Raw genomic sequence first — 1,153,433 nt, 5'->3', positions numbered from 1 at the left:
TTCCTAGCTCAGAATGATGACACACAGGCACAAGGGGTATTGGCTGACCCTCTGTTCATCGCTGATGAGCCTGCCTTCAGCTGCAAAAGAGGAAGGGACATCCAGAAGCAGAGAGGAGGATGTGCCTGTATTTTTAAATAAACTGCCTTGTGATGCAGACGGTCTATGAAACATTTCAGATATTGAACCCTAGATACATGGAAAATTACTCACATGGTTTTATATTTTTTCCCCTAATGACTCTAGTAATCCAAAGGGAAATTATTCCAGTTAAATGACTCACCTAAAATACATTTTTCAACTGTGTCTTGGGCAAGGAAGAATCTATTCAGAGATAATAATTTATTATTTAACATTTCGACAGGTCCACAGAAGTACAAGTCAATTGAGTCCAAATAAAGAAATGTGCTATTTTTAACAATTTCTAGATGTTCTTGGCAGAACCTAGGCTAGACTTTGTTAGAGGAAAGAACAGGTTTATGATCTTTTTCCTTCAGGTTTTCAAATAAAATGTGATTTAAAAAAATATTAAAGGAAAAGCCAAGAAATAGCCTTAGAAATGTTTATGAAGAGGGGTGCCTGGGTGGCTCAGTCGGTTAAGCAATCCACTCTTAATCTTGGTAATGATCTCACAGTTCGTGAGTTCGAGCCCCACATCGACCTCTGAGCTGATAGTGTGGAGGCTGCTTGGGATTCTCTCTCTCTTTCTCTCTGCCTCTCTCTCTCTCAAAATAAATAAATAAACTTAAAAACAAAACCATCAAACAAACAGATATTTTTATGAAGATATGATGAAAAGGTTAGCAAGGATAAAAGAAAGAAGAATGCAGAAACAATCTGTGCCCTGGATCTAGAAACAAAAGCTCCCAGGGCGGCAGACTGACTCTGTTGGTAGAGCATATGACCCTTAATCTCAGGGTTGTGAGTTTGAGCCCCACTTTGGGTGTGGAGCCTACTTAAAATAGAAAGGATGAAAGAAAAGAAAGAAAGAAAGAAAGAAAGAAAGAAAGAAAGAAAGAAAGAAAGAAAGGAGAGAGAAAAGAAATAGAAGCTCCTGAAATAGAGAAATGGTAATATTTCTATTATTTCATCCCTATTACTGAATAGATTTTTAGAGGAGATTTCATATATTGTAATACACTTTAATTTCCCTAAAAAATGGTAACTCATCCTTTATAGATGAAACATACCAGCCTATTGGAACTCTGTCATTCAAATATGCAGCAAATCTAATACGGGATTTTTATATTTTCACAATGTTTTCAACTATTTTATATATATTACTTTATTTAAGAAGCATGCATTGTCAGGACACCTGTCTGGCTCAGTCGGAAGAGTGTGTGACTCTTGATCCCTGGGTTGTGAGTTTGAGCCCCATGCTGGGTTGTAGAGATTGCTTAAAAATAAAATCTTAAAAAAAAAAAGCATACATTGCTAGCAGATGTGTAGGGCATGCATTATTATCCCTGTTGTATTGATGAAGCAATGATGACCAGGGTTGTATAGCAAAATAATTATAAAATTGGAACACATTTCTTCAACATGAAATCAGTTAACACCATACTGCCTTCTTAGACCAAAAACTTGCCATTCTTTTGGGCATGACCACCTCCCTTTTCTTTCTTTTTTCTGGGACTGGGTTTGAGCCCATAGAAGTCCTTGAAAAGTTTTGTTTAACGTGTAAAATTTTTATCTTTCTTCTGAGGGAGTGACAAATGAGGGTTTTGTTCCTTTTGTAGTGAAAATGGAAATTATGTTGCACTCTAAGGCCCAAAGGGGCAGAATTGGCTCAATTTTACCTTCTACCACTTTCTAGTACCTTCACTTAGAGTGACTTATGGTGTGCTGAATTGCATAACAGTGGAGAAATTAACATAGTTATGTCATGAAAATTGGATATAGACATTCATAAATTCAAAATAAGAGTTTGAGTAATCATAGCATTATGTAACCATTTGATTCCCATCTCTTACTTTTCTATGCAGGTTAGCTCTTCACTGTCCTGTGTTTAGCATTTAAGTCTGGTTTTACCCTCATGTTAATAACTTGAATGTAGGACTTCTCATTTCTTTTGTAACCCTACAGCTAAAGTCTTTCATCTTTATTTTTATTTATTTATTTATTTATTTTTTTATTTATTTTTGGGACAGAGAGAGACAGAGCATGAACGGGGGAGGGGCAGAGAGAGAGGGAGACTCAGAATCGGAAACAGGCTCCAGGCTCCGAGCCATCAGCCCGGAGCCTGATGCGGGGCTCGAACTCACAGACCGCGAGATCGTGACCTGGCTGAAGTCGGATGCTTAACCGACTGCGCCACCCAGGCGCCCCAAGTCTTTCATCTTTAAAACCCTCTTGAAACCTTTTTCATTTAAAAATATTTCACGCTTCATTTTTGCTAAATACCACATATTTATTTTCTACTTTCCATGCTGAATTTGATATTCTGCAAATAATCATACTGATTCATTCCTTCATTAATTCCTTCATTTACACGTCTACATAGCTAGTACAGCTAGCATTTATTGTTCTGTCATAATGTTTTATCACATAATGTTGTAATTATCTGTTTCTCCTAGATTTGAACTTTCTGAGGGCAAAGACTACTTTTTTCATTTCGGGAGGTACCTGGCACATAGTAGGTATACAATGAAGGTATTCGGATGAATGGCATCCATTAAAACACCACATACTTGGCAGATAATGACTAAGTACTCTCCAGAGGTGAAGACAACACTGAATTCTTTTGCTTTATTTTAATAATTTTTCTTACAAATGAAAGGTTTGAAATATTTGAAAGAATAAGACTGCTTTTTGAGTGGAGTTTAAAATTGCATTACCATGCAAGATCCTGTTTAGATAAAATAAACAACCTATTTGGGGGTGGTTGGATATTGAATGGCCCTGAAGCTATTAAATATTTTATCAATATGCATAATTTTTTTCAGTAGGTTGATATATGCATGTTATAATCGCAAGGAACCTTAGGCGGGGATCAAAATACACTATATTTTAAATCCTGGTAGAATAAACAGGAAATAATGGGGAAAAAAAAGATATTTATTTCTTTGTTCACTTGAAATTCTGCCTCTAGTTAAACCAAGCAGCCTTTTCAACATAACTGGAACTGTAATAGCATGCCACTAAATGCTTTTGCTTGCTCAATTTTTCATTTGCAAAGGTAATCCATGCTTTAAAACCTGGAAACCTTTGAAATATGCATCAGGCAGGAGGCTGGTGAGGAGATTGCCTTGAGGTCAGGGCTTTCAGTTCCTCGGTTGCTGAGCCCGAAGTTTTTGCTGAAGGCCACGAAATATCCCTTCATTAACTGGTTCTTGGCGTCAAATAGAATTAAGAGCGAGCCATAGACCAGAATGTTGTAAAAGGATAGATACCTCCTGTGGTGTGAGAATAGAGCCAAAGACGCTGATCCTATGCGTGTCCTAAGAGTCCCATACAATCACTACCCTGTAGTTGGTGGGGATTTGATTTAACAAAACGGTTTGGGATAAAGCAGCTCTGTACCACTGGTGGTTTCTGACAGGTCGTGCAATCTTTTGTGGCGCTGGCATGCGCGGAGCACGGAGGCTTGACTCCACATGTTGGCAATTCCTCTGGTTTCCCAAAGCCTTTCCCCGAGGACTCTCATGTCAGGCTAGTTAGGTGCGTGTTTGTACAGGTGGTGGAGCAGCTGTTTTCCCTGGAAGTCATCCCCTTCTCTTTCCTTTTCCCGTCGAGGGTCATTCAGGGGTGACAAGAGGTTTAGTGCTCCTTAAAGGCTAAGCCTGCTGTTGCTGTGGCTGCCAAAACACAGCCTCTGAGAGACGATGATTTGAACCTGGCTTGCTGACGGCTGTCTCTAGACTCCCTGGCACCACTCAGTTTGGGAAAGAAAAAAATATACCTGGTAACATCCAAGTTTAGAATCGTAATGAAGTTAGGGTGTCCAGATGTATCCTTTCAAAGGGATTAACCCAGTGTTCCAGGAAGCCTTTTGAGGATAATAAATTATTTACTTTGTCCAAAGGAGATAGGAATAGGAAATCTTCAATTGTGCTCGAGATTAGAATTTTCGTCAGACATTTTTCCAGCAGGGAGGGGGCAAGTAGCCCTTTGTGTTACACCGAAGGCAGCCACAGTCGATCTTTGTTTTCACCTGGGTCATAGTGCATGGGGCTGATCGTGTATGCCAAGGTCTCCTGAGCACACCAATTATACTTTGCTGAAGTCAGCTACGAGAAAGTTGGATGATGTGGTTAAAGAAAAATCCAAAACTATCTTGGGCTGGGGAGAAGGGATTTTGAAAGGCTAATATTTGCCTTTGCAAGATTATAGGCTGTTGATAACCGCTTTCATCATGCAATTCTCTCCTCCTTTGCTTCGCTAAACAGACTCGAGCCATTTGCCAAAACCTCTCTTCACACCTTTGACACCGGTCAAACCAGACACTTTGCAATTTTCTGAACACAATATTAAATATTTATCAAGTCCATGCTGTGTGCCAGGTACTGTGCTATGCCTTCTACATACACAGGAGCTCTTCAAGGTGATTGGTAATTGTCCATTCTTTTATTCAGTCAAAAATACCAACTCTCCTGTATGTCAGGCATATGCTAAGCATTAAAAATAAGGCTGTGAACAAAGCAGACATATTCCCTGTCCTCCTAGAGCTAACAGTCTAACAAAGGAGAAAGATGTTAAATATTAATAGAAAGGCGACAAACGCATGAGGACATAGAGCGGGGAGGTCTGATGCTGAGGAAGGGCTGCTTACCCTAAGACATGAAGGTGTTACAGGAATCAGCCAAATTAAGAGGGAGAGGATGAATGCTGGAGCTCAGGAAAGAGTCTGAAGGACAAGGTCAGAGAGAATGGCAAATGGCACGGTGATGTGGACTGTGCAGCCGATATTTCTGGTTCAAATCCCAGCTTCCCACTTACTTTCCCTGTGACCTTGGGCAAGTCATTTAACCTCTGTACCTCTATTTGCTCATCTTTAAACGGGGATAGTAACAATGCTAAGTTGGTGGGCGTGTTGTCCTGACAAATGAGTTACTGTGTGCTGAGAACATAGTAAGCATTACAAAAGTGTTATTTTAATCAGGAAGTAAAGGTATTTTGAGTTTCTTTCTAGCCTAGAGCATAGCATGTAAGAAGTACAGAGAGAGAAAAGAGGTGAGGTTAGAAAAACTGATGGAGCTTGGATTAAGAGTGGCTGGGGCAGGGGTAGGCCCTGTGAGCTTGGGAAGGACTTTCTCGATCTGTAGAACAGTAGAAAGTCATTCAAGCAATTTAAGCAGGACAGTGAGTCAATCAGCTTGTCTGAACCAAGCCGGCAGCCATGGAGATAAACCAAAGTGAGTGGATTGGCATGATATCTAGGAGGTTGAATTAATAACACTTGGTTATGAATCGAAAGTGTGAATCAGAAAGAGGGAAGAATGAAGAATGACTACTTGGACTAGAGAGAAGCCAGGTTACAGGCAGAAGCCCGGGGAAACTGTGGATACTCATGGGCTGATGGGTTTGATGAAGAGAGTTGGGAAATGGAAGGTGATGGAGGTTTGAGGAAACATGATTTGAAATACAGGTTGTAGAGAATGGGAGAGAGCATTCACTAGGGAAACCAAGGCAGGGTAGGGGACTCTGGTGAGTCTGGTGATGTTTGATTTTTCGAGACACCTGACTGCCTTGGGGTGAGGTTTCCTCAGCAGCTCTGGGATGCGGAGGAGATGGGAGCAGCTGAGAGCTCTGGGATCAGGATAGTCAGACAACTGTAATAATGATCCTATCCAATATTTATGAAGGTTTACTGGGTGCCAGGTGCTGTTGTAAGAGCTTTTCATACATTATCTCATTTCATTTGATGCAGGCGAGTCTTAAAGTTGTATGAAATATACCAGATAGCAGCACATTAACTGACTAAATACAAGCCAGCAAATAAAAGCTTAGCCATTGCCATGTTATTTATGTGATTGTTCTATAGAAATTGTGTTTCTCCGGCCTCACAAATTTATGGGAAAAATTAGAGTCAAACAACAGCAATGAAACAATATCTGTTTGGCTGTGTCCTGTTTACTGTGAAAAACTCCTTTCCTTGAATTTCTATTTAGTTTCCTAGGGCTGCTGTAACAAAGTACCGCAAACCGAGATGCCTCAAACAACAGAAATTTATTGTCTCGCACTCCTAGAGGCTAGAAGTCCAAAACCAAGGTATTGGCAGGGCGCTGGTGCTCCAAAACCTGTAGAAGAGAATCTTTCCTCGTCTCTTCCTGGTTCCTGGCAGTGGTGGCCGCCAGTCCTTGGCATTCTCTGCTCTTGAATCAGTTCAGTCTCCGCTTCTGTCATCACTTGGCGTTCTCCAGGTGTGTCTCTATCTTCATATGGCATTTTCCCTTTCTTATGAGGACACCAGAAATTGGATTTGAGCCCCCCCTAAGGACCATATCTTAATTTGATTGCATCTGCAATGGTGTGTTTCCTATATGGTCATATTCTGAGGTGTTGGGGTTAGTGATCCAACATAATTTTCTGGGGGACACATTTCAACCCACAACAAATTCCTTCCGAGAGTAGTTCCGAAGGGTTTACGAGCGCCCCTAGGTGGACATGAGCTAGTACTCTTTTGTTTCCATACCCTTCTTCTCTCCTTTGTTACAGTGGTGCTTCTCACTGCCACCAAGGTCAATATCCTGCTGCAAATGCTTCTGAACCTTCAAAGAAGCCCCAGAGGGACAATGCTCACTGAAGGTGCCAGCGTCTCCTTGATGCCATTGCAGCTTGGCGTCCCCTTCTGTGCCTTCTCTGATCCAGCTGTTGGTCTGCTGTGTCCATTGAGTCCTCCCATGGCCCACACTGTGATCTGACCCCGTGTCTGTACGCCCCCACACACATAGTTTACAGAGCACTCCACCTTATGCTTTGTTTCTGTCCTCTCTTCTCCAGGTCCTGCCCCCTGAGCTCAGCTGGACTGAGATAATCAGTAACAGATGCTGTTTCAGACTTATCCCTCCCTGTCACTGAAACCGACCTTGAACCAGAGTCCTTGAACCAAACTTGTGAGCCTGGTCTCTCTTTTCCCCTGGTCTGATGGCTGTTATGGTGCTCCTTGGTATAAATAAAGCCACTGCTATACCCAGACATGCTGAGAAATATCAACAGAAATCCTAGGGTGAATGCAGCTTAGCTCTCAAGCTTGCAGCTTCCTATGATGTATATTTAAATTAATTTTATACAGAACTGTATCTGCAGTATATTTATCATCAATAACTGTTAGGTTGGGCTTTTTACTGGAGTGGCTGCTCGTGATTAAAAATATCATCTTTTGCCATATTAGAAAGGGCTTTCTCCATCCACTTCACATTTGGTTTCTATTCCCCTCCTCTTTCTGAGCCTACTGAGTTCAGTGAGATGTTTAAGTCCACAGCCCTACCAATCATAGCCTCTTACTGCAGATAACACACAGTAACATTCAGCTGTAGTATACCTTGATTTCTTTTTCTTGTGAGAGGCTCTATCATTAAAATAATTATAAATGTTTGTACCTAATCCTCACTATGGTAGTTTTCACCTTCACCATGGTAAGAAAAGGGTTGACCGTAATCACAGCTGGGTGTCTTTGATGTGTCTGCCTCTAGGTGTGATACCTTTCTTCCAATCAAAATATCAATCTAAAGTTAGTTAATCAATAAATCAATCGACAAATATTTGTTGAGTGTTTAGATGCCCTGCATTAGAGGAAAACAGACGCAAGGAAATTACCTTTTAGGTAATTATTATTTTAAACTCTATAAATCATCTGTTCAAAAAGTAGTACTGAGCACCTATTATGGGTCAAGTACTATGCCAGGCACTAAGGGATAGGGCAGAAGCAAAGCAGAAAACATAATCTCTGTCTTCTTAAATATACCATCTGTTGGGGAACCTAGACCTTAATCATCTCACAAACAAATATGTAGTTAAAAATTTTAAGATCTGTAAGGGGCACCTGGGTGGCTCAGTGGATTAAGTGTCCGACGTCAGCTCAGGTCATGATCTTGCAGTTTGTGAGTTTAAGCCCCACGTCAGGCTCTGTGCTGACAGCTCAGAGCTTGGAGCCTGCTTCAGAGTCTGTATCTCCCTCTCTCTCTGTCCCTCCCCTGCTTGCATTTTCTCTCTCTCTCTTTCTCTTAAAAAAAAAAAATAATAAGATCTGTAAAAGAAATGTACAGGGTGCCATGTAGAAGAGGGAGAGCCTAAGTTAGACTGGGCATGGATGGTCAATGATATTTAAGCTGAAGTTCAAAGGATGAGTGAGAAGGGAGAAGTAGAATATTTCATGCAGAAGAATAGCACATGGAAAGGCTCTGAGGTAGAGCCATGATGCCTCAAAGAAACTGAAAAAAGAGTAGTGAAGCTGGAGCATGGGGAATAAGGAGGAAGGTGAGACCAGAGGAAGGCAAGGAAGGACAGGGACAGATTGTGTGTGGCCTTGGTAAAGATTCTGTCATATCATATGTGCTATGGGAAGCATTAAATGATGTGAAGCAAGAGAAAGGTGTGATGGGATTTGTCTTTTAAATTTTTTTTCAACATTTATTTATTTTTGAGAGAGAGAGACAGAGCATGAGCAGGGGAGGGGCAGAGAGAGAGGGAGACACAGAATCCAAAGAAGGCTCCAAGCTGTAGCACAGAGCCTGATGCGGGGCTCGAACTCACAAACTGCAAGTTCATGACCTGAGCCCATGTCAGATGCTTAACTGACTGGGCCACCCACGCACCCCGGGTTTTATGTTTTAAAAGATTGCTCTGACTGGAATGCTAAAATTAACAACTCAGGAAACACCAGATGTTGGCAAGGATGTGGAAAAAGGTGAACACTTTTGCCCTGTTGGTGGGAATACAAATTGGTGCAGCCTCTCTGGAAAACAGTATGGAGGTTCCTCAAAAAATTAAAAATAGAACTGCCCTATGACCCAGCAATTGCACTACTAGGTATCTATACAAAGGATTAAAAAAATGCTGGTTCGAAGGGGCACATGAATCTCAATGTTTTTAACAGTACTATCAACAATAGCTAAATTATGGAAAGACCCTAAATGTCTATTGACTGATGAATGGATAAAGAAGATGTGGTGTATATATATGTAATGGAATATTACTCGGTGGTGGAAAAGAACGAAATCCTGTCATTTGCAACGTGGATGGAACTAGAGGGCGTGATGCTAAGTGAAGTAAGTCAGAGAAAGACAAATATATGATTTCACTCACATGTGAAATTTAAGAAACACAACAGGTGAATGTAGGGGAAGGGAAGGAAAAATAAGATAAAAACAGAGAGGGAGATACACTGTATAAGATTCTTAAATACAGAGAACAAACTGAGGGTGGCTGGAGGGGAGGTGGGTGGGGGGATGGGCTAAATGGGTGATGGGCATTAAGGGGGGTGCTTATTGGGATGAGCACTGGGAGTTATATGTAAGTGATGAATCACTAGATTCTGATCCTGAAGCCAATACTATGCTGTATGTTAGCTAACTTGAATTTAAATAAATAATTAAAAAAAAAAAAAAAAGATTGCTCTGATTGCTGTGTGGACAGTGGAATAGGGCCAGAAGGGAGAAACCTGCTGGGAAGATATTATTATAGTTACGATGTGACAATATGGTGACTGGTGCTATGGAGACAGGAAGAAGTGAACAGATTCAAGAGACACTTTGGAGATAGAGTCAACAAGTTGTTTTTTAGGGGTGTATGGAAAAAAGTATCAACCGATATCGATCACTGAATTATTTAGGTTCTAATCCAAACAATCTGGAAGTTAATCAACTGCTTAGCACTGGAGTCACCACTGAGAATCTGTCCCATGCACTTCCGGGGAGATTCCACTGAGCAAGACCTAAACCACCAATTCAAGTGCAGAGAGAAAAATTGACTTGCATTTTAGAGCATGCTTTGCCTGGGGCTCTGTGGTCCATCTCAGGATTTCAGGAAGTGAACAAATGAACTTTTTTTTTTTTTCTTGTAAGGCTGTCATCAGAAACCAGCTTTAAGAGATACACAGAGAGCAGGAGCAGGAAATGATGAATGTTTTTCTTAATTAAGTAGGCAGTCTCCTGCCTACCAAGTCTCCTCCCCCATTCTTTGCTTTTTCTGTGACATTCACCAGCAAGAGCCCGTAGGAATTATCTTTGAAATACACCTGCTCAATATACCCAAACTGCATTCCTCACACCCTTCTAGTTACACGGACACACTCCACTTTCTACAGTCACACCCTTCTTCCTATCTCCCCAGATCTAATTGGTTCCTCTCATAGCCCTCTTTCCCCCTCCTTCTACCCAGATCTTGGCTCTCAGAAGACAGCTGGAAAGACATGACATGGAATGCACTGTATACTGGTGGGAAGGACATGCTGGGCTCCCCTAACTGGTTTTTTCTTAATATCAATCTGTCACGCAAAGAAGAGGAACTGCTTCTTTGAGTCAAGACAAAACATCTCTTTGTTCCAATGGCCAAGTCAGAGGTTTCTGGGAGCTTGTGGAGGGGTCTTAATGAAGAGGGAGAATCTTGCCTCAGAGACCGGTACCCTGATGTCAGGAACACTTAAAGAGGTATAAGAGAGGGATACATTTCTGCTCCAACCTCTCACTTTCTCTACCCTCTCAAGTGTTAACTTAAAAAGGTGAAAGTAATATGCCCAAATGTTGATAGTGGTTTCCCCTGGGCGATGAGATGGGAGTGGGTGTCTATTTTTTCTGCTTCTTTGCACTTTCCTGTGCTTTCTAAATTCTCTGTGATCAATGTGTATCAAAGTGATTAAGGAAAAAACCTAAAATTAAAATCATACTTCCTTAAGATTGGGAATTTTTTGATTGGAGGTACTTGCAGCTGAACAGAATATCAAAAGTCTCTTACATACCCAAGTAGGGCTTTCATCACATTTGATAACAAGACCCCCATTCCCTGCATGCCTCAGGCTTCTCAATTTTCTGGATAGTCTACATCCAGGAGTAGATTACAAATCTCTCACTGCGGCTTAAGTTTCCAGCCATCCCAAGTGTCGGGGAAAGAGCCTAGATTCTAACATGTTTTAATAACAAGAATGGATCTGCATGAATCCAAAAATTGTCATGCTTATTACTCCCGGGGGAGAAAAAAGCATATATTAAGGAATCTGTTTATATTACTATGTGGAATCTACTCTGTTAAGTGCTGTTAAGAGTGAATAGGATAGGGATGGTTCCTGTCCCCAAGGAGCTAGCTGCAATTTGGGAAAGGTTAGCTCTCTGACTTTAAAGATGTGAGTGTTGGCAGAAAACAGCGATTCTCCTTCTTTGATCAAGACATCTGTGAGACTTATAAAAGACAAAGCCATGTTAGAGTGAGCTGCATAATGGCCTTCAGCAATTTTTATAGCCTGAATAACAAGCAAAAACTTTTAAGTAATGAAAACAAATAATCTAAACCACTCTTCCGTAACCGTTTTGTTTCAACAACAAAATAAACATATTTATTCTTTTTCATTCTTTGCAGTGTTGTCTTTGTTTTGCCTTTTTGGTCAGGGCTTAAGTACAGATAACAGAAAACCACTATAGCAATTTTAAGCAGGAAGGCCTGAATACAGGGGACTAAATGCTTCCAAAACATTGGAAGGGCTGGAGGAGCGGGCTGTTGTCTCAGACAGCAGAAGAAACTCCCGGATCCATGAGGATGTTCATTCCTCCTCTGGTTTGGTTTCTCTCTCTCTCTCTCTCTCTCTTTAAGTTTATTTATTTATTTTGAGAGAGAGAAACAGAAAAACAGTGGGAAAGAGGCAGAGAGAGAGGGGGGCAGAGGATCTGAAGCGGGCTCTGTGCTGATAGCAGAAAGCCTGATGTGGGGCTCGAACCAACGAACCATGAGATCATGACCTGAGCCGAAGTCAGAAGGCTAACCGACTGAACCCTCAGATGCCCCTCTGGTTTGGTCTCAATACCACCTTCATGTCCTGCAATCTAAGGTCTAACTTATAAAGTGTACCACCCCCAATTCAATAAAATGAAACATTACACCAAAAGGAAAGGGTAAGCAAAGGAACTTTGTTTCTGTTTGCATAACAAAACAAGGAAGAAATCTGGGTAGCTAGTACAGACCTTATTTCTGCATCTGATCCCAAAGCCCGTAGTTGCTATTTATAACTTTCTTCCACTCTCATCTCCTGTTTTGTTTTTTTGTTTTTGTTTTTACCATCAGCCAGCATGTCAGCTAGTTATGCTACTTTATCTGATGGGGTAACTTGAATTTTTATTTGTAGGGGTCTGAACCTTTGGTGATCCTGCTTGATTTGCACTGAGGCATCTTCAATAATGAGAGGTGATACTACCATTCTTTCCACTCTTTGGTTTTTAGACTCAGGTCAGCTGACTGGGAGAAGCAGCCCCATGTATTGGCTACTGGATAGAGCATTGTCTCCTTCTATCGCACAGCTCTCTACTCAGAGTGGTGTCTCTTAGCTGATACCATAATCGAGTCTTCAGTAGGTTGTAATACCATTGGAAGGGCTTGTGCTTATAGGTGATGGGATACAAGGCGAGACAAATGAAATCCATAGACAACTTCTCTTTCTGTGGTAGGAACAATATTAAATGGGGCACTGATGGTAAATAAATACGTTCACAGATGGGAATGCTGGGAAAAAAGACAAATCCATGGTCTTATTCTGCTCCCGTTTTCCCGAGCAAATGGATGAACTTATCACCTTCAGAGAAGAGGGATTCCTCAAATTCTCTCCATCTACAAATGTGTGTATGCCTACCCCAATCATTACTACCACCCTCACCCTCAAGTCTCAAATGGTATCAAGCCTCTCCTCCTTTTAAGGATTAATTTTCTGTCTGCATTCTTCTTCCTTCTTTGGGCCCTTGCTTGAACTTCTGTCCCCTGGATTTTCTGTACCACCTCGTCCACCGGTTTCTTCCCTAATGTTTGCAGTATCAATTGCTGGGGAGACACTTTTTCACACTCATTCGACATTACTGATTCTGGGGTTATCTAAATAGAACACTTATTGTTTTTATAGATTTGATAAATGCACTTTGTAAAAATTGAAAGCCATACAGAATAATACAAGGAGTAAACATCCCTTGAAATCTCTAACCCAGAGGTAACCACTCTGAACATCATTCTTGATCCTGTCTCACTATTCAAACACATGTGTATTTTATGTCAAGTTTTACATAGAGGAAATTTACATCCCCTTTCTTTCCTGTATAGTCAGTTTTCCTTTCTACACTGAATCATTTCCATCAGAATATATACCTACTGTATTTCTCTGATCTTTAAAAAAAAAACCCTCCATTATCCCATCCCAATTTACCTATCATCTTATTACTCCATTCCTATTTACAGAAATATTTCCTGAAACAATGACCATTTCTCACTGTATTGGCTTCCTTTCATCATAAACTCTTCTTCGTCTTTGTGGATTCTTCCCCACCTTCTGAAACTTTAAGTACTGGAATACCCCAGGGATCTGTCTTCAAACCTCTTCTCTTTTCTATCTACACTCACTTCCTGGGCAATCCCATGGAATCTCATGGCTTTAAACATCATCTTTATTTTGTTGACTCACAAATTTGTATCTCCATCCAGTGCCTCTCTGATGATCTCCAAATTCTAAGTTGCCTATTGGACATCTGACAGGCATCTTCAACATTTTACACTCAAACTCAACTCTTGAGTTTCACCCTGCACCTCAAACTTGCTCCTTCTGTAACATTCCCCAATCCTGTTCTTGTAATTGCTCAGGGAAAAGACCTTGGAGTCATCCTTGATACCTCTCTTTTCCTCGCATCTCACATCTAATCCACTAGTAGATCCTGTTGATTCTATTTTCAAAATATAGCCAATTTCCAGATTTCCTGCTCCAAACTACCATCATTTCTCTCTTGGATTATTCCAATATTGTCTTTCCAGTGTTCCCATGTTGTGGGTTAGCTTGTGTCTCCCCATCTAATAATATCCCGCCAAAAGGCATGTTTAAATTCTAGCCCCCAGTACATATGAATGTGATCTTATTTGGAAGTTGGGTCTTTGCAGATGTGATCAAGTTATGATGAGGTCATACTCAATTAGGGTGGGCCCTAATCCAGTAAGACTGTTGTTCTTATAAGAAAACAGACACAAGGGAGGGAGAACAGCCCTGCGAAGATTCAGACACACAGGAAGAACATCATTTGATGATGGAGGCACAGATTGGAGTCAAGCAGCTGCAAGCCAAGAAGTGAAAAGGATTGCCAGCCACAATAGAAGCCAATAGAAAGGCATGGAACAGATCATCTGCTGGAGACTTTGAGAGAACATAAACCTGCTGAAACCTTGACTTTGGACTTCAAGTCTCCCAAGCTGTGAGAGAATAAATTTCTGTTGCTTTAAGCCACGTAGTTTGTGGTACTTCCTTACGAAAGGGTAAACAAAATGTAGTATATTTTGTTGGCCACTAATGAATGGCATAAATGATTATTGTTTACCACTAACAAATGGTGTATTTATGTCTAGCAAATGGTAGCAATGGAATATTACTCAGAATTAAAAGGAAATGCTGACATATACTACAACAGGGATAAAGTTGAAAACATTTTGCTAAGTGAAATAAACTGAACACAAAAGGACAACTATTTTATGGTTCCACATATATGAGTTACCTAGAATAAACAAATTCATAAAGACAGAATGTAAAGTAGAGGTTATCAAGGACTGTCGGGGAGGGAGGACTTTAGGGGAGGGAGGAATGGGTATAGAATTTCTAGCTGGGATGATGATAAAGCTCTGGAAATACATGGTGATGATGGTTGTACAACACTGTGAATGTACTTAATGCCACTGAATTGTATCCTTAAAATATGGTTAAAATAAAAATTTTTATATTCTGTATATTTTACTATAGTTGTTAGAAATGCATAGAAAAAAAAGGTGGTTATTCCCACATGTGAAGGGAAAAGGAAATACCAAAACCCAACACAAACCAAACCAAACAAAAACCAAAAACAAAACCCAAAAAACATAAAATCTCCAAAGCTTCAATTCACTCAGAGCCCAAGTCTTTACCGTAGCCTACAAGACCCTAAGGGATTTGGCTCCCAACTATCTGTTTGACCTGATGCTCCTCCCTGAAACATTCCTTCATCACACTGGCATCCTTCTATTTCTCCAACACACAGAACATTCTAGTCTCAGGGCCTTTGCACTTGCTGATCCCTCTCCTTTGAATCTTACTCCCCCACCCGACTTCCATCTTCAACCCCTATCTACGTAGTTCTCTCTTTCCCTTCCTTCAGATCTCTGATTAAAAATTACCTTATCAGTAAGGCCCTTCCTGACTACTCTATATAAAATCATACAACAGTCTTTCTATACTTTACTCTGTTTTATTTTTCTCCCTAAATCTATCCTCATCTAACCTACTGCACACTGGTTAATTTGTTTATTGTCTATATCCTCCCATATGACAGCACATTCCATTAGGTGAAGGACTTTGTTTTATTCACTGCTCTATTTAGAACAGTGTCTAGAACAATGCCCAGTAACTAGTAGCTGTTCAATAAATATTTTGCTGAATGAATGAATATTTTATTTTTTATTTTTTATTTAAATTTTTTTTTAATTATTTATTTTTGAGAGAGAGAGAGAGAGAGAGAGAGAGAGAGAGAATATGTGAGCAGGGGAGGGGCAGAGAGAGAGGGAGACACAGAATCTGAATCAGGTTCCAGGCTCTGAGCTGTCAGCAGAGAGCCCAACGTGGGGCTCAAACCCCTCACAGAAACTGTGAGATCATGACCTGAGCTGAAGTTGGATGCTTAACTGACTGAGCCACCCAGGTGTCCCTATTTATTTTTTAAGTTTACTTATTTATTTATTTTGAGACAGAGAGAGAGAATGAATGGGGAAGGGGCAGAGAGAGAGGGAGAGAGAGGATCCCAAACAGTCTCTGCACTGTCAGTGCAGTGCCTGATGTGGGGCCCGAACTTACAAACCATGAGATCATGACCTGAGCTGAAACCAAGAGTCAAATGCTTAACTGACTGAGCCACCCAGGCACCCCATGAATGAAAGAATATTTTAAATGCTCTTTTGTAACTTGTAAAATACCCTCCTTGCTCCTTAAAAAAATATTCATGGTGTATTTAACCAAAATTGTGTTAAAATAAAGTATTTCTAGAAATTACTGAATTGAGTCATTTGAAACTTCATTTGTAAATTCTTTATGTTAGTTTTTTGTTTGTTTGTTTGTTTGTTTTGGCTTTTGTTTTTGGTTTCTTGAGAGGGGTGTTTAGTGCTTTGGCACTCATGTTCTAAATAAATATTTTTGAGGTGTAGAAACTTTTGGGAAATGATGTGGACCCGTTCTTCAGAAAAATATTCAAAAAACACGCCAGGTTTTACTTGTGATTTTATGGGGGTCATGAACCATCTGAAGTCCATCTACTGAACCCACAGTAGGTCTATAAGTCTATCACTTTTTTTTTTTTTCAACGTTTATTTATTTTTGGGACAGAGAGAGACAGAGCACGAACGGGGGAGGGGCAGAGAGAGAGGGAGACACAGAATCGGAAACAGGCTCCAGGCTCTGAGCCATCAGCCCAGAGCCCGACGCGGGGCTCGAACTCCCGGACCGCGAGATCGTGACCTGGCTGAAGTCGGACGCTTAACCGACTGCGCCACCCAGGCGCCCCCAAGTCTATCACATTTTAAAAGTGCAATGGGTCACATATAATTTAGGGTCTGGGTTGTACTAAGAACATGGCCTTTATTCCTGTGACGCCTTTGTTCATTCAGCTTCAATGGGAGGTGTACCTCAAGATTTGATCCCTCTTCAGGTCGGATCCTTACCTTTCAGCATGATCACCAGTCTCCTTTGCTCAAGCAACAGTTTGACTTTATATTTATCACACATAATTCTAAGTTTTAGAACAGTTACTTTGTGGTAAGTATAACTGTTCCCAAACTTAGAATTAGATGTGATAAATATAAAGTGTTCAGACTCAGCACTTATGAATTTCTAGATAAATTGCTGAGTGTACTACTAAGTTCTCACTCCAGGTTTTTCTATAACATGTACACAGAATAAATGCAACTTAAGATATATGAAAACAAAATGCTGTTCGCTGCTCAGACTTCTGCAGCCCTTCATGTCATCAAAGTCACTTTTTCTGAGGTTACCAGTGACTCTTTAATTGCTAAACCCAATTGGCCTAGAAGTCATTCTACTCAACTTCTCTGTAACATTGGACATTGTTGATCACTGCTGCCCTTATGAGACTTTCATCTTCTTTATGGCTTCTTTGATTATGGTGCTGCCCACTCTGGCCACACCCCAGTCTCCTGCTTTGTTTCATCTTCTTTATCAGGCTAACATCAGGATGCTCCCTTGGACCCCTTTCCATTTCAGCATATGCTCCCTCCATAGGCAGATTTATCAGGACTTACTTTTCACTTAAATATGAATGGCTCCCCCTAGTCTTCAGCTCTTCTGTTTCTTTTCAGATCATATTGCCAATTGGAGTACTGCATGTCTCATAGACTCCTAACTATTTAACACAACCAGGAATCCCCCAAACGCGCCCACCACTTCCATTCCTTATCTCAGTTCATGGCAACATCATCCATTTACTCATTAGAGTTAGAATCCCATGTTATACCTCCTTCTGTCCATTACTATGATGGGCAACAATAGCATAATGTAGTGGTCAAGAACAAGGACTCTGGAGCTGGATTGCCAGGGTTCAAATCCAACTCTACCATTTACTAGCTAGGTGATTTTGAGCAAGATTCTTTTTTTTTTTTTTTTAATGCTTATTTATTTATTTTGAAAGAGAGAGAGAGAATCTCAAGCAAGCCCCAACGTGGGGCTCGAACTCACGAACCATTGAGATCAAAACCTGAACCAAAGTCGAGAATTGGAGCCCAACTGACTGAACTACCTCGACGCCCCTGAGCAAGATTCTTAAGTATTCTGTCTCAGTTTACTCATCTGTAAAATGAGTATAATGACAGTGGTTACCTCCTGGGGTCCTTGTGAGGACTAAATAACTTTGTATTTGTAAAGTATTTAAAATAGCATCTGGCACAGAGAAAGTGCTACATAGGTCCTTGTTAGTATATTGGTCTCTGATTTGTCCTCATTCTAGTCCACCCTTCATACTGCTGACAGAGGCTTTTTAGGGGCTGCTGATTATCGAATGGTCAACCAGTCATTGTGCTAAGCCCTTTATATGCAGATCTCATTTAATCCCCATAACCTGAGGTGTTATTATCCCCATTTGAGAGATGAAGAAACTGAGGCATTAGGAGCTAGTGTACTTTGCCTAAGGTCACGCCTATTAAAAATGCAAGAGTTGGGGTGCCTGGGTGTCTCAGTTAAGTGTCTGACTCTTGGTTTCAGCTCAGGTCATGATCTCATGGTTAGTGAGGGCTCTGCGCAGACAGCACGGGGCCTGCTTGGGATTCTCTCTCAAAATAAATAAATAAACATCAAAAAAATACCAGAGTTGGTATTTTGATTTAGGTCTATTTCCTGATCTAGTGTTCTAAACTAGGAATCTACTACTGCTTTCCTAAGCCACAGCTAGTCACTTAACTGCTTCAGTATCTTCAAAGACCCACATCATGCCTCTGTGGTCATCATGTATTCCTTCACAGTCTTGTTCCAACTTAATTTTATTTCCTGCACCTTCCTTCCATGAAAATTGCCCTTTCATTCCTCTTCTGCCTCTCTCTTCCTTGTTACCTCCCTTCTTTCTTTTCTTTGTTCCTCTAACATTTATGGAATACTTAAATGCCAGGTGCCGTGCTAAACTGGAGAAAACAAGAGAAATGAACAATTTGTCTTCAAGGAGCTCATAGTCTGGTACAAATTACCATTGACTACACAGTGAGGGGATTGCTCCAGGGCGATGTGGGAGCCAGACTGTGGAAAGAAGGGAAGGGACCAGGGAGAGTTTCTCTGAAGAGTGGACATTTAGCTGCCTTAAAGGATATTCCAGTCAGACAACTTTTTGACCTTTTTTAACAATCTTGACTTCTCTTTGCTTTCTGCCTTTGAGATCTTTGGAGTGTCTTTCTCTCTGTCATAGTTGTTTGAATATATTTCAAAGGCACCTTCTCTGGAATGTCATCCTTTCCTTCCCAGTCAGTTGCATGTTTGTTTCCTTGTACATACCTCAAATTCAGCATGTATCACACTAGAGTCTAGCTCTTGGTCTGTTTGCTTCTCTCTCTGACCAGACTGTGATGTCCTTGAAAAAAAAAAAAAAGACACTAAATTTTTTTTGTTGTTGTTTTTCAGTGGGCTCCATTCCCATTGTAAGACTTGAATTCATGACCCCAAGATCAAGAGTTGCATGCTCTATCAACTGCCAGCCAGGCACCCCTATTTTTGAACTATCCTTCATTCCCAAAGTGGCATGACCAGCATATCATAGTACTCAGTATAGTTTTGTTAAATGAAGACTTATTTGCCTATTTACAAAAGAAAGTGTAAGCGAGGGGCCCTTCTGATTCAGAATAAAGTTACTCAGGCTATTATTTATAGAATCTAGCACAGAGCTCTGCTAGATACCTGTTCAATAAATATTAGGAATTTGATGTTTCTGGCGGTGAAACACCTGAAGTAATGTAGAATAAGGAAACATTAAATCTACTTCTGTAATAAATGAAGATTTTCATATCTAACTGAGTGCCGGAGCTCTGGATCAGGCATGAGAAATACTAACAATTGTTGGTTATAGAGCTAGTATTGAGGATTTCCATTCTTTCCTGGGTCAGGCCCTGGATCCAGAATCTTATGCACAGTGAAGACAGCAAAGTATGGCGCTGTTGAGAGCAGGATGCATGGTCAATGGGAGTTGCTGCCAAGAATGTAGCATTCTAGTTCATACCTGGCTAAGGGCCCAGCATTCTATTTTGTACTTGCTCCTGGTTCCATCTTGCTAGGTGCATCATGCAGCCATTTTCTCTCTGTGGTTCTGTCTCTTTACTGGGGTCATAGTCTTCTCTTTACCTATCTGTTTCTCCTAGGAATGTTAACCTCCAGTAGAGGGGGATTGTTATGGTGGGGAGAGGAGTATGATGTTGAGGTGGGAGGAGTCCTCACTCCTTTTTTTTTTTTTCCTTGTTAGCATGACTACCCTTTTATCAGTGGTTGAAACTTTTGTACCAGAGTTAGAAAGACTCATAGCCTATGCCTATTTTCCATCATGTCTAATCTCTCTCCAGAGGAAATGATTGCAGAACGCCTACTGGCATGAGTCAAGAGGAAGGGAAAGGGGAAAGGAGAGAGAAACAAACAAACAAACAAACAACCCAACAGCAAAGATTGATATCTTGGAATACTGTCCTGGTCACAGTAGTCCCTGGTCTCTTTGGGTCTCAGCAAAATCGTGGGAATTAAAGGACAGCAGAGTACATGTAAGGGGTTTAGAACAGTGTTTGGAATGCACACAGTGAGTGCTTCATTAATGCTAGCTGTTATTATCCAAGGCTTCTTCACTCAGGGAAGAACTTTGGTTTCTGTCCCAAATCAGATCCTCTAGGACAAGCACTCCCACACTCAAAAGGAGCTCCAAACTCTGTGAGCGTTATATTCTCTATGCTTCCTTAGGACAGTTCAGGCTCCATGCTGATTCATTTGTGGTCTTCCTGGGGGTGGGGTTGCCACGGTACCCCTAGGGGATTCTCTTTCCTCCCAATATTGGTTTTCCTCTCAACCTCACTCGGAATCCCCAGGAAGTCACAGGTCCAGGTAGTACTCTTCTCTGGCTACATCCCTCCCCAGTACTGGTTTGGGTTCAGGTGTTGTTATTGACCTTTCTGGTAGCCCTGGGACTAGATAATTGCATTGCAATTCATAAGCAGCGTGCAATTTTTGGCACTGACGTCTGTAATTAAATTCAACAAGCATTTATTGAGCACCTAGAGCATGTAAAATACAGTTCTTTTAAATACATTTTGTCCTTAACTATTTAGCCTATTTTACTCACTCAATTTGGATTAATGTTGATCCATCCTTAAGAGTTTTATGAAGAACAAATATTAAAATGAAAAACTGCACAATTCTTTGCAAATACAAACGTCTTGTGTGAATTATTTTTTCTACGTGTTAATATTAATTGCAATAACAAAACTACCGCTTTCCAGGCAGGCGGTAGAGAGCAGCTGTAAGGCCAACGGGAGTCAGACGGAAGAGGTCAGGGGAGGTGCCTCCAGCACGTCCGGCCCAGAAGGGGAGGAGCCTCGAGGAATGTTCCCCCCCAAACCCCGCCCCCCATCCCTCCCTCTTCGTTGGTGCGGCGTAGGCGGTTACCATGGCGATGACGTCTAGAGGGCGGGACGGGGCGGGGCTATGGAGAGGAGGAGGAAGATGGCGGGAGGGCGGCTCTGAGGAGACCTCGGCGGCGGCGGAGGAGGAGAGAAGCGCAGCGCCGTGCCGCGCCGGGGCCCATGTGGGGAGGAGTCGGAGTCGCTGTTGCCGCCGCCGCCGCCGCCAGTAACTGCTGGACCGGAGTGGGAGTGAGGGGGAAACGGCAGGATGAAGTTCGCCGAGCACCTCTCCGCGCACATCACTCCCGAGTGGAGGAAGCAGTACATCCAGTATGAGGTACCGGCAGCAGCTGGGGTGTGGGAGGACTCGGAGGGGCCACCATCTCGCCAGTGCAGACCTCCGCTGCCGCCTTCCGCTCCTGCTGCCTCCCCGCGCCTGGGCGGACTTTGACCTGGTGCCGCGGGGAGCCACTGCGGCATCCCCGCCGCGGCTGCCCCGCTCTGGGCCCCGCTGACCTTCCCCTCCCCCGCAGCCCCGCTGCCGCCGGGGTAACGGATATGCAGGCGGCGGGCCGGGAGGGAGGGCACAGCTCCGCCGGGGCTGGGGAATAGTGGTGGGAGGGCGAGCCGCAGGTGGGGGAGTAGTGGTGGGAGGGCAGCCCGGGGTCGCGGCGGTTCCGCGCTAATCCCCTCCTCCCCACTCACTCTGACCTCTCGTCCCCACCCTGGGCGAGCGCCCCCTCGCCAAGGTTAGGTTTTGTTTCTCTCTGCTCACCTCTCACCAAGGAATCCTCTTCCGAGATAAGCCCCGTTAGCGATTTTCTTCATTCCACAGAGCCCTTCCGCTTTTCCGCACTTGCCCACTGTTGACAAAGGCTTTGTAACAGGGTTGAAATTTGATTTAAATGTATATCACATATGCAGTGGTTACTGTATGCAAACGTATTGTAATCATCTATTCTGTTTTGATAATAAGACGGTGACGGTCTTTTTACTGATTGCATGAAGTATACAAAGTAATCACATCTCTGGTTTTGACTGTCCTGTTGTTTTGGAATGGAGTGAAGGAGGAAGAGGAAGGAGGGAAGAGAAGAGAATAATTTAATTTTTCAGGTTTTCTTTTCTAAAATTTTGGTAGCCAGGGAGAAAAGTACTGTATTGTAAACAATGTACTTTTAAAACATACCTGTGTATTGTAGATATCATGGCCCCCTTCCCCCCTAATTGCTGTGATAACAGCTTGGAGGGTATTCAGTAGGTACTGATGAGGAACCTTACATTAATATAGGAACGAGTAAGGATAATGAACCCGTGTATATTTTCAGAAGGCAAGATACCTAAAGAGCTTTTCAGCACTGCAATAGGTTATTCTCAGTAACTGGCAATTCAGCTCCTGGATAGAGAAAGAAAGACTTATCTGTAACCTCCAGGAATTCACATCTATGTATGTGCAGGAACAAAGAGTATAAAATCAATACGAACTCAAATATGTTAGCTACATTTTATGAATTAAAATGTTTTAGTTGTCTATGTCTGTTTAAGTTCAGTGATAGGATGTTTAGGCAATAGCACAAGTTTGTTTTTCATAAAGCAGTTGTAATAATTGGGGAAGACAGGGAAAGAGGTGTAAGTAAACAGAACCTTGAAGATTGTAAAATAAATTCACCTTGTAACATACAGTATTTGATTATTGCCAGAAATGAAACACCCAGAATTATTAATGCTTTCTTTCACTTAATTTTCTTTAGTGTTTTGTGGCTACATTTTGTAAGAATAAAATAAGGGACTAGCTTTTCAGCCTGTGGAGTTTTTGATTTATTGTTTCCAATAACACTCGGTCAGTTTTAAAACCTTGGCTAGAGTCCAGATGATGGTTTTTATTGAAAGGAGGGCATTGGTCTTTCATCTTGTAGTAGTAATTTTCAGCACCACTGCCAGTTCTTCACAGAGGCATAGGAAAAGCATGCTGAAGCAACATCTTATACTTGTTATATAGTATGTATGGAATGCTCGATTTGGGCAAAAGTAATAGTGGCTAGTTGTATGCTGTGATTAATTTTAAGTATTACAGCACTTTCATAGAATTGTATTAATTTGGAGTAGCTGAGGCTGGAAGGGGAAACATAAGATTTAGTTTGAAAATGCAATTACCTCTTGATTTGTAATGTCAGCTTTGTGGCTGGAGTGACCACAGTAATTCTGGGACTCCTCATTCATATACTCCCTTTGGACACTAGCCCCAATTGGGTTACTCTAGGTTGGTTACAGAGGGTCAGAATTCCTGAGCACATGCGTGACTGCATTATCTTTCCTGGGGCAATTATAAGGTGTTAAAAAATTTTTCATTTATTGTGGCTAATTGAAATTTTATTCTGCAGAGTCCCTACTACCTAACTCCTGTCCCAGATGAACTCATTGTTTGGTAGGCACAATTAAATAAGGGGCACTTTTCTTTGTGAATTGGAGCCATTAAAAAGATTTCTTTATAGGGTTGGGATTTGTGTTACTATATTGTTTCTCAAGAGCTGGTGCTGTTCCTTTGAAAATATTTAAAGAGGCATAAATAAGAGTTTTCAGAGTCTGGGCATTTTGGCAACTTAAAAACTTTGGGGAAAAACGACATCCTAAAAGATGTTAGCTGTTGCTGGAGAAAAAAATCTTCTTATGATGCAGTAACACGTAGTTTCTGATATATGAAGATTATGCTCATGAAACACTGTTCATGCAATAGACACTTGAATTTGTTTTTCAAGCACTAGTGGTGAAATTCTAGGGTATTACCCCTGATGTCTAGACTAGGGTGCTTTCTAGTGCTGTGGACCATGATGAACTGTTGAGCTTCTTTGGTTTTTATGTCATTTCACTACATTAAATTTTATTTGAGATAAGCACAGCATTAGATAGAAACTGAAAATTTTGTTTTACATCTATAATTATGTGTATTATTGTGTATACATGGCCACACAATAAATGCTAGTTATTGTATATGTTAGCCATGAGACTCTGGGGACAATCTTTTTATCTTTCCAGGGCTCTTTCCTTTTCCATAAGATAAGAATATATAGGGCCAGAGAGCTTTTCAAGGTCCATTGTGATTCATAGGTTTTTGTTTGTTTAAGAGAGACAGTGTGCCAGTGGGGAGGGGGGCAGAGGAAGAGGGACAGGGAGAGAGAGAGAAAATCTTAAGCTTAGAAAATCTCCATTCTTAGCACGGAGCCTGATGCTGGATCATGACCTGAGCCAAAATCAAGAATGGGACCCTCAACTGACTGAGCCACTCAGGCACCCTGTTCATAGGTTTTTTTTTTTTTTTTTTTTTAAGTTTATTTATTTTGAGAGAGAGAGGGTACATTTGCATGAGAGAGAGAGAGAGGATCGCAGGCAGGCTCTCTGCTGCCAGCGCAGAGCCTAGTGTCGGGCTTGAACTCACAACCGTGAGATCATGACCTGAGTCAAGATCAAGAGTCAGACGCTTAATCAACTGAGCCACTCAGGCGCCCCCATAGTTTTTGATTTAACTTTTAATGGTTTTTGCTTTTTGGAATGTTAAAATTGTTATTAGTGTTATTACTCATAAATAACCTAAAAATTATTAGAATTTCTAATTCAGAAATAAATTGTGGAGTTCATAAACTCAATCTTCGTAGGCAGAATAATAAAGCATAAAAGAGAGCAATAAGAAGAAACCATATAAAGAAAATCTGTTTGATCCACTTGTGAATAGCTTTTACAGAGAATAAACACAAATGAGCAGAGACCATCCCTGTTTCCAGTAATCTATTTGAGTGTAAATCTTGGCATAGAAAATAGAACATCAATAAATCTTTATAAGAGCACTTTAAAAAAAATTTAGAATCAGTGATTGCAATTTTAGAGCTCTGTGATTGATTAATCAAAATTAACAGACCAGTTTCAACCACATAGACTAGTATGACCATGTTAATATTTTACAGAATATTAGCAAAAGAAGCAAATATATTTGGTGCCTTCGGCTGCTGACTTGTGTTTTCATCCCTAGGGTCCTGTGCTGCTTTGGTTTCTCAGGAATGGTTTTTTCAGTGTATACTGGAGTTGAATAGGTTCCTAAAATAATGAGGTATCTAAATTTCAGGATTTTAGAGTTTCAGGGGAATTTGAACACTATCTACTTCCTCTTTTTTTCAGACAAAGAAACAAAGGTCCAGAGAGGTTAAGTCATCTGTCTAGGATCACATATAGATAGCTAGCCTCTTGAGCATAGATGTGTAAGCATTGGGAGTCAGGTCACCCTAGATGTGTGACCCTGATGAAATTACTTCCTCTTTCTGGGTTTTAGGTTCTTTGTAAGGTGAGAGAACTGGTCTTAATGGTTTCTAAACTCGCAGGGCTATATTTTCTGAGGACCTATCTAGCTTTAAATTTCTATTTTTTTTAATGGCTTAATTATATTTGATATATGAAGAAGATAGAACTTAAATTTAGGACTATTATTAAATTAAAGTTCTTTCAGAAAATTTTGATGAGATTTTAATTTGGGAGTGGAAAACTGACCCACTGAAACTTTTATTTAACTTAAATAAATAAAAGGGATAGTCCTTGATTAATTTTTTTGCAGGATTTGGAAAAGGAAAGATTCTGCATAAACTGTACATCCCTATCTTCAGTTGTAAGAAAACATTGCCCTGACATTATTGTGATTTTCATTTATAGAACTATCCCATGAGAACACTTGTGTTGCAGGCTTCAATTTCCCAAAGGTATTATGTTGATTAGTTAGGGTTAACTTGTCTTGCTAGAACTTGTTTGAAATTTCCAGTTTGGCCACCCGATGGGGCACAAGCCACTTTTTCTTTCAGGCACTTCTGCAAATGAAAGTATGGTATAGCGTATTTAAGATAACACTTGTAAATGATTGTGTCCATAAGATGCCTGGCATTTACCAATGTTTCTTAAATGAGTGAATGAATGTTGTATAAGAGAGGAACCTATTACTATTCTTTATTATATTTGTATAATAAAGTGTGTTAGGATGAGTATCCTGGAAAGATTATACTTGTCCATCCATCCCTCAAGGTTGGTTTTGGATCAGCTTTTGGATGAAGGCCCAGATCATAAGAACCTAAGAATCTTATTTGACCTGGGGTGACCATGGAAAGTTAGTCCTGGCTTCAAATCCAGTCCTAATCTGGAAAGCATTTGAGAGACTGATTGAGTTGTGCTGGCTATGGGTTTTAAGTATATTCGTGCCATGGCCCCCAAAGGAGAGTACCCAAAACTCCCATTGAGTAAGAGAAGATAATATTAGAACTGTTAGTTATATTCATTTTTACGGATAAGACAAAATTTTACTAATATTTAATAAATGGGTGAGTTTGATGGCCTTGTTAGGAGGTGTTCTGAGAAAAAGAGAAGGATTGCTAATAGGTTTCTTACTTGTGTGTTCACTTTAAGCAAATAGCAATTATTCCAGTTTATGGTTATGTAGAATTTACAGATGTTACCTAGTTTCGACTAAACTAACTCTTATAAAATGGATAGGACTTAAAAAGACTCCTGTAGGGGTGCCTGGGTAGCTCAGTTGGTTAAGCCTCTGACTCTTGATTTTGGCTCAGATCGTGATCTCATGGTTCATGAGTTTAAGCTCCGCATCTGGCTCTGTGCTGAGAGCCTGGAGCCTGCTTGGGATCCTCTTTCTTCCTCTTCTTTCTGCCCCTACCTTATTTGCTCTCTGTCTCTCTCTCTCTCTCTCTCAAAGTTAATAAATAAACTTGAAAAAAAAAAAAAAAGACTTCCATAAAGAACCTCAACAGTAATACCACTAAAGCAAGCACATGTGAACAAAAAAGTGGCAGAGCTGACAATTCTACTTCTAGTACTAGCTTTTGGTAAGCCAAATTACAGACAAAAACAATCATACTTCTAATAGATCTGACAAGAAATTTGCCCCCCCCAATTCAAAATAATTAGGATAATTCTTTGAAATAAGATTTTTTTTCAAAACTTTATTTAGAGAGAGAGAGCGCAGGAAGGACAGAGAGAGAGGGAGAGAAAGAGAATCCCAAGCAGGCTCCACACTATCAGTCCAGGGCCTGACTCAGGGCTCAGTCTCACAAACTCTGAGATCATGACCTGAGCTGAAACCAGGAGTCCAACACTTGATCGGCTGAGCCACACAGGCACACCTGAAGTAAGTTCACTGTCGTCCATAGTGAACTTCACCATAAACATATATTATGTGTTAAGAATATTGAGCCTTTGTGGTTTGTTTTTCAATTTATAACCATTATAATTAAGTTTCATAATCAACTAATTCTTGAAGTTTAAGCTAGACCTTTGAAATACTATATCACAAAATGTTAAGCTTAGATTTTTAAAAATAATGAAGCTTTTCAGGTATGTTGTTTTCTAAAAGTATTGCTATTGATAATCTCTTAGGTTGAAAATATTTTTGTACTATTTATGAATGAAAGATAAAAATTGTTTATCATTGTCTCATCTTTTAGAAACTATTTAGGGGCACCTGGGTGGCTCGGTGGATTGAGTGTCTGCCTTCGGCTCAGGTCATGATCTTGCCATTCCCGAGATTGAGCCCTGTGTCAGACTCTTTGCTAACAGCTCAGAGCCTGGAGCCTGTTTCAGATTCTGTGTCTCCCTCTCTCTCTGCCCCTCCCTTGCTCACACTCTGTCTCTCTTTCTCTCAAAAATAAATGAATATTAAAAAAAAAATTTTTTTTAAAGAAACTTTAAAAAATTCTGTTTTATTATGTACACAGTTGTAGAAGGATATAATTTATCAATAAATGTACATATACTGGAGGAGGTACATAGTAAGCTATTGTTTTTGTTTTTGATAGTGATATGATATTTAAAAAAGGTTTGGAAGACTTTGTTCAAGTTGTTCAGCTTAACCAAAGCTGGTTTGCGGATTGCCTGGTATTGAACTAGTCTTTGCAATTGAGAGCAGTGTCAAAATTCACTAGGGTTCTTACCCAGTTGTATTTGCCTTTTCACGTATTCCTTTTACCTAGTAAATGCTGAAAGAAGCCAAGTAGACAAAGCTCATGAACCATTGCCTTAAATTATCCATTCATTCCAACAGCTGTTTATAGGGGTTCTACTATTTGCTGTAGGCTGATAGATTTGTCCTGAAACTCAAGCTCTTTCATTATCTTAAAAATAGAAAAGATGGGGTGCCTGTGTGGCTCTGTTGTTAAACATCTCCCTCTTGATTTTGGCTTAGGTCACAATCTGACAGTTCATGAGATCGAGCTCCAAGTTAGGCTCTGTGCTGGCAGTGTGGAGCCTGCTTGGGTTTCTCTTTCTGCCTCTCTCTCTGCACCTCCCCCCTCCCCCAGTAGATAAATATTTAAAAAAAAAAATAGAAAAAACAATAGTATTTTTTGTTTTTGTTTCATTTTTAAATGTTTTTTTTTTTTTGAGAGAGGGCACGTGCGCATGTGAGCAAGTGGGGGGGTGGGTACAGAGAGAGAGGGAGACACAGACTCTGAAGTAGGCTCCAGTCTCTGTGCTGTCATGACAGCACAGAGCCTGATGTGGGGCTTGAACTCAGGGACCATGTGATTATGACCTAGATAAAGTCAGATGCTTAACTGAACCACCCAGGCACCTCTGGTTTTGGCTTTGTATTTCAGTCAGCGCAGTGTTTCAGAATTAAAAATGGTATAGAAAGGAAAGATTGCAGATTGAGGACTTGGAACATTGTTATAAATTTGGGTCACTTGTAAATGACTAAGAGACTTTCTCCTTAGCTTTTTGAACTTTTGAACTTTTTTTGTTCAAATACCTTTCCATCTAATTTGTTAATAGAAACAGATTTAGTTACCCATTCCCATCATCATGCAGGTATGGTGTCTATAGGGGCTGATCAGAAAATTCTTAAAAAGTTGTTCATTTATTAGAGGTCAGGGGAAAGTATAATTAACCTGCTGTAAGCATAACTTACAACTTCATAGTCTGTAACAAGAGGACAATATGTTAATTAAGCAAATATAGTCTCTTATTCATTGAGGGTGACCTGCAGTATTTACAAAGACTGAGGACTAGGAATGTGGAGATATAAGTCCTTAGACATAGTTCTGTCTGTTCATAAATGATGAGAGAACCAGAGATTGTTTTGAAAATTGAAGGGCTGTAATGTAATCATTCAGTAAAGTGGGACGTTTTTAGATTATTATGTGACTTACTTAGGCTAAATTGGTCAAGTTGTAATTCACAGAGTAATGCATGTGCTTTGTAGGCTTTTTCTGTACCTTAGAGCAGTGGTTCTTAAACTTTTTGGTCTTGGAACCATTTGAAACTCCTAAAAATTATTGAGGATTCTAGTGTCTACTGATACATGTTGTATTACAAATTAAAACTGAGACATGCTTAAAACACAGGAGTGTAACAAGCACACCTTCTACTAGAGACATGTTATCACACTTCATGCAGCCTCTGGAAAACTCCACTGTTTACTTGTGAAAGAATGAGAATGAAAAAAACAAGTGAAGTTTTGTAGTGTTATTAAAAAAAGAATTTGGATCTTTTGAGCTCCCTGAAAGGGTTCCTTCCTTCCTTCCTTCCTTCCTTCCTTCCTTCCTTCCTTCCTTTCTCTCTCTCTCTCTCTCTCTCTTTCTTCCTCATTTTCTTTCTCTTTGCTTTTTTTTTTCTTTTCTTTTTTTCTTTTTAGAGAGAGAGAATGCATGTGTGCAAGCATACGAGCAGGGGAAGGGCGTGGGAGAGGGAGAGAGAGAATCTGAAGCAGGCTCCACGCCCAGTGTGGAGCTGATCTTACCAGTGTGAGATCATGACCTGAGCTGAAATCAAAAGTTGGACGCTTAACTGATGGAGCCACCCAGGCACCCCCCCCTTTTTTTTTTTAATTTTTTCTGAGTTTATTTACTTAAGCAATCTCTACACCTAATAATGGGGCTCAAACTCATGACCCCAAGGCAAGAGTTGCATGGTCTTCTGAATGAGCCAGCCAGGCACCCCTCCCTGAAAGGGTTTCTGAGAGTTACTGCCTTAGAACACAGGACTCCTTTCAGAAGGTTCAAAGATGGCCTGAGAAAAAGTTCTCCAGTTTTAGGAAGCGCGTAGGGGAATAGGGAATGTCTTGGATGAGAATTCTCAGGTATTTCCCCCACTGCAAAGGATGTAAGGGGGGAAAAAGTTGGCTTCTTGGGGATTCCCAATTCCGTTCTCTTTTCTTTGAATTGAATTAGTTGATATGTGGTCTGCTTGTCATTAAGGAGAATGGAATTGACATTTATCGAGCAGTTAGGAACCCAGTGTCAGCTGCTTTACATAGAATAATCTCATTTAATCTTCACAATTTTGCAAGGTAGATGATTTATTATTTTTATTTTAGATTAATCATTTGTTCATGGCTACATACCTAGCAAGTAGCAGACCAAGTAGGATTTGAAATTGAATCTGTCATACATTAGAACCCTTGCTTTTTAAAAAAATTTTATTTGAGAGAGAGAGAGAAAGAGAGAGGGAGAGGGGCTAAGGGAGAGAGAGAGAGAAAATTTTAAGCGTGGTGGAGCCTGACACAGGGCCTGATCCCATGACCCTTGGATCACGTCCTGAGCCGAAATCAAGAGTGGGACACTCAACTGACTGAGCCACTCAGGCCCTCCTAGAGCTCTTGCTTTTATACAGGAATTGTAAGTAACAACAGATGTTATTTTTTGAGTGCTTACTGTATTAGGCACTATGTTAAGTACTTTAAAAACATTTTCTCTTTATTAGCAAGCCGTTAAGGTAGGTTGTCAGCTCTGTTTATAGATTGGGGAAATTGAGTCTTAGAGCCATTGAGTAATTGATTATGTTGATACTGCTAATTGTGGATAACCTTCTTTTAATTCATATTACTACCTTTGGAAAAATATATAAGTTCCTTAATTTATACATATATAGAGTTTGATGTGGTCTGACCTATTCTTGAGCATCTGCTAAAGTAATGGCTGGTCTATTTTCAGTCCTAGGTCTCAGTCTGCACGTTTTGGAGGTAGTAGAGTGTGGTCTGGAGACCAGAGTTAATTTATATTTTCCTCAAGATTATCAGGGTAACTATTATTAGATAGGCAGCTGGTAAATAGAGGACCTTATGAAGATGAGGCCATAAGAAAAAGATAAGATATTAGTAATAAGAGTAAAAAGAGGAAGATAAAGTGGGCATAGCTGTTGTATGCTGCAGTTGTGGCATTTGGCTTCTAGATGATAGATCATGGAATGTTAATTATTTCTGAGATTATTTAGCCCAATTCCCTTTTTTACTTAATGGGAAATGAGGTTTAGAGAGGTTGAGTGATTCAGGGTTACATGACTTGGTTAGTGGCTGAGTTAACACAATTACCCTGATTCACTTTATTGCTTATTATTTTGCCTTGTATGCTAGTATGTTCAAAATGCGTAGAGAACAAACTCTAAACCATACTGCCTAGCTCATATTCCAGCTCCACAGTTTACTAGATGAGAGACCTCAGGCAAGTCACTTAACCACTTTGTGCTTCAGTTTCCTCATCTGTAAAATAGGGATAATAATAGTAGTTCTAGGTCTTTGGGAGGATTAAAGGAGTTAAAATATAGAAAGTGCTTAGAACAATGCCTGGCACATAGTAAGAGCTATATATTTGTTATAAAAATTATTTCTCCTGTAGAGAGCTCAATGGTATTAATGTTGTATAAACTGAGCCTTAAAATTTGTCACTCTGGGCTTGCCCAATTCAAGTTTTCTTGGAAAATGGCTTTGTTGATTTTAGCCATTACTCCTGTTATCTGTGATATTTATATTAATAATTAATGAATGAATTAATGTTAAATATTAATATTTATATTAAAAATGGTCCTTAACCTTTTTATATATAGTAATAAAACCACCTAAGAACAATTATGTGGTTTTGAAATAAATTCCCTGTTCACTTGTAAATTAGACATTATTTAAGTTATAGACTGTATTTTTTTTTTTTTTTTTTTTTAGTTGAGGTGAAATTCACATGTGTATTCTTAAGTATAACCAAATAGCTTGAGTGAATTGTTGGGAGTTTTTAGTGGGTATCTACTTTTAGTTCTTTTCAGTTTTTTAATGAAAATTTAATTTCTAATACTAGAATTCGTTTTAGAGTTGAGAAAGACCCTCTCAACCTCTCTGTTTTATAGATGAATAAATTGAAGTAGAGAGGCCAAGATTATGTGGTCAGAGTCTTGAAACTAGCTGATAGGAGAGCCTGGGATAAGAATATTAGCTTCCTGCTCACCAATGTACATTGCTGAGGCGCTATCACTGCTGTATAAACATTTAATTTTTTTTTTTAATTTTTGAGAGCGAGCATGAGCAGGGGAGGGGCAGAGGGAAAGGGAGAGAGAATCTCAAGCAGGCTCCACATGGGGGGTAATCTAGGCAGACAGAATAATACTAGGCAAAGGCATAAATAGGTGGAAGTATCTAAGCATATTAATGAAATCTGGTTTAGTGGATATGTTGGAGAACTAATGGAGTGAGGTTGGAAGGGCGGACTGGGAGGGATCAAGGGGTGAAGGGATGAGTACCTTGCTGAGTTTAAACACTTCCTGGGTGTGAAACATCAAGGATTTTAAAGAAGAGGTTAGTGGAGAGGGATCAGTGCAAAGTGAAATGTATAATTTAGATGTTGGAAGATGTATTGGAGAGAATAAGGCCAAAGACAGGAAAACCAAACAGTATAGCTGAAAATATTGAGGGCTTGAATAGTAGCTTAATTAATCAATTTTAGTGTGTATTTTTCCCATATTTTAATACCAAAATCAGGATATGTCTTATAATTAATGTTGTGTTATAGGTTAATTTGCAGATACATTTTTCATTTTTAGAAGCACATAAAATAATGGTGTATATTACTATTAGTTACTATTAATTACTACTAATGGTGTATATTACATCTTAGATTTGATAAAATTTGATAGTAATGATATATAATTTTACTTAATGCTTACTGTGTGTATGTCAGGCAGAGTAATAGATACCTGTCAACATCAAGCATCTGGCAGTGTCTACCATGTTTAGCAACTTTTTAATTTTTTTAATTTTTGTTTTTAAGGGAGAGAGTAAGCGAGCATGGGAGGGGCAGAGAGAGGGAGAGAGAGAATTCTAAGTGGGCTCTGTGCATGAAGCTTGATCTCATGACCCTAAGATCATGACCTGAGCTGAAATCAAGAGTCAGATGCCTAACTGAATGAGCCATCCAGGTGCCCCTAGCAACTTCTTTTTTAAATAACTGAAAGTGACCAAAAGGCCATGGGATCTACCTGGGATGTCATTAAAGGTTGAGAAAGAAATTTATAAGAGCATGGTTGAAGAATGAATGCAGAAAATAAGAAAAGTTCATGTTTGTCCCCACAGAATGTGGCTAGAGCTCTAGAAATAAATTACTTTGATATCAATTTAGTGTTTTCTTATTCTTTTGTTTAGTCAGTGAATGCAGATTTAGTTCTTTTTTTAGTTTTAGGTAATAAACTCAAATGTGATCAGTGAGATATATTGAGATATATTGAGATGTATCTTTCTATTGTTTTTCAAATGTTTTTATAATAGTAGATAACAAAAGTGTTGATAAGCAGGTTAGTTACCACTTCTAATCACAGATTTCATATATCTTTTATAAACCTTTCTTTTTTGAGTTGAATATATTTGTTTGAAATAGGAGTTTTGAAATATAAGTACTTCAAATTATACTGCCATTAGATATTTGCTAGAGAGGGATGCAAAATGTTTTCTCTAGAATTTGTTTGGTCAGTATCATGGACTTTGAACAGTTCTGTTCTTGATAGATGGAGAAATTAGAAAGTACATTGCTTTAGAGACCACTGAAATTGAAGTTATTATAATAACCCTGTGAGCTTGGGCAAGTCATTTAGCCTTTCCATGTTACAGTATTCTCATCCTTAAATTGGACATGATAATAGTGCCTACTTTAGAGGATCATATGAAATTAACTGAATTAATAATTGGAAAGCACTTAGTACATATGTGTAAGTAATAATACTACGTATAGTAAGTGTTGTATGTATATTAGCCATTTTTACATATCTATCTCTAGTGGTTTGAAACTAACAGTTGAGCAGGTTCCTAGTTGATTTTATTCTTTTAGTTTTTATTTATTTATGTATTTATGTATTTATTTATGTATTTATTTGTGGGGGGGGGGGCAGAGGGAGAGGGAGAGAAAGAATCTTAAGCAGGCTCCATGTCCAGTGTAGAGTCCCACCTGGGGTTCAATCTCACAACGATGAGATCATGACCTGAGCCGAAATCAAGAGCGGGTCACTCAACTGACTGGGCCATCCAAGTGCCCTCTAATTTATTTATTCTTGAGACAACTTGGGGAAGGGAATCAGTGAAACTCTAACTGGGAAAAAACAACTTAGATATTGCTCATTCATTTATTGGATAAATGGAAGATGAAAGAAGTTTACCTTTTTAAAAAAGCCTGATATTTCACAGAACACAAAGTTTTTGTTGTTACTTGTTGATGGTTATTGCTGAGATAAAAAGATTAATTTAAACATTTTTGACAGTTTCTTTAGTTTTTGGGATAGAAGGAAAACTGGGAAGAAAGCTGGTAACTTTTTTTTCTTTCACTCTTTTGTTATGAAGCCTTAGTAGAATTGATTTATAAACATAGAGTATTAGGGGCGCCTGGGTGGCGCAGTCGGTTGGGCGTCCGACTTCAGCCAGGTCACGATCTCGCGGTCCGTGAGTTCGAGCCCCGCAACAGGCTCTGGGCTGATGGCTCGGAGCCTGGAGCCTGCTTCCGATTCTGTGTCTCCCTCTCTCTCTGCCCCTCCCCCGTTCATGCTCTGTCTCTCTCTGTCCCAAAAATAAATAAAAACGTTGGAAAAAAAAATAAAAATAAACATACAGTATTAGAGAAAAAAAATATTTTAGGGAAAGAAATGATCAAATGCAGTATTTTGAAATTCTCCTTTAACCTTTGTTTCATTTTAGAGACTATTATTTAACATGGTGGGTTTTATGTAAGGAACACTTATTAATAAACCATTATTTAACCAGCTTTAATTACAATGATTTAAAATTTTTAATGATATCAGTGATTATTAATAATAATTTAATGCATATTTTGTGAATCTGCCATGCTAAACACAGAATATCCCATTAAAGTAACAACCTCCTTCCAAATGGTGAAATTTGCAAACATACACAATATTTTAGTAGTTGGATCATTTTATTATCATTAATATTTGAAATTAAATAAAAATATCATTGGTAGGCATAAAGTAATACTATTAAACATTTTTTAATGCATCACTTTCTAGTGCTTAGCACAGTGATTTATTGTGTAGGTGCCTCAATATTAATTTTATAAGGAGTGAAGGAGGGAAGAATTCAATATAAAGTTTTAAACCTAGGGAAACTGGTAGAGGATAGCTACCTTTGGGAATGGTAAACTCATGAAATTAGATCTTAAATATGCTGATTTCATGTGTGAGATGTCTGTGTGTAGAGAAGGAGCTAGGATTTGAAAAATGGTATTAAGAGATAAGATTATTATAATTGAGATAGCAATTAAAGAATTCACTAAGGGAAAGTATGTAAGGCAAAAAGTAAAGATGCAAACGGAGGAAGTCTTGGAAAATACGTGTTACAAGACTGGAGATATAGAGATAAATGGGTTATTAGCAGTGATATGCTCTGTGGACAGGTCAGTAAGAATGAGAATTAAGAATAGGCCTTGGAGGGGCGCCTGGGTGGCTGAGTCACTTAAAGTGCCCGACTTCTGCTCAGGTGAGGATCTTGTAGTTCAAGAGTTTGAGCCCTGCGTCAGGCTCTGTGCTGACAGCTCAGAGCCTGGAGCCTGCTTCAGATTCTGTCTCCCTCTCTATCTGCCCCTCCCCTGCTCTCTTCCTCTCTCAAAAATAAATAAACATTAAAAAAGAAAAAGAATAGGCTTTGGATGTGACAAAGGGAGCTTATTGGTGGATTCTGAACATAAATTGTGTTTTGCAAACTATCTTCCAGGTTTTAAGAGGTTAAAGTCATTGAGACAACATGTATGTACTTACCATTTGAGAAATTTGGCTACTAAATTATGGAAAGAGCCTAAATGTCCATCAGCTGACAAATAGGTAAAGAAGATGTGGTTTATATATACAATAGAATACTACTTGGCAATGAGAAAGAATGAAATTTGGCCATTTGTAGCAATGTAGACAGAACTGGAGGGTATTATGCTAAGTGAAGTAAGTCAGTCAGAGAAAGACATACCATATGTTTTCACTCGTATGTGGATCCTGAGAAACTTAACAGAAGACCGTGGGGGAGAGGAAGGGGGAAAAAGTTACAGAGAGGGAGGGAGGAAAACCATAAGAGACTCTTAAATACTGAGAACAAACTGAGGATTGATGCGGGGGTGGGGAAGAGGGGAAAGTAGGTGATGGGCATTGAGGAGGGCACCTGTTGTGATGAGCACTGGGTGTTGTATGGAAACCAATTTGACAATAGATTGTAATTAATATTAAAAAAAAAAAAGAAATTTGGCTACTAACAGAACGAGGAAGATAACTTTGAGGACCAAGTAGGATAAAGCAAAATGTTCTTTGAGGATTTATGAGATCTGTTCATATATGAAGACTGTAGAGAAAGTAGCTTTAATTTTATCTAAATTTTTGGCTTAATTGCATTTCCCTCATTTATTGTCTGTGAGGCCTTTACAAAGTTTTTTCTCTGAACCTCAGTTTTCTTGTGTGTGATATGAGGATAGTACCTACCTTTCAAGGTTATTGTGAGAATTATATGTAATAATATATGAAAGTACCAGCAAGAGCCTGATCTATAGAAGATACTCTTCAGTAAAGTATAGCTGTTAATTTCTATCATTATTAAAATAAGCCACTGAAGTAACTTTTACTCATTTATTCAATGGACATTTTAGGGTGTTAGTACTTAATTTAAGAAGACTCTCTGTAAGTGTCATGAAATTTCTTTTTTTTTTTTTTTTAGATTTTTTTTTTTAAACGTTTATTTTTGGGACAGAGAGAGACAGAGCATGAACGGGGGAGGGGCAGAGAGAGAGGGAGACACAGAATCGGAAACAGGCTCCAGGCTCTGAGCCATCAGCCCAGAGCCTGACGCGGGGCTCGAACTCACGGACCGCGAGATCGTGACCTGGCTGAAGTCGGACGCTCAACCGACTGCGCCACCCAGGCGCCCCAAAATTTCTTGGAAACCAAATGATGGTAGCTGGACTTGTAGAATCCATTGCTTGATGGGGTGCCTGGGTGGCTCACTTGGTTAGGTGTCTGGCTCTTGTCAGTCAGGTCATGATCTCAGGGTTTGTGAGATTGAACCCTGCATGGGGCTCTGCGCTGACAGCATGGAGCCAGCTTGGGATTCTCTCTCTCTCTTTTTTTGCCCTGCCCCCCTTGCCCTCTCTCTCCTTCTCTCTCAAAATAAATAAACCTGAAAATAAAAAAGAATTCATTGCTTGAGAAACTACCTTTTGACAAAATGAATTACTGTGTTTCATAGATTCTAGGATGCACACTCCCATGTTCCAGTATCCAACACCTTTGAAATTGGGATTCATCTTACAGATGTCATAGTTTAATTGGCAATGCTTTTCTTTCTTAATGATTCATAAAATAATGGTGTGTTTTAACAATTGATGATGTCTTAGACTCAATGAAATATGGTAGTATTTTATTAAGTACAAATGTATTTTGATTAGTAGTATTTTTTTTGTGGGAAATGTTATTCAGCCTCCAGAGAATACCCAATTTATTAAGTTTTTGTGGTACTGAAATTGAAGCTGTGAAGTGGTCTGAGACCCATAGATTAGAAACCATTTTGGGGGCACCTAGCTGGCTCACTTAGAAGAACATGCTACCCTTGATCTTGGGGTTTTGAGTTCAAGCCCCATATTGGGTGTAGAGATTACTTAAAAAAAAAAAAAAAAGAAAGAAACCATGTTTATAATTTTTATAGACATTGGAAACAGTATTGCAATATTGCAGAGCTTTTGGATTCCTTTTTGTTTTTGTTCAGTTAAACTGGCAAACTGTTACTAAGAGCAAACGTGAGAATTTTATGTTGTGATAACTATTATTTTTGGGCAGAAATCTAACATGTTTTACCAACCTGTATAAAACTTACATGTTAAAGAGAGCTGGAAGCCAAAAGCATTAAGAACTTTTCTTGTGTCTAGTAAATAAAAATGGTTTGAATTTTGTGTAGAGATAAAAGATAATGAAAATTGAGAAAACTAAGGAAGGACTTTGCATTTTGATAGTTCATGAAACTAGAACTGCTATAAAAGCTCAATAAAAATAGTAGCTAACACTTAAAAAAATTAACTGATGTGCTGATTCGGACATTTATGTTTTGTGTTCAAAGTCTGTGAAGTTTACCAGTATATTTTAAATTTGTACTGTGCTAGATGCCGTGGCCTATAAAAATTGAGGTGAGGTTGCTCTCTGCCCTCAGAATTTACAGCTGTTACCACAATAAATGTAAGAACGAGACATATAGATTTAATTAGTTAGAAGAGAGCATTTGTTATCAGCTTTATTTTATCGTCAGAATAGCATCCTTAGACAAGGAAGATGCTGATTTATTCTGTCAGACCTGCTTCAGGTTAAAAGTGTGGCTGTATGCCTTCTCAAGGGCATTCAGTGTGAGTTAAATTACAGTGTTGGTGGCTTTGATATATGGGAATGCAATTTTGCTTATTATTGCTAAATAAATCACTTCCTTAAAATTGTCATAAGTTTTCTTTCCATTATTTGGTATATGTATAGGGATAAGCATCTTAGCTACTTTGATCAAGATGAGCAGAAGATAGATGTTGGTTATAATCTAATAACATGTACATTCTGTGATATAAAAATGTTTTTCGAATCTACCTCATGTATTAATTATCTATATAGCCCAAAACTTAGTAGCTTAAAACAATAATAAACATTTATCTCATGTTGTTTATCTCATGTGTGTCAGGAGTTTGGAAGCAGCTTAACTGGGTTGTTCTAGCTCAGGGTATTGTGTGAAGTTGCAGTCAAGATGTCAGCTGGGGTTGCAGTTATCTCAAGGCTGGATTGGGGCTGGGGGATCCAATTCTAGGATAGCTCACTCTGGTGATTTGCAAATTTGGGCTTTTTTTCAGAAGGCCTCAGTTCTTTACCATTCAGAACTCACCATAGGGCTGCCTTTTTTTTCTTTTTTTTTTCTTTTTTTAAAGTCTGGCTTCCCTCAGAGTAGATAATCCAAGAGAGAGTAAAATGAAAACCACAGAGTCTTTTATGACTTAGCCCTGGAAACAGTATTCTGTCATTTATGCAATATTCTATTGTTTATATAGGTCAGCTGTATTCTGTATGGGAGGGGTTGCACAAGAACATTACTACTGGGAGGAAAGAATCCTTTGGAAGATTCATCTTTGGAAGAATCATCTCAGAGGCTAGGTCCCTCACTTGATATAAAAATCTAATGGTAGTAAAGTTTTAGAAATAAAAGAATATCAGAAAACTGAGTTGCCAAAATTGGAAGTAAATCTTAGAAAATAAGGTTTCATTTGAAATAGCGGGCTGTGTGTCTTTTTCTCAAGCATGGATTATAGAATGTACAAAACTTGGGTGGGATACTTTAGTAACCTGAGTTTCAGATCTCAATGGTAAAATGAGAATCACGTTTACATTAAGGAGTTAAAGCTCTGTGTTTCATATTAAAGTAGTGTGTTTAAAATATTCAAAATGATATGTGATAGTAGGCATTCAAATGTAACTATGATTGCTTTTATTATTGATCGATATTTGTGGCCATCATTTCCTCAGCTCTCATGTGTACTCAACCCAATCTAATCTAGCTTCTGCCTGATCACTCTTCTGAAACCATTGATTGATGGTCACAGGTGAGCTCCTGATCCTCAGATCTAATAACCTCCTCTTAGTGTTCTCTTTCTTTTTGATCTCTAAGCAGCTTTTTATTTTTCTTTCCTTTAACTTAAGGTTATATTTTTTTTAAATCTTACATATGGATAGTTTCAGATATAGGCTCTGAAGTAGAAAGAGTGTAGGCATTCCAGCGTTAGCTATTTTTCTTTATAATTCAGTTGCAGCATTCCAATTAGATAGGTAGATGGATAGATAACATTCCAATTAGACAGAATAGACATCTATATTCACCATCCTGCTCAAGATACAGAAAAATTATGAGTATTATGCACCCTTCCTTGATTGTTGTTTTGCTTAGCTCAGATGTTTGTTTTCTTTTTAAGTTATTTTTCAGCTTTATTGAGACATAATCGACATAACACTGTGTAAGTTTAAGGTGTACAACATAATGATTTAATACATTGATATATTGTAAAATGATTACTTCCATAGCATTAACTAACACCTCTATCCCATCACATAATTACCATTTCTTTTTTGTGGTGAGAACATTTAAGGTCTACTCTCTTCACAACTTTCAAGTATCCAATAAAATACTATTACCTATAATCACCATGCTATACATTAGATCCTCAGAATTTATTAACCTTATAACTGGTAGTTTGTACCTTTAACTGATATCCTCTCACCCCCCCCCCCCCCCCCCGTCATAACCACTACTCTATTTGCTGTTTTTCTTTTTTTTTTTTATCCATCCATCTGTTAACCCTTAGGTTGTTTCCATGCCTTATATTGTGAATAAATGCTGCACTGAACATGGGGGTGCAGATATCTCTTCTCTAAGCAACTTTTGATAATTTTTAATACCTCTTCTTTCTTTTTTCATTGTTACATTAGTTTCAGGTATACAATATAGTGACTTGACAACTCTACACATTAGGCTATGCTCACCACAAGTGTATCTACAATCTGTCACCATACAGCACTATTACAATACCATTGACTAATATCTCTTCCTTCCTGAAATGCTCCTTTAATTTTTGTGGCACTGTGTGTGTGTGTATATATATATATATATATATATATATATATATATATATGTCTGATTTTTTTCTCATTGTCTTGTCTGCTGCTTTGTATTCCAAAAGATTATGTCCTTGGCCCACTTCTCACTTTCTGAGAAATTATATTTACCTACAGTTTAGGCAGTTTCTTTTTTATTTTAAGTAGGTTCCATGCCCAGCGTGGGGCTCAGACTCATGACCAAGAGTAGCACACTCTACCTCTACCGACTGAGCCAGCCAGGCACCCCAAGCTTAGGCAGTTTCCTGTCACCTTTATGTAGGTGATTCCCAGTTCTTAACCACTAGCTCTGACCTGTCTTTGAAATTGTATATCTCTGAAGTGCCTGGGTGGCTCAGTCAGTTAAGTGTCTGGCTCTTGATTTTGGCTCAGGTCATGATGTCAGGGTTTGTGGGATTGAGTCCTATGTCGGGCTCTGTGCTGACAGTGTGGAGCCTATTTGGGATTCTCTGTCTCCTCTTTCTCTACCCTTTCCCCCACTTGCACTCTCTCTCTCTCTCTCTCTCTCTCTCTCTCAAAACAAATGAATAAGCATTAAAAAAATAAACTGTAGATCTCTATTTTAATCTGTCTGCTATCTCAGTTTTTCTGTAGATACCAAAGTGGTTTGTCATCCAGTCTCTTTTATCTTTTTTTGCTCATGGTTTTTTCTTTGGTGTTTTTCCAGGTCAGTTAATAGTGTCACTAATCATCCTTCTTTTTACCTGGGCTCAAAATCTTGAAGATCTTTAATTCCCTTAGTTCATGTTTAATTGTTTCTTTTTTGCTTCTTGATTTTTGCTTCTTGGTGTCCTCCTCTTTCCCATATTTCACCTATTTTTTCTGCCCCCCATTGCGACTGCCTTAGACTTTCAATATGCTTTGCTCATTTTTTAAAACGTATTTAATATATTGTGTTATAATTTATTTATGTGACTTCTTGTTTGAGTCATCATTATTTTCTTTAGAGCCTGGCATAATGTACAGAGTAGACATCCAATAATCATTGAATGAATAAAGCATGGTAACTTCCTTAATGATGATATTAATAATCTATAAATATGGTGCACCTCTCTTATACAAGTACAAGCACGGTGGCTAATTCCCATACTTTATAGTCATATGGGGACCAAGTGACACAGATAAATAATTAAAATATAAGGTGGAAATATTAAGTGCTATAAATGGTTTCAAATAGAGTACTACAGGATTTCAGAGGAGAGAGTGATGATTTCCAGCTGGAAAAATCAGGACAATGAATAAAAGAGGTTAAATTTGATCTAGACCTTGAAAAATGGTTAAGATTTGGAAGTTAGGTTTAGAAGATGTGGGTAGGGTGGGGGATTGTAGTAGAGAGAGTAGTTGTAAACAAAGGCAAAGATGGAAGAAATATTGAAGTTCCTAAAATGAGTAATAAGTAATTCATTTTGGCTTTAGGGTTAGATTGTGAAAGTGAAAGTGATTTTCTTCAGTTTGGAATATAAGCCTAGAAAGATAGTTTGAACCATCCTGGGTGCCTTAGAGGCCAGCAGAGGATTATGGGCTTTATTTTATAACCATTGGGAAATCCTTGTAAGTTTTTAAGCAGGAGAATCAGACTGGTGCTTTGGGAATATTGATGAAGAAGCAGGAGTTGTAAGATGTTTTAGAGAGATGGAAATCTATAGGTTGGTAAACCAGGTCAGAGTTCACAGTAATAGTGTAGGTAAAAAGGATACGGGAGATATGTAAATGAGGTTGTGGTAGTGGCATTGAATGAACCGGATCATTAAACTCATGGGTGAAAAGGAGAATATTAGGAATGTTAACTCCACTAGGACAGGGATTTTTATTTTCCTCATGATGTATTCTAAGTGTTTAGAGCAGTGCCTGGCACATAGCAAGTACTCAATAAGTATTTGTTGAATGACTAAGATTGTGAATCTCTGTGTTATGGATACTGGCAATGACATTAAAAGAAATGCAGAACATGAGAAGAGCATGTTTTGGGAAGAAATGAATTGAACTTTGGACATTCTGAGTTTGTGTTAGCAGACATGTGGCTGAGGATACAGATTTGGGAGATATCTACATAGAATAGTAAAAGCCATGTCAGTGAATATCAGAATATATTAGTGCAGTAACTTATAAATGTGAATATTCCAAATTAGTTCTTCCTGTTTTATAATATATATTTTATACATTTAATAATTGAAATTATAATTTAATGTAACAACTTTTGCATAGTGAACTGCCTTTTGCTGATGGGGTGCTTTAAATTCCATGAAAATTATGAGTCGTGCATAATCCTAATATACTGTAGATTTTGGATTAAGTATGTACAAAAGTACATTAATTTTAAACTTTAATATATTAGATTATAAGAATTTGTGTAAGTTTTTATTGACTTTACAAATTATTTTTATCATCAAAAACAGAGTTAGGTTAGTTTATTTCTATTTGAGGATAGAAATGAAGATTCATTAGATGGTGATTCTTTGTATAGGACATATGAGAATGTTGGATGCCCTCTTGAGGTATATAACATGATTTACAGAACTGTCCTTAACACTTTAATATCATGAAAACATGACTGATTTCTAGATGATGAGACAAAGAAACCATGTCATATGTACCTGACTTGCACATTACTCACAGACTACCCAGTATTTCTGGTGAAAAAAACTAAAAAGGGAATGCAAAAAGAGGAAGCAGAAACTGAAAAAGAAGTCATTGGAGAATATTTATGGGGTGCTATAAATCAGCTCATGATGTCTGTGTTTGTTTGTTTTTAAAGTAGGCTTCATGCCCAGCACAGAGTCCAACGTGGGGCTTGAACTCACCACTGGGATCAAGACCTGAGTTGAGATCAAGATTCCGATGCTTAACTGACTGGGCCAATTGGGCGCCCCTCATGATGTACATATTTTGAAGAATATATCAAAATTTTGTTATTCAGGAGTTCCATTTAGAAAAATTTTTGGATTAAAAAAGTCTGATGTAAATTTTATCTAATTATTAAACACTGTTAACAGGGAATATGACTGTTTTAAAGGTTTATAACAAATAATCCCTTTCCCTTCCTCTTTAAATGCCTGTGTTTATTTTATTGCTTATTAATCAATAATTAAATTCCAGTGTGCTTTGAGTGAATATTGAAGCCAATGAGAACAACATAGGTTATTTAATTGATGGAGTTGATAATATTTGTAGTATATATTTGAGGCTAATGGTGAGTTGATAGGAAGTAGAAATTTTTCTAGTTTCTGATCTGAGTTTGTGGAAAGGCCTGTGAGATTGCCTGTGCTTTGGAAAGGAGATTAATGATGATCTACTATGGGTTATTAAAAATTAACAACATAAGAAATTTGTATTGGCAGTATTATTGAACACACATGTTAGGTTTGAACTATACCCTATTTTGTGCAATAGATACATATCTTACAGAAAGTTTAAGTAATATAATTAGGAGACCTTGTTTAAAGCTATGCAAACTGGGATTTGCATGTATTTTCTTAGGAGTCTGTAGGTTATGAGAATTAAAAATATAGTATGTTTATGACAGTGATTTTCTAAAAATATAATAGCATAGTCTAGATCATCTAGATGACCATCTTATAAACTGGTAAATGCCGGGAGTTGCAGTGCCTGTGTTTATGCTTGTTTGGTCATGTTGGCTCCAGGTAGAATACTGTACTACTACTACAAGACTGAGGCATATCTAATACATAAATGATGTATTCATGTCCAAATAGTAGATGGCCAAATGATGCTACAGCCCACTGTATGATGTAAGTTTTGCGGTAGTTTGCAAAGGATTAGCTAACATTGTTTGAGTATCTTTTATGTTCTAAGTGTTCTTCATTTATAATCATGAATTATAATTAATATAAGGATTTGTGTTTTAAGAGTTTTTAATTCTCATAATAGACCTGTGAGGTATGTGAGATTACTCTGTTTTACAGATGAAGACACTGATATACAGAGAGGTTAATTTTCCCAAGGTTACACAGCTCTTAAGTGGTAGAGTTGGTTTTCATATGCATCGTCTGACTCCATTGCTCCTAGTCACTGTATTATGCTCCCTCATAGTAGAGAGAGGAACTAGGAGCATTATATCACATCTAATAGTCATATGGGTATTCCAAATTCAGAAGAACAGATATAATGACAGCATTGTACTCATGTTGCCAGTTGAGATTTTGTTTTAGCAAACATATTTTTTTCCTGTCACATTAATGTTGTTGGTTGAATAGTATTGGTTTTGTTGTTGTGTTTGGATTTAATTTGTAAGATTTTACTGTTATATGAGTTCTTACAAGCACTAACAGAGTTTCGTTTTAATATATTTTATAACCTAACAAAAATAATTTAACAGATTACCTTAGAGATGCTGATATAAAAGATTGTTTTGAATCCTTTGGAAATCAAAGAAATCTCTTGTAATGCACATGAATGTATATTGATTTTAGTATACAAATTCGGAGTTTTATATAAAGTACTGGATTTCTTTAAAGTAAAACAGCATAAATCGAGGAAACTCTTTGAATATGTTGTTTTGTGTATTTGGATTCTGCTCCTAGGCAAATGCTCTCATATCGTAGATAACAATCTATAGTTATAATTAATATAGACATTACTTTGTAGGCTCTTCCCCTCGTAGTTCCTAATTGGGGCTATTCTCCTGTCACAGGAATAGAAAGGTATCCTGTTTATGGAGTTCTCTAGAGACTTATTACAGTAAAAAACTTAGAAGGCCTCTTATTCAAGGGAAAACTGAAGTAGTAAGAAGCAAAAATAATTGTCTCTGATTTTACCCAGAATTGTTTTGATTGCAATGAAATTGTGACTCAGATTTACAATCAAAATGAAGGCTATCATCATTTTTCTTTTTATAAAATTTTAATTGTCTTTTAAAAACTTAATTTGGTAAGCTTTCCTTTTGCAAATTTAATTCATTTTCATCACTAAGGTACTACTTGGTATGCATTTTCAGTGTGCTTTGTTCATGTTTAAAGTAATTTTCTCCAAAGAAGAAATACTTTTGAGTTCAAGAACTATTTATTGAGCTTCTATTGTGTAGAAGCCACTATGCTAGTCGTTAATGGTTTATTTGCTTCCTGATAGCATCATTTAATTTTGGTATACATGCCTGTTATACTCCAGAAGTAGAAACACTTCATTCAGATATTTGAGTCTCTAGTATTACCTGCTGTTACGATAGATTTAATTCCGTAAGTATTCTCTGGCTGGGTGTGTGTTCCTTACATTTTTCTAGAGAGAGTTACTTTGCTCTAAGCAATCTATTAATTTACTCTCTTAAAATATCTGATGGAAGACTGTAACATAACCACCACTCTACACTTGTGTAAGACTTTAATATAAAATTCTAATCCAAACTGGGGCACTTGGGTGGCTCAGTCGGTTAAGCGACTGACTTCAGCTCAGGTCATGATCTCATAGTTTGTGAGTTCGAGCCCCGCATCAGGCTCTGTGCTGACAGCTCAGAGCCTAGAGCCTGCTTCAGATTCTGTGTCTCCATCTCTGTCTATCCCTCCCCCACTCACACTCTGTCTCTCCTTCAAAAATAAATAAGCATTAAAAAAAAATTAAAAAATCCTAATCCACACTGACATAAAGTCTTTCTGAGGTTGGATAAAATCTTCTGGACTAACTTCTTTTTTTTAGGTTAGAAGTTAGTGGTTCCTGAGACATCTGAAATTGTAAAGAATATAATGAATTGATATAAATTTTTCTTAAAAGAAATTCCATACCTTTATCATACTCAGGGCTTTTGTACACAAATAAGTTTAAGAATCAGTGGTCAGTAAAGATGAGGCTGAGCTTCAAATGCAATTTTAGAAAAGTTGTGGCCCAGTAATGAAGATTTTGTAAAAAAGGTTTTTGTTTACATGTTTTCTGTCACTACTTCTGACCAGTTCTTTTTTCTGACACCAACTGGGTATCTAGTAACTTAGTTCAATTCTACACTAAATATCCAGACCCCATGGGCAAAGGCATAGTCCCACAAAACTACTCTCGCTTGAGATACCAGCTATAAGTGGGGTACCCAGGATACCCACACTTCTGTCTGGCTGACTACAAATCTTTGGCCATTGGTGATTGAACTCAATCCCCAGCCATTCTCTCTTCTTCAGAGATTTGGGGGTGCTGCTGAAAGTTTTAGCCCTCTAATCACATTAATCAGGCTGTTGGCTTTTCTGGGGACCAGCCCCCATCCTGAAGCTATATCAGAGCCATTCCCCATTCCTCCCCCACCCCCCATGAGCTATCTCATTAGTACACAAAAGAATAGATTCCAAAGGTTTTCAGAGCTTTATGCCAGGAACCTGAAACAAACAGCAAATATTTTTATTATACCACAATTACATTACTGTTGTAACTCAAATTTTATATAGTAAATCTTACTGAATATTACAGATTTAAACATGTATGATGTTAAAATTTTTAAGTATAGGGGTGCCTGGGTGGCTCAATCAGTTAAGTGTTCCAGTTTGGTTCAGGTCATAATCTCATAAGCCCTGCGTCGGGCTCTGTGCTGACAGCTCAGAGCCTGGAGCCTGTTTCAGATTTTGTCTCCCTCCCTCTCTGCCTCTCCCCTGCTCATGCTTTGTCTCTCTGTCTCTTCCAAAAATAAACATTAAAAAATTAAAAATTTGTAAGTATAATTTCCCTACAAAAATTTTTATAAAACATAGGTTAAAATTAACAAAAATGAATTAAAGTTGTTAATTTTCCTTGCTTCACTGGAAATCTTTTTTACTGTATCTTGTCAGGCTTGGTTAGTAATAGAACTAACAGGTTGGTGACTGGTATAAAGCATATGGTAAATTCACCTGGGAAGAATACAATTTACTAGACTTGAATACAGAATGGGTCACCCTCAAGGTTTATTTCTTTTGGGGGGTTTTATATGCTTTAGTGACTCTAGGGCAGTGGTTCTGGGCAGGGGGTCAAGGCATGTTGATTTTGTGTCCCACGGGACATTTGGCAGTGTCTGGAGACATTTTTGGTTGTCACAAAGCTTTGATGGAGACATTGCTATTGGTATCTAGATGAGTCTAATGGGTCTCTAGATGGCAGGGATAGTACTAAAAATCTTGTGCACAGAACTGTCTCCCTGCCCCCAACAAATTGTCTGACTCCAAATGTCAATTGTTGAGGAATGCTGGAGGCCACTTTGGGTGACCACCAAAGGTTAGATTGCATTTAAAGCTTTGAAGCTGTGGAACTGGATAAAGCCACCTGTTTATGAATGGCTCGTCAGCACTGGAGCTTTACCCACTTGATTGATTCTACTATTTTGATAGGTATAGTGAAGTACTTTTCAGTCCTGGCCCAGACCACTGATTGGGAGACCAAACTGCAATGATCCAAATTACCTAAATATGGTTGGTAGCTAATTCACTGGTTTGGGAAAAAAAAATAAACCTGTAACTCATATGGAGGACTTTCCAAACCTCCATTGAAGAATATTTGTATCTAAGATAAAAAGAATTCTGGAGATTGTCTGCATAGCAGTATGAATGTACTTGACACTAGTGAATTGTTCACTTGAAAATGATGCTGAATTTTATGTTACATTTATGTTACTATAATTTAAAAAATTTGTATCTAGTGTTTTATATTTTCTTAAGCAGTGTTCCATGTATTTCTCAAGGACCATTGTTCTGTCACCATTTTCTTTTAGTCAAGAGAGTTTATGATCTCTCAGGAGATTTTTCATTCTTTTCCTTTAATTTTTAAAATGTATATATTAGCCATTTTCTTAAAGATTGGACAATACTGGATTGATATGAAAGTATAATATTTGGGTTTTAACTTTATTAAAGTTAATTGAAGTATTTTATTAAATTTTCAATTTAGGGAATCATGTAGTCACTATCTGGATATTGAAAAAGAGGTAATTGTTTAGCTTCAAATGCTTTTAGTGTAAAGATTACTTGTGATTTCATGAACTTTTCTTTTTTCTAATAGGCTTTCAAGGATATGCTGTATTCAGCTCAGGATCAGGCACCTTCTGTGGAGGGTAAGATGCATTAATCCCTATTATAGTCACATAAAACCCCTTTTAAAGGGAAGATATTTTAAACTGAATAGTATAAAACTAATATATCCAGCCCTATTATATAGATCTTTTATGCTTTTTAAAAATGTATTTTATGATTACTTTATATTTCAATCAAACTTTTTTGTTTGTTTAGCTTACATTTATCCTATGATGGATCTCTTAGTATCTTCTTAAATCACCTCAGCATTGTGAATCACAGATACACAATCTGTTTGGTTTAAAGTCAAAGTTTTTATTTGTGTCATTCCTGCTCCCTCCAATGTATTTTATAGCAGCCTTTATGAGTCCTTAATCCGTAATTAGTCTGAGCAACATAGTTTTTACTTTCTATTTATGCCATGTCTTTAGATGTGGATTAGTAGGAAAAAACTACATATATGTGTGTGTAAGTGATATAAGAATGTATATGTATGCATGTGTGCAGCTCGGCTGCCATAAAATCACTGACCTAAGGACAATAGTTATCTCTCTCCAATTATCTTTATTGATCTTTTCTGTTACTTCAGCTTCTGCTCACCAGCTCATTCTTTATGGGTTTAACCTTTGATAGGTTTGGAGAGTTGTAATTTAAAGTTATAAGAGTTCTTGTGTCATTAAATAACTGAACTAATTCAACAGTTTCTTGAGGGAGTGTTCCCTCTGAGGCTGAGTAATCTTTTAAGATTTTATACCACATTTTTCAGAAGAGATGTATGTAAAAAAGTATATGCCAAGCAATGAGAAAGAATGAGATCTGTCCATTTGTAGCAGCATGGATGGAACTGGAGAGTGTTATGCTAAGTGAAATAAGTCAGTCAGAGAAAGACAGATACCATATGTTTTCACTCATACGTGGATCCTCAGAAACTTAACAGAAGACCATGGGGAGGGGAAGGGGGAAAAAGTTACAGAAGGGAAGGAGGCAAACCATAAGAGACTCTTAAATACTGAGAACAAACTGAGGGTTGATGGGAGGGTGGGGGAGAGGGGAAAGTGGGTGATGGGCATTGAGGAGGGCACCTGTTGGAGGAGCACTTGGTGTTGTATGGAAACCAATTTGACAATAAATTATATATATAAAAACATAAGTAAATAAATATTTGAAAAAAAAGTATATGCCAAGAATAATCTAGAGTGTGTACAGATTAATATGTTTTATGAGATACCAAACTGAAATTCTATGAAGTCATTCTAGTGACAAGCTTTTGGAGGCTTATTTTTACAACATGTGACAGATGCTGAAGTTATTTAATAAAACTATAGATCTATAATTAAAAATCTCGTTTCTTTAATGACATAGAAATTTACATCTTTCATCTCCAGCCATTCTGAATTCAAAATGTGCTTCCTTTAACATCTTGAAATCTTTACCAGGGTATTGGCACTTAGGTATTATTAGTTTTATAATATGTCACTGAATTTTGGATTATAATATATTTAATGTATTTAATTTTCTAATGTTTAATGGAAAACACTGAAGATTTATCACAATGTTTAGTTCTCTATTGGGTTATTATTTCCTATTTTATGTGTCTTAAAGAGTACATCTCATGGGGCGCCTGGGTGGCGCAGTCGGTTAAGCGTCCGACTTCAGCCAGGTCACGATCTCGCGGTCTGTGAGTTCGAGCCCCGCGTCAGGCTCTGGGCTGACGGCTCGGAGCCTGGAGCCTGTTTCCGATTCTGTGTCTCCCTCTCTCTCTGCCCCTCCCCCGTTCATGCTCTGTCTCTCTCTATCCCAAAAATAAATAAACGTTGAAAAAAAAAATTAAAAAAAAAAAAAGAGTACATCTCAAAGTATTTTAAGAATGTAATAAAAATGAAATTACATGGAAGTTTAACTGATTTCTTCATTCTGTTTAATTTGCTTTACTATTGGTTCTTTTAATTTTATTCTCAAGGTCATGGTACTTATCTTTAGTTCGCCTTTTCTTTTCTTCTCTTTTCCTTTTCTTTCTAAGTTTTACCATCCATTTTGTAACAAACATATTTTGACAGGTATTGGAAGTTCTGGTGATCTTTATTTATCCCTTCATGGTGGCTCATGTTGCTCGTAATTTTCATACACTTTTAGCTGTTATTAGAGAAAAACTGAATTCTATGAAAGTATGCTAAAATGACAAATACTTACAGTGAAAAGAACTTTTTTTAATATCATCATCCAGAGGCATTAACTTCTTTGGATCCTGTTTTAAAGGGAGTATTGTAGGCTGATCATGCAGATGTCTGTGCTACTTTCATAAGGGAAATATTCCATACTGGTTTATTCTTTCTACTCACATTGAAACCATGTAATTTTTATTTTCTTAAAATGAATTTTTCTGTTTTGAGATACTTGAGAATTGAAGATATTGAAAAGTGGTTTAAAGAAAGGCTGTTCTGTGTGGTATTGAGGTTAGAAAATGTTATTAAAGTGACTATCATTTTGTCTAATTTGATTCCGGTACTATATTAATTTACTGTATTTATATGGTATTAAATTTGAATGTTTGTTTTGTTGTTTGTTTATTTATTTATTTAGAGAGAGAGCACATGCATGGCAGAGAGAGAATCCCAAGCTGTCAGTATGGAGCCCCATGTGAGGCTCAAATCTCACCAACCGTGAGATTATGACCTGAGCCAAAATCAAGGGTCAGACAAACCACCCAGGCACCTTCTTTGCTTTTTTTTTCCTTTCCTTTTCCTTTTCCTTTTCCTTTTCCTTTTCCTTTTCCTTTTCCTTTTCCTTTTCCTTTTCTTTTCCTTTTCCTTTCTCTTTCTTTCTCTTTCTTTTTCTTTTTCTTTTTCTTTTTCTTTTTCTTTTTCTTTTTCTTTTGAGAGAGAGAGAGAGAGAGAGAGAGAGAGAGAGAGAGAATGCAAGCAGGGGAGAGGGGCAGAGGGAGAGAGAGAGAATCTTAAGCAGGCTTCATGCTCAGTTTAGAGCCTGATGTGGAGCTCTATCCCACAACTCTGGGATCATGACCTGAGCTGAAATCTAGAGTTGGATGCTCAACTGACTGAGCCAACCAGGTGCCCCCCAAATTTTAACATTTTTAAAGGCAAAAATGTTTGCTAGGACTTGATTATCTTTTTGAATATTGTCTTTTTCTTTTCATTCTCTTTGTTTCCTATACCTTAAGTTTTTAGTAGGCTTAAAACTTTTGGTACCAGTGAGCAAGTTTTTTTTGTTTTTTTTTTATCTTAAAACTGAAGAATATCATAGCATACCATGAGTTGGTACTTCTCAAATCTGCTATATGCTTAATTCAGTTTACCACTGTTTGTTTGTCTTGTTTTATGAGTACTGATACTTGGTTCCCATCTCAGACCAATTAAAATAGGATCTGGGAGTGAAGCCCAGGCATTGGTGGTTTTACACTCTCCCAAGTGATTCTAATAATAACCAAAGTTGAGAACCCCTGCCATAAATCTTAAATAATTTTTGATCAATACTGTGAATGCTAATTTCTTTTAAATAGTAATTAGGTTTATAGACTTCTTAAGTTCATTAATATTTTGATTATTCTATGAGGATATGGGAGTATTTTTTTGTTTAAAGCATCCATAGGGCATTGATATTTTTAAAAATGTTTATTGAATTGAATCTAAGTAATAGCTGTACTGATTACATATGTTAAGTGGTAAAACGTAACATCATTATTAAAATCAAACATTTTTGTTGACTTGTTATATTAGATGAGGTATAGTAAAATAAGTAGCTTCCTCACATTTCATGTTACTTTTGTTTAAGGTAGAATGGATTTATAATTATAGTCAAAAGAACAGTGACTTGAAATGGATTTTGTAAGAGTGAAGTGGTTTATTTGATGAAATGCTTAGAATATGAAAGTGTTAATAAGAAGTTGACCACAGACGCAGTTTTTTGTACTAGTGAATTATTTTCTTCCAACTTTGTAAGACATTTCAAGATAGTGCCTTTACTTTTCATTAATAAAGTGGGCTTTTTCCTCATTTAAAAATAAACCAACCAAACAAAATAATTTCTTTTTTTTTTTTGTATTTTTATTTAAGTAATTTTTTAAAAATTTACATCCAAGTTAGTTAGTGTATAGTACAACAGTGATTTCAGGAGTAGATTCCTTAATGCCCCTTACCTATTTAGCCCATCCCCCCTCCCACAACCCCTCCAGTAACCCTCTGTTTATTCTACACATTTAAGAGTCTCTTATGTTTTGTCCCCTTCCCTGTTTTTATATTATTTTTGCTTCCCTTCCCTTCCCTTATGTTCATCTGTTTGTATCTTAATGTCCCCATATGGTGAAGTCATATGATTTTTGTCTTTCTCTGACTAATTTTGCTTAGCATAATACCCTCTAGCTCCATCCACATAGTTGCAAATGGCAAGATTTCATTCTTTTTGATTGCCAAGTAATACTCCATTGTGTGTGTGTGTGTGTCTGTGTGTGTGTGTGTGTGTGTGTGTGTGTGCGCGCGCGCTACATCTTCTTTATCCATTCATCATTTATTGATGGACACTTGGGCTCTTTCCATACTTTGGCTGTTGTTGATAGTGCTACTATAAACATTGGGGTGCACGTGCCCCTTCAAAATAGCATACCTGTATCCCTTGGATAAATACCCAGCAGTGCAATTGCTGGGTCATAGGGTAGTTCTATTTTTAATTTTTTGAGGAACCTCCATACTGTTTTCCAGAGTGGCTGCAACAGTTTGCATTCCCACCAGCAGTGCAAAAGAGATCCTCTTTCTCCGCATCCTTGCCAATATCTGTTGTTGCCTGAGTTGTTAATGTTAGCCATTCTGACAGGTGTGAGGTGGTATCTCATTGTGGTTTTGATTTGTATTTCCCTGATGATGAGTGATGTGGAGCATTTTTTCATGTGTCGGTTGGCCATCTGGATATCTTCTTTGGAGAAGTGTCTATTCATGTCTTTTGCTCATGTCTTCACTGGATTATTTGTTTTTTGGGTGTTGAGTTTGATAAGTTCTTTATAGACTTTCGATACTAACCCTTTAACTGATATTTTATTTGAAAATATCTTCTCCCTTTCTGTCCATTGTCATTTAGTTTTGCTGATTGTTTCCTTCGCTGTGCAGAAGCTTTTTATTTTGATGAGGTCCCAATGTTCATTTTTGCTTTTGTTTCCCTTGCTGCGGCCAAGGTCAGAGAGGTTTTTGCGTGCTTTCTCCTCGAGGATTTTGATGGCTTCCTGTCTTACATTTAGGTCTTTTATCCATTTTCAGTTTATTTTTCTGTATGGTGTAAGAAAGTGGTCCAGGTTCATTCTTCTGCATGTTGCTGTCCAGTTTTCCCAGCACCACTTGCTGAAGAGACTGTTTGTTCCATTGGATATTGTTTCCGGCTTTGTCAAAGATTAGTTGGCCATATATTTGTGGATCCATTTCTGGGTTCTCTATTCTGTTCCACTGATTTGAGTGTCTGTTTATTTTTGTGCCAGTACCATACTGTCTTGATGATTACAGCTTTGTAATACAGCTTGAAGTCCGGGATTGTGATGCCTCCTGCTTTGGTTTTCTTTTTCAAGATTGCTTTGGCTATTCAGGGTCTTTCCTGGTTCCATACAAATTTTAAGATTGTTTGTTCTAGCTCTGTTAAGAATGCTGGTGTAATTTTGATACCGATTGCATTGAATATGTAGATTGCTTTGGGTAGTATTGACATTTTCATAAAATATTCTTCCTGTGCAAGAACATGGAATATTTTCCCATTTTTTTGTGTTTTCTTCAATTTCTTTCATAAGCTTTCTATAGTTTTCAGTTTATAGATTTTTCACCTCTTTGGTTAGATTTATTCCTAGGTATTTTACGGCTTTTGATGCAATTGTAAATGGGATTGATTCCTTGATTTCTCTTTCTGTTGCTTCATTATTGGTATATAGGAATGCAACTGATTTCTGTGTGTTGATTTTATATCCTGCAACTTTGCTGAATTCATGGATCAGTCCTAGCAGTTTTTTGGTGGAATCTTTTGAGTTTTCCATGTAGAGTATCATGTCATCTGCGAAGAATGAAAGTTTGACCTCCTCATGGCTGATTTGGATGCCTTTTATTTCTTTGTGTTGTCTGATTGCTGAGGCTAAGACTTCTAACACTATGTTGAATAATAGTGGTGAGAGTGGACATCCCTGCCTTCTTCCTGACCTTAGGGAAAAAGATCTCAGTTTGCCCCCCAAAATAATTTCAATGCATTAAGAAATCAAGACATGTTCACTTAAAGTTATTTTTTTTTTACTCAAATAAGTAGATATGCAGATTTATGGTATTTTGCTTCATTCATCCTTTGAGAGTGAATTTCATGGATGATATATACATTGATTTTTGGAAAATAAAGGGTCTGTTTTTATTTAAAATAGATTTCTTATTGGGGTACCTGGGTGGCTCATTTGGTTAAGCATCTGACTCTTGGTTTCAGTTCAGGTCATGATCTAGCAGTTCATGAATTTGAGCCCCCCATTGAGCTCTGTGCTGACTGTGGAGCCTGCTTGAGATTCTCTCTCTCCCTCCCTCTCTGCCCCTCCCCTGCTCTCTCTCTCTCTCTCTCTCTCTCTCTCTCTCTCTCAAAATAAATAAATAAACTTCAAACAAGTTTTATTTATTTATTTATTTATTAAAAAAAAATTTTTTTTTTCAACATTTATTTATTTTTGGGACAGAGAGAGACAGAGCATGAACGGGGGAGGGGCAGAGAGAGAGGGAGACACAGAATCGGAAACAGGCTCCCAGCTCTGAGCCATCAGCCCAGAGCCTGACGCGGGGCTAGAACTCGCAGACTGCGAGATCGTGACCTGGCTGAAGTCGGACGCTTAACCGACTGCGCCACCCAGGCACCCCTCAAACAAGTTTTAAAATAGATGTCATGTAATTAGGAAATGCTCATATTCTGAAGTAATATACATTAAGAAAGCTTAAGGACTTATTTTCAAGCATTCCTTATCAACTTGTATTTAATCTCTTTTGATATGTATTATTATCTACTCTTCTGTGTAATCTCTATTATTTTGATAAATATTTACATTTGGAAATATTATATGACTGAAAAAGTGACAAAATTCTATGTTAAAGTTTATACATTTTATTGGTTTTTATTTATTTATTTTTTTAATGTTTATTTTTGAGAGAGAAAGAGAGCATGAGCAGGGAAGGGGCAGAGAGAGAGGGAACAGAGGATCCAAAGTGGGCCCTTCACTGACAGCAGAGAGCCTAATGTGGGGCTCAAAGTCACAAACCATTGAGATCATGACCTGAGCTGAAGTCAGACGCTCAATCGACTGAGCCATCTAGGCACCCCTTATTGGTTTTTAAATAATGGCATAAATAATTAAAGCATTTTACTATTTAAATATTTTTTTTCTGCAGAAAGACTTGTAGAGCAGCATAGCATGACAGTAGAATGAGAATATTAAAGTTATAGAATTGTGGATTTTTTTTAGTGTAGAGAACAGATACTCAGAATCCTTGGTATTAATCTTTAATGGAGTAGTATTTTAGGAATGTTTGGAAAGTGATGATAAAAACCTTTAAACTGTATTGTATTTTTACAGTTCCTGCTGCCAGTGAGGTTTTGGGTATTTGGGACAGATTAAATGAAACTGCCAACTCATGGTTCCCCAACAGTGAATTAGTGACACCTTCATAATCGGGATTGTTTTGAGACAAAATAATTTAGTATACATGTGAAAATAGACCTCTTAATTGCAATACCCATCTGACATGGTCAAATTTTCAATGATAGAGAACAAGTAGTAAATGTAAATTGATACATTTTTTACCTTTTCTCTCATGCTTCCCCCCCCCCCCAATTTGGTATCTCAGTGACTTTATGGAATTAATCTACTTGGGTAAATATTTATACCTTTTTTGGGGGAAACTTCCCTCTTCTCCAGGGCACATTAAAAATCCTTCCTTCCTTCCTTCCTTCCTTCCTTCCTTCCTTCCTTCCTTCCTTTCTTAAGTTTATTTATTTATTTTGAGAGAGAGCACGCCAGCAGTGGAGGGGCAGAGAGAGAGAGGAAGAGAGAAAGAATCCTGAGCAGGCTCCGCACTGTCAGTGCAGAGCCCAGTGCGGGACTCAAACTCAGAAACTGTAAGATCATGACCTGAGCTGAAGTCAAGAGTCAAACACTTAATCAATTGAGCCACCTAGGCATCCCCAGGGTACTTTTGATTTATATAATTTATATACGTACAAATTTATATACTGTTCATATAACTTATATGCCATATTAATCTGTTTTTACTCTGAATTAATTTCAAGTACAGTTTCAGACTTTGACATTCTCTTTTTAAAATTACTGTCTTTCCTTTAGAAGCATTAATGTTTTCTACTTTTTAATTGTGATGGCAAAATATGAGAACCTGATGGTAAACCTAGGTCACAGAAATAACAGATCATTGACATTTCTAACTGAAAGGGACTTTAAAATATCATTTTAGGGGCGCCTGGGTGGCGCAGTCGGTTGGGCGTCCGACTTCAGCCAGGTCACGATCTCGCAGTCCGTGAGTTCGAGCCCCGCGTCGGGCTCTGGGCGGATGGCTCAGAGCCTGGAGCCTGTTTCTGATTCTGTGTCTCCCTCTCTCTCTGCCCCTCCCCCGTTCATGCTCTGTCTCTCTCTGTCCCAAAAATAAATAAACACTGAAAAAAAAATTTTTTTTAAATATCATTTTGCCTCACCCCCATTTTAGGTTTGTGTGATCTGAGACCATGCTAATGTTGCATGGCTCAATAAGGACAATCAGGATTACAGATGCTGTATGTGCCGACAAAGGGAGAATTCCAGAGATTAAACTAATATTGAATATAAAAATGATTTTTTATATTCTTTTCATTTTTATTTAAAAGATGTCTTTGAATAAAATTTTTAATTGGATATTATTTTGACCCTCTGTATTTTAAAAGGTGTATGAAGTGTTGCCTTGAATAATACTGAACTGTTTGACTTGTTGGGAAAAAGCTATTTGTATCTTTCAAGAAATGTCTCTTTACTCATTTTTATTGTTGTTGTTACTCCACATGGTTCCCAGAAGTACTGGGGAAAATTTATAGAATTAGATAAAATATATTAGATAACAGTAGTTATAGAGGTTAGAATAAGGGGAGAATTAAGATAGAATAGTGAGGAGCACCTAGGTGGATCAGTTGGTTAAGCATCCAACTCTTGATTTTGGTCATGATTTCACATTTTGTGAATTCAGGCCCCATGTCGGGCTTGGGGCAGCGTGGAGCCTGCTTGGGATATTCTCTCTCTCTCTCTCTCTCTCTCTCTCTCTCTCTCTCTCTCTCGCCCTCTGTCTCCCTCCCTCTCCCCCTCTCCCTCTCCCTCTCTCCCTCTCCCCCTCTCCCTCTCCCTTTCTCCCTCCCTCCCTCCCTCCCTCCCTCCCTCCCTCCTCTCTCCCTTGCTCATGCTCTCTGTCTCAAAATAAATAAACATTAAGAAAAAAAAGAATAGTGAGATAAAGCTCTAGTAAATTTAGTGTATAAACTAGATATTGTAAAGATCCTGGGATAGGAAAAGAACATCAGGTAAAAACTAAGGAAATCTGTGTACATTATAGATCTTAGTTTGTAATAATGTATCAGTAGCAGTTTATTAATTGTAACAAATGTACCATAGGCATGTAAGATATTAATGATGAAACTTGTGGGGTATATATGAGAACTTTCTGGACTATCTTTGTAACTTTTTTGTAAATCTGAAACTATTCTAAAAGCAAACATTATTATTTTTTAAAAAAAAAATTTTTTTTTTCAACGTTTATTTATTTTTGGGACAGAGAGAGACAGAGCATGAACGGGGGAGGGGCAGAGAGAGAGGGAGACACAGAATCGGAAACAGGCTCCAGGCTCTGAGCCATCAACCCAGAGCCCGACGCGGGGCTCGAACTCACGGACCGCGAGATCGTGACCTGGCTGAAGTCGGACGCCCAACCGACTGCGCCACCCAGGCGCCCCAAAGCAAACATTATTTTAAAAAATAGATGCCATTAAGGTTTTATACAATTGCTAGAAGCTAATTCTTATCAGGGAATAGATGAGAGCATGATTAACTTCAGAATTCACATAAGTTAAATTTATATCAGTTTCTTAGAAAAAGTTCAGCTGTTACTGAACATGAGATTTGAGAGAAATTCTTCCTTTGGACCTTCATGAAGAGCATTTGGTGTATGTGATGAATAGTATCCCCAACAATAATTTTATAAAAAGTATGACAGTGGAGTTTCATAAGGCTCCTTCATACAGTGTGACAGTATAATGGAAACATTTATTACTTTAACCTACAAGGCCCTAAATAATCTGGTTCTGTGTTCATGACCTCACATTCTACCATTTTCCCCCTTGTTCACTAGGCTCTAGTCACATTGCCTTTCTTTCTGTACCTGAATCAGGCCAAGCTTTCTCTTTGAGTAAGGCTTTATTAGCTCTTGCCATGATGAGAATCATTTGATCATTCTGTAGCTGTGTTCTTTGAAGGACCTTCTGAATATTCAATCTTATGTATCCACTCAGTCACTTAAATTATGTCAACCATTTTATTTATTTCTTTGCATAGTGTTTGTCACTGGTTTTTTTCTTTTTAATTTTTTAACGTTTATTTTTGAGAGACGGAGAGAGAGGGAGACATAGAATCTGAAGCAGGCTCCAGGCTCTAAGCTGTCAGCACACAGCCTGATGTGGGGCTTGAATTCACAAGCCATGAAATCATGACCTGAGCCTAAGTCTGATACTTAACTGGCTGAGCCACCCAGGTGCCCCTCAGTTTCTGGTATCTTATGGCTCCCCGCCCCCCCCCCGCCCCCACAATGATTTATTAGCTTTCTTGAGACCAATATAAGTCCCTTGACATCAGAGATTTTTTTCTTTTTTTCCTGTTTTATACCTAGTATCTTAAATACCTTACATATTTATTGAGCACATTAATGAGTAGGAATAAAAATGAATCCTTTTGCTCAATCTTCCTTGAAGCCAGAGTACTCTTTGTGGGGAAAAAAGGAGCAAAATAACGTAGCTTGCTTCTTGTTCTTATTTTTGTTTTTTAATTTTAATTTTTTTTTTTAATTTAAAAAAAAATTTTTTTTTCAACGTTTATTTATTTTTGGGACAGAGAGAGACAGAGCATGAGCAGGGGAGGGGCAGAGAGAGAGGGAGACACAGAATCGGAAACAGGCTCCAGGCTCTGAGCCATCCGCCCAGAGCCCGACGCGGGGCTCGAACTCACGGACCGCGAGATCGTGACCTGGCTGAAGTCGGACGCTTAACCGACTGCGCCACCCAGGCGCCCCTTGTTTTTTAATTTTTAAACTTGATCTTTAGATGCAGAATTTTACCTCCTGGTTAGATGGCTAAGCATATTATTTATTGTTATTGTTTTATAATGCTAACACTGTAATTTCATAAGGTATAGTCTCAGGTGACAATGTAGCATTTCTTTAGAACTGGTAGAGAAGCAGATGATACAATATCTTAGTTTAAACATTTTGTGTTTTTGTGGCATCTTGTTGTCTTGATGCCAAATGTAGAGTTTCATTTGATTGCTGAAAAATCATATTTTATAAGCTGTTGAATGACTGTGTATTTTTTTAAGACATTAAATTACTTTTTATGTTTTTACATGTTTGATATGCTTCCTTTGAAAAATACATGAAGTAGGCATAAATCTGAAAAATCATATATAAATTGTTGGAGATTTTTTTTCATATATGTTTACTAGGTAGAATATATTATTTATTTATTTATTAAATATAATTTGTTGTCAAGTTAGCTAATATATATTGTATATAGTGTGCTCTTGGCTTTGGGAGTAGATTCCCATGATTCATCGCTTACATACAATATCCAATGCTCATCCCAACAAGTGCCCTCCTCAGTGCTTATCACCCATTTTCCCCTCTCCCCTGCCCCCCCCCCCCCATCAACCCTCAGTTTGTTCTCCGTGGAATATACTTTTTAGACTATTTGAATTAAAATGGAAAGACCTACTGAAAAAAATCTTGGTAAACAAAGGTTTCCCTTTTACATTTTTCCTGTTATATTCTTTTTGATGGGGAGAAGATATAGCTAATGTTAGCCTAATACAGCTCTCTCATTCAGTTGGCTTAATACAGCTATTGGATTTTCTGAGGTGGAATGAATAGATATAGTTAAGGACACAGGTCCCTGACCATTATTACACTAGTCTCTGCTATTCTGCCATTTCTTTAGTCTCCCCACTGCCTCCCCAATCTTGTAAACAGGTTTTGTTGGATCATTTTTGCTTAGGTTCCTTCTGCTTATTGAACTTGGTTAGCAGATGTGTTACAGTCTCCCTAAGCTCCTTAGAATTCAGCTCTTAGTGGCATTGAAGATGAAAGTATGCTTGTAAATTATTCATTCTGATTATATGCTTGAATGGACAGAGTCCACTTAGGCATCTTCTTCTACCTCACCTCTGTCCCAGGTCTTTGTTGTTTTAACAGATGTGAGCTTGCTTTTTAGTCCTAGAGGATGGAAGATTGAATTGCATTTCTAAAATTCATGAAGTAGTTTTTGCATGTATATAATTACTGTCAAATGTATGCATTCATAATATATTACTTTTCTCATGATATTTATAATCTTTTATCTCCCCTCCCCCCAGTTTTCATTTTGTTATCCTGTATCATTATCTTCTTAAAAATTATTTACATGACTCTTCTGAACTAGAAATAAAATGATTTGATATTCATAATAGGGAGAGCTATATCTAATTTGCTACACTTTCAGGTGAGCAATGGCAGGAGAGTGTCCTTTCTAAGTTCCACTTGTCTATTAGTGTCGTTTAATCATTTATTATCAATTTTCAAAAATCTTTCTGCTTTTAGTGGGTTAATATTGCATGAGAGGACAGTATACCAGGGACTAGTAGAGAGTTTAACCCTAAAAATGAGACACTAGATTCATTTGTAGTCACTGCAACCTTGTTTTGAGAGCCATTGAGAAATACAGATGGCTAAGAGTGAAAGTTGAGACAAGAGTTAAGCCAACAAGATAATTGTCATCTCTTTAAGAGTAATGTATGTTGGGGGGTACCTGGTGGCTCAGTCAATTAAGCGTCCAACTTTGGCTCAGGTTATGATTTTGCAGTTTTTGAGTTTGAGGCCTGTGTTGGGCTCCGTGCTGACAGCTCAAAGCTTGGAGCCTACTGCAGATTCTCTGTCTCCCTCTCTGTCTCTGCCACACACACCCCCCCCCCCCCAACCCCCTGGGCCCTCTTGCACTCTGTCTCTCTCTCTCTCAAGAATAAACATTAAGAAAAAAGATAACAATTTTAATTCTCCATTAGCTTCTTTAAGAAAGGATGAAAAGATCTGATTGATATTCAAGCCATGTGTTGAAGTTTGTTTGTTTGTTTGTTTGTTTCTTATTTAAAAAATTGATGTATAGTTGACATACACTACATTAGTTTCAGGTGTATAATGAAGTTATTTCTGAAGGGTGTTATTTCATGTTTGCAGTGGAAAATAATTTCATATTCATTTATATTGTGGAAATAGTAGCTTCTAGATAGTAAGTATTATTACCTTTAGAAATAATATTGTGTGTTCTTTAAAGGTGCCACTAACCTTAAACCAGTTCACTGATTGGAAAGATATGCTTCTGAGTAGTAAACAGCATTATTCTTCAAGTTGATGAAATTCCTTCTTTTCTTTCACAGAAGGAGAATTAAATGTAGTTGGATGCTCATTGCTAGAAGATAAGATAATGATATAAGTAGGTGGTAAAATTACATGGCAAAAATGAGTATCAGCTTTGAGTAGCATACAGGTAGGAAGCTAGAAGAAATGAAGAAATGCTTGGGATGTAGGTTTATTATCCTTTCTTTCCACACCACAGAATAGAGTATTTTCAGTGTTTCAATTTTTCCTTCCCTTATAAAAATCAGTAACTTATAAAGATACTGTGTCATTTACCACACAGTGCTGTTTCTTTTTTTTTTTATGATAAGTTTGAGGGAGGGTCATGAAGTAGAGAGGGGATAATTACAAAACATGAAACAAAAAAGCTCTGGGACTTCTTGGTATATACTCTCCATTAGAGAGGAGAAGGTAACACACCAGATGCATGAAACTGGTGATTTCTGATAGAGTTTCCACACTAGCTATTAGACATCTGGAACATTGTTAAAGCTTTCAGATGGCAGAGTTTGAAGTAAGATAAATTCTTCTTTATGCCTTTTTTTTCCTTTGGGCAGAGCCACTTTAACTGTTAAATGAAAGAATGCTACTGAGAAAGGTAGAAAGAAACATAAAGTTATGATCAGTGAGCAGTTTCCAGCAGTAGGTATACATCATTGAATAAAAGAAACAAAAATTCCTGCCTTCAAAATGGAAAAGATGCTCAAACGTTATTTAGGTTCACAGTAACTTCCAATTATTGAGTCAGTATGAGGAAGGACTAGGTAGTCAATATTTGAAAGAGTAGATAATTCCTTGTATTAGTTTTCGGTGGTTGTTTTAACCACCACAAACTTATTGTGGCTTAAAATAAGAGAAATTTATTCTCTCACGGTTCTGGAGGCCAGAGTCTGAAATCAGGGTGTTGACAGAGCTACACTCCTAGAACTTTGGTGGGGAGAGTCTGCCTCTTCTAGCCTCTACCGGTTGCCGGTTTCCTTGGCTGTGGCCACTTCACTCCAATCTCTGACTCTTCATTTTGCCTTCAACGTTGTCTCTTTATTCTCCTGGTATCTAAGGATATTTGTCATTGGATTTAAGGCTGCCTGGATAATTCAGGATGGTTTCATCTCAGGATTATTAATTATATCTTAACCTTTTCCCAAATAAGATAACATCCCAGGTTCCAGGGATTTGACATGGATATCTTTTGGCTGGGGTTGGTGATGGTGGTATGTCTTTGTCCTACTATACATATCCCCAAGTCTAAAATGAAAAAATACATTGTAATGTCCTTACTTCAAATCGTGAACCATATCTGTAGGTCCAGATGAGGCATTTGCTTTTACATTCTGCTCTAACCACTTTGAAAGGAACTGTCGAATGATGTCAAAGAAAAATTCAGGTATGACATCCAGAAAGTGAAAAACTGGGCAATAGATAGTTTAGGCTTGAGTGTATAAAATAAAGAGTTTATCTGCCTGTAACCAGAGTTACCTGCAAAGTATTCCAAACCATCCCTCCTAGGGATTTCTTTTATATTTCTAGTATCTGTCTTGGGGAAAACAAACAAGAAAAAAAACAAACGTCTTCCTGGCATACTAGTTAACAGTCCTCTTTTCCCTCCAAAATTTCTATTACAACAATTTTACAAGACATACAGATGTAGGAATGTATACAGAATCCCATTTACCCATCACCCAGCTTTAGCCATTATCGATACAATGTCTAATCTTCTTTCATTCCCTTCTAATTAGTTCGAAGCAAATTTCAGAAATTATATCATTTTATCTGTAAATATTTTTAAAGGATAATCTCTGCCCCATTACCAAAATACAATTACCACATAAAAATAGTAATAGTCATTTCTTAACATTATTAAATATCTGACAGGATTTACATTTCCCTCATTATTTTATACCTTTTTTTTTTCTTTTAAAGACTCATTTGTGGAATGTCTGGGTGGCTCAGTTGGTTAAGCATCAGATTCTTGATTTCAGCTTGGTCATGATCTCATGGTTCATGGAATTGGGCCCGCCTGGGCCTCACGCTGACAGCATGGAGCCTGTTTGGGATTCTTTCTCTCCTTTTCCACCTCCCCTTCCCCCACCCCTCCTGCCCCTGTGTGCACACATGCTCTCTCTCAAAATAAGTAAACATTTAAAAAAAGATTCACTTGTTTGAATAGTGACTCACATAAGATCCATCATATGATGCACTGCAGATTGATTAATAAGTCCCTTAATTCTTCATTGTCTATGGCAGCACCATCTGATATGGTAGACACATGTGGCTATTTAAATTTAAATTAAATTGGGAATGCAGACTGGTGTGGCCACCTTAGAAAACAATATGGAGGTACCTAAAAAAGTTAAACATAGCACTACCTTATGACCCAGCAATTGCACTACTAGGTATTTATCCAAAGGATACAAAAATGCTGATTCAAAGGGATATATGAATCCTAATGTTTGTAGAAGCACTGTCAACAATAGCCAAGTTACGGAAAGAGCCAAAATGTCCATCAGCTGATGAATGGATAAAGAAGATGTGGTGTATACACACACACACACACACACACACACACACACATACATGCAATGTATACAATACTATATACATATAACACACTAATATATACTATATATTATATATACAGTATATATACTATATACTAATATACAATATACATACTATATATATATAATATACTAACATACAATATACATACTATATACCATAATGCAATGTATATGAATACGGGCACTTGTTGGGATGAGCACTGGGTGTCATATGGAAACTGATTTGACAATAAGTTATATTTAAATAAATAAATAATTAATTTAAATTAAAATTTAAATGGAATATTCTGATCCTTAATCACACTACCACCATATCAAGTACTCAGTAGCCCCATGAAGTTAGGGGCAACCTTACAGGACAGAATATTTGTCTCATTGAAGAAAGTTTTTTGGTCAGAGTTGATCTATAGGTTTCCTCTCCAACTCTTTTATTTATCTTATATTTTCTGTTCTTCTTTAAAAATTTTTATTATTATTGTTATTGGCAGGACAAACTGGCTAGTTTGGTTTTCTTTGTCTCCCAGGGTCTGGATTTTACGGATTACATTCCTGTAGTGTACTTTAACATAGTTTCTATTCTTGTATCTCCTGTAAATTCATAGTTAAATCTAGAAGCTTGATCTAATTCAGATTAAAGGTTATGCATATATATTTTTTCCCAAGAACACTTTATAGGTGCTGGTGTGTACTTCTATTAGGGGGCACATATAATATCAGATTGTTTCTGTCTTTGTAATGTTACAAGCTATTGATGGTCAACGCCTAGTCCTAGATTCATGAGTTCATTAAGGTTCATAAAATGGTGATATTCCAGCTTTCCTGTGTTTATTAGCCAGAATTCTGTAAAGGGAAACTTTCCTTTGTAAACTGGTTATCTTTAGCTATAGATACAGGAAAGGTAGGTCAATTGCCTAATTCTCAGCCTTTATTTTCTAGTTTTGAAAATAATACTGGCTTTCTAACATTTTCCAAAGATGACCAGTGAAAAATTTTTAAGTGTGTTAATGAATTATTTTATTTAAACATACTTGGTGTGTTTTTGTCCAGTATAGTTTTTATCCTTATTATTGATTTTCAACTTTGGCCCAGTGGGAGCCTCTTTAGGTGGTTTCCTCATTTATTTTGATATGACTGTCACAATCTTTGATAGCTTCTTTTCTATCTGATATAACAGAATTTTTCCACACTCATGATTTTCCAGCTTGGGACCTGGGAGTATCTATTTTACAAAACCCTCTTATTAGTTCTTTTAGTGATAACCAAGGAGTCTTAATTTCTTTAGAAGCCACATACTGGGCACTTCTTTCAAAGTGTCAATGCCATTGAGTTATTCATTGTTTTTAGGCTTTGTTTTTTAGCAGAAAGAAATACATGTAATGTCGCACATATATGTATATGCACATGTTTAAAATATATATATATGTGTATATATATACATATATATATACACACACACACATATGTATGTATATAAGATAAAATACCTATTCTTTAAAGCTTAGATTCTTAGTATACTAAGAAAGTATCTACTCTAGCTGAAAAGGTGAAATGTGATGATTTTTTTAGGAGTGAATAATACTGTTAGGTATAGTAACCACATGTACAGCTCTTTGGGATTAGAGTGGAGTAGGGAATCTACCTATACTGATTAAATTTTCATTTTCTTCATTGAAGGTTAAGAGGTGAAACATAGTTTATCACCTATAAGGCAGAGTGCCAATTTGTGGTTCTTGATGAGAAATTGATCAGTTGTGATTGTTACAAGAGGTGTAATCAGTGAGATTAGAAAGGGAAATTGAATTTATATTGGTGTGTTATCAAAATGCAATTAATTTTGCATGTACATATCTGAGGCACATAAATCTTGTTTTGAGTTTGAAATGTCTACACTTTGAATCAGGCATTGCAAATGTAGTGTGATTAAATATATTTAAGAGTTTCTCTTGGGGCGCCTGGGTGGCTCAGTCGGTTGAGCGGCCGACTTCAGCTCAGGTCATGATCTCGCGGCCCGTGAGTTCGAGCCCCGCATCAGGCTCTGTGCTGACAGCTCAGAGCCTGGAGCCTGTTTCCGATTCTGTGTCTCCCTCTCTCTGACCCTCCCCCCTTCATGCTCTGTCTTTCTCTGTCTCAAAAATAAATAAACGTTAAAAAAAAAAATTAAAAAAAAAAAAAGAGTTTCTCTTGTTCCACAATTGCTGTGCAGTATGAAATATGTTCTTATTAGGCTGTTCACAAAGGAATCTTTTGGTTGCTATAATAAGAAGATGAAATAGCTAAATTTGTGCATTCCTTTTAGAAAGGATGGAACAGGGGCGCCTGGGTGGCTCAGTCAGTTAAATGTCCGACTTCAGCTCAGGTCATGATCTCGCGGTCCGTGAGTTCGAGCCCCGCGTCGGGCTCTGTGCTGACAGCTCAGAGCCAGGAGCCTGTTTCAGATTCTGTGTCTCCCTCTCTCTGACCCTCTCCCGTTCATGCTCTGTCTTTCTCTGTCTCAAAAATAAAACGTTAAAAAAAAAATTATAGAAAGGATGGAACAGAATAAGAGGATTTATATTGTAAGATTTATTATTGTTATACTCTTATTTCTTCTGTATGGGATGTCTGTCATCTTGGTAGGAGGGTGGATTGTTATCTTTTTAAAAGACTACAACTAGTTTTTCTTCTTAAGGAAAAACATGATACAGTTCACTAACGACACAGTAACTAAATTAGGGTATTTACAGCAGAGAGGAATTTTTAACAGTATAAGAATAACACAGTATATTGGGTAGATATTCTCAGTAGCAGTTTATCCACAATGACCATAGCAGAATGTTCATAAATAATGTAGTAAAAGAATGAGTAATGGAAGAGGTGAGATTTGAATTGGGTCTTGAAGCATAGTTACAGCTGCAGGAGAGGGCTGTTTAGGCACAGAGAAGCAACAGGACAAAACCAGAGGTGCAAGTACATAGGACATTCAGCGGAGATTCAGTAGAGCACTTTAAATGAAGCAAAGGGTTATTAGAGGAGAATAGTGAGCTGTAAGGATGACACCAAATTTCTAAGGGGCTTAAATTTTTTTTAAAGTTGGACTCTAATTGGACCCAACATTGGGGCTATTAGTCTAATGCAGGTTAGAATTCAGAGGTCATTATGAGTTCTTTGTTCCACATGATCCACATTCAAAAACAGAGTCTTGGTGCTGTTCTGAATGGATTGCACAATTGGAAATACAGAGGAATGTTGGCTTTAAGTGGTACCATCCAATCTCCAGTTCTGCAAGTTTTATGTTTTTGTAGTTGTGTCTTTCTTCATGTTGGGGTCCTCCAGCTGTCTGCCATTAACACTTAAGGCCACATGCTTGCTTCTTTAAGAGTATTCGGAAAAGCAGGTTCATGATTTTTAGTTAGGTACATGACTCAGAATATGCACAGAAGCATTTTTTTTTTTTTGGTGAAATTAACATAACATAAAATTAATGATTTTATTTTGTATTTTTTAATTTTTTTTTTTAGTTTATTTTTTGAGAAAGAGAGCAAGGGGGAGGGGCAGAGAGAAAGGGAGAGAGAATCCCAAGCAGGCTCTGCACCGTCAGCACAGAGTCCAAGGTGGGGATTTTAAAGTATACTGAGATTAGTGGCATTTTGGTATATTCAGTTTTGTGCAACCATCACTTTTATCAAGACACACCATTCTGTCTTTCTTTTTTTTTAAGTTTATTTATTGTGAGAAAGAGTGAGCAGGGGAGGGGCAGACAGGAAGAGAAAATCCCAAGCAGGCTCTCACTGTAAGCACAGAACCAATATGGGGCTCGAACTTTTGAACTGTGAGATCATTACCTGAGCTGAAATCAAGAGTCAGAGGCTTAACCAACTGAGGCACCCAGGAGTCCCCATTTTTTTTTAAGTTTATTTCTTTTTTTTTTAGTAATCTCTGAACCCAGCATGGGTTTTGAACTCATGTCCTGACAACAAGAGTTGTGTGCTCTTCGGACTGACCTAACCAGGCACCCCAAGACACAGAGAATTCTTAAGTGGAATTTACTTAAATGGAAAACCAGGTTTACAATAAAGTAATTTTTGGCATTATTTTGCTTGCTAATTTCTCAGTCTATGTCACTTGTAGAATTTTTTTTTTGAAACTTCCTTGCATTCATATTTAAGTTTCTAATTTGGGGGAATCTAAACAATTGCTAGAATGGTATTTTTCTTGTTTTGATAATAGTCAAAAAAAGAAGCAACAAGGTAAACACTTGAATAGATTTTTTTTGTTCACTTTTGACTAGAATGGAGTAGTAATTTAATTTATTTAATTGTGGAATTCTTTTTCAGTTTAGAGCTGTCCATGGTGGTGTTTGGATTTGGGAGATTCAAACTTTTTAATGTGCCTACAGAACACTATCTGAATAAGGCTGTGGGATACAGGAGGACCTCGTTCTCTTCTCTTTAGGTTGTGTGTTACGACCCTAGAAGAGTGAGAGTTATGCTTCCTGATTTTAGTTATCTTTTTCTTCTTTTTACCTTAACTCTCCCAAAAATCTGCACAATGTTTATTTGTAATATCCCAGTAGAAGAAAAAGTTGTTTGTTGTAAACATAAATTCTAGACATTTGTAAAAAATATTTTAGAAGGATTTGAGCTTTTATTTCTTAGTAAGAAGAGATCTTTTGGGGTTCTGCTTTTGCTTGTGGATATCTTCAATCTATATACCAATTTTTTCTCATAATCTCTTGTTCTCCATGGAGGTGTTGGTGTTGGTGCTAAAGTAGTAACACAAAGAGGATGACAGTGGTATCTCCAATTAGCATTTCTTATTTAGGTCCCTTAAGAACCCCTAGTGAGAAATTAGAATAAAACAATTATGTCAAATTAATTAGAAAAGCTAAGTAGACTGAGGTCACTATATTCAGTCAGTATTACACTGTTTTTAGATTAAGTAGACATGCAGCATAATTGAACACATATTACAAATATAAATTTTCTGAATTATCAGATGGATTTAATCACTAGCCAGTAATTTTTGTCTTCTGTTCTTGTGGACTTTCACATCATCTGTGATTTACAAGACTGGTTCTAAAGTATCTTCAATTTCCTGCTATTGTTTCATTTAATAAACACTTGGTGATTACTGTAGTATATGCATTTAAGGTAATGAAGAAGTTTGGAAATAGTGGTGGTGGTTGTACAACATTGTAAGTGTACTTAATACTGCTAAATTGTACATGTAAAAATGGTTAAAATGGGAGATTTTGTGTTATATAATTTTACTACCATAAAAATATAAGAAAAATCTTATCAGTAAATATACATGTCTGAATGATTCTTTGTAGTTACGAATTTTTTTAGTTGAGATTTTATTACAGGGTAATTTTTCCTAGGATAATTGGCTACTTTAAGCCCAAGGTATTCAGAAGAACAGGAGAATGGAATCTGGTTATGAATTTTTTTTTTTTTTTTAATTTTTTTTTTTTCAACGTTTATTTATTTTTGGGACAGAGAGAGACAGAGCATGAACGGGGGAGGGGCAGAGAGAGAGGGAGACACAGAATCGGAAACAGGCTCCAGGCTCTGAGCCATCAGCCCAGAGCCTGACACGGGGCTCGAACCCACGGACCGCGAGATCGTGACCTGGCTGAAGTCGGCCGCTTAACCGACTGCGCCACCCAGGCGCCCCATGAATTTTTTTTTTTAAGTTTATTTTTATTTTGAGAGAGAGAAAGTGCATGCATGGAGACACACACACACACACACACACACACACACACACACACACATTTGAGTGGGGGAGGGGCAGAGAGAGGGGGAAATTGAATTCTAAGCAGGCTTCACACTAAGCACAGAGTCCGACATGGGACTAAGCCAACCAAGCATGGTTATGAATTTTCTTAAATGTTTTTATGGATGTATTATCATGCAATTAAAAATTATAAACAGTTTCATAAAGACAACATTTAATTTTCTGTGTTATAAAATTAAGCATTTTGTTGGTTTTTTTTTAAAGATTATTAGTTACTTTGAAAGAGTGAGAACGAGTGGGGGAGGGGGAGAGAGAGAGAGAGAGAGAGAGAGAGAGAGAATGAGAATGAATCCCAAACAGGCTCTGCACTGTCAGCATGGAGCCTAATTTGGGGCTTGATTTCACAAACCATGGGATCATGACCTGAGCCAAAATCAAGAAGTTGGACGCTCAACCAACAAAACCACCCATGCCACCCAAATATTTTGTTTTTATAAAAAAATTTTCTCCTAAATGAAATGAAGTCTACTCTGCATTTTTAAAAAGATAATCCTTGAATACCTATAGTCTTATAAGCATGTAAAATGATAACAAAAGCACTTTTTCTTTCTTATTCCTGATTAATATATATTTTTAACAGCTTTATTGAGGTATGACTGATACTTAAGAAACTGTATATATTTAAAATATACAGTCTGATGTTATGGCATTTGTATACACTGATGAAATAATCACTATAATCAAGATAGTGAACATATCCATTACTCCCAAAAGTTTCCTCACACTTTTTCATAATCCCTCTTTCCCACCCCATCTAATTTTACCCTTCCTCCGTTAACTGGATCTTTTTTCCACCATTGATCAGTTTGCATTTCCTAACATTTTATGTAAATATGTTTATTTATACAATGTCAACTTTCATTTATTAGGCTTTTTTCATTCCAAATTATTTTCAGATCCAAAGTGATTGTTCCATTTTACATTCCCACTTACAATGTATGAGCATTCCATTTTTCCCATGTCCTAACCAGTACTTGGTACTGTCAGTTTATTTAATGTTAGCCATTTTAGTAGGAATATAGTGATATCGCATTGTGGTTTTAATTTGCATTTCTCCAGTGACTGATGATAATTGAGTATTTTCCTTGTGTTTGTTTGCCATTTGTATAGCTTCTTTGGTGAAATGTCTGTTCAAATTTTTCACTCATTTAAAAAATTAGATTCCTTGTTTTCTTATTCCTGAGTTTTGAGAGTTCTTTTTATAGTCTGGATACCAGACCTTTATCAGAGGTAGACTTTGCAAAGATTTTCTCCCAGTCTGTAGCTTGTCTTTTCATGCCCTTAAACTTGTCTTCTCAAGAGTGGAAGTTTTAAAATTTCAATATAGTTTCATTTATAAATTTGTTTTTTATGATCATGCTTTTGGTCAGATCTAAGAATTCTTTGTGTGATTCATGGTGCTATGATATGAATGTTTGTATTCCCCCTAAAGTCATATGTTGAAACCTAATCTTCAATGTGATGGCTTTCGGAAGTGAGGCCTTTGAGAGGTATTAGTTTCTGAGAGTAGAGCCCTCATTAATGGAGTTACTGCCCTTATAAGAAAAGACTTAAGAGCGCTTGCTTCCTTTCTCTGTACTCTGCTGTGTGAAGATACATAAGAGGGCAGCTGACTGCTAGCCAGAAAGAATGTCTCCCCGGAACCTGAACACACTGGTACACTGATCTCAGATTTCCCAGCCTCCAGAACTATGAGAAATAAATTTTTGTTGTTTAAGCCACCTGGTCTGTGGTGATTTGTTATAGCATTCTGAACTAAGACACAGGGGCACAAAGGTTTTCTTCTATGTTTTCATCTAAAGCATTGTTAGATTTTGCATTTAGGTCTACAGTACATTTTGCATTAATTTTTTGTGTGTGATGTGATGTATGGAACAAAATTCACTTTTTGAGTACAGGTATCAGTTGTTTCAAAACCATCCTTTCTTTCTTTTTGTTTTTAATGTTTTTTCAGTTTTGAGAGCAGAGCATGAGTGGGAGAGGGGCACAGGAAGGGAGACACAGAATCCTAAGCAGGCTCCAGGCTCTGAGCTGTCAGCACAGAGCCTGATGCCAGACTCAAACTTCCAAATCGTGAGACCATGACTTTAGCTGAAGTTGGCCGCTTAACCGCTTAACCGACTGAGCCACCCAGGCGCCCCAACACCATCCTTTTCTTCACTGCATTGTTTTTGCATATTTAAAAAAAGTCAGTTGTCTGTGTATGTGTGGGTCTATTTTTTGATTACTGTAGGTTTTAATAAATTTGAAATCGGGTAGTGTTCTCTAATTTTGTTCTTTTGCTTGTTTTGGCTATTGTAAGTCTTTTGCATTTCCATGTGAATTTTAGAATAAGGTATCCATTTCTACAAAAAGCCTACTGAGATTTTGATTGGGATTGTGTTGAGTCTCTATACTGGGGACAATTGACATCTTAACTATAATCTTTAATCTTTAATCTTTAATTCTATAAATCTATAAAATTTAATCTTTAATTTTCAAGCCTGTAGATAAGATATATCTTTTTATTTAGGTATTCTTTAGTTTCTTTCAACATGTTTTGTAGTTTTTAGTGTACAATTTTTAACATCTTTAGTCAGATTTATTCTTAAGCATTTAACATTTTTTGACGCTGTTGTAATGGTATTTGCCTTTCCATTTCAATTTCCAGTTATTCACCGTTAGTAAATAGAAGTACAGTTGATTTTTGTATTTTGATCTTGTATTCTGCAACTTCGCTAAACTCACTTGTTCTGGGAACTTTTTTTGTAGATTCTGTCAGATTTTCTACACATACCGTCATGTCATCTTCTAATAAATACAGTTTTACTTTTGCCTTTCCAATCTCGATATCTTTTATTTCTTTTTCTTGTCTGATTACACTGGACAGACTCTCTAACAGAATGTTGGATATAGAAGTGGTGAGAATGGACATCCTTTCTATCCTAATTTCCTAAGAGTTTTTATCAGGAGTAAGTAGTGTTGGATTTTTTGAGTGCTCTTTCCACATCTATTGATATGATCATATAGTTTTTCTGTTTTTAGTTTGTTAATATCATGAATTACATTGATTTTTAAATGTAAAATCAACTCTGTATTTTTGGGATAAATACTATTTCTAAGTTTGGGCTACTCTACCAACATATTATAAACTGAGTGGTTTATAAGGAATAGATACTTATTTCTCGCAGTTCTGGAGACTGGGAAGTCTAAGATCAATGAGCTGGCAGATTTGGTATCTGTTGAGGGTTCATTCCTTCACTAATACCCACCCTCTCACTGTAACTTTACATGGTAGGAGGTATGAGGGAATCTCTGTAGGGTCTCTTTTGTAAAGAGCACTATTCTCATTAATGAGGGCTCAACTCTCAGGACCTAAGCAACCTTCCAAAAGCCCCATCTTGTAATAAAACCACGTTGAACATTAGGATTCATATGAATTTTGGCAGGATACATATACTCCATATATAGCACTCTACTTTGTCATTGCATACTTTTTAAATATATTGCTGAATTAGATTTGCTAGAATTTTATTAAAATTTTTACATCTGTAATTGTTTATAGATGTCTTTTCTGGTAATATCTTTGCCTTGTTCTGGCATTACTGTAGTGTTGGCCTCATAGGATGAATTGGGAAAAATTCTTTCCTCTTCAGTTTTCTGGAAGAGTTTGTATTAAATTGGTATTATTCTTCCTTAAATGTTTGATAGAATTCAGCAATGAAGGCATCTAGGCCTAAAATTTTCTCTCTGGGAAGGTTTAAGTAGGGGTAATTAGATTATTCATTTCTTATTGAGTAAACTTTGGTAGCTGATGTCTTTCAAATAATTTGTACATTTAATCTAAATTGTTGATTTACATAGTTGCCCATAATATTCTGTATTATTCTTTTGCTAGCTGTAGCTATATTACTTCATTCATTACTGATATTTGCAATTGTGTCTTCCTTTTGTTACCTGATCAGTCTTGCCTAGAGGTTTATTAATTTTATTGTTCTCAAAGAACCAGCTTTTATTTCAGTGATTTTTCTCTTCTCTGACCTTTATTTCCTTTTTGTATGCTTACTTTGAGTTTAATTTGCTCTTCTTTTTCTAGAATTTTGGGGTATAAGCTTTACTATTTTCTGTTGATCATCCATTTTAATTAGCATTTTAATCAGTGTTTTTGTTAAGAACTACTGATAGTAGCATTCTATTGAAATCAACCACTTCATAAATTGGCAAGAATAGCTAGTATTCTGGAGTATCAATTGAAATCCAAAAGGCTGAGATGGTGACCTAAACATATCAAGATGGCTAATTAAGAAAAATCTCAAATCTTATACTCAGTACCAAAAAATCAGTTTGGAAAGTATGGGATAAGGGAGAGCAACTTTAGTGCGGTATTGGTTAAGAGTTGTTAGGATCCACAGTGCCTGGATACAAGGTATGGTTATTTGAATGTAATTTGGCTTCAGAAAATCTAATTTGATAAAAGTTTTTATTAATGTAAATTTAGTATTAAGAAAAAGGAAGATAATAATTGCACTCTTCTTTACTGAATAGACCATTTGTATTTAATTCTGAGCACCACACTGAAGGGTTTAGACACACTAGAACCCTTAGCCAGGGTAAACAGATTTATAATGGATGAACCATGCCATAATGAATCTTGGAATTGTAGGATGTTAGAGTGTTTATGGATCTTAGAAATTGCCTTATTTTTCAATTTAGAAAACCAAAGCCAGGGGCTATTGGTTTACTCAGTGTTACCCAGATAATCAGTGACAAGTGTTGAAGATTGGATTTTCAGTTTCTGGAGATCATTTCAACATTGTTTCCACTGAACCATCTTGTCATCAAACTATAGTTCAGAAAGAAGAGGTCTTTGAAAGGTCTTGAAATCATCTATATGAGAAAAAAAAATCAGTGATCAACAAGAAAATGTTAGTGAGATTATTTTCATCTTAAAAGATTGAGCTATCCCTGTGATTCCTAGTTCCTGGAGGTAGTCAGTGAAAGACTGGACTGGACGATCCTTCATGTGGAATGTTGTCGATGGATTCATGTATCAGATAAACTGGGCTGTATCAGCTCTAGAATTCTTTCTGTCTGAGTGTGTTTCTTCTTTTGGTGGTTGTCACAATTTCCATTATGAGCATTCATGCTACTCAAATTCCCCTAATACTAAGTATTACTGCCATCAGCTTGGAATTCCCAAGAGTGACTTGTAAAAGGCACTCTTTTCAGTTCTATGGCAGAAATACCTATTCCTGTCCACATTAGGGTCATTTTCTTCTTCTTTTTTTTTTCCTGGATGTCAGGAAGGATCTTTGGCTGGTTTCCCTACTTACAGATTTATAAGAAGAAACAGGTTTTCTCTGTTTAGAAGATGACTTCTTCAGAGTATTTCTTCTGCCCCCAGCCCTGTTTCCCAAGTTGGAGCCTGAATTTCATTGTGCCGTATATGTATTTGTGTGCTAAAATGAGTACTCTCTAATGGTAATATGTCTAGTGGCATATATGAGAAATATAAACTTAGACTCATAGATGTAAGTAATAAGAGATTTCAGAGATTATTTGGTTCATGTTTCATAAAGACTATTCTGTGGTATGTTGAATGATTTATGAGCAAGTGTTCTGTGACCAAATAAGTTTGGGAAACAGTTTGTAAAACAAAAATAGGATTTTATACTATGGTTTATTAATATTATTATTACTGTTTTTAACTCTAGGGAATTCCCTACTTATTATTTATTATACATTGTGAATCTCAGAGCAAGGGGGATACAGTAATTAATGTTTTACAAATTTATTTAAGTGGAACCATTTTTTCTTTTTAAGGACTAAAGTTCTGTGAAGCACTTTGGGAAAAGCTGACTTTGTCCATTCCCCTTAATTTAGAAGATGAGGCAACAGAAACCTAGAGAGACGAACCAAATTCCCCAGGGTCACTAGTTAGTGATTGAGTAAGAAATTACAGTTCTTCTGATCAGTTTTGGACCTCTTACAAGTAAAAAGATAACATACCTTCTTTTTATATTTGACATGTTTCTCATTCAATTACTCTTTTTCCTTAACTCTTACCCACTCTTTTTCTCTCTCCTCAACTTTTTTGTTCTTTTATTTGCCCTCTTTTATTCTTTTACATGGTTAAGACATTTGACATTGTGGTTTTATGTGGCTTCTCAAATTATTTTTTTCCTCTTGGAATTAAGCTTTCATTTCTGTTGGCTGGAACCTAAATATATTATTTTTCAAAAGCAGATTCCATTGTGCAATTTTTATAAAACATCCTGAGAATTGTAGAAATCTTCAAATGGGTAAGAACAATTATTATTTTCTTTCTTCTAACTGTACAGAATGATATGATTCTAAGGTTGCTTTCATTCTGACATCTAATGTAGGCTTACTGTGGAAGTTTTGGTTGATTACTAAGGTAAGTAGGAATATGAAGAATTTGGGAGCATGGATTGTTTTGAGGAGTTAAGGTTGGACTGGAGGGTTCACTTTATTGATGTGAAGGTAGCCCTGTTTAAAGTTAGTTACCTTGGGGTGCCTAAGAGGTGCAGTCAGTTCAGTGTCCCCTGTTGATTTCGGCTCAGGTCATGATCTCACTGTTAGTGAGTTTAAGCTTCTTGTTGGGCTCTGCGCTGGCAGTGCGGAGCCTGCTTGCAATTCTCTCTCTCTCCCTCTCTCTTTGCCCTTCCCTCACTTGCTCACTCTCTCTCTCTCTCTGTCTGTTTCAAAAATAAGTAAGTAAACTTAAAAAAAAAGTTGGTGACCTTGGAGGCTGTTTTTTCTCCTGGCCATTTGCAATGAGAAGGATGAAATAAAATGTACTTTGTTTTGCTAAGATATTATCACTGATGTATGTAGAAATATTTTTGGTATGAATTATTGAAACAATTTTTATTTATGGGTATTCTAAATTTCACTTGTTTAGTTTTAACTTTGTGGTGAAATACAAGTACCTGTACCCATAAGAGTTCCAACTTTGTAGGTGTGGGACACTGGATAGGTTCAAATGCCTTTTGTAGTTACTTTTTAATGTAGTTAAGTCTTTGACAAGTAATTAAAGTTTGGGGTGTATTTCATAATGCTCTATAGTAGTTTCTCAGTATCTTTAGCCTGCAGGCACTGTATGACTTGGTTTGTGTGAGAATTTTCCTAACAGTATTCGGTGAATGGTGTCAAATTCATAGGATATTGTTGAATAGCGAGCCAGTGTTTGGAAGAAAACGAGTTAAAATTAGTTTGAATTGTGAGGCAGTACTGTTAGTGCTATTAATGGATTAACAACTATTAAAGAGTAAAACACTTTGTTCCATAGGTCTGAGTAAAAACTCTCTATTGATAAAATTAAGTCAATTTGCAACTTTTTGCAGAACTTATTTTACCTTACAAATGAAGTTGCCAGTTATGATTTTATACCTCGTTTTTTTCTTTTTAAACAAGTTTTTATTTATTATTTATTATTTTTGTTTTAAAATTGTTATTTAAATTCTAGTCAGTGTAATATTAGTTTCAGGTGTACAGTATAGTGATTCTTATGCCTTGTTAACACATGTTTCTGTTTATATAAAAGTAATTGTACTGTACTTTAGTTACCTCAACCCTTGCTTCTCTTCTGTCATTTAAACTGAATGTAGTTAATATCTCAGGGATTATAGAATAGGAATTCAGATTATTTGTTTACTTGCATAAATGTTTCATAGTGGTTGTAAGATTTGGGTAAATATTCTGTGTAGCACAAATTTTCTGTAACAAATGATTTCTTTTTTGTTTTTAAGTTTATTTATTTTGAGAGAGAGAGAGAGAGAGAGAGAGAGACAAAGAGAGAGGGAGGAGGGGCAAAGAAAGAGGGAAAGAAAATCCCAAACAGGCTGCTTGCTGTCATAGCAAAGCCTGACACAGGGCACAATCCTAGGAACTGTGAGATCATGACCCGAGCCAAAATCAAGAGTCGGATGCTTAACCTAGTGAGCCACCCAGGCGCTCCTGTTACAAGTGATTTCTTAATAGTTTTTTCAAATTAAACCTCATTTTGTTTTAGAGCATTGATTTTATGACAGTTTTTTAGTTTCTAAGACTTTTAAACCCTCCCTTCTCAATCACCTTTACTAGCTGCTGTTGGTTGCTATAGCTTGTTTTTTAAATAGTCTTTCTCTTTCTTCTACTTTTCTTCACTTGCTAATTGAATTCTAGTTTTTTTCAGGTTTTGAGTTGCTTTGTTCCAGGGAAATTGAACCCTTCCCAGCCTCAGGGGATGAATTGCATTTGGTTTAAGCCAGAGGTTCTTAAAATGTGGACCCTAGTGGGTCTTTGAGATCTTTTCTGGGAGTATGTGATGTATAAACTCTTTTCATCATTATTTGCTAAGATGTTACTAATTAAAAAGAAAATCTTATTCTATCATGAGTGCATAGTGGAATTTTTCCAGAGACTATATGATGTGAGATACTCAACGGACAAGAAAGAGAAGACTGGTATTAGAGAGATTTACAAAATTATAATAAAACACTGCCATTTTTTTCATTAAGTTTTTTACCTTTTGGAAAAGTTATCTTTAGTTAATGTTATTTTCATTTTAAGAAAATTGATAAATACATATTGTAAGCATTTCTCAAACTTCTTTCTATTATGGTAAATTGTGATACATTTTATTCCTATAAACTAAGCTTTTTGGGGGTCTTTAATAATTTTTAAGAGTGTACAAGAGGTCATGAGATAAAAAGTTTTAAAATGACTGGTTTAGGACACTGTTTAGCAGTGAGCATGTGACTGCTTTGCCAAATAAAACCTGAGGTGAGGATTTCTGGAGTATGGATGTCTATGTAGATTTCCTTGCTTTTATAAGAAGAGACCCAAGAGAAGAAATAAATCCTTTCCTGCATAGACATTTGTTGTGTTGATATTGTTCCTGAAACTGATGCAGCCATCTTCTACAAGGGGAACAGCTGGCATGCTGAGGGTGGCTGAGCAAAAAGGTGGAAAGTCTGAATCTTTGATGTTGATCCAAAATTAATGAACCCTGGAATTGCCCTATTTCCAGACTTCCTGTTATGTGAGATAATAAATTTCTTTCTTGTTTAAACCATTTTTATTTAGGTCTTATGTTATTTGCAGCTAAAAAAAAAAACATTTTAACTGAAACACCTTCATTTTGACCTCACAAATTCATGAATATTTTTATTTATAGTGATTGTTTTTACCTGAGACCTATTTATTTGTCTTCAAAGATAGGAATAGGGATGCTGATGTCTGGATAACAATTACTTTTGTCTTTTTGATTTTGTGCATCTTAGTTCTGTGGTTTTAGAATGCCCTTTGTCTTGAAATGTAACTAGCAAACTCATGCTCCCAGCTAAATGTCATGTCCTTTTCTAATCTTTGTCTTCTCATGAAACTTTTATGTATGGTTTTCTTACAGTACTGATCTTATCATCATCATCATCATCATAATTGTTATTTTTAAAGATTTTTAAAACTTGTCATTTGCACATATTTTTCCCATTCAGTAGATTGCCTATTCATTTTGTTTATGGTTTTCTTTGCTGTGCAGAAGTTTTTTTTTTGATTTTAGTATAGTCCCAGTGGTTTATTTTTGCGTTTGTTTCCTTTGCCTGAGAAGACCTATCCATAAATTTGTTGTTAAGGTTCATGTCTAAGAGATTACTTCCTGTTTTCTGCTCGTTTTATGGTTTCTGGTTTGTATTTAGGTCTTTAATCCATTTTAGGTTTATTTTTGTGTATGGAGACAGAAAGTGGTCCAGTTTTATTCTTTTGCATGTAGCCCAGCACCATTTATTAAAGAGACTGTCTTTGCCCTATTCTGTATTCTTGCCCCCTTTGTCTTAGATTGATTGATCATATAAGTGTGGGTTTAATTCTAGGCTATCTTGTTCTGTTGATCTATGTGTCTTTTTATGTACCAATACTATACTATTTTAATTACTGTACCTTTGTAGTGTATCTTGTAATCTGGGATTGTGATACCTCTAGCTTTGTTCTTCTTTCTCAAGATTAATTTGGCTATTTGGGACCTTTTTTGATTCCATACAAATTTTTAGGATTATACTGTTTCTGTGAAAAATGCTGCTGGTATTTTGATAGGGATTTCATTGAATCTGTAGATTGCTTTGGGTAGTACGGACATTTTAACAATATTGATACTTCCAGTCCACGATCATGGAATATCTATTTGTGCTGTCTTCAGTTTCATTCATCAGTGTTTATGGTTTTCAGAATACAGATCTTTCACCTCTTTGGTTAAGTTTATTCCTAAGAATTTTTGTGTCTATGTGTAATTATAAATGAGATTGTTTTCTTAATTTCTGGTTCTGCTGCTTTGTTGTTAGTGTATAGAAACACAACAGATTTCTGTGTATTCATTTTGTATCTTGCAACTTGGCTGAATTCATTTATTAGTTCTAGTAGTTTTTTGGTGGAGTCTTTAGGGCTTTCTATATACAATATCACATCATCTGCAAATAGTGACAGTTTTACTTCTTCCTTACCTATTTGGGTGTCTTTTATTTCTTTTTATTGTCTTACTGCTTTGGCTAGGACTTCCAATAAAAGTGGTGGGAATGGATATCCTTGTCTTGTTCCTGACCTTAAAGAAAAAGCTGCCCATTGAGTATGTTGTTAGCTGTAGGTTTTTCACATAAGACCTTTATTGTGTTGAGGTATGTTCCTTTTAAATGCACTTTATTGAGAGTTTTTATCGTGAATTGATGTTGAATTTTGTTAAATGCTTTTTTGCATCTGTTGCGAAGATCACGTTTTTTATCCTTCATTTTGTTAATGTGATGTATCATGCTGATTGATTTACAGAGATGGAATCACCTTTGCATCCCTGGAATAAATCCCACTTGACTCTGGTGAATGATTCTTTTACTATATTACTGAATTTGGTTTATTAATATTTTGTTGAGGGTTTTAACATTTGTGTTCATTAGGGATATTGACCTGGAGTTTTCTTTTTTTGTAGTGTCTTCATCTAATTTTGGTATCAGGGTAAGGCTGGCCTTGTATAATGAATTTGGGGCTTTTCTTCCTCTTCTCTTTCTTGAAATAGTTTGAGGAGAATCAGTATTAACTCTTCTTTAAATGTTTGGTAAATTCATCTGTGAAGCCATCTGGTCCTGGACTTCTGTTTGTTTAAAGTTTTGTGATTACTGATTGAATTTCATTGTCTAGTAATTAGTTTATATAGATTTTCTATTTCTTCCTGATTCAGTTTTGGAAGATTGTATATTTCTGGGAATTTATCCATTTTTGCTAGGTTGTCTAATATAATTAATTTTTTTACTTGAAATTTTTTATTAATCATCTATGAATTTAAAGTTAGGGCTTTATTTTATTCAACTTTATATTGCTTCATTATGTGGCTTCCAATGCACAGTAGATATAGATCATTATAGAAAATATTTGAGGCAGAGATCCACTCATCTTGTGGCTACCCAAGAAAAGCCTGGTAAACCACAGCTTGATCTGCCTCAGAAGCCCATCAGGGTGCCCTACACCAGCTTCCTGGCTGGAAGGACTGTGGCTCAAAGGGAACCAGAGGCCTGGCCTTGCAGGTGTGAGAGCTTGATGGGGGAATTCTTAATATCAAACTTCAAAACAATTTCATCAAAACAGGTTATTCAAAACAAGTTCAAATCACAATTTGGTGCAAAACCACTTTCAAAACACTAGTTTGCAATAACAAGTTAGTACACAAGTGGAAACCAAATTAAATGGGTGGATTAAAAATGCATTTTGGAAGTAAACAAGACTGACTGTTGGACCAGAAATCAAGCATCATACACATCAAGTGAATGCTCCAGGTAGCTACCAGAGGGTTTTGATATCAAAATTGCAAGATTGCAAAGATCAAGATTGCAAAGATCACATACATGTTGAGTTTTACTACAAATGGATTTTAAAGATGAAAATTCATTTCCGTTTTGGATTTTGGATGGCCCTCAAGTATGTGAAGGGAAGCTCAATACCACAGAGGTCTATGGAGCTGCTCCCTCATAGAAATGAAGCTAATCTCTGCCTGCCTGCCTGCCTGCCTGCCTGCCTTCCTTCCTTCCTTCCTTCCTTCCTTCCTTCCTTCCTTCCTCTCCTTTCCTCTCTCTGTTTTTCTTCCTTTTCCTTTCTTTTCTTTCTTTCTTTCTTTCCTTCCTTCCTTCCTTCCTTCCTTCCTTCCTTCCTTCCTTCCTTCCTTCCCTTTCAAGTTGGTTTACTTATTTTGAGAGAGAGAGATAGAGTACACGTGGACAGAGAGAAAGAGGAAGAGAGAATCCCAAGCAGGCTCTGCACCATCAGTGCAGAGCCCGACATGGGACTCGAACCCACAAACTGAGATCATGACCTGAGCCAAAATCAAGAGTCAGGTGCTTAACTGACTGAGACACCCCGGCACCCCTCTGACTTTATCCACTCTTGTTTGTATACCCTTTTCCCTGTTTTCACAAAGCTTTGTACTCTGTGTTATATTCTGTCTTGTAAATGAACCTGAAGCTTCTTCACACTGAGTTGCAAATGACCTGAATGTAATTTAGATTTTAACACAAAACTCAGAGTTTAAAAAAAAGTCATGGAATTGTAACAGTGACATTTCAGATTTTATCTAAGAGTTAATTATCTTCTCCAGATCATACATCAATTTGCATATATAAAGTACAGTTTGATCATCTATAAGGCCAAGGTCAGAATTTGGTCTTCTGTTCCTCTATACCCTTTTCTCTATTACATACTTTGATTTGCTTGCTAATTAGGGAGGCCTTTATGACCAGTTACTATGGGCATTTCCCATATTGCTCCCAGACTGTAGAATCAGGAAAGATAATTAACCATGCAGCTCTGGAGCCAGGCTTCATACAGTCTTCTAGTCAGTGAGTTCAGCAGGTGGCCAGTCAACAGTTAGTTATTAAACACCTTTTAATGAGCTAGGTGCTGAACTGGTGCATTCCTGCTTCTGATAATAGTTATGAAGCAGGAGAGGACTGAAAAGGAAAGAAGGAATTTTGGTTTTTGCTGAACATGTCTTGCCATAATCCATAAAGTGGCCATTTTGTTTTGTTTTGTTTTGTTTTAGCTGAGTTGACACTATGGACAACTCTAGACAGGGCTAACCTTGCTGAAATTAATAGATCTATTTCCAGCCTCTAATAGTGACTAGTTAGTATATGCAGTTGTCTAACACCTGAATATTTGAAATCATCACATGAGACTGGAAAATCTTTTCTTTGTTTCAGCAACTAGAAAGATCTGTGTAAATGTGCATAGCTGTACGATAGTGATAACTCAGAATTCTATCAGAGAACTCAGAAGCTTGTCTAATTACCATGCTATAGCTCATCAAAAGATGCTTTAAGATTAATGCAAGAGACAGTAATACATAATGCATCTTACAGAGCTGAGGGCTAGAATGAATATGGGGATAGTGACCCTTTAAAGACTTTTAAAAAAATTTTAGAGAGTGAGCACGTGATTGGGGATGAAGGGCAGAGGGGGAGAGAGAGAATCTTAAGCAAGCTCCACACTCAATGCAGAGCCCAATGCAGGGCCTGATCTATGGCCCTGGGATGGAGCCTGATGCAGGGCTCGATCCCATGACCCTAGGTCATGACCTGAACCAAAATCAAGACTCAGATGCTCAACCGACTGAGCCATCAAGGTGCCCCAACCTTTTAAAGACTTTGAATGTCTAAAATATCTTTAGTTCACCACTCTCAAGTTTGAGTGGTTTGATTAAGCATTAAATTCTTTTTTGGAAATTATTTACACGTTAGAATTCTGCTGCTAGAAGTCAGATGTTTTCTTTCCTATTCCAGTGAATATGAATTTTCTCTTAGTTTGTCAGTCTCACTCTGCCCCTCTCTCATCGTCATCAGTCTTCTAGCTCTGGTGTTATGAAAATTGATAATGTATCTCAATGTATTTTCCCCCATTTTTAAATTGAGGTATAGTTGGCACACTATGTTGTATTAGTTTCAGGTGTACTAAGTAGTGATTCAGAAACTCTGTACATTATGCTATGTACACTCCAAGTATAGCTACCATGTGTCACCATACAATGCTGTTGCAGTACCAAAAAAAAAAAAGGACATGTTTGAATAAAATTGTAGGGTACTGTTGGGCAGCTGACTTGGTTACGTCTCACTGAACCAATTAGGTTAATCCTTAAAAACGGAGAGGGAGATGTGAGTGGTTAGCCAGTGGTAGACCAACATTATAGAGGAAGATGTAGGGAGATCTGGGCAGATGTGAGCACACATAATTTTATAAACATAATCAAAATTATGAAAGAGGATAAAATGGCATGGAGAAAATTTGTGGACTGGTAGATGAGAGAATAGTAGGAGGGAGGCACTAAGTGAAATGAGCAGTATTAACAGTTTTGTTTAAGCAATAGGAATAAAGAGAATGAGTCAGTTTTGGGAAAAGTCAAATGAATTTGGCTTTGTTTATCATGTATATAACTGATAGTTCTTTATTTGTTAAATTTTAAAATAGTTTAGGGATCTTGGGTGGCTTAGTTGGTGGAACATGCGACTCTTGATCTCCAAGTTGTGAGTTCAAGCCCCACATTGGGTATAGAGCTTACCTGAAAAAAAAAATAGTTGAAAGTTAAACAATCTCATTTTTAAAATGTTTATTTTTCTCCTCTGATAGATTGGGTCTGGCAGCAGTGGAACTTAAACTTCATTATGTCTCCTTTGCTTTGAGGATTTAATAAATTTATCAATTGGTTAATTTCGTTGATCAGCAAAGCCCCTGATGGATGTAGAAGGCCTTTCATTCAGAGGCTAGTATTACACTTGACCTCCCAAAGTTTTTGTTAAGAGTAGAATCAGATTCTGTTTAGCCTCAGAAGCTCGGAATGTCTTTAAAAAGAGATGTGAGGGGTCACCAGGGTAGCTCAGTCAGGTAAGCGTCCGACTTCGTCTCAGGTCATGATCTCATGGTTCATGAGTTCGAGCCCTGCATCGACAGCCCAGAGCCTGGAGCCTGCTTCGGATTCTGTGTCTCCCTCTCTCTGCCCCTCCCGAGCTCACACTCTGTCTGTCTCTCTCACAAAGATAAATAAATATTTAAAAAAAAAATAAATAAAAAGATGTGAGACAATAAGATGCAAAAGACGAAATTTATAAGGAGACTTACCTGTTATTAGGTAATGAGGTTGCTCCACAAATAAGGTAAGGATGCAAAGGAGAACACTACAGTTCTAATTTATTGTTAGAGTTACTTCTATGGTCATTAATCCTATTTTTAGATCTGTTATATACCTCCTGAATATCACACTGAAGAAGTAATTCTTTTCTCTTTTTTTAATGTTTATTTTTGAGAGAGAGTGTGTGATTGGGGGAGATGCAGAGAGAAGGGGGACAGAGGCTCCAAAGCGGCCTCTGTACTGACAGTAGCAAGCCCAATGTAGGGCTTGACTTCACAAACCCTGAGAGCATGACCTGAGCTGAAGTCTGATACTCAACTGACTGAGCTACCCAGGCGCTTCAAGAAGTAATTCTTTTCAATAAAGTCTCAGAAATAAGTATGGAGACACTGGTGGAATCAGTAGCTGTAGGTGTTTGTTGATCCTCTATCATATTGAGAAAGTTACCTTTTCTGTTCCTATTTTACTGAGAGATTTTATGAACAATGGATGTTGGTGTTTGTCAAATGCTTTTTCTGCCTCTATTGAGATAACTGTATATTTTTTCTTCTTTATTTTGTTAATATGGTAAATTACATTGACTCATTTTTGAATGTCAAACCTAACCTCGTATTCCTGGGATAAATCCCACTTGGTCATGACACTATTATTATTATTATTATTATTATTATTAATTATTTTATATATTCCTGATTAGAGTTGCTAAAATTTAGTGAAGGATTTTTGTGTCTTTGTTCATGAGGTATATTGGTCAGCAGTTTTCCTTTTTTGGAATGTAATGATGGTCTCATAGAATGAGTTGAGACTTATGTTCCTCTATTTGATAAAAAGCGCTACAGTTTTATGAGAAGGTTTTTCTTTTTTTTTCTTTTTTCTTTTTTTTTTTTTTTTACTAGAAGTTTAATATACTTCATGAGTAAGGTTTGGTAATTTTTGTCTTTCAAGGAATTTGAACATTACCTCTAAAATTATCAGGTTTATTTGCAAAAGGCATTTGTGATACTCCCTTCTTATTTTTTGATGATTCCAAGATCTGTAACATAGGTTGTCTTTCATTTCAGTTTTGGAAAATTGTATATTATCTTTTTTTCTGATCAGTATGAATGAAAGTCAATTTTATTGATCTCTTCAAAGCACTGTTTTGGTTTCCTTTCTTTATTGTTTGCCTTGATTTGTATTTTATTGATTTCTGCTTTTTAAAATTATTATTTTTTATTTCCTTTTCCCTCTTTGGGTTAACTTACTATTTTTTTCATTTTTTTAATTTTTCATTTTTAATGTTTATTTATTTATGAGAGAGATAGAGTGTAAGCCGGGGAGGGGCAGAGAGAGAGGGAGACACAGAATCCAAAGCAGGCTCCAGGCTCTGAGCTGTCAGCACAGAACCTGACATGGGGCTTGAACTCACAAACTGAGAGATCATGACCTGAGCCGAAGTCAGATGCTTAACCCACTGAGCCACCCAGGTGCCCCCGCCTTTTATTTTTTTATTTTTTTGTTTGTTTCTTTTCTTCATTTCTTAAAGTGCAAGCATTTGTCACTGTTAAAAACCTTATTGCTTTATTTGGCTCCCAGCTGCAGTTCTTTGCACAGGCAAAGTCCAGAGTCTTGGCTTCATGCCACAGCATCAAATAAGCCAGTGTGCAAGGCTCAGCAGCTACAGAAGGTCAATTCACCTCTCTAAGGTTCTTCTCTCTCTGGAATTGGGTCTTTTACCTCTAGTGTATGTTCTTTCAGCAGCTACTTGCTACTTTAAAACAGATCACTTAGGTATTTTATTCAGTATTCTAGTTGTTGAATGTGTGTGCTATTTGGCTTCTAGTTACTCCCTCTTTCCTGGAACTGGACCTTATTTAAATGTATTATTTTTGAGTGTTCAGTAATTTGCTCATCTTCTAGGAGTGCATATTGGTTCACAAAAGCAAGTCATGCTAAACTCACCTAATTTTCTTTTAAAGTTGGTTTTCCTAATTGATTAGGAGAATGACATAGGCAGAAAATTTCAGGAAGACAGTTTTTTAACTTGTCATGCCACGTGAGCGGACAGGAGGAAAAATGTGAGATGGATGGTAACAGGGGGATTTGTGGCTGATTAAACTACTTCTAACAGAGTATTGACAGATTTGTGCCAGCTGAAAGGGAAAGTTTTAGTTTATTATTTTTAGTAATTATTTTAATGAAGACAAGGCACGGTTTAAATTTTTTTTCATGAAGCAATTAAAAAATTTGTCTCTTTTGACAGAAGACACGTTAAAAAAAAAGATCTTGATGAGTTAAAAAAAATTTTTTTATGGGGGTGTGTCATTCAGAACCACCTGGAGATTGTTAAAAATATACAAATGCTTAGATTCCAGTCTGTACACTCTGCATCAGAATCTTTGGGGTAGGAAGGGCTGAAAAATATATTTTCAAAACAGGATTCTAAAGATTGTGATGGAAACTTCCAGTTAAGAGTGATGAGTTGTAATTAGTGGTGTGCTGGAGCTGCCTCATGTGGCCTTATGATAAATGTCTGCATCTTTTCCCAGTCCCTTGTTTGGTGTTAGTTAGTAGCTTGAAATTGACCGTGATGGGTGTATTTATATTATAGATATTGGTAAAAGCTACAAAATCAGCCTGCCACATTAGAGAACATTTATCAGCACACCACTGTTAGATATATTAGGATGGGATAAATGATAACTTTAAAAAACCTGTAGAATGGGAGAATGATAACATGATTATAGTTAATATAAAAAATATCTAGGGATTTACCTGTTTCTTTGGTCTGAGCCAGTAGTAAGATACAGCTTTCAAAAAAGGTTAATGCTCTGTATGAAGTTGTATAGAACAAGAAAGGTGATAATACTGTGTGAAGCACTAATCAGATCATCTTTTTCTGGAGTAATGTGAATGGTAATAGGTACCATGTTCTTAAAAGGATACTGAATTTTTCTTCATAGCTCTGATAATGAAGAAGAATAAGAATTTTATATGACTACATAAGGTAAAAATTTGGTAGGTAGGTATGGAGCAGCAAATTTTGCTTGTTAGAACTTTCAAATAATCAAAATTGCCCTAAAATCTGTTTCACAAATTTAAACAAATAAATTTGAGATCTAATTGGCTTCATTAAATGATTTATGAATTGGGCGGTACTCCATCTACTCCATATAGCAAGTAGAGAGTCATTCTAAGGAGTTGTATAAAATGGAAGATTTTTAAAGATGGAGGGTGGGGGGGGTGAAGAAAGTGATTAGCAAAAGAAAATAATTGTTTCAGGGGAGACTAGGGTAAAAGCAGTATCTTATTCAGATTACCTCATTTTTCTTTGGGGGACAGAGAGTATCCAGGTAACATTGATGAGGATCCATTGGCACTGATGGAAAGAATAATTTCCTGACTGACCTTTTAAGTCCTCTTATCTAGGGAGGTTGAAACTGCAATTAGATGGAGTATTAAGCCCTGGTTTGGGAACTTCTAAGTGACAACACCTTGGGCTTGTGGTTTTCCCCTCCGTCCCTCCCTCCCTTCCTTCCTTCCTTCCTTCTTTCTCTCCTTCCTTCCTTCCTTCCTTCCTTCCTTCCTTCCTTCCTTCCTTCCATCCTTCCTTTGAGAGAGAGAGTGAGTGTGTGCATGCACAAGTGGGAGAAGCGGAGAGAGAAAGGGAGAGAGAATCCCAAGCAGACTTTGCACTGTCATTGGGGAGCCAGATGCAGGGCTCAATCCCAGGAACCCTGAGATCATGACCCGAGCCAAAATCAAGAGTTGGATGCTTAACCAACTGAGCCACCCAGGGCCCCCCTGGTTTTCTTTGTTTAACAAGGTAAATTGATTGAGATATAGTAAATACTGGAATTGGTTGTCAGATGGTTACTACACAGGGATATTGGAGGGAAATTTTGTATTTGATAGGAAGCTGGACTAGATCAGTGATTCCTAACCCTGGTTGTACATTAGAATCATCTGGGGGAACATTCAAAACAAAAACAAAAGCATTTCAATGTACAGGATGAATCCTAAACTGACTAAATCAGAATCTTGGAACTTGGGCATCTGTATATTTTAAAGCCCTTTGGCTTACTATACTGTACAGCTAAGTGTGAGAATCACTGGATTATATAAACTATAATATATTTTCCAAATTAATTTTATAAACATAATCCTGATCATTGGATGGTAACACTTTGTTTTCCTGGAACAGATTTTGAATAATCTGCATTTGTAAAATACTTAGAAAACCTGGCATATATAGCTACCAAGGAAATGCATAGACATTGCTTTATTGAATCTAAGAACAGAGGTTCTAATTCTGGAAAACCAAATTAAACATTTGTATGATAATTTCATAATAATTAGCAGTATAGTAATTGATTTAAAGTCCCAATATGTTTAAATCAAAATGCATTTAAAAATTTTTAAACAATAAAAAAATTACAAATATATTTATAGTTTTATTTTTTGTGGTTAGAATGTGATGATGATATTGGCAAAGTGTTAATAATTGTTGAAGCTGAACATTGGACATATTGGGGCTTATTCTTCTGTCTACTTTCTGTTTCATTAATTTTGAAATTTCAATAAATTGTTTAAAAAAAAAACCAGCTTATGTTAGTCTTTTAACACATTGAAAAGCAATGTGTTGCTGGTGTGTCCTGAAAACATAATGAATTAGAATGTAATATTTTCCTCTTTTGAAATTGGTTCTTTATTTTAGTGGCTTTAGTCTTTTTAGGAAAAAAGAAATTATTGGTAAATTATATTGGATGCTTGGAGCAGAGACCCTTGGAAGCTCACGAAACTCTACAAAATTCTGTCAATGAGGATATTAGTATCTGAAGTAAGAGTGTAGATCATATTTTCTAATACTGTGCAGAGTGAGACATTTTCCCCTATGGCCAGAAAGACCCCTGGTGTTCAGAGCTGTGCCATTAATACTAATATATCATTAATAATCATTGTGCTGGGGCGCCTGAGTGGCTCAGTCGGTTGAGCGACCGACTTCGGCTCAGGTCATGATCTCACGGTTTGTGAGTTCGAGCCCCCACCCCCCACTCCCTGTCAGGCTCTGTGCTGACAGCTCCGAGTCTGGAGCCTGCTTCAGATTCTGTGTCTCCCTCTCTCTCTGCCTCTGCCCCACTCATGCTCTCTCTCTGTCTCAGAAATAAATAAACATTTAAAAAAAGTGTTTTTTTTTTTTTTAAATCATTGTGCTAATTCCTGGTTCTTTTTCATGTATTATTCAACTGTAGGGATCATGCCTTTAAGTAATGAGTTGATGATACAATCTTTGTTCCCCTGGGTAGAGGCGGTGTGAGGGGAAGCTTCCTTCCCTTCTGTCTTCCCTGAGTTCCTTTCTTCCTTCCTGCTCTCCTTTCTCCTTTTCTCTTGTGTGCCCACTGCCTGTCTGTCTCTCTTAGTCTTTTCTCCTTTCACTTGTGCCTTCCTGGTCCTGATAGCCATGTCCTTCTTGCCTTTTTCTCACCAACAGTTTCTCCTTGTGTCTCTGATTCACTCTTTCCCCTTTTATCTCTCCCTGCCTTTCTTCTTCTTCTTATTTTAGGGAGAGAGCATATGTGTGTGTATGCATGAGTCGAGTGGGGAGGGGCAGAGAGAGAGAATCTTAAGCAGGCTTCATGCTTAGTGCAGAGCCCTACATGGGGCTTGATCCCATGACCCTGGAATCATGATCTGAGCTGAAATCAAGAGTTGGCCATTCAACCGACTGAGCCACCCAGGCGCTCTCCCTGTCTTTCTAATGGTGTCTTACCCTTGTCTGACCCTCTCTCCTTGTATTTGTTCATCTGTTTCTGTGTGTCTCTCTCTCCCTACTTCGCTGTGTCTCTGTTCCTGACCACCAGTCAACCTGTTTCTCCCCCTTTGCCTTTTGTTTTTTTTTTCTCTCTCCCTGTCTGTCCATTTGTCTCCTTCATTTTGTCTCTCCTTCTTTGTCTTTCTGTCTCTCCTTGACCATCTGTCTCTGTTTCTTCCTGTCTTTGTCTTTTTCTTGTTCTCTAGTTAATATTCTGTTAAAAACTCTCTTTGCCACTCACTCTTCCTCTCTCATACCTTCTGTCTGTACCCTACTCCCTTTTCTCTCCCTTACTAATTGTCTGTTATGTGTTCAGTCTCTGTTAATAACCTTTTACTCATTCTTTCACAGACTTATTGCTGATATCTACTGTACTTGAGATGTCCAAACTGTGCACAAGAGATGTTCGGGAGTGCCATAGGAAACTAACAGGATTTACATTACATTTTTGAGGGAAATGTATCTGTTAGAAAGTGCTTAAACCACCAGTTATAGTTACTTCACAATTTTACTACATTCCTTTTGATGTTATATATTTGTGAAGGTGGATTTTCAGTGGTTTTGAGGTAACATACAAGTACTGTATGAGAATCACTGAAATCAGGAATTGCCCATGGTGGTGTCCAGTGTGATTTCAGTGATTTTAGAATTTACATGGTGCTCAAGAGGACTTAAATACTTAAGTTATTTGGATCTAACTATTTAATAAATGGAAGTATTAGGTATTTCTTCTGGCCTGGAGTCACCATGAAAAAACTACTGGGACAAATTGTGGTGTGATTCAGGTAGATTCTGAAACTGTGTCCCCAAGTGGATACAAACTGAGGCATATTATGTGACCCATGGTAATGTTAGGGGTGAGATGGAGTCTGTATTGTGTGAATGAAGGTCTTGGTCTTTGGATTCTCCACCACAACATTTTTGTGGGGATCTGTGCTCAAATAAAGATAAACCAGAAGGAAAGTAGCAAGCACAAAGCAGTTTATTACAGCCAAAGTACACTCTTAAGGTGGTAGAGCAGGCAGGTTTCTCAAGGTCAAAGTGGCCCCTATGTTGTTTTCTAATTGGATGTTATTGGGTCTCTCTGGTCTAGGAGGAGCTGTGGAGTACAGTAGGGTGCTCTCTAATGGAGGCTGCTTCCAATCGTTTGGGCAGCTTCTCCCACAGGTTGGGAGGGGGAAATTTTGAGTACAAAGTTTGTACTGGAACTATCATGGCAGCCTTTCTCAATGTGGGAGTCTGGGGGTGTGGGGTGGGCTGTATCCCATAAAGCAAATGCACTGTAATGACTCTAGTGGTTACCCTGTGGCAAAGGTAGGAGAGGAGAGTGTATGTTCTATACCTGTGTCTCTTGATCTGTCAGACCCAAAGTCTTAGAAGCCATAAGGTCAGGATGTTGAGCTCCTGGGCTTATATCATGTAGCTTTTTATATCATAGTCCTTGCCTGTAGCTCATGTCTCTATCATTCCCCTTCAAGGACTTGGGACTCTGCCTCGGGGCATTCCTTCCACTGCTCTTGTCTAGCTTCTACCTAACAGTTATAATGGGAACTTGGTAAAAGCATAAATTCCTTGTGTGAGGAACACTTCAAGTTAGAGGTGAGTATAATTTCTTTTTTTTTTTTTAAATTTTTTTTTTTTAATTTTTTTTCAACGTTTATTTATTTTTGGGACAGAGAGAGACAGAGCATGAACGGGGGAGGGGCAGAGAGAGAGGGAGACACAGAATCGGAAACAGGCTCCAGGCTCCGAGCCATCAGCCCAGAGCCTGACGCGGGGCTTGAACTCCCGGACCGCGAGATCGTGACCTGGCTGAAGTCGGACGCTTAACCGACTGCGCCACCCAGGCGCCCCTATAATTTCTGAATATAGTTCCTGAGTAGGAAAATTCATTTCTTCTGTATGTCTTTCCTTTACTACTCACTTAGAACACTTCATTTCTTTTTTTTTTTTTTTTTAATGTTTATTATTTGAGAGAGAGAGACAGAGAGCAAGCAGGGGAGGGGCAGAGAGAGAGGGAGACACAGAATCAGAAGCAGGCTCCAGGCTCTGAGCTGTCAGCACAGAGCCTCATGTGGGGCTTGAACCCACAGACTGCGAGATCATGACCTGAGCTGAAGTCGGCCGCCCAACTGACTAAGCCACCAAGGCGCCCCAGAACGCTTCATTTCTGACTCTTCTTCTGGTTACCAAATGTGTAAGTTTTCTTCCTCCACCAAGCAATTCTCTGTGACATCATCTGGGTGTCCCATAATTTCATTCAATTTTGACACTACTATCTGGAGTTAGTGTTAGATCCCACAAGTTAAGCGCTTAGGCCCCACTTCAGATGCCAGTCACAAGTCCCAGGTTGTCACCTGCACTTCTGACTGACTGGCTATAAATCAAGTTTCCCATGACCTGTTTCTTGAGTTCAGTAATTTGCTAGAATGGCTTACAGAACTGAAGGAAATGCTCACTTAATGTTTATTGGTTTATTATAAAACAATATGATAAAGGATATAGATCACCATCCAGATGAAAGATACACACAGGACAAAGTATGTGGGAAGGGCTATAGAGCTTCCATGCCCTCTCCAGGCACATTACTCTCCCAGCAACCTGGAAGCTCCCTGAACCTTGTACCTTGGGATTTTTATGGAAGCCTCATTACATAGGTGTGATCAGTCATTAACTCAATTTCTGACCCCTCTCTTCTTCCTGGAGGATCGGGGATACAGCCGAAAATTCCAAGCTTCTAGTCATGGCTTGGTCTTTCTGGTGACCAGCCCCCTTCTAGGAGCCCACTAAACATTTTCTCACTAGAACAAAAGATGCTCCTATCGCCCAGGAGACTCCATGGGATTTAGGAGCTCTGTATCAGGAACCAGGGTCAAAGACCAAACAATTGAACAAAAGATCTTCCTAGCGTTTTTATTACTCAGGAGATTACAAGGGTTTTAGGAACTCAGAATTTTGTGCTAGGAATTGGGGACAGGGACTGAAATATGTATTTTTTCTATTATTTCACAGTTCCCTAAATGTATCCTTTAAAATTTTTTCTATTGACTTAGAACTTTATTATTTTACTTTTATTTATTTTATTTTATTTTATTTTATTTTATTTTATTTGTATTTTAGAGAGAGAGAGGGAGAGAGAGTGTGACAAGGGAGAGGGGCAGAGGGAGAGAGAAAATCTCAGGCAGGCTCTACACTCAGCACAGAGCCTGATCCCACAACCCCAAGACCATGAGCCTAAATCAAGAGTTGGATGTTCAACCAACTGAGCCAGCCAGATGCCCCTTAGAGTAGAACTTTAATAATTCTATGACCTTAAACACTCTTGGTTCTTACAGTATATCTTTTTTGGGTTGTATATGTGATTTATTATATTCTATGTCCACAGATTTACAGCCACTTTTCCCCGGTAAATGTCCTGGTATATAAACCATCAGGTGTAGGTCTCCTTGGATTAGCTCTAATCAGACCCAAATTTAGGGATGCTGAGTGCCTGGGTAAATATGGAATACGTATGTTGTAATACCTTCTATCTTCTTGATTATATTGTTAGACTCATTCTTCAGGTGACTCTACCAACTTACATAATTTCCTTTTTATGGCTGTCAGCCTGAGCATATCTGTATTGTATTTATAACAGATTTTTTAGTTTTATACCTGAAATATTTGTATAAGGATAAAAGGTTTCTAGTGGAAATCTACTCTGTCAAGTTTTGTTTAGTTTTTGTAAATTCACATCAATAATCATTTGTTTGGCTTTGCAATGGCTTTATGTGTCTAATTAACTATATAATTTTTATATAATTTGTGCTTTTATAATGGCAGATATTTAATATTTGCATTTTTCTAGAGACTGATAAATATTACACTTTTTAACACTGAAGATTATAAAATGCATTCTTGAATTATTAACTCAAATGCAAATTATTGCTTTTTATCACATCCTCAGCAGAACTTTAGAGCCTTTAACTTCATCTTTTGCCCTCCACTTTTTATATATTGTTGCACATTTTAGTACTACATATATTACATGTATTTTAAATTCTGCAAATAATTACAAATATTTTTACAGTTAATAGTCATTAACCCCACATTTATTTACTCCATATTTGCCCTTTCTGGTATTCTTCATCCTTATCTGCATTTCTGTTTTTTCCATTTGAGATCATTTTCCTTTCCCTTTTTTTAAATGTTTTTTTTTTATTTTGAGAGAGAGAGAATGTGTGAGTATGAACAGGGAAGGGGCAGAGAGAGGGAGAGAGAGTCTGAGTCAGGCTCTGCACTGTCAGCACAGAGCCTTACGTGGGGGTTTGTCCCACTATACTGTGAGATCATGACCTGTGCCAAAATCAAGAGTCGATGCTTAACTGAGTGAGTCACTGGCACCCCTGATTTTCTTTTTTGTAAAAGACTGCCTTTAGTATTTCTTTTACTGCAGATCTATCTGCTGGCAGAGAATTCTGCCACAGTTTGTTTGTCAAAAAACTTCATTTCACCATTCTTTTTCAAGGATTTTTTTCCCTGGGAATATACTGCCAAGTTGACAGTTTTTCTTTCAGCACTTAAAAGATTCCATTCCATTGCTTTCTGGCTTCAGTATTTTCTAATGGAAAGGCAGCTGCCTGTCTTACTGTTGCTTTTTGAAGTAATATATTTTGAAGGTAATATTAGCCTCTTTTCCTATGGATGCTTTTAAGTTTTTCCCCCCTCTGTTGTTGATTTCCAGCAGTTTTACTGGAATGAGCTTAGGTGTGGTTTTCTTTGTGTTTATTCAGGTTGAAGTTTGCCGAACTTATTGAATCTGTGGATTTTTTTGTTGTTGGTTTGTGAAGTGTCCTCAGCCACTATCTGTTCAAATATTGTTTCTCCCCATTCTCTCCATCTCCAGTCTCTGAAGCAGAGACTCTAACTACATGTGTACATGTATACTAGCCCTTCTGCATCCCTCACACATCTCTAGCACTTTTTTCTGTATTTCCATTTTCTCTTAACATGTTTTGATGCTTTCTATTGAACTATCTTCCAGTATACTTATCTTAGCTTCTGCCTTATCTAATCTGCTATTAAATCCACCTTCTGAATTCTTAATTTCATTTTCATTATTGTATTTTTCAGTTGTGTAATATCTATTTCATTTGTTTCTATATTTTTTCTCATGATTTTTTTATCTTTTCATCTATTATATCCATTTCTTCCAATATTTTCTTAAAATATTAGTCATAGATATTTTTCAAGTCCTTTTTTTTTTTTTTTTAAATCCACTAATCTGAATGATCTGTGAGTCTCCTCTATTGCCTGGCTTTTTTCCTCTTGGTTACCATGTTTTCTTGCCTATTTTCATTGTATGTAGAACACTATATTAAAAAAGCTCAGAGACTTCAGATGATGTCTTCCTTGACTAGAGATGATTTCCTCTTTTCTCTCTTAGGCTGATAGGTCAGTGGGTGAATATTTCAATCCAGTCAGAGATTGAGCTTGGTTGGGGCTTCAATACAGTTTTAGTAGTTACATTAAAACTCTTGTTGTCCTTGCTCCTAAATCCTGGCTTTTAGGTGGTTTGATTGAGAGCCTGGCAGATCTCTGTCACTTCAGTGCTGAAATGCTACAGGAAATCAGTTCTGTTTTTCAGTGGTTCTCAGCCCATTTTCCAGCCTCTTGCCCTATGTACCTTCAAAACCTGGCAAATGTCTTGAGAAGGAAGCATACTGATCAGTTGTGTACTTGAGGCAGGGCCCCTTTCTGCCAGGTTTTTGTGTATGCTCAAGTTTGTGAGCCCATACAACCGCTAAAAGCTAGTGGGTTCTGTTCCCCACCCCACCTTCAGAGATTCTCTATCTAGGCCAAGCCCAGTCCATAGCCCATGCCCTGAATCAGAAATTGACTAGGTCTGGAAACAAAAAAGCAACTGGTGATGGATGATTAACTCTACTCTGAATAGTTCTCCTCTGTCTCGAAGTCTTTGTGGCTTCCATAGTGCTCTGATACTTCTATAAATAAGATTTTAAAATTTATCCAGCCTTTTTTAGTTGTTGCAGTATGTTTGCATTGACTGGCTTCATTCTTCTCAAAAGTAGAAGTCTGTAAGCATTTTTTTTAAATTAAAAGGATGCTGTAATAACCATTAAAAAATAAGCTTCTTTCCTGTATATAATTTAGATGAACCATTTCTTCTCACAAGGAATACTTTTTGACCTTCCTCTGACAATATCAGTCACTTTTATTCCTCCAGCTATAGAATACATTTTGAAGGAAATTTCCTTTGTTTACTGATAGCAGAGGTAACGTAGGCAGAAAAAGCAACAGAAGCAACATAAGACATTTTACAAAAGAGCTGTTGGACAGATCTGATGAGAGAAGACAAGTAAGAGGGAGTTGAAGATTGTGGTCACTATAAAGTAAATATTTTTGAAGTCAAAATACTCTACAGGATCAAAAGTTCCTAGTAAGGCACATAGTATCTATCCTTTAGATGTTTATATTTTAATTGGGAGATATAAGATTAGGACCGTGTACATTTTAAGTGCCATTTAAGAAAAGGATATGCAACAAGGAAGTTTATTGTTAGAGAAGGTGATAGGGAGAAACAATAAACTCGTCTGACTGAAAGGTTAGAAAATTGTATTTTTTTAATACTAGTACTTTCTTAGTAGTTAGACCATTTTATTAATCTTTCATTTTTTCAGCAATATTGATTGAGTACCTGTACTGTGCAAGAGGGTAAAGTTGTAAACAAGATAGATACAGACCCAGTGATTGTAGAGTTTATAGTCTAATAATATAGAGAAGCATCATGCAAGTTCTCAACCTTGTTTTTAACAAGTAATCTGAAGAAGTGCAGGGTTCTTTGTGAGTTTATAGTAGGAGATTTGATGAGCTGGGGGTGGATAATTTGAGAGGGTTTCCTTGAGGAAGTGATCTTTGAATTGAGGTATGTAGAGGAATTAACTGGGCAAGGGGTATAATTGAGGAACTTTTTTTTTATACATTGTAGGACTGGGTTCAGAGATATATCCCAGTTGTGAGTATACCTGAGAATGCAGTCTAGCTTCCTCCCACAAAAGTCTCTGCTATGAAATATAATAAAAGAATCAATTTACATTATTCTTACACACTACAAAAATGTGTACATTTCTTATGTAGAGTATATTACATTATCTATCAGTGTAGTAGGCAGTCTTGTGAGACATAGAAATTATGACTTTTTTAAGGTGTTCAGGAAATTCCTTAATAGCTGGAAAAACGATGTGAAAATTTGACTTTAGCAATTTATTCATTTATCGGATACATAATGTATATCACAAATTTGATACAATCTATTACAAAAATTAAAATTTATTGCGATCTACACAAAATGACTTTAATATATACAGCTATCAGTTGATTAGCCATCAAAATAAGCATAGATTTCACTGGAGTTTTAAAAATTTATTTTGGTTTTAGCTCTACCTTGTAGAAACTTTCCTTAATATGTTTAGATAATTAAATTTACTTACATTTTTTGTTTTCTTTGGAATAGCAAGTAAAGCAGTTATGAACTTTTCCCATGATTTTCTACAGAAATTGTAAAGTAAATATTTAGAAATCAAGATTAACCTGTTCAGTCAGCATTCTAGTGTAAATTCTGTTTACTTTTTTTTTTTTTTTTTTTTTTTTTGGTGCAAAAAGGTGATTTTATTAAAGCATGGGGATAGGACCCACGGGCAAGAAGAGCTGCACTGGGGTCCTGACGGGTAACTCATTATATACCCTCAGGTTGGGAGGGGATCAGGGATAGAGTAAGTCTCTAAGGAATTTTGGAGGCAAAGTTTCCAGGACCTTGAGGGGCTAGCTGTTTAATAAAACCTCGGTCATGAGACCCTTCAGATGCAAAGGGGGTGGGGAGCATAAGCTTGGAGCATGATTGCCAGCATATATCCTGGGACAGTTGGGATAAAGGAAGTAGATTTATAGGATCCTCAAGGGTGGGACAAGGTTAAGCCAGGGTTCTCTTTTGCCTCTAGCAAAGTGTCATTCTTGAGGCAGCTGAGCTCCTAGAGGGAGGTCACTCTGCTGGTCCATCGGTCACAAGGCCTTGTCAATGGGCTATAGGCAGTAAGGGAATTTAATTTTTCATTTGCCTTAGTTTCCCATATTACCATGGCAAGCACCTAAACCCCTTTCCTTTGTTCTTGGGTAGCCAGGAGTGTCCAGGGAATATCACACAGATCCCACCTTGGGGCAGGGGGGGAGTGCTAGCTTGTGCTTTTGCCCCTCAGCCTGCCTCAAGCTTCCTCATCATATCCCCTCTGAACAATTTTGACCCTTAAATCTTTAAGGTTGTTGAAGGTGGAAAGTGTCATCTTTTGTAGCTTCTTCCTGCTGAGTAGGGGCGTAGAGCTGTCTCTACCTATATGGGTCAATATTCGTCAGTCAGGGAAGGTATGGAGGAGTTACGACAAGTAGAGGCAGCTGAATCCGACAGTGGACAGTAAGGTGGTATCTCTGTGGGTTAAGGATTTTGTGTCGTCAAGAAGTCACTGTAGTGATGGAATCTCAGCACCAAGCAAAAAGACATGGGAGAAAACAGCAAAACCTATTGATTAATAACCAATCACTAAGGGAAAGAGAGCAATTGTTTAAAGCGCTAATTTGAGTATTCATGTCAGTTAGAAATCCAGAAATATTTTTGTGGTGATCTGGATACACAGCATTTGTATACACAGCTTTTTGCTAGAGCACATTACAAACCCAGTGTCCACCAGTGCTGCCAGTGAGATTTTTAGATGTCAGGCTTGAAGCATCCTCAGATGGGACTGGGAACGGGCAGCAGGAATCAGATTGGTCTTTTTGGTTTGTAACTCAAATATCTGTGATGATCCTTTTGAATGGCTCATTGTGAGAAGGAATTGTTAGTAGAAATTGGGAAAGGAGAATGAAAAAGAAAGTTTGCAGCCATCATAAGAGAAGTTTGAGGTCTTCCACAGATTCACAGGAATAAGAAGGCACATTAGTTTGCTCGCTGATTTCCTGTAAAGGGGGTACGGGTTTTATTTAGATACAGGAGTGCATGAAGAGTGCCTCTCTAACTTTATTGCAGTGGGAGTAATATGACCCAGTAGGGGCCTTTTCATTTTGGAGTTAGTCCCCTGCTGTAAAGTACTTTTAATCCTTTAAATAAACCAGGTCTTTTGGGTTTATATAGGGTGTGTTTCTAGTAAGTGTCAGATCAGATTTAGGAAGGATATGATGTACATATTTAGAGATTTATGAATTAACCCGACCTCAAGTGAATAATAAAGTACTATAGTCTTTATCTATTGAAAGGTCTACAGTGAAAAAGTCTTTGCATATAATTGTTGGAGAAATCTATCCCATTTTCCAGTTGTTTAAATAATATACCCATGGGGTCCTGTTACTATCCCCATAAAATGACAAGCAAGAAGATTGTCCATACCTATGCTATTGTGACAGTTTTTCTGAGGTTTACCTCAAGTTGTCTAATTTAGGCAAACATTTAAAGACAACTAGAATTTAACATCCATAAACGTGCATTACTGCAACATAGTTTTTCTCTCTAAAGACCCTCATTTCCAGAGATAGCCAAATCAAGATTAATTTGCATGTAAAACAAATCTAGTTTTAACAAACTTGGCCTTATTCTTTATGTAAGTTCAGCAAGAATAGTGATTGATCATATAGATCTTTTTAAAAATTTGCTTTGCTGGAACTTTTTGTAAGAAATTAGGTTGAACTTTTAGTAGCCTCTCCAGGCCAGAAGCCAAGCCAAGTACTTCCGTCACACATGCTGGAATTGGGCAAATTCCTCTTCCCAAGATCCTCCAAGTAGTACATTTAATAAATATTTTCTCTTTTAATACTTCTGTTAATGTGCAGCAGAAAAAAAAATAATACAAGCACATCATGATTTCACCAAGAGTTGTGTATTTTTTTTTCTTTACAGATATGTTCCAGACATTATTAATAGGTTTAATCTGGCTTATCCTCTTTTGACATAATAAAGCTAAAATTATGACACAGAAATAAGAATTTTATGATTATTGTATTTCCTTAGCTAAGCATATGAGACACTTTAAAAGACTTAATATATTGATAGGAAATAACACAAACAAGAAAAATATTACCCTTTGTTTTCAAATGCTTGTTTATAATTATTATCCCTTTTGAAACAGGAGGGATATTATATGTAAGAAGGAAAAAAATGGTGTAATTCTGTAATTCTTACAGAGTTTTAACTCTTTTTCATATTAAGTATTTTGCTAAGACACATTGCAATTTTACTAAGAATTGGACAGACTTTTTTATTCCCCTAGCTCAGTGACTGCAACACTTTCCTCATGGTGCGGCGTATATCAGTGACATACCAGAAATTGTTTCTTAGATTTCTTTAATTCTTTACTAATGTGACTTAGTTATCATTTTTTCCTCTTTGAGTTACACACAGTGTTCATATATGGACTACAGAGAACAGCTTAACGCTGTATCAGAAATGAATGTATCAACATAAGAAAGCTGCTTCTTACGTTGTAGTTAGCCAAAGGGATGGTAGGACTTAAAAAGTTTCCTAAGTACATTCTGGATTTCTTCACCAACACTAATGTCATGATTTTCATTAAAATCTTTAACTGTACTAAGTCTAACAACTAGTATGTGATAGATTAGGGAGGGAAAAGTTTTTGGGGGATGAGGCCTATTTTGAGACATGGTCTACATATTTCACAGAGGTTTACAGTTTCCTCTAGCAGTGGGGGATCATCTGTTCTTGATTTCTTTACCTTTAGAAAGGCACATTTTTGTTAGCAACATTTTATCTTGGCGATAGAAGTTATAACGCCAGGAAGCCAATAAAATGAGGGCTGTCAGAAGACTAGGGGAAACATTTTTTTTTTTCTTTTAAATTAAAGACTTGGTACACTGAATAGAAAGTAACACTGGTCAAAATAATTTGGTCTTTACGTGAGATCCTCTGTTAGGAAATCTTAACTGGTGTCCTTGCTGATACTTAAAATCTTAAATTGTATTTTAACTTTTTAACTCCATGTGCTTTGTACACCTAAAATTATTTTCTCTTTGAGGGAAGATTTTTTTTTTAAACCAAGAAATCAAATGATTTTGATTATTTGAATAAGGATACACAGTTTAAATTGTTCCTGCTTCATTTTTTCTGTTGTCTATAGCAAATGGTTTGTGTGTATGTATGTGTGCACAATGTACTTTTCAAAACAGTGGTTCTCAGGTGACTATTAAAAAAGTTTTGACTCTTGCTTTATTTTGGATCAGGGTAGTATGATGGGATATGATGACACAGGTATTGTGGCTTAAAAATTAACACTTGTTCCATACTAAATGGAAGAAACCTATTCTGGCCACAATATTAGTTGTTTTTCTCCCTTTTTATTTGAAAAACTTACTTTTCATAGATATTAGAAATAAAGAGCCCTTGTGAAGAGTTCAGGTGTAGTGTAATTCTATTTCCAAATGAATAAAATAATGTAAGTGTTCTAATACTATGTAAGAAATCATTTTCAAATACATTTTAGGTGTCAGACTGTATCATCTACTTCATTATACTGTATAGTCTATTGTAATAGTTTAATATAGTATAGGAATGTTGATTGATGAATGAAAAAGTCTATTAATACTCTAAGACTGTACTTAGAACAATGTACAATTAAATCTCTGGGAAATTGCAAAAAACCCAATGTCTTTAATTTTCTGAACATTGTTGGCTATATTAGTATTAGTAGTGCCAGTTTTGTAACAGATCAATGCAAGTTTCTGTGGCTTAACTTAATGAAGGTTTAATTCTCATTCACACAAAATCCAATGTGGATATGCCTGATCAGGCTATTCTCCCAGATAAGTTTCTTCTAAAAAGGGATTTAAGGATTCAGGCTTCTTCTATCATGTATTTCTGTCATGTTCAACCTGTGACCTCTAAGGTCACCACAGAAACGGAAGGAGTGTAGGATATTGTGTGGGAGATTTTAATTGCCCAGACCTAGAAGTGGAATATTATCACTCCCATCTGCATTCTGTTGGCCACAACTCTGTTATGTGGCCCCACCTAATTGCACAGGAACTGGAAAGTATTGTTTATTTGTGTGCCAAGCAGAAGAGGAGTTACAATTATATTGGTAAGCACTAACATTCTTTTCCACACTGATATTTACTGAACTTGTTTATTTGTCAGAGTTGTGGTATTCAGTAAGCATTTATTGCATGCTGTCTTATATGGAATATAGCTTTCTTTAAATGGAGATATGAAAAAAATTAAAGAACCTCACATTTTTTTGAATATTAAAATATACAGTGAATGAAAAACGCAGTTTTGAAAGGTACAAAATAATACAGTTCAGATGTAATATATGTTAGCAGATTAAAAATTGTTATAATGAATTGAATGCAGTCAGGGAAAAGTGTGTTAATACCTGTTTTAAACTGATTTTAAGGGTGATATTAATTGAAAGAGGAGAGCATAGAATTTTTCATTGAAGAAGGATGAAATCTAATGGGAAGTTAGCAGATAGACTTGCAAGAACAGGGATTATGTAAGAGAATCTGAAAGATAAGATTGGAAGGTAGGTTAGGGTTCTGTCTAGTGGATCAAATGTTTGAATTTGATATTTAACAAATATTGATTTGTTTATTTCTTGGAGATTAGAGCCAAAATGTGATTTATGAAAAATAAGTGGTTCTGACAGAAGAAAAGAGAACAGAGAATGCTAGGAGATAGGAGAAGAGCTGCTTTTTTAAATATGATAATAATGTTTATTAGATTATCTTTCAAGAAATATTAAGAGGAAAACAAACTTAGTTATCTAAACCAAACCAAAGCATAGTGTCTTAGAGAATAAATTTCATTGATGAGGAATGACAAATATAATCACATAATGATATAGGATAGAACTGCTGAAGACTTTCAACTTGCATTGTGGAAACTTTTATTTTCTTTTTTATTTGAGAGAGAGTGAGAAAGAGAGAGAGTGAGTGTGTGTGTGAGCAGGGGAAAGGAGCAGAGGGAGAGAGAGAATTTCAAGCAGGCTCCATGCTCTACATTCACCCCGGCATGGAGCTCGGTCCCATAACCCTGGGATCATGACCCAAGCCAAAAATCAAGCATTGGACACTCAACTGATTGAGTCACTTAGGTGCCCTAAAACTTTTTTTTTTTTTTTTTTTTGGTAGAGGTATAACATAAAAGACTGGAGGAAATAAGTTATAGTAATTATCTATCATCCAATAAGAGAAATTTGAAAACTGTTAGCATAAAGTAACATTTATAAATTGAGAGAGCAATTTGAGGTACAATTTTGTGTGTAGGACATGAAAATGAATATTATAATTTAACATTATTAGACCAGTGATTTTCAGAGTGAACTCCCTTGAACCAATAGCATCAGTATCACCTAGGCTTGGACCTTGCCTCACACCTACTGAATTCAAGGGATGGATCTGGACATCTATGTTCTTAACAAACTCTTCAAGGGATTCTGATACATGCTAAAGTTTGAAAAAACACAGACTTAGAATGTTATAGTCTTTTTTTGTACCAGCCAGTAAATAAAATTCTATATGTGTTCTTCTATTCAGGAGTTATGCCCTTAGAATGTCTTAATCAGTTACACTATCCATATCAGAATGTTTAAAAGGTAGAATTGATCAGAGAGTAAAATCAGAGCATGTGGTTGTTAGATGTCATTAGAATTTACAGGGTGATTTCTGTATTTTGTACTGACACTGGAGGAAATCCAGGTTATAAGATTTCAGCATTTAAATAAATTTATCTTCCTATTTTTTCTTTTTGATACCATTTGTTGACATTTAGCCAGAGTGTTGAATTTGACAGACTGAGGGTAGACTTAGTTAGTTGTTAGTAATTGGTTTGGAATACCACTTGACATAGTATCAAAGTAGGTCTTTGAGAGAGGGGAGGAAAGAAATTCTGCCTGGCTTGGGTTTCAGCAGGGACTGAAAGTATCATTTTGCCACTGGTTATGTGGGTCGTAGTTTGAAAGTCATTGTCCCAATATAGGTAAAATATGTCCTAAGACACAGTAGTGGGTTTAGATTTTTTTTATATACAATGAGCATTTAAACAAATGTTTGAAGGAGAGAGTTAGACTTAAATTGTTACTTTATTTTATATATTCAGTTATACATTTTAACTTTATTTAGAACTCTCATTTTTAGAATGGATTAAATGAAACTAGAAATTAGTTGACGGGCGCCTGGGTGGCTCAGTCGGTTAAGTGTCTGACTTTGGCTCAGGTCATGATCTTGCAATTCGTGGGTTCAAACCCCGTATTGGGCTCTGTACTGGCAGCTCAGAGCCTGGAGCCTGCTTTGGATTCTGTGTCTCCCTCTCTCTCTGCCCTTCCCCCACTCATGCTCTCCCTCTCTCTAAAAAATAAATAAAACATTAAAAAAAATCTTTAAAAAGAAATTACTTGACAAATTGGCCTATGGAATAAAATGATCTGATGTGTAATGTAACTTAGTTGAACAAAAGTGTAATTTTATTTTGTTTTTAACTGATAAGTTAATTTGTGAATATTAACCTGTGATTTGACTGTTCTTTTGAAAAATACTACCTAAGAAAATAAAATGTTTGACCATCAGAACAGTGGTCCCAAAATAGAGTTCAGACTGTTTTTCAACCTGACACAGTTGTTTCTCTTGCTTTGCTCTCCTCCTGAAACGATGTTTCCATTTTGGGGATGCTAAGAGCTATGATTATTTATAGACTAGTGTGTTTTGGACAGGTGGTGTGTTTACACAGGTCAGTGGAATTATCAAATATCCCCCAAGACCTCTACATTTCGATTTATCATCACTCTTTGTATTTAAAATTACAAAATACTTGTGTTGGGTAGATGGAGAACATTCTCTTTAATTTTATATTTTAATGCAGCAGATGTCCTCTATTTTTTAGGGTTTTTCCCACAGTTTTGGAATGATAGAGTTACTGGTAAGCTCTATAGCTTTGTCACTGAAAAATTTTAGAGTTTTTTGTATCTTCTTAAAGACCATGCAATTTATACGTATCTCCCCCTTTTTTAGTTTCTGCTTTATATTTGACAGGAGATTTTAGGGAGTCAGATTCTGTAAGAGCCTAAAGCATTCATAAGTTATTGAAGCTATTTATATTATATAATTCCAAAATTATAGTAAAGTCATAGAGTAACTGTTGGCAATACTACATAACAAAAACTTCGCAAGTTAAAACAACTGAAGTTTAGCATGTGCACATATTTTTAGCTCTAAAACCATTGCTTTATTAATTCTGTAAGTAACCAGAGAGTAAATACTCTAACTATTGTACTAGGGCCAATTTGCCACAAAAGGCACCAAATTCTTTCAGTCAACCTATATGTGATAGTTGTCTTCTCTAGTATGAGTTCACAAAAGGAACTGCTTTTACTTCCTTGTAGTAGGCTGGAACTGCTTTCATTTTATTCCTTTTTAAGAGCCCCTGCCTCTTAAGAACCTACTCCTCCCATCTGCTTAGAGATTAAAGGATATAATATAGTCCTTTTCAGAAAGATGTTAAGTGAAATGATCTCCTTTTTTCCTCTTGCCTGTCTTCAATTCCTCTGGAATCTCCTCTTTGTTCTATATTCATTAAACCTTGGCCGTCTAATGTCATCTTCAGTTTTCTATATTACACTGAATTAACAACTTCTCATAAGATCATCCTGATACTTTATCAACTAGGAGTAGTAGTTAGCTTGCCTTGAAACATTTGGCTATTTCATGATCTTATATCACGTGGTTAAAAACCTCTTTCTATCTGGATATTGTGTGTGACAGTTTGTATTCATCAGTCTTTTCTGTTCTAACAGTTCTGATTTTACTCTTCCTTCTACAAAGATGGAAAGAAGAAAAGTGGGTTCTCTCCTGAATACATTAACACATAGTTTAATAAAAAAACCAGGATCATGTGCCAAATCCTGGAGGTGAGAGGTGGTCAAAAAAATAAGCCATGATCCATAGGAGGAGGAAGAAGATTCTTAACTAATTCAGTGAGATAAATGTTACAAGGAAAAAGAGAACCAAGTGCTGTGAGAGTAAGGTGGCATTTGGCCTTGAGGAAGTTTGGGAAGAGATGAGTGAATATCTAGGAGAGTGGGCATTTTAGCAGGATCTTGAAGCAGGGCTAATTTATCCTCTAGGCACTGTGAGCACAGTACCTAGGGCCCACAGTTCTCTTAGGAGCCTGCAGAAAAGTTTCAATTTTAATTTATTTTAAAATCAAAAGAAGAATGAATATAGGAATAATGAATATGTAATAATGAACCCAACCCGGATTATATTCATCTTTATACTAATGCAGATATAAAATGTAACTTTCAATATTTTTAAAAATAGAGGTAGTGGCTTACCAAGGTGAAAGTACCTGGGATTTGCAAAAACCATAATGCAGCATACTTTGAAGGGGAAAGTAAGCGTTTGTGGGTGCTAGGGACTGGGATTGGCAAAATTTTGCGTAAGAAGCTTGTGATTAAATCACAGATTCACTTTAAAGAGCTTAAATAAATGTGGTTTCTTTTACACATGCTGCTGCTGCTAGTTGATTATGATAACGAGACAAATAAACAGTACTTATCTAAACTAAGTACCACTTGATTTGCTAAAGCCCAAATAAAGACTAAATAGTGAATGAAATAATCATTATGTTGAGAGGCAGTATCTACTTTAATATTCCTTAGTTATTATCAATTTAATATCAACTTTTCAAAAAATGATAAGATGTATACTTCACTGATAACAGAATTCACTGGTAACAGAAATGTCGCTAAAATGTGGTGGTGTGAAAATTACATCTTTGATTCTTAGAAGTGCTGTAATTTTTTGGTTTTGCAAATCCATTGCCATACAGGTCATATTTCAACATAAAATAAATCTCCACGGTGAGATAAGGATTGGCCATTTCAGACCTTGATTTTATTCACCATTATAAAATGTAACCTATAGGTGTAGGTTAGTTATAATTACTCCTATTTTATAGATGAGAGAAACAGTCAAAGAAAGATTTGGAGTATTTTTTCCATGGTCAGACATTTAATAAGAAAGTGGTAGGGCCAGGATTTCAAGTTGGGTAATCTTGATTCCAGTACACTTCCAAGTTGCCAAATTCAGTTTCGGGTAAATTAAATCCAAGGTCTTTGGGGACAGGTAATGGGCAGATGTTCAGCATGGTGTATAAGTCTAGATCTCAATATAGGCCAGAGATAAAGATTTTGATGTTTTCCTCATATAGGTGGTAGATTTTAGTAGGAAGAACCAACCCTGAAGATCAGTATTTTGGAAACCAAGATGAGAGATATGGTGCCAAGAAATATGAATGGTCAGAATTGTGAAATGCAGCAGAGGATTCTTAGAAGATATGGACTGAAAAGGGTCTGTCTTAGCAACAATAAGGATGTCATTGGTGAATTGCAAAAAGAAGTATTTAATCAGGGGTGCCTGAGTGGCTCAATGGGTTAAGCATCAACTCTTAATGTCAGTTCAGGTCATAATCTTATGGTTCAAGATTTTGACTCCTGCTTTGGGCTCTGTACTAACAGTGCAGAGCCTGCTTGGGATTCTCTCTCCCTCTCCTTCTCCACCCTCCCCTGTTCTTGCTCTCTCAAAATAAATAAATAAATAAACAAAAAATTATTTAATCAGCAGTGCCCCTCTCTGTTAGAAGGGAAGTTGAAGCACAAAGAAGGTAGATCTTAGAATGTGACCTTTACTGGAAACTTGTAACTTTTATTTATTTGGTTTTTGTAGATGTTACTAGTTAAGGATCTTGAGATCCTTGTTGGTAATGAGCCAGTGAGGAATGACAGAGATGCAGTTTAGGTCCCTTGATTACTCATAAGGGAGATTTGATCTCAATATGTTTTTAGTGTGACTTTATTGAATAATGTCTGTTGAATTGCAAAAACCCACTTGAATTCAGAAATACATATTGTCAGACAGAATGTATCTGTTCTGTATTTAATAGTCCAAGTCTATTTGAAAAGTGATCAAATAGTGTCTTTTTAAATAATTTGAAACAGATTTGGGTATTACATTGTGGCTCTCTAGACATTTAACTTGTTTAAACTTAAGAAAAATTGATTTCCAATTAACACCAGATTTCATAAGAAAGAAAATATTAGCTAAATAATTAATTTTTTTGAAATGGTATGTATTGCAAACAAAAACAGGCAGCATCTGTTAATTCAGTTGGGTAGACAAAATTGAGCTTGGGCCTTTAAATTTTTAAATATTGTTCAGAATTTTTATTTCAAACATCTTTTAGGTATATTTAGTGCTAATACTATGTCTAACCAAAGCTTGAAGTCTTTGATTTATCTATAGTTATTAAATATTTTATTGACTGATCAAGTGGTGAGAGCTGGTCAGCTGACATTCTCTTCACTTGAACTCCCTCTTAATGATTACCTTCATCTACAATATAATGATATTAATTACATTAATTTATATTAGTTATCTTAACTGTTAATAACTCTGAGGCATTGCAGTTTTAAAAATAGATTTATAAATAAGGTAGTAAAGAATAAATCATGGTCAGAATAGTTTAATTTTAATTTTAATATATATATTTTTTAATTTTAGGGAGAGAGAGGCCAAGTTAGGGAGAGGGGCAGGAGAGAAAGAATCCTAAGTAGGCTCAGCATAGAGCCTAATGCGAGGCTTGATCCCACGACCCTGGGATCATGATTTGAACCAAAATCAAGAACTGGATGCTCAACTGACTGAGCCACCCAGGCGCCCCTGGGGTTCAGAATAGTTTTAGTGTATGTTCCATTGTATTCTTATTAGGTGAAATTTTGTAATTCACACTATTGTAGGATGTTTCAGAGGATTTTGAAGGTCTTCTAGTTTCACCTCCCATCCCTTGCATGAATCCCTTTTGCATTATGACTGAGATGGTCATGCAGTCTTCACACTTCCAGGGATAGATCATTACCTCTCAAGATATACAGGAACCAGTCAGTCATGTGTGCCTACCATATACTAGACATAGCAATGAACAAAATAGATACTTGCCCTATCCTCATAGAGTCTATAACTCAACAGTGAGTTTGAATAAGTAATTAAAAGTATGTAAGCATTGTGAAGAAGAAATACAGAGTGCTATAGACTAATATCACAAGGGAATTTAACAAAATCTGAGAGGATCAGAGAATGTTGTCTAAGGTATTAAAGTTTTAACGCTAACATTTGGAGGATAAATTAGCTAGGATAAAGGTGGGGAAGTTTTTCAAGTCGAGGGAAGAACCTTTATCAGGATCTAGAGTTGAGAGCATGGCACATTCAAGGAACCTGAAGTAACTATAGTGACAGGGCATTCTCCTCACCTCTGCAAGAACCTAGCATGTCTCTTATGTATTGAGGACTAAAGAAACATATTTTTATTTTAAGGATTTTCAGATTTGGAAAGTCAGCATTAGCAATAGTGAAGTACTTCCCTTAAGTGACTATAAGAATCAGACATTAATGAAATAAGAACAGGATGTTAAGAAAACCTTTCACAAATAACTGGGGTCCAGGGGGAGTGGAGACTGAAAGGAGATATGAGATATTATACAAGTAAGGGCAACCGGTTGTAAACATGGGTGTTATCACTAATACACTTACAGGCTGGTAAGACTGGAGGAAATTCAGCTTATAACCTAAAATGGCATTTTATAAAACAAATGATTTGTTAAAAATTATATTCTTCCTTTTTGTTTCATGTCTCTCCTTGCTGGGAAATGGCCTCTTGCAATCATGATAATATAAATTGATACTGTTATTTGATTGTTGACATTTAAAATTTTATTTTTTAAGTTAACATACAGTAAGGATGGGGCACCTGGGTGGCTCAGTCAGTTAAGCATCCGACTTCGGCTCAGGTCATGATCTCCTAGTTCGTGGGTTCAAGCCCTACCTCAGGCTCTGTGATGACAGCTGGGAGCCTGGAGCCTGCTTGGGATTCTGTGTCTCCCTCTCTCTCTGTCCCTTCCCCTCCCTGTTTGTGCTCTCCTTCCCTCTTTCAAAAATAAGTAAACATTAAAACATACAGTAAGGTTTACTTTTTGGGGGTGTATGGTTCTATGAATTTTAACATATGTATCAATCTGTGTAGTCACCACCACAATCAGGGTACAGTGTAGTTCTGTCACCCCAGAATCCTTGAGCTGTCTCTTTGCAGTCCCACTCTCTTCCTACACATAACCCCTGTTTCCCATCTCTATAGTTTTGTTTTTTTGTCTTTTTCCCATCTATATAGTTTATTCTACATAAATAGAATAATATGTATGTAACTTTTTGATACTGGCTTCTTTCATACAGTGTAAGTCCTGTGAGATTCATGCAAGTTGTTACTTTAACAATAACTCATTCCTTTTATTATAGGTTTTTGAGTGAATATAAGTTTTTTATTTCTCTAGATACTCAGGAGTGGGATTGCTGGGTCATTTGTTAAGTCTGGTTTAGCTTTGTAAGAAACTGCCCAACTGTTTTCCAGAGCGGCTCTTTTGTATTTCCATTGGCAACATAGGAGTTCCGTTTGTTCTGCATCCTCACCAACACTTGATATGGTATTTTTTTTTTATTTTAGCCATTCTAATATGTGTATAAATAAATGGTATCTCGTTGTAGTTCTTTTTTAGAGTCTTCATTATAATTTACAGAACACAAAATTACGCAAAGTGAACAATTTTGATGTTTTTAGGTATTCAGAGTTGTGCAAGCATCACCACAATCTTAAGTTCAGAACGTTTTCATCACTGTGGTTTTTATTTTGCATTTCTCTCGTGGCTAATGGTATTGAGCATCTTTTCATTTGCCATCTCTGTTTCCTAGTCTTCTGTCCATTTTTTATTTGTGCTGTCTGTATCCTTCCTGTTGAGTGCTGAAAGTTCCTTATGTATTCTGAATATAAGTCCTTTGTTGATTATGTGCACTGCAGATACTTCTCTCAGTCTGTAGCTTGTCTTGTCATTCTTTTAACAGTGTTCTTTTGCATAGCAAAAGTTTTTAATTTTGGTGAAGTCCAATTTTTCAGATTTTTCACTTTGGTGTCATCTCTAGGAACTCTGTGCCTAACTTCTGGTCACAAAGATTTTCTCCTTTATTTTCTTCTAAAAGTTTTGCAGTTTTACATTTAGTTCTGTCATCTCATTTGAGTTAATTTTTATAGAAGGTGTGAGCTTTAGACCAGTTCATTTTCTTACATATGGATGTCCACTTGTTCTAATATAATTTTCTGGAAGACTCTACTTTCTCTTTTGAATTGTCTTTGCACCTTTGTCAAGAATCAATGGGCCATATTTTTGAGGGTCTACTTCTGGACTCTGTCCTGTTTTATTGCGTTATGTTGCTGTTTGTCCTTTTACCAATACCGTATTATGGACAGTGTCTTACAATCAGATGCTGTGCTTTCTCTGACTTTATTGTTCTTCTTCAGAAATTTAATGGTTTTTCTAGTTCTTTTGCTTTTCCATATAAAGTTTAGACTCAGTTTATCTGTATGTACAAAAAAATCCCCCTGGCATATTGATTTGGAAGTATGTTAAATCTATGGATCAATTTAGGGAAAGTTGACCCCTTTACTGTTTATATATAATATTATATATTATATATATATATAATGGTTTATAGTTTTAAAGCTACAGATCTATGTATATTTTGTTATATTTATACTTGATTGTTTCCTTTTGGGTTTTGTTGTTGTTTATTTATTTATTTTGGGAGAGTGAGAGAATGAGCTCGAGTGGGGGGAGGGACAGAGAGAGAATCCCAAGAAGGCTCTGTGCTGTCAGCATGGAGCTTGATCTCATGAACTGTGAGATCATGACCTGAGCTGAAATCCTTCCCTACCTTAGTGTTTTAGCCTCTGCAAGTCCCTGTTCTTACCATTGTCATTGCCACCACTACCACAGAATTTCTTAGGGTCTAGGGTGTAAGAAAATGGATGAAAGAAAAAAAAGAGAGATTCTCTCCACTGAGTGTTAAGAGATCCCTTTTCTTTTCCTCAAATCGGATTTACAGGCTGTTTGGAGCTCAGTCTGTCTGCGCTGATGGCCACTTTTGGGTTTGGGGGTGTCATTGAGTCTAGGCCAATGGTTATCAATAAGGAAAAAATTGCCAAACTGATGGCTGCTTTGCTGCCACTTCAAATTCTGTTTTTTTCCGGCAAACTGTCTGATCCTATTTACTTTTCAGAGCCTTCAAATAACTGCTGCATGCGTTTTACAGATGAATTCAGTGGGAGAGACAGATGGCATATGCTTACATCTTACTCAAAACCAAAACCTTGATTGCTTGTTTTTTTTAATAGGACACTTAAAAAACTGTTTTCTTCCCCTCTAAACAAACAAAAACTAGATCTTGCTAGAACCGAGCTATTCTTTAATACATTTCTTTGGGTAAGCTTCATTAACCCCTGAAAGGGGAATTTTTTTGGGAGGGGTGGTGAGGGACATGAGTACAGGAATTACTTAAAAATTTGTTGCCTTATGGGGAGCCTGGGTGGCTTAGTTGGTTGAGTGTCCGACTTCGACTCAGGTCATGATCTCATGGTTTGTGAGTTCGAGTGCCACATCAGGCTCTGTGCTGACAGCTCAGAGCCTGCAGCCTGCTTCAGATTCTGTGTCACCCTCTCTCTCTACCCCTCCCCTGCTCACACTCTGTGTTTCTCTCTCAAAAATAAATAAACATTAAAAAAAATTTTTTTTAATTTAAAAATTTAAAAAAGTTTGTCTTCATTGTTAGAATTTTAGGGTTTTTAAGTATAGGGATTATTTATTGTTTCTTTAGCACTTACTGTCATTCAGTAGATAATGAATAAGTTATCTTAAATTTGGATAGTGAAGTTTTTTTAATAAGTTAATAAGGAAGGCTTTATTGCTAATTAAATATGAGACATTACAGAAATATTATTCTGACTTTGAAATCTGCAGGGCAGAAACAGTGAGATAATGTGTGTATGGAGTAAACACACGTACACGGAAAAATAGAGATTTTATAGCCATTAAGAGATAAGACTGGCCAATCCCACGGTTGCTGTGGCTTTCTACTTCCCAAGGAGTACATCTCTGTTAAGATTTCTGTGGGTGGGTCCCTGGCTTTTTGACCAAAACCCTGTGTCCATGCAGCAAACTCTCCCTTATGTAAAGTGATTAGAGTGTCTGTTCTTTGAAATCAAAAGCACAACAGAAACAGGTTTCCGCTTAAACATTTGCAAAGAAAAACATCCTTTAATGAATTTTAATGAGGTTTGGTATAAATTATATCTTTGATAACCTATATGATACAGCACAAATTTAGAGTCAGTCATATATCACCTTGAATCAGAGAGTTACTGTTTACCTACTATGTGATCCTAAACAAATCAATGCTAAGTTTTAGTTCCCTTGTTTGTGAAGCATTTACATGAGATCCAGCCAGTAGTGTACTGGAACTGGCTTGCACCCCTTCATAAGAGCCAGTTGTTAAAACTTTAGAGATCTTATGAGCTGATTGTTAAACACAGCCGTCATTAAAATTAAATGATACAAACTTTAAATTATGTTAAAAGCAAAAATAATGCTGAACCGGTCACGTCCTAATTATTTGGCTACATCGTACAATATGTCTATTTTGTCTGTATGGTGAAATACCATATAATGATGTGCTGTTGCATACCTCTTCCCAACTCTGTGTTCAGTGCATTTACATTGGTACTTTGAAATCTGCATGATAGTATTTATACCACAGAAATTGGTATTATTTTATTTTTTTGATTTATTTATGAAAAATACTGATTTATTGTTTTGATGGTTGTCTAGATGTAACAGAGTGATAGAAAAATACCAATAAAGCAGATTAAACTTAAAAGTTTGTTGGGTCTGTTGCTTGTTATTGTTAGTAACTCAGAAGTTGATGAAATATTGTAAACTACAGGCATACCTCGTTTTATTGCACTTCATTTTATTGAGCTTCACAGATACTGTGTTTTTTACAAATTGAAGCTTTGTGGTGACCCTGAATCCAGTAATTTTATTGGCACTATTTTTTTCCAGTAACATTTGCTCACTTCATGTCTCTGTGTCACATCTTGATAATTTTTGTGATATTTTGAACTTTTTCATTATTATGTTTGAATTACTGCAATTTCATGATAAAACTTTAATGGATGAAGAGTTACTTCTCATGGATGAGCAAAGACAGTGGTTTCTTGAGATGGAATCTACTCCCGGTGAAGATGCTATGAATTTTGTTGAAATGACAGAAAAAAAGGGGGGGAGGTTTAGAATATTACATAAACATAGTTGATAAAAAACAGTGGCAAGGTTTGGGAAGATTGACTCCAATTTTGAAAGTCCTCCTGTGGGTAAAATGCATCATATGCTACAGAAGAATCATTTGTTAAAGGAAGGGTCAATTAATGCAGCAAACTTCATTGTTGTCTTCTTATTTTAAGGATTGTCTGAGCCTGGGTGGCTCAGTCGGTTAAGCATTGGACTTTGCCTCAGGTCATGATCTCAGGGTTGGTGGGTTTGAGCCCTGTGTCAGGTTCTGTGCTGACAACTCAGAACCTGGAGCCTGCTTCTGATTCTGTGTCTCCCTCTCTCTCTCTGTCCCTCCCCCACTCACGCTCTGTCTCTCAAAAATAAACAAACATTAAAAAAAAAAGAATTGTCTAAGCTGGCTGGGAGGTGGTGGTTGGGCAGCCAGCAGGGTGTGGTGGAAGCCACTGCTTCCTGGCTGCATTCCTGGCCAATGATACCCCCAGAGAGGGCAACCTCTTGGCACTCATTGGGCACACCAACAGCCTCACCAAGCCTGCATTCCTCGCCATGGCCATCACTTCCAACCTAGGGGTGGTGGCCCCTCCAAGAAGCTAGTGATCAAAAATTTCTGAGACAGACCTAAATTGCCTGATAGCTGCGCTCAGAATACCTGGCAGAAGCATCATGAGGTAGTGAAAGCCATACAGCGTGATACCTCCATCAGATGCAACCTGGAAGAGCTCTACCAGGATGTTGAAAATACCTGTTCTCAGAAAGTTTCTTCAACACTCTACAAACAGCTGCTCCAGGTCTGTGAAGATCATGTCCAAGCACAGATCCTTCAGTTTAGAGAAGCCAAGATGGTGTTTTATTTTTAAAGAAGATTAACGTGTGCTGGCAAGATCATTGCAGACAAATGATCATTATCAGAAGTATTTTTCTGTTTTTGGATTGCATTTTTGTATTTCTGAGTTCCCCACTTCCTTCTGTCTGGAATATGGGGTTGGAACTTTTTAGAAAGCAGATCATTAGTGATAAAAATGCATCTGAGTAAAAGTATTGATGGAAATTTGCTATTAATTTAATGAGAAAGGAACATTGAAGCAGTGGATTGAAATTTACTGAGAACTCAGCTGAGTATGCTCTCTGACCTTCAGGTATATTAAGATCCATTTGAAAGTTTTGGCTTGGCAGAAACTAACTGTTTATATGATGCAGAAAGCCACAGATTAATGCAAGAAAGAGAGGTTCCAGAATATCTTAACCATGTCAGTAAGTGTTTAGAGGAAGATGGAGACCAAGTAATCCTGTATTTAGACCACAGCACACAGAAACCACTGATTGCTTATGTGGAGAAACAGCTATTAGGAGTACATTTAACAGCAATTCTGCAGAAAGGGCTTGACCACCTGCTTGATGAGAACAGAGTGCCTGACCTCATTCAGATGTACCAGCTGTTCAGCCACATGAAGGGCGGGCAGCAAATCCTGCTGCCGCACTGGAGCAAGTACATTCAGACTTTTGGGACAACAGTTGTCATCAGTCCCGAAAAAGACATAGACCTAGACATAGACAGGAACTGATGGATTTTACGGATCTGATGGGCAATGTGATAGAAGTGTGTTTTCAGAGAAATGAGAAGTTCTTCAACTTGATGAAGGACTCCTTTGAAACATTTATCAATAAGAGGCCAAATAAGCCTGCAGAATTGATAGCAAAGCTTGTTGGTTCAAAATTAAGAGTGAGTGTTAAAGAAGCAGTAGATGAAGAGCTGGAGAGGATTCTTAACAAGGTCATGATAATATTCAGGTTCATTCAAATGCGTTGAAGCATTTTATGAAAAAGATTCAGCAAAAAAGACTCCTTGTGGGGAAGAGTGCCTCAGTAGATGCTGAAAAATCTATGTTGTCAAAACTAAAGCATGAGCGTGATGCTGCTTTCACCAGCAAGCTAGAAGGCATATTCAAGGACATGGAGGTCTCCAAGGACCTCATGGTTCATTTCAAGCAGTATGTGCACAATAAAAATGACCCATGCTCTATAGGTCTAACAGTGAATGTACTTGTGGTAGGATCCTGGGAAATACGCTCATCTATGGAAGTGCATTTAACTCCAGAAATGGTTAAACTTCAGGAAATATTTAAGACATTTTATCTCGGAAAACACAATGGTTGAAAACTTCAGTGACAAACTAAATTGGGGCACTTTTCTTTAAAGTTTATTTATTTATTTTGAGAGAGAAAACATGAGTGGAGGAGGAGCAGAAAGAGAATCCCGAGCAGGCTCCCTATTGTCAGCACAGAACCCAACGTGGGGCTTGATCTCACAACCTGAGTCAAAACCAAGAGTCGGACGCATAACCAGCTGAGCCACCTAGACACCCCAGGTCATGCTGTTTTAAAAGCAGAGTTTAAGGAAGAAAAGGAGTTCCGTGTGTCCCTCTTCCACATGCTGGTGGTCCTCATGTTCCATGAAGGGGATCCATTCACCCTTGAAGAAATAAAAAAAATGTCCACAGGGTTAGAAGACAGTGAACTGAGAAGAGCTTTAGAGTCCTTGGCCTGTGGCAAAGCACAGGTTCTGGTTAAAAGTCCCAAAAGGAAGGAGGTGAAAGATGGGGACGCATTCATGTTCACTGGGGAGTTCAGGGTTTTTCTAATAAAGATCAACCAGATCCAGATGAAGGAGACCATTGAAGGACAAGTCAGCACCACTTGAGAGAGTGTTTCAGGACAGACAGTATCAGGGTGATGCTGCTATTGTCAGAATAATGAAGATAAGAAAGACTTTTTTAAAACATTTTTTTAATGTTTATTTATATTTGAGAGACAGAAAGACAGAGCACAAGTGCGGGGGGGGGGGGGGGGGGCAGAGAGAGAAGGAGACACAGAATCCAAAGCAGGCTCCAGGCTCTGAGCTGTCCACACAGAGCCTGACACGGAGCTTGAACCCGCAAACTGCAAGATCATGACTTGAGCTGAAGTCAGATGCTCAACTGACTGAGCCAACCAGGCACCTCAAGAAAGACTCTTAGTCATAATCTTCTGGGTTCTGAATTGTATAATCAGCTGAAATTTCCAGTAAAGCCTGGAGATAGGAAAAAGAATTGAATCTCTTACAGAGGCTGTATGGAGAGAGACAAAGACAATTCTAATCAGGACCACTGCATGGCCTGATGTGTTGGCCAGCTGTTTTCTCTCAGTGAGACACTAGAATATAACTTCAGAGCAGTGAAGCACTTTTGTGCTTTTTCCAGGACTTCTGATATTGAACGTGCATGGAGACTTTTGGATTAGAAAGAAGAGATGATTCTTGGATCACTCTTCACAAAGCTTAAGGGTTTGCAAATGGCACATGTGCCTTTCCCTCCAGTTCTTCCTCTTACTCTTTTTGGCGTTTAAATAGTTTCTGTTGCTCTGTGCAGAATGAATTTGAGATTGGACAAGAAAATATTGGTTAAAAGAGGTTCCTTTGTAAGGTGTCGCTCTTGTGGCAGAACACTGAAGGTTTGGTTTGGCATGTGTGTGTGATTATGAATGTATAGTTAAAAGACCCTCCATGGGCTGCAGAGATGACTGGATAATTAAAGTCTTGATATTGTGAAGCAGAGGTTATTTTGTCAAAAGATGAAGAGAATTTTGTTGGCATCTGATTTCACATTGTGTGTGTATGGGTGAGGTTGAACACAGGATAATGATGATGTCTTGATTTCAGCTCAGGTCATGATCTCGTGGTTTATGGTATTGAGCCCCATGGTGGGCTCTGCACGGACAGCAGGGAGCCTGCTTGGGATTCTCTCTCTCCCTCTCTGCCCCTGCCCCTCCCCCCGATCATGTGTGCGTGCTCTCTCTTTCTCTCTCTCTCTCTCTCTCTCTCTCTCTCAAAATAAATAAGCATTTAAAAAAAAACTTTAAATCTCCTATAAAACTTTTTACAATGGTTATAAAACAGTTAACAATAGCCATCCCTGTTCATGGCTGTTAAAACAAACTAAACTTTATTAGAGCAACAGTACAAATGCTGCAGTTAAAAAATTCAAATAGCAGTTACCACAGTGCAAAAAACAGGGGCTGCTAGATGCAATCTTAGAAGACTGAACACAGACACACTCTTCACAAACCCCTTAACAGAAAATTCGCAAACAGCTCGGAGAAAGTCAGAGATGCTCATGGGTTCACCGCAGCAAGTACAACACAACCCAGGGCTCTCTCAGTAGACATGAGAAATCTCACCATGAAACCTCACTCGAAACAGTCAGTCATAAGAGTTTAAAGCATATGGAAGATAAAGGAAATAAAGGGATGTCAGTATTTAGTTTTCATAAGTGATTAGCCAGGTTTTGACACTATTTCTTCTTAATGCTTGCCAACGAAGGGCTCTTGTTTCCAACCTAAGTGTCCATCAACTAAGAGAACCTGCCTTCAGGATTTTGTTGGCACCTGATTTCATGTTGTGTGTGTATAGGTGAGGCTGAGCACAGATGATGAAGTTAGTACTTTAACTGTAACAAAGAGACTTTTCTAGAAACATTTAAAAGTACTTTATATTTTACATAAAAGCATGTTTCATTTTTGATTAAAAGCTACCAAACGAATTTTGATCCAGGTATCCATGTTTAAAGTAGTGTTTTCTGGGATGTACCACCTATGTAATTTGATTTTGTGCTAAATTATTAAAAGTTTTCTCCCTTTTTTGATTTTACCTTCCCCAGCTCCCAAATTTATTACCAGCCTCTGCCTATGGGTCCTGTCCCCATGCTTTAATAAAATCACCTTTTTTGCACCAGAAAAAAAAAAAGTTTCTCCCTTTTTGAAACATGTGTGTTTAAAATATGACATCTTACGGGTTTCAGTATGGAAATCCTCACCCTTTAAGTATTGTCATCATTTCTATATGTGTAAATTTTCATTTGCAAGTTCTGTAATATGTGGTCTATAAAAGACTAAATAGATTTCTACCTCTTAAATTTTACATTTATTGTCTCTAGAAAATCTCTCTAGAGAGTGTTAATATTGTAATTGAATATATAAACTTACTCTGAATAAAATTAGTTTAATTGGCCTAAAAAAAAATTTGCCTGAGCATCCCAACCTTCAGCAACTACCATCCTGATCAGTCAGCAACCGTCAACACTGAGGCAAGATCCTGTATCGGCAAAAGATACCATTTGCTGAAAGCTCAACTTATGTTTAACATTTTTTAGCATATATTTTTAAATTAATTTATTTATCTTAGAGAGAGAGCGCACAAGTGGGGGAAGGGCAGAGAGAGAGAGAGAGAGAGAGAGAGTCACAGAATCCGAAGCAGGATCCAGGCTCTAGGCTCTGAGCTGAGCCAAAGTTGGACGCTTAACTGACTAAGCCACCCAGGTTCCCCAGCATATAAAGTACTTTAAAAATGTTTATTTATTTTAAGAGAGACAGAAGGAGCGTGAGCAGGGGCGGGGTGGGGAGAGAGAGAAGGAGAATGAAAATCTCAAGCAGGCTCCATGCTCAGCTCAGAGCCCAATGCATGGCTCGATCTCAACATCCATGAGATCATGACCTGAGCCAAAATCGAGTCAGACGCTTAACTAATTGAGCCACCTAGGTGCCCCATAAAGTATTTTTTAATTAAGATGTATGTATATTGGGTTTTTTAAAGACATTATGCTATTGCACATTTAGTGGACTACAGTGTAGTGTAAACATAACTTTTTAAATTTTTTAATGTTTATTCTAGAGAAAGCGCACTTGCGAGAGTGGGGGAGGGGCAGAGAGGGAGACAGAATCCAAAGCAGGCTCTAGGCTCTGTGCAGACATCTGAACTTGAACTCATGAGCAGAAAGATCATGACCTGAGCCGAAGTCAGACACTTATTTGACTGAGCCTCCCAGGTACCCCTAAACATAACTTTTGTATACACTGGGAAAGCAAAACATTCATTTGACTCACTTTTTTGCAGTATTTGTTTTATTGCAGTGGTCTGGATCCAAACCATCAATATCTCCAAGGTATGCATGTATTATCTAATTCAGCAAAGAAGTTGCTGATATCATTGATGAACGAATGAGGTTATGACATACATCATTGTTGTTTCACTTTCCTTTTATTCTTTAAATGAAAATGTCAAATAACATTTAGATTGGAATTACACTTCATCAGTTGCAACCCTCGGTTGGCTTCTCATGAGTTTGGCGAAATCAGAAGAGCATTCTGTGAGAGTAAGCTGGCTTTATGAAATTTACAATAAAGACTATTGTATATTTTATTATAATTTTTAAATTATTTCCTATAGCCTTCAGTATTTATAACAAACACACATTTCATGCACACACACACACACACACACACACCCAAGGGCTGATTGTTAAACATTCAGCAGAACACCTCTGTGTTGCACAGAACGGCATTCATTAAATACTCCTTTCTCCTCTCCTTTTCTCCCCTTTGGCCTTTTTAAAGAAAATAAAAATATCTACCCTACTTAATGTAATCAGGGTTGGTGAAAGAAAAAACTCTTAACACTGGCTTCAACTTCAAGGCTGTTATATTCTTTAGTATTGTCACTTTCATCCTTATATTAAAAACAGATCTTAGTTAAAAAGGACAAATGAAGATTTGAGGGAATAGTGTATTCTTTTGAATTCCATTGCTGGGAGCTCTCATGTCTAAAAATACCAATACTCAATTCTGTTTCAAAGAGGGACATTATAGGCATAACAAATATAATGTTTATTAAATATTGGAAAGCTCCTTGTCAAATTTTTCTGGAAAATGTTTTTCCAAGAAATAGGAGTAATTTAAATTTTTCCTTTTATTTTGAAACTTTTTGTTCTTTTTTCCCCTTTGTCCCCAATCCAGTTTAATAAGGAAATGATCTTATTTTTAAAAAACAACAACACATTTTGACACTGGTTACAGTCACAAGCTGATTTTCTTTCATTCCAAAGATATATTATGGATTCTTTAACAGCATTATATTTTCTGTCATTTTGATTTTTCTTCTCATTTTTAATCTAGAATAAAACATTTTTTAAAGCTCCTGTTTGACAGGGTTTTTTTTTCTTACGCATTCAGAGTATACTCACTTCCCCTACCTTCATCTATATTAAATAAAAGAAAAGCCAGCTGTATTTCTGTGGTGCATAGCTGATTGCTTTCCAGCTCCCAAAGGAGAGGAACTAATTGCGAAACATAGAGAAAATGAAACAGTGAGATACCTTTCTATGTGGATTTAATAGTTACTAATCAGGGAAAAGTAAGCCTTTACACGTTCTAATCCTATTACTTCCAGAAGAATAACATAGAGTAATAGTGTTTCCTTCTCACGTATGTTTGCAAATATATACAGGAAGGATTGAATTATGTTGGCATCTTTATAGAAAACCAAGTGACCATACATATGCCGACCTCTTTCTGTGCTCTGTGTTATACTCCACAGGGTTTATCCTTATGCCCATGTAACGCTTGTTTTCATTACTATTGCTTCATAGTAAGTCTTGAAATTGGACAGTGTAAATCTTCAGTTTTTTTCTTCATTTTCAAAATTGTTTGGCTATTCTAGGTTTATTGCATTTCCAAATAAATTTTAAAATCCTGTCAAATTTTGTAAAAACAAACAAAACCCCAAAGAGACCCTGCTGGGATTTTGATTGGGACTGCATTAAACCCACAGATCATTTTGGTGAGAATTGACACATTAACAATGTTGAACATTGTAGTTCATGAACATGTAGTATTTCTCCACTTATTTAAGTCTTGTTTACTTTGTCTTTTTTAACGTTTTTAGTTTTCCAAATAGTTTCTGTTTTCCACACTTTTATGTACAGATCTTGCACATATTTTGCTCAGTCTGTCCCTAAGCATTTCATACTTTCGATGCTATCATAGATGATACTGTTCTAGAATAATTATTGCTAGAATGTTGAAATACAATTAAATTTTGTATATTGTCCTTATAATCCAAAACCTCGTTAACTTATTAGTAATAGCACTGCTTTTGTAGATTTCTCAGGATATAGTACATACACATTATGTTGTCTGTGATTAAAAACTATTATTTTTTTATTTCTGATCCGTATGCCTATATTTTTTATAATTGTTAACCTACAAGTTACAGGCATACCTTATTCATTTATGTATTTTTTGTCTGATATTAGTAACTTCCTTAATTTGAGATCATTATGACCAAATTTTCATGCTGTTAGTAAATAGAGGAACTCTTTGATATAGCTTTTCTAATAAGCCCTGTCATTCAAAAGATGTCTTTCATATCAGTACCTAATAAATAATACTTGGAATGGAATGTATTAGAAAATGTAAGTTTCTAATTTTTACAGAAAACTGAAGCTATTTCTTTGAAGCTTCTTTTAATCCATATCTTTTATCTGCCACTGTTTAAAAATTTAAGACATATTTTATATTAGTAGATTTACTTTGTAAGGAAAGCAAGATTTACTTATAAAACAGCCAAACCTGCTGATAGCATTTTGAAATTTTGTGTATTCTTCCATAATATTATAGTTATTGTATTGATGTACAATAACATTGTACAACAATGTATTGATGTTTTATACATTTCCTAGAAAATTAAATATAGGTTACTTTCAGAGGTAGAATAATTTAAATGAACCAATAGTTCAATTTGCAGTGGCAGACCCTCTTTCCTGTAAAATAGAAAAAGCAGATGGCAGTAATCACTGAAATAAATTTCATCAGCATGTCTATAATTTTAAATGTATAAGGGTTGTTGAGCTCATCTTTCATATAGACTGTTGAAATTTGTTTCCATCATGGAGGAAGGAGAAAGGAAGAGTTAATGTCTAAGGGGAATAAATGTGTCGCCCATAAGTCTGGGGATATGAGCTGGGATCCTTATAAATATAGAAACCAATGTAATGATAGTATCGTCTGTGACACTTAGTAATGGAAAAAGAGGAAGGAGATAGCATGAGTATGAGAGAAAATAAGATTGAACCTTCAAGTGAAAGTTGAATGTTTATTGTATTAATTAATACTTACTTACAGACTTGAATGCTAACCTTGGCTGGCGGAAGATGCAGTGGATGGAAAAGGAACTTTGGTTATAAATAAGATCAGAAGAAACGTGACAAAATAAAGGATAGTAGTTAGGTTAGATGACTGAATTTTTTAAAGGATTATTTAGTCTCACTCTGTCATGTAAATTATATGGCTAAATTTGGTGGTTCATTTGGCATGGTTTCATTGTAGATGTTAAAATTATTTGGATAGGAAGTTTGCCATAAAGCATTAGATAATATTGGTATCTCCCTATTCTTACCTTTATCTTTTCTGAGAGCTTACCCTTGAACACACATGTGCTCGCGCTCTCTCTCAAAATAAATAAATAAACATTAAAAAAATAGGAAAGAAAAAAAGCCCAGGATAATTATGTAGAAAGGACACTGTGTTAGTAGTGGAATCTGAATTTGAATCGTAACTCAGCCACTTGGTTGACTTTCGGCAAATCACTTTGAGCCTAGCTTTGCTCTGTACAAAATGGTAATGGCATTCTGGAAATTCAGGACTCTAGCATAATGTAGATACTCAACAAATCATAGTTACAACTCTTTTGGAAAAAAGAAAAAAAGAATAATTAGAAAGTACTTGTTAAGGTAATCATCTTTATAAAGTCAGTGCTGAAAATACTAGAATTGTCACTTCAGTGGCATTGCTAATGAATAATCCAAGAGGAACTAATTTTCCTCTTTTTTGGTAGTAATGTAATATTTTATCACTTAATTATATATCATCTTGTACTGTTATCAGTGTGATGTAGGTCTATAAAATCAACATACTGTATTTTGGCTGAGAGTAGGAAATGTCTTCCACTTTTAGTGTAGTCTTAGCACAGTGCTAAATGTACATTCCTATAAATGTTTGACACATGGGTGAATATGTATTTTAAGTTGCACTTTATTTCTTCAGCTTTCACAACTATTGTTCTTATAGTTCTCTTACAGTACTGTTTCCCACCACTGAAACCTGTATGTCCTCAAACATGTCTAACTTTCGTTAGAGCCTTTGCATTTTCTATTACACTTGTCCTCACGTTTTTGCCAGGCTAGCTCCTCCTTGGCATTCAGATTTCAACTCAAATGCCACCTCTTCACAGACATGTTCTCAAACCACTCATTCTAATGTCACCTTCCCTGCACTTGTTTCAGTGTCGTATTACCTGGTTTCATTTTCTTCATAGCCATTAAAACAATCTGAAAGTACCTTAGTTTATTTAATGTCTTGTTTATCCTTCCTATAGAATATGAGTTCCATAAGGAGAGTAGAGCCCTGGGTCCTACTGTGTCTTATACTGTATAAATGACCCCTTGTGGAAAAGTTAGCATCATTTACTTTGATTAATAGTTTCTTTGCCTGTGTCCAATATGTTTGTTTTATTTCTGCTAATTGACATGTCTATGAGAGCTCATTTCTATTCTCTCTAGTTTTGTGTATGTTTGAAATTTTCCACAGTATCATGTTTTATAAAGGATGAGACTGCTTTATATTGCAGAAAAGTACTTACTGATGTGGAACCAAAGTCTGCCTGTATTCTTCTCTTTTCTTATATTTTAAAATAACTTTGTAACAGTGGGTTCTTCTCCTTCAAAATTTTTCATGTCTCCTTTTTTAAAAAACAAGCAAACATTTTTTGTTTTCTCTTCCTCTCTCTTCCCCTTCTCTCTCCCCATTACTCTCCTGCACCTAGTAATTTACTCCAAAAGCCCAGTGTACAGTATTGGAACCTGAATGGGATGAGGAAGGCACCTGCATGGGTGGGAGTGGGTCACTGCAGTCATGTTGGTTACACACAGAGGCTTGATGAAATAACTAAATATGTTGAAGGTAATAAGAGCCAGTCTTCTTTTAGGGGAGGAAATTACAGATATGGAGAAGGATGAAGCTAGAATGAACTGTATGGTGTTGGGCTGGCATTGGAGATATTACGATGAGCTCATAGTTTTCAACATACATAGGCTGATGTCGTACATGGGTATGTATGCATACATGCATTAGTTTTGTGTACTAAGAGGGAATGGGAATCAAAACTCCAATAACAATGAGCACACTGAGTATCCAGATGTTAGTTTCTAAATATAATTAGTTCACATGATTTGAAACATGTAACACATGATTTGAAAACATGAGTTTGTTCCAATACAATTACTGTATTAGGGAACAGATAGACCCCAACATGAATTTTGTGTTTATTTATGTGTAGTTTCACCCTTAAGAAACAGTAGGTAAACTCAGAATATTATACCCAACTAAACCAAGCTCTGTGGAAAGACACAAAAAACACACATGTGCACACCTCAAACATTTACCATTTACCTTATTTTACCACTTGTGTTATGTGCCATACCCATTCACATCTGGTATAAACTTTCCCTGATTTTATATGGCTAGCCCTCTTCACAATAATTCATAAACGCCTTTCAGACAACCATTTCTACAAGCAAACTTAAGATCTTTTTAAGGTACAGTGCCATGTTTACTGTGGTATATGTGTATTTCTTAGTTAACATATGTAAAACTATGTTACTGTTTTTATTAGGTTTTTTTTCAAAAATGTTTATTTATTTCCTTAGCATGAGAGGGACAGAGAGAGAGGAAAGAGAGAATCCCAAGCAGGCTTCACGCGGTCAGTGCAGAGCCAGACTGGGGCTCAGTCTCACGAACTGTGAGATCATGACCTGAGCCAAAATCAAGAGTTGGACGCTCAACTGACTGAGCCACCTAGCGCCCCTAAAAAGTATTTTTTTAAATAAAAGTATTCTGTATCCCAGAATTTAAGAATGAAATCAACAAATTCTAGGCAAAAGAGGGAATTCCAAAATTCTTATTCCAAATGAGCTTACTCTTAGGATTGGAAATTAAGATGTAAACATCTGGATACTTAAATAACTACATCAGTTTAAATAAAGGGTTTGAATAACATGATACACAAAATCAAAAGAGTTGTGCTAAGGTAGTAAACGAACAACTGCTGAAATATTATTTATATTTATATTATATTTAATTATATTATCTGTATTGCTAAGCTTTTTATTTATTTACTTAGAGAGCAAGTGGGGGAAGGGCAGAGAGAGAGAGGGAGAGAGAGAGAATCCCAAGCAGGCTCTGCGCTGCTAGCGTGGAGCCTGACACAGGCCTGGATTTCATGAACCGTGAGATCATGACCTGAACTGAAATCCAGAGTCAAGACGATTAACCACCTGAGCCACCCAGGTGCCCCTATTTTGCTGAATTTTAATAGCCAGTTCTGAACTTACTAAATTATATGTTTCATTTTAATGTTTTAAAACTAATGCACTAACCAAAAATATTGCATCAGGGCATGATTTAATAGTTGCCTAAATTATACCTTTTGCAGAATCTTAATAAAGAAATACTATGTTTGGGGCGCCTGGGTGGCACAGTCGGTTAAGCGTCCGACTTCAGCCGGGTCACGATCTCGCGGTCCGTGAGTTCGAGCCCCGCGTCAGGCTCTGGGCTGATGGCTCAGAGCCTGGAGCCTGTTTCCGATTCTGTGTCTCCCTCTCTCTCTGCCCCTCCCCCGTTCATGCTCTGTCTCTGTCCCCCAAAAAATAAATAAACGTTGAAAAAAAAAATTAAAAAAAAAAAAAGAAATATTGTGTTTATAGAAACTTAAAGAATGTATCTTCTCCAGTACATGTTTTTAGTGTATCACCAAAAATTGTTCTTGTATTTCCCCATTAAAATAAAATATGGCAATTTCATAAGCTGAGACATATTAGAAAATCTGTTTTTTATTCAAGCAAATAGCCAACATTGTATAATTTCTTCTTTTTATTTCTTCAAGCCATCAGCAATGTTTTTTACGTGTTTTCCAGTAGTATATGATGAAAAATAATTGTGTTTTTGTTTCCATATATTTTCTGTGCATCATTCTAGCATTTTTCTTTCCATGGCAGAAGGAATCCATTTCCTCAGTGGTATGTGGCTCTTTGTAGCTATGAAGAAGTTACAAAAGCAGTTTCTAAACATTTTTCATTATGCTTTCTAAAATTTTATCAAATACTTGGAATATCTTTGGACTTTAAGTCATTGCTGACAAATTCATAAAGGTTTATCTCCATGTTTTAGATACTTAGTTGTTAAATGCCCTGTTAATCTTGATAGCTTCATACTGTCATTAGCTAGAAAGTACGCATCACAATAAATACGTAAGGCAGATTTTGTTGTTGATGATAATGGATGTATTTCAGATAGCCTTATTACTATTTTTTGAATTTCATTAGTCAAATTTGTCAGATCTGGATTAGATCATTTCTAATTTTGCTTCAAAGTGTGACTGATTGTGACCTTATATTAGGAATGTAAGTGCTTGCTCCACTTTTTTCATGTTGTTTGCTTATGATTATGTTGTTAAGATATTCTGTTGATGGCTTTGCTTTTTTTTTTTTTTGCAGTGCTGTTTTTTGATATATCAATTAGGTTTTTCAGTAGAAAATATATATAGATTGTGTAAAAATGCAAAATATACAAAAGTGTATAGTGAAAGTCTTCCTTCCATCTGTTTTCCCTCGCTATGTGGCTGGGTGTCCCTAAGGCATTACTGCACAAGTTTCTTAGAATTTTTTTCATTTGTTTTACACAATATTTTGCAACTTATTTTCTTTTTTTATTAAAAAAATTTTTTTACATTTATTTTTGAGAGAAAGAATGTGAGCAGGGGAGGGACAGAGAGATTGGGGGACACAGAATCTGAAGCAGGCTCCAGGGTCTGAGCTGCAGCACAGAGCCAACGTGGGGCTCAAACTCACAGACTGTGAGATCATGGCCTGAACTATGAGATCATGACCTGAGCTGAAGTCGGACACTTATCCGACTGAGCTACCCAGGGGCCCATATTTTGGAGATTATTCTGTAAGTATTCCAACCGCTCCTTTGTTTAAAAAAATGCTTCGTGGTATTACATTATACAAGTTTCCTGTTATTTATTTAGTCTTACTATAATGGGCAGTTAGGCTCTTTTCAGTCTTTTGATATTACAAACAATGCTATAATGACTATTTTACATATGTTGTTTTATACTTGTGTAGGTATCTCTAGGATAATTTGCTAGAAATGAAAATTGCTAAATTGCCATCCATAGAGTTGTTTTTTAATGCTCTTAACAGGAATGTATGGGTGCTTCTTTCCTTCACTCCTTCATTAACACATACTGGCAGAGTTTGTCTTTGCTCACTAGGTATATAAAGAATGGGTTAATTATCAGAGGGACACCTGGATGGCTCTGTTGGTTAAGCATTCAACTCTTGATTTTGGCTCAGGTCACGATCTCATGTCATGGGTTTGAGCCCTGCATTGGGCTCTACGCTGACAGCCTGGGGTCTACTTGGGCTTCTCACTCCCTCTCTCTGCCCCTCTTCAGCTCTTCTGTCTCTCTTCCTCTCTCTCTCTCTCTCTCTCTCTCAAATAAATAAGCTTAAAAAAATTATTAGAGAAGCTCTTCATATGTTAAGGGAATTAGGTCTTTGTTATATGAGTTATGTATACTTTTGTCCAATTTGTGGTTTAGGTTTTGACTTGTGATGATGTTTGTATCATTTAGAAAATGATTCTGTTTTTATGTAGTTGCATTTATAGAACTTTTATGATTTGAGACACTTAAAACTTCTGTATTTTCTTCTAGCATTTCTGTAGTTTCACTTTTTATGGTTACTCTTTGATCTATTTAGAATTTATTTTGGTATAAGGTGTGAAGGAGAGATCCAACTTCTTTCTTTCTTTCCCAGTTGGTAATTCACTTTATTTGATTGAATGCTAGCAGGAATATTTTCAGTCTGCTTATGCATTTTGTGAGGGTAATTTGACATTTTATAACATAGTCCACAAACTTTTTTACTAAGGTACTTACTAAACCTCAGCATGGACTTGAATGAATGAACCAGGATTTTTTTGTTTGTTTGTTTTTGTTTTTATTTTTGTTGTTGTTGTTGAATTCTCTGTGTTGTAGAATTCCCACTTTTCTCTTAGAATACCTCACATACTGAAAGTAAACATGACTGTCAGACAGACTATGGACCAAGTAAGGGTACTAACTATTTATTTGCAGTTTACATATTAGTAAAGCTTAATTTTTGTTTGAAAAAAATGTACAAATAGATAATCTAATATTTTCTTGCCCACCCCATGTGATTACTTTGCACAATTTCAGTCATCCCACTTTAGAGACCAGTGATCTAAGCTATGATTATTGTAAGTTCTAAAAAGGGGTATTTAGCATAAATGTGCTTTTAAAAAAAATACATTTTTGTGAGTGACTATTTTTTTCTGTTAAATGTTGTAATGGGAATCTGTGTCATTAACATGACATTGGTCATGCTTCTATTCTAGGTTTTTAACATAGGCATCTCTAAGATGAGCTTTATACCTGGGAATATCGTAGGTATTTTGAACTCTAAAATTATTTCAGTGATAACAGAATGCATTGTAGAGAAACAGCTTTCAGGGAGATTTTTAACTAGCCAAAGAATGTGCAGTCTATGGAAAGATAGGCAAACAACTGGACACCACAGTATACTCAAGATAATAGATAAATAGATCACTGCATTGGTATAGTCCTTTCTCTTTCCATTGCTTTATTGCTTCTGTCTAGGAATAGTGGAAAGAATTAGACCTTGTACAAGCACTCAGCTGGTAAGTAGCAGAGCTAGGATTTGAACCTAGGCAGTCTGGCCTCAAAACCATTTTTTTTGCAGCCACAATGTATATAATCCATCAAATTCTAAATGATCTTTACATTTGCATCAGCTCCAGCTAGTCTAATCTCCTAACATATACTGTGCTGATTTCATTATTCAGTTCCAGGTCCTTTTGCAAAGTGTGTCTCTTATTTTTTAATCTCTCTCTCTCTCTCTCTTTTTAGTGTTTATTCATCTATTTTGAGAGAGAGAGAGTGCACAAGAGCGAGAGGGGAAGGGGCAGAGAGAGAGAGAATCCTGAGCAGGCCCGCTGTCAGCGCAGAGCCCAGTGTGGGGCTCGAACTCACAAAAACCGTGAGATAGTGACCTGAGCCGAAATCCAGAGCTGGATTAGCCTAACCAACTGAGCCACCCAGGCATCCCTATATCTCTTCTATTCTCTGTAACTTCTAGATTTTTCCTCAACTTCAAAAATTCGGATCAAGTGCCACCTGATACTGCTTTCAAATGTATGCCCCCTTTTCCGAACTTTTAATGTAAAATAGTACTGCGGGTTTTACCATTTCATCATTTTTTTAATGGCGTTATCATATAATCTTCAAGGAGATAATAAACCCTTGAAATCTAAAAGAAAATAGAAAAAAATGAGAAAACAAAATATCCCTGAGGTACAGAGAGTTTAACTCACTGTGGTTGTATAGCTTTACCATTGATGGAAGTGAGAGAACTTAAATTTTCTGTCTCCACGTTCACAGTCCTTGTCATCATGCCCTTCTGCCTGTATTTAGTAGGTTGCAATTTAATATTTTTATCTTAATATCTGGGAAGATTGCATTTGTTGGTACTGTAGACATATCCTAATGCTATGAGATCAATAAGGCAAAAATTTGAATTTCGAGAAAACGTTATATAGGTATATAACAGATGTTTTCTGTACAACTTGGTGCTAATGGAAAGGAATGAAATTAAAATTTGGAGGAATGAGGATAGTTTCGGTAAATTGTATTACTTTTCTGATGTCATTAAGGAAAGGAACACTGGCATGTGTTGGGTATGTTTTAATTGTCAAATATAATTCTAAGTAAGAGGTAAACTTTTACGTTTGTGGCTCAGGCTTGAGATGTAAACTTAAAGGAATGGGATATAATTTCAAAAAAATTTTAAAGAAGTTGTCATTGTAGTTATAAGTGAATTACGTTAAATATTTCTAGCAGTTTTTTAAAACCTTTCAGTGAAATTGTAATTCGAAAGTAAATTGTGGTAAATAAGGCTTACATGGGTTAAAACTACAAAAACATTTGTTCCAGAGGGAGGAAGTGCTTTCAGGGGGAAAAAAATCATCAATAAGTAAGGTTTTATTTTGTGTTCTTACATTACATGTTTATATTCTTTTGCCCTTTATTTCTTATTTTGGAGTGAAAAAAAATTGAAACAGTGAGCAGTGAACTACAAATTTATTATTTCATAATTCCCTTTAACAGAAGTTTTATTCATAACCCTGTTTAATACAGGTTTTATTTGTTATCAAATAAATTTGCCTCCAAAAATGGTGACCAAAGAGTCATAGTTTTTGAGGCTGAAGCTACAATTGCTCAACTCAAAAGGGAAAAAAAGCAAATTTTATTTTTTTATTTTTTGGTATTTATTTATCTATTTATCTATGTATCTTTCTATCTGTTTATTTTGAGAGAGAGAAAGCACCAGCAGGGGCAGAGAGAGAGGAGAGAGCAAGAATTCTAAGCAGTCTCCTTCCTTACTGTCAGTGCAGAGCCCGATGTGGGGCTCGAACTCACCAATTGTGAGATCATGACCTGAGCCAAAGTCGGACACTTAACTGACAGAGCCACCCAGGCACCCCAAAAAAGCAAATTTTAAGGAATTTCTCTTGTTCCTTCTCTTGGTCCTTCCATTCCTCATTTAACCAAATTCTTGTTAGAAACTACAAATCAGGAGCGCCTGGGTGGCCCAGTGGGTTGGGCAAGCAACTTCAGCTCAGGTCATGATCTCACAGCTTAGGTTCCAGCCCCACCTTGGGCTCTGTGCTGACAGCTCGGAGCCTGGAGCCTGCTTCGGATTCTGTCTCCCTCTCTCTGCCCCTCCCCTGCTCACATACTGTCTCTCTCTGTCTCTATCAAAAATAAATATTTTTTTAAAAATTAAAAAAAAAGAAACTACGAATCAGTTTTTGGGTTTAAGAGAAAGAAGGGAATCTTACTAATTGAGTTCCAAACAGATAATTTCTCTGTTATTTTTCAAAAAAGAAAGAAATTTTTGTATCTTTGTATTAAACTTTGAAATACAGCATTAAAAAAATTGAATTGCTGACAGTTTTAAAGCAGTATAAGTAGAAGAGCTTTAATAATTAGAAAAGGCTCCCACCCACTCACTTCACTCATTCAAATTCAATAGGAGATTGAATTTAGATATCATAGGGATGACTGGTTAGAAAATAATTGAAATTTTGTTCATTAAATGGTAATGGGAATTAATTGTAGTTTTCAAGAGAAAATGGACTGTTCAAAGATGGATCTAAGGGTGCATGGATGACTCGGTTGGTTGAGCATCCAACCATAGCTCAGGTCACGATCTCACAGTTCGTGGATTTGAGCCCCGCGTCAGGCTGTGTGCTGACAGCTTAGAGCCTGGAGACTGCTTTGGATTCTGTGTCTCCCTCTCTCTCTCCCCCTCCCCCTCTCATGCTCTGTCTCTCTCTGCCTCTCAAAAATAAATAAAAAACATTAAAAAAATTTTTTTAAAGATTTAGTCATTTTCATAGTGTAAGAGTTGTAAAAATATGTAAAATGGTAATTCTTGTAGTGCATTTGTTTGTTGCAGATTTCTATAGAATATTACCTAGGTATAAGTTGCCTGTAGGCTTCTCATTGTATATAGTATTTGGTGATCTTTTAATATAATAATTTCCAAATAGTCATAGGAGATAGTGAACTAGAAAAATTGGTATGTGTCTGGCATTGTTATGGTTCTCCCCTTCTTTTCAGGAAATATAGGCATTTGGGTTATGATAAAATTTGATTTGGGTTAATTCCTTACTTGTGATTAGTACTTTTATATTCACCAACTCATTGAGAACATTAAGACAGGTTATTGTAACAGTTAAAAGTTTAGGCCTGAGACCTGGGCTCTAATCCTAGCTCTGCCACTAACTTCCTTTGTGTCCATGGACAGTTTCCTTCTTTAGCCTTATTTCTCCATTTTAAAACTGAGAATAAAAATGTTACCTGCCCTGTGGTTGTAAATGTTAAGAGAGATAATCCACACAGCTTATTATAGAACATAGTAAGTATTCAGTAATTGCTAGCTATAATTTGGTTCTCTTTTAAATGTTTTTCAAAGTTCCCTTTCAAAACTGTAAATATTCCATAATCTTTGACTTTTTCTTAAGAGTCAGATTTATGAATAAAAAATGCAAAGGTAAAATTGTTCTAGCATGGCTTAAAGTAGCAAAAGTTTGAAAAAATAATGTAAATTCCAAGTAATATGAAAACAAAATAAATTCCAGAACATTCACATGAGAGAACACTATCAAGCCCTTAAAATCATGATATTAAGAGGATATATAGTAATGTTATGTACTCTTAACAGAATGTTACATAAAAATATAAACTTTGCACACATAGATAATGATCCCAATTCTGTACAGCACATGCACATACATATCTGTTCATGGAGAAGATATTTCAAAATAGTGGCTGGGATAGTGATGAATGGTAAGAGTACTGATGATCTTTCGTAACAAAGACTAAGTAATTACTCTTACCACAAGAAACTTTTATTTTTTTAATTTTTATTTAAACTTAATGAGTGGGGGGGCGCCTGGGTGGCGCAGTCGGTTAAGCGTCCGACTTCAGCCAGGTCACGATCTCGCGGTCCGTGAGTTCGAGCCCCGCGTCAGGCTCTGGGCTGATGGCTCGGAGCCTGGAGCCTGCTTCCGATTCTGTGTCTCCCTCTCTCTCTGCCCCTCCCCTGTTCATGCTCTGTCTCTCTCTGTCCCAAAAATAAATAAACGTTGAAAAAAAAAATTTAAACTTAATGAGTGGAGGTATGGCCTAAAATTCAGTTTTGCTGTGGAGTTTAGTTTGAATGCTTTGTAAACACTGGAGACGTACATTATGTCCTGTTCATAGCTTTCTAGGAGGATCTGCTTCATCCGTAGAAGATTTATAGGGCTGCTTCTGGACTTTATGTGCCAGAAATAAATGGTCAGAATTGATGCTTCTGTGTGAAACCCTCAAGCCCCATAAGTCTGTTAAACCTTTTTGGGGAATGCACCTGAATTAAGATCCAGGACGTGATTAAGATTACATTTATGCAGTTCTTCAGGACTTCGAGAAGGCAGAACATGTAGAGGGTTTTGTGTAACAAAATCATCAGGTATTTTAGTCTGCAGGACTTATGTATGCTACCCTTTAACAAAGTTAAATAGAAACTATTAAATGTGAGTCTGAGGAGCACATAAACTTTGGTATAAGAATTAAAGGCTTCTTATTCTACTAAATCTATTCCAGCTTTTTTTTTTTTAATTTTTTTTTCAACGTTTATTTATTTTTGGGACAGAGAGAGACAGAGCATGAACGGGGGAGGGGCAGAGAGAGAGGGAGACACAGAATCGGAAGCAGGCTCCAGGCTCTGAGCCATCAGCCCAGAGCTTGACGCGGGGCTCGAACTCACGGACCGTGAGATCGTGACCTGGCTGAAGTCGGACGCTTAACCGACTGCGCCACCCAGGCGCCCCCATTCCAGCTTACTTAGATACTTCAGATTCCTTCCTTTAGTAACTAGAGCCATTTCTCAGTGTTCTTTAGGCTCTAAGCTGTTGTTGGTAATGTTTCTCAGGATCTTTCCCAAATAAAAGGACTTTACTTCTCTTTATGTGAATAAAAATTCTACCACTAAAGATTTCAATAAGTTCAGAAAAAAAGCAATGCTTTTCACTGGCTAACATTCAATAAGTTCAGTCAGTTGCAGTCCGCTTGCACTAATTTGTTCCAGGCATCCTGGAACAGGAAAGACTTGCTCTTGTATGCCCTTCTCTTCAGAAATTTTAGCATTCTGGAAGTAGTGAGTCTTAATTTTCTTTAAGGGAAATAAATCAATTTAAGTATTTTTTTAAAAAATGCAGATGTGTCCTAGGATTTTATGTCTAGTTTCAGGAGGAATTCCTTATAGTTGATCTGTGAACTTATGGTTAAGAATGCCAGTTTTTAGGGTGTCTTTGATTTTCTTTTGTGTCTATTTTTATGTCTTGGGAACTCTTTGAATAGTGTTTTTCCTTTTATAAAGGAGAATTCCCACCCTGTTCCTTCTTAGAAATATTGTATTATTTATATTTGAATACTTATTTTCCTTAATTTGATGCTTTTTAAATGTTAAACCTAAGGTCTGATTTCTTTGTGAAAGAGTCAGTGAGGTGCTAATGCATATTCAGAGTTAAACACTGAGGATGTGGAGTTGTAACCCTGTAACAAAAAGCATATCCTTCTGTCTCTCAAAGGAGCATATCATTACTTTGACAATTGACAAAGCAAAGGTAGGATTAAACACCTCTTACTCTCAAATTAAGTGAAATATTTATTGAAATAATTATGATCTCTCCTAGTATTTATTGAATAACAAGTATTTTGCCTACACCAGGCCGCTTGGAGAAATATAGGAGCCAAGGCGTGTACCAAGTTTAGCGACCTTGGCATAAGACACAGAAGAGAGCTGAAAGATGTTTAGATGAATTGAGTTTAAATAAGTCACCTGAAGAGAACTGCATTTATGCTAAGGAGTATGCATTTGTTTTAAGATCTAAATTGTATGATAAAGTTGCCTAAACATAGAATTTAAGCTTATACTGTCTTGTCTTCCCTAAACATGTGCTATGTTTCACCTGGTGACAGATATCCTAAATGTGGGTAGAACTTTTTCACCCCCTGAATTTATGATGTGTCCTATTTTAAGTGTACAAGTGCATCAGGCCATATTATTTCCCTCCTTACTCTTTTGCAAATCTCACAGTAAGCCCCTTCATGTGCCTCCTGTCTCTATCTTTAGCTTTATTTTAGATTACTTTCACTTGGTATGGTTCAGCAGTACTGGATATTTTTCTCAAGTCAGCCATGCTCTCAACACTCACATACTTCCTCCTGCCCCATAACCCTCAGTTCTTTCTTTATATCTCAGTTGAAGTGTCTTTTGTCAGGAAGACTTGCTTGACCACTATACACAGGCTTAGTTCCTGTTATGCCCCCTTAGCATCCTGTGCTTTCTTTTTTATTATATGCATTGCTCTTATAATTACTTGCTTAGTTATCTGTTTTCTCTCAAAGGGATTGTGTTAGCATTCTTGATCAGTGCATGCCTGGTCAATAGCACAGTGCCTGGCACATAACAGGTATTTTAGAAAATATTTGCTGTTGAATATATAATATTGATATTTAAGATTTGTTATTAGACTCATACATTAAGTAGCTTGAGAAATGGTATCACAATTAAATCATTCTTTTGTCTAGGTTTAAATTGTTTTTAATTTTTAAATTTGTTTGCCTTCAAACCTTAGACAATTTAATCTTTTTTTATGTTGAAATAATTTTAACCTTAAAAGTTGCAAGAATAGTACTTTATCTATGCTCTTTAGCCAGTTTTCTTCAGTGTTGACATCTCACTTAACCATAGCAGTTAGTAAAACCAGGAACTTAACATGTTGGTACAATATTATTTACTAAACTATAGACCTTATTAGAATTTTACCAGATTTTCTCTTTGTGTCTTTTTCTGTACAAGGATCCAAGATGAAATCCCACATCGCATTGAGTTACTTATCTGTTTATTCTCCTTCAATCTGTGACAATTCCTTAGTCATGACTTTGACACTTTGATGAATACCGGACTTTGATGAGTTTTTTGTACAATATCTTTTCATTTTTTTTTTGGTCTGATGTTTTTCCATTCGTAGATTCAGGTTATGCCTTTTTGTCAAGAATACCATAGAAACGATGTGCCCTTCACAATGCATTATTTCAGGTGGTACATGATGTTGATATGTCTTATTGGTAATGTTTACCTTGATTACTTGCTTAAAGGGTGTCTGCCTAGATTCTGCACTGTGAAGTTACTATTTTTCCCTTTGTATGGGCAAATATCTTCTTGCTCCTCAAATTTTTGTGTACTGATTAAGCATCCATAGGTTTATCTTAATCTGCATCAGTTAAATACTGTGGTGGTTTGCCTAATGGTGATTTTACATTGCTCTCATTCCTTCTTTTTTTTTTTTTTAATGATTGTTTATTTTTGAGAGACAGAAACAGAGCACAAGCATGGGAGGGGCAAAGAGAGAGGGAGACACAGAATCCAAAGCAGGCTCCAGGCTCTGAGCTGTCAGCACAGAGCCTGACGTGGGGCTCGAACTCACAAACTGCGAGATCATGACCTAAGCTAAAGTCGGACGCTTAACTGAGTGAACCACTCAGGCGCCCTTTTTAAGTCTTCTTTTAAAAAGTTTTATTTATTTATTTTGAGAGAGAAAGCATGTGTGTGCATGCACATATATGGGGATGGGCAAAGGGGGGGGGGAGAGAGAGAGAAAGAGAGAGAGAGAGAGAGAGAGAAAGAGAGAATTCCAAGCAGGCTCCATGCCATCAGTGCAGAGCCTGACACAGGGCTTGATCCCACAACCATAGGATCATGACCTGAGCTGAAATCAAGAGTCGAATGCTTAACCAACTGAGCCACCCGGGAGTCCCTCATTCCTTCTACTTTTACTAATTAGATTTCTTCTGTAAGGGAGAGCTGTCTTTTCCCCCACATTTATTTACTTATTCAGTTAATTATTTGTATCAATATGGACCTGTGGACAGTTGTTTTATTCTATGGATTATAATAACAATATTATCCTTTATTTTATTCCTTTGGACTTTGGAAGCTTCTTCAGGCTGGGGCTGGCTCTTATGTCATTTTGACATACCCCCATCCTTTTGTGAGAATTTATTTTCAGGTATTAAAGATATTCGAGGTTCATCTCATATTTTCCCTGCCCCAGCCCTGGAATCAATCTCTTTTCCTAAGAGCCCTGACTCCTTTTATTGGAGATGATATTTAAAAATCAAGGTCTGAGATCTAGGTGTGCTCATTGTTAGAGTAACGTTTTTCCTACATTCTGATAGTGGATAGAGCCAGGGTGTGTGTGTGTTAACCCTTGCATAAACACGCTATCTATTTCTGTGTTTCTTTATCTACATATATTTAACAACCATTAATTCAAACAGATATCTCTGATTCCACTCCAACACATAAAGTTCATTGTAGCTTTTCTTCTTTTTTAGCTCCCAAGGCACAATTCTCTAGTACTCCTTCTCTTCTTGTGCCTGAAATTTACCTGACACTCCTTGTCCCAGGAGATGTAGACTGTTTATAGTCAATATTCTCGGGGTTGTTATGGTTAGTAATGTTTCTGAGAAGAGTTATTTAAGAGGCTAAGTGTAAGGGAAACAAGGGAGATAATGTGAATATAAATGTTGGGGGTAAAGGAAGAGGTGGTTTTGGAGTACTTAGAAAATGTTCAGGCAGAAGAACAGCTTGTGTTAAGATCCAAAGGTAAGAAAAGTATGGCTGATCCAGGAAAGTGAATATAGTTCAGGATAGCTATATTGGTTGAGACATAGAGCTTGTAGTTTTCATGTCATTGTGGTTACAAAAGATGCTTGATATGGTTTCACCCTTCTTAAATTTATTCAGACTTGTTTGGTGACCTAACATATGATGTATCCTGGAGAATGTTTCGTGTGTACTTAAGAAGAGTGTGTATTTTGCTATTGTTAGATAGAATGTTCTGTAAATGTCTGTTAGGCTCATCTGGTTAAACTTGTAGTTTAAGTCCAGTGTTTGCTTATTGATATTCTGTCTGGATTATCTGCATTGCTGAAACTGGGTTATTGAACCCATTGAACCATTGAACCATTATTGTGTTTCTGTGTCTTCCTTAGATGTGGGGAATCAACCCCTTCTCTCCTCTGGGAGAAGCTGGGAGTTGGGAGTTCCCTCCCAATTGTCTGGCACTTTGCTAGGGGAGTGGGGTTTATGGTGAGAGTGTGTCTCAGTCTTTCCTGATCATTTCACTAAGGGTGATGTGGGCATTTTCTCTTTCGTCTGATATGTAAGAGTCCTCAGTTAGTTTCTGGACTTTTTTTTTCCAGAAAGGAATTGCTCTGTAAGTAGTTGTACAGGTGAATTCAGGAGCCTCCTATGTCACCATCTCAATCCATGTATTGTTTTAAGAGGGATGCAGCTACAGAGTATGCTTTAGTTGCTTAGGTGGTAAATTTGTCTATATGTAATTAGGAGCCAAAACTGTTATTTTTGGGATCAGAAATTGGTTTTTTTTTTTTACTTGAATTGAAAGTGTTCTTGTTTTCCTTGAGAAAATAGGAACTTTGCCACCTGTCCAAATCTCCTATTTAAAATATGCAAAATCACTGAACATTTTTAAAAATTTCATTTTAGTAGTCACTTGTTCATTTCCTAAATTTCAGTACTTTATATACTTTTCCTTTGGTCTCATATTTCTCAGTATGATTCTGGGATGCATTTTGTTAATTATCTATTAATGATTGGAAGAGTCTCTTTATTGGTTGTTGCTTTCTGGCCTAATTTGAAGAATACTGAATAGTCCCAAAATACAGAGGAGGTAAACATATGAAACCCTGACTTTTAGGGATTTTGAGCTAAGAACTTATATGTATATATTTTAGTTGTTATGTTGCTTTGATATCAGAATAAAATTTGGGAATATAGAGGAAATTTTTCAATAATTTATGGAGCTTAAGGAATTAACAAAGAATAAAACATACCTTAATTTTTCGGTACTTTTTTTGTTAGAAACCTGTTTCCTCACTTTTTATATCTGATTGGAATATTGATGTTACATTCATCATAAATGCATTCTATCTTTAGCTGCGTGCCTGGCACTTTAGAGAGAAATGAGATAGTTACATAATTATAGTTCTTTGAAAGCTTTATGCCTGGAATAAGTAACCAGAGTGGTTTTACTTCTTATGGTTCATTCTTGTACTCATCTTTGCCAGAAGAAAAAAAAAGAAAAAACTGAAAATTCAGTTAAACTAATACTATTCATCTTGGGTAATCAGATATTTTATATTTCTTTGTTTATAGTAACTCCATTCTTAATAATATTTATGACCTGTTGCTTTGCAGAAGTGAAAAAGAACTGTGATTAGTAATAATTCAGCTGAAGGTGGATTTAACTAGATAAATTTAATTAGTAAGTGGATTTAAATAATGTCAGTCACTTTCAATTATATGAAGTAAATAATTAGGTTATCAGAATTAACAAGTGGAAACCATTCAGTAAAGAATAAGTAATTCTCTCAGAAATATCATCTGTATACAAATTAGTATTTTGTCATGATGATTCGATGAAGAACAGTGCTGGAAGAAAGTCCTTTATTTATTGTCTTTCGAGGGAATTCATTTCCAAATCTCCCATCCATACTAAATCCTGAAATTGATTTGCCTTAGTAGTTGCCAGCAGCCAAGCAGTTCCTTTTCAAATGGTCTTGCCCTGATTTTTTAAAAGAAAGCTTTGTCTTTTGCTAAATCTGAATTTTGTTACAATGCTTTACCTGTGTAGCCCCCAAAGGAATAGTCTGAGATACTCAAATTCTTGGTGTAGATGCTAAGAATGTGAGTAACAGGGTAATAAATCCTGGGATGCCTGGGTGGCTCAGTCAGTTAAGTGTCTGACTCTTGATATCGGCTCAGGTCATGATCTCAAGGTTCATGAATTAAAGCCCTGCCTCAGGCTCTGAGCTGACAGTGTGGAACCTGCTTGGGATTCTCTCTTTCTCCTTTTCTCACTGCCCCTCTCCCACTCTCTCTCTCTCTCTCTCTCTCTCTCTCTCTCAAAATAAATAAACTTTTTTTAAAAAACAAGGTAACAAATCCTTTTGTTTTACAGGGTAACAAATCCTTTTGAAGTAAAATTGTTTTCATTGTTTGTTGTCAATGAATTGGAAAGAAGACTTAATTGTCCGCTTGTGTATTATTAAAATTAATTTTTAACAAAAAAATCCCTATGCAGTTATTGGAAGACACTTGTAAGTAGTTCAGAAAATTCACATTGCTACAATAAACTTTCAGTCTGAGCTTATTTATGTGAAAAGTATTTCTCAGCAGTTATATCTATAAAATGAAAAATAGTGATATCAGTGTTTCTTAATTGTCTCATTCTACAATATTCTTAAATTCTACCAATGTGATACTCATCATGCTAGCAATAATGTAACATTTATCAGTGGGTATATGAGCTAATTGGGAGGAAAGCTCTATCTATTTAAATTTAAAAATTAAGTTTATTTTCCAATTCCCAGTAACATTTTACTTGTGTTTAATACTTGTCAAAATTTATTACATATTTATATTGTGTTTATGTAGTATGTTCTAATAATTCTAATGGTAACCCAATCCAGAAGAAATTTTAATATTTAGAGCTTTATGGTTAGGAAAGTTTTTGTATTTAAATTGTAATTTATATATACTTAATGGCTAGGAAGTATGATAGGATGATCAATAAATAACTTTCCAACCTAAAAATATATTAGAATAAATTCTGTAATATGAGTAGAGTAGAAATGCAAATTCAAGAAAACAAAATGGAAAAAAAACCCCAAAGTGATATAAAATTTCCAACTGTTAAAGAAGAGCTTATGTGTATATTTAATAATGAATGATAGTAGTTACCATATTGTGATGGCATTTAAATTCCATTAGCCACATTAGAAACAGTGTCATTTTGTTTTAAACTGTAAATAATTACAGTGCACCAAAAATTACATTTAAACTATTTAAATGTGTACAGAATCTTTTGTCATAACTTAAATATATGTAAGAAAGTTTTCCAAAATTCTTTTAGAGGTTACAGGGACAAAACACATTTGAAAACACTAGCATATAATACCTGCTTTACTATTGAGTTGCGCTCATGTTAGAATTACCACTATTTCATTTATTATTTTTTTATTTTTTTGCCTAGCAGACATTAGGTAAATATTCATTGAGGTGATAAATACTTTTGATTGTATCAGAGTTAGTGCCAATAATTTCATCTCAATTACATGTCACTGTCTGAATTAAAAGAATGTTTTGTTGTTCTACCATGACTATTTTAAAAGCACTTTTAATTAACCTCATCTGATGGAACCTCAAAATAGATCATAAAGTTTTGCTTAGGACCCTTCAGTGTAGTTGGGTTTTACAGAAAATAGCAGCTTTAATTATGGAATAGGAAATTTGGAACTGCAGGGGGGACCTAGAGATTGCCTAATGAAATGCTTTCATTTGTCAAAGAGAAAACAAGAGCCAGAGATTCACTTACTCAAGGTAATACAGGTAATTGACAATAGAACCATATCCAATATGTCACTAAAACCATATTGATTTCAATATTGTGTCTTGAATTTCTCCACTTCTTATCTCCAGTGACTTCACCCTAGTTAAGGCTATCATGGTAACTATTGTGCTACATCTGAGTGGTCTCCCATATCCCTTTATTTACAAAGCATATCTGATCACAATTATTCCTCTGCTTAAAATTCTTCAAAGATGTCTCATTGGTCATAGGAAAAAGGCTAGCCCTTTATTTTTCAAGATCCTAACCAATCAGATCCCTGCTTGCCTGTTTGGTCTTAACTGCCACCATTGTTGTCCTTGCCCCCTGGATTCCATCCAGTGACATAGTCTTTAGTTTCTCAGATGTACTATGCCTCCTTCCACAGCATCTATATGCTGTTGTGGCATATATGCTTAGAGCACTTAAGCTCTATCTAAATGCCTACTTATCCTTCAGATTTTATCTGAGGTGACACTTCTTCAGAAACTCCCACACCTCCCTTCCCTCAACTCCTTGCAGACTAGATAGATCCCACTGCTATTTTTTCTCATGTTTACATTTTCTTCAAAACCCATATTACATTTTGTGTATTTGTGTGATTATTTGATTAAAATCTGTTTCCTCAGGTAGAGCGTAATCTCTGAGGGTGGAGTCTACATGCATTTTGCTTATTATTGTATCCCTGGTGCCTGCCTGGTACATACAGGGGACTTAATACTTGTTGAATGAATGACTCCCAGTTCTATTTCTACTACACCAGTGATTTTAGAGTAACATTTTTATTTTTGAAATCTTCTTAGCCATATGCTTTATATAATTCACCCATCTGTTGATGAAGTAGCATTTGAGAAAAAATAGAATTTCAAGTTATTTATTCCTAATTTGTAAATCACACTTAAAAAAAAACACCTTTTCTCCTTAAAAACGTGAAATCAGTAGTGCTAAATATTCTTCCTATATGTGATGGAACACAGTCACATGTTAATTTTTATTCATCAGCTCTTTCATTTATGAGTAGTTTTTGAGAGGCTACGAAGTCATAGCAACTATTGGATATGGAATATAATAAAAATATAAAGAGGTGATATTAAAGTTAGTGCCTCTTCAACTAGTGTTCCACAGAGCAATGTTCTTGGAAGTTTTGCTAGATACTCTACACCCCCTTTCCCATCTTTCCCCTGCCGTTCCCCCTCCTCCCCAAAGAAAGATTATATTCTTATAAATAACTTTGAGAAACACAATATACTATATCTCCTTCTCATAGAATAATAACAATGCATATTAGCATAGTAATGCTTCTTTACCCTTAAAGCAGAGTTTTCCAGCTGTGGCACTGTTGACACTTTGGACTGGATAATTCTTTGTTGAGAAGGAGGGGAGAGAGAGGATGAAGTCCTGGCCCTTGTAGGATGTTTAGCAGCATCCCTGTCCTCTATCCATTATATTCTAGCAATACCCTTCCTGTTGTGACAACCCAAAATGTCTCCAGACGTTGCCAAATAACTCCTGGGAGGCAAAACCATCCCCAGTTGAGAACTATTACCTTAAAGAGATCAGTTGACTTCTGTTTGCACTCATACTTCCCAAACTTACTTGAATTCCTTGGAATTCTTCTCCCTTCATCTCATACCTGATGTCCTGGGAAATGCTATTTTAAATAATCATTTAGTGAAAGTAAACTAATTCTACTTTTTAGATTCCTGCTTAAAACCCTTCAATATTTTCCATTGCACTTAGGATAAAATTCAAACTCTATGACATGGCCTTCCCACGTGTAAAGGCCTTTGCCTACCGCCCTAATCTTAACCTCCTATCACTACCTGCTGTTCAGTTCCATAGTAACCTGCCTTTCAGGTTCTCAAGCACCCCAGCTCCTTTCCTAATCTGTTATTGCCACTCTTGGGAACTATTTTGCTCTTGCTCTTGTTCTTTCTCGTCCTTTAGGTTCAGGTTTCAGATTAAATGTCATCTCCTAAGATGAGATCTTTGCTGACCATCTCTTACCCTGCCTGAAGGATAGCTAAACATCCCAGTACCTACCTCCCTTCTTATACCCTGTTGCCTTCACAGCACTTTTCAGTTTGTAATTCTTTTTTTTATTTGTGTGAGTTTCTTTCTGCCTCAGTCACTTGAATGCACAGTCTTTAAGGGACAGGAGTCACATCCACCTTGTTCATCATTACTTACATATCCCCATCATTTAGCACAGAGCCTAGCATCTAATAGGCACAATCATTATTTGTTGAATAAGTAAATGAATGTTTTAATTTATCAGTGCATTTGGAGCTAAAATGTATTTTATTGAGATATAATTCAGATACTACAAAATTTACCCTTTAAAAGTATATAATTTAGTAATTTCTAATACATTCACAAATTTCTACAACTGTCCCTACTGTCTAATTCCAGAACATTTCATCACTCCTCATCCCCTCCTCCTCCCTCCCACAGCCCATGCCAACCACTAATCTACTTTCTGCTTCTGTGAATTTGTCTGCTCTGGACATTTCATATAAATGGAATGTGTGGTTTTTAGTGCGTGGCTTCTTCCCTTTGCATAACGTTTTCAAGATTTATCCATGCTGTAGCATGTAATAGTACTTCATTCATTCTTATGGCTGAATAGTATTCCATTATATGGGTAGGCCATATTTTGTTTATACATTAATCAGTTGATATATTGACACTTGGATTGTTTTCACTTTTTGGCTATTACAAATAATGCTGCTATAGACATTTGTGTATAAGTTTTTGTGTAAACATGTTTTCGCTTCCCTTGGGTATGTATCTAGAAGTGGAATTGCTAGATCATATGGTAATTGTATATTTAGTTTTTTGAGGAACTGCCAAACTGTTTTCCAAAGTGCTTGCACCATTTTGACATTCCCACCAGCAATGTATGAGGGTGCTAATGTCTCTTCATTTGTGTCAGTTTTCGTTATTGTCTGTTTGTCTGTCTCTCTCTTTTTTAATCATAGCCATCCTAGTGGATATGAAGTGGCATTGTGGTTTTGATTTGCATTTCCCTAATGATTGTTGATGTTGAAATGTTTTCATATGCCATTGGCCATTTGTATATTTTTCTGGAGAAATGTTTATTCAGATCCTTTGCCCATTTTTTAATTGGGCTATCTGTCTTTATTGTTGAATCCTAAGAGTTCTTTATATATTCTGGATACTAGACCTTATCTGATATATGGTTTATAGATATTTTCTCCCATTCTGTGGGGGTTCTTTTACTTTCTTCATAGTGTTCTTTCAAACACATAAGTTTTTAATTTTGATGAAGTCCTATTTATCAACTTTTTCTTTCATCCCTACTGCTTTTTGTGTCATATCTAAGAAACCATTGTGTCATCTAAGGTCATGAAGATTTATGCCTGTTTTCTTTTGAAAGTTTTATAGTTTTAGCTTTTACATTTAGGTCTTTGATTCATTTAGCTGTTTCATATATGGCATGAGGTTGGGATGCAACTTAATTCTTTTGTGCATGAATATCCAATTATTGGAGTTTCATCTTTTTTAGTGTTTTTTTTTTTTGAGAGAGAAAGAAAGAGAGGGAGTATGTGACTGGGGGAGAGGCAGAGAGAGAGAGGGAGAGAGAATCCCAAGCAGGCTCCACCCTGTTAGGGCAGAGCCTGATGCAGGGCTCGATCTCATAAACCATGAGATCATGACATGAGCCAAATTCAAGAGTCAGACGCTTAATCAACTGAGCCACCCATGTGCCCCTGGAGTTTCATTTTTTAAAACTTAATAAATACATCATAATTTTTTGCAAACATTATTAACATCATTTCAACATTAGCAGTTTCAAAAAATAATGTATGAAGCACATACTGTCTACCAGACATTATGTTGGACATAAGATCTAAAAAGATTAAAAAAAAAAAAATCCCTCCCCTCAGTATCATAGAGCTGGAAATTAAGAACATGGAAAGTTGTAATAAAAAGTTGAATGGGGGCCGCCTGGGTGGCTCAGTCGGTTAAGCAGCCGACTTCGGCTCAGGTCACGATCTCACGGTCCGTGAGTTCAAGCCCCGCGTTGGGCTCTGTGCTGACAGCTCAGAGCCTGGAGCCTGTTTCAGATTCTGTGTCTCCCTCTCTCTGACCCTCCCCCGTTCATGCTCTGTCTCTCCCTGTCTCAAAAATAAATAAAACGTTAAAAAAAATTTTAAAAAAAGGTGAATGGAACATATAAGATATTTGAAGAAATTAATAATGGTTTTAAGAAGTAGATTTTTGAGAGACTGCATGTGAAAGTAGAATGGCAAGTCTTATATAAAAAGAAAAATATTCCTGACAGTTGCAGCAAAAAGCACTTGATGGTGGTTGCTATGCAGTGGGGATGTTTTACCTTGATTAGTACTCTTAGAGTCATTTGCTATTAATTTCCTAATTTGGGGGTGGATGAGAAAAAAATTCTCTGTCATCTCCAAATTTGAGGTAAAATTTTGACCATAATAGAAATGACAAAGAAATCTTGTCCCTTATTTTCTCTCCCTGTCTCTTTAGTATAGCTGACTTAATATTTATTTAATTCAGAGCAAAGGGTTCTCTACAGCAGTGTTCTCTGAATCATTCTTGACCAATTCTGGATTTTTTTCACCCCTTTGTCTTCCAGGGATTTTTCCTGTTGATGCTAATCTTAGAATTGTTGATATGTGTTGTTAAGATTTGTAGTTATTTATGCTACCTTTTTTAAAAGTAGGCTTAATCTTTTGAGATTAATTACTGAATTAAGGACATGTTAAATTCATTGTATTAGTGTGCTTGGGCTGTCATAACAGAATACCATAGACTGTGTGGCTTAATCAGTAGAACTTTATGATCTCACAGTTTTGGAGGATTAAAATGCAAGATCAGGTGCAAGCTCTTCTAGTATGGCTCGCAGAGGGCCTTTTCTGGCTACTTTTCACCTGCCTTTCCTCGGTGTCCACATACAGGGGTATTTCTGATGTCTCTTTCTCTTCTAATAAGGACACCAGCCCTTTTAGAATAAGGCCATCCTTATGACGTCATTTCATCTTAATTAACTTCTTCAGAGGCCCTGCCTCTGAATACAGTCACATCGAGGAGGTACCTGGGTGGCTCAGTTGGTTAAGTGTCTGACTCTTGATTTTGACTCGGACCAGGATCTCACAGTTTGTGAGTTCGAGCCCTACGTTGGGCTCTGTGCTGACAGTGTGGAGCCTGCTTGGGATTCTTTCGTTTTCTGCCCTTCCCCTGCTTGTGCGCTCTCTCTCAAAATAAATAAACTTTAAATACAGTCACATTGGGGATTAGGGATTCAACATTTAAATTTTGGGAGAGGGTGGCTGCACAGTTCAGTGTATAACATTTCAGTAACAAATAGATGTCACTTTTATATTCTTTATTTTATAATAAGAAAATATAGTGAGTTTCTGTAAAATTTACATTGTTACTGGAGGGGGAAAAATCCTCGTGTTATCTAGGTTCTCTACACCTGTATTTTCTCAACTCTAAAACGGGAAACTGGCTAGTTGATTTCTGAACACTAAAATTCTGTTTCTTCAGTTTAGGATTATTGATTTCTAACATTATTCAGCAGATAGGCTATAGGAAGCATAATAGAAATGGATATTCTAGAAGTCAGCATTCCACCAACTTCTCATAACTGAGGTGAAGGGCTTAATCATCCTGTTTTCATCTAAATTCTGATACAGTTAACTTTTTTCCAACTAGCTGTGCTGGTTAGATTTTACTATGTGTAATTTAAAGATTTGTATGCCGCATGTTACTTTTTTTCCTTCCAGTTAATAATACTCTTTATACAATGTAATTTATCATACGTGGCTACATCTCATTGTAATGAATTCAAGCAATACAATGAATATAGATAGCGAAATGTGAGATTCCCTTTCATACCTTCTCCTCTTTCAAATGAAATAACCACAATTAACAGTTTGTTATGCATTCTTCCAGTCTTCTTTCTATGAATGTACATATGAATATTGATTTATGCACATATTTTTTCATAAATGAGATCATGCTGTATATATTCTCTTATTTAAATTTTTCATCAGCAGTGTCTTACAATTTTCATACATAAGCAGGATGTATGTCTATCTTTTTTAAATGGCTGCATAGTGTTATATGATATTATAATTTATCTGTTCCCCTTTTGTTGGGTGTTACTTTGTTTTATTACTATTAAAAACAGTGTTGCACGAACATCCCTGTGCACACATCCTTTTGTGCAGAGATTCCTTTAGAATATATTTCTTACATATGGGATTGAACACACTGAAAATTTTGATGGCCTTCCTAAATGGATTTGCAAATTTACATTCTCACCAACAGGGAGCAAGAGTTCATTTACCTTTACCATTGCTGAAAAAATACTTTAAAATTTATTCCATTATGATGGTTTAAAAATTATATTTCATTATTTTGAAGTAACATCTGATATCTGGGCTGTTAAGCATCCTTTCTTTTGTTCATTGGCCATTTGTATTTTTCTATGGATTCCTTTAATGTACCCATTCTTCTTATGGAATATCTTGTAATACTGATTTGTAAGAAATTTTTAAAGTCTATTTTGCATGTGAATCCTTTATTTTAAATGTTGCGGATACATTTTCCCTGTCTTTTAACTTTGCTTCTGGTATCTTGTAGAATGGAGATTTTTCATTATGTGAGAATGTCAATCATTCTCTTTATGGCCTGTTTTGTGTAGTGTGTAGGGTAACTTTCCCCATGTAGGGTTATTTAATTTTTTTCTGCTGTTTTCTAATATTGTTTCTTTAACTCCATTTGGAGTTTATTTAAATGGATGGCTCAACCCTGTTTTTATATAGTCCATTCTTTCCACTGATTTGACGCTCCCTTTATCTTAATCTTAAATCTCTGTGTACAAGTTTCCCCCAAAATAGACTGTTCCTATGAAACCTTTCATAAGCCAAAATGATGTATAGTGAAGATACTGTTACCATTAATTTATATAGAAACAATTTTTAGTGTTCCCAGGCCCCCAAAATATCTTCTCTTATGCTTTTCTGATACCTTAGGATATACTTTGGTCACAGATGCACAAAATAAATCAAGATAAGGCACAGATGCTCACTGACATGGTTCAAAGCTATGGTGGCTTGATGCTGAGATACTGAGTGCAGTTCTCGGGGAAGGTGCTTTGTGGGGTCACTCTCACTGCCCAGGGTGCTGGCTGCCTTTGTAATGGCCTGCTGCAAAACAAATGCTGAAAACTTTAAAAAACATTTTTTTTTTGTAAAAGCAGAAATCCTCTTCAGGTTTCTTTTCAGTTAGCAAAAACAGGTACTGATGTTATGTCTTTTTATGTAAAAGTAAAGTGGTGTAACTTGAACTTTCAAAAATGGAAAGTATCTGTATATGCAAATCTATTTTTATGTATAATGCTTCCCTCTTTTTGCTATTACTTTTCTCTCTTTTTTGCTATTACTTTTTAGTGCTGTAAGCTTGTCTTACCCTCTTGTAATTTGTGGGCATTAAGTTATATGGGAACCAGAAATCTACATAAGAGACTGCTGGTATTTTATTTTATTTATTTATTTATTTATTTAATTTTTTTTTTCCCAACGTTTATTTATCTTTGGGACAGAGAGAAACAGAGCATGAACGGGGGAGGGGCAGAGAGAGAGGGAGACACAGAATCGGAAACAGGCTCCAGGCTCCGAGCCATCAGCCCAGAGCCTGACGCGGGGCTCGAACTCACGGACCGCGAGATCGTGACCTGGCTGAAGTCGGACGCTTAACCGACTGCGCCACCCAGGCGCCCCAGAGACTGCTGGTATTTTAGATAAAACAGTCCCTAGTTGAGGAAATGAAGAATTCATATGAGATTGATTCATGAGTAGAATGTTACGTACTTTAATACATAAAATTTATTATGTTTTAGTTTCTCAGAGGCTTATTTAGGTTTTTTGGTTTCTTTGTTCTTGGTAATATTTTAAATAGTTGATGTTGCTGAATATGCAACCTCTATATAAATATTAGTATGTTAAAATTATTATTTTTTTCAACGTTTTATTTATTTTTGGGACAGAGAGAGACAGAGCATGAACGGGGGAGGGGCAGAGAGAGAGGGAGACACAGAATCAGAAACAGGCTCCAGGCTCTGAGCCATCAAGCCCAGAGCCCGACGCGGGGCTCGAACTCACGGACCACGAGATCATGACCTGGCTGAAGTCAGACGCTTAACGGACTGTGCCACCCAGGCGCCCCTAAAATTATTTTTAAAACAAGCTATATTTAAATCGCTTTGGTGAACAACTTTATTTCCATCATCTCATGTTAATGTGTGTTAATGAAAGCTCTCTGTTAATAGGGAAACAAAGTAAGTATGACCAAGCCCATATTTTGGTTTTAGGTTTTCTTTCCTAACAATACAATGAAGAATAAAATAAAAATGAAAAGAAAATAGGTAATTAACTCTTATTTTAAATCAGCTACAGCTAGATGTTATTATAAGAGTAGCATCTGTTACCATGGATCATCTCTAACTCAAGGTCACCTTAAAAGAAAGCTTTGACCTGCTTTATACTTTGAAAAAATAATTCTCAGTGGCCTTGGGCAGCTATAGCCTTTAGTGTACCTAAATTACTGAGCTTACATGAGGAAGTTAAGAGTGGCCATCCTTTCTTCTCTGCAAAATCGGTAGAATCCTGCATTATCTATTAAGTTCTAAAGCATAAGAAATAAAGAAGTAGATATACAAATAAAACTCAAGGTTTTGTGTAGTGGTATTTTTTTTCACATTTGCATTACTCAAATTAAATGAATAGATTTGACATGCTTATTAGAACTTCATTTTTTTTTTAATTAAAAAAATTTTTTAATATTTATTTTTGAGAGAGACAGCGTGCGAGAGGGGCAGGGAAAGAGGGAGACACAGAATCTGAAGCAGTCTCCAGGCTCTGAGCTGTCAGCACAGAGCCTGATGCAGAGTTTGAACTCAAGAACTGCGAGACCATGACTTGAGTTGAAGTCGGATGCTTAACTGACTGAACCACTCTGGCACCTCTACAACTTCACTTTAAACTTTTGTTTTTGTTTAAAGTATCTCTGATACAAAGAAATAGTATATATGTAGGTGTTGCATATTACTCAAGGAAATACCATTTTCTCTTATTCCTGGATAGTTGAATTGTTTAAGGGTTTTGGGGATTGCACTAAGATTTGAAACATCTGAGGGACATAAAAGAATCTATACTTTTTCCTAGACATTTTAAGCTTAGGATGCCCGAGAGATCCAGAAATAGGATAGTTCTGTATTATAATTAGCATCTGGAGTCTAGTCAAATCTCACTTGGGCAAGAAACATACCCATTTAGGCTTGGGGAGGTGGGTTTCCTGAAGCTACATATGTCTGTACTTACGATGTTCAGTAAATTAATAGCTATATGATAGAACTCACAAAGTGGATCCAGCCTGCAGAGACATATATTGATTGGCCTATACTGTGTTTTTAAAATATCTAGATTTATGACTTCTGAAAATTGGAAGATCTGACAACCTTAACCACCTATTGCCACAGGGCAGCAACTAGCTAGATGGACATATGCTCTCACTTGCCAGAATGCATACCACTCCTTATCCTGAAGATGTCTGTTGCCATTTATCACTATACTTGCACAGTCACCCATTTGCTCAACCCACTTATGTTCATACCCAGCATCTGTAGCCTTAAAATATCTAATTTATAACCATCAGTCTACATTTTTCTATGCTGGTGCAGCTAAGTGAAAATGAGTTGATAGCAATTTAATATAGTAGGAACAATTGATTCATTTTTTTTTTCCAGGAACATATTACATATTCATGTCTTCATTTTTGTTCCTTTTTTTATTCCCTGAAATATTTACTTTTGCTGAATCCTATTCATTTTCAACTCCCAACACCTTGACTCTTCCTTGATCACCTTTGTCTCCAGTAGTGTCTTCCTGTCCCCAAGTCTTAGAACACTTATTTTCTCCACCACTGTAAATTTATCATAGTGGAGATTGAGAGTCTCATCCAGTTAAAAAATGGCTGCATTCCTATAAAGAGGCCTTTTAGTAGTCTTTTCTTAATATGGTTCACAATTCATTGTTGTCATTTTGAATACTAAGAAAGTAGTAAGTTTAAATTTTATTTCCCTAATGTATTTTTTTAAGTTTATTTATGTGTTAAAGTTTATTTATTTATTTTGAGAGAGACGGAGACAGCGCAAGTGGGGAAGGAGCAGAGAGTGAGGGAGAGAGAAAGAATCCCAAGCAGGCTCCATAGTGCCAGCGTGGAGCCTGATGCAGGGTTCAAACTCATGAAACTGTGAGACCATGACCTGAGCCAAAACCAAGAGAGACAGAGCTTATACAAGTGGGGGAGGGGCAGAGAGAGAGAGGGAGAGAGAATCCCAAGCAGACTCTGTTCCCTGCTAGGGCAGAGCCCAACTCGGGGCTCAATCCCAGGGACCTTGGGATCATAACCTGTGCTGAAATCAAGAGTCAGACGCTTAACCGACTGAGTCACCCAGGTGCCTGGTTTTTGTTTTGGTTTTTGTGTTTGTGTTTTCCCAATAGGCTTCACGCCCAACATGGAGTCCAGTGAGGGGCTTAAACTCATGACCCTGAGATCAAGATATGAGCTGAAATCAAGAGTCAGATGCTTAGCCAGCTGAGCTACCCAGGCACCCTTTCCCTAGCTTTCTTAATTGACCTTTGGTCATTAAATTTAAATGTTTTCCTTGCTTTCAGTTACAGATGAGGACACAGTAAAGAGGTATTTTGCCAAGTTTGAAGAAAAATTTTTCCAAACCTGTGAAAAGGAACTTGCCAAAATCAACACATTTTATTCAGGTGAGTAGTTTTTTGGTACAACATACAATAGAATTTCTGCTGTTACAGAAAGAGAAACTCTGCATGTCATTGTTTATTTAACCTTCTGATCATTATTTTAAAATGGTGGCTTGTTTTCCTTCCTATACTGCATTTAGGGATGTTTTCTATAGCTAAGGTAGGAATGCATCTGGTGCTTCAGTATTTAAGCCTAATATGGTCATTGCCTAGATTCTTTTGCAGTTGCAAGGATTTGGGAACCTCCTTGTGAACCAGTACTTTGTAGAGCTTCGCTCAAGTCCAGGCTAAAGCTTTAAAGACTCAGAAATTTGATTTTATCATCTCAAAGCTAAATTACAGCTAAATAAGCCAAATAAGCAGTTCCTGCTTATTAATTACATTCCTTTTGTCTTTCCATTGTATGGAATACTCATTTCTATCTCTCTAGAGCATTGTCTCCAGAGTGGCATCTACAAGATGCTATTGGAGTTGAGGAGGAAATACTAGAACTTCTATTTATTTATATCTGACCCTTTAAAATTCTGTTTTTTATATATGTTTACTCCCCTAGTCCTTTAACTTCTGTTTTTCTGTCTCACAGAGCTCAAGTTTCTTGACTCCTTCATCTATTCCAGTTGACAAGACCCCTCCCAGAATTACTTCCCTCTGTTAGTCATCTTAACCGTTTTGTCCCTTGCGCTTTTTAAATCCTTTTACCCTCATTGCTTTGTACTGCTTCTGCCTAGCAAAATTCCAACTGTGAGCCAATCCAGCCTTTCCTTCTCCATGCCTATTCCCTGGGTGCTTAGGATAGCTGGGGGAAAGAAATCACATACCAGAACAAGTTTTAACCAGTGTAAATTCACTGTTACATTCTTAACTGTGTCCTCAAAGCTACCCACAGGTCCTAATCAGTGCCCTTTTCCATGCTCCAAAATGTTTTTCTGGACCCAACTCCATTGTCTTAAATTCTTCTAAGAATTAGTAAATAAATTCTATGATTTTCCTTTTAACTGGTTTAATCTCCTTAGCAAGTCACTGCCTTTTAGCAAAAAAGAAACAAAAAAGGAAGCAAATGCCTTAGTTCTCCTCACCTCTCCCTTACGGCTAGACTTCCTAGGCAAAGAGAGCAGTTTATGCAGAGACACAGAGCCATTAAAGGGCATAGCATGTCCTTTGCACTACACTGTAAGTACCTAGAATGCAGAGACAAAATAGCAATATTATTTGAAACTGTGCAGTGGATAGATTTTCAACAAGGGGAAAATGTACAGAACAATTGCAATGTGCAAGAACAGAGATAATTTCCATAATTAGGAGTAGGAGTGAAAGAGGAACTAGCAGTGTAGACAGAGAAGGAGAGGGCAGCCATGTAATGAAGAATGAGGAAGAGGAAGCTAAGAGGAAGGCATTTGCAGGGAAAGAGTGTTTAGACTGAGAAAAGGCTATAGGATATAACCTATGCCTGTAAATTAAAAATATAAAGGTCAAGTTGATTAGCTTTTTTTTTTTCTGTGATTTTTTTTGGAAAGATCTCTGAGCCCAGTTCTATGTGGATTATTGAGATCACAAAGAGTAGATAATGCTTATTGGTATACAAGAAAAAAAAATATCTACTGTTAATAAGAGATACATACTATATGTTAAGTTGTAGTAAAAACTGTATACACATGTGACCCATCACACCTAGTCAGATATGTGTATTTTATGTATGTTTGTATGCATCTATATATGTGTGTATATGCAGTATATTTAAATAATTAATATTTTTTCATGGAATAATATCCTTACTATGTGTAGTATATATTGTTTTCTATAATTATTTCTCTTTGACTTATAATATGCCAATTTATGATCCACACAATTGCTTTTATGACCCCATATTGAGTTACAACCCTAGTTTGAAAAATGGTATCTTAAATTTCATTATTTTTCAAAAATAATTTTAGGCTTTCTGCTATTGAAAGTTTGGAGGCTATGATTAAATGACTTCCTTTTTCCTAGTGTGTTGGCAGGACCAGTAGGGCATGTCTCTTGATGTCACCACAGAGGAGGTACAAATTGATAGTCTTCAGACTGACTTTTTGCCAGGTCAGGAAGTGATGGGTAATATGAAGACATGATTGACAGAAATAGAATTTGGCACTTGTTCTAGACAGTATCATTTTCCTCCCTATTTAGCCACCTGCTCTGTGGCAGATTATCTTATAGACAGCAATCCTCAGAGACTAGGACACAGAAAAACTATAAATAACTAAAATAACAGGGATGAGTTTAGCGTATAAACCTGCCTCCACCACTTATATCTCACAGATTATTTAATAGTCAGCTAATAATGGTCACTTTCAAGTGAGATATAGTCTTGACTGAAGCTTTTAAGTACCCCCCAAAAAATGCTATAAAAGCCAAACAAAACATAGAATGAATACTACTAAAATGTACATATTTATTTTCATACCAGTTCTGTTACCTACCAGTTTATGTTTTGGATTTCTAAACCTTACTATTTTTTTAGAAGAAGTTTACCATTTAACCTTCTCAGGCCTCTATGTACCTTGTTGTAAGATGAGCAAATTCATTCCCAGTCCTCTAGGGTTCCACATGTAATGAGTTAGAAACAATTGACAATAGTTTGATGTCAGTCATGTAAGTCATTGTATTGCTCTTTATTTTATTTATATTAATATATAAAATCTTTTAGACCGTGGGAGGAGAGGGAAGTTTTTTTAAAGGAAGGCTCCTTTTTGGTGATAACATTACTAATTACTGAATCTCCAAGTCTCTTTTAGTACTAAAAATGGCATCAATTCTAGAGGCGATAGTGTCAGAGATCTTTTTTTGTGGTGATCAGTAATATCCTTTTCCATTGGTAATATTAATGACTTCATGTTACAATACCTTTCTCTTTGAACCAGTTTGCTTTCTCTCTCCATTCAAAGTACTTACCTTCCAAGCCATGTTTTTATGTGCCTACATAAAAACAAAATGTTAGAATGTGTCTGTTGCTTTTAATATTCCATTATTAAAACAGGCAAGCCTTTTTAAAAAATATTTATTTTGAGAGAGAGTGCTATAAGACCCAGGGGGGTGGAGGGGGTGAGGGGGAGGAGAGAGAGAGAGCATCCCAAGCAGGCTCCACCTGTCGGCTCAGAGCTCAACACAGGGCTTGAACTCACGAAACCATGAAATCATGACCTGAGCCGAAATCAAGAGTCAGACACTTAACCTATTGAGCTACCCAGGCGCCCCAGTTGGAATCTTTTAAATAGCTAAGGGCTTCTTCCTTTGTTTCTAAACAGTCTGTTTTTTCTGACCTGTCCTAAATTTTTGGCTTCAATTATTCTGAATTCACAGCAATTTTGTGAGCTTTTCTGTTCTTTACCAAAAAAGAGGGAGGGAAGTGGGAAAGGTAGGAGGGAAGGAATGAAATTACAGTAGTGTTATTCAGAAGTATGAAAATTATGGCATTAGAAACAGATTTATTTCTTGGCTATAGAATATTTTCAGGCTTCATATATATGCAAGACCAATTGGATAATAGTTACTCAGAACTATTCCTATTACAGTTATTCCTGTAATCCTATTATGTCTATTTTTCTTTATTCTTACTGAATTTGAAGCATTGTATATTATTATGCCACTGAATGTGTGTAATAAAACATAAGTATCTCTTTCACTGAAATAGTAAATATTCATTTTACAAGTGATCATATGTATCTAGTACCCACATAGCTAAATTATGGCTTAATGACTGATATGTGTGTATGTGTTTGCTTGCACATGTATAAAGACATGGATTAAGTATATATTAATTAGCGTGATCATGGGTCTGTGATATTGTTTAAAATTCCCATTGTCCTATTATTTTTTCCTACATCATGATTCTCTTGAGTTCATTTCAACAGAATCATTTACTTCAGAGTTATTAAAGAATGGGGAGGTGGGGAGAAGTTGGAAATTATTTATGTACTATCCACATATCCACTGTCCTTCTCTTCTGTCATATCATTTCTTTCTTTCTAAGACTGAGAAGATGGGCAATGTCCATGGTCATGGAGTAACACAGTTGCCAGATGGCATCTTAATAAAAAAGCCGACTGTCATCAAAAGTAATGTTTTTTTTAAACTGTGGGTTGCAACTCTACACATGGGTCAGGGAATTAAAATACGAGGGGTCATCTCGGGTATTTAAAAAATATATATGGGCACCTGGGTAGCTCAGTCCGTTAAGCATCTGACTCTTGATTTCACCTCAGGTCATGATCTCATGGTTTCGTGAGTTCAAGCCCTGCATCGGACTCAGCGCTGGCAGCGTGGAACCTGCTTGGGATTCTTGCTCTCCCTCTCTCTCTGCCCCTCCACCACTCATGCTGTCTCTGTCTCTCTGAAAATAAATAAACTTTAAAATAAAAATTAAAAAATACATGAAAAGAAATAGTTGAATGGAATGGTAGAATAGCTATTGTGTGTATTGGTCAACTGTACTATTTATTTTATGTACAATATGATACTTGGTATTTTCAAATTTTGCAAAGTACTGTGGAAAGTGACATGAAGAACCATTGACTTTGCTTAGAGGAAAAGAGAGGGATTGAGGAAAAGCCTACACAAGAAGTAAAATTTAAATTGCATCCTTGAAAATGCGTAGGCATCTCCACATGCTCTTGGAGTAGCATATTGAGGATAACAGTCAGAGAGGAGTTGGAGTGCAGTGTTCCAGGGAAACATCTATCCAGATGCATTGTGAAATCAAAGTACATGACATATTTGGGATTGAGGAGTATAACAGATAGTCTGCTGAGGCTGGAGTTGTTTTACCCACACATGGAAATTTTAGACTTCAGTATTTGAGGTGTAACAATCTCAGGTAATAAGAATTCCAGATAAAAGCACAAAAATGTCACGTAATATAACAATTAACTACCCTGAATCATCTAGGATGGGTCAGCTGTCTTACAAATTTTGTATTTCAAATAATACTGACATCCATAAATTGAATTAGCAAGATTATAACATTGCAAGATAAGTATACAAAAAAATCAAAGTATTCTAAAACACTAACGTTGTTTTATCAACAATTATTCTTGAGTTGCATAACTATAATAGCTTTGTTATTCTTAAGATAGTTTATAGTTCTGAAATAACTTTTCTCTAAAAGTAAAATATATATAAATCTGGTGAAAACTAAAAAAAATACCTTGTTGGGGTCCCTGGGTAGCTCAGTCCGTTGAGCGTCCAACTCTTGATTTCACCTCAAGTCATGATCTCATGGTTCGTGAAATCAAGCCCACATTGGACTCTGCTCTGACAGCTCAGATGTACTCTGTACTCTGTATCTTTCAAAATAAATAAACAAATAAATAAATAAATAAAAATAAGATCTCGTTAACCCTGATGTCCCTAATGTATTTAAGGGACATATAGGTGCTTTGAAAGTTTTGAATGGTTATTGGAAATTTTTATGAAATATTTTATTATCTGAGAGCTTATGGCATTCAGCATGTATTCTTAAAATAATCTGTTCTCATTCAGTCACTGGATTTACTGGAATGTGTAGAGATTGGAATTTATTGCCAAGATAGGCTATTTTTATCAGTATTTATGAAATTACTTAGAAATATTCATTTTTATTTTTTAAGTATATTTGTAGAGTTTAATTCATAGGCCAAAGTACATTTTTGTGTACATATATACCTTTTCCCAAATTCTGTGCTGTCCCATATATTTGAACTTTTTGGAGCTCTGACTCTAGAAAACTGTGGTGTCATTGAAAAATAGATTTGGACACTTGTCAAAAGCAGCGTTTCTCATCCTTTTTAAACCTATTGATAAGTATTAAACCCTTTTTCTAAGTATAACACTGTAACTATGGCAATACTGAATTCTTTTTTGAAATATGCTTTATACTCCCCTACTTCCAAACAAGGATTTTCCTTTATGTGCTCTTCCAGATAGCTTTCCCCTTAAGGAAGAGAATCACTGTTCAAAAACTAGCAAAATACCCCTGGCATTTATTATTCCTCTATTTCTCTATAGGCACTTGGATTACTAGAGAGTTTTTCCTACATATTCATTCATTCACTCAGTCAACAAACATTGATTGAGCCTACTGTCTGCAAGCTCTTATAATATAAAGATGATGATGATAGTCCACACAAAAATTTATATGTGAATATTAATAGCATAATTTATATAGTAAAAAAATAGAAACAATTGTCCATCAACATGCATATTTAAACAAAATGTGGTATATCCACCCAACAAAGTATAATTCAGCAATAAAAAGAACAAACTGCTGTGGATGAACATCAAAGTCATTATGTTAAGAATCCAGACAGATGCAAAAGACAACACATCGTTATGATTCCTTTATAAAAGTGTCCAGAAAAGGCAAGTTTATAGAAACAGAAAGCAGATCAGTGGTTACTTGGGGCTAGGGGTGGGAATGAGGAATGACAGCCAGTGGCCATGACAGAAGTGTATGGGATGTTGGAAATGTTCTAAAATTGAATGGTGTTGATGATTGCACAACTCCACAGATTTACTAAAAATCACCAAACTATGCTTACCATCGGTGAATTCTATGCTGTGTAAAGTATATCTGAAAAAGGTATTAGAAAATTGCTCACCATTAAAACATGAAGATTTTTTTTGCTCTCAAGAGAGAAGCATTGGCCTTAGAGAGCTCACGGTTAATGAAACAAACATATGAACAAAGAATTATATGTTCAGTGTGCTTTGTATGCATGTTTGTGGTCTAATGAGAGCCCTGTAGAGGGAGTTTCAAGTTGTAGCTGAGAGTTGTTAGGCAAGAAAGACTTTACGTAGAAAATAATATTTGAGGTTAGCCTTATAAAATGAGTGAGGAGTTTGCCAGATGGGGAGGCATTTGTTTCATGACATTGCTGGCATGCAGGAAGTAATAGTTCTTCTTTCTTTCCACTTTTTGGACTACTTTCATTTTTAATATCCATATGATGAAAGATGTAAATAATTACAAAAATTTATGTATTGACATTTGTGGCTAAGGATGGTAAACAGATAGCAAATTCATATATCAGTCTTTTAACAGTAAAAGTTGATCATTCATATACTTACGATTTTCTGGCTTTTGGGTCTTACAAGTTACCTAAGCTTTTTAATCAACAAAGTAATTTATAGTTGACCTTGTCTCACATTCTTTCATTATATATTGTGTATGTGTTTGTGTATACTGTTTTTTTGTATGGCTTTTAACTGGTTAGGGCATAAATATTTAAGTTGTTAATAAAACAGAAGTGTTATATGTATCTTTTGATCCAGAAGCATCACGAAAAAATTACTGAATCATTAAGTGCACAGTGAACCAAGAAAGAACCAAAAAGTTCTATATTGTTTTTGATCAGAAGGATAATAAGATAAACAACTTTGCAGTGGAAATGCTTGGCTTTAATAAGAAATTTGAGATTCATTTTGCCTTTTCAGTTGGAGATTTGAAAATAGGTAAATAGTTCTTTTTCTTACAATATGGATGATTAGGAAGAAATCCTGAAAACCTCTGAACTACAAAACAGTAAGATGCTGCATAAAATATGCAAAATTAATTAGATACAAAGTAAAACAATATGCTTAGTATGGCTAAAGACATAGAAGAATATCAAAACCATGAACAAAGAAGAAACGATCAAAATTGACTTTTTAAAATAACCAATTAGAACTTTTAATAATTAAAATATAATCACTGAACTTAATATCTTAACCAGTTAAACCTGTAAATTAGGTAGAGATTAAGAGAGAATTTATAGGAGCGCCTGGATGGCTCAGTCGGTTAAGCGTCCGACTTCAGCTCAGGTCATGATCTCACTGCTTATGAGTTCGAGCCCCGTGTCAGGTTGTGTGCTGACAGCTCAGAGCTTGAAGCCTGCTTCAGATTCTGTGACTCCCTCTCTCTCTGCCCTTCCCCTGGTCATGCTCTCTCTCTGCCTCTTAAAAAAAAAAAAATGTTAAAAAAAAAATTTTTTAAAAGAGAATTTATACACTTGAACATAGAGCTGAAGCTCTATGAAGTTAACCAGATTGCAACAAAAAGAGGAAAATACAAACTATGTAAAAGAGCGTGAAGTCAAGAGGCCATAGTTTGTATCTATGATTTTGCCTTTTCCGCTACCCTTTGCCCTCAGCCAGAAGCCCAACTGACTAGGGTTCTTTAGTGGATAGAATGACCCAGACTTCAATTCCTAATGGGTCTGAATCGTCAATAATTCTTTTCTTTGATGTCTGCGGCTTCCCATTAATTTTTATTACTTGTCATGGAAATACTAGGATATATTCCAAAGAGTCTCCTGGGTTATGGACACAGTCCTCCCTGCTCCTATTGTATATCAACAATTCACTTTCCCCTTGGTCATTGGGATCAATCACTAATCAGTAAACAACTTCTTTGCCTACTGGTTCAGTAGTATGATGAGCCCCAAATGGCCAGGTGTTTCTCATCTTCCAATTCAGTGTAATTGTTGTTGTATTCCTCTGAAAGAAGCATTTCTTCTTGAGAACTAACCAATAGGCAGAGCTCAAGTTGCAGATTGGGAAGCAAAAATTGGGTGAGTGAATTTTTAGTACAGTAGTGAAAGGAGCCACTCCACTTCCATTCCTTGATTCGTAGACTCTGTATTTTGACTGTGTTTGCGAAAACACCAATATAATGCTATAAGGCAGAACCCTATTCTTCAAGAGTTTTGTCTCTCATTTTAAGTCTTTCTTTGAGCTAGCAATTTCTGGGTATGTGGTAGGACCATTATATTCCATGGATATGCTTATTGTTTTACTACCTTTGCTGTGAAATGAGTTTTTTGATCAGAAACAAAGCTGTGTAGTATACCATGAAAATGGATAAGACATTCCAGGTAATAGTGGTGCTAGCCAGAAATGTTATGAGCAGGGAAGGCACAACCATATCAAGAATACATTTATTCCAGAGAGGACAGATCTGCCCCCTGCATCCAGTTGCATTCAACCTGCCACTAGGTGGCTGACCAGTACTTATGGGGAATGATGCCATTTCTGGGGCTCAGACAATGCTGGCATCTGCTGCCAGATAAGAAGCTGCATTATTAGGTGCATAGCTGCATACCAGGTGCTAGAGGCTGTGTTGATTTGCTCCAGTGATGATACCACATCTAGAATGGCAGCTGACATCACAATGAGCACTTGATTACATTTGCTGTGATCCACATTCTTCAAGATCCATACAACTTCTGCACAGACTAAATAGATGAATTAAATGGGGAACGATAGATATCAACATCCCTGTATCTTTCAAGTCTCTGGTTGTGGCACTAAGCTCTGGAGTTCTCCTAGGGATGTGTTTTTGCTTCTTGATTATTATCTTGATAGGGAGAAGTTCTTGGAACTTCCACTAGTCCTTCCGACAATAATGGCCCTTATCCCTGGGTCAGAGTCAATGTGAGATTTGTACAAGTGGCCTGATGTTTCTATTTCAGTTATACATTCTAGAACTGAGAAAGTAATCATAGTGTGAGTTCATGGACCAACTGGGTCCACTGTGAGTTAAACCTGAACACTATAAATCTCCATTTGACTGCTGGGCCAAGTGGCATTTGGAGTCTCTAGAAATTTGCATCAGTCCAGAGATAGCATAATTCTAAGGAGGCCTCTGAGATTCCATCCTCCTCATGTATTCTCTATCTTTCCCCAGTTATTCAGTCAAACATCTATCTAGGTGTTGCTCTGAAGGGATTTTGCAGCTGTATTCAAGGTCCCAAATCAGTTGACTAAGAACGGGAGATTATCGGGGCACCTGGGTGGTTCAGTTGGAACCACTGGATCTTGTGGTTCGTGAGTTTGAGCCCCATGTCGGGCTCTGTGCTGACAGCTTGAAGTCTGGAGCCTGCTTCAGATTCTATGTCTCCCTCCCTCTCTGCCCCTCCTCTGTTTACACATATGTGCATGTACTATCTCAAAATAAATCAACATTAAAAAAAAAAAAAAAGAATGGGAGATTATCCCAAGGAAGCCTGACTACTCACATAAGCTATTAAAAGAGACTGAGCTATTCCCGAGGAGAGAGATTCAAATCATGAATATTCACGAGGTTGTACAACCATCACCATTATATAATTCCAGAACATGTTCATCATCCCCAAAAGACCCCATGCCCATTAGCAGTCATTCCCCATTCTTCCAACCCCCTAGACCCTAGCAATCACTAATCTGTATCTAGGTTTGCCTGTTCTGGACATTTCATATAAATGGAATAAGATAACATGTAGCATTTTGTGTCTGGTTTCTTTAACTTACCATGGTTTCTTCAAGTTTCATTCGTGTTGTAGCATCTATCAGTACTTCATTCTTTTTTATGACTGAATAATATTTCCTGTGTGTGTGTGTGTGTGTGTGTGTGTGTGTTTCACTTATCCTTTCATTGGTTAATGGACATTTAGGGTGTTTTTTTTTTTACTATTTTTCTAGGTTTTTTTGACTATTGTGAATACATATTCATGTATATGTACAAGTTTTTGTGTGAACGTATGTTTTCAGTTCTCTTGGGTATATACCTAGGAGTGAAATTGCTGCATCTTAAGGTAACTAACTCTATGTTTAACTTTTCGAGACTGGATAAACTCTTTTCCAGATTATAATGTGGCTGTACCATTTTGCATTCTCACTTTTCATGGCTTTTTAAATTCTGTATCTTCATCTGTAAAAACAAAGGGTACACTTGAGGTTTTACAGGGAGGGAAACGTGGGATAGAATGATAGGATGAAATGTTACACCAAAACATTTTTTTCCTATCCAGTTCTAAATATTACATGTAACATTTTTTTTCCTAGAAATTTTAGGGAAACAAACTGGCATAAATACTAAAAATTCAGAAGTCAGTGAGAACTTTACCAGCTTTTTTATCTTGATGTTTTGAAATTCTTTTTTCTTTCTTTCTTTTTTTTAACAGAGAAGCTTGCGGAGGCTCAGCGCAGGTTTGCTACACTTCAGAATGAGCTTCAGTCATCACTGGATGCACAGAAAGAGAGCACTGGCGTTACTACACTGCGACAACGCAGAAAGCCAGTCTTCCACTTGTCCCACGAGGAACGTGTCCAACATAGGAATATTAAAGACCTTAAACTGGCCTTCAGCGAGTTCTACCTCAGTCTTATCCTGCTGCAGAACTATCAGGTACTTCAGTTTTTACCCTGGAGAATGGAATCTTCAAATAATTGAGAAATTTGGAATTAACCTTGAACTATACTAATGGGCCAATCCAAAAAGGGAAATCTTTAGCATGTCATTATTTTTTAGGTTCTTAATGTGATTTCAGTTGTTCTAATTGGCTAAAAACCACATATCAAAGGTAGCAAAATAGTGTAACAAGGTTTCTATTTTGGGGGCGCCTGGGTGGCTTAGTTAACTGTCTGACTTCCGCTCAGGTCATGATCTCATGATTCATGCTTTCGAGCCTCACATCATGCTCTGTGCTGACAGCTCGGAGCCTGGAACCTGCTTCAGATTCTGTCTCCCTCTCTCTCTGCCCTCCCCCGCTCCCACTCTGCTCTGCTCTCTCTCTCTCTCTTTCTCAAAAATAAACATCAAAAAAATTTGTGAAAAGTTTCTGTTTTTGAAGATCAGTTTTTGAAAACTTTTTGTACAACATTCACTATATTCACTCACGGTTTGCTTCCTGTTTTTAGAGGCATCTGTGGTAGTGGTGAATAGAAATAAGAAATTGTATATGTTTACCTAACCACCGCTGGCTATGTAAGAGCTTTATATTCCTCCAAACCTATAGCAAAATTTCCACAAAGGCAATTAGACAGTTAACTTTCCTGAAACTAACACTAATAATATTATAAAAGATACTGACTTTTCAATTTACAACTAACAATCCTTCCAATTTTATTATCCGCAGACTGCAATATGACTCTGTGATAAAAAAATCTTTATGGAATTACTGAATCCCTATATTGTACACCTGAGACTAATGTAACACTGTATATTAACTACATTAGAATTAAAATAAAGGTTTTTTTTAAGTAGAAAAGAATTCTTGTGAGAGAAAAGAAATTAGGTCATAGCAAATATATATAGAGACTGAATATCTATGCAATTAGGATATATGACTATTTTTAAAATCCAATCTGTAAAGCCTTACTACCATGTACATTAAATTATGGAAATTGAAGGCATTTATTAATTTCTAATTCTTTACAGATTTGTTTACATAGTTGACTCTATAACAGATTTATAGAAGAACAGATGATTTGTTCAATAATAAACATTTCAGTAGGCAAAAGCTTCTCTAATCTCTAAATTTAGTGACTTTGCGTACTATTCTTTTTCCATTTTATTGTGATTAGTACTGATAATCTGTGGTTACAGTCATCACAGGATGAAAACTCAAGATTATACAACAAAAGTATTCTAGGGGTAAATTGGGAGTTTTAAAATAAGAAGACATTATAGTCTCATATCTGCAGTATTCTAAGCTGTTAATGCATGTACTTATTTCCATCTCTTTCATAATTCTGTGTTCTTCTTTGATAATTTAATATTTTATCATTCAAAGAAGAATAGTAAAGCATATCATGAGAAATTATTTTCCTTTGAAATTTATCTATAGCATTATAATTTATATTTAAAAAGAAACAAAAATGTATTCTTTCTTATAATGCTGTAAAACATTAACGTTTCATATTTCATTGATTATGCTTCTGTGTTACAGGGAAATACCCCTCTTAAATTTTGTTTTATTAACTTTCCCAGCAGCTTTTGTGTGGGGTCATTATAAAAAGCTCCTTGGGGGGCCTGGATGGCTCAGCTGGTTAAGCTCAGGTCATAAACTCATGGTTTGTGAGTTTGAGCCCCACATTGGGCTCTGTGCAGACAGCCCAGAGTCTGGAGCCTACTTTGGATTCTGTGTCTCCCTATCTCTCTGTGCCCTCCCCCACTCATGCTCCCTCATTCTCTCTCTCCCCCCCCCCCATCAAAAACAAATAAACATTAAAAAAAAAAGTTTGGGAAAACAAAAATAATCATTAATTATAAAAGTTCTGATCCATTCTCTGTTCTTTGAGGCTGGCTATTCTGTAAGAATATATTTATATTGAGAGTGAGGAGAAAGGAAAATTGAAAGCAGTCTTTAATTCATGGTGTAGGCACCCCAAGGAAAGTTTAAGATGATTTATTAAAGTATGAGAAAAAAAATTATATACAAACTAGGAAGCATGCAAAGTCTAATTTGGAGTCAGTATTCAATTTTTTTACTGATAGGACTATGTGATCAACAAATTTGGAAGCCTCTGGTTTAAAGAACTGTGAAAAGCCGGTTTCTTGCTTTTTCTTGCATGTTGATCAAAAAAACAACAATTTGAGAATGTAGAAAAGTATACTATTTTGATATTGTGGAAATGGAGAAAGAGTGCAAGCTCTCACCCACCATCAGTGAAACCCTATGTATGTGATCACTTCTACTGACTCTCTTCACACTCCCATCCCCAAACTGAGAGTGGATAGAAGTAAAATGAAAGTTAAAAGAAATAGATGATTTTCCATTTTTCCATGCTGGTTCGTAAATGGTTGCACATTAGAGGTAAAATACATAGCTATGCCAGTCCTTCGGAAAACAAAACTAAGAAATGTAGTCAGTGTATGATAAATCCAAACATTTTTCTGACAGTCTTCTTTTGATCATGAAGCAAAATAATACGAACTAGCCTTTTTGAGAATATTGTACATAAGAAAATGGAAATAAAGATGTTTTGAGTTTAAGACTTTTATTAATTTACTTGAAATAGAAATACTAGGATTCATAGTTCAGGGTTTCTTTTATTACTGATGGTATACTACCTTGAAATAAACAGATGGAATAAGAAAGAAGAGTCTTATCTTTTTAGTAGTAAATGCTTGTATGAAAGCATTGCCATTTCTCTTAGTCCTCAGTCCTCAGTCAGCTCATCAATGCATAGTGCTTATTGTTTTCCTTCTTTTATGGTGGTGGAAATTACAGTAGTTTTTCTCATTTCTTTCTGTAGAATCTGAATTTTACAGGGTTTCGAAAAATCCTCAAAAAGCATGACAAGATCCTGGAAACGTCTCGTGGAGCAGATTGGCGAGTGGCTCATGTAGAAGTGGCGCCTTTTTATACGTGCAAGAAAATCAACCAGCTCATCTCTGAAACTGAGGTATAGTAATTTCATTTGTGTGCCACACATTTTCAATAAAATTAATGTCTTATTTTTAATGAAATAATTCCTCATCTCTGTTCCCTTTTTGTAATTACTTGCTGGCTTTGAATATAATAATCTTATTCATGATTTTTTTGTTGTGCTTTTTATTCAGTATATAGTCACCAAGAGGTTATCAGAATACCATATGTATAAATGGTTCAGAATTATTTATGTATTACTCAAGGTTAGTATAACCTGTGTCAAAATTTAATGTGTCTTTCTAGGCTGTAGTGACTAATGAACTTGAAGATGGTGACAGACAAAAAGCTATGAAGCGTTTACGTGTTCCCCCTTTGGGAGCTGCTCAGGTTCGTATTTTTTCCAGTTGTCTGGTCAGTTGGTTTTGTCTGTTTAGTAATCAACATAATCTGTTTAGCTGGTAACATTCTAGTTTCATTACTTAAAAAAATAGATGTCAGCCAAAGTTTAAAAGTAGTTATTACTGTTGTTATTTCATTTTTAAAATATTAAATGCCACATCTCACTTCATGATGAATTATAATGTCTTCTCACCTTTCTCTTCTTATTCTGTACTCCTTCTCTTGTTTATTTTTATTGACATCCTAATTTCTGGGTCTCCTTAAATGATTAAGATGAGGTTTTTATTTCGTGATATGTGGTGGAGGATTCAGGTATGCTCGGGTATTGCATATCTTCATCCAAAATGCCAAGATTCTAAAAAAATTTCTAAAAAATTATTAAATGATGTCTACACAGTAGTTATACCAAAACATTTAAATGATGTATTCTGTGTCATAAAACCAGTTTCAATAAACTTAAAAGGATTTAAGTCATAGAGCATATGTTCTCTGACCACAGGGGAATGGAAATCCATAACAAAAAAAGCTTCCTTATCCTAATAAAAGGCAAAATCCTACAACTAATATTATAGTTAATGATGAAACACTGTATGCCTTCTCCCTAACTAGGGACAAAAAAGGAGATTCAATCTAACCACTTTTATTCAAAATTGTACTAGAGATTCTAGCCAGTGCAGGAGGGTAGGAAAAAGAAATAAAAGGCATTCAGATTTAAACAAAGAACTAAAACTGGTGGGGTTTTTGCTGATGACATGATAACCTGTGTAGAAAAATGCAGTGAATTATTAGAATAGCTACTAGAACTAATAAGTGAGTTTAGCATGGTTGCAGAATATTAGATGAACATATAAAATAAATTGCATATATTTGTGTATATATATATATATATATAAAATCAAGAATAATTAGAAATCAAATTTTTAAATGCTGTTTATAATTAAAATAGAAATATATAGGGATAAATCTGACACAAGATGTACAGCATCTTTACATTGAAAACTAAAACATTGCTAAGAGAAATAAAGAAGACAAATGCATGAGAGATATGCCATTTTCATGGGTTAGAAAACCCAATATTTCTAAGGTATCATTGCTTCCTAAATAGATCCATAGATAAAACACAATCCAGCTCAAAATCTCAATAGGTCTTTATATTTATTATGTATGTATAACTGGTTAGCAAATGTAAAAATTTATATGGAAATACAAAGGACCAAGAATAACCATAAAAACTTTAGAACAACTAAGTTGAAAGATTGAGACTAGTTCATATCAAACTTATTAAAACTACTGTCATCAGAACAGTGTGGTATTAGTGTCAAGATAGGCAAGTAGATGAATGAAACTGAATAAAATGTCCAAAAATAGACCAATGAATACATGGACAAATGATTTTCTTTTTTTTTTTAATTAAATAAATTTTTTTTCTTTATTTTTTAGGGAGGGAGAGTGTGTGAGTAGGGGAGAGGGGCAGAGGGGGAGAGAGAGAGAGAATGAGAATCTTTTTTTTTTTTTTTTTTAATTTTTGTTTTCAACGTTTATTTATTTTTGGGACAGAGAGAGACAGAGCATGAACGGGGGAGGGGCAGAGAGAGAGGGAGACACAGAATCGGAAACAGGCTCCAGGCTCTGAGCCATCAGCCCAGAGCCTGACGCGGGGCTCGAACTCAAGGACCGCGAGATCGTGACCTGGCTGAAGTCGGACGCTTAACCGACTGCGCCACCCAGGTGCCCCAGAGAATCTTAAGTAGGTACCATGCTCAGTGTGGAGCCCGACACGGAGCTCAATCCCATGACCCTGGGATCATGACCTAAGCTGAAATCGATGCTCAACCCACTGAGCCACCCAGGCGCCCCTGGGCACTAATTTTCAATAAAGATGTAAAGACAGATGTAAAGATTTAAGTACAACTAATTTTAATAAAGATGTAAGGACAGTTCAGCTTAGAAAGGATAGTTTTTTCAATAAATGGCACTGGAGCAATTGGCTTCCAACTGCAAAAGAAAAATATTAGAACTCCACATCATATACAAAAATTAATTTTAAGTATACCTAAATGAAACAGAAAACTACACATTTTTGAAGAGGATACAGGAAAACATCCTGAAGGCTGGTTTATGCAGAGATCTAACAAATAAAACCAAAAGCACTTCATCAAAATTTAAGACTTCTCTTCAGAAGACAATATTAAGAGAATGAAAAGCAACAGACCAAGAGAAAATATTTACAAAATATATCTGACAGAGGATTTGTATTCAAAACATATAAAGAACTCCAGTACTCAAATATAAGAAAACAAACGACGTAAACTAAAAGTGGGCAAGAAATCTGACCAAACACACAATCAAAGATGGATAAGTAGCAAGTAAACATAAATGGATGTTCAATATCATCAGTCATAGGGAAATACAAATTAAAACCATAATGAGATAATATATACCTATTAGAATGATGACACACTAAATGTTGGAGGAACAAAAGCTCTGACATCTCATATGCTGCTATTGGAATATCAAATAATACAACCATATTGGAAAACAATTTGGCAGTTTCTTAAAAATTAAACCTTCATCTACCATATAATCTAGCCATTACACTCATAGGTATTTACCCAAGGCAGATTGCAAGCATATTTTCATATAAAGATGTGTATACCAGGGGCTCCTGCTTGCCTCAGTTGGTAGAGCATTCAGCTCTTGATCTTGGAGTCATGAGTTTGGGTGTTGAGCTTACTTTTAAATACATACACACATACATACATACATAAAATCCTTTTTTTAAAAAAAAAGATGTTTCCCAAATGTTTTGTAGCAGCTTTATTCATAATAGCCTAAAACTGGAAACAACTCATATCTATCAGTTAGGTGAATGGATAAACAATTATGGTATATCCATACAATGGCATACTACTCAGCAATAAAAAGGAATAAACATTGATATATGGAACAGTATGGATGCATCTCAAAATAATTACACTGAGTGAAAGAAGCCAGACCAAAAGAGAGTACAAACTCTATATGGTTTTGTTTACCTGAAACTCTGGAAAATGCAAACTACTATATAATGACAGAAAGGTCCATGATTGTCTAGTGGTAGGATGCGTGTGGTGATTGGAAAAATGTTACAGAAGGTCATGAGGAATCTCTTGGCGGGGGGGTGGGGTGGGGGGGGGGGGGCGGGTGATACATATGTTCATTGTCTTGATTATGGTGATAGTTTCATAAGTGTTTACTTATATCAGAACATCAAGTTAGATACTTTAAATGTGTATGCTTTAATATATATTAGTTATATTTCAGTAAAACTATTAATAATAAAATTAATCTCAAAAAATTAAGGTGTTTCTGAATGCATGAAGAGTTGGTAAAGCTAAAAAAAAAAAAACACGTAAATGGTTATCTTTGGCGAGGGGGGAAGGTTTATGGATATGGAAGGGTTAGAGATGTCAAAGTTAATAGAAATGTTCTGTTTCTAAAGATGAGTGATAGGTATAGGCACACTTTATTATTCAGTTCCTTAACAGTTCAAATACATTTTATGTGTTCTTTCCTATATGATAAATTACACAATTTTTTAAACTAAAGAAAAAAATTTAAATACAAATGACTGTCTTCCCTCTGGATGCTTTCAGTCTTAAACTAACAATTGCAGATACCTGTACTGATTAATAATATGTAAGTCAGAGGGAGTCTCAATTTTTTTTTCATTTAAAGGTTTTTAGAAAACATTTAAACCATCTTAAATATAATATCACCTTAAAAACCAGCAGAATCTCTTTATAACACTCATTGCAAATATTTAAATCCACAATATTTTCTCTTTCCTGTGTTTCTCATCCCTTTACTTTAAAAATATCAGGTACTTTATTTTATATTAGAAAGCAGTTGATATAAATCTGCATTAAAATGGAGAAAAATATTCTTTAACCTTTATACTCTGGAGATTCAGATATACCAGTCTCTTGAGAATCTCTAGCATGTCTTTATTATTTTTTTTTTTAAAAAACACAGAACTAAATTTTTTTGTTAATGTTTATTTATTTTTGAGAGAGACAGAGACAGAATGTGAGTGAGTTAGGGGCAGAAAGAGAGGGAGACACAGAAGCAGAAGCAGGCTCCAGACTCTGAGCTGTCAGCACAGAGCCCAGCACGGGGCTCGAACTCACGAGCTGTGAGATCATGACCTGAGCTGAAGTCAGACGCTTAACCGACTGAGCCACCCAAGCGCCCCTCTAGCATGTCTTTAAAAATTCACTTTAGGGGCACCTGGGTAGCTCATTGGCTTAAGCATCTGACTTCGGCTCAGGTCACGATCTTGCAGTTCATGAGTTTGAGCCCCACATCAGGCTCACTGCTGTCAGCGTGGAGCCTGCTTCAGATCCTGTCTCTCTTCCTCTGTCTCTGTCTCTGTCTCTGTCTCTTGTTGCCTGCCCCTCCCCCACTCACGCTCTCCCTCTGTCTCTCAAAAATAAACATTAAAATAAATAAATAAAAATTCACTTTAAATTATCCCAGTATTAATAGTGTAAGTAGTATAGAAAACAGTTGTTGTTAATCTTGTCACTGTCTCCATGGTTCCTTCTACCGATTACGTGAACTCTGAGTAAAGAGTGACTTATGAAATTTAAAGATGTATACATTGTAAAAATGAAATTGCACTCAGGTTTCTCCTATAAGGAAAACTCAGTGTATGTATACTTTGACGTCTACGATTATAATCTTGTTTATTTAGTAATTCAGATTTCTGTAAAAGAATTTGAATAACTGGCTACTCTGTTTTCATATTCTAGGAGGATGAAGGATGTTTCTCTGGTTCTGATTTATAAAAATTCAGTTCATAAAATATCTTTGTTTTCATGGTAGAGCTTTGGGATTCATAGTACTAATTTATTAGATCATATGCTAAATGTATGCAGTATTTTGCCCTATACCTGGCATGCTGTTTTTCTATCTACAGCCTGCACCAGCATGGACTACTTTTAGAGTTGGCCTGTTTTGTGGAATATTCATTGTACTGAATATTACCCTTGTGCTTGCCGGTAAGTCATTTAAAATTTTAAGCTAAATTATTCTTACTAATATGCCCATGTTATATTCTGTCCTTCTGTCAAAGCTGGTATCAAACTAACAAAGCTGCTTCTGAAAGAGAAATCTGTCAGGGTTGTTTTTTGTTCTTATAAATGACTGGGGGAGATGGGGCAGTGTTTGGTCATTTGTTTAGTTTGCTTTTCCTTTCGGACATATTTCTTTTTACAACATTACTAGTTTATGACTTTTGTTCTCCATGTTTTCTAGTTTTTATGTACAATTTCTTTATACATTTTCAGAGTTCAGTTATCAAGAACCTCAACTCCCTTGTTCATAGATGAGAGTAAATAAGATTACAAAATTTGTGCACTAAAGTTTATTTACTTTGCTTCTTGGAGTCTTTCTCACATCCTTTCCAGAACATATTTACAATTACTCCATATAATTTTAAGAAACTGGGTTGTATAATTTCCTACCCTCTAAGTTACGAATTAGAAAGAGGTAGAAGGGATTGTTGGAAGCAAGTGCACTCCCAACATCTAGAAATGATATAACAGCAAGGGAGGCATTATCTTACTAAACCTCCCAACAGAAGTTGACATAGCCCTCAGCTGCATTTGACATTGTGAATCATCCCTTCTTGAAACTCTTCACTTGGTTTTGCTGGGAAACCACCTTCTGCAGCTTTTCTTGTTAAACTTTGCTGGAAGTTCTTTCCAGTCTCCTTTGCTAACTATTCTTTTCTTTGTGACATCTAAATGTTGGGCAGTACTGCTGGACTAAATCCTCAAATTCTCTCTCTGTTGACATTCATTTCCTACCCAGGCAATTTATTCAGGCTTATGGCCATAAATATTACCTGTATGGCAGTGACTCTCAAGTACGTCTACTCTCTCCTCTGATATCTTATTGACTATTTGGATAGTAATAGGCATTTCAAACTTACATGGACAAAAATATTTTTTACCCCCAAATACACTTTCTTTTCTATATATCATCATTTTTTTTTTCATCAGATTCTCAGGCCAAAAACCTTTAGCCTCTCTTTTCTCTCATACCTTATCTCCAATCCACCAGCAAAGCCTGTTGCTCTGTCTTTAACAGTGTGTGTGTAAAGTACAGTTGACACAGAGTGTCAGATGTTTCAAATGTACAACATAGTGATTCAACCAGTTTCCATTATGCTGTGCTTGCCACAGTGTAGCTATTATCTGTCACCATACAACACTTTTATAATACCTTTCATCCCTGTGACTTGTTCATTCTGTAACTAGAAGCCTGTACTTTCCACCCCCTTCACCCATTTTGAATCTGACCACTTCCACCAATGCCATCCTTGTATAAGCAGCCGTGTCCTGTTAGTGCACCGCACCAACCTTCTGAACTGGCCTCACTGCGCTCACTGCAGCCACTCTTGCCTCCTCATAGCCACCAATATCTTTTCTTTTCTTTTCTTTTTTTTTAATGTAAGTTAGATCATATTGCTGTCCTCCTCAGCATCTCTCTATGGCTTCTCTTACAATAAAGTTGAACCTTCTTTCTATAGACTAAAAGACCCTGTAGGGTCTTGCCCCTATGGGCTTTCTGACTATACCCTGTCATCCTCCCCACACTTGGTCTCACTGTGTTTCCGAGTACATTTATGGTGTTCCTTGAATATCATCCCATCTATGAACCCTTGCAATTGCCTAAGAGGCTTTTTCCCTAAGATGTCTGTGTGGCTTACTTCTTCACTTCATTCATACAGTCTCTGTTCAAATGCCACTTCTTCACTGAGTCCTTCCTTAATCACCCTACCCTAAAATAGCCTGTTCTGTCTCCTCAGCCCACATTAGTTTTTTTCAGAGCACTTTTAAGTACATGACATAATATTACATATTTATGTTTCTTTTATCTGTTTTCCCACTGGAATGTAAGTTCCTTGATACCTGGACTTTTGTCTCCTGTTCACCATTGTATCTTTAGCACCTAGAATACTGCCTGGGTCATAGAAGAAGCTCAGAAAATACTGGTGGAAGAGGCGACTGGATGGCTCAGTTGGTTAAGCATCCAGTTTGAGCTCAGGTCATGATCTCGCAGTTCGTGGGTTCCAGCCCCGCGTTGGGCTCTGTGCTGACAGCTCAGAGCCTGGAGTCTGCTTCAAATTCTGTGTCTCCCTCTCTCTGCCCCTCCCCTACTTGTCCTCTGTGTGTCTCTCTCTCTGTCTCAAAAATGAATAAACATTAAAAAAATAAACAAAATATTGGTGGAAATTGGAATGGATGAAAGAGGACAGAGATGGAATTAAATGATAAACCAAAAACACACAAACAGCAAAAAAGACACAAATCTCAAAGGTTCTTGCATTTAAGAACTTTTACTTTAAGGGCAGATAGTCATGGTATACCTCAAGAGTCTGTGTACTTACGCTTATAATGATAACTTGAATCATGAATAAAGGATTAAATTTTGCTCAGGAAAGTCTACAAAGAAACTTAGAAATAGATGGTATTGTGGAGTGCCTGGGTGGCTCAGTCAGTTAAGCATCCAACTCTTGATTTCAGCTTAGGTCTTAGTCTCGTGGTTCAGTTCGTGAGATCGAGCCCCGTGTCAGGCTCTGCACTGACAGCACAGAGCCTGCTGGCCATTCTCTCTCTCTCTCTCTCTCTCTCTCTCTCTCTCTTTTCTCTCTCTCTCTCTCTCCCTCTTTCTCTATACCCCTCCTCCGCACACCGCACATGCTCTCTCTCTCAAAATAAATAAACGTAAAAAATACGATGGTTTTGTATAAATATCCATTATATTCTGTTTTCAATGTTTAGTAATCATAATAGTGCCTGAACATGAAAGTTTCTATCACTGTCACAGTTACTATTCTCAATTGCAGGGACTGTGTATTTTCATTTTTTGTATTTTAGGTTCCTAACACAGTACAACACATATAGCAGATGTTTAAGAAAAAATTTACCAAAGTTGTTTCTCCTCATTAACATTCTTAATTAAGATTGTCAATTACATATTATGAAATTATAACCCAAGCTGTAATGACTCTTAGAGAGCATATGAACTTGACCTATTGACAGTGTGTTTTCATTTGTGTTTTTAGAATTCTCCTTCCTACCAACTACTGAAAATTACATCTAATAATTATGGCCCACTGTAAGCTCATGATTTAATATTGGTATAATTTATTATCATTTTAATCTAGTTCTGTTTCTTTAGGTGAGTGCAGTCTTCTTATATAGACTGCATGGGAGTATTGTAATAAAAAACCTAACCCTAGATTATCAAGCCAGTTGTTAAGGAAGGAACACTGACTTGTCTTCAAAAGGCCTAGCCTGTATCTCAGTCTCAACACTACTATTTGTTAATTGTTTTGGTTTAAGGATATCATTTAACTTCTTTTCATTTTTTTAAATGTTTATTCATTTTTTGAAAGAAAGAGAGACAGAGAGAACAGAGCATGAGTGGGAGAGGGGCAGAGAGAGAAGGAGACACAAAGTCTGAAGCAGGCTCGAGGCTCCGAGCTGTCAGCACAGAGCCCAATGAGGGGCTTAAACCCATGAACCATGAGATCATGACCTGAGCCGAAGTCAGAAGCTCAACTGACTGAACCACCCAGGCGCCTCTCATTTAACTTCTTTTAAATAATTTCCTTATTTGTTCAGTGACTGTACTACCTTAAATTCACAGGGTTATTTTAGAATTCATTCATTCAACAGGTAAATTTTATGTACCTCATAATTAAGCTTGATGCAAGCCTTAAGAGATATAAGAAAATCCCTTTCCTTATGAAGTTTTCTATGCCAGGGAGATTAAGACATATATTAAAACAATAATAATATACTACAAGATGGAAAATGTTAAATGTTCTAAGCAGGTCAAAGGAACAAAGTAATTACTTTTAAATGAAAGCATCAGGGAAGACTTTATGAAGGAGATGGCATTTATGCTGGATGTGATGGAATGAAGGGCATTCCAAGAGGAGACAGATGAGTAGAGATTTAGTTGGTGGGGGAAGAGGGTGGGGCATAGGAGGAGGGACTGGGTTATGAAGAAGAGAAATGAGAAAATCACCTAGTGTGAAGGAGATAGCTTGAGACCATTTCATGGACATCAGCTAAGAAGTGTAAGTGACACATGTTTATATAGTTGTGAAGCACTACACCAATATAAATTATATGGAGTATATGATGGGAGTTGTTCTTTCTAAGAAAACCTCAGTCATTTATGTGTGAAATTTTTTCTTTTATTTCCAAGATGAGTGTGGTGATGTTGTCATCATCATCATCATCATAATTAAATAATAAGAAAAAATAACCTTCATTTTTTTCATGTGAGTTGAAAAGAAATTTTTTTTTTAATTCAGGGACAAACTCAGGTTTTGTTTTCTTTTGTAAATATAGACTGTTTTATGAGACAGCCTCATTTGTTTTTTAATGTGTGTGGTTTCTGCATTATGTTCTCTCACCTCACAACTCTTCTTTGTTTGATCTTTGTGTGTGTGGTCGGTGGGGGGAGGCAGGGTAAGTGCACAGCCAGCTGTCTATGCTTATTTATGTCCCAGCGGGTACTTGAAAGATAACACAGAGAGAGAAGCACAGCAGTAGTAATGCATGTACAAGCACGATTCTTTTTTCATTCACATCAAAAAATAATGTGTGTAATTGCTGTAGTTTCTCCAAGGGATTTGATCTGATACTTAATAATTTGTCTGAAATTCACATATTTCAGATAACTTAGTTTTGAGAAGATGAGAAGTTACCTGATTAGATTTTTAAAAAATTGTTCTCTTACAGATTTCTAGTAACTGTTATTTAATTTGATACAATAACAATATATCATATTTCATTTTTTGGTTTGACAGAGATAGGAATTTGACCATTTAAATGTGTTTAAATGTCACGATGTGTTTATAGAAGGGTGTGAAATAGCCACTCATACACTAATAGTAAGAGTATTAATTCAGTGTCTTTGGAGGATAATTTGGCAGTATATGTAAATTTTTAAATACAGTCACTTTGGTTAAGCAATTTTATTTTGAGAAATTTATCTTACAAACATACTTGAACAGGATGCCAAGGACATATATGAAAGGAGGGTATTCCTTGCCATTTTGTTTGTAGTAACAGTGTCCTAGAAACCACTCAAATGTACATCAGTTGGGAATTATTTAATAAGCTAAATGATGTTATTTACCTCTGTGCAATGAAATACTGTGAAGCTATTCAAGTGAATGAGTGAAAATGGGTATAGTATTTTGGAGTGCTAGATGTGTAGTTAATGTGTACTGTACTGCTGAAAACATGCATATACATGGATTTGCTTGGGTACCTGGTTTCATTTCTTTTGGATATATACCTAGGAGTGGAATCACTTAGTTATGTTGTAATTCTATGTTTAATCTTCTGAGGTACCACCAAATTGTTTTGCATAGAAGATGCATAATTTTTCATTTTCACCAGAAATTTATGAGGGTTCCATTTTCTTTTTTTTTTTTTTTTTAATTTTTTTTTTCAACGTTTATTTATTTTTGGGACAGAGAGAGACAGAGCATGAACGGGGGAGGGGCAGAGAGAGAGGGAGACACAAAATTGGAAACAGGCTCCAGGCTCTGAGCCATCAGCCCAGAGCCCAACGCGGGGCTCGAACCCACGGACCGTGAGATCGTGACCTGGCTGAAGTCGGACGCTTAACCGACTGCGCCACCCAGGCGCCCCAGAGGGTTCCATTTTCTTTACGCCCTTATCAGTGTTTATGGTTTTCCTTTTTATTTATTTATTTTTTTAATTATAGCCATCCTAGGGGCGCGTGGGTGGCCCAAGTCAGTTGGGCGTCTGACTTCTGTTCAGGTCATGATCTCACGGTTTGGGAGTTGGAGCCCCGCATCGGGCTCTGTGCTGACAGCTCAGAGTCTGGAGCCCACTTTGGATTCTGTGTCTCCGTCTTTCTCTGCCCCTCCCCTGCTCACGCTCTGTCTCTCTGTCTCTCAAAAATAGATGTTAAAAAAAGTTAAAAAATTATAGCCATCCCAGTGGGTGTGAAGTAGTATCTTGTTAATATTTTGATTTGCATTTCCCTAATGATTTTGAGCATCTTTTCATGTACTGGTTGGATATTTGTATATTTCTTTGGAAAAATGTCTCCCCAAGTCCTTTGCTTATTTTTTGAGTTGTCTTCTTATTTTAAGTTACAAGAGTTCTTTATATATTCTGGGTACTCAATCCTTACCAAGATACATGATTTGCAAATATTATCTCCCATTGTATAGGCTGTCTTTCACCTTCTTCATAATGTCCTTTGATGCAAAAAAGTTTTGATAAAGCCTGATTTTTCAATTTTTTTTCTTTCTTTGAACTAACTTTTGTACATGGTGTGAGATAGGGGTTCAGCTTCATTCTTTTGCATGTGGACATTCAGTCATCCCAGCACCATTTGTTGAAGAAAATATTCTTTTCCATTGAATGATTTTGGCACTCTTGTTGAAAACTAGTTGGCCACACGTATATAGATTTATATCTGAACTCCCAATTCTGTCTGTATGTCTGTTTTTATGCCAGTACCACACTGCTTTTTAGTAAATTTTTAAACCACAAAATGTGAGTCCTCCAACTTTGCTCTTCTTTTTTCAGTGTTGTTATAGCTATCTGGGGCCTGTTGCAATCCCATGTGAATTTGAGGAATGACTTTTCTATTTATATATGCAAAAAAACCAAAAACCAAAAAACTGGAATTTTGATAGGGATTGTATTTAATCTCCAAAACACTTTGGCATTGCCATTTTAACAACATCAAGTCTTGTAAGTCCATGTACATGAGATTCCTTTTAGCAATGTTTGTAGTTTTTATTGTACAAGTCTTTCACCTCTTGAGTAAATTAATTCCTAGGTGTTTTATTCTTTTGGGTGCTATTATAATTGGAATTGTTTTCTTAATTTCATTTCAGGGTGTTCATTGCTGATGTATACAAAGACAACTAAATTTTGTGTGTTGATCTTACAGTGTGCGACTTGGCTGAATTTATTAGCTCTCGTAGTTTTATTGCGCATTCTTTGAGACTTAGGATTATTATTTTTGTTTCCTGGCTGTTGTATCTATGGTTTTTGCTTAAGAACCAGGATCTAAATCCATATAGAGTTTTTTATTTATAATCTGACTAACCTTGCTATCATGCTTGATCCTTTGTAGTCCCTTTATGTAAGAGCTGGAGTAGCCCTTTAATATTATTAATTGGTCTTGTCACTTATGTATAAAACCTTTCATTGGCTTCATATATTAAAGGAAAAGTTTAAGTCTTGACAAGATACTATAAAGGTCCTACCTGATCTTCTCTTGGCTAACTCTTTATGACTTTATCTCTCATTTATTTCAATTATAGTGGCCTTGGCCTTCTTCCTGTTCTTGGAGCACCGGGCTCATACCTATCTTAGGGCCTTTTGTACTTACTATTTGGAGCCTTATTCTTCCATATACTCACATGATTCATTCTCTGTTTCCTTAAGATCTCTGCAAATGTCATCTCCTGAGAGGTCCTCTTCACCACCCTACCTAAAATAGCACCTAATAACATCATTCTTCATCCCCTTACCCTACTTTTTTTTTTCTTCAAAACCTTTATGACAGTATGATATTATACAGAATAGAAGTTTCCTGAAGACATATATTTTGTCTGTTGTTTATCACTGAATCTCCAGTTCTTTGAGTGGTGTTAGGTATAAAAGGCATCTAATAAATTTTTGTGGAACTAATGAACAAAATGAGGTTTCCTCAAGCAAAAGGAAAAAGAAACTGATATATACTGAATACTTGTTATTGTTTTAGGCATGTAATATATGTTGATCACATTTAATCTTATTTACAAACTTATGAGAATAGATATTATCCCCATTTTCCAGCAAGGAAATGCAGACTTGGAAAAATAAAATAATTGCCTTAGAATAGCTAGAATTTTAAGTCTGGTCTTTAGTATTTGACTCCAAAGCAAAGGTTTTCACTACCCTGTTATTTTTAAATTATTAAATGCTATGTACTGTAGGAATACAAAGATAACTAATAAATGGTTATTTAAATTAAGTATAAGCCAGTATCTAACTACATTTCAAGTGAGTCTAATAAATTTTATAGTTATACGGAAAATTGAGAAATCATTAGCCAAACTGAAATGTTTGGCACAGACTAGGCTCAAAATGAAACACTGATTCAATAAATGTATGAATAGATAAGGATTTGGCTCTGAAATATTAAGTAAAATTTGAATTGGTACAAAGAGCAAGACCATTTTAGGTACAGGGGACAATATAAGCAAGTGTGAAAAAGCAAACTTGTGAAAAGACTAATAAAATTTATCAGGAGATAAGAATTAATGTTTAGGAGCCCTGTGAGATAAGTTTGGGAAAGTGAGTTGGAGATCCGACTGATAGAGAACTTGAATTCCAAGACCGTGTTTGAATTTACAGTAACTGGAAGGCTATAGGGTAATAGTGGAACTACACATTTGTATGGGCATATGGACAACAGAATGTAGTGGTTAAGAGTGTGCGCTTTGGAGCAAAACTCTCTGAGTTAAAACTCTGGCTCTGCCCTCTACTAGCTTGGTAATCCTAAGCAAATTACTTAACTTCTCTGTGCTCTAATTTCCTCACCAGTCAAATGGAGATAATAGTTTTTAACTCAGAGAACCATTGTGAGGATTATATGAATTTTTATGTATAAAAATTAAAAATAAATTTAAAAATAAAAAAGGGGGCAGCTGGGTGCCTCAGTCAGTTAAGCATCCAGCTCTTGATTTTGTCTCGGGTCATGATCTTATGGTCTTGCGATCGAGCTCCACATCTGGCTCTGTACTGAGTGTGGAGCCTGCTTAAGATTCTCTCTCTTCTTCTCCCTCTACCCCTCCTTTTTTTGCTCTCTCAAACAAACAAGTAAAATGAATTATTATATGTCAAAATATAATAGAAAACAGTCCTTAGCACATAGTAAGCATTCTGTAAATATTAACTGTTACCATTTATATGACATTTCAGTTTTCACTTGCTTTTATTTTCAATCGCTTTCATGTGTCACATTTCTTTTAATCTTCACGGCAACTCTGCGAGGTAGGTAATACTATAACCAGTTTAATCACTGAACAAAGCCAAGGAAGTTATGTCATCCCATATGTGATTCTCTGTATTTCTGTGATTCTCTGTATTTCTAAGAAACTAATGGAACAATGGACTAACATGCCCAAAGTGAAGTTTTAGGGAAATCATTCTGGTGAAATTTTGCAGAATGAAATGATGAAGGGAAAGAACCTGGAAACAAGTTTATCATGCTCTTGAGATAATCTAAGCTTAGGCTTTATTTATAAAAATTTTTTATGCCAAGGACTGTGTCATCAAGAATTATGAGGAAAGACAATTAAATGAGACATTATGAATTTTCTAACTAACTAATTGATATTTTTTCAGCTGTATTTAAACTTGAAACAGATAGAAATATATGGCCCTTGATAAGAATCTATCGGGGTGGCTTTCTTCTGATTGAATTCCTTTTTCTACTGGGCATCAACACATATGGTTGGAGACAGGCTGGAGTGAATCATGTGCTCATCTTTGAACTTAATCCAAGAAGCAATTTGTCTCATCAACATCTTTTTGAGGTAATCAAAGCAAGACATAAAGTCCCACAAATATAGTTCACGTTAGCTATATCGCTGGTTTAGTGGGTGCTGAAATCCATCTTTTACTTGAGGAAGATTATTGACTTAACATCTAAACATTTATCTTACCTTTGTTTTATTGAAGATACTTCTGAGTAATGGAAAAAATAAAAATAACAATTTTTCTCTTTTCTTTCCCATCCTTTATCAGATTGCTGGATTCCTCGGGATATTGTGGTGCCTAAGCCTTCTGGCATGCTTCTTTGCTCCACTTAGTGTCATCCCCACATATGTGTATCCACTTGTCCTTTATGGATTTATGTTTTTCTTTCTTATCAACCCCACCAAAACTTTCTATTACAAATCCCGGTTTTGGCTGCTTAAACTACTGGTAAGTCCAGAAATTTGTCTCCCATTTTTAGAGTGGTGTATTGGTCATTGGCTTTGTCCAGGAGGAACCAAGGCTGCTGTTGCACAACTCCAGAAGGCATGGTTCACTTTGTAATTAATCTATGTGAGTGGTGCTCTAGCTCCAAGGGTAAAGAATATAGTGTAATTGGTACACCTCATGTTGTATAGTGCAGTGGCCCTGGGAGAAATACTTATTCATGCAGTTTTTTTCCTCCTAAAAGGGAGTATGAAGTGTCCAGATATTGAAATTATTTTACAAATTAATAATAAATAATTCGTGATCTATTTAAGTGCCTTATTATTTAGTACAGATTACTTAGCCAGCTGTGATAACATGTAGAACTCTGTGAATTTCTTTTTTTTCCTTTTTAAAAAGTGGTAAAACTATTATTTTCCTGTCAAATTGATAGAAATAGTCAACCACACATTTTTATTTTTATGAAAGATTCATTCTCTAAAATCAGTAAGCATATTTTACCAGATTACCAGGTTTAATTTGAGAAACTGACTTTGATTCTTGTTTATAATACATTCCATTTCTTCTTCCACTTTACCTATTTTTTAATCTCAAAATCTCTCAATTTAAACATCAGGATATAGAATCTCTTGCAAAAATAGTTGCTGTATTTTTTGTAATGGTGTAAAGATAGCTTGGGGAAGGGACTTCTCTTAACTCCTGAATTAAACCAGCTCTGTTTTGACAATTAATTGGTAATGTTCTCCTGTAATTATTTCTTAGGTTATGAATTACAGCTAACAGTAAAGTGAAGATTAGTGATTCAATTGACCAATCTCTACACATACTTTCAGAATTCCTATAATAATTGCCTTACTCTTTTTCCTACCTTAGAAAAGTATACTACCTTGAAAACTAGAGTATTCTTTTTCCTTTTGTATATCCCTTACGGTTAGCAGAACTTTTTTCTTTGTTGTTGCTGTTCTTAGCAGTACATTCCCTATATATAGCATTATTTAAATTTTTTGAATCTGAAGATATAAAATATGCTCTTCCTATTAAAAAAAACATAGTAAGTACACAACAAGTAAAAAGCCACTTATATTCCAGTACAGGTAAGTATTTATAGCAATCAGGAAAAGAAAATGGCCTAGATCTCCTTCATGTTTTTTCCCCAAAGTTGATTGTTATTTATTTGTATTTCTTATTTATTCTGGTAGGATTTTTACCACAAATTGAGAATATCCCTATTTTCCTCTAATTTCATTAAATACTAATAAGTAAGAGAGCAAATCATTCCTGTTATGTATAGCACCACTAGGCCAAACTGTAGGTCTAAGTGTAGAACTTAGATGTACAAGAGTATTTTGAAAAGTCTTACGTATGTAATCACCTTTAACACATTTTATCATCTAGAACACATGATTTTTAAAGGATTTTTTGTAAGACAGAAGAAATATTTGGACCATTTTTTTCTCTCTTGAAATTCATACTAAAAATAAATCATGGGGCGCCTGGGTGGCGCAGTCGGTTAAGCGTCCGACTTCAGCCAGGTCACGATCTCGCGGTCCGTGAGTTCGAGCCCCGCGTCGGGCTCTGGGCTGATGGCTCAGAGCCTGGAGCCTGTTTCCAATTCTGTGTCTCCCTCTCTCTCTGCCCCTCCCCCATTCATGCTCTGTCTCTCTCTGTCCCAAAAATAAATAAACGTTAAAAAAAAAATTTTTTTAAATAAATCATTTCCCGTTAGTACAACAAAATTAGATTACCTTTTTTATCTTGAGATTGTCATTTTATTGCTAGATTTTGTGGAGTTTTAAAACTTATTTGCACAAAAATGTAGTATTCTTCTGGTTACAAGGAAATAATGTTAAGATTATAAATACCTATTATTTCCTGCCTCAATTATTGTAAAATCTCTATAAAGTTATTTTGAAATGAGGTTTCAAAGACTCAGATGTTAATACGATTGCATCATTGCAATAATGGAATGATATCGTTGTGTGTTAAGTGAACATTTCCCCAGTACATCCTTCTCTGTTTAAATAGTTAGCTATGATTGATGCATGACCAGTTACTCTGATTAGCAAAATGATTCCCCATTGAGTAGACATTTATTAATGCATTTGCTGTATGTTAATAAATGAGGATTTATGGATGGAATAGGTTGGCAATGATGATGTAATAAGGAATAAGAATAATAAGTGTGCTATCAGAATCAGTGAAATGCAGAAAGAAGCATTGTGGTTTGTTATATTTATAATAATAATTGTATACAGGAAAATCTTACACATATAAAGCATTTTAACATTAAGTGACCTGTTGACTTATTTTAATTCAAATCTTACTGAAAAAATTTACCCTGAGACTTATTTCTAGTGTTAAAAATATTTTGTTTCTCTGATACAGCTTTTTTAATAGCCTCATCATTAAGTAAAAGTACATTTCCTTCTTCAATTTTTAAAAAATGGAAAAGAACATGTATCATTTGGCCATAGTGGTACGCACTGGATGTTGTTTATATCCATATTTAAATTTGAATCTATGGAATTTATATGCTATACACCTCCTTCAAAAAAGCTAAAAAAATTTTTATTAGAAATTTATTTAGGGGTGCCTGGATGGCTCAGTCAGTTAAGTGTCTGACTCTTGATTTCACAGTGTGTGGCTTCAACTTTGGGCTCTACACTATCAGAGTGGAACCTGCTTGGGATTCTTTCTCTTCTTTCCCTCCTCACTGTCCCTCTCAAAATAAATAAACTTTAAAAAAATTTTTTAAAGAAATTTATTTATTTTGATACTTAAATGTCAAATTAGGTACAGTTTATTTGTATTATTAGGTCATAAATCTCTGTAGATCTATATTTGCCCTAATTGGAAGTCCATTTTGGAAACATAAGCAATGCCTCAGATTTTCTAAACAAAAATACCAATCAATTCTTCTAGAAGACTACTTAAAGTTTTCAAATTAAAGTCCTTTCCTATATAATTGGGGAATTGATTTTTTCAATATTTTCTTTGGTTTTATAGTAAAATTTTTACATATGTCTCTACTATGATTACAGAGAGATAGTCTCTTTTAATAATGCACTGTTCTGGACATTTTATATGTGTTCATTTATTTCATCCTTTTAATAACCATGAGGTTGGAGCTGCTATTAATCCACATTGTATAAATGAGGAAACCCAAGTTCAGAGGAGTTAAATACACAGCCAGTAAGTAATGGAGATGAAATGTGAGCCCAGGCAGTCTGATTCCATAATCTGTACTCCTGACCACTACCATTTAACAATTAAACCTGGTAGTCACTTTATTTAAGATACTTAACTTTGATCTAGTAGTTCAAACTAATAAATATATTTTGTATAAAAATTGAAAGAGTGTGATTATTCACAAGCCTCTAAAAGCAGAAATTAAACTTCATCTTCTTTAATATTTATCGGCATTAACTTAGAAAATGATTTTAGTTAATATCCTTTCTAATAACTTATTAATGGCTTTTTTGTGTATGTGAGTAAAACATCAGATCTTTTGAATTGTCTGTAGCTTTCTTAATACTGTTACTCAGTGAGTCATTGTCATTTTAAGCAAAATCACAACAATGTAGAAGTTGAAAGACCTTAGCCACAATAAGAAAAGAAAGAATTCTCACTCAAGAAGGGGAATTCAGATAAATTTAAGATGAATTTGACTATGTGTAAACATCAGGGAATTCAGTATGAACTCAGCCCTACCCTGTCTCTGATGCAGCTACTCCCTCTCTCCCTTCTTTGTATTTCTAGGGTATTTTGCATGTTTATCTGTAATAGCACTTACTACACAGTGCTGTCGCTATTTCCTTAGGTATATATTTGCTCAACCAGACTGTGGGTCTTTGACAGAAGAAACTGTTTTATTTATCTCTGTACTTCCACAGTGCCTGACATGTGTTAAATGCTGAATGACTATAATTATATTCCTTCCTTTATTAGTTGTATTATACCAACATTTACTACTCCCTCCTCTTCCTTTTTCCATCTGCTCTCTTCTATAAATTTTCCCTTCCTTCCAGTTTCTATTTTCATGCCACTCCCTTTCGTAGTCCCATTTCCCTCTTTTCTTATTTAGTGCATTCTCTTCCTCCTCTGCTCATATGGAGGTTTACTCTCTTAGCTAGTTTTTGAGGCTGAATTTGGCAGATTATGAGAGTAATGGTAGTCTGTCTCATGTCCATGAGAAATAAGAAAATTGCCCTCGGCTATAATTTTCACAAAAGTCCACGACTAGAGATTGAGTTAGACTTCTTGATCCTTTTGGTGTTATGTTCTGAACTCTTGTTTGTCTCTTTGAATTTTTAAAGTCCACTCTGCACCCCACAGTTTCTTAAAATACTCTATAAACTGGCATCAGAACCTTTTCATGAATAAATGACTAACATCTCAACCACTAAGCCCCCAGTTCTCACTCCGCCCCCACCCCCTACCAAAAAGAGTTTGCTGTATCTAGACCTTATGGTTGCAAACGATATAGGTTGTCTCTCAGGCTTATTGCAAACTTATTGAAAGAGCAAGAGACTGATGACAAAACTGAGCCATGGCCTCAAAATATATCCGCTCTAGAAAATATCACAAAGCCTGTACTAGGTCCTGCAGATACCTGATCTAACGTCCAAAGCCCCAAGGCAATACCTGTCATAGATACTTGATATCTAGGATGGATTCATAATGTAGCCATTTATCTCCCTCAAATAATAAAGAGAAGTGTTTAGAGGTAGAATAGAAAGAACCAGCCAAGTCTGAGGGAAGAGAGCCATTAGTTTTCATGCTGAATATGTCTGCTAAATGAATATAGCTAGATGGCAGGAGAGCTATAGATTTAGACTCATTTTCTCAAAACTGCTGCTTAGTCAAAATTCCTTGTTTTAGGAGTTCATTTTTAGCTTTTAAGATAGAAACGGTCTGACAGGGCGAGGATTAAAGCTGTCTTAATTCCATCTTCAATTTTCTCAGGGCATCTCACGGCATTCTGCACTATTGGAGCCTGTTTCTGATGATTACGTTAGTATCTATCCATCCTCTCTCTGCAATGCCAGGAGATTTCCCTTTGCAGTGGTAAACAGTCTTCCACAGAATAGGTCAGGATGAGTTTGTTGTAGGTCCTCTGTAAAATGGGGATATGAATAGTGCCAAGCTCATAGAATTGTTGTAGTTAGTGGACTATGAAAAAAAGCATTTTGAGAAAAATATGCAGCATGGATTAGTGCTCAGTACATTTAATCTGAATTCATTTAACATTATTTTTATAATAGTGGGGTGTGAGCTTATTTTTGTGGCATCATTTCAAGACAAATACAATTATTACCATGGCATTAGTGAAATTGACTTCAGTGAGAGAACGGGCAGGCATGCTTCAGCTGTTGCACATCCTTCCCTCCCTATCCCTTGTAGGCAAAGAAGAGCTTTCTATTCAGGTAGCAAAGCTCTCATCCCAGTTAAGAAGGAGGATATTCCAGAAATTTTTATAGAGCATGCGTCTCTAGCACAATTTACCCTAGAGCCCTAACACTACACATCCTTTCAGTGCTTCTCCCTTCTGCTACTCTCTGCTTTCAGCTTCAACTCTTTCCACCCTCTCTGCTTTCTGTTTTCTAACTGTAGCTATTCCTGTCTTCACCCCACTTAAATTTCCTTTCTTAGTTATCTATTCAACTCATTCCGTTCACTACTAATTCTCAACCTAGCCACTGTTGCCAGGTCCCTGTGTTTGTGATTGGCTCATTGGTTTCCATTTTATCAGCTAAAGTAACCATGCTGCTTGGTCAGACAAGAATTAGAGAAATTTAACATGAACTTTCTTGTTTCTGTGTTTTTTTTATTTTTTTCTTTCTCCCAGTTTCGAGTATTTACAGCCCCCTTCCATAAAGTAGGCTTTGCTGATTTCTGGCTGGCCGATCAGCTGAACAGCCTGTCAGTGATATTGATGGACCTGGAATATATGATCTGCTTCTACAGTTTTGAGCTCAGATGGGATGAAAGTGGGGGCCTGTTGCCAAATAATTCAGAAGGTAGGGTATGAATGTGCATCCATACCTCTGAACTGCCAGTGTAAACCAAGAAATATTGGGAATGATAACTAAGAAATGTAAGATCACGGTGAAAACTCATCCAATAATACAAACTTAATTAAATGTACTTGGCACTCTTTTAGCAATCTCTTTATCTGATACAATTTGGCTCTTAAATTAAATGTTAGGATTTCAGTCATCCATTTGCCAAGAGATTTGCAACTTACACTTAAGGAATTCTAAAACTTAGAAAAAAAAGAAAAGTAAAAATTTCTAGTATATTGGTAGTTATATCACAGATGCTTTAGTGCCAACAGTTTCCATCACAGTATTGCTTTATAATGATCAAAAATACTTGAGTATTTAGACTTAGATCAAGAGCTTTGAGAAGTCATTGTAGATCGTTTTTAATTCTTACTGAGGATCTTGGGGTGTTTTTTTCTGGTTCTTTTTCCCACTCTTGGTGTATGCCAGGAGTTCGAGTTATTAAGGAATTTTGCCTTAATGACAAAGACCAAATTTAGACAGATTATGTAACATCTGACTAGCAAAAAGCTAATGAAGCCAGTGGCAACACATATTCATTGATTGCTAGCAGACCACAACTTTGTTGTAGGTTGATCCCACTATAATGCATTCCCAGAATTTGAAGAAAAATGTATTTACCAACTTCATTCTTCTCATTTAAAAATATAAACTCTGCTCTTCATTAAAAAGTAGGCTAATGAGGTACATTTTCTACCTATTGTGATATAGCAGTTTGGAGTTCATGAAATTAACTAGAGTCACCAGTGGCATTTGTATGTTTTCCAAGTATTTCAAATTACAGAGTAAGTTTTCTTTCCTTTGATTACTGTACTCATCTTCTAATTTTCTTACAGTTTTACCACATTCCAAAGAAAACGATTCCAGAACAGGTTGTCAGAAATCTGGGAGGGCAGATTTTCCCTCATTGGTCCACCCTATATATTTACCTTCCTTTTTTGGCTTTCATCGCTCATGAAAAGTTTGAGAATATAGTAGTTACAAAGAAGAAAGTGATTCAGAAACCAGGCTTCTTGCTTTTATGGACTTGAGAGTGGTTACAATATATAACAAAATGATGTGAACAAGTTACTTGTCTTTTGTTTTTTTTTTTAATAATAATTCTTCTTCTTTGAAATCTGCACAGAACCAGAAATTTGCCACAAATATTCGTATGGTGTGCGGGCCATCGTTCAGTGCATTCCTGCTTGGCTTCGCTTCATCCAGTGCCTGCGCCGCTACCGAGACACAAAAAGGGCCTTTCCTCATTTAGTTAATGCTGGGAAATACTCAACAACTTTCTTCACGGTGACGTTCGCAGCCCTTTACAGCACTCACAAAGGTATTCTATATTGACTGTGACGAGATTTTTCAAAACCTGGGTTTTTACTACTGACATCTGCTTCTTACTCTGGTTCCTTTTCCATTTATCATGCTCTTTTTTTCCACTGAAGTTCCAGTCCCCTCAGCTATACCATTTTGTTCTTGAACACAATTTAAGTCTCATTCCAGCATTTAATAACAAGTACTGTCAAAAAGTCATCCAGAATAGGAAGGATTTTGTGATATGTGAAACCCTGAATTATGTTCAGTGTGTTCTATCTTAGACACCTTGGGCTTTCCTTTGTTGTTGGTTTTTTGTTTTGTTTTGTTTTGGTTTTGGTTTTTTAGCCTTCTTGTTCATTAATGAGGTTGGAAAATGCTAGGTGAAAAAGATTCCCTCTGGCAATCATGTATATTTTTAATCGCTTTCCTTCACCAAGTAGTAAGGATTGTTTCCAGCCCATTTAACTGCAAATTGAGTTCTCTGATCTCTCTAGTTTCTTATCTCCATAGCAACCAGTTATTACTTGAGACTGCTCTTCTGTTGAGAGGAGAAAAAAGCTTTTAGGTTCTGAGCCACATGCAGTCAGTCCTTTTGAATTTTTAACCTTTTTCCAAGAACTGTCAATCAAAGATCTTGCTTCCTTTTACTAAAATGCATTCCATCTTTGTCTTTTTAAATCAGTATCAGCCCACACCTTAGAGGCTGGGTGGTAAAGAAATGTTACTTATTGAAATTATTGTAATTATTTTTAAATACTTAAGTAAATTTTTTTCAGTGACTTTTTTCTTAATTGAGACACTGTATTTTAGGAGCCTGAGCTAGTACCTCTTAGCTACTTATCTAAAAAGTATGTCTGATGGTCTTGAAAGGTTGGAGCAGTGGTTTTTTTGTGAGGCTTGCAGTTTGGTCCAGTAGAACACTTTATAACATACTTCCACTTTTAGCAGTAGATTCTGCAATTACAGTAATATTGATAATGCAGCCAATAATTTTATCACTACGTAGGCACTCTTGTTAAATGATATAATTTAACTAAGTGCCTCAGTGAAGGAAACACATCCTCAAAGCTCCTGTAATTTTAACTCCTGCTGAGGAATGCTGTTCTTTAGTCTGGGCATGCATCATGATTCACAAGGTTGTGATTAGAGAATTTATAAGTCAGGCAACGGATTTGATACATGGTACCCTATGCCTTAAGAACCCTTTACTTTTCTCCCATCCTGGGTAACAGTGGTTTGGGGTTGAATATTTTAGGACATAACATACCTTTAACTATACTGGTACTCTTCAGTATGAAGCTGAAAATCTGAATTCCTCAAACCTGCACTGGCTTCACATTTAATAACCTAAAGCTAGAAGCAGTGGTTTGGATGGTATTGTGGTTGTCAGACTTTCTCTTTCTTTTTTTTTTTTTTTGTTTCATGTATCCCTTTAAAGAATTTTTAAAACTATATTATTACCATTTTTATTTTATTATTTTAAACTATTATTTAAACTGTATTTTCTGACGTTTTAAAATTTACATCTGAAATTTTTCATCTTAAGGTTAAATAATTTTTAAAAATGTAGTTTACAGTGTATTTATAATTTTTTTTAATGTTTATTTATTTTGAGAGAGAGAGATAGAGCATGAGTGGGGAGGGGCAGAGAGAGAGGGAAACACAAAATATGAAGAAGCCTCCAGCCTCGCCTCTAAGCTGTCAGCACAGAGTCAGGTGCAGGGCTTGAACTCATGAACTGTGAGATCATGACCTGAGCCTAAGGTCATTCAGCCGACTGAGCCACCCAGGTGCCCCCCTTCCCCCCCCCCACTTATTTTTTTTTACAGTGTATTTTAAATATTCACATTTTAAAACAAAACTGCTAAAATGTTTCTACTAAATGTGTCCAAGTAATCTAAATACAAAAGCATGATACTCACCATGATTGGTATTTTTATGTTTTAATGACTTTTGTCTGATACATATATATGTAAATTGAAATTAAGTTATTACCTATTACTAGAAGATGCTAAGAGATTTTTCTGTGTTGTAATTATAACTGGCCAAAGTAATGTTACAGATATGTTATAAATTTTAATAATTATCACATAGACATTTCTTATTGAGATAAATCTATATTACTTATTCTGTTCCATTTTGCAGTTTTTGTATAGGGAAGCTCAGAGAAACCTTGTTAAATAGCTGTATACATGAGGGTAGAAGTTTAATTGTTGGAGCATCGCTAAGTTTTCTAGACAGATCCTCAGTTATATACCAAAAAATATGCACAGTAGTCCATCATCAGTAATTATTTTTGTTAATCTATCAGGTTTTCTTATTGAAAGCAAAAAGTTAAAAATAAACTGAAGGAAGTAAAATATTAAACATAAACTAAATGGAAAAAGGATTTGTTAACCGTTAGAATCATTCTCTTTCTTTGTTTATGGACAGTCAGTATCTTATGACATTGTTTAAATGGTGTTGTTTTTTAATCTTGGTAGTGCAGATTACACTCATACAGTTTATAGAGATTATCTGCCATATCCCCTAATTGGAAAACCAGTCACCCAAATTAGAAAAAGTTTTGACTTAAATTAACATGTTTATAGACACCCCTGTGTAAACATCTCAATTCAAATTCTGAGTTGGGTAGGTAAATGAATGGGTAGCTGGGTGCATAGATAGGCAGATAGAATAAACATGCATTCAGTAAACATTACTGAGAATATTCTATGTATCAGTTGTGCTAGGCACTAAAAATGGAGCAACAAACAAAGTAACATTCTAGCCCTTAAAAATTTATGATCTAGTAGGGGAAGTAGGTAAAAAGGCATTAATTGGTTGCACAACAGTGTGAATATGCTTAAAACTTTTGAACGGTATGCTTAGAAGTGGTTAAGATGGTAAATTTTGTGCTAAGTGTTTTGACCACACTAGGAAAAAAAGACATTAAAATAAGCAGGGGACCATAATAGCCTACAGACAACATAAGTCCCAATCCGGCCCCCAGTAGAGACTTCCCAGAGGTAATAGTTAAGCTATTTTATTATTTATGTGAAGAATTCCAGTTATCCCATTATGTGTTTTGCCCAAGGCTGTGTAACTTGTGAGTGGTGGAAGTGTTGCTGTTTCCCACTTCTGTTCTTCTTTCGCCTAGGGCTTCCTCTTGTTCCCTCAGGCAGAACCACACCTTTTAAGTGGAGATAATAGTATCTATTCTGTTTACTTCACAAATTTGTTGTAATGATTAAATAAGGTGTAGTGTACATGGAATCACCTTATAAACTCTAACGTGCTACACAAATGGAATTTATCATTAAATGAAATACAATTCTCTTTGCTGTCTAGAGCTGCCATATGTGTGTCTTTCTTTATGGAAAATCTAAGAGAAACCCTTGTGATCCCTTCGGTAGGGGCATTATAATGGACAAGTACCAGTTAGGAATGTGTTTGGCTTCTTGTTCATGTAACACAGATGTTCACTCACTGAACTTGATTCAAGTCCCACAGTCAAATTTTTAAAAACCAAGCATTTTTTTTTAGAGAGACCATTGGTTATATATCTTATCATAGCCATAAAATTAAAAAAAAAAAAAAAAACCTTTGTATTGTTGATACATATTAAGTATTTATATCACTAATTTTCTTTTTACCAAAAAGCATAAAACAGGGAAATTTGGCATTTAGTAGAATTTGCTTTCTATTGTTTTGTTGGACAATATTCCAAGAGGAAAAGTATCAGAAAACATACACTTTAAACATAATCATTGAGCCAAAAGGATAGATTTTGTACGGTTAATGAGGTAGATCTTTTTCTATTGAATTTGTAAGTATTACCATAAAGGATAAATTTTATGAGGGGAGGGAGGTGTAGAAGATGGTGAGGTATCCCTGTTCAGACTCAAGGATGTGAGTCTTTTCAGAGAACTAGCCTACAAGAGTTACCATAGTAACTGCATTATTGGGGGTATTTTCAAGATTTTTTCAAAGGTTAGGTCTTATGATGAATGAAGGCACAAGTGTTACTTCTGTACCTAGAGTCATTTTTTTAAAGGTGAGGGAGGGGCTTAGACCCGTTTTAGGGAGACTACTTATTATATTTCAGCTAGCTGTCACGTGGTATAATAAGAAGGAAACACATTTTAAACATTGCAGTGTATTTTATTTTCCATCATTAATTTTAGACACAAAGGAATTTAGCTAGCAGCCAATCTCCATATTTTAAGAAATCACATTTCATTACAAGCCTAAATTTAAAGCCAACTCCTACAAGTTTTTTTGTTGGAATTAGGATTGGAGGAGACAAGAAAGTGTTTTAAATGTTTTTTGTATGTCCTTGAGGTTTCTTGGCTTTGGCAAGAAAAAGCCTGTGGGAGGTACAATAATAGAAAAAGCCATTGTGTTATTTCTGACCCGTTGATGGGGAGAGAGCGCACTTCATTAGACTTTCTGTTTTTCATTTACAGTTTCCAACATTCTAAAATATTCATAAATTCTTAGTGGATTTTGCTCTTTTGCTCTTCTCTGAATATACAGAAGGAAAAAAACCTTACTTTAAAAATACTTAATATTTTACTTTAGACTTTTTATTAGCATTTGCTAACACACATTTGCTATTAGATTTTTAAAAATACTTATGTTTGTTTGCTTGGTTGTTTTGCAGTACCAGTTCCCATCCAGACCCCTTCTTGTTTAACATTCTGTAAGGGGTGCTGTGCCCCCTAATGAGGATTCCTCAGCAGTAGTTCAGTGCCTTCAGAGCAAATAAGCATTTCATTGTTTTGAGTGGGCACACATAGTCCTGAAGTGCTTCCTCTCTGGGGTATGGCCAGTATGTAACTGTTTTTACCCTGAATAATTGGCTGCTTTGCCAGACTTTCCAAATTTTAGTCTTGTTGTAATAGAAACACCAATTTTTTAAAAATTCTCTAGGGAAACTTTTGTTTCATTAACTTAAAAAAAATTTTTTTTTAATTTTTTTTTTTTTGAGAGAGAGAGAAAGACAGAGTGCAAGCTGGGGAGGAGCAAAGAGAAGGGGAGACAGACTCCGAAGCCGACTCTAGGCTCCAAGCTTCAGCACAGAGCCTAATGGGGGCCTCAAACTCACAAACTGGGAGATCATGACCTGAGCTGAAGTTGGACGCTCAGCCAACCAAGCCACTCAGGCACCCCTCATTAACTTTTTTTTTTTTTTTTTTTTTAACGTTTATTTATTTTTGAGACAGAGAGAGACAGAGCATGAACGGGGGAGGGTCAGAGAGAGAGGGAGACACAGAATCCGAAACAGGCTCCAGACTCTGAGCAGTCAGCACAGAGCCCGACGCGGGGCTCGAACTCACATACTGCGAGATAGTGACCTGAGCCTAAGTTGGGTGCTTAACCGACTGAGCCACCCAGGCGCCCCTCATTAACTTTTTTTTTAAACACACACACAAAATTTTTAAAAACAATGCATTTAGGGTACCTGGGTGGCTCAGTCAGTCAAGTGTCCAACTTGGTTTCAGCTCAGGTCATGATCTCGCGGTTTTGTGGATTCAAGCCCCACATCAGGCTCTGCACTAGTAGCACAGAGCCTGCTTGGGATTCTCTCTCTCTCCCTCTCTTTCTGCCCCTCCCCCATTTGCACTGTCTCTCTCTCTCTCAAAAATAAATAAAAACTAAAAAAAAATTAAAAAGAAAACAATGCATTTGAATAAATGCTTTCACTTTTTTTTTTTTTTTTTAATGTTTGTTTATTCTTGAGACAGAGACAGAGAGTGAACAGGGGAGGGGCAGAGAGAGAGGGATACATAGAAACTGAAACAGGCTCCAGGCTCTGAGCTGTCAGCACAGAGCCCGACACGGGGCTTGAACCCACGAATTGTGAGATCATGACCTGAGCCGAAGTCAGATGCTTAACCAACTGAGCCACCCAGGCGCCCCTAAATGCTTTCACTTTTGACTTACTGTTGAAATAGCTCAAATCTTTAACCCTTTTGAAATTTGATATATTTGGCTGTAATTCCTCTAGCCTAACTAATGCAGACAAGAAATAGATTTTTTTTAAGGATTCATTATTTGTCAATATTGGCTTAAATTCTGCCAGTGCTAAAATCAAATGTGATATTGTTTGTTTCTGATTATTAATTTGACTTTAGAAATATTTCTTGAGTAGCTTTTATCTACTTGGCATTGTGCTAATTTTAAATGGTTTTATAAATATTATACCAACAATCCCATTTATATTTCACCTTAAATTGCTTTGCTTTAAAAGTATTAATTACAGCTTTGAATAAATTACATTTCCTTTGTATCTTCTTTGTCATGTTAAAAAAAAAAAAACTTAAAAAAATAATACATATCCTTATACCCTGAGATCATTTTTGTCGTCTTTTCGGTAGTCACCTTACACCTCTGTAGTCTACCATACAACTGGTGGATATAGTTTGTTAGCATTTCTGTATAAATTATGTTGTTTTGAAATACTCAAGCACAAAGTTTAAAGTTTAGAAATAACCTGTGTATTTCTTAGAAACAGGGAGAGAACTCTGTGATGCTTAAATTCAAGAAGTTGAACAGTATGAATTCAACTTATGGAACAATTTTACCTAACGGGAAAGGAATTTAAAGATAATTGCTTGCAAACAGAATTTTAAATTTTCATTTCAATTTATTATATATAATTGTACATGAGAATATTGGTGGAAAGTATACACATCAATGAAAGTTATTGTGTCTAGATATTTTCAGCAGAAAGAAAAGAATAGGAAAAAATGAATAGGCAAATATAGGGGCTTAAGTAGTAGATTATATATGAATGAATCTCTTTGCTTCAGAGATTTATAGTATAATACAGTAAGTATACTAATCAGCTATTGATACATCATAATTCGCCCCAGAACTCAGTAGCTTAAACCAGCAGTAATTTATTCTCATTTATGCATCTGTGGGTCAGCTGGGAATTGGTGGAACTAGGCTGGACGTGGCTGGGTAGCTCTGTTTTAGGCAACTGTTCCTGCTGGGCTTTTGACTTTTCCCTACATGTTTGGTTTTTGTCTGTTATACATGTTTCACCATGGAGCCCCAACTAAAGGGACAGTAGTTACCCCAAGGAAACTCTTCCCATGGTACTAGCAGAAACAGTTTCTACTGCATACACATTTTAAGCATCTGCTTTCTTCATAGCTGCTAACCTCCTACTGGCTTAAGCAAGTCACATGTCTAGGCCCAAAGGAAGTCTGCCCATCCTGAAGCCATTATTAAACCCAACATCTATGGGGCAAGAATCATGAGAGAAGAGTGTTGGGGAGAATGAATACTTTTAAACTGTAACCTAATCTGACACAAAACAAATCAATTTTAACTAATTTTTTAATTGGAAAAGGATATAAACAGATAATTTTGTAGGGTAATTAAGCATGGCTAATAAACATATGAAAAATGTTCTCCTTTACTGATTGCAAAAGAGATGAAAATTGAAATATTTAATCAAAGAAGTGATGATGCTTATTGCTATCAAGGATGTGGAGAGATGAGCACTCATTCTGTTGATAGAGTATAAATTGGTAAGCAATTTGGTAATCCTACCAGGAGTCTTAAAATCATTCATACTTTTTGAACTAGTAAGTCCCTTTCCATAACTTTTTCTAAGGAAATAATTAGAGAAGTGGCTAGAAGTTAATTTATGTTTACAACATTATAAAGTAAAGAACTGAAATAATCTAATAAATGTCCATCAATAGGAATATAATATGGTACGTAGAATATTATATAGTAGCTTGTCAAAAGTAATGCAAAGCACCTACAAACAGTAGATGAAGAATAATGATATTATTAAAAGGTAATATTTATTGAATATTTCTATGGGCCAAACACTCTTTTAAGCATTTAACATGTATTAACTCATTTAATCCTCACAGCAGCCCTGTGAGGTATTAGAATCAAAGCTGGATGTAATTAAAGTGGCAAAAGCACATTTTATTCAGGAAGTTTTGAAGTAGAGGAAAAGAGATCTCAGTAGAGAGGTAGGCTCAATTCTGAATATAGAACAGACAAATGGGGATTTATAGCCAAGAGGAAGGGTCAGTGGTTGGAAAATTACTAAAAGGAAACATCAGGGGTGAGGGACGATTCTGGTTAAGCTGACTTGACAGGAGGATTCTTGCCAAAAGGAAGACCAGAGTGATTAGATGAAGGGTAGAGGATAAAGAATTTTGGTAACTAGAATGATCAGATATTGAGGATAAGGGGTTCTCTCTAAAATGGCTTAGTGAGATTCTTGCTACCACTAGGTGACATAGGCTTGACAAGAACAGACACCAAGTTTGAGGCCTAGAGAGCTTGGAGGAGCCTAACTAGAGTTAGGTTAGGGAGTGCATCTTTGTCAGAGGTAAGCACTTGTCATTTTACAGGTGAAGAAATTGAAAACAGAGAGACTAAGTTACTTGCCAAAGTCCTACATCTGTAAAGTGGAAGAACCCAGGTTATGAATCTTAATAAAACAGTGTAGCCCCCAAAGTCAAGTAGCTGTTCAGTGACAAAGCTAGAATTCATACCCAGTGATTATTTTTAGTCTGTCATACTGCCTTCTAAGTTTATAGAATGCTCTGAGCTCTTCCCAAATGTTAAATTGTGGTAAGCAAAGAAAGATCAGATAGAACGGTGTGGTATTCCTACATGTTTCAAATAAATTTGTTTGAGAAAGCACAAAGCTACATTGGGAGAGAATAATTCAAGCAGTACTTTTAAGAGAATAGGCCCATTTTCTGATCCTTTCATCCTAATGGCCACCACATTCATGGAAAGCCAAAGACGTTGCCAGGAACAGGAGTCAAAGACATTTATTAGTAAGAGCAAAGTGGAGTCAGTCCAAATATGTAAGTAATTTCTCTGCCAGATAATTGAAAGTCATTCTTGAATTGGAAGGAAGCAAATACTAACATACTAGTGTTGTTTCAAGTGATAAGAAAATGTTTTAATATGAATAATTAGAGTTGTATTCTTTGTTAGGGTTTTAAAATTCACTTAAGAAATACCTGAAGGGTGCCTGGGTGGCTCAGTCAGATGAGTGTCTCTTGGTTTTGGCTCAGGTCATGATCCCAGGATCATGGGATCAAGCCCTGTGTTGCTCTCTGCTGAGCATGGAGGCTGCTTAAGATTCTCTCTCCCTCTCTCCCTCCCTGTCTCTGTCTCTCTCCTCTCTCTCTCTCTTTCTCTCTCTCTCCCTTTTTCTCTCCCTCTCTCTCCCTCTTTCTCTCTCTTGCTCTCTCTCCTCCCCTCATCTTCCCTGCCCCTCTCTCTTGCTCATGCTGTGCTCTCTCAAAAAAAAAAAAAAAAAAAAGGCAAAGAAATACCTGTGGTAACAATTAGGTATTTGTTAAAGCTGGCTATTTTCTTTTTTAATTTTTTTGAATGTTTATTTATTTTTGAGAGAGAGACAGAGCACGAGCAGGGGAGGAGCAGAGGGAGAAGGAGACACAGAATCTGAAGCAGGCTCCAGGCTCTGAGCTGTCAGCACACAGCCTGATGCGGGGCTTGAACCCATAAACAGTAAGATCGTGACCTGAGCTGAAGTCGGATGCTCAACCGACTGAGCCACCCAGGCGCCCAAAGCTGGCTATTTTCTTGATATATATTGTTAAATAAAGAATTTTGCCAGCATGCTTCTTAGAATGTTGTGAACAAAATAGGAAAAGAAAGACTACTGGGGCGCCTGGGTGGCTCAGTCGGTTAAGCATCCGACTTCAACTCAGGTCATGATGTCTCAGCTTGTGAGTTGAAGCCCTGCGTTGGGCTCTGTGCTAACATCTCAGAGCCTGGAGCCTGCTTCAGACTCTGTGTCTCCCTCTCTCTCTGCCCCTCCCCTGCTCGCTTTCTGTCTCTCTTTCAAAAATAAATAAACATTAAAAAAAAGGTTTTTTTTTTAAAGAAAAGACTACTGAGCTAATGCTTAGTTTCATTGGTACTTTGAGGTATAAGATACAGTTTTCATGGAAATTTTTAAAGGAATTTTTCTTATATTGAAAGCAGTATTTTCTTCACATATTAAAAAAAAATAGGGCTGCTACTTAATAGGAGGGAAGATGAAGCATCTACCTAGTGTTTAAATATCACATGGATGTGTTTCCTCATGTAGTATTCTCAAGACTGCCTGTAAATACTTTTTAGTTGCTTCTGAATAATAACCGTAGGCCTAATTTCTTTTAAAGCAGAATTGTATTGCTTGAAACTATTTTGTCTCTACTCTCCTTAAAGGAAATGAACATCTACCAAACAAAGTGGAATACTGAAGCCTACTCAGTTTCATAGCTGGTGTAGAAATTACTGAATTACTGAGGAAATATGAACTGAAAGTCTAGGATCTGTTGTATAATCTTCTTTCCTTCTCAGTGATGAATACATAAACAGTCCATGACTTAAGATGGTTCAGTTTAAAGATTTTTCGACTTCCTGATGATGTGAGAATGATATTCCTTCAGTAGAAACCATACTTCATGTTTTGAATTTTAATCTTTTCCCAGGCTAGCAATGTGCAATATGATACTCTTCATGATGCTGGGCTGTGGCAGCGGCCACAGCTCTCAGTCAGCCATGCAGTCACAGGGGTAAACAACCAACACATGGAAATGTTCTGTTTCTCACTTTCAGCAGAGTGTTCAGGCAGTTACATGAGATATCCAACACTGTGTTATAAAATAGGCTTTGTGTTAGATGGTTTTGCCCAACTGTAGGCTAATGCAAGTGTTCTGAACACAGTAGATTAGGTATATTGAACCCATTCTTGACTCGATATTTTCAACTTCTCATGGGTTTATTGGGATGTAACCCCATTGTAAATAGAGGAAGATCTATATGACTAAGTATACTTCCTTCCTCAAGAACTGAAAAAACTTGATATCTGAAATCAGGGTTTTTTAATCTTTCATTAAACCTTCTGTTGCAGAAAGTACAGTGTCTCCACCTCGAGAGCTACATCCATCTCTGCTCAATTTAATCAAGTCTTCTGACAGTAGGAATTTCAAAAGCACCATCTTAGTGAATGGCACTATATTGTGCTGAGGGAGAGAATGTAGGCTTTACAGCTAAGTGGACTAAGACTAGGTTAACTTAGTCACTTGCTAATTATGTCACCCGGAGAAAGTGACTTAACTTCTTAGAGGTTATAAAATTGAGATAGGGGCGCCTGGGTGGCTCAGTCGATTGAGCTTCCAACTTCAGCTCAGGTCGTGATCTCACGGTCTGTGAGATCGAGCCATGTGTGGGGCTCTGTGCTGACAGCTCAGAGCCTGGAGCCTCCTTCAGTTTCTGTGTCTCCCTCTCTCTCTGACCCTCCCCCATTCATGCTCTGTCTCTCTCTGTGTCAAAAATAAATAAACATTAAAAAAAATTTTTTTAATTGAGATAATAATTCCTACCTCAAATTTATTATGAGGATTAAATTGTGTAAATATAGCATAATTGATGGTAGTTGGTTATTAGTATCCTTTCCATGATCTGTGATGAAAGTGTGAAAAAATTCACACGTAAAATATTAGGAAAGGGGTTGCAACTACAGACATGGAGGAATTCAAAATAATTATGAGTAGATATCTGGATAAAATGCACAGTTTATTTTTAGGACATTATAAATTAGCAAAATAAATGCAGGAAAACATAGAAAATAGAAATTATAGATTAAGGACAGCTTTCCTTATTCCTGTGGTTCTTGTTGAAGTGTCAGACCCAAATGTTTTCACAAGTGAAACCTTTCAAAACTTTGAGGAACAGTTTGTGCCATTTAAAGTGTTTCAAAACTTAAAAAAAGAAAGCATCTTTTTTCTTTTAAAAACCTGCATAATTCAGAGAAAGATATTCCTCAGTAAAACTGTATAACCCAGTCTTACTTACCTACAAAGATTCCAAATAAAACATTAGGAGCTAGAACCCACTGGAATATTAAAACAATAATATACCATGACTGAGATACTTTAGGGATAGTTTACCATGTCACCAGACTGGAGGAGAACAGCCATGTGATCATCTCAGCAAATGCCAAGGAGACCCTGACTAATTAAGAAATATATATATATATTTGTAAGGATCCATCTTAAATATAGAAGTACTATATTTTTTATACACAGACACAGCTATCATGACTAAAGGTGAAATATTATAAACATTCTCATGGCACCTGGGTAGCTCAGTCGGTTAAGCATCCAACTCTTGGTTTCTGCCCAGGTCATGATCTCACAGTTTGTGAGTTCGAGCCCTACATTGGGCTCTGCTCACAGCATGGAGCCTGTTTGAGATTCTGTCTCTCCCTCTCTGTGCCTCTCCTGCTTGCTCTCTCTGTCTCTCTCTCTCTCAAAATAAAATAAACTTAAAAAAAATTGTTTTGATAAATAAAATCTGGACTAACAAAGATATCTGTCATCATCACTATTATTTAACATTCTTCTATTATTCTTATGCAAGAAATGAAAGAATATTAAAAATTTCTAAAGCAGGAATAAAAATTAAATGTCAAAATTTATAAATAGTGGTTGTAATGTTATCACTTTATTTTCCTTTTTGTGAAATTTTTATGCTGAATGTATAATCTTTCTATAAACAAGAAAAACAGTTGTTTTCATTTAAAAAAAATTAAAAGGCCTGCTGGAAGCCTAGGCCTCTGGGCCTGAGAGGGGCCCTGCGACTGGGAGCCGGAGGTGGGGGTGGTTGGCATCCAAGGGAGTATAGTGAGTGTCATAGGGCAGGGACGCCCCGAGTCCCCGAGATAGCCCCCAATGAGTTCGTGGTATCTTCCTTATATGATCAGGCCCTATTGCTGGTGTCACCACTAACCCAGAGCCTGAGAAGATTATGAAAATGTGTCTGGCAAAGTGGGGCTGGGGACCGGGACCGGGAGAGATTAGGGGCAGCAGGTAGGCTGGAGATGAGGGAGCTTTAGGGAGGCCTCTGCAGCTGTAACTGTGAGACCTGGTCAATGATGACGTGACCACTGCGCAATCTGAGTTCTAGGAACCTGGTGATGGAATGTGCTCAGAGCGGACTGAGACCGGGCAAAAAGATATTAATAATAATTTAAAAAAATTAAAAGGCCTGAACTATATTTCTGAAGCTCTTTTAGCTCCTTTTTTTTTTTTTTTAAGTTATTTTGAGAGAGAGAGCATGAGCAGGGGAGGGACAGACAGAGCTAGAATCCCAAGCAGGTTCCCTACTGTCAACACAAAGGCTGACCAGAGGCTTGATCTCCTGAACCTTGAGAGATCATGACCTGAGCCGAAATCAAGAGTCGGAGGCTTAACCGCTGAGCCACCAAGGCACCCTGCTTTTAGCCCCTTATATTTTATTATTCTAATAGAGCTATTTGCCAGTACATAGCTTCTTGGCACTCATTATTTCATTTTGTATCTGATATCAACCCTGAAAGGAAGTAAAACAGATACTATTTATTATATTTTTTTAAAGCTAGGAAGCTTAAATTGCCTGACCCAGGTCACATGGCAGAAGTAGCAAAACCAGAATTCTCTGTCCCTGAATATACTCCTTTTTACACACTAAAAAGTTATATTTCCAACAAGGCAGCATGATGTATTGCTGTGATTCTCAAACTTTAGTATGTATATGAATCACCATAGATTGTTACTTAAAAATGCTTTATTCTCAGGCCCAACTTCAGTTATTTTTAGTAGGATTAGGATGATGACTCCAAAATTTGCCTTTTTAACATGTGCCTCATGTTGTTTCTGCTGACCACACTTAAGTAAATACTAGTAGAATTTAAAGAATAGAAATTATAAATGGATATAGTGTTGAGGAAATATGGAAACTACTGAGTTTGGATATTGCTTCCTCCTACTGTACTGTTTAGGAGATCTTGGACAGCCAAGCAATGAATGGTAGGGAAGCAATAGAACATATTAAATGAGAACATGGGCTTTGGATTAGTACCTTGGACATGTTACCTGATAACAGCAGTCCCCGTTTCATAAAAAGGCTCTAAGGAAATAGCTGTAAAGTTCCTTAGGGAGGAATGAGAAAGCAGGGCAGAGACAGACCAAAAGAGTTATTACTCTAATGGAAGTCTCAACAACAACCCAAAAAACTCCAGAAAGTATCAAGGATTCTTTACTGAGAAAAAGATTTTATGTTTTTCCATCAGCTTTTATTCTGCTTAAAGTAATTAGAGACTGTTTAAACTTTTTATTTTTAATTAAATCTCAAAGCGTATTGATGACTACAATTGATTAGATGGTTCCTAGAATAAGTATTTGGATAGATGTTTCAGAAGTACTGGTAAAGTTTGAAATAATACAGGTTTTGCTCCTAACATTTAATTAGACAGAAAAGGTAATTTGAAAGAAAAGGTATTTGAAAGAAAAGAAATGAAGGTTTCTATAAAAAGGCATTACAGTCTTGGACTGTTTCACTCTGAGACTAAGAATTGTTTCAGATGGCATTTTTAGATCTGATATGTTATACTAGTATAGAATGTTGGCAAGTTGTATGGAAAATGGTGGAAAAGATTTTGGCATTCCCTCTCTCTCTAGGCATGCCTCATATTATATATATTCTCACTTCTTTTTAAATTTGTTAATTAGCCATAATGTAGAATATATATTGTTTTTATTTTTTACATTTCTAGATTCCATTTTTGTGATCTATATTCTTTATTCAACTCTAATTACTGTACCCTACTATTATTGCTGCTAAAACCTTATCCAATCTTATTTCCATTTTTAATTGACTATAACTTTAGCTTGTGTTTATGACTTGATTTTTTCCAGTTCAATTAAGAAAAAAGTTCCTAGTCATATGAATGTACTACCTGAAGCTTTCTTACAGCTTCATAAAATAAGCACTTGAGACCTTGTCAAAAGTTTATAGGATCCACGGGGAACCTGGGTGGCTCAGTCGGTTGGGCATCTAACTTCAGCTCAGGTCATGATCTCCTGGTTCGTGAGTTCGAGCCCCACATCGAGCTCACTGCTGTCAGCCTGTCATCACAAAACCTGCTTCCCATCCTCTTTCCTCCTCCCTCTGCCCCTCCCCCACTTGTGCTCACCCTAAAATAAATACTTTTTTAAAAAGTTTATAGGATCCTTATATTGCCTCTTTTTTTTTTTTGAAAGCCAGAGAGAGTAGGGACAGAGAAAGAATCTCAGACAGGCTCCACAGAGCCCAACACAGGGCTTGTCATGACCTGAGCTAAAATCAAGAGTTGTATGCTCAACTGACTGAGGCACCCAGGTGCCCCAGGATCCTTATATTTCTTTGTAAAGTGATTATGGTTGATACTATTCCATTTACTTAATAAATGAAACTGTGTCTCTTCGTAGGAGAAAAGGCAGAAACACATAATTTTATCCACTCCAGAAATATTGTTATTTGGTTGTACTACTAAATGAGTTTGGAAAGGCAGCAATCAATCTTAATCACTGAAGAGATCCTTTTATTATTGACAAGCCAATAAATAAGAATTACAACAAATAGTAAATTGAATATAAATACAACTTAGTAGTTGAATTGCCTTCTTGTTTACCTCTGTCACATCTATTTTATTCAACATTTATAAAACACCTAGAGTGTTTTAGACTGTGTTTGATGCTAGACATGTATAGATGAACACGACATATCTTTTAAGACTCCTTCTGGAGCTCCTAGTTTCATAAGGGAGGACAACAAAATAGAACGCAAATTATCAGTATTATGTAATGTACTGAGGTGGTTCACAAGAGGGAGTGGTTAACTCAGTAAGGGTTTTAGACAAACAGCCAAGTTATATTTTTTAATTAAACTTTTTATTTTGAGATAATTATAGATTCACATGTAGTTGTTAGAAATAATAGAGAGCTCAGGGAGCCTGGTTGGCTCAGTTGGTTAAGCATCTGACTTTAGCTCAGGTCATTATCTCACGGTTTGTGAGTTCAAGCCCCGCGTTGTTGGGCTCTCTTGCTGACAGCTCAGAGCCTGGAGCCTGCTTTGGATTCTCTGTCTCCCTCCCTCTCTCTCTGTCTTCCCAGGGCTCCCCTGCTTGTGCTCTGCCTCTCTCTCAAATATAAATAAACATTTAAAAAATGTTTTTAAAAATAGTAGTCCATGTAACCTTCATACAGGTTCTCCAATGATATTACGAAAGTATGTACAATATCACAATCAGGATATTGACATTGATACAGACTAGTACAGAAAGTTTCTATCACCACAAGGATCCCTCATATTACCTTTTTGTCTTCCCTCCTACCCCCACTTTCTCCCACCCCCCTAGCAATCCATTTAATAATTTTATCATTTCAAGAGTGTTAATATAAATGGGATCATATAGTCCTTTTGAGATCTGCTTTTTTTCACTTAGCATAATTCTCTGGAGATTCATCCAGGCTGTTGCACAAATCAAACTTGTTCCTTTTTATTGCTAAGTAGTGTTTCGTGATGAGAATGTACTATAGTTTAACCATTCACCCACTGAATGACATGTTGTTTCTAAGTTAGTTCAGGCTGTTATGGACATAGCTGCTATAAGCATCCATATACAGGTTTTGATGAACATAAATTGTCATATCTCTGTGATTAATCCCCAAGCGTGTGGTAGCTTCATGTTTAAGAAAAACTACGAAACTGTTTTCAGAATGGTTGTACCATTTTACATTCTCATCAGCAATGTATGAGTGGTCTGGTTTCTCTGCATCCCTGCCAGCCTTTGTTGATGCCACTTTTTAAAATTTTAGCCGTTCTGATAGGTGTGTGATGATATCTTATTGTGGTTTTAATTCTGTTGCACATCTTTTCATAGGCTTATTTGGTATGTATATCCTCTTCTGTAAACTGTCTCTTCATGTCTTTAGCCCATTTTTGAATAGGATTGTTTGGTTCTTTATTGAATTATTAGAGTTCTTTATATTTCAGATACTAGCACTTTGTTAGATAACATTTACAAGGATTTTCTTTCTAGTATTTTTAATGATTAATGGGCCTGAGTTTTTAGTAGAGTTTTAGATTTGCGGAATAATTGAGCAGATAGTACGTAGAGTTCCCTATACCCGCCCCACCCCGTCCCATCTCATTGTCATACAGTTACCTCGGTCATTAACATCGTGTATTACATTAAAATTAACTTTTTATGTTGTAGAGTTTTGCGGGTTTTGAAAAATGCATAATGATACATATCTACTGTAACAGTTTCATATGGAATAGTTTCATTATCCTAAACATCCCCTATGTTTCACCCATTCATCTCTTTCTTTCCTCCTTCTTCCCCCTGAGCAACCACTCATCTTTTTACTATCTCTACAAATGTGCCTTTTCCAAAATGTCCTGTTGTTGGAGCCATACAGTGTGTAGCCTTTTCAGATGATTCCTTTCACTTAGCAGTAGGCATCTAAGGTTCTTCTGATGTCTTTTTGTGTCTTGATAGTTCATTTCTTTTTATCGCTAAATAATGTTCTGTTGTACCACTTTTGTTCATTCATTTGTCTGCTAAAAGGCATCTTAGTTGCTTCCAGTTTTTCATAATTATGAATGAATCTGCTGTAAATGTGTGCTGGTTTTTGTGTGGTCATAATTTTTCAACTTAATCTAGGTGTACAGTTATGATAAGGCTATGTTTAGTTTTTTGTAAGAAACTGCCAAACTGTCTCCCAAACTGGCTGTACCATATTGCTTCCTATCAGCAGTGCGTGAGAGTTCTTGTTGCCTGCACCATGTCAACATTTGGTAGTCAATTTTTGGGGTTTTAGCCAGTCAGTTAGGTGCATAGTGGTATCTCATTGCTGTTCTACTTTGTAATTTCCTTTTTTTTTTTTTTAACTGTTTATTTTTGAGAGAGAGAGAATGTGAGCAGGGGAGGGGAGGGGTGGAGAGAGAGGGAGACACAGATTCCAAAGCAGGCTCTAGGCTCTGAGCTGTCAGCACAGAGTCTGATGTGGGTCTTGAGCTCACACACTGTGAGATCGTGACCTGAGCTGAAGTCGGACGCTCAACCGACTAAGCCACCCAGGTGCCCATCTACTCTGTAATTTCCTAATGACATCTGATGTTGAACATCTTCTCATATACTTATTTGTTATATGTGTATCTTCTTTGGTCAGGTGTTTGTTCAGACCTCTCCGCCATTTTTTAATTGGGTTATTTGTTTCATTATTGTTGAACTTTAAGAATTCTTCGTATATTTTGGATACAAGTCACTGGGTAGTATCTGCAGATATTTTTTCCCAGTCTGCAGCCTGTCTTTTCATCCTCTTAACATGGTCTTACACAAATCAAAAGTTTTTAATTTCTATGAAGTTAAGCTTATCAGTTTTTCCTTTACAGATCATGCCTTCGGTTTCAAGTCCAGAAACTCTTTGCCTAGCCCTAGATCCTGTAGGTTTTCTGTGTTTTTTTTCCTAAGAGTTTTATGTCTTATTTGCAAGTTTGTGATCCATTTTGAGTAAATTTTTACATAAAGTGTATGACAGATTGAGGTTCGTATTTTTGCCTATGGATGTCTAATTGCCCCAGCACCTTTTATTCAAAGGGCTATTTTTCCTACATCAAATTGCTTGTGTGCCTTTGTCAAAAATTAGTTGGGCATATTTGTGTGAGTCTATTTCTGAGCTCTCTATTCTGTTCTATTGATCTATGTATAAGCGTAAGGGGTACAGTGTGTTACTTTGATGCATTTATATATTGTAATATGATTGCTGATACAGCATGATCACATATAATTATAGTACGATATTATTGTCTGTTGTTAGTTCCATGGTTAAATTTATAAGTATTTTATTTTATTGTTTTAATGCCATTATGGGTGGGTTGATTTTCCTTATTTCTTTTTCAGATGTTTCATCATTAGTGTAAAGAAATGCAATTGATTTGTATATGTTGATTTTGTATCCTGCTGATTTATTGGAATCATTGATGAATTCCAACTGTTTTTTGACTGTTGGGAGTTTTCTTTTTCTTTTTTTAAGTTTATTTATTTATTTTTGAGAGAGAGAGAGCACACGAATGGGGAGAAGAGGTAGAGGAAAAGAGAATCCCACGGGGATTCAATCCGGGGCTCAATCCCACGACCCTGAGATCATGACCTGAGCTGATATCAAGAGTTGGATGCTGGGGCACCTGGGTGGCGCAGTTGGTTAAGCGTCCGACTTCAGCCAGGTCACGATCTCGCGGTCCGTGGGTTCGAGCCCCGCGTCAGGCTCTGGGCTGATGGCTCAGAGCCTGGAGCCTGTTTCCGATTCTGTGTCTCCCTCTCTCTCTGCCCCTCCCCCGTTCATGCTCTGTCTCTCTCTGTCCCACAAATAAATAAACGTTGAAAAAAAAAAAAAAAAAAGAGTTGGATGCTTAACTGACTGAGCCACCCGGGCACTTCTCCTGGATTTTCTGTATAGAGGATCATATCATCAGCAAATAATGACAGTTTTACTTTTTCCTTTCTAATTTTGGATGCCTTTTATTTCTTTGTCTTGCCTAATTGCTCTAGCTAAGACTTTGAGTACTGTATTGAATAGGAGTGGTCAGAGTGGACATCCTTGCCTTGTTCCTGATCTTAGGGGAAACACTTTCAATTTTTCTCCATTGAATGCAATGTTAGCTGTGGGTTATGTTGTATATGGCCCTTATTATATTGAAGTCTGTTATCTTCTATACCCAGTCTGTTAAAGAGTTTTTGTCATGAAAGGATGTTATATTTTGCTTTTTCTGCATCTGTTGAGATGATGTGATTTTTATCTTTCATTTATTGATATGTATATTATCTTAATGATTTGTATATGTTGAACCATCCTTACAAGCCAGAAATAAATCTCACTTGGTCATGATATATAATCCTTTTAATGTGTTTGTGAATTCAGTTTGCTAATATTTTGTTGACAATTTTTCATCTATTCATCAAGGATATTGGTCTATAGTTTTCTTGTGGTGTCTTTATCTCATTTTGGTATCAAAATAATGCTGGCTTCTTAGAATGAGTGTGGAAGTGTTTTCTCCTAGATGTTTTGGAAGTTTGAGGAGCATCAGTATTAATTCTTTGAATGTTTGGTAGAATTCTCCAGTGAAGCTCTCTGGTCCTGGAGTTGGCTGTGTTGGGAGTTTTTGATTACTCATTCAGCCTCTTTACCCGTTATTAGTCTGTTCAGATTTTCTATTTCTTCCTGATTCAGTCTTGGCAGGTTGTATGTTTCTAGGCATGTTTCTGCATTATGTAATTTGTTGGCATAAAATTGTTCATAGTAGTCTCTTATGAGTCTGTATTTTTATAGTGTCTGTTGTAAGGTCTCCTCTTTCATTTCTAGTTTATCTGAGTCCTCTTTTTTTCTTAGTATAACTAAAGGTTTGTCAATTTTGTTTATTTTTTGAAAGCCAGCTTTTAGTTTTATTGATCCTTTGTATTGTTTTTCCGGTCTTTATTTCATTCATTTCTGCTCTGATTTCTTATTATTCCCTTCCTTTGAACTAACTTTGGGCATAATTTCCCCTTTTTTTTCCTAGTTCCCTGAGGTATAAATTTAGATGATTTATTTGAGATCTTTCTAATGTTTTAATATATGCATTTGTTACAAATGTTCCTCCCCAAACTGCGTTTTGCTTTAACCCACAATATTTGATATGTTGTATTTTCATTTTCAGTTGAGATAATTTTTTATTTCCCTTTTGATTTCTTTTTTGACCCAGTAGTTGTTTACAAGTGTGTTACTTAGTTCCACATATTTGTAGATATTGTTACTTACCTCTTGTTGATTTCTAGTTTCATACCATTGAGGTCAGAGAAGAAAATTGGCATGATTTTGGTCTTCTTAAATTTGCTATGATTTGGGAGTGCCTGGGTGGCTCAGTTGGTTGATCTTCCCTGTCTGAACACTGTCTTAAAGGAATTCTACCTGTCTGTCCTATTACCATTTTCTTTTTTCTTTATGTCACTTTTCACTGTGTGAAATTACCTTATTGTATATCTGATAGTTGTCTATGCCCATTAAGTAGTAAGCTTCATGGGGGCAGGAAATTTGTTCATTAATGAATAAGATTTACTACCATGTGCATGTAGTAGGTGCTCACTCACTGGATGGATGGGTGGATGGATGGATGGATGGATGGATGGCTGGTTTCTACACTGTTTGACATGGCTCTCTCTCTCTGCCTCATAAACCTATTTAACTCAAGATTGTTAACTTTCAAGACTCCACTCAAGTAGTACCTCCTTCAGGAAGTTTTTCCTGGCTGTTACCCCTCCTGAAAGCCTGGTTTATTGATTGATTTCCTCCACTATGCACAGTTCTACATTTGTACTTACGTGCTGTGTTTTTATTTTATAACTCTTTTCTTTTACACTTAAGCCCTTAATAGTTCGTCACTATATACATCCCCATTCTCTAAAATATACCTGGAACCCAGTAGACATTCACCATATGTTTGTTGAATATAGAAATAAATTTGTCTTTTGAGTTAATCTTATAACTATATAGTAAACAATGCAGCTTATAGTAGACATTAAACATTTGTTGCATGAAAAAATGAATTCCTCTGTACTATTTTTTATTATAAAAACAATGTAGCAGTATTAAAGACTTGTTTAAGTTTTCTCTAAAATGTCACTACCCTAATAGCAACTATTTTCCTTAGCCCACTTTTTTCTTTTTCTTCTTAATTATACAAGTAAAACATGGATGTGTATATATCACTATAAAAATAGAATTCAGAAAATTCAGAAATGCCTGAAAGTGACTCCCCTTAATAATCTTCCTTTATCAGGGATAGACACCTCTGTATTTTTCTACAAACATAATTTTATATACAGAATGAAGTAATATGTGTATAGTATTTAAATTCTGTTTTTCACAGACCATAGAAATGTTTTTAATATTACTTCATGGTTTTATAGAACTGCCTTTTCATTTTAGAATTGAGATGGACATAGAGAAAGCTGACTAGTACAAAAAAGTTCCTGGGATAAAGATTCCTATTTCTAGTTTCCTCATTTATCCGTAGACCTAATGATTTCCTTTTTTTTCTTTAATTTTTTTAACGTTTATTTATTTTTGAGAGACAGAACATGAGCAGGGGAGGGCAGAGAGAGATGAGGACACAGATTCCAAAGCAGGCTCCAGGCTCTGAGCTGTCAGCACAGAGCCCATCGTGGGGCTGTGAGATCATGACCTGAGCCCAAGCCCGATGCTTAACTGACTGAGCTAACCAGGCACCCCTAATGATTTCCATTTTTGTCTCAATCATTTTAAGATTATGGATTCTCTATAATCACAGAGTTGGGAAGAGGCAGAGTCTGGATTCAGACCCAGATTTTCTCACTTCAAATCCAGTTATCTTTCCACTTACTATCTCTCGAAATTTAAGCTTTCTTAACTATAAAACAGGAATAATAATGTCTTCTTGCCTGTTCTGAGGATAAATATGATAATCACCTAAGAAGGTATAATACATGTGACCTCACATTTTAACTAAAACAGGGGAGCCTGGGTGGCTCAGTCAGTTGAGCATCCAACTCTTGATTTTAGATCAGGTTATGATTCCAGGGTTGTGGATTGAGCCCCATGTCGGGCTCTGAGCTGAGCGTGGAACCTGCTTAAGATATTCATTCTCTCTCTCTCTCTCTCTCTCCCTCTCCCTCTCCCTCTCCCTCCCTTTCCCCCCCACCTCTCTCTCTCCCTCTCCCTTTCCCCCCACCTCTCTCTCCCCCCCCCCCCGTTTCCCTCTCCCTTGCTCACACACTCACTGTGTCTCTAAAATTAAAAAGAAACAGGGGCGCCTGGGTGGCGCAGTCGGTTAAGCGTCCGACTTCAGCCAGGTCACGATCTCGCAGTCCGTGAGTTCGAGCCCCGCGTCGGGATCTGGGCTGATGGCTCAGAGCCTGGAGCCTGTTTCTGAATCTGTGTTTCCCTCTCTCTCTGCCCCTCCCCCGTTCATGCTCTGTCTCTCTCTGTCCCAAAAATAAATAAACGTTGAAAAAAAAATTTATAAAAAAAAAAAGAAACATACATACACACTAAAGATCAAGGAAGTATTATATCTATTAATTTTTAGAGAACCATATTAATCTTACAGTTTAGTGTTTTGATGTTTTAGGTTATGGGACTAAAACTGGATTTGCTAGATGCCAAACTCGTTCATAACTCAGCTTGCCTGTGTAGGTTTGGGTTTTGAAAACAGTGTCCAGTCTATTTTGTTTTTTAATTTAATTTCAGATTAAAAACCAGTAAACTGTTATCAGAGTAGAAAGATTTTGGTTGAAAAGAACACCATTCACTTTCTCTTAACACAGTCCCACTTTTTTCATTTTTTAAAATACCTTCCCTGAAAAAAAAAATACAATAAAACCAAATGTCTTTCCTGAAACGTGGTTCAGGATGATTTTCATATGTAATTTTCCTGGTTTCTCTCTCAGCACTTTTCCTAACATGTTATTTTGTTTTATCCCTTTTATGATAATGATGGGTACAAAACCCTAAGAAGCTTGTTTTTATTTGTTTTAGATTCAGTAGATACCATTGCCATAAATATTTCCAGCATGAATTATGCTTCTAACATGGTGGGTGTATAATAGAAGCTCAGGGTAGAATAGCAATGACTTGATTTTCTGTGATTCTGAACATCACTAAAGTGGGCTACCAGAGTTAGCCAAGAGAGAATTAGATGTAATTGCTTGCCTAAAGTGATAATATCTTTCTAGTGCATTCCCTGAATACCAATAAAGGCAGATGATTTCAGGGAAAAGCACTCCTCATTTGGGAGATGGGAAAGATCAAATAAGGGTAATAATTAAAAAGAGACCAAAATGTAACACATGTAGACTAGGTATATGCTAATCATTATTTGAAGAAGTAAAGTAAAACATTTCTTATTCCAAAATAATCTGTTGGAATACCTGCCTTTTAAAAAGTGAGTAAGGCCTTGTATGTGTTTCACAGAAATTTCATGGAAATAATATGAGCTTAGAAAGGAAAGAAACACTTGACCCATTATATCATTTTAAGAATTACACTCTAAGAATAGGACTTGTGTTTAAAAGCTAAGACATCAAAAAAACTAGCACATTGATTTTTGTTTCATTATTAATTCTTTTCTTTTGAACTCCCCCCCCCACATACAATCTCCTTTTATATAATAATTTGAATTTGATGATTTTTTTAGTAATTAGAAAATCAGCTTTCAGTAAAAACTTGATGTTACCTGAACTTACTTGAGAAATACTAATTTTTTATCTCTTGATGAATATCTGTTTATTCTCATTTCATTACTTTTACTAGAAAACAGAAATATAGTTTATTGTGAAAATGAAATGAGATAATATATATAAAGTGCCTGGCACATAGTAAGCATTCACTTTTTAATTTTAATTTATTTTATTTTTTTTTAATGTTTATTCATTTTTGGAGAGAGAGGTGGAGACAAGGCACGAGTGGGGGAGGGACACAGAGAGAGGGAGACACAGGGTAGGAAGCAGGCTTCAGGCTCTGAGCTGTCAGCACAGAGCCTGACGCAGGGCTCAAACCCACGAACCACAAGATCATGACCTGAGCCGAAGTCGGATGCTTAACTGACTGAGCCACCCAGGAGCCCCTTAAATTTCTTTTTTTTTTTTTTTTTTTAATTTTTAATTTAAAAAAAATTGTTTTTGAATTTATTTATTTTTGAGAGACAGAAAGAGACAGAGCATGAGCGGGGGAGGGGCAGAGAGAGAGGGAGACACAGAATCCGAAACAGGCTCCAGGCTCTGAGCCATCAGCATAGAGCCTGACGCAGGGCTCAAACCCACAAACCACGAGATCATGACCTGAGCCGAAGTTGGACGCTTAACCAATTGAGCCACCAGGCGCCCAAGCATTCACTTTTTTTTTTTTTCAACATTTATTTTATTTTTGGGACAGAGAGAGACAGAGCATGAACGGGGGAGGGGCAGAGAGAGAGGGAGACACAGAATCGGAAACAGGCTCCAGGCTCTGAGCCATCAGCCCAGAGCCTGACGCAGGGCTCGAACTCACGGACCGTGAGATAGTGACCTGGCTGAAGTCGGACGCTTAACCGACTGCGCCACCCAGGCGCCCCATTCATTCACTTTTTAAAGAAAGAGTTGCAGATATAATTTACAGTTAAGTTGCTTGTCTTTCTCTCTTTGTGTTGATCTTGTTTTGAAAATATAGAAACAGTGTGAACTTTATTAAAGTGCTGAATTTGCTTTATTCTTTGCAAACCTTAGTAGATAAGTTATAAAAATTTTTAATGCAATCATGATGTTGCTTACTGAATAATACTTAGCTAGACTCTGTCTATAGAGTGAAATAAACATGTCAGAACATATCCAACTAAACTAGAGAAGTAAATATTTTGTTAGGCCTTTTATATTGATAATTTATGTGGCACAATGTTGTAGTATAAATATTCAACACAATTGGTGAAGAAGAGTTTTTGTGGAAATAGTTTAAACCTGGCTCAACTGGGTGTCTCAGTTGTTTAAGTGTCTGACCTCTGCTTAGGTCATGATCTTGTGTTCACGAGTTCGAGCCTCACGTCGGGCTCTGTGCTGACAGCTCAGAGCCTGGAAGCCTGCTTCAAAATCTGTGTCTCCCTCTCTTTCTGCCCCTCCCCTGCTTGCACTCTGTCACTCTCTCTCTCAAGAATAAATAAACATTAAAAAGAAATTAAAAAAAAAGAAATAGTTTAAACCTGAAAATGTGTTTATGTCTAAGCTTGACTGTTCATTAGTATCACTGTGGACCATTTAAAAAGTATTGGTTTCTGGGTCCAGAAGAAGCTAAACAGTGTTGTGCCAGCTCTTAGGTAGGAGTAGGGATAAGAGGTACTGATTTGTAGTGTTTGTTGATTTCCATGGTGTAAATACTTCCACCATAGCCAGGTTAAGCTACTAAGATAACATTGAATGTTGGGAAAAGATGTATATCAGCACAGCATTATATAATATTCCCATTATACAGATAAAATAAACATACCATAATCCAAAAAAAGATAAAAGCAAAATTCAGTAAATTAATTAGGAAGTAATGAATTTTGAGTTATTACCTTTGCTTTTAATAGAACTAATTGTAAGTTTATGTCACTTAATTTTTAATAATAACTTTAACAATCAGCTTAGTTTTGAAAATATAACAGTTCTTATGAGCTGGTATGAACTGATTAACACTAGAACTCTAACATATCTGTATTTTTAATTTTTTTTTTTTCAAGCGTTTATTTATTTTTGGGACAGAGAGAGACAGAGCATGAACGGGGGAGGGGCAGAGAGAGAGGGAGACACAGAATCGGAAACAGGCTCCAGGCTCTGAGCCATCAGCCCAGAGCCTGACACGGGGCTCGAACTCCCAGACCGCGAGATCGTGACCTGGCTGAAGTCGGACGCTTAACCGACTGCTCCACCCAGGCGCCCCATAACATATCTGTATTTTTAAAATCAGCTGTAATTCTGATGCAGGCAACCTGCCAGCTTATTTTTTTTTAAGTACAGATCTGATCTTAAGTGCCAAGAGAGCATTCCATAGTCAGACCCCAAGTGTCTTTTCCTGTCTCATTTTATTTATTTTTTAAGCCTCTTTTTTTTATTATTTACTTATTTTGAAAGAGAGAGAGAGAATCCTAAGCAGGGTCTGTGCTGTCGGCACTGAGCCCAATGTGGGGCTCCTTCTCACAAACGGTGAGATCATGAACTGAGCTGAAATCAAGAGTCAGATGCTTCACCAACTGAGCCACCAAGATGCCCCTCCAGCCTCATTTTAAATCAGACCCCTTATCTTATATCCTCCATATTTCATCCACACTATATTTAGATTACTTGCAGCTCCTCAAACACACCTTGTACTTTCCCACCCTTAGGACTGTTCATTATCTTCCTTCAGCTTTGAATGTCCTTGCCTCATCTGCCTGACTTTTGTAACACTGTTTATTCTTCTACAAATAACTCAAATGCTACTTCCCCTTATTTCCTGCTGTTGGAAACATTCCTGTTCTCCTTGATGTTCCTCTAGTGCTTTGTTTATACTTCATTTTGAGCTCAAGTTTATCAATAACAATGGCTATTTTCACTCACTGTAATATAAATTTCTAAAGGGTGCCTTTGAATCATACTGTACTCAATTAATATTTTAATACCTAAAAATGATTAATAAAAACTTGTTTCAGTAGGAAGAATTTTATTTTTTTAAGTTTATTTATTTTTTTAGTAATCTCTACACCCAGTATGGGGCTTAAATTCACAACCCGGAGATCAGGAGTCACATACTCTTCCAATTCAGCCAGCCAGGCACCCTTTAATTTATTGTAATAGGAAGGATTGTGGTTAGGGCATGATACATCCTTATTTTCTATGCCTTTGGGAAACTAACCAAAATTTTAACTTTTTTGAATTAGATGTTTCATACCTCTTTTTCCTGATAATTGAGGACTGTATTAGTAGTTATATACCTATATCCTGCACCTAGAGAACACAAATAACATCATGATGACTCTCAAAACTTCGCAAAGAATTTCCTTAGAGAATATATGAAGTACTTAAGAGTGAAAAATACTAAATTATATAAGTACATACACAAATTATTTTATTCTGATTTAGTGTACTTTATAGTGTTCCCAGCATTTTGTATCTATAAACAACCTCTAAAGAAGCAAAAATATGCTTTGTGAATGAGAGAAATTTGCTTTTATATATGTCCTTAAGGATAAATTCCTCATCAGTCTGTTGCTTTCTGGCATTTTATCTAGAATTAAAATTATCTAGTTGCCTTCACAGTAAGTATTGACAAGATCTAAGTGTACCAAGGAAATGTTCTAAAATAAAAACAATGTAAGAATTTGTTGAAACACATGTGATACATTTCTTACTAGTGGGGGTTTCATAATTTTTTTTCATCTTTGACCCTAACCTGCCACCTGATGGCAAAAATTAAAATGACATCTTTTGTAATATTCAAAACTTCCATTGCAGTTATTTGGATTTTTATGTATTCAGCATACAGCCTCCAAAAATGCACATCTGTACAAATTATATGTACTTGATAAATGCTTGATGATTCCTTTGTACTTCAGGAGAATCAGATTTACTATTTAACTTCTATTAGTGTCCCTAACCAGGGATATTTATATAAAATCTTACTTCCTTTATGGAGCTGTATAAAGAAAGAATCTGCTTTTTTAAATGAGTTTATTTAATGAAGAATTTTACTTTAGTAATTTTCTCTTTTACTTTTCCATTTTCTTTAGAGCGAGGTCACTCAGACACCATGGTATTCTTTTACCTTTGGATTGTGTTTTGTATCATCAGTTCCTGCTATACCCTCATCTGGGATCTGAAGATGGACTGGGGTCTCTTTGATAAGAATGCTGGAGAAAACACCTTTCTCCGGGAAGAGATTGTATACCCCCAAAAAGTATGTACAAAAGTGTTTGTATTTGTTTTAAAAAAAAAAAAAAACCCAAAAACTCAAGTGTATCACCAGCTAAACCCTATTATGATACATACCTAATCCCAACCTAATATACTTAGAAGAAAAACAACTAATTACCAAAAAATACTAATGCATTCTGTCAACAAAAATGTCAGGTTTTTACCAACTGCTAGGCACTATAGAAAATAAAAACAAAGTAAAGTTCTGGTTCTCAAAGAGGCCATAAACTATGTTAAACAGGTAAGTAGACAAATTGCAAATGTGGTAGAGTCTAGAACAGAAGAATAAATAACTTACAAAATTTGTGACCTAATTTTGACATGTAGTTCCCTCTATCTCAGATACCCTCTTCTCTCCCCTTTGTCTGCCATGCAAACTCTTGCTCCTCCTTTTTCATTTTATTTATTTTTAAGTGAAGTTATCATTGACAGAGTGTTACATTAGTTTCATGTGTACAACACAGTGATTCAACAACTCTGTATGTTCGGCTATGCTCACAAGTGTAGCTACCACCTTTCACCATGTAGCACTGTTATAATACTGTTGACTGTAACCCCTATGCTGTACCTTTCATCCTAGTGACCTATTTACTCCCTATCTGAAGCCTGTATCCTTCCACTCCCCTTCACCCATTTTGTCCATTCCTTTACCTCCCACCGCTCCGGCAACTATAAGTTTGTTCTGTGTATTTATGGGTCTGTTTATGCTTTTTGTTTATTAATTTGTTTTTTAGAGTCCCCATAAGTGAAATCATATGGTATTTGTCTTGCTCTTCTGACTTATTTCACTTAGCATAGTACCTTCAGGTCCATCCATATTGTTGTAAATGACAGTATCTCACCCTTTTTATAGCTGAGGAATAAATTGTCCAGTGTGTGTGTGTGTGTGTGTGTGTGTGTGTGTGTGTGTATGTATACATCTTTATCCATTCATCATCAGTGGATACTTGGGTTGCTTCCATGTCTTGGCTGTTGTAAATAATTCTTCAGTAAAACAAAGGAATACAGGTATCTTTTTGTATTAGTGTTTTTGTTTTCTTTGGGTAAATACCCAGTAATGGAATTACTGAATCTTATGGTATTTCTGTTTCTTTTTCTCCATACTGTTTTCCTCAGTGGTAGCACCAATTGCATTGCCACCAACAGTGCACAAGAGTTTCTTTTTCCCCACATCCTCTCCTGTTCCTCCTTTTAAAAAGTCAGCTTAAGTGTTACGGTCTCTAAAAAGACTATTTTTCCAAGCATATTTAGCCATTTGTCCTAATCCCATTTTACCCTCTACAGACTTCTGTTACAGCAATTATCACATTGTATTATAATTATCTGCTTAGGTATTCATATCCCTCACTGCCCAACATAGTTCCTGGCATATAGTAGACTTAATATTTGTGGAGTCAGTGAATAAATACTTGACTGAATGAGCAAGGCTTTGAAAGCACAAAGGAAAGGAAGTGCCTGACTCCTTCAGTGCATCAAGAAGACTGCTCTTTTCATTTACTTCAGCTGGTTTTTGTTAATGTGGAGTGCCAATGTAGTCTGAAAATACATGGATAGTTCCTTAGGAATTATTTTAGGATTTTATCTGTATTTGGGCAGGAGGACCTGAATTAAAAAGTCAAAAGACCAAGAGTATCTTTACTCAAATACTGAAAGAAATTAAACAGTGAACTAGAAATCCTGGTAAGTGAATTCTGATCCCAGGTCTCTCACTAACTAGCTACGTAACTTTAGGCAACTATACTACAGTGTATTCTCTTCTATTAGATTATCTCTTGATCCTTTCCCAGTTCTAAAATTCTGTGATGGGGGGGGATGTATAGATTGGGTCACTAATACTTCATACTATGTCAAAATGTCATCACTACCTCAAAACCGTACTTTGAAAAGTGTGTAAAAATGTAATATTCAGTTGGTGAGTAGGGAGGGCTGTTTTCACATGTGACGACTGAAGATGGATGGTAGGAGAGTGGGTACAAAGAATGAGTAGGGTAACTTCACATAAGCAAATGAAGACAGAAAAGACTGATCTTTTTTATATAAGCTATAGCAATAATTCCAATGTGCAAATTTGGAGTATATGGCCTAGGTACTAGACATATCTTTGTAAATCTCGTTTGAAGAAAAAATCGGGACACCTGGCTGGCTCAGTCAGTGGGGCATGTGATTCTTGATCTCGATCGAGCCCCATGTTGGGTGTAGAGATTACTTAAAAAAAAAAATCTTCAAAAAAAAAAAAAAAAGGAAGGAAGGAAGAAAAGAAATCAGTAATGTTAATAAGGTCAAGTCAGAGAGCAGACATGAGCTCAGGTTAATGATGGCACTTTTGTGCTCACCAGATGCATATGCCTTATTGCTCCTTGGGTTCTTATCTTACTGAGCCATATAATACATTTACTTCTTATGCTGATTGCTTAGATGAACTGTTTGTATCTTTATATAAATGTTAATCCATGCCTCCTTTTAAATAGTTCTAACTTATTTGTTTCTATGTAATAAAATTAGTGAATACAGTTTTTCAATCAGTTTCCTTACTGCATATTTTCATGACCCTAGAAAATAAAGTATATGCTTTCCTCCATTATAATTTGCAAATTTATAAGAAAAATGTTCTGCTGGATCACCACATTCCTTTCAATTTTAAAAAGACAGATATTGGAATAAGATTCATTCTCCTTGAAAAGGGAAAAGAAACTTTTGGTGGAGTCCAGTGTAGCTTCATTTAAAACTTAAGAACACAGTTATATGAATCTTGAAATCAGTTCCTAGGAATTAACAGTGCATATCAGTGAGCACCACATCCAGGTCCAGAAAGTATCTTTGTTATCTCCATATTAAAACTTTTCTTTGTCTCATGACCTCATGTTAAGTTATTCCTCCCAAAAGACTTCCATGTTTTTGGTAACATGAGCCCCCACATAGTCAACTGTAGATCAGTTTAAGATGGACTCTTAAAGTAACATGAAATTGTAGCTCTTTACTGAAGCCTAATAATGAATTCACTGCATGTGAATTTATCAAAAAACTGCATTATTGCTACATTGGTGGATGGGGAAAGGAACAGAGAAATGTAAATATGTTTAAATCTTCATAAGATTTATGATAATAAGCAGTGGATAACATCTACAATTGATTAACCAGGATATAGCAATATATACACATTATTTAGAAATATGGAGGATAAATCCTCGGACAGATAGCTACAAATTTTGAAATTGTCTGTAGAGACTGAGAGGAGAAGATGGCAAGCGGACTGCTTTTTTTTTTTTTTTTTAAATAGCCTTCTAACATGACTAGTATTCCTGTGTTAATTTTTAAAAAAAAATAAATGCTATGGTGTAATATAGAGCAGTTCTAGTTTCCAGTTTTTAAATGCATATATTTAAAGAGCTGATTATCCAGAGATTAAGAATGAGCAAATCCATGAATTATAGTTCTGGTCTATTGGCAGTTTGTGTACTTAAAACTTTTGTATAGCTAAAATTGGATGCCTAGATACTAGGTACTAGCACTTGAAAAAAATTATTGAATGCTGTCTTTCTCATGTAAAAATAGAACATTCCTTAAATTTAACCATGTGTATGATATCCAAGTTTCATTTTATTTAATGATGTCAAAAAACAAGGCAAAAAACTTCCTTCAAATGCAGAGTGAAGCAATTTGAGAATAAAAGTACAAATGACAGTTAATGAATCTGCTGATCTTTTTGCTATTGAGTCATTATTAGTATATGATGTACACTTTATAATCTCAGTCAGATCAAGGATCTCATCTGGCTTATGTTTCTAGGGTCTAAAAGAGAGCATGGTATACAATATGAGAATAAAATATATTTGTTAAGTGATTAATGAAATGCAGTAAAACTTCATTTTGAATATTGTACTATTTATGAGAAAAATTAAATTGGTGAGATCTTCTAAAACAGTAAAATAAAAATAAAACCATTTTTCCTCTTTAATCTGTGCTTGTTGATGGGACATGTGTGAGTCTTGGTGCTGTGACAGGTATGCTTATTTGTGAGAAACATAATGGTAAGTGTACTCAATTTGCTTATTGTTCCTCAGGCCTATTACTACTGTGCCATCATAGAGGATGTGATTCTGCGCTTTGCTTGGACTATCCAAATCTCAATTACCTCCATGACATTGTTGCCTCATTCTGGGGACATCATTGCTACTGTCTTTGCTCCTCTTGAGGTTTTCCGGTAAGCAAACTACCAAAAAGTCTATCAAAGTTTTTTCCCCTAAAAAAAACCCCCAGTACTTACAAATTAGAATTCATTAAAACATATACTTGAAAGGCTTAAATTTTCTAACTTTTCTCAAACTTCTCATTAGCCTCAGAGTTGGGAAATCCTACTTGAAGATCTAAAAGATTAATTCTTGGAAAGTTAAAATAATTACTAATGATGGCTTTTAAGCTTTTTTAGAATTGGGCTCCATTGGAAGGTTCATGAGTGGAAATTGGGAGGTAAAAAGTCTTAAAACAGGGGTGCCTGCCTGGCTCAGTTGGTTGAGTATCTGACTCTTGATTTTGGCTCAGGTCATGATCCCAGGGTCATGGGACTGAGCGCCATGTCTGGCTCCACACTGAGCATGGAGCTTGTCTAAAATTCCCTCTCTCTAACCTTCTGTCCCTCTCCCCCACTTCCTATCTCTCTCTCTCTCTCTCTTTCTCTCTTAAAAAAAAAAAAAAAGTCTTAGAAATTAAAATAAAAATCTTTTGAGAATCATTATTTGCAATTTGGCATTCTGGGTTATTCAGGAGGCAGCCTTCTCACTGGAAACAATAAAAATTCCAGAGGAATTGTTTTTTAAGCCTTCCTAAAAACATCAGTAATCTAACAAGATAGCCCAAAATCTAAGTAAAAGCAGATACCCTAAAGGTAAGCAAAGCACTAAAGCTAATTTTGCACTAAGTATATTTGCCAAACCTAGCAATTTTGAGATTCAGTTGTGATAACAAGTTCAAATTTGTATGCACCTAATAACATAGCCTAAAAATATGTTTAAAAAAAAAAAAAGCTGACATTGGTAAAAAATAGAAGTAGGTGAATTTACAATTTTAGGGGAAGATTCTAACATACTTTTCTCAGTAATAGTTTAATTAACCAACTTGACCTAATTGACATATATGGAGCACTGCATTCAACTACTAAATACACATTCTTTTATTTGCATGTAGAACATTTACCAAAATTAACCGCATGCTAGGCCGTAAAGTAAGTTTCAACAAATTTCAGAGGACTGAAATCACAAAAAGATAACTGAAAATTTCCAAATGTTTAGAAATCAAGCAATACATGTCTAAATAACCCAGGGGTCAAAGTTGAAATTGTAATGGAAATTTTAAAATATTTTAAACATAATGAAACTGATAATGTGACAGAAGAAAATGCAGCTAAAGCCATGCTTAGAAGGCAATGTATATAGCTTTAAGTGTATACATTGGTTAAATATACAGCTTCAAGAAGATTTTTTTTTTTTTATGAAATTTATTGTCAAATTGGTTTCCATACAACACCCAGTGTTCATCCCGAAAGGTGCCCTCCTCAATACCCATCACCCACCCTCCCCTGCCTCCCACCCCCCATCAACCCTCAGTTTGTTCTCAGTTCTTAAGAGTCTCTTATGCTTTGGCTTCAGAAGATTTTAAAACAGCAAATCAAACCCAAATGAAAGTAGAAGCAAGGAAACATAAAGAACAGAAATTAATGGAATAGAAAACAAAGTCGAGAAAATTAACAAGCCAAAGTTAGTTCTTTAAAAAGACGAATAAAATTGATAAATGTCTAAACATGACTTTTTTATTAATGTTTATTTTTATTTTGAGAGAGAGAGAGAGTGCCAGCAGGGTAGGGGCAGAGAAAGAGGGAGAGATAGAATCCCAAGCAGGGTCCACACTGTCAGCACAGAGCCCAAAGTGGGGCTTGATCCCACAAACTATGAAGTCATGACCTGAGCCAAAACCAAGAGTTGGACACTCAACCGACTGAGCTACCCAGGTACCCCTAAACATGAATGATTAAGCAAAAGAGGAAAGAATGCACAAATTACAAATAGAAAAATCCTCAAGATATATTTTATGCCAGTAAGTTAAAAAATTTACATGGAGGGGTACCTGGGTGGCTCAGTCGGTTAGGCGTCCAACTTTGGCTCAGGTCATGATCTCTCAGTTCGTGAGTTTGAGTCCCATGTCAGGCTCTGTGCCAACAGCTCAGAACGTGGAGCCTGCTTCAGATTCTGTGTCTCCCTCTGTCTCCCTCAAAAATAATAAATAAACCTTGAAAATTGACATGGAATGGACAAATTCCTTGAGAAGCACTGTTTATCAAAACCAATAAAATAGAAAATCTGATAGGCTTATATCTGTTAAAGAAATTATATTCATATTAAACTTCTCATGAGGAAAATGGTAGGCCCAGGGAATTCCTCCAGAAATGTGAGGAAATGTTACCAGTTTTACACAAAACTCTTCCAGAGAAAAGAGGCAATAAAAGGAACACTTCCCAGTTCCATTTTGTCCAACCAGCATGGCTTTGATCTCTAAACCTAGGAGAACATTCCAAGGAAGACCAGTCTGTCTCTTGTAAAGAAATGCAAAACTCCTGAAGAAAATATTAGCTAGTGAATCCAACAGTATATAAAAAGCGTAGTACATCATAGCATAGTACATCGCAAGTTAGTTTCATTCTAGGAATGTGAGATTTAATATTCAAAAATCACTAACATTTAAAAATTAATCTGTGTTAACTCACCACATTAACAGAATAAAGGGAGAAAAATCTTCAGATATGTAGAAAACAATACTGAGAAAAGTCAATACTTGTTCATAAATAATTTAAATATTATCTACAAAAAACATAAATAAGGTCATATTTAATGGGAAAACACTGTAAGCTCTCCCTTGAGATCAGGAATGAGATTATTATGCCTGTTGTGACTTGTTTTTAACATCATACTGAAAACATAGGTAGTGCATTGGGGAGACAGTGTAAGAATTAGAACGGAAAAAATAAAACTAATTACTCACCCATGACATGATTGCATATGCAGAAAATTCAAAAGAATTTACACAAAAGCTTTAAAATAAGCATAGCTATGTCCCTGAATATAAGGTTAATATAAATAAAAATGTAATGTTCTAACAAACAGTCCCAAGCAACTAGAAAATGAAATTTTAGCAAACATACCACTGTGAGTTGCATCAGAATATATCAAATACCTAGGAATAAATTTAATGAATGATTATGTGTATGAAAATTGACAAGCCAATTCTATAATTTACATGGAAACAGTAAGGATCAAGAATAGCCAAGACTGGGGCACTTGGGTGACTCAGTTGGTTGAGCATCCAACCTCAGCTCAGGTCATGATCTCGTGGTTCATGAGTTTGAGCCCCACGTCAGGCTCTCTGCTGACAACTCAGAGCCCGGAGCCTGCTTCAGATTCTGTTTTTCCCTCTCTCTCTGCCCCTCCCCTGCTCATGTTCTGTCTCTCTGTCTCTCAAAAATGAATAAACATTAAAAAAAAAAAAAAGTAGCCAAGACTATGCTGAAAAGAAAAAAGTTATAGGACTTATACTCTCAAATATCAAGACTTCCTATGTAGCCACTGTAATTAAAACAGTGTCTAGTGTTAGTGAAAGAATAGGCAAATGGTCCACTGGAACAGAAAAGGGAGTCCAGAAACAGTTCCACACATACATTGACATTACCTGATTTATGACAAAAGTGACTAAATAATAGTGGAGAAAAAGAGGTTCTTTAGTAAGTGATATTGAATCAACTGAGCTGGCTGTCCATATGGGGGGAAAATGAATCTTGACTCTCACCGCATACTGTATACAAAATCTATTCCGTTGCAGAACTAAATATGAAAGGTATGGGGCACCTGGGTGGCTCAGTCAGATTAAGCATTTGACTTTGACTCAGGTCGTGATCTCACAGTTCAAGCCCTGCCATTGGGCTCTCCCCCTGTCAGCAACAGAGCCCACTTTGGGTTCTCTCTCTCTCTCTCTCTCTCTCTCTCTCTCTCTCTCTGCCTCCTGTCTCTCTCTCAAAAATAAGTAAACATTAGAAATAAATGAATGCCTGAATGAATAAGAAAGATAAATCAATAAGAAAGGTAAATCAGTAAACTCTCTAGAACATAGGACGGCACCTAAAGGCAGCTTTGGGGGTGTGATAATGTTATATATTTTTTTTATTTCTGAGTGGTAATTATAAAGTGTGATCACTTTATAATAACCAGGTTGCACACTTAATAATTTGCACACTTTTGTATATCTATAGTATACTTGAATTAAAATGCTTATTTTTTTAAAAAAGCAGGATTATCGTCAAATCCTTTAAAAAAAAAAGGATTAACGTCAGAGAAGTGGAAGTTTAACAGCTGACTTCTCAAAAGTAACAATGAAAACCAGAAGTCATTAAAATGATATTTTCAGAGGCCCCTGGGTGGCTCAGTTAAGCATCTGACTCTTGAGCTCAGCTCGGGTCTTGATCCCAGGGTCATAAGTAAAAGCCCCACATTGGGCTCCATGCTGGTCATGGAGCCTACTTAAAAAAAGAAAGTATAAAATGATATTTTCAATGTGCTGAAAGAAAACAATTGCCTACCTAGAACTCTTTATCCACTGGAAATACGTTTCACAAGTGAAAATGAAATAAAGATATTTTCAGATGTGTATAGCATTCCTCTGAGTCAGGATGGGCACATCTATCAGGGTGGTCTGATAAAATAAGACAGCGTCTGGAAACTGTGCTTGCTGCTGTCAGTACTTTCTCCAAACCATGTGTCAACCCCTCTTCTTCACTTTCCCAAATCTCTAGGTCTAGGACCTGAAACTCTCCATCACTATAAGACCTACTCCCTTCCCACTTCTTTCTCTTCCACATATGATGCTGCTTTATAAATTGAAAAAAAAAAAAAATGTTTTTTTATAGATAAAAAAAATTCCTTTTTGAGGTTCTTATTTCATTTTTCCTTTAAAATTATCTGCTTAATAATAGACTCAGATGTTCTATCACCCATTTAAAACAAAAGCAAGGAGCTTCCTTTGAATCTACTTTCCTCCTCCAATTCATGCCCATTTCTGTCTCCTTTACAACAAAACTCTTCAAAAGATGTCTGTACTTGCTGTCTCCACTCTCACACTCCTCCCCCATTCTCCCTTTAATTCAACTCGTCTTTTTTCCCAATACTCAAACTAAATTGCTTGTGTTAATAATCTTGTGTTAATAATAACAGTAATAATAACAATAGCAGCAAACATGTATTGCCCACTATGTGCCTGGCACTGTTCTGAGCCCTTTATGTGTATCAGCTTATTGACTCCTCAGAACAATCTTCTGAGGTAGATACTGTTACTGTCCCACGTTCCTCATGACACTGAAGCATAGGTTAAGTAACTTATCCAAGGTCATTACACCTAGGAAATGATGGAGTCATGATTCGAATCTAGACAGTCGTTCAGAATCTATGCTCTTGTATCATACTGCCTCTTTGTTTTGCTAAATCCAGTGTCTGTTCTTGGTACTGACCTTACTTTACTTTTTTCACGTCATTTCTCAGAAGCCAAACTCCTATGTCTCCCTGGCTATTCCTTCTTAACTCCTTTACTGGCTCTTCTTCCTCTTCCCAAGTTATAAATGTTGTGAGTGTTCCAGGGTTGAATCCTCTGCCCTCTTCTTTCCTCCACTTACATTTATCTTAATCCCGTGACTTGAAATAACTGTCTTTATGCAGTCTCCAGCCCTAGACTCTGCCATGAACTGCAGACACATAGCCATCCCGCTGCTGTATTTTCCCCTTGGAATTTTCCTTTTGTCTATGCCATTCTTATTCCCTCCCCTCCCCACCACACCATCTTTTCCTGTTTTAATATTCTAACCTTTAATTCCTTGTTTTTGTTTCTTGAATGGACACTTGATACACTGGGAGGTTTACAGGTTACAACAGTATGTTCAAATTTTATAAGTAATTTACCTACCTACCCTATTTTGCTAAGGCGATTTGTGTGGAACTTCTTCCGCCTGGAGAATGAACATCTGAATAACTGTGGTGAATTCCGTGCCGTGCGGGACATTTCTGTGGCTCCTCTGAATGCAGATGACCAGACACTCCTAGAACAGATGATGGACCAGGATGATGGGGTACGAAACCGCCAGAAAAACCGTCCGTGGAAGTATAGCCAGAGCATATCCCTGCGCCGGCCTCGCCTCGCTTCTCAGTATGTATGGCTTCCGCTTTTCTGAAACGAATTTCCTTCAGGTGTTAGTACTGGTTAACAAGCTAAGATGGTATCAGGTTGAACCACATGAATTTACTGGCATTCAACCATTTTAATTCCTCTACACTATCTTTCATCAAAAAATTGAAGTGAATATGGCCCCTGCTTACAGAGTGGTTATGATGGGATTTAGACCAGTTTCCTCACAAAAAGAGCTCTTATATATGAATAGCTTACATAAATATAAGCCATTGTGTTTTTTTTCTTACTAAATACCCACAGCAGTATTTTTATAAGTCATTAACTTTGTATGATCCTAAAAGGAACAATAATGTAGAATATATTGTGGCTGCATTTGGAATCTAGAGATTTCACAGTGGATGGGAATGACGTTGAGCATGAGCAGTTTTCTAAAGGATAAGAGAGTGCTTGACTAGGCCAGAGGCACAGGATGAAAACATAAGGGTAGAAATGAGGGGCAGAGAGAAAAGCCATGTGACTAGAACTAGAGTAAGAAAATTTAGCCGAATAGATGAAGTATAATTGTAAAAGGCTGGAAAAAACAAGCTTGATCCTGTAGGCAGGAAGGAGTCAGAGAATTTTTTTTCATGAAAGAATGACAGGAAAGTAGTGTTTTCATGACTTTTAATGGCACTGTTCAAAATATGTTGGGAAAGGGGACACTAAAGGCCAGAATACCAACTGGAAGGCCACTGCAGTATTCTTACATTTCAGACATTGAGGACTTGGGTTAGGATGCTTTACAGTAGGACTAAAAATAATAGAAGGAGATGTTTTAGAGGAAGTAAAAAAAAAAAAAAAAAAAAAATAGGAGGTGGTAATAGTAACCCATAGGTAGAAGGGGGCAGAGTACAAATTGCTCAGGCTTCAAATAGAATTTGGAAGTTCTCTGAAGAAGACAAAGTACAGAAAAGAAGGGCAGAAAACAGGAAGCTAAGCCTGAGGAAACATGGGCAAGAGAAAAAAGAAGTAAAGGATTGGGAAAGGAATGGCCAGGGAGGTGAGTGGGAAGAACATCAAAACAAAGCATGATACGATTATGGTGAGGAAGTAGAGTTTGAAGCAGGAGGAGGGGCACTAGGGGTTGGTAGGTGGGGTCAGCAGGGTAAGTGCTGAAAAGAACTGGAGGACTAGGCAGTTGTCTCATTGAGCTACTAAATGTGGATGGCTGATCCTTATTAGTCACCAGCAGAGGGCAGTCTAAACATATGTTATTTCTGCTTCAGAAACCAGGAAGCTTTTTGGCACTAGATTATTACGTTCAGTTTCAGGTGTTAAGTGGAAAAACACTGAGATATTAGATTGCAACCAGAAGAAGACGTTTAAAACAATGGAACAGAGGGGCACTTAGGTGGCACACTCGGTTAAGCATCCACTCTTGTTTTCAGTTCAGGTTATGATCTCATGGTTCATGAGATCAGGTTCCTCACTGACTGTGGAGCTTGCTTAGGATTCTGTCTCCCCCTGTGTCCCTCCTCCCACTTATGCTCTCTCGCTCTCCCTAAAATAAATAAAAACTTAAAAAACAATGGAACAGGTTATGTGCAATGGAGAGAGCAGAGAATCTAAAATAAATTCTGAATTTGAGTACAGACTTTGTGACTCACGCAACCTTTAGCACACTCTTTACCTTTTTGAACATCAGTTTTCCACCTCTGTCAAGTGGGAGTAATAATACCCACTTCACAAAGTACCACTTGTACCTCATAGGACTTAGGAATTTAAAAGTATCTTAACATTATCTTATCCCACTTTTCATCTAGTAGAAGAATCTCTTCTAATGCATCCTGATGAGATGGTCATCATATGCTGATTGACAGTTGTCAATGATAATGAAGTTTATATAGATGGGGCACCTGATTTTATTATTGGATGGTTATTGTGGCTAATAGCTTATGTTGGGCTGAAATATGCTTCACTGTAACTTCAACCAGTTGATGCTAGTTCTAACATAACTTTCTAACATAGCTTCCTCCCTCTGCTACATTATACTTAGTCAACTTTTTGGAGACAAATGTCATGCCTCTCCTTAGGTCTTCTCTTTTGCTGGCTTACTCACCTTGTTTCGTGTGTACCTCAAATGGCAGTATTTCTATCAACCTCATCATAATTTGTTTAATACTTTGCTGATGTTTATTTCATCCATTTTCTCACTTGATATTGACACTATCTCCATGAGGTAAAAGTACTATTATATAAATAGGTATTATTATTCCTGCTTTACAGAGATGAAAATTAACACTCCAAAAGTTACATCATACAGAGTCAATACTCAAACTCAGGTCTTTTCCTTTTATTTTTATTCAAGTATAAACATACAGTGTTATATTAGTTTCAGGTGTACAATATAGTGATTCAGCATTTCCATGCATTACTCAGCACTCATCACAATAAGTGTACTCTTAATCCCCTTTATCTATCTCACCCCTCCTTCCACCCACCTCCTCTCTGGCAATCAGCAGTTCTCTATATGTAAGAGTCTGGTTTTTTTTGTTTGTGTTCTTTTTTTTTTTTTTTTTTACATTGTTCACTTGTTTCTTAAATTCCATATGTGAGTGAAATCATATGGTATTTGTCTTTCTCTGATTTATTTCACTTAGCATCATACCCTCTAGGTCCATCCATGTTGTTGCAAATGGTAAGATTTCATTATTTTTTTATGGCTGATCAACTCAGATCTTCTCATTTTGGATAATTTCTCTCTCTGTTGCACATGACCTGCCATTTTTCTTTTTACCTTCCTCTGGTTGCAGTCTATTTTCTTAATGTTTTTCCAATAATACCTGAAATTGAATATGAAACTGCAAGAATAGTCCATCTGGTGCAGTACATAATGCCCTTTTGCAATGTATTTTTTTTAGTGTTTGTTTATTTTTTGAGAAAGAGCAGAGAGAGAGAGCAGGCAGGGGAGAGAGAGAGAAAGGAGACACAGAATCTGAAGCAGGCTCCAGGCTCGGAGCTGTCAGCATAGAGCCCAATGTGGGGCTCGAACTCATGAACTGTGAGATTGTGACCTGAACTGAAGTCGGACACAACGTAGTGAGCCACCCAGGCGCCCCTACAATGTGTTTTTAATGGTGGTAAGATTGGAAATGTATCCAATACCATGACACGTTTGTATTTTAATAATGGACTATGTGCTTTTTTTCCCCCTAGATCCAAGGCTCGTGACACTAAGGTATTGATAGAAGACACAGATGATGAAGCTAACACTTGAAGCCTCTGGTCTAGTTTAACATCTTTGGTTTTCCTACTCTACAATTCTTTCTTCGACCAACGCAACCTCTAGTACCTTTCCAGCCGAAAACAGGAGAAGACACATAACACATTTTCCGAGCTCTTCCAGATCGGATCCTATGGACTCCAAACAAGCTCACTGTGTTTCTTTTCTTTTCTTCTGGTTTAATTTTCATTTTCTATTTTTAAAACAAATATTTACTTCATTTTGCCAATCAGAGGACATTTTAAGGAACAAAAACATAGTATCTTATGGATTGTTTACAATCACAAGGACACAGATACCTATCAGGATGAAGAACAGGCATTGCAAGGACCCTCTGATGGGACGGTACCGAGATACCTCGGCTTCCGCTTGGCCCGGTTTTGACTGGTTGAAACCGGACATTGGTTTTTAACTTTTTTGTCCGTTTATGTGGAGAATTTTTTCCTTTCCTTCATACCCAGCGCAAAAGCACTGGCTGCACTTGCAGGGAAAGTGCAACTTAGAGCAGTACCTTCATTCACGAAGCTACTTTTTAATTTGATGTAACTTTTCTTATTTTGGGGAGGGTTGCTGGGTGGGTGGGAAATATGATGTATTTGTTGCATATAGTTTTCTCATTATTTATGAAACTTAACCATAAAAGAATGATATAACTCCTGTGCAATGAAGGTGGTAACAGTGAAAGAAGACAGGGGAAACTAATGTTGGACCGCATTTGAGGGTTTAGTCCACAATACCTCTTTCATGAGATAACTTGCACCACTTTGACTTTGATTTTTCTTTCTTTTTTTTTTTTTTAATTTTAAGCCAAAGTTTTATTACTGAGTTTTTAAGTTGCTGCTGCTTTAGAATCCTGAGCATGTCTCTCCTAACAAAGCATCTATATACTTCCACACAACTGGTTGAAATTTTTTAAGAGGTCTGATACTTTTTTGTTTAAGAAACAGATGTGGAATATATTTGCCCATACTCCAACCATAACGACTGAAGTTATGCCTTATTAAGCTTCAGCATTTAGGGTAATTGAAACCTTTCCTAACTCTGAGCTAGAAGATAAAGCTATTTCAGAGACTGCCTACACTTTTGTTGGATATTTTTTCATCTGGACTCACTACTTTAGCCAAAATTTGATCAAATTGAAAGTCTGTCTTGGGGAAACCGTATATTTGAGAGCAAAGAACAAATAATCCTTCCTCTTTCACATTACATTAATAAAACAGACCTTGGCAGCCATTTCTCCCAGCAGTTTTAAAGGATAAATATTGTATTTCATGCCCTCCTGTGAGAGAAAGCCTGCTTTTAAGATTTTGGGGGTCTAAACTTCAGTCATAAACAAAAAATACATTTCTTAGACATTTTGGACTCTCATGGTTTGTGCACAATGCCCATTTTTACTTCCTTGTCTAATTTCTTCCCTGTTTTCCTAAATCATCCAAATAAGCTCCAACCTTAAAGGATTTTACTTTCTTGAATGTGGTTGGCACTAAATTGAGCATTTTGTTATCTATCAAAATTAATATAAATTCCAGGAAAAAGTGAAGTGTGTTTTAATCCTCCCATCCCCCTAGATCCAGTTGAAGATTCCAGCATCAACATCAGTGGATTCGTGAAAGTAAATTACTTCTGTCGTTTAGACGAGAGACAAGCGAGCTGTTATCACTTCCTTAGTCTTAAACACGTGGGTGTTACCCATTAATAAGCCCCTTTTGTCATCTGCCCTTCTGCCATGTATTGTAGGTCTTCACTCATACCTGTCGTGATCCAGTAGGTTATATTCAAGTCAACTGTTACTGCCAGAATTCCATCCACTATTTGTTAACTGACAAATAGTTCGTTTCCAAAGGAGTTTATTCCAGTTTTATTCTGATAAACTTCCAAATTGTTTCCCTTTCCAAATTGAGATTTTTTTCTGAAAAATCATACAAATTTTTGGCTTTTGTTGTTTTTTTTATGTTTTGCCAAGCAATGTTTGTTGGCCCAAAAACTGAAGCGGAATAGTTTAATTACCTCTCTCTCTTTTTTTTTTTTTTTTTTTTTTTTTAGTTTAAATAAATTGAATCATCATAATCAGTGGTAACAATTTAGTGACCCAAAATAGATTAAAGGTTGCATTATTTATACTTGGGATTTTTTTTTTTCTATTTTGTTTTTGTACTTTAAAACTATGGGGGAAATATCACTGGTCTGTCGAGGAATAACAGTAATTATTACTGAGTTAGATAAGTCCAGTGGACCAGTCATTTCTTGTACAAATAAAACTGGTGGTACTAATTAATGTGTATCCAGAGCAATTTGAATTGTCAACTTCATTTTCTATTATTAGTAAAACTATATAATGACACACATGAAGTCTTACAGTTGACTTTTGGTATTTGAACTCCCCAGTGTTTTTATTTCAGTGTATCCTACGGCCAATTTGGTCTTTTTTCAACTGTTACGATCCTAGGCCCTAATCAGTATTATTTTTTCATAGATAATACAATGTTAGAATTCCTTTTCTGATATGTTTGTCCTATAAGCGTAGTCTATTCAAGAATGATAAGATTTCTGTAACTTTCAGCTTACCATGACAGATGCTGAAATAAGTATTGAAACACACAGCTTCGTTTTCCTCCTAAAGCTGTAAAGAGAAAAGAGGGCTATTCCTCATCAAGAGGAAGAGTTTGGGAGACAGAATATACATTTAAATTTTTTTCTTTGAAAAAAAGGCAATGTACATTTTTCTCTTCTAAATTTTTTATGCCCTAGCAGTTGCCAATGCTGTGTCCTACCTAATATTTTATTGGAGGCGTCTGTACACTGAAACTCTTAGAACTCTTAGGAAATTAATATCACAGGGTCATTTTAAAGGAGCAGCAATCTAACCAAAGGTAAAACTTTATCTGATTTTAGGTTTGGAAATTCTAGTTTTATTATATTTGAGAATCAATTTATGTCATCAGTTTAAATACTCCCCAAAGGAATGAAAAGGAAGTATAAATAAAAGAATAAAGTTCGTTGACATGTGTAAAAAATTGGAAGACCCAGAAAAAATGGCTTATTTTCTACTCACAAGTATGCACCTATACTTAAGCCTGCCTATGCCATTAGAATGGAATGAATAGTTGATGGTTTCATGCCATACAGACAGACAATAAAATGATCAAAAATTAAGTCATTGTTAATTGGGTTATAATGGTAATTTTTAAATTTGGAAAGAAGTTGGAAACCCATAAACAACTTACTTTCCTAGTATCTCATTTTTCTTAAGAAAGCTGCTTGACTTCAGATTCAGAAGCAATGATGTGAGAGAATGCCTGACACCTCATCAGTAACCTATATGGACCCTTAAAGAAGGACCTAGTCCCTAGGATCCATAACTCCCCCAAATTTTCAACATGAGAGTTTTAAGATTTTAACAGATTTTACCAGAAGTAAGTTGTGGATATATGGTATCCTTTCACCATGGTTTGGTCAAAGTACATTCATGATAATGAGAAAGCAGTTCATCCTTTCTTAACAAGTGAAGTAAAACAAGTTAAGAATAAAAAAAAAAAATGACATCACTGAGTTGTACAGGCATCAGATTAACAGACATTTAGTTGAAGAAAAATAAAATAATTGTGGAGATAGCAGAGAGGAGCAGGAAGATGTTGGATCCTGGCAGCAAGAAGCAGGACAGTTAGGAAAGTGTGTGAGCTCAGTGGCGTTGGTGATGCCTCGCTGTTTCTCCTCTCAGTGGTTATGTTGCTGGTAGAGACCTGCCTTTATTTTCCCATCATTTTTCATTATTTTGCATTATTCAAGAAATGGTTCTTTATGCCCAAATGCAATTTTCTAAGCAATAACTGAAAACTTATTAGTCTAAGGAAAATAATTGAGAAAATAACCATATCCATGGCATTATTTTATTCAAAAACTTATTATTCTCTGAAGTGATTACACTTTGTTTGATAAACAGATTTCAGATTATGATTCTCCTTAATTTGCATGAAAGTTGCCTGTCTTAGAAAATAAGTACTTCTTGCTATATAGCATATTTAAATTTTTTAAATTAAGATTGCTTCTCAGATTCAAAAAAAAAAAAAAGTTCAATCTATGGCCTTTTCAACTACAAAATCGTCACAGTTTTCTCAAACCTAATAAAAAAGCCAGCATCATTACATATAAGATCTGTAGTCACTAGGTTAAGACAATACAAATTATGGTAGAACTTGAGAAAATGGTGAAGAAGAATCAAATTTACCAGCTTAGTTCATTTTATGATGCATCTAAATTTTATTTCTTGATTATGATGATTAGGAGAGTTAGAGTTAAAATGAGATTTTATAAATTACTTCACACATTTCTGCATTTCAGGTGTCCATCTTGGTAGTAAATCTTAAAAGCTAACTTTCTGCCTTATATTTTCAATCTATATATACAGTGTCAGAGCACAGTGATAATGTGGGATAGAATTGATTATATTAGAGCATAAGACATTTGTAATGGTCAGTGCTACAAACCAATAATTTAACTGGCATTAAACCACATCTACTCAACCAAACATGAACAAGTAAAATAATCTCATTAGATTGGGAAGAGCTTAATTTAAGTGATGAGAGGTTTGCCTGGGATTGGAGATGAGCCTGCTGATTGGTACAGTTCATAATGGCCTTTCTTACATAAGTTGGCAAAACTCTGATAGCTGAGTTGCCCCTTAAGAATCTTCCAGAATATATTTGCATACTTATGGTGGAAGAGGAAGTGAGAGGGACAAGATGAGAGTTTCCCCTGAAGTGAAGAGAAACATTATACTAATTTTCATCTAAAGTATGTTTCCTTGTGGCAGACCTTTGGTTTATTTTATTAGTATATCAGAGCCACCTTCAGTTTTTTATGGTGCCATCAACCTAAGGAGGACAATCAAATAACCAATTGTTTGCCTTGGATTTAGTGTGTCTGCTAATTACAGTCTCATCTTGTATACCTTCAAGCCAGTTACTTGACTAAACTTCCACCATATTACCTTAGTTCTATGCCCTTTCCTCTGTACAACCGCAAATCAGAGGGGAGACTTAGTACCAGAAAGGTGTGGGCTTCTAAGAAAAAGCAAGGATTCCATCTCACTACCGAAACTTCCTGAAGTTCCTACCCAAATGTCCCTGATTGTCCTGTGGCAACACCAGCATGGTGGGAATAGGGAGAAAGATTGTAAGGAATCCTGAAAGAATCCTGTAATTGGTCATGACATTGTTATTCTTTTGAACTGTAAAGTAAAATTGTGAGCCACTCACATTTGCAAAAAAAAGCAGAATTCAAGCTTTATCACATTGTTAAGATTAATTTCTTGCTATATTCTGGATTAGCACAGAAGCTTGTATCAAGACTATTTAGGAGGGGAATAGGGTGTAAAATGTATCTGTCTTTTCAAACCCTCTCCCTCTAGTCATGTTTCCTTCACCCCCTACCACATTGTGTTGGTCAAATGATACTATCTATGAAACCCTGAGCTATAGTTGTCAAAAGTAACTGGAATGTGATTAGTTCTCTGTGGGTGCTTCTTTCCCTCTTTTTTCTCCCTTGCTTTCTTTCTTACTCTCTCCACTCTGGTAAATGGAAAAGGTGACGTCAAAGAATTGATGCTTGCTTGGACTCATGTTGTATCTGTGACTATGCTATTAGCTGTCTCCTTTTTCCTTATATGGGTAGAATTCTTACGACGTGTGGAGTTCCCTTCTTGATAAGTAGGTTAAATGCACAATGTGGTACTGTTTTATAGTTTCTAGATGGTTGTATAAAGCAAAAAGTTAATGTGGTTTTGTGTTTTTAAAAGAAAATAAGTGATTGGTTACAAACTCTGTCCTTTTTTCATTATTACAAGCTCTGTTTTCCAACAGTTTGCTGACTCCTTTGTCATTGGTGAATGGCTTGTGTGATTGTGTTTTTCTCTCTGGGTTTCTTGGATTCCTGAACATGATTCTTCTAACTTGGACTAACTTGTAGGAGGGTTTAGGGCAAACAGACTTCAAGGGTGAAAAAATTTTTAACTCTTACTAAATTAAAAAATAATCTTAAATGGCCTTTTTTCTTTAGATAATATTAGGCATCTAATGGATTGATGCAACAGGTCTTTTTTTAATATACACAGAATCTCAAGTATTAGGTGAAATGATATGTTGTATTTTGGAGAGCTGGACTCCTGTTACCACTACATATCCATGTAGAGAGGAGATAGTAGCTGTAGGGCGATGAGATTGGATGGCTTTTCTAAGTGTCATTGATGCCTACAGAAGGATAATAAACAGCTGAGGGCAAGTACCAGAAAATTGAAAGCCAAATGTGGAAACAGAGGGCCTCTTTAGTTGCATACAAAGTTCATTTCGTACAGTGGAAGACAAAGAGAAAGGAAGAGAAAATGAAGACCAAGCCAGAACTTAATAGAGTTACAGAATTTCAGACAGTTACACAACCAAGGCAGGTCTGTTATGCAAGGTCAGTGTCCTCACTGGGAAAATGGGGCACATCAGATGCAACATCTAGTTGGATCCCTCCCCCAACCCCTGCAAAGATTTTGATTCCACAACCCCCTCGGAAAAGTCTGAGTCTATAGACATATTAACCCATAATCCTTACTAGCACACCCCATCCCCTCTCCATGATGGGAGACAGTAAAGAGGCTTCTCTTGTGCAAGACAGCACATGCACCCCTGAGGATTCTCGTAACTCAGCTGGAGACATGCTGGGCCAGCTAAGGGAGGATAGGGACTATACACTAAAGGAGACATAAGACAGTCTACAGATATTGATAGGAGTTGGAGGAGATCCTGAGGCTGCTTGAAGAGAGGAGCCAGAATATAAGATTGAATAGAGAAGAGTTTTTAAATTGGAAGTGCTCCCCAAGATACAGAATTTAACTCCCTAGCAAAGATTCCAGGAGTTGGTGCCAACTTGCTACTAGCATGGCTCCTAGAAACATGGAAAAAGTGATGGCCCGTGTTATTGAGCGGATTTAAAATTCCAGAATTGCCTTGGCAGACAGTGAAGGTAGGGCTAAAAGCTCAGGAAAGGGGGTGCTCTGGATACACTATGGCTGGAAGCCCAAAAGGACAGACCATGGACAAAGGTCCTAAGGAGTACGCTGTTCAGAGGTGCACTAGCATCACTAAAAATTCAGAGTTGACTCTTGTGTGAAGATACCACCACAGAGCAATGTTGTTTGATAGCAGTGGGGATGATAAGACTGAAACATTAGAGCCAGATGGCAGCACAAAACCATCCAAAGCCAGGAAGTCACAATTACTATCATCACTGGCAAGGTCAGAGTGGCAGCGGACAGGGTCAGAACCATAGAAAGTTAAGAGAATGATTACTAGAACAGTGTCCCTAGAAACGATATGGGTGGGCAGTCACCCAGCTTGTACTACTCAGCTTATACTAGCAGAAGAAATAAACAATAGACAACTACAAAGCTGAGGGCAGTTGCCCCAATAAAAGTTCACAATCCCTTGCCCGATTTCTGAACCTGAGCCAGTTTTCAGACCCACAACTGCTGACAGAAGAGGTGGCTGGGTCCATAGGAGGAAAAATGCTGCAATATCATGGCAAGTACACACAATAATGATTGGTAACTGTGCTTTAGGGAAAAGGAAATAGACATTTGATGACAGTTGGACATAGGGCCTGAGTTGTTATTGATGGCCCAAGACCTGAATCATCATGGCCCCCATGTTACAGTGGGTCTGATGATAGTGGCCAGATAATAAATGTAGTCCTGACCAGTGTCCAGTTTATAGAGATCCACAGCATCCATGGTCAGTCTGCCAATATATAACTGGAATGACCTATTTTGCAGTTGGCCCAACCCCCGCTTTGCATACTTGGTCGGCAAAATAACAGCTATCATACTGGGAAAGGCCAAGTGGAAGTGTCTTAAATTAACCTTCCACCCCAGACATATAAAAATGTAAAGTCATATTGTAGGGAGTGGAGAATAGAGATTTATTGCCATATTCTATTCATCAATTCCTCTCAATCCTTATTATTTTGACCAGTCTGGTCTCTGAAAGAACCAGATGGAATAGGAAGGGCCACTAGACTATCACAATCTCAGATATAATAACCCCAATTGCAGGCCAGTGCCTGCATTAGACCAGATCAATATCACCTCAAGTATATAGTATACAGCCATTGATTTGATGACGGTATTCTTTTCTCTTTCAATCAGAACAAAAGATCAGAAAGAATTCCCATTTCCATGGAAGTTATATACATTACAGTTTTACTCCAAGGCCATATTAAGTTCAAACATATTGGTACCATCTGGACACCCACGGAATGTCACATTTATCTATTACATCAGTAATATTATATTGACAGGGTCAGATGGGCAAGAGGTGGCTAGCTCACTGGAGACCTTTATAAGACATGTGTGTTTCAGAGATTTGGAGCTAAACCCTGAGATAATTCAGGAGCTGTAACATGTTCAGGAGTCCAAGAATCAGGTCTAGTAACCAGGACATGTGTAAAACAAAAGTCAAATTATTACATCTTGTACCTCAGCATGAAGATGGAAACATGCCTGGTAAGCCTCTTCAAGTTCTTGAGTCAGCATATTCAATACCTAGAGATACTGTTTTGATTCACGGCACCTTGTGACATAGAAGGCAGCCAGCTTTAAGTGAGTCCCAGAGCAGAAAAGTCCTCTGCAACCAGCCCATGCTACCATGCAGGTAATCCCGCTCCTTGGGCCATATGATCTGACAGACCTCATGGGATTAGAGTGAGGAAAGACATCATGTGGAGTTTGTGACAAGCTCCAATGAGAGAATCACAATGCAAGTTCCCAAGGCTCCCAGCAAGGCCATGCCATCTGTAGTGAAGAATTGTATGCCTTTGGAAAACAACTCCAAATGTGCTAGGGGGCCCTAGTAGAGTCAACAACTAATTTTGTCCCTAAAACTGCCCATCAAATGCAGCACCCTATAAGACCCGGTGAGACTGACCCAGGGACGATCCATCATAAAGTGGAAGTGGTACCTCCAGGATTGAGCACGAGCAGGATGAGAGGGCACAAGCAGGCTGTGCTAGCAGGTAATTCAGACTGTCATCTACCATGATTGCCCAAGAGTTCCTCTTTCAGGGCACATCTATAGAAGTATGAGGGATCCTGTAAGACTGACTGAAAGGAGGGAAAAACCCAAGTTGTTTCATGGCTGGGTCAAGTCCACGTGTGAAAGCTGAAATTGGATAGCAGCTGTACTACAGGCTCACACAGGGGTAGCATTGAAAGACAGGAATGAGAGAAAATCCTCCCAATGCTCAGAGCTTTGAATATTGCACTTGGTCATCCACTTGGTGTAGAAAAGAGAAGTGCCCCAAGGTTAGAATATATATAGTGGCAAATGGCTTGGCTAACTGATGAGGAAAAACAGGAAAATTAGGGATAAGGGGTCCGGGGTAGGGGTATGTGGATGGACTTATAGAAGTGGGCTTGGGGGAGGCACCTGGGTGGCTCAGTTGGTTAAGCATTCCACTTTGGCTCAGGTCATGATCTCACGGTTTATGAGTTTGAGCCCTGCATCAGGCTCTGTGCTGACAGCTCAGAGCCTGGAGCCTGCTTCATATTCTGTGTGTGTGTGTCTCTCTCTCTGCCCCTCCCTGCTCACACTCTCTCTGTCTCTCTCAAAAATGAATAAACTTCAAAAAAAAAATTTAGAAGTGGACTTAAAGTAGGAACATCTTTGTATCACATGATTACATCCCCAGAGAGCATCCGCCATTGATGAGGAAGAGGACAAGCAATTAGACAGATGACTCAGCCCACCGACCTCAACCAGCCTCGCTCATCGGCCACTCTAGTGTTGGCACAATGGAAATATGAACAAAGTGTCGGAGCAGAGATGAAGGTTATCCATGGGCCAATGGCACAGACTCTCACTTACCAAAGATAATTTGGCTACTGCTGCCACTGGAGATATCCAGCCTACTGCAGCGAGCAGCACCAAGTCCCCAGTATGACGCCATATTGGTTGCTCTTCCTCAAGAGACAAACCCATCACTTGGCAACAAGTTGACCGCATTGAGCCCTTTCCATCCTGGAAAGGTCAGAAGTCTGTTCTTTGTTCTCAGCATATGTACATATTCAGGTCACAGATTCCTGACCACAGAGTCTCAAATAGCACCACCATGTGAAGGCTTACAGAATGTTCAATCCACTGGCATGGGATTCCGTATAATATCGCCTCAGACTAGAAGACCAACTTAACAGCATAGAAGTTATGTGAAAGAGCTCATGACCATGGGATTCACTTTATCGTAGCATACAATTCATCACCTAGAAGCTGCCGGCCTGACCTAGCTACAGTGCCATATCAGAGGTAACATTCTGTGAGTATGGGTGTCACCCTCCAGGATTCAGTATATGCACTGAGTCAAAAACCTATATATGGTACCATGCCCACAAAAAGGACACAAGGGTCTGAGTCCCAAGGAGTAGCCGCACTTACCATCCTATTTATTAATCCACTTTCTGCTTTCTTTCCCCCTAACTCTGAGCTCTGCAGGCTTTGCAGTCCCGCTGAATTGTGAGCTTCCTATGTCCAAGCACTAGCAGGCAAGAGTAACCTTGTCAATAGTGTAACTGACCTGATCATCAGGAAGAGGAAGGGCTGCTATTACACGATGTGGGCAGAGAAGAATCTGTTTGGCACCCAGGTGTAGAAAAGATGTTTTTGTTTCAGTGGACGCTATGCATCATTTATAGCATACTTTTCCAGATTATCAGATTCTGGTCATGTTCCATGTCTTCAAGCTCTTTTTCAACTCTTTGTAAATTGTAGGTAATTATACGTAAATGCTGTCTCGTCTGGTAGTGATTTTGATTGACTTCCCCCTGTTGGAAAAAAAAAAAAATTGGTCTCTACTTGCAATTCATCCCAACATTCCTTAATGCCAAGTATGCCTGTGCTCTTTTGACTTTCTTGAATACACACATATAATAATACACATATAATTCATTCATCTTTGTGGCTGAGAGTCCTGATTTTTTTTTCTAAAAATAAAATTATCTTTTAACATGTGACTTGGGCACATCTGGTACTCTCTTGCCCAATAGTGGCTGTAAATAGAGAGCCATAGAAACCTCAGCTTACAAAGGGGCTCGCGCCCCTAGAGATGAGGTATGGGTCCTATCAGACTAGCTTCTGAAGCCAGGAGGAATGGTAACTGATGATGAAAGGCATCCACAATGGATGAGCATCACTTGTGACCCAGAATCCCACTGCACCATTTGGGGCTCATCCTACTAATTTCTCTCTTCTGAGTTTCTTCTCAGGAAGAAAAGCTCACCAGAATCCTGAAAGAACTGCTGTCTGAACGTGTATGGAAAAGCAAACTGAATGGCACAAAGAGTGAACTATGGTGGACACAGAAACGCACTGCCCAGACCTCTCTCCAAGAAAGGACCTGTTTCGCAGGTGTGGGCACAGGTCTGGGGGCTACGGGAAACAGTGTCTGAGCTGACAGCTCCTTCAAGGTCAGCCTCAGCGGCAGAGAGCTGCCTCACCCAAAACCATGCCCTTCCTGGGGCAACCCACACACGTTCAGTGACTAGACAAATCCACATGGAGTGAGTGTACTTTATACCGGGCACATAAAAGCACAGCCATCTTGTCCCCACACACGACACTCTGAGCTACCGCATTCGCTCCAGAGTTCCATGCTGGGTTGGCCAAGGTTTTGTCAGCCCTGCACTGCAGTTCAACTTCTCCCTGTCCCCATCCTCCTTCTCCCCCTTCATTTCACAGCTGCAGATCTCTAACAAACACCATCCACCCCCAACCCCCTCTCACTGCCTTCTTTTGGAAACCTACCCTGAAGTGCTGGTCCCTTGCTTCTAATCCATCTTGCCTCTACCCTCTGGAACGTCGTTTGGTTTGTTTTTTTTAAACACTCATCCAACCGTGTCATTCCATCAGTGACTCAAAATCATCAGTGACTTATCAAACCAGGGTATTTGTTCCTCTAGGTATGCCAGGAGATACGAGAAGTCAAAAATTGTACTCTCCCGTAATTTTAAACGTTACCTACAATCAGTTCTATGCATTGTAGGACACGAGGCCCGTTGGAATCTTACCTCCGTCTGTTAGGCCACCCTCATCTCTGTCTGTTCTCAAAATGGAACCTCTAGGAAGGCATGTGTCTCTGTCTCTGTGCGTGAGGCTGATTCTCCAGAGAACTCTCCCCTCCTGCTCTTTACCTGTCCAGGCAGTGCCAGCGAGCAATACTTCTCACTTACTCCTTCAAGAAGATTAACGTGCCCCCATTATTATTCCCCATTAGAACGCTTCCTTATCTTTTTTTTTTTTTACTTTTTTTAATTGAAGTACAGTCAACATACAATGTTACATGAGTTTCAAGTGCATTAACATAGTGACTGGACACCTCTCTACATTATGCTCTCCTCATCACAAGTGTAGCTACCATCTGGCACCATACGACGCCATTGTCATTGACTGGATTCCTTATGCTGTACCTTTCATCGCCATGACTTATTAATGCCGTGACTGGAAGCCTATACCTCCCACTCTCCTTCACCCGTTTTGCCCACCTCCCTACCCCCTTTTCTCTGGCAACTATCAGTGTGTTCTCTGTATTTATGGGTCTGTTTCTGCTTTTTTGGGGGTTCATTCATTTGCTTTGTTTTTTAGATTCCACATAGAAGTAAAATCGTATGGTATTTTTCTTTCTCCGTCTGACTTTTGCACTTAGCATTTTACCCTCTAGGTCCATCCACGTTGTTGCAAATGGCAAGATCTCATCCTTTTTTATGGCTGAGTGATAGAGCACTCCTTATCTTTACTAAATCTGGTAACTTTGGGGGCGCCTGGGTGGCTCAGTCAGTTGAACGTCCAACTTTGGCTCCGGTCATGATTTTGCAGTTCGTGAGTTCGAGCCCCGCGTTGGGCTCTGTGCTGGCCACTCAGAGCCTGGAGCCTGTTCCAGATTCTGTGTTTCCCTCTCTCTCTCTGCCCCTTCCTCACTCATGCTCTGTCTCTCTCTGTCTCTCAAAAATGAATAAACGTTAAAAAAATTTTTTTAAATAAAAAAATAATAAATCTGGTAACTTTTCAGTCTTCCCACCACTTCAACACCACCCCCTTCATGCTAGACTGTTCTCAAGGGCTAGAATGCTATCTATTTTTCTGTCTTTGGTGTCCAGCCATAATGCCTAGCTTACATTAGGAAAGATTAATTGAATAAATAAGTTGAACAAATTCACAAAAGATAACTTTTTGTGTATGAATGCTAATAGCTTTATTCATAATTGCCAAAAACTGAAAACAAGAAAATATCCATCTATAGGTAAATGAATAAACAAATTGGGTATATAGTCTTAGTCTGGTAAGGCTACCCCAACAAAATATTACACACTGTGTAGCTTAAACCACAGAAATTTATTTTTTATTGTTCCGGAGTCCAAGATCAAGGTATCAGCAGATTTGGTTACTCCAGAGGCCTCTCTCCTTGACTTGCTGATGACTATCTTCTCACTGTGTCCTCACATGGCCCTTTCTCTGTGGATGTGTCAAAAGATAGTTTTTAAAAGAGAGTGTAATCATGCCTCTCCTATAGCTATAAAATGGACACATGTCAGAAATTTTATTTAGGTCATTAATTAATGAGAGAACCAGTACAATGTTACAACCTACTTAAAAGAGAATCCAAAACACGGGCAAACATATAGACATCTGGAATATTGAGAAAAACTTATAAATAAATGCAAAATCAGCAATATTTGGCTGGTCAATATTCATGAGGCAATTTCTCTAAACGCAACTGGCATTTCTATGGATAAAAATCATTTGTACTACTATCCATTTTTCTACAACTTATAGAATTCTAAAGTAACTTAGATAATCTGGAAGGAGGCACTAGATGGTCCCCCCAATAATCTTTTTGGTCCATGTCAGCATCTTTCACGTTTTCCCCTATAGTTTAATTAATGGCTAACCCCTCCACCCCAAATTATACATTTATTTATCAAGCCGTGTGACACAACTTTTTACAAGCCACACAACAAAATGCTCTAGTCTCAAAAACCCTAGAGAAAAATCCTTTTCAGCTTTAGCCAGTTAGCTAAAGCCTGCAGCGTGGTTGAGGTCCTGGGGCAAATGGAATCCCCTTCAGTTGTCCTTGTTTCCTCTAAATCTTCACAGAAATGGCCCGACACTTAGTAAGATATATCATCTCAATATCAATATTAGCAAGGGAAAGACTTTTTGTCTTAGATGCTCCATATCAAAGAGTGAGAAAAAGCTAACCATCTTTTTGGTGATGTATAGGGATCTACCAAACATGATTTTCACCACTGCTTTCCTGGGGAAGAAAGAAAACTCGTGGGCCCAGCTCCCAAGGCTGGTGCCGAAATGGAGCTGGATGTTGGGGGAGAAATGTTGGGGGAGGGACCCAATAGAGAGAAGGGAGAATAGGAATCCAGAGGGGTGATTCTGAGTGAACAGCATCTTTTTTTTTTTTTTTATGTTTATTTATTTTTGAGAGAGACACAGAGTATAAACAAGGGAGGAGCGGAGAGAGAGGGAGATACAGAATCTGAAGCAGGCTCCAGGCTCTGAGCCATCAGCACAGAGCTAGACATGAGACTCAAACCCACAAACAGTAGTGAGATCGTGACCTGAGCCGAAATCAATGCTTAACCGACTGAGCCACCCAGATGCCCCTTAAGTGAACAGCATCTTGAAGGGAAAAGTAAACAGCAATGAACTGTACAGACTACGTCTGTAGACATGGCTGCTTATGAAGAGGTGATGCGGGGCTCAATGGGAGCAGGACTTCACACATATAAAATCAGAGCTTTCAAGGGCTTGAAAACCCCAGACACTGGCCCTGCCAGAAGGCTTTCTAAGAAGTTGCACAGAATCCACTTGGGCCTGATCTCCGAGCCTACTTGACTCAGAGCTCTGCTTCCCTTAGCTCACTACAGATGGTACTTGACACCCTGTCTTAGCCCACTGACACCCTTTCCCAGGATGCTCTGAAAAGGGCCACTGTGTCACAGCCGTTCCATACCTTAAACACACTTCTCCACACACAAGCTGAGACCTCTCCCAGGAGCTCCTTGAGGACACCCTAACGTCCCCGCTGTCCCACCCACCCCTTTGCTCCCTACCATAGCACTTTTAAATTGGTTTGGGGCCCCAACCTCTTGAGTCAGGAGCGCCTTACCTTTTCATTACCAGCTGATCTCTTTATTACTTTTACAGATACTAAGTTTGTTAAAAAAAAAAATTTGTCCAACAAACCTACCATATTTATTGCATAATAATCCTTGTCCCCCTGACAACCAATGCTGCCATACTGACTTGATACAATACCAGTCAAAAGCAAAGACACCTCTCATGGTAAATGTATAATTTCCATTAGACCTCTTTAAATATTAGAAATAGCTTATGCTTTTCTCCCCATTAGGTGTCTGAGGACCCCAGGTTGGGAACTTCCGAGGGCTAATGCTGTATGGGTGCCAATTAAGTCTCCCTAGCTCTCCCTTTTCACAGATGGGCAAACTGAGGCTGTTAGTTTTAGGGTGCATTGACATAATCAAATTGACAAAGAATCAGAGTATAAATTGGGTTGTTTTTTTTTTAAAGTCTCCCCTTTTTGGTCTCTAACTCATAGTACTAGGTTTTCTAAAATAAATAAAATAAAATAAAATATAAAATAAATAAAATAAAATAAAAAATAAAATAAAAAATAAAATAAAATAAAATAAAATAAAAAATAAAATAAAATAAAATAAATAAAATAAAATAAAAAATAAAATAAAATAAAACAAAATAAAATAAAATAAATAAAATAAAATAGAGCTGGGAGGGGCTGCTCCTTGGCCCTGAGGGAGGCTTCTCTGCTTGCAGTGTGGACCTTTCTGTGGGATCTTGGAAAGCGCTGTACAGCAGCTGCCTGCTCCCCCCAACCCCCGGGGTGGAGAGGCCTGGCCGATCCTGGTGAGAAGAAACCTAAGAGGCCATCTGGTCAGGTGGTCCCAAAGTGGAAATCCCAGGATGTCGATTGTTATTTTGAGGGAAACAGCTTCTATGGTCAATTACTTTTGAGGAAGGCAGGGTGAAACAAAGGCAAACTCATTTAGTCTGTTTTTGTTTTGTTTTGTTTTGTTTTGTTTTGTTTTGTTTTGTTGTTAGTTCAAAACTTCCCTGAACCTCTGAAATGCCTTTGGGCCTAATGACCTGCCAGGAAAATGAGATAGCCTATATTATTACCCAAGCTTATGGGACCTGATTTCTCTTTGTCATAGGAGACATACGATGATAAATAGAGACAGAGTCTTTGCCCTCATAAAGCTTACATTCTTGAAGGCGAGATAGACAATAAGAAAGAGAGTTGCTGAATGAAATCTTGCCATTTGCAATTACGTGGATGGAACTGGAGGGTATCATGCTAAGCGAAATAAGTCAGTCAGAGAAAGACAAACATCATATGACTTCACTCATATGAGGAATTTAAGATACGAAACAGATGAACATAAGGGAAGGGAACCAAAAATAATATACAAACAGGAGGGGGACAAAACAGAAAAGACTTAAATATAGAGAACAAACAGAGGGTTGCTGGAGGGGCTGTGGGTGGGGGGATGGGCGAAATGGGCAAGGGGCATTAAGGAGGGCACTTGTTGGGATGAGCACTGGGTATTGTATGTAGGGGATGAATCACTGGAATCTACTCCTGAAATCATGACTGCACTATATGCTAACTAACTTGGATGTAAACTAAATATATATATAATATATATATAATATATAATATATATTATTATATATTTTAATAAAGTTACTGAATAAAATAATTACTGACTATAATATCTAACCTCCACCTAGGAATAGGGATCTGACTCAGAGGGGTGAGGTATATTTCGCTGACTCCTTATCTCTACCCCACTGTGGAGTACTGTTTACCCAGTTCTATCTCCCTGATGCCCGGGAGACTCATCCTGTTCCCTGCAAGGGATAATACCACCAATCAGGGAAGATGCTTACTGACCCAGTAAACTTAAAACAAGAAGAGACACTTCCTTTATTTGATGGCTTACAGAAGGAAGACAGTGATAAGTGGTCCTCTAAAATTAAATGGCAGAGAGAATGTTGATTGATACTCTCAGAGAGGAAAGTTATTCCTCTAAATGCTTTTTATAACATTATAATGACTCCTTTTCTGCCTATGTAAAAAGCCTGAAAATATCAAAAAGTATAAATTACCCAGGCCCCCAAACTCAGAGATGAATATTTTGATGTATTTTCTGTCTTATTTTGTATACAGATAGAGAAGTACAAATGTAGATTTCACATACATGTTTTATATACTTAAAATCCAACTGTAGATTGTTTCATATCCTGCTTCTTTGCTTAACGCTATTATTACATGAGCATGTTCCTTTTAAAAAATTTTTTACTTATTTTTTGCATGAGCATATTCCTATTACACACATTTCAAAATAGGGCTTACTTCTAATGGCTACATAATGCTCTACCTTTTGAAGATCATCATTTCCATTTTAGTTGGACATTTGGGTTGTTCCAATATTTTGCTCCTACAAATAATGCCAAATGAACTTCCTTTTATCAAATCTTTCTCCTCATTTTTTAGTTCCTTAACACAGATCTTAAGAAAGACGGGGGCACCTGGGTGACCCAGTCGGTTAAGCATTCAGCTTTTGATTTTGGCTCAGGTCATGATCTCATGGTTCAGGAAATCAAACGCCTGTCTGACTCTTTGCTGACACCACAGCAAAGATTCTCTCTCTCTCTCTCTCCCTCTCTCTCTGCCCCTCCCCTGCTCCTGCTGTCTCTGTCTCTCTCTCAAAAGAAATAAATAAACTTTAAAAAAAAAAAAAAAGAAAGAAAAACATTGCTTTGTCCAGAGCTGTTAGCAGACTTCAGACCCCTGTTTCATAATGCCACATTGTCTTTAAAAGTGCTGTATCCCCACAAGAAGTATATGAGAAAGCTCATCTAACTGTATTCTCCCCAATGTTCAGTATTAACATTGAAACATGTTTTGCTATTTTAAAGTGTTAAAATGATAACTTTGGGATAGTTTGTTTTTATTTCTCTGTTTTCTAATGATTTTAAATATACCGTTTTATGGTTATTAACTGTTTATAGTCCCTCTTCTATAAACTGTTTATGTACTTTGCTCATTTTTCTTTTCTTTATTTTGTTTTCTTTTTTTAAGTTTATTTATTTATTTTGACCGAGAGAGTGCGTGAGCAGGGAAGAAGCAGAAAGAGAGAGGGGAGAGAGAGAATCCCAAGCCGGCTCCTCACTGTCAGTGCAGAGCCCAGTGTGGGGCTAGAATTCACAAACTGTGAGATCATGACCTGAGCCAAAATCAAGAGTCTGAAGCTTAACTGACTGAGCCACCCAAGGGTCCCTTTCCTCTGCTCTTTAATGTAGTGGTATCACATTGTGATTTAATTTACACTCGTCTAATGACTAATAATTTTGAGCACCTATTCACATGTTTGTTGATCATTTGAATATCCTCCTTGTGAAATGCCTGTTCAAGTCTTTGGTCCATTTTAAAAACTGGTTTCTGGGGTGCCTGGGTGGCGCAGTCGGTTAAGCGTCCGACTTCAGCCAGGTCACGATCTTGCAGTCCGTGAGTTTGAGCCCCGCGTCAGGCTCTGGGCTGATGGCTCAGAGCCTGGAGCCTGCTTCCGATTCTGTGTCTCCCTCTCTCTCTGCCCCTCCCCTGTTCATGCTCTGTCTCTCTCTGTCCCAAAAATAAATAAACGTTGAAAAAAAAATTTTTTTTTAATAAAAAAAATAAAATAAAAATTGGTTTCTGTCTTTCCTTGATTTTAAGAAGTTCAGGTATATAGTGGCTATATATAGATATTGCAAACATCTTCTCCAAGTCTGTGGTTTGCCTTTTCAGTATCTTAAAGATGATTTTTGACAGAGATTCGTAATTTTGACAAAGTCCAATTTATCACTTCTGTCTGAAAATTAGTACTTCTTGTGCCCCCTGAGGGAAGATTTTCCTGACCCAACACCATAAAGATATTGTCCTGTTTTCTCCTAGAAGCTTGATTGTTTTGGCTTCCGTATTTTGTTCTATAATCAATCTCAAATTACTTTTTGTGAATGGTATGAGGTAGGGGTCAAGGGGTCAAGGTTTATTTCCTTTCTGATATGGATATACAATTGACCTCGCATTGATAATTGAAAAGACTATCCTCTCTTGCAATGCACTGCTGTAGAGCCTTGGTTGTACATCAGGAGACTGTGCCTGCGTGAGTCTGTTTCTGGACACTCTATTCTATTTGTCTATACTTTTACCAATACCACAGTGTCTGAATTGGAGTCATTTTATTATAAGTCTTGAGATCTACTAGCATAAGTCTTCCAGCACTGTTCTTTTTAAGAATTGTCTTAACAATTTTATATCCTTTACATGTCCATATAAACTTTAGGATCAGCTTGTCAATTGCTACCAGAAAGAAAACCTGTTGTAATACAGATCAGAATGCATTGAGTACTGTTATGAGTTGAGCTGTGTCCCCTAAAATTTATACGTGGAAGTCTTAACTCTCAATACCTCAGAATGTGCCCTTGTTTGGAAATAGGACCGTTGCTAGATGTAATTAGTTAAGATGAGGTCATACCAGAGTAGGATGAGTCCTTAATCCAATATGACTATGTCCTTATACGAACAGGAGATTTGGACACAGACCCTCACACAGTGAGAATACCACGTGAAGACTCAAGTTGTATTGCCACAAGCCAGCTACCAGAAGCTAGAAGAGAGGCCTGAACCTAGAGCCTTCAGATGGATCATGGCCCTGCTGAGACCTTGATTTTGGACTTCGGGCTTCCAGAACTGTGAGACAATACATTTTTGTTGTGTAAACCACCCAGTTTGGGGCACTTCATTACCACAGCCCTACCGAACTATAAAACGAATACTTAGATCAATCCTGGAGGAACTGACATCTTAACGACAGTAAGTTTTCTGATCAATGAACGTGGCGTATTCCTCCACTTATTCACATTTCTTTAATTTCTCCCGGTAACGTTTTGTAGTTTTCAATGTAAAGTCTTCCTAATGATCTTTGTCAGGTTTTATTCTTAGGCATTTGATGATTGATGCTTTCGTTCATGGTATTTTTTATAAATCTCACTTTCTACCTGTTGCTAAGTGCATAGAAATACAATAGATTTTTATATATTGATTCTGTAGCCAGAAGCCTTGCTGAATTTACTTCTAAATTTTGAGAGTTTCTTTTGGATTGTTTTGTAATCATGTAATTGGCAAGTAATTTTGTCTCATTATTCATGCTTTCTTTTCTTTTTCTAGCTGTATTGCACCAGATAGGGATTCCATTACAACACTGAATAGGAGTGCTGGTACTAGATGTCCTTTCCTTGTTCCCAAACTCAGGAGAAGTGTTCAACATTTTGCTACTGAGTATCATCCTGGTTATATATTTTTTGTAAATGCCCTTTATTAGATGAAGAAAGTTTAGGATCTGTTTTTATACTATGTGCATAAATATACTGTGTGTATACCATGTACATATACAACATACTATGTATATATATATATATATTCATACTATATTATATAGTGTGTGTGTGTGTGTATATATATATATATATATATATATATATATACTACATTCATTCTGTTACATTGCTCTGTTTATTTTGGCATCAGTCCATCTCTATATTAATTATTATAAACTTATAGCACAATTTTGTATTTTGTAGAGTAAGCCTCCTCTCATTTCTTTTTTTTCTTTCCTTCTCTTTCTTGTATACATTTTTTTCTCTTAAATATTTTTGCCTATATATGGACTCTTGGCTGAAATTATATTTAACTCTTTAGATCCAAGGAAAATTTTCATCTTCATAATATACAACAAGTATCAGGAACATGGAGTAAATATTTCTCCATTTACTCAGGTCTTCTTTCACATAGATGGTAAAGAGGGTTTTTTTTTTCATATATAGATTCTATATTTGTAAAAAATTATGTTGTATGTACATTATATATATTTTAAATTATGGCATGTGTTGTATGCACATTATATATATGCTACATATTACATACATTATATATATTATATGGTGTGTGTGTATACACATGTGTATATATATATATGCGTGTATATATATATATGCATATATATATAATGTACATTGTAAACATCCATATATTCACCACCTAACTCAAAAAAGCATTACCTCTGCCTTTGAAACCCTTCATACCCTTCTCTCCAATTGTCATCTGACATTTTTTTCCCACACTGAGGCCATTATATTATTATCTGTTTTAATAATTCTCTTGCTTTCCACTAGTTTGACCGCCTATGTAGTGTATGTGTCTCTAAAGAATTTTCTGCTTAATGCCATCTGTTTCTTTTTTGACTTGTTTGCTCAACAACCTGTAAGAATCAGCCACGTTGTTCTATGTAGCTATCATGTGTTCATTTTTATTGATATCTAATATTCCATTTTACAAATATGCCAAAATTATCTTTTCTACTATTGATAAACATTTGGATGGTCTTCGGATGTTTTGTACTGTGAACAATGTTGCCATTAACTTTCTTGTAAATGTCTTTTGGCATAAAAGTTATTTCTAAATGGGCTATTACTTTTCCAGATTATACTAATATATTCCTTCATCATCTCTCATATGTCTTTTTTTTTTTCATCTCTCATATGTCTTAAGCAAATTACTAATAGATTTCTGAGCACTTTTCTGTCTTTTCTCAAGATGAAAAACTGTCACAAACATGACTTCAGGGCTGAGTTCCTCCTCCAATATCTTTCTCTCTGAATCTGCTTTCATTTGTAGATGAGAAAATTGACTCAGCCAAGATGATAGTGGTTATTGACAGATAAGTTAAAGCCAGGTGCCCTCTCCTCACATTGATGCCCCCACCACAGAGCAGGCCATGGTAGAGTAGGAGGGAGAGCATTAAAATATTTTCCTAATCCTAGTCATTTCCCTGTGATTAGGATTATGAAATGAAAAGCTGCTGTTTGGACTTGGGCATAGGAACAGATGCCTAGCAGAGTCAGGGCAGATGTGGGGTGAGTGGGCATCAAAGGCAGTGATGTCCAAAGTCTTTATCTTCGGGGAAGGTCCCTGTCCTGCCCCAGTGGGCTCCCTGCTGGGGGGAGTGGTTCAGACTAACTGAGGCCAGGTAAGAACCACGCTTCTGTTCTCCCTGGGACTTGGTCCATTCAGGCAGGTGTGGCATAGGAGAGCATGGCATGTATGTGTTCCCGCACGTGTGTGTGTGTGTGTGTGTGTGTGTGTGTGTGTGTTGGAGTGTGTAGAGAGGCATGACAAGGTAGTTGCTCTCTGGAGGGCCCAGATGGCACATTGCCTGACCGTATGTATTTCTGGGATCCTCTCCCACCCTGTTTGTGCTTCCCTCTCGTGATCTGCTCTCTCTCCTCCCCCATCCATTTCTTCTTCTGGGAGCTATTTTATCTCCAAATTTCCAGGCTCACTCAGAATTGGAGTCCCATACCACTGCCGGGGACAAACGGCTGTTTGGAAAAGAGGGAGGAAGGGCAGAGGCCAGTAGGCCTGGACATCAGGTGAAAATCAGAGTTGGCCAGGAAGTCTGGGTGCTGGTCCTAGCCCTGCCAGTGACCTACTTTCTCACAGACCCTGGGGCAGGACTGGCCAAGTCAAGAGAATGAACCAAATCCTTTGGAAGGTGACCTTGATCCTTTGAACAAGCAGCGCCCCTATTCTCCTGTCAGGCATCCTTACCTGACAAGGATTTTTTTTTCCTTCTTTTAAGCGCCTGGCATTTAGTCAATACCTTTTATGTGGCAGGCACGTTTCAGGGGCCAGGGACACAGATCCAGATCAGGAAGTGCTCTGTGAAGTGTCAGTGTGACAAATGGTCTGGAAGCAGCGGGCCCAGGGCTCTGTAACCCAGGTTAGGAGGACTGTGGCCGGCACTGGGGAAGGCTTTCCTGAGAAGGTGCCATGTGAGCTGTGTGGGAGTTCCAGGAGGAGACAGTCAAGTTGGCACGTATGTGGAGGGAAGCAGGTGGTTCAGGCTGGAGGAAAGGCTGGGCAAAGGCAAGAAGACATGACCCAGCATGCCCGTGGTGGGGGGGGCTGGTAGTTCCGTGTGGCAGGCGTGCAGGATGGGCTGTTGGGCCGTGAGCTCACACCGGAGGCCCGCCAGGCCATACGAAGGGGTTTGAGTTTGCACACAGGGCCCGTGCTTCTCCAAACTGAGCCTGAAAAGCACTCAGGAAGACTATTAGGAGACAGACCCCCTGGGCCTTACTCCAGCCTACAGAATCAGAACCTCCACGAGTCAGACCTCGGAATCAACCCTTCGCCGTGTCTCAGGAGAGTCCGCACAGGCCCAAGGGAGTGGTGGGGGAGTTCTAAGCAGGGGAGAGGCAGGCACAAGGGAAACAAGTCCCAGTGCTCTCCTGGGCCTCTGCTGGAAAGAAAAGTCCCTGGGGCTATGAACAGCATCCCCAGAAGCTTCTTCCAGGGTCCGTTGCCTGTGTGTTGAGACCAGGTGTCTCATGACCGAGACAGGGGCAGGCACAGAATTGGGGTTTCCGGTTGGACAAGCTCCCCCAGGTGGTACAGTAGAGGGACGGAGAGGTGTCCCTCCCACCCCATTCCCACGCCACTCACCCCTAACGGTGTCACCTTATAGGACCATCTCTTACCCATCCCTTCATCCTACATGAAACCCGATTTCCACATCCTATGCGGCTCCTTATTCAAGCTACGTGTTCAGAACGTGTTGGGGGAAGGTGAGGAGGAGGACTGAGGCCGTGTTTTCACCCAGGCTAAGGGGAAGGAGGCTTCTTGGGATGGTGGGTTTCCTTAGTTGTTCAAAGCGGTTCCCTAGTTGTACGAGCCCTAGGAAGAAGGCTATGTGATGGCTTCGTACCTCCTAGTGTGATTGTGTCCCTCCTCCTAGACTTCTCTCCAGAAAATGGTAATGATGGATTCTGATACACAGGACGTAAATTAGTTCTCCAGTCCAGAAACGTGCTGTGCTCAAGGGAGCCCACCTCCTAGGGGTTCCCACGACACAGAACGGCACCCAAGCTCCTCACCCGGACCCCAGAGGAGTCACCCCTGCTTTGCAGCTTCAGCCCTGCCCTTGCCTTTTTTTTTTTTTAACGTTTATTTATTTTTGAGACAGAGAGAGGCAGAGCATGAATGGGGGAGGGTCAGAGAGAGAGGGAGACACAGAATCTGAAACAGGCTCCAGGCTCTGAGCTGTCAGCACAGAGCCCGACGCAGGGCTCGAACTCACGGACCGTGAGATCGTGACCTGGGCTGAAGTCGGATGCATACCGACCGACCGAGCCACCCAGGCGCCCCACCCTTGCCTTTTAACCAGTGTAACTTTTGCACTTTAGAACAGTGAAACCAGGCAGTTTCGCACCTGGATGCCAATGGTTATGCTAATCTCTCTGACAGAAATGGCTCTCCCACCCCTCCCCCTCTGTCTGGCTAACTCCAAGACCCACTCTCTGCGATACCCCTCCCACCCAAGACACACTTCAGTCTTGCTGTTCCTGGGAGCAGACCTATACCTCCACCCTGTGCTACCCTGCTTGGGGAGCACTCATACGGAAGTTTTGTTTCCCTTCCCCTGCACCAACTTGACCAGAAATTCCTCAAGGACAGGGCTTATGGTATTACATTGTGTCTTTTCAGTGCCTGGCATGTGGTAGAAACTCAACAGATATTTGCTGAACCAGACAGAATCCAGATGAATGAGAATCGCTCTCAGACATGTGAATGCTGTGATAATTTAATAGCTTGTGAGGATTTGCCTGTTGGTATTTTTAGATGGCTTTTAAAACCTCTATAGAGATGTGACACCCATTACCCCTACATTAAGTGTAAAGTAACAAACATAATGAGTCAACTGAAGGTGATTATTTGCATCTCAAAAGGCGGGGGGGAGCAGGTTTCCTTTAAACATTAAGCTTTTGCTGGAACTTTCAGAAACTTGCCTTACAGATCATTAACTTCTGGGGCTGGGGAGCAGGAGTCCTAAAGTTACCCTTAAGAGTCTGAGCTCTGAGAGCCTCTGGAAGAAGGAAGCAAGGCAGAAGATCATGGAGCCATACAGGACTGGATTCAGATTCTGACTATATTAGCTGTGGGTCCTCAGGCAAGTCGGGTAACCTGTCTGTACCCCAATTTCCTTATCCCTAAAGTGGAGATGTACTATACTGACGTTGTGATTGTTGTAAAGACCTAAAGGATCCTATATTGAGTACCTTAGCTCATAGAAATTCCCCAATAACCGTAACAGTACTGTTGTTAGCCTTGACACCGCACATGGAAGAGAGGTTTGCAAGGTTTACGGGACTGTACCCTGGATCACAGGAAGGATGGCAGAAGATATCCAGACAGGGAGGGCCAGACTGTGCGGCAGCTAACTTTGCTCTTACAGCACTTCACAAGTTTTTGATTCTTTAAACTAAATCCTTCCGTGCTGAATGTGCACAAGCAGAAGGCTGGCGACAGCGCCGGGCAGTGTGGTTGAGGGGACGGTCTCGGACTCTAGAGAGCCTACCACTCACTAGCTCTGTGATCCTGGCGAGATCACCTCACTCAGTTTCCTAAGCTGTAGAAAGGATGCTCCGTACACCCTCCATAGACGGCACATGACCGTATTATGAAGTGGTCAGGATTAATCAACAGCACAAAGTGCCCTGTTGGAGGAACTGATTGCTCTGGGAATAATGGAGAGAGAGGGGATGCAAGAGCTTTGGTCCCAGGCTTTGGACACCTGACAGGAGAGAGCTGTTTGAGCTTGCGTGTGTTCTGTAACACAAAGGGTTTGCCCTAGATAATCCACTGGGTTCCTAAAGTAGCCCAAGGCCAATCTAGCATAGTTCCCCAAACAGCTGCTCTCAGGCCTGGGGGGTTGTGCCCGGATGCCCCCACCTGCTGCAGGATAAGTCCTGCCCACTCCAGAGCCAGGCCTCCTCTGGAAACCATCCTTCCCTCGCGCCCCCCCCCCCCCATTGTGTGGTCCTCATTGCGCCCATGCCTGTCATCTGGATGGTGACGGTAGTGAGCAAGGTACAAACAGGAGAGCAAACCATTTTGAGTGAGAAGCTTGTCATCTGAAGCAAAGATGGATGAGCACTTTGCCTTTGTAGAGATTTCTGGAATCTCCTGGGTCCTAACTCTTTTGCTGTTTCCCGTCCTTTGTGTAGAAATGTTTGGTAACAGGTGAGATTCTGTTACCTTCCTCTGGGTGGAAAGAGAAAGAAAGTCCCGTTGGTTTGGGTCACAGCTGCAGGTACCCTAACCCTTGGCTGCTACTTGCTCCCGGGTGTGGAAGAAGCGACCCGGTCTCTTCAAGAGTCCCCAGGACTCTGAGAACCGATCCCTATCCCAGGGGCTGGCAACGCAGGGACCAGGCTCTCCCCCTGACCGGGCAGGATGAGGGAGCCCGCCTCCACTCCGGGTACCCGCGAGCGTCTGGAAAGGGCACCTCGGGGAGGGCGGACCGAGACCTCGGGAAAAGTTGTCTAAACAAAGGGCATTCCTTAGCTTCCCCCGGGACAGCCGAGCCTGCTCCCCAAGCCCCGGGTGTGGAGTTGCACGCTTCCCCGGGGAGCCGGGGAGGAACGCGAGGTCTTCCTGGCCCTCGCCCGCGTGGAGCCGCGTCCCCCGCTGCGCACGCCCCGAAGCCTGGCCCGGCCCCGCGCCAAGGGGTCGGTCCCCCGGCGCCCGGGCCCCGCTCGTCCTCCCGCCCTTGGGACGCCCCGCCGCCGTGGCCGCGAGAAGGAGGCGAGCGGAGGGCGGCGGAGGCCTGGGTGGGGGCCCGGTCCCGCTCCTCCAGCCCCTTCCGCCGCCCCGCCTTTCTGCCCTCCGCGCTCCCTCTCTCCGCTCCCGGCCCGGGGCGCGCCCGGCTCGGCCTCTCTCCGCGCGGGCAGAGCCGGGACCTGGCAGCCCATGCCGCTTCCTTCCAGCCCGGGCCGCGCCCGCTTGGCCCTCGGACCCCGCAGGCAGGCGGCGGCCCGCACCCCACACCGCACGGCGGGGCCGGAGGGCAGAGGGCCGGAGCAGGGCCGCGCCGCGGGATGGAGGGGGTGCCGGAGGCGGCGGCGGCCCAGCCGGCGGGCGGCGGCCCCCAGTGAGTACTCGGGAGCGAGGCGCCGGGCGGGCCGGGGCGGAGGGGTGGGGGAGGGTGGGGGGGGTGCGAGCAGGGGCGCGGGGGAGGGCGCGGAGAGTCCTTCCCGCTTCAGCCTGTGGGGGCGAGAGCCAGCGCCTCCCCGGAAGGCTGCCCGCGCCCCGGGGAGCCCCCGTTGGAGGAGACGTGTTCTCCGGGGACGCGGTGCCAGAGTCTCCCCGTCGGAAGTGCTTTTCCCCTGGCTGGGATTGCCCCGAACCCCCTGTTTTCTGAACTGAACTTTACAAGAGAGGATTCGGCGGCCGGGCTGCAAGAGAAAGTTGTTAACTTCTAGATCAACCGGTGGAGGAAATGATCTCGCCCGCCTGACGATACCCCTGGCGCTTCCCCGGCGTAAGGCTGATGTGACATTTTTGCACTGTGTCCTTTGCTTTATGAAGTGTGTACATTCCTGCAACGTGTTTAAGTCGATTGGTCGTAAACGACTATTTCGGGGAATTCTGTGATGAACTTTTTTTGAAGTGAAAAATTAACTCCTAATTTGTAACTTAAGTAAATACGGATTTTTCTACACAAGCCGTTTACTTCAAGTGAGACATATATAAACGTATGGTGTTTCAGAGCATTTTCCCAGAGAGCGGGTGGATATTAACACGTCGTGGCACGTATGTGTGCACTGAACCACTTGGTGAATAAAATCCCGTGCTCATTTTCATTCCCTGTGAAGACTATGACATCAACCATGCCACCAAGGAGTGTTGTGATTCTGGCAAGTCACTTAACCCCTCCAGTCTGGATATTCTCCTCTACAGAATGAGGGGGGTGGGGGGTAAGTGATCACTTGATCACTGAGTGCTTTGAAAAAGCCCTGGCCTTGGAAGGAGAAGCTTTGCGTTGCAAACCCGGCCTCCGCCTGCGTGACGGAATCTCTGTGTGCCTCAGTTTCCCTGCCTGTGAAAATGCGGAAGATAATCCCATCCTGGCAGAGTGTGTGAGGATTATTTGAGAGTGTCTGAAAGCCCTTGCAGGCCTGCCTGGTACACAGCACATGTGGACAGGAGTCGGCGACTAATTGTGGCCACCCTCTGAGCGCAGCCCCATGCTGCAGTCCTGTGGCTTGTACACAGGTGGGCACCTTGAACCAGAGAGTCAGATCCTGTGGGGTATCTTCCTGAAGCCCCTCATCTGCACTGGCTTCCCTTAAAAAGGGAAGAGCGTGTCCGCTATTAGCAGAGGTTGACATCCTCTGAGGTCACTTGTCAGCAAAGCAAGAGGCCACGGATTGGGAAATCTGGCCCCTGTTTTCACTCCGGTCCACAGTTGGCTGTTGTTTGAAGCTTCATTGTGCTCCATCTGTAAAATGGGGGTAGAAAAACTAGAACGCTCCTCAGACTTGGAAGAAAAAACTCAATAGTAACTTGTTTGTCCCATCCAATGATTTATACTTTTCAAAGCTCTGTTCCCATGTTTTTCTCATCTGGACAGGGCTCAAAACCAAGGCACCCTGGGGACCCAGGAGGGTGTTGGAGCTACTAGCCATATGCTGGGTCTCAGGAGCTTTGTCTGTTTTCTTTTCCAGAGGGACCAAAACAGGGAGCGGAACAGCCAGCTCCATGGAGATGACCTCAGGTGTGGAGACAAGTGGCCCTGAGCCACGGCTGGATAATGGACACCTCCCAGGACCCTGGTCCTGCTCTCTGGAAGACAGAACACCCAACCTGATGGTCCCCCAGCACCCCGGTGCACTGGGGATACACCGCCAAGGTCCCTCTGTGCTGGAGTCCAAGGTGAGGGCCTTGAAGGAAAAGATGACAGCAGGCAAACAGGGGGTGAGCCCCTGCCTCACTTCTCAGGAGAGGCCATCTAAGAAATCCAAATGCAGGCGGGTCAGGGTGGGTGGAGCTGGGACTCTGTCAGAGGGGTCTTCCTTGCCGGATGCTGAGGTGGTCCTCCCTGCTCAGAACCTGACTGATGCGCAGCTGGACAGTGTTGTCAACAAGAGTGACCCTGCCAGGAAGGAGGTTCCCAGACCGCCCAGGCCGCCTTCTCCTGGGCTTGAGTGCTGGAACGGGAAGAGCCCATGGCCTCCAGAAGCAGTGTGGGCATTGCCGGACAATGAGAGGAGCCTGCTTCCAGGGCCTGGCTCTTTGCCAGAGAGCCCTATCCACAGAGTCACTCCGGGCCGGCCTGGGGGCCCTGGTCCTTGTAACAAAATCACCCACGTGCCCCACCTGAGGAAAGGAAGGTCATATGGTCTAGTTACAGGTGGAGATGGTCTAGTTACAGGTGGAGACCTGGACAGCTTGTCTCTGACCTCCGAAGAAGACTTTGTCCCCAGGCCAGCCCTGCTCGGGGGGCTCTGGCGAGCTGGAGACCTGGGGGCTCTGGGCACTGGGGGCAGTGCCTTGTCCCTGTCTGACCGGGTGGAGAGGAACCGCCTTCTGCTGCAGGAGATGCTCAGTGTTGGGGGGCAAGGCCCCGCCAAGGTGGAAATCTCAGCCTGGACTCCATCCCGGGACAGAGGTATACCAGGTGAGGCTCACTCTATAGGTCTGGGTGGTGGGGGCAGAAGGAGGGAGTCCAGGAGGGGACAAGGGGGAAGAGGGCACCTGCGGAGGGGTGGGGCAGGAAGGGGAGAAGAGCACAGCTGCCTGTCACCTAATTCATCAAGAAGTCCTTTTATTCTGGCTCTGACATAGATTCTCTACCTGTCTGCTGAAGACCCCATGACCTCCAGACCAACTGGAGGCCACCCTCTGCTTGGCGTGGAGGCTACCATGATTTCTTCCCTTTCGTTCTCTCTTGTGGTCCTTTTGGAGTGGGATTTTGCACCTCCCTCCGCTGACTTACCCTCAGCTCCCAGGGGACCTCTTTTCCTCCTGGGGGAAACCCTACCCACAAACAGGTCAGGTGTTCTGTTAGGTGGGCGGTACTCGGGCAGCGGATGTGAAGTGTTCAGGTCCGAGAGCGCCTTCTTTCACGTCCTTCCTCCCACCCCAAAGTCCATTCCTCACCCCACACCTGACAGGACCCACACGGTCCCCTGGGCCCATGGCAGTGCCCGCCAGCTGTCACCGTGACAGGCCGTGCCTCCACTTCTTAGACTGAGACACAGAGTAGAGTTGAATTTATCTGGGGAGCAAACTGCTTGTGAAGAAGACTGTCTTCTCCAAGTTCATTGAGTGGCCCCTGAGAGCCCAGTTTCTGGCTCTGCCCTGATCTCTGCTTCTGTTCTGCCTCTTAGAACGACCACCCGGGGACATGGACTGGGACTCAGGCATCTCCCTGCAGGACTCAGACCAGAACAGGTAAGAGCCCAGGGTGCGCACCTCCTCTCCTGGCCTCCTTGCTGTGGTCCCCTCGCTTACCCAGCACCGGGAGAGTGGGAGACCTCGAGAAAGCAAGAGGCAGGCAGATCCCACACCAGGAGACCAGTGCACAGTGGACCGCTGGGGATCCTCCTATGTGAGACCCCATAGAATGTGCCAGTCACCCCCAGCGCCCACTGGTGCCTGGCTGCCGCTTGAGCAAAACTGCTGGGTGCAGGGCACAGTGCCATGAGTATACCAGCAACCTGCTCTGCCTCCCTGGGTCATATCCCCTGTTCTGGGCTCTGTCTCTTTATCTTTAAAGTGGCCCAAATAGTATCTGTCTGGTTGACTTCCCAAGACTGTCGTGAGACTAAAATGAGAGAAGAGTTTTGAAAATCCTTAGGGAGGGTACACAAATGCAGAGCTTTCACCCCACGGTCCCTTTCCCTTCTGGGGGGGTGCTGGCTCCTGTAAAGGATTTCACCTCCTCCAGTCTCTCCTGTGACATCCCACAGACTTTGCTCCAGCCCCTCCACCAGTGTCTCGGGGACCTGGCACACCAGGGTGGTTGGAGCAGTGGGGCCACTTTCTGACATGGGTAGTGTCCTGACCCGGCAGGACGTGCGCTCGGTTGGGGTGAGCGGCTCTCTCCGGCACCCACTCAGAGGTTGGCCTCGGCCTCAGTCTTTGCCGAGCTCTTGGCTGCAGAACGCCAGGCGCCGGAGAGGCTCCATTTCTCCGGCTGTGCAGTGTCGTCACTTGTTGAGGGTCTCATGGTTTCTGTGGAGGTCAGAGGTCGGAATTGTTACTTCTTCATCACCAGGCCATTCCATACATAAATTCCACTTCATCTGACCTGCCCTCCAGAAAATGTGGAGGGCACATTTCTTGGCCCTGCCTTTACAAATTGAGGACTCCCCAGATTCAGGCGACCCAGCTCCTGCTTGGCTACTGGCCTTTGCAGTGGCCTTGGCCAAGGGCCTGGTGGACAGGGGGCTGTCTGGCTCCTTCGTCCCTCACTATCTATGACTTGGAATCATAGTTGACTCCGCTCTGCTAGGGTTCTCTTCTTCTGCCTCCATGGCCACTGTCTTCTGCCTCTCATCAGGTCTCCCCGTAGCCCGGCCACGGCATGGAGTGTTGTGACCGCAGAAAGGACTGTGGTCCTCAGCGACACCCTGTCCTCCTCCCTCTCCCTCCTACTTCCTCGGAGAGCCCGCAGAGAAGGCAGCTGAGGCAGGCAAAGATGGTGCGTCCTCTTCCTGTGGCTGCTTCTGCCCCCCACCCCTCACACCCTTTCTTCCGGGGCTGGGAGAGAGGCCCAGCTGCAAGGTGCTGCCACTGGGGGCTTTGTCCGGACCTCTCTCTTGAAGGGAGAAGCCAAAGCTCCCAACTTGCATGTTGGATAATAAGTGATGAAAATACCTGTTTTAAAGGAGGAGAACCTCAGCCATAGCAAAGGAAGGTATTCTCCCCCCAGCACTGTGAGGAGATGGCATTTGTGTATAATCCTCAGGATGGCGATTTCTAGACTGTGGTTTAAACTGCCAGGACACCTGCAGCATTTTAGGGTTCAGGTCGAGTGTATGTGTGCAGGTGCAGGATACATGGATGTGTGCATATATGTGTGCTGTGTGATATGTAGGTATCTGCTGGGTGGGTATGGGTGTGTGGAGAGAAGTTGTGTGAGTGAGCTTTCAGACTGTGCCCAGCATATATCTGGGCATAGAGTTGGCATGGGGAAAACTTCATCCTCTGGTTTGTTTGGAAGGTCAGAGTGCCTCACTGACCTCTATTGGCAATCTACAGTCAGGCCCCTGCTGAGTAGACCCCCACGCTGAAGGGCCAGGGAACGTGTCTAGTTAAAGGATGAGAGAAAGGTCGGCCATGTGTTGAGGCCCCCTCGGACAGGGCTCCTCATTTGGTTCTATTACTGAGTCTCCTGGCAGATATGAAGGTGGTCCCTAAGACACGGCAGGCTCCATCTGTCCCCTGACGGGGGTGGATTTACTGATGCCATTTCTGTATAGCTAACCTCCCCAAGAGACTTCCGAAGTAAGGCATGCTACTCTCCGCTCTGCAGTCCAGGAGCACCACATGGGACCAGTGTCCTGGGGATTTCGCGTCTGTACTGAGAGGCTTAGGACCCTGGGCAGTGGGGTGTTCTGAAGCTATGGCTGGGCACCAAGATGGCCATCCTTAAGGGGTCAGGACGTGCTCGGGCAGTGAGTCCTCTCCTCTGAGGGTTGGAGGCATAAATGGTCCTGCTTCACACTCAGGTTAGCATCAGTGCCGTTCAGTATTGCATCAAGTAACCATTTGATGGAATTAACCCAAAGTGTATTTAATTATAAAATACACATTAATCCAATGTGTATTTGATTATAATTGTCTACAATTGTTACTGCTTTGCAAGGTGATAAGACAAGAAGCTCACGAAATGATGGTTACTGCAGAGCCTAAGACAGTCGTCACTGTCTGATGGTCGGCGGTGGGGATGTGTGGCCAGCCTGTTGAGGGGGGTGGTCACGGGGAGAGTCGGCCTTGGAGGTGAGGTACCTGTGATGCCGTGGGAACATCAGAAGTGCGCTGGGACCCTGCATGCTGAGGGCCAAATGCTGACCTCCATCCCCTGACCCCAGTGTTGCCCCCAGTGTTGCCTCTTGAGGGGCAAGAGAAGGTCCTGTCCTAGAGAGCTGGAACATCCCAGTGGCCAGTCCTTCCCTCCAGAGGACCATGCGAGGGAGGAGGACAACGTGTTGTTGAGGACCACAGCTCTTGTTGTGTGCCAGGGCCTGTGCTAAGTGCTCACCACATTCTCACTTTATCCTCATAACTAGCTATATGGATTGTTCCTGCTTCGCTCACAAAGAGGCCCCTCTGGGGAGAGATTAAATGACTTGCCCAGGGTCATACAGCTATGAAGTATGGGAATGCAGGGCTGCTTGGTGCTGAAACCTGCGCTCTAACCCTCTTCCCACACTGCCACAGCTGTCCTGTCTGGGCCCCACAGGCCACTCCTTGAGTGGGGGTCTTCTGCCTCCCCCAGCGCTGGCCAGGTGTTCTCAGGGATAGGCAAAGAAGGGGAGGTGATGGGCTCCACAGGCCATTCTTGTTTCTTCCAAGCCACTGTTGAGATGATTTGGGAAGTGGGAATTTGGGGAGAGGAGGGGGGCGGTAAGCACTTCAGAGAGGGCAAACGGGGGCCAGTGCTGTCAGCCACCTGTTCACGGGCCAACTGGGAACTGGGCTTGTCAGAGACAGGAGTGGGGAGGACAGTGAAGCGTGTGCTCTGCCCAGGCCTGGCCCTGCCCTCTTCCATTCTTCGCAGCCCGCAAGCATCCCATCCCCACAATGTAAAATAGCCACGACCAGCTCAGCCTTTTCCCTATCTTGAGGCTCGGAGAGAGCAGATCAGGATTACAGATTGCCTCAGGATCTCAAGTGAAGCATGGGATCCCAGCGGGTGCAAAACCTGTGTGAAGCCAGAGGTGCCAGGGTGCCAGGGCGCCCTCTTGAGGCTGCTCTGGCTCAAATCAGGACCTTCCGTGTGCGCGATCAGTGCCCCAGGTCCTCAAGTGTGTCTGCAGGGCTTTAATTACCACTCTGCTGGGAGGGGGAAATGGAGAGGAGAGGGTCCCTGGGGCTGTGTTTTATTTGTGCTCTGATGATGAAGGAAACTCAGAGGATTCCCTAGGCTGTTGATTCCAACTCCCCCCCTCCCCAACCCCATCCCTGTGGTAGAATCGTGCCCACTTCAGAAGCTGAGGCTCAGGGGAAGCCCAGTCTCCAGTTCCCACGCCTCTTCATGAAAAGAGAGGGCAGAGTGCCAGCCTGCAGCAGCTCACACTCTGGTGGGTCCCAGTGTTCAGGCCCCTGTTGGGATTGCTAGAGGTCAAAACTCCCCGCCCAAAGCAGTTTGTGAGACTCCAGTTTAAAGTGAGGCAGGCAGGGAGCCCCCGAGAATTTCAGAGGCCGTGCCTGTGGCTCTAGTGGTCAGACCCACAGCTGCGAGAATATTGCCAGCTTTTTAGAGGTTAATGTATTCACTAACACTTTTGGAGAGTCTCCTGTGAACCGACCCCTGTGTATAATTTCAGAGGGAATTGCCCGTTGTTGTGCTCACTGCCTTCTCTGCCTGCCTCAGCGTTGGCCGTAGATGTTGCTGGTGGGTCTCCTCCTGGAGCTCCTTGGGGGCAAAAACTGTGCCGGTCTTATCTCCGGGACCTGGTACCGGCCAAGTAGCTGCACAGAACAGGCTTCTTGGCAGAAGCACATATGCATGAGTGTAGGTGGGCTTGATAGGATCTGGATGGAAACAGGAGAGGACACTCCCGGTGGGTAGGACCTACAGGAATGCTTGGGAGAAGGGTGAGGTGGAATGCGTGGGTACTATCGGGATACAGGGTGGGGAAGCTGGCTCTCCATAAGTGGAGAGCTTTGGAATTTAGATTTTAAGTAGGGCAGTAAAAAACGAGAGACATTAACCATCTTCCTCCTGCCACACCCACTCCCTCTGTGGTAAGACCACAGCGTCTTCTGACAGTGCGGGACCCTTGCTGTCCCCTGTGGCCTAGTGCCCATGCTACAGAGCTGGTGAGAGAGTTGGAGATCACTCTGGCTTACCAGTCCAGTTCTGGATCTTCTGGGCCCCTAGGATTAGGAGGTACGTGAAGAGTCCTGGGGGTGAGCATGGGAGAAGAGCCACTCTTGCACATCCCCAGGATGTTCAGGGCTATAGGTGTACCTGAGGACACCCCAGAGCAAGGGGTTAATGAAAGCTGGCAGAGCCAACCTGTCCTGCATATCCCCAGCCACCTGCCATCCTGCCTACCCAGATATACAGACACGGGGGCACCTGGGTGGCTCAGTTGCTTAAGTGCCTGACTTTGGCTCAAGTCATGATCTCGTGGTTTGTGGGTTCGAGCCCTATGTTGGGCTCTGTGCTGACAGCTCAGAGCTTGAAGCCTGCTTTGGATTCTGTGTCTCCCTCTGCTCCTCCCCCATTCATACTTGGTCGGTCTGTCTGTCTCTTTCAATATTAAATAAAGATTAAAAAATTTAAAAAATAAAAGATATACAGACACGAAGGAAAACTGGACGAAAGCCCCCTTAGCAATCTCAAGCCTACCAAGAATAAAACTAAAAAGAAAAATTAAACCACCCACCAGTGTTTTCAAATGCTTACTGTGCTCCCGCTCACCTAGTGCTCTTAAGTCCTGGGTGGAGAAGGAAGGACACTAACACTGAAACCCTAATGCACAGCGAGTGCCACCTGGAGCTTTCTGCCACGCCATTACCTCACTCACATACACGCCACACATTCTCATTATGGTCCCAATCTTTGTGAAAACAGAGGCTGTAGAAAATTACTTTACCCTAGACCGTCTGTGGGAGGTGGTCTGAAATTCAACAAGAGGAAACCCTCCTTCCTGGCCTCCAGAGTTGAGCCGGCCACTCTTCCCACTATGAGGGGGTGTTTCAGACACCTGCCTCCACACACTGAGGCCAGGCGGTGCTGACCAGAAGGGCAGCCCCATAGGGAGTTTGTTAGCCTTCTTCAAGAAGCCTTCAAGAAGAGTGGCAAAGCCAGCCCCTCTACTATCCCTGGATAAGAAGTTGGCATCTTAAGAAAGCTCTGGGATCCTCCACCCAGATCCTTTCAAAGGTGTTAAGTGAGGCAGGCGTATCCTACAGCAGCCGTTCTGAAGGAGCCCGCTCCTCTTCCCTATTGAGAATAAGCACCTGTTTATTATCTGTCAGCAGCTTCCCTCTGCTACCAGTCTCCTCTGGCTCCCATTCTATGGAAGGTGCCTCTTCTGTGAAGCCCTGTCAGAGGCTGTCTGGAGCAAAACCACCAAGGCTTCTCTAGCCTCAAGATGGCTTCCCTTCCAAACATACCTTCCCCTTGCAGACCATGACAAGGTGAGCTCTTCAGCAGGGATTCCAGTTCATGTTTAGGGATTCCATCCTTTGTGCATAAGGGGGCGAGAGTAACTTAAAATAATACTACTAATAATCACAGCAGTGGTAATAGTGATTGCTGGCCTTGGTTGACTCTTACCCAGTGCCCGACTCTGTGATGAGCTCTTTTAAGGAGCTCAAGCTCACTTATCAGCTGAGCCCTTAGCAGATGAGGAAACTGAGGCTTAACCCCAAAGTAACCTGCCAGGGTGACATGGCTCATGAGGGGACAGCCCAGAATGAGAACCTGGCTAGGCTGCCCCAGAACCACGCTTTAACCAGCACTGTGGCTACAGCCTGTCTGTGTGCTCCAGCCATGAGAAGAAGGTGGCTGTGATCGTGCACCCAGGGTACCATCCTGCCCTCATGGCACATGCAGCCAGGAATCAGTTTCAGGCCCATCTTTTCTCTTCCCCTCCCTTGGGAAACTACACAGTATAATAGCGGGAGAGCTCGATCCTTGGCCATCTAGAGGCTTTATGATATACAGAGGTGGAAAAAATGGTGACGGAAAAGACTTATATATGTTCTGTACACTATACGTTTCCCCTCTACCCCACTGCATCCTGGAATCTGGGAAATATCAGATCTCTTTAGAGTCCAAATTATTTCCCTAATTCATGTTCTTGAGATGAAAGCGTTAGACCGGGACTTGCTGGAGCTTATTATTTTAATCCAGGATTATGATGGCTGCAGAAAGAGGCCAGTCTGTCCTGTTGACCCCCCCCCCCCCCCCCCCCCCCGCTTCCTCCTTGGCTAGGAGAGGAATGGCGTCTGTCCTGACTTGAGACCTCGACCTGTCTGGCCCTGAGGGGAGCTGAGGTTGGAACTAAGCCTGTATCTCTCCACCAGGAAACTGGCTTAGATGAACAAGCCAGATGGGGGGGGGGGGGGGGGGGAGGGGGTGCATGCTGCCCAAGTCCTTGAAATCAGCTTGGGACACTGGTGGTTGGAGGGGCAGAGGGAAGGGCCAGAATCCTCATGTGGAACAACGGTCGTCCCCCCAAATTAGTTCCTGGTAGGTGTTGCTGCTCCTTGGTGGCCAAACATCTGTGGTGTGGATCCCCCTAGGGAGAGGACCTCAAAATCCCTCCCCCAGCCTTGTGGTGCACCGGACTACCTGGGCAGACCTAGACTCACAGGTAGCAGGTGTGAGTCTACTCCCGTATCCAACTCCCGCTCTTTACAGATGGGGATACTAAAGCCCAGGAGAGAAAAGCACTCAGCCACTTTATCCCCATGCCCTGCCTGCTGAACGAATGAGTCTCAGACATGCAGGTTTTCCAGAGGGTAGCAAAAGCTGTTATTCTGAGATGGAGTTGCTGTAATCTAGTCCTGCACTGTCTGCCCCAGCCCTTCCAGGAAATTTTCACAGTTGTGGGAGCTGAGATTGTGGGGTATAGTCCATGATGGGAAGGGGTTGGCTCGAGGGCTGTGTGCCCTTGGCAGAGGCCAGGGCCAGATTAGACTGGAAAGCCTCCCTCAGGTGGAAGAGTCTGAACCTGTGTGCCTGGCAGGGCCGGCGCCTCTTGGGCGGACCAGGAGGATGCAGTGATGGATGGGGGCGGGGGGCGGGGGGGGGGGTGGGCAGTCTGGCTGGGAAAGGCTCCGCATCCCACAACACCGCGGCTGCCTGCCCCCGACTCCTGGGAGAAAACTGCTCTCCCCTCCACAGGGCTGGTCAGGGCCAGGAGTTCCTACCCTGCTGACCTTGACTGCCATCTGTGAAGGTGGCTGCCACTCCCCTCCCTGCTCAGCTTGTTACTGCATGGATGCCTTCAGGAGCCTTGCTTTTCTAATCAGTGGAGAAAGTAGCTTTGTCTGCCAGGAACCAAAGCAGGGCAGCTGATGGAAAAAAAAAAAAAAAGAAAGAAAGAAAGAAAGAAAGAATTAACAGCTCCAAGTAGAGGGAGTAAAAAAGAAACAGCAAAGCTGGAAAATGGCTTAAAAACCTGGGGGCAAGGCCAATCCTGGCAGCATCTGGCCAGCTGCCTGTGGGCCCTCCTGCCTGCCCACCAGGTCTTGTGACAAATGCCCTCAGACAGCCGGGGAAGCACAGCTGTCACCGGAAGGCTCCAAGTGTGCGGGCAGACAGCCAGAGGCCCGCGGCTGCAGGGGCGTCTCTCGGGCTGGTAACCTCATTATCTCTGCTGTCGGAGCAGGAGCCCCAGGGAGCACAGCTGCTCGCAGCCGTGCATCGGAGGAGCTGCCTGCTTGGGAAGCTGTGCACAGCAAGGCCTCTCCTGCCAAAGGAGGCTCCACAGGGCTGCGGGCCTGGAGATTCACTTTCACGTCACTCCAGTAAACCCTCCTGGTTCCAGCACTGTGCCTGGGCCCTGCCAGGGTTCATGGGCACAGATGGTGCCTTTATTCTGCCAGCTCTTTCCACCCCTTGGGCCCCAAAGAAAGGTTAGGTGCAAATAATGAGCAAGAAAGAAAAGAAGGGAAGGCAAAGGGAAAGAAAAGAGAAACAGAAAGAGAAAGAAAGGACCTTAGACTGCCCAGAGCTTGTCCAAGGATGTCCCAAGGACGCCTCGGAATTATGCCATTTTCCACTCACATCTGTCCTCCATTATCCAGGAAACTACTTGGTACCTTCCCCCTGTCAGGCCCCTTTCTCCGGGTGACATACGGGGTGGGTAAGACAAGGGATTTGGGGCGCTACAGTCTGAAATGTAGGTATGCTTGGCTAGGCCTCTACCTGCCTTTTGTGGACCCTCCCTGGTAAGGACAGCCCCTGCATATATGACAGTGAGGACAGGGGAGGCCAAAGTCACATGAAAGAGCATGTCTGACTCCAGCTGCAAACATTCTCAAGCCTGCCCTGGGATCCAAGGAGGAGAGGAAGGAGGAGACAGAGGGTGTGGAAAGGATACTGGAAGCAGTGGGGCTGGCTATCGTCTGCTTTGCTCTCAATTGATGTTCGACCTTGAGCAACATGCCAAATGTTCCTCTCTGCTGCGGAACACCCTCATCTGTCAAGTGGAGAGCGCACCTGCCCTGGGCCAGCCTGGCTGGGGAGAGGGAGCTCTGTGGAGAGAAATGGCTTGTCAGCGGGAGGTTGTGGGGCTGCTGTTATTGCTGTAACCTGGCACTGGCTGTATGTCACTGTCTGCGAGACAGCTTTGAAAAAGGGCCACCGTCATTTTCCGCAGCTCTGGACTGGCTGGGGAGGCCACACATCTGGTAGGTGGGGAGGGCTGGGAGAGGACCCTTATTATTATGAAAATCGAGCCATTTGCTGACTTGGTGTGGGTCCAGCTTAATTTCTCTCAGCCCTGAGCCGATGCCTAACGGGTTTGGATTGGGACTGAGGCAAGCAAGCACCAGGATTTATAGAAATGTCATTCCCCCAAAAGGAGCAGAATGTGACAGGCTGAGGCCTGACTTCTTGAGTCTGCGGTGGGGGCTTGCATGGGTACGTGTGGGTGCAGAGAGAAGCAGAAGGAGAGAAGGAGGTGATGTGTGTAAAGACCATCTGGCTGGGCACAGGCCCAGTCCAACACGCCGGGCCCTTCCCCCGTCCTCCCAGATAACTCCGGCTGCCTGCCCAGGGAAGGAACAATAGAATAATCTGGAGATTCCCCTACCCTTCTTAGATCCTCCTGGGATTTCTGTCTCCACTTCCTGAGCAGATAATCTGTCCACGGTGGGTTAGCTCCCCGGCCCTGTCCAGAGACACTCAGGGCCATTGCCCAGACCCCAGGCCGGTGCCCTCTGTGTGGGAACTGGACAAGGAAAGCTGCACATGCAGGGCTTTTTCTGGCACCGCCATGCTCAGTGCTGTTAAAGCTCTTCTAATCCGTGTTATTTTCTTCTAATCCCTCCCCCGCCTGCTTTGGCCTGTGTGCCACCCTGTAGGACCTTTGGTCCCAAGCCGGAGTCCGTGCTGAGCCCCAGGCATGAGGAAGCCAAGCATCTGCTGCAGCGTGCCCGCATGAAGGCCAGGACCCGGCCCCTCCGTGCCAGCCATGATATCGTGCCCGCCGTTGCCCAGGGCAGCCGGTGAGTGGGGCCCTGGCCTAGGAGGGCTGAGGCAGGGAGAAGAGGTAGGATCCAGCCAACGTACTGCTGCTCACTGCTCCCTGTGTGTGTGTTTCCCATGTTAGGCGCGTGAGTTAATTCATTTAGTCGGTCAACACACCTTGACTGAGGGCCTACAGTGTCAAATATGGAGGATTCGAAGGTGAATGACACATAATCTGAGCTCCCTGGGGGACAGATGTCACGGTCTCCAGGGAGAAAGACCGGCAAACAGGCCAATACAGTTGTGGTGTAGGAGAGGATAGACGTGAATGCGGGGCAGGAAACCCGTACCTCCACCTGGGAAGGACAGCAGAGGCTCTAGAGGACGTGGCTTCTAAGTTGGGGCTTGGAGGAGATGTATACCTTCCCTGGGCGGATGATGGAGGCCGGGGTGAGCATCCCAGGGCAGACACCATGAGCAGAAACACCATGCTCACGGGACGGGAGGGAGTGGCTTGAAGGCCAGAAAGCTCAGTGCAGGCTGGTCACGGAGGCCTCCAGGCTTGCTGAAAGATTTGGATGTCTCCAGTAACAGCTAGAAGCCACTACAGGATTTTAAGCAGGTAGATAGCATCATCACATTTGCATCTCAGTATAGCTGTCCTGGCTGCAGGGATGTGTTGGATCTGGGGGCCTGGGGCGGTAAGGAGGCTGCATGGTGGTCCTGGTGAGATGTGATAGGCAGGGGGGGGTGTGGAGATAAGGAATTGCCAAGAGCCAGAAGAATGCAGGTTTACTGAGGCAGCAGCAAAGTGGTTAAGATTCTGGAACCAGACCCCTGGGTTTGAATTCGGGCTCTGCCACTTGCTGGCTGTGTGCCTTTGGGGAAGTCTCTGTGCCTCAGTTTTGTCATCTGCAAAATGGGAATTGTAATGGTGCCAGTCTTACAGGGTTGTTGTGAGGATTATATTGAGTCAGTACGTGTAAGGTGTTCAGAACTGTGCCTGGGGCATAGCGAGTACTATGTGAGTGTTACCTCTTACCAGTAATCATTTAGTTAACCGGGTGTAGGAAATGTGAGAAGGGAAGGCATCCAGGGGGAAGCCCAGGTTCTGACTGGGTGTCTGGAGGTTTGGTGGGGCCTTAGCCAAGGAATGAAGTTCAGGGTCACGCTTTAGAGGAGGTTGCCCTCCAAATGGAGGAAATGTTCATCAGGCATTTGGATACAAGATCTGCAGAGGAGGAAAAGAGGTCAGAATGGCAGAGTTGGGCATTACCCTGCTTTCTTGATGCTAGAGCCATGGGTGAGGGCAAGTTCACTGGGAGTGAAGAGGCAGGCAGAGAACAAGTTGAAGGACATTCAGACCAGCCCTTCACATATGTGGCTGTTCCTGGAGTGACATCCCATCCCCATCCCCGCCTGCCATTCCGTGTGCCATGCCCCTCCTGGAACCCCCTGCACGTGGAATGCACACCCCAGGGCCGGTACACCTGGTGGACCTGACACGGGGCTGCCAGCCCATGCCAAATTGTGCCTGCCCCAAGCAGGGCACCTGTGCTTTTGTCACGATGATGGGCATGCTGGGTGTGCTGGTTTCCATCACTGTGTGATACTGGAAGAACAGAGGATTCTCAGTGGAACTGGGCCATATGCTCTTTGATGGGAGACACTGAGCCTATGCATTGAAGGCCGTGGACTGTCGTGGCACCATTGAGATGACTCCAGCATAAGCAGAGGGCTGAGGCCTGCCTCTTGAGTTCAGTGTCATTATGACCCCCCTATGAGAGGGGCTCAGGAGATCCTAAATCTGGGCAAGCTGTGCCAAAAAGACTATCCTTTTCTTTCCACATTTTTGCTTTGTCTCACTCTGGTTGGAGGAGACTAGTTAGGAATGGGCATGGCTTCTCTGAAGCATCCTAACTATTCTTCTCTTCATATATATGGAGCTCAGAGACTTAGACTTTCACAGAGCCCTCTGTTCCACCTTCTGTAGGTTACTTAGGTTGGGCTGGGTAGTCTCAAAATTGGCAGGACTATTTGCAAAACAGACGTGACTGTGTGAATGTGCTCTTAGACACTTCCTCTTCCCCAGATTAGGCGAGCAGCTCATCACAACCCCAGTCACCAACCTTAAAGTATGTTCCCTTTTGTCAGGCTGTCCCCTGGCCATAGAAATGCTATAGAAATGCAAGGTGACCCACTTTAGCAGCTGCCGTGTCCAGAAAAGAATTACTTTGACTTGGCAGCCCTGGTGAATCCTCAGAGGGTGCAGCTGAAAAATCAACGCCAGATGGCTTGCTGCAGATGCTTCTAAAGGTTATGCTTGTCAAATCACCCTGGAGAGCCATGCTGAGTTAACATGGTGATGCCACACAGGCCCCAGGCCCGAGTCAGATGCAGGAGCACCCCCGCACCCTCCCCCCCGCCTCAGCCCAGGGGCATCACTCCTTCCAAAGAGCAGCTTGATAAAAGATGGATGGAAGAGTGGGGGCGGGCAGAGCAGTCTCCAGAAGGCCTTCTTTATCCTCGGCCAGGCTGGAGGTGGCCGGGGCAAGCATGGACAGACAGGCTTTTCCAGGAGGTGAAGACGTATCAGTAGCTTCATTTTCTGGAAGCAAATCAGCGTAGAAATTGAGCAGCTCCCGGAAACACAGTCTCTTGCTATTTTGGGGACAGGCACACCTAGGTTGGAATTCCTAACACCAGGAGGGCACAACACGTCAGCAAGATGCAGGACCTAGGAAGGTGACCCACGAGGGCTGTCATCCTGTGTCAGCAGCAGCCGTGTTAAGACAGTAGAGCTTGTGTAGGTTGCGTTGATTGTGTGGTTGGCACAGCGTTGCTGTAGGAAGTAGGCCTCCAGAAAGGGGCCTTCCCACAGAGGCCATATCGACTCCAGGTACTGGGCCAGACGGTCCTCTCCGAGAGGGGTGATGGTTGAGGCAGCTTGAGGAGCTTTGCAGGTATGGTTTGCTACGGAAGGGTCTTTGCTGTGCAGTTGTCTCCAAAGCCCTCAGCGTACCTGTGTGGCGTGTTCCCAGCACTGCTGGCAGAGGCCTCTGGTTTCAGCAGTGGAGTTGAAAGTACCTTCTGTGATCAGACTCCCCTTCATTTCTCCTTTTAGAACAAAAAATGTTATTTCTACCTTTGGCATGAATTCCAGGATGACTCAATTCACCATCTTGTATGGAAAAGTTAAGGTCACTGATGCGGCTGATGGCACCTGGACTCCCTTATTAGGTTAGAAATGTACTGCCTTTAAAGCTGGGCTTTCTTCTTCCTCCCCCAAAGTATAGCCCACACCCTGTCAGCATAGCAGGGCAGTGCCATCTGGGGCCTACAGAGGGGTCGCCGTGTGCCGGCCAGTGTACCGAGTCTCCTGGTGAGCCTCTCCCTGCATTGGGTGGGCCTGGCCACCAGGGTATCCTGCCTGTGTGTGTGTGTGTGTGTGTATGCATGCGCGCGTATACGTGCCTGCAGATATCGGGGTGGGGGGGGGATTCTGCTTAGTAGGGTGCCTCTTGTTTCTGGGGGAGGAGAGGTGATGCTGTTTCTCTGGCAGAGCCTCCTGTTCCTGGGCAAGAATGCCCTGGGGAGCTGACCCAGGAACCCCACATGCATGTGACCAGAGTGATTGTCCCACTGCGCCTTCCTCAGATCCTGAGAGGCTGAAGACATACAGGTGCAGGTGGGATCCTCAGGGGCAAGAGCTTGGGGCTCCAGTGCCTCATAGTCAGCAACAGAAAACTGTCACCAGCACAGGGATCAGGGGGACCACCCTAGCCATATTGAGACAAGCAGGGAGACCCTGAACCATCCTCATCAGGGGTGATCCTAGTGAAGAACTTCACATCTCTGCTGTGAACCCCTCTCTGAATGCAGACCCACATTATGACTTTTGGGGGTGCTAGGCACTCTTGCCTTCTCTGCCTTCCTCCATAAAAAAAAAGTTAAAAATTCTAGTTTCTGACCATGCTGGTTTAAAAGGTATTATATGTTTTCTTGGGCTTAAGAGTTTGTTTTCTTCTGACTTGAAGACAAATGACTTTCATGGGTCCCTGGAAGTGTCCCGGCCCATAGACACTGCGGCTGCTGTGCCTAATGGATAAATTGGCCCAGCCTGAATGTGAGTTCCAGAAAACAGGATGATGGACAACTCTGCAGTATTCCTCAAAGCAGCCCTTTTAAGCACAGGCTCTGCTCCAGTCTCAAAGCAGGAAGATCAGTTGCTTAGCAGTAGTTCTTTAAAAAAGGAAATTCCTCCTGGAGCAGTGCTCATTGAGAGAAAACACTGGAGTCAGGAGTATCGGCAGATGTGCAGGCCCCCATCACCCACGGCCTCCTAGGGCAGGGTAAACATTTAGTGAACGCTGAGCTGCAGCCTCCAGGGAGGGTTCCAGGGAGTGGCACTTTAAGCTGCATGATTTAGGAAGTGCTCACTCCTCCTTAGTGTGCACTGGGGGTGGGGACACAGTGCTATGGCATGGTGGAACCTTGGCTCTAGCTTTATCCTGCCAGCTCAGCATTCACAGTTAGGTGACCACCAGCCCTGCCCCTCTGCAATCAGAGGCCTGGGGTCCAAGGTTTGAGCCTCTTGTCTGTCTGACATGGCACAGGTGAGGGAGTGCCTTAAGCTCCCAGCCATAGCTGGCTCCCATGGAGTTTTGCAGAGAATCAGTCTTGGACAATTTAACTCTAACCTCTCAGACCACCCGTTGATTCCAAAGTGTATGCATTTTTTATACATTGTATTCCACTCCCTCAGCAATCCAGAGCATTCTAATCCATCTGGATTGTGAGGCTAGTCAGTGGCTTTGTCAAGGCACAGAGGGAGGGGGTGGTTAGCAATGGCCAGTGACACCCCCAGGGCTCAGGTCATGTTCACCTGAGCCAGACAGGCAATGCCATTGATCCAGACACAAAGTACAGCTGAGAAGGGACACACTGTCTGGTCCAGTAAATGCTGTGAATAGGTTTAGATGCCAGCCGGTTCAATGGCTACTCTTCCCACTGGCTAGCATGTTTTAATAGTAATTGTTAAGCATGTATGTTTTCTTCCTGCTGTTATCTGAACTGCTTTTCTTTTAATTGCGTACCATATTTGTCTTTCTGTTGGGTAGCTATAAACTTGGTGAGGGAGGAACTCGTATTAAGACAGCCTTTTTGAAAGCACTGACACCCTTTTTCCAGAATCACTGAAGCACCTTGTTAGGGGAAGGATTAGTAAATCCACTAATTGTAGACATACATTTCATTATAATCAGTTGTTGGGAGTCTAGGCAAGCTTGAGCAAACAGTGCTATGTACATACAGTGTGCTATTGGAGGAGAGTTCACTTCTCTGGGGAGAGGGAGGGGAGAGGAAGAGGAAGGCAAGGATAGGAAAGGCTTCGTAGACACTTTGAGGACTAAAAACAGCAACATAACACATGAAGTATGCCAGTATAGGTAGTTGTGTATACACAACGGGTGTACTTCTGGGTACTTGGAAAGAAATAGCAAGTCCCTAAAATCCAGGCTCCTCCCCAAATAAAACTTGACCACCAGCATCGTCAGTGTCTAGTTCTATTTTGCGGCTCCTTCTGAAGGAGAAAAAATATCCACAGCTTGCCTTTTCAGCTGCTCAGGTGCCGGTCAGCCTAGAAACTGGTCTTGTGTGGCCTCTCCTTTATAGGAATGAGGAGGGACCATGTGGTCATGGCAGTGCCTTCCAGCACTAACATCTTGTGAGTCTGTCATAACAAATGAGTGGTACAGGTGTTCATGGGAAGGAGATAATATCATGGTGTATTAGTCAGGTTTCTTCAGAGAAAACCATCAGAGAAAGAGCCAACAGACTGTGTGTGTGTGTGTGTGTGTGTGTGTATTTCTCCATATATATATGGGGAGAGAGAGAGAGATTTATTTTAAGGAATTGACTCATGTGATCATGGAGGCATGGTAAGTCCAAAATCTGCAGGGCAGGCTGGCAGGCTTCAGACTCAGGGAAGATAGCAACTCAAACCTAAAGGCAGTCTACTGGCAGAATTCTTTCTTGCTCAGGGAAGATCAGTGTTTGTGCTGTTAAGGGCTTCAACTGATTGGATGAGGTCAACCACGTCGTGGAGGGTAATCAGCTTTATTCAAAATCCACCAATTTAAATGTTAATCTTATTCAAAAATGTCTTCACAAAAACATCCAGAATAATGTCTGACGAAGTCCCTGGGCATTGTGGTACCAATGAAGTTGACACATAAAATTAACCAGCACACGTGGTGTCTATACAACAGGTAACATGTAACAAATAGGATTCAAATGCAGGCAGGTCAAGAAAAAAAGTCTTCAGGATCTGATGCAAGAGTGCTGCATGAAGTGCACGAGGCAGGAGTCTGGTGACCATACAAGTGGCCGGGCGGCAGGACAGAACTGGGGAGGAAAACAGTGAGGAATGTGGAGGGCCTCTGTTTTTACCATAAAGATCTTGAACTTGATCCTGTGCCCCCTTGGGGGATGGTGTGATGAAGCTGTGCTTCAGGAAGACTGACAGGAGGCAGTGGGGGCTGGATACGAGGCAGGGGTCCAGTGCGAGTGATAAACGATAAATGAGAGAAAAGGTGTGAGTCCCAAACACTTAGCAGTAGATTGGTGCGACGTCACTGTAGGGAAACGGAAGGGAAAGAAGAGCCGTACTTAGGTGGCCTTTGATAGGAAATGCGGGGAGACTCAGGTTACCTGGCTCCAGGGGGCCCCCAGGGTGAGATTTAGGCAGGTGTTTTCCAGAGTGGACAGGACTTGACGGCCAGCACAGTGTTTCCCAGAGCAAAGGTTGGTGACAGAATGCAGAGGTTCTTCCTAGCACAGTACTCGTCCTCATAGCTTTTCTCCAGCATGGAAGGGGCTGTGGGGGGCCGGGGGGGGGGGCGGGTACAGAAGGTGGGCACTGAAACAGACAAGACAGAGAGTCCAAGGAGAAACATGGGTGTCATTGTCTAAATTCTGTCTAACCAAGAGGATTAGGAACCCAGAGTGGACACTTTTGGGAGCAAGAATGCTTAGAAAGCCTGACATCAGGTCCCACACAGTCTGTGTAGAGACTTATAATTCACTCTTCCCATTAAATCTTTAAAAAAAAATTTTTTTAAATGTTTATTTATTTTTGAGACAGAGAGAGACAGAGCATGAACAGGGGAGGGTCAGAGAGAGGGCGACACAGAATCCAAAGCTGCCTCCAGGCTCTGAGCTGTCAGCACAGAGCCCTATGCCGGGCTCGAACTCAGACTGTGAGATCATGACCTGAGCCGAAGTCGGACGCTTAACGGACTGAGACACCCAGGCGCCCATTCCCATTAAATCTTTATAGCCAAGTACAACATTGAGAGAATTCATCACTACCAGATGCCCATGAACGCCAGGCTCACTTCCTCTTGAGTGGAGTGTGTGTATGCAGGCACGTGCACACACACACACACACACACCATGAGGATTTTGCTATCATCCTTCCGTATATCCCGTGTTCAATGTAATGTTTTATTTTGGCTCAGGCTGAGCCAGGCAACAGAAGAAAAGCCAAAAGTAAAGAAGCTCCTGTTGATTTTGTTTAGCACCATGTCTCAGCTTCAAGATGGGCTTGGAAGCTACTCTGGTTTACTGCCTGACTCCCCAGGAATGTGGTGTGGGGTAACTGCAGTCATATTACCACGGAGCACCTTGGAAGCTCTGTACCCCGTGGTGCCATCCTCCCCATCTTCTGTCACCTGTCTGCTCCTGTTTCCCCCCGCAGAGACGGCCTGGACCCGAGGATGACCTTTGCCTGCAGAGACAACCTCCAGAACGGGAACACGAGTGACTCCTCCAGCGGGGAGTCCACCAGCGGGCAGTGGCCGAAGCGGGGCACCTCCCCGTCCCGCGTCCGCTTTGAGGACGAGTCCGCCCGCGACGCCGAGTCCCGCTACCTGGAGCGGCTGCAGCAGCGCCAGGACCAGGCGCGGAGCTGCGCGCTGCAGGCGCCGGCGGGCCAGGGCCCCCTGCGCTCCAAGCCCGACCTCGCTCACTACGTCAACAGGGGCTGCGCGCGCAGGGCCGCCGGCGAAGGGGCGCTCTGCAGGCTGGTGGGCCTACTGGACCGGAAGGCCGTCCCGGACGGCGAGAGGAAGTGCCGAGCCTGCGGCAGCCGCATTGACGACCGAAGGCCCACCCAGGCGAAGGCGAGCCCGGACCCGAGGTCCCTCCAGGAACGCGACCGTGGGGCGCAGGGGGTGCTGGCGGAGCCCCTTAGCTCTTGGGGCCCGAGCCCCCCCTCCAGGCTCCTCCCTGCCGAGCAGGGGCTCCACACGGAATGGATCCGGGAAACGCACATCGGAGACTCGGTGCGGCCCGAGGAGGTGGACTCCGCCCTGGACAGCACGGACACCTCCGACAGCTGCAGGACCGACAGCGAGGAGGCTGGGACCTCGCAGCCAAGCAGGGCCCGCGGCCCGACCCGAGGCAGCGGCCCGCGTCTGCGGGGCGCCAGGCCTCGGGGAGGCCCCAGGTGGTTCCGGAGGGCTGAATCTCAGCTGCCCAGCAGCCCTCAGACCCCTCACTGCTCGCCTGGGGTTGATCACGTGGAGGTTGCAGATGAGGTGAAAGAAGGCAGAGGACACCCTGAGGGGACTCTGTTTGCCAGAGAAGATGCTTTCCCTAAGCCTCCTGTCCTGGAATCTAAAAGGGCTTCCCTGGGATCCCAGTGGCAGCCTGAAGCGGGGCTGGGAAATCACTGGGTTCCCCCGGTGGATTCCAGGGCTCTGTGCAGGACAGCCTGTGCCCCGGCATCTTCCATGAAGCTGGGGTCCTCAGCGCCAGCCAGACAAGCCCGGGATATAGAAAATCATGAGTCTCTGGAGACTGTCTCTGCTTCCTCCCTGCAACAGAGCCATGCAGAGCCCTCTGCCCTGCACCAGGCCCAGCAGCTAACCTCTTTCTTCTCCCCTGGAGGCTGGGTGCCAACCCCTCCACCTTCAAGGAAAACCACCTCACCTGTGTCTCACAGGAAGGCAGCCCTGCCTGGGTCCAGCAGGCCAGGTGAGCAGGGAGAGCCTGTGGACACCCCTCTGCCTCCCTCAAGAAGTGCAGTTCCCAGGACCTGTGAGCTCTCACCCACGCAGACCCAGCCCTACAGCCCCCAAGTCAGTCACCCACTGCTGGCCCTGTCCACCAACAGCTGCAACAAGAGCATGCCTCTGGGGCTGCAGGGGCCCTGGGGAGGAGCCATGGGTGAGCGCAAGGTGGACAGGGGCTCCTGCAGCCAGGAGCCACCTCTGGAGAAACGCAGCGATGGTAAGCAGAGACCCCAGGCCAAGCACTCTGAGTCATCCTTTACCTTTCATCTTAATAGATGACATAGCTGTGCACACTCCTAGCAGCTCTTCAGAGCAGTGTTCCGGAAGCTATGGGGTCTGTGGACTGGCTGCAACACTCAACATCAGCCTGGAGGCAGATTAGCCAACTCTTGGTGGGGGGAGGCAGAAGGCAGGGAGCAGGAAGAGGCAACAGCTCCAGATTTATTATTTGCTTAGAGCAGTAAATGCCTAATCACATGGTTGAGGCCCTTTCCTTCAATATCTTCATTTCATTCATTCATTCATTCATTCATTCATTCATTCAACACTGAGCACCTATTACATGCCAGGCACCATACCAGGCACTGTAGGGAATGCATAAGTGAACTAATTCAGCAGGAGTCCTGCCCTTGAGACTTTCTGTGACCAGACAGACGTGCTGTCTGGAGGATACAGTGACCAATGGGCAGAGCCCTTCCAGACCCCAACTAGCCCCCCTGGGCAGGCTCGTGGTTTCAGCAGGCAGGGCTGCAGAAGTGTGTCGGGCATCAGTAGCCTTAGGCTCTGATCCCTGATGCTGTGATGTGAGGTGAGCGACTTGGCCATTCACTCGTAGGCAGAGATAGCAGGTCTGCGCCACATAGCCTCTCCTTAATGTGTCCACGACTTGATGTGTCCCCGGGGCTGGGACGGCTTGGGAGGGAGCCAGGGCTTGGAAACACAGTGGAGGAGGAGAGGGCGGAGAGCTGACAGATTGTGCTGACCTTACTGAGGATGTGGATGCCAAGCACCGCCACCCCCAGGTGTGTTGCCCACCCCCCCCCCTTGCTGCACGAGGGGACGTAGACGTTTTCCCTCACCCTCCCTTGCTCACGTGAACCTGAAGAAAGCAGGCACTACCTTGAGCTGCCTTCTGCCCTGTTCTAAGGTGTAGTCTCCTTCCATGGGGTGGGCTCTGGGCCAGCTGCTGACCACCTCTAACCACTCCTGAGGAGCTTTTATTCCACCAGCTGCTGGCCTTTCTGGGCAGCCTGGCCATTACCTCCTCAGACTCCTCTTGTCATTAGCCAGGAGGTCCTGGGCATGCCACATAAGCCCTCTGTGCTCCAGGCTTCTCTGTGACCCAGGGTAATAATAGAACCTATCTTCTAGGAACCCATGAAATAGTCTCTGCAGAGGGTTTCATTCATTGCCTGGCACATCAGAAATGCTCCAAAAATGGCTCTTGTCACTAAAACTATTAGACGTCACATCCGGCAAGACTGTGGTTTTCATCCCAGGAATGCAAACTTTCCCTGTTCCCAACTGTCTTGATGCATTTTCCCATGTCTCCTGATACAGGAGGGACACGACTTACCACAGCTCCATCGCTGCACAGACATTTCTGAATCATCTGTGTGCCAGGCGCTGTGCCGCGGGTGATGGGTTCCGGCAGTAAACAAGACCCCTCATGCCCGGCCTGCTTTGTGGGTGCCTGACCACTGCCTCCACTGCTCTCCTGGGGCCCCCAACTCTCTCCAGCTTCCTCTGGCTCTCCTGCCTCTGTTTTTGGGCATGTCCCCTCCCCTGACCATGACCTGTGGTGGTGGCTCTGTGACAGGGAGGGCTGCGGCTGTTGCAGGAGGACTCCAGGGCTTTCTCGGCTCAGCAGCTGTTGGCATTGTCAGCTCCGTGGGCATCACCCTCTCCCTGGCCTCAGAGGAGTCAGAGTCCAGCCAGGAATCAGAGGGAGGCCTGCAGAGGACAGAGTTAAGTTCCAGAGGGCATGTGTCAACCCGGTGAGTAATGGGAGCAAGAGCCCTGGCTGCAGGAGGTGGGGGAGTGGGGGCACTGGGTGGGAAAAGAGACCCTCCCCCCCCCCCACCCACGGCATGACTAACCTCACTGCTCCCAAATCCTTAGAGGGTTCCTCAACTTATTCTGGGCATGGCACCGTAACACTTCTCTCCCAGCCATTTTTCAGTCTGAGGTACTTGCTTATTCATTCACCAGGCCTTACGCTCCAGGTACTGTGCCAGGCACAGCTGAGCAGTCAGTCCCAACCCTCAGGGTGCTCCCAGGATGAGGCTGTTTGAGAGGGCTTGTTTCTGACTTGGACGCAGAGGAAACAGGCCAGCATCCACATTTCCGTTCTGTCCTTTAGTGCGGAGGGTCTGAGTCCTGGCCCTGGGGCCCCGGAGCCTCGGTGAGCCAGTGCTCTGGCCAGGCCCTTCTTTTCTGCACTACACGCCATTCCTGGCACCCCCGAGAGCCAGCTCTCCCTCGCCAGCACTGTGTGCTCCCCAGAACTGCAGACCCCTACCTCCGGTTTCCCGGGACGTCTCCACGAGGGTGCCTGAGACACCCTGATGCAACCGATTCCCAGGTCCTCTTCCCAGCAGACACGCGATCCACGCGGTGATCCCATCCACGTGCCGTCATCTTGGCCACTCCCTCCTCCTTCCCTACCTCCCTGACCCACTGGCATGTCGCCTCCAGCTCCTGCGTCCTCCTTTGTCACCTTCCTCCTGGGTCTGAGCTGCATTACTTCCTTCTGACAACTGTCTGCTCTCTGCCTTCACTCTTGCCTCCACACTTCCATCTGCACACAGCCGTCAAAAGATATCTTTTTAAAACTGCAGTGAAATAACGTCATTTCTCCTGCTTACAACCCCCAATGATTTTTTTTTCTCCCACTTGGGCTAGAATCCCAGCCCCTTTCCTTGGCTTAAGTGCTCAAGGTAATCTGGCACACCTGCCTTACCTCATCCGGTCCCTCTTTCCCCCTTGCTCGCTGCGTCCCAGTGCTGGTGGCCTGGCCCTGTTGTGTTCTGGAACTCTGAGAGCCTCTTCCTGCCCCAGGGCTATGGCATCGCTGTGGCCTCGACCCAGGATTTCTTACCTCCAGCCTTGGCAGGATGGCTCCTTATCATTCAGCTTCCGGCTTAAACACCATCTTCTCAGAAAGACCTTCCCCGGCCACCCTGTCACTCTCTGCTCGACATTTCTCAACAGTCGCTGTGGTTTTTCTCCTTTGTTCACTAGTCTGTTGTCTGTAAGCTCCTGAGAATAAGGGCCTTGTCTGTTTACCACAAGCCCCAGTGCCTAGAAGGCACAGAGGCTCTGAGGGTCTTGTCTGAGCTCTCTTCCCTAAAAGCCACCCTAGCAGAGCATCCTGCACACGCCCTCTCAGCCTCTCTTTCTGCAGCCGCTGTCTCGGCCTCCACCAGGCCTGGGTGCTGGCCCAGCCGGGGCCCACGGGGCCCTGAGGTGCTGTCTGCCCTGGCCTCTGCCCCTGCTCCCCGCTGTCCCCTTCATGTCCACCCTTGCATTTCAGAGCATCACCGGGGGTCAGTGCAGGACCCGGCCCGCCCTCCGCTACCCCTTCCGACAGGAGCAAGAAAAGCAGCAGCAGCTTGGCCTCTACCCTGGGGCTGAAAAAGCTCTTCTTGGCCCTGGGCCAGGGCACAAGGCCCAAGCTGGGCAAGGCCCGCAGCTACAGCGTGGAGCAGCTGCGGGCCCCTGCGCCTGGCCCGGCGTCACACACCAGCACCCCCAAAGTGAAGAGAGCCCCATCGTTACAGTCCCTGCATCTGGTGAGTCTGAAGGGCCCCAGCCAAAAGGTGGGCGACACCAGCTGCCCATGGAGTGGAAGGTGACAGGAGGAATGAAGTGCAGAGGGGGCCACCTCAGGGAGCCCAGGTGGAGAAAGGGAGGCTACTGGGCTCCCCACAGTTGACCCATGAGACCTGGCTTCCCCTGGACACCATGGGGTGGGCAGCGTCCCACGGTTCTGTTCTTCCAGCCAGCTGCCCCAGCACAGGCTCATCCTAACCTCCTCCTCCTCCTCCCCCACTTCTCTCCCTCAACTCTGCCCCCTCTGCCAAGACCTAGAGTCTAGTGCCCGATCATTTCGGAACCTTCTCCATGGTCACAGTGACTCTGTTAGTCTAGCACAAATCACTCCACACCCAGACCAACACAACAGCCTCCTGACTGACATCCCTGCCACGTCTGTCCCCACCTGGTTCCATAGGGGTCCTTCTGATGGGCACATCTGGTCATGCTGCCCCCTTGCTGATCATCTGCCTTTGGCCCCTTGCCACCCACAGGATAAAGTGCAGATCACCTGACATGGGTGAAGGGCTTCTGTGATCTGCCTTCATCTTTCCTCAGTTGCCTTCTAACACCTGACCCGTTATCTTTGACCTTGCAGTTCTGTAATCAGGCCATACACTCTCTGACTTTGAACCTTCACTTGAAATGTTTCCCCCACCTTCTCTCCCTGCTAACGTCTGCTCATCCATCAACACTTCAGGAATTGCCTCCTCCATGAAGCCACTTCCAATCCTTTCTTGGGCTGAGCTAAGGGGCCTCTGCTCTGTGTTCCCATCTCATCCTGTGCTTCCCTCCTTCAGGGAACTTGCCACATAGTATTTTAATTAATTTTTGTCTGTCTCCCCTCACTGGGGTGTGAATTCTTTGAGGGAACACCACTTGATCTTTCTCTTCCTAGGACAGGTTCCCCTGCTGTCTGAAAGTAGAGCATTTCCTGTGAAAACTTCCATAAGCCGAAATCGCATACATCGAAGAAGCAATTACCATTAAGTTATATGGAGAATTTTTGAGCACCCCCTGACCCAAAAAATAACCTCTTTCAGGCTTTTCTGATACCCTAGGACACATCTTGCTAATGGATACACAAAATAAATCGAGATGAAGCACAGATGCTCACAGACACTGTTCAAAGCTATTGTGGCTTGATGCTAAGATGCTGAGTGGAGTCCCTGGGAGAGGAGCTTGGTGGGGCCACTTTGGGTGCACTGCCCCATAATGGCTCACTGCAAAACAAATGCTGAATGCTATTTTTGCTTTTCACCTCTTTTTGTAAAAGTGAAAATCCTCCGGATTTATTTTGGTTAGTCAAAACAGGTACTAATGTAGGTCTTTCATAAAAGCAAACTTTCAAAAAGTGGGGGATGCTCCTGTGCTGAATACAATGGCTAATATATAAATATATGTAAGACACAGTGAATGAACAGGTGAGTCAGTGAGTGTATGAATGAATGCAGGGCGGCTAGCCGAAGGTCTCTCTCCATGTGCTAGCAGATAAACCAACAGCAAATCAACAATGGTGTGCTAACTCCCAACTAATTTTCTGAAAACCCTGCTCTGTTCCAGGTGTTTCCAGGTATTATGTTTGTTCTTTTGTTCCCTGCCCCTGTCCTTTTTGCAGAGCAACGGCAGGTGATTGTGGTTTGGGGCAATGGAGACTTCCATTTTTCAGGCTGCAGTGGGGGAGAGAATGCAGGCCGAATGAAAATGACATCAGTTTGTCTTGTACCGGGAGCCGTACCTACTATGCGATCGGTGCTCACTGCGTATTTGCTGGATGAATCAATGGAAGGCTAAGAAACAGAAGCAAAGTGATAGTAAGCTGGGCAGAAAAGTCTAGAGTTGACGCCGTGCTCCAGGAATTCATTTTCCTCATGAAGTTAGATTTGTCCCTTGTGTGTCTGAGCCATGGCATCCGGATGTATCACCACCAGAACTTCGATCTCTGTAAACCCTCGAGGGAAATGACCGCGCCGTTGGTGTGGCAGTGAGGTTATCAGCAATGTAAGCTGCGTGGGCAAAGATAGAAAGGAAGCTGGCCAACAAAGGGTGGGAACAAGTGCAGGGCGGACTGAGCATCACAGAGAACTGTTCAAGGAAGATAAAACAAGTCTCTGTCTCACTCAGAAATATTTGTGATGCATCTCAGGGGTAACTACCTCCTTTAGACTGTCATTTACTTCCTTAGACTCTGGAGCTGCCTAAATGTGGACAGGTGCTGGCTGGATCTGGTGTTCATGTTCATGTCCACCTCCTGGGTGGGCAGTGGCCCCGTTCTCACACCCAACCACACTGGTGGCTTCCACGACACCACCCCACCCCCCCACCCCACAGCCATGGCTTTTTGACATTTGACCTTGCATCATCTAGAGTGCTGTCCTCTGTCTTCTCCATGGGGAACTCCTCGTCTTTCAGGTCTGAGTTAAGCAGGACTTCTCCCAGGAAGCCTTCCTTAATGCTAATATAAGGCTAGGGCCCCCTCTAAACCTCTTGATAACATCACTTACTGCTTGAGAGTGTGGGTTCCATATGTGATAAATAATATGCATTGTATTTGTTTAAAAGTCTGCTACTCCCTGCCTACATCTCCACCACCCCCACCCCCACAGTAGCCTCCTCATTGGGTCAGTTTCTAGAACGCAGATCTAATCTTACAATCTTCTGATTAACATCACTCATTGGCTCCTTAGCAGACCATATATGGTCCTTCCAGTTCCGGCCTCAGGCTCCAGCCCATCTCCTATCACCTCTGCAGCCCAGCCACCCAAACCATGTTCCAGAACATATGCTTTCTGTCGTCTCTCCATGTCTTTGCACCTGCTGTTTCTTCTGCCTGGAGCACCCTTACCAGTCTTCACCCGGGGAGCTCATGCTTCAAGCCTCACTCAGGCATCAGTTTCTCTAGTGTCCCCAAACTTCCTAAACTGGAGTCTCTCTCTGCTTCCCTGCACATCCATCTTTTAGCCCAGCACTTACATGTATTTAGGGCTGTTAACTCACCTGTGCTCACCCCACCTCCACTGATGGGTGAACTCCTTAAGGTATGTTTGTCTTGTCGACCTTTTAATGTAGAATATTTTAAGGTGCATATTTTAAGGAATTTTTTTAAAAATTCCAGTATAGTTAACATACAGTGTTATATTAGATTCAGGTATAGAATATAGTGATTCAACAATTCTGTTTAATACACAGTGCTCATCAGGATATGTGTACATGATATGTGTACTCTTAACCTCCTTCACCTATTTCGACCATCCCCCTACACACCTCCCCTCTGGTAACCACCTGTTTGCTCTCTATAGTTAAGAGTCTGTTTTTTGGTTTATCTCTTTTTCTCTTTGTCTATTTGTTTTGTTTCTTAAATTCCACATATGATTGAAATCATGTGGTATTTATCTTTCTCTGACTGACTTGTTTTGTTTAGCATAATACTCTGTAGATCTATCCATGTCGTTGCAAATGGCAAGATTGCATTCATTTTAATGGCTGAGTAATATTCCATTATATATATAACCATTTATCTAAGTATCTATCTATATTTATATTTATCCATTCATCTATCAGTGGACACTGGGACTACTTCCATAATTTGGCTATTGTAAATAATGCTACAGTAAAATAGCGGTGCATGTATCTGTTAGGATTAGTGTTTTCATTTTCTTTGGGTAAAAACCCAGTGGTGGAATTGCTTTTCTATTCTTCCTTCGTTCTTTCCTATTCTATTTTCTATTCTTTTCTGTTCTTCCTTTTCTATTTTTTTGGATTACTTTGAGAAAAATAGAGGGGCGTCTGAGTGGCTCAATTGGTTAAACATTCAACCCTTGATTTTGGTTCAGGTCATGATCTCATGGTTTGTGAGCTCGATCCCCACATCAGGCTTCATGCTGACAGTATGGAGCCTGCTTGCGCTTCTCTCTCTCTCTCTCTCTTTCAAAAAAATAAATACACCTAAAAAGTAAAAAATAAATAAATGGTTGGTAGAATTCACCTGTAAAGCTGTCTGGCCCTGTACTTTTATTTGGAGTTTTTTGATTACTGATTCAACTTAATTGCTGGTATTCAGTCTGTTCTAGTTTTCTATTTCTTCCTGATTTGGCTTTGGGAGGTTATATGTTTTAGGAATTTATCTGTTTCTTCTAGGTTGTCCAGTTTGTTTCATAATATTCCCTTATAATCCTTTGTATTTCTGTGGTGTCATTTGTTATTTCTTGTCTTTCGTTTCTGATTTTGTTTATTTGAATCCTCTCCTCTCCCCCTCTTTTTTTTTAATTTTTTTTATGAGTTTGGCTAAAGGTTTATTGGTTTTGTTGATCTTTTCAAAGAACCAGCTCCTGGTTTTATCCATCAGCCAATAAGGATTTTTTGTTTAGTTTCTATTTTGTTTGTGCTCTAATATTTATTATATCCTTACATATTGTATCTAATACTTATTATATCCTTCCTTTTGCTTGTTTTGAGTTTTGTTTGTTGCTCTTTTTCGAGTTCCTTTAGTTGTAAGGTTAAGTTGTTTATTTGAGATTTTTCTTGCTTCTTGAGGTAAGCCTGTGTTGCTGTAAACTTCCCTCTTAGAACAGCATTTGCTGCATCCCAATGATTTTGGACCATTGTGTTTTCATTTTTATTTCTCTCCATGTATTTTTTAATTTCTTCATTGATTTCTTGGTTGACCCATTCATTTTTTCTTAGTTGCAAGTTATTTAACCTCCATGTATTTGTGTTCTTTCCAGATTTTTTTCTTGTGGTTGATTTCTAGTTTCAACTAGAAACTAGAAAAGATAAGAAAAGTGGTCAGAAAAGATACATGGTATGACTTCGATCTTTTTGAATTTGTTGAGACTTGTTTTGTGGCCTAATATGTGATCTGTTCTGTAGAATGTTCCATGTGCATTTGAAAAGAATGTGTATTTAGATGGAATACTCTGAATATATCTGTTAAGTCTGTTTGGTCCAGTGAGTCATTAAAAGCCACTGTGTCTTTGTTGATTTTCTGGTTGAACAGTCTGTCCATTGATGTTAGTGGGGTGTTAAAGTCCCCTACTATTATTGTATTACTATCGATTACTTCCTTTATATTTGTTATTAATTGCTTTAAGAATTTGGGTGCTTCCATGTTGGCTACATTAATACTTATAATTGTTATATCTTCTTGTTGGATTGTCCCCTTAATGGTGATATGGTGTCCTTCTTTGTCTCTTGCTACAGTCTTTGTTTTAATGTCTATTTTGTCTGATGTAAGTATTTCTACCCTGGCTTTCTTTTCACATCCTTTTGCATGATAAATACTTCTCCATCCCCTCACGTTCAATCTTCAGGTGTCTTTAGGTCTAAAATGAGTCTCTTGTAGGCAGCAGGTCTTGCTTTTTTATCCATTCCATCACCCTATGTCTTTTAACTGGAGAGTTTAGTCCACTTACATTCAAAGTAATTATTGACACATATGTACCATTGTGTTACTTCTTTTGGGGTTGTTTTTGTAGTTCTTCTCTATTCATTTCTTATGTTGCTTTTCTCTCATGGTTTGCTGGCATTCTTTAGTCATATACTTGGATTCCTTTCTCTTTATTTTTTGTGTATGTGTTACTGGTTTTGATTTGTGGTTACTGTTAGGTTTGTATATAACATCTTCTGCATATAGCAGTCCATATTAAGTTGATGGTCACTTCAGTTTGAACCCATTCTTTACGCCTCTCCCCACTCCATGTTTTAAGTATATGGTGTCATACTTTTCAGCTTTTTCTTTTGTGAATATCTTGACTGATTTTTTATAGATACACTTAATTTTACCGCCTTTGTGCTTCATAGTTTTCTTACTCCTAATTATAGTTTTTCCTTTCAACTCAAAAACTTCCCTTCAACATTTCTTATAGGACTGATTTAGTGGTCATGAACTCCTTTATCTTTTGTTTCTCTGGGAAACTCTCTATCTCTCCTATTTTGAATGATAGTCTTGCTGTTTAGAGTATTCCTGGCTGCAGATTTTTCTTTCCAGCACTTTGAATATATCATGCCACTCCTTTCTGGCCTACAAAGTTTCTACTAAAAACCAGCTGATAGCCATATAGGGTTTCTTTTGTATGTAAGTGTTTTCTCTTTACTGCTTTTAAAATTCTCTTTATCACTACTTTTTATCTTTTTAATTACTAAGTGTCTTGGTGTGGACTTCAACATTTCATTGGGTTGATTTTGTTGGGGGTTCTTGTGCTTCCTGGCTCTGGATTTCTGTTTCCTTCCCCAGATTTGGGAAGTTTTGTGCCCCCTTTTCCCTCTCTTCTTCTTTTGGGATCCCTATAATGAGAATGTTATTATACTTGATTGTGTCTCTGAGTTTTCTAAGTCTGTTTTCCTTTTTTTTTTTTTAATTTTTTTTCTCTCTGCTGTTCAGCTTGATTGCTTTCTATTACTCTGTCCTCCAGGTCAGCGATCCATTTCTGCTTCCTCTAGTCTACTATTTATTCCTTCTAGTGTGTTTTTAATTTCAGTTATTGAGCTTTTCATCTCTGATTGGTTCTTTTTTATATTTTCTATCTCTTTGTTATGGGTCTGAGGTCCTCCACTCTGTTCTCAAGTCCATTGAGTATGTTTATGACCATTATTTTAGATTCTTTATCAGGCATATTACTTATCTCCATTTTGTTTAGCTCTCTTGCTGTGATTTTGTACTGTTCTTTCACTTGGGACGTATTTCTCTGTCTCCTCATTTTGTCTAATTCTCTGTGTCTGTTTCTGTGTGTTAGGAAAGTCAGCTATGTCTCCTGCTCTTGAAAGTAGTGGCCTCGGGGTGCCCGGGTCATTCAGTTGGTTAAGCATCTGACTTCAGCTCAGGTCATGATCTCACAGTTTGTGAGTTTGAGCCCCATGTCGGGCTCTGTACTGACAGCTCAGAGCCTGGAGCCTGCTTCAGATTCTGTGTCTCCCTCTCTCTCTGCTCCTCCCCCACTCATGCTCTGTCTCTCTCTCCTTTGAAAATAAATAGACATTAAAAATTTTTTGAAAAGAAAGTAGTGGCCTTATGAAGAAGAGGTCTTGTAATGCACTGTAGTGTAGTGTCCCCTGTTCCCCAGAACCTGGTGCTTCGGGGGTGTCTCTTATGTGTGTTGCATTTACCCTTCTGTTGTGGCTGAGCTGTTTTTGCCTTTAGTCCAGTTGTCTGCAATGACTGTCTTTACCTGTTGTGGGCAGTGTTTGGCCCCTGTGGTATTAGTGGCCACTCCTGGCCTGCCTTAGGCTTGAGCTAAGTCAGAGTAGGCATTTGCCAGAGATGCAGTAGCACTGAACTACAAGGCTCTTTCTCTGCATTGTCCTCTGAGAAGCTTTTGTTGGTGGGTGGGGCCTATGTCAGACCAGATTGTGGTGCTAGGGCCACACACTGTTGTGTGTGGTTGTTTTCCCCTCTCTTCAGGGTAGGAGTCACTGTCAGGGCTTCTTTACACACTGCTAGACTTGTGGCACCACTTTTGGATGCACTTCAACCAGAGGCTTATTGTAGGGGGGCAGGGCCACAGGAGAATGAGGGGGTGGGCAGTGCTGTTAGCAAGTAAGGTGGAGAGTGTCAGCACTGTGCTTGTTCCCCCAGCTGTCTGTGTATCTAGGCTGTGGGGCAGGGGAGGGAAATGGTTCCTATCGACTTTTTTGTTCCTAGAGAATTCTCCCAGAGATCCCTGCCCTTCTAGCACAGGCTCTGAGATTAGTAAACAAATCTCCCTCCCATATACCCCAGGCATTTTTCAAATTGCTGCTTCTCTATGCTGTACCTCAGTGGGGCTGTTTGTTGTGCTGTCTCTTTAAGGGTGGGGATTCAGTTTCCCATCATCTTCCCAAGTCTCCCAGATCCAAGCCCACTGATTTTTCCAGGTGTTAAGCCTCGGTGATTTTAAGAACTGGCAAAATTAGGGGCGCCTGGGTGGCTTGGTCAGTCACCCGTCCGACTTCAGCTCGGAAGTCATGATCTTGCGGTTTGTGAGTTTGAGCCCTACGGTGGGCTCTGTGCTCAGAGCCTGAAGCTGCTTCAGATTCTGTGTCTTCCTCCCTCTCTTCCCCTCCCCTGCTCATGCTCATGCTCTGTCTCTCTCTCTCTCTCTCTCAAAAATAAATAAACATTAAAAAAAAATTTTTAAAAGCTGGCAAAATTAGGCCCATCTGGTTTTCAAAGCCGAATGTTATGGGGATTCATCTTCCCTGTGCAGATTCCTCATGCCTGATGTACCTGATGTGAGGATCTGGTCCCCTTGTCTCTCTGCACCCAGCCTCCCTCCCTCCTTGGGACAGTCCTCTAGGTCCATTTAGCTCCCACGGAAATCTCTACCCCTCCTACCCTCTTGGACATGGACTTTTCTCTACAATTAGCTGTGGAGAGTCTGTTCTACCAGTCTTTGGATTGTTTTCTGGTTATCTAATATGGTGTTATATAACTATATCCATGGGACTAGGTGAGTTTAGGATCTTTGAACTCTGCCATTTTCCCTGGAAGTCCTTAGATAAACATTTTTAATGTGAATAACCATAAAAGGGATACTAAACAATCACAAAATATTTAATATTTTAATTCTAAAATCATATTTATTATTCTGTAGTTAATTTGCTTTCACTTTTTTCTTAGAGAAAATTAGATTTTCATAATCAATGAAATTATTAGTATTCTAGTAGTACTAAGTTATTTCAGCCAAAGAAAATTGAACCTGATCACCTATATGGGTCCATCTTCTTAAGTAAATCATGGTGATTCCTGACGGGCACTTTTAAGTAGTGACAAAAACTTGTATCATTACTCTCTTAAAAAACCCTCAGGTTCATGGATGGGGTAAGGTTTCTGTCAACTCCTGCATCCGCCACCCCCCCCCCCCCTCCGCCCTCTCCATGGCTTTTCTCACCTGCAATATTGGACCTTTACCACCAGGTGTCACCGTCTCACCATCATCGGAAAGCTGTCTCCTTTCAGAACCTCCATTCTCTGCTGAGTGGCAAGGGGGACAGGTCCAGCCTCTACGTGGTAGGAGAGCCAGGGGACCACAGTGCAGATGTCCGGTAAGAGTGGGCAAGTGGTGTAGGAGCAAACTCAGAGCATGGGCAGTGGAGCTATGGGCTTAACTCCTTCCTGCCTCTGGAGCCAGAGGAGTCTTGGAACCCACACCTCAGTGCCTTGCCCTGTGCAACTGGGCTCTGAGAAGGTGTGGAGTTGGTGGAATGGGTAGAGTTGGAAGGTTCGATTCCTCTATCCCTCTGCTGTCTAACAACATCCTGAGATCAGAGAGCTTCCTTAACCCAGTTAAAGATCAGGTTAGAGATCCAGAGACGGGGCCCCCAAAGAAGCACCTGACCTGGGACCCTGCCTAGAGAAGTCCCACCCACTGATGAGATCCTCTAGCTGCTCTTACCCGGGGCCCCATGGAGGGTCTTCAGGTGGCCTGTTCACCCCTGGAATTTTTATATAACATTATAGCTTTGTTAGATTCTCAGAGAGGTCTCTGCACCCACAAAGATTTGAAATCACGTGTCCAGGCGGGGGTAGCAGGGGGCACCGCTGTGACAACCCTCCAGTCTTGATCCTAGCAGGTTGTTTTTGCTGGTTGAGGCCAGTCAAGAGGCATCTGTCACCTTTAAGGTGGGGAATGGTGGGGTCCCAGTGCCCAGCCCTCCTTGCACTCACTGTCTCCGGTCCCCTGGCAGGCCAGCCAAGGCCCCACCCCAGCGTGCCCTCAGCGTGGAGGATGTGAGTGCCCCCAGCCAGGCGCGCACAGTGGGTCGTGTGGTGGAGGTGTTCCCAGATGGCACAACCCAGCTGCAGCTACAACGCTCCCCGGAGGGCACTTTTGGCTTCTGTGTGGCCTCTGGGAATGGGCGCCGGGACTCAGGTAAGCCCCCCCCCCCCCCCGCCCCTTTCTGGGCTCCACATCCCTGGGGCCTTAGTAAACCACAGCAATGCCTTTTGGCCATGATCATTTCCAGTCTGTGGCTGAGAAGTGGAGCTCTCAATGCAGACAGCCTCTTAGCAAAAGGACTGGAATTCTCCCTTCAGGCACTCTTCTGGAAGGGTCTGGTGTGGGGCTGCTGGAGGGGGCAGAGATAGTAAGCCTGACTCCAGTGCCCCTCTGCTCTCTGCTGACGTCTTGAAATCAGAATCTTGAAGGCCATCTTTTTGTTGTAGTGCCCAAGGGAGACTGTGCCTGCTGGTTCCCGGCGATCCCTTTGATGTGACTGATGTGTTTAATGGTTCCCTTCCTCCAGCTGCTGAGTATGTCTGGGCATGTGGAATGTGCCTGCCTGTCTGTGCGTCCAGGTCCCTCCCTCGGCGCTGGCTCCAAAGGGTGATGTTCACAGGGATCCTGCCCTGGCTGCACTCTGCTGAGGAGGGTTTAGTCCTGTGCTTTGATCTCCTAGGTCAAAGTCATTTAACCTGGGAAAAATCTGCTCACTGCCAGATATGCAGACCACGGCAAGTTCTGACATCTGATCCATCATTCATTGTTTCAACACGTTTATACTGAGCACCTACTAGGTGTTTTAGATGCTGGGTATCTGGCAGTAAACAGAACAGACAGAACTCCTGTCCTCAGGAGTCCACATTCCAGTGAGGGAGATAGACTATATCTACAAAAAGGTTTGCATTTGTATACGTTTTGCTTTATATGTGCCAGAGAGCCGAAAGTACTGAGACACAAACCCAAACAAAGCAGGGTAAGGGCCCGAGAGATGGGAGTGCCTGTGGGAGCAGGGGGCGACAGCTTTTCTGTGCAGAGGACACAACAGCACTTACAGGAGTGAAGGAGCAGCAGTATGGTGTCTGGAGAAAGAGCGTTCCAGGCAGAGGGAAGGGGCTCGAAGAGGCCCAGAGGGTGGGAATGAGCTTGGCTGTCAGAAGACCTGCAAGGAGGTGGATCTGGACAGAGTGGCAAGAGGAAGAGACAGCGCTGAGCCCAGAAGGGCTTTGGCTTTCCCGCCAAGTGAGCTGGGAGCCACCAGGGGCTTGGAGCAGGGACTATTATTGTGCCCTGATTTGTGCTTGTAACAGTGTCGCTGACCAGCTGCTGGACTGTGAATGGACGTTAGTGGGTTAAAGGTGGACCAGGGAGACCGGTTTTAAAGTTATTTCAGTGGAAAAACTTGACAGTGGCGACTTGGGCTGGGGGGGGGGGTCAGCGGAAATGGTGAGAAGTGGTTGCATTCTGGTTGACTTGAAGGCAGTTTGACTCAGTTTGCTGATGGATTTTCTATGAGCGTGAGAGGAAGAAAATGAGTTTCTCCCCACTCTAGACCTTAGGAGGGTGCAATGACCTCACAGGGAGATGGCATTTGTGAACCTATACTGATCATCATACAGCAATCAGCAGACTGTTAGCTACTCCACCTTTTCCCTCAGCTTCCTCTCTCCTCAGGTGAGAGGCGGTCGGCCTCCCAGAGGGGTGGTACAGAGGCATAGAGTTAGACAACACGGCATGGTTCGTACTCCAGAGCCTCTGCTGGCTGTGTGACCTTGAGCAGGTTACTTAACCCCTCTGAATCTCAGTTCTCAAATCTGTAAAATGAAAATAATAAAACCTACCTGGAAGAGTCATAAGGAGCGTCCAGTGATGTGCATAGGAAAATGCCCGGCTCTTTTCTCCCCTTTCCTCTTCAGAAAGAGAACTTGTATTTGGGGAGCAGAACTCCAACAGGGACCACCGTGATCTGTACCGCCTGTCCGTGTGAGGTCACACACAACCAGACATGGTGCTATGCGCCTCATGCTCCCCAAAAGTCCCGTTAGGCCCCTTTGCAGACCGTGGGAGCCCCTCCCCCACCTGTCATGGAGTTGATGTCAGATGGGCAGGGGTCTGTAATGACCAAGGGCTCCTTGGGCTCCGCCCTGGCTTGCCCCCCAGGGCACCCCTCCCCTGGGTTGGTACGACCTCTCCCCTGCCCTGCTCCTGCTGCAGTTGGCCATCGGATATAACACAGAGATCCGCAGGCACCCGGAGCATGACTGGTCCTAGGGCCTCCTTGCCACAGACTGGCCTCCAACAGCCACGGCTCCACTTCTGCTGGGCCTCAGGCGGGCCGTGAGCTGGGGCTGGTCTGCATTCCCCGCTAAAACGTCAGGATGCTGGGGTTCACTTGCTGGCTGTCACATCCGATTGTATACAAGCATTTGAGAACAGCAGGCTTTGTCTTCTGCTTCTGAGTACCATAGAGACCATACATGCTTAACAAAGGCCATTTCCAGCAGGCAATAAATACCTACAACAGCGGTCTCTCCGTCACATTTTTGTCATGACTTTCCATTGTGAAGCCTACCTCAGAGACTCCTCGAGAACGCTGGCACGACGTCAGTGTCTGTCTGGTCCAGGTCTGGCCGCTACATGCTTCTGGGGTTTCTCATCACTCTGCACCTGCCTGTCTGCTGTAGGGCAGCCATTTCTGTAGGCAGCACACTGCCTCCCCCACGCTACCAGCACACTGACGAGGCAGGCAAGCGGGTAGAGCCCCCAGACGGAAGAGGTGGAAGATGGGGCCGGGAGAAAAGCTTCACACAGCGGATGGCAGGCAAGCCGGCTGGCAGGGAGGCGACCCTGCGGCAAAGGCACCGATCGGCCAAGAAGCACCTAGAGGGAGTTCCACGACTCAGCCCCGGGAGAGGGAATGTGTCAGAAGATTGGTTTTGCTAAACTCAGAGTTATCAGCCTTCAGGTGCTTTAAAGGAGATGGTGGTGCTTCCAGACTCCCATTTCAGTGGGCAGCTTTGGACAGCTTGCTTTCTGCTGGGGTCAGAAGCTGGGCTGAGCAAAGCTCCTATGGGGCTGTGGGGAGCAGAGGGAGGACCTCCCCTGGCCCAAGTGTATTAAATGCCTTCAGGCCAGAGTCGGAAGAACCGGTGAGGTGCCCTATGTGGCCCTTTCTAAGGACGCTGATTCCAGGAAGAGGAGTAGAGGGCAGCGTGCAGGCCAGGCCAGCCCGGGCTGGGCAGCGGTGAGGGTGTCTCCGGTGGGGCTGAGCTGCCCACTGAGTTCCACAGGTGATGTCTGCTGCACACAGTCCGCACCCCAGGCTTGTGCTCTCAGATACCTGTGTGCACTCAGCCTGTGAAGCAGGGTGGTGGCCAGCTTTCCCTGAAAGACCCTTTAATCTAAGTCCAAGGGGAGTTTGGAAGGTTTTCAGCAGAAGTTGAGGTGAGAAAGGTCCCTCAGCAGGACTCCCTGCACTGTGTAGCCAGGAGAGGCAAGGGGAACTCAGCCTCGCCAGCCCCAAGCCTCCACAGGGCCTGCTCCACTGACGTGGGTTTGCCAAGTTGGACCCAGGGAAAGGGGAAGAAGCAGGCTCTCTCCAGCTCGCTCTGCACCTAAGAGACCCAGGGGATGTGGTCATACTGGCCAGCAGGGCCTTCTTAGGGGCAGTGTGGGGGACAGGATGTGTGTGAATAAAGGTCAAGTGAGCCACCACATCCGAGGAAGATTGAGGCTAGTGCTAGTCCTAGACACTAATAGGAAGCAAACCAGATTTGCATTTGACCTCAGCCACGTTCATTACTCCAGTGAGCCTTCCCACCACTCCAGCTACTTGAAGACAGCAACTTGATCGTATTTATGAATCCTGCTTAGCACAGTACCAGGCACATAGTGGGTCTTTTTCTTAATTTTCGAACATCAGTTTCCTCCTTATTCTACAATCAAAGCTCATCCCAGAAAAAGATAAGGTTAGCTCATTCACACTGGGGTACACACAAATAATAACAGCTTAAAGGGCATTTTAAAAGAGGAGACAGAAAAATGAAATTATACCATGAGGGCAGGCACACTGTATCTGTGTAGAAAGCCTTGTGGTTATGAGGTAGAATAATGAGGGTGTGTGTATGTGTGTGCCTGGAGAAGTGCCCTGTGTGAGCACCTGCTTCCCCACCCCACGCTCACCAGCACCCACCTGGTCAGCGTTCCACAGAGCTGCGTGTCCTTGGATTTCACCTGTTAAATTGTTCTGTTTTCCTTTGCAGGGTTCTACGTGCAGGAGATAGCTGATTCGAGCATGGCCAAGCTGTACTCAGGGCTGCTGGGGGTAGGGGATGAGATCCTCGAGGTAAATGGGGCCAAAGTTGCAGGGCTGGGCTTGGCTCATATCAAGGAGCTCCTGGCCCACGCACACAGCTTGTCAATCCGTGTGCTGAGGCAGAGGCCCGTCCCTCGGTGACCCAGCGGTGCTCCCGCCCCGCACAGTCACTCCCGCAGAAGCCCTGAACTGGCCTAGGAGGAATGGAAATGCACTGCACAAAGCTGCTTTGTGGACCAAAGACCGATGACAGTGGCATGTAACCCCTGTGGCAGGGCGTCCGTGACTGACCACCATACGTGAGGGCAGGAGCCTGCTTGTGTGTTTTAAGGATGTTAATTTACATGGAACTGGGGAAAAAAGACCTGGATCTCCTTCAATGCAAGAAGCGGGGTCTGCCTCTTTCCTTACCTTTGTTGGCAAGAGGAGAGAGAGGCGGCAGGTACTGGGGTTGGCCCCTGACCACCTCTTCACCCCCAAGTCCTGTCCCACTCTCTGTCAAGGGCTCCCCCAGCCTTCCACACTCCAGAACCAAAGAAAGTTCTTGGCCATATTGGCCTTGAGCCTGCCTTTAAAGTCTCATTCCTTCCACATCCCATTGAACACCTTTGTTCTTTTTCTGGAAATGGGCAAAGTGTCCTGGAGTGACAGCCTTACAGCCCTTGGCCATATATTCCAAGCCAAACATTGGAACATGTGGTCTGGTGTGAGAACATCTGGGAGATGTTATCTGGTAGCCAGAATATTAAGAGTTTCTGGGAAATTTTTGTGATATATAAAGTTGAAGGGAAAAAAAAAAACCAGAAGAATTTCCAGGAAGAGCAGCCATGGCCAGTAGGACTGGCCAGCCCCGCCCCCACCAGCCTGCCCTCTGCCTCTGCCCAAGGCAACACTGGAGCTGGCGGTGAGGGCCTGTCTTCCTTCTGTAGAGTGTGGGCATGGCTGTGGCTGGTGCCAGGCTGTCCCCAGCCACAAGCTCTCTGCCCAGACTCCCCGGTGGCAGCTGTGGGTGGGTCAGCAGGAAGTGCAATGACAGGGTACAGGCAGGGGGATGGGCTGTCTCACCAGGTTGCTTCCCTGCTCTAGGCCCAAAGCGTTGGGACTCTCTGGGAATGGATGGCCGTGTGTCAGCCTTAAATTATTAAAAAGCAAAGCTGAAGCTTCTCTCACTCCAAGTCGCTAAATTCTGGGCTGGATGTTCACTTGACCTTGAGTGGCCAAGAGCAGGGTCCTGAATTGGGGGCAGAGGGAGGGAGGACACAGGGACAGAAGTGAACTGTATTGAGCATGCCAGAGGGAAGGCTAGGGTAGTCCCCCAGGGTTGGGGTGACAGCCAGGGTGGATGCAAAAGCCTCCAGGGACAGTCCTCTGGCTGAGAGAGGAGCCTGGGGCAAGGTGCGTTTATGAACAGGGGAAAGAATGGAGCTAGGGGCCTCCGGTGGGTGATGCTGGGGTGAGGGGTGCAGTGAGCAGTTCAGTACTGTTTAAGAACTTGATAAAACACACAGCCTTAGTTAAAATGAGTGTTCATAGCAGCTTTCACTGGGCAAGGTCACTAAAGGGTACATGAAGCCTGAGGGAAAGGTGATGGGGGGGAGGGGACTGGCAATCTTGTGGAATGTATAGTGAATGTTCTCCTGGGTCCAGGCCTTACCTGCAGGAGCCAGTTAAAACTCCCTCTTTACTGCCCCCTGGAGGCTAGGGGGTGTGCTCCCAGAGCCCCAGAGCACTGCAGGATGGGGAGACTGAGCCACCTGGGATGGGGAATGAGGAGGGGTGGCTCCAGCAGGTGAGCAGAGGGGCCAGTGGAACAAGTGTTTGGGCCTTCAGGGTGTGAAGAGGGTGCTGGAACATCTCAGAGACCAACCTGGGGCCCCCAAAGCTTGGAAATGGCCCCATGGCAGGACAGGAAGTAGTCATGGGGAAAACCCTGGCAGCTCCTGTACTCCCAATTCCTGGCCTTGAGCTCATGAAACTTGGGAAATTTCATATTGAAAAAAACTTATGGGAGCGCACCTCTGTTTTCTCTGTATGGTGAGGACAACGTGCCTTCCCAGCTCCAGCTGGGAAGGAAGGGAAAGTAGGGGGCTCTGGCCAGGACAGGACTGGGAAAGGTCTCTAAGCAATACTGGGCATCTGCTTTTGTTACCTCCCAGGGCCAGGGCCAGGCTCTTGACACATTTTATTTAGTCCTTAAAAACAGACCTGCCATTTATGCCCTGTGTATCATCTGCCTTTACACAGATGGAGAGCTGAGTTGAGCAACAGTGACAGGACATTCAGACCTGGCCTCTCTGACTCAAGGCCACTCTTCCAGCTGTGACATCTCCCACCTCCCCCCCCCCCCCCGAAAAAGGCTGGACTGTGTGAACTAGACCTGCACTTCTTCCTGAGTAACGTGAGGCCAGGGGCCCTGACTCGTGTAGGTGGGTGGGGACTTCGGTTCCTCCAGACACCTGCCTGACGTCCCCATCTGCTCTGTCTGGGGAGCTGCTAACCAGGTCAGCCCTGTGTCACCCACAGGACTGTCAGAAAGCGCCTGCTTAGAACCTAGTGGAGTAACTAGGAGCCAGGCCTTTGACAGGCAAGGATCCCCTGGAGATGAGAAAGACGGGCTCAAGCTGCCATAGTCTCAGGGAGACACAAACATGCCCACGTGGCCTGGTGTGTGCAGCAGGAGAGCCTGGCGCCTGGCCTCTGGGGTAGACAGCCTGAGTGATCAGCTGGGGGGAGGGAGCTTGCCGACAAGGGACACCCACGCAGGGTTTTGTAACATGAGTAGAAACTTACAGGAAGGATGAAGAAAAGGACGTTCAGGCACAGAAGATAACAGCATGCGCAAAGGTGGCTTTTTCCTGTACCTAACCTATGACCTTCCCTCATCCCCCCACCCCCCAGGGCAGTTTATTGGTATTCTGTGTCCAGAGCTCTCTCCACAGAAGCCATCAGATTTGGGGACTACACAGAACAGAAAGTGGCTCCAACTTGGGCCTCAGACATGTCAATATCCTTAGGGTGACAGGTGGGGGTGGGGCGCAAGGTCAGAAGTCGCTAGCGGAAGCCGGGGGTGGGGGGATCTGGGAGGAAAGGGCGGTCCCTGGCCAACCTCCCTCCCACCGTCGCCTGCTAAAACCTTTTTTTTTCAGGGCGCCTCTTCTCGGTGGCGGAGGGGCCGGCGGGGGGCGAGAGCTCATCTCCAAGACGGAGTGCGGTCGGCACCAGGTTCCCTGGGAAGGGGGACCGAAATTTGTCGCGTGTCAGCGACCTGGAGGCGACTGTTCGCAGGCAACCGCCCCGCGCCCTCCCCGCCAGGCTACTCTGCTCCGACGCGCGTGTCGCCTGCAAGTCGGGACGGCCGGGCGAGGCGATCCCGCGGGTCCGGGCAGGTCGCACAGGCGGCTGGCTCCCCGCGGGTGCGCCCTCCCTGCCACTCGGCCGCCCGGGAAGTGCCCTCCGCGCCGGCCTCCCGGCCTTTGTTGCGCGCCGCCCGCCCTCCCGCTGTCGTGTCCGCGCTGTCCTTCCTGGCGTCCGCGGGGGCCGGCGCGGGAGACGGGGCTCTGGCCGCACTGCCCCGCCCCGGGGCCGCCCGGCCTGGCGCGGGCTCGGTTGGAGGCGCAGGACGGCTGGAGCCGGCAGTTTTCCAGAGGCTGGGGGCGGGGTGGGGACGGGTTGCACGCTCCCAACCCCCAACAGACACACGACGCAGGAGCCCTCGCTGGGCGCCGGAGGCCGGGAAGAGGCTGGCCCTCACTTTGCCCCGGAGGGACGCACGGCTGGGGACCGCGGGAGCGGACAACCGGGAGGACTGGCCTGAGCAGGAGGGAGGGATGGGACGGGAAGCGAGGCGACTCAGGACTGGCACGCGTGGCGGGGGGCGCAGAATGGGGACCGGTACACGCAGTGTTCCGAGTCTCAGGATGGAGGAACCACAGGCGCAGCTCGGATTTGGGAAATGAAGGTTAATTCAAAGGCGTGCACTGTGCCGTCTCCCAGCCTGCTCTGCTCCTCCGATCTCCCAGAGCTCTGTTGGGGACGTTAAGGATTCAGTACTGAATCCTTGAGGCAATTCTGCGAGGAACGGACTACTTATCTCTGCTTGCAAACTGGCAGCCGAAGACTCAGGTTTAAATTTTTAATCTAAGGTCACATTGCAAATATTACTAGCGGAGAATGGATTTGAACCCGGCCCTCTGTGACGGCCAGCCTGTGCACGTCCTCCCTCCTGGAACCCTGTGGGGCTCACCTCATCCGGAGGCCCTCGAACACCCGGGTTGGGCCGACCCCTGCCCCCAGCACCCCCGTCCCCCATCTTCACCAGGGCGGCGTGGGGGTTCGGCTTGTTTTTCTGCAGGGAAATTGCCTTGGCGCTCCCATCTCCCCGCGGGGGGCGGGAGGAAGTGGGGACAAGATCATTTTCCAGGACAGAGTTTCCGCAAGCAGGCGTAACCCACTCGTGGGTCATGTCTTGTGGGTCGACACCAATATTTTTAAAAGTAGCGTTTCGCACAAGGCACGTGTAGGTTTTGAGAACCAATTTTTTCAGAGGGGTGTGTGTGTGTGTGTGTGTCCTGAGCTGTAACTTAAAGGATCCTTCTGACCCCTGCTCTGGAGCGCGCTGAGAACACGCCCTCGGCACGGCCTGGGGTAGTGGTGGTTGGAGGGGAGGCTGCCTCCGTCCTCAGTTACCCGGAACTCCACATCCGACCTCCGCGACCTCTTCCAGCGGTGCGCTGCCTGCAGAACGCTGCTGAACCTTCCTGGACTGGTGGCTCGTCCGTATGTGCGTGGCCCCTAGGGGAAGAGGCATCCTTGATCCTACAGCCTTGTCGCCGAGAAGCCCGTGTCCCAGGGGCAGGGTACAGTGAGGTGACTGGACTTCCTGGTCCTCCAAACCGGCCTCCGTGCAGGGGGATTCCCGCGTGGGTACTTAGGGGCAGGAGCTGTTGGATCCCTGATCTGGCCACGCCCCAGATTCCCGCATTCACTCACCCATTTCCTGCTGCTAATTCGTATGCCCTTGCTGGAACACCCTTTCCCTTGTCCACCCGCGGACTCCTTGGCAGCCTTCAAAAATACTAGAGATGCCTGTCCAGCTGTCCAGGGAAGCATTCCAGGAACACCTGCATGCTGACTTTGTTCCTCTTCCCTGTGCTCCCATATAAGTGCCAGGGCTCTTTATTGTGGCTCTCTTTTCAAATAGAGTTTCTTGCTTATCCTCCATCAAACTTACCTGGCAACACCTGGGCTTCCCTGGTCCATCTGTTCAACCCATTTCCTACCCCAAATCCCCAGGTTGGTTCTGGAGCCATTCACAAGGCTGTCACCGGATCCCCTCTCTCCCCTCCCCCTCTCTCCCTCCCTCCCCACCATCCTCTCTGAAGTTTCCCTCCTTCCTACAGAGCCAGAGCACCTGCTTAGAAATGGCAGCAGCCTTCCTTGGCAAGAAGCTCTGCCCAGCTCTCTCAGGCTGTGGGCTTGGCCAGGTCGGAGCGCCGGGCCCTGAGGAAGGGGCTGCTGTCATTGGCTCTGAATCTCTGCCCATGGAGCCAGGCTTTAACAGCTGCCCTGCCAGGCCTGGAGGGCATCCGGGGCTCTTCTGTGGATGCCTGGGTGCCCGCTGGGCCTGCCTTTGTCTTGTCCTTCTGCAATCTGGGCTCAGGCCCCAATTCGCAGTGTGGGGCTGTCCTCAGGGGTCTGGCCAGGTGCCAGGTACTGGGGAGAGGCCTGCCCCGCCCTTGGGATGCCCACGTCCCCAGGGTGGAGACAGCTACAGCTGTGAAGAGAGACCAGTGTGCCAAGGGGTACAATGGAAGCTCCAGGCAGGAGGCCCCACTCCACCTGGTGAGAAGAAAGGCTTCCCAGACGAGCCAGCCGTGGGCTCAGCAGCCTCCATCCGAGCTCTGGTGTTCTCTCAGGAGCACAGAACGCTGGCAGTGGCGGGAGCTCACAGCAGCATTCAGATGACACAGCTCTGATCCTCACCCTGGGCTCCACAGACGTCTCCAGGCTTTTCCGAGTTCGTATCAGGAGACTGGCTCACTTACTTTTTGCCCGTTTCCAGCCAAATAAAAGTTCCAAAACATTTTATCAGCAAGGCCAGCCTGCCTGAGGTCCTTGGCTTAGCAGATCTCTTAACTGTACAGTGGGCATATGGGATTTGAGATGCGGTCAAGTCCAGGGTACCTGGTGTCTGTGCTTTATCTTCACTTCTTAGAGCAGTGCTTTAACCCACCACCAACTCCTACTACAGCTCTTTTCTCTTTGAAGGGACGCTGGCCTCATACTGGTCCAGTCAGACCTGGGTCCTCCTCCTGACCCTACCTCTTCCTCATTTACCCTTGGGCAAACGTCTTCGATGCTCATGCCCGTTTGTGGGTGTAAACTGGGCCTCAACGGGGTTTCCCTCGTGGGGTTGTAAGAATGAAATGAAGACCAAAATTTCACTCCCCGTCGTGTCTCCGATGCCCATGATCAAAGACCTGCCAGCACGTCAGATTCTTATCAAATGTTGGCCAGAAGTTTTAGCTGCTAATTAGGTATAAAATTTGAGAAATCTGTTCCTATGAGTTGACCTCTTCCCAAAGGCTGGCCAATCTTAATGTGAACTTCTGTGAACGCAGCTAGAAGGCATCCGACGGTGTGGTGAGGAAGGGGATACCACTGCAGAGGTCAGAAAGGTTGGCGATTTGGCCATCCAAGCTGGGTTCTGGAACACCTCACCTACCGAGAGGTGTATTGGTGGGGATGTTCGTGCCCAGGCTCTGCCTGCATCTGCACCAAATGGAGCCGCTGCTAATGTTCCAGTTGTCAGTGTCGTCTTGGTAGAAGGGTCCCTGTTTCCAGACCAGTGACGCCCCCAAGGTGCCAAGGACCAAGGTTTATGTGTCCTCTTGGATGGTGCAGCATTGTGGCAGTATGGACAGGCCTTCCCTTCCTGGGAGTTTCATTTTTGCCCCAGGTCTCCTCTTGTATTTTCAACGTGAGTTTTATGTAAGACTTGTAGCCAGTGGGGACCTTGTGAGAGACAGCAAATCACTCTTTTGCTGTGCAGCAGAGCCACGAGTGGAGTCAACGTGCTGTTGGCTACAGAACCCTCAGCCTTGTACACGGCCGGCTTTTTCTCAACGCCACACAGTCCACAGCTCCCCAGGCCTGGGAGAGGGGCAGATTTGCTTTTATCAGGGGGTACACACAGCCCTTCCTTCTCAAATACTAACTGTAACCCTCAAAATAAGCATTCATTCCTCTAGCAAGGCTGGTTAGTATGTTGACGTGTGTTAACCCTCCTTAGCTATTACATTTGGGGGAAGTCAAGCTGGGGACTCATGAAGCACGGATGTCCCAATTTCTGTGGTAGCACTGAGAGCCAGCAAGTGGCTCTGCCTCGTCTCAGCTGTGTGACCTTGAGAAATCACTTGTGTCCCCGTTCCCTCATCTGCACATTTGAGATAATACTAGATGAGGTAACTTCATAGTTTCAAAACACCATTTTAAGTATCATCTGCATTAATACAGATGAAGCACCTAGAATGGTGCTGGGCACATAGAAGGTGTTCAGATAATGAGGGAAGATGAGGAGGACAGATGGGATGATGAAGGTCCCTGTCCTTAAGCTTATATAGCCTCGTCATCTTGTCCAACACAGAATCAAAGGAAGGCTCTTTCACCTGCCAACTGGGATGGCCAGTGTTCTTGCTGGCCAACACTTGGATGAGGGGGAAATAAAAGACTCAGGTCCTTTTGTGTTGTTTCTCTGCTCCCCACACTCCTTGTCCCAACTGAAACTGTGCCGTATGGTATTCTGAATCCATAATGTGGTTATTTTGGGGTTTAATAATTCACGTAACTTGCCCAGCCCAAGAGGGCACAATTTATAATTCAGATCTTCCAACAGCCACACGCTTTCCCCACCCCAGGCATATGCATATGTCTGTGTTTACTGGTGGGGGCAGAAGGAAGGAGCTGTATGTAAGTATGAAAAGAAATAAGAGAAAAACAAAATTTAAAAAACAACAACTGACAAAGGTCATGGTCTCTCCATTTCTCTTTTAATACTGAACAGTATTCTTTGTACAGCTGTAACATGATTTCAAGAGCAGAAATAAGAAACATTACTGATAGACTTCAGGGTGTAAAAATACCACTTTGAAAGACGGCTAGTTGAGATTTTTCTTACGCAAGTATTTTTAAAAAGTTTTCAAGTTTATAGTGTCATCAGTTTGTTTAATGTCAGGATTACGATCAAAGCTATGGAAGAGGTTTTATTATGCAGGGATGGTTTACTGTAGCCTAAATTCCATGATGCAGGAGCAGTGATTCTGAAACTACAGTGGGCAGCAGAATCCCCTGGAAGGCTTGTGAAACACAGCCCACTGGCCTCACCCCCAGAGTCTGTGATTCGGCAGATCCAGGTGGGCCTGAGAACCTGCATTTCTAGCAAGCTCAGGGGCCATGCCGCCGCCGCTGGTCCCACACCACACTTGGGAGACCCAGCCTGTCGAAAGAGCAAGAATGTATCTACCTGTGGAGGGGCGTGTAAACTGGCACCAGGGCTACTGGGCTCTTCTCGTGGGGAGGAAGGGGGGTGCGCACCATCTGGAAATCACCCAGGCATTTTAAATTCGAATCCTTGATCTCACGTCTTTAGTTTGTGCCTTCTGGTTATTTAAAAATAAAACACCGTAGGTTATTTATCCTTGGAAGAAAAATACGACAATTTAGTCCTGCTGAGTGTTGCCACGTGTTACACATTCGATTTTTTCATCACACTAATTTCTGATTACAAATGAGCCAGCGAGAGCCGATCTCCACTTAACACAAAACGAATCCACAATCGTTTACAGCTTGTGGTCTTTGGCCCTTTCCTGGTTTCCAGGCCACCCTCACCCAGGGCATTCTCCTGGGTCAAGTTAGGACACACCCACATCAAGCTTACAGGTAAGTTCTAGTAACTTCTTAGTGGGAACACCTGGCTGGCCTCTCCCCACCCTGCAGACTCTCTCTTTTCCTGAGGACTAGGACGTCTGCCTCTCCCAGAGCAGACTTACCCCCAGGGCTGCGATTCCTGTTCAGTAGCATGGTCCCAGCTAAAGCCCGCTCTCTGCAGAGTCCAGCAAGAACAGCCCTGGACGTGGGGTCACCCCCGGGCTGACACACAGCCTGGCTCGTGTGGAGCGCTGGGGTACCGCCAGGATGACAGAACAAGGCCCGAGAGCTTTGGTCAACAAACAATGAAGCCGGGTGGTCTTATGTCTAACACCCCCTGGAGGATCAAGTGGCTTCTGGGTTCAAGAATTCATAGCCTTAAAAAAAAGAAGGTAAAATACACTTTCTCACTGGCTGCACTTGGCAAACCAGGTCCCTACCAAGCAGTCGGGCAGGTGACTGGGACAATGACTGCTGAAGTGCAGTTACCGACCACACGGCCTTGGGGAGGGGCATTTCTGGACAAAGGTCACATTGGAAGGAAAACAGCACCAACACATTAGTCTACGTCAGAGGGAAACCAAGCTCTTTCTCCTTCCTCCCCACCTCCCCACCCCTGCATTGGTAAAGAGACTCTAACGTAATAAGGAGCTGTCACATGCAGGTAGATGGCAGCAACACGGCCAAGGGGCCGCTGGAACTTTCGGAGCTTCAGTGTTTGTCCAAAAGCAGACACCCAGAAGCTGGAGCGAGGGGTGAGCACGACAGGCCACCGACGGCCTACCCTCTTGTGCCGCTGAGGTCACTGGCCGCACGCAGTGTACGAGCTCCCTGGGGCCCAGCCCAAGACGCACCCCGGCAAATGCCGCCCCGTCTGCTGGGGGAGCTGCAGTGAGTGGTCTCGTCTCTAAAACAAAAGGGCCGCACTGGGTGGCCCGCACGCTTCCGAGCGTAGGTCAGGGATGCTGGCCCCAGAAGCCAGCAGGTCTGGAGTTTCGGCCCCACCGAGCGACCTGTGCTAAGCTGTGCGGGCTTCTGTCTCAGAGGGTCACCGCAGGGCTGCCCTCGCCCGGACGGCTGTTTCCCTCTGCTCAGAATTCTCTTGATTTTCTGGACTCAATACCAGTCGGCAGCTTCCCAGTGAGCAGGACTGCAAGTAAACACGGGGAGCCTGGTGTCCGCATTCACATCCGACGGACTGCTGCGCAAGCACATTCACGAGAGCTGGGACAGGGCAGTGGACAGAACAGAGAGTGGGTCTCCCCTCATCAGGCCAGCCTGGTGACGGGACTGCCCCTCCCTCAGAAGCAGAGGCCCGGCGGGGGGGTGGGGGGGGGCGGGGCGCTGCTGCGCCCCTGCCAGCAACCCAGGCCCATTCCGTGGGGCGTGGTCTTCGTGAACCAACTCGGGTCAGGCGTGACGCGGTGTGACAGAGGGGCGGAAGGTCTGAGAGCTCTTTGGTTTCACCTCTCTCTGCTCTTGGTGGAGAAAGAACACGTTTTTCAAAAATGTTATTCTTCAAAAACCTGGGAGGGAAAGAAATGCCAGCGAGAGGAACACAAAGAGGGAGGTAGTGCATGCCGCGTTTTGGAACTTCTGCTTTTCAGACTGTCCCAATTTTGTTCCGCTTCCAAGTTCATCCTGCAGTACAAGGTGAAGCCAAGCGATCCGAGTCCACAGAGCTGAAAAGCAACTCCTATGTATAATTCAGTTCCTAGATCTTCAAATGCTATGAATTCTCTAGAAAGGTAATGGTCTCACTTTATAGCCAGGGAAATTACCAGAAGAAAGATCTTGGCTCTGCCACCTTCGCTTACAGAAGGTAAAACACTTAACAGAGACAGATTTCTGTTGGAGTTAGACTAGATTTCTCTTCACAGCCCTGAATCTCACGAGGTGAGAAGGAGTAGAAGTTGCCAAGTGGTTGGCTACCAGACCCATCAGTCTGTTTAACTCTGGCTAAAAGCAGAGAATAATGGGCAGGCTCCCAAGTCTCTCCCCCTTCGGCTCTGGCGTGAAGATCGTCATGTAACACACACGCAGTGACTTCCAACTGCCACCCAGCAGCGGGCACACAGAGAGCACGGGGCGTTTTCAGTCCACACAAAGGCAAGATCAAAGACAAGGACGAAAACCTAAAGGTATTTCGGTTTTCCAGCTGGATCCCTCACTCTGGCTAACTCAACGGTTCATTCCCCCAATTAACCCCCCAAATCAACTGATTAGAAAAACGTTCTTGCAATAAAATAAACGCAAGTTGAGCTGTTTCTCTTTATCCATCACATTCTGCCACTTCCTTAGAAATGATGAGTACGTGTCGAGGTGCAGAGGCTGGAGAAAGCCCAACTGCTTCTAGGATGTGCCCCTGAGCAGCGGGGGGGGGGGGGGGGGGGGGGTCGCCGGTGTCCACTGCTCTCCCCCTCCTATCGGCCGGGGAACCACTTAGGTGCCCTCTGGAGCCCAGCAGTGTCAGGATCACCGAGGAGGCAACATTTGTCCTCAAAAGTCAACCTAAGCCCCTGGGTTACTCTCTTGGACCGCCCTGGTTTGCGGTCTGGGTGGAGGCTTTCAAATGAACACTCATCTGTAGCGATGCCCCGTAGGCCCAACAGGGTCAAGCCCAGGATCAAGCCCGCTGGGCCAGGAGTTATGCCTGGGGCAGAGCCGGCTCTGACGAAGATATTAAGAGGCTGCCTGTCAAAGAGCAGTTCCTCTGAGGCGAGGAGACAGGGGCCTGCAGGGAGCACGCATGCAGTGCTTGTATTTTCAAGTAAACTTTCCTCCTCATAAATAATTCCCTCTTCGGCTTCAGGAGTCTCGTCTACAATAGCCACTGTTCAGCAAACACTTGAAATTAGGTGAGGTCATCATGCCGATTCTAGATTCATCCACTTAGTAATTAAGCCTTCAGATCACAAAACCTGCCGCCCCCCCAGCCCCCCTCCCCTCCGACACCAGGGAAGCATCTTACTCATTCATGACCAGGCGTGTTCCCAACAAGCCCCACTGACACATGCGACAGTTGTGTGGGGCGCAGTAAATCTGGTAATAGGAGGACAACAGCATGGCTTGTAAAGAGCATAATCCTACAGGCCATTAGGATGCCTACTGCCTCTTGTGATGTGGAGTGTGGATACAGTACTGAGACAAGGTCTTCATTTATGTTTAACAAAGACCTGTATATTTTAATGCAAATCTAAGGACCATCCCTGTTCTAAGTTTAGAGAAGACTATTTGAATGAGTCTCGAAACTTTGTAAAACAAATAACCTAGTACCCTATATCGGAAGCCCTTTGTAGTAATCTTTTTTTTTTTTTTTTGCTAATTTGAAAAAAATAACTTATTTATATATCAGAGTTGACTGTAAACGTGGATGTCAACCACCCTTTTAGTTTTATAAATCTGCTTTTAGCTTTCATCAACAGGCAGATTTACTTACCTACCATGATCCTAACCATGAGAAAATACCCTTCTTTAAAAAACTGTTACAAATATTTATTAAAAAGTGCAAGTCAAAAGTCAGCTGGGCAAGTACATCATTGCAAATCACAAAAAAGGGCGGGGGGGGGGGGAGCCGAAAGCAAATAAACAAGAAAGACAAACAAGAAAAAAAATTAAAAAGAAAAAAAACCAACCAGTGTGCCGAGGAGTGGACCCCAACAGATGAGGAAACAAGAAGTCCAAGCTAGAGCTCTATCCGGATGTTGGCTGTGCTTTCCAAGTGCACAAAAAGATGGTGAGGACAGCCACGGCCTCCCCTGCCAGGCTCTGGGTCAGCTGCTGCTTCAACAGTGGTGACAGCATCAGGGAGGCTATATAAATATCCTATAGACACGTGTACGTTGGAGGCATTTAAAAAGTCATCAGAAGTCTGAAATTTAGCATCTCACCAGTTTCAGCTACTAAAACTCAATTAAAGCATCCATTATTTAAATTTGGATTGGCTCAGTTATTTGAATGGATGATTAAAAAAACCAAAAAACTGAGTTGTCATCTTAGGGGGGGAAAACCCTCAAGTTCACCTACCCATTCTTGCCATGACTCACAGGGTAAGACAAGTCTGGTTCAGAACTAGCCTTTTTTGTCATTATGGTTTCTGAGTGTCGCTGTGCTAATGATGTACTAACCACTCCCAACCGTGACCTCCCTCCCCCCGCCCCCCGCCCCCCAGTGCAGAGTGCCACAGGAGTGACCTAACCGTCGAGGAGGCTGGCCAGGGACCCTAACCCGTTCAAGTGTGCTGTAGCCATACAGTTAAAGGTGGTCCTAAAAATACAAGCTGCACCAGGACAGCAACGTGAATTTGGCAAGGCTCTGACCTCCAGCAACCTCACCCACCGTTCCCTCAGCTGTGCAAACTGGGTCCTGCCACCCTCTCCTCCCTTCAGTTCAAGCCACCCGTTGTTAGCATCCCCAAAGCCTAGTGCTTTCCGTTATTCTCCATTAGCTATTTCTACCACAAAATAATGTGCCTGGAAAAGCAATTTTATCCCAGCACTTATCCCTGAAAAATGGATCGGTGCGTGTTCTGTCACAAACTGCTTCTTGGGCCTTCTGTTCCCATCAGCGACCGGCTGTCAGGGGCGGCGGGGAATGAAACGTGCCCGGGAGCCCGCACTCCGGACAGGGCTCATCGGGACGGGACCGCGGTGCGCCGTCGGAGCCGGGGAAGGGTCTGGGCCGGAGAAAAGAGCTGTCCGAGATGGATGGAATGAGCAACAGCAAGCGCTAGTGGAGTCTGCGGAATTTTCTGGATTCCTCCGAGGCTGTCCTTGGGGCGTGAGGCCTGGGAGGCAAAGCAGTGGCGGGCCATCCTCAGAGCGGGCCAGGTGGGCCAGGAGCGCACGGTCGTCCACCCGGTGTTCCCCGTGGCCCTGCCAGCGCCGGGTCAGAGCAGCTGTCAGTGGTGGGGTCACGGGGAGGGGGGTCAGTGCAGGCCGCGTCTTCCAGAGAGAAGCGGGAGGGGACGGCAACGCCCGGCACCGCTGCCCGCCTCCCCGGGTTCGAGTGCAGGAGGGGCTGCACCAGCCGTGTCACAGCACAAGGAGGAGGACCAGCACGACCAGCAGGACCACGAAGAGGACGGCGATGGCACACCACTGGCGCCTGTCTGGAAGGCAGGACACGAGGATTAGCGCTCTCGGGACTCTACGTTCCCCAAGGTACAGTCACATGCAACTCCCCGCAGCAGAAAGGGGCCAGAGTGTGCCGAAGACGGGGGCTCGGAGGATCTGGAACCCGCCCGTGGGCCGGGTGTCTGTGCCTGCACCGCATGTGCACCCACAGCTCTGCCGGTCCCTCGAACACAGGCCTGTAACCAGTACGTGCTCCGCGCTTCAAGTCTTTCATTAAAACCCATGGCTCTCAGCTGGCTGCTGGTGGGTACCATGCCCCTGGCAAGGTGCTGGCACTGGCATTACAGATCAAAGCCCATTTGCTTTAATCCTCTACCGAAGCCAAATCACTTCATTCAACAAGAATCCTGTTCTTTGCTCAACGGGCACTAGGGGAGGACGGAAAGAGGATAAAAGCTCCCGCTGGTCACTCCAGGAAATGAAGGGCTGAAAAAGCAAACTCCAGGGACCATAAGCACGATCACTGTTACGCCACACCCCTCCAGGAGAGATTACTGGGAAAGTAACTTACACAGCTTACCACTGAATCCAAGTGGAAGGCCTTCTCTGAAACCTGCCCTACCAACACTTCAGAACAAGCACCGGAAACTAAGCGGCTAGAGTCCATCTAAACACCAAGAGCAAGGAGGCGCGGAGGAACAGAAGGGCCCACACAGACCCCAGCAGAGCCCCAGCTCCACCCACAATCCCCCGCGTACCTGGCAGGAAACACGAATACCCTCGCTCACCCTGGGCCGGGCCGGGTGTGGAGCCCAGGGTGCCGCCATTGCCAGGATGCCTCCTGAACTTGTGGAGGTAGAAAGAACAAGCAGTCTTTCTACAAAGGGCCAGACTGACAGAACAGACTTTCACTGGCCTATGAAAACATATTTCCGCTGCTAGAGAGGAGTCCTCCATTTAAACAAAGATATGAAGGTAAACTGACTCATCAAAAGTCTACTTGAAAGCCTGCAGATTCTAGGACACCATGGCTATGGAGGATCACAGTATAAGAAGGTCCGCATCTAGGAAAATCGATTGCAAAGCTTTCCTCAAAGCAATGCTAAGTCCACAAACCAGTACTTAAATTATCTAACTGCCACGGCTGGCAAAATTTTAGAACCGGCCAAAAGACTGCCACCAAGTGACAGTAAGCAAAGTAAGTACCTTCTTGGTGGTGATCACCTTGCTCTACTTCAGACACTCTAGAAACTCACTTAGAAACTGTGATCAGGGCAAAGACCCCACGTCTGTTGGTTCCTTGTCTGAACAGGACTAGTCCAATGGGCACGGGAGGCAGAATTGGCCTACTCAGATAATATTTTTAATCTGTTTAACTATCACTTCACTGCTCAAGAGAACTTGAGTTAATCTAGCATTCTTTCATCTATTTAAAATGCCTATAAGAACTTCAAAACACTCATTAAAATGATTAGTTGGTATTCTTCCAGGACAAAACAGCAAGATAATTGCTTCCTAACCATCCCTGCCCCCCAACCTTACACATATCCCTGTCCCCCCAGCCCCCCAACATTCTCAACCCTAGATTCCCAATATCGAACCAGTTTTCCACTTTTTGGCTTTCCATCAGCCTCTCCCAAGCCCCTCCCACCTCCGATCACGCTCTCTTCCAGGATTGCATTAAATAGGGGTTTTCATCAAGGACAACATCCCTCATACAAGCTAGCACAACCGGGGACGCTCCTTTAAAGCCATTTCCCTTTGAAGTGCTAAGCTGCTGCTAGGAAGCCTGAACCAGGTAACCTCACCCGCTGACTTCTCCCCAGAAGGGGGGCAAAACTAACCACAAAGTCTTCTGCGCTCTCAAGGGAAAAGCCTAACCAGCTTTGTAAGCTCAAGACCTGCTTCAAAAAGTAGATGGGAACAAAGAGAGCTCCAATGGCAGGTGTTTCTCCCCTTCCAGTATATTTTCCTCCACTGGGGAGAAAAGATAAAAAAATTTTAGAAGGTGAGGGAAGACTCAAAAGAACCTTCTACTCAAAAGAATACACCGTCCTTGGGTCACTCATAAAGCGAGTGTGGCATCTCGGCTGATTTCTTCCACGAAGCAGCCAGCCACGGGGAAGGGCAGACGTTCTGACTCTCCGGAACCGTGTGGCTGGCACGTGAGCGCGGTTACTGCCTGATCAACTTCAACGTGTCTTCATATACTTTAAGTACAGATTAAAAAGCCGCGAACTTGCCCGGAAGTTATGGAGAACAGAGGCAAATACAAATTGCCTTGGTGTCAACCTGAAGCCAAGAGCACCAAGCAGGAGGCCCTGAGCAATCTTTCTCTTGGGAGCAGGCAAAGCTTAAAATGAAAAAAACCATGGGCAAGCTGTCTAAACTGAAGGGCCTTTCAGGCTGAATTCTCCGTCTCCTGGCCCTTTTTCTTAGACAAATATAATTGAAGTCCCTACTTTGCTCCCCAAACTTTTCTTTCAGGATAAAGTAGCATAAAGCATAAGCAAGGCTCAGTGCTATTTATACACACTGAACGGCTTATCACAATGCAAGCACTTTTCTAAATTATTCATTCCCGGAATGCTGAGAAACAAAGACACAGTGCATCTTTGTTCTTTGCTCTTCCCCAAACAAAACTGGTGCTGAAGTAGCTACTTGACTTTGTGATGAATACACACACTAGAGAGGGCCTGGGGTTTACACTGGTTATGTAATACTTCACTAATTATTATTATTATTTTTTAAGTAGAAGCATGAAGGTGGGAGAGAACAGAGGAATAGGGAAGAAGGCTTTGCAAACCTTTCTCTAAGTGTGTGAAAGATTAACTAAGCTGGTGCCTGCTTCAGGCAATGAAAAGCTGCTGGAGGCATAAAGGTATTTGTCCCTGGAGAGAAAGAAGGAACTAAGTCTGGCTACGAGCTTCCCTCTGTTTTGGATAAAAAAACCAAAACAAAACAGGTCCTTTGCCCTGCAGGGCCATATTCTGCCTGACTTCCTATTTTTTAAAAAAGAAACAAACATTAAGTAAGTACTAATACGTGGGAGACACTTTAAACACTTGTACATTAATTACTATTATTTAATTTAACTTCCACAATGCTCTGAAGAGGCAGGCAACAACCTATTTTTTTACAGGTAAGAAGCTGAGCCCCAGACAACTGTTCTTTAACTTGACTATGAGTTAAACTGCTGGAAAGCAAATATAGATCTGTATTAGCCTTAGCGCAGAAGGCTGAATGAACCATTAGACCCCGTAACACATACCTGATGACAGGAAACCCACAGAAGAATGAGGCAAGAAATGGGAAGCTCCAGCGGGGGTGCTAGTGCTCTGCTTCAACCACATTTACATCACCTCAAGGAGTACCTCAGTTCCTCCCTTGACCAAGCCACCCCCTGCCGACTAAAGAAGAAAGGAGATACTGGATGTTCTTAAGCTTTAAAATACAGTATTTCTAATGTACTAGGGGAGGTGGGTTGCTGCCATCAACAAATAGAGTCACTGGAACATATCTTCCTACATAGTGACCAGTTTGAAAACTGTTAAAATTTCACCCCACTCTGGCGCAAATCTGCTGGAATATTTCACTTACGACTTTAAGTGAGAATAATTTATTTTTTATTTAAAAAGATTTTTTTTAAGTTTGTTTATTTTGAGAAAGAAAGAGAGAGAGACTGCACGCATTGAGAGTGGGGGAGGGGCAGAGAGCGAGAGAGAGAATCACAAGCAGGATCCCCGCTGTCAGCATGGAGTCCAATGCAGGGCTCGATCTCACAAACTAGAAGATCAGTGAGACCATGACCTGAGCCAAAATTAAGAGTCAGATGCTTAAATGATGGAACCACCCAGGTGCCCCTGAAAGACATTTAAATTAGATCTGTAAGGCCATCTGATTCTGAAATGGTAGGAGTTTTTCAATAAAAGAAAGTCCAGGGAAAACAATAACCGGCTTCTTCATTACTGTTCCCTATTTGGGCAAGGAAATAAGAAAGTGAAATAAAAAAGGATTTTGTAATTGCAATGAGAGTTGCTCCACTAGGAGAAAAGCCACCCACCACACCAGCCTTGTGCGGTGGGGGCACACAAAGACCACTTCTCCGGTGAAGGCCACAAGTGGCAGACGAGGCCTGTGCCTACCGGTCTTCCATCTCTGACAAGAAAGCAGACCCAAAAATGTACGACAGGAGGGAGATCTGAAGGGGCACACCTGTGAGAACGCTATAGACCATGTTTCTAGAATGAAGTAGGAATTCTTAAGCTTTAAATGCCATACATACCACTGGTCATGTGAGATACTTTTGCAAGTTTCTTCATCACATTGTCCAGCCGGGACTGAGTGCTCTCCAACTCATGGGAGAAATCATCCAACATACTGGAAAGAGAAGCAGACACAGAGGGGTGGCTGGTAAGCACAAAGTCTTGGCAACGCACTGGCCATGAAATTAAATCATGGCAAGGTATGATCTTACCCCACGCCTCAGTGTTAGCAAACCTAAAACAGGTAATGTGGGGGTTTGATCAATCTATTATCCAAACTCCTTAGCACAAGACATGTTTTTTTGATTTCAGAATTTTAGGAATTTAAAAAAGCAATGAATTACATATGCTGGATATTAGCCAGCACTCACAAGCAGGGTCTGGGGCAGACCCCATAATCAAGCATGTTAATGTTTCTGCAGAGGAAACTAACAGGAATCATAGCTGCAGTGAGTTCAGGTTAGGTTTCCTGTAATATGGGCTTGCTGAAAACTCAAAAAAAATTTTTTTAGAGCTTTGTAGATTTTAGAAGTGTAGACCAGGCAGTGTGGAGCTGACTGATAGAAGAACAGAAACTCAGTGGCAACGCATTGCTCTAGAAAGAGGCTGTGTGAGGTCAGACAACCAGGCTTTGCCACTTGCTTCCCCTGCTACCTTGACAAGGCACCCCACAACTCTTTGGCACAGTTTCCACATCTGTAAAATGGGATAGCTTCCCTGCCGGGGGTCTTGTGAGCACCAGGTCATAACACAAAGCACTTTGTGGCGACAGGAGCCAAACATACTTTAATCTAATAATCATTGCCTGTAATGCACTCTGTGCTTTGTCATAACGCCGGGAGGCCCTGGGACTGCCATTCCTGACGGTGTGTGCTCCTCACCTACACCCGCAGAGAAGCCAGTGTTTTCCCACGGGGAGAAGCGGCTCCAGGAAGCTAACACTATTTTGCTGTCCAAGGTGCAGCTGGGAAAGAAAACACCAAAATACTCTCATCCCAACAATGTTTATTTCATAAATCACCAAACATTCCAGACTTTTCAACTCTGGGCTAACATGTGATCATCTCAAATATAGAATGCAACATACCAATTAGTCTTATTAAGACCAGAGGTCTTATTAGTAAGGCTCTAGTACTCTGACAGCATCAATGGTGGCTAGAAAGTCCTGGGCTCGGTCTGTGCCCACATGAAGCAGCCGACAACCCTTCAGGATTCAGGGCAACCGACTCCTCATTAAGTCAATTAGGAAATACAGTCCATGTTGACAACTAAATAAGCAAGTCTTTGTCCCTTACCTGAATTTTCACATTAAGACATTATTAGTTCATCTTAGATCCTGGTAGCATCTTAGCCCTGCAGCTGCAGACCTATCCAGGCAGGGCCAAATGCCGAAAACACAAGAGCCACCTTTGTATGCCGGGCATGACTTTTCCGACTGAGGACAAAAAGGCCAGTCACCCAGCCTCCAGCCCAAGGACACCCACTAACTAGGTTTCCAGCCCCGATCTATCTCCTCGGCGCTGTCCAAAAGAAACAGGCTGTGAATCTGTACGCTATTTTGTATTTCTGGTAGCCACACATTTAAAACAAAAAGGAAGAAATTAATTTTCATAATCTGCTTTATTTGGCTCCATATAGCCAAAACATTATTGTTTCAACATGTATTCAATATTTAAAAAATCATGCACAAGCTACTTTGTGGGTTTTTTTTTTTTTTTTCATAGTAAGTCTTCAAAGTCTGGTGCATTTACATTTCGGCCACATCTCAGTTCAGACTGACCACATGTTACGTGGCCAACGGCACAGCTGCCAGTGGCTACACGTCCTGGGGAACACAGGTCAGAGTCCAAGACCCACGTGTTCTCCTTTGAATTTACTTATTATTTTTACCAAAGTGACACACACTTTATTATTATTTTTTAAATATTTTTCTTTTTTTAAAAAAATAGTTATTTATTTTTGAGAGAGAGAGAGAGAGAGAGAGTGCAAGCAGGGGAGGGGTGGAGAGAGAGAGGGAGACATAGAATCTGAAGCAGGTTCTAGGCTCTGAGCTGTCAGCACAGAGCCCAATGCCAGGCTCGAACCCATGAACTGTGAGATCATGACCTGAGCCGAAGTCGGACCCTTAACCAATTGAACCACCCAGGTTCCTCGACACACACTTTAAAGAGCTAAATAGCACGTTAAGAGTTTTCATTAAAAACAAAAAACAAAAAACAAAACCCAAAAAAACCCACAGCTGTTTCCCGCCCCCAGGACAACTGCTCCAGCCCCTCCCACTCTTCTCTTGGGCTTTCTCCACTTTTTGAAGTAAATGCTTGCACCAGAATCCTGTCCTGCTGACTCTGCACTAGAAGGGCTAGGGCTTTGCTCTGCTCCCATTTCCTTCCCCATCTCTGCATCCACCCCACACCTCCTCCTCCTTCCTTCCAACATGATTTTGTCACGGTGTGAGGAGATCGCCCTTGGGGGCTCATGCTGTCTAGAGCGAGAAAATGCTCTTCCCAGCCGGTGGCTCGTGGCCACCAGCTTGCTCCTTGGCTCTCCCCACGGCTGGCCGAGGGTTCAGCTTCTTCTGGTCGGTAGAGTCGGTAACCATCCAGGATCTAAATGTTATGCTTATTGTTTGTTATTTCATGCTCTATGTCCCCATAGGTTTTACGCTGCTAAAAAACAAAATGCCTCTGCCTGCACTCTAGTGGGCTTTAGGGAGGGAGCGGAGATAAAAGGTGTATTCGGTGTGTTCAAAGTCACCATCTTTAACTGGAAGTCTACCAGGCTTCTCTGTTATCTACCGAAGCCCAAGGAGTTCAGGCAATTAGTCCTTTCCCATCCCCCAACTGGCATTTTAGGGGAAGAATGCATTTTAGATGGAAATTAAACACGCATGCCTAGATTCCACTCTTGTAGCTTCCCACCTAGTCTCCCTGTCTCCAGTCTTGCTCCACTATGGTTGGTCATCTAAACCGCAGCTAGACATGGTGCCTGGTGGCTCAGCTGGTTAAGCATCCGACTTCAGCTCAGGTCATGATCATCCACAGTTCATGGGTTTGAGCCCTGTGTTGGGTTCTATGCTGATGGCTCAGAGCCTGGAGCCTGCTTCCGATTCTGTGTCTCCCTTTCTCTCTGCCCCTCCCCTGCTTGTGCTTTGTCTCTCTCTCTCTCTCAAAAATAAACGTTAAAAAAATTTTTTTTATGCCACAGCTAGATGGGCCTGCCTGAAATGTAAACCTGACCATGGTGTCATTCCTAACACAACCTTCATGGTTTCCCATCACCCTCAAAAGAGAAAGTCCTAACCCCATAACAGGGCTTCTAAGTCCTCCCTGTCTTGACTTCTGCACCCCTCCCCACTCCCATGCTCTATACACAGTAAACCTTTCTGCCCCATGCACTTCCTCACTCTGTCTGGGTTGGCCCTCCCCTCACCCCCAACCCTTCACTGGGACACTTTCTCCTCATCCTTCAGGTTCCAGTTAAACACATCTTCTCAGGGACCTGGGCTAAGTCAGGTCTGCAGCTTGTGCTAGGTGAGGGCTCCCAGGTCCCATGTCCTTCCTCCTTCCTTCTCTGTCACCTCTTAATGACTTACACCATTTGTAGAACGTCCGTTCTACACAGTAAATGGTAAACTCTCTGATGGCAAAGACGGTCTGTTCTGATCGCTCCCCTATCAATACCCAGGACCTCCAGCAGAGCAGGTGCCATTCTGAATTTATGAAGAATGAATGTATAATGCTGAACTTAAGAGTGCAACTGGAGAGGTTCTGAAACATCCTAGTGGATGGTCTTACTTTTTCAGAAAAAAAAATTGTGAAATGAACGGGTTTTAGAAGGATGCTTTGGGGCCATGCTTCCAAGCACAAAAGGAAACTGTCCCGAGGGAAAAACAAAGAAACCCAATTGTTTTTTCTTGTTTGCTCTGTGTTTACTTTTTACTTTTGAGGGAAGATTTTTTTATTAATTGAGGTTAAATTTATAAACTTTTTTTCATAATGTTAAAGTTTAAGATGCAGAGTAAGAAGTTTTATTCAATGGAGCAGGAGAGTCATGGGGTGATAAAGTGAAGCCAGCTCATGTCCTATCCTCTTCGGGACCCAAATCCCCAGGGAGGTTACAAAAGCCAGATCTGTCTCATGCTCCCATTCGTCATAACACTCTAAGAGTCTGCTCAGAGGAGACTGGATCTGTTTTTGCAAGGTGTAAAACTAACATGAGAATAACTCTGCCTAAACCCTGCTGAAAATTTTATCTGATAAATTTGCTTCTTTGGGGGAGGTCAGTCCGCAAGACAGAATGAAGACAGAGCTGTAAGTAAAACAGCTTTTGGTTTCACTGGCCCTGTAACTGTCAGGCTTTTCAGGGGTCTCTGAACACGGCTCTGCCCCTCAGTTTCCCTGCAGTAAGAGGGGCATGTCAATACTCACACTGCCTGTTCCTCCAGCTCCCCTCCGATGCGCTGGGACATGTTCTTCAGCACCCCGATGCTGCCAGAGACCAGCTCCAACTGCTCATCCTGCTGCTCCACAATCAGCTGGTGCCAGAGAAACGGGAAATAAGCAATGAGAATCCATCTTACCTGGCTCCAGTCCCGGTACTCTAGCAGCTGCTCGCGTCTTTGCCAACTTGGGACAATTCTCATTCAGAAGCAAAGCCCAGAAATCCAAGGACCAGACTATCGCCTCTGAGAACACACTGCTCAAAAGGCTGGGTTGTCAGGCTACTGATACCTCCTGCTGATCCAACGTGTGAACAGTCAGCAAACCTTGAAACCACCAAGGGGGACTGATGCCGTGTGGCTCGAGTCCATTGAGGGAAAAGGCCAGGGCCAAAAGCACCTGTGCAGTAACCACTGAGCCAGGGGGGATTTGGGAAGAGGAAGCCCACACCAGGGTCAAGGTCTCAATCCACAACAGGCTGCCACAGCCTGACTACGAGAGAGAGCCTGGCAAACCTCTGAATGTGGGAAAACTGTGCACACCGAGTCCTTTCCTTCCTGCTCAAGGACAAACCAGAGGCGGCCCTGTGGCAGTGAGCTGTCTCAAGGACAACAACTGAGTGATAAATAATTACTGCTAATTGTGCTATACCTTCCTCATTTTTTGTATATAAAAAAGTCTACTTGATTAACAGCAATTTAAGTAGACAACTGGTTAAACAGACATGCTAATGGAAAGAGAACACACAGTCCTACATGTATACATACAACTTCGCATTTAAGAACCAGTAGTTTCAATGCGTAGAAAACCCTCAAATCCCGATACATTGTTCTCAGCTTCCTTTTTAAAATACAACTACATATCAAAAGCAACAATGTGAATATAACCAACCTCGCTTTCTTTCTGCTGTATAACCTCCACCAAAGCAATTATTTTTACATATAATAGATTTTCAATGAAAAAACAAGGACTCAATTTTTCTGAAAGTGCCTTTGTTGAAATGAACAAAAAACGGAGTATAGAAGTGGAGGCGGGGAAAGACGTTGCTAGTTTTTTGTGTTTTGTTTTTTTCAATCAATGGCCTTGTCTGTCAGTTGTGGATGTCTGGTCTGCTTTTCCTGAGAGAGCTAATCAAGCTTGGATCTCTTGACAAGGTCGTGCTCCGAAGGAGGTTCACGGCACAGGCGGACGCAGGCCGCCGCAAGACAAGTCCCCCCCCCCCCCCCCACCTGCTGGCAGTGGACGGAGGGAGGGCCTGGCTCCCACCGCAGCCTACGGGCCCTCGGGTACCTGCTGCTGGGCCTGCTGCTCCTCGATGAAATGGGAGTTGGCTAACTGGAGCTCACGGTCGAGGCGCACGTACTTCTCCGTCGTTCCGGCACTCCAGTTCTGACCACCACTGTCCCCTAGCAGCGCCTGTGAGAGCAGGACGGGGCAGCCAGGTTGGGGGGGGCGGGAAACAAGCCATTACTATCTGCATAAATGCTCCACAGCAGGGACATAAAGAGTTCTCATACTGCTCACGGTGCATTTTCCACCGGGTCAGCCTTTTGTGTGGTGGTGGAGGTTGGTGCCTGCGTGGCACAATTTCAGGAATGCCGGGAAGGGCACCCGCTGCCTCCAAGCTTTCCCAATGGGACTCAAAAATGGCCTTTGGTCCCACTAAAATGCAAATAAATGTCACCTTCAAACCAACAAGTGCCCATCTGTACACACTACATAATGTAAAAGCACTCGGCCTCTGTAGGTCAGCTCTTTCTACCCTGGGAAGTTCACCAGAGACTCACAGGTTCTAGTGTAATCCCACAGATCTAGAATCCTTTTTATTCAAGTGTGAGCCAGGGAAGTTTCTGGGGTTTTGTTTTGGAAGGAGGTGGGAGAGCACCCTAGTATGATAAGAAGCTAAGTCACAGCCTCTCACACACAGAAGCCCCAAGAACCACCAACGTCTCTTCAGTTTAACCCATACATAAATCCCAGTGCTCTTCCAGTTGAACGAAAGGGCTACAGGCTTCCCAGATAGGACCTGGGGGTTGATTCACAGGGGGACATGGCCACGAATGAGTGCCTGATCCTGATAACCCAGGCGAGTGCTGGGCCTGAAGTTAGAGCTCTTCACCAGGGTCAGGTTTCCCAATATGAATTCAAGGAAGTTTGTAGCCAGAACAGGATAAGTCTGGAAAAAGGATAAGTCTCCCTTATATGAAAAGGCCTGTCAGGAATGGGAAAGCTCATTCTCCGCTGCGGGCTCGGACTGGGAGCCCCACAATCCTGTCTGACTAGTTGGTCAAAGTTACTGCTCACACCAGTCCTGCATAAAGAGCCAGAAGATGCTGCTGACTAAGATTCTTTCTCCTTGTGCGGTTGCCAGATCTTCTTACCGGGTACTTTTAATTTCCGGAACTGTTAAAAGCCTAACTGATTACTTGCTTCTCTGTCTGAAAAGCCCTTTACTAGCCCCTCGGGACTGACGTGGCCCACTTCACCTGATGCTCAGAGCTGAATTCGGTCAAAGGGCCACACTTTGGGGACTGGGCTTGGCAAAGCTCCAAAGACAGAGCCTAAGTGCTGAGATGATTATGAGAAGGGGACCAGGGCACAGGAGAGCCTCCGGCAGTCCTTGGCAACCTGGCCTCTGGAGGAAGCAGACCCGAGGCCTTTTGAAGATGGCCCTGCCCTGCCCTGATTGTAGGGTTGTCAAGTTGAAGAGATCCTGCTCCTTCTGAGCTGAAGACTCTAAGAATCTCTAAGGAGGGCAGTGGGGCCTAGTGACAATTTTTTTCAAGGTCAGAATAAGGCTATATATAGTGCATCATTAGGCTACCGACAGAGAACTGGGGGCTCCACCAGCCTGGTGTGCTCCTGGGGACACAATCAGGGCTATTTTTCTAGCGCATCCATGGTCTACACTCAGGTGGACATATGTCACACCATTAACAGTCGTCTATGCTTTACTGTGAACCAGCTTAGATTTCACCAGTCTGACTTCCAGGACTCTGTTTTAATGGGAAAGGAGATAGCAAGGGCCCAGGGCACTGGAGGACCAGCCTGTGTGCAGGTGCCAGAGCCAGAGGTCCCAGCTCAGCCGGGGTAGCACAGCACCTGATCTGGCAGGAAGCAGCGAGGCCTGCCTGCCTGAGTGCGTACAGAAAACCGGCCCTGCGATTCTTTGACAATTTGTGACCCTACGACGTTTCGCGCAACACTGAAAACAAAATTCCAGTCCACACTTGGAAAGGCAATGTGTAACTACACAGTTTGTATATGTCAGCTCAACTTCTACTATCTGGGGAATAAAACAATTCAAGTTCAGGGTAATGGAGGCCAAGAGTTCCTGATCTCACTGTCACAACTACCTTAGGTCACTCAGCTCCTGTGAGCTGAAGGGGAGACAAAAAGGGAACTTCAAAACTAGCCAGCTATGGCCAGACCCTCGGCTTCTCCCAAGAGCTAGTGCCAGATGGACCAGGTCAGTCACTGGCTGTTCCTCGCTGCACCGTTAAGAGGAAGGGAGGTAGACAGGAAGAAAATAAAACACAACAATGACTTGAAAAATGAAATGCGAGAAAGGAAACAGGCAAATTAAGTTGGGTGATATCTGGAGAGCCCCCTCCCTTTCTTTGAGCTCTTACAATACTTGTTTTCAAAATTAAGTGGGTCAACAAACACATGCAGGTATAAAGTAAGGACTTACTGATATCCAGTTGGTTAAAAATGATGAGCTGATTCTGGAGTTAACAGTCTACTAAATGGACTGACTACTGGTAACTTTATGGAGTCTGAACGGAACTGAAGTTAAATCTAAATTTTAGGTGACTGGTGAGTGTGTGTGTGTGTGTGTGTGTGTGTGTGTGTGTGTGTGTATTAAGTATTTATTTGAGGGGGGGCGGGGAGATGGGGCAGAAGGAGAGGGAGAGAGAATCCCAAGAGAATCTCTGTGCTGACAGTGCAGAGACGTGGGGCTCGATCTCACAAATTGTGAGATCATGACTTGAGCCAAAATCCAGGGTCTGACGCTTAACCGACTGAGCCACCCAGGTGCCCCTGTTGTACATTTTTTAAAACTATTTTATTTTATTTTATCAGTCAGAAAGAAATGTCTACACAAAGCATCTAACTTTAAAAAGATACTTAAAATTCAAGGACTGGTCTCTTGTAGCTTTTATTTTTGATATGTCATTATCTGTGCTTTGGTTTCTGAAATGAGATTTCATGATGTATCTTTAATAACTAATAGAAACTAGACCTCATGTCAAAAAAATATTTAAGGGGCACTTGGGTGGCTCAGTTGGTTAAATGTCCGACTTTGGCTCAGGTCATGATGTCATGATTCGTGAGTTTGAGCCCCATGTCGGGCTCTGTGCTGACAGCTCAGAGCCTGGAGCCTGCTTCGGATTCTGTGTCTCCCTCTCTTTCCACCCCTCCCCCACTCACACTCTGTCTCTCTCAAAAATAAATAAAAATTTCTAAAAATAATAAAATAAAAATAAATACTTAAAATGACGAAGGACTTAAATTCACATGTTACATTAATTTAACACACATTAAGTTTCCTCCAGTGTCTTTACATAAAATTTCACTCATTCGATGTCTAGTAAGTTCTATGGGCAATGTAACAGCAGCCAGAGATTTAAAAACAGCCTGTGACACAAACTGTTCCTCACTTTCAAGGAGCATGGGGTCCAGCAGAGAAAAAGACAGGAAACGGAGCAATTACAGCACTTAACAGAGCCTTGCACACGGAGCATGCACGACACGTCCAGAAGAAATGCCGTGTGGTGGGGGCTACAAGGATAAGCAGAGGGAGCTATGGGAACCCAGACGAGAGAGCCAAAGGGTGTGAGGGAGCGGAGGGGCAGCTGACCAGGCTTTCTCACACCTGCCGACCTCACTCCAGGCTCAGCGTGTACATGTCCTCTGCTTAAACACACAATACGCAGACATCAGCATTTTTTAATTACAAATACCTAACCATGCTATTTTCTTTGACTGATGTTGTGTATTCAGATGTTTACTCACCTGTCTGTTTTTTCGTTCAGCTAATGCCTGCACAGAGGAAGGTGACATGTGATCCTTCATGTCCTAATGAGGTAAGGAGAAGACCAGAAAACAAACGAATACCCTCAGATTAAACAAAATCATGGTTAATATTTTACATGCTAGCAAAATACACATACGTTATTATGAAATTTTTAAAACAAAAAGACAGCATTCTTTAAAGTCTCAAAAATAAAGGAAATAAAATAGTGGGACTGGCATTCCTTTAAAAGGGCATAACCTGGATACTAAATTTAAAGAGGAAGACAGAGGAAGGGAGCTGGGATTTCCTGAGTACCAACCACGGGTCAGAAACACCACCGAACACTTACATTTATCACTGAATTTTCATAACAACTCTATGAAGCTGGTATTATTTCTGCTTTACAGGTGAGGAGTTTGAGATCTACCAAGGCTGAGATACTCTCTTAAGGTCACACGGTCAGTAAACGGCAATCCTGGGACACAAACTCAAGAACCTGTGCTCAAGGACTGAGATCTTCAAACAGAATACATGTGAAAAATCATGCATTTTAGGATAAAGTATATCTATCATTAAACACCAGAGAATACTTCCTAGTATTCTATCTTATTTTATTTCTGGGTTGGATTCATGTGAAGTATAGATTATTCTAATCCAAGAGTGAATTTCCAGAGCAGTATCAAAAATAATTTTGTAAAGGGATGCTTGGGTGGCTCAGTCAGGTAAGTGTCCGACTTCAGCTCAGGTCATGATCTCACTGCTTGTGGGTTTGGGCCTGGCATCAGGGTCTGTGCTGACAGCTTAGAGCCTGGAGCCTGCTTTGGATTCTGTGTGTCCCTCTCTCTCTGCCCCTCCCCCGCTCAAGCTCTGTCTCTCTCTCTCTCAAAAATAAACATTAAAAAATAATTTTGTATGGAAAGAAAAATGAGTGGACCCATTACTTACTCTGAAGTAAAACACCTGATTAAATATGAGCCATTTTCCTTATCATATTTAACCACAACCCAATATCCTTTAAAATTATTTGAATTGAGTACGATTGCTGTAATACAATTTTTCTTTAAAAAAATAAATGCTGCCAAAATAACTTCATAACTTTCTGTTGGCAAGTAGGCTATTTTATAGATGCAAATGTTGAGGGATTAGGTGCTCAGAAACTTTTTCCAAGACACATGACAAGTGAACAGCAGATGAGACAGTGCCACAGTTTTCCTAATTCCTATGGGCAGTCTGAATAACCACCTTGCTTCAACTTTCCCAGCACCCATTTTTACGCTCACCAAATGCTCACTAAAGCCTAATACGTGCCCATGTACAGCAGTGAGCAATACAGGCCGGGTCCCTGCCCACATGGAGCCGACACTATGGTGGAGAAAAGGCAAACAGTAATCCCACAGATAAGTCAACAAAGTGGTTGCTGTGTTGGGAAGGAGGGGAATAAACAGGGCTGGAATTGAGTGGGTGATGAATGCCACTCTAGAGGCATAGGATAGGGGTGACAATGGAATCGAGACCTGAAGGGCAAGAATGAGTCAACCACAGAAAGAACTAAAGGCCGGGAAATCTGGGCAAAGGGAACAGCAAATACAAAAGCCTGGAGGTGGGAAACAGCTCAGTGCCTTTGGTTCTTGAGAAAGCAGGCCAGGGTGGTCCAAGGAGCCAGCTGCGTGTTTGGGGCTAGGGGACAGAAGAGAAGGTTGGCCAAACGTGCAGGCCCTTCAGGCTGCTTAGATTTTATTCTGAGGCAGGGGATGGCACTCTTTGTTTGTCAAGGAGTAAATATTAAATATTCAGCCCATCATACACTGCTGTGTGTGTGTGTGTGTGTGTGTGTGTGTGTGCGCACGCACGCGCACATTTTCTAACTATACTTTAAAAAATGTAGAACTGTTCTTAGATCTCCTGGGTCATAGATTGCAGGCCCCTGTGCAAAGGCAAATGAGAAGCATTAAAGTATTTTAAGCATGGCCATGGAGTATTCTGGTTCATGTTTTAGAAGATCACTTCGGGTATTTTGTAGAAAAAAATGTTATTAATCCAGCAGAGCAAAGGTAAAGAGATCATTTTACTATAACCTGTCACTATGTCCCTCCCAGTGCTGCCCATCTAAGGGTGCATCCCAAACCCCCTCTGTTGGGGGCCTTCAACAAGAGGATATGTGAGCCCTTGGAAATGACACTGGGTAGGTAGCACATCCGAGGGGTGTTCTGTCTAGGGTCCAGTTGACCCAGAAATTCTAGAATTCTCTACCTATTTCGCCGTTCACAAACCTCAAAAAAAAAAAAAATTAAAAAAAAAAATGGCCACCCATAGAAACTGAGAAAAATATACTTAGTTTAAAAAAAAAAAAAAAAAAGCACCCACCATGAACATACAGATATTGGCTTATTTAAAACAAAGGGAATTCAGTGGTATAAGCCATGTTTCTTAAATGTGTGAGATTTACCTGAGTGAGTCACCTGGGGTGGTGTTAAATGTTCACTGGTGGGATAACATATGCTTTAAAAATGCACTTAATACATTTTATAATAGTTTAAAAAAAAAACAGTGAACACTACTTGCATAAAGAAATAATGAAAATATCAACATGTATCCAAACACGTATGGAAAAAATAACTGAAGTTCAATTAAACCTTGAACTTTATCTGTAGAACGTGTTTTTGCTGTTAGAAGTCAGGACAGTGTGGGGCGCCTGGGCGGCTTAGTTGGTTAAGTGCCCAACTTCAGCTCGGGTCATGATCTCACAGTTTGTGAGTTTGAGCCCTGCGTCAGGCTCTGTGCTGACACCTCAGAGCCTGGAGCCTGCTTCGGATTCTGTGTTTCCCTCTCTCTCTGCCCCCTCCCCTGCTCGTGCTCTGTCTCTCAAAAATAAACATTAAAAAAATGAAAAGAAAAAAAAAGAAGTCAGCACAGTGAACAGGGAAGTAGAGACCGTAAAGGCGCACAAGGAGGCTTCTAGGGGTGCTGGGAATGCTCTGGAATGCTTCCATGGCTGTCACCAGTTTACAAACTCTTCAAGCTGTGTACCTGGGATACGTGCACTTTTCTCTATTTTTGTACTTCAATAAAAATGTAAAAAAAAAACAACAAAAAAAACTGCTGCTCTGGAACAATGGCTGGAAAGTAAACTGGACTAACTGAAAAAACTTGACATTTTGTAACAGGAGCCTTGATATTTGTGTCAAATATTCACGGCCTTGACCTAGCAATTCCACTATTAGGATTTATTTTAAGAAAACAATATAAAAGGGGCGCCTGGCTGGCTCAGTCAGTAGAGCATGCAACTCTTGATCTGAGGGTTGTGAGTTAGAGCCCCATGGTGGGTGTGGGGATTACTTAAAAATAAAATCTTAAAAAAAGAACAGTATAAAATATATACCAGAAAAAAAGCGAAGATGTACACTGCAGTGCTATTTATAATAGGAAAGAAAAATAGAAAAAAGCAGCATGTCCCAAGAAGAGAATAGTAACTTAGAGTAAACTCAGACTAATGTGCCATTTCTTTTAAGAGTCTATTTCAGGGGTGGCTGGGTGGCTCAGTTGGTTGAGTGTCCAACTTCGGCTCGGGTCATGATCTTATGGTTTGTGAGTTCGAGCCCCATGTTGGGCAATGTGCTGACAGCTTGCTCAGAGCCTAGAGCCTGCTCGGGATTCTGTCTCCCTTTCTCTCTGCCCCTCCCCCATTCACACTTTGTCTCTGTCTCTCTCAAAAATAAACAAACATTTAAAAAAAATTTTTTTTGTTTTAAAAGAGTCTATTTCAATGTCATATAATGACTAGAGGAAATATGTAAAACTGTTAATAGTGATTATTTCCAGGGAGTGGAATGACAGAACGGAGGGACATTTTTTACCTTTCTCATCCAGCAAAATTATTTGCATTTTAAAAATAGCAAGTATGAACTGTTTTTAATTTTAAAAATTAAAATACAAAATGCTTATGATGGCTTAACACTATGATCACAACTGTAAAAATACAACTATCATACACTGAGAAGAAAATCACCATGAGAAAAATATAGCAAAGGTTGTGTTCATTATTTGGAGCTTAGACTTCTTTTTTCTATTTTTTCCTCTTATAAACTTTTCTAATTTTCCTTCATGAACATGCATTACTTTAATGAAATAAGTATTTAAAAGCTCCAGGTTTTTAAAGTGTCTGCTTACTAAAATATATGTGGAGGGGCCGTTAGCCCTGATGGCGAGTGACTCTTCCAATGGCTGTGCAGCGTGTGTCCTGTGTGGCCACGACAGCAGGTAAAACAGCCAGGCTTTCACTTCTAGTCGCCATTTGTTTCTACGTCCGTTAAAAGTTATCAGCCACCAGCGTCCTTATTAGGATTTGGAATTTTAAGCTAAGTCACCGAACACTGTTAAGCATTCTGTAACAGCCTATCAGGCAAAAAGGTAATCAGTCATCTTCTTTCTAACACATGAAATTTAGAACCAGCAGTCCAGAAGCAGCTAATACCAATACAATTTGGTTCGTCTGTCAAAAAAACAAAAAAACAAAAAAAACCCACAACACAATAAATGTCCTAGTTACTTATGCTCCTGTTCCCATTCCATGGTGTCTTCCAAACTGAGTGAATGGGACACCATACATCCCAGTACTCAGCACTCAGAGGTCACACATCCCAATGTCATCTCTGTCCACATTGTACACCTCCCCCTTTTTGGTTAACCATGTCTATCTTGACTTACAATGAAATGGAAACAATTCTTGGGTTGGAACAAGTTGGATTTTTTTTTGCAAGGGGTACAGTTCTCATCATCTTTGAAAGTTAGAGAGAATGTCTGTGAGGACCATTTAATTGATAAAGAAAACATAGAGCCAGAGAGGCTAAATCACTTGCCATGATGAAAATTTATTAAGGTCACAAATGAGCCTAGAACTCAGGTCTCCTCACAGCTCATTCCCTGTGCCTCTGCCATATACTTCAAAACCTTCTGCTACTAAGTTAAGACAAAGTCACTTCTGGAACATATTTCCACAGCACAAAGATTTCACATGCAAGATCTCCGATGTGTAGGTGACCCCACAAATATAAAAATGATTACTTCAAAAATATCAAAGGCTATTTACACACACACAAAAATATTTTTGCTCTCTTCAATAAAAACTGCCAGCAAAACTTAGTAAAAACTACATAAACTTCAAAGACACTTGGGAAAACACACAAACAAGACTCTTGAAACCAGGGATGCTTCTAAAAGCAAAGCCAATGGGGCGCCTGGGTGGCGCAGTCGGTTAAGCGTCCGACTTCAGCCAGGTCACGATCTCACGGTCCGTGAGTTCGAGCCCCACGTCAGGCTCTGGGCTGATGGCTCAGAGCCTGGAGCCTGTTTCCAATTCTGTGTCTCCCTCTTTCTCTGTTCATGCTCTGTCTCTCTCTGTCCCAAAAATAAATAAACGTTGAAAAAAAAAAAATTTAAAAGCAAAGCCAATGGACATGAATTGCAAGGAAAAATGAGGGAAAGATGTAATTCTTCAGACAGAACAACCACACACACAAATGTACAATGTGTTACCAACTCTCCTGCCTAAGAAAGAGAAAGCTGTGGATCAAAATGTACTCCTTTTGGAGCAAATAAACGAAAACGTACTGATAACAGGTTAACAGAGGACTTTATGTAAGCTTGTGATATACACATCCCAAACCTGAGCTTGGTCGTAGGTTTCTTTTCCCAAATCTCCTAACTCTCTGATCCTACTCTACCTCCTCCAACTAGAACCCAGAGATCTCAGTATATAAATACTGCTTAACTAGAGACTCAGTAGGGTAAGTGTCTCTTACTTAATCTCAGCTCAGGTCATGATCTCATGGTTCATGGGATGGAACCCTATGTCAGCGGAAGCCTGGTTGGGATTCTCTCTCTCCCTCTCTCTCTCTCTCTCTCTGCCCCTCCCTTGCATGCATTCGCTTTTTCTCTCTCTCAAAATAAATAAATAAACATAAAAAAAAAAACCCCTGCAAATACTGCTTAGCCAAATGCAATAATATTTTTTTAATTAAAACAATTTTTTTTACATTTATTTATTTTTGATAGACAGAGAGACACAGAGCACAAGTTGGGGAGGGGCAGAAAGAGAAGGAGACACAGAATCCGAAGCAGGCTCCATGCTCTGAGCCGTCAGCACAGAGCCTGACGTGGGGCTCGAGCTCACAAACCGCAAGATTATGACCCAAGCTGAAGTTAGATGCTTAACCGACTGAGCCACTCAGGCGCCCCCCAAATGCAATAATATTCAATCAACACACGGTGCTTTAAGAAAAAAAATTCAAGTAAGCCTCATTACTATGTCCTTCTCTTCTGAAGGATTTCAATTAGAATTTATTAAAATGAGATCAACAAAAGCTCAATTAGGTACTGTTAACCTACAACTAGCAAACAGTAACAGCTTTCCAAAAAGGAGTCACAATTAAAACAAGAATGACTAAAAACTCTACAATACTCAGTTGGATGATACAGTGGAGTATGATTTAGACCTCAACCCTAGAAGGGCTGCAGCATTATGAAGCGTGGACTTGATTTTAAACAGTTCTATCAAAGAATACACTTTAAAAAGCTTTTCAAAATGAACTTCAGTTTCTACTTCCAGTTATACCAATTAACTTAACTTTCAATATACTTACCTCTGAATTTCAATTTGCAAAACTTACAAGTAGTACTATTTTGCAGAAAGAATAAATATAATGATTAAGGTCAGGGATATATGCTTCACTGCAAGGCACCATTCAAATACTAACATCTACAGAAGTAGATGTTTCAGAAAATCTACTTGTCTTTCAGAAAATCTATTACAAAAAATAGAAAAGCAAACCATATGTATCAAATAAGTAATTGGAGATTTACCTTATTGGAATAAAAGGCTTCCTTATTAGAACAGTGTTCTGAACCGGCTAGAAATTAAGAGTGTCTAATTCAAATGCTCAGTGTATATAGATGGGGCACCCAGGTCCAAAAATATGAGGCCCATTAAAGTATGGCCTTATTTAAAAATAATTTAGATATATGTATATAGAAAGGCAACTAATGAATAAAAGAAGAAACAAGAATAGTTAAAGTTCAGTGATAACCTACCATCTGAAATAATTTCAAAAGGAAATCACATGACATAAAGTTTTTGGCAAACACATACCAAGGTTCCTGCCTAAGATGACTCTTAAAAAGCCATATGTTAGCGCTGGTATGATCCCAAGTCTTTTTATTCAAGGAAGCTGCTTTCTAGTACATATGTTAAAGACAGCTGGTTCTCTTACATCTAGTTATGCTAATCAAACGGCTTAGCCATATAGTTTCAAATACAAACATATCTCAAGGATACAGGATTTGACTTAAAAGATATTTTCTCTTAGGTTTTTTTTTAACAATAGATTATTAGCTATGTAATTTGAGACTAAAGATTTGTTCAACTTGGACTGGCTTTTAACACTCTTGATGGATGCTTGCTCTGGACAGCTCCCGAAAGGCTGTCAAGCAGTTGTATATGGAAATGTCAGTAACACGGGTTGCAAAAGTTCCAGAAGCAATTCAGATGGTGGAAGAGGCCGCTATCCAAACCTGGTAAGAGTCACTCTGCACAATGCAAAGTGATTACCAATCCATCAAGGAACCAAATGGTTTCTACAATGGTAATTCTTCCTTTTGTCCAAAAACGCAGTAGAGCAAGAAATAAAGAGGAAACAAGAGAACTGGTTTGGAGGAATGAGAGCTATGGCCAAGTAGGACACCCTTAAAGTAACTTCCCCAGGGCCAGGCATCTACTCTCTCCATTTTGCTCCAAGAAATAAGCCTGACAATACTAGAAACAAATTTCTTTCTTTGAATCAGAGAAATTATGATGGAAAGCGGCATTTAATTCATACTAAAAAGTGGTTTCAGAGTCGACCTATTAGTTTACAATTAAGAAAAGCAATTTGGCTATTTCTTGCACAAATAACACAGTAAGCTCATATTCCTTACCCTGACAACTTGCCGAGTGCTTGTGATGAAGGTTTTTCTTATACTCAATTCAGTCGCATCAAGGTTGAATTTTCTAGGGTTTGCTTCAACTATGCGTGGGTCAAAGAGTCAAGGTAAAGCAATTTCATCATCAAAAGTCTAACAAACGACATCATGTTAAACCACAGAATCTCTCACAGGCAAGCAATAAAATCTGGCTCGATGTCTCTGAACACACAGGTAACTTGACGCACATCATTCTCAAACTCTCTTCCCACAGCTATGAGGATCTCCGTGCCTCAAAGTGGAGAAGACCCTCCGGGTTAAGACTGCTGACTGGGTTCACTATAAATCCATGGCAGTCTGACCACAGCTGAGCTGGGCTCTTCCAGAGACCTGCCAGCACTTTGTATCTATTCTTTTCTGACTCCAGATCACCTTTCCCATGACAGCTCTGAAAACCTGTTTCATCTGCTATTCCAAACCATTCCTCTTATGGCAAGAAGCTAACCCTGCTTACAAATCTAGAGATGGAGGCTTCTTCAGTGAAGCTTCCCCTGATCTCCTCACCCCCAGCCTGGTCCTGCTGCCCCATGTCAGACACTCACATGGCTCTCTGTACTTTTCTCTTACAGTTTGCAAATAGACATTTGTGTTATTCTGATTAATGTCTGTTCCCCTGTCCCCAGAGCTCCTCATTACTCCCCACCATAAATTCCATGAGGGCCAGTACACTGTTCTGCTCATCAGTCCCATCCCAGTAACTAACAAAATACATGGCACACTCAGGGATTACTTGCTGAATGCGTGATGAAAACAGCATACTTCACTTTATTGTGCTTTGTTTTACTGCACTTAGTAGACACTGTGTGTTTTACCAATTGAAGGTTTGTGGCAACCCAGTGTCAAGCAAGTCTATTGGTACCATTTTTCCAACAGCATTTGTTCCCTTTGTGTCTCTGTGTCACCTTTTGGTAATTCTAGCAATATTTCAAGCTTTTTCACTGTTATATTGGTTATGGTGATCTGTGGTTGTAACTCACTGAAAGCTCAGATGATGACTAGGATTTTTTAGCAATATTTTTATGTTAAAGATTTTATTTTTAAGTAATCTCTACACCCAACATGGGGCTCAAATTTACAATCCCGAGATCAAGAGCCACGTGCTTTACCAACTGAGTCAGCCAGGCACCCCAGCAATAAAGTATTTTTAAATTAAAGTATATACACTGTTTTTAGACAACATCCTATTGCACACTTAACAGAGTACAATCTAGTGTCAACATCACTTCTATGCACAGAGAAACCCCAAAACTTCACTTGACTTGCTTTATTGCGATACTCACTTGACTGTGGTGATCTGGAACCGAACCCACAGTATCTCCTCTTTCTCTCGTAATTTCTGTCTCCCCAATCTTGTCTTCTTCCATCTCAAGGGAAGACGGATCTTCCTGTATCTGTGCTTTTGATCCCATCCTCTCACATATTTTGTTCCACTAATTTTAAAGAACATGCTTGTTTTTTAAAAATAATTTAAAAAGAGGATGCCTGGGTGGCTCAGTCGGTTAAGCAACCGACTCTTGACCTCAGCTCAGGTCATGATCTCATGGTTCGTGGGTTTGAGCCCCACATGGGGCTCTGCACTGACAGTGCAGAGCCTGCTTGGGATTTTCTCGTCCTCTCTCTCCCTTGCTTGTGCCCCCCTCCCTTGCTTGTGCACACACTCGCTCTCTCAAAAAATCAATAAATAAACTTAAAAAATAGTAATTTAAAAGGCACCCAGGGTCATTATGATTAACAGAAATATATATAAATTATGCAGTCCACACATCAACTGCACATGAACCCATGCTATGGAGTGATTCTGACGAAAGCTGGTTTCCTAGGTCACACTTACTGAAAGAACAAAAGAGAACTGAGAACGTGCAGCTGGCATACCGTCAACGTTTTTGATTGGCTGGAATTTTTCCACCTGAGAAAAGGCCACATAGTTCAGCTTTTACAGTTCTCTGGTTCGTCAGTCAGGTCAGTGCACTTCTTTAACATCAAGAGCATGACTTAAATGTAACAGATCTGCTTTTACCGAATGCAACTGGATGGTTTAGAATGCTTCTCCGATGGACACTGGCATTCTAGCATCACCTCCTGAATTGGAAGAAGACAATCCACAAAAGGATCTTCTTTTGATTTCTAATCAACAACGTATAACACTGGCCTGTATACACCTCTATGTAATAATGACCGCTAACACAGAAGCTCACTGTGCGTCAGGCACCATACTCTACCTGCTACACTTCCAACAATCCTACGAGCTAGGTACTACTATTATCCTAACTTTCTACTGAAGAGGAAACTGAAGCAGAGAACAACGCTCCAAGTCAAACAGATAGTAACTGGTATAGTTAGGGCTTGAACACACAATCTGACTCCAGGGTCTGAGCTTATAACCACTGCACTACACTGTCTCCACACTGCCTGACTTATCATGCACCGTAGAAGAACGTGGCCCCTAAACCTTAGCTCACTGGGCAACTATTTTGAGAGTATCATGGTACAAAGAAGAGCAACATCAATCAACTAGAAAAGGAAATATCTAATCTATGTACTTGAGACATCTGGACAAAAATGTGTTCATTTTTCTGTCCATCCCAGAGGCACAGGCACCATAGAGAAGGATATTGATGGTCTCGTCAAGGTCCTCCAGATCCCACTCTATGCTCCGGAGGTTGTTTCTCAGCTCATTGGTGGTCCAGTCGATTTCTTCCCTTGTCGCTGTGGAGGGGTCCTGGAGGAGCTCTGTCCATCTCTGAAACAAGCCCTGGGCAGTGTTGACTGCTTTCTGTACCTCTCTGTAATCAAGGTGAAGGGAAAGGGCAGAAATCAGAGACAATACATTCCATGAACAAGTTACTACTGCTTGACTTTAAGTTGACACCTGTGATCATGTACCATCTTCAGCACCTACCACTCCTAAAAGTATTTTTAGCTCTTTACAGAAGGCTCCTCATGAACAAATATCAAAGTTCAAACCTTTAAAGATGCCAGGCCTAGTATTATGTTCTCAGCTGATTTGGGGATAAAACAGTCATTATTTAAGTAGTTATATCAAGTTGATTAGAGAAGGACAAAATGTAATTTTTCTCTCAATGGACTATATACTTAAAAATCCTGTAAGAAGCAATCCTACAAATTAACTAAAGTGCCATTAACATTCACACATGCTGCCATTTGGTGTGATATTTTATATTCATATGAACAAGTCCTAACACAGCTTCCCTTTTCCTGCGTGGAGGAAGAATGAGGGTAAAAAGGGTGGAGGAAGGGTTACTCACACAGCTAGTCTTTTTGAAGGTAAGTATTTAAAAAAATTTTTTTTAATCTTTATTTTTGAGGGAGGGAGAGAGAGAGAGAGAGAGAGAGAGCAAGTGGGGGAGGAGCAGAGAGAGAGGGAGACACAAAATCTGAAGCAGGCTCCAGGCTCTGAGCTGTCAGCACAGAGCCCAATGCGGGGCTTGAACCCACGAACCATGAGATCATGACCTCAGTGGAAGTCGGACGCTTACCTGACTGAGCCACCCAGGCACCCCTGAAGGTAAGTATTTTAATCTGAAGGTAAGTATTTTAATTTAGCCATTCTGATAGGTGTGAGGTGGTATCTCATTGTAGTCTTGATTTGCATTTCCCTGATGATGAGTGATGTTGAGCATCTTTTCATGTATTTGTTGGCCATCCATATGTCTGCTTTGGAGAAATGCCTGCTCATGTCTTCTGCCCATTTTTTAAATTGGATTATTTGTTTTTTGAGTGTTGAGCTATATCAGTTCTTTATATATTTTGGATACTAACCCTGTATCAGAGGTATCATCTGCAAATATCTTCTCCCATTTAGGAGCTTGTCTTTTAATCTGAGACATTTTTAAATCCAAAATCTCACTGGACTTCCTAATATTATTACCTTTAAATATATACATGTATACAATACACATATAGCAGGTGAGTGTGTTTCTTGTTCAGAGAGAAACCAGGTCATTAAGTGTTATGATCTAGCATGCTTTCAACTTAGATAGAGCCACAAGGTTTTAAAAACTTCCCCTCACCTTCCATGCTCATGGGTTAGAAGAACAAATACTGTTAAAATGTCTACACCACCCAATCTACACATTTAATGCAACCCCTATCAAAATATCAACAGCCTTTTTCACAGAGCTAGAACAATCCTAAAATTTGAATGGGACTGCAAAAGATCCTGCATAGCCAAAGTAATCTTAAAAAAGAAAAAGCAAAGTGGGAAGCCTCGCAATTCCGGACTTCAAGCTGTATTACAAAGCTGTAGTCATCAAGACAGTATGGTACTGGCATAAAAACAGACACACAGATCAGTGGAATAGAACAGAAAACCCAGAAATGCACTCAACTATATGGTAAACTAATCTTTGACAAAGCAGGAAAGAATATCCGATGGAAAAAAGACAGTCTCTTCAATAAATGGTGCTGGGAAAACCAGACAGCAACATGCAAAAGAATGAAACTGGACCACTTTCTTACACCATACACAAAAATAAATTCGAAATGGATGAAAGACCTAAATGTGAGACAGGAAACCCTCAAAATCCTAGAGGAGAACAGAAGCAGCAACGTCTTTGACCTTGGCCGCCGGAGCAACTTCTTACTTGTTCCAGAGGCAAGGGAAAGAAAAGCAAATACGAACTACTGGGATCTCATCAAGATAAAAAGCTTCCACACAGTGAAAGAAACAACAAAACTAAAAAGCAACCTTCAAAATGGGAGAAGACATTTGCAAATGACATATCTGATAAAGGGTTAGTACCCAAAATCTATAAAGAACTTATCAAATTCAACATCCAAAAAACAAATAATCCAGTTAAGAAATGGGCAGAAGGGAGGTGCCTGGGTGGCTCAGGTGGTTAAGTGTCCAACTCTTGATTTCAGCTCAGGTCATGATCTCAAGGTATGTGAGATCCAGCCTCACATCAGGCTCTGTTCTGACAGCAGAAGACATGAATAGAAATTTTTCCAAAGAAAACATACAGATGGCTAACAGACACATGAAAAGATGCTCAACATCATGTAAACACAAATCAAAACTACAATGAGATATCACCTCATACCAATCATAATGGCTAAAATTAACAACACAGAAAAAAACAGGTGTAAGTGATGATGCAGAGAAAGGGGAGCCCTCTTATACTGTTGGTGGAAAACAATATGGAAGTTCCTGAAAAAGTTAAAAATAGAACTACCCTATCATCAAGTTAGAATACTAACTTGAAGCAATACCTGCACCCCAATGTTTATAGCAACATTATCAACAACAGCCAAATTATGGAAAGAGCCCAAATGTCAATCAACTGATGAACGGGTAACAAAGATGTGGTGGAATAGGGGCACCGGGGTGGCTCAGTCGGTTAAGCATCTGACTTTGGCTCAGGTTGTGAACTCGTGGTTCATGAGTTTAAGCCCCATGTCGGGCTCTGTGCTGTCGGCTCAGGCCCTGGAGCCTGCTTCAGATTCATGTCTCTCTCTCTCTCTCTCTCTGTTCCTCCCCAGCTTCCACTCTGTCCCTCTCTCTCTCTCTCTCTCTCTCTCTCTCTCTCTCTCTCTCTCAAAAATAAAGATTAAAAAAAAAAGAAGAGGATATGGTGGAGTAAAAAAGAATGAAATCTTGACATTTGATGTGGATGGAGCTAAAAAGTATTATGCTATGAGAAATAAGTCAGTCAGAGAGACAAACACCATATGATTTCACTCTTATGTGGAATTTAAGAAACAAAACAAATGAACATGGCAGGAGAAAGAGAGGAAAACCAAGAAACAGACTCTTAAGTGTAGAGAACAAATTGATGGTTGTTACCAGAGGGGAGATGATGGGGTGCAGTTGGAGGAGGTGGGTTGAGTAGGTGATGTTGGAATTAAGGAGGCCACTTGTTGTGATGAGCACCAGGTGTGGTATGCAAGTGTTGAATTACTAAATTCTATACCTGAAACTAATATTATATTGTATGTTAACTGAAATTTAAATAAAAACTTGGGAAAATAAATAAATAAATAGATAGATAAATAAATGAATAAATAAATAAATGTGATACACATTTAAAAAAAGACCAACCACTTTTGAGGCAGCATTCTATATTGGTGTGGTAAAAATGACACTATATAACTTTTGGGAAGTACAGATAGACCTAGAAAAGAAAAAACAAACAAAAAATTGGGGTGCCCAGATGGCTCAGTCAGTTGACTGTCTGACTCGGCTCTGGTCACCATCTTGTGGTTGGGGAGTTCGAGCTCCACTTCAGGGTCTCTGCTGTCAACATGGAGCCCATTTCGGATCCTCTGTCCACCCTCCCTCAAAAACAAATAAACATTAAAAAAAAAAAGGCAAAACTTTGCCCCCTACCAATGGGCCAACACCCATAATTTATTTTTTTATGTTTATTTTTTTTTTTTTTAATTTTTTTTTTCAACGTTTATTTATTTTTGGGACAGAGAGAGACAGAGCATGAACGGGGGAGGGGCAGAGAGAGAGGGAGACACAGAATCGGAAACAGGCTCCAGGCTCCGAGCCATCAGCCCAGAGCCCGACGCGGGGCTCGAACTCACGGACCGCGAGATCGTGACCTGGCTGAAGTCGGACGCTTAACCGACTGCGCCACCCAGGCGCCCCTATGTTTATTTATTGAGAAAGAGAAAGAAAGAGAGAGAGGGAGGAAGGGAGGGAGAGGGGCAGAGAAAGAGAATCCTAAGCAGGCTCTGCACTGTCAGCACAGAGTCCAATGTGGGGCTCGAACTCATGAAATGGGAGATCATGACCTGAGCCAAAATCAAGAGTCGGACACTTAACCAACTGAGCCACTCAGGTGCCCCCAATATCTACAATTTAAATGTTGTAATTGAATACTATTGCTTATAAAAGCCAAAAAGGAATCATTTTACTATCATATGGTCTATTGCGTACAAAGATTATAATCTTCATGCACCCAAACTATGAGACCTGTTTTGATCCTTCTATGACTTCTTAACCGATTCTTCTGGGTGCACACTCAGGGTGTTTGCTACCTGTAGCTTTAAGACAGACACTGCATGCATCCTATTCCCTCTGACATTTCAAGTACCAGAAGACAAAGCACTTACAAAATGAAGAAAGGTGCATAACAATAATATTTTGGTTTGAGACCACTCATGAGAGCTAGAACGCTGAGTGTTAAACACAGAATACAGCTATTGGGCCAGGCTGAATACACCAATGAGCTATATGGCCAACAGTGAATCTCCTCAGGTAAGTTCAGCACCCAGTTTGAGTTAGCAGAGTTCTCTCATTGTCCCTCCCCTATCAGCCTTATACTTGCAGTGCTAATGAGAAACTCTAACATAAAATGGGGAAGGACTAACTGACATATAAATCCACTTTTAAATTTTTAGTAAGGTTTCTGGCTGATCTGGTAGAGAAGGAGGTACACACCTTCCCATAATCCGAGGTAATTGGTTTATTTGTAAGTGTTGAGTATCATCTATGATAATAAAAGAGTTTAAAGAGGTATCTATAATGACATCTCATTTTAAAGAATATAAAATTACCACTTCTGTAAAGTAAACATAAATTCCTTTTTGAGACCTAGAAGCCTTAAACCACAGAAGCCTCAGGCCAGGGCATCCCTCATTCTCCATCACCAGAACACAACCATGATGCTTGAATTGAATTATCTTAACTAAACATTCATATACTTTTCTGATCTCAGGGTTTCTTTGCACTCTTCAAAATTACTGAAGACCCCCAAAACTTAAATTGATGTGGGTTATTTATCTACTGCCACTTACCATATTAGAAATCCAAATATGTTTAAAAAAGTATCAAGTAATCAAACATGACAATGAACTTACTACATGTTAACATAATGTTTTTACAAAAAAATAACATCTTAAAAATCCACACTCTTTCACATGTTTGCAAATCTCTTTAATATCTGGTTTAACAGAAGACAGCTAGATTCTCATATCTGCTTCTACATTCAGTCTGTGAACATGTTTGTTGAAGTATATGAGGAAAACCCAGCCTCATGCAGATAGACAGATGGAAAAGGGAGGAGTATTTTAACAGTCTTTTTAGATAATTGTGGATATTCCTTTTTGCCACTATACCAAAACTCAACAAAACGGCCGCTTCTTAAAGGTTAGTTGCAATGTGGAACCTGAAACTGTATCAAAGACTTTTTGAACTCTCATGTATTACAATCCATTGCCCTACCTTGTATTTTGAATGGATCTTTCACCCACCCACGTCTAATTTTTTTTTTAATTTTTTTAAAAGTTTATTTATTTTTGAGACAGAGAGAAACAAAGCATGAATGGGGGAGGGGCAGAGAGAGGGGGAGACACAGAACCGGAAGCAGGCTCCAGGCTCTGAGCCATCAGCCCAGAGCCCCACGCGGGGCTCGAACTCACGGAACGTGAGATCGTGACCTGAGCTGAAGTCGGACGCTTAACCAACTGAGCCACCCAGGCGCCCCACCCATGTCTAATTTTATCACATGTACTGGTCATCTGGAAAATACTAGTTTACTGAGTATCACAGGTCTTGAAAATGCTGAGTCTTTCCATTATACACTATCCAAAATCATATAATATCACCACCAATATCATCAGAAAAACTTAATTACTGGGAATATGTAAGGTGATAGTACTTGAGAGAAGTTTTCCAAAATTCTGTTTTTAAACAAAGGCTCTAATTTTATGATCATTGAAAATACTGTCAATTGTTTTCTGTTAAGTGACAGGTTCACTTCATTCATTTCTGAGAAAATATCTCAAGTATTTTTTAATTTTGAAATTTGAGAACATATGCAAGTTCCAATAACAAGTTTGCCAGGCATTCTTTCAAGTAAAAATGGGATCTGTGAAGGGAAAAAACGAGCTATTTCAGCTTGCAACTCAATCACAAATTATTTTTCCTGGAGATAGCCATCTTATTTCATTCACAATATAGCAAAAGTGCTTTGGCACACTCTCATTTTGCCACACAGAATGTCAAAATGTGTACTGAGGGGATGCCTGGGTGGCTCAGTCAGTTAAGCAACTTCAGCTCAGGTCATAATCTCACGGTTTGCGGGTTCGAGACCCGCATCGGGCTCTGTGCTGACAGCTCAGAGCCTGGAGCCTGCTTCAGATTTTGTGTCTCCCTCTCTCTGCCCCTCCCCTGCTCATGTTCTGTCTCTGTCTCTCTCTCAAAAAATAAACATTAAATTTTTAAAAAATGTGTACTAAGACTGGGAGAAAACGTTCATGAATTATATATCTGATCAATGTCTTTTATCTAGAATATAATTTTTAAAAAACTCTCAAAACTTAATAAGAAAACAAACCCAACTAAGAACTGGGAGTATGGTGCCTGAGTGGCTCAGTCGGTTAACTGTCCATCTTTTGGCTCAGGTCATGATCTCACGGTTTGGGGATTTGGGAGATCGAGTCCCATGTGTCAAGAGCTCTGTTTGGGATTCTCTTTTCCTCTCTCTCTGCTCCTCCTGCACATGCTCTCTCAAAATAAATAAACTTAAAAGACATTTTAAAGAAATGGAGGGAAAGGGGCACCTCGGTGGCTTAGTCAGCTGAGCATCCAACTCTTGATTTCAGGGTCAGGTCATGATCCCTGGGTGGTGAAATCAAGCCCCAAGCCAGGCTCCACACTGATTCTCTCTTTTTCTCCCTCTGTCCCTCTCCCCCAATGGAGCTCATTCTCTCAAAAACACAAACAAACAAACAACAACAAAACCCAGAAAGAAATGAGGGGCAGGGAATGGGCAGGGGCGACTGGGGGGGTGGGGCTCAGTCAGTTAAACATCTGACTTCAGTTCAGGTCATGATCTCGCAGCAGGTGAGCGCGAGCCCTGAATCGGGCTCTGTGCTGACAGTGTGGAGCCTGCTTGGGATTCTCTCTCTCCCTCTCTCTCTTGCCCCTCCCCACCTTACGCTTTCTCTCTCTCTCAAATAAGTAAAAACTTAAAAGAAAAAACAGCAAAAGGGAAACGGGCAAAAGATGTGAATAGTGCTTTCCCCAAAGATGACATACAGATGACAGCTTAAGAACATAAAACGTCCAATACCATTAGTCATTAGAGACATGCAAATTAAATGCACAGTGAGATACCACTACACATGGCCTAAAACAAACCGAGGATGCCCAAATGCTGACCGGGCGGCGGAGTAGCCGGGATTCTCCTGCATTTCTCAAGGGAATGCAAAATGGCACAGCGACTTCGTAAAATAGTGTGGCTGTGTCTTAAAATTAAACATACGTTTACCATATAACCCAACAATCTCACTTCTAGGTGACATGAAAACTTACGTTCACACAACCACCTGCAAATTCTTAGAGCAGCTTTAGTCGTCACTGCCAAAAATTGAAAACACCCAAGCGACAGCAACTCAGGCAGTTGCACCTGCTCTGACAAAAGCTCCGGCCAGCCCAGAGCGCACCCCCCCCCCCCCGACTCAAGCCTCAAAGGGAAGATGGAGCGTGGAGTGACCTCCAGAAGGACCTACAACTCCCTTTCCCTCATTATAACGCTAAAACCTCCCCCAATCCCCCAATGAGGAGCGCAAGCCTCATTTACATAACATACGAAGCTCACACAGGCAGGTTTTCTTATGGTGCAGGCACCTTACACCCACCTCCACATTTGATGACAAGGCTCCCCTTTTTAAATATTCATCCTAACCCTAAGTAAAAGGAACGCATCCATACTTGCTTGGGGAGTCACAGTTTTAGAAGTTATTCCCTGTGAACTCCTTCTTTGATGCAAATACTTCCTTTGTGCAACGACTCACCTGCTGTAGTTTTTTTTTTTTAATTTTTTAATGTTTATTCATTTTTGAGAGACAGAGTGCGAGTAGGGGAGGGGCAGAGAGAGGGAGACAGAATCCAAAGCAGGCTCCAGGCTCTGAGCTGTCAGCACAGAGCCCGCTGTGGGGCTCAAAACCCACAAACTGTGAGATCATGACCTGAGCCGAAGTTGCATGCTTAACCTACTGAGCCACCCAAGCGCCCCTCACCTGCTGTAGTTTCTATCTGTGACTCACCAAGGAGTAAACTTGCAGAGAACTTTTTAGGGGAGATGTATCGGTCCCATACCTTATTTGTGAGATGGTGGTTACGCACGACTGTATCAGTTTGTCAAATCTTGAAGAACTGCACACTAAAAATTAGGGTCAGTTTTACTGTAGGTAAATCATAACTTTTAAAAAAGAAAGGTCTTGGGGCACCTGGATGGCTCAGTCGGTTAAGTGTCCGACTTCAGCTCAGGTCATGATCTCACCGTCCATGAGTTCAAGCCCCACGATGGGCTCTGTGCAGACAGCTCGGAGCCCAGAACCTGCTTTGGATTCTGTGTCTCCCTCTCTCTCTGCCCCTCTCCCACTCATGCTCTGTCTCTCTCTCTCTAAAACAAACATCAAAAAGAAAGAAAGAGAGAAAGAGAGAAAGAAAGAAAGAAAGAAAGGTCTTCAAGGATAGCTTTGACACAACTAACAATTTTTACTGTTTCAGGAAGGGCATTCTTAAGGGTACATGACCTCCCCCTCCACCCCCCCCTACTGTGAGGGAGGAACACAACGAGTACCAGACCGGTGTAGTGCCACGGCCTGGGTTTAGGTGACGGGATCAACAGTTTTATCTGCCACAGGTTTCTGCACCATTGGTGTAAATGTGAGTACAATGGAAAAACAAACAACACCTGAGTTTTATTACGAAAAGCATTTTAAGCCAAGGGACTCTTCTGTGAGAGGGGCGGGAACCCCTTGAGATTCAAGGACCACACTTTCATAACCATAACTCTGAAGACACTGATAGACTTGAGGGGGAGGTGGGGCACATGCATGGATTCAATCCTAGCAGCACAGAGTGAAATCAGGGAGCTCTTAAGCATGTTCTGAAGAAGTAATCAAAGAAATGGCAGGAAACAGAAAAATGCCACAAAGCAATTCCAGGATAACATCCAACACCCCACAGGCCCAACTGGTCACCTGGCTTATTCCACTCTCAATCTCTTGTTTTTCAATAAGTTTCATCTTTAGCTATCAGTTAGTGGCACAGACAAAAGAAAGGCAAAGTAGGCATTAGACTGCATTTCTAAGACACACGTTTCAAAGAATTACAAAAATGGGAACTATCGGCAATGGTTCAAATCTTGAAAAGCCAGAACCTGCCGTGTGTCAAGGAATCCCATTTTAAGAGCAGCTAGAGGGGTCACTCGAAGTTTAAAACATCTCCCAACTTCATGTCAGCTTAGCATCAGCCTGGAAAAGAAGGCCTGAAAGGAGAATAGAAAACAACATGTGGCACAAATTCTTTTTTACGCCAAATATTAATGGTAACCAGAATTTTCCAAAGAACTTGGGATTTCTGAACGGTTTCAAGAGCCACAAGACACACCCAATAAATGTGCAAGACTCTAGTGACACAACTCAATTAACAACCATTTGTAAATATCTGGAGCTGACTATTTAAAATCACTAGGCATCCCCAGTAAATCAATTAACAGAACAGAGGAGAGAGAGAGAAAAAAAGAGGAGTATATAACAACGTCATCTGCTTCAGATCTGTGAGGGTTTTAACGAGAAAGAAGAGAGCCCACTGAGTTTTCTTCACATTCCTTTCTCAGCAAGGGCGGGGGGTGGGGGGGGAGGAGCTGTTTCTCTAAGAACTGACTAGTTAGGTACTTCTCCCCCTCCCCCCCCCCCCCCCCCCCGCCACACAAGTCCAGCACAGCCCATGTGAACATGGCACCCTGGGAGGAGCACCACACCCCGTGAGGAGCACTTCACCCTGTGAGGAACACGGCACCCTGACCAAACAGCAGCAGCTGCTGACTTCCCAGGCAGCAGCGATCTACTTTTGTCTTTGGTCTCCAAAAAGGTCAAAATCACAAAATATTGCTATCTTTTTCCTGTAAAGTCTGGTTTATCTATTTGAGGTTTTTCTTTCAACTGTGTGATGGGGACAACTGAAGTCTGACACCCAGAACTTTCCATGAGGGGCCAGGTATACCTTGAATTTTTGGAGCTCTTTGGCTTAGCAAACTTCCTGGTTAATAACAATCTGCTCACCAACAGCACTGGGAATCATGTCTGGCACCGTTTCACCAAAAACTCGCTAATTATTTTCCTAGGAATTACAGGTTTAGCTCTTGACCCAGAGAAGGTCTCCACAACAGTCAGGCCAATTTTCTGCTGCCACATCTGTTGCAGATGTTTCCAAAGTCGGTTCTGTCTTACACATTTCATGGGCAATGAGAGTCACAGTGTTGGAAAATGCTAGAGATGAAGCTCTTCCCCATCGCTGTCCACCAAATGGTCAGTCAAAATCATGGGACTTGTCATATCCTAGTGGATTAAATTCCAAGAACACCAGAATGAAGGTCCTTTGCTGTAATCCACCTCAATGCCCAGGGAACTAGAGGTAAATGATTGTCAAAAGTGAAAACACAGTCTGTATCATTGAAGAATGTATCTTTGGGACAAAAATGAAGTCATCAAAGCTTTCGAAACCAGAGTCTTCCATTCATTATAAATAAAAAGTTGACACCGTCAGAACTAACCTAGTTTGTTTCCGAAGCCAGGCAAACACTAACCCTGTCGTTGCTAGCTGAGCCTCTCCCATACAACGTTCCAGTCTGTTCCACCATACGGAAGGGCCCACCCTCCCATCCAACCTCTAGGGTTAAAGGCAATACATCCAGATGTCCATAAAAATCACAAAGTTTTCTCATCCACATCTCACCAAGTTTATCAGTAAAGTTGGAGGAAGGAGCATCTCAGCCATTAGGGATTTTGAGTTTCGCAGAATCTTCCATTCAGCTACACCAACGAGTTGTAGGATAATTGGAGCTGCAACACCCAGCAAGCAGCCTTCTGATTTCTCCTTTCTTCTCAGATCATGCTGACAGACTCTGAATTGGCATCTGTTCCAGTTACGGTGGTTGTGTAACAACCGTCCCAAAACTTAGAGGTGTAAAACAACCAGTTATTATGCTCGTGGACTCTGTGGGTCGGGAAATCGTGCCGAACACGGAGGAGACGGCTGGTCCCTGCTCCACCATGTCTGGGGCGGCAAGAACATGTGCTCCTTGGTGTCTATGCCGTCTGTCCACATGTCTCCCTTGCGGCTTCAGTACAGCTGCACTCTTCCCATGTTAGCTCAGGACCCCCAAGGCTTGTGTCCTGGGTCAGAGAGATACAGGCAGAAGCTGTGCTGGTTGTCCTTTAGGACCTGAGCTTCAGGAGTCAAGCAGTGTCATTTCCCCCTCGCTCTGTCGGGTGAGGCAGTTACAAAGGTCTGCCCAGGTTCAAGGGAAAGGATCCCAGCTTGACAGAAGAATGCCAGCTTTGCAATCAGAGAAAAGCAAATGGGGCAAGATGTATACTGGGGTGGCCACCTTTGGACAAATACAATCTGCCCCAATACCGGTATCTGGGGCAGCCCTCGTTCTGCATGACTCTACCGACAGGTTCCTGTTTCATCAATATACTACGAAAGGCACATGGTTTCCACTCTAGTAATGAAACACCTGTAACCATATCACCGGCCCGCCCCATATCCTACCAACCTCGTTCTGCCACCAATCCCTCGTGCAGGGTGAGAGAGGAGCTCTGGTTACTGCTTGACTTCCACACTCACATCTTTTGTATTTAAGGGGAAAAGCACACACTCTCCTTTCACTTGACCTCACTTCATTTCCAAATTCAACTGTACTGTGATACCTTTTGCAATTACTCTTGTGGGGGAGAAATTGCCTCTGCTTAGTCACCTGCAGTTATATACAATTTTGACCTCAATTTGCTGCTGCTTCCACAACTCCCCGGGGATACTACCAATGACACTGCAGGTCAAAGTCACGAGTGGCTTGCACTCGTGCTCACTTTCAAGGTACTTGCCACCACAGCCTGTTTTCTTGAAACTCTCACTTCCTTTGCTTTTGTGTCATTGTGCTCTTCTAGTTTCTACCAGTTTTCTCTTTCCTCTTCCTCCACTTGGTCCCAGTGTTTCTGAGCACTTTTTTTCTTTTCACAGAGGGAGACGAGAGAAAGAGAGCAAGCAGGTGGGAGGAGGGGGAGGGGCCGAGGGAGAGGGAGAATCTTAAGCAGCCTCAGCACAAAGCCCGACATGGGGCTCAATCCCAGGACCATGAGATCACAACCTGAGCCAAAATCAAGAGTCAGAAGCTTAACTGACTGATCCCCCCAGGTGCCCCTCTCAGCACTTTTTATAGATTTTTTTACTCACAGGTTCAAAATGTCCCTTTAAGCTGATGACTCCCCAACTGCATTACCAACTTTAGCCACTCACCCAGGATTAATTCCTATATTTTCAGCTGCCCATAGGACCATTCTATTTGCCTAAAACCAAACTAATCCTATCCTGCCTACAAAAAAAAAAAAAAAAAAGCAAGTATTAAAAAGATAAAATAAAAAACGTCTGCATCCCTTTCTAACTTCCCCTTTTCAGTCAATGGCGCCACTATCTTCCAAGACTTGAAACTTGTCTAGACGCTTTTCCTCTTAAACTTCTCACCTTGCACAGCTTCTACTGAAGCCCAATCACTGGATTTTAGATCTGGAAGGAACTTTCAAGATATCTAGTCTGCACTCGTTGAACAAATAGGAGAATGGGGCTTGGGCATCTTGGCTGTTTGCCTCAAATGCTTCTGACCCTGACTATGAGGCGCCTTCCAGCACCAAGACCTATTCAATCCCATCTCTGCTAAGCCTCTAGACAATCTATTTTCTTTGTGGAATCAGAACACCTGGGTTTGAGCCCTTAACAGTTGTTTGCCCAAAGGCAAGTGAACAGTAACTGCTAGTTAAAACTGCCTCCTGATTAGGAACTTGTAACAGGAAACAGATTAAACTGAAACTCTTTCAGCTGGGTATTCCACACCTTCCTCCCCCAAACTGGCCGACTTTAATACCCAACCTGATTTCTCATTAAAACAAAATCTGTGTCACTTGGCAGGTCTCCTTCCCATCCTCCCCTTTCTCATTCCTGGCTCTAGACTTCTGCTTGCTGCTTCCCCAGCCAAGAGTCCCTACATCTCTGCAAATGAAAAGCAGACATTTCCTTAAGGCCCAGATTGAGACCCTATACTTGCTTCACTAAAATGTTATTGACCAACATTCCCACTGGGGTCTTTACGTTTTTTACTCTCCACGGCATCTTAACTCTCTTCCAAAATCTTACACACAATGCATACTGTCTTTCGCCTGCACTCCTCTGCATTTCTGTATAGCATTCTCCAACGAGACTATAATTTCAGCCAAATATAGTATTAGGCATTGGATAAATTTGTAACAAATGTTTCAAGGCTGTTTTTATAGTGAAACATCTGATTCTGATTTTTAAAAAGTAGAAAATGAGAGGTGCCTGGGTGGCTCAGTAGGTTAAGCATCCGACTTCGGCTCAGGTCATGATGTCACAGTTCGTGGGTTTGAGCCCTGCGTCTGGCTCAGTGTTGACAGCTCAGAGCCTGGAGCCTGCTTCAGATTCTGTCTCCCTCTCTCTCTGCCCTTCCCCCACTCACACTCTGTCTTTCTCTGTCTCTCAAAAATAAATAAATGTTAAAAAATAGAAATTAAAAAAGTAGAAAATGAGATTTGACTTATATTCAAATTTATTAGATTAAAACTACTCTACAAACAAGTGATTTTTTTCAGTGATTATACTAATAGTTTTCTCAACATTGTGAATAAAATACACAAGGCCTACCTTCAAGGAACGCACAATCTAGCTGCAGAGACAGGTGCTGGCTAGAGAACACAACACAACATACACCATACTGCTCATCTGCTCACTTATGCCATTATCTCAACATTGATCCACAGCCAAGAACCTAGAAATTATCCTTATTCAGGTGCACAAAGCCTCCCAAACAGCAAAATATTAAGGAGCCACAACATTCGTGCCTTTTACCTATAGGAGAGGCTCACTTGGTACCAAGAGACTCTCATACCCAATGCTCAATGTTGTGGTTTTCTTGGCCTCTTCGGTTAGAAGTCACAAATTCTAAAAGGTTGCCAACAAGATAGGGGAAAAATACAGAATCCAAAACTCATCAAACAAGTACTGCATGCGTCCCTACTAAATACAAAGATGAAATAGGATTCAAATACGGTATTTTTTTCACCTCACAATTTAGTACAGATTTCTTAAAATGAGAATCCCAGTACTATTAAGAGATTAAGGGAAATGGGTGGGGTGAGGGACAGAGTGGAGATAGGGGTGTATTCTGGAGGGCAATCTGGTAGTATGTACCAAAAACTTTAAAAATGTGCATACTCTCTGGGGTACCTGAGTGGCTCAGTCGGTTAAGCAACCGACTTCGGCTCAGGTCATGATCTCAGGGTCTGTGGGTTCAAGCCCTGCATCGGGCTCGGTGCTGACAGCTCAGAGCCTGGAGCCTGCTTTGGGATTCTGTGTCTCCCTCTCTCTCTGCCCCTCCCTGCTCCTCTCAAAAATAAATAAACATTTTTTTTAAGTGTGCATACTCTCTGAATTAGCAATTCTACTACAGGAACCCAGGCTATGGGAATAATCAGAAACAGCAATAAAAACCTGTCAGGCATTCTCTTTGCCACTACATTAATTGTAATAGTGAAAAATCAGAAACATCACAACTGTCATCCTGGGTAATAAACTATATTAAATTTGTACGACAAAATACAACAGAATCATTAAAAGCCCTCCTCACTGAAGACATTTAAAGGATATAAAAAGTACAGATTAAAAGATTTAAAACAGTATGATTCCAATTTCTAAACAATTACTAAATAATATAATAATAATACACTTCTATATAAATCCCAGCCTTTCCACTGATAAGCTTATAAGCTTGAAGTTTTCTTTTTTGTTTTTTTTTTTACTCTCTAAGTTTCATTTTCTTCCTTTGTGAAATGATAATAGTACTACTACTTACTTCATAAGGATTAAAAAGATAATTCCTATTAGGTTCTTAGAACAGTGCCTGATAATATAGTAAGAGATCAAAAACTCTATTAGTAGTATTGCCTAAAACTATTAATAGAAATAAAGATCAAAAAAGACACCAAAAGGAGTGCCTGGGTGGCTGAGTGGGTTAAGTATCTGACTCTTGATTTCAGGTCAGGTCACAATTTCAGCTCAGGTTATGATCTCACTGATTGACAAGATCGAGTTGGGGGCTCTGTGCTGAAGGCTAGGGGCCTGCTTGGGATTCTCTCTTTCCCTTGCTCTCTGCCCCTCCCCGTTTTCTCTCTCTCTCTCAAAATAAATAAGCATTAAAAAAAAGACACCAAAATTTTAATGAATTATTTCTGGATGGTGGCATTTCAGTAAATTTTTTAAGGTTTATTTCTTTTGAGAAAGAGAGAGAGAGAGTGTGTGTGAGAAGGGGAGGGGTACAGAGAGAGGGTGGGAGAATCCCATGCAGGCTCCACACCGTCGGTGAGGAGCCTGACACAGGGCTCGAGGTCACAACCATGAGATCATGACTTGAGCTGAAATCAAGGGTCAGATCCTTAACCAACTAAGCCACCCAGTTTCCTCAATAAATGTTTATTTTCCTTTTTATATTTTTGTTTCCTAATTTTCCAAAAGAAGCATATATTCCTCTAACATTATTTTAAATGTTACTCAAAAACCAGGGTTTTCCTCTCAGAAAGGGCAGCCAATTTGGATGGAAACATTTAAAAGAGAATGTCTGTTGGGCATTTAATATGTGCCCCCAACTGCTAGGCCAAGTTACATGCATTAACTCATTTAATACCTTACAACTAATAAAGCAGGTATTGTTAAGCCAATTTTGTACCTTGCTAAGACATTTTGTACAAATAGACTCAAAGAGGAGAATTAACTTGCCAAAAGTTACACCAAATAATTGATAGGTGAGATCTCAACATTGAGTCAGCCTGATCACCAAAAACCAGTTCTTTCACCAAACTTCACTGCTTCCTGAAGTCAGAGAAAGAGAAAAATTACACCCAGAATCCACTTTCCCTTTCTCTTCACCCAGCTTTATTCTCACTGAACTTATCACCACCTGACATACCACATATTTGTTCGTTTCCTGTCCTTAGAATGTAAGCTCCATAACGATGGGACGTTGTTTGTTCGCTGCTCTATACCCTCAGCTCCTGGCACACAAAACAGACCCTCAATATTTTAGAATAAAAGATTCTGAATAGAGAAATGATCTGACCGTGTCCCTGTGGACACATCTGGTAGCGGTGGGAAGCTTGCTGAAGAAGTTGCTTACACGAGTCCAGGTAGGAGAGAACAAGGACATGAGCCAGGGTAGAAGAACCGTAACTAAAGAGGGAGATAAGATTCTAGAGATAGCTAAGGGATGGCACTGACAGAACACAATGCCTAGTGGACATGGGACGAAGGAGAATGCAGAGTCAGGAGTAGAGGGCTAAGAGGAGGAAGGCCTGGTCAGGCATTGGGAGCGAGGGGGAAGAGAGTGGGGTCAGACTGACCTGGATGTGCACAGAGTACCTGACATAATGGGAATAATCAATCTCACCCAGTGAGAACGCATGGAGAGGATCCACCAGAGAGGCTAGGTTAAGGGCAGGCTAGAGGTGATTCAGTAAAACCTGGAGTTTCAGGGACCGAGTCTGGTGGTGTAAATACCACTACGAATGTCTACTCCAGGTAGAGGCTGGCTTCATGTGTCCTAAGAGCTCAGCTGCCCCATTGTGGTCATTTTCTCCTGTGTTCTGGGATTCTCCTCTGAACAGGACGTTCGTTGATAGTGTTCAAACCCCACAAAACTAGCCTCAAACATCCAGGCATTAAGAACTACACATTTAGATTAAAACAGCTTTCTATCTGGTCCCCTTCTTAATCTTTCCTCACATTGATGTATCCAACACTACCATCAAATTAGTATTCCTAAAAAAAACCAAAAACTAATTTCACACCATTTCCTAGATTTAAAAATCTCCCATGGCTTCAAAATGAGACTCTCCTTGACCCTATTCCACCTATACTGTGAAATATTAACAGTGTGAGTAGAACTAGGCAGTTCAAATTTGAATCCTGGGTCTACTACTTGTTAGCTGTGTAACCCTAGGCAAATAACTTAACCCCTCTATGCTTCCTCAGGTCCTCATCTCTAAAATGTGGCTAGTACTCACATCACAGAGCTGCTCTTTTCAAGTGAAAAATTTGATAGTGCTTACTTAGCACAAACTGCCTGGATAGGAGTTGTGTCCCCTAAACGTTTGTTATTATTATTACTTCCCCCAAATAAGCTTCCTACACACCTGAGATGCTCTCCTTGATAATTTCTAATACACAATGCCCATCTCAGGGCCCTTGCTGGCAAGCGTTCCCACCCATGAATCACTACTCCTTAAGCACCACCACCACAACCACCACCACCTTTGAGTATTTATTTAACATTTATGCTGTATATTCAAAGTGCTGGGTTGGAAGTACAGGAAAAATAAACAGCCCCAACCCTCAGAGCTCATAGTCTAATAATGAAAGACAGCCAGAGGAAGAGGGGCAATAATGTGTCACAAGGGCCAAGGGAAGCACTTCCTGGAGGCAGTGCAGATGCTTACACTGAATCTTCAAAGCTTAGTGGGTGAACCAGGCAGAGTGGGTGCGTGTGAAGTAAGAGCGCCCAGTATCGGGTCAGACTCACCATACTGAGTCTGACGTTGTGGGAGCTCTGAGCTGAGGGTAGGCAGAGTGGGCGGAGGGGAAAGGACGGCTGGATCATACTGGCCATGAAGTGTTTGGACTTTGTTCTGTAGGCAACAGGCAGCCACTAAAAGATGTGAAGTAGGAAACCCCTGCTTGGGTTCTAGAAGAGCTAGAACCCAATATGGGCTCCACAGGTGACTACTTGCAATGCACCAGTAGGATGAAGGAACTGATTTTTTTTATTTCAATCAATTTAAATTTAAAAACTGATACGCCATTCAGTTACTGGAAAATTTTTAAGTATGTTTGAAATATTTGGGTATGTGAATCTGCTTTTTCAAGTATAAATTTAATGAAGTCTAAATACAGATCAAAGATTTCTGATGCAAATTTAGTGTCCAAATTGAGCTGTACTATACGTGTAAAATAGACACCAAATTTGAAGACCAGGTACAAAAAAATAAAATATCCCATTATAATCTTCTCTTTTATGTTTATTTTTGAGAGAGACAGAGTGTGAGGGGAGGAGGGGCAGACAAAGGGGGAGACACAGCATCCAAAGCAGGCTCCAGGCTCTGAGCTGTCAGCACAGAGCCTGATGCAGGGTTTGAACTCATGGACCAAGAGAGCATGACCTGAGCTGAAGCCAGACACTTAACCGACTGAGCTACCCAGGCACCCGCCATTATAATCTTTATAATAATCACATGCTGAAATATTTTGATTATATTAAAGATGACATTAATATTAATTTCACCTGTTTCTTTTTAGTTTTTAACATAGCTACTAGAAAATATCAAATGGCATATATGGCTCACGTTATATTTTAGACAGCTCTGATCCAATAGAACCAAAGGCAGATGACCAGAAGCAGGCAGACCAATTAAGAGACTCATTTTAGTAAGAGTCCAGATGAGACTCGGGCCTGAATTCACTAAATTCTACCCATCTTCAAAACCTAATCCAAGACCTACTACTATCTCTAAAAGCTTTTCCAATCATAACCATTTCTAATGAGTAGCTTTTCTCAGAACTACTGGGGCACTTAATCTTCTGTAGCATTCGCTTCAGCGCTTAATTTATCACCTGTCATTTCTACTTCATTTTGGGGTGAGTTGCTTCTCAGAACCATAGCTGCTAGGCTAAGAGCCATAACTTAGGCATCTAATTTTTCTACACCGTGCAATACATTTTCAATATTAATAAATAGAGGTACATGGCTCCCCAAATATTCTCTCACAGTCTGGAAGTATTGTGAATCTCTTTCTTCAGACACCTTAAGGGCATGAGCTAACATGATATAAAGTCAACCAACAATCCAGGCCAGTGTTCCAATACAACAGTGATATCTAATCAGTGAGCAAGCATTGGTAGAATGTATTAGATACTATCAGGAAAAAAAAGGCCAAGATGGCAGGGCAATTTAGCATTTTTGCAAATTCCATTAAAAATCAAACAATTTCTGATTCTCTCTGCTTTCCACTGCCAGAGACAACCTTTGCAACCTAAGCATTAAGAACATCCCTTTAAGGAAAAGACACACGGCTTTGATATTTAAAAATGAACCCCGAAACTAATCCTTCCAACAAATAACACATTTTCCAAGCAGAGAGCCACATATTACTAATCAATCTACAACTCGTCACTTTCCCATCTACCTTAAAGTAAGATGAAGAAACCCCTTTTAAGAAAACGTTAAGAAGTGTATAGATTTTACTGTATCATGGATAACAAAGTCCTTCACCTAAAGTACCATGTGAATTTTCTGAGAAGAATCCTTAAAAAACACACTCAAGCAACTGGTCAGCTTTTACCACTACAGAAATAGGAAGCTAGTAGCAACTAGTTGCAAGCAAAGGGACACTTTGTGATTACTAGTACTGATCTTCTGGGAATTTAGTAGTTCTCAGATTTTTTTTTTTTTATGTCTAACACTTAAAACATAGAAGTGACAAGTTACAACAACATAAGAATCCATCTTTCTTAATGGCTACAAAGATAATACAACAAAGTGCAAACCAAGTTTCTACCTCCAAACAATCAAGCAATCAAAGATGGAGTCAGGACAGCTCATAGGGAAAAGTTAAGGCAGTTCTGTTCTGAAAGGCTGGATAAGAATGGGGGGAACCTGTCAAATAGCCTGGATGAAATCAGGGAGTTAAAAAGAAAGCGCTCACTTCCTTTAGCACTGTGGGAAAATCCCAGTTGCTAATATAAAGCTGAGGAAAGTTTAGTTTGGCTGATTTCATTTTGTTTTCCTTCCAACATCATCGCCGAGTTCGAACGGCTGCTTTCCTCCCCTCACATTACTCAGTAAAAACGCCCCCACTGAATTGAGTTGTCTTCCGGAGCCGTGCTCCCCCGCAGCCCAGCCTGCAAACGTGCTCAGGCGCCTCTGGGCATGTTGTGGTCTCACCAGTCTGCGGGCCAGAGCTCCAAACTCAATGGACAATGGGAACTCACCCCCATCAACGCCAACTACAAAGCTCAGGAGGGCCATTTCCCTTTTCCTGCCCAGATGCTGTTTTCCCTCCTTCGAAGTAGGGCCCCGTGCTCCACCGGAGCCCCAGTTGGGGCTAGGACGCGCGTCTCCCTCCCCACCTGCAGAGCTGCTGGTCCCCTCGAACCCCAAATAAGTTGTATCTCGGCGCACAGGCCAAAGAGGACCTCCTTCCCCAGGGGCTTGGCTGGGGACATGGTTTTCACAGTCCAGGTAGGACTGGGAAGGGATGTCTCTGGACGCTTGGTCATGGCCCTGCAGGCTAAGCCGTCCCCACTGTCCCCTCCCTAGCCTCCACTTGTCTCCCCTCCCCCTCCGGCGAGGAGAGCGGGGAGGTGCGGGCTGGCAACACGGCCACCTCCTCCTCCAGTGGAGACCGCGGGGACACTCACCCTTTCACCACAAAGAAGGGGTCCTCCATGGACATGGCGTCCCGGCCCCCGGCTGCCTCACGCCTGCTCCGTGCACCGGGCGCCCGCGCCCTCCGAGCCTCCCTCTCCCCACCACACCGGCCTGCCGCAGCCGCCGGCGCCTCGGCCTGGGGAACCCAGAGCAGCTGGCGCGCGCAGGCCGGGGAGCACGGGACCGCCGCTGGTCCAGCAATCGATCGCCCAGAAGACCGAATCCCAGTCTCCGACGCCGGCCCCCGCGCCTGCCTCCACCCCCGGCTCCTCCCGGCGCGTCTGGCAGACTTGACCCCGCCCCCGGGACCTGCGGCCTCGTCCAACCACGAACACGGGCCCGCTGCACCACTTCCGCACCCGCGCTCACGTGACCAGGGCCGGCCCCGCCTCCCGTCGGCGGAGCCTGGGCGCCGCGTCGAGCAACCCTGGAGGCGGGGCTCTGGGGTGGGTGGAGGGCCGGTGTTCCCCCGCCTCCCTACTCAGGTTTCAAGGGAGGTGCTCCTCGCTCCCCCCTTGGGGTTGGTTAGGTTTTCAAGACATACACCCCAGTACCTGATTTGCACAATCCTTTTACCTTTCCTATACTTTTAACACTTGATTTTGATAACATATGATTTATAAATCCATCTCGTCCTCGACTTGCATTAAAACGAGCTCATATAACATTATCTGACTATGATAATGTTGCACAATTCCTTTATGTGGGTCTTAACTATGTGTCCCGCAATGTCCTAAAGGCTGTATGTGCGTTATCTCAATATTCTTGGGGGGAAGGAATCATTTCCAATTTGTAAATGACAAAGCTCAGACATTTCAAGATTTCCCATGGTTACACACCTGACAGGGCACAGCCATAGATTCTGTGCACTTTCCACCAGACTGGATGTATTTTCTAATGTGTGCATTGCGCAGGTGAACAGTAAGGTAATTTTTTCATACAGCATACAGTGCTTCCCTGGGGAGAGCACCTTTGAGGGATTACAAAGAGACCACGTATGGCAGTTTCTTCCCAGCTATAGTTCAAGAGCTCTTCAGATAGCATTTTGGTCAGAACAATTAGCCAACTCATTCTGTGTATGCTATATAGGCTTTGTGAACTCTAATTGCTAATTATCTCTGAGCACTTACTGTGTGTCAGGCACTGTACTAAGTGTTATCTCAGTTGCTCTAATAATAAGGTAATTACTGTCATTATCCCCATTTTACAAATGAGAAGTCTGAGACTCTTGGAGGTTAAGTGACTTGCTGAAGGTCACCAGTCTTTGGAGATGGTAGAGTCCTCAGAGCTAGACAAAATCCGTTTGAACCTGGGTTCTATTATTCAGTTTCTTATCTACAAAATGTGAATAATAATATTTGGCTTGTGGATTATTGTGAATGTTAAATAAAAATGCATGTAAACCCCAAGGCCCCCAAAGAGTGAGGCAGCACTTGTAAAGGTGTGACCAAACCAATGTGAGTTTGCTCCTAGGTGAGTCCCAAACTGCACCATGTTGAGTAGTTGCTCAAAGAAAACTTTAATTTGCAGCAAATAAGAAAGGGCTTCCAAAGTGATGGCTCCCCAAGAGAGGGTGAATGAGTTGATTTTGTTCTAAGCTAGGATGAATATTTAGATAGGGAAGCCTCATCATCGTATGTGGAGGCAGGCATAAGGTTGCCCATGCACCTTAAGGAAACATGCCCTATGTGGACATTGTATGTTATGTAAATGAGTCTGAGGCTCCTCCTTGGGCAGATATTTTAGTATTATAATGTCATAAAGGTAGTTGTAGGTCATTCCAGAGGTTACTCCATGGTCCATGTTCTCAGGCACAAGGTTGGGGCGGGGGTGGGGGTGGGGGTGGGGCACGTGGTTAGCTCAAAAGGGCTTGGTGGTCTGGGCCAGTGGGCGTTCTCTTCAGGGCTGTCAGGAGTGCTTTGGGGTTTCATTTGCCTGAGTTAAGAGGTAAGCCAGAAAAAAGAGCTCAAGGAAAAATGTAAGACAAAGGTTAGTGAGTACAGGCAGGTGGGCAATAAATGTCAGGTCTTGGGGTCTAGCGGGTGACAAAGGGAGAGGAAGGGGTGAATCTGATAGATGTTTTCTAGGAAGGACAAAAAAAAAAAGGACACCTAGACATGAGAGATTAAGTGAGGCTAGGGAGCCAAGAGGTGAAAGGTTCTGTGCTTCTTAGACCCTGCAGGGTCTCCTGCAGGAGCAGTGAGGTCAGTTGTGGGGAAGAGAAACTTTTGGGAGACCACCATTTAATTTGGCTATGGACATACTGAGATGGGAAGGTGAAAAAGGATCATTTTTCATTCATTCAACAAGCACATGTAATTAAAGGGCAGATGAGAATACTGAGTAAGAGCCATATGTGGAGCCAGGTTGCTCCAGTTCAAATCCCAGTTCTGCTGCTTCCTGACTATGGTGTCTTTAACACTAAACTGTTAAATCTCTCACTGTCCTCATCTGTGAAATGGACCCCATCATAACACCTTCCTCCTAGAGTTTTACAAGGATTAAATGAATTGATGTGTAAAAAGCACTTAGAACAGTGCCTGGGACATGTTGTGTGCTTACTATGTGCTAGGCACTGAAGAACAGAGGTAAATAGGCTTGGTCCTTGCCTTCAAGGCACTCTCAGACCATTGGGACAGACAGGCTCCATGGAAAGGGAAGCTATAATTAAAATGAGGAAAAAAAAAAAAGATAAAATGAGGAAGAAACAAAGGAAGCTACTTTATTCTTTTCTTCTCTTTTCTTTTCTTTTTTTTTTTTTTTTTTTTAAGTTTAATAGGTCCAAGGTCCTGGCATAAACAACCACTCAGGAAGAATACTCAGCAAAAAGCCATCTCCTCCCATCCCCCCACCAAAAAAAAAAAAAAAAAAAAAGAATTAAAAATTCTCATGGAATAAAATACCAAAATAGTAGTTGCCTTGGGCTTGTTGTATTGACTGGGAAGGGAAACTTCCTGAGGTGATGGAAATGTTTTCTATCCTGATGGGAGCATGGGTTACAGTTATATGCCTTTGTTAGAACTCATCAAACTGTAACACTCAGATTCTGTTCATTCTGGTGGCAGAGGCTACAACTCCACCTCTGAGTTTTCTGTACAGTCCTGAGAGGACATCCAGGAGAACCTCCAGTCCCTGAGTGAGTCTGCAAAGTTAGGAGAGTGAGTGACAGAGGGAGCTTGCTGGGGCCCAGGCACAGGCCACTAGGCCAGGGATCCAATGAGAATGAGGATCAGAAAGTGTGGAATCACATCCTGTCATTAAGGACTCTGGGTAGACAGAAGCCATCCCTTCCCCCTAAAAGCTGTGGGAGCTCCATGACACCCCTACAAGGCAATCTCGTCTACTCCAAATGGGAGTAATAATACCCAGCCTGCTCCCTCACTAGGTTGTTCTAATGATCAACTGGGATAATGTATATGAAAGCATTTTGGAAAGAACGGGGTACTCTAAGTACCCTAAATCCTTTTTAAAAAGTAATTGAAAATCGCTTCATTGTGGTAAAATACGCATAACAAAACCTACCATCTTAGCCATTTTTAAGAATACAGTCCAGGAGTGTTAAGTACATTGACACTGTCGCTGAACCAATTTCCAGAACTCTTTTCATCTTTGCAAAAATAAAACTGTACCAATTAAACGACTCCCTATTCCCCCTCCCCCCACCCCCTGGCAACCACTATTCTGCTTTCTGTCTCTGTGAATTTGACTGCTGTAGGAACCTCATAATTGAAAGCATACAGCATTTGTCTTTTCATGACTGGCTTATTTCACTCAGCATAAGGTCTTCAAGGTTCATTCATGTTGTAGCATGTGTCAGCATTTCCTTCCTTTTTTTTTTAAATGTTTATTTATTTTTGAGAGAGAGAGAGGAAGAGAGAGAATGAGCCGGGTAGGGGCAGAGAGAGAGGTGGGTACAGAGGGTCTGCATTGGGCTTTGTGCTGACAGCAGAAAACTTGATGCGGGACTCGAACCCACAAACCATGAGATCATGACCTGAACTGACGTTGGACGATTAACCAACTGAGCCACCCAGGAGCCCCAGAATTTCCCTCCTTTTTAAGGCTGGATAATATTCAGTTGTATGTACATACCACATTTTGTTTATCCATTCATCCATCCATGGTCACTCAGGTTCCTTGAACCTTTTGGCTCTCGTAAATAATAATGCATGAACATAAGCGTACAAATATCACTTCAAAACCCTGCTTTCAATTCTTTTGGGTATATATCCAGAAGTGGAATTACTGGATCATATGCTAATTCTATTTTTAATTTTTTCGGAAACCACCAGACTGTTTTGCACAGTAGCTGCACCATTTATGCAATCCCACTAACAGTGCACGAGGGCTTCAATTTCTCCACATCCTTTCCAACACTTGTTATTTTGTTTATTTGTTTGTTTGTTTTTAATAGCAGCCATCCTAACGGATACAAGGCAGTATCTCATGGTGGTTTTGATTTACATTTCTCTAACGATTATTGATGTTCAGCATCTTTTCTGTGCTTATTGGCCATTTGTGTATCTTCTTGAGCAAAATGTCTATTCAGATTTTTTTTTTTAGGTTTTATTTTTAAGTAATCCCTACACCTAATATGGGGCTAGAACTCACAACCCCAAGATCAAGAGTCTCATGCTCTACTGGCTGAGCCAGAGAGGCACCCCTCAAACACTTCGCTCATCTTTTAACTGGGTTGTTTTTTGTTGTTGAGTTCACGCTAAATCCTTTTTGAATCAGCATAGAGTAAGGGAGAAAAGTGTTACATAGATGTTAGGTATTACGCTCTTCATCATTTTCCCAATCTTCTGAAAGCCCTGATATACATGTGTGTGTTCTAGAACACTCTAGGAAACATTCACTCATACTGGTTTCCATTGATCCAGCTATGGCTGTCTATGTTTCCTAGCCCCAACCACAGGAAATATCCACACAGTGGTTATGTTTTCTTTCCTCTCCTTGGATGTTACCAACACCTCCCACTCTTACCCTTTACACACTGGTGTAAAATAAACAAAGAGGAATTCTAGTCAGCTTATATATCCCAAATACTAAGAAGTGATTAAGAATTTATGGAAGAGGGGCGCCTGGGTGGCTCAGTCAGTTAAGCGTCCGACTTCAGCTCAGGTCACGATCTCACGGCCCATGAGTTCGAGCCCCGCGTCGGGCTCTGGGCTGATGATGGCCCAGAGCCTGGAGCCTGCTTCCGATTCTGTGTCTCCCTCTCTCTCTGACCCTCCCCCGTTCATGCTCTGCCTCTCTCTGTCTCAAAAATAAATAAATGTTAAAAAAAAAAATTTAAAAAAATTAAAAAAAAGAATTTATGGAAGATACATTTGATGGCTGTTAGAAATGTTAAAAAGTGTATAATTACATGTATGCAAAACAGCAAGACACAAAATTATATATATGATATACATTTTTGTATACACTTTAGATGCACCTTTATACATATATATACACTCTTGTTTTTACATACACATTTGTACATATATACTAACATTTTTATACATAAAAAATATTTATATTTAGAAAAAAGAAAATGTGAGTTTGGCAATTTTTACCTGGATAATCAGAAATACAAAAAGTGAAAAAAAATCAAAAAAGAGAAATAAGAAAGCCAACTGACCACATATGCAAAAAGTACATCAAAAGTTAGCAGTTTAAAACTCTTTCTAGAATAAAGCAAGTTAGTCATGTCTGAATGAATGGATATTGGTAAGTATTAAAAGTTAAAATATGTTATTGAATTTGAACCATTGCAGGAGGGTAGGTATGACCTTTACCATTTTCTATAAATCTGTCGGTGCACAGAGAAGTAAAAACCATAATCTCTCTTGGTATACTAGTGAATAACTAGAATGGTAATAACGATGGCTAACATTTACTTACTATGTACCAGACATTGCGCTAAGTGATCATCCATGTATAATCTTCAGAAGTGGCTCCAGAATTTCTACGTTGGGCAGGCTTTAGAATGTAACCAACTTGTTTGTACACCAGGGCTAGGGGGCTTGAACTGAGATTACCAGATAGACCCACTGTCTTTTCTTAAACTACAGATTTATTTGGGATGGCTAAAGGGTGATGATGGTGATTGCACGTGTGATAATAGTGCTCTAAAGTCCCAGCAAGTGACAAGTCACAAGTCCTGGGAATCACTGGGGATCTTACTGAATCTTCACAACAACTCTGTAAGGAGTTATGACCCTCATTTTCCACATGAGAAATCTGAGGCTTAGAGAGGCTGATAATATGTTCAAGGTCTTATAGGTAGGGAAGGCAGAGCCCCATTTGGAAACAAGTTTTTCTGACTCCTAAACCTGTGTTCTTTGCAACAGGATCCTACTGCCCATTTGTATAAGGGCTAGCCTTGTCCCAAAATTAGCAAATGGATTTTACCTAAGCACAAAAATGGATCAGACTTCACACACACACCCACGCACATACACATGCAGGCTCACACAGGCTTGAACACATGCACACCTATTGAATTTTTAAAAATAGCCAAGGGGAGGGGCACCTGGGTGGCTCAGTCGGTTGAGCGGGGGACTTTGGCTCAGGTCATGATCTCATGGTCCGTGAGTTCCAGCCCCACGCGGGCTTTGTGCTGACAGCTCGCAGCCTGGAGCCTGCTTCAGATTCTGTGTCTCCCTCTCTCTCTGATCCTCCCCCATTCATGCTCTGTCTCTCTCTGTCTCAAAAATAAAAAAAATAAACATTAAATTTTTTTTTAAAATAGCCAAGAGGAAACTACTTATTGACTGTAATAAGTTACATTATGTGGAAAACACCATTATTTAACAAACAAGACCCTTCTGCTAACTTGATAATTTGTCTTTGGTTTTTGAGGATGATTTGTCCCACTGGCAAATAGGTCAGATTCGTCAGAAAAGCCTTATGATACATATAATAAATTGGGTGTTAAAAGTCAAGACACACACACACACACACACACACACGAAGCCAAGACATAGTTAAAGGGATCCATAGTGAACAAGATAAGCACAGGACACTGAAAAGTGCAGCCTGAGATTTAAGGCTAGACAATTCCGCAGAGGGAGACTTGCTCTTCCCAAGGACAATTCCCAGGACACTCCCTACCCCAGTGATTCCCAGCTTAGTGGGCGGGGCAGGCTTCATTGTCCTTTAGGATCTTGATTGTCATTAAATCTATTTATTTAAGAATTTAAGGACTATTAAAGCTATTCTACTTTTTAAAATGCATTGTTGATATTGCTAAGTGAAAAACAATTTACAAAATAGTATTAGGATGTGAAACCCTTTTTTGGTAAAATGAACAGCCCCCCAAGTGTGTTTATATACATGCATATGTAGTCAGATGCATATATATATGCACTGTTAACATTTAGTATATGTCTTTTATATATATATGAATATATATATATTATAAATATAGTATATATATAATAAATATATAAATATATATATATTTTATATATATATAAAAGACATATACTAAATGTTAACAGTGGCTTTCTCTCAAGGGTGACTTTTATCTTTTACTCTGATTTTTTTTTTCAAGTTTTCTGGATTGTATTTGCTAATTTGCAATTTGAAAAAATGGCTTAAACATGAAAGGCATGGTCACCATACCTGCTTTTTTAATGTAAATGCTGTAGATTATGGTATAGTATGCATTTTTGGAACAACATATGAACAGAAAATGAAAGGAACAAATACATTGCCAAGGAGCAAATACATTGCCAAGAGACATGTAGGACTACTGGGGGCTCTAGGAGGGGCACAAAGGTACTCCACATTTGTTAAATGAGGAGCAGAGGGAGGAACAAAGGAGAGAAGGGAGAAGAAAAAGAAAAAAGAAATACAAAGATCTGAGAAGGGAAAGTACTAGGAGGGCCTGAGAGGTTACCAAATATTAATTTCACTACCTGGCTTCTTTTCTCTTTGAGGAAATGGGAGACAAGTAATCTCCTATCGCTGCTGTAACGAATGACCCTAAACTTAGTGACCTAAGACAACACATGTGTTCTCGTACAGTTCCGCAGGTCAGAAGTTTGAAAGTGGATCTCATCTCGTGAGCTAAAATCAAAGTGTTGAGAGGGTGGCATTCCTTCTAGAGCCTTAGGGAAGAATCTGTTCCTTCTATTTCCAGTCCTAGAGGTTGTCTGCATTCCTTGGTGTAGGTCCCCTTTCGACAATGGCATCCCTTTGACCTTGCTTCCTTTGTCACATCTTCTCTGAATCTGACCCCTTTGCCTTCCTTTTATAAGGACCCTTGGGATTCCCTTGGGCCCACCAGATAATCCAGGGTAACTTCCTATCTCAAGATTCTTAATTTAATCATATCTGCTAAATCCCTTTTGCCAGGTAAGGTAACATAGTCACAGGTTCTGGAGATTAGGATGTGGATATCTTTGGAGTGATGGGGGTGAGGACATTATTCAGCCTCCCACAGAAGGAAACCAATATTTATAGTTCTACTACCTGCCAGGAGCATCATAAACAGAACCTCATCTGATATTTCAACAACCTTGTGCAATATATGCCAGGATTTGCTTTTAAAGTTGAAGAGACTGAGCCTTGGTGCGATTTGGGATTCTGCCCAAGGTCACACAGCTGGGATGCAGACCCAGGCCCCTCAACCCCAGTGCAAGCCAGCCTGCCTCGTGGCCCTACCTCCACTCCTCTCTCCCATTCATCTCTACTTCCTCTTTCCTGTCTGGGCCCGTCCCTGGCTCCCTGAATAAGCTCAAGCTGCTGTTTCCCATCGTGGCATGCTCTTCTGATGACAGCGCAGTCCCAGCTTGATCCTGGGGATTGCTAATCAAACGAGCCAAGCGGCTGCCCCTCAGAATCTTCAGTCAGGCCTTTTCCTTGTCCTCCTTTATTCAACAAGCATTTTTTGAGCTTATTTTGCACGGTGCGAGAGCAGCAAGGAGGATAGACGTAAGCTAAAAATAACTGGACCCTCGAAGCGGTACCTGCAATAGCAGACAAAGGGGTCTAAGACTGTCAGAAGCCAGAGCAGGGAGTTCCAAGTCCTGGGAACTTTGTGTGAATCTTTTGCATTGACCTTAGGTGAAATCTAAGCTCCAGGGAAGAACTAAAGACTTCTTTTCTTTTGAGCTCCTTAAGGGACCAGGTATTCTTAGTCTTTCTGTGCCTTGCACATAGCTATGCTCCAGAAATATTTAAAAGTTAGGAGTAGGGTTGAGCCCAGCACACCAGAAGTGTGTGAGCATTTTTTGCATTTCAAAAATGCTTGTTGAATAAAGGAGGACAAGGAAAAGGCCTGACAGAAGATTCTGAGGGGCAGCCGCTTGGCTCTCTTGATTAGCAACCCCCAGGATCAAGCTGGGACTGCGCTGTCATCAGAAGAGCATGCCACCTTGGGAAACAGCAGCTTGAGTTTGTCCAGGGAGCTGGGGGACAGGCCCAGACAGGAAAAAGGAAGTAGAGCTGAATGGGCAGTGTGTGAGACCAATAAAGGGTTAAAAGTCACCTTAGAAGGCAGTCAACACCGTCATTTTGTCTCCCTATTCTACCTAGCAACTGATGACACTATTTCTCCCCTAGGTGTTGCTCAGTTAAGTCACTGAAGAGCAAGGGCTGGTGTTTCAATTCAAAGATTCCTAAAGAGAAGGACTTTAGGGGCTGACGGTTCTCTCATTACCTCTCATCATTGTATTAACAGTGAAGCACAGCCTGTGAATATCACAACTTTTCTTTGCTCTGAACCCAAAGCTGAGGCAGCCTGAGGGGAACAGCTTGTCTTCCCCCTGTGGTGAAATGATGAAGCCAAGGGTGGAAAAGCATATTTATGAAACCCAGGACTTGCATGAGTGATGGCCAGCTGGACAGTTTTCCAGTTCATGTATGTAGACTTTTGAGGTCACCTACCTGCTGAGGGGCAGAAGCCATTCCGGAAAGACACTCCTGGTGACCCCCTCACTTTCCTTCTGATCATTGCTACCCTTCTTTTTTGCTCAAATCCTTTCCTTTCCTTTTGTTTCTCTTTACTAGCTTAGTGAAGTTCATGGGGATGTGCCCAGAGTTTCAGTGGCATTGAATAGAGGAGCAGATCCATTGCTCAGGTTTACTTTGTTTGCTTGTTTGTTTTTCCTCATTACCATAAGCCCTACCTATAACAAAAGATCATAGAAAGATAAAACCATGGTTCTGGACTTGTTTACTGGGTGTAAGAAATATCAATTGAGTAGGAGGATTTTTTTATTTTTTTAGGGGATCCATGTCACTGGAAAAGCAGATGCCTTCTGTTGTCCTAAATACAGGAGAAGGCCCATGGACTGGAAGCACCAGGCTTCTCTGCCTTAAGCAACTGTTCATCCAGCGAGGGACTGGTACTCCTGAGTGGGTTGGCAAGCAATGTCTAGAACTCGGTCTGGGTCACCACCATAGGTGGTGACTCATGAACTTGATAGTCAGAGCTCTTTTAAATCATCTGTGTATTAATTCCACAAATTTTGGTTGATGGGCTACTATGTGTCAAGCACTTTTGGAGATATAACAGTGAACAAGACAGACATAGTTCCTACTTCCACAGAAATTTAATCCAGTAAAGTCCCACCATTCAAGTCAGAAATGGGAAAGACTAGGGGTGAGGAGGATAAGATACAAATGATGGAAAGAGGAAGAGAGAAAGAAATGGATGATATTCTAGAAGCTCAAAGCTTATATATCACCTACATTTGATCCTCAAAGAACTCGCCAATAATATCCCCTGCACAGAATCTTTCATGTAATTGTCTCACTAACACTTGTAGGCTAAGGAAAAAAAAAACAATCAAGGTGAGGAAACCCAGGCCCAGAATAGAGAGGTTGACTCAGCTCATATAATGAGCAGAGTCCGAAGCAGATACAGGTTTTCGAGCCCACAGTCTGGGGTTTACCACAATGTCACAGCACCTTTGGATGTGGATATTTGGCACTTTGATCATTGGTGTAATTTGAAATGAAACAAGTCAGCTATAAAGGGTAGGAAAGGTCATTTTGTGTTGGTTATTCTCCTGTTGACTCGTTAGACTCCAAGCCTTCTCTGTCCTGCCTTGTGCCCTAGGAAGTTGACTGCTACAGATTGCATTACCTAGTGCTCTTGCAGGCTAATTTCAATTTGGGTTCACCAATGGGAGGCACTGAAAGGAGAGAGATGAGAGAGCAGGGAGGAAAGAGAGGTTGGGGGTATTTTCTTCTTCCTCCTTGCCCTCTTTCTGCAATGCCTCTGGTAGTAGCTGTGTCCCTCTGCAATATAGTTTTGCTTGAGTAGTCGCTTCTTCATGGATCTAGACCAACTGAACCTTGATAACACTATTTGCTTCTCTTATCTCTGCAACTCTAGGAGTGATAATGGCTTTCCTTGATTGCTAGCTTCTATGTGCGCCATCATCCCTCATTTAGTCCCTTAACCTTGTCCATGCATACACAAAGAGTCTCTTCCTTCAGGTCTCTTTATGTGACTCATTTGGAGTGAAGGCTGTGTCCTGCCAAACCCCGACTGAGCATTCTGAGGGATGTTGACAAGGAAGGGAGACAGGGTTATGAATGAGACTTGGTCTACGTGATATTTGTGCCTAATGCTGGCCTTGAGTAGGAGCTTCTAGATAGGGAAATATGGGGAAGAGATACCAGAGTGTTTGGGGTCACAACTCCAGGAAATGTCAAGGTAACTCCAATGTCACTTCCAGAGTGTTGCTTTCATTGGCTCCCCAGCCTGTAGTAGACTGTTCCTCTGTAGTCCATAGTGCCTGTCTACAGTTCTATAATTTTCTATTTGCAAAACTCTTCCCTTAAAGGCAGGGAGAGATCACCTCATTCTTTTCTTCTTTATTTCCCAGGCAATACCTAGTGACCAATAGGCACTTAATACTTCCTGAGTGAATTTATATTAAAGGTATTATCTCTAAGAAGTTGAAGTTATCTGACTGTGAGCCATATAGAATTTGGGCAGCAATCATGACTACAAATTTGCAACTGTGGTTTTCTGTAGTTGTAGAATGTGTATAGAAATGTGTGTAGAATGTGTAGGGGAAAAAATGATGTTTCACACTTTACAACTCATCCTGTTCTTCACTTCAGCCTGTGTGAAACTGTGACCTGATGTGTGTGGGTGTAATTAGTGTGGGGCATATATGGGATCTCTCTTGCAAAGCCATATGTGGTTTGTGTGTTTCATCTTGAAATAATCAAGGTCAGTCTCTCGGTACTAACTCAGAATTCTATGGGTGTATCAATCTGCTATATCAATCTGTTTCACAAATGGTAGGGTCCTTCAGAGACAAGGACTGGTGATGGATAAGCCCCCTAAGTTGCCAACCAGACTAGTGTTAAAAGGCAGACTTGCAGATTATCTGCTTAGAAATGGCCTAGAGTTCAAAGAGTTAACATGAGAAAATGTGGGCCTTTGCTATAGACTTTATTAGACTTCGGTCTGTTTCCATGGAGCTGTTGCCAAGGTACGTGTAACCAAAATTTCTCTAAGACAATGTTCCACTCCCCTAAGGCTCTCTTCTTTTTGGCTGACATGGAATCTATCTAAACTTGAGAAATTGAACTCATTTGTAGGTTTTTCTTCTGACTAGTTAAAATATCTGCCTATTCTTTCTTAAAACCCATTGACCTCAATCTTCTTACCCCAGGGGTTTGCCAAGAACTGGAGGGAAGGGGCATAAGTTAAAGATGAGGCAATGGCTCTTTACACACTTGTTTTATGAAACCCAAATTGAGACAGATGACAAAGGACATTCTTTCTGATGTCCCAATTTATATTTATTCTGGAATACCTTTCAAGAGTATGCATATCAAATTACATTTTCTTACAACTTCAGTGAATCACTTAAAAAGAGTAAGATTCATAAGTTGGAGTTCTTCTGGGAAATATGAGACCATATGGTCATCATTGTATACAGAGAGTACTAAGAAAAAAACCTACCAGAGCTCATTCATTCATTCTCTAAAGCTCTACGTGGCCCTACGGGGTTCTCCTTACTATTTATATTCCTCTGTGCACCCTCCTCAAGGACTTGGGCTTGCTGTTCTCTCTGGAAGTTTCTTCTCCTATGGCTCACTTCCTCCCTGTACCCAAATTTCTTCTCAAATGCCACCTGCTCAGAGAGGCCTTTACTGGTCCCTCTATCTAAAAGATCAGCTCTCTTCATACGGTCTCTGTCTCTGCTTTACTTTTCTTCACACACGTTATTACCACTTGATCTTGTATTATGTATTTATCTATTGCCAGTCTTTGTCATCGAGAAGAGCTCAGAGAAAGGGACTTTGATGTATTCATTGCTGTATGCCTAGCAGCTGGGTCTGTGCCTACTGGAAATTCAGAAAAGAATAAAATTTATATGAGATAAGACATTGGTAACCTCCAAAAAGGTAGCCTTGAAAGAGGAACTTAAAAAATCAACTTGTCACATTCAGTACTTGGGGGCCTTCAATAAGTTCCTGTCTTAGGTGAGTGGTGAGGAGATTAGCAGTTCTTACTGGGCATAGAAGCACCCACATGACTGCATGGTTTGAGGAGTGTCCAAAGATCCTTCTAACTAAAAGTATTACTGTCTGCTTCTCCCCCTCATTCCCACAATGCCTGAAATTCCAAAGAGTAGTTCCCAGGAATCATAATCATTCTGATTTATTAAGGCATAGGGCCATTTGGGAGAACGAACAAATACTAATTGGAATTTTGTTGACCTGGTTATCCAATCAGGACCCACAGCCACTTGTAAGATCTGGAGCCTGGGCCCTCAGGGACTGGGAAATCGAGGACAATGAGTCATTGTGACACAAGGGGGCGGGAGAGAACAGGGATGACCAGGCGAGGAGGCAATTGAAATAGAGCCTGGAAAGGGGAAGTGCCCCTATGGTAGGGCCAGTTGGGTAATCTAAGGTGGAGGGAGTGCCCATGCAAGAGATCACAGTGTGAATCCTGTCTCCTCCACTTAAGGATTCTAGGGATAATCTTAGGCAATTTTTTTGATCTCTCTGCCCCTAATTTCCATCTGCGAGATGGGAATTACAAGACCTACTTCAAAGGGTTGCTGTGAGGAATAAATGAAACTCATGTTTATCAAGGACTTAGCATGGTACCTAACACACGGCCTGTACTCAAGAGATAAATTGGAGTTCTGATGGCTATGATTCAAATGCTGCTGCCCTTCACGGACCATTGGAGGCCCAACTTCATGGACGGTTTGCTACCTCTGTCTTGGAGCATTTCTGGATTCCTTCATACGAGAACAGAGTCTGTCTTTGCCGAGCTACTGGAGTACTCTGTTGGTACTTCCTTCATAGCACTTACTGCTTGCTGCCCTGTGTTGCTGCCTTGTATTTATTTCTGTCCATGCTTTAGGTCTGCAATAATACTGTAAGTTCCTGGAGGACAGAACTGGGATCTGATTTGTTTACTGTTCCTGACATTGCCTCACCATTCCTTGTACATCACAGATACCCATAAATGTACATTGCCCCCACGGATGAATATCTGCAAACACCTCATCAATTATTGTATAATCCAGTAATTTTCACAGTCCTTTGTAAAAATGGCCCAACTAGTCAATCTATGGGTTAAAGGGAACGCAATTTAGAATGTGACCACTGCATCTGGTCTAAGGGTGGTTTAGTTGTGGTGTTCAGGCTTGTCAGCAATATCTGTCAGAGGCTGCTGGGACAGGGCAGCCAAGGTCCTTTAAGAAGCAGTTGGACTGGCCTGGATAGAAGACTAAATTCTAAATTGCAAATTTCCAGGGCGCCTGGGTGGCTCAGTGGGTTGATCTTCCCACTTTGGCTCAGGTCATGATCTCACAGTTTGTGGGTTCGGGCCCCACGTTGGGCACTGTGATGACAGCTCAGAGCCTGGAGTCTGCTTCGGATTCTGTGTCTCTGTCACTCTCTGCCCTCTCCCCTCCCCCAACTTGAGCTCTGTCTCTGTCTCTCAAAAATAGACGTTAAAAAAAAATAAACTGCAAATTTCCATTCAATAAGTGAGTTGATGCTGATAATCTGTCCGTGAAAAAGGTGAGAGAAATCTAATTTCATAATTATTGGAACAAGAAGAAAGAATCAAAAGATCAGATTGAATTGTATGAAATACAAAATGGTCAGATACAGGTTTTTTTCAAATGATTCTCAACCTGCGTAATTATACTATCTGATCATCTGAGCAACGTATCTGTAGGATATAAATTATCATAAGGTCTAATGCACCAAGAGAGAAAGGGTACCATGGATCTCCCTCTATCTTTTCTGTTCTGTTACTGACTTAACATCTGTCCAGCAACTTCCCATCACAGCTGAAGTAGCATTTCGGAAGCCCAACTAAGGAGCAAGCGTGACCTGTACTTGTGGACACACCAGATGGGAAAGTGGGCCTGTGGCAAAGCAAGGGGAGAGGGCTGCGATGCCCTGGAGCAGAGCCACGCTGCAGCTGCAGGAGGGTAGGCGGGCAGATGACCGGCAGATGAAGGCCAGCCTTCAGGGGCAGAGCAGCCTTTGAAGTCAGGCCTGGCTGGTGGAGACAGACTGCTCGGAAAAACCAGGACCTGGCTTGAGATTGAGGTTGGCAAAAAGACATCACGCTGTACTTGGACAGCATTGTCGACGGACCATGTTTCTAATTCCCTCTTATAAACTCTGGATAATGCAGATTTTTATAAGGTTATATTTTCATAAGAAAGTGAAATTATATGAGTTGTAAATATGTATGTAAATATGTACGGAGATGATGTCAGCGACACTCATAGCCCAGATCCTCCCGTTGCGCAGGGATGCTCCAAGTTGCTGATGCTTGTTTGTTTTGTTTTTTGCTTGTTGGCGTGGCCCGGGCATATAGACCTGATGTCATAAAAGGAACCCCAGATTCCAAGGGAAGTTCTATCTATACCAATCCAGCTTAGCTCAGAAACACAGTCTCTTTGAGGGTGGCTCAGTTGGTTAAGCGTCCAACTCTTGGTTTCAGCTCAGGTCATGAACTCATGGTTCAGGAGTTTGAGCCCCGCATAGGGCTCCATTAGCACAGACCCTGTTTAGGACTCTCTCTCCCTCTCTCTGCCACTCCCCCTCTTCAAACTAAACTAAAAAAAAAAAGAAAAGAAAAGAAACAATCTCTTTTTAAATCCCTTTTCCTTCTCTCCCATTCTTTGCCTGGAATTTGATTTCTGTAGGTTTTTTTCCTATGAATAAGTGTGGAAGCGATTCTGACTTATTCTTCCCCCCTCTGTCCGCTCGAGCCCCAGGCCTTCTTGCTGCTCCTGGAACATGCCCTGCCTTCCCTTTCCTCCAGGTCTTTGTACAGTCCCCTGCCTGGACTGGTGTCCCCGGATACCTGCCTGGCTCCCTCACTCCTGGCAGTCACTGGTTCAGAGGTCACCTTGTGGGGAACGCCTTTCACAAGCATCGCTGTTTTAAATTGTACTGCATAGTCCCCTTTGCAACTTTATATCCATTCTACCTTTTAAAGAGACATGATATATATTTCATGTATTTTGCATTGTCTGCCTTCCTCCCCTCCCTCTATTAGGGCGAAGCCTTCACAAGGGCAGACATTTGTATCTGCTTTGTGTGCTGTGTGCTTAGGGCCTGGAACAGTGCCTGGCACAGAGGAAGCGCTCACATGCTTGTCGAATACACGGATGGATACTAAGAAGATGTGAGAACTAATGTTCATGACTTGCTCTTCCTCTTGCCTCCTTCTTTAAACCGTTGCGTATCTGCAGAGTAGCCACAAAAGCCTTTCCAGATGTAGAGAAGTGGAACGGTTTCAAAATCGGTTGCAGGTTCAAGCACATACACCTTGTGCAGATTCCAGACTGGGTGTAAATTAGATTTCAGCTCTGCTCCCCATTCGCCAGCCTGCACTTTCCGAAAAGTATTTTTAAAGGTATGCATTCCAGGTTAAATAGATTCCTGTGCATCTCAGCATATTTCAAGGCAGAGAAATAAAATGCTCTGCCAACAACTTAATTCACAAATATTTATGAAGCTCCTACCATGTGCCAAGCCTCCCTGTGGTAGGCCTTGGCAGGAAACACAAAGGAAAAAAGCAAAGTCCCAGCCCTTAAGGGCTTTAGCATCGAGAAGGCGGTAGAAGGTAAGTGAAGATAAAGAGAATAGAAGGCAGAATGTGATAACTATTGATTCGGGGGTAGTGCTTGTCCTTCTGCTTCAATCTCTGGATCTTATTTTTACAAGAACCAACACTTTTTTGGGGAAAGACACTTATGCCCAACTTGAGAGTGTCTTCCACTGTTGCCTCCTCATCCCAACCCTCATCCCCCCACCCCCCCAGCCCCAGGAAGGAAACGGAGACGGTAAAAGTTCAGAGCCATGGAAAGGGGCCTTGGGGTCTTCAGTTCCGCCCAGGCCTAAGGAAGGAAGACCAGACTCCATCTTGCTCAGTGCTGCAGCTGATGTGCAGAATACCACCTCCACGGAGGGGCCCACGGGGCTGGGTGCCTACTCTGAGCCCTGCCAAGCGGCCCCCACCTCTGCTAGAGAAGCAGGGAGAAAGGAGAGAACAGTTCTGCTTTTACAGAACTGGTGCAATCAGGCGGAAGGGGCCCCGGCAGGCCTGGTTTCAGCCTCAGGGAATCCTGTGTCCCCCCATAGTTAAGGTAAAGGCATCCTGGCCTTGGGGCGGCCGGTTCTAAAAGACAGCCTACATGAATTCTTTCAGACACAGTTTTAGAAAAAAGCAAAGTGTGGACAGACTTGTATGCACCAAAGATGACCTAACCGCTTGTGAGATGATTTTGTTAAATTCTCTATATATATTTTAAATGTTTTTAATGTTTATTTTTGAGAGAGAGAGATAGAGAGACAGAGAACAAGCAGGGGAGGGACAGAGAGAGGGAGACACAGAATTCGAAGCAGGCTCCAGGTGCTGAGCTGTCAGCACAGAGCCCGATGTGGGGCTAGAACTCATAAACAGTGAGATCATGACCTGACCCGAAGTCAGATGCTTAACCGACTGAGCCCCCCAGGTGCCCCGATATTTTTTCTTAAATATATCTTACAAATAAAGAGGAAGGAATAAACATCATTAAGTAGTATTCAGCCTGGGGAATGGGAACCTGACACCCATCCACGATTCTCTGCAGTGGCAAGGGCCACATGGGAAGATCTGAGTTCTCAGAGAGTTCACACAAGGACAACAGCATCCACCTGGGTAATCTGGAAACACTCTGGGGAGGAGGTGTCTAGTACCGTCCCTAGACAACCAAGAGAAGTCCCTGGATGTGGATGTGGCCCCACATGTTAGAGGGCCTCACTCTGCTCAGCCCCCACAGCCTTCTGCACAGAGCGAGGAAAAGCACTGTGCTTTCAAAGCACTTTTTCTCAGGAGGCTGAGCCCTCACGTGGGTTCTCTGAGTGATCTGGGGTGTGTGTGTGGGTGTGCGTGTGTGTGTGTTTGTGTACGTACCTGCCCATGCACACACAGGGGCAAGGTGGGAGCCCTCATTTATCTACCTAGAGCCTTCATTCATAAAACAAGGGGGTGGGTTATCAGGGTTTGCAAGCCCTCTTACGGCAACCCTGGGGGACCAATGAGTGATCACGGGTCCTTCCCCGAAGCCCAGAACAGGGCTCTCTGCTTCACTTCCAAGATGAGATTACCTGTAAAATTTCATCCTAAATTTCCAAACCTGGACAGAAAAAGCCTCCAGGTCTTGGGCTGGAGCTCTAAGATCCTTTCTAGGCCCCAGTTCCTAGGGTTCTGTGATTCTGTGAAAGGAAGTGACAGCTAGGTCCCAGGATGCAGCTGAACCCAAAGCACTAACGTGGGTTGTCTGTGACTCTAAATATCTTCCTTTTATGCCTCCTTCCCGGGGACTCACTCTGACATCTTTTCACCTGGACAATTCACTGCATTTATTTATTTCACTGAATTTATTTCTCATCCTGTCATTACCTACGAGTGTCTCTTGGCAGAAAGAGCCATGGGCTCTGTAGATGGTGGAGAACCCCATGCTTGGTCACCGGGAGAGGTACACTCAGCCGCCAAGGGGCCAGCAGCAGACCTTCAAGGTGGAACGGAAGCAGCTGCAGAGTCAGCACAATCACTCAGGTGGCAGCAGAGATGGGCCCGCCCCTGCACCAACCCCCATCCCTGCAGGTGGTTGCCCTGGGCTGACAGTGAACTCTGAGCAGCTGGTTGCTGAGCTGCACTCTTTTGGCAAAGCCTGATGGCGTTCAGTGCCTGCCACCTGCCCTAAGCATCTTCCGAGTCGTCTCTTCTAAGGAGCCCTCTGTCCTTTGCCCTCCATATCTCTATGCCATGCCCATTCAGGCTTCTAACCTGTATCTTCTTTCTCATTCTGAATCTGGCCATTCTGTATCTCACTTCCTGGCAGCCCGGCTCAGTGAGCCCCTTGCTTATGTACAGTGACTTGCTATGTTAACTTTCCCAGGATATTTTTGGCTCTTGCATATCTTTCCCTCCTTTACCACATTATAAAGTTTATCAGTGTGGGTCATTCCCATTATCGGATAATTCCCCAAGGCAAAAATGATCATGTTCCTATGGCATGTAGGAGGTATTCTGCAAACATCTGTTGATGAGTGGGTTATCTCACAGGAACCTCCTGGAGGCATGCCTGTGGGGTGATGTATTTGGGGGCAGAAGACGCTTCCAGCCATTCCCCTAGTCATCACCTGGATGCCCACCTCCACGTCCCTGTCTAAGCCCCTTCGTGATCTGCACGTGTGTGCCAGGGTTTCACAGTTACCAGAGAATCATTGGCTCGGAGTTGTTGGAGGACAGAAGCACCATGTTTCTCCAGCAGGCCTATGATGGACAAGATTTCACGATCTTCACTAAAGATATCCTTTCCTAGACGGTTATTGATAATGTGGCTCACATTACCAAGTGGGCACAGGAGGCTAATTGGCATGAGTTAATATCAAAAGAATTGGCTAGAAGAAGAACATACTGCTTCATTAGAGAGGTTCCTGCAGTTTGGGGAAGATATCCTGCAAAGGATAGGTAACAAGAAGGGAGAACACCAGGTCCCTACATCCTCAGAACCCTTGGGTTTATATATAACTTCCTCTAATCTAGGTTATAGTCACCCTATTCTGAAATCCACCTTGTTAGTTGCACTGTGGTGATCTGTAACTCCCCGTGAAAACTTCCCTTAGTTACTTTTTATCAGCATCTGGACAAGATTCAGCAACTCCACTTGTCTTGATAGAGTGGAGTACCTCCAAGGGACACCTCCTTTTTGAGGTATCTGGTGAGACAAATCCTTCCATCTCCTGTCAGTGATAAGCTGGGAAATACTTTGGGAGGGAGCCATTCCTATAAGTGGTTTATTAAACTGAGGGCTCATACAGTACCAGTATGAGCGAAAATCTGGACTTATAAAGAAAACAAATGGAGGGTCTTTACTAGATTTATCATAAGAGTCCTTTCAGTATAAAGTTCCTCTTAGACATTAAAGATATGACTCAGTTGGTCAACTTTTAGTTAATACAGACTTTTCACATAATCTTACCATTCAAAATGCATTTATGTCTGTATCATGCTATGGGTAACTCCTAGATACAACATGCCTTTTCCCCTAGGAGTGATCTTTAATGGTGGGACTTTCCAGAGCTGTGACAGGCTTTGGGGAGGCATCTGGGTCACAGTTATGAATGTGGACTATCTGCCCGAGAATATCAGCTTTGGAGGCAGATGACTAGAGTTTGAACTTCAACCCTCCCACTCACTAGCTGAATAACCATCTTAATTGCAATGGTTGCTGGTAACAGAAATCTACTCAAACTGGCTTAGACACAAAGAGGAAGCTATTTGAAAGACAAGAATCAGGGCTGTGTGAGAACCCAAGAAACTAAAACCAAGATTCGGATGGCTTTTTCCATGAGGTGGGGATGTGGCAGCCAGCATAAAGCTTATGCATATCCTCCTAGCTTCACCATTCTAGAGGAATGGGCTTCTCTCTCCCAATTCTAGCTACAAAAATACTTTTTTTCACAGGAGAACTACGGTTGGTCTGAATCGGATCGTGTGCCACTCCCCAGACTAATCACTGCAACCATCAGGACGAGTTTCTAAGATTGGCTGTGGGTAACAGAATCCCGGTAAGAAATAACTGGCACACTCAAAATGATTTCACTGAATAGAATTCAATCACGGGATCATGCACAGAGGTATAATCAGGATTGGGGAGACCAGTAAGGCACAGTGAAGTACCCAGAGACTTGCAGCACAGGGAAACCGTTACACCCCCAAATCTGAAGGGGCGAGCAAGGGTCGGTGCCCTAGAAGAAGCGCCTTCTAGCAAGTGCTGTGCCTGTGGAGAAACACAGCAGCTGGCAGACTGCAGTGAGGTGGTTGGGGAACAGGTGTTTGTGACCCCAACCCTTCCCTCTTTTGGCTCTCTGACATTTGCTGAGGATGCTCCTCCACTGGCCAAAACTACTCAGGCCAAGGAGACCCCAGGGCAGTCTGATGAGCATAACCTCCCAGGGCACGAAGCCAAGCACAGAAGGTCAGAGACCGGATCTGGGGGCTAGAGAGAGAGAGAGAGAAAGAGAGAAACCAATACACTGTGGGCTATGTTTGGGTGGAAGGATTAAAATTGATATGTTTTAGGGATGCCTGGGTGGCTCAGTCAGTTAAATATCAGACTTCAGCTCAGGTCATGATCTCATGGTTTGTGGGTTCGAGCCCCACATTGGACTCTGTACTGACAGCTCAGAGCCTGGAGCCTGCTTCAGATTCTGTGTCTCCCTCTCTCTCTGCCCCTCCCCTGCTTGCTCTCTCTCTCTCTCACTCAAAAATAAATAAACATTAAAAAAAAAAAGATTGGTGCTTCTTAACAGAAGCACACATTAGAGTCAGGTAAATTAATTTTCTAATATGTGTTATGTGTTTGTCAGGAGCAGGGGTTCTTATTATCAGGAAAAAAGCAGAGCTAATAGATGCTAAGCAAACAAAGCAATAACCTTGAGTAAAATAAAGTTGTGATAATGCCTAGACCACAGACATTGGTGTGAAAAACGTACATGGCAGCACTTTGTACACGGTAGTTCTCTGCTTACACATTAAATGTCATCATTGTTGTCAGACCAGAAAATCTCTGACAGTTTAGGATCTGGCTGAAATCTACGGCTGACTTGGGGTTGTGCTGGACCGTTGATCACGGAGACATTTTAGGGCAAGTCTGGGCAGATAGGAAGAGGGACCAGATGAATCTCCACTCCCAGATTTTGATGAGTGGCATAACCTTTGAGTGCAAACAGGGGTGCCTGGGTGGGTGGCTCAGTCGGTTAAGCATCTGACTTCGGCTCAGGTCATGATCTCACGGTTCGTGGGTTCGAGCCCCGCATCGGTCTCTTTGCTGACAGCTCAGAGCCTGGAGCCTGCTTCGGATTCTGTGTCTCCCTCTCTCTCTGCCTCTCTCCCGCTCATGCTCTGTCTCTCTCAAAACTAATAAACACTAAAAAAAAGAGAGAGAGAGAGAACTGTTAGTTGCCTGCCCTCCTGCTCTCAGGGAAGGGAGGGAGAAGGTAGGAAAACTGGAACAAACTTGCTGTAAGTTGGGATGTGAGGGTTAATACCAACCCTGTTGATTCTCCCTGGGATGAGGAGCTCTTGGGAAGACAGGGGAGAACCTGGACCACTGGGTTGTGTGGGAAGAGTACTGGAAGTATGGCATAGATACCTCTGCTCCCCCTCCAAGCCTCAGGAAAAAGAGAAGGAAGATTTTGTTGAGACAAGGCTCCTTCTTTTATCAGAGTACCAGATAGCAAGGTGGGGTGTAGGGGTGAGGCCCATGGATGGGTGGGAGGCAGCCCTTCCAGGATGTTGTCTGGCTCTGCATGGCTCACATCTGGATGGGACCCAATTCAGCGGGAACGTGAAGGACAGCACCATCTGGAAAATTAGCAGAATAGTCAAGGAGAAGGAAGTCCACGTAGGGACAGAGTGTGGTGTTTTTTGTTTTTTGTTTTTGTTTTTGTTTTTTGTCTTTCACTACAGGTGCCCCTCTGTGATGCGAATCTCTGTGAATTTGAGGGCATAACCACAACACAATCTGTTTATTACCTATGTTTGTTTCTGATGGCGGTCACTGTTTTCATCCATTTGGCTGCATAACAAAACACCACAGGTTGGGTGACTTATAAACAACAGAAATGTAGTTCTCACAGTTCTGGAAAATGGAAGTCTGAGATTAGGGTATCAGTGGGCTCAGATGAGGTCCCTGGTCTCAGCTGAAGACCGTGGACTTCTCATCACGTCCTCACATGGTAGGGCTGGGCCAGGGATCTCTCAGAACTTCTTTCTTTTTTGTTGTTTTAATGTTTATTTTTGAGAGAGAGTGAGAAAAAGACGGACCATGGGCCAGGGAGGGAATCCAAAGAAGAATCCGAAGCAGGCTCTTGAGTAAAATAAACACAGAATCTGAAGTAGGCTCCAGGCTCTGAGTTGTCAGCACAGAGCCTGATGTGGGGCTCAAACTCACAAACCATGAGATCATGACCTGAATTGAAGTCAGATGTTTAACCTGCTGAGCCACCCTGGTGCCCCTCAGAACCTCTTTTTTTTTTTTTTTTTTAAAGTTTATTTATTTTTGGGACAGAGAGAGACAGAGCATGAACGGGGGAGGGGCAGAGAGAGAGGGAGACACAGAATCGGAAACAGGCTCCAGGCTCTGAGCCATCAGCCCAGAGCCTGACGCGGGGCTCAAACTCGCAGACCGCGAGATTGTGACCTGGCTGAAGTCGGACACTTAACAGACTGCGCCACCCAGGTGCCCCTCAGAACCTCTTTTATAAAGGCACTAATCCCATTCGTAAGGGTTCCACTGGCAGGATTTAAGCACCTCCCAAAGGTCCCACCTACTAATACCGTCACCCTTGCTGGTTACGGTTTCCACATGTGAATCTGGGGGGTGGGCGGGAGACACATACATTCATACCATAGCAATCACAAAAGTGCCGGCCCAAGGACACAAGGCAGTTCAGAGCCCAAGCAGAGCCAAGGTGGCTGTGGTATCTATTTGCACCAGCATGGAGTTGAAGAAAAAAAAAAGGAAGGCTGAGTTCTAATCTCCAGTCTTTTGCTGAATTACTCATCACAAACAGTCACACATTTTGTAATTCAGTTTTCCTTTTCTGTGACTCATAAAAGTATTTCAAAGGTTAACAGTAAATGATCCTGACACGCTTTCCAAACACTCAAAGCTATGAGGCTACTCCACTCTGCCCACTTAGAGGACAGAACTTGGCTCACCTCCACATTCGTCATTCGCCAGCACGCTGCCCTAGAGGGAGGTACACAACAAATAAGTTTGTTGTTGATGGACCTGCGCTCTGGGTCCTTCTTGGTTTTACATGTTTCCTACAATGAAGAAAATTAATTGGGAAACCCCGTTGCCAATTTCTACTATTGTAAGCTCTGTACCTATGATACCTGTACTGTATGTAACTTTATTTCTTCTTTCTAGAGCCCTATAGGTCAGAGCAAACCACAACTTTTCCAAGGATTACAACTGCTTTCTGCAGAGTTCATGGCTTTCACCCCACCCCAGAAATTTGCATGATCTGGTTGAAAAACGGGGAATAAATTGTCTAAGAAAGGGGTTATGGAGACATTCTTCCCGATGGGGATGGAACTTATCAGACACGGGTATCAGTTGAGCTGGGTCCTCAGAGCAACTGAGGACTCCTTCCCGTGCAGATTGTGGCCTCTGCATGGCTGTTCAGGTCCCCCAGGGTAACAATGGGTTGTGGCTATCTGGAGATTGAGAATGAGGAACAGTGGAAAGCAGGAAACACCATGTGCTTTTTAAAATCAGTGGTTCTCTCACATTTTGGCCTTAAAGCTCCTTTCTTCTTAAAAATTATTGAGGACACCAAGGAGCTTTTGTTTATGTGAGTTATATCTATTGCTATTTACTGTCTTATCAATTACAAATGGAAAAGAAAACACAAGTACGTATCTATAAGCCATCAGAGAGAAGATGTCATCACACATCAGGTAGCCTCTAGAAAACCCCACCGTGCACATGTGAGAGATTAGGATTAAAAAAAAGGGGGGGAATCGTGATGTAGACCTCATAGGCACCCTGAAAGGGCCTTGAGACCCCCTGGGGCATTCGGACCACATTTTGGGAACTGTTGTTCCTCTGTTTTCATTTATTACCCCACCTGAAGCTGTGAAGTGAGAGGTAACAGTAAGAAAAGTAGTGTTGGGCTGCCTGCCGATCACAGGGACAAAAGTCCCCAAAAGTTAGCATAGAAGGGGAGGGGGACTTGTGGATTTTTCCTCTCTTGCTTGTGTTCAGAACCAGACAGCTGAAAGCTGTTGTTGGGTTCACCAACCTAGGAGCTGGAATTGGTCCTAGCCTGGGGCAGAAGGCCCAAGCTGTGAGGCACCTGGAGGTAGGGGCTATAAAGTATACAGACTGTTACTCCCACAGGTCATTTTCTGCACCCACCCCCCAAGCTCCATTTAGGAATGGGTTGGGCCTCCCTTTGTGATCACAGGAGCGCCTGGAACACCTCTCCCATGGATGATGCTTGTGAGGACAGTGGTCTGTTTCACGGGTAGGTGATGCCTGACGCCTAAACATCAGCAAAGAAGCACAGCTTCTGTCCAGGTGAACTGTCCTCCTAGAAGGTGACTCAGAGAAGATATGGTAATCTTGATTTGTCTTTTTCCAAACTATATCTTTATTATTAACTAATACCAACTTTTGAGGGGATTTTATCCTTTGTTTCAAGACTTTAGTAAGTTTTCCCATTTTAACACTTTTCTCCCTGAAATCATGTGAAAATCCTTTTCCTTCTAAAATCATCTTTCAGGGCTGTCTGGGTGGCTCAGTCCGTTAAGCGACCGACTCTTAATTTCTACCTAGGTCATGATCTCAAAGTCATGAGATCAAGCCCCACATCGGGCTCTGTGCTGAGCGTGGAGCCTGCTTGGGATTCTGTTTCCTTCTCTCCGACCCTCCCCTCCTCATGTGTGTGTGTGCGTGCATGGGCACACTTGCTCTCTAAAAAAAACAAACAAACAAAAAAACATCTTTCAACACATGAAATGTTGAAGAGTAGATACCTTTGGGAAATGGGGTTCAGGGTAAGGAAAAGGGAAAGGAGAAATGGGAGATATACAGGTTCTTGATACCTTGGGGAAAAATGAATTCATTCACTAACTATGTATTTAATACCTACTATGTGCTAGGCACTATAGTGGATGCTGGGATATAGCAAAGGACAGACGTGATTCCTGTGGTCAGAGAGTTTACAGACTAGTCTTATAAGGTCATTCCCCTGCCTCTGGCTTCATTAGATGCACAAATTGATCACAGCTTAATATTAGTGACACTTGGATTATGGGTTTGAGCCCACTGTGGGCTAAGAGTTTGGCTTTGCTTCATAACCACAGATTTCAATCTCAATTCTGGTGATAGTGTACAAAGCATATTATTAGGTCAAAGTAAGACCAACCCGTTTACTAGAAAATCAACTCAGAGAGTTGGTGAGTCATTAATGTTTTCTTTATAAGTATAGTAGTGATCCCAATCCAGGAAGTAATAGCTGCTGAAGAAAAAAAAAATTAACAATGACACACCTCTTTCAAGAATGATACACACTGAGTCCCTTCTTGTGGAGTCTGTGAATTCGAGTTAAAATCTGTCAAGTACTAAGAGAATCTTGACAAAACAGGCTAAAAATGTCCATGCTGGCTTGTCAGATTTTGCTGAGCATTGTGTAATTTGTTTTTGAGCTACAAGGAAAATTGCATATATCTGACTAAAGACTTTTCCTTTCAAAGCAAAATGGAGTCCATCAACCTTCTTACACCAGATCTATGATTGGAGATAGCTCTTTTCCAGTTTTTCCTCTAGGAAGCATGGTCCCCCATCCCCTATGGACTCAAGTCCAGTGCACAAAAAAATCTTGACCACATCCACAATACACGCATGGATATCATAGGTTTGAGTATTTATGGCAGAAATATAGGCAGTCATGAAATTTTTGTGAAATTAGAGAATCTCAGAGCTGGAGGGAACCTTCTGATCCAGGGAAGGAGATGTCTTCTACTGTGCCTCTGACTTGAGCATCCAGCCCCCACTGGAAAACCACCAGTGCAGGGCAGCTCACTACACCATAACATGGTCTTTCTCTTCTTTCATGAGAATGTTCATTATGTAAGAGATTGGAACATCACAGATGCCTATGCTGTGACCCTACAGACAGGATTGGACCAGCCCAGGAGATTAGTCAGTGAGTTTCTACAATGACCTGTGAGTGGCTGGATCATTTTACACATTTCCTGGCCTGAGTGAAAGTGAAAGTGCCTTGTTCTTATGGCAAATCTTCCAGGTAGCTTGGAATCTTGGAAGTATGCCTGGCCCGATCTGTGGAAGTCATCTCATTCTTTCCGATTTTTGTAGGAAAATCAGAACACTAATGATCAGACGTTCTATCACTTCAGTGGAACTACAGTGACCTAGACCCGATTGCAACCTTTGGTGAAAAAAAATGATAGTGTATCTCTGTCTCAGAAGAGGGTTCAATTCGTCCTCTGTTGGCTTCTGGTAGATGGGCCTGACTCACCTTTATGCATATGCTCATTCTCCATATATATGCACTGGGAATAAATAAAAGCCCCACAGTGAGAACGAACATCCCCAAGATCCTCCTCGCTCCCCTAAAATCCTCACCACCATTTACCTCTGGTCCTGTTGAATTGCTGATCCTAGGATCGACGTCAATTACACTCGTCTACCCACTTCCGTGGATAAAGCTCCTACGGCAAGTGTCTCTTTCCTGGTGCCAGCTGACTCGCAAAAGAGCACAACTGTGTCTGCTTATTTTGGATATATATATATATCCAAAAAATGTATATATATGTATTATATATAATATATAATATATATTATAATATATGCCCTATATATAATATATATTATAATATATATTATTTTGGATATTATATATATTATATATATTAACATTTATTTACTTTTGAGAGACAGAGACAGAGCATGAGCAGGGGAGGGGCAGAGAGAGAGGGAGACACAGAATCTGAAGCAGAATCTGCTGACAGCTCAGAGCCCGACATGGGGCTCGAACCCACGAACTGTGAGATCACGACCTGAGCCAAAGTCAGATGCTTAACCGACTGAGCCACCCAGGTGCCTTGATGTCTGCTTATTTTGATTTTAGGGTCGCCATAGGCAGTTCCTATGTTGTCTTCTCATCAGTGTTACACTGGGAAGAGAGCAGCTTTATTTTTGGAATAGTTTCTCACAATTAAAATAGTTAAGACTTAATACACTTCTGGATGGACCACTTACAGTGATACAGGTGATATATCTATGTAAATGTCTCATCCCTCCAACTGCCTGGTGCTCTCATCAGAGGTGTGAATGACCAAAACCTCTTCGTGTCACAGTTAACACAAAATTAAAACGTCCCAGTGGATGAAGAGGAGAAGGCAGAGACAAGGTCAAGGATGTGGTGCTAAGACCTTCTGTAATATGCTTGCTGCATTTCTGTTTCTCCTTTGGGGATTTTGTAATTTAAGAGTTATTATATGCATGTAACATAAAGGCGTGCTTTTAAATAAGACCTAAAATTTTACAATCTTTGTTTTACTAGGGGTTCAAGATTTCATTATTTCTTAATAATTTTAACTCATGTTTGCTAAAGACAGATGCTCAACAAATGGAATCTATGAAATATTTGACAACATAATCTAAATATCAAAAACAAGCCGTGCTGTCACTAGAATCACACTTTGACTTTGGGTTTTCACTTAATATTTGGGTTAAGAACATTGGAGGAGAAATCTTTAAACTTAGTCCTCCCTCTCCTTTTCCTCATCCTTCCTCCCTCCTCCTCCTCCTCCTCCTCCTTTTTGTCCTTCTTCTCCGTCTTCTCCTTCTCCTCCTTCAACTACACTCAATTTATGTTTTCTTTTTAAGTGCATACAGACCAAGATGTAGTTCGTTTCCATGGCAGTGTAACTGGGAGGAAAGGCAAGCAGTTTGGAGAGCAGTGTGAAGGTGAGACAAGGTTTTTCTGGGCCAGACTGCCCTGCCACAGGGGTCCTGAGCTGTCCCAACAGAGGGCTGGCCTCTGTCCTCTGCCTTTCTCTTCTTGCTCGCACTATTTTTGAGCTCTTCTGAGTTTTCCCTTAATTCCGAGGAACTGCTTGGTCTTTCCTCTTCTCTCTCATTTTTAGCCAGAGATTGTTTTGCAGCTGTGACCACGAAGAATAGTCATTGACCAGGGAGGCCAGAGATCATTTTCTGGCAGGATCCCTCAGAGTGGTCACAGCTTATTCTGATCACCCATATCGGGGGTCTTTGTCTTTCACGTATGAAGATCAGGTGTCTCCACGTGCTGATCAGATGCGTGCATACCTTGGAGGGCCAGTGGATTAGTTTACTGTGAGGAACACGATTGCCAAGTGGGTCAGATATTTGTCTCAGCTGGTCAGCAAATTTTCTGGCAGCAGAGCCTACGTGAGAACAGTGAGTCAGGGTCAAAAGCGTGCTTGGTGGCCCCAGAATTGATGCAAGGGACACATTCTTGCTCTTTTGCTCCTCCTTTCACACACAGTCTGTCAGTTCACAGATCTTTCTCTGGAGAGGAGAGGGCACGTGCCTGGAAGACGCAGGCAGCGAGCGGTGCTAGAAGGGAGTGCAGGTCTCCCAGACCAGGTGTTTTCCACTTGACTGAGGAAGAGACCCTCATGAGCCTGTCTGAAGCTCCTTCACTACCTCTCTCTCTTTTTAAAAAAATTTTTCTTTTAATGTTGATCCATTTTTTTTGAGACAGAGAGACAAACAGAGTGCGAGTGGGGAGGGGCAGAGAGAGAGGGAGACACAGAATCCAAAGCAGGCTCCAGGCCCTGAACTGCCAGCACAGAACCGGACGTGGGGCTCGAACCCACGAACTAGGAAATCATGACTGAGCTGAAGTCGGACGCTTAATCGACTGAGCCACGCAGACACCCCCATTACTTCTCTTTCTTCGGACATTTTGCCATCTTTTAGCCTTTTGTGTCTCTAGGACATCTCTGTATCTTCCTTTTATACTGCCTCCCTTTCTCCAGTGTCCTTCTGTCTTCTGGTAACAAATCCCAATACGAGCGGCTTAAAGCAGCAACAATCATTTTATTATCTTCTGTAGCCTCTGTGAGTCAGGATTTTAGGCAGGGCTTGGCTAGGCCCTCATGGCTCGGGGCTGTGGTCAGATACTGGCTGGAACTGAAACAGTGCAGGACTGGAGGAGCTGGGTGGGGGACAGGCACCTCTTGTTCCAAGTAGACTCAGGGACTCTCCATGTGGTCTCTTTGTGTAGATTACATTGGCACCGTGGCCTCAGGGTGGTGAGACTGCGTCGTGGCCTCTAGATTCCCTCAGTGAGTATCCCAGAAGATCGGGGCAGAAGTGCCTAGTATTTCTATGACCTCACCCTGGAAGTCACAGAGTGTCACTTTTGCCATACTCCAGGCAAAGTCTCAGAATTCTGCTCAGTTTCAAGGGGAGGGGACATAGACCCCAATACTCAACGGAAAGATTGTCAAAGACACACTAAGAAGAACATGTGGACAGGAGATGCTTGTGGTCACCTTGGGAATGATACAATCTGTCACAACTGCCATGTCCCACCATCCTCTCCCCATTCCACCCTGTATTGGCTTCTTAGGGTTGCCATGACAATGTAAGGAAGACTGGGTGGCTTCTAAAACAACAGAAATTTATTGTCTCACAATTCTGGAAGGCAGAGTCGCAAACCAAGGTGTTGGCAAGGTCATGCTTCCTCTGAAGACACCAGAGATACAGCCGTTCCAGGCTTCTCTCCTTGCTTCTAGTAATTCCTTAGCCTGTGGCTGTATAATTTCAGTCTTCACAAGGTGTTCTTTCTGTGCATATCTGTGTCTGGATTTCCCTTTTTAAAAAGGACACCCGTCATACTGGATTAGGAGTCCACTCCAGTATGGCCTCATCTTAAGTAATATACATCTGAAACAACTCTATTTCCAAATAAGGTCGTATGTTTAGGTACTGAGTGTTTGGACTTAAACATAAATTTTCAACCTACAGCACATCCCTATCAAGGCTCTGCAGGATCCAGCAAAGTTCCTTTTGCTCCAGAGAATCAGCTTGCAAGTTAGGAAATCAAAATAATTAAATGGGTTCACCCTACCGTGAGATTGACTAGTAGTGTACCTTTTCTTAACTTTGAATGAGAAGAGTTAAATGAATCTGGTGAAAGTTTGGATGGTTCTGGGGAAATCTGGAGAATAGCGATGCTTTCTTTAAATCATACCACTTGCTTTTCTTCCATTTTTAAGGCTCACCATGCAACCCCTCTAGGACAAGTGGCCTCTTGATGGTAAAATGAGTTGCTCATTGATCTACTTGTTCAACAGCTTCTCCTCTTGAGCCAGAGGCTTCTGATGCCTGCCATCTTTGATTCTCAGTAAGAAGGTCATGTTCTACCAGCGGGGGGGGGGGGATGCTTATGTCTTTCAGTAAGTTAAATATGAGTTCAGAACCCAGGACCCTGGACTCCCCTGGACATAAGATTTCTGAAACATAAGAGCATGGGAACCCCATGCTTGAGGAGGAACCCTCTCCCCAGCCCCCATGCCCCACCGCCCAAACTGTGGCTGGCTCCAGGGGAACTCATCAAAGCTTTCACCGTGGCCTCTTTCTCTAACAAGTTTCCTTCTTGCTTCCCCACAGTTGGCATGGCTGAGCAAAAAAACCACCAAATACAGGCACTTACAGGGGTGACTTATCACATAGCAAGATAAAAACCAGCTATGTCATCAAATGTATTTTGGTTGTAAATCTCGTGTGATAAACTCTGTAAACTCAGTAAACTCTGCCCATTTCTGGCTCATGAACCAACTAAGAACACAAAGAGAGCCACAGCTAACCCATATGGGACATTTGTGAAAATTAGAAAGTTGTTCTTTTTCTCTGGTGGACACAGCCCCAGGCCAGGTCATGGCTTAGCCCTGCAGAACATAGAGTGGATTTCTACCCGATTTTCCCTCTCACTCGGGGTATTCTTGCACAGGGCTCAACCTTACATGGCAGCTCGAGTCATACCATTAGAAAATAGATGGAAATTGGCTATGGACTAAGATGAATGAATTGATTTGGAAGGGGAGAGCGATGGTGGGAAAAAATAGGTCAATTCATTCAAAACAGTAGAACTAGAAGCCCTGTTTGTATTTTCAAATGGCTAAAATTAACTGAAAGGTTTTACATAATCCTATCTTGGAGTTTATTTATGGCAATCTATTTTTAAAATTTTATGTCATATCACACAGTCTGTTTGCATGATGCCTTGTATGTATTAGCGACTCAGTAAATACTTCTTGAATGAACCAGTACAGTATTTTAATTAGCTAGTCCTCATGGACTGGTGCAAAAGAACAGTGTCATCTTACAACTGAAGTCAGAGAGGGGACATATCCCACCCTAGATGGTGTGACATTCCAGGGGCCCAGAATGAACACTGCAAAGGCTCATCTGAGTTCTTCAAAGGTTTCAGCAGCATTAACTTTATTTAATACTTCATCTTGTTATTGCCTTGTCTGTGAGATGAGGGACCCCAAACATTCTAACTATACTTTTGTCACACGTATCAGGGACAAGAACAGAATTCAGAGTTTCTTACAGGAGGCACGGTTTTTCTTGAAGGCTCTGACAAGAGGTGCCGAGAAATGAGTTCCCAGCCACCTTGTGGGCCCAAATATCTGAAACCCAACATATATCTTTTTATTCTTAAGGCCAGTAGAGTTGTTATATAATCTGAATTTTCCTTTGCATTGTTACATGGGTATTTACTTAACAAAAGTTCTTGAAATACAAATTTCATCAATTCTTATCAATGACCTGGGAAGTGTGTGAAACTGCTTGTTCTGAGCAGAACCGATCATGTATAATTTGTCCTCTCCCCTTTCCTCCCTTCGGAGTTGGCTGAACCCAGTAGGAACTTCTGCATTTGTCCTTGGTGGGGGTGGGGTGTGAGAGAATGTTTGAGACCAGAAGGTTCTGAGTCGGTTGGAGCTGGACAGTTGGAGCTGAAAGGCGGAGGGGCAGCTGGAGAGCTGAGTTGGCCTGGAGCCCTGGCAAGCCCAGACCTGGGTCTCAGGCAAGTACTGTGGCGGCAGCCAGACCTCTGAAGGAGCAAAACAGGGGCCAGAGAGTGGGAACAACCAAGGAGAAAAACAGCTTCTGAGAAAACAGTTTCTGAAATGGAAAATACATTCAAGGAACAGGAGGCTACAGACGAAATGGGAAGCCACCGAATGGAAAGGAAGTGAAACCAAGGGAGAAATGAGACATTCAACCCCAAGCTAAAGCAGTCTTTGCTTTTTTTTTTTTTTCTTTCCCCTTTTGAGGTATCAGTAAGGATTCTAAGGTGAATCTGTTATCTGAACGGAGTTAAAGCTCTATTTTTTTTTTTCTGAGTCACAGGACAGTGGCATAAATAGGGAATTCTGGGAACGCACTGAGAAGACATGAACTTTAGGTGGTGACAATTCTGGGGAAATTTGAAGGGCTGAAACATTTGGAATCCTGTCAGTTGCTAAAATACAACCCCTTGATTCACTTTAAAAGATCTAAAAGTACATACTCTGCATGTTACTCACAAAACGGCTACAAATACGTGGTCTGTGCGTTACACACAACAGGAAGTTGCCAAACCAGATGTAACCCCCAGAGGCTGAATATTTGGGCTACCCTTTACCTTACTTTTAGAAGACAGAATTAGTCATTGATCCCTGAGGATCAAGGAGGGGGGAAGACGAAAGCAAGCTACTCTAACCCAATGTAGCGCCTTAACTTGAGATCAAATTTCAAAGATTTGTAAGCTTGCCCAGCTTCACAGACTTGAGATCATTCTGCAGGATGACTTGTTTGTAGCCCCCGTGATGAAATTGTCAAGGATTGTCCCCTGCCAAAAGGAATTAGCAGTTTATCTGTGTGGCAACACACACACTATATTTTCATTAAAACCACCAATTCTAGGGGCTCCCCGGGTGGCTCAGTTGGTTAAGCATCTGACTTTGGTCAGCTCATGATCTCACCATTTGTAAGTTCAAGCCCCACATCAGGCTCATGTGCTGACAGCCCAGAGCCTGCTTCAGATTCTGTGTCTCCCTTGCTCTCTGCCCCTCCCCCACTCACACTCTGTCTTTGTCTCTCAAAAATAAACATTAAAAAAAAGCCACCAATTGTATTTAGTCCAATTATTAATAATCTGCCATGGAAATTGACATTCAAATTAAATTCTTTTGTCCTTCATACATTGATCAGCTTTTCATGGAATAGATGTTGTATGAGGCCTGATTCTCTAGTGCCTGGCACATAGTAGGTACTCGATACGCATGCACACTGACTAAATGAATTTCTGTAATGCCTACTATGAGCCAGGGTATATAGGCAATAAAGCTCAATGACATTTTGAAAATGAGCAAGGGTGGAAATGGCTGAGACACATGCTTCTAAGCAAATCGAGCTCACATCATGGAAAATGATTTTAGAGAAGGTAATCTAGAATGTATGTCTAAAAGACAGACCCTGGGTTTTATGTTAATAGAAGAAATACAACTCTCACAGTGACCTCTGTGGTAATGCTGAAAAACACGGGTTGGATAAAACTTCAGAGCGAAAAAGGAGGGCCTGCATATCAATATTCCATTAATGAAGGGGACGAGGGAGAGAGGGAAGGATTGGAGGAGCCAAGTTCTCTCTCCCTCCCAGAAGCAGCTGGGCTGGGCTTCCAGGACCAACAGGCAGTTGTGAGGGTGACATCTAGGAATTCAGAGATGTCTGGTGACACAGAGAAAGTTGTAATCCACTAGTTTCTTTTTGCCTTACCCCATTCCCCAACTGGCCAATCCTCAGAATAACTCCCTCTCTCAACTCCTAAATGCTTTTTGGTTCTGCCACTCAACGGACACTTGCTACCCTGGGTTGGTATTTATCTGTTTCTGCACAGTCATCACTCCAGCTAGACCCTCTGGCAAGATTCTGGCTTAACCCCTTAAGAACCCAGTTTGCTCATTCGGAGGAAGAAAAGGACAACAGCACACTGTTTGAATTCCATCTCCGTCACTTAGTATCAGGATGATTTTAAGTTGTCGAACATCTCTGAGCCGCACTTTTACAAAAAAAAAAAAAAAAGAAAGAAAAACAAACCAGGGCTATTAAATACCTGTCTCCCAGTGTTACTGGAGGAATTGAGCGAGATGTGTGTGTGGGTGTTGGTGAAGGCGTCCGTGCACAGGGCAGGGTACATGCTGGGACTTCTCTTCCTGCCCCACATCCTCAGAGCTACCATTTACTGAGTGCTAACTATGAACTGGACACTTTACAGATATCTCTATTGTTCATGGCAACTTGTTATGTTTCCTGACAAGGTCACAGTTACCAAGGGACAGAGGCATGATTCAAAACCAAGTCCTCCTCCGTATACAGCTTATGCTCCTTCCCAGACACCACCCTTTCTGCACACACCAGGCGCTCAAGCAATGCTTGAGGAGAATTGCAATGTATCATCTATTCAAAACCTTGTTCTATAATGAACCTTGGGAACAAAATAAAAACAACTTTACAATGAATGAATCAGAAAATAAAGTCCCTTTAAATTTGTGAAAGTGTGAATCTTTTTGCTTAGCTTTTGATAATGGGACTTAAATGCTGAATGAAGCCCATAGATAAGTCATTACTTGTCAATTCATGGCAGATGGGAGTAGCTGATGCACAAAGGGAAAATTAAAAGCTCTTTGTCTTGCAAACAAACCCACCCAGGGTAAATTTAGTGGGACTTAGAATTTTAGAGCCAGAGGGTTTTATAGTTAAATTCTCTTGTTTTAGGGGTGCCAGGTGGCTCAGCCAGTCAAGCATCTGACTCTTGATTTCAGCTCCCGTCAGGATCTCCTAGGGAGATAGAGACCCACGTGGGGCTCTGCGCTGTCAGCACTGTACCTGCTTGGAATTCTCTCTCTCCCTCTTTCTCTGCTCCTTCCCTCACTCATACTACCCACCCCCCCCCAAATAAATAAACTTAAAAACATTGTCTCATTTTACAGATGAGAATATTGAGGCTTGGAGAGTGTAAAATGATTTGCCCATAGAAACTCCTAAGCCAATTATAACCATCATTTCTTTACATAAATATGTTCAACATCATTAGTCATTAGGGAGATGCAAATTAAAACCACAGTGAGAGATCACTACACACCGACAAGAACAGAGAAAATAAAAAGTTGGGACAATACCAAATGCTGGAAAGGATGTGGAGAAACTGGATCACTCACCTGTGGTTGGTGGGAACATAGTATGGTACAAGCACTCTGGAAAATAGTTCGGCTATTTCTTTAAAAACTAAAAACATACTTACCCCGCAATTGCACTCATGGCAACTTACTCCAGAAGGATGATAACTTATGTCCACACAAAAATCTGCACACAACTGTTCACAGCAGCTTTATTTATAATAGACTGAAACTGGAAACAACCCAAATGTCCTCCATGTATGATGGTGAAACAATGGTGTATTCATTTTATGGAATACCAGTCAGCAATAAAAAGGAATAAACTATACATGCTTGGATGAGTTGCAAGGGCATTATGCTGAGTGGAAAAAGCCAATCTCAAAAGGCCACATACTGTATCATTCATACCGTGTAATTTCTATAACATTCTCAAAATCATAAAATTATAGAGATGGACAATGGATTGGTGGTTTCCAGGGTTAGGGATGGTTGTAGGGAGAGGGGAAGCTGTGACAGTAAAGGGGTAGCATGACAGAGATCTTTGTTGGGATGGTAGCCCTGTATCTTGATTGCGGTGCTTGGGGCACGGATCCACACGTGGATAAAATGGCATAGAACAATGCACGTATATTGTATTGGTACCAACTTCTTGGTTTTGATATTGTACCATAATTGCGCAAGGTATAACCATGGATAAAACTTAGTGAGGGTACATGGGATCTCTATACCATCTCCGTACTTTCCTATGAATTGACAATTATTTCATTATACAATGTTTTTTTAATTGAAGGACAATGCAGCAACTCATTTCAGTTATGATACTTGTAATTATCTGGCTTACATGAAGCTAGTTCCATGTAGAGACTGGCCAAATAATGGGGCTGACAGTTTTAGCTTGTTAAAGTGATCTGTGCCTATTATTATAATAACTACCCAGATACTCTTTTTTAGAAAAATCCCACTTAGTTTGCAATCAGTAGATTATATATTAAGATAGGTAAGGGACCCCCATTAACAGCGGAATAATCAGAAAAGTCTGCATTACTGGTAATCTCATAGCATTAAAAGTAATCTGTTGGGGAGTATGGGGGGCATTTCAATGCAAGTATTTGGCGTCTGGACCTTGCTGCTGTCTTTCATAATTTGAAGATGCCCCTACCTAAGGTGAGCATCATCTACCTACCTATATGACTGAAAACTCTCATCACTGGGTGGTGAACAGCTCAAGATGATTTGAACTTGAGGTCTCTTTTGGCACATTCAAGAGGACTACCACTTAAGACTGACTACCCTTCAACCATTTTGACTGTTCAGTTCTCAAGTTGGCTTCCTTGCAGTATCTGTTTTCTAGATGGGCAGAGCTGTGCCTGAATCTACAGGTAAATAGCTGATTTTCTGGGGCTCTTAGTGACCAAAGGGGTATGACTAATGCTTCTCATTGTGACTATGCTGGACGACCTAATGAATGAACTTCTGTTAACTGTTTATTTCCTTAGGGGCAGTTCCTCACGGACTTCATCCACATATTTGGTTAGGCACGATGGCCAGGATCTCAACTTGCTTGGCATATATTTGTAAATGTAACTCCGGTTAGTTTTGTCTATAACAGCTATTCCAGACTCTCTTCACTCCCTCAGGCTCCCTGAGTGATCTCACCCCATTTGCCTCCAAATTCACAGAGAAAGCCAAGGTTTGTTCTTAGAAGCTCCTTAGCCCTCCAGCCACAAATGGCCCCGCAAGTCTTCTCCCCTTTACCCTCTTCCCTACAGTCTCCACAGAGGGAGAATGTATTCAAAGTATCCTACTTTGTCCTGGGCTGGCTCCCCACCAACGCTCCAGATCCCTTCCTTTACTGATCTCCCAAGACGTTCTCCTCCAATTTCCCTCTCCCTACTATAGCTTTAGCTTCATAGACTGGTGCAGATGCATATAGAAAAGAACAGAGACATAGCCAGCCAGACAAGGTCTTGAATACCACCTCCTCCATTTACTAGTCATGCAATCCTAAGCACTTTCTTAAAACAAATGTGGTAAAATGCACGTAATATAAAGTTCACCATCTTAACCATTTTTAAATGTCCAGTTCAGTAGAGTTAAGTAATTCCCAACCTCCAGACCTCTTTTCATCTTGTGAAACTGAAGCTCTATACCCACTAAACACCACCACCCTACTCACCCCTCCCCAGCCTCTGGCCATCACCACCTGTTTTCTGTGCCTATGAGTTTGACACTTTAGGTACTTCATGTAGGTAGAATCACACGATATTTGTCTTTGTGACAGGCTTACTTCACTTAGCATGATGTCCTCAAGGTTTATCCATGTTGTAGCATGTCATAAGCAAGTTAAAAAACCAACTCCAGGGGCACCTGGGTGGCTCAGTCAATTAAGCATCCACCTTTGGCTCAGGTCATGATCTCATGGCTCGTGAGTTCGAGCCCCACATCGGGCTCTACACTGACAGCTCGGAGCCTAGATCCTGCTTCAGATTCTGACTCCCTCTCTCTCTGCCCCTCCGCTGCTCATGTGCATGCGCTCTCGCTCTCTCTCATCTCTCCAGGGGTGCCTGGGTGGCTTAGTCAGTTGAGTATCCAACTCTTCATGTCAGCTCAAGATCGTGATCTCATGGTCCTGAGATTGAGCCCCATATAGAGCTCTGCTTTAGGTGTGAAGCCTGCTTGGGATTCTCTCTCTCCTTCTGCCTCTCTCCACCTCACCAAAACAAAAAACAAAAAACCCCCACCCAACTCCAAACCCCAGTTTCCTCACCTATAAAGCCCCATATCTTCCAAAGGTTGTCAGGAGGATTACATAATATGGGAATTCAACGTTGGTTGGGTCCTTTTCCTCTTATTCCCTGTGACTCTCTCCTGGATTCAGAAACCCTCCCAAGCTCCAGGATGTCTCTTTCTACTTAAGACCTTCCCTCATCTTCACAATCTTGAGAGCAAGCTATCTGCTAGCTGTCTCCATTCCTCACTGTCTTATCACTCTTTCTGGTCTGCAGAAGGACTTGAATATGTCACTACCCCTCAAGTCATGTTGTTGCTGGGGAATTCACTGGAAACTCTCAACTGTCCACTCTCTTTCTTGGTATGATTTCACTTGTCCTTTCTGCACGTCATATAACATGAATTAAACATCTCTGAATATACTTTCTTTGTTGAAAGCTCCTTCCTTGGCTTCTGTGATGGCACCATATAGTGTTCTGAACTGGTCAAAAAGGTACTTAAGGATAAAGAGAACAGAGGATGTGTTTGAATGTATTCTTTTTTTATTAGCAGTGAGTAAACTCTATACCCAACATGGGGCTTGAACTCATGACTCTGGGATCAAGAGTTATGTGCTCGGGTGCCTGGGAGGCTCAGTCGGTTAAGCATCTGACTTTGGCTCAGGTCATGATCTCATGGTTCGTGAACTTGAGTCCTGCTTCAGGTGAGCCAGGTCTCTCTCTCTCTCTCTGTGCCTTGCCCATTTGTGCCCTTTCTCTCTCTCTCTTAAAAAAAAAAAAAAAAGAGTTGTGTGCTCTACTGACTGAGCCAACCAGGTGCCCCTATTCTTTTTATTCATTCAGCAACTATTTTGTGAGCACGCTACATGCCAGCTACTGTCCTACATGCTAGAGATACCTCGGTGAACAACACAGACAAATGTGGTGCCCTGGCATGCTTGGGGCAATCATTAAGGAGTGGATGGTGGCTAGAGCTCCCCCACCCACCTCCATTTTTCTGTACATTATTCACTTTTGCAACTAGAAGAAAAGGTGGCTCAAGCCTCTTTCTCTGACACCATGAGCCTTGGCGCCCAGCTCTCCCCTTACCTCCATGACTTTCATTGCAGGAGAGTTACCTGTGCCCTCTTTGACCTCACCCTTGTCCTTGCACATAGTCGTATTGTAAGACTAATTCTCAGTGGCATTCTATTATTGATGATGATGACTCTTTATCATGATGACTATTTCTGTTATAGATGACTTTCTATTCTTACCTGCCTGTCTCCCCTATAAGGAGGTGAGCTGCATAAAGTCACCGCTGGATGGGACATACTCATCCTGGTGTCCCCAGGGCCTGCTACAGTGCCTACCATATAGTAGACAACCAGGGAATGTTCACCGACGGAGGCTGAATAATTTTATTTTCTAAAAAATGCTAATAATTATTTCAGGGCTCCTGGGTGGCTCAGTCGGTTGAGCATCTGACTCAATTTCAGCTCAGGTCATGATCCTACAGTTCATGGGTTCAAGCCCCAAGTTGGGCTCCATGCTGAGGATGGAGCCTGCTTGGGATTCTCTCTCTCTCCTCTCTGCCCCTGTCCTCATGCTCTCTTGAGAGAGAGCAAGAGAGGGGCAGAGAGAGAGGGAGACACAGAATCCAAAGCAGGCTACAGGTTCTCATCACAGTGCCCGAGGCAGGGCTCAAACCCATGAATCACAAGATGAGCCAAAGTCAGATGCTTAACTGGCTAAGCCACCCAGGTGCCCCAATAAATAAACATTTTTTAAAAAATAGAATATTGTGATGGCTCTTCTGCCCTGTTATATTTTGTTGGTTTGGTACCTGAAGTGCAGGGATTTTAATAAACCCAGAAACATTTAGGAAACATCTCAACTCCTTTTTCCTTTAAATATTCTCCCACTGCCCCCACAATTTGGCAAACAAATTGGGTTCCTCAAAGTCTTTTTCAGTCTTCTTTTTCTAGAGTGTTGGAACTGGAAGGACCCTTAGAGGAGCCTCATCATTTCCTAGATTAAGATCCCGAGGGCTCTGAAATGCCACGTCTTACACAGGGTCACCTGACTGGCTAGTGGCAGGGGTAAAGGTAGTGTCCTTTGGAGAGTGGATATGGGTGTGTGGAGATGGGAGCATCGAATCCTTCACTGGGCCCAGAGACCACTTCCAGCCCAGCTGCTCACCTCTCACTATGTGCTTGCTTTACACGAACAGCAAGGAACCATGACGATGCCCAGACCAACCACAGGTTTTCTGAGCAGAGAAGAAAGAACCAGGCTCAGTATTTCAGGCACATAATTACAACCTTATCTTTTCTTACTCTGAAATGTTCCTGAATAAGAGCTTTTGAGCCAAGAGTCTTAGTTTGCAATTCTAGTCAATACAACTTGATTTTGTAAAACAACCTCCAGAAATGCCCAGGATATTAAGTGATACAGGACTACAGAGAATAGTCAGTAGAATTAGTGTGCTAATGAGGTAGTAACACAGCTTTGCTCAGGATTAACACATTCAGGAGCCAACCAATTAACTACCCTTTTTAATATCTCCCAGGCATATTCTGTGTTCAGAATTTGGTAAAGCTCCTGGCCTCTGTAAATCAGCTCTCCTATGCTTTTTTTTTTTTTTTTTTTGGTGGGTGGGGGGAGGCATCTGGAGGGCTTGGGGAGAGGGAGAGGATTTGGATAAATGAAAGGCCTTAAAGCTAGCTAAGTGACAAACCTGAGTGAGACATCTTGTTATTATATACCTGCATCATCATGCACTTGCTTAGTATCACCCTGGCCCTTCCCACACCCCATTTTGGGACAGAGCAGAAGTCATGCTCTCCAAGCTGCTTTGGCATTGACCTTGCTCCGAACTGATATCCTTCTATCATGCAGAGTCCTTGCCAAAGTAAAAAGAATGTAAGCATCTCTGGATCCAAATGTTTAACATTTGAGTCAGCCACAAATACCTTTGAAGGTTGGCCCTTTGGAAATATCATACCACGTATATACTCCCATTCCTCTCTCTTTACTGTAGAAGCCCTTCTGTAGTCTCCAAAATACCCCTTCTCATCATGAGGTTGTTTCTTCTTTAACATATTTCACAGAACTCAGGTTGGGAAGATATGCCTAAAATGCTCCATATTTGAGGGGCACCAAGGTGGCTCAGTCAGTTGAGCGTATGACTCTTGATCTCAGGTTTCAAGCCCCGTGTTGGGCCCCGCACTAGGCATGGAGCCTACTTAAAAATAAATAACTAAATAAAATGCTTTATATTTGAATCACTATATACTGCTCCTCCACTCTCTTTCCTGGAAACCTCTTCCTCAAGGAAGAATAGCTATATTTCTCCTCTCCTAAACATTAATTCAACAAACATGTAACCCTGTTCCCTGTTCATGCCACGTATAGCGTTCAGTGCTGAAAAGGCTATTTGAGGAGAAGTCTTGTTGGAACATCAAAGTCAATCACGTTACTTCTCTATTTTGCCTGTCAGAAGAAAGTCTGCCGACTGTATATTCCCCTTTCTGGAATATCAGGAGAAAAAGAGAAAAGTTAGGAGTATTCCAGGGGTCTTGCTCTACTATCTATTCTCCCATCCATCCATCCATCCATCCATCCACCCATCCACTCACCCCAACACTGTAAGAGTCCTTCCAACATGGGACTGCCTCCTCTAGACCAAGTGCTATGCTACCCACTGAAGATCCACACAGGAGACCTGCCTGATGCCCTCAGGGAAGGGCCAGTTCAGAGGGACATGGTCCTATGATCAGACCATGAACCAGAACGTCACTGTTAAAGTGGAAGCATATATACAGTGCAAAAGGAACCAAGCCCATAGTTACTAGCAGCTGAGGTTGATTGTGAGTTAATTCATGAACAGGTTTCTGTTTTTGATAGGTGCTTTAATTCCCTTTGGGTATATTTTCAAGGAAATTTTAAAACTGCAAAATCGAGAATCCAATTTGATATGTACAATTCTTTGGGGGTATATTTCTCCGCCTTCCTCTTTTATCTTTAAGCTCCTGCCCTTCTTGAAGGCGTGTTGCTGGTCTGTTCCCTTTGTTTAGTGCATCGTTCGCTTTCCCTTCCCATCCACATCCCCACGCGTGACAGGAGACATTTCAGGGCCCCAGAGAGCCTGGGCTGGCAGAACAAATTAACATGTGGGAGTGTGAGACGCAGTCTTTCAGAGAAAAGGAAGAGGAAGAGGTAAAACATGGCAGGCTCAGAGGACAGAAAAGGGGGAAAAGAAACAAGACTGGAAGAGGACAAGACAGAGAAGGAAGAAAGAATGAAAAGGGAGGAAAAAGCAACACAACCCTAATCAGATCTCCCCAGACCTGGGGTTGAGCAATTTCTGCAACAGGGAGTCGGGCTTTAGAGACAGGCTGGCTGAAACAGTCCTTCCAAATATGGGGGCGAGGTGGGGCAGAATTGCAGGAATACCAGAAGACCTGACTCATTCACCAAACTGCATCTTAAAGGGCGATTTTCCTTTAATTATGGAATTGGGGTAAATTGTGAAATTATGAAGTTGGGGGGGGGGCGATAATCTTCCCAGCATCCATCATGTCTTGCTTTTGAAAATTATTATTTTGGAGCACAAGCTGTTTCCTGTCTTAAAAGCCTATTATCTATCTCCCTTCCAGGTGGAGCCTAGGCTGCCTGCTAATTTAATCCCCTGGGTTTCCCCCTGTGCCTTCAAGATCTCACAGAGATGCAGGCTTTAAAAAAGAGGGCACCTTTGTGTCTTCCTCCCCTTAAGGCCTCCATCCACCCTGGCAGCTAAGGAGATGCTATTTTGGGAAACAGCAGCTGAGTGGGGAGGATTGTTAATTGTTTGTCAAACCCTCTAGTCTAGTTAGATCTCCCGGAAAAAAAAGAGAGAGAGAAAAGTCATACCCTTTCCCTTCATTCTATTTTACTCTCTCATCTGCTAGAGGATAAAGAACTCCTCTTCCTCTCAAGCACAGGCACAAAAACGAATTTTTAAAAAATAAATCTAATTCATCTACCCAGTTGGAAACCAATAACCATAACAATGGCTCGAGAACCAATCAAAGTAGTTTAAAAATCATTTGTAAGCCTCAAAACAAACAAACAAACAAACAAACCCCAAACCCAAACAAACAAAAATTCCCACCGTGACCGAAATGACTTGAGGGGTTCTGCCATTCATTCGGACCCGACCTGAGCGCAGCCTTGCTACAAACCACTGCGGCCGAAGTGACTTAGCAGATCCCCTCCCCCGCCAGCTCCCACTGACACACTGGAAAACAATCCTACCCAGGGACACTAATCGTAACACCCACGGTCACACGCACTCATTCCATCACGGCGCGAACAAATTCAAAATCAAACAGAAAAAGACCCAGACTGGGGAAAGGCTCCTCGGGACTCTGACCTCAGGGGCCCCCACGTGACTCTGAAACTTCCTAAGCATTACGTCAGCCTGCGAGGAAACACGGATAAAAAGACTGGGAACCAAATGCTTACGCTTCTTAAAAGGGCAATGCCACGAGGTATTTTGTAACTAGTTTTTCTTCGACCAATTCTCACATGGAAGGATCCTAGTCCTACTGGACTTTTAAAGGACACCTTTTATCCCCCACCCCCACCCCCCACCCCGCCGCAATGATCTTTTTGGTATTTTCAGGGAATGCCATAAGGAATTATCGTTTATTAAGAAAGAAGTTGGACTCAGAGAACTTTGTAAGTGATTATGATGCAGGGAAGGATATGAGCGTGCTGCCTATTTTAAAATCATTTTCCTCAAAAGAGCTCAGACTGCTTTATAAACATAAATCTGCTAATCCACACACCAGCTCCTGGTTAGACAGCAGATCTGAAACTTCTTTTTTACATTGCAGGATGTGTCTGTATAAATACTTACTCAGAATTTGCTTAGTCAAAATGAACATGAGACGGGTTAGTGATTTGGGGTTTTCAAACTGAATGAGCATTCATATTAGAATTTAGATCAGCTGTGTTGATCCAAAATGGACTTGACTGACGAATTAGAATTTGCTCTATTAGCTACAGCAATTAGAATGGGAGTGGGGAGAAGAGGCAAGACTTTCTTATTGGCTGGAGATGTATAGGTTACCCCTAAAGCAGGTGCTGATACCCAGTGGAGTTTTCAGTACATCGTGAATCCATAATAAATGTTTAATCAGAACAGAGTAGGCAAGCAATTATTTTTTCAGTAACAGAATCACACATTTGTAAATAGCATGGCAGTAAAAAGCAAGCTATCAAAAATCAACTTATTTTATGTGAAAAATAGCTTTTCTAGGGAAATGGTGGAGCTTAGGGTCATGAATAATAATAAGCTAGGATAAAATAGAATGTATTTGATGTGATAGTTTGGTTAATATGCCATTAGACCAATATATGTGCAGTTTTCTTCCCCCCCCAACGGCTGGCTGCTTTTGAGTAGTTTAACCTCAGATTTGGGGAACCCATTACTAATTTGTTTATCAACCAGTTATTGATCCCTTGATATGTACATAACAATATTCAGGCTTCTTGGTGTAGAGGAGGCATGATGCAAAGAAAGTATAATGTAGCATCTCCCAGTACTTGAATATTATTGGGAAATGAGAAATAGAACTACATAAAAGTTAAATAATTACTATGCAAGTAAATAAAATGCAAAACAAAAATACAAAAGTTACCATAGATAATAAGCGGTATTGTGGTTTTAAGTAGCAAATGACTATGAGAGTGTGTGCCCAGGTGAGCAAACTGTAAACACCAGTGGGCATGGAAGACTTCCTGGAGGAAGTGGTTGTGCAGAATTTGGGCAGGAGAGGGAGAGCCCATTCTGTTGAGGAAGTAGAAGACAGATGTACACTTTTTTTGAAAGAGAGAGAGCATGAAGAGCGGGGGAGGGACAGGAGGGAGGGAGAGAATCTTAAACAGGCTCCACACTCATCAGGGAGCCCGACACAGGCCTTGATCCCACGGACCCTGAAGTCATGACCTGAGCTGAAATCAAGAGTTGGACGCTTAAGCGACTGAGCCACCCAAGTGCCCCTAGACATATGCTTTTGATTAGATCTGTCTAGCTGGGAAAGAAATGGGGTGTTAATGTTGCTCAGGGTACTAGAAAGGTTGAAAAGGTTTGCCTGGATTAATAGAATCACAGAATTCTAGACCTGAAATGATCCTAAAACAATCAGCTAGTCCACTAGTTCTCAAACGTGACTGCACATTGTAATCACCTATGGAGTTTAAAAACAATTCCAGTGCCTGGGTCTCACCCCAGAGTTTCTGATTTAAATCATCTGGGGTCAGGCCTGGGCAGCTCCAGATTTAAAGTCTCCCCAGGTGATTCTAATGTGTGGCCATAGTTTGAGGGCCACTGATTTAGTTCAACTCCCCAATTTTATAAGATAAAGACCACGCACAGCTGGTGAGGAGCCGGGCTCTATTCACCATTCCAGGCTGTTTGTCTTTGACAATGTATTGTGTAGTACTCCGGAGACCAGGCCAGAGGGTTGGATTTTTGCCATAAAGGTCATGGGGAACCATTGAAGGTTTTTGTGCGGGAAAATGGCATATTGAAAACAAATGGTCCCTGCAGCTTCCAGGTGGACATCAGAATTTGAAAAGAATAAATGCACTCTAATGGCTCCCGAGATTGATGCTATCCAAGTGAGTTTCTGAAATTTGTTTGCATGTGTGTATTTTGAATTTTAAAACAATGCTGAGATAATGTCTGCGTTCTCATAATCAGAATAGTAGAATTGTGCTTCTCTACCTTTGTGGCTACTTCTCCGTTCTAGAAAGAAATTTGGCCAATTGACTCTGTGTTATACATTTTTCTTAGATTTTCTTCTCAACTCTACAACTAAGTGTTTTATGGCTTACTTCCTTTTTACTTTATCTTTCTTCTCCTTTCTCTCTTCTCCAATCAAGGACATTTGTTAATTGCTCACAGTATGCTCATGCATATTTATATGTCCACACCACCTTATCTCTTTATTACCATTAGGGCACTGTTGTCCAATAGAAATATAATTTGAGCCACATATGTAAAAAGAAATCGGTTACATTAAGTTTAATGATATATCTTATTTAAACCAATATATCCAAAATGTTATCTTTTCAACATGTAGCCATTCTAAAAATATGAATGAGACCTTTTATGTTCTCTTTTTGATACTAAATCTTTAAATCTGCTATGTATTTTACAGTTGCAGCATTAATTTAGATGCTAAATTTTCAAACTTTCATGGGAAGTCTGCTTCTGACAAATATTACATAATAAAGCTGGGTTGCAGGAAAAGGATTTTATCCTGTTTCAGTTTTTAGATCTGAGGTAAACAAAATTTAAAATTCTGTTCCTCAATCATCCTAGACCTATTGGCTTCGTGGCTACTGTACTGAATAGTGCAGGCCTAGGGTTTTATATGGTGGTAGTTTCTCATTCTGTGGCTTGAGAGGGCTGTAGGCTCATTTTCATGAGTTTCAGTACTCTATTTATTGAGGAATTTGTTCTTTAGGAGTACCAAAGGAAGCAAGATGTGACAAAAAAGGTTATAAAAACAACCTAAGTTTCTCTGAACCCAATATAAAATTTAGGACAAGAAGGAGGGCTGGTTTAGGGGAAAAGAAATGAGGAGAAAGGAAAAAAGGCAATGTTTGGTGCCCACTCCTAGTCAAATATTATTTGAAAAGAAATTCTCTAGTAGCCAAGCAGCCAAAAGAAAAAAAAAGATGTAAAATATGCTACAACAGTGAGAGAGAAAAAGTTGCATTAAAAAATGACTTTGTTGGGGCACCTGGGTGGCTCAGTCGGTTAAGCGGCCGACTTCGGCTCAGGTCCTGATCTCGCTGTCTGTGAGTTCGAGCCCTGCGTCGGGCTCTGTGCTGACAGCTCAGAGCCTGGAGCCTGTTTCAGGTTCTGTGTCTCCCTCTCTCTCTGACCCTTCCCCGTTCATGCTCTGTTTCTCCCTGTCTCAAAAATAAATAAACATCAAAAAAAAAACAACAACTTAAAAATGGCTTTGTTCTCACAAGAGCAAGAGCAGGATTGTCTACATAAAGTGCTAATAACGTATTTTTGTAGCACTTTTCCCCTAAAAAAGCACTCAGGATTTCATACAAATGATTATTCACTTACATAAGCACCTTTGACCCCCTGAAAATTTCCAAGTGTCCTAACATTGCAAGGTAGGTTTGGTGCAGATAACTTACTTCACCCACTCCTTCCTACTCCTGGTGCCTTGCTACTGAGTGCATAATCCATGGTCGGTTTGCATTGTTCTTATACAGACTAGACTTAAGGCAATATAAGGTCTGTAATCACCTAATAATAATACTCAGCCTTCCATTTGTCATGCAAGAAATAAAGAACAACACGAAATAAAGTCAACAGCAGTGGGCACACAAGCCCCATGCTTAGAGGAATCCTCTAGTCAGAGTGCCTGAGTGGGAACAGGTGTGGCCACCTCTCAGCGTGCTAACCTGCTCCTGTGTGTCCAGAGGAGAGTTTCGGGGTGGAGGGATGGACCAGACTTGATGAACATGTCCTGGCCACTTCCTCCGGAGCAGTTTCTTCCTTGTCCTTGTCCTTGTCCTTGTCCTACCCCTAGTGTTTCTCATCCTGCCTTAACTTAGAAAGTCTCAAAGATTGATAATGGCAAATTTTTTTTAAGTTCATTTATTGGGGTGCCTGGGTGGTTCAGTCAGTTAAGCATCTGACTTCAGCTCAGTTCATGATCTCAAGGTTTGTGGTTCGAGCCCCACGTTGGGCTCTGCCTGGAGCCTGCCTTGGATCCTGTCCCTCTCTCTCTCTCTCTCTCTCTCTCTCTCTCTCTCTCTCTCTGCTTCTCCCCCACTCGTGCTGTCTCTCTCTCTCTCTCAAACTTTATTTTGAAGTTTATTTATTTATTTTGAGAGAGACAGAGATAGCACAAGTGGGAGAGAAGGGGAGAATCCCAAACAGGCTCTGCACTGTCAGTGCAGAGGCTCTAATCCACCAACTGTGAATCACCTGCTTTCTAAAGCTTAGGAAATATTCTATATCTCTCGATAGGTGGAGATAAAGCTTGCAGAACATAAGAGCCCATGCCCTCCAGACATGAGTTCTCAATGTTCCATTTTGTTGTCTCAGGATTAGAGGAAGTCCTGATGATAGTAGTGGTCATGCTGTTTCAAGTCAGTAGATATTTACTAAGCACCTATTATGCGGTGTTGTAGAAAAAGTGTTTAAAATTCAACAAGTGCTAACTATGTGCTGGGTACTGAACTAGGCACTTGTACAGTACTAACAATAACCGTTAAGTAGACTGACTTAGTGCCTGTATGGTGCTGGGGGCTATAGTAAGCACCTTAGGTATTGTTATTATTTCCATTTTACATAATAGGGGACTGAGGCACAGAAAGGTTGAATAACTTGCACATGTTACAAAACTAGGGCATGATTTTCTCATTTTACTTAGCTGTGAAATAACTTTCCAAAGGCCACACAGCAAGTAATAGGTAGAATGAGGTCACCTAGTCCCAGAGCCCTGCACTCTAGGTTTAGAGTTATGTAGAGTTATATAGGTTCTCCACCTATGGCTGTGTGACGACGAGATCTTTCAGAGTCCTAGTTCCCTTATCTGTAAAGAGAGATAATGAGATCTACTTTCTGAACTTTATAAAGATCATAAATAATGTCTCTAAAGTGACTAGCACAGTGCCTGGTAGACAACATCATTATTAGAAGTTCGATCATCAAGTGCATAATCAATCACTCAGTATACACAGGTGTGGCCACCCCAGTTGTTAAAATATTGAAATGGTTCCATGCCAGTTGGCAGAATCTCTGCCCCAGGCTCCTGAGTACACCCCTTCCTAGCCACTCAGCGCCTCCTGCAGGAGCCCCCCCATAACCCCCGGCACTGTAAAGGCCTCCAGGATTCTGTTCTGGTGGTTAGTGCCCGTGTCGTCCATTTGTTAAATTTTCTCACTATCTTCTGGCTACACACATGAGATGGGCTCCTGCCTCCGATGACAGCACAATTTGACAGGGGCCCTGAGCATGACAGGAGCAAGTGATGAGAGCAACGCTGAAGGAAAAGAAGTGCAGTGGCAGATGGCGAAACTCCCAGCTCATGTGGATCAGGAGGGCTTCACCTAATGCTTTCTCTATCAGTGACTTGGGTGGGTGTGTGGGGGTGGCATCCCAAATCTTGACTACAGTTCCAATCTTGTGTTTTTGTGTTTTTCATTCTTCCTACCTCCACCTAGTTCAGGCCTTCAGGACCCTTGCCTAAACTCTCACAAGAACTTTATAATTAAGTGATCCTCTTTATAGCTCAGTTGTAATTAAAAGCCCTGACTGTTCTAGAATCTATCTGTGGTTTTCTTACTCAACTACCTTAGGTAAGCTCCCTGTGGCCCCATCTCTTCATTGAGGCGTTCATGACCCACTGTCCTGAAGTTCTAGCCTCTGTTCCTAGCTGTTGCCGCTTACTATAGGCGTCTGACACACCTACAAAATGATATGTTCCCTATACCAGACTATTTCTCTGCTGCTTACAACTTGTGGATCCTACCTCAGGCTTTTTCAACACCCTCTTCAAGTACAACTTCTTTCTCTTGTCTCTTTCTTCCCTCCCTGGCCTCTTTGCCCATTCTAAGGTCTCATGGGGGGGGGGTGGTATTTTCTAACATATGTTCATAATTTCTTATATGCCAGGCTATTCTAAGAGCTTCACGTGTGTTACCTTGTTTTGTCCTCACAAAAACTCTAAGAGGTGGAAACTATTATTATCTCTAGTTTAAGATGGAAAAGACCAGGGGCGCCTGGGTGGCTCAGGCGGTTAAATGTTTGACTTCGGCTCAGGTCATGATCTCATGGTTTGTGGGTTTGAGCCCCACATCAGGCTCTGGAGCCTGTTTGGGATTATCAGTCTCCCTCTCTCTCTGCCCCTCCCCCACTCACGCTTTGTCTCTCTCTGTCTCTCTCAAAAATAAACATTAAAAGAAAAAAAATCAAAAGATGGGAAAGACCAAAGCACAGAGAGGCAAAATAATTTTCCAAAGGTCACACAGCAAGTGAAAAGTGGAGCTGGGATTCCAACTCAGGAAGCTTCCCTTCAAAGCCTGCACTCAAGCGTTTTAAAGTGACTCATATCTCCCTAAGCCCCTGGGTGGTTCAGTTCGTTAAGCTTCCACCTCCGGCTCAGGTCATGATCTTGTGGTTCCTGAGTTAAGTGCGCATCAGGCTCTGTGCTGATAGCTCAGAGCCCGGAACCTGCCTTGGATTCTGTGTCTCCCTCTCTCTGTCCCTCTCTCTCTCTCAAAAATTAAACATTTTTTGGGGCGCCTGGGTGGCTCAGTCGGTTGAGCGTCCGACTTCGGCTCAGGTCAGGATCTCGCAGTTTGTGAGTTCGAGCCCCGCGACGGGCTCTGTGCTGACAGCCCAGAGCCTGGAGCCTGTTTCAGATTCTGTGTCTCCCTCTCTCTGTCCCTTCCCTGCTCTGTCTCTCTCTCTCAAAAATGAATAAACGTTAAAAAAATTTTTTTAAATAAATAAATAAACATTTTTTAAAAAGTGACTAATAGCTCTCAAAGGAAAATAGAAGAAAAAAATTTCACATTCTTACTCAAAATATATGACATGCTTTTGTAATTATTCATGTTACTATTTTATCTCCTTTATGCAAGCTGAGAATTCCTAGAGGGGAGGAGCTCTGGGTCTCATGGACTGGTTCCTCAGTTACCATTAATAAGTTGTGGCATAGGTAATGTTACTGAGCCATCACATCCTTTGGAAGACTCTTGATTGTGAATTGACCATTATCAATCCTACCTTTTACTATTTCTCCTAATTAAATATCCCACTTGGCCAAACCCTGGGGCAGGATCAGGCCAACTATTCCAGGTGGATTCCAAGAAAGCTGTGCTCAGTTTTAGGATTCAGATTGTGGCTGAGAGTTGCCATTTTTTTTTACATTTTATTTTAATTCCAGTAGAGTTACCATAACAGTGTTATATTAGTTTCAGTGTGTAATACAGTGATTCAACAATTCCCTATATCACCCAGTGCTCATCGCACACGTGCACTCCTTAATCCTCATCACCTATTTCACCCATCTCTCCCCACCCCCACCCCACCTCTCCTCTGGTAACCATCGGTTTGTTCTGTATAGTTAAGGGTCTATTTCTTGGGGCACCTGGGTGGCTTAGTTGGTTGGGCGTCCGACTTCGGCTCAGGTCATGATCTCACAGTTCATGAGTTGGAGCAGCCCCGATTTGGGCTCTGTGCTGATAGCTCAGAGCCTGGAGCCTGCTTCAGATTCTCTGTCTCCCTCTATCTGCCCTTCCCCCACTCACGGTCCGTCTGTCTCTTTCTCAAAAATAAACAAACGTTAAAAAAAATTATAGGGGCACCTGGGTGGCTCCATCAGTTAAGCATCCGACTTTGGCTCAGGTTATGCTCTTGAGGTTCATGAGTTCGAGCCCTGTGTCAGACTCTGTCCCAACAGCTCAGAGCCTGGAGCCTGCTTTGTATTCTGCATCTCCCTCTCTCTCTCTGTCCTTCCCTCGCTTATGCTCTATCTCTTTCAAAATAATAAATATTTTAAAAAAATTTTTAAGAAAATAATTATAGAATAAAGACAGTCTGTTTCTTGGTTTCTTTTTCCTTTGCTTATTTATTTCTTAAATTCCACTTATTAATGAAATCATATGGTATTTGTCTTTCTCTGACTGACTTACTTAGCATTATACTCTCTAGCTTCATGCATGTAGTTGCAAATGGCAAGATTTCATTCTTTTTTATGGGTGAATATTTTAGTTATCTTCTGCATAATAGAACAGATGTGTATGTGATTTCTCCCTCTCAGAGGTGGAGAAACTAAAGCTCCCGAGGTTCTTTACCAGAATCATCAGGCAGGTCTGTGGAGCTTAGACCGACTAAATCAAACTGACTCTCCAGGAATCCAGGAACTGAACTCCAGTCCTGGACAATCCTGTGGTGATTCTGCCCTAAGGCCACATACTAAGGATTGGTAGATGGACTAAGTCGTTGACTTACCAGAAAAGTCTGGAACACTCTTCCCCTGTATTTTTACCTTGACACAAAATAAAATTATGACATCATGATGGGAACACAAGACTTCTCTATTTGTATTTTTAGAACTTGCTAGATTCTTCCAAGGTGGACTAGTCAGTTCTTGTGTTGAAAAATCACTGTGGAGAACCTGTACCACCTTTCACTGTAACCTGTGACAAGTGTGTTTGTTTCATAGAGAACAAAGTGATAGATGACCGCTTTAGTAGAGAACCAATAACTTGGTATTTAGTCACAATTCCTTGATAAGCAGCTAAAAACTTAGTAACTTTTAGAACTCTCTTTTTCTTTCTTAGATTTAACAGATGCTAAGAGTGTTTGTGACTCCAGGGCGGCAAGGCACTCATCCAAAATCAGTATCTGCTAAATACCTTGTGGTAATACTATTTGTTACGGGGGCGGGGCGGGGGGGGGATACTCAGATGAAAGTTCCAGTGGTTTAGTTCCCTCTGGTTCTGGCAAGCCAGCGCACAAGCCAGAATCTTTAACTACAAACCACACTGTGGCTAAGCCTCCGCTCAGTGACCCGCAGGCGGAGAACAAGCCCCGACCCGTCCCGTCCGGCCACCGCCGCACGTCGTCGCCCCCTTTAAGAGACTGCTCCGCGGGACTAACGTTCGAATGGCCCTGGCGCCCCTCCTCGGCCTCCGATTGGTCGCGCGCGGCGCACGAGGGCGCGCCGCCCAGCCCCGGAACGGTTGGCGGCCCTTCGCGATTGGCGGGCGAGGGGCCTATATAAGGCGCCGGGAGTGCGGGCCGCCCTCAGTTAGCGACCGGACCTGGGAGCGGGCTGTTGTCTGTTGTGAGTAGGAGCGGGAGTCAGTGAGGCGTCACGGGAGTCGTTTCTTTTCAGAGTCTTCAGGTGTCGAAGGTCCACCCCCGGACCGGACTTGTCGACGCCTCTCGTCCCCTCCCTGTTTACGAACGTGAGCCGGGCTCTCTCCCGTCACCTCCGAGGCAGCCCTGCGAAAAGGAGGCAGGATGGAGTTCAAGCTGGAGGCTCATCGTATCGTCAGCATCTCCCTGGGCAAGATCTACAACTCGCGGGTCCAGCGCGGCGGCATCAAACTGCACAAGAACCTGCTGGTCTCGCTGGTACTGCGCAGCGCCCGCCAGGTCTACCTGAGTGACCCGTGCCCTGGCCTCTACTTGGCCGGTCCCGCGGGGAGCCCGGCGGCGCCGCCGCAGCAGCCCGGGGAGCCGGCGGCCGGGCCGCCCGCGGGCTGGGGGGAGCCGCCACCGCCGGCCGCTTGTGCCGCCTGGCCGGAGACCGAGCCGCAGCCGGAGCGCCCGGCCGACCCGGCCGCGCCGCGGGTGGGCGCCGCGGAGCCCGCGGCCCCGGTGACGGGCGCCGGGGACGCTTTTCGGGTCGGAGAGGTGGAGGAGGCGGAAGCCGCCTGGCGCCGCGTGGAGGGACCGCGCGAGGCGGCGGAGGGAGGAGCCGGGGTCTTCGCGGGAGCTGAGGGGCCCCGTGGGGCGCGCCGCCACTGCGGCTGCCCCCCAGGAGGGGAGGACAGGCTGGGGGCGCTGGGCGCTTGCCCCCGAGTTGACTGCCGTTGCGCGCCGCGGCCGGCCGAGGACGAGCCCCCGGCACCGCCCGCCGTCGGCCCCCGGAAGCGCGGCGCGGCGGGCGTGGGTGGCGGCCCCGCGGGCGGTCCGGCGCCCGGCTCCAGCCCGCTCAAGAAGCCCCGCCGGAACTCGGAGGAGCAGCCGGGCGGGGCGGAGGAGGAGGAGGAGATGGAGACCGGGAACGTGGCTAACCTCATTAGCATCTTCGGTTCCAGCTTCTCGGGACTCTTGCGGAAAAGCCCCGGGGGCGGCCGGGAGGAAGCCGAGGGAGAGGAGAGCGGTCCGGAAGCCGCCGAGCCCGGGCAGATCTGCTGCGATAAGCCGGTGCTGAGAGACATTAACCCTTGGAGCACAGCCATCGTGGCCTTCTGAGCCCCCGGGTCCCGTTCGGAAGGAGGTTGAGCGGCGGTTGGCCCCGACGTGGGGCTGCGAGGACGGCCCGGAGACCGCAGGGCGCTGGACGCGTTGCGGGGACCGTGGGTGCCGCCGGGCAGCACCGACTGCCCTCGGGCTCGGCGGCCTCCCCCCTGGAGGCTCGTCGGAAGAGGACGATCGTTAACTTTTGTGTAGTGTTCTGTGTACGTACGTCTGTCTTGTTGAATTCAGACCATTTTGTCCTTCTGGAATGCACCACCCCTTTCCCAGGCTGAGGAGATCGGGGGCAGACGGGGACTTTCCTTTGCCAGCAGCCCCGAGAAGGAAGCGGCGGAGAGGGCCGGGCCTGGGGAGTTCCCCTTTCGTGCTCGGGGGAGGAAGGGACTTTACACACACCCCTCACATGAAAGCTAGCCCCGCACCAGGGCCGGGAGTGGCATTTCCTCACAGGATTTCCTAAGACTAGAGGGATTTAGTCTGGAGCAGAGACCTGTATCATTTCGCTCTCCCCACTTTTCTCTCTCTCTGAAGAAACTTCTGTACCCTGTGATTACTCTGGGAAAAGGGAATCTGAGCGGCTCTTGTCTTCCCCACAGGGGGGAAAAAAAAGAAAAAAGCTTGATGAACTTCACAGAAGAGTTCAAGCTTGGAAATATGGAGTTTATAGCGAATAGATATATTTTTAAAAGCTCTAGATCGGAACTACTACAAGTGCTTTTAAAAAGTGTTTAATGAAACAGAGTTTACAGACAGAAGCCCTAAGTGGAAAGACCTTATGGTTTTGTAGATACGGTGACTCCAGTCTTTGTTGTATAAAGGTTGGGGGAGCCGACAAGGTTTTTGTACAGTATTTTCTCCTTCGTTGTATTGATTTTGGTATAAAAATGTAACTTTACGTGTCTAACACGTATTAAATATTTTGAAGCAACTTAATTGCCTCCTTGTCTGTAATCATCTGTCTGGGTTGGGAGGGAAGAGGGAGAAGGGTGACTATGGTCCTGGCTGGAAAAGTGGTTCTTAATGTCAGTCATGCACAGACTGGGGACATTGTTTTCTGACTTCACTAAGTATGGGGAGAGATGTTGAAGGTGTCTCCCCTAGATCAACGGAGGACTGCTATTAGGTACTGATACCATTGGTCAGCCAATTTCTTAACCTGTCACTACAACTGCCTTTTCTGAAGTCCGTTTAGCCCAGTTTGATTTTCTGGAGCTCAATCTGATGGTGTCTAATATTAATTAACTTTAGTGCCAACTTTTGAAGCCCTTCCCGTATGCAAATATGTTTTCACAAAAACTTCTTTTTAGTATCCTGTTAAACTATATAATATGGGTCATCTTTCAGCTTTGTTATTGAAAAAAACAGACCCATGAGGGCAGCTAATGAGACTGACCCGCCCAGTTGGTTGATCCTCCTCTGTATTCCAGTGGATGGAGTTTTCAGTGTTTTTTTTTTCTCTTATTGTCTTATCTGTAGAAAGTGAAAGGAAATTGCTTGTGTCAAACTAGGAAGGAGGGCTAGGCAAATTCAGCTTAGCAAAACTTCCTAATTTGCTCAGTGTTTGGGTCATGGTAAACACTTAGGTGATGACAGCTATGTCATCAGTTGGTTTTACAATAATTACTGCATTTTAAGAGAGCTTTTTGTCGGCAAGTATTCAATATGTGAAAGGGATTCACTAATCTAGTTCAGAAGCAAATCAATTAGAATGCTATTTTAAAATATTGTTGCTAGTACTTTAAAAGCTGTTATTGGTCTATAACAGCTTATAAATGAGTATTTAAGAGATGGAACAAATTGAGGAAAGATTAGACAAAGCTTTTAAGTAAAGGTTATGGCCTTTGAACAGAGGGAGCAAATGAATGGTGCTTTGGTATTCCTAAAGTCTTGATTATGTGAACTTCTGTCATAGCTCAGTAGGCCAGTGCTTTGATTTTTTGCAACTCTATTAGTGATTCATTAAGCATAAGGAACTTTTGGCCTTATGCTCCATCACCATAACAATATATTCATAGAATTAAACCTTGTCTAATCAGGGTCTTATTAAAATTGACATGTTTTTCTTTCAGAGATTAGCTATTTAAGTTCAGTTCTAGCCACAAGAGATCCATTGAGTGCTAACTGCTTAAACTGAATAAAAGGTCCAGGGCCTTACTTTTGCGAACATTTCCTGTTGCTAGAAAGTAGTTATGCTTGAACAGCTATCTCAGTGCATCTTTATTTTTGAAAGGGGGTAACATTTGATGTGTTTAAGAGAGTTGGTATGTTTTGGGTAAGACTGAAGTTCCTGTTGATTGTTTTCACATTTAAGAGAAAACATGGGACCATGTTTCTACTTAATTTAGAGAACGTAAGTGGATATATTTGATGGGAGATCTAGCTTTGTAGGAAATCTGGAAAGATCATGATTGGTTTTGCAGAATTGTTGCAGAAGCTGTATAGTGTAATGGTTAAAGCTTGGGCTCTTGAGTGAGACTTCTGATTTTGTATCTTGGGTCTGCCACTTAATTAGGTGAGGAACTCTAGACAGATGACTTCATCTCTTTCTGCCTCAGTTTTTCCAAATGTGAAATTGAGATAATTGTATCAATCTCGTAACGTTGTGAAAGTTAATGAGCTAATGCCTCAAAAGTTCTTAGAAAAGTGAGCATGCATAGCACTCAGTTTTTTAGTTATTGTTAACTTAGAAGTGAATTTTGTGTGTAAATCAGATATATTACTGTCAAAGAATTGTGTATATTTGTAAGAAAGGCAAGTAAGGGGGAATCTATTTTAAACTTAGCCTATCTGAATGCTGGGTTTGTTTATTCTCTGGACACTTGGCAGTTACAAAGCTTAGTTGCATCAGCATGGTTTTGCTGTTCTGTATGTCTCACACCAACTCTGTGACTTTTCTGATTGTATCAAGGAACTCTATTTTCAGGGAAGAGTAAGCAGGAGTGAAAACACTCAAGGAGCAAAGATCTTGTTGACATACAAACGCTTTCTGTGAGTAAAGAAAAAAAATAGCCCACAGAGTTATTTTTAGCTGAATTGCTTGGGCATAGAATGTTTCTTAAGCCATGTTAATTGATAGGTCTTGGAAAAGAGCCTTCCCAGTGGCAGGATAAGGTTATCACACACAACTAAATCAGATTCACTGTGACTACAAATGAAGCCAATAGTTTTTAATACCTAACCACTTGTTGACCACTCTGGGAGGGACCTCTTCTTTTGATTAAAGAAACCTTAGCTGTGGTCTAGGGGAAAATTTTTTTTTTTTTTTTTTTTACTGTCCCATGAAAACTAGTTGTTTAAAAAGTGCTTTTTGATGAGTACTTCAAGATCACATTAATAGTGAATAAAGGTGATAAGTTTTAGTACAACACTTCTTAACCAGGTTACTTTAAACCTGTCTTCCCTCTCAGAAACTGTTGATTGTATTTGGGGAAAGGAATTTAAGATGGAAAGCTTGAACTGCACAGTGACTAGATTTTCCCTAAGGCACCTGGTAGAGTAATAATAACCTTTCCATCCCTATCATTTATCACTGATTGGATTTGGGGATGAGAAGTGGGAGGGAATGGACTATTTTGCAACATTGGTAAAAATCTTCTCAGACTACAGACATAGTAAATATTGGGAATGGAATTAATGATGACAAAACTGCTCTTTTTTATCACTGAATTAGTCTGAATCTCTTACCTCAACTTGCTAGGCAGGTAACTCCCCTTAGAGCCTGTGAGGTGGAGTCAAAAGGCTAATACCTACTGCGATACAGAGTTGGATGGACATTTATTTCCTTGTGCTTTTTTTTTTTAAGTAGAGTTAGTTCAGTTCACTGAATAACCAAAGAAATTCTGATCTCTTGCCCTAAATATTCTTGTCCTGTTTGTGAATTTTTTATTCTTCTAAGCTCGCTTTAATCCCAGCAGTTACTGAAAGAAGAGGAGAATGAAAAGAAACAGCGATCCAACCCTCCCGTGACTATGAAAGAAGCCATTACTATTAGGTGCCGAACTGCGGTGGCAGTGAGGTCTGCTTCCCAGGATTCCTGGCACTCTTTCCAGTAATGAGCAGTTTGTTTCTCAGCCTTTGAACCATTATTCACATTTAAAATTCTACTCAGTGGAAAGCCTTGGGAGGAAAAATCTAGTAGAAGTAGAACTGATGTTAGGAATCATGGTAATCTTAGCTCATGTCCTTGGAGTTTTTCAGTAACAGATCTTGAGGGTATAATAGAGAAGAGAGTGTGTGAGAGCAGAAAGTGTAAAAGGATACACACATCTAGTAGGATGCCTCCTTCCTGATCCAAACACCGTTTTTCCCCATGCCTGCCACCACCCCTTCCCCCGGCAGGAATGAGGGTTTTAAAAATAAAACCCTTCTCTAGCTCTCTCTCAGAGAACATAGCCCAAAGCATCTTTGCTGGACTATATCCTGGGGTTTATCTCAGACCTTTGGAATCTCACAAGCAGGGAGGGAGAAGCCTCCTGGGACTGCATTCCTACATGTGCCTCTCCCTCTCCCCTACTCTCCTGATCCGCAGTACCCCCCCCCCCCCCCCCGCCACTGGATACTGCCCACTTACGGGCAGGTGAGACATTGTCAGCTATGAGCTTTTGAAAGTTGCAGGAAGAAGGGCTGATGCCCGTCACTACCACCAAGCATCTTCCACAGGTAAATCTCTTAAGGGTCTAGCATACAGTAGGCCTGTGACATTTCTTGATAAATCTTTTTTATATAATAAAGTTTCCTGGGACCTGGTCACAAGAGGCCCCCGTGCCTATGTGATAAGCCACATTGCTAACTTACACAATGAAGGTAAGACTCAGCTACCCCCTTTCTACCCATTTAGCACCAAGGCAGACCTGGTCGCCCTCTGCTTTCTCCCTATGACCTGGGCCCCTGCCAGGCTGCCCCAGCTCATCATTGCACTAGATGCCAAGGCAAGGCTCCTTTCAGTTTTTCTAGAACTCGGGGGTGTGCCAAACACCATGTGTTCCCACCTGCTTGTTCTATCTATTCAATGTCTCAAGTCTTGGGGCAGGACAGCTGCTGGAAGCTTGCTTTCTCTGAGGTAAAAGAAAACTACTCTGTTCTCCCTGCTCAAAGCACTGAGGTTTTCTCTGAGGGGCAGAATTTTCTTTGGCTACTCCTCATACTTGATCCCTTTCCTGGATCCCATTCGAGTTTTTCTTCAGGCTGATCCACATCTGCGTGGCTGTTTCTTTCTAGCCAGTCACAGCGTCACCCTGCCCTTTGTGGCCTAGATACCTCCTTCAGTGCTGTAGTTATGTCTTTCCTATCTGTCTGTCTGGGTGCTAGTCTTCCGTCCCTCTACCCTCTCCTGAGGATGCTCACATTCATTGTTTACCTGTGGGGAAGAGTCTCAGTGCTCAGGGAAGAGCTGTGATTGGGAGTGCTACCTCCTGCTAGATGGAGCAGAGTTGGATTTCTTGACCTTGAACCCTGCAGAATCTGGAGACTCTACGCCCTGGAGATCAAGCCACAGCTGTAGTAGTGGGTCGTTCAATCCTGGTGCCTCGCCAGACCCCCAATTCCATCCTAATAGCAGGGGGTGGGTATGGGAGTATCCATCTAGAAACCGGAGCAGCTGCCGAAAAACAGCCTGGCTTTTGGCCAGATGGAGGGAGGGAGAGGCAAAGACAGGGGAGCCCAAACTTGGGCTACACAGCATTTCCGCTCCCCCTTTCCTGGAACTGCAAGTGCCGCGTTTTAGATAATGAATCACAGAGCTGCTCTGATGAAGAAATCCAAAAGTGCCTCTTCGCCTTGTCTCTCCCCACGTCCCTTTAGGCTTTGACTGATTAATATAAACTTTTTACAGTGAGTTACTGGAAATGGGAGTAGAGGAATAGTCAAAACCCGCTGGAATCCTGCAACTGAGGTGACCAGTAGGAGTGAGCTAGACGGTGTGAAGAGATGCTGCGTGGGTGGAGGTGGGGGGCCGTCATTGGGAGGAATTGCCATGGAGTCAAGTTCTCCTGCTCAGAAGGTCTGCTGTGGGTCAAGTGAATCCAGGGCAGGAGTACCCCACCCACTTTTTTCTCCCCAGCTTTTCTCAAGCTGCACCCATTTTCTTCAGACAATCTCCAAGTTCTATTTTTGGTTTGGAAAAGGGTGAAAGTGCCTTGGCATCTGCATTTATCATCTTGTTCTCTCTGTGTGACCTACTTTAGAGACTGGAGTTGCTTTTCTTTTTATGGCTATGGGAGAAATCCCTGAAAGCAAAAATTCAGTTTCAGAAGCTGAACTTAAGGTTCACGGGATACTATGTTGAGGTTGTTATTACTCTATGATTTCTGTGGTTTTCTCCCCCACCACCCCACTTCCTCTTTAAAATATCTTTTTAAAAGGCAATCCTTCCCTGCACTGCTAAGAGCAGTTGTAAAGATGTGGTGTGGGGGTGATTTTGGCATGTGAGCTGGCCCAGCTGTCAACTTCCCAAACTTTAAGTCACCTCAGCATCAGGCATCTGGCCTCCTAACATGGAGCTTGCAGCTCTTAAGGCTCCTGAACTTGCCTATGAGACAAGGAGACACAGAGGGGAGAGTCTCCTACTTATCAGTCAGGAAAGAGTAGATGAGGTCCAGAAAGTGAGTAGGTCCTCTCGAACAGTCAAGTGAGGACCCAAGCAGAGGCAGTGTTAGAATTCACCCTGCACCAGTCCTTGGGACCCCTCTGAGCCAGGAACTTAGGGACCAGAATCTGAAATGTGGCTTACTACTGGGAGAATCATTCACTTTTCTTGTTTTCTAGTTATAGTCCAAAAAAAAAAAAAATCCACTTGCCTCACAATTGTTATTTAAAGATAAATCAGTGTTTGTAAAGCATAGCTAGAAGATAACAAGTCAGCCCTAGGTCCTATCAATTAAGTATTTACAGGAACACCCAGAAGGAAATCATCAATGGGGAACACAGAGATGCAAACAATAGCGTCCTGGTTCTCAAGTTGGATTTCATTCCAGATGAGTTACAAAAACAACACAGACACCGCCCTCCCCTGCCATCACCCCCCCCCCAAAACCTGACAGTATGAAGTGTAATCTAGCCCCTTGCTTCTCAAAGTATGGTCCATGGACCAGCAACATGGGTATCATCTGGGAGTTTACCAGAAATGTGGATCTCAGGCCCTACCCCAGACTACTAAATCTGCATTTTAACAAGGTTCTGAGGTGATTTGCACATTAAAGTTTAAAAAGCAGGTATTTCCACTGATCTCAGGGTCAAGTGTAAACTTCTCAGCTTGAGATCACTCAAGGCCCAGCTCCCCCACGCTATTCCTTCCTTCATGATGCCTTAGGGTACTGCCTGCAGGCATGTGTGTGTGTGTGTGTGTGTGTGTGTGTGTGTTGCTTTTCATATGCTGCTCTCCAGGGCATAGCAAAGTTTAGAGATGGTCCTTAAACCTGAGAGCATAAAGAAACTCTCCAAGCAAGAGAGAAGGGCAGTAGCTAAGGATGTAATAAAGGGGAAGCCTGGAGGTAAGGGCTGGAGTAGGAAGAGGACATTGGTAGCAGGGACAGTGTGTGGCAAAGGTGGGAGTAGAGCCAAGGAAGATGGGCAACAGAAGAGTCAAGGAGAGCAAGAACAAAGAAAAAGGTCACCAAACTGAGGATAGTTACTGGCGAATTTTGAGAAAGTTCCTGGTAGAAGACAGGAGGAAAAAATCCAATTATAAAGTGTGGAGGGAAGGATGTGGAGGCTCCAGCTTCCTCCAAGAAATCTGGCATAAAAGGCAAAAGAGAACGAGAAGGATAGCTAGAGAGGCTGTTATGTCAATTGAAAGGGCCTGTACATTTCTTAAGACAGAACCAACCAGGGACAACTGAACTGAGGTGAATGGGGTTTGAATATATAAACTGCTAAGTATGCATCTCTTATCAGAAGGAAGAAACACTTTCTTTTCTTCTCCTGTCAAATAAAAGGAGACTGGAGACACTAATAAATCACTCCAGGGACCTTGTTAGTATCAGCAGCCTGCATTGTCTTCCTCATTCCCAGCCCGCAAAGACTTACAGCTTAAACTCCTGCATACCAGTTGGCAAGGTGACAAACTGAGAGAGGATCCTGGAGGGTAAAGGATCACTCTCCCAAACCCTAGTGCCGCCAACTACTCATCTAAAGATCTACGTTCTGATGCTTCATCCTCTTTACATATCAGGAGTCCAAAACATCAGAACATGCGGGCATGTGCTAGGAGGAAAGCAGAATCTGGGGTTCTTGTCAGCAGAAACACACACACACACACACACACACACACACACCCTTCTAGTCTGTTCTCATTTGGAAAGCCAGTTATGAATGAGTGTGGTTTTCCTGGGTAAGAAATTTTCTCTTCCTTCCCTCCCAAGCAAAGTCTGACCTCATCTGTCATTTTCAGTGTTATGGAGGATTAGTCTGAGGCTGAGAACGGGTTGAGACTTGCCCAACAAAGAGGCTCCGGATACTGAGAGAAGAAGGAGGGAAGCCGAGCAGTTTTGGGTCTCTTCAGGCAATGATGAGAATAGGAGTGGGAGAGGAGAGGGGTGGACGCATGGGGAAGGCAAGAGAGACAGATGTCTGTGGTGATTTCAAAAGAAACACAAGACTAAAATAAACGCAGAGTCAGAAAACAGGAAGAATGTGAGAAGGAGGAGAAGGTAATGGACTGAGAAGTGCAGTGTGTTTGGTAAAACATAGCCCTGTCCAGATGGAGAAACAGCATTATCCCCCAGCAAAGTCTTCTGGAACGGGGGTGGGGAAGAATGCAAAAGAATTAATAGCTCTACTTGGTAGTGGCATCGTTTTATGCTAAAGCGAAAATAGTCACAAAGCAACATCATGGTTGGACCTTCACCCCAATTTTCTGAAAGGTTAAGATGAGGCCCTAACTTGTTAGTCTTTGTCTGCCTAGACTACCCAGAGATAAAATAAAACCCAGAGCTCAAAATTCCTTCAGTCCGGTTGCTTTCTGTCCTAATTAGCTGAAGCTATTTCTTTCTTTCTTTTTTTTTTTTTAATGTTTATTTATTTTTGAAAGAGACAGAGACAGAATGCGAGTGGGTTAGGGGCAGAGAGAGAGGAAGACACAGAAGCCGAAGCTTCAGGCTCCAGGCTCCAAGCTGTCAGCACAGAGCCCCACTCGGGGCTCGAACTCACCAGCCTTGAGATCATGACCCGAGCCAAAGTCAGACGCTCAACCGGCTGAGCCACCCAGGTGCCCCTGAAGCTATTTCTAAAAACAAACGGATCATCTTCTCTCACAGATTCCCTGGTGGCCCTTTCCCCACTGCTACCTGCATCCAGAGCCTTCTCCTGACTTCTCTGTGCTTCTCAAGTTCCCTCGGACACCAGGGCTGCAGACCTTAGACTCATCTCCCTCTTTTGCGGACACATTTAAACACTTGCTAATGCTTCTAGCATTACTTCCTGTAAAGCTCATTTCCATTCCTGCTCCTCACTGTCACCTTCTTTATTCTTTACATGAAGCCCTTATTACTTCGGTCTATTCTCCCCTATCCTTCAACAACCTCCCCCCACCCACCAACCTGGTAACTAAGAGACTACTCATCTTACAATATGGTTTTGGCGATGTTCTCAGTCTCTGAATCAAAAGCCTCTAATGACTTTCCACATTCTCTATGAACTCCTCTGTCTGCCATTCAGCTTCTCATTCAGCCATCAGTTATTGTCTGCTCTGCACCTGGCACTGGGTACAAAGTTGAGTTAAGGAATTTGATGTCTAGGGGAAAGAGCAATGGAAGACTCATTACAATTTGGCTTAATACTATGGTGATGCAGGAATATTGATGAGGGATGCTTAACCCAGACAGTGTCAAGGAAGGAGTCCTGGGAAGAGGAAGTTATTTCTGTGCCGAGTCCCAAAAGACAAACTGGGAGTTAGCCAAATGGAAAGTAAGAGAAAAAAACAGTTCAGGCAGATGGAGCTGCATGTGCAAAGGCCCTGAGGCCAAAGAGCTGGTAGAATCTGGATATTGCAAATGCTTTATTCTGGTTGGAACATGGGTATAGAATGGGATGTGGTGCCAAGGATTAGGAGAGGTCAGATTACAAAAGGCTAGGCATGCCACAGGAGGGGTTTGGTTTCATCTGGAAAGATGTGGGAGAGTCAAGAGAGTCCCACCAGGGGTGGGACCCACTCAGATTTACATGTAGATCCATCATTGGCTATAGTGTGGAGCCAGGACTGGGAGTGGAAGAAGAGGAAGGATGAGGCAGGCCGAGGCAGGGGCCACAAAGAGGGCTCCTCAGTCATCCAGGTGAGAAATCCCTGGGGCTAATAGCCACAGTGGCAATTCTCCAAATGTATATCTATTGTACATTGCCTCATATTGCTATTTATGTACATGTTTTTTAGTTGCATGAAATTCCTTACCTCCCCAGATTGTAAGTTCTTTGCAGATAAGTGCTAGACCTTAATCTTATATATGTAGAGGCCTTTCGGTGAGGATTTGCACTGATATCAGTTGAACCAGAGAATGTTAAAAAAAAAAAAAAAAAGAAAGAAAGAAAGAGGGGTTGGTGGGGACTAGCCTAGAGGCAGCAGGTAGGAGGGAGCTCACAGCCAAAAGAGAGAAAGGAATGTGAGGCTTCTTTTGCTCTGACCCCACACTTCCTGCAGCCCAGCTGGGTTCCCACTCCAGTTTCTAAGAAGCAAATTCTGAATCACCTCTTTCTTCCTAAATTCTCTTCCCCCAAAGGATTCAAAGGCTTTAAGGGGTGTTGGAGTGGGGAGGGTAGAAATGCCATCTGATTCTTTCCCCTTCTCACAACATAGATGAAATGCAGTGATGTTGACAATGGCCAAGCTGGGAAGAATGTAGCCAGAATAGAGCCATCTGCCTCTCAGCCCTGGAATCTCGCTTCCAGTGAGGGCGGAATCTCACTTGGAAAGTAGGCAGAGGGCGGTGAAATTAGTCTTGAGAAGCTGGGTGGGAGCAGGGCTTGAACGAAGGCAGCCATCCTCACAGGCAGTGAGTAGAATCACATCATTTCAGCCACTTCTCTGGTTACTGGCTGTCCTATAGGTAATTGGTTGTTTACTCACTCCCAGTTCTCAGAGGCTGTCGGACTCCCGCTGCTCTGGGAGCTGTGGGCTTCCCGACCCCCCTTTACCCTCACCTTCTCCACCACATTGAACCCACTGGGAAGGAACAAAGACCAGAGTTCAAGTTCTAATGAGGTCTCCAGTGAGGTAGAGGTGATAGTCTTCATTTGGTCCCAGGCAGACAGAGGTATTGAAATCCCAGAACCAGCCCTTAAATTGGCTGTTGGCCTGGTGCTCAGAACCTGTACCCCAGGGAGGGGGGCAGGCCTGGTTACCTGCTTTCTGGGAGAGGGGCTTGAAGTGCAAGTAGTTCTGCTGGGCTCGTTTCTTCCCCAACCGACAGTCTCTCCCCCAGGGAGGGCATTTGAGTGCTATGATTTAAAAAATCCCCCAAGTCTGAGTGGACTAAAGACGTGACAAACACAAATATGCAACTTGTGCTCAGGAAGAAAACAGCAGAAGAGAAGTGAATCCTTGTATCTGACTATAACTGGCAAGAATTTAAACTAATATTCCCGGAAGGGGACAGAGGGCTGTTAGTCCCTTTATTCACTAGGGTCCTCATCTGCATTTCCACTGCAAGGGATGATTATAAATTGACCGAAGTTAAGATTTTGTGCCTCTGGGGACCTGTGAATTCGTGGACACCTTGCTAGTAAAAGCCATAGGTATGCAATTCATATCTTCTCCTAATTAAAGCACATTATTGGGGAGCCTGGGTGGCTTGGTCGGTTAAGCGTCTGACTTCGGCTCAGGTCATGATCTCACGGTCCGTGACTTCGAGCCCCGCGTCAGGCTCTGTGCTGACAGCTCAGAGCCTGGAGCCTGTTTCAGATTCTGTGCCTCCCTCTCTCTCTGCCCCTCCCTTGTTCATGCTCTGTCTCTCTCTGTCTCAAAAATAAATAAACATTAAAAAAAATTAAAAAAAAAAAGCACATTATCACTTATTTACAAATGGTTAAGGCTACAATAAACTAACCCTTGCGAGACCTCAGGTCAAACAAACACACAAACAAAGATAATTTACTATAGAATGGCAATATAAACCTAACCTAGTTTACTGTTGCTTCTCCTTAGGGTTATTAGGTCCTTAAGGACTCTTCACCTTGATCTCTGTTCCAGTTTGTTCTCCCCTTTGGCCAAGGCCCTGGGGAGATAACCAGAGTCCTTAGGTAGGAGGAACAGTATCTCCAGTGGCATCTGGGGCATCTCTGCCCCTTCCTTCCCTCCACCATACCCTGCTGTCAGCAATACTTGTGGCTTCCCCAACAGACGGTGTTTAGCCAAGAGTCCTCTGCCTGGACCACTTTCCCCATATACCTGTGGTGGCAATTAATCCTTGCAGACCCTTCTCCTTGCTGTAATTATTTGTTCACATGTGCCCTCTCCACTGCAAAAACAACCTTCATCTTTCCATCTCCATGATCTAGATCAGAACCTAGCATGCGGTAAGTACTTAGCATTAGTTGACTAGATGCTGTCTGGGGAGACTCAAGTCCTGGTTTGGCCGTTCACATTCTGTATGACTTGCAGCGAGTCATTTAATCATTCTGAGTTTCAGCTCCTCACTTGAAAATAAATCCTGCCAATTCCAACTCACACGGTTACGGATTAAAAAGGAGACAACCGTGGAAGTGCTGAACAAAACGCCAGGTGGTCGGGGTGGTAGGAGGGGTGCTCAGCTCCAAGCGAACACATATCTGTCTTAGTCTGCTCAGACTGCCATAACAAAATACCACAGGCTGGGTGGCTTCAACAAAAGAAATGTATTTGCTCACAGTTTCGGGGAATGGAAGTCTGAGACCAGGGTGCCGGCACGGTTGGTTCCAGTGACGGCTCTCTTCCTGGCTCGCAAATGGCAGCTTTCTCATTGTGTCCTTGCATGGTAGTGGTGGTTGAAGATCTCTCTTTTCCTCTCTCTCTCTTTTTTTTTTATGCTTATTTATTTTTGAGAGAGAGTGAGAGCACAAGTAGGGATGGGCAGAGAGAGATTGGGATAGTGAATCTGGAGTGGGCTCTTTGCTGACAGCAGCAAGCCCCATGTGGGGCTCGAACTCCCAAACTCCCAAACCGCGAGATCACGAGCTGAGTAGAAGTAGGACGCTCAACTGACTGAGGGTTGCCCCCCCGGGGTGCCCCTCTCTTTTCCTCTTCGTATAGGACTACAGTTCTTACGAACCCACTTAACTTGAATTACCCCCTAAAGACCGTATCTCCAGATATAGTCACACTGCGAGTTAGGGCTTCAACATATACAAGGGGAAATGCTAGTGGGGACACAATTCAGTCCATAGTGACATTAAAGGAGATTCAATAGCATATAGAACCCTTCAGCCCTGCCCCCCATGTCTCCCAACTGGCACCCTCCTGAGTCCAGGCACCCTGTTTGTTGTTTTGCTCTATGGACAATAGATTGTCTTTTTGGTCCGGTATCAACATTTACTCTTCTATAATCCCTTGTCTCTTATTGGTGCTGCTCTTCTGGGCTTGGGTTTTGGTGCCTACACTTGGAGTATATAGTACCTGGAGCTGTCTTTTAGGCTAAGAAGTAAAAAGGAAGTCCTCTGGTGTTTGCCAAATTAAGTCAAGGGTATAGGAGTGGTCCTGCAAAAACAACTGAATTTCTCTTGGACTGAATTGTCCCATTCAAAGGAGACTGGAAAGGGGTAGTCTGTATCTTATTAGAATTATTTGCAGAAATAACCAGCTAAAGCTTGGGAAAGCACTTTGCAAGCTACACTTGCAAGCTAAAGATCTTGCAAGCTTGGGAAAGCACTTTGCATGAACCATGGCTTGTATACCGATTTGTAGATGTCCCAATAACTAAAGCACTTGTTTGGCATATCCTATAGCTTATGAAGAATATCTCATACATTAACTCAACCCATCTTCACAACAACCATTTCACAGATGAGGAAACTTAGGCCTAACGGGTGCAGCAATTCTCATGCCTAGGTCCTCTGTTGTTCACTCCCAAACTCCACCATGCAATGTAATCGCCATACCACTTCAAAGAAAACACAGGGCTCTAAGGACCACAGTCTACCTCTTTAGCTCCTCTGCTAGGACCATAGATAGTCCAGACTCTAGATTTATTTGCTCCTTATGAATCTTTCCTTCTGGCTCTAAATTTTATGGAGTTTGGAGTAGAATATATGGAATAAGGTGACGTTCCTAGAGGAAAGGACTTTACAAATGCAAAGTTATTTTATTATGTTTGTTTGATTTGAGACCAAATTTTAAGGAACCCTGAATACTTTCTTGGTGTATTTCCTTGAGATGCCCTGCCTACCTAGAGCAACTGAATGAGGGGAGGCACGATCTGGTTTTAACCGGATCCATTCACTAACCTTAATTTAGTTCAGAACCTTCTATGTGCCAGGGGCTCTACCCGCAGGAGCTCACATTCCAAGGAAGCCAGGGGTAGACTCTGCCCCTTAAGGAAGACGGGATAAATGGAACTTTCTCTGGTCTGCCCCTTTCCTCCCGCCGCAGTTTGATCGGTCAGAAAGTCTCAATTCTGACCCAGTCACCATGGAAGCTGAAGACACTCTTTCGGGATCTGCAACACTTCCTTCTCACCACACCGACAAACAAAATGCGCGAGGGTCCTGCACGGTCGAAACCTTGGGGTGGGGGGAGCGGTAATTCTAGCACTGAGCAACTGGCAGTTTCCCGCGCCCCCCCCCCCCCCCGCCGCCGCCACGGGATGCAGTACATTTGGGGTGGGGGCTGTCTGGAAAGCACGACCCCGGCCCCCGACAGCGATTCCCATTTCGGCCCTTCCCCTCCAGCCGAGAGCCCTCTTGACCCACACTTCCCGGTTTCTCCGACCCCGGCCCTCGGGCACGAGAGGGCCTTATTTTCCGGCCCCCTCTTTAATCTGGCCGAGCAGGCCGAGGAACCTCAGCCAAGGTCTCCTTCCGTCCCAGGAAGACCGGCGGGGAGATCTGGGGAGAATTTCGAGGGGCCGGGAGGTCAGGCGGGGCCGAGGGAGGCTCCGGGGGAGACTGTACGGCCCGCACGGGCGCTCCCGCAGCCGCCGCCGCCGCGGAGCTTCCTCCCCTGCTCCCGCCTTTCCGGGCCGGGCCGCCCGAAAGGAGGAGAGGCTTCCTGCATCGGTTCCCGCGGCGCCTGCGGCCGGGCCCCTCCCTCGCGAGAGCCGGCCGGGGCGGGGGCGGAGCGCGGGGCGCCGCGGGCGGTAAGGGCGGAGGCGGGGCCGGGCCGCATTTGGAGGGGCCTCCCGCGCGCCGCGGCCACCGTTGCCTGGGTTACCGGGGGGGGGGGCGCTCAGGTGAAGGGGAGGCCGCCGCCGCAGGGGCCAGCGGGGCTGCGCAGCGGGCGGGGCGGGCAGGGCCCCGGGAGGACGAACGGGCGGGGGCGGAGTCGCTGCCTCGTCGCCATGGGAACGGCGCAGCTATTTCCAACCCCGGGCGGTGCCAGTGGCGCGGTGCCAGGGTGCGAGGGTATTGCAGGACAGCGGCAATCTGCTGCGGCCTGGGACCTAACAATGCTCTCCTTCTGTAGCGCGGGGCCCGCAGGCAAGAGGCCCGGCTAATCGGAGGGCCCGGGCCGCCGCCCCCACCCCCCATCCCCCTGCGCGTCGCGCCTCCTCCCGGACCCTCCTCGGCTGGGAGCCTGGCTGCCTGAGGCGCTCCGGGCTGCACGTGCTGCCCCCGCCGCCGCCCTCGCTAGACGAAGCCGGGCTCTCCCTTCACTCGATGGACACTTTGATTTCTTTCCATTCTCGCCTTCATCTCTCACCCTTCCATCCCTCACAACTGCCTTCTGGAAAGCCTTCTCTCTTGTGCTCGCCACCTTAAGTTTGGCCCTCACTCCAAAGCTTTGCCCTAAACAACCGACTCTGTTTGACCTTGACCCTCTTCCACTATGTCATCAAATTTGGTAGCTTAATACATTTGTTAAAAGGGCGACTGACCCCAACCCCCTCGTATTTTTCAGCTTCGCATTACCTTTTCTATTGTCCACTCCCCTTCCTATCAGAACCTACTTTCTGTCCTCAGCCTCTTCAAGACTTCCAGAAATCCTCTTGACATCTGCCCCTTTCCCAGTTTCTTTTCCACTTTTCTCACAGCAGAAGAGAGATTGGGAATGGCTACCTAGGTTGAGTCCCCTTTGTATTTCTCTGACACCACCCTTTTTTCTGTGACCCTGAAATCACATTATTTGGGTCCTGTGGGTGTGGCTGTAGCTGGGAGTGTGGGAGTTCTATTGCTACTGCCCTTAGCAGTCTCTTTGCTTGGAAGCTCAAGTAAAGGAAACTTCTGGGAACTGGCCAGAGACCCTTGAAATGCAACTTGAGTAAACATCTCAGTCCACCTCTGCTTGGTCACTCTTTAGTTCATACACCATCTGCCTCTTTCCACCTCTGGACTCTCTTCACCCCTGTCCCTGCCCCCCCTCGACATCACATTGTTCATCCCTTTGGCACCAGCCCTAGAAGAGGAAAGGGCAGGTCCTCCTCCCCAGGAAGGAAGGTGGGGCAGAGTAGCTCCAGCAGGAAGGGAAGGAAAAAGGAGGGAAGGAAGGAAGTGGCCAACAGAAGAAATGGAATCCGGTGGGAGGGCTTTGCATTGTTTTAACTTCTTTCCTTTTTAGCTCGGTGAAGCCATGCCCAAGGCCATCCCAGAGCCAAGGTTATGCTGCCATCTCTGAGAAACCGGCTGGGACTGCCTGCCTTAGCCTGGAGGGGACGGTCAGAGGATTTGGTGGACATATTTAAGAGAGGTGGGCAGAGTTCAATATGCTGCGGATACATTTTTAATGTATCCGTTTTCTTTTGTCTTCTTGTTGTCCAACAAAGTCAGCTTTTATTTTTTTTAATGTATTTTCATAAAAAATGTATTTCCCAGGGTAAAACTATGCCGCAGGTAAGGAATATGTATCTAACACTTCAGGAGGAACTTGTAGGTGTGAATTTGCTCTTATAGTCTATAATACTTCATATTTATATAGGGCTTTATAGTTTGTAAAGATCTGCCACTTAACACTACCTCATCTCAACCATTATTACTATCCCTACTTGGTCCTTTTTATCATTAAAACTCAGTTGTCTCTTAGGAAAGAAATACTCATCAGTATTGCTCTCCATTTCCTCCACTCTTTTTCTGAGCTTGGCCCAAATCTTAGGCCCCAGGAACACAGGCAAGGTGCTTAGTTATAGACTGAAAGAGGTTTGTCCTGTGACTATTATTTGCATAGTGTGTCTTTGTATCCCCATTCACTTAATATTCAAATGCCTACAAAACTGCCAACCAGGTTTCTGGCTGTACATGTGCCATCTTGTTCTGGGAAAGCGTCAGAATGAAAAAAAAAATGGATTTGTGCTTTGGAAGAGCTTGTCTGAAACATAGTCCAAAGTTAACCTGCTGTTTGTGTTCCCATTTTCTGGATTAGTTAACAGAGTCCTGAACACTGAGCAGGGGCCAGAGGGAGTGGGTTTTCATTTGCTCATTCTGGGGAGCTTATCCTTGCCCTGTCTGTTAAGTGTGTCCTTCTAGTGGGAAAGTGTTATCAACAGCACTCTGATGGCCCCGGTGAGGGTCAGGAAGGGGGGCTCAAGAGTTAGGATCCTTTCATGTTTCTTTTGGTTTTAAGCTGCTATCTCATTGGTGGAGGAAGATTCGAAGGAGTAGAGACCTAGCTACATGGAGTTGGGACGAGTGTGGGCAGAGGTGTGGGGCTTGGCTTCCTTTCCTCCTGTCTTACTCATCTGGCGTTCTAGAGGGAATTTGCTACCACCATCAATTAGCAAACCAATCTGCAAGCCAATTTTCCCTGGGCACTTCACTGGGGGTACTGAGTTAGTGCCTCAGGGAACTTATACTCTCCCAGGAAATAAGCCCTACTAACAGTTTTGTGGTCATTGTGTGGAGGTGTATGGGATGCAGCAGTGGGGAGGGGAGATTTCTGGCAAATAGTAGAAAGGATTTTCTCATAACCAGAGACCTCAACTATGACGAGGCTGGGCTTCCTTAGGCAGTCATGGTCCTGGAGATGATCAAAGAGTCTAGGCTAGATGTCTGTCTGTCAGAAACCCTGTAGCACCTGCTTGGGGGGGGGGGGGCGGGTGCTGGGGTGGGGGATGAACTAATGACTCCCATGGTCCCTTCTAACTCCAGGAGCTTGCAATTTTGGAATATACTAATAATCCTAGGCAGTGTTCAATGAATGAGTTCAAACTTTATAGGGATTCTTTTCAATTATTTACGAGTGTGTACTTCGTCCTGCTGCTCTGCTTGATGCTGTGGGAGATTCAGAGATGTGAATGGTGGGGTTGAAAATCTTTGCAGAGGCCACCAACACTCAAAGCAAACCGAGGCTGGAAGAGGTCCAGGCCAGAGTGAGAGGTCCTGTCCCCCATTAGTTCTCAGTCAAAGCCTGGCGGTCAGCATCCTCTTACACCGTTGCCCTGTGGTTTGTTTCTTGCTGAAATGCTGGATTGAAAGATTTCCAGGGCTTGATCTGAAGGAGAGGGGCAGACAAGAGAAACCTTATTAATCCAGAGAGAAGTGCCGAGGGAGTGGGGCAGTGTCTGTGAGGGTGAAAGCTGAGTGAGGATTGAGCCCGCCTGTCAGGATATGCTAGGCTGGGGACACGAATGAGAACCGGGAGGAAAATGAGGTGGAAATGAATGGGCCCCTGTAGGAGGAGGTAATGAGGTGAATCAGAAAAATCTGTCACTGAGATCCAAGAAGAGACTGGGAGGTTTAATCTCTCTTGGTCTTTTTAAAAGATGAGACGTGTCAGTTAGAGGGCCCAGGCCTTATAGAGACAGATCTGTTTTGTTGGCTTCCATCAGGAGCCTGAGGACGGAGCAGGTGGGGGCTTGCCATGGCTGTGGTGAAAGATGATATCCCAGCCCTTGGGCGGCCTGGAATCAGCTCTGGGGCCCATTCTTCTTTTCCCATCTTTGGCAAGAGGAGTTCTGCTAAGACCTAGGAGCTCCTTCCCTGGCTGGGGGGAGGGGGGCGGGGGGGCGGTGGGCTCAGTAGCATCCCCACCCCCCACCCCCTGCCGCAGAGTCTCTGCATCTGTAAGACTCTCAGGACCTCCAGCAGCAGGGTGGGGTGCACACGACACTGCTGGATGGTGAATGGAGGAAGGGAGGGGTCGCAAGGATTCTAATTTGCTTCTCTGTTCAAGAGAGCAACTCAGGAGTCCGTTTCATTAGAGTTCTTGGCACCCTTGGGGATGGCAAGCTCTGCCTTGTTGGCTTAGGTTTGTGTGAGCCCTGGAGAGCCTCCTCCTTCCACCCCCTTCTGAGCCGTGGACATGTTCAGCATCTTGTGGACAGAATGTCCTTGAGGGAGTCATGTCCTGTAGCTGTGGAAGGACCTGACTTGCAGAGAGAGAGGAGGGGCACCCACTCTCCCCTAACCGTGACTCCTCTTAGCCTGCATCTTTGGGTGGGACAAATACTCTCTCTGTGCGGATGATGAAGCTGTGGATCACCATCTGCTGTAAGGAATAGACGCAGGCACAGGAAAGGGCCACCCAGTGCAGACCAAGGGCCTGAAGGAGCAGGATCAGGGAGCAGGGGATTTTGCCAGGGGGAGGGTCAAGTCAAAGGAGAAAAATCCAAACACCAGGGCTAGGGTTAGGAGCTGGTTTTGCTGTCTTCACGCCGTCCCCCGTTGCTGAAGGAGTCCGAGGCTGAGCCTGGGTCCTGTCAGAGCCTCTCTTGGATGGGAGGATGCTGGAATGGGATTTCATTTTTTCTGTCCTGAATTTGAGGACAGGAAGGCTGCTGCTGGGAGTTTCGCTCGTGTCTGCATTCGGATCATCACAGGGTTCTTTGCTTTGAAGAATGAACGGAAGCCAGGGGCTCAGTTTGACAAGGGCTCTGCAGGGGAGTTGCGGGATGCCACTGTGGGCTGCAGGAAGCTCTTCTCCTGCCCAGATGATGGATGTGATGGGCCTCTGCGAGGGATGCAGCCAGATGCTGGTTGCTTTTCTGGTTTTAGCTCTCAGTGGTGGGGTTCAGCTGCAAAGCCCCGGTAGGTATTTCACGCAAACCAAAGGAGAGCCAGAGGCACCTCATCTAAACTCACGGTCCTCAATGTCACAGTGTCCCTGAGCAACAGCCCTTGGAATTCTGCCTGCAAGAGGCAAGGCTGAGGAGGGGAGGGGCTGAGCTGGAAGCTGAAAGAGGTGGGGTAGAGGTGGACTCTGCAGCCTTAGAAGAACTTTGAGGCTGGGGCACTGGGCAGAATGATCGGGAGTGAGCCCACTGTGCCTCATCAAGTGTGGAGAGCTAAGCTGTTGCCATGTAACCCAGGCAGCTCAGATCCAGCCATTCTCGGGCCCTCCAAGGCCATTGTGGCCTGTCTCTTTGCTGACTGGTTTTTACCTCTAGTCTTGACTGAGACCTTCAAGAGCTAATTGGGCTTAGGGCACCAACAGAGGCTTGCCTTCACTTTCAGAGTTAAATCCAAACACTTCAGTGGTAGGTACTCAAGTCTTTGTGGTCTGTTTCCTGCCTACCTTTCCTCATTCACCATTTGATGCCATCCTGTACATGGCACCCTCCAGTCGCCCTCAGTGACTTGTGGTTTTCCAGAGCATGGCATACTCTCATTCCTCTCTGTCTTCACCTGGGCTGTTCTGTCTCCCTGGAGTGCACCCATCCCTTCCCCCACTCCAGAGAGGCCTTCAGAAGAACTTGTGTCTCATCTTTTCCAGAGGACCTTTCCTAATGTTCCCCCCCCCCCCCACTCCCCTGTCTGGAGTAAGATGCCCTTTCTCTGTGTTCTAGATGAGAATATGCATACCCTAATCATAGAGGCTACCAAATTAGATGATGGTACTTTGCTCCTCTGACTCCCTGACAAGAAACCAATTTCTTCTGGGATTTCCCAGTGCTCAGCACAGTGCCTGATATACAATCAGCACTTGTTTATTTGTTTAGTTGCTAACCGTCTGTGTCCTCAGAATTTATGCCCCATAAGCACAAGGATCTTGCCTTTCTTGTTCCTGCCGAACCCCAGGGTCTGGCACATAGGGGGCCTGTAATAAATATTTGTTGAATGAAGAGTTGGAAGTCACGCACTGTGATTCACATTTTGGCTCTTCCCCTGGGTGCCCTGGTGACCCTGTGTAAGTTACTCATCATACGTAGGATGATGTGGGGCTGTGGTGGGGCTTGTCTCCAGAACCATCACCCTTAGGTACCGCTTCAAGGCTGCACTGTGAAGAATCTACTTCCAGCCTCTCTGCTGCTGGGACTAGTTCCGTGCATGACTCCCAGGCTTGTGTATGTACAAGTATACAGAGGAGCTGGGGCACCTGGCTGGCACGGATGCTAGAGTGTGTGGCCCTTGATTTCAGGTTTGTGAGTGTGGAACCTGCTTAAAAAAGAGGATACAGAGGAGCTAATGTTGTGGGGCAACTCTCGGTCAATGGAGAATGGTGGACAATGGATAAATGCTCTCCCCCACTTTTCCTCTTGTATGATTTTGAGATGTGTTTCCAAGTACTCTCAGATGGCCCCCATAGGACTGGCAACCAGCCAGCCCTTAGGAACAGCTTCTCCTGTATTGGCTCTCTCTCCTTCCCTGTTTCTGCCTTCTTGGGTCACATACCCAAATGCACTACTTGCATATAAGCCTTTGTCTCAGGCTCTGCCTTTTGTAATTAAAACAAAACAAAACAAAAACCACTTTTTTAAAGTAAAGTCTATCACCAACGTCAGACTAGAACTCATGACTCTGAGATCAAGGGTCTCACGCTCTACCGACTCAGCCAGCCAGGTGCCCCTCAGGCTCTGCTTTTGGGGAGACCTAGGTAAAGACAACTGGGTTCCACTCCTGGCTCTGCTGCTCACTAGCTCTGTCTTTGGGTCAAACCATTTAACCTCTCTGCTTCTGTTGCCTCAGCTGGAAAATGAGTATCACAGAGCCTCACAAGTTCTGTGACATTTGATAACGTAATATATGCAAGAGTGTCTGCTCCAGTGGCTTGTATATTAGGGACTCACTAAAGGTTTCTTTCTCTTCCTACCACCTGTCTTTGTACAAAGGCAGGTCTAGGAAGCCTGCTTGGCCTCCTGGTTGGTGAGGCCCTGTGAAAAATGTTGCTGAGTGTGATCTCCACTCTGGTGGGAGGGCCAGACCAGATAAGCAAAGGGTGACTAGGCCAGATGACTCAGGTGTTTGGCAACTGGGTCATTCTTTGGAGCATTATGTAAACATTGGTCAAGGGAGTCTTGCAACATGCCTGACAGGTGGGAGGTGGAAAGAGTCAAGGGTGTGGAGGCAGGGAGGTGGCCAAACATATTGCTCACGGGGCCAGGGGCGGCATGTCTGAGATGCTCCTCTGGTACAAGTATTAGGCCACATGTGCAGGGCCTCCTCATGGTGGGGCAGGGCAGGGTAGGGACTTCTCAAGTTCTCTTTCTGCCCTCACTTGCTTTCTTATCAACCCCATACTCTCTCCCAGATGGCATTCTTTTGCCTCAAAGAAGAATCTGGGTTTTTATGTTCCCGCTGCCACCCCCCCATTCTTCCCCTCCGAAATAACTTAAGTCCCAAAGCAATGAACGCTAATTTCTGGCCTACTGTTGGTGATGGGACAGAGACCTGGGGGGAGACCTGGGGGAGGTAATCTGCCTGTCTCCCCCTTAGATTATACACCATATGCCTCCTCTGCCTATAGGTAAAGCAGGCTCTGGGCACAGTAGGCCCATTGGCTACTGGGAAGCTCTTTGGGAAATGACTCAGGAGGGCTGGGTCAGCTTTCTTGGCATTTAGTCACTACTTTGAGCTGTAAGGCCCCTGCTTCCCACCCTCTTTGGCATCTTGTGCTCTGAGAATCCACGCTCACCCATTTGCAGAGAGATTATCTTTCTCTCTTCTCCCAGGCTTCCTGACCCCAAGGGAGCAGGGGAGACAGGAGGTTGGGGCCAGGATGAATGTCTGAACTCCACCACAGAGGTGGCCCCTTCTCCCAGAGCCACCCTGCCCCCTTCCACCTCCCAAGGGGGTAGATTCCTGCCCTTTTAGAAATCTGGCAGACATCTGGCCTTGGCTGGGCCCTCTGAAGGAGCCCAGGAGGGGAGAGGGGCAGTCACCAGCAGATGACAGCAGTGGATGGGCTGGGCTGCCCCCGCCTTCTCTCTGTTCCTACCAGGCATCTCCCTCTTCAGCCATCCATCTGGGTCCTGTTCCCATCTGGCCCATAAATCACCAGTCATTACTCTCTGAGCTCCTCAGTGCACCCCGCCCTGAGGTCTCTATGCTGTGTAGACAGGTGCACTTAGACACCTGTGGCTTTGCACCCTTCCCCCCTGCCCCATGCTGCCTGTGAGGCACCAGGGGGTCAGAGCTCGGGGGACCTTCTCTGGAGCTAAGCAGCTGAGTGTGCAGGAGAGAAGGGGGAGAGAAAGCAGTGAGAGAATCATCATCTGAGTTGCCAGGGCCTTTCATCTCAGGCTCCCATCCCAAATTGCTACATTCATCTGGGGATGAGCATTTAAATAGTCACACATGCGAACACCACTTGCACATGCTGAATTTCAATGCAGGTGGCTGGTCCTCAGTCAGACTCCTTCCCAGTCCCGACCCTTCTTTCCATGCTCTCCGATCTTCCCTACACTCCAGACCCGTGTAGTTGACGGCAGATTGTATGGGTCATGTCCTTTATCTCAGTGGTTCTCAAAGTGTGACTTCTGCGTCAGCAGCAGCAGAATCCCTTGGGAACTTGAAATGCAGATTCACAGGCTCACCCCAGACCTACTGAATCAGAAACTCTCAGGATGGGGCTCAGCACTCTTTGCTTATCCAGCCTCCCCGAGTGATTTTGATGCTTTCTGAAGTCTGAGAACCACTGCCTTATCACAGTGTCTACAAGAGTCTGAGCAGAGAAACTCTTGTCCAGAGCAGGGAGGCCAACGCAGGGGCAGGTCACTGCCCTAACCAGCTGGGCTTCCTGGTAAGCATCCCACAGCTTGCAAAAGGCACCGGAGGCCACCACCCACTGACAGCAGCACCAGAGGCATCCAGCAGTGCTGAACGGGCACTTCTCACTGCCAGTTCGGTTCTCGGTTCTCATTTCTGAACGGGGAGTGGGAATCAGGTGGAAGTGCTCTTTCCCGAGGGCTTGGAGAAACGGGGAGAGAGGGAAAAATGGCTTCACCTCAAGAAGGAGGTTCAGGGAACCAGTGACTTGCATGAGGAACCATGTTAGTTCAGCATTAAAATGCCATGGCTGTTCCAGCTGTGTGGCCAGTCTTCTCTGGAAGGGGCCCCATGACAGTTTCATTTGGTTAGTTTGGTTACTTGGGTGACAATGCTAAATTTACGGAGCCATGGAGTACAATGGAAGGAGCACTGGATAGTCAGGAAACACGAGCACTTCTTCCCACAACACATCTTTGTTGTGACTTAGGGCGACTCTTTCTGGCCTCAATTTCCCAATCTATACAATGAGAGTAACACCATCAACTTCATTTACCTGAAAATAATGCTTTGAGGATAGGATAAGGCCCGGATCAATGTTTTTATTTTTTTAAGTTCAAAGTGTTTGGTATATATAATCCTACAATGCTAGATTTTTGTTTGCTTGTTTAAAATTTATGTTTCTGTGATCTGAACCCCAAGTGCAAACAGAATTGAGGGGCAGGTTGGAAAGAACAATTGCATAGAAGTCTGGAAGTTTGGACTCCAGTTTCGATATTGCCACTAACCGGCAGTGTGATCATGGGACAGCCACTTTCCCTTTCTGGGCCTCAGTTTCCTCACCTATAAAATGGGAATATTAAATTAGGTTAGATTTAATGCCATGCCAAAATTTAACAGTCTAAGATTCCAGGACTTTGATTTGTTGGTCCTCATGGTCTTCCTTCCCAGGTAGGCTCTAGGATGTTCAGGTCTTTGCCTCATGGGGGAAAGAAACCAAAGGAAAAGGGTGGGACCCACCAGGATATGATTGCTAGAGCCAGGATGGACGACCAAGGGCATGGAGGGTGCACTCACACAGAAGGCAGACTTGGAGGTCCTTCTGGAAGGGTGACACGTCATTCTCAGAAAATTTGCTGCAAGTCAGGGTGTTTTTTGCCCAGCAGTGAAGCTTAGGTTGGTGGATCATAAATAGGGGGGTGCCCAAGAGAGAAGCAAGTGGGCTGGCTGTACAGACCTCTGTACTGCTTCCTCGTTGGGATCATGACATTGGACGGAATTCTCTCTTACTCTTCCCCACCACAGGTAACAAAGCTGGAGAAGAGACAAGAAGCGTTAGGGAATAAGGGGTGGAGGGCAGGCTTCACATTCCCAACTGCACGTCTCTTCCTCATCCTTAGCTGGCCTTGAGTGGACCACTCAGAAAGGAGGGCAGACAGCAGGCCACCTGCTTCTGGAAGGAAAAAGAGAGCCCAGCATTCCCTTAACAAGACCAGCCTCCCTGGATCCCAAACATCATCTCTGGTTCTCTCAGCTCTGGACGCTCCCTGCCCCCACGCAGGTCAAGGGTGTGTGCCCAGAACCTCGCTCACATCCTTCCTCTGGCTTCTTTGGGGGCCACTCACAGCTTTGGGGAGCAGCTTAAGTGGTAGAACCGGTGTCAGAACACCCTGGGGCACTTTGAGGCTGTGGCTTCTACTCCTGGGAACAGCCTGGGGCTATTTCTACTCCCTTAGTCAGCACTGGGCGGGAAGGGTGAGGGCCTGGGAAAGGCCAGTGGTGTGAGCTTCTGTAGCAATTGCTCCTTGGTAAACACAGTAATAATAGCAGGTCTGGGATTATGGTTGTTACCCCTGATAATTATCAGCTGCAGCACATTCCCTCCCCTAGGTGGGCCACACCGAGCTCATCACGGCACAGGGGGCTGTGGAGTCAGCTCCAGATTTCCCAGATCTCATTCTCCAGTTGCTAGGCAACCAGGAGTCTGTGCTGGAAGTGGGGGGTGGGGGGTGGGAGTGGATTTCATTTAGGAAAATGTCCCCAGGCCTCCAAAATCTCTGCAATCTAAATGGACTGTTCTCCAAGTGGAGACCTTGGATCACTGCTCAACCTGCGGGGTAGCTGGGGGGCGGGTGGGTGGTAGATCAGAGGCTGGTCCAAATGCAAAGATAGACGGGGCTGGTCACTGAATGAGGCTGCCCTGCCAGCCCTGGGGGACCACAGGGGAGGGGAGGCTAGTCTTGGAGCAGCCCTTTTGCTGAAACACCAGAACTGCTGTTATGGGGCTCAGCATGTGTTATGGCCATAGGTAGTTGGGGAATCAGCCCATAGTTGTCTGCTTTATACTGGCTACAGAGGATACAAGGGTGACCCAGCAAGGAGAAGACACAGGGGAGGAAGGTGGGTTTGTGTTCATTGGCTTGTTTCTAGTGCCAAGTCCCCATGGGAGTGTCAGGTAGCAGGCCCTATGTCTTGTGCTCTACTCCAGTGCTCCAAAGACCCGTGTTTGAGACCAGGGGGGAGGAGAAAGTTCTTGGAGCTGCCTCAATTTCCTGCTCAAGGTGGTATCATTTGGTGGCTGGTGAACTGAATTTATCTACTGAAGGACCTAATGCATTGTCGCAGGCATGACTTGGGAATCTACTCCGGAGCCCCTCAGCACCATAGGCTGGGGCAAGAGGAAACAGCAGGAACTGTTGGCCCTGGACCCTGTTAACCTTGACTCTGCATGAATGACATTTTTCTGTTGAGTTTTGAGGAGCACGTCTGCTCACTTTAAGCGGAAGACCCTGGCTCAGAAGCAGAAACCAAACACAAAGGAATTGAAAATCAAGAAACCTCCCTTGGCCATGAACTCAGGTGGACATGATGCTTAGGTGCTAGGAGGAAATGGGGACCCGAGGGACCCAGTTCCTACCTTCAAGGAGCTCACAGTCCAGCCAGGGAGGTGTCGCATGCACCTACTGCAGCTGGAGGTCATTTTTCTTCCTGGGAATGAGCCTCTTACAGCAGCCAGAGGTTGAGGCTTTGTCCTAAGGTGGAGGTAATAAAAACCTGTTTATCTTCCCACAGCAAGACTTGCCTCAGGGCCTGCGTGTCAGAAACCAGCACTGTTTGCCTGAGTCAGGCTGGAGAGTACCTCCTTTTCTCTGGAATCCCGTTGGGGCAGCGAGGCTGGGGAGGAGTGGGAAGACGCAAGGCATATCCCTCGTGTGGGTGGGAGCTGAGGAGGTGGGCATGAAGAGCTCCCAGTTCAGTGGCTGGTCACCTGGCAACCTTGACCACAGTCCTTTCCCCCTAGCCTAAGGTGCCCTGAAGAGACCATGATGAAAAGAACAAGTTGCCCACACATTCATGGTGATGGTATTCCAACAAAGAAACATTGATGGTCATGATCACTTCCAGGTTCAATAAATATTCGTGGAATTCATGGCACTATGTGCCAGCTATGGGGCTGGGTGCTTTCCCAAGTCTATCTTATTTAGTGTATATTCGCTCAGTAATTCTATGATGTAGGCATCAGCCTCATTTGACAGATGAGGAACAGAGCCTTGAAGGAGAGGGAGTACATAGGATCTACTCACTGGCCTCAGCACTGAACCCTGTGCTGCTTGCAAGTGCTACCTTTAAGTATTTCAAACTATGTTATGTTATTTTATTTTATTTTATTTTATTTTATTATTTTTTTTCATTATCATTTTGAAAATTTATTTATTTTGAGAGAGTGAGACAGAGAGAGAACAAGCAGGAGAGGGGCAGAGAGAGGGAGAGACAGAATCCCAATCAGGCTCTGTGCTGTCAGTGCAGAGCCCGACGAGGGGCTTGAACTCACAAACCATGAGATTGTGACCTGAGCCGAGATCAAGAGTTGGGCACTTAACTGACTGAGCCACCGAGGTGCCCCTTTCAAGTTCATTTTATATAAAGCCAAGTTCACTATAATTGACTCCTTCTGGGTTCCCTGTGTAAGTAAATGGCCATTGGTCTAGCCACCTGAAATGTGGAGTTATCTTAGATGCCTCCCTTTCTCTCATCCATACTTTCTATATTTGTTGTTCTTACCAACCAAATATTACTTGAATCCATTTCCTCTTTTCTTTTAAAAAAAATTTTTTTTAATGTTTATTTATTTTTGAGACAGAGACAGAGCATGAACGGGGGAGGGTCAGAGAGAGAGGGAGACACAGAACCCAAAGCAGGCTCCAGGCTCTGAGCTGTCAGCACAGAGCCTGACGCGGGGCTTAAACTCCTGAACTACTAGATCGTGACCTGAGCTGAAGTCGGACGCTTAACCGACTGAGCCACCCAGGCGCCCCCGTTTCTTCTTTTCTATTCCTGACCATGGTATGGTCCTAATGCAGGCTCTAAGAATTGATCAGCCTGGTCACCACAGTGGCCTCGCCTGGAGCCTTCTCCACCATCTCCCACCTGACCTTTTGCTGGAGGGTGCCTCTCTTTGACCTCCAGGATAAACAAAAACCCATTATTTTGAATAAAAGGTCCTTTGGGGGCACCTGGGTGGCTTAGTGCATTGAGCATCAGACTCTTAATTTCAGCTCAGGTCATGTACTCACGGTTCTTGGGTTCGGGCTCCGCGGTGGGCTCTGCACTGACAGCATAGAGCCTGCTTGGGATTCTGTCTCCCTCGCTCTCAGCCCCTCCCCCGCTCACTCTCTCCCTCAAAAGTAAATACATAAATAAACTTTAAAAAAAAGAGACCCTTTTGTACTGGACCTTGATTATTTTTTTTTAATTAACTTTTTTGAGAGACAGAGTGCGAGCAGGGGAGGGGCAGAGAGAGAGGGAGGCACAGAATCCGAAGCAGGCTCCGGGCTCTGAGCTGTCAGCACAGAGCCTGACGTGGGACTTGAACTCACAAACCACGAGATCATGACCTGAGCTGAGGTTGGAAGCTTAACCAACTGAGCCCCCCAGGTGCCCCTGGGCCTTGATTATTGTAGTTGCCACATCTCTTAACTCTTCACCCTTGCTGCTGGCCCCCAGGGTGCCACATGCTTCCCACCACAGATCTCACTCAAGCTGGTCTTTCGTGGACTGGCCTTCACCTCAGCCATCTCCATTCACCTTCCTGCTCGCATTTATGTCTTTCAACCTAACCCAGGCCTCCCCTCTTTTTGTTAGCATGTCCGGACACCCCAGGTATGGGTGGTTACCCCTCCCTTGTGCCACCTGTCCCCAGAATGGAACTTGGGTCTGTGCTGAGCAGAAGTGGAATGATCCGGTGCTTGATGATTCTGATAATTATTGACAAACGGACAGCCTTAGAAAATCGTTTGTTTTTTTTTTTAAGTGGGCAAGACACTGCAACATACGAATTACGAAAAGAAATTTTACGAAGCTATATGGAAAAATTATATAGTTCATTATTCAAGGGAAGAGAGTCAGCATTTGTTGAAGCCCACTGTGGACTGTGTCATAGCATGTCATCAACAATGCCAGGACTGGGGCACAAGAGATTCCAAACAGTACAACCATAGTCACTCAGCACTTATCTGCCACACTGGCGGTTCAAACCCAGACAAATTCTCTGCTATTTCGATGCCTCCTCTGTCCCCTCCATTTTGGAGGCAGGTTTTCCAGTGTGGGGATTCTCTTTGGGCCATTTTGGGGCCTCTCAGGACTTTACAAGGGAGGGAACAGGGGATAGGGGACCAGGGATGCGAGGATCAGCGGTGCCCAAAGTGCCTTAACTCAACCTCCTGGTCTTTTTTGTCTGTTTTCATTGCCCCTCACTGTGCCTCTCCTGAAGCACAAGCCCTACAGTGAGATCACTGTGACTCAGTATGCCAGCATCAGCCACATGGGGCCCATGCTTGGGGGCCCTGTAATCAGCATGGTGAGAAGCACAAACAGCTGGGCCCATGGTGGCCTTCTGGGAGACTTGGAGGAGGGCGTGCCCATCCACCTGTGTCTCTCACCTTGGGTGGAATGCTTGGGTGTTCTGTACGGGATTGATTGCTGCACGGATGAAGGAATGATTGAGTGGGTTCTAGAATACCGTGCTATGTTTTGTCAGGAAGGAGGAAAAGGGAGCACTTTGCTCTTTCTTGGGTGTGTGTCCCTCGGGTCAAGGGCATTGCTACCATAAGCCATCCAAGTGCTCCCTCCCCTCTCCCCTTCGCCCTTCCTTCCCTCCTCACTTCTTTTTCCATCTCATCACCCCACCTGGGTGATTAGCACAGGCTGCTGGGTCTCCTGTAGAATGAGTCATTCAACATTTATTCACCATTTTTTGGGCTCCTTCCCTGTTCTCAGCAAAGCATGAGGCTCTACAGGAGGAAAATGGATGATGTGCCCTGGACTTTCTGGAGTTTATGCCCAGTGGGGAGCCAGACAGGTCAACAGGCAGTTACAATGAAGTTTGACTGGAGGTAAGAGCCATCAGGGACGTCCAAGAAGACTTGGATGGATGATGGGGCGCCTGGGTGGCTCAGTCAGTTAAGCGTCTGGCTTCGGCTCAGGTCATGATCTCACAGTTTGTGAGTTTGAGCCCCACGTTGGGCTCTGTGCTGACAGCTCAGAGCTTGGAGCCTGCTTCAGATTCTGTGTCTCCCTCTCTCTCTGCCCCACCCCACTCATGCTCTCTCTCTCTCTCTCTCTCAAAAATAAATAAACATTAAAAAATTTTTGAAAAAAAAAGAGACTTGGATGGATGAGTTTCAGGGAGGGCTTCTTGGAGGAGGAGATGTCTGAACTGAGCCCTGACCACTTGCACAACTCTGAGAGTGAGAGCCTCCTTAAATTTTGTGCCCTGAACATCTACTTTGATTTCCTTTAGTCCCAGCCTTGGCCCTGAGGATATGCAGGAGTTGGTGAGAAAGGGGAAGATAGTGATGGTAAGTAGCCAGGAAGCTCCTTCCAGGTAAGGGATGTCTGTAGAGTTGGCAGAGCCCTGAGGGGGGATCTCCACAGAGCCTTCATTCCCACCTCCCTGGAGGGGGCTGGGAGAAAGCTGCAGGTGCCTGTACCTCATCAGTCATGCCTGAGAGCCAGACACTGTTACCAGTGCTCTCGTTGGGGAGAGAAGGTAGCTCAAGGTGGCGTGGATCTGATGGTAGAGGGCTGTGACATCTGTCATGGCACTTCTTGGCTTTCCCACTGGGAACTATAAAATAGCCAACACTTTCCTAGTGCTTATTATGTGTCCTTTACGCATGTGTTCTATGAGGCAAGTGCTATTAATACTGGCTTGTTATCACAGATGGGGAAACTGAGGCACACAGCAGTTGAATAACTTGTTCAGGGTCATACAGGCAGAGTCTGGACTCAAATTCAGGGAGTCAGGTGCCAGAGCCCTCACATATACCCATTACACTATCCTAGTGGTACCTGTGAACAACGGGAGACGGTGAATGCCTCTTGGGCTGTTGGTAAAGACAACTGCAGGTGCAAAATCTCTGAAATACTCCCATTTCATCTTAAAAATCCAGATACATCTTGCATCTATTAAAAGTCCCTATATGTTTAATCAAGACATTGCCTCCCACCAAGTAACCAAGTAAAAGTGATGCTTCGGAGAGATATGCCACATCATCCCAAGGCACCGAAGAGCCCCAGAGACACGGTCTGTGGCGGGAGCTGTGCCTCCAGGCCCAGGTTTCAGAGCAGGAAGAGCTCGGGCTCTCTGGGGAGCTGGACAGGGAGGGACTGGAACATTTCGCGGTGGAGCTACCTTGCTCTTCCCCTTCCGCCTCTTCCCCTGACTGCACTGGCCACCCTCTCAAGTCAGGGTGCTGTGACTTCCCCACATGACCTTCGCTGTGAAGGTCATCTGGAAACTGGCTACTCCTGCTTTGTGGTCACTAGGCTGCCTTGTTTGTGATTGCTGTTCCTCCTCCTTCTCCTTCTGCTACTCCTCTTTCTTTCCCTCCTCCCCTCTTCCTCCTCCTCTTCCTCCTCCCCTCTTCTTCCTCCTCCTCCCCTCTTCCTCCTCCTCTTCCTCCTCCCCTCTTCTTCCTCCTCCTCCCCTCTTCCCCTTCCTCCCCCTCCTTCCCATTCCTCCTCCCCTTCTCCTCCCCTTCTCTTCTACTCCTCCTCCCTTCCTCCTCCTCATCCTTTTCATCCTCCTCCCCCTTCTCTGAATCCTTCACTGCCTCCTCCTCCCCCTCCTCCCCTCTTCCTCCTTGTCTTTCTCCTCATCCCCCTCCCTTTCTCATCTTCTTCCCCCTCTCCTCCTCCTCCCCCTCTTCCTCCTAACCCCCCTCCCCCTTTCTGTCCCCTCTTTCCCTTCCTCTTCCCCCTTCACCTCCTCCTCCCCTCTTCCTCCTCATCTTTGTCTCATCCCCCTCCCCTTCTCATCCTCCCCCTTCCTCTACTCTTCCTCCCCCTTTCTTTCTTCCTCCTCCCCCTCTTTCTTCCTCTCCCCCCCTCCTCCCCCTGCTCCTCCTGCTCCCCCTCCTTTTTCTTTTGTTTTCTTCTGGAGGAAGCCTCTCTGAGGATCATGTGAGCTCACACATGTGTGGTCAAGCTCTGGGAGCCTCTTCATTTTAGCCCACAACATTTAGTTCTCTCCTTCACCAAGTTCCTCTATTTTCTAGAAGTTTCATGTTTGCTTATGTTGATCCACTGCAGAAACCCCCTTGAGTGGCCTTAAAAAATCACAGCAACCAGCACAAAACTAGCATTTCTATTCTCCTTTCTTTATGTCCTAGTTTCCAAATAGTCCTGCTTCCTTGGCCAGACAATTGGCTGGCTTTATGTGATGTCTTTATGTCTTTAAGTTTCAGACTCGATGTACGTTCTCACCTGGCTGCCTGGAATTCTGCAGGGCCATTTCTCTATTGCAGGGGCAACTGTCCCGGCTGCCCTGTCAGCCCCACATCTCTGAGGTCTCCTTAGCATTCATCTATTTGCCTAACCAGTGATGATTGAGCACCTACTTTTGGCCAGGTGCTATTCCAGGCATGAGGCACGCAGTCGGGTACATGACTAAATTATCTTGTGAAGCTCACGTTGTGGGAAGGGATTGCAGTGGAGGCAGACAGCCCGCCCCTCCCCGCCCCCCGCCAAACCAAAAAAACCCCAACACACGACAAAACAAAGCACCGAGAAGCAGATAAATAATATAGTTTCAGATAGTTGTAAGTGCTATGAGGCAAATAAAACAGGATGCTACGCAGAGTGAAAACTGGAGAGAAGAAACATGTGCAAAGACCTCAGGAGAACCTCTAGGAGTGGAAAGGAGGCCAGCAAGGCTGGAATGCAGTCACTGAGGGGGAGTGAGGTGCCAGGTGAGGAGGGAGAGGGAGGCAGAGGGCCACATCACCTGACACCTTATATGCCATAGTAAGGAGTTAGGTTTTAGTTTACACGCAGTACGGGAATAACACGATCACTTCTTGAAAAGGACCCTGGCTGTTGGGGAAAACAGACTTTAGGCACCAAGAATGGGAACAAGGAAACCCACTGGGAGGCTATTATAGTGACCCAGGTGAGTCCATTGGGCGCAGGAAAGAGGGAGAGGAAGAAATACATTCAAGATAGAGTGTAGGGAGGTGGACGAGGGTAGAGTAGAAAATGCTCTGATCTGGGACTCAGAATTGAATCTCAGGCCACCATCCACCAACTGTGGGAGCTTGTATGAGTCGCCTAACTTCTCAGTCGGCGCATCTGTAAGATGAAGACAATGGCACCTGCGTCGGCGTTTCTCAGGTGGGGAGAGGAAGAAGATGAGTGTGCCCGACAGGGTGCCTGTGTGATGGAGCCTCCACCCAGGTTCTGACAATGGTCAGGGCTTTCCTGGAACCCACATCTTCTCCACTACAAGGGTGAAAAGGCAAGATTGTCATCCAGGTTCAGGGGGCTGTCTCACCCTTAAGGTAAGTCAAAGCTCACTCTGTGTTGGCAGTAAAGGGTGCATTTGGGGCTCATTCCTTTCCAAAATGGAGGAGTGGGTTTTGGGTGGGGTTAGAAGGCACCCTGGGCTGGTTGAGGGGCTGATGGCAGCCGGACAAGGCAGAAGGGCTTGGGCCTGGGGGTAAGCCTGTCACTGTCCCCAGGGACAGCTGGTAAAGGCGATTCTGGACATATGTCCCTTGGTGCATGAAGGAAGGTAGCCTAGGGAAAGGTTTGATGGATTGACAGGTTTCTAGAAAGTCTAAGCAAGGCTGGGTTTTGATCTTTCATGGGTGGAGTAGGCCAGTTTCGAGCACTTTCCATGGAAGTTCTGAGAGCCGATGTCCCACCCCTGGAAATCACCTATCCCATGTTGGCTTGTGGTCGAGTCTGTCCTGCAGCTCTGTGGGAGCCGGCTGACCCTGGGTCAGGGTGCATGGACTTTTACTCAGGCATGAATCTTCAAAGGTCAGTGTAACAGGAGCAGTATTCGTGGGCTACGCCCCTTTCTCTTTAGCCTTCTGAAGTCTGGACTCTGGAACCTCAGGTTTCTATAGGGAAGTGGAAGGGAGCTGACATTAGCTGTTCACTTACGGTATGCCTGGCATCTTGCCAAGCACCATACGCTACTCATAACACGGTGAAATAAACATTATTATCTCCATTTTTTTTTTTCAATACTAGGAAACTCAGGCTCTGAGAGATAAAAGCATCATTTCCCAAAGTCACGTGACTGGTAATGGGAGCCTGAGTTCACGGACGCCACAGCCCCTGCTCTTACACAAGTGTCACCTGGAGAGGGTAGGTATATGTGAGAACCTTCAGAGGAGGGGCTTGGGGATCTTGATATTTTAAAAAGTCCCTCAGTCTCTTGCAGTGGCCAGCCAGCATTGGGAGCTTCTGCCTCGCACCGTGTGGCTTCCCTAAAGCCCTTCAAGGGACATTTGGAGCAACAAGAGAGAGTAGATACCCACCTTTGGAACGTGACCTTAGCAAGCTTTAAGGAATCTGACTTAGAAGCTTTAATCTGTGTTAAATGCTTTTCTGGCTGTGATGCAAGTCATTGAACTCTGCGCCTCAGTTTCCTTGTCTGTAAAATGGGGATCCCAATACTTACCTGCAGGACTATTAAAGGATTAGGGATAGTACAGTAAATGACCTAGCATAGTGCCTGGCTCACCTAGCCACTGAATAAAGGGTAGCCATTAACACTATTCACTACATTATCAAACCTTTTTTGAGCGGGGAGTTGAGGGACAGTTAGTTTCTCTGTGGCCCACTCACCCATTGCTGAGGCCCCTCCTTGGCACAGCCTGTCCCCTAGAAAGAGCAGACTGCCAGGCACTCTTCCTCCAGAGAAAGCCAGTGTCCCCACAGGCCACTGGTCCCGGCCCCTGGTGCTTGAAGCTCTGACACGCGGTGACAGTTTCTGCTTTTCAGCTGGTGAGCATGCCCCCCTCCCCTTGGACTGGCCCAGGGGCAGACTGGGCAGGGGGAGTTGGCAGGGGGAGCTGGCCGTGTACTGAGGAGGCTGGCCCAATGCCCCACTCCTCTACCAGCTGGGCGGCTGGGCCGGGCAGCAGCTTGGACTAGCTCGAAGGCCCAGCAGGGGCCTCTGTGGGGTGGCAGCCTCCCTGAGCCCCTCAGCTAGCACCAGGCCATCTGGTGCCTCTGTCCTCTTTTGTGTGCCGGGGGGGGGGGGGAGGGTTGGGGGAGGAGGGGCAAAGGCGGAGGAGACAGATTTCTCTGGCCAGCTCTCTTCTAAACTGAGGAGAAGCTGGAGGTAGAGGACATGGGGCCTGGGAATGAGGTGGAGGGCACTCTGGGCTTGGGACTCAGGAAGAAGGGACAGAGGGGTCTGGGCGTGAAAGGGGGCAGGCTCACAAGGGAAGGAAGAAAGCTCAGAACAGGTGCAGTGTGCAAGGGTCTTGGTAGGTAAGCTAAAAGGGGAAGAGGTGAGAGACAGAGAGAGAGGGTGAGAGTGAGCTGTGTGTGTGGAGAGAAAAACGTGAGTGGTGCGGAAGAGGGTATAAAGTATACAGAGAAGAACGAAGTCCAGGAGTAGGAAAAGGTGTATAAAAATCTCTCCATGTCAGATGTGTGAAGTTGCTGCCCTATTTCTGTTCTAGGAAAGAGGAAGTGAGAGCATGTGGGCTGGCGGCCCTTCCCTGGCCAGCTGTAGGTGAGGGGGGGCGGCTGACAGAGCAGCCTGGCTCTCGGGTCAGAGTAGCCCCGGGGTCCAGCCCAGCCCTGCCCAGCAGCTGCCAAGGCTGGGTCCCCGTCAGAACTGCCACCAGCAGAAGGCTTTCAGAAAGGAATGTGATGGTTGGTCTCTAGGGCTGGGAAGAAAACTTGTGTTGAATGCTCTTTGATGTGGTTCACTTGGGGAGTAAAAGTGTGCGTTTCTGAGGCCATTCAGGAATGGACTTTAAAGAATTTCACAGATGGGAATTTATAGTGGCTTGGAGGGAGTTGGCCCCGGGCAGGTGGCAGAATATCCCTTCTCCTCCATGCAGGCCACCAGGCATGAGTAAAGCAGACACAAATAGTGGTGAGTGTGCTTTGTGCTTTTCGGGGCCTGTATTTGGGAAGTCAGGAAGGACACAGAAGGTGGTCTGTGTTCTCTGCTGGGGGCAGGACAAATTGGCCTTGGGTTGGAAGCATCCTTCCCCCTGGCACTTCTCCCGTCAGCCTCCATTCCTGGACCTCTCTCAGAACTCAGCTTGCTGGCTCTCCTGGGGTTCTTCACGGCAGTGCTGCCCCCCTCCCTGGCCCCTGGCCCTGAGATGTGTGTTCACCCTCTTGCTCTCCTGGAAATCTGCCTTGTTCTCTGCATCAGGCCTTGTCGGTGTCTGTCTTCTGGTCCCATCTGGAAAGTAGGACTAAGTCACTGTTAACCTTCTTTGAAGCAGGAAAGCTGCACCGAATGAAATCATGACCGAGGGCCGGGAGAACGCATACCGCTAATGTGGTTGATTTAGTGCAGATTGGTCCATTTAACACCAATCAACATGGGATTTTCCCCTCTGTTAAAGTCACTTGAAGATCATGGGTTGGTTGGAGGCTCTGGGAAGCACTTTGCAGCTCTCGTGGTGGGGAGTACCCCCACGTGGACGTGCACGTCATGGCACTGGTGCTGCTGGGCTCTCAAGGGCTCATTGAGGAGCCTTGAGGAGCAGGGTGGGCAATGGGGGATGTGCTCACGGCCAGAGGGGCTCCTGTGCCTTGAAGAAGGTCAGGCTGTAGCTTAGCAACCCCCCAGCAAAGAGGGCACCAGATGCAGCTGATGGACAGCTGGAAACAAGCAGGGCTTGACTGGAGACCTCCGTTCACATTCAGGTGTGTCTGCATGGGGGCTCTCGGCTGGCTCAGTGGAGCCACCTGAAGAAGGAACAGAGGCAACTTTGTATCAACTGTGATTTATCGAGCACTGGTAAAGTGCTGCCCAGTTAGTCCTCACAGGCAACCAGGAAGGCGAGGAAATCATGGCCCAGGGAGACTGTCCCACCATCAGCCAGCTAGTAGAGGGCAAAGCTACCATTCAAACTGGGCCACAGAACCCTGGGGTTCTCCACTGAGCTGTGCTGCTGGCCAGACCTGATGGGAGTACAGTGCAAGGCAGGGTCAGGGTTGGCTTCGTGGAGGGCCTTTGAAATGGCCTTGAAAACTGAGCAGCACTTTGACATTTGGAAGGGTGATGCTTCTTTTGAATGGAAAAAATAGCAGGCACCGATGCACAGGGCCCGTGTGGGGATTGGTGCGGATTGCGGAACGTGACCAGGCGACTGGAAGGAGATCCAGCCCGGGAGGCAAGCTGGAGCCATTTTGTGGAGTCTTGAAGGCACCATGGGGGTTGTGATTCTTTCTCTAGGGGGTGGGGTCCGGTAAAAGTTTTGATGAAGGGAATCACATGGTCAGGGCTATGCTGGCAGTGGTCGGAGGGGAGCTGAGCAGGAAGGGACAGTGGTGGGGCCACGGTGGGAGGCCACGCTGTGAGGCCACCCTGTGAGCAGTGGGGAGGGCACGGGTGGAGAGGTGTGCGGGCAGCCTGGAGGAATCAATCATACACGGAGCGGAATGCAGCTCTGGCTGGGGGGATGGCGTGGTTGTTTATAGAAATGGGGAAGTAACAGAGCGGGGGTGTTTTCGGTGGGGGAGGGGACAAAAAGGAGATCTGAATTCAAACCTGGTGAGGTCAGTTGTTGGCTCGACTTCCAGGTGGCCACAGGGAATAGCAGGGGCTCCCTGAGAATCAACCCCAAAACCTCATCTTGAATGTCTGTCTGCTTCATTCTCCCCTGAGGTGCTGAGCTCATTGATTGGGATTGTCTTTACATTTTGTATCTCCTAGTGGCATCAGGATGTTAGATGCCCTGGGAGCTGTGGGGCCCAGTTACCAGCTGGTGCTGAGGGTCAAAGATAACTATACAGTCCCTGCCCCCAGATGTGGGTCCCTCAGACCTTCAGGGAAGTTATAGATGAAGGATTTCCCTAGAAGGCTCATCTTGCAAGACCTACTCCTCTGGTTTTCTCAAGGAAGACCTTGTCCACCCTTCCACAGGGACATGAAGGCCGGCAGTGGGGCAGGGGTGGCATTTTGGCTCAAGGGGTACGCCAATGGCCCTGCGTGACCTGGAGAAAAGAGACAGCTTCCTTCTCTTGGCTTTACTTCTGCATGAGAGGGGAAAGAGACAGTCATCCAGGCTGTTCACTACTCCTGGTCCCTCATTTCACCAATTCTTGACCTCTGTTCAAACACTCTACCTGAACACCTGAAAAACTGAACCCAGATCTTGGTTTTGGGTTAGTCCCCATCCTTAATGAGGAGGTAGAGGTCTAGGAAGAGGCAGCTTATCAAAAAGATCCACTCATTCCCTTTTTTCTTTTTCTTTTTTTTTAAAAAATTTTTTTTTTCAACGTTTATTTATTTTTGGGACAGAGAGAGACAGAGCATGAACGGGGGAGGGGCAGAGAGAGAGGGAGACACAGAATCGGAAACAGGCTCCAGGCTCTGAGCCATCAGCCCAGAGCCTGACGCGGGGCTCGAACTCACGGACCGCGAGATCGTGACCTGGCTGAAGTCAGATGCTTAACCGACTGCGCCACCCAGGCGCCCCTCATTCCCTTTTTTCATCCAATAAGTGTGTATCTAGTGTCTACTCTGGGTCAGATAAAGGATACATAAGCCGAAGTCTCACCCCTGAGGAACTGAGAGTTGGGGGCACAGAGGCATCCACAGGCAAGAACAGCATAGGGCCAGGGGGAGTCTGAACGTCCTTGCACAGGAAGCAGGTTTCAGCTAAGTTGACAGGTAGGTAGGAAACTGTCCAGTGAAGGGGGACAAGAAACTGTTCTGGGAGAACAGAAGTACCCCCAGAAATTCTGATTTCATGGGTCTGGAGACTGGCTCAGGCACTGGCATTTTAAAAGCTCCCTAGACAATTCTATCTTGCAGTCAGGGCACCACTGACCCACCGCGGGGTTGTTTGCAGAGTTTTGCTAGTCACAGGCTGGTCTTGTTCAAGGAAGCAAGGCGTGGAAGCCACCAGGTGCGGTGGGAATAAGGAGACCCTCGGGTCTGTCAAATTGCTCCTCACTGCAGCCTGACCTCCCTGCGGGACCTGAGCCGGTGGCTTCTCTCCGTTTCCCCTCTCATCTCTTTCTGTCGTAGCTACCTTGCTCTGGCCCCTGTTCTCTGCAGACTTACGCGGTGGTCTCCCAACCAGTCCCTGCCACCTGGTTCCATTCCCTGCAGGGACATCAGTGTGACCTGTGTCCTGAAGCACATGGGGCTTGTTGTTCCTGGCCTGGACAGGGTACTCCCTAGTCCCGTGGGCTCCAGCCAGAGTTCCCTTCCCACTCACACCAGGCCCTCTGGCTTCTCGCCTCTCCACTCACTTCACAACTCCTTCCCGCAAGAGAAACCCTGCATTTATAGCTCCCTTCCCGCCTCCAGTTCCCTTCCTGGAAGGTCTTTTATCTTCTACGCCTGCACTCCCAGCTTGTCCTTCAAGGAGGTCAGGTGTCCCTCCCAGGAGGTCCCCTCTTCCTCTTCCTGAGTTAAGGGCCTACCTATGCTCTGGGCTTCCCCTGTGGTCCTGGCCTGCACTACAAGTGCACACCCCTGGGAGCGATGAAGCCTCTTCTTCCCTCAAGAGCTACACTTCTCCGGCTACCACCAGCTTTGCTTTTGTAGGGGGGGCGGAATTATTCTTTTTCTTCTGCGCGCCATAGGTGCATTGACTGGGGCCCTGCAAATTAGCTTGACGAAGGACAGATTAACAAAAGAAAAGACGCAAGGTTATCACACATTGCACATGCACATGGGAGCACTCAGTGATGAGTAACTCGAAGGGGTGCACAGAACCTGGGCTTCTAGAGCATCTTAACAAAAGAACAATACACTTGTAGAAAAGTGATGAGACAAAGGAAAAGGGTTGTAGCCTTCCAAGGGTGGGGAACTTGGGAAGGCAAATATCTCGGGGAAATTAATGGAAGAAGATAACGGCTGGTTGGTGAAGTTTGTGCAGCTTCCTCTGGTGCCTTCTCTGGGCTGATAAGGGATCTCTTGTAAATGTATGCGCTGATTCTGGGCAAATAGCAGGAGTGCAGAGAGCTCAGTTGCTATCAGCTGAAAATCCTTACTCCAAGTGGCCTATTTTGGGGTAGTGTATTCTGCCCCCCTTCACTCTCCAGGACTGACAGCCCCCAGCGCGCACAGCAAGTGCACAGGGAAGACGAAGAGGACTGTGCCACTGAGCAGAGTCAAGGTGAAGGTGACGGCAGTGGCCTCCTTGCAGTGTGCAGCGTGGGCTGCTCTCCTGGCTTTAAACGAGGAAATTGTGCTTCCCCAGAAGGTGAAAGACTTGTCAAAGGTCACTCTACAAATGACAGAGTTGGCATTTGAGGGGATGCTGCCTCAAGTGCTTTTCTTTTTTGGCTTCGTGTTGGCAGCACTGGGCTTTCGCGGGGGAAGAGTTGAGGGGAGCTGATGTGTACCCCTACCTCTCCTCTGTCTTCCGCACCAGGTGTCCTTGTGCCCCCAGCTGTTTTCTCCCAATTCCCGGGTTTTATTGTAGGTGATTTATTTTTGGCCCTCACCTTTGACCCCTCTGAGAGCCTAGTAACAATTTCAGAGACTCTCAGGAAGGCTCATGCCTCCATTTACCATCCCTGACAGGAGCCAGTTTCTTCAGGGCTGGTGGTCTCCTGACCTGGGGGCCTGGGAGGCAGCATGCCTTGTGGGAGGGGGCAGCCAGTGGCAGGGAGTGGCAGGACTGCTAGTGCTGTGTCTCTGCCCATGTGTTCCTGGACCTCTGAGTTGGTGTGTCTGGCCTGAGGTTGAGAGTGAGGGAGACAAGCCTGGGCATGTCTGGCGGGGCTGGCTGGCCAGGAGCCCACTTGTGTGAAGACTGCAGAGATTCTTGGGAGCTGCTACTGGATTCTGAGGCATGGTAATCTGGAGCTGGGCCTGGAAAGAATGCCTTGGTCAGGGGAGGGGGGAGAGATCTGCTGTGGGGGAGTAGCGTGGGTATTGATGATCATGTGATGTGATGGCTGCAGTAGTGGTAGGTATTCCTTATTGAATGGTTCCTAGATGCTGGACACCATGCGCTGATCCTTTGTGGGTATTAGATCGTTTTGTCCCTAGAACAGCCCCTTGAGGTGAGATTTATCCCTACGTTCATATTTTACATTTTGCGTTTTACGGATGAGAAAACTGAGGCTCATACCCCTGGTCATCAGTGGAGTGCCATCTGTCTCAGCTCCTGACCACTGTCCTTTCTGGAGACTTTGAGCGTCCTCCTGGAGACACCCAGAGATACTGGGTGGGGAGTCTCAGGGGGGACCTAGAGCAAATGTGGTTCAGAACCAGCCAAATATGCATTCCTATTGTTCTTGTGTCTCAGATTGGCAGGTCTGGGAAATCTTGGGTTACATTTATAGGTCTTTAAAAACGGAATTGTTTTCACCCTTGACTCTAAAATAATTTACTTTCTTTAGCCTTTGCTTATAAGGAGGTATGGCTCTCTTTAAAGGGCTCTTAAAAATGTTTCCTGCTATGACTCCTCTGGGCCATTCTACTATGAATTGGCACAAACACTAACAGCTTAAACCCTTCTGGGCAACACTACAGAAGAAAATAAATCCTAGAGTGTCATAATTGGCCACAAGCTGAACATGAGTAAGCAGCAGAAATACTGATTTGTAAGAAAAAGCAGATTTGTGGCAAGTGTGAAGTGTGAAAAGGGAATTAGCCCCCCCTGCCTCAGTGGGGTAAGGCAGAGTAACTTCCCTACAAGCTGTGCTCCAAGGGTTTATTTATAGGTCACTTCTTAGGAACTTGGAATTCTTTCCTTCGCAGAATCATTGTTACAAATACAGGCAAGTTCTGGAGCTGGTCTAGAAATGTGTGCGTATGGCTCCCATCCTCGTGTTTACACTGAAACAATTGGAGAGAGCAACAGTCCTGTGTCATATCAGGAAATGCCCCATCAGACACTTCACGAGTTATGACACCGTGCAAGAAGCACAGCTTCTTTCAAAGTTCAGGTTGTAGTATTTGGCACACCTCTGCCTCTTCTTACCCCCACCCCTACCGATCCTTCTAGAAGGCTTTCAGCTCTTCACTCAAATCATTTGTGCACAGCAGGACACATCTCCCAGGCCCCAGTCTCTGACTCCTGTCCGGACTCCTCGCCTGTCTCTCTGACTCCCAGTGTGAATGCTCCTTCACGCACTTGCCTAAAGTCTGACAACGACAATATGACGGAAGTCAGTCCTATCTCTAAAATCTACCTCCCTCTAAACTGTACCTCCGTCTTTCCATCTTTCCGCTGCCTTCCATCACCATTACCCACACCGTGGTCATTATTTCTTGTGGAGGTCAGGGCGATAGCCTGGATGGCTTCTTTCCTCCCCACTCCCTCCCCTGCTCCAATCCCTAGTTCTATTTTCCACACAGTGGCCAGAGGGACCTTTGACTATTTTTATCAGTTCACGTCGCCTCCCAGCAGGTAGTGTGAAATCCAGCTCTTACCCTGACCTTGCCAGGCCTGGGGGGTCTCCCTGCCTCCAGGCTCCTCCCTGGTGCTGGGCTTTTGCTCTTGACTACCCTTTAGTCTGGACCACTTTTCCTCCGTGCTGCCCTGCTGCCTCTTCTCATGTGGCTGGTGTCTATTTTTATTTTTATGTTTTTTATTTTAAAGTTTGTTTATTGAGACAGGGACAGCACAAATTGGGGAGGGGGAGAGAGAGAGGGAAAGGGAGAGAGAGAGAGAGAGAGAGAGAGAGAGAATCCCAAGCAGGCTCCATGCTGCCAGCACAGAGCCCAACGAGGGGCTTGAACTCATGAAACCATGAGATCATGACCTGAGCCAAAACCAAGAGCCAGATGCTTAAATGACTGAGCCACCCAGGTGCCCCTAGCAGGTGTCAGTTTAAATATTAGCCTCCTCCTCAGAGAAATCTTCCTTGATCTTCCTTTCTTAAGGGCCGTCTTCTGTGCTCTTTTACAAAGATCCTGTTTCTTTCTTTCGAAGAATGCAGTCACAATCTACGGTGCTCTTGTCTGTTCACTGTGTCCTTGTGTGTTCGGCATCTCCTCCACCAGAATGGAATTTTAAAAGCCTGGCTTTGTGCAGCCTGCTAATCACTGTAGCTGCAGGGCCCAGAACAGTGCCTGATGATGAAGGTGTTCATAAATGTTAGCAGAATGAATGAACGAATCTGAAATGCCTTAGAGAAAGCAAATGAAAATGTGCTTCTGTGATAGGGAAATTTTATGGAGTGGGAAGAGATTGGGGGGAGGGGGTGGAGGCTGCATAAGCCCACAGAATCCTGCTGCTGAGGACTGGCTCCAAGTTGAGGCCAAGGCAGTTGTGTGAGGCCTTGGTGGTTGGAGGGAACTGATGGGTTGAATGAGAATGAAGCTTAGAAGTCCAGGTGCTGGAGTTAGTATCTGATGGGAGTGGCATAGGGGCTGATGTTTCCAGGAGAGTGGCAGGGAGGTATGGTCACCATTGGTTTAGACCTTGTTGCATCTATGCTTATAATTGCTTATAATAAATCGGGCCATGTCATTTATACAGCAAGCCCCACTTTTCCCATCCATATTAAGTACATTGAGAGTAATACAGCTGGGGTGAAAATAATCACAGTTCAATTGGTTTTAAATATGCTAATGCCGGGGCACCTGGGTGACTCAGTTGGTTCAGTGTCTGGACTCTTTGTTTTGGCTCAGGTCATGACCTCATGGTTTGCAATATTGAGCCCTGAGTCAGGCTCTATGCTGGCAGCATGGAGCTTGCTTGAGATTCTCTCTCTCCCTCTCTCTGCCCCTCCCCTGCTCCTGCTCTCTCTTTCTCAAAACAAATAATTAAACATTAAAAAATATATTTTAATATGCTAATACCTGTGTTGAAAGCCCAGTGAGATGAGCAGATGGGAACACACCTTTGGAGGATGTGAACATGATGTTACAAGGCGGGATGATGAGTGAGCGAAACAGACCCTCAAAAGATCACTAATAGAAGTAGTTATGAAGAGTCCAGTAGGGGGGCACCTGGGTAGCTCAGTCGGTTAAGTGTCCGACTTCGGCTCAGGTCATGATCTCATGGTTGGTGGGTTTGAGCCCAGTATCGGGCTCTGTGCTGACAGCTCAGAGCCTAGAGCCTGCTTCAGATTCTGTCTCCCTCTCTCTCTGCCCCTCCCCTGCTCATGCTCTGTTTCTCTCTCTCTCTCTCTCTCTCTCTCTCAAAAATAAACAAACATTAAGAGTCAAGTGGAGATCTAGGGGAAACAGAATTTGGGACACGTGAAGGATTTGGTGGCAAGGACAGAAGACTCTAAGGAGAATGGGATGCAAAAGAGGGAAGTTCTTTCAGATGTTTGTCTTGGGCATAAAGAAGAAACAAGATATTATTTTTCAGATTGGAATACTGGATTTTTACTCTCAGGAACCAAGAGTTTCCTACTCGTTGAATAAATGGGTTTGTGGTTTCAGGGGAGCCCCATCCTGGAACAAAGAAGTCTTGCTTGGCTTCATGTTTTAAATTGGGTTTAAAAAAAATCCATACCACGCTAATAATCAATAATCTTGAGAGCCTGGTTCTTGAGAAGGAAAAGGATTTCTACTTTTCAAGAAGATTCCCTTTCTGTATCTAGAGCAAGGCTTGGGGGTCTGAGCATAGAGCAATGCGTTAAGCCATCATGCTGAGAATAGAGACGTTGACACAAAGGAAGTACCTGTCCTGTAGAAATATTCATCTGGTGCCTAGAGGAGCTTAGAGCAAGACTCAGAAGGGATGAGAAGGGGGTGAGGCACTGTGTGCCCTGCCCACCAGCCACAGATGGGGGTGGGGGGGCAAGGTAGTGGAAACAGCTGAGATGGGGTGACAGGAAGTAGAAAGCAGATTTGGATCAGTGGGAGGAGAACCCCTTGTAGGTGTCTATACAGGGTATGCATGGCAGTGGAAATGCTGGCAGATTGTGTTTCAGCAGAGGGAGGGCCCGACACCGTGGCCCTTGCTTCTTCTCCAGAACTTCCCAGGTGACGCCTGGGGGTGCATAAGTTGGCAGACAATTAAAAGCTAGCATGCCTGTTGAGGGGTGACTGGGTCAGGGGGACCCCTTGGCAGGGTCTCAGAGTAGACAGAGCTGGCGCCAGAGGGAAGGTGAGGCTGAACCCTGGTGGGGCAGGGGTACCAGGGCAGAGGGATGGCCAGACTGCCCAGGAGTACAGGTTAGGCATGGTCTACGTGGAGAGAGCAGGTCGTGAACATCAGAAACCCAGCTGGACAAGGGGTGGGAGAGGATGTGGCTTAGGGGTCAGCACAGGGGAAAGGCACTTAAAGGTTTTCATTCATAACAAGAGCAAAATGAGTCTCTAGCATATTAAGACCTGTGAAATAGGACCGTCTGGGTGGCTCACTCAATCAAGCATCCAACTTCAGCTCAGGTCATGATCTCACAGTTCGTGGGTTTGAGCCCTGCATCGGGCTCTGCACTGACAGCTTGGAGCCTGCTTCAGATTCAGTGTCTCTCTCTGCCCCTTCCCCGTTTGTGCTCTGTCTCTGTCTCGCAAAAATCAATAAACATTAAAAAAAAAAAAAAAGATCTGTGGGGGTGCCTGGGTGGCTCAGTTGGTTAAGCAACTGACTGGCTCAGGTCACAATCTCGCAGTTTGCCATCTGTGGGTTTGAGCCCCGCGTCGGGCTCTGTGCTGACAGCTCAGAGCCTGGAGCTGCTTCAGATTGTGTGTCTCCCTCTCTCTCTGCCCCTTCCCTGCTCATGCTCTGTCTCAAAAACAAATAAACACTTAAAAGAAAACAACAAAAAGCTCTGTGAGATAAAATGAAGGGGTTGTAGTCTGGTCCCATTCTTCTCTGGGCTGGTCAGCTCCCTTCCGGAGCACTGGAGTCGTGCTGGGGTCTCACTGTGAGACTGGCCTGTCGAACCAGACCCTGTTCAGACAGTGAGAAACTGCCACGTGAGAGTAGGTAAGAAGAATCTAGAGCATGTAGTCTAGAGAAAAACAATTCAGGAGTGACACACTACTCAAGGTCCTCCACATTCCTGAGGGAAGACTCAGTGTGTGGACATTACAGGGAGAGAGATTTCAGCTTCAAACCCAAAAGAAATGTTTAATAATTCTGAGTGGGCGTTGGCTGAATCAGGACACAATGCATTCTCTGGAGCTGGTGTCTCCACGCAGAAGCCAGGACATTACTCAGGTAATTCAGGACATCTGCCTGGACAACCTTTAAAATGTCTTCCAACCTTAAGATTTTGTGACTTGCTGAGTGAAATTCTAATTTTATAATTTATGACTCAGGAGAGGCTCTTATTTTGAGTCAGAGTATCTGAGTAGTAAGGCCCCAGCTCCTTAGAGTCAGATAGCCCTGGCTCCTGAGACTGGCTTTGTCACCCACTAGCTGGGTGACCCTGGAAAATTTCTTCCACCTTTCTGAATCTCAGTTTTCTTGTCTATGAAATGGCAATACTTACCTGGTAGGCTTTTGTTGGCATTAAGTGAAAGAATACGATAAAAGATCAAAACAGCAGGTTGTGTGTGTGTGTATGGGGTGGGGGGAGGCAGTGAGAGAGAGAGAGAGAGAGAGAGAGAGAGAGAGGAAGAAAGTACAGGACCTTTGCCATGCTATAAAATCTCATTACTGCCTACTGGTTAATTTTTGTCTTCATAAGACTAGCTTACAGAGCACTGGGTTTAAGGAAAAGGCGAAATAGACTCTGACATAGTATGCACAGATTCTGGCTTCAATCCTCTAACAGGGAAGGGGAGGGTCTGACCTGGGGAGGAAGGGGCAAGAGAAAGTCATCACCTAAGGGCTACAAATAGCCCTGGCCCTGTTCCTGGGTTTCCGGCCATTGGATGAGTATGGCCGTCTGGTTGCCCACCTTACAAGAAAGCGGTGGGCCCGGACAAGCCCCCTGCTTCCCCACGTTGACTGAGGTATGACACTGTATCTGGAACGACCCTCGTTTGTGAAGTGGGCAAGGTTTTGTTTTGTTTTTTTTTAAAGCCTTCTCCACCTCTGTTCTGACGCTTCTTCCCTCAGCCCCAACTTCCCCTTACTTTCTCCTGCCTAATTCCTCCTTCACAACTTAGTTCCTTAGAGACACCTCAGTTTGTCAGGGGGCCTGGGTGGCTCCGTCGGGTAAGTGTCCAACTCTTGATCTTGGCTCAGGTCATGACCTTATGGTTCATGAGAGCACGCCCCATGTGGGGCTCTGTGCTGAAGTGTGGCACCTGCTTGGGATTCTCCCTTCCTGTCTCTCAGCCCCTCCCCCTGCTCACGTGCCTTCTCTCTCTCTCTCTCTCTCTCAAAATAAATAAACTTAAAAAAAAAAAAAAGAAAGAAACACCTCAGTTTGTTCACAAGGACAAGTGACTGTTCACAAGGACAAATCACAGTACAAGTGACTGAAGAGCTGAAAGGGCCACCTCTCCTCAGGGACCTCTCTCCTCAGCGGACCCTACAGCATGGGTCGCCGCGGGAGTGAGTGCCGCTGGCACCACGCCAGTGTGTCCCTGCCCAGCTGACGGACTCTGGGCCAGGCCTTCACTGTCTTGAGCACTGGTGGATGGTGGTGAAAACCCAGGCTCAAAGCCTCGCCGGGGGTGGGGAGTGGCCCCCGCTGTTGGAGGAAGTGAGTGGGTCCTGCCTGAGGCCTCAAGCTGACTCAGTGATTCCTGGAAGGTGGTGATGTCATGGTGACATCGCAGTTCCCCACCCCAGCTCAAGTCAACAGGAGAGTTAGTGACGACCGTCTCTCATTGGCTCTGAGCTCTGAGGCCCCCAGTGACCAAGTCCCCCAGATCTTGCAGGCCGCTTAATGCCACCTGAATTAATAAATCCCTTCTCCCGATTTCCACAGCTCAGGTCATCTGTCCCTACCGTGATCCCACATTCTGGGGAGCCTTGGGTGGTTTTAATCAGTTTGTCCCTTTCTTTTTCCATGTAAATGAATTCACAAATCATAAAAATCACTCCGGGCCAGGCCATGTGCCCTGGGGCTGGAGGAACAAGGAGACTCCGGGCCATGCCTGCCCAGAAACAGAGCAGTGAGGACGTGTACCCTTGTGTCTTTCTCCGGTTTCCCATCTGCCCGTCTTCAACAATGTTAATAGCTCCGAGGGGTCAGGAGCTGTGTGCCTTGATTCCTTTTGTCTCCTCCAGGACTCCCGAACGGGGCTGAGCACGTGAGCCGCTAAAACTGCGTGTGGGGGAGCTAGCTCCCCATCTCATCCCGTCACATCGTGGAGGAAGGGGCGTCTGCAACAGGAGCCCTAAGGCTGGGGAAGGAGGAGATGCCTTTTGCTTCTGGAGGACGGGTGCCATGCTCAGAGGTAACTACGTCCAGGTGTGGGTGTGGGAAAAACCTCGCTGGACTTGCCGGGGCCCGGGGTGCTTTCACGAAACCACTCCCTCCTCCCCTGTTCCCCAAAGACCCGACTCCTTGGGAGGCCGAGTGTCAGAGCCGCGTGCGTAAACTGGGTCCTTTGTCACCTGGAGTCTGAATTCCAGCGCCTCCTCGGCGGTTCCTCCCAGCCGGGTTCCAGCGGTTTTCAGGAGGCGGCCCGGCTGGCCTCACGCTGCCCGATGCTGCCTCCTGCAGGCCGTTCTGGGGCACAGCCCTCACGGGCTCTGAGCGCCTGCCGCCCAAGCCCGAACGGTGGCTTTTCATCACCTGAAGTTGTCAGGGCAGCTAATAGCCCATGAACGTGGAGAGAATGAGGCTTCTCCAAGTGAATTGGGTGTTGAAAGATACTGTGATAAATGGTGGAGGTAGTGAGGGTGACTGATAAAGATTCAAATCTGAAATGAGATGGTGGGGGTAGGGGTGAGGTGGCACAAGAAGGCACTAATGTGGACTGCGACCTTGCCATTTACATCGAGGCTCACGCCAATCTGAGAGGCAGGTGTTCTGAGCCCCTGCTTAATGAATGATGGAATCGAGTCTTAGAAAGGTTAACTAACATGACCACGGTTACACAACAAGTAAATGGCGGGGCCAGGGCCTGAACTCAGTGACCCCATAGCTCTGTGACATCTGCTGTCCCATCGCCCCGTGCTAAGACAGCAGAAGCCTGCCCAGGAGGAAGATCTCTTTATCTATGGTGTGAACGGGGTTCTTTGGAATGAAGATGGAATGTTAACAGCATTCTCTTCACTAAGAGTTTTAGCCATAGCCTCTGTGATGGGATTTTAGGGATGCTGGGAAGATCTCCCCACCTGAAAACATCCCCCAACTTGCCCGTCACGTTGCCCAGAATTTCACTATAGGAGAGTCATTCCCTTGATTAGCATTGGCTGCACGGTACTCTCTTATTAACTGAAAACGTGATTCCTGGTGGCGGGGGGGGGGGGGGGGGCTGGGGGGGAAGGGGTGGTGGCGGTGGAGGGTGTCACATGTTAAGCCCTTACATCTTACCTCAGTGGGGATTAGCTTGTCATTGTTTTATCCCTGTGATAGAGAATTGAAGGTGTGGGGAAAGTGGAGGACAAGAATATCTTTGTCCCCAACTACGTGCTTCATCTTCTCCCCCCATTATGCTTCTTTCTTTGACATCACATGGGCCCAGCCATCTTCAAGGTGTCTGTCACTCCTCCATCTAATTGGTCATGCAGTCGAACCTGGCTTACCTCTTAAGTGGTGCTTGACTCTTTTCCTGTGCACACCCCCCAAGTTGATCTCTGGTCAGATTGTTTCTGGCTTGTTCCTGGCTCTGGGCCTTTAATTGAACCTGGGGCAGCAGTAGAAGAGAGCTTTCTAAAATGCAAATCTGAGAATGCTGCACCTCCTCTTAAGACCTTCCTCATTGCTTAAGGAGTGCAGACTCCTTAGTATTTTCTACCAGCCCCTCAGGACCTCAGTGCTACCCCTCTCTCTAGCACCAGTTCTGTCTCATCTCTGTACATTCCTCCTCCATCCCATTTCTGCTTCACTATCAAACACTTTTCCTTTGTTACCTCGAATGTTCATTCACATCTTCATGCCTTTCCCCACGCTTTGTTTTTGTCTGGAAAGCCTTTCCTCTTCGGTGGCCTCAGCTGGCCACTTCCTGGTGAAGCCATCCCTGATTCTCACTCCCAACCCCCCAGGAGGAGGTGTTTTTATGTCTGTGTCTCCTCTGCGAAGCCTGGATACATAAATGAACGAGTGAATGAGTGAATGGAGTCAGCTGATGAGTGGCCTGTCCGTTTCAAAGGATTTTTGAAACGAATACAAACCGTGGCTGCATTTGTGAATGTTGCCGTGATGCACGGAACGTGTATGTGTGTGCATTGGTGGGCTACAATGGCTCTGTTATGATAAGTGATTTGATGGGCCTTGAACTTACTCACACAAGCAGAATAGTTTCAGAACATTGCCATGGAGACAGATGAGGCCTCAAGCAGCAGGGTACCACTTAGGCAGTGACAGATTTTACAGAAAATGGGCTTAGATACACCTTTCTTGTCAAAAAAAAAAAATCCCCCAGCTAATGGGAAGAGTGCTTCAAGGCAGAATGAAACCTTGCACCCCAACGAATAAAAAGCCCCTGAAGTTAGGAAAACAGGAAGTAACAGGGTAGGAAGAAGGTAAATTCTTAACGATAGACCTAGAGCAAAAGACCAAAAAAAGAGAGTGAGGAGGCTGAAGCCCTACCATGATGTTGGAGGTCCAGATGTTATCAGAAAATGAACAGAGGAAGAAGATGTTTCAAATATATAATTACGTTAAAGAATATGAGGAAGGAATCCTGTTGTACGGTGTGATGAGGTATCACAGAGAATATTCAGGACTGGAGAAAACTTGTCCCTGGGGCTTTGGCAAGTTATTAATCATTTATGACATAACTAGAACTAACATCTTCCAATTCTCCCTAATCTGTAGAGAATGACCTTTCCTGCCCGGTAGAAATGTATTCATTCAAGGACTAGTTCAAATGGCGCCTCTGAGAGTAAAGCCTTTCCTGAGTCTCCAGGCAGGGCTAATAACTTTCTCGATGTGGCTCCTCGGGGCTGCTCTTCTCTCTGTTTATTGCACCCACCACTCTGACAGTTTCCAAATGATTGTTTTCTATTTCCATCATTCCTTCTCCTTCTGTTAATTGGCAGGTTACTCTAATAAGGAGCTCTCCCATTTTCTGTGTTTGTTTATAGATTTATTTTAGTAAGGGCTCTCATTTTATTCAGTAGATTGTATTCCATTGCCAACCTTGTTTATCTTGATACTCTGACCATCTCAGACACGGCCAGTGTTCCTTCCAGGATGCTCCCACATCCTTCTGACACGCCCCCATCATCTCAGCACTTGTTGGCAGTCTGATACAACAACATGACTCAGATTCATCTTGTACTTTTCCTGCTGCAGCCTGGATTACCCCTTTCCCCAGGGAGAACTGCTTCCTTTCAGTGGAGGATGGTGTTTAGGAATCAAGATCTGGCCACCTAGTGTGTTTATTGTTAGTGGGGTGTCATTGCTTCTAGACCCTTTTGGTGGAGGGAGCTAGGAAATACATGTATGTATATGCACAAATATGTATATACACATACTGAAACCTGTAGCTATTTCTATATATCCCTGTATTTATATACTTAAAAAAATAAGCTGATGTTTATACATCCAATTCCATTCCACGTTCATGGTTCTTTATAGTTCTCTCCCTCTTTATGTTTGCAATTCCTTTCTCAACCTGGCTCTCATTATCCTCAATGTGTACCTGTTTGCTCAATACGATTACTTATTTGCTTAATACAATTAATCTCCCAATCATACCAGCTGTATCTTTTACCTCCACTCCCTGCCCCCACCCTCCAGCATCCAGTGTCCTTGGGCACCAGTAGGTATGCCATCAAAGGGCCTCCACAGGGAAGCCCTCTCCTGCTGTCAGTACCTGGTGGGGCCATGGTGCCGACTATTCCATGCCAGAAAGGGAAGAGGAAAGGAAGGAAAAGGAAGAAAAAGTCTGTGCTGATTGCTTTAACTGAAAGCTAAAAGGAGGGAAAAAGAGATGCCATTTCACCTAATCAGCAAGTGCTTTATCAAGTATTGATTAGTAAGAAAGCATGGATGGATGCATATGGCATGTATGAACTGGTAATAAATTTTGCTTTAATAAATCATCCAATTATTTATGTTTAAACACATTGTTGTTGTCCCTGTCTTCACAAATGCCATATAACCTTGTAGATGGAGTGGAAAACGTAAAATAGCACTGATAGGTCAAAGAAACGTCCAAAGGGCAATTCACAGTTGGTACAGACCTCAAGATAGGGACTTCTCTTAGAATTCTGTAGACAAAGTTAAAAAAAAATTATCCTCTAAAGTTGAAACCCACAACAATCAACTTCAAATGAAATAAGATTAACAACCTTTGGGCGGAATCATCTTGGAAGATAACTTGTAATTGTCTACTGGATACAACCAGGGTGCTTTCCAAATCTCCGCCAAAGAGACTGGACACACTTCCAAAACCCATCTGTGTAGTTACTCATTTACCACCAGTCATGTTGATGTCTACCGGGTTTCTTCTCTGCAAAGATATCATTTCTCTCTTTGGAATTCTGTGTTAGTCTGCTAACTACTGGGGGATATAACAGGGAAGAAAACACAGTCCTCATGCTCGGCAAGTTCATGGTCTGATTGGAGAGACAGACTAGTAACCAGGCCATTTCAGTACCTGGGCTAAGAAGTCCCTTGAGAGGAGTGAGCACCCAGGTCTGACTTCGTGGAGGATATATGGAAAGGTTTCCCAGAAGAAGTGCCATCTAAGCTGAGATTTGAAGGACTGCTAGGAGTTAGCTAAGAGAAGGGTGTGGGAGAAAGGCAGAGAGGAGAGAATATTATAGGATGAGGGGCCACATGTTCTAAGATCTGAAAAAAATGAGAATGCACGGAAGGCTTAGGGAGTGGCAAGTGGCTCAGTGTGGCTGGAATACCAAATTTGCAGGGGAATGGGGGATATGAGGGATATGACACTGAGGAGCTATGTAGGGCCAGAATCATCAGAGGTCTTGGGAGCTGTATTTTGGCATCGGACTTCATCCTAGAGAAAAGGAGACATCTCTCAAAGGTTTTAGGCAGGTATGTGATGTGATCATAGTCCCATTTTAGAAAACCCCTCTGGCTGTGTGCAGTGAGTTAGTCAACTTGAGGTTAAGGGCACAGTCCCCACAAGTCTGCCCTCACTTCAGACACCAGCCCCAGGTTCGGGGTCCCCAGGATCACCTTTTCTTCATAGCATGTGGCTGCAAATTCAAGGGTTCTCATGACTACCCTCACAGTTGATAATTTGATATTTAGGAAAGTGTTATACTTAGGAGTACACTTTTATTATAATAAACAGATATAAATTAGAATTAGTCAAGGATATAATTAATTGGAATCAGGAGGGTTCCAAACATGAAGCTTCTAGGCCCTCAGGATGCATTACTTCCCAGCATCTCTACATGAATAGGCACAAGTATTGCCAACCATGTTAGTTCATGCAAGCTTTAGTAAGGGAGCACTGTCAGGGTGGAGCCCAGCGTGGGACTCGATCCTATGAACGAGCCCTAATGACTGTAGGATCATGACCTGAGCTGAAATCGAAGAGTCAGACGCTTAACCAACTTAACTGACTGAGCCACCCAGGCGCCCCTAGAGTTTTTATTGAGGCTTCATTACCTAGTCATGGTTGATTGCATAATAACTTACATGGTTGAACTTAAGCTCCTGGCTACTTCCCCTCCCTGAAGGTCAGGCTGTCACATGGCCCAAAGCCCCACCCACAATCACTTGGTTGGTCTTTCAGACTCAGACAGCCCCACTCTGACTCATCTCATGAGCATAAATGAGGGCCCAACGTTGAATAACAAAGACACTCCTCTTGCTGTGAAAATTGCAAGTTTAGGGATTTCCTCCTAGGAACCCAGACAAAGGGTAGATCTTTAGGTGATGCCAAATTTCTTACTGTGCACTGTGGTGTGGTGGTTAGATTGGATGAGAGTTAAGTCTGAAAACAGGAAAACCAATTAAGTGGTTGCTGCAGAAATCCAAGAAAGAGAACATGATGGCCTAGACCCAGGAAGAACAGAGAGGATGGAAAAAAGTAAAGGGGTTTTGATACATTAAGAATAGAATGTCAGTACTTGGTGTTTGACTGGGTAAGGAGGTTGAGGGCGGGGGAGGAGACAAGGACTATGGCACAGGTGTCCTGAGCAAATAGCTGGTTTAGGGCTGCTGTTTGCCAAGATCTCTTGGCTTCTTGTTTTCCGGATCAATCAATCAGCCTAGCACGATGCTTGGCACATAATAAACATTTAGCAAATATCTGTTGAGTTAAAAAAAAAAAAATGAATGGTCCCATCTTCCAGCAAAAGAGGAAGAGACTGCTGTAAGGGTGCAAGCCATGTTCAACACATGTTTATTGTGCCCTTCTGAACTAGGGCCACAAATTAGCTCACCCAGTTTCTGCAACTGGACATTTCCACCTTCCATGTGGGATGTGTCCTAGGATTGCTTAAGTATGTGTGTGTGTATGTGTGTAATAAGGGGAGTTTCTTTGCAAGTTGTGAATCTTATTGTTTATTTGAAAGCTGGACACACATTGTACTGTATTGGAGAGCCTTGAAGAGGGGTATGTGTTTGCCTGGAACAGAACTAGGATGAGTGTTGAGAGGAACGTTCTTTCCCCTCTCTTCATGTTTCCATACAGAGGGAGTTTGATTAGGGTAATACTCTTGGCTTCTCTCTGTCCCTTCCTCTCTTCTCCCTAGTGGTTTAATAATTTAATGTGCTTGGGAAAAGGCACTGAGGGTACCTGGCTCAGTTTCTCCCTGACTCTCAGAATCTGTCTGCCTCCAGAGAGTATAGGTTATCATCAGCTTTCCACTGGGCACTTGGCTTTGTGGAGCAGGCTCCACAGTGACTCATCCTGGAGGCAGGGTTCGGAAGCCACTCTTACTGTGTACCTAAGTCACACTTCCTGGACCAGGTTTAGTATTACTAAATTCATGGAAGAGGAATGGTATTTGTTTCACACTCTCTCCAACACTGTGCTCCCAGCAAAAGAGCGGAAGTCGCTTCCATGACCTGTACCCTGTCCCCTGCCCTGATTCCCTGGGTATTGGTTTTATGGCTCCCTTACAGCCTGAGTTCCTGTTTGCATTAGCTTGGGCCACCATAACAAAATACTGGGGAGCGTAACAACAGAAATGCATTTTCTCACAGCTCTGGAGTCATTGGGCTTGGTTTCTGGTAAGTCCTCTCTTCCCGGCTTGCAGACAGCCATCTTCTTGCTGGGTCCTCCGGACATGGCCTGTTTTCTGTGCACAGGCAGACAGACAGAAAGGTCACCAGGAGCTCTTCCTTTTCTTATTGGACCCCAGTTCTATGGAATCAGGGCCCCACCCTTATGACTTCACTTAACCTTAATTAATTCCTGAAAGTCTGTATCTCCAAATATATTCATATTGGGGGTTAGGATTTCAATACATGGATTTTGGTGGTGGTGGTGGGAAATGTAACAGTCCATAACACTGTTCTTTTAAAGGGCTCTCCCATCTTCTTTCATGATTAGGACATAGTTATATAGACTATATATAAATGTGAGAATTACTGGATTGTAATTTCAAACTGGTTTTAAGAACCATGATCCCGGCGTTCAATAATTGCTGTTTGATGCCTTCAGGAATGTGATACTTAGGTTTTGTGTAATATTGGTGTCAGTTGACTTTGGGCATAACACCAAGGGTCATGGATGATATGTCGGCCCTTTGGAGGATAGTATCGGCTGCACCCAGGTGCATCTGAGGAATTTTCCGATGCTGACTGGCGGGTGCTGTTTGTTGTGTCGCAAAAGTCCTCCAAGACTGAATGGTTTAAAGCTGGGGGCAAAAATCACCTTTAGAAGATTGTTCCTATCTTATTCCCATGTCATTCCTGAAAAGTTCATGCGGCTCATTATGGGTTGTTGTGGTGATAAAAGGGGTGAGTTTCTGAATGGGAAAAATACTAGTATGTGGAAGGAAGGGCTTAAATATTTAAAACTATAAAATGTCATCAAAGTTATTCTGATCTGGGCTTTAGAAGTCACCCCGTCTTCTCTCATGATATTGGCAGGCAGTGCAATGTTGATATAGCTCCAGAGAATTTGCTAGCCTCTCTGGGCAGCATCCTCTCTGTTGGAAGGCCACAGCCTTGGAATGAGAGCTCCAATGCTGGTCACAGACAGCCCATGTCTTGGGACACAGCTTTAAGGGAGGTCTCAGTGGTGCCAGGTGACAGAAGCGAGGGCAGAGGCTGTGGAGCAGGCAGAACTTAGTTCCAATTCTGCCTCTGCTGTTGTAACTTTCAGCACATAACTTCACCTCTCCGAGCTTCTCTGAGCTGCTGTTTTCTGTTCTGTAAAATGGGAATAACACCACAGAATACCGTTATCAGGATCAAACAAGATGGCGGACTTAGGTGTGCACCATGCCTTGTTGACATTAACGTGTGAGATCCTTTCTCTCAGACCAACCTGATTGCGTTGGGAACTACAAGGCTTGGTGCCCACTTGTTAATGATGTTCATTTTCTCCACAAGACCTGCTCTGATCTCCAGAACCCTGTGGAAGGTCTCTTCCAGACTCTCCACCTTATCACCTGCCAGGCTCATATCCTGTTTGCTGAGTGAGCTTTCTGTCTGAATCTGCATTTTACTTCCTCAGCTAGACTGGCCTCTCTTTCACAGCCTCTCTTTCATATCTGGTTTATGTTTCATTTTCGAATCCTAGCACAATGCCTCTTTGCACATAGCACTGCTCAAAAAATAGGGATTGGCTGATATTTCGCCTACTTTTGTCTCCTCAACATTGCCCCAGGGTCATGAGCTGAACTCAGACTACTACATAAGGCGTTACTACAAAGTAACAACATGTTTATTCCTTTATCTGTTTATCGAGCAGCCCAACCATGACTCACACATCCAAATGAGGCTGCTGCCTTATAAGGAGGCACTTTGAAGGCTATTATTCCAAGGAGCCTGCCACCTCCCGAAGCATTTTTAGAACTCCTGCTTTGAATCACTACCAGTGTCAAGATGGTGAATCCTCACACCTCCTGGGAGCAGTTATTTTTGGAAACAATGAAAGTCAGGTTGGCCAAGTTTGGTAAGTATGGTCCTTCAGGGGGTGGGTGGGTGTGGAGAAGGAGGCAACCTGGGCATTTCTAATGTGTCAAGCACTTTGCATTCACTCTTATTTTATTCTTAATAACATTTCTGTGAGGCAGGTGTTATTATTACCTCCATTTTACAGACAAGGAGTCTGAGGCATAAAGTGCACATTCTCTATACAGGAATATCATGGCTTCCCCCCTCCCTGCCCCCATTACTAAGCTAGCATTAGGAGGCCAGGAAGCAGGCAGGACAGACATACTTAAGTGACCTTTCTGCACCCAGGCAGAGATGAGGAACAGGGGCGTCTTATCTAAAGACAACAAAGCCAAGAACAGTGACATTTGAACTGGTGGGGGCGGGGAAGTTAAGGGCAATGCAGAAACCCTGGAGGAGAGGGGAAATGGGTCCATGCAAGCACCTGTAGGGCATCTCTGGGAGAGATCAGACAAGAGGGGACAGGACTGACTGGTCCAGGACTGGGGACTCATGAGCAGGGGAAGGATGGTCACCAGAATTCCTAGCTCAAGGAATTCCCTTTGTGCCTCTCTTTTTCACTTTTTAAACATGGTGTTCATGTTTGCTGACTGAAAGAAGGGCTCGAGTTCATTGTGGAAAACTTGGAAAATACAGAGGAGTATAAAGAAGATAAAAACGATCTGTAGGTGACCCCTCCTCCCCAAGATCTCAGGCTTTGGTAAGACACAGCCACTGAGCCCATCAGCGCACACGAGGTTATTTATAAGCTCCTGGCTTCTCACCCACCCACTCCCCTCTCTGCTTGGGCTTGGGAGGCCTGGGGCCAGGACATTCCCTTGCAGCCTACACAGGCTGCTATATAAAGTCCTGCTCTTCTAGGGGCTGGATCAGGACGTTCCTTATCTCTTTGCAGCAGGGTTCTGATAATGCGCCCAGTTGGCTGGCACTCTGAGCCGAGCCTGGGCTCTGGCTGCTGCTACTGGGGCCTCCAGCCCCCCCATGGTTGTCTGTGCTGGTTCCCGCTGAGACTTGGCCAAAGACACTAACTGAAACCTTCAATGTAGCAAGTTGTTTGCTCGTTGCATTAAAGGGCAGTTGCCAGACAGCTGAGTTGAACTGGATGGGTTTGGCATGAGTGACGGGTGTGTCCAGCACATGCAAGATCCATGGTCAGTGTCCCCCTCCTGAAGCAGCTGTGCCTAACCCCCACTCTCCCAGCCCCCACCCTGATTTCCCTCTCCTTCCTCTTCATTAGTGCTTGGCTCAGAATTTTCTTCTTCCATATGGCTTCTGCAGGCAAAGGCCTTCTGTGGCTGGTGGCCTGCCTGTCTCTGTTCCAGAATTCCGGGCTGGACTTCTCCCTAATCGATGGTGGACCATAGCAAACGTCCTCTCTCTGCCTGGAAAATAAGTTTTGCCAAAGGAAGTAGAACCATCTTATCGCTACAAGTTGGGGCAGAGGGGAGTCAAGAGAGACATCCTGAAAAAATGCATAGGCTTTTGCATTTGCATTTGCATAGAAGGTGGAGGAGGGACTGCAAAGTATTCCCCAAACTGAGAAGGCACTTTGAGACTGAAAACACGAAAGGAGGCCGCGCCATGCAGTTGATATAGACTTTTATTCTGGTTAACTTACTGATGGGGGTGGGGGGGGCGGGGAATCAGGCAGATGGTGATCCGGCTGCAGAGTTATTCTCTGTGAAATCTGGACCTTAATCTACAGATTTTATAGAACGAGGGAATGTGCCGAAGGACACTGTAGTGACACCAAAGGGTTTGCATGCACCTAATTGACATCTAACATTTAATTAGATCTCACGGCACCACCTGTGTATCAAGAAAGGGAGAGATACGTTACCTTGAGCAAACTTACAGAGGGCCAAAGCTAGCCTCCCTCCATCTCAGCCTTGGTAGGCATTTTAAGGCATGTATATTAATCTCCTAGGGGCCCTGGAACACATGGAGGGGGGGCGGGGTCAGTGAACAAGATAGAGGGTAAAGATGGGCTCAGTAGTGTTTGCATTCCTATAGTGTTAAATCAGACACAACCAGTGTGAAATCCTAGATCCTTCGCTTAAAAGGATGTGTGATCTTAAGCAAGTTATGTATCTCCTTTGAGGCTGAGTTTTCTCATCTTTAAGATGTAGAGTATGATATCTCTAAGAACTCCTGCAAAAATGAAATAAGAGGTCATGTATAAAACACGGGAAACATATTTTAGGTGGTATTATGATAGTTATTATAATTTTTGTTAATAGTATTTTTATTTATGATCATTTGGATAAGAGAGAAGTGATGGCTTCTGTTTTCCCCTTTTAGATTCAACAGAGAAATTCTTGACCTTGGTTCTTAAGAAACCTGTTTAGGCAAAAAAGATACATGTTTCCATTGATATTTAAATGAGGTTTTTTCAAGTTCTGAGAGAATCCTCTTTTTTTTTTTTACACTTTTTTTTTGAGAGAGAGGGGGAATGTGTGAGTGGGAGAGAGGCGGGGGGTGGGGGGAGAAAGAGAGAGAGAGAGAGAGAGAGAGAGAGTGTCTTAACCAGGCTCCACGCTCAGCCCAGAGCCCAACATGGGGCTCGATCCCACGACCATGAGATCATGACCTGAGCCAAAACCAACAGTCAGCCACTTAACCGAGTCATCCAGGTGCCCCCTTAGAGAATCCTTTCAAAGCAACATCTGGGCCCTGAGGAGGTCCTGGTTCACCTTTGTATTGGCCTGTGAGAATCAGTCAACTTTATACAAAAGGGAAAGTCATTGTAATTATGGCTTAGTCTAAATTTAGTAGCAAAACATTCCTGCTATAGGGGTACCTGGGTGGCTCAGTTGGTTAAGCGTCCGACTTCAGCTCAGGTCATGATCTCTCTGCTGGCGAGTTCAAGCCCTGCTTCAGGCTCTGAGCTGTCAGCACAGCTAACAAGCTGAAACCTGCTTCCGATTCTGTCTCCCTCTCTCTCTGCCCCTCTCCTGTTCATACTCTGTCTCTTTCTCCCAGAAATAAGTAAATGTTAAAAAAATAAAAATAAAAAAACCCACATCCCTGCTGTAAGCTACAAGGGACATCAAAATGGAATGATTACATATGAAATATCAATAGTGAAAATATAACTTATGAGAACATAAAAGATACAATTAAAGCAGTGTCCAGAGAAGAATGCATAGTGAGACTTTTTGTGTCAACTTGACCTGGCCATAGGATCAGGGCCCACATAGGGCCCAGCTATTCTGTCAAACATTATTCTGAGTGTTTCTGTAGGGTGTTTGTGGATGAGATTAACATATGCATTGGCAAACTGAGCAAAGCAGATTGTTCTCCCCAGTATGGGTGGGCCCCATCCAATCTGTTGAAGGCTTGACTAGAATAAAAGGTGAAGAAAGAATTCTTTCTCTCTGACTGCCTGTCTTTGAGCTGGGACATCATCCTCTTCTGCCTTTGGACTTGTACTTGTACTAGAACTCACACCACCAGTGCTCCTGGGGCTCCAGCTTGCTGTCTGCCAATCTTGGGACTTCTCAGTCTTTGTAATTGCGTGTGCCAAGTCCTTAGAATAAATTTCTTTTATATATTTCTTTTTATTTTTTAAAATTATTTATTTATTTTTGAGAGTCAGAGAGAGACAGAGCATGAGCAGGGGAGGGGCAGAGAGAGAGGGAGACACAGAATCCGAAGCAGGCTCCAGGCTCCAAGCTATCAGCACAGAGCCCAATGCGGGGCTCGAACTCATATACTGCGAGATCATGACCTGAGGGGAAGTCGGATGCTTAACTGACTGAGCCACCCAGGTGCCCCATAAATTTGTTTTATATTGATATAAATCAGTATCCTATTGATTCTGTTTCTCTGGAGAACCCTGACTAATACACATAGTCTAATAATAAATTAATACAAAATTAAACAGGAATGAAAAATGAAATACGCATCCCACTGAAGTAGTTAGAAAAAAGGCCATAAACCTAAGGAAAGCAGAAGGAAGAAATTAATAAATGTTAAAGCAGAAATGAATAAATTATAAAACAAAATTTTTATAATTAATAAACTATAACAAGTAGCTAATAACTAAATTTAAAGCTAATTCTTTTTTTTTTTTAGTTTATTTATTTATTTTGCCAGAGAGAGAGAGAGAGAGAGAGAGAGAGAGAGAGAGAAGACACATGCACATGCTTGAGCAGGTAAGGGACGGGCAGAGGAGAGGGAGAGAATCCCAAGCAGGCTCCACGCCCAGCCCAGAGCTCCACTCGGGGCTCGATGTCATGACTGTGAGATCATGACCTGAACCAAATCAAGAGCGGGTCACTTAACTGACTGAGCCACCCAGGCGCCCTAAAGCTAATTCTTTTAAAAAGCAATAAGATTTATAAGATTTATAAATTGTCGGCTAGGGGTGCCTGGGTGACTCAGTCAATTGAGTGTCCAACTCTTTTTTTTTTTTTTTTTAAAATTTTTTTTTTCAACGTTTATTTATTTTTGGGACAGAGAGAGAGACAGAGCATGAACAGGGGAGGGTCAGAGAAAGAGGGAGACACAGAATCGGAAACTGGCTCCAGGCTCTGAGCCATCAGCCCAGAGCCTGAGGCGGGGCTCGAACTCCTGGACCGGGAGATCGTGACCTGGCTGAAGTCGGACGCTTAACCGACTGCGCCACCCAGGCGCCCCCTGAGTGTCCAACTCTTGATCTCAGCTCAGGTCTTGATCTCAGGGTTATGAGTTCAAGCCCCACAGTGGGCTTCATGCTGGGTGTGAAGCCTGTATAAAAAAGGAAAAAGAAGAGAATTATAAATTGTCAGATAACTTTGTCAAGAGAAAAGAAGGAAATAGCCACGAAAAAAGAAATGCTAAGGGGATAACAACCACAGAGGAATAGAATTAAAAGAAACCTTAGAGACTGTATTACTCAACTCCATGTAAATACATTTAAAAACTTGTGTTGTAAAAAAAACCTGACGTTACTCAAAGAGAGCTCTGGCCTTTCTCCTTGGCTCCTGGGAGATAAGCTCTAGGACCTTGGAATGTCCTGCCTGGTAAGAATGTCTTTCTTTACTGGGACAGGGGGTTTCTCAGGCCACACGAAACAGTTTAACAATGTGATTCAGGACAGGAGCTTTGGGTTACATGCTATTCACTCTATCCCTGCTCTGCTGTAAACGTCAGCTCCATGGGCAGTCAGTCCCATCTTGTGGTTGAGCTCCAGAAGAAACTCTGGACACTCAGGTGAGCTTCCCTAGCTGTCACTACCCTGTATGGTTGCATGTGCCTGCTGGGGAGAGCAGTGCTGTCTGTGGGTCCATCAGGAAGGCTGGAGGCTCAGTGCTCAGAAGTTTCCTGGACTCTGCCTGGTGCATCTTGCACCTCTTTCCTTGGCTGGCGTTAATCCTTTCACTGTAATGAACTGTAACGACGAGTACAACAGCTTCCAGTGAGTTCTGTGGGTCCTTCTAGCAAACTGTCAAACCTGAGGGTGGTCTTCGGAAACCCCTAAGTTTGTAAAGCCTGATATATTGGATAGTTTTCTGAAAAAATATAATTCTCCTCAATCTGAATCAACATCATAGTCAATGACATATTCAATGTTAGTTTTGCCTTAGTTAATCTACAAATTAAAAGAAATCGCAATAAAACAAGTAGTTCATATGGAAAAAGAAGGTGAAAAGTGAATGGGAAACTAGCCCTAGATGCTATAATGCATATTATAAAGCTACAGTAATTAAAATAGTGTAGGACATCTTGCAGTTGGAACAAAATAGGAAATCCAGAAATAGACCAAAACCTATTGGGAATTTAGTTTATGATAATGGTGGCATTTCAAATCATTGGGAAAAAAGATGAATTATTCAATAAATAGTGTGGAGACAACTGAGTAGCCATCTGGAAAAAAATTAAGTTGGATCTATACCTCACTTCTTGTATCAGGAAACATACCAGGAAAGTTCAGTGATTTAAATTTTTTCAAGTGCAATAAGAAACTATGGGAGATTATGAAGCAATCTAGGCCTGAGCCTGGGTGGCTCAGACGGTTAAGTGTCCGACTTCAACTCAGGTCATGATCTCATGGTTCGTGGGTTCGAGCCCCACATCAGTCTCTGTGCTGACAGCTTGGAGCCTGGGGCCCGCTTCAGATTCTGTGTCTCCCTCTCTCTCTGCCCCTCCCCCACTCACACTCCCTCTCTCTCAAAAATAAATAAACATTAAAAAAAGAAGTAATCTAATAACTATTTTGGAATGGGGAAGAAGTTTCAAAGTATGACATTAGATACAAAAGTCATAAGGAAAAAAAATGGATAACTTCTACTGCATTAAAAATTATGTATGGAAAGCCAGCAAGCAAATTCTACAGAAGAATGCTAAACCAGGAAAAATATGGTGACACGTAATAATACATATAAAGACCTTTCACTAGTCAATAAGAAAAATGACCATATAATAAGAAAATAGGCAAAAGATACAAACAGAGAGTTCACAGAAAAGGAAACAAATGATTTTATAAAAGGATGCTTCATATTATGTGTAATAAGAGATATTATAAAATAAAACTACAGAGAAATAGCATTTACTGTTTTCCACGTACCAAATTGACAAAGATAAAAAAATTTATTTATACATTCTGCTGGTACAGGCCTGGGGAACAGAAAGTCTTATATGTTGCTTATGGGATGTTGAATCTGTGCAACATTTATGGATGGCAAAAAGTCACAAACATATATACCAGTTGGCTAATGTTCTACTTCTAGGAATTTATCCTAATCACTTTTGGACAAAATAAAGTATGTACAAAGTTATTCATTGCAGCATTGTTTGTAAGAGTAAAATATTGGAAACCACCAAAATGTCCATCCAAGAAGGATCATCTGAATAAATTATGGTGCACTGAGCCAATGGAATACTATGCAACTGTGAAATAGACCAAGGAAACTCTTTATGTACTAACAGGGGAATGAGCTACAGATCCACTAGGAAGTGAAAACGATAAGGTGTAGAACTATTATGTGCAAAGCAGTGCATATCGTTTCCGTAAAAGAGGAAAGAAAAGAACATCCATTACAGTGAGAGCTCCTATGTGTTGTTTAAGCTCACCCCCATCCTATGAAGAAGGTACTATGATTGTGTCGTGCTCTGCAGATGGGCGTAACTGGGGTACAGAGAGGCTGCCCAAGGTCATGTATCAGTTGGTATTGGGCAGTGCTGGGTCTCAAACTCAGGCAGTCTGGCTCCAAGGTTTGTCCTCTTCCCACGTGCCATGTTTCTTTATATGGATGCATGTGCATATTTGCATATTCATAAGCGATCTCTGGTGGCTAAGGGAAAGATATGAGAGTATATAGTATATTTCACTGTATTCCCTTTTGTGCATTTGGCTATTGGACCATGTGGAGTATTATCTACTAATACATTTAAAACAATTACATTTCTGATTGGGAACAGAGTTCAGGGGAGGGGTATATCGCACAGGACCCAGGTTCCCTGAGGCAGATATAAAGTTCCATCCCGGATACCAAGAACTGAGTGTCTCTGCCTGCCATGCTGGGGAAACCACATAGCCTCAGTACGACTCGAATCCCTCATGGGGCCTTCGTAACAGTGGTGGGTGGAGGTGAGCAAGGAGATGCCCAGGTCTTGCCTAGTGGAGGGCTGAACCAGCCTGCCCTGCCTCATGCTGAGTTTGGGTCCAAGATCACAGAGGTGGGCATCAGATGGGCATCAGGCTGGGCCCTCTACTTGGGTCTCTACTGTGATCTGAGGTGAGACATGTCTTCCCATATGCCCCCTACGACAGAAGTTTGCTTGATTTTTGCCTGAGGGCTATCAGCACTGTCTGGCCAGGCTTGCTTGACAACCTCAGGGCAGGGGGATGGGGCAAGGTCTATTTTTGGTGGTGCAGATGTTTCTGCACAGGAAAGTATCCTTGGGAACAGAGGTGGTGCTGTGCAGAGGCGAGCCTTCAGGGTTTCAAGTGCTTGGACCTCGCCCAGCTCTGGGTAAGTGGCCTGCATAGCTGTGCTGGGGCATCACCAGCAGCCAAAGAAGGAGGGGCTGTGGGGCTGGAGAAGCTCTTGCTTCCAACATCCGCTCACCCGGAGAAGATTTCCTTTCTCTGCCTGTTCCTTTCCTTTTGCCTGGGCTCAGCCGGGTGCCGGGAATTGAGATGGTGTCAGGTGACAAGAGGCCACCTTCCCCGCAGCTGGCCTCCTCCTCAGGCTGTGATGAAGGGGTCAGAATACCTGCAACGGCCACACAACCACGATGACCGCAGACTCCCCAGCAACCACAATTGCAGCCACCACACTGTAGGGCCGTATGACCAACATCAGCAATCGCTACGGTAAACTGCAGCAAGCACACAAGCACACAACAGCAGTCGCAACCACACCGTCTGCGCGACCACACAACACCCACACAAGCACCGCGACCTGCAGCAACCACTGCGTCAGTGGCCATTTATCAACTCTGTCTCATGTTCCGACTTGAGACCCGGAAAGGGAGGTCTGCCATGCCTCCCGAGACAGATCAGCGGAGACCTGGGAGGCTTCTCGGACCTTTGGGTGGGAATGAGCCGGTGGGAACTTGGATCAGGTGAGTGGGGTTTATGACGTGGCCTCCTCTGTCTCTGAGGGGAGGTGTGGCCCCTTGAGGACTTCCAAGTCAACTTGGCTCTAAGCCCTAGAGGGGGGGGGCATCTTTCTCACTCCCTTTCCTGAAAGACGGGGGCACCTGTCTTATTTTCCTTCCTGGGGACCCCCTGTGATGCTCAGTGCTGAACTCTGAGCATAAATGGTACTTTCTGATTGGAGGGGATGGGACCGAGCAGCCAGCTTTCCTCTCATTACGGCGTCCTATTTCCTGTGCATCACTGGAAGGAGTGGGCCCTCTGGTCATTTGAAAACCAGTCTCCGTGAGGGGGATGGAGGCAGCAAGTTCTTGACCAGAACCTGCCATGTACCATCAGCACAATCCCATAGAAAGCCTCTTTTTTTTTTTTTAAGTTTAATTTTGAGAGAGAGAGAGACAGAAAGAGAGACAGAGACAGAGACAGAGCATGAGCTGGGAAGCAGCCAGAGAGAGAGGGAGACACAGAATCTGAAGCAGGCTCCAGGATCCTAGCTGTCGGCACAGAGCCCCATGAGGGGCTCGAACTCATGAGAGGTGAGATCATGACCTGAGCCGAAGCCGGATGCTTAACTGAGCCACCCAGGCTCCAGAGAGTCTCTGTTCTATACAGCCCAGCACTGGTGCTGGCTGTCCAGCTCAGTGAAAGGCATGGTCGAGATAGGACTGTGCACAGAGAAACTATTCAGACTCTCAAGGCAGCTGGTGCCCTGATGGAGGGAGTGCCACTGACAGCCACGACCACAGTGCCTGGGGAGGGGCACGCTGATGCTTGGGGCTCTGAGGAAGGCTTCCCAGAGAAGGTAGAGCTTGATCGTGCTGTAAAGGAAGGATTTCACTCACCCAATAGAGAGAAAGAGAAGGCATTCCAGGAAGGGGAACAACATGAGCAAAAGCCCAGAGGCCTTATGAAATTTGGTGGAGTCACTGAGTGGTGGGAGGTAGGAGGGCAGGAAGGAGGACGTAGGAAGGCGGAGGAGGTCAGAGGCTGGAGGGGGAGCATCTTGGGATGCGCAGTCCTGTGGGCAATGGAGACACGGAAGGTTTTTCTGAGAGATGGGCAGCAACATATACCAGACAGCATCCCAGGATGACTTTTTAGCGGCCCTGTGTGGGCGGGTAGCGTGTTGTGCTTAAGGGTGTTCTGGGAGAAACAAGTTAGGTGCAGTGAGAGGCTGGGACTTGGACTCAGTATCCCCAGTGGGAGTGGAAGGTAGGGTAGGAGTGGGCGGGAAGGACACGAGAGAATAGACAGGGTCTCACAGCAGCCTGGGTTCGGGCAGGGTGAGTCAAGGATGATGGCTCCAAGGGATGGTGTTTGGGCTACTGAATGGGGGTACTCAGTTCGTGGGGAGAGACGCTGTGCTTGTGCAGCGCTGGAGGTAGGGCTGTGACCGTGGGGGGAAGTCCAGGAGGCGGCTGGCTATGCAGCCCAGAAGAAAGGAGTGATGTGGGGTGCAGTTAGGTGGCGACAGCTGGAAGAGAAGGGACCAGGGGTGAAAGAGTGCCAGAGAGAGAAAAGCAGAGGGGCGGGTAGAGAACCGGGACCCAGCTGCAGGCACAGGAGAGAGTGTGAGAGTCTGAGGCCAAGGGGAGGTGAGGGGGAACCATGGCCAGAAGCCTCAGTCAAGAGTGAGGCTCCAGCTGCCTGGGTGCCACAGAGGCTCCCTCTCGCTTCAGTGCCTTCCCCCCCCGACTGCCTTCTGCTTCATGGCAAATGTCCGCTACCTATGTGGTCACACTTGTTTACCTGTCTGTGCGGCCCACTTCCCCAGGAGCCCTGAGAAGGCTGTACCTCTGTGTCCAGTGAAGGAAAGAACTTACCTGGCAGGCGGGACAGGCCCCTAGGTCTGGGTGATATGTGTGCCCCTGGGGATGTCTGAGTGGCAGATACTTGTCAGGAAGCAGGCCGTCCCTCTTGGCCAGAATGCTCTTTCTCTCCTGGGCTGCTCGGACAGCAGCTTCCTTTTCCTAGGTACCTGCTAGGTACTGGGTGGGCACGGTGGGGCGAGTCCAGTGACAAACTGGGCACAGCCACCTCATGGTTCTTTTCGGTTTCTCCTTCCTGCTAGGGGCCCAAGATGAAATCAAAAGGGAAGAGAGAGGAAGGCGGGCAAGGCAGAGAGTTCACGTGCTAGGAGAGCCCTGAGGACCTAGATATGGCCGCAGAGGGGGAGCAGGGGTGGGAGGAAGAAGGAATTTTCAGAAGAAGAGAGCAGGAAGTAGGTTTGAGTCAGCTTGAAGTTTGAAGTCAGTCCTGAGAGGAAGCGGGGGGGGGGGACGGCAGCCTCGTGTGTGGGGTGGACAGCCCAAGCCCAGGCAGATAGGTGACATGGAGGGACAGGGCGGGGCCAACAGAAGAACTGCAGCGTCTGCTGAGGAGGTGGGGTTGTACAATCAGCGGACTGGGAGTCACAAACCTGAGAAGGTGCTTCAGTCAACACCTGGCAGGTGACTTAGGACGAATTCCTTCTGTGAGACGGGCCGGTGGTCGACAGAGGTCCCACCGAAAACTCAGGCATTCCCCTGGGTAGTGGCTAAGGACCTGAGCGCCCAGGACCCCGAGCTGGCAGGGACGGCACGGATGAGGGTGTATGTGGGCGGCAAGGAGCGGAGCAATGGCCAGAGGCCTGGGGCTGCTGGGGGCCTGCCTAATGAGGTGCGAGTTGGGGGAGTTGGGGACGTGTGAAGAAGGGCCAGCTCAGGATATAGAGAACCCTGGGACAGAAGTGGGGGTGGGGAGAGGGAGAGAGGGAGCAAAGAGAGAGGGAGGGGGCAGAGGGGAGGAGGGGGAAGTGCTTTCTAGACCCCAGGGGATGAGGTTTCACAGATCGTATGTCGTCCGGGTCATTTCCTTGTGAGGCCGTGCACAGGAGGAACCTCTGGGTCATTTCCTTGTGAGGCCGTGCACAGGAGGAACCGAACTGTTTCCCCACACCACCCTTATTCTAGGCTGCTGGCCTTAACTCTGTCCATGCCAAGGGAAGAGACAACTCCCCTCCTCCACTCGGGGAGATTGTTAGTTTTGCTGACAAATGCTCTATGCTTCCTCTTTTCTGATTTCAGAGAAGAGGACACTTTTCCTTAAAGGAAAGGGGAACCAGTTCCTGAAGGTGTCAGAACAGTAGCCAGTGAGGTTTGCCAAAGCACTGGTCCTGGCGGTTGAAGAGGCTGATAAGTCCCTGTCATCACATTCAGCAAGAACATTTTCCTTCGTCTTACCCACCTCTAGGCCATTGGTTCTCAGCTCTGGTTGAACGACAGTACATTTTTTTTTTTTTTAAATCTTATTGCCTAGGTAGCACCTGAGATCAATGGAATGCAAATCTTGAGGGGAAGACATTGGTATCTTTGAAAGCTCCTCAGGAGATTTCTGGGTGCAGCCAGGCTTGGGGGCCTCAGTCCGAGTGTGTGGTTGTTTCCTGTAAATGCCTCTTTGTTTACAGCTTGAATACCCAGTCCAGGGGTGCCTGGGTGGCTCAGTCGGTTGAGCATCTGACTTCAGCTCAGGTCATAATCTCACGGTTTGTGAGTTCAAGCCCCGCACGGGGCTTGCCGCTGCACGCACGGAGCCCACTTCGGATCCTCTATCCCCCTCGTTCTCTGCCCCTTCCCCACTTGTGCTCTCTTTCAAAAATAAATAAAACATCAAACAACAACAACAACAACCCCCCCCCCCCCCACACACACACACAAAAAGAAATCCAGTCCAGGCTAAAAGCTGGGCAGGTCTTCCTGATATTATAGTGTTTAAAATGGAGCAAACTCAGGGGGCCTAGAAGGAAGGTGAGTAGGGCAAAGGGGCATCGCCAGCATGAAATACTTGAGAATTAAATTGCCTCCCCCTCCTGCCTGTCAAACATCTGTTTGTTTCTGGCACAGGCCCCCTATTCTTATTCCTAAGGGTCAGTAAAACCCATCTATACCTGCCTTCTTGCTTCTTTGGCTGCCTCCCTATCTTTGTACAGACCCAGACTGTTATGCATGTGTCTTAGTCAGCTTGAGCTGCTATAACAAAATACCATAGAGGAGGTGGCTTGAACAGTGGACATTTATTTCTGACAGCTCTGGAGTCTGAGGCCAGGGTGCCAGCATGTTTGGATTCTGGTGAGAGCCCTCTTCCTGGTTTGCAGATGGTTACCTTCTTACTATATCCTCACATGGCAGAGAGAGGAAGCACTGGGGTCTCTTCCTCTTCTGATCAGGTCACACTACTCCCATTATGGGGGCTCCAGCCTCATAGCTTCATCTAAACCTAATTATCCTTCCAAGGTCCCACCTCTAATACCATTGTACTGGGGATTAGGGCTTCAACATATGAATTTAGGGGGGACACAAACATTTAGTCCATAGCAACATGATTATTTTGTTCTACCAGAAAGTTTTCTCATCCTTACACAGGACTTATTAATACCCAGTTCATTTCCTGACTTTGAGGGCTTAGAGATATACTACTTGGGAAATTTCTAAAGTAATTCTTGGCACAAAGCCAGAAGCAACATATCGTAGCCATTATTGTTACTGTTGTTCAGATATGTTGTGATTTTGTTGTTCCGTTCCAAATTTTTGTAATTTCCATTGTGATTTCATTCCTTACTAATTCTTTTACCTGCGACCTATGGGCCATTATTTCTTTTAATTATTGAGTGCCTGAAAAAAAAATCTATATTTTAGCTGGGTATAGAATCCTATGTTGATTGGCAATTTTCAGCACTTTGCAAGAGTTCCATGTTTTTTGGCAACTGTTGCTGATGATGTTGCTACCATCAGATTTTCTTTTTTTTGTAGACAGTCTTATTTTTCTCAAGTATGACTTTTTCCTTTATCCTTACATGTTTTGTAGTTTCAGTATGATGTGTGGGCACCTAAATACATCATAATGAAGATACAAGTTCCTATATATCCATATCTAGAATTCTTACTGAATTCTAATGTTAATACTGGAAAACTTCAGGTATTATCTGTGTAGGTATCACTTCTCTCACATTTCTTCTATTCTTTTCTTTTAATTAATATTAGCTGTATGTTGGTGCTTGCCAGTCTACATTCTATGCCTCTTAACCACTATAATTCTACATTCTATATATCTTAACTATATATATATATATATATATATATATATAACATGTTCTCTTTTTGTGCTGCATTATGTGTGATTTCTTTAGTACTGCCTTCTAATAAATGACTCTGTATTTCATTATGACTTCTTAGTGTTTATCCAACACTACTGAGTTTACATATTTCAAAATCTATAATTTTTCATTTCAATTGTCTCCTTTTTATTACTTGCTTTTTAAAATTTTGCATATTTGTTGTTTCATAATTTGTTTTTACATATAGTTGTTAATCATTCTGTTCTATCTTTGAGGATTCTCAACAGTTCTTCATAACACTTGTTACTACTTGGCATATTATATAATTTTTAGTAATTGTCATTTCCACTAGAATGTAAGTTTCATGTAGGCAGTCAACTTTTTTTGTTGCAATTTTTTATTTAAATTCTAGTTAATTAACACATAGTGTAATATTAGTTTCAGGAGTAGAATTTACATATAACTTACATATAATACCCAGTGCTTATCACAAGTGCCCTCTTTAATATTTATCACCCATTTAGCCCATCCCCCATGCACTTCCCTTCCGACAACCCTCAGTTTGTTCTCTATAGTTAAGAGTCTGTTTTATGGTTTGTCTCTCTTGTTTTTTCCCACACTATGTTCACCTGTTTCATTTCTTAAATATCACAAATGAGTAAAATCATATGGTATTTGTCTTTCTCTGACTGACTTATTTCACTTAGCATAGTACACTCCAGCTCCATCCATGTCATTGTAAATGGCAAGATTTCATTCTTCTTGATGGCTGAGTAAGACTCCATTGTATATATATACCACATCTTTTTTATTCATTCATCAGTCAATGGACAGTTGGACTCTTTCCATGGTTTGGCTATTGTTGATAATGCTGCTATAAAAACATCATGGTGCATGTGTCCCTTCAAATCAGTATTTTTGTATTCTTTGGATAAATACCTAGAAGTGCAATTGCCAGGTCATAGGGTAGTTCTATTTTCAACTTTTTGAGGAACCTCTGTACTGTTTTCCAGAGTGGCTATACCAGTTTGCATTCCTACCAACAGTTTAAGAGGGCTCCCCTTTCTCTGCATCCCTGCCAACAGCTGTTGTTTCCTGTGTTGTTAATGTTAGCCATTCTGACAGGTGTGAGGTGGTATCTCATCATGGTTTTGATTTGTATTTCCTTGAAGATGAGTGATATTGAGCATTTTCATGTGCCTGTTAGCTATCTGTAGGTCTTCTTTGGAAAAATGTCTATTTGTGTCTTCTGCCCATTTCTTAACTGGATTATTTGCTTTTTGGGTGTTGGCTGGCTTTCTTAGTCTTTCTCTTGGGGGAGTTATTATTCATTATTTTGATCTCTGTCATGCTCATCCCCCCAAACTGTGGTTTTACAGTTACTTCCTCTTGGTCTTCATAGCCCCCAGCTTAGAACCAGATTTCCTAGTGTCCGCTCCGGTGTCAATGCTGTCATAATGTGGGAGTGCTGCTGATCCTGTCACTGGGCCAGGGAACCAGTTCTTCTTCATGTGGGGCTAAGAAGTTTGGTGTAAGTCTCAGCTCTGGAAGCAGTTATGCATTTTATGCCCCTGGTTCTTGGGTGTAGGATCCCCATACGGTCCCTGGTTTGGGGACACCTCCTCATGTGGTATTCCCCATCTCACCATAACAGAAAAGCTCCTCACCACCTCTGCCTGCTTCTTGTCCTGGAGACTCATGATCCCACAGCATCATCCAGCTTACAGTGCCATGTCTCTGCTGTTCTGATCTTTGGAGATGTGCATCCTTTTGAGTAAGGCTTTGACTTAAAATTTTTTGTATTTTATCTGTTATTGTTAAGTGTTTGGAGCACAGGGGGCCTCCAGGTGTGAATCTATAGTACCATTGTCCCTGCAAGTCTTCGAATTACTGCTCACTTTGACTTCCCATTAAATCTACAATAACATCAGGCCTGCAGGGTTTACTCTTGAAAGTAAGGAAGCTGAAGTTGGAGGGTGCATTAAAGCTCATCTCACTCCACCTCATGTCACAGAGGAAGAAACTGAGACCCAGTGACTTGTTTTGGGCCACACACTTTCTTAGTAGCAGAGCTAGGAAGGTAAATCTGACTCTACTCCTTGGGGTTTTGAACATCTGTCTCTGAATATGATTTCTCTCACATGGAATGGCTTTCCTGCTTTGCTGCTTTGTCTGAGCCTCATAGTTTAAGGGCCTTCCAGTCCTCTGTGGTCTCTTCCTCTTCCCAGGGCAGATGGCACTTAAGAGGGAGGGAAAGGATCAGCTCTAATAATTACTGAATGCTTGCCTTGTAATGGTTCTGCCTGTGGGGTTTTCGCAGTTAATAGTTGGGTAAAAGCTCACATTTTTATATACGCTACTGTCCTCTTGTGGCCGCAATGGGCATTAAATGTATAGTCTGGAACAGCAAGTAAAATCGCCTGAGGACCAGTCTGTCTTGAACATATTAATGTTCTCATAGTCATAACTTCCCTGCCCTGTGTAGAAACATCAATCCAAGTCCTATTTATTTGGTACTTTAATGCCAAATATATAAGATATATATACATACACTCAGAAGCTGTAATCGACCTCCATGGCATATAATATTCTCCAAATGAGGCTGACCATCTAGGCAGCACTGTTCAATAGAAATATAATGTAAGCCACACAGTAATTTAAAATTTTCTAGTAGGCTCATTTTTAATAAAGTAAAAAACGTGTTTAATTCACTTTAATGATGTATTAATATAGCCAAAATATTATTGATGAGGGAGCATAAGGTAAGCCAATACACTGCAAATGCTCCCCCCTCCCCCCCCCCCCCCCCCCCCCCCCCGCCACCATTGGATAAGTATGATATTCCTCAGGCACTCCTGGCTGTTCAAGAACAAAGGAAAGGGGAAAAACCAATGGTTAACCCCTGTGATAGAGATCACAGTCACACAGGACAAGAGTCTCCAACAGTTTACAAATGTCTTAGTAAATTACAAGAAAAAGGCAATCTTAACAGTGGCCTAATCTCCAAAATCCTATAGACTTAGTTTCCTGGAGCCCCAACATCACCCTCCCCTCCACAGTGATGTGGGGAACAAAGGCGAGAAGAAAATGGTAGGTAAAATTAAATTTCCTTATAACCTGCAGCCCATTGACAAATACTGGAGGTACACAGAGTATCACATTTCTCTAGGAACCCCCTACTGTCTTAATGTTAATGACTAACCAGAAAGAAAACTACCGCTGGACTACAGCCAGGCCCCAGGTATCTTATGGGTCCTCTTTAGCATATGAAAGTCCTTCTGGAGGCCTCTCTTTTGCCTTTACCTCCCCCAGCTCCATAGTATATAATCAGGCACTCTTCACAACCCTAGTGCAGCTCTTTCGGCCCATGGGTCCTGTCCCTATCCATGGTTTAATAAAATCACCTTTTGGCCCCAAAGATGTCTCAAGAATTCTTTCTTGGCTGTCAGCTCTAGACCCCCACCGCTCTGAAACCCCATCAATGATCATTTCAACATGTAATCAATATAAAAAGACATACATTTCTTTGTACTATGTTTTTGAAATCTGGTGTGAATTTTACAATGACATCCCACCTCAGTTCAGACCAGCCACAATGCAGGTGCTCAATAGCCCCATGTGACTAGTGGCCACTGAATTGGACAGCAAAGTCTGGGGAATGGTTTCCAAACTCTGTCACTCTGTCTGTCCCTGTTATTGCACTGATGTTTTTAGTTTCCCAAGGAACATTTTCACCAATCTGCAGCAAAATGAGAAAAATGTGAATCATATATTTTAATATATAAGGTGAATGTAATGCCTGTCTTGTGGGAGGGAATGCATGGAGATTCTCCTTCTGACTTTGTCGGTGTTAAGATGTTGGTCTTAGCAGATGACAGATTATTGATCAAGTGTTCTTATTTTGCAAATAAAACATTTGCAATTCTCTCCAGCGCCCCACGCTTCATGTGCACATTTTACTGGTGGTGTGTGTGCATTAAATCCTGGGAGCCAGCAGGCCAGGTGGCTTTTTCTTCTGGCTTAGACAACTGATGGCCACAAATGGAACTACGCTTTTGTGGGGAGACTACTGGGCACGGCTCACCACGTCATTGCTACACCTTTATGTCTGCCTCACAGAAGCATCAGGAAATGCAAGCGAGCGAGCGTGCAGCCAATAGAGGGGGTAGCCGTGGATTTACTCTAAAAACCACAACTCAAAGAGTAATCGTTAGCAAAACCCATTTCTTAGCAATCCTTAGTCACAAGTTACTACTCGACTGAGCTTACAGACTTTGTTGCCACACACCTACAAGATGGCATATTGCAATTTCATGTGGTTGGTTTTTAATGCAGAACCATGGAAGCCGATGGAATCCTGAAAGAGAAGCCACTGTTTTATCGGCAAAGTCTTTAATGTTCCCCCGAGCTTTACATCAGGCCGTGTCTGAAGGGGTGCTGGGTAGGTTTGTCTCATCGTGTACGGCTAGGGAATGGCGGTAACCAGGGCTTTCCCCTCTGTACACACGGGAGGCAGGTCTATCTGTAGTAGCTCCAGATTGCAGTCTGGCCTCTCCACCTGCTCTTCTCTGACTGGTGACCCCCGTGGCTCCCCTATCTGCCTTGCATGTCTGGGCAGGTCAACAGCCCTATCCCGGGCTTTGAGGCTGATCTTCAAGGTGCCCTTAAAAATATGCCTTCTGGCCACCTTGCTTATAAATGCAAGCCTTTAGCTCTCTCGTGTAGCAGTCACTAGGGTGCTTACTAGCAGTCATGTTTCTTTCTGACATATAACTTTTGTGCTCGGGTTGTAAGATGAAAAATAACCCTAGCAAACTGAAATTTTGTAAATCAAACAGTTTTGATTGCTCTGGGAGCTCACTATTTAGGAAATCCTATGGCAAATTCTTTTGTAAATGGAGCCATCAGACTTTTGTCTGTTTTAAAAATTCAACTTTTAATATATTATCTTGCCTGAGGGGGGTGATTGCACTTGTATTTATTAAAAAGATGCAAAGAAAAGATAGAGTCTCTGGTGCTCGCCCTCCGTATTTAAGTATTTAAATAGCGGTGTGTAATCACAATTATCCAGCTCGCAAGCGAGCAATTACACGAAGTATTAATGAAAGGACCCTAGTCAAAAACTGTGCCCAAGGGAAGCTTTTTCCTGCAAGTCAGGGTTAATGGCCCAGCCATTGTTTTAATGGATTTTCAAAGAGGTGTGAGGATGACAGGCCAATGAGGGTAAAGTTTTATGATACTGCTAAACAAGCACAATTAGCGACTTGCCATTAGTATCCTGACCTTTCTGTTTATATTTCTTTGCAACCCTGAGTGTTTACTTATTAATTGCTGTTTAACACAATTCAGAGAGCCTTGTGAACTCAGTACAGGTGCCCCATCTTTGGCTGCTTTTGTGGGGAGGATATTTCTAAAGCCCCTTCCCCAAACAAGTTTCAGTGGCGAGCCTGACATTATGGACTCTGTTTCTGCTCTCCACAATCTCTGTCCAGGCTCTCTGGCCCTCGAGATGTCCAGTCCCCATAGTCTTGTCTTCTGGAGTCAGACCCCCCGGCCTGGGAGGTGTGTAAGTTCGTGATTACAAACTTCGCCTCAGTGAGATCACCTGTGTTTGTTTTCCGGCCTCCACTACCCCTGAATCTTGGCAAAGCCAAAGACCTACAAGTCTTTCTGTAGGATCAGTGCCTAGCACCTGTGAGGGGTCCAGCCTGCTCTGTCTTCTCTCATTTTGAACACACGTGCCTGAGCCTAGACCCTGGGCTTAGACCTGCCTTGACTTCACCCCTAATACTTCTGGGGACTCAAATTTTGCTCCTGACCTCTGTTTCTCTGGCTGAATCCCCTCTCTCAGAAAGGCTATCTACACTCATTTTTTCTTGTTTTGAAAATTTGTCTCTATCAAGGGGTTGGTAGAGTATGGCCTGTGAGCCATGTATGGCTCACTGCCTGTTTCTGTAAATAAAGTTTTATTGCAACACAACCATGTTCATTTAGTTACATATTGTCTTTGGCTGCTTTCCCGCTACAACAGCGACTGAATAGTTGTGACAGAGGAATTATGGCCCCCTAGCCTAAAACATTCACTATCAGCCCCTTTACTGAAAAAGCTTACTGTTCCTCGTCTGTATGGTTGAATTAAGTCCTGTAAAAAAGATATGTTGAACTCTCCAATACCTCAGAAAGCGGTCTTATTTGGAAATAGGGTCTTCACAGAGGTAACCAAGTTAAACCGAGGTCATTAGGGTGAGACCTACTTCAATATGACTGTTGCCCTTATAAAAAAGGAAATTTGGACACAGAGTATATTTAAAACTTTCTTTTTAATGCTTATTTACTTTTGAGAGAGAGAGAGAGAGCATGAGCCAGGGAGGGGCAGAGAGAGAAGGAGACATAGAATCCGAAGCAGGCTCCAGGCTCCGAGCTGTCAGCACAGAGCCCGACGCGGGGCTTGAACCCATGAACCACGAGATCATTACCTGAGCCAAAATCGGACGCTCAACCGACTGAGCCACCCAGGTGCCCCTGACACAGAGTGTATTAATTATATTTTCTTATTTTCTGGATTCTTGATGCTCTGACATCTGAAGCTTCAGTGACTGGGGTGAAGCTGCCCTCCCATGATTGGCCAATTCCCAGAGATAGTAAAGGACTTACACAGAGACCTGCCTTGCAAACTAAGCATTCCAGAGCCCACACTTCACCTCCTCCATCTGGCTCTCACATCCCAGGAGGGAATATTCCTAGTCACCTTGAGGCCAAGTACTAGCCATCTAGAGACCATCCCCACGGCCCAGAGCTTGCCGAAATTATTCTAACTGTCCAATCCTAAGCCTCCTCAGCTTGCTCACCTTGCCTTCCTCCTCCCTTCCCACGAAAACCATAATGAGTACTCTTTTTTTAAAGCTTCTTTATCTATTTTGAGAGAGAGAGAACAAGCGGGGGAGGAGCAGAGACAGGGAGAGACTGAATCCCAAGCAGGCTCTTCGTTGTCAGTGCAGAGCCCCATGTGGGGCTTGAACTCACGAAATGTGAGATCATACCCTGAGCCAGAATCAAGAGTTGGGCGCTCAACCGACTGAGCCACCCAGGTGCCCCACAAACGGTGTTTTCAATGGCAATCATCCCCTGATCTGTTGGCTCACCATACTCGAATAAAACCAAAATCCCAGGTGCATTTTATCTGCACCCCCCCACCACCTTTTTTAAAAGTCGTCTCCACGCTAGGCGTGGGCTCGAACTCACAACCCTGAGATCAAGACCTGAGCTGAGATCAAGGTGGAATGCTTAACTGAGTCACCCAGACGCCTCCCCAGGTGCATTTTAGAAATGGACGGACACACCTGGAGGGAAAATAATGTGAAGACATAGGGAAGAGCCATGTGAACATGGAACCTTGGGGTGATGTAGTTACAAGCCAAAGAATACCTGAGGCCACCAGAAGATGAGAAAGGCATGGGGCAGTTCCTTCCCTAGCACCTTCAGGGGGAGCAGGACTCTGCCAACACCTTGATTTTAGCCTTCCAGACTCTAGAACCAGAGACAATAAATGTCCGTTGTTTTAAGTCGTTCAGTTTGCGGTACTTTGTTATGCTGGCCTAGGACGCTAATATACCACCTGACAAACAATTTTGTTTTGTTTTCTTTATTCTGTCTTGTTCTTTTACATAAAACATCTCTATGGTGTCCTATCCTTTCATGCGCGTTACTGCATCTGGGTATCATGAGGTGGTCGGGTCAGCGGGTTAACCCAGGACTGAGGCTCAGTGACCTCAGGGGACCATACAAGGTCACCCCACAGGCAACAAGTGCGGACAGAACTGGTCTTTAGTCTCATTATGTGCTTTCCTTACATTATTTTAGGCCCCACCCCCACAATTAACCTGAGGACCAGGTGCTGAGCAATTATGCTAATAATCGGATAGCTATGAACTTAGAAAGGATACTTTCTTCTCGCCTCAGCCTCGCTTTCCGGTCTCTACTTGGCTTGTAAAGGCAGAATTACATTAGGACGTCAGACACCTGCAGCGTTGTACTTTCAGGTGCAGTACAAGGGACGTACAAGCCTGCACCCACTGCGGAAGTTCTTCAAAGGACGATGCTGACCTTACCAGCGTGTGGTAAAACAAGGTAAAAGAGCCCCAACGTCCCCTTCTGTGGCCCCTGTGGGTTGTGGTGGGGGTCCGAGGAGTGGAGAATGGAGAGGGGTCTGGGGCTGTTCCAGCGTGCAACACTGTTGTGAAAGCTGGGGCTGATTCTGGTCAAGGCTTGGTCTGGATGCTGTGGGTTCCCCCGACCTCTGATGCCGTGTGCCCATCCATCACCTGAGACTCTTTTTATTTTTTTAATTTCATTAAAAAAATTTCTTTCTAGCGAAATATCACAATTTCATCATTCAGTGTGGCATGTTGTGTTTTGACTCCTATTGTTTCCTCTGAGTTAATCTGCAAAGGGTAGCAGTTTGCTGGGGGAACGACGCAAATATATGGAAGCTTCACGAATTTGCACGAATTGTACGGGGCCAGGCTAATCTTCTCTGTATTGTTCCAATTTTAGTATATGGGCTGCCAAAGCGAGCACTAATTTCATTTCATTTTATGTTTTTCAGCATGTTAAGTGTACTCTTTAATCCCCATCCCCAGTCCCCGCCCCCATCTCCCCTCTGGTAACCAACAGAGTGTTCTCTATTAAGAGTCTGTTTCCTGGTTTGCTTTTTTCCCCTTTGCTTGTTTATTTCATTTTTTAAATTCCACATATGAGTGAAATCATATGGTATTTGTCTTTCTCTGACTGACTTCACTCAGCATTATACTCTTTAGCTCCATCCATGTTGTTGCAAATGGCAAGATTTCATTTATTTTGATAGCCGAATAATATTCCATTGACTATATACCATATCTTTATCCATTCTTTAGTTGGTGGACACTTGGGCTACTTCCATAGTTTGGCTATTGGAAACAACGCTGCTGTAAACATAGGGGTGCAGGTATCCCTTTGAGTTAGTGTGTTTGTGTTTTTTGGGTAAACACCCAGTAGTGTGATTCCTGGATCATAGGGTAGCTCTATTTTTAATTTTTTGAAGAAACTCCATATTGTGTTCCACAGTGGCTGCACCAACTTTCATTCCCACCAACAGTGCAAGAGTGTTCCCTTTTTTCCACATCCTCACCAACACTTGTTTCTTGTGTTTTTGATTTTAGCCATTCTGTCAGGTGTGAGGTGACATCTCATTAGAGTTTTGATTTGCATTTTCCTGATGACAGTGATGTGTGGGGAATAAGCTTAGGAATTCCCTGAGTTAACAAGGCACATAGGAATGAATAGGAAGTCTCAGGATGAAAGCATAAGAATCGTTTATCAAGATCTAGGTCGTCAGGGCAGAAGCACCCCTCACCTCCCTTAGTATAATAGCAGAAAGCTGCTTTCACAGGAGGAAAGGACAAAAAATAGGTAAACAAGTAAATGGGCTATAGACCACAGGAGGGAGAAGTTGCCCAGAGCAGAGCTAATTAGCAAAAGAAAGGTGCCTTGTTGGGGTGCCTGGGTGGCGCAGTCGGTTAAGCGTCCGACTTCAGCCAGGTCACTATCTCACTGTCCGTGAGTTCGAGCCCCGCATCAGGCTCTGGGCTGATGGCTCAGAGCCTGGAGCCTGTTTCCGGTTCTGTGTCTCCCTCTCTCTCTGCCCCTCCCCCATTCATGTTCTGTCTCTCTCTGTCCCAAAAAATAAATAAACGTTGAAAAAAAAATTTAAAAAAAAAAAAAGAAAGGTGCCTTGTTGACCCTGAGGTAGCAGGCACTATCAAGTCTATCTATCCCCTAGGCAAGCTAAGATAAACAGATGAGGTGCCTCCTGCCTTCCATAAACAACCATATCCTTGGTGCCTGGATTTTGTTTTGTACTGACCCAAACCCCTAACACCCCATATCTTCAAAATCCCCTTTCTCCCACCCACATGAGTTAATGTTCACGGTTTCATTGTCTCTTTCTGCATGTCCATCACATTTGTAAGCCTTCCGATCCTAATAAAAACTGAGCAAGGACGCTTACTCGGGGCTCTTGTCTCCTCCAGGACATTAGCCTCTCTCGCATTTTAATCCTGCCTCCCCTCTCTTGCTGGACAAGAGAGTACTCCAGACCCAGAGTCTACGACGATGTTGAACATCTTTTCATGTGTCTGTTGGCTCTCTGTATGTCTTCTTTTGAGAAATGTCTGTTTATATCTTCTGCCCATTTTTCAATTGGATTATTTGTTTGTTTTGTTCTTTTTTTGGTGTTGAGTTGTATCAGTTCTTTGTATGGTTTGGATACTAACCTTTTATTGAATATGCCAGTATCCTCTCCCAAGCAGGGGGTTGCCTTTTAGTTTTGTTGATTGTTTCCTTTGCTGCACAGAAGCTGTTTGTCTTGATGAAGTCCCAATACTTTATTTTTGTTTTTATTTCCCTTGACTCAGGAGACATATCTAGAAAAATGTTGCTTTGGCTGATGTCAGGGAAATTACTGCCTATGTACTCTTCAAGGATTTTTATGGTTTTGGTATCACATTTAGGTCTTTGATCCATTTTGAGTTTATTTTGGTGTACGGTGTAAGAAAGTGGTCCAGTTTCATTCTTTTGTATGTAGCTGTCCAGTTTTCCCATCACCATTTGTTGAAGAGACTGTCTTTTTCCCATTTTTCCTCATTTGCCAAAGATTAGTTGACTATATAATTGTGGGGTTTATTTCTGGGTTTTCTGTTCTATTCATTTGATCTATTTGTCTTTTTTTATGCCCGTACCATACTGTTTTAATTACTATTGCTTTGTAATATAACTTGAAATCTGGAATTGTGATACCTTCAGTTTTGTTTTCAAGATTGCTTTGGCTATTTTGAGGTCTTTTGTGGCTCTATACAAATGTTAGGATCATTTGTTCTACTTCTGTGAAAAATGCTATTGGTATTTTGATAGGGATTACATTAAATCTGTAGATTGCTTTGGGCAGTATGGACATTTTAACAATATTAGTTCTTCGCATCTGTGAACATGGAATGTCTTTCTATTTCTCTGAGTCGTACTGAGTTTCTTTCATCAGTGTTTTGTGGTTTTCAGACACCTCTTTGGTTAAGTTTATTCCTAGGTATTTTGTTGTTTTTGGTACAATTGTAAATGGAACTGTTTTCTTAATTTCACTTTCTGCTGCTTCATTACTCATGTATAGACCTGCAGCAGATTTCTGTACACTGATTTGTATCCTGAGACTTTGCTGAATTCATTTATCAGTTCTAGTAGTTTTTTGGTGGAGCCTTTAGGGTTTCTTATATATAACATGTCATCTGCAAATAATGAGAATCTGACTTTTTCCTTACCAGTTTGGATGCTTTTTTTTTTTTTTTTAATGTTGTCTGATTGCTGTGGCTAGGACTTCCGGTACTATGTTGAATAAAAGTGGTGAAAATGGACATCCTTTCTTTTTCCTGACCTTAGGGGAAAAGCTCTCAGTTTTTCACCATTGAGTATGATGTTGGCTGTGGGTTTTTCATAAAAGGCCTTTATTACATTGAGGTATGTTCCCTCTAGACCTACTTTGCAGAGAGTTTTTATCATGAATGGATGGTGTACTTTGTTAAGTGCTTTTTCTGCATTTATTGAAATGATCATACGGTTTTTATCATTTCTCTTATTGATGTGACATTATCATGTTGATTGTTTTGTGAATACTAAACCACCCTTGCATCCTGGGAATAATCCCACTTGATTGTGGTGTATGGTTTTTAAAAATATATTGTTGGATTCAGTTTGCTAATATTTTGTTGAGGATTTTTGCATCTATATTCATGAGAGATATTGGCCTGTAGTTCTTTTTTTTTGTGATGTGTCTTTATCTGTTTTTGGTATCAGGCTGATACTCACCTCACAGAATGAATTTGGAAGTCTTCCTTCCTCTTGTATTTTTTTGAATAGTTTGAGAAGAATGGTTATTAACTCTTCTTTAAATGTTTGATAGAATTTGCCTGTGAGGCCAGCAGGTCCTGGGCTTTTGTTTGTTGGGAGTTTTTTTGATTACTGATTCAATTTCATTGCTGGTGATTAGTCTGTTCAAATTTTCTTTTTCTTCCTGCTTTAGTTTTGGTAGGTTATATGTTTCTGGGAACTTATACATTTCTTGTAAGTTGTTCAATTTGTTGGCATGCAGGTTACAATTCTGTTACAATTGTTTTATTTCTATGGTATTGGTTGTTATCTCTCCTTTTTTTATTAGTAATTTTGTTTATTTGGGTCCTCTCTCTTTCTCTCTCTCTCATCGATTTTGTTGATGTTTTCAAAGAAACAGATCCTGATTTCACTGATCTGTTCTATTGGTTTTTTTAGTTTCTGTATCATTTATTTCTGTTCTAGTCTTTATTATTTACTTCTTTCTCCTGGTTTTGGGTTTTGTTTGTTGTTCTTTTTCTAGCTTCTTTCGGTGTAAGGTTAGGTGGTTTGATATTTGTCTTGCTTCTTGAGGTATGCCTGCATTGCCCCTGCTGCTTTCATTTCGCTTCACCCTTTTGTTCTCCTGCCATTGCCTCCTCACCTTCCAAGCTTGGCTTGGGATGTGAGCAACCTTCCCAACAGCCCTAGGAAGAGCTGGCTACTCCCCCACTGTTCTGCCCCAGCCCCTGGTACACAGAGTTCTGTTAGCACATATCACACTGCATTATAATGACCTGTTTACAGGTGTACCTCCCTTACTAGACAGCCCAAGGAAAGGGATCCTGTTTTTACATTTACATTAATATCATGTTTTACATATAAATGTCTCTTCCCTTGCATAGCAGAACTTGGTTATTACCAGCTATCCCAATTCTTGATGAATAAATGATTCAACTAGTTAGCCAAACTAGAATTCCTCTGAAGTTCATTAGTCTTTGCTAATGGCGTCCCCCCCCCGTCTAAACCAATTATGACTCTTGGATAGCCACAAAATTGTCACAGGTGTTAAAAGTTAAAAGAGATTCTTGCATCCATGATCTCTGTTTCTTCCTTGTGCAGGTGTTACAAAGATTCTTCTACATCAAGAATATTTTGTAAAGTTATGCCAAGATTCTGGGGACCACAAATTGGGGAAGCCATTCCATTTGGGATATTACCCTCATTTTATAGATGAGAACATTGAGTGTCTGCAGGTCAGGTCTCACGGCCAGTCAGGGATGATGATGGCATTGGGGGCTGGCCCTTCTGGCTCTATAGCTCTTATCATCACACAGGGCTGGGCTGGGGTGGGGTCCATGACCTCGGCCTCTTTTGCTGGCAAACATTGTTCAGAATGTGACTCAGCATATGATTCCTCTGTGTGTGTGCACGTGTGTGTATGTGCACGAGGGAGAGAAGTAGCAAAGGCTCAGCGAACTTCCTCTCCTTTGTTCACTGAGTGTGGAAAGTGCTCACTGCCACTGGGTGTTGCTAGCTGAGGTGGAGGAGGATAGAAAATAAGAGAAGAAAATCAGAGTGTGTCCAGCGTGAGAGAAGAAGCAGGGGGTGAAAGATGAGAAGGAAAAGTACAGAAGAGGCCTAGGGACACCCATCTATACCCCTGCATCCCTCTCTTGCCTCCACATTCCCCCTGAAACAAGCTGAAGGACGTGGCACTGTCCTGGCTGCTGTGACAATGGTTCTAAGCCTGCCCAGCTTGGTTCAGCCTTAGCAGGAAGAAGCAGGTGTAAGCTGGGGCCTGCAGCTACCTGGGGCTGTGGAAAGCCTGGGGTGAAGGGGTACCACTTGGTCAGGAGTCCCTGAAGCTAGGGTTGGGGAGAGGCTCAGGAGGGTGGGTAGGAGGCCTCTATTACAGACCCAGCAGCGGACAGATGTCAATGCAAAAGGGCTGAGGAGCAGGTCTGCCCTTCCTGCCTGCAGTAGGCTGAATAATGGTCCCCCCAAACGCCCACGTCCTAACCCCCGGAACCTGTGAAGGTTACTGCACATGGCAAAGGAGACTTTACAGATGGCATTTAGTTAAGAATCTTGAGATGGGGAGATTAGCCTGGAGGATCCAGGTGGGCCTCTAAGTAGCTGCAAGGTTCTCGAAGCACATGGCGGGGCAGAAGCAGCTTCCTTCATCTGATGCAAATGTACTGAACACCTAGTACATGAGGCGGCTCTGGGGGCCTGGGATGCAGCAGTGAAAACACAACACAAGGTTCCTGCCCTCGTGGTGTTCACAGTCCAGTGGAGGAAGACCGGCAGACAAGAGGCAAGTACCTGTATATCAGAGGTTGGTAAGTGCTGGGGATACAATTAGCAAGGTGAGGGCGAGGGAAGTGCTGGGGAAGGGATAAGGTGGTCAGGGAAGGCCTGAGAAGATACGGTTTGGGCCACAGAGATCTCTGAAGGAAGGAGAACATTCCAGGCAGGGAGAATAGCAGGACACAGGCTTGGGGCAGGACACTTTCCAGGACAGCAAGGAGCCCAGTGAGGCTGGCGTGGGCTGAGTGGTGGGGCAGTGATAGGAGGTGAATGTGTGTGGAGGCAGAGGGTGGAAGGCGTGGGGCCTCTTGGACTTTAGGCCACTTGCCAAGGGAGCCCTGGGAGGGTTTTGAGAGGAGGAGTGAACTGGTCTGAGTGTTAAAAGGATCTCTCTGGGAGACCCGAGATACCCCCTTTATCTGTTTGGCAGCTGCACCTGCTAAGCTGTAGTCCCTCAGCTAAATTAGGGGAAAGACAAAGAAACCAGTCTTTGTGGCTCCAGCCTTGGTCCTCTTACCCCCACTTCTCATTAGTGGAACCACCTGTCTGTGCATGGCATATGCATGGTCCTCTCCCCTCTTCTTTTGCAGGGCGGTTCCCTGCCCACCTCCTACCTCATCAGTCATTTACTCTTTAGTGAGATCAAGGATGTGTATCCCATTACTGTCTCTAAGGTTATGAGTTGAATTGTGGCACCCAAAAGATATATTGAAGGCCTAATTTTCCAGTACCTCAGAATGTGACCTTATTTGGAAATAAAGTCACTGCAGATGTAATTTAGTTCAGATAAGGTCATACTAGAGTAGGGAGCACTCTTGGTGCAATATGATTGGTGTCCTTGTAAGAGAGGGACGCCGAGGATTGCTGGAAACCCCTCACAGCTAGGAAGAGGCAAGGGAAGATTCTCCCCTAGAGGGAGTATGACCCTGCCAGCACCCTGATTTCAGACGTCCGGCCTCCGGAACTGTGAGAGAACAAATTTCTGTTGCTTTAAGCCACCCAGGCTGTGGCACTTAGTTATGGCAACCTGAGGAAGCCAATGCCAGGGATATTATCTTTCTTAGAGACATTCTTCTAATTGCGATGCTCTGTTTTGGGGGCATCCTGGAGCTGCATGAGAATTCAGAAGGGTCTCTTTCTCTCCACGGCCAGGGTATGCTTACTTCCGGGGAGTTGGGCAGCGGGGGAAGAGCCCAGCTGGACCTCCGCCCCACTGCTGGGTGGGGTTTGGCTGCAGACCCCGAGTGTGGGTTTGGGAAGAGGAAGATGCAGGGGTGTCAGTCCTGGGCTGTGGCAGAGAGGGCAGATGAGGGGGACCTAAAGCTTGAGGACATCAGATGCCCAAACCTTGCCTTTTATTTATCTGAAGATACAACTGTCCATAGCTTTTAATTATTGAGCCTTTCTCTGTGCAGGTCTGTTCGCAGGTCAGGGACACAGAGTGATCAAAACAGAGTGCCCTTCAAACAAACACTTGCATGCAAATACTCATTGCAACATCACTTAAAATAGTGGAAGTTACAAACGACCCAAATGTCCATCAGCTGACCAATGGCTAAAGAAAACGCGGCATATCCATACGTGGAGTAGTATCCAGCCATGAAAGAAACAGAATAGTGCTTTGATCTACAACACGCATGGGCCTCGAAAACATTATGGTAAGTGAAAGAAGTCAGACACAAAAAGCCACATGTGGTATGGTCCCGTTTATATGAAATGTCCACAGTCCACGGAGACAGAAAGCACATTAGTGATTGCCAGGGGCTGTGAGTGGGAGGAACGGACAGTGACTGGTTAATGGGTCCGGAGTTTCCTTTTGAGGTGATGAGAATGTTCTGAAACTCGGTGGTGGTGATGGTTGTACAATCTTGTAAAAGTATGAAATGTCACGGAATTGTACACCTTAAATGGTAGATTTTATGGTATTTTACCACAGGTATACACGAAACCCAGAGTTCCTGCCCCTGCATTCAAGTGAGAGGAGACAGATGATTAACAAATAAATATATATTTAAGGTAAGTGCTGTGAAGACAAAGCAGACAGGCTAAGGTACAGAGAGTGACAAGGAGGTGCTATTTTAGCCAGCGGTTGGCCTTTCTGAGCAGGATGCCGGTGGGAAAGCTGAGGAAATGGCCAAGAGGGGACCCTTCAGCCCATGGAAGCAGAAAGGGCAAAGACCCTGAGGCAGAATCAGGCCAAGGGTATTGGGAATCGAGCTGCAGAAAGAGGGGCATGCAAGTGATGAGATAAGGGGAGAAGAGGCAGGAGGCCGGAGTGGGGGTTGGGGGGCTGGAAGGGCCTGTTGTCCGGAGTGCCCCGGGACCCTGAGGAACCCAGGCAGGATAGTGAAGGGAGCAAGCGTAGACGCCAGGAGGCTGTTGCATGGGCATTCATGTCTGCAGAATGAACAGGCCCAGGAGACTGTAAGGCTTGCTTTGGATGTCAAGCAATCTAATGAGAGCTCTACCAGGGGCATCACCTGTCTGGGTGACCATGCAGCACAATCTCGACTAAGGTGATATATAACCAGGTGAGGAGTTTTTGCTTTCTGAGTGCATTGCCTAGGTGTGTTTATTTTTCATTCAGGTTCATATTGAGCAACATAGTGTATTTCACATAGTGGGTCTCCTGCCATCCCCCTGCCTGGGGCTCCCTGGCCCCATCACCCTGCTTTCTCCTTCCCCGTTGCACTTATCACTGCCCCACACGGGTATATATGTAGCTGTCATGGTTAATTTCCATGTCAGCTTGGCTTGGCTGTTGTACCTGGTTATTCAATCAAACACTAACCTACTGCTGTTGTGAAGGCATTTTATGCATGTGGGAACATGTACAATCCGTTAACTTTAAGGAAGGAGATGCTCGTTCTAGCTTGGGTGGGCCTCACCTAATCAGTTGAAAGGTCTTAACTGCAAAACTGAAATTTCCCAGGGGAAGAAGAAATTCTGCCTCAAGACTGCAGCCTCAGCACCAGCCTGAGTTTCCAGCCTGCTAGCCTACCCTACAGATTTCACTTGCCAGTCCCCACAATCACATGAACCAATTCCTTGAAATAAATCTCTCTATACCCATACGTATACATGCACACATACGTATTTCCTACTGGTTCCATTTGTCTGGAGAACCCTGACCGATGTGTTATCTCACTATTTACCACCCCCCCTCCCTCCAGATGCAAGTGCAAGGACTTGCCTGTTTTCTTCCTAGCTGTGTCCCCCAGAACAGTGCATGGCAATAGGTCAGTTGTTAGTGTCTAATGGGTAGTTCTTCATAATTCGTGTTTATTTGTGTGGTTGTTGGATCCGTTTGAAAATCAACAGAGAAAGAAAAAAAAAAGAGGGGGGAAGAAAAGAGGCACGTGAGTCTTATCTGAGCTGGGGATTTCCTTGTGGGGCCCAGGGCTGTGGGTCCTGCTGTTGAGTGGGTGTCTGTTTGCAGCTGAGGAAAAGGTGCGCCTGGGAAGAGAGGTTGCAAATTTAAACTCAAGTTCAGATTCTCCTAGCAACGGTGCACGCCCTCCGGCTGCTGGCTGGGGTAACCCAAGCACCAAACACAGTGCAGCTGTGGCAGGTCCTGTTGCTAGGAGAACAATGACTCCTCCTCGGATGGAGGGGCGAACAGAGTGGGTGTTGCCCTTTGTTTCCCAAGTAATTGTTTTAAAGCAAGGTGTGCCAGGAGCCAGCAGTGGGGGAATGAGGAACAAGGCTTGAGCCCTGATTTTTGTTTTTTTGTTTGCTTAGGAACTAGTGGTTAGTGCAAAGCCTCTTGTTTGAGAATATATCCCGAATGGGTTTGCAATTAGGGACAGAATCTGTAGGAGCTGAGGAAGCAACCAATTCCCCATACTGTTTGGTTCTCAGCCTCCACAGGCCATCTGCGTCGGAGCAACAAGTGTGGGATTGGGGGTGGGGTGGAGGAATGAAAAGGATCAAGCTGGCTTTGGTTGGGGCGGGGAGGGATTTGGGTTTCCAGATTTTGTGTTTCTTTAAATACATTCACAGACCATCCTGATCTCAATCCTGTACGGCGCCGTGAGGTTGGGGCATGGGAGAAGAGGAGGAGGGGGGCCATGTTCCCTTCATGACCTCCTTTTACATGTGTTCCCTCCAACTGGTCACCACCCTGTGTCACCACTTGCACTTTGCAAAAGCGGAAGCTGATGCAGAAGGCGTGAGAAGTCGGAGGAAGAGACAAAGCTGAGAGGTGGGTCCAGCTCTGTCCCATTCCCAAACCACCTTCTTTCTCCTCGGCTGCCGAGGTGCAATGGGTCATCATCTGATGTAGGTTTGGAGGGGGACACCTGGGGCCCTGTTTTGGGGCTATTTTCTGAGGGCATGTCCTTCAGAAAATACATTCAAGTTCCCTTCTAGAGAAGCCTCTGCTTCAGGAGTAGGTCACACAGTAGGCTGTGTTCATCGAACAGATTTTATTTTCCTCTTGGGCATTTGGAAAGACTATTCCTGAGCTTCCAGGGCAGTAAGGTGGTGTTATGGGACTGAGCTCCTGGCCAACCCTAGAGGCTAAACAGACACACACCCCTGTCCAGCACGGTCCTAAAGTCTGTCTTCCTAAAACTTCCGTGTGCTTTCCTCCAACCTTCTGGGTGGGTGCAGAGGACCCGGGTGGGACCCCAAGGCCCAGGAAGATGGTGGAGCCACTAGGAAGGAGCCTGGTTTTCTGAATGATTTCATGAAGCAGAATATCCCTCCCCCTGACATATAGGATTACGAATGAAAAACAAGCCTGTGTTGTATTGAGCCCTTGGCTTGGGAGACTGTATGTTACAGCAGTCAGGCTATGGTGATTCCTATATAGCGTATAGGAGGGTGTGGGATGACACCATTTTTGTTGAGGTCACCTGGCTGGCTCGGTAGGAAGAGCATGTGAGTCTTGATCTCAGAGTTGTGAGTTTGAGCCCCATGTTGGGTATGCAGATTACTTAAAAATAAAATCTTAAAAAAATCATTTTTGTTGGAGGAGGGGAGAGCGTGATATTTGGCAGAGGTGTTTCCATAAGTAGGTGGGGAGGGGCCTCCCGCTGGCAGAGGGCTCTGCTTTAATTAGCCACCCTAGACTGGGAAGAGGGAGCCAATGTGTGTGAGCGTGTGTGTGTGTGTGTGTGTGTGTGTGTGTGTGTGTACTGAAGTAAGCACCTTCTGATGAGGCCCTTTCTGAACTAAAGAAAATAATTATAATAATAGTTAACAGTAATAATAATAGCACCTAAAGGTAATAATTATAATAAAAGTTAATCTTGTATCACATACTCACTTTTCCAAGTGCTTTACGTGGATTATTTTGTTTAGTCTTCATCCCAATGAAGTAGGAACTATTAATGTCATCCCCATTTTATAGGTGAGGAAACTGAGGCCAACAAAGATGCAGAACTTTCCCAGTGTCACCAGAACGTAAGTGGCGGAGCCAGGACTGGAGGACTGGAGGAAAGGTGTGCTGGCGATCGAGCCGGCTGTCTGTCTTTCTAGAATGTGCTCTAACCCTTCTTGAGGGTGAGGAATTCTTTCCCACCTCATTGTCTAGAACAAAGGCAGAAGTAATTTGGGAGGCTTAGGTGTCCCAGGTTGGTAAGGAAGCCATGCAATTTATCTTGTCTGAGAAGATGCCCTCTGGAATGTTTCCAGGAATGTTTGGCAAGGGGGCTCTGGGGGGAGGGGAGCAGGACAGCTGGGGAGGGGAGGGGCCGGCATGTGTTCATTGCAGGTTTAAAGAGAGGGTGTTGGCTAGACCCACGCTCAGGCAGAGGGAGGCCGAGGGAGCCGAAGGCGCTGGACACGGACTCCTCGGAGCCCAATACTTCCCAGGATGCTCCAGGTCGCCTGCAGAGCAGGCTCCCGGTAGCAGGACCCCTGGCTGTCCTTTCTGCGCAGTGTCCTAGGAAGGACAGGTCCAGCAGGCAGAAAACCCAACGGGCACATCTTTATAGCTTATACGAGAGGTGCTCAGAGTTTGTTGACTGCACATCACAAATATTGGTAAAAGGCCTTCCGTGCGCCAGGAGATGTACTAGATGCTGGGGATGCCACAGTGAGCAAAACGACACGGCCCTTGCCTTCACGAGGCCTTCAGTCTGGATTCCAGATGCTGAATGTGGTGCTGGAGGGTGAGCTGGAGGTCATAGGCACCACAGAGGTAGGCTGTGGTGGGGAGGGGGCTCAGAGGAGGAGAGTCTGGAATCCTCTCCAAAGCCAAGCCCTGCCATCTGACTGGGGAGGCTCTGTTTCCCTGCAAGTGTTTTCAGACAGCTGGAGACTGTGGGTAGCAGGCTTTAAGCACTGATAAGTGCATTTCAGAGGTGGGTGAGGCAGAGGGAAGGGGGCCTCAGTGGGCTGGCTTCCCCGAGAGGGAGCCACAAGGGGAGCTCTTGACTGGGAATGTGGATAATTCTTTTTTAGGACCAGCAGAAACTATGCCCAAAACAGGCCCTTTCCATATTTGATGTCACCTTGGGGTCTCCATTAGATTTGCTTAGTGCCACAGGCATTCCGATGGACCCGAAGTCTTGCATTAAACTAGGAAAACCATTATCACTGGTTGGTCTGGAGCCCAGAGATAGGATTTGCTGTCTGGGGGCACTGCATGGAGGCAGCCTTCCTCAGCCGCGGACTCTAGCGCTTTCTTGAGCAGGAACATTCCATGGTGTAAGCGTTTTCTCTTTGACTGATGTGTTCAGAGAGGGAGCAGCCCAGCTGGGCTTGCGGCTGTGTCCCCTGTTAATTTAAGCCAGCTCAGGAATGCAGAATCTCCCTCATTTTCATGTTCCCTGTAAGCTCTGGGACTCCCACACACTCTACATGTTAAGTTTAGCACGACCTGTATAACTCACAGGTGAGTGGGCCAATTTCTGAAAATATCCCTTCTGCTCTCCTCTCTCCTGAGCTCCAGCCCTCTGTTCCTGGCTGCTTTCCGGATGTCCCGCCACACTTCAAAATCAGCGTGTCCTTCCTTCACTCAACCATCATTTATAAAGAGTCTTCTCTGGACCAGGGCCTGCTAGGGGCGGGAGATAGAGTCAAAGAAGAGATGCCCCCCACTGTGGTGTGGAGAGTCTGTTTAACTGGTCGCCTGCTTCCTCCACTAGACCCAGCATGCCATGTGAGCAGGGGCCGCACTCACTCCCCAGTATGTTCTCAGGCACTAGAACATAATAAGTGCCCAATAAACATTGTTGCCTCCATGTTAAATAAACACCTGTCCTCAAAAGGCTTCGGGGTGATGGGGAAACGGAGCAGTGAACCAGCAATTGTAGTTCACGCAGCACCAGTGTTAGGGAGGAGGTAAGCAAGAGGGGATTTAGCTAAGCCCTTGAGGTGGGGCTCAGGGGTGGCTTCCTGGAGGAGGCAGTGCTTGAGCTGAGACTGGAAGTGGAAGCGAGAGACACTCTGGATATTGATGGAAAGCCGTGCTGGCATGGACTGGAGGCGGGTCCTGGGGCAGCGGTAGGAGGTGAGGTAGAGAGGCCCAGGGGCAGGTGGCCAAGCTTACGTTCGGCAAACCAGCCCCACCTTCCCTGACCTCCTGTTTTTGGTGGGGGGCACCCCTGTCGTCCTGGAGACCCTTCTGGCAACCCTCCACAGTCTGTCTTCTCTCTTCTTTTGGGTTCTAGTCCTCTGGGTTCTGTGCTTGCCCTCCCCTCCTGGCGCCCCTGCTCTGGTTCCACTGCCCCGCCCTTACCTTCTGCTTGTCTGGGTCACCATACAGGCCACCTGACTGGTCCTCCTGCCCTTGTCTGGTTTGGCTCCAATCTATCCCATGCACTTCTGCCAGATTCTTCTTTCTAGAGCTCAGTCCTGACCACAGCCCTCTTTGCTCAGTAGCTTTCAGTGGCTCCAGGTGCCTTACTAAATTAGGGGGAAATGTCTTTTCCCAGCATTTCAGGACTCCAGCCTGTAGCATCTACCTAACTTTCCAGAATCTTCCTCCATTGTTCACATTCATGCAGCCAGCACCAAACTGGACTCTTGACGCTTCTCCAACCACAGCCAAGTTCCTTCTGCCTGGAATGCCTATTCCCATGTCCCCAAATGTCTGTGGGGTCCTATATACCTTTCAAGGCCAATCTTAAACTCTGCTCTCTCTGTGAGGCCTTTCCCAACTTTCTGACATTCTAGCTCTTACCTTGAATTGTAGCACAGTCTAACTCTAACCTACCTGCTGAACTGCTTCTTCCGGAGCATGGGGTATTATTATTAAAGGTATTGGCAGTAGGAGGGGGCTAATAATGTGTTATGGCCAGAGGACCCAGGCAGACCTAAAAACCCAGCAAGCACTGCCCACAAAGTCTCAGATGGTGACCTAGAGTAAGAGGAGTGAAGAAAGAAGAGTCACACCTGATAGCACACCCCACTTGGCAAACTGGGATGAGCCTGGGGGCCTTGTTCTCTCCAAATTTCTGCTCTTTCTGTGCTCTGGCCAGTCATATAGAAGAACAAGGGAGAGAGCCTGGGCCACCGAATTGTACCAACTGAATGGAAGGGAGGGCCAGGCCAGCCACTCCCCAGTCCACATTTTAGGAATAGTGACCACACCCACTGGCAGATATGGGCCAATCACTGCCCTTGTATATGACTGGTCAGATGAGCATTGCCTCTCCTTAGGACAGAATGACAGGGGAGGCGTGCAGGGAGGGAGTCCTGAGAGAGCATCTTGTCTTGCCTAGGAAGTCTCCCAATACCCAGCACAGCACTGAACACCGGGTGCAAGTGATGGGGACTTGTTGAATTAATGAGAAACGAGTACTGCCAGCATGAGCTGGGGGATGGTCTGGGTCTGCCCCTGCTTCAGGGTCCAGACCTGGAACCTCTGGTCAGGGTGGAAACTGACCTCAGAGGGAGCCCTCTCCCTGCCTCCATACAAGTACACACACACACACACACACACACACACACAGCAATACTCAACAAATGCTGACAACCCACTGGGCTTGGAGGCTTCAGGGACAATGTCTATCAAGGTTCACATCCAAAGATTCTGGAAGATTCTCTGTAAGATCATCAAGAAGAAGGAGATGTTGCATGGCAGCATATGAGCTAAGGGGAAGAGAAGCCTGAGAAGCAGACTCAATCAGGACAAAATCCCTGGGAAGTGGAAACACATGGGCTGTGAGGACAATGAGTGTGACCTCTCTGGCTAGGGAGAGAGGACAAGAGGGGAAGGGAGAAGGGGACCAGTAGGACCTGCATAGGGTCCCTGTAGCAAAGGGGACTTTGAAGAGGTGTCTTTACCGGAGGAACTGAAATGCCAAACTCATGTGTGCCCTGACAGGTGCTGGGCCTCTGGCCAGCCTGCCCCAATCCTCTCTCCTAAAGCAGATCTTCTTACCCTGCCCGTAGTATAGAGGCTGTGGATAAATGTGGTTGGCTCACTGCTCCATTTTGGGGTGGAGTCTGGGGCCAGGCTGCTTCTGATTTCTCTCCCTGACTCTGATGTCAACTCTTATCCTGCCTAGAGGTTCCAGGTGCTGGACTCTGAAGTGGGGACAGCTTTGTTTCTGTGACACTGAACCAATGGTCAGGAGGCCTGGACTCCACCTCTGAGATCCGAATGGGACCAGCGGGTAGATTTGTTCTTATACAGGGGATATGCCTCTGCAGGTAGACTAGGGAAGGTGTTCCTGCAATCTGGATGGCCACCACTGCCAGGGACATCATTGGCCAAGGTCAGGTCCCGTGACTCTGCGATTCTACCTTTGAAGTGGTTCTGAGTAGGATCCTAGACAACTCTTTTGGCTCCTCCTTCATCTTCCAAATGTTTTAGGGGATCATAATGCCTATTCCACTGGTTTCCTAAAGAGCGAGCTGCCTTCTATATAGTTAAATCATCAAGACATTCTTGATCATTTAAATTTCCCATATGGAACCTTGCAATTTTGGATCTCAGCTCTGTGTTCCTTTCTTTCCCCTCCAAAAAGAAATGTCTCATCTGAGGAGTTTTTAATTGTCAGGACTTGAGGAACCTTAAGCAAGTGTATTTGTAAAGGCCTGTCGTCACATGGTTACTTACTAAAGTCCTATGGATCAGACACTTTGAATGATGATGGTTTTGTCCTTCCAAATGCATTCCTCGGCATTCTGTCCTTTGAGTGTCACACACGCCACGTGGGGGGAGTTAGGAGGTGTTTATTTTGATCATCCTTTTTCTCAGGTGTGGAAATGCAGGCACAGGCTGGTGGAATGGAGGTGGGAGGAGCTGGGATAGGAATCTGGACTCTCCAAGCACCACTGATCTGGAGGGAAGCTGCTCCTGGCCTCAGCGCCACGACAGCCCTCTGTCTTGGTCTCCTCACCAGCCCAGGGCCCAGGGGAGGCAGGGATGTCAGGGAGCCTCAGTTTCCAGCCAAGTATTCTCTGGTGGGAGGAGAAGCCTGAGGTAGGGTGGGGGGATGTGAAAGCGCCCCTGCAGACAGCCCTGCCAAGGGATCACTGCTTTCCCGGCCGAATTAATTACTCCCAGTGATCTAGAGCCTACCACTAGGCTTTTTGGTGCTATTCTTTCCACCCGCCCTGTTTCCCTTTCTTTTGCACTCTTTCCCTTTGCCCCTGCCGAGGCCTCCTCTGGACCTCCAGGCTCTGCAGACCTGCTCTGCCGTCGATTCTGCAATTCGCCACTGGGTGGCGCAGCTGGCCGCGGTGTGTGGGCTCGGGTCACAGCTCAAAGCTCCAGGCGCATGTCCCGCCTACTGCCTGCCCAGGCCCCCAGCAGGCAGTGGGGCTCCTGGGGGCGCTGGGGAGGGGAGGTGAAGCGAAGGGAGCATTTTTCGGAACCTGGAGGGGGGGGGGGCGGCTCCCGGTCTGTGGGGGCCTGGCGGGGCAGAACAAGGCTCGGGTTCGCTTAAAGAGAGAGAAGTGGGTGGCTTGGGATATTGGGAGGTGGGGCAGGGTAGGGTAGGGAGGGGTGAGAAGGAAGAGGCTCAACTCTCTTTCCCCCCCGGGGTTTCTCCCCTCTCTGGAATAGAATGGGCTGGAAAATTGCATTTGAACAGAGGAGAAAACGTCTTTGCCTACTGGAGGAGCGACCTGGAGGTGGGGTTGGGGGAGGCAGGGAGGGAAGGGAGTAGTGGAGGGGGGTGACTTCCCTATCTGTTTAACAAACACACAGCACTCACTATGTGCCAGACACTTTACATACACTCCAACAACATTTTCTTTTCTCTACCTTACTGTATTGTAAAAACACATATATATCACATATAAGGTATAAAATATGTTAATTGACTGTGTATGTTACTGGTGAAGTTTCCAGTCAACAGTAGGTTATTAGTAGTTAAGTTTGGGGGGAGTCAGAAGTTATATGTGGATTTCAACTGCATGGGGGTTGATGCCTGAACCCTTTGTGTTGTTCAAGGATCAACTGGATTGAAAATGCCTCACTGGCTGGGAAACTTTGTTAGCTAATCACAAATGGTGCTTGACCTTGGGCTGGTTGCTTATCCTTTATAGTTGTTCTGAGAACCAAATGAGACCATTCACGTAAACAGCTTAGAACAGTGAGTGCTCAGCAAACGTTGATGAGATACAAACTCTTTAAAAAAAATTTTTTTTAACATTTATTTATTTTTGAGACACACAGAGAGAGAGAGAGAGAGAGAGAGAGAGAGAGAGTGAGTTGGGGAGGGGCAGAGAGAGACAGAGGGAGACACAGAATCCAAAGCAAGCTTCAGGCTCTGAGCTGTCAGCACAGAGCCTAACATGGGGCTTGAACCCACAAACTGCGAGATCATGTCCTGAGCTGAAGTCGGACACTGAACTAACTGAACCCCGCAGGCTCCCGGGTACAAACTGTTCATAGCAGCCTGGACAAGGGGGAAACATAGCTCATCATTCATTCCAGGTCCACCATTCCTTGTCTGCCTTTCTGGTGTCCAAAAAGCTCTGAAAGCCCAAAGCTTTTCTATTTGTTTGCAAAACTGATTTAGTGGCAAAACCTAACCTGAGCTTATGCTGACCTGCTTGTAGTCTTTATATATCCCACTCAGTGTCAGTGTTCACTTCACTGCAGGGGCGCCTAGGCGGCTCAGTTAGTTGAGCCTCCGACTTCAGCTCAGGTCGTGATCTCACGGTTTGTGAGTTCGAGCCCGTCGTAGAGCTTTATGCTGATAGTGTGGAGCCTGCTTGGGATTCTCTGTCTCCCTCTCTCTCTGTCTCTCTCCTGCTCTCTCTCTTTCTCTCTCTCTCTCTAAATAAATATAAGTAGGGGTGCCTGGGTGGCTCAGTCGGTTAAGCATCCGACTTCGGCTCAGGTCATGATCTCAGTCCGTGAGTTCGAGCCCTGCGTCAGGCTCTGTGCTGACAGCTCAGAGCCTGGAGCCTGCTTCTGATTCTGTGTCTCCCTCTCTCTCTGCCCCTCCCCTGTTCATGCTCTGTCTCTCTCTGTCTCAAAAATAAATAAAACGTTAAAAAAATAAAAAATATATAAATATAAGTAAATAAATACATAAATATTAAAAAATATATATATAGGTCCTCACTGCAACTGAGGATTGTTTGGCTAGAATTGACTCGAAATGTTCTTGTAGCACCATGACTGGATAAAAGGGTCACCAACAATCAATATAGAAAGTGGTATTATTGGAGTAATTGCAAAATAAGCATCATCTACCTCCCTGGGCTTGCTTCCGTTTCTTCCTGCGAAATGTGGATAACAACAGCAACACTCATGGAGCACCCTCTGGGTCCTAGACAAAGTTCCAAATACTCTACATACTATTTTACATTACTCATGCCATTCTCACAATAACATAAGTTATAACACCCCCATTTTACAGATGAGGACACTGAGGTGCAGAGAAAAATAATTAGCCCAAGTGTATCCAGCTACCCGATGGTGGATCTGAGGTTTGAGGTTTGAACCTGGCAGTCTGGCTCCAGAGCACAGGTTCTAATAACAGTAGTTCCTCTACTTCCTGCTTCCCTTTTTCTCAGCTGTGGACATGCTAATTACTAATCAATCGGATTCATTCCTTTAAGTAGCATACTATTAGTATATTGGGAAGTAATGTGGTCTAGTTGCCTTTTCTTCTGTTACTAATCTGCCCATCCATCCATTCATCTGCCCTTCCTTCCTTCCTTCCTTCCTTCCTTCCTTCCTTCCTTCCTTCCATCCTTCCTTCCATCCATCCATCCATCCATCCATCCATCCATCCGTCCATCCATCCATCTGAGATTAATGCAGTGTAAATAGTTACAAGAATACCTCCTATCCACTGTGAGCCTCTAGCCTCAATGAACATGACTTATCTCATCAGTATAAAATGGCATCATAATATTTACCTTGCAGGCTGCTTATATTAAATGAGCTGTTTTATGTGTGATGTCTAGCCTGGAGTTCATATTACTCTATGTAGTTGAAAGAGACATAATTACATTGAAGAAATCCTACAACTGGTAGAACTACACATTTCACGAGTGCTCCCACCTTCACATTTATTGTAAATCAGTTATATTTTAGTCTTTAAAAATTTAATCCTGCTGCACCCTGGGAGAAGATACTCCTCCAAATGTTGAACTGACTAAGGGGCCCACATCCACCTTGGCCACCCACCCCCTTCCTGTGATAGAGGGAGCCATCTGCCTGTCGGCTGGCAGGGATTTGGGCACGATGGAGTGGCCTAGTCTCCTTCCCTTCCTGATCTCCCTGTTGACAAGTCTGAGTAGCTTCTTCCTGGAAGAAGAAGGTAGAAGGCTTTGGGAGGGGGCTGGCCCTTCCTTCTCCAAGGAGGCAGTGGAGAGCATCAGGGAGGGAAGTTGGACTGGCTCTGGTGGTAGCTGAAATACGTATTCGTTTTGAGAGAGTGTTCCAACAGCAAGGCCAGGGGCAGCATTTAGAAATTTTTAGTCTTCTGTACTTCTGATCCTGGGTATGGTGGGAGAGTGGAGGCAGGCAGCCTTTGCCAGAGAGAGCTTGGCACTCAGGCTCCTGCCATCTGGGTTGTGAATGTTGTGCGTGTGTGTGTATGTGTGTGTCTCTATGTGTGTCTCTTTGTATGTGTGTTCTTTCCAGAGACAGACTCTCTGGCCAGATGTCAGAAGCTCTCAAACCAGGGACAAAGGAGTCCCTGATCCACTGTCTCCCCATCCATACCCCCAATCCCACCACTTCCCTCAAGTTAATTGTAGAACAGATTACAATTCAAAAGAGGTTGAACTTTCATACATTTGTTGCTTTGCCTCTATTATCCAGGTAATAAGATTTTAAAAGATAGTCCATGGGCCACCTGGGTGGTTCAGTCGGTTGAGCGTCTGACTTTGGCTCAGGTCATGATCTCATGGTTCGTGAGTTCGAGCCCCATGTTGGGCTCGCTGCTGTCAGCCTGTCAGTGAGGAGCCTGCTTCTGATCCCCTGTCCCCTTCTCTCTCTGCCCCTCCCCTGCGTCCATTCTCTCTCAAAAAATAAAGCATTACAAAATTAAAAGATAGTCCATATTACATAATAATTAGCGGTCAAACAAAGACACAAACCATAACATAAGACAAACCAACCACGAACAGGTTCAAGTTATCTGTTGCAGTCACCTCCTCTGTGCCCTAGGAAGGAGGCTGATGTTTCTGGATTCCTCTCTGCAGTCACGGACGGGGTGGGATGTAGGGAGCTGCAGTGTTGGTCAAGAGTTCAGGATGACCATTGGCTTGCTGCTGGCTGGTGGGTCCTACACAAAGTTGAGCTGGAAGACTGGCTGGCTTTCACCGAAAGACACAGAAGCCACATCTATGTGAAGGCATGGGAGGGAGGGGCTCGATGAAGGGATACTGATGGGGAAGCCCACTGGAGACACTTTGGAGGACTCAGAGGCAGGGGTACCCCAGGTTCCCCATGTGGAGCCCATCTTGGATCATCTGAGCTATTAACTCAGCCGGAGAGGAGTGACCTGTGGCTTCTGGAGTCTGTGGAGCAGAGGGCGTACCCTAGGAATAAAAAGTCATTTGCCTACTCTTGTGAACAGCAAGGCTCATGGAACCATTTGAGCTTGCAAGTGTAGCTGTAGGAGGAACTTGCAGTCACTGAACAAGCCCTCGTTGATTATCTAGGCCCCCTGCTTCACCCTGGAGATCCCGTGAGTCACGCATTTAACAAATACTGAGCACATACCTGTGGCAGTGCTTTCTGGGTGCTGAAGGTACAGCAGTGCACAAACAGAATCAGATTATAACCCTGTTGTCACCGAGTCTGCCTCCTGGTGGGGCGACGCAGATCATAAATGAGTAAAATCTATGTATGGCATGTTGGCTGGAGAAAGGTGTCTGGAGAAGGAATGTTGGGGGAAGATTGTACAATTTAAAAATTTTTTTTTCAACGTTTATTTATTTTTGGGACAGAGAAAGACAGAGCATGAACGGGGGAGGGGCAGAGAGAGAGGGAGACACAGAATCGGAAACAGGCTCCAGGCTCTGAGCCATCAGCCCAGAGCCTGACGCAGGGCTCTAACTCCCGGACCGCGAGATCGTGACCTGGCTGAAGTCGGACATTTAACCGACTGCGCCACCCAGGCGCCCCTGTGCAATTTTAAATGGAGTGGCAAATAAAGTCCTTACTGAGAAGGTGATGCTAAGATGAAGATGAGAAGGAGCCTTGTAAGTACCTAGTGAAAGAGTGGGTCAGGCAGGGGACATGATATGTGCAAAGACCCTGTGGCAGAGGAGACCAGTAATGCCAGAGCAGAGGGTGAACAGGCAGAACGGCAGGAGATGACACTTAGGGAGAGGTGGATCGTGCAGGACCTTGTGGGTTATTTCCAGGCCTTTGTTATGATCTTGATGAGAGATGGAAAGCTGTTGGGCCATTTCTAGCACTGAAGTGACTTAGGGTTTTGTAGGATCACTTTTCCTGGGTTGTTGAACAGAGACTGAAATAGTTTTGGTCTCAGCGATGGCAGTGTGGCGGGATGGTCCTCAGGAGCAGGAGACCAGGTCCTTCGCGGCAGATATGAGCATGGGGACTTGCTCCTGTCCGAGCCTGTCTGATACAACGGGCTGTTGAGAGTAGGTGCCTGGGGAAGGGCCGTCAGATGAAGAGACAGCAAGGTAACCTCACAAACACTCTGTAACACAAGGAAAGAAACCTGCAGCGTCTGTAATATAATTCCATTTATTTAAAATTGCACATGTCTGTGTGCAAGAAGCATGAGGGATGTGAAAGCTGGTCATCAAAAGCAGGCAGTGATTATGTCTGGGTGGCAGGCGATCCTGACTTTCTCCCCCCTCCCAATACCTTCCTGTAGAGTTTAAATTTTTTTTTAGTAATAAGCAGCTATTATTTATATAACCACGAAAAAAACCCAACAGAGCTATTTTCATTGTGGGAGAATAAAAGAAAATCAGTGTGATTACTGAAGATTTTGTGGATTGTTCTGTTAATATATTTTGTCTTCCCAGGCCCTCAAGTAACCAGCCTCAAAAGCAGGATGCAGCTAATTGAATGGACGGTGATGATTCCTTCTTCAGTTGGTCAAACAGCTAAATCCGCCTTCGAACCTGCGGCCGCGCAGCCCCCGTGACGTCCGTTTCTGCCTGTTTCGGGTTTGGGGGATGTGCAGCCACACACCTTCCCTGTCTGTGCTCCAAGCCCACTAACAGCCCGTTCACACCGCTCCAAGTTCATTACTGCAGAGAGGTGGGAGCACGTAAGGGGAGTGAACCGGAGACTCAGGACTCAACTGCACCAGGCACCCGATGAAAAGTAAAGAAGCAGGACGCCCGGCCGGCTCAGTTAAGTGCCCGATCCTTGATTTCTGCTTGGGTCATGATGCCAGAGTTGTGGGACTGAGCCGTGCGTCAGGCTCTGGGCTGAGCATGGAGCCTGCTTAAGATTCTCTCCCTCTGCCCCCTCCCCCGCTTGCATGCTCTCTCTTTAAAATAAAATTAAGGAAAAAGTGAAGAAGCAATAAAAGAAGGAGTGAGTGCCACTGCCTAGTAATTGTGGGACTCAAAGCAACAACTGGCCCCGGCCCCCACCCCCTTTCAAGGAGAAAGTCTTCAAATAGCAGTGGGAGGAGGGGGGGAGGAGGAGGAAGGGAGGAGAGGAGGAGGGGAGCAGGGCCTACTTCTCTGACCCCTGTTTCCCCGCAGAGTCACCTCACGTGAATTATTAAGCCCCGAACAAGCTGAGGAAACAGTTTTCTGCAAGCAGGGATTCTGGGAAAATGTGAAGACCCGAGCCGAATTAGCCCTACGTGTTGTTCTAATGCGTGTTTAACTGTGTGTGGTTTTTGCACGTTTAACGTGTTAAGTGTGTGTGTAAATATCTTTGAAAGCCCCAAGTCCCAGGGTCTCCCACAGAGGCCACTGTGAGGACTGCACAGGTTTCCTGCATTCCTGAGTCTTTGAGGCCCCGCTCCCTGGGGACTCTGCACAGAGAAGGAGGCCAGAGCCTGCAGGTGAGGGCCCCCTGGGTCCCTCTGCCAGATACCTGGGGGTGAGTTACAGGTGTCCCCGGAGCAGCAGATCCACACCAAGGGTTACCAAGGCAACACCTGCTCCTCCTGGGACAAGAGAGGAAGGGAGTGCTGACAGAGTAGGATTGCATGAGCTGCCTTTCCAGAGGGATCTGGGCTAAAAATACCCATGCAGTTGGCACTTGCTGGGTTTCGGGAGCCTCTGCCTCATGTCTGGCTCCTGGTGTTCTGACCCTCCAGTGCAGGGTGCCAGACCACGGGGGTGTGGAGGGCAGGCGCTTGAGAAAACCCCCGATGGCCTTACCGTGGCGTGGGGGCCTGAGTCAGAGCTGGGGTGAACAAGAGGAGGGACATTGTCTTCCTGGCAGATGCAGGGCCTGTCTTGTTTGCCTGCACCGGAAGTCAATAGGTTGGTCACTCCTGGGCAGCCCACCTAGGGTAATCAAACCGCTGGCTGCTCCTGAGGGCACCAGAGACCGGTACAGAATGCTCTTGAGCTTGCCCGCCCTTCCTGAAAGGTCCCTGCCAGCCTGGGATTTGCTGGCCCGGGGCTTCCTGGCTCCTTGGGTCCCACGCTGCAGGGGCACGCACTGAAGCAGAGAAATGAGCTCGGACCCCTGCTCTTCCCAAGTTTCCAGTCCATGCTTCTGAAGGCAGCCTTCATGCTGGGCCTATGTACACAGACCGGGAGAGCTGAGGTCTGCGCTCAGCTTCAGTGTGTCCTGGGATTTGGACATCCGGGAATCTCTGGGCATCAAGGACCTCTGAGGCTGGCTGTTGAACAACCTGTGTGCCCTGCAGGTAGGTGAGGTGAGACTTGAGGCCCCCCGGGCAGTGCTCAGATAGGCAACTATGCAGCCATCAGAGAGCCCACCTGGGTCATGCAGAGTCCCCCCACCCCCACCCACCTCTAGAGTGATGCTCCTCAAACTTCATGTGCCAGAGAATCACTGTGTGCTTGTTAAAATGCAGGTTCTGACTCAGCAGGTCTTTGTGGGGCCTGAACTCTGTATTTCTTTTTCTTTTTTTTAGTTTATTTATTTTGAGAGAGAAAGAGCAAACAGGGCAGGGAGGGGGAGAGAGAGAGAGAGAGAGAGAGAGAGAGAGAGAGAGAGAGAGAGAGGGAGAATCCCAAGCAGGCTCCACACTGTCAACACAGAGCTCAATATGGGGCTCGAACCCCACAAACCTGGAGATCATGACCTGAGCCGAGATCAAGAGTCCTACACCTGACTGACTGAGCCACCCAGGTGCCCCTGAGACTCTGTATTTCTAATAATGTCCTGGGTGGTACCCATTTTGCATTTCTGAACATGAGGAAGGCTTAAGGGCAGTGGTTTTTAAACAGGGGAGCAAATTCGTGGAGGCGCTTTAAAACTTCAGATTCCTGGGCCCCGTCTGTGACTTCCTGAACTGGTCATCACATGGCAAGATGTCAGAAAAGCTAACCGGTGATTTGAATCAGGACTTTTGATTTGCAACCACTGCCCTCGAGCCTTCAGTGGATGGCTACACATGGGAGAATGCCTCCTCAAAACAATGTGGTCCAAACATTTCTCTATTTTTAGTAAGATTTGCCCTTTGCAAGCCTGGCCTACCATCACTCACTCCTCAGCAAATATTTATTAAGTCTCTTCTGTGTTACCATAAAGGTTTATTCTTTCTTTTCTTGCTGGACAGATAGACGGCAGATGACAGACTCTGTTTCATGCCTCCAAGGCTGCAGAGCTGAATCAGAGAAACCTCCAGAGGCTTAAGGTTCACTAGGTTGGTTTCCTTACATGGTTACAGAGCTACTAATGTGTTCTTAATGAGCTGCCATTTACTTATGCAAATAGCGGGGCACAGATGCCAGGCGGATTAGGGCTCAGCAGAGAGGCATGCCTCTGCATATTGCTTATGTGTTAACACAGGAGTCCCTGTCCTTTCGGATCGACTGTGCTTTTTGTCTTTAATGCTGCTGTGTGGGCAGTGTGTGTGTGCATACGTGCATATGTGTGCGTGTTAGGGGGTCTCACCAAGCCGCCCTGGCATGAAGACATCTCTACCAGCCAGAGTTCCTGGTGGGAGTCACAGACCTCCCCCTGCCCACATCTGCCTCGAGCCTGGCGGAAGACCACTGCCGAAGACCTGTGAGGGAGGAGGGGCAGGGGCCGTTGAGCAACGTGGCATAATGGGCTCGCTGGATCCAAGCAGTGCTGTGAATTTCACTTCTGGTCATCATGAACAACTTTTAGCAAAGGTTCCCTTGTATCTTGTGAAAGGACCCCTCTCCCCCACGAAAAAACCCCAAAACCAAAACACAAAAACAGCACCCACCCACCCACCCCCCCCCGCCCCCAAAACAAAAACCATGAAACAAAGCACTGTGTTTATTACTCTTCTGTTCTCGCGAGAGACCTCCCCGTCACATGAGAGCAGGCGCTGCTCGGACGTGATGGTGTGCCGTCTCTGAGCGTGTAGCTGTGGCCTTGGCACTGTTATCTTCGCTGGCACAAGGGAGCAGCTTGCAGGGGCTGCTGACATTTGGTACCACACCAGGCACTGTCCAAACAGAACCGAATAGGCCTCTCTCCTCATTTCTCAGAGCTTTTGGAACATGTATCAGAAAGCAAAAATCTGTCCAAACAGGCATGGCGTTCTGGGGCGAGTCAGTGCCACGTTTCTGATGTGCTTCTAGGCCTGTCTGCCCTGGCATCTTATTGGCATTGTTTTGCTGGCACTCCTTTTCTCCAGCAATAACTGCTTTGCTTGGATACCTTTGTGCTCACTGCAGACTCTCCCCGCCTGGCTGGCCTGCTCCTTAACCTGGTGGGAAATGCCCGCTGCTGAAGACTCACTGATGTTGCCACGTGAGGCTCTTTGTATTCCCTCCTGAGACGTCACACTCGTAGCTTACCCTTCCTGTCCCCACATCCCATGCCTCCGCAGGTCCTTACCCATCCCTTTCCCTCTCTGTGGCTGACACTTCTCTGCGTGAGCCTGTGCAGCTCCTTCCTGGGAACCTCGCCTGGCAGGGACCGTTGGCCCCCATGGCAGCTGGGAGGATGAAAGCATTTTTTTGGTCTGTGCCTGTTCCCTCCAGCCCGGGAGTCCCCTCTTTGAGGAGAGCTGTGACTCCTGAGTGGGGTGAGTGTTCTGTCACCTGCTACTCCCGGGAGGGAAGGCTGTGTGGTGTGGTGGGTGGCAGGAGGGCAGCCTGGCAGAGGGCAGTGTGGGTTTCAGCCTTGGCACTCACTTGAGTTGTAGACATAAATCACCTTGTCACTTGGGTCTCAGTTTCTCACCTGCAAAATGGGGGAGGTTGGTCTGGTCTTATCTGGCCCATACTGATTCAAAAAAAGCAAAAAACAAGAACAAAGCAAACAAACCCACTTGGCTTGACATTTGAAAATCTGAGGTTTCATATAAAAGTAGGGATTTTTCCCTTATCTAGAAAAATCGGCATATTTGGCCACATCACCGCCTCCTGGCAACAATTGGCTGCAGCTGGGCAACAATTGGCTGCCCCTTTTGTAGGCTGTGCTCTGCAGTTGGGTCCGCTTTGGGGCTCCCTCCTGACAACAGCCCTCCTCACTCCATTGCTTTATGTATTAGGTCTTCTAGGCACATCTATTAATTTTTCAGGGCTGCCGTAACAAATTACCACAAACTAACTACAGAAATGCATCCTTTTGTAGTTCTGGAGGCCAGAAGTGTGAACTCAAGGTGCGGGCAGAGCCACGTTCCCTCAGAAGGCTCTAGGAGAATCTTCCTCGCCTCTTCCTTGCTTCCAGTGGTTGCTGGCAGTCCTTGGCACTCCTTGACTTATAGATGCGTTACTCCCACCTCTGCCTCTGTTGTCACGTGGCCTTCTCTCCATGTGTCCATGTGTTTCTTTATTTTTTAATTTTTTTTAACGTTTATTTATTTTTGAGACAGAGACAGAGCATGAACGGGGGAGGGTCAGAGAGAGAAGGAGACACAGAATCTGAAACAGGCTCCAGGCTCTGAGCTGTCAGCACAGAGCCCGACGCGGGGCTCAAACTCACGGACCGAAAGATCATGACCTGAGCCAAAGTCGGACACTTAACCGACTGAGCCACCCAGGCGCCCCATCCATGTGTTTCTTTATAAGGGCTCTAGTCACTGGATTAGGGCCCAGCTTAATAAGTATGATCACGTCTGAACTGGATTTCATTTGCAAAGACCCTATTTCCAAATAAGGTCACATTCTGAGGGGGCTGGGGGACATGAATTTTGGGGGACATCATCCAACCCAGTGTAGCCTGTGGGCTGGCAATGTTTGGTCTAGCTGTGTTACCGTCCTCTGACTTCTGTCCTCAGGTTCCTTCCTCCGGGTGGCATTTTCACGGCTCCTTCACCTCTCTGGATGTGAACAGGAGGCACCACAATCTTCTGGTCTTGGTTTGGCTGCTTCAAGGGCCACCTTGTGGACAGTCACTGCTCTTCTGGATATTTCGTTCGTGTGCGTCCTGGCAGGACAACAGAAGCGCCCTGGGCTGTGGTGGGAGCGTTCTGAGAATGGGATGCACTCTCTGTGCCTGGTCAGATGCAGCTCTCCGTGGTGCTGTCTCCGAACAGCCCCTTCCTTGACTTGTATTTTATTTTAGCACTTCCTCCTAAATTGCAGTGAAGTGTGAACTCACCTGTTTCCTCTCTGGACTCTGAGCTCCATGAGGTCAAAGGCTGTGCTTTTACTCCAGAGATTCAGCCAGGAGAATGGTAGACCCTTAGTAGATGTTTGCTGAGCAGAGGATACTTCAGGGAGCTCACCAAGTCCATACTCAGGGTGGGTCCCGGCCCCTCCAGACAACTTGCCCCCTCTTTCATGTCACTCTTGGCCCAAAGCTGCTGTTTTACTTTCCTGAATGCCCCAGTTTCTGACTCTTCCATGGTCTACCCAGCCTCGATGGGTGGACAGTTGAGAAGAGATGAGGATCTGGGTTTTTCCTTGCTAGTCCTTCTCACCGCCAAGTCTGGTATTGTATGTGTTTTGGAGTTTCCTTCTCCAAACCTTCAATCCTGTTGAATAGAAACATTTTACTTAATTTCAGGAGGGCATTTTCCCTCAGATCTGTCTCCAGAGGTGGGATGATGCCCATGGTCTTCCTAACCCCGGCAGATTTCATGTCCTTTGTTAAGGAGACTCAGTTTCCCCATCTTCTTCTGTGTACATGCTGTCTTAAGGTTTTTTTTTTTTTTCCCCAATAAACATCTATTGAGTTCTGATCATGGGCCACGTTATGTTCCTGTTCCTAGGAATAAAGTAGTGAATGAATGAATATGGGCCATTGTCATGGAGTATTACTTGACTTAGACAATGACAGCTGCTGTAGAAAGCTCAACACATGGACCTATGACAGTATCTGTCAGGAGGACCTGATCAGCCCTGAGAGCTAAGGAAGGCTGGCTTCCTTGGAATGTGGCATTCAAACTATGCTTTGAAGGTAACTAGAAATTTGGTTGGTGGTGGTAGGTGGGGACAGGGAATGGTGGGAACAGGACACACGGAGACCTTGAGGTGGGAGGATGTGACCCCGACCAGGAGCAGAGAGAAGGCCAGTGTTTCTAGGTTGGAGAGTGAAGGGGTGAGGTAGCCATGGAGAGGCCAGGAAGGAAGGCAGGCAGGCCAGACCATACCCTGCCTTGTGTGCAATGGGAGGTAAGGAAGCATTTAAGCAGGTGAGACCATTTTCAAGTGCTCACTCTGGCTGCAGGGTGGGGACAGATGGGGAGGAGCAAGAGGGAGAATGAGGATAGCAGTAGGCAGCTATTGTAATGTTTTAAATTAATTTTTTAAATGTTTATTTTTTTTTTTTGAGAGAGAGAGAGAGAGAGAGCATGAGCAGGGGAGGGGCAGAGAGAGGGGGAGACACAGAATCCAAAGCTGGCTCCAGGCTCTGAACTGTCAGCAAAGAGCCTGACATGGGGCTCAAAACCACAAACCATGCAATCTTGACCTGAGCCGAAGTTGGACACTTAACTGACTGAGTCACCCAGGTGCCCTGCTATTGGAATCTTTTAAAGTAAAGCTTGATGATCTCTTGGACTGTGATGGAAGGAGTGGGGGTGGGACAAAGAGGTGGGTCTGGAGAATACCAGGCAGTGTGTGGGGGGGTGGGGGGGAGGGAAGGGGTCAGATAGACCTGGTAATAGACTGGGTGAGGGAAAGGGAGGCATCAAGGATGACTCAAGGTTTCTGGTTTGTAAAATTGGGGGGTGGCATCCGTCATGGTGAAGAGCAAAGGGTGGGAGCCAGGTTTGGGGACGAACATCAGGAGTTCCGTTTGACATATGACTGTACCTATTCACCTGGTCCCTGGGACTGATGGGAACAACATTGCTCATGAAAATCCTTGGGCTCTTTAGGGGAACCTCTGTGCTTAGATTCAGAGATGGGCCCCTGTACTCTCTTTCCCCATTAACTTGAGTCCACTCTGATCCTTGTAAGAAATGGTCACTCAGTAGGGGGACTGACTGACCTATCAGGGTAACAGTGCCATGTGGGCATTAAAAAATATGGTGCCCGTGTGTCCTGAAAGTTAAATGTCCTTCCCAGGATGAGCCACTCCCTTGATTTTTATACAACCACAGGTGGGTGGGAATCACTGGACCTTAGTGCTGGGCTTCAGCTGCTGAAATGCCCCATGAACTTGGGAGGTCATCGAACTTTTCTGAGCCTGTACTTCTGATGATGAGGATCAGCTAAGAGATAGTGTGGGTGAAAGGGCTCTATAAAATTAGCCGTTATATAGAAATAGACGGTGTCTCGGTGTCATTGTGGCTGCAGCTTCCCTGGTGCCATCTGCTGTCCCCTGTGGATCAGATGGAGGATAAGATTTGTGTCAATGACCACATCACTTGGTGGGTGTCACCACTGTGGTCCTGCAGCCAGATTTTTATTACATGTGACACTGTTCTTACGCAAGAATTCTGCAAATTCAGTTCCTTGAGACATTGTGCCAAATCCTTCAGCAAAATTGAAATCTTCCACATCTGCTCTGTTCCTCTCAGTCACTAATTTTGGTAATTTGATTACAGAGACAGCCCTCTCTGTTGGAGCTTTTCTGCGCTGGCTGAGGAAACTGGTTCTGCGTGATGTGTTATTGCCCCTCCTTCTGAACAGGTTGTTTCTCCTTCATGTTTTGTTCTTGAGTTTGGAAAATACAGCACTGACAGGAGCTGCAGTGGGCAAACTGCCTCCGGTTCTTTTTAGAGCAGGGTAGGGAATAAACAAACAAATACATTCATCTATACATAAATACACCTCAGGCAGCTGCTTCTGGAAAGGATCAATACCTGCCTGTGTTTTCCTCTATAAAAAGGGGACAGGCGGAGTGTTTTTTATAGACGACTTTGCTCATTGGCACTGGGAATCCAGCCCGCTGTTTGAGCTGTGAAACTGAGGGCTGGTCTTTGGTTTCTCTGGAGCTCTGTTTCTCCACCTGTAAAATGAAGGCATCTAAATTGCCCTTTCTGGCTCAGAAGGTCAATTCTTTCATTCATTCAGCAAATATCTGTTCTAGGCAGGTAGCTGTGAACACATCAGACACACACTCCTGGCTTTGAAATACCTAAGTCCTGGGCGCCTGGGTGGCTCAGTCGGTTAAGTGTCCGACTTCGACTCAGGTCATGATCTCACTGTCTGTGAGTTCGAGCCCCGAGTCCAGCTCTGTGCTGGCAGCTCAGAGCCTGGAGCCTGTTTCAGATTCTGTGTCTCCCTTTCTCTCTGCCCCTCGGCCACTCACGCTGTCTCTCTCTGTCTCTCAAAAATGAGTAAACGTTAAAAAAGTTTTATTAACAAAAATAAAGGGTCCTTATTGTATTATGGTGGGGTGAAGAACAGGTGGGTAGGTATCGTAGAGTGGGGGATGCTTCCCTGTCTGGCTGTCAGGGAAGGTCTCCTGAGAGAAGAAGGCTGAGCTGGGAGGAAGGAGGAGGAAGAGGAGAAGGTGGGATCATCTGGGCCAAGGAAGAGCCTTTAAGAGGCTGTGAGGAACTGGGCAAAGTCTGGGATGGCTGCAGCTCGGAAAGCGGGGGGCAGCTGGGTGGGAGGAAGCTGGAAATCTGGGCAGGGGATGGTTTGCCAGAGCCTGGTGGGCCTTGAAATCTGGAAGGGGGCAGAGAGACCCAGGGCCTTTGAACCACTCAGAGACTGAGGTGCCCCCAGTGGCAGGCTGGGGGTGGTACTCCCAAATTCAGCATCCTCTTCAGCCAGCCCAGTCCCTCCTGTCTTCTGGGCCATTGGAATAGCCCTTCTATTTGGCTTCTCCTGATAAACTGCTCACCCTGATTTCTTTCTTTTAACTATTTTTTCCCCTGAAGAGATGTTTATGGGGTTTGAGGCATCTGAGGCAGTTGGCAGGGTAAAGGAGGCCTTTCTTAACTGTTCAGTCTTCTTTTCCCAGTACTTTGTGTCTTTTTCCTGCATATTTTCTTTGGAAGCCCTGCCGAGGGCTTGTTTGGGACTTAAATTTTAGTAAGAAGGCCATGTGGGAGTTAGGAGGGGTGAGCAGAAGATGAGCCATCTAGTGTCAATACCAAGAAGGACCCACAGACTTCCCCTCCTCGCCACTTTTGAATAAAGAGCCAATGCCAAACTCTAACCACTTTATACTTAAGCAAATTTAACAAAAATCTCATTTAAAAATAGCCACCTTGAAGCTCCTCAAACACTCCATGTTCCCTCCCTCCCCAGGGCCTTTGCACATGCTGTCCCTTCTTGTTGGAGCGCTTTTCCCTTCACCTCATACCCCTTTGCCTACTTTCCCCTACTCCTCCTTCTTAGCTCAGCTTAAACATCACTTCTTCAGAGAAATTGTCATTGCCCCACCCCGGTGAGATTGGGTCCTCTTATATTCTACCATGGCTCCCTATTCTCTTCCTGCATACCACTCACTTTTGCTTGTAGTTAAGTATTTGTGAAGTAATTTGATGATTCCTCACTAGACTCTAAGCTCTCTGAGAGAGACTGAGTCATTGTTGTATCTTCAGCATGGAGCACAATGCCTGGCACACAGTGAGCATCCCATAAACATTTATTAGGTGGATAAATTATCATGAACCACAATTTCTTAGGCTTTTGGGATATGCTGTTGCCATGACAGAACGAACTTAAGAAAGCAGAAGTCACATTACAGCTCTTTGGCCTGGGCTTCTGTGAAACCCAGGCTGACATAAATCTGTCAGGACATGTGTTTCAGTTCATGTTTGACAACAGCTCTGGCCAAAAGGAAAATGAACGGAATGTTTGGGGATAGGGAGCTCAATACTTTATGAGAAAGGTCAGACATTTGGGCAGGGAGCTGGGAGTTTAATGTGGCCGAGATAGTTATTGATCATCGACCATCCACGTGCTCTCACATATGCTGGCTTCTCTTGTAATTACATTGCCATGTGCCTGGTTCTTTCCAATGGATTGAGAGTGGAAGTAATGGGAGCCATTTCCACCTGGAGGTGGTTCAAATGCATGTGCCTTTTTTCACCTCTCTTTTCACTTATGTTGAAGGCCATGTGTCCATAGGACAGAGTTGAAGATGGAGAAAAACCTCCTAATGTATGAAGCCCTTCTGTGAATAAAAAAATAAATCTTTGTTCCATAAAACCTTTAGGATTAAGATTAATCTTTAAATTTTTTTTTTCTTTTAATGTGTATTTTATTTTTGAGAGAGAGAGAGAGAGAGAGACAGAGAGTGCAAGCAGGGTAGGGGCAGAGACAGAGGGAGACATAGAATCTGAAGTAGGTTCCAGGCTCTGAGCTGTCAGCACAGAGCCCGTGCAGGACTCGAACTCACAAACTGTGAGCCCATGACTTCAGCCGAAGTTGGATGTTTAACAGAGCCACCCAGACGCCCCAGGATTAAGATTAATCTTATCAAAATTTCAGGATTTATCTGTTACTGTGGCATATCATAGACTGTCCTGACTGATACTCTCTTACCACACAAAACTTCCTCATGCTTTTTCTAAAAAACCAAATATTTATTTCCTTTTAAATTCTTACCTGTTAACCAGATGGATTCTGACTTTCTGGAACTTGTATAAAGAACTCCAGGCATCCCACTAGTGATTTTCAGACAATATGGCTCCTGCCAACATTTGGTTGTATTGGTCTCTTAACATGGTTTCCTTTCCCTCCCCCAGGAACAATGTTTCATATGAAGCAAATGTCTTTCAGTTCCTGGTGGCATTTCTGACAGCTTCTGGAAGAGGGGTTCTGCTTGGCAGATTCCTGGAGTGTCTCCTACATGCTTCAACCTGTTCTCTCCCAGGTGAGCTGGACCTCAGAGTATATCCTTTTCAGGTTCTTATCTTCTCCAATTATTCAGCAGGCTCAGAATTGAAAGACTCAGACTATGAGTAGATAGACAAACCTCCCATCCCCCCCCCACCCCAGAAAAAACCCCAAACAGTCATTTTTAGGGTAAAGGAGCCTGTGCTCTGTGGTACCTGCTGAGGAACAGCTTCTGAGTCCTGCTGCTTCTTACACTTCTCTCCTTCGAGAGCTGCTGGGGAGGGGTCAGGGACTTGCTGAGGAGGAAGGAGCTTCTGCTGGCAAATGGGAGCTGGTGTCAGCTGACAGATCCTCTCCACGCTGAAAGCGGCCTCTTGCTGGCTGTGGGGTCTCACTAGCTGGCAGACTGTGAGCAAACCACTCCAGCGACCTCATCTGTAAAACAAAGTGTGTGACTGGGGGTGGGGCTGTGTAGCACTCTGTTGTCAAACCTCTGACCCTCAGGGATCAGAAGGATGGGTAATGGGCACATAGGGCACTGGCCTTCTATGCCAGAAAAGCTCTGCTTTTATTTATTTCATTTAGGTGGTAGGATAATCGTTGATGTATTAACTAATCAATTAATTAATGCTTTGTTCTGGCTGTCATGAGAGGTTACAAAGAAGGAGATGAGTTTTATTTTCTCCCATCACCTTGAATTCTGGCCTCCTTGCCCTAGGGGTCTGCTTTTGAGATTCAGGACAAAAAAGTCATTCACAGGGAGAACTACTCTCCCCAACCTAAGTTTTGTTTGAAGAGGAGAGGAAAGGAAAGAGAGTATGGGGCTCAGAGTGGTTCTTCTTGGGAGAGAGGGGCTGGCAAGGGCCGGTGAGGGGTGGAGGACTGTGTCTTGCCTGTTGACATAATGCTAGTTGTGGGTGGTTGGCTGCTGTGTCTTCAGATGCCAGTTCTGTGTCCTCAAGAATAGCCTTGGGTGGGTCTCTGTGCTCAAGAATGTCTTGGTGAATAAGTCAAGAAGGATCTTGGAGATAGAAGAGGGTTGGGGAGAGTGATATTCTCTTTTCAAGGAGCAATGGTAGATGAGGGAACAAAGGGAAGTGTCTTCTACCCATTGACCCAAGGGATGGGATGGAAGAGAGGGTCTCCAATGACTGGCTATTATTGATCCTGGACTCCTTGGCTATTATGATGAGTAGAGACTTAGTGCCAGATTCAGTGTACCTTGGAAGAACATGGAATATGAATGGTATGGAGAGAATCCTAGGCTCCGTGCATTTGGCCTTGTAGATAAGAGTACTTTTGGAGAAAAGACTACCAAACATTTGCAATGCACTCTACTGAATGACCTCTGAGGTTCTTTCTGGAGCAGTCTATAATACTGTAGTTTTAAATGGTGACTTATGGGTGGTAAGTGTCTTAAACTGTAATCCTCTACATCCTACCCCACCTCTGCTCTGTATCAGGGGGCATACACATGGAAACTCTAGAGTTTCAGCCCTGGTGGGTGTGTGGGGGGGTGTCAAAAATCATCCTCTTAGAAATTTGGAGCCAAGTTTACAAAGCACAAATGAGACTTTGCAGAGCCTGATGCTTGGTTGGAGAACCTGGATCAGACCATGCTTGAACCAGCCAGATCTACTGATAACTAGAAATGCTCATTTGAATTCATGTGGCAGGTCTGCTGGGCCAGCTGAGCTCCCCAGTTTTCTCACCAAAGGCATAGCTCCTGCACATGAGATGAGCCACTAGCTTCCCTGGGGACTCAGCTGGTATTCATGTGAGGGATATAGCCACAACATAAAAGCACAGATACGTTGGAGATGTTCCTGTGCTGGTAGCATGAGTAACGGTCCTCTGTGTTTCACTGGCCAGCAGGGCATGAGGACCTTCCCCAGGGCCTGCTCCACAGACTGGTCGGCTTCTTCTGTTCTCTGGAACTTAAATCCAAGTCAATCACTAGTTTGCTTGTGCTCAGGGGCAGATTTACATGGAATTTATGAGGCTGAGGCTCCAGGCCCTGGGAGGTACCAGGGGTTGAAGAATGTTCTAAGTGGAGAGAGTAATTTCTATACAAGCATTCTGGTAATTGCTTAAAGAGATCTTGGTAGCAAAGGTCTGGAAAAAATTTCAAGTAACTTGTTATTATTTATTCTTTTATTCAAAATAAGTGTGCTCTTTTGTACCTGATTTTATATTAGTTATTTTGTATTCTTTTTCCAGCAGAGGGAACAAAAATTGCTTCAGGTGTTGCAAAACCCAGATCTGGGACTGCTTACCTTAGTACACACGTGCCTGGGATGTTTCTGACAATCAGTGAGCAGACAGGAGTGTGTCTAGAACTCCTCCAAATACCCCTGTACTTTCTACTGTTGGTGTTTGGGTCCAACCCATCCCCCCCAGGAGTGCCTTCCCAATCCTGCCTGAGCCAGCCACTCCTGAAGCTCTTCTGTCCAGGTGTGGCCAGGTGTGGCCAGGTGTGACTTCTTCCACTTCCAACCAGTGGTGGACATTTCTTTAAAATCTAGTTAGTGAGTTCTCATGTACAACTTTATATTTTTTTCTGTTGTTTGTCTTGAATTGAAATTTGAGTACCAGATTGTTACTTAACTTTTTATGTCCTTTTGTCCTATTTCCCCAAATTAGAGCATAAGCTTCTTGAAGTGGGGGCTGCTTTCACAAAAAAGAACTTTGTGTTTCTGACAGAGCATGTCTCACACTGAACTTCTCAACACATAGCTATTGCTTTAGTTGAACAACGATGCCTACAATATTTTTGAAGTTTTAAAAATTTACTCTCTTATATCAATTAAAAAAAGGCAGAGCAGGTAGATATTTTCTCTGCTTTATGTAATTGAAAAACTCAGCTGAGATACAGTTCACGTAGGGACCAGAATTAGACTATTGTTCCAAGGTAAGACAATTATAAAGCATTTTAGATAGATGGTTCCATCTTATTTTTAAGTTCTAGCACAAACGTAGAAATTTCTAGCAAATCCCTCTCCAGCTGGTCCTGTTTATCAGAAAGCCTTCTCTTCTGCCAACCCTGAACCTCCTGTGCTCTGATTTAAAGTTTACTTGCATTTTTCCTTACATCACCAGAGAGATCTATTCAAAACACTGACAATGTCAGCCCCTTGCTTAAAATCCTCCAGTGCATTAAAAGAAACATGGCATCTTCTGTGACTTCCCACCCTGAGTGAGCTGGCCCTGCCTGCCTCTCCAGCTCTTCCCACCCTCTTCTTCTTTTGCTCTGCTTTAGTCACATGGCTCTTCTTACACTTCCTAGCCTACCAAGTGCTTCCTGCCTCAGGGCCTTTGCTTGTGCGGCCCTTCTGCCTGTGATTCCTTCTGCTCCTTATCCTTTGGCTCCCTGCTTACTATCCCTTCCTAGAAAGGGCCTTTTTGATCACCCATCACAAAGAGGCCTCAGTTGTGCCAGACTTCATCACAGCACAGTGTTTATTTCCTAGACAGAATTTTTCACAGTCTGAAATAATTTTAACTATTGCTTGCTTTAGTGGTTTCTGTTTTGTCTTCTCCAGGGACCCTGTCTATTTTACTCACTGCTGCATTATCCTCAGTCCCATTTTTACTTGTCACATGGCAGGGGTTCAATATGTATTTATCAACTGGAGGATAAAGTATTTAATTTTTTGGTCTTGGGGCAAAAGAAGAGGCTCAGGACCCACCTCTCAGAGTCTGGTTATAAGAGGTTCACCTGAGTCTGAGAGACCACCTGGTGACAGGTGCTCACTTTTGGATCAGGTCAGTGGCTCCTTTCTCACTGCTCTGGCCCCTGTCCAGACACTCACTCCAGGCGTTCCCCTCTCCCTAGCTCTTCCAGCAGGCCTGAGAAGGCCAGTAGGGAGCTAGTGAGCACCAGATGCTGCTTGTATGGCTGGGAAAATACCATGTGGGAGGTCCCCTACTGCCCGTCACAGTCCCATCTCTTCCTGAGGCCCCAAGTGTGAGCATTTGACACTTAGCAAGGCCAACAGCATTGTCATCTCAAAGGAGGTGGGGATCATTCAGGGAGAGGAGTTCACATGAGATTTTAAAAGACACTGTTGTTTGAGGTGACAGAATGGCCCATTTTAGGGCCCAGGGTCTCACTTGGGAGTCAGTGGATAAAAGAATGATTTAGTGGCTAGAGAAAGGGAAATCAGCTTCTGAGGCTCTTTCCAGCTGCTCAGCCATAATACCGTCCAAGAGCTGACCTTTAATGTGGGCGTGTGCGGCCAACCTGCTGGGACAGACCAGAAGAATCAAGCCAAGAGACACTGATGGCAAATCTAAACCAGCTAAGGGTGGAGCAACCAGGGGCACAGCCTTGCAGGGAGGGCAGCCAGAGACCTGGGAGATTGAAAACAGCAATCAAATGTTTGAAGCGGGCCCAGTGAGTGTAGAGGGCTTTTGTGGAGGCTTGAAACAGAGGGCAGACTAGGCTGAGAGCTGTGGGGCAACAGGACCAGCAGTGTGTGGGGAGAGGATGGAAACTGTCACTCCCAGCCCAGGGCAAGGGGACAGAGGTGCCTGGCCCACAGAGTGCTGGGCGCCATGAAACTGCAGACAATACTTAGTTGCACTCAGCAAAGCCCATTTCATATAAATGGCCTAAATTGGGCCTCTGAAGAGTATACCATCATCTCTACTTCCTAGATATGGAAACAGGTGCAAGAGAGGTTGGATGAGTTAGTCACCTGGGCCCCTGGTTAGTTAGTGGCAGAACCAGGATTGGAAGTCAGGTTTTCTTATGCTGGGGTCAAGCCACAGCGGTGTTTTGTGAGCTAGTGAGGTTGCACCACCCCTGGAGATGATGTCCACTCTTTCTTTCTGGATCCTCCTTCTCAAAATCAAATCCACCGTCCTCAGTCCCAGTTAAATCAGGTACTGAGAGCCTTCAAAGGCCCTGAGCCAGTGCAGATTCTGCTGCCTTACTCCACCAGCCCATGAGGACCAGGTGCTTCTCATCTGGGACTCAGTCCCCCAGGAGGCCTCCAGACCCTAGAATTTGGAGCAGAGCAAGATGACGACTCTGTAGTCAAGCGTTCTCTCCCAGGCTATACCATGAGGGGGTTGAAGAGCCTATATGTTTGTAGAAAACAGCTGATTCTACTGAAACCTACTTCATGTTCATTGGCCTGACTTGGATGGTGTTTCTTTGTGCCAGAGAGGCTGTGGTAGATCACATTAATGACCCCTATTCTTCCCTCTTTCTTTATTCATGCCCTTTGCCATGTGACTTTGTGGATGTTGTTTCCTTCTTTCTTGCATCTGGGACTAGTCATGTGACTTGCTTTGGCCAATAGAATATGGTAGAAGTGACTGTAGTTTCCAGCTTGAACCTCAAGATACCTTGTTTTTGCTTGTCCTCTTGTTCTCTCCCTGGAAGGAACATGGCTGGGCTGGCCTGCTGGTTGATGACAGGAAAAGAATGAGGGACATTTGGAGCAGAGCTGCCCCCTAAGCAGCATGGAGAGCCCCCGACAGATCCACAGATGCCTGGGGAGGCAGCCTACACCAGCCACTCCACAGAGCCGTGTAGGCTATAATTATTGAATTTTGTATGCCACTGGGACTTTGTGGCTGGTAAGCAGCAGTCTGCTGGTGGTAGCTCACAGATAGAGGGACACTTTAAGGGTTAGTAAAGTACCAGAACTCTGACAAGCTAACTCAGTATATTATATAGAAAGAGAAAAAAAAAAAAGTAAGAAAGTTGATTGACCAAAGCTTAGCTCAGGAAGGGACCTAGGGATCCTGAGTCCCACTCTTCACCTTGCCTGTAAAGAATTGGAGTCCTGGAGATGTGAAAGTGACTCGTTCCAGGCCACACATGTGTGTGTTGAGAAAAGAAGTCCAGTTTCCCCATCCAGTCTGCTTCCTTGTACAGTTCAGATGGGCACACTGAGCTGGTGGCAGTCCCAGCATGTGGGTGAAAGTCAAGGGTGGGATGTGCTTCATAACCACACTCTTAAACTCTGAACCCTGAAGCCTCTTGGACTTGGGGATCTGAGACTAAGTAAATAGCCTTAAAGCAGGAAGCCAATACCAGAGTGCCTACTTCCCCTTTCAGTAATGGTCTTCTGGCTCCAAATGGCAGCCAGTTGCAACTTTCAGCTGCTAATCCCCAGTGGTCACTTTTGAGCTGTACAAGGCCAAGTGGGTCCTGTTCCCAGAAAACTGTGATGTGGCCTCAGGACTGTTCAGGCAGTTGGATTACACTCTAGGCTCTGACATTGCCCTGCCCTTGGGCCTGAGAAATGCTCCTTTGAATACTGGGCATAGCATAGAATCATTGGCAGGTGTCTTCCTGTGTTGACAACTGCATCTTTTGCACATCTGTTCTCTCAGAGGTGAGATCGGAGTGGGGCAGTTACAGGTTGTATATACTCAGAGATCTGTGAAACGTTCTTTTCCTGAATAGAACATGATGTGTTTAACAATCGTGCTTTTCTAATTTTTTTAATGTTTATTTTTGAGAGAGCGAGAGAGACAGAGTGTGAGCAGGGGAAGGGGCAGAGAGAGGGAGACACAGAATCTGAAGCAGACTCCAGGCTCTGAGCTGTCAGCAGAGAGCCTGACATGGGACTTGAACTCGCAAACCACGAGGTCATGACCTGAGCTGAAGTTGGCGCTAACCAATGCCCCAACAATTGTGCTTTTCAATAATTCCTCTATTCCAGGGTTTTCTGTTGGCCCTGTCTCCTTTTTGTTCCCTTCTTACTGGAAGAACATGAATTAGATCTCTGTTGGGAGGAGGGGAAGGTAGGGGGTTCTAGGCAGCCAGATTGGAAAAGACTGGAAAAGGACAAACACTACTGAGCCCTTCTGCTTGGCTCCCTCCTGTCCTAATATCAGCCTAGATGCTATCCAGGCTTCAGAATTCCTGGGATTCCTGGGTCTGTTGACCAGTAAGGACCAAGAGGCTGAGCTTGGGCTGCTGAAAGGAGACCTGGGGCCCCCTCCTGGTGCCCCAAGACACTTTGTGCTGCAGTTCTCCAATCTGGTTGCACATTAGAATCATTTTGGGGTTCTAAACGACCCAGTCTCAGCCACCTCAGGCAATAGGATCAGAATCTTGGGGGGGGGGTGGTGGTGAGAGCTTAAGCAAGGTATTTTTTTAGTATAATTTATTTAAATCATGTTTTATCTATTTTTTTTTTTTTTTTAAATTTTTTTTTTTTTTTCAACGTTTATTTATTTTTGGGACAGAGAGAGACAGAGCATGAACGGGGGAGGGGCAGAGAGAGAGGGAGACACAGAATCGGAAACAGGCTCCAGGCTCTGAGCCATCAGCCCAGAGCCTGACGCGGGGCTCGAACTCACGGACCGCGAGATCGTGACCTGGCTGAAGTCGGACGCTTAACCAACTGCGCCACCCAGGCGCCCCTTAAATCATGTTTTAAAAAAATATTTATTTTGAGAGAGCAAGAGAGAGAGAGCATGTACTTGCATGCCTTTAAGCACAAGCAGGAGAGGCAGAGAGAGAATCTGAAGCAGGCTCCATGCTGTCAGTGCAGAGCCTGACACAGGGCTTACTCCCACAAACTGTGAGATCATGACCTGAGCCAAAATCCAGAATTGGATGCTTAATGGACTGAGCCACCTGGACGCCCCTATTTAAATCATGTTTATACAATTTTATTTTTAAATAATAGCTGTGGTTAGCAATGGGCTTACAGAATTCATGAAAAATTAACAATCACCTCTCCCAAACCTGCATAACATGTCATCTTATATTCCAATGAGCCCCAAATTTCTATTTCCAACCAAGAACTCTATCTCAGTCCCAGGCTTATGTAGCTAACCTCCTACTTCTCCATTTCTATGACTCACAGACATCTCAAACTTAACATATCCAAAACCAAAATCTATATCTTTCCCCCTGATGCTGCTTTCCTTTGGGGCTCCCTATATCACCATACAGATGTCGAGCCAGAACCTTGGGTCATCCTTGTCATTTTTGCTTCCTCAGTGATACCTCTGCCCATTGCCCCCGTTGCATCTGTCACCAAGTGTGAATCCGTTCTACCTCCAAATATATCTTGAATCCATCTACTTCTCTTCGTCTCCTGTAACACCTCCCTGTCCCAAACTACTAGCATCTCTCCCTGGAACTATCACAGCAGCCTCTGACATAGTCTTCCTGATTCTGGTCTTTCTTTCATCTAGCCATGTTCCATGAAAAGCCACAGTAAGCTTTTTAAAATATAAGGAGTACCCTCTGTTTAAATCCCCTTAGGCTTTTCCTAGTGCTCTTAGAATAAAATGCTTACTCTTCACCGTGGCCTATAAACAAAGCCCAGTGAGGTCTGCCATGACCTTTGCTATTGGACTCAAGCCACACTTGTGCAACATAGCCCTTTTAATTCTCTTCCAATCAAGCTCACTCCTTTAGAGCTTTCACATGTACTCTTTTCTTCTGTGTGGAGCTCTTGTGTCTCTCCTTTTTAATTAAAGCATAACTGACATACAATATTATATTAGTTTCAGGTGTATTAATATATTGATTTGACATTTATATACATTGCAAAATGATCTCCGTAATAAGGCAAGTAAACGTCTGTCATCTTACAATGTTAATGCAATATTATTGAGTATATTCCCTATGCTGGACATCGTGTCCCATGGTTTGTTTATTTAATAACTGGAAGTTTGTACTTCTTGATCCCCTCCACCCATTTTGCACTCCCCCCCCCCCAACCCCTTCTGCTTTGACAACCTACAATCTCTTCATTGTATCTATGAATCTGGGTTTTGTTTGTTTATTTTGTTTTGCAAATACCACATGTAAGTGAAATCACATGGTATTTGTTTTTCTCTGACTTATTTCACTTAGCATAATACCATCTAGATCCATGTTGTTGCAAATGGCAAGATCTCATTATTTTTTAATGCCTGAGTAATATTCCATTGTGTATATATACCACATCTTTATCCATTCCTCTATGGATGGACACTTAGCTTGCTTCCATATCTTGGCTACTTGTAAATAATGTTGCAGTAAACACAGGGATACATATATCTTTTTGATTATTGTTTTCATTTTCTTCAGATAGATACCCAGTAGTAGAATTGCTGGATCATATGATAGTTCTGTTTGTATTTTTTTGAGGAAACTCTATACTGTTTTCCAGAGTGGCTGTACTAATTTTCATTCCCACCAACAGTGCACAAGGGTTCCCCTTTCTTCACGCTCTTGCCAACACTTGTTATTTCTTGTGTTTTGGATTTTAACCATTCTAAGGTATAAGGTGATATCTCATTGTGGTTTGATTTGCATTTCCCTGGCTGAGTGATGTTGAACATCTTTTCATATTCCTGTTGGCCATCTATCTTCTTTGGAGAAATGTCAATTCAGATTCTCTGCCCATTTTGAATTGGCTTTTACTATTGTTGTTTTATTGAGTTGTATGAGTTCTTTATATATTTTGGATATTAACCCCTTATTAGATATATGATTTATAAATATCTTCTCCCATTCAGTAGGTTGCCTTTTTGTTTTGTTGATGGCTTCCTTTGCTGTGCAGAAACTTAGTTTGATATAATTTGAGCAAGGCATTTTTATAAAAGTCCTCAGTTCTCATATGCAGCCAGAGTTGGATCCACTGCTTCCAGAGATGAATCTGTAAGAGCCACCTGTAGGTACTTTCACCAAATGCTGTTTGGAGGAATACATTGATGAAGAAGTTCTGTGGGTTAAGATACTGCCTGTAGTAGGCTGAATCATGCCACCCAAAGATATCAGGTTCTAATCCCTGGAACTTACAAATATCATCTTATTTGGAAAAAGCGACTTTGCAGATGTGATTAAATTAATAATCTTAAAATGGGAAGATTATCCTGGATATTTTTAGTGAGCCCTAAATACAATCATGAATATCCTTATAAGAGGGGGCAGAGGGAGATTATGCAGACACAGAGGAGAAAGTGATGGGAAGATGGAGTGGAGAGATTTAAAGATGCAAGCCTTGATGATTGCAGTGATATGACCACAAGTCAAGGGATACTGGAAGCCACCAGGAACCAGAAGAAACAAGGAAAAGGTTCTTTTCAGAGCCTCCACAGGGAGCACAGCCCTGCCAACACCTTGATTTTGGTCCCATGAAACTGATTTCTGACTTCTGACCTCTAGAGTGGTGAGAGAGTAAATGTGTGTTGTTTTGAGCCACATAGTTTACGGTAATTTGTTACAGCAGCCACAGGAAACTAATACACTGCCTACCTGCAGAGGTCCTTCAAGCTGTCAAGTCAGTGTTACCCTTTATGGGTAACATCCCCTAGTTCAATGTATAACTCATATGAATCCAATCAATCAACCAACTGGCCAACAACTCTTAAGGAGGGGACCAGCCCCATACTAGATAAAATGGCCATTACAGAGCAGGGTGGGCAGCAGCATGGGGAACAGTTAGGACTGGAATTGTGTCAGCAGACAAGACTGGCATCCTTTGTGGTTTTCTACCTACTGGTCATATGTTAGTCAGAGGAACTATATATAGACATGGAAGAGCTTATATAGGCAAGAAAGGGGGCTGGGGGAAAAGGGGCAGAATCCCTGGAAAGGAAAGAATAGTTTGAAGATAGGACTATGCTAAAGATTTTGTGGAAACAAGCACACAGACAAGGCATGGCTGGAGCCAAGGTTTGAAGCAAGGAGGTTGCTCTTAAACATCAGTGTGTTAAATTATTGAGTGGCATTGTCTAGGAATTTGTACTTAATACAAGCTCCCAGGTTATTCTCATTTAGATGATTTACTGATTAAATTTTTAGAAACACTGAGTTCAGGTCATTGAGATAGAAAGTTGAAAAATTGATTATAGTCAGGCTTATTGACTCTTCAAAATTAGCAAAACCTTAAATATTGTTTGTTTTACTATGCAGCATTTCTTTTGCAGCTATACCATATCTTAATCCAGCTATAAGGATTATAATGAACATCATCAGCTCCCATTCTACCTTTTCCTATCTCGGATTCCCAGAGGCAACTTATTTTAACTCTTTTAGCTATTTATTCTGGTGTGTAGCCTCCATATTTCCAAATGACGTGTGTGTACTGCCTTGTCTTGATTTTTCAATTTGAAGCATTGTCTATTGACTTCCACCAAGGTTAATGATTAACTTTTCCATCCATTTCCCTGACCCTTTCAATAGATCAAATTCTCTCCCTCCATTTTCTCCTGCTAGCTATCTTATAATGTTTGGTTAAGTAAAACTCAGCATGTCAATTTCTAGGCAAAATTGTTTGCAGCCAAGCCATATGGTGATGATGACTACATTTGCTTTATTATATCACTTAGATGTCTCTTGGAATAAGAAGTTGCTTAGTTTTAGTTTTCCAGGTACCTGTGGCAGAGACAGCCAGCTGGGCCCTGACATCCATTCTCCCCTTGTTCTGGAGTAAGAGAGTTGTAGGTGTACATTCAGCCACCCAGCTAACGCTATAGTTCCTTGCCTCCCTTGTAGCTGGGTATGGGCATTGTGACTGAGTTGGATCAATAAGAAGTGAGCCGATAAGGCAGCACCTGGGTCATGCCCTTAAAGGTAGGAATGTAACTTCCTCTTTCTCTTTCCTCCTTTCTGTTGGAGAAATGCAGATGTAGTGACAAGAGCAAGATCAGACAACTTAGACTCTAGGGTGGAAGTCAAACGTTGAGGAGTGAAGGACAACATGAATGAAGACGACAGCATTACCATGAGAAAGAAATAGACTGCCATCTTGTTTGAGTTTCTGTCCCATTGGGTCACTTTGCGGCCTGTGTTAACAGCTGCTGTAATGTCTAGGGGCAGATTTTCCATGGAGCGAGAGGATCTTAAGCTTCTGGGTTTTTTTTATTTGCACAGATCTGTTTCAAAGACCCTGGTATGGACTCTAGACCTTTTGTATTTGTGGTTTTGTATTCTTTTCATTAAGGAAGCCCCTCTGCCCCCAATTATGTAAGCTTTAGTCCCCCCAAAGTGGGTCCTACCCCTCTCTGTACCTAAAGTAGAAAATGCTAGCTCTCCACCAAAATCCATTCTGTCCTTCTTTGGACCTCAGTTAGACTGCCTTTCCCCCCAGTCTATCTTCTGGTTAAGTATGGTCCTGCCAGTGGGAATGATGTGTGCTGCCTCCAGGCCTGGCTCATAGAAACCTCCTCTGGTTTCCTGCATGCTCCATTTTGGCTGTCTGGAAAGGTGACAATTAGGGTGTCCTTGGAAGGTATGTTTTAAAGATGGCAGAGCATCCATCAACAGTGTCACTGATGAATACATGGTGAGAACAATTCACCAACTTTAATGTCTGCCCAGGACTGTTATACCAAAAAGAAATAAACCTGTCTTTAAGCCACTGAATTTTGGGAATATACTTGTTTCTTCAGATCAGCTTACTCTAATACAGTACCTATCATTAATCAATTTCCATCCTACAGAACTCTAAATCTCATTGCAGCAAGCATCATGTCAGGAAATATATTAGTTCCAATTATTTCTTTTGGAAAGTTTTCTGGAGATTGCTGAGCACCTTCTCTAATCGGTTTTCTTACTAGTTCTACTGTATAGCTGTTAACATTTATCATCGTTTTAGAAAATTCCTTTTGCTTCTCTCTTGTATTGGAGCCTATTTTATGGATCCTATGTCTTTATTTTTCTTATTTATTCTTTTGTTCTGCTGTGACATATCTTCCAGTAGTGTTCTAGGAAAGAATGCATAAGATGTAAAATTGTAGTTTTGAATGCATGATTTATATTCTTGTTTTATATCTAATGTTGACTCGTAATTTATACTTCGGGTGAGTATAGCATTCTAAGTTGGATAGTTTTTCTTTCCAAATTTTTAAGGCATTGCTCCATTGTCTTACCAAGTTGCACACAAGTTCAGTGCTACTCTTACTTCTTTTCTTAGTATGCGATTTGATTTTCCCTCTGAAAGATTTCAGAATATTGTCTTTGTTCTCAATGTTCTTATGTTTGAGTGATATCTTTCTGTGGGTCATTTTTCACACCATCAGATAAGGGTATAGTGACTGTTCTAAAGTTAGAAATTTAAACTTTTTAGTTCTGGAAAAGTTTTTTTTGTGGTGTGTGTGTGTGTGTGTGTGTTTAATAAAATTTTCCTATTCTCTCTCTCTGGAAGTTCCCATTATTCAGATTTTGGCCCTTCTGGAATGATCTCCTCATTTTTTTCTGGGAGATTTTCCCAGTGTTAACTTCTAACACTTTCATTGAAATTTCAATTCCTTGACCGTGTGTGTATTTTTAAGTTTATTTATTTATTTTGAGAAAGAGGGAGAAAGAGCATGAACTGGGGAGGGGAAAGAGAGGGAGAGAGAGAGGATCCCAAGCAGGCTCTGCACTGTCAACACAGAGCCCAACACAGGGCACGAACCCACAAATGTGAGATCATGACCTGAGCCGAAATCAAGAGTTGGAGGCTTAACCGACTGAGCCACCAGGCGCCCCTTCCCTGATTGTGTTTTTAAAAGTTCTGTCTTTTCCCTGAATCAATCAATCTTACTTTTTTTTCCTAGTGTTGTATTATTGTTTCATGAATGTAATATATTTTATCTCCCTGAGGACACAATTATCGTTTTTAAAAAATGTTTTCTTCCTCTTCTTGTAGTGTCTCTTTTACCTCTGAATATCTTTTAAAATTCCTATTTGGTTTGGACTTTCTCTGCCATGTTTAAGGATTCTTCAGATGTCTGGTAATTCTTGGCTAACTTTTCATATATAGGAGAAAGATACTCAATCTTTTTGGAATGAGATTTGTTGATTGGTGGGCCTCCCTATATAGCCCATTTCCTTGCAGACCCTGAGATGTCAGTATCTCTAGGACTTTACTATGGCTCACTTTTCTTATAGAGAAATCCTCCTATCTCTTGCCTTATAAGCCACTAAGACTGGTTGCTTAAAAGGGAAAGGGGCCTGTGGTGGACATGGAACTCCACCTTCAAAGAAGGCCTTGTTGGATCAGCTTCTGGGAGTGTGGTTAGTAGGTAGTTTTAGGCTGCCATTTTCTTCATGGATAGTCTCAGTTGCAGAGAGCTCCTTCCAGATCGTGCCCATCCAGAGTGGCCCATTTCCAATAATTGATCAAGGTAGTGATATAAGGGCCTGACATTTTTTGGTCCACTGTGGGACAACTCTCTTGGACCATTTCAGCTTTAGAGCTCCCCATGGAAATGGCTGAGGCTGTCAGACTGTTTTTCCCTCTGCCCCATCTCTTTCCTTTCCACAGGCATTGATCCCAAGAGCACTCCCTAATAAATTTCCTGAACAGTAAACTCTTTCTCACAGTCTGTTTTCCAGATGACCCAACTTACAATAGATTCTTAAGGAGCATTGCATAAAAGTAGGTACTAAGAGAGGGCTTTGGAGCTGGATCGTTCACCTCCCATTTGATAATCAGAATCTCATCATTGGTTATAGGTAGGCACAGACAGTCCCTGGTGCAAGTTCAATGGTTAAAACTTTCACCAGTGGTAAGGGGCACCTGGGTGGCTCTGTTGGTTGTGTCTGACTCTTGATTTAAGCTCAGGTGATGATCTCAAGGTTGTGGGATTGAGCTCTGTGTTGGGCTCTGCACTGGGTATGGAGCCTGCTTGGAATTCTCTCTCTTTCTCTTCCTCTGCCCCTCCTGCTCTCCTTTCTCTCTCTCAAATAAAAAAAAAAAACTTCCACTAGCAGTGAATTGGATGGTGTATCAATAGAAGAAAATGTACTAGTTGGTGCTATATGTCAGGTATTTGAAAAATATGAGGGAAATAATGCTATAAAACAACTGGATTATGTATTAGTTTTCTATTGCTGCTGTGACAAATTACCACAACCTCAGTGGCTTATACACTTTAAATTTATTATCTTAAAATTCTATAGGTCAGAAATCAGACCAGGTCTCACTGATCTACCTACATGTCAAATTTTGGCAGGATTACATTCCTTTCTGAAGTCTCTAGGGAAGAATCTGCTTCCTTGCTTTTTATAGCTCTTAGTGACTGACTATATTCCTTGGTTCATGGTTCCCTCCTTCATCTTCAAAGTTAGTAATGGTAGGAGGAGTCCCTCTCATTCTGTCATCTCTAGTTTTCTACAACCTGAAAAGTTTTCTGCTTTTAAGGACTCACACGATTAGATTGGGTCCACTAGGTAATCCAGGATAATCTCCCCATTCAAGGTACTTAATCTTATTCATGTTTTTAAGTCCTTTTTACCATGTAAGTTCACATATTCATGAGTTCTGAGAAATAGGGCACAGAAATCTTTGTGGGGGGGGCCATCATCTGCTTCCGCAGATGGCTATTGCTAAGCTTTATGACATGTTAGAAAAAAAAAGAGACTAAGAGCAGCTAACAGCCAATTCAAACCATGTGAAAGCTTCCTTGTTTTGTGTTAAGAGGCTGTTATGCTACAGAGGAAGCACAGAGAAAGTGGAGGCCAAGACCCAGTACCTAATGATCAGAGTGGGTGATCTCCAAAGAAGGCTAAATTCCCAAACATAGCAGGTCTGCTATGCCAAGGTCAAGATCCTGGTTGGGAAAGGATGGGACCTTGCCACATGGATATCTGGGTCAATGTCCTCCAAACTCAATTTCGCAGATTCCTTTGAATTCTCTGAACCTGTAGAATTTGGCCACTATCCCTGTTAAAATCTAGCACTCCCACACTTGCTTAAAGACCATGCAGAGGCCTCTTATCTGCAGGACAAAATGTGTTGCCTATCCCTCAGGGTTTGTCCCTGATTCCTCCTGGCCCCTGGGCCTATAACTAGAGTTAAGTCACAGAACAACCCAGTCAGGGACATGCTAGCTTGAAAGGGGAGGAAACGGACTATCTCCCAAATCTAGCCAGTATGTACTGGAAGGAGCCAGAGGAGTACACCACCCCAGATTCTGAGAGTGCTTGATCATGAATGCCAGAATGTAAGATCGAATAGGGGAAAACATTGATTTGGAAATATATAATATAATCAGATGGTGTAAACATGCTGCTGTAATGGCTCTTAGAGGCATACAAAAAGTGATGGCCTACCTTCATGGGGTCAAAATTCCAGAATGGTCATCATAAATAGTAGAGAAGGAATTAAAAGACTCAGGGATACAGACATGCCACATGGATATACCAAGTGAACCTTGGAAACCCACTAGATGAGGATATCATTTAAAGTATGCACTGACAGAGAGGCACCAACATCACTGTTTGATGTTGGTTCACCTCTGTGGGCCAGAACTGGTGGTAGAAGGGACTATTACAGAACTAGACTCACTGATAGCAGAGGAAATAGGACCCCAACACAGCAGAGGCCGAGTGGCAGTACTTACCACTTCAGAAGCTATTTGTGGATGCAATAATTGTAATGAACAGCAGAACCATTATTGTGGATACAATTATTATAGTGAGTGGCAAGTTTGGAGTGGTAGCCAAGGGGATCTGACCCACAAAGTGTTGTGAACATGGTTAATACAGCAGTGTGCCCTTAGGGCAAAATATACGTGCAGCAAACAAGGGTACTACTCAACTTGTGTCAGCAAAAGAAACCAAGGATGGATGATCAGGACAGCTACCCAACAAAAAGTAAGGGTCCCTTGGTTTCTGGATCTGAGCTAGTTTTCAGATTCACAGCCCATTGATTGAAGGAGAGGCCATGTCATCAGGAAGAAGGACCCTGTAACATCTCTGCAAGTATACATGGTAATGATTCCACCAGTCCTTCCCCCTAAAAGGATCTATAACAATTTACTCTGATAATTATACTCTGGGGAAAGGAAAATACCAAATATTTAATGGATAGTTAGACACAGAGTTTGAGTGGATATTGATACTCAGAGGCTTGAAATACCACTAAGGTCCTCCAGTTAAAGTAGGCATAGGAAGAGCACTTAATAAATAAAGTTCTGGCCAAGATCTAGCTCTCAGTGCTTCTACTGAGTCTTGTGGACCCACCTGTTGTCATTTTCCCAGTCCCAAAATGTCTAATTGGGATGGATATAGTTCATTGTAAGGTGGAAGTGGTGCATCAGATTGAATATGAATAGAACCAGAGAACACATGTAAGCTGCATGAGCAGGTAGCTCAGATTTCATATCATCTACCACTATTTCACCATGGTCACCCTCTTAGGTCACACTTATGGCCATATGAGAGAATCCTTTATGACTAGCCGACAGAGAAGGAAAAGTCCAATCTTGGATTCTAGATGTATCAGCTTGGTATCTGGGCTCAAGTCAAAATATGTACAGTAGCTGTACCACAGCCTCCCTCAGAGGTAGCCTGGAAAGACAGAGGTGATGGAAAATCCTCCCAATGGATGGAGCTTCCACTGTTACATCTGGTTATCCACTCTGTGTGGAAAGAGAAGTAGCTCCAGGATATATATGGACTTACAGGTAGTGGCAAATAATCTAATTGATCAGTGACCTAAAAGGGGAAAGATTGCAATGTTGAGAACAAGGATGTCTGGGATAGAGGCATATTGATGGACATGTGGGAACACATAACAAGTGTAAATATCTTTGTATCACATGCTCACACCCATAAGAGTGCTTTTACCATGGGAGAGATGCTAAGCAAGCTAGTAGATAAAATGACCCAGAGAGTTGATGTCAGTCAGCTCCTATCATTGTCCACCATAGTGCTGTATGATAAAAAGAATGAGGTGGCCGTGGTGGCAGATGCTGAGGCTAACCTGGGCTCAAAATCCTGGGGTCCCATTTGCGAAAGCTAATCTAGCTACTATTGCTATGAAATATCCAACTTTATGGCAAGGGAAACCAATGCTGGCCCTCAACTTAGCACCATTCCTTGAGGGAGCAAGTTGACTACATTGGGTCTCTTTCACTGTGAAAGGACTAGCAATTTGTTCTGAAATGAATAGATACACATTCTGAGCATTGGTTTGCATATCCTGCCAAGCCACTATCTGAGGATATACATGAGATCCCATGTCACATCACATCAGATCAGGATATCCACTTTACAGAAATGGAGGTACAAGAGTAGATCCATCACCATGGAATATATTGGTTATAGTACATGCTGGACAGGATGTAGAAGCTGACAGGATGGTAGAGCTTTTGGGTGACTTGTTGAAGAAACAGCTGAAGCTCCAGGTCAGAGGTGATACTTTCAAGGATGAGGTGTCATATTCTAGGATGCAATAGACACCTTGAATCAAAGACCTTTATATGATGCTATGTCCCAAACTGGAAGAATTCATGGGTCTATGGACTAAGAAGGTTGGAGGGGTAACCCTGCTTATGATCACTCCCAATGGCTTACATAAAAATTTTGTGCTTTTTGTGCCTGCATCTCTGGGTTTTGCAAGGATAAAAGTCCCCATCTCCAAAGTGGGAACATTTCTCTCTACCAGGGGACTCAGCAAAAACCTCTTTGAACTATAACTTTAGCTGCCACCTGACACTTCAGGCTCCTTGTGTTTAGGGATCAGCAGGTGAGAAGTCACCATCTTGACAAGGATGATTGATCCTGATTATTCCGGAAGGTAGAGCTGCTCTTACACAATGGAGACAGGGAGGCAGGTAATACCTTGGGCACTTCTTTTGTATTCCCTTCCTTAACTATAATGGTAAATGGACAAGTGCAGCAATCCCAAACTGAAAGGGCAAGGTGAATAGAGATCAGACCCTCAGGCTTGAGGGTCCAATTTATGCCAACAGCATGAAACCAGCAAAGATGCTAACTGAAGATGAGAGGACATCTCAACAGCCACAAAAGATAGTGGTGGAAAGAGACAATGGATAGAGGATGAGGCTCCGAGAGCAGCTGCAGCAGTGGGAACTGTAATTTGTTCCATTAATTTTCCTTCTGAACTATAATTTGTCTCATTAATCTTCCACTTGTAAGTTTCCCCCAGGGATAGAGGCCCATGAGAACCATGGCAAATTTAGCAGCATGTGCCAACAAAATACTTCCCTGAAGTCCTCACCACATTCTGGTGACATGGGTGGGGATCTCAGAATGAATTAGGATATAGAGAGCTTTATCATTTCATCATCTTGGATATGGCTACTTCTTGGAATTTCATGTAACATGTAGAGGACATGAGCTTCTCGCTAATGTTGTGATGGTCAGTTTTATGTGTCACCTTGACTGGATTAAGGGATGCCCAGAATGCTTGGTGTTTCTGGAAGAGATTAGCACTTGAATCCATACACTGAATAAAGAAGATTGCTCTCACTCTTGTGGTGGGCATCATCTAATCCTTTGAGGACTGAATAGAACAAAAAGGTGGAGGAAGGGTGAATTTTCTCTCTGCTCCAGTGGGGACATCCATCTTCTCCTGCCCTCAGGCATCAGTGCTTCCAGTTCTTGGGTCTTTGGGCTCAGATTGGGACTTAAACCATTGTCTCAGGTATTTAAGTTGGACTAGAATTGCACCATGACTTTCTTGGGCCTCCAACTTGCAGACAGCAGATCATGGGATGTCTGAGCTTTCATAATGGCATAAGTCAATTCCTTATGATTAATATTTCACACACTTTCTATATATGTCCTATTGGTTCTGCTTCTCTGGAGAATGCTGACTAATATATTATCCATTCCCCATTGCCCTCTCAACTCTCACCACCCCTTCCATTCCCATTCCACCAAGAGATACAAAGATCTCAACCACTTTCAAACAATCAATCAACCAATCAACAGGTACTTTATGAACAACTTTGCTCAGCTCTGCACCTTGGCCTTATGGAACCCACTACAACAGTGTACTTCTTCCACCCTCTCCCTCCCTGCTAGACTGCAAATTCCACAGGATCATGGACTGTGTCTAGCATCCCCAGTCCTGAGATCAAAACCTGGCACTTTCTAGGTGTTCTATACATTATTTTTTAAATAAATGAAGGACATTTATTTTATTTTTTTAATTTTTATTTATTTGTTTATTTGTTTGTTTGTTTATTTATTTATTTATTTATTTATTATTTTCAATATATGAAGTTTATTGTCAAATTGGTTTCCATACAACACCCAGTGCTCATCCCAAAAGGTGCCCTCCTCAATACCCACCACCCACCCTCCCCTCCCTCCCACTCCCCATCAACCCTCAGTTTGTTCTCAGTTTTTAAGAGTCTCTTATGCTTTGGCTCTCTTCCACTCTAACCTCTTTTTTTTTTCCTTCCCCTCCCCCATAGGTTTCTGTTAAGTTTCTCAGGATCCACATAAGAGTGAAACATTTTGGTATCTTTCTTTCTCTGTATGGCTTATTTCATGTAGCATAACACTCTCCAGTTCCATCCATGTTGCAACAAAGGGCCATATTTCATTCTTTCTCATTGCCACATAAGTACTCCATTGTGTATATAAACCACAATTTCTTTATCCATTCATCAGTTGATGGACATTTAGGCTCTTTCCATAATTTGGCTATTGTTGAGAGTGCTGCTATAAACATTGGGGTACAAGTTGCCCCTATGCATCAGTACTCCTGTATCCCTTGGGTAAATTCCTAGCAGTGCTATTGCTGGGTCATAGGGTAGGTCTATTTTTAATTTTTTGAGGAACCTCCACACTGTTTTCCAGAGTGGCTGCACCAATTTGCATTCCCACCAACAGTGCAAGAGGGTTCCCGTTTCTCCACATCCTCTCCAGCATCTATAGTCTCCTGATTTGTTCATTTTGGCCACTCTGACTGGCGTGAGGTGATATCTGAGTGTGGTTTTGATTTGTATTTCCCTGATGAGGAGCGACATTGAGCATCCTTTCATGTGCCTGTTGGCCATCTGGATGAGGACATTTATTTTTTAAATAAATAAATGGCCCTCAAGAAGCCCACTGCTTAGTGCACGGTGGGACTGGGGGAAAGAAATGAGGAAGACAAGAGACTTAAATCTGGAAAATAATTATTCAGCTCCATAAAAACTTCTGGGTATAATTGGATGCTAAATGAGTACTGTGGCACTCACTTGATATTTTAGGAGGTTGGAGGTATATGAGGTTGGAGAAAGGAAGGCTCCATAAAAAAAGTAGGACTTCTAGACCTTGAAAAGTACATAATGTCTATACAACTGAGAATGTTTGGGACTAATGGAGACTTATTCATTCAGCACATAAGTAATGGGTATCTACTTGGTGCTTGGGATGCAGCAGTGAACAGAAGAGATAAAAACAATCCCTCCCTCATGGAGCTTCTATTCTTATAGGCAGAGACAAACAATAAGTAAATAAGTGAGTTTATGGTATATTAGCAGGTGTAGGGAGCTTTGGGGAAGAAAAAAAAATCAAAGAAGAATGATACAGAGGGTCAGCATGGGTGCATCTAGTCACACAGTGGGTGCAATGACTGGTTCCCAAGAAGTAAGATAGGGAGCCATGTAGATCTTTTGGGAAGATCATGCAGGCAGAAGTAACAGAAGGTACAAAGGCTCTGAGGTATGTGTATGCCTGGTCTATGTGGTTGGCTCAGAGTGAACTAGAGCAAAAATAATAGTGGTTGGGTTCAAACTTTTTCTTTTATTTTGAGTGAAGGGGAGAAGCATTGGAAGGTGTATTAATTTTCTTTTGCTGTGTAACAAATTAACCACAAACTTAGTGGCTTAAAACAGCATAAATTTGTTATCTCACCATTTCCAGAGGTCAGGATTCTGTCATGTTTTCAGTGGGTCCTCTACTCAGGATCTCACTAGGGTGAATCAAGGTGTCAGCTGGAGTTGCAACCTCATATGAGGTTTTGGGATCCTTTTTCAAGTTCACTGATTATTGGCAGAATAATAGTTGTGTCATTGTTGAGTAATAGTTGAATTATAGTTGTAGGACTGAGATCCCCACTTTCTTGTTCCCTTTTAGCCTGAAGTCGTTCTCAGCTCCCAGAAGCAACTTGCTATTCCCTGCCACATGACCCTCTCCATAGCATGGCTGTTTTTGAGGGCATCTCTGCTGCTTTGACTTCCTCGGTCTCTGACCTCTGGACCTTCTTTTAAAAGGGCCCACCTGATTAAACCAGGTCCACCTACAGCAGGGGCAGGAATGTTGGGACCGTTTTAGAATCCTGCTTACCCCAGAGGGCTGGAGCATGGTCTGACTTCTGTTTCAGCAGGATTGCACTGGTGCTACATTGAGAATAGATGGCAGGGGGGAGGGGGGAGCATAAATAGAAACTGGGTGACCAGTTAGGAGGCCATAATGGGATATTGGGATGGAGAGGGCTGAGAGTGTGTTGAGACTGTTGCATGGCCAGGGAATGCCTGGAAGTCTAGAAGGAGATTCTAGACTTTATTTTGATGACAAAAGTCACCATGGTAGCATTTGAGTTGGGGACAAGTGTAACTATAGATTCACCCATGCATGATTGCTCAGAGGCTCCTTTGCCTCATCCTATAGAAGGATTTGTTTATAGTAAAAGCACAGTGGTTACCAAGAAGCAAGAGGTGGAGCAGAGGTGAGTCAACATGCCTGGGTTTGCTGAGGATGCTGCAGCCAGGTGTCACTTGGGATCCCCAAGAAATCTTCAGGCTCTGACTCAGGCCAGCATCTCCATTCCCCTCTTGTCTTAGGACCTCCCATTACCCCTTCTTTCCTTCTATCAAGGAAGATGTCTCAAAGGATCCCACAAGGTGGAAAGCAGAAGCAGTCTGAAAAGTGTGGCAGGGATGTGCCTGAGAATATCTACTAGTCTGAGACTTGTCACCTCTCCAGGAGGGAGAAGGAAAGAGAATGAGGCATGTTTGAGGCAGGGTTGTTGAGGGCCAGTGTGGAAATCAATGTGAAAATATCTACCTCAGAGCCTGGCATAGAGCAGGTCCTCGATCCAGTGATGTTTACTGTGCTTTGAGTGACTAATATGCCATCCTTGTCTCAAGGAGTTTTGGTGAACACAAGTTTTCAAATAGCCTGTGTGCAACAAACACGTGTGTGTGTGTGTGTGTGTGTGTGTGTGTGTGTGTGTATTCTAAACTCAGGCTGTCTGGGTTGAGACCCTGGCTCCAGCACTTAATTGCATGATGTTATGCAAATCACTGACCCCTGTGTGCCTCGCTTCCCTCTTTGTGAATGAGGTGATAATAATAGCACCTGCCCCAGAGAACTGGTATAAGGGTTGCATTAATGACACATATTAACATTTGTAAAGTGTTTAGAACAGCACCTGGAATACAGGTATGCTACATAAGTGCTTGATACATAAAACGTGTAAATCTTGAAATCTCAAATGAGGTCTCCTCGTCTTGTGGTGTTCTTTCTCAATTCTTGCAACCACCTGCACTGGATGTGAATGGAGCTGAAGGACTCACCTTTATGTGATTGAAGGAGACAGGGTTCCCAGGTGAGCCTTGCTGGGGGGATTTTTGTGGTTACCTGAGCTCAGCCCAGAGCCAGGCTGACTGGCCTGCACGTGGCTTCCAAGCTCCACCCCACACTATGGAGGCCCAGTTTCTGGGGACTGGAACTGGGAATCAGCTTTAAAAACATTCTCTGGAGATTTTAATATCTAACTAGCCATGGTACTTACTGATAGTATTGATTTGTCTTTTTTGCCTGTGTTAATTTTCACTTTTGTCTGTGGAGAGTGAGCAAGTATGTGTGTGAGGTAATCCTTTGTCATCCACCTGCTCTGACCGAGTTATGGTAACAACTGGTTTGGATGTGGGCTTTTGTACCAAAGCTCATTCCATTGTCAGGTTGGTGAATAAAGCTCATTATTTGTTTCTGCGCTGCTGTTAAGACACAGAGAACTTTCTTGTTCCCTCATTCTCTCTCTCTCTCTCTCTCTCTCTCTCTCTCTCTCTCCAATGTAGGCATGAACACTTTATGACCATTTCCTACATCCCCTTCTGAGTCAGATAGAAATATTTGATGGCCAGCAGTGCTGATAATAACTGATCCAGAGGTTAGAGCAGGGAGTAGAAAGACAAGGCCTTGGCTTGGTTTGAGGAGAGCAGAGAGCTTCTGAGAAGTGGAGAAAGAAAAGCTCTTCCTCAGATCAACCCACCCCCCCACCCGCCCCCCAGCCTCCTGGCACTGCTAAGGGGACAGTCAAGTTGAATAATTTAGAATTGCATCTTTAGTGGGCTGTTAATCTCCACCCCCACCCCCCTCAGAACAGAATAACTCAAAACAGAGCTATCTTTCTGACCCTCCCCGATTGTTTTGTTATGGCTAATGGACTGATTTCCAGTTATATAACCTCTTCTCAGTTAGATGAAATCTCATTATTCCACAGTGTGGTGCACTTCAGGTCTGGGTTCACATTGAGCCACCTGAGAGGAGCTGGGAACGTGCTGTTTCTCATCATTTCCACCCAGCAAGAGAATTGGAGAGAAAGAGCTACACCCAAGCCAATTATGGCAGGGTCCTTGGGGGCTGTTATGTAATCTTCCAGAGACAGTGGAATGGAGTGGGCCTTGAGTTCCAGTGGGCACACTGGCTGAAGTCTTTTCTGTACTCCAGGTCTTGGGTAAGTAAGTTCTCTTTCAAACTCAGAGGATTTTGATGTATTTGTATGTGACTGGGTGAGGCAGGAGTCTTTTAATTTGACTTTAGATTTTCTTGCCTACAAATAAACAAAATGAGAAAATGAACAAAAATAAAGAGGTCTTTCTTCCAGGCCTGGTAATTGCTGTGTTTTAGGTCCTAAGTGAGCCCTGATCCAGGCAAATCGGGTCAGCAACACAATAATCTTTGAATCCAAATATGAAAACTCTGACTCCCAGGACAGGTACACAGTTCCACTGGGACACAGAAGCTTTGGTGAGATGTCTAGGCCTGGTGTCCTCTGAAACAATTAGGGTGGCAGTATAGCATGGTGGGGGACAGTATGGAGGGCTTTGGGGTCAGCAGAACTGGTTTGATTCTGCTCTGCCACTTACCAGTCATGTGATCTTGGACAAGTCACTTTATCAGGAAAACAGAAGCCACTCTTAGTTTTTAAACAGAGGGTATTTAATTTTACAGTCAATTGAAGAACTAGTGACAAACGGCATGTGGGAGCTGGGACCCAGGGAGGGGGGACATGTTATCAGAGTTCAGAAGCCAGGGCTTTCCCTGGGAGCTGGGACCATGGAGGGAGGAATGTCAGTGGGGAGCTAGAGTCATGGGGAGACAAAGAATGGCTGGAGATGCCATTCACAGAAGAGAGAGAAGAGGAGAAATACCTGGGGTTTTCCTTTCTTCTCACCCTACAATGCTGTACCAGTGCCCCCATTGGCTGAGACTGCTAGAAGGCAAAGGAGCCTGGGAAATGGGTCTTCTGTGATACAAAACAAAGCAGGGAAAGGGAAGGGAATGGATCAAAGAACTAATAGGTACATGGCTTGCATAGCCAGTAATGTCTTTAAATAAATTGTATCTAATGATTAATCACTAACTACTGCTATTGCTGAGGCTCAGGCATGGAGGAGCCAATGGACACTCTCAGTTGTCTGGGAGAAGAAGGGAATGCAGTGTTTGCCCACATAGGTACCTCCTGTGCCTATAGCACCTCCACCCTCTGTCCATTTAGCAGAAGGAAGAGCCCTAAGTGACTGGGGTGGACTCAGCTTCCAGTTGAATGTATCTCAGACTGTGTTCTCTACAGGAAGCCTTGCTCCAAATGTACTCTCTTAGTCTGGTTTCCTCCAAAACCAACCTTGGGACAGGGACCTGGGTGCAAGTAGTTTATTTCAAAGGTGATCTCAGAAAACAGGAGTGAGGGCATGGAGAAGGGACACAAGGAAGGGAGAAAAGCCAATAAAGGGTGAATTAATGAGCAGATTACTATGGGTCATTGGGTTTGGTCCTACTGGAGACTTTCTGACAAATTATGTGGAACATTTAAGCATCATCATCCTACCAATGAACAGGGAGACTGGGGCTTTACTTCTGTCCCCCACTGGCAGAGGGTTTCCATCTGGAGAGTAACTTTTCCTTGTCTTCTAGGCCATCTGTGGTGGAGCAAGCTCCCTCAATGCTGGAGAAAGTCCTTTGGCAGAGAAGAAGCTTACAGCATGCTAGGACCTGCCTGCTGCACCTGTGGGGGGATTTAGGTAGGCCAAGGGAAGCATGGCATGAGCACCATTTGTCATAGTCACTGAACCAAAGGAAGTAAAAAAAATCCCTAAAGTGTGGTATTAGGTAGTAAGAGGGGTCATCCTCACCTTTGCCTCTTGGCTCTGGGACCTGGCTTATCTGACTTTAGGGGAAATAATACCATATATTGGCCACTTCATCCTATAGGATAGCATCCCAACCGTACAGGGTGCAGGGCCCAGCAAGCATAATGGAAAAGAGACTGTCCAATTAAATCTTCAGTCATAGATGAATGCAGCCACTGCAAAACCTTGGTTAGGTAGGAAGTGTAGGGTTAGGGGGTATGGAAAGAAATACCCTGACCTCTTTCCTCCATTCTTCCCTTTCCAATCTCCTACTAGTGCCTTTCATTGGCTGAACTCAACTGGAAGCAGAAGGAAACGTTGCCTGGATAATGCAGTCCACAGGGGTCTGTGTTCTGAAGGACAGCATGGGGAAAAGAGAGCCAGAGGATGGGGCAGAGAGGTGGCAATGAGAACACAGTCTGACTGATTGCTTCCAGAATGCCTCCCCCCTTTCCATCCAATCTCACAGTCATCATCTTTGTTACAGCATCATCATTCTACCCGTGGACTATTGGGACAACCTCCTAACACATCTCCCTATCTCCAATCCACCAATACTAATGCCTGTGACACAGACTGAGTCCTACCACTTCCCTTTCAGAGAACTCTGGTGTTTCTCATTCTCTACTCCTTACTGAAGATGGCCAGATGAAAGGCAATTTAGGGGATAAAAAGACAATTCTGAGACTTCACATCTTATTTCTAAAAAGGAGAATCAGTATTAAGAAGCTGGAAATGGGTAATTTCACCATAAAAAAGGTGTGGTTAAAAAGAGTGTAAATTTGACGCTTTAATGTCTTAGCATCATAGCCAAGTCTCTTCTCAGTGAAAATTTTCCTTCCAGACTTGTTTTCCAGGACTTGTGTTCTGCATTCTCCCATGTGCCTTGGGTACCAGCCCTGACATCACTGGACTGCACCATCCATGCTGAGAATTCTATACCTTTGCTCTTGCTGTTCCTCAAGCCCAGAAAGCCCCTCCCCAGCTGGCCTCCTTGGTGGATGGTTTGATCAACAGTTCATGGTCAGTTGAGTCAGTACACCAGGCTTCTAGGGCCTCATACTCAGAGTGTGGTACTTAGACCAGCAGCATAGCAGTACCTGGGAGATTGTTAGATATGTAACTCTCAGGGTCACCATATCTAGAATAGAATCAGAACCTGCATCTGCACCAGATCTCCAGGTGATTCCCAGGTACTTCACAGTCTGAGAAGCAGCAAATGTTACATGAGCAACCTAAGTAGGGCTTGTAGCTTGAGCAAGGCAGCTTGGTTCCTTATCTGGTCTTCTTAGAATAAAGGTTAGGGGACTCAGTTTTTAGTTAGTTGTAAACCACTTGTATTATTAGCTCTGAAGTTATAAAGGGGATAACAAAATGGTTAAGAGAATGAGCTTTTGCATGATACAGCCATGGGTTCAAACCTCAGTTGTCTCACTTACTAGCTTGGAACTTAATAAAGGCAGTTAATGTCTCTCTGCCTCCACTTCCCAAAGTGTAACGTATTAATGACATCAGAGCATAGGAGCAAGGATTAAATGAAATCATATGTGTCCATTGTTTAATAAATGTTAACTGTATTTGTTATTGCAAACCTGTGAAGCAAAGTTACTAGGCAAGAAGCCCTTGTGTGGGAAGGTCTTGGCCATTTAACTAGTGGTGGGAGGGGTAGGCCTTTGGTGATATAATAGGAACCTAGGGGCCTCAGAGTGACAAATCAGAGAAAACAAAGGTGCATCCAAGATAAGTTTAGTCTACCTGGCTGAACAGATGATCCCCCAGCAGAACAATGTCTGTAGGCACTATCGGGAAGGTAAGATGTATCCTGGTGGGCTCCTTGGAGGTAGGGTTATGGGGATTGGTGACCCCTCCTTTTAAGATATAAACTCAGCTGTATCTGATTAGACTGGACTAAAAAGGAGATATGCCACCATCCTCCTGCACAGCTCATGTGAAATAACCCTTATCATCTAATATCTTACTAGCACTCCATTACTTAAAAAACACTAATTTCTATCATCTCTTTTAATTTGTTATGAGACAGGGTTAGCATGCTGTTCAAGTCTCCCATGACTGCCCACTTCTGCTGATTCACACAGGAAAAATAATCTAGTCCAGGGTAAAAAACAAACCTTGAGCTTGTCTCCCCAGACTTTGACATTTTGAGTAAGAAATAGAAGGGATTGAGGGCTCATGAGGTGTCTTCCTCCCTCCTCCCTGTTGAAGGTTGTGACTTTGGAAAAGAGAGGAAGCCATGGGACAGGAGCAGCTGGCTTTGGAGAGGTTTTTCAGGGTATAGAATTGATGGATTTAACATATCAGAGTGATGAGTTACTGGCATGGATATAGTGAAATCTCAGGAAGTGTGGGGTTTGGGCCTGGATGTTTGCAAAACCATCTTGAAGACTTTAAAGGGGCATTTGAGACTGTGGAGAAAAATGCCCAGAGAAAAATGGAAATCCCAATATGATCAATGGCACATGGAAGCAGTTGACTAATTTTCAAATTATAACAAGAAGCAAGAGGCTAGGAACATTGTTATAGACTCTAGAACCAATTGCACAGGGTGTGGGCCACAAACTGAACTTGAATGTTAATGTAAGAAGGGAAATATGTACGTAGATTTATTTTCTTCATCTGGTAGGTTTATGTCAAACTGAGGACTGTCACTATTGCTGAGAGGATTCAGCCCGGTGGGTATGCTATATGTCCTGTTCCTGTCCAGGCAGCACTGCACAGTGGGTAAATCTTGGCCTCAGGAGTTCAAATCCTGGCTCTATCCCTTACTGTCTATGTGACTTTGGACCACTTCTCTAAGTTTTTTTTTTTTTTTTTTTTTTTTTTTTTTTTTTTTTAGTGATAGTTTTCTCATCTGTGAAGCAGGAGAAGTCTATCTCATAAGATTATTCAGAAAATTCAGTTAAATAGTATAAGGAAAGAATACAGTCCAACACAGTGAATGGTCTATTATTATCAGTGGAACCTTTTCTATTCTGGTGACCTGAACTGGCTCTTCCAAGTATTCACTCTAGCACCCACCCTGGCCTGACCTAGCTTTCCAGAGGCAAAAGGAATTCCAAGGTTACTTGAAAGCCACAGAAAATACCACATGGGTACAGAAGAAGCTGCCCAGATAGGAGATGGAGGGAGATGACAGAGAGGCGGGAGGAAAATAAGGGGCAAATGACATCTTGAAAGCTCAAGGAGTATAGATTTGATGAGTGATCACTAATGTTACAGTCTAGAGAAAGGGGACACGTGCTGTCCAGGGGAGAGCACGAGGGGACCTCTGAACCTGGGGGAAGGGCGTGGTATGATAGGAGGTGGGAGACCTGGGTGCTAGTCCCACCTGTTGTGACATCTTGGGAAATCCATTGGCCTCTCTGTCTTGCCCTTCCTGTTATGGTTAATGATCTATTCTTTTCTATGTATTTTAGTTTTAAAGGAGTCTATGATTAAAGAATTGAGTTTAGGGGCAGCTGGGTAGCTCAGTCAGTTGACTTCAGCTTAGGTCATGATCTCAATGTTTGTGGGTTTGGGTCCTGAGTTGGGCTCCGTGCTGAATGCTTGTTCAGAGCCTGGAGGCTGCTTCAAATTCTGTGTCTCCTTCTCTCTCTGCCCCTCCCTTGCTAGCACTCTCTCTCACTCTGTCTCTCAAAAATATATAAATGTAAAAAAAATTTTTTTTTAATGATTTACTTTAAATTGGAAATTCAGTTGTTTTTTTTTTTTTTAAAGGGGATAGAAATTTATTGAATACACCACAGGGAATCAGCAGGTAGGACATCGAGGGAGGGACTATATGGCAAGAGGCAGTAATTGGCCTAGTTAAAGGGGGAAGGTGAGGAGGTATGGGAACATATGAAATTTCCCAGAAATTCAGTCTTAATTCAACAAGTGTTTAATGAGCACCTAGAAAGCTCAATGTTCTTACTGTGTTCAAAGCACCCTGGGGATCACATCCCTGGTTTGGAATTCTGGATTTGTCATCCATTATAGTTTGTCTTGGATGAATCATTCATCTTTCTCCATCTTTCATTTCCCCATGTGTTTAATGGTAATTGAGCACTGACTGACCCATCAAGGTACCAGGATGAGGAATAGGACTTAGGGAAGTTGTGTAATTTGTTCAGGATCTCATGTCTGCGAGCCATAGAGCTGGGAGGTGAGCATAAGTCTGCTTTTCCCCCCACATACTTCCTCTCCATGCCTGTTTGCCACCTTCTCTATCAATAGAAGAAGCATTGCCAGGCTATTTGTCTCTATCATAGAGCAAACCTAGTGAATTATACTTAGTTGTTCATCTGTCTTTATGGCTAGGTATAAGATTCTTAAAAATGGGATGATTCTGAATTACCTTTTTGTGTTCCTAAAGTCTAATAGAATGAGACTATAGATCTTCCTTCCTTTCTTCCTTCCTTCCTTCCTCACTTCCTTTCTTACTGGTAATAACATAGGTTTCTACTAAACACATTATTCTGAGACATGTTTTGTTCCACTTAATCTGTGCTCATTTGTTGAATGAATGGCTAATACTTGCCATTCAGCTTGTGTTTTGTAAAAGTAAGAGGTTAGGTCAGGCCCTATGCCTCTCACCAGAGCAATGTCCTCTTGGCCCTTACACTGGTAAGAGAAGGTCCCAAGAGAAGCAGGTGGGGAGGAGGCAGGAATGCTCAAGTGAGCTATGTAGGAACACTGGGCTTTGGAGTATAAGGTCCCTTAACAGTCATATGGAAGAGCAGCTCTCCACAGACAGGGGTATCTTCAAGTTGGAGTTAGGTTACAAGAATTTTTTTCAAATAATAACTGATAGAAGTTGTAGAATTTTTTTGTTCAAAGTTATCCCTGGAGCAACATCATTTTTCAGGTAACCCAGGTCATCCATAGGCCGAGTTACATATCCCATACATCTGAAAACATGAGCTCAACCCATTTCCCACTTCTTCTATTACCTTTTTATTAGTTAGGATGCAGATTTTGCTATTCTAACAAAGACCCAAAGCTGGAGCTGGCACAAATCTTCAGAAATTTTGAGAGCTGGCTGTTAAATACAGTCCTCATTAAAACTTAAATTATATAAACTTGAAAGGGGATAAAGTATATTAAAAACAAAAGTAATGAATACTCAAAACCACTTCCTAAGAATTTTACCACATTTTACTATTTTTTGTGCTCTCACAGTAATTTACATCTATTGCATGTGCATGGCGGTGTTGCTCTATGGTGGTACGATTCTGCAACCCCACGGTTCTGACCATCTAGGCTCCATTGATTTTGCTGTTCTGGCATTTCAATACTTGCATTCCATCCTGGGTCCAAGGAAGCTTGCCAAAGCTTTAACATCCTGCCTGTACCCCAGGCAGAGGAAAGAGGAGAAATAGGAGGAGAGGTTCATTTCTTCTCTCTTTAGTGCATGGTCTTGAATTTGAATATATCACTTCTGCTGACTTCCTACTGGCCACACCTAGCTGTAAAGGAGCCTGGCAATAAGGCTTTCATCTGGGATGCCCATGTGCCTGGCTAGAACTCTGTCCCTTTCAAAGGAAAATATGGATACTGGGGAATGGCTGGCACTTTCTATTATAACATTGCAATGGTTCTTCTCAGCTAGCTCTAGGCCACTAAGTGCTGTCTCCCACCCTCACCTCGCCTTTTCTGAAAGCCTATTACAGGGTTTTAGGAAATGCTTGTGCCACTGTTTATAGCTGGTATAGACATGGCATCTTCTAGCCAATCTTACATCTTCAGCCTCCAGACAGTGAGAAGAGACTAAGACACATGAGCCAGGACTGTCTCTTCTAGAGAGAGAGCACCAGCAGATGAACACTGGTATGGAAGCCACCCCACCACCCATTCAGGGCTGAGCTGGGCTCCAGGTGGGGAAGGGATAATGATACCATGAAAAATAAGATAGCGGGCACCTGGGTGGCTCAGTCAGTTGAGCATCTGACTTCAGCTCAGGTCATGATCTCATGGGTTTGTGGGTTTGAGCTCTGTGTTGGGCTCTGTGCTGACAGCTCAGAGCCTGGAACCTGCTTCGGATTCTGTGTCTCCAATCTCACTGTCCCTCCCCCACTCATGTTCTGTCTGTCTGTCTCTCTCTCTCTCTCAAAAAAATTAGGTAGTACCTGCCTCAAGGAGCTTCTAGTCCAGATGAAGCATCCTGGAAGATGACTAAATAGTACAGATAATAACCAGTAAGGACTGGGTAGCTTCTTTTTAATTTTAAATTCTGGGCAGAGAATTAGTCCTCATGAACAACCAATTCATTGTTGGATTAAACTCTTGTTTTTAGCTTTTACAGTTATAATCAAATAAAACTTACAACAAAGTTACATTGACATTAGTTAAAGATCTATCTAATTGTTGTGCTGCCTGGTAATTAGGCAGAAATGGTAAGCAATTCACATAAATGACTGTAATTAGTATTATTTTTACATAGCCAAGCAAAGTTTCTAATTTTCCCTGTTATCCTGTGTAGTTTATTCGTTGTCACTCTCAGCTCCAGCCATAGCTAATACTTATGTAGGTTCCCTGGCTCTCTCTAGCCTCTGGCCTGTGCTTGGATGGCCTCTCCTGTATTTCCCTACTAAGCCCCCTTAATACTGGGAAGTGGCATGGCAGAGTGGTCAAGTGCTTGGGCTTGGAGTCAAAATGCCTTCACAACTTACCTCATGACTTAAGCTGGGTGAACTTGGTGAATTGTTTTATCTTTCACTTCCTCAGAATTGCCCATACACAATTCCTGAGAATGTGCCTAGGTCCTGTTGGTTGTTATGAGCTCATTTATTCATTCATCTTTTCAATAAAGAATTTTAGCATCTGCTATTAACCAGGTGCTGCTCTAGGTGCTGAGAATTAGTAGTCAACCAAACAAAGTCCTATGGTTTACATTTTAGAGGAGGGAGACAGACAGATAATAACTAGTGAAGTTTATCAGGTGGTGATTAGTCTTATGAAGAAAAAACAAAGCCTACTAAGGTATTAGTGTGAGGGAGGTTGCTATTTTAGCAGAGGAAGTGTATCAGTTGACTACACTAGGTGAAACCGCAGTAACAAACAACCCCAATATCTCAGGACTTTTTTGTTTTGTTTTTGCTACATGTCCACTGTGGGACAATAAGAGATTCTTCTCCACATGCTTATCACTATGGGACCTGGGCTGCTGAGTCTGTATGTTCTGGACTGTCCATGGTCATTATAGCAGGCTGAAGGGAGGATGTGAGGAATATGATCACTTATGTCTGGAAGTGAAATTGACTTGACTTCAAGGACTTGGCAGAGAATGTGGGACCCCTGGAAGGAGAGGAACCAGAAATATTGATGTGTGGAGTCATCTCCATTTACTCCAGATATGTTGTCTGTCTTTTGCTGCCATGCTGGGTGCTCTTGAGCCTGAACTCAATGGACTATATCATTAAGGCCCCCTTGCCCTCTAACTCCTGGTTGTATTTGGCCAAAAGTATGCAGCTGCAGAGGACCCGAGGATGGGTAAAGGGTAGGTACTTGTTCTTTCTGCTCCCTGTTTGGCCATAATTCCAGCAACACCTCCACCAAGCACTGCCATGCCCATGGCTGCAGCTCTCAGATGGGCTCTGGTAACACCATTTCCTTGCCTTGTCCTTCAGGACTAGGGATAAAGTGGTGTCAGCCTCCTAGCATTGCCAATCCTTAGGACCTCAAAATATCTTCTTGATTTCTTCTGTGAACAGTACCTTCAGGAAAAAGCTCTTCAAAGATCATACCTGAGATGACATTTCGAGTGAAGGAGAAAGTCAAGCAGGTATCTGGGGAAATGGTTGAGTAGATAAGACAGACCTGGAGGAGGAGGTAAGGGTGTGGTGCTGAGCACATTCAAGGACCAGAAACCAGGCAGTGTGGCTGGAGCCAGTGAGAGTGGTGGGGTGAGTGGAGGTGAGGAAGCAGCAGAAGTGGAGAACAGAGAGTTAGGGACCTCTCTGATTACATTGGGTTCTTCTGGGGGATGAGAGGGATTTGGGATTTTACTCTGAGTGACATAGGAAACCACCGGGGGTTTTTAAGCAGGTGAATGACATGATCTGACTTACAATTTCAAAGGGTCACTCTGATTTTTAGGGACAAAATGGAGGTGAGGAGATCTGTTAGGAGACTAATGCAGCAGTCTCAGAGAGAGATATGGTGGCTTGGCCCAAGGTGAGAACAGTGGAGGTGGTGACAAGGGGCCAAATTGGGGTAACATGTTTAAGGAGAGATAGCACAAGATGTGCTGACCAATTGGATGCTGGCATGAGAGAAGTAGAGAACTCTTCTGAGAGGAAACACTGAAGGGGATGCAGTTTTGTGGGAGGTGAGGGTAGAAATTGAGTGTCCATTTCCATTCATGTTAAGTTAAAGATACCCATTGGACCTTGCAGAGGAGCTGTTCAGTTAGTGGTTAGAGGGGAGATGTCAGAGCTAGAAATAAAAATGTGGTGGTTTCTAGTGGCAGGTGGTACTTAAAGCCAAGATATGACTGAACTCTCCTAAGGAGTGAGAGCAATAGAGAAGAGGTCCAAGAATCAAGTGCTGGGCATTCTAGAATTTAAAAATTCAGAAGATAAGGAGCTCCAGCAAAGGGGATTAGGAAGGAGTGGCTGAAGGAAAATTAAGTGAGGAAAGTATTTCAAGGAGGTGGTGTATTAACTGCATCAAATGCTGCTGACAGACTGAGTTAGATGAACACACTCTTTCAGGTCTTAGGTCAACTGCCCCCTCCTCTAAGAAGTCTGTTCTACCCCCTGAGTGGATTCAATAGCTTTCCAAGGCTGTGTCCCCACACACCCACTGCTTCCTTTCTGTGTTGTAATTACCTTTTGTCATGTCCATATTCCCCACTGAACCCAGAGTTCCTTGAGGTAGGGATGGTGTCTTACTCATTAGCAACACTGAACTTGATGCCATGCACTTAGTAATGTTAATATTAGTTCACAAAACACATGAATCAATCAACGTGCTCTACACACCAATTCCACCACTGCAACCAACATATATTCACTGTCCAGGGCTCCAAATTTTATTCCCAAGAGTTGGAAGTTCCATATTTTTTTCACCTTGAAGGGGCCTGAATATTTGTGGACTCTTTTAAAACATTCCCATTATAGTATTTGATGCCCTGGCAATGTTCCTCCTTGTTTTCATGCTGAGAGGTTCTGGGACTATTTTCACTGGTTGAGCAACTTAGGTACCACAGGATGGTGCTGTAGAAATATGGAGATATAGATTTATGGATTGTCTGCCTTGGTGGCGACTCACTGAATTCTGAGGGAGAGACAATGGGTGGGGAGGGAGTGGGGAAAGGAAGAGAGAGAGGGGGAGGGAGGCAGGGATGGAGAAGAATATGGAAGAAGAGAAGCAAAATGGAAAGGAGGGAAGGATAGAGAGAGAGAGAGAGACCCAAGGCAAGGGTAGTGGCATGGTAAGTATAGAAGAGATGGCCTTGGGGAAATGAGCTTTTTCTCCTTTGGCATCTTGGAAAAGGTCTAGTCTAAACTTTTCTTTTGATAAAAGGGAAACTGAGGTCAAGAAGTGAATGACTTATCCAAGACTTTAGAGTTGACAGTAAGAGCTGGCCTAGACCATATTCCTTATGTCTCTCAATTTGGTTCACGTTCTGTAACATGCTGGTGACTTTGGATGTGGGAAGAGTTGTCTCCTGCCCCAGGCAAATATCTTCTATTTATTCAATGATGCCTGAAACTGCTTTAAGAGACAACCTTCTTGTTCCACAAATGAGAGAAGGAAGGTTAACATTGCAAATGATAGGGAGTGAACAGTGATAGGGATGCATCTCTGCTGAGGACAAATGATGGTAGTTTCTTAGGGGAAAGCCAGGGGGTTGGAGATACCCTAGTGTCTGGCTGGAAAGAGGGCAATAAAGGGTAAAAATAAAGACTATAAATGTGCAATTTAAGCTGAAATTGGGTGAGTGAGGGAGAGGGAAGCAAATGTTGCTATCTAACCCTGAGCATGAACAGAACCATCTTATGATGAAGTGACTTGACTGAGCACACTTAAGAAGACAGAAGAAAGACAGAGACTCCGTTCTCATCTGCCTAGTGAGAAAGTGAGGTCTGAATCTTGATTCAACTGCTACTAAGACAAATGGTCTCCCAAGGAAGGTTCAGGTTAGTGGAGCTTAAATATGATGAACTAGGATCTGAGTTGGGACATTTTCCCTCTGGTCACTGCTTCAGTGTTCTCCCGAGCAGCGTCCATCCTGCCCTCTTAGCTCCTGGGCTGTGTGTGTGTGTGTGGGGGGGGGGTTCCAGGCCTTATTCAGATCTTCAGAGCTGGGGTGATCCTGGGGTTCAGCAGTGGGCTTGGTCCTTAGGCCCATGAGCTGAGTGTTCTAGGGTTTGCACGAGTCTGGGGGCTTTGCCAGACTCTGTCTCACCTACCTCTTTCTAACAGTGCTAATTTCTAAGCCCAATAATTTCTACAAAGAGCCTGGCAGCCTCACCTCCCTTCTCAGTGAAGGTTTAATAGCAGAGTGCTGAAACAGGTCTCATTGCTAAGCCTTCATTATTTCCACAATGTATACTACAGGACTCCTACTAACATACCATGAAGCATTGTCCTAATTAAAACTAAATGACTCATGTCAAATTAAATGAGCAGAGTACATTGGGTTAGCCAAGGCTCTGGCTTGCAATTGCATGTTTGTTTACTTGTTAATTGGCCAAGTTCAATCATCTACAGCAGCCTTTTCTTCTCATCAATATAAATTACTGATGCTTCAGATTTGATCTGCTGGGGAGCCCTGGCCTGGGAGATAGGATACCTGACAATCGGTCCCACTGCGTTATCTTGTAAAGCTGTTAAACCATCTTGTGCTTAGTTTCTCCTGGCACAAAGGAAGCATGCTCTTCACCACCTATCTGCTTTTTATGGATGCTGTAAAGCCACTGTAAATTGGAGACATCCAAAGAGTTCCTACGTGTGCTCCTCTCTGGAAGAGCTTTGGTCCAAAGTTAAGGAGCTTCTAAGTTCAGGGGTCTAGCAGGGCTTTGAAGGCTAATATATATAAGTGAAAATTCTATCAGAGAAACAGAACTGATAGAATATATGATACTGTTGTATATATAGTATATGTATATAGTAGTGTATATATGTGTATATGTGTGTGTGTGTGTGTGTGTGTGTGTGTGTGTGTGTGAAGAATTTAGTGCAAAGAACTGGCTTATACAATTGTAAGGGCTGGTTAGGCCAATCTGAAATCCATAGGGCAGGCCATGAGGAAGGGCAGACTGAAAACTCTCCGTAGGAGCTAAAGTTGTAGTCCACAGGCAGGATTTCTTCTTCTTTAGGGAAACCTCTGTTCTACTTGAAAGGTCTTTCAGCTGATTGGTTCAGACCCACTTAGATCATTGAGGATATTCTCCTTAAAGTCAACTGGTTGTAGATGTTAATCACACCTACAAAATACCTTCACAGAAACACCTAGATTAGTGTTTGCTTGAATGACTAGCTACTATAGCCTAGTGAAGTTGACACATAAAACTGACCATTGCAGCTAGAATCTAGAAGTGGACATCCAATTTAGCAATATTGCTTTTGCTTGGCTCAGTTGGATAGAAAATACTATCATGTCCATGGGTTCAGTTCAATTTTTAGAGAGATTCTCTTCCAAATATTTCATTCATTCACACTTCCATCAGACATTATTTGGAGCCTTTGCACTGAGGTAGGAGCTAGAAACACATGTATAAATGAATGGTGGTTAGTCTGTGCCACAGTGGAGTTTATTGTGGGTGAAATGAGCATATACACAGAGGACAACATGGTGAATATGACAAGAGACATATGCATGTGGCTTTAAGAAGCTCACCCAGGGAAATCATAGGGGCTTCCAGGAGGAGGTAATGCCATGAATGAGGAAGATGGCGAAGGGAGAAGAAAGAGGGACATATGTGTAGAGGGGCCATCCCAAGCAGAGAGGACACAAAGCTAAGCAAAGCACAAAGGTGAGGGGCGCCATAGATTTGTTAGGGACTATAAGCAGGTCTGTGGTTCAGGGATGAGGATAATGAAGTGGTGGAAATTAGTGAGGCTGGGAAGATGGCAAGAGCTGCATTCTGAACACCCTCATAGAAGAGTTTGGGCTTATATGGCAGGGACAACATTATCCCCTCTGCATTTTAAAGGGCCCCCTGGAGTCTGTGGGAAGGATGGGATTAGTGTGGACAAAACTAGGGAGAGGAAAGCCCATTAGAGGCTAGCAATACTGACAGTCAGAATCAGGGAAATTCTTTAAGATTTGGAAAGAAGGCATCCAGAAGTACTTGGGAGGTGAACTCCATAGAACTAGGTAGTTGGTCGGTCCTGTGGGTGTGTAAGGAGAAGTGAGAAGTAGAAGACAGAGCTACTGTTTCACGTGGAGAACACAGGGGGAGCGAAGATTTATGGGGGAAGATGATGAGCTCAATTGGGGCTATGTTGAGTTTGAGGTGTCAGGGTGACACACAGCTGCCAGTTATTAGCTTGATCTGTGGCTGTGGGGTTCAAGGAAGTGTTCTGGGCTTGGTATTTGGGATATGAGGTGTTTGGGAGCCATTGGAAATAGGTACTAGTACAAAGCGTGCAGTAGATAAGATTATCCAGAAGCAGATCCATGAGACAGACATTGTCTCCAACTCACAGACAGAAAACTGGGTTAAGACTCCTATTTTGTAAAAAAAAAAAAAAAAAAGGCAAATACCAGTGGGAAGTACATTTGCCACATCATTTTCCCTTACTTGTGAATGAATCCTATTAGGTTAGGATTTTCTACAGAGATGCAGCCCTCTCTCATATGGGAAGGGACTAAGATTCAGGGGCTAAGATTCAGGGGACTAGGACACAGCTCCTGGGTGTCAGAGTGGAGCTAGAACACATGCCCTTTAAATTCTAGCCAGGTCTTTCCTTGTCTGTGTGAGGCATAGAGGGATAATTTTGACTGGGTGGATGAGGGAGAACACCTGTGGTACTGGGTATGCAGGGCTAGGAGGGTTGTGGCAGACTATTGGGCAAGAACTCTTGGGCAAGGAGTGGAGAGGTCCCTGGGAAAGGGGCCTGGGCTGTTTCCACTACACAGCACACAGGGCATGCCCCAGGGCTTTCTTTTTCACACCAAGGCTTGTTATGGTCCAAGTGAATACCCTACACTCCTACCACCAGTAGTGTTCAGAAAATAATCTAACCTGTCATTAATCAGTTAGTATAATTTATAATCAGCATGAAAAAGAGGGAAAGAAATGGTGAGTAAGAGTCACTCAGGAGCCAGACGGTGCAGCCTCTGCATGGTTCTCCCTGAGGCTGCATTAGCATCCAGGTTTACCTGAAACTGTGGGCTGCAGCCAATGTTTTGGTAGCTAAGGAGCCCCACATGTGTAAACTGGCCCTGACCTGACCACAATGGTCAGTTTGCCCTGCTCTGCATATACCATTTAGGGAGAGTTGGCTATCATCCAGTGTACTTTGCACAAAGGCAGAAAGATGTGTATGGGATCCTGGAACGTTAGTTGCTATAGCAACATCTGCCTTTATTATCACCTAAACCCATTCACTGTATAAATATAGTAACTATTTGACTTCCCCACCCCCAGTCCACTTGGTATGATTTAAAAAAAATTGCAACAACCAAAATATAAAAATAAAAACAACCCAAAGACAAACTGCAGTATCATGGGTGTATGAGTAGAGGGGGAGAAGGCTACTTTTTACAACCAACACAGGAAGGGTACATTCCTATAAGTAATGGGACAAAGTTGCATGGAAAGTTGAAAGAACAGGAACGAAGTAGGAGAGGTGTAGAAGAAGGAAATATTACAGTGGAAAGAAGTCTAATTTGTAATCAGACCTGAGCTCAAATCTTGGCATCACTGCTTATACCTGAGTAATATTGGGACACTCAATCCCCTGAGCCTGTTTCCTTATCTGCAAAATGGGAGAACCATATCCCACAGCCTACTTCAGCAACATGGTCTTCTTCTATGAGGCCTGAAGACCCCATCTCTAATGTTGGGCCAGAGATGGAGATATGCTCTTCACCAGCAGTTACCAGCTCACTTCTCTGCAGTGAATGATGAAAAGGGACAGGCCCAGCCAGGGTTGGTGAGAGTGACCATCATGCTAGTCTGGATAAGAAGCCAGGCCAGCCAGATAGGGCAGGGCAGAGCAAGGCAGGGCAATATAGGGAGTGGGAAAGGGATGTCTCCTGCCAATGGATGTTCCACAGATTGTTTTTCCTTCTGAAGACCGAGTTTGTATATGTGGAGCTATTAAACAGGATTGGGAGGGGGTGGGGAAGGAAGCTATAGACAGAAACCCAGCATCTAACAGCCATTTTTGGAGAGCCTGCTGTGAGCCAGGCACTGTGCTGAGGCCAGAAGGACCACTGCTGGAGAAAGCACAGAAACTCTTCTCTCACATCCATCCTGAACCCGCACCCCCATTGCTTGCCAGGCTCCTTGATCCCTGAGATGAAGGATTTTTTTCTTGAACTCTAAATAAAAAAAGCAAACACTTGATACTTGCCAGGCACTATGTTAAGTGCTTCAAAAATATTAGTTCATTCAATCCTCACAATAATTCCATAATGTAGAAACAAATATTGTCCCACTTTGCAGATGAGCAAATTGAGACAGGGAGAGGAATATGCACGGGAGTAGTGTGATCTCAAAATACTGGCTCCAAGGGTGAGATCCAACCTGAGAGCTCCTCCCCCTCCCCCTCCCCCCTCCTCCTCCTGCTTCTTCTTCTTCTTCTTCTTGCAAATCTTATGAGAGAATACATATAAGCATTTCATCTGAACCTGGTTGCAGTAAGTGCTCAATAAATGTTAGCTATTATTGCTATGATTGTTATTTTCTGGTAGAACTGCCATCAGACCCATGAAGTTCAACCATTTTTTCTATTTTTGGAAATGGCTCTCCTTGCTCCCCACACCAAATCTTGGCTTGAGAGAACCTTTTCCCTTTGTGGCTGGAAGTCTCTAGAAACAAGTCAGTCCTATTAGGAAGGAAGGGGGTGGGGTCAAGAAAGGAGCCAGGCAGCAGGACTAGGTCTCTGAAGCTAGAGTCATTGCCTTAGTTATACTCAGACAGACCTGGGTTCAAATCCTACCTCAGGCATTATTAGCTGCATCCTTAGGCAAGGCACTTAAACTTCTGAACATTGCTCATAGTGCTGTTGTGATGGTTAAATGGCCCAAGTCATAGAAGCCTCACAGTGCTAATGCCTGCTACATAGGAAGTGCTTGGTAAATGTAGCCCCTATGATGATTGGGACAGTGATGTTGATGGCAAGTAGGGTGAGGATGAAGATGATGATTTGAACCCTCTGCTTCTGTTTTCTTGCTCTCTCTGTTCTTCACTAGGTTGTTGAAGAGAGGAGTGAAAAGCAGTGAGTGTCTTGTGCAGGCTCTAAGAAGTCTTGCAGTAAAAGCATCTGTTCGGTTATGTTGAACCTAGATTTCCCAAAGCTTATTTGAGCACAGAGTTTTTTAGGCACAGAACCCTGGGCTAGGAGACAGAGGCTCTTGTACCCAGAACACCATTATCATAGTCTACAGTGGAGTTGGGCACTCCCACTGGGTCAGGTGGGTGTTTGGGCAGTGGCTGTGTCTCTTTCCTCCCCTTTCTCCTGCCCTGGAGGAGGTGACCTATGAGGTGGTGGTAGTAGGATTGTGCCCTCTGGAGATTTTAGTAGTAGAATGACCCTGCTTTGCCTAAGACTTTCCAGGTTTTAGCTCTGAAAATCCTGCATTTTTGGAACCCCTTAATCCTGGGCAAATTTTGTTGGTTGGACACCCTTGTTACTCCCTTTCTCTTCCTCCTCCATCATATTCATGAGATAATACAGCTTTACCTGTCTGAGAGTGCAAATGTAATAAGTAGGGATGCAGATGAGAATATAAATATGTGGATAATTCAGAATATGATAACTCTGGATCCAGATGAAAACCTAAATATTATAACTGGGTATACAAATAAGAATGCAAACTCTGCAATAAGAAAACAGTTTCTATGATCCCCCCAAAGACCTCATTCCCCAGTACTGTGGCCAGGAGCTATTCCTTTTTCTATCTAACAGTCAAGCCTCCAATCCCTTTCTTGTGCTGAGAGCAAGGCTAGTTTGCTGAGCTCAGCAGGGGAGGAAGGGAGGGATCCTCCTGGGTGTGTTTCAGGAAGGTGCCAGCCTGGGGAGAAAAGGCTGAGATGAGTGCAAGCTAGAGGGGCTCAAGACCCTCATATTGGCCAGCTGGACACTGTGGTTAGTCACAAGGTACTGATGGGGGCATTTTTTGTCATGTCAACAGGCATAAACCAAGGACCTTTGATGCCCCAGCCCATTTCCCTGCCAAGCACTAGCTTTATCCTCCTTACAGGTATCATGGGGACATCTCTTTAAAACTGGAAGGAATAGAGCATCTATTTAAGCCTTTCCCACTCACCTGTGGAGCTGACTTTTCTTCATATCTTCCTTCCCTCAATGTGCTTTGTTAAAATTGTGATGAGGTTCCATATGTCTTTACAACTTGTTTTAGATTGTGTTTTGGTTATTTACTGCTGCATAATAAGCCACCCCAAAATTATTATGCTCACAAATTCTATAGATAAGGAATTCTAACAGAGAACAGTGGGGATGGCTTGTCTATTACAGGATGTCTGGGGGTTGCAGCTGGGAATATTTGAACAACTGGGGATAACTTTAAAGAGCAGAACAGAGAGAGCAGGATCTCATGTCTCTTCTTACAAGGGCACTACTCCTGTTCATAAGGAATCTATTCTCGTGACCTATTTACCTCCCAAGGGCCCCACCTCCTAATAGGATCACATTAGGGGTTAGGATTTTAACATATGAATTGGGAGGGGGACATGTTCAGTCTATAACATATGTGGTGGCTTAGAGCTCTAAGAGCAAATATTCCAGAAAACAAGGCTAAAGCTGCATGGATCTTTATAATTTGCCTCCATAATCCTCTAGGCTGATAGAGTCACAAACTCACTTACATTCAAGGAGGGGGGTATAGACTCCACATTTCAGTGGGAAGTATATCAGTGGATATGTCTGATTATCCAGTATTCAGTAGGTCTGTTCACTATGTAGAGAAGTGAAATCTTAAAGATTAAGCCAAAGATATGGTTAATAATGTGGATAATTTGCTTTTTAAATAATGAATTAAAAATATTTATTTAATTGCTCAACAAAAAGAATGCCATAAGTGACGGGTAGTATTCCTCAACCTGTATTTCTTGTATAGAGATCTAGAGCCATCTTACAAAATAAACAAAAATTCTTATTTCCAAGTAAGTTTGGAAAATGTTTCACATTATATATAGCCTTTTGGAGAGTCGCTATGCATACTGACACATCAAAGTCCCTGAGAAGTCCTGCAGCAAAGAAATATTTATTTTCTTTTGGAGTTTAGATGTTTCTAAAACCTACTTGAACATGGAACCTTTAAAATTTTCTTTTTAGGTTGCCATACCTGTTGAAATCTTGCCAAACTAATATTCCTTGAGCTCTGTTCAAAAAAGACTGTCTAAGTCTGTCTAAGTAATATTTTGGGGTGTGTGTGTGTGTGTGTGTGTGTGTAGTGCATCTTCTTTATCCATTCATCTATGGATAGACACTGGGTTGCTTCCATATCTTGGCTATTATAAATCATACTGCAATAAACAGAGGCATACATGTAAGCCTTTGAATTTGCATTTTTGTTTTCTTTGGATAGATACCCAGTTGTGGAATTACTGGATCATATAGTATTTCTATTTTTAATTTTTTGAGGACCTTCCATACTGTTTTCTGAAAAGGCGGGCCTATGCTGGCCGACTCCATCTTATTCTGTGTCCTTCACCTTGACCACGCTTCCTCCCCTTGAGTAACCTCCTGCTCACCTGCCTAACAGGACTGGACCCTTCCCCAGCCAATCGGCTGAGGCCACAGCCATTACCTCACCAACTGCCCCTAGGCCCCAATAAAACCTTTGTCCTTTTTTTTTTTTTTTAATTTTTTTTTCAACGTTTATTTATTTTTGGGACAGAGAGAGACAGAGCATGAACGGGGGAGGGGCAGAGAGAGAGGGAGACACAGAATCGGAAACAGGCTCCAGGCTCTGAGCCATCAGCCTAGAGCCCGCCGCAGGGCTCAAACTCACGGACCCCGAGATCGTGACCTGGCTGACGCAGGGCTCGAACTCACGGACCGCGAGATCGTGACCTGGCTGAAGTCGGACGCTTAACCGACTGCGCCACCCAGGCGCCCCAAACCTTTGTCCTTTTGAAACTCGCTCTCTCTCCCCAGTATCTCACCGCTGTGTCGGTGCAGGTAGGGGATTGAGCTCAAGCTAGCTCAAATAGTCTCTTTTGCTTTTAATCTGACTCGGCTCCCTGGCGGTCTTTGGGGATCACGAATTCTGGGCATAACATTTTCCACAGTGTCTGCACCAGCTTGTATTCCCACCAATAGCATATGAGCAGTCTTTTTTTTCTCCACATCCATGTCAACATTTGTTATTTCCTATGTTTTGAATTTTAGCTATTCTGACAGGTGTGAGGAGGTATCTCATTATAGTTTTGATTTACATTCCCTGTTGAATAGTGATGTTGAACATCTTTTCATGTGTCTGTTGACCTTCTGATGTCTTCTTTAGAGAAGTGTCTGTTCATGTCTTCTGTCCATTTTAAAAATTGGATTGTTTGGTTTTTGGTGTTGAGTTGTATAAATTATTTATATATTTTAGGTACTAACTTTTTATTGGTTGCCAGAGAGGAGGTGGGTGGGGGAATGGGTGAAATAAATGAAAGGGATTAAGAGAGCACTTATCATGATGAGCACTGAGAAATGTATAGAATTGTTGAATCATTTTATTGTACACCTGAAACTAATATAACATTATATGTTAATTATACTTGAGTTAAAAAAATAAATATATTATAATCAATTGAAGATATTATGACCAAAAATGATGTATTCAAACACTTGGGTCTCACAAAGTGAAATCCAAAGTTTGAATAAATTTAAAAACAAAAGAAAGAGAGAAAGAAAGAAAGAAAGAAAAGCAGACTTAGCTAGACTCTGAATTCCAGAGCAAGCAAGCTTTAGAAGAATAAATCTTAAAATATTTTTCGATAACTTTTTCAATAATTGTAGCATAATTTTCAGTGCTTGATTTGAGTATTTGCACCAGACCAATTAAAGCAAAGTGTTTGGAGGCGAGGACTTAAGAATTGGAATTTTTGAAAATCACCTCAGGGAATTCAGGTTGAGGTCAGATTGAGAGCCTTGAATTAAACTATTATCTCAGAAAAAAAAAGTGTTTCTTCTTAGGAGGTTATTCACTGGGAAATTGGAAGAACAAAGAGGCACATTTGCAATTCTTAATGAAGGGGGAATCACAAAAGAGACAGACCCGGATGCTGAGTATCTATACTTAATCTGCTTTGCTTCTTGGGTCTTGGATTGCTACTCCCCACATACCCCACCCCTGCCTTTGCCCATCCCTTCCAGATTGCATTGTCATAACCATTATTGACTCTCCTACTAAAGTTTTGCCTCCTTCTCACCCCCCCCCACCCCAAATAGGACTTTATTCTAGAATGGATAATTCAAATTGGAGGACACGCACCACTGGGGGTGGAGAGATTAACTTTTACAGATTGGAAGAGAGGTTTCCATAACTTGTGGGGAGATTCAATAGGAAGTTAGAAAAGAGGGCAGATATGAGGATAAAGGAGAAGAGGGAGGAAATGTAATGTATCCATGAAAGGAATCTTCCTCCCATCCATGGAGGACTTAAGTATTAAAGTGCTTATCCCATAGACTGGAGAAAACTCATATCACATAGAGCTTTAGGTTCTTTGTTCCTATTGTATAATTATCTCTAACTAATTCAACAGTTTGGAAAATCTGCTATACTCAGAGCTTTATGGTATGATGTTTGAGGAATAAAGTAAAAGGTCAGTAAAGGGGTGAGTGACTCAGTGGATTAAGTATCCAACTCTTGATTTTGGCTCAGGTCATGATCTCACAGTTCATGGGATCGAGCTCATCTATGGGATCTGAGCTGATGGTGTGGAGCCTGCTTGAGATTCTCTGTCTCCCCCTCTCTCTGTCCCTCCCTTGCTTGTGCACTCTCTCTCTCTCAAAATAAATGAATGAGCATTAAAAAAAAAAAAAAAGGTCAGTAAAGGGAAGTGTGGCCAGGTCCAAGTCCAACCTCCATGGTATCCTTGGAGGTGGTGGCATCTAGTAGTTCTATATGGAGACCATCTGTGAAGTGAATGACAGTCCAAAGTGGAGCTGGAAATGGCAAGACAACACCTTGAGTACCCTTAACATAAAACATTCTCCTTCCCTCATATAATAGAGAAAGGTGGCCTTGAAAACAAAAGATAGAAAGGGGGCAGGGAGGAGGTAGACCAACACATGAACTACTGATGGATGTACTTTTATTTATTTATTTATTTATTTATTTATTTATTTCACCACTTCTCCTTTGTTAACCATTTGGCTTGTTTAAAAGTCTTTCTATTATATTGCACTGCATGAACTTTACTACACATAAATCCTAGCCTGCATCTTGGATTATTTCCTTAGGATAAATTCCCAGGAATGGAATTACCAGACCAAAAAATAACAGGTATTTTGGGGGCTCTTGATGTATATTACTACCCAGCCCCCTTAGAAGATTTGTATCAATTTAAACTATCACTAGCAGTGTACAAGAGTGCTTATTTTCCTAATACCGGGCATTTTAACTTACAAATATTCCTTGGTGCTCTTGTTATTTTTGTTTTGATTGTTTTCTTTCTGGATTACTCTTAAATAGAAAATTTTCCCCAGCTTTGAGATATAATTGACATACAGCATTGTGTAAGTTTAAGGTACACAACATGTTGATTGGATACACAGGTATTGTGAAATGACTATAGCATTGGTTAACACCTCCACCACATCACATAATTACCATTTCCTTTTTGTGATGAGAACATTTTAAGATATACCCTCTTAGCAATGTTCAAGTGTATAATACAATATTGTTAACTATAAACACCATGCTGTATATTAGATCCCCAGAACTTATTCATCATATATATAACTGGAAGTTTGTATACTTTGACCAACATTTCCACATTGCCCCACCCTCTAGCCCCTGGCAGCCACCATTCTACTCTGTTCATCTTTTTTTTAGATTCCACATTTAAGTGATATCATACATATCTGTCTTGCTTATTTCACTTAGTATAATGTCATCAGGGTCCATCCATGTTGTTGCAAATGGCAGGATTTCTCTTCTTCTCATAGCTGAATAGTATTCCATTGTATATATATACCATAACTTTATTCATTCATCCATAGGTGCACACTTAGGTTGTTTCCATATCTGGGCTGTTGTCAATAATGTTGCAATGAACATGGAGTTACAGATTTCTCTTTGAGATTCTAATCTCATTTCCTTTGAATATATACCAAGAAATGGGAATACTGGATCATATGGTAGTTTTATTTTTAATATTTTGGGGAACCTCCATACTCTTTTCCATAGTGGCTGCACCTATTTACATTCCTACCAACAGTGCACAAGGTTTCCCTTTTTTCCATATCTTTGTCAACACTTTTTATCTCTTGTCTTTTTGATGACATGATGACTTCTTAGCCATTCTAACAGGTATGAGGTGATAGTTCATTGTGTTTTGATTTGTATTTCCCTGGTGTTTAATGATGTTGAACATCTTCTCATGTATCTGTTGGCCATCTGGATGTCTTCTTTGGAAAAATGTCTATTCAGTCTCTTTGTCCATTTTTTAAATAGAATTGTTTATTTTTTTCTATTGAATTGTATGGTTTCCTTATATATTTTGGTTGTTAACCCTTTGTCAGACATGATTTGCAAATATTTTATCCCATTCTCTAGGTTGCCTTCTTATTTTGTTAATTAAAATTTTTTTTAAATGTTTATTTATATTTGAGAGAGGGAGAGAGACAGAGCATGAACTGGTGGGGTGAGGGGGGAGCAGAGAGAGAGGGAGACACAAATCTGAAGCAGGTTTAAGGCTCTGGGCTTCAGCACAGAGCCTTACACGGGGTTTGAACTCAAGAGCTGTGAAATCATGACCTGAGCTGAAGTTGGATGCTTAACCAACTGAGCCACCCAGGTGCCTGTTAATTATTTTGCTGTGCAGAAGCTTTTTTATTTTGATGAGATCCTACTTATTTATTTTGGCTATGGGGCTCCCTTGTCAAATATTGGCTCCCTTGTCAAATATTAGTTGGTCATATATGTGAGGGTTTGTTTCTGGGCTTATTCTTTTTTATTAACATTTTTTAATGTTTACTTATTTATTTTTTATATTAAATATAATTTATTGTCAAATTGGTTTCCATACAACACCCAGTGCTCATCCCAACAGATGCCCTCCTCAATGGCTGTCACCCACTTTCCCCTCTCCTCCACCCCCATCAACCCTCAGTTTGTTCTCAGTCTCTTATGGTTTGCCTCCTTCCCTCTCTGTAACTTTTTTCCCCCTTCCCCTCCCCCATGGTCTTATATTAAGTTTCTCAGGATCCACATATGAGTGAAAACATATGTCTTTCTCTGCCTGACTTATTTCACTTAGCAGTTTCATCCACGTTGCTACAAATGGCCAGATTTCATTCTTTCTTATTGCCAAGTAGTATTCCATTGTATATATAAACCATATCTTCTTTATCCATTTGTCAGAAATACAACTGATTCTTAAAAAATAATTTTTAATGAGGTAAATTAAATTATGTGTGTTGTCTCTCTAGTCTATTTTCTTCTCAAAAAGTATGACATATTTCCCTTTGCTTTAGAAACATGGCAATAATTTTTTTTTCTTTTACTAATTCTCCCCAATCAGAAACAGATAACTTTCAGGTTGCTGGTAAACAACAAGTTCCTTCTCTTTAATGGATATTGCAAATAGTAGATGGTCTTTTGAGATTTTCTTCTCAGCCTTTCTTTAGCAATGGCCTCTAATTTGCCTATGTAAGTATCTCAAAAACTTACTTTGGAGAACTTGTCTTCTAGCCTGAACATGCCTCCTAAAATGAGTATTAAACCAGGGTTCTTGATGGAGATTTAGGTGAAGTCATGAGTTAATTCCTTCTTTTGTCCTTCCAATTGTTATCCAATTATTGGAAATTATTGAATGCTTACTAAGTGTCTTATACTATATAATACATTGCAAAGTGCAGGTGATATTGATTATTCATGGATTCCACATTTATGATTTTGCTGGGTTGGTGAAATTTATTGTAACCCCAAATCAGTGCTCATGGCTCTTTCATGGTCATTTGTGGACATGTGTAGTACAGGGAAAATTTGACTTACTCAACATGCACATTCCCAGCTGAGGTAAAACAAGGCATCCTTGTTTTACCAAGCAGGCTCCGAAGCAGGCTCCAGGCTCCAGGCTCCAGGCTCCAGGCTCTAGGCTCCAAGCTGTCATGAACCATGACAAGCTGGAGCCAAGCAGGCTCCAGGCTCTGAGCTGTCAGCACAGAGCCTGATGCGGGGCTCAAACACACAAACTGTGAGATCATGACCTGGGCCGAAGTCAGATGCTTAACTGACTGAGCCACCCAGGCGCCCCCAGATAAGTTTTATTAAGGCATAAGTTATAGCGCTGTTGACCATGAATTTGATAGATCAACAATATATAGTAAATAAGGTGTCTTTAAACAAAAACACACACAAAAGAGGTTATGTATTGATTGATTGATGAAAATGCTGTGACCAGAATCTCACAGGAATCTAACCCTGTATTTTCCCTAGAGCAAAGCCTCAGTATTCACTAATTCAGTGTTCACAGCAACTGTATAAAACATAATTCCCAGGAAAACTAGAATTGACTGTACATTAGAAGGTGACAGTTTACCTTGGGAAATGAGAGGAACACACATGAAAGAAGTAATGAGCAACCTGAACAGTAAAATTGATACAAATAACAAAGGATAGAAAAATCAGAGTGATCTAGAAGAAGGTTTTGTGAAAGGACTGGTCATAAATCTGGGCTCTGCAGAATGAAGAGGGTTTATGTAAGCTCAGGAAGCTAAGAGTGGGAGTGATGAATAGTCAGACTATAAGCCAATTTGTTTGAATTTGAGGATTATTTTGAATTTGGGGCATATGAAAAATAAGGCTGAAAAAATAGTGTGGGAAGAGGTTACAGAGGTCCTGAATGTAAGTCTGAAAGAGCCTGGGTTTGTTCTTTACACTAGTTTTTTGTTGTTGTTGTTGTTTAATCACCTTTATAATTTGCATAAAATAAATTGCACTCATTTTAAGTGTACACTTTGATGAACATTGATAACTATATACTCCCAAGTAAACACCACCATAATCTAGAAATAAAAGATTTGTATGACCCCAAAATGTTTTCTCTTATTCCCTTGCAACCAATACCCCTACCAATCATAATAGTAGGCAAAACATATAGCATAAATTTTCCTCTTATAGAATTTCTTATAAATGAAACAAATAGCAAGTACTCTTATGAGACTGGCTTCTTTTGCTTAGCATGTTTTTGAGATTCACCCATTTTATATATAGTATATAGTTTTTAAGAAAATGCTGAATAATATTGCATTTTATGGATGTACTGAAATTTGCTTATCCATTTACCAGTTGTTAGATATTTAGGTTGTTTCCAGTTTCGAACTATTAAAGTAAAATTGCTATGGCCATTTGTGTACAACTCTTTTTGCGGGAATATGTTCTCATTTTTCTTGGATGAATACTTAAGAGCGGAACTACTGGGCTGTATGATAGGTGTATGTTTAACTTTTTATGAAACTGCCAAACTATTTCCAAAGTGATTAAAACTTTATATATAACCTCAGAGCCACATATGAAACTTCTAGTTGCTCCATATCCTTATACCTGATGTCGTCAGTCTTCTAAATATTTGCCATTCTAGTGGGTGGTGCCATTCTAGATGGCACAATGGGTGTCATCTCATTGTGGTTTTAACTTAGATTTTATGTATGACTAATGATAATAAACATATTTTTTATGTATTTGAGATTTGTATATCTTATTTTGTAGAGTGTTCAAATATATCGTCATTTAAAAAATTGGTTGCCTTGTCATTGGGTTGAAGACATTCTTTAAATACTCTGGATAGTGATCCTTTGTCACACATATGTGTTGTGAATATTTTCTTCTATGTCCTGCCTTTTCATTTTTGTAATGGTGGCTTTTGAAGAGCAGTTTTTATTTTGTTGAAGGCCAATTTACCATATTTTTCTTTCATGGTTCATGCTTTTTGTATACTCTCTAAGAAATCTTTGCCTATCCTAAGGTTACAAAAATTTTCCTCCATGTTTCCTTCTAGAAGTTTTATAGTTTTAGCTTTTACATTTAAGTCTATGATCCATATCAAGTTAGTTTTTGTTTGTTTGTTTGTTTTTTTATGATGTGAGGGAAGGGTTGAGGTTCATTCTTTCCTGTATGGAAATCCAACTGTTCTAACAGCATTTGTTAAAACAATGATCTTTTCCCCATTGGATTCCCTTAACACTTCTGTCAAAAATGATTATTGACTCATACATGTGTAGATTTACTTCTGGACGCTCAATTCATTTCCACTGATTTATATGTCTATCATTTTACTCATACCACATAGTCTTGATTACTGTAGCTTTATAGTAAGTCTTGAAATCAGGTAGTGTCAGTTTTCCAAGTTCATTCTTTTTCAAAATTGTTTTCGATAGTCTAGGTACTTTGAACTTCCCTAAAAATTTTAAAGTCAACTTGTCAAGTTCTACAAGAAAACCTGCTAACATTTTCACTGAAATCCAAATCTGAATCTATAGATCATTTTAGGGAGAATTAACATGTTAAAAATATAAAGTATTCCAGTCCATGAACATGGTATAGCTCTCCAATTATTTAGGTCTACTTTAATTTATCCAACAATGTTTTGTACTTTTTAGTGTACAGGTTTTGCACATATTTGGTTTAATTTTTCCCCAAATTTTTCACATTTTTTGATGCTACTGCTAATGATCTTTTCAAACAGCCAGATGTTTTAATCAAATTTTCTATATTTTATGTATTTTTTTATGCACTGGTTTCTGCTCTTATTTATATTATTTTGTTTTTCTTCTTAATTTGGGTTTAATTTGCTCTTTTCTCTAGTTTAAGATAGGAGCTTATATAATTTATTTTAGAACTTTCTTCTCCAACGTAAGTGTGAAAAGTTATGAATTTTCCAGTAAGCTCTGCTTTAGTTGCATGCCACATATTTTGATATTTGTGTTTTCATTGTCATTTAGTTTAAAATATTAAATTTTTTCCTTTTTTAATTTATTTTTTATTAAATTAGAGAGAGAGGGAGAGGAAGAGGGAGAGGGAGAGGGAGAGAGCATGTGCAAGCAGGGGCAGGAGAGAGAGAGAGAGAGAGAGAGAGAGAGAATCCCAAGCAGGCTCCACACTGTAAGTGCAGAGCCTGACATGGGGCTTGATCTCATGAACCATGACATGAGATTATGACCTGAGCCAAAATCAGAGTTGTATGCTTAACTGACTGAGCCACTCAGGTGCCCTGAGATATTTAAATTCTTTTCTTATGATTTTTTATTTTAGCTATGGATTATTTAGAAGAATTTTGTTTAATTTGAATATACTTTAGAATTTACCAAATAATTTTCTGTTGTTGATTTCTTCATTCTGTTGTGGTCAGAGAAAATTATAAGTTCTCTGAGTACATGCTGCTGAATAGAGTGGAGTGTTCTATAAATGTCAATTAACTGAAGTTGATTAAGTGTTGTTTCAATCTTATGTATTTTTGTTGACTTTTTAGTCTACTTGTTCTATCAATTACTGAGAGAGGCATGTTTAAGTCTCCAACTATAATTACGTGTTTATTTTTCCTTCCATTTCAATGTATTTTGCTTTCTCTATTATAAAGCCCTGTTGTTAGGTGCATATCATTTAGGATTATTATGCACGTCTTTGAGAAATTGAGTCTTTTATCATTATGCAATGTATCTTTTTATCCTTCGTTATTTTTTTTGGTTGTGGTATTAAAATAGGCATCCCGGTTTTCTTCTGGTTAGTGTTTCCATCATATACCTTTTAAATATCTTTTTAGATTTAGCTTAATCTTTGATTTTATATTTAATGTTGGTTTCTTCTGTTGGGGTATGGTTTTTACAATTTTTTATTTTCTTAACTAATTTTGAGATAGAAAATGTGAATTAACCAAGGGCAAAGAGAGAGAGAGAGAGAGAGAGAGAGAGAGAGAGAGAGAGAGAATCCCATGAGGTGCAGAGAGAGGGGAGAGAGTGCAGAGCCTGGAGCAGGGCTCAAGCTCACCCAAAGTGAGCTCACCCCTAGTGGGGGTCACCTATGCGGAGATCACCCTATGTGGGGCTCAAACTCATGAACCATGAGATCATGACCTGAGCCAAAGTCAGATGCTTAACAGATTGAGCTACCCAGGCACCCCTGGAATATGCTTTTTTATTCAGTCTGACATCTCTCTGACTTTTAATTAGACTATGTATTTTTAAAAAAAAATAATTGGACTATGTATATTTAGGTCATTTGCATTTAATGTAATTTTTGATATAGCTGGGTTTAAATCTAGATCTATTTGTTTTCTCATTCAATTTTTTAAATCTGTTCTTTGTTCATATTTTCCTCTTTCTCTACCTTGTTTTTGGATTGAGTATTTTGTAGTATTCTTTTTTCTTTTCACTTTTGGCTTACTAGCTATACCTCTTTGTGTGTGTGTGTGTGTGTGTGTGTGTGTGTGTGGTGGGGAAGGTGTTTGCTCTAGGATTTATACTATAAATTTTAACTTAACATAGTCTACCTTTAAATAATATTGTGCCACTTATTATGTAATACAAGAACTTTGTTTTTAAATTTTTTTTATGTTTATTTAATTTTGAGAGAGAGAGAGAGAGAGAACAGGGGAGGGACAGATAGAGGGGGAGATACAGAATTTGAAGCAGTCTCCAGGCTCTGAGCTGTCAGCACAGACCGGATGAGGGGCTCCAACTCACGGGCCCTGAGATCATGATCTGAGCTGAAGTCAGATGCTTAACTGACAGAGCTACCCAGGTGCCCCGTAATACAAGAACTTTAAAATAATATACTTCTGTGTTTCCTTTTTCTGTCCACTGTGTTATTATAGTATACATTTTACTTCCACAAGTGTTATAGACTCCACAATACATTGTGTAGTTCTTTTAAACAGTTATTTTTTAAAAAGTTAAAGTATGACAAAAAAAGATTTTTACATTTATTCTTATACTTATTTTAACTTTCTTCATTTCCTTTGGATAACTCTAAGTTTCCATCTGGCATTATTTTCCTTCTTCCTAAATAATTGGATTTACATTGTCTTGGATTGAAGATCTTCTGGCAACAAATTTTCTCAGCCTTTGTCTGAAAAATACTTATTTTGATTTCATTTTTAATTTAACTTTGATATTTTCACTGGATTTAAAATTCTAGGTTGACAGATTTTTTTCCTGCCTTTTAAACCTTAAAGATATCATTTTATTGTCCTCTGTCTTGTTTCTGATTGTTTCTGATAAGAAGTTTACATAGTGTTACCTCTATTCCCCTGTATGATATGTCTTTTTTTTCTCTCTGGATTTTTAAAAAGATTATCCTTGTCATGGTTTTGAGAAATTTGAGTTTTTCTGTGTGTTTAAATTTCTTTTTTTTCTTTTAACGTTTATTTATTTTTGAGAGACAGAGACAGCATGAGTGGAGGAAGGGCAGAGAGGGAGACAGAATCTGAAGCAGGCTCCAGGCTCTAAGCTGTCAGTGCAGATCTGGCCTGATGCTGGGCTCGAACACATGAACCATAAGATCATGACCTGAGCTGTGGTTGGACATTTAACCAGCTAAGCCACCAGGTGCCCCTAGATTTCTTAAAGTATATGCTTAGACACTTTGTTCAGTAATTTTGATTTGTGAATTTATTATAATTTCTATCAAATTTGGGAAAATTTCAGCCATAAAGTCTTTCAATTTGATTTTGTTCTCCTCTCCTCTTTTCTGGAGCTCCAAGTACACATATGCTAAAGAGTTCAATATTGTTCTACTAGTTATTGAGATGTTAGTATTTTGTTTTAGCCTTTTTCTCTTCTTCCTACCCTCTGTACTTCATTAGGATAGTTACTACTGTTACGTCTTCCAAGTTTATTGATCTTTTTTTCTGCAGTGTTTATTCTTAACTTCTCATTCAATGAGCTTTTCATTTCAAATAATGAATTTTAATCTCTAGATGATCTATGTTGTTTTTGTTTCTATTTTCTGTTTCTCTTTTCATATGTTCACATTTTCTTTTAAGTACTTATACATAGTTATGACATTTATAATTGTTTTATGTCTTTGAAAATTCCCTATCAAATCTATCATTTCTAAATCTGTGCCTATTGACTGACTTTCCTTGTGGTTTTGAGTCACATTTTGCATATCTAATAATTATTTTTATTGGAAAATGAACATTGTGAATTTTCTTTGTTGGGTACTTGATTTTATTACCTTTCTTTAAAGCATGATTAGTTTTGTTTTGGCAGACAGTTAAGTTACTTGGAGATCAGATTGGTCCTCTTGAGGTTTTATATTATTTTATTTTATTTTATTTTATTTTTAATTTTATTTACTTAGAGAGAGAGAGAGAGAGAGAGCGAGAGAGAGAGAGCGCACAAATATCCCAAGCAGGCTCCGCAGTTTCAATGCAGAGTCCAATGTGTGACTTGAACTCACGAACTGTGAGATCATGACCTGGGCTGAAATCAGGAATCGGACGCTTAACTGACTGAGCCACCCAGGCACCCCTTGAGGTTTATTTTAAAATTTTTTTCAGGGCAAGTCTTGAGGATACCTTAGCGTTCCAGTATACTAGGGCTTCTTTGCTACATTACTAAACCATAACTCTTCTGATGACTCCTCTGAATGCTTAATGAATTCAGTGAGGTCTACCTAGTCTGGCTGATGAAAATTTAAATGATTTTTCAGATCTGTTTGGGCTCTGAGAATTTCTTGACTTACAGCATTCTGCTAAATCTTTCATAGCATTATGGAGCTTCACCCTATGCATGTACAAATATTATTCAGGCAATGACTTGAGGGAGACACTATGTGGATTTCTGAAGCTCTTTCTTCATATAGCTTCAGCATTTTCACATAGCTTCATATTTTTAGTGTTCTGCCTACCTTGGGCTTCTCAGACCTCAAATTTGGCAAAGCTTTGTTTGGATTACTCCTCCTTGAAACTACAGTTTGGAAGTTGCATCCAGGTGAACAGTGAGGGCAAACACATAAAGATTTAATTTATTTCCCTTTTCTAAGAGAACATAATCTTGCATAGCTTGTAGTCCAATGTCTGAAAATAGCTGCTTAATATGTTTTGTCTATATTTTCATTTGTTTAAGTCAGTTATGCAATTTCCAAAGCAGTTACTTGTTCATAGGTATAAGAAGTCTAGAACAGTATTTATCACTGTGTGTGTTTGAGTTTGTGTGATCAGTTATATGTATATATTGTGTGCCTTCATATGGTTAATATGCCTCACAGACATTGCCTTAGTTGGCTTGGGCAGCCATAACAAAATATCATAGACTGGTGCTTAAGCAATAAAACTTTATTTTCTCATAGGTCTAGAGGCTAGAAATTTAATATCAGGGTGTTATTATGGTGGGGTTCTATTGAGAGTTCTCTTCTTGGCTTGAAGATGGCTGCCTTTTCACTAGGTCCTCACCTGAAAGGGGTAGAGGGGGAGTGTATGTGCTAGCTGTCTCGTGTCTTTTCTCATAAGGGCACTAATCTCATCAAGAGGGTCCTACCCTCACGATGTCATCTAAATGTAATTACCTCCCAAAGGTTTCATTTCCAAATACCATCACATCGGGGCAGGGGTGGGGGGGGATAGAGTGTCAACATATGAATTTGAGGGGGGATACAATTCAGTCCTTAGCACACATTTCTCAGAAATATCTTTCATTACTCACAGGAATTATTTTTCAACTTATGTGGTAGCCACTCTTCTAAGATGTATTTTAGAATCTAAATGACAAAACTCCCACCTTCTATTCTATTAGTGCTACACAGTTTGAGAATTACTGCAGGCAATAGGGAACTCTTAAATACAGATTTTTGAGCAGGGACTTGACCAAATGAAATGATGATATAGGTGGTTTTTTATACTGTAAAGTTTTTAATTAGCTTCTGATTAGCTGTAAGATTTTTTTTTTTTTAATATTTATTGTCAAGTTAGCTAACATACACTGTATACAGAGTGCTTTTGGTTTCAGGGGTAGATTCCTATGATCCATTGCTTACATACAACACCCAGTACTCATCCCAACAAGTGCTTTCCTCAATGCTCATCACCCATTTTCCCCTCCCCCCCCCCCCCGACCAACTCTCAATTTGTTCTCTGTATTTAAGAGTCTCTTATGGTTTGTCTCCATCTCTTTTTGAAACTATTTTTTACCCTTCCCTTCTCCCATGGTCTTCTGTTAAGTTTCTCAATTTCCACATATGAGTGAAAACATGATATCTGTCTTTCTCTAACTTATTTCACTTAATGTAATACCCTCCAGTTCCATCCACGTTGTTGCAAATGGCAGGATTTCATTCTTTCTCATTACCAAGTAGTATTCCATTGTATATATAAACCACATCTTCTTTATCCATTCATCAGTTGATGGACATTTGGGCTTTTTCCATAATTGGGCTATAGTTGAAAGTGATGCTATAAACATTGGGGTACATGTGCCCCTATGATATAAGTGTTTGAGGTAAGGGGGGCTAAATGTGGGAGGGTGAGAGTGACAGCAGGTTATTTAATGATCATTATGATAACCAGCTGAGGAGTTCTCTCAGGGTTCAGGTTCAGCAGAATTTGTCACTAGTCATTTTCTTAGCTGGTTGTACCCAAGCTTATCATTATCCTCAGCAACCAAAGCCTCAAACAGCTCCAGCACTGAGGAAATCTTCAGACTCCTATGCTGAAATGCATTATCCATTCATGTATTCATCCAGAGTATATTTTATTTAATTGTTGTATCTGCCATTTCTAAGGAATATAAAATAAAGACTACTGCTCTTGCCCTTAAGAGGCTTATGGACTCTTTAGGGAGGCAAGATAAATATATTAGTTAAAATGCAACCTAATAGTTTGTTATTTTGGTAATATTTTACTGCTTTTATTTTTTAAAGTTTATTTATTTTAAGAGAGGAGAGTACAAGCAAGCAGGGGAGGGGCAAAGAGAGGGAGAGAGAGAATCCCCAGCAGGTTCTATGCTGACAGTGCAGAGCTCAATGTGGGGCTTGATCTAAGGAACTGTGAGATCATGACCTGAGCTGAAATCAGGAGTCAGACACTCAATCGACTGAGCCACCCGAGCACCCCAATACCTTAGTGCTTTTAAAGTGAATTCTCATACCATCTTTGGTCAAAAAGATAACCAATATATGGTCTTACAGACTGTCCATAAGCTATTGGGAAAGAAAAAGAATAGTCAGTGTGGGATGATATTAGCCAGAGAAGACTTTTCAGGAGAGATTTTTGAGTGTTTTCTTGAAAGATATGCTGAAGAAAAGGTGGAAGATCCTTTGGGCTACTAGAATCTCCTGGAAAATATCATAGGTGTTCAGGCTGACCCAGGCAGGGTAGAATTTGGACTTGAGGAGATATGACTGGTTAAAAGGAGGACCCCAGATAGTAGAAACTTTGAAGTCGAGGCCGAGGCATGTGGACTTGATGCAATAATTGAAGAGAGAACTGTGGGAGGCTCTTCTGTAATAAAGCGATGGAAGTTTTTGCCCTATGTTTTCTGTTTCCTTCTTTTTCTTCCACTTTCATGTAAGCCTATTTTTAAATTCACTTTTAACATGAATAAGGTTTTAAAATAAGTTTTATCCTTGCATTTTATTTTTTTAAACCAGCCATAAATAGTTCTTCACCACAAAAATCTGTAATAAAATTTTAGGACCATAACCATTGAATTAATGTGTTAAACTAGTAACTGACTATCTTTTCTCTCACAGACATAATGCTAGACACTGAGAGGGGTACAAAGCTTCAGCATTTGTTTATTCACTCATTTAGTCTATCTATATCTTATGGTGGTTAAGAAGCATTGTCTATGTCTTCAGTGTCTTACAGTCTAATGGTCAGAGGGACTGAAATAAATGGCTGGTTGAATGCAGGTCACCTTTCTTCTCCTTGAGTTGTCACTCATTCATCCCTCAGGGCCTCTCTCTAGGGCTTTCTGATTGGCTTATGGACATGGGAAGGGAGGGTTTTCAATGGAAATCAGGAACAGTTTTGGGGTCTTGTAGGGCTGCTGAAGCCTCTATTCTCCTATCATAGAACTCCATGTTGACATATTTCCATGGAGATTTCTTGGTCATGCACGGTGTTTCTTTTCCTGGATTGTTGAGATTGTCATCTGAATCTATAATTGAGGCTCATGTAGAAAGGATGGAAAGAACATGAAAGATGTCACTTTTTTACATAGTTTTAGGGATAATGTCTAACTGTGTGAGGGAGGCATATTAAGTGAAAATCAATTATTTCACCAGCAGGTGGGAAGTACTTGCAGCTAAAGGATTTTACTCTACAGTAAGCACATGCCATGCCATGTGACTACAACTTAGAGTCAAATGCAGTTTTAGATTGTATTCGTAAAAGTATAGTATGCAAGATATTTGAAACAAAGAGTTTTGTTTTACTTTACATTGGCCAGCTTAAGTCTAAGGTGTTTTATTCATTTGTAGGTGTCTGGTTTTAAGAGAAATATAGCAAACTGATTGATTGAAGCATTAAGGAATCAAATGTGAAAGTGAAAGGTTTTGAAACCAAATGCTATCTGGAATAGTTAAAGGAGGCCTATGTGTTGTTGCAGAAGAAAGGACTAAAGCCACTTGAGAACCTTCATATTTCCAGCAGGCTGTCTCATGAACCAGGAATTAAGCTGGATCTGGGTAGATATGACAGATGGCATTAGGAGTAACTCATGGAAGTATCAGGGGAACACAATTTAGGTAAGGGAACACAATCAAAACTGTTCTTGGATGGACTAGTTTGTCCATTGGGGTAGTAAGTGCCTCATCACTGGGTAGATTTGATGAACATCTGGGGAAAATGTGGAAGGCTCCAATATTGTTTGATTCAATGATTTTGTACCATATGATGAGTCCTGTCACACTTCAGTGCCCTCTGGGTGATGATATGTAGATCTCATAGGAACCAGAGGAACTTGGATGAGTGGATACAGAAGATTACTGCCAGAGGCCCCAATTCTGAGTCATTTGAGCTACCCTTAGAGGCAGGCTAGAGAGAGGAAAAGAAAAAATTCCAAGAGGAAAAACACCTTCTGTTGCTCTTGGCAAACATTTGAAACAGCACCACCAGCCTTATGCAGCCCTACAGGGAGGAGGATGGCCCTTGGTGCATTGGCCCCTCTATCTGTCTGTATTTCCCAGGGCAGGAGGCTGTTCTTAGACAACCCCTACTCTATATCTGGGAGGTAATTAGGCCCTGGGGTGGTGGGTGAGTGAGTGGAGGTCTGTTGTCAGCAATAGGAGACAGAGGTTACACCAGCTCTGAAGCTGTGTCTGGTATTTCCTGGCAGCAGGATTGTCTCAGTTGTTCTTTCTCCCTTTGGCTTGTGGGGGCTTTCGTGATCTCTAGAATGTATGAAACTCATCACCAGTACATGTGAGTATTCTAGAGTTTGCTGCTGATGTCTTCCCACACTCAGTATTAATGCATCCCTCGTTTACTGCCTTTGGTGGTTCTTTTTTCACATGTACTTGTCTTCTATCTCCAATAAACTGTAAAAATTCTGATGTAAGGATTGGCTTATACTTTTTTAAATTAAGTTTTTAAAAATCTCCTTTTTTTTAGTTTTGATTTTAATTCTAATGTAGTTAATATACATTGTTATATTAGTTTCAGATGTACAATATAGTGATTCAGCAATTCTATATATCAGCCTATGATCATCACAGCAAGTGTACTCCTTAATCCCTATCACCTATTTAACCCATCCACGCCCCTACCTCCCCTTTGGTAGCCATCAGTTTGTTCTCTATAGTAAAACTCTGTCTGGATTTCTCTTTCTCTCTTTCCCTTTTTGCTCATTTGTTTTGTTTATTAAATTCCATGTATAAGTGAAATCATATGGTATTTGTGTTTCTCTGACTGACTTATTTCACTTAGCATTATATTCTCTAGCTCCATTCATGTTATTGCAAATGGCAATATTTCATTCTTTTAGTGACTAAATAATATTCCTTTGTGTGTGTGTGTGTGTATACATATATACATACATTTACCTATAAACGGACATTTGAGCTGCTTCCATAGTTTGGCTATTGTAAATAATGCTGCAATAAACATAGGGGTACATGCATCCCTTTAATTTAGTTTTTGTATTTTTTTTTCACATAAATACCCAGTAGTGTAATTACTGGATCATAGGATAGTTCTATATTTAACTTAAAAAAAAGTCTATTTATTTTGAGAGAGAGAGAGAGAGTGCATGCGCAAGTGTGGAAGCAAGCAGGGGAGGGACAGAGAGAGAGGGGGAGAGAGAATCCCCAGGAGGCTGCACACTGTCACTGCAGAGCCCAACACGGAGCTTGATCCCACAAGCTGTAAGATCATGACTTGAGCTGAGATCTAGAGTTGGACAGTTAAGTGACTGAGCCACCCACTTGCCCCATTTTAACTTTTTCAGGAATCTCCATACTGTTTTCCAGAGTGGCTGCACCAGTTTGCATTCCCACCAAGAGTACACAGGGTTCCTTTTTCTCCACATCCTTGCCAACACTTGTTTCTTGGTTTTGATTTTAGGGATTGGCTTATACTTTTGTGTATCCTCCAGAACACTTATCTCAGTCCTCTTGCATAATAAATGTGCTTATTCAAGTATCAAGGATAAATGCCAATTTGTCAAAGTAGATCTTTTTGTAGAGGGGATGATGTTGGCTAGTTTTTATGTAGAGAAGTTATGGACTCCTCACAATGAACATGAATCATTGAACACAAGAACTTTAAAAAAAACTCTTCAGTTGTTCAGACTGGCTTATAGGGTAGGTATTGAACAGCTGGAGGTCTTTCCTTTTCCAGCATTTGGAGATCATCTTTGAGGTGTGTTTGAGTCTGTTACAGTGAGTTTTAGGGATTGTGCTTCTGATGACGTGAGTTTACTCCAAGTCAATAATATACTACCTGCTCCCCATGATTTGGGCTGTTACTCCTCCTAGCAGAACAAATAGAAAGTTCTTCAAGAAGCCACGCATACATATTAAGTCCCTAAGTGTCCAAGAGGAAGATAAGCCAAGAGGAGGGCTGCTAGAGTCATTACCAAGTGCAGTGTATGCGTGGGTTGCAGTGTAATGGTGACCTTGCACACCACATCTTTTTGGCCCTTTTATTTTTCCCTCTGAGGAAGGTTTTGGGGAAAGGAGAGGCAGCCTTGCACCCTTTAAAGGAGAGTCTTTTCAGGCAAAAGCAAGACATTGCAAAGCAAGCTTGTTTTTACTGCCTGGCTGCAGAGGTTCATTTACGGGGAAACCAAGGAAACCACCTTTGAAAGGCTGCATGTGGACCAAATAATAGAATCTGAAGCCGTGTTGTTGTATTTTAAAAATAACAAAACTTGGCAGGTAATGGGAACACACCATGATTTAATTGCTTTGGGTATTAATTAAAAAAGGTAGAACAGGCTGTCAGGCAAGGATTCTCATGACTGTAGGAGTATTTGAATACTATCTTTGTGTGCGTGTGTGCGTGTGTGCGTGTGTGTGTGTGTGTCCATCCTATAAATCATCACAAAAACTGGAGAAGATGAAGAAACATGGCAAATTGATTTTACTGTCCAAACACTGTTGTCTGTAATAAGGTACCCCATGTCCCTGTGGGTCAGTGCTGGGCAGCATTCTCATACATTCAGCCTTATTTTTTCTTTTCTTGCTTCAGTGTCTTCATTCTTATTGTACAATTACCTTCCCTTGTGTCACTCAAACTATTTTTCCTCCTTGATATTTAACAACTGTGAAACACCAAACCATTGTCTGTCCCATTCTTTGAAACCATTCCTGACAGACCTAACCTACCTGGCTAGGTATTTGATCCTGTCTTCAGCCAGCCCTTGTATTCACCTAATCAGAATGGTTACTCGTCTCTGGGAGACTTGCAAACTTTATGGCAAAAGCTAAGCTAATGAAGAAATGTCCTGTTGCCCTCAGTTCTATCTCTGTCAGGAGTGCTGAGCAGCCTTGGCTTACTTTTACTCTGTTTTTCAGATGAGAGGAAATTAAAAAAAAAAAAAGGCCATTGCTGTTCTTAACTAGCTGTGACCTTGAGAAAGTCATTTCTCAGTGTCATAATTTCTCATCTTTGAAATGAAGGGATGGATAGGATTATCTCTAAAGGTTCTTTTGGCTCTACCATCTGTGATTCTCCTCCAGCTTAGCATTCTCTGCCCATCCTCCATACCACACGGCACCATGGGTGAGCAATAGACAAGAAATGGTTGTATTTCAAGGGAGGGAGAGGTCAGCCCAAGGAAGCGAAATGGCATTTGCAAAGTCCTGAGAAGCTGAGCTCTGCAGCACTGAAGAAATAATATGTTAATTCATTAAAATTTCCCAGTACAATGCCCTAAGCATTTTTGAGGAAAGAAGCTGTATGAATCTAATATGTAAGTGATTCTTTCATTCTAATTCATATACTTTCTACAGGTTACAAGGAGGTCTCACTGGTATTCAAACTTGGGGTGTAGATTTTTTCACACTCTTGGTTTTTGTGTTTTTCAAGGCCCATTTTGATTGAGCTGCAACAAGAAGGAGCAAGTGAGGGCCAGAGCTGATGTAGAGATGTGGGCTATGGGGCCATGGGTGGGACAATAGCCTGGCCTCGAACACAGGCTGAAGATGGATGGAGCCTGTTTCCTTCACTAGGCACCAGAGTTGTCTGAGGGGCATAGTATTCCTCAGCCTCTCTCCTAACAATTCAGAAGCCTGAAAAGCTGAAGGAAACTTCATGTAAGCCCAGTTAGGCCATGACTAAATACATGGTACTGTATGACGTGGGACACATGACTGGGGAAACAAAGAATACTAAGCACCTTTAACCTGGAAAGAGGAAGACTTGGGAATGGCATTGGAACACGTTCCAACATTTCAAGGACTATCATGTGGAAGAATTAGACTTGTTTTTGTGCTTTCACAGCACATTGTTGATGGACATTAGACAGATACTGGTTCAATGTCAATAAAAATGTTCTGATGGTGTGTCAGAAATTGAATAAGAATATTTGACACCTTTATAGTGTTTTACATCTGCAAAAGTGCTTTTCCTATCTAATTTAATAGGACTGTGATGTAGGTAGAATGATTATTATTATTATTATGATTCCTAACTTCACAGCACTATAGGTAGATAGAACTAAAGTTATTATTATTAGGATTATCATTATTATCACCAATACCATTGTTTTACTTTATTTTTTATTTTTTTAAGTTTATTTATTTATTTTAAGAGAGAGAGAGAGAGAGAGAGAGAGAGAGAACATGTGTGCACATCAGTTGGGGAGGGGCAGAGAGAGAGGGAGAGAGAAAGAATCCCAAGCAGGCTCCACACTGAACACAGAGTCCAATGTGGATCTTGATCTTACAAACAGTGAGATCATGACCTAAGCCCTGACCAAAAGCTGGTCACTTAACCAACTGAGCCACTCAGGCACTCCCAATACAACTGTTTTAGATCAGATACAAAAACAGAGACATAGTAAATAACTTCTTTAAAAACATGAAACTATTAAGTGGGTAAGTCTAAACCTATATCGTAAGCTTTTTATTAAATTTACACACTCCTCAAACTACAAAATAAGTGAAGAAACAAGATGCATGCTTTCAAATCTTTTATAATGGTCAGTCAGACCAGACCATGCTCTTGTTTAAACCCTTCCTGAATTTCTTTTCTGGTATATTAACTTCTGATTGCTAACTCCAAGGTCTCTCTGTCATTCTCATGGGCCTAGAATGGTCTTTTCCTAACCTTGGCTGTGTTCATCTGGGAAGCATCAGCAGGTGGGACTGGAACCTGGGGCACTAAGTGGCTAATTCAGGGTCTAATTTGTGGGGCCCCACAGAGCAGCCGAGTGCATCCCAGGGTGCACAGCTGGTTTCTCACAGTGCTGCTATTATAGTATTATTGGAAATGGCAAATGGGCATCAAGAAGTGGAGCCTCTTTGCGTAAGCTATAAGGAAAACTCAGCAGCAATAGTCCATACCCTTGGTAATTTTTGGCCTCAGGAAAGAGGAAAGGAATGGACAGTGGAGGGTGATACTGAACTCATTTTAGCTCATTTTAGTGAGGAGAAAACAATCCTAGGTTTTTTGTTCTTTGTTTTTAGATCTCTGGGGAATAATTCCTTATTTTGCCCCAGTTCTTAGCCAATTTCTGAAGTTTTTCATTTTGCCAAACCCAAATATCTCTTGCTGACATTTAGTGAGTTGGTAACATTTACTGAGCACTTGCTATATGGAGTGTGGATAGGGAAATGCAGAAAAACATATGTACATGCTCCCTGGACTCAATTTACCAAAAGAACAAAGAATTACAATAGTTGGCATTCTGATGGAAGTGTCAAAAATGCACAAAAAGAGCCATAAAAACTGGGGCACACATTCATTTGCTATACAATAATGTTTTTTATTTTTATTTTTTATTTTTGAGAGAGAGAGAGAGAGAGAAGGGGAAAGGCAGAGGAAGAGACAGAGATAATCTTAATCAGGCTCCATGCTTAGCACAGAGCCTGATGTGAGGCTTGATCCCACAACCCTGGGTTCAAGACCTGAGCTGAAATCAAGAGTGGGGTGTTTAACCAATTGAGCTACTCAGGTGCCCCTATTTTTAAAAAATTATATATTTTTAAATGTCAAGAGCATGTGAGAGGCTAGATAGGAGTAGGTTTGGAACAAAAGGCCAAGGGCAGCCTTCCATCTCTTGGGTTTTTTCTTCTTTTTAAACTCTTTGTCCCCACCGCTAGTTGGTATAGTCTAGCTCTCTCCTCCCTTGTTTCTTACATCATCTTGCGATTGTTATGTTCTGAGAGCCTGTCAGTCCAAAGTTTTTTCTATTTCTCTCAGCTGGCCTAGGGGCCTGCAGGCAAGCAGGTCACCTTGCAACCCCCTCCCCCCCCAAAATGCACAGAGGCATGAGATGGTTTTGCAGAGAAGCTGTTTGGACATCTGATCCAGATACAAAGAGCTGCAGGCCAGTTGCCTGTGGTGAGGGCTGGTGATGTGAAAGCGTGACTGGGAAGGACTATAGTCAGGGAAGGCACCTTGGCAGAGATGGGCTGTCAGCCACATTCTGAAGTTAGTGAACGTCTCGCTTAGGGAGACAGGGGGATAGAGACAGAACCTTGGAGAGAGCAGGATGGAGCCAAACTTGAGCATGAGAAGGAAGAAGGCCAAAGGTGTTATAGTGAAGATCATAATAATTCAGATATTTAGAATTTGAGTCCCTGTTCCTATCCCCACACTCTTTTCTTGTCCCTCACAATCAGAATACCCTGACATCTTTTTATTGCACTGCTCTTAGGGGCAGATGGATGGAGGTGGGAAAAAGAAGTCCATTGGATTTCTGATTGATTCTTCTGAACTTGCCTAGCAAAAACAATAATCTTAAAATCTGAGGCTTTACATTTTTGTTTAAATCTCAAATGCTTGGCTTTAAATATCAAGAGCCAAAGTCTAGAGAGCTGAAATTTTAGAAGGTAGGATGACACAACTTATTCCCTACTCAAAAGGAGATAAAAATGTGACCAGTTGGGGGAAGAATAACCAAAACAGATAATGCTGGAACTTTGGAGTTTCTGTGAAGAAGTTCAACATCCCTATACTCTGGGCTGAATTATGGGAGTGGGTAGGACTGGGTAACTGAAATTGTAAATGGATTGAAAGGAGCTCCAACAGAAACAGACACCTGTGCCTCTCTCTCCCTGGACTGTGGCCCAAAGCCCAAGTTATACTTGTTCCCAACAGGGCCCTGGGCTGTAGAGTAGTGATGGTTGGGGAAAGTCTAATTAGCAGATCTGAGGACAGCTTCATGGAATACCACACAATCCTATGCTCTCCAAAGTGGTAGCAGCGGAGGGCATCCAAAGAGTTTCCATGATGCCCACAATGACAGCAAAAGTGACTGGGAATAAGCTGGTAGATTCTAAGGAGACTGGGCTTGGATTCTGCAAAGACAATGCAGGATGCATGTACCTGTTGGTAAGATGCTATAGCAGGATGATGAATGGTGAGGACCAGAGGAAATAAGGTATGCCTCACTGGAGGCAGCCAGGACAGGGGACAGCTCAAAGATCAGATGTCTTTCCCCAGAATCCAGGAAAATGCCTGACCTTTACCAAAATAGAAACAAATTTATACATTTATAAATTTATTTATTTATTTATTTATTTTAATGTTTATTTATTTTTTGAGAGAGAGACAGTGTGTGAACAGGGGAGGGGCAAAGAGAGAGGGAGACACAGAATCTGAAGCAGGCTCCAGGCTCTGAGCTGTCAGCACACAGACCGATGTGGGGCTTGAACCCACGAACTGTGAAATCATGACCTGAAGTGAGACGCTTAACAGACTGAGCCATCCAGGCAACCCAGAAGTGTATTTAAAAAAAAATTTTTTTTAATGTCTATTTATTTAATTTTGAGAGAGAGAGAGAGAGAAAGAGAGCCCACAAGAGGGGGAGGGGCAGAAAGAGAGAGGGACAGAAGATCTGAAGTGGGCTCTGTGCTGACAGCAGAGAGCTGGGTGCAGGACTTGAACTCATGAACCATGAGTTGAAGTTGGAAGCTTAACCAAATGAGCCACCAGGTGCCCCTCAAAATAGAAGTTTAGTACATTCCCAGCAGGAAGGAAAGAGAAGGGGTTGGAGGTGGGTGGGAGAGTGTATATCTCAAAGTAATCCTAATTAAATCCTAAAAAGGCTGAGTAATCTTGAATAAGAAAGATTAAGATTTCTGTGACAGAGAAAGAAATAAGAACTCCTGAGCTAAATTCTGTTATAGACAATAAAAACCTTTCTTTCTTTCTTTCTTTCTTTCTTTCTTTCTTTCTTTCTTTAAATACACAATCATGGACTGCAAAAGAAAGAAAGAAAGAAAGAAAGAAAGAAAGAAAGAAGAAAGAAAAAGAAAGAAAAGAAAGAAGAGAGAAAGAAAGAGAGAGAGAGGTGGTACTGTGCACTTCCATTAGAAGTGATGTGATATTTGTCTTTGTGTAATATTAGTAGCCCTTAATGATCAGTACTCATATTTAATTCATTAGAACTTGCAAATTTAAGATATCCTAAAATTTCTTTCTTTCTTTCTTTCTTTCTTTCTTTCTTTCTTTCTTCTTTCTTTCTTTCTTTCGCAGTCCATGATTGTGTATTTAACTTTCCACACAGGTTTGTCTCTAGATGGGGTGAAGATACCAAACTGGAGTAGGAGACAGATCAGAAACCTCAAGAGGGGAAGCTCAAGGCATATAGGAGCGAATTATGGTGAGAACTTGCCTAGTTTCCAAGAGGTGGATAGGAATGGGAGAAGGCATGCTAATGTTGCACAGAGAGGGCTACATGGGGACCCCAGTTAGTTTCCCTACACATTTATCTGTTCAGTTGAAAGCTCTTGTCATGCCCTCAAATAGCTCTTCCCATGGAATCATTATGAACCCAAAGATGGCTTTGGCCTCTTGCCCACCCTCCCAGCAATGAACACACACAGCTTGTTGGTCAGTGTTGTGAGAGAGACTCCCATACTTGAGACCTGGACTCAGTGTGTGGGTTGTGCTTCTCCAGGCACTGCCTGTGACCAGATAGCACCAGACCTAGACATTGGGCATCTGCTCCTGCTGGGTCTGCAGATGAAGATAGGTCAATAGAAGGTAAGATGTACCCTGCTCTGAATCAGAGTACAATGACAGGCAGATAAGCACATGTAAAATGAAACCACCAAACCCACTCCTACTTCTAATCACTGAGCAGCCACCTCAGAAATGTAATAGGAAAATTATTTGGAAGCTAGTTCTCTGGATCAAGACAGATTTGTATGAGAAGAATGGAGTTAGGGTGTCATCTCCTGGTTCTGTGGTCTCCCTGTATTTCCTTGGCCAACAACACTTTTAGCCTTTGCTTCTTCATTTCCTCTTTCTTTTGGTTTGCCTTTCATCCCCCAATGCTTGATCTCCAATTGGGGTTCTCTGAGTTTCAGTTTTGCATCCCAGTGAAAAATGGGATTCTCCCTCTAGAGGAGGACCTAAGTTTTTCTTTGTAATTTACTATATCTTTATAAAGTTCAGAGAACATCCTCAGATCCTAGACTGTTTATAACTTCTGAGTTTCACTTTCTCTCAGCAGGTTTTCTTATGGAGCAGGTTTGTTAGAATAGAATGAGCTGCTGATAGATAAGTGAAATATGCAGAAAGATTTCACATATTAACAGGATTGATTAATCCATGTGTAGACACCATGACATCAGGGTTCTGAGGGAACAGTATGAAGTTTGGAAAAGTTTTTATGGGGCTTAGCCTCTAATAGGTGATAATAGGACCCAGGAGGCTCTCAGATAAACTAATTATAATTACAATGCTAATGAACATGTTACATATAACTTCCTGAATTACTTTATGAATGGATAGCCATGATCTTTTATTTTTATACATGTATTTTATTTCTGTAATTTGGGGGAGAGGGCTTCAGGTTTAGAGTTGCATTAATTACCCTCCTCTGTTTGTGGAATATAATTATCATCACTCATTGCATTTACTTTCTTATATTATTATTTTTTATTACATATTATTTATAACATATTATGTTGTATTACACAACATTGACATTTGTGCTGAAATGCTCAATCTATGACCATAAGAATGCACATATCTATGAGGAATAGGATGTTTTGTGTTTCTTTAAAAAAATTATTATGGAGAATTTAAAACATTTACTGAAAAAGACAGATGGCCTAATGAATCCCCTACTCTTATCCTTATCCTACCTATCCTGCCTATCCCTTATCCTACCTATCACTCAGCTTGAATGTTTATAAATGCATGGCTCCTATTTTCCCCTACTATATTGTTCCTTTCCATCTCCTCATTTTTTTAAGGCAATCCCAGGTGTACAATTTAATCTATATATTTCAGTATCTCTTTCTGAAAGACAAAGACTTCCCTTTTTAAACATGACCATAATGCCATTGTCGGACCTCAAAAATCATCAATAACCTGTAATAGTACCAAGTATCCAGTCATTGTCCACAATTTCCTGATTGTACTAGAAATGTTCTTTTCTTTTGTTTATTTTTATTTGTTTATACTATGTTTGAATCAAGATCCAAACAAGGTCTATGTATGATAATTGGTGACTATGTTTCTTAAATTTCTTTTAAGCTATAGTTTCCGTTCCATTTCTTTTTGTCCTTGGCAGTTTTTGTTGTTGATGAGATGCAGTGGTTTCCTACTAAGAGTTTCCCACCATTTGTTGTTGTTGTTGATTGCATCCTTTGATAGTGTTTATTTAACATGTTCCTCTGTCTCTGGTATTTCTACAAATTATATATTAGATCTAGAGGTTTGATCAGATTCAAGTTTGATTTTGGAGAAGGACTGACTACTTCATAGGTGGTACTGTGCACTTCCATTAGAAGTGATGTGATATTTAATTGTCTTTGTGTAATATTAGTAGCCCTTAATGATCAGTACTCATATTTAATTCATTAGAACTTGCAAATTTAAGATATCCTAATTCTATGATTTCTTTTTCAACATTACTTTGGCTATTCGGGGTCTTTTCTGGTTCCATACAAATTTTAGAATTGTTTGTTTTAGCTCTGTGAAGAATGCTGGTGTTATTTTGATAAGGATTGCATTAAATGTGTAGATTGCTTTGGTTAGTATAGACATTTTAACAATATTTGTTCTTCCAATCCATGAGCATGGAATGTTTTTCCATTTCTTTGTGTCTTCTTCAATTTCTTTCATAAGCATTCCATAGTTTTCAGTGTACAGATCTTTTACCTTTTTGATTAGGTTTATTCCTATGTATCTCATGTTTGTTTGTGTGCATGTGTGTGTGTGCAATTGTACATGGGATCAATTCCTTGATTTCTCTTTCTGCTGCTTCATTATTAGTATGTAGAAATGCAACAGATTTCTACAGGCAACACAATGGCACTAAATTCATATCTTTCAATAATCACTCTAAATGTAAATGGACCAAATGCTCCAATCAGAAGACATAGGGTGTCAGAATGGATAAAAAACAAGATCCTGCCTACAAATATGCTGCCTACAAGAGACTCAGTTTAGACCTAAAGACACCTGCAGATTGAAAGTGAGGGGATGGGGAACAATCTTTCATGCTAATGGATGTCAAAAGAAATCAAGAGTAGCCATACTTATATCAGACAAACTAGATTTTAAAACAAAGACTGTAACAAGAAATGAAGAAGGGCATTGTATCATAATTAGGGGGTCTATCCACCAAGATCTAACAATTGTAAATACTTATGACCCCAATTTGAAAGCATCCAAATATTTAAATCAATTAATAACAAAACTAAAGAAGTTCAGTGATAATAATACAATTAAAGTAGGGGACTTTAACATCCCACTTACAACAATGGACAGATCATCTAAGCAGAAAATTAACAAGGAAACAATGGCTTTGAATGACACACTGGACCAGATGGACTTAACAGATATATTCAGAACATTTCATCCTAAAGCAGCAGAATACACATTCTTCTCGAGTACACATGGAACATTCTCCAGAATAGACTACATGCTGGGTCACAAATCAGCCCTCAACAAGTACAAAAACACTGAGATCATACAGTGTGTATTTTCAGACCACAACTCTATGAAACTTGAAATCAACAAGAAGAAAAAATTTGGAAAGACCACAAATACTTGGAGGTTAAAGAACATCTCACTAAAAAATGAATGGGTTAACCAAGAAATTGAAAAGGAAATTAAAAAGTACATGGGAGCCAATGAAAATGATAACACCACAGCCCCAAACCTCTGGGACGCAGCAAAGGTGGTCATAAGAGGGAAGTATATAGCGCTCCAGGCCTTCCTAAAGAAGGAAGAAATGTCTCAAATATACAACCTAACCTTATAGCCAAAGGAGCTGGAAAAAGAACAGCAAATAAAGCCTAAAGCCAGAAGAAGAAGGGAAATAATAAGGATTAGAGCAGAAATCAATCAAAATAATAATAAAAAATACCAGAACAGATCAATGAAACTAGGAGCTGGTTCTTTGAAAGACTTCACAAAATTGATAAACCCTTAGCTAAACCTATGAAAAAGAAAAGTAAAGGACCCAAATAAATAAAGTCACGAATGAAAGAGGAGAGATCACAACCAGAACTGCAGAAATACAAACAATAATACAAGAATATTATAAGCAATTATATGCCATCAAATTGGGTAATCTGGAAGAAATGGATAAATTCCTAGAAACATATAAACTACCAAACTGAAACAAGAAGAAATAGAAACTTTGAACAGACCCATGATCAGTAAAGAAATTGAATCAGTAATCAAAAATCTCCCAATAAACAAGAGTCCAGGGCCAGATGGCATCCCAGGAGAATTCTATAAACCATTAAAGAAGAGTTAATACTGATTATTTTGAAACTGTTCCAAAAAATAGAAATGGAAAGGAAACTTCCAAACTCATTCTGTGAGGCCTGCATTACCTTGATTCCAAAACTAGACAGAGACCCCACTAAAAAGGCAAACTACAGACCAATTTCCCTGATGAACATGGATGCAAAAATCCTTAAAAAGATACTAGCAAACAGAATCCAACAGTATATTAAAAGAATTATTCACTATGATTGAGAGGGATTTCTTCCTCAGCTGCAAGGTGGTTCAATCTCTGCAAATCAATCAACGTGACACACCACATTAATAAATGAAATAATAAGAACTACATGATCCTCTCGATAGATGCAGAAAAGGCATTTGACAAAATACAGCATCTTTTCTTGATAAAGACCCTCAACAAAGTAGGCATAGAAGGAACACACTTCAACATCGTAAAGGTCATATATGGAAGACCCACAGCTAATATCATCCTCAGTGGGGAAAAACTGAGTTTCCCCCTAGGGTCAGGAACATGACAGGGATGTCTACTCTCACCACTGTTGTTTAACATAGTACTGGAAGTCCTAGCCTCAGCAATAAGACAACAAAAAGAAAGAAAAGGCATCCAAATTGACAAGGAAGAAGTCAAACTTTCACTCGTCACAGACCTGATACTTCACGTGGAAAATCCAAAAGACTCCACCAAAAAACTGTTAGAACTGATACGTGAATGCAAATGAAGTGAAGTAAGTCACAGATCCATTTGAAATTTATTCTGGAATGCAGTATGAGCAATAGATTTGATCTTATCTTTTCCTATATTACTATATAGTTATACTAAGTTTTTCCACTGATTTGAGATGCTGTCATTACCATATACTAAATGCTCGTGTCATATATGTTAGTATCTAGGTCATTTTCCAGGTTTTATTTTATGTTCATATAACAATACCAAACATATGTAAAAAATATATATATATATATAAATTTGTGATACATATATATTTATTTTTTTGTAACTAACATGCAGTGTTATATTAGCATCATGTGTACAATATAATGATTCAACAATTCTATACATTGCTCATTGCTCAAGATATTTTATTAGAGAGGTTTATTGTAGAGTTGAATTCCGACAGGACTATTCCCCTTACTCTGACATAGTCATTTCTCCTCATTTTAAGGCTTTTTTCCTGGTAATTCTTGCTTGTTTGTTCTTCTAAATGAACTTCATAATCAATGTGTCTGACTCAAAAGAGAATTAGCTGATGGCATTTTTTATTGAGATTGCATTACACTTAGAAAATATCTTATAAAAAACTGACATCTTTGGGGGCACCTGGGTGGGTCAATCAGTTAAGCATCCAACTCTTGGTTTGGGGTAGGCCACGATCTCATGGTTTGTGAGTTCAAGCCCCACACTGGGCTCGGCACTGACAGCATGGAGCCTGCTTGGGAATCTCTCTTTCTCCCTCTCTCTCTGCTCCTCCTACTCTTCCTCTCTGAAATAAATAAATAAAAATTTAAAAAGTATACAGAAAATAAAACCCTGACATCTTTGAGATGCTGATCCTTCCTATCCCCACACAAGGTATTTCATTTCATTTGTTCAAATCTACGTTTGTTTTTTTCTGAATGTTTTATGGTTTTCCTTGTACAGATTTTGGGCATTTCTTGTAGGTTTATGGCTAGGTATTTTATTTTATTTTTGCTACAATGAAAGGGGTTTTTAAGAGAAAAACCTCTTCCTTTAGCCTTCTAACTGGGTCTCTTGGTTTATGATAATTTTAATGCCTGCTATTTTACTAAGTTTTCTTATTATTTGCAGTAGTTTTCTCAGGGATGCTTTTCAAATTTTTAGATAATATTATATACAGGTGAAGAGTTTTTACCTCTTTTGTTCCAATTCTTTTTCCTCTAGATGCTTTCTCTCATCTAATTAAATTAGTTCTAAGACAGTGTGAAATATAGGAAGAGATAGTGCTTGTGTTGTTCCTGAATTTAGCAGAGAAGCTTTTGGTGTTTCCTTATTTGTAAGATGTTGGATTTGGGACTTTTTGTTTTTTGGTTTCTTTTTATGTCTATTGGGTCAGCATTGATATTAGCTAATAATCTCTTCTTTCCCCTCCCTTTCCTTCCACTCAATCTATTTTGAAATAGCCTCCTTTTAGTCCTAATTAATTCCCAATCAGTGAGCTTATTTTACTCTTCACATATTCTTTCCAGCCTCCCTCTGTTTTTTCATGGTTATACTGCACAGGAGTTGTCAAAACATATAGCTCTAACATATCACCTTATGTATCTTACATACCCTCCTTTGTAACTATAACTTAGTCTTAGATTTACCAATTAATATACACTTAATGTTAAAAAATTCATTTTTAGTTGTTTGTCCCTAGTGTATAAAAGTGGAATTAATTTTTGTAAATTGACCTTGTAACCTGCAACCTTGCTATAATTTATTTATTAGTTCTAGGGAGTATTTGTGGCTTCCTGGGGACTTTTTTACATACACAATCATGTCTATTTCATTGTAGATATTTCCTACCTTTTAATTCATTGCAAGTCTATTTCCTTTACCTCCCTCAGCATATTTATACTAGTTGCTTTAAAGTCTTTGAGAATTCTAACATCTGGGTCATCTCAGGGTTGGCATATATTGATTATCCTTTTCTTTGAGAGTGGGTCACATTTTCCTGAGTCTTCCTTTGTTGCATAACTTGGGATTGTACACTGGACATTGTGAATGTTATATTGCAGAAACTCTGCATTCTGTTATATTTCTCTGAGGAGAGTTGGTGTTTTGTTTTGTTTTAGCAGATGATTAATTCAGTTTAGACTCAGATCGCCAGCTGTCATGCCTGTGCTGCATGGTAGTTCAGATCTTACCTCAGTTCTTCACAATTTACTTTCAGTTTGCTCCACATATGCATGGTTCAAGTGTCAGCCAGAGACTTGGGCTGGGTTTATATATAGAGTTTGAGATTCTCCTTTTCTTAATCTTTCTCTTTTCTAGGGTTCCCCCTTACTTTCTGGCAGCCCTGGTGGTCCTGGCTTCTTTGCATGGGTCCCATGGTCAGAAAGATGGTGGACCTGCTACCAGAATGTCAGCTAGCTCACACCAGCATTGCTGCAACTGTGTTTTCCCTCAGAGAAAAGCCACCATAGGCAGAGAACTCATTCTGTACTGGTCACTTGCTTCAATTTTTACTCTTCTCCAAATAGGCCTGCTTTCGTTCAGTCTCCAGAGTTCCCTGAATTTTTTGTTGTCCGTTTTCTCAGGGTTTATAGCTGTTATTTGGTAAGGTAAGTGTTTACTCCTCTTCACCAGAAGCAGCACTTCTTTTAGTACTTGAAAAGGCTTTGAAAGGGAATCTAGCCTGGGGCAGGCCCAGTGGGGATTATTTTTGGTCATAAGAGTCTTTCAACAATGATTTCTCGACTCCATCTATGGCAAAGCCTGCCTTCTCTGGATTGAGGCTGTTCACTGTTTTAACAAGTCTCCAAAGGAGTATTTCCTGCCTCTTATGTTCTGAGCCTCACAGTGACCTTTGCCAGCCGTGGAGCATGATGAAATCAGGACAGTATCAGGTGTCATATCTCCCACCTCTGAGCTTACAGGCTTAGCAAGCACCCCAGTTTTCAGAGCAGGTGTAGAGTCAATATGAACAAAATCTCTTTAAATCTTCCATGTATGACAGTGAGAGGATCACCTTGCCTCCATAGGGGAATGACGTGTACAAAAGCACAGAGAAAGGGAATCAGGAGTAGGGCTCCATTTCTTAAATCTTAAGAAATGCAGTCACTGGATTGGCACATTTGTTGTTGTTGTTGTTGTTGTATTTTTGTATGATGTTCATGCTATATTATGGTCTCTTTCACATCCCACTTTTTTTTTCATAAAGCCTTTTTAAATCATCACTAACCTCATTCTTTTCAAGTCTCTTAAAGAAAGGAGTGTCTGTGGACTAGATTGCCTTTGCATTGTCTTCTAATAATTTCACATGTACAAGTCCTGGTTTTTCTACCAGTCTGTAATAATTTTGAGGGCTGGGTCACATTTCTTAAACAAATGATCCACCTAGCAGTGCCTAGCCTAAGACATGTTGTCCATGTAGAGTTGAACTGAGTCTGAAACCAGGAACCAATTTTGACAGCTCAGAGCTCTGGGTTTGTGGCAGAAAATAATGTCAGTAAATTTCAAAGTAAGTGGCCTTAAAACTGTGTTGAGAATGCAGCATGAAGGACAGGCCAATTTTGCCAGTTGGGTACTGAGCATGCAGTGCAGGATATTAGAAATGAAGCTTTAAAATATAAGTAAATAATGGTTTCGTGTATCTGAGGATTTAAAGTTAAAAGGCTTAAAGCCAAGATGAGAATTATCAAGGAAGTAAACATGGCTATTTCAACAGTTTAGGGATTTAACAAAATTAAATCTTGGGCCACGATCCTGACACTTTAATTGAAATTAAAATTTAACGTCAATTATATAATCACAGCACTGAAAAAGAGCAACAATTTATTGTCATTCTGAACACTGTCAACTTGACTTTTTTTTTTTCCAAAAGATTTGGTAAGTCCAAGGAATTCTCCAAGCAGGCCACCTCAAGATCAGCAATTATAGTTACATTATTGTTATTCTCACCATGGTGGTTTTTGGACATTCTGTCTGACTTATTGCTTCCTGACCCAATGGGATATACTCTTTAAATTGTTTTGCCAGGAGTGTTATTGGCTTTGTCTTATTCCATATGTTTTTTCTCCTGATCCATCTTATGAATAAACCTCACTGATTTCTCCCTCCTCTGAAATCCCAACACTTATTGTCCATTCTGCCCATAGACTCAAGTGATTTTGTCCTTGATACTCAACTTGCTCAACTCACTCACATTATGCATGAGAAAACCAATGTCCAGAGTGCCATAGTTAGTTTCCCAATGTCACATAGTGATTTGATGGCAAAACTGTGATGAGAATCTAAGCCTTTGATGAATAAAGATGTGTTATATACATGTACATATATGTATATATCATGCATATTAGTCATCAAGATGAATGAAATCTTGCCATTTGCAATGACATGGATGGAACTACAGTGTATTATGCTAAGCAAAATGTTAGAGAAAGACAAATACCAATGATTTCACTCATTTGTGGAATTTAAGAAACAAAACAGATGAACATATGAGGGGGGTGGAACAAAAAAGAGAGAGAGAGAAACAAATCGCAACAGACTCTTAGAGAACAAACTGAGGATTGATGGAGGGGTGTGGGTGGGTGATGGGTATTAAGGAGTGCACTTGTTGGGATGAGCACTGGGTGTTGTATATAAGGGATAAATCACTGAATTCTATTCCTGAAGCCAATATTGCACTGTGTGTTAACTAACTGGAATTTAAATAAAAATTTGGAAAGAAAAAAAAAATCTAAGTCTTTACAGATGACTTAGTATGCTTCACCTGTATGGCACTACCCACATTTGTTGTTATAAACATTTAATAATAACAACAACAATAATAATGTGATACTTCTGTAAGAAGCATTATGCTTTATTTCTGTTTTTTTTAAGGCTGAATAATATTCCATCGTATGGGCATACCACATTTTCTTTATCCATTCATAACTTGGAGGATTTTAAGCAAGTGTGTAACACAGTGTGTGATTTAGGACAATCACTCTGAGGAGGCAGGGTGCATTGTGGTTCTAGAATGAGGTGGAGGGGATAGAGGAGCAGCAGGGAGACCAGAGAGGGGCTGGTGGAGTTGTCCAGGCAAGATGATGGTGGTCTGACCTCAGGCATGATAGAAGACTTGGATTCCAGAGACATTTAAGAGGTAGAATTGGTGGGATTTGTAAAAGTGACAAGATATTTGTCCTAGCTTTAGAACTCCAGAGGTATCTTTGTGCTTAAAGTTTATGCTTTATTTCTTAAACTAAAATTAAAAAATTTTTTATTAAGATAATTTGGTTAGAGTGCTAGCCCCTAAGATGGCTAACACTATACCAATATTTGGTACTAGAATCAAGCTCTGTTTTTGGATCAGGATACTTATTAGGATATTCCATGGCCTAGATAAAATGTACCTACCCTGTCCTTCTTTCTTTGCTATGATTCTGCGCTCACCAAATAGCTTCTGATGACTAATCTGGTCTTGCAGATACACTGATAACAAGAAGGAGGTATGCTGGCTACAGAATTTGTGTATATTACTCCAGGCCCCAGGCAGGACAACCTCCTGTATAAATTGATAAACTGGCATTCTGGTTTTTCAGTCTCTAGAGCTTTGGCTTATGTGACACCCCACACCCTGAAACTGGTTAATTTTGAGGGAAGTAACAAAACTGAGTTACTGAAACTGCCCAGCTGAGGTCAGATTCTAAATGGAGGTGATTCTGCTGAGCTGTGAGTGCCTCCTGGGGTCCATCTCAGGCAGTAGCCAGCCTCCCTCTGCCATTTATAAAGATGTGTTGAACTGTAGCAGCCAAGAATCACAGCCTTCCAAAGAGTTACTTAGTTGATGTTTTCTGTTCAGAATGTTCTATTTTATGCCTAAGATTCTTTCACAGGCTGGGTTTGGTACTCACAAGGCCTTAGGACAGGGTCAGATAGAGAACAGACTCAGAGGGCCTGGCCAATATCCTAGAGAGCTGGGAGATAGGGAGATGCCTGGTTTTTAATTCTGATTAGGGTGTATTTAAAATTTTTTTAATGTTTATTTATTTTTGACAGAGAGAGACAGAGAGAGAGAGAGAGAGACAGACAGAGCATGAGTGGGGGAGGGGCAGAGAGAGAGAGGAAAACAGAATCTGAAGCAGGCTCCAGGCTCTGGGCTGGCAGCACAGAGCCCGACACAGGGCTAGAACTCACAGACTGCAAGATCATGACCTGAGCCGAAGTCGGATGGATGTTCAACCGACTGAGCCACCCAGGCGCCCCACAGATTAGGGCGTATTAAAAAAAAAATCTTGGAGCCATGAGATTCCTATACTGATTACCAACTCTCCAGAAATTTCATTCTCACTGACATTTAGGATAAGGAAGAGATGGGCCTGTACTTACACTGGCAACTTTGCCATAATAACACTCTGTCCTAAGCCACTCTCCAAATCAGAATAGTTTCTTTTCAAAGAGCAGCAGATCAGCTGAGCCAGCTTTGCTTCAGTTTGCAGTAACTGGGCTAGAGCTGCATCCAGGGTCTCTTCTGTTCCTCCTGGGACCAGTGGGCCAAGCAAGGCATGTTCTCTTCACAGTGGTAGAGGAGAGGCAGCCTAATGCGAGCACATTTCAAGCTTCTGCTTGTATCACAACTGCTGGCATCCCATTGGCGAAAGCAAGTCACATGTCTGAGCCAATTTCATTGGGCAGGGCGGGGAGTTCCCTGCCTTCTTGTGGGAGGGGCCACCAAGCTACCGAGCAAGCTACAGCAAAGGGTATGGATATGGGAGGGGCGAAGAACTGAGGACATTAAGGCAGTCTACCCCAGACCCAGTTTGGTATTCTCGGAAACGTGAGGTTGTTTATGTCCCTGGGAGAGATTTTTCTGCAGATTAGAACCTTTTAAAAGAGACTGTGGTAACAAGTAGGTAGGGCCTCGAAAAGTTAAACATAGAATTACCATTTGATCCAGCAATTTCACTCCTAGGTATAGATCCAAAAGACTTAAAAGCAGGGTCTCAAATCAGTGTTCATAGCAGCATCATTCACAATAGCCCAAAGGGGGAATAATCCAAATGTCCATCAATACAGATGAATGGGAAAATAAAATATGGTATATATGTACATTGGAATGTTAGTGATAAAAAGAAATGATATTTTGACACATGCTACAAATGGATGAAACTTGAGGACATTATATTAAGTGAAATAAGCCAGATACAAAGGACAAATATTATATGACTCCACTTATATGAAGCACTGAGAGTAGGTAAATCCATCAAGGTGAATATTTGATGGAAAGATGCCCAAACCTTCCTATTGTGATGATTGGGCTATTAATATGTTTCCTGGGAAGAAACAGTGAATGGGTGTCTCAGTAACTACCAGTGGACAGGGAACTAGATTCACCCATCAAAATATTTGTGTATTCCTTTTTTTCCTTCCCATAAAAGCTCTTTGAAAATATGCCAATATCATTGATATCAGTGTGGTGAGAAAAGCAAGGTGGTATTTGTCTTGTTCATTAACAACCGAGGAGGTCTTCCCTTGTACAAAGATATCATGCCTTTTTCATTTTCTCTTTCTTCCTCTCTCTCCGGCCCCTCACCTCCATGGACTTGGAAAGCCATAGATTCTAAATTGTCGTCTTTGCATGTAACAACATTTTAAGAGTGTCCACCTGGAAAGACAGGGTTGGCACATCCCAGGGAAGCAGTGCACCGTCTGATTAGCTATATCTGCTGTCAGGCTCCAGGGAAGCATGCACTATGGGCCTAGGAAAACATTTTTAACTCTCCCTCTGATAACTCATTAGCTCTTTGTTCAAGGATCCCAGGCCTTGATAACTTGGATACTGCTGAGTTCTCTGAATGGACAAATTGCCGTTTTTGGACATCCCCTGAAGATGTGAAACTAAATGTTGTCTCTTTAGCCTTGTACTCTTCCTTAGGCAGATATGGTGCATAGAAGTCTGGGTATTACCAGAATCCCAAGGACTGTAAGTCTGGGTTTCCTGCCATGTTTCCTAAGTGCAACAGAGGCTAAAGAAATTGTAGAACAGAACCAGCAGCAACTAAATCAAAATTCCCAAAGTGGATAATTAACTGGGTGGCCTGTGGTCCAGGTGATGGAAAGAGAGGAGACATTTGGTGAGTTATTGTCAGAGTGTGATGCTCAAGCAGAGGCTGTTGGGAGCACACCACCTGCTCTTTTTAGGACCCTTTAACCACCATCCATACCTGGTCCATGGAAATGAACCCGCTTGTGCTATTCTAGTGTCATTAAGTGAAATGCCCAGTCCCAGTCCCCCTTCCTGCCCCACAACCTCTAAACATCCCACAGGGACAGAGTGGAGAATAAATCAGATCAGTTTTCCTTGGAGTGGAGAGATCTGGAGGGATCTGTAAGGGATAATATGTTCACAGGGATGGAAAATGAAAATCTGAGAAGCCTTGAGTGGGCTATAGGGGAGGAATGAGTGCATCTGTGGGGAATAGTTTACAGACTGTGATGTTTTGAAAAATTATGGCTAATTCTGGTTTAGTGATCCTTTCTAAAGTAATCTATATACGTAGGATTTAGGGATTAAAATCTGCAGCCTTCCCTGAAAGGTAGCAAGTGGTTCTCAGACTTCTGTGTGATTTCAGAGCTAGGAGGGTGCCTGATAAGTTATGTTATCCATTTCCTTGTCCTCAGGCAGGACCAACCCAGATACTTGACTCAATTCCAGCTTTTTGAGGAAAAAAAAAAAAAAAAGACCCATCCCCTTCCCCCCAAAAAACCTTCAATTAAAACATTACTGGGCTGTCTCTGTAACAATATAATATTTATTGAGTATAGGTAAATAATATTTATTGCATATTTTATTTTTAAAACTTTTTAAATTTAAAAAAAATTTTTAAATTTATATCCAAGTTAGTTAGCATATAGTGCAATCATGATTTCAGGAATAGATTCCAGTGACTCATACGCTATGTATAACACCCAGTGCTCATTCCAACAAGTGTCTTCCTTAATGCCCCTTACCCATTAAGCCATTACCCCCAAACAACCCCTCCAGCAACCTTCAGTTTGTCCTCTGTATTTAAGAGCCTTAGTGAGTATTTTCTATGTTCCAGGCAGTGTTCTAAGTACTTGACAGACAATATCTCCTAGAATCCTCACGATCACCCTCACGATCACGTATGAAGGTTACATAGATGAGGAACCCAGATACACCCTATTATCCAGTTACGTAGATGAGGAAACTGAGGCATAGAGAGGTCACATGTTATTTAGTTAGTAGGCAGTGAGTGGGGAGTGAACCGCAGGTTCTGACTCCAGAGCCCGCGGTCTGGATCACTGTTTGGGAGACATTCCTTACGGTCTCATTTCAGCGCACCTGGTCTTAGCTTGTATTAATTTGCTTCGGCTACTATAACAGAGTACCATAGACTGTGTGGCTTACACGACAGAAATTTATTTTCTCACATCTCTGGGAGCTAGAAGTCTGAGATCAAGGTATTGGTGGGGTTGGTTTCTTCTGAAGCCTGTCTGCCTGGCTTGTAGAGGGCCATCTTCTCCTTCTGTCTTCAGTGGTCTTCTCTCTGTGTATGTCTGTGTCCTAGTCTCTTTTTTATAAGGACACCAGTCATATTAGATTAGGGTCCACCCTAATTACCTCATGTAACCTTAATGACCTCTTTACAGATCCTATCTCCAAAAATACAGTCATATTCTGAGGTACTATGGGTTATGACTCCAATATGTGAATTTTGGGAGGGGATACAATTCAGCCCATAACACAGGAGGATGGACAGTGTGGGTCCCATTGAGGTCCACAATGATTAAATTGTTTCTTGCCCTTCTCTTCTGTATGGGGGAATAGTTCCTACCTCTGCTGTTTGCTTTCTCTTTCCAACTGGTTAATTATGTACACGGTTCTTTCCTCCACTGAGTGCATCAAGTTTCATGTCCTGCTTCATAAGTACTTGGATTCAAATTGAAAGCATGCTATACCATTTAAACTTAATTTTCCTCTTCCCTCCTACTGATTCATAGAGAATGCCCATTCTGAGTTGGAGGAGAAAATTCAGGGTGGAGATGCAGGAGATAGGCGAGTATAAAAGAATGTGGGCATTCAGAAAAGTGTTCTTTTCTACCTTTACTTATCATTCAGGTGCCCCCTTAACTGGGTCCTTTCTGCCCTATATCACATGTTGAATTACCAAGCCAAAGGGTTTGTCCCATATGTGGCAAACTGTTTAGGACCTCTAGAAACCAGGAATCATAGGCACACAAGATGCTGAGACTGAGGGAAGCTAAGAGGATTGCTTGGGGGCCTCCAGGCTGGCAATGGATGAACTGAGACAGGAAATTAGGCTCCCATACTACTAAATGATTTTCCCTCTTCTTGTCTATCACTTGAGCCTTACTGTATTACTCTGTTGATTAAATGAAATTATGTTTTTTCTTTACTCCTTTAGGTAATCAAAGTCTGAAGAAGAGTCTGGCAATTACTTCCCAATAGGTTTTGTTTGTCTTTTTAGACTCATTGGAGGAAATGAGACATTAGCATATGAATTGTGTTGAAGTATTTTATCTGACAATCCAATTTGGGCAGTTTCATGTATATATGTGTATATGTACACATATATATATGTGTATATATATATACATATATACACATACATATATATGTATGTATATATATACATATATATATGTATATATATGTATGTGTATATATATGTATATGTGTATATACATGTGTATATATATGTGTATATATATGTATATATGTATATACATATATATGTATATATATGTATGTGTATATATGTATATGTATATATATATATATATATAGACAGGTTCTATCTATCTATCTATACATATCTATACATCTATGGATAGATAGATAAATAGGACCATGTCTGAGGCTAATACTATCCTGAGAAGTTATTTTGCCTCAAATTGATATAATATAACCATTTTATTTTATTTTTTTGAGGGAGAGAGCATGTGAGAGTGTGAATGGGGGAAGAGCAGAGGAGGAGGGAGAGAGAATCTTAAGCAGGCTCCACACCCAGCATGAAATCCGGCTTGAGACTTGATCTCATGACAGTGAGATCATGACCTGAGCCAAAATCAAGAGTCAGATACTTACCAGACTGGGCCACCCAGGAGCCCCTATAAGATAACTATTTTAGATGGGCCTCCTGGAAAGGGCTGTGGAAAGGAGAGAAAACACCAGTGTTGGAGCCCTGACCCCATTCCTGTGGTTAATGCTGGCCCTTAGAGTTTATTCTCTTAGAGCTTTTTATTAATTAGTAAATATGGTTTTTTTCACCCATGCTGGAATGGTTATCTTTCCTGTATGATAAGAAAGGGTGGGTGTGACCCACCTTGGCTTGACCTTGGCTGCCCTTAGACCCTAGTTAGTCTGAGACCTTTTGAGGGTAACCTATATACTGCAGTCAGAGTTTTCAATACTCTCCTTCCAAGGTAAAGCCAGAGCCTCAGGAAGGTTTGACTCTGTTACAGTATACTTGACTTGAAACTGTAACTAAACACTGATGGTGCTGGAATGCAGACAAAGCATGCCAGTGAGCGAGTGAGTGAGTGAGCGTGTGAGTGAGTGTGCAGGACTGAGCAAGCCGCATCTGTTGAATGGTGAACCCCAAGAGTTCAATTACCCCAGTTCCCTCCACAGAAGGTAACCATGGAAACCTCATAATCCAAAGCATCACCAGTCTCCAAGCATCATACACACACACACACACTCACACCCCGGGAGGGTAGTGTGTGTGTGTGTGTGTATATATATATATATATATATATACACATGACTATGTCTGCATGTGCTCATGTTTTCCTTATTCTGTATGTGGGGTGTGTTTGTGTGATGGCTTGGCAGTTTGTGTGTGTGTGTGTATCAAATGGAATTAGCATGGGCGTTTGCTGCCACATGCTTTCCGGTTCTGCTCTCAGGGGTGGTGAGAGAGCGTAGGTTTGTCCTAATGTTTGGGTGGTGCACTCGGAGCTGGTTAGAAGACACGCATTTTCAATTTAGTGGAGGGTGATGTAGTGGCATGATTGAGGCATACAGGAAGGTTTTTAACTTATTTTTCCCATATCAGATTTCTATTGCACAAAAGTGTACAGGAGGTGGATTTTTCACCAGCTGGGAGGTATTATTCCCCCAGGATGGGAAAACTCAGCTTGGATCCATATTAAGCTGCTCAAACAATCTAGTGTGGATACAGATTCAGGTTTGGGAAACAGTGTCTCCCCCCCCCCCCCACCAGGGTATGTGTTGGCCTTTTATTTATTCTTTTCTAGCTTCCTGCTATAAACCTTTCCCTTTTTCTGAAGCTTGGGCTAGCCTGATTATGGCAACAGGAGTATGAGAATGTGGCACTTGGGGAGCGGGTGGTGAGGACAACTCACGGAAGTCTGCTAATGAAATGTGTCATTCAGTATGTGCATGATATTGAGAAAATTGTGTGTCACTTGGCAGATCTTTGAGGGTAAGGCAGTTCCATCTGGATTAAGGATTATTTGGGGGAAAAAGCTATATGGAGCCTGGGGCTTCAGAGAGGCATGCCTGGGTCTCCAAGCTATGATTGAGGTCTTCATACTGCGTGAAGCCTGACCCTGGGCTTGAGGCTGTCCTGACTTCGTTGGGCTCTGGGCACGCAAGTGTGAAAGCCTGCACGTCTGTGTGCTTATCAGCTCTATCCCTTCTTTATGTAATGTATAAACAAAGAGAATTCTCCAGGGAGTGTTGAGGAGAAACCCTTGTCTTCCGAATTTTTGCCTTTCTTTCACATTTGCAGCTAAGATTTCCCAAATGGAGAGGTCTTGTTTGTCTATTAAAAAAACGCCTATCAAAAGAATATTTTCTTTTCTCCTTTGAAAATAGCCACTTCCTGGATGACAGAAATCCACACTGGCGTCTCCCAGCAGGGGCCTGAAACACTGCCCATGTCCTCTGACTCCTCAGCCCATGGCCCGTGTGCTTCTGGCATTACCATCTCAGCCTCCGTCTGCTTTCCCCATGGCTCTGCTCCCAGAAGGAAGGAGTCAGGCTGAAAGGCTACGAGATGTTTGATGTCAGGCAATTGCCTGAAGCACTGACACCTTGGACAGAACTTTTTTTTTTTTTTAATTTTTTTTCCAACGTTTTTTATTTATTTTTGGGACAGAGAGAGACAGAGCATGAACAGGGGAGGGGCAGAGAGAGAGGGAGACACAGAATCGGAACCAGGCTCCAGGCCCTGAGCCATCAGCCCAGAGCCCGACGCGGGGCTCGAACTCACGGACCGCGAGATCGTGACCTGGCTGAAGTCGGACGCTTAACCGACTGTGCCACCCAGGCGCCCCAAGACAGAACTTCTTATTACTGCGTGGGCAGAGTTCCTTGTTGACTTTGCTCAAACGGTGGCATAGCGCCCTCAGAGATGAGCTGAAGGGAACCACCCACTTGGTGCTGTTCACTTTCCCCACTCCTGCTGGAGCCCATTTCAGGCCCCCTGGAGCTACTGCCATAATGGATCATCCCCACCAACGTGGCTGAAAGATCCCATCGCTGTTGGCTTACCACCTCACCAAAACAGTTTAGGAAGGAGGTCTCCTTCACCCCATCTATGGTAGTAGAGGGGAGGCTGCGACTTGAATGGGTTCCCCCTCTGGCTTCCTCACCCTGTGCCCTTTTTGGGGGGTATGTTGAGTTTCTCACAAGCAGTGATTCAGAAACCTGTGGTTTGAGGTTTTTTCATCCTGTCATCCAACCACTACTTGTTAAATGCCACTGGGCATATGGCAGTGAAGGAGACACTATTTTGGCCCTTAGCAAGCTCACTGGTGGAGAGGTATCAGCCTCCCAGCAATGAGGTAAGACACAACAGGGGCTAACCCAGAGCACAGATAAAGGGGACGGGGCAGGAGGCTTCTTAGAGAAACTGATATCTGATCTGCAACCTGAAGGATGAGGGAAAGCTAGCTAGGTAAAGCGGGGTGATGACACCCCTTCAGGCAAGAGGGAATGAAATATTTGTTAAAAAATAACTGCTTCACAGGTGAAACCTCATGGAAAGTGATATTCATGAGAGAGAAAAAATGGAGGGGGTGGAGAGAGAGAGAGAGAGAGAGAGAGGCAGGCATAGGAAACAAAGAGACAAAGAGAAGGAGAAACAGAGACAGCTGGACAGAGACAAAAGGCTGAAAGGTGGACAGGTGCCAGAGACAGAGGGATGACCATAGACTCATGGATTGTTAGAGCTGGAAGGAACCAGAGTGAAAGGACAAGGAATAATTTCACAGATATGGAAACTGAGGCAAAGAAAGTCGTTTGCCAGAGTCACAAAGATATTTCATCTGAGTGCTGAGTCAGGAAGCTAGATCTTGGCTTCCAGGAGGTTGGAGAGAAGAGCTGGGGAAGGAGAAGATGGGGAGAGTGGGAAGTCAGAGATGGAGGTCAGGGAGCTTGGGAGAGGCACAGAGAGATGATATTCACTGATACCACATAGTCAGGTTCACCGGAGTGAATGCAGGGAAAGTTTAGATGAAATCTGAGCTGGCTTTCTTTTTCCTCTCTCCTTTACCTTCCTATTTCTCTCCCTCTCTTTTTCCTTCCAACCATATCCTGCCTACAACCAGATATCAGAGAACTGGTTGCCATGGCTACTAAATGGCATTCAAGCAGGCTGAATTATTAAACCAGGGTCTTTTCTTTGAAGCCAAGGCCCCAGTGTGAAGTACCGTTAGGGGGCGCAGTATGGGGTACAGGTTGGCATCTGCGCTGTCCTAGGTGCTCCCTTGCTGGTCTGGCTCAGAGAGGATGGCGGTTCGTCTTGAGCACTGAACCTTTGTCCCCACCGCTGGGTATTATAGAGGCTCGGGAGTGGGGAGGAGGTGCGTCTGCTGGGGAGGGGGACAGCCCTGTGTGCCCAACTGAATCCCTACATCCAAGAGTACTTCCCCCACTTGCTCTGCCTAGAGCAAAAGGCGCTGGGCAACAGCCACAACTCATTCAAATGGGATAAGAACCAAAGCCAATATTTTTGTTATGTCTGCAACGACAGCATATTGTTCTAATTAGTTGTTACTGGTAGCCAGAGAGGCAAGAAATAAAATGGCAGGTATGTCCAAGGGGTCATACTTGGGCATCTGGGCTTATGATGCCTCCTTGGACAGGTTAAGGAAATCTGTCGTGGAACATTCCAGTTGGTGGGCATGGCCTTATCCCAATAGTATGAGTGGGCTATCAAGGAGAATCTTGTTTGTGGGCACAATTGTTGTTTGTTTTGATGATGGCTTCCAAGCCAGGAAAACCATCAGCCTTCTGGTATCCTAGCTCTTTAAACTTTTTCATTATAAAAAGAAAACCAAACGTTGTCCTGTTGATGCTCCTGCCTATGGAGTAGCTGGTAACTGTCCTCTATGTATGCATATGCTGGGGTGGGGTGGGGGGCATGAAGGGCACATTTTGGAGTTAATGGAGTCATTCTCCTTTCCTCTAACAGATTCAATAGGTTCTGAGGTTAATTTCCCAGAGTGGGAAAATTTCTCCCTCTTCCTCTCCACTTGGTGGTTTTTCTCCCTTGAGAGGAGGGCTGCTGATTCCCCAGGCCTAGGATTCTGACCTCCCTTAGACCAGGGCCCAAGATCTCCTTCTCAAGAGAGGCTCCCACTGCACTCTGATGCTTGCACTGAAAAGAAAAAGAATTCTTAATGGGAGAAACTAGACTTATGTAAGACTTTCTCAAAATCTATCGGCCTCAGAAAAACCGATGTGTAGCCCTGATTCCCCCCTCCCCTTCCCCCAATGCCCTGCGTGAGCAGTTTTTAACATCAGGCCTAAAGTCCTGGCTTTCTGAAAGTCTAGTTCATAGAGACCAGACTCACTTCTTTTCAGTGTTGGTGATAATTTTCACGACTTACCTGACTCTGGGGTTGAAGTTGGGTCCTCACAGAGTGACCCTCCTGAATAGACCTTCAGAGGGGGGGAGGGGGGAGTGAGAAAAAGTCAAGGAGGCCCCAAAGCCCTTGGTCTTCACTTCCTTTCCCTGCCCTAAACTAAAGGGAGAGGGACAGGAGTCATTAGCCTTGTGGCTATTTTGTTCCCTTCAGTGAATGTTTTCTAAGAAGTGCCAGGTCCTTGGGTGGGTGGGGTGTACAGGGTGCAAAGTTGACTAAGTAGACTCCCTGCTCTTGGCCATGGGACACTCCTAGCTAAGTAGGAATGGCCGACTGTCCTCATTCAACGATGGAAACACCCAAAGCAAGCCTCAGAGGACTTGCTGCATCTGTGCCAAGGACAGGCCTAAGGAACAAGAGCAGTGAGGGAGAGAACCCTCCCCTTTCTCCTCCTCCCCCCCCCCCACTTCTTCCTCAATCCTACTGCCTTTCTGGGGGGGGGGGCGGGTGCCCTTCTGTGCTCTGATTCTGAGCTTTTGGTGGAGGGTGGGCATTTGCTTATAGCTAGTCAGCAAAGCCCCCCTGGGGACCTACTTGGACTGAAGAGATGAGCTGCTGGAGCCCAACGTCGTCACCAGCAATGGCTCTGGGAGGCATTTCTGTTAATTCTTGAGGAAACATAACGCAGAGAGCTGGAGAAATAGGGGAAGAAAGAGCCCTCCGAGAGATTCAGATCTAGAAAATCTTCCAAATGACAGTTCGACTGGCTTTTCGGGCTGTTTGTGTGTTCCTTAACTCCCCCAGGGGGCAGGGTCTTCCTTGGAGCCCTCACCTGGCCCCTGGCAGCACTCGCAGAGGACCTGTAGGCCCCTCCAGGGGCAGCGAGAGACTTCCCCCCGCGGCCGGGGCCCCCTGTCCTTGGGCAGCTTCTGGCTCAGGAACTGGCCCCTCCACACTTTCCCCTCTCCCTTACTCCATAAAGCCCTCGATTCGCTTCTGTTTCTTTTGGGATATAATCCTACTCTCGCATCACCGTTCCCCCAAGCCTGGCAACGGAGACTCCTGCCCACAAACCCGGAGGGTGTTCTTGGAGTGGAATCGCCTGGGGGAAAGTTCGAGGTCCCTGAACTTTTCCGCAGGAACCCTGACCTGGATTTCTCGCCCCCAAGCCGTTTACTACCCCGAGCGCCGCGTCACCAACCTGCTCCCCGCTGCCCCCCCTGCCCCGCCCCATCGGCCCCGCCGCCCCGCCCCGTCCGCAGCCCCCGGAGTGCGCGCGCCCGCCGGCGCGCCGTCGCCGCGCCTCCCCGCCCGCTCCCTCGCCGACCTGCGCGCGCTGCCCGAGCCGGACCGCCGCCGCTTCCCCGGGAGCCGGCTCCGGGCCGCCCTGCTCCTTTGTTTCCCCCCGTGTGTCCTCTCTCGGGGGCATGTGTGCGAGTTGTCTCGCTGTCAGAAATTTCCTTTCCACGGTGTGGGCAGGAGGCAGATTTTTCCCCCCTGTTAACTGCTTCCCTTCTGTTTTATCGATTTTATTTTCCGCTTCTCCCCCTTACCTCCTCCTGCCTTCCTTCCCCCTTCTTTCTTTGGGTTGCTCCTTCGGCCCCCTTCCATTTCACCGTCTTTCCTCCCCGCCCCCCATCTCTCGGGGCCCCTCCCCCCACCCGTTTGCTCTTTTAAAATAATTCAGGGATGCCTCGGGAATACTAGCACGCCCTGCCCATTCAGCCGAGCGCGGGACCCTGCGTGAATTCCAGGTAAGCCCGGGGTCCGGCTGCCGCGGGAACAGTGGTCCGCGCCGGTGCCCGCTGCTGCCTGCCGCGCTGCCCGCTCCTCCCAGGCGGCGGGGGCGCCGCGCCTCGCTCCCGGCGCTGCTACCTGTTGGGGGATGATGGACCGCGGGGATTCCTAGTTTGCCCAGACCTTCTCGGAATCTGGCTCTCCGCCGGCTTTGCCTCTCTACGCGCTACCCTTTCCTGGCAACTTCGGTGGCGACTTCCTGGGCGTGAGAAAGCCCGTGCCGTCCCGCGTTTCGGGGTGTGAGTGGTGTGCCCCTGCCAGGCGCCCGGCCGGCGTCTCGCTGGCCCAGCCCGCAGCCAGGGAGGCTCGCGCGCCCCGGGAGGGTCGCCAGGCTCGGTGCAGGTGCCGGGCGCGGGGTCTTAGCGAGCCTCCCCGGACCCTGCCGCGCGTTCGCCAGCCACCCCGCCCCACCCCGTACCGGGCATTTTCGTGCGCGGGAGACCACCTCGATGGGAGGGGCTTGCCGAGCAGGGACGGAGCTTCCAGCGAAGTTTCTGTGAAGGAAGCTGCGTGCACCCTTGGAGGCGTCCCGGGAACGGTAGGCTGGGTGCCCGGAGCCGCGGGTCGGGCGGGTGGCCGGCAGACCCACTCCTGGGAGAGGGCTGACAGTTGGGCTCAGAGGAGGGAGGGGAGTGCGGAGAAGAAGCCAGGCTACTTAGAGTGACTTGCTTTTTGACAGAATTTGGGTCTCCCGGTGTGACAGTGGCTGTGCGTTCTTTTCCTGGGATGGAGCTCCCAGTTTTCTGCGCCTCTTTGTTTTGAGTCCTTGCCTGGGAGAGAATGATGGGAAACACTACCCCCTCTGGTTTCTCTGAGATTGAGGCACCCACCTCACCCTGGGGGTCAGGGTGGCAGTTTGGCCACTTGCCCCAGGAGGGGATCCTCCCTCACGCTGGGTCTGTGACTCTGGCGGCTCAGAGCGCGAGATTCAGGCTGAATGGGTGGGCTGGTGACCAAAATCTGGGGGCTTGTAATGATTCACCAGCTCTTCCCTTTGGAGGCCATGGTGGTGGATTCTTACTCTTGGGCGCCCAGAGCTGCACATGTCACAGAGGCATCATGGTTAGAAGAAAAGCTGGAGGAGTCAGGATGGCTTAGTCCAGAGAAGTGTCTTCCTGGAAGGATAGGATGTTTGTGATGCTTAAATAAAGGCATGACTTTATCTTCACCAACATCAGAGCCGGAGAAAAGGGGCTCTCTTTACTGGGCTGGGAATGAGGGTAGATGCCAGGGGAAAACTTCCAGTTGACAGTTCCAAGAGGAATTACCAACGGAAAATATAGAAGCTCCTTTCTGCAAATGTATAGATCTTGTAGGATTGTGCGGCTGTCTCGAGAGCCTAGAAGAAGGCAATCTTTTCTTGGTTGATTCCATTCTAGAGTTTTCTTCACACGCTGAGTCTCTGGCCTGGTAAGAGGTCTTTTTTTTTGTTTTTGTTTATTTACTTATTTTTTAATACCACTTGGTAGTAATGGGTGATCATGTAATTTATTGTTCAAGCCAGGGCACTTTTGAAAGTGGACAGAGACATTAGTAATGGTTATGTAGGGACAATAGAGGCTGTCCAGACAGGGATGAATGATTGCCCTAATAGTGACTATATGGTCAGAGGTAGGGACAGTTGATGACATAATATGTGTTACTTTCATGTCATTTGGATCTTGCATGTTCCCTCCTGGCATGGTTCTTTCTGACTCAGATCTCAGATGGACTTTATTTCAGTTCCATCTAAGAGTCCAGCTCTGAATACGAATCTCTTGCCCTTGATGAACTTTTTCCCCCCAGCCCCATCAGTCCCTCTGAAAATCCCATTCCCAGCATGGGACTTCATGCTCTGACTTAAGAGATTGCAAGCAGAGGGTGATTTACATGGAGCTGTTTCTATCCCTCCGTCTGCTTCTCTGTGGTATTTATGAGCATGGGGATCCAAGGAGGTGATCCATCTGCCAGGAATTCAAGTGTTGTGTTGACGGCAATGTGATATACAGTGACCCTCAGAGTCACACAGTTGAGTTATTGGATTACTGCCGTCATACCTCCTTGGCTCTCCTGCAGCTGGGAATGAGGTGTGTGCGCTTTGGTTTCAAACTGAGAAACTCGTGTTCAGGAAATGTCCTGTTACAGGGTAATACCTGGCTTTGACTTCTCTCGCTTGTGTGCAGGAGTGATGGGGATTCTTAGGGGGTGTGTTTATCAGTCATAACTTCATTCCTCTGGGGGCCCATGGGTCTTTCAGGCATCCAAGTCCTTGCAGGGCTTCAAAAACTTGGCTACCGCTTATTAAGTGCTTATTATTTTCCAAGCAATTTCTAGACTTTATCATAATTAATCCTTATTCAGCCTTGTTCAGAAGGTATCTCCATTTTATAGATGAGGAAACTGAAGCTCAGAAAAGTTAGTAACTTGCTCAAGTTCACCCAGATAGTAGGGGGCAGAGCTGGGATTCAAACCCAAAGCTAGCTGACTCCCTCCATGCAGTGGTGCTTTTTTGTGACTTTGATGTGGTCAGTATTTGGCTCACAGAAATAATCCCACCTATTTGGGGTTTGGGGGGTGAGGGGCAATTCTAGAGTGGGGTGGATAGGGCAGTGCATTTGTCCATCCTGCCTGGTTCTTGACTCATGTTGCCCCTGTCCTTTCTGTCAGCGTTGTCCTTTCTTGGTCTCCATGAAGTTTGTGTCTCTCGTTACCCGCGTTGCTGCTTAGACCATCACTGGAGGGTCTCTTTCCTGGATCCTACTGCAGTGAACTCATGATTACCTGGGATGGTAGGATTGTTTCTTGGAAAGATAGAACATGTCACCATCTGATTTTTAGGGTCTGTCTATACCTTAGTTATTAAAGCCTAAGGTCTCTCACTGTCACAGTTCACTGAGTCCAGTTTTTTTCAGAGATTGACCATGACCTGGGCTTGGAGAGATCATCACTACTCAGAAGTACTTCTACAGATTAGCAAAGGAATGGTTGCCCAGAAGTAATTTTATAGATCAGCAAGGAAAGCTGACCATACCCGCTGGCAGTGTCTTGGCCAGGTCCCTCAGATTCTTTCTCTATCATATGGGTGAAAATATACCATTAAGTAGATAGTCCCAGACATTGTTTATGCCTGGTCATCATTCTTATTGACCTTGTAGCACCACAGTCAGCCAGACCAAGAACAGCATGCTTAGGGGGAAGGAGGGCATTATCGGGGGGGGGGGGGGGGGGGGCGGGTAGATAAAAAAAGCACTGCTCTGGAAGACTTGATTTCTAGCCCTGGCTCAGCCCCATTAAGTAGCCATGTGACCTTGGGCAAATCATTCACCTCCCTGGGCCTCTTTTACCTTGCCTGAAAATGGAGGTTGGGCAGATGCTCCCCAGATATGTCCTTGTTCAACCATCTAAGATCTCACAGTTCAGGAGGGCTTTGTGCTCTGTGCTCGCTCTGCAAATCCTAGGCAGAGCCCTCCTCCCTTCTCCTCACTTGGTGAGGCTAGGGGTGGGTGGGTGGGGTTGATGGATAGGTGTTAGATGGAGGGGCTATGAAAGAGGCATCCTGGGGAGGAACAGAACAGTGACTGCCCTTGGCCTCTTGTGGGCAGGCCTGAGTCCAGTTTGTGTCTGGAGAAATGAGGTGGTTTATCTGGCCAGGGGAGACTCTTTGCTCCCACCTTGTGTTACCTTGGCATCCTGAATAAGTTATATTACCTTGCATCCTCAATAAGTGGCAGAGAATTGAGAAGACCAGGAAATACAACACTTTGCTAACCAACATCTACAGTATGCCCTGAATGATGAGCTAAGCACTGAAGGAGGAGTGGGTTAGGGAGCAGGACAGTAGGAGATGGTCTACCAAAAAAGGTGGAGGGGGCACAGTTTTTGTTCTCATGGCGCTTATAGTGTGGTGGGGAGCCTGCATCTAGGCCATTGGATGAAGTATACATGTGGCAAATTATAAAGCCATGTGGAACCAAAAGTCTTATTTAAAACTATTTGTTACAGTAGACAGTTGGTTATGTGAATGTCAGGTATCTTCCTGGTGGAAGCAAAGGTATGTGGTACCTTTCTCACTGTCACCTGGAAAACATATACCAGGCTATAATCCTCATCTCTGACAGGAGGATTCTAAAGGGTTCTGTTGTCTGCTTACATGCATGGACATGGAGGAACCACAGTGAATGAGATTCTAGAACAGAATTGGGCTTTACCAAGGAAAGGCCTTCCCATTTACATTCCCATGGTATTATTGGAAAGATTCATCCTGTGGAATCACAGAGCCTCTGTAACTACTTTGATCACACTTGAAAAAAACATTTTCTCCCTATAAATGCTAGCCTGGGACTGGAGTAAAGAGAGAATGCTCTAGATTATTAATATGGAGTTAGTGTCGGCAGCAGCTCCTAAATGGGTTTTCCGGAAGGGCATAGAACTGGGGAGCACCAGGAGGAAGGCGTGATGCTGTCTTGGGCACAGTCCAGGCACCACGGCCTGTGGCAGGGCAGTGAATCTATCCCTATGACTTTTTATGTAATTTCTAACCTGGGTAACAAAGTCTAGGGCTATCCTCACGGACACATCTGTCAGCGATGGAAGTATCACTGTTGTTGCAAAAATCCAACTTGATGCCAAAGTAGTTCTTTGTGTCTTCTGTACTACAGAGGCTATATTTATTCTCTCGTATATCTTTTGGGGTTTCCCCCCTTTCTCATGAACCACATGTGTACATGGCCTTTTTCTAGGAGGAGTGGGAAAAAAAGATGAAAATGACATGGTTCTCACTTTCAAATAATTGGTTTCTAGCTCTCAGTACAGTACTTTGAAGAAGTCTTTTTTCTTTTACTAAATTATATGTTATCTGGCCATGATGTAGGGGATCTGGTCTTGCTCCAGTCCTTACTGGCTGTAGACCACAGACAAATCACTTAACCCCTTGGGCCTCAGCTATGTTATCACTACACAGGCCCAGTACCCCACCTTACAGAGAAGGGGCCTGGAGCCTGTGGTTGCTTGAGATTCCTGCCCATTTTAAGAGTAATGACTGTTCTATGATTTTGTCTCCCATCCCTTTTCTCCCCCTCTCTTTGTTCTTTGTCTCTCCCTCTTACCCTGACATATAATAGAATTTTTTTTTTGTTTGCTCTATTTACTGAATAGGAATTTTATTCTTTTTCCTTAATTTAAAAAGTGACGAAGAACATTTTATATTTCTACCTGTTAAAAGAAGGTAAATTGAATCTCTCTTGACTTATTCGGTTCTTGATTGATGTTTTCTTGAGTGTAATGAACCTAGATACAAAGTTTCATGCCTTCCTTAGTGAAGGGATTTGTAATGACAGGTGAACACGTATCCAACAACCTGCTTCTCTTTTTGTCGCATCTCAGACTCTGGGTTAATGAGCTGTTCAGCGCTGATGTCTGAGTCCTGGGTACATCTGCCTCTGTACCCAGGCAAGGAAAGTCAGCCTGCCAACCTCAGAACCTGGGCACTGGCCCAGAGTGGTCCCTAAGGTGTGTGGAGGGGAAGGAGTCTGGGCTGAGGAGGGGATAAACCCCCAGATGTAAGCCTCATCTCTGTTATTCTCTGCTGTTAAGCAGCCTCTCTCTGCTTGCCCCCTCCCTCCCTTCTCTTTTCCCACCCTCTGTCCCCACCCTCTTTCCTTTTGCAAATATATCCCGAGTGCCTGTTCTGGGCCAGGCAGTGATTTGGGTACTGGGAATATAGCAGTGCACGAGGCAGAAAAATCTCCTACTTTTGTGAAATTTATATTCTGTTGCAGGGAGAGAGAGGGGAGGGGGAGGGGGAGGGAGGGAGGGAGGGAGGGAGAGAGAGAGAGAGAGAGAGAGAGAGAGAGAGAAAATAGACAAGTAAATTTAAAAAAATGTGGTAAATGTCACCCAGAAAATTAGTATAGGGTGACGTGGCAGTGACTGAGTAGCTCTTTAGATTGGAATGTCAGGGAAGGCTTCCGAGGACGTAATATTTAAGTGGAAGATCAGAATGACAAAAAACGAGATAGGATCCATATCACCGATTCTCTGTGGCCATTATGAGGAATAACTACCACTGCACAAGAAAGTGTTCTGTAGACTATAAAATAAATGCAGTACATTTTATATCTCATTAGGCAAAATTGCTTAAGGGCAAGCATTGTGATTAATTAATATTTGCAATCTCAGTACCTAGCATGGTAGTAAATGTGAGTTGAAAAAATTTAGGCTTATAAAATTGGGAGTTCAGAGGGGATTTTTAAGAAATAAAATAAGGTGGTGTCTGTGGCAGTCCTTTGTAAAAGAAAATTCCTTCCGCTCTTGCAATTCCTGGGATTTCCTGGAGATTTCTATACACACTGCTCTGGGGAGAATGGAGAATTTCTCAGAGAAGGGCATCCCCAGGGCAGAGAGGGATGGGCAATACTGAGGAAGTAGACTTCTTGAGGAGATTTCATGTTGCTTTTCTTGCTTTTCGTGGTCTTCTTGACCCAGAGCTGAGGTTAATTTATTTGAAATTGGGAAAAGATGCCATAGCTCACTCTTGCCCTCCATGTCTGGGAGGAAGACTTCCTTTCCCACACGTCTGCATCCTTTGTCTTCCTCCAGTCCTGGAGCCTGGCTTGTTAGGTGCCCAGAAGACCTCAGGCCATTCTGCTGATTGTTGGCTGTGACTCTATAGACCTGCTCCCCTCTCTGCCACCCTCTCTGAGACTTGAGTCAATGTAGCCCACCTACTGTATCCAGTGAGTCATGGCTTTTCAAACACCCAGGTATGAATCACTCAACTTGTAGCCTTTGAGATGTCTTGGGTGGCAGCTGAGAGAGAAGACTGTGTGCCTGCCCCTGTTCCTCACCTTGCTGTTGCTTTATCATACTTCCTGTACTTAGAACTAGAGCTCTAATCCCACAGCCCAACTCAACGAGACCAGTTGTTGGGGTATGTGGGCTATTCACTGACATGGTAGAGGTCCTTCAGGGAGACCATCTTGTCCCAAAGTATGGTTCCTGGACTAGCAGGATCAGCATCAGCCTGGACATCCTGAATCAGAAACTTGGGTTGAGACAAACCTTCCAGGTGAGTCTGACTCATGTTAAAGTTTGAGAACCACAGTTAGAGGTATTGGTGAAGGGATGTACCAGAAACATGACATATCTTACACCTGTCTGAGATATAGGAATTGTTGTTCTCGTTTTATAGGAGCAAAACCCTCCAGAATCCAAGATCACCAGAGGTGGTAGAGCCCAAATTTGACTAAAGTCTTGGCTCCAAAGCCATAATTACTATGAGGTTTAGATGATAATATTTCTAGAGACTTCTGTTACTAACCATTAAACGCTTTAGTGCTGATTGCTTTATTATCCATTTACTATAGGCTTCTAAGAAGAGATCTGGAGCAACCCAGGTATCATTGGTATTTCCTGGGTGCTTTAACTGCTTGGTAATTTCACCTCTGATTAGCTCTGGCTGGGTTCCTCTTCCAGATGGGAACTGAGAGACTGCTTCTTAAAGGTAGGTCCTCCTGGTCCCAACCTGGGTCCGTTCCACTTCTTATGGTACACACTCTTCCAGAGGGATTTTCTCCCCTCCCTTTGCTTGAGCCATTACCCATATACTGATGACTTTCCAACTCAGGATTGTCTTTTGAGTTTCAGAATTTCCCTCTAACTGACTACTGGACATTTCTACTTCAACACTCCATAGTATCTCAAGCTTACCTTGCCCCAAACTGAACCCATTATTATTTACAATATCTCGTCTTCTGCTTGTGTCACATTTGCAGTTGTTTCATTGGCTAAAGCAAGTCACAGGGCCAAGCTCAGTTTCAGTGTGCAAAGCTCCTCCAAGAAGCAGACACCAAGATGGGATTCAATGTACAAGGACTTTATTAGGGGAAATACCTACGAAAGGTAATGGGCAAGGCTGGAAGAGCTATCAGGGCACCAAATGAATCTGACCCTGAGTGATGAGTAGAGGGAAGGAAGATTGAGTGCAAAGATCCCAGCCTGCTGTAAATCTAAGAAAGCTCAGCAAGGCTTCTGGGAAGCCCTTGGACCAAAGTCAGTCATTAGATGGGTTTCATGTCTCCTAGGAGTGACCTGCCTTAGTGTGCTTGCCCTGTTCCTCTGTGCAAATGCAGTGATGGATTTCAGAGCCCAGAAGCTGGGGGTCTTGGTTAATTAAGTGTCCTATAGTTACATGTCTTCCAGGCACATTCTTATGTCCTGCTGCACAGCCATTAGTCAAATGGTTTCTCATATGTCCCATATTTACACTTGTAGCTCAGACCTCTGTGATAAGCTCCAGACATCCTTATCCAACAACTATCCCTATTTTTAATACTTATTTATTTTTTGGGGGGGAGGGGCAGAGAGAGGAGGACAGAGGATCCAAAGCGGGCTCTGAGCTGTCAGCGCAGAACCCGATGCTAGGCTTGAACTCATGAACCATGAGATTGTGACCTGAGCCAAAGTTTGACGCTTAACCAACTGAGCCACCAAGGCGTCCATCCAAAAGCTATGTTAATGTCTCCACTTGGCTGTCTTAGGGGCATCTCAAACTTATGATAAGACTCAATTCTTGATCTCTACCACCAAATGCTTCTCCTCCAGCTTTCTTTGTCTTGGTGAATGGTGTCTTCACCCACCTAACAGTTCAGGGAGCACTGTTGATACTTGCACCTCTCTATACCCTTAGGCAATCCATTATGAAATCCTGCCAGTCTAACTACCTGAATACTGTTTGACCCTGTACTCTCTTCTCCATTCCTACTGCCACAACCCAGACCAAGCCCTCATCATCTTGTACTTAGATGACCATAAGAGCCTCCTAACTGATCTCTCCACTTCCTGTCTTGTCCCTGTTGCAGCTCTCTGCTCTACCTGGTAGCTCATATAATGTTGGATAATAAACATGATCATGCCACTTCTCGGCTAGAAATCCAAGATCTTAGTGATGGCCCATGTGCCATGCATGTTTTAGATCTCTACTTTCTTCAGCTTGAACTCCTACATCTCTCTCCACCTACCACTCTGTAGCCATATTGGACTCCTTTGGAATATGCCAAGTTCTTTCTCAGGGCCTTCGAACATGCTGTTCCCTCTCTTTGTAACTCTTCCAACCTCTAACTCTCCAGTTACCTGGTGAATGCCTGTTCATCATTCTGTTCATCATTCATACCTACTCATCATTCTATTCTCAATTTGATGTCATTTCTTCAGTGAGATCTTCCCAGACAACTGTCCTCCCCCACAGTCTAATTTAGACTCTTCCATTGCACACTTTTATAGCATCCCACACTTTTATAGAACTCATCCCAGTTTATGTGTGTACACTTAATATCTGTGTCCCCAAGGCAGAAAGTTTCTTGAGGATTGGGACCATGTCCCTGTTGTCCACTACTGTGTCCCAGAGCTCAGCACAGTGCTGGCACATAGCAGTAGCTTAGTAACCCTAACTCTTGGTTGAATGGATACAGGTCCAAGAGAGGGAAGGAGGTAGGGGAGACTGGGTCTTATGGTGATTCACCCCTCCTAGTCCCTGGCTCAGGGTTGGGAAGGACCTGGGTTGCCCAGGAAGAATTGAATGCTCTGATTCTAGACTGTGAGTTCCTTAAGGGGAAATTGTGTTTCTCCTTGCATACTGCTTCCCTTCCTTCTTCATCCTCGACTCTCCCTCACCCCCCCTTTCGCCACTGGACTGAGGATGCTTCCATGCTGAACAACCAGCTTCCAAAAAGATAGTGTTGATCAGCTGCTCTGGGATGACCCAGTGAAGCTGCGGCCTCTTTCTTAGCCTACCCTCTGACCTGTGAGGGTCTCCTGGTGTTAGGTCTGCATTATGCCTTCAGCTTCCTCTGGCTTTTGCCCATCATCTCTCCCTGCTATGGCCACCACTTCCCAGCCCTCTATCTTTCCCTCTTCTCTGCCTGCTTCCAGTTCATTATGGCTGAAACTAAAGGCCAAAGCACCTCCAAAATGTCAAAACAGGTGTTAGTCATCTTGGTGAGAGCCTGGATGCCCTGGGAGTGAGCAGAGCAGAGGGCCACCTGGTCAGGTGAACTTGGAGGAAGGTGCCTGGGGAACCAGGCAAACACAGCCTGCGTGTAATATGTGGCTGCAGTAACTCTGTCCCCAGCTGCTGTCATGTTTTCTTCCTTATGCGGTGGGGCAAGGATTGCTGGCATCCTGGAGTTGTTGAGACTGTGTTGCTGGAACATAAAGCTGCCCAGGCCCCTGTGGGTTTTCCTTGTGGGTGGGTGAGTCCAAGGAGGTGCCAGACGAGTAATAACCAAGCAGATGGGGGACCCACTTCTGTGGGAGAGGGCTTAGAGCACCAGCCGCAGGGTCACACAGCTGTCAGGGTCCTGGCTCTCCCATTCCTAAGTGGCTTTGCATAGGTGACTTGTTTTCTCTGAATCTCAGCTTCCTTGGATATGTGTAGGACTGGTCCCTCCCTCACAGAATTTGTGTGAAGTTTGAATCACTATAAGCAATGAACAGATATTAGCTACAGATTATTGAGACTTGTTTTGGGTCAGAGGGGGTGGTGGTGAGCTCTCAGGGGAGGGGACAGAAGGCACAATGGCAGGAAGATCTGGCTGGGCACTGCCATAGTGCACTTGGGCCGCCCTCTTAATGTGCCATCTTATAGCATCTCAGAACCTCAAGCCCGTAGGTATCCAGTAAACACTGACTAAATGAGCATATAAAGTATTTGAGGGAGAGAGTCAGAGCGTGTTAATCTCACATCCTGTTAGGCATGGCTTTTGTAGGCGTGTATAGTTGTGAGGGTTTGGGGATGCTTATTTGTAGAGGCCATTCAAACCATTAAGACAAACACAATTCGGGGCGCCTGGGTGGCGCAGTCGGTTAAGCGTCCGACTTCAGCCAGGTCACGATCTCGCGGTCCCTGAGTTCGAGCCCCGCGTCAGGCTCTGGGCTGATGGCTCAGAGCCTGGAGCCTGTTTCCGATTCTGTGTCTCCCTCTCTCTCTGCCCCTCCCCCGTTCATGCTCTGTCTCTCTCTGTCCCAAAAATAAATAAACGTTGGGAAAAAAAAAAAATTAAAAAAAAAAAAAGACAAACACAATTCAATTAAAAAAATACAGATTGCACCCTCATTTTATTCCTTCATTCTGCTTTTTAAAGTTTTCATAGCAAAATTCTCAAAGCCCAAATATGAAGCGCCGGTGAAATTATTTGCCTTGTAAACTGTAGGGATTGAAAAATAGGTATAATTGTAGTGGTTATGTGGGAAATGGCTCCTGGTAGTTTTGCTATTTTGTTCTGCCTATAAAGGTAGAGGTTGCTTGAGGTTTGCATTGCTGTTAGCCTGCCATTGAGGAATTGCAATTGAAAATTGAAGAATTTTAACTTTTGTTTTCACTGATCCTGATTTCTATTTTGAGGGGTGGGAGGACCTTGGAGGGAGCCCTAGCAGATGTAATTAGACCCCAGACATTACCCAAAATCTAATACATCAAAAAATTGTTAAACTCCTACTACAGTGATTCTTAGGCTTTGCCATCATAGAATCCTTTGAACATTTGATTGAAGGCTGTGGACTCGACTTGGTGAAATGCACATCTCAAATATTCATACAATATTAGGGGACCCCAGAACCTCATGAAGCACTTCCTACTTACCCCAGGTTGAGAATATTCTTAGCATCATGAATCAGCCACAAGAGGACTGGGCAGAGCTCAGAGGACAGAGATGCCAGGTGGAGAGGCAGGTCTGGGCCTTGCCCTCACCGGAGCTCCTGGTGTACAGGACTCATGCAGAGAAGTTTCCATCCTCAGCGTGCAAACTTGCCCTCCCTGAGGATGCCTCCTGCACCTCACCCAGACAGAGGCTCCCTTCTGCAATTGTGAGCCCTGACGCTGTCTAGAAGGCTGGCTGTGGGTCAGCTTGGCCCACAGGAAATGATCCATAGTGACACAGCAAAGGGTGGCCTGGAGGGTGGATGACAACATTTCTCAGCCCCTTCCAACATGAGCTCTGTAAATAGGCTGTGGAAGAGGTTTCCCTTGGGACTTAGCCTTAGCTTGAATTCCTTTCCTTCCTAAAATGCCCTGCTCTCTCCTCTTTGCCCATCTGCCAGAGGCTCATCTCCTCTGGGAAACATTTGGCATCTCTCCCAGGTGGCCCCTGTCCATCACTGCTGTGAACCCCAATATAATTATGGTCCTCCCATCCTCTGTGCTATGTGTTCCCATATTCCTTGCCTTTTTTGGTTAACCTTTCAGCTGTAGGACTTGACTATGCAGTTAGAGGGCAGTTTCTCAAGGTCAGAGACTATACCTTCTGCCTGGCTACCTGGAGGCTCAGAGTGGGAAGTTTAAGAAGAAACCAAATATGTTATTTAGGAGAGCAGCCGGGAGAAGCAATGGAGCTCCAGTGACAGCTGCAGGGGCTGTGAAGGGCGAGTCTGCTGGAAATGACTGTGTTTTTAAAACTCCTCCTTCCTCCCCCGGAAATGGCTTCATTTCTCTTCTCAATGCAGTAAGATTCCTCCAAAGAGTAACCTGTCCTTGTTGGGTCTAAATTCTCTCCCTTTATTTTCTCCTTTTCCTTTCCTCTTCCTCCTTTTCCTCCTCCTCTTCCTCTTTCTTTTTCTTTAGTTTTTTTTTTAATTGAAGTATAATTAATATACAATATATATATTGATTCAATATAATGATTCAACAGTTTTATACATTACTCAGTGTTCATTACAATAAGTATATCCTCTTCTTATTGATTAGCTAATTCTATTGAATTAGCTTCTTATTGTGGAAAATTTCAAACATATACTGGAGAGAATAGTATAATAATCCCTCAAATACCCACCACTCAGCTTCAGTAATTATTGACTCATTTGTTTTCACCTGAATCTCCCCACTGGATTATTTTGAAGCGAATTCCAGTCCTCCCATGATTTGATAAATATTTAGGTGCCAATCTCCAAAAGATAATGGACTAGAAGAATAACCAGCATTATCACACTCCTCCAAGTTAATTAATAATAATTTCTTCCGGGTATCTAGTTGGTATTCAAATTTCTCCAATTGTGTCTTCTTCTTCTTCTTCTTGTTATTATGTATATTATTATTATTTTTTTGTTTGAATCAGAATTCAGGGGCGCCTGGGTGGCTCAGTCGGTTGAGCGTCCGACTTCAGCTCAGGTCACGATCTCGCGGTCAGTGAGTTCGAGCCCCGCATCTGGCTCTGTGCTGATGGCTCAGAGCCCGGAGCCTGCTTCCGGAGCCTGCTTCCAATTCTGTGTCTCCCTCTCTCTCTGCCCCTCCCCCATTTATGCTCTGTCTCTCTCTGTCTCAAAAATAAATAGACGTTAAAAAAAAAAATAAAGGTTCCTTAAGTCAAAATCTGTAAGTTTCCTCCCCCACTTTGTTTTTGGCTTTATAGTTGATTTGTTGACAAAACTCGGTTGCTTTTCTATAGATCTTTCCATTCTTGCATCTCCATTGTGTTGTTGAATGTTTTTGTTTCCTGTATTTCCTATAAACTGGCGCTGATTTAGATTTGATTTTTTACTGTTTTGTAAGTAGACTTCCTAGGGAGTAGTACGTACTTCCATCAGAGGTTGTTTCTCTTCTTATGACATTAGCAACCACCGAGGATCATTATCTAGATCAGGGTTGGAAAACCTTTTCTATGAAGGTCAGAAAATATTTTAGTCCGGGGGCCATGCAGTCTCTATCACAGTTTTTTAACACTGCCACTATAGTGCATCGGCAGCCATGGCCAATATGTAGACGAATGAGCATACATGAGTTCCGATAAAACTTTGTATACAAAACCAAGCAGGCCACAGATAGCCCAAGGTCCATGGTTTGCTGACCCCTGCCTAGATTGTTTATTTCATTAGGGGCTTGCAAAATGTTATTATAATCCTGTTACTCCTTCTTCATTTATTAGTTGGAATAACTTATTTTTTTTTGGAGATTTAAAAAAAATTTAAATCCAAGTTAGCATTTAGTATAATAATGATTTCAGAAATAGGATTTAGTGATTCATCACTTACATATAACACCCAGTGCTCATTCCAGCAAGTGCCCTCCTTAAAGACCCTTGCCCATTTAGCCGATTCCCCTACCCAGACCCCTCCAGCAACCCTGTTTGTTCTCTGTATTTAAGAGTCTCTTCTGGTTTGTCTCCCTCTCTGTTTTTATATTATTTTTGCTTCCCTTCCCTTATGTTCATCTGTTTTGCATTTTAAATTCCACTTATGAGTGAAATTATATATTTGTCTTTCTCTGATTGACTTATTTCGCTTAGCATTATACACTCTAGTTCCATCCACGTTGTTGCAAATGGCAAGATTTCATTTTTATCACTGAGTAATATTCCATTGTATATATACACCACATCTTTTTTTTTTTTAATTTTTTTTTCAACGTTTATTTATTTTTGCAACAGAGAGAGACAGAGCATGAATGGGGGAGGGGCAGAGAGAGAGGGAGACACAGAATCCGAAACAGGCTCCAGGCTCTGAGCCATCAGCCCAGAGCCTGATGCGGGGCTCGAACTCCCGGACTGCGAGATCGTGACCTGGCTGAAGTCGGACGCTTAACCGACTGCACCACCCAGGCGCCCCTATACACCACATCTTTTTAAAAAAAATTATTATTATTATTTTTTTAGTTTTGAGAGAGAGAGAGTGCAAGCAGGGGAAGGACAGAGAGAGATGGAGACAGAATCCAAAGCAGGCTCCAGGCTCTGACTGTCAGCACAGAGCCCAATGTGGGGCTTGAACTCATGAGCCGTGAGATCATGATCTGAGCTGAAGTTGGACGCTTAATTGACTGAGCCATCCAGGTACCCCTACCACATCTTCTTTATCCATTCATCAGTTAATGGATATTTGGGCTCTTTTCATACTTTGGCTATTGGTGATAGTGCTTCTATGAACATTGGGGTACATGTGCTCCTTCGAAACAGCAGGCCTGTATCCTTTGGATAAATACCTAGTAGTGCAGTTGCTGGGTCATAGGGTAGTTCTATTTTAAATTTTTTGAGGAACCTCCATACAGTTGTCTAGAGTGGCTGCACCAGTTTGCATTTCCAGCAGCAGTGTAAAAGCATTCCTCTTTCTCTTCATTCTCACCAACATCTGTTGTTTCCTGAATTGTTAATTTTAGCCATTCTGACAGGTGTGAGGTAATATCTCATTGTGGTTTTGATTTGTATTTCCCTGATAATGAATAATGTTGAGCATTTTTTTTCATGTGTCTTTAGCCATCTGAATGTCTTCTTTGGAGAAGTGTCTTTTCATGTGTTTTGCCCATTTCTTCACTGGAGTATTTTTTGAGTGTTGAATTTGACAAATTCTTTATAGATTTTGGATACTAACCCTTTATCTGATATGTCATTTGCAAATATCTTCTCCCATTCCATTCGTTACCTTTTAGTTTTGATGATTGTTTCCTTCACTGTGCAGAAGCTTTTTGTCTTGATAAAGTCCCAGTAGTTCATTTTTGCATTTGTTTCCCTTGCTTCTGGAGACATGTCAAGTAAGAAGTTGCTAGTGCTGAGGCCAAAGAGGTTGTTGCCTGTTTTCTCCTTTAGTATTTTGATGGCTTCCTGTCTTACATTGAGGTCTTTCATCCATTTTGAGTTTATTTTTGTGTGTGGTGTAAGAAAGTGGTCCAGGTTCATTCTTCTGCATGTTGCCGTCCAGTTTTCCCAACACCATTTGCTGAAGAGACTGTCTTATTCCATTGGATATTCTTTCCTGCTTTGTCAAAGATTAGTTGGCCATAGTTTTGTGGGGACATTTCTGGGTTCTCTATTCTGTTCCATTGATCTATGTGTCTGTTTTTGTGCCAGTACCATACTGTCTTGATGATTATAGCTTTGTAATACATCTTGAAGTCTGGAATTATGATGCCTTCAGCTTTGGTTTTCTTTTTCAAGATCGCTTTTGCTATTCAGGGTCTTTTCTGGTTCCATACAAATTTTATGATTGTTCTAGCTCTGTGAAGAATACTGCTGTCATTTTGATAGAGATTGCATTGAATATGTAGATTGCTTTGAGTAGTATTGACATTTTAAGAACAATATTTGTTTTTGCAATCCATAAGCATAGAATGTTTTTCCATTTTTTTTTTGAGTCATCTTCACTTTCTTTCATAAACTTTCTGTGGTTTTCAGTGTATATATTTTTCACCTCTTTGGTTAGGTTTATTCCTAGGTATTTTATATTTTTTTGGTGCAATTGTGAATGGAGATGATTCCTTGATTTCTCTTTCTGCTGCTTCATTGTTGGTGTTTAGAAATGCAACTGATTTCTGTGCATTGATTTTATATCCTGCGACTTTGCTGAATTCATGTATCAGTTCTAGCAGTTTTTTGGTGGAGTCTTTTGGGTTTTCCACATAGAGTATCATGTCGTCTGTAAAGAGTGAAAGTTTGACTTCCTCCTTGCTGATCTGGATGCCTTTTATTTCTTTCTGTTGTCTGATTGTTGAGGCTAGGACTTCCAAGACTATGTTGAATAACAGTGGTGAGAGTGGACATTAGTTGGAATAACTTATAAAGAGAGATTTTCTCTGAATTATTTGGCTCCCTCCATTCTTTTTGAATCTTCTTTAATGAGGCTCTCCCTTGCCCTCACTCTACCAAAATTGTTCCAAGATCATCAATGGCTATCCTGTTGCTACATCCAGTGGTTAATTTTCAGTTCTCATCTGGACATACTTGAACTAACAGCAGTGTCTGACAAAGCTATTACTCCCTCTTCCTTGAAATGCTTCACTTGGCTTTCAGGATGTACATCCTTTCCCAGTATTCTTTCCATGTTATTGGTAACTCCTTCTCGGTGGCTTTGTTAATTTTTCCTCATTAGCTAACCTGTAAGTGTTGGATATCCTAGGTTTAGTTCTCAGACCTCTTCTTTATGCACATTCTTTTATCCAGGACCCTATATGCAGAGGACTTCTAAATATATAAACGTATAGCTACATGTAGATACATATTAAGCATCATATTAATAGTATATTAAATATATAGCTTTAGCCTGGTCTTCTCTCTGAACACTACATCCAGCTGCACGAGACATTTCCACATGGATGTCTAATGAGACACGCCAAACGTTACTCGTTCAAATATTAAGTTGATCTTCATAAAACCTTTTCCTTCTTCAGTCTTCTCTGTCTTGGTGAATGACTCCACCCTTTTTGCTGCTTAGGCCAAAAAAATATGAGCATCATCGTTGATACCTCTCTTTCTTTCACTCCCCACATCCAATCTGTCAGCAGTTCCTCTTGGCTGAATCGGCAAATATATCCACTTCTCACCAAGCTGTCAGCCTGGTTCAAGCTATTGTCACCCCTCTCCAGGATTGTTGCAGTAGGCTACTACTAACTGAGGGTGGTCAGGTAGTCATGCTTCCCTACTTGGAGTAAATTCTGAACCTGGCAGCTTTTGAGGGATCTTTTGAAATCTGTGTCAGCATATCTCATTCTTTTGCTCAAAAACCCTCCAGTGGCTTCCCATCTCATTAAAAGTAGAAGCCAGCATCCTTAAAATGGCCTATAGAACGCTACAAGGTCTGAAAGTCACCCCCATCCCTTACCTCTCTGACTTCCTGTCTTGTAACTCTTCCCATACCTCTCTGCTCCAATCACACGAACTCCTGATAAACCAGGCACACTCTTTGTCTCTGGCTCTTTGCACTTACTGTTTCCTCTGCTTAGAATTCTCTTCTGCAGGTATTAGCATGGCTTGCCCCTTACCACCTTCAGGTCTTTGCTCAAATGTCACCTTGTCAAGGAGGCCTTTCCTAGGTTATTCCCCTGACCCCTGCACTCCAGGGAAGAAGAAAGTCAGGATCTCCAGCAAAGAGAAGCTGGGCTGAAGTCAGGATCTCCAGCAAAGAGAAGCTGGGCTGTTTTTCTCTGGGACCCTTAAGGAACTGACTGGCTGAGATCATGTAGCAGTTTCTTCCTGCCCATTCTTTTCATCAGCTCTGAGTTGGCCCTGCAACTGATGTGTGGACTGCAGATGAAGCCTCAAGACTGAAAGGGGAGTCCTGCCTTTCTCTCTCTCTCTCCATGCAGGACACCCTGAAACACCTCAGAAAGAGAACTTTTGCCCTTTATTTAAAAACCTGACTCTCAGAATCCTCTGGGTTGCTGGACTAGCTGTGGTTCCCAGAGCTTGGGGCTTGTGTAGAGGTACCATCTTTGGATTCACAGACAACCTTGGGGTGTTTTCTTCTTGATCTTCACTCATGAATTCTGTTGCAATGTTTTATTCCTAGACCTGGATCCTGCAGCTTATGCTGGCCCAGAAAAAAGCTGTGGTGGCCTTCTCTTAGGGCCTTTCTGCCCTTCTCTCTGTTTTCTGGGGATGATTGTGCTTTGGTTCCTCTCCATTCATCTATGAGAAAATCGTGTCTGTCATTTTGACTTTGAGTCCACACCAGACATATGGACACTTCTGGCCCCTGGTGGGGGGAATTTGGATGATGTCATGAAGCAGATATGTCTGCAAGGCTGAAACCCTGGAGCCTTTCCCCAGCCAAGCTGCTCATAGTCTAGTCCTTGGCCCTCACCTTATAGCATCACAGACTCTCTGAACCAGATGGGGTCATAGTGATCACCTAGTCTAACCCTCTGAATCTCTTCTGCAACATATCTGATAAGTAGTTATCCAGACTACTTACTACTTTTAAAGATAGCCCATTCTGTTTTCAGGCAGGTCTAATCGTTAGAAAGCAATTTAGACTTTCACCCTAATTGAGTCTTTTATGTATCTTCTTGAGGAATACTCCCATAATGGCTTTTTAAACACTTATTCCTAAAGTGAGGGCTTGAGTGAAGATGGAATCAGTTAAGGTCTCATTTACTTAGTGGTGAGGCTTTTAAAGGCAGGAACCCATTCTGTTGATCTCTGTATTCCCAGCACTTGGCATAGTGCCTGAATATAGTAGGTACTCAATAAATATTTGTTAAAAATAATAATAACTGAGGAACCACTACTTATGAAGCACATACAGTGTGGCAGTTACTACTCTAAAGGGCTTTATGTTCCTCAGACCAGCCCAGTGTAGTAGGCAGTGCTATTATTTTCATTTTATGGATGAGGAAACTGATGTGTAGAAAGGCTAAGTACCTTACCAAGTATGTTAAACGAAGGTGACATAGCTCTGAAAAGGGGAGTATGTGTATCAATATATATACAATATACATATTGTATATATATCAATATATATACTTATATATGTCAGTATATTCCACCTTTTGGCTATTGTGAATGATATTACTATCAATATGAGTGTACAAATATCTGTTCTAGTCTCTGCTTTAATTCTTTTTGGTATGTACCCAGAAATGGAATTGCTGTATTATATGGTAATTCTATGTTTAATTGTTTTGAGGAACTCTTTTACAATTTTCCACAGTGGCTATACCATTTTACATTACTACTGGCAATGTACAAGGGTTCCAATTTCTCCACATCCTCACCTATTTATTTATTTATTTGTTTGTTTGTTTATTGGCCATCTTAATGGGTATAAAATGGTATCTCATTGTGGCTTTGATTTGCATTTCCCTAATGATTAGTGATATTGAGAATCTTTTCATGAGTTTATTGGTTATTTGCATATCTTCTTTGGAGAAATGTCTATTCAAGTTTTTTGTCCATCAAAAAAATTTATTTATTTAAAAAATGTTTATTTTTAGAGAGAGAGAGAGAGCAAGGGAGGGGCGGAGAGAGAGGGAGAGAGAGAATCTCCAACATGCTCTGTGCTGCCAGTGCAGAGCCTGATGCAGGGCTCCATCTCATGAACTATGAGATCATGCCCTGAGCTGAAATCAAGAGTTGGACGCTTAACCCACTGAGCCACACAAGTGCCCCTCTTTGTCCATTTTTAAATTGTGCTGTTTGAGTTTTTTGTTGTTGAGTCATAGGGGTGCTTTAGATATTTTGGGTATTAACCCCATATCAGATATATGATTTGCAAATATTTTCTCCCATTCCATAGATTGCTTTTTCACTCTGTTGATACCGTCCCTCGGTGTCCAACAGTTTTAAATTTTGATGAAGTTGACTTTTCCTATTTTTTCATTTATTGCTTGTGCTTTTCATGTCCTATCCAAGAAATCATTATAAAATCCGATGTCATGAAGTTTTTCTCTTATGTTTTCTTCTAAGAGTGTTATGATTTTAGCTCCTACTTTTAGGTCCTTTTTTTTTTGAGTTAATTTTTATATGGTGTAAGATAAGGGTCCAGATTTATTCTCTTACATGTGAATTTCCAGTTTTTCTAATACCATTTGAAGAGACTGTTCTTTCCCCATTGAATGGTCTTGGGACCCTTGTGAAAATCATTTGATCATATACATGAGGGTTTATTTCTGGGCTCTTTAATATATTCCATTGAGCTATATGTCTGTTTTTAAGTTGTACCACATTTGCAATAAATTTTGAAATTAGAAAGTGTGAGACCTCTAACTTTGTTCTTTTTAAAGATTGTTTTGGCTGTTTCAGGTCTCTTAAGTTTCCGTGTGAAGTTTAGGCCTGAATTTTCTATTTCTGCAAAAACTGTAGTTGGGATTTTGATAGGGATTTCATTGAATTTGTAGGTTATTTTAGATAGCATCAACATCTTAAGAATGTTACGTCAGGGTGCCTGGGGGTCTCAGTAGGCTAAGTGCCTAACCCTTGGTTTCTGCTCAGGTCATGATCTCATGGTTCATGGGATGGAGCCTCATGTCAGGGTCTGTTCTGATAGCATGAAGCCTGCTTGGGATTCTCTCTCTCCCGTTCTCTCTGCCCCTCCACTGTGCTCGTGCATGCACTCTCTCTCTCTCAAAATAAATAAATAAATAAACACTAAAAAAAAGAATATCAAGTCTTTCAGTTTCTGAACACAGGATGTGTTTCCATTTTTTACTATCTTCTTTAATTTCTTTAAGCAGTGTTTTGCAGTTTTCAGGGTCTATTCTTAAAATTTCTCTTTATTTTGAAAATTTCCCCTAGTTACCTAGCTCCCCTCCTAGAAGACAAGTACTATTACCATTTCTTGTGTATCCTTCCATTTCTAGATACATAAATAAAAGTATAATGTTTAGCGTTTTCAAAACCAAATAGTAACATACATAATTTAACTGTTATGCGCTTAGATATTTTTCCACTTAATAATTAATCTTGGAGATCCTCCCAAATCAGGGCACTGAGATTTGTCTCAATCTTTTTAAAGGCTGTATATATTTTATAATTTATTTAGTGGATCCCTGCTTAATGAATATGTAATGTTTCTTTTTTTATAATATTTCACTATTATATTAATGCTTCAATAGATAAACATATAAATGAATAAACATATATGTGCACCTATAAAAACATATATTTGCATATATGCAAATATATGTGATGGAAAATTTCCTACAAGTAGAATTGTGGAGCCAAAGAGTGAATTTAGAATTTTGCAGTATGGTCCCAAATTACCTCTCATGGAAGTACCGGTTTATCAATCTAGTAGTACAGTGCCTGTTTCCTTGCATTTTTGCCAACACACTGTGTATTAGGCCATTGACTATCTAGGGGATTAAAGTGGTATCTCCTAGTTTCAATGTGTCTTTCTCTTATTATGAGATTAAACATTTTTCAAATAAATTAGAGTCATTGATATTTCCCTTTCTGTCAATTGATTGTTCATATCCTTTATATATTTTCTTATTGATTTGTAGAAGTTCTTTATATATTAAGAAAATTAGCCTTTTGTCTATAGTATAGATGCAGAAAAAATTTTCCTAATTTGTAATTTGCCTTTTGAAGTTATGCTTTTATGGTAGTATTTACATTTTTATGTAATTAAATGCATCAGTCTTTTTTATTTTATTACTGTGTTTTGGTTTTATATTGTACTAACAAAGACCTTCACAACTACAAAATATATACTTTTTTTACTTTTAGAATTTTTAGGGTTTCATGTAGATCTTTGATTCATTGATAATTTTTTTAAAATATAATTCATTGTCAAATTGGCTTACATACAACACCCAGTGCTCATCCCAACAAGTGCCCTCCTCAATGCCCATCACCCATTTTCCCTCTCCCCCACCCCCCATCCACCTACAGTATGTTCTCTGTATTTAGGAATCTCTTGTGGTTTGCCTCCCTTCCTCTCCATTTGTATCTATTTTTTCCCCCTCTCCTCTCTCCTGGTTTTCTGTTAAGTTTTTCAAGATCCACGTATGAGTGAAAAACATATGATATCTGTCCTTTTCTGACTGGCTTATTTCACTACAAAGGCAAGGGAATTAAAAGCAAAAATGAACTATTGGGACCTCATCAAGATAAAAGCTTCTGCACTGCAAAGGATTCATTGATAATTTATTTTAGTGTAAGACTTGTGGGAAGGATCCTACTTAATTTTTTCCTGTATGTTTATGCAGTTGTCCCAGTATCATTTTTCAATATTCATCTTTTCCTCAACGATCTTTATTCTTCCTCCATTGTTCTCAAAAGTATTCACTGCTCTCTATTCTGCTTCCTCCATCTAACTACCACTAGATTGGTTATGCTGACATCTTTCCTGGTGCATTCATTCATCATTCATTCATTCGTTCATTCATCCAACAAGCTTTTATTGAATGCCCACTCTATGTCAGACATGGTTCCAGGTGCAGGCAATACAGAAATGAATAAGACAGTGTCCCTGAGCTCAGGGGGATTGGAGGAGACAAAGAGTAAGCGACTAACCAGACGTTTAGATAAGATGGCTTTCCATAGTAAAGGGTACCATTAGAAAACAAAACAAAGGGATGTGAGAGAGAGTGTATTGAGGGTGTCTTCCAAAGTAGGTGGTCAAAGGAGTTGTCTGAAGAGTTGATATTTGACTCAAAACTTGAATGACAGAAGCCAACTATACAAGATCTGCTTTCTAGGCAAAGGGAAGAGTTAAGTGTGAGGGCCCTGAGGTAGATGCTAGTATAGTGTGTTCCAGCAGTAGAAAGACTGATGAGGTGGGAACATTGTGAGTAAGGGTGAGAGAGAGAGAAGAGGATGTCAGAGAAGGAAGACCTTATAGGCCATGATAAGGAATTTGGATTTGAAGTAGGGCAGGAGGCTTTTGGAGAGTTTTAAACAGAGGAATGATGTCTGATTTGTGAGTTAAGACTATTGTGGCATCAGGAGACAAATAATCAAACTGTTCGTAGCAACCTTGCTCATATTATCTGAAAAACTAGAAGCATTCCAATGAGTGAAGGGAGTAGGAGGCATAGGTTCCCAGTTATGGAATGAATGAGCCACAGGAATAAAAGGTACAGCAAGGGGAATATGGTCACTGGTATTGTAATGGTGTTCTCTGGTGACAGATGGTAGCTACCCTTGTGGTGAGCAGAGCATAACATATAGAGATACGGAATCACTCTGTTGTACACCTGAAGCTGATGTAACATTGTGTGTCAACTGTACTTCAATTGAAAAAACCAGAAGCAATCCAAATGCCCATCAACAGTAGAATGGATAAATAATTGGCTGCCATAAAACAATAAAAATAAGCAAACTAGAGCTACCCACACAACATGAATGAATCTCATAAACATAATGCTGAATGAAAGAAGTCCCGTACAAAATAACAAATGCAGTAGGATTCCATTTATATAGAGCTAAAACATTAGCCAAAATCTAAACTATTGCTTTTAGAGATTCGTGCTTAGTAAACTTTAAGGAAAGTCAAAGAAGGGATCACCTTAAAAGGTAGGATAGTGAGAAGGAGGAGCAGTGATAAGGAGAGAGGACAAGGAGGGCTTCAGGGGTAGAACTGCTAATGCTTTATTCCTTGACCTTGGGGATGAGTTCATGTACGTTTCCTTTGTGATAAACCATTGATTTATACACTTGGTTTTTGTACTTTACTGCATATGTGTTATATTTCACAATAAAAATGTATAAAAGCGTCCTTTGGCTGCCATGTGGCAAGTGTGTTGAGGGGAATGAAGAGTGGAGGGAGGACCATTACTTAGGTGACTGCATACATCTAGGTGAATGGTGAGACATCCAGAGTCTGGAACTGTGTTAGTTTTGATGGATTGGATTTGGGATGTGTTTTGGAGAGAAAGTCTGCAGGGCTTGTTGATAGATTGGTTATAGTTAGAGTTCGTGATGAGGGAAACAGCAATCAGGATGCCTCCGGGATACTTGAGCGTCTAGTACCATTTACTGAGAAAGAGAAGACTTTGAAGGGGAGATAAAGAATTCTGCTTCAGTTCTATCAAGTTTGAGATGCTTATATGCATTTAAGTGGAGAAATCAAGTAGACACCAGCTTCCTACCTGGCTAGTTGGCCTCCAGGAGGCTGGCTTCATTGTATTCTTGCCCCCATGGTTCAGGTAGTATATCCAAAAAGTAAATATGGAATGCTGCTTCTCTTCTCAAAAATTCCCCAGTGACTGTTGCTCAGTGGCTGCAGGCTGAATTCATCATTGTTGTCCCAAACCTGTGCCTGGCTGGGTCCTGCCTTTCCAGCTTTGTCTCTCCCAGCCGCTCCTCTGTCACTCAGGTCATATAAAAGATGGCATGCTTTTCCTTGGGCTGTCTTCTTTCTCTTCAGCTTCTTCCCTCACCCTTCATCTATCACCTAGGTGACTGCAGACAACTGGGTGAGTGATGAGGGGACTGGGGCTCATTCTTCAAGTCTCACCTGGAATACTTGTTCCTCCAGGAAGCCTTTCAGCACTTCTGAGCCCCCAGGACTGGGTGAGGTGCCTGGCTATGTGCTCCCAACCCCGACTTCACCTCGCTCTTCTGTTAGCAGTCATTCCATTGCCCTACAGGTATCCCTTCTTTTTCTTTTTTGTTCAACTGCAAACTATTTGAGGGCAGTGACTGGGCCCTGTTCACAGTTATGTCCCAAGCAGTTGCACCACACCTGTGAGGCAAACTCTGAACAAACACCTCTTGATATTAGTATTTAATACACACCTTGCCCCGCACACATTCCAGGCACGTGCTCATTCTCTTCTGCCAGCACAACTTCCTTTTGGACTGTCTCCACGCTGAGGCACACTTCATTCTGCTCCTTTCACAAGAGTCCTGTCTTGGGCTAAACCACTGAGGCTCTAAGGCAGACCTTCAAGGAGAGAGAACACTGGGAGCTTGGTGTCATCCCCTGAAGTCTTCTGAGAGTGCAGATGCTTTTCTGCCTAAGGGCTTGGAAGGTCCCTAAGGAGGAGGCAAGGATGTTATCGGAGCAGCTGCAAAGAAGAGAAGGGAGAACAGAACTCAGCTTTTCTGGTGTCCTCCCAAACAAAATGACTGAAAAATTGCCTCCGGGGGAAAACCTGGGTCTAAGTGGTTGAAAATGCTGTTTGTCCTAGGAAGAGATCTGGCAAGGGCAGTTGAATTATATTATGTGTATCTACCCTGCTTAACACCCCCACTTCTGTTTAGCTTGAATTCTGCAGGAGTCGTTAAGTGGAAGAAGAGCCACACAGAGTGCATAATACAGGTTGGCCTTTTGTGGGCTGATAGTGATAAGGTTTCTGGGCTTGCTGTTTGTCTGGGAACCTGAAGTATTTTTTTTAAAGAACCTGTTGGCAGAGCCCTGGTTGCCCCTGCAGTTCATACTGACCAAGTCAGCATAGGGATTTCGCCAGATCTGAGGTCATTCTCGCAATTATACTATGTCCCTCCTCTGGCTCCACTGCTACCTGCCATCCATAGGTGGCCCAGGTATGATAAACTGAGAAAAAGGTGAGCCACCCCAAACCCTAGAGTGAACGACAGTGGAGTAGGGCTGTCTCAGTGTCAGCTAGCTCCCATTACCCACTTCAACGGAGGTGCCTGGGCAGGGAGCCCCTGCCTCAGCCTAGATGCACAGACTGCAGACTCAGCTGCTCAGCTCTCCGTGCACGGAGCTGTGGCGAAGCTGCCTTGCAGGGTGAGCAGTCAGCTGCCGTGCTGATTGACGATGACTGCCTTGGAGTGCTGGTGGCTCATTTCCTTGTAAAACCTTTTTATGAGAGTCCGCAGACCCTGGGATCGGAGGCTCTCACGGTCGGTGTGAGCCTTGGCAATGAAAACGCTGGCTGATGAAGGGTCTCTCTACATGGAATCGCTTCATTACTCCTCATTGTTTGGCGTGGCCACACACTAAGGGGCTGGGCTGGGTGGCTGTGCCTGTGGTGTGAGGGGCCACTGAGAAGGTCATGGGCTTAAAACAAAAGCACCCTGGCCTGCTGGCTTCAGAGCCTCCCTTGGGCACCTGGCCATGTGACTTAGGGCCACTGTTAGCATGTCGGCTTGTGGCCTGAGAGGAGACACAGATGAACACACTGGCAAGGAGGGGTTTATCGGCACAGGGTAGGGCTCACCAAGGGCTAGAAGAGGTATTAGAGGTAAGCGACGCAATGTTCTCATTTTACAGTGAACAAGCTGAGGCTGGGAAGGTCTGATGGCTTGCTGAGCCCAGATCTTCTACCTAGCCAAGGACCCTCTCGACACTTTTGGGCTCTGACAGAGAGAGGAGTGGGCTCCTGGGCACTGAGTGCTACTGGAGGAGGGGCTGGAGGCACTGAGGGCAAGCTTCACCCGCCCCACGGCTGTGAGAGGCTGCACTCCTCATCACATCTCTCACTCATGTAGGGCAAGGTGTTCCCAACATTTCACATGGGCAGTTGGGTATGGAAGGCGAAGCCCAAGACTTTCCCAAAGTAGGTGAGCCCTGGAAGGGTAGGTAATCGAGACCCCTGCATGGCTGGAGTGGGCAGCAGGACGTCAGGAGAACTGGGAGGAGGGTCACTGAAGGTCAGTGGGGGCCACGAGCCTGTCTTCCCTCACCCCGTCACTTAGCTCTCCCTGACCTTCCCTCTGCTCCAGCCAGCAGCCTCCTCCTGTCTCTCACCTCTCTCCTAGGTCTGCTTTCTCAGGGTACCTGCATAGCTCTTCCCTTTGTCTGGAATGTACTTCCTCAGATATTTCCATGGTTCCATCCTCTACACCCTTCAGATCTTTACGCAGAAGTAACCTTCTCTAGAAGAGCTTCCTTGGTTATCTTTTCTAAAAATGTAGGCCAGTGTATCTCCCTACTTTATTTTTACTCCTTAACTCTTACCACCATCTAAAATGCCATTTGTTGTGCTTGAAACAAAATCTTGGATATTGTCTGTATACCTCATTCAAAGCAGGCAATAGGAAGACAGGGATCTCGGTAGGGTTTGTTGCTTGCTATCAGCCAGGATGCCAGGCAGCCCCCTGTTAGAGGGAGGGGGCCACTGTGGGGTCACCAACCATAGCTGCTGTAGGGTGCTCTTGTAGGTCCCTGTTATCCCTAATTAGTGCAGGTTACTTTAACCTTCCCTAAATCCCTCCTCACAGCTCTCTGGGCAGGGATCCATTTTCCTCAGGACACTTCCCGACAGAGAGTCAGACAGTCTGAGGTGTGGGTTATTGCCTTTACCTTCTGTTGGCTTTTAACGGAAGGCTCTTGGGACCACATTTCCTTTATGCAAAGGGCATTCCAAGCATGCTAACAGGGACAGGGCCCTCTTGACCCCAGGCCTCCAGGGGTTGCCTCTCATACCCGGGCAAGTGCTGGTTGTCCCCACCTGTCATAGGACCACTGTTTGGACCTTCAGGGAAGTCCTTTTATGGAAACAAACCCTGGGCAGGGCACTCTGAGGGCAGCCTGCCCTACGCCTGGCGTACAGAGTTCCTTATAGACTTGCTGAGAATGGAGCCAGGCACACAAGAAATACTTGTTGCTTGAATGTCCTGGGCTAATCAGGGAGGATCACAGCACTTAATAGAAAAATCTTAGCATTGCTTTATTAGGAATAAGGAAATTGCTTAGTTAGGAATAAGGAAATCTTTATTCTCCCACATTCCTTTATCCGGATCCCTTGTCTTTGAAGAATGGCCACCACCTTCCTGCACGTTCACCAAGGTCACAGAAGTGAAGCATCCCATAGGCTTATTTCAGCTCTCACCTGATTTATATTAGGACTGGTCTCCTTATCTGTAAAGCATGATTTTTCATGAAGCCAGAAGGTCCCAGAATCTTCCCAAGCTGAAGAGATACAAAATGGGGAGTAAACAATAAAATAAGAATATATTTGCATTTCTTCTTTTCTTTGTTTTTTCTTCATTCCTCCCATCCCCAGATGGTCGTTTGGTGTTTTTGCCATGAATAATGTGTGGCTTGCTTTTGCATGGTAAGGCAGACAGGCTTCCTCTTCAAGAAGGCTCCCATCCAAATTCAGAGCCCTTCCTTCATCTCCAACCCCATACTAAAAACTCACAGGTTCAGGGATGGTAGGTAATAGGATCTGTACCTACTTTTGCACCTGATTCTCCTCCATTTGTGACTCTGGGGCTTCCCAGGCTCAGGCCTTAATTCATTTTGCTTCAGTCATTTGTGGGGCCAGTGGCAATCTGAACTCAATGATGGTGTCTGCTTTCCCTGGTGACAGAGTTGTGGACAGCAAAAGGGCCTCCGCCTGTTAGGTGGGGCTGGGAGTGGCCCCTTCCACAAAGGGCTTTTCCCCTTATTGTGCTCTGTGGGGATTCCAGTCAGAGTGTTTTAAGATCATAAATATTTTCCCTTCTTGTCAAGAAATAATATCCCAGCTGGAAACATAAAAGGCACTTGACACTGCATGACAGTTCACCTTAGGGTGCCAGTGCAGAGGTGGCTGCCCCCCTTACAGTCAGGAGCACAAAAGCAATCCCTGGGAGAGCCCATCCAGGGCCAACCTGGGCTAGGATGTGAGCTGAGCTCTGTACCCTCACCTGCTCAGGTGACTGGTAGGTGACATTTGGGCACTATTGAGGTGGGCTGACTTTCTGCTGGATCACGCCTTTGTTTTGTTTTGTTTTGTTTTTAAAGTGTATTTATTTATTTTGAGGGATGGGAGGGGCTGAGAGAGAGAGGGAGAGAGAGAATCCCAAGTAGGTTCCATGCTGTCAGCCCAGAGCCCGACTCGGGGCTTGATTGCACAAACCGTGAGATCACAACCTGAACCGAGATCAAGGGTTGGATGCTTAACTGACTGAGCCACCCAGGCACCCCTGGATCTTACCTTGGGATTGCCACAATCTGGCCATTGATATGGGCGTCTGTGGGGGTTGGAGTATGGGAAGGAGATGGGCAGGGTCATCTTCTCCAGATGCCTTCTACCTGGTGACTTGTAGTTTTAAAGTGACCAGTTGGCATGACAGTTGTAGCAATGGACTCAACCCTGTTCCTTGAAGTCATTTGTTTTGGGGGTGGGGGTGTTAATGTGCCCCAGCACTAAGCTATCGTCTGGGGTCTAGGCAGATAGGATGGCCTTTAGTGGAGATGAAGGGTCATATTTGGGCACAGTTAATCACCAGAGGAAAGCAAGGGTCATATATAATGTGGGACTTCCAAACCTAAAGTCTGTGAGGGTTTCCCACATCTGAGCCTCCTGTGAGGTTCCCCACATCTAGTTCATTCCTCCTCATCCCTCCTTTTACAGTCAAAGAAAACATCTGTTACCTGAGTAGCTGACTTAGAGGGCCAGTGTGGTTTGTTTAATAGAAGTTCTGCTTGTTACTGTCTTAGTGATGAGCCTTGATACAAGTTGCTGGGCCACAGATCTAATTAACCATTGCCACGCTCCTGGGAAGCTGTGTGCGGTGGTGATTGAGTGTGTGTGTATCAGGTGGGTGTATTGTTGCCTCAGAGGTTTCCATGCCTTCTAGTGTTTACTGCACATTCTCTTCTGGGAAAAGCAAGCCAGATTTCCAGGAAAAGGGCTAATTTTCCTCCTGCTCTTCTTCCATACCTCAGACTTTTAAAGCTATGTTGTGCTCTCAGCTGCTCTGCTTGTCATTTGTGCACAGAGACATTGCTGTCTAATTAAGACTTTAAAAAGTATAGGGCAGTGAACCTTTAGGGAGCAGCAGTGACCTGTAACACCCTCATTTAACAGACAAGAACCCGCAGTGAGTGAACAAGGGCATGTGGCACTGGTCCCCTTTGTTCCACTCCGCACCCCTGTCAGGCAGGCAGGAGTGGGGAGTGGAACAAAACCCGGGACCCAGCCTAGAGCTCTTCACACCAGCCACACGGCTCCTCTTCATCTCCAGGGCAGATCCAGAGAGAACACAGAATATGGGCAGGGAAGCAAGGCAGTTGTTGAATGTGCTGTAATGGAGTTCCTTAGACAGCAGTATCCTGGGGGTGCTTTGGGGGACATGCAGAGAAAGCAAGGATGTGGCAGGACTGGGCTGGCTGTTAGAAGGTGCAGAGAGACATCATAATGTGGAATAAAGTTGGTCCTTGGTTGAGTACATGTCCATTGTTTGGGTGGGGGTGGAGACACAGGTCTACTGTGGGGCTTATCCAAGGCTGCAGAAGGCAACAAAACCTGGACTGGCCTTGAATCCCTGATTTTCAAGGAGCAGACAGTGATGGTGCTCTCAATGTGTGCTGGGCTGTGGGTGGGGAGGTTGGGTAGGGGGCTGCTGAGAGAAAATCTGCATGAAATTTGCTGTCTTGTTCAGAATACGAGGTGAAACAGCTCTGCACCATATGAAACAGGGTAGAATTCAGGGCTAACGTCCAAGTGCTAGAGTTGTTCAAAGAAGGGAATGAAGGATATTAAAAGGGAAGACAGTGGAGAAGAGTGGTCTTTAACTAAGGCCTCAAGGATGGGTGAAATTGGGATGGCAGTGAAGGTGTAAGGGCTCCAAGGTCAGGGAGCATCTTGAACAAAAGCATGTAGTTATTGAGTGACATTGGGGAGACAGCTTGTGTAGAAAGGATTCACACATGTGTGGGCTTATGGGTGCGTGTATGTGTGTGTGTGTGTGTGTGTGTGTGTGCGTGCATGTGTGTGTGGGTTTTATGGATGAAGCTCCAAGAAGTGTGTGATGTAACAAGGTTGGAATAGGTATTATCCTGATAGCAAGACATTTGAATACTGGTCTCCACTCTTTCTTTCTTTCTTTCTTTCTTTCTTTCTTTCTTTCTTTCTTTCTTTCTTTTTTAACGTTTTATTTATTTTTGAGACAGGGAGAGACAGAGCATGAACAGGGGAGGGTCAGAGAGAGGGAGACACAGAATCTGAAACAGGCTCCAGGCTCTGAGCTGTCAGCACAGAGCCCGATGCGGGGCTCAAACTCATGGACCGTGAGATCATGATCTGAGCCAAAGTTGGCCGCTTAACCGACTGAGCCACCCAGGCGCCCCTCCACTCTTTCTTACCAACAGCTGTGTGACCTTAAGCAAGTCACTTACCTTTTTCCACCTTGGTTTCCTGGTGCATAGTTCTTTCCAGACCTTCCAGCCCTAACTTTGAAGAGGGACATTTTGAGTGAAGACCCTCAACTCCCTGACTTTATCACCTCTGGATATTTCCCCAAGGATGACAGGTAGAGACCAGGAGGGAAGGCGTCTTTTATGACTCTGCACCCTGGCCGGAAGACCGCCTCAGAGCCATCAGTATTTATTGGGAGAGATTTAATGGAGCTCTCAGAAGCCTGTTGCTCTCAGGCAAACCAGAGGCTGAATTAATGCTTTAATTATCCAGACAGCCTTCCCAAAGGCCCTATTCTCCATTTTAATTTTGGAAAACTCATGTATGTGATATTCTTCTTCTCTTGATCTTCCATCAGTCAGGCTGAAAACACTCCTTGGTTCCTGAGTGGAAGTGATCAACATTTCACATCAGTGCCCAAAGGGGTTCTGAACTGGGCCCAAGAGCATCTGATGAGTGGGGATATTACAGCAAGAGTTTCTAGATGGTGCCATGCTTATCAGGTAGAGGTGAGTATGTACAGATGCCGTGGGTCCTGTGGTTGGACAGCTATCTGGATTGGAGCAGGATAGGGGCTAACAGGCAAATCAGGAAGTGGACGCAGCCTTAGGAATTATACAAATCTAGCTAGGGAAGAGGGTAGTCTGCCAGTCCAGAGAGCCTGTGAGGCCAACCTTGAGCATGTAAGTCCTTGGTCTCACAGTGGCCCCATTCTGCACGGGATGAAGTTGCTGGGGTCTTTGCAGGCATGGCTGAGGCTGTAGGAGACAGGCTGAAGGTGCTGGAAGAGGACCTTGGGGGGACCCCTTGGGGACTGATGGACCTTGAAGGATGGTGGAAAGGGGAGAGAGGAAGTATAGAAAGGCACAGTCAGAACAAGCAAGGGTCAGTGAGCACACACGCCGTTAGCCATTCAGACTGGGCTTCTGTCTCAACAGGGCCATCCCCCATGACTCATACTTGGAAATGGTTGGATATGCCCCTCTACCTCCTTTGCCTCATATATCCCCATTTTTTTCATCCCTAACGTCTGCAGTTAAGGGATTAACTAAGTAATTTGACAAGTATTTATTAGGTGCCTACCATTTACCAGGCACGGTGTTGGTGCTGAGGATATAGGAGGGAACAGGACAAATGCAAACCCCTGCATTGTGGGAGGGAGGTAACCCCAAATTAAAAAAAAAAGCAAATAAATAATTATAAAAGGTGGTAGATCCTGTGAAGAAAGCAAACAGGAAGATGGCAGAGAAAAACCAGGAGAACTCTTTTTGATGCTGTGTTAGGAAAGGATTCTCTAAGAATCATTTTAGTTTAGATGTGAGGAAGGAGCCAGCCACTTGGAGAGCAGGAGGAGCAGAATTCCAGCTAGAGGAAGTGGCAGGGAACTTCAGAATAACTGAAGGAGGATTGATGTGTCTGGATTCCTCACTCATGAACAGTGATGGAGTTAAGGTTGAAGGGGTGGTGGTTTATACAGGGGTGAGCAAAGCATGGGGTTTCAGCCTGGGCAACTCCCAGTGCTGAGGTCCCAAGGTCCACAAAAAGTGTTCAGGGTCCATGTGTATGTCATGGAACATGGCAGGTACCCTGGACTCTTCAAGATTGAGGAATATGGCTTCAAGTTCCTGGGAATTGCAGAACTTTGGGTTTCTACTATGGAGAAAGACTGATTTGGATGTTGTATTTGTCTTTTTTTTTTTTTTTTTTTTTTTTTTTTGGTGGCAGTTGTATCCAATTACCATGCACTCAGTGTATGGTAAGAAACAGAAATTTATTCTCTTATAATTTTGGAAGAAGTCATAAATCAGTATCATGGAGCCAAAATCAAGGTGCTGTCAGGGCCAAGCTCCTTCTGGAAGCTCTAGAGAAGAATCTGTTCCTTGCCTCTTCTGGCTTTGGTGGCTACTGGCATTCCTTAGCCGTGGTTGCATCACCCTGATTTCTATTTCTGTGGTCACATTGCTTTCTTCTTTCTTGCCTTCTGGGTCCAGTATCCCTTTGCCTCTTTTTTATAAGGATGCTTGTCTTTGCATGGGGGCCTACCCAGATAATTCTGGATATCTACCCATCTCAAGATCCATAATCACATCTGCAAAGTCCCTTTTGCCATATAAGGCAACATCCACAGTCCCTGGGAATATTAGAGTGTGGACATATTTGGGGCCTATTATTCCACCTACCACAGATGTGCTTGTAAAGGAGTTGGGGGGAGGAGTGAGGCAGGATCCACATACCAGCTTCTGGAGTAGATGATTCTTGGGGCTTGGTTGAAGCCCCAGTAAGCACTGGTAAAAATACTTGAGGCCATCTGCAGCTATGATATTTTAATTTTTCATTACATCTTAATCCTGTTATTCCCAGAGAGAATTTGACCAGCAGGATGGAGGGATGAGCAGTTTGGGGTGGCAGAAACCCTGGGCCTTTCAGCTTTATCAACTCTTTGTGTTTTTAACAGAAAGCCTCCTGACACAGGGTAAAAGGGCACAGAGCAGTGGGAAATGATGGTCTCCATGTGAGTGGGGATGGCAGAGGGTGGCAGAGGGTGGCAGAGGGTTGGGACTTCTATTGGCATTAACAGGGTCCTTTGCTGACTTCAGTTCTGAGTTATTTATGGTTAGATTTTAAGAATTTATGGACTTAAATAATTATATGAGACAAGATTAAGTAAATAAGAGAATACTGTATTTCCTAGATCTGTCAAAGAAACGTTAAGGTCTCCTACCTAGACAGTCTTTTCAGAAATATTGAATTTCTTTTTATTATTCCTGAAGTTAAACAAGAATAAATTTGAATAATTAATGCATTGGTCTCCCTCTTCACCGCCTCCTCTGCCACTTGTTAGCATCTATATCATCTTAAGGTGCTGAGAGGAAAGAAATAGATCAAAGATGTGGCAGTGCAATTTGTAGGCATCAGCTAAATTGCTCACTGGGCTGTGGGTGGAGGTGGTGGTTATGATTAGAGGGTGAGGGGTCTTGGCTGTAAGCTCCTGGGGGACTGTGCCAAGGTCTGCTGTCACTGATCTGTCTCAATATAGGACTTGGGTTGGTAAGCCTGTTAAAATAAGACTTTCTGGGGCGCCTGGGTGGCTCAGTCAGGTGAGCATCCAGCTTTGGCTCAAGTCATGATCTTGCGGTTTGTGAGTTCGAGCCCTGTGTCGGGCTCTGTGCTGACAGCTCAGAGCCTGGAACCTGCTTTGGATTTTGTGTCTCCCTCTCTCTCTGCCCCTCCACTGCTCATGCTCTGTCTCTTAAAAATAAATAAATCTTAAAAAAATTAAAAAAAAGACTTTCTTTTTAATTGTTTTTTATTTTTGGGAGAGAGAGCGAGCGAGCGAGTGCATGAGCCAGGGAGGGAGTCAGAGGGAGAGAGAGAGAATCCCAAGCAGGCTCCACACATGCTCAGTGTGGAGCCCGACACAGGGCTTGATGCAGGCTTGATCTCATGACCCTGGGATCATGACTTGAGCCAAAATCAAAAGTCGAACACTCAACCAACTGAGCCACTCAGGCACCCCAAGACTTTCTTTCTGATTGGGTTGGGGAATGGAGCTAAGTGTGGGCCAGGGAAGATGAACAGATGGGTTGGTACCACCCAGGATCTGAGGGAGGGCAGGACAGGGTCTTGGATTGACCCTGAATGTCCCCTTCAAGGGGAGCTTCTATCATTCTGCCTTGGCTTCTGGACAACTGCTGATTATTGGCTGTGCCAATGCCTGCTCTATCTAATGCAGGTCATTGCCAGCTATACATATTGGGAATTAATGAGATGGCCACTGTTTGGCTTTTGATGAACTGATGGCTTCCTCCACTAACCTAGAAGGGCATGTGGTATATCATTTCTCTGGGGTCCTGCAATAGGCCTTTATTTATATATCCCACAAGCATTTAATGGGAGTCTACTATGGGTCAGGCTGTGGGTATACCACAAGCCTTGGTACAAGCTTGGTCATACCACAAGCTTGGCCCTAAGTAGCTTTTGTGTAGTGGGATTAACAGTTAAGAATGGCAATCATAGTAGAGTGGCCTGTAGGCTACTACAGGCCTGAGTGCTGGGTAATCTGAGAGCACAAAACCTGGTATTGAGAGAGTCAAGGGTGGCTTTCTGGAGGAAGTCATGCCTATTCTAAAGTCTGAAAGACTAATTTGGCATTAGTCAAGTAAAATGGAGAGGAGAGCATTCCAGATAGAGGGAAAAACATATGAATAAACTCTGCATAGAGAGAGAAAGCATGATGTGTTTGGGAAATCAGAAGCAGTCTGGCAAGAATGTAGTGGTAGGAGAGGGATGGGGGTGGAAAGAGATGGGGGTGAACCAAGCATAGGTCCTTTGGATGGAGCATTAGGGCAATGGGTCATGAACAGGTTTAATCATGGGAGTGACAAGATTAGATTTTCAGTTACTATTATTTTAGAAAAATCACTCTGGCTCTAGTGTGGGGGATGATTTGGGGAGGGGTTAAGATTTGTTAGTAGGGACTCCAGTTTAGGGGCTATTGTAGTCATCTGGACAACAGACATTGGTGGGATAGACTAAGGTCTCAGAAGTGGGGATGGAGAGGAGAGAAGATATTTGAAATGTTAAAAGAGTAGAAGTGATAGGACTTGGAAGATGTGGAGAATGAAGAAGGAGGAATAGAGGTTGATATCTGGGCTTCATTTATGGGCAAGAAAATGGTCTTATTTGCTTATATAGGAAACATAAGAGGTGCAGCCCACTTTTCAGGAAAGATTCTGAGATACTGGTGGGATATTCCAGAAGGGATTACACTGGTCTCAACACATGCAACAGAGCAGGGCAGTATATGCAGAATTGGATCCTCAGCCCATGTATGATAACTGAAACCAAGGGAGAGGTGAGAGCTTCTAGAAATAGCACTGAGTAAGGAGAGATGAGATCCATCATGTTATGGTCGCGTATTGTTGCATGACAAATGACCTTCAAACTTAGTAGCTTAAAACAACAAATATTTCACTGTTTCGTTGGTCATAAATTTGGCCAGGGCTTAGCTGGGCAGTTCTTCTGTTCTGTGTGGGGTTGACTCAGGTGACTAGTTGTATTTGTTTGCAGAGGGGTTTCCCTGGAGAACCCAAGGAGGCTTCACTCACACATCTGTCACCTTGGCGGAGATGGCTGGAAGTCCAGGCTCAGCTCAGACTCTCCAAGAAAGCTGTCTAAAGGTGGCTGAGCTTCCAGCGTGGAAGCTCAGGATTTCCAGGTTGAATATTCCATGAGAGAAGAATTAGAAATTGTCAGTGTCTCAAGGCAGGGGCTCAGAAACTAGCACTGTATTATTTCCAGTGCATTCTGTTGATGAAAGCAGTCACAAAACCATTCATCGAGATTCAAGGCTAGGGGTGGAGACTATGTTTTGATAGAGGAGTGTCCTATTTGTCAAATTTGTGGCCACCATACTAAGGAAGGAAGGCATTGGAAGACTGTAGGAGAAAAGGCTATCCTTATTTATAGGCAAGAAGTTGGAAGAGATTCCTTTACTATTAGTTGATAATTTGTATGCACCAGTACTGCTATATTGGGTTGTCAACAATGAAATATTATTATACATATTTGATAAATAGCCACTGCCCTGAGCTCCTGAGTGTTGTCTAACTGCCCTGGAGGACTTGGTCCTTCTGCTACACAGAAATTGGAATTTTACTTTATTTTTTTATTATTTACATTTAATATTTATCTCCATATCAGACTGTAAGATGAGTAAGTAAAGAAGAGTAATCTTTTCTTTTTTTAAACCAATGTGCACTGTAATGTGCTTGCCACATAGTAGGCACTCCATCAGTCTTTACTCAATGAATAAGTGAGTGAAATGTGTATTGAATATCTGCTCTGTCCAGGCATGTTCTGGGCATAGAGACAGACAGAACATAAACAAAATAAATAGGTGAAATCCATAGTATCTATGTTGATAAGTGCTGTGGAGAAATCTAGGCAGGAGTACAGGGAGCACAAGGGAGGAGTTGCTATTTAAATTAGGCTCTCAGGGAAGCCCTTAATGAGAAGGTAAATTTTGAGAGAAGATCTGAAGGAATGAATGAACAGTTTTTGGGGCCCTGGGAATCGACCTCATCAAAATCCAGACCTTCCTGGGTCAGGAAGGTTATAAGTAGAGACCCCTTCCTGTGGTTTGGGTTGTCTGTATTTCAGCCTTTCTTTCTTTCTTTCTTTCTTTCTTTCTTTCTTTCTTTCTTTCTTTCTTTCTTTCTTTCTTTTTTTCTTTCTATGTTTATTTTTGAGAGAGACAGAGTGTGAATGGGGAAGGGGCAGAGAGGGAGAGAGGGCAGATTCAGAGAGAATCTGAAACAGGCTCCAGGCTCTGAGCTGTCAGCACAGAGCCGGATGCAGGGCTCAAACTCGGGGAATGGGGAGATTATGCCGTAGGCTGAAGTCAGATGCTTAAGGACCTGAGCCGCCCAGGCGCCCCTCAGCCTGTTTCTTTAGAGGAATGCTGTGCCGCAGGTATAGTTAGAGCTTTGCTGTGGAAGATGTGGCTGAAGCCACCCCAAGAGTAGGTTTTCATAGAGTGAGAAGGAAAGAGCCATAAGGTGCTGGCTGCCTCACAGGGTTCTGGGGAGGAGAGGGTCTAATCGATAGGGTGTAGGAGGACAGGGCAGCTCACATTCCTTTCTGGAAAGAGGAAGAGGGAAGAGGGGAAAAGGAAGATTTGTCCATGAAGAACCCCAAACAGAAAAATAAATATGGCTAACCTAAAGCCTAGTGAATGGTATTAACAAGTGAGGTTCTGGATCTTACAACCTCCTGTGCAAGACTCCCAGGAAGTGTGTTCAGTTGTGTGAAGAAAGATGACCAGGGTCTCATGGCGCCCTGCTCCATGAGGAGAGAGAAGTCTAACTGGGAGAAAAACCACAGAGGAAGGGGTGCACTTGACAAAGTAGACTAGTCCTTAGGGGAAAGAGCCCAATGGGGTGGTTAAGCTGGACCAGGCCCTGACTGCTTGGGTTCGAATCCGGACCCTGCCACACACCAGCTGGTGACCTTAGGCAAGATTATTCCCCTTTCCCTATCAGTTTCCTCATCTGAAAAATGTGGAAAAATAATGAGACTTACCTCACAGGGTGGAGGTGGGGGTTACATGAGGCATGGTGTGGGGACTTGGAGCCCTGGACAGCCTATGATGCTTATTTTACTAATGATTAGAAATTAATTGGGGCGCCTGGGTGGCGCAGTCGGTTAAGCGTCCGACTTCAGCCAGGTCACGATCTCGCGGTCCGTGAGTTCGAGCCCCGCGTCAGGCTCTGGGCTGATGGCTCAGAGCCTGGAGCCTGTTTCCGATTCTGTGTCTCCCTCTCTCTGCCCCTCCCCCGTTCATGCTCTGTCTCTCCGTCTCAAAAATAAATAAACGTTGAAAAAAAAAATTAAAAAAAAAAAAGAAATTAAATCCACCTTGAAGGCCTCCTTTAAAAGAGAGCTCCCAACCACAATGCTTGTTTACAGACCAGTAACTGCTTGACAGTTGCTGGAGGACAGAGGAGGTTAAAGCTAAATTGACAGAAGGCACTGCCAAGTATGAAGACATCAGGGATGGGGGACTGTGAGGCAAGCCATCAGGGCACTGAGACCCACTTTATAAGACAATGTCCACACTACTTTGTGATCCAAAATTTCATGCCGTGTTGTTTTAGTGGCTTATTTCCCCCTCTCCTTTTCTGCAGAACCCCTCTTGTACCTTATGTTGACAGGGCATCTCTTCCCACGTCCACAACCAGATGTACCTCGGATGGGGTCCTATTACATAATCCATATTGTGGGGAGAGCTCTCAGGTGTTTCTGGTGAGATGTGGACTGATAACCTGAACTAACCCTACTGTGCTGTGGTTAAGATAATGCTTTTAGGACAACCTGCCAACCTGTGAGCCCTACAAAAGGAGGTACAGGTAGATATGTTGAGAAGCTAGAGCTGGTGTGAATTAAGAATATGCATATTATGACCTGCTGTGTGAGAAGGCACAAATTACCCACCCAGGGTAGGTAGGTAGCTCTCTTCGCATCCAAGGTCTCACTTGGGGGAAGTGAACCATCCCCCCTACCAGGATTGTATTGGTTAAAGGTACAGTTTCAATACACCCACATAAAGGAATTCATGTCACAAGATTTATTACTTCCAGATCCCAGAAACCAGGGGGTTAGGGACTGCAATGAGCCCTCTGTCCTGGGTCACCAGTGAGCAGGAGATAGAGAGCAGGCTAGCAAGCATTTGTTACTTATAACAAAGTTGGGGTGGAAGTCACTAACTTCTCTCAACTCTAAGTGGTTATTTTAAAAGGTGCCCTGGGGGAAAAGCAAAGTGGGGATGTGGGGCAGGAATCCTAAGCTTAGGTCTTTATCTAAGTATGCGTACTTTGGATGTGAGCAGGGTTGCTATGCTGTAAAATGCCAAGGCTGTGAAAGTCTTCTCACCTTTGCATCCCCAGCCTGTGTGGTGCCTGGTGCCAGTGGGAGCGGGCACGTTGAAAATGCTTGGTTGGTCTTGGTACATGGCCAACATGTGACTTCCTTGACTCATGTGGTTGCTCCTGTGGGCGGATGTATAGGGAATGTCCTAGATGGCTTGGAGGTGTCATGGCTGAGTTACTTTCCTTGAACTGTTGAGAAGTGGAGCATGAGGACATAGGGATGGAGAAGGGTGGTGGGACTCTCTCTAGCCACCCTATTCCCTGGCTGTTGCTTTCCAATTGTGTATGTGTGCGTATGCATGTGTCTAGGTTGATTGTGACCTCATAGAAGGTGGCTCCTATATCATCTATTTGCTCTCTATCTAATCCACACCATCTCCTCTTTCCCTAGTTTAACCTATGGCTTTGTGCCTAGTGCTTGGGACACAATGATGCTTGATGGACTCCTGGTCTGACCTTGTCACTTAGTGGCTGGACCCACCCCAGCACCGTGCCCTCCCTAGAAGACATGCATGCCCTGGCCTCTGCACCATCTGTCACCAGGCCTTGCTACCAGAAGAGACTTGGAGCCTGCAGGCCTCAGCCTTATTTAGACCCCTCTGCCACCAGCTTCAGAGCCAGAGCCATCTCTGAGGCTGTTCCAGGCTCCTCTGCTGTACTCTGTTCCTGCCAGGGTGGGCTCCTGCTGTACCCTGGGAGTTTCCTTGTCCTGGGGCTTGAAGTGGGGGAAGGCTAACTTCTTTACACCCTTGTCCCTTCCTCCTCCCTCCTCCCAAGCCCTGGTAGGAGCCCTTAGAATATTCTTTGGCTCCAGTAGACAAAATAAGTGGTTGCTTAAATAGGTTCTAAATATAACCAGAGCAGCAAAGAAGCTCAGTTAGAGGGTATGGAGAAGTTGTACTTGGGTAAATGACTATTTATTTCTGATTATTTTACCAGTAATTGGACCTGCCCTCTCCCAGGCATCCTCTTTCCCTGTTTTAGCAGCAAATGTATTTGTTTCCATTGAAGCTGTTCCCCTCCTCCCTTTCCACCTGCTGCTTCCTCACCCACCCACTGTTAGAAAGGAGTCTTTACTCTTGTTCTTGTTCTTGGATGAACCTCAACAGCTCAATGAGCAGAAAGATGGGCTGGGGAAAGTCTCTGGGAGCCGTGGCTGATGGAGCTAAGCCCACTCTTGCGTGGCTCACAGCCCTCGGGAATGGGTGTGACCTCACATTGCTATGCTCAGAAGTCCTCTATCAGGCACTTTGGGGACTTCTGAACATCAAAGCCACTACTTCTTCCCACCTCCATATGAGAAAACTGAAGTAGATGCATAATTCTGACTCTTTTTGGGCTCCCTGGTGAGTAGAACTGGTGCCTGCATCCTTGTCCTGGGCCACTAGCCTCTGTAGTAGGGACAGACTTCTGTTCATGTTTCCCTACTTTTATTTTTCTTGTTTGGAAATAAGGGATGCTGCCAGGCACCCTGTGTGAGCTCAGTAGGAGTAGGCCAATGATGGTAATTCATGGATAGGATTGCCTGGGTATTGCCCAAAGGAAACCTCCCCCTGCTCTACAGGGAAATTCAGCCCTGCCTAACCCATCACTGTTCAATTTGAGGCCAATAAAAGAGTATCTGGGTTTTCCTAGATTTCAAAGCTATATGGATTAACCCCCAAACATCTGAATGACATTTGGTATCGAGATGCTGTGGATATTTGGTGTTTAGATGCCCAGCCCCTGAGGGAGCCTGGGGGCCCACACTGGTTGGACACCAAACCTGGAATCTGTGCCTCATGGAGTTATGAATGAGGGCTGCAGGGAGGTCATGTCTGCTCCCTGAGGGATTTTTTTCCTGCTGCTCTTTCATTGTGGGCAGAGGAAACGGTGGTGGGCTACTGACATTTGCCATGCAAGGGAGTAAGAGATTTGCTACTGGAGGGTTCTGTTGGTGAGAAAGCAGAGGTCTGGTCATCTGATGAGTATACGGGGAGGGGAGGCAGAGTAGAGAGACCTGAGATGCCTTTCACGAGAACAGGAGAGTGCTGGCTATAGAAACAGACCGGACTGTGTCTGATGGAGGCTCGCTGTCTGTGTGGAGGATGCCATGTCTTCTTCAGAGCAGTGTTAACACTCCTCAGATTTTGAGGGGGACTAGGTGGAAGTAGCGTTTCTTTTGTTTGGAGCGGGTTTTACCAACTACTCCTGTTCGGTGGTCAGGAGCTATTTCTGACTTAGCTGAGACCTTGGAAGCGTGCAGAAACAACTCAGTTTTGTTTTGCTGCAAGATGTAACAATGGGGTTTGTAATGATTTCTCTTCCAGTGTATAAAGGAACATTTTAAAGAGTATCTGGTGAAATCGTATTCAATGTGTAATCTTATGAGAGTTTACAAGGCTGCAGAGGGATTTATTTTGGGTAGTAGAAAGAGCTTTGTTATTGTAGGCTGGTGATCCAGTGAACTAAGGAACATTCAGGCTTGTCCTTCCATGGAGATTACTCAGAAAAGCCTGGACAGCTGCTCTCTTGCAATGGGTTAAATGTGAATATTCTGTTTTGCAGGAGGAGTGTTGCTGAGTGGGGAATCTGGCTATTGCAGAGCTGTGTGTTACGGCTGATTTATTCATCATGAACTATCATTTCACATCAATGTAAAGCAGACTTCTAGAAACTGTCCTCCCTCAGAAGTACACCCAGCACACTACATAATGTCCTTGTAACATTTCCCCCATATGTCTCTTCCTCAAATGCCAGTCTAATGCATATGCCAGCAATGTTCCCCACTTGTAACACTCTTTACTTCTATCATTTTATCAGAAACTCAGGAAAGCAGTTGTGGGATCAACAGGAATTTTGGATGACACCAAAACTGAATGAGAAAGTATTCATTTGGATGCAACTTCATTTGGAAAGCACCCTGGATGTGCTGGGTTCGAGCACTGGCTCAGCCATACATTAACTGTCAGAATCTTTGATAGGTCCCTTACCTTTCTTGGCCTTGGGCCCCTATTTATATAATAGAGGGTTGGCCTGATTAATTCACTTAATAGGTATTTATGGAACACCAGCTCTGTGCTAAAAAGCATGGGATGTGTAGTCCAATAAGATACAGCTCTTTAGCTGGAGGGACTCAGAGGGGCTTTGGACAGAAGACAGAGACAGATAAACAAATTACAATGCCAAGTGTGTAACATGCTGAGAGGCATAAATGAGAGATGGATTAATTCTGCCTGAGAGGTCAGGAAACAACTCATTGAAGGAAGAGACATTTGCACTTGGCCTTGACAGGGGAAGACAGAAAGAACAGCATGAGCATAGATATAGAGGTTCGAACATGCACCATGGATGTGGGGAAGAGCAAGCAGTCCATTGTGGCTGAAGGGGGAGGTGATGCTGGAAAGGAACTTGGACACCAGCTAAAATGGGTCCAGTTGGCCATTCTAAGGAACACAGGCTTGCACTCCCACTAACGGCCTTCTAGTTCTGATATTCTGCAGATGTGTGCATTTTAAAATGGTGCATATTATGTGATGTGAATTTTATCTCCATTTTGAAGATTGGAGAGAGAGAAAAAGAGAGAGAGAGAGAGAGAGAGAGAGAGAGAGAGAGAGAGAGAAACCCACTATCTCCATGGACACACCACACAATTATTTCTTCTCTGAGATCTTGTTGCCTTTCTAGGGCTCTACTGGGTAAAGGGGGCAAGGACCCTTAGTGCTCAGATCTCCTAAACCTGTGAGGAGGGTGGTTCTAGTGTCCTCCATGGGTGGGGGGACAGGACATAACATTCCCCTTTCTTAGAGGCTCACTACACCTCTCCACTCCTTGCTTCAGTACTGATGGCTCCCCGCTCCCCGGGGGTGAGAACCTCTGAACTTCTTCGTGTTGTCTCCTGGGTCTGCCGTCTGGGCACTGAATCTTCTCTGCTTCTTCCTGAGGGCGGAACTCTGGAAACCACAAGCTAGGAACTGACTCTTTCTTCCTCCGTGATTTTTCTGTGTTGTCCTTCCTGAGGCCACGCCCACAGACTGTCTTGGCAGACCCAGTGCGGGAAGGATAGAAACATGGAGGTGGGTTTGAAAAGTTGGGTTTGGAAATTTCAGAATATTATCCTACCACATGCATCCCAACCTTTTGCTTCATACAGGGCCTCTCCCCCAAGTAGCCGAGAAGGTCTCAGAAGTTTTGTGGGCCAGGAGATTTGCCTGCTTCACTCCTTTTCCCAGGACCCTCTGGGAACACTGGAGGACTGCCATTAGAAGTGAGGGGCTGACTCCGGAGAGAGGCAGCACGAAAAGGGGCTTTTCAATACCCTTGAAACCACTCACGGAGGCAGCTGTTTGCTGTCCTGCTCTGTCACCTGCAAATGTATCTTCCCCAGCTGCCTGTCCCCTCCTGCAGGTGCATGCCTTGGTGCCTGCCAGTCCGCCTCTGGCCAACCACTGCTCCACTGTGGATCTGAGGATGTTATAGGGAAGGAGACTCAGCTTGATCTTGAAACCCTCAAGATGGCTCCGTTACCCAAAGACCACACGGCCTTGAGCAAATTGACGAGACTCAGTATCCACATCTGTGAACAGTGACATGATTACTTATTGCATTCGGCCTTCAGTCTATGAATTAAGGATCATTAGGATTATTAAGTGCGTATGTTACTCAGCACAGTGCCTGGCGTGAGGCGGGAGCTCTGTAAGTGGCTGAGACCGTATTGACTGTTACCACTGGATGTGTGATCTTGATCGTCACTTACCCTCTCTGAGCTTGTTTTTTCATCTGTCAAGTGGGGCCATTGTTACCTTCTTTACAGGGCTGTTTGGAAGACTAGTTACATGTGGCATTCAGTAGGTAGGTGTTAGACAATCCTTAATCTGCCCCCACATGTTTTCTCCAGCAGCTCTGTCCCTTCCTCTTCAGAGACCAAAAGGGGAGGTGCTTTGTCCCCATCAAGACCTCACAACTCTGGGTCTGTTTTACTGACTCTGTTTTTCCCAGAGGCCTAGACCCCCATGTATTTTCCCAGTGGGTACAGAGATGAAAGGATAGACTCATTTGTGTGCCTGTCTGCTGTGGCTGACAGCAAGACTTCCTCATTATGGGAATGAGCCTTCGCCTTTGTTGCTGTTGCTGACATGGTACCCTCCTTATCTAGCCTTGTCTTTGCTGCTTAGTAGGTATGTGGTCTTGGACGAGGTACTCCCCCTCTTTAGACCTCAGTTTCCTTGTCTGTAGGATGGGGATAATGGTACTATTTGCCTCACCCATCTTATAGGATTACTGGCACCTCATGGAATGTGAACGTGATAAGTATTTTGTAAAGTGTTGGGCAGTTGTAGGGGATTAGTGTTCTGGACTCCCCGACGACCTAAAGTGTTGCCATCCCTCTTGAAACACAAGTATCTCCCAGAAGTGGCTCATAGCAGTGCTTATAGCAGTAGGATTGAGAGCAAAGCCTGGGAGTAAGATTTAGACATGCACATCAAGGAAGGGAAATGGGTGGGGGCGTTGGGGAGAAATGTGAAAGATAGATCTTTTGACCTTATACTTTGTCTCTGGCTGACCTAGCGCCTTTGCTGGAACCTTCACCCTGGGGCATCCTCAGGAGCACCATTATGGGTTAACTGAAGAGGCTGAAGGGGAGACTGACAGGGTATAAACATCCCAGCCCAGCTCTGACATCCTGCCTCTTACAGGTCCCCAAAGGCCTTAGGGGCATGTCTCCTGAGGGTCAAAGCTGTGTGCTGTGGATGGTCACCTGTCATTGCCTTCTTTGAAGCCCCTGTTCCAGGTTGCTGTGCTACATACAGGACACAGATAAGCATGCATTCATTTCAGGTTTCATTCTGTAGGTCTTGAAAACATATTTTGTGCCTAGTCTGGTGCAGAAGGTTATAAAGAAGCCAAAAGATCCATCGCTGTTCTCAGGGTAGCCTGATCTCATTAGGAATATAAGAAATAGATCTATGAAAACCATGAGCAAACCCAAACCCAAACCAACCCCTTTGTGAACACTTGCCAAAATGTGTGTGAGATGTCTATTGCTATAATTCAGAGAGTGCTGCCAGAGTGGCTGAGGGAGGAAGGAGGGAATCTGTGTTTGGCAGTGGTAGAAGCTAAATTTGGACAGTGTCTTAGGTCATTTTTCTGGAAGCAGATCCTGCAATAAAGACTGGTATGCAAGTGATTTGTCAAGGAAGTGCTTCCAGGAGAAACGAGTGTGGGGCCTGGGGGAGCAGGACAGGGCAGGGAAGACACCAAGCAAGGCTGACACTCCAGGTGATGTTGCAGCCTCCGCCTGCTCCCTCTGGAAATTCTGGGTCATAAATGACATGGCCGACTTTGTCCAACCTCTAGGCAAGGCTTTTATAGTCCTGCTCATTGTCTGCAGGGTGGGAGACACAGACCCTGAGCATTTCTGGCTCTCTGCATAGCAGTGGCAGGGCTCACAGGTGCCAGGGGTTGGAAAAAAGGCACGCAGAACGGAGGGCGGTGCACAGAAGCAGGGAGAGAAATTCAGGTATGGCTGCCAGCAGTGCTCACTATGTAGACAGAGGGGTTGGGGCTAGGGTTAGAAGTCAGTACCAGGGTTAGAAGTCTAGACTGGGTCCTCTGTTAACTATAAGCCCTCATTAATTCCTGAGTAGGTGATTGGCACAAGGAAAGCATAGATTAATCCAGTGGCAAAGTTCAAGGGGATGGGGGGCGTGGGGCAGAGCCTAGAGGCTGGGCAGGTCAGGCATGCACTTTCCTTTGGGGCCTTTGCACTGGCTTTTCCCCAGTGCCTGGATCCTTCGCTTCCGCTTCCCATGGACGTGACTGGTGAACTCCCTCACTTCCTTCAGGTTTTTGCTCAGAGTACCTCTCACCAACGCCCATCCTGCACCTTCCCCTGAATCCTGCGCCGTGCTCTCCTTGCAGCTCACACTCCTAATTCCCTTTCTCCTGCTCTGCGTTTTCCTTTTTCAGTAACACGGACCAGTTTCCAACGTACTTTATAACCTGTCTAATTATTACAACTTTTGTTGCTGGTCTCCCCTTCTTAGAAAATGTGAGCTCCATGTGGGCAAGGCTCTCTGTTTTGCTCACTGATTCATCTTGAGTGGGCGAGTGGCGGCTGGCCCACGGCACGTATGCAGCACACATTTCATATAATGGATTGCTGTGAGCCAGACGTGGGTGGAGGTTGGCAGGGAAAGAGCTAGGTGGGGAGGCCTGGACCTCAGTGATACTTGGGGGGATGATGCAATAGGGTGGGTCGACACGGGGGTCGAGTGGAAGGAGGGAGCAGGCATGCTCATGAAGGCAGGCATGCTCATGAAGATTTGGACCAGGGAAAGCAGGATGATGCTGTGTCATTGGTGAATCGCTATACCCTAGGACAGAGTTCTGGCTGGAGCAGCATTGTTGGAGCAACAGGCACAGTGAGGTTCCAGGGGGAAGATTTTCCCTGGAGGGGGGTGTGGGGTGTGGGAGGGGGAAGTATCTGTTCTCAGATTCGTTTGGGCCTGAGTCTGACGCCTGTGGTGGGGAAAGCCAGGTGCCACAGTGGGGGCAGACGGGAGACCTTTCCTGCTCTCCTGCCTGTGGCCTCCTTCCTGCTGACAGGGCTGCTAGGATAATGAGTGGTTCCCCAGGCCTTCCCTCTGCACAAAGGCCTTGGCATATGTTTATCAGCCAAGCTTTGCCACTCCCACTGAGTGGCCCTGGGTAGGTTTCATTTACTGCTGGCATGGTTGAGTAGCAGCGTTGAGCTTGCACTTTGGTGAGGTCAAGCTGTTTAATAGTGCATGTGTGAGCATGGAGGCAGGTGGGGACAGCCCTACTGTGATGGGGATCCCAGACTGTAGAGCTACCTGGAGTTCAGAAGCACCAGGGTCAATCTGAGGAGCTGGGGTGGGGCGGCCGCAGCCTGTGGGTATGATTTGTTGTTGTTGCACTGAAAAGTCAGCAAGGGAAGAGCTGGGCTGGGACAGCCGCTTCTCCCTTCCCACCCCAAACGCAGGGACACGTGATCTGGGCAACACTGGGAAGGGAGCCTTGGCAGGAGCTTGAGGACTTGAATTTGCCTTGGTGGGCAGGAAAGGTCCTTCCCCTTGTGGACCCCCTCGCGCCCTGACATTTAGCAGAAAGTGCCTCACCAGCCTGTTTGCGAGCACCCCCTTGTGAGGAAGTGGGTGAGGGGGGCAGAGTGGGAGAGCAAGACTGGGGCAGATGCTCTGTGGAAACTGGCTGGTGAGCGCATGTGACTTGCTCCTTGGAGATTGTCCCCTGTGACTGGGGATGGCTTGCCAGAGCCTGTGAACTTGGGGTTACTACCTTGTCCCTCCGCCTCCACACCCCCAGGCTGGTGAGAGCTGGAGACAGGCTGTCAAAAGGAACTAGGATCAGAGCCCCCAGAGGATCTGGTTGTCACATGATGATCCAGCCATCCTCTGGATGGCTGTTCCCACCTTACTCCTTCTGTTTCAGGGTTGGAGGAAAAGATTGGCACACCTTGCACATATTACATCCTCCCTCTCCAGCGTAATCTGGTCATTTGCCTCTGCTTTCCCCATCTGTCCCTTTTGTCCCTGGCCACACGAGAGGTGAGCTGCCAGCCTGTCAAGTCCAAGCCTGCTGGGATGGCATTCACAGGAGCTGCTGCAGAAGGAGAGAGCATCCCTGCATATGGGTGCACTAAGTCACAGACTGCAAATGTAAGGAGCAGCAGTGTGAACCCTGACCCCACCACCCGTTTGCTGTGTGACCCCAGGCAACGTGTATCACTTCTCTGAATTTTAGACTTTTCTTCAAAGATGGGAGAGGAAACCTGTGCCTTTATGTCAGCCAACTAAAGAGATGATCGATCATTATTAATAATAATAGTAGCAACTGTCCCTTGAGGTCTGTTTTGTGCCAGGTGCTTACTTATATGATCTGTAATCTTCTCAACTGGCATCTGCGTTTCATAAGTGGAAGGGCAATGTCTTGGAGGCTTGCTTGTTTTAAAACTTGCTCCTCTTTCCATCACGTGATCCTGTGTCTGTATTGAAGGAGGTGTTCCCTCCCCCAGCCTAACATATCCTATTAGCTCCCTTTGGGGCTACCACAGGTGTGGGCCCCAATTGGGCCCTGGACACCCCAGCTTCCTGGGACAGCACTGCACCTCCTGCTCCCCCATCCTGGAAGAGTTGCCATTCAAAAGAGTATTGTCATAGCACCATTTACATTTGGGGACACTACTGCTCCTTGGGATCAAGGCAATTTTTAGCACAGTTCATAATTTGTCAAAGATCTTTGGCCTGGTGGCCGACCAAAGTGTTGCTTAAGAAGCTCTTTTTTGAATTGAATTGGCACCTTCTCATCTCTCCTTTTAAATTTTCTTTTTCCCATCTCAGGCCTCAGGAGTTACTTTCTTAGTTTGTTCCAGGGTCACCTGGACATTCATGTTTGTTGTGCACCACAATCTTGAGAAACATTTAGGATGCTTGCCATATTGAATTCACAGTTGTAGAAAAAAATAATAAAATACCCCGAAGCTTGAAGCTTTCCAGGTGAAGTTGATTTGGATTAATAATTATGTTATAATTTAGTTATAAGTGAAAAAAGCAAAGGGTAACTAGTAGACTACTTAAAAGATTATTTCATAAAGGATGAGTAAGATATGGTAAATTTGCTTTTATCTTTTCATTATTTTCCAGTGTAACATATATAATTCTGTTCTAGAACCATGAGAAATATGCCAGCTTATTTGTTATATATATATATATGTGTGTGTGTGTGTGTGTGTGTGTGTGTGTGTATATACACACACACATATATATGTATATATATACACACACACACACATATACACACACACACACACACACACATATATATATATATATATATATATATATATATATAAAAGTCAAGTTAGCTAACATACAGTGTATACAGTGTGCTCTTGGTTTTGGGGGTAGATTCCTGTGGTTCATAGCTTGTATACAACATCCAGTGCTCATCCCAACAAGTGCCCTCCTCAATGCCCATCACCCATTTTCCCCTCCTGCCCACCCCCCCCCATCAACCCCAGTTTGTTCTCTGTATTTAAGAGTCTCTTATGGTTTGCCTCCCTCTCTGTTTGAAACTAATTTTTCCCCTTCCCTCCCCCATGGTCTTCGGTTAAGTTTCTCAAGTTCCACATATGAATATGCCAGCTTCTTTGTAATTTACTCTGCTTTCCTTGAACATGATGCCTTATTTCTCATATAGCATTTCGAATAACCTTACCAGTCCTTTTGATAGATAGCCATGTGAAGTGGTTGGCAAAGAGAAAATGCATCACAGATCTACCAGAATAACCGAAATGAAGATATTTATAACTAGGTGACAAATGAAAACTGTCTCCACAGAGAACCTGTGGTACAAATTTTGTTATCAAAAGGATCTCTAAAAAATTGTTAAAGATACCTGAATTAGAAATAATAAAAGCAGTTGAAAATCAAAATTAGCCAGAAATAAGAATATCAGTTTTAATGGGAAAAAAGGTTGTTTGGTTGTGTGACAGAAACTATTCAGACATCCTTATGGGGCTTTAGTAAAATTGCTTTTCAAAATTTACATCTGACATTTTCCCTCTTTTGTTTTGTGAGGACAGAGAAAAGCAGATAGCAGTGGAGGATAGGCAGTGAGGAGGGTAGTGGCATTTGCCCCACACTCAGCATTAAGACAAGTGGCCGTGGAACTAATTTTGAAAAAAAGATTTGTATAAAGAAAGCAAGAAAAAACGAAAACCTTAAAAAAATTCTATTTACACTGAATTTGTTTCCAACTTTCCAAAGGGAGAAAGGAAATATGTTAGAGGCAGTCAGTGTGAATGCACATGGGTTTTGGAATCAGATTGCTCAGTCCTACAGCTATAGAATTGATCTCATAATACCCTCCCTGTGGATTCTTAAAGGAGTGGAGAACATGTGTGTAAGCACTCAGGATACAGTAGGCTCATTTTAAATTACCACCAGGATTTGTATTGATGCTGACTTATCAAGATGATGACTCTGCTAAAAGAAGCGTAATCAAGAAACACATGCTGTAGAAGAGAGCGGATTCTTTTGTCTAAGTGACTCCACTAGTTCAGGTTGGGATATTTCCTCACTTAATTATGCAGGAGGACAAGCACACCAGTGAATAGTTGCATGTCAACATTTCAAAGCTAGTTGACTTTAAGGTATTTCTAGCTTGGAAATTTCCACTAATTCAAGCCTTGCACAAAATGCAGTGTGGAGGCTGAAAACTGGAGAAATTACCTGGCTCGCTCCCAAGTCTTTTTAATGGCAGCATTCTTCAGTCTCTGTTTCCTAGTCTGACTGGGCCACAGGAGAAAATGAATACCTGTTGTGTCATAAACCTTGCTATGACTATCAATCAAAGTTCCCCTCAGAGGGAATGTAATTCTCTACCCATTAACTAAAGTGTTCTGGGACATGCCACAGTCACAGAACTTTCTCTCAAATGAATTTCTGAAAGTCATCCTGTAGTTCCAGTACATTGACCTCAAAGATGGGGACCTCATGCCTGGAGGTAGTTCCTTAGCAATTGGTGCCAGCATGAAATATGACAGCCAGAAGAGCCAAGGAGTTTCAGGTCCCTGGGGCCAGGCTGGACCAGTCACACTGCACTGAAGATCTGGGAAAACCTTCGTCCCTTCTGCAATGCCATCAACATGCCTGAGTGTCTCCTGAGACTCTAACATCACTTAATTAGTAGAAACAGTCTTGGTAGGAAATTCAACTCTGAATTGATTCAATTTTTGCCCCTAGAAGCCTGAGATAATCTAAAAGAAACTCTTTTAGGTCAATAGAGTCTAAAATAACTTGAAACAGCAAGCTTACATTCCCCACTACTACTCAAGGAATCAGGGCTCAAAAATAAAAATGAATTTGGCTTTAAAAAGAAAGGTATGTTTTTACATATCTGAGTTGTGAATATAATTTTTGCACCTCTATGTATATCAAGTAATAAAGATAAAAGACACCAAAGGATGACTACAGTGAAGGGAAAGTAATAACAACATAGTTCAGGTCAAACAAAAAGCTGGCACACTGTGCACTATAAATGCCTTCATAGGACTATAAAAGTCCATCAAATGGACTTCAGATTTGTCTCTGAGCTCCTCTGCAGCCAGAATAAGAAGAAAAGCACAATTAGTCCCAGGTGTCACATTTTCATAAGGTCAGAGAAAAAGTTACTTTGGAGAAGATTTCCAGACACCAAAGATGGAGAGACCAGAGGTGTTGAGTTATATAGGGGATGCATAACAATACAATGGACATTTGTTACTTCATTCAACCAATAGTTATAGAATGTGTACAGTTTGCTTACCATGTCAGGTGCTGGGGATGGAACAATATGTAAGACTCAGGCATTGCCCTCATACAACATACAGCCTAGTGGATTTCCAGGTAGTTGTTTCCTGTAGGTTTGTCATGCAGACTGGGAGCATAAACCTGAAAAGCCATTCTGGCAGAAGAGGTTTCGTTAGGGGTTATATTCATCTCAGTTGGGTTTGTAGCTATTATTAGTCTTGTCTGTGTATTTATATTTTAATAGGCATCTCTTTAAAACTTAAATGGAATTCATTTGTTCCTTAAATATTAGCACTTATTTGTGCCAGTTACCAGGAGAGGCACTGAGAGCACAAAGATGAATGTCAGATGTTGTCAAGGCTTCCTAGAACCTCAAATGACAGTGAGGGTAACACAGGCAAGCAAATCAGAGTGGAGCATGGCAGATGCTGTTATAGATATGTGAACTGAGATTTCTGGAGATGTCTGACTCTTCCAAAGGGAGTCAAGGAGGGTCTTCCAAGAGGAGGAACTTGAGCTCCTTCCTGAAGGATCAAGAACAACCACAAGGACAATAGCAAACACGTGGTACTTATCTTTTTCAGGAACTATTCTAAACCCTTTGTACATATAATATGTGTTGAATTAACTCATTTTAATCTTCACAACAACTCTGTGAAGTAGGCACAAAGAACTTAAGCATCATGCCCTGGCTCACCTTGCTGGTAAATGATGGAGCCTCAAGCATGGAGCCTCTCATTCTTCTTGCCTCCTCTGAGTGACCTCTCCTGAGACCCAAATGAAGCCGGGTTTCCTGGTTGCATGCTGCAATGACACTGTGTATTTTCTTTCTTAGAACTTACTATGTTGTGTAATTACATGCTTATCTGTGCCATTGTTCATTTAATGTCTACTTCGTGTAGACTACTATCTCCACTGGGGCTAGAAACGGTGTGAGCATTTTCTTTCTATTTAATCACCAGAGCAAGAATTTGGCACATAGAGGGCACTCAGCCAATACTCATTGAGTGAGTGCAGCCAGGAAAGGACAATGTGAAGAATGTACAGTGGAAACCTAGGTGTCAGAGAAGTGGGAGTGGGGTTTAGAGATGTTTGGGGCAAACTTCCTACAAATGAGGTCATCTGTGTAGATACCATTGTTCTTGTTTTTGTTCTTGTTGCTGTTTGCTTTAGAATAAACCTTGACTGGGGTGCCTGGGTGGCTCAGTCAGTAGAGTATCTGACTCTTGATCTCGGCTCGGGTCTTGATCTCAGGGTTGTGAGTTTGGGCCTTACATTGGGCTCTGTGCTGGGCATAAAGCCTACTTAAAAAATAAAAATAAAAAATAAATAAAACAAATCTTGACTAGGATTGCTCACCCGGGAAGGGTAAGCCATTTACTCTCCTGGAGCAGAGACAAGAAATAGGGAAGGAGGTTGGGCAGTGCCAGTTTGCATTCTTTGACGGCATTGGCCTACCTGATGCTTCCTGAGCTAGGTAGGGGCACAGAACCTGCAAGGATGGGTTTTTATATCCTAATTCTCTGTTCCTCCCTCACTCTCTGACAGACAGAGGCAGAGAACACCTCATGGTGGGAGGTAGCTTGTGACATGCCTTGTTTGTTCTCTCTTTTCCCAACCTTTTGGGAAGGCCCCTCAGAGCTTGGGAAGTGGGAAGTGGTTCCCATCCATGGTTTCTCTCTTGCTCACTGCAGGGCTGGCAGGAATAGGCTGGTTCCCACCCTGTGACATCATGTCAATCTTCCTTTGCATCTTGAGCTTCTGCTGCCTCCCAGTTTCTATTTCCAGGGGAACATGGCGGCTGAGTCTATATTTGGTGGGATGTTCTGCTTCCCTTTGGCACATTTGACTCAGGCTGTGTTAATTAGACAAATTCAAGAGCCTGGAAACTGGAAACTGGAGTTCTGTAGCCTTTGCTACTTGTGTACCCCTGAGGCTGCCAGGGATAATGTGGCTGTTTTGGGCATAGTTCTTCCTGCCATTTGCATGATGAGGAATTCATCTTCTTCCAGGAAAAACTGTCTTAGTAAAGAATTTATTGTATGGTCTTTTGCCTTGAATGGCCTCATGAGTCTTCTGAGTCAAATTTATTTGTTCATTGAGTAGATATTTATTGAGTACCTACTGGGTACACAGGTCTCTGATAACAAGTACTAATAAAGGAAGTAAATAAGAGTCATGTGAAAACCATAGATAGTTGTTTCCAAGGGTGTTGAGAGGATATAGAGATTATATTTTGAAAGTGATCAGTATGGGCTTTATAAGAAGGTGGAGTTTGAGTTGGACTCTCAAGGGTAGGATTTTGATTGGGGGCAGACTTGGGTGGAGGGGGGCTATAAAATGGAATTCCAGGTGGAGGAGATTGTGTGAGCAAAGGTGGGAAAAGGATGTATATGGGATCTGGCAAATGGATCAATATTATTTGAGCAAAGGATTTGTGTGGTGATGTGGTGGTAAGATGAATTCAGAAATGAAGGCTGGGGCTAGACAGTGGGAACACTTTGGGGGTTACATGGGGCATCACAGAAGGTTTTACAGCAGGGATGTAGTAGATGAAATTTGGATTTTAGGAAGCATCTTCTAAAACAGCTATCTCCTGGAGGATAAATTAAAGGGAGGAGAAACTGAAAGCAAGGAGACCAGTTCAGCTCAAGTCAATAATATATGCTAATATTTATTTCACATAGGTTAAATCATTTAATTTGCACAGCAATCCTCTGAGGTTGATATTGTTATTATCTCTCTGTTTTAGCCAAGAAAATGAATGCACAGTGAGATTAGATGACTTATCCAACGTTATATAGCTGGTGAACCATGTCACTAGGATTTGCACTGAGGCAGTCTGGCTCTAGCATTTACATTCTCTTTACACTGCATGATACATTTTTCTGTATGTTTTGAACCCAAACCATGTGGAAGGAGCCGCTAGCAACACAGACATGTAAATAAAACACAGTAAAACATATAAAGTTTTGTCTTTCATCACTTAGTTGAGAGGTAATTATTTGGATAGTTCAAATGATAATTAAGTCTTGAACTATGGTGATAGTAACAGAAAAAGGGGAATGATTGACAGAATACAGTGCATCTCTGTGAGATGCATCTCTTAAAGATTACTTACTGTCCTTTTTTTTTTTTGCCTGATGTCCTGTGTCTTACAAACCATTATTTCATATGTTGTGTCTAATTTTTGGCATTTCAAATGGTAGTTTAAATATGCTCCCTTTTGTGTCATCTTGGCCAGAAGCCAAATCTCTGTCATTTTTATTACACCTATATTTCAAATGAATAAATTGAATAAAGAGCCAGCCCAACATTCCAAATTGTAAGTGTCCTTAAACCTCATAGCAAGCAGTCTTTAAGCACGTTCTGGTAGTTATTCTGCTTTTCTATTACCATCACCGTAGTTCAAAATTTAATTATCATCTGAACTGTCCAAATAATGGCTTATTATTAAGAAGGACAAAACTATGTGTATTTTGTTTACACTTACGTGTTTACATGAATTGAACTCTATGCTTGTCCCAGTTTATTATCTTGAAAATTTCCAGGCCACACTGCAGAGAAGGGAAAATCAAATAGATGTCAGACTCCCTGAAATGAGGGGACAAAGCTGAGAGTCTGGTCAGTTGTAGTTCTCAGGACAGAGTAGCAGAGAGGGGAGAGTTGCATATAGATCTCCAGAGATTTTTAGGTCCCTTTTGAGGATTCAGCTGAGTACTTATGAGTGCCTGTGTGTGAGAAAACTACCTAAGCCTGGATAAAGAACTGCCTGAAAGGATTAGAGGTAACAGCCCTTACACAGAGTCAGAAATAGTGCCTATTCTCAATAGCCACACTAGAAACCTCAAGGTTCAAGGGCATTGAGTGGAGTACACAAAAGAGTTTTCTTCAGCGCTTGGGATTAATGAGCTCTAGATTAGATACTACTCTGGTTCTGCATAGCAAATGTTAAAAGCAGGACACAAAAGGACTGAATTGTTTCCAAGAAACTGCATCAAAAACAAAGATCACAAATACTTGTGGGTAAAAATTTTAGCATACAGTAAGATAAAATTTGCAGTGTCAGCTATCCAATCAAAAATGATCAGCCATGCAAAGAAGATACAGTCTGTAATGAGATGAGTCAATCAACTGACATTGAATCAGAATTGACCCAGATGTTAGAATTAGCAGACAAGGCCATTAAAAATAATTACAACAGTATGCCATATGTTAAAAAAGTTAAGACATGGAAGATATAAAAGGCCAGATTCAACTTTTAAAAATGAGAATTACAATGTGTGGATAATACACTGGATGAGACTAGTGGTAGGTAAGACTTTGCAGAAGGAAAGTTTGATGAACTTAAAGTCATAGCAACAGAAAATATCCAGAAAGAAAGAAAGAAAGAAAGAAAGAAAGAAAAGGAAAGGAAGGAAGGAAGGAAGGAAGGGAAAGGAAAGGAAAGGAAGGAAGGAAGAAGGGAGGGAAGGAGGAAAAGAAACAAAGAAAAAGAAAGAAAGAATAAAAGAAAGAAAAAAGAAAGAAAGGAAGGAAGGAAGGAAGAAGGGAAGGAGGGAGGAAAAGAAAGAAAAAGAAAGAATGAAAGAAAAAAAGAAAGAAAAAGAAAGAAAAAGAAAAAAGGAAGGGAGAATTTTAAGAACGAATAGAGCATTAGTAAGCTGTGGAACAATGTCAGGTGACCTAATATGCATGTAATTGGAGTTTACAAAGGAGAAGAGAGAGAGAGAGAGAGAGGACAGAAAAAATTATTTGGAGAAATAATGGGTGACATTTCTAAATTTGTTGAAAACTATAAAACTCTCAGCTCCAAGAAGCTCACAAACTCCAAGCACAAGGAACCTGAAGAAAACTACACCAAGTCACATGACAAGCAAGTTGCTCAAAACCATCAGTAAAGAGAAAATCTGAAAAGCAGCCAGAGGAAGGAGACACATATGTACAGAGTTGGGACAAAGATAAGGATGAGAGCAGATTTCTTTTGAAAAAACAAGCAAATTAAAGGAAGAAGTACTGAAAGACAAATACCCCTGTCAACCTAGAATTTTATGTCCAAAGAACATATCTTTCAAATATGAAGGAAAAATGAAGATTTTTCAGACATGGAAAAGACATATTTATTATTAAAATTAATAATTCTTTAAATTTTTAAGAGAAATTTAAATTCTTTAAATTTTTTAAGAGAAAGTAAACTGTTTAAACAAAAGCAGTAACAGTGTAGTGTAGTGTGGGATTTGTAGTATATTTAAAAATCATAGGTAGGATAGCAGCAAAACAAGGGTTAGGAAGAGAAAATAGAAGTGCACAATTATAATGTTCTTACACTATATGAAGTAGTATGCTCTCACTTTACTGCATAAGGTAAATACGCATACTATAAACCCGAAAGCAACCATGAAAATAACAAAGCAAAGAGTTATAGAGTAAACTATGTATAAAATGGAAATAAAATAGAATCATACAAATATTCAACTTATCCAAAATAAGGCAGAAAAAGAAGAGGGAAAGAACTACTAGAATGGACAAATAGAAAGATAAAAAGGTAATAGATTAATACAACCATATCCATAAATACCCCAATTAAACAACAGAGATTGTCAGGTTGGAAAAAAACTATATATACTTCCTATAGGAAATACACTGAATATAAAGACACAAACTTTATAGCACTAAAAACCTATATTAGAAAAAAAAAGTCTCAGATCAGTGACTCAGATTCTGTCCTAAGAAACTAGAAAGAGCAAAGTAAACCCCAAGTAAGTAGGAAAGAAAGAATAAGAGCAGAAATAAATTAGAAAACATAAAAATAGAAAAAAATTAATGAAACCAAAAGCTAGTTCTTTGAGAAGGCCAATAAAATTGATAAACTTCTAGCCAGACTGATCAGGGAAAAAATGAAGGAACATACAATTACCAGTGTCAGGAGAGGTGACATCACTGTAGATTTTACAGGTGTTAAAAAAAGAATAAGGATAATGTTATGAACAATTTTTACCAGTAAATTCTACAATTTAGATCAAATTGACAAATTCCTTGAAAGATAGAAGCTAACAAAGCTAGCTTAGAAAGAGACGAATAACCTGAATAGCTGCATTATGTATTTAATTTTTGGCTGAAAGCGTTTCTTTTTTTTAAAAAAAATTTTTTTTCAACGTTTATTTATTTTTGGGACAGAGAGAGACAGAGCATGAACGGGGGAGGGGCAGAGAGAGAGGGAGACACAGAATCGGAAACAGGCTCCAGGCCCTGAGCCATCAGCCCAGAGCCCGACACGGGGCTCGAACTCACGGACCGCGAGATCGTGACCTGGCTGAAGTCGGACGCTTAACCAACTGCGCCACCCAGGCACCCCATGAAAACGTTTCTACAAAGACAATTCTAGGGCCAGATAATGTCACCAGTGAATTCTACCAAACATTTAAATAGGAAACTTACACAAACTCTTCCCAGAAAATTGAAGAGGAAGGAATACTTCCCAACTCATTTTATAAGGCCAGCGTTGCACTGATAACTGAAAACAGACAAAAACACTGGAAGGAAAGAACATTACAAACCATTATCCCTCATGGACATAATTGCAAAAATTCTGAACAAAATTTTAACAAACTGAATTCAAAAAGGTGGTAGATAAACCATGAAAATATGCTCAGCGTCATCAGTCATTTGAAAAAGACAAATTAAAACTTCAGTGGGGGCACCACTATATGTCTACCAGAATGACTAAAATTAAAAATGCTGATGATATGAAGTATTGGGAGGTGTGTGGAAGAATTGGAGCTCTTAAATGTTGGTGGTAGGAATGCAAAATGGCACACCACACTGAAAGACAGTTTAGCAATTTTTTAAAAAAGCTAAACATATATCTGCAATATGATACTGGCATTTCACCCGTTACTCACCCAAGAACAATAAAAGCATATATTTATACAATGACTTGTACACAAATGTTCACTGAGGCTTTTTTTTGGAATAGCCTCAAACTGGAAACAACCCAAATACCCATCAACTAAAGAATGGACAAACTGTTACATCAGTACAATGGAATACTACACAGTAATAATAAAAAGTAACAGACTATTGATATAAGCTATAACATGGGGTGAATCTCAAAATAATTATGCTGAGTAGAAAAACAGACAAAAATGAGTATATAATGTGTGATTCTATAGATCTCCATTCTAGGAGATACACACTGATGTATAGTGGCAGGAAACAGTGCTTTCCAGGAGAGAATGGAGAAGTGGGGAAGGATGAGGGGGAGATTACCAAGGGGCACAAGAAAACCATTTGGGTCAATGAATATGTTCATTATCTTGATTTTGGTAATAGTTTGATATCTTATTCAATTATACTTCAGTAGAGCTCTTAAAAAATAATAATGACAACCTCAATGATTAAGAAGATGTTGTGTGAAAACTATATACTACACAGTGCTCCAGAAAAGTTAGTCATTAATTATATATAAGGGATTAAAGATGACTATGTGATTGTAAGATTAGGAAATTGTAAGGATGGTGGTAGAAGTAATAGAAATAAAGGATAGGAAATGATTTGCAAAAGATGGTGATTCTGTTTTCCCAACTGTGACATATAGGTGGAATACCCAGAAGCTAGTTGGGAATGTGGAACCACAGCTGCAGAGACGTGAGTGTGGCCACAAATACGTGCAAATGTTCACAGAGGTGAGGCTGGAGGCAGGAGGGTAGAGGAGATATTTGCAAGGACAGCATAGGGCAAGGGGAGAGTAGAAGTCTGTGGACACTCCTAGCAGATTGTATAGCAGTAATTGGGGTACTGTTTGGGATAGAGTAATTAGAGGTTATCGGAAATGATGACACTGGAGTTGAGCCAGCCATGTAGAGGTAAAAAAGAAAAGTGTTCCAGGCTGAGGAACAACTGGAGAGACCTAGAGATGGGAAAGACTTTGATGTGTTTTAGCAACTGTTTAGGAGGCCAGTGTGGCTAGAGTTGGTAAAGGAGGAAGAAGGTAGTTTAAGCCTTGGTTAGGTTGATAGGATGTAATGAGTTTAGATTTTATCTTCAGGGTAAAATCTATGATGTGTTTTTAGAAAGGTCATTATGGATAAGTTGCAGGTGGATAAGTACTTGTGGAGGAGGCAAGTGAGAAGTTTCTTTCAGTAAGTAGTTCAGATGGGGAATGGTAGTGACTTGGACTAGGATCACCATGGAGTGGATAGATTAAAGGTAGAAAGATCAGGGCTTGATAAAAACCAAGGTCAGGAATCTTGCCAGTGACAAAACCATTGGGCCTTAAAATATTAGAGTTGGAAGTGGTATTAAGGATTGCTCGGTAGAACTCCTTAACCAACTACCATGTTTCCCATTTTGCTCTGGACACATACCTTAGCACATAGCAATAATTATCTTTCAAATTAGTGTGGTCCTTCAAAGTTTCCAGTGTGTGTTCATATATGGTGTTTCCTTCAAGGGCATGGTCCTACCCTCCCTTTATCTCAGCTTGTTGCTCTGGTGTTCTGCTCCAGCCTATTTGGTCATAGCTTGGTACTCAGGTGCAGGGAATGGTGGTTCTTGTGTTATAAAGTGGGACCTGGGGAAGGGTAGGAGATACAGATGATGGAACAGAAGCTGAGGGAAGCAATTCCTCTTGAGACTGACTTCCAAGTACGCAACCAGCCATCTTGTCTTCAGAGAAAGGCTAGCACTGCCTCCCTCTCTTCTTCAAAGCTTCTCCTTACATCCCAACCTATTGAAATCAGGCTCAGCATTCAGAAAGCATGCTATACTGTCTTCTCTTCTAGGGAGTCTTTCCCTGCTTCCCTTATCTGTTGTCATCTCACATTGTTTTGAACTCTCACTTTTGTATCTCTCTGGGCATTTGTCTCAGCTCAACATATTATTAATTATTTCAGACTTTCCCTGAGTGATTGTGTCTTTCACCTTTTTTTATGCCCTATGATCCTTACTGCATATAACTCATGCATATAGCAGGGACCTGGTGAAGGTTGTTGAATTGAACCCATTCAAGTTCAAATACAAGCTTCAGACATGGTAGGTACAGAGAAAAGTTAGAAGGGAACTAAGATTCCTATGTGAATGTTTGTTGATTCGAGAGAGAAAGAGAGAGTGCAGGCAGGAGGGAGGGAGGGAGGAAGGGAGAGGGGGAGGGAGGGAGGGAGGGAGGGGGAGAGAGAGAGAGAGAGAGAGAGAGAGAGAGAGAGAGAAAGAGAGAGAGAGAGAGAGAGAGAGAGAGAGAGAGAGAGAGAGAATGAATCCCAAGCAGCCTCCACACTCAGCATAGAACCTGACATGGGGCTTGATTCCATGACCCTGGGATCATGACCTGAGCCAAAATTAAGAGTCAGATGCTCAACCAACTGAGCAACCCAGGTGCTTCTGAATGTTTATTTTTTTAATTAAAGTTTTTCTGGCTGAGATATAATTGACACATAACATTGTATTAGTTTTAGGTGTGCAACATAATGATTTGATATATCTATATACTGCAAAATGATTATCACAGTAAGTTTATTACTATCTGTCACCACATATAGTTACAATTTTTTTTTCTGGAGATGAGACTTTTAAGATAGATCTATTCTTTTAACAACTTTCAAATATACAATACGGTATTGGTAATTATAGTCTTCATGTTGTCCATCGCATTCCCAAGGCTTATGTATCTTATAACTGGAAGTTTGTGCTTTTACACCACCTTCCTCCATTTCACCCACCCCCCACTCCCTGCCTCTGGAAACCAAGAGTCTGTTCTCTGTAGCTATGAGTTTGTTTTGTTTTAGATTCTACATATAAGTGAAATCATATGATATTTGTCTTTCTCTGTTTGACTTATTTCACTTAGCATAACATCCTGTAGTTCCATTCGTTGTTGCAAATGGCAACAGTTCCAGTGTGTATGGAATATTGGAATGTTCCAATGTGTACACACACACACACACACACACACGCACACACACACAAACGCACCCACATCTTCTTTATCCATTCATCTACTGATGGACACTGGGGTGGCTTCCATACCTTGACTATTGTAAATGATGCTACAATAAACCTATATCTTTTCAAGTTAGTGTTTTCATTTCTTTGGGTAAATAACCCAGTAGTGGCAGTAGTAGAATTACTGGGTCATACGGTATTTCTATTTTTAATTTTTGAGAAACCTCCATTCTGTTTTCCACAGTGGCTGCACCAGTTTATGTTCCCACCAACAATGCACAAGGATTCCCTTTTCTCCACATTCTCACCAACACTTGTTATTTCTTGTCATTTGATGATGGACATTCTAACTGGTGCGAGGTGATATCTCATTGTGGTTTTGATTTTCATCTCCCTGTTGATTAGTGATGTTCAGTATCTTTTTCATGTATCCGTTGACCATCTGTATGTCATTTTTGAAAAAATGTCTATTTAGATCCTCTGCTCATTTTTAAATCATATATATGTGTGTATATACATATGTGTGTGTCTGTGCGTGTATGCGTGTGCACGCGTGTGCGCACACACATATTTTTGGTGTTGAGTTGTATTAGTTCTTTATATATTTTGGATATTAATCCAGTATCAGATATATCATTAGCAAATATCATCTCCCATTTAGTAGGTTGCTCTTTCAATTTGTTGATGGTTTCCCTCCCTGTGCAAAAGCTTTTATTTTGGTGTAGTACTTCCCTTGCCTAGAAGACATATCTAGAAAAATGTTGCTAAGGCTAATGTTAAAGACATTACTGCCTATGTTTTCTTCTAGGAGTTTTGTGTTTTCATGTCTAACAATTAGGGGTTTAATCCATTTTGAGTTCATTTTTGTGTATGGTATATAAAAATGATCTAGTCTCATTCTTTTGCATGTAGCTATCCAGTTTTCCCAGCACCATTTATTGAAGAGACTGTCTTTTCCCCATTGTATATTCTTGCCTCTTTTATTATGGATTAGTTGACCAAATAAACAGGTTTATTTCTGGGTTCTGTGTTCTGTCCCATTCATCTATATGTCTATTTTTGTCAGCACCATACTTTTCTTTATTACTATAGCTTTGTAGTATATACTGAAATCTGGGATTGTGATACCTTAAGTTTCATTCTTCTTTCTCAAGATTGTTTTGATAATTTGTGGTCTTTTGTGGTTCCATAGAAATTTTAGGATTATTTTTTCTAGTTCTGTGAAAACTGTTGTTGGTGTTTTGATAGGGAATGCATTGAATCTGTAGATTTCTTTGGGTAGTATGGACATTTTAACAATATTGATTATTCCAATCCATGGACATGGTAGGTCTTTCCATTTGTTTATATTATCTTCAGTGTCTTTCATAGTTTTAAGAGTACAGGTCTTTCACCTCCTTGGTTAACTTATTCCTAGGTATTTTATTTCTTTTGATGCAATTTTAAATGGAATTGTTTTCTTAATTTCTCTTCCTGATAGTTTGTTATGAGTTTATGGAAAAGCAACAAATTTCTGTATATTAGTTTTATATCCTGCAGCTTGGCTAAATTAATTACTTCTAATAGTTTTTTTTTGGTAGTCTTTAGGGTTTCCTATGTGTAGAATCATGTCATCTGCAAATAGTGACAAATAAGGACAGTCTAACTTATCCTTTCCCAGCTTGGATTCCTTTTATTTCTTTTTCTTGTGTGATGGTTGTGGCCAGGACTTCCAGGACCATGTTGAATAAAAGTGGTGAGAATGGACATCCATATCTTGTTCTAATCTCAGAGGAAAAGCTCTCAGTTTCTCACCACTGAATATGATGTTAGCTGTGAGTTTCTCATTTATGGCCTTTATTATGTTAAAGTATGTTCCCTCTAAACCCATTTTGTTGAGAGTTCTTACCATGAACAGATATTGCTTTTCTCAAATACTTTCTCTGTATCTATTTATATGATCACATGATTTTTATCTTTCATTTTGTTAATGTGTATTGTATTGATTGATTTATGGATATTGAATCATTTTGCATCCCTGAAATAAATCTCACTTGATTGTGGTGAATGGTCCTTTTAATTTATTGTTGAATGTGGTTTGCTAATATTTTGTTGAGGATTTTTGCATATGTGCTCATCAGAGATACTGGCCTGTAGTTTTCTATCTCTCCCTTTCTTTTCTTTTCTTTTCTTTTCTTTTCTTTTCTTTTCTTTTCTTTTCTTTTCTTTCTTTCTTTCTTTCTTTCTTTTTCTTTCTTTCTTTCTTTCTTTCTTTCTTTTCCTATCAGGGTAATGCTGGCCTCATAGAATGCATTTATTTGGAAGCTTTTTTTTCACCTCTGCTATATTTTGGAATAGTTTGAGGAGAATAGGTATTAACTCTTCTTGAAATGTTTGGTAGAATTTATCTATGAATCCCTCTGGTCCTGAACTGTTGTTTGTTGGGAGAGTTTTGATTACCAGTTCAATTTTGTTACTAGGCCAATTGGCCTGTTCATATTTTTTATTTCTCTTGATTCAGTTTTGGAAGATTGTATGCTTCTAGGATTTTATCCATTTCTTGTAGGTTGTTCAATTTGTTGGCATATAATTTTTCATTGTAGTCTCCTATAGCCTTTTATGTTTCTGTGGTGTTGGTTATTTCTCTTCTTTGATTTCTGATTTTATTTATTTGGGTTCTCTCTCTTTTTTTCTTGATGAGTCTGGTAAAAGATTTATCAATTTTATCTTTTCAAAGAACCAGCTCTTGGTTTCATTGATTTTTTCTATTGTTTTTTTAAATCTCCATTTCATTTATTTCTGCTCTTACATTTATTATTTGCTTCCTTCTGCTAACTTTGGGTTTTGTTTGTTCTTTTCTAGTTCCTTGAAGTGTAGGGTTAGCTTATTTGAGATTTTTCTTGTTTCTTGAGGCAGGCCTATATCACTACACATTTTTCTCTTAGAACTACTTTTGCTGTGTCCCAAAGATGTTGGACTATACTGTTTTCATTTTCATTTGTCTCCATGTATTTTTTCTTTCCTCTTTGATTTCTTCATTGACTCACTGGTTGCTTAGTAGCATGTTGTTTAACTTGCATGTGCTTGTGTTTTTTTCCAGTTTTTTTTTTCTTGTTTCCAACTACCATTGTAGTTGGAAAAAATGTGTGATATGATTTCAGTTTTCTTAAATTTAGTGAGATTTATTTTGCGGCCTAACATATGATTTATCCTGGTGACTGTTTCATGTACACTTGAAATGAATTAGTATTATGTTGTTTTGGGATATATACCCGTATGTACCTGTTAAGTTCACCTTGTCTAATGTGATATTCACAGACTGTTCCCTTATTGATTTTTTTGTCTGAATGATGTATCCATTGATGTGAGTTAAAGTTTCCTTCTATTATTGTAATACTGTCAGTTTTCTCCTTTATGTCTATTAATATTTGCTTTCTATGTTTAAGTTCTCCAGTATGGAGTACATTAGATATTTACAACTGTTATATCCTCTTGTTGTGTAATAATTTTATTATTCCTAATTATAGGCTTTTCTTTTCCACTTAAAGAAGTCTCTTTCACACTTCCTATAAGGCCAGTTTAGTGGTGATAAACTCCTTTAACTTTTGTTTGGGAAACTCTTTACTTCTCCTTCAATTGTCATAGATAACCTTGTCAGGTGGAGTATTCTTAGTTGTAGGTTTTTTTTTTTTTTCCTTTCAGCACTTTGATGTATCATGCCATTCCCTTCTGGCCTGCAAAGTTTCTGCTGAAAACCTAACTGATAGCCTTATGGGGTTTTCCTTGTGGTTTACTAGTTGCTTCTTTCTTGATGCTTTAAAAATTCTCTTTATCTTTAACTTTGACATTTTCATTAATATGTGTTGTGGTGTGGACCTGCTTGGGTTCATATTGTTTGGAACTCTCTGTACTTCAGAATCTGGATGTTTGTTTCCTTCCCCAGGTTAGGGAGGTTTTTAGCTATTATTTTTTCAAAGAACTTTTTTTTTTTGCCACTTTTTCTTTTTCTTTTTCCTCTGGGACACCTATAATGCAAATGTTTGTTTGCTTGATGTTCAAGAGATCTATTCTTATTTTGTTTTATTCTTTTTTCTTTTTGCTGTTAAGCTTGGGTGATTCTTATTACCCTGTTTTCCAGATCACTGATCTGTTTCTGCATCCTCTAATCTACTGTTGAGTCCCTTTAGTGTATTTTTCATTTCAGCTTTTGTATCCTTCAACTACTATTGGTTCTTTTTTTATATGTGTTTTGTCTTTTTTGAAGTACTCACTATGTTCATCTACTCTTCCCTCCACTCCAGTGAGCATCTTTATGACCATTATTTTGAAATCTTTATCAGGTAAGTTGGTTATCTCCATTTCATTTAGCTTATTTTCTGAGGTTTTGTCTTGTTTTTTTTTTTTTTTTCCATTTGGTATGTATTCTTCTGTCTCATTTTGCTTGACTTTCTGTGTTTGTTTCTATTAATTAGGCAGAAGAGCTACTTCTCCTAAACTTGAAGAAATTGTCTGGTGTATGGTCACCCCTGTGCAGACTGTGTGTGCCTGGTAATTTTGGCTGGCTGGCTGGAGTTGTAGCTGACTTGGGTTGTGGATTCTGGGGCACTTCATGCTGTGGTTGCCCTGGTAGGATGACTAGAGTTGAAGTGGGCATGGGCCAGGGTGGCCCGAGGGTTCCCTGGCAGGACAGCTGAACTTCAAGTGGGTACATGCTGGTAGAGTGCTGGGGCTCTCCATGAAGAAGATATCCTGGGAGGACAGTTGAAGCTGACATAGGTACAGGCTAGGGTGTTGTGTGGCACTCTGTGCATGGGGTGTCCTGGTGGGGTAGCTGGAGGTGAAGTAGGGTGTGGGTTGAGGGGTCCTGGCACTCTGTATTGAAGATGTCCTTGTTACTTGTCTGGAGCTGAAGTGGTATGAGCTAGGAGTGGTTCTGGAATGCTTTGTGCCTGGGTCATCTTGGTGATCTGGCTGGAGCTGTAGAGAGCACTGACCAGGGGTTTCCTGCACTGGGGCCACTGTGATAGGAGGATTGGGTTAGTGTGGCCTAGAGGCCTGTGGCTCACCGAGGTGCTAGGCTGGCTGGTCTCTGCTCCCATCCATACTGTCAAGGTAGAGGGGAAATGTAAACTGTGGCTCCCACCAACTTCTTCAACCTGAAGAGAGTTCTAGCAGCTACCCCACATTTGGCAGAGTTCTAGGGCTGGTTCCTTTATATTTTAGTTGCCCTTTTATTTTCTTTTATTCCCCCCCCCCCCATATTTATATTTAAATTCCAGTTCGTTTCAGGTGTAGAATTTAATGATTCATCACTTACATACAATACCCAGTGCTCATCACAAGTACCCTTCTTAATACCCATCGCCTATTTAACAGGTCTCCCTGACCACCTCCTCTCCAACAACCCTCAGTTTGTTCTCTATAGTTAAGAGTCTGTTTCCTGATTTGCATCTTTTGTTTCCCCCTCACTATGTTCATCTGTTTTGTTTCTTAAATTCAAACTGCGGCATTTTTTTTTTCTGTGCCCTGGGGCAAGTGAATCTACTCACAGTCTCTTAGTACTATTCCTCCCCACTGCAGTTTGCAATGTTGGGGATGAAGGTTTCCTTTGTTACCTCTGTCTCTTTTGCCATTCTCTCTGTAGTCTGTCTTTCATTATACAGAAGCTATTAAGTCAGCCCTCTGTTCTTCAGGAGGAACTGTTCTATATATAGGTGTGGATTTGGTGTGTCTAGGGAGAAGGTGAGTTCAGGGTTTTCTTATGTCACCATCTTGGCTCAGAAGTCCATATTTTATTTATTTATTCATCTGTTGATGGGCACTTGGGTTATTTCCATGTTTGGCTATTGTAAATAATGCTGCAGTGAACATGAAGGTGTAGATATCTTTTCAAAAGAGTGATTTCATTCCATTGGGATAAATACCCAGTAGCGTAGTTGCTGGATCATATGGTAATCATACTTTTAATATTTTGAGGAACCTCCATTCTATTTTCCATGGTGGCTACTCCAATTTACATTCCCACCAACTTCGTACAAAGGTTACCTTTTCTCCACATGCTTGCCAAGGCTTATTATTTCTTGTTATTTTAATGATAACCATTTTAACAGGTGTGAGGTGATAGCTCATTGTGGTTTTGATTTGCATTTCCCAAATGATTAGTGAGGTTGAGCACCTTTTCATTTATCTGTTGGCCATTTTGTGTATCTCCTTTGGAAAAATTCCTGTTTAGATCCTCTACTCATTTTTTGGTTAGAGTGGTTTCTTTTTTCCTTTTGAGTTGTATGAGTTTTTTTTTAATATTTTTGATATTAACCCCTTATCAGATATATGATTTATAAATATTTTCTCCTATTCAGTGTTGCCTTTTCATTTTGTTGGTGGTTTTCTTTAATGTGCAGAAGCTTTATAGTGTGATGTAGTCCTACTTGTTTATCTTTTCTTTGTTGCCTCCCCTGTGAATTTTGATTATAGTATCTCTACGCCAGGTATAAATGATGGAGTAGGAGTGGAGGTGGGGACAGAAAGGAAATAAAGGGAATAAATGGAGCACTTGGGGGTGCTAGAATTAGGAAAGTATGTCTGTGGCAAAATGCCCTTAGAGAACTACAATTCTGAGTATGAGCCTGACCACCATCCTAACTCTTCCTTGTTTAAAATTTAAAATAGTCTATGGGGAGATATTCTCTTTTTAGGATCATTATTCTGATTTTATTACAGAGCTCAGTTGGGAAATTAATTTTTTATTTTAGGAATTTGCTAGAATATATCTGTGGCAGAAACTGGTAAATACTCAATAAGCTCATTTCCTCCTCTTCCTGGGCATATAGCTTGACTACATTTCTCTGTCTTTCTTCTCCCTTGTAGTTAGGTATGGATGTAAAATGGAACCCTGGCCAGTGGAATATGGGCAAAAGTAATGGCTGGCTAGGTCTGGCCCTTCCTGCATTATCATCTATGCTTTTTCTCTTCTTGTGTGCTGGCTGAATGCCAGAGATCCAGTCTAGAGGAGCACTATCCAGTAGAACTTTTGTGGTGATGAAATGTTCTAGAGCTCTGCTATCCAATATGGTAGCCATGCATTTACTGTGCACGTCAAATACAGCTAACAGGACTGGGGTACTGAATTTTTAATTTTATTTAATTTTAGTTAATTTAAATGGCTACAAGTGGCTAGTAGCTACCATGCTGGATAGCACAGCTTTTAATGGAAGGAGTCTGGTCTCTGAGTGACTGGATTGAGCAGAGTTCTTGGCCTACCTGCACAACATGGTAAAGTGCATGAGAAATACATATTTACTGTGTTAAGACACTGAGATATAATATCTGTTCCATAAAATGAGGGATACCTGCTGATATACCTACACTAAAAATTCATATGGTATGCATCTTCAACTGGAAAGCAATGTGGCTGGACAAACCCAATATCTAATATCAAACCTAATTATCTAGTGTCATTCCTGAATAGACAATTTAATCTTATTTCACCTCCCTTAAGCTCCCAGTTTTGCCCCTCATCCTATTTTCTCGGAGGGAAGTGATGAACAAAAGGCCATGAGGCAAACACTACCTCCTTTTCCTACTCAGGGTAGAAGAAACTGCTCAGGGTTCTGATTTCCTCTCCATCCTAGCTCACTCTGTAGGCTTGGGCAAATCACTTGTTATTATCTCTTGTTATTGACTTCCTTACCTATAAAATTATGATTTCAGGATTTGCTTTTTTTTTTTTAAATATATGCTCTCTTCAGCATCCTGTTTCTTCTTCTTTGCTTGGGTGATCCTCACTCCAAGTGCTTCTGGCTCAGGGCCCTTCCAGGCCTTTCTAAGTTCTATTCTGTGCCTCTGTCTTCACACCTTCATGTCTTTCCTCTTTATCATTGATTATGCCCATACCTGTTAATACTGTCTCACACCTTACTCACTTTCAGCCTCTCCAGCCTCATTTCCATGTCAAACTCAGCTCAGATGGCTTTTAGGAATATCACTATAATGCCCTTCTGTTCATCTTCAAAAGGGTGGGATCTGGGAACAGATGAGTCTCCCCTGTCTGAGTACTTAATCCTGTGACATGGTTTTCTCCCATATCTATAAATTCTAGGCTTTTACTTCCTTCACTCCCAGAGTGTCTGAAGAATTAAAAGTTTGTAAATTGCCTTGAATTCCTTGGGGATAACTAGCGAGTGTAAAGAATAAAGATCATTTCATATAAAGCTGTTGAAAAACAGGGAGCGAATTGATTCACAGTCTCCCCCATTGGGCTATGATTATGAGTGTCTCAGATGAAATATCACATTTCAGCAAGACAGGTGATGCCTGTGTTAGGCTGCTAATTGTAATAAAAAGCTTAATTTTCACTTCTGTTTCTCATTCCAGTGGGTTGGGGAGTGGGGGTGGCAAGGATGGGGCTATTCAGGGAGTCTTTATAAGCTTGTCCTTGAGTTGGTGATGGGAAAATGATTGTTCCAGCATTGTACAGTCAAAGCTTGACTGCTGTGTGCCATTAGCTCCCCAGCTATTCTGTTTCTCAATAACATTATCATTTTTCCTGTCTCCTAAGGTATAAGCTTTGCATTCATCACTTACTCACCTACTTCTTCCTTTTATTTTCCTTACGCTTGTCCTCCCCTCCTTTTCTTGTACCCCCCCTTTCTCTTTTCTTCCCTTCCTTTCTTTTACCATAATTCCTTAATAATTTTGATTATCTATTATATTGAAGAGACTGAAATAAGGTGATGAATGAGATAAAAAAGTTCCCTGCCATTGTGTAATTGCAAACTATGATGGTTGACAAACAATGATACAAGGAATTCTGACAAAGAATTATTTAGTTGTTCATTCAACAAATAATTGAAGAGAGCTTACTGTGAGCCAGGCAGTGTTCTACAGACTTAGGATACACCAGTGAACAACTGATAGTGGGGATATGATGGGCAAAGCACAGCCTTCTCTGAGATTGCAAAGCAGGTAATCTTGCCTCACCTAAAGGGTCTAGAGGGACCCCAGAGAAGAGGTGTTTTGATTGAACCCAGCAGGATGAGAAGAAATTAGTTTGGCCAAAAGGGTCAGGGGAAATGGTTCAGCTAGCTGTTGCAGAGGAGGAGCTTGTGAGAAAGAAGGAAAAGAGTTTATTCACTGCTAGTGCATATGGTGTATGGGTCCAGAGTGGCAAAAATGAGGCCTGAGACCCAGGCAGGGACCAATCCATAATGGCCATCTAAGCCACCGCAGTGAGTCCAGAATTCATTCAGGGCATTTGAAGACCACTGAAGGTAAGGACAATTTGTATTGGAACTGTCCAACAGAACTTTCTGTGATGGTGGAGATTCTGCGATGGCCAATATGGTAGCAACTAAGCATGGTAACTTTTGCACACTTGAAATATGGACTATTGTGCCTAAGGAACTGAATTTTATTTATTTTATTTAAATTTAAATGGCCACACGTGGCTAAAAGCTACCTTATTGGACAGTGCATATCTGAATCATCTTTTCAAATCATATCCAGAATTACAACCACATGTTTTCTGCACTGCACCGCCACGTGGCCTTCTGCTACTGTGAAGCCTTTCCCAACCACTGAGGCCCCAGCTACCAATCAAATCTCCCAGTTAATTGGATAGCAACTTCCTACAGGTTCTTATGTGTGTCTGCCTTCTTCCTTCACACTCTCAGACTGAGGACTACTCTTGGCTTTTGTTTTTATCCTATGGCAGGGCACATAGCCTCTGTTCACTGAGTAATTTTTGTTTTGGGATTGACTCTTGTTTTCCTTCTTGGGCTGATTATGGGTAAAAAGCTCAAGGATGCAGACACTAGCTTGGTCTATGGGCTGCCCCATTAGATTTGTATATCCCAGCCCCCTGAATGTGCATGGGGGACATCTGCCTGAGAAGCCAACCTGCATGGCCTCTCAGAGTCCTGCCAGAATCTCTCACTTGTCCACCCCTTGGACACTTCAATTCTGTGAATGAAGTGAGGTAGAGGGATTCTCTGCTTCTTCATGGAAAGGCAAGATGTCACTTCATGGCGCCTTGTTGCCACCCAGAAGAACTGTTGGGTTGCTCTTCTAAAAGCCTTATGGTGACAGGGGGCTTGCTTTCCATTCCTGTATTTTCTCTTGACAGTCAAATCACTTTCCCACTGGGGTTTACAGCTTAAAACTGATTGGGAAAGGGTCTTATTTCCACGCTTATGTTTTCAGCTTGAAGCATAAAAGAAAATGTTCTTATGCTTTCAATTGATTTGGGGATAATCAATGATCCACCACTTTTCTTGCTTCCCTCAGTCACCAGAGCCAAAGATGTGTGAAGCTCCCACCTGAGTTCTCTCATGTGATTAGCCCAGGGCTAGTTCTTCTCTCTCTGGAAGTACAGATAGTGTTGCCCCATTTTCAGAGTACATAGAAGATAAGGGACGTAGTAATTTTAGTGATGGAATGAAGATTTTGCCCTGGCAGAGTCTCAGTTCCCACTTGGAGAATGTATTTTCATAGAATTAACGACAGACTGTTGCAAATATCATTTAGTCAGTGCTTATATTTTCTCAGTGTCCCTTCGGTTGTTGTCACCTGCAGTGACAGGGGCCTCATTGCCACTTGAGGCTGTTCTCCTGTCCTCAGGCCCTTCTGACTATTGGAACATACTTCACTGGGCTGAACTAAAATCTGCCCATGGGAGCTTTCACTCCTGGCTTCTGGCCTTCCTCTGGGGACCTGATAAGCCCAGCCTCATCATCCCTCCTTCACATGAATAGCCCTGAGTATTTGATGATAGCCCAGTCTTCTCTTCTCTACTAGGCTCCCAGAGTTCTTTTAATGATTTCTTGGCGGATGGGATATCAAGCCCCAGTCCTCTTGGCTGGCCGTTTTTAGTTTCTCCTCAGAGCAAGCACCCAGAAAAAAACAGATCAGCTTTATGTAGAGATGTGGAGAATTAGCATCCTGGGCAGAAATGGCATGAAATCTTGTGTAGTTGTGTATCACAGGGAGGCCCAAAGTAGTGGTCCTGCCTGCATAGTGAGGGAATCTTACTTTTTGTCCTGTGTCCTCAGACAGACTCAGCTGTGGGAGGATATGTCTCTCATTTGCATCAACACTGTCTGGCACAGTGTCTCATCCAGAGTGGGTACTTGGTGAATATTTGCTGTTGGGCTGTGGGGATGATATCAGTCCTGCTTTAGAGCAGAGGGCGTCCAGAGGGAGAATGAAATGAGATGGGATGCATGTAGGATCTAAAGAGCACTTCAAGTGAGGACACAGAGCTTACAATTAATTCAAAAAATAAATGAAGAGGCAGTGGAAGGAACTGAAGGAAGAGACTGAAGTGGCTGCAGCCACAAGAAAGATGATATTAGGAGAGGCAGGCTCTGTATTGGGATGGGAGAGGTGAGAAGCAGAACGCTTGTTGTTTTCCATTTCTCCAGGAGACTCCTTCTTGAGGCCTCCCCCTCTGCATAAATGATGGCCACTCCTTACAGTGGCTCTCAGAAGCAGGAGACAGGGCAGGACTGTTGTGTTCTTTGTTCAGATGAGCAAAGCGCCCAGGGGATTTGCCTCACCTTCCCAAGGGAAGAGGATCAGTTATGGACCCAGTGTTCCTGCGGCCATTCATGTCACTGTGGGGATTGGCTTCAGTGAATTCAGGGATGGCCAGAAATGAGAGGTTAGGAAACTGGAGAAAGTTGAGAGAGCTTTTAAAAGAAGCCATGCTGTTCGTGGTGTTTGGTGGTGCCAGTTTGATTCAGTTCAGTAGCTATTTGTTGAGTCTCTGTGTGTCCTTCCTGCTGGAAAGAATAGTCATGCACTCTATTCCTTCAGAAAAGCAATATGGGCATGAAGGTCAGTGACAGCTACCCATCAACAGGGGAATGCGTTTAATTTATGAGTTGGGGAAAGATATAACGGGCTCAAAGTGGTTGCTGAAAGCCATACCCTTTTGTATAATAAGAGATTAGAACTTGGTGTCTCTGGCTTAGAGGTGATTCTCTTAGGCTGCCAGCTCAGTGCTTGGCCCTGTGGCTCCACGTCTGAGAGCCCTAGGTCCTGTGGAAGTCACAAAGATGAACAAGATATGGTGAGCCACGACAAATTACAATCTAGCAAGGGAAGTAAGTCAAATGGACATGTAGCTATTTAATTATATTATTCCACTATGCTGTTTTTACAAGGGAGGGAGAAATTGCTTCCTACTGAGAGGATAACTAGAAGCTTCATGAAGCAGGAGATAATTTGACATGCTGTTTGACCTCCAAACTTCCCCTGCCCTTATCTTTCCATCTCTATACTTTCCACCCAGGTGGTCAAACCAAAATTCCAGAGGAGTCATTACTGATGCTTCTTTTTCCTCTTCTCTGACATCCAATCTGTTGCTGGTTTGCTTAGCATCTATCTCCAGCATAGAACTTGATTCTATCCATTTCACTCTATTCACTGTCACCACTGAAACCCTGGACACAACCACCTGTTGCTGGGACTGTTGAAAGAACTTTCTAGGTGGCTTAAAATTCTGCTCATTTTCCTAGCCTATCAACAGTTTTTTTGCAGCAGCCAGAGTAATCTCCCCAAAAGGTAATTCAAGATCCTGGCACTCCTCTGCTCACAAAACCTATGTGGCTTCTTATATTAGTCAGTGAAATATTTTTTCACAGGTTTGTTTTTTTTTTCCAGTTTGCATTTTATTGATGCCAGTGTTCAGACCTTGACCACATATTCCTGCAGTGGGAACAGCCTCTCCTCCTGCTGCTGCTTCTTGGTCTTCAGGTTCTCTTTGTGCTTGGTCAGCTGGCAGCACCTGGCATATGTCTTCCTGGGCTGCAGATCCAGGGGCTTTTTCTTCTTCTTCTTCTTCTTCTTCTTCTTCTTCTTCTTCTTCTTATGTTTCTTTATTTTTGAGAGAGAGAGAGAGAAAGTAGGGGGGGGAACAGAGAGAGAGGGAGACAGATCCCAAGCAGGCCCTTTGCTGTCAGTGCAGATCCTGATGTGGGGCTCAAACCTGAGCCAAACTGTGAGATCGTGACCTGAGCCAAAACCAAGAATTGGATGCTTAACTGACTGAACTAGCCAGGTGCCCCAGGGGCTTGTACTTCTTTCCCTTGTACAATTTCCTGAGGTTCCCTTTCTGAGTCTGGTTAATGACAGTGAGAACATGGGCAATAGATTTGCTAACAACTCAGATCTTGGAGAGTTTGGAAGGAAGCTGTGTGGCCTGTCACTTTGGTGACACACAGCTGGGACAGTTCTATCTTCAGGTTTTCTAGCTGTTTAGACAGCTCCCTCTTCTTGCTATGAAGGTATTGAGCCTTAATCCTGGCCATGGCTACACAAGCTGCTGCCACCTGCTCCTTGGGGAAGAGAACAATTTTAGATATTTCAAACAAGGAATATTAATATAAGATTTTGTTGCATAGATGAAATAGAGGATGGGAGGCAACCAGAGCAGGAAACCGCTTCTAACTCTAGGTTGGTAGGACCCAAACCCCAGAACCTAGAAGCTGCTCAACCATGATGCATCCTGCCTGGTGGGAGCTGTGACCTTAGAGGAAGGGGATGTCTTGTGGGAAGCTGCAAGGACAAAGGAGATGCCACCATTGTTGTAAAATGCCAGTTGAAACCAAGAAGAGGGGAATACTCCGGCCTCTCTCTTCTTCCTGTATACTAGTCTTCCATTATCAAGACACCTTGAGAAAGGCTGAATGGTAGAAATAGATTGACAGAAAGTAGGTGAAGACTGGCATACTCCCAGCTCTCTGCCATTGCCTGCAGGGCCTCACCTGATCTGCCCCTGACCACCTGTCCATCCTTGCCTTGTACCAACCTGTTTTCCTCCTAGCAGGTCTGCTCTGCCAGTCTCCTTTCTGGTCCTGGAGTATCCCAGGCTCTTCTTTCCGTACTCCTTTGGATAATGTCCTCTCTTTCTGGAATAGGCATCCCTTGGTCACTTTCATGGTTGGCTCCTTCTTTGCATCCTTCAGTCTTAGCTCAAATGGTATCTCCCCAGGGGGCCTTACCTGACCACTTTATTTATTTATTTATTTATTTAAAGTTTATTTTTTAGAGAGAGAGAGAACAGGGGAGGGGAGAGAGAGAGGGAGACACAGAATCCGAAACAGGCTCCAGGCTCTGAGCTGTCAGCACAGAGCCTGACACGGGGCTTGAACCCATGACTCATGAGATGATGACCTGAACCAAAGTCAGATGCTCAACCAACTGAGCCACCCAGGTGCCACCCCATTTAAAGTAGCTGCACTCACCTTACAGATGACTACTCTGTGATATCACCCTGGCATTTTGTTGTGGTGCTTATCATAATCAAACTTATTTATTTGTTTGCTATTTATTAGTTGTCTTTCCTGAGTTCATTCAGGTCTGTGCTCAAATATTACCTCCACAGGAAGGCCCTCTATGGCCACCCAAGCTGAGGAGTGCCCCTTTCCTATCACATTCTGTTTCACTACACAGCTTAATCAATATTCTTTTTTATATAGTTAGTCATTGCTTGGCAAACACACCCACTCCTCTCAGCCCCACCCCCAACCCATACATTTTTATTCCCCACTAGATTATAAACTCCGTGAAAGCAGTGTGTAGATATTCACTTGAAAGGAAAGCCCCATGAAGGAAGGAGACTTATGTGTCCCATTCAGCTGCGTGAACTGTTATAAATGTCTCCAGCACTTAGAATGATGCCAGACGTAGTACACACTTAGTGAATCCCTGTGGCAGGAACGAATAAATAGTGTTGAAGTTGAGTAGAATCTCAAAAAGCAGTGATGGGAGAGAAGAAAGAAGATTCTCAACCAATGGAAAAGCAGAGATATTGGAAAGTGTACATTTTGGGAAAGACGAGAACTTTGGTTTGTTGGAATGTAAGGACCGTGATGGGTGTTAGGTAGGGGTTAAGTCAAAAAAAGGCAGGTTGAGGCCAGATTATGGAAGACCTTAAAGGCTGTTCATGAGTTTATTCAGTTAGGTATGAGGGAGCTGTGAAATACTCATACTAAGCCCTGAAATACACATAGAAAGTGTCTGAAGATTTGCTTCACTTTTAACACCAGTGACAATTCTGTGGCTTTCTGAGAGTCATAATTGGTTTAGACAGAGGGATGCCATTAGCAAAGATTGGTGAACTTAAGAGGAATTCTAGTTTGGTTAATTGGTTGAATCATTTATTCATCAAGGATTGAGATACCTGGTAATAACCAAGTTCTGTGCAAGGGAAGAGACATTTAAATGTAAAGCAGGATATTAATGTAAATGTAAAAATGGGATCCCTTCCCTTGGGCTCACTGTCTAATAAGGGAGGTAAACGTGTAAACAGGTCATTATAATGCAGTGTGATATGTGCTATTAGAACTCTGTGTACCATGGGTGGGGGCAGAGCAGGGGGTAGCAGCCAGCTCTTCCTGGGTCTGTTAGGAAGGCTGTTCACATCCCAGGCCAAGCTTGGAAGGTGAGCAGGCAATGGCAGGAGAACAAAAGTGTGAAGGGAAATGAAAACAGAGGGAGCAGTATAAAATGTAGAGGGGTACAAGAGCCTGGCTGTCTGGGAAACCGGAAGCAGCAGTTTTGTGTGCAGAGTGTATGGGGGCTGGGCAAGTGACCAGGGCACCATGGATTGGATGTAATGAAATGTGTGAGGTCAGAAATATGGGAGGGGCTAGGTAATGAAGACCTTTATCACCTTAAGGTAAGGAGTTTGAAGAAGAGGTCTGTTTCCTCCCACTCCCTGACTTCTTATAGCAGAAATGCTCTCTTTGTGGCCCTGTCATACCCAATTTACACTCATTCATGTTCATTTTTTTGCTAAAAGTATTGAATAAGTTTCTATTATATGCCAGACACTATCGTATACATTGAAGATACAGTGGTGAATAAGGTAAACAAGTTGCCCTCATGGAGTTTATAGTCTAATGGGGAAGGTACATACATCTATATGTGTGTATGTACATATTGTGTATATTTATTTGTTACCAAGTAATGATCAATTTTGTGAAAATAACATTTATGTGTGTATATGTGTATACATTATTTTGCCAAGTTAATTATTAGTTCTTGGAAAAATAAAACACTGTAAAGAAATAAAACACAATGAAAGGGGGTGTTTAAGTTTTAGAAGGTATTCTGTTCTGTGGAAGTGACATGAAAAAGATCTGAATAGAGGAGCAAGCCAGGTATCATGGGGAAGAGTGTTTTAGTCAGAGAAGACAGCAAGTGCAAAGGCCCTGAGGCAGGAGATGTTCCAGGAAGAGCAAGGAGGACAGTGTAGCTGAAGTACAGTGAATAAAGGAAGAGGGATAGCAATAAAGGAAGCAATTAGCAACCAATCATGGTGGGCTTGCAGGTGATGGCTGAAGTTACAGATTTTATTCTAAATGTGATGAGAAGTCATTGGAACGTTTTGAACAATACATTATGAAAGAATCATGCTAATTGTTTGTAAGTAATAGCCTTTAGGGGGACAGGGGTGGAAGCCAAGAGGTGGGTTGGGAGGCTGTTGCAGTAGTGTAGGTGAGAGATTATGGTGGCTTGTTGCAGCTTAGCATTGATGCTGTTGTTGAGAAATGGTCTAGATATATTTGAAGATGGAGCCAGTAAGTTTGCTGATGGATTGAATGTGGGGTGTTAAGGAAAGAAAGAGGGAAATCAAGGATGATTCCCAAGGTTTTTGACTTGAGCACCTGGGTGAACAGCGGTGCCATTTACTGAGACAAGAGACAATGATGGAAAAGCAGATTTGTAAGAATGTAAAGAGCAGGGAAGTCAAAAGTGTTAATTTGGAGACGCCTATCAGGCACCCAAGTGGAGATGCCGTGTGGGTAGCTGGATGCACAAATCAGAAGTTAAGGGGCAAAGTCGGAGCTGGAGGTAGAGTTTTGGGAGCATGCACATGTTAGGGTTAAATGCTGTCCCTGTGGTCCTGACCATTTTTCCAGGACAGAGCAGTGCTGCTCCTTCCATGAAGCCTTCCTTGCCTGTCCTGGGCCTTTCCTTTGCCTTTCTGTTATTTCCTTTAAGCTGAAGACTTTCATTTGGGCAAGCTGTGCCTTCACCTTTGATTTATATCTCTTGAAGCTTCACAGGACCTTGACTGGGGTGCTTAGGCTGAGGGGTGCCGACCTTCTATGTCTAGAGGCAGGTGGGCCATGTTTCCCAAGGTTGTCTGTGGCTGATGTTTGGGTCTATCAGACACGCATAAAGACAGATTCAAAACATCATCATAGAAACTAAAGGCAAAAAGACACATACTGTATGATTCTGTTTATATGAAATACCCAAAATAGGCAAATCTGTAGAGACCGAAAGCAGATTAGTGGTTGCAGGAGCTGGGGCAGGGGGATTGGCAAAAGCCTGCTTAATGAGTAGTTTCCTCTGAAGTAATGAGAAAGTTCTGTAACTTGGTGATGGTTGCACAACATTGTGAATATGCTTAATGCTGTTGAATTGTATACTTTTAAGTGGTGAATTTTATGTATGTCAATGTTACCAAAATGAAAAAAAAAAATACCCCAACTATGTCATCAGGGATGGTTTCCACAAGACTCCTCATTGTCTTCTCTTTGAGGCAGCTTCCCCACTCACCCTGACTCCCTGTGCTTAGGTAGAGATGGAGGCTAGGGGCTGGGCACTGGGGATGGGGGAGGTTGGATGTGTGTGGCTGGGGGCTGGCACTGATCTGCTTCAAAGGGCAATCTGTCTATTTATAGAGAGAAGTGGAGGAAGGCAAGGTCAGGATTACAGAGCAGGGTCAATTTATTCCTACCCAATCTGAGGTCTGGTATGCACATGGGGTGGGATAAGGGCTGGCCACAGGGGCTAACAAGCTGGCAGCTGTGATGGCCAGTCATTTGTGGCCCACCAGTACATATCAGGGTGGTTACTGACACCCTTTCTTGCTCAGTCCTTGCTGCCAGAGGTATCTGGGAAACTCTGGGTGACTTGTGTTGCTGTTTGTAAAGTCTGGCCTTTCTCTTTCCAAGCTGGGGAAGGAGCCCACTAGAGAACCCCATGAGAGAAGCTGGAAAAACCAAGACATTCCTAATGATCTGTTTGCCCATCCCCCTATTGGGTGATCACCTTTAGATTTTTAGGGCAAGGTTCTGTGGGCTGTGCTTTGGGGTTTCCTAAGGAACCATTAGCTTGTCAAGCACCTGAAATTACCAGGTAAAATGTAAGATGTTTTTATTTTCGGGCATATATAGTGTTGCCTTTGGTAGACTCTTAGCATATGTGTTACTTGGGAGGAAGAACTTACTAGCTATTGCATTAGCACGGATGAGTGAATCAGTCCAGGGACAGTCACAGGGGGCACCAACGGATTTGAATGAGGAGGGTGGTGATATTTCCAGAGATAGAGGTGGAGGACAGAGATGGAGATCCAGAAAAGTTTGAGACCATGTGGAGTCTTCAATGAAAATAAGCAAAGGGGAAATTGTATAAAGATATCTGGTATGCTGATATTTCCAGCATTACTATATTAGGACTGGGTGTTTGCAGCCCCAGGTCTGTAACTTGGGTGTGACTCTGGAAATAGGAGTTGTCTTAGTCAGCTTGGGCTGCCATGACAAAACACCTTAGGCTGGGTGGCTTAAACAACATACATGTACTTCTCACAGTTCTGGAGCTGGAAGTCTAAGACGAAAGTGCTGGCAGAATTGGTGTCTGGTGAGAGCTCTCTTCCTGGCTTGCAGACAGCCACCTTCTTGCTGTGGCCTCACATGGCAGAAAGAGAGGGAGAGAGAGAAAGAGAGCAAGAGGTCTCTGGTGTCTTTTCTTAAAAGGTAACTAATCCTATCAGACCAGCACTCCACTTTACGATCTCATCCTTTCTGACACCTTAATTACTTCCTAATGACCCTATCTCCCAGTGTAGTCACATTGAGAGATAGGACTTCATCATATGAACCAGAGCGGGACAAACTCAGCCCATGGCAGGAGTCATAACCACACAGCCCCAGGAATGCTCTCTGGCAGGGTCCAGAAGTCTAGAGATGAGGCCCAGTGGCCTGGGTTCAGAAACCCACTCTAGGGATTGTGAGTTGTATCCTGGGGTGTTCTTTGTGAGAACCAGCTCAGCTTAGGACTCACCATGTAGATGAAAACTGAGGAGACCCCGGACCTGGAGACCCTGTGTCTCAGGGATGAGTCACAGGTGGACCAAGCTCCCCCTGGTATTCTGAAACACCTTGTAGGGGTCGGGACACATGTGGGGCTAGGGGCCAAGGCAGTCCTGTAGTGAACTGTGTCTGGAAAATAGAGTGCAGTAAATTCTTGGCTTATGGAATGTCTTCAAGGCTCTGGTTGAATAATATATGCAGACTGGGTTTGACTCCTAGGTGGAACAGAAAGCTGCTGAAATTGTCTGTCAGAAAGTGCCATAGCCCAGGAATCTGGTTAATGATTACAGGTGTGTGTGTGTGTGTGTGTGTGTGTGTGTGTGTGTGGTGGAGAGACAGATCTATCCTGGGCCAAGTGCTGGGTAAATGAAGGAGAGCCTCTTGTTGACCCTAGGATAATAGGCACAGAATATTATTCTTAAGAAAATTACATGGCAGGTCAGCACAGAAGGTGTAAAGCCCAGGAAGTTTGGTGCTTCCAGAATATAATCTCAGTGTCTTTTCATTCGACATTAAGATGATCTGATCTTCTGATCTTACCTCCCATTTTTCTCTACAGGGAAAATCTTTTAAAATGTTTATTTATTTACTTGAGAGAGAGAGAGAGAGGGAGAGAGAGAAAAAACAGGCGAGTGTGGGGAGGGGCAGAGAGAGAGGGTGAGAGTCCCAAGCAAGTTCTGTGCTGTCAGTACTGAGCCCCACGTGGGGCTCAATCTCATGAGCCTGTGAAATCATGACCGGAGCTGAAATTAAGAGTCAGGCGCTTAACTGACTGAGCCACCCAGGTGCCTTGCCACTGGAAATCTGTTTTCTGATACTTGACTAAGCCTTACTAACTTCAACCTTCTTACCTTTGCATATAAGCTTCCTTTTGGCCAAATACGACCTTCCTATTCTTTCTATTCTTTAAGAACATCTCAATCCTCACCTCCTCCATCCTTCTGATTCCTCTAGCCCACAGGGATCACTCTGTCTTTAGACATCTTAAAAGGTTTAAAATTGCTTTCACTTCTTGGTAAAATCATAGCTTTTCCAAAAAGAGAGATTTCAGAGATGTCACCACTATAGTCAGCGACAGAGTGGATGACCGACCAACATCCACTGAATGGCAATTTATGCAATCCTAAAACTCAAGCAGTCAGTGTTTAAAAAAGAAGGAAAAGCTAGGCAGGTGGAAATATGTGTGATCAATGATTAATGAGCCTCCTGAAAGGGAGTGCTTTAGGAATAAGACAGAGCAGTACCATCACTGGAAGCAAATATGAAATTGTGGCTCTTGGAGCAAAAGAAAGCTTCCCTTAATTAATGGGTAGCTGGCAAAAAACAAAACCGGTCATGAGAGGGGCTGAAATGGGGAGCAGACTGAGAACGGATAGCTTGAAGATATAGGTAGGTGATGGTGGCAATTTTGAAATGTCATGTTTATCAATGAATAGTAAATGACTGATGTAGTGGAAGATGGAGGGCTGGTTCTGTAGAAAGGTAAGGATGGGGTTTGTGAAATGAGAAGGGAGTTAAATGTAGATAGCTCTATTAGAAGATATGTCAGTTTGCTTCCATTCTAGGTGTTGTCTGTGAGCATGAATGGATTTGCTCTGTGGAGTGCTGGAGGCTTCAACAGCTGCAGGTGTTGTTTACATGTTCCGCTCGCTTTCATGCTGAAGTGTGGTGTATCTGTTAAATACAGGCTGTGGGGGTAGGCTGTTTGGGCTCAAATTCTGGCTCTATTTCTTACTAATTATGGTTCCTTAGGAATGTTAACCAAACCTCCCCATGCCTCAGTTTTTCTCGTCTATAAAATGGAGTTAATAATAGTAACCCCCTTAGAGTGTTTTTGTGAAGATTATAAGAAGTGTAATGTATGTAAGCATTCAGGAAGGTCTGGCATGTTGAAAGAGCCAGTACAGCCTTAATTCTTATTACCATTGGTTGTGAGTGACTTCACTGATTTTATGCTGTCTTCACGTCTTTGAGGATTGGACTGATAAAGGGCTAGTGCTCTTTTTTGGTGGAGGCATTAAGAAGTTGTAGGCCAGTGTGTACTCACCTGGCCTTAAAGGCTTTGAAAGCCCTGATATTTCAAATGTTTGAAAAAAAATGTTTACAACTTTTGAAAAGTGAATACCAAGAACCTCTTCCCAGGTTTGTGGGTTTGAGGGGCTGGAGCTGTTTGTGTCTCTGTCAGTCACCATGTGTTACAGAGGGGACTGGTGCCTGCATCTGGGGACAGAAAGTAAGGTAGAGATTGACTGTTGGCCTTCAGACAGGACCCTTAAGGGATGCCATGGATTGTGATATGGTGGATTCTCTGGGCCAAAGACAGTTGTTTCATGTGACTTTTGATCCCTGACCAGTCTAGGGTATGGGGAGTGTTTACTGAAAGAATGGTATCCTCAGGGGCTTGAATTCACATCAGGAATTGACTCCTCACCACTTGTGTGACTTTAGACAGCTACCTAACTTCTCTGGGCCTTGAAAAATAGGTGGAATAAATAAGATAACGTATGTAGAGTGTCTGGCACATAGTAAGACTGAGAAATGTTAATTCCCTTTTCCTCAGTGTTCTCATCTCTAAAATGTGGATAATAAAAAATTCTGAGGCTTTAATAATAATTATAGATAGTAGGTATAAATTCATTCATTCAACAAGGGTTTTTTTTTTGTGTGTGTGTCATCTATATGTCAGGCACCATCTTAAGGGCTTAGATGTCCTAAGATGTTATGTTTAATTCACATAACAGTGAATTAAAGATATGTGCCCTTTGTAGTTTAAATTTTAGAAAGGGAAGATAGACAATAATATAAATGAATAAAGTTTCTAGTGTGTTAAAAGATGCTAAGTGCTGTGGAAAAAATAAAGGTAGGATAAGGAGGCTTGGGGCCGCTAGGGGTGGGAGCAGTATGCAGTATTAAATAGGATGGCCAAGACAGGCTTCATTGACAAGGTGGTATTTGTGCAAAGACTTAAGATGAGGAACTGAATCATAATGACATTTAGGGGAAGAGCACTCCATGCAGAAGAAAGAGCAGTGCAGATGCTGTGGGAATGTGTGTGGCATATTCCAAGAACAGCATGGAGGTCAGTGTGGCTGGAGCAGAGTAAGGGGAGAATAGAAGGAGACCAATTCAGGGGAGTAAGAGAGAGCCAGACCATGTAGGGCTTTGCTGGCTGTTGGGAGGGCTTTGGCTTTTACTCTAAATAAAATGAGGATATGTCGCAGGATTTTGAGTAGAGAGGAATGATTATATCTGCCTATTTAAGGGAATCACACCGCACACTGGCTACTGTATCCAAAACTGACTGGAGAAAGGCAAGGGTGGAAACAGGGAGACCAGTTAGAAGGCTATTGCTGTGTCCAGGTGAGAGATGATGGTGGCTTGAACCAAAATGGTAGCAATGGTAGGTGAGAAGCAACTGGATCTCATATTCTTGAAGGTGGAATCAATAGGATTCATTGATGATTGGATATGGGGTATGAGAGAAAGATAGGAATCAAGGATAGTCTGAATAACTAGGAGAATGCCATCAATAAAGAAGAATATGGAATCAGTTTGGGTGGGGAAAATTAGGAGTTTACTTTTGATCAGGTTGAATTTGTGCTAATATTAAATATCTAAGTGGAAAAGTCATGCAGATAATTGGTTATATGTGTCAGAAATTTGGGAGCGAGAAATGGCCCGAAATACAAATTTTGGAATTGACAGCATATAATTGGTGATAACTAAAGTCATGAAGCTGGATGAGGTCACCAAGAAAGTGAGTGTAGACATAGAAGAAAAGGTACCCAGGGCTAGCTCTGGGCCTCCTTAACTTAAAAAAGTTGGGCAGAAGTACAAGAATCAGCAAAGGAAGTTGAGGGGAAGTGATCTGTGAGGTAGAAGGAAAACCAAGGGTGGTTTAATGGAAGCTGAACTTAAGAAAGTGTTTCAAGGAGGGAGGAGTGATCAACTGTGTCAAATGATGTGACAAGTCAAGTTATATTAGTAACCTATTGTGTAACAAATCACTACAAAACTTAGTAGCTTAAAATAATAAACATTTACTGTATCACAGAGTTTCTGAGGGTCAGGAATCTGGGAGTGGCTAAATTGGGTGCCTCTGACTCAAGATCTCCTACAAGGTTGTGGTCAAGCTCTCATCTGAGGCTTCTGTCATCTCAAGTCTAGACTGGGGCTGGAGAATCCTACTCCAAATTCTTGTAGTTTTTGGAAGTCCTCAGTTCCTCATTGGCTGTTGTCCAGATATCTCAGTTCCTCACCATGTGGGCTCTTCCATAGGCTGTCTGAGTGGCCTTATGACATAGTAGCAGCTTCTTCTCATGTGATCCAAGAGAAATAGAGAGAGTGTAAAAGAGCACCTGAGAGGGTAGTAATGGTCTTCTGTAACCTACTTTTAGAAGTGTTATACCATCACCTCTGGATGTTCTTGGGAAGAGATGACACAAGGGCATGAGTACCAGAGGGTGGGAGTCATTTTGGAAGTTGATTACCACACCAAGTATGACAAGAAGAATTGATCATTGGGTTTAGCAACGTGGAGATTATTGGTGACCTTAACAAAATCTGTGAAGAGAAATGTTTGATTGAAGTTGATGTGAGAAATATTGGGAAGAGGAGTACTGGGGCAATGAGTATAGACAACTCTTTTGAAGAGTTTTCTGCAGAGAGGAGCAAAGAAATGGGGTAATAGCTGGAGAAGGAAGTGCTTTTTCCTAGGATCAGAGAATAACACTATGCTTGTATGTTGATGGGAATAGTCCAATAGAGAGTGGAAAATTGATTATATAGAAGAGAAAGTACTGTCCTTGAGTGGGAGAGATAAGAACTTGTGTCAAGAAGGAGGGGTTGACTTTAATGTATTTTTAAATGTTTATTTGTTTTTGAGAGAGTGCAAGCAAGAGAGGGGCAGAGAGAGGGGGACAGAGGGTCAGAAGTGGGCTGTGCACTGACAGGCTGACAGCAGCGAGCCTGATGTGGGGCTCAAACTCACGAATTGTAAGGTCATGACCTGAACTGAAGTCAGTTGCTCAACCTAGTGAGCCACCCAGGTGCCCCTAGGAGGGGTTGACTTTAGATGGAGGCAGGCTGGATTTTATCTATAGCATTATTTGGGAAGATAACTATGTGGTATGTGGGCAGATATGGTTATGAGAGTTTGTGGAATTATCTTCTGATTGCTCCATGTTTCTCAGTGAAGTATCATCAGTTGGGCTTGTTAGATAGTGTGTGTGTGTGTGTGTGTGTGTGTGTGTGTGTGTGTGTATATTATTTTTGAGAGAGAGAGAGGCGAAAGAGAGAGAGAGAGAGAGAAGAAGAAGAAGAAGAAGAAGAAGAAGAAGAAGAAGAAGAAGAAGAAGAAGGAGGAGGAGGGATAGACGGAAAGGGAGAAAGAGAGTCTTAGACAGGCTTCATGCCCAGCACAGAGCCCCATGTGCATTGACTGTGAGATCATGACCTGAGCCAAAATCGAGAGTCAGACGCTTAACCGACTGAGCCATCCAGGTCCCCCAGATGGTATATGTTTTAAAAAATCATGGCTTTGATAGCTTTGGTAACTTTGATGATGATGAGTAACTGTGGCCACAGTAAAAGCACCTTCTGGGTGATTCCTTTTGCTTTAAGTTAAAAGTAGAATTTTTGTTCTCATAACTTGTCCAGATAGTGGGACATCTACTCTTCATAGAGTAACATGGAAACAAAGATCTATTTACCCTAAAATAAATAACTTATGCTAAGAAACTATAATAGACAAAATTACAGGTCAATATTCTTGATGAACATAGATGCAAAAAATTTCAACAAAATATTAATAAGCTGGATTCAACAATACATTAAAAAGATCATACACCATGATCAAGTGGGATTAATTCCAGGGATGTGAGGATAGTTCAATATCCATAAATCAATTAATGTGATATGCTACATTAACACAATGAAGGATAAAAATCATACAATCATATCAATAGATGCACGAAAAGCATTTGACAGAATTCAACAACCATGTATGATAAAACTCTCAACAGAGTATATATAGAAGGAGTGTACCTCAACATGATAAAGGTCATACATGACAAACCCACAGTTAATGTTACACTTAATGGTGAAAAGCTGAAAAGTTTTCTTCTAAGATTAGAAACAAGACAAGGATGTCCACTTTTGTCACCTTTATTCAGCATAATTTTGGAAATCCTAGCCACAGCAATTAGGCAAGAAAAAGAAATAAAAGTCATTTAAATTGGAAAGGTAGAAGCAAAACTCACTATTTGCAGATGACATGATATCATACGTAGAAAATCCTAAAGCTGACAACCAAAAGGTATTAGAACAAATAAATGAACTCAGTAAAGTTGCAGGATACAAAATGAATATATAGAAATCTGTTTCATTTCTATCACCATAATAATGAACTATCAAAAAGGTAAATTAAGAAAACAAGACCAATTACAATTGCATCAAAAAGAAGATACCTAGGAATAAATTTAAGGAGGTGAAAACCTGCACTCTGAAAGCTCTAAGATGTTGATGAAAGAAACTGAAGATGAAACAAACAAATGGAAAGATATTCTGCTGATGGATTGGAAAAGTCAGTCTTGTTAAAATGTCTATACTACTCTCCAAAATCTACAGATTCAATGTACCCCTATGAAAATATCAATGACATTTTTCATAGAACTAGAACAAATAATCCTAAAATTTTTATGGAACTACAAAAGACCCCAAATAGTCAAAGCAATCTTGAGCAAGAAGAACAGAGCTGGAGATATGCTCTCAGATTTCAAACTATACTACAAAACTGTAGTAACCAAAGCAGTATGGTACTGGCACTAAAATAGACATGTAGATAAATGGGACATAATTGAGAGCTCAGAAATAAACCCACACTTTTATGATCAATTAGTCTACAGCAAAGGAAGCAAGAATATACAATGGGAGAAAGACAGTGTCTTCAATAAGTGGTGTTAGGAAAACAGGACAGCTACATGAAAAAGAATGAAACTGGACTACTTTCTTGTACCATATACAAAAATAAACTCAAAATGGATTAAAGACTTATTGTAAGACCTAAAACCATAACATGCCTAAAAGAAAACATAGATAGTAAACTCTTTAACATTGGTCTTAGTGATTTTTTCAGGGGTGGGGATCTGTCACCTGAAATGAAGACAAAAGCAAAAGTAAACAAGTGGAACTACATAAAGCTAAAAAAAAAAAAATCGCACAATGACAGAAACCATCAACAAAATGAGAAGGCAGTGTAGTGAATGAGAGAAGATATTTGAAAATGATGTAGCTAAGAAAGGGTTAACATTCAAAATATATAAAGAACAAAAAAACCCAAAATATATAAAGAACTCATAAAACTCAATATAAAAAATCCAATAAAAATGGGTAGAGGATCTGCATAGACATTTTTCCAAAGAAGACATAGAAATAGCCAATAGGCATGTGAAAAGATGTTCAACATAATTATCCATCAAGAAAGTGCAAATCAAAACCACAATGAACTATTACCTTACTCCTGTTAGAATGGCTATTACCAACAAGACAAGAAATAGCAAGCACTGGAAAGGATGCAGAGAAAAGGAAACACTTGTGTACTGTTTGGTGGGAATGTAAATTGGCACAGCGATGGTGGAAAACAATATGGAGGTTCCTTAAAAAATTAAAAATAGAAATACCATACAATCCAGCAAGTCCACATCTAGGTATTTATGTGAAGAAAACAAAAACACTAATTTGAAAAGACTTATGTACCCCTATGTTCATTGCAGCATCATATTTACAACAGTCAAGATATGGAAGCAAGTTGGGTGTCCATTGATAGATGAATGACTAAAGATGATGCCAGACACACACACACACACACACACACACACACACACACACACGAATACTACTCAATCATAAAACCAAGAATTCTTGCCATGTGTGGCAACATAGGTGGACATAGAAGGTGGTATACTAAGCAAAATAAGTCAGAGAAAAGGCAAATACCATATGATTTCGCTTATATATAGAATCTAAAAAATCAAACAAATGAATAAACTCATATGAAAAACAAATGAGATAGACTCATAGATACAGAGAACAAACTGATGGTTGCCAGAAGGAAGGGGAGTGGGGAATGGATGAAATAGGTGAAGGGGATCAAGAGATACAGTGTTCCAGTTATAAAATAAATAGGACATGCAATGCAATGTTCAGCCATAGGGAATATAGTTAATAATATTGTAACAACTTTGTATGGTATCATATGATAACTAGACTTACTGTGTTGACCATTTCAAAATGTATATAAGTATTAAATCTCTATGTTGTATACCTGAAACTAATATAATATTATGTCAATTATTCTTCATCAAGAAACAATTTTTATTTTTTAATTATTTACTTTTTAAAAGTTTTATTTATTTATTTTGAGAGAGGGAGAGGGAGGGAGGGTCAGAGAGAGAGGAAAAGAGAGAGTCCCAAGCAGGTTTTGTGCTGACAATGCAGAGCCTGATGTGGGGCTTGATCTCATGAACTGTGAGATTGTGATCTGAGACAAAATCAAGAGTCAGATGCTTAACAAACTGAGTAACCCAGGTGCCCCAAGAAGAAGAAACAATTTTTAAAAATAGTTTATGATAAAACAGACAAAATCACTCACCACATTTTTATGTAGACAAGGAGTAACATCTTAAGAATTTAAGAAAAAAATTGCAGAAGAGAAATCTTAATATTGAGAAGATTCGTTCCATTAACTAATTTTTCCTCTGGGAATTGGGAGAAGACTGGACTCTTTATTTCAGGAGTATAACATACCTGTTCATCCTGGTTTGAAAACCTCTGTAAATGGAAAAACCTTGCGAGCAGAATGGCTGGGACTTTTAGGGTAGTTCAGAGCTCTGAAGATAGGCTTTCTGTCTTCGGATGAGGGAATTGAAGAGCTGACCAGAATACACAGTCAAAAAGGGCAGGGACCTGTGGGAGCTCTCAGAATGTTTCTGGAAGAGGCAGGAGCATCAGCCCCACCTCAGCACCTCCTGTGCTCCCTTTCTGCTCACTGGATCTCACTAAAATAAATAGCAGTTAGGACTCTTCCCTGGACCCCTCAGCTGCCCAGCATCCTGCCTGGACCAGGTGACTTAATCTCCTCTTGAGCCCACTGGGAAGCCTCCAGAGAAGGAGGAGAGTGAGAGAAGCTTTTGAATGGGTCACATTAATGATGCTTAGAATCCATTTTCAGAACTGGCATCCCTCACCTTCTGCCTTCTTGTCCTCCCTATCTCCTGCCCAGCTCCTCAGCTCTAGAATCTCCAGGTGCAGGCCTGACCATGGAGTCAACCCTTGCCCCTCTTGTCCTGCAGGCAGTTCCCATGGGCACTCTCCTGGTTCTCAAAAAGCCCTTGCCCCATTGGCTGGGACAAAGTAACCCTGGAGATCCTGGGTGCTCTCCTAGCAACCATGACAGAGCTGGTGGCCACCTCATTTTTGCAGAAACAGGTGCTCCTGTAACAGGAACAAAATCAATTAGCCAGCCTGTTGCTAGTGTGCTAATGTTGCCCTATAAATGGCACTTGGCTCAGGAGAGTGACCTCTTCCTCCTAGGCCTCCTATCCCTGTTTTGGTGCTCAGTTTTCCATTGTTGCTTCAACCCCAGACTTCTATGGGGCTACACAGGCCACAGGGGTCCTGCAGAGGGCTAACTCTTGACTTCTCTTTATTCTGAAGTCAGTTGTAAAATCAAACGGCTGCCATCTCCACACCTATGAAGACCACAGGCTCTGCCCAGATGCTTCAGCTGAGGGGAGGGTCAGCTTAATTCCCATTTCTCATAAGGTCTCAGGAGTATGAGGAACAACTATTCTTTTCCTCTTTCTTTCTTTTTTTTTTTTTTTAATTTTTTTTTTCAACGTTTATTTATTTTTGGGACAGAGAGAGACAGAGCATGAGGAGGGGCGCCTGGGTGGCGCAGTCGGTTAAGCGTCCGACTTCAGCCAGGTCACGATCTCGCGGTCCGTGAGTTCGAGCCCCGCGTCAGGCTCTGGGCTGATGGCTCAGAGCCTGGAGCCTGTTTCCGATTCTGTGTCTCCCTCTCTCTCTGCCCCTCCCCCGTTCATGCTCTGTCTCTCTCTGTCCCAAAAATAAATAAACGTTGAAAAAAAAATTAAAAAAAAACACAGGAAAAAGATACAATAAAACTTTAAATTAGGTGATAACACTTTCCTCCTTAAAACATGCTTTCTCTCGTTTATCTTATTTGATCCTTATAATCTGTTGGAGGCAAGGGCAATATCCCCATTTTGCAGATGAGGGAACTGAGGCCCAGAGAGGGGGCTAACTTACTTACTGACATTAAGCTGGTAAATGGCAAAGCTAGGGATGCAGGAAAGGGCAGAAGGGCCAGGAGGACGATCTCTTTTTGTGACTTCTGGAGGGAAATCCTCCTGGCAGCTGGAGCTGGGCTGTGTGTGGGGAGTGCTCTCCCTCCTTGGGCCTCATTGAAGGAGACTGGGGTTCTATGGAGCACTAACACCTCTCTGCCCCCCCACACCCAACCTGGGTCACCTTTCACTGTGGCAACTTTCCATTCGGTCTCATTTTCAAGAAAGATGTCTGAACAGCACGGCTGGACCTACTCTTGTATTAGTTTCCAAGGACTTTCACTTTGTCAAGCAAAACGAGGCACCTCTTTTACATCTGTACCCCATCCCTACAGATCAGCTTTTCAGCTAGATCAAAGGGCAAACAGCAACAGAGAGAGAACTAGAAACAGAACTCTCTTCCTTCCAGGTGGTCTTGCTGTGCAGAATATCACTTCAGAAATTCTGTCTACACTATGAGGGCATGACTGTGAGGGAGCATGACTGTGAGGGAGCATCTCCTCTATGGATTTTAGGTGAACCTTGATCTTTCAGTGAGTCCCCTCAGGCCACCTTCTGAATCCCTTAAACATTCATCCTCATATTGTGCCCTTTGTGCCCTTCTTCTGAAGTTGTGGGAGTTGATTCTTCCCAAAATAACCTGAATCAAAAAGTAATGGCTTGCAGGAAAGTTACAATTAGCTTTTCATTGGGAAAAAAAAGCTCAAAGGTTTTTTTTTTAAAGGAAGAGGTGGAGGAAGGAAAAGAAGCCACTGAAAAATCTGTGGTCTTCTGAGTCAATTGAGAAAACACTGAATTATTTCAGTGGAGAGCTATTTCGACAGGAGACGCATTGATTTTTGGCTTCTCTTCATTGTTTTTATTGTTGATTACATCCTCTTTTTCTAGAGTGTCAGCAGTGGGCAGAGGTGAATGAATTACTTTTCCTCACAGTCCATTGATTTCTGTGTTGACACACATTGATTTCAACTCAGAATAAGAAAGCACATCCTAATAGAGCTATCTAAAGTTGGAATAGTTGCCTTGGGGGTTGCGAGATCCCCGTCAATGGAGGTGTTCACACATAGGCTGAATGCCTGTGCAGGGAACATTTAGAGCTGATTTGAGCAGTGACTGGGAGGATAGCTTAGGTTATCTTTAATGTCCTCTATTTCATGTTCAGCATTAAAACCTTGGATGACTTACTCACTTTAGGTAGAGCCTGCCTGTCAACAAGGACAATGTTTCCCACATGGTGGTATGCTAGATGATTCTCATTGGTGAGGATTTATTATTAAAAACAGGAAAAATGTAAAACAATGAGATATCATTATATACCTATTATAATGGTAAAAATCCAAAACACTGACAACACCAAATGCTAGCAAGAATTGGTCCAACAGGAACACTCATTCATTGCGGGTGGGAATGCAAAATGGTACGGCTACTTTGGAAGATAGTTTTGCAATTCCTTACAAAAATAAATATAGTATTACCATGTGATCCAACAATCAAGGTTGTTGGTATTTAACCAAAGGAGCTGGAACTTATGTCCCTACAAAAACCTGTACACCGAAGTTTTTAGCTTTATTCGTAATTGCCAAAACTTGGAAGCAAGACGTTTTTCAGTAAGTGGATGGATAAACTATGGTAATCAGACAATGGAGTATTATTCAGGGCTAAGAAGAAATGAACTATCAAGTCATGAAAAGACAGGAAGCGACCTTAAATGCATATTACTAAGTGATAGAAGTCAATCCCAAAAGGCTAAATCCTGCATTATTCCAACTATATGACATTCTCGAAAAGGCAAAACTATAGGAACAGTAAAAAGACAAGTGGTTGCCAGGGGTTGTGGGGGTTAGGAGTGGATGAATAGGCAGAACAATACTTTTTTTAAGGCAGTAAAAAATACTCTGTATGATGCTATAGTGGTTGATACATGTTATTATACATTTGTCCAAACCTACAGAATGCAGGCCACCTAGAGTGAACCATAATGTCAATTCTTAAAAAAATTTTTTAATGTTTATTTATTTTGAGAGAGAGAGGGGGAGAGAGAGAGAGAGAGAGAGAGAGAGAGAAACAGAGACAGAGAGAGACAGACATGGAGTGTGAATGGGGGAGGGGCAGAGATAGAGGGAGACACAATCTGAAGCAGGCTCCAGCCTCTGAGCTGTCAGCACAGAGCCCGACGTGGGGCTCAAACTCATGGACTGCAAGATCATGACCTGAGCCGAAGTGGGATGCTTAACCAACTGAACCACCCAGGTGCCCCAACCCTAATGTAAATCCTTTACTATGGGTGATTGTAACGTGTCAATGCAGGTTCATCAATTATAACAAATGTACCACTCTGGTGGGGGGTGTTGACAATGGGGGAAGACTGTGTATGTGTGAGGCAGGAGGTATATGGGAACTCTCTGTGCCTTCCTCTCAATTTTTCTTTGAACCTAAAATTGGTATAAAATATAAAGTCTTAAAAAAACTGAAAAAAAGAGTAAAAATATAATTAGCATATCAGATCATGATTTTATATATATCATTGCCAAGAATGGAGCTAAGACAATCAATGCCATGGTAACCCATATTAAGACTGTACAAATTACAGGTGGAGTCCTAAAACTTGACCTTGAATATTTAAAACCTTCATTGCTGAATTTCTGCCCTGATCGTTCTGAAGAATGGATAGTACAGATGATCCAGATAAATCATATGGAGTTAGATCTACTGTATCTCTGTGCTCTATCTCAGTGCTCTTTTCAGTGATACATTGGAAGCAGATTTGAATTTGCACAGCCACAGAACTCAGGTTATAAAAATGTAGCTTTCATTAGTTCTAGAAACCTGTTTGATTTCTGAGTCCCTAGCTACATTAATGGAAAACAACTTCATTTTTATAAATTCCTGTTTTTGTTAGTTCTGGCCAGAGGTTTTCAGGTTAATTCGCAATTTATCATTCTTTTTAAAAGAATTTTTGTAAGCAATCTCTACACCCAGTGTGGGGCTAAAACACAACTCTGAGATCAAGAGTCACATGCTCTACCGACTGAGCCAGCCAGGTGCAATTAACTAATATTTTGCCCCCCACCTTTTCCTTCTTGGAGCTTACATGCCCTTGTATTGGGGTGGGGCATCAGGCCTATGGACCTGCAGGAGCTGGCTGCAGACTGGCCATGGCTGACATGTAGGTGTCCTCCCTGTGAATGGGCATTGGCGTCTTTGCTGCTACAGCAGCTGCACACCCCGCCATGCTGCTGGTCCTTATCTGAACCTTGAGCCCCTTCAGGACAGTTGCAAGATCCCCCTCCTCCTCTCGGTGGGCAGGAGTGTGTGTAACAGATAGGAAATCTTAAGAGATTCTTCTTCACCACTCAGGGGACATGGGAGCTTTAGGGGGTGGGCCCAGGCTATCTCAAGACCTCTCTCCCTGCTTCTGCCCAGGCCTGCCCTCCCTCCGTTTTTCCTTGCGGTGTGTTGAACTCCTACCTATCATAACACGTTGAATGGCTGTCTCTGCCCAGGATTCCAGAGAGGAAGCAGGCACACTTACTGGATTATTATTGTAATAGCTGCCAACTGATCTCCTGGCCTCTTACCTTGATCCCTGACTATTCTCAGTAATAGCTAGGGTCATGTCATAACTCTGCTTCAACCCTTCCAGTGGCTTCCCATTTCACTCAGAGCAAAAGGCAAAGGGCCTCTGTGTATCAGCCCTTCCCAGTATGTCTCTGACTCTGTCTCTTGCTTCTCCTGTTGGAGCCACATGGTCTCCTGGCTGCTCCTGGAACATGCTAGGCATGTTCCTTCAATACTGTCTTGGCACCTCCTTTTCTGTCTTCCTGAATATCTGAATTGCTCATGCCTTCTCTTTCTTCAAGTTTACTCAAGTCACTTTCTCACTGAGGCCTACCCTGACTGCAACCCACCCCAACTCCCAGCCTCTCTGCCAGGCCCATTCTTACATAATGTACATTCTAAGCTTAAATATCCTATCTTTCAAGCAAACTCTGCAACTCCCCAGTGCCCTTTGTGGACTCTGAAATCACTTATTCTTTGTTCCCATTTGAGCCCTTACCACAGTGGCCTGTCAGGATTGGTTTACTGGTCTGTTTTTGGCCCTAATGCTAGCACAATGCTTGGCATATAATAGGTGCTCGTCATAAGTGTGTTGTATAAATAAGGGATCAGATGAATGAGTATGTGATTTCAGTTCATTTAAAAAAAATTAAGGACTGTTGAGAAGATTAGCTAGAAGGCTTATAAAGCCTACAGTATGGTGCTTGGCTCAAAAGGAGTTAATTCATATTTATAATTTATATGCTAAGGAAGGTCTTCTTGCCACAGAGATTCTATATCGTCTACAGTTCAACTAGTTCCAGTGAAAATGACACCAATTTTATATAGAAATCAGACTAAAATGCATGGAAAACATGTGTTGGATAGAATGGGCAGTCCTATATTTTTATGGTATCAAGACTAGCAGAGGCCCCTCTTCTTGCCTCACGTCCTTTTATCAGTGCCTGGCTGTCAAAGAGCCCACTCTCCCTGGGGCACTGGCACCTTCGATTGTGCTAAGGTATTTCAATGATTTTGATTTCACCTCTGAGAGCCTGGTGTTGGGGAACTCAAGTTCGAGGTGGGAAAAAAAGGTAGAAGAAAGACAGGGTAAACTACTTTGGAGCATGTGTGTGGTGATTACATGGTCCAGTCTTTCTGGTGCTTCCCAATTTCATATAATTCTATTTTTTTTCCAACACAGGTAATTATATGAGATGTTCCATATTTGTTAAAACTTTGAAAATCAGAAAAACATCTTGTTTTCAGACCAGTTTTAATTTTTGGATAAAATTTTCTGTAGTAATGGGGAATTTTTTTTTTTTTGTAAAACATTATGGTGAAGACATGCAGGAAATTTGGCAACAGCCAGGCGGCAATACCAGGGTCCTGGCAGCTAAAGGGTGGAGGTGTAGTGGCGAGAAAGAGCTCAGGGACTAAAGAAGGAGTTGGAAAGACCCCAAGCTTGTTTTGTCCATTTCTTTCTTGTTTCATCCCAGAGCAGAGCAGTTCCTTGATTCTTGTCACGTGATGCCATGATCTCAAGTGTCACTTCCCCTTTTCGACACATCTGGGCAGTCCTGTGATCATCCTGCATGGTGCTGCCTGGGGATGCCTGGGACTCTGTGCCATGCCAAGAGCATGCTCTGCTCCCACGAAGTGCTGTGCTTATTTAGAGTGTCCCATTGACCATGGCTCTACATCTTCTACACAGACCTGTATAAAGCACAGAGCCAAGCCTGTGGGAGGACTGGGTAGAATCTGTCATAAACGTGTAGGACTTGTTACCCCCTATACATACATGTACACGTACATACAACCACTGAAACATGCAGAGGCTCAAAGAAAGAAGAAAAGGAAGGAAGGGAGGAAGGAAGGAAGGAAAGAAGGAAGGAAGGAAGGAAGGAAGAAAGAAAGGAAGAAAGAAAAGACAAGACACAGATGGTCTTGTACTTAAGAGATAGGACCATTCGAAATCCCATTCACTTATTTTTTTTAATGTTTATTTATTTTTGAGACAGAGAGAGACAGAGCATGAACGGGGGAGGGTCAGAGAGAGAGAGGGAGACACAGAATCCGAAGCAGGCTCCAGGCTCTGAGCTGTCAGCACAGAGTCCGACATGGGGCTCGAACTCACGGACTGTGAGATCATGACCTGTGCCGAAGTCGGACACTTAACCGACTGAGCCATCCAGGCGCCCCAATCCCATTCACTTTCAAGTGAAGAGACATTGGATGAGGAATCAGATATTGAAGTCCAGATTCAGTGTTTACTGGCTAGGTGACCTTAGGTAAGTTTCTGTTATTAAATGAGAATAGTAATAATATTTACCTCATAGGGTGGTTAATAAACATGAATTTCTAGTCCTGAATATGAGTCCAATTAAGTGAAAGTTATCATTACCATTGTTCTTGTCTTAGTACTACCATTATTAAAGCCCAGTTGGTACAGTGGATGACAGAATGGCATTTGGGGTCAAACATGGATCAGATGCTCTACCATTGAACCACAGTATGAACCTAACATTGGGGATATTAATTAGCCCTTTTAAGTCTTAGTTTTCTCATTCATAAAACTGGGTTAATAATAATTGTTTCATAAGACTTTTTTAAGAATTAAATGAATTCTTTAAATGATTTATTCCATGAAAGTCCCTTGCTGGAATATCTAGCATAAAATCAAAATTCAATAAATATTAGCCATTATATTTATTGATGATAATGATGATGGTGGCAGTGCCTACTATGACCACTAAATCCTTTTATACTGTATTTAATTGCAATAAGTCCTTTTCCATACAATCCAATGCAGTGTTTCCTTCCCTACCTAAAACATACTGCTTGCTCGATTGGATTTAACTTTATTCTATTTGGGCTAAGTCATTTTCCCATTATACCAAGGATTCTTAGAATTAAAATCCTAGTCTTGAGAATTTTATGCAAGACTTAAGTCCCAATGTCTATGTATAAAAGATGAATTACAACCAAACCATATATGGAGGAGTGTGAGGGGACTTTCCCTCTGCTGTGATCAAAACAATTAAGTGGTTTTGTGGGCTTGTGGAGTACTAAATCTTATCATTGTGTAGAGCATGTGGGGGCCCCTTCAGTTAGTATATTTGGGGTAGAAGTAACAGAAAATGTAACTCCAACAAATGGGCTTTAACCATCAGTATCTGTATTGCCTCATATTGCTAGTGGTGTAGAGGAGGGGTGGCTTCCAGGTTGACTGAATCTGGTGGCTTTATTTCCATTGCTTGTGATCGTCTTGGCCCTGCTTTTCTGCAGGTGGCAGCTTCATTCTTAGGTTGGTGGAGAGGTAAACAGCTCCACTGTTTACATCTGTGCGGGACGACAGGGCACTTCCCCCAAAATCTTTCCTTACAAGTTGGGAGAATTTTCCTAAAAGCCCCAGTAAGCTTTACTTCATATTTCACTGGCCTTAAATGGGTCATGTGCCCTCCTCTTACTTCATCACTGGCGAAAGGATGGGATTCTCCAGACTGGCTTAATCTAACCAGAATCCACCCTGGAGCCCGTTGCCCACACTGTACAGATACTTCACAAGGGTGGGGAATGGCAGGGTCTTGAAGAGGTAACCATAATGCTTGCTACAAGTTTTCTTTTTAAGGGTTTTTATTTTTATTTTTTATTTTAGAGAGAGAGAGAGAGAGCATAAGTGGGGGACAGAGGGAGAGAGAGAGAGAGAGAGAGAGAGAGAGAGAGAGAGAGAGAGAGAATCTTAAGCAGTCTCCATGCTGAGCAGAACTCAATCCCACGACTCTGGCATCATAACCTGAGCTGAAATCAAGAGTCAGACGCTCAGGTGACTGAGCCACCCAGGCACCCCACTATGAGTTTTCTTTTTAGTTTATTGGAGGTATGCAGGCGCTTTCGGTTTGGTTGTAATTGTTGGTCTAATCTTACAAGTGCTCTGTGTCATATTGCACAACTCCAAGGGGCACCAGTCTGAGTTGCACACCTGGGATTGCCCACACTGTACTCTGTTGTGTATTTATTGAGCAAAAAATGCTTCAGGTCATGTTATCCCTGGAAATGCAAATTTTGTTCTCAATGAATTCTTTGGTTTAAAAAAACAGGTTAATTATAATATCATTATTAGTAGTTATGTGGTGAAATACACAATAAATGACCAGAAAGAAAATGCATAAAATTGAACACAGAGTACAGAGATTTTGGTACAATGAAGGAGAGAGTATAAAAGCTTTCAGAAACCAGATGGGCTCTGGAGTCATCGGTGTGTCCTTCTTCATTTCCACTGGTGTCTGAATGTCCAGCTCGTAACCTGTCATCTTTCTACGTGTTGGCGGGCTTCTTTGTATCTTCCATGTCTTTGATCACAGCTGAGGAAGTGGCTGGACAGAGGCTGGGCTCTGACATCTGGACTTGACCCCTAGGAGGAGCCAGCCCCAGCAGACAGATGCGGCAGAGCTCAGGATCTGGAATGGACAGCCACCACCATAGGGGCTCATGCCTGGCTAACATGCAAAGCCCTTAGGGGTATAGGCTTTTCCTTCTTCCTGAGGCCACACTATGGAGACCTTGAATGCCGGGCTCAGAGCTTTGCACTTGTTTCTCTATGTGGCATTTCAGACTGGCTCTCCCAGTACAAACAGAGTTCCCTGCTTCCAGCTGAAGAGTGAGGGACTGCTGCTGAGCTGGTGTCTTTGCAAGCACGCACTGGTATTGGGACTCTGATGAGAGAAGAGATTCTATCTGACTGCATTAACGCTGCTATCTCCCACCCATAACTTTACCGCGGCAGTAACTTACTCTTCTTTAAAAGAGGGCTTCTTAGGAAATCAATTCAAGTAATCTGGGTCTGCGTGGGTGGGAAGGATATTATCAGACTCCAGTTGAAGACTCCTGGTGCTCCTGAGACTGATACTTGAGAAGTGTTTTGATGGAAATGAGGCTAGTGGAGAAGTTTCTGCAGCATTGTGGATTGAGTTATCTGAGCCTGATGCTGCAGTGGTTTGGATAGATACATTTCAGAGACCTGTGGTCTCTTAGATGTTTGCCCACCAGGCCTTCTTTGTCCCAGGTCAGGCAGTTGTGGACCCTGACTCTGTTTCTGCAAGTCCAGGGGGGTGGAAATACTTGTGTTTCTCCCGCTGTAACCATTACTGACTCCTGGTGGGTGTTTTTTCCAGACACTATCTGAGGAGTGGTATCCTTTTCTTTGTTTTCTACTCCCTTTCAGGTCCTCAGAAAAAGGACTTGTTTTGTCTTTGTCTATCTGTCTGTTTTCTGTGTGCTTTAGGGAAGTAGAAAGAGTAAGAGAAGTAATAAATTCCAGAAAAGTCACAAATGCTAAAGGAATCTCAAGATAGGCTTGCAGAAGTAATTCTTACTTTATATTAAAAAGTAACTGTGCTAAAACATTTTTTTTTAATTGTGCTGGGTCTAACCTCTTGGGTTTCCTCCTGGACTCCTGTTGTGATATCATAAAGAGTTTCCAGTGCCTTTCTCAGTTCCCAGTACATAGTAGGTGCTCAATAAATATTTGTTGAATGAATCTGTTGTCTTTTTCTGATGATTTCTGCACATCACGTATTAAGTCCCCTTTCCTTATTAAAGAGTTTTCCTTCCCTCTTTAAGTCGGGCAGATCCTGTGGAGGTTTGAAGCAGCTTCTAAAGCAGAATAGTAAAGATGAATATTTAAGCAAATTGGAAAGTTGCAGGTAAAAGCCCCTTAAAACCACTTCTATCCACTCAGTGTAGTTGTAAGGTTTTTTGCAGAAGGTAACTCTTAAAGAGGACTAATGTGCCACATAGCAAAATTGTAGTATGGGAGACTGCATAGCGTCTTTTCTCTCTACTTCCTGCCCCTGCCCTCTCTTTCCCATGCATTCCTTCCTTTTATAACTATTTACTGAATGCCTATAAGGGCTAGGTGCCAGGGGTACAGTGCTGAATAAAGCAAGTGTGGTTTCTGCCTTCATGTAGCTAAAAGGCTAGTGTGGGAAGGCGTGCCATTAATCAAATGACTGTAGAGATAGATATGTCTATGATGTGAGCTTGCTCTGTAATTTATTAGGACTCACCCACAGTTTACATTTTTGAGGTCTTGTTTTCCAAATCATCAAGATCCTTTGGTGAATCGATCATTTGTCACAATGTTTAGGGTTTCTCCTTTTACATAAAATATATCTGTTTACCTGTGTCTGTATATATTATGATGTTGCTAATTTCAGCAGTTAATTAATACCCCACTAAATTGGCCAATATTCAGTGTATTTGATATATTTGTTTCCAGAGACTATCTGGAATACGTGGAATATATGGCTTTGTGTTACTTTTGGGGTTATATCACAATACAGATATTATAGTGTAATGGAGATTGCTAGTGCTTATTAGTACTAGTTTTCTCCTCTTCTTACTTGGCATGTAAGTACACTCACAGTCTCCAGGTTCTTTCCCAGATGCTATCTTATTTGATTCCCACCACAGACTTCTGTAGGACAGATTATATTATTATCCTCATGGAAGAAACTGACCTAGAGAAGAGAGTTGCCAAAGGTTACTTGACGAGCAAGTGGAAGAACTGTACCCTGAACCCTGAGATTCTGACACCAGATCATGGGCTCTTTTGACTCCTCCATAGGGACTCTGGCAGACTTAGTGATCATTCCACATTTGAAGCAGAGTGTTTTCCTTGGTCTTGGTTTACATTCAAGATGAACCAGCCTGTCAAATTGCAGTTGGACATTAGCCCGTCCTTGAACAGTCACCATAACAACATAGACATATGGAGAAGAATGTGGGATGGGCAAAACCGATGCCAGTCTAGGCAAGGATAGAGTTTTGCAGGGAGTGGGGGTGGGTCAAGGAACTCCTGGATATGTAGATATAGACTGAAGATGGGTGAGAGGGACACTGTCCCAGGGGCATTTAATATCCTAATTCATCCAGGACAACACCTCTTACCAACTTAGCACAACCTCTCATAACTACTTAGTGCTTTTAGGACAGTGTTTCTTAAGACATGATTAGTAGAGGAGATGTTTATTAAAACTACAGATTCCTGAGTGCACCAAAGAACTATTGCATGAGAATCTCTGGAGGGAGGTCCCAGGAATCTGCATTTAAAAACCAGCAGTGAAGATGATTCTGGGGTACACTAAAGCTTGAGCACCACAGTCTTGGGAGGTCACAGCAAATGAAAATAACATATAGCTTTTGTTCCTCCCTTGTGGTTGGGTAGCAAGCTGACTCAGAAAAGAAAAATCCCTGGATGAATATTTCTGCACCAGGAATGTCTCCTCTCTGAACAGGTGGGTGAGGATGATGAATAGGGTCATTCTCTGCCTTCCCTTTTGCTTTACAGAAAACCCATGAACCCTATCGGTTCTCATCTCTAGAGAATCATTTTTAGAGAGGAACTCAACGTGGCATCTCAGTAGTGTAGTGTCACATTTAAATAAAATGTTTCCTCCTTGTGATTTTTCACTTCTAATAGTTAGGGAATGGGATCCTTCTGCCCTCTTCTTGTGCAGGGCAGACAGAAGGAGCAAAGCCAGGAGAGCTTCAGGGCCACCACTCACCTTTTAGTACCACCAGTCTTATTTCTGCCCACTGTCTCCCAGCCTGTGCTAGGTGGTGTATGCAGTGGAGACTTCCTCCTCATTGTAGGACTCAAGACTTTCAGGGTATGAAGACAGTACATTCACAAGAACATAGGCTTTGTTGACTTACTGGTGTATCTATTTTTCAGAAGGTGGCTTGAGGATGCACATGTTCTGGAGGAATGAGAAAGTGAGCAGTGGAGGGTGGGAGTGGGATGGACATGAACCCAATGAGAGAAGGATGCATGTCCTCAATGTGGTAGACTCCCCTGCTGGGCCTGGGAGGCATGGACAAGCCTGTGGGATGCATAGGCCATTATTTCTGAAGTAATCAAAAGTAGACAAATAAAAATTAAAACTGATACTGTATAAAGGGAAGGATGGTGCAAATGACGTAATATTTCTCCGTGGAGGAAGATCTCGATTCCAACACTGGAAGGCAGAGAGGAGTGAAGATTTCGGAGGCAGGCAGGAGTGGCTCAAGTGGCTTTGGCAGTGCTATATGCTTGGGGTGGGAGTGGGAAGGAGATCCCTTACCCTGCTACTCTGTGTGGACTGACAAGCAAGGGAAGTTTTTAATGGGGCTACTGGGTTTCAGATATGTCATTTTTCCTCCTTAGGACCGCTGTAATTAAAAATCCCATCCCTAGAGTGCCTGGGTGGCTCTTAGGCATCTGACTCTTGATTTTGGCTCAGGTCGTGAAGTCATGGTTTGTGGGTTTGAGCCCCATGGTTAGTGCAGAGCCTGCTTGGGATTCTCTGTCTCCCTCTCTCTATGCTTCTCTCTCTTTCCCTCTCTCTCTCTCAAAATAAACAAATTAAAAAAAAATTCTATCCTCTGCCCATTAGCCAAACAAAGCAATAAAGAATAAGAAGAGGGGCACCTGGGTGGCTTGGTCAGTTGAGAGTCCAGCTCTTGATTTCCATTGGGTCACGTGATCATGGTTCGTGGGACCAAGCCCCACATCAGTCCCAAGCTGATTGGGATTCTGTCTCTTCCTCTTTTTCTGCCCCTCTCTTGCTCACTTGAATGCACAGGTACATTCTCTCAAAATAAATAAAGAAAAAAAAAAAAGAAAAAGAAGAGAGGTGGATAGAAAGCAAGGGTTAGAGGAATAAGATGGGTGCCCTTGGAGATTTCATTAGCTTATTCTTGGGCTAGTATCTCAGAACAGCAAGTCCTGTTTTCTTTCCATTAGGGGCTGGGGCTGGGGGCCATAGGACACCAACTTTGCCCTCGGGAAGCTTCTCATTTAGTATGTCCACCCGTGATTCTGTTTTATGGGTCTTCATTCCCTCTTTTTGCCCGCTGCTGTAGAACCTGCCCCCATGGACAGAGACTGAGTAACAATGATGGAGTCCAAGAGATGCAGTTGAAAGAGCAAAGTTTACAAAAGTTTATAAATAAAGTTCTATGAGAATACAGTCACACACATTTGTTTACATATTATCTGTGTTCATGCTATAAGAACAGAGTTTGAGTAGTTGAACAAAAATTACATGGCCTGCAATATGTGAACTATTTATTATCTGGTCTTTATAGAAACAGTCTGCCAGCCTCTCTAGATCTAGAGATCTCACACTGTATTTAAATGCTTAGCCTTGAAGTGACATACATCACTCTACTCACAACTCATTGGCAAAAATGGTCACGTGACCCCACTCAACCACAGGGGCCAGGAAGTGCATGCTACTATGTGCCCAGGATGGAGGATGACCAGAATATTTGGCAAACAGTTCTAATGGCCACCACAACAGCCTACTATGTGTTGAACTCAATACTAGGTTCTGGATATAGAAAGATAAGACTCGAGGAACTCCAGGGATGCCAGAACTTGGGGGCTGGGTGGGGGGAAGACTAAGTATAGAGTAGACTGGAATGTCCTTCCCTGGAATATGTAGACTCCAACTCACCTAAATTGCCTGAGATAGTAAATGTTTTCTCAGTTTGATGATAGCCAGAGCAGGAGACTGGCCGGCTTGTCAGGCAGTGGGGGTGACAGATTCCCTTGATGAACATTTATATCAATAATAGAAGGGTTGTTTAACAGGAATTCTTAAAGGAAAGATGAGATAATTTCATGTTTTGATATTCGTAAAATTGATTCCGTTGAAGCGGAGCTCTGCAGTGCATATTATTGCTGCTGTAATTTTGGCAAAGATGTGATTCAGATTGGCAAAGTGTCTGGGAAAGGGAAATCCAGTAAGGAGACAGAGAGGGTGGGATGGGCCAGGAAGCAGATGCCAGGAACCAGGTCCCGGTGGCCTGGGGAGAGCTGGGAGGGTGGCCCAGGAATCTCAGCCATGTAGGACCATGAGGGAGAGGAGGCTCCTGGTGGCAGAACCGGAGGTTGCTTGAGTTTCTGGTAGTGCTGAAGCCTGGCAGAGGGAGTGGGAGCACCCCAGGGAGGGGTGCGTGCATGTGTGTGGTGAGGGAGAGACATTTAAACATCGTAGGAATGAAGGATAAATTTAAAATCCATCAAGCAGAGTTGAGACAGAATGACAATGTGAAGAACATGAATCACTCTTTCTAGGGACCCACCCAACTGTTTGCAGATTCTGAAATGTATTTTTCCCGTCATTTCTCTTTCCTACTGAGCTTATCCTGGACCCTTACCTTCCTTTCCTTTTGCTCCTTTGACCCAGACTTGGTGGCCGAGTATCTAGCACTGACCAGCACGTTCCCAGAACCTCCAGCCCAGCATCACCGAAGCCTTGGGGTATGGTGCTGGCAGGGCTGGGAAGAGCAGGCCAGGTGCTAGAGATACTGGCAGGGACAGAAGAGGAGGATATCATAGGGTCCTCTCTCCAGGGAAGTCAGGTCTATTCAGTGTTCACATCAGGCTTTATCACACAGGCAGGAAGATCATCCCGGCTTCTTCTTGTCTACCTGCTACTTTAGTGTGATGTGGGGGTGGCTGGGAGAGGCATCTATTTATTCTGCTTCATGTGGTAGAGCAGTGTGGTCAATATAGTGAGAAAAACTGTGAGCCAGGACTTGAAACCTGAGCTCTCTCCCAGCTCTGACTTTGAGTGGTGATGTGACCTGGGGCAAGTCTCTACCTCTCTGCACATCAGCGTCCTCACTGACAAAATGGTATGGCTACACCATAAAGATTCCACTTTAGTATTCGCTATTTTTAAGACTTTCAGTTCAGACCAGGGGAGGTGGTGGGGGTTCTGGAGGGCAGCATTCTGGAAAGATGCCTCCCTAGGGGGCCTAGCACAGTCCCCAGTGCACACTAAGCACGGTTGAGTGATCTGGATACCAGGCCTTTTCTGAGCATGTAGAGCATGTGGCACTGCTTAGTGCCAAGGGGCGTGTGTGGGTGCGTGTGTGTGTGTGTGTGTGTGTGTGTGTGTGTGTGTCACTTGTGGTCACTAGTGGTGTGGCTTGGAATGTGGGTGGGGAGGAGGCCAAGAATTCAGGTGTTGGGCTCTTGGCTGGGAAGGAGATAGTAAGAAGATATCTCAAAAAGGTCCTCTTGGATCAGAAGGTCTGTCCCCTAGACCTCAGACTTATCATGGGAGCTCTCGATCCTTGAGTTCCCTGAATCCTCTTTGCACATGCTCTTCCTTTTGTCTGTAATCTGGTCCCATTTCTCACCTGGCAAGCTCTGTTCAAATGCAGAATGAGGGCCATTTCTTCCACATAGCCCTTCCGGCCACCTCCAAGTGGGTTTCCATGTCCCTACTGTGAGCTCCTACAGCAATCAGGCCTGCCTCAATCATAGCACATCATGTTGTGTGGTCAAAATCGATGTTCTTCCCGTTTCTCCCACGAGGAGGATGTGGACTAAATCCAGCTCATGTCAGTGTGCCCAGTCCCTGGCACAGTGCCTGGCACATGGTAAGCCCTGTCAGTGTGGACTGGATGAGTACATCTTTCAGAGGCAAATCTGGCCACATCCTCCTTGGCATGGAAAAGGGAAAGGAGGCTCAAAGATGCTAGCAGAGGCATCTGATTCTACACCTGCTCCCCAGATCCTGCGGTGGATGTGCATTAGGAAAGGAGGAAGGAACCTATACATGGGATCCAGTTCTCAACGCTAGGTTGCCTGTGTCTTGTCCTGGGGAGAGAGTGTTAGAATCAGGGCAGCAGGTGGTGGGTGGGGTTTACCCCAGAGGACATGGGGCACTAGGGAAAGGGTTAGAGAGATTCTTTCACTACAAATGGGAGAGAACAGCCAGCTAGCTTGTCTGAAGTTGGGGCGAGGACAGCCTTTGGTGTTCTCTCCTTGTAGTAGTACCCTGAGACATTCATCACTATTGCACATGACTATTGCTGTAACTTCCGTCTTCTACGCTAGCCTGTGAAGTTCTTGGGGCAAAAATCAAGTGTACTTTGTTTAACTCTGGGTAACTCAGCACCTGGCACCCAGCCTGGTCCACAGTGGATTCTCCTGAGTTCAGTGATCATTTACAGAGTTCCTACTGTGTGCCAGTTCTGGACCAGGCCTGGGCCATAGCACCGAGTCAGCCCAAAGCCTTGCTGTGAAGGACGACTTCATTAACCTCTTTCTCTTCTCTATTTCCCTCTTGCCCGCCTCTCCCTCCCCCCCCACTTCCCCACCCATCCCATCTCCCTTCTGTCTCCCCCGCCTCCCCTGCGCAGAGCAATGTTCTGGGATGGTGCCGGAGATGCGTGGACCGAGCCCAGGCCGCAGGCTGCCCGAGCCCGCCCCCTGCCCCGCCGCAGGCGGGAACCCTGAGTCCTGGGCCTTGGGCCGCCGCCACCGACACGTCCTAGCCCTGCCTGAGGAGGAGGCATGGCGGCCCCAGCAGTGCGCCCTGCTCGAGGCCGACGCCTCGGACGAGGTGGGCATGCTGCCCGCCTCCCCGCGTGCCGTCGCCGCAGGCTTCGACAACTTCTTCCCGGTGCAGGAGGGCGAGGGCCCCGGCTGGGAGGGCGGCGCGGCCCTGGAAGCTGGCTCCAGCCCGTTCCTCCCGGTGAGCCCCGAGGTGATGAAGCGGCGGCGTGGGGGGCTCATCGAGCAGCGCGACATCATCAAGGCCCACGAGGCGCACAAGATGCAGAGCACCCCGCAGGCCCGGCGCAAGGAGTGGGAGTGAGTACGGGAAGGTGGGAGCGGGTGGCGGGGGCACGGGGGCTGGCCCAGTGCTGCGGCGGGGAGGATGGGGTGCGCGTGGCCCTGCCGGGGCGTCCAGTGGGAAAGGGTGGGCCCAGGGAGGCAGGTGCCTTTGTCTCTGCTGCCGCTCAAGAGGGATTTGACCCAGGGAGAGAGGTCCCTGGGGTCAGCCACAATCCCACTAACCAGCTGTAGGCTGCATTCACCCTCACTGAGGTCTACAGCCGTCAGATGGGGGCAGTCACGCCTGCCCTCTAAAGCATACCTGTTTACTGAGATCTGGAGAAAGAGCTGGGGTCTGTGTCACACTCTGAGCTTCCCTGAAAAGAGGAACTCCATAAAGCCGGGGAGAAGCCACCAAAGCATGAATGAATCCTTCACCTTTCCTTCTGGAATGTAGCCAACCCTGCTCTTTCTAAGGTCAGCTTTGGGTGAATGATTACATTTTGGGGCACGTCTTCAGTGGTGGAAGAGATTGTGGCCTCCGTGACTTTATCACTGATCTTTTTGGGGAGAGCAAAAGGAGTTATGTTCTTAGACTGCCTTTAACCCAGTTCATACCTGTTGGGAACTTAGGCTTCATTCCAAGGAATCCTACATTAAAGGGAGATAGGATTTCATTTGATTCTCAATTGGTGCTCCAGGTTTGCACCCCACCTAGGGACTTTGTTTTGTCCTTTGGATGCCAGTGTATATTTTACACGTTTGCATGTCTTGTGGTTTGTGTGTCTTTAGCTCCTCTTCCTTAGACTGTTGTTACATGTCATCAGGTGCAAAAAGGCAAATAATCAATGTGTTTTGATGGTGATGGTCATGGTAGGCTTTATCTAACTGGTTTCAGTGGACATTATAGGTAGTGCAAAGGGGTGTAGATTATCTGATCTCTGGATGTCTTTTCGTATGGATGTTAAAATATTTATTGGCTCATTCATTCATTCATTCATTCAGTGAGCCCTGATATGTGCCAGGCTCCTGGGATTTAGAGAGGAGTCGGGCATCCAGCATTCAACTTCTCTCCTGTTGTTCACCTCCAAGTACTGCTAGTCTTTAAAACCCCTTCACGATCTTGCGGTCCATGAGTTCGAGCCCCGCGTCGGGCTCTGGGCTGATGGCTCAGAGCCTGGAGCCTGTTTCTGATTCTGTGTCTCCCTCTCTCTCTGCCCCTCCCCCGTTCATGCTCTGTCTCTCTCTGTCCCAAAAATAATAAATAAAAAACGTTAAAAAAAAAAAATAAAACCCTACATAGCTCTAAGAGCCAGGCAACATCCTAAGCACCTATATTAATTTATCTTAATCCTCACCATTACTGTGAGATAGGTACAGTTATTATCCATGTTTAACCAGTGAGGCACAGAAAAGTTAGGTGACTTTCCCAAAGTCACTCCAATAATAACTATGTTGTTACTGTGATTTGCTATTGATTCATGATTTGGACCCTGACAGCCTGGTTCTCGAATTCATGCTTTCCACAATGGCACAGGACCTTTCCTTCCAGTTCCCACAGTATTTAACTTCTATCTCAACCACCAATTGAGATGCCACAAGAGCACCGACTTGGGGGTTAAGAGACTTGGGTCTAATTCCCAGGGTGACCAAACTAGTGGTATGATGTCAAGTCAGTTACCTCATGGCTTTGAAAAATGAGGAGGAGAAAGTAGACCGTGGAAATACTGTGCAGCTCTGATAGTTGGTATTGCTTCATATTCAGAAGTATTATATTTTTCTGCACCTCTGTCTTGTTTTCCTAAGAGGGTCTGAACAATTCGAGGGCAGAGACTCTCTTACACAGTTTTCATGTCACTCAGTGCCTGTCATATGGCCTAACTCAAGAATGTCTATAATACTCACTGAAAAACTAGCTTTACCATGACTAGCAATGCATGAGTAACTCTTATGTCTTTCTTAAAGTTAAACTTTTGCTAGTTGGGGGATATCAAGGTCTAGTAGCAGCCAACTACTTGGAGTGGTGGTGGGGATGGTTGGGAGACTGCTTTCACCTGGACAGGTGCATAAGGAAGTGAAACAGGGCAGACACATCAATGGCCTGGGGGCATGTCAACCTTCCTGAGTGTGGCTGTGGAGGAATTGAGAAGGAGGGGTCAGGGAAATAGGAGGAAAGACAGAGAGTAAAGGGACAAGGAAGTGAAGAGAGGCATGTGTTCAGAAGGAAGGAGTCATCATCTGTGTAGGAGGTTGCTGAAAGGGCAAATAAAGTGAGGATGGAGAAGGGATTACTGCTTTCAGCAATATGGAGGTGACCTTAGTGGGAGCAGTTTCAGTAGGGTGATGGGCCCAGGGTCCAGGTGGAATGGGTTGAGGAGAAAGTGAGAGATGATGGAGATGGTGATGTTACCCGACTCTCTGCCCTGCAACACTCACAGCCTCATTGCTGCAGCCCATATGGAGGCCTCCATGGTTAATATCATCATGCCTTTTTTCCTTACCATCCAAACTCCATCCTCATATGGCTCCCCATGCCTTAATCTGACCCACTTCCTGCTCCTCACCAGCTCCCCAGACCCTAATATTACATTGTCTGGAACTCATATTCCATCATCAGAAAACTCTTCTACATTCTCCCACCTTCTCTGGACATTCCCGTTACCTCCTTGTTCTAACTGGTACCTGCCTCTCCCCCCACAAGAACATGGCTTGATCAGCAGCTGCCTCATGTGGTGGTTGCCTTTCCTCCCACACTTCCTCATACTCTTGAGCCTGGAGGTGGGGTAGGTGGCTCCTTCCTCCCTATTATTGCTTCCAGACTTATTCCTCACGCCTGTCCTAAAATGCCAGCTCTGGAGCTCATGTCATCATACAATAGCACCTGCTACTCTTTCTTGAAGCCATCTACAGACTCCCAGGTCACTCCCCTTCATTCCAGAAAGATTTTAGCTCTCGGTTTACCACCTGTCTCCCATCTCCTCTCTTGTCATCAGTCTTGGTGATTTTTGTAGCCACTTAAGTGATCTCTGTGGGACCCTGGCCTCTTGGATCCTTAATCTCTTTTGCCTGATGATTTTCCCTCCATGTTTGCTGCCAAGACCTCACTTCCATGGCCTGCCTGGACCTTGTAACGGGCATGGCTCCCTAATCTCAGTTTCAACCATCCTGTTGTCTGGCCACCACCTCTTTTATGTCTAGTTCACTCCCTCCAATGCTTGATTCCTAGGGTTCTTTAACCTCGCTGGCATCCACAAGAGATCGATTGTATTACGTTTTTGCTGCTCCCCTTCTCAATCATATCCTTACTTCTCATAAAATAAAATAAAATAAAATAAAATAAAATAAAATAAAATAATCACATTAAATCCCATTGTAAGAACCAAAAAATACTTTCTGAGCAAAATGGGATGTTGCCCTTGAAGTCTCCTCCTACCCTCTCAACCCTTTCTCCTGCCAGCTTCTCATACAGAGCCAGTCATCAGCCAAGGGCAAGGATGCTGGATGCCTCCCAAATGGCTCTAGTCTACTTCATGCTTCATCATCCTTGTTTTCACCCTCAACTTCTTTGCCCCTCTGTTGCTCCACTATACTGGTCTGGCAAGACTCCACCTCTGCTTAAATCCCACTTGCCACCTATGCCTCCCCTGCCCTTGGGCAGTAGAGCTTGCTGTAGAAAGCTGTAGAAATCTCTACAGGGCTTGCTGTAAATTTATGTAAATTCTTGACCCCCCTACCACAAGTCGGCCCTTGATCTTGCCCAGAAATCCTGCTACTTTTCCCCTTTCCATTTTACCCTCACACTCTTTTTAGAGATTATTTCACATACTTACCCCTTTGTGCTCAGACTCCAACGTCTCCTGCCAGCCCATTTCTAGCTCATAACTGCAACTGCCTTCCTACTTCATTGAGAAAAGAGCAGCAAAGAGGCTTGGAGGAGCTCTTTGACCACATTGACCACCTGCACCTGGATCCCTGTTACAGGCCTTTCCTCCTGTTTCTGTGACTGTCTACTCTGGATACTCCATGCGGAGGTCTAGATGTAGAGCATGATGAGCCCTTTTGCAGTTCCCTCTAGAGCCCCTTGCAGTCAGGCCTTTGTCCCAGTCAAGCCCACAGCTCTGGCATACTCACACCATCCTCCACGTTGCTGAGTACAGTTGGCAGGTCTCTGTGTCCATCTTCTTTGATCTGGTGGCAGCAGCAGTACCATCTGTCCACTATCACACTGTCTTTCTTGGAACTCTTTTCTCACGTGGCCTTTAGGACCCCACTCTAGGTTTTCTTCCTACCTTGACAGCCTTCCCTCTACCTCTTTTGCTGGTTTCCTCTTCCTTTTTCCAATCCCTAAACACCAGGGAACCCGGGGCTCAGTCCTCTACCTGTTTTCTTCTCACCAACCCTTACTTCCTGGTGACCTCACCCAGGCCTGGACCTCTAGTGACCATCACAGACTGCTGACTCTCAAATTTGTATCTTTGGTCAAGACCTCTTCCCTGAATTTTACATGCTGCTCACTTAATCAGCACCTTTACTTGTACATCCATAGGCATCTCAAGCAAAACCTGTCCAACAGCAAAATATAAATTTTTCTCCAAATCTTCTTCTCTTCTAGTCTTTTCTTTCTCAGAAAATGGAATCTGATTCATTCTTTCTTTCTTTTTTAAGTTTTTAATATTTATTTATTTATTTTTTGAGAGAGAAAGAGAGCACGAGTAGGGGAAAGGCAGAGAGAGAGGGAGACACAGAACCCAAAGCAGGCTCCAAGCTCCGAGCTGTCAGCAGAGAGCCCAACGCAGGGCTTGAACCCAAGAACTGCGGGATCATGACCTGAGCTGAAGTTGGACGCTTGATCAACTGAGCCACCCAGGCACCCCTACATTCATTCTTTCTGTTGCTGGAGCCAGAAGCATTGGAGTCATCTTGATTTCTCTCACACTGACTCCCTATTCTTGCCAGTCCCCATCAGTTTTCCCTTCGAAATGTATCAGATCACATTTTACCATTTCTGCTACTATCTCCCTGGTCCAAATCACCTTTTATTTTTATTTTTATTTTTATTCTTATTCTGTAGACACTTATATAGTACTTCCTAGATACTCAGCACTATTCTTAATACTTTACACTTGATCTTAGCCAAAAGGCCGAGAAGCGATTATTCTTAATACTTTAATTCCTTTAATCCTTGTAACAGTTGGATGAGACTGGTACTATTATTATCCCCATATATGCAATTGAGGCACAGAGTTTGAGTAACTTGTGTAAGAGGGTTACTACAGCCATTCTTAACTAACCAGCCTCCCTGTCTCCATGCATCCCTGGTAGAGTCTCTTTCCCCCACTGGAGCTAAGGATTCTTCTTTGCCTTTTTTTCCTTAAGATTTGCAGAGGAATTGGAAAGACAGTACGTGGAGTTTCCATCAGAGAATCTTCAGAATTTATCACACTAGTCCTCTGCTGAAACCCTCTAGTGGCTGGCTCCCCATGTCCCGCCGAACAAAGTCCTTAGCACGGTCTTTAAGGCTCTACATGATCTCCCTCCTCTACCACTTGGACCTCTCTCCCACATCCCTAAACACACACAGGCATCGTTGGCTGCATCCCTTAATCTCTTCCCATTCATTCTGCTCACCTACACTGGCCCCATGCCATTCCTTGAATATGTTCAGACCATTCCCACCTCAGGGAATTTTGCTTTTGCTGTTCCCTCCACCTGGAAAGCTCTTTCCCCATAGACTTTCATGACTCTCATTCACTTCATTTAGGTCTTTGCTCAGAGAGACCTTCCTGATCACCCTATGTAGCATAGCATTCCTCTGTTGTCACTCTCTTTCTCTTTATTTTGCTTTTTCCCCATTGCAGCCCTTGTTGCTACTCACACACGCACACACACAGGCACGTAAAGACTCTCTCTCTCTCTCTCTATATATATATATGTCTGTCTCCCTCCACTGGAGTGTAAGCTTTTTTAAAAAATTTTTTTTTAACATTTATTTATTTTTGAGAGAGAAACAGAGAGACAGAGAGATAGAGAGACAGAGTACAAGCAGGGGAGGGGCACAGAGAGAGGGAGACACAGAATCCGAAGCAGGCTGCAGGCTCCGAGCTGTCAGCACAGAGCCCGATGTGGGGCTCAAACTCACGAACAGTGAGACCATGACCTGAGGTGAAGTTGGACGCTCAACCCACTGAGCCACCCAGCTGCCCCTGAAGTGTAAGCTTCTTAAAAGGAGGGACTTGGTCTTATCTTCAGAGTATAGGACAGTACCTTGTATATAGTTGGCTCACAATAAGTATCAGTTGAAGGAATGATGAAGTAAATGCACTGAGGGGAATTGATACCCATTCCAGTCAGCTAGCTTCCAGGGAAAGAGGAGTGTGGTTGTGCAGGCTGCTGACCGCCCAAGGCCCTCCAGTTAAGTAATCAGCAGAGGAAGTGGGGAGTCTGTTCTCTGCCCTCCTTCAAGGCTGCTCAGGACCCTGTGTCTACTTAGTGCACCTTGGAGAGATGGAGTCTTCTGCTCCCTCCTGCCTCCTGCCTCCTGGCTTCTCCTGACTTATATTCTGTAGTCAGGATCTTCCTGGCACTAGGACAGGGGCAGCCTGGTCCTTTCTAAAGAAATGGATTTGCTGCAGTAGGAAGTCAGGAAGGATTCTCTGTCGGTGGCCCTGCCAGCTTCCTGTACCTCCCTCAGCTCCAGCCCCTCCCATGGCCCTGTCCACCGCCCACACAGCTGACAGCCCATGGCACACATGCCAGCCTTACAAATCCTGCCTCCTTGGCACTGACTCAGGACTCTAGTGATGCACGAAGCAGACTAGAAACCAGCCTGGGAGGTTTCCAGCTTTTTTTTTTGCCTTTGGCTGGGTGAGCCCAATGTGGTAGGGGAATGAATTAAGAGGATAGGAGGAGCCCTCAAGTAAAGGGTCTTTGTTTTTCTGTGGACAGAGTATAGGTGATTCAGATGAAGCAGAATTTCTTGTGCAGAATGCTATTTCCCAAAGAACCTGTTAAAAGGTTTCCTCAGGCCCACTGTATGGGCTACGAGGACCTCTTGGGTAACACTATTCCTCATGGACTGAGTTTTATAGCTTTAGTGACTGGCCATGAAAACATGTTTTACTCATACTTTAATAGAATTTCCCCCCAGCTTACCAAATATTTTCATGTATCTCATCTTTCTCTCACAAGGACCCTGTGGACTAGCTATTATTATTTGTAATTTACAAAGGAGAAAAATGAGCCCAAAAGTCAGAGGTGGTGCTAGTCCAAAAAACCGTGTCTTAATAAAGACTGTCACCATTTATTGAGCACTGGGTATGGGCTGGGTGCTTTGCATGTATTATTTATTCTAATGAAAATCATAGGTACTATTATAAAGAGTAGAAACATTTCATATGGGACTATTATTGCATATGGATTTGGAAGAAAGAAAATTATGTGTAACTTTCAAGTCTGCGTAGGTTGGTACAACATACTCTAAAAAGAGGGAAGCAGTATTTCCATAATCATAGTACTTATCACACTACATTCTAATTGCCTATTTACATGTCTGTATCCCCCACTACACTGTATAGCAGAGCAGTCTGTCTGCTCCCCACGGGTCTCCATCCCTTGGTATAGTGTCCGGCATGCAAGAGACACTTAACAGGTATTTGCAGAATGAAAAAAAAAAAACAACTCATGATTTTATACACCTGAAAACTCAGGCTCAATGAGGTTATGTTTGTTGTCCAGTATCACATAGCTACTGAGGGTTCACTCCAGGCTTTCTGACTTCATTGTGTATCTTGTTCCACTGAGGCCTTATGCCCATATTAGTATCCACCTGCAGTGATTATATAGTGGTAAGCAAGTGACAGGAACCCAGTCATACTATTTAGGGTTAATTCTTGCCATGCTGCTTGTAAACTATGGGACCTGGGGCAAGGTGTAACCTGTCTGCACTTTTAGAGCAAAGGTGAATAATAATACTCACCTTGTAGGCCTGTTGTGAATTTGGACCATGTTTACTAGGTCACATATGCCGGTGTGGGTCCTCAAGACGTTGATGAGCCCCACTGTTATTCAGGGACTCTACTCTGCCTACACAGTCTCTGACCTCAGTCAGGCTCACACATCTGCAGATGACTCCCGAATGTGGATTTCCCAAGAACCCCAGACTCTTGTAGCCAAATGCGAGGCTGGCATCTCCATACAGTGGTCTACCATAATCTAAAGCTTAGCAGGGCTAAAGGAAAACTCTAGATCCTCTCCTGACCCAACCCAGACTCCTCCCATCTCAGTAGGCAGCACCACATCTACCCGGTTGCTCAAGCCAAAGATTCCCATTGTCTTTTATTACTCTCTTTCCCTTTTCTTCCACTTCCAATCAGTTGGCAAGCCTTGTCAACACATCTCCCGAACATATTCCAAGTCTGAACACTTCTGCTGCCAAGTCCCCAGTGCTACCAATCTCTTCCAAGCCACTGTCACTTAGACCAGTGCAGTGGTCTCCTAATTGGCCTCTCTCCTTATGGCTTTGTTTTTCTGTAACCAGGAATGTGTCTGTTCATACAACAGACAGGGGCATTTAAAAAAGATGTAAATTAAATCATGCTTTTGTGATGTAACTTCTCTTTGCACCTAGCCTTCCTTGGGTGACTCCCGACCTCAGCCCTACAGTTCGCTCCCTTGCTCCCTACACTCCTGCCCACTTTCAGGCCAGACCCCTGCCTGCTATGTCTCTGCCTTGTCCTTCTGCCTGGAATGTTCTTTCTCCAGATCTTTATAAGGTTGGCTTATTCTTGTCATTTAGACCTCAGCTTAAGTGATACCTCCTCAGTGATGTTAGTCTTCACCAAACAGTCTAAAATAGACATCTGGTAGCTCTAGGTCACATCACCCTGTGCTGCTGCCTCCCCCCCAAGAAGAGTGGAAATGACACACAACCCTGTCCACTCCATAGCCTCAGTGCTGGGAGCACTGCCTGACATCTAGGCTCTCAGTGAATATTTGTGAGTGCATGAATGAATGAATGCCCAAGGAATGGTTGGTGTGGTAATAATTATGATCTGGATGTTCACTAGCCCCTGCCAGCACCCAGACATACTGTCAAGTCTAGGGAGCTCAGGACATCAGGGGCTTTAGGTCTAGACCAGGTCAGCCCCTGGGGTGTGAAGCTTCATGGGCTGTGGAAACCCAGGTTGGTTAGGTTGCGGGTTGTTGGGGCACTGTCTCCCTTCTCACCGCTGATCATTACTGAGCCGTGTGTTATTCCAACTTGGGAAAAAGATTCAACCTTTCTGAACCTGAATATTCAACCTCATTTTTGTCTATTTGCTGGATTGTGGTTGAGGACAGTCACCTTTCTGAACTGCAATGAGTATATAGAGTACTTAGTCCAGTGTTTGGTTGGCCCCCCCCCATCCCCCAATGTCTGGTTCCTCATCTTAGGCGTCCGTCACATGCTATCTACAGCAGGGCACCAGAGGTTTGCTAAAGCCTGTGGTACAGAGGCTGCAGTCAGGGTTGCGATCAGCTGTGTACATCAGTGGACCCCCTCAGGCCATGAAATGAGGAAATGCACAGTGCCCAACACACAGCACAGAGTCCATGCATATCAGCCATTATTGTTACTATTATTATTATCACCACCACTACCACCATCATCATCTAGTCCAGCTGCCTCATTTACAGATGAGGAAACTAGGGTCCTGAGGGCTGGGTGACTGCTGGTGCTTTACACAAACTGTTCTTCTGATTGCAAGGCCAGCAGGCTACAGTGAGTGACAGGCTCTGAGGAACCAGCCTTGTAAGTCCCATCCACTTTTCCCTGCTGCTACCCTGCTGACCAGGAGGGATGAAAACTCAAATGTCCAACCACATTCTCACCAGCTTTCACACCACACCCAGCATTGCAGACAAATTCTGTCAGGAAACAAGTGTGCCAACCTTGAAGCTTTCCCATTGAATTAAAAAAATTTTTAATGTTTATTTTTGAAAGAGAGACAGAGTGCGATGGGGGTGGGACAGAGAGGGGGGCACAGAATCTGAAGCAGGCTCCAGGCTCTGAGCTGTCAGCACAGAGCCTGATGCATGCAGGGCTTGAACTCACAAACTGTGAGATCACTACCTGAGCTTAACCGACTGAGCCACCCAGGCATGCCTCAGGCCATTGAATTTTAAAAGCCAGTGGGCCAATATATGAAAGACCCATAGCTAATATCATCTTCAATGGGGAAAAAATGAAAGCCTTTCCCCTATGGTCAGGAACAAGACAAGGATGTCCACTCTCACCATTACTATTTAATATCGTACTGGAAGTGTTACCTTAGCGATCAGACAGCACAAAGAAATAAAAGGCATCCAAATTGGCAAGGAGGAGATCAAATTCTCACCCTTCACAGATGACATGATACTCTATGGAGAAAATCCAAAAGACACCAACAAACTGCTAGAAGTGATATATGAATTCAGCAAGGTTGCAGGATATAAAAACATGCAGAAATTGGTTGCATTTCCATACACCAATAACAAAGCAGCAGAAAAAGAAACTAAGGAATCGATCCCATTTACAACTGTACCAAGAACAAAAAGATACCTAGGAATAAACCTAACTAAAGAGGTAAAAGATCTGTACTCTGAAAACTATAGAAAACTTAGGAAAGAAATTGAAAAGGACACAAAGAAATGGAAAAGCATTTCATGCTCATGGATTGGAAGAACAAACATTGTTAAAATGTCTATACTACCCCAAGCAATCTGCACATTAACACAATCCCTATCAAAATACCACCAGCATTTTTTTGCAGAGCTAGAACAAACAATCCTAAAATTTGTATGGAACCACAAAAGACCCCAAGTAGCCAAAGCAATCCTGAAGAAGAAAAACAAAACTGGAGGCATCACAATTCTGGAATTCAAGCTGTATTAACAAAGCTGTAGCCATCAAGATAGTATGGTACTGGCACAAAAACAGACACATAGATCAATGGGACAGAATACAAAACCCAGAGATGGACCCATAACTATATGGTCAACTAATCTTCAACAAAGCAGGAAAGAATATTCAATGGGAAGATCGTCTCTTCAACAAATGGTGCTGGGAAAACTGGACAGCGACATGCAGAAGAATGAACATGGACCACTTTCTTACACCATGCACAAAAATAAATTCAAAATGGATGAAGGACCTGAATGTGAGACCAGAAACCATCAAATCCTTAGAGGAAAACATAGGCAGGAACCTGTTTGACTTCAGCTGGAGCAGCTTCTTACTAAACATATTGCCAAAGGCAAGGGAAACAAAAGCAAACATAACTATTGTGACTTCATCAAAATAAAAAGCTTCTGCACAGTGAAGAAAACAATCAACAAAACTAAACATCAGCCTACAGAATGGGAGAAGATATTCACAAATGACATATCTGATAAAGGGTTAGTATCCTAAATCTATAAAGAACTTATCAAACTCAACACCCAAAAAACAAACAAACAAAAAAACCCAGTTCAGAAATGGGTAAAAGACATGAATAGACATTTTTCCAAAGAAGACATCCAGATGGCTAACAGACACATGAAAAGATGCTCAGCATCACTCACCATCAGGGAAATACAAATCAAAACCGTGATGAGATACCACCTCACACCTGTTAGAATGGCAAACATTAACAACTCAGGCAACAGCAGATGCTGGTGAGGATGCAGAGAAAGGGGAATCAATCCTCTTGCACTGTTGGTGGAATGCAAATTGGTCAGCCACTCTGGAGAACAGTATGGAGGTTCCTCAAAAAAACTAAAAATAGAACTACCCTATGATCCAGCAATTGTACTATTAGGTATTTACCCAAAGGACATGAAAATGTAGATTCAAAGGGGTGCATGCACCCAATGTTTATAGCAACATTATCAACAATAGCCAAACTGTGAGAGAGCCCAAATGTCCACTGACTGATAAACAGATATAGAAAATGTGGCATATAAATATATAGAATGGAATATTACTCAGCCATCAAAAAGAATGAAATCTTGCCATTTGCAACAATATGGATGGAGCTAGAATGTATTATACTAAGTGAAGTAAGTCAATCAGAGAAAGACAAATACCATATGATTTCACTCATATGTGGAATTTAAGAAACAAAACAGATGAACATATGGGAAGGGGAGGGAGAGAAGAGAGGGAAACGAACCACAAGAGACTCTTAATGATAGAGAACACACTGAAAGCTGATGGAGGGAAGTGGATGGGAGATGGGCTAGAAGAGTGATGGGTATTAAGGAGTGCACTTGTGATGAGCACTGGGTGTTACATGTAAGTGATGAATCACTGAAATATCCTGAAACCAATATTGTGCTGTATGTTAACTATGTAAAATTTAAATTAAAAAAAAAAAGCCAGTGGGTCAGTTTTTTCTGAGCTCTTGAAAGGCAGCTAATGTCATGCAGATCTAGTTTGATTGAGTGGGACATCATTCCACATGCTGCCACTTGCTGGTAAAAGCAGGCATCATTTGGTTTCCTTGAATGCTAGTGTCTATAGAAATGTCATTGCCAGAAAGGTGCATGGGCAGAATTTGTTCAGTTAAATAGAAATGCCTTGTTGACTGATCTGGTAATTTTAATACAATTTATTTGTATACTCTTAGGAGGGGTGGGAATTCTTGAGGTCACTGCAGTCCCCACCCCTCCCCACGGCCTTAGATAGGGTTGATTCACTCATTAGAGGACTGGCTTGGCCCTGAGGATGCCTGAGTCTGTAACCCTGCTGGATTTCACCCCCTTGCTCAAAGATGAGGCATTTCAGGCTTATAGGGTTATAGTATAACAGACTTGCAGAAACCAGAACATATGCCAATGGAATACGAAAATCAGGAGACTTCAACACACTGTGCTATCACTAGTCAACAACACATTTGAAAATCACAAACCAAGTAGGGCCCTGTAGCATATGCCCTGCCTTTTTGGAATTCTGAGCAGAATAGGAAGTCACTGAGAATCCAGAGAACCGGGCTCCTCCTGGGAACTGACACAATTTGGGTGACTCCTTAGAGATTTAAGATGGGCCTTTTGAGGAAAAGTCAACATACATTGTTGAATTTTTTTTTTTTGTCCTCCAGGGATTTGAAAATAAGGGTCTCTTTCTAGGTCTGGTCTCTAGTGACTTTCCTTTTCCCACATTTTTTTCCCTCTACAGTTCTATAAATGCTTCTTGTAGGGAATAGGCTATGGGGATATGCAGGGTGGTAAGCATGCGCAGTGGGGTTCCTGTGCAGGTGCCCAGCCCCTCACTCAGTGCCTGGTAACGATCACTTCTCAAAGTAAATGAAAGCATTACCTCTCTGCTCCTTTGGCGAAGCCATCGCTTGCCCTAAGTGAAAGCAGAATCCTTTCTCCTTCTCCAGAGCATGGTTGCAGGAGCCAAGGTTTAGTGGGGTCAAATGTTTCTCTGCTGTCCTGGCTGTACCCTTCCAGGCCATGCCAGGAAGGAGGAGGCAAGGGAGAAGTCTGTGACTCTGCAGCCCTGCTCTCAGTCCTGATATGCCTCCTGGGGTCCATTTGATGTCTGTGCCTCCTTTTCCACCACCATCAGAGTTAGGTCCCTGTTTTAGGGGGCAGGTGAGCTAATCTCCCCTCCACCACCCTAAACTCGGCAACCTCTACTCTCCTGGCTTGGGCCATGCCTCAGTATCTTTAAGAGGAGACTGTTCAACCTCCGGACTGTCAAGATCTGAACCAATTCTGCACCCTTCCGGAGTCACCCTTTTGAACAAAATGGGACAAACAGCACCCTCTAGTGTCAGATGCACAATTTGTCACACTCCCTTTTTCTTGAGATTATTTTTCCTGTTTTACGATGCCTCCGAGTGGTCACTTTTGTGTACTGCATGCACTGTCTCTGACTTGGAAGCTTCACAGGATGCTGTGCCGCTGGAACCAGCTGAGGCAGCCTCGTGACCACCCAGCATATCACAGGTGAGGACACCGCAGCAGAGTGAGAGCCCTGAGGGTTCTGGTTCCAGTCCAGCGCTACCATCTTCCTCACCTCCATTCAAGAACTTAACCTGGATGAGTAGCTGCAGATGAGTCAAGGGGGTTTTTCTTTTGGATGCGAAGGGATGGATGAAGACACTTGTAGAAAAGGAAATACTCGGTGCTGAAGCGTCGAAGTGTGAGCGCGCGCGCACACACACACACACACACACTCTACAGTATTCCAGGCACTGCGATAAACAAGACCTTTAGAAACATCATCTCACATAATTTCACATGTAATGTTCAGGTGAGAAAGCGGAGGCGCACAGAATGAAGCGCATCGCCCTGGGCCAAGCAGCTGGTCTGTCTGACCTTTAGACGCTGCTGTTTTCAGTGCAGCTCCTGCTTTCCGTCTCCGGGGACTGCTCCCTAGCCTGCTCCTACCCCACCGCCCCCTCTTCCTCCTCTGATCTGCTCTTGGCCCCTCTCACCACCTGTCTTCCTCGTTTGCTCTCCAAAGCCCAGAGTGAAGAAGGAATGGATAAATACAGGGTTGGAGTCTTTTTGTGCCTCTTTTCCTTCCCTCCACTCCTACCTGGGAACCTCCGTGTGGACTCTATAGCGGTGCACCCCCCAACCCCCACCCCAGCACACTGCTCTGGTCAGAATGCAGCCCGTTCCCTACTGATCTCTGTGATGGGAAACCCACATCCCTTCCCAGATTTATGAAGAAAACAGGGAGGAGTCGGGCAAATTCCCTCTGTGTTCTTAGAGTGGAGAAATAATATACAGAAAGGCTTACTTGGGGACCATGCTCTTCCGGGCGGGGCAGTGCTGGCCAGGCACCCTTGGCTTGGGTATACCGGGGTCTAGCCCATCTTCAACCCCCTCCGCCTCATCTCAACCTTTCTCCAGCCACCATCCACCGTGCTTACTGTCTCCCCTCATCCCTGTGCTTTAGCTGGGAGAAACTTGTCCCTCACTTTCTGTCGTGAAAATGGAGTCACAGTACACATATAGGTCTACATTTTGCATTTATTTATTTGCTTTTTAAAGATTAACACTGTATCAGGGGCATCTTCTGTGGCAGTTTCTAGAAAGATGTCCATAATGTCTCTTCAATGCTGCGTAGTATTCCCTAGCATGGGAGTCTCCAGTTACGAGCAGTGCTGTAGTGACCCTCAGCGTTTGTGCCTTTATGATGTGTATTTTCATTTCTCCCACAGAGAGGCCTAGAAGCTGGTCCGTGGAGCAGGCTTTCCCACACTGCACTCTTGCCTCTTGAGGACTGATGCTTTTCCCCAGCACCCTTCCTCTCATCTCAGCTTCAAATTGAAATGTGAACTTTTGCAGTCTGAGTTCTCTCTCTGGCCCCACGGGAGAAGCCCCATAAATTAATAACAGACCAGCAGGAAACAGAGAGATGGAGTCATTAATAGTCAGTGTGCCCAACCTCTCCTGGTTGCTAATTAGCACACCGACAGCTAGGGTTTTATCCAGAGCCAGGGAAATACTTTGGGAGGCTTGTGGCTCAGCTTGTGGCATCCGGCACCAAGAGGGAACCCTGGAACCTTCCTGGGTGGGGTGGGGGCGACCTTGCAAGAGACTGGCTGAGTTCAGAAGTTCCTTCCGAGAGCCCTGTGTGCCTCCTGGTGGGGGAAAGGAGACAGACATGGGGGTTAACGTCCAGGTGTGTGTGATTCTCAGGGCCCACGTGGCAGGTTTGTGACTCTGGTGCTGGTAAAGGTGAGTGACACTTGCCGAGCTGTGTTGGGGGTAGTTGTCTCAGGAAGGATCCTGCCTCCAAAACATAGGCTCTCTTGAGGGGGAGGAGGCCCATAAAGATTGCTTCGGCATAAAGACTATTGTAACCATCCCCCACCCCTGTCATCTTTCACAACAGATACACTCTTAGGTGGCCTCACATTAAATCCTGCACTGGCACAGTGCCAGGCTCCTATAGGGTTGCTCAAGAAATGTTTCTGTAATGGAAGCTGCCACCAAGAAGCTATGAGACCCTGGCCAAGCTTGTTTACCTCTCTGGCCCTTTGTAATGTGGCTTAGAGGTAGCCTTCCTTTGCTGTCTGAGGTAGTGGGGACCAATGGTTAAGAGCACAAATTTTAGGACAGACTGCCTGTTTTTAATCCTGGCTGTAGCCCTTGGAAGCTGGGTGGCCTTGGGTAAGTTCCTTCACCTCTCTGGGCTTTTGTTCCCTCATCCCTTTAACATACAGCTAATTTCAGTTTGATACTGAGGTGAATTCGAATCTGATGAAGATAAGAGTTTGTTTGTAAGCTGTTTGACAGATGGACTCCAGATGAAGTATTTTAGGCCACCTGGTAGGGCCTCAGCCCTCTTCCTTCCCAATGCCCCCCACTCCCCTTTTTCCCAAGCAGGCTGTGGAGCCACTTTGGGACCATGGAACTGAAGACAGAACCACAACCCCCAGGCTGGGACGTGGGCCTGGCCTCGTGCTCCACTCGGCCCTGCTTGCTGAGGGCCAGGCTCTGTCAAGCCCACCATCTGGCTTCCCATGCCAGGACACCTGCCCTCCCGGCTCTGCTCCCATGCTGCTGCAGGGAGGATGAGGCTGCTTGTGGCGGACTGCATTCCGGGAAACAGACTCTGAGATTTGGATCGATGTGCAGGGGGTTTAGGGGGCTCTTGGGATCCACACTTGGGGAAAGGAAGGGAGGGACGCAGGAGTGAATGGAAAGAGAAGTCAGGCTATGATGTGTCTCAATAAAGATCTCAGGGGACCCCCTGGGGTGGGGGCTGGGGGGGTCTTCTAGAGTTGTCTCGAGTTGGTACAGAGGCCAGGCCTTTCTTTCCCTCACTGATCAGTTTTTGGACGCAGACTTCCTCAGGAAGGTGTCATGACCTTGGTCCAGGTGGCTAGCTTTAGCTAAGGCAGTTCCTGTGGTGGGCTGACAGCCACAGGGGACGGGCCCGCAGTCCTGAAGGGAGATGGGCACATCACAGCATCCACTGAGCTGCTCTAAGGGCTGCTGGCCCAGAAACTTCTGTACCACATAGAAGGATGCCTTTGTGTCCCACCATCCCCACAGCCCAGACTTGCCTGTGAGCAGACACACAGTATCTAGCCAGAACCTTCTGGAACACCAGCCAGGCCCTGCTGTTCTGAGGGCGCTCCTCTGTTGTGAGTGCTTGCCTCTTTGCTCTCACCCCTCCTCATACCTGTGGAGATGGTTGGAACCTCTCGGACTCAGAGGACCTGAGTCTTCTCACTTTCGCCAGCGAGGATCATGTGCCCCAGCATCCATGCGTGGCTCTGCATCTCAGGCTCCTCTGAGATGTTTCTGGAAGCAGAGCTTAGTAGAAGCTGAAAGCCTTTGGAATTAGGTAGACCTGGTCTGTTCTTCACTAGCCTGGCACGTCTCTTAATCTTTCTGGGATAGAGGACAGCGACGTCTCAGGGTTGCTTTTGTCTGTGTATTTACCTTTACCGATGAGTCTCATACATTCTTACACTCTTGTGATGTGCTTAAATCATTTTCAGTAGTGTTTGTTATTAGTCTTTGTCTTCCTTCGTTTGGGCTGCTATGACGAAGTACCACAGACTGGGTAGCTTATAAACAACAGAAATTTATTGCTCATAGTTCTGGAGGCTGGAAGTCTGAGGTCAGGGTGCCAGCGCAGTCAGGTTCTGGTGGGGACTTACTTTGGGTTGTAGATGGCTGACTTCTTGCTGTGTCCTCAGAGGGTGGGTAGAGTTCTCTGGGTTCTTCCTAGAAGGGCACTAAAACCATTCACAGAGGATCTACCCTCATGGCCTAATTACCTTCCAAAGTCCTTACCACAAACCGTCATGTTAGGATTAGAATTTCAACATAGTAATTTCAGGGACACACAAACATTCAGTTCATGGTAGTCTTTTTGTCCTGCTTCCCTCAGGCTGTGGCTGGGAAGCAGAACAAGTATTTACACAGTGAACTTCCCAGTGGCCCTACCTTCCTCCCTTCTCAGTTTGCTTTAAAAATGCAGGTGTCTAGATTCCAACTCTGAGAGAGTCATATTCAGGTATGTGTGGTTGGAGTTTTGGCATTGATAGATCTGTGTGTATACATATATATGTATATTGATAAATATACTTTTATGGTTCTTCAGGTGATTCTAAGGTGCAGTCATGGTTGAGAACTATTGATCTTTACAGGGTGGACAGGCACCTTTGCCTAGCCTTTGTCAGGAGTGAGTCCCACTGTTGTCTTTCCTGGGATACAGCAGATTGTCCGAGACTCTCTCCTGGTGACCTCCACATCTTCTGTTCTGAGACTGGGATGTTCATCTGGGTCTTTTGGAAGGCAATTAGAACTTCTCTGAGAGGTTCTGGGTCTCTGTACATGTAAAATAAGGGGGCAGGGCTCACTAGATGATATCTTATGTCCCTTAGGCTGAGTCTTGGGCTTAATGGGGTGCAGGAGTCTTATCTGGATTTGAGTCCAGTTTTAATCCAGCAATTCTGAGTTAGCTGTCTGATCTTGGGTAATTACTGAACCTTCTTGAAACTCATTTTCCTCATCTACAGGAAAATATGTGCCTTACAGCAGTAATATTACATTTCTGGAACATTGTATAGTTGACAAAGCACATTCACTACCTTATCTAATTTAGGTTGGTAATGATGCAATTGAAGTTGTAATGGATAAAGAAAAGGCTCAGAGAGATTAAATATCTTACCCAAGATCACACAGCTAGAACTAGGATTGAACCCACATTTTCATTTACCTTACAATTATGCTGACCTTGCCATTCCGTATGATAGTAAATAAGTAGAATCACAGACAGTTCAAGGACTAAGAGACTGTAATAAAGGAACAAGGCTACTTAGCACTTTTTGTAGGCTCAGTAGTTATGAGTTAGTCCTGGAACTGTAATGACCTCATCAGGGTTTTGGAATCCTCCAAGTACCCAGGAAAGCTGTGGAACTCTCCCCACCCCAGAAACACATATACGTATACACCATCATGAACAATTTGCCCATAATTAATTTTATTAATTTATTTTACGTACAATAAAATACTTTATTTTACATACATAAAAAATTCGGTTAAGCATCTGACTTCAGGTCAGGTCAGGTCATAATCTCACGGTTCATGGGTTCAGGCCCTGTGTTGGGCTCTGTGCTGACAACTCAGAGCCTGGAGCCCGCTTTAGATTCTGTGTCTTCCTCTCTCTGTGCACCTCCCTTGCTTGCACGTTCTCAAAAATAAATAAATATTAAAAAAATTAAAGTAAAAAATTGTTTAAGTAAAACAAAAGATATATTTAAGCTCTGCCTAAAAGTAACTTTCAATAGAAGATTATTGTCATTTGCTTGCATAAGGAGCCAAAATTGTGGAGTAATTTTAGACATGTCAGGGTGTAAAACATCTCTGCTCTCTAGCTGCTTTTGACTTGGTTTTGATGGCAAACAAATATTGACCCTGAAACTCAGAGGTATGTAATCATCATTTTGAAGACATCATGACTCTTAAAGTTTCCCAAAGGCGCTCCCCAAATAAACAATTCTTTTGAGGTGGCATTGACATGTTCCACACCACTGAAACCCAGGGATTGACCGCCTGGCTAGAACTGGCAGTTTCAGATAGTTTAAGTTGAAGAAAACTGGCAGAGGTAATCCCTTCGTGACCTGCTTCAGGAATCTGACAAAAATACCAATGACCCTGGGTGCTTACTAGATGTTACTGGACAGCAACATCACTTTCATTTTTTTTTCCCCTCTGCACCAAACCACAAAGCAGTTCAGTTGTTTCCAGGGCACGTGGCTTCGGTGGGGGGTGGGGGGATTGGGTGGGGTATCTGCAGCTGCATTTGTCCTCTCTTGTTTGGCAGTCCATAGGATTTCTCCGGGCAAAGCTTTTGCCTTAGGGCACCTGAGATTAGGCCATGTTCTGCTTTTTAAAAGAGTGTTCTCATAAAAGCATTTCATGATTTCATGTGATGGATACATGTAAGGTGTATTTGTGGTCTGTTGTTTTGGAAATTGAGTTTGGACTTTTGAGTACAGTGACCTGAAGAACAAATTGGGGTCTTATTTTTTTCATTACAGTAAGTAGGCAGGAGGCAGGCTGGGGCTGGTGTGGCAGTTCTGTGATGTTATCAGGGTCTTTCCACCCAGCCATCTTTAGTGTGGGCTTGTTGCCTCATGGTCCCAAACAGTAGATCTGTGTCCAGCACTGTGGGGAATATGGGAAGAAAGAAAAGGAAGGGCAAAGGGAAGCATGGTATTGGAGTCAGCCTCTTCCTGAAGAACTTCCCCGACAGCATCTATCTAGTAACTTGTGGTTATATCTCCTTGGCCTCATCTGTATCACATGACTTCCTTTAGGAGACAAAGGGGGATGGGAAGTATAGTTTTACTAGTGGGGCACCCAGCTGTTCCTTATAGAATCAGGTTTCTGTTAGGAAGAAAGGAGTAAAAGGCTATTGGGTAGGCAGTTCTCAGCTATAGAACCTTGTAAGGCCAAGAAACAGTGCAGCATCACCTATGTTTGGGAATGAAAGTAAAATCAAAACCTATGTAAGCTTTGTCTTATTGTCATTTTCCAACTTAAACTAGACCTAGTGTTAAATAAAGAATATTTCCCTAAACAAAATGGCAGGATCTAGCTTAATTTTTATCAATGGAAAACTCTTCCGGACCTCATTCCAGGGTGATAGTTTGGACTGGACTCTATCTGATGGTTTATAGAACGTCCCACACAACCCTACATTTGCTTGGGTTGAAACAATACATGAATGAAAGCATTTTTAAAATGTTGTCACAAAGACAGTTTTTGAAATAACGAAAGGACATTGGGGAAAAAAGTCCTTAGTTGTTCCAAGTTGCCCAAACCTCAGATGACAATAACCTCAGTTGTCTGTAGGAACAAAGTACACTGTTTATATGTCCCTAAAGTCAAACATGTGATGTGTATGTTGGGTCAAGAGGCAAGAGCACTGGATTGGGTGTTAAGAAATGTGAGATTTGGTCTCATCTCTTTCAGTAACTAGCTGTGTGGCAGTCACTAAATAGCTCTAGCCACTTACCTTCTCTAACTTCAAGTTGGTCATCTTTAAGTGAAAGGGTTGGTCTAGATCACATCAAGTTGAAATTTTATTTGAGTCACAAATGCAGGCCATATATATAATTTTAAGATTTTTAGTAGCTATATTAAAAAGGTAAAAAGAAACACGTGAAATTCATGATCTATTTTATTAATGCTACACATCAGAAATAGTCATTTAAACATGTAGCCAATAAAAAATTGAGGTATTTTACATTTTATTCCTACTAAGTCTTTGAAATCAGTGTATAGCTACCAATTGATGAAACAGCCACATTTCAAATGCTCATAGTGCATAGACTCTGCACTGTTCTGAATGAGCTTCAGTGTCTTTCATTCTGACCCTTGGGGATTTTACACTTGAGTACTCAAATTTAGAGTATCCTTTCTACCCTAGAATATCTTTACTGTCCTTTCTGACTCAGTCTCTGAGTGTCATAGCTCCTTCTTCCAGATGGCTATCCTGCCTGGGATATTGTGATTTATTAGAAAAACATATATTTGGTCATTTGATGACCAAAATCTATTACTCATATATATTTGGTCTTTGTCTAGTTCCCAACTCACAGCTCCCCAAATCCTTGGAATTTCCTATATGATGAGAGTGATAAAGATGTCACCGGTTGTTAATGAAGTGACTTTTGGAAAGCACTTAAGGTTGGGGGTTGGTTGCTAGGAGAACCAACCATGTGATTAGAAGGTTGGGACTTTCAGTCCCATTGCAACCTCCTTTTAGGAGAGGCGAGGGGCTAGAGATTGAATCAATCATCAATGGCCAACGAGTTTAACTGCATCTATGGAATAGACCCAAATGAGGAGAAAACTTCTGGTTTGCTGAACACTTGGAGATTGGGGAGAGTTGGTGTTCCTGGAGAGGACATAGAAGCTTCCTGCCTTTCCCCCCATTCCTTGCCCCAGGCACCTCTTCCATCTAGCTGTTCCTGAATTATATCCTTTTATAATCAACTAGTAATCTAGTAAGTAATTTTTTTCTGTGAGCTTGTGAGCTGCTCTAGAAAATTAATTGAATCCAAGGGGTAGGTCCTGGGAACCTGTGATTTATAACCAGCAGGTCAGAAATACAGGTAACAACCTGGGTTTGCAGTTGGCATCTGAAGTGTGTCCCAGGGAGGCAGTCTTACAAGACTGAGCCCTTAACCTGTGGAATCTGTTATTTTCTGTGGGTACATAATGTCAGAATTGAATTGGATAGTAGGATACCCAGCTGATATCCAGAGGATTGTTGTTGGTGGAGGAATCCCCCCTCCCCCACCCTTTGACACACATGTTGGAATTGTGCCCAGGAACCTAGAAAACTACCCTGACATGGAACTCACTTCCCTTCTGATGTTGGGGGAGTGGGGACCAACTCTTGAAATATAACCTGTCATCTTTCTTCACCTTCACCTCTCTGTCCTGTGCTTACCTCATTTGTAACTACTTCCCTTGCTGCTTTTTCTCAGGTTAAGTGGATGAGACCTCTCCCCACACATCTGGTCTTAGCCTGGCCCTGGAGAAACCCTATTTATAGCCCCCCATCCGTGCTTTATCTGGGCTGTTTAACATCTCTCAATTTTGCTTTCCATTACCTTTAAAATCTTCACCCGTTAAAAAAAATGCACTGATAGAGATTTTTTTTTCTCTCTCATTACAAAAGACATGCTTATTGGGAAACAATTGGAAAATAGGGAAAAGTATAAAGAAGAATATAAAAATCATTCACAATCCAATCACTTTAATCCAAACACTGCTAGCACTTGGTGTATTTTTCCCTCTGGTATTTTTCTAAGTATTGTATATACATACAAATGTGTTTTTAATTTCTTTGTTTTCCCCAGAATTGAGCTCTTACAGAACACATAGTTTTGTATTCTGGGTCTTTCACTTTTTATTATATTGTGAGCATTATAACAATATTGTGAAATATTGTTTGAAAACCTGATTTTTAATGGCTAATGGTCGAAGTTCAGAGAGAGATTTTGGTGCTATCATGCTGCTGTTAAGCTAGCAACTCATATAAACTTAGTTCCTGCCCTGCTTCTTAATTCTTCCTCCCCAAAGAGCTCTTGACCAAGGGAACCACCCATATAAAGAGAAGAAGCCAACTGTGAAATAAGGAACTACTTTATTAATAGCTCAGTGAACACCTGAAGCCGGCACTTCCACATTTCTGTGCTCACTGGTCTAAGTGAAGCTTAATCCCCATCCCTGGAATCTTAGATGGTCTATCTAGGTAGGCCTGTGGAACTGACTTGGAATTTACTTACTTGGCTCCCTGTGGCTTTGGACAGATAACCTCTTTGGATATTTGCTCATACGTAAAATGAGCATCACAAGAGTGCTTGCCCCATAGAGTTTTGTACAGATTAGGTGAGGTGAACATATCCTGTGCTTATCACAGTACCTGGAAGATGGTGAAATGATCAACAAATGTTAGTTTTATCATTTCCCTCTCATTGGACATTTATGTGGTTTAAACATTCTCACTATTGTAAACTAATCAATGTGTCAGTATTCAACAAATATGTATCAAGTATTTACCGTGTGCCGAGTATTTCCTAAATGCTGGGAGTTACAGGTGTCTGACCTTACGGAGTTTAAATTTTAGTGGGGAAGCATGATAAATAAGCAAGGTAAGTTCAGGTGGTGACAGGGACTGTACAAGGTAATGTAGTGAACTAGGGGGTGGCAACTTCAGGTAGGGTGGTCAGGGGGGACCTTTCAGAATATGTGACTTGAATGACAGAAAGAAAATCTGGGAAAGGTCAAGTTGAAAGACTCTGAAGTGGAAGTGAACGTGGGGAGTTTAGTCAAATTCAGGAGCAGTGAGTGAGCAAAGAGGGGATGGTGGGGGGCACCTTGTCATGGAGAGCTTTGGAGGACAAGGTAAGCAGGGTGGACTTGATTGCAAATGTGCTCGACCTGGCTCACATGGGCTTGTGAGAGCCAATTACACCTATCTCTTCCCAACTCCTTGTGTGGTGACATCACATGTTGATAATTTGAAACGGCCACAGTAAGAATATTTATACCACGGAAATCTGTAGCAGATGTTACGAATCAGGGCTTTATCCTTCAGAGAGCCAGTTGTTAAACCTTTACAAGCACACCCCTGGAGCGAGCTGATCTAGGTTTTAAAAACACTTTCGTTATCTGCCCTGTGGAAAATGAGTTGTATGGAAGTGATACAGCAGTGACCATTCTTCAACGTATGGTTTTGAATGCAGGTCTGAGTATTTCCTTAGGAGAAATTATTAGAAGTGAAATGACTGCATAAAATGATCTAATTGCTCCCTACTGGAAGTTTTCACCAATTTGTTTAATTTTTTTTTAACGTTTATTTATTTTTGAGACAGAGAGAGACAGAGCATGAACAGGGGAGGGGCAGAGAGAGAGGGAGATACAGAATCTGAAACAGGCTCCAGGCTCTGAGCTGTCAGCACAGAGCCCGACACGGGGCTTGAAATCATGGACTGTGAGATCATGACCTGAGCCAAAGTTGGACGCTTAACCGACTGAGCCACCCAGGCGCCCCTAATTTTCACCAATTTGTATATCCACCAGCTAGGAGAGACAATTTCCTGTGCCCTTATTGATTACTGATCACTAGCAAGGGAGAAAAAAAAAAAAGAAAAAGAAAAAACTAAATGTGTTAGATGAAAAATGGTATTCTATTTAGTTATCAGTGATTAGATGTTTATTGATCATTTGTCTATCTTCTTTTTTTTATTATTTTTTAATGTTTATTTTTGACAGAGAGAGCGAGCGAGAGAGAGCAAAAATGAGTGGGGGAGGGGCAGAGAGAGAGGGAGACACAGAATCTGAAGCAGACTCCAGGCTCCAAGCTGTCCGCACCAAGCCTGACGCGGGGCTCCAACTTCGGACCACGAGATCATGACCTGAGCTGAAGTCAGACGGTCAACCGACTGAGCCACCAGGCACCCCTCATTTGTCTGTCTTGTTTATGGAATTATTTATTCATGTCCTATGCTCCATTATGAGAACATTGGGTGTTTGTGTTTTTCTTATTGATTTGTCAGAACTCTTCATAAGTTAAAAGTACTACTTTTTGTTTGCATTATGTTACAAATATTTTCCTTAGTTCACTCTTCTTTCCTTAGTTCACTTTTTAATTTTTTTTTAGTATATAAAAGCTTAGCATTTGTATGGAATGGGATCTATATTGTTTCTGCCAGTGCTTTCATGTTTGAAAAACTCTTCTCTAGTGATCTGAGGAATGTTCATTTATGTTTATGTATATTTTCATAAAAAATACATCTTTAGTCAATTTGGAATTGATTTTGGTTTAAGATCTTAGGTAATAATTCAATTTCATTTTATTCTAAATGGTTTACCAATTTTCCCAGCACTAGTTACTGAACATGTATTTCTTTTCCCACTGAATTTTAATTTTACCTCTATCATCGTCTACAATTTCATGTATAGTAAGGTCTGTTTCTGTTTCTATTTAGTTCCATTGATCTTTTTATTATTTCCTCATTAGCATGCTGTTTTAATTTTTAGCCTTATATTAGAATATTTGATAAGGCCACATCCGGTTTAGTACACTTTAGAATCACTTCGCAGTAATATAAAAAAAAATAGAACTTGGCTGGGAATTGCAACAGGCTTTTATTGGTTTAGTCAGAAAGGACATTTATAGAAAGGACATCTTGGAACTGGGTGTTTATTAAAGGCTTCTCTTACCTTTTGCAGTCAAATATTATTTCCAATTTCCTTCCTTGAGGCAAATTCTGTTTCTGTGTATCTTGTTAAGGTTTTTTTTTTTCTCTAGATACAGTTTTTATTGCTATATGAGCAGGATACTTCTGATGTGTCTGGCAAGCTATAATTTTTTTTGTTTGTTTCTGTATATTGATCACTTACATTGGTGTCCCAGTGAAATCTAAACTTCCAGGACCTATAAACAGCTGTCTTATCTGGCACCATCTGTCCTCCAGTTCCGTCTCCTGCTTCTTCTGTGTTTTCTATACCCTAGGCCCCCTGACTTTCTCCAACTTCCTCCAACACCCTAAGGTCTTTGTTTTACTACTTTGTGTGATCTGTTCCTTGTATCTCAGACTTCCCAGTGTCTTCTCTATGCAGATAATCCCTTTTTATTCTTCAGGTCTGGGCTTATGTGTCCTCTCCTCCCAGAGGGCTTTACTGACCACGCTATCAATCCATAATTACTTAGTTGCAAGAATCTTGGCTATTTATTTAATTATTTGTTTGTTCCTACTGCCCAGGACAGTATCTGTCAGTTAGTAGGCTCTCAGTCTATGTTCTTGGAGTAAATAAATGCATCTGGCTACCTTTCTATACTCTCTAATTAGTTCTTATATAGACAAAGGAGTTCTTTTACTTGAAATGTCCAGAATTGGCTTATTCCAGCTTCATGATTATTTCTGGAGTTGGGGTAGATTGCAGTGATTGATAAAAAAAATATTATGCAATAAAATGCAGCTAAACTTACGTTATCCATGAACACATGATCAACTAAGAAATGGTGCTAACTGCATGATTGAGAGAGACTGCCAGGTCTTCCCTGTGTGCTCACCAGTGGCCCCTCTGACCAGCAGACCACCTCATCACCATGGGTCACATGTGGGCCTTCCCATTTCTCTAAGTGGCTGGGGGTGTAATCTCACTTCTGCCGGTTATGTTTCCACATCTACTCTCAGTCACAGCCATTCATTTTCTTGTGTTTTCAGTTTCTTTCTAAGAGATTACTTCCACCAGTGTAAATACATGCTATTGAATCTCACATAAAAAAAGCAACCTTCCCTTCACTTCATACCCCTCTCTATCCTCTGTCCCATTTCTCTGCTCTTCTCTGCAGAGTTCTCTTATCAAGAGTTGTCAGTAGCTGTCTCCATTTTCTCATCTGCTGTTACCCTCCTCAAGCTACTGTGAAAGGCTTCAGTTTGCTAAAACTGCTCTTGTGAAGGTCCTCAGGGGTACCATGGTTCCCCTGCATTTTCAGGTTCCTTCTCTGACTTGATTTTATTTGACTTCTTATTTGGTACAGCTGACTATTCTCTCATTCTGGAAACATTTACTTCTCTCTGCTTTGGGGATAGCATGCTCTTCTGTAGGGTTTCCCTCCCAGCTCTGTGGCTGTTCCTGATAGTCTCTGTTGCTGGCTCCTCCTCTCTGCTATACCCCTAAGAAAGGTGTGCCCCAGGGCTGGGTTCTGGCCACCTCTTGTCTGCCTATACTCATCCCTAGGAGCTCATCCATTCTTGTGGGTTTATGCAAATCCGTATGTAGATGACTTCTCCATTTGTAGATCTAGCCTTCGCCTCTCCTCTGAGCTGTAAGTCCAACTGCCCCCTTGACATCTTAACTCAGGTGTCTCGTAGGCATCTTCACCTTAATGTGTCCAAACCAGAACTTTCAGCTTATCCCATCTTCCAATCTGTTCCTCCACTGTGTCTTCCCTGTTCCACAAATGACACCACCATCTATAGTGTGGCTCCAATCCCAGCTTGTGTCAAAGAGTTAAGGAAGGCGTGTGGTGGGAGTAATAGCTCTGTTCTCCAGGGGTGCTCTTACCAGGACGTGTCCTTTCTCCCATGTGACTCTCCTCATTTTGTAGTGGATGTCTCAGAACGCAGGGTGTACAGCCAGTTCTACCCACCCACCCCTCCTACTTTCTCTCCCTTCTTAGGAGTTTTGGACTCATAATGGCTCTAGAAGCAGAGGCACTGAAGGCTGGAGTGGGCAATGGTATTCGGTCTACTTGAAAGTTATACTCATGCAAGAAAAGGTTGGCCTCTTGCTTTTCTGGGTAGTGCAGCCTCTGGGTTCCTGTGATGTGGAATAGGAATTGTGGGTGATGGATGGAACATTTATGGAAATTCTTTCAGGCTGGTAGGTTTGTTCTGTTCCAATTCCATTCTCAGTTGTTGTTGTTTTTTAAATGCTATTTGTTTTTGTGGGTTTTTTTTTCTTTATCATCATATGCATTTTGGTGGGGAATGGGTGAGTGTAAATCAAAGACTGTCAGTCAGATGGTATTTTAAGGTAGAAATCCCCAGGGAACTGCAAATATAAGCAATCATGAGAAATGTCTTCATACTCGTCAGACTGGCAGAATTCAGAAATGTGGATAATTCTCTTATTGGCACTGATGTGGGGAGATGGGAACTTTCATGTATTGCTGGTGAAGACACAATTGGTACAATGATTCTGGAAAGTAATTTGGTGGAATCTGGTGAAATGAAACATGTGTATGACCTACAATCTAGAAACCCCACTCAGGTATACGTATCCCAGAGAAATTCTTTGTATGGGCCATGTACAGAGATTTCATTATTGTATTGCTTGTAAAAATAGCAGGGAGTTAATGGCAACCTAAGTGCCCATTACAAAGGGCACCCAGGTGTCTCAGTCAGTTAAGAATCTGACTCTTGATTTCAGCTCAGGTCTTGATCTCAGGGTCTTGATGTCAGGGTTGTGAGTTCAAGCCCCGTGTTGGACGCCATGTTGGGCGTGGAGCCTACTTAAAAAAAAAAAAAGAAAAAAGAAAAAAAGAACAACCAACAACAAAGGGAATAGGTAAGTAAAGTGTGGTGGGAACAGCTGTGGGACATGCAGTAGAGAACCAAGATCCTACATGCAGCAAGAGGGATAGGTTTTAAAAACATTGTTGAGTGAACAAAAATAGAAACTGAATGAAATTGGTAACATAATGTGACTTACATAACTGAAAAACATCCCAGCATCTTATGTTTTATAAAGACAAATGGATACTTAAGATTATGTGTTAAATATATCAGAGAGGGTGCCCATGCTGGGGGAGGGGCTTAAAAGTGTTTTTTAGGGATGAAGAGGGAAAAGCCCTGTTGCCCTGTGAGTCATTTTAGGAACAGGGAATAACAACATGTCTAAAATCACTCACAGAAAGTTCAGATTTGAAATATTTCCCCCGTAAATTTCAGAAAGCTAGATTTATATTTTGCAAATGTGGTATCTTTTCTTCACAGAGTCATCTTTAAAACCCTGGTCCAGGACTAGTGTGAGTAAGACATGCCTTAGGTACTGGAAGTTTGGGGTGGGCTTTGTCTCTTTTCTGCCCCCAACATGCTCCAAGTTGCAGAAGGTGTGAAACCACTCTGTGTAGTCACCATATTGTCTAGGAAATGAGCACTTACAGACAGAGAACTGCACCCATTCACTTCGGTGTCCCCAGCACCGGGTACTGATTGGCAGGGAATAGTCTGTCAGCACTTCTTGCCAGTTTTAGTTGCATCACCTCATTGGCAACTTTCCTAGTATATATGCTTGCCTTGAAAGAGGCTTATCAAAGTAATCTCCCTACCTTCCACCCGAAAAGGCAGGTCTCACACCAAGAGATAGTATGGCACTGTCTACCCAGAGCATAACATGTCATCTGGTCACAGGTGAAAAGCATAAAAATAGGCTTTACTGAATGATAGATAGATCCATCCCCACAAGGAGACAGCATCTTTTCCATTTAAGAAATACCTTTGTGGAATTCTGCTCAAGTTCATTCAATATCGCAAATATATGTGAATGCCTACTAAGTGCAAGGGAACAGAAACCTAGGGAGCAGTTTCAGTGAGATGACCAGAATGCTCTAGAGTGAGCAGTATACAGAGTGGTACATCGAGTACAATCTTTTATGCAATGGTAGGAATAATAGGAAATAATAAGGCCTTACATTTATAGAATGCTTTATACCTTTCAAAAGTACTTGCATGTCAATTATCTCAGCATGGATTGGCGACCACAATCTCAAGCAGTACCTGTGATCAGGTAGATATTTTCTTTGGAAAATGGTCTCCAGCATTGGACATCCTACTTTTTTGGGGTTGTGTGAGTGTGCGGGGGAAAGAGTCAATTGTCGTGTGCTTCCATAGAAGGATATGGAGGAGCCAAGACTGAAAAGTTTCCCATCCCTAGGAGTGAGACCTTGCATCACTGATTCCCAGCCCTGCTTATTGATTCCCCAGGGGTGTCTTAAAATTCTTCAAAGGAAATTAATTGTAATTCACTTCAATTTTTAAAATACACATATAGACTGCATAGCACAAAGCTTCTGGGCAGGGGTGGACCAAGGGAGGTGGACTTGAAGTTGTATGTGTGTCAAAGAAACTGTCAACCAGGCAAAGAACAATAGGAATCTGAAACTCCCCCAAACTTGGGGGAGTGATTGGTCTGTGTTCACACCTGCAGGGTAGGCAGAGGCAAAAGTGGGTGGTGTTGGTTACTGAAAAAGTTGACATAACTTGTTGGATAACTGCAGTGACTCCAAACTCTCAACAGAAGATGCCCTGCTGTTCCCAGAGTCTGGAAAAGCAGTCTTCCTGGCCCCAGGAAATATATTAAATCTATGTTCTACAGTGGGTGGCAGGGCCTCATTTTGCCATTATTATTTTTAATTGGCTAATTTAATTGTTCAATGCTTTTATTTTTTTTAAGTTTATTTACTTATTTTTGAGAGAGAGACAGCATGAGCAGGGGAGGGGCAGAGAGAGAGGGAGACACAGAGAGAATCCCAAGCAGCCTCTGCACTGTCTGTTGTGGGGCTTGAACCCACGAAATTGTGAGATCTGATCTGAGCCGAAAACAAGAGTCAGATGCTTAACTGACTGAGCCACCCAAGTGCCCCAATGATTCAATGATTTTAACATTTGTTTGTTGAAACCAAGAAAATGCTGTTGGGTGGCTTGGTTTAAGAACACAACCATGGTGTTGGTCATTCTTTTCCTTTCCTACCCAAATTAGAAATGCTAGGTTTGCTCTGTTGTGGCATCTGGTTAATGCAGACACATGGATCACTGTGTGTTTTGGTGCTCAGAACTTAAGAGGCATCCTACCAGATGGGGAGGAGCTCACTGATGACTGGGTCTCAAAGGACTGTATTAAATGCTGCCCCTGCTTTTCTCCTCTTGCCTTGCTGGGTTTGCATGGGAAGTGGGATTTGAGGGCAGCCAAAAGTATGTTTGGGCTATGTGTTCTCAGCCTGGTTCTGCACAGGAAGGGGGGCAAAGAGGCTAGCAGTAGGGGAGCCTCTGCTTTGGGAACATGAAGCGGTCTGCGAGAGGAAGAAGGAAGTTAAGGCAGGGAGTGTTAGGGAAGCCTTAATTAATTTCATCCAATAGCTCAGAAACGGAAGTTGCAATGTCTCCTCATCTGCAGGTAGTGCCATGAATGGAGTCACAGCATTTTAGAGCCCTCACGGACCTTGGACTATGGCATGTGCATTAATTGGCTGTAAGAAGAGCAGTTGTTCTTCCCATTTCCCTGGGGCACAGTGTTCTGGGTTTTGGGAAGAAGAGCACAGGTGTGAAGGGCACAGGACTTCATCTTTGCTCCTCATTTTGTTCCTGGGCCTTTTCTTTCCAGCTGCTCTAAAAGAACTTCTCAGTGGCCTGTCTCTCCACTTCCTCTGTTGGAAGCAGGCCAACTGCCTAGCACCCAGATGGCAGGAGGCATCAAAGGCCTCATATAGCTTCAGAATGTCCTGGTTCTATAATATCCCAGAAGGAGTGTGAGGATATGATGATGTCTTGTTTCTTAGTCTTCAGATAAATTCAAACTCCCTTCATTTTCAATTTTTCCATACCCTGCTGTGCTCTTTCTTTCTACCACTCCCCAGAAGGTGGTGAATGTGGTGGGCCAATGGGCTCAACGAGGGATGTTTCTCCCTTTTGAGAGAAGGCATCTCAGTCTGCTATACCCAGCTACCCCATTCTTGGGCCACTCCCTCAGTGGAGGATCTGTTTCTGCAGACCTGCCCTACCCCTACGACTGCCTTGCTCACCCTAACTTCTCTGGCTCATTGTGACTTTTGTCCTCTCCCTCGGCATAGAGGGGGCAGAACAGAATGCTCAAAAGCCAAGGAAAAGAAAAGCACCAACACAGATGAGCTGGCCAAGAGCAAAGGGCAGCTAACATGACAGGAAACATGATAGGTGGGTTCTAGTCCTGCCTGGCTTTGCAAACTATGGACGTTTGCATGAGTCACTTCACTTTTTGGACTCAGTCTCTTCCTCTACAAAATGCCTCTGCTTCCTCTGCCTTCTGCCTCACAGAATCCATATATAAAGTATGCAAAATCACTTTGGAGAATATTAAATACTAGATGAAGGTAAGGTACTGGACAGGATTGTACACCTCAGGGTTCTCAACCAGGGTTCCAGGTGCAGTCCTCAGTCTGCCATGAGTAGATGTGCACTGTGCATTCCCATTGTTCCAATCTTTTTAAGTTTTTTATTTAAAATCCACTTAGTTAACATACTGTGTAATATTAGTTTCAGGTGTACATTGTAGTGATTCAGCACTTCCATACATCACCTAATGCTCATCACAACAAATGCACTGCTTAATCCCCATCACATATTTAACCCATCCCCCTTCCCACCTCCCTTCTGGTAACCATCAGTTTGTTCTACATAGTTAAAAGTCTGTTTCTTGGTTTGCCTCTCTCTCCTACCCCCCCCCCCCCTTTGCTCATTTGTTTTGTTTCTTGAATGAAATATGAATGAAATCATATGGTATTTGTCTTTCTCTGACTGACTTATTTTGCTTCATATAATACTCTCTAGCTCCATCCACGTCATTGCAAATGGCATGGCTTTATTCTTTTAAGGCTGAGTAATATTCCATTGTGTGTGTGCGTGTATCTCCATTATATATATATGTATCTATCTATCTATGCCATGTCTTATTTATCCACTCAGCAATCGATGCAAACTTGTGCTGTTTCCATAATTTGGCTATTGTTGATAATGCCGCTATAAACATTGGGGTGCATGTATCCCTTTGAATTAGTATTTTTGTATTCACTGGGTAAATACTTAGTAGTATGATTGCTGGATCATAGGGTAGTTCTACTTTTAGCTTCTTGAGGAACCTCCATACTGTTCTCCAGAGTGGCTGCACCGGTTTGCATTCCCACCAGCAGTGCAAGAGGGTTCCCTTTTCTCCACATCCTCGCCAACACCTATTGTTTCTTGTGTTGTTGATTTTAGCCATTAAGTGTGAGGTGATAGCTCACCGTAGTTTTGATTTGCATTTCCCTGGTAATAAGTGATATTGAGCATCTTTTCATGTGTCTGTTGGCCATCTGGGTGTCTTCTTTGGAAAAATGTCTATTCATGTCTTCTGCCCATTTTGTAAATTGGATTATTTGTTTTTCAGGTGTTGAGTTTTATAAGTTCTTTATATATTTTAGGTATTAACCCTTTATCAGATATGTCATTTGCAAGTATCTTCTCCCATTCCACAGATTGCCTTTTAGTTTTGTTGATTGTTTTTTCTTTGCTGTGCAGAAGCTTTTTATTTTGAAGTAGTCCCAATAGTTTATTTTTGATTTTGTTTCCTTTGCTTCAGGAGACCTATCTAGAAAAAAGTTGGTATGGCCAATGTCAAAGAGGTTATTATTGCCTATCTGCCTGTGTTCTCTTCTAGAATTTCTATGGTTTCAGGTCTCATATTTAGGTCTTTAGTCCATTTTGAGTTTATTTTGTGTATGGTGTAAGAAAATGGCTCAGTTTCATTCTTCTGCATGTTGCTGCCCAGTTTTCCAAACACCATTTGTTGAAGAGACTTTATTTTTCCATTGGATATTCTTTCCTGCTTTGTCAAAGATTGACCATATAACTGTGGGTTCATTTTTGGGTTTTCTATTCTGTTCGTTTGAACAGAACCAGTACCATACTGTTTGTGCCAGTACCATACTGTTTTGATTACTGCAGCTTTGTAATATAACTTGAAGTCTGGAATTTTGATGCCTCAGCTTTGTTTTCCTTTTTCAAGGTCTTTGGCTATTTGGTATATTTTGTGCTTCCACATAAATTTTAGTATTGTTTCTTCTAGCTTTGTGAAAAATTCTGTTGGTATTTTGATAGGGGTTGCATTAAATATGTAGATTGATTTGGGTAGGATAGAATTTTTAATGATTTTTTTTCAATCTATGAACATGAAATGTCTTTCCATTTCTTTATGTCATCTTCAATTTCTTTCATCAGAGTTTTCAAAGCACAGGTCTTTCACCTCTTCCTCATTGCCCCAGTCTTGACCTTACACTTCATGGCTGTCTCTTCCCTGGATTTCCCTCCCTGACAGAAGAGAGATCAGAAAATGTGCTTATTTTGTCTCTGAGATATTGAAATTGACTAAGAAAATGCCTTAAACACATTTTTCAGTCTTGGCACTTTAAAACAAAGTCAATTGCTGAGAAAAAGTACGAGGGGGTGTTTGTTGCAGGTTTAAAAAGAGGCAGGTAGCCTTTGCAGGCCAGACCACCAGTCTTATCACCTCACTACACTCTTGAGGACAACAGGTTCTGAGATGGGGTGTCCCATAGCAATTGTGTAAGGCAGGGATTCTTACTCCTCTTTTACAGATAAGAAAACTGAGCCTGTGTGAGCAGACAGAGCTCATCCCAGTGGTAAGTGGTGAAGACAGGATTTGATCCTAAGCCTGTTAAGCTCCAGAATTCATCTTCTTCCCACTGCAGCATAACGCTGACTGTGCATATGATGTAGATAGGACAGCTCTCATCCTGCTGCTCCAAAATAGTTCAAAGCAGGACTTAGAACTTTGATGAATCTGCAAGATAAATCTAACTTCAAAGCACACAGATGAAAAATAGAGCTTTTACTGAATATTTTCTTGGCCAGATGAGGAAGACATTTTGCACTGTATATCATCTAGAAAAACTTTCTTGAATTCCTTGAATTCATTTTTAACACCTCTATTCTCCCTAATGCTTTTCTCTCAGCTCCACTTTTAGGGTTGCTTCATCTATTTTCTCTCCCTCTTTTCCTTTGACTCCTCGGTACTCCCTCCATTGTTCTAAGCAATTCACCACCCACCCAGGCCAACATGCACAAGGCGGCCAAGCAGAATCTCTGCAGTTAGTTGAGCTGACTTCCTTTGATAGCAATCCAGCGAGCATCTGCAGTTACTTCAGCATGTCCCCAAGTGGCTTAACAAAGTATTCACCCAAAAGAGCTGGTGTCTTCCAGGGGTAGGGAGGACTATGCTGTTAAAAATATAGGATTTTTGGGGCGCCTGGGTGGCGCAGTCGGTTAAGCGTCCGACTTCAGCCAGGTCACGATCTCCCGGTCCGGGAGTTCGAGCCCCGCGTCTGGCTCTGGGCTGATGGCTCAGAGCCTGGAGCCTGTTTCCGATTCTGTGTGTCCCTCTCTCTCTGCCCCTCCCCCGTTCATGCTCTGTCTCTCTCTGTCCCAAAAATAAATAAACGTTGAAAAATATAGGATTTTTCTCTGTGCTGTTTCATGTGGGGGAGCATGAAGAAGGAGAGACAGTTCAAAGATGAGAATTAAGCTACAGGGAGGCCAGTGGGGACGGAGAGGAGGAGACCGCCGTGAGACACTGAAAGGTAGAATTATAGGACTTGGAGATTATCTGGAGAGACAGAGAAAGGGAAGAATTTTTACTACAGCAAAGAGTAGGATGAACTGGAGAATTCCAGAAGAGAAACAGATTTGAGATGGAGTGAGAGGAAAATAGTTTAGGGAAGATAATATATTTTCAGAACATAGGGCTTCCTTGCTATCAACTTGGGACACTGCTCCACCTGTCTGGCCCTAGCAGATGCACTCCCTGCTTTAGCCTTGGATCATCTGCTGGGGAGCTCAGCACCAGTGGGGGAGATGGGAATGGCTGGCTCAGGAGACCAGAATGCAGTTCTGCAGTTCCCCACTGTGAGTGCTCCTTAGACTGAGGACTCTGCTTGGAGTCCCCTGGAGCTGCTCCCTCTGGTAACCTCTGGGGTTACCATTTTTTTCTGGGCATGGTTCCTCAGTCTTCTCTGTCAATTTGTACTCATTGGCTTTTGATTTTTTAGAAATTTCTTGATGATGGCATTTTTGTTTTCTATTTCTAGTTATAGACTAATTCTTAAACAAAACAAAGCAACTGAAGGGAAAGAAAGGGAGACATGCACTTAGACTGCTCTCTTGATCAATTCTCCTACAGTTGTTTTCCTGGCTCATTCCCTTCCTGACTGAATTCCTTGAGGTCAGGAAAGATGGCTTATTCATCTTTTTGTTCCCAAGCACTGGCTGATTCTTTTTTTACATGCACTGGGGGACTTAGTATTTAAGGAATTGTATGTTTACTTCTTTTATAAACTAGAAAAAAAAAGATAAAAATATAACACATCATCTCCAACTCAAGATATACCCCCATCCCCGTATTTTCAATTCAACACTATTTCTGAGTGCCTCTTCTGTCTTTAGCATGAGTTAATCACAAATGTGAGAAGAATATGAATACTTCAGAAGACTTAAAGCCTTGAAGCTGTTTCGCCTGTTCCTGCCTCTAGATTTGAGGGATAGAGAGGATGAAGGATGGGTGATCAGGATGAAGGATGGCAGTGAGGATGAAGAGTGGTGGCAATTCTCTGACTAAAGGAAGTTCTTTGCGTGGCTGTCTGGTGGGGGAGCTTTTCTCAGTCCACCCATGTGTCTTTGTTGCATACCTGCCCTGTGATCAGGATGTGGTAGAGATAGGTGGTACAATGCATGATGCACCACACAGGGTCCTGGCCCTCCTGGAGTCAAAGGGATAAGCCTGACACACAGGTGGCAATTGAAAAACATTCAGAATCAGAGAGTTAAAAAATCATAGCATTTGTAAATTTTGTCTCAGCCTTACTGTACTTGCTAAATTAGTAGCTCATGCAGCAAGAATCATTCAGGTTTCAAAAAGGGAGATATCAGAGTAGGGAAAGCATCTTTGTATCTTTGCATATGGTTCCTGAATTCCCATTGGCTCCAAGAGAATCCTCAGCAACCCTAATTTTGTGAGGTGATTGCTCTCACAGCCCACCATCTTGAGCACCCCCAATATACATGGGGGAAACATACATGGGGGAAGAAGAATATAAGGATGCATTCACATTTTTTTTTCTGCAAATGACTGTCACTGAGTCATCTTGGAGCCTACCTGGCAGTCTGTTCTCAAGGTAAAATAGTGTCCTGTTTCTAGAATGACTCCTTTTATGCTCACCAGCAGTTCTGACCTCAGAGTTTGGGGAATGGGTCAGTCTTAATTACCTTGCTGAACTGTGGCATTCTTTGGGGGGACTTCCAGGACTGGGAGAAACGTGTGACAAGGACCATTCTGGGGTCTTCCCCCATCTGCGAGGTTACCACATAGGTGTCACTGGACTTGTAGCACAGCCTACATTCTGCTTCTGCCTGTGATAGGGAATGCAGTGAATCTTAGCCGAATGGCTCAGGATTGCTTGATGCCAAGTATTGCATTCTGAGCACGTCAGAATACAGTGGGCCTAATGGATAAAGCTATTATAAATGATCTAATTAATACAGCAGACCGCTGTTTTATTATGGGGGCTGTGGGCTCCCATCAGCGCACGCCGCTTAGAGTTACTGCCATCAGCTTCTTCTTGTTCTTGGTGTTCGGGTGGCTAATGCACTATATAGAGATTCAGAGGCATTTAATAAGATGATAAAATGCCATGCTGAATTAATTTTTAGAGCTTCTTGGCTCAGGCTCTCTAAATCTAGAAGTACTCAGGACTGAAAACTAAGAATTTGTCTTGGTCCCAATGCTGTCTCTGCTCACCCCCATTATTCTTTTGCAGCATGTCCCTCGAAGACTCTTGCATTCTGTCATCCAGTTGTAGAACACCTTCTAACATGATGGGACATATCATGAAATGTGCCATACGTGTTACCAGGGAAGCTCTACTGGTAACTCATAGGGCTGTGGCACCTCCTGGATCATTCTTATTTCCAGATACCCATGTTTGGTACAAATGGCATCTAGTTTGTTTCCTCTCTCCAAACCACACCATTCCTAAAGTGTTGTTCTTTGGAACTGTACCTGTTGGAGCCTTTCTTAATCCCAGAAGAATCTGGTCCATTGCATTTTGAGCTTGCGATGTTATCTTGGATTATAGGGTGACTTGGTAAGGCTATTGTCCCAAGGCTGTCAAATTCTTTCTAGGCGTTGTGCTACATTTCGCTAGTGGACATCAAGAGGGAGTGGCCTGTATTAGAGCCTCAGGGTTCAAATATCCAGAATATCCTGGCTTCTCTAGGAGGGGTTAACTGAGTGAAAAATAAAACAAACCTGATCATTTTTCTATTTGGGTATTTTTTTTTATCAAAATAGAACTCTATTAAAAAGTTAAATCACTATATACATAGTGTAGTGTATTAATTTTTCTATTGCTGCTGTAACAAATTCCTGTGAGGTTAACACCTTAAAAAACCCACAGATTTATTACCTTCCAGTTCTATGCAGCAGAAGTCTGGTATGGGTATCACTGGATTAAACTAAAGGTGTCAGCAGAATGTTCCCTTCTAGAGGCTCTGGGGGAGAATTTGTTTCCTGGTCTTTCTGGTTGTTGGCAGAATTCATTTCTTTGGAGCTATAGGATTACAGTCTCCATTCTCTTGCTGGCATATAACCAGAGGGCGTCTCCTTCTGGAGGCTGCTTTATTCTCTGGCTTGTGACCCTCTTCCTCCTTCCTCAAAGCCAACAAGAGCAGGTGGACTTTTCTCATGCTACATCTTTGGCCCAATTTTTTGACTTCCTCATCTACTTTTAAGAGCTCATACGATTGGATTAGAGATTGTGTAAATAGGTAGATGAGACCTTGATAACCCAGGATAATCTCTCCACTTTAAGGTCAGCTGAGTAGCCACTTTAATTCCACCTCCAATCTTAATTCTCTTAATTTATAGGTCCTGGAGATAAGGATGTGGACATCTCTGGGAGGGGTATTATTCTGCCTGCCACATATAGTTTCTTTGCAAAGCCTACATTACATTTAATTTAAATTCTAGAAGTTTACAATAAGGAGGAGGGAAATTGATGCTTATTGAGCACCTGCTGTATGCCAAGCATCATGCTAGACCTGCACATGCATTATGTGCATTAGGTAAGTACTGTCCTCACTCTGTTGATGAGTTAACTAAGATTTGTAGAAATTAAGTTACGTGCCTAAGATCCAAAAGGTAGTAATGACAGAGTCAGGATTTGAGCCCAGGAGGGTAACACTCCAACATCTGAATCCTGCTCTTTCTAACACATCGTATTGTTCTCTCTTGGGATTTCAACCAAGAGCCTCAGAATTAATGTCTTATTTAAACATACATGTTTTCTCTAGATTGGAGTTAGTATGTTTGAGGCCTGGGCTTCAGGTGGAGTGTAGATCTCTAATTTCCCCCTACTTCAGTCTCTCATAAGAGCAGGACTAATTTTATGTTACTCAGGTCTGGGGAAGGACAATGTAGGAAGTGAGGAAACTGTCCCGGAGCCTTTGGCTGGGCCAAGCTCAAAGTCACTTGAGTGCTTAAAGTGGAACCAGGTATCTTGTCCCTGTAGTGCCCAAACTTAGGTGTTGGAAAGCTGCTTGAAGCTCCTCCTCTGTTCTGCTCATCTCAGCTTGCCTGGGACTCTGCAGGAGGCTGGTCTTGGGCAAGTGGCACCTGCTTTCTCAGTTGACTGCAACCCATACACCCATGGTCATCTTGCCACACGTGTCAGAAATGCAGGAGCTCTGCAGGGAAAAACCTTCCAGGAATTGCAGGAACAAAGGAGACAGTACGGCAGAAGGAGGTGACAGATTTGGGACAGCTGTTGCAGGGTCACATCTGGACACCTCCAGGTCTGTAAAACACCCCAGTGATGTGATCATTGATGTCCTACAGATACACTTGGTTTGGATATGGGTAGACTGTTGATACTGTGGTATTTTGGAGGCTCACAGTTCAAGTCAGAGTTATTTGGCTTCGGCATCAATTAGAAAGATCCTCAGAGATGTGCAGCCCCATCCCTGAGATAATCACCAGAGTAATGACTCAGGGGGGGCTGCAGCTATTTCAGTCTTCAGTACATACATGTGTACACTCATGTACATAGTTTAAATAATGTGATCAGCTTATGTCCTGCCTCAGTATTCTTGTTTTTCTCTTCCAATTTTGGTACTGCTCTGACAGGCTGGCACGGCACCATGATTCTGTCTTTGCATGTTGATTAAAGCAACTGACAGATCAGGATTACAAGTTGCTAACTTGCTTTTGGGCCCTGGCTGCTGAGGAATTTATAATGTCTATCTGAATCTCTTCTCACTCTTAGCTTCTGTGCTGAGAGTCAGCAGTGTTGCATGAACTGATGTTAGCGTCTTCTGTTTGCATCCAGGAGGGCAAGAGCCTGGGTGAGCAGACACTGGGGACCTCTTTCTATTGATGACCAGTTCCTACCCACAAATCACCTGAGTATGAAGGTGCTGGGCTGTGGGCTCCTTTGTTTCATTTCAGCAAATACTGATTAAACCTCTACTTTGGATATTCAATGACAAACCTCTCCCTTAATTAAAAAGGCAAATACAATAGAGTGTTATAAATGTTATGGGAGGTAGGGAAGTATAGGGTATTATGGGGCCACATAGGCAGGTACCCAGCCCAGTCTTGGCAGTGGATGGGCAGGAAAGCCTTTTCGTAAGGAACTGGCATACAAACTAGACCTGAAGACAAATTTGAGACATCCAGGTAAGGGAGGAATGTGTGTGTTTGTGTGTGTGTGTGTGTGTGTGTGTGTGTGTATGTGTGTGTGTGTGTGTGTGTGTGTGTTTAGAGGGGTCAAGAAGACGTGAAGAGCTCTAAGCAGAATAAAGTCATGAGTAAAAGCCCAGAGGCCAGAGAGAGGTAGGGAAGTGAAGGAATTAGAAGCAGAGATTAGAGGTGGGACCTAGCACACAGTAGGACAATGGATGGGAGGTAGAGAGAGATTAGATTAGCAGGAACTGAAACACCAGGTAATGACACATGGGCCATGGGAAGAAACTTGCACTTTAACCTCAGAGAAATGGGATAATGATAAAAGAGTAGTTACATGAACAAATCATCCTTAAAGAAGATTATTTTAACTGGGATGTGGCGAGTGGCTTGGAGGAGGCAGCACCAGTCAGGGAGACTCACTGAAATAGTCTTAAGTGAAAAAAGCAGTGGTCAGACTTAAGGATTGGGCTGGAGAAAGTGTTTGTATTTGAGAACTATTCAGGAATAGCAAAGAACAGGACTTGCTGATTGATTCAATGGGGTTCATGGAGAGGAGGTGGCCACAAGAATACCCAAATTTCTGCCTTAGGCAACTAAATATAGTAGAGCCATTAATTGCTCCAGGGACATAAAAGGCAGAGCAGGTGTGGGAGGCTGGGGTGGAAAAGATGAACGTAGTAGGGACATGTTGAGTGTGAGGAGCTGTGGGATAGCCAGGATGGAGTTTGAGTTGGTCCTGATTGATGTGGCTGGTTGGTTATTGAAATAACAAAATACTTCTGTACTGTTGATAAAGAACTGGTACCCTGAGAAGCTCCTCATCCATGTTCCCCTGTCACTGTCTTGTCTGCCCTAACTTACCCAGTCACTAAGATCTTCCCAAGATCTGGAAACTAAATGTATAATGAGGATAATGTGCGGCATAGTAGGACACGTATTCTGACTGGTTAGTGCCCTTGCCATCCCAGTTCAATAATTTTAACATCTCCCCTTGGAGACAGCTAAGTGTCCTGCAGGCAGTTGGTTTTACAAAGTCAAGAGCTGAGGAGAAAGAGAGGTCATGGCTACAAATACTCTATTTCAAGCCACCAGCCTGAAGGTTGAAGCCTTGAAGTGGCCAAGAGTCTTCAGAAAGAGTGTATAGAGTAAGAAGAGAGGGTCTAGGGCTAATGAATTTGGACTTGACCCTACAGGAAGTGAGGAGCCAATAAAGTATTTTAGGCAGGGGAACAAAGCAACTAGGGAACCCTCAGGACTAAGAAGAATGCCAAAGAAGGTCGACAAGGTTGCTGTCCTCAAGGACCTGCTGCTCCAGTTGGGGAAGGTGAGATAAGTTGTGGTAGGTGACATAAATACTGCCCCTTGGAAAGGAACCAGCTCACCACATGTGACGATTGAGTAGCAGGTGAGTAACACTGTCCCACAGTAAGTAGTTCTGTCCCACAATGTGGTCCAGAGCCGTCGGTGGTAAGGATCTTCCTCAACCTGATGGTTAATCTATCAATTTTCCTTTGTTAGAATCTTCAATAAAGGTTGTTCCTTGGGACTAAATGACTTCTGAGTTCCCTGCCAAAGCCTAGATTCTTGAATAAGTGGGAAGGGTTCTGAATAAAAAGAAATGCTTTGGCACTTTGGAGTTTACCAAACCCTTTGATGTATATTACCTCATTTTATCATTTCAGCAGGTAAGTTGTAGAGGATATTGCAGAGAAGGAGCTAAGATGTACAGAAGTTTGAAGGTAATTCATAGGTAATGGAGCCGGCTTTTAAATCTTAGTCACTGGGTCCAAAAGTTGGTACTTTCATGCTTCTCCAGTGGTTTGCACACCATATTCCTTGAAACACTTAAGGGACTGTGTTAGGTTGCGGGTGTTGGGAAGCATCTAGAAAGCAGCGCTCAACTCCTAGCCTACCTCAGCCAGGGCTGTCAGGTATTTGTCAGTTTTCTGTATCAACCTTCTTGGGAAGTTTTCTCTCAGGAAAGCATTTCGCAGTGTGGGAAACCTCTCCTGTATTCAAGACTTTTCTAGTTAGACCTGACTAAACCATCCTCTAAAGTTGTTGTTGGTTCCTTTATCATCTACAAGACTTAGCAAGCCATGCCTGTTGTTCTTACCCTAACCCTTTGACTCCAGCTCCAGCCTCTTCCATCTGGACCATGTTCCCTGGTGCTGGTTCTTCTCAGCAGGATGGCTGCCTTGTTTCTGTCCCTCCACCCCTCCTGTGGATTCCTGGCACCCCGGACACTCTAAGAATGAATATAAAATTTTACCACTTGGAGTCTTTCCTGGACGTGCATTGATGCTGAACTTGTGACCACCAGCAGTCCACTTTTAGTATCTTTAAATCCTGATGGACTTGTATTTGGACCTTTCGTGGCAGTGTTTTCCTGAAACCATTGCATCTCAAACATTTCAATGTACCAATTTCTTTGTTCTCAGAAATTGTACCTTCATTAAAACAATCCCTTTTCCATTAAACAATCCCTTTTAAAGTTCTTTAAAAGGCTGAAGTTTGCCTTGATGCACCAGTAGTTATGAGTTAGAGGGTAAAGAGGAAGGACCCAGAGGGAAAGGAAATAATTTTATTTCCTAATTATACAGCAAAATTAAGAGTTCATATTTCTCCGGTTTCCATTTCTGAGAACTGCCTAGAATTTAATGGCAACTTTGTAACTCACAATTTGTAAAATACAGGCCTAAGCCTTTCTCCTTTTCTCAGATACTTATTGAGCAACTATAGTGTAAGTGCAAAACTAAGGCTCTCAGTAAGTGTAGTGTAAGTGCAAGTTTTAGTCTCCATAGAGGATGCAAAGATTTTAAGAAATGGTTTCTGCCCTCAAAGGAGTTTATAATCCCAGCATGCACTTAACTAATACAAAGAGGAGGCAGGGAGGGAGGAGTAGATGGGGTAAGTGCTGAGGGTAGCCTGAACATGGAAGTAAACAGACTATCTCTAGGTTCCAAATTAGAACATTGGTGATGACAGGTGACCCTTTTATATCCTACTCCAGAAGTGTGGGGGTTGATGGCAGAGTTTCACTGCAGACAGAGTGGGAAAGATCCTGCCAAGGATTGTTGACACTGGTAAACCAATTTCAAATGCTGGTGGGGTTGATGGTGGGGAGTTCTGGACTCAAGTGGAATTTTTACACTAAGGCAAAGTCAAGATATTTCAATCGTATGTTTTTGAAGATCCACATGAACACTAATAGTTCTTAACTTCTTAGCCTCTGACAGACTGAAGTGTGGGAGCACCACCCTCTGGAGCAGCTCACCCAGCAGATCCACTGCTAGGAGAACACAGGCTCTGGAATTGGATACCTGGGTTCAAGTCCCTGCTGTCCTTTTCCACTCTGTTGGTTGCTTAACTTCTCTTGCCTCAGTTTTCTTATGGTGCAAAAGGGGACTAATTCCTACCTTGCTGGGTTGTTGAGAGGGTGCAAAATAGTGCAGGTAAAGTACTTGGCATATGGTAGGCCCTCAGTAAATAGTACCTCATTACTTTTACTGTGAATCCAGCAGTTTCATAGTGGAAACAAGGCACACAAGGCTGAGGTGACCTAGCACGGATGTTACCCTTTACTCTTACAAGTGGATTGAGGGTCTAGAGATCAGGCTCCTCTCCAGAGTTTCTGGGGGAACTTAGATAAGCCTGTTAACCTTCTCTGTGTGTTATTCATGTTCATATACTGATAAAATGGGAGTGAAAGAAAGTCACAGCATTCTGAGTTGGAAAGGAACTTCCAGTACAAGTGTAAAATAAGGGCATTTAACAGGAGACGCAGCTGAGGCTAGAAGAGATAAAATGACACCCTGAAGACAAAGCAAGAATGTAACCCTGTCTTGCCTCTCAATATAATACTCCTCCTCTACATAGTTGCTCCTAAAATTGGTGACAGCTCAGGGGTTTGGGAGGTAGTTCATGCATCATGAACTAATGAACTAATGATCCCTTGGGATGGACCAGCCAAATTTGTCAGATTTATTATATACAAATCTGTTTTCATCAGCATAATTCAAGGATTCAAAGCATAAATGTAGTATAAAATGGTAGTGGAAATGTGCTATCTTTCCCATCTTCTATTTTTATTTTTATTTTTATTTTTTTATTGCTTAACTCCCTCCTTACCTTTGGTTTCTTAAGTATTTCCCTGCTCTAATCTGGAATTCACTTACTTGGTATTTATTCCATGTACTGTGTATACTATGAGGGATACAAAGAAATATATGACAGACCTTGACCTGAAGGGTCTTACTATCTAGCATGTAGGGAAGATGTGCGCAGTTGAAAAGTTGGGTAAACAATATGAGAGCAAGTAAAAGGAAACAAAACATGCAAGGCACTATATGATTAAGTGTCAAATGAGACATCGAGATCTGTGGTTCCCAAATGCTAATTTATGGGTTGGTGCTTGTTGATGACAACATTTTCATCAGTTTGCTGTGAAATGAGGAAAATAGGGCAAGTAGTGATTATCTCATAGGTCTAAATTTATTTGTTTTATAGGATTTTCTGAGAGTATATCCTTCCAACATTTTAGTGCTAAAATGCCCTTTCTTTTTTAAAATGGTGGGGTATAAATAGTGATGGCTTTTTTTGAAAGCCCATACTTAGAAAATAAAAACTTGGCCACGTTATATTTATTCCCTTTGAAATTTCGCTCATCCTTGAAAGCCAAAAGCAAGGAACCACTGATGTGCACAAATGTCTGGAGTCAAGGAGAGGAACAAATGTGGAGTAGTGGAGTGTTCAGGGAAAGCTCCCAGGGCAAAGACAAACATTGATAAGGAGTTGGAAGGATGGAAGGATTTGATACAGTGGAGAGGTATGAGGAGCCTCCCTGTTGAGGAATAATGTGAGAAGAGCTTTGGGAATAAGACTGGAGGGTTTATTTAGGGTGGTAGGGAGAAAGTTTTGGAAGCTTTATCCATTCACCTTCTATGGCCATAAAAAATTTGCTCTGCTGTTATCACAATAAAAACAGATCTTGGACTCCTTTGAAATAACCAAAGTCCGTATCTTGAACCACTTACCCCAGTCAATGAGTCAATGACCCAGTCCATCTTGTATTCCAGTTCTGGCCTGCTCTCTAACATGCCAAATTTGACCTTGCTTTAATACTCACATGCAGTGAGAAGTATCTCATTTTCAGTTCTGACCTCATTTTCAGTTTCAGGACCCATCCTAGACCATAATGCAGACTCATTATTGGGTTAGACTGACCTTGCTCATTCTGGGTTTGTTCTGAGATGTGCACCATAGGCCATGCCCTTGAGGATGGCACACACACTGAGTTAGTCCCAGCTCCTGAGGAGGGCACAGTGCAGGGTTCATTGTAGGGGAGACTGAGAGAAGGAAGGAAGCCTCAATAGGACATGTATCTAGGTGGAAAGGGAGGAACCGGTGGCCTAAGCTAGGGGGTCTGAGGCTGGAATGTTCACCATTTACTACAATGGGAAGACAGGCAGCCTGTTCAGAGGAGCAAAAGTATTTGTTTCAGGGTTATTGAGCCCAGTAATGGGAAGGGAGATAAACTGAGACTGGAGGAAAAAGATGAGGTCCATTTGGAGCCAAGACGTATTCATGATCGAGAACTTCTGTAGGGAGAATGCAATGCTGCTGCAGCTCCAAGTGAGCTTAGGGGAGAAGGAGACTGAAAGGAGTATAGCTTCACATGAAGGCTGGAAAGTAGTGTAGGAGGGACTGGGCAGATGGGCAGGAGGGACTGGGTACATGGGCAGGAGCCTGGGGAGCTCATGGGGGACATGATGAGGGGCAGGATGGATTGGGCACATGGGCAGGAGGCTGGAAAGCCCATGGTGGACAAGATGAGTGCAGGATGGATTGGGCACACAGGTAGGAGGCTGGAAAGCCCATGGGGGACAAGATGAGGGCAGGGTGGATTGGGCACATGGGCAGGAGGCTGGAAAGCCCATGGGGGACAAGATGAGGGCAGGATGGATTGGGCACATGGGCAGGAGACTGAAAAGACCATGGGGGACAAGATGAGGGAAACCACCAACTTAGAGACCATAAACTTGGATCTTGGCAAGGACCCATACTTTCTGGACTGGAAGGCATGTTTCACTATAGATGAGCAGCCTGAAGATGAGAGAGAAGTGTGCTTATTTCATGGGCCCAAGTGTGATCTGTGGTATTCCCTTGGCACAAACCTCTACCTTCTTTGCTTGCTGTCTTCACACCTTTCCCTGCCTCCTATTCCTCAAGGTAAAGAAGTCCTTGCTTCTAGGAACTGAGTGGCTATAGGACACAGAGAGGGTAGGAGCCTAAGGGGCCGTCCTTCTTTGAGCCTCCCTCATGGGGTGCTAGAAGCAGTGGATCTGTTTGAGCTTATTTATGTGCCTGGAGCTGAGAGCCCATGTTTGCTTATTCAACCAGCTTCCCACGCTGCCAGAAAGGTGCTAAGCAGCAGAAATTCATATTCACCCTCTCCCCTCTCCCTCTCTCTCACACTTTCTCTGGTATTCTTCAACTCCAATGGGAGCTAATATTTACCTGCAGCATTGGCTGTGGGGCCGTGGGATGTGACAGCTGGAGGTGGAGACAAATTTTTTCTCCCTTCCTCCTCCACCTGTCTTTCTCTAGAGGTTTGAAAATGAAAAAAAAATTGTAATTGTAATCTTCAAGACTGCCTGGTTGAGAATTCAGAGATTGCAGGGGAGAGTCAGGGGGTCTTGAGTTAACTTCTCTACTAAAAGGCAAGGAACGAAGATGAATTTGGTGGGCAAAGGGCTTTTGGGAGATGCTCTGAAGATTCACCCAGCTACTGGGCAGCCCGGGAGGGGGAGCAGCTGCCAGCCAAGGGACACTGTTACTTACCAGGGGAAGGACTCTAGTATTGGGTACTAGAGAGTATGGATGACACTCTCAGGTATTTCTGTGACTGGTCTCACTTGGTGCTGGCCACACAGGCAACCTCTACAGGGGAGGCTTAGCAGGCTTCACATGACTAGGTGCATAACTACCTCCTACGCCCTGGGAATATGCATAAAGGGCAAGTTCCCTCCAAGCCCACTGCCTGGTGCTGACTCAGCCTTAGTATTTACCTGCTCACCTATCAGGAGTCAAGCATATATAGTAAGTGGAACAAATGTCTGAGGCCAGGAATAGGAGAAATGCCTCAGCTCAACATGGTTTGTGAATGACAGAAAGATGAATAACTGATGATGTTCTAAGACTTGTTATGTTCCTGCAGTGGGAAACCAGGAATGCTGGAGGAAGGGACATGCAGGGAGATGGGGGTAGGGATGAAAAAAGGAGTCTCAAAGTTGAGAGTGGGTAGGGATGTCACCCCACGTAGGTTCTGGACATGGTGTGGGTCCATCTGTGTCTGTGAGCTGGCTCCCCACAGTGGGCCAGATGCCCTCCTCCACTCACTCCTCTAGCTGCCTTTTCCTGCCTTTTTAGCCATTTACCAGAAAGCCTGTTTCTGTTCTTTAAACTGCTCTTTTAAGCTGTGTGTCATAATTCTCTCTGCTTCAATTTGTCCTCTCGTTGCCATGGTAGCTGGCTAGGGGTCTCCAGCTGGCCGGGGGTGTCCTGCTGGCAGAGCATGGAGGCAGAAGACACAGGTGATCCTGGGCTGGCACTTCTGGAACTCCTCGTGCTACAAGTCCCCTCCTTGTCTCTCTGCCCCTGCCCCCACATCCATGAAGTTCCCACAACCTATGCCTACCAAAAGGCAAAAGCAGGGGAGGAAACAGTAGTAACATTTGTTGTTGTTGTTCTGGCCATTTCACAAATAGCCTGACAAGACATGGACAGCCTCTTTCAGGGTAGAGCTATAGGAGACCTGAGATGGGATGGCTGTTTGGGGGAAGAACCCTAAGGGATCATGATAGGCTGACTTGTCCCATCCATGACTAGGAAGAGAAAAGGAGGCAGTGGAGAGAGAACCAGGATTTAGCCTATGAAAAGCAATTTCTAAGAAGCATGCATAATCTGATGTGCAGTGGGCTCTTGACATCTGAACTGAGCAGCCCTAGCTGGGGCTTTCCAAGCCCATGTATACAGACATTTTCAAATGGACTTGTGACTTTACTTTTGAAGGTCATGTGTTTTTGGTGCCTTGTGTCATGGTAGCCTTTTTAGCTTTCACCCTGGCTTTTTATCATACTTCATGGCTATTTTTCATAAGACAAGATACATTGTAAATAATTTATTTACACATCTGTTAATTTATCCATCTATATCCATCTATCCATTTTTCCATCCATCTATCCATTTATTCAATAAATAGTCAAGAAATAATTATCAACTACCCACAACTATGTACTGATCCAACTATGGAGATACAGCAGTGAACGATATTGACAGTGTTTGCTCTCAAGTAGTTTACATTATTTTGAGACAGATCAACAAAAAATAAACAAGAAATTACCAGATAGTAAAAAGTGGAAGATTAATAAAGGGTGATGTCATAAAGGGTATCTGGGTGCATGGTCCAGAAAGGCCACTGACAAGGTAGCATGTTAACTTGAGATCAGAGCACTGGGAAGTAGCCATTATAAGAAGAGGAGGGAAGAACATTTCCAGCACAGGAAACAACTAACTTAGATGCCCTAAGGCAGAATATAGCTTGTGACATTTATCAATGTCAGTATGAGTGGAATGAGTGAGGGAGAGGGAGGTAGGTGATATGGTCAATAACAAGGTCATTGGGTCATACATGGGCCACGTCAGAGCCTCTTGACTTTACCTGTCCCTGGGACCTTTGGCCTTTTGCTCTAGCCCAGCCACCACTGCAGTGACTGACCAATTCCATGTATGTAAAACCTGACAGCCCCTCACTTCATGCTTTGCATCTCCTACCTCTTACCCTGGAACTTCCCTGTTGACACAGACTCATGAGATACTCAGAACTCTCTTGGGCAACGGCAAGTTGGAGAAGGAAATTAACTCCCTGAATGATGAACTTTTGACCAATAGGAGAATCAGCAGATAAATTTCTTTGGTTTCCTCTTATGGACTGTCCCAAGATGCAGTTACTTGGGTTTTTAGTTCAGCCAGCTTGGTAATACATACTTGTATTGGCTCTAGCTTTTTCCGGCCTTACTACCCTTTCCCTTCACTCCTGCTTTCGTGTGATTGCATGCCTTAATAAAAGGCATCTAAGCCCCTGCCTCAGGCTCTGCTTCTTGGGAAGCTGGGATAAGACCGGCAGCGTTTAGCTGAAGTAGGGTTTTGTAGGACATAGTAAGGCATTTGCATTTCATTCTGAGAATTAGGGCCGCCGTCCTCGTTACTTTGGTGGTGAGTATCCCCGCCTGTCATTCTGAGAATTAGAGGAGGTGGTTAGAGAGTATTAAACAGAGGATTATTGATCTGACTTACTTTTTAAGAAGATGACTCTGGTTGCAGTTGGTAGAATAATTTGAAAGGAGGCAAGAGTGGATTACTACACTGTAGTTCAGGTGAGAGATGAATGATAGCTCAAATGAGTGGGAGCAGTGGAGGTCATAAGCATGTGTGTCTGTGACAAGGGCAATCATAAGGCAATGCAACATTGACATTGGTGCTGGGTGGTAGGCCAGGTTGCTCTTAGTAATGGACTCACCTCTGCACAGCCTCCTTTATGCTTGGAATTCCAATATGTGCTTCAGCAAAATGACAAATTGCAACCTGCCATGGACCTTCATCTTTGTTGAAATAGAGAGGCTTCCCCTTGAACCCTGCCAGGGCAAACCAAAGACCTTTACAACAACCTCAGGCCAGCATTATTCAAACTGTTGCTTGCTCAGGGAAAAGGGGCTTGTGTTTCACACTCTCAGCTGAATCAGAGTAGTCCTCTGCCTTTATCTGTTTAATTAATTTATACTTAGAGTAGTATTTCTTTTGCAGAAAAATCTCCATGGCTCAAAATTTAAGGAGATATTGCTTCCATTGATGAGAAGTAATTTAGCTTAATAAAACAAGCCTGAATCTTGGATTCAGATAGCTCTGTGTTTCAATGTCAGCTTGACCAGTTCCTAGCTATATAGCCTAAGTCCATCTGCACTGTCAAGATTAATGACACCAGCTGCCTAGAGTTGTGAGAATTGAATGGTTTAGATGTGTAAAGTGCTTGATAAATGCCTTTTCTATCCCCTTACTGCACTCATCATAAATAAATCCCATGGAAGGTGAAGTTCAGTGGGGTTGACTTGAGGTGGGCTCAGCCTCCTTCCGTGGTTGAGCCTGGAGATTCTGGAGTTTGTACCATTAAGCAGGGTAATAGATCCTTACCAACCATTCCCCTGGAGATATTCAGGAGGCTGGAATCTAGCCCTTTCTTTTGAGAGGCTCAGAGCAGCATCCATCTATGAATTACTGTGATGGTGCCCGTGTGAGATCGTTTATTGAGACAAGTGTTGTTCAATCCATTTTATAGATGGAAGATTCTAATACTTCAGGCAGTTGTGCCTTTGCAGTCAAATGCTGAGGAATTTCTCCCTTGAAGCTGTATTCTTCACTTGCTCAACCAAAAATAATGGCAGCTCTTGCAGAGTAAATTATCAGATGTTAACAGTGGCTGATGTGAACAACTCTTATGAAGCTTAGACCCATCTTAGATATAGTAATGTGGTTATTTTGACATTACAAAAGTATTTTGTGTTTATTTTATAAAACAAGAAAAAGCACACAGAAAAAAATCTAAGTTACCTATAATCCTGTCATCTAAATTTAATCACTAATATTGGGTAACTATTTCTTTTAGGGTTTCTCTCCCCCTCCCATTCATACATATGTACAATTGTGTGTGTGTGTGTGTGTGTGTGTGTATACACACACACACACACACCTATATACAATTTTATTATATTAAATGGGGATTATGGTCTGTACATACTGCTTTTGTAATCTGCTTTACTAATAGTATACTGTGAACAATTTCCTGTCCTTAAATATTATGTTACCATATGGTTTATTTTAGCATATGATTTTTAATAATTGTAAAATATTCCATTATATAACCACATTATAATATGTTAACCAGTTCCTTATTATTGTTTATTTGGATTATAGTTTTTAATATTCAAATTAACAACCCAATGGGCAATTTTACAAATGCATCTTTGTGTACAAGTTCAATGATCTCATAAGGACCGACTTTTACAATTGGAATTACTGGGGCAAAGGCTATGCATATATTTATGACTCTTTAGAAGCATTGCCCAGTCTCCCTCAGGAGAGTTTGTACTAATTACATCCCTTGCCAGTAGTGGATGAGATTGCCCACATCTTTGCCAACTCTATGTGCTTTAATTAGTAAGAATATCTCCTGAATCTCTCTTAAACATTTATTTGAATTGTGATATATTTCAAACGCTTAGTATAAAAAACAGTTAAGAAACACCCATACACCACCATTAAGATTAAATAGATCATAACATTTGTCATATTTGCTTCATCTAGCTCCCATTTTTAAAGGAATAAAATGTTATAGATGTATTTATGCACCCTCATCCCTTATCCCTCTCTCCAGAAGTCACCACTTCTCTGAAATTAAAATTTCATTACCATGTGCATTTTTGTAATTTTACTACATATATATGCATTAATAAAGTATGTGTGTGATTTTGTGTGAGTTTTAAAATTTTATATAAATGATATATTAAATCTGTCCCATTGCAGCAAAGTGAACATTAATTTTTAAGATTAACCAGTGTTATTACATGCACACTTAGTTCATTATTTCACTTTCTGCATAGAACTGCATTGTATGAATAAATTGCAGGTTGGTCATTTACTTTCCTTCTGATGAGAGCCAGGTTGTTCCAGTTCTTTTGCCTATTATAAACAGTGTTAAAACGATCATCCTTTCCCATGTCTCCTTGGGTGCCGTTGTGAGATTTTCTCTAGGATAGATGCTTAAAAGTGGAATTGCTGAGTTTTGGAATGCACATGTCCAACTTTATTAAGTATCACCACATTGCTTTCCAGAGTGACTGCCATCTACATACTCCTGCTGTCATAGACTCTGGGTCTAAAGTTCTCTCTTGTCTAGCAAGAGAATGGGAAACAGGATGAAAAGCGAGAGATGGCTAATGTATGGGAAAAGACAAGGACCCTGAATAAGTGTCCTTGCCTTGTTTTTATTAGGATCAGAAGGCTTACAAACATGGTGATGGATGTGCACAAAGAGACAATCTGTGAACATTAACTTGCAGATGTGAGGGAAAGGGGTCTTGAAGATATTTGGGGTTAGGGGTTTGGGTTAATACAAAGCAAAATCCTGATGCTGGGCAGTTGGGCAGAAGGTTGTTTACAGAGGACATGAGGCACCACCTCTGTTTATCTTAGCTAGCCTAGGGAATGAGACAGGTAGGACAAATAACCTCAGAGTTAAGAAGGCACCTTTTCTTTTGTTAATCATCTCCACTCTGGGCTGCTTCACCTGCAGCGCAGTGGTCTATGGCCCAATTTACCTGTTTACCTAACTTGGTCTTTTCTTCCCGTAAAAGCAGCTTTCTGCTATAGTACTAAATTAGGGGTGCATCCATCCTGAATATCTAATCTTGTTTGTTTCATATATCTATGTATTGGGCGCCTTTGCACTCCTCTATTTTGGGGCCTTTGCCCCTCCCTCTCTATTCTAGGGGCTCTGCACCCCCTCTATATTCTGGGGTGCCTTTGCACCTCCTTATTCTTGGTTGCCTTGTCTTGTTTACCCAAACTTGGGTGTGAGCATCCTATGGCTTTGTAATTCTTTATGACTTGTTAATCCATTGGTGTACGCCCAGGGAATTTCTAAACTTATTCCCCACACCTGGCATATGCAGAGTCCCCATTTCTGTGTGTCTTCCACAACACTTGATGAGAATTAGTAAAGTTTGACAATCTGATGGGTGTGAAATGAAATCCAATCATTGCATTAATTGCCTTTTCCCTGATTACTAATGAAGTTGCGCATTTATCATTATTTTTTTAATGTTTATTCAGTTTTGAGAGACAGAGAGAGAGAGAGACAGAGCGTGAGTGGGGGAGGAGCAGAGAGAGAGGGAGACAAAGAATCCAAAGCAGGCTCTGGGCTCCGAGCCATCAGCACAGAGCCCGACGTGGGGCTCGAACCCACGAACCGCGAGATCATGACCTGAGCCGAAGTCGGACGCTTAACCGACTGAGCCACCCAGGCGCCCCTGAAGTTGAGCATTTAACATATGTTTATTGGCCATTTGGATTTTTTTTATATGTGAATCATAGTTTCATATCCTTTTCCCATATTTTTATTAGGTAGTCTGTGGTTTTTTCTTTTGACGTGTAAGGGTTCGTGTATGTACTCTAGATATGATTTGTGGGTTGTAAATATCTTCTCCCTCACATAGCTTGTCTTTTTCACTTTGTTTATGGTGCTTTTTGTCACACAGAGTTATTAATTTTAGTGTGATAAAACTTATCTGCTTTTTTTTATAACTTTAGTTGATTTTGTCTTGTTCAAAAATTCTTTCCATATACTGAGATAAAAAAGAAGTTATTTGTATTGTATTAAACTTTTTTTTCAGTTTTTCTTATTGTATTTGACTCTTTCAATCCATCCATAATTAATTTTTGTGTATAGTGTGAGGTAGGCTCTAATTTCATCTTTTATCCTATGATTAATCCTTTGTCCCAACACCATTTAGTGACTAGTCAATTGGTTTCCACTGTTTCTGGGCACCTTATTTTATTGCACTGGTCTAATTGTATATTCCCTGTAGCTGTGTCTCACTAATTTAGTTTTTATGGCTGTGTAGTTTTGCTACATTAGGGTAATTCTCTCCATACCTCTGCCAGATTGTCTTGGATATTGGCCCTTTATTCATCCATATAACTTTTAGGATCAGCTTGTCACATTTCATTTTTAAAAATGGGATTTTGATTGTAACTGAACTTATGGATTTATTTGGGGGAGGATTGTTATCTTTAAGCTCTTTTGTTTCTCCATCTCCCAATAGGACATGTTTCTTCCTATGCTTAGCTCTATCTTAAAATCCCTCAAGAGAGTTAAAATTTTTTTCTCTACATTTTTATTACATATCTTTTATCATTAAATTTGTTTTTATATGCCATATAGTTTTGATGCTATTGCATGGTATCTTTTTATCATTGTATTTTCTGGTTCTTTGCTGTAGTTATAATAGAACTTGTATGTTTATATATTGATTTCATATCCAGCATCCTTGTAGAACTCTTCTGTTACTTTGAATTTTTCTTTCTGTTTGTTCTCTTTTATGTATATACAGCATTAACCGTGAATAATGACAGCTTTGTGGTTTCCTTAACAGTCTATATACCTTTTCTTTCCTTTTTTTTTCTCTTTGTTGATTACATGGACTAGTATTTCATGTACAGTATTGAATAGAAACAGTTTTTTTTAGTGTCCTGGTCACATACCTTCCTTCACTTGCTTAATTGCAAGTCTGTCCTTCTGAATAATACTTTACCTCTGATCACCCTTCCCACCTTACATGCCCTGTTGTCTAGTGGTATAGCTCTATCTTGTGTGTTTGTGTGTGTGTTCAAAATTAAACTATCTACCTAACCATCTATCTATCTAATCATTTATCTTTATTGTAGATTTGTCCTTAAATTTAGCATTATCTTTTGCTCATCATGCCATTTTCTTGCAAGCCATTCTTTTCTTCCATCTAAATTTCCTGCTTGAGGAATACTGTATAGTACTTTTCTCTTTTAAACCTGAGTAGTAAGCCTTTCATTTTTCTGAGAAAGTCTTTATTCTAGCCTCAATTTTGAGAAGTAATTTAGCTGAGTGTTTTTAATACTTGAAGGTATTATTCCATTTTTTTTTCTGGTCTCTGTTATTATAGCTGATAATCAAATTGCTGTTTCGTGTAGGTAATCTGTCTCTTTTCTCAGGGTGCTTTTAGGAATTTCTCTTCATAATTTTAGATCTTTTGATATTTCACTGGAATGTGTATAAGTTGGGTTTATTTTTGTTCATCCTGCTTAGAACTCATTGATGGATTTATATCTTTCATTAATACTGGAAAATTTATCCTTTGTCTTAAAATACTGTCTCTACTTTCTCTCCATTCTCTCCTTCTAGAACTTCCATGAGACATATTTCAGATTTTTCATTCTGTTCTCTCTGCCTCTTAACTTGATATTTTCCATCTCTTTATCTCTCTGGCTGTATTCTAGGGAGCTTTCTTCATATGTGTCTACCTGTTCACTAACACTCTCCTTAGCTGGGTCTAACCTAATAGTGAACTTGACTATTGCCTTTAATTTCAATAATTACATTTTTCATGACAAGAAATTATATTTGCCACTTAATATTTTTTCATTGTATCCTATTTCTTTCTTTATATACATTTTCTATTGTTTCGAGCTCTAGTGCTCTAATTCTCTTATTTATTGTACCAACTAACTTTTCCTTATAGTGAATTGTTTCCTTGCATGATTTAAAAGTTTTGATTGTAAGCTCATGTCTAGTGGTACTTGTGTTCCCTATGGAAATGCAGGAGAGTAAGAGTTGTGAGAGTAGCCTCATAGAATGGTTCGTTTGTTCTCTTACTTGATCGAGGGGAGTTACTAGGACTAATTTTTACATTTATTATTATTGGCTTCAGGGGTTCTGAATCCTCCTAAACATGTAGTGTGAATTCAGTCACCCATGTAACATGCAGTCTTGGGTTTTGATTTCTCAGAGTTTTGCTTTTCATTCACTCAGAGACAGGAGCTTCATCATTATCTCCTCTTGCTTGTACAGTTGATTTTTTTGCAGTTGATTGTTTAACTCAGGGTGTAGGCTTTCAAGGGTTCCTGCTTAACACAGAGTTTTATTTTCAAATTCTGTTCACATATGCTGTTAAGACCTCATCTCTTGCTCTTAAATGGGCATTAAATCCATCCATTAAGTCCTCAAGATTACCAGGACTAATCACTGCCCATGGGATAGCTGCAGTGTTGGTTCACATGCTTAGTTTTATGTTTTTTTGTTTCTTCCTGGGAGTTTCCTTTCATATTTTACAAGTTCACCAATATATATTTTAAAATATATTTTTGAAAATGCATTTATTTTTTAATTTTTTAAATGTTTTTATTTTATTTTTGAGAGAGAAAGAGCGCAAGTGGGGAAGGGGCAAAGAGAGAGGGAAACACAGAATCCAAAGCAGGTTCCAGACTCTGAGCTGTTGGCACAGAGCCTGATGTGGGGCTTGAACTCATGAACTGTAAGATCATGACCTGAGCTGAGGTCGAATGCTTAACCAACTGAGCCAACCAGGTGCCCCTGAACATGCATTTCTGTACTTTACCTAGTTTTCTAGAAATTTATAGCAAGTAGTTTCTCTTATTCTACCATTTTTCCAGTTCTAGAACCTTGAATGTCTTTTATAAAGAGAATACTCTAAAATAGGAGAACAGAAGATATTTCTTGGGGGATACACAAAGTCCTCCAGGACTTATAAGTGTGATATTCCTAATGGAGAGGTTAGTCAGAGTGCTGGGCTGAGCATAAGGGAAGGTTTGAGGAAGGAAGTTGGGGAGAAAGAGCAGCGCATTAACGGACAGTCATTTTCTGCCTCCCTCAGATGGTACACAGGTGCTTAGCTAAGCAATTCACTTAGGAAAGTGATAATTGATTAGTCTTTACCAGCAGCTCCTAAAAATAGCTTGCCGGAAGTGATTGAGACTTTTTAGGAAATGAAAGATCAGTATCTGGAAGCAGGGAGATGGCTTTCAAATTCTAGTGAAGACAAATTCTAGAAGCAAAGTGGGGCCACAGAGGGTGTTGGTGAAAGGAGAAGCTTTACAACTTAGAAGGGGAAGCAAATAGAAGGAGAAGCATGGGATGAGGGTGTAAAGAAAGGATTGAGTTGAAAACATGAGTGTAGTAGTTTTCCCTGAAGACAAAGCTGATTTGAGGGGGAGAACCTATTTTCAATGGGGGCCTTGTGACCACATTTCTTAGTATGCAAAGCATCAGGAAAAATGCTACTTGTCTGAGATCCATTTGCTAAGACTTAAGCAGATAATGTTGGGTTGTGATCACCCTTATATTTTTGCCCTGAGTTTTTCCTTCAGCCACTGCTAAGAATATGTCTTTTTTATATTGAGTTGTGGAACCCCATGTAGGGCTATGAGGCATTAGAAAACCAGAGGTCCTGTTCTGAGTTCACTCCAGCTCCCAAAGGTTGTGTCTTACTAAATATGAGGGATAGCAAAGAAGGCAGTGTGTGGTATGGCCAGAGCATTCCACTGGGAGTTACTGCATTCCTGGTCAGATTACTGATGAATTGCATGATCTAGAGCAACTCAATTAGTTATTCTGCACCAGTGGTCTCAACCTGGGGCATTTTTGTCCCCCCAAAGGACATTAGGAAATCTGGAAACATTTTTATTTATTTATTTTTATTTTTTTAATATAAAACTTATTGTCAAATTGGTTTCCATACAACACCCAGTGCTCATCCCAACAGGTGCCCTCCTCAATGCCCATCACCCACTTTCCCCTCCCTCCCACCCCCCATCAACCCTAAGTTTGTTCTCGGTTTTTAAGAGTCTCTTATGGTTTGCCTCCTTCCCTCTCCGTAACATTTTTTTTCCCTTCCCTTCCCCCGTGGTCTTCTGTTAAGTTTCTCAGGATCCACATAAGAGTGAAAACATATGGTATCTGTCTTTCTCTGTATGACTTATTTCACTTAGCATAACACTCTCCAGTTCCATCCATGTTGCTACAAAAGGCCATATTTCATTCTTTCTCATTGCCAAGTAGTATTCCATTGTATATATAAACCACAACTTCTTTATCCATTCATCAGTTGATGGACATTTAGGCTCTTTTCATAATATGGCTGTTGTTGAAAGTGCTGCTGTAAACATTGGGGTACAAGTGCCCCTATGCATCAGTACTCCTATATCCCTTGGGTAAATTCCTAGCAGTGCTATTGCTGGGTCATAGGGTAGATGTATTTTTAATTTTTTGAGGAACCTCCACAATGTTTTGGGCAGCTGCACTAGTTTGCATTCCCACCAACGGTCCAAGAAGGTTCCTGTTTCTCCACATCATGTCCAGCATCTATAGTCTCCTGATTTGTTCATTTTAGCTACCCTGACTGGCATGAGGTGATACGTCAGTGTGGTTTTGATTTGTATTTCCCTGATGAGGAGTGACGTTGAGCATTTTTTCATGTGCCTGTTGGCTATCTGGATCTCTTCTTTAGAGAAGTGTCTATTCATGTCTTTTGCCCATTTTTTCACTGGATTATTTGTTTTTCGGGTGTGGAGTTTGCTGAGTTCTTTATAGATTTTGGATACTAGCCCTTTGTCCGATATGTCATTTGCAAATATCTTTTCCCATTCTGTCGGTTGCCTTTTAGTTTTGTTGATTGTTTCCTTTGCAGTGCAGAAGCTTTTTATCTTGATGAGGTCCCAATAGTTCATTTTTGCTTTTAATTCCCTTGCCTTTGGAGATGTGTCAAGTAAGAAATTGCTGCGGCTGAGGTCAGAGAGGTTTTTTCCTGCTTCCTGGAAACATTTTTAATTGTCACGTTGGGGGTGCATCTGGCATCTAGTGGTAAGAGGCCGGGAATGCTGCTAAACATCCTGCAATACATAGGACGGCCCCCAACCACCTTTGCATAGAATGATCTGACTTAAAAATTTCAATAGTGCTGGGTCTGACAAACCCTGGTCTAGATGTCTTTTCTCATCTATAAAGTGGAGGGGTTAGAAGAGGAGGTTGATAATGTGTGTAGCTAGATTAGGTAAACACTATATTCAAATTACCTGTCTACCTGACACAGAATACTTCTGCCCACATCACATCCATAGAAATATGAATCAAATGAAATGAGTTAAAAAAACATCCCTCCCTTTTCTAGCAAACAACAAAATCTAAAACTCAAAATGCTATGAGCTTTTCAGGCTCATATTGACCACTGTGTTTGCTTCCATGCCCTAGGTCATTCATCTTAACATGTTACGTTTGCAGATTGCACTTATACCTGTGAGGTAAGGGTTGAGGGTCATCTTCCTTAAGCTGAACTGATTGTTTCTAGAACAGGTTTATCACTTCTAGATTTTCCCATACAAACTTCCCGGTATGGTGCAGGTCCTAAGATGTCCATGTCCTATTTGTATCCACTTGGCTTTGCATATAATTATCACTCATTCATGCATTCATTCCGTAAATATGCAGTTAGTACCCACAGTGTACAGGCATTGGTTGCTGTGGGGAACAGAAGGGTATGTATATAAAAGTCAAGCCCCTTACAGTGTAATGGGGGAGAAGAGACACATACACCACAGTATCTGATGCAGGGGGACATAAAGTGCCAGAGGTGCTCAGAGGAGAGACAGATCATGTTTGTTGTATGATCACAAAATGCTTCATGAAGGAGGTATAGTATGAACTGGGCTTTTAAGTCTGTCCTGTTTTTTAACAGGTGGATAGGAAAGGAGGAGAAGGAAGGGAGAAAGAATGAGAAATGAAATGCAGGAGGATTATTTCAAGGTGTGCTTGTGGAATGATAAGCAGTCCTGCTTCACTGGAGCAGGCAGTGAGCACTGCAGAGTGGTAGGAGATATTGCTGGGAGCACAGACAGGGTGGGGGCGGAACATTTTGTTCAGTCCTGGTCCTTAAAATAAGGACTTGGATTGGATGACATTTAAGTTTCCTTTTAACCCTAAGATTGTAAGATCTCATCATTCCGTCGTGATATTTGATAGGCATTAGAAACTCATTTATTTATCCAATAAATACATTTGTTTAGTGACCTCGTACCAGATGCTGTACTAGACACAGGCAATGCAACACTGAACATGCTTTTGAATTTTATTACACTGAAGGGTGGGACCAGGGTCAGAGTTGAGTTATGCAATGAACCTCTGAACCAGGTAGAATGTGGAGGAGAAGGAAGCCTCAGAAGGCTCTTTTCCTCCTCTGAGGAGGTTTAAAGTCCTGAGCCTGAGAGGTGGTGGTGCAAACAGAAAAGAAAGGAAGCTTATGAGCGTGGAATAAAGAACAAAGAGTGACAGGGCTTGGGGGATGGTTGCTGTGGGAAATGTGCAGGAGAAGAATCAAAGATGCACCTGAAGTTTTCTGCCTGAGTTAGGGGGAGTCTGTGATGTTGCAAACAAAATGAGAGACCTGGGAAGGAGCTGGTTTGGAGGGAAAGAGGATGAGTGTTTTTAAATCAGTGTATTGATTCATGGTGCCATCAGGTTATCCAGGTGGGGGAGCCCATTTGAGCAGTTGTAAATGTGCACCCGACTTTAAAAAGAATAGGGCTAAAGATAAAGATTTGGGCATCTTTTGGGTATTAGCTTTAGTTGCAGCCAGCCAGATGGATGAGATCACCGAGAGAGTGTATATACTTAGAGAAAAGGTAGGAAACAGGCTCTGAAGAATGCACACGTTTAGGAGATGGAAGAAGAAAAGGTGGAGAAGAAGATGAAGGGGCAGTTAGGGAGGTGGGATTAGAATATAGATGGAAATGCTCCTGAGGGGGAAGCAGGGAGGCAGAGAAGCCAATTCCTGCTGAGTCCCGGATGCAGCAGAATGTGTATACACCCTAATAGCCTCCAGGGAAACAGACTCTGGTTTTAAAAATCCCTTGGATGCATTTAGCTGTAAAAGTGTTGAGCCACCTGATCATTTTATCACTTCTGGGTGCCTCAGCCAGAGGGTGAGGAGGGAGAGGGAAAGGAGGAGGCTCTCCAGTGACTCATCCCTCGTGTGTGTTAAGAGTTTTGGTTAAAAGGTTTGCTGCAAGAGAAAGCTGCTTGACTTATTTTATAATAGGTTCCTGGAGCACTGTGGCAACAGTAGGAAGCTATAGCTTCTGCCCCTGAGAGGGATGCCACCGAAGGGAAGACATTTGGGGACTGTTTGTGATCGATTATGTTTGTGCCATCTTGGAGGGTCGAGTGGTGTGGCAGGGTTTGTAGGTCATTCAAAGCCTATGGTTTCCAGGTAAAGGGACTTTTCGTGTTGTAACTTTGGCTGTGGAGGAGGCTCTGTGCCCAGGGCTTGACCCTCACTGACTCCCGAGTGACTCTACACTTTTCTACCATGGTGTCTTGCAGCCATTCCTGTCTGGCCTCAGGGTTCAGGCCACACTCACTCCTGCAGCTTGTCTCTTGCAGTGAGGTGTAGTGGTGGGATGCAAACTCTGGCATCAGGCAGAACCAGGTTCCAGGTCTAGCTCTGCCACTTACTAGCTGTGTGATCTTAGTTTAGAGACTTGGTTTCTCTGATCTCAGTTGCCCCACCTGAAAAATGGTTGAAGCTAAACATAACCTACCTCCTAGGATTCTTGTGCAGAGCAAATGAGGTAACATGTACACAGTGCTTTCTTAGACCTTCCACAGATGTTACTTATTGTTGCTGCTTTGGAATTTTTTCTTTTTTCTGTTGAATTGTTTTCAGAATTCCTTTCCCTTTCTCCCAGTGTTTTCCACTTTTTTTTTTAAAGTACTATATTGAAGAAAATTGATACCTAACACCCATTAGCCAGCTTCTGTCTGGATCCCTATGGAGGGCCTTGAATGCTTTGATTGTTCAGATATAATTCTCTTTTGGAAATAGGGAGCTGTCTTTTGACATCACCTGTAATGCCTGGTGTCTGTCCCTGTAAATATAACAATGATACCACCTACAGTGGTGTGACAATGTAAGTTTACAAAGCATTTTCACACACCCAGTCTTAACAATCTTAGCATCATTTGGGAAGCTGGGTCTTTCACCCCATCAAGCTGGTGACTGTCTTCAGTTTTTAGATGCTCGCGCAGCCTGTGTGTGTGTGTGTGTATGTGTGTGCGTGTGCACGCGCATGAGTGCGCACGCATGCACACACGTGCAATCTTGAAGGATTGTTTCTTCTCTTTTAACACAAAAAGCTAAAGTTTCAAAGCAGGTGGGGTGTGGGTTAAACACTGTTCTAAATGGCAGGCCTGCTGTTCGTGGGGAGGGAAAGTGGCCTGAAAGTTTAAAAATAACCCGAACATTATAGACTCCTGTGAATTCTACAGCCCGGAGCACTGTGAGTCTGTGGGTGTCTTACCTGCTGGAGTGCAGGCAGGAAAACAACAAGTTGAGAGGCAGGAGGATTTAAATTTGCTGAATCCTTTAGTGGCACGCGTTGGCAGCAGAAGTTTTCATTAAAAAAATGAAAGCCATACCTAATAATCAGGATCGATATTCCTGAATGGTAGGAATAGTGCTACCCATGGATTTGTTGAACACCGAACACTGGCTAATATTTGGGGCTGCAGTAAAGCAGACCCTCCTTTCCTACTGCTGAACACCATCTCTCCATCTGTTCCTTACCTTCCTTACTGACCCCTCCAGAGTTTGTCTGATAGCGTTTCTGGGAAGCTGCCTAAGACTGACCCACCAGGGAGCTCAGGGGGTAGGGCATTTTGGGTAGAGTTGGCCATTCATTGAAAAAACAGGTAAATGGCATGTAAAACCATATTCGTCATGAGTAAATTGTACACAATAATATACCCTTTGGATTCTAAGAAGTTTTGAAGAGTGTAAACAGGTTTTGAAGTAAGACTTGGTTCCCCTTGGTGTGCCTGTGCTGCTCTGGGACATTGAAATGCAGAACCTCAGCAGCAGGTCTGGCTAATTACACCAGCACATTTTGGAATACGATGCACTTGGGCATCTGTTGTCCCAGTTGGTCTATCAATAGTCTCCTGAGATTTAGAGGGCAGGCATTACTGTTGTCATTTTTGCACATGTGGTAATAAGCCAAACAAAGATTGAGGTGCAAGTCTCCTGTCTTGTCTCACACTCATTACTTGCTTATGCTAAGACCCTTCAACACCTGCTGTAGTCTCTGGACATTTTCTTGCATCTTGGAATTGTAGGATGGTCATGAAATGAAGTGACTAGCCCATGTCTCTATTAATGGTATCAGTGAGAATCCTGCATTATGGTGGTTAAGAAAATGGATTTTGGAGTCAAATAGACCTAGGGTTGACCTTCTGCTATGTCCTTTACCACCCATCTGACCTTGAGGGAAATTATTTCATTTCTCTCAGTTTTGCTTTTCTTATCTATAAAATGCTTATTATAATAGTACATACCATACAGGATTATTCTGAGAAATAAGGAAAGCAAAGAGCTTAGTGTAGTGCCTTTTTATTAAATAATAAGTGTTTAATACCCATTATAATTAATATCATTAACCAAATTGCCTATACTCTTCTTTGTAATTATTCTTTATTTGTTTGATGCATGTCCATTTTTCTCTTGGATTTTTATAGTCTTGGAATTTGCACTATGAAATCAGGATCTATTAGAGAATAGAGATTATTTTAACAAAGAAAAACTAGCATAATAGGAAACTTTGGGTTATTATATTAATAATACTTGACCACTTCACATCCAGCAGAAGTTTTTTGAAGAATGTGACTAAGGGATCGAGTGATTATGTGAAAAAAACAAGAAAAGTCTCTAAGGGAGAAGACTGTAGTATGAGCACATCCGTGTGTGTGTTGGGGTTGGTTTGTTAAGGGTCTTAGGAGTATTTCAGAAATTCTCCCTTTTGATTGAGAGTTACATTTTCATCTTTCCCATTTTTAAATGGCTCATTAGGAATATTTAAAAATCTTCAAAAGAACTTGTGATTCTTCCCATTTAAATATAATGGGTTACATTTATGTATAGGTCTGTCTGATAGCTCCCAACAGCATAGGAAGATCAGTTTATATATTTATACAGTTGGCTGGCAGAATGAGATCAGACCAGAATGGAATGTGTGTCTTTGCATATAGGCAAAAGTGTGTGTGTCTCTTCCACATATAATTCTTCATAAGGGACAGAGGTCTGATGATAACATTTGCCTTTTTGTAGAGAGAAGAGATAGAACTAGTTTAAGATGATGATTGATTTCGAAGCAGAATTTTATTCTTCTGTGTTTTGTATTCTGTGGAAAGAGACCTGAAAATGTTCTTTATATGAGGGTCTGAATGTCTTTTTAAAATACGTGATTCCCTAAATCTTATTTCAACCATATTTTTAAAGAGCGGCAGATAATCCTCATATGAAAATGAACCCTATAATTTGATGATTGATCAAATGAGGGTGAGGCTGTTATTGTGCTGGAAAAGTTCCTGAGTTAGAATATCTGATCTCCTACAGGAGAGGTAGGCATCCTTTCATGCTGTAAGGGGGAGGATGAACACTAAACCCAGGATGAACAGCTGGAAACAGCTGACAACAGAGCAGAGATTCAGTCTAGTCTAGCTAGACTAGCAGGTTCACAGTCTAGTCAGAGCTAGACTGTGTTAGGGGAAGGGCAGCCCCTCAGACAGGCACCAGCTAACCAGCTGATGCTAAGATCTTTTTCACCAAAAAGAGTTGCAGGAGACTCAATGATTCATTCATTGACGATGTATTTAATAAAGGCCTGCTATGAGTATAACGTAATGCAGGCACTCTAGGTAATAAAATGAAGGGGAAGATATGTCCTTTGTACTTGAGAAGCTTATACCATAGTGAAGAAGACAAGGCACACATAATTGAAAAATTAAATAGGAATTTAGTGGTGAAGTTATACCCATGACAACAATGACAGTTATTAAACAGGTACTATATGAATGACACAGAAGTTCTGTGAATTTAGAGGAGGTAGAGATCACAGATAGAGTTGGAGAGGTTACGGAAGGCTTCATGGAAGAGGCAGAATTGAACTGAACCATACTTTCAAGGACACCTAGGAGTTAGAGAAGCAGAAAAGATGAAAGATGTTCTTGGGTCAGTCTGAAGCAGGTGCTCTGAGCAAGAGTTTTGAGGCAGAAGTGGGCATGACATGTTATAGCTATGTTGATACTATGGCACATGGGGAGATGGTGTTAGAAAGGTAGGTTGAATTCATATTTTCTTGAGTTGTCAGGCTTAGGAGTTTGGCCATTTTTTAGGCAGGAAGGAACCACAGAAGTTAAGCGATTGACAGGGAGAATGACGTCACCCCAGTAGAAACTGGAATTTTTGGAGGGGAGCTTGCTTTGAAGGAATTACAATGAATTCACTTTTTAACACATTGAGTTTGAGATGACAAAGGACAGTCCGTGTAGAGATACTCATTCCTTAGTTGGGCATTTGGATCTGGAAAGAAGGTGGAAAGGTAAGGATGAGACTAGATGTGGAAGCAGAGGGGATAGTAGAAAGTGTGAGTAAGGATATGACCCTGAAAGGAAAGATGTCAGAGAAGATGCAGGGGTTGAGAACAGCCCCTTGGGGGTACTCCCACAATAAAGAGAGGAATAAAAGGAGCAAAAGAAGGAAACAGATATTGAGAAACTGGGAGGTGGGGTGCTAAGATAGGGGAACTCTGAGAAGTAGGGGCAGTCAGTGGTGCCAGATGCTACAGAGGAGTCAAGGGGGGGGGGAATGGGGGAAACAGGACCACAGGAGGTCAGTGGGGGTCTCAGTGCAGTTTCAGGGGAGTGGAAGGGGCAGAACCAGCACATGGCCTGCCCAGGTGCACATTTCAAAACTGGCCTTAAGTCCATATCATATGGGAATGCCTTATTCACTCTGATTATTTTATACCAGGTGGGTGTAACCAGCTGCTCAGCGTAGGAGAGAGTGGGAGAGAAAGGGTGTGGTGATGGACAGGTGGTGGCTTAATCTGCTGATGATTCCAACCCAAAGAGTCCTGTAAGAGGCAAGACTGGTGGGTGTGGTAGAAATGAGTTCCCTTCTCTGGGCCTTTAAGGTCCTCTAGGCTCTGTTCAGCTGTGAGCTGCTTTTCCTGCTAATCGGGACACTGTCTTCAAGAGTGAAGTGTGGGGAATGGATTAAGATCAGCAAGTTCAGGTTATAACTCAGGTACCTTCTCGTCCTGGGCACTGCCTCCTTTGCTCTAGCACCTGACATCATGCCTGACACATGGAAGGTGCTCATTTTATGTTTGCTGAATGAATGAATCAGACTAAACCCACCCAGGCTGAGCAAGCTTTGCAATGTGTGGGCTGTGTTTTGTTTTCTGAGTCAAGAGGCCAAGGGGGCGGATGGATGGGCGTGCTTCCGTCGGTTGTTCTCGCCCTTAGATACTGAAGCATCCTCCGCTCACCCCTACCAGTCAGAGCTAGAGCTCTGCAGAGTCCTCCTGCTGCACTTTGCCTTGACCAGGAAGCAAGGCTGGACCCTGAGGATAGGTGCTGAGGTGAAGTAATGGGGCAGGGATCCTTTGACATCTGGGAATAAACATTGAAGCTCCAAAGGGACCTTCTCAGTAAGGGTTAATGTTTGTTTGATTGAATATATTTGACTTTTGTTCAGATTGAAAAGTCAGCTCGTCTTAGGGAAAAGAAAGGATCGAAGTGGTAATAGATTTTTTGTGATCCTAGTTACACTGAAACACAGTAAACATGCTGACTGGTTAATTAGTCCCGTGCATCTAGCATTCGCTCCACAGCCTGGGCATTCATGTTCCATGCTGCTGTTCCATGTTGCTGTTCCATGCTGCTTCTCCCCACCTCCGGTGCCATCTCTTTCAAAGGGATCTCCCTAGTTCTTCCCTTTTCCTGGCTGCTCCCAGCTGGAGGGGATGTCTCCCTTCTCTGTTCTCCCCCTCATGGGGTACACTATTATGGTGCACACTACATTCTGCTTTGTATCAGAGCCCTTCATGGGTATGTTTCACCCTTCCTCTCTCTAAAAATGTAAGCTGTCAGAGGCTGTGACTATGTCTGATTTATCCTTGAACCTCAGAATTCCTGAGAAAAATGCCTGGCACATGAGAATGCTTTCATGAGTATTCATTAAGGGGACTTATGTATTAATGAATAAGTAAATTAATGAATACCTCTCCCAGGTACCAAGGCCTTTGGGCTCTTTGGACTCCGATCTCTAATGTTTTTCTTTCTTTTCTCTTTTTCTCCATTTGTCCTTCTGACCAAGTCTCAGACACTTCTATTTCTCTGCCCCTCCGTCCACCCCATACACACCAAAGTCATCTCTAACCTGCACTTCTGAAATCTGCTTTCGGAAACGAAAGCTGCCAGATATGTGGTTTGCTATGTGTTACTGTGGTCACAGCTACCATTGATGAAATGTATTTAACAAACACATATATAGCGCTTGTGTGCCAGGTAGGTAGTGTTCTAAGAGCTTTACACATACTAACTAACTTCATCTTCATAACGGTCCTGAGACAGGTGGCATGCTTTCCTCAAATTTAACCCTTTGGGAGGCTTTCTGGCTCAGGGTCATGCTTCACCTTACAAGATCAGGCCTGTGATGGACTCTGAAGCAAGGAAACCATTATTTTGACATGCAGAATGTTAATAGTGGCCACCGATTGTGAAGAGTCCTGACCTTATTATCAGGAGATCCAACTCTGCTATTTCCTAGCTCTGTGCACTTGAACAAATACCTGACCCTTTGGGCCGCAGATAACAGAATGTGCCTTACAGTCCTGCAGCAAAGATGCAGTGAGATGACATTATCACAGTTGGCACTCAGGAAATATTGAGTTGTCATAAATGAATGGTTTTAAAAACATTTTTAAGCAAAATTTGCACATCTATAGTTAGCTGGTGGAGTGTTAGAGCTGTGGAGTTTCTCAAGCATGGGTTTGAGAAATGCTGCTTCTAGGGATGGACATTACATAAGGATGTAAAGTTATGTTTTCACCCAAGTGAGGGCTGTAAGGTATTGTGGAAGCCACCAGATTCCCAAGATGTCTGCATTGCCATAATGCTCCTCTGCTCTGCAATGAATTTGCACATGGTCTCCTGCCAACTTTTTTCTTAAGAACCCACTCCCAAATCCTCTCTGCATTATGTTCCTTAGAGCACTGCTTTGCATAAGAGTCTATTTCTTGGAAAAGCTCAACAGGGGGAAAAATAGAACAAAAGGGGCTCTGATAGCTTAAGCATAAGTTATCTGAGTGTAATAGTTGGAGGGGCAGGTTTGGGGGTGGGGTATGAGGAAGCCGGGCTGGTGGGAGGTACACACACATTTTGGATGAGGTTAGATTTACAGACTCCGCAGTGACGGGCTAAAATCTCATTCGAAGATGGCCCAAGGCCTGACAGATCTGGGAAGAGCTTTATGAATGAGGGGAATAGGCTAAGTGCCTCTCCAATCGCGATGCTCATTCTATCCATCTTAGTACAACCTCCCATGGCCTTCCTGGTCTGCGGGAGTGCAGCCAACTGGTTTCATTCCTTTTCCAAAGGTAACTGGAGGGATCCTCTACCAGTAGCCTTCCCTCCTGCTTGCATTTTGGATGGTACACTGGAATTGAGGGGCTACAGGGTGAAAGCTTTGAGATTAAACCATCTATATGGGGTTAATAATCTAGGGAAGTTTTTCACTTGCTTCCTCAGACCCTGTTGGGTTTCTAGTTTGCAGGTGACTGCTTGCCGAAAAACATGCAGGTGGAAAAACATTTGCTTGCACCATCTTAACTGTGTGCGTGTTGTCCATATGTGTGCATGTACACATGTGCATGTGCATGCAGTGTGTCGACTTTGTGCCCAGTGTGTGTGACTGTACTTTCTATATACTGTGAGATGGGCTGGTTGTATTATAGTGAATTTTGTGGCTTGGACCTCAGCAAAGTCCCATATGGGAGTAGAGGGCTGGTGACAAGAGGTAACTTCTTTAGGCATTACCCAGGCTCTGGAATATCTGCGGGTGCTGGGCTGCCAAGTACCTGAGCTCACAGTGATGTGCTCACAAGTGACCAGTAGATGGTGCTGTAACAACAGGGAACTATGGCCTCTGTTCCTCATGGGCTGGAAAGCGATTTTAGGAAACCGGTTTCTAATCAGTTATGACCAAATGCTGATTTTCTGCATTTCCATATGTGGGTCTTTAATACATTGGAAAGAGGGACACTGTAAGGAGAATTCCCACCAAGTTTCCTTATGAAGAGCATCATGGCAATGACCTGTTTTTTTCTAAGTATCCTCCTGGATCTTGAGGGCAATAGATGTGTTTAGTTTAGCATCTTCCCAGCATGGTCCCAGGAACGTGTGGCCACTGATCAAATCCAAATTGAGGATGGCAAGCATAGAATCCCCATGGGCTTAGTGTGAGTGTAGAGTTTCTTCTCTTGACAGTGAAAAATTTGGAATTACACTCTTACCATCCACAAGAGATTAGACTGGGTGTTAGAAAGAGCCATAAAGTGCAAGTCAGAAGATCTGTTAGAAGCCCAGGGAAAATTACTTAATGTTTCTGAAACTGCTAATTTGTCCACCAAATCAGGGTCATAATACATGGGTTAGCGGGCTGATCTCAGAGATTTGTTGTGAGGTTTCTGTAAGCTGAAAACTATTAAACACACATAAAATGTAATTCGGCCATTAAAATTCTAGCCCTCTGGGGGCTGGAAGAATGGGGGCATTAGAGAGTCACAGATCTCAAAGGTCTGAAGAGCTGTGACTGTAGGGTGGGGGATGGTAGATGTGGTGAAATATGAGTATATGCCTCCCTCTCAGCATTACTGCCCTCGTACCAAGTCCATTACCAAAGACTTTTATACCATCATGCTTGCCTCTTTCCTCTTGGGCTGCACCCTCCAGGAATTCCCCATTTATAACCTCGCTACAGAGGAGCTTGTACTCGCTGGGATAATCTACATTATCCCCAACACATGTGCTTGTGACTGCTGTCTCAGAATGCAAGGAAGGCAGGCCTCAATTCCACTGGGGCTACACATCTCCAAGTCTAATATCCTGTCTTGGGGATCCTAGGTCTCTAAAGAATTACAGCAGCCACAGAGAACACAGAACATTGTAGAGAGAGGAAGCAGAATTAGTACTGCCTCTCTGCTGAGTGGGTGACATTGAAGACCCAAGTCTGGGTGTTCCAGATCTTCCAGGAACCTCTTCCAGGAGGTAAAGCTCAGAGAACCCTGCTTCCTCTGAGCATTAACAAATGGGCACACCACCCTGAAGCCTGCTAAGGCCCAGACACAGAGGACAGGGGTGAAGTCGTACTCTGAGAATGAGGTCTTTCAGGGACTCTGGTCGGTAAGGTTATAGAATCTAATTTAATCCAGGAAGAGGACACGTTTTTGGGGGTCATCATTTATTTTGTTCATTATTATGTCCTCAGTGCCAACAGTGTCTGGTGCTCAAAAATATTTATCAGATGATTGATTTGAATGAATTTTGTACTATGGATTATGGTTCTGCCTGAAAGCACGGGTTTGCTCACTTCTGAAAGCCCTTTCTAATCTACACAGTTTGCAGGGTTACTGAGACGACCACTTGTGACCATTGTGAGTGACGAACAGGGACCTCATGGTTCATAGCATCATCTTCCTTTTTACTTCTGACTAGGTATCTGACTGAAAAGGACCCTCCAATTAAGGTAGGTAGAATGACAGAGTAAGGCAGTAATGTGAAATCAAAATAATAATTAGAGCTGACACACCTTGTGTAGTAATTTGGCCTGAAACAGGCTACCCTGAATCAAAAGGTCAACCTGCCATCCCAAAGGCAGCAGTGACATCATTCCTTTGGGTTTCCAGTACCCAGAGAATTTCCCTTCACACATGTTCTCATATGTTCTCACACAGTAGACCTTGCATCAGTGCTCACGTGGCCTTGCCCACAGACACATACACATAGGAACACACGTGCCTCTCACTCAGATGTCCCTTCCCTTCCCCTCAGTTAATCTCACACACAGGGACACACTGCCTTTCAGACACATGAAGCTGCATTCACCCAACCTCTTGGCCTTGGTCAGACTCTGTTTCTTTCCTCAGCCACCCGCCCCTTCCTTTTCTCTAACATTGCTCATGTGGGGAGGATTTGGATAGAGCTGTGTGTGAGGCTGAGATTGGAAAAAAGCAGAGGCAAGTGTGTTCCACCTACTGGAGACATGGGAGGGGGCAGCTGGTACCTGTGTTCCGTTCAAACCACTGAGTCACCTGTGGACAAGGGCGTGGTTGCTAAGCCCTCTTTCTCAGGGCCTTGGAGTCCACCTTTCCCACTTAACGCAGCTCAGATACTAATTGATTTTTTCTTCATTAACAGGGTGGGTTTGAGGAAGTCAGTGGACCGGACTTACGAGTAAAAGGGGTGGGTGGGAGGATCTCCTGATAAGACTTTGAGAAGGGTAGTGTTAGCCCCAAACTACCATCGCCGGCCCCAGTATCTGGGCCACTCTTCCAGAAATGGATGCGCAGGGCTCCTCCGGAGCTGAACCCAAGAAGCCGCCCCAGATCGCATTTGCCTAGGGAGGGCAGAAGCTCCCCCGGGGAGCTGGCACCAACAGCAGGGTGCGGAGCCCCCAGTGGTCCCAGCGTGCCTCACGGGGCCTGCGGGTTGCTAAGTGGGGAGACAGGGAGAGGGTGCTGCCTTCTCCGCGGAAATCCCTGGGCAGCGTTCCTTGGAGACTGGGAGGTGTGGAGAAGCAGCGACCGGGCCCTGGAGCGCGGCGCGCACGGCGCAAAGGCTTCGACTACCCGCCTGGGCGGGCACTGCGTGGGGCACAGCACCGGCCGGCGCCTCGGCGGGGACGGAAGGCGCGAGTGCGTGCGCGCGTGCGTGTGCGCCCCCGCCGGGCCTGGGCTCGGCTCTCTTGCGGGGACCGTGCCGCGCCGCCAGCTGCGCCTGCCTGTCTCCTCTGGCGTTACTTGCGGGAGAGGCGACTCTTCCTGGACCTCTGCGGAGGTGGCCCGCTACCTTCTGGCTAAATAAATCTATGAGCCAAACCAACCTCACTTCCCAGGCCCCTGCAGCTGCGGTCGGCCGGGGTCCTTCCGGCTCCATCCCCGCCCCTCCTGTCCTCACCGGCCCCGCCCCCGCCTCTCCAGGCGCTCCAACGCGCGCCTCGCTGCGCCTCTGCGCTCCGCTCGCCCTCCCTCCCCCACCCCCCCCAACTCCTCGCCTTCTCCTTTCCTTCCCCACCTCTCCTCTGCTTCCCGGAGTGGGGCTGTCGGTGGCAGAAGACGCCGAGCCGTTCGGCAGGAAGTTCGGTCCTTGGACAACTCCCGTGCCAGGCCACGGCTAGGCTCGCCTGCAACCTGTTCCTCCCTCGCCCAAGTGCTCGCCGCCCGCCCGCTCCCGCCCTCGCCCCGGCGCAGCCGCGGATCGCTGTTGCATGCTGATCCGGGGAGGCGGCGGCGACGGCGGCGGCGGCGAGCGCTCCGGCAGGATGCTGGCACTCGGGCTCCGCTGCTCTCCGGAGGCTGCTCAACTTCTATCCCAAGCGCAGGAGCTTTGAAGTCGTTTGTCCCTCTCCGGTTGGATTGACTTCTTCTTTTGATATTTTGGGCGTTGCGGTTTGCGCAGGAACCTCAGTATCGCTCCCCCCTCCCTCTCTGTCAACCTTTGGATGCGTCTGTGCTGGCAGATTTAAAGACCCAAGTCTTGGCTGTGGAATTTCTTAGATGGACTTGCCGGGGCTGGCGTTATAAAGCATGTCACCATAACCCCGTCCTTGCCTTTTTCTTTTTTTTTTTAAGTTCTTTTGTTTTCATTTTTCCCTTCCTCCCCAACCCCCACCCCCAATAAATCACCAAACTGTTACCTAGCGGGCCGGTGCCTGCCTCTCTTCCAGAACTAGGTGGTGCGTCTGCCAGAAGAGGAGCTATGTTTGAAGAGCAGCCTACTCCACCCCTCTCTTCTTCAGTCCCCGAATGCCACCACACACTGGCATTTTGAAAAAAAAAAATTGCCTCCAGAAACTGAGCACCCCCAAGCCCTCCCCCCGTTTTTTTTTTTTTTTTTTTCCTCCTTGAGGAATGGAGCTTCGCAGAGGTTGCATTTAGATTCAACAGTTCAGAGCAGCGGGGCTGCTGCTGCCGCCGCCTCTCTCAAGAGCTCGCGAGGCTCCCCGGAGGCGGTGGTCCCCGTGCTCGTCTGGATGCGGCTCTGAGTCTCCGTGTCTCTCTGCTTGTTGCTGTGTGCGGGTGTCCGGCCGCGATCACCTTTGTGTGTCTTCTGTCTGTTTAAACTTCAGGATGGCTCGCTTCGGGGAGGCGGTGGTCGGCAGGCCGGGGTCGGGCGATGGAGACTCGGACCAGAGCAGGAACCGGCAAGGAACCCCGGTGCCGGCCTCGGGGCCAGCGGCCGCCTACAAGCAGTCGAAAGCGCAGAGGGCGCGGACTATGGCTTTGTACAACCCCATTCCCGTCCGGCAGAACTGTTTCACCGTCAACAGATCCCTGTTCATCTTCGGAGAAGATAATATTGTCAGGAAATACGCCAAGAAGCTCATCGATTGGCCATATCCTTTCTTGCCCACCATAACTCCCCTCTCTCCCTTTGCATTTCTTCCGGTAAGGGGGGAAATCTAGCATGGAATTTATCCCCCATCCCCTTCCTGGTGCCAATTTGCCCCTTTGCTGGAGTGCACTCTACTTCGGTGCACCTGAGGGGCAAGCTTGGTGTCTGTAGAGACCAGTGTGGGCACTAGTGCTTTTCAAGGTAAGACTTGGTTTTTGATTTTTCCTATGTGGAAATCTCTGGTGGCCCTGGGTGCATGGTGTTGCTGTGTCTGCCCCTTTCTGGGCTGGGCTTTGTCTGATTTTCAGGCCCCCTCAGGCCCTTCACATAGAATGGATTGCCCCAAATCTCAGGGTTTTCTTTCATACTCACTCCCCTTTCCTCCCTCAAAGACACCCCCTCTGTCTGCATCCCCACCCTCTGGAAAGACACCTGCACTGTCTGCTTGTGGGGAAGTCAAGGCTCCCTGAGGGGATTTATCAGTTCAGAAGCTTCAAGAGTCTGGGCCAAAACCCTGTAGACAAATAGACAAATGGACAAATAAAACAGCCATTTGGCTGGGGATTCAGCTAACTCTGGGGACTGAGTTTAAGTTCCACTGAGAGTGGAGTGAATGAATGTGTCAGCAGAGGCAATCTAATGATACAGCCCAGACAGCTCAGAGTGGAGTTTTCTTTTCAGCCAAAGAACAGCTCATCGGAGTCCATCCTTTTCTTAGTCCTGGGTTGGGTACTCCTGCCTCTGAATGTTTGACTCAGCTGAGTGCTCTCCTTGTGCCCAAGATTCAGGTTGATCTGCTGAGCTTGAATTCATCAGCTGTGCCCAGAGATGTGCAAGCTGTCTGTCTCTCCCTACCTCCAAAGGAACTGCTCTCCACAAAGAGCTGGTGGGGGTGTCTCTGATGGTGGCAGTTTCAGGGTGAACAGGCATAGAAGGAGCTTCTTTGCAGGTTTAATCAAGTGCACCAAATACAGGCTGCTGATTAGGCATCTCACCGCCTTGTTCTTCACTAAGAATTTGGGCACCTGGCAAGGTCTTTAGGAATTGGGGTTGGTGGGGAGGGTGCTTAGTAGGAAGCAAGCCAGTGGCATGGCTTTAAATAGGGGAGTAGGTTTGGAGACATGGGACTTTGATGCTTGTGGAAAGAAATTTCTTGGGAAGGATGTACCTGCAGAGGAGGCCCCTAGTCGTCTTCTCTAGCCTCCTCTCTCCCCACCCCCACCCTCCAGGTGTGCAGCAGTGAGACAGCTGGAGCTGCATTGGGTCTCTAGTATCAGTGAGGCACGTGGCTCGCTTCCTCCAGGGCCTGGGCATCTCCCTACTACCCCCACCCCAGTCTCTGGCCTTCCCCTCCTTCTTCCCTAGTTCTCTGCCTCAGCAGCACTGCGATTGGCTGGCGCATGGTGCTTCTAGGCAGCACCCCTCATTAGAAACGAAGGAGCATCTCGAAGCAGATATTCTTCCTGCTGCTGCTCAAATCCTCCCACAACCACCCCTGGCTGGGCTTCCTCTCTCCTCCTCTCTGTGCTCCCCTCCTCCTCCCACCCCCACAGAGTGCTTCGGGGCCATTCCGTGCTGAGTTAAACGTATCTAGGGGTGGGGATACTGGGGAGGAGGAAGGGTCCTGTCCCTGCAGTCCCGCCTGCCCGGTGCGCAGCACAAAGCGGACAGATCTCATTGTGTTGCGTGCTGCGGCAGCAAACACTCCTCTAGTCAGGTTTCTACGGATTCCTCCCGCGGGGCTCCGTTCCCCTGTCCGCCTCTACAGTTCTCTAAAATTCCCCACACTCCAGGTGCTGCTTTACTGTGCCCCTCTCTTAGGGTCGTGTTTACCGAGGCGCCCCTAGGTTTCCTGGCGGTAGACAAAGCCGCCCATCCACCCCGCGGGTGGCAAAGGGTGCCAGCAGCCATCGTTGGCACCTAGGACAGCGCTACCGAAACTCCCCAGGCGTGCGCCCGGCAGTGGGGTCAGCCCGGTTCAGCACCTCGGGCACTTCCGGCTGGGCCCAGACTGGGGCTGGGGGGGGGGGGGGGGGGGACGGGGGTTGGGAAATGAAGCACGGGGTCCATACTACGCGGTTGGCGCTTTTCACGTTTTCTCTTCCGCTGCAAAGACACCGCCTTTCTGCCAGGCGTGAGCGCAAGGTGCGACAGTGGTTTTTACTCCGCCCTTTCCTTGTCTTTGGCCAGGATGGACCAAAGAGAGTCAAAGGAGAGAATGGGGAGTTGATTTCAGCATCTTACTCTGCCTTGGCCCAGAGCCTGGTCCCAGTGGCCTTTTCTGTCCCCATAGCTGGAAGTTTCTCAGTGGTTCTTCAGCGTGTAGGCTGTTGTAACAGTGTTCAGAGAACATCTGCTAAGGTGTGTAGAGAAGCCTGGTTGGAAAATTTAAAATACACCATGTTTGCTTTTTTTCCCCCTCCTGGCTGTACAGCGAGACTGTCTAATATATATTCCCTCTGGTGGTGACCGTGTGGAAACATTGCGCTTCTTTGGGTTCTGCGTTTTCTCCAGTACTGCATCTGAGATGCTTGTCTCGCTTTCCTTCCTACCTGGACACCCAGCTTCCTGAAATCGCCCCCTTTTTCTTACTGGGTGGCACTGTGAGCCGTGGTTAACCAGTAAAACTTTGGAGCCAGGCTGTCTGCATTCAAATTCCCCGTTCCTTCACCAGCTCTGTGACCTTGAAAAGTTACTTCATTACTTCGTGACTCAGTTTCCCTATCTGTAAAATGAGGGTGATAATAATGAGTTACCGGGAGAACTAAATGAGGTAGTAAAGGTCCAGTTTGTAGAACATTGCCTAATTACCCAGTAAACACCAGCTGTTATTTTAATGGGGTCCTTCAGAAATTTCAGCATCCCTGAAGAGAGGGGTCTCAGTTCTAAATGAAGCGTGCCTTCTAGATTTTGCTTCTCAAAAAGAGCAAAGAGCCAACAACCAAATCATCTGGGGGCCTGTTCCTGTTAAAAATTCAGGACCTTGAGCCCCACCTCAGATTTACTGAATCAGAATCTGCATTTTAATAAAATCCCCAGGTGGTTAGTACACACATTAAAGTCTGGGAAGTACTTCTTTACTGTTTGTAAGGGCCAGATTTTTGGAAAAAAGAAAGATTGTTCAGAAAATGTGTTAAGACCTCCTGCTTTGAACTGACATAGGAACATGTAACATGCTTGAGGACTTTGATTATTTGTGCACTATGTCTCTGAGACCTACACATCTTTTATGGGCTGCAGAAAGTCACCGTGGGTCTAGGAGGGAAGGAACACTTCTGTGTGCTGTGTTAGCCTCTCTTCATGCTGCCTATTACTCGTCTTTAACAAATTGGCCTGAAAAGATCAGTTAAGTGAAAGGAATTATTTAATTTATACTTGTAGCATTCTCTGGCTTGCGTGGGTGGGTGGGGTAATCTTTTCCAGTTATTTAATAGGGGAAGTCTAGTTCTTATGGAAAGAAATGCCCACAATAACCCTGATTTGGCATGAAAGATGGTGGTAAGTTACAGCCCACTCTGAATGTGTTTCATTTTTCTTGGAAGCTACATCTGCATAGGGAGATAATTTTATTTTCTTATGGCACTCTTTTCTGCAGTGGAGACCGTAACCTTTTTGAAAATGCTAATCTGATTTAAAATGTGATATTACATTCTATATGATTCTTCCATTTATTTCTTGCTCATCTAATAGATGTAACAAAAGGATTTTCTTTTCCTCACGGAATTGGCTGCTCCGAGCGTCATCCCACATTCACTGCCATATGCTAACCAGCTCTAACCCTTCCATTCCCAGACCCAGTTATTCTATGGACACATACAATGTCTCCCTCATGGTTTGTGAGATGCCCCACACTTGTTCGTACTTTTTTAGGTCAGAGGATGAGAGGAGGAAATATATCTGACTTGGGGACTCTGTGCCATTGACGGGCAGTGGGAGATTTCCTCCCCACTGATGATGTGGGTCATCTCAGCAGGGGAACACATGTTTCATGCAGAAATGTACAGGGCCTAAAGTAGGAAGATCAAATGTGTTTGCAGCCGCTGAGATGTTGAAGCTCATTATAATGAACTTGTAGATATTCATCCATGATTTCTTGTTGCAGAGAATTTCATTGTAGTCTAAAAAGACTCTGGCTCTGGGTCAGAGGTTATGTGCTTTATTATGGTAAATTTCCCATTGAAAAATGTGCATTTATTTTGGAGGATTTTGGTGAGGATTACTAAAAGCTTTAGTGCCCACATCTCCCATTTTGACATAAACTTTTCTGCTGTTCTGGTTGTCTATAAATATACAGCACCTTGCAGGATAGTAGACTGTAATCTTGGCAAGAATTTCAGGTTTGATGTAACGCTAATGGATCATGAGTCAGAGTGCCTTGATTAGGGCAGAGGGTGGCAGCTAACAAGGACAGAGTCTGTAATTATATCCTATGATCACATAATGCAGAAGGGTTTCGCATCTTCTGTGTACCTGGGCACAGATGCAGACAGTGAAGCAGACAGTGACTGTCACTGGCCCTGCGGCTGCTAGAGAAAGGTCTTCATTTCCTCTGGAAACCAGGCTATGCCTTGTCGTGGGGACCAGTTGCCATTGGGATGCAGCCTGGAAAGCGAGCTGGAGCGAAGGAGTTTGACAGAAATGAAATGACGGGAGGCTGGAGATGAAAATATCTTGGACGCGATAGTTTTGTCTGTTGGCTTGCATGTCACCATGTCTCCTCTTCCCTCCACTTGCTTTCCCTGTAACAGGCGGGATGCACACTATGAATTAAAGGAGGAGGAGGGAAATAATGAGCACAGGTCTTTTTTGTCTTCTGAAAGATTCAGACTTTGGAGTTTATTAGCTCCATCCGGAATTGCTGATCTCTTTTTAGCTGCTGCTGTATAAAATGTAGGGTTCCCCCCCCCCAATCTCTTCAGCTTCCCCCCTCTTCATAGGAACATCTGCTTTCCTCCTATCTTCATGTTCTTAGTTAAAATAAAACGGAGTCAAGATTCGCTAAGCTGTCAGAACTCCTGCAAACCCTTGACTCCTTGGTTTTCACCAGCAGCCCAGCAGCCCAGCAGCCTCCCTTTTGTCGTTCGCAAGGCTGCACAGGAAGCTGCGGGTCTCCAAAAGCCCAGCCATGCAAGCCAGCTATCAGAGGCCACTCTGTTTCTCACTGACCACACAGACAGGAAAGAGGGAACCTGGACGTGACTGTAATGAATACCCTTTTATTCAAAGAGAGAGACTTTCTCTTTCTGCTGTCTTCTGTCCCTTTTCCATCTTTCTGTATTTCTCCCTCACTCATTTTTAGGTTCAGCCTTTGTGAATAATTCATTATATGTGTGGGTTTTCTCTAGGATTTTCAGAAAAGGAAGGTTATTTGTCTACTTGGATACAAGCAAGGTCTCTTGCCGAGGACCGGCTTCACAGATGGACTTTTTCGTCTACATCCTCTGTTTTTTTGCAGTGGGACTAGGACACAAAGAAAGGTAGTGGGGGAGCTGGCTGGGGAGGGGGGTAGAGCTCTCTTTTAATATGCTTTTTCTTGCTGCTTTTATAATGACTGCCTCCTACCCAGTCCTGTTACATTTGGGTGCCCCATAAATATGCAGCTACTCCCCTCCTCTATTCAGAGAAATGGTTAACTAGGAGATATTTATGTCCCCCAAGTACTTGTCACTCTGAACGCTCTTGTCATCCCAGGTCTTACGCTAATAAATGCTGAACCATAGAGCTCAGGAGGCTTCTGTAATTGTTTCTTTTCAAATTTGAGTGGGACTTCACATAGGAATTTGGAAAGGTGAGCAGGTACTGAAATTAATGTGTACCACTCCCCATCCGCTCTGTCATCTGCACCGCTACGTGGCTTTTAAAGCAGTCCCTTTTGGGGGTGCCTGGGTGGCTCAGTCCATTGAGCATCTGATTCAGCTCAGGTCATGATGTCACAGTTCATGAGTTCAAGCCCCACATTGGGCTCTGTGCTGACAGATCAGAACCTGGAACCAGCTTCAGATTCTGTGTCTCCCTCTCTGCCCCTCCCCTGCTTGTACTCTGTCTCTCTCTCAAAAATAAATAAACATTAAAAAATTCTGAAAAAGGGGTGCCTGGGTGGCTCAGTCGGTTAAGCGTCTGACTTTGGCTCATGTCACGATCTCACAGTTCATGAGTTCGAGCCCCATGTCAGGCTCTGTGCTAATAGCTCAGAGCCTGGTGCCTGCTTCAGATTCTGTGTCTCCCTCTCTCTCTCTGTCTGCCTCTCCCCCACTCTCTCTCTCTCTCTCTCTCTCTCCCCCCCCCCCTCAAAAAATAAATAAACATCAAAAAAAATTTTTTTAAGCAGTTCCTGTCGAGGAGGGATAGAAATGCCAGTGACGTGTGGCAACACTTCCCCTCGCAAGCATTCTGGACCTGCACAGAGAGGACTTGTGTATGGGCTCACTAGCTCGTTTCCAGCATCACTCTTACTTAAGGGCAGAAAGTACAGCACCGAGTTTTTAGGCTCCTCCAACCTGATGGTCTCTTATGTGTCAGTCCTACTTCCGGGGATGGCTGTGGTTACTTTTGCTCACTGAATAGCCCAGGTATGTTTACTTAATCTTCCATTCCCTGTATCTTTGGCCAGTCTTTGGCTATAAACTCTAATGAGCCTCCCATATCACTGTTTCTGGAAAGCAAGGAGCAGCCAGGAGGTGTGTACTTAAGAAGGAAAAATGGGCCAGGTTAAGGAGAATGGCACTGAATGACTAAAACGTGTCAGTTATCCACGATACTTCCCACCCTGCCCCTGGCAGAGCGGTGGGTACTTCTTAGGAGTGCCTTTTTTTTTTTTTTAATTGCATGTTGAGTTCCAAATTTGTAGGACTAGGCAGTTCCACTCTTAGTCCTTTAGAATATTAAAAAAAAAAAAAAAAGGTTCTTTTTTAAAGTGGTAGTTCATCCCTGACGCAGGTGGGCAGGGCTTGGGAATGTGACTCCAGGCTAGGCTCCAGCTACAGGCTCCTACGGTCCAGCCAGTGCAGGGCTTCAGGGAGAGGCTGTGCATGGCACCTGTACCAAGTGTGGTCTTTTTGCCTGTGGGTGGTTGATTTGAATTGCTGTTGCAACTCTGCATAATTTTGAGGCTACATTTTTTTTTTTTTGCTGCATTTGTTCATGCTGCATTTGTGGTGCCTCTGTTCTCCCCATCCCTGGAGAATTTAGAAAGTCTGTGTCAGATGTATGCCTTAGCTTCCTAAAGGCTTCTGTCAGTAGAGCCGGGAGTGGGGTGTCTATATAGCTGTCCCCTTTAAAGAAGGGATGAAGAGGATGTGGCTGATTGGTGGGTAACAGATTAGAGGGGAAAGGAAGAAATTCTCTACTCAATGTCAAGAACTGAGGCTTGTAGTAATTAGATTCTGGTGTAATTTCTGTGGCTGAGATGCCAGACACTGTGTGTGCCTTGTGGACCCAGAGAAGAGGCTCTGAAAACCAATGCAGGGAGGGAGATTAGTTTTCATAAGGCTTTCTCAACCTTCAACTTAGTGTAGGTTTGAAGTGTTTCAAACTTTCTGTGCCTCTTTCTCAATTTCCACACCATTGTCTCATGGGGCTGGTCAGAGTCAAAAAGCATGAAATGGATTTTCAACAGTCACTCACCAGCATCCTGGCAATTTCCAGCTGTGTGTTGTTGGGAACTATTTTGCTACTATTCTGTCAGAGACTGTTCCTTCCAGCAGGTGACTTCCATCAGCATCAAGGCTAATTCCTCATCTTGTTTCTTTGTGTCGAAGTCATACATATGCACTGCCCATTTTATCTACGTCACTGGTTCTCTAGCTTAGTGGCACTCAGGATCTACTGAAGGCATCATAAAATACAGATTTCTGGGCCCTATGGCCAGAGTTTCAGATTCACTTATAAGGTGAAGTAGGTCCTGGGAATATGCATTTGTCACAAGTCCCCAGTTCACACTGATGCTGCTGACTGTACTTTGAGAACCGCTGTTTGACACAGTTTCATTATCTGCCCTGCATTGCCTTTAGAGAAGGCCAGTTTTATAAATCACTGAGGAGAGTCTTTGTCCCAAATTTCTCTCTCATATTCCAGCCTGAAGCCTTGCTGCTACCTTTAGGTTCAGGTAGTGACGCTTCAGGACTTCTCTGTCAAAATACAGATGATCTTGGGAGCAGTGATATAGTAGCTAATACGTGGCATTAACACCTTATAAGTGAAGGCAGGCTCTTCTGAGAACTGACACTGGACATTCCCCCTTTAATTTCAGCATCTAATACAAGACTGGCTCATGTTGAGCATTTGGTAAAATTATGTTGGATGAATTAATTAATTAGTTACTCTTGGTTAACAATAAACATCAATGTGCCCAGTGTTGCAAACATTATGTGCCTAGTGTTGCAGTGACCTGGACCTGTAGGAACAGGTGTGGCCCTAGTGTGGGGAGAGGAGGTTGCTAGGAGGTAGTGAGGGCACAGGATGGCTGGTGGGGTCATTACAATGGGAATTTGGAGGTTGGAAAGACGAACTTCAGCTACCTCACGATCTTGGTATCAACCACTTCAGTTTCTATGTTACCCAATAATGACTGTGAAAAAACTACACAGTATTTGTTATCTGGCATTTTACTATATAGAGGTCTTTATTAATGGGTACAGAGGTCTGTAGTATAATAACAATTGAGATTTGTTCCAGTGGCCCCCAGGCACCACAAAATGCCATAGTGCTTTCTGGATTTTACCAATGAAGCATTTGTTACATTGTGATCAGCTTGGTTTGAATGGTGTGTGCACTTTGTTGTGTTCAGAGATTTTGCAAATTATAATCCATTTTGATTATTTGAAGTAGCTCTTTATCACTTTTTTTGTTAAATTGACCAAAGTGTCCTTCTCTATCTATGCCAGATAACAGAGGAATCCCTGCATTGTTCTAGAAATCAGTCCTTTCAGCTCTATAAGTACTCTAGGACCTGGAGATGAATCCTGGTACAATTGTCATATTGTCAGGTGGTGATTAGAACAAAAGTCCTAATTTTTGAAATGGATTGATAGTTCAGCAAGATTTGGATTCACTGGGCAAGTTCTCCAGCTGGTAAACTGGTATTCCATCCGACTGGGTGTGCTTGTTTCTGTAGGCTGTCATTGAAAATGAGCCATCAAGATTTCTGAGAGAGCTTCCAATGGGCATCTCCAGAAGAAGTTGACAGATTCTCTTCTTTCTTCCTACCCCGACTTGACTGAATTATCCAACTTTAGTGCCTTGGGTTATTTCCATGTCCTTTTATACTCATCTCATCTCTTTTCTCTGAAAACCAAGTACTTGTCAGTACTTGTACAAGTAAGTCAGTACAAGTAAGGTCAGGGGATGTTTGACTCGAAATTGCTCAGTTGCAGGGTGATGGTCTTTAGATGCTCAGGTTATAGAACCTTAGAGTCAGGAATGACCTGAGTCTTTTTGGACTCAGTTGGATGATTCTGCCAAGTTGCAATTCTCAGTTGCAATTCTGCCACCTGCCAAGTCCCTCAAGTACAGCGTTTATTTGCTTTCTGTACTGGGGTCACAACTTTGATTGAAATCTGATTGGTGCTATGCACCCCTCTTTCCTGAAAGAAATACACATACAATTTGCATTCAGTTTCAGGGGGTTCATGGATCACAGCTTAAAAATGCTGAGTATGTTAAAAAATTCCCACATTCTGGGATGTTGGGATGCTGGACCATCAGGAATAGTGACTCCCAAACTATCATCATATTCTTTAGATTCAAGTGTGACAGGAACTCCATGTGAAGGATCTACAGAGATATGTTTGCAGTAGTGAATCAGCTGTACTGCCACGGTCAAACGCAAGCATTCTCACCAAAGAGCATTAAGTCAATACAGGAATCACTGTAATAGTTGGCCACCAAGCTTCTAGTGATGAGATGCTCTTCCGTCACTGAGGTGTAGGACGTTGAAATATTCTTCCTTATAGCTTCCACCTACTTATTTTGTTTCCTGTTTCTATTCTGTAAAGCAATACAAACCCAGTCTACTTCTCATTCACTTAATGGTCCTATGGTGCTGTAGACTACGACTTTCTGTGATGATGGATATGTTTTTATCTGTGCTTCTACAGTAGCAGTAGCCACATGTGGCTCTTGAGCACTTGACGTGTGGCTATTATGTTTGAGTACTGAATTTTCAATTGCATTTAACTTTAATTAATTTAAATTAAATAGCTACCTATGGCTAGTGCTACAGTATATGACAGCAGAGGTAGAGAGAATAGATAGATAATGAGTCAGAAAGCCTAAGTTCCTATCTGGGTTCTGTCATTTGTTTGCTTTGTATCGGGCAAGATTTCCCTACCTTGGTGTGCAGGGCTCTACTCTACACATGGTGGCAATGTGCCTGAACCACCATAATCACCTTCTTTTCAACTGTTCCAGTGGGCTGCTAACGTCTCATGGCACCAGCCTCCCCCAGGCCTCCATGCCTGTGCACTTACTGCTTGCAGTGCCTGAAACGTCTTTCTCCCCCCTTGACTTCCTGGCTTTAAGACTATACTCAGTCACTTCCTACATGAAGCCGTCCTTGATTTCTCTTGGCAGAGTAAGACCAACTCCCTCCTCTGGGCTCCCATATGGCACCCGGTTTATTGCTTTATTGTAACAGTTACCACAAAGCTTTAGTGCTGGTTTATTAAAATCCCTGGAAAGAACATTGTTTATTAGTATTTAAATTACTAGAACACAGAGGATTGCTTATTAACATTGACATGTAATACATTTGTTTAAATTAAAATTTTTAGTTGTTTTGTTTTGTTTTAGAAATGGCATTGTGCTTCTGACTTGATTTGATGTCGCATCAGCTATAAACCCTGGATCTTTTATATGAATTGATGACAGAGTTAGTTTTCTCTCACTCTCTTCTCAATTTAATTTTTGAGTCTAAATTCAGGACTCCATGTTTATTTCAAGTACATTTTATCTCCTTTTGGTGCAACAGCTCTTCCTGTAGAGATTCTTTGTAAGTGGGGACAGGGAATTAACATTCATTGAGTATCCACCAAATTTGAGACTCTCTGCATTTATACAAAACAGCAATCCAGTGAGAGAAATATTATTTATATTTTAACTATAGAAGATTAAGTCACTTGCCCAAGGTCACCACCAGTGATCTTGAACCCCAGTGGTCTAAGATTTAAGTGATTTCCACTACACATGGTCTTCAGACCCTGCTGTTTAATGAGTGAGCTCTCTACCCGGAGCTCCACATCATCTGCAGACTGGATAAACATATGCTTTATGCTTTCATTCGAGTAACTGATAAGAATATCATTAGAATTGGGGGGCCTCCCTTCTGCTTATGATTAGTGCATTGGTCAGTGCCCATCAACTGTTCAGCTTTTCTCAAATTTCCTGTACTCTTCTTTAGCCAGCTTATATTTCTTTATTTAGTAAGAATTTTGTGCAAGATATTCTTGTCACATGCCTTGCTGAATCAATACATACTTTTATGACTATTTCATGTCTATTTTAGGCTAGGATATAGCATTCTACTTTCTCCAAAGTCCACGCTAAATATCGTTTCCAGAGGCTCACTTAGACACTATTTTATCTCTTTACTAGCAAATAGAAGTGTCAAAGCCTAGAACCTCGGCATTTGAAGGGATTAGACATCATCTAATCCAGTGCCCAGTAAGGTGAAAGCATCACCTTACTATTAGGATATGGCAGTCCCTGCTTGGAAGCATTAGAGTGTCAATATTAAGAACATGGCCTCTGGATTCAAATCTTGGTACCATCTCCACAGCTTCCTAGCTGTGTGCCTTGGGGAAGCTACTCAACCTTGCCGTGCTTCAGATGCCTCAAACACAAAATGGAAATAGGACTTTTAACCTATAAGGTGTATTTTATAGAGTTTTTCAGAAGATCAGGTGGGATAATACATATAAAATGTTAGAACAATGTTTGGCACATAGCTGTGACTACAGCTTAATCGATAGTCTCTGGTTAACTCTGGGTAAATCGACATTAAACTTAAGTGTTCTTCTAACAATACCATCTCCTTTCTTCTGACTTTTGTCAGGTTTCAACCTGAGCACTGCCATTACCCAACATTTTTGTGACCTCACGGTGGTTTTGCAACCTCTTTGAGCCTCAGTGATTTCAGGTGTGAGGGGGAAATAGCTGTCTCTACTTTGTCTATCTTTCAAGGCTGATATGTATGAAAGCCTTTTGTAAACATGATCTGTATTAGTGGCAGCGCTAATGTTGATAGAGTTAACAAATATCTAACATTTATTGAGTATTTATGAGGTGCCAGATTACTGTGCTAAGTTTGTCCCACAGACTATTACATTGATTCCTCGTGGCAATTCTGTAGAGATACCCATTCTTGTTTTCCACATCCCACAGTTGGGGGATTAAGGTGTGGAGAGGTTAACTCACTTGCCCACTTACACAGCAAGCGAGAGCTGGAAGCCTGGGGCCCGGACCCTCAACAACTGCAGATAGAGGGTCTTTCCATGAGCCTTTTTTTCTTTTCAAAGTTACTGAGTTTACTTTTTTTTTTTTTCAGATGAGTTTTTTAAAAACCTACATCAAAGCCTATATTTCTTTGCATGTGTCTCATACCGATTTTATATTGATATTGCCCCTAAGGGCACATTAGGATTTACAGCCAAGAAAAGATATCTTCAGGAGCAATACGATGTGGAATTTTCCCAGCAAGCTTTTTATAAAAGCAGATCAGATATTCAGAACCCTCAGCTTTAAACAAACACAGATTTTGTTTTTGTTTGTACCAAGATGGTAGCCACAGTTTTCAGATAGCTTGATTGATGGCAAGTGGAAGGTTCCATCCTAGAATCCAAGCTTGGCCTCTGAGCAGATTTCCTTCTAAGGGGTTGTTGGCCTTCTGGTGAACTACTCCTTATCTGTTTGGGTTTCTGTGTATTCTGGGTCTCCACCTCTGTTCTGTCAGAAGAGGGAGTCAGGATTGGACTCCCTGAACTGTGGAGGAAGCTTCTGAGAGGATTAGAGGGATGTGGGGAGGGGGAACCTCCATGGGTTAGAACCGTTGGAAATTTGCCTAATGAGCTTGGTGAAGGCATCCAACTGGGATACCAGAGGACATTTTACCTGAGGGCACTGGATACTGGTGTGGGTGTGAATGGAGAAGTAGGATGTACCACTTGGCTTCTGGAAACCAGGTGGAAGATTTAAAAGAAATTGAGGAATATTAAAGAATTTTCTCTTCTTTCTGTTAACTTTGGATTGTATTTGCATGGGAATTTGTATTTATGAAATAACTGAGCCATATGGAGGCACAAGGATGCATGTGTTCTCCTGATCTGTTGATATGAGGAGCAGTTGAAGGGCGTGGGCTTGTCTGGAGGTGGGGTGGGTGGGTAGAAGTGGTAACACAAGGAGGAGGCAGGGATGGGGAATATGGGCCCATGTAAATTCAGAGATCTGAGCCTTTTGGCAAAATAGCATTCCCTTCTCAAAGAGAGTTATGTATGTATATATTTATTTATTTTTGAGATCACCATCTGCCCCCCCACCCAAGTTCTATGGATAAGGATGTTATATAATCTCTGGTAACCTCTTTCCCTGGTGATGATTAGAGAGTACCAGATGCCCACCCCTGAATATACAGGCTCATAAAGACTGAGCTCATTTCTGCTGCAAATATCAGTAGACAGGCTCAAAAGAGCAAAACAAAGGAATAGATTGTAGGAAATGAGAACTGTCCCAATAGCTATCCACACTTCTACTGTGAAAGAGGCTGGGTTCACAACAATCTTGGACAGTCATAAGAGTTATCATCTCTCCTTTTCTCTTACTTTCATATATTTTTGTCATAATTTTACTGACATTCCATATGAACCTAGAGAGTCATCCACTCCTCAGTATGCCTTTAATAAATGCCTACTGTGTGACACTCTAAGTGTTTTAGAGACATATATCATTTAACCTAACCTCATGTGAAGTGGACATTGTTGTTCTCCTATTACTGACGATTAGCACAAGGTCACAGGTAAATGTGATCTGACCAATTCCATTGGCTGCTCTCTTTCCATTGTGGCACACTGCCTCTGGTCAGAGTAGAGACTGGCACTCTTCCCTAACAGCGCATTTTTTCAGGATGACTGTGAACTGCTTACCTGTATCTGTAGCACCCGCTGGTTATGGAAGAGTAAAGGATCACTAGATGGTAGAAGAACAAAGATCTTTTACCCATCATCATGACCATCATTAAACGGATCTGAGACATCTTGCTCTGTGTCATTGGAATGTGAGCTTGGGTTGGAATTGGGCATTTTGCTGTTTTGTTTTCCCTTTACCAAAAGTTCCATTGCCACACTTCCTTCATTGCAAAGGACCTTTGTTTTGGAAATGCCATTTCTCACTCTTTTTAAGATTAACATGTGAAGTCCCATTTCTTTTTTCCATCCCTCAAAGAAGTCTACTCTTTTCTGGGATGCCCATAATTGTAAGTTATGGTGTGGAGGAGTCAACTTTAATGACTTTTTCTTGAATTTTCATCTTACTGAATGCTTTTGCCTTTGCATATTTTTAAAGAAATGGGAGTTCGGGGGACAGAAAAGACTCTTAGACTCTAATAGAGAGTGTAGAAAAGGCTTACAATAAATTTATGGAGAAGCAGTTCTGTGTTCACCCCCAGGTCACCATTGCGAACATTCTACCTTTTTATTAACTATCTTTTGGTCAAGTTTTTGGCCAATTCAGCTGTTCTTCTCAGGCCAATGGAGCTCCTGTTCTTGAAAACTTAGAAACATTTCCATTGACTTTGGACACTTTCAAAGTATTCCTAGGTGTACTAGGATTTCCATTTTGGATGTTATTGTTGGATGTCCTCATTACTAGCTTCATCAAAAATGGCTTCTCTCAGTTGTAACAATAGATACTCCTCCTTTATCCTCTACTCTCCTCCCATCATATTGCCTATTAGCACTACAGAATAATAGTGTATTAGAGTAACAGTGACCTAAGAGAAACTTTTAGTGAATGACAATGAACCTAGGGCTCCTGACTCTACATCCAGGGATTCTTTGATCACATTTCCTCTTTTCTTCCCTCAGTACCCTCTCTCTGCTCAGTCTTCTTCCTTTTAGCCCTTTCATCCTTTTCTGGGGCTTCTCATCCTTTTATTAGCTAGTAAGTATGTGTTTTGTTACTCATCTTGGTTTGGGGCATAGAAGGCTGGATGTAGGGATTGTGATTGATAAGAAAGGGTTTAATTAAGGAGCAGGAGTGGATAAGAGAAAGTTGAAGAGAGGCCAATCAGCACTGATCCAACAAGAATAGGAAGCAATGATTCAGAACAATGGTTAATGTTCTCCTTTCCCAGAAATGTTGCTAGAGAGTATCCCTTGTGAGTTGCTGGAGAACTTTATGAATTGATAGTACTGTACTCAGTAGGCACTGGGCTTCTCCCAAGTGTAAAACCAAGACTGTGTTTCAGCATATGGGGGAATGGATGCTCAGGCAAACACACGCCTCAGAAATGTTTTCTGGACTCTTAAGTGGCCTTAGGAAAGGTAAACCATCCAGACCCTACCTTAAGAAATACACTCTTGAGAACAATTGAGTATGCTGGGGATGGAGTCAGTAAATGCAAATCAAAAGATCCTTTTTCTTTTAGAATCCTCAATTCAAGCCAAGAAACCAGGGAGTTTTATTTGATTGTTCTGATAATAAGTTCCTAAGCTTTTCAGGGTATGGGGCTATGAATCCAGAGAGGTTTCTAGTTCTGGCTCTGGAAAAGTCTCCTTCCACCTTGGGTCTCAATATCTACATCTGTAAAATGAATATAATGGAGTAGTAAGTAGAACTCTAAGGCACCTTTCAGTTCTTACCTTTGTGCCCCTGAAAATCTAGTTTCTTAGTTTCTTCAGTTGTTATGCCACCTGAGTTGAGGACACCATTACCTTTCATGGCCTCCAGAATCTACAGAAGTGTTCTTTACCCTGGCTGTACATTAGAATCAGCTTGGAAACTTCTAGAAATGCTGATGCCCATATGGCAGCTGAGGCAAATCAGAATTTCTAGAGATAGGATACCTGTATCCTTGATTTTTTCTTTTGTAAATGTTTATTTTTGAGAAAGAGAACATGAGCAGGGAAGGGGCAGGGAGAGGAAGACAGAGGGTCTGAAGCGGGCTCTGCACTGACAGCAGCTAGCCTGATGTGGGGCTCGAGCTCATGAACTGTGAGATCATAACCTGAGCTGAAGTCTGACACTCAACTAACTGAACCACCCAGGCACCCCTGGTATCCTTGATTTTTAAACGCTTCCCAAGTCTGAGGCGCCTGGGTGGCTCAGTCAGTTGAGCGTCTGACTTCTGCTCAGGTCATGATCTCGCAGTTTGTGAGTCTGAGCCCCTCGTCGAGCTCTGTGCTGACAGCTCAGAGCCTGGAGCCTGCTTCAGATTCTGTGTGTGTGTGTGTGTGTGTGTGTGTGTGTGTGTGTGTGTCTCTCTGCCCGTCCTTCACTCACGCTCTGTCTCTCTCCCCTTCGGAAATAAATAAACATTAAAAAAAAAAAAATTAAAAGCTTCCCAGGTGATTCTGTATGCAGCCAAGGCTGAGATCTACCAGTCTTCTAGAAGGAGAGATGAGCCTTTTACCTGATGTATTTCTATCTCTTGGGATTGTGCTTTCTTCAGGTGTGTTGTCAGATTCCTCTCTATTCTTTTGTAGGCTGTGGTGAAATAGCAGGAGCCCCTGGGTATCCCAGAATTCAGCATGAGAGAGTGGGGTGATTAATTAATTGTTATGTCTATGGCACTGGCAAACCATTCACCTGTGCTGCACACATCCAGCTGCACAGGTACCAGCCTTCTGTGATAAGGGTGATTTTCCAAACTTCATGAATGCAGGACTAGCTAATTGGGCAAGTTGAAGCTCATGGACAGAGTGAGTCATCTGACCCAGGAGGCCCTTGAGCAAGTAACTGAAGACTCATTGGCCTTGCTTCCTACCCATTTGTTAACCCCTTGTTAGCAACAAGGGTTGATCCAGCTTGACTACTATCAAATACAAGAACCTCCTTCTCAATAGCCTTGATGGTCTCCCAGAGTCATAGAACTTAAAAGTGAATGATGTATTCAAACTGGCCGGCCCCAACTCTTGGCTGTTTATTGTATCTTTGTACCTCCGTGTGCACTGATGTCAAATTGGTAGCTTGAAATTAGTTATGGAGAGAATATTTATACTAGAAATTGGCAAATGCTATACTTAGACTGGTTGTTAAACATTTATTAGTATAACATTCAGTTTACTACTTAATGAAATAATCTATTCACATGTGGAAAAGTGATGTTGCTTCTCTGTATTCCCTGAGATCTGCCTTTGGATGGGCATTCTACCCTTTGGCCTTGGTCTTACCTTCTGGAATAACTTACACAATGTTTAAGTCCCCATTATAAGTCAGCCCTTCGGATATTTGGAAACAGCTATGACGTCTCTCTCAAGTCTTCCTCTCCCAAGCTGTATACCCTTAGTACCTTTAACATTTTCTCATGTGATTTGGAGGCCCAGTGTGTGTCTTTGAACTCTGGGGTACAGTTGCTGGGTTTTCAAAGAAAAACAAGTGTTCTCTCACAGATGATCTTTGGACCCTTTCATAAAAGACTTTTCATTTTCTTTATACATTCAAGTACTGCCTATCACGCCATGAAGCAAGTGTAGATGTGAAGGAGGGTACAGTCCTGGGTGTGGTTCCTGGCTGCAGCCCACATTCTTCTCCCCTTGATGCACGCTGCTGCCAGAACTCTTGATGGGCTCGAATGTGTCAGAGTGTCATCAAAACACAGATTCTGGTTTCTGAAACAGGTAATCTTCCCACTGCTGTTTTGTTTTCTTCCAGAGGCTTTTAATACTCCCCTTTTCTTTCTTCCCTTTTCTGTAGCGTTCAATCATCTGTCCCCTAATCACCAAAACTGTGTGTTGAATGACAGCATTTTGAGTCCAGGATTCAGTCAGATACATAAAAAGTGAATTGTTAAGATATATCCACCTGACTGAAACTGAGGCAAAAGGAGGAGGAAAGCGGGTGCTGTCTTAATTCCTCAGAAATTCCACTCCCCATTCTCTTGGAATTGGGGCCCAGATGAGTCTGGAACAGAGCTCAGTATTGGTTAACCAAATTAGCAATAATGTGAACTTCTTTTCACTCATTATGTATAGAGGCAGGGATACAGGAGTCAGATGAGAATTCTTTGGTCTAAAAGCAATGGAAGGTTGAATGTGGCTTCCTTCACAGCCAACATTGAAAGGTTAGTGCTAGGGATCTTTTTTGTTGAGTAACTGAGTCCACTGACCTTCTCTATAAGAGAGCAGTGGGACTGTGCCAGCAAGAGAGAGCCTTTTGGGGGAGGGGGTCTCTGCCTCTTTGCTGTGTTGTCAACATTGCTTTCTTTGTCTTTCATTCATTAGGATTTAAGTCTTTCAGAGTAGGTGTAATGGCATCTCCATGTTCTTGACAGAGAGAGAGAGAGAGAGAGAGAGAGAGAGAGAGAGAGAGAGAAAATGGGAGAGGTGTGTATGTATGTTCAGGACTGCCTGTCAGATGGTGAATTTGAACAGAAGCAGCTGTTGTCATGGTGATGGCAGGTTGCATCCCACCACCATGGAAACCAAAGTTAAAAAACTGATGTTAAGGCTGGAAGTCACATGATACATTTTTGTTTTGTTTTGTTTTAAAAAAAGAAAAGGGGTTTGGTTTTTCAATCTGATCTTTTTTTTTTTTTTAAGACAAACTTGGGTGGTGAGAAAAACTGCAATAAGGCAATGAGATAATGAAATGGGACGACATGAAGTACACAGAGCCTTCCACCTCATTTTTCTGTTTGTTAACAGTGCATTTCTCCTGACATGGGGGTAGGAAAGGAGGAGGGAATACAGTGTGATTTTCCAAATTTGCACCCTGTGCACTGCTAACTGTCACATGGAGAAGCCCAGGGGGGGTCAGCTCTCCTGCCCTTTGGTGGCAATGTGTGGTCTGCCCTCTATTGATCAGCCCAGGAAGGGAAACCTAAAATTAAGAACTGAGAAAAGAGATGGAAATGGAATTGAAGGTGTGACTTGCTCCATAGATGAGGGTGGTTTATACATTGATGAGTTTAGATGATTAAAAATTGAAAAATTCATCTATAGCCGTCAGAACCCCAAGGAATACAATCCCTCTGTCTATTTCCTTTTCTGGATTGGTTTTTGGGCTACACTGTCCTGCTAGGTCAGCCACAGGAGCAAGTGCAAGTAAGTCTGGAAGGAGCCGAGCCAGGAGCACATTAGCCTCTGAGCCAGGTTCCTTGGACTTCAGCTTACCTCTTAACCTGGCCTTTCCCCTGCATGGGAAGAGGTAAGGTGGAGAAAGCTTGCTGAGAGGCCTCAGGGGGCCCTCTTGGATCTCCATCTTTTTGTTTCATACTCGCTCCTACTTCCTACCATGATCTGGACAAAAAGCGAGGCATCCTTCCACAAAGGGAGATGGCCTCAGGCCTGTTTTAACAGGGTGGGATTTAATTTTCTTTTCAATCTGAAAGGTTGAAGACCTGTATGCATGGCATATTCCTATGAGAATATCAGCCTCTAGAAGGGCTGAAGAATATGAGGGGTGCAGACACCCTCTGTGGAAATAATTATGGTGGCTCTAGCCATGTCTGGGTTTGAGACATGAAATCTGTCTCTTCAGTATTACTGGTCTCTCCAGGACAGATGTATCGTTCTCAGCAGCCCAGGCAAGGGGGATGTGATCTCACCAGCATGATCTCACTGTATTTCCATCAGGGTCTGTAGGAGCTGGAGCCGAACTTCTGTGATGGTTCAATCCCTCCTGTTCTTAGCGCTGGCCTTGGGTGTGATTAATGCCCCTTCTAATCACTGGGAGAGATTGCATCAGAGCCATCAGTTTCATAAATCCTGCTCTGGGGACTGGTGTTTGGATATGCTTTCCATATTCCCAGGAGGTTCTGGGCCAAATGTCTTTGCTCTCTTCCCGGAGGCCCATTACCATATATTTTTTTTTTTAAATCCTTTATTGCGGTCGGTCTTTTCAGTGTCAGCTCCTGGCTGCAGCCAGCCAGCCCACTCCCGGAGGCTGTGACCACTAACAGTTGCTTATCCCAAAGCTTTAGAACCACAGCAGATGCTTAAAGAGTGATTTAGTAGGATAATAAAAATGACTGTGCATTTGTGTAGCACCTTATGGTTTTCAAAGGATTTTGTATTCATGGATGGTTTTAGACTTTGATCCTTTTGTATTTCATGTTTGGTTCCTTGGGAATGGATGGTGGTGATATTCCTTGCCGTGAGTACCATGTTGGGGCAGATTTTACAGTGGGAACCCTGGCTCTGGTTTCCTATTACCAAGCTATGTTTCTCCATTGCATTGTAGGTCTCAAGGAAGATTCTGATTTTGGTCATAGAAAGAAAGTAGTGGGAAAGCCTTGGATAGCTGCATTTCGTTATTGTTCATGTTTAAAATGTCTCTTTGGTGTAGTTCTTGAGGGAATCACAGACTAGGCAGTAACCCTTCCCTATGACTGTCTTTGAGTCAACATCCAACTTGTTTAGAATGGCCCAGGTCATCTTATGAGACTCTTTCATTTCTTAGAATTATACCTCCAAAAAATAGGCAGCTGGGATGGGAGGGAGGGAAAAGAAATAGATCTTTCAGGGAGAGTGTTCTGGCCTGGGGTGAGAGGTGGAAATGGGTAAAGGAGGTTGAGACAAGCCTTCTCTGAGTCTGTGGGCTGTTCTAGACTCCCCCAGGAGTTTACAGGAAGTGCATGAGTGGCCACAGACTGCTCCCCACAAAAGTGCAATCTTCATTAGGCCTGGAGTCGGGGAGAGAGCACAGCAGTCTGTCCCTGGTGGCCTGTCAGCCTCTCTGAGTATATTCAGTCTCCTTATGTGCTTTGATGCCATAGCTCTGAGAGGACACAGCTGAGAGCAGAGGGGATCTAGGGTCAGTATCCTGATGGTAGTGGAGATGCATGTTTCCCCTGGGATTCCCCAGGTGTGCTCCTTGAGCCTAAGTCTCTCCCAGTCTTGTCTACAAGACCCTCCCAGTCTATAGACCTACCCCTGAGAGGGGCTGACAGGGGAAGCTCTGCTGCTCTGGGCAGAAGGTGGCTCATCTCCCAGGCCAGGTCCCCAGGGCTCTGTTGATGAGCAGGGCCAGCACCACAACTGTGGCCTATAGGGCAGCCCTCTTCCTTGCCCTGGCTTTTTGTGCCTTCAGGAAGGAAATGAACAAATGGTAGGTGTGCAGGCCAAGTAGCGCTGCTCAAATTAGCTGTGTTGCTAAGGAAACAAGTCAACCGTTGGAAGGAAGGAGCATTGGGTAAAGGAGATAAATCAATAAGCAAACCTATTTTTATCATTTCCCTAATGATTGTCTTGAAGCTGCTAGACGGGAAAGGGAGAGATGGAACGGCACAGGTCCTCATTAAGGGGCTCAGAGGGAGAGACGAGTGAAGGGGTGTTTGGGGAGATTGCCAGAGAAGTTGATGAAATGAGGCCCATAGTGAGCAGATAGTGAGACAGGTAAGGGAGAGGAGGTATCTTGGCAGGGCTCAAGGTACTTCCATGGCCATTTCCTCAATGGATCCGGTCCCTTTGTCCTCCTGCATTAGATCCTCTCGGAAATCTTGCATTGATTTCCATGACCCTCAGGTTGGAATGGTGTTTTTGTGTTGTTTTGTTTTTTTTTCAAAATACCTATAGCTTTGATTGACTTTATAATTCTAAATTAATACATACTCATAGCCCTCAAGACAGTACATAAAGGAGTAAAGAAGAAAGTGGAAATACCCCTTGTACCCCAAGAAAGCTCATTATCCTTCTAGTATGACAGATTTTTTTCTTTGCTTCTTTTTCAAAACTCTTGTTACATTCAAGGGATCTTCTATGCATGCTGCTTTCTATTTTTGAATAGTTAATGTGTATACATAATACATAGTACAGAAAGTTCAAGTGGGTACACGGTGTGGAGAAAGTGTGAGATACCTTTTACAAGGATACCTCTGGCTCTGGTTTCTCTGTGCAATTCACTAATCAACTGATTGGTTAATTTATTAATTAATTAGAAAGTAGTTATTGGGTGCTTACCATGTGGTGGACACCAGGGTTCCAGAGGTGAATAATACAGGCAAAGCTCCTGCCCTAAGGCTCCCACACCTCACTGCCCTGGTAGTCCCATTTATTCAGGATCTCTGTCTATAGCTGGACACCAGGGAGAGATACTGTTCTGCAAAATGTGTTTGGTGTCAAGCACAGAATGTAATGGGAGCCACTGAGTTCCTGGGCAGAAGGAATCAAGAGTCCTGGACCGACTTCCATTACTGTCTCACGAAGGGCCTTGTTCTTTGAGGCCTTGGCAACATGGAGCTTCCTTTGACCTTTCCCGGTCACGTCTTTGTCTAGCCTGAGGTGCATTCCCTTGGCCTGTGGGCTGTTATTTGCCATCCAGGCTCTTCCCTTTGGAGATGTAGCAGAGCCTCAAGCCTTAGAGCCACGCTTATTTGGCTTGAAGTTACGATGGTAAAGGAGAAGTCATGGGAGCGGCAGCTCTGAGTCAGCTCCCAAGGGTGGGGGTAAGCTGGAGCCCGGGCCTGCGCCAGAGTGAGTGACTACCCTGCAGTCTCTGTGATGGCTCCTCAATGGAGCTGCCGCTCTAGGGGCTGGCTCCCGTTCATTCATGCCTGCGTTTAACACGGAGTCTGCTCCTACTGTGTACCAGGGGCTCTGGTAAGCACTGCCCCGTGGAGAGGTAAACAAGAGCACGCCCTTGCTTTCAAGGTGCAGTTTCTGGGGGAAGGGAAATATGAGGAGAGATGATAAAGTCATACAGTGTAAAGGAGTAGTGGGGCACAGAGGGAAACCTTCACAAACAAGGTGATATTTTAGCTTGCTCTTGACATATGACCAGAAAAGAGGAGAAAGGCCATTGCAGGTGGAGGCAAAAGCACCAAGATATAGGTGCCCATTCTTCATGCTTTCTTCAGAAAGAGGGGGACACAAGGGGGGAAAGGAAAGAGCTGGAAGGGAGAGTGACTGGGCCTCAGATGGAACTGGATGTCCTCTCCTGTTCTTCTCTCCCCAAATTTCCCAGTCACCATCCTTTCTGTCATGTAGTCCACAGATACACAGGATTCCCATAGTTTCACCTCTTCTGCAGCAAAATCTCACCTCAGATTCTTAATTGCCCCAAACATGAATTCATCCTGAGGTTGAGATGATCTGTAACGCCTAAAGGGATATCACTTCTGAGGATATGTGCATTTAAATAGTTTTCAAAATTTCTTTCTTTAAAATTTTTTTTTAAATGTTTATTGTTAAGAGAGAGAGAACGTGTGTAAGCTACACGTCAGGGAGGGGCAGAGAGACAGGGAGACAGAGAATCCAAAGCAGGCTCTGCACTGTCAGCACAGAGTCCATTGTGGGGCTTGAACCCAAGAACTGTGAGATCATGATCTGAGCCGAAGTCAGATGCTCAGCTGACTGAGCCACCCAGATGGCCTTCAAAATTTCAAGCCAAAGGATTGCTGCTCTGCATGCGTCCTTAGACATCAGACTGTAGGCAGAGGATTTGGATGGGGGAGGGCGTGGCAGTGGGGTGTTCTCAGAAGCAATGCATTACCAAACCTTCCTGCTTTGATTGTAGCCTCCAGGGCTTTGGGCAGTGCTATTAGTTGAAACCTTATGAGTTCCCAGCCATCCAGATATCTGGCCAGTCACAGGAAGTTTGGTTCCTTAGCACCTGGAGCCAAGAGCCTTTCTCCTGCCCCAAACACCCTGGGGCGTTCTGGGGTGTGATGGCCACACCTTCCTGTGTTTCTCAGAAGCCTCCTATATCTGCCACTGGGCATTCTGGACTAGGTGAGCTTAAAGGTCCTTGCAGGGAGTTGTATGCTTAGGTGATCTGGCTAGAGAAACGCAGGTGTGGAAGCAGGGAACAAGGAGTGGGGGCCACAGAGGGGCTGCGACAGTCCAAGCAAGTATTGTGGGTAGAGAGGCCTGGGGGCACATAGCCGCCATGACCTGTTGTGCCTGCAAGTCAGCAACTACGAGCTCATGAACTTTTAAGTCTGTGGTTATCACTTTAAGGTTTTCAGGGGAAGAAGCCCGAATCCCAGAAAGCAATCCTCGAACCCAAGCAGACCGAGGAGAGCTCCTGATGTGGGCCGCTTGAGTGAGAGCATCGTGGTCCCCAGCCCTGCTTCCCAGGTCACTTGCTGGGCTCCTTGGACCTTTTGGGCAGTTTTTGTGAACTTGCTCAGGGCACTTCCGGCCATGGTGAAGGGCAGCTGAGCCTCACACTTTGTGAACAGTTTTGCTGGGAACAAGGATGAGGTGAGAGGTGGCAGAGGCACTGGTGTCACTCCTGCCGGAGCACCGGCCCTCCTCCTCACACCTGGGGACCGGCAGTGGGATATGCCCTTTGTGTCTGAGCTCCCCAAATACGTTCCTCCGACACCATTCCCAGGAGAGATGTTCTGATAGAAGGATGATACAGTGGAACGAGTCAGGGAATGCTGTGTACCATTCTCACCCCCTTTGGGGGAGGCGGTGCACACTGTTTACAATAGTACAGTCGTGCGAAAGGCTCCAGGAAGTCCTGCTGGGAGGACACCTGCTCGCTTTCCTGAATTCCGGCTTTCCCTCATTGATGTGATTGCAAGTTCCTGTAGTGCTCGTATCCCGTGGGCTGCATTTTAGGAACACTGCCCTAAATGCCCTCAACTTCTGTTGACGTGTGTCGTGACTGGTAGGCATGACGTGTGTCCGTGACTGGTAGGCATGTTCTCAGGAAAAGGCCTGGGTGCCTCAGCAACCACTTCTGGCACTCCCATCTTCATTCTGCCACTTGGTTCTGGGGGATCTTGGGTGGCCCAGGACCAGCTAGCCTCTTCAGAGGGCTTATGGGACAGCAGGTCCCACACTGTCTCTGGGCAGTGTGATCCCTGGTCGCTCTACACTTGGTTGGAGCTCTGGGCCAGAGCCCGTGATGGGAGTGAAGAGAACCCCCTTTGTGATCAGTGGGTACTGGGGGCCCTAGGTAGGTTGTGGGTGGGGCTTGTCCCAAGAAAGTGGGCATGCACACTAGCCGGGCATCTGTGGAGTGTGTCTGCTGGCATGTTTAGCTCTCAGGGGCCTACTTTGGTTCCCAGAGAGACTGCGTGAGGAGGAATGGCTGGGTGTGCTGAGGGACGATCCCTGAGGTTAGATTCCCCTCTGACTGGGAGGGTTAAACAGACACAGTGGCATGTGGGAGGCAGGGTGCTGGCTCTGAGGTCCTCTGAGCCCATCCAGTTTTCAGATCTGGGGGCAGAGCCACAGAGCAGCCAAAGCCAGCAGAGCTGTCCCTAGAGTACGGGTCTTGGATGAACTGGGGGTGTGTGGGAAGGAAGGATGGCCAGCTGCAGAAGAGTGGGCGGTGACTCAGGGGTGCATAGTCTTGGGGAGGAGAAGGCCCTAGACACTGCTGAGTACGATGAAAATGTCTGGAGGCTCAGATGCAGCTGGCTGCCTCACCTACTGCAGCCTCCCATTCCTGCACCAGGGCAGCTCACAGCTCCTCGCACAGCACACGCACCCCTGCCTGTAGGTGCCCTGTGCCCTGCCCTTCCTCACAGACACCCTGAATGTCCACCTACCACTGATGGGCACTAACATATCATGGCAGGGATGAGGACGCATCCGGGGCATATTTATGACTTGTATTCCCTAGGGAAGGTCGAGGCCCTACATGCTACACCGGAGGCCCGGATATGTGGGGAGACAAGGAGCATGGTCCCTTGCCTTGTCCCCACTTGGCCAGATCTACTCTTTTCTCCTGCCTGGATGCTAGAATCTGCCAGAGCATAGGTTGCTTGGTAAGACCAGTGGCAACAGCTCACTTGCGTTTGTTACAACAACAGTTATGGAATGAAATCCAATGTTTAGAATCACTTGACTCCGGAAACTGGTGATTCCCTCTGTCTCTGGTAACAGTCCCCCCTCTAACTCTCCCAGGGCTTGTGACACAACCTTTCTTCAGGATAGGCAGGATGCAGGCTCTTGAATCATAGTCCTGTCTTTCAGAGAGGCCCAGGGAGCCCCCTCAACGGTCTTCAGAACAATGGAACACAAAAAAGCCTGAATCCATTAGCCATTCATTTGTACTTTGGTTTTTAGATGCCTTGACTTTGCTGTCTTGGATTCAGACTCATGATGTGTCTCTCTGTTTGCTATCCATGTAGAAACTTAGGAGAAAATAAGGTGGGACAAGGCAAGCTTCTCCTGACCCCATTAAGTATTTTTTTGGATTGGATATTGAAATAGAAGAGAGCTCACATGGAGAGAATTGTTCTTCTTCCAAGGGCTCTTCCACTCAGTTGAGCAGAGGTTCTAGAGGAGGAGACCCCAGACGTGATGCCCAGAGGCAGCAACGGACAGCCACAGCTGGATCCTTGCTGAAGCATCATCGTACAGTGCGGTGGTTTGAAGCCTGGGAAGAACAGCCTGCCACAACATCGGTGTTTCTTCTTCCCTTCTTTCTGTGTCCATTTTCAGCCCTGCTTAATTCCCGGATATGTCATTGAATTCACGAAGTATCTGAAGTATCAACTGTATGTCTAACTGTATTATTTATTGGCTACATTCTTCCTTTTCTTGGACAAGATGCTTTGTGTTTAGAGCCCAGTCAGAAATGGTTATGGGTTCCCATGCTAAGGACCATCCACTGCCTTGCCTGCCTGTTTGCTGATACAGATCTTGCAGACTGTGCAGACATAACATGGATTTTGATGAATTTTGTGTATTTATGTGCACAGCCGTCTTGGAGGCTGCATCCCTGTCTCTTTGGTGAATCTGTTCCTTAACTTCACCTTTCCTACGCCGTTTGAGTACATGATTTTGGCCACCATCATTGCCAACTGCATTGTCTTGGCCCTGGAACAGCATCTTCCTGAGGATGACAAGACCCCGATGTCCCGCAGACTGGTATGTGCCTCCTTCCTTCTTGTCTTTCCCCTTGTCCTTCCCTTCCCTGGTTTCTTCTCCTTTGCTTCATCTCCTGGCCCCCTCCCACCTACAGTTCTGTGAACCTACAGTTCTGTGAGGAGTTTGTTCTTTGCCGAGGGACAAGCTCGTGACAGATCCCATTGGGCTGTATAAGGACAAGAGGACTGACCTTTATAACTCCTGCTCCCAGGAAATTCTCAGGGCATCACAAACACTTGTGTATACGCTGCATGGAAGCCAGACAAGATGGAAGGGGGGGCACAAGGGCCATTCAGTTCGCTCCCCTTTCTAAGGGACTTTTGAAGTGAGAGGGAGAAGGGAGGGTAGAGAAGAGAGGCTGAGGGATCTCAAAGCCTATGTGCTTTCACGGTGGTGAACTTCCTAGATCTTATGTCCATATTCACCTTAAAGCAATGATTCATATGTCTGATGTATTCCCCCTAGAGAGGGCAAATTAATTGCTTAAACTCCAAATGTGTGGATAAGTGGCTCCAGCCTGATTACCAGCAGATGAGAACCCTTGAGCTTCCAATGTAAGTGAAGATCAGCGATGGAAAAGCCACCCCCTTCAAGGCAAAGCTAGAAGCATCAGTTATGCCCTTGGGAAGAAGCCTGGCCTTGGTGTTACCCCTACATCCGTCCATTTCTGCAGCTGGCTTTCCTGAGACTTCCCTTGCTCCTGTGCACTCCCTAAGCCCTTCCCACCTGTACATGGGGCTGGCCCAGGGCAGATGTCCAGCCGTCCTATAGGAGACAGGACTGGTCAGAGTGGAGGGGGTGGCCAGGATGTGCCTTTGTCTGAATCTGATGAAGTATATTCCCTGCCTTACTGGCACCTCTGCTCCTCATCCCACAGGAAAAGACAGAACCATATTTCATTGGGATCTTTTGCTTTGAAGCTGGTATCAAAATTGTGGCCCTGGGGTTCATCTTCCATAAGGGCTCGTACCTCCGCAATGGCTGGAATGTCATGGATTTCATCGTGGTCCTCAGTGGGTGAGTCTTCTTCCTGTCTTTCCTTTTTTGGGTGTGAAGATGCACCTATGTTGTCATGAAGTGTCTGGTGCAAGGAACTCAAGGGTGGGAAGGCAGCAGCCCATGGAATAGGGACAGAGGAAAAAAGTTCAAGGACAAGATTCCCCATGGGGCTAGACCATAGGTAACCCACCTGCAGGGGAGTATGGGTACTCTGCGGAGATGCATGTGGTATTCTACAGAGGTTATAGAACCAAGGTGTGGCTGCTACCGCTTCCGGTTTTCCATTCTGTGCTTGGCTAGTGCTGGACACATATATCCCAGTGAGCCTTTTCACTAAAGCAAGCAGCTTGCCATAGCCTGAGGGGCACCCCCAAAAGCTGGGCCCAAAGTGCAGTTTTTCTTTGAACATTGGAGAAGAACCCCAAGGATATTTACTTAACTGAGAATTGAGACTTGTGTCCTGAAAACAGAATTTTTTTATGATTTGCAGATTTATTAACGTGAGGAGGTATAAAATTGAATCACATTAAAATGTTTGATACGCAGTACTAAATTGTTGCCCATGCAGTGTCATAGGCAGCGTGCATTTATTGGCAGTAGATTTATTTGAATACTTGATAAATCGTTTTTTTGAAAATGAGTATAGTATACCTCTGTTGGGGCCTGTCCAGCACCGTCAGCAGCATACGTGATGGACCTTAGGACTGGTGATAGTAGGTATGTCTCACCGGGCTTTGTGTCAGGTGGTTTTCGGTTCCTGTATGAAAGGGGAGTGGTCCAGGCCTGACGGGGGTGCCCATGTCCTGTGTGGGTATGACAGCAAGGGGTGTGGAAATCACCACACCCAGATGCTTGTCAGACAGTAGCTCAAATCTGTGTGGGAAAGAAGAGAATGTAGTAGAAAAGTGAGGAGGGGGGCACTAGGAGCCACCATTATGATTGACCAAAAGGAGCGGGAGCAAAGAGGAAATTATTTTCCACAGAACAGAGGAGTGGAAGTCAATAAAGTCTGAGGAGAACAAGAGCTTGAGAATGTTCGCGTTTACTCATTGTCTTGTGGAATAGACATAACACTTATACTTTTAACCTTCACACCAATTGTGAGCACGAGAAAGAGAAAAAAGTCAAAGGTGTAAAGGACTGGAATGTTCCAATGGAGCTCATAAGCAGCCAACCCCTCAATATAGGGAACAGATAAATAAGTAGAGACAACGACAACGATGTTTAAAAACATCTGTTGCCTTACAAAAGGATTTTCTGAAGGTTACTCTTCTAAAAGAAAATTCTACTGAATTTTAAGTATGATTTAGTGTATAAAGATAATTTGTACATCGTGTTTCAGAAGTGCATGGTCATAGACAATGCAGCACACCTGGGCAATGTGTTTTATGTTTTATTTTTTTCAGCTTTATTGAGGTATGATTGACAAAAATTGTGTATATTTAAGGTGTGCAATGTGATGTTTTGATATACATTGCACAGTGATTACCACAATCAGGCTAATTAACATCTCCATCATCTCTCATAGTTACCTGATATGTGTGTGTGTTGAGAGTACTTGAGTTCTACTCTCTCAGCAGATTTCAGGTGTATAATACATTATTATCAACTATAGTCACCATGATGCACATTGGGTCTCCAGGACTTATTCATCAATAGATGACAGTTTGTACTCTTTGACCAATGTCTCCCTCACCCCCAATACCTAGTAACCACCATTCATTCCTCTGTTACTGTGAGTCTGATTTTTTTCTTTAAGACTCTACATGTAAGTGAAATCATGCACTATGTATCTTTCTTTTTAGTACTTAAATTATTTCACTTAGCATAATGCCCTCCAGGTTTATCTATGTCATTACAAATGGCAGGGTTTCCTTCCTTCCTTTTTTTTTTTTTGAGGCTACATAACATTCCATTGTGCGTGTGTGTGTGCGTGTGTGTGTGCGCGCGCGCGTGTGTGTGTGTGTGTGTGTGTGTGTGTGTGTGTCTGTGCACGCATGCGCACACACACATGTGTGTATTTCTTTATCCATTCATCCATCAGTGGACATTTAGGATGTTGTCATATCTTGGCTATTGTGAATAATGCTGCAATGAATGTGGGGGTGTAAGTATCTCTTCAAGATAGTGATTTTATTTCCTTTGGATATATACTCAGAAGTGGGATTGCTGCATTCATGGTATTTCTATTTTTAATTTTTTGAGGAACCTCTGTACTGTTTTCTATCGTGGCTGTACCAATTTGTATTCCCACTCACAGTGCACAGGGGCTGCCTTTTTTCCACATCTTCAGCAACGCTTGTTATCTTTTGACTTTTTGATAATAGCTTGGCGATATTTTTAATGTCCCTAAAATAAGTAATACATACTATATAGTGAAAGGTATAAAAGAGAATCTGAGTCATTTAGAAATGTGATTCTGTCTGGAAGAAAAATACTATTACGCATGTGTATTATATGTTAGGATTGTGTGAATTCTTGGTCCTGCTGAATTTTATATTCAGAGGCCATTTGAAATTTCTCATCTAGTCCGTTTATTTTTATTTTAAGCTATTAAGTGTCCATTAAAGAAAATAGGTAAAATACTGGAAAGTCAAAAGAAAAAAGCAGTTCACAGATTAAGAAAAGTTCTTATTGTTTTGTGGTGTTTCCTTCCAACCCTTTTAATGCTAAGGAAGCTTTCTTTTCAGTGTTTGTAATTTTGCTGCCTTTTCTGAACATAGTATGGGCATAGTACATGTTACTCCATATTTTGGTAAAAAAGCAATTTATTAAATGGATATACATAGAAGACGTGCATTTCTCCGTTTTTACAATTATTTGACACCTAGATTGCTTTCTGGTTTGGGCTATTGTGATTAATTACTAGAAGTGCTCCAATGTACATCTTTCGGCTGTCACATTTTAAGAGGCATTGTGACAGGTTGAAGTGCTTCTAAAGGAGAATCTGCCATTCTGGTGTGGGGTCTGGGAGCAAGAATGTGTGGGGAGGAGAAGGGGTGGACTCCAACAGGAGGAGAGAAGACTGAGACTGATGGAAGCTGTAAGCACTGCCTTCCCGCTAGGGTTGCCATGTGGCCTGAGGAACAGATCTGTAGGAGTCAGCGGGGTCCTTCTGTTGTAACATGGCCAGGAAGGACCTCTGTGTCCTCTCCTGCATGTGTGGGGGTGCACATGAGTGGGCACAGGTGGTGAACTGTAGGCCAAGTTACTTGTCCTCTTTGCTCTCTCCCTACTCAGCCCTCCAATATCCCATTCTTAGCGTCTCTTCAGACTTTGCCAAAAGGCCACTGCTGTCCATCTGAACCAATAAGACTGTCCATCTTCTTTCTACACCTGCTGATTTCCTTCTCCCTTTAATTCGCATGTGAATGTGCTCCATGGGAGGGGCTTGACACTCTTGAGATTTGTGCTGAGGGTGCTGAGGGTTGTGGTTCTATCCCACAGGGATGGATCATCAGATTTAGTCTTATGCTCACACAGCGCTCTCATGTACCACATTGCATGGCTTCTGCAATGCACATTTCTCAAGCTGGAGCATCTTCAACATCAGCCTATATCTTACAATAATGACATCATATAGTTTCATCGACAGCATTTTTCTTTCTTTCTTCACTAAGAAGGAAATCATGGGGCATCTTACAACTGTTAGGGTCTTAGAAGCAGTGAAATACCAATAAATACCAGTTGTTATAATACCAACCCAGGGAGGCAGGCAGATCAGGCTTTAGATGTGAATTGTCTAGCATGCAGGTTAAGTGCTCAGTGTAAGATCAGCTGCTTCTTGATGGCAGATCCAGGAGTTGGAACTGTGCCCTTTGACCCAGGGCTGGTGCTTTGCCTGGCACAGCTCCCTCTCCACACTTCTTGACATCCACTTCTGTAGTAGTCCCTGCAGGCAGCTCCTGCTTCCCACCTCAGCTCCAGGTGTCACCTCTCATTCTCCTCCTGTATACAGGGTGGATGACAAGTGCTGGAGCATGACACAGCACCTCGGGCTGAGGCTGCACAACTTCTCAGCTCTCAGTGTGTGACTAGAGGGGAGGGAGCAAGGGAGGGGGTGCTGAGGTGTCAGACAGCTGGGTCAGTGAAAGACCTTCTGTCACTGACTTTTGCCAAGGAATGGTAGCTGAGGACCTGAGCCACTACGTTTTGCCTGTCCTCTGACCTTCTAACCTTCTGTATTCTTAGGTCTGTAAATTGAGAGAGTTCATGGTTTAGAAAGTAAATATATGTGCATTCTTCGTCTAATCCTCACAATCCGCCAAATGAGATCTTGTTATCCCCATTTTAGGTGGAGAAACTGAGGTTCAGAGAGGGTAGGTGATGTACTGGGAGGTATTTGATCCAAGACTTGAGCCCACATCTTCTCACACCACGTTCCTTCTTCAGCACTCGTTTTCTCACACCATCAGCCACCACCCAACCTCACAGCCTCCGTGGCTCTACAGCTGCACGATTGCATGTTCCTTCAGTTCCACTGAAGCAGTGTGGGCTGGGCAGAGAGGGGCATAATTTGGCAGATGTCCCCGACCCAGAGGTAGGGCTTCACGTGTGGCTTGAGGAGGACCAGAGTCCCATCTGTCCATCCTAGGACTTCTCTCTGTGGGCTTGGAATAAAACCCCCAGCTCTGTGGTTAAGAAGGCACGTTACTTAACTCCTGTGGGTTTAATGTACAAAAACTGAATCACCAGTTCATTAATTGCCTTGTTCATTCATTCATTCATTCATTCATTCATTTATCCATTTATTAAACAGACTCGTATTGTTGAATACGCAAGCAAATGTTGTAACTAAGGAACACCAAAGTTAATGTATTCTCATTTCTTCTAAAAGACAGTGGAATTTGCCATTCCTTTAACAAACTATTACCTTACATAACTTGGGATCTCTTGTATTGGTAACAATTCGGGACATGCTGTTTCTAAACATTTGTTAGGCCACCCGGAGGATTTTAAATTATTTGAAGTCATTATTGTATATTGGTTTTTGTAATAAATCAGAGTACCAGCAATATGGGCAAATTATAGAGGGGATGGAACACTCAAAGATGCTCCTAAACCCTGGCTAAGAACAGGGAAGTGAAGGCGAGGACTGCCTTTCAACCCTGTTCATGTCTGTCGCCCCAGTGCCTGGATTGTAGTAGGTACTTAGTAAATGCTAATTGAGTCAAATCACTGGCTTCCTCTCAGATTCTCTTGTCACCTATAGGATACAAAAGAGAGTGCTGAGGGAAGCCTGGGACTAAAAGTAGGGAATGATTGTCTATTCTCAGTTCTTCCCCTAGGTCTACAGCATCTCTCTCTCTCTCTCTCTCTCTCTCTCTCTCTCTCTCTCTCTCTCCTCTTTTTCTCTCTCTCGACTCCTGCGAGCTTGCTCACATTCTGATCACTCTGTTAGAGAAAAGTAAACTGGGAACTCAATCTGTAGGTTATTAAGAAGTATGGGGATTTTAGTCATTTGGGCCTATTTACAGGGTTCTCAGGGTTACCTTCTGGGGATTGCTCCCTGGGTGATGGGGGTGGGGGCAGGGCCAGGGCTGAATATTGAAGACACAGCCTTCCAGAACTGACTATAGGGGGGTGGTAAGGAGGAAGCAGCAGTATCGGATCTCCTGACATTTGCTATAGAGAGAAAGCTGGCATTTGTTAAGCTATATGCCAAAGACTGTAATACACACACACACACACACACACACACACACACACACACACGTTTGTATGTATGTATGTATGTTACTGCTCAGAATATGCCATGCCGTCAGCGTGGCCAGCCTTGCTGTGGGAGATGACCTGTTATGACTATTCCCTTAACTGTGAGTACATGTGTGCAGACTCTGGATTATGGGCAGGTGTATCTGAGCCTGGGGCTTTTCTCCTTTTTTCTACCAAGGCCCTCATTCCAGGGCCTGAGTGATCACCTGTCCCTACCCTACTGTCTTCCTTCAAGAGACATGGCTGAGTACCCACAGTGTGCCAGGCCCTGTACGGAGTGTGGGTGGGATGGGGTTGAGCGTCCCCTACTGGGAACCACATGCCATGAAAACCCAGAAGGGCACCCACCCTAGCTCTTGCAGGGGGGTGGTTGGAGAAAGACACATTTAAATTGGGATTGAGGATGGGCAGGTGGGGCTTAGATGAGGAAAGAGAAGAGCTTTCTTTTCTGGGGAAAGAATACCATGTCCAAATCCTTGAAGGTGAGAGAGTGAGAGCAGGCAGGACAGCTCTGGGGAGTTGGCTGGCGGAGTCTGAGAGCTGAGCCCGCAAAGGTCAGCAGGGGCCAGGGCCGGCCGTGCTCCGGAGCTTGTTCGTTAGCCGGAGGGCAGTGGGGAACCGCTGAAGGCTTTGAGCAGGGCTGGGATGACTCATTCTAGCTCTGTTCTGGATGCCGCACAGGTCTTTTTTCTCCTGGACTCAGTCCACTCCCAGGAAGGGGCATGGAGAGGGGAAGGGAGCCTTTGCCGAGTCTTTAGCTGTAGTTTGGGGAGGACTTGCATAACCAAGCAGAGAGAGGAAAGACAAAAGAAGAGGGAACAGGGGAGAGAAAAGCCTGAGGAAATGCAGCAGAAGAAATGCTGGGGGCTGTCAGTGCATGTCCCCAGTTTCTTTCCAGTGGCACACGCACAGCGGTTCAGCCTGAAGCCTGTTGGCAGGAGGATGGTATCTGGAGCTAAATATACATTGATAAGTATTTTTAGAGGGTTTCTGTGAGAAGGCCGCCCTATTACACGAGTTTCCCGAGCAGCTAAAGATCGAGGAAAGCACAGTTTTCCCATTGGAGCACTGTCTCTCCGGTGCTGCGAATATGGAGGAGGTATTGTGAACGCAGTCCCGGGGCCCCCAGCCCAATTTAAATCTCTGTGGTAATAGGACGATAACACTTGGTATTTATATAGCATCTTCCTGCCAGTGAGCCTGGCAGGATTTTACAGACCTGTCTTGTACTCATCCTCTCTGCTCTGAGTGGGCGAAGCGGGGAGGTGGGGAGCAAGCAAGGGCTGGCTGGAGGGAGGGGGCATTGGAGCTTATCATTCCGGAGATGGGGCAGCAGGCTGAGTGAGGTGCGGGGCTCGGCTTCGGAGGAGCCGAGTCAGGAGAAGGGGCCGAGGTCTCCAGTGCTTTAATGCTGGTGGCAGGGTGCTCTGCTGGACTGCTTCTCGACGTCTTGCTCCCAGAGCAGTTGGTGGCTGCTCACCCGAAGACCTCCACCTCCTCACGGGCTCCGTTTTCACTTCTAGCTCCGCACCAGGGGGGACACAGCTCTGCTTGCCGCACCTCCTTTCATCAGGACCTTAGTGTGTTTTTCTAATGCATTCTCCTCCAGATGGGTGAATGGTGGGAATGCCGGAGTTAGAATTAGGAGTTTTGGTTTGGGGCAGAGGGGGCCAGAAGGCAAAAAGTGGAGCTTAGAGGGCTCTTCTCAGCTCTGCGCTGATGACGAGCCCAGTTCCTCCAGGGAGGCCCTGAATGAGAATCCCAGTTGGTAGTTGACAAGCAGTTGAGTTGGGATTCCTCCTGGGGTGGTGGGTAATTTTGTTCTCATGTATGAACTCTGTCTTTTTTCTATCTTGAGAGCCATCATTGATTCACCCAGCAGATATTTATTGAGTAGCTACTATGTTCTGCGAGTAAACCACTGATATTGGCACAGTTTCTCTTTCCTGAAAGACTGCTTCTTGCCTCCCCCACTGAGTGACAGAAGCTCAAACTGGAGAGAACTAACTGAGGCCTGTATTGGCCTCCGTGTCAATAAGGAGGAGGTGGGAAAGGGACTAGAAGAGCCTTCAGAATCCACAGGGAGATTGGTTTCGGGCTATTTTTCTGGATTTACATCCACTTAGAGTCGCGTAAGGAAAACCATTATGGCAAGTTGCTTTCTAAGTCAGACCAAGGCACTGAAATGCAAACGCTCTTAGTTATGTGCATGAGTGTGTGTGGAAGAGGGTGGCAGGGGTGAAAATTCCGAAGCATGTTTGCAAAGCAGAGATGGATATGGCATAAATGTTCATTCTATAGATTTACAAGGTAGAGTTGAGAATTAAAGGGAGTGTTTACATTTCCATCTTGTGGATGATACATGTCTCCTCACTTGGGCAGAGATCTGTGCACTGGTGTCTATGTTGTAAATATAGTCCACAGTTAAGTACAAATGCGTCAGTGTGAAATGTGGAATTCAACAGCACGGTTTAATGTATGTTTCACTGAAGTCAGGAAATAGCAGATGTGATGAGTGCAGAGTGGTTGCCAACAGGAAGGGGTGAGGTGGAGCAGTGCAGATGTTGAAAGGAAAAAGGGGGTGTACTGGTCTTAAAGAGAACATATAAAGGAAAGTCAGGTCTACGGTCACTAAGACTTAATCACTGAACTTTAGGTTTACGAGGATGCTCAATTCATCCAGTTTTCCCTTATTTACTGTTTGTCACAGAAGAAAAAAAACCGAGACCCCGGTGGCTAAGCAACTTGTGGAGGGTCTCGTAGCTGGAATGTGGTGAGCGGGGGCCGGCTGCTGGTTTGCTAACTCCAGATCTGGGGCATGGTTGTAGTTAAGTAGTTAAGCTTCGCTGTCACTGACAGTGAGAAGCTGCTGTTGCTTGATCGCACTCAGGCCATCAAGCTGGGGGTTAGGAAACAAATATGATTTTTTATTAGGTAGCTGGAATATATATGTGAATTTATATGAAAACAGTTTAATCTAGTGGATTAAATTATTCGGGTATCCTGCGTTCTGGTCCTGACTGTAATATGCGTTCTCTCCGTGATGCCGGGTGATACGTAGATGATCTTAGCTTCCGTTTCCTTTACGGAGTGAAGACAACACCTGGCCTAGCTTCTTCACCACCTTCCGTGACAAGCACAATAATGTAATGATGATGCTGATGGTGATGGCTCCCATTTTACCAGGAGCTTACGTTGTCCTATTTTAAATGGGAAAGCCTTCACATACCAGCTCAGCCCTTGCACAGATCATTTTAAATATAGAAACAAAGCAAGGCAGATTCCATCTCCATTTTGCAGGTGAGGAAACCAAAACTCAAAGAGGCTAAGTCACATGCTCATGCCAGATATTTACTAAGGGGAGGAATGCTATTTTAATTCTATTAGCAACAATTCCAAAGCCCGTGCTGTATCCACTGTATGCACAGCTGCCTCAGCATAATGTTTTGGAAGGTAAAGAAGTGAAATACCAAATCAGTGAGTGGTAATACCTCCCCCCAGGACAGTGATATTATGAAGATCAATGTTTAAATACACATGAAGTACCTTTTGGACCTTTAAAAAAAAAGGTGTGTAAACAAGGAAAGCATTCAAAATACTATGGTTCTGTTGAGCTCATTCAGAATAGTCATTTATCTCCATGTAACTTGCAGCCACAGAGACCAGTTTCACTACCATCTATTGCAGTTTCCAAAACTGTGGCTAATTAACAAATTTCCATTAGTTGTCATTTTGTTTCAAGACAGAAGTTTAGTACAACTTGAACACACTGTATCTCTTACTTCCTGTTAGTAGTGTATCTAATTGCATCAGAACTGGTCAAATCCTGGGGTGCCTGGGTGACTCAGTTGGCTAAGCTTCTGACTTCAGCTCAGGTCATGATCGCATGGTTCGTGAATTTGAGCCCTCCATTGGGCTCTGTGCTGACAGCTTGGAGCCTGGAGCCTGCTTCGGATTCTGTGTCACCCTCTCTCTCTCTGCCCCTCCCCGGCTTGCATTCTGTCTCTGTCTCTCAAAAATAAATAAACATTAAAAAAAAAAAACACTAGTCAAATCCTTCTACAGTTATTATCAACAGCAACAAAGAAATTCCCAGGGTAATAGCTGAAACAAAGCCCTTTATTTTTAATCTTATCAATAGTGAAAATATTATATTACCCAGATCCCTCCCCCTTTTTTATTTATTTTTCTTGGCTTTGACTTCAGGTCCTCCATACTCCTCCCTACTTTGCACAGACACACACACATCAGAGGGGTCTGATTGTTACAAAGAAAGGCTGAAGAGATTGCCCCTCTTCCTTCAGGAGGAATGTCCCATTGGAGAACTCTAGTTATCGCGGAGGAGAGCTGACAGGAAAGTCTGAGCTCCTATATCCTCCCACCCTTGTCTTTCATTTCCTTCTGTCTCGGCTGCCACTCTTCTGTCAGGAGCCTGGCCCTTGGTGACACAGTGGTTAGGAGAGGAGCTCAAGGCCAAGGCTCTTCTCCCTGGCCTCTCACTCTGGGACTGTGACTGGGAGGTTGAATGACAGGTGTGGCTGCTTCACGCTTGAGATGGCATTTGCATTGAAGTCTCATGACTTATGTCACTATGGGAGTCCCATGCATCTTACCTCCTTCTCCCACCCCTGTGGAGCCAAGCTGGTCTTACTTTAGGGGGTAAAGCTGGTCTTAGGGAGTTGTTCCTTAGCCCAAGGCCACATGACTGGCCATGGGGAGGCTGAAACTAAAATGGACTGGTCTAGTGAGTCTTTGCTGTTGAGTCTGAGTAAAAAATCTGGTGGGTGGAGGGGATGACTAGGATGATGTCTCTCCCGGCCTGGGCCACTCAGGGCTGAGCATGCCCAGTACCCACATCTGAAACTCTGAATTATGGGGTGGGGAAGACACCGGAGGGGTCAGTAGAAGACAGGGAAGAAGGAAGGGTGAAGGCAGCCAGTATTAGTTGAGCACCTTCCATGTTCCAGACATTGTGCTGGCTATGAAGGATATGACCACAGAGGGAGATGTCATTTCTATTATCTTAGAGCTTGCTGCCTAGCAGAGAAGACAGACACTAAATATGCTTAACTTTAATGGTGTCTAAAGTGCTGCAAAAGAGAAATTTTAGGGGCCTGGGAGGGTGGTTAAATTGAGAACCTAACCTCATCTGAGAGAGAATGCTCAAGAAGTTGCTGTTGATGTGGCCACCTGGAGACTGAGTAGCATTTGGCTGGAAAAAGAAGAGAAGAGGGAAGGGGCCAGGATGAGGAGAATATAGGCAGAGGGTAGGGTGGGTGGGAGAGGGCATGGCAGGTCTGGGAAACAGACAGAAGGCCAGCGGTCCTGTTGTATAGTGATTGAGGTGATGGTAAGCAAGGGTGGCTGGGGAGTGGGAGAGGGGCCACATCATTCATCCAGTGCCTTGTTGGCATCACCAGGGTTGTTCCATGGGGGGCCACTGCATGGTTTGAAGCAGGGAAGTGGACAGGTTTACAGTAAATGAATGGAGATGGGGTAATGCTTGCCGAGAAGACAGAACAACTTCCCTGATTGGTTCTGTGTCTGCTCAAAATTAGGTACATAGAATTAGTGTCCTCAAAGAGTCCCTCTCTTCTATCTTGCCTCCTCCTTCCAACACTGGCCCTCAACTATAATTTTGTTTAACCTATTGGAGTTGTACCAAAACCCAGTCTGTAGACCTTATAATGTAGCCCATTATATGCTAAAGATCTGTTAACCCTGCCCAGAGCAGAGACATAGTCTTGCCTCCTGGGTTCACAGTCTGAGCATCTCCTACTGATTCAAATAATGGGTAAGAATTGATGAGTGTGTGGGCTTTTATTTTTGATATTCATTAGAGAGATTATTTTAAAAACGCTTTGCTGAGAACATTGCTATATGATTATTACGACTTTTATTTTTCTGATAGAACAATAGTCAAAAGATCAAGCCAACCCACATGCTTGTTTATGGGATGTTTCTCTTTTTCCTGCTTTCATAGCCTGTGACACATCATGATGCTGGATCTGGATCCTAATTGAACTCTGGTTAATAACCACCATAAACATAACCCTTTGTGGTTTAGGGGCCCCATCTGGTGAGAGTTCACAGTGCTCTCTTGTTTATTCTCTACTCGCTCCTCATTTGGAAAAGGGAAATACAGGCCTCCTCCTGGTTCCCTTTCTGGGTAAGTGTTATATCCTTTGTTACAGAGAGACAGGTCACCCACATGGATGCTTCACATCTAGGCTCTGGTGCTGGAGATGGGGAGGTGCTTACTGCCTACTCCAGTCTTTCCCAATGACTACTTGAATTCCACATCCCCTCTTCAGATGAGTGCAGCCAGCTCCTTAATGTTCTGGCTTCCTCCTCCCTGCTCTTCCCTTGTCCTCTCCTGACTCTCCCTACCTCTTCTCTGTTTTCATTTTTCACCCTCATTCAAAATAAAAGACTGGGTAAGGTGGAGGCAGGTGCCATAGAGGGTGGTTATGTGTGTGTGTGTGTGTGTGTGTGTGTGTGTGTGTGTGTGTGTGATATGTGTGTGTATGTATGATGACAGTTCTCACTGACTCATGTTTTTAAATGTTTATTCAATTTTGAGAGAGACAGTTAGAGGCAGAGAGAGAGAGGGGGACAGAGGATCCAAAGCAGGCTCTCCGCTGATGGCAGTGAGCCCAATGTGGGGCTCGAACTCACGAACCATGAGATCATGAGCTGAGCTGAAGTAGGATACTCAATGGACTGAGCTACCCATACACCCCAGAAACTGGCTCCTTCTTAAAGTTCTATTAAAGTGAATTTGACATCCAGCTCCTCTTCTCCAACAAACAACTTCAAGTTTGGGGTGGATCCCCCCTATTTCTAATAGGATGACTCAAAGGTTTGATCAGATACTACTGCAAATAAAGAAGGAACTTCCTTGACTTTAACTCCCCTGAGCTGTGCCTGACTGGAAGCCAGGCTGAAGCTACACACTAAGAAGTCACCCAGAAATTCAGATTTTAGAACCACAGATAGAAAGTTAAAGAAGCAGTGTATGTAATGTGTCAGCTAGCTATTCCAGTGGTTTTCTGTCTGTGGGCTATGGGACTCTGGAGACCTCTGGGATTATTGCAGTGGGCGTGCAGATCCATGGCCACACTCAGCATTGGCTTTTTTCTGAACAATGTCTCCCACAGATATGTACCACGGTATCATTTTTCTAAAGTGTGTAAGTGCCATTGTGATTTATAAAATATAAATATATTTAAAGGCACTGTTAATAAGTAGTGGTTTTTTTCCCCTCCCATTTAGTCAGTATAGCATAGTGGTTATCAATTTGAGCTTTGTGGACAACCAAAGCTGAATTCAAATTTCTGCTCTGTTGTTTAGTAGCTCAGTGGTTGTAGGCAAGTGACCCAGCTTTTGTAAGCTTCAATGTCTAGAGGACATTATCTAGAGGGTCTCTATAAAAAAGGAGGTGGTAGTAAAGGTGGATAATGACATCTATTTAACAAAATTGTTAGGGGGCTGTATTAATGAAATAACTCCTCCAGGGGGCAAAGTAGGTCTTGGATTTTTGACATTAAAAAAGAGAGTCTCACACTTGAAAGATATGAGCTGATCCAGTCTGATCCATTGTTACAGATGAAGGGGTTGAGGCCCAGAGAGGGCCAATGTATGCCTGGTACCCTTGTCTCTGGTTGTCAGTTACTTGCCTGAAGCTAAAGCCTGCTTTTAATCAAGCTTATAGATTTCTGGTATTTAGTCTGGAGTAGGTGTGTTGGGGGAAGTAGAAGTAGAAGTTAGACACAGTGCTCTCACTCATGAATGGAATTGTCTGGTTGGAGTAGAATATGTATATGGATATAAGGCAGCTAAGTACAATGTGGTCAAGACATAGCCTTGTTCTGGCTTGGGTGGTCCAGTATCTAGGAGTGGCTAGAAGGGAAGGATGTAGTTTGGGCCAGAGACACCCAGATCCCTCTCCAGAGTTAGGTATTCCATGGCCAGCCTTTGGGATCTTTGTCTTTTATCATTGATGAGAAATGGCTTCTTGGATGATTAACTCTCTTTCAGTGGTTACATGCCCATCTTTCCTTCACCCTGTGTGTGTATATATCTTGTTTTACTATCCTAAAAGAGAAAAGCATATTTTTCTCAAGATTTTTCAGTTTGAATATAGATCTTGATTTGATTACTGCTTGATAGTGGAGAGCAATATTAGATCTTTAAAGGTACAGCTTTTTTCCCTGGAATGCAGGGCAAGAAGGTATAATAGAGAGTCTGCAAAGACTCTCAGCATCCTTGGCCCTTGCTTCAGGAGGATGTGGGGTAGGGGAAGAGGTGGTTGGCCCCCTTTCATCACATGTATCCTAGTATAATATTTATCCAAGTGATACTCCTTTCCCACATGCCTACCCATCCACTTATCCATCTCTCCACCTAACCATCAATCCATCCATCTAAAAAAAGATCATATGTTATTTAAGTGTATACAGAATTCCAAGCACTATATAGGATACTGAATATATCAGTAATGTAACTGCTGTATTCCCTGCCCACCTGGAGCTTACCGTCAATTCAGGCTTAGGGAAGAATGAGAAAGTTTAGTCTGATGTTGCCTGCATTGTACCTGGTAGTGGGGTAAGTAGTGGTTTCATAAGTGTGTATCCATCCATTACCAACATCAAATCATCTTAATAGTACTCTGTGGTGGAAAGACTGAGGACTTTAGTGTTAGGCAGAGCTTGAACTTTAGTGAAGTTGAGCTTGAACTTCAGCTTTGCCATTGCAATGTTACTTTGGGCAAGTTATTTAACCTATCTGAACCTTTTTTTTTAAATCTAAAATATCCCATTTGCAAGATTTTATGTACTATATTGAGTAGCACTTGATGCTCTCAGAAACAACCCCTCCCCCCACCAAGACTGCAGTGGCTTAGGTTTATGTCTTTCCCCTTAAATAGGCCAGTGCATTCTTGGCTTTCCTTTACTTTCTGTTCCCTTCTATCTGGTGGCCCTCCATCTTTTAGGTTCCCATGGTTTACATCCCTTGATGGGAGTAGAAAGAGAGAGTATGAAGAAGATATACTCATCTTTTACATTTTTTGGCATAGAAGTGACATACATAACTTCTACTAACATCCCATTGGCAAGGACCAGCTTCATGACTCAACCTAGTTGCAAAGGAGACTGAGAGATCTCATCTCCAATTGTGTGGCTGCTTCCCAACAACAACCCTACACGATGGGAAAGAGACCATCAATTTTAGAGGAAGGTAGTGACCTTTTCATCGTCTATATGAGAGTTAAATAACAAAATGCACGTAAATTGTCTGATGTATAGCAGATTTACAATAAATGTCTTCTTCTAATTACTAGTAATACTTATTGATTCAAGGAATATTTGCCATGCATGTACAGAACATTTTACCAAGTATTGGGTCTAAAATGATACATAATAAGATATCTACCCTCAAAGAGCTTTCAGTCTGATATAGAGATAGTGGATAGATAGATTAGATAGATAGATAGATAGATAGATAGATAGATAGATAGATAATGTTGATTTGGACTCAACACCATTTGATCAGGAGGAAAGACTGTGCACATAAATTTGTTCTGTCCATTTAGCTTTCTCTTTGTCTCATCTATCCACCTTTATTAAGTGCTTAACATGTAAAAGGCCTACTTGTGAGTAGTAGGAGGCACAACAGCAGAGTTAAATGAGAAGGAGATGGGAAGCCACTGGGAATTTGGTTTCATTTTGCTCTGTTGACACGTTAACTAGATGCCAGTATAAGCAGTCCCTGAACTCTTTTTGCTACCTCTTCTGATCACACTTTGAAGATAAGATTGAGAAGCAAGTAGTTTATTTTATTTCATTTAATTTTTGTATTTTTTTCCTCTTTAAGATGACAAAGCCCAGAGGTAGTCAGCCCGGTGAGCTGTTTCTAAAATATGCATGTTGGCCTGGATATCACTGCTAGTTAACATTTGTCAAGCTCGAAACTCTGTGGCCACTAGGACAGGGTATCAGAAGCAAGTTTCAGAGGGAAAACCAGCATTTCATTTCACTAACATTTTTTTCTGTACAAGATTAAGAAGTCAGAAGTTTACTTCATGTACATCTACAACAAATAAATTGGGGAGTCAGTAACAAGTAAATGGTTGTGGCAGGTCTTTGGAGAAAGATTTATTATTGTGGCCAGAGTATTGGAAGAGTCCTTGAGGATGTTAATTATATTGCTCCTTGCTGCAGTGTATAACATGCCTTTTATAAGGGGATTATGTAACTGATCTAGGAGAGCTGTCTTTTTCCAAGAGAAGAGGCCAGTTTGGTCCCAAGTTCATGAACTTAAGGAAAGGAGTTGCCTTGATACTTCCTATGTCTAACTCTGGAAGAGGGCTTTTTCATTCACCAGTTGGCCCTTGTCAGTGATGCCAGGTCAGGAGGCAGGGAGGAGAAGAATGGATAGAGAGCTGGGATTACCTAGTTATTCAAGACTGCTGACTTAGTTAAAAGCTGATCGTCAGTGCTAAGCACTGCATTAAACGTTTTAAAGCGTTTTCTCATTTAATTCTCACAACAGCCCTATGAGGTAGATAGTATTATTACCACCGTTGGATTAGGAAACCAGGGGCCTCAGTGGGTTGGGCAATTTCCCCCTTATCACACTGCTAGTAGTTGGTGGAATTAGGATTCAAATGAGGTAGTCTGATTCCAAAGCCCTTATCATTAGCCATGGTGCTATCCTATCTTCCTAATGCATATATCCTGGTGGTTGCCTGCTCTGTAGTGTTTGATCTTGATGCATTGTAACTAACAAAAGTAAAGGGATGTATCTATTGGTATGTCAGAATCCATCCAGGAGAATGTGAAACTCACTGTTTGGTTTCAGTTACTGGGAAAACATCTTTCATTGAAAGGGATTTAAAAAACAATATATTATTGGATTTTCTAGAACACTTTGACCTTGAAATCATTTAAATTTTTTTTTAATGTTTATTTATTTTTGAGACAGAGAGAGACAGAGCATGAACGGGGGAGGGGCAGAGAGAGAGGGAGACACAGAATCTGAAACAGGCTCCAGGCTCTGAGCCGTCAGCACAGAGCCCGACGAGGGGCTCGAACTCACGGACCGTGAGATCATGACCTGAGCCGAAGTTGGATGCTTAACCGACCAAGCCACCCAGGCGCCCCATCCTTGAAATCATTTTAGACAGGTTTTCCATTTAGTTCTTAAAAATAGGTTAGTGTTACAATGCAGGATGGGAAGAACAAAGGCTATGGAATTATGTAGTTCTGCATTTGAAGTCTGCATCTGGCTCTGTGACTGACCACGTTATTTAACCTCTTAGCCTCAGTTTCCTCATTAGGAAATTAAGGATTCAGGGTATTTCTGGGTGTTTTATGAGCATCATAATACAGTGTATGTAGAGCACTTGGCACAGCACCTTGCGCATAGTAGGTTTTTAATAAATGGCTTCTGTTACTATTCTCTAGTTTATTGATGCTGAAAGGGAAGCACAAAATGAGCAAATATATTCCCTGAGTTACTCTAAGCCCTACAGAAATGCTTGGTATAGCTGAGATGGAGTTGATGTCCCTGTATTTCTAGTCTGTTGTTACTTGCCCTGGGTCATACTAGCTTCTACAATGTCCTGAATCTTGGGCTTCACGGTCCCAGAATCACTTCAATTTGATCTGTATTCACAACTCTTAGTTTACCTAGTAGAATAATTATATTCACCCAACAATAATAAAGCAAGTCTGTATCAAATAAGGGACACTATCAGTTGGCTATGAGCAATAGCAATGCTAGGGTGGTGTGTGTGGTTTTCTTTTTCTCTCCTTACCCCCCCCCCCTTTTTTTAAATTCCCTTTTCGGTTCTGGTTTTAAATTTATTTACTCCAAGAAACCGATCCATTTTATTTCTTCTCTACTTCCTTGTTTGCTTCCCAACCCTTCATACTTAAATAATCAAAATCCTGTGATAGCTCAGTTTTTTGTGTTGCTTTCCAGTGACATGCTTGAATCTTCCTCTTTTGAGAGAATATACACATTAGTATTTATTGTAATAGGTTGTTTTCATTTCTTTCATCTATATTCTTGCTATTCTTAGATTTTTTTTCATTTTTCTTTTCTTAATCTATATTGATCAGAATGTTGTAAATCAGTTTCTTATAATTATCAGCCAAATTATTAAGTTCTTATGATGGAGAATCTACATTTTATCTTTTTTGTTTTAGTTCCCATCCCCTTCCCCACTCCTTTGTGAGCTGTAAGCATACATACATATACAGAACTAAGCTTGATCCTGCATTTGTAGAGTTTTTTTTTTTTAATTTTTTGTTCAACGTTTATTTATTTTTGGGACAGAGAGAGACAGAGCATGAACGGGGGGAGGGGCAGAGAGAGAGGGAGACACAGAATCGGAAGCAGGCTCCAGGCTCTGAGCCATCAGCCCAGAGCCTGACGGGGCTCGAACTCACGGACTGCGAGATCGTGACCTGGCTGAAGTCGGACGCTTAACCGACTGCGCCGCCCAGGCGCCCCTGCATTTGTAGAGTTTTAATACTAACTGTATAACTTGGGGCGCCTGGGTGGCGGAGTTGGTTGAGTGTCAGACTTCAGCTCAGGTCATGATCTCACGGTTCATGGGTTCGGGCCCCGCGTTGGGCTCTGTGCTGACAACTCAGAGCCTGGAGCCCACTTCAGATTCTGTGTCTCCTGCTCTCTCTGCCCCTCCCCATGTGCATTCTGTCTTTCTTTGTCTCTCTGTCTCCCCAAAATGAATGAATATTAAAAAAAAAAATACTAACTGTATAACTGACAGTTTGGCAGTCAGACTTAGTCAATTGCAGTGAGAGACCGTGTTTTGGGGTAGAACGCCCATCCAGGTCAAAACTGATCAAATACTGCTACTGGGCCTTATTGGTGATATGACTGTAGGCTAATTGCTTCACCTTTCTGAGTCTTAATTTTCTGCTCTACAAAAAGAAACAGAAATACTAGTCTTCTAGAAGAGTTGAGATGAAATGGAATGGCATATCTGAGAGCGTCTGGTACCTGCCCTGCCGCTAGTACTTTTCTTTGTCTGCCTTTTTGCATGCCAATCACCCGTCGGTAGGTAGAAGGAGTCATGGAGACACCTTATGCAGTTCTCTGTATTCAGGCCATGGTGCTGCAGAGAAGGGAGTCCATTAAAGTTTGATGGTGCTCCCAGCAGCTGCCAGGCTGGAGAGGTGAGGTAGAATAAAAAGAATAAGAAGTAAGAATAAGAACTCTTGCAGCTCTTGAAGAAGATCAGCACAGGCTTATAGTTTAATATCTATCCATATGTGTACTTGATGATCTGTCACGTAGTTTCCTGCCTGAAGTTGCAGCAAAGTAGAGCCACATCTATACTCGCATCTGTATCCTCCTCACCATGCATTACAGTAAGGAGAAGCCTAAATGCAAACAGCATGGCAGTGTGTTCCCTTAGCAACTTGCTTCCTTTATCAGTGGTTATTTTGTTAAAAGGATTTAAAAGCCTTTTCCTTCCTTTGGAGAGACCATAGCTTATTTCTATGAACTATTCTAGGGCTGGATTCCCCTGACTTTCTGTGATCTGCTCTCTTCTTCTCCCTGCCTTAGCATCCCTAGTCCCTGACCCTGACCACTTTGGTCTTTTGCCAGGACCCAATGCTAAGAATTTACTGGGAATGAACTCTCCCAGGTCACCAGTTCTAGAATGCAAATCGTAGGCCTGGGTGGACATTTGGAAATGAATTTGCCACAGCAAGGACAGCAATTCAGCCCTAATTTTATTCATGACCCTGGCCTGCTGTTTGAAGGCAGACCCATTTCCCAACAGAGCACACTGAAATTGTCTTCTCTCTACTTATGTGAAGGGAGGGAGAATGGAAAACCTGCCTGATGATTTTTGAAAGACAAACCACTTCCAAAATTAATTGTATATTAAAAACAAAAGCAAAAACAGAAAGTCAAGAGTTTATAAAAAAAGGTGACTTTTTTTGAGTAAGTGCAAACAGAGATTCCAGAAAGAGTAATGACTTCTCTCACTACAATTTTTTATTTCGTTTTTTTTACCTCCTTGATTTTTCTCATTGAGCAGGAAATCCTTTCCTACAAAATGACACTCTTTCCACCATCACTGTTTCTATCAGTAATGTCACTAGTCTGTGTGGTTATGAGGAAAAGACCTTTAGGTGTGTCAGAAATACTGGGATCTGTTCCAGGCACTGCCTGTCCCTTCTAAGGAAAACCCCGTCTACAATTTACTCACCTGCAGCCTGGAAGCTTTGGATGGATGGACTTTAGGGAACCTTGAGTCACTTGAAATGCTATTAAAGGCTAGTATATGTGAGCATTTCCCCCCAGGGAAAGGGTTCATAGATTTTATCAAAGGAGCCTGTGAGCCACATTTCAGGACTATTCTGTTAAATGATCTCGAAGGAACCTACAAGCTTGAGAATTTATTTGGGTTTTATTACCCTTCCTGTCATGTAGACTTTTCTGTTATGTTTGATGTCTTCATCAATCCAAGACTTTGTTTTTCTCTCTGGCTATTTCCATCTCTGTCCTTGTCAGGATTGTCATCAGTGGATCTATTCCCTGCAAGAGCATCACAACTTGACTTCCAGCCTCAGGTTTGCCACTGCCCTGGTCTGTCATGGGAGGTGCAACTGAATCATTTCTTTATTCATATCTCTGTCATGATCAGGACCTTTGGAAAAACTTTTCAGATGTGCGTCAGCTGAATGTCCTGCTCCCTATCTTCATGTCCGTTGCCTGACTTGTGTCATTACTGCCATGGGCCAGACTCGATGCCTTTCTCATCTCAAAGCTTCTCCCCATGCTCTTTTACTTGCTGTCACCCTACCTTGTTTATATCCTGTCTGCCTTTTGCCAATCCATGCCATGATGTTTTGTCTGTGGGAACCAGCTCAAGACCCAACTCCTCAGGAAGGTAGCCTTCCTTTCCTGGACTCGCTCAACACTTACCTGTGTTTGCCCTTTGTTAGCAAACACTGTGCCCCTTCTCTGGTTATTTGGGTGACCCTCTTGTTACTCCATTGAGATTGAGTGTCATATTCTTCTTTCCCTCTTCTAGGGTGACTTGGGTTTTCTCAGACTTGTAATAGATGCCCAACAAATGTGGGATGAATGAGGAGGTGAAAAGCAAGGGTCAGTGTGTGCCTGCCCACGGAGCTGAGGAGTGAGGTGGGTGTGGGAATCACACAGCATAAGCCTTGTACTCTAGTTTCACTTGTCTTTCCAGGTGTGTTTCCCAGTCCTAAGCCCATGTAGCAGGAATAAAAATGTGGGCCATGAACCTACCTTAGGCCCAGTAGCCATGTGTGTATGGATATTGACCTCCCGGTCAAGCTAAGGGTGGTGAGGCTAAAAGTAGAGAATGAGGTGCCATGGGGTTGAATGCTTTGATTAGGGCTCTGGGGGAAGGCAGTATGTTTCTCCCCTCCTGTTTCAGAGGCAGCCTGTATCCCATATTAGTTATCCAATTAATGTAGAAGAGGCTATTTTCTTTCTCGTTGTGCTTTTTTTTAAATTGTTGTTTTTGTTTAAAATGAATGATGTATTAATACTGCCAATTGTCAAATTGGCACAGATTCCATTTCCTTCGATCAGTCTCTTTTCCCCCTTCACCCCTCCTTCCTGGACAATTAGCAAAACGTTTGGTCTTTGGTTTGGATGAATAATTGATTCAGAAGCTTTCTGAATGATTCATGGCCCATATGGTGGGACAACAGGATGTGTGTGTGTGTGTGTGTGTGTGTGTGTGTGTCCAACACTTCATACAAAAGGTCGGAGGTTTCTCCCTTGCTCACTAGAGGGCCGGTGCAGACCACTCCCCAGGGGCAGAGAAGGTTGCACATGGTCTTTCTCTCTGTATTCTATTAAAGGTAAGACTATTGGAGCTTCTTCTAGGAAAGCAAGATTCTCCATGAGTGTATGCATTTCAGTTCTTCATCAGTGGTTCTTTTTTTGTTTGTTTGTTTGATTAGTCAATGAATTGGAGTTTATCCTCTTTAAACCAGCTTGTCACCTTCCCCAAGATGAATGGCTAATTTGATTTTCAAAGCAATTGAGCAAAGGGGATACATTACCTTTATTCCTTTGCATTACAATATTTCAAACCTTCCTGGTTAGGGGACATTTTTTCTTAACCTGGAGTCTTAACCTAGACACTCCCTGCTACTACATTAATTTGGTTTCCTTGTGTGTCTCCTTCACTAGAGATGGAGAATATCTGGTTACCATTCATTTTGTAGCTTTTCCTTATCTTTAAAAACTGTTATGAAATACTTGTGTGCATGGGAAAAATGGGACTGATGCCTAGCTTATATTATAAAAGAGTGACATTCCCTACTTACAGACCCTTTCCGTTTTAGTCATTTTGTAGGAAAATTGGGAGTCCTGAGTATGTCCTGGTCTTCAGAAGTCTGCTAAGAAAATATAATTTTGTTACCTGAACAGAGTTCATTGCCTCCTAGGCAGTCAGTCTCCATCCACATTTTATAATAGGAAGTTGGTACAGGTACAGTATATGAGTAAGATGCAAGATTATGATGAAGATATGGCATGTTTATTGGTCATTCAGTTTTTTTTTTCAGGGAGGCTATAAAGATTATTTCTGTATATTTTCTAGTATAATTTAAAAACTATGCTTTTTCTATGTAGGTCCTCATCCTTGTCAAATTTATTTTTGTGTGTTATGTGAGGTCTGAATATGCCTGTGTATTTCCCCATAAGTTCCCAACTCCATTTAGAGAATAGTACATCTTTTGCCCACTGACTTGTAACGCCACTTCTGTTCATATACAAAGTTCCCACAGGTGAATGGTTTGGCTTTAGGCTCTCAGTTCTATCCCACTGATTATTATTTGTCTATCCTATTAATGAATATATTTTATAATGGTTTTTGATAACCAGGAATGCTAATCATCCCCTTTCCATTTGTCTTTAAAATTGGCTAACCTAGGGGCGCCTGGGTGGCTCAGTCCGTTGAGCAACGGACTTTGGCTCAGGTCATGATCTCATGGTTTGTGAGTTCGAGGCCCATGTCGGGCTCTGTGCTGACAGCTCAGAGCCTGGAGCCTGCTTCTGATTCTGTGTCTCCCTCTCTCTCTCTGCCCCTCCCCCACTCATGCTCTGTCTCTGTCTCAGAAATAAATAGAAACGTTAAAAAAAATTAAAATTAGCTAACCTTGGGCCTTATAGTCTCATATGAATTTAGAATTAATTTGTTCAAATCTTGAGATTTTCTTAGGAAATACAGCAATAATGAAGTCATAGAAAAATTAAGAAAACAACCCCATTTGCAATTGTGCCAAAAATAATAAAATACCTAGGAGTAAACTTAACAAAAGTAATGAAAGACCTGTACTCTAAAAACTATAAAACACTGATGAAATAAATTCAAGATGACACACAAATGTAAAGATATTCCATGCTCATGGATTGGAAGAATCAGTATTGTTAAAATGCTCATACTACCCAAAGTTATCTACAGATTTAATGCAATCCCTATCAAAATACCAACAACATTTTTCACAGAACTAGAGAGAATAATCTAAAGTTGTATGAAACCACAAAATATCCCCATAGCAAAAACAATCTTAAGAAAGAACAAAGCTAGAGGTATTACAATCCCAGATTTCAAGGTATACCACAAAATTGTAATAATCAAAATAGCATGGTACTGGCACAAAAATAGACACATAGATCAATGGAATGAAATAAAGAATTCAGAAATAAACCCACACTCTTATGGTCAATTAATCTTCAGCAAAAGAGGCAAGAATATATAATGGGAAAAAGACAATCTCTTCAACAAATGGTGTCGGGAAAACTGGACAGCTACACAAAAGAATGAAATTATATTACCTTCTACACCATACACAAAAATAAACCCAAAATGGAAATGCAGTGTGTTTACTGACTAATATGGGGAGAATTGACATTTTCACAATGTTAAGTCTTGCCAGTATCTCTTCATTTATTTGGGATATATTTGATGTCTTATTAGAGTCTGGGCGATTTCTCCATTTAGGATTTGTACATCTTTTATAAGGGTTATTGATTGATTGATTGATTGATTGATTGAAGGAGTGCATGTATGCAATCTGGGGAAAGGGAGAATGGGAGAAAGAATCTTAAGTAGGCTTCATGCCCAGCATAGAACCCAACATGGGGCTCAATCTCATGACTGTGAGATCATGACCTGAGCCGAAATCAAGAGTCGGCTGCTTAAGTGACTGAGCCACCCATTTGCCTCTTATTAAGGTTATTTCTAAGTGTCTTTATAATTTTATTGCTCTTGCAAAGGAATTGGTTTTTTTTTTGCATTTCTAATTAAACATCGCTAATGTGTAAAAATGTTACTGTTTTTGTTTATCGATGTTATATCCAGTAATCATGTCAAAACCTTTCATTAATTGAAATCATTTATTTGTGGATTGTCTTGGGTTATCTATGTAGAAAATTGCATCAGCTGCAAATAACTGTCATTGTATTTTTTTCTTTCCAATTTACTCACTATATATATTCTTTTCTTATTGCATTAACTAGAACTTCTAGTACAATGCTGAGTAACAGCAGCATAGAGGCTTTCATATCTTTGTTTTTGATATTAAAGGAAATGTTTTTAAAGCATCTGCATTAAGACAGATGTTTGTTATGGTGGGTACCTTTTCTAAAGTAACTAAAGGGTGACAGTTAAATTAGTTTTATTAATATCTTAATGTTTTCATTTAACTTCTAAATTCAAAGTTTATAGAATTCATTCTATAGAAGATAAGACATTGAAATTATTGTGAATGCCATTGAAAATTCTGTTTAAAGGTTTAAAAATAAGCTTACTTATTTTTGGAGTTATAATATGCATACAATTTTGATGCTATGTGGTGTTAGTGTATAAACAAATTTTTTTCTAAATTAAGAAACCTATGGAATGCAAATCTATGGGGTAGTGACAGGCGCATAATTCTCAGTCATAGTAAACAAGGTTTGGTATTCTATAAGTTGAGATAGAAGCTGTAGACAAATACAACCTATAAAGAAAAAAGATAACAAAATTCAGAAAGTCCACTGAAAAGTGAGAAACAAGAGAAAAGAAACAGTTGGTAAGACAAATAAAGAATATGAATGTACAAGTAAGTCCTAACTTAATAATAGAACAAATGTAAATCAATTAAACTTAAAAACTAGAGACCCTGTGATTTTATTTAATTTTAACCTCATACTGGAAAGATTTAGCTAAATATAAATGATACTAGAAAATGGAAAATAGAGATGGTAAAAGATATGCTAGACAAATGCCAACCAAAAGAAAGCAGATATGACAGGTGGTAAAAACATTAAGATGAAAGCATTAAAGGGGACAATGGTGACTATTTTCTATAAAAAGAAAATCATTCAAGAAGATGTAAAAGTTATGAGTCCTTATGTGTCATCAGCATAAATGTCTGATAAATATTGAAGGGTAACTACTAAAGAGGCTTCCAACTGGTTTTGAACAAAATGCAAGCAAAATTTCTTCTTCATAAAAAACTTTCATACCATTTCAATACACACACACACACACACACACACACACGATTATCTTTACTACTTACTGTCTTTTATCTTCTGTGATTGACAGCCATTCTAATATCCACCTGGTTATTTCTTTACAGAAAACTGACATTTTCCTCTTACCTTTGGTGTAAAATTTCACTAATATGTCTTATCTGATGGTTTTTATTTTATTTTTTTATTTTTTCATGCCACTTTGGGGGCCCCTTTCAAACTGAAGATTCATATTTTATTCAGTTCATTTATGGGACGTGCTTTTTGAATTGTTTTTCCCTCCCTTCAAATTGCTCCCTCCTGTCTTTCTTTAAATATTGGTCCCTCTCCCTTTTTTCTGTTCTTTATTTCTAGCATTTATTATATGTGATGCTGAGACATTTCTATATATCCTCTGTCTTTTAACTCTGCTTTTTTTCAGCTTTTTATTGCTCTATGTTGATTTCTGGGAACATTGCTCAGTTTCACTTTCCAGGTCTCTAAGTCAGTCATCTCTTTGGCCATGTAATCTGTTTCATCGTTTTTTAAAATTTCAGTTACCGAAATTTTTATTTGCACCATCTATAGCTAACTTTTAAAAATGTTTGCAATGTTCTCACACTTTTCCTAAGTTAGTAATTATATGTATTCATTCTTGTTGATTATAAGTTCTTTGGTGGTTCAGTTTCTTCTCTTTGTGTTATTCAATTTCCTCAAGCATTGGGTGACTCTTGATTGTAATGTCATCTGTCATATCTGTTTGTACTAGCTGCTTAAAGGGACTTTAGGCTTTGAGCCTAGCAGTCTAGTGAGAATTTGGGTGGGGTGAAACCTGCTGTTGGGTGGGTCACTTTGGTGGCCAGTCACCTGTTGCTTTCGGGAATAGAAAGACACAAAGGTGCTGGGCTACTTCTTACCCAACTTCCACACCCATTGCTCTGGCTTATGGGTAGATATCCCTCTATTGCTGCTTTGATCTGAGGAGGGGAAGGAGGAAAGAGTAAAGTGCTTGCTTGATCTCTCTGCTACTATACCTAGACTGTCACCACATTGGTCATCCCTGGATCAAACCAGACCCCAGTGTTCACCATCTGCAAGCAGGGGTACTCATGAAGCCAGACTGTATTTATGGCAGTCTCATCCTCCTCTGGGAGCTGGAGGCTGTGGTGTCCTTTTAAACATCAGATTGCATCTACTTTCTTTCCTAAGGGTATACATCCCAGTCTCTAGTCTACCAAGGGTTTGTTTCCCTTTGTGCTTTTCAGTGTGGTTTGTATTTGTAAAACGATTTCTAGGAATTTCAGGGAAGAAGAGGTCACAGTGTGTGCTCATGCTGCCTGTCTGAGAGAACTTGGGGAAACTTCTCCTAACCTCACTGAGCCTCAGTTTTCTTGTGTCCCAAGTGAGGGTGGTGGTAGTGCGGTGATACTTAGCCAATATTTAAAAGTAGAGTATATGTCAGGCATTATTCACACTGCACATGTGCAAACTCATCTGATTCCTCAACAACACTCTGTTATATATTATTGGCATTTTATAAGATGAAGCAGCTACCTACTTAATAGGGCTAGTTTGAGGATTATTGAATTAATACATATGAAGCACTTAACAGGGTGCTTGAAACATATTAAAATCACAAAAGTGGCAGTTGTTATTTTTCTCAGAGCTAACCTGAGCTGGTTGAAACAGAGCTGGCTGAAAATAGGCACTAATAAAATAATATGGTGAGTGAAAAGACACCAAAAAGCTACAGTCTACTTGGTCTGCAGACCCCAAACTCTGAGTGTTTTCTTACATAATAAAAATAAACTGGGTTTCTGGACTTTGGCTGCTTGGTTCCAGCCCTACCAGCTGAAAAAATTTTAGATTTTTACGTATTGAGTTCTTGGTTCTTGAAACCGTTTTAACTTTTTCTGCTTTTGTCATGTGATATGACCTAACTTATAACTTAGTTAATAAGTTTTTAAAAAATCACTAGCTTTTCATTTCTCATGTTCAGAATACTGGGAAAAAAACTGACTTTTGCTTTAAGGGAATTTACACTTCAGTTTCTATATACATATGTATTATATACACATTTACATATACTGCACGAGAACAGTGTCTTTCATCTGGTACTGTCGTATTGAAAATCAGCGTCTAGCACAATGTCTGGTAGAGAGCAGGTGTTCGATAAACTACTGCAGAGTAAATGAGCATGTATATGTAAATTAGAAGGCAAGTCTCTGCCTTCATGGGATCCATAGTGTAATAGAAGGGAGAGACTTGTAAAAAGTAATTAGAACGTATCACCGCAGTTACGTTCTGTAGCATGTATCCTGGGAGCTTGGAGGAAGAAGAAGGTGACTATGTTTGAGGGGGAAAAGAAGTCACAGGGGAGGTGGTGTTTGTTTTAACTGCGCTTTGAAGATGGGCGAAGGGTTGCCATGGAGAATGTGGTGACGGGCACTCAATCAGGGCAAGTGGAGGATATCATCTGATATAAAAGCAAAGTGAATTGTAAAATCCTGAGAATCTACAAAGTGAATCTGTTCAATGATATCCTGTTAATTTAAAAGGCTTCTGTTGAATTTTGAAAAAAAAAAATCTTGCAGAGGATGACCAAAATGAGATATGATCATGTAATCCTTTGCCTAAAGGCCTTCAGTGATTTGTTGTTGTGTGTGGCAAAGTACAGGAGCTGTTCAGGATCCTTCCTGACCTGACCACATGCGACCTGCTCTTTAGTTATACTGGATTACTTGTAGTTCCTTGAATTTTGTGCTATTTTATGCCTCTTTCCTTTTGAATATGCTCTTTTGCCTGCTGTTACACCATCCTTGCCATTCCCTTAGCCAATTCCTCATTTCCCTCCACCTCCCCTTCCTGGCCAGGTTCTCTCTGAACTTTACTCCCACAGCTGACTTTGGTGTCTCATCCACTAGATGGGTTGCTTGCTGGAGGCTTGAGGGCAGGGTTATATCTTATTCTTATTTGAATTCCTTATGTGCCTGGCATTCATTCAGCAAATACTACTGAAAAACAGATGAATGAACAAGCTAATGCATAAATTAAGGAACGGCAGATATGAAAGGAAGAAAAATTCAAGAAAGCAGGCAAAATGTTTCAAGGACATTCTTAAGGCCAAAGAAATGCCAGATTGATCCAATCTATGTCCAAGGAATACCTGCATGGGAGGAAGAATGTTATCATTTCTAGTCATCTATGCCTTCCCCCTTCCCTAAAGGTCCTTTTTAATATTACTAATGCTGCATGTGAGCCCTTCAGTCCCACATGTTCTACATTGTCTGAGTCCCACTAAAGCCTTTCTTGGCTGAGTAAAAGCAACCTGAAAAAAACTGATAAGCTTTTTTCTTAGTTAATAGAAGTCCTTCCTCAGAGCAATGATCTCTGAATATGAGATACAATAAAACCATTACAGTATTTAATGGGTGAAACTCCTGTTAAAATTCACTTTTTCTCCATACAAGACAGGCAGAGTCTAGGTTTTGCTGACAATCTCCATGTATACAAAATGGTGTGTTGTGAAGTTGTGCTGTTTGACCGGGAGGTCTTCAGTTAAAATAGGACATGGGTGAAATCAGAAACCAGGATGTCCGATTTAAGGTCCTCAGTCTTATAACAAATGCTTCCTACAAAAAAATGTTTCTTATTTGTCCTTCTTTGGTTTCCATCCTCATTTCCACTGTCAGTAGATACCAAACAAACACCTACTATTTGGGTATGATATCCTGTTGTATCCTGGTGATGCCATGTTGTACTTAGAATCTGTTTATAATGAGGGAAATGGAAGATCTTCACAAAATCCACTTTAATGTAACCACGTTTCCAACATGCTTTGTGGAGCCCGTCTTAATTACATGCGTAGACACAACAAACATCAGAGGTCTTTGATTAGATGTCTCATCATCAGGGGTTTCCTGTATCCTCATCCCTTATGTTCACTGCTGTAGTCTTCATACCCTAAGATAAATGGTGTATTATGTGAATTTATACTGGTAATTTTTATTCCCTGTGTGCCTGTATTTAGTAGTCATTTAGCAATATCTAATGAATACTAAACGAGCTAATGAATGAGTGGCAGATATGAAAAAGAGGAGAATTTAACAAAGCAGGCAGGCAAGTATTTCAAGAATCCTTGTTTGTTTGTTTGTTTGTTTGTTTGTTTAAAGTTTATGTATCCTGAGAGAGACAGAGACAGCACGAATGGGGGAAGCACAGAGAGAGAGAGGGAGACAGAATCTCAGGCAGGCTCCATGCTGCCAGCACAGCATCCAACGTGGGGCTCAGACTCACAAAACCACGAGATCATGACCTGAGCTGAAACCAAGAGTCAGACACTCAATCAACTGAGCCACCCAGGTGCCCCTCAAGAATGTTTTTAAAGTCCTAATAATTTTAGGATTTAACATGGTTTTAGGCAAAAATGTTGTAATTTACATCTGGAAAGAAACTGAGGCTTTATATCAATGGTCTACCACCATAATAATAGTGGTTAAAGCTTCACCCAAAAAAGAACAGAGGCAATTTCTAAGGAATGGGATTTTAGGAGCTAGATGTATTAGGAGTTATGAGTTTACCAATTAGATAGGTGGACAATGAAAGAAAAAAGAGGGGGGGTATGATTTATAGTTTACTAGTAGCCGGATTCTTGAGAGCACAAACAGAAGTGAATTGATACTTATCTCCCAGATTAGTTAAGAACAGCCCAATTAGCTAATGAACAGTTCCAGCCCTATGTTCTAAAAAGTTTGGTTTCTGGGCAAGCTGTAATGCTCAGCAGCAGCTGTAAGTATATAAACATGCTAACACCAAGCAGAAGAACACATTCTGAATTCTGACCTATAAAGGCTGGTCTTTTTGAAGTACCCATTCTTAAAGGAGTATCAGAGAGTGTGGTTAGTAAGAATAACAGTCACAGGCACAGTGGCCTGGACTCTGGAGCCAGACTGCCTCAGGTCAAGTTGCAGCCTCGTCAGTTACTAGCAGAGCAGTGCTCACCTCCTGATCCTTGTGGCCTTGTGTAGTTCCTTCCCACATTGTGTCAGGGCTGGTCCATGTGACCAGGAGAACATGGCAGACGTAAGGGTGTGACTTTTGAGACTCAGTCACAAAAGACATTGTCACTTCTGCCTTGGATCCCTTGCTCTGGGGGAAGCCAGCTGCCATCTCGTAAGGGCACTCAGTGAGCTCTACAGAAGGTCACGCTGTGAGGAACTGGGCACTCCAGCCAATGCCATGTGAGTGAGCCATCTTAGAAATCTGGGACAGAGTCAAACGTTCAGATAACTGCAGCCCGTGGTTACATCTTGACAGCGAGATCATGAAACATCCTGAGCAAGAACCATGTAGCTAAGCCTCTCTCAGATTCCTGTCCCCCTATGTGAGATAATAAATGCTTATTGCTCTGTTAAGACGCTATTGCTCTGCTGCAATAGACAACTTAAGCAAAAGCCTTTGTAAAGCACTAGGTTAAATGATATTGTTAGCAATAGACTTGATTTGATAAATAGTAGCATACCCTTTTAATTTCTTTAACAGAAGACCTTTGAAGGAGTGTTTCTCAAAGGAACCTCTAGGGAACCTCTAGGCCTATAAGATGTTCCATGTAAAAGAGGTTTCATGCTTATATAGTATTGGGAAATGCTGCACATTAGATCTCCATCTTGGAGATCCACCTGTGCATACACATTAAAGAAGCTGAGAAGTCCTGAGTAAAGGGTGTTTTGATTAGCCTAATGTTTCCCAAATTTTTGTCACTAAAACATTTCTTTATCAAATATCACCTGGTAAAATACTGTGGAGCACCCTATAAGAGACGCTATTCTACAGCACTGATTTTCGGACTGAAACCTATATCAGAATCACTTGGAGAGCTTTTAAACACACATCGCTGGGCCCCACCCCAGAATTTCTGATTCAGGAGATTTGAGGTAAGGCCTGGGAATTTGCATTTCTTTCTCTTTTATTTTTAACATTTATTCATTATTAAGAGACAGAGACAGAGAGAGACAGAGCATGAGCAGGAGAGGGGAAGAGAGAGAGGTAGACACAGAATCCAAAGCAGGCTCCAGGCTCTGAGCTGTCAGCACAGAGCCTGACGTGGGGCTCAGACCCATGACCCGTGAGATCATGACCTGAGCCAAAGTCAGACACTTAACTGACTGAGCCACCCAGGCACCCCAGGAATTTGCATTTCTAATAAGATTTATGGTCGTGACGATGCTGCTGGTGTGTGTGTGTGTGTGTGTGTGTGTGTGTGTGTGTGGACTGCACTTTGAAACCCACTATTTAATATGGTTCCAGGTTCTTTGGTAAAAGCTTTAAAGAATAAGTATTTAAATGGACAATAAGCACTGGAAAGGGTGCTCAACATTATTAGCCATTAAAGAAATGCAAAGCTAAACCTCAAGGGGATACCTCTTCACATCCACTAGAATGATTATGATAAAAAAAGACGGACAATAGTAAGTGTTGGGCAGGACTGTGGAGAAATTAGCACCCTTAGACATTGCTGGTGGGAATGTAAAATTGTACAGCCACTTTGCAGAACAGTTTGTCAGCTTCTCAAAATATTAACCATAGAGTTACCATAAGCCGCAGCAATTTCACTTTTAGGCATATCCTTAAGAAAAATGAAAACATGTGCCTATCAAAAACTTGTACCTGAATGCCCTTAACAGCATTATTCATAGTAGCGAAAAACTGCTAAGCACCCAGGTGTCCATTAGCTGATGAATGGACAAACAAAATATGATTTATTATATAATGGAATACTATTTGATGATGAAAAGGAAGGAAGTACTGACTTCATGCTACAACACGAATGAACCTGAAAACTGCAAAGTGGAAGTCCTTCAAAAAGGCAACATACTATATAATTCCATTAATATGAGAAGTTCAGGATAGACAAATTCATAGAAATAGTGGTTACCAAAGGGTGGGGGGAGGCTGGATGGGGAGTGACTGCTAATGGGTATGGGATTTGTTTTTGGAGTGATTAAAATGTCCTGGAATTATATAGTGGTGATGGTTGGACAACTCTTCGAATATATTAAAAACGACTGGATGGGAGAAAACCACTTTAAATGGGAGAATTTTATGATTGTAAACAAACTTAATAAAGCTGGTATATAAAGCTGCTAAATTAAGAGAGCAACAAAAATACAAATATCCAATTACAGCATATACTATTACTCTGTTACAATCTATAAGGTGCCAGAGATGTGCTACACGTGGTGGCAGCGGTGGGATGATGGGAACGGGACACTTAGATATGGGGGGCCTTTTAGCTCTGTTCTCTCCCTGTCTCCCTTTCTGAAGATAATAACTATCATTCTTGTTTTATTGTGGCTCTATGTGAGCCATGGAAGTGACAGGGAAGCAGCAAGGTGACCCATTGGACAGAGTAGAAGGCCTGCTTCTGATCTGTCATTTACATGGAGTAGTAAGTGACAGCAGTTTAAAGGGTCACCCTTCCCAGGGTTAGTTGGTTTGCTTTGGTCAATGTTTTTTTGTTTTGTTTTGTTTTGTTTTTGTTTTTGTTTTGTTTTTTTGGCATTTTAAGAAGGCTTAAAGACCTAAGCTAGAACAGTGGCCCTTAAAGCTTTAGTGTGCATTAAAAACATCTGGAGTGCTTATTTAAAAAGCACAATTTTGGCCTTACTCCAAGAAGGTCGGGAATCTGCATGTTAAGCAAGTACCCAGATAACTCTGATGCAGGTGGTTCTTGGACTGTGTTGAAAACAACTGAGCTAGAAAACACCTAGCTCTACTGGGAAGGTACATAAATCTGTATATAACTGGTACAACCAATTCCACAACAGTGATTACTCTGGATCTAACACCTTCATATCTTTTAAAAAATGATTCGAAGCAAATACCAAAATGGTAAACCCTTGTTAAATAGGAGACTGGGGGCGCCTGGGTGGCGCAGTCGGTTAAGCGTCCGACTTCAGCCAGGTCACGATCTTGCGGTCCGTGAGTTCGAGCCCCGTGTCGGGCTCTGGGCTGATGGCTCAGAGCCTGGAGCCTGTTTCCGATTCTGTGTCTCCCTCTCTCTCTGCCCCTCCCCCCTTCATGCTCTGTCTCTCTCTGTCCCAAAATTAAATAAACATTGAAAAAAAAATTAAAAAAAAAATAAATAAATAGGAGACTGTAGGACTGTGTACGTTGTGGTGTATGTTTTATTTTCTGAATTTCTGAAATACCTCATCGGAAATATAGTATTTTATAGTCTTTGGAATTTTAGGTTTTAGGGCCCTTTCAGGGACTCTCACATTGGGCTCCATGTTTCCGGTAGGGCTGCAGGTGATGGTAGTTCTCAGCTGGAAAGCCCACTGGTGGGCCTGGCCCTGCCCCTCTTCTCCCCACTCTGCCTGCTGCATTGAGGGCACCCTTACAACTACTCCTGGATCCACACAGGCTCCATCAGGGCAGGACACAGGAACTCTAGGAGCCTGAGGAGAGAATTTCTCCTGATACAACAGGAAAGAGAAGAGAAGCCAGGAAACCACAGCCTGCCTGCTTGGTCCTAGGAGCTCTCTGTTGCTGGAGTTCTGGACAATTCCTCATGTAGATCTCTATGGTTATGGATTTCCTTCCTTTTCCCTCTTGGGTTTCAAGGCCTCTGCCTTTTACCCCTGTTTCTAGGAGAGAGGAGTTTTTATTTCTTGCTCAAAAGCTATCACTGGGACCCCCTCAACCCCCCATCCCCCAGTCTAACCTCTTTCTTTGCTGTTTTCCTAAAGTATATTCTTTCCTTGGTCTTTACATGGTAGTATACTAATGTGCAGATGAGGTGACCAAATGCTACTCCAGGGTGGCCACTTTGTCGGGGTGGGGCTCTGAACCTCAAACAGTCATCTTGGGGTGTAGGGAGAGGGTGGGCAGAGGCTGTGGAGCTCTGGGCTAGTCAGCCACTATGAGAGGAAAGCCTGTGCCAGCGGTGGGAAGGCGGCAGGCTGGCCTTTGACAGTTTGGTAGCTGGAGAGTTTGCATCCAGCAGACACAAAGCTTGGCTTGAAGGCAGATGTATGCCAAGTCATCAAGTTCTGAAGTGGTCCCAGGCCAGTTGGGAAGCCTGCCAGTGTGTGCCATCCCTGAGGAGCACGGAGGCCTGGCAGAGAGCTCTCTGGCCTGAGTATTGAGACTCAGGCTCTTGCCAGCTTCTTCTTTCCCTGAACCTCTGCCCTCCTTTCTGAAAGCAGGCAGTGCCCTCCTCCTGCCTTGTGGAGGTGGTGACACTAAGGTAGGGCATTTGGAAGCCTGCTGATTTATAATCCTATAGTTGCTGCAAGGCCTTACCTCGATCACCTTTCCTTCCCTCTTCCTGTTGCCCTCGGTGTCTTCACATGAGCCCCTGCTGAGGCTGTGCCTTCTGTTTTCTACCTCAGATTGTCCCTTTTCCCTTCTCAGACTTGCTCTCTTCTGTGTTTGACGCCTCTTAAGGTTTCTAAAGTTAAATGAGGGATTACTTAAGATTCAGAGTAGGAAGCTCTCAATTAAGCAACTGCTGATCATCCATTCTGTGCCAAGCACCGTGCTAGCTGCTGTCGGAGACACGATGTTAAGTAGTCCCTCTTCTCCATACAAAAGTGTCTGTGGGGTCAGTGCACACTCATCGGTTGCTATCCTGCCTCTCTTTGTCAGCTGCCCATTGCACAGAGCACAGACATTGGTGTTGGGCTATTTCAAACTCTGGGGATTTAGAGTCCGGTGTCAGCCTGGGGTCAGGAGTGATAAGATAGGTATTAGACTCCTCACTTTTCTGCATTCTTCATACCTATACGTTCCAAGTCCCAAGTCTTGTCTTTTAGAATAAGCCCTTTGTTCTTTCCTTCAGTGTCCTCTTCCCAGCCACCAGCCTGCACCCTTATCACCTCAGTAATACAGGTGATTTAATGGCTCATTGGTTGGCTTCTTGCCTTCATTTCCTCCACAGTTTCAGTCTGTTGACTGTCTTATCTCCTTAATGCCTCTTCTGTGGCAAGACATGACCCTGAGTGGGAACCTAGAATGGCTGGCTATTTCCTGTTGCCTCGGGTCTGAACTCTTCTGAAGGTCTGAAGCCTTTCTCAGTTGGTGATGTTGTCTCCACACTGCCTCGAACACTGTAGCCACGAGCTCATGCTTCCTTTCTGACCTTCACATCCCTGCTCAGGATCCACCCTCACCTGGAACCCCTTCTGTCATCCCTGCTTCTTCCTCCTGTGCATCCTTTGTCCTTCTCAAAGCTTTGCACCACGATGTCTGGTTCTTCTGCATTCAAAACCACATTTGAATTGGAAGGGACCTCAGAGATCCTTGAGTCCTGCTTCTCTCTAGAGGCCCCAACAGAGGAAGTAACCTGCTCATGAGTATATACCAGGTGATTGATTCCTGGACCAGGCCCCCCCAGTCCCAGGCCAGCACTCCTTTCATCACATGTGGCCTGAAGCCAAAGAGGAAGTGTTGTCATCCACAGCTAGCGAGGATGTTGCCGTTAACAGCAACGGAGATGTGGCAGAAGTAAATAACCATATTTGTGGAGGATTTCTTATTCATTGCCTTTGCCATGCAATTAGCACGTTATTCTAGCCTGATCTCATTCTTATTGTCAGTTCCACACATTGAGTCCTTTTATATCAGAATATAACATTACCTTGTTCACTAATTACTTTATGCACAGAAGTCAAAACTGTCTTAAATATCTTTTGTAGCCCAAAGCATCTTCCACGGTTCCAGGCATGGAATAGAACTCACTGTCTATTTGTTGTTTCACTGGGTTTCAAGGACAGTTCCAGGCAAAGCTCACATTTAAGCTATTAGCTGTGATGGGGACCTGTCCACCCACACCAGTGTTGCCTCTGCAACTTCTCAGAACCACCTGGTTAGAATTAGGTACCCCCTCTCTGTTCTCATAGCACTTCATTAGCACCTTGATTGTTGCTCAGATCGTGTGGATAATTTATGAACAAACCCCTGCTTATTTCTGGATTCTGAGTTTCCAGGGACAATAAGAAGTCTTTCTCTGTATGGCCTGGAGGTTTCTTTGGCCACACAATTTCTTGCACATGGTTGTGCTCCATACATTGTTGTTGAATTGAATATTATGAATGATGACACAGTCAACACCATCTTATCCACATGTGGTCTATCTGCACAGCCCAGGACCTCTTTCCACACTGTGGCCAAACCCCAGGCTGGGATGAAGGCCAGGTTGGGAGGGTTTGGGATGGTTTCCAGATGGGCAGAGATAGTTGTATGTCTCTGAGTGTGTCTCTAACTGCCTCTCAAAGTCAAATGCACAATAAATGACTTTGGTTTTATCCATTATGGTTAGTTGGCTAGGTTTCTTCCTACTTTTATCAGCCCAGATAATGAAGAGATGACATTTTATTGTTTACTTTGTGGTACAGAGAATAGAGCAAGTTCCCAGGTAACAGGAGACAGGCAGCATTTTCCAAGCACCTCAACCAATATGGTCTGGGAAGGAAAGGTATGTCTAGAGGAAAAGGAAAGGAAATGCTAGACAGAAAGAGGAGTTGTTCTTCTTTGATTCAAATTCAGAGGTGGAAAGTGTGACCTCATTTTGTGAATAAGGAAATGGAGGTCCAAATAAGGAAAGCCAGCCTAAAGTCACTGGTGGTAAAGGTGTGGGTTATGACTAGCAGAAGGAGCAAGGACTTCTGAGTTATCAGCCTGGTAGCGTGGTTTTAGTTTCCTTAACCCCAAAGCTCCATCAGGTGGTTAGGAGAAATGTCACATGACTGGATTGTCAAGCCATGCTTTGAGGGTATTAAGAAAAGAACAGAAGCGGGGTGCCTGGGTGGCTTGGTCAGTTAAACATCCAACTCTTGATTTTGGCTCAGGTCATGATCTCATGGTTTGTGAGTTTGAGCCCCACAATGGGCTCTGCACTAGCAATGCACAGCCTGCTTGGGATTCTCTTTCTCCCTCTCTCTGCCCCTCCCCTGATTGTTCTCTATCTCTCTCTCCCAAATAAATAAACATTAAAAACATTTTTTTAAAGAAAAGGACAGAAGTGAATGGATTAGGATAGGACGGCAGGGAATGACTGAAGGGCTAGAGAGAGAAGGGAGGAAGAAAGGCTGAAGAGAAAGGGGCCAGCTGTGTTTGCTTTTAATTCAGCCTACTTGGGGGACAGATTTATTCCTCTGGAAAGAGGAATAAATAAGGGAATAAGAGAAGGCCACATTCATGTCACTTATCTTCAGAGGTAGGGAGGTGTAGATATAACAGCTCACCTTCAGGCTGCTTCCAGATTCACTTATCTCTCCTTTACAATGATACTGCCTCAATTTTAGAACTTTTTGAAAACTTATGGGGCGTGAATCTGTCCAAAACAGAAGGATGGAAGAGGGGTGTTGCCCTTGGGGGCCCAAAATACTTGCTGGAGGAGCTATAAATAAGTGGAACCCCATGGGGCTTAGATATGTGTCTTCTGGTAGGGGAAGGGAGTGGATAACAATGATTAGATGTCCCCAGATCTCTAGTTAAGTAGATCCATAGTCCTAAATAAGTAATAAAATGAAAGGGGGAAATTGTAAAGAGCTGAATTAGGATTTTATAATTGAATAACTTAAGAACCAGATAGCAGAGCTATGCCTTTCCAGCAATTCACATAAGATTTGTGTTTTTATGGTTTAATATTGTCTTAGTTTGTATTGGTAGAAATGTAGGGTCCAGCTAAAAGATAGTAGGAATACATGTGTTCTATTAACTTCACTCCCCATATAAGTGATGTGCTAATTCAAGGGTCATGCTGTATAAGAGATGCTAACCATCTGGAATGCCCTCAGAGGAGGGCATCTGCAATGCCCTCAGTGGGACAGTGTGGGGCTCTGGAAACTGGAGCACCTTTTTGACAGGTGTAAGTGCTTATAAAGGGGTAAACCTTCTGATAAGTTCAGGAGACACAAAGATGGTAGATAGCCCTTCCTGCAGGATTCAGAATATCTTAGAAAATTAGACCTTGAATCCAACCATTACAATAAGGGTGATAGGGCTATGAGAAAGGAAAGTCCAAGGTGCTCAGGGAGTGTGAAGGATGAACTATCTAGCTCTTCTGGGAGGAGACAGGGAAAGAAACCATGCAGAGGAGGTGTTGCTTGAATGGAGACTTATTCAGAGGGGCTTCCTCAACAGTGTGACTGGGAAATAAAGCCACAGAGAGGGAACACAGGCAAAGGCACAGAAGCGAGAGCAGACATGCCGCATTGGAGAATGGCCTGCTAGTGTGCAGGGCTGGAGTGTTGGGAGCATGAGGGAGGGTGGTTCCAGATATAGCTGAGCAGCCAGGTAGGAAGAGTGGGGTCTTGTGTACCATGATAACATGTTTGGATTTTATTGTGAAGGCAGTAGAGGGTCATTAAAGGTTTAAAGCAGGAGAGTAGTAGAATCCCTGGATGGGTAGACCTTCCAACCTTCAGAGGCTGGTGCATGTGTGTGATTAGGAAGAAAGGGGTCAGACTGGAACCCTGAGGACCAGTTAGGGGCTATCCTTTATATTCTTTATTGTCTAGAGAAAAAATGAAGATATGAACCTGGATTGTGTCAGTGAGACCAGACTGAAGGGGACAGATACAATGTTGGGATCTTTAAATTTATGTGATGAGGGAGAGGGAAAAAGCAAAGATGAATCCAGTTTTGGTGGATGGAATCCCTTCCCTGAGAGATAATACACTGGATGAGGAGTAGTCTGGAGGTGTGAGGTATTTCTATCTTTGTTGGTTTGGATATGCCTTCTGGACCACTGGGAGTGGAGCTCAGCACAGGCATCTGTGTGGACATCTGTGGTTCATCAGTGTGTGGCTGGCAGGTGAGACCATAGACATTGGTCAGATTGCCCCAGAGGAGGGGAGAGACAGAGAGAGAAGAGGCCAAGGATAGACTCCAGGGGAAAATACGGAGGACCTAAGAGGGAGCCCCAGGTGCAGCAGGAAAAGGAAGGGGAGGCAGATTAGTGGAGACCATTAGCAGGGAAATGAAAGAGGAGTTTCTACAAGAAAAGAATTGTTAACAGGGTCAAATGTAAGGAAAGAATCCACTGTTGGCATTTGTCTGAGAAACGCTGCCGTTTTTATTCTTCCTTGCTAGAAATAATAGCTTTCTCTTAATGGCAGACAGTGATATACAGGGGCCCTGTCTCTGTGGGATGGAATTATTATTGCTTGGGGTGTTCAATTCCATGCATAAAGTCCATTCTGGTTGTAGGCTTTTGTCAAAGAGCAGAGAACTTTTGCAGTTTGCAGTGAGAGGCAAGGGAGCTGGGTGTGAAGGATGAGCACCTCAATTTTACCAAGACAGTCTGAGCTCCTTGGAAGGCAAGCTTTATTTCTGTGTAAATAGAAAGCATTATTATTATTATATCCTTACACTGTATCAGAGCCAAACACTGGAGTCCTTAATACTGCATTTATTTCTCTAGGCTTTTGGAGGGGTGGGGAAGAATGGGACATTTAGGTTGCTAAGTGATTTTGCTTCTAAAAATAATGAAATTCCCCAGTGGCACTCTCTCTCTCCCTCTCTCTTTCTCTCTCCCTCTCTCTCTCCCTCTCTCTTTTGGTTAGAGTAAGAGAGTGAGAAGGTCAAGCTATGGATTTATGGATTTATGGATGACAGTCTGTGTCTTGAGGTAGCCTCAGGGCAGCCTGTTGGGGAAGGACAGGAGAAACTTCCCCTCTTCAGTCCTCCTACCTGCATCCCCTTAGGGCTCACTACTTTGGGAAATGACAGGAAAAACTGGGCCTCCCTCTGCCTGAATTGAAATGCCTTGCGAGGTAGTCAGCCCCAGTGGTTGCTATGGTGATGGTGGGCGGTTGGGGGTGGGGAGCTGGTGATGCAGCATTTGGCCTGTGTGGCTGAGGTCCCCAATGCAGGCTGCTTGGAGCCAAGGCTGCTGATGCTCTCTCGACAATTCATTGGGATTCCAGAGGGTCACTTGCTGCGGTGTTGAAATCTTCAGACAGGCCAACCAGTTCAGCCAGCTGAATCCTTCACTGTTGAATAGACATTTCACAGGCCAAATTTTGGCAGGTGTTCATGGGATTGGGAGCTCCACAGTGACCTTGATGGGGGAAGGGGTATGTGGAAGAAAGTTATGAGGAGGGCAGAGGGTGGGGATCATAGCCTCTGAGAATTGAAAATGGCCTTTAAGATCATTTCGTTCATCAGTCTCCCCAACAATATTCCTGACAGCTGGTCACCAAGCCCCTGCTTGGACTTTTCTTATGATGGAGAGCTCACTACTGGGCAAGCCACACCATTCCATTGTTGTTGGATAGCTCCTAGATTTCTTTCCTCCCTCCCTGTCTGTCTTTGTCTTTTTTTGCAAAATCTGGCCCTTTCTAATTTGATCTACTGGCTTACATTATGCCAAGAAGAAAAGCAGTGTAAGTCTTCATCCAAATGACAACCACTTGGTGCCAAACAGAACATTCATACCTTTCTCAACTATTTCTCACCTGACATCACCTCAAGACCCCCTGTGCTAACCTCTTCCCCCACATTTCTCCATTTGGTTCTTAAAATATGCCATCCAGAACTGAACCTAGTATTCTAATGGTCTGAGTCACATAGAGTGCTTTTGGATGATACCATACATCTACAAACACAGTCTGAGCTTACTGTCTATCCCTTTCATCACACCGTTGGCTGATAGGAAGCTTGTGATTGTCATTCTCAAATCTTTCATATATGAACAGTTGTCACTCCCCTCTAGTTTTCTACATTTTTCTACATTTTTGCTGTTTTCATCTAAGCTGTTGATAACTATGTTGAAATGGATAGAAGTGGTGATAAAACAGTAGCGTTCCTCTAGGAACCTCCTAAAGGATATAATTACATCAACAGCTAACATTTACTGTGTGTCTGTCTGTCTAATCACTGGTCTTTTGAGATGGTGGTTGTTGTTGTTGTTGTTGTTATTATTATTATTATTATTTCTTATGAGGAAATGGAACTATAGAGAGGTTAGATAAGTTGCCCAAGCTCTCACAGGCTCTAAATAGCAAACTCAATACTTATCTCCATCTTTTATTCAGTGATCAGTATAATTTGAGCAAGACTTTTCAAATGTCAGCAACTCTGATCCAATGGTACTCTCTACCATTCTAAAAGTGTAAGAGATTTCGTCAAGGGCTGGTGAAACATAGGAATACCAGATCTTTAGCATTTATTTGATCTATTCTTCCAATAACCCTATTAAAAAAGAAGCAAGGTTAGCTTGGATGGGTTTGTTCCAAGCAATGTCTTGCTAATTCCAGATAATAAGAAACAGTGATAATAGTGACAGCAATAGCCCTTAACATTTACTGAGCCCTCCTCACCTGTACAAGGCACTGAGTGAAGCTTTCCCAGTCAGTGTTTGACCAGCTTGCTTTCTCATTGCTCATAAACAATTTAGCCATCTATTGTGGAATTCTTCTGGGATTGACAATGAGCTCACTGGTTATTTTTATTATTTACTTACTATATTTATATATTATATTATTTATAATTATTTTATTATTATTATTCTAGATTTTTTAAAATCAAGATATTTGTTTGGGTTTGGGTTGTTTTGGGTTTCTACAATCTTTGATTTTATCTTCACTTTCTTACAAATTCTCTTTCAATTTTCTATATTTTTGTTGTGTTTTCAGTGCTGAGTCTAAATGAGCATTCGACTTGGGAGCTAAAGACTGGATTCAAGTCTAGTTCTACTATGGCTTTTTATCTGTGAGACTAACAGCAAATCACTCAACCATCTTGGGTTTTGGTCCTTTCATTTTTTTTAAATGGGGACACTAATCCCTGCAAAGAATATTTCTAAGGATGTCGAGATGTTCTTGTAAGAGAATGTTTATGTAAAAGTGCTTCTCAGGTTTTAAAGTTTCAGACATATTTGGGCCATTGTTATTATTGAAAATGATTAGGTAGTCTTTCTTATATCCTATTTGGTTTTTACTTTTCTCATAATAGAATTTGTTTTACTTTTTTAAAGTTACTTTATATATTTATAAGACACACAGTGGTATATGGCCAAATATTGGTCATCAGGCACAGGAAGATATACTCACCAGCCATCTCCCCACTGATTAGTGCTTGAAGTAGAAGAAATGGAGTTGCAGACTCAAGGAGGGAGAGGGTGTAGTTTTAGAATTCTTTTGTCCACAAAAAAAGCTTCTCTGTATTCCACTAAATAGCAGAAGTCTTCAAAGAAGCAAGCCACATTGATCCTGGAAGAAGAGTGCCATAGGCATTGATTTTCATGTTCTTATTTTTCCTTTTACCCACCCCCCAACCGTGTCCACAGGATAATCTGGTGCCCCCTGAAATTTCTTCTGGTGTTACTGTGGGAGGGATGGCTGCATACAGAAGCAAGCAGCTTTTTAACCCTGAAGCATTAGCAGCCCCATTTTCTCACTGGGAAAACTAAGGCACAAAAAACCAGGCAGGAACTTCCATGGTGTCCTGCTACCAGCAGAGCTGGGAGCTGCCCTGGTCGCTCCTTGGTCTTGGTTTGCTGGATTGTCAGCTCTATGAGGGCAGGACCATGACCGTCTTGCTTAGCTCCTCACATTGTCTGGTACCTCATACACGTGAAATGAAAACGTACAGGCTTGCGGGAATGAAGGAATGAATAAATGAGGGGAGAATTCATTTCCATGGGAACTGTGGCTCCTGTGGGTCTGAGCACCAGGCAGCCTTTAAGCTCTGTGAAGAGGGAGCCCAGAAAGAAATTCACCAGAAAGTCTCCACCAAACTTTATTCCTTAAACCCTGTCAGAAAGAATGGAAATGTTCTGAGATTATTGGAAACACGGCCCTAGACTAGCAAATGATTTTTGAGTGATGTAGGTATGCTTGGTTGTCCAGCTGCTGTCACCAGTGAAGGACACTGCAGAAGTAAGGATGTAGGATGGGCTTTCTGCTTCAGATATGGTTCTGTACCACAGTAGCTCAGGCATCTTCTTACTGGTCTCGCAGCATGACACTGACACGACTTCTTCCTCTGGGATGGGAGGGGTGCAGGATACCTTCATGCAGGTTTACACTAAATACTGCTGATCCCAGAATTGTGAATTCTCATGAATTTTCATTCCACAAAACCCTTGAGAGGTACTCTTAGCTCTTTGTGTCCCCATAATAGCCACCTCTAAAGCAAGAATAGAAATAAGATGCAAAAGTTCAGGCTCCCTTCACGATCACAGCAGATCTGAACTGCTGGAAGGGACAGAGATGGGGGGTATGTGTGGGTGGGGAGGTATGGGAAGGGTTGGAGCAGCCTGTCTCATTGTCTCTGGATAGCTCAGCCCCAGAAAACCTCTGTGGGCACTGGTCTTTTGAGCACACCCCTTCCCACAATAGTACCAGGTGTTCGGCCTCAGGCCACATTTTGGGGCTGGTGGGAAGAATTTGAAGAGGTATGAGGAGGCGCTGTGGTCATATTGAGGTAACGAAATGCTAAAGCTTCCAGTTTTGAGGGGCTCAGGTTCCTAATTACCTGAACAGTGACCTGAATGTGTGCAGTACCACTGCCACCGAGACGTGTAAAACCAGAGTTTGGAGGGAGAACTAGAGAATCTGCTAGTTCGTGACTTTTCTCATGGTTTGCACAGAATTTTTAGTCCCCCACCTATTTCTTTCAAATATGTCAGAAGCAAGGAGATGAGCAGGCACGCAGCCTTACAAGGTGCAAGAACAGGGTGCTGAGTGAGCCCCTCCTTGGCTCTGGGAGAAGACGCGTTGGCGGGGGCCCGTGGAGTGTTAGAGAATCTGCTTCGGTGGGGTCATCATTCCCTCTGCTCTCCCTCCTGTGGCCCTGGTTGCTGCCTCATGGAAAGCCCAGCCTGTGGGCCTTCAGCAGGGCTTTTCTGACAGTGCCATCCAGGGTACCCTAAGCATGAGGTTCTGAGAGGAACAAATGGCCAATGCAGTGGGATCCATGGAGGGGACGGCTTGGGAGGCTCTCCTGAGCACCGCCTAATTTTTCTGTCTAGCCTTCGTTTTCCCCTCTGGAAAATTACACCAGCAACTCTCACCTTACTGTAGTCACCCTTTGCCATATAGTGGCTGCCTTGATTCTTTTTGACAGCTTCAGACATTTTAATAGTCCTGCTGACAACCATGTGGAGCAGGCATGTCCTGTCGGCAAGCTGAGTATTCGGAGAAGTCAGGGATAATGGACTTCCTTTTCATCCCAGTTACCGCCCCAAGTTCAGAGCCTCCCAGCAAGACTGTGGCAGAACTTCTCCCAGCAACTGTGCCCCTGTAGCTGTCCTCTCTCTGGCCACTCCGTCAACCACCGCTGGATGACCTTCTAAAAGCATAGCTTTGCTCACATTGTTCTCCTAGTCCAGAACCATCCATGCTTCCCCATACTGAAAAGAGGAGGAAACAGAACCGTCTTAGCAGCATTTTGTGAGGAAAGGATTCACAGTACATTAAAGCAGAATGGCTGCTAGAAGGGATAATGCTATGTGGACCTGCTGTAAACGGAGTTTAGGGTCCCAAACAAGATTCAGACTGGTCACACTTTTCAACTCAGTCCTGGTTTTTGAATTGGGTGCTACCTTTGAAGAGGCAGAAAACTTTGTCCTAATTTTGGAGCATGGACTTAAAATAATTTCCTACACCTACTGGATCAGAGAAAGTGAACATCTTCAATGCCTGCATACACATTGTCCGATACCTTTGCAAAATAGTTGTACCAATATGCTTTCTTTCTAGTCATGGCAATTTGACAGCAGAACAGCCTATTGTGTTGCTTTAATTTGAATTTCTTTGACTATAATGCTATGGAATTCTTTTATATAATCCTTAAATATTCTATCTTTCTTCTTTTGTGAATTGTATATAGCTTGCTTTTTTTTGATGCTAGATTGGTACAGAAATTTGCCATGGTTCTATCTATACAGGATAGTTATAGAGTATGTGAAGATCAGGGCCAGGATCAGTGGCTTGCAGTATTTGCATTTTTTCATAAAATATTAACCTGGTCTCAGCCTGGTTTCTTTCATGCTCTGAGGCCATGAGCTAATTTGCATAGCTGGCAAGGTAAAAATAACTTCAGAGCTGAAAAGAAAGTTCATTGCCATTGAGTTAAACTTGGACCCTGGGTGCCAGCTCTTCTACAGGGGGCAGCAGTCCCTTGGTCTAGACTCCATTATTAATAAACACACTCCATTGTTCCTTAGAAAAAGAAAAAGGTCCTTTTTAAAATTCCTGTCTGAGAAAATAGCCATGCCTCTTAGCTCTTCTGCTGGGAGAGTAACCTCTTGATTCTTCCAACAATTCAGCATTTTATTTATTCACAATGAAAGTACAATTAAAACCACTTACTTTGTGCTTACATATCTGTATCAAGTAGATTTGGGTAACAATTAAAGAGTTCCTGTATATAGGCACAATTCTTTTTAATTATTAAAATTGCTTGTATTTTATTGTATTCCAAATAGGTGGTATGGGATGTGATATGACTCAGAAGTACTAGAATGAATTTTGGTTTAATCAATCTGAAACGTAAAAAGCACTTTGTTTTCTCTAACAAACAACTCTAGTTCATTTGGGGGCTCTGTAGACAGTTGATATTTTATAACAACTTAAAGCTGTCTCTTCATCATGCACTATAATTGTGGGTTTGTCTGCTGTGCAAGTGTGGGAAATTATCTGGTATTTTTTTTTTAATACTTGTCATCCTAGAATACAGATGGCATATGCCTGTCATGCAAATCAATCTCTTCGGCATTATAGGCAGAACGAGGAGAGTGGAACAATGGACAAAGATGTTTTATCTACAATTTATGGATCCATGATTTTTCTGAAAGAGTCACTGATTTGAAAAGGTTTTATAAACTCAGATTCTTTCAGCTAGATATTCCTCATACATCCAAAAAAAAAAAAAAAAAACTCCCTACCCCAATACATTATGAGAAGGTAGAATTATATTACTTAGATTTTTCTTTTCCTCCTGTTTTGAAGTATCCCTTCACTCAGTCCACCATCAAATGTTAACCTCCACTCATCCACATTTGACTTCTTGGCAACAGGACTCTGGCTGTCCCCAGAATCATGAACATATATAATTTTTCAGTCTTTCCAAAGCTGAAGAGGGAGCAGAGCAGTGTTTCAGTATCTTAGGAGTTAAGTCTTGCTAAGATGACATCAAGAAAAAGCTTGCACATTCTCTAATTGGTGTATTGGCTCCATGCCAGGGGCATGGTTCTGAGTTTTTCCTTGTTTTTCATGTATCTTACTTAGCTCTTGTCTGGCCAGGCCAGTTATATCAACTTTCACTTTGGTTTCTTATCCAGATAGTATTATCTGGATATAATAGGTGAGTGGGTCATTGTGAGTGCCAGAAACCAAAGGTGGAGTCATTTAAGTGAGGAGGACTTTTCAAGGAAGATGTGTCTCACCAAACCATCAAGTTGCAGAAATACCAGGAAGTAGTTGGGTCTCAGGAATTTCAGGATCAAGGTGCTAGCTCCTATCTCCAGAGTCAGCTTTATTCTTCTCTCACACGACAGCCAGCTTTATTCTCTGAGAGAACATGAACAGTGACATCTCCTGAAGCCTTTTATTTTAGGGCTTTACCTAAAGGGTAAAGGGTAAAGGGTAAAGGGCTGCTTCAGGAGAGCTCAGCCAAACTCTAGTCCCAAGTCCAAACATCCCAGGGGAGGAACTGTTCACTGGCCAGCAGTTGCATGTAAGAGCATTACAGTTTTTAAAAAGAACTGTAGGGGGCGAAATGGATGATGGGCATTGAAGAGGGCACTTGTTGGGATAAGCACTGTTTGTTGTATGTAAGTGATAAATCACAGGAATCTACCCCCAAAACCAAGAGCACGCTGTACACACTGTATGTTAGCCAACTTGACAGTAAATGCTATTTAAAAATAAAATAAGATAAAATAAAAACAAATAAAAAGTCTGTTATCTTTATAAGAAACAAAAAAATAAAATAAATGCAGAAAAAATACAAAGAACTGTAGGGGTAGAGTATTATTGCTGGAGGAAAAGGAGGTACTGGCTGTTCAAACAATCGGTGGCCGCTGTGTGTGGGCAGTGTTGGATTATACAGCTGGTCTCTGTCATGTGATACTGGAGGTCACTAGTGCATCCTTCTAATGTGGCCTGCATTAAGAGCTTGGCCCCTACATGGATAATTAGCTGGGTTCTGTGTCTTCCCTGGCTTCTGCTCTATCCCAGGCTAGCCATCTCACAAATGCTTGTCCCTGGACCTAAGGGAGACCTGGTGAGAGAAAGTGTGTGGGTGGTGGATCAATAGAAATCCCTCACCGCTACTAGAAAAACAACTGAAAGAACATGTATTTATGTTAGCGAGTTCTTATAATATGGGATTTCCCTCTCCAGCAATTCTCCGTCTTTGCCAGCTCTCTGAAGTACAGTTTTGGTAACATTCATATGATCCTGCAATCACAGGACACCACCATAAGGCTCTGCAGAGAGGTAGCTCTGTGGTTGTCCTAGAGAAGACATTTGTCAAATATATGTGCCTTTGGGATGTATTTCTAGCTATTAGCCATTATCTTTTGTAGCTACTGAAAGCACTCCAAATTTGGAATCTAAATTTCTGGGCTTGAGTCTCAGTTTGACCATTTACTCTCTCAGTGATCTTGGGCCAGCCAGTTTCTCTCTCTGAGCCTTAATTCTCAAACTTACAAAATGGAGGATAATGGTACCTTTATGAGACAGGGTTATGTAAACTATGAAACAACAAGGTATTTATGTTTTTATCATGATCATCATCACCTGGACCTGAATGACCCTCATAGAGTTTCTACCCATTGCTTGGCATTTCTCCTTGTGGTATCTGAGTGAATAACCAGGGACTTTCTCATAAAAAAAGGGAAGAAACCTAGGGCTATTGGTAGGAACTAGACCTTTGTTTCCATTACACTGAAGCTAAGTAGACAAAACTCTCCTTTGTATGTTATTGTGTTCTTTACCTTGAATGATTTGGGGGAAACTTTTGGATTACAGCTTCCTTGGTAGATATACTGGGGTTAAGCTTCATGTAACTACTAGGAGATGTTTAAAGAAGAAGGCAGAGGGTATTTTTATCAATGTTGGCATCATTGCATTTTCATCAAAATTATGACTTTGTGGCTTGGGGTCACCCTGACAACATCTTCCTCTCTGCCTGAGGGGCTATGTGCTTCTCCCAGAGTGGATGAGGACTGGTTGTGAAACACACACGTTGCATTTAATCAGGCTATTGCTCAGTTAAAAAAATTTTTTAGTGTTTACTTATTTCTGAGACAGAGAGAGACAGAGCATGAGTGGGGGAGGGGCAGAGAGAGAGGGAGACACAGAATCTGAAGCAGGCTCCAGGCTCCGAGCTGTAGGCACAGAGTCCGACGCGGGGCTCGAACCCACAGACCATGAGATCATGACCTGACCAGATGCTCAACGGACTGAGCCACCCAAGAGCCCAAGGCTATTGCTCAGTCTAAAGCTATCACTATCTGAGAGGTTCTCCTTTAGCAGTAGTTTCCAACCAGGGATGTCCCCCCAAAGGACATGTAACAATGTCTAGAGACATTTTTGGTTGTTACAACCTGGAGGGGGGGGGATTGGAGGAGGGGTTGCTATTGGCATCTAGTGGCTAGAGGTGGAGGATGCTATTAAACATCCTACAATGCACAGAACAGCTTCCTACAACAAAGAATTATCTGGTCTCAAATGTCAATACAAACTCTTCTTGGTGTGACATGCTTTGATTGTTGAACTTTCTTTTGGTGGGAAAGGAATGGGAGAATTTTTAGGCCATGACTTTTCTGTTCATCAAAAGACATATTTGCGGACCACTTCATATCCACTAAGATTCTTAGGAAATTTAATTATGAGCCCCATTTTAAATTCCAGAAAGGGGGGGGCTTACCTTTATTAAATACAGAACCACTTATCTCTTCTGGAAATGGCATAGACTTTTCTCTTTTGGAAAGGGGAAATTTGACCCTATTGTCCTTCTTATTCTCCCAAGAAATACTATGACTTCTTGCTTAGAATCTTAGAAGGAAGTTCATGTTCCACTTTGGTCATAAATCAACTTGGGCCCAAGCCTTAATAAATAAATAATAGCCAACCAACCAACCAAACCCTAGAAATAGCTGCCTTGTGACAGTTTTGGAGTTAGTGGTCTCTCTTTGAGATTATCCATTCTGAAGGGTAGCAAGACGCTGTTGCTATTTCTGGTAACAGGGGAGGGAACAGGGTCTCTCCTAGACCACTGTGTGTGAAGTTATTAGAAAAGTACAGTAAAACTTTTCAAGGCAAACTGTTTCATCATTTCTAGGAAAACACCAAGATGCTACATGGTGCTATTAAAGCAGCAGTTCATGTTGGTCCATCTTGTCCTCTTTAGAACAGTCTCCTTAGAATGAGCATGTGTAATGCACCCCAATGTTTACAGCAGCACTATCAACAATAGCCAAAGTATGGAAAGAGCCCAAATGTCCATTGATGGATGAACGGATAAAGAAGATGTGGGAAGTATATACAATGGAGTATTACTCAGCAACCAAAAAGAATGAAATCTTCCCATTTACAACTACGTGGATGGAACTGGAGGGTATTATGCTAAGTGAAATTAGTCAGAGAAAGACAAATATCATATGACTTCACTCATATGAGGACTTTAGGAGACAAAACAGATGAACATAAGGGAAAGGAAACAAAAATAATATAAAAACAGGGAGGGGGACAAAACATAAGAGACTCACAAATATGGAGAACCAACCGAGGGTTACTGGAGGGGTTGTGGATGGAAGGATGGGCTAAATGAGTAAAGGGCACTAAGGAATCTACTCCTGAAATCATTGTTGCACTATATGCTAACTAATTTGGATGTAAATTATTAAAAAAAAAGTAAAAGAAAAAAATTATTGAATTCAACATGTACTCTCAACAGTAATTCAGTAAATTTTAATATTTAGATCCTTAAAAAAAAGAATGAGCATGTGTATTAGCTAGTCTCTACATTTGGGTTTTTCTTTTTTTTTTTTTTTTAATTTTTTTTTTCAACGTTTATTTTTGGGACAGAGAGAGACAGAGCATGAACGGGGGAGGGGCAGAGAGAGAGGGAGACACAGAATCGGAAACAGGCTCCAGGCTCCGAGCCATCAGCCCAGAGCCCGACACGGGGCTCGAACTCCAGGACCGCGAGATCGTGACCTGGCTGAAGTCGGACGCTTAACCGACTGCGCCACCCAGGCGCCCCTACATTTGGGTTTTTCAAAATGTAGGTCAACCCCATTAGAGAGTCATGACATCAATTTAATTGGTTGCAACCAGAGTGAAACAAAAGATAGCTAGGAAGAATTGAAGAGGAAATATGAATATATCATACACAGAAAGAGTATTTTTATGAAGCATTATGTAATTTTACATACAATAACATATATATATTACATATTATATATACACATAATACATACATATTGCATACATACATACAAACATACATACATATATTCACCCTGGCTTGTGATGTAAAATGTATTTTGTACTGCAGGCTGTGTTCAAAAGAAGTTTGAAAATCATTGCTCTGTACACTTTTATTTTTGTTCTAAGAACATGGGTGAATTGAAGCAATACAGCATATTTTCCCTTAAAGGCCTTTCATTCCTAAATCAGTCACTATTCAGAACAATGGATGATTTGCTTATGATAATCTAGATTCAGTCTCTGGGCTAGAGAGGGACCTAGTCTTTCTAGCAGGTGTGACTATAGGATATTTCTGTTATTAGGAAAGATTACTGTAGAGGAGGCAGGCAGCAGCAGCTGCTCCAGGAGGGGCCTATAGGAATAGAAGTTGGCATTAATTCCGGCACAGTGACCAAGGTAGACAGTCATTCATAGCAACTGGAGCTCGGGCTTGGGGATAGGGTAAGAGACCATTTGTTCAATCAGGGGACTTCTGTGGAGCTCAGAGTAGCAGGGTGGGTAACCTGATGTTCCATTACCAAATGTAACCTGGAGCTTTTAAGCGCTGCCAGGCTTGGTCCAATTTCTAACATAGGCTATGAAGTTTCCTTTATTTTACATTTTTCATACTCTCCTGCCTCTCTGGTCTCCATTCTTTCCTGGATCACTAAGTTCCAGCCACACCGGCCCTTGTTTGAATTTCTCAAGTATGCCAATCTCCTTTGTGCCTCTGTCCCTTCTACGCATGCCTTTTCATATACCTTGGATGCTCTTCCCGCATTGTTTCCTCTGGCCTACTCATACTTCACCTTTGAGTTCATATGTCGTTTCCATAGTGAATCCTTCCTTTCCTGACCTTCCACTTACTAAACTTGTGATCTATTTAATGTCTTTTTCATTAAGTTTCATGAGGACAGCCACCATCTCCATTTTGTTCTCTGTTATAATGCCAATGCCTACTGCATGGCATACATTCAGTAAATATCAGTTGATTGTAGATGGGCTCTGGGTTCTAGGATTGAGCTAAGCCTGAGTGGGATCCAAGAGCCCTAGCATAGGGTCTGGGGAGGAACAGGGGGCAGCTTGCAGAGACTATGTACTGTGTAAGACCTGTCACCTGTTTTCCCTTTCGCAGCCTCATCCTCTTCCCTCAAATGTATTTTAGTCAAGTTGAATTTTGGGGGGAGCTTGTCTCCATTGAACAGTTTAACACACAGGGGCTTTTTTGTTTTTGATAAAATGAAGTAAAATCTTTAGAAATTGATTCCAAAATCAAATTACACTTTCGGTAATTTATTTAAAAGAAATGGAGAGCCAAACATTGGGGGTAATTTAGATTTTTGATAGATCATCATTATTTGCACACGTAGTTAAATCTCCTTCAGTTTGGATATCTAATTATACAGTTGCCTGTGGGCTCATTCACAGCTCCAGACAAGTCCATCCAATCTGCCCCAGTGAGGATGTATTAACACTCATTTATCCCTGAGTCAAGGGTACTTCTTGGGCACCGCTGTTGAATATTGTTAGAGAAGAGACCATAGTAGATGGAAATGTGAAAGGTACTTTCTTCCATCAAGGAGATGGCTTTGAACTGAGTTATGAGAATCCAGCTAATTATCATTAATAATTAGACTTTCGTTCTAAGACCTAAGAACAGTATGCAGTCAGGTGTTAAATGTTGTACTGCTTTCAAGATGTTCAGAGAAAGGGGAGATTGCATGGGCTGGAGAAGTGTAGCAGCGTCTGGACAGGTTTTGGGTCAGAGTCTTAGAGCCAGGAGGGATCTGAGAGGTCCCTCTAGTGATTCCTTCATTTTAGAGATTAAAAAACAAACAAAACCCCAGATATGTTCTTTCTCGTCTTCCTTCGTGACACCTATTTATTAAGTACTTTCTATGAGTCAGACTTAGTAAACACTGTTGTTGTTTTAGCTTTCCCATGTCCAACTTCCCCAGTGGCCTCCAGTCTTCCTTTTGGGGGGATCTTTCATTGTGTGTGCTCTTGGTGGGTGTCTTGCCCACTTTGGAAGTAGTAGAAGACTGTCCCAGTGCAGCCAGATGGGATATAAGGGGACATGTGACTTAAGCTCGGCCACATGGTTTTCCCCCTACGACTTTTAAGCTGTTGACGTTATGATATTGGTACGGTTGGTGATGATGTGTCTAGCAATATCCACAGTGGCCTAAGAATCAGACTTCCTGGAGTCTCTGACCTTTGCCAAGTGTCTAAGTTTTTTATTCCTGCTGTAACAAATTGCCACAAACTTGGTGGCTTAAAGCAGATGTATTCTCTTACAGTTCTAGAGGTCAGAACTCTAAAATCAGTTTACCTGGGCTGCATCAGGTACAGTACATAGGACTGTACTCTCACCTGAGCCTTTAGGAAGGAAGACATTTCTTTACCTTCCCTGGCTTCTAGGGCTGGGTTCCTTTCATGTTTCCTCCATCTCCAAAGCCAGCAGCATAGCACCATGCTTCAGTCACTACATTGCAACCTTCTTTCTAGCCAGATCTTCCTGTGCCTGCCTCTTATAAGGGCACTTGTGATTGCATTTAGGGCCTACGCAGATAATCCAGAAAAATCTTCCCATCTCAAGATTCTTAATCACCTCTGCAACATCACTTTTGCCATATTAGGTAACATTCACAGCTTCCAGGGTTTAGGATATGGATATCTTTGAATCTGTTTTTCAGCCTACCACACCAAGATTTCTGCTTTCTTATTTTTCCCGCCTGGTCTTCCAGTATCCCTTCAATTCTGTGGGCTCCTGATATCTTTTTTTTTTTTAATTTTTTTTTCAACGTTTATTTATTTTTGGGACAGAGGGAGACAGAGCATGAATGGGGGAAGGGCAGAGAGAGAGGGAGACACAGAATCGGAAACAGGCTCCAGGCTCCGAGCCATCAGCCCAGAGCCTGACGCGGGGCTCGAACTCACGGACCGCGAGATCGTGACCTGGCTGAAGTCGGATGCTTACCCAACTGCGCCACCCAGGCGCCCCTCCTGATATCTTTTTAAGTCAGTGCTATGTGAAGAAGTTTATAAGCATCTTATCTTTTTTAATCCTTACATCAACCCTCTTAGGAAAATATTGTCCCCATTTTACAGATAATAACACTATAGCTCAGAGAGGCAGTTGCATAAGGCAAGACAGCTGTGTGAGGGAACAGGCATTTGAAACCAGCCAGTATGACTGGAGAGCATGTGCTTTACCACTTCCTCATCATCCTAGTTCAACTCTCTTTTGCCTGTAGATCTTTTCCAAGGAGGAGTTAGGATGCCATCTGGCTCTGAAGTCTGGATCATATTATTTAGGCAGGGAGACAAGGCAAGGGGGTGGGCATTCCAGGCAAGAAAGAGGTGGGAGAATAAGAGGTGAATCCAAGAGATGTGTTAAAGGAAGGATATGTTAGACTTTGGTGCCTCGTTGGAGGTAAAATTGTAGAAGAGAAGAAGGAGCCAATCACCTCTGAAACACTTCTAAGTGGACACAACAACTCATTTTGGTGGATTACCCATGGAAATGATATCCTGGCTCAAACTGTGTTGGGAATCCAACTTGAATTAGGTCCCTCCCTGTCTCCTCTTGGTTTCTTATAATGTGGGCTGGTTAAGCACCTAATACCTTTTGCTAGTGTTAGTCAGCCTTTTTGCACAGATGCTGATGAACAATTTGTCTTTCGAAGGCTAATGAACTTCTCCCTTGGGATTTATATGGGCGGAAGCAAAGAAGTAATTTTGGGAGTTCAGGAGGAACTTTTGGGCCTAATGGTAGGAGACCCCTGGTTTGTATCTCCTCTTCAAAAGAGAACTTACACACTTGTTTAAGGCTAGTGCAACAACTGGGAGGGAAGCTATTTACCTGGTCATCCCTTGAATAGAGTTGCCAGATTTAGCAAATAAAAATACAGGATGCCCAGTTAAATTTGAATTGCAGATAAGCAACGGATAATTTTTTAGTGTAATATTTGCATAATGCTTCAGGGAATTTTTAGCCATGGAAGTGTGAAAAGAGACTGTTAGACCTGGGTTGATGAAGAGGCTAAGGCAGAACCCAAGGTCAAAGGGACTCCAGGGTGGGAGAATTCTTTGCGTAATTGACTCGGGGAGAGGTCATTTGGTTGTGATTGCTCAGAGCATTCGTTCCATCTTCTGCCCCTGCTGTAATGGGCACACAAGACCCTCAGGATCATATCAGGCTCTAGACTCTTCTTACTTGCTGACAGCTAAGAGCGAAAGCATTAGAGGTAGGTCTGAACCATGACGTCCGCTAGGAAACAGTTTTTGAACATTTATAGTGTGCAGAATCCTGCATCTGTCCTGGTCGTAGTCAGAGGTTTGTGTCTGTCCTCTGCTTTAGGGGTAGTCACTAAGCACCCCTCTATGTACAGAGCTCTCCACCCAGACGCTGTGCTCATAGTGACAAAAGAAATGGAAAACACAGCCGCTGTTTCTGAAGAGTACTCGCATATGCTGCATGGGATTGCAGAGCTTAGGCTTTTATTAACTCAGAATTAGAGTTTTGCGCAGCGGCCTCACTCTGATTCTGTGGCACAACTGTCTCTTCATGTGTGTATACGTGGATATTATAGCCATTGTCACCTCAGGTGCAAGGAGCCTCTGTCTGACCTGCTCGTCCGGAGAGGTGTCAGTGACAAGTCTGTGGGAATTAGTAATTTGTGGTTTGGGGATAAAGGGAACCGAGCTCACTGGCTTGTTGGGAGACTAAGTATTGTGACCTTGGTATTTTTAGCAATGTACTGGACTAAAGAACAGTGGAGCTGTGCAGTACTGAGAAGACATTGCATGGCATAATGGCAGAGTGGGGAAAGGCTTGGCTTTGATATCAGAAGAGAAAGGACCTTAATGCCTAGTCTTGCCATTTACTAGCATAATTTTTTCGAAGTCCCGATTTCCTCTTCTATGAAGTGGAAACAGTAGTAATATCAGGGTATGTTTGAGAATTTAATGAGATAACGTATGTGAAAGATGCTAGTAGATAGTGAGCCCTATGTGTGTTCCTGCAGTGTTCCCATTCTTGGAACACTTTGTAAACATCTCTGTTATGACACTCTTCATGGTGAATTATAATTATTTCATTTCTGTGTCTGTCCACTTCCACCAGACTGAGGACCTGGGCCGTTTCCTACTGTGGACTTGCCCTGAACCTCCTGCGTACATCTGAGGCCCAGAGTTTTGCCGAGCGTATAGACTTTAGCACTGAGGCTTTGCTGAAGGGCAGGTCTTTACATTTTGAGTCTTCTTCCTTCCCTCTCTAACTCTCTTCCTGAGCAGATCCTGTCCTGTGGGATCTCCTTGAGAGCAGGAGTCCTAAACTATATTGGAAGATCCTTATTAGACTCTAAAATGCTCAGGGACAGATTTCTGGTACATGTGCTCCAACAGGCATGTGTTGGAACAGCATCCTGGCTTGCCACCTGCCGTTATCATTGGTAAACTCTAGGGTTTCTCTGGTACTTCTTTCCTTTTGGTTTCTGCTTCAACACATTTACTACCTTCATCAGTGCAGTTCAATCCATCAAGTATTCATTGAGCACCTTTTAACTTTCCAGACCCTGGGCTACGTGTGGGGATAGAGATGGGGAGGACAGTGCCTCCACTTGAGGTGTTTTGGATCTTGTGGGAGAGACAGATGAGAAACCAGAGAAAACAGAGAATTTCTCTAAGATGTGGTAAGGACAGTGATGGCAGTGGACACAGAATTCTATGGGGACTTTTTCCTCAATTATCTTTACCCCCTAAGAATTCCATTGCCCCTACTTCTAGCAGGTGGACAGGAACTCCTACCCTCAAACATGATGTGAACACTAGGAAGCAGCCATTGGCCAATGGGCATGAGCTAAAGACCTAGTTTATGAGGAGGCTAAGACAGAACCCAAGGTCAAAGGGTAGGATGAAGGAAAAGAAAATTCCAAGGGCTGGGGGGAGCATGGGCCCCAGGCAGCACAGTCCTGGCTAAAGTTTGGGGCAGCATAGATGACTTGGGGGGCAGGTTTGTTCAGCTGAGGGCTACACTTGGTGAAAAGAGCATGGATGTGTCTTGTGGGTCACTACTCAAGCCTCTGGCGACAAATGCCATATTTTTGCCTCTCTCTCTTTCAAATTAGCTTCACTGTTATTTTCTTTCCCACATGAGAATTCTTATTTATCTGACATTTGCTTCTCCACAAGCTTTTATTTCTTCTTATTTCCTTCCTGTTTTCATGTCCCTGTTTCCTTTCACCATTCACTTCCCTGTCCTCTTATCCTCCCTCCCCTCTACCAGTTTTATTTCTCTCTACACTTGTGCCTTCTTGCTTTTTAATTTTGTCTTTTGGACTCTACCTCCATGTTCTGAAATACACCTCCTTCAGCTCAGGGTTGGGGAGGAAATTTTCCTTTTCAGTAGCTCTTTCTTATGATATGAAAGAGCATCTCGTGTGTATCTGGGTATCCTTGGAAACAAAACTCTGGTTTCTGAACAGGGCGGATTCTCCCCACCGCGTTTGTAAGACAGAGCAAACCATAGGGAGAGCTGTCTCCCTTGTGCAATGCACCTCAGAAGACTCAGAGTATGGTGCTTCTTCCTCTGTTAGTGGATTCAGCGGAACAATGATCCCGTTTTCCTGGGGTTCTGGTTCTCTATCACTATGCTTAGCCTTGAGGTTTGTCTGTCTCCTCTTGCCTTTATTTGCTTCTTTGCCTGTTTTATTTTTCAGTCCCATTTTCCACATTTCTTCTGCTCTCTTTTCTCTTCAGGTTTTCCCTACTTATTGGAAATAATATCACTTCCCTCCCTAATTTCTCTCTTTGGCATTGGCAGATAGAGTCAAAAGCAGCATCAGAGATGTGGCTCCTCTAAATCCCTTTTTTTCAGAGGGCAGTATGGAAGTTTGGGTCAGGAGAGGTAGAGAAGACCTGAGAAGCTTGCCTAGCTCCTGAGATCTTTTATGCAAGTAGAGTTTCTTTCTGGTTCTTATCTTGAGGTTGGGTTAATGTAGGATTATAGTCTTAAAGTTGAGAGAAATCTCTACTGGTTTTTTAGATAACCTTCAACCAATGTTGGAACATTTTAAACTTCCTAATAGAAAGTTCTACAGTCTGTGTTTGAGTACGTTTAATGTTGGGAAGTGTACTACCACATGAACAGTCCCCCTGTTCTTGGGCAGCATGGCTTGTTTCAAAGTTATTGCTCACAATTGTAGAGTCTTGGATCTGTGTCATTTGTACCCATCGATACTCTAGCTGCTTTCTAGAGGTGTACAGCATAAACCTTTCATTCAAGTTAGATTTCAAGTATTGAAGGAAATATTTCATCCAAAAATAATTAAATGACATAAACTCTTCCTGCCACCCTTTGACTATGTAGAAAACTCAGTTTTCTGAGTGACTTATTTGCCCATGGCTCCAGACAGATGAAATTGTCATGGAGAGGTTGGGAGGGAAGACAGGTACTATTCCACAGAAAGAAGACTAAAATTAGACAAAGTTGCAAAAATAGTATTATTAATATTTGTGTTGGACGTAATATCCAGTTTGCACATTATAGCTATAGAACACTCATAGTTATAGCATCAGTGTGATTGATTTGTTTGGTAAAAACTCTTGATTGCCAAAGTGAACAAGAGTGAGTTACTCCTTTACTGCAGCTGATCCAGGGAAATTCCCTGAAGTAGCCAGGAGACAGGGGAACCTACGAATTCTGATATAAAAAATCCTGGGGCCTCAGGAGTTTGGAAAGGGAGAAAGGAGGTTGGTGAGGGATAGAGAGGAGAGGAGGGGGCAAAGTTTGGAGGCAGGAATGGGATAGATGCTAGAGAGCTTGTATTTTACTCATGATTGGGAACCAGGATTCTGATGTAATGACGAGTTTTCCCTCTTTGCAAAGTAAAACCCAGATGTGGCTAAATATAATTTCAGTCGGAACCACTGATGATTCACCCCAGTTCAGGTGCACCCACACGCAGCTGGCATCAGCTTTGTGTACTTTCCAGGCTGATCCTTCTTCAACCCAGCTTCCCCCATGGAACAGGAGGAGAAAGCCAGACGGTGATAACCTTGACCTTCTTTGTTTCCATCTGCAGCATCCTGGCTACAGCAGGAACCCACTTCAACACACATGTGGACCTGAGGACCCTTCGGGCTGTGCGTGTCCTGAGGCCCCTGAAGCTCGTGTCAGGGATACCTAGTGAGCACTTGCCTTTCTTCCTTCTCCTCTGTTAATGGCTTTCCTGAAATGATAAACAGGAAGCTATTTCTCCAGTGGTAAAAAAGAATGGGGATGCAGCAATCTGGCAAAACATTTCACTCTAAAACTTAGCAACTTTTTTTTCCAGAATTTAAAGATAGTGGAAGATCTTTGGAGAAAATTTTCAAAGTAAAAAAATATATGTAAAATGAAAAGGAAACACCCTCATTATCCTATTTTTTAATTCATTTTTTCCTGTGCATTTTTAACATAATTGTGATCATACTGTGTGTATACTTTTGGATCCTATCATATAAGCATTTGCTTTTCCTGACACTAAAAATTCCTCAAAAATATATTTTAAAAAGTCTGTACTATAGCCCATCTTATACAAGATGACTTATTTAGTCATTTCTACTGGACATTAGATTATTTTCATTTTCCCCCCACTAGAAATAGCGCAGCGACATACATCTCTTTTCTTAAATCTTATTCAAATTATTATTTGAGGTATTATTTTCTTAGGCTAGGATCTTAGAAGTACAACTTCTGGGTCAAAGTATATGGTATTTTGTGAATAGTGATTGTACTAATTGTTATCCTAAAACAGTGGATGGAAAGCCAGGTTTCAGGTAGAGTAGTGGGGGAGGTAAACTTTGTCTTTGCTCTCATAAGATTTAGAGCCTAGCAAGGCCAGGCTTAATTTCCTTTAGGAAAGAAGCACGTTCTAATAAGTTTATAAGAGATAAGCAGAAAGAACATGGGGGAAACAAATAAGGGAGGAGTAACAGGCATGTAAAGGATCAGGGAATGGTGAGAAGGAACATGGAATTGATTCCAGGGGAAGTAGTGATGGCAGTCTTCGGCTCAACTTGCTCTGGTTGTCCCTTTGCAAATTGTCTTCATTGTCTTAAGACCAGTGGTTCTTTTCCCTCAAAGACTTGCCCCTCTCCTCCTAGAAGAGAGTAAAGGGAGCCTCCTATATCACGTGGTGCTCGAGGAGGCTCCATTTGTCATTCTCTTCCTTTCCTTCTAGGCCTACAGATTGTGTTGAAGTCCATCATGAAGGCCATGGTGCCTCTTCTGCAAATTGGCCTTCTGCTCTTCTTTGCCATCTTGATGTTTGCCATCATTGGCTTGGAGTTCTACAGTGGGAAGTTGCACCGGGCATGTTTCACGAACAGTTCAGGTAGGATTGTTGTTCCCTGCCTTCTCCTTCTTTCCTTCCTCTCCCCTCTGGTCATTGGAGTAATTTCAGGTCATTGGGGGACTGAGTGGAAAAGTATATTCTATCCCAGCCCTGGGATTAGAATCACAAACTTCCTAGTCAGCAGCTTTTTGAGGCACAAGCAGCCTAGACTAAGGATCCCCAGAGGACACTGATATTGCACAGCAAATGACCTCTTAAGTTTGCAGTCAGAGGATTTCAAACAGGAGGTTTCAGTTCCCCCATCCCATGGTAGAAGGCTATCAGACTGACTGTCAAAAACCACCTGTCTGAAGAAATACCCTTTGTACAATAGCCTCTTTGGCCCACAGGCCAGGTGGGCCTTGGAGCCCAGAGTCAGACTTGGGTCTCTCTAGGTCTGTGGAGACATTTTCCCTCCATGATCCACCTCATGACCTTCCTCCTTCCCTGCTGTGACCCACACACAGTGTGGAAAAGCTGAGAGAGCTCTGAGTGTGACTTGCCAGGGGTGCTTGTGAAATTTGCAGGGTTCACAGACCTCAAATCCATACCTCTTTGCATCTTATTTGTTCTTTTCAAGTCCAGTAGAATACCCTAGCAGGAAAGGGGGTCAGGGAGAGGTTGAAGAAGCCCAATTTAGTATCATGTGGATTTTTTTGTTTGTTTGTTTGGTTGGTTTTGGTTTTTAGTTTTTGCTTTGTTTTGTTTTGTTTTTAAGTCTTCAAAGGACACCTTCTACCTTGGGAGTTTTGTTTTGTTTTGTTTTGTTTTGTTTTTTTCTTATTCAAGACCAGGAACTTAGGCCAGAAAAACAAGGAGTTGAGACCCACTGAAGGGACTTAGTTTATAATTGTCCCCAAGAAACCCGAGAAGAACTCAGGGTCTGTACTGAGTCTGAAGTTGGAAAATCAGGAAGATTCTGCCTTCACCTCAGATTGTTCTATGTGATCCAGTCTGTCCATGCCTGTGGTACTCAGGCAAGGGTAGAGGATGTAGCCTGAAGAAAGTGAAGGCCATGTGGCCTCAGAGGAAGCTGGGAAGCACTGGGATGAACACACAGTATGTAAGCTGTGAGGTATAAAGAAGCCAGAGGTGGGAGCCCGAGACAAAGAAATAGAATTGAGTGTTTGTGGCTTCCTGAGGGTCATTTCCAGGTCATGCTAAAATATGTGGTTTATCCCCTACCCTCTGAATGTGTCTGCAGGCATTCTAGAAGGATTTGACCCTCCTCACCCATGTGGTGTGCAGGGCTGCCCAGCTGGTTATGAATGCAAGGACTGGATTGGCCCCAACGATGGGATCACCCAGTTTGATAACATCCTTTTTGCTGTGCTGACTGTCTTCCAATGCATCACCATGGAAGGATGGACCACCGTGCTGTACAATGTGAGTAGAGCTGGCAGGGGGCTGGATCCAGAGGGAAGAGCCCTAGAATGAGGCTTCTGGCATTGTTTGGACTGGTTAGTCTGGGGAAAGGGAAGGCTGGGGATATGTCTGTGTATATGTCAGTTTGTGTGCGTGGGGGCGGTGGGGATGGTGGGGCTGGACTCAACTGTGAGAAGTCATAGCACTTCGTATCCTGTTGTCTGGCCTCTTGCTGAGTGGAAGTATACAGTTTCTCAGCAGAGTTAGGAAGCTACATCCCATTGGATGGGTGAACAAAGCTAGTTATATCAGATCAACTTAGCAGTGATAGAGTATGTTTTACTACAGGTTCAACATGGTGGTGGGGTTCAGTGAAGAGTACCAAAAGGTATAGATTTCTTGGTTGCTTCAAAGAGTTTACCATCAGGTTGGAAAGATATTACGGTAGTTCTCAACCCTGGCTGCAGATTAGAATCAGCTAGGAGCTTTAAAAATTTATACCTTCTGGGCTTCACTCCAGACAAATTAAGTAGGAATGGCTAGGGGTAAAGGCCCATCATTGATTTTTTTTTTTTAAACTTCCTAGCTGATTGTAATATGCAGCTACTGTCAAGAACCACTGCATTATATGCACATAAGAAACATGCTTAATTGTAAGACTCACTGGGGATGCTTGTTAAAAATTCAGGTTCACGGGCCCTTTTATGCAGGTGTTGATCTTGTGTAGTTTTGAATCGTTAGTGGGCTATACTTTTTACAAGTGATTCTAGTGATTCATATGATCGGGTATGTTTGGAAGGTTCTGAGTTAGTGCATAAGACAAAGCTGCCTAACTGCCTGTCAGGGATGGCAAGGTACTCCTGCATGGGACACAAGTTAGACAGGGTGACCACTGAAGTATCTTCTGCCTCTCAGAGTCCTATTTTAACAAGTTATGAAAGGCATGGGCAAAGTTCAAGTTCTAAAATGACAGGGGTCGGGGAGGTGTGTGCTTTGATGCAAAGGGAACCTAAGTGGGCAAAACAGTTTGGGTAGGTTGCCTTTGTACAGGTGCTTACAAGGTCTGTACTCTCATATGAATCCAGCCAGCCCACCCTGAAGCAGGTACTTTGGAATGATCATGCCTCTTATCTCTACTTTCACAGGCTGCCTTTACCCTAAGGTGCCCTCTGTTTCCTTTTAACCTGATTCCATCTGTATAAAACTTACTGTGTGGGGCACAGTATAGTTTACACAAAAACACCCTTTGCTTTTGTTTTTGTGCTTTGTCTTTGGTTTCACTTTTGTGGATCTCTAGATATAATCCACACTGGAGGGAAAGGAAGTGCTATGTCCCAGGAGAGACTCAACCAGATTGTAATGCCCGAAGAGCCAGGATTTGTGTAAGGCCTGTAGTGGGTGTTTAGTAAATGTTTACCAACCTAGATCCATTTCCATGCAGGTGAGCAATTCAGGCCTGGGGTTTACAGAATAGAGCCACAGGCTGTTATGCTAAAGCTCTAAAGGGCAGTGAAGAAGTCCCAAAGACAAGCTTATGCCCAGCAAGCCTAAGGGTTATTTGTGACCTAGAAACACCTTGAGGACATTCTGAAATTCTCACCAGTTGTGGGGGGTAGCAGGAGGGAGGGAAGGGAGAAGAGACTGATGAGTATAGTTGTTCCCTATTTGAGATATGAAGGATGTCTTTAGGCCATGTCACTCAGATTAGCCAGGCATCTCTGCACTGGCCCCACAGTGGCTGGTGTCATTTTGGGGCTCTGGGAGTGATGCATTTCAATTATATGTGTAGACTCACCTAAGTGATGTGATAAATGCATTGAAAGCCTAGAAGGAGAAGTGTTGCATTTGAACATACAGGTGTGATCCGTTGGTCCTCCTGAGCCAGGGCTCAAATAGTGCTGAGACAAGTATGAACACAGCTGAAGAATGACCAGTCATTTGCATTAGATCCTTTGTTCATTCATTCATTCAACAAATAATTAAGTGAGTGTCTACTATATGCCAAGCACTGTACTAGGTACTAGGGAAATGTGGAGGGAAAAAGGGTGCTATGATGCTTGCTTTCATGGTGCTCTCTTTAAATTCCCATTTGTCTCCAGTTACCTGTATAACACAGGTATGGAGGTCACACAGAGACAATGATCTTGCCCTCTTCTCTAGTTTTGGTCCAGTGAGGAAGCAGGGAGGAAAAGAGGTCAAGATGCTAATTCTCTGAAACCTTTCATTACACGGGCTCTCAGGACCACAGACTCACACTCCCTCTGACTTCCAGTTTGTCGCCACCGAATTTCAGTTTACTGACCTCCTGCTACCCCCTGTGGCTGAAAAACAAGGGTTGAGGGAATTAGTTGAGTTGTGGGGCTGATTTCCAAAAGTAGCTTGCTGCTCATGGGGCAGAATGAACGTATGTCCACTTTGAAATGAAGTTACTTTCCAAAACATTATATTTAGGGGCAGGGAGCCAGGAATCCACAGGAAGAGGTGATAGTCATAGGTGGGTAACTATACCTTGATTCAGGAGAAACTGGATAAAAAAGACACCCATTTTTCAGCCAGTGGAACAAGGACAAGGTCTGGCTCCTTAGGAAGAAAGAGCCAGCAAAGGCTGGGCGTCAGTTGAGCAGGGAACTGGGGCATGAAGAATGACCCAGGCAGAACTCTGTTACAGAAGCTGGATGCTCATCCTGGCGTTAGCATTGTCTGCTACTGGAAGAGCAGGTTCAGAGTAGTCCATTCTTCATGGTGCTGGGGAGAGGTAGAGTTACATCATACACAGTGGAGTTACATCACACATGCTTTTAATTTATCCCAATCCAACCATTCAGCTTGGAGAGGAGATCAGGGGGTCAGGGAGAGAGGAAGATAAATAATACAGCCTAATTCATTTATCATTCATTTCAGTGTTCCTATACATTGTAAGTGTGATGAGAGATGCCCAAGAAAGATGTTGGCTGAAAAAATTGCAAGAAATAGCCAACTCAGCATTTCCTGAGTATTTGTCCTCTTTTTATTTTAACTCGAGACTTGGTAATGACAGAATTTTACATAGCTATTAGCAGTGGTTGCACACAATGGAATTAACCATGCACAACTAATAAACTCAGTATTATAAATATAGGTAATACATATACATAGGTTTCTGTGTGTAGAAAATCTCTCTCTGCCATTATCACCGCCATCACCAATAAGATGCAAATGTAACTGTTGGTTCCCCTTCCTGCCACTCATTCTGGGAAGGTTCAATTCACCCCATTGGTGGATTTTCTCACTTAGGCCACAAGGAACAGGGGGGCTCCTATTTCCCTGTCCAGCACCTCTTCTATTCCATGATGGCAACAAATATGTAAGATATACTGGCGCCAGTTATGCTCAAACCAGTTATTAGAACCTTCAGATTTACACGGTACACAGAAGTTCTCTCAAGCATATGGACCTAGGTTAGCCGTTTTAGATACAATTTAAGTGTTTCATCCTGTTTGCATCCCTTTTCTGCTACACAGACTCTTCCCTAATGCCTCCTATGACCTTGTGTACTCTGCTGCTGGTTACTTTTAACTTCATTTGCATATAGCTTTTCTCATGATAATACATTTTTGTAAGGGGCTGGGAGGGTTCTTCTTGTCAGGGCAACTTGGTGTCATGCTTGCTCAATTTAGTCTACCAAAATTTCAACTCTGCTTGGTCAAACTCCAACTGTATTCTTGGCTTCCCTCCCTCTTGTGGTAGAAAGAATGCAAAGCAGTCTACAATCCTGCTGGCTGCTTCTTCCTGTTTTGACTGTCTCTGTGAAGGTCTCCTCAACTTGCAAATCCTCCCCTATTCTTACTAGTTTAATTCATTTTATTTCTCCTAACCTGGATAGGTATTCTTCAGTACAGTATATTTTCTCTCTGATCAGTGGAGTTCATTCTATAAATGCTACTGTGGCTCTTGTATTAACTTCCAACATTGGTCACCTGGATTGGATGTGACCCTGAGAACTGGTTGTCTACGGATCTGGTCTGAGTCTTATTTCTGTGTTGTATATCTGGTTTTGTTTTGTCTGCTGTTTGTGTTACCAGGACTAATATACATATTGCAGAGGTTCCCAGTCTCTGTCTGCAGTTACTGAAACCTCTGTTCTTAAAGTCCATTATTTTTCATCTATATTTCCATAGCTTGAGCTATTTCTCTTCTCACTGGGTGTTGATAAACTCATGCAGGTGTGCAAATTTCTTGGAGACATGCCCTTTCTCCTGGTATGCCAGCTGTATCTGTTATGACTGAATAGGATGCTCTGTGCTGCTGTGGGAGAAGAGATTTTTTACAGACTTTACTGTTTTTTTGTAAGAAGAGGGAACTTGTAGTCTGGATGCTTTCTGAGTCTTCCTCGTGTCTCAGTTCTTTGGTCTATAACAGCCTATGGCTCTGTTTTAAGTTGCCTGCTTCCAGATGCACATAGTCAATATTTGTTAAATAGTTAACAGTTATTCACTTTTTGCCTGTAGATTTTGTTCAAGTGTGTTATGCCCAATGCTAAAAAATAAAATTCAGCTGAGTAAATTTGAAGATCAAGTTGGCTTTATTCAATGATTCATGAATCAGGCAGTATCCCATCTAGCAAATAGAAAGGAACTCCCAGGAGCTGTACAAAACGGAAGGCTTTTATAAGCAGACAAGAGCTGAAAACAGAAGTTTCTAAAAAGAGTGGAACGTTTCAGACAAGGTCACCTTCCTTTGGGGGCAGGGTGGGACTGTGTCAGGCAGATTACCTCACTAGTGCTGATCAGGTAATTCTAGATACACTGGTTAAAAATTACATTCCTGGGAGAAGCTGAAACTATATAATGAACCTTATTTCCTGATGTGGGGCTCAGCACAAGTGACTCCACTTGAGGTCCGTCCTTCCTTCCTTCCTTCCTTCCTCCCTCCCTCCCTCCCTCCCTCCCTTCCTTTCCTTTCTTCCTTCCTTCTCTTCCTCCTCCTCCTCCTCTCTCTTTTTCTTTAACAATTCCCCCTTTTTGATCAGAATTGTGATTCAGAATTAACTGAAAGGTGTGATGAAAATTTAAAGCATTAGTGCCACTTGCAGCTGCTGCCCTGAAGTTCTTATAGCTTTTACTGGTCCTCTATATGATATTCACAGGTCCTGATTTTTTTTCCCTGAATCTCAATGGTATTTATAGGCCAAAACTTCAGTTTTGACTTCAGTCATTGTCTTTGTTCCTTTTCTGGCATTTCTGGTCTTAGGGAGATTATTTGCTTGGTGGTTCATGGCTATTATTTTGCATCTAAAGCTTTTGAGAGAATATAGTGTGCCAGGGAGACTACTACTACTACTAATATAAGCAGGATAGTTACCAATGTCTAGAGTGTACTTTAGAGCGATGGTCCCCAAGATTCAAACCAATCAAAATCCAATAAATCAAAGAAATACCCTGTTGAAGGAGTCACTTTCTTAAGCCAAGTTCAGTGATCTTATATAGCTAAGTTCCAACTTTCCTAGAAGTGTTAGTCTAGTTCAGCAAGTGGTATTGTCCACAGCACAGACACCTTCTTGCTCAGCTAAGACAATCTAGGGCTGCCCTATTATCAAGAAAAACTTTGGCCAGAGAGTCTAAGGACCTTTGTTGGGCAGCTGTTGCTTTACCAGCAGAATCTTAACTTTCAAGAGTTAAGGAGAGTTTCTTGACCAGAGCCTCATTGTACTTACTCCTAACCAGGGAAGTAGAAAGCTGACAAAAGAAGCAAATCCTGAGTCATAAAACACCTCCTGGTAGGTCTTTTCTAACTCAATCTTGTATATTCAGGGGAGTTGACCAATGAAGTAGCACAGTCTATTAGTGAAAAAGTAGGGGCACAGTTAGATAGCCTAAAAGGTATTGCCCAGTTATATACCAGCTATCTAGGCATTCTTAGGCTGTGAATGATAACCACTACAGACAAAGATAAATTCTCTTGGGGCACAAACCATTCCCACTAAGGAGGCACTGTTAATGGACAAATTAGAGTTTTCAATGACAATTCTAGCTGTCTGAAAGATCACTTCTCTTAGCAATGGCCTAGGAGATACAGATGATGGCATTATCTTTCAAGACCAACGCCAGAACTAAGGAAAGAAAGAAAAGAAGAGTTTCATGTTTAGTTAAAGTATGAAGTCTTGATCCAGCATCTTGGGTGGTCTCTTTCTCATCAATTTGATTTTGAGGTCTCTAACTGGTGTACAGGACCAGATGTTAGGTGGACCTTCTTCAGCTGTGAGGTGTATATTCAAGGTTTAAATCCCTGAAGTTTGATGTAAGCGATGAACCACAGGAATCTACCCCAAAAACCAAGAGCACACTTTACCCGCTGTATGTTAGCCAATTTGACAATAAATTATATTAAAAAAAAATAAATTCCTGAAGGTTGGCTGGGTAGTAAGGACTATCTAGTATAATGCCTTTCAAGGACATTCAAGGACAGTCTCTGTTTATAGTGATTCCAAATCAGAAGGGAACTAATTGGAAACATTAGTTTGGAGAGTTGTAACCAGATATTTGAGGAAACTAGAACAATTCAGGATCCAGTCCAGTTTATAGGTATATAATAAAACCTCAAAGACAATTAACAAGACTAGAATCTCATACCTACAAAGGTGCAGACTAATTTTTTTCTCTACAATTACCCCTAGTTTTCTAACCAAAGATAATCATAGTAATATTACTTTGTTTGCATTAAACATGGCCTGATTATTTAATAAGTGCAGCAAGAATAGTTATTGACTATATAAGCTTTTTAAAAGACTGCTATGCTGGAACTTTTCATAGGAAATCTCAGACTGAATTCTTAAAATTCTCTGAGGCCAGGAAGCTAAGCCAAGGGCTTGCCATAGATTTTGCCTGTAATACCTGTAGTTTGGGTAAATTCTTCTCTTCTTAAGGTCCCTTAAAGGATCTTGATGTTCCTGGGTCTACCAGGCAGTGACATTCCTTAATTAACCTGGTAAAGCTGCCAGGAACCTTATAAGCAAAGTATCAGGATGATTTTTCCAAGTAGTTACTTAAGGTCTGTGGTCATATCTGAGTCTGTACATCTCTCTCAAATATGACATTCTAATCAAAACCTTGGGAATACTACCAGTGTTTCCATTGTGTCCTTTTACAAAGAGAATGGATTCTTGTTGAACTTGTGCACATAACTAATTATATTGCCATGGAAAAAATAATGGAGAGTTTCCAATTTCTGGACAAATTGGGTAGGGAGAAAAAGTAAATGTTTCATCTTTGTTTACAAAGATATACTTTACCAAATTGTGTAAGCCATAGGTAGCTTAAGAAAAGGTTTTCTTATATCTAGAAAAACAAAACATTAAAGAACCAGCAATGTTTCAAACAAAAAGTCATAAAGAATCATAACTATTATAATTAAACTATTATAACTAAAGAATAAAAACTATCCTTGGTTTATTCAGTCCCATGTACTTAATACTTATTCTGCTTGAATACAGTTTTTCCATTAGTTATAGAAATTCTTACCTAGTTAAGTTTTGTTATCTTAAAGTTATCAGAACCTGTGCTTGCCAAATCAAAGTCCTTCCAATGGATCTCTTTGAAGATGAAACACCTTTGTGGAACATTTTTGCAAAAGCATCTAAGTAAAACAATAAATGCTTATTATAAATGACAAAAGTGTCCATTGTTAAAGGTCTGATAAGAGTTTGTCATGATGAAATTAAGAAGGAAATTTGGTTATTTCTATCACACACAGCATTTTAACATTTAACATTATGACTGATAACGTTATATACCAGGACATATCAGATTTCTAGGAATTTCATACAGTTTCTAGAACACTTATAAGATTTCCCTATACAAATACAGCATAAGGACTTAGTATTACTTCTTTTTGACAGTGCTTCCTATGTAATTTAGCATATCAAATAAGCCTAATTAGTTTAACATCTCATTTTTATAAGAAAACAATCTTTTCAGATGTTCTAGGGACCTTCTAAAAAATCCCAAAGATAGTTCTAAGTAAAAAACAGAACAAAACAAAACAAAAAACAAATTTCATTTAGGATTTAATTTTGTGAAGTTTGTCAAAAATATCAAAGGTTTTAAAACAGTCAAATTGGATTATAAATCATTGTGAAACAATACTTAGTTACACATTTAATCATAGTGACACTTAAAGACTTTATAGGCAATTACAGAAAATTAAGTAGTTGGGGGGAAAAAACTTAGCTTTTAAATAGAGAAGACTCAGTTTTCTTAGGTAATCAATGACCTGACATATTGTAAAGATAACATGAAGCATGGCAAATTATTTTGGTAAGACACAAAATCTTTGCTGTTCAGGCAGATTACTTAAAAAGAGAAACTTTTCACAGTATGTTATCAAGAGCGGGCCCATAGTCCAATAAAACTTTGTTCTTTTAAGAGAGAGAAAACCAAATTCTAATTTCGTACCAGCTTACTTTTGATATTAAAACACATTCACTTAATTAAATGCATTCCAATCTTAGCCAGTCCTGACCATGCATAAAATTCCTTTCCAAAGATTCCTATTCTACCAACCTTAGTGGCTTTAATTACATATATTAGAATTTTTAACCGTCAAAAATCTTACCTTGTAGAGGCGCCTGGGTGGCTCAGTAAGTTGGACGTTTGACTTCAGCTCACGTCATGATCTCATGGTTCATGGGTTCAAGCCCCACATGGGTCTGTGTGCTGACAGCTGAGAACCTGGAGCCTGCTTCAGATTCTGTGTCTCCTTCTCTCTCTGCCCCTCCCCAGTTTGTGCTCTCTTGCTCTCTCTCTCTCTCTCTCTCAAAAATAAATAAACATTAAAAAAAATCTTACCTTTTAGTAAGAATAAAGAAGTAAACAATTATGAGGTGTTTCTTACCCTAGCATTTTGTGGATTAGCAGACATACTTTTTTTATAATTTCTAGAAACACAGGCATTCTCATAGTAAATTTTTCAGCACGGCACAAAACTAATAGAACCAAATATCTTTAGTTCATCTGTAAAAGGAAGTCAAAAGTGGATAAACTTATATTCAGTAATTAATATTTCAGTATTTTATCTTATTTGGAAATGATCCAGATATTTAATGACTATCCATAATTTAATTTAACTTGGCTAAATCTTAAGGTTTCAGGTTACCAAAAAAGATTTGTGGAAACTATTAAAAACATCTTAAGACTTTTATCCCACTTACATCTATTTAATTCACTTCTTCTTAACTCACTTCTTCTTAATTCACTTATGAAAATTTCATCATACCAAGTTATTTTTCTTGCTGACAAGTTTTGTAACAGAAATCATATGAATTTGCTTGACTAGTAAACCCAGGTAGAATAAAAGTTGTATATCTGCATTATTTTTAATGTTGGTAACTTTAAAGACATGTCTATTTAATTAAACAAACAAACTAGTGTTTAATTACTAAAGATTATTTGAGATCATGGGAACCTGAAAAACATTTGGTTAGTTTTCATTATAATTCTGAGAATTTTATGAATACGGGATTCATATAAGCACTTAATTTTCTTTAGGCCAATCAAATAGAGCTCTTTTACAAAATGTTTTTGGTAATACCATCCCAAGATAGAAAATTATCATACATGTGTAACACATATATGTAGATACACATAAATGGAGGGATGCAAAAAGACCTTATATCTTCCATTTAAAATTTTAGACATGAGTCAAGTAGTTATAGAAGAGGTTGGATCCAAAATACCTTTCTAGCGGATGGAATAATTTAAGATTACCTGCTCAGATGGCTAATGCTTTTTATTAGTATTTATGCAGAAGACACTTAAGATTTTTATTTGCCTAAATTTTAAAATAACATTTCCCCTTTCTGTTCTTCTTTTGGTAAGAATTACCTTCCTGATGTTTGCATTTCAAAGAGATGGCCTAGCTAAGAGTTCTTGAAGAAGACCAGGTAGGACACTTGTACCTCAAAGGTACAGGGAAAAAATTAAGTTCCTCCAAAGATTTTTGTTTCCCGAGGCCAGAATTGTACAATGTCTACAAGCCTTTTGAAATGAATAGGTGAGGTTGGTTGCTTATCAGAGGACTGACATACCCATTCACTTGTGTTGGAATGTTTTTTCCTTTCGTCTGGGTACATATAACTTAGGGGACAAGGTCTAAAAATATTGCTATTAGGCTCTGAGTATTAGCTTCCAACTGGGCCAGATTTCTGATCATAGTTACTAATTTATTTCAAATATCTTACAGATTTCAGCGGACAGTAAAACTTCTGGCAGTATTAAACAACCTCATAGACCCAAGAGGTGTCCTCAAAGACAGTACAAAAGATAATATCTTCGCAAGATGTAGAGTTACTCCAAAGATAGCCAAAAGAAGGAACTGACAGCCTGCATGTTTCAGGTAGGCAGATAGCCAAGCCAAATTCTTAGGGCACAGAACAAGACAAGGAGGCAGTCATCCTTGGGAGAGAAAGGATGAATAACCAATAAGTCTAGATTTGGAAAGAAAGAGACAAAGTGAAATTTTATCCTCCTTTTTCAACTGGGCCCTACAAACAGATCTGAGAGAGCTGACTCTGGCAAGAATTTTTACACTTAGCTGGCTTCTGCCAGTTTCCCTAGGATGTCCTCTGTAGCCTTCATATCTAGCAGAATTTGGCAAGATTTTTCATTAACTTTAATTTAGATTCTCTTGCTATTTAAGAGAATAACAGCAGTTTACCAGAAAATTCCTCAGAGTCCCATCAATCCCGGGAGGGAGCCATATGGGGGCTCTCCTTCAAGAGTAGATGAGGATATCTATGAGTCTACTAACTTGACAGACTTTGTTTACAGTTTTGTAGCCTCTTCAGAGTGGAAAGGTAATTTGGTTGGGGAATTAGACTGTGAGTACTCAGGTAAAGAAGGATAGAGGGGAGCATGTCTCATTTTAGGTACCTCCTGTCTCTAATTTTTCATTAGCCTTTGCAACAAATTTTTTTAATGTTTATTTATTTTTGAGAGAGAGAGAAAGAGACAGAGCATGAGCAGGGGAGGGGCAGAGAGAGCTGGAGACACAGAATCTGAAGCAGCTCCAGGCTCTGAGCTGTCAGCACAGAGCCCCACATGGGAGCTTGAACTCACAAGTGGTAAGATCATGACCCGAGCTGAAGTCCAATGCTTAACCAACTGAATCACCCAGGAGGCCATACAACAAATTTTTTTTTTAATGAAGCCATTTTAGAATCTAGAAGCCTTTGGAATCTTTTGCATAGCAATTAAAATAGGTCTACAGTCTGTTTAATTCAGGAACCCTTACTTTCTTTTTTATTTTTTTTTAATTTTTTTTTCAACGTTTATTTATTTTTGGGACAGAGAGAGACAGAGCATGAACGGGGGAGGGGCAGAGAGAGACGGAGACACAGAATCGGAAACAGGCTCCAGGCTCTGAGCCATCAGCCCAGAGCCTGACGCGGGGCTCGAACTCACGGACCGCGAGATCGTGACCTGGCTGAAGTCGGACGCTTAACCGACTGCGCCACCCAGGCGCCCCTGGAACCCTTACTTTCAAGTGTACTTCTGAAATGAATGATCTTGTCTGATTGGAATATTCCCCATAATGGCCATTGTAATTCTAGGTGGTCTTTAGTAAGATTTTGCTATTTTCGTAGATATTTATATTCTGGAACCATAGTTTGTAGACATAAAATAAGCTAGTGTGCTGGAAAGTGACACACTCAACTCTTTGGAATTTAAGGATACTATTTGTATTATTTGTTTATTTTTTAGCTAAGCCTTTGGTTGTATTGGAGACAAATTAATCCCTAAATGGGATATACTGCTGGATTGGGGATTGTGCCATGTTTCACAGTGTACCTCATTGCACAGAAATTTTCTTGAGGTTGGCAGGTTGGCTTGTGCCTATCTAACCTGTCCTATGACCAGCTTATCCTAACAGGAGTTTGGGGTTATGTGGTAAGTACTCCAACAGCTTTTAAATGCTCTATGTATGCCCACCAATTTTGCAGCTGCTTCTAAGATTCCCATTAGCAATAGCGTTGGCCTACACAAAATAAGACAAACGAACATGTGCACCTTAACATAGTGGCAGTAACCAAGAGATGTTACTGCATGTTGGCTAGGAGAAGGCCTTGTGCACACCACCAGCAATTCCTACCATGAAAGGACTGGGGAAGGGACAGAACCAGCAGACTTCAACAAATGGGGTCTGTGGGCTGGGGCTCCACATAAGTGGGGAGTTGTGACCTGCCACTAACAATTCCCATGTAGATCTTGGGACAAAATCAAGGGCTGCGAGTTTCCACCAGTTAAATGAGTACTGCAGTCTGAACTACCAGTAGTTCCCAACATGGAAATGACTCAAAGCCAGTTAGGTCTGGAGCTTGATGCAAAGCTATCAGAGCTCAGAACCAAGGGGCATTTAGCAACAGCACTCAGAAATGGTGAGAAAGACAAAGAGCTCAAATAGGTTTGCAGGCATCATGCCTGTGTCTCTTCTTGTCCCCAAAGCCCTCAGAAGTGCCTATAACTGCCACCAAATCTGTTAAAGAACAAAATTCAGCTGAGTAAATTTGAAGATCAAATTGGCTTTATTTAATGATTCATGAATCAGGCAGCATCCCATCTAATAAACAGAAAGAAGCCCCAAATTGCTGTGCAAAAGAGAAGGCTTTTATAGGTAGAAGGGAGTAGAAAAAAAAAGTTTCTAACAAATAATGGACTGTTTCAGGCAAAGTCACCTTCTTTTGGGGGAAAAGGAGGGCTCTATCAGTCAGATTACCTCACTAATACTGATCAGGTAATTCCAGATAATACTGGTTAAAGGTTACATTGCTGGGAGAGGTTGAAACTACAATTAGATTAGATGTTAAGCCTTGTTTGCTGATGTGGGACTTAGCACAAGTGACTCCATTTGGGGCCCGTCATCCCCCTCCCCTCCCCTCCCCTCCCCTCCCCTCCCCTCCCCTCCCCTCTCCTCTCCTCCTCTCTCCTCTCCTCTCCTTTCCTTCCATCCTTTCTTCCCCAAGCAATAACATTGAAAGAATAACACCATATCCAAGGTTGATGAAAAACTGCCATTCTCTAGCTTCCTAAAGTTTCTTTGATTTTATGGGATCTATAGAGAATGTTTTTGGTTCTATAACCAGTGAGACTAGGGAATGTGTCTACTCATCTTTGCTTTAGTCTCTCACTACCTCCTCTTCGTGTCCTGGGAGCAGAACATACTCAAAACTTGTTTGACAAAGAGCAGGCAGGAAGGAGCCTGCCATCATTGGGTGGTGCTAGAATGGTAAGGTTCACTAGCTGACCTAGGATTACAGATATAGTTGATAAAATTTGTAGACTCCTGTATCCAGGATCAGTCATGCTCTGGAATATATTGTTTGTTTATTTGTCCCCCCACCCCATCTGCACTATCCTCTTCCTGTGTTCTTGCAGGTGTCTGGGACCCATAATACAGATGACACTTGGAATCTGATACTAGTGTTTGTTCACCTGTGAGTTGTCTTACCCACAGAGGGATTGATAAATGGATGTTAGAAGTTAGTCTGTCTCCTTTTCTGTTAAGGTTGAGAGGCAAGGTGTGTGTGCTTATAAAGAACTATGATACTTTCCCCTAATTCCTCCCAAGTGCTGGGCAAGCCACATTGCCAGACTCTTCAAGGAGGGGAAAGAGCACAGGCAGGAGAAAGCTATTTTCTAAACTCAAAGCAAATTCTTCTAAATCTCCACCTTTTCTCTATTTACATTTTCTCTATTTACATAGATTCATTCATTAACTCATTTATTTAATAAATATCTATTGTTACATGCTAGGAGCTGTCTTGATGTTGGGGATGCAGTAGAGAATAAAATAGAAAAAAGTCCCTGCCCTCATGGAGCTTACATTCTATTGGGAAATACATGCAGGATAAATAACTAAAGCATGCAGTATATCTGTTGTGGTAGGTGTTGTGGAGAAAAATAAAGTGGAGAAGGAGGAAGTTGGTTGCAATTTTAAACTGAGATGTCAGGGAGGACTGTGCTGAGAAGATGGCATTTGAGCAAAGACCTGGAGCCGATGAAGTATTGAATTGGGGAAAAGTGTCCCAGGTAGATGGAACAGCCACTGCAGAGATGCTGAGATGGACACGTTCCGGGTCTATTTGAAGAACAACAAAGAGGCCAGTGGGTTGGAGTGTAGAGTGAGAGGTAAAGTAGGAGACCATCAGGTCAGGAGGAGACAGAACAGCCAGCCAGATGGTGTGGAGCCTTCTAGGCCACTGTAAATGCTCTGGTTGGTACTCTGCATCCAATGGAAACAATGGGAGGGTTTGGGGAAGAAGAGTGACATGACCTGAGTTATGTTTCAAAAGGATCCTTCTAGCTGCTTTGCTGAGTATAGACCATAAAGGAGCAAGGCCAGAAGCATGGAGACAAGTTAAGCAGTATTACAGTGATTTAAGACAGGGATGATGAGACTTGGGCCAGGGAGGTAGCAGTGGGGGAGGTGAAAGTGGCTAGATTCTGATATTTTTTTAAGGTTAAGCCTGTGATATTCTCTAGTGAATTGGATGCATGGGGAAAGACAACCAGAAAGAAAGGTAGAGTTGATATTAACTAACTTGGGGGAAGACTGTAGGTGAAGTAGGTTGGGAGGAAAGTTAAGAACTTGAATTTGCAAATGAACTCAGACTTTGTGATGCTTATTTGACATGGTGGTGTAAGAGGAAGTTGGTTAAATGAGTTCAGGGTAGAGCCTAGGGTGGAGATGTCAAGTTGGGAGTTTTCCGTGTATAGATGGTATTTAAAGTCACAAGACTGGATAAACCATCAAGGATGTGAATCTCTAACTATAGAGAAGAGGTTCCAGAACTGAGTTCCAATTCTGATGAATTGAGAAGGTAGAAGTAAAAAGACTAATCAGGAGCAGTAGGGAGGAAAGATGGAAATCAGGGGGTGTGGTGTCTTGGAGGCCAAGTTGAGAGAATGCAAGAAAGAGAAAGTGACCAGTTGAGTCAAATACTGCTCCTGGATCAATCCGAGAGCTGGGGCAGTTTGAGTGGAGTAGGAACAGGGAAGGCTTGATTGGAGAAGGGTGAAGATTGGAAACAGTAAGTACAGACTGTTGTGTTGAGGTACTCAGCAAAATTGTACAGACCATTTTGTTTGAAAGGGAAGCAGAGATGATGGGGCAAGTGGAAGAAATCCCATTTCTTGACTGATCAGAATGATCTAGTTGAGATAAAAAATCATTGCTGTTATAGGAGAGGGAGGATTGTGAGTGGAGCAGCTGAGAGAATGGGGTTGGAGCACAGGTGGGGAGGGTTCTGCTTGGCTCATGCTCCGATGGTTCATCCACAGTCCTAGAGGGAAAGACTGCAGAGGCTGCCATGTGGGTAGATGAGGTAATGGAAACTTGTGGAAATTCTCCTCCTATTGCTTCTGTTTTCTCAATGAAATAAGTAGTAAGGTCATCAGCAGAGGCTGGGAGGAGGAAGAGGTTGGGGTTGGAAGAGAGAGTGTAACATAGTTTTTGAGGAGAGTGGGGGGTGAATGGAGTGGGGATCTGATCAGGGGCAGCATCCAGGACCCACTTGGGGTTAGCGTCAATGAGGGTGAGGTGAGACCAGTGAACGTGTGTATTTTCCTCTGGTCACATTCCATTACTGAGCTTCAGGCAGGGAGTAGCTAGAGAGCTGGCTTTTTTTTTTTTTTTTTTTAACCTGGGCAGTTTTGCCAGGTGAGTAAAATAAAATGAGAGGGTCAAGAGAGGGGTCTTAGCATGGTAGTGGAATTTGAGCAAGGTAGGGAGGAAAAGAGGTGGGGGAGAGACTGAAAGGGGAGTAGAATAATGGATTCTGGAATAATGGAATATATATAGAATACATATTATATTCAAACATGATTTGAAATGTTACTCTTAAATCTGCTGGACATATTCAGTCTGTGGAATAAGTTGCGAAACCTGTCTCATTGCATATAGGAAGTAGGAAGTGAGTTTTGAAACCAAATGTTCTGATTTCTAATTTAGTGTTCTAACTGCCCCCAGTAGAGAGAGAATGAGTGTGTGTGTGCCTGTGTGAGTGAGGTATGTGTGTGCCCATGTGCAGGGCAAGCTGTGACTAGAAGTTTCGGCACACCTCCTGTGCCCTCTGACTTAACTCCTGGCCTTGCTTCTGCCTGATTCAGAACACTGATTTGGGGAACATTTGGGCGCCCCAAACCACAGGCCCTCCCACCTTCCTCACTAGCACTGTACTCTGTAATCTTGTTTTCTTCCTCAGAGTGTGTGTCTAACTGTTTTTTAAAATGCATTATGTTTGCTGCTTCTGCTGATGCCTTTGGCAGCCTGTTCTCTACATTAATTGCTTGTCCTCTCACTAAACCCTGAAATGCCTTCCTCCTGCACCCTGCCGGCTGGACTGGAGCCTGGGGTCTACAGTGCTCCCTGCCCTGGCTCCCTCCATGGGAAGATGCTGTGATTTTCTTTCTTTCTCCCTCATGCTCACATATTCCCATCCATAGTTGCCTCCATCCTGAAATTATCCCTACTCTTTCATATCCATCTTGCTTTCTTAATAATTTGTCAAACTAGAGATGCCATAGTGTTTGGGGTTTATTCCAAATATGCTAAGTTTGCCTCTTGATCGGGTGCCTGAATTTCACACCATGCACCAGGCCAATCTCCAGATCTTTTGTTTGCACAGAGCAATTAGGCTGGCTCATGGTTTCTTTCCTTTCTTTTAGCCTGCTCTAATATACAGCTTAATTTCTGATCCAAGGCCAGAGGCCTCAGGTGCCTGATGTGTCATGCAGCCTTAGGCAATGATCTCTCTAGTTTGAGGCAACACTAAGCCTTAGGACTAAGGGGCAGAAATTAACTGGGGGTGGCGCATTGGTGGCTCAGCGGCTGTTTCAGGTGCTTTCCACTGGATCATTCTGGAGCCCAAAATCCTTATGAAATCTCAGCCAAACAAGGATGGTACAAGGCCATTCTCTGGTACACTGGACAAGCCAAGAGGTCTCTATTATTTTTTCCCTTAATTTATCATTCACTGGAAAAGTATTTGTTGAGTACTTACTTTCAGTGCCCCTCAGAGTTTGGTCCACCTTAGAATCACCTGGGGGTAATTATTAGAACTGCAGTTTCTGGAGCCCTGCCCCAATCTAATGAACCAGAAGCTCCAGAGGTAGGAGGAAGGAATCTGTATTTCTAACAGTTCCCTCATGTTTGTGAGGCCACACTAAAGTTGGAGAAGCAGCCAGTGTTGTACATGACTGTAACTGCTAGGCATGAGGAGGGTAGTGTGGGGTGCAAAGTAGGAGATAGTGAACAAAAAGCCTTCAGCCTGTCTCTCCCACTAGATGGATTTCCGTGAGGTCATGCTTTATTCGATATTTGTCTAATATAACGTGGCCGACACACAGTGGACTCTCAGGAAAAGAGTTAATTTAATGATTTGAGTCTGAAAGGGGTGATCAGTGACCTGCATGGAAACACATTCTTGTAACAAGGCAAAACAATTGGGACATACATAAGCAAAGGTCTTTTGGGAAGATTGAGGAGGGAATGGCTCATTTATAGGGAGCTTCGAGGAGCCTGTGTAGACTGAGCCTGTTTTCAGTGAGGGCCTGTGAACTCAAGGAGGGTTAGTGATATATTGAATTGCAGCCATTGGACAGGCTACTGGACAAAGAAGTCACAGCAACTGAAAGTAGATAAGGGATATCATTTGCCTACTGTGCACTTAGAAGCTATTTTACATTTTTGCTTTCTTTCAGAGCTAACATTCAGAAACTGACTTTAAAGTTGCAGGGTATTGGGAGAGAACTAACTCTCTTAAGGACCCTCCCCTTGTCCCTTCCTTGCTTCATGTCTGTTCAAAACAGTACATCTAGATTTACATATCTTTGCCTTCTTCGAGTTTTACATTTTGCAGATGTCAACTTTTTCTGCGTTGAAGTTCCAGCTAATGCTTTTATGCTTTTCCTCTTGACCTACACTCCTACCCTCAATTATACCTCGGTTCCCTCCCAAAGAAAGGGAAGGCCTGAACAGGAGCCTCTTTCCTCCAAGGTGCTAGGCATCATGAGGCCCCCTTTTACATTTTGGGAACCCTTTTTAAAGGGACTCCTGAGAAAGCCCACTTTCCACCGCCTTCCTCCCCCTGCTACCGGCTCCCATTATCTGTCTACAAGAGAAAACGAAGTATCCCCTGTACTCATGGGGAGACAGAGTAGTGGAATTAGTCACAAGAAATAGATTTTATATTTGACTAGTAAGTTAGTTTTGGTTTATCATCTGCGTATGACTATCTCTGATCTTGTGGGAAATCACAACACTTGCAATAAAACAAAGAAGCCACAGTGTTGAGACCAGTCCCTAGGGCACCTGGGATGACCTTTTGATTTTTATCCCTACCAGCTTCTCTTCATTTCCTCCTTTTTGTTTTTTAAGTTTTTATTTATTTATTTTGGGAGACAGTGCAAGCAGGGTAGGGGCAGATAGAGGGGAGAGAGAATCCCAAGCAGGCTCTGAACTGTCAGCACAGAGCCTGATGCGGGGCTCAAACTCATGAACCGTGAGATCATGACCTGAGTGGAAACCAGGAGTCAGACGCTTAACCAACTGAGCCACCCAGGTGCCCCTCTTAGTTTCCTTCCTCTTGAGGAGCAGCAGCCTAAGGCTAAGCCCTTCACCCTTAGGAGCAGACCAATCACAGCAGCCAGCGATGGTCAGAGAACTGTGGGCATTTCCATCCCCTTGAGGGTGCTTTGTCAGGTGCCTCTTTCCCCTGCCCTCTGGGCATTTTGCCGTAGACTGGGAACTTGTCAACTGACATCCATAGACAGGCTTTGGAGGCTTCTACAAAAATGGATTCAAATTTTGTTTTTAAAATACATCTTTTAACTGTGACATTTCCTTAAATCCAAGACACCATTGATTATCAGATTTACTAAAAACATAATAACACCATTTCATGGTGGAGGTGAGGGAGGCCTTACTACACTCTATATGTTATATATTCATATATTTTGAGTTCTAAAACTTTCAGCTATGAAGAAAGGTATATTGGAGTTGAGGACGTTGGAAATTATGAAAAGAAAAAAAACAAAAAGTCACACATAGTCAATGAGTTATAGACCACATTTTCATACTTGGAGACCACCTGTGGTCATACTGGAATAATTCCATTTTCTGCAGACCTCAGAGTAAAGCTCGCTATTCCGTCTTCTGCATTCATTTGAACTTTGTGTAAATGTGCTGTTGATTAGAAAGCGTGTATTCTGTGTTAGCCTTTTAAAAAATTCAGGCTTGAGCTTGTTTGCTCATGTAAAGTGATACCAGCAAGTGCGCCATTACTTCGCTGTGTGATTCAGGATTTTCTCAATACTGTGAAACTAAAACAAAATACAGAAATAAACTGGATGCCAATGCTGATTCAAGACTGCAACTGTCATCTGTAGCCCTGACTTCACATTTGCATCTTTCTAAAAATCATCTCATTTTTTGAGTGAACAATTCCTTATTGAATAAATGCTTTGTATTATAAACCTGTTTACAGGTTTACAGTAGATAAAATGCTTTCATGTCGGAAGGTGTCCTTTTCCAGCAAGTTTTCTGCACTAATGTTCTAATAAGGTCTTTTTTGAAAAACTGTTTTATGATGCTAGCGGTGGTTTAACAGTGGTTAGGAAGCCTGGTCCCACCTTTATACTGTCTGTGGGATTTGGACAACTTACTTAACCTCTGTGTTTTAGTTTCCTTATCTGTGAAGTGAGGGTAATTATGGGACCCACCTCATGGCATGGTGGGTTTTTAAGTGAGATCACATGGATAAAGCCCTTGGCACCTGCCTGGCACATAGGAAGCACTGTGGTGATATGATTCTTACTTGTAACATCTTGTGCCAACCATTCACCCAGAGTACACAGGCAGAACATCTCTGCTGCCGACCCACCATATGGATCTGCTCCTTCCAGTCCCTCTGCTACCTTCCATTTGCATCTTTGCCGATCTTGCACCCATGTTTTCCCCCCAAGATTTTGGTGCTGTCTCTTCTAGTGAACCTTCTCTGGCTATCCCTGAGAAATTCAAAGGAGAGGGGATCTTTCTGCTGACCTGTCTCCCCCAGACCTAAATGCGAGTGGCATTTATTTGGTGCTTTTCTCCCCAGATTCTCCTACTTTGACTTGTCTTTTAGGTGTCTCTGTCCCTTTTCCATATGGGAATATCCTTCTGTCTTCTGGCATCAGTCACAGTTCCCCACACATGATGAAATATTCAGCAAATATCCACTGATGGACTGATTTCACAGAGTGCTTGTGTGAACCCACTGAAGGTGCCATGGCTTCCAGACTGCACAGGGTATGTGGTACAGGTTCTGTGTTTGGGTGAGTGAGCCACTGTCAGGAGACACAATGCTGAGGCACCACAGTGGGCTGGCACCTCTCTTAGAGTCTGCTTTTCCTGCTTCACCCCAGCTCAGCTCCCTGCTCCCTTTTTCCAGTGGCAGGTAGAGGGAAAAAAATAGTGAAAAGTAGGGGGACGGTAATTATTGTGTTTACAGAGCATTTGCATGTAATTAGCAGTTTATTTCCATGACACAGTTGGCGGCCAGGCTTGGAACCTGGCTCTGAAATGCTCTTAAAGAGACCCACACCTAAGCAATCTGAGAGGTAGTTAAGGTTTTGGAACATAACAAAGAAAAAGCATGCTCTGCCTTTTGTGATGAAATGTGACCAAGAACAGCCCCCAAACTGAAGACTACACACACACACACAAACACACACACACACACACACACGCACACACACGTACGCGCACACACACACACACACACACACACACACACCAGTTTTGTTTCTTGAATCAGTTTCTATAACTCAATCCACCTTTGACTTGAACCTTTTACAAGCTTCATTTTTTTGTTTTTGTTAACATCAGCTTGGGATTTGATACTCAACTGAGGGTAGGGGCATGGCCATTGGATCCGCTCCTGCCAGGAGCCCTGTGATTGCTGGCAAAACACTTACCTCTCTTTTTAAGTGTTGAGTGGATGAATAAATGAATGTGCATTAGTCTGCTCATTAGTAATATGGGGGTAATACCACCTAATGTTCCTACCTTAGAAGAGTCTTGCAGTAATAACGTGAGATAAAACATGCAAAAGTACTTTGAAAAATACACTTATCACTTACCCTATGAATGTTCTTTTCATGACTTTTTGCTTGAATGAGCTGTGCACTTGTAAACTCAGTTTTGCTAAGTGAGCAAATTTTATTTTATTTTATTTTATTTTATTTTATTTTATTTTATTTTATTTTATTTTATTTTATTTTTTTGCTTATTCAAAGAAAGTGTCTGGTGGTTTCAAGGGCATGTAAGGTGAATTCTCCCATCACGTTTTCTGTTCCTTTGCATCTGTTTGCTGTTTAAGTCTCTGCTCCGTGTACTGGATTCTCTAGTGTCTTGTGTTTTGGTTTAGAAATGTAGTGTTTATATTATGTGCATATTGAAAACCATACCTGTATTTGGTGAAAAATGGTTTCTGAATGCATTTGAAGACAGTTGTGTTCTTGCCAACTTGTATAACCTCTGAGTAACTGGCAAAATGCTGATACTGCGCCGGTACCAAATTCTAACATGCTGCAGGACTTTTGCACTTGAACATTATCTACAGCCATATTTCTGAATGGTCCGGGGCTGAGCTCTTGGTAAACTTCTTACCGGTCTGGTACAATTACACAATAATGGCAGTATAGTTTTTCATGAAACTGAACTTATTCAACTTGATCTTGAATTAAAAAATTTTAAATATTAATGGCTTTTCTTGGCAAAATAAAATGTTGACCCTATTGCAAGGCCATATTCTTTTGTTTTTGTTTTGTGAAAATTCTCTGATCTGTGAAAGGTAAAAAACATGGGTAATATAGATTTTATCTGCATCATAGATCGATCTGTTAATATAATCACGTTGATGGAAATCATTTACTGTGAATGCACAATATTACTATTAGCAGCTTGGTACTTAGGTTTTCTTTTCCATTCTAGTGACACTGAGTTTTTTGCATTAATTTTAACAGAACTTAGTAGTTGCTTATGTGATGTCATTGAAGAATGAATATCTTAGAAAACCAATGATGCTGGTATAGTGACTTCCATAAGGAATAAAGTAGTATTAGACATTGGATTGTGCTCAGAAGGCTTGGGTTCAATTCAAGGTTTTGTTTCTTATCAACTCCCTGGCTCCCACTGGTCATGAGTTAGACAAGTCACTTGACCTCAGTGAGACTCATTTTACTCTTCTGTTAAATTGTAATACCAATTCAGTCCTTAGTTCATATATGGATGTAAGAATTAAGGAAGAATGTATGTGTGAAAGTACTTTGTGCACCGAGATATGCTTTATAAATGTAAGGTATTATTAAAATACTTTAAGGTTATGAAGAGTTATGTTAGGAGGATTTCTACTATTGAGCTTAACCATGCAGATTTTTCATGTAGCGTCTTTAAATGTGTTTTGACAGATATGGTTAATGGGATCCCTTGGAATAAAGGTAGAATATATATTCAAAATATCGTTAGCATCTTTCTCTTTCCTTGGTACACAACACATCGTACTACCGTGACCTTTTTCAACCGTTTCCTTGATGATGTAAAACAAAGCCGCCGCCCCCCAAGTAATTTGTATAAAAGCAGCAGATTTCTAGATGAAGCAGAAAAGAAAGGGAATGTGGGAACTGGAGTCCTTCCCCAGGAGCCTCCACCTGTATCTGAATGGTTGTGGTATGTCCCCCGCCTGCCTTCTTGGGTGCTGCTGGTTGTAACTGTCCTATTGGATCAGAGAGCCTGCCAATAATGATTTGGCAGGACTCAAAGGCAGGACTCAAAGGGCAGCAGGCACATGCATACCCACCCAGGTGATCATGCTTCCTGCATCACCAGTCACAGTCACATTCAAGTTCTTGGTAGTACATGCCCCCTTGCCCCCCCCAAACACAGATGGGGCTGGGGTAGTCAATCAGGCTGGCACGTCTCTGTCACAAGCTTCCCATTCTCCCTGGGTTTTCATCCAGGGCTCTCTCTCTTCACCTTCCTCCTCTTTCCCAGATCTCCCACTTCTTCTCTCTGTGAAGGGTTCCTGTTAGCAGGTTGCACTGGAGTGGCATAACATGCCCTCATGGGGGATGCCACCTGAGCGAGTTGGGAAGGAATAGCAGAGAGGCACCCATGGCTGGCCAAGTCACCGGGATCATGCTCCCAAAAGAGGTAGGTATCCATGGCTCCAGTCCTCCTGAGATTACAAACTCCATTGCCTCATTGAGCCAGTCATTTTGGTCTACCATCTAGGACCTTAGTCTACCTGGGAACATGAAATCTGGCCTGCCATCCTGTGCTACTGGAAGCAGCTGAGACTCTCAGCAGGCTGTGCCCAGGAAGGGTTACCACGGAGAGTAATTGCCCGTGTTTAGTCTGTATGTGCATGTGTGTGACGGAGTGAGAGGGAGGGTACATGCCTCTCTTTTGTGCCCAAGTTATTTATTGCATTTGTCTTACGACTTCCATTTAGAGCTAAATAAACTGCGAAGTAGGTTATTTAAACTGGATCTTGGGTGCCTTTAGGAAGTGGGTAAGTGGGTGGTGAGGAGGGAGAAAGACAGGAGGTGGGGCAGAGGAGATTCAGAGGGGCCAAAGAAACATAATGTGGCTTTTCCCCTCCTTTCAGTAGGGCAAGCCATGTGTGCTGCAGCTTGCTACACACAGAGCCCCTGTGCTGGAGGGTCTTGAAGACTATCTGTCTCAGGCATTTGGGAAGCAGTCTCCTGTGGACTTATCTTGATTACAATTTATAAATAAAGCTAAGGCACTGCCTAGTGCTGCAGATTGCACGAAGTCTGCAGTGAGCTTCCCTACCCAGAAAGGTAGGTTCCACCTGACACGATCCCCTATGTGCCACGGCTTTAAGCAGCCTGCCATGGGCAGATGTGTAGGGGCGAAAGAATGTCCTTCGAATATCTTATAGTCACTGGATCCAAACAAGGATTTGGGGGTCTCATCCAGGGTACCACATCTCCCTCCCACCCCTCCCACCCTGCAGGTGGCTGTATATGTACATATTCAAGCTCGAACTCCCTGCAGGCCTGGGTAGCCCTTTGTCTTTTCAAGAGGCTCTTGGTGGATCAAAATCACTCATGAATTCTCTCTTGTACAGATTTGATAAAGGGTCGTTCTTGAGTACCAGAAGTACTGTACATAATTCATAACATGAAGCAAGATGAAGTAGAAAGAGCAAGAAAAGATAATAACTGGGGAATTAAAAGTTTAAGCTTTGTTACAAGCTGGGAGAATGAGTCAGCAGCACATATGTCTTGAGGGAGAGCTTTGCACAAGGCTGGTTTTGGGGTAGGGGCCTAGGTGTCCAAAAAAGGAGGAAGAGGGATGCCAAGGAGGAGTCAAAAGTAGAGGGTGGGAGGAGATGGGTTGAGGAGGGGCAGAGGGAGGAGAGGGGGGTGAACTCTAGCTCTGACCTGCCTTCTCCCCTCCCCTCCAAGGAAGGAAATATTCTGGGGCCTTCATCATCTCCTCATCTCTCATTTCTCTCTTGGTTTAATTAAATTCCTGTTCTAATTTAGAAGAGCCTGCATATCCCTTTCTGCTGTGGCAACCAGTCTCTTTTATGAGGCCCACCCTGGCACTCAGAAGAGCTATGACCACCATGGGGATGTGGATCCTCCGTGGCTTTTGCAGTCACGGTCACTTCAGTAAGCAGGGGATGGCTCAAGGGGAGAAAGGGAATATCTTGCTCTTGTCAGTCATCTTGCTTCCCATGACTTCACTCTGCCAATTCTTCTTCCGTCATCTGGAGTGAAGCCTCTCCTCCCATCCATATGCCTTTGCATCTTTCTCATTGTGTTACCTCTTTTGTCTCAGGACAAAACGCATTCTGTTGGGATCTCTTTCAACATTAGGGAGTTCTGGAAAGAGAGATAAAAGACAAGAAACGTAGATAATCATACTAATCACCATTTATCTTATACCTACTGTGTTCCAGGCACTGTGCTGGGCACTTTACGTGTATGACCTCTAATTCTTACAGTAGCCTTGAAGTTGACTCTCGTCATACCTTGTTTTACAAATGAGGCAGTTGAAGCCCAGAGAGGGTAAGTGATCTGCCCAAGGTTGTACAGCTATTAAGGTGGAAAGGTTGGGTTGGAACCTAGTTTTGCCTAACTAGAGAAGCCTGGATTCTTTCCACTACTCCCTGCTGCCATTTGTTAGTGCAGAAGGGGAGGGAGAATTGTGGATGATCAGGCAATTTAGTTCAACTTAATTTATACACCAAACGTTAGAGGACCTACTGATTTCCAGGAAGAGATTTTGTTCCTGGCCTCAGGGAGGGAAGACAGACTATGTTCAATGAATGCCATGATAAAGTGTTTAATCACTTTTAGCATTAGGGATGGAGTGCTATGGGCACATGAAAATGATGGTCATATTCTATCTGAAGTGGTGAAGAAAGGCTTTGTAGAGAAACCTTACAGTGCCTTGCTTGGCAAAATGGTTGCTTGATAGGTTCAAAGAACAGCAGGAATGTCAGAACACTCCAAGGGCAGCAGAGAAAGAGAGTTGGGGACAGATCACATTGGGCCTGGTTGGATTTTGTTTCTCATGTAATGGGAAGTCTTTGAAGTATTTTGAGCAGATGAGTGTTATGATCTGATAGATGTCAAAAGTTCACCCTGATTACTGTGTGGAGGACTGGTCGTGGTGGAGGCAAGAGTAGAGGTGGTTAGAAGGCAATGGTGGTGAAGTTTGGGGAGGTTGTGCTGGTGGTGATGAGCAGTAGTCAGATTAGGATGTATTCTGAAGGTAGAGCTGGTAGGACTTGCTGATGGGCTCACGGTAGGCTGTCAGAGAAAGGCAGGGACCAATGATGGCTCCTCAGCACCATTAATGAATCAACAGCAGTGCCATTTACCAAGACAGGGAAACCTAGAGAAGGACCCTGGTTGGGCAGGGTCAGGAGTTCAGTCAGGGGCATGTTAAATTGGAGATGCCTATTGGATATACAAGTTAGAGATGTCATGATGAGTGAGTGGTTAAATAGATGAGTCTAGAGTTCAGAGGAGAGGTCAAGGCAGAGCATACACATTTAAGAAGCATCAATTTATTAATCATTTTAGAGTTGTGAGATTGATAGGCTGATGTCCCATAGCGGGAAGGTGTACATAAAGAAGAGGGCCGAGGACTGAGCTCTGAGAAGCTACAACTTACTGTGTATTAGGATGGCAGTAGGCCTGTTACTAAGCCTCTGAGAGCTTGGGGGTTTTCTCTTGGAGCTATTTCTTCTGGAATTTAACCCAAATTTAGCATTATTACTCCTGTTAGGAAGTTATCAGGATACTAACATGCTCTAGGTCCAGTTTCTTCATTATGAAGGACTGCTTGGCCCTAGCAAATGAAAATAGGAGTTTCCATTACCAACCAATGAGCCAGCTGCAGGTGTAGGGCAGATAGAATCTCAGGTGTGGAGAATGTTCTTCAATTTGAGTTTGTTCTGGTCTGGTTCATCTTCCTTTTGTTTGCACCTCTTCTCCTGTAGAAGTTATATTTTCCCTCGAGATAATGTTGTTTGTACGGCTTGGTTTTTAGTCTGTAACTGTACCTCTTTTCATTCCACAAACTTGCATTGGAGGCTCACGGCATGCTGGACACTGTGCTCCCTTTTCAAACACATGGTTCTTCTCCTGATTCCTGTATTGCCCTCAGGGTCCTCTGCTGTCTCTCAGCTCCTCTTGATTTCTTTACATTTGTTGCATCATTCATATACCTGTCATATCATTCATTAGTAGACACTGTAGCTACCCAAACTGGAAACCACTCTTGACCTCTTTTCTTCTCATACCCCGCAGTTAATTAATCAATAATTCCTGTTGGCCCCACATTTTGTACTTGTCCAGAATCTGACCACCCCCAGTTCTTACCTCCAGCACTACACCCTGCTCCAAGCCTGAGTTGCTGCAGTGCCTCCCTGATTGCATCATTGTCCCATGTCAGTCTGTCCCTATAACCCTGTTAAGTTTAAGTCAGAGCTTGTCACTCCTTCAGGGAATCCTCTGGTGGCTCCTTCTCCCTTGCTGAGAAATAACCAAAGCTCTCACCAAGTTCCACAGGACTCTATGTGATCTGTTCCCCTCACCCACCTGTTCATCTCCTATTCCTCCCACCCCCTTCATGTATGTGCTCCACCCACAGTGGTTTTCTTGTGCAGACACATCAGGCATGCTTCTGCCTTGAAACCTTGGTGTTATGCTGTCTTACTGAAGTGTTCTTCCCCAGTTACCACAGTGGGCTCACTCTTTCCCCTCCTCAGGTCTTTACTCAGTGAGCCCTTTCACGACTACTCCATTTAAAATTCAATATCCCCCTTCCCATTTTCTCTTTCCAGAGAATTTACCACAGTGTGTATTTTACCCATTTATTTTGTCTATAGGTTCATTCGTCTCACTAGAATATAAGCCCCATGAGGGTCGGAATTTTGTCTCACTATTCATAGCACATTGGCACAAGGTAAGTTCTTAATAAATATTTGCTGAATAATTAAATGACAGACTGTGAGTTCGTGGCAGGTGGGTTGGTCAGTGCATTGTCTGTTACCCTCTGGTGACCTTTAGAGTGCCTTTTTGAATTGGCTGGCTGCTATAAGGGATGTGATCTGTGCTCTCAGAACAGCATTCCCATGTGAGAAGTCAGCTGGCCTCCACAGAGTTGAGCTGTTCACCTAGATATACTTAGTATTATTAGCAAACTGCCCATCCCATTTCTGAGCTTAGATGAATCCACAGAGGGGCTTATTGAGATCATATTAACCAAATAAATAGTGATTTATTTGAGGGTCCACAAGAGTCGTATTTATGCATGAAGATAACTGTGGGGTCTCTGGATGGGGGATGGGGAAGAGATCAGAATTCCCAAGGGATTTGTCATGAAGCCTTCATCTAGACTCACAGCTGGTGCCATAGTGAGCTTTCAACACCACTGGCTAGAGTTTGAATCTGTGAACGAACTGGAGATATTTGAACCTTAAAACCAGGAAGGGAAACCTACTGGCCTTAAGAATTGGAAAACCTCTTGTTTATATCCTTGGGGATATTTAGTGTTGGGAAAGGTCCAGGGTGAGGAATCACCCTCGTACGGCACATATTGTGTGCCAGGCAATGTTCTAAGCATATTAGAAATATACATTCACTTAATTTTCTCAGCAACCCTTTCAGGTAGGACTTTTAGGTCCCCACTTTACAGTTGAGAAAACCAAGGCAGTCTGTGCCCAGAGTCTATGCTCTTAACCATTATGCTACAACTGTTTTAAAATAAGTGTTGCCGAAGGGCCATTTAGGAGAACAGACAACTTGTTTAATATGCTTACTTCTTATATTTTTATTTGTGATATTGTTATAGGGAGTAGCTGTGTGTAAAAACTGACTTTTTAATGAGGTATGCATGTGTGAACACTGTAATTAGTATTTCTAAGAGAGAACAGGTTTTTTTTTTCCCCCCACTGTGCCTAGCTGGAGACTTTGCTCATGACACATCTTTTTTCTTTTCCTGCTTTCTTTTATTTTTTTTAGTATTTTCATAAGAGAAAATGTTAAAGTAGGGCTGTCCTTTTGATGAAAGTCCTGGAAGGTCTGGGACACTTAAAGACTGGTCAGATGCTAGTAAGCATTTTTCACTTTTGATCCTTTGTACTAAGGAATTCTTGATTACCAGGAAGGGTTCCATAGTTTTTAGAGGGGACTATTTTTTATCCTCTCCTGTTTTTGCCTCTGCCTGCCTGCCTTTCCGTCTCTGGTGATGTGTTCTGGCTCACGAGAGCCACTCATCAGGTGTCTGGGGCAAGAGGACAGTCAGGTTTGCAGCAGCCTACCTTCTAGACCTCTGAAGGCAGCTCAGGTGGAGAGTGATGGTCAAAGATGTGCAACACTTAGCTGAATTGAAGCTTGAAAATGGCCCTCTGATCCATTCCCCTCTGCACTTTGCTCTCCCCCATGGAAGACAGAGCTGGGCAACTATTCTCATTTTGGAAGCACTGATTTTCAGAGAAGAGTCAAGGTTGTATTTGCTGGACTCATCCTGATTGAGAGGAAAGGTCTTGACTCCCATGAATGGTGCACACGTATCTAAACCTCCAAGTGTCATTGCACTTTGAGGCCGGTAGTAGGTGAGTATTTCCACCCTCACCCTGTCTCAGACGGAGGTCCCATCTAATTCCAGAGTGGGAGCATTAGGGAACTTGCCTCACCTTGGTCAGCCTTCCTTTCGGAGAAGTAATCAGGACCCTTAGACCCTACTGCTATCTTCACAACACATTCTTTTCATGGAAAGAGGCTGGCATAGAGTTGTTTAGGAATAGGAGCTGAGGTTGGCTATACTTCCCTTGGATAAAGCTGGAAAGTGGGAAGAGATGGAGTGGTTATGCTTGGAGGCAGTGTTTACATCAGGGCTGGTGGGTTCTCTCTGCACAGTGCCAGGCCTCACGCTCATGTAATTAGGCTCCTAACGCCACTTTCTACTGACAAGGGTGAGGCTGCTGCCAAGTCACTTGAGATGAAATTAGGTCACCTGTCATAATTCCTGTGGGACTGAGGTAGAAAGGTGCTTACTATACACCTTACCCTACTTTAACCTCCAACTGGATCTGATCCCACATCCCAGCTGGAGGGAGGAGAGGAAGCCTCTCTGGGCCACTCCCATCTCCTTGGGGTGGGGATCTGCCCAAGGATGCCTCCCTTAACCTAGCACAGAGTTTCTTAATGGAGGTCAAAGTGAGTCTTTTACCATTTTTGTAGTCCAATTTGTAGAACGAGGGGGAGACAGTGACCCTAAAACCCTCCTAGTGTGGGAGAGATGAGAGAGGCCCCATTTGTCATTCTGAACGTGGAGGAAGGAATGGATGATTGTTTGTCTTCTCTTAGAGAGTCATGATCTCTGGTTGATGGCTCTTCTCTGAGAAGGGAAATAAGGAGAGCTGTCCAGAGACTGAGTGAGCAAGGGAGGAGAGGGAGAGAAAAGAAAGTTATCTTGAGTGAGTGCATGCTCATACACTCAAGTGTTTAACTTAGGATGCAATTGAGGAGGAAATGGAAAGAGAGGAATTAGAGCAAGTGGGAAGATGTCCCAAGGGGGGGTGGCGAGGGAGGCAGAATGTGGACAAAAGGCTGCCTGAAGAGGTAGTGAAAAACTGCTGTAAGAGAAAAGAAAGAGAGAAGCAGGGGATGGAGGGAGGAACAGGGGCAGCGGGGGATGGGGGGGCGTTGGGCTGGGGACTGGGAGCAAGTGTCTGCCCGCTGTGTCCCAGATGCTGGGACACCACTCATCCTGTGAGCCAGCACTTAAACCTGGAGCCAATACATGTGCAAGAAAAGAATTCCTTTTGTTGCGCTTTCCTTATGTTTTTGAAACAGGAATAACAACCGAGAAAGAAACACAGAAAAAAGAAAAGAGAGACAGGCAAAAAAGTCTGTCATGGAGGTATGAAAATTCAGTCAACACCCAGCATTCCTAGCAGTTCAGGAGCAAGCACAGATCTTATTATCTATGTGGCTATTTCGGTCACCCTGAGGGGGCCTCAGAGCTGTGTCCACCACTGCCCAGGCTCTGGGACACAGCCAGCACATGGGATCCACTGGCCTGGCCCTGCAGTGGGTAGGGGAAGACAGGGTGACCGTGGGAAGTTTCAGCACAGGGAGGTTTCAGGCTTTACCCAGTAGGTTTTTATGCTTCATAGACTGATATCCTGAGGTGCTGGATATAATAGTAAATAAACTTGTGATTTGAGCATTTAAACTCAACCATGTTCCCTTCAGTATGTGGATATGGATCAGTCTACCTCTCAGTGACATTCAACATAGCTCCTTCCCTCCCTCTTGAAGCTCCTGGCTTCAGGGCCATCACATCATCCCGTTTCTTTCCATTTTTCTGGTTGCTTCTTCTCCTTCGAGCCCTCATTTCTTCTCATACACTCTTTCCCTTGGGAATGCTGTTGAAAGTCCCTTGACTATATGCTGATGATTCTATTTTATATTTCTAGCCCAGAACTCTCTTCTGAGCTCCAGGCGTGTATAGCTAATTACCTACCACCAGCACAGTTGCTAAATACCTCAGATTAACAAGCCTTAAACAGAAGTATTGATCTTCCTGCTGTCCTGTTTTCTAGCCCCCCATCCTAGTACAAGAGCCCCACCAACTATTTAGTTGCGGGGCGGGAGCCAAAAACCTCCTTTTCATCCTTGTTTCCTCCTACTCCTTCACCATGTATGGCTATCACCATGTATGCCAAGTCCCGTGGATGCTCCCTGCAAAATGGGTCCCAGTCCCCAGGTCTCTGTCTATGCTACAGTGACTTTGGTCCAGTAACTGTCTCCTTTCCCGGCTTACAGCAGGGACCTCCTGACTGCCAGTCCAGTTTTCTCTCTTGTGCCTCTTCAGTCCACTGTCTACTCTGCAGCCAGAATGATATTTAACAATGCACATCTCCCGTGTCACTTCCCTTTTCAAATGCTGTATTGGGTTCCTTTGCACTTGAAATGTAGACAAAATTCTGTAATGGCACATGATCTGCAAGGCATATGGCCTCTGCTAGCATTTCTAGCCTTGCTGGCACTTGCTTTGTGTGCTGTGGCCATGCTGGTCTTTGTTAGAATCACAGACTTCCCACATCACCATCCTCAGAAAATTTGATATGGAATTTCTTCCTTCAGTAGCCTCCTTGCTTTTTGGTTAAACTTCTACTTATCTTTTAGATCCTAGTTTACTTTATTTATTTTTTTAAGTTTGTTTATTTTGAGAGAGAGTGGAGGAGGGGCAGAGAGGGAGACGGAGACAGAGAACCTCAGGCTGGCTCTGCACTGTCAGTGCAAAACAGAGCTCAAACTCACAAACCACGAGATCACGACCTGAGCCGAAATCAAGAGTCAGACGCTTAACCAACTGAGCCACTCAGGTGCCCCTAGACCCCAGTTTAAAGGGCATACCGTGAGGAAAATCTTTTCTGAACATTAGCCCTAAACAAAGTCAGCTCTCCCAGGAAATCATACTCGTGGCTCTATTTTCCTGGGGAGCACTTATACCATCATTATATTATTCCAGTTATTTGTGTAATGTTTTTTTTTAGCATTTGTTTATTTTTGAGAGAGAGAAGGAGAGACAGAAAGAGAGAGTGCGGGGAAGGGGCAGAGAGAAAGAGGGAGACAGAGGATTCCAATCTGGCTGTGTGCTGATAGCAGAAAGCCGGCTGCCGGGCTTAAACTCATGAACCATGAGATCATGACCTAAGCCTAGGTTGGAGGCTTAACTGACTGAGCCACTCAGGCACCCCTGTGTAATGTTTTATGTAATACCATCCCTGCTACTAATCGTAAGCCCCATGACAGCTGGCTGTGTCTGTCCTGTTCACTGTGGTGTCTGGGATATGCCACTCCATTGTAGAAACTGAACACGTGAATGAATTTGTCTTGAATACCTCTGTTCAAGGTGCTTTGATTCAAGTGCCTTGGGGGCACTTTCCTTGATTCAAGTGCCTCCCACAGGGTTGGGGAGGAGCAGGACATTCAGAAAGGTGTAACAAAGAGCCCTTGGCCTTAAGGCCCCTTCCTACCTAGTCCTATTCTGTTTTGTGTTATATTATCAGCTTGTGTTCACATGCATATTTTCTCCCAAATAGACCTTATATACTTCTTGAGTACTCTGTCTTCCACTTTGTGGGCACACATACAGTGGGTTTTATTTTCTTGAATCCCGAGTATACATAGATACCTCCCAGCCCCTGTCTTGCTGGATGCATCTTCCTCCCCTTCAACACTGGCCTGTATCTGTGGGATTTCAGTTCATCCTGTAGCCCAAACTGCCTGCATTATGACAACCTGATAGCTGCGTGTTCTCTGCCATGGCTCTTATTCTCTAGAAGCTTCAGCTCTCTGCAAAATGCGAATGAGATTATTAATGGTAATAATACCTTGTCTATCTTTCAGGGTTGTTGTGAGGAAAAGATGAGTTCATTTATGTCAAATACTTTGAAAACCGTAAAGCTCCATAAGAGTGTTGGAATTAAGTAAGAATGTTGGGGAGTGACGAGAGATGAGCAATCACTCTTAACTGCAGCGCAAAAGAAAGTTTCTTGGAGGAGGTGGGATTTGGAATGAGGCTGGAAAGATGGTGTTTCAGGCAGATCCTGATGGGGAACAGAAAACAGCTTCAGCTGGGATTTGAAGAGTATTTACCAGAGGGAGTATTTAAGATATGTGGACAGGGCCACCAAGGAGTGTTTAGATCCCAGGAACCAGCTACCATGGGACATAATTTCCATTCCTTCCTGGGTCTGAAGGAGCCAGGGAGGACAGGGGGTTGTCAGAGCCCCAGTGAGATCTGGGAGCAGGAAGATGGACTGCCAGACTGTGATCACAGAGGGACCTTGCTTCAGGCAACAGAATTGTTGCCCTGAAGCTGGGGGGAGCTGGGAAAGACCTACATCCAACCTTCTCCTGCTGCAGGTGCCTCCTGTGAGAAGCAACAGGGCCAAGGAGCCAGGTGAGGAAGTTTGAAGGGGCTACCCTCTCAGGGCACAGGGAAGGGCTGAACATAGATGGGGGAGGGGCAGCACAGATGGGTATAGTTGGTGAAGATAGGAACAAAGAACAGTGAGGATGTCCAGGTGAGGATAATGATGTGAGAAAAGCCAAAAGGCTGGAAGTTATTTAGGGGGCAGCTGAAGAAACCAATGGAAAATAGGGTCTAAGAAGTAGGTAACCTCCGCCAAGCCATGAAAAGCTGTTGTCAGACTTGGAAGTTTGGGTTTTATCCTACTGACAACAGAAGTTATGGAAGATGTTTCAACAAAGAAGATCCATTATGAAAACTGTGTGTGGAGAAATGTTTCAGGCAGAGGTATGTGGGTCAGGTTGAGGGAAGCAAGGAATGTCTGGAAGGTTGTTGTATTAGGTGCTGTTGTAAGGAGACAGGGGACCTAGACTGAATGGTGGCCGCGAGAGGATGGGAAGTGCTACATGGACATGAGGAACCATTGGGAACGGGTGAGATTTGGATGTGGAGGCTGTCAACCAGTGGGTGTGTCCATAGGACACCCCGGGGCACAGAGAGGCCCCCAATCCTGGCATTTCTGGGTAGGATCCCTTTGCTTGCCCCTTTATGTCCTTCCCATCTCTTCCACTCCCATACCAGGAGTCTTTGTGACCAGAGCTTTTCTCTTCTTTTCCTTGGGGCATCGCTGCTGCAGCTGCCTGCCATCTTGTTTCTGGAGGCTCCTTCCACATCCCTGATCACACTTTATTACCATAAGACTCAGGACTCATGGTCCGAGGCTTCTGAGCCTGCGGGGCTGAGGCAGTCGTGTCTCCTGACTGTATTCCAAAACTTCTGCAGCAGCCTGGACCAGGCCTGCGATTTGGGATTCCAAGGAGACAGCCACACCCAGAGGTGGGCCCCCAGGGTGTGGGAAGCTCAGGAAGAAGAAATGAAGAGGGAATATTTTCCCCTGGCTTTTTCCTTAGCACCTGAAAGGCTGCTTTACCAAGCAGGGCCACTTCCTGCCCATCTATCTGGCGCCATTCCTTTATTTTAATGCTAGTTCTTATTTAACATCCACTAAGCACAAAAGGCACATCAGGGCCACATGGAAACAAAGTGGAATACTGGAGGTCCTCCTTGGGTTTAGGCCTGAAATAAGACAAGAAAGTAAAACATAACCCCAGGAGATGAGGGCCCCGGAGGAAGAAGGGCAGTGGGGCTTGCTTGCTTGTTTTCAGGCTGGCAGTGTCCTTCTATTCTCCTTTCCTTAAAACCTCTTATTTGAGAAATGTTTGTATTTTATTTGTTTCTTTTGTTTTTGTCAATGGTAACTGGAGACAAGATGTTTGGAAGTGATGAATTTTGAGAGGGGTTGTCAAACAGAAAACAGGCAGGTGTGATGGGGAAGCATTAGGAATGATAGCCCCACATGGGACAGAAAAGAGAGAAACAGAGTGGGCAAATGAACAGGGCACACCAGACACAGTGTGGTAGAAGGGGCTCTGGGACAGGATGGGGAGTCAGTGAGCCCTTTGCCTAAGAACTTGTGTGCAAGTTATAAGAAAATTGCTAAATGATCCAAAAGAAATCATAATCATGTATTCATTATGTCATTAAGCACTATGGTTTAGTTCCTTTGTGTATTATCTCCTTTAATTCTCACAGCAGTTTTGTGAGATAGAACTACTATTAGCTTTAGTTGGTAGATAACAAAACTGAGTCTGAAAGTGAGTATCTTGCCTAAGGTCACACAGCTGGTAAGTGGCATAAATGGATCTCAAACTCAAGTGGGCGAAGCCAGCATTGTCGAGGGATTGTTCCACCTGGATGTGGTTCCTTAGCGAGAACTCCTAATTGGTCTTAGATGGAGTTAAAGAAGAGTTAGTAGAACAGAGCACATCTCTGCCCTTATCACAACCACCTCCCATGTGCTTGAGGCTGGCCCAGAGATTCCAGCACAAGTGTTCATTAGATGGATGGTCAGGAAAAGTTGGGAAAAGCCCCATCAGTTTGGTGGGTAGAAAGCATCTTCCTGACCTGTAACAGATCTTCTTACTCTAAAATCTCTGATAGTCTACTCCCCATATTGTACAAGAAAAGGGGAGCAAGCCTTTAGTGCCAGGGCTACATAGAGGGTCTGTGGCTTGAGCAGACTTCTGAAGACCAGCCCATTCACAGAGGGGCCTGGGTGGCTCAGTCGGTTAAGCATCTGACTTTGGCTCAGGTCATGATCTCACGGTTTCTGAGTTCGAGCCCCATGTCAGGCTCTGTGCAGACAGCTTGGAGCCTGGAGCCTCCTTCAGATTCTGTGTCTCCTTCACTCTCTCTGCCCTTCCCCCACTAGTGCTCTTTCTCTCTCAGAAATAAAATAAATATTTTTTAAAAAAGACCATCCCTTTCACAGTACCTACACATAATTTTTCCAGCCATTCCTCTCACTCCTATCCCAAATCATAGATAAGTGACCTAAGCAAATAAAGTTGAGAGGTCTCCTTCCAAACGTGTCTTTAGGTAATTAGGGTTCTACCGAATGTATATGAGGATTTGTTGGGAAATCCCAAGAACATTTCTTTTTCTATAGCACTTTCTACTTTGCCTATTTTAAAAAAGACAGCCAGCCTCAGAGTAGAGTATTGTGTACCTTTGGATTTTAAGCTTGATGTGCCAAATATCCTTAATCATTTTTGGAATAGAGCAAAACATTCTGGTGCAAACATTGTTTCTCACACTCAAATCACTGAAAGAGTTGAAAGCAGTCCTTGTGAACTTGATCATCTAAAGGTCTTATTTGCAAAGACACATCCTTAGGTAACTCTGTCAACACTGGTGTTCTGAGGCTCAAGAAAGCCCTGTTTTGTGGTGAGCTATGGAAAATGGCTATTGAACTTTTACGATACACTAGGCACTGTGTTGACGTCTTTAAATCTATTATTTCCGACTCTTAAAAAAACTACAATGTAACATCATTACCATTTTTTAGATGAGGGAGCTGAAATTTAGAAAAATTAATAACTTACCAAGGTCACATAGTAGTAAGTCTATCTGAGGATTCTTTGGTCCATGCCCTTAACCTCCACCCCAGTATGAAAGACCTGCCTCCTGCTGCATAGTAGTTCCTGGGGAATAGTTCACATGCTAAATCCATTTCCATGGTCATGAGCATCAGAGCCAGACCTTGAAAGAATGGTAAAGTGTGTCTTCTAGCCGCGAACCTTCCTTTCCTTTACCATATAGACCTTTTGTAAAACTCCCCACTCCCCTCACCATGGTCAGCACAGTTTTGTCACTCAGTGCCTCTCCTATCAAATTTCATTCATTCATTCATTCATTCATTCATTCATTCCATCAAGTGATACTTGTTAAATGCTCACTGTACTGGGTACCATTGTGGGCATTGCTCTAAGGAAACGTACTCATTTTAGTTGCTTACACTTTTGCTTGATTTTAAGTCCATCTTCTCTCTTGGAAAAAAGTTCATACTAAGCACTTACTTCTAATCAGAGAATAGGAGACCTGGTCAGTTATCAGCAGGCACATGGTGAGGTGTTCTGGGCAGGTGCACCTCTGCTGTCAAGCCAGACAGCAGCCTTCATTCCTCAAGGATAAGATGAGGAGGGCACCTGTTGGGAGGAGCACTGGGTCTTGTATGGAAACCAATTTGACAATAAATTTCATATTAAAAAAGATAAGTTTGAGGTACACAGAGGTTTCAAGCATGATTTGGATGTACCTGCAGAGGCTCTTTCTCACTTGGTGATTTGTAGATTCAATCAGCAATCATCCCCCCGCCCCATCCCAGTATTGGCAGCTGGGGAGAACCAGTGGTGTCATGTTTACTGCCATAATTATTCTAATGTATTAAAAGCCACAACATTGTGGTTGTGCAACTGTGTCATTAGTAGATTTTTCATTGCCAGTTGGCTCATGTTACAATTCTTAAGTGAGGACCACCATATCTAGTCATTCTGGAATGCACCCAACTCTCTCTGTTACCCTTGGTAAAATTTTAGCTATGGAAAAACTGTTCTTTATTGCATATAGGAGGTAAAATAAGGTATCCTCTAAAAACACAAAAATAAGAGACGATCTCCTTCTGAACATCAGTGTGCAAAGCTAAGAGTAGAAATTGCTAAATCATGTTCCAGTCTCCCTCCCAGGACAAATCACAATACTGTTGGTCGATTAACATACCTGAACAAAATGTGGCCCTCAGAGGTGTGCTGGCCACCTGCAGAAGCAAGGGAAAGAAGAAGCCTGGAGAGAAGCATAAGTAGGACCCATCCCAGCATCTGTAAGGCAGGAGGTGCTCTGCCTAAGGAATAGATTTCCAGATCTATCTGGGGCTTCTACTCTCCTGGAGGGAAGTGATTAATGCCACGAACCTTTCTAATCATGTGACTCAACTTGTTCTGAGAAATATTTCGATTAGAAATTGAAATTAGAAAAATTTCAATTAGAAATTAGCTTCACAGGTAGCTTCTCTGTAGGAGAGTGATGGGTTAACCTGAGCTCATGTGGGCCATGGTTCTTTTATAGTTCTGTCATTGTAAAGTTTGCTGATGCTGAGTCTGACCTGAGAAATCAATTCTTGAGGTGAATGAATCATGTTTGTAAGTAACCCATGCTCAGGTCCAGACTCTGAGTATATAGAGTTTCCTCGGGGAAGTTTACCACTGGGGGCCTCCTAAAAGTCTGTCTGACGCCCAAGCAATATCCCTTGGCACTGTCCCTTTCTGGTTTGATGCCACCAGCTTCTAGACCTTCTTTAGTAGCAGTTATTTGGGACACTCCCATGGAGTGTAGACATGTGCACACACATGCACGCACACACGCAAATTACATTTAAAATGGTCTTTCCTTCTTAGCTACTATGATTTACAATGCCAAGCAAGATACACCCCTCCATTCACTTGTTGAGTATACACAAAAGTGTCAGGTTGATTGAGGAACTTTTCCCACCTCAAGGTCAAGAAGGCCTTATTTCCTAGAAGTTTTACTTAAGGTTTATTTTTCACATTTAGTTTTCAATGCACTCAGAATTGATTTTTATGTATGTTGCACATGGGAGTTAAGATTCATTATTTTCCAGGGGTGCCTGGGTGGCTTAGTTAAGTGTCTGACTCTCGATTTTAGCTCAGGTAATGATCTCATAGCTCGTGAGTTTGAGCCCTGCATCAGACTCCATGCTACTGACATTATAGAGCCTGCTTGGGATTCTCTCTCTCTCTCTCTCTCTCTTTCCCCCCTCCCTCCCTCTCTCCCTCTCTCTCTCTCTTCCCCTTCCCTGCTCATGTGCTCTATCTCTCAAAATAAATAAATAAACTTAAAAAAAGCATTTGTTTATATGAACAGCCAATTGACCCAACACTATTTATTGAAAAGGCTATTTATCATACCACTTTTATCATAAATGGAGTGACTGTATGTGTATGAGTCTGTTTCTGGATAATCTGTCCTGTTGTATTGTGTCTCTTTGCACCAAACACCACCATTTCTTAATAATTATAGCTTTATAATGTATTTTGATGTGGGATAATGTAATTCCTCTAAATTTGTTCTCCTTTTTCAGATTTGTCTTGGCTATTAATTTTTCTCCTAATATTTCCATGTATATATTTGAGAATTAACTTGTCAATTTCCATCACAAAAATTCCTGCTAGAACTGCTTTGAATCTGTAGATTTTGGAGGAGAATCAACATCTTTATAATACAGGGCCGTCCCATTCATGCACTAGTATATCCCTCTATATATTATACCTACTTTTTCTCAGTAATGTTTTATAGTATTCTATGTAGAAGTCTGATGTATCTTTTCTTAATCAATGTTTTTAATGTTATAATTGCATTATTTTTAATAATAACAATAAAAACTTTCTATCACTTATGTATTATAACAGTATATCTGAAACCCTTTTGGATTTTCTACATATGTAATCATGCCAGGTGCAAATAATGATAGTTTTATTTCTTCCTTTCCAATCCTTATACCATTATTTTTCTTGTCTTATTGCAGTGTCTAGGACCTCTACTACAAATTAAATCAGTGGTAAAAATGAATGTTCCTATTTACAGTCTCATTGAAAAAGATTTCAATATTTTCTCATTAAATATGTTTGTTGTAGGTTTTTCACATATATTGTTTTTTACGCTAAGAAAGTTTTCTTCTGTTCCTAAATTGATAAATTTTTTTTAATCATGAATAGAGATTAAACTTTCTTAAATTCATTTTCTCATATTTATTGCATTGATCATATTATTTTTTGCCCATATTTTAATATAATGAATTACACTGATTTTGCTAGTGTTAAACTTTCAATGCTTGATTAATACCAACTTTATTGTGCTATGCTTTTTCCAGATCACTAGGTTTGATTTGTTATATTCTAGTTTCGAATTGTATTCTTTATGTTTATAATAGAATTGGCCTGTAATTTTCCTTTTCTTGAAATGTCCTAGTTAGATTTTGATATCAAGTTTTGGTTTCTCTCCTGAAACAAGGTATGTTCCTTCTTTATTCTTTGAAAGAATTTGTAAGATTGAAGGATTAGGGTTATTTCTCCCCTTAGTATTCACCCATGAAGTCATCTGGGCTTGGTGGGTTTTTTTTAAGCTTTATTTTGTTTTTATCCAACTTAAAAGTTTATTTAACAATGGAAAATTAATTAATGGAATTCACTGTATTGAAAGAATGAAGGAGAAAAATTGTGATCAATGCAAACATCAATATAGAAAAAATTCAATAAGGTTCAAGTTTTGTTTTTGTGTTTTTTTTAAGTACAGATTTAATTTCTTTTCTAGACATCAAACTTTTGAGTTTTCCTGCTTCTTGTGTTGGTTATTTTAAGTTGTAGTTAAAAAATTATTTATGCATTGCATCTTAATTTTAAATTTTAGTTGCATAAAGTTGTTAATTATTATCTTATTTGATGCTCATAGGATCTGCAGTAATGTCCTCTTGTTTTCATTCCTGATATTAGTAATCTCTGCCTTTTCTTCTCTTTTATTTTTTATCAGTCTTGATAGAGTTTTGTGAAACTTATTATCCTTCTCAGAGAACCAATTCTTGATTTTGTTGATTTTATGCATTGCAGATTTATTTTTAAGTTTATTATTTTGTTCTTATTTTGGAGGTTTTAATATGCTATTGTATTCCCAACCTTTCTATGTATCTCTATGTCTAAGGGGTGTTTTTTAAAGCGATTTTTGTCTTTTAATTGGCACTTTTAGTGTCTGTTTTGTTCATGGTGGTAAGTTGTACCTGGAATAGTGCTTAGCATATCCTAAGTGTTTCGCCAGAAAATACTGAGCGAATGAGCACCTAGGTCTTTGTGAAGAGCATGCGTTGGGACAGAGATAGTCAGGGATCTGAGTTTGTCCAACCACAAATGAATTGGTGGAATTCCTTTGGGCACCTTTGTTCTGTGTTTAGTTGCTTCTCTGACTCTCTGACTGTGATTTAGCCAGCTTTCATGCTTATCTGCTTTATACCAGTGCCCCCATCAAGGACTTGTGTTTCCCTTCCTCCCCACCCCATCACTCACAATTATAACAGTTAGAGGTGCTGGGCTTAAGTATATAACATATTCTTTGCCAACATTCTCATCAGCCCCTCCTTGTCAGTGTTCTTCCAAGGAAAGATTGCCTCCCACACCTCTCTCCATTACAAAAGAGCCCAAATGACTCTGGGTATTTTAAGGGGCACAACGTTGTGACAGTGACAGAGTGATGTGGTATTAGCACAGTGACTCCATTGGAAGTACCATTAGGACTTTTCATGTCATCTGGGTGACTGCTGCTTTGTCCACATTTAGCTGGGTGAGCCCCAGAGCTGAGGGAGTTTATTTTCAGTGTGGGAAGAAAAGCTTCTTGGATCTGCATGGCAGCTCCTTTTTTTTTTTTTTTAAGACTCTAAACTCAGCATGGCTTTTCCTCCCTGCCTTGTCTCTGAGGCCTAAAGCTGCAGACAATGAGTCCCCGTATGACATTTAATTTGCCTACAATGTTGTTTTGAATGTTAAAGATAAACTAAGTATGAATTGGCTATATGTCTATGTTTATGTGGTTATGTGAGACAGGGGAACTCTGTGAACCAGAAACATTATTAGGAAAGGTAGGAAGATGCCAGAGAGGGGATGACAATGGGCATGCCAGATGAGATTCACGGTGGTAGAAGGGACATCAGAAGATCATCTGGTTGAGTCCTCTGTCTTTGGGTAGGTAAAGCATCCTTGTTCATATTTTATAGATAACACAACTGATATCCAGAGACATTCCATTACTTGATAAAAAAATGAAAATTGGATTCTGCTAGATTGCAAATTTCAGGGGTCAAAGACTATTTGCCATGATCAATGTTGTATCCCCACACCTATTTCAGTAACTAGCACATAAGTGCTCAACAAATGTTTGTTGAATGAACACCAAATACATAGCTACTGCTAGTTAAAATTGCTTCAAGGTTACTCTTTAACATGTTCTTCAGAGTACTTGCCTAATCTGGTTCTGAAGTCCGTACTGCAAGATTATGAAATTTTTTGATTCAATAGATAAACAGTTATAACAGGTAAAATAAGTGGATTTCAGTTTATTCAATTAGGTTTATTCGTATAACAAATTTTTAGCAAGCATCTATTATGTACTATGCACTGATCTAGGCAATGGGGGTACAGCAGGGAGCAAAACAACCCAAATACCTGCATTCATGGAACTTATATTCTAAATAATGTAAAAGCTAAATAAATAAATGATACACATAGTATTATAGAAAGGGATATAATCCTTGGAGATATGGGCAGGTTTGGTAGAAGGGTCTGGTAATGTGATTTTCTAAAAGGCCTTAGAGAGAAGTTGACTTTTGGATAAGGCCTGAAGAAAGTAGAGATTGAGACTATGCATACCTAGGTAAACAAGCATTTTGAGAAGGAACAGCACATGTGAAAGCCCTGAGGTAGAAGTAGATCTAGAGAGGTCAAGGAAGAGCTAAGGGGAAAGTGTGGGTGGAACTTATCAACAGGAGGCAGTAACAGAAGATGAGGTCAGCTATGGGAGTCAAAACATGTGGGATCCTATAGGTCATGATGAGGCTTTGAGGGGTGAGACAGGAAGCCTTTGGAGAAGGCGGTGGTGTGATTCACCTTCTACTTTAACAGAGTCAGTCTCGCTGCCGTGTTGAGAGTAGACTGGAAGAGGACAGTGGTGAAAGCAGGAAGACCCAGGTAGGAGGCTATTGCGATAGTCCAAGTAAGAGATGATGGTGACTTGGACCAGGATTGAAGCAGTATGGGTGATGAGGAGCAAAATCCTGAAGGTTCTGAAGGAAAGTTTGATAGATTTATTGACGGGCGGAAATTGGATATGAGAGATAAAGAGAAGTCAAGAATGATTTGAAGGTTTTTGGCTTGAACAACTAGTAGGATTGTATTGTAAAGGGAATATCAGGAACTCAGATTTAGATATGTTAAGTTTGAGATAGATATTGGTCATCCACAGAGGAACTTGACTAGCTAGGTAGCTGGATATCTGACTCTGAACTTCAGAGAAAAGATTTGTGATAAACATAATATTTCTGGGCTATTATAACATATAAATGACTTTATTATTTTGTATTTTATTTATATTATGTTATGATTATATCATCATTGTAGCATATACATGGCCATTAAAGTTAGATGGGAGCAAAGCTGTTATGCATTCCATTTGGATATGGCCCAGATAGGTTTTATTTTTTTTCTTTTTTATAAATTTTTTTAATGTTTATTTATTTTGAGGGAGCGAGAGACAGAATGTGAGCAGGGGAGGGGCAGAGAAAGAGGGAGATACAGAATCCAAAGGCTCCAGGCTCCGAGCTGTCAGCACAGAGCCCAATGAGGGGCCCGAACTCACGAAACGTGAGATCATGGCCTGAGCCGAAGTCAGACGCCTAACCGACTGAGCCACCCAGGCGCCCCTAGATAGGTTTTCTTGTTTGAAGGAGAGGGCACTGAATTGTTTCAGGGCCACTAGCCAGGCTAGCTGTATAGTATAGTACAAGTATGTGTTAACCTTACAGGTTAGCCTCATGAGAGTAGGGGAATAGATCGGCATAAGCCAGCCTCGCTACTGGGAAAGCAGCCTCATGTGGTGAGTCAGCCGTCATCGACGTCCTTTCTGTGAAGGGGAGCACATCCTGATTGCTGTGACAGATATGCAGATACAACTCACCTGGATAATGTCATTTCACCATGCTGACACCCCCTCATCCACATGTTGAGACATGCGCTGACATGTGCAATTGAATTCATTTCTTATTTTTCTTAGGGTTCATTCATCTCAAGGTGAGACTTTGAAATAGAGCTGACAAATGGGCCAGAGTAAACACAGATCAAAGCATACTAGGACTGGTGAACACTGCCTATTAAACTGGGAAGACAGCTTCTCCCAATTTATTGTCAGAAGGCATTTCCTTCAAAGGAGTCCCACATGGGTTGCACTGCAGTCAGCAATGTGGTGGGCACTGGGGGTGCAAAGAGGTAAAAGGCTTAGAGGGCCCTCTTAAGGGACTTATTATCTAATGGACTTATATGAAAGTTCAAATAATAAATAATGCAAGATGGAGGGTGCTAGAAGGCAAGGGCACAGCAAAGGCAGTGTGTGCCATGAGGAACACAGATAAGAGAGAGGCTCCTGAGTGCCATGGAGTCGGAAAAGTCTTATTTCCACAGGATATGAGGCTTGAGCTGGTCTTTGAGGAGTGGAGGCTCTTAAGTAAGAGAAGGAGAAGAAAGCCTCCCATATGTGGTTGTGCAGGCAGCACATAACAACTCTAAATAGCACCATATATATACTAATCATGTGCATAGTCAGTGACCCCAAGACAGAGAGACACTCCAGGAGGTAAGAAGCAGCATGAACAAAAACAAAAAGGCAGAATTGGGTATGATCTGGTGATTTTTTTGATGGTTATCAAACACCCATCTACTTATTCAGCAAGTACTTATTGTCTGGCATCAACGAGCAGGCCACATTGACCATAGCAGAAGATCTGTGTAGGAAGGTAGTGACAAATAATGTGTGCTTGGTGTGCTATATTATGTGAGTCCTTGAATCTCAAACTAAGGAGTTAAGTACTTTATGCTATGGGCAGTTAGTAGCTGACAAAATCTTTTTGCACAAGAGATTGAATGTTTTAAAAATAATATGCTAGAAAGCTGTCTTGGTAGCACCGTGCTCTCTGGCTTGGGTTATGAGGTAACTCACAGTAGAGAAGTGAAGGAAGGCCATAGGCTAGGAGAAGAGTTGAGAGTCCTAGTATGCTAGTTACGGTTAATGGAAAGACATGGAACCATGGGGTTGATTGTGTATTAGCCAAAGAGGTGCTTGTTAAGTGTTTACACTGCTTGAGTCCACATTTCTCTAATACATATAAAGGGGAGACTGGAAAAAATTGAACATATGGGTCTCTCTCTCAGTTGCTCAAAGTCTAATTGAATATAAAATGCATGTCCACGTTGCAAGTCAATCTGCCAGTAAGAGAGGACAGAACTTAGATAAGCAGAAGTTGTAGTAAGTAAATTTAATAATTGCCAGAGCAACTAGTATTTATGGAGCTCCTTAATGGCTTAAAACATGACCATATATTATTACACTTGATTCTCACTACAACCTTACGAGATTGGTATCATCATCCCCATCTTACAGTAAGGAAAGCAGAATGCTGAGAGGCTGAAGAACCAATTTTGTCACCCAGCTTGTGAGTGGCAGGGCATATCTCAAGCTCTTAACTGATAGTTCCAGAAATTATGCTTTCCTACTCTTATGTTGTCTTGTGCTGCATTTTGTGTATCTCTTCTGTAGCCATGGGAGACCCTGGAGCAAGTGTTGGTAGTGTGAGAAGGGGAAGGGGACATTTTCCACTACTAGCTCTATGGGGTGGGGTGGTCCCTGACCCTTGCCAGAGCCTTTGCCTGTGCCAAGTGGTCTCATCTACTCGCAGAGACAGCTTTGTCAGCTGTGGTGAGGATCATGCTCAGGCCCACCATGAGTATATGCTTTTCTCAAGATGCATACAGGACCCTGCTGATCTAAGACAGTCAGTACAGGACCTCTCACTGCTCAGAATTCCCTTAGACTAATTATATGGTGTCCTTGAGTCACAGAGCCCCTACTCCTTTCTCCTGGGTATGTTTGGTTGACAAGGACTCCACCAACTCTCCTTGGCACAGATCCATCAGAACTGTCTCATGTCTGTTTCCATTCTCAAGTTATGCTTGGCATATCCAAGGTAAGACCCTCTGTTTCCTTCCCCCCAAGAGTCTTCTTCCACAGTGTCTTGGAAAGCCAGCTCTTGGCTCAGTAGAGGGCTATTCTCTTTCAAGGAGTCAAGGCTCTTTCATTATTGAGCCATCCTTGATTATGAGGGCAATGTTAGAGTAACTGATAGGTGTGTTCGTTTGCTTGAGAAGCCAAAAATTACCACAGGCTGTGTGGCTTAAACAACAGAAAATTTATTTTCTCACCCTTCTAAAAGCTAGAAGTCCAAGATGAAGGTGTTGGCAGATTTAGTTTCTCCTGAGATTTCCGTCCTTGGCTTGCAGACGGCCACCTTCTCGTTGCATCCTCGGTGTGTATGTGCATACCTGGTGTCCCTTCATCTGTCCATAGGAAGGTTGAATTAGGGCCCATCCTAATGGCCTTATTTTAATATAATCACCTGTCTAAATACATCCTATCTCCAAATATAGTCACATGTGGTCATACTGGGAGTATGAATTTTGGAGGGACACAATTCAGACCGTAAGAGTGGGGAAACTCTCCACACTTCATCTTTCTGTTGTCTCCACTTCCCCCAACACCTTTTCTGGAAGTTCATTTGGGCTGGATCCAGAGGATAAAGGGTGAAATCTGAAGTGGTTGCTTAAAAACTACACAGTAAGTTCCTTAAGGACAAGGACTACACCTTAAATGATTTTTTCTGCCAGAGTTTAACAAAGAGTAGACACAGAGTAGGTTCCCAAATGTTTGCTGAATGATTAAATGATTAGGGGATTTGTCTGAAGCAGGAGTATAAATTTATAAATTTCTGTTTAATCAAATACAGTGCTTAAGACTTGTATAGATTTTGTAGATTATAAATTAAAACATATCAAAATGCAATAAAATACCTTTTAAATTCAAATAATACAAAACGAATCTCATCTTTCTTGGATGTGTGGTATAAAGCAAATGATGCAAAGCTAGAAAGTTTTGCTTCCTGCTCTACTCCTCATGGGCTTTTGGATCTTGGGGGATTAGTCTCTCTCAGGATCTTTTATCATCAACAAAACCAGGGATGGAATCTCAGATGACAACTAGGCTTCACATTGCATGCAGTTTTTAGTCAATGGACACAGTTGTCTGGAAAAAGATTCTGAGGTCATGTGTAAACTCATCTTTGAAGAGTAGCTTGAATGATTAGCCTTATCTACCAAATGCACAGGAGAGAAAAGAGGTGGCATTGATAGAGATGTTCTCTGAGGTCACTCTGAGAAATAAAGTTCTATGAATTTATGATTCAGAGAAGGCACTTCAGAAACTTGCTGGGCCCAAAGTCATCACCAAGAACATCTGCTTGCATTGTACTGTTGATATGTAGGAGTGCTTATTGGCAGCGATTTCTGGTCAACCAAATGCTGGGTGAGTACAGAGTATGTGACTTGATCTAAATTCAGGAAAACATGCACAGGGCGTGGGACTTCCATATGTAAATTTATTTAATTGCATTGATGTAAAATGTGCAATTAAGAGGGTAATGAGAGTGGTTATCTCTAGGTGATGATTGTGGGTAATTTTTGTTTTTCTGTTTATGCTTTTCTTTTCATATGTTCATGTATTACTTTTATGACTAGCAGAACAAAATCTTATAAAAATAATTAACATTCTAGCTCTATGGTGAAAGAACAATGAAAAATTTCAAAATTCAGTTCAGTTCTTTCCAACAAACATTATCCGTCTCATTCAGTAAACATTTATTTAGCATTTACAGTGTTACAATAGTACTGTGAGGGTTATAAGTAATTATCATTCAAGATGGATAGCACAGGATAAGATGTTTTACAGAAGAGAAAGCTATTGAACTAGGTCTTATGGGAAGAGTGAGCAATGGATAGAATGTGTAAGGTGGAAATCTCAGTTGAAGGAAATAACACCTGTATCTAAAAAATGTATGTTATCAAGGGACTGTAAAAGGTCAGGTTTAGGTGTATGGCAGGGATCCTATCAGGGAGTAGAAAGAGGTAAGGTTTGACATGCACGTCAAGCCCAGATGGTTGTGCTCATGGTCTCCAGTTGGTGAGCAGGGTGTAGCTACTGCAGAGCTGTGAGCAGAAGAAGGCCATAACAGAGCTGTAGATTGGAAGAATTGATTGTGGTCACAGAGTAGGTTAGAGGGGACTCATCAGTCCAGCACAGTTGTTCAGGTATGGAGGAATGTTGTCTAGGCATTCCAGAGTTTAGAAAAATGTCTTTCAAGGTGGTAGATACATCTGGGGACATCAGACTTCTTCCACAGTGTTCATAGTTATTACAAATTAGGGAAAATGAGGTTTAAGCTGTGTCACTAACATGCTTATCCAGTGGGTGAGGCTAAAGGTTGCTAAACTTTTTGGAATCGTGATACAATAATTTCATTGTTTTAGTGTCGTGTCTTGTCAACCCACCTCTGCTTTCTCTGTCTAGCCTTTTTCCACCCCGTTATTGACATTTAGTTCATATTCATTTTAGTACTAAAGTGAACTAAATTATTTCTGTATTATGAAATTCACATTTGAGATCATTTAGACATATTCTGTAATTCTGGAAGCCAGAATCATAAGACTAGTTAAATCATATTCTTTAAAAAAAAAATCACACCAAGAAGCTAGATGGAGTGATGAAGTGCTGAGATCTGTGTCCCTTAGATGACTGGCCAAGGTCAATAACCTGCCCCAGGTGAACCCTGCTCTAGGTGAAGAGCTCAGCTGTTCTACTGCAAAAGCATGTGTCCAGTTATGATCTTTGAGGGTATTTCAAGAAGCTTTCCTTTTCTTAGATTCTTCAGCAACCCCCAGGAATGGAAACACTTTCAGGGAAAACATGAGACTAATTCAGGAAGTAAATGTCCACAGCAATTACAGAGAAGAAGCAGGGGCTGTATTCCTAAAGAAGGACTCTGTGCAACAAGATTATCTTTCTTCTATTAAAAATTGGAAATCCTTTCTCCTAGGAGTTCATTGGCAGACTTCTTTGTAGTCTTATAGTCAATTTAAAAATATATCGCTTCTGAAAGATGTGAGCTTGAAGTGAATGCTATCACATGAATCATTTTTTTTTTTACCATAGAAAAGTCTTTTAGGTGGGGTGTTGATGTCAAGATTAACTCAGAGAAAATTGGCTGCAGTTAGGGCTAAATGATAGTGATCATTCCAAAACTCATTAAGAGTCTGAAAAATGAATATTTAGACTTTATCCTTGACCAAAAACCATTTGTCCCAGAGTGAAACATGGTAGCTGGAGAATGGCAGTTCAACAACCTGAAGTGTAGGCGAGCCTTTCTTTATGAACTAGGCATGTTCTTGACATTTTGTGTGTCAATCAGCTTTTTGTAAATGGAATCTTTTTTTTTTTTTCATTAACTTACCCTGTAATTTCAGCAATGTTTAACATTCTTTCCTGATTGATGTTGAGTTGGCAGTTAACTGTGAACATTCAGCTTTGGAGTTTAGTGCTTCTTTCTCAATTTCTTGCTCTTTTGCTCTGCTCTCTTTCTTTTAATGACTGCTTGAGGAACAAATACTCTGTCAGGTGTAGTCATAGGTGTTGGGGATATAAATATGCATGACAGGTAAATAATTACCAAACGATAGGTAAGTGCAATACTGGGAAATGCAGGGAGCCCATGATAGCACAGTGTTCCTCTGTCTAAGGAGGTGAGGGAAGTGTAGGTGTCTGAGCTGAGTGCTGAAGGAGATGAAGATTAAGAGGAGGAGCTTGCTTGGGTGATGCCCACCCCAAAATGACCAGGATCAGAGGCCTGGCTGAGATCAATTGGCTGGAAGGATTTTGATGTTGAGTAGTTTCAGCATTGGGACAGGCACTTAGCAGTGGATGGTTTTTGCTTAGCCTTCTACATGGAGTGAATATCGGTGGAAATTTGTTCCCATTCTTTGTTTCTCTAATGGTTGGGAGGAGTTGTTTTACTGTTATTTCCTCCTAACTTTTCTGTCAAATACACTTGTGGAGTTTCTATAATATGGATTGTGTTGCTTCAAGCTGTAATTCAACCTGTAAGACCAAATCTTAATATTCGTGAAACAGAGCCACCGGAAATAAGAGGAAAGGGAAAAGAATATCAATCTTTTCATTTCCAGTAGGAATTTGATTCTGCATCTTTAAGAAATGGTTATATAGAAATTACAATTTTTTCAGTGGCAGAGGACACCCACCATAAGTAATGTCAAAAGACAATTGATAGACTGAGAAAAATGACACAAAATAAGCTTCTAACATAACTGATACACAAAGAGTTTCTACAAATTCATAAGAAAAAGACAGTCACCTAGAAAAAAGGACAAAGGATGTGAACAAGAAATTCAAAGAAAAGGAAATCTATATGGCTAATAAACACCTGAAATGATACTAATACTCAGAAAATGCAAATTTCATAGGGTGCATTTTTGTCCATCTGATTGGCCGACATTTAAGGGTCATAACATCCAGTACCTGTGAGCATGTGGAGGAAAAGGCATTGATGAATTTATGGTGGGGAGTATTTGATGGATTGCTACAACCTTTGAGGGAATTAATACTAAAAACAAGTATTCTCTTTGATTGCGTAAGCCCATTGTTGAGACATCCACCTACTGAAATAAAAAGCTGGTTGATAAGGACATAATAGGTAAGAGAGAATATTTCAGCCTTATTTTATAGCCCCAAAAACAAAAGCAAATGCCCCTGTGGTGTGTGTATTTTAACGAATTCAATCTATATGTTTGTCCTGGAGGGATATTCCTAATGTGTTTTAAATAAGAAAAGCAAGTTAGAGTAATGTGTATAGTAGGATTCCATTAAAAAATAGCAAAACACTATACATAAGTTTGAATGTGCATGGAGGTGGGTGGGGAAAGTGTGCACATCAAGCCATAAACACATGTGTAAACACAGCAGGATGGGAAGGGAGATGAGGGGAAGCTAAACTTTTTCTTTTCTTTTTTTTTTTAATGTTTATTTATTTTTGAGAGAGAGTGTGAGCGGGACAGGGGCAGAGAGAAAGGGAGACAGAATCCGGAGCAGGCTCCAGGCTCTGAGCAAGCTGTCAGCACCCAGCCTGACGTGGGGGTTCGAACTCACAAACTGCGAGATCATGACCTGAGCCGAAGTCAGACGCTTAACTGACTGAGCCACCCAGGCGCCCCTAAACTTTTTCTCTACACATCTTTGTAGTGTTTGACTATCAGTTATTCCTAATACACATTGCTTTTGCAATTTAAAATATCACAAGTGCAACTGAAGTAATTGCTTAAAAATTAAGAACTGATTAGGACACCTTTGTTACTACTGTTGTTCAAACCAGCTAAAAAACAGTTACATGATGCCGGGTGAGGTGAACTCCTTGGCTCACCATCCCATGGAACAGAGTGTAATTGACACTACCCACTGCACCTGTTTTAGCCTCTCTGCTTTTAGGACCTAACATTTGTTCATTAATCCATTCTTCAATTTCTTACTTTAGTTATAATTTTAATAAATATGTAAACAAATATATATGTATGTATGTACACACACACACATATGTTTATCTATATGTAGATAGGTAGGTAGATAGGTAGGTAGGTAGATTGCCTACTATGTGCTAGGCTTTCCACACATACTTGCTTTGAGTCCTGCACACTTCCCAAGCGGTAGTGTTGTGTTTTTCTAACTCTGACCTAATTCTTCTTAGGCCAGACAGGCTAGCACCTGCTGGAATTGCCCTCAGGTAGCTGAAAGGCCCTACTGGAAGGAGCTTGGTTTTTGTCACCCTCAGCTGGGTGTTGCTCCTTGGAGGCCTGCTCTCCAAGAACAAACCAACCAGGCCTGACACTGCATAATAGGGGCATTTTCACAAGCTTGGTACCCACAGGTGGTGGTGGTGGTGGTGTGCCAGACAGGTGCAGGGTCCTTGGTTAATTAGGCGATTATGGTGGTCCTGCAGTCCGGCTGTGTGCTAATGAGTCTGGGAAGCCTCAGGCTGTGAATGGACTTCTCTGCAAAGAGCTTGAATATTTCAGGTCCCAGGGTGACTTTTCTTTCGGGATAGTTTCATAGGACCACTCACACCCTTAGACCCTATCCTCCCCTCTCTGAATGCCTTTTTTGGGGGGTATATCCTTTGTAATGCCATCAATTATTGCACTTTCCAGTCTCCTTGGCTGGATCTTGGGCAGTCTGAGGTCAGGAATTTTCTCTAGGCATTTGCTCCCCGCCAGCACTGTGCTTTGGGCATAGTTGGTGCTCAGTCAGATGACAGATGCCTGAAGTGTTTGAGGATCCTGGGGCAGGCCTGGGGCTGTATCCCAGAGGCGGGGGCTTGTCCCAGTAGGCTTAGTGGAGATAGTGAGGATGCACCTTTCAGCCCAGGAACTCCTGTTAGCCCCTCAGAGGGAAGTGAACCCTGGAGAAGGTGAGGAGAGGGAGAAGCTGAGTCCTCGATTTCCAGGGAGAATGCTGAAAGCTCACCTATTAAAATGCCCACTTTATTCCCACTCACTGAAGCTGAAAGGAGAGAGTTGAGGAACCTTCCATGTGCCCACTTGTCCTGATTCATGGTGGCTGGGCCCCCAGGAGAGACATCTGACCCACACGGCCTTTCCCAGGGCCCTTGACTGACCACAAGTCCAGAGAGATGAGGTGTGGTGTGTGTGTGTGTGTGTGTGTGTGTGTGTGTGTGTGTGTGTATATACAGACACTACATACACATACACACAGAGCTCAGATTTCACGTAGCAATAGGAATACTGCTCAGTGGATCTCAAGGCCCCACAAAAACTCAGTATTTTGGGGAATCTCAGAGTACACGAAGCAAGAGACGGGTATAAGTAACAGCAAGTTGGTCTTGGAGTCCTGAGGTAGAGTTCACTCTAGTGTGGCCCCAAGGACTTTAGACTGAACCAGAGTCACCTTGGACTGAATGAGCTGATGCAGTATTGACAGCTACACATTCTCTATGGAACATCTTTTCTCACTCTCTCTCCACCTTGTAGCCAATGCAGGGATGCCACTGAGGGAGATCAACAGGGATTTGTTGATCCCTGGCTCAGAAGGAACGATGGGTGTGCATTTTCCCTTTTATACCGACATTCCAGAGGAGCTAGTTTTAAGGCATAGTGTAACCCAAGAATGCAGGTTTCAAAATAAGAGAGCTCACTTCTATTCCAAGCACTGTCAGCAGCTTTCTGTGTCACCTTGGTAGGAGGTGGGGCAGAGGGAGAATTCTGGGATCAGCTATCCTCCAAGGAGCTTATGCCATTCTCACCAGGATGCTGGAGGATCAGGTCAGCAACACCTGTCTTTACAGAAGTGAGTTTTGTTTAATATTTAACTCTTAAAGAACCAATGATAATAATAGCCTGTATAACCTACTCCCCTGCTTGATTTGTGTGGCCCATTTTTACAAAGCTAATCTGTCAGAGGAACTTCATTTATAAAGTTCCTTACTGCTGAGGCTGTGTGTCCCGACTGTGGGCCATGTATGTGGATACTGTGGAAATGAAATTTGTACCTTCTGAACCCATGCCGGGTGATTTGATTCTGAGCTGAATAGAAATATAGCCTGTACAAATCAAATATGCTTCTAGAGGATCTGTTGTCTTGAAGGTGCTTGGAGGAAAGATAAAGACATTCAAGACACGGTCCTTCTCCTCAACGAATATGCAGCCCAGCCAATAATTTTATAAAGCTTCTAGGGGTTGCATATGCAATATCATAGTCTTTTGAGTTTAAAGACTATTATGATTACTGTTATTGATTATTCTTTATTGAATACTCCCTAAGATACAGATATTCCCTTAGATTGAGGTCCATGGAAGTCAGTTCTGCACTGGAGAATTGCGTGCATAATGTGTATTGGGTGTACCTTGGGAAATGTACCTGAGGAAGCCTGGAGGCCAAAGTTGGACAGAGGGAGGACTGACCCACACCAACAGAGCTAGCTAGATGTGAGGTACAAAGGCAATTCCACTGAGGGATGCAGCTGTGAGCTATCAGAAGCAGATGTTCCCAGCAGCAGGAAGATGGGAGTGTGTCCTCTCTGAGGAAAAGAATTGGCTAGAACACATAGTGTCCACCTGCAGAATGCTTTCTGCCTGCCATACCTTGAGTTGGGTGTTTTAGCTACATTATTTTTAGTTCATATTTTTTTAAAGGTGAGGCAATTGTTGGGCAGAAAAGCCAAGTAACTTACCTAAGAATGCACAGCTAATACATGATGGGCTGTTAACTATCAGACTGTACTCCTCATTTGGTCTTCACAGCACTGTTCCATGATAGAGATTATCATCCCATTATACAGATTGAGAAATTGAGGCATGGAGAGTTTAAATGATTTGCCCAATGTCACATAACTAATAAGAGATGAAGCCATTGTTTTCTCATTGTCCTATAGTGTCTCACAGAGGTAGCCTGTCCAGTGAAAGACATCAGTTTGGGCTGGAATAAACATCACAGCCCTTGGATAATATATGGACCACCAGTTGTCTCCCCTCTCCATTACTGTAGACAGAATCATGTCCTCTGTTGTGGACAAATGAGCATGGTCTTTCAAGTCAGGCAGACATGGTTTGAATCCTGGCTCTTTGTTTTACTACTTCTCTGAGTTCAGTTTCATCATCCATAAAATGGGAGTAATAATGACCACTTTATTGGGTTATTATGAGGATTAAAAGAAATCAAATACGAGAAATCTCTCAGCACATCCTTTCCCATCCTCCTTGCCCCCCAAAGAGGGATCAAAGCTCCGTAAGGATTTTCTGAGGGCAGATACTTTGAACATGATGGTGCTTTATTAATTTATCTTTTCCAAATTTGCTTTCTTCTCTCACACCAAGGGATAGCAAGACTAAGTCTTCCATGCAGTTTGCTCAGAATTCTAACACTAGCCTATTAGTCTAATCATAACAGAGTTCTTGGAAACAAACATAGCAACAGCAATTATATTTTACTTTTAATGTCTGATTGGCTGAAATTTGCTTTTACTAAGTTATTTCCATCAAATGTATGGAGCATTGTGCATTTGGCTTATCTCTGTGTCCTCCTCTTGCAGCCCCATCTAGCCTCATCTAAGGCCTCATCTAGCCTTTATTGTGGAAGCTGATTTGATATGTGTTTGCCTTGTGGGTGCCCTCGAAGCTCCAGCCATTCCCAGCAAAGGGCTGGGATGATCTTGTGAGTCTTCTGTTTCTCGTTATCCCTCTGCTTTCCCACCAGAATCTCTGGCCTTGAATCTTCATGTGAGTTCTGCTCCTGTGCCCCTTCCCCACTGGGTCTCCTCCCCTGGCTTCTAGACTAATCCTTCCCCAGTCTCTGAGCCCCGTCTCATTGACCTCTTCTGCTTCCGGCCCTGCAGGAAGGTGGGCTCCATTCCTTTCCTCTTGAGTTACTCCTCTTTTCTCACAGTGTGTCCCACAGGGTACCTGAGCCATCCGCCCAAGCCAGGCTGTGTTAGGGTATGAGCCTAGAGCAAACCCAAGTGCCTCTACATTGCTGGGTCTTCACTCCCTGTCAGGACCTATAACTATTCTGCCCTTACAAAGAAATGGTCTTTGCAGGTGGCCCAGCTGGGGGCCAGACCCCATGTGGGGAGCTTTTCCCTTAAGTTTTCCCCTCACTATGTCCTTCCTACTCAAGCTTAGATCCTTCTGCAGAGCTCAGGCCTCAGCGTAGGTGTGTCTAGTGCCTGCCTATCTTGGGGGGCAGAGCAGGGGTGGTGAGAGGAGCTGTACCTGTTGCTATGGCAGCGCCCAGCTGAGATCATGAACCCATTTCATTCCCAGGAGATTTCAAGGTGAATCAGTCTCTCCTCACCCACTCCCTTTCTCTTCCCTCTCCACCTCTCACCACATCCCTCGGTTATCTTCCCTCCCCTTCACTCAACCTCAGGCTTTCTCCTTCCTCAGATTTCTCTTCCTTTTGCTCCAAGATACATCTGCGGAGCAACTGAGGCTATGCATGGCAGACTTGTTTATTTTCCTAGACCAGTGTTTCTCAAACTTTAGCAGGCATCCCCTAAAGAGCTTGTTAGAACACAGTTTCTGAGTGTTGAGTTTTATCCCTAGAGTTCTGATCTGAAGGGCTTCGTTGGGACCCAAGAATGTGCATTTCCAATAAGGTCCCAAAAGATGCTGATGCTGTAGGGCCAAGGACCATCCTTTAAGAATCACTATTCTGGACTAGGTTTGCCCATGTTGAACTAGTTATGGCTGGAATATTCCTTTGTGCTTTGATTATACATGGTTTGATTAGCTCATTCATCCATTCATACAACATGTTTATTGAGCACCTTTTCAGAGTACTGTGGCAGCTACTCTCTATACAAAGAAACAAAAAACCTTGTCCTCCAAGAGTTCACAGATTTGTACAGCGGACAGACAAGTAAATAATTATTATATGGTGTGATAAATATTATAATAACCTGCAAATAATGAAAAAGGTTTATAAGTAGGCACTGATCTTGTACAAGGAATGTAAAATATTTAAATCAGATGAACATAAATTCATTCATATAAAGTGATTCATTCTTTTTTTCTTTCCCTCCTTTTCCAGGGTTAGGGGAATCAGAGCTTAACCTACTTAAATAACATTAACATCTAGTGTGTGTGGAGCATTTACTATGTTTCAATTGCTGAACCACATACAGAATATATTGATTAAAACTGCTGGGGTCAGACTTCTAGCTGTAACCTGGTCACTTACTCTCTGTGCAGTTTGAGACAGGTTACTCAACCACTCTGTGCCTCAGTTTCCTCATCAGGGAAAAATGCTATGGAACTAGGATCTGCTTCAAAAGATCTTGAGAAGATTATAGGTGCAAAAAGGGGCAAGATGAACATAGTAATTGCTCTAATAAAAAGTTGCCTCTTACTATCAATATTTTGTAACCTCATGCTGAATATCAAACAGTTTGCTTAAAGAAATGTATACCCTCCAGACTAAATAAATCACCAGGATTTAGCCAAGAGAATGGTTTGGGGCTAGGTCTGAATGTGGGGATTGGAGGAACTCAGAGCAAGCCTGAAAAGTGCCTGGGGCTCTACCCCTACCGGGAAGCAGCCTTAACTGGGGCAACCAGGGACTCACTTTATCCAGATGAGGCATAAGAAAGGCCTTGAAAAGGGGCACCTGGGTGGCTCAGTAGGTTAAGCCTCCCATTTAGGCTTAGGGCATTATCTCCCCATTCATGAGTTCGAGCCCTGTGTAGGGCTCTGTGCTGACAGCTCAGAGCCTGGAGCCCGCTTCAGATTCTGTGTTCCCCGCCCCCCTCTCTCTCTCTCCCCCTTCCCTGCTTGTGATGCCTCTGTCTTTCTCAAAAATAAACAAACAAAAGGCCTGGAAGGATGGCCAGGATTTTCACTGTGCTTTTTTTCTTTTTTCTTTTTCTCTTTCTCAGGGTTAATTGTCAGGATTGATTCTTAAAAGCATTTTTAGCAGAGACAACATCCCTACCCAACAAATCTTAAGAGGGAAGAATCCTCAGGCTGGGATGTAGAATTTCAAACTTAGCTTTGCCATTGAGACAGCCAGGTTCGCCTTCCTTGAGAGATGCTTTCTCCCCCATCCCCCATCACCTTCATGCCCAAATGCCATATGGTTGGTGCTGTCAGCATTAACTGGGTATTTCCTAGCAATGCCCTCCAGAGAGGCTATGTTTTCTATTGCTTCCCCTGAAGCATAGTCCTCTCCCCTCCTAGATACCCTCCCCGGCTCCAAGGGATGTGATTCTCCGTTGTGTTTTTATTCCAAGATCAGGGAGTGTTCCCTTAATCTTTGGGGCCCTCTACGGACTGCAGTCCACATTGATGCTGTGTGTCAAGTCTGAATTTTCTGCCTCCCTCAGACCTAACTTCCCAGCTGAAACTGTAGCTGGATGGGAAGGCAGAATCATAGCAGTTCCGTTTTAATCCTTTCCTGACCTCCTCAGAAATAAGGGTGATACAGCCTTTCTCCTTCCAGAGAGGATTAGAAGCTAAAGTCCTTCCTGGAAGATACACCTGGGAAGGGCTTATTAAGTGATAATCCCTGATCAACCCCCTCACATCATCTACTAACTCTGCCCTCTTAGTAATGAAATAGACTTCTAGGCATCTAATTAGCTCTTTGAGAAATTTTCTTTCTCATCACCTTTTCTTTCTTTTCTCCTTTCTGCTTCCCTTGGATTTAATCAGAGTCATGCATTCGGCTTATTAATTTATTTATTCATTCATTCATTCATTCATTCAACAAGCACTTGCTGAGCACCTACTGAGAGCTAATTTGGGTTCTGGGGCAGATGCATGGACAAATAACACCTATTACTTGTTCTTAAGGGGTATCAAGTCTTGGAGAGGAAGATGACATTCAAGCAGTAATTACAGTACAAAGTTAAGTGGTATGACAGCACCAAGTGCAGGGAGTAATGAGGGTGAATGACTCTGGGAAGGTTTCCCAGCATAGGTAACCTTTATGCAGGGTATGTGTAGAGGCTTTCCAGGTGGGAAAAGTGGAGGTTTTCCAGGCGGTGGGGACATGAGCAAAAGCACAGAGGTATGAAAGAACATGAAATATGAGGGCATTGCAAGAAGCAGGGTGTGGTCATGTGACTTGGTCTAGGGAGAGGCAGCAGCTGTGAAGTCAACTGGAGAGTTTAGGCTGGGGTCAGTCCTGGGAGGGGATTTGGCAAGGGTGACCATTCGAGGGTGTTAAGCACAGGAGAGACAGAGTGAGATATGTTGGTTACAAAGAACACCTTTCCCCTGCTCTGAAGACTGAAGCCGACTGTGACTGGGAATCACTTGTCCCACTTTACAGGGTTACCCTGGCAACAGAGTGGCATTTGGCCTACTAGCCAAGGAACTAGCTGTGACAGTCTTCCTACCTTATGAAATGTCCATGGCTCAAAATAATCCCATGAGTTAAGATGTGCACACCAAATGACTTGAAGCAATATACCATTGGATGGGATTACCATATGCAGTTGGTCAGAAAGTATTTACCCTGCTAGCATTGCTGTTGTAAATACTCGCATTCATAACTCTGTTCTCAAGAATGTTCCAAATTAAAACAACATTGTTATTTTTGTCTCCCACCCCTAATACAAGAAGCAACGCAATATAATATCTTGAGAAGAGGCCAAATAAGAGTTTGGATATTGGTTCTATAATATACTGACTGTATAGCCTTTCTGAGCTTGAATGTTGTTGCTGTTGTTTGTTTTTAACATGTAAACTTAAAATTGCACCTCTCTTGTACATAGTTGTGAAGATTAGATTTAATGTATATTATGCACCTGGTTCAGTGTCTAGCATAGAGTAGATACGAAACAAGTGGAAGCCATGATTATTTTTCTTCCTAAGCTACACTGGAGTCTTAGGCTATAAGTCACGGGAAAATATTTAGGTAAAGATGTTTTAATCAGGTCCTCTTCGTACTTCTAGAAATAGGTTTGACTGGGCCCATGTTGGAGCTGTCATTCAATAGCTTATATAGATTCTTGTATTAGTCACCTATCATCATTACTCGTGGTGCATTCCACCTTACTGAGCAACAAAGATAGTTCTGCAGAGAATGGTAAAGGCAAAAACTGATTCTTTCCAGTGACTCCTAGATTGGACAAACAATGAACATCATTGTTCTGTTATCTGTATTGTTTCAACCTTGTTATACCCCAACCAATGGGAATGCTCAATTGCAATGAACTTTGTGTGTCTTATGGGAGTGAGGAAGAACAAGAAGAATTTCTAGCAGCGAAGTGAAGAAGACAGTACAAAATCAAGAGATGAGAAAAGAGAAGGGTTTGGGAGAGTGGTAGACTTGGAACCTAGGAATGAAAGTCCATGAGGGAGAGGAGAAGCAAAGTGAGGAATATGGTCTGAGTGGGAAGGGATCTCACATCTGTTGTCTGATGTAGGCACCTACTCAACTGAGGAACTCCCTCCTCAGTGTCCCTAACAGATGGTAATCTTGCACAGTTATTCCCATTTTTTTTTCACATCATGGCACACATAGAAAATAATATTTGTATAACACTGAGGTAAATGGATGAGGCTGCTTACAAGTGGAGGTGACCAACCTGGGGACTCTGACAGGTGAGTAGAGCAATACCTTGAGTACACCTGTAACCCAGTGTGCTTTGAGAAACTCAAACCCAGCAGGACCAGAGTGGAGAACCTCACCCATGCACTCTCAGGACAGCACCTCAGGTGCTAAATAGGCACATTGGACTGGGTATTTCATTATAATCATTCATACAAATGCAAATTTACTGAGCATGTTTTCCAGAGATATGTCTTGGATTCTGAAGTTGGAGAATCCACGGTTTCTTAAAAGCCATGGTTTCTTGCTTTCACAGTGTTCTCACTAGGGAGTAAGAGTGTTTCCTCTGGCCACCAAACTTGCCTGTAGCTTCTTCAGGGAACCAACTGGGCTTACCAGCCTTGTGTAGTGTTTGACACACAGTCATTAATTAAGATAGGGATGTTCAATGATACATTAATTCACCTGCTCAGAAGCCAACGTGGAGGGGAAAATGAAAGCCAAGAAAAATTATTTGAAGCTTTTTTTCTTGAGTGTCTGCTCTTCTGTGCTGTGCTAAATATTTGTTAGCTAAGTGTACTTGCTATACATCAACAGAGATGCCATCTTACAGGTGATGTATTTATTTCCAGAGAATGAAACTCTTCCAGGCCTGTGACGCAGAAGAATGCTAGGGGTGTTATAATCTCCTATGAGACAGCAACATTATTGAGAATCTCTTGTTTGAAGAATAATATTCTAGGCATTAGCAGAGTGAACAGAGAAATAAAAGTTGCAGTTCTGTTCTTGAGAAACATTTAACCCTAATGGGAACGTAGGACCAATATATGAAAGAGACAGAATATATATATCTTTACGTATATATATCTTTTTTTTAATTTTTTTTTCAACGTTTATTTATTTTTGGGACAGAGAGAGACAGAGCATGAACGGGGGAGGGGCAGAGAGAGAGGGAGACACAGAATCAGAAACAGGCTCCAGGCTCTGAGCCATCAGCCCAGAGCCCGACGCGGGGCTCGAACTCCCGGACCGCGAGATCGTGACCTGGCTGAAGTCGGACGCTTAACCGACTGCGCCACCCAGGCGCCCCTATATCTTTATCTATCTATCTATATAGATAGATAGATAGATAGATAGATAGATAGATAAAGATGGTCTGTAAATAAGCACACGTAAAAAACTCAAGTGCAGCACTTAATGTTCTCTTTTCTATTGTAGGTGTTTCTACTCATGACTTAGCCTAGCCTTCCTGCAGATACCAAGGCCCCTGAGGACTGTTTTATATTCTTATTCCTCTTGTGCAGAGTACACACTCAAAAGTGTTAAATGTATATGCTATGTGGGGTGTGCCTAAGTGCTGGGGCAATTCCAGAGTGAAGTAGAGTGGTGTGCTTAAGGCAAGCCTTATAAAGGCCAAGCAGTGTTTTCCAGTATGAGAAAGCTCATGGTTTGGCAGAGGGAGGGGATAGGGAGTGAGCAGATCTAAATAAACACTTAGGCCACCATTCAGGATCGTCCATGACCTGCTGCTTTTTGTCTTGCTGTCCTAACTACTGCCAACAGCAACTATTTGTGGTCTTATTATTCCCACCCCTTTCTTTCTCCTTAGATTTTGTTCTTCCATTGATTGACCAGTCTAAATCCTCCTCCTGCTTTGAGTCCAGGTATAGCCCCAGGAAGCCTTCCATGACACTTTTGCTCTCACTCCTTTCTTCATTAAATCAGATGAGAGTATTCACAGGTCTGAGCTCTGTGTTCTTAATGTTCAGAAAAAGTGGGAGACAGCATCAAATGTCTTCAACATTTGTCTTCAAATGTCTTGGTGTAGCTTCCAAATGAGATCATGAGGCTAGGTTAATTACGTAAAAAATAGCCAGAGGGAATGGCGCCATGGATACATAGTTTGAGTACTGAACTAAGTGGTATAGAAGTGCTGTGCAGAGTGGGCTGCAGGACAGAAGTCCTGCATCTCAATTATACTTTTTTTTTAAGTGTATTTGTTTTGAAAGAGAGGGAGAGAGAGAGAGAGAACATGAATGGGGGAGTGGCTGATGGAGGAGAGAGAATCCTAAGGGCTCGATTTCACAAAACCATGAGATCATGACCTGAGTCGAAATCCAGAGTTGGATCCTTAACTGACTGAACCATCCCCCCCCCCCCCCACCACCACCACTGCCCAGTTCTTCTATAGCCAAGTAGTGGAGTATCTTTCAGCATTCACTCAGCTTTCGATCCTCAGTTCTTCACCTGTGAAATGAGGGGTGTGTGCTATCTCTGTAATCTGCAAGATGATAAAGATTTGAGTTCTTATACTGAATGGAAAGCAGTCATTGGTTAGCTGGAGGGGACAGGGGACCAATGGAAATGCAACAAATGGTTATAATTAGAAGGATTGATCCCTGAGGACCATAAGATAGAGAAGAGAACCAGCTAGGAACTGGTGAAAGACCTGTTGCCCTGGTGTCATCAGCACAGTTTTCTGGAATACAAAGGACCCTCCACAAAGTTCTGCCAGTGTACAGATTCGATCAAGCCTCATGTACCCTTTGTCCCTGAGCCTCAAAGGAATAGTCTTCTGAGACTCTTCCTTCAATCTCTGAGCACTTTTTTGCTTCCCGACTTTCTGGAAACAGTACATCAAGTCTCTCATCAGCAAGCCCTGTAGAACGGGTTAAAGGGTGATGTGTTTGAGCTAATCATCATAGGATGCATCCTCTTTAATTTCCTCTTTCAGTCACGTACTTTGGCCAGGCAGCATATGGTGCTTTCAGAACAACACACTCACCTTTTCCCAGAGCAAAGCAGCATCCCAGTCTGGATGGCTTCGCATAGGGTCAACTGTCCCTGGCCTGGTTTCCAGACTCCAAAAATGCCTGCCTGCCTGCCTGCCTAGTATCTGGGGCTGCAGTTGCAGGGAGGACCTCTCCCCCCACCTCTCTCTTTCTCACCCCACCCCCTCCTTTCCTCACACTCTCTCTCCCGCCCTCCCTCTTTTTTCCCCCAATAGTCTTTGTTTTCTTTCATTATTAAAAAAAAGTTACTGCAGGTAAGTTTCAAAGTATAGAAAGGTATAAAAACTTTTATTTTAATCGCTCGTTTCTACTCCCACCCCCGTTACCATCACTGTTAACATTTTTCACTATTTTGACTAAAACAGAACTTACTGTTAAAATTTGTACATGACCCTGAACTACTTAAGTAAATTGTTCAATTTAATTTTGGAAAAATTGAAAACATTTTATTATAGAAATTTTCAAACATACACAAAGCTAGAGGGAAGAAAATATTGAGCCCCTCCTGTAACCCAAGCCCAGTCTCATAGATACAAGAAGATCTTTCTCCGTGTTGGGCTTCTGGCCTAGAGCTCCAAAAGGGAGATGACAGGATAAACATCACATAACCATGATATTGGAATTATTAGGATTTATCCAAAGAGATTTTAAGGATTTCAGGGCCCTGGGCCATGTGGGTTTTTAAGGCCCTTGCTTATATGGACACACACAGTCATGGCTGCCTTCCTGGTCTGTTGTGGCACCACTTACACTCTCTAAGTTTGATGGCAATTACTTGAGTCCTCTTCCCAGTTGTATGGATGGGTTTTCACTGACGCATCAATGCTTGTCTCCCCAGTGCCAATGGTGATCACCACCCATGCCCAGGATGGGGCACTGCTTGCCCATGATGCTGAGCAGAGAGAGCTCCCTGGTATGCAGCTCCTGACCCTGGTCTCATTCACATCATACTGCTGCCTGTGGATGAGGGTGGGAGTGCTGTTATTTTTCCTGGCTTTTGTTGCCAAACTGGTTCTGCTGTTTTCCCACTGGCAAGAGTAGGAGAGGAATACGTGGTGAAATATCCAATAGGAAGTTACTCCTCGAGGTGCTTTTGCATTGGTAAGGCACTGCTGCATCCTTGGTGACAGTCACTGAGAATCCAGGCAAGCAAGAGAAAGTGGCTCCTGGCCATCAAGTTCAGGGACCTGGAACAACCAGAATGTGTGCTGAGTCTTGATTACTTGTAACCGGCCCCTAGCTAAGCCAGATGCTGCCTTTGGAGCTTGTTTGTATGGGGAAGCTTACAGTGTTGATTAAATATGCTCAGGAATCTGAGACATAATAAAATGCTTTGCCTTCAGGACTGACAGGTTCAGCCTCCTTGCCGGGTAGCAGCAGGTGGTTGTGTTTTACTTGGAGCTCTCTGTCCTCACTCTTTCCACCTGTTCCTCTACCCTTATTTCTTGCCTGAGGACTGGGAAGACAGCTCTTACTTTCTGGCTGCCAGATCCTAGTTTTTGGCTTTCCTATTTATTTTTGTTCTCCCCCAGAAAGTGGTAACAGTATGGCTAGGATTGCATTTAAGAGACCTGGGACTAGGGGCGCCTGGGTGGCTCAGTCGGTTAAGCGTCTGACTTCAGCTCAGGTCATGATCTCACAGTTCATGGGTTTGAGCCCCGCGTTGGGCTCTGTGCTGACAGCTCAGAGCCTGAAGCCTGCTTCAGATTCTGTGTCTCCCTCTCTCTCTGCCCCTCCCCCACTAGTACTCAGTCTCCCTCTGTCTCAAAAATAAATAAACATTGTTAAAAAAAATTTAAAAAGAGAGACCTGGGACTACACGAGATATGGAGAGTGAAGAGTTCTAAAGCAGTTGACCAACTGTGGTTCTACATTGTGACTCCAGGTCACTTTGCTCGTCTGGGCCTCCGTTTCCTCTTCCACCAAATGATGGGTTGGATAGCATGTTCTCATGATCTTCCAAGACCATTGCTGGAATTCTTGGTATGCAGGGAACCAGGTTGGATAATCCATATGCCTTTAATTGCCCAGTGGTTGTAGAGTCAGCATTTTGTGTCCTTTTCCTGAAATGTGAGTGTGGTCAGAGGAGTATAAATGGCTCTTCCCTTAGAAACACCATCCAACTGTTGACTCAGGGGTGGGGTGTTGCCTCTTTGTAAAGTTGGTCAAAACCCTGATGAGAGAGGTGCCTGGGTGGCTCTGTTGGTTAAGCATCTGACTTTGGCTCAGGTCATGATCTTGGAGTCCGTGGGTTCGAGCCTGTGTTGGGCTCTGTGCGGACAGCTCAGAGCCTGGAGCCTGCTTCAGATCCTGTGTCTCCTTCTCTCTGCCCCTCCTCGCTCCTGCCCTGTCTTTTCAAAAATGAATAAATGTTACAACAACAACAACAACAACAACAACCTGATGAGAAAGGGTATAATGTATTAAGTCAGATTCCCTGTAAACAGGTACTGGGACAGATTCCTGGGGCAATGATTTCTTGAGTGACTGCTTTCCAGGAAAGCAGTAAAGATATGAGGGAACCAGGATAGGTCAGGCGAAAATATTACACAGACGTGATTTCAGAAGTTTTAACCTTAGCCATATCCCACAGGCAGGTCAGGAGTGTGAATTGCAACCCAGAGTTGGTCCCACCCAGAGGAAGAGGGGCTGTGCCATTGATACCCTTATGTCAGTTAGTCATTGGATATAGGTCCCCCCACTCCAAGGGCAGGTATAGACTCCCAGGTGAGGCAGTTTTGTCATCCAAGGCCAAACTTCTGAGAAGGGTCCAGGTGTGAGCCAACACATATGGCTGCTGGAGGATGGGTGCACCTGCAGGTGAAGGGTACCTAATGGGAGCAGCACAGAACTTATGGCATCCAGGTTGGTGAGAGCCAGGCAGGGATCAGGGTAGGAGGCAGGGTGGGAGAGGGCTATTCTGAATGTAAATTCCTGAGCAAGCTAAAGTCCTAAGCAAAGATGGCTCAATGGATGGCTCAGCATATGCGGGAAAGTGCTTAGATATGGCTTTCCAATTAGACTGACATAATTGATGATAATAGAAGTCAGGCTAATGTTATATTTGAGGAAAGGGAGATGGTGTCTAGGATGGGGCATGAGGGAAGCACTGGGCTTATCTGGATGCTGGTCAGAAAATTACGTACACTTTGAAAAAATCCATCAAGGGGTGCCCTTACGGTGCATAGATGTTTCAGTATAACATCCATAAAGGAGCAAGGAGGCTGCTGTTACAGGGTGGTAGGAGTTCATTCTGAGAGGGCATCCCTATCCTCCTTTTTCTCTTATGTGCCCCCTCCTTCTTGGCACTTCTTAATCACCTTTTTCTCCTCTTTGTTTCCCTTCCATAATAAACCCTTTATCTGCCTTTCTGACCTCTGCTGTCTCAGCCAGGGGTTGTGTGTTAGACTATCATGTGATTCTTTTCTCTCAAAGCTTCATTGAAAGTTCCAGGGAATCCTTGCCTGACCACCTAGACCAGATCAAATGCCCCTTTGCATCCCTGCCCAGTGTGGCCCCTTTATAGCAAACAGCTGAAGGTTGTATGTGTCTATGTGTTCCTCATCTATTTAATGCAGGTCCCTTGTGCTGTGTTTCACAACAGCCAGCACCTGATGTTGTTTTGCTCATCATTTATTCCCCAACACCTAGGAGACTATCTGTCACAAAGTACATGGTCCACAAATTTGTTGAACAAAATATGGCATTCTGGCTCCAAAACATGAACCCAAGGTCCCTTGAGGGTAGAAAAGGAGCTGTCATACTTGGTGCTGGAATTAAGCAGAGGCCAGGGAAGGCCATCCACTGGGGGATTCCCGGTATGCTGCCCTTCGAGGAAGGTGGTACTTGGTGGAGCCAGCCTTTGGCTTCTGTCCCTTTCATTCCCATGCTTGCCTTTCCTGAACTTTCTCTCCCTGGGGTGTCAGCAGAGGCCTTGGACAGATGCTTTTGCTGAGATGGATGGGCTGGCCTTTTTGGAAGCCTACAGTGGCCATTCCGACCATGTCTTGACCTGAGATTGGTTGGTGATTCTAAAGATCTCTCCTTGGGACAAAGCCTCTCAGCCTGTCATTCTCCCCTGGAAACTGTTTTTATTCCTCAGGACATTTGGCAATTCCAGAAACACCTTTGGTTGTCACAGGTGGGGGAGTGCTACTGGCATCTAGTGGGCAGAAGCCAGGGATCCTGCAAATGCACCACATGGGACAGAATTAACCAGAATTACCCTCCAACAAAGAATTATCCAGTCCAAAATGCCAACAATGCCCTGGCTGAGAAACCCTTCTGTAGGCCAGCCCAGGCTCACCAACAGATGCTGTCTCCAGCCTAGGAAGCCGGTGTGTCCCAGAGACCCTCTCTTTTCCTGAAATGACCCTGGAATCCATATCCCACATTTCCCCAGTCCCAGCTCACTCAGTCTCTTGGTGAGACTTGCTCTATGAGAGGCATGTACATAGAAGAGGCCCTCCTCTATGAAAGGCATGTACATAGAAGGAAAACAGTATATTCTCCAGAGCCCTGTGGAACCCTGATAGAGACCGGAGTTCAAGGGTGGGGGCTTGGCTCTGCATATACAGCTTCAGCCTGGGAGAACCATTGGACCTCCTCCCTTCATCTTGCTGTCTCCATCCTCCTCTTTCTCCTCAATCCTGCTCCTCCCACCCCACCTTCTACCATTTCCCCCAGTCCTCCAGAGATTAATGTGATAATTGCCATGTGTGCCTGTTTACACAGGGAGTGGGTGCACTCACCACCCCCAATCAGGCAGGTTCCCAAAGGAACACATTTCACGGTGTCAGGACTGGTACCCGCTGAGCACACCCTGTGCAGGCGGGCTGCCACCCCCGACTGCTTTCTCTGTCTGTCATTACCCCCATCATGCGCACGTGTACATGTGTGTGTCACTTGGGGAATCAGCAGGTGAGAAAGACAGCAGTCAGCCTGCCAGTCTAGGGGCTTGGCTGGGTTGGGCGGGAGGAGAATCAGTGCCTTAAGTAAGAGGACATTGCCCCAAAGAAAAACACTGTTCTGTAATGGCTGACAAAGAGTAGGTGTTCCATGAATGGTGGGGAATGAAGAGGCTGGCACTCCTTGTGCAGCCTTCTTTGCAGGGAGGAGCCTGGTTTATACTTACTTAGCTGCTCCACAGCAGCGGTCTGGGCAGGGAAGGTTCTACTGTGAGACTCTTGGGCCAGAATCTAGTGGAACATGTTCAGAAGGCTGTGGGTCTCCTTCCCCAGCATCTTGCTCAGAACATTTAGCATGGCCGTCATCCTCTGTTCCTGAAGGAAGAGTCACCAGGGTAAGTAGAGTGTGATGATCCCGCATGCAAGCAGCTTGTCAGAGTCATGGAAGCAGAGGAGTTTGGAGAAAGGATGAAAGAGAGAGAGAGCTTCTCACCTAGGCAGCCTTCCTCTCTTCCCCCTCCTACTGTGACACAGGCACAGGGACACCTGAGAGAAAACACACTCATAGCTCTGAGGTTATTACACTGGCAACTTTCTCCTTGGTGTTCCTGACTCCCGCCTCACATGGTTTCGGGGCTTTTGCTCACTTGAGAGTTGTCGATTACTTTCTTCTTTTTCAATCTCAAAAGACACTTTAGTAGTTGTCTCTCCTCCACTGGATAATTTTAAGGTTTTAATAATGAATCAGAAGGAGATTGGAGTTCTAATTAGCATCAGAAAGAACCATGTCATTGTGGGGGAGGAAAATGGGAAGTCCTTTGCCCACTTCCTGCTGAGCTATGTCCCCTTGTCCTGCTGGATTTGTCATTGATCCACTGAAGGGCATGTGAGATGAGGGTGAGGCCTCCTGGTGGGGAAAGATGGGAGGGGAAGAAATGGGAGGAAACCCAAGGGAGAGGAGAAAGGTGTAGAGAGGGTGCGGAAAGTCTATTAAAAGGTTTGTGAATAATCTCAGGGCGCTGTCAAGCTGCTTTCTCCAGAAGAACCTTTTAAGCTGTCAGTCATCTGTAATAATTCCCTCAGGGGATAGTGCCCCTGGCCTTGGTGTCCTCCTAGTCTTTCTCTTTCTCTTCCCCTTCCTCCTCTTCTTCTCATCAGACAGTTCCCAATGCCATAGTGGAGGACAGTTTTTCTTAAAAAAAACAATTCAGACAAAGCTTGAAAGGAGACCATCAGAATGAAAGTTTTGTGGGTTTTTTTTTTTTTTGATTCATTTTAAACACGAGAATTCTCTTATTCAAATTGTGGTTGTTTATTGAGTAGTTGAACCACACACACTCCATGTGCCAAACACTTCATTAGGTGCCAGGTATAGAAATGAACAGACAGTTAAGATTCTTGCCTTAAGGTGGGTGAAACCCAAACCAAAATATTCTCACAACACGTGGATAAAGAGACACTGTCCTTGTCATTGTTTTTTTCTGGGAGAACTGGGAAGTGTGTTCTAGACTTTGGGCTCATGAGAAGAGTCTTCTTATCCCTGCATTTCACAGGCTGTATTTCCTCATGTGTTAATAGATTTTCTTCAAAAAGAGGGGTTTCATAATCAAGGAAGTGTATGAAATGATATTGAAGTTAGTAATGTGCCTTTCATGAGTCTTCCCACAGGCTAAGGGGAAAGTATAATCTGTTGTGTTTCCTAAGTCTCTTTGGTCGCAGAAGCTCATTTTCCACAGAACACATTAACATCTTGCAGATCACTAGCAGTGAGAACGCTTTTTGGGAAATGTTATTCACTCTACAGTGTCTCTGGCAAATCATCACCCAACTGAAATTGCTCTAGCCATCCTCAAACAGTAGCTCAGTCACTCTTGGGACCAAAGATACCTTAACAGTCACAATTTCATCCTTTCCATTGCTGGTACCAACTAATGTTTATTGGCAGCTGAGCCCTGATCTGGGTGCTGGGAGCAGACTTAGTCCTTGTTGCCAAAGAATGCTGGGGCCGGGGGCGGGGGGGGGGGGGCGGGGTACTCTGGCTAAACCATATAGTCAATCCAACTTCTGGTGCACCACTGGTGAGCCCTCTGAGCCAACCAGTCTTTACAAAAATGTTGCATTTGTAATCATGAATAAAGGTAGAGCTATTTATACATGGATCCTGTGATCCTATCCTTAAGCTCACAGGAAGAACCATGTCTCAACTGTCCTGGAAAAAAAAAAAACAGCTTCTTATGTTCTTTAAAATCCCTTGTGGCCCTTGATAACTAGTTCTTCTGCATCTTCTTTCTGATAATCAGGAGCAGTTTTCTTTGAGGTCTGGCCCACATGTTCCCTGCTTGCATTTAACTGATCAGACCTGTTTGAACCAAAGAGTTAGAACTTACAGACTGAAACTGGCAGATCCCCACTTTTGTCCCATACAATTCAGAGGGTGTTTGTTTTTAACTTATATTCTGCTTCATTTGCAATCATCCGTCTCTGAACAGTGTGGGGGCAAGACAAAAGATACAAGTTTGGTGAAAGAGGTTGTCTTAAAAGCTATTTTTAATGGAAAATTCTACTGTTCAGTGATAGCTTCCATGATCAGTGGGAAGCTATATTCTGTGGACTGACAAATTTCAATAGGAGGCAGAAAGAAAATTAGATAATTTGAGAGAAAAGAATGTCCTCAGAGACCACCAGAAGCATGAGGGCAATGAATCAAACATATGTTTGTAAAGCTTAGCAGTGAGAAGAGGAAAAGGTAAATCACAGGGATAAGAAGCATTTTGTCACAGAAATTCTGAGTTTAGATCTTAATTTTAGTAATTTAGCCTGTGAATTTTAGTCATGGCATTTGACTTTCATGGCGTTGTTTCTCCAGTGAATTAAGAATAAAATATCTTTTAATTGTTTCAAATGGGTATTACAGTTTGCATGTGAGGGGCTGGTGTGGGGTTGGAGGGGGATTTCAAAAGCCTGCATATATAAAATGCAATTCAAGGAGACTGTTTAGAAAGATTTGGGATTGATATTATGGGGAGGAAGGGTCAAGGTGAAGTTTAGTTGAGAGGCTGAAGTGTTAGAGAAGACTTTTCAAAACGCTCCCAAACGGTTCCTAGGTCCTAATAAGACATCCTGCCAAAGGTTGCTTCTTTTGGCTAAGCCATGTGGTGTAATCCTCCCTCAGCCTCTAAGTATTCAGGGGCCATGAATCTCACTTGTAGTATAAGAATCCAGAATATGGATTTCCAAGCATTTTTCACTTCACTGTGTGCTCGGATTAGAGAGAGAGGAAAGGATTGATCTTTAAATCTAGATTTATTCCTTATTCTGTCCAGAGCCTTGTTGGGCCCAAGCCTGAGCCAGCTCTGTACTATTGGACTGTGATAGAAGAAAGAAAGAGTGCAGGGTCAAGGACTGAGCAGGATGTGGATGACAATAATGTCTCCCAAGCAGTCCTGTCCATCCATCCATGGAGTAGATGGACACAGCTTGCCTCTGATTTTTGAGAATTTGCCCAATTTAGACTGCAAAAGCTTAGAACCCACTTCGTTAAACACTATAAAACCCAGCAATTGTTTGTATGATCTTGGAAAAGTACTTGACCTCTCTGGGTTCAGTTATCTTAGCTGTTAAGTAAGGGTGTTGGACCGCTCCTACTCAGGGCGTTGTGTGAGGCTAATGCAGTGTCCTGTGCTGTGTACATGGGAGAATATGAGTTAACCCACAATAACACCAAACTGGGAATAAAGCGGGAAGTGTTTAACTGTATTGCTCTGTGCTTGTTATATCACCCTATATGTGAAACTTCAGGAATGGAAGCCTTCTTCTGGCACATGGTTTTGGTAAAATATTAAGGAAGCGTTATTCTTTCTTTCAGACCAATGATGCCTTAGGAGCCACCTGGAATTGGCTGTACTTCATCCCCCTCATCATCATTGGATCCTTCTTTGTTCTCAACCTCGTTCTGGGAGTGCTTTCCGGGTAAGCCAGATGTTCCTCTCTCCTCTTAACTTCTTTCCAACTGTAAACTAATGCTCTGGACTACTGGCCAGTTTATTCATTTAACCTCCCTTTAGGGCAGCCCCTGTGTGAGGTGCTATTCGAGATGCTGGAAATGCAGTAGTGCACATTGTTTAATCATCTTTATTTTCCTTATGAGTTAAAAAAAATATTTAAGCCAGGTACAATGTTGAATATAGTATCCAGTGAGAGTTCATTGATTCATATACATCCTTTCATTCAGTCATTCAGCAGTCATAGATCATCTTTGTCCAACACCAAGCTAGTTGTGAGGGATGTGAGATTGAATAAGATAGAGGTTTTACCCTCAAAGATTCTTACTCTATCATTTATTGAACATCAAATTCCATATTTGTAGCTTGGATTAGTGTACATCAGTCAGCAAGTACTCAGTGTCTAAAGCCATGGTAAGCATAGCAAAGAGCACATAAAGTCTAAGGCATGGTTCCTATCTAACATGGATGGAACTGGAGTGTTATGCTAAGTGAAATAAGTCAGGCAGAGAAAGATACCATATGTTTCACTCATATGTGGATCCTGAGAAACTTAACAGAAGACCAATGGGGAGGGGAAGGGGACAAAAATGTTAGAGACGGAAGGAGGCAAACCATAAGAGACTCTTTTTTTTTTTTTTTAATTTTTTTTTTCAACGTTTATTTATTTTTGGGACAGAGACAGAGCATGAACAGGGGAGGGGCAGAGAGAGAGGGAGACACAGAATCAGAAACAGGCTCCAGGCTCTGAGCCATCATCAGCCCAGAGCCCGACGCGGGGCTCGAACTCCCGGACCGCGAGATCGTGACCTGGCTGAAGCCAGACGCTTAACCGACTGCGCCACCCAGGCGCCCCCATAAGAGACTCTTAAATACTGAGAACTGAGGGTTGATGGGGGGTGGGGGAGAGGGGAAAGTGGGTGTGGGCATTGAGGAGGGCACCTGTTGAGATGAGCACTGGGTGTTGTATGGAAACCAATTTGACAATAAATTTTATATATATAATAAAAAATTATATATATATATATATATGTATATGTATATATATATATATATATATAAAAAACTGTGTTTTGGGGACAGGGCACAAACATTTAGACAGGGAATGGAGTTCTTTTACTGACTAATATGAGATACAGATAATTTGGGGCAAAAAACAAATCTATTATATAGTCTGAGATTATTAGGAATTGCTTCATGAAGGACTGAGATTTTGCTTGGGACACACAATATGTAATAGGATAAAATAGGATATATGTGAGTGAACATTCCATGAATGAGAGCACCACACCATAAGAAAAATTGAAGAAATGGGACTCATCTTGCAATAGGAAAGGATTATAATGAGCCTAATTTACCTAGAGCATTTGGGAAATGTAAAGTGTAAAACAGAGCTACAACAGGGGTTGATTTTAGAAGGTCTTACATTTTTCTAAGCAAAAATGAATTTAATTTCTTCTCTGAGTAGCATAAGTTCTTCAAATGGAAATTACAAGGTGGTGCTTCTGTTAAACATAGAAGGTTGAATGAAATTCACCATGTCTTGTAATTCTACTAACACAGGAAAAAATAATTTAAGAAGGGCACAGTGACAGAACGGGAGAGGAAATGACAACAGATGAGAGAGGTCAACAAAATTTCTGAAGGCAGAGAGTAAATGGTAACTGATCTAGTGGTGGGAAAGCTGAGGTTTAACTGCCTTTGGTGAGGAATACCAATAAAAAGGCAAAATGATTTTCCTTCCGAACCTTCCACAGTCCTGGAAAGCCTCCAGAATTCAAGACACCACATATGTCTGAGAGATGAAATATGGATGGCACTAAAAACAAGAGGATTGGTCAAAAGTCCTCATAAGGAACACTTAGAGGACATCTATCCAACACCCTAGATCTCTATCCCCATCTATCTAACACCCTAGATATCTAGCCCCAAACAAGTCTCACAGGTGTCTGCCCTGTCCAACCCCCACCCCAGCCAAAGTCAGAAGACTTACTATCTCTGTAGAGGCTGAATCAAAAATTTGCAACGGTAACATCAGGTGCTTCTGAGGGTAGGGTTGATATGTTGGAATGAAAGTCCACAAACTGAATGTCATGCTTCCAGACCACATCTGCCTACTCTTAACTCTCAGAAGTGGATCAATCTGGTATGGTAAGGGTTAGTAGGGTTCCTCTGTGGGGAAACCATCCATCTTAAGAGAAGAATGTTATGTGTACTGATACCTGAGGATGGCCAGAGAAACGGTTCCCACCCATTGCCCTCAGTGAGGCTCATATTAGTTTCCTGTGGCTGCCACAACAAATGAACACAACTAGGTGGCTTCACACTGTGAATAAAATTAATTCTCTCACAGTTCTGGATGCTAGAGGTCCAAAATATGGCAGGGTCTTACTTCCTCTAAGGGCTCTAGGGGTGAATTTATTTCCTTCCTTTTCCAGTCACTGGTGACTCCCAAGTATTCCTTGGCTAGTGGCTACATCACCCTGGTCTCTGCCTCTGTGGTCACATTGCCTCCTTGTCTTTTGTCTAAAATCTCCCTGGGCCTCTTTCTTATGAGGACATTTGTCATTGGGTTTAGGGTTTCTCAAGACCCTTAACTTAATTACATCTGCAAGGACTTTTTTCCCAAATAAGGTAACATTCATAGGATACAGGAATTAGGATGTGGCCATACATTTTTTTGCAGGGTCATTCAACCCATTACACTTATCATTCTACAAGCTCCAGCCATCCACACAAGAGTTTCTAATAAGCTTTTGTGACACTGCTCTTAAATATTAAGGCAGAGTAGGGATCATCAGCATTGGAAAAAGATATCCAAAACAAAAGACAAAAACAAAATAATATACAGAAAAAAGGAACTTGAGGGGGCGCCTGGTTAGTCAGTTGAGCATCTGACTCTTGATTTCAGTTTCAGTCATGATCCCAAGGTCATGAAATTGAGTACAGTGTTGGGCTCTGTGCTGAGCATGGAGCCTGCTTAAGATTCTCTCTCTCCCCCACTCCCTCTACCCCTCTCCCTGGCATGCACTCCCTCTCTCTTAAAAAAAAAAAAAGGACTTGAGGGAATATGAATGATGGAGGGTACAAAAGATAACTCTTAAAAAGTGTAATTGATATTAGCAGAGGTCAAAGAGAAATAATTTTAATCACAAAATAAAAAATAAAAAAAGGAGAACATTTAGCAGTTAAGAAGAGCCCTTGGAAATTAATGTAAAATAAATAATGTAAAATTTCATTAATGCAACATGAATTAATGTAAAAAAATATAAATATGTAATGAAAATAATGAGGAGTAAATGGTTGGAATACAAGATTAATGAAATCACCTAGAAAATAGAACAAAAATTTTTTTAAAAATCAGAGGGTTAGTCCAACATTCAACTTATAAGAGTCCATAAAGAGAACAGGGAAGAGGGCAGGGAGAAACTTACAAGTAAAAATACTAAAAATGTTTCCAGAATCAGTAAACACACATTGCCAGAGTAAAAGTCTGTTGAAACATGCACAAGGATATTCTTTCCAGCATTAGTTTTTGGTGATGGGAAGTTGGAGAGAACCTGGGCGTCCACAGTTGGTAAAGTACATGGGTCAACTGTGGGATGCATCCCATGACATACTATGCAGCAGTTAGGAGCAACAAATACTATGTACACACGACAACATAGAGTATCTTAAAAGCATAAAATTTAGTGAAAACAAGAAATAGTATAGTATAATGCATGTAAAAATACATACAAAATACATAGATTATAAGAATGCATTCAATAAAAAGTGTACATTGAGTACAAGTTTCTCTTGAAAGTAGAGCATTTTTTGTTTTTTTTTTTAAGTTTATTTAATTTTGGAGGAGAGAGAGACAGAGTGTGAGCAGGGGAGGGGCAGAGAGAGAGGGAGACACAGAATCCTAAGTGGGCTCCAAGCTCTGGGCTATCAGCACAGAGCCCGACACAGAGCTCGAACCCACAAGCCATGAGATAATGACCTGAGCCGAAGTCGGACACTTAACTGACTGAGCCACCCAGATGCCCCCTTTAACATAAAATTTTAAAGTAGTTTCAGAGGTACAGTCTATTGATTCAATAATTCTATACATTACTTGGCACTTACTATGATAAGTGTAGTCACCATACAACATTATTACAATATAATTGATTATATTCCCTTTGCTGTACTATTTGGCTTCATGACTTACTTGTTTTATAACTGAAAATGTGTAACTCTTAATCTTTTTATCTGTTTTGCACCCCCCACCCCGCTTACTTCCCCTCTCTGACAACCACGAGTTGTCTATATTTAAGAATCTGGTTTTTGTTTGTTTTTTCATTTGTTTTGTTTTTTTATATTTCACATATAAGTGAAATCATGTGGCGTTTTTCTTTCTCTTATTTCACTTCACATAATATACCCTATGTCCATCCATGTTGTCACAAGTGGCAAGACCCCATTCTTTTTTATAACTTAGTAATATTCCATTGTCTATGTATGCCACATATTCTTTATCCATTTCCCTGTGGATGGACACTTGAGTTACTTCCATATCCTGGCTGTTGTAAATAGTGCTGCAATAACATAGGGGTGCTTATATCTTTTCAAATTAGTGTTTTCATTTTTTTTGGGTAAATATCTGGTAGTGGAATTAATGGATCATATGGTGTTTCTGTTTTTAAATTTCTGAGGAAGCTCCATATTATGTACCACAGTGGTTGAACCAACTTACATTCCTACCAACAGTACACAAGGGTTCACTTTTCTCCTTGCTAACACTTAACTTCTTATCCTTTTTGCTACTAGCCATTCTGACTGGTGTGGTATGATACCTAATTATGGTTTTGACTTTCATTTCTTTGATTAGTGATGTTGAGCATCTTTGTGACTGTTGGCCATCTGTACATTGTCTCTGGAAAAAATGTCTATTCAGGTCCTCTCGATTTTTTAATCAGATTTTTTTTGGTGTTTATTTGAAAGTAGAGCATTCTTGTGAAAACTTTCATATACCAATGTGGTGTAAAACAAAGAAACAATTACCATTTTGTAAAAGCAAAAATGCTCTTTGGATTTTTTTTTCAGTTATCAAAAATATGTACGAATGTGGGTTTTTCATGAAAGTGAAGTGGTGTAAAGTAAACTTTCAGATAGCAGAGGAAACTGTCTATTGTAAGAGCAGTTTGTATAGCAGAAATATGGGAAGAGGGTATGGATATAAAAGGGAACAAATTAATTTAATTAATTAATAATAAAAATGCCCACTGAGCATTTGACGCAACTAATGAAAAGAGACCACACACCAAGATAAATCATCATAAAATTTCAGAACATCTGAATAAAGATAATATTCCAAAAGCTTCTGGTTATTGGGAAGGCAATATATTTTAACAACAAAGAATCAGGAGTTAGGGTGGCTTTGGGCTTCTCAATGATACTTAAAGTTAGAATTGAACAGAGAAGTTCCTAAATATTTCTGAAGGAAAAAAATTTCCAAGATAGAAATCTATACCCAGCCAAAATAGCAATAATTTCTGAGAATAGAATGGCAGTATTTTGAGACTGTCTTTCTGAAGAAGTTACTGGAGAATGTGAATCTCTAAAAATAAAGAATTAATTGAAGAAAGAGAAGGACATGATATTCATGCAAACAAGGGATTCAATAGAGAAAACAGGCAAAGGGGATTCCAGGATGATTATGAAGGGAAGTCTACAATGATAACTGTCAGAAGACCTAGAGAGCAGCAAATTCAGATTTGGATAGGATGACAGAGAGCTTAAGAATGATATCTTTAAGGAAAGAATTAAGCAAGTTATTCCCTGATGTACATTGTATTCAGAAAAGTTCAAAGGTTTTGTGAAGATTATATATATGAATATATAATTTATATATATGTGTATATATATAAATGTTTGAATTGTGTATAAAAATATTCATATATGTATTTATATGCACACACCTCCATCTGAGCAACTCCACAAAATACAAAAGGGTTACCATTAGAGACATGTAAGCATAGTAAGTTAGTTTTGTGTGTAGTTGAGCCTTAATGGATTGTGAAATGACCCCGTATGGTGTTATAATTGCCTTGAGAGGATGGGGGAAGATAAATAAGGGGAGGGGAAGGGAATGTCAAAGACTAAAATCTTAGGTTCCATAGTGAGAAAGTCTTTAAGCAGTATCCTAAATTGAAAAATAGGGGTGCCTGCGTGGCTCAGTCGGTTAAGTGACCAACTTTGCCTCAAGTCATAATCTTGCAGTTTGTGGGTTCAAGCCCCACATTGGGCTCTGTTCAGACAGATCAGAGCCTGGATCCTGCTTCAGATTCTGTCTGTCTGTCTCTCTCTCTCTCTGCCCCTCCCCCACTCTTCCTCTGTCTCTCTCACAAAAGTAAACAAACATTAAAATTTTTAAAGATAAAGAAATATCAATTATGGAGGTATAATATTTAAAAATTTAAAAAGGATACTAGAAAAAAATACAGGTACAACTTACAAATGATGGTTTCTGGGGAGTGAGAGTCAGGGGTGGGGAGAGGTGTGGCAGTAGATGGCTATCTCTTCATGATAAGTTTTTAAAAAATATTTGAGTTTAAAAGTCAATGTGCATACCTTGAGAAAAAATGTGCATACCTGTATATGCAGTAAAATTACTGCATATACAGAAAAGTGTGGGGTGAAAGGAATATATAAGACCATTCATCTAGCATCAGTGGGGGAAGCATTGACATGGAGAGAGACCAGATTCACTAGGATTAAGGAGGAAATGACCATACTAGTCCAAGTATGTGGTATTGAGAGCCTGTGGTGACTTGTGAAATGGTTATGAAATAAAAGCAGGAAGCACTGTGAAGACATTCTTAATACTGTGCATCTTGAGTGGAAAGTCATAAGATGTAATGGGACTTCTTATATATTTACTCATTCAGTGAGCATTTATTGACATCCTTTATGTCCAAGCACTGCTCTAGGTCATTTGCTCCATATTGCCTGTACCTACAACTCAGATACTATCTCTCAATGACTACGTATGGAAGGAGCTTGACCATAGACTTCATTTGTCATGTATTTATGCAGAGGGGATAATCTCTTATTTATGTAATCTTAGTGGATGTTCTTTATCCCTACTTGTTTCCAAAGTGTGTCCATGGTTAATTTAGAAAATTCAAGCCCTGTTCTTACTATTTGAAGAGGGAGGGAAATAGATGCTATGTGAACAAATCAACCATGTTCCAAATAAGGCTTCTATATGGGTTCAAGACATACTTTAACAGAGCTAGAACTAGGACAGAGCACTTCCCTCCAGGACAATTTCTATGTCTAACTGTATCCAATCTGATAGACCATCTCTGGTTTGGAGTTGTTTCTTTTAGTTCTCCTACATCCTTCTCTGGATGGGAAAGGGTGGCACATTGGTGGAAGCGTGATCTTTTGGCATGTGACAGTCATGAGTGAGACCCTAATCTTGCCACTTACCAGCATTGTGCATTTGGATAAATTACTCTGAGCTCACCTCCTTCTCTGTAAAATGGAATAGTAATGTCTTTCATTGACAGAGACCTAGCCCAGGGTCTGGCATCGAGTAGCCATTAGCTCTTATGTCCTTTGATAATACTGACATTCATTTTCTCCACCTGTTAGGTCAAGGTGGCTATCATCTGAGTAGGAGCCTGTGATATTTTGTGTGAACAGGCTGTGAGATCATCAGCTCCCCTCTGATGGGGAGACAGCCTCCTCAGGTTGGGAGATGAAACAGACCCGGGATGGCATATGTCTCCTTAGCACTTCTGGAGTAGCCTAGGAAGTGAAAACAGCAGCTGGGAACAGCTGGTGTAAATAAATTCTGACATTTAAAAGAGTGTTAACAATAGGGGCCTTACAGGCTGGGAGTGAAATATTTCTGTCCCTGTTTCTTTTTCACATTCTGATGCTCAACACATATGGAGTTTTACCAGTGTCTGCAGAGGGTTTAGCAGTAGCTAGTTCTGTGTACAGAGGGCCAAGGATGCTCTCTTCTGCTTGGTCTGGTTCTCACATGCCTCTGGAGGGGATGTAGACTTTCTCTTTTGAGTAAGCAGTTGGTTGGGAGTTGCACTTGAAAGCTAGAGGAAAGCTCTGGAGATTTTATTTCCAGGGGACATGTTCCCAGTGACCTGAAGGCAGTTTGAATGTTACATGAGAAGGCTTTCCTAAAGCAGAGAAAGAAGACAGTGGAAGGAAGAGCCCCTATGTTGGGCAAGTGACGAGATGAGTCTGAGCGAGAGGGGGCAGGCAGCCTATGCCAGTCTCATGACTCACTGGATACGAAGTGTGCAAGTAACTGAGCCACCCATCTCAGAGGCATGGGACTCAGTGAAAGGAGGGCTGTGAGGTAAGTTGGTCACCTTCGGTGTATTTAAAGAAGAAGTATAGATAGAAGCGTTGCAGTGTTTTTACTTGTCTCAGAGGAAATGGGATTTGATGAAAACCATTAGCTTAGGCTTGAAGAGAAGCAGAGCTTCCTGTCTCCATGGAAACAAACCAGAACTGCATAAGCACAGGACTACAGGGCAGAAGGCGCACACAAACAGAAAATGGCCCTAAGCTAGCCCATTGCCTCTATCCACTGCTCCCAGGGCTTCTGGAGGGAGGAAGGTAGGCTTTGGGGAGCAGTTGTGCTGTCTCCAAACTGGGACAGGGACAGCCAGGCCAGAGATGCTTACAAATGCACACCGGAAGCAATTGGAAACTTCATGTATGTAAAGCGTTCATAGTTTTCAAAGCATCTTTGCTTCCATGTGTTTTTGAACGTATCATGTGGCCTCCATCCAGGAATATTGACAACATGGCACAACTAGAGAAAGGCTGCTGAGGGTTAGCCTAGAGTATCCTGTCCATACAGACTTTAGTGTGAGTTTTAATCTGCACATGCATTCACGCACACACTTATTCACATACACTGGTCTTCATGTACACAGGGGTACATACAGGGTATAAAATGCCAAGACCCACTGTCCAGATCCTCTTGCCCTAAGTACTAATGGGGAGTGGTGAACTTTCCCTATTAGAGGAGGAATTCTTCTGGTTCCATCTCTTGAGTGAGTGGAATGGCTCCCATAACAAGCATGGTCACAGCTGTCTGTCTGTCCTGCCACCAACTCATTTGCTGAGTGGGTTTGAGAATTAAGTGCAATTCAGCAAATGCTTATTGAGTATTTACTATACACAAGACACTTTGCTAGACTGAGATCACAAAGATAAAATAAGGAGATTGTAGATTGATTAAGGAAATAATTTAAAATATATGTTAATGGAATCTAAATTCAAACAGATCCAGGGTTTTAGCCCTATCCAAAGCAATTCATTTAATATATATACCATATATTTTTTTAAGATTTGTAGATGTCACATATTTTGAGCACCTACTATCTTGCAAGGCATAACTGAGGATACAAAATTGAATAGGACTTAGGTCCTGTCCAGAAGGAAGAGACCAAAAAGTGTATCTTCAATATTAAACTTTGGATCTCCTGAATCACCTGTCATTGCTTCTCTTTGGATATTAGAAGATGGCACCTCAGTATCTCCCAGACCTGACTTGTGTGTAGGTGAACTATACGGTAATTTTCCTGCCGGGATTCAGACACTGGAATCAATCATAGAAATTCAATTATTCATGCAGCTAATGTTACTGAGTTCTTGCTGTACATCACCTGCTTCTAGGGGCCGAGGATCTATCAAACAAGGACAGAGAGCTGTTACCCTCAAGGAGCTTGTAGTCTAAGTAGAGAGACAGCACAGGGAAAGCATTTAGATTAGAAGAGGCAAAGATCAGTCAAGGCCAAGTGAAGAAATTGCCATTGAGACGTAGTTTATTTATTTATTTTTTTAAATATATGAAACTTATTGTCAAATTGGTTTCCATACAACACCCAGTGCTCATCCCAAAAGGTGCCCTCCTCAATACCCATCACCCACCCTCCCCTCCCTCCCACCCCCCATCATCCCTCAGTTTGTTCTCAGTTTTTAACAGTCTCTTATGCTTTGGCTCTCTCCCACTCTAACCTCTTTTTTTTTTTTCCTTCCCCTCCCCCATGGGTTTCTGTTAAGTTTCTCAGGATCCACATAAAAGTGAAAACATATGGTATCTGTCTTTCTCTGTATGGCTTATTTCACTTACCATCACACTCTCCAGTTCCATCCACGTTGCTACAAAAGGCCATATTTCATTTTTTCTCATTGCCACGTAGTATTCCATTGTGTATATAAACCACAATTTCTTTATCCATTCATCAGTTGATGGACATTTCGGCTCTTTCCATAATTTGGCTATTGTTGAGAGTGCTGCTATAAACATTGGGGTACAAGTGTCCCTATGCATCAGTACTCCTGTATCCCTTGGATAAATTCCTAGCAGTGCTATTGCTGGGTCATAGGGTAGGTCTATTTTTAATTTTCTGAGGAACCTCCACACTGCTTTCCAGAGCGGCTGCACCAATTTGCATTCCCACCAACACTGCAAGAGGGTTCCTGTTTCTCCACATCCTCTCCAGCATCTATAGTCTCCTGATTTGTTCATTTTGGCCACTCTGACTGGTGTGAGGTGATATCTGAGTGTGGTTTTGATTTGTATTTCCCTGATAAGGAGCGACATTGAACATCTTTTCATGTGCCTGTTGGCCATCTGGATGTCTTCTTTAGAGAAGTGTCTATTCATGTTTTCTGCCCATTTCTTCACTGGGTTATTTGTTTTTCGGGTGTGGAGTTTGGTGAGCTCTTTATAGATTTTGGATACTAGCCCTTTGTCCGATATGTCATTTGCGAATATCTTTTCCCATTCAGTTGGTTGCCTTTTAGTTTTGCTGGTTGTTTCCTTTGCTGTGCAGAAGCTTTTTATCTTCATAAGGTCCCAGTAATTCACTTTTGCTTTTAATTCACTTGCCTTTGGGGATGTGTCGAGTAAGAGATTGCTACGGCTGAGGTCAGAGAGGTCTTTTCCTGCTTTCTCCTCTAAGGTTTTGATGGTTTCCTGTCTCACATTCAGGTCCTTTATCCATTTTGAGTTAATTTTTGTGAATGGTGTGAGAAAATGGTCTAGTTTCAACCTTCTGCATGTTGCTGTCCAGTTCTCCCAGCACCATTTGTTAAAGAGGCTGTCTTTTTCCATTGGATGTTCTTTCCTGCTTTGTCAAAGATGAGTTGGCCATACGTTTGTGGAAAGAATGAGTAATGGTTGACTAGAAGCAAAAGGGAGGACATCCCAGCAGGTTAGTAGTCAAGAAGGTATAAAAGGTATATTCTGAGTAACTTGAATGAATCAAGTCAGGAAAAGTAGAGAACATGAAACTAGAGGCAAAGGCAGAGGCTCATCATGAAGGACTCATTATATGGGTTAAGGTAATGAGTTTAAATCTGATTCCGGAAGCTCTTGGGAGGTTCTCAAGTTTTAAGCAGGGAAGATGACCAGTTTACAATCAAAGATGATCATCCTGAACATAAGGGAAGGGAATCAAAAATAATGTAAAAACAGGGAGGGGGACAAAACACAAGAGACTCTTAAATACAGAGAACAAACAAAGGGTTACTGGAGGGGTTGTGGGAGCGGGGATGGGCTAAATGGGTAAGGGGCTTTAAGGAATCTACTCCTGATATCATTGTACTGTTTGCTAACTAACTTAGATGTAAATTTAAAAAAATAAGTTAAAAAAAAAAAAGATGATCATCCTGAAGAAATTATTTACAGAAACCAGACTGAAGACAGGGAGACACTTTAGGAGCAAAGCAGAAGAAGCAGTGAGGCCCAAAGCAACCCAGTGGTGTGGCAATGGACAGGATGGGCCAGATCCAAGAGGTGTTGGTTAGACAGCATGTGCATGTCTTGGTGACTGTTTGGGTGTGTCTGAGTGTGGACTGGGGGTAAAAATAAGAGGGAAGTCTCTTGGACTGCTTCTAGATTTCTGAATTGAGCCACTATGCGGCTAGGGGAGAACACAGGACAAAGAGGTTTTGAGGGAAGGAGGATAGGTTTTAGATCTGTTGAGTTGGAGAAAGCATAACATACTTTACACCTGTTGGCTAGTTTACAGCAGTAATATAGGGCTTGTTTCAGGTTGATTTTTTTAAGCTGTAATTTTTTGAGATTGTGCTATACATTGAAAATTACACCAATGCCATGACACACATTGTTTCATTTAATCCTCACCATGACCCTATAAGGTATTACTATCTTCTTTTATGAATAGGGTAACCAAGAGGGAAGTTTGGTAATTTGCCTAAGCTCACAAAGCTGTTAGGCAGCAGGTTCAGAATTTGGAAATGAGAGCTGCCATGGCCAAACACCTATGCTGTTAAACACATCCTGCATATGGTAAATGTCCTTTTTGGAAGGAAATTAGCTGGCATACAGAACAGCACAACTTGATGGAAATGAAGGGGTCTTTGGTGGCTGGCAAGACATGTAGAACTTTCTGGCCCTGCAGACAGAGATTTTATGTTCAACACCAGTAATCACCAGAGTAGTGTTCGAAGTCCCTCCCTTGACTACAAGGACCCTTTCTTGGATGAGTTGTGTGACCATGAAGGTCACATATAAAGCTATGAGAGCTTGTTGGGAACATCTGCATTTCCCCAAGACACTGTTTCGTATATCAGTTGTCAGAGTTGTATCTTAGATTGGGATAAAAATTATTTGAGGTAGAAGGGACTGTAAGAGACTATAAGTGGCCTCTGTGTTACTATCGAGGAAACGTGAATAGAAAGTGAAGCAACTTGCCCAAGTTATAGTCAGCTATTTAGTGGAGGATCTTGACTGGAACCTAGGTTCTCTGGCTCTCTGTCCAGAGTGCTTTCTTCCTCTGTACAATAGGTGTAGTTTAGTAGTAAAATATGGACACTGTAAACAGTATATCTGGGTTTGAATCCCATCTCTATTACTTGTCATCTTTGTGAACTTAGACAAGTCACTTCATATTTTCATACCCTTAATTACCCAACTGCAAACAAGGATACTAGTATCCACCATGTAGGATGGTTGAGAAAACTAAATCAGATCATGCATGTGAAGTGTTTAGTACCTGGGAGAGAGTTAATACTTAATCAGTGTTAGCTATTAATAGCAGATTTCTTCTCTCCAGAACCTAGTCTACACCTCAGAAGGTAGAGCTGGGAAAGAGTCATTCTTCTTACCTACCAAGTAACCCCTCTGAGTCAGTTACAGGAGCTGAGATGTTTTGGGATACCACTGGTAGGGCTAATTGGCTATGGCACCCTTCAGGGAATAGTAATAACATACCAGTGGACCACATGCTTGTGCCCCACATGTGGCCATCACCTTAGACATTCCTCTTCTTGCAGTTTCTTGGAAATGCCCTGGACTTTCTGCCTTCTGCTCCTGTGGTCTAGAGTAGGCCCCTGCCCCTCTAGTTTTCCTTGTTGAATTCTTGCCCTCACAGCCTGTTTCAACTTTGATCTCTTTCATGAGATATTTCCAGATCCATACCCCTCCTCCCATTCTTCAATTAGGATTAAAATCTTCCTCCCATATACTCTCATAATACTATGCATCTGTCTATTATAGAATCTATTACTCATAATAACATGCAATTTTGTTATAGAACTTAATAATATTCAAGACAAGAGCTAACATTTATTGAAAGCTCGTCATCTGCCAGATGCTATGCTAAATACTTTATATACATTATTTCAGTTAATTTTTATAACAGCCTCATGAGTAAGGTACTGTTGTTAACCCCAGTTTATAAATGAGAAAATGGAGACTGAGAGACTTTGAGCCATGCCTAAGGCTGCACATTTAAGTGAGTGAAGTGTATTGGAGCCATAAATGTTCCTGTCACCTGTTAGTTTTTGTTTCTTGTGCTAGAGATGGCTTTCCCTGTAATTGGATCTCTCCTAAGATCTTAGTGCCTGGTTCTTGGCTCAATAAATAATTGCTGAATTGAAGGGAGATCCAGTAACACAGGCCCCTCTTAGAGGATGCCATACCCCCTGTGACTTTATGGAGAATAATATTGCAGAGATGAAGGAAGATGCTGGTATCTTAAAAGTAAGGAGCATAGTCACTGGCACTGGAGATCCAGATGGCAGCCTCAGAGAGACTGTTTATTCTGCAGAGTGATGGCCCCTACCTGCATCTTCCACACAAGTAATTGTCTCACATTGAGCAGTTTTTTCATGTGGCTATTGCTAGTAATATTTTTTTTTAGTTATTGATCATGTTCCTTGCCACTTTCTTATTGACATGTTTATCTTTTTCATATGAACTTAGAAGACCCATTTGTTTAGCAAAGATATTAACCTTTTTTATCATATGTGGCAATATTTAGGGAATAAAAAATTGCTTTTCAAGGATAAAGTTGTTATCATATCAGGAGTTGTGGGCAACTAAGTCTGTTGGAAGCAGAAAAAGACTATAAAATGGTTATTCTTTTTAAATTTAGAGCACTTCATTTAGAAAGCATTCCATATGTGTTCTTTTGTTTGATTCTCACAGTGGTCCTAGGAATTGTGTTACCATTATTTTACAAATAAGGATATTAAAGCTCGAAGTGAGCAAATATTATGCCCTAAGTCATAAATATGAAAGTGTGGTATTCTGGTGTGGTGGAAGCCAACCATCGTATCCAGAAAGGTCACCTTCCAGGGGCTGGGTCGAAGTGTTCAGGGAAAATAAACAGAAAAATCAGTAAGTAGGACAATCAAGATAAATTATCAAGATGAGGGACTGTTCTATCCGTACTCACCATTTTATAGAGACATTTGAACTATTATATTGGGACTTCATTAGGTGCCTATTTGATGATGTTGAGACAGTAGCCAAATATAAAAAGGCCTGATTGTCTTTTGAAGAATTTTTTACACATGGAATTTCTGGTTGGCTAAGTTCTTAAATTTTTTTTTTAACATTTATTTATTTTTGAGACAGAGAGAGACAGAGCATGAACGGGGGAGGGGCAGAGAGAGAGGGAGACACAGAATCGGAAACAGGCTCCAGGCTCTGAGCTGTCAGCACAGAGCCCGACGCGGGGCTCGAACTCACGGACCGCGAGATCATGACCTGAGCCGAAGTCGGACGCTTAACTGACTGAGCCACCCAGGCGCCCCTAGTTGGCTAAGTTCTTAAATGGCTGAAACAATCGTGTCATCTCTTCTGCCACACCCTAACTAACTTCGTACAGATTCATCCTTTAATACTCTGATACCTTTATTTAATGTGTGTATATGTGCAGTGTGTATATATACACACTGCACATATGCACACATATTTATATACATACTTAATACATACACATATTTTCACATGTTTGTGATGCTTTGTATTCATGCTGCAACTCTAATGCATACACATACTGTTCTTCAGTGTTTGTCCTTCCATGAAATACTTAAGGACCCAGCAGAAGACTGTACCATTCTGAATTCACCTTGAACAGCATACACTATATTGTATACTTGTACAGTATATTTAAGCCTATTCCAAGAATGTTTCCACTAAAAATCCCATTTTTCTTATCTGTTTTTCAGAAGAGGAGTTAATGTTTACTTAATAGAATGATATAATATGAAATAATGTTTAAGAAGATGGCTTTGCTAACATACAGACCTGGATTTAATTTCCTGTCTGCCACTGAGCTCCAAAGAGTACCTCTTTTCTTAGATATCCCTTAGGCATCTCACATTCAGGATGCTCTAAAGTGAATTCATTGTCTCATTCTTCTACCCTAAACTCAGCACTCTCCCTTTGTTACCTCTTACCACATTTATTACACAAGATAGCAACCTTAGTTAATGCCTTCTTTTCACTTATTCTCTGCATCTAATTGCTCATCAAGACCTGCTGATTCCACCCTTGAAAGGTTTCATGAACTGTATCCTGAATTGTAGCAATTGTCTCTTTAAGTGCTCTCCTTACTGGAATCTGGCCTGTTGTCCATCACCAAAGCAGTCTTTCCAAAGTAGACATTTAATTACATGATTTGTATATCTTAACTATTTATAATGGCTTCCTATTGCCTAAGTAATGGACTCATTCATGTTTTCACTTGTTCAGGTTTTCAACAAATAGATATTGAACTTCTGCTATGTGCCAGCCAGTGTTCTAGATGCTGCCTGCACAGCAGAGAACAAAACAAACAAAAAGTCCTGTACTCATGAAGCTTGAATTCTAATATGAGCATATCCAATTGTTGCATATTTTCATTTAGGTAAATGAAAAGGCAAACCCTGTTCTTGAAAAGGAATATTTTAAATCACAAAGATGTTTCTTTCTTCTAACTTTAATATTAATAAACACAAATAAGACTTTCCTTTTTTAAATGTTTATTTATTTTTGAGAGAGGGAGAGCATGCATGCAATGGAGGGGCAGAGGATCTGAAGTGGGCTCTGAGCTGGCAGCAGTGAGCCCAACATGGGACTCAATCTCATGAACCATGAGATCATGACCTGAGCTGAAGTCAGACACTCAACCGATTGAGCCACCCAGGGGTCCCCAAATAAGATTTTCACTTTACTAAATTGAAACTTACTTGAACACTTATATATCTAAGAATAACCAGGGTATTGCTTATTGCTTAGAACATGAGAACAGAGACTTTTTCTACAAGTAGTAAATTATATTCTAAAGCTATAGTAATTGAAACAATGTGGTAGGATGTAGAAATAGGAGGACCAAAAAGATGTGTGTGTGTGTGTGTGTGTGTGTGTGTATGCATGTCTGTGTGTATATATATATATGGGTGTATATATCAACACACACACATATATATGAATTTACAATAGTATATATGTCATTTCAAATTAGTGAAAATGACCTGTTCAATAAAAGGTGTTAATCTGTGGCCAGCACTTAAAAAGAAAAAATTGAATTAGATCCCTAACTCTCATATCTTATACCATAATAAACTGCAGGTGGAGCTAGTACATATGTATATTTTTTAAGTAAATCATAAAAGTATTCAAAGAGATTATGCACAATTTAAAATTCTTCAAGGGGAAGACTTTTATAAGGATGATACAAATTAATAATCCATTAAGGAAATAATTAATACATTTGAATTTGAAAAAATAAAAATATACTACCATAATTCATTAATAAAATCAAAAGACAAAACGAATTAGTTTTGAATTTTATTTTAATTTTTTATTTTAGAGAAAAAGAGAGTGTGAGGGTGAGTAGGGGAGGGCAGAGGAAGAAAGAGAACATCTTAAGCAGGCTCTGCTCTTAGCATGGAGCCTGATGTGGGGCTGGATCCCACAACCCTGGGACCATGACCCGAGCTGAAATAAAAAGTGGGATGCTCAACCAACTGAGCCACCCAAGCGCCCCTAGTTTTGAATTTTAGATTGAGTCTGTAGTGGATTAGATGTACATTTTTTTAAAGGTGATTGGCTAGTAATAAGACTATAAAAAGATCTGTTTGTGAACAGAAGATGAGGATATCAAGCACTGATGACTGAAATATAAAGAGAAAACTCGTGAAGATTTTAGGTGGTAAAATTGTCAGGATATGGTAAATGAGCGACTGTATTGGGTGAGGAAAGATCATGGAGGATATCCCAAGATTCAGTTGTAAATGTCTTGGAGAACTTTGTTGCCATTTACTGAGGTGAATAATAGAGGAGAAAAGAAAAAAAGAAAAAAAAAAGCTCTTGTTCTGGGAGAAAGATGCTTTTGATTTCAGACAGAGTTTGAGGTCGGCGAGGACCAAATAAGTAGATAAGATTAGCCAATGTCTGTGTTTTAAGAACAGAGAGAGAAAAGATGTGACATGCTATCAGGACATGGTAGAGCAAATGGTAAAAATAGACAAGTTTATCCATGGAGGACATATAGGAAAGAAGAAAAACAGAGCCAGAGATAGAGATTTATCAAAAATACTAACCATTAAAGACTTGGAATATCAAGATTGGTCAAAAGGATATCATGAAAACACCACATCATGAAAGATGAAGAAGTACACAGTTTCAAAAAGGAAGAAGAAAATCCCAAATGTTGAATGAGTCCTAGAGTCATTTTCAGTCATCTTCAGTCAGTGCAAACATGACTGAAAAATAGCTGTTGAAGTGGGCAATGTGAGGACCTGGCTGGTTTAAAAAAAAATTTTTTTATTTTGAAATAATAGAGAACCCAGGAAATTGCAAGAAAAAAAGTACAGAGAACTCTTCATGTACCTTTTACCTGGTTTCCCTCAGTGATAACCTCATGCATAACACCATAGAACAATACCAAAACCAGGAAGTTGGCATTGGTACAATCCAAAGAACTAATTCTGACTTTGCAGGTTTTACGTGTGTGTGTGTGTGTGTGTGTGTGTGTGTGCGCATGCGCGCACGTGTGTATAGTCTCATGCAGTTTTATCAGGTGTAGAACCTGAATTGTGCAACCACCCCCACAATCAAGATGCAGACATGTTTCATCACCACAAGACTTGCTCATGCTCTCCCTTTATAACACACCATTGTCCCTTAGCCATTCCCCACAACCCCTGGTGACCACTAATGTGTTCTCCATTTCTAATTCTGTCATTTTAAGAATGCCATATAAATAGAATTATATAGTAGGTAACCTTTTGAAATGGGCATTTTTTTTCACTAGGTAGAATTTCCTTAAATTCTCCCCAGATTGTTCCATGTAATAATAGCCCATGCCTTTTTACTTCTGAATAGTATTCCATGGTGTGGATGTACTACTGTTGGTTTAACCATAAACCCGTTGGAGGACATTTGGGTTGTTTTTAGTTTGGAGCTATTACAGATAAAGTTAGGATGAATATTTCTGCATAGATTTTTGTGCAAACAAGTTTTCTTTCCTCTGAGATAAATGCTCAAGAGTACAATTGCTGGGTCATATGGTAAGTGCATGTTTAGTTTTATAAGAAACTGTTAATCTTTCAAGCATGGCTGTACCATTTGATATTCCTGCTAGCAATATATGAGAGTCCTGTTTTCCAGGTCCTCACCGGCTAGCTTAAAAATAAATAATAGACCATGAACATTAATATCACAACTTTATGTTGATATTGTAAGACAATATAAGTAATGTTGGCTAACGATGATTAAATATGTGACTTTTTAAACAATATTATGAAACAGTAAATTCTTAGAAAAAGAGAATAAACAAAAACAGAAGGCTAATGTTGAGTGTGTAGAACACATGAATAACTTTTAATTTTAACAATTAAGGGCTTTAAAGCAAACAGATTAATCAGCACAGCTTCCACTGCTAACTTCCCTCTTCATCTGTTTATTAAAGAATCCAAATTAATGTTCCTTATCTTGCATGACCTCTCAAAGTTTAGTGGAACCTACTTTTCCACCCTTGATCCTACATTCCTCTCCTTTAGCCCTGCCACACACCTGCTGCTACTGGATTTCCCAGGTACACATACCTCCATTTTTTGCTTTGCTTAGAAGAAGCCACCTCTCATAACCCCCTCCACTTGCGTGCTTTATTTGATTGGGGATTCATCTTGTAAGGTGAAATTCCCCATTAAGTTTCCTCATCTGTTTCCATTGCACTATGTATAATCCTCTATTAGAGCCCTTGTCTTATAGTTATTTGTGGATGTCTTTGTCCCTTTCATAAAATTATGAAGGCAGGCACCATGGTGAGTTCATCTTTCTTTCCCTAGCACTTAGCAAGCATAATTAGTATGCACACAGTAGGCTCCCAGTAAATGCCCTCCTGTAAACAAATCAAAGGCCATCTTCCGTGTTTGTGGGATGTCTGTATTTGTCAGAAATTTTCCTGAGATCTTGGGCATTGTTTTCAATGGGTATAATGCCCTTGAAGCCCAAGTTTAATATTGGCTGAAGAGCTGGGCACAGATTAGTGTAATAGAACTCCCATTATTTTGCTATTATCAAGGGACAACTCTAAGAGCTGTGTAGACCTTCTCCATTACAGGGAGAAAGAGGGAACATTTGTCATTATCAGTATGGTGGACATGACCCAGTGTAATCAAATCGTTGCTATTTGAGAGGCTTTAAATGGCTTTCTTTGCTGTCATAATTTGTCCCACATGCTCATTTCACTGTAGCAATTGTGTCAAAATCTTATGCTTTTCAAGATTAGAAAAGAATTTTATGCTTGAACCTAGGTCTCTTTTTCTGGTCTGTGGAATCTCATAGTAATTGCTTTCACCACATGGAAATTTGTAATAGTGTTAGAACCTCACTTCATTCTGAGCTTATGGCCCATAGTCAAGCCCCTATAATTAGAAATGTTTTCTGTGCACTTGCAGACATGGGCACACTGAGGTGGCTGAAATAATACCTCCCAATTTCCCCAGTTGATAATCACAGTCTTTACAACTTGGTTATATACTGGGTACTTGGCATTTCTAACTGTTAAGTTCTGATTCTGTTAGAGTTGTGGTTGAATTAAAAGTTCTTTATTTTCCCCTTGGTGTTAAGTGAGCCACGACATTTTCAACACTTAATTATCATTGCATCCTAAAATATTCCTCATTTAGCAAAAATATTGAAATTACTTTTTCCCAGTTGAAGAAGCAAACTCAGATATGTAGGGAGAACACTGAGATGTGTTCCACAGAGAACCCAGGAAATGGACAGCAACTGAGAGCATTTGGAAGAATAAGAGGGACCCTAAAGCCAGTTTAGGGGTTCACGTTCCTATTACCCGTATTAAACTAAACTTGATAATCAGTCTGTTTAGCCAGAGGGCACATCCATAAGCTGAAGTTCACCAGTCCAGAGGAGTTCCCCTAACCCTCACCAGAGTTGACTGAAATGGCAATAAAATAGGTTCTGATCTTCCTCCCTTCTCTTCCCATGACCTTCTGTGCTATACACAGGGCAGTGTCTCCTCTATCACCTTGCCACTACATTTTCACATTACACTGTTCCCTTAGATCAAGGTTGCCAGGGGTCAAATATAATACGAGGGTGGGGTGACCTTATTTGCAAATGTTAATATCTCAGTCAGCAAGTGTCTCTGACCAAGAACTGAGGGAAGAAGATACAGATAATTTAAATGGAGGTAGACAAGGAGACGAAACATTTATTTGCTCCTTTATTAAAATACATTTTCAGCAAACATTTATCAAGCACATGTGTGTTGGGCACTCTGGGTTTGATAGTGAACGAGAAGATGAGGCCCAACCCCCTCATGAGCTTTATATTCTAATGGCAAAGACAGAAAACAAGTGAGTAAACATACAAATACCATGATATTAATGGTAAATGTCATGAAGAAAATGAGCAGGCTTTTGGAATAGCAGCTCTAACTCTCATCTTAGAATGGGGAAGAAAATCAGACTTAAGAGAATAGCTACCATTCCTGGACAGTCTGCATGGGTCTGACCTCTATGTCAGATCTGTGGGTAATGCTTTTCTCAGCTGACACAGCCTCTTCCTCACTGTTCCCTACAGGAGAACTGTGTGCTTTTCTCTAAGGAATGGTGCATTTACTCTGAAAATGTCATTTTCCAGCCAACTTGGCTACAAAAAATAACCAAGCAATAGTATCTTGAATGTATTAATTAACCTGTGTGGAGCTCAGTGTCCTTTGCTCAGTGGTGTTCAAAAGGATGCCTCTGTGTTAACTAGTGGTGAAAGATACCCGAGTGGATAAAACAACTTAATATTCTTTCCAGAGATAAGGAGCCAGAATCCAGGACTGTGCTGTTATTGGCCTACCCACCCTCTACATTCCCTGTGCATACACCTATGAATAGAAAAAAAAAAGTCTAAAACGGTCAGAGGGAACCTCAAGGCCAAGTTGTGTCCCAGATTGGGTACCCCCCAGAGAGGAGGTGTGTTATTCATTCAGTCACACGTTTCTGGCCTCTTTCCTCAGCACTGTCCTCAGAAGTGGTAGCAAATTACTGTCCCTAGGTTGGGCTATGCTGGTCATTTTCACAGATGAATTAAGCATAAGTTACCCCTTCTTTCTAGGAATTCTTGTCCATCTAGTCTTTCAACCTTGGTCAAGATTTGCTCCTGGCTAAATTTGAGAAGTAGGTGGTATTTATATTTGAAATCATGCACACTTGCTCTCCCCCAGTTTACTGTCACTCCTTCCTTTTCCCCATGCTTTTGTCAGCAAGGAAAATGATTTGATAGACTAACTAGTTCACATGCGGTGTTTTGGTCTGGGGTTTTCTGAAAGAAGACCCTAAGGAAAGGATTGGGTATTCGTGGTTTATTTGGGAGGTGCTCCCTAACTGCAAAAGGGAGAAAGTGGGAGAAACCGAGACAGAGAAGAGGGAAAAGCCAAAGAATACACATTAATTGAGAGGGTTACTAGTATGGACTGCTGAGGCTTAATCTTCTGGGAACCTTCTAAAGAACCATATAGAATGTACCTCCGAATTGCTCTACCAGGGCTTGAGAAATTAGGATATATATTTATATATAATCTCCAATTCCTGTCCCTCCTTGAGTGATGATACTTTTGGGTTGCCCTGTTTGTGAGCTGAGCAAGCTCCCGGGGCACTGGAGAAATCCCTTAGGCAGAGAAACAGAAAGATGTGAGCACCTGAGGTGAGAGCTGTCACATCTGTCAAAGTACACAGGATCTGTCAACTGCAGTTTTAGGACAACTCAGAGGTGGTCTGAGAGGATATGAGGTGGGGCATCCGGGGCATACGCTATATGTGGTCCATTCAAGGAGTATTTCATTTGTTCAACATTTGTTGAGCACCTATTGTGTGCCAGGAATAGTTTTTCTGAGGTTAGTGTCCAGGAGAATTAAAAGAAGCAGGGTGAGAACAGATCTGAGGCATGGAGAGTCTGGGAGAGCAGGTGTTTCGCTGCCCCGAATGATGAGATCCCTCAAAGGGCCGGAAAGATAGGTGCCCTGGGAATAGGTATGTGCTTAGAAGCCATGGGCTGGGTAAGACACATCTGTCACATCCTGCAAGGCCAATCAGAGACCTGAACGTTTAGGTCAACATGACCCTACCCCTCCCCTATAACCTTATTCCTCTTCCCAAGCCCACTTGATGGTCCATGCCCTGACACCTGCCATGCCAGCTTGAAGTCACTACCCTTTCCTCTTCTTCCTTCCCTCACCAGCACACCCACGATTGCATTTAATCTCAGTCTGTACTTTTCCTGCTCAGCCTTCCTGCCCTTTTCACCCTCCTCCTCACCGTGAAGTACAGTATTCCCATTACCATTACTTAGTTCCCCATCTACACAGCTAATCCTGTTAAGGACCAATTTAAGCAATGCTAGAGTCTGGAGCTTTTATGACTTAAGCAATTGAGGATCTCCTTATGTTACCAATGATGAATGCTATAATAAATAAGCAGAGTCTCAATTAAAATACTCATTCATCATGTTTGATGTCACAGAAGTCTAATATCGAACTCAATAGGTCTGTAAATTAAAAATATTGCATTTCAGTAGCCAGATGGTCATTCCTTCTTAGAACTTCTGGATGCTGTCCCCTAATCTGTGTCTGGCCCCATATATCAGTTTCATGCCCCCAGCCTGTGTCTTCTAGCCCCAGTCCACTTCTGTTTCCCGGGGGTAAGAGAGCAGAGGAGGGCTATCAGGCAGGAGGGGCTCTACTACAGTCCACAGCACTGTGCTCATCCTACCCATCTGTCTTGGGTCACCTGGAACGCAGTCCAGACAGCCAGAGCTGAGATCCTCAGAGTACCAACCCTTTGGCAGCTGTACAAACCAAACAACCATTTCACCTGTAATACCCCCTCAGCTCCCTGTGGGTGAATGAAGCAGATGGGAGCAAGCGCTAGCCTTTCTCAGGTGGCTTCCATGCAGAGTGGAAGTTCGGGCTCCTTCTGCCCTATTTTGGTTTCCTTTCCCTCTCTGTCTCCACCTGGCTTTTGATAGTAAAGGTTAACATTATAATTAAACAATCAATTTAGCAGATTTTCTTTGGGGATTTCCTTTCTTTTCCTTTTGGCAACTGTAGCTTCTCTTATCTCCAGAGATTCCCTGTGAAGTATGTCTGAGGTGTTTGCACTTTCCTTCATCTACCATTGTTATTTTCATATTCTTAAAAAAATTTTTAAGATTATTTATTTATTGAGAGAGAGAGAGAGAGAGAGAGAGACAGAGAGAGAGAGAGAATGAATGCATGAGCAGGGAGAGGGGCAGAGAGAGAGAGGGAGACAGAGAATCCCAAGCAGGCTCCATGCTGTCAGTGCAGAGCCTGACATGGGGCTGGATCCCATGAACCATGAGATCATGACCTGAGCCAAAATTAAGAGCCAGATGCTCAACCAACTAAGCCACCCAGGTGCCCCCATTGTTGTTTTTTTTAATGCTGTTTTCCAGGACTAACAAATGGTAAATAAGAAGTAGCATATGCATGATTTATATAAGCAGGAAGGAATATATTTACTTCTCTCTGCAGGAGAAGAGACGGAGGCAAGCTAATGGCTGTTACCCAAGGCCTTGCTCCCAAACATCATGGGGATTTGGGAGTCTAAGAATATTAATTGGATATAGCGAGAACAGTGGCAATTTCAGGTACCCAGTAGGAACATGCTGTGCTGAAATAGAGTGTAAGAAAAATTTACCTGGTGGTGATTTGGTCTTAATTTCTTCCATGTTTTGTTTCTTGTACAAAACATATATGTGGCAAGAGATGGGAACAGGAAAAGAGAGTTCATGGAGGGGAGAAGAGAAGAAATAAACTTTGAAAATTCTAGTTGCCATGGTAACATAATGAGCTCCAAAAGTGGTATCTCTGAACTAGTTTCGCATGGAAAGGCAGGGGAGCCCAGAAGGAAGGAATTAAAATAATACAAATAATAAAACTGATCATGGAGCAAAAAGCACCTCAGAAGAGCCACTGCTTGCCACTCTCTGGGGGCCTGGACTGCTGAAGCTGCTTGCTCCTGGTTGACCACAGCAGAGCCGGTGGGATTATGCTTCGGGGCTAGAATGCTTTTCACAACCTCCTGGGCTTTGGACGAGGCGCAGCTCAGAGACTCTGACAAAAGAAATTGTCAGAATTGTGTGTGAAGGTTAGCATGCTGAGAGCCCCCTTAAAGCCAGTCTCTCCTCCTGCCCTGTTCTCCTGCCTTTCCTCCCTCCCACCTGCCATCCTTTATAGCCCAGCATTAGACCTTCTAGTGGATTTCACTGCAGCCCAAGTGACAATGTGTGCTGTATCACTTTTACTGCAGCAGTTTGGAGCAGAGCCCCCATTGCTGAGCATTCATTGTAACTGTAAGGCTCTTCTCCCCAGCCAAGTGCCCCAGAGCTGTGTGAGCTTTAGAAAAGAGCAGGCAGCATTTAGAAGCATAAAATTAGAAGGTTGAGAAGGAGTTGTAAGTAATGGTTTATTGACTACCCTTAAATTGGAAATGCACCCAAAGCATCTTAGAAATGTTTACACTGAAAAAAAAGGTATTTTAATAAATCCCTCAAAACCCCCTTATTTCATTCAAATGTTGTTCCATTTTTTTCCTCATTAGACTAGCTATGGACATTGCAATACATATTCTTTTCTCATATAATCAGCATTTATTTTACAGCATTTTGAACAAATCTGTGAGTTAACTCACTTGGGCTTAGAACTGGGTGAATTTGGGGATCCTGCTGCCACCTTGTGCTTGCTTGATACTGGTCCTCACTAGTCTCGTACGTTATTAAATCTCTACCACCAAGCACAGTAGCTGGCACACAATAATTACTTAATATATGTTTGTTGAGTGAATAGAATGAGTGCTTGATTCTGGTTGAAGTATCAGGCCCTCTTTATTATATGTGCTCTGGCTAGACTCCAACAAAGAACTCTGGCAATGATCCACATCAAGCTCAACAGATGATGTATAGATGTATATATACATGAACTAATGCCCCCGAGGAGGGCAGCACCTCTATGGAAATAAGCAAATCATTGAGTGAGTTCTTTGGATCAGCAAATACTAATCAACTAAATTTCCAGCCCCTTTCACATATTATTGTGTGCCTAATACTTCTTATGCTTTAGAACGCTAACCATTTGTTCGCGAGGGGAACCTCCTTTTCCCTGACTTCATGTTTCCGTATGGTGGAACTTCCTCTAGAAAAGTCTAGACTTCTTTCCTCACCCTTCATTCATTCCTCCTGACTTGTAATTTATGAGCTTAGAAGAACTGGCTATGCTTTTGTTAGCCTGTCTCTTTTTAGAACTGATCTGCCCTCCAGGTGTATGTATTCTCTCTTCTGCTTTGTTCTGAGCTTATGGGGCCAACACCCTGGAACAGGGCAGGCCTGGGATCATGTGGTTGTGCCTATGACAAGGTGGCTCAAAATGTTGGGGTAAACATTAGTGATATAACTAAAGCCACATTATCCAATGGGCTTTATCGAAATATTGCTAATATCTTTGTCTTTATTTATCTGACTCCTGCATATCCTTTTTCTCTCAGTTATATTTAAGAGAATAAATATATTGATCCCCATAGTACTGTTGTCTTTGATTAGAAAGGCTTTTTTCCCCTTTAAACGTGCAATTTTCAATAATATAGTGTAGTCTCCAATGTGATTTTCATCACATCCAAGGAATCTAGAAATTCCAGTGCACATACCTTAGGATGTTTATTTTGAAGGTCAGTTGGGAAAGAGTAGTTAGAGAATAGAAATTATCTTTATTGCACACTTGATTAGTGTGTGACCTTCTGGTCAATGAAAATAGGAGAATGTAAAAGAAGTATGGGAACTGGTTCTTTCTCTTGGGGGCTTATATCCTCCCCAGGAAGCTAAAACCCACTGTTCTTTCATATTGGGGGCATCACCGCAGTAGGTATTGTGTGGCTTTTATCATAACAGCAGCTTTGCAGAAGATGTGGAGTTTGAGCTGGGCTTTGAAGGGTGCCTAAAGTTTACATAAGCCAGGGATGGTGTGGAGTTCAGGGAAGGAGCATTAGGTGTGGGAGTATTAGGTGGGCACCAGCTTTGAGGCAGGCCCTAATCTATTTGTGGGATAGAGAGGGCACTGCATTTGGGAGTGGGGCAGACAAGGTTGGATCAGTTGATTCTGGCCAGATTTGGGAGAGTCTCACAAAAGAGGGGATTAAGCTTGATCCTGCAGGTGGGTGAGTTATTGTGGGTACCAGATAAAGGATACAGGATGGCCATGTGGGTCATAGAATTTTCGTAAAATTATCTTGCAGACCTGTCCTATGCAAGGACATCTGCTTATCTAGTTCCCCAGCTTCTTAATCCTCCAGAGACCTCTGAGCTGCTATGGCATGAGGACCATGGCTGGGTCTCTCAGTCAGCCACTCTGAACTGTTGGCTAGATGTGCCTGGCGCAGAGGTTAGGTTAGGCTGCTTCTATAAAGACAGAACACTTATTTTGCCCAGACCATGGCTATGAGATTTGAGATTAGACATCAGGATGTGCATTGTTTCAAATGAAAGGTGTTTGCTTTTTGTTTAGATAAATGAAAAATCTGAAATAATAGTCAGCCTTCACCTGTAAACACACCACTATCTGGGAGCCATAGCAAAGGGCTGTATGCAATAACAATAATGGTAATAATAGCTTCTCTCTGTAAAGTGTTTCCTGCTTGCTAGGCCTTACATTTTACTGTATTTTGCTGCATCTCTAATATGTAGGTCTCTGACAAGGACATGCCAAACTGGTGTTAGGATTTTAATGTGCTGGAAATAAATACAGACAAAAAGGCAACCCCTGATGGGAAGGTTTTGGAAGGGACCCTTACCAAAAGTGGGAGGTAGTCCAGCATGGTGGTTTCGGAATTAGAGGGCTCAAATTTGACTCCTGACTCTTCATTTTACTAGTTATACGGCCATTGGTGGATTTCTCCACCTCTATAATATAGTTTCAGTTTCCCAGTCTGTAAAATGGGGGTCATAATACGTCATAGTTTTGTTTTTGTTGTTGTTGTTATTGTTGTTGTTGCAAGTGAGATAATTAATGCAACGAACTTAGCACAGTGCCTGGCACATAATAAATGTTCAGTAATTATTATTAAGGGTCTCCTTAACTAGCCTCCTGTGAATCATAATTTTTCTGTCATCCATTGTATCTTTGAGTTGAGGCTTTGAAAAAGCCTCTAAATAACTAAAAATATGATATATCATCAAAGTTACACATTTTCTCCCTCATGTTCCTTGAACATCTTTGTGCAATTCGTTTATTAGCACCTTAGAATAACAGAGCCTCGGGAAAAAGGTACCCAGGAAGGACAAAATCATTTTGATAGCTAAGGACTGGAGTTGTAAAAGGTAGAGAAATCTGGGGGGGGGGGGGGGGGGGAAGAGGCAGGTTAACAAAATGTACTGAATAACCACAGTATGGTAGGAAAAAGTCATGCATTATCTATTTAATCCTCATAACAACTCAGTAAGATAGGCTAGGTTCTTCTCACAGTACAGATAGGGAAATATGAACCATTGAGATTAAGTAACTTGCCCAAGAATCCCCAGATATTGAGTGGGGGGATCAGGATCTGAACTCAGATCTCTCTTCATCCAAAGCCTGTGTGCTTTGTCTTATATTATGCTGGCCCTTGGGGGAATGCACAGAACAGCAATGCCTATTGTAAGAAGTCAAGCATCCTGGAGAAGCCAAGGGGAGGCTAAGAACATGGTGCCATGGAGCCCAACGTAAATGTGTAAAAGAGGCAAACATTTCCCATTAACAGGTAAGTGGGGGAAGGGTGACGAAAGATATATTTTCACCGTTTCTCCTTCCAGTGTCCCTTAGGACTCATGTGGTCTGAGGAAGACAGAGAGACCAAATCCCTGATCACACTCCCAAGTCACACAGGACAGTGCTTCAGGGACTGGGGTTCTGAGAGGGCTATTCAACATCCTTCCCCTGTCAGTGGCTGGGCATGAGCAGGCCTGACTAGGCAGGGGCCTAGGGAACTTCCAATAAGGCAGGCCACCTGTTACTTGCCACAGCAGTGTAAAGAATTGACATATCCATGTTCAGAAGGGTACCAAAGTCAGAGTGAAGGCTGATGTTCTAAAGCTGGGTCCCTAATCTGAAGAGCTAGACAAAGAACAGGAGTCAAGATACAGGCTGGGGGAGCCAGTGGGTAGGAAGGGGGATGTGAGTGAGGAGAAGCAACATGGGAATTGGGACTTGGTGTTGGAGGTATCCTCTGGGCAGGGAGTGGGCTTTCAGTGTGGTTCCCGTGTCCTTGTGAAGGTGGGCTGGACACTTTTGAAGGAGCCAGGTCTGATGTGCTGTGATGTATGAATCTCCAACCACTGGGATAAGGGGTACGTTTTGGGGTGAGAGTACAAGCCAAAGATATGACACCCAAATGGGCTTGAGTGAGCGAAAACTGCCACAATGAGAAATGTGTAGGCTTCCAACCAACAGGGCCAAAGAGAGTCAAGGAACCATGTGTTCCACCAGTGCATGTTCTCTAATTCACATGCAAACCAGTGCCAGCCCAGCCGACCCTGCTTTTCATACTCCCTGCTTCCAGAAATGAAGAGCCAAAGAAAGAAACCTCAAGAGAATGATCTATGCTTTTTCCAGATGTAAGTCCTCTCAACAGCAAATTTCACCACACTCCTCTACCTGCCCTCAGTTATCCCCAGTGAAGCCACATCACCAAGTCACATCTCCTTCTGGCATGAAGCCCTTTCACTTCCTTGAAGTGTTTAAATACACTGAGGATCTCACTGAGACCTTTCTCTTAAGTTTCTCTTTCACTGCCTGCATTTCTGATCACCCCCTCTCAGCATTAGTCAGTGTAATTAGGCTATGTTGCTGAAACAACCCCCAAATCTCAGTAGCTTAAAACAACAGAGGTTTATTTTTTGCTCAGGCTTCAAGGTTGAAGTTGCATATCATAGATGCCTCTAGAGATTTTGGCTGACAGTTAAGTGTTTTGGCACAGAAGTGCCACCCAACAATCCTTCTCCCATTTCATTGGTCAGAACTAGTCACATGGTCTTACTAACATCAAGAGGGAAGAAGAACTGTCTTCCGTGTGCCTGGAAGTCAAGGAGAAGGGGTATGAGCGGATATCAGTAATGTCTACCTCACTCTCTTTGCTGATTTCTTTTTCTCCTAAGTCCTGGTGAAACATTGGTTCTCCACAAGGTACCATTCTGAACCATATTGCCCTGCTCTTCCTGGGAGATCCAATGTACTTCCATTGCTATAAGCTATTCATGCCCTGTGACCCTTGGATCCATATCACCAACTTTTGCCTCTCTCCAGGGCTACAAAGCCGTATTTTCTACTGTGTGATTACTTCAAGTTCATCATGCTGCAAAACAAATTAACTTTCTATACCAAAATCCCCACCTCCTCTCTCTACTAACACATCCACTTAGCCATCGTGGGGGCCTTGGGAATTTCTGGCTCTTCTAATCTGGTCTACAGGTTCCTTTTTTTAATCTTTTATATGTCTCTTGATCTGTCCATCCTCCTTTCCATTTTCAGTGCCCTTGGCCATGTGAGGCCCAGGTTCCTGTCATAATTTGTCAAATAGTGACCCCCTCATCTTTAGTCTATGGCACAAACATAGCTATTTTCCTAAAAATAGATTTAATCATGTTACTCCCTTGTGAAAAAACCTTTGAGAATTTCCTGCGACCCACAGAATAAATTAAATCACATAAAGTCCTTGGGGAACAGGGTTATATTTGAACAGAGCCAGACAAGGATTTGAATCCTGGTCTACCACCTACTAGATATGAGTAAGTTATTTAATCTCATTGATTCTAAGTTTTTCAATCTATAAAAAAGAAGACAATAATACCTACCTCTCAGGGTTGCTTTATTTTTGTTCATGTTACATGTCCATCATCCAGTTGGCTGGGGACTCCATACCAAGTTGTTGTTGTATTTCCTCTAGAACTTGGGCTCATGGAGTACCCAGTCTCTGACCTTATCACCTCCTGCTCTGTACTGGCCCACTGCACTTCAGCCATACTTCCTCACACTGGGGTAAGGAAAAAGAGAGCTCTGAAGGTTCTAACTCTGGCAGTGAAGTATTTGGCCTCAAATTTATTTGCCAGAGTTGTTCATATGTTCATATCCAAGCTTAGGGGCTAAGAAGGCAGCAAAAGAATTATGTGAGCAGCATTAATCACTACCCCATAATCCCATAGAAGTTACCTCAGATCATTGCCCTTTAGATTGCCTCCTGACCTGATCAAGCTCTGACACAGGGACTCCATGTGACCATTAGTTAGTCAATTGGTTTCAAAGGAGGGTGGATGGGATACTTTAAATATGTCAAGGACTTGAGTATAAAAACTGACCCTCAAAGATACTCTAACTAGAAGGGAGAGAAACCATTTTTTAGTCAGTTCTACTCATCACAGATGAGGAAACTAAAGGACCAAGAAGAGTAAGACATCTCCACCTAGTGTTCCCTGGCATCTTAGACTCTGCATGTCCATCTCTGAACCCCCATTATCACTTCCAGCAAGCCCCACAACCCAGCCTGTATTTTCTCTGTGGCTGGTGTCATCACTGATTGTGTGTTTATCCTTTGGAACACAATATCTTCTTTCCTAGATACCTTCCCTAGTTCCTCCCATAGAGTCACAGCTTCTCCTCCTTGTGTCATGCATGTTCCATTTATAGCATATGCCATTTTGCATTGATTTCTTTGTCTGTATCCTGGGAATATTGGATTTACTTGAATAAGGAATAGTATCTTACACATCTCTGTATTTTTCAATCTAGCAAGTAGTATTTTATCCAGTGACATTGACTAAGAGTCTGTGTCTGAATGATGGGGTCGGGGGGAAGATTTCCTACAGCCACCCAGGCAGTAGCAGAGTTGGTACCAAAACCCAATACTTTTGATGTTTGTCTGCAATAATTTTCTACTGAATTTTATTCAGCTTGTAATTTTTCAGTCTCTTACAGAATTGTGTCCTGTGCTCTTCTGCTTGGGTGTAAGACACTGTTTCTTACCAGACTTTTTTTCTTTCTATTCTTCATTAGATTTGCTAACTTGTTTTTTTGTTTGTTTGTTTCTTATTTGGTGATACCACATTCCCATTCAAGATGGATATCATCCATAAACAAAAGATGTCTTGTTTTCATTTTTTGCCTTTTCAGTATCATGCTACAAGATATACACAAGTTAGTTGTAATTTGCAATCTGGCAGACTTTGAATTCAAGGGGTCTATATAGCTTTGGGGGCTTTAATGTATTGAGAATACTGAGTTACTCTTGAGATACTCTGTATGAAAGTTTTTTTTACAAACTGTAAAGTGGCATACTGTTAAAAGTGTTATATTTAACATTATACTTAACGCCCAGCATCACGTCTGGTGGGTGTAGATGCCGAATGAGAATTTGGTGAACAAATGAAGACTTTTTTCGCCCAGATATATTATTTCATGTTGTCCTCATGATAAGTTGTTTGCATCCATAGACTGCACCCCTCAGGTCAGCCAGTACTGTGTTCTAAAGGCCTTGTACAGGTCTCCAGGGGAACCATGCTGGACACTGTAGATAACTAACCCAGTGCAGTTTATTTTCTACTGACAGTAGGTTCACTGCACCTGCTTCTTCCTTCTTGGAGGTCAGTCTTCTTACCCGCCCCCCCCCCCCCCGACTCACTCTTTTGGGATGCCTCTTTATCACCCAGATCTTTCTCCTGATGTTCCAAATTGTCATGTTTTGGGCATGTGTTTCCATTTGTAAAAACCATATCAGAAACCCTTCTTTAGCAGATGTTCTCAGTCCTGGCCTCATTGATTCAGTAAACATATATAGTTCCTCCTCTGAGCCAGGTGCTGTGTTCTGTAGGAAAAGCACAAATAGACCTACTTTTAAGAGACCCTCTCAAACTTTGTCTACAAGACTTTTTAGAATAATTCACCTATATCCCATTGTTTTATTACCCCTCACTTCCCAAATCTTCCTCATTTTATACACTGATTGTTTTGCATTTTATATAACATGGCCCTTTCCTTCATATACTTCACACCCTGCATTTTTGTTCTCTACATTTTACTCCCTGAGAGCAATCAGATGTCACTAACATTGGGCTTCATTTGAGTTATAACCATAAAGTGCTCAAGCTAGCAAGGCTCTGAGAGAAAGGACATTTCACAGCTTAGGTAAAGCCCCCTGGACCCCACGTTTTGTCTTGACAAACACCTAGAAGTGGTGAGTGGCAGAGTAGGGCTAGAATCCTAGCCCCCTGGCTGTTAGGCAGTACTCTGACTGCCTATCCTTATCAGATGAACATTTTGATACTTGACTTCCATCCTTGTTGTCCCTTTCTCTTGATTTGGTGCCAAGACCATGGTTTCCATCCCTCATTAGATTGATTACAGAACCTTGGAGGCCAATAAGAACCCAGGTTTCCAAGTGATGGCTTCATGTCTCTGTGTGTCAGTCTTTGGGGCTGATGTACTATGGTTGGTAGCAAGATGATAAGCCTTTTTAAAGTCTTACTGCTATCTAGATGATGCAGCTTGGATTGCCACTGGTAGTAAATATAAGGCCCTTCTAATCTGGTGAGGACACGTTCAGAGGACAAGGTAGGGATGCTAGCAGGACTTTCATTTGAAGAGTTCTCATGTACAGAATTGTTTGGGAAGCAGGCTCATTGGTGAGGGGCAAAGAGAATTCTAATAAGACTCTACATCATATTTCCTCTAGCTCACCTCAAAGACAGGTGTAGATCCTGAGTGACTTGTGATGCTAATTTTTATTGTTATGCATACTGGAACTATGTGTGTGTCTTTTGTTGTCTCTTTGGCAAGATAATGTGATTAGCTTGATTGGGAATATGAGAGGTTGAGGTTCAAGAGTCTTCCTCTAATTCACAGATTTCAAGAGAGATGGTTGATGGGGGTACAGAAGGGCTCCCACTGAAGGGAGAAGAGCATCACCTAACCTCCATTTGCCAAAGGGGAATGGGATGCTGGAGTTATTAGGGCAGCAGGTGTGGAGGCAGTGAGAAGAACACATGACCACCAATCTTCACAGTCTTCTATTGGGATTTTTCTATTTTCTGTCATGCCCTTTAGTTTTCCCTTAATGATGTCTGGAATCTGTGGCTCCTTATGCTCTGGAGAGTGACGAGGGCAAAATATACTGAGACGTCAAGTTTGTTATGTACAGATTTAAATGTCCTGAGTGGATGTGTGTGTGTGGCGGGGGGGGGGGGGGGGGGGTCCTCACCACACTTCTTGTCAGACTCACCCCTCAGGTGGCTGGGCCTTAGTCCTTTGAGAGGGTGTGTGCAGGAGGGGACAGTGGACCAAGGTTCTCTTCAAGTGAATACAAAGCATCAAGGTTTGAGAACCTCAGAGGTTTGCTCCTGTACTTTGGTGAGGGTAAAAATTAAGATGACTTCTAACTGCATTTTTATATTTTTGAAAGAAGGGGCATTGGGGCAGATGTAAAAGATAGAGCTGATCATTTCTTGAGCTGGGAGGAAAATGTACCTTCTCTTTGTGTTTTTAGGGTTTCTGTATTCATCTATGATAATATATGGTTTATTACAATTTCTAGATCACCTTTGTATATATTTTATTCTTTATCCCCACCATAACCTCAAAAGAAATTATCATCCATTTTGTAAGAAATAGGCCATTTGGTGACTTACCTAGAATTTCCTAACTAGATTATGTTAAACTTGGGACCAAAAACCAGCTCTTCTTCCAGTCTGGTCCTTTTCTTCTTATTATTCAAGACAACTCAACTGCCTCATAACCATGAAGCAGTGTGTTTCCATGACTCATGGTTCATTGAGAAAAACCTTCTGCCTGAAATATTTCATTTATATCCCCCCAATATTTGTATAAAGTTTTATATATGCTTTCCACCATATATGTGATATAAACATAAATAAAATATCCAGGTACTCACAATGATGCTTAAGAGAGAAAATATTACCAGTAGTGGGAAACCCAGTGGCCTTTCTCCAACTTTATCTCTCCACCTCCCTCTTAATGATAGTGCTTATTATGCCTTTGCTTTTCATTAGTTTTACTACACACAAACACACACACGTATATTTCCCTACACAATAAATAATTGAATGTTGGAAAATGTCGCGGGGAAGATGGCGGCGTAGGAGGATGCTGGGCTCACCACGTCCTGCTGATCACTTAGATTCCACCTACACCTGCCTAAATAACCCAGAAAACCGCCAGAAGACTAGCAGAATGGAGTCTCCGGAGCCAAGCGAAGACAAGAGGCCCACGGAAGAGGGTAGGAAGGGCAGCGAGGTGCGCGTTACACGGACTGGTGGGAGGGAGCCAGGGTGGAGGGGCAGCCCGCCAGCAAAGCAGAGCCCCTGAGTCTGGCTGGCAAAAGCGGAGGGACCGGACGGAGTGTGTTCAGACAGCAAGCGGGACTTAACATCTGGAAGGTTATAAGCTAACAGCTCTGCTCGGAGAGCGGGAAGGCTGGAGGCCAACAGGCGAGTTATTGAGCCCCGGACGACAGAGCGCAGCTTGGCGGGGAACAAAAGCGCTCGCCAGCGCCATCTCCCTTGCCCATCCCCCAGCCAAAATCCCAAAGGGAACCGGTTCCTGCCAGGGAACTTGCTTGCACCGAGCAAACACCCAATGCTGTGTTTCTGCAGATCCATCCCTCCGGGGGGTCTGACTCCCTCCCGGTGTCGCAGGGCCCCTCCCGAAGCAGATCTCAGAAGGAAAAACGAGCTGAGCCTGCCCCTCCCGCCCCTGTGTACCTTGCTGATCCACCCAGCTAATACGCCAGATCCCCAGCACCACAAGCCTGGCAGGGTGCAAGTAGCCCAGACGGGCCACGCCAACCCACAGTGAATCCCACCCCTAGAAGAGACAGAGAAGGCACACACCAGTCTGAATGTGGCCCCAGCGGTGGGTTAGGGGCAGACATCAGGTCTGACTGCGGCCCCGCCCACCAACGCAAGTTATTCAGGACAGCACAGGGGAAGTGCCCCGCAGTTCTGCACCACTCCAGGGACTATCCAAAATGATGAAACGGAAGAATTCCCCTCAAAAAAACGTCCAGGAAATAACGACAGCTAACGAACTGATCAAAAACAATTTAAACAACATAACAGAAAGTGAATTTAGAATAATAGTCATAAAATTAATCGCTGGGCTTGAAAACAGTATAAAGGACAGCAGAGAATCTATTGCTACAGAGATCAAGGGACTAAGGAACAGCCAGGAGGAGCTAAAAAATGCTATTAATGAGCTGCAAAATAAAATGGAGACAAACACGGCTCGGATTGAAGAGGCAGCAGAGAGAATAGGTGAACTAGAAGATAAAATTATGGAAAAAGAAGAAGCTGAGAAAAAGATAAAAAAAAATCCAGGAGTATGAGGGGAAAATTAGAGAACTAAGTGATGCACTAAAGAGAAATAATATACGCATAATTGGTATTCCAGAGGAGGAAGAGACAGGGAAAGGTGCTGAAGGTGTACTTGAAGAAATCATAGCTGAGAACTTCCCTGATCTGGGGAAGGAAAAAGGCATTGAAATCCAAGAGGCACAGAGAACTCCCTTCAGACGTAACTTGAATCGATCTTCTGCACAACATATCATAGTGAAACTGGCAAAATACAAGGATAAAGAGAAAATTCTGAAAGCAGCTAGAGATAAACATGCTCTAACATATAAAGGGAGACCTATAAGACTCGTGACTGATCTCTCTACTGAAACTTGGCAGGCCAGAAAGGAATGGCAGGAGATCTTCAATGTGATGAACAGAAAAAATATGCAGCCGAGAATCCTTTATCCAGCAAGTCTGTCATTTAGAATAGAAGGAGAGATAAAGGTCTTCCCAAACAAACAAAAACCGAAGGAATTTGTCACGACTAAACCAGCCCTACAAGAGATCCTAAGGGGGATCCTGTGAGAAAAAGTACAAGAGACATCGCTACAAGCATGAAACCTATGGACATCACAGTGACTTTAAATCCATATCTTTCTATAATAACACTGAATGTAAATGGACTAAATGTGCCAACCAAAAGACATAGGGTATCAGAATGGATAAAAAAACAAGACCTATATATTTGCTGTCTACAAGAGACTCATTTTAGACCTGAGGACACCTTCAGATTGAGAGTGAGGGGATGGAGAACTATTTATCATGCCACTGGAAGTCAGAAGAAAGCTGGAGTAGCCATACTTATATCAGACAAACTAGACTTTAAATTAAAGGCTGTAACAAGAGATGAAGAAGGGCATTATGTAATAATCACAGGGTCTATCCATCAGGAAGAGCTAACAATTATAAATGTCTATACGCCGAATACGGGAGCCCCCAAATATATAAAACAATCACAAAGATAAGCAACCTTATTGATAAAAATGTAGTAATTGCAGGGGACTTTAACACTCCACTTACAGAAATGGATAGATCATCTAGACACACGGTCAATAAAGAAACAAGGGCCCTGAATGAGACATTGGATCAGATGGACTTGACAGATATATTTAGAACTCTGCATCCCAAAGCAACAGAATATACTTTCTTCTCGAGTGCACATGGAACATTCTCCAAGATAGATCATGTACTGGGTCACAAAACAGCCCTTCATAAGTATACAAGAATTGAAATCATACCATGCATACTTTCAGACCACAATGCTATGAAGCTTGAAATCAACCACAGGAAAAAGTCTGGAAAACCTCCAAAAGCATGGAGGTTAAAGAACACCCACTGAAGAATGAGTGGGTCAACCAGGCAATTAGAGAAGAAATTAAAAAATATATGGAAACAAACGAAAATGAAAATACAACAATCCAAATGCTTTGGGATGCAGTGAAGGCAGTCCTGAGAGGAAAATGCATTGCAGTCCAGGCCTATCTCAAGAAACAAGAAAAATCCCAAATACAAAATCTAACAGCACACCTAAAGGAAATAGAAGCAGAACAGCAAAGACAGCCTAAACCCAGCAGAAGAAGAGAAATAATAAAGATCAGAGCAGAAATAAACAATATAGAATCTAAAAAAACTGTGGAGCAGATCAACAAAACCAAGAGTTGGTTTTTTGAAAAAATAAACAAAATTGATAAACGTCTAGCCAGGCTTCTCAAAAAGAAAAGGGAGATGACCCAAATAGATAAAATCATGAATGAAAATGGAATTATTACAACCAATCCCTCAGAGATACAAGCAATTATCAGGGAATACTATGAAAAACTATATGCCAACAAACTGGACAACCTGGAAGAAATGGACAAATTCCTAAACACCCACACGCTTCCAAAACTCAATCAGGAGGAAATAGAAAGCTTGAACAGACCCATAACCAGTGAAGAAATTGAATCAGTCATCAAATATCTCCCAACAAATAAGAGTCCAGGACCAGATGGCTTCCCAGGGGAGTTCTACCAGACATTTAAAGTGGAGATAATACCTATCCTTCTCAAGCTATTCCAAAAAATAGAAAGGGAAGGAAAACTTCCAGACTCATTCTATGAAGCCAGTATTACTTTGATTCATAGACCAGAGACCCAGTAAAAAAAGAGAACTACAGGCCAATATCCCTGATGAATATGGATGCAAAAATTCTCAATAAGATACTAGCAAATCGAATTCAACAGCATATAAAAAGAATTATTCACCATGATCAAGTGGGATTCATTCCTGGGATGCAGGGCTGGTTCAACAGTTGCAAATCAATCAACGTGATACATCACATTAATAAAAGATAAGAACCATATGATCCTGTCAATCGATGCAGAAAAGGCATTTGACAAAATTCAGCAAACTTTCTTAATAAAAACCCTCGAGAAAGTTGGGATAGAAGGAACATACTTAAAGATCATAAAAGCCATTTATGAAAACCCCACAGCTACCATCATGCTCAATGGGGAAAAACTGAGAGCTTTCCCCCTGAGATCAGGAACACGACAGGGATGTCCACTCTCACCACTGTTGTTTAACATAGTGTTGGAAGTTCTAGCATCAGCAATCAGACAACAAAAGGAAATCAAAGGCATCAAAATTGGCAAAGATGAAGTTAAGCTTTCACTTTTTGCAGATGACATGATATTATACATGGAAAATCCAATAGACTCCACCAAAAGTCTGCTAGAACTGATACATGAATTTAGCAAAGTCGCAGGATACAAAATCAGTGTACAGAAATCAGTTGCATTCTTATACACTAATAATGAAGCAACAGAAAGACAAATAAAGAAACTGATCCCATTCACAACTGGACCAAGAAGCATAAAATACCTAGGAATAAATCTAACCAAAGATGTAAAAGATCTGTATGCTGAAAACTATAGAAAGCTTATGAAGGAAATTGAAGAAGATTTAAAGAAATGGAAAAACATTCCGTGCTCATGGGTTGGAAGAATAAATATTGTCAAAATGTCAATACTACCCAAAGCTATCTACACATTCAATGCAATCCCAATCAAAATTGCACCACCATTCTTCTCAAAACTAGAACAAGGAATACTAAAATTCACATGGAACCACAAAAGGCCCCGAATAGCCAAAGTAATTTTGAAGAAGAAGACCAAAGCAGGAGGCATCACAATCCCAGACTTTAGCCTCTACTACAAAGCTGTCATCATCAAGACAGCATGGTATTGGCACAAAAACAGACACATAGACCAATGGAATAGAATAGAAACCCCAGAACTAGACCCACAAACGTATGGCCATCTAATCTTTGACAAAGCAGGAAAGAATATCCAATGGAAAAAAGACAGTCTCCTTAACAAATGGTGCTGGGAGAACTGGACAGCAACATGCAGAAGATTGAAACTAGACCACTTTCTCACACCATTCACAAAAATTAACTCAAAATGGATAAAGGACCTGAATGTGAGACAGGAAACCATCAAAACACTAGAGGAGAAAGCAGGAAAAGACCTCTCTGACCTCAGCCATAGCAATTTCTTACTTGACACATCCCCAAAGGCAAGGGAATTAAAAGCAAAAATGAACTACTGGGACCTTATGAAGATAAAAAGCTTCTGCACAGCAAAGGAAACAACCAACAAAACTAAAAGGCAACCAACGGAATGGGAAAAGATATTTGCAAATGACATATCGGACAAAGGGCTAGTATCCAAAATCTATAAAGAGCTCACCAAACTCCACACCTGAAAAACAAATAATCCAGTGAAGAAATGGACAGAAAACATGAATAGACACTTCTCTAAAGAAGACATTCGGATGGCCAACAGGCACATGAAAAGATGCTCAACGTTGCTCCTCATCAGGGAAATACAAATCAAAACCACACTCAGATATCACCTCATGCCAGAGTGGCCAAAATGAACAAATCAGGAGACTATAGATGCTGGAGAGGATGTGGAGAAACAGGAACCCTCTTGCACTGTTGGTGGGAATGCAAATTGGTGCAGCCGCTCTGGAAAACAGTGTGGAGGTTCCTCAAAAAATAAAAAATAGACCTACCCTATGACTCAGGAGTAGCACTGCTAGGTATTTACCCAAGGGATACAGGAGTACTGATGCATAGGGGCACTTGTACCCCAATGTTTATAGCAGCACTGTCAACAATAGCCAAATTATGGAAAGAGCCGAAATGTCCATCAACTGATGAATGGATAAAGAAATTGTGGTTTATATACACAATGGAGTACTATGTGGCAAGGAGAAAGAATGAAATATGGCCCTTTGTAGCAACGTGGATGGAACTGGAGAGTGTGATGGTAAGTGAAATAAGCCATACAGAGAAAGACAGATACCATATGTTTTCACTCTTATGTGGATCCTGAGAAACTTAACAGGAATCCATGGGAGAGGGAAGGAAAAAAAAAGAGGTTAGAGTGGGAGAGAGCCAAAGCATAAGAGACTCTTAAAAACTGAGAAGAGACTAAGGGTTGATGGGGGGTGGGAGGGAGGGGAGGGTGGGTGATGGGTATTGAGGAGGGTACCTTTTGGGATGAGCACTGGGTGTTGTATGGAAACCAATTTGACAATAAATTTCATATATTGAAAAAAAAAAGAAATTCAAAATCTAAATAAACCCATATCTATTTAAAAATTAAATTAACCAAAAACCTTCACACCAAAAAAAAAAAAAAAAAAAAAAAAAAGAAACATAAGCCCAGGTCATATGTCAATTCTATCAAACATAATACCATTTCTCATGAACTCCTTTAGAATATAGAGGGGTTTAGAAGACTTCCCAACTCATTTGGTGTGGCAAGCATAACCCCAGTATGTAAACCTGACATATATGTTAAACGAAAATTACAGAAGAGCAGCCATCATGAACATAGATGCAAAATTTCTTAATAAAATATTATTGGTCAAATCTGGCAGAATATAAAGATAATACATAATTAATAACTAATATTTAATCCATGAATGCAAGATGGGCTTAGCATTTGAAAATCAATCAATGTAATATGCCATCGTAACAGTATGAAAGGGAAAGAACATAGAACATCTTGATAGATGCACAAAAAGAATTTAACAAAATTCAATACTTCCTTATGATAAAAACTCACAGTAAGCTTATGATAGGAGAGAACTTTCTCAATTTGATAAAAGATCATCTAAAAAACCTACAAGCTAGTACCATACTTAATGGTAAAATATTAATACCTTTTCCCCTATGATCTGGAAATAGGCAAATAATTTGCACTTTTAGCACGTCTTAACACTATTCTGTAGATCTGAGCCTTTTAATAAGGCAGGAAAAAGAAATAAAAGGTAATATTGGAAAGGAAGAAAGAAAATTGTAATTTTTTCACAATATGATCATATATTTTGAAACTAACAATGCAATGTACCAACTACTAGAGTTAATAAACAAATTTAACAAGATTACAGGACATAAGGTCAATATAAAAAATTAATTGGGTTTTATATGCTTGCAATGATCAGGTTCAACTTGAATGAAAAATGAATTAAAATTTTTTTTAAAGTAACATAAAATCAAATACCTAGGAATAAATCTAACAAAAGATGTGCAAAACCTTTATACTGAAAAGTACAGAACATTGCTGAAATAAATTTAAGTCCTTTAAGAAATGGAGACATAATATCTTTATAGATTGACAGACTGAATATCATTACGATATCCATTATCCCTAAATCAATATGTAGATTCAATATATTCCCCATCAAAATTCCAACAGGCTAAGTTGAAAAAATAGGCAAGGTGTTTCAAAAATTAAGATGTCAGTGCAAAAGCTTTAGAGAGGCCAGTTTTGTAAAAGGAAAATAAATTTGTGGGACTTGCATTACTTGATTTTAAGATTTACTATAATGCTACTGTATCAAGACAATATGATATTGGTACAAGGATAGAGAAACAGATTAGTGGAACAGAATGGAGAGCCCTCATATATATGGTTGGTTGATTTTTGACAAAAGTCAGTTTAATAAGAAAAGGAAAGTTTTTAATACATGATTAATAAATGATTTAATCAATGATTTATTTTTATTAAATACTAGATATTGGCATGTGGGGGCAGGGTGGGGTAGTGAATCCAGACCCCTGTCTCTCTCTGAGAAAGAATGTCTGTGAGAATTTGGGGTAGGCAAATATTTCTTGGACGGAATACAAAGAGCACAAACAATGAAATAAAAACATTGGTAAGTTGTGCTTTTTCCACAACAAAAATTCCGTTCATCCAATAGGCAACATTAAGAAAAGGAAATTAGACAAGCCACAGACTGGGAGAAAATATTTTTATAGCATGTATCTATTTTTTATTTTTTGAACATGGTGATTTCTGTTACTTTCAGCTTAGGAATGCATTAATTGCCATGCTTATTGCCACTTTACCCAGCATCTGGGAATTTGGGGTAAAAGGTATTTCAGAACACCAGTGGATCATTCTGCCAGAAGTAGAATCTCCAGTTTTTTGACTTATCAGATTCTCTGTAAAATGCAATCATTTTCTGAGTAGCATTAGGTAGAAATACAATTATAGCATCATAGTTACTACCTTATTTCACATTTAAGCAGAATTATTTAGCCAATTCTATCTAGTTTTTTAGAAGTAAAGCCTATGCTTACTAGCTTCCCAGGTAGGAGGCATATTTACAAAGAAGTAGGTGAACCTCTGGAAAAAAACATTGGCATGGTATATCTTTTCAGGTGCCAACCTTCCTGTAAGTGGGATCTGGCAATATATGTGTGTAACCACATGGGTACATGTACTTTTTCATGACTGTGGAGCCATATGTATGCACAGATAATGTTTTCAAATAAGACGTATTTTCAGGTAAGAATGAAGATTTGGAAAGAAGTAATAGTTAAACTTAGAACTCGTTGTAATATTTGAATGTAGGATAGCTAAAAAATGATCAATGTTTATTAACAGATCATGTTTACTTGCAAAAGGATATAGCTATTATTTATGCTATTGAAAATTGGTGCTTTTAATGAGAATCACCTTCTCTTAACTGCTGTTGGATGATAAAAGGGCAATATACATTCCTTGTTTCCTGCATATAATAAGAATGTGAATTTAATGCCTCCGTATGATTTCATCCCCTCAACTGTACAGGGCAGGGTAGAACAGAAATATTCTGTAGCAAAGTTCAGGGGCTTTTGTGACTTCAGGTCCTATCCTTTCAACTGAGTCCATCCTCAGGGATGAGAGACAGAAGAGAAGACAGAAAATAATAAGGTAGAAAAAAAAAAAGTAACAAAAAGCAAAGGAGGGGGTCACACAGAAGGAAAGAAGAAAAAGGTACGTTGAAAAGATGTGGTCAAATACTTCCTGGATAATCTTAAGGACCTCAAGTGGCACATGCTTCCTGCCTTCTAGATCTATTTGTGGTCAGAAGAATATTGGTTCTGTTACTGCTTCATAATGATCTTGAAGCAGGTTTTGTTTTTGTTTTTGTTTTTCGACATCCTTTGGCCTCTTTTTGAAAATAAGATGACATCCTGTATTTTGGATATTTGTGAAAATTAGATGGTGCTTAGGAAACATTTAGCAGACTTTCTGGTACAGCATAAACACAAAATAAATCGTAATTAGTATGATGATCTTAATACCACATGTTGTAGCCACAAAGAAATGGTTTTACTCTAGGAAGCACTTCTCCAACTCTCTGTGGTGAAGAATCACTTTTTAACATTCACCTGTCTAGTGTGTATGGATAGTTTTGTGAAATGCAGTTGTAACAAAAATGATTACCATACAAATGAAAAGATACAAAGAGATATAAAATATAAGCCCCAATTTTTACTCTTATATTCCATAGATTAAAAAAATCTATCAAATTGTTATAGAAGTTACTAACCACTTTCAATTTCTGAATGCATTTCATCATGAACTAGTAACCGTATGCATATGGGCATCAGTCCATGGACCACACTTAGAGTAACACTGCTCCATGAGGGGCAGATATGCCAATGGCATTAAATGCATAATGGCGGACTTCAGTAAAAGAAGGACCTTGGAAATTCTTAGAAGTCTGTGCTGGGGTGGGGGTTATAGTCCAGGCTGGCAGCTCCTTCCTTAATGCATTCATTTATACATATATCCCTGATTGGCGCAAAGCCTGGGAAATCTTCTCTGATGGAAATCTTCATCAAAAAGCCCTATTAAAAACTTTTATCTCTTTTGAATATGGCAGTGTTACTAAAAAAAGTCTGTGAGGTGGGGCCCCTGGGTGGCTTAGTCAGTTGAGACTCCGACTATTAATTTCGACTTGGATCATGATCCCAGGGTCCTGGGATTGAACCCCGCATCAGGCTCCTTGCTGAGCATGGAACTCACTTAAGACTCATATTTCTCTCTCTCTCTCTCTCCCTCCCTCCCTCCCTCCCTCTCTGTAGTCCTTCCTTTCTGGTGTTATTTATATTATCCTTTACTCAAATGTCTATTTTAAGTTAACATCCAAAGGTGATAAAATAGCAGGAGTCATCCACTCATAGTGCTTTGGACTTTAAGAGTACCAGCTACTTTGAGCTTCAGATTCAACTCAAATATATTTAAGATCTACCATACTAGGTGCTCTTGTGAGCCCATTAACACAACACCTCAGTGAGCCTGGTATTTTTATCAATGCTGTATATTAGGAAATTGAACCTCAGAAAGGTTAAATGATTTGCCTGTGGTCTGTGATTCAAAGCTAGGCATACCTAGCTTTTTTTTTTTTTACTACGTGTTTAATTATCTTTTATGACATATAGTTCTTTTTTTTTTACTACGTGTTTAATTATCTTTTATGACATCTTGTTACTTTCCTTGTGTATTTATTGTGACAGAGTCCTCATTGGAAAGTGCATAGCCTACAATAGCCCTAAGCATGAAGGTCCACCACATACATGCTAGCCTTTCAGAAGGGGAACATCTTTGCTGGTACATCACCTGCTTTTGTAGCATTTGTCTCTAATAGATGTTGGAATTCAATGAAATACTAATTAATTACATTTTATCAAAGTACTTAGGCTAACTGTAAGATAAGTTAAAGAAGTTGATGATTTATTAAATATCTCCAATTTAATGAAGACCTCTAAATAAAAGATAATAACCATCAACTTAAGTGAGTCGACAGAGGAGTGAGTTGTCAATTGCAGCAAAAAAATTGAATTCCCTGCAGTGTTGACACTTCGCAGCTTTGGCATGGTTTTGAAAGTTCACATAAAGTGTCAAAGATGTACAGCTTGCTTTCAGAGTGGCTTAGTTGAGAATTAATTCTTAGAGGTAGAAGGATTGATCACACCACCAATAGATGGGATCCACAGTGGTCATGACTCATAAAGGTAACTTGCCATCAGAGAAAAGAATGCATAATTCTGACTGTTATGTTCTGTTACCTTTATTCATTCATTCAACAAGTATTTGTTGAGTTTCTTCTAAGGAACTGGGCACCGAGGACATAATGTTGAACATTGTAGAAGAGACACTTTCCTCAGATAGGTTATATTCTTCTGGAAAGAAAAGTAAAAGGTGAAAAAGATCATCTTTTCATGACAAATGTTATTAATGAAATTAAACAGGCTGATATAGTAGAACATGACAACTAATGGGACTATTAACTTAGATTCTGTGATCGGGGAAGGCCCCTGGAAATCAGGGAAATAGACAAGGATCCAACCATCCGACCCATTTAGGGTCTCACAGACTATAGTAAAGAGTTTGGATTTTACCAGTGAGATGCCAGGGGGAGTGAGTGTGAAGCAGAGGGTAACATGACTATTTTGTATCTCAAAAGTCACCCCCAGTTTTCCTTCCATGAGGGAAATAGGGGACCAGGATAAAGATGGAAATAAGAAGTCACTTAGTGAGATTACTGTAGGTTACTGATGGTAGGAAGCATCCAGGAAAGAGACCAGAGTAGCCTGGGTTCAGGTGGTAGCAATGAGTTGGAGAGAAGGCAGTAGGTAGGACAGCAAGGAATTGCTTATAGATTGGATTGGGCATGCAGTGGGCATTAAAAATGACTATTAGCCTGGGTGGTAGTATTTATTTATTGATATGGGAAAGACTAGAAGAGGAACAGTTTGGGGGAGAAATCAAAAGTTCTGCTTTGGCCATGTTAAGTTTGAGATGCTGGCTTGACATTCATGAAGCAAATATCAGGTAGACAGTTGCATAAATGGCTTTGGAGTTCACTGGTGAGTTGGGGCTGGAGATATATGTAAATTTGGTCGTTAGTATAGGATGGTGTTGACTCCATGGGGCTTTCTGAGATCACCTAGAGGCAGAATGCTCAAGGAGAAAACCCAGGTCTGGATCCTGGGACACACCAGTGGTTGAAGGAGATGCAAAGGAGACTGAGAAGAAGCATCTCCTGGGAAAAATAAGGGGGAGTCACAGATCCCCCTGCACCACCCCCCTCCTGTTGACTCTGCATATCCTGGAGCCACACATCTTCAGGACTGAGACCCAGGGTGTATGCCACTAGACCTGCTCTCTCCCCTTGTTCCAAAATATGAAACTTCTCTTTGCCCAGTGGTTGCGTGTGGTGTGGGGTACAGTTCATTCACTTAGCAAACGTTTCCTGAGCAGTCAGTCAGTGCTAAGTGTGACTATGAGTGTGACATTGAACAAGAGCATTTTTTTAATATATGAAATTTATTGTCAATTGGTTTCTATACAACACCCAGTGCTCATCCCAACAGGTGCCCTCCTCAGTGCCCATCACCCACCCTCCTCTCCCTCCCATCCCCCATCAGCCCTCAGTTTGTCCTCAGTTTTTTTTCCCCTGAAAATATTTTTATTTATTTATTTTTTTTAAGTTTCTTTTTTTAGATATATGAAATTTATTGTCAAATTGGTTTCTTTCTTTTCTTTCTTTCTTTCTTTCTTTCTTTCTTTCTTTCTTTCTTTCTTTTTCAATATATGAAATTTATTGTCAAATTGGTTTCCATACAACACCCAGTGGTCATCCCAAAAGATGCCCTCCTCAATGCCTATCACCCACCCTCCCCTCCCTCCCACCCCCATCAACCCTCAGTTTGTTCTCAGTTTTTAAGAGTCTCTTATGCTTTGGCTCTCTCCCACTTTAACCTCTTTTTTTTTCCTTCCCCTCCCCCATGGGTTCCTGTTAAGTTTCTCAGGATCCACATAAGAGTGAAAATATATGGTATCTGTCTTTCTCTGTATGGCTTATTTCACTTAGCATCACACTCTCCAGTTCCATCCACGTTGCTACAAGGGGCCATATTTCGTTCTTTCTCATTGCCCTGTAGTACTCCATTGTGTATATAAACCACAATTTCTTTATCCGTTCATCAGTTGATGGACATTTAGGCGAACAAGAGCATTTTGACACAGTCCCTACCCTCAGACAGTGGACAACATGATAGGGCCACCAACGAGTAAGTGGACAGTTATAAGGAACAGAAAGGTTTGAGGTACGGCTGTTGCTAGTACAGACTGTGATTTGGGCAAGTTTAGTCATTGTTCTGAGCCTAGATTTTTCTGTCTGAAAAATGGAACTGAGTTTGAGGGGCTCTTTAATAAACCCTGAAGATGTGAATGTATACATGTGAATAAAGACTCCTATATAGCCCATCATGGAGATGTTTAAAAGGATAGTGACTGGAAAAGCCTGGTCAACCTTTCTGGGTGTAAGCTCACATTTGGTGCATCAGCCTTGTTCCCCTCCCTCAGGACTCTCCCCTTATCAGGTTCTCTCCAGCCCAGGTTTTCCTTCAGATTTCTGCTCTGTATCTCACCTCCACCACTCCCGTTCTCTCATCTGGGCCTTCTCTTTCTTCCACTTGTCCATTCTAAAGCAGAAGAAAGGATTTGTTGTAACAGGGAGAATCTTTTGATGCTGAACCAGAAGGATTTTACCTCCCTGACAGGAATCTTTAATGTTTAAATTATCTGGGGCTGTTGAACAAAGGATTCTGGGAAATTCAAAGCTTTTTACAAAGAAAAAGGGGAAAAAAGCCCACACAGTGTTAAGTGTATAATGACTCAACTTGGTAATAAACTCTCAGTCACTCCCCTGAAGGCAGCCACACCTGTTCCTCAGAAGCCTCCAAACCTTTGTGGGGGGGGGGGGAGGCACTGGTTGCTGCAGCTTCTCAGAAAAGTGCAAAAAGTGTCTCTTAAAAGAACAGCCATTTGTTCTCTGTCAAGATGCCTCTTAACTGCTGTAATTAGAGTGCTGGCAGGGGGAGGGGAAGAGGTGGAAATGAGGGAAAAAGAATATGAAATCCCTTACTTCCCCTGGCACTCTTTCTGCACCACAGGGCTTTGAACCCACTGAAATATTGTGACTGAAACATACACTATTCTGTACAGAGAGAGAAAGCGGCTTGTGTGCCCCTGAGTTCATGCCTTGATAGTATCCATGTGCTACAGTGGGGTGGTGCAGACTGTAGGTAATTATACAGAGCGGGGAGATCTGAATTCCACTATGTAACTCTGTGTCTTTCATTAAGTCACACTGATCCTTGAGGCTTTTAATTTTGTGATCTGTCAAATAGGGAGAGAAGCATGATGCCCTAGTTCCCATCTTAAAAGCTGGCGAGGACAAGCATGTGAGACCTTGTCACTTTCCCACATACACAGTCCATGCTATCCCTTGATCATCCCTGCTAATGGCAGGAGATGTGAAGTAGTTGGAGTGGAATAATGCAGGATTCAAGAATATTTGTGGAGTTGTGTTCTCTTTTGAATTTTATTTCCAGCAATAGCAACAATAATTTCTTGATTATATTTTGCTGAAAAATCAGTCACCATCTTTCTAGCCCATGACAGCAGGGGAGAAGGAGGAGGGGTGGTAGGGAGACAGTCTAATGTGGCTCCACAACAGATACTCCTTGAAGCAGCTGGCACATACCATGTGGATAACAGAATCGGTGCTATGGGGTAATGATTTTGATGTGAATATGTCTGGATATCCAGCTGACTTATATACACAGCTGAACTTTTGATTCCCAGCCCCCCGGAAACCTGCTCCTCTCTGTGTCTTTTCCATTGCAGTTCATTTAACTCCATCCTTTGCCTTGCTCAAGCTAAAAAGCCTTGGGGGTCATCTTTGACGCAGATATCTCTCTCTCTCTCTCTCTCTCTCTCTCTCTCTCTCTCTGTCTCAATGTTTGTTTATTTTTGAGAGAAAAAGCCAAGCAGGGGAAGGACAGAGAGAGGGAGACGTAGAATCTGAAGCAGGCTCCAGGCTCTGAGTTGTCAGCACAGAGCCCCATGTGGGGCTTGAACACACAAACTATGAGATTATGGCCTGAGCCAAAGTTGGATGCTTAACCAACTGAGCCACCCAGGCGCCCCTGACACAGATCTCTCTTATACTCCACAAAGTGTCAGCAAGTCCTCTTAGTCCTGCCTTCACAGTGTGCCCAGAACCCTGGTGTTTCTCAACATCCGCACACCTACAACTCTGTCCAAGGAAACCATGATCTGGATATAACCTGTAGGGTCTCCCTGCTTCCACCCTTAGCCCTCATCTGCCTGTTGTCAACAGGGTGACAAGAGACATTCTATGAAAACTTAGGTCATTGACTTCTCTGCGGCAATCCCACCAATGGCTTCCAGATCATATCTAGTAAAAGTCAAATCATTAAGGGTCTCTAAAGCCCTACGTCCTCTAGCCCTCCACCTCCCTGCAGCCCGTTAACCACTCTGACCTCATCTCATTATTGTTCTGTTTATTCAGTCCACTTCAAGCCATATTGGCCCCTTTCTGTTTTTGGAACTCTCCTCCAGGATGTTCCCTACCTCACAGCTTTGCCCTGGCTATTGCCTCTCCTGGAATGCTCTCCCTTGGATACCTGCTTGGCTCACTCCCTCATGCCTCTGAAGTCATTTCTCAGGCCTGGGCTTCCCTGGCCACTCTACCCCAAATCCCAGACCTCCTCCCCATATTTACTATTTCTCTTCCATGCCTTATCTTCCCCCTTAGCACTTAGAAGTTTATAACATACTTTATATTGCTTATTTATGTTGTTTATTGTGTGTCTCCTCCACTAGAATGTAAGTTCCACGAAGGCAAAGATTTCTGCTTTTATGGTTGCTGTAGTATCCCATATTCTAAAATAATGCCACCCACACGGCAGGCACTCAGTCATATTTTGGAGGCAGAAAGAATATGTGTAGATGGTTGAATGGATGGATGGATGGATGGATGGATGGATGGATGGATGGGTAGATGGATGAAGGACTTGATGTAATATGTTATATGTATTATGATACTTTCTCAGGAATGACAGTGATACTTCAAATAGGCACTTGAAAACACCTACTCTGTACTAGATACTATACTTTGCGTTTTCCCTCTATTATTTAATTTAATACTCACAATGCTTTGAGACAGGTATGGTATTTATTCCTATTTTACAAATGAATAAACTGAAGATTCAGATGTTAACTTGCCCCAGATCACACCCCCATGTAGGCAGGATTCAAATCCAGTTTGGTTCAGTTTCAGAGCTTTCAATTATTATGCTCCAATGGTCTGCATTATACCAACTTCAAGGTTAAAAAGCAAAGCAGAAAACATATTCCAGCTTCTTCATTATCCCCTTTGTGTTCATTGCCAGGCCTTCCCCTGCATCTACTCAAACAAATAAATGAAATTTCAATATAGAGAAGAGCAAGGAAAAAAGTAAAAAGACCACACATTCCCCAAGATCCTAAAAGAATATGCCTCTTTGATTTCTCATGACTGAAATGTCATGAAGATGTGGCATGCACTGGCTTTGGAATCCAGAGATCCAAGTGTCCAGACGAGCCATCACGTGCTGTAGGCCTTGGACTGGCAAGCCATCTGACCCATCTGTACCTCGGTCTCCTTGCATGTCAAAGGCAAGACTTGGAGAATTAATTTGTTGGGCATACCCCACCTGGTATTCTGGTCTGTGAGACCCATGGCCTTTGTTTCATTGCTGTGGGTGTAGGGTGGAGGAGTAGGGGTGGGATGCAGCATTCTGTGTAAGGCAATGTATTTGCCTTAAAGAAGGACTTCTCATTGGAGGAGCCCTCCCAAAGCTCCTGATCTCTGAGGAAGAGTGACATGGTATGAGACAGCACCTGAGTTAAGCATCCCTTACCTTCTGGACTCACATCCATCCTGCTTATTGGAGTCAACATTGGATGGCATTTAGAGAATTTGGCACTGCTCTGGCCTTTATTTATTAGCAATGTAAGGCTCCTTAAATCCTTTCTGGAATAAGTCAAGGGATAAGGCATAAATAACTAAAATATAGCTGAACTGTGTGACCTTCAGTAAGGTGTTTACCTTCTCTGGGCTGTGTTTGCTTCTCTCAAAAATGGGAGAAAAACTTCCCCAGAGTCTTAAGAACAACCAAAAGCTGTTTTACCCTCCATCTTCCAGCCCTCGTTCCAATGAGACTGAAATTAAACCACGGCCAACACACAATTGCCTATCTGACTTCCCCCAATTTCTCTTAGTTTCAGAATATATAGGGTCGAAGAGGTTTTTCTTGGTGTCTAACCCAAATTCCTCCTCCTGAAGCAAACGTCTTGCAGAAGACTGGCCAAGTTCCTTTGGGAGCAGTGAAGCATTTTGAAAATGTGGTCTCTGAAGAGTAATAGGAATATGACCATGTGGCCATTAGTGTGCTTGGCAAAGTGTCTGCATAGACTTCTCCGTGCCGGTGTGAGCATGCGTGTAATTGTGCCAGTGTGTGTGTGATGAAGTGTACAAGTGTGTACAGGAGTGTGGGTAAACAGATCTTTGAGTCACACAGGCCAGCCCATCCTGGAGGGCTTTGTCTTTCTTTTGGTTGCCATGACAGCAGCAAAAGGCCTCAGCATCAGTAAACAAAGCTCCCTGTGTGTACTGAATCAGGAGGAGGGGTCTGGAGCTAGAGGCTAAAACAGGAGCCAGAGTCCTCCAACAGAGTGTTTCTTGTCACAGCTTCTTGTCACCAGAACGTTTTCCTCACTAGGTAAACAGATATCTGTCCAGGTGCCCTGTGACTCTGAAGTGACCCAACACGGGCAGGAATTTCAGGCTGCAGCAAGGCTTCATTGAACCTCCCAAGAGTTAGTCCCCATGAGTTAGTCAGTCACCTCATGATAAATTCTAGCAATGTGAACGACCAGGCATCCTCCCAACACCCCATGGATCAAAACCAGCCACTTTAATGTATCAATATACAGATTAGCACTTTGTGAATTATCTGAGGCAGTGGCTCCTTATAGATGTGTGAGTTCATAAAAGAGAAATCATTTTAATATTAACCTAAATATGATTTAAAAGACAACTCTGCTTTCTTCCTATACACCACCCACCAGTCACACATGACAAATATTTTAGGTGTTATACCTTGTCTGAGATTATCTATATAATCCTTCTACTTCAACTAATTGTGAATAATTTGTAAATAATTGGCTATATAGGAATTGTTGATTTTTACAAATTATGCCTCTCATATAAAGTGCTAGGAAACAAAAGCAGTCACAAATGCAAATTCACTGACTAGACTGAAAATTGTATTTAACCAAGCAGAACAAGGAGATCAGCTTTCTTCTTAGTTCCCATAACTGAAATTTAGAAACTCAAACCTTGCATACCTAACTGACAAATAGAATAGAGGCTCATCCATGCTTAGCTTCAACTCACTTTCATCTAGGTGAGAGCTATCATAGGGGGGAACTGCAAGTTATTGTCTTGCACAAAGTAAGGGGGGGGGTGGTAATAACTATAAACTATGGATAGCAGAATTGGGTAGAAGTATCTCTAACGAAACAGAATTTGGATTTTTTCTATTATATAGTCCCTTACAAGAACCCAGTCAGGACTACCAGAGTAACCAGATTTATTCCTGTTCTTGGTCACGAGCAGAGGGTTTTTTGTGACTTTCTAATGATTGACAGGGAAATTGAGGCAGAGAGGTTACTGCCCAGTTTATTAGCACAGAAGTTACCTAGAAACCTATCTCTGAGGATAGACCTGATAGTATTTCTGCTATATCACATGGGACGTATTTTTGTTCCCCCTGTTTGGGATTCTGGAGTCTAGATGCAACCTGTCTTGAGTTCTGTGACATCTGTGGGTGCTGCTGCCAGATGGAGCAAATGAAGAGGAGTAATTTACCCATCCTTTTACCTTAAGCCACAGACCAATACAAAAAGGGCTGAGGGGTCATGAGCACTCTTTTATAGGCCATATTTCCTCCTTTTAAACTTCCTGTTGCTTGATTCAAAGGAATTAAATAAATTGAGATCTTTGGAGGATCACTCTTTGGCAGTGGTCATCTGGATGGCTAAGTAAGGTAGCAGCCATATACTTTATCTTTGCAAAAGTATCATCATCCAAATAATTCCAGGATCCTCTGTGAAAAGGAGAGAGAGAGTACTCAGGTCTTCAGGGAAGAGAGATCAGTGGAGGGGCATGCTTCCCTTCCCTTGGGGCCAGCCACGTATATATGCAATGAGAATGGTGGACACATTGGATCTAAGGTCAGAATAGATACCTATTTTTGGCAGGTAATGGAACTGAATCTTGTCTGTCCCTGTTCTCTCTAGAATGTAATATGCATAAATAACTGATGGCTATATTATGGACACAAGATCAAGCAGTACATCACTAGCTTGACTAATGCTGAGTTTTATACTGGGTCTTTATTAACCCAACACAGAGCAATGGATTTTTGTGCTGTTCTCTCAATTAAAAAGATAGTCCTTTTAGAAAAAGCAAAACAAAACAACAAAAAAAACCTGTTTTTATGTCCTTATTTTCTTTGACCTTAAGCTGAAACTAAATCTCTTTTGTAGACTTTTTTTTTTTTTTTTTTTTTTTTTTTTTTTTTGGGACAGAGAGAGACAGAGCATGAACAGGGGAGGGGCAGAGACAGAGGGAGACACAGAATCGGAAACAGGCTCCAGGCTCCGAACCATCAGCCCAGAGCCTGACGCGGGGCTCGAACTCACAGACCGCGAGATCGTGACCTGGCTGAAGTCGGACGCTTAACCGACTGCGCCACCCAGGCGCCCCTCTTCTGTAGACTTTTAATGTTGAGTTCTTGATAGCATGGAAGACAGCTGAGGCATTGTGGAAACAGCCTAGCTTGAATTCCGACCCTGCCTTCTGCTAATTAGGTGATCTTGGGCAAGAACCTTTCTGAATCTCCCAGAGTTTTTACATATATAAATGAAATGGTTTACATGCAAGTGATTTGTAAATTAAAATTTTCACAAATGTGTTATGTGAATATTAGCTGTTCTTTATATTTAACTTCCATAATCTGTGGAACCTACTGTAATGCCAAGCCTCGGATCCAGCTTCATAGGGCCTTGTTGGAATGTGATATGATGTACGTTCTGCTTGGCCTTGTGAAGCCTGTAGACTAGTCAGGGAGATAAGCCAGGGCACAAGTATGACAACAAAGGAGGGGTGAGAGATTTTATGAAAGACACTGGTGCCATACTCTCTGCTCTAGGCTCCCAGTGGAAAGAGAAAACAGAAAAGTCCCCTTGATAAACATAGTACAGAACCCTCCCCCTACCCAACCCTTCTTTGTCCACCGACACAGGGGCTGCTCAGGAAGTATCCCCACTGGTGCAGATTCTTTGCTTTACTGCTTTTAGCCAAGAGGCTTCTTTAAAAGACCAGGGCAGTTTTATTGGGCTCTGGACCCTTGAGCACTGCCAAGGGGCTAGGTGGAAGGGTGAGAGGACACAGGGACCTGCAGTGACAGTAGAGGAGAGCAGGAAAGCCGGCTGAAGAGACCCAGAGCCAGGAAACTGCCAAACATGCAAGGAGGCTAGACTGGGGTTTGTTGGTCTCCTTCACAGAAAATCAAGGTATGTGGTCATTATGGGGACAGGTAGAAGTGAGACACTGTGTACTTCGTACACTAATTCTACGGAGATCTTCATGGAAACGAACAAAGGAACAGTGGTGGCAGCATCCAGGAGTTACCTGGCAACTGCTGCTCTCTGGCTTGTTCACCTGCCTCCCTTTGAGTCAGTGCAGAGACAGAACGTTTCTTCATTTGAGCCTTTGGGAACCAGGGTAGAGCTATCAGTATGCTCTCCAAGTCAGCCTGGATATTTTTAATTAACAAAAAAATCTATTGGACATATACCATGTTCCAGGCCTAGTCTAGTCTGGGAGGATACAGAGTTGAGTAAGACATGGAATATTTTCATGAGAGGCTCGCATAGAGGGAGAGGCAGTCACATGTACAGCTTACCACAGTGAAGCCTGGCTGTGAGATGAACTGTAAAGACACAGAGGAAAGAAAGAATGGAGGCTGGAGACTGGGAAAGGGAGAGAGGGAGAGGAGAGGAAAGCTGAACAGAAGAAGTGACATTTCACACTGGCCTTGGAGAAGGATTTTGACAGAATTGGGCAGATAAGAAGAGAAACAGTGTGGACCAAGCCTTGATAGCCATACTGCATTCTCCAGACAGGGAGACGGGTGCTGCCGCTGGAGCATGGCCGTGGTGACTGCAGGCAGGTGGGCGGGTGGGAATGATGGGAGGTGAGGTTTGGAGGAAAGGTTAGGATCAGGCTGTGAAAAACCATGAAGGGCATGTTAAGTGTTTGTACTTCATTTAGCAGAGGGTGGAGGAGGCTGTGGAGGAGCAGGGGAAGAATAGAAAGAAAATGGAATGTATAGGATCTGAGGGTCATGGTTCCTCTTAGTGACTCTGTGTCCTTGGATGCTTGCTCTCTCACAGGGCCACTTAACTCTCCTTAGATTTAGTGCTCTGAGCTAGAAAATGGTGATGTTGGTAATAATGCTTATCCTCGATGCTAAAGGATTATTGTGTTCCTCTGCTCATAGCCTGCTTAAATCCTCCTTTTTTCAAGGTCTTCTTCAAAATATTACCTCCTTGTTAAACTTTCCCGGATCCCTAGAGTGTATTTGAAAAATCAAGACACATACATATGAAACAATAAAGAAAACAGCATATAAATATGCCATTGGACTAGGGAGACATGTGTGCCGCATGAAGAGCTTGGGCTCTTAGAGCAGACAGGCTTAGGGTCCAATCCTGGATCTGCTTCTTACTTAAATTATCACAAGTTGTTTAACTTTTCTTTTCTTTTCTTTTTTCTTTTCTTTTCTTTCTTTTTTTTTTTTTTTTTTTTTTTTTTGAGAGAGAGTGTGAGCAAGTGGGGGAGGGGCAGAGAGAGAGGGAGACGCAGAATCTGAAGCAGGCTCCGAGCTCCAGCTGTCAGCACAGAGCCCGATGTGGGGCTCAAACCCGTGAACCATGAGATCATGACCTGACCCAAAGTCAGATGCTCAACTGACTAAGCCACTCAGGTGCCCCGTTTAACTTTTAAATTGAGGACAAAAATACCTGTTCCACCTTCTTCTCAGAGTGATTATAAAAAAATATTAGCAAAATGTATGAAGGTGCTCAGAAACTAGAAAGGGCCTCACAAATGCTACTCACTGTGATTATTGTTTTAGGTTTAGAAGTGATCAGATCTAATGTGTGTTTTAGAAAGAGTGAGTGAGATGGATAAAATGAAGAAAAGAGAAACAGGTGGTTGAGAGACCATGTTAGTGCTATTGCAATAATCCAGGCATAAAATGATGAGGTCCTGGACAAAGGCAGTTAGGACAAAGAGGAAAGGTTGATCCAAGTGCTGTTTTGAAGATAGAACCAACAGAACATGGCACACTAACTGGACAGGAAGGATAGAAAGAAAACAAAGAGCCAAAGGTAAAAACCTTGATAGATGGTGTTACCATGAGCCAATCCAGCCCCTTGTTTCTTTCTAATTGTTGACATCCAGGGAAGAAGGCAAGGAAAGGCGGTGCCCCACGGCTTGTATTCTGTTATTCTGACTCTCAATGGCCCTGGACTCTTCATTTTGACTGTCTCTCCCTCTCCATTCCCCCAAAACAGTGTTGATAGAACCATCTGAACCTGAAGACAAGCTCACGATTTCTCCTTTTAATATGCCTTATTCCCATGCCCTCAGCCTGACCATGACCATGATAAGGTGTCTGTGCCAAGGAATCCATCTATCTTGATAGGAGAGGGTGAATGAGGTGCCTCCTCTTCCTCTGCCCTGGAGCTGTGACACATCCCTCAACCCCTGGCTGGTTTCTTCCTCCCTGGATATGAACAATGTTTTATTTTGGAAGAAAAATTACGCTCAGAGACTGAGTTTGACTTTTCCAGCAATTTATTTAACGAAAGTTCACTGCAGGAATTTGACAAGCCAATAGTACACAGGATAATTTCTGTTAATAAGCCAATAAAGAAATAACATACTCACCGGGGCGCCTGTGTGGCTTAGTCGGTTGAGCATCCAACTTCAGCTCAAGTCATGATCTCGTGGTTTGTGGGTTCAAGCCCCGCATCCGGCTCTGTGCTGACAGCTTAGAGCCCAGAGCCTGCTTCAGATTCTGTGTCTCCTCCTCTCTCTGCCCCTCCCATGCTCATGCTTTGTCTCTCTCTGTCTCTCAATAATAAATACACGCTAAGAAAAAAAATTTTTTTAGAGAAATAACATACTCGAAATCAATGATAGATCAATCACACTGTTGTTCCAGGCAAGAGGAGGTGAAAGGAATAAAGTGCAAATTTAGTTGAGGTGTACCTTTATACAAGTTGGTACTGGGGAGAGACAGCTTAGCCAAACTGGGAGCTGACGTCCAGGTACTAGTGCAAAAGTAAAAGCCCCGTGTGGCTGGAGCATGTTGCTATGGAATGGGGCCTGGTGTTGATGGGCAAGCTGATCTTCATGGGGCCTCTGCACAACTCATCACTGCCTGTAAGTGACACCTTTACAGATGTTAAGTTTTATTCAACTTACTACTGGAAGCCCTAGCCACAGAAGTCAGACAAGAACAAGAAATCAAAGTCATGGAAATTGGTAAGGAAGAAGTAAAACTTTCACTATTTGCAGATGACATGATGCTATATACAGAACACCCTCAAGACTCCCTCAAGAAACTACTAGAACTGATCAGTGAATTCAGTAAAGTCCCAGGATACAAAACCTATATACTGATATCCATTGCATTTCTATACACTAATAATGAAATAACAGAAAAAGAAAGTAAGAGAACAATCCCATTTACAGTTGCACCGAAAATAATACCATACCTAGGAATAAACTTAACAAATGAGGTGAAAGACCTGGCCTCTGAAAACTATAAAACATTGATGCAAGAAGTTGAAGAGGACAAAAAGAAATAGAGAGACATTCCATGCTCACGGATTGGGAGAACAAGTACTGTTAAAATGTCTATACTACCCAAAGTAATCTACAGATTTAATGAAATCCCTATCAAAATACCAACAGCATTTTTCACAGAGACAGAACAAACAATTCTAACATTTGTATGGAAACACCAGAAACTAATATGACACTGTATGCTAGTTGGAATTAAAATAAACTTCAAAACAAAAGTGTCACTGTTACCAAGGCTGGAGCTGATTGCCCAAGATCTTCAAGGAGCTATATTAGATCAGCAAAGTATAGCCTTGCTCAGACCAAGCACTCTTGGGTCATCCTCACAAATTCTGCATTCATAGTCTAATGTGCCCTTGCCATAGTTGTTTCTCCATATGCTTTTATTGTTAAGCCCCCAGTGTGGCCCCTCAGCAGCTGAGCGGCTGAGTTCTGATACGTGAGAACAGAGAAGATGATGACACCTGGAGACAGCTTACTTCATTCTTAAAGCAAAGCAACTTTCCTTCGAAATACAACTTTTTACAGTGGGTGCTGGGCTCCCTCGTTGTCAGGCTGAAGCTCTCTAGTTGTGGGGAGCACCTTGGCTAAGGGCAACAGCTTCCAGGTAGTAGGGAGCATGCCTGAGCCGAGGCTGGAGAGGCACTACACTACTAAGGGCATTGTAGCCTGGAGGGGTGTTTGATGAGAGGGTGTTGGTAGAGGTGGTTGCTAGAGAGGCCTATCAGCAAATGAATATTTTTTAACCCCATTTGCTCAGCCATTGAATTTGCTCATCTTCCTCTCTACCAGGAAGTCCTTGTGTCTCTTTTCCCTTTCCACGCCACTCACCCTCCCCACCCCCACCCCCACCCCCCACCCCCCCACCCCCCGCCACCCAGGGGTTTAGGCTTTTCATCGTCTTGTACAGAGTGGCTCTGGTCCCCTGCACCTGTCAGTGGACTGTGTCTTCTCCCTGACCCTGACCTTGGCTTTCCATCTATCTCATTATCTCCTCTCATATCCCTCCCATCTTCCTACTCTCTTTCTTTTGGAGCCAGGTGCCCTTCCCGTGTTCTTCCCTTTCCTATTTAACCTCCACTAGCCATCTTCACACAGCACTCAGTCCTTCAAGGCATTGGTGTCAATGATCTTCAGTGGCAGCCCTTATAGAGTGTCACAGGATGCAGAATGCCAGAGGAAGCACGGCACTATGGTTAGACTTTAGATCCCAGCAAGTTACTTCCCTTCTCTAATCCTTGGTTTCCCCATCAGTTAAGTAGGAATTTTAATAGTACTTATTACTTCACATGGTGACTGTAATGGATTAAATTAGAGTCCATGGGTATGAAAAACTTCATACAGGGCTGGCACATAATTGGTCCATATAGATTAATCACTGTTGTTATTAAAAGCATAAAGGGTAGGTGTGCCCCTCAGGAGGGTTAATGGCCTTATGTTGTAGCTGGGGAAACAGAACATAGCATTTTGAACCCTAGTTTGTCACCTAAGAAAGTACCTTTTAAAATAGAGCAAGCAGAGGGTGTTAGTGATGACTGGGATGAAACTGATCTGGGAAAGCTTCTTGAGTGAGGCCGAACAAAGTATGTTTCTGAACAGCATTTTAAGGAGGTGATAGTTGCAGCCTGGAACAAAGGAAAGGAGAAATGGGGCATAGAGAGTCACCTGCTCAAACACTCTCTTGCTCCTACTTGCTTCACCCTTCCTTTTAGTCACGGTACTACCCCAGTTCACTGCTTATGAATCTCATCCTTCTCATCCACAGGGAATTTGCCAAAGAGAGAGAGAGAGTGGAGAACCGGAGAGCTTTCATGAAATTGCGGCGGCAGCAGCAGATTGAGCGTGAGCTGAATGGGTACCGCGCCTGGATAGACAAAGCAGGTGAGGCCTGGCGGGCTGCACAGACTTCAGTGTAGACGTCCCCCTGAGCACCCCCGGTGCCTCCATTCACAGGAGCAGCCTTGGCCAGAGCAGAGAGTAGCTCTGGATGCCTCACCGGCTTTGTGGGCTCCATGCTGGTCCCTCTTTCTTCCTCAGGGACTAACTGTTCCTATTCTTCTACCGAACACCTTCACGAGGCTCACAGTTTAGCAAGGTGAACTGAGTGAAAGGTAACATAGCTAGCTCCTGGAGCTGGGTTGGGTGGGTGACATTGTACACTACTGCTGATAATTATAATGACCACCAGCAGCAGCAAAAACAGTCCATTCATTCCACAAATATTTGAGCGCTTGCTTTGTGCCAGCCCCTGTCCTAGGTACTTGAGATACAGCAATGAACCGAACAGACCACCAGCTCACCAAAGCCCCTTTCATGTGAAGCCCATTCCCCTCTATTGGAGAAAGCAGGGATAAACAAAATAATAAATGAATAACTTGTAAGAAGGTGACAAGTACCATGGAAAACAGATCAAGGTAGGGTTATGGGGTGTAGGGTAGGTTGTGTTTTGAAATAGGGAGATCAGGGAGACCCTTTTGGGGAGAGACTTGAAGGAGTTGAGGTGGTAAGTCATGGGAAGGTCTGAGGGGGAATATCTCAGTGCTAAGACTCTAGTGTGGAAGCAAGCCAGGAATATCCCAGGAACAGAAGGAAGAATGAGTAAAGGGAGAGGGGCAGGAAGACAGGGTGGGGCCAGTGATGAGAGGAGTGGGCAGAACTTATGGGCCATTGTAAGGGTTCGGGGCTGTGCTGTTAGTGATGCAAGAACCATTGGAGGGTTTGGAGCTGAGGTGGGACATGGTCTGATTGAAGATTTTGAGGGGACCCTTTGGCTGCTGCATTGAGAGTACACTGTAGGAGGGCAAGGTCAGAAGCAGGGGACCAACGGCGAGGCCACTGCGGTGAGACGGGTAATACCTGATGGTGAGAACTGGTGATTCCTATTTCCTGAGCTATCACCAGTTCCTCGCTATGAGGCTCGGCCTTGAGGATAGGTCCAAACCTATCATGATTTTGTTAACCCACAGAACCACCAGCTTCAAGTTCGACTGTGGCTCAGCTGCTCATGAAGGGGTATTGATCACCGCATATCTGTCAGTAAAATGGATGCATTTGCTTTCCTTATTATTTTAAAGATTACATTGCATTGGTGTTATATATCTTTATTTTCATCCTGAGCAAAGAGGAATTTATTTTAATAAAAAGATACACATGACAGCATTTTTTCCCCTCTATTCTTGGTAGAAAGCATAGCACAGATGTGAGATCTCTCCAGAAAAATTTGGAATATGATTTGATGCTTAGTTGCCTGAGACTTATTCTTCCATAGCAGCTTAGGAATGACACCATGGCACTCCTCTTCTACCCACCAAGACAAAAAAGCTCTGTCTCAGCTCTGGAGTCAACTTTTGATCATCTGTCAGGGATGAGAGAGTACGTATGATTAAAAGTGCCATTTCAAAGCCAGACAATAAGCACCTCCCATTTAGGACCATCTGCATTTCTTTGCTGCTTCTAGAAGCATGTACCATACCCACTGACTATACTTTCAATTTGCCCTTTCTCCTCCGAGGTTCTCAAGTAGGGGTGAATGTGGACCTCTCCTCCTTTCCAGAATGTTAACTCAGCCTTACTGAGCAGATTCATCTCCAGGTCTGGCAGGCAGCTTGAAGTTCCCCACTGTCCTTGGCTTCCTGGGTGGAGGAGCCATCTGACAGACCACCCCAGGGAGCAGTCTGGCAGCAGAACTGGAAAAGAACGTTGCCCGCCCTGTCCATGACCCGACTCGTGGTCAGGCAGCACAGGACGCTGTTCTTTGTGGCTCTGCTTTTCAGATACATGCAGAATTCCAAGGCTCCACTTTCTTCCAGTTGGCAAAGCCAGCTCTCTCCTTCTAAGAAAAAAGACGCACTGCAACGTCAGATTGGGCTTCCTGGCCCTTCCCTTTGCAAATGGGGTGTGAGTGAATCAGAGACATATGGGTTACATTTCCCTGGAAAGAGACTCTCAAGTTCGAGAGAGAACTTGGCAAAAGGCTATGGGGGAAGGTGGGGGCAGCTTCCGCACATCCAGAGCCCTCAAGCACTTCCCAGAGATACTCAGCAGCACCACGCGCCCTCCTTCTGCCTTGGGGGTCCTCAGATTAGCCCACCCAGCACCCAGGCACAGTACAGAGCAGATGTGCCTCCCTGGCTGAGGTCATTCATGTTGCTATGAGGTATTTTAACAAGTACCTAATCTTTAAATGATGTCCTCTGAACAACGTGTGCTGTAAATGACTTTAAAACCTCTATGTCTGCATAAAGGAGCATCTCACCAATAACATTTAACCTGTTAACTTAAAGTTTTGCCAGAGGCTGTACTAAAAAGGAAAGCTAAACATTTATGCCTTGATATAATAGCTATCCTGAGTGGTACCCTCCAAGCTTCAAAATGTTCCCCTCCCTGGGAAATACATTATATGCTCTCAGTTTTATATGCAGGTGGAATTATGGTAATGACTTTACCCTCTTCTGCTTGTCCTTTTACTTGTTACAATTGCTTAAATGAAACCATCATTTAATAGAGCCTGCTGCAAGCTTTTCCCCAGCAGCTGGGATCTTAAGGACTGATGGCTTCCAGCTTCCAGCTTCCTGCCTATGGCTGAGGTTGGGGTGAGGATTAAACTCATCCACATCACTCCCAATGGAGACACAGAATCCTGTCAGATATGGGACAGAAGGGCTAGTTTGTAAGTTTGGAGGAATGCTAGTGAGGTTTATCCTAACAAGTCTTACTAGAAAATAGCCCACTAGTGATGATACCTCCCTGGAATACAGGACTGTTCCTGGGGAGGTCAAGAGGGAAATCCAAGGAACCGCTTGATTCTTTTCCAAATACTGACAACCAGACACAGCATTCCAACACTGGCCAGTCCTTCAGTTCTCCAATTGGATATCCAAAAATTCAATTCAATTCTGACACTAAACACCACCAGAAGTTAGTGCAGATCCCACAGATTAGGGACTCAGTCCCACAAGCCTGCCATCATTTCACACACCAGCCACAAGTGGAGTCCCGAAGTGACTTGCATTTTTACCCACTCAGTTGCCAATTTAGAGGGTTCCAGGTTGATCATTCCTTGAATGATTTCCAGAACTCAGGAAAGCTATACTTCCTATCACCAGTTTATTACAAAGGATCCAACTCAGGAATAACCAAATGGAAGAGATTCCTTGGGTAAGGTGGAGGGTAGAGGGGGACACAGACCCTCCATGCCCCTTTCAGGCACGTTACTCTCCCAGCACCTTGACATATTCACTAACTCCGAAGCTCCTTGAGCCCCCTCATGGAAGGTTTGTTGTTGTTGTTGTTGTTGTTGTTGTTGTTGTTGTTGTTGTTTTTCCTGAAGATTCCATTATGTAGACATACTTGATTAAATCATTGGGCATTGGTGATTGTGCATTCTCCAGCCTCTCTCCCATCATGGGAACTGGGAGGGGGAATGAGGCTGAAAGTTATAACCTAATCATATGGTTGGTTTTTCTGGTGACCGATGCAGATCCTTAAGTAATGTAGGCGTCGTTGACACTGAGTTGTCTACTTAGCATACAAAAGACAGTAAATTCCAAGGGTTTTTGGAGCTCTGTGCCAGGAAGGTGGACAAAAACCAGATATTTATTTTTCGTTCTATCAGAGGGCCAAATTCACGACAGACCTGAGCCTCTTTTGCCCAAGCAAGGCAGACTGTAGTGTGGGGGTAAGAGGAAGCAAGCCCACAAGATGCCATTAGCATCTTCTGCTGCTCCTCCTCAAAGAAGTAGACTGGCTGGAGCTCAAAACATGGTTTTATCGCCTGAACGAGGCAGTAGATGTTGCCCTGGTATGCCTTGTATGTGCTGCCGACAAGAAAAACCAAGGAAGCGCCTACTGCTAGAAAAAGTTTAAAGAACCTGGATAGAAGGAAAAAAATAGAAATGGAAAATTTTCATTGCTATCAGTTTAGGAGATTTTGGTTAGAAAGAGGTAAGTTCTTTCTCTCAACAAATATTACCCGACACAGGGCTGAATTTTAACAGTCAACCTCCAAGTGCCCCCTTACTACAAGAACTTCCTTTCTGTTCTCATCTGCACTTGGGAGCTCCCTCTGTGACCCTTGATGTCTTTCTGAAGCTGGTGCTTGCATGGAGCTATGAACTCTTTGCTCTCTCTCTGTTGCCCTGGGGCCACAGCTGTCCCTAGAGGATTTTTCATCTTGTGAAATAATTTGACATTTACAGATAATTTACTAAACCATTTATTTCCATATAGAGGAAGTCATGCTTGCTGAAGAAAATAAAAACGCTGGAACATCAGCCTTAGAAGGTAAGGAAGTGCTCCAACGCTTTACTGCATTTGCGCCCTCTTACGCTGTGGCAATCTCTTGATCAAAAGAGAAAGAAATAAAAAGAGTGGTGCTCTGGGATTTGAAATGAAAGTCTCTCTGTCATAAAATCCCTCATGCTTTAAAATGAAGGGAATTGAGTCATGGATTTAAATGCTTTTTGAAGTGATGAAAATGAACTCCAATAGCTGCTTTGTTCTAGGGCGTGTGATTGCTACTGTGCAATGAAAAGACCATCATACAACCAGTGGCATGGAAAGGGATCTTCTTTGAAAATTTGCAGGGATCGTCTTGGGACCACTTTCATTAGCAGGAAGTGGCATTATTTTGTTTTTTATTTTTTTAACATTTATTTATTATTGAGAGACAGAGAGAGACAGAGCATGAGCTAGGGAAGGGCAGAGGGAGAGGGAGATACAGAATCTGAAGCAGGCTCCAGGCTTTGAGCTGTCAGCACAGAGCCCAAAGCGGGGCTTGAACTCATGAACTGTGAGATCATGACCTGAGCCGAAGTCAGACGCTTAACCAACTGAGCCACCCAGGCGCCCCAGGAAGTGGTATTGTTTATGAAGAACCAGAACAAATAGATATGGAGTGCCTATTTACGACTGCATGTAGATAGGGTCTGGCAAGGACTCTGGAGCACATGTGTTTCAAGGTGCTGCTGAGCACACGAGTCATGTTTCTATAGACATTCGTGATTTCTGTAACCATGGCTCAGCTGTTTCAAGGCAGTCGCCTGTGTCAAGAGGCCTCTGGCACACAGTCCTCAGCTTTGACCTGAATGATTTGATTGTTCTTGTGTTCTTTCACTGGACTTCCCCTTCCCTGGTACAGTGCTTCGAAGGGCAACCATCAAAAGGAGCCGGACAGAGGCCATGACTCGAGACTCCAGCGATGAGCACTGTGTTGATATCTCCTCTGTGGGTGAGTGGAACCAGTTAGATCTTCTTTTATTGGTCTGAATCTTCTATGTAAAGAAAGATCATGTCTTTTGAGAAGCGCCACAAAGAGGAACAGAATCCAAAGAATCCAGAAAAAGAGAAAGTCTTGGAAATCTAATAGATGACAGTGAGTTGCAGAGAAAAATGGACCATGGGGTTGAGGGCTAAGAATCCAACCAGATTCTTCAAGTGTGTCAGATGTATCCCTTTTACATATATATACATATACTTTCTGTCCTAAATGTGATAATGAGAACCCACTTTGGGATATTGTTCAGAAGATCCTGAGGACCTGATGCTTCTAGTGACCCCCATTTGAGACCCTGGAATCATTTGCTTAGCCACAGTGGCACCTACCTACTTCCATGTGATGTTTAAACAGATTGTTACTGACAACCCTTAAAAACCCTCTTCAATCCCAGGTTCCCAGACATTCTGGTCAATGCAGATTTTACCTCCCCAGAAAAAGGGAAGGGTCTCACTTCAACCTTTTTAAAAATATATATATACTATCAAATTGGCTTCCATACAACACCCAGTGCTCATCCCAACAAGTGCCCTCCTCATCGCCCATCACCCACTTTCCCCTCTCCCTCACCTCCCCCATCAACCCTCAGTTTGTTTTCTGTATTTAAGAGTCTCTAATAGTTTGCCTCCCTCCCTATCTGTTAGTAACTTTTTCTCCCCTTCCCTTCCCCCTGGTCTTCTGTTAAGTTGCTCAAGATCCACATATGAGTGAAAACATATAGTATCTGTCTTTATCTGACTGACTTGTTTCACTTAGCATGATACCCTCCAGTTCCATCCACGTTGCTGCAAATGGCAGGATTTCATTCTTTCTCATTGCCAAGTAGCATTCCATTACACACACACACACACACACACACACACACACACCCCACATCTTTATCCATTCGTCAGTTGATGGACATTTAGGCTCTTTCTATAATTTGGCTATCGTTGAAAGCATCGCTGTAAATATTGGGGTATGTATGCCTCTATGCTTCAGCATTCCTGTATTCCTTGGGTAAATTCCTAGCAGTGCTATTGCTGGGTCATAGGGTAAAAGCAGAAGAGTTGTACAGAGCTCATTGCTGCTTTAGGCTGCCAGTGGTAGAAATACCACAAATGCAGCCAATTGACTCCAATGCCTGAAGCATATTTAAAAGGAAAGGCCAGAAAGAAGCTTAATCTATGAAAAACATAAACATCATCCTGTTAGGATTCAGAACACTGGATGTATGTTTCATGTCATGCCCAGGGAATCTTTTGGTTTCCTAAAACTTAGAGTGTCCAGTGAGGATAACCAGGGATCTCTGCTATGGAAACACTTAGCCCATATCAAGGGGATTCCTTGGGCCTGCAACATGGTGGTCACTGAGCCAACTGAAGCTGTCCGTCTCCCCCTTTGAAGGCCCCCTTGCCATGGAGGGTGATCTGTTGTGCAGCCTCATTCTTCTTCTGTACTTGTCTCCCCTTAGGCACACCTCTTGCCCGAGCCAGCATCAAAAGTGCAAAGGTGGATGGGGCCTCCTATTTCCGGCACAAAGAAAGGCTTCTGCGCATCTCTATCCGCCACATGGTCAAATCCCAGGTGTTTTACTGGATTGTGTTGAGCCTTGTGGCTCTCAACACTGCCTGTGTGGCCATCGTCCATCACAACCAGCCCCAGTGGCTCACCCATCTCCTCTGTAAGTGAATAGTGACTACTGGCTGTCACAGGTGCTGCCGAATTGGAATGTGAATGTAAGAGAGCAGGCATCCTACTGGACCTGGCAGTGTTCTGTGAGGGAGGCTAGAGTTGTCCTCAAGGGGTTGGGATATCACATGACCATTCCCCTTGTCATTCATCATTGAACCACTAACTTATTGAGAAGTCAATAAGATAGTGTTAGCCTTGGGTACTTTAAAGCCTTCACTTAGGCTCAATGGTGTAGGCTCAGTGGTGTAGAGAGTTTGGTCACCTAAGTCCTGGGGAGAAAGTTCTTAGGGCAATGGTTACTTCCAGTAGACCAATAAGGGAACTTATAGGTCAGCTCTGAGTAAGGCTGCCACTGGGTGTCAATGAAGATCCAGGATGCTGTCACAGCTGGGTGTGTATAGGTTGAATCTGGCTGTTGCATCAAAGCCATGGTAAAGCTCTTTCTTTCTCTCCTGAGAGCTGTATACCATTCAAAGGATAGTGACAAATCCACCTATTGAAAAAGAGCAAAGCTAATATGCGGAGTGTGCTTGGGACTCCCAGATCAGAGTGTACGCAGATATCATCAGGTTTTGCCTGGCTTTGACCTGACACGGTCAGTGAATGTCTTTGCATTATGGATCCTGCTGGTGTTGAGGGCTCCTCTGTAGGTGAGAGTGTCGGGCTGGGGCATGCAGGAGCCCATGCCATCTATGGAACAAAGGCTTCTTCTTTTGATGCTTTCAGACTATGCAGAATTTCTGTTTCTGGGACTGTTCCTCTTGGAGATGTCCTTGAAGATGTATGGCATGGGGCCTCGACTTTACTTTCACTCTTCATTCAACTGTTTTGATTTTGGGGTAAGTGCTTTGGAGCCCGCCTGTCCTCCTGCTTCGTGTTGATATGCCACGGTTTGAGATAAGCAGCTTGCTCCATTGCTCAGCATGAAGCACTGAAATCAGAATTTATAAAAGGGGAATAAGTAAGTTAGCTACAGGGAAGTCAGGAATGAGTGAATCCTTCCCACTGTAGGGTTGGTTTGTTTGTTTTTTTAAAGCTCTTTTACTTTTAATGTTTTTATTGAAGTATAACACGTATACCATGGTGCACACTTAAGTGGATAGCTGTATGAATTTGACAGATCTACCCATAGTAAGTTTTGAACCACTTATTGTCTTGGGGGAAGCCTGAGAGAGAACAAAGGAACTGATTCCAGAAGGTGGTTCAGTAAAAAAAAAAAAAAAAAAAAAAAAAAGAAAAAAAAAAAAAGAAAAAAAAAAAGAAAAAGAGAGAGAGAGAGAAGCTTATATATTTGTGTATTTTTTAGTTCAGTTTAAAATTGGGAAAGTTACCTAGATATACTGTCATGCAAACGTGCACACACACACACACACACATACACACACACACACACTTGTATTAGCAAGTTCCCACATAGACTATTTCATCCAGTGTTCACTTCCTAAATACTGTTGATATATAAATGTGTTGATATATAAATGTGTGCCTTCAAGATGTTTTGACATACATTTTTGTCCTCCACTGCTTTTGGGACTCCTAACCACTCTATTACATATCAGGAATTATCTTTCTCATTTGAAAATGAGTAAATAGAGAACATCGTGTGCAAGTTCACATAGCCAGTTAGCAGCAGAACTAGGTTGCAAAACTTTGGGTTCCTGAACCACTTCTCTTTCTGCCAAGCCCACTTCTGTTCCTGCCAAATCTTCAGTTATGTGCTAACGATTTTGAGCACTTGCCAATCTGCATTTTAACTTGGAACATATGCTTCTGGGTATGGGCAATTTTCAGGCATAACAGCTAGTGAAAGACCATTCCCTCTCTACATACTTCCCAGCATTGCAGTGAGGATTAATTTTTGTTATTTGTCCTAGAGCACTGTGTAGAATATAGTAGACATTCAGTGAAAATATAATGAAAACAAAGCCAAAATGTTAATTTGACACTACTCCTTCCCACGGCAATCAGATTCTGTGCCACCAAGTAGTACTGTCACATTGGGGTACATGGGACCTGTGTGGCTAAAAGATGCTTCACATATAGGTGAATGAACCTTGTTAGTGCTTCTTGTTAGTGATTCTTGTTAGTGCTAAATTCTCGGACGGTGAGAGAACGTGGACGTTCTCTGAGGTTTTTACATTGGGATGCAACCTGCATTAACTCAAATTTGTTTCTTTGCTTTGAGTATCGCTCTTTTGTCTGTCTGTTCAAGGAGTTACTGTGTAAGAACGCTTGTGGCTATCAAATTTGTGCAGAGGCACACTGGCTTTTGTAGTTTTCACCAAGGACAAAACAGCAGTCAGTGAACCAATCTCCAGCATGAAGGATTGAAGTCAGGAAGAGGAGTGGAGAGAAGTGGGGAGGGAGGCAGTAGAGTCTCATTTTCCTTTGGCAGCCTTCACAAATAGGTAGTCCTGTTGGAGCTGTGCTGGGTGGGGTGGGGAGAGTTTCAATTTCACCCTAGCCCAATGAAAAGTGCTGACTGCTGAATGCCAGAAGGCTCTGCTCTTCTCCTCCTCCTCACTGTGGCTGGGTTTGGCTCTTTAGGTCACAGTGGGCAGTATCTTTGAAGTGGTCTGGGCAATCTTCAGACCTGGTACATCTTTTGGAATCAGTGTCTTGCGAGCTCTCCGGCTTCTAAGAATATTTAAAATAACCAAGTAAGTGATCATAAACTGGACTCTTCCCAACCACCTGTGAGAGCGGAAGCTTCTCTCTCCCTTATTATATTATATTTCCTTCCATCCCCTGTTCTCCCTCGCCATATGTTCCCCTTCCCTACCATGTCCCCGCTCCATTCTTCAGTTCCTCCTTCCCCAAATATCAAACCAGAAAAGTATCTATGACGCCAGATCCCATGTCACATTCCCAAGGGGAGCCTCATTGTTGCTGACATCTCCCCTTCACACAAATATACAAATGCAGCACATTTCATACACTACCAGGCAGATTCCCAGCTGGATTGGGGATAAGTTTATATTCAGTGTTCACTGCTACAGTGTTTGGGTTTTGTAGGTATTGGGCATCTCTGCGAAATCTGGTGGTCTCCTTGATGAGTTCTATGAAGTCTATCATCAGTTTGCTCTTCCTCCTCTTCCTCTTCATCGTTGTCTTTGCTCTCCTAGGAATGCAGCTGTTTGGGGGCAGGTAAGCACCAATGAACTTTCCATCCAAAGGAGCCTCAAAACCCAGTCTTCAGCCTGTGAGCACTCGGGTTTCTAATTTGATCACCATGATATCATCTTGTTTGCTTTTTTCCATGGCCCATCAACCACTGAGTGTGTGTGGTGGTCTCTGTTTTTAACCTTTTCACACTGTACAGGATTCTGGTTCTGGAAAAGACCCCTCTCTTGGGAACTGTCCCTGAAATGTACAGCATGGGGCCTTATAACTCAGGGTCAGCCCAAACCCTATCTCATTATCCATGCCCTTCAAAGTGCACAGTGCATCAGTAATAGCCACTAATAATGCCATCTTCATAAGTTACACTGAATAGGGAGAAATGAAGGAAGAAGAGGATATGGAGAAAGAGTAAAAGAAGTGATAAAAAGAGAACAATCTCAGGAAGGGAAAAACTTGGTATGTGAGATTTTCATTTTAGTCTTCTCTCTGAACTTCTTTCTCAGGTTTAACTTTAATGATGGGACTCCTTCAGCAAACTTTGACACCTTTCCAGCAGCCATCATGACTGTATTCCAGGTATGAGCCCAACTGGCAGGTAAAAATGTTAAGTAAGATCTTTTGGAGCTCACACTGAAAAATGGTGATATGTTAATAGAATACTACTTTTCCTTTCCAGGCTCATTCCAGGCAACTGGGATTCTTGTTGAATAATTATCAACACAATAATTCCTAGAATTTCTGTAGCTACATTCTTACCAATAATGGAAGAGCTCTATTATAACTACCTGATTGGCCTTTTCCCCATACTTGTGAGTTTGCAAGAGATATTAAGGCAAAGACATTCAGTAACTTATGGTATTTATGACCAGCATCAAGTGGGCTTTATTCCAGGAATGCAAGGATGGTTTGATATCCATACATCAATTGATGTGATATACCACATTAACAAAATAAAGGATAAAAGTCATATGATTATTTTAATAGAAGCAGAAAAAGCATGTAACAAAATTTAACATTCATTCATGATAAAACTCTCAACAAAGTGTATATAAGAGGAACATACCTCAACATAATAAAGGCCATATATGACAAACCCACAGCCAAATCATACTCAGTGGTGAAAAGCTAAAACCTTTTTCTCTAAGACTAGGAACAACACAAAGATGTCTACTTGCACCACTTTTTTTAATGTTTACTGTTATTTTATTTATTTTATTTTATCTTATTTTTAAATTTTAGTTAGCCAACATACAGCGCAATATTGGTTTTAGAAGGAAAATTCAGTGATTCATCACTTAACATACAACACCCAGTGCTCATCACAAGTGCCCTCCCTAATACCCATCACCATCTAGCCCATCCCCCACCCACCTCCCTCCATCAACCCTCAGTTTGTTCTCTATTGTTAAGAGTCTCTTGTGGTTTGTTTCCTTCTCTCCTCTTTTTCCTCCCCCTACCATATGTTCATCTGTTTTGTTGATGAGTGAAATCATATGGTATTTGTCATTCTCTGATGTGTCTTACTTAGCATAATACCTTCTAGCTCCATCCACATCATTGCAAAATCAAGATTTTCTTTTTTTTGATGGTTGAGTAATATTCCATTGTATATATGTAGCACATCTTCTTTATCCATTCATCAATCGATGGACATTTGGGCTCTCCCCATAGCTTAGCAATTGTTGATAATGCCTACTTGCACCACTTTTATCCTACATAGTACTGGAAGTCCTAGCCATCGCAGTCAGACAAGAAAAAGAGGTAAAAGTCATCCAAATTGGTAAGGAAGAAGTAAAACTGTCATATCACATTTATGGTTTTCTAAAATTGGAAGCATCTTCTAACCCATGTGTCCATTTAATGAATTATGTTTTCCACCCACCCCCACTATCCCCCCCCCACAAAAAATATTTTTAAATCACGGGGGCAAACTCAAAAATAAATAATGCCGAGTGCTATAGAAAACACTGTTTAGCTGGAATCTGAGGCTGAACCAGAACCCAGGTTTCCAGAACTGGAGCCCATGAGGCTCTTTCTAATAATGCTGCTATCTCAAGAACTATACACTTGGCTCCCCTGGCATAGTCTGGTAGTGACCAGACCACTTGATCTGTGTGATTACCATAGACTTGGCAAAGCTGGAGATGGAGGGAGTCTGTAGTATGAGGAATAGAATCTTTCCTTTTGATGCTTTCTTTCTATTTTTCAATGCCTTTCTTCCTTATCAGAAGAAAGTTTAGAATTGCTCATAAAAATGACTTTATTTTTCTCCCTGGAAGAATAGCCAAGCAAGAGGTAGATGGAAAAAACCTAGGCGAGAATTTTCCTTTTTGCATTAGCCCCATTTTTTCAACCAACCCAGGTCTCTGACTTGCCTATTGTTTGCTTTGCCTAGATCCTAACAGGTGAGGACTGGAATGAGGTTATGTACAATGGGATCCGCTCCCAGGGTGGAGTTAGCTCAGGCATGTGGTCAGCTATCTATTTCATTGTGCTCACCTTGTTTGGAAACTGTATCCTTTTTAAGATGCTCCTCTTTGTGCTCTTTGCCTGCCTGGACCAGCATTTGAGGAGGGTGGTGATGGTGGTAGAGGTGGGTGGGGTTTTTTTAGGGCATCAGGGTAGCATTGGGGTGGATATAGTTCAGTGTACTAAGAGAAATAAGGATTCTGATTTTAAGGAAATTGTACAGTAGTTGGGTCAAGAAGACAAATATAAACAAGAAGATAAAGTATTATCTATATCTACAACATACACAAATAATAACTTATGAGGCTCTTACATTGAACAGTTGGAGATGCTATCAGCTGGGGAAAATAAGAGTTGACAAAGATAACTGTAGGCTGAAATAGTGACCACACTGTAATACTAATAAATTAATTACACGTTAATATAGAATAGGACTGGTCACATAGTAAGCTTTCAAAAATATTAGTACTATGACTAATACTAATACTCCTAAGCATAGCCAACATTTATTGTATTTGTGCTATTCATGAGACCCTGTACTAAGTGTTTTACAGGTACCATTTCATCTAATCCTTACCTTACCATCTAATCCTTAAGACTTAGATGAACTAACTTGACCAAAGTCAAACAATTATTAAATTATAAAGGGACGGGGCGCCTGGGTGGCGCAGTCGGTTAAGCGTCCGACTTCAGCCAGGTCACGATCTTGCGGTCCGTGAGTTCGAGCCCCGCGTCGGGCTCTGGGCTGATGGCTCAGAGCCTGGAGCCTGTTTCCGACTCTGTGTCTCCCTCTCTCTCTGCCCCTCCCCCGTTCATGCTCTGTCTCTCTCTGTCCCAAAAATAAATAAACGTTGAAAAAAAAAATTAAAAAAAATAAATAAATAAAAATAAATTATAAAGGGAGACTGGAAATTGAGTCCATTTAATTCCCAAACCTATGTCTGGTCATAATATATAGACTAGGAAGATTTATGTTTTAATCCCAACAATTCTGTTTACCAGCTGTGTGGCCTTGGGAAAGTCCCTTAATCTCTCTGAACTTCTAGTTTTCACATCTGTGGGGAGGATGACAGCATTTACCCCTTTGTTGTGCATAGTAAATGATATAATTTCTTTGGATGCACCTTATAAACTGTGAACTTCTACACAATCATTAAATGTTTTGGGGGAATGAGATTTGCCTTAAAATGGGATTGGTGGAGTGAAAAAGGAGAGCCATGTGATATAGCTGGACTTTGGCTTTTCCCATAGTCTCACAGAGAGAAGATACTCCTTTAAGTTATCTGCTGTGAAAATTTCTAGGGGTCAGAGCAGACTATGAACCAAACATGAGAAACCCATAAAAAGAAAGTTAATGCAGTGCATCACAGAAACAGAAGGTCAGTTTGTCACAATGGCACCTTGATTTTCCTATTACTCTGAGGGTAGTTAGACCTGGACTTTTATGCTGGAACCACTTCTGTGTTCCACAACACATGGACCCCAAAAAGAGTTGGAAAATTGGGACTTCAGAGGTTAGAGCTTGGAATAGAAATAGGTTCTATAATGACCTTGTGTGCTCTGTGACATTTTTGTTAAATGAAATATGGAAGACTTCCAGGATAAGAAGAATGAAAGAAATAAGTTAGCATCCCATTATTGAGAACCAATCAGTGATGGAGCTGTGGAATCTCATTTCTTTTCATCTTTAAGAACAGAGTAGTAGGATTGGTCTAGGTGGGCTTCAGTTCCAGCCTCTCAGAAAGGAGACATGAGCTCCTGCATTGAGCTTCCTGTTGTCATGTTGTTCAGCCGATCTCTATTCAGTAAGCCGTGAGGAGAGGCCATAGCTATCTAAAGGCCTCCTTACTCCACCTTGGCCCCTGAGTGGTTGGATTTAGCTATTTCTTTGTCCTATGCAAAGAGAAGATAAGTGGAAGAGGGAATATATATTCCCCTTCAGACAGGGCTGCATAACCCCTGCTTAATCAATGCTTTGGGGTAACTTCTGTTCCTGCTGGTATCCCAGGCAGGAAAGACCTAGAGATGTCGTCTCAGTCTTGCTGAAGCCTTTTGTTTTTCTTACTCTCCCGTCCTTAACTCATCACCCCAGACACACTGCTGAATGTGTTCTTGGCCATTGCTGTAGACAATCTGGCCAATGCCCAAGAGCTGACCAAGGTAAGCATTCTCTGGGGATCTGATGGTTCTCTAATGCCACTGGGCACTTCATTAACTGGGTAGATGATGAAATAGGAATGATATATCTGTTTTGCATACCTCACAGGATTATTGTTAGGATCAAGTGAAATAATGTATAGTATGTGAAAAACAGAGCAGGCTAAGTAAGATGTGTGTTCTTAGTAGCTCTAGTCATTTCACCTGAACTGGCTTTCCCCAGTGTCATCACAAAGAGGAGACATTTACAACAGGAATATAGGTGAGGGGATGGGGTCCCTGCCTGGTCACTTGGGATGATGCCACTCAGCTTGGCAGAGGAGAGGGCATGAGTAGAGGCACAGTCTCAGCATTTTACTTCACGGGGTTCTGCCTAGAAGGGCCCTGCTCCGTCACTTCCAGATACTGCAGAACATCTGAGAGGTGTTGGCTCTAGCTTCTGACCTCCATAGCTGTGGGTAGCTCCACTGAGGGCTAGGAGCTTGGGGTAGAATTCCATGGATTTCCTGAAGAATTGTGAAGAAACCTTTGGGGCAAGGTGGAAACCAGAAACTGGCCATGCCAGGGCTGAAAGGGTTCTGTTTCCAAAAGGGGCTGGCGCCTGGCCTCCTGAAGTCTCTGAGCCAACCCACCCTCAAACTGCCTTGGTTAACCTCTTCTCCTGCCTTCCTCATTTCACCTGGTCTCCAGAACTTGGGGGGAGAGCCAAGGCAGCTATTCTCCTTCACGGGGATACCAGCAAACCCATCCCTGCTCTGTGTCTAGGATGAACAAGAAGAAGAGGAGGCCTTCAACCAGAAACATGCATTGCAGAAGGCCAAGGAGGTCAGCCCGATGTCTGCACCCAACATGCCTTCTATCGAGTGAGTTGGCTGTCCCCACTTCAGTGACCCCTGGGCTCCTGTGCTAACAGCCAATTAATTCATCAACTCAGAATGGTGTATTATCAGAGGATGCCTACTCCATGCCAGGAGATGTCCTGTGAATATAGCAGTGAGCAAGATGAAGTCTCTGTTCTTCCAGAGCTTTTATTTCAGTGAGCTAGATAAGAAACATACGTAAATAATTTTAGACAGTGATAATTGCGGTAAGGTAAATAAAACAGGATAATAATGCAGAGGAATAAGAATTGGGCGGAGTACTTATAGGCAGTCTGGGAGGGATTCATTGAAGAGGTGATATTCAAGCAGAGATCTAAATATGGAGAAGGCAGTCATGTAAAATTATGAAGGAAGAGTGTTCTCCAGCAAGGTGCAGTGAAGCTGATATGCAGGGAGCAAAGAAGACTAGGAGACAAGGCCAGGGAGATCCTGAAGGACCAGGTAAAGGATTTTAACTTTTATTCTAATGGCAACCATGGAAGGTCTAAAGTGGAAGGATGGGTATGACATGATTTACACCGATAGTAGGTCACTCTTCCCTGTAGAGAATGGATTTGTAGGGGCCAAGAGTGGAGGTGGGGAGACAGATTTGGCCATTAGAGCAAAGTAGGTGACATATGATGGTAGTTGAGACCATCGTAGCCATGGAGGAGATGAGAAGCAATCACATTCAGTCTGTGCTTTGGAAAGAGAACCAACGGGAAGAGGTGATAGATTAAATGTCATGGGGGTGGGGATAAAAAAAATATTTCTCTCAAGTTTTAAGGTTTGATGCCTAAGCAACTGGGTAGATGGTGGTGGTATTTACTGATAGTCTAGAGAACAGTGCAAGATTCATTTTGGCCACATTAAATTTGAGGTACTTAGAGGACATCCAAGTGAGGATGTTGAATAGGCCATTGGTTACATGAGTCTGAAGCTTAGAAGAGAAGTCAGGGTTAGAAATAAAGATTTGGGGGGAGCCATTTGAGTTTGGATGGCATTAAACTCTCAGCATGAGTGAGCTGGCATGGAGTGAATCGTAGTGGAGACAGAGCTGCTAAGGACAGAAACCCAGAGCACTCCTGTGCCTCGAGGTCCAGCAGACAAGAAACCTGCAGAGGAGACTGATGGTGGCAATTAGGAGTAGGAAGAAAGAACAAGGAAGGGTCATGTCCTGGAGACCTGGAGAAGAAAACTCTTCAGAAAGTAGCAACTGGACAGTACAGCTAACTACTGTTGAGAGATCACATGAGATGAGGACAGAGAAGGGACCATTTCTTTTGGCAAAATGAAAGTTGTTGTGGACCTTCAGTTTCAGTGGCCCGGTGGGAACAGAATCCAGATGGAATGAATTAGGGGGAGGATGAGAGATTAGAGAGTGGAGCAGCAAGTATAGACTTTGAGGATCCAACCTGAACCTGTGGTTGCTGGTAGAACTAGCAGGAACTAGCAGGGTGTGGGCCCTGTGTGGAGCTGGAAGAAGGTGTTGGAGGAAGGGCTGAGAATCCCTGTTGTGACTTCTGAGCCTGTGCAAGGCCTATGTGGGCATCCCTGGGGATCGATGGGGAGACTTTGAGACCCCTGGTAGGTATAACTCTATCCTGACACCAGACCCCATTATCTATTCCCTGAAGCTGGTAAAGGAGGAGCCTTTCTTTGCCAAGTGCTCATGGGAAGGTCTCTGAATGTCTGCTGCCTTTCCCTGTAGAGGCATTCTTGGTTTTATGTGGGGGTCTCCTTCCCCTGGATGATCCTCATCTTGCCCTCACCTTTCAGAACTGAAGGTTTGGCCTCTCAGCCCTTTGTTTGTGCATGAGAAAATACTGCCCTGAAAATTTGTTAAAGATTGATGGAGAAAGGCAGAACAACTCCTTCCTCTCTGGAATAATCTCTGGGCCTTGAGTAGTTCTTTCCCCACCTTCCTTGCACTCGTGAGTTTGGGTTAAAAATACACACACACACACACACACACACACACACACAGGTATGCAAACATGCTGGTGGGTAGGGCTGGCTGTCACTTAGGAGTGGGTGGTTCTATTTACTGAGATGAGGAAGCCTGAGGAAGAGTGGGTTTGGAGACGTGAGTTGGGAAGATGCTTGGCCCAGAGTAGAAACTCACTATTTATAGAAGGAAAGAATGAATGAAATGCTGGTAGGGCATAGGGCTGTAGGCAGTGAGCTGTGTGTGTATCTGGGCCTGGAGAGGTGGAGGAAGGTGCTGTAACTCTCCACGATGAACAGAGATACAACTCTGGTTGCAGTACATTGCAGTAGGGTATGTGCTGCTGCTGGGAACTATGTCAGGGTGGGTGTGTGCTGCTGGGGAGGGCAAACGAGACCCCTGATTTCTGGGCTGCTGTATAACCAAGGTGTGGCTGTCTATAAAGAAACATGAAAAGCGTGTTGTTACAAATCAGAAGGTCTGAGGGCTGGTTCTGTAACTCACATGCTCAGTATACTTGGAGAGAGAGCCACTTAGGATTCTAGAATGTCTGTTTCCCCATCTTTGAAATGGAAAGAATGCCAGCTGCCCTTCCTGATCCACAAGGTTCATGTAAGGTGTATGTGAGGTCACATATGCATGAGTTGGGAGATATGTCGATGCTTCTCTGTATGATTTTAAGAATGAAGGTATATTCATGATGGGGTGTGAATTTGGATCTTCGTACGTGTGAATGGAGAAGTGAAGAGGAGTTTGAAGTGTGTATCTGATTTGTGTGGGAATTAAAAGTTGGGTCTCTGTTTGACTGGTCTGTGTATGTATGTGTGTGTGTGTGTGTGTGTGTGTGCGCGCGCGCACACCTGTGTGCATTCACAAGAAAGAGAATTCTTCCATGTACTTAAACTCTTACACATGTGCTTCTGGAGAATGGCTATTTGAGTATTTGAGAATTTGCAAATAGACGGCAGAATCTGCCTTCCCTAGTGGGTGTGCATGCTGCCTGGCTAGTGTGTGTGCTTCTATTTCTATGTGCTACCCATGCTCCTTGGCACCACCAGCCCACGTGTGCCTTATTGCATTGCAGCTGCCTGTGCTGAAGGGTGCATGCAGACGGGGGGCTCACAGGCATCTCCACTCTGTGGATGCGTGTACACATTGTGCCTCTTCCAGATGCCAAGCGAGGCTCCAACCAGCTGCCTCTACTCCCTCCGCCCACCCACATGTCAGGCTCCCCTGTGCATGTGAGACATGGCAGTTGAGCAGTGCCGCTTTACCTAGCATGTTCTCCATTGGTCAGGGAGGGCGCAGCACTTGCCAGCCTCCTAGGTCTAGTCAGGGGCCCACTGGGCCAAACTGGGGCTGTCAGCCCGGGACTTGGGGCGAGCTCACTCCACAGGTGTCCCAGATGTGTTGTCCTCTACCTGAGCATTGATCTTTCAGCTTTGTTTGTATGAGTCCTTTTTGCCTTTGTGGGTGATTCCCACACCCTGCCTGTCTGACCTTCTATCGAGCTTGTAAACAAAAGGAAACAGCATGTGTATGTCTGTAGAAAGATTTTTTTTTCCCCTGTGCATAACTAAGAAGGTTATTACTGTGTTTTACCTGGATGAACAGATGGAACCTGGAAGGCCTCTGGCCAGGGTCACTGTGTTGCACAATTGCAGGGGACATGGCACATATCTTAAAGTACATGGACAGCAGCTCATGGAGTGGTGACCCTGCCTCTGGCCATGGGCTACTGTGTGGCTTTGATGGTGTGCATGGCAAAGCATTTGTTCTTGCATATTTTACAGTGATTGGAGTGATGAGTTATGAAGTCACACCCCTGTGAATATCCTGGAAATGATGGAGGGAAATACAACTTTCATGCAAGTTTATGCGGTTTCCAGAATAGCTCTCTTGAAGGGTATTTAGGTACAGGTGTGAGTGCCGGGCATGATGATCGAGCACCTGAAGCTACGTACTCTACGAAATGACCTATCCATTGTGTCCCTGCATGTACGCTTCAAAAACTAGATCCGCGTGTTTGCACAGAGTAAGAATCAAAGGTCACTCCCTTGGCAAATTGAAGGTCGGGAGTCTACGGAGGGCAGCAGGCATGTGGAGAACGTACGGGCACGTAGAGGACTCTGTGCCTCTTCCTGAAAATTGGCTGGTGGCTGTGGGGCTTGTGGTTCCAGGAGGTTGGGGTGAACTGAACCTGTTCGTTTTTCTTTCCCAGAAGAGACAGAAGGAGAAGACACCACATGTCGATGTGGGAGCCACGCAGCAGCCACCTGTATGTGTGTACCGGTCTGCGTGTTTGTGAGTGGTTATGTGTGTGTGTAGGGACACCGTGTCTTTGTTCTCACCACACAGTGGGCAGAGTGGCGCTGGGTGTGTATGTCAGTGTGCGTTGTGGTGTGTGCGTGTGTTCCGTGCACATGGTTTGTGGACACTATCCTCTGCACCTTCCGACATGTGCTTATATCAGTGTGTGTCTAAGGTATGTGACCCTGTGTGTTGTTCACTCCTCTGCGCGGCCTGTGAGTGGGCACGCGTTGGTGTGGGTAATTGGTGTTGGTGGGTGTGCCTTGCACGTAGGCAGTTGTGTACAGCCAGGTGTGGGCCTCAGTGAGGATGCGTGTGGGCACATGTGAGTGAAAGAGTAGGTGACTACCCTTCCGCCCGTGTGAGCCCACTCCCGCGTGCTCTCTTGCGTGCATATGTCTGCGTGTTCCTGCCGCCACATGAGATGTTCAGCAGCGGCTTGGAGAATGAGCTGCTGGTGGGCTCTACACGTGCAGCCTGTGGCTTTTATCAGCTGTTGTGGAAGAGATCCACGGCACTCTTATTTTTTGAGGGGGATGACTCCGTGGGTCTGCCTGTCACTGCCGTCCGTCATCCTCCAAGAGTAGCCCACCATTGCGCCTTTCAGCCTGTGCTATCCCAGGCTGTCATCTGAGGGACCAAAGACAGGGAGAGTAGGAGGAAGAAAGATCTCTGACCTTGAATTAAGGGCCAGTGGTGAGCAGAGGGTGGGTACAGGTTGGTGCCCTGAGAGCAAAGGAGAACAGGGGAGTGAAAACCTGGCAAGCCTTCTACTCCTCTCCTGCAGGCCCTGGGGGCTCAGTCCTAGGCTGATCCCTGCCCGCCCTTCGACTACTGCAGAGCAGGGATTAGGGTGGGAAGCCCCACACACCAGGAGGCGCTGGTCCAACCACCTACTCGTGCGTGGCCCACTCGGCTCCTTGCATCTCTCTGTGCTTCCTGTCTGCAGGTCCTAGGCTCTCCCGTTTGCTGCCCCCCATGTGTCCCACCCCTTTCCCGTGGCTACTGAGGGCTGGTCTACACCCTTGTGGCTCCCTCCCTGGCCTTCAGCAGTCAGCTCCTGACCGTGGTCCTCACCCTTTCCTCTTTGGCAGGAGGGAGCGGAGGCGCCGGCACCACATGTCAGTGTGGGAGCAGCGCACCAGCCAGCTGAGAAGGCACATGCAGATGTCCAGCCAGGAGGCCCTCAACAAAGAGGAGGCCCCACCAATGAACCCCCTCAACCCCCTCAACCCGCTGAGCCCCCTCAACCCACTCAACGCCCACCCGAGCCTCTACCGGAGACCCAGACCCATTGAGGGCCTGGGCCTGGGCCTGGAGAAATGTGAGGAGGAGCGCATTAGCCGCGGGGGGTCCCTCAAGGGGGACGGAGGGGACCTGCCGAGTGCCTTGGACAACCAGAGGAGCCCCTTGTCCTTGGGCAAACGGGAGCCACCATGGCTGGCCAGGCCGTGTCATGGGAACTGTGATTCGACCCAGCAGGAGGCTGGGGGAGGGGAGACTGTGGTGACCTTCGAGGACCGGGCCAGGCACAGGCAGAGCCAGCGGCGCAGCAGGCACCGTCGTGTCAGGACCGAAGGCAAGGAACCCTCCTCCACCTCCCGGAGCAGGTCTGCCAGCCAGGAGCGGAGTCTGGATGAAGGGGGGCCCACCGAGGGGGAGAAGGACCGCGAGCCCAGGGCCAGCCACGGGGGCAAGGAACCCACAATCCAGGAAGAGGAAAGAGGCCAAGACTTAAGGAGGTAAGTTAGCTGCAGGAGTGCCCTGGAGGCATAGAGCCCTCCTGGTGTTAAGGATGCTTCAATACAATCCCGCCTGGCCCTCACTTTTCCCTTTTATAAAATGGAAATGATACTGATGCACCCTTTATAAGGCATGGGTAAATATGACACACCATGGGCTCTGTCCCCCTGAAACCTAGAGACTGGTCTAGGGCATCTCCTGTTGGGTGTGGGTCATAGGTGGATGGATGGGAACAAGGCACGGACAGCGCCTGTGGGTCTTAGCTCCTCTCTGCCTGGGTGGGTGGGGGTGAGAGGCAGCAGATGCCATGCTCCGAGTGAGGCTCCTTGCGCTTCCCCCCACTTTCCCTCTTGCCTGGCTCACCAGCCACTTTAGAACATCTTCTTCTGATCTGAGCACCAGCCATCTCCTCCTCTGTCTCCGCAGGACCAACAGTCTGATGGTGCCCAGAGGCTCCGGGCTGGCAGGAGCCCTCGACGAGGCCAACACACCCTTAGTCCAGCCGCAGCCAGAGTTGGAAATGGGGAAGGACACGGCTCTGACAGAGCAGGAGCCGGAGGGCAGCAGTGAGCAAGCTCTGCTGGGGGATGTGCAGTTGGACATGGGCCGGGCCATCAGTCAGAGTGAGCCTGACCTCTCCTGTGTCACGGCCAACACGGACAAGGCCACCACTGAGAGTACCAGCGTCACCGTCGCCATCCCCGACGTGGGCCCCTTGGTGGACTCAACTGTGGTTCACAGTGAGAACACAAGTCCCTGTCCCCCTTCACCCTCACCACCCATCCCACCCAGGGCTGGGGACAGTTATGGCTCCGGAGTCGCTCAGTAAAGCAACGTGAAAAGCCCCACCAGCAGGACGAAATCATTCTTCAGCAAGGAAACAATAGGAGCAGTTTTATCTAGGTTTGCAGGAAAATTAGTTAGAATTTTCTCCATCTTTAGTTTTATCTGTAAAATTTGCTTACGCCTTGGCCCCTGTGACCATCATAGAGACGTCAGAGAGATCACATGTGGTTTTGTAGCCAGATGTATATACGTGGCTATTTGATGTATCATGTGAATACTCGATGGGACTTTCCAGGACCTCCGAGGGGCCATGTCACCGGACAAGTTAGGGAACCCGTGTGGAGCAGGAGATGGTCCAGACCGCTTAGTGTGTGGCTTCCAAACCTGTTTCTCCTGAGGCCTCAGTTTGTCAACCCTAAAGTGAAGCACTGAACTGGGTGATCACTGAGGTCTTCCTCAGCACTAACATTTTATGAATTTATTACTCTTATTTACTCTTTTCTCCTAGGAGCTTTTACTCAGTTTCTCTGATAGATTCCTCAGGCAATGGATGTTAATCTCCAGACCTCAAAAGGAAACAGCAGAAAGCCCTCCATCTACCCCCATCCCTGCCCTAGCCTAACCTCACCCCTATCCTCACTTCAGCCCCACCCCCTTTCCTGCCCTAACCCTGCCTCTATCCCCATACTAAACCCACCCCCACCCCAACTTCACCCCCACCCCTCACCCCACTTCCATTCCTGCATTAATTCTGGCTGCCGCCTCATGCTCACTGAATTATGACCAGAGGGCTCTACCCTTGCTTTTTTTTCCTTCTGATTTTTCCCATATATTTCTATTTTCATAGGACAGTCTCCTCTTCCTGTTTTTCTTTCTTCTGCTCCCTCTCCATTGCTTTACTTTCTGTACACTCAAAATGCCAGTACTGCTTTAAAAAGTGAAGTCTCCCATGTTCACTGCTCCTGGGGTTGGTTGACTTGAGCATGTCTCAGGATGTCAGACTCACAACCTCTTGTGGTGTGTGTTTAACTTTATGCTCTAATAAGTAAATCTTTTGGACCCTCTCTTATGAGAAACATCAACAAAGTTTGGCCTTCCTCTGCTCCTGTCCTGGGGCTAGTCTATGGCCTTGGTCATAGGTAAGGGCATAATGTCAGAGGGATCTGGGATCATTTACCTTTTGGAAGGACCCAGAAGGAGCCAGAGCTTCAGAGCCCTGCTGCTTGCACAAGGCTCCAGGGTAGAGTTGGTCACTGAGAGAGAACAGTGGGAGAGTTTGACTGAATCCCTTGCCCACTCAACTTTAGCCTCCCTGCCACTTAACCCACACTGTAAGTTGCATGTGGAAACTGAGGGTGGCGGCCCAAAAGCTCCACTCAGTCTCTGACTCCTTCATCCTCCTAGCCCTGGAAGGCCGTCATGGTCCCATATTTGCATGAATATTGCATTCCCGTTTCAACATTAATCACGACTGGAAAAAGCACAGCCAGAGAGTCAGCTGCAAACAGAGTAATGGTTTCTTAAAATCTTCCATTGCAGTGTGATAGCATTGAAAGGATATAGGATTTTGAGTTGGGAACTAGCTGTATGAACTGAAGATAGATAACTTGAATTCCCTGAACTTCACTTTTCCCATCTGTATAATGGACATAATATATGCCGCTCAAGGTGTATTGTTGTGAAAATTCAATAAGTAAATGTAGACAAAGAATCTAGATTTTTAGATATAACTTTGTAAGCCTTACAACAGAAATAATCGTTCTGTTACCCTGGGAAACATGATTATTATTATTTTTTTAATGTTTATTTATTTTTGAAAGAGTGAGACAGAGTGCAAGTGAGGGAGGAGCAGAGAGAAAGGGAGACCCGAATCTGAAGCAGGCTCCAGGCTCCGAGCTCTCAGCACAGAGCTCGACACAGGGCTTGAACTCATGAACCATAAGATCATGACCTGAGCTGAAGTCGGACACTCAACCTACTGAGCCACCCAGGTGCCCCACATGATTATTATTTATATGCCCAAAAAGGCTGTCATGTAAAATTAGGGTGAGGGTCAGGCTAGGAGGAGAGTAAGGGCTTCACAGTGTAATCTAACAAGCCCGGCGCTTGCAGGGTGCCTGGCTAGATGCATTCCTGTAACCCCTTCCCCTCGTCTCTATCCCATCCCTGTGGAAAACAAAAGGTGCTATTCTCACATGCAGCGAGGTTTCTGATGATTTCAACATGTGCCTTTCACAGTTAGCAACAAGACTGATGGAGAAGCCAGTCCTTTGAAGGAGGCAGAGATCAAAGAGGAGGAGGAAGAGGTAGAGAAGAAGCAGCAAAAGAAGGAGAAGCGTGAGACTGGCAAAGCCATGGTTCCCCACAGCTCTATGTTCATCTTCAGCACCACCAACCCGTAAGGCACCTTCCTATCGCTCGCCCTTTGGCACCATGGTAGACGACCAGGGTTAGAGCCAGAGTTGGGGTGATGAGGAGGAGAGACGAGGGTCCGCTCACCCCCCTGATCCTTCTCAGTGAACTGTGGCCAGACATCTGAAACATGCGGGGTGCTCCCTGGTAGAAGTGTGTCATGAGGTTGAATCGCCGCTGAGCTCTGTGCTGCATCTGAAGAATAATTTAAGACGGAGAAGCATGAGCAATGTCATGAGAAAAGGACCCTTTACCTCAAATTGTTCAGTAGGTTGTGTCGAGGGCTGGGGTGGGAGCAAGGAAATCTACTTGGGATGTGTCACCAAATATTTCAGTGGTGGACAGAACTGAGAATATGGAGCCTGGAATAAATAGACCACCCACTGGAGTTTAAGAGGATTGGTCCCACTTCCCTGTATGTGGATTTTGAAATGGGCGTGGTCCTCAAAGCAGAGGTAGGGCCATGAGATGGAGGTGGCAGAGAAGATTCTGGAAGGTTAGACTGAGCTGCCTTTGCCCTGGAAATGAGCAAGATGTTCACATAGACCAGCTTCTGAGGCTAGGAAGACAGAAAGGTTTTCAGTGACCACACGGGCAGTATTCAGACAAGCCTCTGGGAGGGAAGGAACGTGGGCTAAGGTATATCGGGTCACCTGAGTCCAGAATACAATCTATAGAATATAATCACTTTAATCAGAATACCTGGGGCTCATGAAAACCTGTTGTTCCTCTCATCAGGAATCTTAGAATCAAGGTCTATTTTTACATTTCTGGCTTCTTATGATTTCCTTGCTATGCCCCAGTTTCTGTACAGTGGGGGAGGTGACACTGAGATACAATGGAGGGTCCCATGTAGCTGTGCTGAGTGCGTGTAATCTGATGCTGGCTGCTCCCGTGCCTGCAGATAATGTATTTGGCTTGCGTACCGTAGCCTCTAACCGATCTGATTACCTTCTCCCACTGGAGCTTTAAATCAAGGGTGGTGCCTGAGAAATTAAATTGCTCTCCCCATGGCTTCCTCTGGCCAGGGCCTGGCTGTCTGGAAGAGGCTGATGAGCATGAGGGTGGGGAGTAAGAGATGGGGATGGGAGGGAAGCAGAGGCAGCTCAGAAGGCCCTTCCACCCCACAGGATTCGCAGGGCCTGCCACTACATTGTGAACCTGCGCTACTTTGAGATGTGCATTCTCCTGGTGATCGCAGCCAGCAGCATTGCCCTGGCAGCCGAGGACCCTGTCCTGACCAACTCGGAGCGCAACAAAGTGGGTGCACGGGAGCCGTTTGCAACCTCCGTAATACCCTGGTACCCACCCCATCCCAGCCCCTCCCCATCCCAGCATTAAAAGTGAATTAAGGCAGGTTCCTGGGGAGTGAAGAAGGGTTAAGAAATGGTCCATTCCAGTCCCTCAGGGCAAAGTAGGGACCATTTCAAGACCAGCCCCTTTTCTCCAGTCCCCACTCCCCAGCCACACTGTGTGCTGTTATGTTTCAGCAGTGGGCCTTCTCCCCCGAGCCAGCCAGGTCTTACAGGGTCATGTAGGGTCATGAGGGATGTGCATGAAGTTGGGGAGCTGAAGCTCTACCCCAGGCTGCTGAGACATCTCCCGGAGGTCCTAAGGGTGTATGTTGGGAAGTATGAGGGAGGTCAGGAGGATTGGAACTGACAAGGATTCTAGGTCCTGAGGGAGATATTTGTGGGGCCATTCAGACCCAAGAAGTGAAGTTCTGCCCAAGGGGAGGGAAGAGCCAAGGACTGACCGCTAAGTCATGCGGTTCCAGCAGTAACGCCTGGTCCCCCTCCTCCTGTGTCCAACTAGCAGGCTCAATCCCAAGCTTCTGTCCTGAGGTAGAAACGAGTTGGGGTGGGGGTACAGGACTGCATGCACACGGGCAGTCAGGCATGTGTATAGCCTGGCGGCCACATGTGATGCTCTTCCCCTTCACGGATATGTGTCTTACAGGTCCTGAGGTATTTTGACTATGTTTTCACTGGCGTGTTCACCTTTGAGATGGTTATAAAGGTAAAAGCCTCTAGAGAAAAGCTGGGCTACGGGGTTTAGATGGGTCATGTGTCTGCTCCTTTAGTTTGGTGCCCTTCCCCAGTGCTGCCACCTACCAGCCAATGACAGAACCTCAGTAGGGCCTCCAGCCACGCCTCCTCTGGCCTCAGAATTCTGATGAAGTCTGTCATGATAAGATGTTGTGGTACAACACATCTGCGTGGATCTGTTTAGACTGGGGCAGACCTGTGGGTATGGCCCAAGGGGAGCCAGGCCCACTCTCAGGCAGGCAGTGGGAATGCAGACAGGGGTGGGGATTGTACTCACCTCCCCAGTGTGCTCCCTGGTCTGAGCCTGGGCATGTGCCAAGGCAAAGGGTCGGCTAGGGATGGGTCTTCCTGGACACCATGTAGTTCCAGCTGCCCTCACTGCCCCCCATTCTGTTTCCCACCATCCTAACACCCCACATTTCTATTCTTTTCATAGTCTCCCTTATGTGGGGTTCCCTCCTCTGTGCATATGTGGCAACGCCTGGTGCTCTGAGCCACTAATGGAGGAAGGAATGTGGCAGAGTTCTGTGAGAGCCAAGGAGTCTAGTTGAACCCTGGTGGCTATGACAAGGGGCCTCAGGCTTCAGAGTGAGGTGAAGAGAGACTGTGAGACATGTCCTCTTGCTCTTCAGGTCCTTGTACAGGGTTGATTGTAGAGACAATGGCAGTAGGGGCATTGTCATGGGGAGCCCCGAGCTCAGGGTGCATTGCCGACACCAGTGGGCTCATCCCTGGCTGTTCACATCTTTCTCCTTCAGATGATAGACCAGGGCTTGATCCTGCAGGATGGGTCCTACTTCCGAGACCTATGGAACATCCTGGACTTTGTGGTGGTGGTTGGCGCATTGGTGGCCTTTGCTTTGGCGTAAGTGTAACTCTTTCTTCTTGTTCAATTCCCTGTTGTCTCTTCTTCCTGAGACCTTGATTTTGATGAGGCCTCTCCAAGGCCAACCTGAGAAACAGTTCACTCAGAGTGGTGCCAAAGAGAGCTGCCCTTGAAATCTGCTTCCCGCTTGCCCTCTGTGGTACTTCTAGGAGCCTTATATCTTCAGCTCACATGCCCGAAATGGTAGCACTGGTGAAGGAGGAGCCGGGAAAGTCCTTAGGGAGAAGTCAGAGGCCCTGGGGTTCCTTTCTTGGAGATGAGGAAGCATGGGCAGGTGCTCACCCATGTGGGCAGTGCCTCCAGGGGCTCAGGAAGGGACCCAGGGACAGCTTACGTATCTCTCGTTTCTTGATTCTCTCAAACAAAGAATCAGCTTGAAAGAAGAATGTAGAGCGCAGAACAAAGTTGGGGATCACAGAATCTTGAGCATGAGGAAACTCTCTGCTCATGAGCAGAGATACCCCAGAGAGATTTCAGGGACATCAGAACCATGTTAATACGTTTAACTCCAGAACGTAAGATTTAGGAACTTCCTTGATAACACACTGAGGAAGACAGTCTTAAACCATTTAGGTAACTAAACCATGTTCATTACATTTGGGGATTTTTTCCCCCCAAACATTGATCCAGCTGTAGCAGGTTTTCAACCACATTCCGACATTCCTGTGGAATCCGGCGAAGGAAGGGGCTCTCTTAACCCTCCAGGGTATAGCTGGGAAATACACATGGTGTCAGGGCCTTTTCCCTAAGCTGGTATGTCGAGTACCCTCAGATGAATGACAGCCTTTTGGGCTCTGTCTCTACCTTGTTCCACCACCAGAGCAGCCTCCCCCCTTTCCTAGGTGGTGCAGCAGGCTTCCCTCCAGACTCTTCAAGTACAAGAGCTGAATCTTCTAAGCAAGTCTGGCTTCAGTGTGATGAGGCTGAAGGGAAACATTTGGGAGTTGTTGTCAGTGATAGCAACTGGAAGAGGGAAGGGGCAAAATACCTGCATAGGTTTGACCTTCCCAGGTCCAAGAAAGGGGTCATCCATCCCCCCCCCCTGCTCCCCAAATACCATAAGCTTCCATTTCTGTCTACCCTGGCAGAGAAAGAGGTGGAGTGAGATTTAAGAAGAAACATTCCCCAAGTGGCTGAGGGTAGGGAGCTCTCTGTGGGAGAGATGAAAGGTCTCCAGCTGTCCTAAGAATCTAAGATCTCCCAGAACCTAGAAGTGGGCTATTTGAATTGCTGTCCCACCCATGAGGGACCCCCCCAAAGGAGAGCCAGGGTGAATGTGGCTTATGACCCTGAGCTGACCTTGCAGATCAATTTCAGTGTCCCTTGTCCCCCATGTACACCAGTATATTAACCCCTATTAGAGTCGCATGGAATCACCTGTGTCTCTCACAACAGGAAAGACTCCCGTTAGACATGACTGAGCTATTTCCAAGGAAATTTCACAAAAGCATGGCATTTTCCCAAACATCTCTACCTCGTATAAATTCTCACCTCAAGACAAAAATCAAGGCAGCTCTGGCTATACCAAGGGGACTCCCAGCTCCTCTTCCTCCTTCTTAGAAAGAAGCATTAGAGTCTTTTTCCTAAGGAGGCCTATTTATTTGGTAAGGGATAAATATCACCTTTGAGTTTCTAAAAGGTCAAGTTCCCTTTTCATTTTGTCAATTCATTTGCTTACATTGTTCACCATATTGTTCTTCTTTCTTATTTTGATCTCAATAAAGTAGTTTGTGTCTTTTTGAAGAAATGAAAGACAAGGAGAGAAGTATATCAAGGAATCCACCCCATCTTTAGGAATCTCATTGGGGTGACAGGACATAGTGGGAGGAAGGTGTGGGCTGTGGACTTAGGCAGGCCCTGTTTTGAATCCCAGCCCCTCTATTTACCTGCATCATGTGCTAGAGCAACATAGCAAGACAGTAACCCTGTTATCCTCAATTTCTCATCTCTGAAATAGAGGCAAAATAATGTGTATAGAGTGCTTAGCATAGGGCCTGGCACAGTGTAAGTGATCAATAAATGTTAATTTCCTTCCTTATGCTTCCATTCTCTCACCAAGGCTAAACATGGAAGACAAGTATGTGTTGATATATAGTGTATGAAAATAGTTGAAGATGAACACAGAGTGGTTTCCAAGACTTGTTTTACACACACGCACACACACACACACACACATCACCTTGTCAGGTATGTAGGTGCCCATGGGAAAAAGGTGCATCTTAGAGGAAGCCTTTGCATGCCTGCCCCATGTCCACAGTCCAGCTGTCTCTCCTCAGATCCAGAGCGAGGACGATGGGCTGGAGGGTTGTCACCTGTCTTGTTCTCTTTTTGTACCCTTTGAAAACATGGCGGTGGTGGCTTTGGTGCTGGTGGCAGGGAAGCCTTAACAGCCCTGGAACCGAAGCCTGTCTGTTGGTCCTCAGACCAGGTACAGTGCAGGGAACCCCAAGAACCCCTGGGTTCTGGGGTCCACACTTATGTGATGGATTGAGAGTTATGATCCATCACTTGCTTTTAGTGATGTCACTTTCTGAACTTTTTCTTAATTTCCCTGGAAATGTAAATGGTACCTGCTCACCCTTCTCCATCCACTGTCTTTTGTTACCATCCTTCCAAGCTGGCCATGCACATTTCCTCTCCCCTTCCTCCTGCTCATGGAACAGGCTCATACCCCTCTTCTCTGGCCTTCGTCACATTTGCTGAGGTCCAGGTAATGCTTTCTCTCACTCATGTGCCACGCTTCCTAACTCTCTTCTCTCCCTTTCCTCATTAAGGGCACCGGAGAATTCAGCTCTTCCATCACTTTGGTAGGGTTGGCCAGGATCTCCCCTGCCAGCAGAGTGAGGGCCTGGCCTGGGGCAGACAGCAGAAGGAAGCCTGTGTTCTACTCTGCCGGGCCATGGCAGGAGGCTCAAGCCAACAGGAAGCCAAATGTGGGGTTTTCTGCACACTTTTCAAGGACCTCCCTCCTTGTGGTTACAACTTCCATTGTTATAACCCATATGTTTGCCTCTGGGAATGTCCACCGTTCAGATGACCTTACTCTAGCCCTATCTCTCTCTCCTCCTTGCAATTGAACCTTGCCCTGCTGAGGTTTCTACTCAGGCTGTTGCTCAGTCTGAGTAGAACGGATGATGATTGCCATGGTAACACCTTTATGTGATGCCTCAGAAGTCATAGGTGACTTGGCATCCCTTCCAACACTACCAGCCAGGGCCCTCTCAGAACCCAGCCCAAGTCCCAAGAGCAATACCCCTAGCCAAGGGGAGGGAATGGCCTGTAGCTGAATTCTCAAAGAAAGCTGCGTGGTCCCCTGAGCCCTCCTGCAGAGGTCTGCACTTGCCATCATGTATGTTTTCTATAAGCATATATGCTGTTTGTGTAGTGGCTGAAGAGAACTCTCTCTTCTCTATAGCTGCGTACTTCAAGTGAAGGGATTCTTTATAATGTAAACCTGACAAATTCTGTTTGGGAACTTTTATTATTGACTTTTGAGGAGGAGGGGAAGGGGATTTATTTTCTAAGTGTGGGCATACCAGGAGATGAGAAAATAAACGGAAAGATACTCACATGGCCCCTTTCCTGTTCTTCCCGGTACACTTTTACATTATAAAGCATTTATAAGAACACTCAGGTCTCCTGCCTTCAGCCAGATACCTGTGTAGGGAAGTGGGCAGAGTTTTGGCAGAGGTTGGATATGTTTCTCCTCATTCCACTGCCCTCACAACACCCCACTTTCTGGGCCATATGGAGACACAGAGTGTTTGCCAACTATAAATGTACTGACTGTGCCTTTTCCTCTGTGAGGTTTCAAGAAAAGTCTGGTGAGTGACTGGATCTATGAAACCTTTCTCTTTGATCTTTTTCTATCTGAAAAAGAGAGATTCTTCTGTTTGATAATTATTTTACACCGAAGGGCCAGAAACTGCTTTTCCCAGTGTCCTCACACCCTGTTGCCATCGTTTCTGCTTCCCAGCCTCCTGGGTGGGAAAACAAAGATGGCTCCAGCCTTGGCATTTCTGGGTATCTGCACATCAGGTACATTCTGTCACTTTGGGGTGTCTTGCCGGAGTCAGCTGCCTTGCAGGGAAGTCATGTGGCCAACATGTCAGGGTGAGTTCATGAGCTTTATGGGATCCTGCACAGTCATGGTGATGCCCCCCGGCCCTCAGGTTTCATACCTTAAATGTTGAGTGAAGGGATTTGGACAGGCAGGTGGGCAGGGACAGCATCATAGGAAGAAAGGTGAGGGACATATGTATGTGTGATCTTGCACTCCAACCCAAGCTCCTCACCTTCCTCATTCTCATTGTTCTACAACATGTTACTTGACTAGCTCAAGTCAGGTCACCAGGTGAGCTATCCTAGATTGGATTGTAAACAGTAAGCTCACAGCTGATAACGGTCTGTCAACACAAACAATTAAAAAAAATAGCAATTCTGCTCCCACCTCCTCCCCCCATCTGGGGCCTGTGCATCAGTCAGAATCATGCAGGCTCTATGGCAGCTGAGGCCAAAGCTTCCCCTTGCTGTTTGCCATCTTAGCAGGGCACAAGGTAAGGTCAGGGCTCCCTGGCACACAGGGGACCTGGATCATAGCCACACTTGGCCTTTAATTATTCCATGCTTAGCCAGGAAGGAAAAACATGAGTCAATCTGCCTCTCGATGCCAGAAGGAACCAGAATTCCCACATTAGCTTTTATTGCATTCTTTTCATTGAAGTGTGTTGCCTTTCTGACATTTGACACTCTGCCCTAGTCTTTAAGATGGATAAGGCCTTCTGAATGCAGCCACAGTGGCAGAGCCAGTTCTGAATTCATTCAGTGAAATATGCAGATACAATTTTAGGTTCGGGAGGGTCCTCAGGAGCCACAGAATATGGTACCCCAGTTCTACTTTTGTATTTATAAAGGTGTGAATGCGTGCTCTGAGAAAGGAGTGGCTATTCAGAACTGAGACACTAGTGTGCACTTACACTCAGCACAGTAATAGTCGTACAGACATTTTACCCTATACCTGGCTCCTTCCTCCTCTTCCTCACTGTGCGCCTGTGTCTGAGTCAGTCCCCTCAAACCTCAAGCTTTGCTGTGCAACTTCTTTCTTGACAACCCCTATTTTTCTAGAACCGAGAGGGGTGTCTCCCAAAGGAAGCTGTGCCTACACATTCATCTTGTGGGGGAAGAAAAGGAGAGGACACAGTCCTGCTTCATGCAGAGAAGACCCATTTACCATTGAGCCAGACAGGTCATCCAGTCCCACTGTTCTGTGGAAGAAAATGAAGGATTAAAATTAAATTTAGCCATCAGGTAGCCAATTAACTGTGGATTTAGGATGCTGGCTGAGCTGGAATTGGAAATTTCCAGCAGCGAGCAGAGAGGAGGATGTTGTTTCTTGAGACTCCAGCCTTAAGAGTCACCTCGAGAGTGACTTACCATGACTTTCTGCCCAGGCAGGAACACTAAAGGTGATGAATGGCCGTGAAGTCTTGGGGTGCCTACTGCTGGATTGTATCTGAGCTGCCTTGAAAAACAGGTTCTGGGGGTGCCTGTGTGGCTCAGTCAGTTGAGTGTCCAACTCTTCATTTTGGCTCAGGTCATGATCTCATCCTTGATGAGATTGAGCCGTGCGTTGGCCTCTGTGCTATCAGCATAGAGCCCGCTTGGGATTCTCTCTCCCTCTCTTGTTGACCCTTGCCCACTTGTTCATTCTCTCTCACTCTCTCACTCTCTGTCTCTGTCTCTCTCTCAAAATAAATAAACATGTAAGAAGACATAGAAAATGGGTTTTGGCATGAATTAGGGGTGACAGAGTAGGAGCCACATGGAGGGGATGCCTGAAAGAGATAAGTTCTCAGTCTACCTGCTCTTGGCATTAAGTCCCAGCATGCATGTTTTTTTGTTTTGTTTTGGGGTTTTTTTTTGACGAACACTGAAAAACACGTTGTCTGTTATATACACCACTGGTGCTGCTGGGGAATGTGCATTTGGAGACCTTTATCATATGTAGGCAATGGGTGTGAATGCCCAAGCAATTCTCTTTATTAACAAGCACAAATTTGGGAGATGGTTGATTATAAATGGACCTCAGCCTGTGGCCACATAACCAAGCAAAATGAGACGGTCCAGTCAGGGAACACAGCCCCATTCACATAGTAGCCAACAATTTGGCTAACCAGCCTCAGATGCAAGAAACACCCTGCACATGAGGCAAGCCTTCACAGATGGAGGAACAGCGCAGTCCTGCAGGATGAGTAGAAATCCACCACAGTGCCCTCCGGATTTAAAAGTAAGTTTTAGAATAGCCCAGAGCAGATGTCATGATGGGACTAGGGAAGGATCCGCTCAGATTGTGTGACCTGCAAGCCATCTGCTTAATCCACACTCACAGAGCCACAGCATAGGGGAGTGTATTGGCTGGACTTTTCCAGCACCAAGGCCTTCTCGGGAAGATCAGCACATGAGGGATCTAGGGTATGTACAGAATGTGAACACTAAGAAGCAAAATCACCATTCCCCAGACCAGATAACAAAACTGCTAGGAGACGGTAAGGGGCTTTGCTGTCTCCTGCTCCTCAGTGCTTAGACCTTCACAGCATGGTGCAGCGTTTGCAAAGGAGAAAGTTTTCAGGAGCAATGCTGAATGTGTACAGGGAGCTCACTGAGATGCATTTGCAAGAAGGAAAGTACTATGCACTAACCACTTAGCATAGAGCTAGTGCCCTGGTCACAGGGCAAAGAAAGTTGGCAGAGTCACAAAGGATTTAGGGCTCATGGGAGACCCCAAACAATGCTGAGGTATGGGTGAGGAAGAAGAATACACAAATAGATGACCTAGCCTTACCTTACAGGTTCTAGACTTTTCTCTGGAGACTAGAATTGCCAACGCAAAGAGGTAAACTATCATTTCCATGGGTCTTTAGAATTTTTAAAGTGCTTTCTCACTAGTTGATTTATCACTCGAAAGTTTTATAGTTGAGAAGCAGATTGCTGGAGACTTTAACTACTTTGACTCATTTGACTAGTTGCAAAACCAGTTTTAAACAACTGGTGCTTTTTATTTCAAGTTTAGGGGCTTTCTCTGTCACATTATACTTCCTTCTACCTCTGTTGTTGTAGTTATTTCTAAGCCATTAACCCCTGTAAACTCAACTTGGGGGCCTGGCGTGGATCTCTCCTCAGCCTACAGGTCCATCTGTCTCTGCTTAGAGACAGACAAGACATATGGACCAGATTAAGAAGGGCGTCCCTGACCCTGTCCATCTTGCTATTCCATCTGTACCTGTTTCTTTCCATGAACCCTTGCAGACCCTAGACTGATTAAGGTTAACAGAGAATAGATAGGTCAATATTTGAGCTTAGGAACTGCTTTCTTCTGCTGTTCCTTCTTTGGTTAAAACCCCCTGTGATTCCCATCTGAAAAAGCACTGTAACATCACAAATAAGGACGTAGATTTCAGAGCCTGACTTAGTTCTGAATCCCAGCGTGACGAATTACTTGCTGCCTTCACTGTCTCTATTTCCTCATCCATAGCGGGAATTAAAAATAACTGTGTTTTGGTCTTGTGAGAGACAAGATAAAATATATTCAGTGTCTGATATAGTGCCAAATACTTAGCAAGTGCATATTAAATTTTAGTTATTATTGCCTACCAAATAATAGTCCCAGACCCTTTAGCAAGGCTCAAGGCTCCTGACAGTGTGACCTCCTCTCCCCACCTTACACTCCAGCAAGCCTGGAGGCTCCTTCTTCTCATGCAAGAGATTCCCTCAAATCCCTGTGCTGTTCTCTCTGGGACTCATGGGGGAGGGCAGAAGGCTATTCCACTTAAGGAGGAAGAGCTCTTCAGACCCCGACTCTGCCCCCCATGGAAAGAGTGGTTCCTTGCAGAAATCACTTTGAGAACATGTCCTTTGAGAAACGGTTGGAAGGGAGGGCGCTGGAAACTGAAGAGTGAAATTACAGTGAATGATGGGTGATTACACATGAAAGATCTGGAGGGCAACTTGACAATTGAGCTGGAAAAGTCTCATCTTTTACTGATGAGACATAAGAGAAATGTGACTTGTTTTTTTCCTGGAGAGCAGCCAGTAACTTACCAAATAAGTAGGAAAGGCGTGGGGAAAATGGGTGGCCCAAATGAGTCCCAATTAAGGTGGGACCAGTACATCCTACCATGTGAAATTATCCTCAAATTTTAACATTAGAGTTAATTTTTAGACCTGATAAATTTCAGTAATTAGCTAGGCAGTATAAAAAAAAATTCTGATTATACATGGAGTAGCAAAGACTAACAAAGTGTTATCAAATGATTATATTTAAATGATTTGTAAAAAAGCACATGAATTATTTCAAAAATAATATGCCTCAGTTTAAAGTGCTTTAAGAGTTTGTCCCCTGGTTTGGTAAAACATTTCCCTTACAATCTTGTTAGCTTTGATAATGGCTTAAATAACTTGTATGCATGACTTTGGTAAAGGTACTTTAGCCTAGTATATGTGTAAATTATGATGTGTTTTAATTAATGTTAAAATTAATATTGGTGCTAAGTTGTTGAGACCTTTCTGGATTCTGTGGCTTTGTTATCCAGTATTCTTTTCATTTCAAATGGCAGTTTTCAAATCAGTGCTGAACATATGTTAACAAAACTGAGAAGCGAGTGTGCTTTTCTTCAACCACTCAAAATCAGAGCTTTTCAGTGGCTCCTCCTGTTTGAACAATGTGCAGAGCAATGACTAATCTTTATTTTGCTTTGGGCCTCTGTCTTATTACTATCCCTGGCTCAACTCTGTGGGAGTCAGGAGGGGACAAATCTCTCTCCCAACCCCTGCTGTATATTGGCAACTACAATCAGTTGTTGAGATCAGAGTGTGCTGTTAAGGAACCCCATTGTCCAAAACAAGAGACACACACATCATACGAGCAATGGGTCAGAGATGCTCTTTGTTCCGTAGCAGAATATTTTACTAGGATCCTGGAGCAAAATTAATTATAGAGAACAAATTCTGTCCTTTATCCAGGTGTGTGGGAAGAGCAAGAAATTTGGGGCCTTCCTTCATAAAATGGGCATCTGTGAGTATGAACCTCTGAGAACCCGTTCAGATGCTACTGGACATAAAGGTCTCAGAGTTGAGGACCTGGGCTAAGCAACAGGTAAAAGCCTGGAGTGTGTGACCCTAAATCACCTGCCCATCCATTGATCCTACTCTGTTCTCTCATTTTAGGGATATGGAAGAGTCTCCCTAAGCTTTTCCTTAAGATGAATGTAGCCTGGGGAAAGGAAAGTGACCTATGTAGTTGTTTTGGTGAAATTTTCAATCAAGTGATTACATTTTCCCATGGCACGTAGCTTGCAATTATACTTTTATTTGTTTGCTTGTTTACTTGAGGTCTGTTCTCCCTACTAGACTTGGTAACTTTCAAGAAGCTAGGGACCTCAATTGTTTTATTTACGGTGGTAAACCCACACCTAGAAGAGTACCTGGCATATGCTAAGGACTCCATCAGTGCTGTTATATGAGTGGATACAGGTGTGTTGGACCAATCCACCGTGAGTCCAGGCTCGTGTATGAGAAGACACTGTGATAGCTCAGGGGAAGATATTATCTTTGCCTTCTGAACACTCAGAGGGCATCACATGAGCAATGTAAGATTTATAAAACCTTGGGTTTAATTCCCAAATAAACATTAGTTTGGCAATTATAGTGAAAATTAATGTAATTTTGAATATGACATCATTTACTGAGTAAAATAATGATTAGAAGTCTTTGCTCGTGACATATAGTGATGTAACCTAGGTTTGTGATACATCAAAAAAAATTAAGAAAGGAGAAAAAGTACCGTTTAGAGCAACCAGCAACTAAGAACTGCAGCCTGAATTCTAGACAGTTCTACATGGCTGCAGACAGGTTCACCAGTGGCAATGTGGCTCACTTATTTAGTGATCTTATGCAAGGCACATCTTCCTGGGTATGCAGTTTCCTTTGCAATTAAGTGTATTTCAGGGGCCTTTTCCAGGTCTAGAAATTTGGTGAACTGTTTGACAGAGCTTGGAACAAAAACCTGCTGCAGAGGTTTACTGGTTCAGAGCAAGAGCTCCAACCATCTTGGGGATAGTCTTGGGGATAGTCTTGGGGATAGTCATTCCTATGTCCTAAAGTTATTAGAAAGTCTAAATAAAGAGTCACACTAAAAGTTCTTAGCATAGAGTCTAGCCAAGAATTAATATTCAGAAAGTTGGCTCTCATTATTTCTATCTTAAGTATTACATGTTGATTCTCTCACCCTTTTTGTTATTGGAAAGCCTCAAAATAGAGCTGGGATGATTTTTCTTCAAGCTGCACAGCAAAAACTCATGATAGACAGTCGGTCATTTAATTTATCAAAGCCATCCTCTGTGTGACATCAGGACCTTGAAGACTATGCCTTCCCCTATATTTTGAATGGTTTTAGGGTGTTGCTCATCTGTGCTTTTGAGAGAGGTCATGCTATCCCTGACAGAGTGACTGTGTGCCCCACTGCAAATGAACTCCTTCATAAGCATAGATACACCACTATGGCATGATATGCCTTTCCCAATAGAGTTTCTGGCCCAGAGCAGAGGAGTAATTCCTCTCTCCTGGTTTCTTATAAATTCCCTGGAAATTGAGTTTGTCTGAAGACTACTAAGGAAGTAAAAGGCTATATTTAGAAAACATCAATAGACTGGGCTCCATGAAAGAAAGCACATTGTGGGGAATGCCATCTGGTTAGAGACAGCTTCACTAGTGCTTGCAAAGGGCCTTTGCCTTTCCAGGTTGGAGAGGGGGGTGTGGAGCAAATGGTGCGCTGGCCCTTCCTTTCACAAAGCGTGTGGACTCTGCAAGTGCCAAGGCTGTAAACGGGATCTCCTGGGCCTGTGCTTGTCCAATTCCCTGTCGCTGTAAGGTTCCCTGTCCTCCCTGAAGTTTTCTAACTGTTTCCTTCTCTCCACCCCTCCTCCTTTTTTTTTTTTTTTTAAACTGCTTTCTGCTTGGATCCTCCATAGGAACGCCTTGGGGTAAATATTGTTTTCTCTTTTCTTTGAAGTAAAGAATACGGGAAGTGGGCTTGGAGAAGGGTGCAAGTACAGTTGGGAGGGAAGGAGCCTGCTCGTTGAGAAAGGAGCGGTGAGTTTATACGAGTGGTAAGTTCTCACTGACAACCAAGAGAACAAAAGTGAGGAGTCACCAAGCCTTCTTGGACAGTGATCATTTTTATTGGTTGAGGTATGTATTTGGCTTAGAAGTTGCCTTTTTTAGGTAGGTAGCTATATGAATGTAATACAGTAAAAGAGTTTATAAAATATACAAAACCCCTGGATGCAAAAGACCTGATAATGCAATATTTTTGGATTATCTGTATTAAGAGTTCAAATGGAATAAAAGTGACTTACAGGCCATGGCCTACAGCCATTAAGAGGGTCTTTAAATTCACATTCTGAGCAAAGTCAACATTCCTTGAATTCTATTAAATGTCTTCTTCCTACCTTGCCTTCTGTGGAAGAAAATGATCTTTTATCTCCCTGTCAGAGGGGATGCCGTGTACAGCGGAAGGACAGGGTAAAAGGCAGGCAGAAGCCCTTGTAGTTCCCATCTGATGCTCTGGATCCCATTTCCCCGGACTGTTGGTGTAATGGTACTCTGGGCCAACATGAGGAAAGAACCAGAGCCTGAGCTCAGTCTTTAGAGTCTCATTTCCTACCATCTGTGTCTTTTACAAATTGCAATTGTGTGAATTGAATGCAAAGATCTCAGGGGATAAGAAGGGTGGAGGGAGAAATGCAGGTTGATTTATTCATTTCATTCCTAAAACTAAAAAGGGAAGCATATTTTATCTCTTAGGAGCAAACATTTCCAAGTGGCTGAATAGGGAAGCTCATTAGCTGTAGGGCAAGGATAAAGGTGGGCAGGGACTGGAGTTTGGGCCTTCTCCAACTGTATGGCTCTCTGCAGCTTGTGCTAGGTATAGGGCACCTCCAGTGAGAAGGGACCGCGGAAGGAGCCAGCCATGCGCAGGTAGTGTGAGCCAGCGTCCTGGCAGGAAGCCTACATGACATGCTTTCTCTGGAAGCGGCAGCCAACACAGCAGGGGTGTCCTGTCCCTACTGCCCTTCCCCACCCTGTTCTCCCCTGAACTAATGAGTTCTGCCAAGGTGGCAAATGTAGAGTCAAGGAAAGGACTAGCTTAAGTCCTCTGATGAGACTTGCTTTCAACCAGGGGTTCCCAGTCCATTCAACGAATATCATTTGAGAGCCTGCTACTCAAGAAGCACCAGACCAGGCACCATGGGGATCCAGAATGGATTGCCAGTCATGTTCCATAGTCGATCTCTGTTCCATTCCCATTCTGCTAATGTGTTAATAACCAGCATTACTCTAGGCATTGGGGAGAGGAAGTGTTTATTAAAATACTTATTACATGGATGCCTTTGTGCGTGCTCACGTGTTCTTCTGTGTGAATATACATGAGTGTGCGTGTGTGTGTGCACGCACACGCGCATAAGAGTGTGTTCAAAATAGGGAGTGAATTGAATTTTTTGTGGGGTCTTCCTGAAGGGGGTCTACTCTGACCCAATATCTGGCCTCTTGCCTCACTATCCCCCCTTTTACCTTGTTGTTGTTAATGCGGTAGTGTGAATGCCACTTTCATTTCTCCCCCTGTCTTCTGATCCCTGGGGGCCTCTCCCCTGCAGAACTAACAAGGGGCGGGACATCAAGACCATCAAATCTCTGAGGGTGCTCCGAGTTCTGAGACCGCTGAAGACCATCAAGCGCTTGCCCAAGCTCAAGGTAAGGTTTTCCGAGTCCCCTTCTCCCATCTTGTCTTTAGCCGTGGTCAGCCTGCTTTCAGAGAATTATTTCTGAGAATAGTCCTTTGGCTCACACAGGGACTGGGGTCCTTTCATCGGCCTGAGTGAAAGGTCTTTGTTTAAAAGAAAAATAACCAACATGCCAAGAAATCTATGAGGGGGCTTTGGCCTCTTGGGTCCAGACCCAGGTGGAATTTTATACATACTCTGGCTGTGGCATGTCACCCAGAAAGCACCCTGTGTCATTAAGGTGGACCCAGAACACCAAAATGGAAGTAGAAGTCTTCTAACTGTGTTGTTGGCCGAACAGCAGGTCATGCTGAGTAACCAGGGATGGGCAATTCTAGAGAAAGAAAGGATTTACTAGCCCTGCCCCTTCATATTTTTAAGGCACAGATAGGTCAGCAACTTGCCCAAGAACATAGTCATTTTTGGCAGAAGCAGAGAATGGGGAGGAGCTAACATGGATTAAGTTCTTCCTGTTTCCAGGGCCTGCACTTCCATAGGTATATTACCTTGATTCTCCTCCTTTCTAACCAGTGTCTCCCTGCTCAACCCTCCTGGGGCTTCTTCCCTGACTGAGCCTTCCTGCCCTCAGGGTGTGCTTTACCATTCCAGTCCAGTTGGCTAACACATTGAACCGTCCTCCCCCCACACATATACTGCTGTGAACAGAAGCTGAAGCCTCACTGGGGAAAAAGTTTTTCCTCCTGAATTCCTGTGAGTGAGAGTTAGCCACCCTGAGGGAGGAGGCCAGGATGCCTGGTTCACAGCCCTGAGGTCCACTCCCTGATGCCCAGGCCACACGGCCAGCCAGAGTGAGCCACAGCACCAGGCCTGAGCATGGTCTTCAGGGGCTATGCACACTGTTCACTACAACCTTGTACTTGGTAATAGACCCAGCATTGTTCCAGGCCTTGGTCCATGTCCATAAATATTCATTCCTTTCTGCTCCACCCCAACAATACCGCCAGGGGGCTGAGGCCTTAACCAATGTTGTTAGCTGCAGCCCAGGCTCCAACGGTCTCTTCTTTTCTGAGCTATGTTGGGGTCCTAAGGAGATTGCAGACCACATAATGAGATTAGTTAATAGGCTGGAGAATGCGACCCCAGCCTTGGCTAATTCCACTTAATTAGGAAGTGCTGGCTTCTTGCTTTCTCTGCAGCTCCATCACCTGGGGGAAGTGTAGGTGGCTCTGATGATTCTACAAGGCTGCGTGCCGCTCACATACCCCGCAGTGTTGAACTAATTAAACCAGCGATAGTCACCCAGCGCTGTGAAGAAACAACTGTACCAATGTGGCAACTGCACAAATGCAGTCCCACCATGGGGCTCAACTCTCCAGTGAGCTAAACCTAAAAACCTAGAAAATAACCTAAAAATGGCTTGAAATGTGTCGAATTCCTGTGTAACTTCCCACAGCTCAGGGCCTAGAATGGATTCTGCACAGTGACATCCAGGCTTGTGACCGAAGCACCAGTCTGATTCTGTCCACCCAGTCCTCCCTTCTCTATGGGAAGGCTGCTCTCCATCCCTTCCTACATCACCTGTTGACTCTTCATCCCCAATACAGCTGGCTTTAAGCTAGAGAACATTTACATGTGAAGTATTGAACATATTTTGATCGAATGTATGGATTAATTCAAATTATCACTAAAATAAAGGTGTAATTTACTGCGCTCTCTGATCCATTTAGAAAGGTAAAGAGAAAACCATATGCATGCAATATATAAACCGAATCTAAGAAGGCCACCAAATAGATGTAAGGTTAGGGACAAGCCATGTAATGGCTAAAATGGGCTAAATGCGCTCAGAGATCCTTTCTGCGATAGATTTCTGTGCCTCCCACTAACTGGAGTACACCTATTGGGATCCCACAAAGGACTTCCACCACTGCCTGGTGCCTTTTGGCCTCTACTGCTTTGGGGTTTACTTTCAGTTTCAGAGCACATGTGCCCTTCCAGGTGGTAGGTCCTGGCAGTCATGACCAGTTTGGAAGCCACCTCTGAATCCCATGAGGTTACTTCTTAGTAAGGTGATATCTCCTGAGGCACCTTCTCAGTGGGGCTGGCTGGTGGTGATGTGGCCCTAGCTCCGCTCTAGGCAAATGCACAGGCCATTCCAGGGACATACAGTGCTCTTTACTTCTCTTTGCAGGCTGTCTTTGATTGCGTGGTGACTTCCTTGAAGAATGTCTTCAACATACTCATTGTCTACAAGCTCTTCATGTTCATCTTCGCTGTCATCGCAGTTCAGCTCTTCAAGGGAAAGTTCTTTTATTGCACGGACAGTTCCAAGGACACAGAGAAGGAGTGCATGTACGTGCAGCCAGCACAAGCCACTCACTTTCTGCTAAAGCATGTTCCAGTGATGCCCACTTAACCCTCCATAGATAGGTCTTCTCTTTCTCTCTTACCCATCTCTCATTTCTTCTCTTAGGAAAAAAGGCAAAATAGGAAACTGCTAAACTTTTGTGTCACACACAGTACATGGCATTTTACATACTGTTTTTCATTATCAATCTTTACAGTGACCTTTTGAGATAGGTTTCATTTACGTACTCTAGATGTGAAAGCTGAGGCTCAGGAAGTTTAAACTGCTCAAGGTTGCACGGTGACTAGTAAAAGGATTAGGATTTCATCTTCCATGCCTACTGGGCACCTAATACCACTTTTATTCTGCAATGATAGACTGCCTTTAATAATACACTGCTTTCTTCCTTGCATTTGTATCCTGATTATGACTTAGCCACATGATTGAAGTTTGTAGAATTTCCTTACTCTCCCACGAGCTGTAGTGAAGAGGCCCTGTTTCATTTGTACTCTGGTTTTAGAGGCAACTATGTAGATCATGAAAAAAACAAGATGGAGGTGAAAGGCCGGGAATGGAAGCGCCATGAATTCCACTACGACAACATTATCTGGGCCCTGCTGACCCTCTTCACTGTCTCCACAGGGGAAGGATGGCCTCAGTGAGTGATGGGTTTGAGTTGGCATGCTTGTCTGTGAGCTGGGATAGGGCCACGTGTTTGCCTTGAGAAGCTTAGTCAAGATGAATGAGGCTAACCCTTTGTTATTATACCAGGGAAAGTAAGTGGTTATGAGTGGGTGAGAGCTGGAAGAGAGGAGGAATGAAAAAACTTAAAGCAGAAATCAAGAGGGAGATAACAAAGTCAGAGATGTTTGAAACTCTTCTTGTTTTAGCCAATTGAGTTGAGTGGAGTCATCTGACTCTTGTAGAGCAAATGAGTTTTGAATGGCTCTCCACCCCTTAGAAGAATTCCCTGGGGACTGTTTTGAATACATTTATCCTCCACGTTGGCCCTTCACCTTGGGATTGAGGGTTAAGAATGAGTTGGAAGACTCAGAGACACTTTCTGTGGTCACACCTCTATGAAGAAGACAACAGAATGCAGTTTCTTAGGCTGCTAATGTCTGATTTTTCAGAGACTTGGCAATTATTAAGACCCCACTTTCTGGTGGCAGCATACTCTAGTTGGCAGTATGCCAGGAAGTCCAGGGGTCTCTTGGTATTGAATATGACAACCTAAGCTATAAACTAATGTCACTCTGTTGTTTAGCAGTTGGATGCATGATGGAACAGGGCATAGAAAAAGCAGTGGATCTGGGGTCACTGGATCTTCACCACCTTGATTATGGACCCTAAAATTATGGTGGATCTGCAAAGTCAAAGAAGTCATATAAGAAAATATAATAGGTGGCACATCTCCTAATGAAGCCTTGAGTCAGAGCCACTGCCAAGATTTCCATCCACCATCCAAGCCCCCTCATTCTGTCCCTACAGAGTCTTACAGCATTCTGTCGATGTGACAGAGGAAGACCGAGGACCAAGCCGCAGCAACCGCATGGAGATGTCCATCTTTTACGTGGTCTACTTTGTGGTCTTCCCTTTCTTCTTTGTCAATATCTTTGTGGCTCTCATCATCATCACCTTCCAGGAGCAAGGAGACAAGATGATGGAGGAGTGCAGCCTGGAGAAGAACGAGGTAAAAATAAGTGGTCTAGAGCATGGGACAGCAGGGGCTCCAGAAAGGGCTCTTGGACAGCAGTGGTAGGAAGGAAGACTGAATTTTCTTGACTTTATGAAAAAGGACAAAGAGATGGGAAAGATTAGTTATTCAGTCATTAAGTAAACATTATTTTAAGAATCAGCTCTTTTAAGACTTAGGCATGAGGCACAGAGAACTGGAAGGTTTAAGATGTAGTCCCTACCCTTATGCCGTGAGTAGTGTAGAGGTGGTAGTAAAAGATGTGTGCCAAATTTACAACATTAAGACATTTGCGTACCTGGCTCTGTCCCTCTGTGGCATGTATTTGCTATAAGGATAGGGAATATGACTTGCTTATTGCTGCTTTTCCAGTAACAAGCATAGTTCTGGCACATTGTCGAGCTCATTATTTTTGTAATGGAAAGGAACCAGAGACTGTTAGAGACTATGAGAGAAATACAAATAAAGTGCTCCAGGAATGCCTAGGGAGATAGAGTTTTACTTCTGACCGAGAGCATCAGGTAAGGCTTCCTGCCTAATCATCTCAGCCACAGGCTGTGTAAAAGGACATTACTAGGAACCATAAAGTCCATATCCCATATGATATCCCAGTGCTGTGTACAGTTAAAGTGACCATGCACTTGTAGTTTTGTCTACATAATCCCTGTTGCCGTCTTTCCTTTTGCTTGTCTAGCCCTATCTTTGTTTTCATACACTGTCCTGTTTTTCTAGCCACCTAACAGAGAGCCCACCAATGTGCAAGGTTTAGGGAACTTGAGCTTGAGCTAATAGCTGTGACTTTCCTTCAGAGGGCGTGCATCGACTTCGCCATCAGTGCCAAACCTCTCACCCGCTACATGCCGCAGAACAGGCATACCTTCCAGTACCGCGTCTGGCACTTCGTGGTGTCGCCGTCCTTTGAGTACACCATTATGGCCATGATCGCCTTGAACACCGTCGTGCTGATGATGAAGGTGAGGGGGTGGTGGCTTGCAGGCATTCAGGAGACTGAGCCTTGGGGCCCATTCCCTCACAGAGCAATTACATGTGCACTCGAGACACTGGGCAGACACTCCAGCATTCAAGTCTGTTGCCTCCTTACCTCCTTTAACACTGTGGAATCTCTTTTTGATCTTGTCGCATTCAACAGCCCAGCTTCTGGATCTTTGGAGCAAAATGCAGTGAGACACACTGTAGCAAAGAAGTACAGTAGCTCCCAGGACCAGAGATGCTGATGGCAGTCAGATTCAGTCAGATTCAGACAAGAGTGGAAATGTGTGATTTAGGTGATCATGGGGTTCCAAAGGAGTGTTGGAAGAGGTTTGATCTTATTTAATAAAAACTGGTAAAGTAATTAACTCCAGAAAATGTTTCTATCCTGCCCACCTTCATCTCTAGGAAGATTGGCTATTTTGCTAATAAGTAGCCACAGCTAGGCATGGTCTGTGCTCTCCTCTGTTTTGTTTTGTTCTGCTACATGGGATCCATCATCCTTCTCTCCAGCACTCGATGCACGTCTCTCCTCTGACACCACACACCAGAGTGTCCCCCAAGGGCAGGGATGAGAGATGGCCAGCCTCAGTGACAAAGAATAACCCCCTCACCTTAAGGGTTTGATTCTTTTTCTCCTCTTTTCTCTTCTTGGCAGTACTACTCTGCTCCCTGTACCTATGAACTGGCCCTGAAGTACCTGAATATTGCCTTCACCATGGTGTTTTCTCTGGAATGTGTCCTAAAGATCATCGCGTTTGGCTTCTTGGTATGTCATGGCATTTATCCCAGCATCACACTTGTCTTCCCTTCGTTTTGGATGCATTCCCAGCCTTTGTTGGAAGGGGGGTGGTTACCACTTTCCAAAAATGGTTCACCTGACCTAATTGTGGGCCTGTTTCAACTCTCAATAAACTGCCATAAAGACAAGAGGATGTGTGAGGGTGTTAGGAGAAAGGGCAAAGGATCCCCAGCTCCAAACTCATCTATCCATCAGTTCTGGTCCTTTCAGGTTCTGTCAGTGGTTTAGGGGTGACAGTCATTGGGTCTTACTAGAACTACAATTTATTTGTTGATAGGAACCAAAGATTGGACTAATAAGCCTCGAGTGTTTGTTTATTGGTAAAAGGTATGAGATTTTATAATTCATATGGGAAAATACCTGTCCCTCTTAGCCTCAAACATAGCAGATACTAGATTTTACCTAATTGTCCTCCTCCCGTTAGTTACATGAAGCGTAATTTCTGCCTACAAAAATAAATGTTCATTGCTTAAGTTTACAAAGGCTAATGACCTTTAAAGTGCATGTGTGTGTGTGTGTGTGTGTGTGTGTGTGTGTGTGTGTGTGAAAGAGGGGGGGTGGAGGGAGAGAGAGGGAGGGAGAGAGAGGTTGATAGGTAGGTATACTGGAATTAGGTTTGAGGGGGATTGGGATGAGTTTTTCTTGTATGAGTCTTTTACTTTTCTTCAACTATTAATTATAATTGCTTGGCACATTCTTGCATCTGCTCTCAACAGTGTTAAGCAAACCTAGCCCTTTGCTGCAGTGTCCTATAAACAAAATAATTCTCTCTGCACCCCCCCTCCTTGCTTCAGCGTTTACAGTGAGATCAGTGGGATGCAGATAAACCCACTTGACAGCTGTTTCACACTTATTTAGTGTGTGAGCTACCATTTCAAATTGTGTGTGTATGTGGCTTTCCCTGCAAGGAAAGAAACTTTGCATATTATCTGAAAAAGGGCTTGTCTGGTAGTGGTTTTAGCAGGGACTCTGGGCTGGGCCTGATAATTGTGAGTGTTGATTGTAGGGGCTGCTTTTGGTCTCCTGATGGGTCTTTGAAAAGTCATTAACTTGATGGTTTGGGGAGGGGAGTTGAAGAGAACCCATTGCAGGTGGCTCTATTGTTGTTTGCTTGACTCCCCTTTGAGTATTTTGAGACTTGAGGAAATAAAAAAGTAAAAAGAAACTGCCACCAACAAAGATGTCTTTATAATACAGTCTAGCCGTGAGCAGGGTGAGCAGAGTGAGGGAGAAGCTGGTGCCACAACAGGGAAAGTTTTTCTATGCATCTTGATTACTTGCATGTACCATTGACATTGTCTGTGACTTAAGTCCCCAACTGTGTGTTAATTATGGTGAATGCTGAATACATACTTACAAGCTTAACTAGACTGGCCCCAGAGTCTGCCTCCTTCCCACCCTCACCTCCATATTTTTATTCAAGGTCTAGAGGCATTTTCACCCGTTAAAAGGCACATTAGGTCCAAACAAGTCTTTACACTGATATAGTACTCTAGGTTTCCAGAATATCCTAATGTATACTATTTTGTTAGATCTTCTCAGTGACTCTGAAATACACATGGCAGATGCCATCATTATCATTGTTGATGTTGTTCATTTAAATGAGGAAATTGAAGTTCAGAAAAATGGTATAGCTTTTTTAAAGATGACACAATAGGGGCATCTGGGTGGGTCAGTCATGTAAGCATCTGACTCTTGATTTTGGCTCAGGTCATGATCTCATGGTTTGTGGGTTTGAGTCCCATGTTTGGCTCAAAGCAGTGCAGAGCCCGCTTGGGATTCTCTCTCCCTTTCTCTCTGTCCCCTGCACCTCTCATTCTCATATTCTCTCTCTCTCTCTCTCTCTCTCTCTCTCTCAAAATGAAAAATAAATAAACTTAAAAAGAAGATGACCCAATAAAAGGCACTAGAATTGGAAAGTAGGATGGGAATAAAAAAGGAAGAAGAAAAAAGAGGGAGAGAATGAACATATATTGTTTGCCATATTAAGTACTCATTTTAGCCTTATAACAGCTCTTTTAGATAGGTGATACAGTTTCTTGTATGGATGGGTTAGGGCTCGTGAAGATTCAGTACTTTGCCCAAGGTTACTAAAAGGCAGAGCCAGCATTCAGATCCTGGTCTAATCTGACTTGAAAGCCCATGATCTGTCCACAAGAATCTACTAGTCTGCACTACACTAAAGCTCCTTCACCTGGAATCCAGAGCTTCTGTCCTCTAAGACCTAGAGTCGTGTTCTCTCTACTGTATGAGGGCCTAAGATCAAGAAGCTCACTCCAGGTTGGGAATAGTAGAGCCCTGAGAAATTATGAACTCGGAGACTCAACTTAGTTCAATTCCTGAGGAAGTAGGTACTCTTCATGGAAAGTGAGTTTGTGAGGCTGTGTAGCCTGTTTCTCTACATGCCCAGCAGATGAGCCTCTCTAAGCCTTAGTTTTGTCTTTCAAAATGAGGATCACAATAGCTATCTTAGAGGTTTATATACTTTGTTGTGTATACCCAGTTAGGCAATGTACCCAAGGTCCTTAGGTTCTAGTCCTGAGAAGGTGCTCATTAAAGGTAGCTTTGCTCTTACCACACTCCTTTGCTCTCCCAACTGCATGTCTCTGCTGATTCTTCTTGCCACTCCTGCCACTGAGTGTTTTATGAACATAGGATATTGATCTTGACATACCTGTAGGATCTGTGGGAGACACAAATGAACTGAAAGAATGCCAAGGGACTACCCCATATCTGGCACATGTCATAAAATTCACTAATGCTCATTGTGAGGGTAGGGGAGTTAACTTTAGCTGTGCTCTGAGAGTCTCCTATGGGAGGTGCTGCCCAAGGACAAGCCAGTGACTTTGGAAACCCAAGTATTCTGTTTCTTTTAAGGAATGTAGTCCAAGGTCTGTGTTCACCTGAGCACTGGAGATAGGAGGAAAGCCTCCTCTCTCTGTTAAGCAGAGTGTTACATGGCTGGTGCATCTTCCAGGTCCTTTATTTCTACTCCATTTCCTTCAATACACTCATTTTATTACTCAAAAGTTGTAATAAAGCAGAGAAAGAGGGGAAAGATGAAGTCTTGTTTGTCCTATTGCCCCGTGGAGTTAGGAGGAGATTTTTGGCACATCTTTGACCTTTAATCACTTAGAACATCTCTGTGATTTTTATTAATAGTTGAAAGTCAGAACTGTATATTTATAGAATCACATGGTATAATATAGATGACTTAAAGTTGTAGAAAGCCTTAGAGTGATATTGTAAATAATTTTATTGCCTTATGGGTGACAATGATCTTGCCTTTTTTTGGACTTTATAATGTTCTTGGCCACAAATCTCTTTCTTACATATTTTTATGTAGCTTTTTAGTGACAGATTCAAAAACAAGGTCTTCAAGTAGTGATGAGACTGCTTCCCAAATGAGAAATGCCCAAATCAGTAAAGGAGAAATAGCATTTCCGATTAGACATAGGAAACTGAAGTCAAAGTTAGGATGACCTTGTACATGAACTGACAAGTTTTAATTCCAAGTTACAAACTTATGTAATGAAAGGTGTCTCTTCACCATTTCTTTTCTTCCTTTTTCTGATGCTTCCATGACCGAATTCACATGGCAGAACTATTTTCGAGATACCTGGAATATCTTTGACTTTATCACCGTGATTGGCAGTATCACAGAAATCATTCTGACAGACAGCAAGGTGAGTGGCTCATACATCCTTGTCTTTAAGCTTGGCCCTGGAATAGCAAAAAAAAAAAAAAAAAAAAATCCTTCTGTGCGTACAGCCCATTTTTAACTCGTCCAGCCAAATGTGTAGCCCTCTTGGTGTTGGGAGTTCATTTCCTCATTCCTGAGCATCCACCAGAAAATGCAAACATTGGAGGGCACTGACTGGATCTCATGGAAGGTTCTGTTTCATTTGCGTGATTCAAAAAGCAGCTACCTAATGGGGTGAGTGCAATAGACCATACCAGAAGAGGGCTCGTGTACAGTGTCCTGCTAGATTTTTTAGGAGGCACAAGAGAGGCATAGTATCTTTGCCATCAAGGTTGTTAGACCTGAATTGTTACCCTAAAACTGTTTATCCTAAAGAAGACTTGGAGGGTTCATCATAACTCTCTTTGAATGTTGACATGGCCACCATATGTCCTGGAGGGGTTATTAGGTATGTTCTTGGGCATCTAAGTGCAGTTAGGATCACTAGGCCTGCTTAGAAGACTAGGGAGGCTAGTTTTGTATGATATATGCAGGGCACTCTTCTGGGGTCCTACCCATACCCTTCTACCTGGGAATAGAGTGCAGGCCTGGGAAGGCTTAGAGAGATGGTCCTCACTGGCCCATCAGTTGACGATGGGGTTGAAAACAAGACAGAATCTGTGTCCAATTCCATGATCTGAATGAGGGATACATATGCAAATACTAGTGCTTAGTTTTTGCTAAATGACCATAATGTCATTAATTATATGCTTCCTTTTGGTCCACCAGCTGGTGAACACCAGTGGCTTCAATATGAGCTTTCTGAAGCTCTTCCGAGCTGCTCGTCTTATCAAGCTTCTACGTCAGGGCTACACCATCCGTATTTTACTTTGGACTTTTGTACAGTCCTTTAAGGTAAGCAGCACCAGATCCTCCTCTCTTTCTTATCAGACAGCACAGCCGGGCCACACAGTGTCATTACACTGGTCCCTTCACCTCGAGGAATGAGTGTTTGTCAGAAGCATTAAATAGATACAGCAGTTCTTAGTTATAATGCAGCTCAGCCAGGCAGCAGGCAGCTTGTGTTTAACTGGAGAGAATCTCATTCTAGAAAAACACCTCCACATTATAACTCAGTTCCCTTCTTTGTTCGCTGAAGCCTGTTTTATCAGGTGTGCTCCCTCTCGAGGTATTCCAAAGCTCCTCCAGCGATCCTGTCCAAGTAGAGAGCCAGACACCTGTAGTAATGCATCTTCTGCATTTTGAGGGACTTGCCAATGGCTGTAGGTCACATTAAAAGTTTTTCAACGTGGGGCGCCTGGGCGGCTCAGTCGGTTAAGTGTCCGACTTCAGCTCAGGTCACGATCTTGTGGCTTGTGAGTTGGAGCCCTGTGTCGGGCTCTGCACTGACCGCTCGGAGCCAGGAGCCTGCTTCTGATTCTGTCTCCCTATCTCTTTACGCCTCCCCTGTTCACGCTCTGTCTCTCCCTCTCCCTCAAAAATAAATAAACATTAAAAAAAAATTAAAGATAAAAAGTTCTGCAAGATAATTCATAAGTCCCATCCATGTCTTCATCAGTGTGTGTTTCCTGAACCCCTGAATGTATGGCATGCTAATGGTCACCTCTGTGTCTTACTATCTAATAGGATGCTTGGGCAAGGTTAATGTGGTGAGCTTCTTTGAATGGTCTCATGGGGCTACACAGAGGTGTATGTGTAATAAATGTAAGTTTTAAAGATACCTGAAACCCACTTTAATGACAGAAACTTCCTATAAAAGAAGTTTTCCAAACATATTTAAATGTCTTCAGGCTGTAGCAGATATCATAGTTTGTTTTTAAGGCTTTGGGAGTCTAAGTGCTGCCCAAATGCCTACTATTTCCTCTTAAAGCTTTTGGGAGCACCTGGGTGGCTCAGCTGGTTAAGTGTCCGACTCTTGATTTTGGCTGAGGTTGTGATCTTATGGTCATGAGATTAAGCCCCAGGTTGGGTCCCGAGTCAGGCTCCATGCTGGCCATGAAGCCTGCTTAAGATTCTTTCTTTCCCTCTCCCTCTGCCCTTCCTCTGCTCACACATGCTCGTTCGCTTTCTCTCTCTCTCTCAAAAAAAAAGCTTTTCAATGAATGTGCTTTAAAAATAAATTTGATGAAATTGATTCAAAGATGAGAAATCATGAATTTACTAAATTGCCTCCTTTATTTTAATTGTTTATTTTAATTGAACTAAAGAGGTTAAGCCAGTGAATTCAGTGATTTCTTCTTCATCATTTGGAAAAGTGTGCACCCTACACCATCATTACTGACTTATTCTCCATTGAGATCCTGCGGGTTTGATATATGAGAAGAGTTGTAAGGATGTTCAGGCTCCTACCAGCAACCTTGACATTTTTATCATATCCATAGTAATTGTTTGGTGTCATAACCCTCTCAATGGGGTTTCTCATCTATTCTCACCTCAATGGAAAGAATTTTTCCAAAGCCACATGACAGAGGAGAAATCTAAAACCTTAGCAAGAATTTACCGAGTCTCAGGTCAATTTGGATTTAGAATCTGATACACACGCCACTCTTTAAAACCTTTTTGTTAGAGACCTTTCGAATAAGTTACAGTTAGTGAGTCTCTCAAGAAATATGTGTCAGCCTGTCACATTATCATGCTCGCCAGTTCTCTGTAAAACTGCATACTGTTGAGGGCAAAGAAAAGCATGTCAAAAATTCATGGTCAAATGGTTGGCTTATTGCAGTGAATATAGAACAGTGAAGACAAGGTGAATCAGCCTCTAGGTGACACTGTGATGGATAGGTGTTTCCTTTTTGGAACAGTCCCAGGACACAGTATAGAAATTGTTTTCTGAAAGTTGGCTTAACAAAGACTCCCTCTGCAAATACACAGCAAGGAGCCACACAATTATAAACTGCCCCCCGGGAGCCATGGCGTAGCCACGCCCTCCCCCCCCACCACCAGCCGTGACCATAGCTCAGTTCTCCAACCAATGACTCCTACTTTGTTCTTCCCTCTTTATCCTTATTTTGAGTTAGAATTTATAACATGATAAGAAAGGAGATCAGAATAAATATTTGATCTTTTCCCAAAAGCTGGCGGGGTGTGGTAGAGATGAGCTAGGCACTGGAGACCTTGGAGTGTAGAAGGTAGAATAAGGGCAGAAAGTAAGCAGAAGGTGATAGAAGGTAGCGGCACCTCAAGTGGTAAGAAACCTGCCTCCCAGCCCTCTCCTTTCAGCAGACGGAGTCTTCACACGGCCCCTTGAAAGGCAGCCATTTCCCTTATAGATCCTGGGAGTCAGCACCTCACTGGAGAGGGGATTCTGTAGGCAACTTGGTCGCATTTTAATTTTATCCTTTATTCTAAAGTCTATTCTAAAAGTCTCCCAAGGCTCTTCATTTAGTTAGCTCTGTTGATAAGCCCTGCCCTGCCCCTGCAGTCTGAAAGCCTTCAACTAGTCTCCTGGGAGGCGCATTGCACACACTCAGGATAGAATGGAGACTGCAAGCTGCACGGTCCTCCAGGAAGCTTCCTGAATGGTAAAGGAGAGAGGCTTCCATGTCAGCATGGAGATCACCCCCAAATCATAGAGCCCTCCCTGGCCCCCAAAGGAAATTGCCCTACATCCTCCCCCAGCCAGTTCTCTGTAGGTAGGCAGTTCCCTACCTCGCATCTCTTTCACTTGCCCCCTTCACCCCTACAATTGAAATGTTATCATCCCACAGTGGCAGTTAGCTTACATGATATGGAATTTTGTGCCGCATGGCTTCATGGCAGGGTTTTGCAATGGCTAACACTTAAAGGGCTTTTTGGAATTTTGCATGATATGTAATGAAGTGCCAGGAGGCTTAAACATTGGAAAAAGAGTTTCATCGGAAGATGAAGGGGTCTTCTAGGAACTGACGAACAACTGAGACCCCTAGCCGGCTTCTTTGCTTCCAGATTCTCTATTTTGGGCTTGGCATTGAGTGAGGGAGTGGGAAGGGGTAACATAGGTATTTGAGGACCCAATCTAGGTGCTTTCTGTGTAATTTGCATCACAATTGCCCCGGTTATTAATATTCTGCATGCAAAGTGGGATGAATCTCAAGCCCAGGAAGTTTCTCTAGCTCTCCTTAGAGATCTGGGCCACACTTCTGGGTGAATGAACATTCTTGACAGAAAGTAAATGACAAGTCTGTCTATGGACAATAGCTTACATATTTGTCAGAGGACATGGACATCTGCGGAAGTGTGGCACTCCAAATCAGAAGAGCCCCAGGGAATAGGGAGTCCCAGCCCTCCATTAAAATCAGCTTCAGGGCAAGAGTTCTAGTACTGCCTGTAACTGTGGGTGTGGAGCCTGTGAGCTGCCTCCCTTTGAATTCATGGTCCTATCTCTGCTTTCTCTCCAGGCCCTCCCCTACGTCTGCCTTTTGATTGCCATGCTTTTCTTCATCTATGCCATCATTGGGATGCAGGTGAGCTGGTATATTGGGGCCTGGTTGGGGACAGTGACAGATTGTCACTGGCTCACCAGCCTTAGCATCCAAGGTGGAGGGTGTTTCGAACCCCTTTATGCCTATGGGCATGCTCCCAAGATCTTATTGCAATGTCACCTTGGGAATTTTACATATGCACGGTTCCCCACTCAGGTTACCAAGGTATTTGCAGTACAAATCTGGTACAGGGGTTTCATCTGAGGTTATCAGATCATGGTGCTGACTTACAAGTAGTGGGACTTCTGTGAACACAACAGTAGGGCTAAAGCAAAAATGACACCACTGTTCTTAGCCAGAGAGGTCTCACATAAGACCAAGGAGGGGGTGAGGCTCATGATGATCCATTTCTCAGCATCTCCCATATTTGAGCTAGACCTAAAAGAAGGTCAGATGGTCGTTCCCTCATACACAACAGCACAAAATATATCTGAGTTAAGTCTTGAATGGCTGAGATTTACACCCTAAGACCTACCACTGGGAACAACTCAAAGGGATCCTAGCAGCCTGCCTAATCCTAGGGACACCCAAGGGCCATGTTTCCATCCTGGATATTTATGCAGGTAGCCAGAGGTCCACTGAGCAGAAGATGTCATAAGATCTTCCTAAAGTGACTGTCATTTGTGGCAGGTAGACTCCTACTATAAACAGTCAGTGACACATCCCATGAACATATCCAGTTAGATACACTGGACTGTCTGATTGTTTCAGGGGGGCTAACTTTCTGACTTGGAGATGTTGAGACTAAACCCTAGCATGGAAATTCAGCCAAGTGGCAGTCTCCTGCAGTCAGGCAGTCTGGCTGCCTTTGGACTGCCAGCTGCCTTCTCAACAGTGCCTGCCATCTGGAGCCACTGCACACATCTCCCATGCTTGCTGTGTCAGCAGCCTTTTGCCAAAGCATCTCTGAAATGTCTCTTCTTTATGCTCCTCTCTCTTGCATGCACTTCTTAATTTTGTTCATCTCCTAACTGTATTACTGGAGAGATTTTTGTTCTCCCAAAATACAATAGAATGTCAAGTATCAAAAAGCGTGAGACTTGGTTGAGAAGTAGTGAGTTCTCCTTTAATGAAGATATTTCAGGAGAAATGCCATGATGGCGTCAGAGCTGTGCTGTAAGCAGAATCCCTATGGAAATTTACGATCAGCTTGATGATGTCTATTAAGTCCCTTCTAACTCTCAAATATTTGATTCTAGAATTTAAATGTTCTTGAACAGCCAAATGAAACTTAAATTTTTGTGCATGATTAAAATAGCCCTTACTTCCTTTCATCTTCAGTCAAAATAAACTAGAATAACACCATCTCTAGTACTAAACTATTAGCATTATTGCTGATAATGATGATAATGCCGTTTACCAATACTTGAATTCCTGGGTGTGCCAAACACTCTCCAAAATGTTCTAACCCCATTCTTCCTCCCTGTCTGCAGGCACATGCACAATACGTGACTAACGTATTTGAAAGTGATGTGAAAATGTTTATGGGTGGGTTTCATTGTCTCCATTGACGCTTAACATGGTTAAGTAACTTATAACATACTCAAGGTCCCAGTAAGTGGGAGAGCTGAGTTTAATTAAATCTCAGCTCTGTCTGCTGTACAACCCATATTCTTAGTGTACTACATGTTCTCTCTCCTCCCACCAACAAGCAAATACAAGTATTTATTTGACCCGTTGGTGGGAGGTGGGAGCTGTTCAGTCATGAAATTGTGATATTTACAATAACTGCGATGTCTAATATCTTATTGCCCTTAGACTTCTTCCCCCAAAATAGGAGCACTGTTTCCATTACACAGGGACACAAATGGCTTTCCCACTGTGACTTGCCTTTAGAGAGCCATCCTCCTCCTGGTGCATGATAGAAACCCCACACTGTGCACAATGCAGATACGTAGCTTGTGGCTAGAGAAATTGTATCTGGTATAGTCACAACAAAGTAGAGGGATCCATCCAAACAGAAAGACATAAAGGCAGAAGACCAGTATTGGAAAAATAAATAGGAGCAGGATGAATCTGTGAGAAGAACCATTATTCTGAACTTTCACAGTCATCTTGGAAGAAGAGAATTTTGCAGAGGAATCTGAAGAGGGAAGGAAGGAGTAACTTGCTGGGTATGGGAAACAGTCCAGGGGCACAGATCATTAGGAGGTGAGGCTTTCCGCCTCAGCTCCTCCACTGACCAGCTCTACAAACTTGGTCAAGTCACCGAACCTCTCTGGGCCTTAACATCCTCACCGGAACCATAGACGAGTTGGATAGATGTCTTCACAGGTCATTTTATGTTCTAAAGTTCTGTGATTCCAAGTGAAAGTAGATTTAAGCTTGTACTTCTGTTAAGCATTCTGGTGGGTCTCAGTATCTCTTCTTTTTCTTTCATGCCCTTTTGGTGTAGGAAATTTGGTCTGGGACAAGGACTAAGTGAAAAGCTAAAAAATAAACAATGAATAAATAAATATAAGGTGGGATTTTAAAAACTGCCTTCACAATAAATATGTATTTATACATTTTTGGCTTGAGAACTATAGTCGATTCAAAACAGCTTCAGTTTCTTTGACTGTTACACACATACCTCATGCAAAATCACAGCATGCCCTCCCACTAGTTGATAGCTGGATAAGGTGTTTGAGAAAATCATAATGAGGACAATTAATGGTGGTTTCAGGACTGTCAGAGGTAGAAAAAAACATTGTAAGTTGTGTGGATGTGATATGATAAATTGCAGATGTTGGGCCAAGAGAGTGAAAAGGAGAGAAGGTGATGTGAACACAGGTATAAGGATGTATGACAGTTTCCTCCCGGGGTGCCTGGAACTAAATGTGGTTGTTGGGGACTTTTTCAGTTCTACTGTCTGTCTGTTTGTGGGCCCTCCACCCTGTTATCTTCCTCCTTCCTTTCTTCCCCTGTGCTGCCTACCTTGCCACTTCCATTCTCCCTGAGAGACAAGTAGTATTTGGGTCTTGAAAAACAGTGTGGAGAACAAATCCCCAAAGCAGGTGTCAGTGGGAGTGACTTGAGTAAAATAGCTGGGGGCAGAGATTGTTCCTCAACTGCACATTCTAAAAACTGTCCGGGGGGGAAATGTGTTCCATTTAGCATATATTAGATAAACTGAAGTATGTTAAATATAGTCTGGAAAGTGTCTCAAAGGGCTGGAAAAGTGACCTGTAAGCCTTCGGTTGTACCATCATTGACTTGTAGGAATAGATCCTGATACCTGAAACATGGTTGGGAGGAAAGTCCATGTGGAAGGGTACCCCTCTCATCCGAAGAGACTTAGGGTCTCAGAGTTCAACATTATTCACTGTCTGTGGATAAAGATCTCTGAGTTTTCCCTTCTTTTTTTTCTTTCATGTGAATTTGCATGGTGACCACATTCTGGGCTCAAAGACCGAAAGCAGATTAGCAAATTCATTCTATAGCCAGGTCTGCCCATTCTTTCTCCTTTTCTAAGTATCCAGTTTTTCTGACTTTCTTCATCCTATTGGTCTGGACTTTGCTTTGTGTGCATTCATTGTCATGGACTCTAGATTATAGATGTTTTGACTTTCTGAAATTGGACTCTCTGGATGGAAACATATCCAAGGAAGATAGAGGTGCCCCTCTGTGACCCAAACCACTTGCAAATTCCAGGGCCGCACCTGCCCAAGCTGTCAATCACATGTTCTACAAATACACATATTCCAATCATTACTACCTGAGACAGAAAGACAGGGGTAGCTCCTTCCCTGCACTTCTGTTATGGGGTATGTCTTTGATAGACTGCTTGAGTACCATGGTGACAGGTACCATGGAAATAAAAAGACCAAATTAGGTGTGGGAGGAACTACATACAGGCAGAATGACTTCAAAAAGATCTTGCCTTCTATGGTCTTTGGTCCTCTCTGCTGCAGAAGAATATAATTACTTGTTCATGTCAGGCCAGGAGCATGGGATCCATCAGCCTATCTGGGTTTGAGTTGTCTGCTTCAGGATTGGACCATTGGGAAAGGCCATGCATATAGATTTGCCAACCCCATTAGATGAGGTGCATCTAATATTCATATGCAGGACACATCACACAGCTCAAGTCATGCTCTTTGTTTTTTGTTTTTCTCTTCAAGGTATTCGGAAACATAAAATTAGATGAGGAGAGTCACATCAACCGACACAACAACTTCCGGAGTTTCTTCGGGTCCCTCATGTTACTCTTCAGGTATCTGGATGCAAAACTCTTATACTGCGACTGTCTTGTCGAGGGAGACGGAGTTACTCTGCCTCCTCCTCCTATTTGTCTCCTTGTTCTGCGTGTTCTGATCCTATCAGGATGTACAATAGACTAGAGGCAGGGGTAGGGAGGTTCAGTGCCTCTGAAAAAATGCTCTGATGACAAGAGAAAGTTTCCTTGACATCTTTGACTCAGAGGTTAGTTTGTAAATTGCAAGTTCAGAACACGCATGCCAGGACTCTGAGTAGGGAGGGTGGAGACAGTTTCCTGCGGACCAAATTCCATTTAAGGGCCGAAACTCTGGATGGCCAGGTTTATGTGGCCCTAGAGAGTCCCATCACTATCTCTACCACTGTCAGCAGAGACTCCTGAAAAGACAGAGAAGCAGTGGGTGAGGTGACAGAGCCCAAGAGAGACCTCCTGGGCCCTCTTCTCTGGATAGAAAGTACTGGAGGGACACTAACTGGTCACAAAAGGAACCTGCAGAGAAGAGAAAGGGGTGGGTGAGTTGGGGAAGAGGGCCAAGGAGAGGATGAGACACGCAGACCTGATGCTACTAACCAAAATCTCTTTTGGGCTCAGGAGTGCCACAGGTGAGGCCTGGCAGGAGATAATGCTGTCGTGCCTCGGGGAGAAAGGCTGTGAGCCCGACACCACTGCGCCATCAGGGCAGAATGAGAATGAGCGCTGTGGCACCGATCTGGCCTATGTTTACTTTGTCTCCTTCATCTTCTTCTGCTCCTTCTTGGTGAGCAAACCCTGTGCTCTTGGCTTGAGATGTGGCCTACTCTACCCTATCCCGCCCCATCCTCCAAGAAACTCTTATTTATTTTGAAAGAGAGAGAGAGCAGGGAGGAGCAGAGAGAGAGAGAGGAGAGAGAGAGAATCCCAAGCAGGCTCCACACCATCAAGTACAGAACCCGATGCGTGGCTCGAACTCATGAACCACGAGATCATGACCTGAGCCGAGATCAAGAGTCCCATGATCAACCAACCGAGCCACCCAGGTCCCCTCCCAAGGAACTTTTAAAGGCCAGGATCCTTAGCCAACTCCTGGGTGGGTGACTTCCCATGGCTGACACTGGACAGTTCTTGCTGCTTCTAGGGAAGGATTACTGTGAGAAGGAACAACAAGTGGAGTGGAGTTTAGGGAATAGAGTATTGAGCTTCATGTTGAATCTGTTGTGACCTGTAGTAAATCTGTCTTCTCTATACTTCAGGTATAGTATCTTACAGGGAGGACTAAGAATATCTTATCTCTCTTTTGGAGACTTTCAAAAGAGAAAAGGTACCTTGGAAGTACAAAGTGGTAGCATTAATAAGGTAGAGTGATGACAATATACGATGTAATAGATGTGATCTCTCTTCTGTCATTTTGTTTGATGACAGTTGGCCAGCTTGAGAGGCATGAAAGGAAATGGACTGTTTTGGGCATTAGTAAATATTAAGTGATATAGGTGAAGCATACCCACTTTGAAAATGGTGAGAAGCCCTAGATGGCCTTCTTAATTCTTTTTGGAAGAAAGCATGAGTTAGCACACCAGCATCCAGACATCCCTGCCCTGCACAGTCATGGACAAGGTGCTACCAGATAGGTTAAAGTGTCAGTCTGATGTTTCTGGCCACCCTGACACCCCTCAGCTTGGCTTCGCTGCTAATGTCACTCGCTGAACAAGTCTAAAACTAAGGCAATACCACTGAAAAGTGGTTAATTTCACAGCCGTGCAGCAAGTGAATTATCTCATGGCCAAGTGTTTCTACCTCCCTAAAGTGATCATGAGGAGATTTGCCACATGTCTAGCTCTCTGGTGTGGAAAAGCAGCTTTCAGGCAGACTTTGGAGGGTGGTCAGCAGGTTAACGTAGCAGAGAGTGAGCCAGCTAGAGACTTGGGTAGCCTGCCTTGTGTCTTGGCTTTGTTGCTGTTCTAGAATGGCCAAGACACTTTCCCTTTTGTAGCTTCTGTAAATGGGAGGGAAAATGAGTCGATATAAGGGTATTATTTTCATGGTGAGCGGGGATTTGTTTGAATACACTCTCTTCTTGGGGGTGTGAAAGGTTTTCAATGAAAAAGAACACAAAACAGTGTCTTAGAGGCCCTGGGGAGAAACTGTGAGTGGGTTATAGTCACTCTGTCGGCTGGAGTCCAAGGGAGAAAGGCATACGGGGGTATGAGTGCTTGTTGACGGGGCTGCTGTAGGGGTGATACGGAGCAGGTAGAAGGGCATGTGGACAGCTCAGCTTTATCCTACATGGTGTAAGTGTTTAATAATAAATATTTAAAAGAAACCAAGATATAACTGGAAAATTAATTAGAGACTATAAAGGTACTCAGAATTTTGAGATGGAGGGTGCTGCATAATTCACATTAATGTTATTTTTAAAGAGGCTATATTCAGGATGAGATGATCTGCTTTCAAATCTCAGCCCTGCATGAGACCGACTTTGTGACCTGGGGCAAGTCACACAGCTTCTTAACTCAAACCAACCACTCTAGACTTACTGATCTGCTGTGATGAGCCAGGCTGTGTGCTTGGAGGTGAGAATACAAATGTGTCCTTGGAGGCACATGTGCCCTCGAAGGGCTGATGATAATTAAGCCTGCCTCACAAGGTGAGATGAGCATTAAAGCAAATAATAGGTATGAGTGTGCACACCATGCTATAAAAGACTACACAAATATGAAGCAAAGATAATACTGTTTTATTAACATTAATAATAAGTACCTTGAAAGGAGTGTAAAACAAACGTGTGGCTATGTGGAAACCCCTTTAGAACCCAGGCAGTGATTGAGTATATGTATTCACGGCGGCTCCAATCTCAGTGACAGAAAGAAAGGCCCAGCCTGTGATTAGGCTCAGGTTTCATGAGACAGAACTCCCCGAATAACAGTGACTTAACCAAAAGAGATGTTTGTTTCTCTTGCACACCAGTGAAGTCTGGAGGAAGGCAGTACAGGCTTGTTTCGGTCATCCCACAGAGTGGTGAGCACCCCAGACATCACCTCCAGGGGCTACACGGCTAGGCATCCGCTTGTATTCTAGGCAGTGGGACATAGGAAAACAGAGGAAGGCAAGCTGGAATGAGACTGGTTGTTAGGAAACAGCCAGCAGTCTGTATTGCGGAGAAGACTCCAACCATGTCCTGTCTCCAGACTTTCTCCTTATCTTGTATGCCGTCTGCATATCTGTCACCTCCATCCACCTGGCCATTTTGCCTGGGAATCAACAGACATCCAATCCTCTTGTCCCCTCAGGCAGTTCTGTCTCTCAGGCAGGACTCTTTCACTGTGAAAGACAGGACACGAGGCTACATCTGGCCTAAGCAAAAAGGGATTTTACAGGCATATGTAAATGAAGAGTCTTGGGGCAGGAGAGGCATTAGCAGGCTTGATCTGGCCCTCAGATGACATCACCAGGACCAAGTTTCTTTATTTATGGATCTCTTCCTCCAGGCTCCTCCCTGTGAGCTCTTTTCCAAACACCCCCAGCCTCTGGCTCCAAGATGGCTGTAGCAGCAGCTCTAGACCCCAGTCCTCATACATTCAAGACTCACAGGGAAGAACAAGTCTATTGCCCAGAAGGTTCAATACCATTTTATTGGCCTTGATTGGATCACCAATCACTGTGGCCCAGGAAAATGGGGTTCAGTGACTGATTGAGACCTGGGTCATAGGTGGTACCCCACTGAACCATATTAACTGGGTATAGGCGGCTGGGGGGATGCGGGGGGGGGTGGTCCTCAAGAGACCAGATGTATAGTAAATGAGTTCTAGGCAGCCAAGAAACAATAAAACAGTGCTATTCAGGTGGTCTAGTTCTATCAATACCATGTCCTTCAATTCTCCTATCTATACTACTCTCCTGCTACTGCCTTGGTTCAGAAGCACCACAAAACTCTCCCCTGCTTCCAGGGGCTCCTTCTGGATAAAATATATCTAGGTCTTTATCCTAGTTCAAATCCCTTCAGTGGATTCTGTTGCCTACTGCAAAATTGAGACCAGAAATGGGGGGAACTATAGCCCGTGGATCATATCCGGCTTGCCACCTCTTTCTGTATGGCCCATGAGCTAGTGGTTTTTACATTCTTTTTTTTTTTTTTTAATTTTTTTTTTCAACGTTTATTTATTTTGGGGACAGAGAGAGACAGAGCATGAACGGGGGAGGGGCAGAGAGAGAGGGAGACACAGAATCGGAAACAGGCTCCAGGCTCTGAGCCATCAGCCCAGAGCCTGACGCGGGGCTCGAACTCACGGACCGCGAGATCGTGACCTGGCTGAAGTCGGACGCTTAACCGACTGCGCCACCCAGGCACCCCTTTACATTCTTAAATGGTTAAGGAAAAAATAAAAGATGGATAATATTTCATGAACTGGAAATGATACAAAATTCACATTCATACCCCTTTCTGGTCCCGTTGTAACCTGTCTGTGTATGCTTCTTAAATGGCTCATAAAAAATTTTACACCATTTGTGTGTTCCTCATACATCACAGTCTGTGCTAAATACTAAGTCTTTAAGAATATTCAAGGAACAGGTGAAGGTCTGCTCTGTTTTAAGCAATGTGCTAGGCATAGGAATGTATCTCTGGACAAAACTTTCTTACTTCCCATCCTTAGCACCTGGATCTCTGCAGCACAATGGGTGCACAATAAATGCTGTGCAAATGTTGTGCAAATAAGTGAGACAACGGGGTCTTGGAAGCCACTTCAGGTCATGAACGGCTTCCAGGTCTTCACACAGTAAGCCACGCAGTCAGCTCTAAGGCATCTTACTAGTTCTTCTGTTGGCTCCTTTTGTGGAGCAGGGTTGGGGGTGGGGGAGGCTAGAAGGGAGGATTGGTGTCAGGCCTTGACTTCGAGAATGTTGTCGCTCTTACTGCTCCCTCTGCTGCAATAACAAATTAATTGAACAGATAATGAAGTGACTCTTTTTGTGGGGTTCTTTCCAAATATAAAGTGGCATTGAAGAGTGAAATAATACACAGTGAAATGTGTGGAAATTCTGATGAAAACACGTGGCATTCAACAAGATGAATAGGGCTTTAGTTAGGAACTTCGGCCTCACACACTTTTGAATTCTTTATTGGCCTTGAAACCTGTTTTACTGTGTTAGGTTTGTTTGCACTACCTAACTCCTCTTCTACCCCATGCCCTCCAGATGCTCAACCTGTTTGTGGCCGTCATCATGGACAACTTTGAGTACCTGACTCGGGACTCATCCATCCTAGGGCCTCACCACTTGGACGAGTTTGTCCGCGTCTGGGCAGAATATGACAGAGCTGCATGGTGCGTAGGCCTCTCGACCATCCCAGTGGGGCCCATATCAAGGGCCTGTGGGGTTCCCAAGGAAGGGGTTGGAACCAGAGCCACCTAAAGGACTGCCTGTTACAGAAGGAGAGGAGATTCCTCTCAGTCCTGGCCTGGGGAAGAGCTCAGGCCCTCAGATTGGCTCTGGTATCCAGCCAGCCAACAAAAACATAGCTTCTTTATCTTCCTTTTCCCTCTCATTCCTTCTGTGACAGGCCTTCCTTTTCTTTGCCAATCTCATCACACAGTCTGCACCTCAGAGTGCTTGGTTTCAATCACCAGAGGGGCTTCCAGTAATCTTTTTCTTTTTCTTCCCTACCAGTGGTTAGTGGACTCCTTTGAGTCATTGGGGCGGGGAGAGGGGTGGGTTAACAGGGGTCTTCTGGGCCAGAACATCTGGCCATCACAGTAAGTGACATTAACATTTTATCTCCGTCATCCCTCTCGAAAGACATGGTTTGAGATTGACTAAAATTATGTAGAAAACTCAGCAGGCTGATCTTCCAACTGATCCCCTAAACACTTAAGGATTTTTATATACAGAATTGAATTAAATGGCAGGAATTTGCATGAATAACATCCCCCAATTTCTTTCACCGTCCAGTATTTCTCAGATGTTGTGCCTCCTGGGCTTCCGAGCAGGGGTTGGCAAACTTCAGCTTCAAGGCTAAACATGGTCCACTGCCTGTTTGTGTGAGTAAAGCTTATTAGAACACAGCCATCCACTCATTTATGTATAGTCTGTGGCAGCTTTCACACCATAAGGAAGAGTTGTGTAGTTGTGACAAAGACAGTGTGACCCTCAAAATACAAAGCATTACCTGATCCTTTACCAAATAAGTTTGCCGATCCCTGCTTTAGAGGACAGAAACAGCATTTTGGCCCCTCACGGTTGAGGACAGGGTGACTGTTCTATAAGCACTTCCTTCACAGGAACTTTTCTGTCCCATGTCATTTTAGTTCTAGGATCTTATCTCACCAATCTACCCATTCTGGTCCCCCTCTGAAAATACTACAAGAAATGCCATCCTTCACAGGAATGGCCCACGTTGCTTCCACCTGGAGCCCCTTCATAATCTGAGACTCATCCTAAAATCTTCCCTCCTGTGAGGCTGTTGAACTTGGGTCAAATGTCAGAAGAGTGAATCAGAATTCCTCTTCCCCTCAGTAATTATTAATGACTTAGGGCACAGAGTTCTCTAAATCCATTCCTATTACGATGGCTGAGCAATGGCTTTTCCTCTCTGGATCTACTTTCTGGTAGATGCGCTGCTTAGAAAGCCATGGGTGCTGTGCTAGAGGGAATGTAGCCAGGGCTTGCATCAAATCAGCCCTGTGGCCTTGGACAAGTCACTTAACTACTCTGAGCTTCCTCATCTGTAAATGGTGTTGATACCTGCCTGCTTTGAAGGGTGGTAGTAGGATGATATGAAATCATGTATGTAACTGTTGTTATAACTGACAATAACTATACAGGAAAACAACCAGAAGCTATGGAAAATTGGTTTGGAAAGCATGGATGGCCATGGGATTGGGAGCCTGAGAAGGGATGTCTTCACTCAACCTGAGAGGAGAACTGCTAGCAGAGAAGTTCATTGCTCACCTGGCCTCAGTCAGGTGTCTTTAGCTCTCTGAAACCACAGCTTCCTGTGCTTTCATAATATCTTGGGACCCAAATACTATGTGCATTAAATGTGTTTCTCCCGACTCATTCTGGCTGCTGGGAAGAAATGATTCCATGAGGACTAAAACAAACAAACAAACAAACAAACAAAAAAACCATGAGACTCAGATATAGGAGCTGTGAGAGAGCAAAAATAGAATGGAGAATCTCTTCTGCTTTGAAATTCACAGCGTCATGTTCTGGTTAGAGTTTCCTTGGCCTTCTTTTTGAGATGCAGGGGAAAGAACTAACAGGGATAATGTGAGCCAATGTGTTCAAAAAGAAGACTCATACAGGATGCAGGGAACACCAGCCTATAGGCAGTACCAACCCACCCGCATCCCAATCTCAGTAAGAAACAAAGAGCAAATGGTTAAATGAACTTCCTCTCAAGAATCAAGAGACTTGAAGTACCGATGAGCTGTTATTTAGAAAAAGAGGAGGAATTAACACCAAAATCAAAAAAAGGCTGGAAAGAGTAAAGCTGGGGCAAAGCCTCACGTGGCAGCTGGCAAGGACTGGATGCTCAGAGGTGGACATGTGTGTTTATAATTTCCAGTGGAAACCATGGTCCATACTGGGATGTTGCTTCCTTGTTCTGGTCTCTGAAAGAGCAGATGCTTTAGCTGCTGAAAAGGAATCAGTTGTTGATTCTGTCCTTCTCACGGAAAGCCAGGACTCTCTAGCAGGCCCTTGTGAAAGAAGGTTGGTGAGATAGGTCACCTTGTTCCTGGAATCCTGGCTGGATCTGACCAGGCTGCCTGTGGGCTGGCTGGCAGGAGCAGAGCCAGAAGGAGAGTGTCCACAGCTCCCTCCCAGGCTGCTCTCCCAGCACAGATCCAGGCGGGCTCCCACCGAGGGAGCAGAGCTCGCCCAAGCTGAACTCGGGAACAATCTGCCACCAAGAGAAGCAAAGCCCTTTGCAAATTCCCTTGTGCCAACTGAGCTCCTTGCTAATTAGCCTAATGGGAAATTTGTCTCTCACAGTCTGCGGAAAGATGCTGACTTCCCACTGCCCCTGACAAGCGGGTCTGAGTAACCGACTGTAATCAATGTCTGCGAAAAGCAAACAGTTGGGCAGTCCACTTCACGGCAGCCTGGCATCTGCTCTTGACAGCTGTCAGAGGCATTTGTGTGAACTCTCAGGCTGTGCTCTTCAAGGCCTGGCTCGAGCCAGAGTCCATTTTCTGCATCTGACGAAGTGTGGGCCAGATAGGTGTCTCGGGGTGCTCTTGGTCATGCAGCAGCCCCTCTGGGCACTGGACGGGTTCTGATTTCCTTAGAAAATTGGGGGCAGTGCAGTTCAGCAAGGTGATGGTTCTCTGAGGCTCACTGCTCTCAGTCTCTCCTGGTTGGGTTTTACCAGGCCGGAGGGAAAAAGCTGCTCTCCCTCTTCCAGCCCTCAACATCATGGCTAAACTGTCCTGTCTTCCCCACCCTTCTCTGAGTGTCCTATTAACCCACCTGTGCTTCCTTTACAGCGGCAGGATCCCGTATAAGGATATGTACAAATTAGTGCGGGTGATCTCGCCGCCTCTGGGCCTGGGAGAGAACTGCCCCTACAGGGTGGCTTGCAAGGTTTGCCTCCCAGTCCCCAGCCATGACCGGCGGTGGGGTGCCACTTCGAACCCACCTCTCCGTTCTGCTCCACCACCGCTGCGCCACATGAGGGAACCTTCATGTTGCTTTCCTTTGAGTTTAAAGAGGTCCAAACACTCCCAGAACCAGCAGCTGTTACAGAAGGAAGAAGGGCACATTTTGGGGGGAAGGCAGAAAAAAGGACTTGATATGGAAGGCCGATTTGACCTCTCTCACTTTTCTGCACATGCACACACTCAGTCATGTGTACGCACACACAAACACACACACACACACACACACACACACACACACACACACACTCTGTCTCTCTCCCTCTCCCCACTCCATCTTAATCTGTAGATTTCACCAGAAGGACCTCCCCGTCCTCCAGAGAATGCAGACGTCTTCACTGGAGAACAGAGAACCTCCTTTTGGTGAAAAGCAGCAGCATCCTCCCATGTGCAATGTAGCAAAATGTGATTCTAGTTGTCCCTACCTCCGCCCATTCTCCAGCCCCTGGATAGTTTGGTCAGAAAGGATTGTAAAAGCCTGAGGACAGAAAGGAGGGGAGAAACTATAATGAATCAGGGCAGGAGGTGAGAGTGGTAAGAGAGGGTAGACTTGGGGTGTCTAGAAGAATGCAGTAGCTCAGGGGGTCTGCGAAGGTCTCTGTAGGGCAGCGGAGGCTCCCGAGCAGATTTCTTGCCTTAGGGGTCTTATGTGTAGCGTTGATGGGATCGAGGGGGCCTGTCATAACTGCGACATCACTGCTTGTTTGTGAGACCAAGGACATTGCTCAGGGGCACATAGGACCCCCTCTTCAACTCTGCCAGACCCTGGGAACTGGAACAGGAGCGGCTCTGCCAAGCCACCGTCCGAGGCCAAACCCGCTAGCTAAGGAAGCATCTCCTGGTGCCGCAGGAGAGAAGGGTGGGCTCTCTGGGCGTAGCTCGGTCCGGCAGCTGGCAGAAGACTTAGGCCCAGGAAGATGCCAGCCGGGGCAATGGGAAGGAGCTGGCGTGGGGTGGTGACACAGTGATTCCTGTACTCAGGAGGCCAAACAGCTGCCTCTGCTGAGACTCTTTAAACTCCGCCCCGGTGAAACCTGCAGCCGCATGTGGGGAGAGCCGGGAGGGCAGCATGGCATGCGAGATGCTCTTCCTCCTCCTGGTTTGGTCTCTTCTGTCCCCAGCATGCCATTGCCCTGGGGCATGCCTGGAGTAGAGAGCACTCTTCCCAGCAGAGCCAGGTGGAAGCAACCGGCCGGCTCCGAAAAGTAGCGCGCCACTTTCAGTGCAAGTTGCCGCCTCCTTTCGCACACACACCACAGAGGGGGATACACGATGTTCCGCCTGTGGGTTCAGAGGAGGAGAAGGGCCTGACATGCAGGTCGGGGCCCCCTCCCAGCCGGGGCCAGAAATCCTAACCCGTGGCTGGAGCACCGTCTATCCGTTTTATACCGCTCGCACACAGCCCTGGGAATTGAAAACAGGCTTGTGTTGTATGGAGGATGGATAGAGTGAGTAGCGAAGTAGGTGACAATCGACCACGAGGAGAAAACGCGTCCCCATGACTACGCAGCAGAGTCAGGGGGACCAGAGGTTGCCACCAACGTTCCCGGGTCTGTGTGGGGCGTGATATAAATCCGCACCAGGATGGAGTCCCGTGTATGATTTGCCTCGATTAACAGGTTTCCTATTCTTTTTCTGTTTGTCCATTTTGTTTTGTTTCTCTTCTCCTGTTCTCTGTATTATTTTGTTTGTTTTGTTTTGGCTCTCTGGGAATGCCTGTTCTCCTTTCCTCCTGGTCTGCATCCTTCTCCTCACTTCCTTCCCTGCCCTGCCCCCCCACCCCGTCTCCACTTACCACCCCTCCATGAGCAGTGGCCGCATCCATTACACTGAGATGTATGAAATGCTGACTCTCATGTCACCACCGCTAGGCCTCGGCAAGAGATGTCCCTCCAAAGTGGCATATAAGGTAGACCACCCCTTCCTTTGTTCTGGGCTAGAGACCAACAGGAGGGAGGCCAGAACATGGGGAGGAAGCTGGGCCGGGGAGGCGGAGGAGGGAACCAAGGGGAAAAGGAATGATGAGGTCAAAGGGCAAGGAAGGTTCCTGGAAGTATGGAGTCCCGAAACAATATGAGGAATGATTGGCAGGAGTCTTCACCGTGGGGCTTGTTGTGTGTTCTTCTGCGTGTCTCCAAGCGTGTGGCTTCTTGTGAGCAGATGACTAGAAAGGAAGTGTTAAGTAGCGTGTTTGCTCAGAGGAGGCAGAGTGGTGGCCTGCAGGATAGCATATATGGGCAAGAAGGAAGCGAACAGCAAAACTGCTATCAGAGCCTAGAAAAAACCTCCAATCAGATAAGCTGAGGAAATGATGCAGAAATTTGTCTAAACATGGTTCAAATTTTTAGGAGAGAGGCAAACCCTTAATGAATGTCTTCTTCTTTGATATAGGAAGGAACTGTGGCATGGTTCCTTCTAGGTATTAGAAAAAAAGAAGAACGCGACTTCTAGGATACATGATGAAGGATCCAGGCCCCTTCCCCCACCAGCCCAGCTGCCCGGTTCTCTTGTCAGTACAAGGGAAAAGGTGACATTGGGCACAAGTTGCACTCAGCATTAGATTTGCATTATTGGCATGACTGATTTGGGGGCTGGCCCTGGAGTTATGGGTGGATTCCCCATGGCTTGCTCAGAGCAGCAGCATACATTGGAAGTCACCCGCCATTAGGGTACTCAGAGCTTTGGGGCCTGATTTTTTTTTCTCCACCCATTAGTAATAGTTACTGTTTGGTGTTTAGACTGACCCAGAACTCTGGAGCTCTTTCATCTAGGAATATACCACAGCAATGTGGCCACTTCTCTAGAAGCTTAAGGAAGTGGGAGAGAGATGGAACTCAGATACAAACAAGAAACTGACTTTACACTCTAAGACACCATGTCTATAGAATCACATTAGGCCAGATGTTCCACTGGAGCATTAGAGATCCTGCCTTGGGAAGAGACATGTCCCTCCCTGCTAGGCTGGTGGTTCTGCCAGAGGACCTGCTGCTGCTGCTGCCGCCTCCAACTTGTACAGCTCCAGAGAGCATCTCCTTGGAACAGGGCCCTTGAGGGCCCAGTACATGGCTCTTCATGTGCAGCTTATGGGCTGGCATCCTTTTTGCTCATGATGGCCACATCCCAAAGTACCAGGTGGTAGAATGTGGCCTTGAGTTTTTTGAATGTCGGGGATGAAGCTTGGCGGGTTGAAGGGGCGTGGGGACTGGAGGAAAAGTTAAAGGATTCCAAAAGCAATATACTCTCTGGAAAGTGGATTTGGCCATTTCAGTTTGATCCCTTCTTTTGGGTGAGGGGAACAAGGCCTGCCCACTCTGCTCCTGCCTTGGTCACCCTTCTCTCATTCTCTCTCCTCTGCTGTTCCCAGCTTTCTTCCCCTGTACCCTGTTTGCACTCTCCTCCTCTTCCATCCTGCTCCACCTCATCCACCTTTGGATAAGTTGGACTTATGCATGTTCAATCACGTGCTGGCAAATTTCACCTTTTAAAGACTCAAAAAGGGGGGCATCAGGATGCATATTTCAACAGATAAGCAAAGCAAAATCTCTCCCATCACTACCTTTCCATGTGAGTTTTGGGGGTATCCATGGGACAAGGGGAAAGAGAGAGCAGCCTTGCATCAGGGAATGGAGCCACCTCCCAGAGCTGACTCCTTTCTCTGAGCCACTTCTTTTAGAAATCACTTTCCATCCCTATTAAAGACATTCTTAGGACCATGGAGGAGTCCTCAAGAATGATTAGTCTTCCTTCTTTTGGAATTTGGCAACATTCTCCGGGGGCGGGGGGGGGGGGTACTAAACAGCAGCAAATGAGCCATAAGTGAGAAGCAGGGAGAGGAGGTGGGACCGGGGATGGGGAATCCTTGCCCTTCTTTTTTGTCTCAGCATTGACCTCCACACTTTTCTTCTCTTCTCACCAAGGTTTCTTTCGATATTTTTTTCCCTCCTGCTCTTTCTTTTCTCTCTTTCGCACAGAGGTTGGTCCTGATGAATATGCCAGTAGCTGAGGACATGACAGTCCACTTCACCTCCACACTCATGGCTCTGATACGGACAGCACTGGACATCAAAATCGCCAAAGGTAAGCCAGGAAAGGAAAATGGGACCCTGGAACGACTCACCCAAGGTGGCACAGGACAGAGCTGTTTGAACATTGCATCCATCTGACAATGTCGTGATCTGAAAATCAACTATCAGGGTCCTACTTTCACCTCTGACCCAATCACTATAATGCCTGCCATTTCCTCCTGGAAAATAAATGACTGGTCTGACAATCTCTAAGCCTCCTTTCAGCTTTACCAGGATGTGGTCTTCAGTGAATGGCACATAGTAGGCATCTTAGAAATATTTGTTTATTGAACAAATGAGTTTTAATTTTGTTCTTTTTGTTTCTTATGTGGTATCTCTAATACTCTGGAAGGTTTGTGGCAGATACCATCAGGGCCGTTCTTTGCTCTTCTTGATTTCCGGTTCAGCGATTTAGGAGAAAAGAGGTTTATTACTTCCAGATGGGCATCTAGCCTTCCTGCTCTTGCCTGATCCAAATCCTTCTTAAAATCAGGTCACTCAGACTATGGAGTCAGAGTTGCCGGAAGAATTGATGTATGTATAATGAGTCAGGGGAGGCTCCTTCTGGCTCTTTTCATCTTTCCCTCTGATATATTAAGCTCCTGGGAGGTATTTCAAATGAATGAGGAAGCTGATCTTGGTCTTGGGGCCTCAGATCTTGTGGCAGGATATCCCTGAGTCACTAAAAACGGGAGCCAAAATGTGTTCTGCTTCTTCAGCAGAAAGATGTGGTATTACAAGATCCACTGTCACGAAGTGCCAAGATCTCCTCTGGGACTATGAGGTGCCATGCTGATTCAGCTCCTCCCCCCACCTGTTCCCTGGGTACTGGTTATTTGTATGTCTTTTTTATTTATTGAAGTTTATTTTATTCTAGGTGGTGCAGACAGACAGCAGCTAGACTCAGAACTACAAAAGGAGACCCTGGCCATCTGGCCTCACCTATCCCAGAAGATGCTAGATCTGCTCGTGCCCATGCCCAAAGGTGTGGGTCTCCTCCTGGGTATCGTTGTCACTTTGAGCTCAGCATACCAAGGCCACATCTTTTAGAACACTGAGGGATCAAGGAGATAAGGGAAGGTTGCTCTTTTATTCTTAGGAAACCCAAATCTCCCACTCCTTAATCCCTTTGGCATGAATTGAAAACATTTTCTCAAGATAGGTCACTGTAGTCGTGGGTGAAACTTCTTGGGTGCATAGCTCTCTCCCTACCCATAATACTGTTCAGCAAACCCTCATGCAGGTGGGAATAGGGTGCCATTACTTAGACATGGAAATCTAGACCAGTGGAGGTGATGCTTACTCACATGTGGTTTCTCATCAGTACGCCTACTCTCACTGGGTGGCTATGGAAGCTCCCAAAGATAGATATGCAACCTAGTCACTTTGTATCCTCAGGGTCTTGTGCATGTGGAGCTCTCAATAAATACTGGCTAGGTGGATGGCTGAGGGAGCAAACCTGGTTCAAAGAATGGGGAAGCTTGTGAGGTATCCTCACTCTCTGCCACCTGTCTTCTCCCTGTTCCCTTCCATGCCACATTTGTGTTTTTAGCCTCTGACCTGACTGTGGGCAAAATCTATGCAGCAATGATGATCATGGACTACTATAAACAGAGTAAGGTGAAGAAGCAGAGGCAGCAGCTGGAGGAACAGGTGAGGGTCACTGACAGTATGGGAGGTGGGTGGGCCGTGAGGAGTCACATGACTCCCTATAGGGACGGGCCTGTGCATAGCTGGGGCACAGTGCCCTGCAAGTGCTTAGAAGCAGAGGTAGGGGTGCAGCGTCCAGGAACTTTCTAGTTGTGGGGATTAGAAACCCAGTGGATCAGAGTATCAGGCATGTTCCTATCTTACCCAAGTAAATTGTATTCCCCACTCCACCAACACACCCCAGGGTCATATGAGTTCCTTTTTCCTCCTTCCTACTTTTAACACAGAAAAACGCACCCATGTTCCAGCGCATGGAGCCTTCATCTCTGCCTCAGGAGATCATTGCTAATGCCAAAGCCCTGCCTTATCTCCAGCAGGACCCTGTCTCAGGCTTGTGAGTATAACCAATGGGTCCACAGCTGCCCTGTTTGCATCCTGTCACCCATGCCATTGTGCAGGCCCAGAAATGCCCCAGAAATAATAGTCTGAGCCAAATGACCCTTTCTCTGAGGTGAAGACATTTTTTATTTTTATTTATGTATTTAATTTTTTTAACGTTTAATTTTGATAGAAAGAGACAGAGTGCAAGTGGGGGAGGGGCAGAGAGGGAGACACAGAATCTGAAGCAGGATCCAAGCTGTCAGCGCTGAGCCCGATGTGGGGCCCAAACTCACAAAGGAAGTTGGACACCTGACCGACTGAGCCACCCAGGTGCCCCATTACAATTTTTATTTTAAAATGGTTATTCAGCAGGGGTAATAAAAGGCAGACAATGCATATTTGGTATTGTGGAAAGCTTAAGAGACAGCACTGGGAATGGACAAAGGAAAAAGGGCATAAGTTAGTGTCATCATTCAAACAAATAAGAAATTGGACATTAAATTAGTTGCCGAAGCTGAACTGGAATTTAAGTTTGTTATTCCTAACCTCTAGAGTATTCCCACTACGGTGCTATCTGTAATGAACAAAAGCAACCTTAGATCAGGCACACACACAAAAAAATGTGTATATTGGAAGCAGAAACAAAACCTCAATTAAGGAATTTGTCAACTCTTCTGAGTTGCAAGCCTTAGCCCCTACTTGTTAGTCATAAATGCTTTATTATACCATCCCTATCTCATTATAACATGGTTTTTCTCTCCTCAACAAGCATGTACGAGTACCCAAAGGGCAGAAATTCCTCTACCCCATGTAAATGAGGTTTTGTTGTTGGGTTTAACCCAGCCCTGGTTCTCATGGAGCCAATAGTCACTAAATATCACAACTTTAGGAATCATCAGGGGAATGAAAGCCATTTGGAGTCTCTCACCATGAGTTCCTTTCTGCCTGTGGTGTTGGATGCCTGTTTTTGAAAAACATTGATTTCAGAGGTCATAATCCAACACATTTACAAGAGAAGCAAAGGACAAACACCATGACCAGGCAATTGCTCATTTTTACAAATATTTGATGTGATGAGGTAGCAAGGTATGGATTCTCCTGTCTACACAAAACCGGCAGATGTTTATCTTTGATCTGTGCGGGAAGGAGGTATGCCTGGAGCAGTGGAACCTTCCCAGTGGAAGGGTGTGCAGCATTTTTCAAGAGTCCTTGGCTTAGAAAGGAGGCCACCCCTCTACCTAGACCTCTCTCACCGAAACATTTTGCTCTACATAACTCCCACATGGCATCAGTCCAACTTCTCTCTGTGTTTATTGATTCATTTACTCATTGATTTGACCAATATTTATTAAAACCCAATATGATGGAAAAGCTGGCTCAGGCACTAAGTATTTAGCAGTCAACATTATCACGGTCCCCATGGAGACAAATCCTGAAAAAGAAATTTACAAAAGTGATGAAAGTTCAAATGGAGAAGCGTCACCTATTGGAATACCACAGGAGGGAAGCAGCACACCTGGTCAGGGGGTCAGGGAAGTCTCTCTGCGGAAGTAATGTTTAAGTGAGACTCAGAGGCATGTTCTTCAAGAGAAGGGAGAAGGTGATAAGCTTCAGGAGCCTGATGGCTGGCTGGAGCACAGAGAGCTCAGTGAGGCAGCAGGTGACGAACTCCACTGGGGCCAGCACGTGGGAGCATTATAAATGGGATATGGGAGTGGGGTTTTACTCATCAGTGTGACATGATCAGACTTGAACTTTTCAAAGATCATTCTTGAATCCAGTGTGGGCTTGGATCAGAGGGGAGGAGTTTGAGAGACAGTACTGCTTTTGGTATGTGACTGCAATTGTGTAAATTATTAATGACTGTTCCTTAGACTAACAAGAGGGAGATGGGGAGAGATGCAAAGACTTGAAATATTATCAGTAGGGAGACTGGATAGGAGTTGGTGATTGATTTGCCTCAGGGAGTAAAGGAGAGGGGAAAAATAAAAGATGACCCCCAAGTTTCTGGCATGAGCCTTTGGGATCGATGTTGGCACATGTCCTGAGAGGGGGACATTGGTCCCTCCGTAACTTCTGCCCTTACTGAGCTTACACCTGGAGGGAAGCCAGTCATGAAACACAATTATTGGAAAGAAGAAAAGCTGTCATTTTCAGTCATTTGTATAGGAAGAAAACAGTGTGGCAGAATCTGAGTCCATGTGAAAAGGGGACCTGCCAGTTCCGGCAGAGGGAGAGATCAGAGAGTATTTACTTAACAAAGTGAATTTTGAAGGATGAACTCAAAGTAACATGAACAGTTTGTGGAGGGCAGAGGAGTTGGAGAGAAGCATTCTGTTCTCTGGGAACAGCCTGTATTAACATTTTGAGGCAGAAAGAAGCCGGGTGGGCACATTCAGTGAACTTAAGAGAATGAAATTCAGGAGGGGGGGGTGAAGGGCAAGAGGAAGCTGGAAAAATAGGAACTAGATCATGAGCAGCCATGTTCCAGACTTTATCCTAACGATGAGAAGACAGACAAGGTTTTTAAAGTAGGAAGCCAACTCTCGGTTGAAGTTAGTCAACTCTGAGGTTGCTCGGTGATTCCAAGGGTCCTCTCTACCTATTAGGGATTCTGTGATTCCTCATACAGCAGTGCCTATCCTACTCCTAGTGGTTCTCAGGAAAAGACACACTTAGTAAGATGAGTAACATGTAAGCAGGTCATTTAAATATCAGATCACTCTGTATCAGTTGTGAAAATTCAGCAAACTTCCTCCCAGCAGCAAGGGGCCAGCCGGGGGGGGGGGGGGGTGGGGAGACTCTCTGCTCTTCAGATCTCTCCTTGTGATCCAAGTCAAGGTAAGATTGTGCCTATGGATTATTTTTAAGTAACTGGAACCCCTTGTTTATGCCTCAAATTTTCCAGTGGATGCATTCATGAGTACAGTAGACTCAACCATGAAAGGGCTGTTCCTCGAGCGTAAGATGGTAGACCCGTCTCCCCCTGCCAGCTCCACCATTACTGAGAGCTGCGGCCCAGACCCTGACCTTCTTCCCACGATCAGGAAGCCCACTCTGCATCCTTGAGTAGGTCAGAGGGCACCTGTTATTTTATAGCAGCTATCTTCTCAGGAAAGACTGGCTATCTCTTTTTCTCCTAACCTGCCCCGTGGATCCCATTGGCTAAGAGTGTCCACAGGTACCCAACAGTGGTTTAATATCAGGCACAGAGGGACAGCTGTCCATACCTTTCATTCAGAGGCCTCTTACCTCATCACCACTCAAGCATCCCCCTACATAGCCATCAACCCAGAAGTTACCACCTCCTCACCAGCACCTCTGAGATCACTCCACACGTTCATAAACCAACAGATACTATGTCTGGCACAGTCGTCCTTCAATAAGTGTTCATAGCATTGAATTGTTTAGTTTGGCCAGGGATGTTGGCACAATAAAACCATATTTCTACTGAAACTGGAGGAAATTTTTTAAAAGACCATGACTGCTTAATATTTAAACAAATTGTTCTCTGTTTAAACTATGGCATTTTTTTCTGCTGAAGGGAGAAACTGAGCAGAAACAGGTTTCAATCCAGCATTGGTCTTCCATATGGCTGAGTGTGACAAATAATGTCATTTGTCACAGATACACCAGTCACCAGCAGAATACTGAATGGTTCCCAACACAGGTTGAAAACAGTGGTTTCTCCTTTCCAATGCTTTTGCTTTTTTTTTTTTTTTTTTTTTTTTTTTTTTTTTTTACTTTTTAATTCTAGGGTCCAGCTGCCTGTCAGTTACCAGGCTTACAAGCCAGCCAGTATTAAAGGGTGTTACCCTTGGTGGGAAGGAAGTCTTGTCTGGGGTGGGAATTAATAGTGGTGCCTATGACATGGCTTTCTCTCTTTTTCTCTCATGTACACATTACCTCCTACTTTGCCATTGCTTTTCAGGAGTGGCCGTAGTGGATACCCTTCGATGAGTCCGCTCTCCCCCCAGGAAATATTCCAGTTGGCTTGTATGGACCCAGCCGATGATGGACAGTTTCAGGAACAGCAGTCTCTGGTGAATGAATGAGTTACATGACCTCAAAAATCTTTCCTTGGTTTCCTGATCCCTCCCATTCTCATTTCCAAATTGTATTTCATAGCTATGGTTTATCAGGAAAACCCTTTCCAGTAGTCCTGCCAGTTAGTTACCCCAGGAGTTTCCTGCTGTCTCTCCTTTCATAGCTGAATTTCTGATGTTCTGTGACAAATGCTTCCTCTGCAGATTTTTACAATCCCAGAGTCCCCTTACCTACTGCAGGAACTTACACTGCTTCAGGCCAAACCTTCTTAACTTATGCCTGTAAGCAGCAAATGTAGAAGCAAGAGTCAAAATCTTGCCTTGGATATGGGGCCTTAGGATGGACCGTCAGAATGAGTGGCACCAAATGGACAGCTTAGTGTAGCCAGGTACTGCTTCTGGGAACACAGGAATATCCTACGCCAGCCCTTGGGAGACGCCCTGCTCCTGGATCACTCAGGGGAGCACGTGTGAGTGACTGGCTGTCAGCCAAGAGTTACAGAACAATCTCTTACCTCTTTTCTGTGTGTCCCTTTGGGTCACAATTCTACCAGCCAAGTACATTCTAAGAGGTCCCTAAAATCCTTCCCATAAGCCTAGAGTTTTGTTTTTGTTTTAATGTTTGAGAGACAGAGCGAAAATGGGGTAAGGACAAGAGAGATGGAGACACAGAATCCAAAGCAGGCTTCAGGCTCTGAGCTGTCAGCAGAGCCTGATGCGGGGCTCTAACCCTCATGTGTGAGGTCATGACCTGAGCCAAAGTCGGATGCTTAACCACATGAGCCACCCAGGTGCCCCAAGCCTATAGTTTTTTATTAGCATAAATGATAAAATTCCTGAGAAACCTCTTGCATCAAGTTTAAGCTTGGAGAAGAGGGGGCACACTGACCTTTAGATTTTGCTAATACAAAGCTAACATGTGATTTCCAATGATAATAGACTTTACCATTATCCTTAGTTCAGGAGTCATCAGATCAGGTTCCTTCCTGGGCTTAGAATTAAACCCCAAGTGTTCATTGGCCTGGGAAGAAAAAGACAAAACCCAACATTTGCAAAAATCCATATAGACAGCTTATAGTAAGTTCTATGCCATTTTGATTATAATTCATCTGTTTTTTCTCTCCCCTTCTCTCCTGACCCCTCTCCACTGCTACCGTGCACCTCAGAGCCATCCTAGATGGATGATGTGGGTGAAATGTGGGACTGATCTGTTTATGGAGTGCATGTCTGCTGGCATGAGTACCCTCAGAGCAGGGCAAAACCCTTTGGTAGCTCAAATGGGTGATTCTGTCTCCAGTGACTGCAGAGACAGGGAATTCTGCGTTGCTGTGTTTGGGAGACAGCTAGACCAGACCCTCGCATGGTATGAGTGCCTTAGGTGTTCTTGGTAAGGTAGGCAGGAAGCCTTGAACGAATTTCCTGCCTTTCTTTGTGAGGAATTTAGTACCATGGACTAATTGGTACAGATAGTTTGATTCTTAAAAGTGCCTCTCAGCATTCTACAGCTTGTCTGCCTCATGATGCGTCTGGCTGGGAAAATCTCAATAATGTCCTTTCTTTCACAGGGAGGCTTTCTTTATTACATCATTATTTCTGTGGGTTCCCCAGGGCTGAGCCATAGTGCCAGGACTTTTTGGATATGTGTTCATCTCATTGTCAGTACTGGTGTCTGTAATTCAGTTCAGGTGTCAGCCCGTGCTATACTCTCACCACTGTGTACTTCTGCCCATCCCTTGGGGCCCCCTGCTCCACGTCCAGAGGCGTGGCCATGATTTGTGCGTGTGTCTTACACTACCTCTCACACCCCACAGCCTGTAGTGTTGTTACCACGTCTGTTTCAAGTCGGACCTGTGTGCTTTATAAAGCATGTACTACAAACACTATAATTCCCTCAAGTGCACGTATCACATGTCCTAGGAAGGCAGTCTTCCCATTCACCCCAGTAACCACCCAGCCACAGGGTCTTGGGCATGCTTCCTTCAGCAGTGCCCTATTCAGACAACTAGGTTGTTAAGGTATAATTTCCTAAATATAAAATAGCTTTTTTTTTCTGGTTTATAATCTCCAGATGTCCAGGATATTTCTAGGTCTCTTTGGTGGCCATGTAAACATTTCCAAGGCAGCCCTACCCTTTATGCAATGACAGTAGCTATCTGTATAGATCACGTACATTTGCCAAACTAACATTCTTTAGCCAGGAAAATAACAAAAAAAGTTGCACAGAGACTTAGAAGGGTGGATTGGAAATCTCTAATTCTCTAGAGTGGCACAGCCCATATAACAGCTACTACCCACATGTGGCAGTTGAACATTTGAAATGTACTAGTCCAGACTGAGATGTGCGATAGGTAGACTTGGTGCAAAAAAAAAAAAAATGTGAAATATCTTCATTTTTTAGATTGATTACATGTTGACATGAGAATATTTGGATATATTGGATTAAATAAAACAGTTTGATAAAACTACTCTTTTAAATGTAGTTACTAGGAAATTTAAAATTACATAGTAGTTCGGATTATATTGGACTCTGCTAGTTTAGAGCATCCCTGACAGCATCACCTACCACATTTTTCAAATGGTTTCAATCTTAGGAAAGCTCTCAGCTCACAAAATCATGTCTTAAGGTTTGAGATGATATATTTGACACCAGAAATTGGTGACTTTCCTTAGAGTAGGAATTTCTATTTATTTTTCTTAATTTTATCTATTTATTTTGAGAGAGAAAGGGAATCTGAAGCAGGCTCCCTACCAACAGCTCAGAGCCTGAAGCGGGGCTCAAACTCACAAACCGTGAGATCATGACCTGAGCCAAAACCAAGAGTTGGACGCTTAACTGACTGAGCCACCCAGGCGCCCCAGTAGTTTCTATTTAGTTGATAAATAGGCTTATTCTTTTAATCTGAGGAAACCAACGCTACCAACTCTCAAAAAGTAGACTTCACATATCTAAGAAGTATTATGACTCATAATACTTTACAGAGCTATACAATCTGAAACATTGCTTAGTAGTAAATAAAAGTGATAAATACTAGACTAGGAAAGGTAATCTTTACCTTTTAATCCCAGGTAGAGCTTTCTGTTTGGGACATCTGGTATACCACATGTGCATACATAAATGGACACATATATACACATACAGCTGAGATCATAAAGATGCAAGTCTGTCTTCTAAAAGCCATTTTTGTTATGGAGGAGGCAGAATCATCCACTGGAGGTGAGAAGCAATGAGATGGAACCAAGTCCCACAAGCGTGGCTGTGTGTTTATTTCCAGGAGCCAGAGGTTAGTGAATTAAAAAGCGTGCAGTCCTCTAACCATGGCATCTACCTTCCTTCGGACACCCAGGAGCATACGGGATCTGGGAGGGCATCCTCTATGCCACGCCTGACTGTGGATCCCCAGGTAAAAAGCTATCACCACCTACCCTATGCAGTGGCATCCTGGGCTGTATTGAATTGGTGGGTTATGAAAAAACATCTGATATTATCAGGTGAGCTCTTGACTTGCCCCCACCCCTTCCCTACAAGAAAAATCTGGCTCATGGGCCATCTTTAATAGAGCCTACTCCTCCACAGTGTGTTTTCAAGGAAGCCCTAACCATAACAGTCTAGCCAGCAAAATGGTATAACTCCTTCCGGATGGGATCAACATTCTCAAGACTCAACCAGCCATGCAAGAAATGTTTTACAGGATTTTCCCTGCGTATTTTTCCTTTTCTCCTTTCCTGGTTCCCCCAGCACATATGCAATTATGTACACACACAGCTCTGTGTCAGGACCGTCTGTCCTAACCAGTGCAGGCCACGCCTCATTTGTCTGTTTTCCTGGCTTCTTTTTTTCTGTCTGTCTGTCTCACATCAAGTTTTGACAGAGACAAGAAGTTTTTGTGGATCTGTTTTAACATCTGTGGCAAATCAAAAATGCCAGAGTTTAAGGTGGGACTAGGATGGAACCCATGATAGAGAGCAGTTCAATCTTAGATGCTGCCCAGTGACAGGCTCTCCTAAGCTCCCAGGCTACATGGCAGGGCCTTCCTTCTCTGGCGAGGGGAAACAATAAAAGGCAAAGCTGTGCTTCTTGTGTGGTGCAGACTTTTTTTTGACAATTGCCTTCACATATTCCAAGGTTCACTGCAGGTCCTGGCTGAGTTCTTCTGGTAAATGGCTGTATGGGAAGCTTACCCTGTATACTCAGCTGCTTGCTTTCCTGAGCACGAAGAAAAGACCCTAGTTAAGTCTCAGTATCTGTGTTAATATAGCATAAGACACTTTCTGGAACAGCCTCCTTCAGCTCAGGTCTGAGCAAGAGGGATTCAAGGGAAGTTATGCTTTGCAATGTTCAATAATTTCTATCTCACTTCTTCCCTAATTTTAGAACCTTCCAGTAATTAATCCGGATTTTGTGTTCCTCTGGGGGGGGGTTCACGTTTCCAGGTGGTGACAGACCCTAGCTCCATGAGACGCTCATTTTCCACCATTCGGGATAAGCGTTCAAATTCCTCATGGTTGGAGGAATTCTCTATGGAGAGAAGCAGTGAAAACACCTACAAGTCACGTCGCCGGAGTTACCACTCCTCCCTGAGACTGTCAGCTCATCGCCTGAATTCTGACTCAGGTGAAGGGGTCTTCACTGTTCACCTCTTTTCAGGCTCCCACCCTGACGACCAATTCTGGCAAGAACTGAAAATCACTGGAACAGGATTCAGATAAGGATGCAGGTTGAGGAGAGTGAGGGAAGGAAGAACACTCATGACCAGAAGTGGCTTCCCTTTGTGACTTATCCCAAAATGAAGTCCTCTATATTCATCCTAAAGGCTGAAATTTCTTTCTTTCAGAGTAGGGCTATAGAAATCATTAAAATGTATAGCGTTATTGAAGCAATTATGTTGTATACCTGGAACTAATTTAACCTTGTATTTCAGTTATATTTAAATAATAAAAAAAACAGATTTTCAAATGGCCTTCTGCAAAACCCCTGGGGTTTGCTAGGGGGCCTCTGATATATTCCTGGCAGGGTCTGGGCTCTCACCTCCAACTCTGCTTCAACTTCGATAGTGTTACCTGGAACTGTTTTAGGTATTTGAGTTTCATTTTGTGTTTTGTTTTTGTTTTTGTTTTTGTTTTTGTTTTTTTAGGAAAAGGGTCATACTGATAACAATCATTAGCAAATCATTAGTCTACTTCAAACGCTGTTTTGCTAGATGAGGAAACAGATATTAAAAAGCAGTGACGTGCCTGTAGCATAGGGCCAGTAATTCACAGAAATGGGACTAAAAGCCCTCAATGGGACTGAAACCCTTTGACCTCCATCCCTTCTACTGGTGCCATCTTGCCCCCCAAAAGTTACACACCCATGTTTAGGACGTAGAGAATTCCTGGGCCAGGGTGTTGGCAAAGATTCTATCTTAATTGTGTCTAGGGTTAACAGAAGCAGAAGAGAACCAATTGCATCCTTTGGCCTGTGTGTCTGCACACTTACCTCTTCACAAAGGGTAGTTTTCCAACCTTTCCCTCCTGCCTCTGACATGCCTGGAGAAGCTGGGGTTCTTTAGGGGCTCAGTCCCAGGCTATATGACATCTCTTTATGTTCAGAGGCCAGTATGGGTAGAGTTGTGATCAGATGCTTTTGTCTTCTCTCCCAGGCCACAAGTCTGACACCCACCGCTCAGGGGGCAGAGAGCGGGGACGTTCAAAAGAGCGAAAGCATCTTCTCTCTCCCGATGTCTCCCGCTGCAACTCAGAGGAGCGAGGGACCCAGGCTGACTGGGAGTCCCCCGAGCGCCATGAGTCCAGGTCTCCCAGCGAGGGCAGGTCACAGACCCCCAACAGACAGGTGAGCATGGAGAGGAAGTGGAGCCTCTAGAAAGATAGGGAGGAGTGGTCTGTTAACATTAGGTGCAAAATATGGGCACCCACACAGACCTTGGTTTCACAGGAAACTATGTCCATTGTGCGCAGAAGTTAGCTACTCATGCTTGTGTACTTACAAAGGATAGGAATTCACAGAAAACCAGATAGTTCCCCCAAGAAAGACAATGGTATTGAGAAGTCATTCCATCTCAGTCCTCAGAACCCAGAGGTACAAAGTCCCAACAAATACGTGCATGAATGTCTCAGCCAGATTTAGGAGGAAAAGATCGCCTTTAGCCAGAAAAATTTCTTTGACCAGTTACATGATCCTAAGTATTAGTTAGAATGGTGATTCATCCCTCAGCACAGGATTTATAAGTTGGATCAGTTCAACCTTACTGACCTAGCTTCCAGCCATCGCAAGAAGACCACCTTCTTCTTCCAGACTATTGTTGAAACACCATCCTTTGCCTAAAAAACAACTACCCGAGCTATGTGAAAACATGCTCTAGCCCTGCTCTCCTCCTCCCAGCCCTACAATGGGTGTCAGAGCCCAGATGGGAGATCCAGTCAACAGCAGTGAGCAGAGGGGAGGAGGAGGGGCTAATAGAGACTTTTAGAGGCAGTGGAGAACTTTCTTCTAGAGTAGTGGCTTTCAAATTTCAGTGCAGAACATAATCACCAAAGAATAGCCTTGGGGCCTAAAGCATTCTACTTCAGTAGTGAGACCAGCTAGAAAGGGAAACCCAGAAGTCTGCAGTTGAAAGGACCCCTTCTTCCCCAAGAGTTTCTGAGCAGGTGGCTCATGGGTCACACATACCTTGAGAAACACCTTCCAGAAGGTCTGTTTACTGGCACTGGGCTCAGGGACCCTTGGGAATAAATAGGTGAGCAGGTCACGTAAGGTCTGAGGAAGCAGCTGGTCATGTGGATGAGTTAACGTCAGCAAGCCACTGAAGACTCGAAGGCAAAAGTGAAGAGGAGGGAAGGTGTTTGCCATTCCTTCAGATCCACTTCCCAAGAAGGATTTCCCAGACACCAGCCCTAGAGCATTCATTCACCTTTCCTGTAAGTGGTCTTTCTGAAAAGTCCCAAGGCTTTCTTTGGTGAGCCACTTGTAACATATATAGAGCTTCCAGATCTTCGCTACTTGAAGTGTTTGTCGCATGGTCCGGCACCTGGGAGCTTGTTAGAAGTGCAGAGTCTCAGGCCTCAGCTGCAGTTTAAATGGACCTGCCCTGGCCTATGTGGCAGAGACTCCTCAGTCTCAGTTAATCCCTGCATTCCTAGGGGAGGGGACTTGCAGTTGGGACCCCAACTCAGCCCTCCCTCCCCCAGAGTCCAGACTCCACAGGCTCTCTGTCAGAAGGGTTAGGGGCTGTAACAGGGCCGCAAGTAGGGATCAGGCCCAGCCCCGTCTAACATGCCATGTCTGTCCCACTGCACAGGGCACGGGTTCCCTGAGTGAGAGCTCCATCCCCTCCATCTCTGACACCAGCACTCCGAGACGAAGTCGCCGGCAGCTCCCGCCCGTGCCACCAAAGCCTCGGCCCCTCCTTTCCTACAGCTCCCTGATTCGACACACCGGGAGCATGTCTCCGCCGGCTGATGGAAGTGAGGGTGGCTCTCCGCTGGCCTCCCAAGCCCTGGAGAGCCCTGAGGCCGGCCTGGCGGAGTCTTCCAGCTCCCGGCACGTACAGCAGGGTCAGCACGCCTCCCCACAGCGCTACATCTCCGAGCCCTACCTGGCCCTGCACGAAGACTCCCACGCCTCGGACTGTGGCGAGGAGGAGACGCTCACCTTCGAAGCAGCTGTGGCCACCAGCCTGGGCCGCTCCAACACCATCGGCTCGGCCCCACCGCTGCGGCACAGCTGGCAGATGCCCAATGGGCACTATCGACGGCGGAGGCGCGGGGGGCCCGGGCCGGGTGTGATGTGTGGGGCTGTCAGCGACCTCCTGAGTGACACGGAAGAGGACGACAAGTGCTAGAGGCTGCTCCCCCCTCCGATGCATGCTCTTCTCTCACACGGAGAAAACCAGGACCGAATTGGGAAGCCAGTGCTGCCCGGGGGGGAGGAAGAGGGAGGAGGAAGAGAGAAGGACACCATGCATTATTGGACAAGACGAAGGAAAGGACCCAAGGAAAACCAGTCGAACGCGCCCGATTGCTTTACTTCCCTTTGCAAGATGGGCACTGCCATAGTTTTGCCTCTTTGCTGGGGAAAGGAAATACAAGAACACAGAGGGTTATTCCCACGGCAGAAGGGACGTGAGGATGGCTTTGCTTCCCCTTGCCCCTTCCCACTTTTCTCTAAGCCGTGGAGGGATGGAGCTGGCCTGTGTCTACACCCCTTGCCCTGAAAAGCCTGGAAGATTTTTCTGGCTCTTAACTGGGGAGTCATGGAGGCCACAGGAGAGGAACCTCCTCCCTCACCAGCTCTTGCTCCCTGGCCAGCACCACTGCCATCAGGGCAACCGCAACGGCATCTCATGCATTACCCTCTGGCTTGCTTCCCCCAAAGAAGCACAGGCTAAGTTTAGGAGCCTTGGATGCCAAGGATAGGAGGCAAGGAGGGAGGGAAAAGCTGAAGTGGAACAAGGGGTCAGGGTGCCATGGCAGCAGCAGCAAGGGCTGGTCTGGGTGAGCAAAGCCATAGTCCAGCAGCCCAGACCACAGGGGAGAGGCTCAGAGAGATGATGAATGGGTGGTGTTGGGGGCAACAGTCCTGTCTCTTGGAAGCCTATCACCCACTCAGTAGGTGCTGCATTAGGGTAGGCCAGGGAGGTCCCTCAGGCTCCACAGAGGTCCCTGACGCTCCAGGAAGGGTGATATTTTAAAAGCATTTAACCCCTCTGGCCAGCGCACCAGCTGGTGTGAGCAGAGGTTCAGCCTTCCTGCTGGCGCCCCGTGCTCTGCCAGGCCTTAGCCCTGCAAATGCTGGTCATAAGGGATCCCTGAGGGGGGTGGGGGCCATTTAAGGCACAGTCTGTTTTCCAACCAGTCTAGAAGAACGTGGAACAGTCCTACAGTTGTATCAGCACATATAGCCAAATGTCAACCTAGACTCTGGCCCAGGAGCCCGCAGGCCTCTCTGCCAGTACCTGACCAGGCAGCACGCATAAACCCAAGGTGGGCCCTACATCACCTGGTAGAGGCTTCTAGAGAGAGAGGAAAGGCAGATTGAAATGAGAAGCTTCCATGGGAGCATCAGTGTGAGTTTGCTGAGGACCTCCTGGGAGGAGGGGCTCTTGGTCTGGCAGCTTCCTCAGCCAGCTTGTACTTAAGGGTCAGTTTGGCATGATTCTTGGAAGGTGATCAGTAAATATACCTCAGCTTAGACCTGGGCTGCTCCTCCTAGCAAAGCAGGCTCTGACAGGGCCTCATCACATCATGTGATGAGACTGGGCTTTACCCCTCCCCAGAGTAAGAGCTGGGCAGAAGACAGCCTCAGGCCACTGTGTCCTTCTTAACTCCCCAATCTCACAAGCGTTACGAAAAAGAGAGCCTTTCTTGGCTAATCCGTGCTTCTCTTGTTTCAACTGTCCATTCAGGGAAGCACATCACTCTCTTTATCTGGTGGAATGCACCGTCCCCTTCACTTCCTCCCTGGGCTCATCACAGTAAGGAGAAGGATCCCCGGAGAAGGGCGCCAGGCAGGGCTTTCCCTGCTCCACCAGGAGCAGATGGGGCTTTCCTCGCAGGACCCTCCCCTGGCCTGACATCACAGTGGATAAACACTCTTTTTTATCCTCCTCCAGCCAAAACAGACTCCACCTCTTGGGTAGGAGAAGTTAGGCGCTGTTGTTTTTCTTAGAAGGAGACTCTTTTTACTTATGAAGCTTTTTGTTTGTTTTGGTTGAAATGGAACTAAGGAGTAGTTGCATCAACCCCAAAAAGCCAAATACAATCACGTGGCTGCAGGATCATTTGTCATGGCTCTGCCTTCTCTTCTAGGTATTGATGCAGCTTCATGACCCATGGTCAGCCCCTCCAATCAAAGGACTCCCAGGGCAGGAGACCAGTGAGGCAGAACATAAGCTGCCTCCCCTCAGACCTTCCGCTCACTTTCATTTTCGTCTCCCGCTGAGCACTTGTGTACTCGGGAGTAGCTAGCAATGTGAACATGACCGTGGAACGCCCCGACCCTAACAGGCGTGCGCTTTACACAAGACTGAGGCGCTGGGCCTCATAGTGTGGTAAAGGTTTCCTCTGCTCAGCATCATTTCATGCCAAAGTGCTGCTGTGGGCTGCTTTCTGTGCACAAAATTGCTTTCTTCCACCTCAGAAATGCAGCTTTCCCTGGGGACAGGCCCACAACAGGACAGCCGTTCTGAGTCAGCAAGTCTATTGCATTGTGTTTTGAGAAAAGGAATTGAAGCGATATCTTAAGCCATTTCAACAGCAGGAGAAATTTGGGCTGGCAGAGCAATTACCAGAAATGGAATTTGCCTGTAAACCACATTACGAACACTAAATTTACCATGCCAGGAAACCTTCCTGGACACCTGAACTCCTTAAACCCCTATATACACAAGAATTTGAGTCTTAAACGAAGTGCTGTAAAGCCCTGCAGACGCAGTCTCCCGACCAACCACCTGCGTTTTTCTAGACCAGTTTCGCCTGACCAAGAAATTGGGTTTCTTCTCCCTTAGCCTGCATTTATCTTTCCATTAAGACCAGAAAATAAAAGACAGTCTTCAGTTAAGTCACAGAACTCATTATCATAATCTTCTTCTAACCATTTCCTTCTGCCTGTTGATAAGTATGAACTCTCACTTTCCCTCTAATAGTTGACCAGGACATCCCTTCCTACTTATCAGATTCTGCCTCTTCTCTTTCCCTTGTAAAGCAGCCCCTTGAGATCTCAAAACATGTGCTTCTCTTTGGATTAAAAAAGTATGAAAGCATCTCAAGAAATGCCAAACAAACTGGGAACACTATCAGTGTTTCGGACACTCAGTGTTATCAGACTTAGTACTGCAGGTCCCCTCAGAAGAATCTTTATATATCCAGTTTCCCTTGCTAATATTAGTCTTCAGCATCCTCTCAAAACAAAGAAGGAGTGAGGGAGAGAGGAAGGGGGAAAAAAAGAAGGAAAAGAAACCAAGGTGGAGAGATAGTCTATGTCTGTGTTTAGATACTCCTCTCTTCACTCACAGCTCCAGGCAGACTTCTAGTAACTCACATGTCTCCCTCTCTCAATCCCCATGAGGTCAGAATGCCAGCCGGCCTTCAGACAGAGGAGTAGAGCTCTAGGTCAAGAGGCTCTGTGAACCAGGGTCAGGATAGAATTACCTCCACTATAAAGAGGGTGTACCCTTGAATGTCCCCCCCAGGGTCAACATAAGCCATGAACACAACTGCCCAATGTGGATCTGTCCCTTCTTCTAGCTGAGGAATCAATTTTTATTCTGGGCTTCACTTCTGCTCACTACTCACTGTCCCTACAGGGTACTGAAATCACGGACATTTCTCTGAAGCTGAAATCCAGATGTTCTGGATTTTGTACTCTCTTGACTCTGGGACCACAAAAAGACAACCCCATATCCCACCATTCAGCCGGCATCTTCTTTCCATACACACATCCACCTCTCCTACAACCTTTGTGATGAGCCTGAGTGTCTCCTGCCTTCTATTCTTCTATCCCAGCCCTTGCTCTGCTGCATGTTAGCATTGACCCAACTTCTGAGATGGTTAAATTCACCTAGTCCAGGCTTGTTTGTTGACGTGCCTGCCTCTGCTGTGGGGGAATGCTTTGATCTCATGAAAATGGTTGGGGACTCACCAGGTGATACTCACAAGGTGATCTGAAACAGTATAAGGTGCAGTACTATTGGGGCATGATGGGGATATGAAATGTCTGCATACTCAATGAAAGCCTACTGCAGGCAAATTAGGTCTCTCCTGGCATAATAGAACAAAATTTAATAATTTTGATTTTTTTTAAAGAAAGTTCTCAATTTTTCATTACATCCTATTTCTAAAGCCTGTTCTGGATGTCTCATTTTTGGACAGAGTTTGTCTTTAGTAGGTTGAGCCAAGGGTACATGGAGATTCATTTCTCAGCTAAGCTATAATAAATATTATGAGGTCATGTAAAGAAAAGGTATATGTGTAACAGGCAGGGAGCAGATAGTCCTCTACCTTGGAGGAACTTTGTGAAACTGGAAGGTTAAGGAATTTTCACCTTTTTTTTTTTTAATCAGTTTCATGTTTGTTACGATGTGAGACCTTCAAAGGCATGGTGCCAATGTGCACAAAGATCATGGTGAGGAGAGGCATTTCCATGCCTTGGGGTAGCCTCTTCCTCACCAGATTCTCCCTTCCTGTCCATTCTTCCTCCCTAGATTCCCAGGCCTTGAGCGTTGTCTGAGAGGTTTAGGTGAGGTCATTGTAAGGCAAGATAAAAGAGAGAAGTGGTCCCCCTGCAAGTGGCTAGTTGGGTGTCATGTTTTAATTCCAGACAAGAGCCCCACAAGGAATCAGGTCTAGGTTTGGATAAATCTATCTCCATACTGAGACTCTTAATTTAATAAAAGCCAAACAGAATTAACTCAGGACTTAGGACCTAACCTTTGCATGACAGGATCAGAAGAGACGCCACGTTAATGAGTGCTGCCTGTATTTGCAGCTCTTTCTGTCTTTAGTTTTCTCTTCGGCAGACCACCCAGTATATTGTAGCCATTTATCCCAACGGAGCCCCAGCTGATGGCTTCTCTGCTGGTTGCAGTAGCAGGCTTAGCTAATGACAGCTGAGGTGATCTGTCAGCCATCATGTGCTGACTGACCCTCATTCAGTCAGAAGAACACAGACGTACCACATGGGGGATTGGATAAAAAACTGAACTATCTTTGGTTTCTGATGGCCATCTTTTTCTTCCCTTAAATCCTTCCTGCTTTGATCCTCTGATGCTTAGGCATCCTGGAGAAATCACTCCAAGCCAAAGATAACAGATCCATAGATTGTCCCAGCCTACCCAAAGGGCCTGGAAAGCTTCGCTTAACAAAACTCAAGCCAGTTGGTGGAGAAATATGAATGAGACTCACACAGAGTCTAATGGAGAGCTGGGGTGCCTCCAAACTGCCCTTCTATTTTTGTAGACTTCTTCCTTCTGCTCCCTTCCCTCGTGCTAAAAATGGGGAGAAAGGGACACTAGTATCTTGACCTAAATGCAAACGATTTTATAATAAGCCATGCTACTATGTAAATACATTATTGAGGCTTGAATTCTTATTTCTGGGGGTATGAAAGAGTTGAGCAAATCTGATTTTAAAAATGGTAAGGGGATCTATGTTTATTTTTATTTGGTATCTTTTTGTTTGGATTTTTTGTAACCTGCTCTAGAATAACAATGAAGGATAAATATGTGCTCTGCAGTGTTTCTGAATCAGCTTCTAATTAATTTCCATCAAACTTAATATATTTAAACCAAAAATCTGAGGTTATATAGTACCAGTTCCCTCTTCTCTGTTTCTTTTATCTTTCTTCTCCTTCTAAGTCAGTCTCTGTCTCTTGTTTCTAGGGACATAAAATGTAACCTACATTAATGTAAAGTTTCCTGAAAACTTCAGTGAGAGCCAAGGAAAGAATAGAATGGATGTAGATTTTTTTTTCCCTAGTACATCTTTAATCAGTAAGTAGGAAATTTAGGTCTTGAGAAGATAAAATGTTTAGGAGTATGGTAATCTGGAAATGAAAATTATTGGGGGTCAAAAATAATTCTATTTCAGCCTTCCGTACTAGTGCCTTCAGCAAGGGTATTGCGTCTACATGCTTTATTTCCCTCACTAGGAAAATTGAAATACTAAAGCTTGGCTAATTAATGGGTGTGTCATAGTGTTTGTAAGTAAATTACTATCACATCATTTAAAGTTCTTAGCCTCCACAAATCAACTTAGAAAAATCTTCTGTCCTTATATCCCACTAAGGACCTATGAAATTCTTGGCATTGCTATAAGCATTCAGTTTTTTGGAAGAAACTTCATGTTTACTGGAACCTGAATCCCAGATTTGCTTTATTTTCACCATCTCTTCTTCCCATTTTCCTTCTTTTTTTTTTTTTTTTAGCTAAGAAAAAAAAAGTTGACTTTTGTTTTTGTTTCTAACGCAGGAAAGAAATTGAGTTTTCATGGTCAGACCTTCCTGGTATCTTCTTTTTGTGGACACTTAAGCCAGTCCTAGATCAAATAACCATTCTCTAATGCTTAGGATCCTCACAAAGTCCTCTTCTCTAACCCAACATTGACACAGGAGTCTTTTCTCTCTTTGTTCTGCCAGTTTGTCAGAGGTAAGGGATTCTCTCTGTATTCTGGAAACAGATCGGTAGCATCTATACCAACTACTACTGTTTCCTCTTCGGTTCACTCAGAGGTGGGCCCCAAAACTGAAAGGACACTAAAACAAAGCTGCCAAATCCAAATTTGACCTTATTTGGTGACTCAGTTTTCTTTCCAGTACTCTGATTTCTTTTAGCACTAGTCTGTACCACATAGGAAACCCACTGCTCAAAGCAAGTCTGTTAGAAGTCTGTATAAGGGATGAGCAGGAAAAACACACTCCAGAATCTCAAGGTGCCATTAATCAATTTAAAAAATAAAGGTAAAATGAAATGAGGGCTAAACAATGTAATCTAACTGCCAATTAAAGTATACAGTAGTTCTGGTCTTAGCTACATTTGATATGGTGTTCTACCACATTAAGCAGATCTCAGCAGATATAGTAAAAACATAGGCATTGAATTTTAATGCCTATCAATGGGGATATATACTTAGCCTGCAGGCCAAACTTCAACCAGTGTTTTTCTATCCTGGTGTTTTGTGAACAAGCCAAAATTTATACAAAGCCACCGTAAGTGCTGCACTTGCAGAGGAACCTCCCACTCGGTGATATTAGAGAACAGTCCAACTCCACTCAAATTGAGTCCCAAATTTGAAACTCGTCCAGAAAAACCCAATGGAGGAGAAAAATCTAATGCATCAAGTATAGTTGGCATTTTGTAGCTGGGGCAATGTGGGCAGAGGCTAGGAAGACAAGCTATAGAACAAAGAGAAGGTTGAGATGGAAAATACCAGCTAGTCCCAGGAACAGAAGTGTGTGACCTGAGATCGTCTCTTATACTAGATCACTGGTAAACTTGTTAGCACGATACTGGATTCAGAGAAGTTCTCTCTGCTAAACTCACCAAAGGTAGTGGATTTGAAGCCCTCAAAGGATTAATAGAGAACTTTTCCAGAACTGGGAGATGGAGAGAAAGAGGTTCTTGCTTTAAAGCAGCCCGAAGACCATCTCTGTGACTTTAGCAACTCTTCATTATAGTAGTGCCAATAGTGGAGAGATTTTACTGATCTTCCTAGTGGTACAAGTGCCACGGGAGGGGAGAGGGATGGTGAGTGGGACAGGGGATGAGCTTTATCAGGAACAGATTTCAAACTGCGAAGGGTGCACCGGTACCAGCCTCAAAGGATAGCGTTACAGAAAAGTAGACAACCAGGTGTCCAGGCCATGCCCTCTGTCCTTTGGGACTTAAGGTCAGGCCATTCCCGCCTTGATTTGCTCTTAGAAGATGAGCATGTAAGACAGGATCAAGAGAAAAATTGGGTGCTTTGTCTTAGGCTGTTAAAACGCTGCCACCTGCATTACAAAACATACGTGAGTCAAGACACTAGAGACACTTCCTTATGGGCAGCATCCACTGCGGTGTGCCAGCCTGACACCCCTTCAGTAATGGTGGGTGAATGGCAGCCAGTGCTGGCCCGCCTAGAGTATCGGTGCATCTTTCCTAAAGCCAGAGTTCAGCACTGCATGTTGACCAGGTGGATATCCTGTAATATAAATGCTCGTTTGGATCCAAAAGGAAAATTATTAAAAATAAAAGAAAGATGAACAAATTTAATGTTTTTTGGGGGGGGTCAAAGAAAAGAATAAATAAAACCTTGTTGTAAAGAATTAATCGGCCTGATTGCCCTCACTCTTGTTTCTTTGCTCCCTAAAAAGGGAGGTCACAGGAGTGAAACCTCGCCAGAACTCTCGGGGTAAGTGGCAGCAGGTTATGCAGTGCAGTTGGCTGACATCTGGTCGGCCCAGCTAATTAGGAGGAATTCTAGAATTTCTCAAAGTTTTACCCTGGCCCTGAAAGATTTTCTTTTGTTAAAAGTATTGTCTTGGAGGAAACAAACAACAACAACAAAAATAGGTGACAAACTGGTTCCCTGAACACGTTATTTTCTGGCCAGAAAAATACTATCTCTAGGTAAGTAGTTTTAAATTAGACAGGGAATCTATGGAACACAAGGCTTTGTAAGTAAAAGAGCTACAACCAGCCTCCTCTCCAAGAGAGGACACTCACTTAGCTGCCAGGTTCAGGAAGGAGAAGACACCCCAAGACTTGGAGGAGATACTGCCTATTCTTTCCCTCTGCCTGTATTACTCCTCATTTAGTCATAATAGCTCCTGAGTAAGGGAAAGCAGCAGTCCTCAGGTCCCTAGGGAAGCATCCCAGCACCTAGTGTTGGGTTTATTGTTTGAATAAATTCTATCAATTTAATGGAAACCAACTTCTAGAATGAGTCCTCTATCTCTGCAGTTCTATCAAAGATGACTTCTCAAGTCCTAACGTACATGATTTTTTAAAGAGTTTTCTTATGATTAAAACCATCAAAAAATATGTTGGGTGGCCAAGTAGTCAGAACCCTTGGAGTCTGGATTGGAAATCTCAAAGATCTTGTTCAACTCTCAGAGTTTATTTTCCAGTCATAATTTCTTTCCCATGGCTTCTACCTCCACTGAAGTTGGAAAGACAGAATTTGAAGAACAATTTTACCTAATTACACACTTCTATGGGATGACTAGTTGGTTTGGGCAAAGGCTAGTTTGTAAGAAATTTTTACATTGATTGATGAGGGGTTTGTTTTTGGTTTCTTTCTAATCCATAGTATCCTTAGGTCCATAGTATTTCCCAGGCTAATGGCACTAGGAAACACATATAAAGGAAAATAGACCCTCCTCTGAACTTCTCTCTGGTGTTCCTGTATTATGCCTCTGAGCATCTATTGGTTACCCTAACACAACTTGTCCCTTAACCTAAGTTTTGCCTCTGGGATATTATAAAACTTGCCTTTACTTGTATACCATGTTCTTTTGCTAATAAACTAGGAAAGTTTGCAAACCAGAGACCAAGATTTCAGTTCCTTAGATACTTAAAACACAAAATGTTGGGACTAGTCACAAGTGCATATAGCTTTAGAACACCATAAACATAATAGGCAACAAAAAGCAGAAAGACAAATGCAAGTTCTGGGGTCAGATCCACCCGAATTCCAATCTGTACCACCATTCCTGAACTGTGTGCCCTTGAGCAAGCCATTTAACCTTAAAGTCACTTTCTTCATCTTTACAATGGGAACAATTATCACAAGACCTGAAAGGGTTATAGTACACAGTGAATGTGTTTTCGCATATAAAGAGAACAATCAGTGTGTTCCCATAAGAGGCACTCGGTACAAGTCAGGTACCACCATTGTAGTCATCACTGTTGTCACTTACAAGTACATTCCCCAAACCCAAGAAACTGAATGCTTCGGAGACACAGTCCAAAAGGGAATAAATTAGCTTTGAAAAGCAAGCAAGTCATTATTATATATCTATTTTTAAATAATGCCTCCTCTCTTTTCTCAGCAACAAGCTCTAATTTGCTTATTCTTCACTTCTAATTTCCGTATTCATTTAATAACAAAATGGGGGAGACATTAGTGGGAGATACTAATTGTAAAAGTAGCAATAAAGTTAATGGCAACATTAAAATACTGTACACATATAAACATAGCAATATTCAAGACAATTTGAAATATCAAGCAACTCCCAAATTAACAGCACATGGAAGGGAATCATATATTCAGCATCAATGGCCTGATTATGACTCCACGGGGGTGCCTGGCTGGCTCAGTTGGTAGAACATGGGACTCTTGATCTCAAGGTCGTGAGTTCGAGCCCCACGTTGAACACAGAGATTAAAATATATAACAAGTCCAAACTTAATCTGTAAACAGTAGTATACCTCCCTGAAGACTACATTACTTGGAAATCAAAAAATAACTATACAAAAGATAAACATGCTGAGGTTTATGGAGAAGATAAAATAAAGTTCTAAACTACAGCATGTTTTTTTTAAAAAGGAAAAAAATAAGATCAATCCTTTTAAAAGACCATTCCTATGTGATCAGTAAAGAACCATTAGTTCATAAGTCATCAGCTCGGGACATAAATATATTGCACAATACTGTGAAGGTGATTCCTGGGGGAGTATTCAGGATACCAGGCAGCACAGCAGAAGACTGAAGCCAACCATTATGAGTCCATCCAGGATGGCAACTCACAAGCCTCAGGGCACTGTTTCCAGATCTCTGGCCTCAGCTTCTGCATACAAGACTACATGTGCTCATAAAAAATAATAACTATAGTCTCCATCTTCTGGTATTTCAATGATCCTGTAACATACAGGGACCATAGAACCCAGAATGTTAGAGCAGGAAAGGGCCTCTGTATCAATTCTGTCCTAGTCTATTTCATATGTGAGGGATTTAAGACTTAGAAAACTCTAATATGTGTTTTCCAGAGGACAAGGATGTCTCCTATGAATCTAGTCAGCCACAGAAAGCTCCTGAGGTAGCCCCCAGAAACCCTAGCACGACCTTTTAAAAAACAAGAGGAGAAGAAAATAACAGAAATACCCCAGGAGGCCCTTTGCTCATGTGTCTAGAATTAATAGACACTATGAACCCTCTCCCTTGTAAAGGGTACAAAGAAATCTGAGTCTTCACATCCCCCAGACCCACCCCAGAGCCTTTTTACAAACCCTGAAACAGTCCCAGGAGATATTAATGAAATACCAGGCACAAGAAAAGCTACTTGCACCAAAGAAAATCAAAGGAAGAGCTGTGACAGATCAAACTATCAGGCCTGAAAATAACAGTGTGGAATCCAGGCCCAGTCCCAAGGCATGTTAGAAACACTGCTTTCCTCTGCCTCCAGATCAGATGGCTTGACTTGGATAGAAATATAGTGTGGATGGCTGGGAGGGTGGTGAGAGGGGAAAAGGTTGTCTCACAAAATACAACTTGGTAAATGCATACATAAAGTATTAGGTAGACCTGGGTCCACATTCCAGTTGTGCACCGAATAGTGTGATCCCAGCCATGGCCATGTTACTTGACTTCTCACCCTTGGTTTTTTGTGTTTTTTTTTTGTTTGTTTGTTTTGTTTTCAAATGTAGAATTAGGATAATGAGACCAACTGCATGTAGTTGTATTTAGGATAAGAGATTACACACACACACTGAGTACTTAGCATGGTACCTATCATATTGTAGACATTCAATGAACCCATTGTTATCATTATGAATGTATTTACTCATCCATTAAATGTATTTATTAATCACATACTATGGCGCCAAGTACTAGAGTTTCAATAATGAACAAGCCAGGTGAAATAGTGATCTTGAGTTGTCCACAGCCTAATGGAAGTTCTATCAACAAACAAACCATTACATAATTGTGTGATTTTTGTTAGGGTGGGGAACTTTGATGGTACTATGACAGCCCCGAGGAATGACTTGGGGAGTCACAAAAGGCTTCCTAAGAGAACTGGTATTTGAGCTGAGGCCTAAAGAATGGCTGGGGTTAGCTGGGCCACAAGGAGGGAAAAGGGAATGTCAGGTAGAGATGTGAGAGAAAATAGCTTGCTGCATTTCAAGGGTGAAGTTTGAGAGGATATACTAAGGGATAAGGCTGGAACATAATGGGGGAGCTCATAAACCATGTTCAGAGTTTAACCTTCAGGCATCCACTGTGTTGGCAAATGGTAATGACAAGTATCACATCATGAAAAGACTAGAGGTAGACATAACATGGGTAAGCCAAAACAGCTTTGTTTACCTAAAGGATAAAGAAGAATGTCAGCATAGTCCATATACACCACAGAGAAATAATATTCTGAGGCATCCAACAATATAAGCTTCTGGCCACCGTACCCTACCTGCTCCAATAGCAATGCAGGTGCACAGCTGAAAATGATAATGTGAGGGAGGGAGGGTCACTTCAGACTCAATGGAGGCTGAACTATCTCCTCCAGGTTCTACTCACAGACATGACAACAAAGCTGTTCTCAGTGTAGGTTAATCTGGAGAAGTGTCAGGGTGCGTCTCGGCTGGCTTGCCTCATCAATCTTGAAGTCTTACCATGGTGACGGAGCTTGTGAAGAGCAGAACCCTCAGGCCGGGAGAACAATTCACATTTATCACTCTCAACCTCAGCCCCTCCCCAGCCTAAGTAAATCCCCAAGTCTAGTGCCACAGAACCCAACAGTGCCCAGACTCCTGGTTGCCACTATGCCACAAAGTAGGGAGCCCTCTGACCTGTGACCCTGTGTATCACCCAAGCTTTATCCTGACAGCAGTGAGCAGCCCCAGAGGTAAAAGAAGCAGAGGAATAACATGGTCTGATTTGTAAAAACAAAACAAAAACACTTTAGCTGAAATGAGAAGACTGGTACTCAAAGGGGGAAAAATCCATTGTAGTAGAGCAGGTAAGAGGGGCCTGGGATAGAATAGTGACAGCAGAGATGGAAAAAGGTGGACACAATTGAGAAGTCTATTTACGGAAGGAATAGACAGGATTTGATGATTGGTTGGTGTATCACACTGACATATAAATCTGTGATTTCCAATAAATGAGGGAGCCAGTTAGTTGAGATGGCATATTAAGTCCCTTTGCTCCTGCAACAAATTATTAAAAAAAAAAAAAAACACCAACGAGTGGATTAAAACAATTCTTACTACTTTCTTATAGTTCTGGAGGTCAGAAATCCAAAGTCCCTTTCAGTAGGCTTAGGTCAAAGTGTTGACCTGGCTGGTTCCTTCTGGAGTCTCTGAAGGAGAGTTCCTTTCCCTGCCTTTTTCAGCTTCTAATGGTCATCTCTATCCCCTGGCTCTTGGCCCCTTCCTCCATTTTCAAAATGCATCACTCCAACCTCTGCTTCTAGAACCTCATTGCCTTCTCTGAGAGACTCAGAAATATTGTGAAATATTGTGAAATATAAGAAATATTGTGATTACATCAGCTCCCTCAGATCATCCAGGTCAGATTTCTTCATCTCAAGATTATTTAATCACATCCACAAAGTCCCTTTTGCCATGAAAGGTGATATTCACAAGTTCCAGGGGTTAGGATGTAGACATCTGGGGGGGGGGGGGGATTTTTCAGCCACAGAGGGTTATCCTTCATCTATTTGAGCAGTGGCGGCTCCACATATCTGTACCTCCTCATGGAAGGTGGTGGCCTTGACCAGCACCGTGGAGTCTTCTGGTCCTCCCATCTAGTCCGCTGCTCAAAGAGACCCAAGGGACTCTCAGTAGGATAATTTCCATGTTTCTCTTAACAGCACATGCAGCTGTGTCACTCATATATTCAGCTTCTTTAGAATATTTCTTATAGGGCAAGATAAGGACCAAAAGAAGTCATACCAGCATCTCATTTTCCAAAAGAAATTCTGTCAGAATTGTGTCTGATTCTGTCTGATTCTGTCAGAATCACAACTAGAGGACAAGCTTGTTTTGTTGTCAAATCATTCTTTGCTTCATTAAATCCCAATAGTTGTCCCTTTGTGTGTTTAAAAATATGACTGAGTTTTACAATAAATTGATTCATAACTTCCAGGAGTACATCTTAAGCAAAAAGTGAAATGCACCTCAAATGTTTGTCTCTGGAGAAGCAAACCTGTTGCAGAGGTCCCCGTCTTGCTCACTTTATAATTGAAAACCTCACTTTCAGGATTAAATCCCTCTGTCAGGGACTCCTTATTTCCCTGTTATATTTCTGCCCCAGACATATTCACCTTTCTTCTTTTCCAGGTATTTGGAATCTATGTGTTTTTTTCTTAATCACTTGTATAAGTATAGACCTTTTCCTTTGGTTTGCACTGTGGGATTTTTAGTACAAATGGAAGACAGGGTCTTCATAAATAGATTGTACTGGGAATAGTCCATGAAGTTTTAAATAATTTCTTACTTCTTAGATTGAATTCAAAACAACTCACCTTGGAGGGGTCAAAGTATTTCTTGGGGAGATTGGTAAGCCCTTCCCAGATAGGTACTAAGGGGAGGCAGATGACCTAACAAGGGGTCCCAGGAACTGGGTGGGCCACTTGGCTCCCCACTGAGACACACTGTGCTGTAGCCTTTGCACCCTGAGCCAGACTCCATGAAACACAAGCAGCTACTGCTCAGATCTGAGCTGAGAGGTGGTGGCTTTAACCTTGGCCAGTAATCAGAGTTCCAAATGGCAGCTGCTTTGCCAGAAAGATGGATGAAGAGAGGGTTTTCAGGCACCATGACTGGTCATCAGCGGCAGAAATTTCTTAGAGACAAAGGACAGATAGAAGACGGAGGAAGAGAAAGAAGATTAAGGAGAAGTATTAACACAACCAAAGTGTAAATTTATCATTACCAAGCACCACAATCTAATCATCAAACATGGCAGAAAGGTTCTTTTGCAATTAGAAAAATCACCAGGTTAGTCACACACTAATCGAGACCTATTTTTGCTTGAATTAGGTCAGTCTTCGTTAAATGCCTCTCTAGAAATAGGCGGAGGTCGAACTCCCCATGGGTGGTGTGCACTGATGAAGCAGAGATGACTCACGTTTGTTCATCTTTAAGCTGTACAGATGGCTGATGGAATTCTTCCTGCCAACTCCCCTGAGAATGAAGAACCCCTCCCCCATCTTAACTGGAAGCCCTGCCAATGGACTACAGAGTAGGCAGTGGTTTCTAAACAGATTTTCAGACCAATGGGGCACAAAGTTTCCTTTGACCACTTGCTAACAGAGTGCCAGGAAATTATACTAGCAGCTAGGTGTGTACTTGTGGCTGGCACAGAGAGGTTCCTGATATCTTTGCAGACTGGTGGGTTGCTGCAGTGAAATAAATAACCATTATAGCTGGGTCCTCATGGGGTGACCAACTTGTTCAATTTGCCTGAAAGGCTTGCATTCTGGGAATCCCCCAAGTCCTTGGAAAACCAGCCCTTGGTCACCATAGGCCTCTTCATAAAGGGTAAGATCTCTACCAAATCTTAACTTGACAGATACTTCAGGTTCTTCACAGAGGATACAAATTATTACATGAGAAAATGCAAGACTGAAGGACTATTAGTGACTATCTAATCCAGTGTGCATCCAAATCCACTGGGTTAGTTTTTGAAAATACAGATTCCTGAGTTCTACCTCCACAAATACTAATTCAGTAGGTCTGGAGTAGAGTTCCATGTTTTGCAAGTTTATATTCACTCTGGATGATTCAGACTACAAGTGGTCCAAGAAGCCATGTTTGAGAAACAGGGATTTAATTCCAGCCCCTCATTTTATTGATAAGAAATCTGTGCTGTGTGAGGCTACACAATATGCTAGTTAGAGCCTGATCTAAAATAAAACCTAAAAAAACACACTCCCTACCTAGTTGAAAGCTATTTTCATTTAAAGCATTGGGGGGCTCTATGGTTCTTTTTTCTTGCAAAAGTCTGTTTACATTGTCCTTCTAGAATATATCATCTGAGAAAATATCTGACAAAAAGGAAAACTGAGACTCACTAGATATAGCCATATTTCCAGTGGTTGGCATTTCTTCTCTGTGAGTAGCTGATGTCAGCTTCAAAGAAAAGAGGTATGTTTTGTTTTCCTTCTTGAGGAGTTTCTTAGAAGCATTAGCTGCTTTGAACCAGCCTGCTCTTATATACAACGTTCTCAGACCTCACACTGACTCAGCCAGGATAAAGGATGTTAATTATAAATATTCCTGGGATTAGACACATGCAAAAAACATCTTAATTCAGGCTCCCAAATTTGTACCTTGTGGAATTGGACCCCGAGTATTTTGTGTCAGTGTGCCTCATCTCTGGTTTGCCCATACCATGTAAAACCAGTCTTTAAATATAAAAGTGTAAGATTTTGAAAGTAGTATTTTAAGGTTGTTCTGGCTAAAAAGATGGCAATTTGGTATGGGCCCCATTTTGTGCTGTTTCATTCCCTCTGGGTGTCACTTTCATCTATTGCAACAGACCTGTCCTCTGGAGCTACTGAAGTCTAATTTCTTTTCCAAAAGACAGTTTTTTAAATATTTGAAGATAGTAATAAGGACTTACTCAGGCTAAATATCTCGAATTTATTTAGGTGTCCCTTTTCCAAACTCTTTGTTCTCCTCCAGGTATGATGTATGTCATGCAGAACTGAACCCACTTCCTGAGTCCCACCCCCCTCCCACACACCAGCATCTATCACTAGAACTGGTTAAGGGAAGGGACACCTCTCACTTGAAAACTTGATTTCCAAGACTGAAAAAGCATTTGTGAAAATAGACCCATCCAAGGAACAGAGAAAGACTTCCACACCGCAACCAAAAACAAAAATTTTAAATATTATTCTAATCAACTTATTTTCTAATTATTGTTGCTCATTTATAAGACATCCACCATATGCAGTGATACTTGACATTCCAGTGAGGTACTAGATACTATAAGAACTCAATAGGAAGGAATGATGAAAAAAAGAGCAATGCACTTCTTAGACAATAAGTGACCCTATTGTACAATGTTAATATGCCACATATTTCACAGTTTTGTATACAGGCTAATAACAAGGACTTAGAGCCAAATTAGTTGAGTTCAAATACTGGATCCACCATTTACTGACCTTGGAAGAGTCAGTTCCATCTGTAAAATTAGGACAATAATTGTTCATACCTCATATGATTCTTATAATAATTAGATTAATATACAAAGTGTTTGGATGTAGAACCTGGTTCTACAGGAGTGCTTGCTAACCTGATTATTGTATATAAGTTAATCACACACACACACACACACACACACACACACACTGACCTTCTACAAGGGTAATGCTTTATGATTGTATGGATTGTGAGATTTTGTATTTAAACATCTAATCTGCTAGCAGTTTAGTATGTATTGAAAGTCTGTGGTTAGAATTAAATCTGTGATATTATTGGTTATTGGATATTTTATTTGGAGGAAAAAATTAGATGGTCTAGTCTTACCTAATGAACACATAGACAAAAAAGAAGGAGGGGTCAAAGATGGTGGCATAGGAAATCCCTGACTTCATTTACTCCCACAGACACACTGAATCTACACCACATACATATACAGCAATTCCTCCTGAAGGTGAACTGATTGAGTAGCTTCTGCACAATAAAGGATAGAGGGACCATATAGAGAATGTTGGGAGAGAAGGAGACACAGTCACAATGGGAACCCCACCAGTGATGCTATGAAATGCAGTAGAGAGGATAGCACTGAGGAGCCCATAATCAGATTTCCTGACCTGGGGTACAACAAACAAAAACAAGCAAAAAATCCAGTGATTTAAAGGGCACCTTGACTGTAACTGAAGGAAATCCATTTACTAACCCTAAAGCATATGCCAAATAGTGGCGGAACTGCCGGAACTCTCTGTGGCTTGGGAGATGCTGGCAAGCACCACTGTTTGTGTTCCCTCCCAACCATCAATATAGGTAGCTCAGATAACAGCAGGGTCCAGGTGCTCTAACAGGTCTCCAGCAACACCAGGAGCTCTAAGAGGGCTCCTAGACCACACCACTCCAGCTGTACACCCATAAAAGTTCACCTCCCCACTTTACCTGCTATAGTTTCAGCTGTCCAACCAAGGCTACTCCTGGCCTGGCACACACCAAGAAACCCCTTAGCCCATATTGCTCCAGCAAGCCAGCAAAGCTGCCAGAAACATTCAGTCTACACAGCAGACATTCCTACACAAGGACACTCCTTCAAGACTTGGAGAGGCAGTTGTTTTGCCTAATTCATAGAAACAACACAGAAGTCAAACAATGTGAGGGGAAGAAGGAATATGTTCCAAAAGAAAGAACAAGACAAAAGTTCAGAAAAAAAAGAACTAAGTTAAGTGGGGATAAGCAACCTACCTGGAAAAGAGTTTAAAGTAATGGTTATAAGGGCACCTGGGTGGCTCAGTCAGTTAAGCATCTGACTTCAGCTCAGGTCATGATCTCACGGTTCCTGAGTTCAAGCCCCACAGTTCGGGCTCTGTGCTGACAGCTCGGAGCCTGGTGCCTGCTTCAGATTCTGGGTCTCCCTCTCTTTCTGTCCCTCGCCTGCTCATGCACTGCCTCTCTCTCTCTCCTCTCTCTCTCAAAAATAAATAAATATTAAAAAATATAAAGTAATGGTTATAAAGATGTTCAACAGAGTTAAGAGTATATGAACTTAGTGAAACTTCAACAAAGAGATAGGAAATATAAAAAAAGAACCAATCAGAGTTGAAGAGTGAAATAAATGAATAAGTGAAATAAAAGTACACTAGAGGGAATCAACAGCAGATTAGGGGATGCAAAAGAATGAATCCATGATCTGGAAGACTTGGTATGAGAAAGCACCCAAGGTGAACAGCAGAAAGTGAAAAGAATAGTAAAAATATGAGGACAGGATAGGAGACCTCTGCAACAATGTCAAGCATAATAGCATTCACATTATAGAGGTCCCAGAAGAAGAGGAGAGAGAGGAAAGGACAGAAAACTTATTTGAATAAATAATAGCTGAAAACTTCCCTACCCTGGGAAAGGAAACAGACATCCAAGTTCAGGAAACACAGAGAGTTGTACACAAGGTGAACTAAAGGAGGTCTACACCAAGACACATAATAATTAATATATCAAAAAATAAAGATAAAATGTTAAAAGCAGCAAGAGAAAAGCAACTTGTTATATAGAAGGGAAATCACAGGAGACTAATAGCTGATTTTTCAGAACAAACTTTGCAGGCTAGAAGGGAGTGGCATGATATATTCAAAGTGCTGAGAGGAAAAAAAAAAACCCTACAGCCAAGAAAACTACTCAGCAAGCCTATAATTTTGAAAAAAGGATAGATTAAAGAATTTCCTAGAAAACAAAAGTTTAAAAAGTTCATAACCATTAAACTGGCCTTACAAGAAATGTTAAAGGAACTTTTTTAAGTGGGAAAGGAAAGGCATTAACTAGAAGAAAATTATGAAAGGAATAAACTTCATTCATAAAAGCAAACATACTACATAAAAATATGTAAAACATGACATTACATATAGAAAATGTGGAGAGGAAGAAGTAAAAATGTAGAGCTTTCAGAATGTGTGTGTTTGAATTTAAACAACCATTAACTTAATATAGAGTGCTATATACCTAGGATGTTATCAATTAATTTTATGGCAACCAAAAGCCTAAATAGATATCCAATAAAATAAAGAGAAAGGAACTAAGAATAAAACTAAAGAAAGCCATCAATTACAAAGAGAGTAAAAGAAAGAAACAGAAGAACTATAAAAAATTTTTCATGCTCCAATCAAAAGATATTGGGTGATCAAATGGATAAAAATAAAGTCCATTTATATGCTGTCTATGAGAGACTCACTTCAGACCTAGAGACACATACAGACTGAAAGTAAAGAAATGGAAAAAGATTTTTCATGTAAATGGAAGTGAAAAAAAAAAAACACCCTGGAGTACCAATACTTCTATCAGACAAAATAGACCTTAAAACAAAGACTGTAACAAAGAAGAGGACTACATAGTGATAAAGGGATCAATTCAACAAAAGGATATAAGACTGTAAATATCTATGTATCCAATATAGGAGCACCTAATAGATAAAGCAAATATTAATAGACATAAAGGGAGAATTGACAATAATACAATAATAATAGGGGACATTAACACCCCACTTACATCAATAGATATATTACCAAGACAGAAAATCAATAAAGAAGCAATGGTTTTGAATGACACATTAGACCATATGGACTTAACAGATATATACAAGACATTCCATCCACACACACCAGAATACATATCCTTTTCAAGTGCACATGGAATGTTCTCCAGGATAGATCACATGTTAGGCCATAAGACAAATCTCAACAAATTCAAGAAGACTTAAATCATATCAAGCATCTTTTCTGACCACAATGGTAAGATACTAGAAGTCAATTACAAGGGGGAAAAAAACTGGAAAAAACACAAACACATGGAGACTGAACTATATGCTACCAAAGAAAAAATAAAAAAATACCTGAAGACACATGCAAATGGGGGAAAATGGTTCAAAATCTTTGGGACACAGCAAAAACAGTTCAAAAAGAGAAGTTTATAATGATATAGGCCTCTCAAGAAACAAGAAAAAATCTCAAATAAATAACCTAACCTTACACCTAAATTAACTAGAAAAAAAGGCAAAACAAAGCTCAAAATTAGAAGGAAGGAAATAAAAATCAGAGCAGAAATAAGTTAAATTGAGACAAAGGAGTAGAAAATATCAATGAAACTAAAGCTGGTTTTGGAAAAATAAACAAAACTGATAAAACTTTAGCCAGACCCATCAGGTTAAAAAAGAGGAGACTCAAACACATAAAATTAGAAATGAAACAGGATGAATGGATAAAGAAGTTGTGGTTTATATACACAATGGGATACTACTTGGCAATGAGAAAGAATAAAACATGCCTTTTGTAGCAACATGGATGGAACTGGAGAGTGTTATGCTAAGTGAGATAAGTCATACAGAGAAAGACATACCATATGTTTTCACTCTTATGTGGATCCTGAGAAACTTAACAGAAGACCATGGGGGATGGGAAGGAAAAAAAAAGGTTAGAGAGGGAGGGAGCCAAAACATAAGGGACTCTTAAAAACTGAGAACAAACTGAGGGTTGATGGGGGGTGGGAGGGAGAGGAGGGTGGGTGAGGGGTAATTGAGGAGGCCACCTGTTGGGATGAGCACTGGGTGTTGTATGGAAAACAATTTGACAATAAATTTCATATTTAAAAAAATAAAATGAAACAGGAGAAGTTAAAACTTATACCACAGAAACACAAAGAGACTACTCTTTGTATTATAAGAGACTACTACTGCAATGAATTATATACCAACAGATTGGACAACTTAGAATAAATGGATAAATTCCTAGAAACATACAATCTTCCAAAATTGAATTGGGAGGAAACAGAAAACTTGATCAGATCAGTTACTAGTAATTAAATTGAATCAATAATAATAATAATAATACTCTTAAGAAACAAAAATCCAGGATCAGAAGCCTTCACAGGTGAATTCTACAAAACCTTTCAAGAAAAGTTAATACCTATTCTTCTCAAACTATTCCAAAAAATACAGAAAGGAAAACTTCCAAAATCATTCTATACAGCCAGCATTACTCTGATACCAAAACCAAATAATGAAAATGAAATACAAAAATGAAAACCACAGCCAATATCTCTGATGAAGATAAATGCAAAAATTCTTGATTAAATGTTAGTAAATCAAATTCAACAATACTATAAATGGTCATTCATCACGAAAAAGGAGATTTATTCCAGGGATACAGGGATGGTTTGACATCAGCAAATCAATTAAGGTAATGCACCATATTAGCAAAATGAAGAATAGAAACCATATGATCATCCCAATAGATGCAGAAAAAGCATTTTACAAAATTCAATCTTTGCTTATAATAAACTCTCAAGAAAGTGGGTTTAGAGAGAACATAACTTAATAAAGGCCATATACGACAAACCCACAGCTAAGATAACACTCAATGTTAAAAAACAGAAAGCTCTTCCTCTAAAATCAGGAAGACCAAGATGTTCCTCTCATCATTTTTATTCAACGTAGTACTGGAAGTCCTAGCCAGAGCAATCAGATGGAGAGAGAAAGAGAGGGGGAGGGGAGGAGAGGAAGGAAGGAAAGGAGGGAGGGAGGAAGGGAGGAGACTGGTAAACAAGAAGTAAAACTCACTATTTACAGATGACATGATCTTCTATAAGAAAACCCTAAATACTTCACCAAAAAAGCTATTAATATAAATGAATTCAATAAAGTTGCAGAATACACAATCAATATACAGATGTCTTGCATTTCAATACACTAATAATAAACTATCAGAAAGAGAAATTAAGAAAACAATCCTATTTACAATTGCATAAAAGAATAAAATACCCAGGAATAATTTTAACCAAGGAGGTATAAGACCTGTATTCTGAAAACTATAAGACATCAATGAAAGAAATTAAAGATAACACAAATAAATGGGAGAATATACCACACTCACGGTTTGGAACAATTAACATTGTTAAAATGTTCATATTACCCAAGGCAATATACAGAGTCAATGCAATCCCTATCAAAATACCAGTAGTATTTTTTTACAGAACTAGAACAATAATCCTAAAATGTGTATGGAACCACAAAAGTTTTCAAATATTCAAAGCAATCTTGGGAAAGAACAAAGCTGGATAAACAAACAAAATGCCAGATTTCAAGATAAGTCCAAAATTACAGTACTCAAAAGAGTATGGTACTGGCACAAAAATGACACATAAGTCAATGGAACAGAATAGAGAAGCCAGAAATAAACCCATACTTACATGGTCAATCTACAACAAAAGAGGCAAGAATATACAATGGGAAAAAGATAGTGTCTTCAACAAATGGTGTTAGGAAAACTGGACAGCTACGTACAAAAGAATGAAACTGGACCACTTTCTTCTTACACCATATACAAAAATAAACTCAAAATAGATTTAAGACCTAAATGTAAGATCTAAGGCCATAAAAGTTTTTTTTTTTCTCCTTATACTTTGGTTTAAAAACTACATGCTAGTTATGGGGTGCCTGGGTGACTCAGTCAGTTAAGCATCTGATTTTGGTTCATGTCATGATCTCACTGTTGGTGGGTTCAGGCCCCGTGTTGGACTCTGTGCTGACAGCTCAGAGTCTGAAGCCTGTTTTGGATTCTGTGTCTGCCTCTCTCTCTCTCTCTGCCTTTCCCCTGCTCATGTGCGTGCTCGCTCTGTCACTCAAAAATAAACAAACATAGGGGCGCCTGGGTGGCGCAGTCGGTTAAGCGTCCGACTTCAGCCAGGTCACGATCTCGCGGTCCGTGAGTTCGAGCCCCGCGTCAGGCTCTGGGCTGATGGCTCAGAGCCTGGAGCCTGTTTCCGATTCTGTGTCTCCCTCTCTCTCTGCCCCTCCCCTGTTCATGCTCTGTCTCTCTCTGTCCCAAAAATAAATAAATGTTGAAAAAAAAATACTAAAAAAAAAAAAAATAAACAAACATAAAAAAAATTTAATTACATGCTAGTTAATTAACATACAGTACAATATTGGCTTCAGAAGCAGGATTCAGTGATTCATCACTTACATACAACACACAGTGCTCATCACAAGTGCCCTCCTTAATAACCATCCCTCATCTAGCCCATCCCCCACCCACTTTCCTCCATCAACCTTAAGTTTATTCTCTACCTTTAAAAACCTCTCATGGTTTGTTTCCTTCTTTTTTCCCCACTCCCATATGTTTGTTCACCTGTCATGTTTCTTAAATTCCATATATGAGTGAAATCATGTAGTTTTTGTCTTTCTCTGGCTTATTTTACTTAATATACTCTAGCTCCATCCTGGTCATTGCAAATGGCAAAATTTCATTCTTTTTGATGTCTGAGTAATATTCCATTGTGTGTATAGATATAGATATAAATATAGACACATGTATAGATACAGACTACGTCTTTTTTATCCATTCATCAGTCAATGGACATTTTAGCTCTTTCCATAATTTGGCTATCGTTGATAATGCTGCTATAAACATCGGGTGCATGTGTTTCTTTGAATTAGTATTTTTTTAATGTTTATTAATTTTTGAGAGAGAGAGAGAGCATGAGCAGGGGAGGAGCACATAAAGGGGGACAGAGGATCCAAAGCAAGCTCTGCGCTGACAGCAGCCAGCCAGATGTGGGGCTCGAACACATGAATTGTGAGATCATGACCTGAGCTAAAGTTAGACAACTCAACCGACTGAACTACCCAGGTGCCCCTTGAATTAGTATTTTTGTATCCTTTGGGTAAATACCTGGTAGTGCAATTGGTGGGTCATAGGGTAGTTCTATTCTTAACTTTATGAGGAACCTTCATACTATTTTCCAGAGTGGCTGCACCAGTTTGCATTCCCACCAACAGTGTAAGAGGGTTCCCCTTTTCTACATCCTCATCAACACCTATTATTTCCTGTATTGTTAATTTTAGCCATTCTAACAGGTGTGAAGTGGTATCTCATTGTAATTTTGATTTGTATTCCCTTGATGATGAGTGATGTTGAGCATCTCTTCAGGTGTCTGTTAGACATTTGTAGGTCTTCTTTGGAAAAATGTCTATTCATGTCTTCTGCCCATTTCTTAACTGGACTATTTGTGTCTTGGGTGTTGAGATTGATAAATTCTTCATATATTTTGTATACTGAACCTTTATCAGATATGACATTTGCAAATATCTTCTCCCATTCTTTAGACTGCCTTTAAGTTCTGTTGATTGTTTCCTTTGCTGTGCAGAAGGTTTTATCTTGATGAAGTCCCAATAGTTCATTTTTGCTTTTGTTTCCCTGTCTCTGGAGATATGTCTAGTAAGAAGTTGCTACAGTGGAGGGCAAAGAGTTTGCTGTGTTCTCCTCTAGGATTTTGATGATTTCCTGTCTCACATTTAGGTATTTCATCCATTTTTAATTTATTTTTGTGTATGGTGTAAAAAAAGTGGTCCAGTTGCATTCTTTTGCATGTTGCTGTCCAGTTTTCCCAACACCATTTGTTGAAGAGACTGTCTTTTTTCCATTGGATATTCTTTGCTGCTTTGCAAAACACTAGTGACCATATGGTTGTGGGCCCATTTCTGGGTTTTCTATTCTGTTCCATTGATCTATGTGTGTCTGTTTTTGTGCAAGTACCATATTGTCTTGATGACTATGGCTTTCTAATATAGATTGAAATCCAGAATTGTTGATGCCTCCAGTTTTGTTTTTCTTTTTCAGGATTACTTTGGCTATTCAGGGTCTTTTGTGGTTCCATACAAATTTTAGGATTGTTTGTTCTACCTCTGTGAAAAATGTTGTTGGTATTTTGATGGGGGTTGCATTAAATGTGTAGATTGCTTTGGGTAATATAGATATTTTAACAATGTGTGTTCTTCCCATTCATGAGCATGGAATGCTTTTCCATTTCCTTGTGTCCTCTTCAAGTTCTTTCATAAGTATTCTACAGTTTTCAGAGTACAGATCTTTTACCTCTTTGGTTAGGTTTATTCCTAGGTATCTGTTTTTGGTGCAATTGCAAATGGGATTGATTCCTTGATTTCTCTTTCTGATGCCTCATTATTGGTGTATAGAAATGCAACAGATTTCTGCACGTTGAATTTTTTTAGCCTGAAACTTTGTTGAATTCATGTATTAGTTCTAGCAATTTTTTGTTACAGTCTTTCAGGTTTTCTACATAGAGTATCATGTTGTCTACAAATAGTGAAGTTTGACTTTTTCCTTGACGATTTGGATGACTTTTATTTCTCTTTGTTGTCTGATTACTGAGGCTAAGACTTCCAGTACTATGTTAATAACAGTGGTGAGAGTGGACATCCTTGGAATTTTCCTGACTTTAGGGGAAAAGCTCTCAGTTTTTCAGCATATTAGCTGTGGGTCTTTCATATATGTCCTTTATTATGTTGAGTTATCTTCCATATATCCCTACTTTGTTGAGGGTTTTTATCAAGAATGAATGCTGTATTTTGTCAAATGCTTTTTCTGCATCTATTGACAGGGTCGTATGGTTCTTAGCCTTTATTCTTTTTAATGTGGTGTATCGTATTGATTGATTTGCAAATATTAAACTACTCCTGCTGCCCAGGAATAAATCCCAATTGATCATGGTGAATAATTCCTTTAATGTACTTTTGGGTTCAATTTGTTAGGATCTTGTTGAGAATTTTTTCATTCATCCTCATCAGGAATATTGACCTGTAATTCTCCTTTTTAGTGGGGTCTTCGGTTTTGGAATCAGGATAATGCTGGCCTCATACAAGGAGTTTAGAAGTTTTCCTTCCACTTCCATTCTTTGGAACTGTTTGAGAAGAATTGGTATTAACTCTCTTTTAAGTGTCTGGTAGAATTCCCCTGGGAAACCATATGGCCCTGGACTTTTGTTTGTTGGGAGATTTTTGATTACTGCTTCAATTTCTTTGCTGGTTATGGGTCTGTTCAAATTTTGTATATCTTTCTGTTTCAGTTTTGGCAGTTCATATGTTTCTAGGAATTTATCAATTTCTTCCAGATTGCCTAGTATTTTGGCATATAATTTTTCATAATATTTCCTTCTAATTATTTGTATTTCTGTGGTGTTGGCTGTGAACTCTCATTTCTCATTCAGGATTTTATTTATCTGTGTTATCTTTTCTTTTTGATAATTCTGGCTAAGGGACTTACCAGTTTTATTAAATCTTTCAAAGAGCCACTCCTGGTTTCATTGACCTGTTCTATTGTTCTTTTTGTTTGTTTCTATATCATTTATTTCTGCTCTAATATTTATTATTTCCCTTCTTTTGTTGGCTGTAGGCTTCATTTATTGTTCTTTTTTAGCTCCTTGAGGTGCCTGAATAATCAAAGCAATTTTGAAAAAGAAAAGCAAAGCTGGAGGCATCACTATTCTGGGCTTCAAGTTATATTACAAAGCCATAGGAATCAAAATGGCATGGTACTGGCACAAAAGAGACACATCGATCAATGGAATAGAACAGGATAGAAAACCCAGAAATAAACCCACAGTTATACTGCCAATTAATCTTCAACAAAGGAGGCAAGGATGTGCCCATGGTGTTGGGAAAGCTGGATAGCAACATGCAAAATAATGAAATTGGACCACTTTCTTACACCATACACAAAGATAAACTCAATATGGATTAAAGAACTAGATGTTAGACATGAAAGTATAAAAAGTCTGGAAGAGATCACAGGTGGTAACTTCTCTGACATTGGCCATAGCAATTTTTTTCTAGTTATGTCTCCTGAGGCAAGGGAAACAAAATATTGGGACTACATCAAAATAAAGAGCTTGTACACAGAGAAGGAAACCATCAACAAAACTAAAAGACAACCTACAGAATGGGAGAAGATATTTGCAAGTGACATATCTGATAAAGGGTGTATCCAAAATATATAAATAATTGGTACAACTCAATACCAAAAACCCAAGAATCCAATTAAAATAACCCAAATAATCCAATTTAAAAATGGGCAGAAGATATGAACAGACATTTTCCTAAAGAAGACAGATGGTTAACAGACACATGAAAGGATATTCAATATCACTCATCATCAGGGAAAATCACATCAAAACTATAATGAGATTATCTCCTCACACCTGTTAGGAAATGATTAAAATCAACAATATAAGAAACAACGGGTGCTGGCAAGGACTGGAGAAAAAGGGACCCTCTTGCACCGTTGGTGGGAAAGCAAGCCACTGTAGAAAACAGTATGGAGGTTTCTCAAGAAATTGAAAATAGAACTACCTTATTATCCAGAAATCACACTACTGGTGTTTACCCAAAGAATACAAAACACTAATTCAAAAGGATCATGCACCCCTATGTTATAGAAGCATTATTTATAACAGTAAAGATATGGAAGCAGCCTAAGTGTCTATCGGTCAATGAATTGGTAAATAAGTGGTGTGTGTATGTGTATGTATGCATGTATATATACATAATGTATGTAATATATGCATATATATAATGTAAGTATGTATATGTGTATGTATCATATATATGTAATGTATGCGTATATATAATGTAAGTACATATGTAATATATATAATGGATTACTTATCCATAAAAAATGAAATTATACATTTGTAATACATAGATGGAACTAGACCGTATTATGCTAAGCAAAGTAAGTCAGTCAGAGAAAGACAAATACCATATGATTTCACTCATATATGGAATTTAAGAAACAAAACAAATATTTAAAGGGGAAAAAAGAGGGAGACAAATCAAGAAACAGGCTCTTAACTATAGAAAACAAACTAATGGTTACCAAGGGGAGGTGGGGGGAATGGGTGAAATAGGTGGTGGGGATGAAGGAGGTCACTTGTGATGAGCACCGGATGTTGTATGGAAGTGTTGAATCACTATATTGTACACCTGAAACTAACAACACTGCATGTTAATTATATGGGAATTTTCTGCCTTTGGGGATTAAGTACATTTCTATTCTGTTTAACTTCTATTCTTGGTATATTAGCTATAAGTTTTAAGTTTTTAGTGGTTGCTCTAAAATTGACAAAATACATCTTTAACTTTCACAATCCATCTCTAATTTTATTCTATGTTATATGTAGTATAAAGCCTATTCAATAGTATAAACCTATTTTTCTTTCCCAATCTTATGCTATTTTTTCCACTTATTTTACTTCTACATACATATGTGATAACCTCCACAAAATATCCTAACTGATTTTAAGCAAGTATATTTCTTTTTGAGAGAGAGAGAGAGAGAGAATGAATAAATGAATGAGTGGGAGTGGGAGAGGAACAGAAGGAGAGGGAGGGAGAGAATCTTAAGCAGGCTCCACACTCTGTGTGGAGGCCTACATGGGGCTCAATCCCATGATCCTAGGATCGTGACCTATGCCGAAATCAAGAGTCAGATGGTTAACAGGCTGAGCTACCCAGATGTCCCAGCAGTCAATTATGTTTCAAAGAATGTTGAAAATGAAAACAAAGCATTTCATATCTACCCCCATGTTTACTCTTCCTGGGCCTGTTGTTCTTTTGTACCAAATGTGCTTCAATCTATTGTTTTCCTTCTGCCTGAAGAACTTCCTAGAGCAATTCCTGTAGCACAGGTCTGCTACTAATTAAGTCTCTTAGGTTTTGTTTATCTAAAAATTTTTTAAATTTTACCTTGATGTTTTAAAGATATATTCACTGGGTACAGAATAATAGGTTGTTTTATTTTTCTTTTATACCCTTGAAACTGCTATTTTATTGTCTTCTGGATTATATAGTTTTCAGTGAGAAGACTGTAGAAATCCTTCTCTGTCTCCCTCTGTACATAATGTCTTTTTTTTCCCCTTTGGCTCTTGTTAGGCCTCACTTTGTACCGTTAGTTTTTATAAACTGTGCTTATACTATGCCTCAGTGTGGTGTGTGTACATACCTGTGTGTATGGGTATGTGTATTTATCTTACCTGGGGTTAATTGATTTTTTCATCTGTGGGTTTAAAAACTTTTCATCAAATTTGGAAAATATTTACTATTTTTTCAAATATTTTTCTACCCTTCCTCCACTCCTACTCCTCTCCCATTTGTACCTATGTTAGACTACTTGTTAATATCTATAAGTCACTAGGGCTCTGACTTACACCTTAGTATTTTTTCCTCCTCTGTGCTTCATTTTATGAATAGGTTACCTTCCTATATCTTTGGGATCATTGATCTTTTCCTCTGCTGTGTCTAACCTGTTGTTAATCCTATTCAGTGAGACTTTAATTTCAAATATTTTAGTTTTTCATCTGAAGCTCCATTTGGTTATTTTTATATCACCATTGATTGCCTCATTATGTTCGTTTACTTTAAATATTTGAACATAGTTACAGTAACTATTTTAACATCCTTGTTTCTAATTCTATCATTTCTGCCATTTCTGCATCTGTTCCTATTGACTGATTTTTGCACTAATTATGAGTCATATTTTCCTTTTTCTTGGAATGCCTAGTAATTTTTATTGAATGATGGCCTTTGTGAATATTATGTTGTTGAGTGTCTACATTGCATGGTCTTTCTTTAAAGAGTGTTGGGCAGGCAGTTAAGTAATTTGCAGATGTTTGATCCTTTTGAGACCTGTCTGAACTTTTTAAGAGCAGGTCTAGAGTGCTCACCCTGTGATAGCACAGCCCTACGGTAGGGGTGTAACAGCTTGACTTTACCCTATGTGGTACAGCCCAGTGCTGAGCTGTGGGGTCTCCGATGAATGGCCCGGTATGATAACTAATGGCTCTCCTATCTAACTAGTCATAATTTGAATACCTCTTCACAGCTTAAACATCACACTAACCTGTGTAAGCTTCTAGGGATTATTTTGATTACAGTTCTCTGGGTAATCTGTGCCTGGCATTGTAAAGTTTTCCTTTATGAATGTGCAGCCTAGTACTAAGCAAAGACTCACGAGGATCCTTTTTTTCAGGTTTCTGGAGGGTTTTTCTCCCCCAACTCACATCACGTATTTTTGAAATTCTACACTAAACATCCAACAACCTTAACTTCCTTGAACTTTAATTTTCTAGGTCAGAAGTCTATCTGAAATGAGAACATTTCTAGATAAGAAATTTCCATCTTCTGAATTCGCTAAGATCACTGGGCCCTGCTTAGGTTGACCCCACCTCCGCTTATGCACACCATCCAGAAATTGCCTATAGGCAGAAATCCAAGGTGATTATGGGGTTCACAAACCCCGAGGTGATTAGGAGGCACAAACATATGCTGCCCATTTTACAATGACTGAAAATAGTTGTTTCATATTGCTATTGACTATTTGTATCCCACCACTGCCACCCTCCCCTCCAATTCATATGTTGAAATATAATGCACAATGTGATAGTATTTGGAGGTGGGGCCTTTGGGAGGTGATTATGTCATGAGAGTTGATTCTCATAAATAGAATTAATGCCCTAAAAAAAGAACTTCTTGGCCCCTTCTACCATGTGAGGATACAGTGAAAAGATGGCCATCAGTGAACCGGGAAGTGGGCTCTCCCCAGACACCAAATCTGCAGGCGCCTTGATCTTGAACTTTGAAGACTCTAGAATGATGAGAAATAAACTCCTATTGTTTATAAGCCACACAGTCTATGGCAATTTGTTATAACAACCTGGATGTGCTAAGACACATATTTAATGATGGGATGTTTGCCCTAGTCCTTTTTAGTTCATCATGGCTTTAAAGAGAAGCCCAGAGACCTTTTACTTAACCAGTTTCTAGATATAAGCTAAATTTTTCATCTTGACTCATTCATGTAAATAGAAACTTCACATAAAGTGTAAATAGAGAAAGAATAGGCAAAGAGGAGGTGAAAAAGTGAGTTTTCAAAGTGTGAGTTTGGGTCCCTCATCTTTTAACCCAAATCTGACTTTGATCATCTTCAGTATTGTTTTCAAAGTATAAAAAGGGAATATTGAATTTCCTTTCATTGGCTTCTAGAGAAATACTGCAGATTCTAAAAGTAATTAGGCTGAACTAATAAGCAAAAGGGGTTTCATGCCTTGAGGAAGGTTTTGATATAGGCCTATAACTCCATAGATTCAAGATTACTTACAAGTGATAAACCTATTCGGGTGTTATCCAAAGTTCTTTCATCCTGAAGACTGATTAGCCTTCCCCGTAAGCCTGAAAGATTAGGAGAACAAAGATCCATTGATACAACCCTGAATGTCTGCAGAATAGTATATAAAGACAGATCCCAAAAGTTAATTCCCAGTCCTGGTAAAATTTATAAAATAACAAAATAGATACATCAATAGCGTCTAAATAAAGCTGAAAATAACCTCTGCTGCAAACTTTCCTTTACAAGCCTTCATTTGTGAGGTGGGTGGGAGATGGGCTAGATGGATGATGGGTATCAAGGAGGGCACTTGTTTTGATGAGCACTGGGTGTTATATGTAGGTGATAAATCACAGAATTCTACTCCTGAAACCAATATTGCACTGTATGTTAACTAATTAGACTGTAAATTTTTAAAAATTATAAAATAAAAGCCCTCATTTGTTACCATTTAGACTGAGCTGAAAGCTAGTGGGAGAAAGAGATACTATCTGTATATTTCTGGATCACCCTTTCTATTTCTCAGAAGCTGAAGCCCTAGTACATCCACAGGAAGGATTATGTCTAGTAGATATAAATTATTAGCATCATCACTCCCAGCATTTTCCTCTTATAAGTATTCATATTCATGGGAAACAAAACACTTTCCTTCCCAATTCAACAACCAGGGCCTCTTGGGGAGCTCTTCCCTTGATCACACTTGCAGAGTAGCAGCTGTTACAGCTGTGAAAGGATGAGTTTTAGAAAGCACTATGTTGTCTCCTCAAAACTGTTTTCTCTGTGAAAGCTGCAAGGTGGTAAGGAACACACATACAGGGTATAGGTCTATATACTCAAAAACACAAATGCATGTGTGTATTGAAAAGTTCATTTCCAAATGGAAAACTTTAATTGAGAATTTTCTAGACTCCAGAAACTGTGGTAAGTGCCGTGAGGGATATGTAGATGTTACATAAGGCAAGGACTTTTTAAAAATATTTATTTATTTATTTATTTATTTATTTATTTATTTATTTATTTCTGAGAGAGAGAGAGAGAGAGAGAGAGAGAGAATGAACACAAGAGGGGGAGAGGCAGAGAGAGAGAGGAACAGAGGATCTGAAGTGGGCTCCGTGCTGACACAGAAAGCTGATGTGGGCTCAAACTCAAGAACCGTGAGGTCGTGACCTGAGACAAAGTTGGATTCTTAACCAACTGAGCCACCCAGGCACCCCTATAGGACAAGGACTTTAAATTTTAAAAGCTCACAAATCAGATGAGATATGGACATTAAATACATAATTCTAAGACACAGCAAAAAGTAACAAGGTATAAAATGCCAAAGAGAGACACAAACCCAAGAGAGTGAAAGTGCCAAATAGTATCTGACACATAATAGATTCTCAATAAATATTTATTTAGTGGATGAATTGATGATGAATAAATTTCTCTCCCCTTCCCTTCAATGTAAAATAATTCTACTCTCAAAAATGAGGCCATAGGGACTTTTGCTTCAATCCAACATGGAATAATAGGGACCATATTTAACCTCTTATCCGAAACAATTTTTAAAAATTCAAATATATGAAACAATGGTTTGAAGACACTGAATATCAGCCAATAAAGGAGAGTGATTATAGAAATGCTGACAACACTAATTCCACCTTTGGCCCTCCATTGTGTGCTCCCCTCTGGACCACAGATGGTGCCACTTTAGATAACTACCCTGGGGGCTCACTACCATGCCCCTCACTTTATAAAAGCTGGGAATTAAATCTGGAGAGTGGTGGGGAGTACCTGCATAGTACCCTGAATCAGCCCCAAGTGCCCACGTGCCCTGACAGTAGGTTACTCTGAATGAAACTCTGTATAAACGATATGCAGTGTCTTGCTTTGTTTTCTGTTTGTTTTGTATTTAAGTGCCTCCTCATTCTGGAGGATACATTATTGACCCTCTTCCAACTTCCAACATTGATCCCGAGAGGTAGTGAACAGTGATTCCTGTGAGAGAAAAAAAGGACTAAAACTAAGGCATATCAAAGTCAAATTGCTCAAAACCAGTGATATAAGAAAATCTTAAAAGCATCCAAAGAAAAAAGACATGATATATGCAGAGTGTGGAAGGTAGAACAACAGCCTCCCAAAGATGTTCATGTAGTAATCCTTGGAATCTATAAATATGTAAGGTCACATAGCAAAAGGAATTAATGTAAAAGATGTAATACAGTTTGCTAATCAGGCAATCGGAAGACAGGAAGATTATCCTGGATTATGTGAATGGGCCCAGTGTAATCACAAAAGTCCTTGAAAGAGGGAAAGGGAGACAGAAGAGGGAACCAGAGAGATGAAGGTGTGAGAAGGACTTGTTCTGATTTTGCTGTCTTTAAACGTGGGGGAAATGGGCCATGAAGCCAAGGAATGCTAGAGGTCTCTAGAAGCTGGAAAAGGCAAGAAAATGCATTATCTCCTGTAGCCTCTAGAAAGGAATGCAGTCTTGCCAACATCTTGATTTTAGCCCAGTGAGACCTATTTCAGACTTCAAGGTTTTTCCAGAACGATGAGATAATTCCACCACTCAATTTATTATTAAGATAATAAATTTGTGCTGTTTTAAGTCACCAAGGTTATCGTAAGTGAAAATATTGTAAGTGCACAGAAGCAAATAAAAACCAATACACAGAAGAACAAAAAAAGGATAAAAGTTGATTTCTTATCAGAAGCAATGCAAGAAAGAAAATATTTGAACAACATTTTTAAGTACTAAACTTAAAAATTCAACCTAGAATTCTATACCCAGGGAAATACCTCTTAAAAATAAAGGTGAAATAAAGTTTCTTTTAAATACAAAAGCTGAAGAGACCTTCAAAAAGAAATGTTAAAGGAGGAAAAAGACACCAGATGGAAATATGAATCTACACAGAGTAATAAGGAGCAATGTAAATAACTACATGAGTAAATACCAAATATTTTTATTACTTAAATACTTTTAAATATAATGTTTAAATAATGTATTCTGTGGTTTACAACATCTGTGAAAGTAAAATATGTGACACCAATAGGGCAAATATCAGAAGAGGGGAAGTCAAAGTATGCCACTGGAAGTCTCTTGTATTTTATGAAAAGCGGTATAATATCACTTGAAAATAGGCAACTGATAAGTCATAAGTTAAATATGTATACTATAAACTCCAAAGAAATCCCCAAAATGGTAAAACAAAGAGTTACATTGGATAGGACAAAAAAAAAAATGAGATAAAATGGAATTATAAAAAGTGCTCACTAAATCCAAAAGAAGCTAAGAAAAAAGGAGAAGGGAATGAAAGCTACATTGGAGAAACAAAAAACAATTACAAGATGATAAACAGTCTATCAATATCCCAGTTAAAAGGCAAAAAATGTCAAATTGACCTAAAAAAAAGCAAGATTCAATTCTTTGCTACCTATAAGAAATACAATTCAAATACAAAGGCACAAATAGATTAAAAGTGTGAAAAATACACAATGCTAACAATAGTAAAAGGTGAAAGAGTCATACAGTTTGAAGAGAAACCAGAGTATTACAACGCTAACAATAGTAAAAAAATAAAAAGCTGAAGTGGCTGTACTATTATTAACAAAATAGGTTGCAGAGAAAACATTATTATTATGTATAAAGATAGTTATTTCATAACAATAAAGGAGTCAATTAATGCAGTAGAAATAACTATCATAGAAATTTAGGCACTATATAACAGAGTTGCAAAAAAAACATGAGGCAAAAACTGACAACTAGAAGTATAAATAAACATTCACAGTTACTGTTGGACATTTCATTACCCTTCTCACAATACTTGATAAACAACTAAACAGGAAATAAGTAATGATATAGCATACTTGAATAACACTCTCATTTAATTTGATCTAGTTAAGACCATAGAGAATTCTATGCAATAGAATACACATTATTTTCAAATGCACAAACAATATTGGTAAACCATATTGTAGACCATAAAACATATCTCAAGAAATTGAAAAGTATTCAAGTTATACAGAGTGTGTTGTCTGATTACTGTGGATTGTAAGTGTATTTATTTGGAGAGAGAGAAAGAGAGCGTGAGCATGAGTGGAGGAGGGGCAAAGAGAGAGGGAGAGAGAAACCCAAGCAGGCTCCACACTACCAGCGTGGAGTCCGACATGGGATTCAAAGTCACGAACCATGAGATCATGACCTGAGCAGAAATCAAGAGTCGGAAGTTTAACCGACTGAACCACCTAGGCACCCCTGATTAATATGGATTTAAATTAAAATTTGATTTTAAATATCCCTGTAAATTTCCAAAGTAATTGGAAACTAACACACATCTAAATTACACATAGGTCAAAGAATAAATCAAAAAGGAAATTTAAAAATATTTCAAGCTTAATGAAAATGAAAACACTACATATAAAAATTTATGGGATGTCACAATTTTATAGAATTAATGCCAATATTAGAAGAGAAGACAGTACTCATATAAATGACCTCAGCTTCCACTTTAGGCAACTAGAGGAAGAAGAGCCAGTTAAACTCAAAGGAAGTAGAATAAAGGTAATAATAATAAGTGTCAGAGTATAAATCAAAGAAATAGAGAACAGGAAAATAGAGAAAAATCAACACAACCAAAAGCTGATTCTTTGAGATCAAGTGATAAATATCTAGCTAGAGTGGGGATTAATATGAATTATAAATATTAAAAGGCTACTAACTAAATATTATAAATAAATTTATGCCAATACATTTGACAGCTTAGATACAATTTATAGTTAAGGGGCATCTGGGTAGCTCAGTCGGTTAAGCATTTGACTTTGGCTCAGTTCATGATCTAGAGCAGAGCCTGCTTTGGGTCCTCAGTCTCCCTCTCTCTCCCTCTCTGCCCTTCCCTCACCCATGGTCTCTGTCTCTGTCAAAAATAACCATTATAAAAACTTATATGGGTGCCTGGGTGCCTCAGTCAGTTAGCATCTGACTTCAGCTCAGGTCATGATCTCATGGTTCATGAGTTCAAGCCCCAACTCAGGCTCTGTGCTGACTGTTCAGAGCCTGGAGCCTGCTTCAGATTCTGTGTCCCTCTCTCTCTGCCCCTCCCCCACTTATGCGCTCGCTCTCTCTCTCTCTCTCTCTCTCAAAAAAAATTTAATTGCTAAAAAACCTTCAGAGTACTCCCAAGGTACTATGGGTTCATCTATGAGTTCATCATTAAACTGATACCAAAACGAGATAAAAAACATTATAAGAAGTAAATTACCAATCAATATCCCTCATAAACATAGTTGCAAATGTCCTAAACAAAATTTTAACAAATCAAATTTGATAAAATATAAAACAATAATATCAGATAACCAAATAGGGGTTTTCCAGAAATGCAAGGTTGGCCTGACATGCAAAATTCAATCAATGGAGGATTCTGAGAAAATGGCACAGTAGGAAGCACCAGAAATAGTCTTCTCACCTAGACAACAATTACACTGGTAGAATCTGTGTGATGTAACTACTTAATAACTCTGCAGTATAGACTGAAGGCTTGTAACTTCCAGGAAAGACTCTGATAAATTGCAGTTAATTTCAGTCAACTTCAGCTCTTAGCACAGAAGTAGCTATGCATTCCCACCCCCGCAGTCCCATTATGGCAAGTAGCTATGCATGTTTTCCTGCTGCAGCTTACACGGGGAAAAGGCAGGTAAGAAGAACCCTGTCCTCCAAATATTAGGGATCTGTGCTCTGACTGCAGATTCTGATCACAGAGGTGCAAATAAAGAAGTAGCAGCTAATGTCGTATCTCCCCCAATTTCTGCAAGCCCATGTCCCTCTGACTAAAGTGGCGTCTATGGCATTTAAAGAGCCAGAATAATTTGTAAAGAGTCAGAACCACTGTATTTCATTATTCACTTTTTGGGAGCTAGAAATTGAAGACTAGGACATTTACAAGCAACCACATATATGGAGGAAATTAGAAAGTCACTGTACATGCTCAGGGAAATGTACAGCTTCAGAAAAGACCTAGGAAGAAGTTAAATTTACACCTAAGGTGATCCTTAGCACAGAGATAGCCTACAACAATAAAAAAAGAAAAGAAAACCAAAACAATGTAAAAACAAACCAACAAAAACCAGGAAACCCTGGGGAAGGGTGAAAATCAAATTTTCAGAGTTACCATATTACCACATTATTAGATTCAAGTGCCCAGTTTCCAACTAAAAATCCAGGCATACAAAGAAACAGGAAAACATGGCTCATTTAAAGGAAAAAGTAAACGACCACAAAGTGTCCCTGAAAAAGAACTGATGATAGATCTACTAGATAAAGACTTCAAAATAGTGGTCTTAAAGATGCTCAAAGAATTAAATGAAGACAAGGATAAAAATCAAGAAAGCGATGAACAAAATGTAAATATCAAGAAAAAGAAAACCTTAAAAAATTAAACCTAAGAAGTTTTGGAACTGAGAAGTACAGTAACTCAAAAAATTTACTAGAGGGATTCAAAGGCAGATATGAACAGAGAGTAAAAAGAATCAGCAAATTTGATAATAGAATAATGAAATTATTGAGCCTGAGGAACAGAAAGAAAACAGATTGGAGAAAAAAAGTATTCAGAGCGTAAGGAACCTGTGGGATACCAAGAGGACCAACATACACCTTGTGGGAGTCCCAGAAGAAGAGAGAGAGAAATGAGCACAGAGAATATTTGAAAAAGTAGTGGCTGAAAACTTCCCAAATTTGATGAAAGACATGAATGTAAACATCAAGAAGCTCAACAAACTCCAACTAGGATGAACTCAGACTCATGCTGAGCTTATTTATTTATATAATACTGAGACATATTATAATCAAAATGTCAAAAGTCAAAGACAGAATTTTGAAAACAGCAAGAAAGAAACAACTTGTGACATATAAGGGATCCTCAATAAGATTATTAGCATAGTTCCCATCTGAAACTTTGGAGGCCAGAAGACAGTGGAGTGGGCTGATAGAATATGCTAAAAGGAAAAAATATCAACCAAGAATCCTATTATCTGGCAAAACTGTCCTTCAAAAGCAAGGGGAAATTTAAGCTATTTCAGATAAACAAAAAACGAAGGAGTTTATTATGATAATATCCTTTCTTACTAAAAATCCTAAATGGGATCTTATGGTTTGAAATGAACAGATACTAAGAATATACATAAAAGAAAATCAGATAGGAATTCAAATGTTCCACTACTAAAGGGGGAAAAAAAAGTCAACACGAATGATCACAGTAATGCCATAAACAAAAGACCAAAAAGCTATAGGCATATAGAAAAAAAAAAAATCAAAATGACAGAAGTCAATCACTCCTTAGCAGTAATTACTTTGTTTTTTTTAATATATGAAATTTATTGTCAAATTGGTTTCCATACAACACCCAGTGCTCATCCCAAAAGATGCCCTCTCCAATACCCATCACCCACCCTCCCCTCCCTCCCACCCCCCATCAACCCTCAGTTTGTTCTCAGTTTTTAACAGTCTCTTATGCTTTGGCTCTCTCTCCCACTCTAACCTCTTTTTTTTCTTTTTTTTTCCTTCCCCTCCCCCATGGGTTTCTGTTAAGTTTCTCAGGATCCACATAAGAGTGAAAACATACGGTATCTGTCTCTCTCTGTATGGCTTATTTCACTTAGCATCACACTCTCCAGTTCCATCCATGTTGCTACAAAGGGCCATATTTCATTCTTTCTCATTGCCACATAGTACTCCATTGTGTATATAAACCACAATTTCTTTATCCATTCATCAGTTGATGGACATTTAGGCTCTTTCCACAATTTGGTTATTGTTGAGAGTACTGCTATAAACATTGGGGTACAAGTGCCCCTATGCATCAGTATTCCTGTATCCCTTGGGTAAATTCCTAGCAGTGCTATTGCTGGGTCATAGGGTAGGTCTATTTTTAATTTTCTGAGGAACCTCCACACTGTTTTCCAGAGTGGCTGCACCAGTTTGCATTCCCACCAACAGTGCAAGAGGGTTCCTGTTTCTCCACTTCCTCTCCAGCATCTATAGTCTCCTGATTTGTTCATTTTGGCCACTCTGACTGGCGTGAGGTGATATCTGAGTGTGGTTTTGATTTGTATTTCCCTGATGAGGAGCAACGTTGAGCATCTTTTCATGTGCCTGTTGGCCATCCGAATGTCTTCTTTAGAGAAGTGTCTATTCATGTTTTCTGCCCATTTCTTCACTGGAATATTTGTTTTTCAGGTGTGGAGTTTGGTGAGCTCTTTATAGATTTTGGATACTAGCCCTTTGTCTGATATGTCATTTGCAAATATCTTTTCCCATTCCGTTGGTTGCCTTTTAGTTTTGTTGGTTGTTTCCTTTGCTGTGCAGAAGCTTTTTATCTTCATGAGGTCCCAATAGTTCATTTTTGCTTTTAATTCCCTTGCCTTTGGGGATGTGTCAAGTAAGAAATCGCTACAGCTGAGGTCAGAGAGGTCTTTTCCTGCTTTCTCCTCTAGTGTTTTGATGGTTTCCTGTCTCACATTCAAGTCCTTTATCCATTTTGAGTTAATTTTTGTGAATGGTGTGAGAAAGTGGTCTAGTTTCATTCTTCTGCATGTTGCTGTCCAGTTCTCCCAGCACCATTTGTTAAAGAGATTGTCTTTTTTCCATTGGATATTCTTTCCTGCTTTGTCAAAGATTAGTTGGCCATGCGTTTGTGGGTCTAGTTCTGGGGTTTCTATTCTATTCCATTGGTCTATGTGTCTGTTTTTGTGCCAATACCATGCTGTCTTGATGATGACAGCTTTGTAGTAGAGGCTAAAGTCTGGGATTGTGATGCCTCCTGCTTTGGTCTTCTTCTTCAAAATTACTTTGGCTGTTCGGGGCCTTTTGTGGTTCCATATGAATTTTAGGATTGCTTGTTCTAGTTTTGAGAAGAATGCTGGTGCAATTTTGATTGGGATTGCATTGAATGTGTAGATAGCTTTGGGTAGTATTGACATTTTAACAATATGTATTCTTCCAACCCATGAGCACGGAATGTTTTCCCATTTCTTTAGATCTTCTTCAATTTCCTTCATAAGCTTTCTATAGTTTTCAGCATACAGATCTTGTACATGTTTGGTTAGATTTATTCCTAGGTATTTTATGCTTCTTGGTGCAGTTGTGAATGGGATCAGTTTCTTTATTTGTCTTTCTGTTGCTTCATTATTAGTGTAGAAGAATGCAACTGATTTCTGTACACTGATTTTGTATCAGCAGTGGTTACTTTGAATGTAAGTGGATTAAACTCTCATATCAAAAGACAGAGATTGGAAGAATGGATTAAACAACAACAACAACAACAACAACAACAACAACAACAACATGATTCAAGTATGTGTTGTCTGGAAGAGACTTGCTTTAGATCCAAAGATACAAATAGATTGAAAGTGAAAAGCTAGGAAAATAATTCCATGTTAATAGTAACTAAAAGAGAGGAGTGGCTCTATGAATATCATATAAAATAGACTCTAAATTTAAAAACTATATAAAAGATAAAGAAAGATATTATATATTAATAAAAAATTCAAGGCTGCAAAAAGATATGATTACAAACACTTACTTATCCAATAACAGATTATCAAACCATATAATGAAAAAATTAGCAGGATGAAAGGGAAAAATAGTTATATAGTAATAGCTGACAAGTTCAATACCCTGGTCTCAATAATGTATATAACAACAAGATAGAGATAAGTAAGGAAAGAGAGGAGTTGACAACACAATAAATTAACTAGATCTAATAGACACACACAAAACACTCTACCCAACAGAATACTCATTCTTCTCAAGTACATATGGGATATTTTCCAGGATAGACCATAGGTTAGGCCACAAATTAAGTCTCAATAGATTTTAAAGGATAGCATACAAAATATGTTCTCTGACCACAAGAGAATGAAGTTAGAAATCAATAACAACAAAAAAACTAGAAAAGTCACATATTTGTGGAAATTAACAATACATTCTTAAACAACCAATGAGTGAAAGAAGAAATCACAAGAGAAATTAGAAAGTACTTAGAGATGAATAGAAACAAAGGCATAGCATACCCAAATTTACACAGCATAGTGAAAGCCGTGTTAAAGGGGAAATTTATATCTATAATACTTGCATTAGAAAATAATAAAGATGTCAAACAACTAATTTCACAACCTAAGGAACTTGAAAAAGACAAAGACTAAACCCTCAGCTAGCAGAAGGCAGACATAATAAACATTAGGAGAGGAACTAAGTAATAAAAAAATAGTAGAGAAAAATTAATGGAACCAAAAGTTGGCTCTTCAAAAAGAGCAACAAAATTAACAACAAATTAGGGGCGCCTGGGTGGCGCAGTCGGTTAAGCGTCCGACTTCAGCCAGGTCACGATCACGCGGTCCCTGAGTTCGAGCCCCGCGTCAGGCTCTGGGCTGATGGCTCCGAGCCTGGAGCCTGTTTCCGATTCTGTGTCTCCCTCTCTCTCTGCCCCTCCCCCATTCATGCTCTGTCTCTCTCTGTCCCAAAAATAAAATAAAAATAAATAAACATTAAAAAAAAAATTAACAAACATTAGCTAGATGTAAGGAAAAAAAACTCAAATTACTAAAAGCAGAAATTAACGTGGTATATTACCACAATTCTGTAGAAATAAAAAGAATTATAAGACAGTATACTGTGAGCAAATATATGCCAACAAATTGGACAACTACATGAAATGGAAAAATTCATAGAAACACATAATCTACCAAGAATAGACCATGAAGAAATAGAAAATATAAATAGACTTATAACTACTAAGGGTATTGGCTCAGTAATAAAAATCTCCCAACAACAATGAAAGAATTCTGGACTAATGGATTCATTGGTGAATTCTACCAAGTTATTAAAGAAAAGTTAACACCAATCCTTCTCAAACACCCATTCCCCCAAATTGAAGAGGATGGAACACTAACTCATCCTCTGAGGCAAGAATTAACCTTGTAGCAAAATCAGACACACGTTATAAGGAAAACAAAAACAAAAACAAAAACAAAACTACAGACCAATATTTATTATGAAAATTGATGTAAAAGTCCTCAATAAAATACTAAGCAAACCAAATTCAGCAGCATATTAAAAACATTGTATATCACGACCAAGTGGGATTTATTCCTAAAACGCAAGGATGGTTCAAACATAAGAAAATTTATCAGTAGTAGCGCCTGGGTACCTCAGTTAAGCATCTAACTCTTGATTTCAGCTCAGGTCATGATCTCATTGTCATAAGATCAAGGCTGGAGTTGCACTGAGTGCTTTGTGTGGAGTTTGTTTGAGATTGTCTCCCTCTCGCTCTGCCCCTTCCCCATTCATGTGCGTGAACACACCCCACAAACACACACACACACACACTTTCGCTCTCTCTCCCCCCCCTCCAAAAAAAAAAAAATTTATCAGTATACTATACCACATTAACATAATGAAGGGGGAAAAGACTACATGATCATTTCAATTGATGCAGAAAAAGCATTTAGCAAAATTCAATACTCTTTCACGATTAAAAAAGAGGTTAGAGTGGGAGACAGCCAAAGCATAAGAGACTGTTAAAAACTGAGAACAAACTGAGGGTTGTTGGGGGGTGGGAGGGAGGAGAGAGTGGGTGATGGGTATTGAGGAGGGCACCTTTTGGGATGACCACTGGGTGTTGTATGGAAACCGATTTGACAATAAATTTCATATATAAAAAAAAAAAAGAAAAAAAAAAGAAAAACATTTAAAAAACAAGAAAAAAAAAGAAAAACATTCAACATACTTGGAACAGAAGAAAACTATCTCAATATAATAAAAGCTATGTATAAAAAGCCCACAGCAAATATATTTGATGGTAAAAAAAAAAAAAAAAAAAAAAAAAAAAAAAAAGCCTGAAAGCTTTTTCTGTAAGATCAAACAAAGTAAAGATGCCCACTTTCCCCACTTCCGTTCAACACAATACTGGAAATTCTAGCCAGAATAATTAGGTGAAGAAAGGAAGTTAAATGCACTAAAATTGGAAAGTAAATGATCTCTGTTGGCAGATTATATGATCTTATATGTAAAAAGCTAAAAATTCCACACACAAAAAAAAACCTGTTAGAATTAATAAACAAATTCAGCAAAGTAGCAGGACACAAAGTCAATAAACAAAAATCAGTTGCATTTCTACACACTAACAATGGACAACCTGAGAAAAGAAATTAGGAAAACAATTCCATTTACAATAGCTTCCAAAAATATCCTTGGGAATTAACTAAGGTGGCAAAAGACTTGTATGATGAAAACGACATTTCCGAAAGAAAATAAAGACGACATAAATAAATGTACAGACATTTTATGTTCATAGATTAGAAAACTTAATATTGTTAAGATGCCAATATGACCCAAATGACCTAAACATTTAATGTAATCCCCAATTCCCTTTTTTTTTCTTCTGCATAAATAGAAAAATCTGTCATAAAATTTATATATAAATTAAAGTGATCTCAAATCACTAAAACAAGCCGGAAAAAGAACAAAGATAAAGATTCACACTTCCTGCTTCAAAACTTACTACAAAGCTACAGGAAGCAAAACTGTGGTACTTGCATGAATTCAGGCATATAGATCAATGGAACAAAGAGTCAGGAAATCGATCCTTGCATATACAGTCAAACGATTTTCAACAAGGGTGCCAAGACCATTCAATGGAGAAAAGGCCATCTTTTCAACAAATGGTTCTGGAAGAAGTAGATATCCACAATCAAAATAATGGAACTGAATCTTGAACTAAGATCATATACAAAAGTTAACTTAAAGTGGATTCATGACCAAAATATAGACCCTAAACTATCAAACTCTTAGAATAATCTGTAGGACAAAAGATTCATGACATTAGATTTGGCAATGATTTTTGTATATGGCAACAAAGGCACAGGCAACAAAAGAAAAAAATAGACAAATTGAACTTGATAAAAATTTTTAAAATTTGTACATCAAAAGACACTATCAATAGAGTAAACAGGCAATCCATAAAATGGGAAAAATATTTGCAAATTATGTATCTGATAAGAGATTAATATCCAGAATAGATAATTTCTAAACCCCAAGGACAAAAATCAAACAACCCAATTAAAAAATAAGCAAAGAACTTGAATAGACATTTAACTCAAGAAGGTATACAAAAAGACAATAAGCATAATTAAGGATGCTAAATATCACTAATCATTAGGGAAATGCAAATCAAAACTACAATGAGGTAGCATCTCATACCCATTAGGATGACTAATATATATTAGAAGAAACAGGGAGCTAAGATGGCAGGGAAGTAGAAGGACCCTGGGCTTGCCCTTGAATACAGCTAGATAAATATCAAATCATTCTGAACACCCAAGAAATCAATCTGAGGACAGAAAGCACAAATGGCACAACTAGAAGGAGAGAAGAGGCCACATCATGGAAGATAGGAGGTGAGGAGACATGATTTAGGGGAGAAAAGGATCATGGGGTGCTGCAAAAGGGAAGGAGCCCTGATCATGGAGAGGAGGGGAGGGGAGGAGGGGAGGGGAGGGGAGGGGAGGAGGGGAGGGGAGGAGGGGAGGGGAGGGGAGGGGAGGGGAGGGGAGGGGAGGAGGGGAGGGGAGGGGAGGGGAGGGGAGGGGAGAGGAGAGGAGAGGAGAGGAGAGGAGAGGAGAGGAGAGGAGAGGAGAGGAGAGGAGAGGAGAGGAGAGGAGAGGGAGAGCACACAGGGGATCACACAAAGAAAACATTTCCCCAATGTCATTGACTGGGAAAACAGGAGGGGCTGATTGTCATGAGTTTTTACAACCAGTGTAGCTCAAAGACTTCTAAGTTTTGGAGGTCCACATTGTGGCCTGTGTGGAGGCTGACAGGTGCTACAGAGCTCCTGTGGAGAAGGAGAACAGACAGTGGAAGGTGAGATCTGAAGATCCCCTGTTGTACTGGAAGGGATCGTTCCCCCTTCTTGGAGCACATCTGGGAGATATGGCATTGCCTCTCTGGGGACAAAAGAGCTGGCAGGTGCCATTACTCTCCCCTGCCTCTCAGCATAGGCACAGGGACACCTGCTGAGGGTGGCTAAACTGGACACGGCTTTTTGCTGCACTTTATTTCAAACTCCAATTTCCTGCATTCTGGTGAGACTGCCCTTCTGGCACAAACCTGCATCAGCCCCATGTGGCAAGACTCTCCCCCAGAGGACCAGCATAGGTCCACACCATGCCAGGTCCCTAAAGTTGGAGGTTTTATTATTTTTTTAATGTTCATTTATTTGAGAAGGAGAGGAGGGGCAGAGAGAGAGAGGGAGAGAGAAAATCCTAAGCAGGCTCTTGTTGTCAGCACAGAGTCCAATGCAGGGCTAGATCCCACAAAACATGAGATCATGACCTGAGCCAAAATCAAGAGTCAGATGCTCCACTGACTGAGCCACCCAGGTGCCCCACGTTTGAAGTTTTAAAACTCAGTCGGCCTGCCTGGGAAAAAACACAGGTACACTGCATTCACCAGGTGGGCACACAGCCCAGACACAGGGTGCAGGCAGGGATCTGAGGGATGGAGCGGAGATTGTTCACTGTTCTGTGAGGGCTATCCAGACAGTGACAGGCACAACCTCCTCTCTCTGGGGATGAAGGAGAACTCTGGTGCCATT

At 42.6% G+C, this 1,153,433-nt stretch overlaps 7 protein-coding genes, 5 long non-coding RNA genes, 2 other non-coding genes and 2 pseudogenes across 18 annotated transcripts; 13 read left to right on the top strand and 3 right to left on the bottom strand.

Moving 5' to 3' along the window:
- Positions 1-21,339: 21,339 nt before the first annotated feature.
- On the top strand, positions 21,340-239,885 carry XPR1 (xenotropic and polytropic retrovirus receptor 1). The gene is made up of 15 exons (XM_043568637.1): positions 21,340-21,610; positions 49,180-49,231; positions 155,202-155,303; positions 166,232-166,455; positions 169,308-169,457; positions 169,727-169,810; positions 174,780-174,861; positions 184,279-184,469; positions 184,681-184,860; positions 190,706-190,877; positions 192,049-192,243; positions 220,371-220,537; positions 224,616-224,755; positions 230,563-230,784; positions 233,962-239,885. The coding sequence occupies exons 1-15, from the start codon at positions 21,542-21,544 to the stop codon at positions 234,020-234,022; spliced, it is 2,091 nt and encodes a 696-aa protein (XP_043424572.1). The 5' UTR covers positions 21,340-21,541; the 3' UTR covers positions 234,023-239,885.
- LOC122476208 lies at positions 117,015-120,161 on the top strand (annotated as a pseudogene).
- On the top strand, positions 204,927-205,068 carry LOC122476642. Its single transcript, XR_006295566.1, has one exon.
- On the top strand, positions 205,147-205,227 carry LOC122476631. The gene has a single exon (XR_006295555.1).
- A 20,926-nt stretch (positions 239,886-260,811) lies between the features above and the next one.
- KIAA1614 (KIAA1614 ortholog) lies at positions 260,812-302,498 on the top strand. 2 transcript variants are annotated; one of them, XM_043569196.1, is made up of 10 exons: positions 260,812-261,200; positions 262,777-263,729; positions 264,442-264,505; positions 274,334-274,477; positions 282,199-283,733; positions 285,357-285,513; positions 287,052-287,310; positions 296,223-296,350; positions 296,993-297,177; positions 301,287-302,498. In XM_043569196.1, the coding sequence occupies exons 1-10, from the start codon at positions 261,148-261,150 to the stop codon at positions 301,478-301,480; spliced, it is 3,672 nt and encodes a 1,223-aa protein (XP_043425131.1). In that variant the 5' UTR covers positions 260,812-261,147; the 3' UTR covers positions 301,481-302,498. The 2 variants fall into 2 exon arrangements, with proteins under 2 accessions (XP_043425131.1, XP_043425130.1); XM_043569195.1 differs by having other exon boundaries at positions 285,336-285,513.
- A 6,867-nt stretch (positions 302,499-309,365) lies between these two features.
- On the bottom strand, positions 309,366-360,972 carry STX6 (syntaxin 6). Its single transcript, XM_043568970.1, has 8 exons — positions 360,598-360,972; positions 339,690-339,859; positions 337,032-337,126; positions 329,063-329,125; positions 325,334-325,459; positions 324,032-324,138; positions 319,625-319,719; positions 309,366-315,374 (listed from the first exon to the last, which is right to left on the bottom strand). The coding sequence occupies exons 1-8, from the start codon at positions 360,630-360,632 to the stop codon at positions 315,298-315,300; spliced, it is 768 nt and encodes a 255-aa protein (XP_043424905.1). The 5' UTR covers positions 360,633-360,972; the 3' UTR covers positions 309,366-315,297.
- Positions 360,973-379,552: 18,580 nt separating this feature from the next.
- Positions 379,553-382,120, top strand: LOC122475905 (major histocompatibility complex class I-related gene protein). Its single transcript, XM_043568050.1, is given in 4 exon segments — positions 379,553-379,667; positions 380,315-380,498; positions 380,500-380,608; positions 381,845-382,120. Coding segments are annotated over 4 exon segments (684 nt in total).
- A 32,302-nt stretch (positions 382,121-414,422) lies between these two features.
- On the top strand, positions 414,423-416,549 carry IER5 (immediate early response 5). Its single transcript, XM_043567767.1, has one exon. The coding sequence runs from the start codon at positions 414,654-414,656 to the stop codon at positions 415,611-415,613; it is 960 nt and encodes a 319-aa protein (XP_043423702.1). The 5' UTR covers positions 414,423-414,653; the 3' UTR covers positions 415,614-416,549.
- A 64,178-nt stretch (positions 416,550-480,727) lies between these two features.
- LOC122475999 lies at positions 480,728-481,425 on the top strand. Its single transcript, XR_006295359.1, has 2 exons — positions 480,728-481,045; positions 481,194-481,425. It is a non-coding gene; the product is annotated as an uncharacterized LOC122475999 (long non-coding RNA).
- Positions 481,426-495,242: 13,817 nt separating this feature from the next.
- LOC122476688 lies at positions 495,243-495,343 on the bottom strand (annotated as a pseudogene).
- Positions 495,344-500,548: 5,205 nt separating this feature from the next.
- On the top strand, positions 500,549-504,042 carry LOC122476099. Its single transcript, XR_006295390.1, has 2 exons — positions 500,549-502,626; positions 502,905-504,042. It is a non-coding gene; the product is annotated as an uncharacterized LOC122476099 (long non-coding RNA).
- A 922-nt stretch (positions 504,043-504,964) lies between these two features.
- Positions 504,965-519,413, top strand: LOC122475973. Its single transcript, XR_006295350.1, has 3 exons — positions 504,965-505,172; positions 506,325-506,415; positions 517,352-519,413. It is a non-coding gene; the product is annotated as an uncharacterized LOC122475973 (long non-coding RNA).
- Positions 519,414-522,396: 2,983 nt separating this feature from the next.
- On the top strand, positions 522,397-525,944 carry LOC122476620. Its single transcript, XR_006295541.1, has 3 exons — positions 522,397-523,162; positions 523,633-523,820; positions 525,415-525,944. It is a non-coding gene; the product is annotated as an uncharacterized LOC122476620 (long non-coding RNA).
- A 2,425-nt stretch (positions 525,945-528,369) lies between these two features.
- On the top strand, positions 528,370-556,151 carry LOC122475837. Its single transcript, XR_006295317.1, has 4 exons — positions 528,370-528,644; positions 552,760-552,993; positions 554,454-554,560; positions 554,945-556,151. It is a non-coding gene; the product is annotated as an uncharacterized LOC122475837 (long non-coding RNA).
- Positions 556,152-619,199: 63,048 nt separating this feature from the next.
- CACNA1E (calcium voltage-gated channel subunit alpha1 E) lies at positions 619,200-1,116,717 on the top strand. 4 transcript variants are annotated; one of them, XM_043568523.1, is made up of 50 exons: positions 619,200-619,647; positions 726,782-727,235; positions 800,663-800,929; positions 827,804-827,909; positions 828,787-828,926; positions 887,689-887,792; positions 888,829-888,981; positions 890,186-890,367; positions 961,701-961,804; positions 1,022,013-1,022,128; positions 1,026,476-1,026,529; positions 1,027,386-1,027,475; positions 1,028,974-1,029,183; positions 1,029,921-1,030,033; positions 1,031,742-1,031,854; positions 1,032,210-1,032,341; positions 1,032,821-1,032,893; positions 1,034,713-1,034,830; positions 1,036,879-1,036,946; positions 1,037,709-1,037,806; positions 1,041,973-1,042,029; positions 1,043,156-1,043,803; positions 1,044,231-1,044,544; positions 1,046,829-1,046,988; positions 1,048,133-1,048,262; positions 1,048,962-1,049,021; positions 1,049,809-1,049,915; positions 1,060,961-1,060,972; positions 1,062,647-1,062,743; positions 1,064,922-1,065,082; positions 1,065,598-1,065,735; positions 1,066,569-1,066,770; positions 1,067,583-1,067,747; positions 1,068,422-1,068,532; positions 1,072,168-1,072,251; positions 1,073,037-1,073,162; positions 1,076,645-1,076,710; positions 1,080,832-1,080,923; positions 1,081,518-1,081,683; positions 1,086,093-1,086,220; positions 1,091,369-1,091,465; positions 1,093,528-1,093,633; positions 1,094,498-1,094,605; positions 1,095,173-1,095,273; positions 1,095,558-1,095,664; positions 1,099,583-1,099,694; positions 1,102,970-1,103,098; positions 1,104,129-1,104,309; positions 1,105,337-1,105,527; positions 1,106,993-1,116,717. In XM_043568523.1, exons 2-50 carry the CDS (start codon positions 726,796-726,798, stop codon positions 1,107,533-1,107,535), a joined length of 7,380 nt encoding a protein of 2,459 aa, XP_043424458.1. In that variant the 5' UTR covers positions 619,200-619,647; positions 726,782-726,795; the 3' UTR covers positions 1,107,536-1,116,717. The 4 variants fall into 4 exon arrangements, with proteins under 4 accessions (XP_043424458.1, XP_043424459.1, XP_043424460.1 ...); XM_043568524.1 differs by lacking the exon at positions 1,041,973-1,042,029; XM_043568525.1 differs by lacking the exon at positions 1,102,970-1,103,098.
- LOC122475904 (60S ribosomal protein L35-like) lies at positions 694,249-694,977 on the bottom strand. The gene is given in 3 exon segments (XM_043568049.1): positions 694,249-694,383; positions 694,610-694,750; positions 694,752-694,977. Coding segments are annotated over 3 exon segments (396 nt in total). The 5' UTR covers positions 694,872-694,977.
- Positions 1,116,718-1,153,433: the final 36,716 nt, after the last annotated feature.

The sequence above is a fragment of the Prionailurus bengalensis genome, chromosome E4 (assembly GCF_016509475.1).
Source record: "Prionailurus bengalensis isolate Pbe53 chromosome E4, Fcat_Pben_1.1_paternal_pri, whole genome shotgun sequence".
NCBI classification, from domain to species: Eukaryota; Metazoa; Chordata; class Mammalia; order Carnivora; family Felidae; genus Prionailurus; species Prionailurus bengalensis.
This window is presented reverse-complemented; position numbering and strand designations above follow the sequence as displayed.

Bases quoted from the DNA above. Each gene is read 5' to 3' on its own strand.
- XPR1 (XM_043568637.1), top strand. From the start codon at position 21,542: ATGAAGTTCGCCGAGCACCTCTCCGCGCACATCACTCCCGAGTGGAGG. The intron at 166,456-169,307 runs GTACTTCAGTTT...TTCTTTCTGTAG, and splicing joins TCCTGCTGCAGAACTATCAG to AATCTGAATTTTACAGGGTT. The intron at 169,811-174,779 runs GTTCGTATTTTT...TTCTATCTACAG, and splicing joins CCCCTTTGGGAGCTGCTCAG to CCTGCACCAGCATGGACTAC.
- KIAA1614 (XM_043569195.1), top strand. From the start codon at position 261,148: ATGGAGGGGGTGCCGGAGGCGGCGGCGGCCCAGCCGGCGGGCGGCGGC. The intron at 263,730-264,441 runs GTGAGGCTCACT...TCTGCCTCTTAG, and splicing joins CCGGGACAGAGGTATACCAG to AACGACCACCCGGGGACATG. The intron at 264,506-274,333 runs GTAAGAGCCCAG...GCCACCCTGTAG, and splicing joins CAGGACTCAGACCAGAACAG to GACCTTTGGTCCCAAGCCGG.
- STX6 (XM_043568970.1), bottom strand. From the start codon at position 360,632: ATGTCCATGGAGGACCCCTTCTTTGTGGTGAAAGG. The intron at 329,126-337,031 runs GTAAGGAATATG...TTACCTCATTAG, and splicing joins GCACTCGGCAAGTTGTCAGG to GACATGAAGGATCACATGTC. The intron at 325,460-329,062 runs GTGAGTAAACAT...CTGCTCTCACAG, and splicing joins CTGAACGAAAAAACAGACAG to GCGCTGCTAGGGGACAGTGG.
- IER5 (XM_043567767.1), top strand. From the start codon at position 414,654: ATGGAGTTCAAGCTGGAGGCTCATCGTATCGTCAGCATCTCCCTGGGC.
- CACNA1E (XM_043568523.1), top strand. From the start codon at position 726,796: ATGGTGCCGGAGATGCGTGGACCGAGCCCAGGCCGCAGGCTGCCCGAG. The intron at 890,368-961,700 runs GTGAGTAGAGCT...TCTTTCTTTCAG, and splicing joins GGACCACCGTGCTGTACAAT to ACCAATGATGCCTTAGGAGC. The intron at 1,104,310-1,105,336 runs GTGAAGGGGTCT...CTTCTCTCCCAG, and splicing joins TCGCCTGAATTCTGACTCAG to GCCACAAGTCTGACACCCAC.